We start from the raw sequence: 962,544 nt of genomic DNA, 5'->3' as shown, positions 1-962,544 counted from the left end.
CCACTGATCCTCACCTCCACCCTGCCGTCCAAAACAGAGGGAGGGAAAAGTATACAAAGAAGAGATAAAGAAGGCAAGCATGGGAAAGGGCTAAAGACATGTGGGCAGAAGATGACCTTGTTTCCATAAAGAAACATGGCAAAGCAAATAGTTCACAAAATGACTCTGGTACACTAATACAATACATGGCTTTGGGCAATGACATGGTCTGGCTCCATGTCCCCACCCAAATCTCATCTTTAATTATAATCTGAATTGCAATCCCCACATGTTGAGGAAGGGACCTGGTGGGAGGTGATTAGATCATGGGAGCAGTTTCCACCATGCTGTTCTCATGATAGTGAATGAGTTCTCATAAGATCTGATGGCTTAAAAGTGTCTGGCAGCTCCCTCTTTGTTCTCTTTCTTCTGCCGCCTTGTAAAGAAGGCACTTGCTTCTTCATCGCCTTTTGCCATGATTGTAAGTTCCTGAGTCCTCCCCAGCCATGCGGAACTATGAGTCAATTAAACCTCTTTCCTTTATAAATTACCCAGTCTCAGGTATCTCTTTATAGCAGTATGAGAATGGGCTAATAGAGGCAGGTTCCACTGCATGGAGTAACTAGGAGGAGGGTGAGTCAGCTAGCCCAGATGGTATATCTGAATTCATTTGAAAATGAGTATTAAAGTTTATCGTATCCCTGATATATCTGGCATTGAAATTGGCATTTAAACGAAAACTTTTTTTTCTTTCAGTGAAAATACATTTTACATCTTTTAAGGTTTATAATCATAAGGTAACATTTGTTTTTTCTGAGCTTTTACCAATCACAAATTCACACAGGCTACCAAAGACCCACAGACTTAGAACCATAATAGAATTCAAACCCAGTGCTGCTATCAATAATATCCATAAATAGTTGTTAAGAACCTACTATGTGGAAGATACAAAAGACTATGCCCTTTAGGAGCTAATAATTTTGTGGTTTTTTATTTACTTAAATTTTTAATTTTTGTGGATACAGAGCTGGTATATACATTTATGAGGTATATGGGATATTTTGTTAAAGGCACAAAATGTGTAATAATCACACCAAAGTAAATGGCATATCCATTACCTCAAGCATTTATCTTTGTGTTACAAACAATCCAATTATACTCTTTTAGTTTTTGTTTGTTTGTTTGTTTTTGAGACAGAGTCTCACTCTGTCACCCAGGCTGGAGTGCAGTGGCGCAATCTGGGTTCACTGCAACCTCCACCTCCCAGGGTCAAGCGATTCTCCTGCCTCAGCCTCCCAAGTAGCTGGGATTACAAGTGCCCGCCACCACGCCAGGCTATGTTTTGTATTTTTAGTAGAGACAGGGTTTCACCATTTTGGCCAGGATGGTCTTGATCTCCTGACCTTATGATCTGCCCACCTTGGCCTCCCAAAGTGCTGGGATTACAGGCATGAGCCACCACGCTCGGCCTAGGTATTTTTAAATTTACAATTAAATGACTATAGTCACCCTGTTGTGCTATCAAATACTAGATCTTATTTATTCTTTCTATTTTTTTGTACCTGTTAACATCCCCACTTGCAATCCAATCCCCACCCCACCACAACTATCCTTCCCAGCCTTTGGTAGCCATCGGTCTGCTATCTCCATGAGTTCAATTGTTTTAATTTTTAGCTCCCACAAATAAGTGAGAACATGCTAAGTTTGTCTTTCTGTGCCTGGTTTATTTCACTTATCACAATGACCTCCTGTTCCATCCATGTTGTTGCAGATGACAGAATCTCATTCTTTTCCATGGCTGAATAGTACTCAGTAGTACTTCGTTAGTGAAATGATATTTTCATTTCTCTATAATGTAGTTCTTTCAAATATAAAAATAATATGTGCCATTGGAGAAAATTTGAAAAATATAGTGAAGAAAATAAATCTTGAAGAAACCCCACAATTCAGAGATTATCATGATGTGGGGGTTATGAAGTAACATTTTGGGGTTTTTGGTTTTGGTTTTGTTTTTTTGAAACGGAGTCTCACTCTGTTGCCCAGGCTACAGTGCAGTAGCGTGATCTCGGCCCACTGCAATTCCACCTCCAGGGTTCAAACTATTATCCTGCCTCAGCCTGCTAAGTAGCTGAGATTACAGGCACCCACCAGCATGCCTGGCAATTTTTTTTTTTTTTTTTTTGTAGTAGAGATGGGGTTTCACCATGTTGGCCAGGCTGATTTCGAATTCTTGACCTCAAATGATCCACCCACCTCGGCCTCCCAAAGTGCTAGGATTACAGGGGTGAGCCACTGTGCCTGGCCGATTATGATTGGGGAAAAACACATAAGACAAAATACTGTATGATAAGTGCCAAATTAGAGATGTAGTGTATTCAAAGAATATAGGTTGGTTGTTGGTGGTTTTGTTTTGTTTGGTTTTGTTTGATAACAGCTTTATGGAGATATAATTCACATACCCTACTATCCACCTATTTAAAGTGTACAATTCAATGGTTTTTAGTATATTCACAGAGTTGTGCAAGTATCACCACATTTAATTTTGGCACATTTTTACCTCATCTGACTGAGCCCTGGCAACCATGACTCTACTTTCTGTCTCCATACATTTGCCTGTTCTGGACATTTCATATATATGGAATCATACAATATGTAGCCCTTTGTGTGTGACTTCATCAGCATGATATTCAGGTTCATTCATGTTGCAGCATGTATCAGTACTTTGTTCCTTTTTATTGCCAAATAATATGCCAATGTATGGTTATGTATTTTGTATATCCATTCATCAGTTTTTTGTTTGTTTGTTTTTTTCTAGACAGTTTACATATATTTAGCACATTATTCGTAGCAAGAATCTAACACACATTTTGTCACTTAATCCTTACAATGATCGGGTGGGCACGGTGGCTCAAGCCTGTAATCCCAGCACTTTGGGAGGCCGAGACGGGCGGATCACGAGGTCAGGAGATCGAGACCATCCTGGCTAACACGGTGAAACCCCGTCTCTACTAAAAATACAAAAAAACTATCCAGGCGAGGTGGTGGGCACCTGTAGTCCCAGCTACTCTGGAGGCTGAGGCAGGAGAATGGCGTAAACTCGGGAGGCGGAGCTTGCAGTGAGCCGAGATCTGGCCACTGCACTCCAGCCTGGGGGACAGAGCGAGAGTCCGTCTCAAAAAAAAAAAAAAAAAAAAAAAATCCTTACAATGATCTTACTTGGTTGGTATTATACCCATTTACGTATGTATGTATGTATGTATGTATTATACTTTAAGTTCTAGGGTACATGTGCACAACATGCAGGTTTGTTACAAAGGTATACATGTGTCATGTTGGTTTGCTGCACCCATTAACTCTTCATTTACATTAGGTATTTCTCCTAATGCTATCCCTCCCCCATTCCCCTCTGCCAGCAACAGGCCCTGGTGTGTGATATTCCCCACCCTGTGTCCAAGTGTTCTCCTTGTTCAATTCCCACTTATGAATGAGAACATATGATGTTTGGTTTTCTGTCCTTGTGAAGATTTGCTGACAATGATGGTTTCCAGCTTCATCCATGTCACTACAAAGGACATAAACTCATCCTTTTTATGGCTGCATAGTATTCCATGGTGTGTATGTGCCACATTTTCTTAATCCAGTCTATCATTGATGGACATTTGGGTTGGTTCCAAGTCTTTGCTATTGTGAATAGTGCCACAATAAACATACATGTGCATGTGTCTTTATAGCAGCATGATTTATAATCCTTTGGGTATATACCCATTAATGGGACCACTGGGTCAAATGGTATTTACAGTTCTAGATCCTTGAGGAATCGCCACACTGTCTTCCACAATGGTTGAACTAGTTTACACTCCCACCAACAGTGTAAATGCGTTCCTATTTCTCCACATCTTCTCCAGCACCTGTCATTTCCTGACTTTTTAATGATTGCCATTCTAACTGTTGTGAGATGGTATCTCATTGTGGTTTTGATTTGCATTTCTCTGAAGACCAGTGACGATGAGCATTTTTGCATGTGTCTGTTGGCTGCATAAATGTTTTCTTTTGAGAAGTGTCTGTTCATATCCTTTGCCCACTTTTTGATGGGGTTGTTTGATTTTTTCTTGTAAATTTGTGTAAGTTCTTTGTAGATTCTGGATATTAGCCCTTTGTCAGATAGGTAGATTACAAAAATTTTCTCCCATTCTGTAGGTTGCCTGTTCACTCTGATGGTAGTTTCTTTTGCTGTGCACAAGCTCTTTAGTTTAATTAGATCCCACTTGTCAATTTTGGTTTTCGTTGCCGTTGCTTTTGGTGTTTTAGTCATGAAGTCCTTGACCATGCCTATGTCCTGAATGGTATTGCCTAGGTTTTCTTCTGGGGTTTCTATGGTTTGAGGTCTAACATTTAAGTCTTTAATCCACCTTGAATTAATTTTTGTATAAGGGGTAAGGAAAGGATCCAGTTTCCACTTTCTACAAATGGCTAGCCAGTTTTCCCAGCACCATTTATTAAATAGGGAATCTTTCCCCATTTCTTGTTTTTGTCAGGTTTGTCAAAGATCAGATGGTTGTAGATGTGTGATGTTATTTCTGAGGCCTCTGTTCTGTTCCATTGGTCTATATATATGTTTTGGTACCAGTACCATGCTGTTTTGGTTGCTGTAGCCTTGTAGTATAGTTTGAAGTCAGGTAGCATGACACTTCCAGCTTTGTTCTTTTTGCTTAGGATTGTCTTGGCAATGTGGGCTCTTTTTTGGTTCCATATGAACATTAAAGTAGTTTTTTTCAGTTCTGTGAAGAAAGTCATTAGTAGCTTGATGGGGATGGCATTGAATCTATAAATTACTTTGGGCAGTATGGCCGTATTCACGATATTGATTCTTCCTATGCATGAACATGGAATGTTTTTCCATTTGTTTGTGTCCTCTTTTATTTCATTGAGCAGTGTTTTTCAGTTCTCCTTGAAGAGGTCCTTCACATCCCTTGTAAGTTGGATTCCTAGGTATTTTATTCTATTTGTAGCAATTGTGAATGGGAGTTCACTCATGATTTGACTCTCTATTTGTCTGTTATTGGTGTATAGGAATGCTTGTGATTTTTGCACATTGATTTTGTGTCCTGAGACTTTGCTGAAGTTGCTTACCAGCTTAAGGAGATTTTGGACAGAGATGATAGGGTTTTCTAAATATACAATCATGTCATCTGCAAACAGGGACAATTTGACTTCCTCTTTTCCTAATTGAATACCCTTTATTTCTTTCTCTTGCCTGATTATCCTGGCCAGAACTTCCAACACTATGTTGAATAGGAGTGGTGAGAGAGGGCATCCCTGTCTTGTGCCAGTTTTCAAAGGGAATGCTTCCAGTTTTTTCCCATTCAGTATGATATTGGCTGTGGGTTTGTCATAAATAGCTCTTATTATTTTGAGATACGTTCCATCAATACCTATTTTTTGAGAGCTTTTAGCATAAAGGGTTGTTGAATTTTGTCAAAGGCCTTTTCTGCATCTATTGAGATAATCATGTGTTTTTTGTCTTTGGTTCTGTTTATATGCTGGATTACGTTTTTTGATTTGCATATGTTGAACCAGTCTTGCATCCCAGGGATGAAGCCAACTTGATCTTGGTGGATAAGCTTTTGATGTGCTGCTGGATTCGGTTTGCCAGTATTTTATTGAGGATTTTCACACTGACGTTCATCAGAGATCATGGTCTAAACTTCTCTTTTTCTGTTGTGTCTCTGTCAGGCTTTGGTATCAGGATGAGGCTGGCCTCATAAAATGAGTTAGGGAGGATTTCCTCTTTTTCTATTGATTGGAATAGTTTCAGAAGGAATGGCACCAGCTCTTCTTTGTACCTCTGGTAGAATTCGGCTGTGAATCCATCTTGTCCTGGACTTTTTTTGGTTGGTAGGTTATTAATTGTTGCCTCAATTTCAGAGCCTGCTATTTGTCTATTCAGGGATTCAACTTCTTCCTGGTTTAGGCTTGGGAGGGTGTATGTGTCCAGGAATTTATCCATTTCTTCTAGATTTTCTAGTTTATTTGTGTAGAGGTGTTTATAGTATTCTCTGATGGTAGTTTGTATTTCTGTGGGATCAGTGGTAATATCTCCTTTATCATCTTTTATTGCATCTATTTGATTCTTCTCTCTTTTCTTCTTTATTAGTATTGCTAGTGGTCTATCAATTTTGTAGATCTTTTCAAAAAACCAGCTCCTGAATTCATTGATTTTTGAAGGGTTTTTTTATGTCTCTATCTCCTTCAATTCTGCTCTGATCTTAGTTATTTCTTGCCATCTGCTAGCTTTTGAATTTGTTTGCTCTTCCTTCTGTAGTTCTTTTAATTGTGATGTTAGAGTGTCAATTTTAGATCTTTCCTGCTTTCTCTTGTGGGCATTTAGTGCTGTAAATTTCCCTCTACATACTGCTTTAAATGTGTCCCAGAGATTCTGGTATGTTGTATCTTTGTTCTCACTGGTTTCAAAGAGCATCTTTATTTCTGCCTTCATTTTGTTATTTACCCAGTAGTCATTCAGGAGCAGGTTGTTCAGTTTCCATGTAGTTGTGCAGTTTTGAGTGAGTTTCTTAATCCTGAGTTCTAATTTGATTGCACTGTGGTCTGAGAGACAGTTTGTTGTGATTTCTGTTCTTTTACATTTGCTGAGGAGTGCTTTTCTTCCAATTATGTGGTCAATTTTGGAATGAGTGTGATGTGGTGCTGAGAATAATGTATATTCTGTTGATTTGGGGTGGAGAGTTCTGTAGATGTCTATTAGGTCCGCTTGGTGCAGAGATGAGTTCAATTCCTGGATATCCTTGTTAACCTTCTGTCTCGTTGATCTGTCTAATGTTGACAGTGGGGTGTTGAAGTCTCCCATTATTATAGTGTGGGAGTCTAAGTCTCTTTGTAGGTCTCTAAGGACTTGCTTTATGAATCTTGGTCCTCCTGTATTGGGTGCATATATATTTAGGATAGTTAGCTCTTCTTATTGAATTGACCCCTTTACCATTATGTAATGGCCTCCTTCTTTGTCTCTTTTGATCTTTGTTGGTTTAAAGTCGGTTTTATCAGAGACTAGGATTGCAACCCCTACTTTTCTTCGCCTTTCCATTTGCTTGGTAGATCTTCCTCCATCCCTTTATTTTAAGCCTATGTGTGTCTCTGCAAGTGAGATAAGTCTCCTGAGTACAGGACACTGATGCGTCTTGACTCTTTATCCAATTAGCTAGTCTGTGTGTTTGTTTTTTGTTTTTTTTTTTTGACGGAGTCTCGCTCTGTTGCTTAGGCTAGAGTGCAGTGGTGCGATCTCAGCTTACTGCCAGCTCCGCCTCCCAGGTTCATGCCATTCCCCTGCCTCAGCTTCCCGAGTAACTGGGACTACAGGCACCCGCCACCACGCCTGGCTACTATTTTGTATTTTATTTTGTTTTATTTTATTTAAGTAGAGATGGGGTTTCACCCTGTTAGCCAGGATGGTCTCGATACTGACCTCATGATCCACCCGCCTCAGCCTCCCAAATTGCTGGGATTACAGGAGTGAGCTACCACGCCCAGCCTAGTCTGTGTCTTTTAATTGGGGCATTTAGCCTATTTACATTTAAGGTTAATATTGTTATGTGTGAATTTGATCCTGTCATTATGATGTTAGCTGGTTATTTTGTCCATTCGTTGATGCGGTTTCTTCCTAGCATCAATGGTCTTTACAATTTGGCATGTTTTTGCAGTGGCTGGTACCTGTTTTTTCTTTCCATGTTTAGTGCTTCCTTCAGGAGCTCTCGTAAGGCAGGCCTGGTGGTGACAAAATCAGCATTTGCTTGTCTGTAAAGAATTTTATTTCTCCTTCACATATGAAGCTTAGTTTGGCTGGATATGAAATTCTGGGTTGAAAATTCTTTTCTTTAAGAATGTTGGATATTGGCCTGCACTCTCTTCTGGCTTGTAGAGTTTCTGCTGAGAGATCCGCTGTCAGTCTGATAGGCTTCCCTTTGTGGGTAACCCGACCTTTCTTACTGGCTGCCCTTAACATTTTTTCCTTCATTTCAACCTTAGTGAATCTGACAATTATGTGTCTTGGGGTCGCTCTTCTCGAGGAGTGTCTTTGTGGTGTTCTCTGTATTTCCTGAATTTGAATGTTGACCTGCCTTGCTAGGATGGGGAAGTTATCCTGGATAATATCCTGAAGAGTGTTTTCCAGCTTGGTTCCATTCTCCCCATCACTTTCAGGTACACCAATCAAATGTAGATTTGGTCTTTTCACATAGTCCCATATTTCTTGGAGGCTTTGTTTGTTTCTTTTTACTCATTTTTCTCTAAACTTCTCTTCTCGCTTCATTTCATTAATTTGATCTTCAATCACTGATACCCTTTCTTCCACTTGATCAAATCAGCTACTGAAACTTGTGCATGTGTCATGTAGTTCTCGTGACATGGTTTTCAGCTCCATCAGGTCATTTAAGGTCTTCTCTACACTGTTTATTCTAGTTAGCCATTCATCTAATCTTTTTTTAAGGTTTTTAGCTTCCTTGCAATGGGTTCAAACATCCTCCTTTAGCTCAGAGAAGTCTGTTATTACTGACCTTCTGAAGCCTACTTCTGTCAACTCATCAAAGTCATTCTCCATCCAGCTTTGTTCCATTGCTAGCGAGGAGCTGTGATTCTTTGGAGGAGAATGGTGCTCTGGTTTTTAGAATTTTCAGCTTTTCTGCTCTGCTTTCTCACCATCTTTGTGGTTTTATCTACCTTTGGTCTTTGATGATGGTGACCTACCGATGAAGTTTTGGTGTGGATGTCCTTTTTATTGATGTTGATGCTATTCCTTTCTGTTTGTTAGTTTTCCTTCTAACAGTCAGGTCCCTCAGCTGCAGGTCTATTGGAGTTTGCTGGAGGTCCACTCCAGACCCTGTTTGCCTGGGTATCACCAGCAGAGGCTGCAGAACAGCAAATATTGCTGCCTGAACCTTCTTCTGGAAGCTTCGTCTCAGAGGGGCACCCAGCTGTATGAGGTGTTAGTTGGCCCCTACTGGGAGGTGTCTCCCAGTTAGGCTACACGGGGGTCAGGGATCCACTTGAGGAGGCAGTCTGCCCATTCTCAGAGCTCAAACACCACGCTGGGAGAATCACTGCTCTCTTCAGAGCTGTCAGACAGAGATGTTTAAGTCTGCAGAAGTTTCTGCTGCCTTTTGTTCACCTATGCCCTACCCCTAGAAGTGAAGTCAGGCAGGCCTCCTTGAGCTATGGTGGGCTCCGCCCAGTTCAAGCTTCCTGGCTGCTTTGTTTACCAACTCAAGCCTCAGGAATGGCGGACACCCCTCCCCTAGCCAGGCTGCTGCCTCATAGTTCAGTCTTGTACTGCTGCGCTAGCAGTGAGTGAGACTCTGTGGGCATGGGACCTGCTGAGCCAGGCCCGGGATAGAATCTGGTGTGCTGTTTGCTAAGACCATTGGAAAAGCACAGTATTCGGTGGCAGTGTCCTGCTTTTCCTGGTATAGTCTGTCATGGCTTCCCTTGGCTAGGAAAGGGAACCCTTTGCACTTCCCTGGTGAGGCAATGCCCCGCCCTGCTTTGGCTCACCCTCGGTGGGCGGCACCCACTGTCCAAACAGTCCCAGTGAGATGAACCAGGTACCTCAGTTGGAAATGCAGAAATCACTCATCTTCTGCATCAGTCACTCTCGGAGCTACAGACCGGAGCTGTTCCTATTTAGCCATCTTGGAACAGACCCTCCCATTCATCAATTGATGGATATTTCAGTTCTTTCCACTTGTTGGTTATTATGAATAATGCTGCTTATAAATATTCATGTACAAGATTTTGTATGGACAAATGTTTTCATTTCTCTTCAGTATAGGAGAAGTAGAATTGCTGGGTCATATGATAACTCTATGTTTAATCTTTTGATAAATGACCAGACTTTTCCTCAGCAGCTGCATCCTTTTACATTCCCAGCAGCAGTGTATAAAGTTTCCAATTTCTCCACATCCTTGCTAACACTTGGAATTGTCCAAGTTTTTTTTTATTATAGCTATCCTAGTGTGTATCTGGTTGTTGTATCTGGTTGTGGGTTTAGTTTGCATTTCCCTGATGGCTAATGGATGCCAAGCATCTTTTCATGTGCTTTTTGGCCATTTGTACATATTCTTCAGAGAAATATCTATTCAAAACTTTTGTTCGTTTTTAGTTGTTATTTCTCATTTTATCATTGAGTTATAAGAGTTATTTATATATTCTAGATACAAGTCCCTTATCCAGATATATGGTTTGCAAATATCTTCTGCCATTTTGTAGTGAGACTTTTCACTTTCTTGGTGGTATCCTTTGAAGTACAAGAGTTTTTCATTCTGATGAAGTCTAATTATCTATTTTTTTCTTTTGTTGCTGGTGCTTTTGGTGTCATATCTAAGAAAGCATTGACCAATTCAAGGTCATGAAAATTTTATGCTTCTTCTAAGAGTTTTATTGCTGTAGCTTACATTTAGGTCTTTGATCAATTTTTAGTTAATTTTTTTTAAGAGCGTAGGTTTTGAGGTCAAATAGTGTGATAGTCTTGGTCTTCTGAGAAGCAGACACCAAGGTAGAAATTAGGCTAGGCATGGTGGCTTATGCCTGTAATCCCAACACTTTGGGAGGTTGAGGCAGGAGAATAATTTGAGACCAAGAGTTGGAGACTAGCCTGAGCAACATAGGGAGAGCCCCCACATCTCTACAAAAACAAATAAATAAATAAATTAGCAGCATGTGCCTGGTGTGTGCCTGTAGTCCTAGCTACTTAGGAGGCTGAAGTGGGAAGATCGCTTGAACACAGGAGTTCCAGGCTGCAGTGAACTGTGACTGCACCACTGCACTCCAGGCTAGGTGACAGAGTGAGACCTCATCTCCAAAAAAAAAAAAAAAAAAGAATTAGGTGGGGCATGGTGGCTCATGCCTGTAATCCCAGCATTTTGGGAGGCTGAGATGGGTGGATCACCTGAGGTCAGGAGTTCAAGACCTGCCTGGTCAACATGGTGAAACCCCATCTCTACTAAATAAAAACTAGCCAGGCATGGTGGCACACGCCTGTAATCCCAGTTAGTCAGGAGGCTGAGACAGGAGAATCACTGCAACCTGGGAAGGGGAAGTTGCAGTGAGCTGAGATCGTGCCACTGCACTCCAGCCTAGGTGACGGAGCAAGACTCCATCTCAAAAAAAAAAAAAAAAGAAGAAGAAGAAGAAGAGACAGAACTAAACATGCAAGGATTTTATTAAATGAGAGAAAACACAGAGGGAACTGGAAAAATGCTGAGGAAGCAGTCAGAGCACAATGCAAGTCTGACCCTGAGTGAAGAAGAGAGGGAAGGAAGGTTGTTGGGTAGAAGCGACTTCAGGCTGCCTGCCATTCAGTTCAAAGCTCAGCAAGGCCATCAGAAGGTCCTTGAGCCAAAGTCAGCCTCAGAGGAGTCCTGGGTCTCCCAGGAACAGGCCCGCCTTAGTGTCCCTGCCCTTTTCAGTAACTGACTGGGAAAAGTCCAGTGGGAAGTGTGGCCTCAGTACAAACAAGACAATGGATTTCAGAGCACAACAGCTGGGGCCCTCGGTCAGTTCAGCTCCCAGAGGGGCACAATTCATGACTGCCACACTTCATTTTGATTCCCACCCTGTCACTCATTTCGTTACATGAACGAAAACATTATTGAATCTCTCTGAGTCTCAGTTTTATTTATAATGCACCTATTTTCTTGCCTGGAACTTAGAAATCATGGCTAGTAATAACTTTGGTGGCATTATATATTAAGCATGCATATTTATTAATATATAAAGTGATTACTTCTTATTAATATGTTAGCATATAAAATAAGATAAACCCATTGGACAAAGAAAAACTCCAAATGTCATCATGTATTATACTTTGCAGACTTATGGCTGGATGTTAATAAGTGTTTAATAAATTTCTCATCTTCAAAGTTCTGGCTTAAATGTCACCTTTTTGGTGAAGACTTCCTTAGCCACCAAGTCAATATTAGTCACTTTTTCTGTGCTCCCATAACATAGTGACTCTCAACATGAAAAAGTAGGTATGGAAATCTTAGGGAAGTCTTAAAAACTACTCTGAATTCATCATTGCTTTAAGTTTTTAAGCCATTCAAAAATAATGTGAATAACAATTCTAATTCCTAGACTATGACATACTGAATCATTTTCCTACTACAAAACTCTATAAATGCCACGAAAACTATAAATTATATTCTTTGCATGCATAGCTGAGCTGAAAAGAAATGAACAGAAATCCCCAGGAGGCAAACTGGAGAGGAAACATAAAGCCAGGGCAGTAAGCCCATAAATTGACCTTTGACTCCTTTCTGGAGAAACAGAGTGAAAGGTGGCTCAGAAGCTGAGGGCCGGGGCTTACCTGCTAGGAGTCCAGGCCCTGGGGCTGTGCTATATGGAGAATTGGAACTGAGCAGCAACACACACACACACATTCACATGCACACACACTCACACACACATGCACAAACATACACCAACACACACACTCTCACACAGGCAGACATTCACACACACACAGACATACACAAACACACTCACACATATTCACACACACATGCAGAGACATACACACATTCACACACACATACATGCTCAGGCATACACAAAGACACACACACAGACCTACACATTCACACACACTATCACATACATGCACATATACAAACATATGCTTTCACAGACACACACACACTTTCACACGTCAACACACACTCACATTCTCACACACACAGACACACACAGACACATTCACACACCTTGTCTCTGTCTCACACACACACACAGAGGCTACTCCCACAGAGAAACGATGGACCAGAAGATATTCCACTGTCACCACAGAGGGAAACAAAAGGAGGCTTCCTTCTTTTTATTTTTTTTGGGGGGATGGGTTCTCACTTTGTCACCCAGTCTGAAGGGCAGTGACACAATCTCAGCTCACTGTAACCTCCACCTTCTGGGATCAAGTGATCTGCCTGCCTCAGCCTCCAAAGTAGCTGGGACTACAGATGTGTGCCACCCGCTCGGCTAATTTTTTGTGTTTTTTGTAGTCGGGGTTTTGCCATGTTGGCCACACTGGTTTGAACTCCTGGGCTCAAGCAATCCACCTGCCTCGACCTCCCAAATAAAGCTTCCTTGTCTTGACCTCAGGTCCAGGTGTGTGGGGGGAAGGGCAGGGGACTACAGATAAACCTCCTTTGAGAATGTATAAATATAAGCCTAATTCTCTTTATGAACAAAGTGCACATGATCCAGGAACCTCCCTCCTCCCCCAACACCACCACCACAAGCTAATAAATTAACTTAGAATTTGGTCTAGGACCTGTAAGTCACCTGGAAGAAGCAAATGTAAATTTGGAAGACATGCCTTCAATCCAAACCTCATGAGATTCCTACAGACAAACCCTGCTGAAGATGAGTTTATAATCCAAAAGTTCAAAATGCAAGAACAATGCAACCTAAACAAATTGAAGAGACACAACAAAGAATCAAATTAACAGCCTGGGTTGGGCACAGTGGCTCACACCTATAATCCCAGCACTTTGGGAGGCCGAGGCAGGAGGATCACTTGAGGTCCAGAGTTTGAGACCAGCCTGGCGAACGTGGTGAAACACCATCTCTACTAAAAATACAAAAATTAGTCAGGCCTGGTGGTGTGCACCTGTAATCCCAGCTACTCAGGAGGCTGAGGCAGGAGAATCGCTTGAACCCAGGAGGCAGAGGTTGCAGTGAGCTGAGATGGCACCACTGTACTCCAGCCTGGGCAACAGAGTGAGACAGGCAATAATAATAATAATAGTAACAGCTTGGGCAGCATAGCGAGACCCCATCTCTACAAAAAATAAAATAAAATTAGCTGGGCATACAGTCCCAGCTACTCTCAGGGGGCTGATGCAGGAGGATTGCTTGAGCCTAGGAGGTCGAGGCTGCAGTGAGCCATGATCACGCCACTGCACTCCAGCCTGGGTGACAGAGTGAGACAGAGCGAGTACTCTGGAGTTGTTCCTCTTGGTTTCCCTCTGTCTCATCTTTTCCCTCTTTTAGTTTCAGCTTAATGTTCTGGGTGGCTTCTGTAACCTTATTTTCTAGTCTTTCTACTGAATTTTTATTTGTGGTATCTATAACTTTATCTCTAAGAGTTCACCATGTTCCTTAAGTATTGCTTATTCTTAGCAAGATATTCTTGTTTTGTGGATGTATTTGCCTCTTCAGGCTAAGTGTATTTAGAGGTTTTACATCTGTTTCTTCTTTGGTGATGGAAATAATTTACATCTTCATGGGTGGTGGTTACATGGTTATATAAAAATTCAGTGAGCTGTATTCAATACCTGTCCATTTTACTCTAATTCTACCTTTACAAAACTGGCTTTGCTTTTATAGGAGGAATGAGAGGAAGGGTAGATCTAAGTTTTACTGAACCTGAAGCTCTTACAAATTACAAATGTAAAATTAGGTTTGAAAGTGAGTATTTATTCAGGAAGACAAAAGAAATCAAACAGATTACAAGTTTTAAGAGACTGTCATACACCACAGTTATTATAAAATCCGGAAGAATCACATAATTGTTTTCATTATCTAGCTGCCTAATACATCTCTATAATTTTTTTTTTCTATCTTTTTTGGGCTGCATCCTCTTTGATTACCTCTTTGTATAACTATATTTTGGATAATCATGTTCTTTTTCTTTTTTTTTTTTTTTTTTTTTTTTTTTTTTTTGAGATGGAGTCTCACTCTGTAGCCCAGGCTGGAATGCAGTGGTGTGATCTTGGCTCACTACAGCCTCTGCCTCCCGGGTTCAAGCAATTCTCCTGCCTCAGCCTCCAAGTAGCTAGGACTACAGGTGTGCGCCACCATACCCGGCTAATTTTTGTATTTTTAGTAGAGATGGGGTTTCACCATGTTGGCCAGGATGGTCTTGATCTCCTGACCTCATGATCTGCCCACCTTGGCCTCCCAAAGTGCTCATTACAGGCATGAGCCATTGTGCCTGGCCTGGATAACCATTTTCTATAGAGTGAAGAGAGAGAGATTATTCACTCGTCTCTACCACGTAAATTGACATTTGGGGCTTTTTCACTGAAAGTGTTTTTTATTATACTTCATTTGCATACTCATGCCAGGAAAATTTTTAACTAAAATAAAGTAATAAAAACTACAATATACATTATAGTAGAAAAAGGAAAAATAATGGATTGATTTTTTCTTTTCTTTTTTTTTTTTTTATATCTACAATACATTTTTTTTAAAGGGGAGAAAGCTTATGAAAAATTGCTTCTAAAAAGTAAACTCTCCAAAGTTCAGGGTTGATTTGCATTGAGAATAACACATTGAAGTAATTTAAGTTCTGTTTTTTCATTTTTACAATCACTGTGCTATCACTGTTTGTTTGGAAACTATTGTTTAAGACTAGGCACAATGGCTCTTCCCTGTAATCCAGCACTTTGGGAGGTCAAGGCAGAAGAATCACTTGACACTAGGAGTTCAAGATAAACCTGAGCAACATAGCAAGACCCCGTCTCTACCAAGATATTTAAAAATTAAAAATAGACAGGCAAGGCCGAGACGGGCGGATCACGAGGTCAGGAGATCGAGACCATCCTGGCTAACATGGTGAAACCCCATCTCTACTAAAAAATACAAAAAACTAGCTGGGCGCAGTGGCGGGCGCCTGTAGTCCCAGCTACTCGGGAGGCTGAGGCAGGAGAATGGCGTAAACTCGGGAGGCGGAGCTTGCAGTGAGCTGAGATCCAGCCACTGCACTCCAGCCTGGGCAACAGAGCGAGACTCCGTCTCAAAAAAAAAGAAAAAAAAAATAGACAGGCATGGTGGCATACACCTGTAGTCCTAGCTACTTGGGAGGCTGAGGTAGGAGAATCACTTGAGCCCAGGAGTTCAAGGCTATTGTGAGCTGTGATTGCACCACTGCACTCCAGCCTGGGTGACAGAGACACTGTCTTTAAAAAATAATAAATAAATAAATAAAAGCTTAAAGCAGCTGCTGTTTAAATCCAGGTTTATGTATTATCACCAGAATTAGAGACACAATCTGTGTTTGAAGTAAACTGGAATGATTCTGAACCATTATGAACCTACTCTCAAAATAATATATATGTAACTGAGTCAGTGTATACCTGGAGTTGATCATATAACTGGGAGTTTATCAAACATAACTGTGGAATGCAATGCTTATAAAGGATAAATCATTTTTGAACTGGCCAATTTAAACCTTATATATATATATTGTGTTATAAAAACTCAACAATAACAGTAGTAATTGTTTTAAACTTGAACCAACAAGATTTTGTAGAAGAATATTCCATCACTAACAATATTAAGAATTGCTGGCCCATGGCATATGAAAATCTTGATTTTTGTTACTGATGGTTCAGAAAATTTCTTTTGGCTTCACAGTTCATTTTTGTCTTAGTCCATTCAGGCTGCTATAACAAAATACCATAGACTAGGTAATATGGACAACAGAAATTTACTGCACACAGTTCTGGAGGCTGGGAAGTCCAAGATCAAGGCCAGCAGATTCAGTGTCTAGTGAGGACTTGTTCATCAAAGATGGCACCTTCTACCTAAGGACACAGTGGAAGGGACCAACAAGCTCCCTCAGGCCTCTTTTATAAGGGCACTAATTCCATTCATAAGGGCACCACCTTCATGACCTAATCACATCCCAAAGGCCTCACCTCCTCATGCCACTCCATTGGGGATTAAGTTTCAACAATGTATGAATTTTGAAGGGACATAAGCATTCAGACCATGGCAGTTGTTAATAATGTGATGTAATTTTTAAGATTGCTGACAAATTGGGGAAACCTCTTTCAGGTTTTTTTGTATGAGATACAATATTTCAGGCCTTTCAATTTTCCTATAGTTCAGTCCTTTAGTAGTGACCAATCTTAAATGTTCTTTGAAGCAGCAGTCCTTAACTGGTTTGTCATCAATGTTCTGGTAGTAGTTGTATATTGAGCTTTATGTTACATTTTTCATTGTCAGTACCTCATGTTAGTTCAACTAGAAATTTAATCATAGAAATTCTGATAAATTATATATCACAAAATGTTCATAAAACTGTGCAGTGTGTTTATATATGCTCCATTATCAAGTCTATTCTTGCTAGACAAGATGTGTTAGTCTGCTCTCACAATGCTGTAAAGAAATACCTGAGACTGGGTAATTTACAAAGAAAAAGGTTTTAATTGGCTCACAGTTCTGCAGGCTGTACCGGAAGCATGATGCTAGCATCTGCTCAGCTTCTGGGAGAACCTCAGGAAACTGACAATCATGGTGGAAGGCAAAAGGGAAGCAGGCACATTACATGGCCAAAGCAGGAGCAAGCAAGAAAGGGCAAGTGCCACACACTTTTAAATAACCAGATCTCACGAGAATCACCCACAGCACCAAGGGAGATAAGGCTAAACCATTCATGAGAAATCTGACCCCATGATCCAATCACCTCGCACCAGGCCCCTCCTCCAACACTGAGGATTACATTTCAACATGAGATTTGGGTAGGGACACAGATCCAAACTATATCACAAGAACTTCCATTTTGACCAGGACTCATTGAAAACCAAATTATCCATTGATGATTTTACGTATCTGAGGATGGGAAGAGTTTTCTACAGCTTAACTCTGAGCTCCATTTCAACCTTGTTTCTCCTCTTTGTCCATACCCCATGGTGCCAGCCACCCTAGGACACAGGCATCAGGTGTCTAGTGCAGGATTTCTGTGTCACGGTGCTGAGTGACAGGCATAGCAGGCAATAGAAGTATTTCTACAAGATATTCCTGTACCAGGACAGCTGACCTACCCATACACAAAACCATGAACCACATAAATAAATCCCACTAAATCCATGCTTAATATCTTGCCAACTCAACATACATTTACCCAGAACACAAAAATACCTGCCACCATTTCATTACCCCAACACTAGGGGAATTGTGCTGGAGAGGAAGTCCAAGTGGAAAGAGACAGCAGTCTTAACCAATTGCAGTTAAAATATATTTTACATATTTTACAAAATTTTTCAAATATATATGGCCATGTGAACATTCCAAAGGGTCTCCCCAGGGCCTTGGAAGAGGACAAAAGGGATGGGACATGAAGCTCAGGCTTCCTTAGCTTCCTCTTTAATTCTCTTCTGGATGAGAGACAGGCACAAATGAGACCAACTCTCTTCAACCATTAATTCAGAAGAGCAGAGTGCTTTCCAGGGAGTCTTATTTCTCACATGTCCATTGGGTGCCTGGAAGTTCAGACAAACTTATTAATGATGTATTTTGTTCCTAAAAGAAAACCACATTGACAGAAAAATCAAATTTCTTTGAATGTCTATTCTTTATACAAAATGTATTAAAAATTATAAAAATTATAAAAATTCATTAAAAATTTATTTTAAAATGTTACTAAAAATTTATAAAAATTAAAACAATGACTTTCTGCATTTCATGGCTTACTTAGTAAACGATATAGCTTACCTGAGGGAGACCTTACAGCTTACTAACAATTTTCAGATTTCAGCAATTAGAAATGCTTAAACTTATCTGATACAGATATCTTAACCTAACTCACAGACACCTGCAGCATTAACTAAATGTCATTTATTATCCTATTATAAACTAAAGTTAAAGCACTTTAGGAGGGAAAAACTAAATATATGGGGAGAGAGTAGAATAATGCAGCCATTTTTCTAAGACTGTGTGGCTGGGGAGCCTGTTTCCTATTCTGTTCAAATGCCAGGCAGTATGGCTGCTTCCTCTGTTCCCATGGAAACCCCAGCCTTGCTGAAATTCAAGTTAATTTCTTACTGCCATCTGCCTGTTGAGCTACAGGGCTTTCTCCAGCAAATACCAAGCAGAGGCCTGTAAGGAGAATGGAGTTTACTTAGAGCTCCCTGGGCTGTTTCCTCGGGAGGTCAAGATTGAAAACAGATTCAGCCGAACCTTAATACTGAATTAGTTGAAGGATGAAAGGAATTACAATATACTGTGTGAGCTCTTTTAAAAAATTAGCTGATGTTTAATGCAAATTGACTGCATGGGATATTACAAACAGTTCATATTACATTGGACAAAGTTTGTGTAATGTTTTATCATCCCTTTAAACTCTAAAATTGGCCAAATTTCTAGTGCTTCTTGAAAATGTTAATAATATCATTAATCAAAGGTCACGGGCTGGTGACCCGTGATTCAGCTCTAGCCTGCAGACATGGGTTTTGGTCTGCACAGTGTTTTAAAATAGTGCTTGAATTAATTGCCAATGTCTAGAAATTAGGAAACTTTATGGGGAAAAAAAAAAAAAACCACAACCCTAGAATTCCATCGCTTGTCTTGAAAACTTGGAAGATGTGGTTGGCTCTGCATTCCTGCATTGTCAAAGCCAGAGCTCAGTAGCAGCTGCCCCCTTCTCCCCCTGGAAGGGGTGGGGCTGTCCCATTTGCCACAATCCCTGTCACTCTTTACTCATGAAGTAGTCATACTTCATTTGTTGGTGGTAGCTGCTTGGATCATTCACATTCACAATTTCTGCCTTAAATTCATGGAATGCCCCCTTCCAAAAAAGTAATACAGAAACTCTAAAACTCAAACACATGCTAGCTCCTAGAATACAGTGTTTTTACCTGCCTAAAACTTAGACTAGCAAAATAAATGTTAATCACTATTGTTTGCATCTCTAGCATCAATTCTCTAGCATAAATTGCTTGATTTAAGTAATTTGCAGTGCTTTCCATTAAGGATCAGTAAAGTAGAAAGCTGTAAGCATGTTGGCCTTTCCATTCTCCATCTAGTATTAATAATGATCACCTGGACTTGTTTGCTTCCTGATATGGTTTGGCTGTGTCCCCACTCAAATCTCATCTTGAATTATAGCTCCCATAGTTCCAACATGTTGTAGGAGAGACCCAGTGGGAGATAGTTGAATCATGGGGGTGGTTACCCCCATGCTGTTCTCATGGTAGTGAATAAGACTCAAGAGATCTGATGGTTTGATAAGGGGTTTCTCTTTTGCTTGGCTCTCATTCTCTCTTGCCTGCCACCATGTAAGATGTGCCTTTTGGTTTCCGCCATGATTGTGATGCCTCCCAGCCATGTAGAATTATGAGCCCATTAAACCTCTTTTTCTTTATAAATTACCCAATCTCAGATATGTCTATATCAGCAGCATGAAAATAAACTATTACACTTCCTACATGGCAGGCAATAGGCTTTACAGCAACTATCTATCAAGTCATTATAAGGCTTTTCATCTTATAGTTGAGAAAACTGAAGCTTAGGAGGATCAACAAATTATGCAAAGCTGAATAGCTAGTAAATAACAATCTCCAGCTTACTCAGTTTTGTCCGATGGAGTATTCTACAGCCTGTGCATTAAACCACACTGCTTATTCATCCTTATTTTTATTTAAGTGTATTTACCAAGAGTGTAAACTATTTCTATTCTAAATCTGTTTTAGAATATATTCAGAATGAAGAAAAAAAGGTCTACAACATAGTCCTTAACCTCAAGGAGTATAGAATTTCAATGAGAAGGACAATTGTTTTAACAGGTTTTATTGCCTACACTGCCACAAACAAATAAATATGCAATTACAATATAGCGTGATACATGTTATTATGGAGGGAAACAGAAATACGATAATATAGAGAGTTAAAGCAGGAGTTAATCAGGAGAAAAAAATGTTAAAAGACATTTGGAAGTACAAGAGAATATGATGCTTTGGGAAAATTGAAAGTAGTTGGCAATCCCAGCACTTTGGGAGGCCAAAGCGGGCGGATCACGAGGTCAGGAGATCGAGACCATCTTGGCTAACACGGTGAAACCCTGTCTCTACTAAAAAAAAAAAAAAAAAAAAAAAAAAAAAAAAAAAAAAAAAAAAAAAAGAAAGTAGTTGGCATTGGCATAAACCAAAAACAAGAATGAGCATTTCACAAAAGAATTAGTACAACTGGCCAATAATGTGGTAGGATATATACTTTGAAATATTAGCAAATGTTTTATTTTATTTTATTTTATTTATTTATTTAGCAAATGTTTTAAACAAGTATTTTCTTTCTCCCTTTGCCCTTCCTGCATTTGAATAGCTCAGTGCTACATACTGACTGCCTTAGGCAAGTGGTGGTGTGTCTAGGCTGATGGAATCTCTCACAGCCTCATAATTTCTCCCATTGGGTGCCAACTTGTCACAGGGCAGCAGAATGATGTATGTGCCCCAAAGGGGGCCTCAGAAATGGTGAAGTGAGCTGTCAGAACTGAAAGATCTGGCCGGGCGTGGTAGCTCATGCCTATAATCCCAGCACTTTGGGAGGCCAAGGCAAGTGGATCACTTGAGGCTAGGAGTTCCAGACCAGCCTGGCCAACATGGTGAAACCCCATCTCTACTAAAAATACAAAAATTAGCCGGGCATAGTGGTGCGTGCCTGTGGTCCCAGCTACTCAGGAGGCTGAAGTGGGAGAATCTCTTGAACCCAGGAGGTGGAGGTTGCAGTGACCCCAGAGAGCACCACTGCACTCCAGTTTCATGGCAGAGTGAGTACCTGTCTCCAAAAAAAAAGGTCCTCATTGGCAGGAATAAGGAACATCTTGTTGTCACTTATCATGAAGGGACGGATGACCAAGGACCAATGGGTAAATAGTCACCTCACTTTAGTAGATTCTTATGGGGGAAGGGGTGACAGAGCCAGTCAGGTGGATACTCCCCGACCCTGACAGCAATACTCATACCTAATGTCTTAATGCTTAGTCCCTTGGAATTTGGCTGTGATCCAGGGAAAAGTGTATGGCACTGGAGATTGCTTCTGTCTCCCAGTGGAGTAAGGACTCACAAGCTGAGAAAATAGGTTGAGTACAGAAAAATAAAGAATGCCTTTTGCACACCTAAATTACGGAACAAGCATCATATCGTCTTTTAGAAATTACCAATAATTGCCAGGCTTGGTGACTCACGCCTGTAGTCCCAGCACGTTGGGAGGACAGCTTGAGCCTGGGAGTTTGAGACCAGCCTAAGCAATGAAGTAAGGCCCCGTCTCTACAAAAAGTCAAAAATTAGCTGGGTGCGGTGTCACATGCCTATGATCCCAGCTACACAGGAGGCTGAGGTGGGAGGATCACTTGGGCCCAGAAGGTCGAGGCTGCAAGTGAGCCAAGATTGCACCACTGCACTCTGGCCTGGATGACAGAGTGAGACCCTGTGTCAAAAAAAGAAAAAAAAAAAAAAGGAAAGAAATGACCAACAATCATAAAAATACAAATGACAACAAAATTCCATTTATTTTATGTAGCAGATTGACAAACATTAAATAGGTTGATAATTACCAGTCTGAAATTGCAGGGGAATGGGCATTCAAAAATGCTGTTGGTGGGAGAGTACACCAATATAAATGCTTCTGAGACTAGTTTGGCATCAACTCTAAAGAAATCAATAGACACTCAAGATTAATATGTAAAGATTGCTCATTTCAGTGTTGCTTACAATAGTGAATAATTACAGTAATGTACATGTCTAACAATAAGGGATATATTAAGTTACAATAAATTATTAAAACAGAACAATATATAGCCATTAAAAGAACTGAGGTAATTCTATACTTAGTAATATATCCAATGCTTATAATACACAGTTAAAGGGGAGAAAAGCAACTTTTCAAAAGGTGTGTATAGTGTGATCAAATTCTTGTAACCACATGCTTATACTTGCATAGAAAAATTCTGTGAGGATTTTCACCAGCGTGTTTACAGTGACAATCTTTGGTTCACATGATTATGAGTAATTTAAGTTCCAAGTCCATTTGACTGCTTTATATTTTCTTATCCTTTTTTTTTTTTTTTAAGACAGTTTCTTGCTCTGTTGCTCAGGCTATAGTGGATGCAATCATGGCTCACTGCAGCCTCAACTCCTGGGCTCAAGTGGGAGCCCAGCTAATTCTTTAAAAATTTTTGTAAAGACGAGGTCTCACATTGCCCAGGCTGGTCTCTAATTGCTGGCCTCAAGCAATCCTCCCTCCCACCTTAGCCTCACAAAGCACTGGGATTCCAGGCATGAGCTACCACACCTGGCTGCTTTGCATTTTCTAATTATCTTACAGTGGACAGGAATTGTTTGTGTTACTGTTTTCTTTTATTTAAAAAATAAAATAGTTGAGGATGACTGAGCGGTACCATGACCATGGATGAATGATGAGGGTGGGAAACAGAGAGACACCTCAGACTCAGATCCTAAGCTCCAAGACTGACATTTGTCCTGCCTATATCACATAGGCATTTTACCCAACATTCCAGGAAATAACATAACTATAAAAATGACTGACTAGGCATGATGGCTTGCACCTGTAATCCCAGCACTCTGGGAGGCGGAGGCGGAAGGATCACCTGAGGTCAGGAGTTTGAGATCAGCCTGGCCAACATGGTGAAACCCCATTTCTTTTTTCTTTTTTTTTTTTTTTTTTTTTTTTTTTTTTTTTTTTTTTTTTTCAGATGGAGTCCTGCTCTGTTGTCAGGCTGTAGTGCAGTGGCACGATCTTGGCTCACTGCAACTTCCACCTCCTGGGTTCACGCCATTCTCCTGCCTCAGCCTCCCGAGTAGCTGGGATTACAGCTGTGCACCACCACACCCAGCTAATATTTGTATTTTTTTTTTTTTTTAGTAGAGACAGGGTTTCGCCATAGTGGCCAGGATCCGCCCACCTCGGCCTCGCAAAGTGTTGGGATTACAGCCATGAGCCACCGCACCCAGCCAGTGAAACCCCATTTCTACTAAAAAAAAAAAAAAATTACCTGAGTGGGGTGGCAGGCACAAAAAAAAAAAATTACCTGGGTGGGGTGGCAGGCACATTTGATCCCAGCTACTCGGGAGGCTGAGGCAGGAGAATCACTTGAACTGGGGAGGCGGAGGTTACAGTGAACTGAGATTGTGCCACTGCACTCCAGCCCAGGCAACAGAGTGAGACTCTGTTTCAAAAAAAAAAGACTCAGCCATTTCTCTCAGAAGGTATCAGGAGACCTTGAGAATTAATACTTGAGCCAATATCTTAACATTTTTATTTCCATGCAAATGGCTCAAATACAGATAATGTATTTTCCTTTGCCTATGTTGCCTAGGAAACAAAAGCAGAGTGGCATTTCTTTAGGTGATTATTATCTGATCTCCGTCCAATATACTACAGCTATTCTCTATGCCATTGGTTCTCCTACTTTCGTTCAGAGCCAGCCCAGTTGGGGACTCCATGTGGTAGAGATTTTCAGAGCAGAGCTTGCTCCACTTCTAGTGCCCCCACTCCCCACCCCCGGAAAGGAGGGATGGAGCCTTGAATCCTCCTCCAAGTGATTCTAATATGTCCCTACTAGACACACTCAATCTGATCCATACTATTCCATTATTTAAAAAAAAACACACACACATATTCCCTTTAACATCCTTTTTCTTGGACATTTGTATGTTTCCTTGTGCTGCTATAACAAATTACCACAAACTTGGGGGCTTAAAACAAGACTTATTCTCTCATAGTTCCAAGACCAGAAGTTCAAAATCAAGGTGTCAGGAGGACCAAACTCCTCTGACAGTCTAGGGGAGAGCCCTAACCTCTTTCAGCCTCTAGCAGTTCCCAGCCTTCCTCATATGACAGCATCACTCCAACTTGTGCCTCCGTCTTCATGCTGTGGCCACCAACCCTGTGTGTCTCTCTCTCTTTCTCTTATAAGGACACCAACCAGTCATTGGATTTAGGACCCATCCAACATTCAAGATACTCTTATATTGAGATCTTTAACTCACATCTGCAAAGAACTGACTTCTAAATAGGGTCACATTCACAGGTACTAGGGTTAGGACTTGAACATATCTTTTTGGGGGATATAATTCAAGCTACTACAATATTACACCCATATGTGATTTACCTTTTAGGTAAGAAGCCAATTATAATCATAGCTAACATTTATTGAAAACTTAGCCAACATGCTAAGCATTTTATAAGCATTTTTTCAATTAAGTTACAACATGTTTTTCCCCACCCCACCCACCTCCATATCCCCTCAAACACCCAAATATCCAGTTTCCATTACTTTGCCTTCTGGTAAACAGAATAGCATTTCAAAATTCCTGCCAGTGAATAAAGCAACAGATTTCACAAGTGAAGAAGAATTGCTGCTCCGAGACCACTGGTTTGACCTGTTTGGTCACTTTTTGAGACTGTACGGCTAGACTTACCCAATTGGATGTAATACCAATAGGATCTGCAAAACTCAATACCTGATGCCAGGCTCTTTTTAAGGAATACAGTCTCTGCCAGCTTCCAAGCTTATATCAAATGCCTGTGTCAAGCTAGACCGTCATAAAGCATTCTGCTTCTTCCTACCTTTCTAGCATAAAAATTTTCAAACATAAAGTGAATTTTTAAAATTCTACAATAAATACCCATTTTCTCACTACCTAAATTCTACATTACCATTCTGTTATTCCTGCTTTATTCTATAATTATGTGTGCATCTATCCATGAATCCATCTTATTTTTTTCCCCCTGTAAGTACTTCAGCATGCATATCATTAAACCAGACCAGAACACAGGCTCTTTGGAGGCAGGCAGATCCCCAAAGAGAGGAAAGAGGGAGGAGGTCAGCTGAGGACGCACTCTTCCTTCTTCCACACTTAATCGATTAACCCAGGAACTCCTTTTGCCATGGGAGAAGTAAGAAGTAGCAACAAAAGCCAGGAGTGGGACAGTGGGGATCTCTCTCCATAAGGAAACAGGAAGAAGGGGGAAATATATTCCCTTAAAAGGATACACTGAATAATGTAATCGATAAACATTTTCAATGACCAATACAACAAATTCTTGGGGGCCGGGCACGGTGGCTCACACCTGTAATCCCAGCACTTTGGGAAGCCAAGGCGGGCGGATCACGAGATCAGGAGATCGAGACCATCCTGGCTAACACAGTGAAACCCCGTCTCTACTAAAAATACAAAAAATCAGCCAGGCGTGGTGGTGGGAGCCTGTAGCCCCAGCTACTCGGGAGGCTGAGGCAAGAGAATGGTGTGAACCCGGGAGGCGGAGCTTGCAGTGAGCCAAGATGGTGCCACAGAACTCCAGCCTAGGTGACAGAGCAAGACTCTATCTCAAAAAAACAAAAACAAAAACAAAAAAATTCTTGGCATACTCAACACTAACTGCCAAGCAATGACTTGGACCTCAGTAACTCTAGTATATTCCATTTTCCACAATTCTCCTATGACTGTAACCATCTCTGTTTCTCTTTCCTTTTATTTGCCTTTGCCCTCATTCTCTCGTACTCCAAAAGGACATTCTTCATGAATTTAATACTAGAGCCATATCACATTGAGAATTAATACTAGAGCCAATATCTTAACATTTTTAAACTCATGCAAATGGCTCAAATACAGATAATGTATTTTCTTTTGCCTATGTTGCCTAGGAAACAAAAATAGTGTGGCATTTCTTTAGGTGATTATTATCTGATCTCCATCCAATATACTGCAACTATTCTCTATGCCACTGGCTCTCCTACTTTCGTTCAGAGCCAGCCCAGTTGGGGACTCCATGTGGTAGAGATTTTCAGAGCAGAGCATGAAAATCTTCATGTGATATGGTTTGAATTTGTGCCCCTGCCGAAATCTTATGTTGAATTGGAATCTCCAATGTTGGAGGAGGGGTTTGGTGGGAGGTGATTGGATCATGGGAGCAGACTTCTCCCTTGCGGTTCTTGTGATAGTGAGTGAGTTCTCACAAGATCTGGTTGTTTAAAAGTATGTAGCACCTCCCGCCTTCTCTCTCTTCCTCCTGCTCCAGCCATGTAAGACATGTCTGCTTCCCGTTTGCCTTGCCCCATGATTGTAAGTTTCCTGAGGCCTCCTCAGCCATGCTTCCTGTAGAGCCTGTGGAACCGTGAGCCAATTAAATGTCTTTTCTTTATAAATTACTGAGTCTCAAGTATTTTATAGGAGTGCAAGAACAGACTAATACACCATGCAAAGAGGAATGTAGTGGCCTGTGGTGATTGACTCACATCCCAAATCACTCCTGGATCCTTTGATCACTCCCTGATCGAAGAAGAAAAAGAATTATTTATTTCTATCCCCTGTTTGCAAAATTCCATGAAAGTTCTAAAATTAGTCCAGCTTGAGTCACATGTCTATTCTGGACCAATCATTGAAGTTAAGAGGATAAGGAACAGTGATCAGCCCAACTTGGGTCATGAGTCAGCCCTGCAACCCCTGTGCAAAAAGGGATAAGGTCTATTATAGAAAGAAGTTAGGGGTGCTGCGCTTCACTAGGAACACAGAGGAAATCCAATGTTCTCATTTATTCTATAACCCTTTTCTTCCAAGGCCCACCCCACTCATAAACTCTGTTAAAAGTTGAAACGTCTATTGGTATTTTCTTTTCTTTTCTTTTCTTTCTTTCTCTCTCTCTTTTTTTTTTTTTTTTTTTTTTTTTTTTTTTTTTTTTTTGGTAGGGTCTTTCTTGTTCTATCACTCAGGCTGGGGTGCTGGAGTAGAGTGGAGGAATCATAACTCACTGCAACCTCAAGCTCCTAGACTCAGGCGATCCTGCCTCAACCTTCTGAGTAGCTGGGACTACAGGTGCATACCACAATGTCTGGCTAATTTCTTTTTAAGTTTTTGTAGAGATGGGATTTCAAGATGTTGACCAGGCCGGTCTCAAATGCGTGGCTTCAAGCTATCCTCCTGCCTCAGCCTTCCAAAGTGTTGGGATTACAGGCATGAGCCACCATGACCAGCTATGGATGTTATATAGAGAGACAACCTTCTAGCAAACAGGGTTGTTTGCAACAGAGTCTCACTCTGTTGCCTAGGCTGGAGCCTAGTGGCATGATCGTAGCTCACTGTAACCTGGAATTCCTGGGCTCAAGTGATCCCCCTGCCTCAGCCTTCCAAGTAGTTAGGAATTCAGGCACAAGCCATGACACCCAGCTAAATTTTTTATTTTTTGTAGAGACAGGGTCTTGCTATGTTGCCCAAACTGGTCTGGAACTCCTGGTCTCAAGCGATCCTCCCACTCCCAAAGCACTGGGATTACAGGTGTGAGCCTATGCCCAGCCACAAATAGTTTTTATGACACTTTATGGGCAACATTTTTTTTTTAGAAAAAACACTTTTTTCATATTGTGACACTTTAGAGGCAATGACCTGTTGAGATGATAAAAACTTTTAGTTCTTATATTATAACACTTAAGAGGCAATGACCTGTTTAGATTAAATGAGCAATTAACAAAAGATTAATATGCTTTTATAGCAAGTTCTATTAACAGTTTTTATTAAGAATGATCATAAAATTCTTTGTTCTTAAAATTTTTGCTGAGTAAAATAGAAAATTTTAAGGGTGAATCCAAATGCCTAAGGAACTTGGTATGAAGGGAAGAATAAACTGGTTAACCTCTATTTAACCTTTCCTAGCATGTTTATTTAAACGTTCTGCCAATGTTGATATGATTCACTCAAGAATGTAACCCAGGTTATGTACAGTTAGATATAATTTATTTACAAATCTGCAGAACTTCAGTTGCCTCTATAACAAACTTTAAGAAAATAAACTGAATGTGCAATGGCTTTAATCAAATAGTGTCAACATGCAAAAGTAAAAACAAAATTGAGACAATTCCAACCCTTAGCAACTTTGTTTTTCCAACTCAAGAATGTGCCCAGTAATCAAATAAAGAGATATCAGAGCAGACACTGATAACACACATCCAGTATCTCTTATATCAAAATCTCACCTATTTCTCCAACTTTAATATCAAGAAGCAACCCATTCCATCAAAGGCAAAATAAAACTCACCAAACACCACTTGATTTTGCAAAACCTACAATCTTGTGACAATGTTAGCAGAACTAAATTTCTAGAATTATTTCTCTTTCCCAGCACATGGATTATAAAATCTCAGATACCCTGACTTCAGAGCTAAATCCTAAAAGCAACTGGAACTTGGGGAGAAATGCACTTTAAAATATAATTAGGCCAGGTGCAGTGGCTCACACCTGTAATCCTCGCACTTTAGGAGGCTGAGGCAGGCAGATCACCCTGAGCTCAGGAATTCGAGACCAGCCTGGGCAACATGGCGAAACCCCGTCTCTACCAAAAATACAAAAAAAATTTAGCTGGGCGTGATGGTGGATGCCTGTACTCTCAGCTACTTGGGAGGCTGAGGCAGGAGAATTGCTTGAACGCAGGAGGTAGAGGTGGTGGTGAGCTGAGATCATGCCACTGCACTCCAGCCTGGGCTACAGAGTGAGACCCTGTCTCAAAAAAACAAAAAGTAATCAGGGCGAGGTACAATGGCTCACACCTGTAATCCCAGCACTTGGGGAGGTAAGATGGGAGGATAGCTTGAGCCCAGGGTTCAAGACCAGCCTGGGAAACACAGTGACACTTTATCTTTACATAAAAAATATTTAAAAATTAGTGGGTTCTGGTGGCCTGAACCTGTAGTCCCAGCTATTTGGGAGGCTGAGGTGGGAGGATTGCTTGAGCCCAGGAGTTCAAGGTTGCAGTGAGCTACCACCGGTGCGCTTCATAATGTAAAGCCCAAAGAGTAGTAATGGGTTCAATATATCTCTAATTGGCCTTAATTACAGCCTATATGTCTTCATCAGACTAACGCTGTCATATAACACTTTTACCTTGAACCCAACCAAAGAGACTGGGTCCTGCATAGTCATCACTCAGCATTCAAGAAATTACTTCCCCAAATAATTCCTTCTTCTCTTACTTCCTCCACTTCAATTCCCTTGAATATACTTGAACACATCATGCCACTGCACTCCAGCCTGGGTGACAGAGCAAGACCTCGGCTCAAAAAAAAAGGGGGGTGGGTAATCAAGAGTAGAAATGAACTATCAAATGACTCCCCCATAATACCTCTTCAGATACTGAACTTAGGGTTATTTCAGAGCTGTCAAATAAACTCTGGCTTGATCCTAAACCAAATGCCCTTGAGGCTACCCAACCAAATGCCAGGATCCCCCATAGCACTGTGATGTGACCCTATTTTGGACTCTTCCAATGCATGTTCTGCTCCTGCTTTGCGGACAGCCTTTCTGCCATGGGAAATCTTGCTTAGTGGTCCTAAAAGCCTGGGTAAAGTTTCCCCACAATGGAATTAGCCCCCTATTCTGGATCCCCTTGAAGAGAGGACAATCAAGTTGGACAGCTGAAACATAACAGGAAAGCAGTTCCTCTAGGTTCCTGTACCAGGAAATAGCTCCTAGTGCCAAGATAACTCCAGTGCCAAGACCCCAATCATATGGAGGTTGACATGCTGTGTTTCATCTCACTGCTACTGAAGGAATAATGCTTTACAAAAAGGCACGATGTCGAAAGTACATCCTGTTCGGCATAGAGCATTGAGCAAACACAGAAACCTTTGTCCCTGCTTGTATCATATGGTGGACAAAGACTTCCAGTCATAATTCTCTTCTCATTTTGGACATGAAAATCAACCCCCCCCCCCAAAAAAACCCAGAAAAATAAATGCAAGACATTTGAACACTGGAACCACTGAGCCAGACCAGAGGTCAATCTTTTGTGTTTGTGAGTGGAAACTAATGAATATTTTAAGGAATGGTGTAATTGACCTTTATAATGTAAAGCCCAAAGAGTAGCAATGGGCCCAATATATCTCTAATGGGCCTTAATTACAGCCTATATGTCCTCATAAGACTAACTTTGTCATATAACACTTCTACCTTGAACCCAACCAAAGAGACTGGATCCTGCCTAGTCAGCACTCAGCATTCAAGAAATTACCTCCCAAAATTCCTGCTTCTCTTACTTCCTCCTCTTCAATTCCCTTGAGATGTGAATTCCCACAACTTTTTGGTATAGCCCCTCCATTTTAATGCACTGATAAATGCCTCTTCTGAATTCTAGCCCGAAGTTCCATTTCTTGGTCTGTAAACTCCTACGTCCCTCTGACAGTTCTTTGTCACAAATAGGTCATTGGGAGCCACCTACTATGTTAGCATTGTCACCTCACCCAGGAAGGTCACACCAAGTATGGCGGAGCCTTCCAAAAATACTCTTTGATGGGTAAAGCATATACCTAGGTTAACTGCTCACCCTTTATATCACTTTTCTTAATTGCAGGAAAGTATTCAGTTAAGGCATCTAAGCCAGTAACTTTCGACCTTGGCTACACATTGGCATCAACTGGGAAGTTTTAAAGACCTATTTATGCCTGCATTTTACACCCAGAGTCTGGCTTAATAAATATAGGGTGGAACAGAGATTCTTCAAAAATTACAAGGTTGAAAATTCCTAGTTTGGAACAAACATTTCAGTTTAAGCCAATTTAGCCCTTCTCCACATTCATCTTTACAGGCCAAAAAGTTTAAATCTTTTTAGTATGAATTCTTATAGAATCCTTCCATCCTCTTGATTATTTTAACTGCTACTTTCAACTCACTAAACTTTGTGATGTTGATGTGGACAGGTGAAATAAGTAATTGTTACCATTTGCAGACCACAGCAGCTAGAAGTCAAATGAATGGAAATGATCATATTGAAGCTTCTCAAAGGAAGGGATACACCTTATTCATCTTTGTCTTTCCACAGTATCCTACCATGGTACTGATATAGCAAGTAGAAATTATTTAGGCCGATAGTAAGGGCAACAGAGTCCTCAGCAGAATTTCCGTTTTAACAAAAAGCAGCCCCCAAATCATTTCTTTTCTAACAAAGAGCAGCCTGAAAAACTGAGCTGCAGACATAGATAAGCAAGCTGGAAGCTTGCACTGGTGAATGCCAGCAGCTGTGCCAATAGAAAAGGGCTATCTGAGGGTCAGCCATGTTCGATATGGAGGCTCCATCTTCTCTTTTCTTTGTCACCATATGTATAGTAAAGGAACAGGTAACATGGCACCTGCCAGGTAGAGAACCCATCTGCATAATAAAAGATTAGGATGGGGGTGGCCAGTTTCTCATGCACTATGCAAATGGCACACCTAGCCCTAACCAGTTTTTCACATGCTATGAAAATGGCACACCCGGTTCAACCAATCTTTCACACCCTATGTAAATGAAACACCACCTCCTCAAGCTCATCTATAAAACTTCTTGCACTTCACTGTGGACTGGAAGACCCGCTCAAGACCCTTCTCTCTGCAGGAGAGAGCTTTTCTCTTTCTTTTGTCTATTAAGCTTCTGCTCTTAACCTCACTCCTTATGTGTCCGTGTCCCTGATTTCCTTGGGGTGGGACAATGAACCTTGGATATTACCCCAGACAAACGATACTGCTTCAGTAGTTTGATCAAAGTAGGCACCTAATACATATTTAGGAGGAAAAGTAAGATAACCTGTATGTAATGTCTGCTTCAAATTTTTGAAATATCTGGGCTGGGCACAGTGGCTCACACCTGTAATCCCAGCATTTTGGGAGGCCAGGGTGCATGAATCACTTTAGCTCAGGAGTTTGAAACCAGCCTGGGCAACATGGCAAAACCCCATTTCTACCAAATATTAAAAAAATTAGTGGTGCACAGTGCACATACCTGTAGTCACAACTATTCAGGAGGCTGAAGTGAGAGAATTGCTTGAGCTCTGGAGACAAGTGTTGCAATGAGCTGAGATGGCACCACTCAAAGTGAGACTCCATCTCAAAAAATAAATAAATTTAAAATGATTAAAAATAAAATAAAAATATCTGCAATACATAAGATATGCATGTAGTTGAATAATAGTTTAGGGGGAGGAAGCAACCAGTATTTTTTCAATTGATTCATTTTTTTAGCAGCTTTATCGAAATATAAGTCATATGTGATACAACCCACCAATTTAAAATATACAACTCATTGGTTTTAGTATATTCACAAAGTTGTCCAACCATCCCACAATCAATTTTAGAATATTCATCACCTAAAAGGAAACTCCATACCTAGTAACAGTCACTCACATTCCTCCCCCAAGCCCTAGGCAACCACTATTTTATGTCTCTATGAATTTGTCTATTCTGGACATTCATAGATACAAAGTTATACAATATAAGGTCTTATGCATCAGGCTTCTTTCACTTCCCATAATGCCTTCAAGATTCATCCAATGTTGTCTCATGTACCAGCACTTCATTAATTTTTATCACCAAATAATATTTCATTATATGAATATAAAGCATTTTATCCATTCATTAGTTGATGGACATTTGGATTATTTTCACTTTGGGCTACAATGAATAATGCTGCTATGAACATTTGTTTTTGTGTGGACATCTATTTCTATTGGAGTAGAATTGCTGGGTCATATGGCAACTCTATGTTTAATCTTTTGAGAAATTGCCAAACCATTTTCCACATTTGCTGCACCATTTCACATTGCCACAGTCTGCCCTATCCTCCTCCTCTCCCACATTCAAGCACTTAGGTCTCTCTTTTCCCATTGCCTCAGGAGAAGGATGTGACTGGCTGAAAGAAGAAAAAAAGAGTGTTTCTGACTTTCATTTCTAAAAGCCTTAGGAAACCAGTGAATACTGGCAGAATTTTAAAAAAAAAAAAGGAAAAAGGAATTAGAGAGGACTTCCCTCATTCCACTCCACCCTAATCTTCAACACAAAGAAAAATTCTTTCCAGGGCTGAGAAGAGAACAAGAGACCAGAGAGAAGAGGTAAGAAGGCAGTTGTTAGGGGGTCCCAAGGAGGTTGCTGAATGGACAACATGCTTTCCTTATTTAGTAGACTTCCAAAGCTCATGGAGGAAATTGCTGCATAGGATATCTAGGCTCCTGGGTCTTTAGAGTCTTGCAGACATTTCCTCATCCCAGCATGGCAAGAAGAGCAGATGGTTCAGTGCACTCTAAGCTAACACAGAAGGGCCAGACTGGCAATGAAAAAAGAAAAATAGCTCAGAGCTCTCTGAGCTATATGGAGGTATGCAGGCCCAGAGAGACGTGAGTATGAAACTTCAATCATTCCCCCCAAAATGCCCCTCTACCTATCCCATACCTGGGGGCAACTATTTGAATTCGTCCCCAACTACCTGCCTTGCCCATTATCCTCATGTTCCTGGAATTTATGAGACAAAGAACAACGGATAACCAATAGCTTGCATAATTCTAATGTAACTTCTTGGTAAACAATGGAACAACTGCTTCTTCTTTCCCTTTAAAAATCCACTTGTAACTGCTGCCAATCAGAGTGTATATTCAGAGCAACTTGAATCGGTGCTTCTTGGTTGCAACTCTCAAGCTTGGCCCAAATTAACTCTACTTATATTAATTTTGCCTCAGCTTCTTCCTTTTGAAACTGCCTTTGCAAAATTATGACAGTAAGAGAAATCTGGCCTTGACTCCATCTTGCTTCTGACCTCCAAGCTGTCTTTGATCATTGCTGGCTATAGGCCATGCTAACTTTAGGAGGAATATAGTTTATAGTTCAACCTGAAAGTAAGAATAATAGTCCCTCCCTAAAACTAACCCCCTCCTTGCTCAGGGACCAAAAGCCATCTTTGTAAGACTAAAGAAAGGCCACAAGATTAGGATTATGGGAGGGGCCTGAACTTGGCTCAAATGTAGGCATAGTTTCTGTAATCCCTTGCTGCTCGGGGTCATATGGCCAGAGGTCACAAGACTTGTGACTTTCCCAGTTGCCCTTACCGATAAATAACATCACTATTATAGAACGTAAGGATTGGTTTTTTTGAGATGTTTTTCAGACTGACCCCCACCCAGACTCGGAACTCATGACTCAGTTAACCCTATGGCCCCACCCAGAGGTGGACACAGTGCATGAGGACAGTTTTCCACATCCTGTGATTTCATCCTAAACCAATCAGTAGCACCCATTTCCTAGCCTCCTGCCCACAAGATTGTCCATAAAAACCCTAACCTCCAAGCCATCAGGGAGACTGATTTGATAACTCCAGTTCTCCTACACAGGCCAGTCTCACGTCAATTATGTTCTTTCTCTACTGCAATGCCCTGGTTTCAGTGAATTAACTTTGCCTTTGCAGTGGGCAGGAAGAACTCACCAGGCAATTATGCTTTAGGTTGATAGCAGGATTGAAGGACACATCGGTGACAATATACAGAGATGGAGGACCTGGGATCTACACTCAAACACCTTGGATCTACATAAACCTCCCAGAATTTAGATTTGATCTCAGGGGAAAGAGGTGGTAAGGGAAGCCCAAACTGATTAAGATTAATTTTCTACCAGTCTAGAAAAATACAGGTTCAAAATTCAGTTATGTTTCTTGTTTGTTTTTTTTTTTTGTTTTTTTTTTTGTTTTTTTTTTTTTTTGAGGCGGATTCTCGCTCTGTCGCCCAGGTGGGAGTGCAGTGGCACAATCTCAGCTCACTGCAACTTCTGCCTCCCAGGTTCAAGTCATTCTCCTGTCTCAGCCTCCCAAGTAGCTGGGACTATAGGCACGCGCCACCACGCTCAGCTAATTTTTATATTTTTAGTAGAGACAGGGTTTTGCCATGTTGGTCAGGCTGGTCTCAAAACTCCTGACCTCGTGATCCACCCACCTTAGCCTCCCAAAGTGCTGGGATTACAGGCATGAGCCACCACACCCAGCCTCAGTTGTGTTTTTGATATCAAACTAGGTTTATTCTGTCCACACTCAGCAAGTCAATCACTGTGATGATGGGTTTTGCAAAAGAAACAGTTTACTCACAAGGCAGCCAAGGAAGGAGGTGGGAGCACCTTCCCCAATTCACCTCCCCAAAGATGAGGTTTTAGGGATGTTTATGGGATAGAGGAGCAAGGTGGTCTGAGGCGAGGGGAAGGGCAAGTAAGAATGAGGAAAAGTGGCAAGTAAGGTGAGGAAAAGTGAGTTAATCCACAATCTGTGCACACATAGTCTAGCTTCATGACTCTTCATAGAACACAGGTTCAGAAAGTGGCAGTGTTAGCATGATCTGCGGGTAGAATTTTTGGCCCTCTAATGTCAAAATGTCACCTCTAAGGCATTCTCCCAGACCCAGTCGAAGGGTTGGTGGTCTTAACCAGCTTGAACTGGACAAGAGCTGCCCCTTCGCTCCTGAAAAACAACCTTAAGCAACTGTTACTATGGTGACCCACAGTCAGAGATGTTATCTATAAGGAAGCTAGTAGGAGTTTAGTTCTGTATTATTTGGCTTTATGACTTGCTAGTGGGAGTTTTTAGATCAACTAGAAGTAAGTGATTAAAAGCAAGCAGGGCAGGTTAAGTGTGGTGGGCTTAATCAGGTTAACCCTCAGTTTCATTTTGGCAAAGTGAAGAAAATCGTATTTTTGAGGTACACACTGAGATTAGTATCTGTCACATAAAATTAGAAAAAAGACTAAAGAAATCAAATGTTCAATAAATATATGAAAAGACACACTCACTGCTGAAAGTACCATGTGCAGTAAGCATATGGAACAAGAGGAATGTTTCTAAACTGCTGGTAGAGCAATCAGTGGAAACCACCACTTTGGAGAGCAAGATAGCAGTACTTCGTAAAATTGAACAGCGGTAGACCAGCAACTGCATTTCTAGGTATACACTCTGGAGAACTCTGGCATAAGGATGCCAAGAGATATGCAAAAGAATGCTCACTGTAATACTTGTAATGTTATGTAATGGTAAAAATAAACTTAAAACAAGCTAAGAGTCCATCAACAGGGGAATACATGAATAAATTGTCCCATATGCATTCAAGGAAATTCTATGCAGCCTTGCCTCCAAAAATGTGATGCCCAACCAGCAGTGTTGGCTTCAGTTGAGAACTTCAGACATATCAAATCAGAATCCATACTTGAACAGGATCCTCTGGTGATTCATGTGCCAATTAAGGTTCAAGAAGGGCTGTTCTTACAATTAAATGAATGAACTAGGGCTCCTTGTGTCAACTTGGATAACTCTTAAAAATATAATTTCAGAGAAAAAAATACAAGCTGCCAAAGCTTAGTACAGTATTATTGAGACAGGATAGACAGTCAAGGAAATAACCATGTCCTTGGGACGTGGAAACCGCACCGTCGACACATGATCTGGTAACCATGTCTGTTACCATATCTGTTATGTGGGACACGGCAACTGCACCAGCAACATAACAAACCCCAGCACTCACATTGTGATCAAGCCCATCCAAGCAGAACTATCTTCAGGGACTTTCCCCTGCAGAAAGCATGTGCATTTTAATTTTACTTGTCCTCAGATTGACCCTTTGCTCACTATAATAGTAAAAAAACCACATCCCTGGATGGAGATTTAAGATGATAATGAGACATGTGATATATGAACAAGCATGTACAGCTACTGAGAATACCCAGAAGACCACCTATAATATACTTACTAGCAACATCCTTTCCCACCCATTATGAATAATTATGTGATATGGTTTGGCTCTATATCCCCACCCAAATCTCAGGTTGAATTGTAATCCCCAGTGTTGGGGGAGGAACCTGGTGGGAGGTGATTGGATCATGAGGGCAGATTTCCTCCTTGCTGTTCTCTTGATAGTGAGTGAGTTCCCATGAGATCCAATGGTTTAAAAGTGTGTGGCACTTCCCCCTTCTCTCTCTCTTGCCACGATGTGAAGAAGATGCTTGCTTCCCCTTCACCTTCTGCCATGATTATAAGTTTCCTGAGGCCTCCCAGTCACGCTTACTGTGAAGCATGTGGAACTGTGAGTCAATTAAACCTCTTTTATTCATAAAATACCCAGTCTCAGGTAGTTCTTTATAGCAGTGTAAGAATGGACTATTACAGAAAATTGGTACCAAGAGTGGAGTATTGCTATAAAGATACCCGAAAATGTGTAAGCAACTTTGGAACTGGGTAATTGGCAGAGGCTGGAACAGTTTAGAGGGCTCAGAAGAAGATAGGAAGATGATGGAAGATTTAGAACTTCCTAGAGACTTGTTGAATCACAACTCTGATAGTGATATGGACAATGAAGTCCAGGCTGAGGTGCTTTCAGACAGAGATGAGGAACTTATTGGGAAGTGGAGTAAAGGTCAGTCTTGCCATGCTTTGGGAAAGAGACACGGCTTTTTCTCCCTGCCCTAGAGATCTGTGGAACTTTGAACTTGAGAGAGATGATTTAGGGTATCTGGCAGAAGAAATTTCTAAGTAGCAAGGCATTCAAGATGAGACTTGGCTATTTCTAAAAGTGTACATTCATATGTGTGAACAAAGAGATTATCTGAAACTGAAACTTATGTTTAAAAGAGAAGCAGAGCGGCCGGGCGCGGTGGCTCAAGCCTGTAATCTCAGCACTTTGGGAGGCCGAGACGGGCAGATCACGAGGTCAGGAGATCGAGACCATCCTGGCTAACACGGTGAAACCCCGCCTCTACTAAAAAATACAAAAAACTAGCCGGGTGAGGTGGCAGGTGCCTGTAGTCCCAGCTACTCGGGAGGCTGAGGCAGGAGAATGGCGTAAACCTGGGAGGTGGAGCTTGCAGTGAGCTGAGATCTGGCCACTGCACTCCAGCCTGGGTGACAGAGCGAGACTCCGTCTCAAAAAAAAAAAAAAAAAAAAAAAAAAGAGAGAAGCAGAGCAAAAAGGTTTGGAAAATTTGCAGCCTGGTTGTGTGGTAGAAAAGAAAAAAAATTTTCTGGGGAGAAATTTAAGCCTGCTACAGAAATTTCCATAAGTAAAGAGGAATTGAATGTTAATAGCCAAGACAATGGAGAAAATGTCTCCAGGATATGTCAGAGAACTTTGTGGCAGCCTTTCCCATCATAGGCCCAAAATGAACATGTATTATTAAGTGAAAAAAATAAACCTCTACTATTTTAAGCCACTGAGATTGTGGGGTTGTTTGTTACAGCAGCATAACCTAGCATCTCCTGATTGATACAGAGGGAAATCCTGAGATAAAGTTACTTCTTCTTTTGACATGGTCACAACCAGCACAACCTTCAGTTGAAGTTATACCATTCCCCTCCACAACCCGGCTAACTTAGCAAAAAAGCAAAATAAAACAGAAAAAAAGCAAAAAGAACACAGAATCCCCAGAGGCTTTATTAATGGAGGTATCACTATATGCCTCTGATGAAGGAGCCTACATGGTCCTCCCACAAGCATTGAGTCTGGTTCTAAGGTATCATCTGAGGCCCAATCTCTGGGCAGCTCTGAAGCTGAGAACACACTGCTCAAGAAAAGATGCTGTTTTTCTTCTTGTTTCCAGGTCAAAGATTGAGTTCCCAGAAGTGAATTAATAAGTTAATGTTTAAGATCTGTTAGTACGGCCGGGCGCGGTGGCTCAAGCCTGTAATCCCAGCACTTTGGGAGGCCGAGGCGGGCGGATCACGAGGTCAGGAGATCGAGACCATCCTGGCTAACACTGTGAAACCCCGTCTCTACTAAAAAATACAAAAAAACTAGCCGGGCGAGGTGGCGGGCGCCTGTAGTCCCAGCTACTGGGAGGCTGAGGCAGGAGAATGGCGGTAACCCCGGGAGGCGGAGCTTGCAGTGAGCTGAGATCCGGCCACTGCACTCCAGCCCGGGCGACAGAGCGAGACTCCGTCTCAAAAAAAAAAAAAAAAAAAAAAAAAAAAAAAGATCTGTTAGTACTCAGAAGCTTTCAAAATCTTTTTCACAGTATTTACCACTGACTCGTTATTTCATACCTGTATATTTTCTTATAAATGTGTTTGTTCTTCTGAGTAATAAAAAGGAAAAAACTGCCTAATGCAGCCAGGTGATCTCTAGAAGGGGATTAAGTGCTAAAAATTTTTGTTTGTCTGTTTTAGAGACAGAGTCCCACACTCTATCACCTAGGCTGGAGTGCAGTGGCATGACATAGCTCACTACAGCCTCAAACTCCTGAGTTCAAGTGATCCTCTCATCTCAGCCTCCCAAATAACTAGGACTATAGGTACGCACCACCACGCCTAGCTAATTTTGTTTTTATTTTTAGTAGAAACAGGTCTCTCTATATTGCCCAGGCTGGTCTCAAACTCCTGGCCTCAAGGGATCCTCCTGCCTTGGCTTCTGAAAGCACTGGGATTACAGGTGTAAACCTCTGTGCCTTGCCTAACTATTACAACTTTGACCTAATTCTTACAGACATTCTTTTTAGTTGCCTTGTGCAAAGTACTTTATTTCAAGTGCTGGGAAGAATACCTAGAGAATTGCTCATCTCATCAACTAAGGCTTTCCTCTCAGTGTGAAGCTCTTTTACCTCAGCCTTTATGTAGTTTTGTTTCTGAGATAAGATCTCTTAAACTCTTGATTGATTGCTGAGAATATTTCAACTTTATTTATTCAGTGTACTGATCCAATAAATATTTAAACTTTATTTATCCAGTGGACTGAGTAAATTTATTTAATCAGTTAAAAACTTAATTTGTTTTCAACTGATTAAGGAGACATTCAGAAGATCAAAAATGTTATTCATCAAAGAGCATCCATCTGTAACAAGAGAAATATTCTGAAGTTGGTGTTCAGATGTTGATGTAGAGGTAGTGTAAGTAGTCTACAGACTTTTGGAAACTCAGTTTGAATAGCTACTTCAAGAGAAAAGAGAGGCACCTCCATGAGGTTGTCAGCATGCCCGGTTGTTACAAGCTGGACAACTGAAAACTACTTGAAATCTAAGAGGGTCTTTCCACTGCCTCCCCAGTTCCCTTCAGCCAGGTAACTCCACTCTACCTTCTGGTCTCAGGCTAAGTGTTGCTGCCGCCACAAATTATCCCTGGCCCCCTAATTAAGTTGGGCCCCTCATATACTCTCATATACAACTCCATATTTCCTTCTTAGCTATCACAATTATCAGTAAATAACCATTTCTGTAATAATTTATTTGCATTCCCCTCCAATAAATCATGAACTCTATGACACCAGTGATTTTATCTGTATTGCATGCCGCTCTTCCGGCTCCCAATTGATTCATTCAACAAATATTTATCAAGTGTCTCTTACGTGCCAGACTCCATGCCAGGTATCTGGGACAACGTGGTGAAAAAAACAGACCAAGATTCCTGCCCTGATGAAACTTAACATTCAAGAGAGGAACTCAAACGATAAACGATCACCTAATCAATTAAATAGTATATTAAAAGGTAAACATCGCTGTGAAGAATAAAAGGTGAACAGTGTAAAGAAGGGAAGCTGGTTGCAGGGGTAAATAGGGTGGTGACGTTAAGCCCTATCGAGAAGGTGAGATGTAAGCAAAGGTTTGAAGATGAGGAAGTTAGCTCAGTCGACAACTGGGTAAGAAAGTTCCAGGCTGCAGCAGATTCTTTTTTTGTTTTTTTTTTTTTTTGAGGCGGAGTCTCGCTCTGTCGCCCGGACTGGAGTGCAGTGGCCAGATCTCAGCTCACTGCAAGCTCCGCCTCCCGGGTTCACGCCATTCTCCTGCCTCAGCCTCCCGAGTAGCTGGGACTACAGGCGCCCGCCACCTCGCCCGGCTAGTTTTTGTATTTTTAGTAGAGACGGGGTTTCACCGTGTTAGCCAGGATGGTCTCGATCTCCTGACCTCGTGATCCGCCCGTCTCAGCCTCCCAAAGTGCTGGGATTACAGGCTTGAGCCACCGCGCCCGGCAGCAGATTCTTTAAGACAGAGGAGTACCCGGTTGTTCTAAGAAGATCAGTGGGGTCAGTGTGGTTGGAGAGGTATAAGCAAGAGAGTAGTAGAAGATAAGATCAGAGATGCTCAGTAAATATTTGTTGAGTGAATGGATGAAAAAAACAAATATTTTCAATTTTTACTACTACAAAGAATGTTCCCATGCCTTGCATATTTTCTATGCAAGGTGAGAAAACAAGTCTCTAGATTAATCCAGTCCACAAACTGTAATCTCATCTATATTAAGTGGCAACTCTACAAAGCATTGTGTCCTTTTATTGCTAAAGAGGAAGGATCTCCTGGCTGGGTCAAGAGATGGCCGTGTGTCCTCTTAACCCTAAGTCGTTGAACTGCTCTTAGCCTGGATTCACACAACAGAGCCTGAAGCTGAGGCGATAAAGGAGATCCTGTGGCTTCAGACACAAGCCTGTGGTGCTGACAGGCCACTCCACCTTCAAGGCTGACGTGATGGGAACCAAAGTGCAGGCAGAGGGACAAGAAAGCGTTCAAAGAGGCTGAGAAGCACTATCTCACTCAGCACATTGAGCAGAGAGAGCTGGGAAGAAAAATGGGCTCTTTGTGGACAAATGGCTACCCCACCCCCACCCCCACCCCCAACATTGAAACTCACTCCCCAGAAGGGGTCTGAAATCTACACATGCTAATGGTATATGTCAGTAGTTTCCAAATACCGCTGCAGGACCAGCTGTCAGATGCTTGGCCAACTCTTCTGTCAGAACTTCCTAAGAAGCCTTCTCTTTTTCTTTTTTATTTATTTAAAAAAATTTTTTCTTACTCTGACAGATGGAGAGAAGCCTTCTCAAACTGCAGAGTCTGGAAGCCCACTTCTGGAGAGTCTGAATCAGTGATCTGGGCAGACTCAGGAATTCTTATTTTTCACAGCTCCCCATGAAATTCTAACAAGCAGCCAAGTTTGGAAACCACTGCTTTACTGTGCTGCCAGTGTGCCTGCATTTTATAGGAAAGAAACATCTTTCACTAGTGGCATAGGTTTCCTTTGGAGTTATTTCAGGGATTAGTGGTCACATTATGTTGCAGTACCAAGGGCAGGGCGACCTGCCAGAATTTCTGAAATCACAGGCTAGAAAGGACCATCTTCACAGAGTTTATGCCCCTTGGGACAGGGATGGGAGAATTTGACCCTCTTCTCAGGTTTCTCCTCACCCCCATCAGCAAGTTCTTCGAATGGAGTCACCAGTTTGAAAGCAGCTAGAGATTTTTGTACATATTAATGAATTATAATAGAGAGAAGTGTGAGAATCTTAGAATTTCTATAAATATTCTAGGAAGGGTTGTGAAAAAAATAGCTGTGGAAACCATCACAAAATGGCTCCCAAAGATCCCTACCAGCTCGTCTTCATGCCCTTGGGTAGTTCCCTTTCACTGCACTAGGGTTGATCTCTGTGGTCAGTGGAATATAGCAGAAGTGATAGTATGTCGCTTCTACAATTAGGTAATTTAAAAACACAGTGTCTTTCATCTTGCGCTGTCTTTCCCCCTCTGCTCACTCACTCTGGAAAAAGCCAGCTGTCATGTTGTGAGGACACTCAGGTGCTATATGGAGAGGGCCATGTAATGAGAAACTGAAGACCTGCTGACAGCTAGCAAGGAACTAGAGCCTGTCAGCAGTGCAAATGAGCTGGAACGTGGATCCCCCAGTCCCAGTCAAACTTTCAGATGACTGTAGCCCCAACCAACAGTTAGACTGCAACCTCATGAGAGACCCTGAGTGATAATAAATGTTTGTTGTTTTAAGCTGCTAAGTTTTAGAATAATTGTTTTGCCGCAGTAGGTAATACAATGGTGAGTTCAACCGTTCATCAGAGAATAATTCATTACCAACTCAATCTATACTTTTCTCTCCAACTGAGCCATATGGCACTTTAACAAACCTTTTTGTTGTTGTTGTTGTTGTTGTTGCTGTTGTTGTTGTTTTTTGAGACGGAGTTTCCCTCTGTGGCCCGGGCTGGAGTGCAATGGCCGGATCTCAGCTCACTGCAAGCTCCACCCCCCGGGTTTACGCCATTCTCCTGCCTCAGCCTCCCGAGTAGCTGGGACTACAGGCGCCCACCACCTCACCTGGCTAGTTTTTTGTATTTTTTAGTAGAGACGGGGTTTCACCGTGTTAGCCAGGATGGTCTCGATCTCCTGACCCCGTGATCCGCCTGCCTCGGCCTCCCAAAGTGCTGGGATTACAGACTTGAGCCACTGCGCCCGGCCGATTTAACAAACTTTTATTGAAATATAGCATAGAGATGTAGATATACAGAAAGTGTACAAATCATAAATGAATACATTCCTTTATACAACACCCAGATCAGGAAATAAAATATCACCAGGATCCCAGAAGCACCCTCATGCCCCTTTTCAGTTACTAGCCACCTCCTCCTTAAATATAACAAGTATTGCCATACAGTAGTTTTGCCTGCTTTTAAACTTTATATAAATTAAATCATACCAATCCTACCGCATATACTCTTTTGTGTCTGGCTTCTTGACCTCATCATGTCTGTGAGATTCATCCATGTTGCTTTGTGCTTTGCAAGTATCTGTTGAATTGTCTTACTGATTTGTAGTAGTTATGTATTCTAGAGACCAGTTCTTTGTCAGATATGTGAGATACAAATTTCTCCCATGTTATGGTTCCTTTTTTTTTTTTTTTTTTTTTTTTTTTTTTGAGACAAAGTCTCACTCTGTCACCCAGGCTGGAGTGCAGTGGCACAATCTTGGCTCGCTTGCCTCCTGGGTTCAAGCAATTCTCCTACTTTAGCCTCCTGAGCAGCTGAGATTATAGATGTGTGCCAACATACCCAGCTAATTTTTGTATTTTCAGTAGAGATGGGGTTTCACCACGTTGGCCAGTCTTGTGTTGAACTCCTGGTTGAGTTCAGGAGATTTGCCTACCAGGTGATCTGCCTGCCCCACCCTCCTAAAGTGCTGGGATTACAGGTGAGAGCCACTGCGCCTGGCCAGTTTTTTCATTCTCTTAATGGGATCTTTTTAAAAAGGAAGTTGTTAGTTTTAATTTAGTCCAATTTATGACTTATTTCCTTTGTGGTTTATACTTTCTGTGTCCTGTTTGAAAAATAATTGCCTTCACCAAGGTCATAAAGATATCCTTGTTTTCTTTTAGAAGCTTCGTTTCATATAGTACATATGGAATTGATTTTTGTGTATCATGTAGTATAGAAGTTGTGGTTCATTTTTCCTATGTGGGTATCCAGTTGATTTATTGCTATTTATAAAGATCATTCTTTTTCTTGTGCTTTATTGTCCCTTTGTCATAACCCTAGTGACTGCATATTGTCTGTTTCTGGACTGTTTATAAAGATACCTTTGCAAAATGATGACAGTAAGAGAAATCTAACATAGTTGACTCCATCTTGCTTCTGACCTCCAAGCTGTCCTTGGTCATTCCTAGGCACAGGCCAAGCTAACTTGGGGAGGAATATAGTTGATAGCTGAACTTTGAAGCAAGGATGACAAAGTCCCTCCCTTAAACCAAACCCCTCCTAGTTGAGGGACTAAAACCACCTTTGTAAGATTAATGGAAGTCCACAGTATTAGGATTATGAGAGAGGCCTGAATTTTGCTAAAATATAGGTGTAGTTTTATAATCCCTTACTGCTCAGGAGTCATGTGGCCAGAGGCCATAGAATATGTGACTTTCCCATTTTCTCCTATAGATAACATCACTATTGTAGAACCTAAGATTGGCCTTTTGAGATTTTTTTTTTCAGACTTTCTGGCCACCAGCTGATCCCACCTGGACCTGTGACTCATGACTTAACCGACCCTGCAGGCCCACCCAGAGGTGCACTTAGCACAAAATGACTGCTTTCCACAACCCTATGATTTCATCAGCAGCCTCCATTCCCTACCCACCTGCCCACCAAGTTGTCCACAAAAACCCTAGCCTCTGAGTTTTTGGCAAGACTGATTTGAGTAATAACTCCGTCTCCCATGTGGCCAGCCTTGTGTCAATTAAACTCTTTTTTTTTCTTTTGCTGGAATACCATGGTCTCAGTGAACTGGTTTTGTCTCCGCAGGAGGCAGGAAAACCTGTTGGGCAATTACATCTAGTCTGTTCATTTTTAAAATACCAAGTTCATCAATCCATAAATATAACATATTTCTCTATTTATTTAGGTCTTTTTAAAAATTTCTTATAAAAAATAAAGGGGGGACACATGTGCAGAACGTGCAGGTTTGTTACATAGGTATATGTGTGCCACAGTGGTTTGCTGCACCTATTGACCCACCCTCTAAGTTCCCTCCCCTCAGCCCCAACTCCCCAACAGGCCCTGGTGTGTGTTGTTCTCCTCTCTGTGTCAGTGTGTTCTCATTGTTCAATTCCCACTTATGAGTGAGAACATGCAGTTTTTGGTTTTCTGTTCCTGTGTTGGTTTGCGGAGGATAATGGCTTCCAGCTTTATCCATGTCCCTGTAAAGGACATAATCTCATTCCTTTGTAAGGCTGCATAGTGTTCTGTGGTGTATATGTACCGCATTTTCTTTATCCAGTCTATCATTGATGGGCAGTTGGGTTGGTTCCATGTCTTTGCTATTGTGAATAGTGCTGCAATAAACATACATGTACATGTATCTTTATAGAATGATTTATATTCCTTTGGGTATACACCCAGTAATGGGATTGCTGGGTCAAATGGTGTTCCTGGTTCTAGATCCTTGAGGAATCACCATACTGTCTTCCACAATGGTTTAACTAATTTACATTTCCACCAGCAATGTAAAAAGCATTCCCATTTCTCCACAGCAACTATTGTTTTCTGACTTTAATAATAACCATTTGGACTGGCCTGAGATGGTATCTCATTGTGGTTTTGATCTGCATTTCTCTGATGATCAGTAATGTTGAGCTTTTTTTCATATGTTTTTGGCCATATAAAAATTTTTTTTGAGGTGTCTCACTCTGTTGCCCAGGCTGGAGTACAGTGGTACACTCTCGACTCACTGCAACCTCCACCTCCTGGGTTCAAACAATTCTCCTGCCTCAGCCTCCTGAGTAGCTAGGATTACAGGTGCCAGCCATCATGCCTGGCTAATTTTTGTATTTTTAGTAGGGACAAGGTTTCACTATGTTGGTCAGGCTGGTCTCAAACTCCTCACTTCAAGTGATCCGCCCACCTTGGCCTCCCAAAGTGCTGGGATTATAGGCATGAGCCACTGCACCCAGCCTAAATGTCTTCTTTAGAAGTGTCTGTTCATATCTTTTGCCCACTTTTTAATGGGGTTGTTTTTTCTTGTAAATTTGTTTAGGTTCCTTGTAAATTCTGGGTATTAGACCTTTTTCAGGTGGGTAGATTGCAAAAATTTTCTCCCATTCTGTAGGTTGCCTATTCACTCTGATGATAGTTTCTTTTGTTGTACAGAAGTTCTTTAGTTTAATTAGATCCTATTTGTCAATTTTGGCTTTTGTTGCAATTGCTTTTGGCATTTTTGTCATAAAGTCTTTGCCCATACCTATGTCCTGAATAGTACTGCCTAGGTTTTCTTCTAGGGTTTTTATGGTTTGGGGTTTTACATTTAAGTTTTTAATCCATCTTGAGTTAATTTTTGTATAAGATGTAAGGAAGGGATCCAGTTTCAGTTTTCTGCATATGGCTAACCAGTTTTCCCAGCACCATTTATTGAATAGGAGATCCTTTCCCCATTGCTTGTTTTGTCAAGTTTGCCAAAAATCAGATGGTTGTAGATGTGTGGTGTTATTTCTGAGGCCTCTGTTCTGTTCCATTGGTCTATATATCTGTTTTGGTACCAGTACCATGCTCTTTTGTTTACTGTAGCCTTGTAGTATAGTTTGAAGTCAGGTAGTATGATGCCTCCAGCTTTTTTCCTTTTGCTTTGGATTGTCTTGGCTATACGGGGTCTTCTTTGATTCCTTATGAAATTTAAAGTAGTTTTTTCTAATTCTGTGAAAAATGTCAATGGTAGTTTGATGGGAATAGCATTGAATCTATAAATTACTTTGGGTAGTATGGGTATTTTCACCATATTGATTCTTCCTATTCATGAGGATGGAATATTTTTCAATTTGTTTGTGTCCTCTCTTATTTCCTTGAGCAGTGGTTTACAGTTCTCCTTGAAGAGGTCCTTCACATCCCTTGTTAGCTGTATTCCTAGGTATTTTATTCTCTTTTTAGCGATTGAGAATGGGAGCTCATTCATGATTTGGCTCTCTGCTTGTCTATTGTTGGTGTAAAGGATTTTTGCACATTGATTTTGTATTCTAAGACTTTGCTGAAGTTGCCTCTCAGTTTAAGGAGTTTGGGAGGGCTGAGATGATGGGGTTTTCTAAATATAAAATCATGTTGTCTACAAAGAGAGACAATTTGACTTCCTGTCTTCCTAACTGAATACGCTTTATTTCTTTCTCTTGCCTGATTGCCGTAGCCAGAACTTCCAATACTATGTTGAATAGGAGTGGTGAAAGAGGGCATCCTTGTCTTGTACCAGTTTTCAAAGGGAATGCTTCCAGCTTTTGCCTATTCAGTATGATATTGGCTATGGGTTTGTCATAAATAGCTCTTAATATTTTGAGATATGTTCCACCAATACCGCGTTTATTGAGAGTTTTGATTAATTTTCTCAATACCTAGTTTACTGAGAATTTCAGTAACATTTTGTAGTTTCATCAATATTTTGCTAGTATAAAGTGGATGGCATTTTTTAATTAATTTTTTTTTTTGAGACCGTCTTGCTCTGTTACAGGCTGCAGTGCAGTGGTGCTAAGACAGGCTTGTTCCGTTGACTTTGACCCTCTTTGTGGGTGAGAACTGGAGTGACGTGTTTCACTCAGCCCACCACTGGCCACTCCTCCCGAGAGGAAGCATTCAAGCAAGTGAGTGCGGCAACCGGAGGGAATGAATGCTAGAACCGGCCAGTCACTACTCCTCTGTGGCAGGAGCAGGTTCTATGCAAGTCCCGCAGCAGCGTCCAAGCCCCTTCCCTCTGGGCACTTGGGTTCTTGTCTGGCATCGTGGAAGAATCAGATCACACAAACAGATTGAAGGGTAGTGTATATGGAGAATTTTATTGGGCAATGGAAGTGGCTCTCAGCGGGATAGGAGTTGGAAAGGGGATGGTGCGGGAAGAAGGTGATCTTTCCCTGAAGCCAGAGTCTAAAGTTAGCCCCATCTATCTGTAGTCTCTGATGCTCAGCCGCTTGTGTTGCTCTGCCAGCTGAAGTCTTTTTATGGGCACAGGATAGGGGTGTGGCAGGTCAAAAAGGCAGCATTTGTGGGGAAAAAGTGGTGTCAGCTGTTTTCATTTAGGGCGACAGTTCCAGGCTTAAGGGTGGGGTTGGGAGCCCAGCCATTCTGTATCAGTGCAATCATAGCTCACTGTAATCTCAAACTCCTGGACGCAAGTGATCCTCCCACCTCAGCATCTCAAGTAGCTGGGACTATAGGAATGCACCACCACACCCAGCTTATTTTTGTATTTTTTTGTAGATACAGGGTCTCACTATGTTGCTTAGTTTGTGCAGGCTGATCTAGAACTCCTGGACTCAAGCAATCCTCCTGCCTTGGCCTCCCAAAGTACTGGAATTACAGGCATGAGCCTCTACACCTGGTTTTTTTGGTCTTTTTTTAACTTTTTATTCTGAAATAATTTTAGATTTACAGAAGAGTTACAAAAACAGCACAGAGCTCCCATTACTCAGCTTTGGTGCCATTACTCAGCTTTACCTAATGTGAACATCATTTATAACCATGATATGTTTATCAAAACCAAAAAAACTAACATCGGTAAATATTACCCTTAACTACTGTTCTGCAGTGGACAGGCCTATGCAAACCTGCACCCAAAGTCCAAGGAAGCTGAAAGGCCAAAAAAGAGGTTAACATATTCAGTTCCTAAGAAAGAAATATTTAATAGGGACTTATGAACAGAAGACATGTCTGTGTCTCAGGCAGCAGCAAGACAAGATGGTGGATCCCTGTGCCATTACCCACAAGACCAAGGGCTTATATACCATAGCTAAGGGTCACTCATATGGGATGTGTAAGACAACTGAAATATGATAGCATGAAGGTCACTTTAACCTAAGGGCAGGACTTATGGTAAGTACTTACTGTTACACAGGAACAATAGATGAACTGGAAATCTTAGAGGCTTTCCTGGATCTGGGTTAATCAGAAGTCAAAGTGATGGATTAGCATCCAAGATGGAGATGTTTTAGCCTTTGTTCAGATTTCACCAATTATTCCACTTATGTCCTTTCTGTATTCTAGGATCCAATTCATGTTACCACATAGCTTTTAGGTGGTAAACATTTTTAAGAAAGCAGATTCCTATCTGTAGCTAGCATCTTCTTTTCTCCCTTCATTCCCAGCCATGCTCCACCACCCACCCACCATCACTATAGAAGTTTCTGCTCTTCTTCTACATGGCTTCCCTATGTTCGGGAAATCTATCTAGTGGAGGCATGGTGGGGTGGTAAGTCACAGCTGATGATGCCCCATGGTGAGTGATTTGGTTTGGCTGTGTCCCCACCCAAATCTCATCTTGAATTGTAGTTTCCATAATCCCCATGTGTCGTGGGAGGGAGCAGGTGGAGAAATTGAATCGTGAGGGTGGTTTCCACCATGCTGTTCTCATGATAGTGAGTTCTCAAGAGATCTGATTGTTTAAGGAGCTTCCCACTTCACTCAGCACTCACTTGACTTTCTGCTGCCATGTGGAAAAGGACATGTTTGTTCCGCTTCCGCTATGATTGTAAGTTTCCTGAGGCCTCCCCTGCCATGCAGAAGTGTGAGTCAATTAAGCCTCCTTCCTTTATAAATTACCTAGTCTGAGCTAAGTCTTTATTAGCAGCATAAGAACAGGCTAATACACTCAGGAAGCAGTGTCTTCATAGAACACTCCTCCTCCAGAAAACTGCATACCTCACTTTTTCACTCCATTTGGGTCTCTGTTCAAATGTACTTCCTCAAAGAGGTCTTCCTTGACCACTCCACCTAAAATAGCAACCCATCACTTTCTGACCCCCTGTATTAGTCTGTTTTACACTGCTATAAAGGAATGCCTGAGACTGGAAATTTTAAAAATAGGTTTATTTGGCTTATGATTCTGCAGGTGCCAACCTGTAGAATCTTCAAGAAGCATGGCACCAACATCTACTTCTGTTGAGGGCCTCAGAAAGTTTATAATCATGGCAGAAGGTAAAAGGGGAGATGTGTCACACGTTTAGAGAGGGTGCAAGAGAGGGGAGGGAGGTGCCAGACTCTAACAACCAGATCTCTGAGTAACTAATAGAGCAAGAATTCACTAATTGCCATGGGGACAGCACCAAGTCATTCATGAGGGATTGTATGGCAGATCAACCCGGCAGCAATAACTTAAGCATACCCTGAGAATTACTCTGTACAGCAGATGCACCTGAATATGTGTTTGGAGTTGCAAGCTAAGAAATCGAGGAGTGGCCAACCCAGAGATTAATTTCATATTTGTGAGGAACATCTGAACCCCTAGCCCATCTCATGGAACAAGGGTTATACAGGGGATAAAGTCCCTTTGTTCTGAGTTAAATGACGTTTTCCAGATGGAGACTGTTAGAGGAAGGGTGCTGAGTGAAAATGCTATATAAATTTCAGGGATTTGCAAGTGGTTGTGGTTCTCCTGTCCAGCCTGCTGCCACTGGACCACCCCTGTGTGTAAGTTTCATGCTAATAAAACCCTATGTCTTATCTGACGGCTCCAGGTCTCTTCTTCCACCTGTTGAACCTGGTGCCATCCCTATTGCAGTCAGTAAAGATCCAGCAGAGCAAGGATCCACCCCAGTGATCCAAATACCTCCCACCAGGCCCCATCTCCAACACTGGGATTCACATTTCAACATGAGATTTGGAGGGGACAAACATCCAAACCATATCACCCCCTCACCTTGCTTTGTTTTTCTTTCTAGAACTTGTTACCACCTGACATGACAGAGTATCTGTCTGCATGTTTATTATCTATCTCCCTGGGGATGTTAAGCTCTTTGAGGACTGGGAACATTATCTTGTTTGCTGTTGCCTTCTCAGCATTAAGAACTATGCTAGGCATCCGGTATGTGCTCAGCAATTTTTTTTTTTTTTTTTTTTTTTTTTTTTTTTTTTTTGAGACGGAGTCTTGCTCTGTCGCCAGGGCTGGAGTGCAGTGGCCGGACCTCAGCTCACTGCAAGCTCCGCCTCCTGGGTTTACGCCATTCTCCTGCCTCAGCCTCCGAAGTAGCTGGGACTACAGGCGCCCGCCACCTCGCCCGGCTAGTTTTTTGTATTTTTAGTAGAGACGGGGTTTCACCATGTTAGCCAGGATGGTCTCGATCTCCTGACCTCGTGATCCGCCCGTCTCGGCCTCCCAAAGTGCTGGGATTACAGGCTTGAGCCACCGCGCCCGGCCAGCAATTTTTTTTTAAATTAATGAATGTGCAGCTTTAATCTCATGGAGGACTTTCAAGGAGGTTTCAGTGTAAGAGAAGGGGTTGGGGAGAGGTGCAAAAGTACCTGCCTTCCCCAATGCGGTTGTAGAAAGCCTAGTATTTGCCTGATGGGCAATGGAAAGAACATGGCATATGGAGGCATATGCTTTGAGGCAGCACTCCTTGAATCCTGACTCTCGCCTACCAGCTTTTATTTTATTTCGTTTTTGAGACAGAATCTCACTCTATGACCCTGGCTGGAGTGCAGTGATGCAACCTAGGCTCACTGCAACCTCTGCCTCCTGGAGTCAAGCAATTCTCCTGCCTCAGCTTCCCAAGTAGTTGGGATTACAGATGTGTGCTACCATTCCCAGCTAATTTTTGTATTTTTAGTACAGAAGGGGTTTCACCATGTTGGCCAGGCTGGTCTCGAACTCCTGACCTCAAGTGACCCACCCTTCTCAGCCTCCCACCTACTAGCTTTTAGACTCTGGCCAAATTACTTACTCTGAACTTAAATATTCTCATCTATAAGATGGCTATAGAAATACTTACCTTGCAAGGTTCCTAGGAGAGTTGGGGATATTAATAGATGTGAGTTGATGATCCCTTTTGTAAACATTCTAAAATTACTGGTGAAGCAGTCTGTGCATGGTGTTATCATGGTAAGGGTTGGGGAAGCATTTCGATGTTAAATAGCTGAAACAAGTCCAGAGATCTGGAAGCCAGGGGTTGTGTACTCTTTTTTTTTTTTTTTTTTTTTTGAGACGGAGTCTAGCTCTGTCGCCCAGGCTGGAGTGCAGTGGCCAGATCTCAGCTCACTGCAAGCTCCGCCCCCCGGGTTTACGCCATTCTCCTGCCTCAGCCTCCCGAGTAGCTGGGACTACAGGCGCCCGCCACCTCGCCCGGCTAGTTTTTTGTATTTTTTAGTAGAGACGGGGTTTCACCGTATTAGCCAGGATGGTCTCGATCTCCTGACCTCGTGATCCGCCCGTCTCGGCCTCCCAAAGTGCTGGGATTACAGGCTTGAGCCACCGCGCCCGGCCGGGTTGTGTACTCATGAAGATCTTTTTTTTTTTTTTTTTTTAATATAGGGATGCCTCAAATTTGGAGGTAGGTCCCTTGAATAGAGATAAAAAGGGAATGAGAAAAAGAAAAATATCCAAAGACCCAATAGAAACAAGATAACAAGCAGAGCATCTGTATAGAAGAGGTTTGGAATTTAGCAGTGATGTGACAAAATGAAGAGGATAATGGACTAGGAGCTGAGTACGTGTTCGTGTGTCCTACTCCCTCCACCTACCTGCCAGTCTTCATTTTGGCTAATACTGTTTTATTTTTATTTAGTTTTCTAATTAAGAAGCCTCATTAAATGTCCATGTAAGCACTTCAATGTCTAAGTATAATAAATGTCTATTATTATAGAAAAATGTCTAAGTATAATAAAGCAAGTGCTTTATTTAAATAAAAATTCCATGTGTTCTAGTTGGTTCTCTTTTGGTTGCAGGTGGCAGGACGCAACTGGAACCAGCTTAAGCCAAAAAAAAAAAAAAAAAAAAAAAAAAAAAAAAAAAGACATCTCTTGGCTCATGTAACTGCAGAGTCCAGGAATAATAGGCACAGCTTTATACAAGAGCTCATATTATGACATCAGGATGCAGTTTGTCTATTTCTTAGCTCTGTTTCCCCTGTGCTGACTTCCTCCTGCTTGGAGCCTCCACTCACCAGCAAACAATAGCTGCCAGCAGCTCCTGGGGTTACATACTTCCTGATTCACACCAAAAGGAAGAAAAGCAGGAACCTCCTTCTCTGGGAACTTAAGCAAAGTTTTGAATTGAGTCTGATTGTCTGATTGGCCTGACCTGTGGTCTGTATCTGTGAACAAGTCTCTGGGTAGTATCATGTGCTGATCAGTGTATATCTAGGTTGCATGCCTTCCTCTGAATCAGAAATGGGGCTCCACCTGAAGAACATGGGCTAAGGGTGGAAAAGAGGATTGGTCCTTATTGGAGGAATCGGGCTATGGGTCAGAGGGTAAAAGGACCCTGATATGGTTTGGAAGTTTGTCCCCTCTAAATCTCACATTGAAATGTGATTCTCAATGTTGGAGGTGGGGCCTGGGAGGAGGTGATTGGATCATGAAGGCAGATCCCTCACGAATGGTGATATGGTTTCACTGTGTCCCCACCTAAATCTCATCTTGAATTGTAATCCTCATAATCCCCACCTGTCTAGGAAGAGACCTGATGGGAGGTAATTAGATCATGGGGGCGGAGCTCTCACAAGATCTGATGGTTTTATATGTGTTTGAATTTCCTCCTATACACTCTCTGTCACCTGCTGCCATGTAAGATGTGCCTACTGCCCCTTCCACCATTATTGTAAGTTTCCTGAGGCCTCCCCAGCCATGTGGAACTGTGAGTCAATTAAACCTCCTTTGTTTATAAATGACACAGTCTCAGGTAGTATCTTTAAAGCAGTGTGAGAACTGACTAATATGAATGGTTTAGCACCACCCGCCCTTGTGATGAGTGAGTTCTTGCTTGTGCAAGATCTGGTTGTTTAAAGGGGTCTGGGACCGCCCCCTCTCTCTTGCTCGTTTTTGCCATATCATATGCCTGCTCCCTCTTGGCCTTCCACCATGATTGTAAGCTTCCTGAACCCCTCACCAGAAGCAGATGCTAGCACTATGCTTCCTGTACAAATTGCAGAACCATGAGACAAATGAACCTTTTCTCTTTATAAATTGCCCAGCCTTGGGTATTTCTTTATTGTGACACAGATTGGACTAACACAGATGCTGAAGAAACATGTAACAGATGTCTACTCTGTGGGGTCTTCAAACTCATAGTCTGTGTTCTTTATTCATAGAACAACTATTATAAGCTTGAGGTCATTATGTTTTGGAGTTAATCCTATCTTTTGGCTTCCCTTCTGTAAAGCTTTATCTTTTGCAGATAAAGCTAACAGAAAGAATCATCTAAGCATTCCTAAATAAATCTGCCCAGTTGTGCAGAAAAATCTTTAAGGAGAAACTAATTTATAGGGGAGAAGACAAAAAGTAGGGAGAGAACCATGAACTGAAAAGTGGAGAAAATAGCATAACTAAGAAAGCGTAGAGGAGCTAACCTATTAGAAACTCCAGCACCTAGGGGCTGGGCTCAGTAGCTCATGCCTGTAACCCCAGCACTTTGGGAAGCTGAGGTGGGCGGATCACTTGAGGTCAGGAGCTACAGACCAGCCTGGCCAACATGGTGAAAGCTTGTCTCCACTAAAAATACAAAAAAAAAAAAAAAAAAAAAAAAAAAAGGTAGCCAGGCATGGTGGTGCACACCTGTAGTTCCAGCTACTCGGGAGGTTGAGGCAGAATGAATGGCTTGAACCTGGAAGGTGGAGTTTGCAGTGAGCTGAGATCATCCCACTGCACTCCAGCCTGGGTGACAGAGAGAGCCTCTGAAAAAAAAAAAAAAAGAAAAAGAAAAAAGAAAAAAGAAATTCCAGCACCTAGAATATATACAAAAAATATACAAAAAGAATTCCAGCACCTAATTGAACATTTTTTCTCTCCGCTTCTTAGGTTGGGTTTCTTAGAGCCAGGACTCGCTCTCAGAAGAAGGAAAGTGAAGGAAGCAGCATAGAGCAGGAGAAGTGGCTGAGCAAGGATGTAGACTCACCTGGAGACCAGCTTCAGCCTGATCCCACAGGGAAGCTCTGGAGCATAAATTGTACCACTGAGTCAATCTCACCCACAGGCAAGGGGGCAGCCTTTTGTGGCCTGTGCCAATCAGTAAGAGGTGGAGTATATCTCCTCCCTAGCAGACAGCTCCTGTTCAGTTGAGGGCAATTTTCCAGAGAAAGGAACAGCTGTGAGTTGTCAGCCAGCACTCACAGCACCTGGGAGATGGAGGATTGGCAGCTAATGGGGATGGAGGAGGAAGCACCAACAGTATCCACTACACCTGCAACCTGACCTTCATTAGCACTGTGCGCCTGTAACTCTCATCTAAGCTTTAATATGATGTCCTATTGCATGGTGAATTCTTCCATTTTCTAAATATCTTCTCCTCTCCACTCACATGACTTCATAGCTCAGCCTTTCATTGTCTATTGCCTACATTCTGAAAATAACTTAATAATCATGTGGTTCCCAATAAACCAACTTGTATTCACATTTTCATCTTGTCTCCTTCTCCCATGTGGCTATCACCAATACACTGTAGCAGAAGTGATATCATGCAACCTCCAAGGACAGGCCTTGAGAAGACATGGAAGTTCGGCATTAGCCTTCTTTACATTCTCACCAATATGTGAGAAAACATGGCCTAGATACTGAAAGATGAGTGACCATGGAACAAGGATGGCCTCGAGACCACATAGATAAAGAGGCCCAGCCTTTGCAGTGTCCTGAGTCCAACCCTCAGATCCACTAGTTGAATGGCATCATATGAGTGAGCCCAGATGAGAACAGCAGAAGAGCCATTCAACTAACTCACAAAATTGTGAACAATAACAGATCATCATTTTTAGTCTCTCAGTTTGGGGTCATTTGTTACACAGTGACTGGTAACTAAAACACTCACTTCTTGATTTTATCACCTTAAATCCACCCTCTGCACTGCTTCCTAAGACCTGGATCTGATCATATCTCTTCCCTGCTTGATAAAACCTTGATCAGCTTCTACTCTTTAGAGAATCAGGTCTCAACTCTGAAGCCTGCTGTGTGGCATATGAAATCCTTCACAACCTAGCCCTAGCCTACTTTTCCAACCTAATCTTCAACCGTGAGAGGTGCACTCTAGCCAGCATGAGCTTCTCCCTTTCCTCTGGACACACTACACTGTCACAGGCCATCCCTCTGTCCACCACCCTTGACAGGGCCAACCCAACTCCAAAGGTGGATTCTCCTTCTAGCCTTCCTCTGCTCATTCTGATAGATTCACTCATTCTCATCTCTGCCCTTTCTTAATGCATTCTTACCTCCATGACAGCCCTTAGCATGTTTTGTTTGTACCCATCTCTCCTGCAGGCAACAAGCTCTTTCAGTGTCCAGTTGGTGTTGTATTCATTTTTAACACCCAGAACCTAGTTGAATGCTTGGCATGCACTTCAGCCCTCAAGTGGTGGTTGACTGATTGTGAAATATCGCCAACTCTAGGCTTCTTGAGAGCGAGAACTAAGTCTTCTTCATCATGTTATGCTTGGCTTGCCTATTAGGTACCCACTGACATATTTACTTAATTAGACTGAGTGATGGGAAATATTAAAATTAAGAAATGAAGCAAAATGATAGAGCAAATGAGAAAGTTTTGTGAGAGAAGGTGACTAGAAGACAGAGTCTTCACAAAGACAGTGACAATTAGAACTTCTCAGGGTTGAAGAATTCTTACCTTCTCTAAACACACTGATTTTAGTTTGTTCTCAGTTTCTCTCTGTTTGCACCAAGTAATAGGTTTTAATAGAGGAAGGAAAGGGTGAGAGCTCTGTGATGTGGTTTGAAGGCTGATATGGCTGACTTTTCTCAGATACCTCCCCACAGAGGCCCTGGCACAGGCTCCCAGCTCACAGACCGGGTTTGAGTGAGGTTGTGCCAAGATGGAGTCAAGACCTGCAAGGGCCAAGCATTCTGATTTATTTCCATGTGTTGTCTTATCTGCTGCGATAAGCTGGAGCCACTTTAGACAGACCAGGAGCCCACACCTACCTTTATTGTTGGCCCTGGGGCAAGGGCATGAGTGATTTTCCCAGGATGTCTACAGCTTGATTTTATTGTTCAGAAAGCTCAAAATGATTTCCATTTTCAATCATTTAAATTGGGGGTTGGGTTTGTATTATAGTTTACAAATTGTTCCATTAGTGAAAAGGGAGATGGGTAAGCAGATATACATAAATAAGTCCCTAGATCAGTTCTCACACTTTAGCTATGTCAGCATCACCTGGAGGGCTTGTTAAAACAGGGATTGCTGAGTTTTAGAGTCATTTGCGCTTCTCACAAGTTCCCAGGTGATGCAGTGGCTGCCAACTTGAAGAGGACAATTTGAGCACAATCGTTCTAGACCATGAACTTCTGTAGAGAATTAGGCCTTTATCTCTATGTGCTTAGTGCCCAGCATACAATAGGTATTCAATATGTGCCATTTACAAATTTGAATGGCGTTAATGCTAATCATTAGAAAAGTAACTCAAAAAGAATTTTAGGCTGGTCCCATATAGTGGTGTTTACAACAAATTGATCATAACTAGTTACAGATTTCTTTGTTTCCTCTCCACTCCCACTGCTTCATTTGACCAGCCCTAACAATAATGATAATAATAATAATAAATAAGCATTCTATTGAGTGTCAATAATAGCATCTTTTTGTATTAAGGACAAAAAATCTTGATTGAACTTATTTCTCCCATTTTTATCTCCTCCAGTAAATTCTAATGAAGAAAGCTACTCAGCTAACACTGTTTCTGGCAACCAAATAGAGTATAGATGTACAAATCATTCAAGTAAGTTCCAGAAAAAGAACTTTTCCCTGGAGGTGACTATAAACTACTCTTGATGTTGTATTTGTTTGGTGATAGAAACAAAGTGATAGAAAGTGATAGAAACCCAAGGAGTTCTAGAAAAACCAAACCAAGCAGGCATGCTGTTGAACCGAAGGAACTACTGGAACCAGGGCTATAAAACCAGCCAGCAATCCCCTTTGGTCTCTCTTCTCAGGCTCTCTGTTTTGACTATTGGTTTTCATTATAGATTGGCTTTCTCCATATTACAATAAATTCAAAAATGATAAAAGAACTAGAAAAACAAAAACAAACCCAAAGTTAGCAGAAGAAAGAAAATTACTAAAACCAGAGCAGAACTAAATGAAATTGAGACAAAAAAATTTTTAATCAACAAAATAAAAAGTTGGTTTCTTGAAAGGATGAACAAAATTGATAGACTGCTAGCTACATTAGTAAAAGTGACAAGATCCAAATAAGCACAATCAGAAATGACAAAGATGACATTACAACTGATCCCACAGAAATACAAAAGATCCTCAGAGGCTACTATAAACATCTCTATGTGCACAAACGAGATAATCTAGAGGAAATTGATAAATTCCTGGATACACACAAACTCCCAAGATTGAACCAGAAAGAAATTGAAACCCTTAACAGACCAAAAATGAGTTAAGAAATTGACTCATTTACAAAAAAATATATATATATATATACTACCAACCAAAAAAAAAAAAAAAAAGCCCTGGACCAGGCAGATTTACAGCTGAATTCTATGAAACATACAGAGAAGAGATGGTACTAATCCTGCTGAAATTCTTCCAAAAAATCAAGGAGTAGGAATTCCTCCCTAATTCATTCTATGAAACCAGTATCATCCTGATACCAAAATCTAGCAAGAAAACAACAACAACAACAAAAAAAGAAAACTAGGCTGGGTGGGGTGGCTCATGCCTGTAATTCCAGCACTTTGGGAGGCCGAGGTGGATGGATCACAAAGTCAGAAGATCGAGACCATCCTCACCAACATGGTGAAACCCCGTCTCTACTAAAAACACAAAAAATTAGCCAGGCATAGTGGCATGCGCCTGTAGTCCCAGCTACTCGGGAGGCTGAGGCAGGAGAATGGAGAAAACCCAGGAGGCGGAGCTTGCAGTGAGCATCACTGCACTCCAGCCTGGGCGACAGAGCAAGACTCCGTCTCAAAACAAACAAACAAACAAACAAAAAACTATAAGCCAATATTCTTGATAAATACAGATTAAAAACTCTTCAACAAAATACTAGAAAATGGAATCCAGCAGCACATCAAAAAGATAATTTACCACAATCAAGTGGGCTTTCTTCTTGGGATGCAAGGATGGTTCAACATATGCCAATCAATAAATGTGATTCATACCTTATGGTGTGAATTCTGTTTATACAGAATTAAAAACAAAAACCATATGATCATCTTAACAGATGCAGAAAAATGTTTTTGATAAATTCCAATATTCTTTCATGATAAAAACCCTCAACAAACTAGACATTGAGGGAACATACCCCAAAATAATCAGAGCCTTCTATGACAAACCCACAGCCAACATCATACTGTATGAGCTAAAGCTGAAAGCATTCCCTCCAAGAACTGGAACAAGACAAGGATGTCCACTCTCTCTATTTCTATTCAACATCATACTGGAAGTCCTAGCCAGAGCAATCAGGCAAGAGAAAGAAAGACAATAGGAAAAGATGAAGTCAAATTATCTCTCTTCAGTGAAAATATAATTTTTTTTTCTTTTGAGTCGGGGTCTCACTCCATCACTCAGGCTAGAGTGGAGTGGTGCTATCTCGGCTCACTGCAGCCTTAACTTCCCAGGGCTAAGCAATCCTCAGTCTCCCGAGTAATGTTTTTATACATAGAAAACCCTAAAGATTTTGACAAAATACTCCTAGACCTCACAAATGGCTTCAGTAAAGTTTCAGGATACAAAAATCAATGTACAAAATTCGCTAGCAATTCTGTATACCAATAATGTTCAAGCTGAGAACCAAATTGAGAATGCAATCCCATTTACAATAGCCAATAAATAAATAAATAAAATACTTAGGAATATATCTAACCAAGGAGGTCAAAGCTCTCTACAAGAAGAACTGCAAAACACTGTTGAAAGAAATCATAGATGACACAAACAAATGGAAAAACATTCTGTTCTCATGGATTGGAAAGCGATCTACAGATTTAATGCAATTCCTATCAAGTTACCAGTGTCATTTTTCACAGAAATAGAAAAAAAAATTATTCTAAAATGTATACAAAACCCAAAGAGAGCCCAAACAGCCAAAGCAATCCTAAGCAAAAAGAACAAAGCTGGAGGCATTGCATTACCTGACTTCGAGTTATACTACGAGGCTACAGTAACCAAAATAGCATGGTACTGGTAAAAACATAGACACATAGACCAATGAAACAGAATAGAGAACCCAGAAATAAAGCCACACACCTATAACCAGCTGATCTTGACAAAACTGACATAAACAATGGGGGAAAGGACATCTTATTCAATAAATGGTGCTGGGAAGACTGGCTAAGCATATGCGGAAGAATGAAACTGGACCCCCTACCTCTCACCATATACAAAAACTAAGGATGGATTAAAGACTTACATGTTAAGACCTCAAACTAAAAATCCAAAAAGAAAACCTAGGAAATACTGTTCTGAACACTGGCCTATGCAAAGCATTTATGACTAAGACATCAAAAGCAAAAATAGGCCGGGCACAGTGGCTCACACCTGTAATCCCAACAATTTGGGAGGCCAAGGTGGGCGGATAGCTTGTACTGAGGAGTTCAAAACCAGCTTGGTCAACCTGGAGAAACCCTGTCTCTACCAAAAAATACAAAAATTAGCTGGGCATGGTGGTGCACACCTGTAATCCCAGCTACTCAAGAGGCTGAGATGGGAGGATTGCTTGAGCAGAGACTACAGTGAGCCAAGATCACGCCACTGCACTCCAGGCTGGGTGACAGAGTGAGACGTCATCTCAAAAACAAAAATAGAAATGAAAAGAAAATTGACAATTGGGACCTAATTTAAACTAAAGAGCTTCTGCACAGCAAAAGAAACTATCAACAGAGTAAACAGACAACCCACAGAATGAGAAAAAATATTTTCAAACAGCGCATCTGACAAAGAACTAATATCCAGAATCTGTAAGGAACATAAACAAATCAGCAAGAAAAAAACAAATCACCTCATTGAGAAGTGGACAAAGGACAGAGACACTTCACAAAAGAAGACATACAAGCAGCTAGCAAGCATATGAAAAAAATGTTCAATGCCACTAATAATCACAGAAATGTGAATCAAACCCACAATGAGATACCATCTCACATCAGTCAGAATGACTATTATTAAAAAGTTAAAAAATAACAGACGTTGGTGAGGTTGCAGAGAAAAGGGAACACTTATACACTGTTGGTGGGAATGTAAATTAGTTCAACTCCTGCAGAAAGCAAATTAGAGTTTTCTTAAGGAAATAAAAATAAAATTCCCATTGGACCAAGCAATCCCATTACCCAAAAGAAAAGAAATCATTGTACCATAAAGACACTTGCACTCATATGTTTATTGCAGCATGATTCACAATAGCAAAGACATCTTTGCTATAGAATTAACCTAGGTGCCTATCAACAATGATTAAATAAAGAAATAAAGATTAGCCGGGCGCGGTGGCTCAAGCCTGTAATCCCAGCACTTTGGGAGGCCGAGACGGGCGGATCACGAGGTCAGGAGATCGAGACCATCCTGACTAACACAGTGAAACCCCCTCTCTACTAAAAAAAAATACAAAAACTAGCCGGGCGAGGTGGCGGGCGCCTGTAGTCCCAGCTACTCGGGAGGCTGAGGCAGGAGAATGGCGTAAACCCGGGAGGCGGAGCTTGCAGTGAGCTGAGATCCGGCCACTGCCCTCCAGTCGGGGCGACAGAGCGAGACTCCGCCTCAAAAAAAAAAAAAATAAAGAAAGAAATAAAGATTAAATAAAGAAAATGTAGTACATGTACACCCATGGAATACTCTGCAGCCATGAAAAAGAGTGAAATCGTAAGTCCTCTGCAGCAACATGGATGCAACTGGAGGCCATTATCCTAAGTGAATTAATGCAGAAACAGAAAATCAAATACCACATGTTCTCACTTATAAGTGGGAGCTAAGCAATGGGTCCACATGAACACAAAGAGGGGACCAACAGACCCTGGGGACTCTGAAAGAGGGAAGGGAGGGAGGGAGGGAGGGAGGAAAAGAGGGAGGGTAGCAAGGGTTGAAAAACTTCCTGTTGGGTACTGTATTCACTGTTTGGGTGGTATGTTCAATAGAAGCCCAAACCTCAGCATCACGCAATATATCCATGTAACAAACCTGCACATGTACCCCCTGAATCCAAAATAAAAATAAAAAGTCAAGGAAGAGACAGCCCAGCTTGGATGAGGGTTGGGGGTCACATAAGAAAATGGCACCTCCCACAGTGGCCATGTGGGTGAGGCAGAGCGCAGCTCCCAGAGCAGTAGGTATTAGACATACATGTCAGTCACTGATGCTTTTGGGCAATGAAAACCTAAGGGTTGGTGAACCCTAAAGCTCATTTAGTAAACATTCTTCTAGATCTTCTATACTAAATAAATGTAACAAAAGTACAACCAGGTCAGCCCTGGAGAGCAACTGAAGCCTACACCAATAGGAAAAAACAGCCTGGAATTTGGGATGCCCTTGAAAAATATTAAAAACTACCATTGGGATGTTACAGCTTGGTGCTTCTCTAAATCATACCCTCAAATGAGGGGGCTCTGGAAATGCAAGGCAGATGTTCTCCAGTTACAAAACAGATCTACTCGTTAGCAAATGATGTTTTCAAGGGTGTGATCATGGCTTTCCCAGATATTTGGAAGAGGAAGTTTTCCTGTTGCATATCCACATTGACCCAAAGTCAAAATATTTCCTCTGCCTTTGTCTAACTTAAATCTGAATTTTCATATTGAAAAATCCTAGTATGAGAGGCAGAATTCCATATAAAATGGCAATCAATGCAATCCATTACCTTTTAAACATACATGAAAATCAGTCCGTTCTTACTCCATGTGGGTCCTGAATGTTTTGCATTTTAAGTACCACAATGTCACTTTTAGTTTAGATGAAGGCCCAGGGACATCAATTCTTTAGAAAACAAATTAAACTGTAACAAACATTATTGCTTGCTGCTGTTAAGGTCATAAAACACAAGTTGGCCAAGTTCAAACTTATTTTGAAAATTGGTGTTGCTTTTTTGTTTTGTTTTGTTTTGTTTTGTTTTGTTTTTCAGAATGCTGACTCAGGTGCTGTATGTTAGGAGGATGAGATAACACAATGGTTTGGCCAAACTAGGTCACCAATGGTGATTCAAATGAACACGAACATTTTCACCTGGCAATTGTTGTGCTGGTTTTCCTTGGTGTGTTCCAATTATCCCAGCAAAAGTTTCTGAGATTTCCTATTGTGTTTTTAGGCTGAGATTTAATGTTAGATTTTTTTTTTTTTTTTTTTTTTTTTTTTTTTTTGAGACGGAGTCTCGCTCTGTCACCCAGGCTGGAGTGCAGTGGCCGGATCTGAGCTCACTGCAAGCTCCGCCTCCCAGGTTTACACCATTCTCCTGCCTCAGCCTCCCGAGTAGCTGGGACTACAGGTTCCCGCCACCTCGCCCAGCTAGTTTTTTTTTTTTTTTTTTTTGTACTTTTTGGTAGAGACGGGGGTTTCACCGTGTTAGCCAGGATGGTCTCGATCTCCTGACCTCGTGATCCGCCCGTCTCGGCCTCCCAAAGTGCTGGGATTACAGGCTTGAGCCACCGCGCCCGGCCTAATGTTAGATTTTTTATGTGCTCTATCTTCATACTCTATTATTGTTAAAAGTAGAAAATCCAGCAGATAAGGGAGCTCAAAATGTGCTGCATTTGATGAGAAGTCAAACTACGAATAAATCAAATTTGAAAAGAATTTACAATTGACAAAATTAAGCACATTATGAAAGCGTAAATATTTTCTTTGAATTGTACAATTGAGAGTAGAACAAAAAATAAAAGATTATTTAAGTCATACGAAGCAGATGTTGATAACTAATAACAGAAGTAGAAAGTTTTTATTTGAAGAATGCTAGACCACTGAAACATTGGTTGCTGAATGCAGATATAGATACATCAAAGTGCATGGATTATTATCTATGCAGCAGTTTATATTCCTCTTATAAATTTAGGCTTGTCATCATTTTGTTATTTCTAAAGAGACAGAGTCTATATCTCATGCATTAATTTTACCAACAATTACAACTCTCCATTCTGTGCCAGACCCTGAGATAATTGCTGGAGATATAACTGAATAAAGCCAGGTTCCTGTTGTCAAGAAGCTCTCCATCTAGCCAGGAGACAGATGTGTAAAAATGTAATTTAGAGGGAGATTACAAACACTTATACAGCATGTGTTGCTTAACGACAGGAATATGTTCTGAGAAATGTGTCATTAAGAGATTTCATCGTTGTGTGAACATTATAGAGTGTACTTACATAAACCTACATGGCATAGCCTACTACACACAGCCTATGTGGTATAGCCTATTGCTCCTAGACTACAAACCTGTACTGCATGTTACTGTACTGAATAATGTAGGCAATTATAACACAATGGTAAGTATTGTGTATCTAAATTTATGTAAACAGAGAAAACGTGCAGTAAAAATACAATATAAAAGATAAATAATACACCAATATATGATACTTACCATAATTGGAACTTGCAGAACTAGAAGCTGCTCTGGGTGACAGTGAGTGATGAGTGAATGTGAAGGCCTGGGACATTAGTGTGCACTACCATAGACCTTATAAACATTGTACCCTTAGGCTATGTTAAACTTATTTTGAAAGTATTTTTCTTTAATAAATTAACTTTAACTTACTGTAACTTTTTTACTTTATAAACTTTTAGTTTTTTTTTTAACTTCTGGACTCTTTTGTAATAACACTTAGCTTAAAACGCAAACACGGCCGGGCGCGGTGGCTCAAGCCTGTAATCCCAGCACTTTGGGAGGCCGAGACGGGCGGATCATGAGGTCAGGAGATCGAGACCATCCTGGCTAACACGGTGAAACCCCGTCTCTACTAAAAAATACAAAAAACTAGCCGAGCGAGGTGGTGGCGCCTGTAGTCCCAGCTACTCGGGAGGCTGAGGCAGGAGAATGGCGGGAACCCGGGAGGTGGAGCTTGCAGTGAGCTGAGATCCGGCCACTGCACTCCAGCCTGGGTGAGAGAGCAAGACTCCGTCTCAAAAAAAAAAAAAAAAAAAAAAAAAAAAAAAAACGCAAACACATTGTACAGTTTTACAAACATATTTTATTTCTTTATATCTTTTCAAGTTTTTCTCTATTTTTAATACTTTTTAAACTTTTTTGTTAAAACCAAAACACAAGCACACACATTAGCCTTCACCTACACAGGGTCAGGATCATCAATATCACTGTCTTCCACTTCCACATCTTGTCCCACTAGAAGATCTTCAGGATCAATAACATGCATGGAGCTGTCATCTTCTATGATAATAATGCCTTCTTCTGGAATACCTCCTGAAGGATCTGCCTGAGGCTGTTTTACAGTTAACTTTTTTTAATAAGTAGAAGGAGTACACTCAAAAGTAATGAAAAAAGTATAGTATAGTAAGTATATAACCCAGTAGCATAGTCATTTATTATTATCAAGCACTATGTGCTGTACATAACTGTGTGTACTAGACTTTTATATGACTGGCAATGCAGTAAGATTTTTCACACCAGCATCATCACCACACTGGAGTGAAGTTGTGCTATGATGGTTACAATGTCACTATGCAACAGGAATTTTTCAGCTCCATTACTCTTATGGAACCACTGTCATATATGCAGTTCATCAATGACTGAAACGTCATTATAGGGCTCATGATTGTAATTTGTTTCTTTCATGTCTGGGGTAAACACTGGATTATCTAAGAACCCTACCTGACCACAGCCACCAAGATTCCAGGGGTCAGAGCCAGCAGAGCCAGATAAAGCAGCACCCTTCTAGGTCACTGCTTTCACTGTGCTTCTTTCTGCCTGGATCTGTCATGCACTTGATCCTCTGGGAGGGCTGTTAGAGGAGCCAAGCCTGGGTCTATTTCTCCCTATACTCTCAACATAAGAAGAGATGATATGGATGCTGGCAAGACAACGAGAAAAAATTTATGACAACCTTAGGAGACAACTGAAAACTTACAACATGGATAGGCAGAGTAAAATAGAGAATCGCCTTGTACAGATATAAATATTACTGAAATAAATGAATTCTGATTCATTGTAATTGACTGTCAGACTTGTGTGCTTTCCTATCAAGTCCAAGATACTGGAAAAGAATTAATCTTCTTACGGGTTTTCTGCCTTAAGTAGAACAACATTCCAGTCAGAAGCAATCAGTGAGCTCCCTGACTTGGAGGAGGTAGTAGCCTCCTGTAATTAGCTCAGGATCTGGCTAGATAGAGAATGGACACAGCCCACCAGGGGCTTCCCTCAAGACACAACCCTAGACATTCTGCCAACCAGGTCCCTTGGAGGATATGTCAAAGCTCACCAGGGATCTCTACTTCCCCTACATGACAGCAACCTGTCACTGAGGATTCTTTTTCTTTACTCTTTGTGCATCTCAGTCCTGTTCCTTCTGCTTCTGTGACTTGTTCCCAGCCACTTTGTAGGCAGGTGTTAGATTCTAACTGAGGTCTGAGGGGAGTTGGTGGGGTAGTGGGTAGCTAGAAAAACACTCGAGGAATTGTAGACAGTTTCAACATGGCTTTTACTCTCTCTCTCTGGGTGCAAACAAGCCTGGGCATGAGCTGTGGGCGCAAGCTGTATGTACGTTCTCTCCCTGAGTGCCAGCCATATGTACAGCATCAGCAGGGTAATTATACCTTTTACAGACAATAGTGGCTCCAAGCCAAGCATGAGCTCACGTGGGTGATCACCTAATGCACCTTACGTGGCATGGTTACATAATGTGCCTGACTTGGCGTGGTTACATACTGTGTGGAGTTGTGCACCTGCACTCCAAACCTGCTGAGTTATGCTGCACTAGAAGGCTGCCTCAGCCTACTCCTGACTAAAGCATAGCCATCTGCCTTACAGTAGGCCCAGACACCTTTACTTTTCTAATTCTTAGCTTCTGGATATACTGCCGTGTAGAACTGCACATGCTCAAGGACTCAATAATTAACCACGAAAAATGAGCACAATTTGCTTTCTGAAAGAATGGCTGCAACAGTGATGCATTGCAGTTATTCCTCAAACTCAGGGATGGTAGCTTATAAAACAAAAAATAATAAACTTTGGATACTTGTGCCCGACCCAGAATCAGCATCTCTGGGAGTAAGGAATTTGACTTTTTCTTTAAGCACACAGGAGTTTTTGTAGAACAGCCAACACTGAGGGCTAGACTAGGTGGTGTTTCTCAAGTTTGCCTGGTCAGGAGAATTAGCTGGGTAGCATATTAAATCCACTGAGTCCCAGTCCTCCCCTGGAGATTCAAGTTTAATAGGTCTGGATGGGCCGGGCATGGTGGCTCACACCTGTAATCCCAGCACTTTGGGAGGCCGAGGCGGGTAGACCAACTTAGGTCAGGAGTTCAAGATCAGCCTGAAGAATATGGTGAAACCCCATCTCTACTAAAAATTAGCTGAGCGTGTTGGTGCATGCCTGTAATCCCAGCTACCTGGGAGGCTGAGGCAGGAGAATCGCTTGAACCCAGAAGGTGGAGGTTGCAGTGAGCTGAGATTGTACCACTGCACTCCAGCCTGGGCAATAGAATGAGACTCTGCCTCAAAAAAAAAAAAAAAGGTCTGGATGGGCTTATCAATAGATTTGGAAGCTTAATAGGATTCTCTGGTGATTCTTACAATTGAGCAGGCTTGGGAAGCACTGGGTACATCTGAGTTTGCCAAACTTCTCTTGTATAAGAATTACTTGGTATTGGTTAGGCACAGTGGCTCATGCCTGTAATCCCAGCACTTTGGGAGGCTGAGGCAGGCTGATCACCTGAGGTCAAGAGTTCAAGACCAGCCTGGCCAACATGGTGAAACCCTGTCTCTACTAAAAGTACAAAAATTAGCCAGTTGTGGTGGCAGGTGCTTGTAATCCCAGCTACTCAGGAAGTTGAGGCAGGAGAATCACTTGAGCCTGGGAGGCAGATGTTGCGGTGAGCCAAGACCACACCACCAAACTCCAGCCTGGGCCACAAAGTGAGACTTGGTCCCAAAAAAAAATTATCTCCTTTTTAAGCCACAAGATGGCCCTACTAGGTAGGTATGTTCCCCCTCTTTTGGCAATGATCCTGAGAAGTTAGGCTTTTTGCTCAAGGAAATATATACAGTTAGTGACAGAATCAAGATTCAAGTCCAAGTCTTCCAAATCAGAAGTTCTTACTAACATATACTGCCTGTTATTGTAAATTTAAAATAGTAATAGAGGACACTTAAACATATTAATAAGCCAGGCGGGGTTCATGCCTGTAATCCCAGCACTTTGGGAGGCCAAGATGGGAGGATTGCTTCAGCCAGGAGTTCAAAACCAGCCTGGGCAACATAGCAAGACCCTGTCTCTACAAAAAATGCAAAAATCAGTCAGCCATGGTGGTGCACACCTGTGGTCCCAGCTACTCAGGCTGAGGTGGGAGGATTGCTTGAGCCTAGGAAATCGAAACTATGGTGAGCAGCATTTGTGCCACTGCACTTCAGCCTGGGCAACAGAGCAAGAACCTGCCTCAAAAAATAGATATATTTAAAATTTTTTAAATAAAATATGTATATAATTTAAAATACATGTATATATATTTATTTATAAAACTAGTCTTTTTTTTTTTTTTTTTTTTTTTTTTTTGAGACAGAGTCTCACTCTATCACCCAGGCTGGAGTGCAGTGGCGTGATCTCGCTCACTCCAACCGCCACCTCTGGGTTCAAGTGATTCTTGTGCCTTAGCTTCCCAAGTTGCTGGAGTTACAGGTGTGCACCACCACACCCAGCTAATTTTTGTATTTTTAGTAGAGACGGGGTTTCGCCATGGTGGCCAGGCTGGTCTCGATCTCCCAACCTCAGGTGATCTGCCCACTTTGGCCTCCCAAAGTGCTGGGATTACAGGTGTGAGCCATTACACCTGGCCTAAAAACCAAATCTTGAAATATGTTCCTTGAGAATCCATGGGGGCTATCAGGGAATTCAGCTTTAGGGACTCTCAAGCCTGAGTAGGGCCACTGCCACATATGGCAGCTCAGCCAGTAACCACTGATAGACAGTCATCTTTTCCACTCCCTTCTCCACTGACACTACCAGATAGTGGCGGAGGAGGAGGGCCATCCTCTACATAGGCCACCTGCCTAGGTGGATGCCTTCAGAACACCAGACTTTGCTCTATGCATCCTAAGTTCTTATATGAGGAGTCAGTGAGACAGAAACCAGAACGTCAGTAACTCGCCCCTAGGAATTTACCCTAGTGAAATTAAAGCTGATCCACATAAACACATGCGTAATGTTCAGAGAAGTATTATTCACAATAGCTCAAAACTGGAAACAACCCAGATGTCCATGAACTGATGAATGAGTAAATAGGATATGGTATTTTTATGCAATGGAATACTATTCAGCAGCAAAAAAGAAAGAACTAAGACACATACTACAGTACAAATGAACTTGTGCTAAGTGAAAAAAGCCAAATACAAAAGACTCTATTTGTATAATTCCATTCATATGAAATGTCCAGAAAAGGCACATTTACAGAGATAGAAAGCAGATCAGTGATTGTCTGGGGCTGGCAGTGGGATCAGGGATTAACTGTAAACAGACATGAGAGAACTTTTAGGGAAGACGGAAATGTTCTAAAACTGGATTTGCAGTAATGGTTTAACAACTCTATTCATGGAAATAATAAATTCTATACTTATAATGGTTAAATTTTTATGGTATGTAAATTATACCTTAATAAAGCTGATAGCAGCAGGAGACAAATTCCTAGGCAGATAGGGACAGGTCCCCAGTGAAACCTGACCTTCAAGTCAAAGACAGCCTGAAGCCTGAAAACCAAACTGCCAGTTCTGGGTGGAGTCCACCACCAGAGTGATAACTTCCTTCCTGCCTTTTAGTCAATTGAATGGCATTTTTTCCAGGCCAAATCATGGACCAATTAGCACATACTCCCCCATTCTGAGCCCACAAAAACCCCAGACTCAGCCCCACAGACCGCTACCCACTTTCAACCCTGTCTCACACAGAGGGCTGCTTGCTTTGGGGCACCTCTCATTGTCAAGAGCTTTTCTTTTGCTCAATAAAATTTTATCTGCCTTGCTCACTCTCCGATGTCTGCATACCTCATTCCTCTTGGTCATGGGACAAGAACCTGGAACCCGCTGAATGGAGGGTGCAAAAAGAGCTGTAACATACCTTCCTGCTCGCAGAGCTACTGGAGTGAATAAACCACTTGACACCACACGCCCCCATTCACTGAGCTGCAGGTGGCAGAACTGAACTGACACTTTCTAGGGGCTCAGACCTTGGGACTCCCCAACCAAAAGCTGTAACACCCCTTGGGGGCTCTACGGTTGCTGGCATCTCTGAGTTTTTGGGTACCAACACATCTCCCTTGTCCAGACGCTGGCACCCAAGGCAGAAGCTGGTCACTGCACACCCTAACCAGCCACAAGCTGGGCACAGAGCCACAGCAGGCATGAGATCTGGGCCAGTAGCATGAGCAGAGCACAGCCTGCTGGGCAGAGTGGGTGAAGTGAGCCCAGCAGGCCCATGTGAAGTCCGAGCAGAGGAACTGCTGACTGTGGAGATTTTTGGCTGGCAAAGTGGCACCAAAATAATCCTGTGTCAAAGCGATTAAGAAAATGGGAGAGATATGTAATCAGGGGGAAAGATCAGGAAGAAAATTAATGTACAACACATGCTGATTTTAAGTTTGAGAAATCCAGAGCATATTTTAAGGCAAAAAAGAAGGAAATGCTATAAATACTTGAAGGCCCCTTTTGTGATGGCTAAACACTATCAGAAGACAGTCTGGTGGCAAATTCATGAAATAAGTCAATTGCACAGATAATAGTAAACTTATGGCCTCTATACTGGTACCACATGTCTTTACAAAAAGGGGCATGGGTCCATAGCATCCCATGGAAGCAAATATAGGCACGTGAAGTAGAAAAACCAAGCCTGGTCTTTGAACCAACTGTTATTCTTTATTTCAAAGATGATTTTATGGGCTTTAAATTTTAAAATAGTAATTGTCATAAAGCTCTCAAATGTGGCTTTCATGTTTCCAAAAGGAACAAAAAAGAGAGCCTTCCAGAGTGAACTGGTTCTGTTGGTGGCATTTCTGATGCCTAATGGCTACAAAGGGCAGTGGGGGGTGGGAGAACACAGAAAAAAATAGTCCCAGAGGGAAGTAGGCAATGGGTCATACCTAAGGGCCTGGGATTCTTTCCTGCACACAAAATGTGAGGTATTTCAGTCCCATGTATGCTGAAGAACATTTTTTCATTGTTTTCATACAGATTAGATTTATGTGACCTTCTGCAGCAATGAGTAAAACATGCAGATCAGATTTCAATAAATAATTAAGGTTACACATTACTTTTCCTGTTTAGGTTTCACCAGCATAGTGTCTCATGATGAAAAGCATAAGCAGAGGTTATAAATGAGGCAAACATAGGCTGTGGGCTGAACCAGAGAACCCGAACGACCTTCAACATCCGCAGGGAGGATCTAGAATCAGGGAGTGTGGTCAGTTTTTGAAATTTCAGTATATGCTTTTCACCCTCATATTCAGAGAGATAGACAGGGCAAGAAACTGAGAAGAATCGATATGACTTCTTCCCACTCCAACCATGAGGGTCAGTGGTAGGGACAGAGAATGGGTGGTTGACAGAGGGCGACAAGGGGGATGCCCAGTGTCTCAGTGAACGCATTGCATTGCCTTATTAAATTATGTGTGAGACCAGGTACAGTGGCCCAAACCTGCAATCCCAGCACTTTGGGAGGCTGAGGTGGGAGGATTGCTTGAGGCAAGAAGTTTGAGAACAGCCTGGACAATACAGGGAGACCCTGTCTCTTAAAACAAAATGAATAAAATTAAATTATGTGTGAGTTTTCTGTTGCTGCACAACAAATTACCACAAACTTAGAGGCTTAAATCAACACTCCTTCATTAGAGCACAATTCTGCAGGTTAGAAGTCTAGCACAGAGTGACTGGGTTCTCTTCTTAGAACCTTAGAAGGTTGAAATTAAGGAGTTGGCTGAGTTATGTCCCTTGCTAGAAGCTCTGGGGGAAGAATCAGTTTCTAGGCTCATACGGGACTGTTGGTCAAGTTCAAGTCCTTGCAGCTGTAGAACTCACATCCTCATTTCCTTGCTGATGGTCAGCTGCGGGCCACTCTTAGCCCCTCAAGGCTGCCAATCATTCCCTTGCCAGAAAGAGCCCAGTCCTTTTTAAGGACTGGGTCAGGCCAACTGAGGATAATCTCTCTATCTTAATGTCCATTTATTTGGAGCCTTAATTACACCTGCAAAATCCCTTCAGAGCAGCATCTGGATTAGTGTCAGATTAAATACCTGGGAGAAGGTTTTGTGCACCAGGGGCTGGGAATCTTGGGGGCCATTTTAGAATTCCGCCAAGCATAGATTACTTATGAAAGATTCTCCAGTCTAGCTAAGTGGTCCTTAGGGGTGGTAGTGCCAACCCCTAAGGGCTGCTTTGGAAATGTGTGGGCAGATACGTTGTTGTTGTAATCATAGTAGGGTAGGTCCCACTTGCCTTTAGTGTTCAGGGCCCGAGTCACCAGAAGGCAGTCTCATACAATGAGGAATTTGTGCTGTGTCTTACACAGCTTTTGAATGTCCCCGTGGGGACTCATGTAGATGAAAAGTATGTGTATAATTGTCTGATCCTATATATAAAATATTTTTCACAGAGTTTTTGTACTGAAGTTTTCATAAGTGCAATTACTGGGTAAATCAAGGGCAGAATGTAGTATAATTGTGTTTGGAACTTTACCAAGATGGTTCACCATTTTGGAAACTTCCCATGGCCAATAATGAGCTGCCGTAGTATCTGAGTTGTCAATACACCACCCCTGATTACATCAGCTGCGTGGCTGTTCCTCTCTCAGAGATCTCACGTTTACGTACAAGTCTCTCCCTACTTTATGCATCTTATGGAGTAATACCTGAGCGTTTACAGGTTGAAAAACACATATTTTCTGTCTTTAAATCGATGTGTAAACATTATATGTGTAGGCAGGTTATATTAGCTATGAATTTTATTTTAGGAGAGTAAAGGGGGCATTACAAATTGCTTATAAGAAGCAGCTGCGGGGCTGGTAGAATTGAAAGTCAAAGATCAACCAACAGCGTGCACTTGCTGAGGCTGGGACTGGCCAAGAGGTGAATGGCGGGCCCTGCTGCTCAGAAGTCAGGCAAGGTGAGGGCAGGAAGGCATCAAAGCAGCTTAGGAATAAAGCACCAGGCAATCTGACTACACAGAACTTTGGGATAATCTATGGCAGCTGAGCGGTCCTTTGAGCTCCCCCGAAAGGAACATCAAAGTCCTTTTGCTCAAGCCAATCAAACATCCCAGGTAGAGCATTTGGGGCCTGGGCAAATGATTATGTGGCTGCCCTTTCTCTGGAGAAGTGAAGGATTTCTGATGAGGATGGTGAGCCCCTGATGTAGATTCCAAAGTCACCCCTAATCACCAACCCCCTAAGCATGTATTTTTTGAAGCAACTGCTGTACAACTCCCATGTACCTAAAATTGTTTTCTGTTATTTAATATAAAATATACCCAATCATATATAAGTTAACATGAGGTGAATTTGTGCTACTAGGTTGTTTTGGGGTGAACCTCTGCTATGGGCTGAATTATATCCCCTTGAAATTCATCAGTTGAAGCCCAAAGCCCCAGTGTGATGGTATTTGGAGATGGGGGCCTTCGGAGTGATTAAGTTTAGATGAGGTCATGAGGGTGGGGCCCTCATGGTGGCATTAGTGCCTTTATGGGAAGAGACACCAAAGGGCTTTCTCTCTCTCTGTCCACTGCAGGCACCAAAGAAAGATCATGTGAGGGTGTATTGAGAAGATTGCTGTCTATAGTGTAAGGAGAGGGCCCTAACCAGATACTGACCCTGCTGTCACCTTGGACTATATTCCATAACAAAAAATGTAATACTGTTATAAAAAGAATAATTACATTAAATTATAATATTATATATTAGTATCATAGAGTATAACAGGGATTACAAACGATGAGAGTAATGGCTATGGAGACACATGGAAACTTATGAAAGGAGAACAATATTCTTCATATAGCTTATATTAATTATGTAAAAACTGTAGGCAGCAAAACAAACATTCAAAAATACAGGAGGGGAGGATGTGGTGGTTCACGCCTGTAATCCCAGTACTTTGGGAGGCCGAGGCAGGTGGATCACTTGAGGTCAGGAGTTTGAGGACAGCCTGACCAACATAGGGAAACTCTGTCTCTACTAAAAATACAAAATTAGCCAGGTGTGGTGGTGGGTGCCTGTAATCCCAGCTACTTGGGAGACTGAGGCAGAAAAACCACTTGAATCCAAGAGGCAGAGATTTCAGTGAGCCAAGATCTTGTCATTACACTCTAGCCTAGGCAACAAAAATGAAACTCCGTCTCAAAAAAAAAAAAGATACAGGAGACGAGGGAGTATCTCTAGCTCAGTACTTGGCTTTAGTCTGATAATTCTCAAACTTTTTGGGTCTCAGGAAACCCTTTATCTCTTCAAGAGTACTGAGGACCTCAAATAACTTTTCTTAGGTGGGTTATGTCTATTGATATATATCATCTTAGCAATTAAAGCTGAGAATAATTTAAATATTTATTAATTAACTTTAAAATTAAAATTGTAAATATGGAGCCAGGTCTCATGCCTGTAATCCCAGAGCACTTTTAGGAGGCCAAGATGGTTGGATCGCTTGAGCCCAGGAGTTCGAGACCAGCAAGGTCAATATAGCAAAACCCCATATCTATAAAAAATACATGGATTAGCTGGGCATGGTGGCTTGAGCCTGTAGTCCCAGCTATTTGGGAGGCTGAGGTGGAAGGATCACTTGAGCCTGGGAAGTTGAGATTGCAATGAGCAGTGATCATGCCACTCCCTCCAGTCTGGGCAACAGAGCGAGACCCTGTCTCAAAAAAAAAAAATAAAAAATTATAACTATGGTAACAACACATTTTTTACAAAAAAGAACTACTTTTTTTTACAATTAAAAAAATAGAAGAATGATATTGTTTTACATTTTTCCATCTAAACTAAAGTACTGGCTTAATAGTGACATCTGATTCACCAATCTACTTCTACATTCAAGAGTGAAAAAAATACATAATGTCTTAGTATCATTATGGAAATAGTTTTGACATCACAGACTCCCTATAAGGTCTCAGGGAGCCCCATGGGACCCCAGGCCATACTTTAAGAAAGGCTGGCTGTGATAAGTGACACTATCAGGAAGGTGAATTGCTTATAAACTTCTTTTGAACTTATATGCCCCCACTCTTTTTTTGTAAGACAGAGTCTCACTCTGTTGCCCAGGCTGGAGTTCAGTGGTGTTATCATGGCTCACTGCAGCCTCAAACTCCTGAACTCAAGTGAGCCTCCTGCCTCAGCCTCCTGAGTAGCTGGGACTACAGCCGCACACCACCATAACCAGCTAAGTGTTTTATTTTTTGTAGAGATGGGGCCTCACTGTGTTGCCCAGACTGGCCTTGAACTTCTGAGCTCAAGGATTCCTCTGGCCTTGGCCTCCCAAAGTGCTGGGATTACAAGTGTGAGCCACCACAACCAACCATATGGCCCCTTCCTTATAGAACTCTTAGAGTAACAGACACAATAATATAAAAATATTCAAGTTAGTTAGTTTAAAGTGGACTTAGGCCGGGCGCGGTGGCTCAAGCCTGTAATCCCAGCACTTTGGGAGGCCGAGACGGGCGGATCACGAGGTCAGGAGATCGAGACCATCCTGGCTAACACGGTGAAACCCTGTGTCTACTAAAAATACAAAAACTAGCCGGGCGAGGTGGCGGGCGCCTGTAGTCCCAGCTACTCGGGAGGCTGAGGCGGGAGAATGGCGTAAACCCGGGAGGCGGAGCTTGCAGTGAGCTGAGATCTGGCCACTGCACTCCAGTCCGGGGCACAGAGTGAGACTCCGCCTCAAAAAAAAATAAATAAATAAATAAAGTGGACTTAATGTATTCATGCCATAATCCCCTCTATTAGCATAAGATAATTAAGTTGCTTATGGATAATTAACACTATGCTGTTAAAAGTAAGTTTCTCATAAAACCTGTTTTGGTCCTCAGCTTGGTGGTTCATAAATAACACACTTCTTTGAAGCACTCACATTTGAGCTTTCCTAGAACTAGGGGTTCAAAAATAATCCACTGGCTGAATATAAAACAGAGAGGATTCATGTATAAGACAAAGGATTGAGTCACGTTCAAACTCTAAAAACTCTTACCAGGTTCTGAGTCTAGAAGAAAAACCCTGCTACTTCCTACACGTCTTTCAGCAGTTCTGATCCTTATCTCATCACCTCTTTCTTTTGAAAACACCCATTAAAAAGATCATCAGCTCTATTGTAAGAACCCAAAAAAAGCACTAAAAGGGAAATAAATGTGTATTACAATGAAAAAAATTACATTAAGTAAAAAAAAATGTAGATCACGGAAAAATTCTAAAATTGAGGATCTGTTCCCATCCCAAACCTGCCACATCAAATTGTCATTGTTGGAAGTATGACCACAAGGGAATGGGATTAATTAGGACTTCCGCATGCAAATGGGTATTTATCTCATAAAATTGTTACCCTGGAAAATAGTAACTATTATTTCATTGCTGCTACTGTTTTCTCAAAAAAAAAAAGAACATTTTCAAAGCTTGTGGTACATAAACTCATAAGATATGAGACTTTAGTAGACTTCAAGCCTACCTAATTCTTTTATTTTAAAATATAATTGAGGCTGGACGCAGTGGCTCACACCTATAATCCCAGCACTTTGGGAGGCTGAGGTGGGCAGATCACTTGAGGTCAGGGGTTTTAGACCATCCTGGCCAACACAGCAAAACCCTGTCTCTACTAAAACTACAAAAAATTAGCCAGGTGTGGTGGCACACACCTGTAATCCCAGCTACTCATGTAACTGTGGCAGGAGAATTGCTTGAACTCAGGAGGTGGAGGCTGAAATATGCCAAGATCGCGCCACTGCACTTCAGCCTGGGCAACAGAGTGGAGACTTCATCTCAAAAAAAAAAAAATATATATATATATATATATATACACACACACACACACACACACACACACACACAATTTGAGACCAAAAAAGGAACTGCTTATCTCTTTCATTTTACTTTCATGAAAAAATAAATAAAACCTACCCAAAAATATCAATGGAACAACAAGCAATTCCAGTTTTGGCCAATCTGTATCTGGACTAATTCATCCAGTCCGAAACACTGCGCTAAAATGAAGAATGATATGGGATATGCTATCAAACTGCTTCATCTTGCCTGAGAAGTGCAGTCACCAATTGCTCCTGGTGGTAAGATCTCTGGCTCATCCTACCAGTACAATAGTGCCATAAGTTTTCCTATGCTGCCACCTACTGGATGTAGTGCACATAGCTTTGAATACATCATCTGTCTTCTGTATTAGTCAGTGTGCTTGGGTGTGAAATGGGTTAATTCAGATATTAGCCACTCAATTTGGATTTAAACATCCAAATATTGGACATTTAAAGGTTGTTTATTTTAATGACTAGAGATACCTTATGTCAACCAAAGCAAAAACCTATGAATCTGTTTTCAAAACATTTCTTGTCCTTAGAAAATTAGCTTACAAATTTTAAATTATATCATTCCCTTTTAAAAATTGGTACCCTCAAGAGAGTAAATACACTTATATTCTTCATGTTTTAATGTAAGGCAAAATGCATTCGTCTCACTGCAATGAACAAGGCATTGATGGGTTGGGCACTATGGTTTAAGATAACTTTTAAGAAAACTTCTTTTAGAAATAGGGCATTACCGCCGGGCGCGGTGGCTCACGCCTGTAATCCCAGCACTTTGGGAGGCCGAGGCGGGCAGATCACGAGGTCAGGAGATAGAGACCATCCTGGCTAACACGGTGAAACCCCGTCTCTACTAAAAATACAAAAAATTAACCGGGCGAGGTGGCGGGCGCCTGTAGTCCCAGCTACTCGGGAGGCTGAGGCGGGAGAATGGCGTGAACCCGGGAGGCGGAGCTTGCAGTGAGCCGAGATCGTTGCCCCTGCACTCCACCCTGGGCGACAGAATGAGACGAGAGAGAGAGAGAGAGAGAGAGAGAGAGAGAGAGAGAGAGAGAGAGAGAGAGAGAGAGAGAGAGAGAGCGCCTTACCCCCAGGGAATGAGGTCTAGCATGGCATTGCCAAACTCTCCTCTATTAACATAGATAAAGAAAGGAGCTAAGTGGTGATAAAAAAAAATAAAAACAATAACACTTGATACATTCCAGGCACATCCCCAAGAACTTCACAATGTTCTCATGTGCTGCTCACAACAATCCTATGAGGCAGATACTGACCTCACTCTATAGATGAGGACATCCAGGCTTAGGGAGTTCATCCGCCAAGGCACCCAGCTGGTAAGGGCTGGAGCTGGTTGCACAACCCAAGCTGTCAACCAGAGCTGTGCCGCCTGGAAGGCGGCGCCTCGGTAGACGAGGACCAAGTAGGATTGTCAGGAGACAAAGACAAAGCACCCTGGGTCACTGTAATTGGTTTTAGTAAAAACAAATCACAGGCCAGGGGCCTAAGGAAGCATGACAGCAAATGTAATGTGGTATCCTGGATAAGATCCTGGGACAGAAAAGGGACATTAGGTGACAACTAAAGAAATATGAATAAAGTATGGGCTTTGGTTAATAACCATGTATTGGTAATTAGCTCATTAATTCTGACAAACGTACCATACTAATGTGAGATATTAATCTTTTAAGCCTGCCTTCTGGAGAATGCTTAACACTATGGAAAGTATCTGAGTCCTAAAAGAGGAAATTCTTTTCTCCTAAAAGAGTTAAGAGACAGGTTCATATTTAATCTGAGTTTGCATCAGTTTAAGGATGTTGATTGTGAACATGACCAGAGAAAGGAAACTATCAACTGGCTTAAAGTATCCAAATACAGATATTTTGTACTAGGAGGGAATATTATGTATTCTATTTATTCTGCTGAGACTTCTCTACAGCTCTTTCTCCTTTGTTCATAAAGATTCAAACATGCACCCAGACACACACGCACACACACACACGTGCACGCATACACACACACACACACTTCTCAACCCTCTATTAACACTGTATGATAAATTGAGATAATTACTCAAGGTGTGCTTGCTATGTGTGCTAAGCTCTGTGTGCATTATCTCAGCTCAGTCCTCCTAATCCTGTGGAAGAGGTCCACCATGATCCTCCTACAGGATCATATGGAAGGTGTTGAAGCCAGGTTTGACACCAGGCGGTCTGACTACACAGGCAATTACCTGCTATGCCAAGCCACGCCTTGTTCCTAAGTGAATGCCAAGCCCAGTCAAGAAAACAAACAGGTTTAATGAATTTAATTCAAGAATAATTTAATGAATTTAAAAGATGGCATCAATCAAGGGAGACAAAGAAAGTAACTCTGCCAAATTAGCATGGCAGGTCACTATTTAATATAGCAGGTATGCAGGAAATTGAATGTGTTCCAAATAAGTTCAGATTTAGGAGCACATGAAGATTATTTTAATTTCTAAAGTAAATCTCAGCACTCTGGGAGGCCAAGGTGGGAGGATCACTTGAGGCCAGGAGTTCTAGACCAGCCTGGGCAACACAGCAAGACCTTGTCTCTACAAAAACAAATTAAAAATTAGCCAGGCATGGTGGTGCATCCCTGTAGTCCTAGCTACTCAGAAGGCTGAGGTGGGAGGATTGTTGAGCCCAGGAATTTGAGGTTACAGTAAACTGTGATCATGCCACTGCACTCCAGTGTGGGTGACAGTGAGAACCTGTCTCTAAAAATTAAACAATTTTTTAAAAACAAATAAAGTAGCCCTATAATGGAGCCTGATAAGGTTTGGCTGTGTCCCCACCCAAATCTCATCTTGAAATCCCACAATTCTCACATGTCATGGGTGGGACCCAGTGGGAGGTAATTGAATCATGGGGACGGGTCTTTCCTGTGCTGTTCTTGTGATAGTGAATAAGTCTCACGAGATCTGATGGTTTTGTAAAGGGGAGTTCCCCTGCACATGTCTTCTTACCTGCTGCCATCCATGTAAGATGTGACTTTGCTTCTCCTTTGCCTTCTGCCATGATTGTGAGGCCTCCATAGCCATGTGGAACTGTGATTCAATTAAACCTCTTTCTTTTATTAGTTACCCACTATCAGGTATATCTTTATTGTCAGCATGAGAATGGATTAACACAGAGCCTGTTGAAAAACGTTTTAGAAGACAGGCAACTAAGTCTATAAGTTGCACTGACTTCAGTTACAAATTAAAGAAACTTGGAAGTAAGCTAGAATTAACCAATAGGAGCTTATGGCAGAATTCTGTCTTAGGGGAAAAACTTAAGCTTTTTTTATTATAAAAATAATGTGATTTTAGAAAGCTTAGAAAATTAGAATATAAAGTTAAATCACCCATAATCTTAACACCCAGACATAGGTGTAGACCCATGTTTTTGAGAATAAAAATACAATAATATCCTATTGTTGCAAATTTTACAAGGACACACAAGCCAGACTGATAGAAGGGGCCATTAAAGTGTGGAGCAGTAAAGGTTAAATTTCCTTCATTCCTTTTAAGTTAGGTCCATCCTTGCCCCTAGAAGAATCATTAAATACTATGGGCTCTTAGAGCCAATTGGCTTGGGTTAGAATCTCAGGAATATCAGTTATTAACCCAATGACCTTAGGCAAGTTGCTTAAGCTTCGTTGTGCCTTAATTTTCTATCTGCAAAATGAGAATAATACCAATACTTAGTCATCATATGATGACTAAGTAGAACATGTAAGGCAGTTAAGATATAGTAAGCACTTAGCTGTTATAGTCCTAAACACATATGCATACACATTTTATAGATCTCACTAGTTTCATACATGAACATTTTTCCAAGTTCATGGGTGTTTAAGTCAGTCCAAGTATTATACTGTATAGATGTATAACTTAGACTAAATAAGACATTTGAGGTGTTAGTTTAAAAAGGGAGATACGGTCAGGCACAGTGGCTCATGCCTGTAATCCCAGAACTTTGGGAGGCTGACGCAGGCTGATCACCTGAGGTCAGGAGTTTGAGACCAACCTGGCCAACATGGTGAAACTCCGTCTCTACTAAAAATACAAAAATTAGCTGGGCATGGTGGCGGGCACCTGTAATCCCAGTTACACAGGAGGCTGAGGCAGGAGAATTGCTTGAAGCCAGGAAGTGGAGATTGCAGTGAGCCCAGATCACACCATTGCACTCCAGCCTGGGTGTCAAGAGTGAAACTCCGTCTCTAAATAAATAAATAGGGAGATACTTAACATCAGATGGCTTTGGCTGTTGAAAGCACTAAAAAGTCACCTTCATCACCAAAGACTAGTAACATTTTAGGGAGTAAGTCAATTATACACAGACTACTGGCAAATCCAAGGTGTCAAATAAGAGGGCTTGTTGGAAAAGCAAGGTCCTCTGAGTCACACAACCCCAGGAAGCACTCTGCCTTAACATGGAATACAAAGTTGATGGCACCCCCTGAGGTTGTGTGTTGCTAAGGGCCCAGGGAAAGGAGATGAGACTATGGTATTAGATGCCACCTTCTAGAGGCCAGGCCCTTCCCAGACATCTTCACTGTGTCTATTTCAACATGAAACAATGAAGATGTGGTAAAGCGTTATTCCTTTGCCCAAACTTACTGAGGTAGAAGCCGAGCTCAAAGACAGATTTAATGAACCCTAAAGCCTATGATATTGACTACCAACATAGGATACCTGCCCTTAGGTTCTGATATGGTTTGGCTCTGTGTCCCCACCCAAACCTCATCTTGAATTGTACTCCCATAATTCCCATGTGTTGTGGGAGGGACCCAGTGGAAGGTAATTGAATCATGGGGGCAGTTTTCCCCATACTGTTCTTGTGGTAGTGAATAAGTCTCACAAGATTTGGTTTTATAAGGGGTTTCCACCTTTTGCTTCTTCCTCATTCTCTCTTGCCTGCCACCATGTAAAAAGTGTCTTTCACCTTCCACCATGATTGTGAGACCTTGCCAGCCACATGGAACTGTGAGTCTGTTAAATCTATTTTCCTTCCCAGTCTCAGGTATGTCTTTATCAGCAGTATGAAAATGCACTAATACAGGTCCATAGCCTAAGTCCTGGTTTCCCTAGTGATTAGCTACAAGAACATGGGCATGTAACCTAATCTCTGTGCATTTCTTTAGTGAAACCAAAATTTATCTGCACCTCTGGGGTGGCAATCACCCACATACATGATCTATTGCATAACCTTCCAAGGGGTGGCACATTAAGTTATGTTGGATTTTGAGACCATTTAAATAAATGCGTTTCTCATATATGAAGTATAAAGTCTTCCAGCTCAGTTTAGTGGTATAATTTACATTTCGGAGGCCAAAAATAATCTTTGTTCCAGCGCTTATATGCAGGAAGGAGCCCTTTGTTTCTTTCCCCTAAGTCAACCTTCGAGATGATTGTATAGAAGTCATGCACCAAGTTAGAATTTAAAATTTAAAGGCAAGTAGAATCACCTGAATCACTGTATATTTAGTTTTTACATTAATAGGATGTCAACAGAAGTGATCACTTTCTTTGAAGGAACCAAGATGTCCTTCATATAAAAGTTGGGGCCAGGTGCAGTGGCTCACGTCTGTAATCCCAGCACTTTGGGAGGCTGAGGTGGGCGGATCACTTGAGGTCAGTAGTTTGAGACCAGCCTGACCAACATGGCAAAACCCCATCTCTACTAAAAATACCCCCCCCAAAAAAAATGGCCGGGTGTGGTGGCAGGCACCCGTAATCCCAGCTACTCGGGAGGCTGAGGCAGGAGAATCACTTGAACCTGGGAGGCGGAGTTTTCAGTGAGCCAAGATAGTGCCACCGCACTTCAGCCTGGGTGACAGAATAAGACACCATCTCAAAAAAAAAAAAAAAAAAAAAGTTGGAATTGGGCCAGGCGTGGCAGTTCACGCCAGTAATTCTAGTACTTTGGGAGGCTGAGGCAGGTGGATCACTTGAGCTCACGAGTTCAAGACTGGCCTGGGTAACAGGCATGTGGTGGCACATGCCTGTAGTCCCAGCTACTTGCAGGGGCTGAAGTGGGAGAATCACTTGAGCCTGGGATTTGGAAGTTGCAGTGAGCCGAGATCTCACCACTGCACTCCAGTGGAAGTGACAGAGTGAGACCCTGTCTCAAAAAAGTCGGAATCGGGAGTATTACCACCATAATCAGGGCTAAGAGAACTGTGAATAAGGCAGCTGAGACCCAAGTTATCTAGATTCTTGGCACCAGACAGGACAGAGCCCTTCTGTGAGGATCACAGTATAGGCAGGAAGCATTGGGTTTCTTCCCCGCTTCCCTCACTTTGTGTAACTGGAAGTGAATTGTTACATTCAATGTCCATTGTTGAGAACAGACATCCTCATTTAACCTTTAATGAAAACCTATAAATTACATAATAGTGTATCCTTATCTATAAAACAAGAGCACATTGATCTATAAAGGTTTAACAACAAATGCCAAAGAATTTTGCTTTGTTTTGTTTTAAAAAATTAATTTCTAGACAGTAAAGAATTGCTAAGAAAAACAAAACACGCCACACTGATTGGGGTATGTCAAAGCGACACAGGAGCCAACTGAAAGAGCTCCCAACAACTAAAGCGGAACAGTGTGGGCAACAAGTAGTACTGGGTTATGATATAAATCCAAATAGGAGAAAAAAGACAACTCTCCCTTCCAAAAGAATTCCCAATAATTCATATAGATACTTGGCCCTCAAGGAGATAGAAGATACACCTCTGCTCCTTAAGTGTGGGCTTTGCATGGTGACTTCCTAAGAGTACAGCATGGAAAAGGAAGGGGGAGTGAGTTTACAGTGAAGTCTTTCAAACACAACCTCAGCCAGGTAAGAGGCCAGAATCAGTGATAAATTAGCTTATGTACCCTTTATAGCACATGATGAAAACAGTGCTTTGCCTCTGTGGTTTTCCTCCCTAAAACCCATAACCCTAGTCCAACATTAGACAAATCCCAATAGAGGGGCACCTTACAAAATACTTGATGGTACTCAAATTTGTCAAGGTCGTCAAAGAATAAGAAGTCTGAGAAACTGACAGCCCAAAGGAGCCTGGTGAGACAAGGCAAATAACAGTCATGTGGGGTCCTGAAACAGAAAAAGGACATTAGGGAAACAGCCAGGAAATCTAAACAAGCTATGGACTTAATAGCAGTGTATCAACATGTCAATAATTGTGATGGTTAATACTGAACATCAACTTAAAGGATGCAAAGTATTGTTCCTGGGTGTCTGTGAGGGTGTTGCTAAAGGAGATTAACATTTGAGTCAGTGGACTGGGAGAGGCAGACCCACCCTCAATCTGCATGGGCACCATCTAATCAGTGGCCAGCGTGGCCAGAATAAAAGCAGGCAGAAGAATGTGGGAAGACTAGACTGGCCCAGTCTCCTGGCCTCCATCTTTCTCCTGTGCTGGATATGTCCTTCCCTGGAATATCAGACTCCCAAGTTTTTCAGCTTTGGGATTCTTGGACTTTGGACTAGAGTGAAGACTGCACTATTGGTTTTCCTACTTTTGAGGTTTTGAGACTCGGACTGGCTTCCTTGCTCCTCAGCTTTCAGAGGGCTTACTGTGGGACTTCACCTTGTGATCGTGTGGGTCAACACTCAACTCCCCTTTATATAATACATGTATCCTATTAGTTCTGTCCTCTAGAGAACCCCAATTAATAGAGGAAACTGGATGATGGGTTTATGGGACTTCTACAATGTCTTCAGTATTTTCTTTCTGTCTTCAATATTCCTATAAGTCTAGAATTGTGCTATAAAATCTGCCTATTTAAAAATCTTTAAAGATTAGTTTCTACAGGTATACATAGGGAATACAAATGTAAAAAAATCCAAAGACACACCAAACCAATGTTTTTATGGTAATTCTTACCAGCATTGTATGAGTTATGTATATGGAAGATATTCATATACTACCAAAATAATCTGACATGTTGGGTAAAGGGTAAAAAAAAATGAGAATCAGCTGTGGCTACCTTATCAGCAGAAAAGTTTTATTCCTTTTGAGGACAAACAATTAAACCACATCCAAGGTCTTAACTTACAGACAGAAACCAAAGTAGCCATTTAAAGCGTTAGATATTGGATACAAGACATACATTGGGGAGAATGCTTCGCCATCTGAAGCTCACACCACATCGGCCCAGTGGACAGGTGTGCACTCTACTTGTGCTTAAGCGCCTGGGTGTGGCTGAGGGGAAGGCGTGTCTGCAGAACGGAACAGCTGTGTTTCACAAGTACTGAAGCATTGTAGACTGCATGGGGGGGTATATATTTTCACGTTGAAGGGAAGAGGGGAAATCAGCAAAGTCCCTCCCAAGAGAATTAGGCTGCCTTGCAGAGAGCCACGGCAGAGAAGCGGACTTCTCCTTGCTCACGCTCGGTGAATTCTCTGCAGACCTTAGCAGCGTCCTGGAAAGAAGAAATGTCGTTAATATTCCAAGAGCAAGAGCTCAAAAATGAAAGTCACATAGGGAAAGGCTCCTAGGTCTATTAACGCTCAAAGTTCACCCTCATCAACTTTAATTCCATCATTAATTTGAAAACCAGGGCTTAAAGGAAAAAATCAGGTAATGGGAAAGACAGGGTTACATCATGGATTTGACTTCTTTATCACTTCCACCAAATGGTTTTGTGCTTCTCTCACCTTGTAACTGGTTTTGGAAAAGTTAAAAAAAAAAAAAAAAAACCAACAACAAAAACACAACTATTAATGCTATTTTCCTCAAATCTAAAGATTGGAAATCGATCTTTCTTCCATAAGGTGGCATAAAAGACAAGTTGTAACTCAGAAATTCCCGAAGTAAAGACAATCGTCTTCTAAGTAAACATTTTAAAAAACAGCCTTAATGTTTACCTGGTATTCTAGGTACACACAAGCAATGGAAGCTTAGAGACTGATGGTGAAGTGACATGTGTTACTACTTCTAAAAATCTAGATGACAAAGACTGGTAACAGAAAATTGATCCCAGGGTTATTTACCAACTTCTAGGATATAACTGTTTTGGGATCAAAAATATTACTCTGTTGAATCTGTAAAAAAAAAAAAAAGCCCAGCGGAAAGATACCTGAAGAAGAAAGAGAATGCTCTATGATACAGAACGGTAATGAAACATCACTCCTAAAATTTAGAAATCACCAACTCAATGAGTTTGGGCCACATGGCTCAGGCCTGCAATCTCAGCACTTTGGGAAGCTGAGGCAGCTGATGGCTTGAGCTCAGGAGTTCAAGACCAGCCTGGGCAACATCTCTACTAAAATTTGAAAAATTAGCTGCGAATGGTGGTATGCACTTCTAGTCCTGGCTACTCAGAAGACTGAGGTGGGAGGATTGCTTGAGCAAGGTTCAAGGCTACAGTAAGCCATGATTGCGCCACTGCACTCCAGCCTGAATAACAGAGCGAGACCCTTTCTCAAAAAAAGCAACCAAAGAGTATCTGGATTGACATCAACATTTTATCTTCTACCAGGTTTTTTAATATACCAATATTCCAGACCTGTCTTCCCTGAATTGACTTTACTAGAGAATATACAATATTGATTTCACTATTAAAGTTGTATCTTTAAAGAGGATAACCATCTTCTACTAGAGCTAATGTGCAGGGACCGAATTCATTCAAGTTTAGGATATTTGGGTTAAGTGCATGTATCTTCTCACCAGTTTAATGATTTAGTGTGAAGTTTAGACAACCTAAAACATCCTTAACCATATAGAACCAGCCTTACCTAGGGTAAGAATTTTAACTAAAATGCTGGTTTAATTTAGAAACTCTTTTAATTTTAAATGTTTCTAATTAGAATAGTTTAAAAAAAAAAAAAGGTTTTAGCCAGGTACTGTGGCACACGCCTATAATCCCAGCACTCTGGGAAGCTGAGGCAGAAAGATCACTTGAGCCCAAGAGTTAAAGACCAGCCCGGGCAACATAGTGAGTCCCTCCGGCCCCATCTCTATACAAAAATTTTACCTTCCCCACACCTTATAAATGCTACTCATGTGACACTTGTAAGTATCCTAATGGGGGGCACATTTTTACGGCATCAGTGCAGTGTTAGATGAGTTAGCATGTACCTTAAATGTTTTACCAGGAAGGATCAGGGTCTTTCCTCCAAACGGATCAAAGACGAGAAATTCTGCCTCTGTTTTCTTATTCTCACCAAGTAAATTCTGATTTTCTCATGCAATCCCTGCATCCCATCCTGGCTCTCCAGGTCTATTCTTCATTCCATATTCGTATTCCCACATACCTCTTGAATACCAAGAATTAGCTTTAACTGATCTCAGGTGTGTCTGACAGACAAGAGCAATCAATCCTCCCTATTAAGAGTGACATAATGTGGTCCGCTAGCATCTTGGGGCTATCAGGTCTGTGAAGTTCCAAAGAGAGGTCTTTTCTAATGAAAGGTCCTATTGGTATTGTACAGTGGCTAAGAGCACAAACTCTAAATGCAGACTAAGTTTTCTTTTTTTTTTTTCTTCTGAGACAGAGTCTTGCTCTGTTGCCCAGACTGGAGTACAGTGGTGCAATCTCGGCTCACTGCAACCTCCACCTCCCAGGTACAAGCGATTCTTGTGCCTCAGCCTCCCGAGCAGCTGGGACTACAGGCATGCACCACCAGGCCCGGCTAATTTTTGTATTTTTAGTAGAGACAGGGTTTCATCATTTTGCCCAGGCTGGTCTTAAACTCCTGAGCTCAAGCGATCCTCCCACACTAGCCTCCCAAAGTGCTGGATTATAGGCGTGAGCCACCATGCCTGGCCAGACCATATAGGTTTGAACCATAGTTTGCCATGTAAGTCACTGACCTCAGGCCTTAAACTCTGTGTTTTCTCAGCTCTGAAATGGGGATAATACCTATCTCATTGTGTCATTAAAGGATTTCTATAAAAGACATACATCACCTAGAAGAGCACGTAAATACAGTAAACTGCAGCATGTGGGCCTAACCCAGCCTGTGGTGGTGGAAAACAGCTACATACATTCATTTAGAGGGTCTATAGGCTGCTGAGTTGTAACAGCAGAACTGAATACTTGCAGCAGAGCCATATGCCATACAAAGCCTAAAATATTTTGTTTGGCTCTTTACAGAAAATGCTTGCTGAGTCCCGGTCTGCACACAGCAAGTTTTTCAAAGATTCGATACTACTACTACTCAAATGCAGTATAGTTATATTTTAACAGCATTTTGTATATTTTTCTTCAGCACAGCAAGCTAAAAACAGTATTTTGTATTATATCATAATTAAGCATTTTTCCTTTATAATAGTAAACTAATTCAACTCTAGACACACATTTTTTAGTGAAAAGGCCTAGAGTCACCTACCAACCTTTGTCCAGAATCACTTTTCTGTCCAGGATGGTTACAAAGTGATCCTGGATATTAACAGTTTTTGTCAGGTGCATTTTAAATCTGCTTCTTTTGTTCTTGTAACAGTAGACCATGTGGGAAGGAAAAACTCCTAAATTTAACCAACTAACTAGAACCTATAATACACTACCTCCAAGACTGACCCAAATCCAGTCGTCTTACAGGGATTATGAAAGTCTACTGTTCCGTGAGTCTTTAACTATTATGTAATCTGACGAGAGGACAATGGTCACCTTAATCCCACCAGGAAGCAAAGCAACAGCTTTCAGGCTAATTCTAACTGTGGACTAAAGACAGCACATGAAACAGATTACTCAGGGTGTCTCTGAAGCCCTGTTTAAAACCACTCACAATAAAGTAAGGTAGACAGAATTACTAAGATGATCTTGCAGCCCTAAAGACTGCTATTAACCCAGGCAACTGATGCTGGTTGTCCTGGAAGAGTGTTAGCACTTTAGAATAGAAACTTTGGCCAAAGAATTGTGGGGCCCATTAGGAAGAGACGCATTCCAAAGATGACCTGCAGCAGGGTGCCCTCTGAACTGGCGCCATGGTTCACCGGAAAAGGCATTCGTCCATCTGTAACAAAAGAAGCCAGACATGTCAATTTTCTCTGCATGTTTTCTGGCTACCATGCTTACCTAGCCCAGATGGAAGTTCTAGATTCTTCCAAAAACCACTGCCAAACCCAAAAAAGGAAGCCTGGTTATGAAGCAACAGGCTGCAAATGAGGTTCAAGTGTCCCTAGGCATCCATCCCAGGCAATTCTAGTCTATAAGATCGTACAAGCTCAAATCAGCTACCCTAATGGAGGGGCCTGTGCCCCAACTCTAGAAAATGGCCACAGAGCAAAAGTCAGATGCAGTCTCTGGGGTATAGGAAAGATGGAGGCAAGAAGAGGAGACACCTGAGATTTCATCTGTCCTCCAATGACTAGATTGCCTTCACTATTCCCTTGCCTTTGTAAGCCTGTAGGTGGTATCTTGGCTTGAGACAACACAGTTACAAGTCTTTCTCCATTAATTCATTCAAAAGGAATGAATCTTACAAGGTAGGTCATCTTTCTTGATGCCATAAACTAGCTAATAGAAATTATTCCAACATATCCAGATTCTTTTTAGACAAGTAAGGTCATATTCAGGCACTGATCCTTTTTCAGATGTATTCTTTGCCCAGAAAGGATGATACTAGGGAATGCTATAGGAGGAGATGGGAAAAGAAAGTCTGATCACATATACCTTCACCTGGCACTGATCTGATCTACGCTCTTCAATGGTTTCTGACTGAAGCCATTGATTAGGTATTAAAGCCACTGATTAGGTCAGTTGCCTCAGGAAGTTGCTCTGGGAATAATAAGGGGTTAAGTGCCCTCATGAGAATACTTTATTACTGTGGCTTTATAAACAATGATATGCCAAGGGCCATAAAGTCACACAACAATATATCAAGGGATTCAGTCTGAAAGAATGCATGAAACTACATTGAGTTCCAAAAATGGAGTGAAACATACCCAGTTCATAGAGGTGGCCATCCACGTTGTTAAACAGAATGAAATGGAAATTCACCTTGTCATCTACCTAAAGAAAGTCAAGACATTTTTTTGAAAATGAGTGTAAGCTGAACTTATTTTTAAAATTATCTTGCAATTCAAGTGAAATATGCTTGAACTGATTTGATTTTTAAAAATTACAGCTAATACTTATGTATGTCTTACATTAGGCCCTACACTAAGCCCATTAAGGTAAATATACTGTTAACTGTCAGAACAACTCTATGAGGATGCTATTACTACAGGATTTTTACTGAGGCTTAGAGAGGCTAAGTATCTCAACCAAGGTCAATACTAGAAAATGGCACAGCCAGTTGTAGTTATAAAGACACCGAGATCTGGCTGGTCATGGTGGCTCATGCCTGTAATACTAGCACTTTGGGAGGCAGAGGCAGGCAGATCACTTGAGCTCACAAGAGTTCAAGACCAGCCCGGACAACATGCTGAAACCCCATCTCTACAAAAAATATAAAAATTAGTAGGCATGGTGGTGTGTACTTGTAATACCAGCTACTCGGGAGGCTGAGGTGAGAGAATTGTTGCAGTGAGCCAAGGTCACACCACTGCATTCCAGCCTGGGCAACGGAGCCTGACCTTGCCAAAAAAAATTTTTTTTTTTTTTTTTTTTAATAAAAGGACACTGAGATCTGACTTAAATTTGGCAGCTGACTCAGAGGTTCTCATCAGATGATGGTACATTCAAACCTTCTAGAACTTGTCCTTTGTGGTGTATTTCATCCTCCCCAACAGCCTGTGAAGATTATTTGAAATGCTCACTTACTAGGAGAGGTGTACACTCTGTAAGACTCATTTCTGTTTTTGAGACAGGGTCACCCAGGCCAGAGTGCAGTGGCATGATCTCAGCTCACTGCAACCTCTGCCTCCAGGGCTCAGGCAATTCTCCCACCTCAGCCTCCCGAGTAGCTGGGACTACAGACCTCGCTACTCTTTGTATTTTTTGTGGAGACGGGGTTTCACCATGTTTGCCAGGCTGGTCTCAAACTCCTGGGCTCAAGTGATTCACCCTCCTCGGCCTCTCAAATTGTTGGGATTACAGGCATGAGCAACTCTACCTGGCCTATAAGACTCATTTGGATCTAAACAAAACACTGTCAGTTTGAATTTACTTGATTTCAACAGCCAATACAATTTCTGAAGAGCCTTTTGAAAAGGTCTAGTCAAAGCATTATTTGGGTAGAACTTTCTGGTGTCATTTGGCGTTGGGTGGATAACATTTGCTGTGTTCCAGTAAGACATTCCTGAACAATTTCAGTGGAAACACAGATGGCACCCAGGCAGCCTGGCTCCGATTTGTATTTGCATTTACCCGACATTGGCCTTCCTGTGCCACGGCATCATGGGCTGCCTGTATGGCCTGCAGAAAAAAGAAAATAATTAGCACAAAAATCTCTAGAGTTATTTAAAGGCAATGCTCTGAAAGTTCTCTTACCTCATTCTTTTCAAAGCATTTTGCTCTGTCTTCAGGGGACATTTTCTCTGTTTCAGAAATAAACTGTTTCAGGACTGATCCATCCTCTTAAAGAAAAAAATGGATGTTAGCATAGATAAAATAATACAAATGGGTACATATTTATTGTTGACTTAAGCCTTTGCCAAACATGCTGAGCAACGTGAATCTTTAATACTGCCTCCAGAGTTGTGGATGAGCTGTACCTTTTCTCCCAGCCTCTTTTTCTAACCCCTCTCTATTCACAGGTTTCAAGTCAGAGAGGTCGCTCCAGTCTCCCAATATGCCAAGCTCTTTCTTGCCTCTGTTCTCTTCTACCCCGGACCCCTTTATCCCTCCCACTTCACTTATCTCTCAAATCTCTGTCACTTTTTCACAGCAATTCTTAATCTGTAACATGTATTTGAGATTTCTACAGTCATAAAAGCTGGGGCTGCCTTGTTTACCTACTGTATCTACAGCACCTAAGAATGTACAGTTCACATCTATTATATACATGACGCTATAATCATGTTCTATTCTAAAATGGTTCCCAAACCAAGATTATTATTTTGGGGTAGAAAATTCAACCTTAGTAATTCAGTTATTCAGACAGAAAATAAAGATCTTGAATAGAAATGTAAAGAAACAAAACAGTCCAGCAGAGAGACATCTGACTGGATAACCACTGATGTAAGCATTTTGTTACTGCTCAGTGTGGATAAGCCTAAGAGGCACTAATTACAAACCTAGAGCAAGAACAACATATTTCAAAAGACCTCAAAATTTGAACTTTCAGCTCTAAAATTTGTGAAATGGGACCATTTCAAAATTCAGAAATGCTAGGAATCCTTTCTGAGGAAGACTGTGAGTCAGTTTAAGCGTGTGACACCATCACTACAAAATGGTTTCAAAAGGTACAGCATCTCTGACCTCGGGAACAGTGTTTTTGAACTCCATGTTTCAAGTTCAAGCTTAGGATGACTGGCCTCAAAACCCACACCTACCAAATCCCAGTTTATCTTGATTATTGGCCACTGCGTGTATAAGTCCGATTGTGCCACAGGAATTCCCAATGGTCTGCTTCATGAAGTACACTTTAGGACTAACTTCTTGTCCCTTCAGCTCTTCAATCTGTTTTTTCCTGAAGTTCTCATGCTGCGAATGTAAAAAGCGTTTTTACATCTCAGAATGAAAGTGCAAAGAACAGATGGCAGCAAAGTGAGTTCTACCACCTAAATGGAAACACCAGGGGGATGTGTGAACAGGAGCCTTAGTTCTAGATGCTGGAAAACTCCCAGAGAAGGGCACGTCTGTCTGCCTCCCACACCCACGCTGGCCAGTGGGGCTCTGAGAGGTTCGGAGACTCCACCCTGGTGCTGCAGTGCAGTGACTGCATTGGATACTGCCCAAGGCTGTGTCTAGACACCACTGCAACCTTTCAGCCCAAAATGGTGTCATGAAGTCAGAAAACAAACCAGTTCATTATTTTCTCCCTTTAACACTTAACCATATTTCACATAGGCATCCTAATCAAGCTTCAGTCAATTGAATGCCCAACAAGAGCACCAGCTGGTTTACATTTCACTATTCTTTAAAGTTCTACTTCTACTCGGCTCAAGTACACTTCACTTCAAAAACAAAAACAGCCTTAACTGCTGAAAAGAGCAAGTGAAAGAAATTAACCATTCCCTCCACCCTCTTTTTAAGGAAGGAAAGACAACTGGTCCAGGGTATTGGGCTGTGATTTTACAAGAGGAAGATGTGACACTAGCTTGTCCTTGCCAGCTAAACAGTTTACTTTGAGGATAGACTGGCAATTTGAGGAGGAGGATAGAGACTGGTAAGTGAATGGGACTAGGAAATGGATTTCCTCAAAGCATCTGCTAGTTTTTTGTACAGTAATTTAGTAAGCCTATCTGGACTTTTCACTAACTAGCTTTAAAGACCTTAGAAGTTATGATTTCTTGAGCCAGGGTCAATGGCTTGCACCTATAATCCCAGCTACTAGGGAGGCTGAGGCATGAGGATCACTTGAGCTCAGGAATTCAAGACCTTGTCTCTAAAAAATAAAAATATAATAAATAAGTTAGGACTTCCTAGTTAAAGAGTAGGGTACTAATATAGAAACACTGATTTCCCATAACAAGCAAAACCAGACAGACCATCAGAAACGTATTTCCAACTCTAGGAGCTTCACATTTCTGTACATGAACTGAAGTTTAGGCTTGCTCTCTGGTACTAACAGAAGAGTAAGATCTCTCACCCCAGAAGATCAACTTAAACTCCAACTAGCAGAACTTTTTCGCTTCTATCTAACCGGATCCTCAATTTAGTATTCATTGACCAGTAAGAGTTTTTTTTTTTTTTTTTCATTTTCTAGGCTAATTAGACAAAATATTAAAATGGGATAGCACCATCCTTTAGGGCTGCTTGAGCTCTTCCATGGAAATCATTCTGTAAATAGTTTACTAGCACTTAATGTTTCAGAAGTCGTCCATGTAGGGGGTCATAACATTCCCTTAGTCAAAAATTAAATGCCCTCCAAATTAACATTAGCATCTTTGAAGTCAGCCTAGAAAATCTCAACTTTTCTTTCAATTGGCTTCAGTGTTTTGTCCAGTAGGCATTCTATGTAGCAGAAAAGGCGCTCGATAAATCTGATAGGTTGAATTGAAACTAAAGGACAAAGTATCGAGCTCTTTCAAACATAACACAAACTAGAATGTTCTCTAACAAGATCCAGCAAAAGGAGAACACTCAGCTTTTAAAGGCAAACATGCTGCACCACTGCCTCCCAGAGGCCTTGCCTCTGAATGCTTCTCAAAACCTCCGAGTCATCATGGTTGCTCTAATAAAAAAAACCCGTGTGTGATGCTCAACTGGAGACAGGAGACTGATTTGGTCAACCAAGAAGCCAATTCGACTTCCAACAATATGGCAGCTCCCTTTTAGCCCGAGTAAAAGACTTTAGCAATAAAAACATGTCAGTGAGATCATCTTATTAGCTGTAATAAGTGTATTTACCCATAATACTTAGCTTATTTACTAGAAGGAAGGCTTGGAACTTCCCATACTCTTGATTTTGGCTACGGATGCTTCCAGAACACCTGGCCTTAGGACGGTGCTTCAGTTAACCTCACCTTTGGAGTGATGCCCCAAGTTTTGCTAAAGCTAATTTCAGTCTCTCCCACATCAGCAGCCAAGTGACAACAACAGGAGATAAGACAATGCCATACTCACGACTGGGATTCCATACATCAAAAGACAGCAACTATCCTATCCTTTAAAAAAAAAAAAAAATCTGACGCTGTCTTTGAGATACATCTATCCATACACATTTGTAGGAGGAAAATCATTTCAAGGGAAATGCAAAGGTGCTTTCAAAACTGAGCTTATAACCCCCATTTCATTTAGCTACAAGGTCAGAGATGAACGAGAATAAGTGAAGAGGAAGAAGGTTCCCGCACAGAAGCCATACACAAATGATTAAGCTTTAAGAAACACATTCAAGAGGCTAAAAACCAAGTGAGCAAGTAGTGGGAGTGGAGAAGTGTGAAGAACGCCTTAAGACCATCAGAAACCCAGGCAATGGAGGCGGAGAATTAGCGAGCCTAATTGTTTCCCAGCGATTTAGGACAGCCCTTCCCCCTCCATTCTACAGCTAGGTGGGAGTCTGAGAAGCAAACAATGAGTTGACAGGTTACAGCCCTTAAAGGGAAACCAGCAGCCATTCCCTCGAACCGGAGGCTCGAAAAAACCCAAGTTCGAGGGAACTCATGAGTAGGATGAATGATTTCCCTGGATAACGGGATCGATGGAACTGAGATACTGCAGCTCTTCCAAATTTAAAGCAATTGTGGTCGGATGGGAGAGAAGGCAATAGGCACTGCTGGAACAGGAGCCCAGGGAGTAGGTACCACGAAAATGCAGGCTCCTCCCTTGCTTCGAGGCGCGCCCCGCATCACCTACTGAGGAGGGGGCGGGGCGGGAAGCCCCAGACGCCTCAAGCTGGGGAGCGGCGTACACTACCCGGGGCTCGCGCATTATGGGCCTCACGCCCTACCTGGGCCGTGAGTGGAAACAGCAGCAGCAGCGCGCAGGCAGGCGCTGGCACCGAGCCCAGAGACTCCTCTTCCAGCCCCAGCACGTCCACGAAGCGCCACTGGCCGGCGACCCCCAGCCGGGACAGCACCTGCGGAGAGGAGACAAGGCGGCCAGGGGCACGGGGACACGCGGGTCGCGGGCACCTGCCAGGGGGCGGGGCCAGCAGGCGCGCGCCATCCGCGCCCGCACCCGAGCCTGGGAGGAGCCCCAGTCCCGCCCTGCCACCCCCACCCTGGCGGGCGCGATGACACAGCACAAAGCGCGGCCCACACGTGGCGCCCGCGAAGCCCGTGCAGCCTAGTCTGTGCTGCCCGCGCCACGCCCTCGGGAGCTCCGCTCGGCGCTAGCTCGCCACGGGGCGCAGCCCCTCCGTCTCCCCGTGACCGGTTTCGCAAAGCACCCGCTAAATGCAGGGGCTCAGGAAGGGCGCCCAGCCCACGCCCCAGCCCTGCGGTCTCCGGTGTGCGCAGCGGGCGGCTTGGTTTCTGCCAGCAGCCGGAGCCGGTGGGCGCCCCCGCCTCGGCGCTCGCGGGGGAGGGGGCCAGAGACGGCGCGAGACGCCACTCACTTTGTTCAGCATCTGAAAGGCAAATGCAAAGAAAAAAGCAAAACCGAACGGGTCAGCGACTCGGCTCCGTCTCCCTCGGCCTTGCGCTCTCCGGGCAGCGGTGCACCTGGCGCTCACCTCGGGGTTGATCTCCATCGGCTTGAGCTGCATCTTCGCGGTGCGCCCGACAGAAATAACCCAGGGAAGACGAAAAACAGCTAGCGGAGCCGCCCAGGCTGCAGCTATAAAGCGCCGGCCGGACGCACTGTGAGGCCTGCGCAGGGGGAGCAGGGGCAGAACCAAGCGAGGGGGAAACGGCCGGTCGCGGCCAGATGGGTACGAAACCCCCGTGCGCAGCGCGGAGTGGTATGGCCGGGCCCCCAAACCTTGCAGTCTCACTCGCCGGTGAGATAATCTGGTGGTTGTGGAGACGGGATTTGTTGGTGGGTGTTCTTTGAGTGTATGGAGCAGTCCTTTTGATGGAGTCTTTAATTTTGGGCGAAGTTTCTGGAAACCCATCCTTTCTACCATCCCAATTACCCTAAAGCTCGGGTCTCTGAAGCATTTGAGAAAAAGCACAAATTCAACAGGTATATATTTAATATGAATGAATGTAAATGTGTGCCCCCCACCCCAAATCTCTCAGCAGTTTGCGTTTAACCTTAGACAATTTCTCCTCCATGTTAAGTCAGACCAGTACCGAGGTTCATTTTTAAGTGACTGCCTAGAATAAAGCAGAATCTGGTAGATAACAGATATTGCATTAGGAATGCTGATGTAATGTGACTCCCGGGGAAAAAATGGTTGGTCCTGGGAGAGCAGTAGAAAGCTGGGGGATGTGAGGGTAATACAAGACACAGAGAAGGCAGGCGGTTGGAGACTTTAGAAAACAGATCCAGGGAAAAGAAGGGTATGATTTTGAGCGACAGGCTGTAAAAGGAAAAGCATTTTTGAAAGAATGGGAAGCTTTGAAAAATAAAATTTCTGAGTTCACTGCAGAATACTCCCAATGAAGAAGAAAGGGAATGGTAACCAAGGAAACCACTGTTCTCTAGTCATCTCAGGTGGGGTTTTCCCACCAACACATTCAAAAGATGGAGAGAGAAAGCATATGCTGAAGAATGAATTTTAAAAGGGACCAAAATCTGTAAGAATTGTGCCAGGAAAGCTAAGCTGCAAAATAAAGTGGGCTTGCAGAAATACTTAGGTAGCGAAGGAAGCAAGAAGGTTGAGTATTTTTTAAAAATAGGCTCCGAACAAAATAATGATGATGGCAAAAGAATAGACTTTCTATTTAGGAAGTTGAGGTTAACAGATGACAGAGGGAAGGGAGGGAATCAGTATTTTTTGAGTTATTGTTTTGGGGATCCTTTGCATGTGTCGTCTCATTTAATCCTTAGAGGAGCCCAGGAAGAGATTCATATTAGTGCAATTTTACAGATCAGAATCCCAGACCTACAGAAGTTAATTTGCTTACAGTCACAATTGAAAAGTAAAACTGAGAAGTAAACCCTGATAAACTGGGCTCTAAGAACCCATTCTTTATCTAAGATTCCACAACATTCTACTTCTATTTTCTTTCCATTTTTGCCATTAGAAAATGACCTTCACACACAAAAATGAGAGAGAAAAAAATTAGTAAGTAGAGCTTAATGGGTGAATCTTGTGGTATGTAAATTTTCCCTCAATAAGGTTGTTAAAGAAAAAAGGAGGTGAAGGTCAAGACAAGTGACAAGGTTATATTGAATGAGTTATTGCCTTTAGACAAAGACAAATTACACTTCCAATTTACTTCATTTATTCATTCACTCAACAAATATTAAGAACCTGCTGGGTGCTGGGTACCAAGCTTGGAAAGTTTGGAATTAGGGATACAAAGATGAACACAATAAACATGGAAATTTCCCTCATGCCATTTTTATCAGTCATAAGAGTTGTATGAAAGGGAGCAGAGATCAGGAGCACCTAAACTAGTGGAGGGGATCAGGAAGGCATCCTGAAGGAAGTGACATTTAAGCTAAGGGCTGATGGGCAAGCAGAAGTTAGCAGTTATAAGTGATTGCCAAAATAACTAATAAAAGCAGTCATGAAATCACTGTCAAATATTTGTTGAAGGCATTAATTCATTCACTTAATACATATATAAATATGTATACATATACACACATATATAGCCTACATATACATATATATACACATATGTATATACATATATGTAGCCTATTATGTGCCAGGAAGCATCAGACCAGTGAATAAAACAACTCCTTGCTTACAAAGAGATGCCAGAGACTGGATATGAACAAACCTAAGCCTGATCTTTAAAAAAAAAAAAAGAAGTAGGGGGTGATGGGAATATACTGCTGAAACTGCAGGCCAGAAGAGTTTATATCAGTCATTAGCCAAATTTAGCCAAATGTTAGGACTCATAATTTTTTACTTTTAGAAGCAATAAGATGGATGCATTTAGAACAAGTTATGCCAACCAGAACTTACCTTCTTTTCTTTGGGAGTTATTAACTGGATGGACAGGTAGAACACTGTCATTGTATTTCTTATGCTGCCAGGGTTGGCATTGGTTGATACCACAGTTGAGGTGGTTTTATAGCTTATTTAATTGATTCTACCTTTAAAAAAAAAAAAGTGGTACTGGATGAGTTACCTCAACCTGTAGCCACCTGACAATGGTTTTAACCTTGTCTGGTGCCATTTTATTACAGCAGAGAAAAAGAGAGTTCACACATATAAGCAAGAATAAGCAGTCTAAATGGCAGAATTGTTGCCAGGTGTGGTGGTGTGTACCTGTAGTTCCAGATACTTGGGAGGCCAAAGTGGGAGGATTGCTTGAGCCTAGGAATTCGAGGCTACAGTGAGCCTGTAATGGCATGACTCCAACCTGGGCAACAGAGCGAGACCCCATCTCTTGAAATAAATAATAAATGGCAGAATTTGGGGATTAAAAAATAAGTTTAGGCCGGGCGCGGTGGCTCAAGGTGCCTTGCCTCCCCTTCACCTTCTGCCACACCTGGCTAAGTTTTTATCTTTTTTTTTTTTTTTGAGACGGAGTTTCACTCTTGTTGCTAGGCTGGAGTGCAATGGCGGCGCAATCTCAGCTCACCACAACCTTCCCCTCTCGGTTCAAGCAATTCTCCTGCCTCAGCCTCCCGAGTAGCTGGGATTACAGGCATGTGCCACCACACCCAGCTAATTTTGTATTTTTAGTAGAGACAGGGTTTCTCCATGTTGGTCAGGCTGGTCTCGAACTCCCAACCTCAGATGATCCACCTGCCTCGGCCTCCCAAAGTGCTGGGATTACAGGCCTGAGCCACCATGCCCAGCCTGTTTTTTGTTTTTAACACAAGTGACTCCATTTTGATTCTGACAAATTTCACACATGGCTCAATGATCTTATCAAGAATTTAGGGTTTTTCCATCTTTCCAGTCCACTGTCTTTATGTTATTGTTGAAAGTGTCATCCATAATGGTTATAAGGTGCCTACAGAAGTTCTAAGAATCACATCCTCACACAAGGTCCAAAGGTAAGAAGGAAGATGATATTCCCTTTCACTCTTGCTGTTTCTCAAGTTTGAAGTTTTTGCAGAAGCCCCACCCTCCTGAAGAATTCCTTTTAGGTACCATTGGCCTGAATTTAATCACATGTTCATGCACTAGTCAAAAGAGAGGCTGAGAAAGTAAATATGTAGCATTTTTAGACTCCAAGAAGTAAGGTGGGCTTTGCCACCAAGGAATAGGGTAGGGGCAAGGCTACTTGACAGGCAGCTACCAGTGTCTGCCACATCATGCCTGGAACTTTTCAAAGACTTGATGAATATCTGTTAATGATGTGGTAGAAAGAACTTCTGTTGGAGGGGGACGGGCAGGAAGCTTGATATCTTAAGAATTCAGGACAAACAGATAGAAATCAGAGGAAAATATTAGTTTATATAAGAAAGCATGCTGAACGCAGTGGTTCGTGCCTGTTATCCCAGCACTTTGGGAAGCCGAGGCAGGTGGATCACCTGAGGTCAGGAGTTCAAGACCAGCCTGACCAACATGGTGAAATCCCATCTCTACTCAAAATATAAAAATTAGCCTGGTGTGGTGGCATGTGCCTGTAACCCCAGCTACTCGGGAGGCTGAGGCAGGAGAATCGCTTGAACCTGGGAGGCAGAGGCTGTAGTGAGCCAAGATTGCACCACTGCACTCCAGCCTGGGCAACAAAGTGAAACTCTGTCTCAAAAAAGAAAAGAAAAAAGAACAGGGAAGGGAAGGGAGAAGGGGGAAGGGGGAAGGGAAAAAGAAAGCACTTAAAATTACTGTGCTGACCAAGCTGGGGTGGGGTTGAGGGGGACCCCTAGAAAAGAACATACAAGAACGCCACAGACACCTCTGTTCTTGCCCAGAGTCCAGCATTTTTTGGATGGATATATACTCCAAGATCCTTTTTGCTTTAATATTCTGTGATTCTCCTCAGTAAGTAATTTTTGTTGTTGTTGTTGTTTGAGACAGAGTCTCGCTCTCTTGCCCAGGCTGGAGTGCAACAGCACAATGGGCTCACTGCAACCTCACTGTGCCTCCTGGGTTCAAGCGATTCTCCTGTCTCAGCTTCCCGAGTAGCTGGAACTACATGTGTGCATGACCACACCTGGCTAATTTTTGTGTTTTTAGTAGAGATGGGGTTTCACCATATTGGTCAAGCTGATCTAGAACTCCTGACTTCAGGTAATTCACCCACCTCAGCCTCCCAAAGTGCTGGGATTACAGGCATGAGCCATCATGGCCGTCCAAGTAATTTCTTTTCTTTGATATTGAGATACCCCCAAAGTACTGAGGAGAATATGGTTCTTTGTGTCTTCAAAGGTAAAAGAAGTAAAGATGCACTTTGGTGTGATGGTGAACGTTATAGACGATTATTTAGAGGACATTGATTCCAGTCTTCCCGACTCTGCCTCTAAAGAATGGTGTGAACTTTGAGTCCCAGTTTCCTTGTTTATAATCCTAAGCATTTTAGATTCCACTGGGTGTGTATACAGGCAGAGAAACAAAATCAATGGATGAATATGTTGTTTTTTCTTTTTTGTTTGTTTGTTTTTTTGATAGAGACTCACTCTGATGCCCAGGCTGGAGTGGCACAATCTCTGCTCACTGCAACCTCCACCTCCTGGGTTCAAGTGATTCTCCTGCCTCAGCCTCTTGAGTAGCTGGGATTACAGGCACCCGCCACCACGCCCGGCTAATTTTTGTATTTTGAGTAAAGATGGGGTTTCACCATGTTGACCAGACTGGTCTGGAACTCCTGACCTCAAGTGATCCTCCAACCTTAGCCTTCCAAAGTGCTAGGATTACAGGTGTGAGACACCATGCCCAGCCTGAATATGTTGCTCTTTCTTAAAAAAAAAGATGCCATTTCTGATTCACCAGCAATAGAATTTTTTATCATAAGCATTATTTTTCTTACAATAATGAAGATTTGGGATGGACCGTTTAAAAACTACCTTCTGATGATTCTGATAACTAATAGACACTCATTGTTAAGTAGCTGAATCTGACCGTGCAAAAGGATGTAGTTTGAGGCTGAGAAGTAATAGATGAATTTTCTGCTCTGTCAAACATTTGATGGGTTTCTAGTCAAACGTATTATCTTCTCAGGTAATTGGAACGCTTTTTAACAGCTTATTGAGGTACTTTGACATACCATAAAATTCACTCATTGTAAGTATACAATTCAACGCTTTCTAGTAGAGTTATGCATTTGTACGACCATCACCACGATCCAGTTCTAAAACATTTCCATTACCCACAAAACTCCCTCTTGCCCTTTGCAGTCAATTTCCTCTCCCAGCCCAGCCAACTACTTATGTTTTCTTGTCTTTATAGATTGGCCTGTCCTGGACATTCCTGGACATTCACATACATGGAATTGTGCAATACTTAGTCTTTCATGTCTGGTTTCTTTTACTTAGCATACTTTTGAGGTTCCTTCATGTTCTAGCATGTATCAGAGGTCAATTTCTCTTCATTGTTGGATGGTACTCCATTGTACAGATACATCACATTTTGTTGTCCATTCAGTGGTTGATGGGTATTTGGGTTGCTTCTAGTTTTAGCTACTATGAATAACACTACTATGAAGGTTCGTGTATGTCTGTATGTAGACAAATATTTTCATTTCTTTTAGTTAGATACTAGAAGTGGAAATGTTGGGTTGAATGGTAACTCTATGTTTAACCTTTTAAGACATTCTCAAACTGTTTTCCAAAGCAATTGTACTATTTTACATTCTCACTTGCAATGTATGAGAGTCACAGTTTCTCCACATCTTTGCCATACCTGCTGTTGTCAGTGTCTTTCTGATTAGAGCCTTTACGGTGGGTATGTGGTGGTAGCACTGCCCTTTTAATTTGCATTTCCCTAATGGCAACTGATGTTGAGCATCTTTTCATGGTGTTTATTAGTCATGCAAGTATCTTCTTTGGTGAAATGTCTATTAAAATCTTTTGCCCATTTTTAATGAGTTTTTCATCTTATTAATGGATTATAATGTTTCTTTATATATTCTGAATACTAGATCCTTATCAGATATTTGATTTACAAATACTGTCTCCTGTTCTGTGACTTTAAATTTCTACTCAGTGTTTTTGAGTACGTTTCTGTTTTGTTTTTTAGAGATGGGATCTCACTATTTTGCCCACGCTGGCCTAAGGAGGCAGAGGTGGTAGGATGGCTTAAGATAAGAGTTAAAGGACACTTTGGGCAAAATATTGGTGCATGGCTATTGACAATTGTCACGTGCCACCACCCCAAGCTGTACTTAGTGTTTTTTGAAGAACAAAATTTTTAATTTTGATGAAGTTGAATTGATCAGTTTTTCCTTTATAGGTCATCTAAGAAATCTTTGCCTAATCCAAGGTTACAAAGATTTTCTTTTAGTTTGTATTTTTTTAAGAAGTGTTAATGTTTTAGCTCTTACATTTAGGTCTGTGATGCATTTTGAGTTAATTTTTGTGTATGGAGTAAAGTAAGGGTTTAAATTCTTTTTTTTTTGTATATGTGTATCTAATTATCCTAGCATCATTTGTTAAAAAGGTTATACTTTGTCCACTCATTTGCATTGGTATCTTTGTCAAATAGCTTTTGACTATGAATGTAATGATTTATTTCTGAACTCTTAATTATGTTCCACAGAGTGACTTGTCTATCTTGATTACTATCTACCTTGATTAATATGATTTTATAGTAAGTTGTGAAATCAGGTAATGCAAGTTCTTCAACTTTGTTTTTCTTTCAAAAATTGTTTTGGCTATTCTAAGTCCTTTGCATTTTTATATACATTTTTGGATTGGCAGATAGGGTTGTTAATTTCAACCCCCACCCCAAAAAAAACCTTTTGGGATTTTAATAGAGATTGGGTTAAATCTGTATGTTAATTTGGGTAGAATTGCCATCTTAACAATATTGAGTTTCCCTGGCCATGAACATGGAGTGTCCTCCATTTATTTAGAGCTTTAAAAAATTATTTCAGTAATATTTTGTAGTTTTCAGTATACAAGCCTTATACTTCTTTTGTTAAATTTATTTTTAGGTATTTTATTCTTTTTGATGCCATTGTGAATGAAATTGTTTTCTTCATTTCCATATCAGATTGCTCATAGCTAGTATGTAAAATACAATTGATTTTTATATTCCTGCAACCTAGCTTAACCTTTATTTCATTCTAGTCATTTTGTTGTTGGTTCTTTAGGATTTTCTACATAAAGGATCACTCCAGTGTGTAGCTGCCGTCTTCTCAGTTTGAGTCTTAAAAAAATGTCTCTTCTCAGTTTGGGTTTTAAAAAAATTCTTATTTTTCCTGTGTTACCTGTGTTACCTGTGTTACCTGTCTTTCTATGTCTTTTTTTTTTTTTTTTTTTTTTTTGAGATGGAGTCTCGCTCTGTCACCCAGGCTGGAGTGCAGTGGCCGGATCTCAGCTCACTGCAAGCTCCCTCTCCCGGGTTTACGCCATTCTCCTGCCTCAGCCTCCCGAGTAGCCGGGACTACAGGCACCTGCCACCTCGCCCGGCTAGTTTTTTTGTATCTTTTAGTAGAGACGGGGTTTCACCGTGTTAGCTAGGATGGTCTCAATCTCCTGACCTCGTGATCCGCCCGTCTTGGCCTCCCAAAGTGCTGGGATTACAGGCTTGAGCCACCGCGCCCGGCCATGTCTACATGACCCTATGTCTTGTAGCTGAGTGATCAGCCAGTGGCTAGTGAGAGATTTTGCTCAAACAACTTGAGCCTGTAAGGTTTCCATGCTTTGCTGTGGATTTGTGTTTGGTTTGGAGAGTGCATTCCAAGTTTGGGAAGTTTTCAAGTTCGCCTTCACCTTTGCTTTCTCTTAGGCTCTCTCGGGTCTGTACTGCATGTGTACAGGCACCCAGACATCCGAGGATGAGAGCTTAGTGTCTGAGTTTTCAATGGCTATCTCATTTCCAGGAGCTTCCTCACCTGAGACTGCAGCCTCAGGCTAGGAGAGCTGACGGCTTTTCTTATTCACTGCTGGGCATAGATTTCCTGCCCTTCCCTCCAAATCAAGTCATCACTTTGCTACTGGCTTTCAAGGCCAGCTCCACCCTGGTAAAACTACTGTGCTGACCAAGCTGGGGGTGAGAGGGATCAAACGAACATGCAGGAATGCCACAGACACCTTCGTTCTTGGCCAAAGCCCAGCATTTTTTGGGTGGATATATGCTCTTCAATTTGTTCTTTGCTTTTAATTGGTTTCCAGAACCCTAAAATGATACTCTTTGACAATTTTGTCCAGTTTTATAATTATTTTTGGGAGAGATGATTTGTCAGTGTCCTTACTCTCCCATAGCTGGAAGTCCAGCACCATTTATTGCACACATTCTATATTCCAGGCACTGGTAATTCCAATAACAGCCCTATGAGGATCATATTGTTATCCTCTCTATTTTACAGATGAGAAAGCTGAGGCTTAGCAAGATGAGCCTTAGTAAGATGAAGTACTGTGCTTAAGGTCACCAGAATTCAAACCCCAGAAGGCTGACTGCAGAGCTAGTTTACTTGACTAGTATATCATATCTCCTGCACTCCTGTCTTTGGCCTGGTATTGAGTGATTAATTATCTTCTCTAGCATTTGTTCTTTTTCTTAGACCATTTTAGGTTGACTTTGCCCCCATTTTTGTCACTCAGCACAAAATGTCAGTCTTCAGATTTTTCACTGAAATGAAAATATCAGTCCTAATTCTTTGTCACTCGAACAAGTAGCAGTTTATAACACTTAACAAAGAGTTTGAAATACAGTATTCATGGTTAGCAAGACAATTCCATGTGTCCAGTTGACTGGACCAATCTCCGTATTCCAGAGTAGAGCCAGAGCAGAAATCAGGGGCAAGCGTTCCCATTGTTAGGTAACCAAAGCCTCTAGTCTCTTAAGACTGGTGAGATCTAACCTTTCATGACTGAGTTCTTTGTTTGGTTCACTGTTCTATAGGATTTTAAATGGGATTGCTATTCAGAATGTCCACTGTCCCCTCCTCCTGAGCTAATGGATTGAAGATTAAAATAGAGTTCTCTCCAATCACTAGCAACTGAGATAGAGACAGTGAAGCTTATCAAAGCTGACCATGTACAATGTCAAAAAACAAAAAGATGGCTGAGTGTAGTGGCTCATGCCTGTAATCCCATTGCTTTGGGAAGCCAAGGCAGGAGGACCACTTGAGGCCAGGAGTTCAAGACCAGCTTGGACAATATAGCAAGACCCTTGTCTCTACAAGAAATAAATTAAAATTAGCAGGGTGTGGTGGCATGTGCCTGTAATCGCAGCTACTGGGGAGACTGAGGTGGGAGGATCACTTGAGCCCAGGGGTTTGAGGTCACAGTGAGCTGTGATGGCACCACTGCACTCCAGCTTGGGTGACAGGACTGTCTCTAAAAACTTTTTTTAAAAAAGAGAGAACTTCTGGCTGATTCCTTCTCATTTTGGCCTTGAACACAATGAGAAAATTAATAAATGATGTTAAAAAGAAGGAAGCAAGGCCAGGCCCAGTGGCTCACATCTGTAATCCCAGTGCTTTGGGAGGCCTAGGCAGACAAATCACCTGAGGTCAGGAGGTCAAGACCAGCTGGCCAACATGGTGAAACCCCATCTCTACTAAAAAAAAAAATACAAAAATTAGCCAAGAATGGTGACACTCGCCTGTAATCCCAGCTACTCAGGAGACTGAGGCAAGAGAATTGCTTGAACCCAGGAGGTGGAGATTGTGGTGAGCCAAGACTGTGCCACTGCACTTCAGCCTGAGCAACAGTGTAAGACTCTGTCTCAAAAAAATAAAATAAAATAAATAAAATAAAATAAAAAATAAAATGAAGGAAGCAAAAGAGCTATCCCCAGTCCAGCTTGGCAAATGAAGCCCTCAAGTAGTGATAACTGGCCAGGCAAAGAGGTATGGGAAGGCAGAGAAGAAGAGTAAGGTTAGGGGAGCATGAAAGCCCTGCTCTCCAGCTTTTACTTGCAAGCTCCTGTGCCTTGAAACAATGTATATTCCCTGTGATCTGTAGTGGACACTTCAGACTGTTTCACCCAAGTGCCTTTGCAGTGTGCCTTCTTATATTTCAGAGGCTAGAGAGCTAAAAATTGTATTTTCCAGACTCCCTTCCAGCAAAGCTTCCTGATATAAATTCATTTCCATCACTTGTACATAATTGTATGAGCTTTGAAAGGGGGGCATGAAATAGAGACCATCTTTCTGCCTTTTTGGCTGTTTTCTGCTGGCAAGCATGGTCATGGAGTTACAGGGTTTCTCTAAAGCAACATTCATTCCAGTGTCTTTCCCTCAGCCTCCTGGTTGTTGAGAGGGAATCATGCACCATCAGATGCTGGACTCCATGTACAGTGCCCACTCACAAACTTTATATATTTGGAGAGCAGTTGTGGGAGTGACCATAGCAGTGGCAGATTCTAGATCCCTGGATTGCAGCTGCAATAGCATGCTCCTGAATTCAACAGGGCCAGTGGTGCTCCCAGAAGTCAGAGTTCCCTTGGCAGGTCAGTTCTACAGTGTTAGGGGAGTCAGTCCTGAAGGCCCAGCCCCAAGCTTCATTCTCCAGCATTTCCAGTGGTTTTGTCAATACGTAATTCCCTATATTAAATCCCTTTCTGCTTAAAATACCTGGAGTGGTTTCGGACTCCTGTATTGATATGCTGCATGCATACCAGTGTGGTACATGACATGATTCTAGGTGAACCACAAATAGGTAATATTTTTTCATTTTAATACATATTATAAAAGTTGCATATTTATATATGTATATGTGTATGTATACATATGTAATCAGAACATCAAGTTTGTGATTTCACAGGTGTTAAACCATTGGCTAAGTCTAAAATATCCTAAGTAGGCTGGGTGTGGCTCATGCCTGTAATCTCAGCACTTTGGGAGGCTGAGGCAGGTGGATCACTTGTGTTCAGGAGTTGAAGACTAGCCTGGCCAACATGGTGAAACCCTATCTCTACTAAAAATACAAAAATTAGCTGACGGTGGTGGCAGGCACCTGTAATCCCAGCTACTTGGGAGGCTGAGGCAGGAGAGAATCCCTTGAACCTGGGAGGCAGAGGTTGCAGTGAGCCAAGATTGCAGCACTGCACTCCAGCCTGGGTGACAGAGCTAGACTCCATCTCAAAATAAATAAATAAATATCCTAAGTAAATAATATTCTTTTCATTTTTCCTTCTTGATAAACAATGTGCTTGGCATTCTCCTTGAGTGATTGGATTACCCTTTCCATATAAGTGTGAGGCTCAGTTCTGGCCAGTTAGACACTGGCGGTTTTTTAGCAGTAGGGGCAGCTGGTGAAAATTCGGTAGCTAATAAAAAGAAACAAGCTAGGCCAGGAGTGATGGCTCACGCCTGTAATCTCAGCACTTTGGAAGGCCGATGCAGTCGGATTACATAAGGCCAGAAGTTCAAGACCAGCCTGGCCAACATGGTGAAACCCCAAATATTTTATGGTGTGAGTAAGTATTTCTGTCTGACACCTTTTTTTTTTTGAGATGGAGTCTCGCACTGTCGCCCAGGCTGGAGTGCAGTGGCGTGATCTCTGCTCACTGCAAGCTCCACCTCCCGGGTTCACGCCATTCTCCTGCCTCAGCCTCCCAAGTAGCTGGGACTACAGGCGCCCACCATCACGCCCAGCTAATTTTTTGTATTTTTTTAGTAGAGACAGGGTCTCACTGTGTTAGCCAGGATGGTCTCGATCTTCTGACCTCATGATCCACCTGCCTTGGCCTCCCAAAGTGCTGGGATTACAGGCGTGAGACGCCGCACCCGGTCCTGTACGACACCTTAAGCGACTCAAGGAAAGAGTTGAGGCCGGGCGCGGTGGCTCAAGCCTGTAATCCCAGCACTTTGGGAGGCCGAGACGGGTGGATCACGAGGTCAGGAGATCGAGACCATCCTGGCTAACACGGTGAGACCCTGTCTCTACTAAAAAAATACAAAAAATTAGCTGGACGTGATGGTGGGCGCCTGTAGTCCCAGCTACTTGGGAGGCTGAGGCAGGAGAATGGCGTGAACCCGGGAGGTGGAGCTTGCAGTGAGCAGAGATCACGCCACTGCACTCCAGCCTGGGCGACAGTGCGAGACTCCATCTCAAAAAAAAAAAGGTGTCAGACAGAAATACTTACTCACACCATAAAATATTTGGGGTTTCACCATGTTGGCCAGGCTGGTCTTGAACTTCTGGCCTTATGTAATCCGACTGCATCGGCCTTCCAAAGTGCTGAGATTACAGGCGTGAGCCATCACTCCTGGCCCAGCTTGTTTCTTTTTATTAGCTACCGAATTTTCACCAGCTGCCCCTACTGCTTAAAAACCGCCAGTGTCTAACTGGCCAGAACTGAGCCTCACACTTATATGGAAAGGGTAATCCAATCACTCAAGGAGAATGCCAAGCACATTGTTTATCAAGAAGGAAAAATGAAAAGAAATCCCCATTGTATCTCAAAAAGGACAAGTTCGAAAACCATGTTGTATCTCAAAAGTGAAAAATAAAAAGAAATTAATGTTTAAATATCAGCAGTGAAACTCAGAATACCAAGGACAAAGAGAAGATTTAAAAATCATTGATAAAGAAAACATAAATGAAAATGACATCGGTCCCCTCCACAGTAACCAGGGAGGCCAGAAGACGGTAGCCTAGTATCTACAAAATGTTGAGAGAAAACAACTCTCGTCTTTGAATTTCCTATCCAGCAAAACTGTCTTTCAAAACCAGAGTGAAAATTTATATATAACTAGGAACTGCATTTGCTATCAAGAGACCCAAACAAAAGAAACGTCTAAAGGATGTTACTAGAGAAGAAAATGATCTAGTAGATGGGCTGAGAAAAAAATAAAGGATTAAAATAAATTCAGGTGGGGTATGATGGCATGTATCTATAGTCCTAGCTACTTAGGAGGCTGAGCTAGAGGATCACTTGAGGCCAGGAGTTTGAGGCTGCAGTGCACCAGATCATGCCTGTGAATAGTCACTGCACTCCAGCCTGGGTAACATAGTGAGACCCCATCTCTAGATCAAACAAATAAAAACCAATATTCAGTGGAAGCACACAGGTAAATGCAAATAAATATTAGTTATGTATAATAATAATATCTAACTCTGGGCAGGTGCGGTGGCTCATGCTTGTAATCCCAGCACTTTGGGAGGCCCACACAGGCAGATCACGAGGTCAAGAGATCGAGACCATCCTGGCTAACACAGTGAGACCCCCATCTCTACTAAAAATACAAAAAATTAGCCAGGCGTGGTGGCGGGTGCCTGTAGTCCCAGCTACTCTGGAGGCTGAGGCAGGAGAATGGCATGAACCCTGGAGGCAGAGCTTGCAGTGAGCCGAGATCACACCGCCACACTCCAGCCTAGGCGACAGAGCGAGACTCCATCTCAAAAAAAAAAAAATAATAATAATAATAATAATATCTAACTCATTGGATTAATACAAGGGTAATGCTAGAATACTGTTCTGCATAATATGTTGGAAGGAAGTGTAATGAGCATAAAATATTCAAAGATTCTTTTTATTGTTATGGCAAAGGTTAAGAAATCACTTACCTTTAGACTTTTTAAAGTAAAACAGTCATGGTAATATTTTAAGGGAAATTAATCAAGAAAAGTAAAAGTATATAAATCCAAACAGAGATAAATAGAATAAGGGAAAAAATGCAAACACCACAAAAGACAAGATAAGAGAAAAGCAGCATAGAAAATCCAAGATAAATGGAATAAAAAGGTAAGATATATTATTTGGGCAAAAAGCCCAAATAAAGTATACTAAATATAAATTGGCTAAGGTTAGATTTTAAAATCAAATTATATTTTTAAAATCTAGATATGTGCCATTATTTTTTTAGACAGAGTCTTGCTCTGTCACCCAGGCTTCAGTGCCTGGCTCTGTCACCCAGGTTCAAGTGCGATCATGGTTCACTGCAGCCTCAACCTCCTGGGCTCTCAAGTGAAGGAGGCCTCAGCGTCCTGAATAGGTGGGACTATACTCATGCACTGCCTCGCCTCAGCTAATTAATTCTTGTAGAGATAGGGTCTTGCTATATTGCCCAGGCTGGTGATATGTGCTATTTTAAAGAGACATGCTTCAAGCATAACAATATGGCAAAATTGAGAGTAAAAAGTGGAGGAAAGCTTTCCAAGAAAAAGATCAACCAAAGAAATCTAGTATAGTTATATTAATATCAGCATAATAGATTGTTAAGCAAAAAGCATTCTTAGAGATAGAGGGCCTCATTATGGTTACATTTTAAATTCACCAGGAAGATATAACAATTCTACAGTTGTATGCCTCTAATAAAGTACCCTTAAATGTATGAAGCGAAAACTGATCGGACCACAGGAGAAAGCTACCTGCCCCACACCAGGCTTGGGGCATAGCCAGGGCATTGCAGCTTCTGAGGGGAGTTGCTGTCAAGGTCTCAGACCCCCTGGCCAGTCATGCTTTTTTTTTACATGCTTGCATTTGGAGCCCTGGTACCTTCTTTTCTAGGTCTCCTTATCTGAGGCCCTGGGCAGAGGTCTTCTTCAGGCACCTTGGCTTAGGCTTCCTTATGGGGAGAGAAGGGGAAACCTTAAAGACACTTGTACCCCCTCTGACTCCATACTTTTCTACTTCTAGCCCTTCCCCCTTGCCCTCACTTTGACCCCAGGGTTCATAAAGAGTCTTTTGTTGAGGACTCCCTCAACTGTGAGATAATCCCTTGACCCACCTCACCCTCTATTGGTGTGCAGTTCTATGGGGAAGACAGAATGGAGGAGTTGGTGCTTTCCTCAGTTTAGCCTCTTGCTTGTACTATTGCAGAAATTTACTAAACTTTCATTTTTGGTTTGCTGCTTTAATTGGTTACTCTGATACTTGGCAGCTCAGCTCTCTTTCCCAGCTCAACTAACATATGGAAGACCGACATATAGAAAAATTTAAAAATTTTAAAAATTGAACGCTATGAGTAACAATCTTATATGTTGTTACTTATGTAAAACTCTGCATCCAACAATTTTAAAATGTGTATTCTTCTCAAACATACATAGAGAATTTACAAACATTAAATGCTTAGTTATGAAGCATGACTCAGCAAATTTTAAACAATCAGTTTATGCAACCCATGTTTTCTAATTGCAGCACAACTAATTTAAAACCAGTAATAAAATGATAAATGAGACTTATAAAATTAACTTTGGAAATTAAAATTCACACTGTTTAGTAAATCATGGGTCAAAGTAGAAGTCATAATTAAAATTGGAAAATCTTGAGAACTGAACATTAATAAAACTTTAAATGTCTATATTTATGAGATGCAGTGCTATCATATTTACAGGAAATTCATACCATTAAAAAGAAGAAGTGAGTTCAGGCCCAGTGGCTCATGGCTATAATCCCATCACTTTGGGAGGTGGAGGTAGGAGCATCAATTGAGGCCAAAAGTTCAAGACCAGCCTGGGCAATGTAGTGAGCCCTCATCTCTGCAAAAATGAAATAAAAATTAGCTGGATGTGGCAGTGCATGCCTGTAGCCCTAGCTATTAGGAGGGCTGAGGCAGGAGGGTTGCTTGAGCCCAGAAGTTTGAGGTTGCAATGAGCTATGATCGCTACACTGCCCTCCAGCCTGGGCCACAGAGTAGAACCCTGTTAAAAACACACACACACAAAAAGAAGTGTAGAAAATTACTGAGCCAAGCATCCAACTTAAGTAGTTACAGAAAGAACAACAACATAAACTCAAGGCAAGCAGAAAAGAATGGATAATTATGAGCAGAAATAGATGAGAGTAAAATAGAGATGATCAATAAACGAAAGTTTTTTAAAACTGATTAATCAAATAGATAATCATCTGGCAGAATTTATGGAAAAAATAAGTTGTACACAAATAGACAATATCAAGGACTTAATATGGGAATGTAATCACATACACTTTATAGATTTAAAAGACAATAAGAAATACTAAGAACAATTTTTTGCCAATAAATTTGAACCTAGAGAAAAAGCTCAAATACTTAGAAAAAAATAGAAAGCATGCACTGTGAATGAAAATAAAGCAGCAATCAAAAATCTTTCATGAAAAAATACTGAGATTTAGATGCTTTTATGACAATCTTACCAAACATTCAAAGAAAGGATCATCCTATTCTTACATAAATGATTCCCCAGAAGATAAAAGAGGAAATGCTGGGTGACATTAGGAAAATGGCAGAAGAAGGATCTCCAAAAATTCACCCCTTTATCAAAGGAGCCAAAAACAGTTGAAGACTCACTTGAGAGGCTTTTCTTTATTTGTACTGACAGAGAGATGGCCTATTGCTGAAGGCCTCTCCCACAGGAGCTTACACGGAAAAGCTGAGCAGTGAAATGTCTACAGGAGCTTTGGAAAGGTTTGACATATTCCTGGGAATCTAGAAGGCCACATGCATATGCTCAGGCTGCATACATGCTCAGGAAAACATGAGAAGCCCTGTGTTCTCACCTGCAGCTGACCTTGAGGCTCTGCACAATCAGGAAATAAAGGCCCAGAAAGAGTTGAACATGGCCTGGCTGAGTGCTGATAATGTACCCCAAAATACACTTAGAACCCCTTGCCAAAGATTGGGAGATGTACTGGTTTCAGGCAATTAAGAAAATCCATGTCCAGGCCGGGCGTGGTGGCTCATACCTGGAGCACAAGCATGAGCACAAGCAACAACAACAATAACCCCTGAAGGTGGGTGGAACCTGACCTCCAGGGTAGTCACATTTCAGTTGTTGCACTTTTCAGCTCCAAACATTTCTTTTGTGAACCCTCAAAGGGCTAATCTGTCAAGATGGACCTTGAGTGGCTAACTGGGCCTAAATTCAAAATATGGCCAAGTGGCCATTGTCTGACTAGAGGTCACACACAGAGAAATAAGAAAATCCTAAGCCCCCCAACCAACTGAATGGACTCCCTCTTGGCCATGGGGACCCTAGAAGGGTTAATAACTGAATTCCCAGCCATGACAAGAAGAGAGGTCAGACACACCTTGTTAAATGCCCACCCTGACTAACCACTGTTAGACTTTCTTTCCTAAGGGTTAAACAGAAACCACCCCTTTTGAAAGACTCGCTCCACCACTGACATCAACTAACCATCTGACACTCCCATGCCTTTTTGGACTTTAAGCACAACAGCTGACCAGCATTCCTTCCTAATAAGAAAGCATTGACAATGGACTGGTTCTGGTCAGTTCACAGAGGCTGTGCACAAGATGCCTTTGTGTCCTCTGTTTCACCTTTGAGCTATACAACCTAATTTTAATTCATCTGAATGTTAAGTCTCCACCCTAAAGTGAACATGGGACGTGTGTAATAACACGCATGTTTGCTTACTATGCATGCACACATTCATCCCATGATAAATATTCATAACTCCTCCTATAACCTATTAAATATGTACACTTAGACGAACCATTTGGCATAAATTCCAGTCTCATTCTTCCCTCCCTCAAAGTGCCTGCTTCCAGTTTCTGCCCGAGGCTATGCTGCCCAGCCTGCAGATGGCCAGTCTACAGGCTGCAACCCTTTACTTTTTTTATTTTTTAAAATTTTTTATTATTTTTATTTATTTATTTGTTTTTGAGATGGAATCTCCCTCTGTTGCCCAGGCTGGAGTGCAGTGGGGCGATCTTGACTCACTGCAACCTCCACCTCCTGCGTTCAAGCAATTCTTCTGCCTCAGCCTCCCAAGTAGCTGGGACTACAGGCTCGTGCCACCATATCCAGCTAATTTTTTTTGTATTTTTAGTAGAGACGAAGTTTCACAATGTTGGCCAGGCTGGTCTTGAACTCTTGACCTCAGGTGATCTGCCTGCCTCGGCCTCCCAAAGTGGTGGGATTACAGGCGTGAGCCACTGCACCTGGCCTCAACTCTTTATTAGAAATAAAGCTCTCCTCTCCACATTTTTGAACCTTGTGATTCTTCAGTTGACAACACATATTCTGAGTTTCTGGAAAGCCCCCACACTTGTTTAACTTCGAGACTTACATGGCTGGTGTTCCTGTTTATGCTGCCTGAACCAACCAAAGACTGTAACCTGCAGCTACCAATCAGAACTCAGCAAGCATCAACCAAGCAGAACTAAGCAAGTTTGCATCCATCATTTCCATAAGTAGACCAGAGTGGTAGACTGCGCAAAAACTCTGTAATATAAAGACAAGCACTTTCTTTGTTCTGTCTGAACACACCTTCATTATATCAAAGCCTGTGTGTCTCTGGTTTGCAAACCATTTGCTAGAATAAAGTCTCTTTCCTTTTTCTCGAAAGAAAACACTTTTGAGTGGATTTGTTGACACTTTTTATTTTTATAGTATCTATTTCTTCATTAATAACCTCTATTTAGTGAGACTTTGCTCTAATACTTTTTTTAGTTCTTTAGAAATCAACTCCTTTTGTTCTTGGACCATATTTAAAATAGCTGACTTAAAGTCTTTGGCTACTAAGTATAACATCTGGAATTCCTCTGGGATAGTTTCTACTGATTACTTTCCCCCATCATGTATGAGCTACACGTTCTTGTTTCTCTTTATGTCTCTTAATTTTTTGCTGAACACTGGACATTTGTTTTTTTTCCCAGTTTTTGGCTCTTATGAATAATGTTGCTATGAACATTCATGTACAAGTTTTTGTGTGGACATATGTTTTCATTTCTTTTGGATATATTTCTAGTAGATGAATTGCTGGATCATATGGTAACTCTATGTTTAACTTTCTAAGGAACTGCCAAACTGTTTTCCAAAGTGCTACACCATTTTACATTTCACTAGCAGTGTATGAGGGTTCCGATTTCTCCACATTCTCACCAACACGTTATTTTTCTTCGGAATTCAGCCATCCTCAGGGGTGTGAAGTGGTACATTATTGTGGTTTTGATGTATATTTCTCTGATGGATAATGATAGTGAGAATCTTTTCTTGTGCTCATTGGCCACTTGTGTATCTTCCTAGGAGAAATTTCCATTTATTATAAGCTTTTGAATCCGCTCTACCCATAGTGCCCTTGATATAACTACCCTTCGTTTTAAGAGCATGTTTTTCATTCTCCTCTTACTTGAATGATAAGCATCATTCTCTTCTACAAACACTTTCTTCACTTGGCTTCCCAAACAGCCTACGCTCCTTCGTCGTTGATCACACTCCTTTTCTGTCACCTTTACTGCTTCCTCCTCACCTCCAGGATCTAGCCATTAGGGGGCCTCCATGACTCAGTTGTTGAGCCGCTTCTGCTGTCTATTTATACTCATGCCCTTGAAGACCTCATCCAACTCATGGCTTTAAATATCATCTTTATGCTGGAGACTCCCACATTTATATCTCCAGCTGGACCTCCCCTTGGATCTCAGGTCCACTGCCTACTTCAGCAATGTTTAATACCTAACTTCTCCTCAAAATGGAAGTTCCCCACCAAAGCTGCCCTTTACAAATTCTTCCTTTCTCAGAAAATGTCAGCTTCATCAAACTTCTAATTGCTCAGGCCAAAAACTGTAGTGTCATCCCTGAGTCCTCTTTCTCTCACATCCCAAATTCAATCTGTCAGTAAATCCTGGCAATTCTCCCTACAAATATATCAGGAATTCTTAGCCCTAAGAAAATCATGAGACAGTCATTAAAAATAGTCTGTGGGCCAGGCATGATGGCTCACATCTGTAATCCCAGCACTTTGGGAGGCCGAGGTGGGTGGATCACTTGAGCCCGGGAGTTTGAGACCAGCCTGGGCAACATGGCAAAAACCCATATCTACAAAAAAATACAAAAATTAGCCAGGCATGGTGGTGCAGGTCTGTAGTCCCAACTACTGGAGAGGCTGAGGTGGGAGGATTGTTTGAGCCCATGAGGTCAAGGCTGTGATGAGCTGTGTTCGGGCCACTGCATTCCAGCCTGGATGATAGAGTGAGACCCTGTCTCAAAAATAAATAAATAAATAAATAAATAATAATAATAATAATGAAAAAAAAGGAAAAAAGTAGTTTGCAGACATCTTATGTAAACCATGGAGTTGAGAAGTAGCATGCAAGTCCTATGTAAAGTGTGATTCCAACAATGTAAAATATGCCTCTAATAAAGATTTGAAAAAAAGCCACAGAAATAATATCCTAAATAAGCTGCAGAGGTATTTTCATATTATCCCATATTTTTCTTTGAAAATATTTATCAAGCTACAAAACTGCTAAAGAGATTTCGGGGTTCATGGATGTTTCTGAAGTAGATTACCATTTTAAATAGCCCTGTGACATAAATGAAGCTGGGGTTGTGGGGGTGGGGACTCATTTCTAGAGGCCTACTTGTGCCATACACTGCACTAATTATTTTTCACATACTATCTTATTGAATTCTCTGACCCTTTTTTAAAAAGGTGTGATTGACATACAATAAATGTTTTAAATGTTTAATGTGTGATTTGATAAGTTATGACAGATGTATATACCTGTGAAACTATCACCAAATTAGGATTATGGACATATCCACCACCTCAAGTTTCCTTGCCCCTTTGTAATTCTTTCCACCCACCCCTCTCTGCTTCCCAGGTCCCCAAACAATCATTGATCTGCTTACTGTCACTGTAGATTAGTTTGCATTTTTTGGAGTTTTATGTAAATGGAATAATACATTATGTATTATTTTTTGGCCTCCCTTCTTCCAAAAAAATTTTTAAGAGATGGGCTCTTGCTATGTTGACCAGGCTGGTCTTTAACTCCTGGGCTCAGGTGAGCCTGCCACCTCCGCCTCTCAAAGTGCTGGGATTACAGGAATGAACCACTATGCCTGGCCCCAAATAATTTTTTGGTGCCTTCCTCACATCTTATGGTTGAAGAAATAGATTCATAGACGTTATGTAACTTTCCTAAAATGATATAGTAATAAGAGATGGACCTGGAATTCCAACCCAGTTCCACCTGTCACTTCAATGTGTTGAAAGTGAAGCCCTCTGTGGGTAAATGAATTGTCAAAGGTTATAATGCCAGCCAAGTAGCCAAAGTAGGACAGAACCCACTATGCCACATGCCTCTTGGTTATTTATGTGGCTATTGGAAAGAGCATATGACTCATTTTACATTTCACTAATACTGCATTTTCAGAAGTCTCAACCATTAACTCAACTTTGACAAAGACCTCAGGCAGAAGATCCAATGTGGTATGTTTTGGCAAAAGTTTCCTTCAACAATTTCTTTCAACTTGTCAGAATAGAGAAATCTACTTTTTTAGAAATTTCCTTTGATTTCCCTTGAATGATTGTCCTCTTTAGAAATATACTTGAAATGAGGTTAAAGGAAACCATTGGCTGGTTGGGCTTTTTCCCCCTTCAGTTTTCTCTTTTAAAATATTTGTTTGCAGTGAATTATCATCACCTTTGTTACCATTGCTTTATATTTTAGGTGGCCTAGATTGTCAAGGTAATGCATGAAATTGCAGCAAAACAATTCGGTTTGTGATTTTCTAAAACTGCCACATTGTTACAGCTTGATTTCTAATGAATGTATTTATTAGGTTTATATTTAAGAGATCATATAAGTTTTATCTTAAACACTGGTTTGATATCTGCAAAGTTTGATTAGTAGGTTGGGAGTTGTTTACATACTGAAAAACAAGTTTAAAAATAGATATAATTTATATCATAAGCAATAACATGAGAGACTTAAAAAGTATTGAAATTATGGAATGCTTATCAGAAAGGCAGGGGAAAGATTTTCCCACTGTTTTCAATCATCTTCTTTAAAAAATGATTTTAATTTTGTGCAACTACTGTTCTCTATGCGTGTCAAGTTAAGTGTCAGAAACCACATATTTCAACAAAGTTCCTGACTATTGTGGATAACTAACACATGAAAAATAATGCTCTATATCTATTGGGGCAGAGTATTTAAGGAGATGAAACGGCATTAGCTCCCATGCCACAAAAGCAAACTAGAACACTGTGGGGAAATATGTCAGTATGAACATTAGTTGATACATAAGCCAGATTTACGAGAGTGTAAGTCAGGTTTGGGTGCGGTGGCTCATGTCTGTAATCCCAGCACTTTGGGAGGCCGAGGTGGGAGAATCGCTCGAGGCCAGGAGTTTGAGACCAGTCTGGGTAACATAATGAGAAACTGTTTCTACAAAAATAAAATAAAATAAAATTAGCCCGGCATGGTGGTACACGCCTGTAGTCCTAGCTACTCTGGAGACTGAGGCAGGAGGATCACTGGAGCCCAGGAGTTCAAGGCTGCAGTGAGCTGTGATCATGCCAGTGCACCCCAGCCTGGGTGACAGAGTGAGACCCTGTTTCAAAAAAGAAAGAAAGAAAGGTGGGGGAAAGAGAGAAACAGAGAGAAAGAAAAAACATTTAAGTCAGAAAGGAATAGAAATAATCTTTAGAGTCTGGCTCTATAAGCCTTTTATTCCCAGCAACACAGTAGAGTAAGAACAAAGTACTAAACATTAAAAAAAAAGATAATGCTATTGATGAGGTGTAGCCAGCCTTAATCTTTTCTCCTGAAAATTTCCAAGTTATAGATTTGAGCTTGTGTTTATGAGACACTGAAACAACATTGAAATTTTTAGAGGAAAATGAACTGTATATATGGAATGTAGAAAATTAATAAAGACATAAAAATTACAACCTTTATAAAGAGATTCTTTATGACCTCTATACTCGTGAAGCCTGCTTGTTCAGAGCTCTAATATTGTCAAACTTATCTTTTCTGTATTTGTTCATTTGTTTCTTTCTTTTTATATAGCATACCAGGCCAAAGAGGTTATACCCAGGGCAACATTTATATAGATTCCAAGAGAGAAATATATACGTTTAAAGCAGGCATCACCGACTCTGCTCATCAAGCTCTTCCATCAGACTTTCCCACTAAACTACCCCTTACAGCAGAAGAACCTTGAACTCTGGCGGCCTTCAATTGCCTGACTCAGAAAAAATTTGACTTTTGAGATAGGTAATTGGATGGATGGATGAACGGATGGACAGACGGACAGACAGACAGACAGGCAAGCAGACAGATAGATAGATGTAGTAAACAAGTCAAAGTTTTCTATTAAAACATGCAGTTGAAAAACATGAGGGAATGGCGTAAACCCGGGAGGCGGAGCTTGCAGTGAGCCTGAGATCCGGCCACTGCACTCCAGTCCCGGGCGACAGAGCGAGAACTCCGCCTCAAAAAAAAAAAAAAAAAAAAAAAAAAAAATGAACATTAGGTTAAGAGGTAGGAAATGAAATGTTCTAATTCAGGCATTGATTGTAGCTGTCTTTGACTTCAGCGACATTTTATTTTAGAGATAACAAGTTCCTGGATCTCTCTATTTTTGTATGTCCTACATTCTATTAGCACAAAGTGGAGAAGATACAAAATGTGGAAAGAGATGAAGATACTCACATATTTTTCCAGTTGCCTTGGGAAAGTTATTGTACCTCTCTGAATTTCATTTTTCCCATATGAAAAATATGAGTACTCACAGCACCCACCTCACAGAATGCCTCTGGGATTAAGTGAATTCATACATGTTCAACGTTTAGCAAATAGGAAGCCCTCAAGCATGTTAGTTACTATACAGAAAAGTACTAAAAGCCTATTAAGGTTCGTTTCATGGAACCATGAAGGCCCTGGCTTGCGTGCTTTCCCTCTAACCTACCCCTTACAGCAGAAGAACGTTGAGCTCTGGAGGTCCCCAGTTGCCTGCCTCCAGAGAAATGTGCCTTTTGGCATCTTGTGTTTCATCTAAAAAACTTTTGCCCATTTTTTAGTCTACTTCAGTGTGTGTGTGTGTGTGTGTGTGTGTGTGTGTGTGTGTGTGTGTGTGTTTGAGACAGTCTCGCTCTATCATCCAGGCTGGAATGTAGTGGCGTGATCTTGGGTCACTGCAACATTTGCCTCCCGGGTTCAAGCTACTCTCCTGCCTCAACCTCCTGAGTAGCTGGGATTACAGGCGCCCGCCACCATACCCAGCTAATTTTTGTATGTTTAGTGGAGACAGGGTTTCACCATGTTAGCCAGGGTATTGAACTCCTGACCTCAGGTGATTCGCCCAGGTGATTTGCCTCAGCCTCCCAAAGTGCTGGGATTATAGGCATGAGCCACCACACCTGGTCTATATATGTGTTCTAATATCAAGTATTTTCTCCAAATTTCCTAACACATTTGTCATTCCAGGAGGATATAGGTTTATCCTGTGATTTCCAGTAACTCCTAGAATGTGTTGTATGTTCCCGTGGTATAAAGAACTCAGTTTGAGAAAGAGACTGACTCCCAGTTCTTAGGATCTGTTTAGTCAGGAAGAATCAAGGAAGGCAGATCTTTTGTCTCAAGTAGGAATTTAACCACTCTGAGGACCCAAAGCCACTGTGGGAAAGGGCCCTGCAAGAGGATGATTCAGCCCAGATGGAACAGAGAGGCAGGACATGGAGCTGGAGAATAGACCCAGTTCTGATGATATCATCTTGATCCACTAGTCCTTGTCATCACCAGCCTCTTATATTTTTTTTATAAGAATACCAGCCATGGTTGGGCCCGGTGGCTCACGCCTATAATCCCAGCACTTTGGGAGGCCAAGGCGGGCAGATCACGAGGTCAGGAATTCAAGACCAGCCTGACCAACATGGTGAAACCCCGTCTCTACTAAAAAGAAAAAAAAAAAATTAGCTGGGCGTGGTGGCGCGTGCCTGTAATCCCAGCTACTCGGGGGGCTGAGACAGGAGAATCGCTTGAACCTGGGAGGTGGAGGTTGCAGTGAGCCGAGGTTGTGCCACTGCCCTCCAGCCTGTGTGACAGAGTGAGACTCTGTTTCAAAAAAAAAAAAAAAAACACCAATAAAGTTCTAAAGATTTTTCATCAGAATTGATATTGTAATTATAAATTTTATGTGGAAAAGATATTATGAAAGAAAAGCTAAGTCAGTCTTGATAAAGCAGGACAGAGAAGAGAGACCCACACTACCAGATATCAAGATATATTACAAAGGTATAGAAACAAAAATAGTGCAGTATTAGCACCCTCATAGAACAAGTAATCTATGAAAGGGAATAGACAGCATAGGAACAGACCAATGAGAACTGGACATATAATAGAGGTGACATTATAAATAAGTGGCAATGCAAAGATTGTTTGATACATTGCATTAGAACAGTTGGCTTTCTGCTTGCAAAGTTATATCCCTGTTTCACAGTGTATTAGAAAACAAATTAAAGTTTAAATGTAAGAATGAAACAGCCGGGCGCGGTGGCTCAAGGCCGGGAGCGGTGGCTCAAGCCTGTAATCCCAGCACTTTGGGAGGCCGAGACGGGCGGATCACGAGGTCAGGAGATCGAGACCATCCTGGCTAACACGGTGAAACCCCTTCTCTACTAAAAATACAAAAACTAGCCGGGCAAGGTGGCGGGCGCCTGTAGTCCCAGCTACTCGGGAGGCTGAGGCAGGAGAATGGCGTAAACCCGGGAGGCAGAGCTTGCAGTGAGCTGAGATCTGGCCACTGCACTCCAGTCCGGGCGACAGAGCGAGACTCCGCCTCAAAAAAAAAAAAAAAAAAAAAAAGAATGAAACAAAGTAAAATACACAAAACTTGTAACCTGTCAGACTGTAATAGGGAAAAATATTTTTATGACCTGAAGTAAAAAAAAAATTTTTAATTTAGAATATTTGTTCTAGTCATATTTTGAGTCATGGAAAAAATAACACATTAAAATTTGTAGAAACAGCTTTGAAATATATATTTTTTTAAGATTTTAGATATTAAATATATATATATATATATATATGAGGAGAAAGAGATCTATCCCCTGCCTCACCTAATATTTCCTCTTCTTTTCCTCTTTCCCTAAGTGTTCTCTTAGAAAATTCAAAGACTCCAGGCAAAACTTTTTCTAGTACATTTTTAATTTTGCTCTTTTTATGATAATAAATAACATAATTAACATGTATGTGATATTGTACCTCATGTTCTCAGAACTGTTATCTGGTATAAACTTTAACTAATTTCAACAGAATTAAGTATTTTTCTATTAGTGATAACGTTCTAGAGAGGATATGAAGCTAGAACAAAAAGATAAAAACTGGTAGAATATTAGCCTGCTCCACTTTTCCTGTACCCTATTCCTTCACTTGGAAACTTTATTCCAATAATTTTGCCAGTGCATGATGGAAGAAAATATATGGTGATTTGTCATGTTTACTAATGCTATTAACTTTGATTTTTAAGCTTTTATTGTCTAAATAAGAGAATTATTACTTACAAAGTCATTGGCTTGGAAACTATTTTCATGAGAAATCATATCTCATCTGATTAAAATAAAGACAGAAAATTCAACCTCAAGGAAAACTCATTTGTCTTATACAAATAGCATTTCAGAGAGTCAAAGAAATTAGAAGTGGAAAAATCAATTAGAGCTAATCTACCAGCTTGTCAGAAAAGATTGCTTCCTACGAAATATATTCTAGCTCTTTGTCCAGGTTAATTCTAAAAGTCTCATGGGATGGAGCACTTGTTATATTCTTTTGAAGTTTTTCCTTGTATCTAATTGACCTTACCAGGAATCTTTTTTTTTGGCTAATATCTAACTTCCATGTTAGCTACTAATTCTATACTATTACTTTTAATCATACCTCTTCCTGTACTAATGTCCCTTCCCCGCCAAGTTCAGTTTTTATGATCTCAGATATTTGTAAGGAGCTAGCTTGCTTTCGTTTAACCTAATGACAAATGTTTGCTTGTTATAATAATCTCTTAAAAGCAAAAGAAATCTTTAGATCTTTTTTTCCTCCATCTTCCTTTCTTTTCTTATTTTGCAGACCTTATAATGAGGCACTTAAAAGTGAAGATACTGGCAGGAACAAATAGAGAAAGGAGACTTATAAATACTTTGCTTGATCAAGGAGACTATCAATGCCTTTGCAAATTAGCAATATATATCTTATCTATCTCTGGGATGAGCAAAGCATTTTCTCTTGTAAATGATTTCTAGTTCTTTTTAAATGTCTTCTCTCTCAGTGTTCTTCATTTCAGATTCCCCATTCCTATTTAATTATGTTTATATGAATTTAAAATGGAGTATTTTTTCGGGTTGGATGGTGTAATTTATGTACCCTGTGAACATGAAGGTTGATGGTTTTCCTCTATTCACAAGATTTAAATTCTTGCCCTTATCATGCAGACAATTAATTGTGAGGCACCCTGCACATTGGTACTCTGGAGTCAAGTTTCTGCTGTTTGATGATAAGCAAAAGAGGGATTCTAGGAGGGGTGAGAGATATCATATAACCAGGGAAGGAGATTGCCGTGAGCATAAGAACATAAATTCCTTGTAGCCGGAACGAGTTCAATAAAATGCCAGTGTCTACACTAACAACTCCTGGTAACCTGGGGAAGGGCAGAGACAGAGTGTGATGAATTTTATTGTGTGCTTTTGTGCTCATTTAATTGAGTTTCTATGAATTTGTGTATAGAGCTTTCCATGACCATTGTTCAGGAATGATGGAATAAGTGTTTATGAAATTTACTAAATATGTTTTTCAATATTGAAAATGTACAGAAACATTTAATTAGCTTTCTCTGCTTACCAGGACTGTTAGCGCTCTAAATAACAAACAAAGATGTGGTAGAATTTTCTAGAAAAAGGGTCCTGTACTACCTTTCACAGAGTCATAACATCTCTTTAGGTAAAAGCCTATGCTCTGGAGCGAGACTGCCTTCTTCAGATTCTGCCTCTGTCCCTTAATAGCTGTGTGACCTTTGGAAAGTAACTTCACTCCTCTGGCCTCAGTTTCCTCTGTTATAAAAGCGTAATTAGCCTATCTGAGGAGAAACTGTATTATAAATTGAGACTAAATTGCACTAACGTTTGGATGGTTTTGTTTGTTTTTTGAGTCAGAGTCTCACTCTGTTATCCAGGCTAGAGTGCAGTGGTGTGATCTTGGCTCACTGCATCCTCTGCCTCCTGAGTTCAAGCGATTCTCCTGCCTCAGCCTCCCTAGTAGCTGGGATTACAGATGTGCACCACCACGCCTGGCTAATTTATTGTATTTTTTTTTTTTTTTTTTTTTTTTTGAGACTGAGTCTCACTCTGTCATCCAGGCTGGAGCACAGTGGCACCATCTTGGCTCACTGCAAGCTCCGCCTCCCAGGTTCATGCCATTCTCCTGTCTCAGCCTTCCGAGTAGCTGGGACTACAGGTGCCCACCACCACGCCCAGCTAATTTTTTTTTTGTATTTTTAGTAGAGACGGGGTTTCACCGAGTTAGCCAGGATGGTCTCAATCTCCTGACCTTGTGATCCGCCCGCCTTGGCCTCCCAAAGTGCTGGGATTATAGGCGTGAGCCACTGCGCCCGGCCTCATTTTTGTATTTTTAGTAGAGAAGGGGTTTTACCATGTTGCCCAGGCTGGTCTCAAACTCTGTGAACTCAAGTGATCCACCAGCCTCAGCCTCCCAAAGTGCTGGGATTACATGTGTGAGCCACCGCGTCCAGTGAGTTAATGTTTGTGAAGTGCTTAGTACAGTGCCTTACAATCTAATTTAGTTTTTTCTTCTTTTCATTCATTAAACAGATATTTATCAAGTGTCTTCTGTGTGATGTGGCTGAAAATAGGAATTTACAGCATAGCAACAAAGAACGATACAACATCTAACTGTACTATGTGCGAAGTGCTACAAAAACATATGGCAAGCTCTGGAATCATGAAGTGAGCAGGCCAGGTGTAGTGACTCACACTTGTAATCCCATGACTTTGGGAGCCAGAGGTGGGAGGATTGCTTGAGCTCAGGAGTTCAAGTCCAGCCTAGGCAACACAGTGAGACCTCATCTCAACGAAAAACAAAAAAATTATCTGGGGGTGGTGGTGCACACTTGTGGTCCCAGCTACTAGGGAGGCTGAGCCAGGGAGGTTGAGGCCACAGTGAGTCATGAACGTGCCACTGCACTCCAGCCTGGGTAACAGAGCGAGACTATTCCAGGCAAAGGGAATGGCATAGGCAAAGGCACCAAAGCTTGTAAGTGCAAGCTTTGTTTGCCTGTGAGTGACCAAACATAGGTAAAGATCATGGGGTAGGTAAGTGGGAGAGGGGATAACATGCTCTTCCTACTTTAGCTAAGTTGCAAAGGTTCAGGAACTGTGGCTACAGCAAAAGAGGGATTCTAGGAGGGGTGAGAGATATCATATAACCAGGGAAGGAGATTGCCGTGAGCATAAGAACATAAATTCCTCGTAGCCGGAACCAGTTCAATAAAATGCCAGTGTCTACACTAACAACTCCTGGTAACCTGGGGAAGGGCAGAGACAGAGTTCCCTAGTGTGGACCACAGACTTATTTTACTATGTTTTATCTGTAGGAGAGTAAGTACAATGCTCCCTCTCCTTTCTTATCTGAGAATCATTATAGTCATTTTATCTGTATTTACATTTTTCCATATAGATTATTATTTAAGAGCTCAAGCTCCAGGAAGACTGCCTGGGTTCAAATCCCAGTTCTGCCACTGAATATTTTGTGCCTCGAGTTAGCTATTTCACATTTGCAAGCCTCACTTTCCCTATCCATAAAATAGGGATAACAATAGTGCTTCATTCATAGGGTAGTTGTCAGGATTAAGTTAAATAACCTATGGAAAATGCTTAGCCAATATCTGGCACAAGCTAAATACTCAGTAAGAGTTAGCTATTCTAAAACTAGTACTGTGTGATAGTGTGTACTTTGTACCTCTGCATTTTGATATTTACTCGACTCTATTTTTGCTTCAATAGAAGGTCTTCCTCCAGATCTCTGTCAGAACATTCCAAAAAGAAATACACATTCCTCAAGATAAGAAGGTAGACAAAGTTTTGAAGAATTAGATTTTATCTTATTGCAGGCATGAGTTTTGAGTTGTTTTTGATTTCATTTTGATTTCTATATTGTTAAAGTATTTAAAATCATTACAGAAGAAAATCATGACCATGATATTTTGTGGTGATCATTAAAATTTCCTTGGTTTAAGATCAAACCGTTGCACATATACCGCACAATCAAATAATAATACTGAAAGTTCTAAATGTTGGCACAGAAGATTTCTTGATGTTTTGTAGTTATACCGTTTTTTTTTGTTTTGTTTTGTTTTGTTTTGTTTTGAGGTGCGGTCTTGCTGTGTGGCTCAGACTGGCGTGCAGAGGCGATTCACAGGCAAGATCATACTGCAACCTTGAACATCCGGCCTCATGTACCTTCTTGCCTCAGCCTCCCCAGTAGCTGGTACTACAGGCTTGGGCCACCGCACCCGACTCATACCTGTTTAATTGAAATATGTAATGCCTAGAGTGGCTCTTTAATGCCACTTAGAAGTGGCTGAATATTTGTTGATCACGGACTATTTAAAGACTAATGACGTCACAGGTAGGAACAAGTAATAGGATCCCTTTTGTCACCAATTTTGTATTTTGTAATCTTTGGATTGTAAAACTGCATTGTAATATAGTATTGCACTCCCTACGGTGTTTGTGCAAAAAAACCTTTTTTTCCCATTAGATTGGAATTTTGAGAAATCTGGCTTCAAATGACAGTTCTGCCTTTGGTTTGTCTAAGTAAAGAAGTCATTTATTTCTCTGGGCCACAGAGAGGTAAATGTCATCTGTAAAATCTAAGAGTTGATCTTGATTTGGTTCTAGAATGGTCTCTGAAGTATCCTTCCAAATAAAATTCCTTGGATCTGCCTCCTTCCCCCAACTCTCCAGAAAGACTTTTGGCCTTAAGGGACTTAAGAGGTCATTTTTATGTACTGTTCACAGCGTTTACTTCCATGCTTTAAAAAACATGCACTTGGAATATTCCTGGATGTTTCATTTCCTTGGAAAACAATTAATGAGTCAGCATGAAGAAAAAACTCACAATATATATAAAAATTGCATAAAGTGGTGAAACGAGAAATGATTTTCTTTCTAAACTTAAATGATGAGGTATGGAGAAACCAATTACTTATTTATAAAATGAGTGCGCAGTGGGAAAGCTTTATGCAGCAAAGCTAAAGTGCTGTTACATATTTAGCAAGACAGAGGGCATGGCGAGTCCTCTCCATACTGCCTTAAAACTGCTGTTACAATAAACGTTCCTTTCAAGGAGAGAGACAATGTGTTAGGAGACGGACGAAGGAAGGAAACAAGGGAAGGGTCAAAGCCTTCCCTCCAGCCCCGATCAGTCCCCTCTGTAAATTCATAATTAAGGGAATTTCCTCCTGCAGCTGCCGAACGCTAGATGGCCGTTTCGACGTCACTGTCAGGGTATTTCAGGGATTTTGTGTGCCCAGGCGGTGACTTCCCAACTCCTCCAGCGGATCCCCGATGGGACGCAGAACACCGCCCTTGGCGAAGTCGGGCCGGGGAGTTTGGGAACCCGTCCCCGGGGTCGCAGCAACCGGAGGAGGGCGCGGAAGTGTTTCCTGGGTGAGCGCTGCGGCCGTGCCCTTTTCCGGAAGGCTGATTGCATCAGGTGTGGAGCAGGGCGCCTCCTCGGCCCAACCTGGCGGCCTCTGCGCCTGCGCGCGCCGCCCCACCCCCACCGCCGCGGACTCCACCGCGGGTTTTCCTCTGGGTCGGGAAGAGACTGAGCTGGGAGGGGCAGGCGCCGCTCACCTACCCTGGACCCCTGAGAGAGAGCAGGGTGGCCAGGCTGGATTCCGGGGATCCGAGGGGAGCTGTGAGGTCCGGGAATAGAGTGCCTTGGAAAGAGGACCCGACTACAAGGTTGGAGGCCGATAGATCTCCGCTCCTGACAGAAGTGGTGGTCTTGGGCTGATTTCCTCTCCTCTTTGGCCTTGAAGATCACAGACTAAGAACCACAAGGCTTTCCAGTTCACAGATCCTGTATTATCCCCAAGAGGGCCACTGTGGCCCTCGACTGTCCTTGGTCCACGGGCGTGTTAGGTGGATCTTGGGGTGCAGAGACTCAGTCCCAAGAGTGAACACTTTCATGAATTTATGGGGATTCCCTCTGACAGTATTGTTTTTATGTTCTAGGAAGGAGGGACATGATTGTTGGCCTCCAGCTCGGTCGGAGGGAAATATTGTTTTTTTTTTTTTTTTTGAGACGGAGTCTCGCTCTGTCGCCCAGTCCCGGAGGCAGTGCCGGATCTCAGCTCACTGCAAGCTCCGCCTCCAGGGTTTTACGCCATTCTCCTGCCCCTCAGCCTCCCAAAGTGCTGGACACAGCGCCCCGCAACTCGACCGCCTAGTTTTTTGTATTTTTTTGTAGAGACGGGGTTCGCCGTGTTAAGCTAGTTGGTCTCTGATCTCCTGACCTCGTCGATCCACCCGTCGCGGCCTCCCAAAGCGAAGCGCGGGAATTACAGGTTGAGCCACAACCGCGCCCGGCCAGTAAATAATTGTTAATTGGAGAGGTTATTGGAGTGCAAAATCAGAAACTACCTTCCACAAGGCAGCCCCCCTCCCATCCCTTCGTAACAACCTGAGTCTGCTTGAGGATCCCGCTATACGCTATTCGCACCTTGTGCATTTCCCTCCCAGCACTCTGCCTGTTTGAAACGACCGTTTTGAGTGATTATTTGATAGGTGTCTGTCACCCGGCCCGACTATAAATTCCATGAAGGCAGGGGCCTAGGCTTTTAAATTCACCTATATCCTCAGGTCTAGTACAAGACCTCGTGGATCCTCAATAAATTCATGTAGGAAAGAATAAAGTAATGCCCACCCCACTGCATAGAGTCCTCATAGGAAGAATCATGTGAGTTTTTAATTCGAGATCCTGGGTAGGACTGTGTGTGTTTGTGTATGGGTAGGGTTCTCAAAGTGTATAGTCCTCATACCAGCAGCATCAGCATGTCACGGGAACTTGTTAGATACGCAGATGCTGGGGCCCCACCACATATCTCCCCATTCAGAGACACAGATTGGGACTCAGGGATTTGTACTTCAGCAAACCTCCAGGCGATTCTGATCCAGGCTCCAGTTTGACAACCACTGCCCTGGTGAAGAGCAATCCTAAGGATACTTTGGGGATGTCATTCACAGTGTCTAGGGCAGAGCACGGTTTACCACTTACTGAGACTCGACTCTCATCAGGGCTTTGCTTGCACGCTTACAATTAGAGTTATAGATAATATTATTGGCAGTGGAAAGGAAAACCTGCTTTCCTTTTCCTGTATTTCTCCCCTGATATCATCTTGTTGTGATTTCCATATCAAAGAAGAGTGTGTGTGCGGCATATGCCTGGGGGTGGGGATAGGAGGCAGAAGGAAGGAGAAGGTCTCGCCTACAACTTGCAGTTAGCCTGGGTGGGTGTGGGCAGCTCTTCTGTGGGGACATTTTCCTATTGCAAGGGAATGCTGGCGTGTGGGAGAAAAGCCAGGGCTAAGGTAACCCAACTGCCTTTTGGTGCAGACAGACACCAGCCACATGGAGGGGATACCCGGGCTGCACCGCACGTCCTGCCTTTGGGTCTTACTGGGGCACCCCTTGCCTCCCTGCGTGTTCCCAAGCGATTGGGGAGCTTGCCTCCCGAAGGTCCCGCCGCCTCCACCTGCAGGGGTCGCCCTGGGAGCGCGGCCCGCCCCCTTCCGCCCGGCCCCCGCCCCCCCCCGCCGGCCCCGCCTTTCTCCCATTAGTCTCCCGCCCCGCCGGGTCCCTCAAGCTTTCCCTCGCGCAGCCGCTGCCAAAGCCTGGAGAAGTGGAATCTCGTCAGCGCCGCTCCCTGCGCTGGACTCGCGGAGCGGCACTGAGCATGCTCAGTCGCCCGAGCCCGTTCTGATCTCAAGTAGGAAGCTAGTGCGCTGCGACCGCAGCTGATCTGGGCGCTCCGGGGAGGGCGAGACTGGAGCAGAGCCGCTGGGCGCCGGAGCCAAGGCGAGCGCCGCGCGCACCACTGGTGAGCCCCGCTTTCTTCCTTGCCTTTGCCCCGGATTCCGGGGCAGCACGAGAGTGCTGGGGAAACACCCGGGCAGCGTCAGCAGCGTGCGGCGAGCGGCTGTGGGTTCCTCCGGCGGCTGCTCCTCTGCTCCTGGCCCCGGGGCTGCGCGGCCACTGCCGCCCGCTCAGCCGCAGCCACAGCTGCAGCAGCTGCCGCGGCATCTGCAGCGGGGCGCCGGCTGCGGAGTCCCGTGCGCCCTGCGCCCGCGCCGCAGGGCCAGTGGCACGGCGACTGCGGGCTCACTCTCCTTGACTTCCATCCCTCCCGCTTCCCGGCGCCCTCTTTCCCTCAGCAGCCCCGGCTTGGCAGGGCCTGGGGCGGGGGAGACCGGGTTGGAGGCGGTGCGCCCGGGTGGGGACTGCGGAGGGGAAAAGTGAGGGTGGGCGCCTGCGGGAAGAGCGCACACCCCCTTGTCCTGGCACCGGCCTCCGCTGTGCGGCTCGGCTGTCCCTCCCGGGCGGTAGCGCGCTCCTGCCGGGGAGTTGGAGCCGGGGTTGGCTTCTCCACGAGGGGTTCAGAGGCCAGCCGCTGAGACATGAAAGGGGGGAAAAGTTCCTTTTCTCCCTCGGTGGCAGAGAGAGCGTTTAACTAGAAAATGGCTGTGCAGAGGGGACCGACTCGAGGAAACTGGCCACTGGGACCCGAAAGCCCCTGCCTGCCCGCCGGGCGGAATGGAGGGTGGTACGCTAAAAATGACATTTGTGCGGCGAGAACAGAGCTGGAGGGAGGGAAGGATTCTGAGACCCATAGAAACAATGAAAGGTGGTCTCCACGTCGGTGAAGTGGTGTAGACCACGGGTTCGGGGCAAACAGCCAAGGGAGCATGGGACTGGAATTCAAAAAAATAAATTTGGATGAATCACATGTGGAGTTGTCACCCACCGTTCTGTAGTCAAGTTCTGCGCGGTTTTAGAGCTATGACTGTCACAGACGTTTTTGGATGGATTGAGTAGTTGAGGAGGGTCGAAATTGAAAGGAGAATAAGGTCAGTGTCGGAAGCTCCAACAGGGCTCTCTGAGGGGACAGTTTGTTTAAGTCCCTCAGTCACTGGCTTACATTGTGTCTAATTACTTACGTGAAATGCCCAAAGGATTATCATAAAATGATGCCAGCGGTGTTGTTTGAATTCCAAGGAATGAGGAAACTTTGTGAGGTTGGCATGGGTGTATCATTTGTTTTAATATTTCACCGATTTAAAAAACACACACAGTGGCAGCTTGATCTGTTGTTTCTGGAGTTTACTCTATTAAATCTTGCTTTTTTCTTTTTTTTTTTCTTGTCGTGGTTTCAGATTTCAAATCTTGTCCCCAAATGGCCATAATAATGCAGAGTATTAGAATTTGTGTGGCTGGCCGTTTAGGAACAGATGGAGTCCTTGAAAGGGGATTTCTTCATGAACTTAGCAAGCTTCTCGTTTTCAACTTGTAGCTTGTAAGCAGTATTTGTTCAACAGTTGTTTATCATAACTTGCAGCATCCTAGAAATGGCATCGTTCATAAAGGATTATATTTGTGGCGAGGATGGGGAAACCTCCAGGCTGGGGAAATGCTGAGAGAACACAGGTGGCAGTAGAGTACAGTGGGCTGATCTTGGGACAGAAGGTGGTGGGGTACAGGTGCAAGATTTCAATTGCTGTTCTTCCTTTGTCCATGTACTGTATGACCCCGAAGTCACCCACAGTCTTCATAAACTGGATGTAACCATGTCTCTAGATATTTGCTGAGAGCTTTTGAGAGAGGACTCTAAAGTTGAGATCCTTTCCATGGAAGGTGCTTAGGTCCTATACTTTTATTCCCTCTTCAAATGGATACTTTTAACTGAATGAATTCACCTTCAAGGAGCCAGTGTGAACCGGCTTTCTGAAATTTTTGTAAAGTGGTAATTGAAAAGTTTGATGGTGAGTTGGGAGAATTGCTTGAGCCTAGGAGTTTGAGGCTTTAGTGAGCTATGATCACACCACTGCACTCCAGCCTGGGCAACAGAGTGAGACCCTGTCTCTGAAAAACAGCTTGATTATTAACGAGTAAAATACTGGCATTTACACTTAACTGGAGTAATATGAATACTGACTCCAAAATTACCTGGGAAAAGACTATTGCATATATTGTAAGAATCCACATGTACAAACATAATTTTTTTTTTTTTTTTTTTTTTTTTTTTTTGAGACGGAGTCTGGCTCTGTCGCCTAGGCTGGAGTGCAGTGGCCGGATCTCAGCTCACTGCAAGCTCCGCCTCCCGGGTTCCCGCCATTCTCCTGCCTCAGCCTCCCGAGTAGCTGGGACTACAGGCGCCCGCCATCTCACCCGGCTAATTTTTTGTATTTTTTAGTAGAGACGGGGTTTCACCGTGTTAGCCAGGATGGTCTCGATCTCCTGACCTCGTGATCCGCCCGTCTCGGCCTCCCAAAGTGCTGGGATTACAGGCTTGAGCCACCGTGCCCGGCCCATAAAATATTTTTAAACTGCTACTCTTTTTGTCATGTTTCAACCTTTTGATGACGATTTTCTTTTCCTGCCACCAGAGAAACAACGGCGTATGAACATTGAATTCTTTTATTTTTATGTTACCATAGGAATGAATACTGAAAGCCTTGCCATAATATTAGAATAGTGATGGGTGTGGACTATCCTGATTACTGGATATCTAAATTTATCTTTTAAGAAAAATGGAAGGGAGAGCATCAGGAGGAATAGCTAATAGATGCTAGGTTTAATACCTAGGTGATGGGTTGATCTGTGCAGCAAACCACCATAGCACATGTTTACCTGTGTAACAAATCTGCACATCCTGCACGTGTATCCGGAACTTAAAAGGTGAAGGAAAGAAAAAAAAGAAAAATGGAATGTCATGTCTCTGTACCTTTTTCAATTTCACTTTAAGAATAGACAATACCTGGCCGGGTGCGGTGTCTAACGCCTATAATCACAGCACTTTGGGAGGCCGAGGTGGGTGGATCATTTGAGGTCAGTAGTTTGAGACCAGCCTGGCCAAGAGGTAAAACCCCCGTCTCTAAAAAAATACAAAAATTAGCCGGGTGTAGTGGCTCACGCCTGTAATCCCAGCTACTGGGGAAGCTGAGGCAGGAGAATCACTTGAACCTGGGAGGTGGAGGTTGCAATGAGCCAAGATTGCGCCACTGCACTCCATCCTGGGCAAAAGGGTGAGACTCTGTCTGAAAATAAATAAATAACAAACAAAACAAAACTAGACAATACCGTTGTGATATAACACCTTAAGTTTTACGGGGGTGGGGGAGGGGGGTAGGTGGGACAGACTTTTAGGAAAATATTGTAATAAGTTATTACTGGTTATGTGGGGAATACTTATTTTCCTATATGGGGTTAAGGAAACCAGCATTTGTTCAGTGCCTATTATTATTATTATTATTATTTTTGAGACGGAGTTTCAGTCTGTCACCCAGGGTGGAGTGCAGTGGCACAATCTTGGCTCACTGCAACCTCTGCTTCCCAGGTGCAAGTAATTCTCCTGCCTCAGCCTCCTGAGTAGCTGGGATTCCATGCGCCCGCCACCACGCCTGGCTAATTTTTTGTAATTTTAGTAGAGATGGGGTTTCACCATGTTGGCCAGGCTGGTCTCCAACTCCTGACCTCAGGAGATCCACCTGTCTTGGTCTCCCAAAGTGCTGGGATTACAGGCGTGAGCCATCGCGCCCGGCCTGTTCAGTGCTTTTTATGTGTCCTATTATTCTATTAAGGTTTTGTATATGTCATCTTATGCTGTAAGCATCTAGGCATAAATGTCAGCTGTCTAAGAAAATCCCTCTGAAAAGGCGGACACTCATGATTGCACAGCAATAGAGCTTTAAGCTTTTATCTTATATGAAAATATCTTTAATTGGTTCCATTATTATTCAGTAAGCATTCTCTTCTAAAGCATCCTTGATTTGTTATTTCGAATTAAATTTGATTGAAACTGCGTATCTTCAGAATGATTTGAATGTTTTCAGGAAGCTTCTATCCAGATTTTAAAACTGTTTTGTGTTCATTTATTTTCAACAATGTTGCACTACCAACAAATGAAATTAGATGTCAGAAAGATAAACCCAGATTAGCCGTTTTGATTTTAATGTGTTATTAGTGCATATTCTGCATGCTGATATGTGTTGATGGCATTTCTCTCAGCTGAAATGGTTTGTCAGAGGCAGAGTGACAGAGTCTCCATAATAAAGGGTCTGGGGGGATTTGGAGGAAGGACCACTAACCAGGGACCCAAAGACTTGCCTTTGGAGCTGGCTTGTCCCTTACTTTAATTCACTGTGTTACCTGGAAAAAGTCAGTTATGTTTCTGGGCCTGTTTTCCCATCTGTAAAATGAGAGAGCTGCGGTCACCCTCTGGTTGTCTGTCGGGCCCTTGTCCCAGTCTAGAGATCTGTGATGCAGCCATTTGAGGAGGGAGGTCTTCATTTGGAGCAGGGGTCCCCAACCCCCTGCTTCAGTCCTGAACTGGTCAGTGGCCTGTTAGGAACCAGGCCATAGAGCAGGAGATGAGCGGTGGGCGAGTGAGCTTTACCACGTGAGCTCCACCTCCTGTCAGATCAGTGGCGGCATTAGATTCTCACAGGACTGTGAACCCTGTTGTGAACTGCACATGTGTGGGATCTTGGTTGTGCACTTCCTATGAGAATCTACTGCCTGTTGATCTGAGTTGGAACAGTTTCATCCTAATCCCCCACCCCATCCTTGGAAAAACTGTCTTCCATGAACGCAGTCTGGGGACCGCTGGCTTACAGCATTAGTTGGAGGTGATTTTGTGTTTCCCTGTCTGGTTTGTCACATGCCTTTCTTTTGTTGCCCCATTCCTACTTCGCTTGTAGTTTTCATTTGTTATAAAATTGTTGTCATAAAATTAACTTTTTATGGCCCTGCCAGTCTAGTTAGGAGATAAAGTAATGATTAGATTTGGGTAAAGTATATTTGACATTTGAAACTACTTCATAGCATTTTCTGAGGGGAGACTTTCTGCTCTTGGGCACACAGATAGTCTGAGAAAGAAGCCTCTACCTAGGCTGCAGGGGAGGGAGTCCTGTGCTTTGCTTCCCAGGCCCACCCTTGTGAAATTTTGGCAAGCCTTTCCTGTGTCCCAGCCTTTGTCTTCTCCCCTTGATGAGAAATGCAGCCCTTGGTCTCTGGAATACGATTTTCATTCTCATTTAATGTTAGCCCTGTCACTGTGTTCGACAGATACCTGTGGTTGGCTGTTGCAGTAGCAGGAGTGGTGGCTGGTGAAATGTGTCTACTCAGTGTCATTAGTAGGATCATAGCTTTTTTTTTCTTTTTTCTTGGCAAGCTGCGATGGGGCAGAGAGCAAAGGAAACCAATCCCATTTGGTGTTTTTAGTGCACTTGCTTTCAAGAGGCTCACAAAACTCAGCCTCATTAACCTTTAAGTGAGGCAGTGAGGAGAAGTTATTCCATTTAAATAATTTTAATAAAGGGACAGTGACTCTAGTTCCTCTAATCATAACCAAGCTCCAGGGTTCGTGGACCCCTGTTAGGAGTGGGGCATTAACTCCAGACGTTAGATGAGAGCTGGGAGAGAGGAAGGGCATAGAGGGTGGAAGGTCAAGTCACACAACTGGGCAAAAAGTAAGAAGCTTGATCAGTTTAAAGGTATTAGAGCTCTTTGTGTGTAGAGTTACAGGAGACATTCCCTTTCTATTTCATCTATTTCCATAGTGTTTGAATCTTATCTTGTTTTCTGTAATGGACATATATTTCTTTTATAATCAGAAAAATCCCAATATATAATTTATTGGTATATAAAATGTACAGATTCACATGGACAAATATGGGAAGAGAACATGGAAAGAAACGAATGGTATAGTAAAGGATGGATTAAAGCTTTTCTTTGTTGTTGGTTAATGACTTGACAGTAGTTATAAACAAAGTTTACCAGTTCTACCCTCTCTTTTCCTCTTGTGGAAATCTTGCAAACTTTGTTTGCTAGGTAATAACTGAAGTTCTCGAAGTGTAACTCATTGGCAAGTATGCTTCAGGAATGCCTAGAGTGGGAGGAAGAGTGTTGTTTTTTTTTTAAGTTGATGAAAAAGAATGCAGAGGCTGGGAGCAGTGGCTCATGCCCGTAATCCTAGCACTTTGGGAGGCCGAGGCAGGTGGCTCACTTGAGGTCGGGAGTTTGAGACCAGCCTGGCCAACATGGTGAAACCCTGTCTCTACTAAAAATAGAAAAATTAACTGGGTATGGTGGCACGCACCTGTAATTTCAACTACTCAGGAGGTTGAGGCAGGAGAATCGCTTGAACCCAGGAGGTGAAGGTTGCTGTGAGCTAAGACCGCGCCACTGCACTCCAGTCTGGGTGAAAGGGTGAGACTCTGTCCCCCCCCCAAAAAATAATGCAGAATATTGGAATCGAGCTAGAAGGAAAAGCATGTGTTTAAGAGGGTGAGATAGACTGGGGAGACTTTGCAGAATTCCAGAGGGTAAAGAGAAATGTCATTGTTGAAGAAGGAAGGCCTAGCATTACTGGGTTTATGAGATGTGTCCCTGTGTAAGACAGAGCTCAGTTTCTACACAATTTAAAAGTAACTGAGTATCTCCTGTATGCAGAGCATAATATTAGACCCACAGGTTGTTTATTGTTGGTTAGTGTTTTTCACTGTTCTTATCACAATGATGATAATGATGTAGTGAATATGTCATAATCGTTCAAATGAGAACGTGTGTCCTTTTCTCTGATATTATATCCTTCTCATTTTTGGATAAGATTCTTTTATGATTTGATGGGAATATTTTTATCTGGCAGCTTAATGGTCCACGAAATTGGTAAGTCTGAGAATCTGGGTGTGAGATGCGGAGAGGCCTGCCCTTGGGACTGAGTTGAGTCATGGAGGCCAGGCCAACATGTGGAGCTTGTGGGCCAGCTGATGGGGCCCCAGGGCTTTCCAGGAATATAGAGTCACCCAGGGTCCTAGGAACTGTGAATGAGCTAATTTTGAAAGTGCCCTAGGAGCCAGTGACTATTTTTGAATTATAGCTTGAGAATGACAAGGAAAGCGCCAAGACGAAAGATGAGGGTGTAAGAAGCAGAATGGGCAAGTGATTGAAATGGGAATTTCAGCAGGCGAAACTCGAGATGTATCTTGACATTTGATTCTTTGCATGCAGGCCTCTTTCTGACAAAACAACACTCTTTAGCAATTCTTAGTTAGTGATTCTAGGAAATCGTGATGGGTCAAAGGCCTAGAACCTAGAATTGTGTAATAGCCAGCTTGGCCCAGACCTCTGCAGTATCATGCCCTCCAGGGTGAGCCTTGAATTGCTAGAGGAAACTTCAGAATGATTTGCTCATGGAATTGCTGTTAGTCACCTTTAGTTGTGGTTGCTATTGTGGGGTGAAGAAGGAGTGTCAAAACAACAACAACAAATTATTTCTTTTCTGTTTTTTTTTGAGATGGAGTCTCACTTGGTCGCCCAGGCTGGAATGCAACCTCCACCTCCCAGGTTTAAGCAGTTTTCCTGCCTCAGCCTCCCAGGTAGCTGGACCTACAGGTGCCTGCCACCATATCCGGCTAATTTTTGTATTTTTAGTAGAGGCTGGGGTTTCACCATGTTGACCAGGCAGGTCTCGGACTCCTGACCTCAAGTGATCTACTCGCCTCAGCCTCCCAAAGTGCTAGGATTACAGGCATGGTGCCTCTCCCTGGCAGCATCCTGCTTGCTTTTTGGTGCTGGCTCTGTTCTTACCTTCTGATCTTCATTCAGTTTCTCAGGTAGACTTTTGTCCTGGGCAAGAGTGTCAGTCGACCTGCCACATTGAGTTTCCCAATTTGCTAGGTGGTACTGTTTGTCAGTGGAAGTGAATAAATCAGAATTTCCTTAGCATGAGTTAGGTTTCTTGAGTTGGTTCATTCCGGTGGGAACTAATACTGTTAAAATTTTCTTGACATTTCAAGAAATGATTGTATACCACATTGCAAATTTTGAACACAGCTGAGGCATGATTTGGGTGTAGAGACACCTTGGGGAGCATTGATTCAGACTCAGATTCTTCAAATTATCTGATAAGAACCTCTTGTCCTCTCTAAGAATCAAGGTCTATTTATACCTTTTCTAGGACACTAGTGAAGAGACATTCATTTGGTGACACCCACCCAGAAATCTCGGCTTCATTTATTCCTTCCTTTGTTCAGCAAATGCTTATTGAGTACATACTTTGTGCCCAGCACTGTGCTAAGTTCAGGAGGACAGAGAGGAATGTACCAGAACATTGGCTATAGGGTGCTGCAGTAGAGGCACGCGTGTGATGGGAGTGGAGGGGGAGGAAGGCTGTGCTAACCCTGTGAGAGTGGCAAGAGCTGTGGTGAGTGACTCCTCGTATAAAATTCCCACTACAGCAAACCCTTCAGCTGCTTCCTTTGTCATCTTCCCTTAACTCAATTTTGTTCCTACCCACCACCCAGGATTTGCTACTCCTTTTGTAAGGGAACTCGGGATTTGGCCTTTCAAATCTCTGTGGCAGTAGTTCTTAAGCAGAGCAGTTTTGCTCACCGGGGAACATTTGGCAGTGACATTTTGGTCATTGTGACTGTGGAGGGATAACTATTGGCATCTAGTAGGAAGAGGCTAAGAATGCTACTAAACATCCTACAACATGTGCAAGGATAGCCGTAGAAGGAGGCAGCAGGGGTTTAGTGGTGAAGTCTCAGTACTGCTCTGCAGTTTAATAGCCATAGACAAAGGGCAACAGAATTATACTTTGACAACAGAATTACACAGTGCTCAGTTTGCTCATCTGCAAATAGGAATACTAATTGTGCTTATATAATATGATTGCTGTGAAGATTTCAAGAGTGAATGTATGATAAGGGCATAGAACAATACTTGATGTGAAATAAGACCTTAATCATTATTTTTTAGTTTTAAACAAAAACTTTACGTTTTGACTCTAAAGAGCTTAAGTTTTAAGTATGCTTTGATGTAGGAAATGGCCTTTGTTTTTGTTTTTCTAGTTCCTTTTTGTCCATTGGCTTTATTTCCCATTGTCTCCATCTTTTGATTCTAAGGTTTTTTAATAGCTTTGCCTTTCATCCCTTTTTTCCCAGGGACCCAAATTTATGCCCTTAATGAGCTTTTCCCTGGAGGGCTGAGAATTATATTTATGATTTTCCTTAGCTCTGCCTATTTTGGGAATGGTGAGAAAATGGGAAGCAGGTCAGGGGAGATGTTGCATTACTTCCTGATTGTCATAGCTCCCTTCCTTGTAAAATCCCGTGAAGGATTGAGAGGCAGGTGGTAGTGCTTGCTTAGTAACTCTTTCCTTTACACCCACCAGCTCCACTCCCAAGTTGGGTGCCTACTACTTCCAAAATACCCTGTAATTGGGTCACAACATTATCTGCCTGCTTGGAATCATATCTAAAAATCAAAGCAAAGATGCAGACTATGTCAGCAGGATTTGAAATGTTTCCATCCTTTGCTTTGAGTCTTTGCAGAATTATTCCGAAAACAAAAGAAGGCAAACTTGTTATCCCAATGAGGTGGCAGTTTCTCTGTGGCCTAGAATTATGCCTTATTTTTGCTTGTAAAAGGGCTCAAATCATGATCCTTTCTGACTTCTCACAGGAACATGAGCTTTTGTGGATATCACTCAACAGATCAGATTTACTGATGAATTTTCATAACATAATTGACTTGGAAAGCGTCTCATTCAGTGTTTTGAATGGTATCAACAGACTAGAGAGAAATTAAGAAGCTCAGTTGTTATATTTTTCGAATTCCTTTCCCATGACACAGTCATCTCTCCACTGAATGAGAGCAGTGGCCTCCTGGCTTATCCAGCTCTGTTCACTCAGTTTGGCTTCCCAAGGGCTGGGCACTGTTCCAAATGCCACACATGGACATTGACCAGGATGGCCACTGCCTCTGCCTGCTCGGAGCTCTGAGTCTATAGAGAAAGGCTGACAGCTAAAGAATGAATGACGGTACTATGTGATGTGTATTACTGGGAGAAATACTCAGTGCTTCCCAGAGGACCACTTATCCTGATTGGGTGTGGGAAGTGTATGGGGCAAAGCTTCCTAGAGAAGGGATGCTAAGTCTATTCCACAGTGCACCTGGACCTCCATCTTACGGTTCTTTAAGGCACCCTGACTCTAACTCCTGCGCGGAGCCTGCTGTTTCTGAATGCGTGCCTCCACCTTCCCTCCCACCTCGGTTGCTTCTCACTTTGGAGGCTACACTTGCCTTTTCCCTGGTCTCTTTCTGTTTCTACTGTACACTGCCTCCGAGGTGGTCTTCTGAAATCTTCTGCAGGTCTGGGCATGTCATCCCAACTCTTCAGGGGCTCCTTCCCACCCTCAGGATGAAGTCTAAGCTTTTTGATGAGGTACGGAACATATTTCATGATCTGCGCTACATCTCGTTCTTACAGTACAACATGACAGGTTTTATCTGGCCTTTCGGACTGGCCTTTATACCCTGTTCCCATTGCCTACAACCATCCCTTCTATCTGTTCTTTACCACCTTTCAGTACTCCTTCAGGAAGTAGCTTAAACATTATTCTCTGATATCTTTATGGTTCTTGCTTGGCACAGCAAGTGGGGAAGTGGACAAGGTGGGGCAGGCTCACTGAAAATTTTCGTATGAGAGAGTCCAGGATGGGTCTTTTTGAAAAGCATATTTGTTAAGATAGAACAATATAGAGTAAAAGAGTATTTGGCTCAGTTGTCAGGGATGTGAGGAGGTATCCATCCTGGGCTGCTGATTTCTTATGCTTGGAGCAGTTTCCAGAAAGATGCAGTGGGGTTTGACTAAGGAGAGGATTGGTGGAGCTGGAGACATAAAGGGAGACGGCCCAGGAAACAGTTCACACAGGCAGGGAACCAGGCCTGGAGTACTGGTGAGAATTGGGGCTTACAGCTCCTGGAGGTTCCTTCTGATTCTGGGAACTTAGACTTTGGGGCCCCCTTGTTCATGTACTCTGTATTCGTGGCATTTCTGCTCTCCCTAAATGAGATAGGAAGTATGAACACTGAATATGTTGGATACTATTACTGTGGACAGGGTCTCCATGTCCCAAAATTCAGGGGGGAAATCTCCTGCATTCAAATAAAATATATTCCAATGATTTCAGCAGAAAATACGTGAACGGGGTGAAACAAAATTAACACTCACTGTTCATATTCATGAGACTTGGCAATCAGATCAGTGTCATTTTCCAAAAATGTCTCTTTTCCCAAGATGTGAGATTATTTCTACTAAGATAAATAAAGGAAGTTCTGTATTCCATCAGTTTATGTATCACTGTCTCATGATCAAAGTCATCTCCTGCTGACTTGAATTTTATTTCAGTTTAAATCATTTTTCTTTACTAGTACTAGATCCTGCTGTTATGTGTATGTGTGTATATATATATCTTTTTTTACAAGCTGCAAGTAGAAATAAGAAACAAATAAAATGAGGTGTTTTATTGAATTTTTATCTTTTCTTCCTCTTAGTTCTGAAAACATGTGGATTGCAAGAAAAGCCTATTTAAAAAAAAACTGAGGAGAATGTTGATTTGTGGCATTATCTTTATTTCCTGTAAAGAAAACAGGATTTTCATTAGATCCTGTTGTGCTGTTTTCCTATGAGAGAAATAATAATGAGATAGACTGCCACATTTGGAGTATGTATACAATTTTGCTTAACATTTAAATCATTTTTATACGAACATTTGTGAAGGTTTGAACATTTGCCTACTTTCTGCAGCCCCCGTTATTAACAATACAGTGCCGCATTGTCAAGAACAATTTCTTTATATCAGCGAAACTTCAGGTTTAAACTTATTTTTACAACAGGAGAGCTTACGGGTACAGATTTTCATTAAAGCACATTTATTTTACCTTAGTATTGACCTTGAAAGTTAATTTTTGAAATGCTTGGAGATACATCATTTTGATAAATGGTTAAGTTAAGGAATGCAATGTGAATGTTTCTATGTGATGCAGTTGTAAAAAATTGGTTTGCGTAAAGCCAAAGATTATATGAGCATGAATAGAAACCAAAATAGTATGGTTTCTTGGTGGGACTGTGGATGATTTTGTTGGCGTTATCTTTCTTCCTCCTTCCCAAGCATCCATAGTGTTTTTATATCCTGTTAGCAATGAGTAAAAGGGAAAAAATAATTCTTGTGTGTTCATTTTTGTTTCCTCTAAAGGATGTGCATTCCAGGGGTGTATCTTTAAGGAAACTAACTGGGAACAAAAGAGAACTGGCATATGCTAAGTGAAATTAGCCAGTCACAAAAGGAAAAATATTGTACGATTCTACTTGTATGCATTGCCTACAGTAAATTTATAGAGACAGACAGTAGAATGGCAGTTGCCAGAGGTTGTGGGGAGGGAGGAATGGAGAGTTACTGTTTAATGTGTACAGAATTTTAGTTGGGGAAGACGAAAAGTTTTGAAAATGAATGGTGGTGGTCACTGTACAACAAGGTGAATGTACTTAATGCTGCAGAGCTATACACTTAAAAATAATTAAAATTCCAAGGAGAAATTAATTCGCACTAGACTGAAGCTCTTGGGGGCATGTTCTAACCTCAGTGCAATCTGCTGCTGGGTCTGAAGCTCTGAGGGGTGGGAAAGGCACAGACCCCAGGAGCTGGGAGGGTATGGATGCCAGTCACCTGAACTTGACCCCAAGCTACTCATCCAGACAGGTTTCAGATTGTGAATTGGGTATGATCTATGTGGGGCATATTTTTGGCCGTGTGTATTACTGACTTGCACTTTGGAGATAATTGGGTAAAAATGAACTTCATTGGCATGTTCTCAAAAACTGTGGCACCTTTCCCATTTACCTTGCTGAGTGTATTCTCAAAGCCAAGTGACAAGTGACTAGCTGGTCTAACTTTTTTTTTTTTTTTTTTTTTTGCCTATGTTGTTCTAAAGAGAGCATAGGCTTTATCCGTATAGATGTGGGTTTAAATTCAGGCCTTACTCTGGGATAGATGGATATTGGTGGGTACCCTGAGGCGAACAGCTTTTTCTCCCTGAGCCACATGTGCTTTTCCCATCTGTAAAATATCTTCAGTGATACTTACCTGGCCATGCTATGGGAAGGGTTTACTGTGATAACATGTGAAAGTGCTTGCTATATAGAGCAAGTAATCAAGATATTTAGCCACTTTTCATATTTTGTTTCATATTTTGGAGCATTTTGGATTTCAGATTTTTGGATTAGTGATGCTCAACCTTTTGTAGGTTTAAAATGCTTTTTATTCAGCTACATGCTTTGGGTTTTTATTCTTGCCTGTTTCTCCTACCTTTTATTATCTTCAGAAAATACAGATGACCGTCCCTCTGTGTTTGATACTTCATATTACAGTTTGATAGGCTTGGGAAATGTATCAGTTGGGATTTGATTCTGGGTTTGATTTGATCAGTGTGGTAACCCTAACCAAGTTACCTCCTTTCCGTGTAGAAATCCTATGAGATCCTGTAGGAATTATAAGGGTCAATGTTTAATGAGCCCTCCCTGTAAGGCAACTGTCACTGTGATGAATGCACTGCATGGATTATCTCATTTGATGCTGTACTTCTAAGAGGTAGATACTGTTATAATCCCCTAATACAGATGGGGAAGGTGAGGCACACTAAGGTTGTTTGAGAGCATGCAGCTAGAGTTGCACTAGATGAAGATTATGGGACCAGAATTTGCAGAGGAGAAGGCCACTCAGTATATGTGAATACACACGCACAGACACACACATGTACACACCCTGAATATTTTCTTAAAACACAAGAGCTACTAGATTGTAACATTGGGAATTCTCCAGGAACACAGAGAGGTCTAAGGACCAAGCAGTGTGAGAAAGATGTCAGAAGTACTACCTGTGTTTGGTTGTAATTGTAGCTACTTTGCATTTTTTAAACAAAGAAAATTTTTACATGCTCTGTAGAGTGATATATACTTTTAAAGGATGTAACTGGTATATTGCGATGTTTTCTTTAGGAAAAAAAATCAGTTATTTCTCGAATCATTGAGCATTCTGTCCTGAGAATGTGCTCAGGATAATTACGGAAGATAAGTTCCAGCCACCAGGGGAGAGCAACTGGCAGTCTCAAAATATTCTCTGTAAATATATTAGTCTGAAAATTGCATTTTAATGTGGTGTACTAGTAAAATAGAATTTTACTTGCTAAATTATTCCATGTTAATAGTGGTATAATTTTTCTAGAGAAAGACTGATTTTATTTTTTTTTAAAATAGGTCATTCGTTTCTTCCAAAATAATTGAATTATCCTTTGGAATAACCTGTTAGTACTTCCTCTTCTATTTCAGTCAGGGAAATAGAATACAAGAAAGCAGATTTAATTTTATGTTAAGAATTTGATTTTCAGAAATGTCATTTTCACCACAATGTTTGCTTTGACCAGCTTTGCTCTGCAGTGCATTTTGACTTGAATGCTGTATTTTGGTATTTAAAGTGAGTTAAGGAACTTATGTGGTGCTTTTCACCATGTAAGTGATGCTAGTGTAATATATTCATTTAGTTGTGTCTGATGTCATTCAAAGAGTAATTCTTGAAGTGGGTTGGTTAACAATTACTCATACCAGATAACTTCCGCAAATCTGTCTAAAGGGCCAAATTCTGAATTAGCCTATTGTGGAAATGTCTTTGTTTTCTAGCATACAGAGGAGATCAGGCTGCCAGTGCATGGTGAATGTATTTCTTAGAATTTAGAAATGAACGAAGTACAGTTGATGTAGAGCAAATGCACAAGTTTACCACTAGACGCTGGAAGAACAGTGAAGCTATTCATAAGAGAAATTCAGAACACACCCTTTTACTTGAATAATTGTGTACCTCATTTACATTTTTCCTTGAAGGCTATTCTCAGGTTAATGAAAATTTGAAAGGTGCATGTAATCTTAAACTGTTAGCTGTAGATCCCAAAGAATCATGAGCTTTTAAAATAAATGGGCATCTCTATTAAGATAAATATCAATGATTATAGGTTGCTCTTATCAAATATTATTTAATTATTGTTCATTGGTCAAAATTCAAAGGTGTTGCTTTAGTGCAAGAAAAGGAAGTGCACAATAAATTAGCAGTGGGCAGGTAGGCACATTGTAAGTATTTCCCTTGGAATTTTTTTTGTATATTAACTGGCTTCTATTCTAGGGTAATACTTGCTTTTTTATGATAAAGAAAGTTTCTCATTTACTTAAAGTATATGTACGTTTTAGATGTGTTCCATTTACCTGTATAAAGAGAAACCTTGAATCTCAAACCATTAAGCATTTCCTTACTCTGAAGGGTAGTTTTAGAACTGGCAAATCTTGCATTTATAAGGTAACTGGTTAAAGAGACTCAAGTTATCTCTGCGTATCTCTGGAGTCAGTTCTATAGAGGGTGTCTGTTATGGGTAAAATTGTGTCCCCCCCAAAAAAATGTAACTTGAAGTCCTAATACTTCATATCTGCAAATGTAACCTTATTTTGAAAAGGGTTTTTGCAGATGTTAAGGTGTGGTCATACTGGATGGAGTAGGATGGGATCCTTAATTCCTTATGACTGGTTTCTTTATAAGAAGAGGGAAATTTGTGTTTGTTTTGTTTTGCTTATCCTGGCTTGCTTTCAGTTTTAGAAGAGGGACATTTGGACACAGACACAAGGAGAATGTCGTATAAAGACAGACACACAGACACAGAAGGAAGACGTGAAGATGGAGGCAGAGACTGTACTTGTGCTGCTACAAACCAAGGGATGCCTGGGGCTACCAGAAGCTTGAAGAAGCAAGGAAGGTCCTCTCCTGAAGGGTTTGGAGGGATCATGGCTCTGCCAACACCTTGATTTCAGACTTCTAACTTCTAGAACTGAAAGAGAATAAATTTTGGTTGTTTTAAGCCACCCAGTTTATAGTAGTTTGTTACAGCAGCCACAGGGCACTTAATCCACAAGCCTTCGGAGTCAGTCAGCCTGCGTTTGAATCCCAGCTTTACCTTCTAATGCTGTGATCTTGGGCAAGTTATTGAACCTTATGGTGCCGCAGTTGACTCATCTGTAAAATAGGACTAAAAAGAATATCTTATTCCTGTAGTTGTTTTGAGGATAAAATAATATATGTATAGCACTTTGAAAAGTGCTTGCTATTACATTTCAAAAACTAACTGTTTCAAAGCTAAATGGAAATGATTTTTGATAATTCGACAAATATCTCCTGAACTTCCTCTTTAATGGCAGGCCATATGCTAGCCAGTAAGTGTACATGTTGGCCCAGGCAGACAGGATCCCTGCTCTCCTAGATCCATCAGGCGCTTATTCCTCCATTAACATGAAGGAGAAGGACATGTTCCTTGTGGCAGCATTATGGGCAAGAATTGGGTGTAGCCTTTCCGGTGGACCTCAGAGACATGTATTAGGGAGGTGGTGAATATGGAGCCAGACTGCTTGGGTTTAAATTCTAGTTCTTATCAGCTGTGGCCTTGGGGAATGATAGAATGTTTGAATTTTTTGTCTACCTCCACATCTGCAAAATGGAGACAATAATAGCACCTTTCTCAGTAGGGTTATTATAAGGATTAAATGAGTTAAAATACTTAAAGTATATAGAATAGTCAGCATTTAATGAATATTGTTATATTATCAAATGAAACCAGAAAGGCCTCAAATTTGTAAATTCATTCTTTTGCATTCTATTAAGTGTGGGGAGTTCATGCATAAATCAGATGGAGCTCTTTTCCACATAGAACTCATAGTCAAATGGGGGAGATTTCTTTGTCTACATGTTAGTGAAATAGCATATGAACAAATACTATGGGGGTAGAAAGAAGAGTGTGATTAATTCTCCTGGGAGTATCAGGAAAAGTTGTTTGAAGATGGGTTTTGAAGGTTGAGTAGGAGTTTGCTAGGCAACAAAGGCGGAATAGAGCTTAGAGGATGTGGGAGGAAGCATCTCTAAAGACATGAGCAGACATCCGGCAGTTACAGTGCTACAAGAGTATAGATTCTGGAGCCAGGATTGAAATTCTGCCACTTACTGCTGTATGACCTTGAGCCACTTTCTTGACCTCTATGTGCCTCTGTGTTTTCATCTTTTAAGTGGGGATCACAGGATTTGGGTAGATTAACTTGAAGTGCTTAGATCAGTGCTTGGCCAAAATAAGTGCTCAGAAAATACTGGCTTTGATTAGTGTTATTACTCTTGTATTTGCTTGGAAGGTAAGCATTAAGAAGGGTCATCAAATATTTTTAGTTGAGTTCAGTGATTCCTGTGGGCTTGGATAAATGCTGCGGCCCTGAGCCCATATACCCTCTTGAAAACAACTTTCACTGTTTGAACACTGGTATTAAGAGGGGAAAAAATAACGTGCATATTGTTCAAGCAGGAGAAAATACTATTAAAATAGGCCAGACATTGGCACAAAGTTGTGTGCAGATTGCTGATTAGGCAAAATAAAAAAAATAAACCCACGTGTTGAGCCAACATGATTTTGTTGTTAAATCTGGTGAACCACCCGTATCTTTAAGTGATCAATTTAAAGATAATTTTGGTTTGTTGTTAATTGTCTTCAAATTACCCAGTGACATCAATCTATGTTCAGAACTAATACAATTAAAAAAAAAAAACCAGCACTGGAGCACACCCCCCGTGGTGGTGCCACCTCACTTGGCCTGTGTTCAGAGGGGGAAAGGAGCATGTGGGATTTCTTTGGCCACACATTGCAGAGCTATGATGGCAAATGCATGATTTCAACCATGGTCTCACTTATTTTTATTTTTATTTTTGAAGAGGAGGGTTATTTCCAATTGTGGTTTTCTTTGATCATGAAAGGAAAATGTGCTCATGATGGCAAGACTCAGGCAAAAAGAGAGTAAAAAGTAAACATCACTAGAAATTTCAACATTTGGAGATAATTGTTAACACTTGTGGTCAAACCTGCTAAGCCTTTCCCCACTTGCAAAAAAAAAAAAAAAAAAAAAAAAAAGCAGGGGGCTTTTCTCAATGACAGGGACAGCGAAGGCCAGCACTGGATGTGGGGCAGTGAGGTTTAGGGGGAGATGCTTAATTAAAAATTGTTTTGGAAAGTTCCAGACAAAAACAGCAAAATGGTGATAATGGAATTTTTTTTGCATTAAATGTGTTTAAAATCTTTGCGATAATTAGTGGCTGGACAAAGGTTACCTATGTATTCATCCAGTGTGTGTTTATTGAGTACCCAGTAGGTGCTAAGGGTATAGGAGTGGACACAACAGATGAAAATATGAATTTTGGTGGCACTTGCACCCAGTGTCAGAACTACAGACTAATCACAGTACATAATTGACATTACAAAGTGTAAGTGCTGTGATGAAAAATGAACTGGACTGGGGGATGTGTGGTCAGGGGCCGGGCTAGGAGGGGATGTGATTTTTTTTTTTTTCAAGGTGGAGTCTCGCTCTGTCGCCCAGGCTGGAGTGCAGTGGCACGATCTTGGCTCACCCAAGCTCCGCCTGCCGGGTTCACGCCATTCTCCTTCCTCAGCCTCCCAAGTAGCTGGGACTACAGGCGCTCGCCATCACGCCCGGCTAATTTTTTGTAGTTTTAGTAGAGACGGGGTTTCACCATGTTAGCCAGGATGGTCTGGATCTCTTGACCTCGTGATCCACCCGCCTCAGCCTCCCAAAGTGCCGGGATTACAGGCATGAGCCACCGTGCCCAGCTGGGGTGTGATTTTTAAACCGAGGAAGGGACTTGAAAGAGTTGAGGGAGGATCCTCTGGGTTGCGCATCTCGGGGGAAGGGGTGTTCCAGGAGTGGAGGATGTCAGCAGGGTAGGAATGGGGTTAGTGAGGGGAGGAGGAGCGGAGGAGTCAGAAGGATCGAAGGGTAGAGGTGAAGGTGGGAAAACACCTGTAGGGCTGTTTAGGACATGGAAAGGGCCTTGACTTTGATGCCAATAAAGATGTGAAGGTTCCAGGCAAGGGTAACAATCTAACTTACATTTTATGAGGGCCCTGTGGCAGCTGTGGTGAGAACAGACTTTAGGGATGCCGAGGCAGAGCAGTGAGACCCGTGGCGAGGCTCTTGTGTGGTAATCTGGTTTGGGAGAATGGTAGAGAACTGGTTACAGGTAGGAGCAGTGGAAGTGGCAAGAAATGACTGGATTCTGAATGTTTGTTCAAAGTGGAGCCAGCGCAGTTTGTTGGAGTGAATGTGGGGTGTGATAGAAAGAGAGGAGTCAAGGACGATTCTGAGGATCTTAGAGCAGCTGGAAGCAGGAGGCTGCTGTGAATGGAGATGGAATGGAGCAGGTTTTGGTGGGGATTTCAGCCATGGATACCATCATTTGAGGTGTTTCATCAACATCCTAGTGGTGATATGGACTGGGCAGTTGGACATATGAGTTTGGAGCTTAGGGGAGAGGTCTGAGAGGGGGTCTGTAGGTTTGGGAGTATAACAGTCACCCAGAGAGGGAGTGAAGATGGAGAAGACTTTCATAGCACTGCCAGGTTAGGGCTGGACAGATGAGGAAGAGCTAGCAAAGGGGGCTTGAGGAGCAGTGGCCACTAAGACAGGAGTGTGACATCTTAGAAGCCAAGTGAAGACAATGTTTCAAGGAGAGGTATGATCTACTGGGTCAGATCTAAAAGTAAATCACACCTCTTCTTAAACTGTAGTAATTACCACTGAAAACTTATGAGTTATCCAATATTACGTAAATAAAGAAAAAATTAAAAAAGAAAAATGAGTGAGTGTTCTTTAGGGTTTATCTTACTTCAGTAATACAGAATTGTTTTAAGTATTCAGTACAAATTCCTCTGTTCTCTCTTCCCATTCCCTAGAGGTCTCATTGTTAATAGTTAATAGTCTGGATAACCTTTCAGATGCATGTATTTATTTTATTTTATTTTATTTTTAGAGGCAAGGTCTTGCTCTATTGCCAAGGCTAGAGTGCAGTGGCATGATCTCACCTCACTGTGGCCATCCAGGCTCAGACGATTCTCCCACCTCAGCCTCCCAAGTAGCTGGGACTACAGGCGCATGCCACCGTGCCTGGCTAATTTTTGTATTTTGTGTAGAGACAGGGTTTTGCCATCCTGCCCAAGCTGGTCTCAAACTCCTGGGCTCAAGCAGTCCACCTGCCGAGGCTTCCCACAGTGCTGGGATTACAGGCATGAACCACTGTGAGCGGCCCCAGATGTGTATATTTATTTTATCCATATTGATATCTGTGTATCTGTATCTATAAATGCTCTCTCTTTTTTCTTTTTTGAGACAGAGTTTTGCTCTGTTGCCCAGGCTGGGGTGCAGTGGTACAATCATGGCTCATTGCAGCCTTGAACTCCTGGGTTCAAGCAGTCCTCCTGCATCAGCCCCCTGAGTAGTTGGGAAGACAGGCACAAACCATCACACTCAGCTAATTAAAACATTTTTTTTTTTTTTTTTTTTTTTTGTAGAGATGTGGTCTCACTGTGTTTCCCAGAATGGTTTCGAACTCCTCAAAGATCGGGCTCAAAGTTTGGGCTCAAGTGATCCTCCCGCCTCGGCCTCCCAAAGTTCTTGGATTACACGCTTGAGCCACTGTGCCTGGCCTAAATTTCACTCTTAACAAAATATTTCAAATATACAAATAAGCCAAAAACTAGGGATTAATGTTCTAGATACTGATATATCTATCATACCCATCAGAAAAGAAATGCGACCACTGTTCTGGATGTTTTCAAATTCATTTTTACTTCTCCATTACTGCAGTTACTTTTACTATTTTTATTTGTGCCATTCAGCATACACCCTCGTACAACTACTTGCTAGTGTAAGTGCATGGGTGTGTTTTTTTTCTCGCTCTCTCTACGCAGACTCTTCTACCCTGCCTGGGGCTATCCTATGTTTTTCAGACACTTGCTGTAACAGCTGCAGTGGTGGTTCTGTATCCAGCTGGGTCCTGGGAGACCTGCAGAAGTAATGTTGCAGAAAACAGCAGCCTCCGCAAGGAACATGTCGAGCTCACTGATGAAAAGTCGCTTACCTTGGGGAGTCCCTGGTTTCCATTCGGAGAGCTCAGGAGTGCTCGTGGGAGTACCATGGTTTCGGGGTAGGACTGAGGTTTTGGTGCCTAGCTCTGTCACCAGCTGTGACCTTGGACAAGTGACCTAAGCTTCATGTGTCCCAGCTTTCTTCGTCCAGAGGACTGAAAATAGTAATTCCGTCCTTGAAAGTTGTTGTGGGGCTTGTAGGAAATAACATATGTAAAGTGCCTAAGAGGCCTGTTATAGAGTATGTGCCAGTTACATTTGTTCTTTTTCCAGGTCTTTATCATCTTTTCCCTATTTTACTGTTAAGTTAGTTGGTGGACAAAAAAGATTGAGAGGTACGTTATTTAAATAAATATGCTTTGGTTATCTATAACGGGATATTGAAGCTAGACAGTTTTAGCGCATGAAGTAGGTGAACTGAAACTAGAGCTCAACCAGTTTTTGGTTTTGTATTTTAAAATTTTAAATACAGTTTCTTAGCCAGTAAGCCTTTAGGTTTCACTGTGAACAGGTTCATTGTCAAGCTCACTACTAGAAATCAAATGGTGCCTTTAACCTGTGGTTCTCAGGCCACCCCACTTGGTGAGTGACTTGGATTGTTGAGAACCCTCTTCTTTTAAAAAAAATTTTAAAAAATCATTTATATGTAAGGTATACAACATGGTGTTATGGTATGATACATACAGAGAGTAAAATCATTACTATAGTGAACCAAATTAATATATCCATCATCTCATAGTTCCCGATTTTTTTTGTTTTGTTTTTGTGCCAAGAGCAGCTAAAATCTCTTCATTTATCAGGAATCCCAAATATAGTACAGTTCGTTAGATTCCTAGTCTTGTTCATCCTACCTACATAGCTGCTACTTTGTATCCTCTGAACCTATATTTCCCCACCTGCCCCATTCCATTCCACTGTTTTATTCTCTGTCTCTGTATGTTTGACATTAAAAAAAAATTTTTTTTAAGATTCCACATATAAGTGAGATCATGCAGTATTTTTCTTTCTGCGTCTGGCATAATACCACTTAGCATAATATCTTCTAGGTTCATCCATGTTGTGGCTAATGGCAAGATCCCTCTTTTTAAGGCAGAATGATATTCTATTGCATGACTATACCACAGTTTCTTTATCTGTTCCTTTGTAGATGGACACTTAGGTTGTTTCCATATCTTGGCTATTGTAAGAAATGCTGCAATGAACATGGCAGTGCAGATATCTTTATGAGGTGGTGATTTCATTTCCTTTGGGTATATGCCCAGAAGAGGGATTGCTGGCTCCTATAGCAGTTCTGTTTTGAGTTTCTTTGGTAACCTCCATACTGTTTTCCATAATGACTACACCAATCTATAGCCCCTCTAGCAGTGTACAAACATTTCCTTTTCTCCACACTTTCAACAGCATTTGTTGTCTCTTGACTTTTTTGACAACAGCTTTCCTAATGGGTGTTAGGTGATATCTCATGGTGCTTTTTATTTTAATTTGCATTTCCCTGATGATTAATTGATGTTGAGTTTCTTTTCATGTATCTGTTGGCCATTTTTATGTCTTCTTTAGGAAAAATGTTTATCCAGGTGACTTACTCATTTTTTAAATCAGGTTATTTATTTTTCTACTATTGAGTTGTATGACTTCTTTATGAATTTTGGATAGTGACCCCCATATCAGGTGTATGGTTTGCAAATGCTTTTTCCCAGTCCCATAGTTGCCATTTCATTTTGTTGATTGTTTTCTTTGCTGTACAGAAAAGGTTTTGATGTAGTTTGATGTAGTCCCATTTATTAATTTTTGCTTTTATGACCCCAGGCTTTTGGCGTCATATCCAAAAAATCATTGCCAAGGCCAGTGTTAAGGAACTTTTCCCTTAATTCTCTTCTGGGAGTTTTTGTGGTTTCGGGTATTATGTTTAGGTCTTTTATCCATTTTGAGTTGATTTTTGTGTATGGTGTAAGATAAGGGTCCAGTTTTATCCTTTTGTGTGTAGAAATGCAGTTTTCCCAGTACTGTTTATTGAGGAGACTATCCTTTCCCCATTGTGTCTTCTTACTGCCCTTGTGAAATATTAGTTGACTCTATAGAACCATCTTCTTTCACACTCGGATTTTTAAAGGAGGGTTGGGGGAGAAATAAAAATAAATGAATGCATAGAAATAAACTTTAAAAAGATTTGATAGCTGTTGATGTCAGTGGACACCAGGTTGGGCAGGGGAATTAGACTGTTGCAGATTGTTCATAACCTAGCCACGTGGTTCGATTATGTTAAGCACACAGGCATTAATAAGGGGGAGAGAAGACTGTTTATTGGTTAAAGTGGACAAAGGAGGAAAATATATGTGGTATAAGTCGTCCACCTTCCTCATCCTCCCCACTCCAGTCCTCTGGTTCCATGAGTGAAATATTTTATCAGTCTGAGATCAGTCTGAGCATTCTCCTTCCTGGATAGGCAAGGCTGCTGTCAGTGAGATGTTTTTGATCTCTTGGGTGTGACCTGACTCCACTGGGTCCCTGCCAAGCTCCTCCTTAGGGAGAATTAAATCGATCAGGTTGGGTTGAGACCCAAAGCATGGTCCACATGGGAAATGATGGGCCAACCACGGCTCTCTCTGGTTTTTCTTCCGCTAGCCTTTTTGCTGCTGTCATTCATCAGAAACAGCAGACCAGCGTTGGTCCATTTCTTCAAAACTGCTTGATCAGAAGTATCAGAGCTCATTGATCAGAAATGGAGGGTTAGCTTTCTTTGGCTTTTTTATTTTCAGATCTTCTTAAAGTGTTTTACTTTGTATTGGCACAACCACTTTATGTTACTTTGGAGGTAAAGTTTAGCTCACTCCAGGAGTCAAGATGTACTTTTATGGCCAGGTATGTGTGATTAGTATGACGTTGTCTCGTGCATAATCTATGCAACAAAACACACTCAGTGTCCAAACCTAATAATACAAAGGTGGATGCATATGCCTTTTTCCATGCTGGATACTTGCTCTTCTTTTCCTACCTCTTCTGAGGAGATAATCACAGAACTTTAAGAAATAGCCTTTGTAGCTGGGTGCGGTGCCTCACGCCTGTAATCTCAGCGCTTTGGGAGGCTGAGGCGGGTGGATCACAGGGTCAAGAGTTCCAAGACCAGCCTGGCCAACATGATGAAACTCTGTGTCTACTAAACGTATAAAAATTAGCCGTGTGTGGTGGTGGGCGCCTGTAATCCCAGCTACTCATGGGCTGAGGCAGAGAATTGCTTGAAACCGGGAGGTGGAGGTTGCAGTGAGCTGAGATCATGGCACTGCACTCCAGCCTGGGCAACAGAGTGAGACTCCATCTCAAAAAAAAAAAAAAAAGAAATAGTCTCTGTAGGAAATTCTTTTGATATGGTAAGTTTTAGAAAGCAAATATACTATAATGAAATAATACTAAGCAGTATGTTAAACTATGGAACATTTTTATTTCTTCAAGGATAACACTGGAGGATTATCAACTTTCTAATGAAAAAAATAATAATAGCGCTTGTAAGATCGGACCTATTTGGATAATTAAATATTAATGAAAGAAGATGTGACTTTTGATTTTTAGCCATGAATTTTTAAGGGACTTCTATTTGAAGGCATGCTGAATTGTTTACTAAATTCAGGAAACAGTTTCGGATTTTCAACCCTGTGCTGGGGCAATGTGCGAGGTGCTTAGGAGACAAAAGAGAATGGGCCCCAGGCCTGTCTCCCAGGGGTTCACAGACAATAAGTGTTATTGTGGAGAAACCTGTTTCTGTAACACAGTGGAGGGATCAGTCAATGTTGTCTGGGGTCTTAGAGGAAGAAGAAGAAAGGAAATGACTTACTATGTAAGGACCACCGTTCTGTGGCTGAAGAATCTGAGCCATGTCCAGAATACTTAGCTAATGACTTCCTCAGGAGAGAGAAATACACAGTGATTTACTTGTACTGAGGACTTTAGTTTGTGAAGATGCTTTTATTGCTTGATTTTTTGAGGTGAGGCTGTTTTATCGTTAGGTAGCAGTGGCCAGAGACCTGGTATTTTTTTTTTTTGAGATGGAGTCTCGCTCTCTTGCCCAGGCTGGAATGATATGGCGCCATCTTGGCTCACTGCAAGCTCTGCCTCCCATGTTCACACCATTCTCCTGCCTCAGCTTCCCAAGTAGCTGGGACTACAGGCGCCTGCCACCACGCCCAGCTAATTTTTAGTATTTTTGGTAGAGACGGGATTTCACGGTGTTAGCCAGGATGGTCTCGATCCCCTGACGTCGTGATCTGCCCGCCTCAGCCTCCCAAAGTGCTGGGATTACAGGTGTGAGCCACTGCGCTCTGCCCAGAGAGCTGTTTTTGAGGGGATTTACTGTCACTATAATGCTCTAGGGCTGGGAGACTTTTATTTACTCATTAACCTTTTACATTAAGGGAAAGCACACATATCTTAGGTGTACTGCTTGATTTTCCCATATATATGCACCTGTTTAGCCATTACCCAGGTCAAGATAGATAACATTCCTATCCCTCCTGTGGCCTTCCCCCCGTCCCCTTCCAGACAGTACCCCTTCCATTGTATCTTTATCACTGTAAGCAAGTATTCCCTCTTTGAACTTCGTGTAAATGGAATCATGAAGTGATTCAGTATGTACTTTCATTCTGACCATGTCTGTGCAACCATCCACGTTGTTGTGAGTAGCAACAGCTCATTTTTTTCCACTGTATATATTATGTGAATATACTTCAGCTTATCCACATTACTGTTGAAAGACATTTGGTTTTCCAGTTTATGGCTACTGGGAATAATGGTGCCATGAATATTATTGTATTTGCCTTTGGTAGACACTTACCAGGCATTTCTGTTAGGTATATTCTTAGGAGTAGGATTGCTGAATTGTAAGGGATATGTAGGTTGTTTAATAAAGTCTTCCAAACTGGTGGTTCTAGTTTACATTCCTACCAGCCATGTATGTTGCCATCACTTTTTCTTCTTTTGAGTTGAGACGGGGTCTCACTGTCACCTAGGCTGGAGTGCAGTGGCATGATCTTGACTCACTGCATCTCTGCCTCCTGGGCTCAAGCAAACCTCCCGCCTCAGCCTCCTGAGTAGCCCAGACTACAGGCACCTGTCACCACACCCTGCTAGTTGCCACCGCTTTTAACCCTGTTAGAACTACCTGTGTTCCTTACCATAGCACATAAACATCCCCACACCCACAGGCACTGCTTTAGTCTGTTCAGGCTGCTGTAACTAAATACCCTAGACTGAGTGACTTAAACAACAAACACTTATTTCTCACAGTTCTGGAAGCTGGAAAACATTCGAGATGAAGGTGCTGGCCAATTAGGGTCCTGCTTTCTGTCTCATAGATGGCCGTCTTCTCACTGTGTCCTCACATGGCAGAAAAGGGCCAGAAAACTCATAGAGGATCTTTTATGAGGGCACAAATCCCATACATGAGGGGTGTACCCTCATGATCTAATCACCTCTTAAAGACACCACCTCCTAGTACCATCACATTTAGAGTTGGGATTCCAACAAATGAATTTTGGAGGGGAACAAACATTCAGTCTGTAACAGGCACCACAGCTGGAAATCTTCCTGCCTCTTTAAGATTCTTTTCTTTTACTTCAAGGAGGTAGCTCGTAAACAGGGCTGGAAATGTCTCTGGAACCTGTTTTCTTTTTCCATCCCCAGATGTCTTCTTTTTTTCTCACCTTGATGATGGCAAGGCCTGCTAATTGGTTATTCTGTCTCTAGATTTTCTTTTCTGCAAGCCAACCTCCAAATGTTCCCCTAGAATAGAAAGATACATAGCTAAAAGCACCTATCACAGTTTATAGGCACTTTAATGTGAATTGGATGGAAATCTGATTTAAAACTGGCTATATTATAAAGTCTAAATCTTTTGCATAAGTATGTATTGGAAAGGGTTAAGGAGTAATGATTTTTCATTCTATTGAGGATCTCATTTGGGAAAAATATATAGATATGTATGTATGTATACACCTATATACATACATGCATAAATAGAGACTTTTCCTTTGCCTCTGCAGTAAGATTTGGATTACAAAAGAAGCTAAAGTACAAATGGGTAACTTCATGTCACAGAAATGAATTGAGAGTGCTGTCTATTTAAGGATCTTTCAGTTTAGATTTTAAAAGTTTTGGTTGATAGTAATAAATAACTCTTGGCACTTTACAGTTTATGAATGTGTATGTGTGTGCATAAATGTCTGTGCTGCTTATTTAATTCTTACAACGACCATGTTCAATAGGTAGTATTACAGTATTCTTTTTTGCAAATGAGGAAATAGGGTCTCTGATGAGCTGAACAAGTCATCCCGGGTGTAACATGAATAGTACTTGATGGTTTGGTAAAGATAACAAAGCCTTCTGAATTCATAGCACATGGTCATTAATTCATTTATATCCTATCTGCATATGACTTCTGTAGATAAGCTCTGCACTTAAGTTTGTGTGTATAATATTAGCCTATTGGTACAACTGTGTATTATTAATGTTGTTTGTTTTTCTCAAATTTAAAAGACTCATCTTTTTTCATGTTATAAAAATGGCATAGTAGGAAACACAACAATAAATAACAAAGTTATAAAAAGCCAATTTTAAAAAAATCACCTGAAATCCCACTATTTTGATAGGTGTTACATTTTAATATTTGGCAAGTAAAGGACTGCTGCCCTTTGCTACCTGAGATCTTATTTTGTATCATTGTATCTTCACTTCATTAGGAAAACAATTCTTCTCTGACCTGATTTTATTTCTGTGCTGGGGTTGTTTGCTAAAACTTGAAATAATCATAAATGAAAAGACAAAATACAAAATAGCATTCTTATATTGATGATTCCTATATGTGTGCAGAGACTAGGAATTTTAGTGATAAAATTAAGGTCTTCATTGCTATGCATCTTAAATATTTGTGTTTCAAAGGAACATATAGTACAGTTAAATGCATGGATTTGGAGTCTGACAAATTTAGATGTCAGCTCTGGCGTCATCATGTCCTAGTTGTATGGCATTGAACATGTTTCTCGATTAATACCTACCTGATAGGGTTGCTGTGAACACCCAATAGTGCAAAAGTAGTTGTAGTTAGTAATAATAATAGTGCTGTATTAAATGCATTTTTTACTCATGATATTTTCAATTTATGGTGGGTTTACTGCAATGTAAGTCAAGGGTATCAGTAATGATGGTGCTTTATTTGTAGTTAACAGTAATTTGTTTCTAAATAAAGTAGAGATCTGAACTTCAGTGATAATACTGAGTGTTTCCATAGGATTGTATAGACTCTTCATTTTTTTGACTGAAACAGTTGTTGACATAGTGTAAGGGTTGACACATTGTATTTTGGAACTTCTTGGAATCTGCTTAATGGCAAACAGGTAGCTGAGAACTGAAGGTCTTAGCTGCAAAGTGAGCATACATACACAGCCCTGCAAAGCTACGTGCATACCAGACAAGTGAATAACATACTAATTATTATCCTACCTTGGGTAGTAATAGAATTGTAGCTTCAGGCACTATGTAAGACCCAGCTTTTTAAGCTGGCAAAATAGTGATAACTATTTTTAGTTCAATTTCTGCTCTTTAAAAAACGTAGTATACTATTTGCTACTCCTGGATGGTTTTATGTATTTTAATTAATGTTATCTTATTGCATTTGTACCCTGAGGCTGCTTTAGTGAAAGATATAATTTCAGAAGGCTGATGAAATTAGATAGGTCTGACTGGGAAGACTCTGTTATTCATATTTATGGTTATAAAATATTTCGGGTACATCTATGTAAGACATTCTTGTGCTATAAACATACAGACACTGTTGTGATTTAATTTGCCTTAGAGTGTGGTAGAGTAGTTACAGAACAGTATAGTAGCTCTAGTGGCGGTGATTTGTTGTTTTTGTTGGGGGTGTTTTTGGTATTAAACATGACTTTACATTTTTCACTTGAAAACTCATCATGCAATGCTACGTAAAGAAATGAAAGTGATTCTAAACCAAACACACACAACACTCCTCAGCTTTATTACTTTATAGTCAGACTTAACACATTCTGATTGAATTGGCATGAGGTACATGACCTGGTAGAAATCAGCTTTATTTGGGTCTAAATGACTAGCCAGTTGTAGTTCGTGGAAAATCTATTTTAAATCACTTTCCAGAGCCAAATGCAATTAAAATGTTGCAATAAAGTGAAGGACAATTCTCTGAGAAAGAAAAAAATACTATTTTGATTGAAAAAAATAATATTTTATTTGACATGGTCAATAAAGAAGAAAAGCTGTAATAAACTATTTATAATGATAACATGCAGAGCAAGTTTCTTTGAAATGGTAGTTAAGAATGAACATAAAGGTGCCACAGAGTGATTGAACAGTTATTATACAGCATATTCCCTACCTTAAAGGTTAGGGTCTTGAAACCCTCTTGATGGTAGATCTTGTGGTTGTGAAATTTAGGGGGAAAGGTCATGGGCATCAAGAGAAGAAGAGAACCTTAGGAAAACTTAGTACACATTGTTTTTAAGATTCTCTGAAATCCATAGCAATGTGCACTTTAGAAACCTCAAACAGTTTCATTGTAATGCTGTGTATTCTTCTCGCTTTGTGATACATAATAACCATATTAAGATGCTTTTGTTGTATCCAGGGGCCAGTCATGTGTCCAAATACTCATTGCCCTTTCTTCCTCTCTCCTTCCTCTATCCATATATTTCCATTTAATCATTTCTCCTTTCCTACGAGATGCCATTTTAGGCTTTGGGGATACAGTGAAACAAAGTTCCTGCCCTTAGTAAGATTACACTCTAGTGAAGGGAGATAGGTAAGTGTCTCAGGTTGGATTCTCCACAGGCAGACACTGAAGTGGAGTTTGGGAAGCAGGATATTCATTTGGGATCAATTCCTGTGAACAGGAGGTGGAAGGAGGATTGTGCAGAGGAAGAAGCTGAACTGTGATGCAGGTTTGACGGAGTCTCTTCCAACCTTCCAGAGAGCTCTGCAGTGTCACCTTTCAGAGTGTCCCACGCTGAGGTGTGGACTACCCTGGGAAGGATGTGACCTCAGGCAGGTGAGGCTGTGCTCTATAGCCAAGACTGACCCCAAGGAGCTGAGTCCTGGATGCTGTTTACCTGCATCTGCTCAGCAAGTTCTTTCTTTATTGGGGGATCTAGCAATGCATCTCCCAGTCTGCCACAATAAGTACTTAAAGTACCTGGTGGTGACACACAATGGAGAAAAATAAAGCGGATGAGGGGGACAGACAGTGTTGGAGGGAGGAGAAGGCCTTAAGGAGCTATTTAAACAGAGGTCTAAAGGAATTAAGGGCTCTGGGGCAGAGTGGTCTAAGCCCAGGGAAGAGCTAGAGCAAAGGCTAGACATGAGCCTGGCCTGTTGGAGGAACAATAGGAGGGCCAGCGTGCGAGCTAGGGCATGAGCATGTAGGGTCTTTTGGCCATTGCCTTTTATCCTTTATGAGGTGGTGTATTAGTTTGCTAGGGCTGCTGTAACAAACTGCTATAAACTGGGTGGCTTAAACCAGGGGTCTTCTACCCCCAGTCAGGGATACTGGTCTGTGGCCTGTTAGGAACTGGGCCACACAGCAGGAGGAGAGTGGCGGGCCAGCAAATGAAGCTTCATCTGTATTTACAGCCGCACCCCATGGCTCTCATTACCGCCTGAGCTCTGCCCCCTGTCAGATCAGTGGTGGCCTTAGATTCTCTAAGCAGCATGAACCCTGTTGTGAACTGCACATGTGAGGGATCTAGGTTGTATGCTCTTTGTGAGAATCTAATGCCTGATGATCTGTCAGTGTCTCCCATCACCCCCAGATGGGACCATCTAGTTGTAGGAAAACAAGCTCAGGGGTCCCACTGATTCTACATTGTGATGAGTTGTGTAATTATTTCATTATGAATTACAGTGTAATAATAATAGAAATAAAGTGCACAATAAATGTAATGCGCCTGAATCATCATGAACCACCCCCTCCAACCCCCCACCCCCAACTCCCCCAGTCCATAGAAAAATTGTCTTCCTTGGTGCCAGAAAGGTTGGGAACAACTGGTTTAAACAACAGAAATTATTTTTTAACAGTTCTGGAGGCTGGAAGTCTGACTCAGGTTATTGGTAGAGTTGGTTCCTTTTGAAGATCATGAGAGAGAGAGAATCTGTTCATCCTTCTCTCCTAGCTCTTGGTGGTTTCCTGGCGATATGTGGCATTCCTTGGCTTATAGATCTCTGCCTTCATCTTCTCATGGTGTCCTCCCTATGTATGTGTCTCTGTGTTCAAATTTCCCCTTTTCATAAGGACATCATTCATATTGGAATTGGGGCCCACCTAAATGACCTCATCTTAGCTAATTACATCTGCAATGACATTATTTCTGAATAAGGTCACATTCTGTGATACTGGAGGTTAAGAGTGTAACATATGAATTTTTGAGGGACACAGTTCAACCTATAACAGTTGGAAAGCCATCAGTGGGGTTTTGAGCAGGGGAATAATGCGATCCAAATTAGGTTTATAAAGGATCACTGTTTTGTGGAGAATAGAGTGAAACGAGGAAGCAGAGTTATTGTAAAAAGCCAGGTGAGACAATGGTGATTGCTGGGCCAGGGTGCTAGAGAGGGTGGTGGTGTGGACAGGTTCTAGATATAAGGTACATCTGATAGGATTTCCTTATAAATTAGATATGGACTGAGAGAGGGAGAAAGAGAATGTAAGCTTAGACAAGAATGGCTCTCCTGGGCAACTGGAATAATGGAATTGCCATTTACCAAGATGGGCAAGGTCTTGGAAGAAGCCAGTTTGGAGGTAACATTAGGAATTGGATTTAGGACTTAGGTTTATGATGCTTCTTAGACATTGGTATGGTTAGGCTTTGTGACCCCACCCAAATCTCATCCTGAATTGTAATCCTCATAATTCCCACATGTCAAGGGAGAGAGTAGGTAGAGGTAATTGAATCATGGGGGTGGTTTCCCCATGCTGTTCTCATGGTAGTCAGTGAGTTCTCACAGTATCTGATGGTTTTATAAGGGGTTCTTCCCCCTTGGCTTGGCACTTCTGCTTCCTGCTGCTTTGTGAGGAAGGTGCCTTGCCTCCCCTTCACCTTCTGCCATGATTGTGAGTTTCCTGAGGCCTCCCAGCCATGCTGATCTGTGAGTCAATTAAACGTTTTTCCTTTATAAATTACCCAGTCTCGGGCAGTTCTTTATAGCAGTGTGAAAACAGATTAATATAGATATTCATGTGATGATATTGAATAGGCAGTTGAATATATGAGAGATTCTGGAATCCAGAGTTCAAAGAAGTTTCGGCTGGAAATGTGATTTGAAAGGCAGCTATGCTCACCACTATACCACCAATACTGGAGATGTGATTTGTAGATCATGAATATGTAGAAGGTATTTGAAGCTGTGAGATTAAACAAGGTTAATCTTGGTGAGATCACCAAGAAGGCAGGTACTAAATGTTTCCAGTTAGAGTAATCATCCAGTAGAATGAAGGTTCAGATTGACCACTGGCTTTGGCAACATGGAGGTCATTAGTGATCTTGACAACCAGTTTTGATAGAATGGTAGGAATGAAAGCCTGATTGGAGTGAGCTCAATGGGGGGAGAGAAATGAAGACTGTAAATATAGACAGGCCTTGACTTTACAACTGTCTCTCCCATGTTCATCCTGGAGATGCGGAGTCACTAGGATGCTAGAGATGGAAAGATCTTTATATGACCTTCTTAGAAAGGAAGTTAGGTACTTCTCAGGCCTCCTTTTCTGTTACAAGGTTATTTAACCTTAACTCTACAGAGTAAAGATGGCTTCATGCCAAAGTATGTTATGCTAGTCCCTTTCTTTTTTCTTTCTTTCATTTTTTTTTTTTTCCGTTTCGCTCTTGTTGCCCAGGCTGGTGCAATGGCATGATCTCACCGTAACCTCCGCCTCCCAGGTTCAAGCAATTCTCCTGCCTCAGTCTCCTGAGTAGCTGGGATTGCAGGCATGTGCCACCATGCCCGGCTAATTTTGTATTTTTAGTAGAGACGGGGTTGCTCCATGTTGGTCAGGCTGGTCTTGAACTCCTGACCTCAGGTGATCCACCCTCCTCAAGCCTCCCAAAGTGCTGGGATTACAGGCGTCAGCCACTGTGCCTGGCCATGCTAGTCCCTTTCGAACAGGTTTTTTAACTCCTTTCTTCCTAACAGGATAGTATATTAATACTGAGTTCTTGAGGGGTGAGTAAGAGCGTGTTAGGCTTACATAGGATTAGTCACGAAGTCATAAGGGAAGAAATATTTGACCTAAAAGGGTGTTTATCTGGGATTCACTTGTATGAATAAAGAAAATGAAGAAATTATACATAATTAGCTCTTGGGATAATTTACATCCAGAAACAATTTTAAGCACATTTCAATTTCCCTCTTTCACGTATCTTAAAAACAAGAGTTATAAGCAAAGTATAATTAACCCACTTGAGTTTCATATTCTCTCATTATCCAGCGTAAGGGAGCAGAAGACCCAAAAAGGCAACCGAAAGAGTAGAGTGAAACAAAAGGGCCCTTGAGTTGTAGCCTTGCCCCCGACAACTTCCCCAACACCCCTCAATAGTTTGGTGAAACAGTTTAGGAAAAACTCTGTGCCTGCTGGAATGAATGTGGCTGAAGGTGTGAACTTAAGCTTTCAGGAAGACCTGTGCAATTTCATAATCAAAGGAGGTGTTAAATGGTTAGTTTCTACAAGGCCATATTAGCTCTTAAAAAGATTTTAAAAATGTAATTGATGGGATTAAATTTGATCACTGGCGTTCTTGCTCTTTTGAAGAGAGCACCTATTCTGTTAACCCATAGGATTCATCTGACCAAATGTGATTTATTTTTGAGTTGAAAGGGACATCTTTCAGGGGTTCATTCTTTTGCACTGAGTTCACAGAGGGAAAAAAGGAAGGAAGTGGAATTAAACTATACTGTGAAAAGAGCTTTGGATTTAGTATAAGAGAAGCTTTTCTTAATGAGGCCTCTTGAGGATGGTCATGGTGTAGGATTTGTAAATCACTCCCTTGTAGACAGTCAAGGTAAAGTGATCAGGAGTCCTTGAAGGTGGGAGGTCATTCTGGTCCACTGGAAGTTACAAGAAAACATGTGGGCAAATTTACTATTTAGTAGTTTTTGTTTTCGTTTTAGAGACAGGATCTTACTCTGTCACCCAAGCTGGAGTGCAGTGGTGCAATCATAGCTCACTGCAGCCTTGACCTCCTGGGCTCAAGTGATCTTCCAGCCTCACCCTCCCCCTGCCCCCCGACCAAGTAGTTGGGACTACACGCATGTACCACCACTATGACTAGCTCGTTCAATTTAATTAATTAATTTAGTAGAAACAGGGTATAGCTAAGTTTTCCAGGCTGGTCTTGAACTTCTAGCCTCAAGCAGTCCTCCCATCTCCCCCTCCCATGGGGCTGGGATTACTGACGTGAGCCACTGTGTCCAGCCAAGTTTACTCTTGAGGACCGTGAATCAAGCAGGCATAATCCCACCTTCATGCAGGTTTACTTTGATTCATTCAGGATTCACAGGACCATGGTGTTTAAAAGCATTTGTGTCCTTGTAAGAGATAGTGAGGAGGGGGTCAGGCATGCTGCATTACACTGATGGAAGCTCTTCACTAACCCAAACCTTTACCCATAAAGACAAATGATTTCTCAGCTTTTTGTGTGTTTTGTTCCTGTACCTTCCCTTTTTCTCTTATCTGATATTGGTCTCTTAAATTCAGCATTAAAATTTAAGTATGAAAGAAAGAGGAAGATTAATTGGATGTTGTTTCTATTAAATTCTCTGATGAGTTAACATGTTATCAAGTACCATTTTGTTTGCTTTCCCTGAGGTTTTAAAATATTATTTCCAAGATAAGATTCCCAGGCAGCTGTCTTCCTTACTTCTGAATTTATATATAATCTAGGGTTATTAACCCTTTGTAGTTATTTTTTTATGCCAGTATGTGTCTGTTTTGGGAATTTTTAAATAAAGCCCGCTGTGTTAAATATTCACAGAATCGATTTTCACTTGCTTAAAGTCTTTAGAGATTTATCTTCAGGGAGTATTAATATGGCAGTAATTCTGCATTACGTTTCTTACACCAACATTTATTTGATACTATATTTCATGAGGATTATTGCAGGTTTATTGCTGTTATATTTAGAGTTGTGGTTCTGGGCTGGTAATCTAGAAGCATGAGATTCCCAAATCTGTTGTTTCCATTTTAACTGTGTGTTCTTTTGAGCTGACAAATTTGAGAAGGGCTGTTAACTATTTAACAGACCTGATAGATAAAAACTGTTTTAGTAGAGTAGACCTGGGAATACTTTGCCTGTGTATGTTGTATGAATCTATTTTTTTACATGACGGGAGATGAATTGAACCTGTGTATATTTGTAAATTGATATTTATGTTGATATGATTTATGTTGGGTATCAGTGTTTGATTTACTTCCCAATTGAGGTACCTGGGACATTTCAGGCTGTGTGAATGGCAGCAGTTGTACTGTGTTTTAAAACAGGTTAATTTACGTCGTCGTTCTCTTTGAGAAACTTCAGTAGTTTCTCAGAACATTAGAACACAGTTCTCCTTGGAACCTCACACTGTGTGACACTTAGCAAGTGTTCATCATTGTATTGAAAGAACAAATACATGTCTGTACAACAGAAAACTTTTTGTTGAGCGAGTAAATGGATGTCTGTGCAATAGACGTGACACATATACAACACACTGGTGGACCCTCAAGGAAGAAGGCGAGTTTGCCCATCAATCACAGTCCTTAATAAATATTTGTTTAATGAATGAAAAGTAGGAAAAGAGGTAGGAGGCAGTTTTGGATGAGTGGAGGGGAAGAGTAAAAACTGCAGAGGCAGAAAAGTACAAGACAAGGTTATGACTCAAGTATTTGCATTGGATTTAACCCAGGCAGCAGAATGTTCTGAAAGGAACCCCAGACTAGGAGTTAACACACTTGGGTCTTGCCACTTACTAAGAATGTGGTGTTGGGTGACTCAGTGAACTTTTGGGGCTTGGTTTTCTCATCTGCCCTGGCTTCCTTCCCCAAAAGCTTACTCTGAAGGTCAAATGAGAAAATTTATATGAGAATGTTTTGCAAACCCTGAAGGGTCATCCATATTAGATGGTGATGTGAGCCTTGATAGAAGATGAGGTTCATTCATCCAACAAATGTTTACTGAGCACCTGCCCCGGGCCATGCACTGTGATAGATGGTGGCAATACAGTGGAGGGTGAAACACACACCTTGTCTCCTGGCTTTTGTTCTAGTGGGTGAGAAAGATATTAATCAGTCACTCAAATGGAAAATTACATACTGTTATAAGTACTTTGAAGTACAGGGTACCTACCAGAGGCTCATTCTAGTCTGGGTGGGTTTGAGGCTTATCTTGTAGATGTATGTAGAGATTTTAAAGATCCTTAGTAGGAGTGGCTTAAATCCAACATTGCTTTAGGAAGTTTAATCTGTTTGGCTACGTGTAGGATAGATTGACAAAGGATTGGAGTCTGGAAGAATAAAAAGTTACTGTACTGTATATATTTATATTTTTCTTTCTTTTTTTTTTTTTTTTTGAGAAGGAGTCTCGCTCTGTCCCCGTGGCTGGAGTGCAGTGGTGCGATCTCGGCTCACTGCAAGTTCCGCCTCCCGGGTTCCCGCCATTCTCCTGCCTCAGCCTCCCGAGTAGCTGGGACTACAGGCGCCCGCCATGGCGCCCGGCTAATTTTTTGTATTTTTAGTAGAGACGGGGTTTCACCGTGGTCTCGATCTCCTGACCTTGTGATCCGCCCGCCTTGGCCTCCCAAAGTGCTGGGATTACAGGCGTGAGCCACCGCGCCCGGCCTATATTTTTCTTTACTTGGAATTGTCTTGATGTTTTGTTTAATTTTGATACATGTGGGTAAGGTTTTCTGGAGTCTTGATGTTTATATGGTTTGCATTTGGTGTGTTAGTGAATGTCTATTTTTAGTTAGACATGAAGTTGTTCAGCATAAAATATTAGTAAACTCTTATGTAGGTTCTTCTGCGTGTGAGAGCCTGTACTTAGTACTTCTTATATACAGGTCGAACATCTGTAATCTGAAAATCTGAAATCCAAAGTGCTCCAAACTCTGAAACTTCTTGAGTGCTGACATGATGATCAGAGGAAATGCTCATTGGAACATTTCAGATTTCAGATTTTTGGATTATGGATGCTCAGCTGGTAAGTATAATGCAAATATTCTCAAATATGAAAAATCTAAACCTTAAAACACTTGTGGTCCCAAGCATTTTGGATAAGGGGTACTTACCCTGTATTAACTCCTATTAACTCACAACAACCACTCTTGAGACCATGTTATTCAACCGTATTACCCTCATTTTACAGACCAGAAAACTGAAACTTGCCAGGGTATGCAGCTAGTAGGTGGGGCTTGGACCCAGACCAGGTGTGTGTCCATCGCTGCCTTATCTCTTCATGAAACAAAGAATTTGAAACTGTATGAATGATGATAAGGTAACCTTTAAATAACCACTGTGAATCCCTTTGTTTCAATATATTTCATTCCTCCTGATTTTTAAAATATGTATTTGTTAATTACAAAATTAAGAACAAAGCCTATTTTAAAGCAAAATATTTACTATGTTACAGTTTGCATTTTACAATGCAGAATGAGAAAAGCATGGTAGTTCTTGATCCTGTTTTCAGGGGTGCATAGCTCCCCATTTTTTCCCTTTGTTTCATAACAAGAATAACTATCAGCTGAGTCAGTGAGTGTCCAAAGCTGTTCACTGTGGTAGATCCGTTGCCTCCTGTCTTTCACTGCCCAGAAAAGCTTCAATTCTGTATCATCTGTGCGTTTTAGTTCTAGAGCAGAAGAGTCTTAGAGCAGATAGCATCTGTGGTGTGTACTTAAACTGACCCTCTGAATTCACAGATGGGAACCCCAAAATGAAGGCAGCCCCTTTCCATGGTGTTAATTACTGGCAGAGCCAGAACCAAAGAGCAGGACCCAGGACATCAGCCCAGTTTCCCCCATGGTCTATTTAGACATTGCTCATTTTCATGCCTTTTTTTTTTTTTGGTACACTATTTCCATTCTATTGCATTTGTGTAATATATTTGACAGTGAAATTTACATTAATTTAGCTAAGTCCTAATGCCTTGAAGTAGAGGGGTAAGGCATGCTCTGGCTGTTTTCAAAATGAGTTTGTGTTCAGATTATTTCAATTTAGATATTAATAAGATCTCGAATTTTTTTCTTACAATTTTAGTTTTTGTTAACCCAAAATGCTTTATGAAATGAGCTAGATCTTGTGTTATTTTCCCTCATTGCACAATTATGCTTTTCATTTGTTTTGCTTCTTTTTCTTAAAACTTTGATCTTAAACTATGGACCAGTGTAGATAAGCTACAAAATGTCTGAGTTCAGAATTGAACTAAACCGTTGTTTTGGATTACTTTGGTTTATGGCCCAGAATTACTGACATTTTTTATAGTGATAGTAAGATAAAATGTTTTGCAATGTCTCATAAGGGACTTTTTATGTATTACTTTTTGATTCTGCTTTTGTTTTTTGACCTTTGGGCTTGTAGGGTGGGGGCTAAGCAGGGTGGGAGGAGGAAGAAGCTGGAAGTATGCTTTCTGTCTAGTGTAACCCAGTTTGTCCTCTGAGGGCTCTGCTTTAATTTGGTTAATGCTGAAAACTGCTAAAAAAAAATACATTCTCTGTGGGAACTGGGTGTAGATATAATGTTACTAGGAAAGAGACAATAAGCTTGCAGTTTTACAGATGGTCTCATTTTCTTTATTTGGTTAGAATCTCTTTTTGGACTCTTTATGCTTTCTGTGATGGGTGTGAGTCTTTCTGTTTTTATTTTGTCCATGTTTTCTTACCGGCTGGTTATATTTCAATAACAGAGCCAGGGGGACCAGAATCTCTTAAATATTCTGTACAGAATTTTGTGTTTAGAGTGTAGACCCTCTTATCTGGGAATATCATGACCAGCAGCTGGTTAGTTATTTAAGGTGGAGAAATGTGAAAAATGTTACATTCATGTCTTAAATATTTTATTTCAAACATGTTTGCTAATTTCTGATATGGGGCCAAGTCCTGATAAGTGGCTTCTATGTTGGTTTTGCACATAAACTTCACCTGTGATGCATGGTCTGCACAGTTTTCAGTTTGGGTTGCTTTAAAGTAAGAACTGTAAAATACTTGTGAATCTCTTGAGTGTAGAATCCTAGATTTTTGTGATTTGCCTTCCAGTCTTGCTGTTTCTTCCTCACATCTAATATCATGGCATTTATTTTAGTGTTTAACTTTATTGAATTATTCCACATCATTCAAACGTTCAACTTCATTTTCATTGAAACATTAATTTCTCTGAATAAAAAAATTAAAAAAAATTAATTTTTCTGAATATTGTGTGTTTATATACAATTTACTATGTGTTTATATAATTAAATTGTAAGAACAACTGGTGTAAATAGGAATAAATATATCTGACCTTAGGGAATGATACAGCTTGACTGGTAGTTGCAGATCACTGCTTTTTAATCTGTATATTGTGAAAGTCTAGTCTTTTTTATTTCCAATCTATTGTGGACCTGTACTTTTACTTAAAAAACAAACAAACAAAATACAAGCCTTAATTTTTAAATTTATTTTTTAAAACAACAGAAATAAAGTTACATTTTAATGTAGTTGGAAAAAACAGAATATAGGGAAAAATTTCTAAATGTGTACTTTGAAAGTGTACGTGTCTTGGCAATTCACAAAGAATCACTATTACTCTTGTTAATTTTTATTCCGCTTCTAACTAAGCAAAGTTAGAGTGTAATAATGATTCTTCATAAATTCCTCTGTATATACTTTGACCAAACTCCATGTATATCAATATTTAGAGGTTTTAATGTCTTGAGTGAATTCATATCTTGCTTGTTAACCTATCTAACTAGACTGGGTTGGTGACAAGCTTGTCTTGGGGCTAATGACAATCCAAACTATTTCTGGTTTTCCTTAAATAATAGTCATGGTAGAGGAACTGATCTTATAGAGGGATGTGGATGATGATGAATGAAAAAAGACGTTTTAAAGGAATTCTGGAAAGCTCAGGATATTCAGTTTTAGTTTTACTCCAAAATGATGTAAGTGATGCTATCGTGTCAAAATTCATCTTCAGTCCTCCTTCAGTAGCCAGTTCCAATAGTATATCCTGTAAATTTATGTTTAAATTTAAATCAACTTTTAGTGTAAGAAATAGATTCCTGATTTTAATACTTTCGTACTGCAGTTGACTAACCTTAAACTATCACGTGTGGTCATGTAGTTCTTCAGAGCTTGACTAGTAGGTAGCTGGTGCTGCATGTACCTCACAAGATCATCAACGCTGGAGTTGGTCAATGAAGCGAGTCAGATACTTAGGCGCTTAGGTGATGCAACCATGTCTAATGGGTCTGTATGTTTCTAAATGTCTACTCATCATTTCTGTACTTACCTCATGGGCAACTGGTAATAAACAGTCGGCAGACTAGCACCCACCTAGACCACACATTGAGTAGTCTTGTGCTCAGGTAGAGTCTCCTACTAGTTGTGAGCTGTTAGTGTGCTCAAACATCAGTCATGTTCTGATGTAGGATGCGCCGGTTAATTTGGCAGGGTGGTTAAGCAGAGATCAGTTAAGAGAGCCTGTCTTGTGTAAACATTCTTTTTTTTCTGGGGAGCAGATTCATAGCTTTTTGAGAGTCTCTGAATTAAGAAAGGTTAGGAACCACACTATCACATATGTGTGTGTGCATGCTTGTATGTATTATATTAATCCCATGATTGTGAGGCCAATAGGAGTCTGTCTAGTTATCTCTTAAGAAATCTCAGTAGTTGATTTTTTTGTCCTTTGCCTGAGTATATTGCCTGGGCCCAGGAGAATTTATCTGCTATTACTGTTTAACACACCCTGAAAAAATGATCAGCTTCAGTGTTTCAGTCCATAGTTACCTGTTAACTAAGATGATTTTAAATGAGAATCCTTCTGTGAACAGGGACTACTTAGGATAGCCATGATTTATCTTGCTTTTGTTGATAGCTGAGATAGAAGTCAGTTTTTTATGTTTTTTAAGTAATCATGTACTTGTCCATCTTTAACACTGGGGTTTGCATATAGCTTCTAGGTATTGTGGCATATAAAACTTATACAGTCATGCATCACTTAGTGATGGGGATATATTCTGAGAAACGTGTTAGGCAATTTCATAGTTGTGTGAACATTGTAGAGTGTACTTACACAAGCCTAGATGGTATAGCTTATTACACACCTAGGCTATCTGGTATGGCCTATTGCTCCTAGGTTATGGACCTGTACAGCATGTTACTCTACTGAATTCTGTAGGCAATTGTAACACAATGGTAAGCATTGTGTATCTAAACATATCTTAACATAGAAAAGATATGGTAGAAATATGGTATTGTAATCTAATGGGACCACCTTGTATATGCAGCCTGCCGTTGACCGAAATGTGCACCTACAATGTAGCCATTTCAGTGGAGACATTTTCTACAGCCAGGTACTTCTCTGAAGTATAGTTTTCTGCCTAAGAACTAACACACTCGAATTCTCCAGTTTCTCCCCCGGCCAGTAGGAATCTGTCTAGTTATCTCTGAAGAAATCTCAGTATTTGGTTCCTTCATCCTTTGCCTGAGAATATTTCCTGGGTCCAGGAGAATTTAGCTGCTGTTACAGTTTAACACACCCTGAAAAAAGTCAGTTTGGGTATTTCAGGCCCCCATTTTTATCTGTTAACTAACTTGTGCTTTTAAATGGTAATCCTTGTGTGAACAGGGACTACTTAGGATAGCTGTGATTTAGCTTGCTTTTATTAGTTCATACCTGAGATAAAAGTGAGTTTTTCATGCTTTTTAAGCAATTGAAATTTTAGCTGTAGTTGAAATTTATTCCCATGGAAGTTATTAGTAGAGTCTTCCGTGTTTGAGAAAGAGTCTGCATGTCCTTGTAGGGGTAATAACCAGGATTTTGAAAGAGAAGGTGACAGTGAGGCTGCAGAGGGAAGTGAAAATGTACTGATGATGAGTATAGATTTATTTCATAGTAAAAAAAAAAAGTGTAGTGTGTTAATTTTAGAAGCATTTCCTTTCTTGATGTTTTACCTTGCAATTTGAAGTTTTTCAGTATCCTAAAATGAGCTGATTTGACAGTCAAAAAGTATCCCTGAAAAAATGACAGCTTGGCATCTTTTGCGTGGCTGACTTTTCCCCCCTCCATCAGGTGGAAAGAAAAAGCAGTGGTAAATTTCAGGCATATTCAGAGGGAAGCCATTTTTACATAATTTTAGTAGCTCTTACTTGAGTGCTTACTGTGTCCGTACTATTTCAAGCATATGGATTTCATTTCAAGCTGAGGATGTGGGCAGGGCCCACTCCCATTGTGTAAAGTATAAAGTACTGTACCAGGCATTGGGGTATGAGAGTTTGTAAACCACACTTGGTTCCTGCCCTCTGGATGCTTCTAATCTAGTGGGGGAGACCAAGAGCCTTACAAATAATCATTTGAAATGGTGGTAAGTTCTATGAAGAGTAATTATAGAGTGCTGTGAGAACATAAAGGGTGCTCGTCTAGTCCCTGAGGTTGATGAGAGAAGCCTTTCCAGCTACGTGATATTTAAGCCAAAACCTGGATTTATCTTGATGAGAAGTTAGGTAGGCCAAAGTGTATGTATAGGGGGCTGGTGGATGGGGGTGGGAAGACAGTCTAGACGAGGGTACGGTTTGCACTAAGCCCTTGAAGTAATGATCGAGGCTGGCTCAGGGACTGGAGTGTGCCTGGGGTGGGGGATGCTGGATGAGGTGTTGGAGCAGCAGGCAGGGGCCGGGCACCAGGCAGTGACCAGGATTTTGGTCTTTGTTTTAGAGGCAATAGAAAACTTTAAAGGGGTTATTTATTTTTTTGAGATAGAGTCACCCAGGCTGGAGTGCAGTAATGCGATCTTGGCTTAGTACAACCTCCACCTCCTGGGTTCAAGCGATTCTCCTGCCTTAGCCTACCGTAGCTGGGATTACAAGTGCCTGCCACCATGCCCAGCTAATTTTTTGTACCTCTGGTAGAGATGGCGTTTCACCATATTGGCCAGGCTGGTCTCGAACTCCTGACCTCAGGCAATTCTGCCCACCTTGGCCTCCCAATGTGCTGGGATTACAGGCGCCCACCACCATACCCAGCTAATTTTTTTGTACTTTTGGTAGAGATGGGGTTTCACCATGTTGGCCAGGCTGGTCTTGAACTCGTGACCTCAGGCAATTCCACCCACCTTGGCCTCCCAACATGCTGGGATTACAGGCATGAGCCACTGTGCCCGGCCCTATTAAAGGGTTTTAAGTAAAGACATGGATAGATGTATGCTTTATAAGGCTCATTCTGGGTAGCAGTGGATACAGGTAGGTCTTCATGGAGCCTTATGAAATGGTTACTCAGCTCCAACAGTCACTAGACCTTTGCTGTGCTGGGCATAAGTTTGGCTCTTGGCCCTATTTTGTTTTCCAAAATTCTGTTTATTCAACAAGATTCAAAGTTGGCTTCTAACACCTTCCCCTGCTTTACACAAGACTACATTTTTGTTGCTATTATTGTTAGAGCCACCTGTTACCTTTGTAGGAAGCTGTGGAACAAAACAATTTATAGCTGTTCCAGGCTGCAGAATGGTCCTTGGGCAGGGCCTACTGGGCAAGCAGCTCTCTATCACCATATTCCAGGGGCTGGCTCTCAGCTCTGGTAATCTGGAAATCAGTTATTTTTTTCAGCACATGTGTAAAGTGATTGAACTCTGGGGAGCAGATTCTTGTTAACCTAAATCGCGAGAGACTCATGTAACTAAAGTGCCAGGTGGTTAATGTTGAGTAAAGACAAGAGCTGGGAGGGGGTCTAGACAGGAGTTCTAGAGGCAAGCCTACATGGAAAGACAAAGGAGAAACTGACATTTGGTTAGATCTCCATAAGGGCCATCCCTGCAGACCTGCCAAGGGGACTGGTTACTTGAGTCACTGGATGTTATCAGACATTGTACAGGTTAACACATTCTGGTTATTTAGGCCTCCTTTTTATTGATCCATACCCTTCCTTGTTTTAACTTTTTTATATTTTCTAATTTTTCATTTTGAAATAATATCAGGCTTTTGAAAAAGTAGCAAAAATAGTACAAAGAATTCCCCTGTATTCTTCACCCAGATTTCCTAAGTGTTACATTGCACAGTTACCAAAACCAGGAAATTAACATAGGTGGAATACCATCATTTATAGACCGTATACACATTTTGTCAGTTAAAGTCCCATTAAAGTTATTTTTCTGGTCTAGGATCCAGTCCAGGATTAGATGTTGCATTTGGTTGTTTCCTTAGTCTTCCTTACTCTTTCTTGGTCTTTCATAACCTGGACTTTCCTGAAGAGTACTGTGCAGCTATTTTGTATTGTAGAATGTCCCTCAGTTTGAATTTTTTGGTTGTCTCCTCATGACTGAATAAGCTTTTTTGTTAAGAATATTATGGAAGTGATGATGTTGTGTGCTTCTCAGAGCATATCACCCTTCTTTGTAATCATCATTTACTTGGTCTTCCTTCCAAATGGATGTGATACAGTTAAGTAGGCTCAAGTTCCTGAAACTTGAGCCAGTGTTGACCCTGAGACTATGTCTGGGGGCACCATAGCTTGAGAAACACTAAATGAGAGTTGCTCTTATTTTAAATGATCTTGGTACTAGCATGCTTATGAATGCAAATGTGGGACCTGAGATTACATGGCTATAATAAGGTTGCCTTCTGGATAGCCTAGACTATGCCTACATTATTATATATTAATTTTAAAAATCATCATAAAAAGAAAAAAGAAATCTTTTCTAAATCTCAGACCACTGGGGAAAATGTCCCTGGACTCCAGTTAGGAAAGCTTTGGATAACTTTACCCATTTTAACACCTAACTTAGCAGACTGTGCCATCTTGGTAAGACTTGGGAGTTCCCTGGCCTTGAACTGGTTATTTAGAGGAGGTATTCCCTGCCATGGTCTACGCACTCCAACTGTTTATACGCGGATTTTGAATTTAGAGTAACCTCATTCTGTTTTAGGATTTTCTTAGATTAATAGAAATGAAACTAGTCAACATTTTTCTTCACAAAGTTCATTCTTCATTCTTTCCTAACTCTTCCTGTTTCTAGATCTTACCTTCTTAAAAGAAACCTACAGTAGTATTTTCTTTCCTTTTTTTCCCCCCTATTCATTTTTGGATCTTTACTCTGGTAAAATACTATAAAAATAAATCAGCTACATTTTAGCATAAATACAGTGAAAGCCAGCAGTTGAAATGATTACACTTTGGAAAATATTCGATGGAGGCATTTTTGAAGAACGATTTTACCATATCGCAGGCTGCTGCTTTGAAATAACTCATGTTTCTTTCCCACCTCTAAATTGTCATTTTTCCAGTTCTCCTTTTTGGAAGCTTTAGTATGCAAAGCTTTGACAACCATTTAGGAAAATGAAATCACTACCCACTGTGTGTGACATTTGCTTGAGGATAATTCATTTGGTTCAAAATTGGCAGTTGCTGAAATGGGTGGAACAAAGAAATGTTTGCATGGGTTCATTGTTTGAAGGAAGGAAAGCCTTCCAGGTGGCCATTTAATTGCAGGGATGTGAAAAGCCTTTATCTGATTTTGTGTCTTTGAGTGGATTTTTTCCTCTTCAATCTCTCCTAGAGTAGTTTTAGGTAATGTTTGGAATTCTCTGCACCTTTGCCTGTGCTGTACTTTAACTCCCTCTCGGTCCTGTTCCTTACTTTACCTCCCTCCGTTCTCTTCCTTACCTTTCCTTCCTCTCTGTTCTCTTCCTTTTTTTTTTTTTTTTTTTTTTTTTTATTGAGAGAGAGTCTTGCTGTGTCGCCAAGCTGGAGTGCAGTGGCGCGATCTCAGCTCACTGCAACCTCTGCCGCCCAGGTTCAAACGATTCTCCTGTCTCAGCCTCCTGAGTAGCTAGGACTATAGGTGTGCGCCACCATGCCCAGTTCATTTTTGTATTTTTAGTAGAGACGGGGTCTCACCATGTTGGCCATGATGGTCTCGATCTCTTGACCTTGTGACCTTGTGATCCACCCGCCTCGGCCTCCCAAAGTGCTGGGATTACAGGCGTGAGCCACGGAACCCGGCCACCTCTCTGTCCTCTTCCTTACCTTTCCTCCCTTTCTGTCCTCTTCCTTACCTTTCTTTGGGCTGGCAAGTCATTTCCTATATCCAGTAGAAAACTTTCCATTGTAAATCACAGAAAATTTCACTCAACCAGGTTTAAGCAGTAAAAATAATCTTCCTAACTAAAGAGTAGAGGTTAAGAATTAGGCTTAGGTTTGATCAGGGCCGTGGTTCTATTTCTCTGTAGATCTTTAGGCCAGTTCTCAAGCTGTCTGAGGAATGGGATTTTTTCTTTTTCAAATTTCTATACCATTGCAGTAATTCATTTGTAAAATACAAATGAATTACTAGGAAAACAAATGAATTACTAGGAAAACAAAATTATAAAAAACAAATATAAGCCCATTATTTAAAATTGTTGACTTCGCTGGGCATGGTGGCAGGTGCCTGTAATCCCAGCTGCTTAGGATGCTGAGGCAGGAGAATCGCCACTTGCACTCCAGCCTGGGTGACAGAGCAAGACTCTGTCTGAAGAAAAAATAAAAAAATAAATTGTTGGCTTCAACAGATAAAATTATTCTGTCAAATTGCTGTCAATATTTCTAAACATGCTCATTGTCAGTTTCTGTCCTGACCTTGTGATAGGCTGTGGAAAAGCATCGCGTTGGCTCTGGCCTCCTCTGCTAGCTGGATTTAGTGCAGCTCTCTTCATTGTGGCAAGATGGCTGCCAGTAGTTTCCAGAACGATGTGTGTCTTTGTTCTCATCTAGGGAAAGAGTTTTCCTCAGTATTCTTCCTAAGCATTGAACCTTATACTAGGACCAACTCACAGCTGGTCACTGAGACCAGAGGGTTTGTCCATTTTTGAACCTATCACCATTAGAAGGAATATGGCCCTAGGGATGGGGGCTGGTGGCTCACTGAATCCATATGACTTCCATACAATGCTGAGGAGGCACTTGCATTGCTCACTACTCTTTTAGATTAGGTAAAAATATGCATAGACACCACTTGTACATTTAGTCTGTGATAGAATAAAAAAGTAAACATTTGGTTTTTGTGCCTGGTTCCTGTCACAGAGCTCCTGAAACCCTTGGAGTCCCCTGAGTGGTAAGAGGGTCTTTCATGTGCTAAATCATTCACTCTTGGGGGTTGTTGTGGGTAGGTATCTTAGCTTGAGCCTGGTCACCACAAAGACCAAAGCGTGTTTAGAGGGTTAGAACTTTCTGCCCCATTCCAGACCTCGAGGGAGATGAGAAGGATTCATGATTTAACCAATCATGCCTACATAATGGAGCCTCCATAGTAGACAATGAGGTTTGGCAAGCCTTCTGGGTTGGTGAGCACAGAGGTGCTGGGAGGGTGGCATGCTCCAGGAGGGCTTGGAAACTGTGCACCTGCCCCCATCTCTTGCCCGGTGCATCCTTTCCAATTGACTGTTCATGAGTTGTATTCTTTTTGATAAACCTTTGTGTATATGCAAATAAACTTAAGTGTCTTCCTGGGTTCTGTAAGCCAACCTAGTGAATTATTGAACCTGGGAGGGGTTATGTGGGAACTCCCAAATTTGTAGCCAAGACAGAAGTGTGGGTGTAACCCTAAAATGCAGGTTTAGTCGCCCACCACTTGCAGAGTCCAGTTAACAAGAGCAAGGTCTGGCATAAAACAGTTTGCTTTTTTTTTTTTTTTTTTCCTGCTCAGGCTGGAGTGCAGTGGTGTGATCCTAGCTCACTGCAACCTCTGCCTCCTGGGTTCAAGCGATTCTCCTGCCTCAACCTCCCTAGTACCTGAGATTACAAGCATGTGCCACCATACCCGACTAATTTTTTGTATTTTTAGTAGAGACAGGGTTTCACCATGTTGGTCAGGCTGGTCTCAAACTCTTGACCTTAAATGATCCGCCTGCCATGGCCTCCCAAAGTGCTGGGATTACAGGTGTGAGCCACTGAGCCACCGCACCCAGCTTTTTTTTTTTTTTTTTGACAGTCTCACTCTGTTGTCCTGGCTGGAGTGTAGTGGTGCAATCTTGGCTCACTGCAGCCTCCACCTCCTGGGCTCAGGTGATCCTCCCACCTCAGCCTCACGAGTAGCTGGGACTATAGGTACACGTCACTATGCCTGGCTAATTTTTTGATTTTTTTGTAGACATGATGTCTCATTATGTTGCCCATAGATCCAGATCCATTTTTTTGCCCATAGAATACAGCTCTGGGCTGGTTTCGAACTCCTGGGCTCAAGTGATCTTCCTGCCTCAGCCTTCCAAAGTGTTGGGATTACAGACATGAGCTACTACACCTGGCTGAAAATGACTTTCTATTCCAAAACTAACTTAGCAGAAGAACTACAGGCTTCCTGCTTTATGAGTATTGCTTCCCTTTTAGAGCAGAAAGTGGGTACTTTTAAAAGGGGGCCTGGCATGCTGGCATGAATGGCTTGCAGGGGAGGAAGCAAGCAGGTGGAGGGGTTCTTGTGCTTGCTTCAGTGTCTTATCTACTGGACGACTGAGCTGGTGGACTGCTGGTACCTTCATGGACTGAACTGTGTTGTAAAAGTGGCCGAAAACTCCCCAGGTGGAGAGAGTTTCATAGCGGGCATACCTTGGGTTATAAATTGACGTCTTGTCCCTTGAGGCAACCTTCTGGTGGGTGAGAGATCGGCTCTGGAATTTCTAAGCATGTAGTTAGATGAACTTGCTGTAGAGAGTATCTGGTGAAGATGAGGTAAAAGGCTATAATTGCATTACTAAAGAGCTAAGTAGGAGGTGAGGAAACAGAGGAAAGAGATAAGAAGAGAGAGAAAAAAAAACGATTCTGAGAACTGTCGGGTTACTTGGTTACATGGGTAACCTGGGGATGTAGTACTTACGATGGCCCCTGAGTGAGGGCAGTCTTGTGGGACTGAGCCCTTATCTGTAGCCCCTGTCTCCTTCTGGGTAGTTGGTGTGAGAATAACATTGGATGGTAGGATGCTCAGTTCGTGTTGGAGGATCAGAGAATCCAAGATAGTCCTTGTAGCATCCTTGAAAGATGGGTACTCTTATGACCCTTCTGCCTGTGCAGTGAGGAAACAGATAAGTGACTTGCCCGACAATACACCGCCACAAATGGCACACCTGGGGTTCTTTGAATTCTAACTGTCTCTCCCACATGGGTGTCTTACAGACATCTCAAATGGTCAAATAAAATATAAAATAATCACTATTTTTGTGAGGGAAGTGTTAGAGGGTTCATGGCTTTGCAAAGTGGTTTATTGCTCTGATGGTGAATCTCTCTGCAAATGGGGCAAATCAGAAAATATTCTCACTTAAGCTCTTTGTAAAATGAAAGCTTAAAAAAAGTGAAATCCAGAATTATTTTTCCTGAAGATGGACTCTATGTTAATTTTAATATGTACTTAAACACCTGGATTTAGTCTAGCCCTCTAAAAAACAGCCATGTTTAAGAGATCACTTAGGACTATTTCTAAATTAAAAGAATCAGCCTCTTAAGTCATAACCTTCTGTTGCTTCTTAGAACATCTGGAATTTACTCTTTGTATATATGTTAAAGCTAGTGTGATGTAGCGTTTTAAGTCCAGAGGATAAACTAGCTGTTTTAGTTATTTAAAGGTTAACATTTAAGGAGAAGTGATATTACTTCACTTTTTCAGGCAGTCTATATAAGGTTTTGTTTTGTTTTGTTTTTCTTTTTCTTTTTCTTTTTTTTTTTTGAGACGGAGTCTGGCTCTGTTGCCCAGGCTGGAGTGCAGTGGCCGGATCTCAGCTCACTGCAAGCTCCGCCTCCCGGGTTTACGCCATTCTCCTGCCTCAGCCTCCCGAGTAGCTGGGACTACAGGCGCCCGCCACCTCGCCCGGCTAGTTTTTTGTATTTTTTTAGTAGAGACGGGGGTTTCACCGTGTTAGCCAGGATGGTCTCGATCTCCTGACGTCGTGATCCGCCCGTCTCGGCCTCCCAAAGTGCTGGGATTACAGGCTTGAGCCACCGCGCCCGGCTTTGTTTTGTTTTTCAAAGGGACTTATCACAGAAAGTATCTATTAAACACTTGATTGGGTTTGTGCCGTCTGGGACAAAGGGAAACTATTGTGGTCTCTTAGTTAGATAAAAGGGAAATTATGTGTCTAGGGATCTCCTCTGAATCGAAGGAGCCTTCTTTTGCATCCTGTGTCAGTGTCTTGAAACTTTGTAGTCCTAAACTACTGATCATTATTTGTGTATATTTTCAAAGTCAGTTGTGGATTGAGAGATTGTAATGTGAACACTGCTTACGTTTTATCTCAGTGTACAAAGTGAGTATCCCTCATGTGAAATCTGAAGTGCTCCAAAATCTAAAACTTTTTAGGTGCCATTGTGATGCCACAAGAGGGAAATTTCATACGTGACCTCATGTGACGGATTGTGGTCAAACCAAAGTCAAAACTTTGTTTCATGCCCAAAATTATTAAAAATACTGTGTAAAATTACCTTTAGACTATGTGTATAAGTTGTATATGAAACATGAATTTCATGTTTAGACTTGGACCCAATCTCGAAGATACCTCCTTATGCAAATATTTCCAAATACGAAATCCAAAACTCTTCTAGTCCCAAGCATTTTGTTTAAGAGACCCCCGCCTTTATAGAGCTTATAGACTTTTCTTTATAATTAATTTCCTTCCATCCACGTTCCTTGTTTTTGAAACATTAGAGAACATTTATATTTCATTTAAGTTGAATACAAAGCTGTAGAAGTATATTATTTGAGGTTTTGGAGTATAAAGGTGATCTCAAAATTTTTAGGCTTGAATTTATTTTTCTCATTTTCTAAAAAATAGAATTAACGTGGAAAATACACATTTGCCTTAGACTCACATGTCCGGAGTATGGAGGACCTCAGAAAAATTGAAGTAAGATTTATGACCATATTGAAAAAAGTGGATTGGTCCAGTGTTCCTAGGATCTGTTGTATTTAGCTTAAAGTCGAGATGTCCAGGATGCCCATTACCACTGTTGACAAGAATTTTTGACTGACATTTGTTTGTGATCTGAAAGGTGTATATATTTTCTTGAGGAACTATAGGAATAATTTTTCTTTCCCTTAAGAAAATAATCTTCTTTCTCTGAAAACTGAAAATTAGCTTTTATTATCTTTTACTCCTCCTGCCTCCTGGCCCCAGGTATTCAGTTGATAAACCATGTCACTTCCCTCTCTCTTTGGTCATTCTCATTGACCTAGTACAAGGACCCATCAGGTGGATTATTGAAACCCAAACTGGAATCCTCACTTCCAATACACTCACTGATGCTTTAGAATACAGATCCAGGGCTATTCCCCTATTCAAAATTACGTGATGATTCTCAAATCCCTCAGCAGATATGCAGTCTGTCATTACCATACTCTTTTCCCCCAAATCTTTTACCCACCTGTGCTGCTGTTGGTTTAAAATATGCCGGAATCATCCCTGCCTTGTTGGCATTACCCAAGCTGTCCTCTATGTCACATTGCATGTTGCTCCATCTGGGCCCAAACTGCCTTTTTCAAAGTCTAGCCTAGGTCTCACCTTATCCTGGAAATTCTTCTAGAGTCCTCTTAAATAGTTCTCACTTATCTTCCTTGAATTAACATTATAGAGCTTATCACCTTTCTTGGATTGTGTTTTCCCCGAGATAAGGATCATATCTTATTCACCTTGTTATTCCACACACCTTGCCGTTACTGATACTCAGAAGATATTTGTTGAATTGAATCAACAATTAAATAAAATTTATTATTTATTTTAACAGAGTCTCACTCTGTTGCCCAGGCTAGAGTGACGTGGCGTGAGCAGAGCTCACTGTAGCCTCAACCTCCTGGGCTCCAGCAAGCCATCCTCCCACCTCAGCCTCCCGAGTACTGGGACTGCAGGTATGTGCCACCATGCCCGGCTCATTTTGTTTATTTTTTTGTAGAGACGTGGTCTTGCCATGTTGCCCAGGCTGGTCTCAAACTCCAGGGCTCAAGCAGTCTTCCCGCCACAGCCTCCCAAAGTACCAGGATTACAGGCAGGAGCCACTGTGCGTGGCCTGTTCTCTTATATTATTTTATGATGAACATGTGTGTGTGAGAGAGACAGAGAGAGAAAGAATGCATATGGGTGAGTCTAAGCTCACTTCCTTTATGCAGGGTACAATAAAGAGCATTGTGGGGAAATAAAAAGAAAGCAAAATCCAGACTTTGAGACAGAATTGTCCCCATGGTACAATTGATCTGATTTCATCAATGAATCAGTTGTTAGAAAAAGGGAGACAGAGAGATGAATAGGAGACCTAGAGATTAAAAGAAATTTAAGAAATACTTTAACTAGTTACTATGTATAGACTGGCTATACATAAATTCTGATTCAACAAATTGTAAAAAAAAAAAAAAAGATGGGGAAATTTGAACACTGATCAGATACTTGATGTTAAGAAATTATTGTTAATTTTTATAGGTGTTGTTAATTTTAATACTATTGTGATTATGCATTAGAGTGTCGCTTAAAAATTTTATCTTTTTAAGAGACATATGCTGAAATGTTTGTGGATGAAAGGATGTGTGATGCCTGGAATTTACTTCAAAACAACCGGTGGTGATGAGGTGGGGAGAGTAGACAAATGTGGAAATAAAGTAAGATTCCCCATGAGTTAATAATCATTGAAGTTGGTGGTGGCTGGCTATATGGGGGTTCATTCATTCTTTCTACGTTTGTATGTGTTTGAAAGTTTCTGTAATAAGCGGTAAAAAAGAAAATAAGGGATAGGAGACATTTGTTGTTGTTGTTGTTGTTGTTGTTTGAGATGGAGTCTCACTCTGTTGCCCAGGCTGGAATGCAGTGGTGCAGTCTCGGCTCACTGCAAGCTCTGCCTCCTGGGTTCATGCCATTCTCCTGCCTCAGCCTCCCGAGTAGCTGGGACTACAGGCACCTACCACCACGCCTGGCTAATTTTTTTTTTTGTATTTTTTTTTTTTTAGTAGAGACGGAGTTTCACCATGTTAGCCAGGATGGTCTCGATCTCCTGACCTCGTGATCTGCCCGCCTTGGCCTCCCAAAGTGCTGGGATTACAGGCGTGAGCCACCATGCCCGGCCGACATGGGTTTTGTTTTTAAAGAATTGAAAGAACTTTAAACTGGAATTTGGGAGGCTCAGCATTCTACCCATGGCTTTCTCTCTAAATCTGTGTGACTTGGAGTCACTCTTTCAACATTTCTGGGCCTCACCTACTCTCCTAAGTAAATAAGAAGTTGGCTGTGTGGGGTCCTCATTGTCCCTGGTGTCCAGAATGTTGTACTTTATTTTTTAATTTTATTTTTTTAGAGATGGGGTCTTGCTTTGTTGCCCAGGCTAGAGTGCAATTGCACGATTATAGCTCACAGCTGCCTCCAATTCCTGAGCTCAAACAATCCTCCTACCTCAGCCTCCTGAGTAGCTGGCACTGCAGGTGCCTGCCACTACACCCAGCTTATTTTGAAATTTTTTGTAGAGAAGAGTTTTGCCATCTTACCCAAGCTGGTCTTGAACTCCTGGGCTCAAGGAATTATTCCACCTCGGCCTCCCAAAGTGTTAGGATTACAGGTATGAGCCACCATGCCCGGCTGAGTGCTATACTTTGAGAGAGACTTTGGGCTTGGACTCAGAGATTCCAGAATAAATGAGCAGTGTCTGTGAAAGTTGTGTTTTCACCCAAGCCGTATATTTGCCAGATCACAATTCCAAACTTATCACTTTTTTTTTTTTTTTTTTTTTTTTTGCGGGGGAAAAGGATCACAGCTGCAGCATTCTGTAATGCACACTGTCAGTTCGAGTTGCATTCTAAAGCAAAGAGGCATTATATCATAATTAGCTGGGGTAGTCTCATCCCCAAAGTTAATGCTGTGGTATAATGATTAAGAGGTCAGGCTCGGGAGGCCATGTTCACATCTCAGCTTAACCACAAGCTGTGTCACTTGGACAAGTTACTTGTCTACCTCCTTCCTTAGAGGGTCGTCATAAGGATTAAGTGAGCTAATGCATGCAAGGTGCTTACGACAGTGTCTGGGACATAGTAATGGTTCAATAAATGGTAAATACCATTTTCATTTGCTTTAAAAGTTTGATTTATATTTTGGATTTTCAGTTCTTGTAAGGCATGTTGAGGTTTAAGCACATTTGTCATCCTTAGGCCTCCCTATCTCCTTCCCTCCTTCCCCTCCTCTCTTTGAACTAGAAGTATATTGGAAAACTCACTGCAATATGAGATGAAAGAGTATGAGAGGGAGACCAGGGTAACCTGGGAAGGGAATTAGTCACCAAACAAAGCCTCTTAGAGGTCATCCTGTCCCACCCTTCTCTTGGATGCTGATGGACTGAGTCGCTGAGGGATTTGCCCAAGGCGGCCAAGCCCAGAGCGTTAGTGGTAGAGCCGTATCTTGAACCTGGGTCTCCTAACTGCTGGTTATTTCTGCTGCAGTCTTCAGCTCCCTGAAGTTTCCTCTGTCATCCTAATTGCTGACTAGAGTGCATTCTGGAGAGAAAATTTCCCTGTGTCTGGTTTATCTATATTTAAAAAGTCATCTCTGTTAAGGAATCTCTGGTCATGTCCTAGTATTTGCAGGGAGGGAAATGGGAATACACATGGTGTTCCTCAAGCACTCTGACTAATCACTTCATAAGCTACAGGTTGTCATTTCCTCTCCAAGGCCTGCTGATCCCAGGCCCTTGTCTTCCCTGTCCAGGCCGGCAGCACCTGTGAGGCCCCCACCCGTTCTTTACAGCCAGCTTGTTCTGGGCCGTGGATCACTGCATTACTGTTGTCTGAATCACCTCTGTGGCCTTGTTTTTCATCCTTGATGTTTTCCCAAAAGCATTGTTTCTCCAGTACCCACAAAACAGCATCCTGTGATGTTTTCTTCTTCTTCTTTTTTGCCTCTAAGCCTATTGCTTCCTTCCTTAATGTTGTTTCTTGCTTGCTTTCATTTTCTTTGGATGCTTCTATTTATTTTCTATTCATTAAGCTGAAAATAGGATTACAAGCTTCTCTTACTTATTCCAGAGATGAGACTGCAGTTTATAGATTATTCACATCCCTTTGCTTTTTCTGCAGCTTACAGGAACTTTATAGCTCATGAAAATTTCCTAGTAAGGGAAAAGTAATGTCTCTGTAAGACTTGACAGATTACATAGTGATTTTATCAACAAGATAGGATACTAGGCTTAAGAGTTGAAAAGGTTAGATAAAATCCTGGGTTTGAATTTCCATTCATAAACTGTGGTTCTTTGGACAAGTTATTTTTACCTTTTTCCATTTCAGTTTTTTTGTCTGAAAAATGGGAATGTTAATACCCATCTTTATGGGTTGTTGTCTTGGCAGATTTACTGAATAAGTTCAGTGAGTCAGCTAATATTACTGTGTATATTATGATCTTATTTGAGCTTCATAGAAAAATAGCCCTTTTGAGGTCAATTGCGTTATTTTCTCCGTTTTTTTAAAATTTTTATTTTTTTAAAAATTTTCAGGCCGGGTGCGGTGGCTCAAGCCTGTAATCCCAGCACTTTGGGAGGCCGAGATGGGTGGATCACAAGGTCAGGAGATCGAGACCATCCTGGCTAACATGGTGAAACCCCGTCTCTACTAAAAAATACAAAAAACTAGCCGGGCAAGGTGGCGGGCGCCTATAGTCCCAGCTACTCGGGAGGCTGAGGCAGGAGAATGGCGTGAATCCGGGAGGCGGAGCTTGCAGTGAGCTGAGATCCGGCCACTGCACTCCAGCCCGGGCGACAGAGCGAGACTCCGTCTCAAAAAAAAAAAAAAAAAAAAATTTTCTCCATTTTTATCTGACTTTATATTAATTCATCTGTTCCCTTCCCTTTTTCCTTCCTGTTTCCTATCAGAGATAGAGAGAGAGAGAGAGAGAGAAAGAAAGAGAGAGATAAAGGGAAAGGTCGATTTAAGGCTAATACATTTCTCTCGTACCGATGCAGCATTAAGGCCTAGTGAGTTTGAGACTTGCCCTTCAGTCCTCTCTTGGAGGAGGTGGCAAGGTGGGAGTGGAGAACTCCTTCCTACATCTTTAAACTTCAGGTCTGATCCTGGTTCTGTACAACCTGAGAGGACCTGGGGGTGAGGTGGGATGTGTATAGAGCTTCCCCTTTAGTCAGCTTCATGTCCTTAATTTGGAACTGTGTCCAGGATTCCTGAGCCCAGGTCTTAGACTAAGGAGGCAGGGTGGTGCAGGAGGCAGACGTACCTGGGATGGAATCTCGGCTGTGCTAGGAACCTCTCTGCTCCTCAGTTTCCTCCTTTGTACAGTAACCGTGCCGCGGGGTGACCTTGAGGAACAGGACAGATGGGTAAAGGGCCTGGCATGTAGTAGGTGCTCAATCGATGTTAGTTCCTTTTCTAGTTTAAAATGTGTTTCTGGTTTGTGCTACAAAAAAAAAAAAAAAAAAAAAAAAAAACCAACAAAACTTGCTAAAAGAATTTCAGGCAGCAGCATATAGGTTGCAGAGCATTTTTGTGGGCAGTAGTACCCCTCAACACCCCTGAACTATCCCTATCCTCCTGCAAAAGGCCTGTCTTGTAGAGTTGGGACTTGGTTTCAGCCAGTGTTTCTCACCTCCATGTGCGCATTAGAATGATATTGCTTTGTCAAAATGCACGTTTTGGGCTCCAAACCAGACCTGTTGCCCAGACATGTACTTTTTGGAAAAGTTTTCCAGATGTTCCTGATGCCACTGTAGCATAGAGCTACTGCTTTCAAAAATTGGAATGACTTCTTAGTGTGTCTAAAATATGATTCTGTTTGGGCACAGCCTCTCAGACATAAACTCTTAGAGAAATAGGAATCCCTTTCTGAGAAAAGAATGTGTGTACTCAGATTTATAGCAGACATTAACTTACAAATACAAGTTATTTTCACTGCTAGTGTCACATGAGGATTTCCCTTTGAATAAAATAAATAGCACAAAACACCGCTGAACACTTTTCACCTCTGACTCATTAATGGGAAATGGATATATTTCTCATAGTAATAATAGCCAACTCAGGCACTTTTGCATATATTATTTAATTCTGACAGCAGCCCTATGTGTTAGGTGGTATCATTATGCTCATCCTGCATGACATGTCAGAGGCCACACAACTTGGAGAGTGTGGAGCCAGGCTTTGAACCCAGGCAGTCTGGCTCCAGAGTTTGTTTTTTTGTCCCCAAAATATCCCACTTCTCTTAATTACAAGTAGGATTACCTTGGGAAATGGACTTTGGAGTCTGTGGCTCTTTGTTTGTTTGATTGTTTTGTTTTTGAGATGGAGTCTCACTCTGTTGCCTAGGCTAGAGTGTAGTGGTGCAATCTTGGCTCATTGCAAACTCTGCCTCCCAGGTTCAAACAGTTCTCCTGCCTTAGCCTCCTGAGTAGCTGAGATTACAGGCGTGTGCCACCACACCCAGCTAATTTTTTGTATTTTTAGTAGAGACGGTGTTTTACCATGTTGGCCAGGCTGGTCTTGAACTCGACCTCAAGTGATCCACCCACCTCATCCTCCCAAAGTGCTGGGATTACAGGCGTGAGCCACTTCGCAGCCTGGAGTCATAGCTCTTATCAAAGAGCCATGGAAATTTGCAAAGAACTGGCAGCTTCTTTCTCCACTGCCCCTATATTGTTTCTTGGCATATCTTGGTCTGGTCTGGATATCAGGAAGATCCATGCATTGCAGCAGTTTTGTGTGCTGGTGGGTTGGTGTGGGTGGTGAAGCAAATTTACAATCCCACCTCTCATATTTGCTCATTCCACTCTCCCACCTATTGGTAGAGTGGGATTAGCTTGCTCTGGGATGAAAAATTTAGGGGTGAATTCTTTGGCTTCTTTTACTCTAGTTCAATGGTAGACAAAGTTCTCTTTGCTCACAAGGGCCTGTTGGCTTTCACAAGCCTAGTGTTAGAAGGTTATTTATGGAGGCTTTCATGCAGGAGCTCTTTGCAGCCTGGAAGAGAGTACAAAGTAGTCTAGGGAAAAATAGTCGGGAGAAGATTTGCCTTATACTGACCTGCCTGAACCAGAAAATTCTGGAGCCGTCGGGGAAATGCAGCGGGTGAGCTGTCGAGGAAATGCAGCGGGTGTGCAAGACAATAGAAATCGCCACTTGCTGTGTTCCAGGCACTGTGCCAAGTGCTTTAAAACACTTTATCCCTAATCCCTTCTCCATCTGGAAGGTGGATGTTATGATCCGTTTTTTTTTTTTCTTTTTTTTTTTTTCCTTTGAGACGGAGTCTGTCTCTGTTACCTAGGCTGGAGTGTGGCGGTATGACCTCGGCTCACTGCAACCTCTGCCTCCCGGGTTCAAGCGATTCTCCTGCCTCAGCCTCCCAAGTAGCTGGGATTGCAGGCGTACACCACCATGCCTGGCTAATTTTGTATTTTTACTAGAGACGGGGTTTTCCGGTGTTGGTCAGGCTGGTCTCGAACTCCTAACCTCGGATGATTCGCCTGCCTCGGCCTCACAAAGTGCTGAGATTGCAGGCGTAAGCCACCGTGCCGGCCTGATAATTGTTTTATTTGTTTGTTTGTTTATTTATTTATTTTGAGACGGAGTCTCGCTCTGTTGCCCAGGCTGGAGTGCAGTGGCACGATCTTGGCTCACTGCAAGCTCTGCCTCCTGGGTTCACACCATTCTCCTGCCTCAGCCTCCTGAGTAGCTGGGACTACAGGCACCCACCAGCACGCCCGGCTAATTTTTTGTATTTTTAGTAGAGACAGGGTTTCACCGTGTTAGCCAGGATGGTCTCGATCTCCTGACCTCATGATCCACCTGCCTCGGCCTCCCAAAGTGCTGGGATTACAGGCTTGAGCCACCACACTCAGCCCTGATCCTTGGTTTATAGAGGAGGAAACTGACTCAGAATATTAAGTGATGAATCTTAAGATCACACAGATAAGGAACGTATTCAGGATTTGAACCCATTTCTCTCAGACTCAGAAGCCAGTGAACTTTCTGTAATACTTTGCTCCATCTTCTGTGAAAAAAATTGTGTACTCAGATTTATAGCAGACATTAATTTACAAATATAAATTGTTTTCACTGCTAGTGTCCCATGAGGATTTCCCTTTGAATAAAATAAATAAAACAAAACACTGCTGAATGTTCTCCTAATGAAAGCAGAGAAATGAATGAGTGAATGAAGCTGGACTGGCTATCGATACTTGGAGCACATGGAGATTCTTCCCGCATCCCCTGGTGAACTCTGATAATTTCCTTTATAGGAAGTATGTTGGGGATTTTTCTTTTATGTTAAAAATGATATATTACAATATCTGGACCATAAAGTAGCAGTTTGTATTTTTAGCTACATTTATTTCTGACTTCTTTACTTATGATTTTTTTCCCCCTCAATTAGTTGTACCTCTTTTACTTCCTCCTGTTCTTCTCCTTTTCCTATTTTCTCACCCATTTTTTCTAGTAGAAGGTTTTGCTTGCAAGTGTTACTTGATGGATAATGGATGTAATTTTTAGAAAGTTCAGGGTTTTTTTTTTTATTTTAAGTCTCTGAGAACAATTCATAAAGCCTTATCTGTCAACTATGTGCTATAAAATACAGGATGAACTTTCCAACAAATGTTATTATAATACTTGTGGTTCCATCTCCAGTTTGGCCATTATAGATGCCCTGAGGAAACAAACACAGGGGAAAAATAAGATAACGATCAAATTAATTATGATTTCACTTTTGTGGTTAGATTTCTAGCTAGAGCTGGAGTTGCTTCTTAATTAAACAGATATTTCTGGAAGGCCTGAAATCTGCCAAACCGTATACTAGTCTGTGACTTGATTTCACCTGTTGGTTAGGGTGAATAGCTCCATTTCTGCTTTGAGTTGGTTTAAAAAATTCTTAGCAGCAGCTCTCAGCATAATTTATTAGGCAAGAGTTTAGGAATGTTATTCCATGAAAGCTGCTTTCCTGCATGCTTGATGGGTAGCACCATGTCTGCTTGACTGACTGTCTCGTCTGTCTGAGTAGTCTGTCTGGGTAGTATGTCTTTTGGAGTCTTTCTTATTTGTCCTCCTTTCTCCTTCCTTCTTTATTTTCTTGACTAGGTAGAAATAGTACTAAAGTTTACTTTTAAAAAGTGTTGAATAGATCAGAGTTTCCCATCAAGTTTCCTCTAGACCATCAGCATTAGAATCAGTTGTGCTTGTTAAAGATGCATAATCTTGTGCCCTGACCCAGAATCTGAATTTGAGAATTGCTGAATTACAGTTACCTGTGGTCACTATGTTATTTTAAAACTATCAGTAGAATGTTCTGTTTCTCTCTGAATCAGAAGATAATCGCATTTTCCCCCGGAGTTAATGTACTCTGATTTTAAAAAAACAAAAACGAAAACAAAAAAACAGTTCCAAATAAGAATCCTGGAATTAGGTTTCAGAATTTGAGAAACTTTCATTAGACTTATTGAAACAAGAGTTGGTGTTTCATACACTGTGGATATCCTCGAGTTATTGTTAGTAAAATGTCAAATTACTTGACGTTTAAAAATAAACTGTAATGATGACCAAACCCATTAATTTTAAGTCTTTGTTCAAACTACTTATGATTTAAAATGAGTCACAGAGTTGCATCGGGTGGCCACACTGGGTGGAACTGGGTACTGACCTCTGCCAGTCAGCTGTGTAACTGCCAGTCAGCTGTGTAACACCCAGTCAGCTGGGTGCCCCCTCTATCCAGCCAGGGATTGCATGGATATGCTGTGATCTCCCTTTTGGTTCTGATTGAGTTGGACCTTGTGGGAGGAGAAACATAGATGTTGACACCTGAGCATGTATGTTGGAGAGAGAAAGTTTTATCTTGGCATAGGACTTTTAAAACACAAGGTAATTTTTTATTAGTTTTGGGACCAAAAAACACTGAATTTGGGGGAAATATTGGTAATGGAAAAATCCAAATTCTGCCAAAATGTCTAAAGAGGATTATTCTGAACCAGTATAAGTGACTGTGGTCTAGGTTACATAATCTCAAGAGATCCTGATAAAGTGTGCCTGAGAGGGTTGGGCTACAGCTTGGTTTTACACATTTCAGGGAGACAGGAATTGTAGGGTAAAATTATGGCACAGGACTTTTAAAATGAAGATGTGAAAGTTTACAGTCCGTAGAGAATAAAAATATAGAAGTTTAAAAGAAATGATTGGTAGTTCCTTTACTCATTCAGAAAAACAATGTCATATTTCCCAAAATTCCTGGTTATGGAAACACAACCAGGAAATGGACTTCCTTAAGGCAAGGACCATCCTTTGTTGGACACATTTGATTTGTTGTACTATTGCCAGGCACGTTTGTGTTATTTTACAAATTCCGGTAGAAGCGGGTATAATGGTAGGAGCTGGGCAGAGCAGTGTTTCCAGTTATGTTTCTTATTAGAAGCCATCTCTATTGGAGGAAAAAACAAGGCCTGCTGCCTCCGAAGGTTAATCAGTAATGGGCATAATTCAAACAGCTGGAGAACTGAGGAGAAGTTGGAGTTTAGTAAATGATTTCTTGCATGTGCAATTGTGTTCCATTTCTCTCCATTCATTTATGGAGAGAATGATAAATGTATCAAGGGTGGTGAAGTATATAAAGAGCATTGTTTCTTAAATCTCAGTAATTTGTGGACCTCTTTATTTAAAGGAAAAATTTCTCACAAATCCTCAGTAATAAATATTTTTGTTATGAAGGAGCTTCAATATAAACTAGGTATAAACTCCTTATGCTTCTAGCTCTTACTTAACTGTAAAGCAGTGACAGGTTTATAGAGCAAATTCAAACAAAACTACAAATCCAATAAAATTCAAATTAATATTAATTTATCATGACAGATATTTTGTTTCACTAAAATTAAACCCCTCCTCGAAAATGTGATTATGTTTCTGACAGCTGGTGTGCCAGTTCTTTTTAGATCTGCATGAAACTCAATTCCTCCATTTTCCTGTACTGTGCTTACTTTGTATTAAAGCTCCTTCATTTAGCAAGAATGCAGGATTTAGGTTTTAATTCTGCCTCATTTATCTTGACTTGGCCTTGAAGATTAAGATTGTACTACTAGGTGCCAAGATCAGAAACATAAATGGAAGCCTACTTTTGATCGGTAAGATTTCAGGACTTGTTGCCTAGTTACAGATGAGATAGTAGAGGAAAGAGAAGGGTCACTGGTACCTGTAATTTTGGGTTGCAGATTTGGGTGAGAGTGAATGGTGCCATTTAGCAAAATGTGTAACAAAGGAGGAAAAGTAGGTTTTGGGAGAAGATGATTGGTTTGAGACTAATACTTCTTATTACCATTCAATATGGTAGACTGAATAAACACACTTTTCCACTAAAGCATTATATTCTGGATAAAACATTTTTTAATGTACTTCTGAGACCACAAGAATTAAGACATCTCCAAAGTCTCTCACTTCAAGTAGATCAACCAAGTTTCAAAGGGTAAGGTAAAACCCAAGCTTTATGTGTAAGCCAACACAAAAGATAGGTTACCTGAAGAGCAAATGCTACAGGTTGAACATCCCTAATCTGAAAATCTAAAATCGAAAATACTCCAAAATTTGAAGCTTTTTGGGCACTGACATGAAACTCAAAGGAAAATGCTCATGATTTTTGGATTAGGAAGGCACAACCAGTATATATTCTTTTTTTTTTTTTTTGAGACAGAGTCTCGCTCTGTGGCCCAGGCTGGAGTGCAGTGGCCGGATCTCAGCTCACTGCAAGCTCCGCCTCCCGGGTTCCCGCCATTCTCCTGCCTCAGCCTCCCGAGTAGCTGGGACTACAGGCGCCCGCCACCTCGCCCGGCTAGTTTTTTGTATTTTTTAGTAGAGACGGGGTTTCACCATGTTAGCCAGGATGGTCTCGATCTCCTGACGTCGTGATCCGCCTGTCTCGGCCTCCCAAAGTGCTGGGATTACAGGCTTGAGCCACCGCGCCCGGCAACCAGTATATATTCTATATAATATTCCAAAATTTGAAAATGTCTGAAATCTAAAACAGTTCTGGTCCCAAGCATGGTGGATAAGGAATACTCTGCCTATAATATCACCACTGTGGTTAGAGACTAAGGCTTGGGTCAGTGGCAAGGTATAAGACCCTGCATTCCACCAGTACTTATTTGTAAGAGGAGCTAAAGTGGCTCTAGGAAGATAGTGCCCTTTGGCTTCTGGCAGAGGCAAGTGCAGATCCTTTCAGGCGGAAGGCATCTTCACTTTAGACCTTAGGATTTTCCTAACATCAACCAAATCGGCATTCAGAATCAAAGATCTCCAGTCCTACAAGAAAACAAGCCATCAGGAGTGCAAGTCATCAGAAACAAGTGAAGGCTGGGCGCGGCGGCTCACGCCTGTAATCCCAGCACTTTGGGAGGCCGAGGTGGGCAGATGACGAGGTCAGGAGATCAATACCATCCTGGCTAACACGGTGAAGCCCCGTCTCTACTAAAAATACAAAAAAATTAGCTGAGTGTGGTGGCGGGCACCTGTAGTCCCAGCTACTTGGGAGGCTGAGGCAGAAGAATGACGTGAACCCGGGAGGCGGAGCTTGCATCTCTGCACTCCAGCCTGGGCGACAGAGTGAGACTCTATCTCAAATAAATAAATAAATAAAAGAAGCGAAAAACAATAGATTTAGAACCCGAAGGACTTTAGGTATTAGAATTATCTGATACAGAATATAAAATTACTAGGTATAAAACGTTTTAAGAAAGAAAACGTGTAATCACAACTAAGTGCAAAATTGACCAGGCAGATTTGGAAAACCAAGACCTAAGGAAATATTAGAACTATTGAAATAAAAACTAAATAAAATAGATTAGAAATAGGTGAACTAGAAAAATGAACTAGAAAAAAAAGCAACGTAAGGGAGAAGAAAAACATGAAAGTAGTTGAAGGATATAATGGTCATAATGAGATCTCTTCTGAGTCCCAGAAAGGTAATAAGAGCAAATGGTCAGGAGTACTATTTGAGGATCTAATGTATATATAATTTCCAGAGAGAGTTTATGAATGACATAAATGGCCAGTGTTCCTTAAATCTAAGTAATTTATGGGCAGATAAGGGAAGTACAACATATAAATAAAAAAATTCATACTAGACATAAAGAAACTTTAATTCACTTAAAAAAAAAATAAGACCATCTTTAAGAACAGCCAGAAAAAAAGGCAGATTGTTTATCAGACTGAGCGCTGACTTCCATTATTAATCTCATTCCAGCAACAATGGAAGCTGGAAATTAGTGGAAAAATATCTTCAAAATGCTAAAAGAAAATATTGATTGTATGTCAAAAAAGCTGTCATTCAAGGAAAAAGCAAAGTACGCTTTCAGAAAAACCTAAACCTGATTTTAACACAGAAGATCTTTTCTAAGAAACTTCTTAAAGGATATACTTCAGGAAGGAGAGATTCCAGGAGGAAGGGCTGAGATGCCAAAAGGAATGATGAAGAAATAAATTGGTAAATATGTATTTAAATCTCATTAATTAAAATTCAGTAAAATTAAAAATTTAGCTCCTCAGTCATGCTAGTTAGCTGCATTTCAAGGCCCGTGTGACTAGTGGCTACTGTGTTGAATAATACAAATATGGAGCATTTCCATAATTGAAGAAAGTTCTGTTGAACAGCACTGTTGTAGAGCAGCGGAAGGGAAGATTCACTAAGATAGTCTCTGCAATGCATTGACTATAAGATGGTATCTTTGTAAGAGCCACCATTATATATTAACAATTTTAAGAAAAGCATTGCCCCATATCTTTAAGATGCCATTAAAAAAAAAAATGACACACCTCAAGATTACCTATATGAAAATGTAAAATGTGTCTCTTGAGCATGGATGCAGTATGGAGTTAGAATGTTAGGGGCATAGAAGTCCAGGAGTTGTGGTGCGGTAGATTGGGAGAGACCTGGGCCAGCACTTTGAGAGGCCAAGGCAGGCGGATCACCTGAGGTCAGAGATTCAAGACCAACCTGGCCAAATAGTGAAACCGCATCCCTCCAGAAATACAAAAATTAGCCTGGCATGATGGTGGGTGCCTGTAGTCCCAGCTACTCAGGAGGCTGAGGCAGGAGAATCGCTTGAACCCAGGAGGTGGAGGTTGCAGTAAGCTGAGATCACACCATTGCACTCCAGCCTGGACAACAGAATGAGACTCGGTCTCAAAAAACAAAAACAAACAAACAAAAAATGGTGAGGAGGTGAGATGTTGTAGAGATTCTTTCAGGGTAAGGCATATATGTTACTGAAATGAACATCAGCCTGCTACATATGATAGGAGAAGCAATGAAAATTACAGAGCCTTTGGGAATTATTTCTGTCATTATATTGGGGAAGGCTTCATGAAGGCAGTAATATTTGGGCTGGACCTAGAGGAACGAAGAATTGACATATCAGAGTAGTAGGGCAGGGCAGTATAGATAGAAGGAGTGGCACTAACGACAGCATGGAATTGTGAAAAGGTGTTAGGTTTGGCAATAATTCCTAATGATCTAGACTTCACTGTTTCCAGCTTCTTTCTAGGTAGTCCAGTTTTGATGAAGGAACATTTATTCCCTAAGACTGCAAGCATGCCTTTTACTAATCTTAAGTTGGAAGGTAATCAAAATAACTATACACCTAACCTGCGACTTCCCCAATGCTCTAAATAGACAACACTTAATACATGTTTTTCACATCCTCTTGAGTTGCACAATTTATTGGTAAATTTGGGGATTTAAGTTCGGAAAACGTTAATGCCTATGGTGTATTAATAAGATGAGTAGTCATATATAACTTCCTTAGACTAGAGTGGAAGAAAGACTGTAGCTTGCTAAAGTTCACCAGATCAGAATGCTAAGAAAATAAAGGACAGATAAGACGTGGATTAAAACCCCAGGCCCTTGATTTAAAAGCTGTGTAACACCAGTCAAGTCATTTGACCTTTTCATGCTCAAGTTTCTCCTTTTAAAAGAAGACATAATAACACTTCCTACCTCAGGATGGGTGTGAAGATTAATGAAAAGCACTTAGCAAAAACAGTTGCCCATTATTATGATAAAAATATTCCAATGCTTTTTCTCATTAAGTAAATACAGTAAATCAGTGGTTCCCAACCATGGCTGTATTAGCATCATCTGGGAGCAGTTGAAAAATGATGCAGAGTACTTGGGCTTTGTATTTTATGTAAGAACCCCAGTGTATTAGTCCATTTTCATACTAGTATGAAGAAATACCCGAGACTGGGTAATTTATAAGAGAAAGAAGTTTAATGGACTCACAGTTCCACATGGCTGGGAAGACCTCACAGTCATGGTGGAAAGCAAAGGAGGAGCAAAGGCACATCTTACATCGTGTCAGGCAAGAGCGTGTGTGCAGGGGAATTGCTCTTTATAAAACCATCAGATCTTGTGAGACCTACTCACTATATCATGAGAACAGCATGGGAAAAACTTGCCCCCATGATTCAGTTACCTGCCACTGGGTCCCTCCCATGACACATGGGGATTATGAGAGCTACAATTCAAGATGAGATTTGGGTGGGGACACAGTCAAATCATATCACCCAGGTTTGGGAACCCTTGCTCTGGAGTTGGGTAACATCTTGGTCACTTTTACCTGGATAGTCATCCTTGCTATGCAATATTTTGAACTTTGGCTTTTAGTATTGTTGAGTGCATGGATTTTCAGATTATTAGAGATTAATGTGTAGATCTTCATGTCTGTGCCTTCCCTTCTCTTTCTTTCTCCCCCCTTTCCTCAGCCCTTTCCCCTCCATCCCATATTGAATTTTTTGTACAGCAGGGCTGACATGTCCTGCACAGCTTAGTTCTCAGGACTTTTAATTAAACAGATTTTTTTTTTTTTTTAGAAAAGAAACTTTGCTAAGGCAGACTTTTGGCATGTTAAAGTTGAACTTGAGTTTAGTTTCTAAAATAATTCAATTTATTTTTTTACTCTTTAAAATAATGACTACAGGAAATACTTCTAAAATAATTGATATTCCCCTTGTTAAAACAGGGGTTATTACTGGATGAATTTCAGCATATGTTCTTTTTACTTGGGGTAACAAAAAGTGTCTGCGAGTGTTCCATTGTGTGCCGAAACACATAAATTGTATCCCTCAAACCTAAGAGCACCCTTCATATGGTGGTAGTTATTTGGTATACTGTAAAATGTGGCCTGGAGATTAAAATAGGAAAATTTTTTACTATATACAGATTAGTGAGAATATTCCTTTTAACACTTTTGCATGGATACTTTGGTTAAAAAAAATCATTGTATTGAAGCAGACATAGCGTTGCTGCTTGTTTCTATTTCCTATATGTATTTTATATTTCCTATGGATGAAGAATGACCAAAATGTCAGCCCCATTAAAGCAGAAAATTTTTTTAGTGCCAAATCTCCATCACCTAGAATGGTACCTGATACATAGTGACTGCTCGTTTAAAAAAATGTACTAAATGAATGAGCTAACAAGCAGCCAAAATTAAAAAGGACACTATCACTTTTCACTGGTAAACTTCATTCCAGAAGTATTGGGAACGTCACAATACCTGGTGTTTGTCTGGAATTCCAAGTATGTGCTGCCTGCGTGTTCCGTTAGCCCCCTGAGCCTTCCCACAGATCACAGCTTCCCTTAGAGTCAGTCCATGCAGAAAGAGCTGTGGCTTAGTGTTCATAGTTGTATCCGTAATGCCACGTCTAGCAGCATAGTGGTTTCTTAGTAAATATTTGTTGGATGAATATATAGTGCTTTATAGTTTCAATAATGCTTTCATACTCAGTTTGAACGGTTGACAGCCCCATGAGGTTGGCTGATAGTATCATCCTAGTTTTATAGATGATGGAAGAGAGGTTAAAGAGGCTGTTAGTTATCCTCGGGTCATAAGTAGCAGACCTGGAACCACAACCTCTAAATCTGTTGATTTCTTCATCCCTTGTTTCAGAACCGCTTTAAAAACATTAGTGAACCTATTAATTAATTAATATTCCCCTTCCCCTAGTTGAAATCCTACAGGGAAAGTTACTACATGAACCCTTTTCCAAACTGCCCTATTGTTATCAGTAGCAGATTTTGTTGGATGCCAGTTTGGGTTTTCATAACAGTTCTTTTTTGGTTATCTGTGATAGATTCTTTTTGAAAAAAAAAATTTTTTTTAACGAGCCCTCATTCTTTCAAACAATTTATATTCTTCTTTCCCAGACATTTTAACCTGTAAATTTATTAATACTGTAAATCTAAGTTTTATAATAAAAATATTCCAGTACTTTTTTTTAAGTAAATTAATGCAATAAATCAATGGTTCCCAAAATAAAACAGATTTTCACAGCCCCGAGAGGAGTGGGCTCCAGTGTGTTCCTTCTTGCCTTGTTTGCCTGGTCATTCTGGAATCAGGCTTGGGAAGAAGAGACCTTCCCTGTGACATTAGAAAAAACAAAAAAGGCCGGGCGCGGTGGCTCACACCTATAATCCCAGCACTTTGGGAGGCCGAGGCAGGCAGATCACAAGGTCAGGAGATCAAGACCACGGTGAAACCCTGTCTCTACTAAAAATACAAAAAATTAGCTGGGCATGGTGGCGGGTACCTGTAGTCCCAGCTACTCAGGAGGCTGAGGCAGGAGAATGGCGTGAACCTGGGAGGCGGAGCTTGCAGTGAGCCGAGATTGTGCCACTGCACTCCAGCCTGGGTGACAAAGCGAGACTCGTCTCAAAAAAAAAAAAAACAAAAAAGGCTGAGGCAGGTGGATCACCTGAGGTCAGGAGTTTGAGACCAGCCTGGCCAACATGGTGAAAATTGTCTTTACTAAAAATACAAAATTAACCAGGTGTGTTGGCGGGCACCTGTAATCCCAGCTACTTGGGTAGCTGAGGCAGGAGAATTGCTTGAACCCAGGAGGCGGAGGTTGCAGTGAACTGAGATTGCGCCACTGCACTCCAGCCTGGGAGATGAGCGAAACACCATCTCAAAAAAAAAAAAAAAAAAAAAAAAAATTCTGGCCAAACATTGAAGATCCTCAAATGGTGGCAGTGTCTGGGTGCACATTTTGCCAGAGCCATTCACCGAAGCCAAAGACCAACTGCTATATGACCAAGGTTTTGAGTAGAAAAAGGATTTCACAATCTGTGAATCAAATCCAGTTCTCATTTTTGTTTAGTCTTCTGTTGAGAAAGATAATTTGGTGACTTCAAGCTTTAATCTACTTTGTGATTCTTGGGTTACAGGTTATTTTATCAGACTGCTACATTTACACTTACCCTCATTATCTTACAAATGACTTTAAGGTGTTACTGGAACAATACTCACAACAAAGCTATGATTTCATTGTGAAATACCAACAGGACCCTGATTCCGTTTGCCTGCTGCGGACATTAATGTTTACTGTTAGAACTGAGGCATCGAAGGGAATAAATAAACTGCTGACATTGTGTTGCCTTCAGGATCCAGCCATGGGAATATATGTTAGGGATTTGAGAAGTGGTTTTGGGTGGAGAAAAAGCGTTTTCTTTTTTCCCCCAGTGCCTGACTTCTCAGTTGAGGCGGGACAGAGCCATTGTGTTTGTTTGGGCTCTCACAAAGCCAGATCACATCAGCCCAGGCCGCGGCTTTATGAGCAGCCTCACAGCTCATGCCTTTGTTGTCCTGATGCACAGTCGGGAAAGGATGACGAGAAGGGAGCTCAATAAAGACCTTTCAGGGATTGTTTCTGAGTTTGTCATTGCCATCTGTCCTCTCTCCCCTGGCTTTTCAGGCTATTCCCATTTTGTGAGACTCTGGGTTTCTGATTAGTGTGGCGTGGACACCATAGGTAGATGCTGTGCAAAAAGTGGAAGTAAGCAATGTTTCAAAGAAATAATCTTAAAGAACACAGAAAAAAGCCTGCTCTTTCTCCAAGGCTGTGTGGACATAAGAGATGACGGATTAGGATTATTTTAATTATTAGTGACTGTATTGTTTTCTTTATTTCTTTTTCTATAACAGGGTCTTGCTGTCTTGCCCAGGTTGGAGTGCAAGTGGTGAGATCTCAGCTCACTGCAGCCTCAACCGCCCAGGATCAAGCAGTCCTCCCACTTCAGCCTCCTGAATAGCTGGACCACAGGCATGTGCCACCATGCCCAGCTATTTTTTTTTTTTTTTTTTTTTTTTGAGATAGTCTCATTCTGTTGTCCAGGCTGGAGTATAGTGGTACTGTCTTAGCTCACTGTAATCTTCTCCTCCTGGGTTCAAGCAATTTTCCTGCCTCAGCCACCTGAGTAGCTGGAATTACAGGCATGTGCCACATGCCTGGCTAATTTTTGTACTTTTAGTAGAGACAGGGTTTTGCCATGTTGGCCAGGCTGGTCTTGAACTCCTGGCCTCAAGTTATCTGCCAGCTTCAGCCTCCCAAAGTGCTAGGATTACAGCATGAGTCACTGTGCCTGGACTAATGTTTAAAATTTTTTGTAGAGATAGGGTCTCACTATGTTGCCCAGGCTGATCTCAAACTCCTGGGCTCAAGCAATCCTCTCGTCTTGGCCTCCCAAAGTGCTGGGATTACAGGTATGAGTCACCGTGTCTGGCATCTCCTAATTTTTGAAACCACTAATGTCTTTCCCTTAAGACTTGGATAATTTTGGAAGTAAGAGGCTGTACTTGATGCCTTCAGACACTTACTTATTATTTCTAACACTGGTGCATGCATCTTTCCTGTCTATCGTGGGTGCCTTGGTGCAGGTGTAGTTTTATCTTGTTGAAAGCCTTTTGTTCTTCTTTGAGCGGTGGGACTGTAGTGTTACCAACAGGGCCAGTGCTAGGACCAGAAAGCTTTCGGTATAATAGGCAGTTTTTGTTCAGGACACCTGCTACCCAAGCACAGTGCACTCATTGTTTCTTCAGTTGAGCATGTTCTAGGCAGAGCCTTGTCTTTTTCAGCCTAGGATTGAGTCTTCACTTTTTCTCCTGCATGCATTTCATTTTTGGTAGAATCAATTTCTGTCTCATTCTTCTGGTTTTGCTGGTATGAATTTAATACCTGCACATGATTTGTACAAATTTTATTTCCATGAATGCATGCTGAAATGTCATAGTGGTGGAAAGAGCACTTGGTCAAAGTGAAGGCAAATGATCTGGACTCTCATTCCTGCTTTGCTGGCTGTGTGGCTGTGAGGGAAAGACATTTTACCTGTCTGGGCATGGGCTTCTTGGAGCAATGAGTTGCCAAGGCCCCTAGTGTATAAAGATTCTGCCATTGTGTCTTGTGTTTTTCAGGGTGCTAAGAGCATCAGAAATGAGTGTGTCAGGGGTCATTAAGGGCCCTGCTCCTGTAAGTAGGTAACACCAGGAGACATTCTTTTACTTACTTATTTATTTAATTTATGTATTTGAGATAAGGTCTCACTCTCTCTCCCAGACTGGAGTATAGTGACGTGATCATGGCTCACTGCAGCTCTGACTTCCTGGGCTGTAGTGACCTTCCCACCTCAGCTTCCTAAATAGCTGGGCCCATAGGCATGTACCAACATGTCCGGCTGGTTTTTTAAATTTTTGTAGAGACAAGGCCTCTCTTTGTTGCCCAGGCTGGTCTTGAATGCCTGGGCTCAAGTGATCCTCTGGCCTCAGCCTCCTGGAGTGCTGGGATTACAGGCTGTGAGCCACCGTGCCCAGCCCGTTCTTTTAACTAAGTGACAGTTTTATGGCATGGTCAGTGATAGAGAAGTTTGGATATGATAGGTAAGGGAGGGAAACAACTATGGTTCTCTGTCTGTGACAAGTTTGCAGAGTAGAAAAGAATTTTTTATTTCTAGGAAAGTGTTGTTCATCCCTGGAAGTGTTACTGGACACTTGAGTTTTGAACGTGTAAATTAAGAACTTCTGTGATCAGATAAATACTTCTTCATTTGTTAACTCTGTTCAGATAAGAGGCAGACCAAAGATCAGACTAATATAGCATAGATACCCCATTTCTGATTTGTATTCCTGCAGTCTTAAAAGAAACCCCTTATTTAAAAATGCTCTTAATTCTACTGGCAATGCATGTTAATTGTAGAAAATTTGGAAAATGCCAGAAAGAAAATACAAATAGCTTCCCAGTCCATAACCCAAAAGTGCTGTTGTTCACCCTTAGGTGTCTTTAGATTATGTGCACTCAGTTTGTAGAACAAAATTGGGACCATACCATACATATATAACTTGATATCTTGCTTTTTTTCTGCTGTGTTCCTTTTGAGATGATTTTTGGGACTGAGGTTTCAATTGAAGGTAGAGATTAATGTAATATTATGCTTGGCACACTTGTGACGAGGACTGTTTTGATTTACAGAAATAGAACTGTGGACCCAGTATCTGAAAATAACATTTGTCTTGTCCCCTCTTGAATAGGCTTTCAATATTTGACATATACGGATGTTGTTATAACTGTTACTATAATTAACAAATGAAGACTTCTTAATCTATTAGCTCTTATTGTTCACTAATTGCTTTCATAGGAGTCCCTCACTGAGTTTTTTGTGCCAGAATTGCTAGCTGTGCCATCAGTAAGCATACGTTATATCAACACTGTTTTTCTGGAAGCCCTGATTCCTCTAGCTAAAGCATGGTCGCCTGTGAGCTAGGCCACGTGTTTGGCAGCAGGATAGTTAAGGGATTCCTTTTGCCCAGTTATATTATATGTTTGATAATATTTATGATTTACTTGTTGAATATTGGTTTCATATATAATTTCCTCTATTAGGAAATGAAAGATTATTCGTTTCCCCTTTGGATTATGTAACCTATAAAATTTTCTGTTACACTATTCACATTGCAATGTAAATATATTCTAAATCCTGAACCACATTAGAATTTTTTTGTAGCCCCCACTTCTGTGTCTTTTTGTGGTGCCCTTTGAAGTCCTGTAATGTTTTATATTTGAGATTAAATCTGGGTTTCGCTTTACTTTTTAAAGCATATTGAGCAAGTTAATTTTCTGTTTGAGTTCCTAAGGGGAATGATTCCAGCCCTCTGTGTCCCAAGAATTTAGACTGAGCCCTGCCAGAACATTCCTGTGGTTTTCCACGGGGCAGATCAGTGTGTTCATGAAATTTTAGTTGTAGCTTGTGTTTTCCATGGTTAATTAAAACATCTGGCTTTTCAGTTTCCCACAAACAGAGCATAATCACTAGGCCAAACCTTTTCAATAAATGATTAAATATTTCAGTCCTCCTCTCAGAATAGCCCACACTTGTCTTTACGATACCTTGTAAGCTGTTGTCTCTGTTTATAATGAGTTTGAACATTGGGAACGTGTTTGAGGTTATCCTGCCAAATACGCGCCCTGAGAGAGAGAAAGTTGGTGACTTTGAGTCCTTATAATGGCTTCTGGCCTTTGCCTCCCCAGGTTGGAGTTGCTGTGGGTGAGCTGCTGCGGTTTGTAGGCAAGCATGCTGTGGTCGGATCTGCCCAGCCGTGGAACAGGAACATTTGCTGGATGGAAAATCCATAAAAGAAAGCTCCTGTGAAAAGCTGAGGCTGACAATAATTTAAGCAAAATCAGGTTGGTATAAGTAAGAGAGGCTGGATAAAGTGGATTGGGCCTGATAGGAAAAAGTTGTTTTGTTCCTTCCATGTACATTTTGGAGACCACCCCAAATGATTATTTTCAGTTATTTGTGAGAGTTCCAGCATGTGTAAATGGCAGATATATGCTGATGGCCTTTTGTGTATAGTGTCATGTTGTCTTCCTTTCCTTCTCCTTCTCTTCCTTTTCCTCTCCTTTGTCCCATCCTCTTTCTTATCTTCCTCTCCTCTCAGAAGAGAGGAGGACCTTGGCACAAATATTGGAATAAACCACAACCAGAAGCCACCTATGCCAACCTCAATGGTCTTGGCTTTATTTTGGGGAAAAAGCGGCGTCCAGCCTCGTGGAGTTGCATTTGTAGTTTCAAAGACTTGCGTTCATTTGTGTTTTTGAACTTTGAAGGGTGGGGCATGGAGACCTGCCATTTCTGCTGGGATAATTCTGGCTGTGAGCCTCCGGTCTGTTTGGCCAGATTTTATATACTCAAATCTTTCCCCACACAAAAGCCACCAACACATTCATCTTCTGCAGTGTGTGCATTTGGCATTAAGATACTTATATATGACAGGGGAAGAGAAATGTCCTGAAAAACATAGGTGTTTAAATAAATGCAAAATGCTCTCACTGTGGGCCAGGAGAATGAAACAGCGTGGATAACCCCATATGAAGTAGAAAAGTGAAAATAAATCATTTTGAAAACATATATTGTACAGGGACAGACATTGCAGACCATTTCTATTGGACATTCAGTGGGTAAGTCAGCTTTCTACATAAGCAGCTGATAAATACTCCCTAGAAAGGAGTGAGTCACAGTCTTTCAGAATCTGTGAAGTAGTGAATGTCTGTTGACTTTGTCTACCCAGCATCCTTTTCCTCCATCTTTTAATAAATCATCCAGATTTTCCCTGGGCAATTGCCCTTGCTTCATTTTCACCCTGTGTAGTTAGAGGAGGTGACCCTGCTGGCTCAGTTATGGGCATGTAACATAAGCATGGCCAGTGATATGGTTTGGCTGTGTCCCCATCCAAATCTCATCTTGAATTGTAACTCCCACAATTCCCACATGTCTTGGGAGGAGCCTGGTGGGAGGTGATTGAATTATGGGAGTGGGCTTTTCCTGTGCTGTTCTTGTGATAGAGAATGAGTCTCATGAGATCTGATGCTTTTAAAAACGGGAGTTTCCCCACAAAAGCGCTCTCTTTTTTTGCCTACGGCCATCCATGCAAAACATGACTAGCTCCTCCTTGCCTTCCGCCATGATTGTGAGGCTTCCCCAGCCACGTGGAACTGTAAGTCCATTAAACCTCTTTCCTTTGTAAATTGCCCAGTCTCAGGTACAGCATGAAAATGGACTAAAGGGTCACAGCTGTTTTTGGAGGGGCCATAGTATTCTCGTTGCAACTATTGAAGAAGTTTTGCCTTCTGTGAGTTTGTTAAGCTGGAGCTGCTAGTGGCAGTTTTTGCTATGACTTAGGGAAAACCTTACTGAAAATTAAGACAACACAGGAGAAATCAAAGCAGGGAGATGGAGGAAAAGTGAATGAGAGGAAGGGGAGAGAAGAGACACACACACAAATACACAGACATATATATATGTGTATATATATATATTTTTTTTGACCTGCAATTCAGCAGTGCTTAAACCCAGCATCTCCTGTTCACTTTCCTGGCAGATTAGCTAGTTCGTCTGAGTTAGGTGTCTGTCTCTTACATCCAAAACATCCCAATTGGTGGTGCCTTCTAGGAGTGAGGTCTTAGTATAAAATGACTGTGGTATAGTCCCTATTTTTAGGGGCTTATGGTGTAGGGCAGCAGTCCCCAACCTGTTTGGTATAAGGGACTAGTTTTATGGAAGACAGTTTTTCCAAATGGCGGGTGTGGTGGCTGGGATGGTTTCAGGATGATTGAAGCATGTTACATTTATTGTGCATTTTATTTCTATTATTATTACTACATTGTGGTCTATAATGAAATAATTTTTGCAGCTCACTATAATGTAGAATCAGTGGGAGCCCTGAGCTTGTTTTTCTGCAACTAGATGGTCCCATCTGGGGATGATGTGAGACAGTGGCAGATCATGAGGCATTAGATTCTCACAGGAAGCACGCAGCCTAGATCCCTGGCATGTGCCGTTCACAATAGCATTTGCATTCCTATGAGACTCTAATGCTGCCACTGATCTGTCAGGGGGCGGAGCCCAGGAGGTAATGTGAGCAATGGGGAGCAGCTGTAAATACAAATGAAGCTGTGCTCTTTAGCCCACTGCTCACCTCCTACTGTGCAGCCTGGTTCCTGACAGGCCACAGACTGGTACCAGGGACCTCTGGTGTAGGGGATAGGCCAGGTAAGTATTCACATGACTGACATGCAGTGTGACAATGTATCTCTAGAGGTAAGAACAAAGTTTTGTGGGAACAGAGATGGAATTAGGAATTCTGTTGGGTGGTAGACTAGCAGAGAGGGCTATCATTTAACAAGGTAGAAGAGGATTAAGTCTTAGGAAAATTAAAAAATACTAAAAACATTAAAAATATATATTTAATTCAATTACTTGCATTTTTAGTCTAAAAGAAGGGAAGGCTTTCCAGAGCCTATAGTTGAAGTAAATTGCAAATAAGGAAGATACTTTCAGAGATTAGTAGTAGTAGAATCTTGTTTATTTACTCTGAATACAATTGTTTAAGGCCTAGCCTAATGAGAGGTTATTAGAAAGCTGTCTGGAGTTAATTTTAACACGACAAGGTAACAGCTGCTGTTCTCATCAGAACCTCAGTCAGCTTTCTGTTCTAAGGAGAATTAAATTAATTTAAAGACTTATTTTCTCTTTTTAATGATAGAGTCTTCATTAATATTATATTTTGTAATTATACTGTTTTTTGGGGGAAATTTATGCAGCAAGTACAGACAGTTTCCATATGACTCCCACTGCCAGTTTCCTATATCATTAATATCTTGCATTCGTGTAGTATATTTATTATAATTGATGAGCCAATATTGATATATTATCGTTACTAAAATCTATAGTTTATATTAGGTTCACTCTTTGTGTTGTATGTTCTATGTGCTTTCATAAATACATAACTTGTATTTCCATTACAGTATCATACAAAATAGTTTCACTGCCCTAAAAGAATTGCATGTTCTACCTGTTCATTTCTTCTTCCTGAACCCCTGGCCACTACTCATCTTTTGCCCCATAGTTTTACTTTTTCCACAGTGTCATATTGTTAGAATTATACAATAGCTAGAGTTTTCAGATTGGCTTTGTCACTTACCAGTGTGCATTTAAGTTTCCTCCATGTCTTTTCATGAATTGATAGTTCATTTCTTTTAAAGCACTGAATAATTAATATTCCATTATATCACTGTTCCACAGTTTATCCATTTACCTGTTGAAGGACATCTTGGTTGCTTCCAAGTTTTGGCAGTTATGAATAATACTGCTGGAAACATTCATTTGCAGGTTTTTATATGGATATGTGGATAAGTTTTTAACTCATTTGAGTTTCTCACCATTAAATATGATGTTAATTTTAGGTTTTTTTAAATGTTCTTTATCAAGTTGACAAATTTTCCCTTTATTTCTAGTTACTGAGAGTTTTTATTCTGAAAGAGTATTGGATTTTGTCAGGTGCTTTTTCTGCAACTATTGATATGGTCATGATTTTCTTGTTCAACTTATTCATAGGATGGATGATACTGGTTTTTGAATGTTGAGCCAGCCTTTTGATAGCGATTATGTTGACTTTCTAGATCAATATTAAGAGCTCTTATGTTGACTTGCTAGATCAATATTAAGAGCTCTGATACATGAACATGGGACGTGTTTCCATTTCTTTCAGTCTTCTTTAATATATTTCAACAGTGTTGTATTGCTTTCAGGGTACAATCTAATACTTCATGTTAAATTTATTCCTAAGTATTTTTTTCTTTTTGATGCCTTTATAAATTAAGAAAGTAATTATTTTCAAAGTATCTGTAGCTAGTGTATAGAAATGCAATTGGTTTCTGTATAGTGATGTTGTTTCCTGCAACCATGTTGAACCTGTTTATCAGTAATGATAGTTTTTTATGTGTATGACTTTCCTTGTATTTTCTATATACCAGCTTATGTCATCTGCAGATATAGTTTTTTTTCTTGTCCAATCTGGATGTTATTATTATTTATTTTCCCAGTGATTTGAAAACTTGACTGTGATGTGACAAATACAAAGTTACGTGCTTTGGAGTTTCTAGTGAAATCATTCTGTTACGTAGCTTTTTGATAAGGATAAAAGATGATAATTATGAAATTTATCTTCTCACAGTTGACTTAGGCATTCAGTCATTGAGCTTCTTAGTCACTCCTATATCTTCTTTGGAGAAATGACTATTCAAATCCTTTGCCCATTTTTATATTGGGTTGTCTCTCTTTGTATATAGTCTGATTTAAGCCCTTTATTGGATATATGATTTGCACATATTTTCTTCTAGTCTCTGGCTTGTTTAATGGTGTCTTTCCCCCCAACAATGCCAACAATGAAATACTGTAAATTTTAATTATTGATAAATTGCATCAATATGGAAAACTGTGTGTGTGTATAAACTTATTTTCTTAATGGTGTTATTTGGTGCTCAGAAGTTTTTAATTGTAACAAAATTCAGTTTATTAGTTTTTTGTTTCAAAGCTTATGATTTTGATGTTTCTAAAAACTTTGGCTATTCAAAGCTCATGAAAAGTTTCTGTGTTTCTTTCTAAAACTTGTTTTTTTTTTAATTTTATTTTTTTTGTGAGATGCAGTCTCACTCTGTCGCCAGACTGGAGTGCAGTGGCATCATCTCGGCTTGCTGCAACTGCCGCCTGCCGGGTGCAAAGGATATTCCTGCCTCAGCCTCCCAAGTAGCTGGGACTACAGGTGCCCACCACCTACCTGCCTAATTTTTTGTATTTTTGTTAGAGATGGGGTTTTACCGTGTTAGCCACGATGGTCTTGATCTCCTGACCTCATGATCCACCTGCCTCAGCGCACCCAGGCTCTTTCTAAAACTTTTGTTGTTTTACTCTTTACGTTTTGGTCTTTAATTCATTTGGGGTCAGTTTTTATATATGGTGTGAGGTTTGGGTCTATGTTTATTTTATTTAGTTGATTTTTTATTTTTATTTTTTGCATATACGTCTTAGCACCATTTGCAGAAAAGACTAACCAGTGACTTGACTTTTTTTGTAGAAAATCAATTGACTGTACTCTCAATTCTGTGCCTTTGGTTTACTATCTGTCCTTATGCTAGTACCACACTGTATTTAGGTTTTTGCAATGCAGTTTTTCTATGAAAAAAGTTAATTCAAGAATTAGACTTAAGATGCAATGTCTCCATTAAAAAACACTGTTGTACCTTTGCTACTTTTCCTCTCTGTTCTTTATGAGTCACTCTGTTACAGTACTAGTATTTGGTGTTTTCTCTTTAGGGTAATTATGGAAATCTGATATGGTAGATGACAATGTGGAATCAATCAAGGTGCATTTTCCAGATTACTATATGTATGACTTTAAGCAGTGCTTAGGCCAGGCGCGGTGGCTCAAGCTTGTAATCCCAGCACTTTGGGAGGCCAAGACGGGCGGATCGCGAGGTCAGGAGATCAAGACCATCCTGGCTAACACGGTGAAACCCCATCTCTACTAAAAACTACAAAAAACTAGCCGGGCGAGGTGGTGGCGCCTGTAGTCCCAGCTACCCGGGAGGCTGAGGCAGGAGAATGGCGTGAACCCGGGAGGCAGAGCTTGCAGTGAGCTGAGATCCCGCCACAGCACTCCAGCTTGGGTGACAGAGCGAGACTCCGTCTCAAAAAATAAATAAATAAATAAAAAAGCAGTGCTTAGTTTTTCATAAAGGTGGTAATCATTTTTATGCCTGTTCTGCATTTGAAAAAAACAGATTAAGTTTTTCATGACCTCTGTCTTAATCATTGCCAATAACTACTGAAGGAAGGATTTACAAGGCTGGCATATTATTTCAAGTGTTTTCATTAATGGTGACATGAATTAGGTCTCATATCACAAAACTATTTTACTAAATAGGAAACCTGTGATTTAAAATGTCTTCCATGTTTTGGTAACACAGTGTAGTTCTATATGTTTTATGAAAATTGGACATTTGTCGTAGTATAAAATGCTAGTTGTATTTTTATATTTACCTATTCTGTTTTTATCTTTGTATTAGAATGATTCTCAATAGCTAACTGTGAAGACATTAAAATAATTATATTAGGAATGTGAAGATTGCAAATTTATATATCTTTAGTTACAACTGTGTTATGAATGCATAAACATTGAAAAGGAAATTTTTAAAAACTCAGTGCTTTATTGTGACATTTGGAATCTAGTTGATCATTTTCTCTTGTTTTCTAATAAAATCATAATTTTGTTTGGGACATGACTTATTTTTAATGTGAAAAATCTAAATGTAAGTCTTGGTGAAATGCAGAGACATTTCCCTTATCTGGCACATAGCTGAGCTGACTATTGCTGCTGGGCTTTAATTGGAGATTACAGTCATGCTGGTAGATTTGGAATCTGTTTTCTGCAGTGCCATTAGAAGGTCAAGCCATGCGTCCTGGTTCCTGGAGGGCTCAGTTCTCAGGATGGCTTATCTGCTTCCTGCTTTCTTCGTAATCTTCTCATTTCAACCTGGGTAGACCGCTTAATGGCAACTGACATGTGTGTTACCTGGCCCTTTTACTTTCCTGGGAAGTCCTTTGACTGATAATGTCACCTCCTAAAAACATATCCATAGAGCAACATTGAATTATCTTTTTTACTGAAGTTGGGATTCAAAATGACTGAACCGAAGATGGCCGAATAGGAACAGCTCCAGTCTCCAGCTCCCAGCGCCAGCGACACAGAACACCGGTGATTTCTGCATTTGCAACTGAGGTACTGGGGTCATCTTACTGGGGAGTGCTGGACAATCGGTGTTGGTCAGCTGCTGCAGCCCAACCAGCGAGAGCTGAAGCAGGGCGAGGCATCGCCTCACCTGGGAAGCGCAAGGGGGAAGAGAGTCCCTTTTCCTAGCCAGGGGAACTGAGACACACAACACCTGGAAAATCGGGTAATTCCCACACCAATACTGTGCTTTAAGCAAACGGGCACACCAGGAGATTATACCCACACCTGGCTGGGAGGGTGCCATGGCCACGGAGCCTCCCTCATTGCTAGCACAGCAGTCTGCGATCTAACCGAAACGGCAGCAGCAAGGCTGGGGGAGGGGCGCCCGCCATTGCTGAGGCTTAAGTAGGTAAACAAAGCCGCTGGGAAGCTCAAACTGGGTGGAGCTCACAGCAGCTCAAGGAAACCTGCCTGTCTCTGTAGACTCCACCTCTGGGGACAGGGCACAGCTAAACAACAAAAGGGGAAGCAGCAGAGGCCTGTGCAGACGCGAACAACTCTGACAGCTTTGAAGAGAGCAGTGGATCTCCCAACACGGAGGTCGAGATCTGAGAACGGACAGACTGCCTGCTCAAGTGGGTCCCTGACCCCTGAGTAACCTAACTGGGAGACATCCCCAACTACGGGTAGTCTGACACCCCAAACCTCACAGGGTGGAGTACACCCCTGAGAGGAAGCTTCCAAAGTAAGAATCAAACAGGTACACTCGCTGTTCGGCAATATTCTATCTTCTGCAACCTCTGCTGCTGATACCCAGGCAAACAGGGTCTGGAGTGGACCTCAAGCAATCTCCAACAGACCTACAGCTGAGGGTCCTGACTGTTAGAAGGAAAACTATCAAACAGGAAGGACACCCACACCAAAACCCCATCAGTACGTCACCATCATCAAAGACCAGAGGCAGATAAAACCACGAAGATGGGGAAGAAGCAGGGCAGAAAAGCTGGAAATTCAAGAAATAAGAGCGCATCTCCCCCTGCAAAGGAGCGCAGCTCATCGCCGCAACGGATTGAAGCTGGTCAGAGAATGACTTTGACAAAATAAGAGAAGAAGGCTTCAGTCCATCAAACTTCTCAGAGCTAAAGGAGGAATTACGTACCCAGCGCAAAGAAACTAAAAATCTTGAAAAAAGAGTGGAAGAATCGACAGCTAGACTAATTAATGCAGAGAAGGTCATAAACGAAATGACAGAGATGAAAACCATGACACGAGAAATACATGACAAATGCACAAGCTTCAGTAACCGACTCGATCAACTGGAAGAAAGAGTATCAGCGATTGAGGATCAAATGAATGAAACGAAGCGAGAGGAGAAACCAAAAGAAAAAAGAAGAAAAAGAAATGAACAAAGCCTGCAAGAAGTATGGGATTATGTAAAAAGACCAAATCTACGTCTGATTGGGGTGCCTGAAAGTGAGGGGGAAAATGGAACCAAGTTGGAAAACATTCTTCAGGATATCATCCAGGAGAACTTCCCCAACCTAGTAGGGCAGGCCAACATTCAAATTCAGGAAATACAGAGAACGCCACAAAGATACTCCTCCAGAAAAGCAACTCTAAGACACATAATTGCCAGATTCACCAAAGTTGAAATGAAGGAAAAAATCTTAAGGGCAGCCAGAGAGAAAGGTCGGGTTACCCAGAAAGGGAAGCCCATCAGACTAACAGCAGATCTCTCGGCAGCAACTCTGCAAGCCAGAAGAGAGTGGGGGCCAATATTCAACGTTCTTAAAGAAAAGAATTTTCAACCCAGAATTTCATATCCAGCCAAACTAAGTTTCATAAGTGAAGGAGAAATAAAATCCTTTACAGATAAGCAAATGCTTAGAGATTTTGTCACCACCAGGCCTGCCTTACAAGAGACCCTGAAGGAAGCCCTAAACATGGAAAGGAACAACCGGGACCAGCCATTGCAAAAACATGCCAAAATGTAAAGACCATCGAGGCTAGGAAGAAACCGCATCAACTAACGAGCACAATAACCAGTTAATATCATAATGGCAGGATCAAGTTCGCACATAACAATATTAACCTTAAATGTTAATGGACTAAATGCTCCAATTAAAAGACACAGAGTGGCAAACTGGATAAAGAGTCAAGACCCATCTGTCTGCTGTATTCAGGAGACCCATCTCACATGCAGAGACATACATAGGTTCAAAATAAAGGGATGGAGGAAGATCTACCAAGCAAATGGAGAACAAAAAAAAGCAGGGGTTGCAATCCTCGTCCCTGATAAAACAGACTTTAAACCATCAAAGATCAAAAGAGACAAAGAAGGCCATTACATAATGGTAAAGGGGTCAATTCAACAGGAAGAGCTAACTATCCTCAATATATATGCACCCAATACAGGAGTACCCAGATTCATAAAGCAAGTCCTTAGAGACTTACAAAGAGACTTAGACTCCCATACAATAATAATGGGAGATTTCAACACTCCACTGTCAACATTAGACAGATCAACGAGACAGAAAGTTAACAAGGATATCCAGGAATTGAACTCATCTCTGCACCAAGCGGACCTAATAGACATCTATAGAACTCTCCACCCCAAATCAACAGAATATACATTCTTCTCAGCACCACATCACACTTATTCCAAAATTGACCACATAATTGGAAGTAAAACACTCCTTAGCAAATGTAAAAGACCAGAAATTATAACAAACTGTCTCTCAGACCACAGTGCAATCAAACTAGAACTCAGGACTAAGAAACTCAATCAAAACCGCTCAACTACATGGAAACTGAACAACCTGCTCCTGAATGACTACTGGGTACATAACGAAATGAAGGCAGAAAGAAAGATGTTCTTTGAAACCAATGAGAACAAAGATACAACATACCAGAATCTCTGGGACACATTTAAAGCAGTGTGTAGAGGGAAATTTATAGCACTAAATGCCCACAAGAGAAAGCTGGAAAGATCTAAAATTGATACGCTAACATCACAATTAAAAGAACTGGAGAAGCAAGAGCAAACACATTCAAAAGCTAGCAGAAGGCAAGAAATAACTAAGAGCAGAGCAAAACTGAAGGAGATAGAGACACAAAAAACCCTCCAAAAAATCAGTGAATCCAGGAGTTGGTTTTTTGAAAAGATGAACAAAATTGACAGACCACTAGCAAGACTAATAAGAAAAGAGAGAAGAATCAAATAGACGCAATAAAAAATGATAAAGGGGATATCACCACAGACCCCACAGAAATACAAACTACCATCAGAGAATACTATAAACACCTCTACGCAAATCAACTAGAAAATCTAGAAGAAATGGATAATTTCCTGGACACTTACACTCTTCCAAGACTAAACCAGGAAGAAGTTGAATCCCTGAATAGACCAATAGCAGGCTGTGAAATTGAGGCAATAATTAATAGCCTACCAACCAAAAAAAGTCCAGGACCAGATGGATTCACAGCTGAATTCTACCAGAGGTACAAGGAGGAGCTGGTACCATTCCTTCTGAAACTATTCCAATCAATTGAAAAAGAGGGAATCCTCCCTAACTCATTTTATGACGCCAACATCATCCTGATACCAAAGCCTGGCAGAGACACAACAAAAAAAGAGAATTTTAGACCAATATCCCTGATGAACATCGATGCAAAAATCCTCAATAAAATACTGGCAAACTGGATTCAGCAGCACATCAAAAAGCTTATCCACCATGATCAAGTGGGCTTCATCCCTGGGATGCAAGGCTGGTTCAACATTCGCAAATCAATAAACGTAATCCAGCATATAAACAGAACCAAAGACAAGAACCACATGATTATCTCAATAGATGCAGAAAAGGCTTTTGACAAAATTCAACAGCCCTTCATGCTAAAAATACTCAATAAATTCGGTATTGATGGAACGTACCTCAAAATAATAAGAGCTATTTATGACAAACCCACAGCCAATATCATACTGAATGGGCAAAAACTCGAAAAATTCCCTTTGAAAACTGGCACAAGACAGGGATGCCCTCTCTCACCACTCCTATTCAACATAGTGTTGGAAGTTCTGGCTAGGGCAATCAGGCAAGAGACAGAAATCAAGGGTATCCAGTTAGGAAAGGAAGAAGTCAAATTGTCCCTGTTTGCAGATGACATAATTGTATATTCAGAAAACCCCATTGTCTCAGCCCAAAATCTCCTTAAGCTGATAAGCAACTTCGGCAAAGTCTCAGGATACAAAATTAATGTGCAAAAATCACAAGCATTCTTATACACCAGTAACAGACAAACAGAGAGCCAAATCATGAATGAACTTCCATTCACAATTACTTCAAAGAGAATAAAATACCTAGGAATCCAACTTACAAGGGATGTAAAGGACCTCTTCAAGGAGAACTACAAACCACTGCTCAGTGAAATCAAAGAGGACACAAACAAATGGAAGAACATACCATGCTCATGGATAGGAGGAATCAGTATCGTGAAAATGGCCATACTGCCCAAGGTTATTTATAGATTCAATGCCATCCCCATCAAGCTGCCAATGAGTTTCTTCACAGAATTGGAAAAAACTGCTTTAAAGTTCATATGGAACCAAAAAAGAGCCCGCATTGCCAAGACAATCCTAAGTCATAAGAACAAAGCTGGAGGCATCACGCTACCTGACTTCAAACTATAGTACAAGGCTACAGTAACCAAAACAGCATGGTACTGGTACCAAAACAGAGAGATAGACCAATGGAACAGAACAGAGTCCTCAGAAATAATACTGCACATCTACAGCCATCTGATCTTTGACAAACCTGAGAGAAACAAGAAATGGGGAAAGGATTCCCTATTTAATAAATGGTGCTGGGAAAATTGGCTAGCCATAAGTAGAAAGCTGAAACTGGATCCTTTCCTTACTCCTTATACGAAAATTAATTCAAGATGGATTAGAGACTTAAATGTTAGACCTAATACCATAAAAACCCTAGAAGAAAACCTAGGTAGTACCATTCAGGACATAGGCATGGGCAAGGACTTCATGTCTACAACACCAAAAGCAACGGCAGCAAAAGCCAAAATTGACAAATGGGATCTAATTAAACTAAAGAGCTTCTGCACAGCAAAAGAAACTACCATCAGAGTGAACAGGCAACCTACAGAATGGGAGAAAATTTTTGCAATCTACTCATCTGACGAAGGGCTAATATCCAGAATCTACAAAGAACTCAAACAAATTTACAAGAAAAAAACAAACCACCCCATCAAAAAGTGGGGAAAGGATATGAACAGACATTTTTCAAAAGAAGACATTCATACAGCCAACAGACACATGAAAAAATGCTCATCATCACTGGCCATCAGAGAGATGCAAATCAAAACCACAATGAGATACCATCTCACACCAGTTAGAATGGCAATCATTGAAAAGTCAGGAAACAACAAGTGCTGGAGAGGATGTGGAGAAATAGGAACACTTTTATACTGTTGGTGGGATTGTAAACTAGTTCAACCATTATGGAAAACAGTATGGCGATTCCTCAAGGTTCTAGAACTAGATGTACCATACGACCCAGCCATCCCACTACTGGGTATATACCCAAAGGATTATAAATCATGCTGCTATAAAGACACATGCACACACATGTTTATTGCGGCACTATTCACAATAGCAAAGACTTGGAATCTACCCAAATGTCCATATGTGACAGACTGGATTAAGAAAATGTGGCACATATACACCATGGAATACTATGCAGCCATGTAAAAGGATGAGTTTGCGTCCTTTGTAGGGACATGGATGCAGCTGGAAACCATCATTCTTAGCAAACTATCACAAGAACAGAAAACCAAACACCGCATGTTCTCACTCATAGGTGGGAACTGAACAATGACATCACTTGGATTCGGGAAGGGGAACATCACACATCGGGGCCTATCATGGGGAGGGGGGAGGGGGGAGGGATTGCATTGGGAGTTATACCTGATATAAATGACGAATTGATGGGTGCTGACGAGTTGTTGGGTGCAGCACACCAACATGGCACAAGTATACATATGTAACAAACCTGCACGTTATGCACATGTACCCTAGAACTTAAGTATAATAATAATAAAAAAAAAAAAACAAAGAAGAAGAAGAAGAACAACAACAAAAAAACAAAATGATTGAACCACTAAAGTTTGAGTTGTACAATTACATTCGTGAAGACTCTGGCCTATTTATGATCATTTGCTTGCAGATGAGGCAAAATCAGATCAACCTAGTCACATTCACTGAATCAACACCAGAATGAAGAGAGTGTCAGGGAACTGGGTGTGGTGGCACATATATGTAGTCCCAGCTTTTTAGGAGACTGAGGCAAGAGAATTGCTTGAGCCCAGGAGCTTGGGACCAGCATGGGCAACATAGCAAGACCCAGATCCCATCTCGAAAAGAAAAGAGTGCCTGGAACTTGCTTCTTTTAGTACAGCCATAATTTTGTATACATCTATAATGAGGATGTTTATGATAAATACATTAACAGAGTTTGGAATAATATATGTTTTGATATTTTACTTATCTTTTTCTATGTTGAATAATCTGTGAAGTATAAGTTTCCTTTAAAAGCTTTCAAAGATACCATGTGTGAGTGACATACAGTCATTTATTTTAATGTAATTACTGATACAAGAACCAACAGTACTTTCTCAGTTGCATACTGATCTGTGACGCATAAAACATTTAATTTGATTATATTGTCCAAATAAGATCTATACGCACGACACAATAACTATTCAAAATTTCTGAAATTTCCAAATTGATTATTATCTACTCAAATAAGCATTGATCATTGATCCTTGGCTTCATTCATAAACAAAAATAGTCTATTGGTTTGGATAGTGTCTATGAAAAAGCATGTAATAATTTATAAAAGACAAATATCAACATTGGTCTGGCTTGCATTAAAAAGTCTTTCTGTGCAGTTTGCTAGTGTACTGTCTTTAAGGATGAAAGAACATAGTTTGGAATGTAATCATTATGCGTCTGAGGCCCTTTGAGGACAGGTTTTAGGATCATAGTAACCATGCTGTGCTTGGGTTTATAAGAGTGATTTTTTTCGTTTTCTTTTTTCTTTTTTTTTTTTTTTGAGAGCTCAAGGATATAGAGAGTTTGTTACTACTGTGGCTTTTTTTCTGGTGTCTGGTTAAAATGTCACAGAGCCTATGGAAAGTAAGACAGTAATTAGTGACTTGAGGAATGAATTCTCTTAGAAATAAGAAGTCTGGAGTTCCAACCAGGACTTTAGATCCTTGGTTATTCTAAAATAGTTTTGACAATGACCACTGGTCTTGAGCAGTCATTAACATATGAGTGATAAGGAATGTTGAATTTGTATTACTTCAGTGCAAATCAGTTAAATTCCAAGTGAACTTGTTAGCAGTATCCTGTAAGGAAGGCAGCTGTGGTAGTTTGCTGGAGGGAATGAAATGAAGTATTATTGAGGGTAACAGCCATAATGCAAGCCCTTCTGGGGAGAGGTTGCATGTGCAGTTTGCCAAGTACTAAGCACTTTCTCATTATCTTATGGGAGTGGGTCAATTCAGGGGCAGACTTCATTTGATCCTCACAACAGTTCTTTGAGAGAGACAGTGTTACCCAGTTTTAGAGAAGCTCAGGATTGGAGAGATCAAATGATTTTTGTTCAAGTCTTATACCCATTAATTTAAATTTGAATCCAGATGTTCTGAAACTCCATAATACACTCGTATAAATCAAAGCACTGCCTATGGAGTGGTTTACCCAGAGCAAACTCTCTCTATATGTATCTCTCTTTATATATTTTCTCTCTCTCTTTCTCTCTTTCTTTCTTTCTTTCTTTCTTTCTTTCTTCTTTCTTTCTTTCTTTCTTTCTTTCTTTCTTTCTTTCTTTCTTTCTCTCTCTCTCTCTTTCTCTCTCTCTCTCTCTCTCCTTCCTTCCTTCCTTCCTTCCTTCCTTCCTTCCTTCCTTCCTTCCTTCCTTCCTTCCTTCCTTCCTTCCTCCCTCCCTCCCTCCCTCCCTCCCTCTCTCCCTCCCTCCCTCCCTCCTCCCTCCCTCCCTCCCTCCCTTCCTCCCTCTCGCTCTCTCTCGCTGTCTTTCTTTTTTTTTTGCGGGGGGAGGGGTTGGACTACAGGCACCCACCATGCCTGGCTAATTTTTTTTTGTATTTTTAGTAGAGATGGGATTTCACGTGTTAGCCAGGATGGTCTCAATCTCCTGACCTTGTGATCCTTCTGCCTCGGCCTCCCAAAGTCCTGGGATTACAGGTGTGAGCCACCGTGCCCGGCCCTAAAAAGTTTGTCCTGGCTGGACACCGTGGCTCACACCTGTAATCCCAGCCCTTTGAGGGGCTGAGGCAGGAGTTCCAGACCAGCCTGGACAGCATAGTAGAACCTATCTCTACAAAATATAAATTAACTTAAAAAAAAATTAGCCAGGCATGGTGGCACACTCCTATAAACCTAGCTACTCAAGAGGCTGAGGTGGGAGGACCACTTGCGCCCAGGAGGTCAAGGTTATAGTGAGCAGTGATGGAGCCACTGTATTCCAACCTGGGTGATAGAACAACACTGTCTCTAAAAAAAAAGAAAAAAGGAAAGTGTGTCCTAGGTTTTATAGCTAGGTATGTGGCCCAGCCATCTACTCCATGAACTTGCTGTGAATTACTGAGAGGTATTTTGGTGGCTGGGGGAATCAGATACTCCTAAGCAGCTGCTTAGAGAAGGAAGGAAGAAGATAAGCCTTGGACATTCCTGGCTTCCCCTCCCCCTTATTCTGTACTCCTTGTTTGGGAGCTGCCTAGAATTTTTCAGTGGGGAGAGAGGGACCAACGTGTTTACCTCTATGATGGTTTAAGACTCTGGTCAATCTCTTTCTTTCCTAGTATTCTCACCTGGTAGCATTCTTAGTTAAATACCTAGTAGATGTTAATCCCTTTCTGCCTTTTCCTGTCACTGTGTCTGCCTCTTAGACACAAAGTACAGAAACTAACAAACGGAAAGGTTAAGCTATACAGAACCCTTTCCAAAGCTGATTGCCAACCTCCCGCTTTGTATAGACATTTCTGGTTTGATTCACGAAGTCTGTGTTGTCTAGAAGAGCTTGACTTGGTCTGCTAGGGGTTGATTGTCTAGCAGTTCTGGGATGCAGTTTGAGGCACAGCAGGTCAGTTGTGATACTTCAACACATGCAAGAAAGGGATTTCTGTTTGAGATTAAGTTATCTTCTGAAATAGACACAATTCAAAAGCAATTTGGTGATGTATTTCAGAACTTAAAATCACCAGCAATTTCATAAATATGTTCACTTAAAACTATGCCAAGATCTTTACATGATATATTGTAGCATGTTTGTAAAGAATGAAGTAGTTCTGTATATGTGCTCCTTTGGAAAGATTTATAAGATATATATATACACACACACACACGTATACATATATATAAAAAATGAAAAAATATCTTGTGGAATCATGGGATTACCATTTCCTTTTGTCTGATTTTTTTAAAAAGGCATATATGCTGGTATATGCATTTTTTCCCTAAAAAAGATGTGCAGTACAACTGTTAATAAACTGGAAAACTTTTCTTTTTCTTCTTTTTCTGTATTATTTGAATTTTCTAACTGTGTTCATTTATTTTTCTTTCCTTTAAAAAAAAATCAGGGGATAGCTGAGCAGTATGATTATGTGTCATTTTGCTTTAGTTTTAATGTATTTTATAAAACCTTTCTAAATGTTTTTTTAAAATATTGCAATTTTTGTTCTAATGTTCATTTTTCAGTTTTTCTTGTCCTCTGGGAGTTCAGAGGAAGTAAGCAATTTTTGTGGGAAGAATGGTAAAGCATATAGATAGCAAATGTTCTCAGGAAAGCTTATTAATTAAAACATGGAGTTGAAAAATAGAAAGGAAAAAGATATTTCCTAAATGTAATTTGAAGGACAATGAATTCAGTCTTGCTGAATTGTGTTTGAAGGTGTACCTTTATGCTTAGTTTGTTTGCTTTCAAAGGAGCTTTGGACTGAATTATATTTGCTTTTCAGACTGCAGGGCTGGAGGTGGCCATGGAAGCCTCCAGAATCTGATTGCTAATCAGGAAAGCTGTTTCCTAAGAAAGGCCTGCCTGTTTGGACTTGAAGTAATGACTGATGCACAGATAAAGCCAGTGTGATTTTTAAAATATCTTTTGACTTCTGTGTCCAGATTTTGCTTTTCTCTTAATTAAAACCTTTAGACAAAGGTCACAGGTCAAAGGAGATAACTCCTCTAAACTCTTCTGGTAGCAATAGCTGCTTAACTCTTCAACTCTTGATAGGCTTGTCTGGAAACTGTCGTGTTCATTTTTCTGTGGTGTGATTTACCTCCTTTGGTCTTAGTTTGAATGCTGAAATGTAATAACAGATACAAAGATGGAAATTTTTCTTTAGAATGTAGATGATGGTAGTCTGGAGAAGAAAGGCATTGTGCTGACCTTTATCCACATTTCAATATGGAATACTTGAAGTTTTATTATTATTTATTTATTTATTTATTTATTTATTTTTGAGACCGAGTCTTGCTCTGTCGCCCAGGCTGGAGTGCAGTGGCGCAATCTCGACTCATTGCAACGTCCACCTCCCGGGTTCAAGTGATTCTCCTGCCTCAGCCTTCCGAGTAGCAGAGACTACAGGTGTGTGCCGCCATGCCTGGCTAATTTTTATATTTTTGGTAGAGACAGGGTTTCGCCATGTTGCCCAGGCTGGTCTTGAACTCCTGACCTCAGGTGATGCACCCGCCTTGGCCTCCCAAAGTGCTAGGATTATAGACATGATACACTGCGCCCGGCCGAAGTTTTATTTTTAAAAATCAGTAAACCGTATTATTTTTCTAATTTTGTAAGAATTTTAGAAACATATTTTCCTAAAATGGCTTGTTAAATACCTCATCCAACTCAGTAATGCTAATTTTTTGCTGTATCTTCTTCTCTTTATAACTTCTATACTGATATCTGACCTTAAACTTCATCATGCCAGGAATCATAACCCCTATATTTCAAGGTATGTAAACCATAGTATAGCAATTTTAATCTATGAGGGAGATTAAGGGGACAGTTTCTAAAATACATATATATGTATGTATATGTTATGTGTTTGTCCGTAATTGATTATATTTATTTATAATATAGAAAGTCTAAAACACCACCATTGTCAGTTGGTATCATAAATGAGGAAAAACTGATACTATCTTCAGTACATGCTCACTTCCCAAAAGAATCTGATAATTTAAAAATTCAAGGTAATCAATACCTAATATAAGGATAGCCAACTCAAATGCCAACAAGACAGAGGGGACCCAACAGAGAGTAAACCAGTGAACTTGGGCACAGAGTGGAGGAAAAGGGCCCAGCTACTACTCAGCTTCCTACTTCTGCTGTTCAGGAATGAGGCTCCATTGTCTCATGATCTGCTGATACATCAAGAGAAGGCAGAAATGTAGAGCTTTGTGAGTGCCCCATACTTTTAATGTGTTGGAAACACATTAAAAAAATCAAAACATTGTACTCTTGCATGTTGTGCTATGATGTTCCTTGTCAGTACATCGGAGCCTGAGAAGTATAAGGGATGGTGCTTGTTCTTTGGTGACGTACAGTCTAGTTGGGCCCTTATGGTGTGGAGCAGTCGAACCTCCACCTTCCCTAGTTCAAGTGATTCCCCTGCCTCAGCCTCCCGAGGAGCTGGGACTTACATGTGTGTGCGGATGGGGAGCAGAAGTGGGGAGGGCGTGGTCTTGGGGCATCCGTAGGCACTCAAGGAGACTGGCCTCAGTAGAAGGCCTCACAGCAGGTCTGTGCTCTGAAGAGTTCCTCACAGAGCTGGAGGAGAGTTAGCTATGGGGAGAATATGAGATGGAATTAGAGAGGAAAGGAAGGGGTCACCCTCTGGGGCCCCCTAGGCAGATCATAAGGACTTCATGTTTCACTGTGGGGGCAGAGAAGAGTCAATGCAAGTTTTGATAGCAGAAGTGCTGTGGTGTGACTTGAGTTTTAACAGGATTCCTCTGTTGAGAATAGAGTGTAGAGGGCAAGGATAGAATTAGGGCAAGCAGCAAGGAGGTCACTGGAATAATCCAGGCCAGATGAATGGGGGCTTGGGTAAGGGTCAGCAAAGGATCTACGCTGAAGGTCGAGTCAGCACGGTTTTCTGGTGGAATGGACCTTGGAAACATGTCCATATTCCTTTCTTTTCATTGATGATGACCAAGCTGCAGCCTAGACCCTTCTCCTCATTCCTAGATAACCGTGAAATTCTAGAAATTTTCCTCCTCATCCTCAGTTCTCTCCTTTCTTTTCATCGTACAGCTACAGCAGGATTGATGTTGGAATGCCAGCCCCATCACAGCCTCCCTAACTTTTGAACACAGTGGGTGGATTTCTGCCTCAGGGCCATTGCATTGGCTGGTTCTTCTTATATTCTCTTCCCCAGTTATCTTCCTGGATAATGTCCTCTCTCATTTAATTCTTTGCTTAAATGTTACTCTCTCGGTGAAACCTACCCTGATCGATGTTTTAAAAATTGCAAACCTTCCTGTCACTCCTCCCCAAGTCCCTCTTAACCTTTTAATTTTTTTCCCTGTAGATCTTAGCCCCTTCTAACATACCTGCATACTTTACTTACGTTTTAAGTTATTGTCTCTCTCTTCTCACTGGAATATAAATGCCAAGAGGAATTTATAGAAACATATATATATATAAATTCCAAAAGGCAGGGATTTTTGTTTTTGTTCACTGATACATCCCAGTCACCTAGAATAGTGTCTGGTGGGGACTGGGTACTTGATAAATATTTGTTGAAGGAATGAATAAGTGGCTTTCAAGAGGCACTTAAGATATACCACATGTCAGACACTGAGAATTAAAAACAAACAAAGCAAAGACACAAACCCTGCCCCAGAGCACATGGTTCAGTGGGGCACAACAGCAGGAGAACAAAGCCTATTGATCTAATACAATGTGTCCAAACTTCTGTGCAAACACAAGTAGAAAAGCAAGTAATTCTTCCATTTTAAGCCAGGTCTAGACTGTTGATTTGGACTGCCCAAGGCACACAGGTAGGGGAGAGGTGATGACGTTTCAGGGAGAGGGAGCAGTGTGAGAGGGGACGTGGGGGCAGGAATGTGCCATCTGTGTAGTCAGGAGGGTGTTGGTGGTGGAGAGTGACTGAAGACGGGGCAAGTAAATGGAAAGTGGGGCCAGTTGAGAGGGGACTTGAATACCCTGCACAGGAGTCTCGACTTCCCAAATTTATTGAGTTCCTGTTGTGTGCCAAGAACAGTGCTAGGTGCTCGGGATTCAAAGGTGAGTAGATTGCTCTTCCTCCTTTATGGGTTTCATCTTCTAGAGAGAGGCTGTGGTGTTAAGTGAGAAGAAAAGTGGCCAGGATTGTGGTGGTGGGAATGGAGAGGGCAGGAGAGACGGGGGAGGGACTCTGGGTTAGGATTAACAGGATTTGGTCAAAGACACAGTGTGTAATGGAGGGATTAGGAAGTAGAGTCTTCTGGCTCGTCACTGGGACTTAGGGGTAGATAAATGGTGACAGTGTTGTCTGTAGTAGGAAAGGCAGGTAGAGGATGCAAGGGGCTGGAAATGCCAATCAGATATCCCAGGAGGGATGTGAAGGAAAATTAAAAATATATAATAGCTCGTTAGTTTTGTATTGGGGAAGCCAGGAGGCTGGAGATACAGGTGCCCCAACCAGGAAGGTTGGAAGGGGAAATGTGTTTGTAGGACAGTAGGGGAAGTGATGTGTGTATCTTACCAGAATGTCACTTCCATGAGGGCATGGGTTTGGTTTGTTCAGTGCTGTATATCTAGCCCCTAGAACACTGCTTGGTACAGAGTATAATCTCAGCCAATGTTGGTGAAATGAATGAATAACATAGTTGAATTTAGAGGACAAAACTGGAGTCCTAAGTTATTAGAAGGCTTAAAATGAGATTAAAGTGATTAAAATGATATTATTTTAGATATTCTTTTACAGGGCTTTGGTGATCAGTTAGATGTTTTAGAAATTTTAAAATGTTACCCTTTACTGATAATATTCCTGGTCACATACTTGCTTTGGATATATACCCAGTGATGGGATTGCTGGGTTGAATGGTAGTCCTGAGTTCTTTGAGAAGTCTCCAAACTGCTTTCCACAGTGGCTGAACTAATTTACATTCCCATCACCAGCGTAGAAGTGTTCCTTTGCTCCAAAGCCTCACCAGCATCTGTTGTTTTTTGACGTTTTAATAATAACCATTCTGGCTGGTATAAGACAGTATATCATTGTGGTTTTGAATTGCATTTCTCTGATGATTAGTGATGTTGAACATTTTTTCATATGTTTGTTGGTTGCTTGTATGTCTTGTTTTGAGAAGTGTCTCCTCATGTCTTTTGCTCACTTTTTTTTTTTCTTTTCTGAGATGGAGTCTCACTCTGTTGCCCAGGCTGGAGTGCAGTGGTGCAATCTTGGCTTACTGCAATCTCCGCCTCCCGGGTTCAAGCAATTCTCATGCTTCAGCCTCCCGAGTAGCTGGGATTACAGGTGCCCACACCCAGCTAATTATTATATTGTTGGTAGAAATGGGGTTGCATCAAGTTGGCCAGACTGGTCTTGAACTCCTGACCTCAGGTAATCCACCCACCTCAGCCTCCCAAACTGTTGGGATTACAGGCATGAGCCGTCACACCCGGCCTTTTGGCCAGGCTGGTCTCGAACTCCTGACCTCAGGTAATCCACCCGCCTCAGCCTCCCAAACTGCTGGGATTACAGGCATGAGCCATCGTGCCCAGCCTTTTGCCCACTTTTTAATGGAGTTATTTGTTTTTTTGCTTATTGAATTGTTTAAGTTCCTTATAGATTCTGAATATTAGATCTTTGTCAGATGCATGGTTTGTGAATATTTTCTCCCCTCTGTAGCACATATCTGGTTTGAATAGAAATCTTAATCTCTGATAGTGTTATTATTTGTTGAACCCAGTTTGATGTTGGAAGCAGGTAGTCTAGATTAACACAGCAGTAGGTGACCTTTCATGCAAAGAAGTGAACGGCTACATGAAAAGGCACATGTGAAATGAGTGAGAATGAAATTTCTTTTGCAATTGCCTTCTGTGAATGTGGAATATCAAGTGAATGCTTTTATTTTTTTTTCCTTGTGTTGTATTTTTGTCGCAGTACAAATGCTTATAAAATGTGGACTGGCAACTGGTGCTTAGAAATCTTTGGGTTTCCCCAAAAGACTCTTCATTATGGTTGGATTTGGTGTGTGTCTTTATAAAGTATTTCATAAAGACATGAAAAAGATACGTTGCTTTTTTTTTTGTAATCAAAATCAGGGTGTCATTGGGACATTGTAGAATGTAATATCCTTTCATTATATTAGAAAGGTAGCTAATTTTTAGTGAGTATTGAATTGTGAGTTTACTGAGTCTAGCCTCATGGCACTGGTAAGAATAAACGGAAATAGAACCTTGCCATGTTAGTGATTCCAACAGTGTTATGGACTGAATTGTGTCTCCCCAAAATTCATATGTTGAAATGTGAGTGTATTTGGAGACAGAGTCTTTAAAGAGGTAGTTAAGATAAATTTAGGAGTTATTAAGGAGGGTCCTAGTGCAGTCTGACTGGTGCCTTATAAGAAGAAATTAGGCACAGACGTGTTCAGTGGGAGGATGTTGTGAAGACATAGGGAGAAGACGGCTGTCTACAAGCCAAGGAGAGAGGCCTCAGAAGAAACCAGTGCTGCTGACACCTTGATTTCAGATTTCTAGCCTCCAGAAATGTGAGAAAATAACTTTCTATTGTTTAAGCCACCCAGTCATGGTACTTTGTTATGGCAGCCCTGTCAAACTATTACAAGCAGGAAGCCCAGGCTATTTCAGCATCACAGTCTCCCTGGAAGTCAGGAAGAGGGAGACTCAGTAGTGCCCTGGGTGTCCCAAGATGGATGTTTCTGTTTGAATGCTCAGAGGATCTCCAGGTAACTGCTGTTGTCTGTTGTTCCTTAGTCATTCTTTTCTCATCATTTTCTTCTCTTGTTTATTCATTTATTTATTTATTGACAGGGTCTTGCTCTGTTACCTAGACTGGAGTGCAGAATTGTGAACACAGCTTACTGTAGCCTTGTCTTCCTGGTCTCAAGTGAACCTCCTGCTTCAGCCTCCCAAGTAGCTGGGACCACAGGCATGCACCACCATGCCCAGCTAATTTTTTTTTAATATTTATTTTTTGTAGAGACAGGATCTCACTATATTGCCCAGGCTGGTCTTGAACTCCTGGATTCAAGCATTCCCCTGGTCTCTGCCTCCCACGGTGCTGGGATTACAGGCGTGAACCACTGTGCCTGGCCTTTCTGATCATTTTTGTTGGAAGCTGCATACTTTGTCAGCATTTTTATTTCCTTCCGAAACTCCAATTAAAGGTGTGAGATGAAGCTGAGGTGCTTATCTTACAACCTTCTGTGATTGGAGGCCTCAGGTTTCATTTATATGGACAGTCCCAAGCTCAGCTGACTAGATGAGATTCTTGCTGAGGCAGGACAGCTTTGTGGACGGCTGTCTTTGGTGTGAATTGGACCATGTGCATGAGATGCCAGGGTTTCAAGCCAAGGCTGCTTTCTCAAGAGAGTGTCTCCGGCAGCTTGGAATTTAAGTGAAGCTTAATTTAATCCCTCATTTTCACAGTAAATGTGTAGGGTGTGTGTTACTTACAGTAGGAGTTGGAAAGCCATTGACTTCCTCTGGCCTATTTATTTGAATTTGATTTACTTGGAAATTTTTCAAACAGCAGATCACTTAGAGGTCTTCCAAAGAACTTAAAAAATTTTCATTTCACATTCCAATAGATCTGTTTTCAAAATGGGTAGGGCAAGTGGTGTCTGTGATTAATTAGGTTATAGTAAATTTTGGTTTTGTTCCATGTATCCTAGGTTTGAAGAAAATGAGAGGCATAAATGTTGAGAACTATCTTCTTGAATTCCTTCTTGATTGGGTTGCTGGGACACCCAACCTCAGAATATTTAAAATACTTGGAGACCTAAAGTGAAGTACTCTCATTCTCTACTGTGTATCTAGGGCCACATAGATGTATTTGATGTTAATCACACCTCTTCATTATGTGTGACCAACTCTTCTGAGTAATACCATGAAAAGTGCTTCTTCAAATTCCATATCTTCACATATTGCTATTATGTAAGAGGAATGAGACTATTGTAATTGAGTGAAATTTAAAATCTTCTGCTTTAAGTTATGAAATAACATGCTTTTGGCTATGCCATCATGCAACCTGGCTTTCTCAGCAAATTTTATAGCTTGTGGGGACAGATGACCCTGAATTCCAGCAGCACCTGCAATCAAAATAGTTCTCATTCCAGGGCCCACACAACAGGGTGTGTTTGCAAGTACTTGAAAGGAAAGTGTAGGCAACACTTTGTACCCTTAGTCATAAAACATTATCCTGGAATTTGCCTTGCCCCAAAGCCTGGGAAGCCACCCTTTTCTCCCTATCCCAAAGTTTCATTGTAATTCCCATTTCTGAAAAGGAAGAAAGAGTACGATGGAATTTCTTCGCTAGGATGGCAGATTGAAGGTACTTAGGTGAGGAAAGAGATGCTAACAGAGCTTGTGTGAGAAGATGACCAAAATCTGGGTGGAAAGGTAGTCTTAGAAGAGTGAACTAGTGATGTTTATTTACCCCAATAAACTATTTTTTCCAGCCAATTATAACAAATGCATTTATTCCATGTTTAATTAGCTGTAGAATATCCAACAGATTCATGGAGTAGAATGTATTTTATCAAGACAAAAATAGCCAGCTTGAGAGATGATTTAAACCAGAGATCAGCAAACTGCAGCTTGGCCAAATCCAGCTTTCCACCTGTTTTTTTTTATATGGCCCATGAGCCTAGAATGGTTTTTACATTTTTAAATGCTTGAAGAGGCCGGGCGCGGTGGCTCACGCCTGTAATCCCACCACTTTGGGAGGCTGAGGCAGGAGGATCATGAGGTTGGGAGATTGAGACCATCCTGGCTAACATGGTGAAACACTGTCTCTACTAAAAATACAAAAAGTTAGCCGGGCGTGGTGGCGGGCACCTGTAGTCCCAGCTACTCTGGAGGCTGAGGCAGGAGAATGGGGTGAACGCGGGAGGCGGAGCTTGCAGTGAGCCGAGATGGCGCCGCTGCACTCCAGCCTGAGTGACAGAGCGAGACTTTGTCTCAAAAAATAAATAAAATAAAATAAAATAAAATAAAATAAAATAAAATAAAATAAAATAAATGCTTGAAGAAAAGTCAAAAGAAGAGGAAGAATTTTGTGACACCTGAAAATTATATGAAATTTGTATTTCAGTGTTTATAATAAAGTTTTATTGGAACACAGCTGGCTCATCCGTGTATGAGGATATTCCACACTGTGTATCAAAGCTCTGTGGGCCAGCTTCTTCCTGCTGAGGCAGCACAGCTTTCTGGATGGCCATGAAAAGCAACTTTCATGGTACAGCAGCAGAGTTGAGTATTGTCACAGAGACTCTAGTCCACACAGTGTTCAGTTATTTACTCTCTGGTCCTTTACAGATATCTCTGCTCTTCCCTGCTAGTTTAAGCAATTGTTTAAATTTACTTTTTTTTTTTTTTTTTTTTTGTGAGAGAGTCTTGCTGTCGCCCAGGCTGGAGTGCAGTGGCGCCATCACGGCTCACTGCAACCTTTGCCTTCTGACTTCAAGCAATTCTCCTGCCTCAGCCTCCTGAATAGCTGGTCCTGCAGGCGCACGCCACCACACCCAGCTAAGTTTTGTATTTTCAGTAGAGATGGGGTTTCACCATGTTGACCAGTCTGGTCACAAACTCCTGATCTCAAGTGGTCCACCCACCTTGGCCTCCCAAAGTGTTGGGATTACAGGCGTGAGCCACCACACTCAGCCTCTGAATTTACATTTGATCATATTTTTTATTGTTTACTGTGCAGTGTGCTGGTTTTGATATGTAGGGTGGAATATCCTCATGTTGGATGGCAGGTTATTCCATAAACCCATCTTTTAATGGAAACAGAATCCTTTCAATGTAATCTGCAAAAGATAACCACTGAGCATCTCCTTGGTCACTGGAAATTGAGCCGCAACCATTAAGAAAGTGGACCAGCTATTCTTCTTTTTCCCTCTCTAACCGACCGAATCATTCGTTTATTCAACAAATACTTAGTGAGTGTCGGCTGTCTGCTTGCCACTGTTCCAGGCAGTGGCAATGAATAGTGATCCTAACAAAGTCCTTCCTTGGGGACCCTACATTCTCATGGGAGGAGATGGATCGTAAGCAAACAAATATAAACTGGGGGAAGACACACAAGGAATAAAAGACAAAGGGAGGGGGAGAGAGAGAGAGAGAGCTGGGGCAAGAGAGGGCTGCTGGAGATGTGGTGCTGGGCCGAGGCTTTTGGCTGCAAGAATCAGGTGAGCAGGAATTCGTGACGTGAAGACTCAGGAGGTGGCATTCCAGGTGGAGAGAACTGCAGGGCATAGGCCCCAGGTGGAGCCAGTGTGGCATGTTTGAAGAATGGGAATGCTCTCCTGGAGGCCAGGACAGAGGTGAAGACAGAAAACTATGGGTGGGGCGAGGCACAGGATACGGAGGGCATGGCATGGCAGGGCAGAATACGGACTAAAAACATTTTTAATTCTGAGAGAGACAAGAAGGCTTTCAGCAAAGAACTGACTTGATCTGGTAATTTTTAAAAAATCGTTGAAATTACAAGATATATCTTCTACCTTGTGGTTTATTGCAGATAATGGCATTTTGTGGTAAAAGAAACAAAAACCCTTTCAGTTCACCAGCCACAACAGTTAGCTTTAACAGTGTCATAAAAGTAGGATCAAAACAATAGGCCAGTATCTTCTTAGGGGAGTGTTCAAAGCTTCAGGTATCCATATCAGTCCAGATCCTATAAGAAAACAGGTGGCTTATGGTAGGTAATGGGAAGACAGTGGACTCTAGTGTGGAGGGAAATGCCGCTCCTACCTGGGTTCTTCAGGACAATTAATCTGCTAGTGTTGTTTAGAATGGATTGAAGAACAGAGGGGAAGAAGATAGGGAGACCAAATTGTTTCATTAAATTATACAGAAACTTAATTATTTTCAAAAAAATTGAGTCAGCTTCTAATGTGGAGGAAAACTATTGTATAGACCCCAGTTAGAACAGTGAAGATACTTGTACTGTCCTCAAGTGTCATTGTACTTGTTGATTAACATATATTAAAAACAAGCAGGTGTGGTGGCTCACGCTTGTAATCCTACTACTTTGGGAGGCCAAGGCAGGAGGATTGCTTCAGCCCAGGAGTTTGAGACCAGTCTGGGCAACTTGATAAGACCCCCATCTGTACAAAAAATAAACAAAATTAGCCAAGCCTGGTGGTGTGCCCTTTAGTTCCACTACTTAGGAGGCTGAGGTCAGGGATTGCTTGAGCTCGGGAAGTCAAGGCTACAGTGAGCCGAGATGGGACCGTTGCACTCCAGCTTCGGTGACAGAGTGAGACCCTGTCTCAGACACACACACCACATACACACACACACCCCAAAAAGGAAACCATATATTAAAAATGTTGCCATAAAAAAATTGGGGACAGGGTATATAGGAGCCACAAAGAAGTGGCTGCATCCTGGGGATAGTAATAGCCAAGCTCCTCCCACTCCTAGGTCTGAGGGGCGAGGGAGGAAGCAGTTTCCAGGGGACCCTATATAGAGGGCCACCTGACAGGACCCAGGGGACCTGGCGGGAAAGGAGCCATTCTCCTCTTTTCTTCTTGTCTCCCATAGGAGCCCCCCATTGGCTGAACCAAAATGGGAGCCAGTGGGCAAGACAGCCTGTTGTCAAATGGGTCAGCTTCCCAGAACACACAACATGGTGGCAGAGTAGAGGGCAGGTGGAGGATTTCCATCCTAGGGGACACCTCAGGAGTCTTAGCTGCATCCCAACTCTGTCGCTTTCCCTCACTCCCACCCCCAGCCACCCCACAGATGTGTACGCATGAGCATGTGCATACACATGCTCCCAGGTACCCTCTGGTATTCTGCCATTGCTTTTCTGACCAAGACAGAGGAACTATTTATTAGCTGTGAAATTTGAAGACATTTCTCATTATTTCTGTAGTGTTTGATGCTATAATATATACAAGAGAAGGAAGATGTGCATGTAATCCCAGCACTTTGGGAGGCCGAGGCGGGTGGATCACGAGGTCAGGAGATCGAGACCATCCTGGCTAACATGGTAAAACCCCGTCTCTACTAAAAATACAAAAAATTAGCCGGGTGTTGTGGCGGGTGCCTGTAAGTCCCAGCTACTCAGGAGGCTGAGGCAGGAGAATGGCGTGAACCCGGGAGGTGGAGCTTGCGATGAGCCGAGATTGTGCCACTGCACTCCAGCCTTGGCGACAAAGCAAGACTCCGTCTCAAAAAAAAGAAAAGAGAAGGAAGATGTGGATAGCTCAACACATCCCATTTTCCATTCCTGATAAAAATTCAAAGCACATGTGTTACTGATGCTAGAGGTAAACATTTTATTTTTTTAAAGTATCATTTCTAATTGGCCGCAGAAGGAAAAATACAGTAAGCAGGACATTAAAAATCTTGGGGAACTATATTCAGTTTTGGTTATTCTGGTTAAAAACAAAGCAAGCATTGAATTTTAGCCACTTCAAACAGTTTTCATTTTCCACCATTGAGCATGTTAAAACTGTGAAGACACAGAAGTACCATTCAGTTCAGCACCTTCTGTGATATCCCGTACTTTGGAAGCCTTCCATTTTCTTTCAGGTACAAGAAGTTAACACCCTGAATTAGTCACTATCTGTGTAAAAGCCAGGAGCTTTATATTTTGTACCGAGGCAGAGTTGAAGTTTTTAAATAATTTGATCTTTTAAAAATATTTGACTTTCCATTTGATTTAGGTTCTGAGAATCAAAGGTTCTAATAACAAAATGGTCAACTTGGCAAAGAGAAATATGCAGAAGTCAATTTTAGGCCTTATTTTGCAAGAGCGCAGTGCCTGTGAAAGCAGCCCAAGCTGTACAGATGGTAAAACTCATTTTTCTCCCCTACTTTTTCTGGAATCTGGTCAAAAATCAAGTATTGTGGTACATTTCTGAACAAGACCCTAAATTGTGGTACATTTTTGAACAATCTTGACCCTAAATTGGAGGGCTGGCTGAGGGCCCCAGGGGAAAAGAAAACTCCCTTTTCCATTTATGATTATCAGCCATGTTGTAAAACTTCAACATTATTTTAAGGTCAAAGAAAATAAGTCACCTTGAATTTCCCATTAGTTTTGAAGCACTGGAACGGGTCTGTTTCTGTCTCTTGGCTTTTGCTCATGGATCAGTTTTGCAGCATGGGATCAGTCATGTGGTTGTGGGGCTTTTGGGGGTGAGGAGCTTCCACTGCATGCAAGGCACTTTGTTAACACAGTGGGACCTGAGTGAGTGAGCCAGGTCCTAGGCCCGAGTTGGTTTATATAATTCTGCTCAGGAGATTGGAGGCATGAACAGATATGTGGTCTGCAGAGAAGGAGAAAAACAGGAGGACTGTGGAAAATTCTTAAAAGAGAGAGGTCCTGTCTTTCTGTCTGGAGAGAGTAGAAACACAGCTGGCTTGGAGCCAGGACTTGAAGAATCCCGAGGAACAGAGTCACTAGTCGTGGATTTGAATGAGTTCTGTGTCTTGACTTCAATTCGTAAGCCTCCGTTTTCCTCATCTATAAAATGGTGATGACATCTTTACCACCCATATCACAGTATTTGTATGAAGCTAAATTACAGCATGCAACACATGCTGTTACTTACTATTGTCATAAATATTATCAAATGGCATCTGTTAAATATTTATGTATTTGTGATGCTTGTTATCACATGTGTAGTTTTCCAGGAGTTTGATCTAAAAAACTCAGTTGCTGCCACTGACAGTGATTTCTTAGGCCAGCTCCACATAGGAAGGTTTTTATATGTGGTAGACATTTTATATGTGCTGATCTCACAAATGCAGTGTGAGTGTCTTGTTACAGTGGAGGGGGTCTCTGGACAGGGTATGTGAAAGGCTGAGCTCCCTTCTTTAGGCAGGAATCGAGTATAGTATGGTGGAGTATGTTAATGTACAGACAGACACTTGAAGTTCTGGGTTTAAGATTGTGTATAGAACTTGGAAATTGGGACTGCAGTTTTTAAGCAAAAAAAAATATTGCCACCTTTTTTTTTTTTTTTTTTTTTTTTAATGGAACTTCCTAGAGCCTTTCTGGGACTGACTTTACTTGACTTAGAGGAGTAGGAGGTGTGGTAAATTCCTTCCTGGATATGTTAATTAAAACGTAGTGAATTAAGCTGGAGAACTTGGAGCCCGAAACATGTTAGTGTTGTATAAAAGGAGGAATATAAATGCATGAGATTAAGTTTAAAAAGACATGTGCCGCACGTTTAGCTAGAGATCCTAGTTCAAACTCATTCCCCCGGTCGGCCCCATTCACACGTTTCAGTGTCACCGTCTTTGTTAAAGACAACAGGACTGCACTTCTTTGGAATTAGTTTAAGAGATAGTTTATAAGCCAATCAAGAAAACTGACCTCATGTTCGTGCTCTTAAAAAAAAAAAAAAAAAAAAAAAAAAATCAGTTATTTTTGAGATAGGCCTCACTCTGTCACCCAGGCTGGAGTGCAGTGGCATGATCTCAGCTCGCCGTAACGTGGACCTCCAGGGCTCAAACCATCTTCCTGCCCCCTCCTCCTGAGTAGCTGAGGCCGCAGGTGCGCACTACAACTCCTGTCTAATTTTTGTATTTTTGTAGAGACGGGGTTTCGCTGTATTGCCAAGGCCAGTCTCGAACTCCTGAGCTCAAGCATTTCACCTGCTTCAGCCTCCCAAAGTGCTAGGATTACAGGTGTGAGCCACCGCGTCCGGGCAGTCTCAATTTTTTTTAAAGCATTTTTAGATTTACAGAAAAACTGAGTGGATAGTACAGGGTATCTCAATACTCCCTCACCCCCCTTTCTATTTGTATATTAATATGGCATGCTTGTTATAATTAATGAAGCTATATTGATATATTTTTATTAACTAAAGCCTATCAGATTTATTCAGCACATATAAAAAGTACCACATATAAAAATCTTCCTATAGGAAGCTGGCCTAGTACATCACCATCAGTGACAGTAACTGTTTTTAGATTAAACTCCTGGAAAACTACAGATGTGCTAGCAAGCATAACAAACACGTGTATTTAATAGATGCCATTTGATAATATTAATGACAAGTAACAGCATTCGGATATTTTATGGTTTGTGTTGCATGCTGTAATTTAGCCTCATACAAATACTATGATATGGGTGGTAAAGATGTCATCACGATTTTATAGATGAGGAAAACAGAGGCTTACAAATTGAAGTCAAGACTCAGAACTCATTCAAATCCACAACTAGTGACTCTGTTCCTCAGGATCTTTCAAGGCCTGGCCCCTTGTCAGCTCATTCAAATCTACGACTAGTGACTAATTAGATCCGATTTCCTTAGGGTTTTTTTTTTTTTTTTTTTTTAAGATATGATCTTGCTCCATCACCCAGACTGGCGTGCAGTGATACAATCATGGCTTACTGCAGCCTTGATATCCTGGGCTCGACTGATCTTTCTGCCTCAGCCTCCTGAATAGCTGGGACCACAGGTGTGCCCCACCGTGCCTGGCTAATTTTTTTTTTTTTGTGGATACATAGTTTCTCCGTGTTGCCCAGGCTGGTCTTGGCTCCCATGATTCTCCCCCTGCTTATCTTCCCAAAGTGCTGGGATCACAGGCATGAGCCACTGCCCTCAGCTAGATTTCCTTAGTTTTGACCTGAGTCAAATACCGTCCTTTTTCATTTGCCACTTTATCCCATCATGTAGAGCAGTTGCCTGACACATAGTGACTTTGCACAGATGTTGTTGAAATAAGATGCTCTGCCTGCCCTTCAGTTGGTATAGTAGAGTAGGGAAGGATCAAGCCATGGTGCCATTGACACCCTCACTAGCACTTAGGAATTTGGAAGCAGATGGAGCGGTTTGAACCCTGGCCCTACCATCCACCAACCCTATGACTTGGGCAAGTCACCCAGCCTCTCAACCTGTTTTCTCACCTGTGAAAAGAAGATAATAATAATTCCTAGGCCAGGCGTGGTGCTTCACGCCTGTAATCCCAGCACTTTGGGAGGCTGAGGTGGGTGGATCACAAGATCAGGAGTTCAAAACCAGCCTGGCCAAGATGGTGAAACCCCATCTCTACTAAAAATACAAAAATTAGCTGGGCATGGTGGTGGGCACCTGTAATCCCAGCTCTTCGAGAGGCTGAGGCAGGAGAATTGCTTGAACCTGGGAGGCGGAGGTTGCAGTGAGCTGAGATTGCACCACTGGACTCCAGCCTGGGTGACAGAGCGAGACTCCATCTCAAAATAATAATGATAATAATAATAAATAATAATAATTTCTACCTCATTGAGGTAGGGACTAAATGAAAGAACACATGAGTTTCCAGACTCTGGCCTCACCCATGAGAAACTCTCAGTAAATGTCTTCTTAGAGACCATGCAGGATAGAATGTGAGACCTGTGATGTGAGCTGCAGAGTGTCACTGAGAGTCAGAAAAGAGGGGATGGCCTCAAGTTGGGGTGGGGGTTAGGAAAGCTTTCCTAGAGAAGGCAACATCTGTGATGGACCCAAAAGAATGGATCTGTTCTTACCTGAGGGACAGTGATGAGAGAATAAAACACCAGGTTGAGAGACTATATCTCACAAAGCTACAGAGGTGGGAACGTGTGAGAATGTCTTTTGTAGGAAAGAAAATCACCCAATATAAGTGGACTATAATCTAATTTGGCAAGACAGCAGGATAAGAGCGAGAAAGCTATAAGGCCATAAATGCTTTTGACCGATAATGTATTTCAGCTTTTCCAAAAGTTTTCAAGTATAGAAAAAAGAACAGTACAGTGAACACCCATATAACCCCCTCTCATTTCTACAATTATTAACATTCTTTATTTGCTTTCTGTGTAGAAATCAACATGTATTTTTTTTGGCATATCATTAAAAATTAATTATAGCTAGCATGACTTCATTTTTTTGAGACAGAGCTTTGCTCTTGTCGCCCAGGTTGGAAAGCAATGACACGATCTGGGGTCACTGCAACCTCCGCCTCCCAGGTTCAAGCAATTCTCCTGCCTCAGCCTCCTGAGTAGCAGGGATTACAGGCACCCACCACCTTGCCCAGCTCATTTTTGTATTTTTTAAAATTATACTTTAAGTTCTGGAATACATGTGCAGAACGTGCAGGTTTGCCACATAGATATACACTTGCTGTGCTGGCTTGCTGCACTCATCATCCCGTCATCTACATTAGTTATTTCTCCTAATACTATCCCTCCCCTGGCCCCCCACCCACCAACAGGCCCCGGTGTGTGATCTTCCCCTCCCTGTGTCCATGTCTTCCCAGTGTTGAACCCCCACCCATGAGTGATAACATGCAGTGTTTGGTTTTCTCTTCCTGTGTTAGTTTGCTAAGAATGATGGTTTCCAGCTTCATCTGTGTTCCTGCAAAGGACATGAACTCATCCTTTTTTATGTCTGCATAGTATTCCATGGTGTATATGTGGCACATTTTCTTTATCCAGTCTATCATTGATGGACATTTAGGTTGGTTCCAAGTCTTTGCTATTGTGAACAGTGCTGCAATAAACATACGTGTGCATGTGTCTTTATAGTAGAAAGATTTATAATCCTTTGGGTATATACTCAGTAATGGGATTGCTGGGTCAAATGGTATTTCTGGTTCTAGATCCTCAAGGAATCATCACACTGTCTTCCACAATGGTTGAACTAATTTACACTCCCACCAACAGTGTAATAGTGTTCCTATTTCTCCACATCCTCTCCAGCACCTGTTGTTTCCTGACTTTTTAATGATTGCCATTCTAACAGGTATGAGATGGTATCTCATTGTGGTTTTGATTTGCATATCTCTAATGACGAGTGATGATGAGCATTTTTTCATATTTTTGTCGGCTGCATAAACATCTTCTTTTGAGAAGTGTCTGTTCATATCCTTTGCCCACTTTTGAATGGGGTTGTTTGTTCTTTTCATGTAAATTTGTTTAAGCTCCTTGCAGATTTTGGATATTAGCCCTTTGTCAGATGGATAGATTGCAAAAATTTTCTCTCATTCTCTAGGTTGCCTGTTCACTCTGATGATAGTTTCCCTTGCTGTGCAGAAGCTCTTTAGTTTTAATTAGATCCCACTTGTCAATTTTGGCTTTTGTTGCCATTGCTTTTGGTGTTTTAGTCATGAAGTCCTTGCCCATGCCTATGTCCTGAATGCTATTGCCTAGGTTTTCTTCTAGGGTTTTTATGATTTTAGGTCTATGTTTAAGTCTGTAATCCATCATGAGTTAATTTTTATGTAAAGTGTAAGGAAGGGTTCCAGTTTCAGTTTTCTGCATGTGGTGGCTAGCCAGTTTTCCCAACACCATTTATTAAATAGGGAATCCTTTCCCCATTGCTTGTTTTCATCAGGTTTGTCAATGATCAGATGGTTGTAGATGTGTGGTGTTATTTCTGATGCCTCTGTTCTGTTCCATTAGTCTATATATATGTTTAGGTACCAGTACCATGCTGTTTTGGTTACTGTAGCCTTGTAGTATAGTGTGAAGTCAGGTAGTATGATGCCTTCAGCTTTGTTCTTTTTGCTTAGTATTGTCTTGGGTATACTGGTTCTTTTTTGGTTCCATATGAAATTTAAAGGAGTATTTTCTAATTCTGTGAAGAAAGTCAGTGGTAGCTTGATGGGGATAGCACTGAATCTATAAATTACTTTGGGCAGTATGGCCATTTTCACAATATTGATTCTTCCTATCTATGAGAATGGAACGTTTTTCCATTTGTTTGTGTCCTCTCTTATTTCCTTGAGCAGTAGTTTGTAGTTCTCCTTGAAGACGTCCTTCACATCCTTGTAAGTTGTATTTCTAGGTATTTTATTCTCTTTGTAGCAATTGTGAATGGGATTTCACTCATGATTTGGCTCTCTGCTTGTCTGTTGTTGGTGTAAAGGAATGCTTAGGATTTTTGCACATTGATTTTGTGTCCTGAGACTTTACTGAAGTTGCTTATCAGCTTAAGGAGATTCTGGGCTGAGACGATGGGGTTTTCTTATTTATTTATTTATTTATTTATTTTGAGACAGAGTCTCGCTCTGTTGCCCAGGCTATAGTGCAGTAGCACAATCTCGGCTCACTGCAAGCTCTACCTCCCGGGTTCGCGCCATTCTCCTGTCACGATGGGGTTTTCTAAATCCACAGTCATGTCATCTGCAAACAGAGACAATTTGACTTCCTCTCTTTTTATTTGAGTACCCTTTATTTCTTCTTCTTGCCTGATTGCCCTGGCCAGAACTTTCAATACTATGTTGAATAGGAGTGATGAAAGAGGGCATCCTTGTCTTGTGCCAGTTTTCAAAGGGAATGCTTCCAGCTTTTACCCATCCAGTATGATATTGGCTGTTGGTTTGTCATAAATAACTCTTATTATTTTGAAACACGTTCCATCAATATGTAGTTTATTGAGTTTTTAGCATGAAGCGGTGTTGAATTTTATCTAAGGCCCTTTCTGCATCTATTGAGATAATCCTGTGGTTTTTGTCATTGGTTCTATTTATGTGATGGATTATGTTTATTGATTTGTATGTTGAACCAGCCTTGCTTCTCAGGGATGAAGCCAATTTGATCGTGGTGGATAAGCCTTTTGATGTGCTGCCAGATTGGGTTTGCCAGTATTTTATTGAGGATTTTTGCATTGATGTTCATCAGAAGGATACGGAATGGTTCACGAATTTGCATTTCAACCTTGCATGGGGGCCATGCTAATCTTCTCTGTGTCATTCCAATTGTAGTATATGTGTTGCCGAAGCGAGCACTAATTTTTGTATTTTTAGTAGAGATGGGGTTCACCATGTTGGCCAGGCCGGTCTCAAAGTCCTGACCTCAGGAGATCCGCCCACCTCGGCCTCCCAAAGTACTGGGATTACAGGCGTGAGCCACCACACCTGGCCTATCATGACATTTAAACCCTCAATACTTTAGCATGCATCTCCAAACAATAAGGAAGCTTCTTTATAAAAGTACAACACCATTATCATACCAAACAAAATTAACAATAGTCCCCAAATATTACTTAATATCAGTCCATAGTCAAACTTTCTAAATTCATTTCCCGGGTCTTTAGTGTTTTAACAAAATTTTAAACCAGAATCCAGGCAAAAGGCTGTGTATTGTATTAAATGCACAATCACGTCATCTGTAAACAAACAATTTGACTTCCTCTCTTTTTATTTGAATACGCTTTATTTCTTTCTCTCGCCTGATTGCCCTGGCCAGAACTTTCAATAGTATGTTGAATAGGGGTGACAATTTAGTCAAATTGTCTCTGCTTGCAGATGACATCATTGGGTATTGCATTGTTATGCCTCTTACATCTCTTTAAATCTAAAATTCCAACTATGATATTAAGATTTTTAGGCTTTGGAACATTGAAAAGAATATGGAGCTTTCCCCCAACTCAGATATCCCTATCTAACATGAAAATAATTCAAAAATAGAAGCAACACTGAATTTCAAAGTAAACGTAAGGAAGTCCAAATAAATTCAGATTTTTTTTTCTCTCACCAGGTTGGTGAGTTTGATACTAGTTTTGCAATTTCAGGTAATCACATATTTAAACTCAGCATATGCTTGCTTGCTTTGAATTAAATAACCCAGCCCTGGACTCACAGAATTCAATAGAGATACAGTGGCTCATTGTTTTCTGTTGAGCTGAATGTCTAGTGTGTCTAAACTTCACAGATATGAAACCACATTCTTTTTTTTGTTTTTTTTTTTTTTTGAGACAGAGTCTCACTCTGTTGCCCAGGTTGGAGTGCCGTGGTGTAGTCTCGGCTCACTGCAACCTCCACCTCCCAGATTCAAGCAATTCTCCTGCCATCGCCTCCTGAGTAGCTGGGATTATAGGTGCGCGCCACCACACTGGGCTAGTTTTTGTATTTTTAGTAGAGATGGGGTTTCACCATGTTGATCAGGCTGGTCTCGAACTCCTGACCTCATGATCCACCCACTTTGGCCTCCCAAAGTGCTGGGATTACAGGCGTGAGCCACCACGCCCGCCCTGGAACCCTTTCTTAATAATGCTGTGTAGACCCACGGAAGTGATTTTTGACTTCATTGTATTTAGAGGTTTTTTGAACACTAGGTTCCAACCTTGGTGGAATTTCATAGAGAATTTCATAATTTTTCTTTAAGGAAAAACATCAGATAGGATTGTGGGCAGAACCATAGTATGAAAACCCATATCCTGCAATGAGAAACTCTTACCTGGAAGCGGGAAGGGAGCAGAACACAGAGCGTGTAGGGCATTGCCGGGCCTTCTATAACCAGGAGTGCCCTGCATAGGCCATGGGATAGTTGGACACCTTCTTTTTGGCTCTGCCTGTATCCCGGAAACCTGTGGCCAAGCAAGTGCCTGGAATTGCTGCAGGCTTTGCAGTGGGAGTGAAATGCCCACCAGCTGGGGCTACATCTTCTACAACTCAGGGAATATAATTTGGTATTCATTGGAACTCCACTGAAGAGAGGTTGGGTGCTTTGGGAGTGCTTTCTTGCAAATATGTGCCCTCTAATTGCCTTTTCCTAATGTTCTTTCCTCGTTCTGTTTTGGAGGTGGGGCTCCTCCAGGGATCATTTCTTTTCCACCTCACCTGCAGGTGCACAGTGAGTGATACTTAAATTTATTTCATTTCACCTTGTTGTGGAACTCAGCCCATCCCACCTCTGCTGTGAGAAAAGCATTTCCATCTCTGTTTCAACTTTCATGTGGTTCTGTTGACCCACTTGGAAGAGCTCCAGTGTAGTGCCTGCTTGTTTTTTTCTATCTGTCCTTAATTTGGTTTGCCTTTTATTGTATTCCAACTGAATGGATTCTTTCTCTTTCTTTTAAGGGAAAGAAACCTGAGAAAAACAATACTTGTAATGGCGACTGCTCGTTAAGGGTAATTGCTGTTTCATGTTAATTTGCATGTTAAAATGAGAATATAGGGAATTGCTAAATTCACCAACCTGTTCTATCCCAAGGCTAGTCCTTTTAAGTATATTTGTCGCTTAAATAAAGATGGAGCTGTGCAGAATGGAAATGTCCAAATATACAGTTTTTTTCTGCATCTATATATAGAGAGAGAGCATTTAAAATTTTTATTTCCATCAGCAAGAGACATTATACAATACATGGAAATTATAGAAAAGCAGAAAGAAGAAACCTGGAGACAACTAGCATTAACATTCTGTGAAATTATGTCTAGTCATTTCAGTCTACATGTTATATACTCTTTAAATGGGCATAGTTTCACTATAACTGTCTAAAAGTTTTTGCTACTCCAAAGAATGTTCTGTAGATCGGCAGCATTGCTATCTCTTGGGGACTTGTTAGAAATGCAGAATCTTGGGCTCCGCTGCAGACATACTGAATCGTAATTTGTATTGATTGCTATTATGTATACATTAAAATTTGGAAACACTGTTCTACAAATGGGGTCCCCAACCCCCAGACTTTGGAGTGGTAGCGTTCCATGGTCTGTTAGGAACAGGGCTGTACAGCAGTAGGTGAGTGGCAGGTGAGCGAGGAAAGCTTCGTTGGTATTTACAGCTGCTCCTTATCTCTTGCATTACTGCCTGAGCTCCGCCTCGTGTCAGATCAGCAGCAGCATTAGATTCTCATAGGAGCACAAGCAGTTTAGTGACCTGCGCATGCATGCGAGGGATCTAGGTTGCCGACTCCTTCTGAGAATCTAATGCCTGATGATCTGTTACTGTCTCCCACCGCCCCCAGATGGGACTGTCTAGTTGCAGGAAAGCAAGCTCAGGGTTCCCACTGATTCTACATTACAGTGAGTTGTATAGTTATTTCATTATGTATTACAATGTAATAATAGAAATAAAGTTCACAATAAACGTCATGTGTTTGAATCATCCCAAACCCCTCCAACCTCCTGTCGCCCCCATTGGGGAAAAATTATCTTCCACGAAACCAGTTCCTGGTGCAAAAAGGTTGGGGACCGCTGCTCTAGAACATACTATACCCAGGGCAGCATGTAGAGAGAACACAAAGTAGAGGGGATGCAGAGGGGCTCAGACCTGTATTCTCTTCTCCATTTTCTGTCAGTCTTGCCTAAAATAATTTTCCTCAGTACATGATAAGGATAAAAATGAGGTCAATTTCTTTTCTTTTTTTTTTTTTTGAGACAGAATCTTACTCTGATGCCCAGGCTGGAGTGTAGTGGTGTGATCTCGGCTCACTGCAACCTCCGCTTCCCGGGCTCAAGCGATTCTCCTGCCTCAGCCTCCTAAGTAGCTGGGATTACAGGTGCCCACCACCACACCCAGCTAATTTTTATATTTTTAGTAGACACAGGGTTTCACTGTGTTGGCCAGGCTGGTCTTGAACTCCTGACCTCGTGATCTACCCGCCTCGGCCTCCCAAAGTGCTGGGATTATAAGCGTGAGCCACCGCACCCAGCTGAGGTCAAATTTTTTAACAAGGTACGACAGCCTTGTTGAGAAACCTGACTGTGCATGTGTAATCATTTCATTCAGTAAAAACTAAGTGCCTCCTGTGTGCCAGGCATATGTGTGGCAGCCACGGGCCTTGCATTCAGGCTTGCATGTGCTGCAGTGGAAGCACACAGAGGCCAAGGAGGAGGGAGTGGTTGCTTCTGCAGGGATGGGGCTGGAAGTTAGAAAGAAAGGTGGTCTTTGGGAGGAGTCTTGATGGATAAATCAGTCATCATAAGTTATGAATATTACCAGGTTCTGGAGAGAGCACAAAGATGGATAAAATTTGTCTCATCCTTCAAGGACCTTATGGTTGGTTAAAGGACAGGAGACAGTGTTTAAAACTAAATCATGTGAAGCACCTTGGTGTTAGAGTAGAACCAGAAGACAAGGGTCTGACCATTAGTTTTTTTAGCTCCGTGACCTTTGACAAATTATTCCACGTTGGAACATTGGATTCTTCTGTAAAATAGGGATAAAATGATATAAACACCTTCATAAAGTCATAGTGTTTTCTTGATCAGGTGCAGTGGCTCACACCTGTAATCCCAGCACTTTGGGAGGCTGAGGCGGGCAGATCATGCAGTCAGGAGATGGAGAGACCATCCTGGCTAACATGGTGAAACCCTGTCTCTACCAAAAATACAAAAACTTAGCCCAGTGTAGTGGTGGTTAGCTGTAATCCCAGCTACTCGGGAGGCTGAGGCAGGAGAATGGCGTGAACCCAGGAAGGGGAGGTTGCAGTGAGCCAAGATTGCGTACTGCACTCCAGCCTGGGCGGCAGAGCGAGACTCCGTCTCAAAAAACAAACAAACAAAGAAAACAAAACAAAAAACAAAAATTAGCTGGGTGTGGTGGCACACCCCTGTAGTCCTAGCTACTTGGGAGGCTGAGGCAGGAGAATTGCTTGAACCCGGGAGGTGGAGGTTGCAGTGAGCCAAGATGGCGCCACTGCACGCGCCACTGCACTCCAGCCTGGCGACAGAGCAAGACTCCATCTTAAAAAAAAAAGAAAAAAATTATAGTGATTTTTTTCTTTTTTTTTAAACGTAGAGAGAGAGGGTCTTGCCCTGTCGCCTAGGCCGGAGTGCAGTGGCGCAATTGTAGCCCATTGCAGCCTAGAACTCCTGGCCTCAGAGTATCCCCCCACTTCAGCCTCCTAGAGTGTTGGGATTACACCGAGAACCACGGTGTGGGACCTGTAGTGCTTTTTAAAGTGAGATAACGTAGCAAAGCACTGGCTTGCAATGGGTGTGGAATCAATGCTGTGTGGCAAAGGTATTTAAAAAGTGCCAAGTGAACACCATAGATGGAAAATTGAGGAATAACAGAGAAAAGAGAGGGTGTTTTGACTTGGAGTGTGCGAGGCCATGTGGCCTGTGTGGCCTTGAGGATGCTGATGAGGCAGAGAAGGTATGAAGAATGGGCCAGTGGGAAGAGAAGCAAAATATGAAGCTGCAGTTTTGAGACTGGATAGACCAAGAAAAGAGATAAGAGAAACAAAGGGTTGGGTTTGTTGGGGTGATGTCTGTCTTAGACATATCAGGTTTCAGGGACTGCTGAAGGCTGTAGGCCTGGGATGTGTGTGTCAGACACTGCCCTTGATGCAGGTTCAGCCAGGGGTGGATGAGGAATGAGGTCCTTGGCCCTCCCTGGGCAGCGTGTTTAGTCAGTGTAAATCTGGAAAAGGGAATCTTTCTGGCTTGTTGAAATAGTCCACACCTACACAGGGTTTCTCACCAGGATGGAAAACACAGGCAGAATGTTTTAAATCTTGAAGACCTACCTCTTCTTTAGACTGGGTAGAGGAGAACTGAACTTTTCTGTGTAGTTTTTACCCACTGTCATCTTCTTCCACAGGTCTCTTTCTTTTTCTTCTCAATGTTCTTCCTCCCAACTGAGAACCATTAATTGCTTCAGAAAAGAAATAGAATTGGATTTTTTTTTTTTTTTTTTTTTTTTTTGAGAAATGGACTAAATGCTCTAACACTGGAGAACTATATTCCTGTTTGTGTCAGTTTCTTTTCAACCATTAGCTCCTTTATGATCTCTTTATACAGGGTGTGTATAGCCCACAGGTAACTGTGGTTACTGGTTTTTATAGGTTATGACTAGTCTGCTGTATAAGGTGTTAACATTTTGCCCAATCTGCCTTATCTCCATCTCTTCTGTTTTTTTTGTGTCTGTGTCTCTTTATACACACACACTTAAAACATGTTTGCTGAACCATCTGAATTAGTTGTAGAGATTATGACCCTTTAGCCCTAAATACTTCAACATGTATTTCTCAAGTACAAGGATATTTTCCCACGTAGCCTATAATAAGATGATCACCAATAAATATTATCTGATATATAGATAAGACTTGAATACATGTTCAGGTTTCACCTGTTATCCTAATAATGTCTTTTATTACCCCCCCCTCATCCAGGATGAACCGACAGAGTCATTCGTTGCATTTTGTCTCTTTAGTTTCCTGTAATCTAAAACAGTCACCTTGTTTTGTTTTTGTGGTTCATGGCATTGGTGTCTTGAAAGATACCTTTGTTTTGTAGAATGTATCACAATCTGGTTTTGTGTGGTTGTTACCTTATGATTAGATACAGATTAAGCATGTTTGACAAAAATGCTACATAGTGACTGTGGCGATACCTACTATTCCATTGTCCTGGAATTGATTATGCCGAGCACCACTTGGATGCACTGGTCGGCCAGAACTCTTCATTTGTAAAGATGCCTTTTCTCTTGGGTAGTCTGTGGGGTGATATTCTGAGACTGGGTATGAGTGTTCTGTCCTACAACTACCCTTTCTAGAATGGTTTTAGCATCTACTAATGATTGTTGACTGAATCAGTGATTGCATTGGTAGTTGCAAAGTGGGATTTTCTTCTACTCTTCCTTTGATATTTATTAGCCGGCATCCTTTATAAAGAAGAGTTTCCCCCGTTATTTTTTCAGTGCATATTTGTGGGTTTGTGACTTCTTTTTTAATCCAATGTGTTATAGTTCATCAACATTCCTTTTTTTTTTTGTGAGAAAGGGTCTCACTCTGCTGCCCAGGCTGGAGTACAGTGGTGTGATCTCAGCTCACTGTAACCTCCACCTCCACCTCCACCTCCCAGGTTCAAGAGATTCTCCCACCTCAGTCTCTCAAGTAGCTGGGACTACAGGCACGTGCCACCATGCCTGGCTAATTTTCGTATTTTTTTTGTAGAGATGGGGTTTCACCATGTTGGCCAGGCTGATCTCAAACACCTGACTTCAAGTGATCTGCCCGCCTTGGCCTCCCAAAGTGCTAAGATGGCAGGCATGAGCTAGCGTGCCTGGCCAACATCTTTTTTTGTTCAAACTGCCCCACTTTTGGCTATCAGGAGCCCCTTTAAAGCATCTCCTCCTGTGTCCTTTTGTCATGTCTGTATTAGCATTTGAGCACTCCTTTGCTTTTTGGCACAGTAAGATGTTCTAGACTTACGTTGTACTTTCTTTGCCCAGACCCAGCTATTTCTCCAGTGAGCAAAAGTATTTAGAAACCAAAATCTAGGTACTTGGGATATTCTTTAGAAATATACCTAATCTAGAAAAAGTTAAAAGTCATTAATCATTTAAGTTCCCCCACCCATTTCCCAAGATTATTCCCATGGTGGCATTAAGAGTTTTAAATGTTCACCAACGAAGGGAGAAGGCCATCCAAAACGAAGGTCTTCGGGCACTGGGCTAGAGGTTGAAGAGTAATGCACAAAGGGAAATTAGATAGTGCCAAAGATTAGCTTAGATAACATTGGAATTCTGCCCCAGAAGTGACTTAGAGAGCCTGAGAAAATACTTTCTGTATGTTTTCTACGTAGACTCTGAAAATTGGTTACCCTTTTTTATAACCATTAATGGTAAGATAATTTATTCCCCATAGCTATACATATACAACTCTTAAAGCTATTTAAGGTGTATAATTTCCATGTGAAGAGTTCCTAACTGCTCTGTATTTTCAGACTCAGTGTAAGGTATGTGTATGTGGATGTATATTTCAGCATGTCTTTGAAAAATCAAGATTCATAGTTTTTATTTTGAATACTCATAATTGGACACAGTCTCTGAATTTGCTTGTTGATTATAATAGTTGGTTAAATTTTTTTTTTTTTTTTTTTGAGACGGGTCTCGCTCTGTTGCCAGGCTAGAGTGCAGTGGTGCTATCAAGCTCCACCTCCCGGGTTCATGCTATTCTCCTGCCTCAGCCTCCCAAGTAGCTGGACTACAGGTGCCTGCCACCATGCCCAGCTAATTTTTTTGTATTTTTAGTAGAGACCGGGTTTCACCGTGTTAGCCAGGATGGTCTCAATCTCCTGACCTCGTGATCCGCCCGCCTCGGCCTCCCAAAGTGCTGGGATTACAGGCATGAGCCACCGCACCCAGCCAATATTTGGTTAATTATTATTATTATTATTTCTCTTTTTTTATTTTTTTTAATTTTTATTATTATACTTCAAGTTCTAGGGTACATGTGCATAACGTGCAGGTTTGTTACATATGTATACTTGTGCCATGTTGGTGTGCTACACCCAACAACTCGTCAGCACCCATCAATTCGTCATTTATATCAGGTATAACTCCCAATGCAACCCCTCCCCCCTCCCCCCTCCGCATGATAGGCCCCGATGTGTGATGTTCCCCTTCCCGAGTCCAAGTGATGTCATTGTTCAGTTCCCACCTATGAGTGAGAACATGCGGTGTTTGGTTTTCTGTTCTTGTGATAGTTTGCTAAGAATGATGGTTTCCAGCTGCATCCATGTCCCTACAAAGGACGCAAACTCATCCTTTGTTATGTCTGCATAGTATTCCATGGTGTATATGTGCCACATTTTCTTAATCCAGTCTGTTACTGATGGACATTTGGGTTGATTCCAAGTCTTTGCTATTGTGAATAGTGTCGCAATAAACATACGTGTGCATGTGTCTTTATAGCAGCATGATTTATAATCCTTTGGGTATATACCCAGTAGTGATATGGCTGGGTCATATGGTACATCTAGTTCTAGATCCTTGAGGAATTGCCATACTGTTTTCCATAATGGTTGAACTAGTTTACAATCCCACCAACAGTGTAAAAGTGTTCCTATTTCTCCATATCCTCTCCAGCACCTGTTGTTTCCTGACTTTTGAATGATTGCCATTCTAACTGGTGTGAGATAGAATCTCATTGTGGTTTTGATTTGCATTTCTCTGATGGCGAGTGATGATGAGCATTTTTTCATGTGTCTGTTGGCTGTATGAATGTCTTCTTTTGAGAAATGTCTGTTCATATCCTTTGCCCACTTTTTAATGGGGTTGTTTTTTCTTCTAAATTTGTTTGAGTTCTTTGTAGATTCTGGATATCAGCCCTTTGTCAGATGAGTAGATTGCAAAAATTTTCTCCCGTTCTGTAGGTTGCCTGTTCACTCTGATGGTAGTTTCTTTTGCTGTGCAGAAGCTCTTTAGTTTAATTAGATCCCATTTGTCAATTTTGGCTTTTGTTGCCGTTGCTTTTGGTGTTTTAGACATGAAGTCCTTGCCCATGCCTATGTCCTGAATGGTACTACCTAGATTTTCTTCTAGGGTTTTTATGGTATTAGGTCTAACATTTAAGTCTCTAATCCATCTTGAATTAATTTTCGTATAAGGAGTAAGGAAAGGATCCAGTTTCAGCTTTCTACTTATGGCTAGCCAATTTTCCCAGCACCATTTATTAAATAGGGAATCCTTTCCCCATTTCTTGTTTCTCTCAGGTTTGTCAAAGATCAGATGGCTGTAGATGTGCGGTATTATTTCTGAGGACTCTGTTCTGTTCCATTGGTCTATATCTCTGTTTTGGTACCAGTACCATGCTGTTTTGGTTACTGTAGCCTTGTACTATAGTTTGAGGTCAGGTAGCGTGACACCTCCAGCTTTGTCCTTTTGACTTAGGATTGTCTTGGCAATGCGGGCTCTTTTTTGGTTCCATATGAACTTTAAAGCAGTTTTTTCCAATTCTGTGAAGAAACTCATTGGCAGCTTGATGGGGATGGCATTGAATCTATAAATAACCTTGGGCAGTATGGCCATTTTCACGATATTGATTCTTCCTATCCATGAGCATGGTATGTTCTTCCATTTGTTAGTGTTCTCTTTGATTTCACTGAGCAGTGGTTTGTAGTTCTCCTTGAAGAGGTCCTTTACATCCCTTGTAAGTTGGATTCCTAGGTATTTTATTCTCTTTGAAGCAATTGTGAATGGAAGTTCATTCATGATTTGGCTCTCTGTTTGTCTGTTACTGGTGTATAAGAATGCTTGTGATTTTTGCACATTAATTTTGTATCCTGAGACTTTGCTGACGTTGCTTATCAGCTTAAGGAGATTTTGGGCTGAGACGATGGGGTTTTCTAAATATACAATCATGTCATCTGCAAACAGGGACAATTTGACTTCTTCTTTTCCTAACTGAATACCCTTGATTTCTTTCTCTTGCCTGATTGCCCTAGCCAGAACTTCCAACACTATGTTGAATAGGAGTGGTGAGAGAGGGCATCCCTGTCTTGTGCCAGTTTTCAAAGGGAATTTTTCGAGTTTTTGCCCATTCAGTATGATATTGGCTGTGGGTTTGTCATAAATAGCTCTTATTACTTTGAGGTACGTTCCATCAATACTGAATTTATTGAGAGTTTTTAGCATGAAGGGCTGTTGAATTTTGTCAAAAGCCTTTTCTGCATCTATTGAGATAATCATGTGGTTCTTGTCTCTGGTTCTGTTTATATGCTGGATTACGTTTATTGATTTGCGAATGTTGAAGCAGCCTTGCATCCCAGGGATGAAGCCCACTTGATCATGGTGGATAAGCTTTTTGATGTACTGCTGAATCTGGTTTGCCAGTATTTTATTGAGAATTTTTGCATCGATGTTCATCAGGGATATTGGTCTAAAATTCTCTTTTTTTGTTGTGTCTCTGCCAGGCTTTGGTATCAGGATGATGTTGGCGTCATAAAATGAGTTAGGGAGGATTCCCTCTTTTTCAATTGATTGGAGTAGTTTCAGAAGGAATGGTACCAGCTCCTCCTTGTACCTCTGGTAGAATTCAGCTGTGAATCCATCTGGTCCTGGACTTTTTTTGGTTGGTAGGCTATTAATTATTGCCTCAATTTCAGAGCCTGCTATTGGTCTATTCAGGGATTCAACTTCTTCCTGATTTAGTCTTGGAAGAGTGTAAGTGTCCAGGAAATTATCCATTTCTTCTAGATTTTCTAGTTGATTTGTGTAGAGGTGTTTATAGTATTCTCTGATGGTAGTTTGTATTTCTGTGGGGTCTGTGGTGATATCCCCTTTATCATTTTTTATTGCATCTATTTGATTCTTCTCTCTTTTCTTCTTTATTAGTCTTGCTAGTGGTCTGTCAATTTTGTTCATCTTTTCAAAAAACCAACTCCTGGATTCACTGATTTTGTGGAGGGTTTTTTGTGTCTCTATCTCCTTCAGTTCTGCTCTGATCTTAGTTATTTCTTGCCTTCTGCTAGGTTTTGAATGTGTTTGCTTTTGCCTCTCTAGTTCTTTTAATTGTGATGTTAGAGTGTCAATTTTAGATCTTTCCAGCTTTCTCTTGTGGGCATTTAGTGCTATAAATTTCCCTCTACACACTGCTTTAAATGTGTCCCAGAGATTCTGGTATGTTGTATCTTTGTTCTCATTGGTTTCAAAGAACATCTTTCTTTCTGCCTTCATTTCGTTATGTACCCAGTAGTCATTCAGGAGCAGGTTGTTCAGTTTCCATGTAGTTGAGCGGTTTTGATTGAGTTTCTTAGTCCTGAGTTCTAGTTTGATTGCACTGTGGTCTGAGAGACAGTTTGTTATAATTTCTGTTCTTGTACATTTGCTGAGGAGTGCTTTACTTCCAATTATGTGGTCAATTTTGGAATAAGTGCGATGTGGTGCTGAGAAGAATGTATATTCTGTTGATTTGGGGTGGAGAGTTCTATAGATGTCTATTAGGTCCGCTTGGTGCAGAGATGAGTTCAATTCCTGGATATCCTTGTTAACTTTCTGTCTCGTTGATCTGTCTAATGTTGACAGTGGAGTGTTGAAATCTCCCATTATTATTGTATGGGAGTCTAAGTCTCTTTGTAAGTCTCTAAGGACTTGCTTTATGAATCTGGGTACTCCTGTATTGGGTGCATATATATTGAGGATAGTTAGCTCTTCCTGTTGAATTGATCCCTTTACCATTATGTAATGGCCTTCTTTGTCTCTTTTGATCTTTGATGGTTTAAAGTCTGTTTTATCAGAGACTAGGATTGCAACCCCTGCTTTTTTTTGTTCTCCATTTGCTTGGTAGATCTTCCTCCATCCCTTTATTTTGAGCCTATGTATGTCTCTGCATGTGAGATGGGTCTCCTGAATACAGTAGACAGATGGGTCTTGACTCTTTATCCAGTTTGCCAGTCTGTGTCTTTTAATTGGAGCATTTAGTCCATTAACATTTAAGGTTAATATTGTTATGTGTGAACTTGATCCTGTCATTATGATATTAACTGGTTATTTTGCTCGTTAATTGATGCAGTTTCTTCCTAGCCTCGATGGTCTTTACATTTTGGCATGTTTTTGCAATGGCTTGTACCGGAGTTCCTTTCCATGTTTCGGGCTTCCTTCAGGGTCTCTTGTAAGGCAGGTTTGGTGGTGACAAAATCTCTAAACATTTGCTTATCTGTAAAGGATTTTATTTCTCCTTCACTTATGAAACTTAGTTTGGCTGGATATGAAATTCTGGGTTTAAAATTCTTTTCTTTAAGAATGTTGAGCCGGGCGCGGTGACTCAAGCCTGTAATCCCAGCACTTTGGGAGGCCGAGACGGGCGGATCACGAGGTCAGGAGATCGAGACCATCCTGGCTAACACGGTGAAACCTCGTCTCTACTAAAAGAATACAAAAAACCTAGCCGGGCGAGGTAGCGGGCACCTGTAGTCCCAGCTACTTGGGAGGCTGAGGCAGGAGAATGGCGTAAACCCGGGAGGCGGAGCTTGCAGTGAGCTGAGATCCGGCCACTGCACTCCAGCCTGGGTGGCAGAGCGAGCCTCTGTCTCAAAAAAAAAAAAAAAAAAAAAAAAAAAAAAAAGAATGTTGAATATTGGCCCCCACTCTCTTCTGGCTTGTAGAGTTTCTGCCGAGAGATCTGCTGTTAGTCTGATGGGCTTCCCTTTGTGGGTAACCCGACCTTTCTCTCTGGCTGCCCTTAAGATTTTTTCCTTCATTTCAACTTTAGTGAATCTGGCAATTATGTGTCTTAGAGTTGCTTTTCTGGAGGAGTATCTTTGTGGCGTTCTCTGTATTTCCTGAATTTGAATGTTGGCCTGCTCTACTAGGTTGGGGAAGTCCTCCTGGATGATATCCTGAAGAATGTTTTCCAACTTGGTTCCATTTTCCCCCTCACTTTCAGGCACCCCAATCAGACGTAGATTTGGTCTTTTTACATAATCCCATACTTCTTGCAGGCTTTGTTCATTTCTTTTTCTTCTTTTTTCTTTTGGTTTCTCCTCTCGCTTCGTTTCATTCATTTGATCCTCAATCGCTGATACTCTTTCTTCCAGTTGATCGAGTCGGTTACTGAAGCTTGTGCATTTGTCATGTATTTCTCGTGTCATGGTTTTCATCTCTGTCATTTCGTTTATGACCTTCTCTGCATTAATTATTCTAGCTGTCAATTCTTCGACTCTTTTTTCAAGATTTTTAGTTTCTTTGCGCTGGGTACGTAATTCCTCCTTTAGCTCTGAGAAGTTTGATGGACTGAAGCCTTCTTCTCTCATCTCATCAAAGTCATTCTCTGACCAGCTTCAATCCGTTGCTGGCGATGGACTGCACTCCTTTGCAGGGGGAGATGCGCTCTTATTTTTTGAATTTCCAGCTTTTCTGCCCTGCTTTTTCCCCATCTTTGCGGTTTTATCTGCCTCTGGTCTTTGATGATGGTGACGTACTGATGGGGTTTTGGTGTGGGTGTCCTTCCTGTTTGATAGTTTTCCTTCTAACAGTCAGGACCCTCAGCTGCAGGTCTGTTGGAGATTGCTTGAGGTCCACTCCAGACCCTGTTTGCCTGGGTATCAGCAGCAGAGGTTGCAGAAGATAGAATATTGCTGAACAGCGAGTGTACCTGTCTGATTCTTACTTTGGAAGCTTCCTCTCAGGGGTGTACTCCACCCTGTGAGGTGTGGGGTGTCAGTCTGCCCCTAGTGGGGGATGTCTCCCAGTTAGGCTACTCAGGGTTCAGGGACCCACTTGAGCAGGCAGTCTGTCCCTTCTCAGATCTCAACCTCCATGTGGGGAGATCCACTGCTCTCTTCAAAGCTGTCAGACAGAGTCGTTTGCGTCTGCAAAGGTTTCTGCTGTTTTTGTTGTTGTTGTTGTTGTTTAGCTGTGCCCTGTCCCCCGGAGTCTACAGAGACAGGCAGGTTTCCTTGAGCTGCTGTGAGCTCCACCCAGTTCGAGCTTCCCAGCGGCTTTGTTTACCTACTTAAGCCTCATGAGGCAATGGCAGGCGCCTCTCCCCCAGCCTTGCTGCTGCCTTGCGGTTAGATCGCAGACTGCTGTGCTAGCAATGAGGGAGGCTCCGTGGCCATGGGACCCTCCCAGCCAGGTGTGGGATACAATCTCCTGGTGTGCCCGTTTGCTCAAAGCGCAGTATTGGGGTGGGAGTCACCGGATTTTCCAGGTGTTGTGTGTCTCAGTTCCCCTGGCTAGGAAAAGGGACTCCCTTCCCCCTTGCGCTTCCCAGGTGAGGCGATGCCTCGCCCTGCTTCAGCTCTCGCTGGTCGAGCTGCAGCAGCTGACCAGCACTGATTGTCTGGCAGTTCCTAGTGAGATGACCCCAGTACCTCAGTGGAAAATGCAGAAATCACCGGTCTTCTGTGTCGCTGGCGCTGGGAGTTGGAGACTGGAGCTGTTCCTATTTGGCCATCTTGCTCTGCCCCCTCTATATTTGGTTAATTATTAAAGGTGCATATGCGCAGCGTTTTAGGCAGCAACTTGTGAGACACAAAAACCAGGAATTTCAAAATTTCCAAAGCAATCATTGTGCATTTGTTATAATGATAGAGTCTCTGAAGAGTCTCTAAACCTTAAACTGATTTGTCTGGAGCTCCGTGTTTCTTCCATGATTTTTTTTATATAATAGCATAATTAAAATGTTTATTTTGCCTTTTCTATTTGCTAAAATGAAACAAAACGTAGTAATTTGGTAGAGAACCTATATGAAAATGCTAAAAAAATACAAAAGCACATTTAAAACATAAGGGTTTGTTTTTGTTTTTCATGTGTGTCAGCATTTTTGGAAGTAAAAAACAAAACAAAACAAAAATAGACTACTCACTATATCTATGCATTGTATATCAAGGATATGATTATTATTCAGCTATGTATGCTGAATGTTAACTGCTTTATAATTTTCTGAAACAAAACTACCACCCACTCCTACACATGCAACCACTGACTTTCAATCCTTAGCACATTCTTGAGAGTGGGAGTCTTATTAAAGTAACTGCTCTATATGAAGTAGTTACTGGGTGTGCAGGTATGCCAGGAAAGCTAAACTGAAAGTGAAAAGGAACACGTCACTTAAATGTACTGCTAGTGCATTATTCACAATAGCAAAGACATGGAAGCAACTCAGGTGCCCCTTGACAGTGGATTGGAGAAAGAAAATGTGTTACATATACACACTAGAGTACTATGCACCCATAAAAGAGAACTAAATCACTTCCTTTGCAGGAACATGGATGGAGCTGGAGGCCATTATCCTAAGAGAATTAGTACAAGAACAGAAAACCAAATACCACACATTCTCGCTTATAAGTGGGAGCTAAACGTTGAGTATGTATAAACACAAAGATGGAAATAATAGACACTGGGACCCATCTGAAAGGGGAGAGTGGAAGGGCCAAAGATGGGAGGAGGGTGAGGATTGCAAAACTACCTACTGAGTACTATGCTCATTACCTAGGTACAAAATACTCTGCATACCAAACCCCCACAAGGCACAATTTATCCAGGTAACAAACCTGCATATGTGCCCTGAACATAAAATCATATTTGGAAAGAAAACAAAAATAAATAGATTAAAAATAAAATAAGTGTACTGCTAGCCAAGCGTGGGTGAGTGAACTCACATGTGTGGTGGCCAAGTTGTCCCAAATTGGCCCTTGATTCCTGTATATCCTCAACCTTTAGTTCTTACGTGATGTCAATGTGTGGGATTAAACTAAGCACACTCATGACTAAAAGAGTCACTGTTTTTGGTAAGTTTTTAAAGTCAACTTTTTTTATTGGGAAAATTTTAATATAGCCACATTCTTTTGGAGGTTATAAAGATCAATCTGTCTTTTCCTACTTGTTATTTAAAACTCCTCAAACTGGAAGTTTATCCCCATGCCCAAATGCATCCCTCTTCATATTTGTTTAATCTTGATCTTGTTTGAAAGGAGCTTTATCCAGAATACAATTTCTTTATTCAGAATGAAATTTCTTTCAGATATTAGGACAGCTTAGATACAATTATATAATTAAAAATCTTTCAACTGGAGTTTACTAAATCCATGACTATATTAGCCTATAAAAGCAAATTAGATTTTGGCCTCTGTAACGGGTTTATAAACTTTAAACATCCCCATTGGGACGGACTATATTTGTTCTTGAATTATGAGATAGAAAACACTTTCAGAGGTTCAGCCACATGACTGGACCTGTTAATACTTGTGATTGACAAGGAAGCTCCTGATGTTCTTTGTTCTTCGGCTAGCCTTCATTCTGTTGGCTGGATTCACATGTGATGTTAAAGTGGAGGTAAAAAGGATGTTTTCACTAATGCAAAATATAAAGAAAGTAAAAATTACTCGTTGTCATTCTGCCATTTGTAACCAGCAGCTTTTCAAATGTTGGCATTGTTTTTTCTTTCTTGTCTTTTTTCTAGATATAGATACTTATAAACAAAACTGGGATGATGAATATATTACACTATAATCTGCTTTCTCAATGCTGCTTAAGAGCATTTTCTCCTTTTATTAAATATTCTGCAGATTTTTAAAAACTATCCATTGTTGAGTATTGTGTTTTAAAATTATTTACAATAATATTACTTATAATAGACAAGTTCCTTGTATGTATCTTTATGCCTATCTTGAACTCTTTAAAAGAAAATTTAGAGTCTTTTTTATTTATTGGTTTTTAAGAATGAAAAGTAATCCCATTCAGTTTGTCCTTTCCAGCAATTATAGTTAAGCTGTCTTGTCTGCGAGAATCTCTTTATAACACCATCATCTTGATCTGTCCAAAATGGTCCTGTAATATCTCCTTTAACACGATTAGGGAACCTTACATCAATAAATTTATCACTTAACTGAAGCTGACCCTTAAGTGTCTATGGTTGGTAATTGTAAACATTGTGAAGGAAAATCTTTTTTAAATTGCATTACAGTATGTTGCTGTCCTCTTAAACATAATGACAAAATATGAAAATCACAATTTCACCCCTTCTGGATAAATAGAACACTAGTTATTATGCAGTCAATTCTGATAAAATGATATACGTGTTCCTAAAAACCACATTATGCAGAATCCTGCAGTAAAACTCACAATGCCCTTAGGAGGGGAATGCAGTTGGGGACACAAAACTCAAAAAACGATCAGTGACACATTAGAAAGGGACAGGAATTGAATAAATACAGTTGCACAAACTTCACATATTGAATGGTTTAATACATAAATAGTACAGTAAATATGATACTTCACCTTGAAAAAGTCCTGACATTTGCTTGTGAACTGGTGCTTTAGAAGGGTTGCCACTTATGAGTTATTGTGTAGTGGTGGCAGACGGATTACCTGAAATCAGATGGAGTTGGGATACCAGATATAGATTGGTGTGGCTCATAGCACATGGATGGAGACCGAAGTCACTGGTAGATGTTTGAGGCATGGGCTGTGTTCATTCTGTGTAACCGTATGCAGCTGGGTTTGGCCCGAGTGCAGCCTTCTGCGATAACCTAGTATTTCCTGCAGTGAAATCACGCATAAAGAAACATGAAATTCGGCTGGGTGCGGTGGCTCACGCCTGTAATCCCAGCACTTTGGGAGGCTGAGGCAGGCAGCTCACGAGGTCAGGAGATCGAACCATCCTGGCTAATGTGGTGAAACCCCATCTCTACTAAAAATACAAAAAATTAGCCAGCTACTGGGGAGGCTGAGGCAGGAGAACGGCGTGAACCTGGGAGGCGGAGTTTGCAGTGAGCCAAGATCCTGCCGCTGCACTCCAGCCTGGGAGACAGAGTGAGACTCCGTCTCAAAAACAACAACAACAACAAAAAAAAAAACAAAAAAACCCATGAAATTCGAGTTACACTCAAATTGTTCTCTTGAAACAAACACAAGCGTAATAGCAGAGCTGAGCACGCTGTATGGTAATACAGTGATGCCCAACGGATAAGTGAAATGTGAAATTCTGCTTGTCCCCGATTCTGCTTGTCCCTGTCTAAAGTAGAGTTAATACATGTAAGACACAGAGAAGAACCTGGTGTAAGAGTCAACAGTATATAAATGTTGGCGGTAACAATGACAATAGTAATAAATGATACTTATGGTGTTTGTAGGGTTCTGTCTGATTTTTAGTTACGACTGCTTGCTGTAGCTGTGCCCTCTTTCTAATTGATTTCTCAATCTCCTGTGGCTTGGGTATCACACTTCTTAGAATTACATCTAGTGTAAGTCCTGTAATAGGAGATCCCAAGGGGTATGCAGACTTTAGGTTATAGGTTACATATGGCAACTGTTTTGCCTACTTAAACTGTTTTATCTTATTAATGATTTTATTGCCTTAGAATCCATTTGCACAATTGTTGGGAAAGTAACATCTTTTCCCTTCCCTTCCCTCCCCTCCCCTCCCCCCTCCCCCTCCCCCTCCCCCTCCCCCTCCCCCCTCCCCCCTTCCCCCTCCCCCCTCCCCTCCCCCCTCCCCTCCCTCTCCCCTACCCTTCCTACTCCCCTCCCCTCCCCTCCCCTCCCCTTGAGATGGAGTCTCGCACTGTCACCCAGGCTGGAGTACAGTGGCATGATCTTGGCTCACTGCAACCTCCACCTCCCGGGTTCAAGTGATTCTCCTGCCTCAGCCTCCCAAGTAGCTGGGATTACAGGCACATGCCACCACACCTGGCTAATTTTTTGTATTTTTAATAGAGATGGTGTTTCACTATGTTGGCCAGACTAGTCTTGAACTCCTGACCTTGTGATCCGCCCACCTCTGCCTCCCAAAGTGCTGGGATTACAGGCGTGAGCCACCGCACCCTGGCCTGGAAGTTACATGTTTTAAATGAGGTTAGTAATCATGCAGAATTGTCAGATTTTCTGTTTTATTAGGAAAAAATGAACATGGCTCTCTCTTCCCATTCTTACCTGCAGAAATTAAGGTGTGCTTAATACATTTGAAGAGTATTTAAAAGTTGTTGATAATTTTCGTTAAGTTGTTGTGATTCACTTCTATTTACAACTACTTCTGTGTTTATAAGATGAGCTCATGTTTGGAAGTGGGAACTGGCAAGCGTGATTTCAGAAGACCTTCCTTCCCAAGTCACAATATAATTAGAAGTCCAGATTCTCCCTCGGTTCCTTTTATGACTCCCTGAGAAAGACATTTTTAACAGGAGTGGTTGCCAAAAAGCCTCACTAGTTCCTGCTTTTGAAACTTTAATAAGGTGACAGATCGAACTGCCATCTAGATTTAGAAAGCCTTGTTAGTATATTATGAAAGAAAGATAGCTTACATTTCTCAGCATTTAAGGATCCCAATGACGTCTTTATTTTATTGATGCAGAGATACTCTGAATTGCAATGGGGTATTTTGATTTTTCATTTCTGATCTGATTTTGAATTTAAAATTTTTGTCTCTACACAATTTCTAGATCGATCTCTTTGGGCTGCCTGACCTCCTTGGGTGATTGCTATTAATTAACAGACTTTGTGGGGAAAAAAAGGAGCTTGCCTTCTGAGCTTTGTATCGAAGACCTGGGAAAAGTAAGTAATTTTAAACTTGCTTTTAAAAAATTCTTTTATGCCTCTCTCAGAAAGTTAACAATAGGTCTGTGGCTTTCTACTTTCTTTCATTCCTGGCTTAATAAATTTTACTTGTTTTTGTGGATTTGTAACATGGAAGGGGACTCAGGAAACCTCTTTGTATTAAAAAAAAAACCTGCAAGAGATTAGGATGATGTTCTACATTGTGCCATTTCTTTTGAGTTTCATAAACTGAGTCCTCAAGGTTGTGACAAAACTTTTATCAGATTTGCAAGTGGTTAAATGTCAAATACAAGGCAATGTAATATGATGTGACAGAAAAGTGAATCCAGTTGTATGAGCTTCAGGTGTTTAGACTTTTAGATATTTTGGCTAGGCTTTTTGTTTCTGAATTTTTAGAGTAAGGATGAAATTGACTTGGTACTTTTCTTGTCTGGAAAGGAAAGCAAAATGTGGAATTGCTTGTCCAATAAATTCCTCTTGTAGCTTTGTCTTGGAAGAATTGATGCACCTGCCAGTTTTATTTTAGAATTTTTTTGAGGCCACTATAAGACGTTCTAATTGAGACACTTGTTGAATGTTTTTGCTGTGTTTTGGAAAAAATTGCTTGGAACCAGAAAGTTCAGTTTTTTTCTCTTATCTTTTTGAAAAATGGACCTTACAGATACATAAAGTCAATCTATTTTTTTATTTTTTATTTTTTATTTTTATTTTTTTTTTTTGAGGCGGAGTCTTGCTCTGTCGCCCAGGCTGGAGTGCAGTGGCCGGATCTCAGCTCACTGCAAGCTCCGCCTCCCGGGTTCCCGCCATTCTCCTGCCTCAGCCTCCCAAGTAGCTGGGACTACAGGCGCCCGCCTCGTCACCCGGCTAGTTTTTTTTTGTATTTTTTTAGTAGAGACGGGGTTTCACTGTGTTCGCCAGGATGGTCTCGATCTCCTGACCTTGTGATCCGCCCGTCTCGGCCTCCCAAAGTGCTGGGATTACAGGCTTGAGCCACCGCGCCCGGCCAATCTATTTTTTTAATGGATACTACTTGGAATTATGAATGATCAAATGCCCCTAAGAATATATGCAAAGTAAAATATGCACGTGCACGTACATAAACACACACAAATATCCTCTCTAGCATGCTCCAGAAACATTTTCAACAATAGGAACTGTTTTTCCATTAAATTGCTAGATAACTTTCTAAACTTTCTATGCTTTGTGTCTTATAGCTCCTCTCTATTTCTGGCAGTACAAATGAGCTAGTTGAAACATGTTTAAAATAAAACAAGACAGAACTTAGCTTTCGTTCTATGAAAGCATTAAATAGTAAGATCAGATTTTATAGCTCTATTGTTATCGTATTTAACTATATGTTTAATTATTAAATTGGGTATTATTTTGTAATAACTATAATAAGGTAAGGGTCTTGAGTTTTGAAGCTTATTTGAAGTTAAATATTTGCACTGAAAAAATACATACTTTGGGAGGCCGAGGTGGGCGGATCACCTGAGGTTGGGAGTTCAAGACCAGCCTGACCAACATGGATAAACCCCGTCTCTACCAAAAATACAAAAAAATTAGCTGGGCATGGTGGTGCATACCTGTAATCCCGGCTATTAGGGAGCCTGAGGCAGGAGAATCGCTTGAACCTGGAGGCGGAAGTTGCGGTGAGCCAAGATTGCGCCACTGCACTCCAGCCTGGACAACAAAAAGGAAACTCCCATCTCAAAACAAAACAAAACAAACAGAAAAACATGTACGTCTATGTGCAACACACAAACACATATACACACAGACGTACACAGATACTGCACATACACATGTAATTTCTGAGGGCTGTCAAGTCTCTGCTAAAATATGAATTAGTTGAAAGTAAGGACTTTGAAAATCTCACCCAAAATAATTTTTTTGTTACAGTGAAATATTTGTAATAGTGAAATATTATTGTCAGTGGAATTTTTAAAAAATAGAAATTTATAGGTTGAATTTTGTAGTCTTGTAATAACACATTAATCTTAAAAGACATATTTGTGTTGTAGTTGTGTGTTGTAGTTGTTATGCCATTTTGGAAGGATATTTGAAAAAGGATTGTGTTGGAGGCCACCCAGTCTGTCTACAAAAACAGAACAAAAAGGTCAAACAATTGATTCTCTGGGCTTCAGGGTCTAGATATTTGCAGTGGTGTTTAGATTGGAAATATAACTTAGCTTCAGAAAGTAAGCTACTTAAGCTGCCTTTCGAATAACAGCATTTCTTTCAAATTTCACATAATCTCTAGTGCAATATTTTCTTTACATTATACCAAAATATTCCCTTTTGGGATACATTGTGGCATTGTTGTAAAAGTTGTGTTTCCATTTTGTAGAGGGAAGGCATCTGTGGAACTTGTGTGTTTACAGTAAGCTAAAGACAGTCCTGTGTTACAGAGGTCTGTGACAAAGAGACTGTGACAAAAAAAGATCTCTGTGTACTAAACTTGATGTTAAGGCCAGACGCCATGGCTCACGCCTTTAATCCTAACACTTTGGGAGGCAGAGGTGGGATGATTGCTTGAGCCCAAGAGTTCAAGACCAGCCTGGACAACAAAAGAGACCCTGTCTCTACAAAAAATAAAAAATTAGCTGGGCTTTAGTGATAAGTGCCTGTAGTCCCAGCTAATCCAGAGGTTGAGATGGGAGGATCATTTGAGCCCGGGAGTTTGAGGTTGCAATGAGCTATGATCACACCATAGCCCTACAGCCTGACACTCGAGTGAGACGCTGACTCTAAAAAAAAAAATTAGTAAAAATAAAGTTGATGTTACAAGTGAATATTTATATATGCAGAAGGATGTTTACAATGTACCCTTAAGGTTAAAAAAAGAGAAGGTTATAATGCAGAAGTGTACTGCACATAAATCTGATTTTGAAGAACTAGTTAAGTTATATGGAAGTTAATGGGAGGGGAGGGAGGGAGATGTCTTTTCTGATATTTATTAAAGTCATAAGAGAATATTTCTAATGGCTCTTTGAAAACTGTAAGGGATACTTAAATGTCTTTGTGGTTTCTTTTTGGAAAAGCAAACACACAATTTTAGAGAAAATTCAGAACCCTAGACAACCTCCACACTTCTTTTTAAACCTCTGTCCTTTACTTTCACTTTTTTCTTAATTACATGTGTCTTCAAAGTCTTCCTTGTTTCAAGCATTTCAAGCAATTCAGAAAATTGATTATTTGAGGTAGATTTTTGGAAACTGTGAGTCTATAATGGTAATAAAATATAAACCTATCTTCAAAAAAATTAGCCATGGATTATTTTAAAGGAAGTAAAAAGTTTGTATTTTATTATCCTACTTAATGCATGTCTATGTTTGGTTTTATGTTAACCCTAAATGAGTATGCAACAAGTTGTTTGGTAACTTACTTTTTCCACTTAATAAATAATGCGTATCTATGCTAATAAGTATTTACCTACAGCATGATTTTTAGTGAAAGGGAAACAATTGGATCTTAGCCTTTTGTTTAATTTTAGGCTATCCTGGCTTTCAGTTAGAAAGGAGTATAAATATGTGGAATCTATGGCATAGGTTCTTCATATGAGAACAGAACAGAAAAGGATTCCCCATCTAGAATCTTTACCATGTTTACTGTAACCAGACATATTCTGAATAGGAGGCTCATGGGTCTGAATATGTGTTCAAAATGGTAAGTGTCACTGGCTGACAGGTGCTGTGTATAAAGCTTTGTGTCTTCTTTGATCCCTTTGTTACATTACACAAGAGTGCAGGTGACATATTCCTCCCGCCGAGCTGTCTTAATCAGTATTTCTGTGCCTAAGGGAGGATTTTACCTACGTATTTCTTTCTCCAAAGAAACTCCAGATAGCTCAGATGAAATGATGGGTACGGAAGGAACACTGATGGATTTTGGAATATAATTTATTTATGGAACAAATCGCAGTCCAGGTTAACTGGAGATCCAGAATGTTTTATAAACCTTTGTGTGCTTTCTTAATTTTTAGTTCATTTATTGAGCTAACATTTGTTGAGCAACTACTGTGTGCCAGGAGCTCATTATTCAAAGATGAATGAGATATGTCCTTCCTTTTAGGGAACTTAATTTGAGTTTCAAAATTAGATTTAAATAACATTTATGTAGCATGTACAATGTGAAAAGCAGTGGAATGGATATTATATTCTTAGATGAGACATTCAGTGACTAAAATTCAATAATGATATTTACTGACCTATGCCTTTCAGAATAAGTTAGGAATATGTGTTTTCTAATTTTTAGGGTTTTTTCCCTCCCATTACGATTTTGGTACCTGCTGCTACTTTTTAAGTTAAATTAGGAAATGGTAAAAGGAAAGTTAAACAAATTACAAACATTTAATTGGTAAATGTAGAGAGTGGTTTTGAAAACATGGATGTGTGTGTATACACACACGTTTTATATTTGGAAGCCTGTATGCCTATAGTGTCATAATTTTTTTTTCTAGTAGACTATTTCTTAGTTCACATGATACAATTAAATATATCTATCAGGATTTCTGGGTATTTTGCCCTTAGAGTGACTCTGTTGCCCAAGTAAGTTTGGAGGCCATACCATTAAGCACTTGATATTAAGCACTTGATGTCCACAGGAATTCTAGGGGTGGGCATTATTGAAACTCGGGGGAAAAGTAACTTGCTACCTTCATACAGTTAGAACATGTTTGAGTCAGGCTTCCAATTATGATGCATCTAACTACAAAGCCCTGCAATATCTTCCTGACTCCCATGAGCTGGTGGTGAAAGCTGATTCGAGAATGCTGTAGGTATGCACAGGACAAGCAGTCATTTCAGCTGAGAAATCAGGAAGTCTGTTCACTGCATTGAAGAACTGGAACTGAAGTATGACTTGAGGGCTGAGTGAGAAGACGGAAAGTAGGGAGATAACTGGGGCTGTAGAAAAAGCATATGCCAAGGCATGGAGGAATGGGAGCTCATGGCATATCCAGAGAGTGGCAAGAACTCCACCGTGGCTGGGGTATGGAGTGTGGGAACAGAGTGGACCCTGAGATCCAAAAGGTGCCAGAGTGAGAAAGGTCGCATGTGTGCCATGCTAGAGACTTAGAGTTTCTAAACAATAAATAGCCATCCAGAGTTTTAAAAGGAGAAATTATTAGATGGGAGTTTTATAAAGATCACTTGGGCAGTAGCATGGAATATAGTCTGGAAAAGAGAAAACCAGAGGCTGGAGACCCAGGGATACCATGTGAGGTTGTATAGATTGTTCACTGCAGAAGTGTAGGTGTGAGCAGCAGATAGGAGGACTTAGAACCACCCAGCACACATGTTGTCAAGCTGTGCACTCATGGGGCTGGGCCTGCCTAGAGAGAGCACCTTTTATAATTTGCACAATGGGATGATCTACTTGCTTTTAATTGTTTTGAAAACAATAGGATTAGATAAGTAAAGATAAAACAGTGTACCCTAGGGCCTAAGAGTCTGGAGGTGGGCATACTAAGCTATTGGCTGTTTGTCAATGGGCATGTTCCCTATCCTCTGAAAGCCTACTTCCTCATCTTTAAAGTAGAGTTAATAATAGAGTCTGACAGAGCCCTGGACAGACCAGTTAAGAGAAGGGGTGAAATACGAGAGATGGAGAAATGATGGATCTGGGAGTGCAGGCTGCTGCTAGCCGTTGTTTAGCCCTTGAGAGTGTGCTGGGAACTGTACTAAAAACTTTGCCTGTTTTATTTTATTTAATTTTGTATCTGCTTTCAACAGTGGATGTTATTATCCCATTTTCAAGATTTTGAAACTGAGCCCCTAACAGGTAAAATAACTTGTCTAATGTCACACAGCCAAGGAGTGGCATTGTTAATACTTGAACCCACCACTGTGACGGTCATGTTTGTGTTCTTAACCATTTTGCCACATTTATAAGTGATCTTTTCTGTTTTCACTCCTTTGGTATCCTCCTTGCATCCTTTGTTGTTTTCAACTTGAATTGAGTGATATTTATGTAACATTTCATTTATTTTGCTATACTGTTAGATCCTGAGGGCTGGGGTCAAGTCTCATTAATTTTTTTGTCTTTCATAGCACCTTGCTTAATAAAATATGACCGATAAGACAATAAAATGTGGTTGACAGAGGCTGGGTGCGGTGGCTCATGCCTATAAATCCAGCACTTTGGGAGGCCAAGGCAGGTGGATCACTTGAGGTTAGGAGTTCGAGTCCAGCCTAGCCGGCATAGCGAAATCCCGTCTCTACTAAAAATACAAAAATTAGCTGGGTGAGGTGGCACGTGCCTGTAATCCCAGTTACTCAGGATGCTGAGGCAGGGGAATCGCTTGAACCCAGGAGGCAGAGGTTGTGGTGAGCCAAGATGGCACCACTGCTCTCCAGCCTGGGTGACAAAGGGAGACTCCCTTTTTTAAATTGATAGAATTAATAATCGCTAAGATTCCTTCTGTCTTCTAAAGTTAAATAATTTTTCCTTCTATAGGTAAAGCTTCAGTTGCAGTTGTAGTCCAGTAGAACTTAAAAAGAGCTTCTTGGATGTTAGTTTGGTATTTGGACTGATGGTTAAAGTTTCAAGAAATTTCTAATTGCCATTTTATCTGAAAAATAATTTGTGACTTGCTGTCAAAGACTGAAGCCAAGACTAAAGTGTACTTCTTGCAAGCCCTTTTTGGAGGTTATAAAGCTATGCTTGCTGCTTCATTGCTGCGGCAGGTATAAAACTCCAGTGTCATCAATGATATTTTTGAGTTCATAAAAAATATTACATTGTCATTCATATTAGTAAGGACATCAGTTTCTAACTCATATGGAGCCCCTTGGGCCAGTGGTCACTTGTTTTCTTCTTTTATTGACAAAAATTATATACATTTATAGTATACAACATGATGTTTTGAAATGTGTATACATTGTGTCAATCCTAAATTAAGCAAATTAACATATGCACTACCTCACATACTTATAGCTGACAGTCACTGTTGTTTGGTGCCTGCTGGAGTCAGATGTAGACAACAAAGTGACCGTTAAGGGCAAATGACTATCAGACACCCTGGAGTCAGACTGTATAGGTTTGGATTCCATCTCTTCTGCTTATGAACTTTTTTTTTTTTTTTTGAGATGGAGTTTCGCTCTTGTTGCCCAGGCTGGAGTGCAATGGCACAATCTTGGCTTACCGCAACCTCTACCTCCCAGATGCAAGCGGTTCTCCTGCCTCAGCCTCCCAAGTAGCTGGGATTACAGGCATGCACCACCATGCCTGGCTAATTTTGTATTTTTAGTAGAGGTGGGGTTTCTCCATGTTGGTCAGGCTGGTCTTGAACTCCTGAACTCAAGTGATCTACCCACCTCGGCCTCCCAAAGTACTGGGATTATAGGCGTGAGCCACCACCGCCAGCCCTACTTACGAACTTTTTAACCCTTGGCCAGAAAAAGTCTGGGAAATAAGGATGGGTAAGAAAACAGGCTGTGATCATAGGTTCATGTACCTGGTTCTTTAGGAACTTAGGAAGAAAAAAATCCTTATCCACTTGGAAGCCACATTTTGCTCAGATACGCTTAAAAGGAAGCCAAAATTGTGAGCTTGTAGGACAGAATTTAGCACTTCAGTATTATAGCCTATGTTTATCTCGGGATGACCCTTTGCTGTTTTTAAACCAGAGTTCACATGCTCTTGTAACTACTGACTGCATCTACTCTCGTGAACCCTAAGGAGGTAGTTTGGGCTTTGCTTCATACTCTGTGTGCCTGAGTAAAGTAGGAAATGATGGCTTTTAAGAAAATGGAAAATATTACTTGAGATCAACATTTCATCTGGGCTTTGAAAAACTCTGGGGTTTCTTTCATCTTCCAGGAGAGCAACACAACTGAGCTGTGAGAAAGGAAACCAAACCCTAGGGGAAGTTTTATAGCTCATTTCTGCTGATGTTACTGGAAAAGAGGAAGGTAAGGGCCTCTAAATAGCTCTCGTAGCCTCAGTCGGACAGTAAGTTCAGGTGTTCTGGAAATAGAACACAGGACAGCTCTTTATTCCCATTGGCCTCTGCTTGGCCTGAAGGAGAGGGTGAAACCACAGCAGAATGGGTCTCTTAGAACATTGTTGTGTAGCAAAAACAAATGTATTCCCGCGGTAGAGTTTCATATTTTCTTTCATGAATTTAAAGTTGAACAGAGGCCGGTGATATTTTTCTCTTTTGAAGTTTTACATCTTAGATTGCTAGAAGAGCGAGCACAGTTGAAGGAAAACTCTGTTCAGATGAAATCTTTTTTTTTTTTCTGAGACGGAGTCTTTCTCTGTTGCCCTGGCTGGAATGCAGTGGTGCAATCTTAGCTCACCACAACCTCCGCATCTTGGGTTCAAGCGATTCTCCTGCCTCAACCTCCTGGGTAGCTGGGACTACACGCACACACCACCATGCTTGGCTAATTTTTGTATTTTTAGTGGAGACGGGGGTTTCACTATGTTGGCCAGGCTGGTCTCGAACTCAGACCAAATCTTACTCTTGTTGTCTGTAGCTGCTTAGTTTTGTGCTTTAAACTATGGGCAGACTTGGCTTGTGCATTCTTGACAGGGAAAAGCAGGATCTAGCAATGCCAACTTAAAAAACCCATCTCCAGGTTTGCCTCCACCCACTATGTGATCCCTGCAAGAAAGCTTCAGTCTACTGTAAGCTGGTAATCCCTTAATACTTCGATACTTTGGTAAAGCAAATAAGATCCTGTGAACTTTTCCTTTTACTGGTGAACTAATTATTGTTTTCCTGCATTTAAAAGCAGATGTTAAACTCCTTTGATGTTCAACAGCAGACAGACTCTAGTTGTGCCTTATAGCCCTGGATGCATATCTGTTGTTTGAATGAAGATCAGCTTTGGCAAATTAGATTTTGATGGCTGCATTTTGATCTGGATCACAGAAGAGAATAGCAATTTATTCTTTTATTTAGCATTTATTGGATTCCTGCCTGGCCCTTTACATAAGTTATGTTCAGATCTCACGAATACCACAAAACCTTGCAAAATGTGTCTATTTTATAGATTAAAAAAAATAGGGCATAGAGAGTGATTACAAAACTTGCTCAGGGTTACCTTGCTATTAAGTTGCTGGGTATTTGGTCGGATTTTTTGGCTGACCTCAAAGCTGTTACTATATAGGGGCTGCCTTTTAAGAGGACATAATCAATGGAGCAAAGATCTTGAGGAGCTGGGATTAAGAAAAAAGTAGTTAATATATAATCACAGTGTTGTAGAAGAAAGAAATCATCATGAGCCCCTCATTCATTCATTTACTCAGTAGACATTTACGGAGTGCCTGTGTTGTGCTAGATAACTCTGCAAGGTGTTGGTGATTCAGTAATGGGAAAGACACAGTCAGTCCCTCACCAGCTTCAAGGAGGAAGTAGGAATGCAAGAAAGAGTATACTGATATGTTGCTCCCCTAAAAGGCCACAGTGTCTTGTTTGGGATAGCTTTTATGAAGTTTTTCAAGATGTAAAAATGTTGACACCTTCACAAAGATTACTTTTTAATTCTTTTGCTTCATTGTATATACAAAATTATCTGCAAATAAACAGAGGGGTGACTTCACCAGCATACTTTGTAGCTGTACTCCTTGTTTGGGCTGCTTTGGACATGCAGAAATGGAGGTTGGAGCAAAAACTGTATTGCATTTTAAACAAAGTCTTGCAAACAAAAATTTTGGACAGTTACCTCGCAAGGACTATATATAATTCAGCTTTGGATCCCCCTTTTTGTGGAGAAGATAACTTAGCATAGTGCCTAGTACAACTCTGATTGGCTCGGTGATGGGAAATAAAATACCGAAGCAAGGGGAGAGGAACCTCATAGATGGGGGATGAGTTCAGATGGTATCTAGGGAGAGTGTGAGGGTGACAATAAAATAAGCTGACAAATACACCAGGGATCAGATCACATGGCATATGACGGACTTAATTCACACTTACAGACTGTTGCAGTAACCAGGAGAGGAAGAGCAGTGTCTAGGTAGTCTGGAAATGACATTAGGTTTTGGTGCTTGAGAGAGACTGCAGTCTTCCTTTGACTTCTGACTCTTCTGACTTTCTGCTCACATATGAGCCCTCTATGCCTTCTTCCCCACCGTGGTCTTTATTTCATTTTTTGAGACTTTCAGCTTTTATATGCAGTATTTGGTTCCTTAATAAGTTAGGTGACCATACATACTAACTTGCTGGGACAATCCTAGCTATGCCTGCTCTTCTGGCATAATTTTTGATACTGACCCCTTTCAATATTAAAAATGTCCTGGTTTGGATAATAAATTAAATAACCACCCTACTAATAAAGGAATTTTGTAGCATTCTATATCTTTTTAAAAAAATCTTTACAGCATTCAGACTGCTTTGATGAACTCAATGTGGATGTAGTATCAGTAAAATTACATATCAGACTAGTGTCTGATGTCTTATAAGTAGAAAAAAGAAAAAATGAGCAGTGGCTGAAAAGGCTCAAATGTACTGTAGAGAGAAATTAATTGATTTCAACAAAATGAACTTTTATTATAACCAGTTGTTGGCATAGCCATAGGAGAGAGGGCACTTAAAGGTTGTCATGATGATGGGTAGTGTTTAGGGAATCTGGCATCCTTTGAGAAAATCTTATCATAGCTTGTTTTGATTTAGAGTTTCAGTGTTTCCATCACAGTGGTAGTTTAATTCAGATCCTTTTTCATGTATTTCTTAAGTAGAAAGTAAAATAATATAACTTCTTAGAACAAAGATTCTGTCAGGTTTAAAGAAACGACTGGAAGGGAAATTGTTAAATTCAAAATTTTCCCTTAAATCTTCTGTTAAATTGTGTCTTTTGATGAAAATGGTGGTGTTTTAATCAAAGGAGATATTCATATAGGGATTCAATGGGAAGCCATATAATGTATGTTCAGGTTTTTTTACTTAATAAATAGCGTTGAATTGGCATTATAGTTCATATACATGGATTTGAAGAAACAAACTAGTCTTTTGTTATATAAATGTATGTAAAATAAAAGCTTTTGGTGTTCAGGTAATGCTTGACAGTAATTGCAGTAGGAGACAAATGGGTGTAGGATCAAAACATGCTTATGAACACTCTTTTCCATATCAATATTTTATGAAATAGTGATGCATTTACCTTCAGGTCCCATAGTGACTTTTACCCTGCAGTATCATCTTTTAAAAGAGGGTAGATTAACAGAGTAGAGGGACTGACACTATATAATCTGGAAATTCTGTTTATCTTTGAATTAAATTTTGACTCTTCCACCGGCTATCTGTGAATGAGTTTTTTCTTTAAGCCTCAACTTTCTAGCCCATAAAATAGAAATACTAATATCTGCTGCTTAGCTTATTAATATAATTTTTGTTAACTCCTGAATCTGGGATAAACATGAAGTGTGTAACACCAAGGTTGGTGTTCTCTCAGGCTCAGGAGTTAATACCAGATACTGAGGATGGAAAAATGTGTGATTGTTGGAAGGGTGAGACTCAAAACATAGGTTGAGCTTCCCTGAAAAAAACCAAAGTCCAAAATACGAAAATATCCAATGCTTTTTGAGAGCTGACATGATGCTCAAAGAAAATGTTCATTGGAGCATTTTGGATTTCAGATTTTCAGATTAGGGATGCTTAGCTGGTAAGTATATAATGCAAATATTCCAAAATCCCCAAAATCTGAAGTTCAAAACCCTTCTGTTCCCAAGCATTTTGGGTAAGGGATATTTAGCCTGTAGTTAGTAGGCAGTTTCTGGCCAATCAGAAGGATGCTGACTGTACATGTTCTGGATGGTCATCCTGACACCCACCCACTGGATATCACCCTCGGTTGTCGGTGTCCAGAAATCTGTGTTTAACCTGTGATGGTTTGCAAGGAAACCCACTGGATCTCTTAGTTAAATTACTGCCCCTTCTCCCAGCTTTGTTACCTAGAAAAAAAAATTAATGCCCCTTTCTCTGAGGTGAACAGGAAGAGAAACCATTTTCGTGTGATGAGGTGAGCCTGGACATCATGCCTTGATTCCTCTTTCAAAGATTCCCATTTTCATTGCTCACCCTGCTAAGCATTGCTGCCAGCATTGTGATAGCTCTTTGGGGACTCTGCTTTCCCATTTTCCATTCCATCCCTCGTCTGGAAACATGTCCTTAATTCCCTAGAGAAGATAGAAGTTGAGTTTATGACTTAAAAAAAAAAAACAAACCAACTGCTAGTTATGGCAGTCATAGACCTATTCCTCACTGTGCTCTCTACTGGGCTGCCTCTCTGGTTTAGACCATCCAGTCCCTGCCTTCAGAAGTGACTCAGCACAGCTAGATGTAGAATCTAGGCGTCAAAGAGAATGAGACCCTGGAAGAGGGAGGATTTCCTCCTTCCTTCTCCGACGTCTTTCCTTGCTAGTTTCCATTTCTTATCTCAGGATCTGCTTCTTCCCAGGATAATTGACAATGGGAAGTACACCTCTCACAGTGCAGATCCTAGCCCCTTTCCACAGGGCTGGGATGGCAATAGCCACAGCTGTCAAAAAGTCTAGTATCAGTACAAAGCTCCCCATATAATCCTAGGAGGTTCCTTTGCTAGGGCAGGGGTGAGTTGATTAACCATAGTGGTTGTATACTGATATGGTCAAGAGTCTTTGAGAAACCACTTTGTGGTGACATTTTCATCAACAGACTAAGGTAGTACTCCTGACCTTTAGCTCAGGAGTTTGATTAGAGAAGATAGAGGAATGCAGGAAACCTGAATTACAGTCATGGTTGTGCCACCTCCTTATGTGACCTTGTAGACATCATGCACCTCTTCTGCAGTCCTCATTTTCTTATCCATTAAGTGGTTTCACATGTAACAGGATTTTTAAGGTCCTTGTCAATCACGAATTCTATGAATCTATAATAACTCCTAAAAGTACCTCATACAAGTTTTGAATAGATTCAACTTGTCTGTATCTGATGATGATGGTTACCATTCTTAACATTGCCTTGGTTTGTGACTGCAGCTATTTTGTGGAGGTCCATGCATCTATTGCTGGAAAAGGCTATCCCCCCATTATTTATTATTATACTGCTCTCTGATGATTATAAGCTCAACAAGTCTCCCCTGTGATTGTCTTATGTAAAATGTCCCACTGTAGGCCTGAGTATTAGTGATGATACCACTTTGTTTAAAATATTGGGTTCTGGCTGGGCACAGTGGTTCACACAAGTAATCCCAGCACTTTGGGAGGCTGAGGCAGGCAGATCACTTGCGGTCAGGAGCTTGAGACCAGCCTGGCCATCATGGTGAAACCCCATCTCTACTAAAAAATACAAAAAAAAAAAAAAAAAAAAAAAAAAAAAAATTAGCCAGGCATGGCAGTGCATGCTTGTAATCCCAGCAATGCGGGAGGCTGCGTTGGAAGCATCACTTGAACCTGGGAGGTGGAGGTTGCAGTGAGCCAAGATCGTGCCACTGTCCTCCAGTCTGGGTGAGAGAGCAAGACTCCATCTCAAAAGAAAAGAAAAGAAAAAAAAAAATTGAATCCTCTGTATCTGAATGGATTTAATAGCTTCTGATTTGTGATGTTGAATATACTTTATAGATTAAATAGAGGTGATTGTTGGTAAGTTTTAAGGTATATTTCAAAAGAGAATAAATGCTGATTTTTCTGTTTCTACAGAAAACATCATTGGTGTTTTAATAGGAATTGCATTGCTTTAAGTAGTATAGATGACTTAACAATATTAAGTGTTCTAATCTATGAACACAGGATGTCTTTCCATTCATTTTTTATTTCATTGATATTTATTTATTTATTTTTTAGAGGAAGGGCCTCAGTCTGTCTCCCAGACTGGAGTGCAGTGGTGTGATCACAATTCTCTATAGCTTTAAACTCCTGGGCTCAAGCAATCCTCCTACCTCAGCCTCCTGAGTAGCTAAGACTATAGATACATGCCACCATGCCCAGCCCTTTCCATTTATTTGATTTTTATGTTATTCTAACAGGTTTTTTTTTTCATGTGGAATTTTTAAGGTTTTCTACCTGTGAGATTATGTCATCTGCAAACAAAGATAATTTTACTTTTTGCTTTCCAATTTAGGTGAATTGTTTTTTCTTGCCAAATTGTTCTGGCTAGGAACTATGTTGATAAGAAGTGGTGAAAGTGGACATTCTTTTCTTCCTTTTGATCTTACAGGAAAAGCTTTCAGTCATTTATCATTGAGTATGCTATTAGCTGTGGGTTTTTCATATATGATCTTTATTATGCTGAGATAGTTTCCTTCTATTCCTAATTTGTTGAGTGTTTTTTATCATGAAAGATTGCTGAATTTTGTCAAATGCTCTTTCTGTATCAAATGAGATGACGATGATGATGATGATGATGATGTGTTTTTTCCTCTTTGTTCTGTTAATGTGGTGCATTTCATTGATCAATTTTCATATGTTGAACTATCCTTGCATTTCAGGTATAAGTCCCACTTGATGATGGTGTATAATCCTTTCAATAAACTGTTGAATTTGGTTTAGTGTTCTTTTGCTAGGGATTTTTGCACAATTTTCATGAGAAATAATGGTTTGCAGTTTTCTTTTTTTTAAATAGTGTAATTGTTTTTCTTTGGTATCAGAGTAATGCTGGTCTGATAGGAGTTTGAAAGTGTTCCTTCTTCAGTTTTTTGGAGTTGTTGAGAAAGATTGATGTTAATTCTTCTTTAAACGTTTGATAGAATTTAGCTGTGAAGCCGTCTCGTCTTTGACTTTTCTTTGTTGGGAGGTTTTTGATTCCTAATCAATGTCTCTACTAGTTATAGATCTGTTCAGGTTTTTTATTTTTTCATGATTCAGTTTTGGTAGGTTTTGTGTTTAGGAATTTGTTCTTTTCATATAGGTTATCTAATTTGTTGGTAATTATACTCCTATAATCCTTTTGATTGCTGTAGAAACAGTAGTAATGTCCCTTTTTTCACTTCCAATTTTAGTTAGTCTTCTCTCTCTCAGTCAGTCTACCTACAGGAGTGTCAATTTTGTCAGTCTTTTCAAAGAACCGCCTCTTGGTTTTGTTGATTTTTCTGGGAGGTTGGCTTTTATGACTTTCATTGATAAATTATTATTATACAAATCATCATAGATTATTTCAGTATTAGACTTCAGTTTTCTTGTTTTTGTAGTTTGGCAATGAAAAAGGCACCTTTACCTTACATATGTAGATGCATGAAGGGTTTAAATAATCAGCACTTTAAAATAATGAACTTGAATGTCTCTGCCATTTTTTGTTCCTTGGATAATGCCTTTGTCTTACTACTTATTGTAGTTTGTTCTTATTATTTGTTGCATTATTGTAGTTACACTCTCGTGGATAGTTAAGGTAGTGTCCCATGATTTGATAGCCAACTGGAAAGTTTCTCATGTTTTCTTCATGCTGAACTGCTAAAAGTTTAGGTGACATTAATTAATTGTCATTATTATATTAAATGAAAAGCCAAAGAGTGAACTTAGGGAGAAAAGCTTAGAGGACCGGTGGTCTGAAAATTACAAATTTTAATTCTGATTTTCTGAATCATGATATTCCACTGAATATGTAGACTCATTACCTCTCTACACCCTATTTGATGTTACTGTAATTCAGTGAGTGACCTTCTCTGTGATTATGTGCCATAGGCAGTTTCAGTCTTTTTTTTTTTTTTTGAGACAGAGCATGTAAAAAATTTGATGTTATTGTAATTCAGTGAGTGATCTCTGTGATTATGTGCCATAGGCAGTTTCAGTCTTTTATTTATTTATTTATTTTGAGATGGAGTCTCACTCTGTCACCTAGGCTGGAGTGCACTTGCGCAATTTTGGCTCACTGCAAGCTCCACCTCCCTGGTTCATGCCGTTCTCCTGACTCAGCCTCCCAATGAGCTGGGACTACAGGCGTGCGCCACCACACCTGACTAATTTTTTGTATTTTTTAGTAGAGATGGGGCTTCACTGTATGAGCCAGGATGGTCTCAGTCTCCTGACTTTGTGATCCACCCGCCTCAGCCTCTCAAAGTGCTGGGATTACAGGCGTGAGCCACCGTGCCTGGCTGTCAGCTTCAGTCTTATTTTCAAGGAAATGCCACTCAAACAAATCATTTAATGACTTACTTTATACTGAAGCTGAGAATCTTGTTCAGGCTTCTTGGCTTACTTTAATTTCTCCCTCCCTTCATTTCTTCCCTGCTCCTCAGAAGTCAAGAATTTTCTAGTTATGTTTTCTTTTTTAAAAAAAAATTAACAAAGATTATATATATTCAAGGAGTACAACATAATGCTTTGATATATGTGTATGTACTGATTAAAAATATGGAATGCTTCACAAATTTGTGTGTCATCCTTGTGCAGGGACCATGCTAATCTTCTCTGTATTATTCTGATTTTAGTATATGTGCTGTCAAAGCAAGCAATTTCATTTCTTTTTGATAATTCATTTACTCAATTCTTTTGGACCAGAAACATTTTATCTCAGAGGCATGATGAACACTTGTCCTCTGTGGTGCAATGTCTTGTGTATTTTATTTTCAGAATTCTTACATAAAACTTCTATTTATGAATCAAGCCATTTCTTTCTTTTCTTTTTTTTTCTTTCTTTTTTTTTTTTTTGGACTGAATTTCACTCTTATTGCCCAGGCTGAAATGCTCACTGCAACCTCCGCCTCCTGGGTTCGAGTGAGTCTCCTGCCTCAGCCTCCTGAGCAGCTGGGATTACAGACATGCACCACCATGCCCGGTTAATTTTGTATTTTCAGTAGAGACAGGGTTTCTCTATGTTGGTCAGGCTGGTCTCGAACCCCCAACCTCAAGTGATCCGCCCAACTCGGCCTCCCAAAGGGCTGGGATTACAGGCGTGAGCCACCGTGCCCAGCCTGTTTCTTTAAGAGATTTCTATCAAAGTTTTCATAGATTTATTAGTTTGTTATCTAGTCACTACTAATGATCACATTTTTACAAATAAAATATTTTTATATTACAACTTTATAATACATATTTTATTGATTCTAAGACATATCTTTTCACATTTTAATATCTTTGAAATTTGATATATCTTGCAATCACTGACATTTTACAGCTATGATTGGCAGCATTTTTATTTTTATTATTATTTTAAGGCCTATGAATGTAACATAACTTTGATTTTTATTATTAGTATGTAAAATACTGGTGTATCTTCTAGTCAGTAGCAGTTAGATTTGGTGAAATAAGTTACTGTTAATGATCACTGTAATAATTACTGTTAGAAACTTACTGTGAAACTTCTTTTTTTTTTTTTTTTTCTGAGACGGAGTCTCGCTCTGTTGCCCGGGCTGGAGTGCAGTGGCCGGATCTCAGCTCACTGCAAGCTCCGCCTCCCGGGTTTACGCCATTCTCCTGCCTCAGCCTCCCGAGTAGCTGGGACTACAGGCACCCGCCACCTCGCCCGGCTAGTTTTTTTTTTTTGTATTTTTTAGTAGAGACGGGGTTTCACCGTGTTAGCCAGGATGGTCTCGATCTCCTGACCTCGTGATCCGCCCGTCTCGGCCTCCCAAAGTGCTGGGATTACAGGCTTGAGCCACCGCGCCCGGCCGAAACTTCTACCTTTACAACAGGACTTGTAAATGGCAATGTAACAGTTGTTGTTGTTCTTTTTTTTTTTTTTTGAGACAGAGTCTGTCTCCAGGCTGGAGTGCAGTGGCGTGATCTCAGCTCACTGCAACCTCCACTTTCTGGGTTCAAGAGATTCTCCTGCCTCAGCCTCCTGAGTAGCTGGGACTATAGGTGTGGGCCACCATGCCCAGCTAATTTTTGTATTTTTAGTAGAGATGGGGTTTCACCATGTTGGCCAGGATGGTCTTGATCTCTTAACCTAGTGATCCGCCTGCCTTGGCCTCCGAAAGTGCTGGGATTACAGGTGTGAACCACGGCACCCGTCCACAATGTAACAGTTCTACAAAAAGTTTAGAGTGGAAAAAAATCACCTGTAAGCCATAAACCGATATACTATAACAAATATATTTTGTATGTATTTCATTCTAGTCTTTTTACATGTGTACATATTTTTATCCATTTGTAGCTATAGCATATGTACTACTCTAGTCTACTCATTTTTTATTCCTGTTAAATCTTAATTTCTCTCTGTTTCATGCCTTCATATTTGTCTTATTTATTTACTTATTTATTTATTGAGACAAAGTCTTGTTCAGTTGCCCAGGCTGGAGTGCAATGGGATGATCTCTCCTCACTGCAACCTCCGCCTCCCCGGTTCACACCCTTGTCCTGCTTCAGCTTCCCAAGTAGCTGGGACAACAGGCGCCCGCCACCATGCCCAGCTAATTTTTTGTATTTTTAGTAGATATGGGGTTTCACCTTGTTAGCCAGGATGGTCTCGATCTCCTGACCTCAAGTGATCTGCCCGCCTTGGCCTCCCATAGTGCTAGGATTACAGGAGTGAGCCACCGTGCACAGCCTGTTTGTCATTTTTAATAGTTCCATAATCTGTCAGTGTATGACCGTAATAAAACTGCATGCCACCCAGCTGCTGAAAATTTAGATTGTTGCCATTTTTCCTTTTGTGAATAATGCTTCAATGAACAACTTTTTAAATTAATTTTATCATTTATTTTGGCCATTTGTTTTATGAAATACAACTTTGGAGAGGATCTCTTTAGCCCAGGGGTTTGAAGTTGCAGGGAGCTCTGATTACATCATTGTACTTCAGCCTGGGTGACAGAGCAGGACCCCCAAGTCTTAAAAAAAAAAAAAAAAAAAGGAAGAAAGAAAGAAAGGAAGAAACATAACTTTGTAGAAGCCTCCTGAACTGTGTTTTGCTGTGAAGAATCAATCTTTATATTCAAATAAATCCAAATTAACAGCTGCTATTATAACACTGTTCATTCATTCATTCACTCAACTATGTATTCACCAAGAATACATTGGATCATTATGCGTTCTGTAGGTTCCAAGAGCCCAGGAATCAAAGTTAAATAGGACATCCCGTGATGTTTGATATTTTGTTGTATAGTGGGAGACTCAGACTTATCGAAAATAAATACTGTGTGATGAGGGATGTTGGAAAGATAAGGGTTAAAGTTTCTTAGTTGCATGTAATTTACTTTGAGAGGATTGTTGATTGGTATTCTTTTAAGATAGGAGGTGTGGACATATCATGTTACATTTTTAAAATGTGTCTAATAGGTTTATCTGACAGAAAATGGCTCCACCTGACCTATCCAACTTCCTTGCATTCTGTGATGTCTGTGATCCAATGTTTGTATAGAGTTCCGTGTCATGTTCCTCCAACATACTAAGTTCCCTGTTGCCAGTAACTGTGTCACATGTCTTTTTCCTTTCTATACCTGGTACAATCTGCTGTGTTTGTAGTAGGTGTCAAAGTATCGGTAGTTCATTTGACTTGCTTTTAATTGTACGTTTTTAAATGAATGACAATATTTCACTAATTTATACTTTCCTTAGAACTTCATTGACTATCAGTTTGCATTCTATGATCAGTGCAATTTTAATTCTGTCTTGTCATATTTGTTTAGTTAAAAAAGTTTCAAGTTAAGAAGATGGTTAAAAGATTATATAATCCCATAGAGATTTTTATAGTAAAAGTTTAAAATTCTGGTACTTGTGATGGTTGGAAGTAGAACCTTCGCTGGACAAAGTAAAACCCCTCTGTATAAATTTTTGGAGGCTGTCTTAAGGCTTCGTTGAGATGGAAAAAAAATTTATATAACTAAATATCAATCAGGCATTCGATGCAGTGAATATGTTTTGGAAATAGCCATTTATGGTTCTAGCATTAAAAAGTCATTAGCAAGCTATGAATTTACCTCCTTTATACTCGTGCATTACAAAGTGGACCCAATTTTTAAACTTCCCAAGAAGGTATTCTGGAAACAGCTTTTGAGAATGATTTCTTGAGATTTTTTTTCCATTTCTGAAACCTGAATAGAATTGTGCTGTGTTCTTTGCAGAGCTGTGGTGATTAGATTGTACAGTTTCACAGACGTGTGTACACACACATACGCACACACACACACTGCTATGCAGAATCACTGTCCTGTTGTGTGATCTTCAAATGAAACAAGGGAGGAATAATCTGGGATTGACTGAGATAAATTTATCTCAGCTCTTCAAAATACAATGTGAGCATAGCGTAACTCACTTGGACAGCTGTGGAATGAAACTCTTGTTTTAGTGGCCATTAGCTATTTCAAGAGAACTGACTACACAGAAGAACGTATGGTAAAGATAGTTTGGCAATTGATGGAATTTGAAGTAGCATTTACAGGCTGAGGCAAGTGGATCACCTGAGGTCAGGAGTTTGAGGCCAGCCTGGCCAACATGGTGAAACTCCTAAAATACAAAAATATCTCCTAAATACAAAATATCTCCTAAAATACAAAAATCTCTCCTAAAAATACAAAAATTAGCCTGGTGTGGTGGCAGGTACCTGTGGTTCTGGCTACTCTGGAGGCTGAGGCAGAAGAATCTCTTGAACCTGGGAGGTGGAGGTTGCGGTGAGGAGAGATCATGCCGCTCAGTCTTAAAAAAAGTAGCATTTACATCACCAACTGAAATTAAATAATTTTCCTCCAAGGTGATGTGTAACCTGACTCTTGTGACTGAGGGATTGATCTGTTGACAAATTTTTATGAAATAACACCACAGGAGGGAAAATTATATGCAGGCATCAAGCTTTGCACTTATTTTACAAGCCCTCTTTATTGAGTTTGTATGATCTTGTTGTGTACAGCTAACAAAAGGTTACTTCTTTGTCATGAAAGCCATCCTCAGTTTTCAGAGACAGTGGGGCACCACAGAGACTTTCCTTCTCTGCATCCACATTTCTGGTAATGTCATTACTGCATTTGACTCTTTTATGAAGCCCTTTTGGTCACATCAACAGTGCATTCTAAGCTGTCTATCTTAACTTCTAGCTTTGTCTGTAAGATTTGTGTGGTTAGCCTGAGGCATATGCAGATAAACTGCCCAGGTTCAGTGTTCTCAGATTTGGAACTAAGTGTGCCACAGAACACTGAATTGATGGGTGCAGCTTTTCAGCAATATTGATGTTTCTACAGTTGAATGTAAATCTTTGGATGCCTTAGTTTGCATTTTCATAGTCATGTATAGTTCCTGATCACTGGTTTTCAAACTGCCTCGTCTCTGTGAAAGCTGTGTTTAAGTGGAAAGACAAAGAAAATTGTTCTTCCCCACCTACTGTTCTTCTGCCCACTCACAACAGTAAGAATCGTGAGTGTGTTTCTGGCCACATGCAAACAGTGGCAGCTCCCAATTCACAAGCTGCTTACATTTCCAGAGTGAGGTGGTTGTGAAGTCAATTAGTGGTTTAGAACTTTGAATGGGTTGGCTAATGGTAGAAACTAATATAAAGAGTAGATGAGCTGGCCGGGCACGGTGGCTCACGCCTGTAATCCCAGCACTTTGGGAGGCCAAGGCAGGTGGATCACGAGGTTAAGAGATCGAGACCATCATGGTGAAATCCCATCTCTACTAAAAATACCAAAATTAGCTGGGTGTAGTAGCGTGTGCCTGTAGTTCCAGTTACTTGGGAGACTGAGGCAGGAGAATCACTTGAGCCTGGGAGGTGGAGGTTGCTGTGAGCCGAGATTGTACCACTGCATTCCAGTCTGGTGACAGAACTAGATTCCATGTCAAAAAAAAAAAAAGAGCCTACCAAAACTTGGATAACCCTTAATGTTCCAGAAACAGTTTTAATTGTTTCTTAAAATATAACCTTCCCTCATGTTTCTCTGTGGAAAAGCTTCTTAGTTCTGCTTGGAAATCTTATGAAACAAACATTTCATTATTAACTTCAATAGATGGCTACCTATCTCTACCTGTGTATCCTGGAGCAATGTATCAGTCAGGGTTCTTGGATAGAAGTAACAGAGACTAGCTGAATAGTTTAAGCAAAGAAGTAATTTATTGAGAAGATATTGGGTACATTCTGAATTTACCAGAAGTTGGGGGAAAGGACAGGCACGAAATAGAGACTACACAGCCAGATTCATAGCCAAGGTCATACAATAAGATTAGTTCTATGTCGGGTAGACCCTGTCACTGAACACTGGACATTGGTGTTCATGCTGACCATCTCTTCAGGATCAGACACTTGGTACCAGCTCTGTCACTTCAGCCTTTGCTGCCTCTGAGCAGTGAGTGTTGTTGCCATTGCCCTCACCCATGATAATTTCTTCCTGCTCCTGCCTCTTTTTGACTCTGGTTCTAGATTCAGGGTTGACCAAAACTAAGCCATGTGCAAGCCTTGACTGCAAGACACTCTGGGAATGTTAGTGTCTAGCCATTTTTGCTTCTATGTTGAGAGATGTGCTCTCATCACAACTCACATGATGAGGAATTCCCCAAATATGGTGGAACAGAGTTTAGATGCTGGCTGTTGCCAATCCTTCTTCCCCCATAAGGATATAACTCACGATAAGAAGCTTCAGTAAGGACTCTGGTAGAAGGGGAGATGTTGCAGTGGCCACGGTGTTTATCCATATGAAGCTGTGGTTAATGAACTCTATCTAAGATGGCCAGTTGTTCTTTGCTCACTGGTGTCCAGGGTCCCCTTCACCACGTGTTAACTAAAGCTAGAGATTTGAAGATTTAGGCATATTTGACCTCTCACATCGTGGTCCTTAAATAACAAGATGTACTAAATTGAATTTTAACAATAGGAGTAACTAGGAGGAGCAGATTAAGATTTATCTGTTTCCTTGTTTATAGTAGAAAATGAAATTTCACATTATCAATTTGTCTTATACAGTTGGATGGTTTATATGTTTCATTGATCAACTTCTACCCTTTCAAAAGTTCATTTTTCAATTGCAGTTATACTTGTATATAGCTTACAAATTGTTGCTCACGGATTTGCATTGCCGTTTTCCACTTCTTAGAAGCAACTACTCTTCAGTTCATTTAGCTCTTCTTCTGGTATTTACTTCCTTGTAACAGATTAACATGTATATATTGGTAATTCTTGAATTGTTTTTCCATTTTAGGCATTAAACATGAATTCCATTGAGGAAGAGAAGGGTTTAGCTTTCTTTTATTCTTCCTCCCTTAAATACCTGCCCTTGTACTAAGATAGTTACATCTCAATTTGTGTTCACTGTAAATGCTTTTCACAGCTGAGCTATGCAGGATACTGTGATTTTATTTTCTTTCTCGCATAGCACATTAAAATTTTGTTGCTTGGCCGGGCGCAGTGGCTCAAGCCTGTAATCATCCCAGCACTTTAGAAGGCCGAGACGGGCGGATCACGAGGTCAGGAGATCAAGACCATCCTGGCTAACACGGTGAAACCCCATCTCTACTAAAAATATAAAAAAACTAGCCGGGCGAGGTGGCGGGTGCCTGTATTCCCAGCTACTCAGGAGGCTGAGGAAGGAGAATGGCATAAATCCGGGAGGTGGAGCTTGCAGTGAGCTGAGATCACGCCACTGCACTCCAGCCTGGGCGACACAGCGAGACTCCGTCCCCCCCCCCCCAAAAAAAAAAAAAATTGTTGCTTAGTATTCTATTTATATACTGCTTATTTATCCCCAAATTCTCAAATAAGGTCAAACACAATAGCACATCTCTTGGTTCTTATGTGTGTGCATGTGACATTTTTCTTGGGCTCTCTGCTTGCTCACTCTGTTTGGACTGTTTACTCTTGAGGCCTGTGCACAGCTGTTGACCTGGAATTTGTCCTCACCAATCATATTGGGAATTCTTGATTGACCTGTTTACTGGATGTAATCTCTTTTGGTTTTGACCCTCTTTTGGGGAGGCACACTGCCTGACTGCTTTATGAGAAAGCATGTGTAGATGGAATTTTTTTGAGATCTGGCATGTGTCAAAATATCATTTGGTCTCCCCTTACATATGATTGATATCTAATTTAAAGTTGGAGATTACTTTCCTTGGGAGTTGAGAGGGCTTGTTCCATTTTCTTCTGCTTCCAATTTTGTTACAGAATTGTTGCATGTTCTTCTGACTATATTTACTTGGTACATGTCTTCTTTTCTTTTTGGATGCTTTTAGGATATTTAAAAATCCCCCAGTGTTCTGAGCTTTCCTTGTAATATACCTTGGTATGTCACTTTTTCATTCATTGTGAAGACTTCTCTCTTTTTTGGAGCTCCTATTTGTCAGATGCTGAAACTCTTGGATTTTTCCTCCAACGTAATTATTGTTTAAAAAAGAAAAATCCCTGGCTGTGTGTGGCTCACACCTGTAATCCCAGCATTCTGGGAGGTCAAGGTGGGAGGATTGCCTGGGCCCAGGAGTTCCAGACAAGCCTGGGCAACATAGTGAGTCCTTATCTCTTCCAAAAAAAAAAAAAAAAAAAAACAACTGGATGTAGTGATATGCGCCTGTAGTCCTAGTTACTTGGGAAGTTGAGGTGGGAGAATCGCTTGAGCCCAAGGATTCAAATTTGCAGTGAGCTATGATTATGCCACTGCACTCCAGCCTTGGCCACGGAGCAAGACTCTGTCTCAAAAAAAAAAAAAAAAAAAAAAAAATCCTGATTTTTATCCTTGTATCTTTTTGTTCTACTTTAGGGGAACATTTACCTCTATTATCTATTAACCTCTCCGTTGATTTTTTATTTCTGTGATTATAATATTAATTTCTAGGAGCTTTTTCTTATTCTCACAATATCTCTATTTTACAGCATCCATTCTTTTTGCTTTGTGGATGCAATATATTTTACCCTGTTGGGGTTCTTAATTATGTATATTTGAAGTCTTCTCCCTGCATTGACCCTGTTCCCTCCTGAAGTTCCTATCTATCATGCTGGACCCTATTTCACATGTTTGGTTTTCATCTTGTCATCTTTATTCATGAGAAGGCACTGAGCAAGGCTTTGTCAATTGGTGGCCTCGCATAGGATGACCACCCCTTTTCAGAAGTCACCTTGCCTTCCAGTTTTGGTATCTGTAGATCTCTTTTCTTGGGCAGGTTAGTTTCTCCAGAAAAGTCTCCAGTACCAATCTCCTACTGGCCAGTGCTCTGGGAACCCAGCAGAGGAAGGGGCTATGGAGTGCATAGCTCCACTTAGTCCTTCTCTTTTTCAGTTGGTCCCTCCACCCAGTCACTGTTCCTATTGTCAGAACAGTGCAGATCTTCTCAAGTTTAACCTTTGCTGAGGTGGGAGGAGGGGCATAGCAAGCTTCATGGTTTAGCAAGGATATGGAGTTTTACTCCTTAAAATGACTTGCAAGCAATCCCCCAATTTTCAGTGCCACCTCCACCCTGTCTTCTCATCCAAACCCCACTTAACCGTGTCTTTTTTTAAAATTTATTTTAATTTATTTTTATTTTTATTATTATTATACTTTAAGTTCTATTATTATACTTTAAGGGTACATGTGCATAACGTGCAGGTTTGTTACATATGTATACTTGTGCCATGTTAACCGTGTCTTAACTTGCACTTTCCTCAGGTTCTTTGCTGCATACTGACTTGTTACTTCCTGACAATTCTGTTTGTAGACGTTTAAGTTTTGTCTGCCCCTGCTTTGAAAATTCACTCATCATTGGGCCAGTTGTTTTCGATTTTCCAAAAATGTTTTCCATGAATTTTGTCCTCCTGCATTCTCTCTCTTCTCATGAACTTATCTCTGCCTTTCACTTACTGTCATTTAGGGGTGGTTTTGGGAGGGAATGGAGATAAGCACAGGATTGTTATCTATCACATGGAATTGATAATCCCTGCTGATCAACTTGTGAGATTTCAGTTCAATTTAGATACGTGGTTGTCTGGTCCATTAAGGAAGGGTTCATATGGTTACTCTGTACTTTTCAGTTTTGTTCGGAGATTATTACTCTTACTGTCAAAATGAACTAAGTGATAATATTTCTTGGTTTGAGAATATAATAGAAAAAAAGGTCAGTTCTCTCTAAAGTAGACATTCCAAGTCTGACCTCAAACCCAGGCACAAGCATAACATAGTATTTCCACCATTACAAAAAATAATGACCTTCATTGCCTGGAGCCATAATCACAGTTGGGTGATTTCCTATTAGATCTATTTCTTAGATTTCCTATTAGCTTGACTTGAGTTGGGTCCAAGCTGGAAAAATACATCCTTTTCTAAGAGCCACTTTATCCAGTAGTCCTAGTTGTGTTCTGTAGGGAACTGAGCTTCCGTAAGGCATGTCTGTAGATTCCATGAATAATGTTGGACCTTGATGTTCTTCTCCATTCCCTTGCTCAAACCACCCAGAGTACCTCTTACAAAATGCAGAAAGTTTTATGTGCCAGAAGCTTACATCATTGAACATGTAAACACCACAGCAGAATCAAGGCCAAATATTGTCTTTCAACTTTTCTTCTTAAATTTCATTAATACTTCAATTTTAGGAATAACAGCCGATTTATTAAAATTATGTTTAATATATTATTAACATGTATCAAAGATTACTGCAAAATTATTTTTGGGTCTTGTTCAACCATTGTAAAGTCAAAGGGTAATCAATTCAAATTTTAAAGGTTTTGTATGAATGTAGGGGAATCTGATGTGATTTCTTTTGTTTTGTTTGTTTTTTTGGAGACAGAGTGTCACTCTTGTCGCCCAGGCTGGAGTACGGTGTCCCGAACATGACTCATTGCAGCATCGCCCTCCTGTACTGAAGCAGCCCTCCTGCCTCAGCCCCCCTAAGTAACTGGGATTATAGGCACATGGCCAGATAATTTTTTGTAGAGATGAGTTTTGCCGTGTTTCTCAGGCTTGTCTTGAATTCCTGGGCTCAGGTGATCCACTTACCATGGCCTCCCAAAATGCTGGGATTACAGGCATGAGCCACCACGCTGGGCCTGATCTAATTTCTAATCTAGACTTTATGAAAATCCTTTAAAAAAAAATAATATTTACCTTCATATGGTAGAATTAGTATTTTTCTGTTTCAGACACCTCATGTTCTTTATTGATAAATCAAGATTGAGAGTATGTAGAAGTTCTGAGACGAAATCTTTCTATTTGCAGGTTCCTCTTGTCACCATGATAAAGAGTGCTGGGGCATCTGTTTTGTGCTAAAGCTAACTAGAAGTGTCGCTGCTCTGAGCAACAGGCAGGAAGTACTTCTGTCCTTAAAACCAAAAATAGATGCTCTTTCTCATTATCATAGCTCAAATGATCATCTGTTTTAATGAGATGGGCACATCCCTTGTGTTTTTCACAGATTTAATGATCAGATTATTTAATGCAGAGTTTGGGGAAAAACAGCTCCAGTAAGATAGATGATGGAAATTTTACTGGAAGCAAAAATAACAACTTTATTCCTTCTTTTTCTTTCTGCTAATGTTTTCAACCTCTTATTCCTTTGTTTGTTTAGAGATGGGTCTTGCTGTGTCGCCCAGGCTGAAGTGCAGTGGCACCATCATAGCTCACTGCAGCCTCGAACTCTTGGGCTCAAGCAATCCTCCTGCCTTAGCCTCCCAAGTAGTTAAGACTACAGGCACGGGCCATCATACCTGACTTGCTTGCATATTGATTGACTGCTTAATTGATGAGATGACGTCTTGCTATGTTGCCCAGGCTGGTCTTGAACTACTGGCTTCAAGTGATCCTACTACCTCAGCTTCCCAAATGCTGAGATTACAGGTGTGAGCCACCTCACTGGGCCTCCTGCTGTTTTTTTAAAAATTATTATTAATTAAATTTCATGATTCTTAAAGGCATTCACTTTTCTTATTTTAATATATTGGTACATTTACACATTTCTCACTATATTTTAACTTCAAGAGACCATTACCAGGGAGAAAAAAAATTATTTGTAAGGAGAGTTGGATGTGTCAGGATTTAGGTATACTGTATGTAGTCTGATTTGCTTTGGACAACTCTGCGAAGTATCGTGTATTAGTATGTTGGCAGTTGGAAGGAGAAAAATTGCTTCTTTGCTGATTTTAGAAAGTTCTGTTTGTATTTCTGAAAGTAAGACAAGAAACAAAAAGAATAGAAGAAATTTAAGGGAAATAAGGTAATGTATGTGAAGGTGCCTTGTAAACTGCTAAATTACATTACAGCTCTTAGTTACAGTTATTGCAAGGGTTGAACTTAAAGTGAGAAAATAAGTTCCACAAAGATGCTATAAAGAAAAATGGGAAAAAGAGAAAAGAACTTGGATAGGAAGTTGTTAAGAGAAAACAAAATGGGAAAATGATAATGGGGAATTTTTACATTCTAGTGTTTTTTTTTTTTTACTCTGAAAATTCAGTAGTAGTTGTTCTTCCTATATGAGCAGTGAAGTTAAAAATATTTATTAGCCAAAAATAATGTTCTATGGAAATAATTTGGAAAAAGAATCTTACCTGAGGTTGTGAGAGTTGGATAGAAACTACTAGGCACAAGACCTTATCAGGTCTAAATAAAGATCTGTGTGTTGTAGGGGGTTATGTACTTAATATAAGGTGTAATTCACATCTGTAGATCTCTTCTGAGCCTTGCCTTTCATTCTCATTCATACCTTTGCAAGGCAGATATCCTTAGCCCATTTTACAGATGAGGTTTAGAAGGCTAATTGATTTGCCCATAGCCACTTAATGTATGCAGTGGTAAAGGCCTACCCCTTCTTCAGATTCTGAGTTTGTTCCCACATTTCTAGATTCTTCACATCAGGGCAACTGGTTTTGTTGTGTTTCTGGAGATTCTGCTTATTGAATTTCTCCAAAGGAGGTGCTTGTTAAATAACAGTGGTCACTTAGAAATAACACACTCCGGGCAGGTTTTAGGCTTGGCTAAATGACTTCAAATGAGTTCTGCTTAAGGAACACTGTTTGAATTCCCTAAGAACCAAGAAATAAACAAAAAAGGCATCACAACAGCCCAAGTATGTGTTCAGAGGCTGTGCCCTGTGCCCTTCAGATCTTATCTGGAGCTTGGTATTTTAAGTTTTGTTCTCTTGTACTTCATTATTTTATTTGAATTCCAAAATCGTAGCTGACTTGAAGAAGGGAAAGGTTGGTACTGTAACAGAAATGAGATGCAACTCTTTAGGGCAAAGGAGAGGAGATAGCCAGACTACGAAAGGCAGACAAATATCCCCAAAGCCTAGCAGCCATCTGCCTTTGAGTAGAGGAATAAACAGCCCTCTGTTGCCTCAGAAGCTTCTGAGAACAGCTGTCTTGCCACTGGCCTTTAATGGGCAAGTTAAACCCAGTTACCAGCAGGATACACACAAAGCCAACCTTACACCCTCTCCCTCTATTCGCCATCAGTTTATCTCCAGCTCAGACCTTGACTCTAATCAGCCACAGCTCTTGACTTCAGACCTGGCTCTGTAACTTGGATTTCCCCTTGAGCTCTCCAGAGTGTATTTATATCTGTGCTTTGCCTGTTGTGAGAACTTCAGCAGTCTCTTCCTTTTGATTCTCATTGCACCCTGTGCTTTAGTAGTAACTCCCCATCCAGCTCTCTTTGTGGTGGTAGAAACCCAGCTCCTGGCCAATAACTGCTGCCACTCCTTTTCCTTGGAGTTAGTAGTCTCATGTTCCAGCAGAGCAGGTAATTTATAGTCATGCTGATGGTCCCATGTCACCAAAGATTAATCATATTCTGGATTCTCTGAAGAAGGCATTACCTTTTAGAAAAAAAAATTAATCCACTATGGTTGAAATTAAACCCATTTTGATACCTAGATGGGTAATCCTTCAACTGTTTTGAAAATCGTGATCATTTTCAGTGTCTTATTCTTTGAGATTTTTTTTTTAATTTTAATTTTTATTTTTATTTTTTTTTTGAGACAGAGTCTCGCTCTGTCACCCAGGCTGGAGTGCAGTGGCATGATTTCTGCTCACTGCGACCTCTGCCTCCCGGGTTCAAGTGATTCTCCTGCCTCAGCCTCACAAGTAGAAGAGATTACAGGCACCTGCCACCATGCCCGGCTAATTTTTGTATTTTTGGTAGAGACAGGGTTTCGCCATGTTGGCCAGGCTGGTCTCGAGCTCCTGACCTCAGGTGATCTGCCTGCCTTGGCCTCCCAAAGTGCTAGGATTATAGGTGTGAGCCACTGTGCCCGGCCTATTCCTGGAGATTTTAAAAAGCAGAAATTATATTGTACTGTAACTGCAGAATGATGCAGAGAATTATAATTATTGAATTATAGAATATATTATTTTGGAAGAGCATAAGCTAACCTTTTAGATAGCTTGTGTCACCTTTCTATTAATAAATGTTGCTTTAAGCAAAGCCATTTAAAAATTTTTTGTGTACAAATTTATCTTTGAGGTCAACAGCAGGAAATGCTTAAGCAGAGCTATTATATATCTTAAAAAAGTGAAATGAGCATAGTAGAACTAGTGGCCCTGTTGACATGAAATGTTTACTTTGGAGAGAATTCTTGGCATTTTTGTCCCACATCAGCATAATAAGAACTTGTAGGAGAGGAGGAAAGCATTAATGTATTTGTTGAGGATTAATGATCTTGTAGAGCATTTGTGGTAGTGAATATATTATGGCTAGTACCGTAAATGTAGTAATTAAAAAGCTGCACACTAAACACTTTGTATTCCCTTCCTTTCCTTGATGGCTTGCATTCAAGTGAGTAGCGTATATTTATCTTGCTCTTAGTGTGCTTAAGAGGAGAAAGAAGTCTCAAAGATTGGTTTCCTTCCCAAGATATTGCTAGTCAGATGGACACAATCAGATTTGATGTTTTCAGGATCAAGGTATTTTTTAACAGTTCAGAAAAATGTCACATGGTGCATACTAATAAAAAAAACTGTTCCTCACCTTTGGAAGCTTTATTATTAAAGTTACTTTTAGACGAATATTACCTTGTGTTGCTGCATAATATAAAATGTGTTCAGGCCAGGCATGGTGGCTCACGCCTGTAGTCCCAGCACTTTGGGAGGCCAAGGCAGGTGGATCGCTTGAGGTCAGGAGCTCAAGACCAACCTGGTCAATTTGGTAAAATCCTGTCTCTACTAAAAATACAAAAATTAGTCAGGTGTGTTGGTGCACACCTATAATCCCAGCTACTTGCGTGTCTGAGATATAAGAATCACTTGAACCCGGGAGGCGGAGGTTGGAGTGAGCTGAGATCACACCACTGCACTCCAGCCTGGGGGACAGGAGTGAAAGAAACCCTGTCTTAAATAAATAAATAAATAAATGAATAAATGAATAAATAAATAAATAAATAAATAAATAAATAAGTAAAATAAAATAAAATGTGTTCAGTATGATCATGATACCTCAGGGCTTCTTTTATTATAAAAGAAGTAAAATCGCGAGTAATAGAAATGTATATGAGGACTAAAACAGACCTGCAACCAAGGTGAATTTTTAAAATTTTCAAGGAAGCGAGACTTAGTTATCTCATGACTATTTATCTTATTGCTCCAGCGGGTTAAACCTAAGCAGGTTGTGTGAATGAGCATCTGGGAGGAGAGGCACCATGCTGTGAGAGTAATGATGCCCTGTCCTTCACAGGGGAGGATGACAAAGAAGGCAGACAGATGTAAAGTCTGCAATTTCTATTGCTTTGTGTCCTCAAAATGTTCATACTCATTTATTTTCCCATTTAAGAGGCATCTTGTTTTTCATACTTTCTGAATCCTCCCACTTAACATGCAGTATTTACTTACAAGTTCTTATTTATGAGTTCATAAAGATTTTCTTCTGTGAAAAGTAAGTGCAGCTGAATGTGATTTGCAGCTTTGCTTTGAGTCAGTTAGGGTAGGAAAAGAAGAAATAGACTTTCTGTTCTCACCATTTAATTGGCCTCCTTACCTCCTAGTTGTTGTGAAAGCTCTTCACTAATGTATTGGTTTATTGATTTATTTCACATTTATTGACTGCTTACTACATCCTATGCCCTGAGGATACAGAGATGGTCCAGTTAGTAGGCATCTGATGCCTTTGAAACCACCTCTGCCCTGACTGACTTCAGTGCAGATAGCATTGGTTCTAAAATCCTTTCAAGTTCCAGAAATGGCCTGGATCTTGTTCCTGTTAACAGAATAGACAAACTGCAGAGCAGGCTTAGAATTTTTGAGATCACAAAGGCTATCTGGGGAACCTAAAAGCTGCTTTTCCAGGTGTTTTCCATTGCATCGGGTTTCTAATGAATCTTGCTCCTTTGGCATTACTGGGATACTTTCCAAGTATAAAGTCACTCCACTCCATTTCTGAATTGGCTAAAATCTTAGACGGAAAAGCGTTCAGGAGATCACAGTGGGATGGCATAACTACTGTTTAAGAGGCAGCTAGGAAGTCTCAGTGGCAGGTGCCACTGCAAACCCATTCTCCCCTCCTTCTTGCCTTTACTTTCAAATGTCTGCCTCTTTTTCATTTTCAGTAGTTTATCCATGGTAGGAAGGACCTTTGAATTGGAGCAATTCAAGAAGCTTTCTAAGATGGTGGGTAGGGCTGGGTGCGGTGGCTCATGCCTGTAATCCCAGCACTTTGGGAGGCCGAGATGGGCAGATCCCAAGGTCAAGAAATCGAGACCATCCTGGCCAACATGGTGAAACCCCATCTCTACTAAAAATACAAAAATTAGCTAGGTGTGGTGACACGTGCCTGTAATCCCAGCTTCTCGGGAGACTGAGGCAGCAGAATTGCTTGAACCAGGGAGTCGGAGGTTGCAGTGAGCTGAGATCACGCCATTGCACTCCAGCCTGGCAACAGAGCGAGACTCCATCTTAAAAAAAAAAAAAAAAAAAAAAAAAAGATGGCGGGTAATAGTTTTGCTTAACAAAACTATATGTACACCTTTGGAAATGTTGACACCCAAAGCCCAAGATCATTTTAAGAAAAAACATCTTCCAGATCTTTTGCTTATATAGTATTTTTTTTTTTTTTTTGAGACGGAGTCTCGCTCTGTCGCCCAGGCTGGAGTGCAGTGGCCGGATCTCAGCTCACTGCAAGCTCCGCCTCCCGGGTTTACGCCATTCTCCTGCCTCAGCCTCCTGAGTAGCTGGGACTACAGGCGCCTGCCACCTCGCCCGGCTAGTTTTTTGTATTTTTTAGTAGAGAAGAGGTTTCACGGTGTTAGCCAGGAAGGTCTCGATCTCCTGACCTCGTGATCCGCCCGTCTCGGACTTCCAAAGGGCTGGGATTACAGGCTTGAGCCACCTCGCCCGGCCTTATATAGTATTTTTTGATACTCTGAAGTTCTACTCTTAGGGGTAGAACTTATAAATGCTCTTTTCTATCTTGGTACAAACTGCCTTGTTTGTTTGTTTACCTTAAAACAGACTTAGACTACTTTAATTTTGGGGGATAGCTTGCCAGAAACCAAGAATTTAATGATCCATGTCCTCAGACCATTTACTTGTCACATCATTCTCAACAAAGAGACTTTGCCAACTATTTTCTGAAAACATTGATGCCATTTGGTCTATAGCCTCCAAATTCCCAATACTGTTCATTATGACCTTATTATAGCCAGATTTATCTTTCCAGTAGCCCCCCCTTACCCAGTTTCATTTCTGTGATTGCAGTTTACTGCAGTACAGTACACTAAGATAGCCATGAGAAATAGAGACCACATTCACCTGCTCTATTTTATTATTAGGTATCATTGTTAATCTCTTACTGTGCCTAATTTATAAATTAAACTTTATCACAGGTACATACATACGGGAAAAAACATAGTATAGCTAGATAGGGCTTGGTTCTATCCATGGTTTCAGGCATCCACTGGGGATCCTGGAATGCATCCCCCATGGATAAAGGGGAGCTACTGTACTTTCCTTCTAATATCAGAGGGTTGTGGACTCCCTTTCTTCTTCAAGGTCAGCCCCTTCATCTGTACTCCTGACCCTTTGGCCCACCTCTTTTGAGATCTCAGACCATCTTTACCTCTTCCCTCTTGGACTTTCAGCCCCTCCCTCTGAACTGAGTCCTTCCTTCAGCCTGTAGCCATGTGCTATGAGCACTTAGTCTCTTCCAGCAGCCACGCATTCCCCTTCCTGGGCTCTTCTACTTGCTCTCTTGATTCTGTTATCTCTGCCTCCACCACTTTGCTAAAACAGCTCTCCCTCAAGGTGGACAGTGACTTCTTAAATGCCAAATCCAAAGGTGTATTTTTCATTTTTTATCTTTGTTCGTCTCTTTCTATCCCATGGTACCTCTCTGCTATTCTTCCTGGGTCTTCTTCAAAAGATGGTTTTCCTCTGCACATTCTATTGTGTGTGTTCTCCAGGTTTCTGCACTGATCATGTAATGTTCTCCTTCTGTCCATGTTCCTGCAGTGACGTCACTCACTGACACGATCTCTGCTCCCCACTATGTTGTAATCGCTTTTATGCCTTTATGGTTTTCTCAGGCTGCTTCTCCAGGCTTTACGCTCAAGAATATCTCAGTATCCCCACCTGAGTCGTCCATGCTTCAATTTCTCTCTCTCTTTTTTTTCTTTTTTTTGAGATGGAGTTTCACTCTTGTTGCCCAGGCTGGAGTGCAATGGCACAATCTCGGCTTACCACCACCTCTGCCTCCCGGGTTCAAGCGATTTTCCTGCCTCAGCCTCCTGAATAGGTGGGATTACAGGCATGTGCCACCATGCCCATGCCAGTTAATTTAGTATTTTTAGTAGAGACAAGGTTTCTCCATGTTGGTCAGGCTGGTCCCGAACTCCCGACCTCAGGTGATCCACCTGCCTTGGCCTCCCAAAGTGTTGGGATTACAGGTGTGAGCCACTGATGCCTCAATTTCTAATGCCCCAAACTAAATTCCTTGTCTTCCTTATTTCTTCTCCTATATTCTCTACCTTGGTTGTCACTACCATTCATCCACATGTAATAAACCTAGAGTTCCACTTTGAGTTTCTGGATTGTTCCAAGTACTAATTCTTCTCTCCCCTTCTCTATCTACTTCTACTGCCCTAATCTCCACCCTTTCCTTCTCCCAGAATGATTGTAACAGCCAAACAGGTCTCCCTGCCTCTACCCTGCCCCCTTCAAATCCACCCAGAGAATCATGCATCTGAAACCCAGATCTGACCCCTCAGTGGCTGTTTACACCCAGGATAAAGTCAGAGTTCTTTGAGATGTGTACGTGGTTGCCATCTGGCTCCAGGCTTATTTTCTGGCCTCATTCTGCAGGCCTCACTCTAGAGAGTGGCCAGCAATTCTGGACTATACCATGCGGTTTCTTACCTTTCCTTTTTCTATTGCCTTGTCTTGCATCCCTAGCGTGGCTAACTCCTACCCAGCCTTAGGACATGCTAGGCACCCCTTTTTCTTGGAAGCGCTCCCTGACCTGTCCATTTCTGGACTAGACACACCCTTGCTTGATATGAAGCTCAATGATTTTGCTCATCCCATAACCCTATAGTGGCCAGTTTGTGTGCATCCTTTGTCTCCCCTAGATTTCACTTTCCTTAGAGACAGAGATGGTATCTTATTCATCTTTGTAGCTCCAGTGCTTAGCATGGTGCTGGGTGTATAGTAGGTGTTCTGCATATGTTTTTTAAATAAAAAATCAACAGTGACAGTAAATCGACTTGACGGCCACAAAAAAGGGCAAAAATAATTTCTGCATAGGAGTCACCCTTAGAAGGGAGCATGAAGGGGACTTCTGCAGTGTAGATAATGTTCTGGTTTTTGATCTGGTGTGTTTTCAGTTTAGGAAAATACGGTGAGCTGTCCATTGTGGTGTGTGCATTTTCTATATGTTATACGTCACTGAAAATATTTTTTTTTCCCAATCAGCGTGACATCTAACCTCCCCAATACAGAAAAACAATTTTCTTCCTTTCAAGCTTTTAAAGTTTTACAGGATATTAGTTCAGATGTCACAGCAAAGAGCCAGGCAGTGCTATTCCTTGATGTTAAGGAAGAATGGAAAAGCATCAGGGAAATGCAGGTGGGATTGCCTGGACTTTTGATGGGGGCCAGTGAGGGCCAGCCCTGGTTGCTGGAAGCGACCTGTGCCTCTGTCACACTTATTGCAGGGCCCACACACTAATCATCAGCAAGCCCTGGGCCTGCCTGCAGTGACAGGGAGACTTCATCTTGCATGCGACTATGAATAATTCATAAACATGGTTATCTGGAAATTTGTGGTATTCATTAGCATTTTAATGAAAAAAAAAAAAGCTGTCATTATCCTAAGTCTCTGTTTTGTTTCTACCTTTTTTTTTTGTCTCCCCCCACCACAGCTAACCATCTCAGTCTTTCCTGAGGACTTGGGAACTGCTGAGGCCCCTGCCAATGTGTTGACTGTCACTATGGGCAGACGGTACCCGGAGGCTCACTGTCGTCCAGGCAGCTCATGTATGTATGGGATCAGTCTCTCTCTTGCTTTTTTCCCTTTGATTTTCATTGTAGAATATCACAGAGTCCTGAATTGGTAAAAGCTTTAAAGGTTTAAATAAGGATGTTTAGCAATACAAGAGAATGTATTGCTCTAGGGTAATTTTGAATGTTGCATGGTAAGAAATGTTATCTAAATTAGGATTTTTGTAATCAAGTGGCCCTATAAGACCAGAAATGTATATCAACAATCTCCTTTTTCTGTTTCAGTGCATCCATTCTTTTTTTCCTTTTTCTTTTCTTTTTTGAGACTGGGTCTTGCTCTGTTGCCCAGGCTGGGTTCCAGTGGCATGAACACAGCTCACTGTAGCTTCGAACTTCTGGTTCAAGTGATCCTCCCACCTTAGTCTACTGTGTAATTGGGACTACAGATGTGTGCCACCATGCCTGGCTAATTTTGTTTATTTTTTGTAGAGATGGGGTCTCGCTATGTTGCCCAGGCTGGTCTTGACCTCCTAGGCTCAAGAGATCCACCCACCTTAGCCTCCCAAAATTTCTGGATTACAAGCATGAGCCACCATGCCTGGCCTAATGTATCTATTCTTCTATAGGCTTTTATTTTTTTAAGCTTTCCTTTTTCATCACAATATATAACATTTGAAACAGTAATAATGCCATAAATTAAAAACATTTTGCAGTGATTGTTTGAATTCCTTTATAATCACAAAATTCATGGACCCAGAAGAGAGGTCCCCTGGGTATGTGTCTGTTTAATATGTATTAGGGAGGGAGTTCCTGGCTTTTATTTCTTAGCCTTCTCCAAAGGAGGAAACTCTTTCAGTTCCCTCAGGGATGATCTTCAATGTCTCACAACACTGACGTTTTCCCAGCAGTCTTTGGGAACTGCTATAGTTGTAGCCTTTTCCTATTTGTCGTTACCCCTGATTAACCTAGGAGAAAAATGATTCTTCCCTTTAATTATCTATCTTTATTTCTATGAACGGCAATGTGTCTCAGACTTACTTCTTGCTCCCTGCAGTCTTTTGGCCTTGGACCAGTTGTATAGATATTTATTTGTTTTTGTTGCTTTCCTTTGGAACCTGTGGAATTTTGGCTCCAAGTCAGGGGAAATTTGGGGTAATTCCCCATAGTGCTTTTGCTCCCATATCCTTTCTGTAGTTATGCTTATTCGTATTCACTTTTAAGTGCCATTACCTTGTGCAGCTCAGTTTTTTTATTTATAGAAAAGTTATGGCTGGGCTCATGCCTATAATCCCAGCACTTTGGGAGGCTGAGGTGGGTGGATCACTTGAGCCCAGGAGTTTAAGACCAGCCTGGGCTTCATGACGAAACCCTGTCTCTACAAAAAATACAAAAATTAGCCAGGCATGGTGGCATGCGCCTGTAGTCCCAGGCTGAGATGGGAGGATTGCTTGAACCCAGGAGGTACAGGTTGCAGTGAGCTGAGATTATACCACTGCATTCCAGCGTGGGAGACAGAGCAAGACTCTGTCTCAAAAAAAGAAAAAAGAAAGCAAAGAAAAGTTAGAACCACCCTCAAGTCCTCACCCAGACAATTGCTTGTAAAGTAAGTCAGATGGTTAAAAGCAGTGGCATTTTATAGCAGTAGGGAGGGATTGCTGATAATAGAATAGGGATTCGGATCAACAACCAGCATTAAAGCCAGCAGTGTTGGGGTAAACAGCTTTTCACATATTTTCAGATATTGTTAGTATCTCCAAGGGTGTTACAGTTTTACTCTGAAATTAGCAATTTTCATAGTGAGCATCATCAGAATAAAGTTTATACCTGTACCCTGTATAACAGGGATCTGCAAACTGTAGCCAATAGGTCAGATCCAGCCTATGCTTATTTTTATAGGAGCTGAGGGTGGTTTTTATATTTTTAAATGGTTACATTTTAAATGGTTATATAAGCTCCTACATAATTTCTTTTTTGTCTCTTGGCCCTCAAAGCCTAAAATATCTGTGATCCTGTTAAGAAAAAATTTGCCTACCCCTGTGTAGAAGAAAGTTGGAGGACATGTACTGCCATTGATCCAAGTGAAATTGTTAGTACTTGAGCATTTTTGACATACAAAAAGGTTAATTTCATATGGTTCAAGCTAATATATTTTGAGGACATTGTTCCTTCACAGTGGTTAAAATGCTAACATTTGGGCTCTTGAAGTGGAAGAAGTAAATTTACCTGAAAAATTCACATATGTGTTCTTGCTCCTTTTTCCACCTCAGAGAATGACACATTGGCCATCAGCTGAGTTCCTTTCTAGAGATTACCAAAGGGCCCTGAGCTGCACAGGTGTGTGCTGTCCAGTAATTGCAAGGAAGCTCTTTATTTTCATTTGACTTATTTCTTACTAAGAGCTCTTCATAAGAAAACTATCTTCTTACTGGGTGCCAGAAACGTGCTACGTGTGCTCAGCATAGCGATTGCTGCCCTGAGGCCTCTACTGAGCTTGTCACTTTGTGCCTTTTTTCTGGTGAGGGGAGAGAGTGGCTGCTTTTCCAGGGAGCACATAACTGCATAACACGTTGCCTGAAACACCCTTCCCTGGAACTGGAGTGTGGTTCGTACCCTCTCATGGTTTCCATCTCTGATTTCTTTTCCCGTTGTTGTTGATCCCTCAGTCCAGGCATGAACACTGTTACGTATTTTACTTGATTTGTTCTCCATTCCTCCCTTCTACATGCTCCTTTGTAGCTTGCTTCTCCTGATCATTAAATAAGATTTGGCTGGCTGCTGTAACCCCAGCACTTCAGGAGGCTGAGGTGGGTAGGAGGTCAGGAATTTGAAACCAGCCTGGCCAACATGGTAAAGTGTCATTTCTACTAAAAAAAAAAATTACAAAAATTAGCTGGGTGTGGTTGTGGGCGCCTGTAATCCCAGCTACAAGAGAGGCTGAAGCAGGAGAATTGCCTGAACCTGCGAGGCGGAGGTTGCAGTGAGCCAAGATTGCAGCATTGCACTCCAGCCTGGACGACAAGAGCAAAACTCAAAATAATAAATAAATAAATAAATAAATAAATGAGATTTGCTTGTTGAAACCTCAAGCTGACGTTCTGTAGAGGCTACACATAGCAGAAATAAATGTTGATGTTGGCAGCCGTCGCTGCCCTCACGTAAGGCAGGAAAGCCAATTTGACCTGGGGCCTCCTCACCAGCCTGTGTCTGAACAGTGCCACACTGTTCCCTGGAGAAGGGAAACGATTTCAGTAAAAAAACAACAGCAACATGCCATAGAGTTAATAATTTTATCATCAGATGTGGTCGGAATCATCAGTCAAGGGTCAGCAGTGCATACTGCTATGCCCTACATTGGTTTTGAGGCTCATCTGTCAGACTGGAATTTTAATTTTCTTTCCTTCTGTTTCGAGATTAGTCTGCCTTTCCAGGCTATCTCCTTTCAGGACAGGGTGCTGCTCTTGGATGGAATGTGGAATGGCATCCATTGAGCACGAAAATAAGAAGTAAATAGCTAGAGCTGTTCTTTCCTGACTTTTCATGCAGATATTTGTGTTTATGTTAAAACTCCAGTTTTAAAATGAGTCATGTGCCATATAACAATGTTTCAATCTACCGTGGACTGCATATACAACAGTAGTCCCATGAGATTATAAGACCCCATTTCTCCTGTACCTTTTCTATGTTTAGATATGTTTAGGTACACAAATACTTATTGTATTACAGTTGCCTGCAGTATTCAGTACAGTAACATGCTGTACATGTTTGTAGCCTGGGAACCCTAGGCTCTGCCATCTAGCCTAGGTGTGTAGTAGGCTGTGCCATCTAGGTTTGTGTAAGAACACTCCATGATGATGTTTGCACAGCAATGAAATCGCCCAGTGATGCATTTCTCAGAATGTATTTCTGTTGTTCAGCAACACATGACTGTATTCCAGGAATTGCTAATAAAAATTGCATATTTGTTCATTTTTGTCTGTACCTATCCATTCCTTTGGATGACTGCAGCCACCACTGTAACCTCAGCTGTGAGGATCTGGAGTGTTATAATAGCTTCCAGACCTTGGCCTGCAGTCTCTTTGCCTGTAAATTTAACTGATGCATAGTGGCCAAATGAATCTAACTGAGGCGTGGCTCTCATCATGCCACTTCCCTGCTGAAATTGTTTAGTGTGTACCCACTAGTTTAAAAGGTCACCCTGGTATTTGAGTCCTTTAGGTCTCCTTTCACTGCTCCTTATTTTTATTACCTATTACTCATGATGAATGATTGTTATTGTTGTTGGTATTATTACTATTCAGTAGACATTTATAGTAGTCTGCGTGGGCTGCTCCTGCCAGGGTACACCCTGTGCCTTTGGGTCACGTGCCTTTGCTCCTGCTGTTTCCGCTCTGGTATGTGGATCCATCTTTTGGTAACCTGCTAAAATCCTGCTCTTGCCATGGGGTGCAGCAGAGTCACTCTCTTTGCCAGGGAGTTTCCTAATTTCCCCACTGGAAGCACGTGTTCCTGCAGCTCTTAAATCTCCCTCTTGATGCTTGCTTGTGTCCTAAATTCCTTTTATATTTTGGCACATGTATATAATTTGTCTAAACTCCAGCACTAAAGTCTTTTTCATTTCCCTCCTTTCTGTGAGTGAGGACACTATTTTATCTATGGAGGTTGCTCCAATATTTGTGGAGTCATCTTGGGCTAAGGGGTGGAACTGGATAATAACCATTCTCAGAGCCACTGCCAGCCAAGACTGAGGGGGAGTAATCGGAGCCTGATGCAGAATAAATGCTTAATAAATATATATAGAATGGATGAATGAATGAAGTACTTGCTTAGAAACTTAACTCAGCATTGATAAGGGGAGAAATTCTTTGCATATTCCAAGTTTTTCCAAATCCTGCTTTCCAACACCCATGGTTCTCTCTAGCTTTAGTTGTATTCATGGTAATTTTTTCCTGAACAACCGCTATTTATCTATTTCTAGCTCTTGGGCACAGGTTTTGCCAGTTGTGTTGGCTGTCTCTTTTGGTAAATTGTTTCTTGTTTGGTGTTAAGCTTTCACTGTAAGTCTCTTCATTAGAGGTTGTTTGATGTCGGAGTCCCGTGCAACTAGGATTGTGCAAACCCAGCACTTTCTCATTTGCCTCAGTTAGTGCCTGATGGGTGTCCTAGCTTTTGGACCAGTGTTATTATTATTTTTTTTATTTTTTATTTTTTTTGAGACAGAGTTTTGCTCTTTGTTACCTAGGCTGGAGTGCAATGGTGCCATCTTGGCTCACTGCAACCCCTGCCTAAAGGGTTCAAGCGATTCTTCTGTTTCAGTTTCCTAAGTAGTTGGGATTACAGGCGCCTGCCACCATGCCTGGCTAATTTTTGTATTTTTAGTAGAGATGGGGTTTCACCATGTTGGCCAGGCTGGTCTCGAACTCCTGATCTCAGGTGATCTGCCTGCCTCAGCCTCCCAAAGTGCTGCGATTATAGGCGTGAGCTACCTCGCCCAGCCTAGTGTTACTGTTTTCTTGGCTCGAGAACTTGATGTTCCATGGGTGTTCTGTATTTGGATGCCATGTCTCTACGTGGGAGCTGTTGTGAAATTTTGATTTATTGTTGGTGAGATATGACCCTTTGTTCTCCAGGGTTCATCAGGATCTCAGCCCCTACACACTAAGCTTATCTCATGTTCTGATAGCCTTTTATTCATCTTCAGAGCTTTAACTTCCTCTCATCCGACTTCGAGTTCTGTCTTTGGTTCTGGCCCAGGGATTTATTTCTTGTGATTTTGAATTTTTTCTTAGTATTTAAAAAGTTGTTAATGATCTCTCACTCAGTTTTTCCACGTATTTGAAATAGGCAAAGCCCTTGCCTGTCATCTCAGCTCACCATGTTGATTGCCAACTTTATTACCACAGTCCTATTAAAGAATTTTAAGATATTTTAGTCACCAAATTGCAATCCCTGATTTCTGCAGAACTTTAGATGTTAAGTATTAGTTCAGTGAATGGGTGCTCTGCAGATCCCTCTACTATGAACCTGAGTAACCACATTTTTGTAGTGTAGCAGAGTCTCGTCTGTGGCTACCTCCTCACTTGTAGATCATTTTCTGTGCATGTCTCAGAGTCAGTCAGTTAGGTTCTAGATTTTTACATGGCATATGAACCCAACCTGTAAAATTGGTGATCTGAGGCCTGTTGATTGCCATTATTTTCAGATACTCAGAAATACAGACCTTGTTTTCACATACCTGGTAAATAATGTTACAATAATATTACATCGTTACATCTTGATGTTGACACTAGTAAAGAAAGGTTACTTCTATGTATTTATCTTCACTGAAGAAAGAAATTAAATTTCAGTAGTCCAAATTAAATCCCTTCTTTGTAACTTTGCTCTTGCTTTTTTTTTTTTTTAACCTCTCTTGTAATTTGCTACTTCCAGGATAGAGATTTGCAGTCTTATTTTGTTGTAATAAAAGAGTGTCCTTTTTGTTTGGATGCTCTGGATCTATCACTTTCCCTTTTGCTAACAAATGGAACAGGACTAAGAAGCCCTGTGACAAGTCTTCACCAGGAGGCATCGGACGCCCTGGAAAGAAGTCTACCTGGTGTCTACTTTTGTTGCAGAATGAGACTCTGGAAACATGCCAGAATAGTCTTCGGAGGGACTTTAGTCCATTTTCCCTTCCCTATACTCCACATGAAGAGGATTAGGATGCTGGGGATAGGTCAGAAGGGGTCCCATGTGTGTCTGAAAGACAGGCTTTGCCTCTGAGAAAGATGAGAAGAATGTATCATCCTCAGGGCAGGAGGCACAGCACTTCTGCTAAAGGAAGAGCGGTTGGTGGGGGGTGGGGGTGGGGGTGGGGGTGGGCGGCGGGTGGAGGAATGCCCCAGCCAGACTTGGGAAGCTTAAGACCTATCTTACGTGAGCAGCCTCCGGAAGGCAAAGGAGAAAAGCATGCAACTTTATGGGGTCTCATTTTGAAACCAAAGCAAAAGGACTTGTTTTTCCAGGTTCTTGGACACTTGCTCATTTATGCAAACCTGAAATTGTCCTTGGGAGAAGTGAACTCCGCTGACCTTCCTTTGCACAAAAGGCCACAAAAATCAGTGCAAGATGAAACCAATAGAGTTCTAAAGGAATGACTTGGCATATTTATTTCAGAGTCATGAGATAGGTCAGTTTGTTGTTTGCCTCTGTAGCTTCTAGACCTTTCTGTTATGAATATATACTAAGGAAAAGAAAACAGCAACCTATAGTATTGAATATTGTATTTATTTTTATTTTTGATTTTGAGACGGAGTCTTACTCTTGTTGCCCAGGCTGGAGTGCAATAGTGCTATCTCGGCTCACTGCAGCCTCTGCCTCCTGAATTCAAGCAATTCTCCTGCCTCAACCTCCTGAGTAGCTGGGATTACAGGCACCCACCACCACACCCAGCTAATTTTTGTATTTTTAGTAGAGACAGGTTTTCACCATGTTGGCCAGGCTGGTCTTGAACTCCTGACCTGAGGTGATCTGCCCGCCTCTTTGGTGTAATCCCAAAGTGCTGGGATTACAGGCATGAGACAGCGCGCCCTGCCTGAATATTTTATAGATGATGCTTTGTTAAAGGAATATCTAGACTTTTTAGTCTGTCTCTTTTGATTTAATGGAAAATACTTAAGTCCATGGGATTCCATTTGTTTTCTCACCTAAATTCTTTCCCAGGAGTGTCCAAGTTTTGGGAAAGTTGACCCCCCTCTCCCAGAGTACAATAAAATTCTGCAAAGAGCTTAAGTTACATATTAGTTATTGGAACTGAATACCAATAAATCTAACATGACTTGGCTAACTGGAAATCAGGCATACCTGCTGCCATCCTATCCTTGTGACTTGGGCTTGGTTAGGGGTAAAGAGGATTTCCTGTTGTTTTTGAACAAGAAATAGTAGCTTTTTGTTTTGAAATCACTGATCCTCACACCGCAGGATCCAGTTTAAGCAAGTAAGCAGGATGCAGTTTAAAGACACTTCATTTTTTTGAGGGAAAAGGTGTAGTTAAAAGGAGATGGGGTGACCAGAGCCAATTAATAGGTAGAGACTGTATTTGCTATACTCCTAATACTGTGTTGACTTCCGTGGGGTATTGAGAAATGTTACATATTGCCCTCAATGCTTATATCTCATCTGTGGATGTGACCAAAGGTGATAACTATATCATTTAGAATCAATTTATGTGATATAGCAGTTTCGAGGAGAGGAAGGCTGGTAAAGATGTGTGCAGTGAGTAAAGCCCAGGAGAACACAATTTCCAAAGCATCTTCCTCCAACAGGACACAATGGTCTGGGGAGGAATGCAATTCAGATCAGGTTGTTGGCAGATCAGGCATGGGACTGCAGGTCTTCTGGCTGGGGTTTGAAGGACACATTAAATGGGACATTACGGAAGGATCTAATGAACTGGGATCAAATGAGAAGGGCCTAGGGGAGTGCATATGCTAATGAGAACAAAGAGTGTGTTCATAAGAAGAAGTTACATTTATTTTAGTTATTTTTTATTTTTATGTATTTATTTATGTTTTTTGAGGCGTAGTTTTGCTCTTGTCACCCAGGCTGGAGTACAATGCTACGATCTCAGCTCACTGCAATCTCCACTTCCCAGATTCAAGTGCTTCTCCTGCATCAGCCTCCCACAGGCGCCTGCCACCATGCCTGGCTAATTTTTTGTATTTTTAGTAGAGACGGGGTTTCACCATGTTGGCCAGGCTGGTCTTGAGCTCCTGACCTCAGGTGGTCCGCCCACCTCGGCCTCCCAAAGTGCTGGGATTACAGGGGTGAGCCACTGCGCCCGGCCAGAGGTTACATTTATTACCGTTAAGTTATTAGCACTTATATAGGCACTGTTCTGAGCACTTAATGTGTATACTTTTGTTCTTCACTACAACTCTGTTACATAGATGCAACTATTATCACTCAATGACAGGAAACTGAGGCACACAGGAGCTATAGAAGCAACTTATTTGTGCCTATACAGACAATGATGGAGCTGAGATTTGAACCCAGGCCTTTTGGCTCCAGAGTCTGTGCTTTTAACCACACTGTGTGCCTGCTTCAGTATATGAGAGAGGACTGAGAGTGGGGTGACAAGCAAGAGAAGTTGTTGGGGAGAGAGGAAGTTCCAAGGTCAGGATTGCAGTGGAGCGGGTCCTAGGGATGCAATGTTCATTTGGTGGCCACATGGAGGAGTTGGTGGTATAGAGGGTAGTGACAAGTCAACCGAATCAGGCAAGTCCTGGAACCAGGATGGCGAAAATAATAGTCCAGAGCCCTTACTCTGTGCTGGGCACTGGGGATAGAGCAGTGAAAAGGTAGATGAGGTCTCCGCTCCCGTAGTACTTCTGTTTGTTCTAGTGATGGAGACAGGTGGTAGGAAAGCCTTCCCAGTAGAGGAGATAATTGTGGATTGTGGTACCTGCTATGGAGGAATGAAGACTGTGATGGAGGCGTACTGGGCATGGCCCACATTATGTTGGGTGACCAGGGAAGGTGTCCCTGAAGAAGCAATGCTTGAGCTGCAATCTGAAGCATAGGGAAAGCCCAGTCTATGAAGAGCCGGGAAGAGCCCATTACAGACCAAGGGGTATGAACTGTTTAAGGAATGGCAAGGAGCCAGGGTGGCCAGAGCATAGTAAGTGTGGTGGGACTTGGTGGGAGATGAGGTTGGAGAAGGCGGCCTGGTCAAATCAGAATGGAGGGCTTTGGTAAGGAGTTTCAGCTGTTTCCTAAGAGCAGTGGGGAGCCACTGAAGGTTCAGTAGGTGCGGGGCATCTAGGGTGCTAAATGGATGCGCCTGTTTGATCAGGGAGGGCCAGGGAGGTGGCGAGAGCAGCATGCAGACAGCACATTTGGGAGGCTTCTCCCCTGTCTGGTAGCTTAAAGGTTTGAATCACGGCTAACACGGCTTTTCTGCCTGGGAAACAGCAAGCTGCACCTCAGAGCTTCTTAGTGGTTAAGTTGTGATCAGAGTTCACAACAAGACTTCACACCCACCTTTTAGCCATTGACTGCCCATTTATACCTGACTCTACATCGAGAGAAAAACCAAGGCGTATGAACTTAAAAGATTAAGCAGTTTTTATTTGTTTGTTATTATAGGTATGGGAATTTGTAAAACAGTTACTTTATAGGTAGTGGATGCTTTTGATATTAGGAGCAGAAAACCCTTTATTGGATGATTTTCTCCTTCCCAAGATGGAGACTCAAAATGGAGACACAAATAATTGCCCACTCAATGCCCATTTCCTGTTTCATTGTTGCTCATAGAGCCATAGTTTAATTCAGGGTGGTGTGGAGATCAGCCTCGTCAGTAAATTGTGATGATTAAGCCAATATGCCAATCCTGAACCCTGATTTTCCAGCATTCCTTGTAGCGGATGTGGCCCTGTGACCTACTTCTGGCCAGTAAGACCTGAGAATAAGTCCACTGGGATGGGGGCGAGGTTGCTGGGAAAGCATTTATTGTCTTTATAAAGCCTGACAAATGAGCTTGTCCATACCCTTCCTGGCTTTCCCATTCTTTCTGCCTTGAATGATGATGAGGTGCCTGGATGTACAGCAGTCTTCATGTCACCATGAGGTGATAAGCGTGAAGGAAAGTCCAAGAGCCACAGAGATATCTGCCTTGAAGTTGTTTCAAACCTGCAGCCCTGGGCTTTCCAACTCCTTTGTATTTGTTGAATCCACTGTTAGTTAGGTTTTCTGATACTTAAAGCTGAATGGACTGTTAAATGAAGCAGATACGAAGACGCAGATGTTATAAGTCTTTTCCTCGGTATTGTGACAGCCTCATACATGTCCTTGATAGTCAGTATCACCTTTATCTTGTGTGAAAACAGTCTTTGAAAAGAAAGCTCTAACTTGTATTAAAAGTTGTTCACAGTTCAAAGTGATGAGTTGTGGAGTTGTGGACTTGGAAATGTAATTTTCAAAATAAATGAACTCCTCTGTGTGAACTTGCTGTAGCAAGTACCATGGAGACATACTTCATGGGCAGTATCTTCCTTATGGCCTTTTTTATGATAGTCTTAGTTTTCTGGTGAACTACATTGTGTGTATTTATGGCTTTATAGGAGATTATAGCAGTACTAGGGGTAATAGCATAAATAGTCTGATTTCTTGAAAATGTTAAGCTCCAACAGGCTTTATTGGATTTCAAGGTAATGGTATTATTAAATTTTCTGCCACTTTTCAAACTTATTGTGGCTGAGTTCCAAGCTGCTGCTTTGAAGAAACTTGGGGGCTGGTTCTGCTCATTTATGGAAAAAACTTATCCTGGAATTTTCTATTGCTAAATTGAGGGGTGGGGAAAAGTAATTTGAACTTTTTTTTTTTGACTGTCTTGAATTTGGGTATAACACTCAGAATTACTTTCCACATGGAAGGTAGAAATGGCTCTGCAATATGTATCATGGAGATAATACAAGGTATGAAATGAAAATTATCTTCTCTAGTTTGTTGAGAAAAAAACTAGAAGTCCCAGGGTCATCAGATTGTGAAGAGAAAAGAATTTTGCATATCACATAGTAAAGTTTTACTTTTTTCCCTAGCCTTGGAGACTTGAGACCTGGAACACTTTCAGTTACTCATTTAAAAAATAAAAATACGTGCAGTTACCCTGTGTATCCTCTTCTTTAATGAAAAATTGTTCCAACTGGGCGCAGTGGTTCACGCCTATAATCCCAGCACTTAGGGAGGCCAAGGTGGGTGGATCTCCTGAGGTCAGGAGTTTGAGACCAGCCTGGCCAACATGGTGAAACCCCATGTCTACCAAAACTATAAAAAATTAGCCCAGTGCTGGGATTACAGGCATGATCTACCATGCCTGGCCCAAGTGAGATTTTATGTGGTAACCAGCGAAAAGCTTAAGAATACTCATGTTGGTGACAGTTAACACTTACACAGCAATTACTGTGTGCCATCACCATTCTGAGTGCTTTACACACACTCTCCTATATAATTCCCACAACACACATTTGGTATAGATATTCTCATTATCTGGGTGCCTGTAATCCCAGCTACTCAGGAGGCTGAGGCAGGAGAATCGCTTGAACCCAAGAGGTAGAGGTTGCAGTGAGCCGAGATCATGCCACTGTACTCCAGCTGGGTGACAGAGAGAGACTCTGTCCCAAAGAAAGAAGGAAGGAGGGAGGGAGGGAGGGAGGGAGGAAGGAAAGAAAAACATGTCCCAAAGGAACAAGAAACACTGTATAACCCCAAGAACCTTGACAAGAAGACTTTTTAAGTCACTTGTTTCAACTACCTCATTTAATTGAGAATAAAGGTTACTCCTTTAAGGTAGACCAGCCAATTAGCCCTTGGGCAGGTAGGAACAAGACCACAGAAACTGTTAGGTATATTGACATCCTCAGTGCTGTTGCTGGAATTAATGATGGCAGTATCTTAAGTGGGATCAGTGCTTGATCTTGTCTCTGAGAGCTGTGAGGGTTTGACAGACACTGATACGACACAGGGCGTCCAAGGCAGAACAAATGGAAGAGGCTTGTAAGTGGGAGATGTTTAGTAGCTTCAGTATAGAGTGAGGCACTAGTGTGGTGCCCTGCTTGAGATCAGGTAGCAGAAGAACGGCTTATGTCCATGCAGATTAGGGACAAGTTGGAGTTAGTTTGACCCATTTGGGACAGAATGTAGAGGGCCGTAAGAGCCCATCAGTGAAGTGAGATTTTGTTTTGGTATGTTTTTATGTATGTATGTGTGTATGTATGTATTTTTGTACAGACAGGGTCTCACTGTGTTGCCCAGGCTGATCTCCAACTCCTGTCCTCAAGTGTCCTCAAGTGATCTTCCTTCCATAGCCTCTAAAAGTGCTGAGATTACAGGCATGACCTACCATGCCTGGCACAAGTGAGATTTTATTTGGTAACCAGTGAAAAGCTTTAAGAATACTCATGTTGGTGACAGTTAACACTTACACAGCAATTACTGTGTGCCATCACTATTCTGAGTGCTTTACACACACTCTCCTACTTAATTCCCACAACAGACATTTGGTATAGATATTCTCATTATCTCCATTTTACAGTGGAGGAAACGGAGGTTAGCTGACTTACCTAAAGAGACACTCAGAGGAAGCAGTGGAGATGGAATTCAAACTCAGGTGGCCCAGCCCCAGGGTCCTAGCTGTTGATAGCCTGGAGCGTGTATATGTGGTGGTGATAAAGGTGGTAGATGCTCTTAGGAAGGTGGCTCTGCAGGAGAGTACAGTTGGATTGGCATGAGGGCAGACAGGTGATCAGAATATGGACTGTAGGCCTTTGGGATGGTTAATAAGAGCCTGGCCTAGATGGTGACCGTGGAAATGAAAGGATGAGAATTCACATGTTACTAGCTTCAGAGGATGGATTAGTGCCAGGTTTCTGACTGGTCATGGGGCCAGGGAGGGATGGAGTCAGAAATGTCTGGGATATTGCTTGCGTGTCCACCTAACCCAATTAGGGAAGTTGAGAGAAGATTTGGTGGGAGAGCGATGATTTATTTTTACAGAGCCCTGTTTTCCTACCTTATGACCAACTAGTGCAGTGGTTCTTAACCTGGGACTCTAGAGAAAACCGTCTAGAAAAGAGATGCACGTTAAGTGTGTCCTAACAGATTTCTGTGAGTTTTTGGACTCTGCCAAGCTCACACTTTGTTTTAGCACGGCCTTGGACCCACAGAAGGTCTCCAGTGTTTTGAGGCAGTTTGTGGCTGAGGCACTTAGAATTCTATGGTGGCTTGTCCTCTTCCCAGCTTAAGAATCTGTGGGTGTGAGCTCAGGAGGAGGGGATGGGTGTGTGTCTGCATTTTAGAGACCTGCCTTTGTTTTAGCTTCCCTGGCCCTGTTTCCTGACTTCCGCTTTCCTTCCTGCCCTTAGGTTCTGTTGAGGAAAGCAGGAGACTGTAGCTGGAGAAAGAGGAGGTCCTTGGTGTTTCTTTGTGAACTCGCATCCTGTGTTGAGGGAAACACCCTGTTCCTGGTGGCGGCCTCCGGGCTCAATTCTTCCTGCTGCTGCCTTTCTGAGAAATGTGACCCTGGCCAGGTATGTCTTCTTGGAGGCTTCTAAATGCAGGTCCCAGCTGAAGGACTGAGAAGGAACAGCAGGTTGTTCCAGGTTAAGTAGCTGATACCTTTGTGGAAAAAAAAATCCTGATGTGGATGAGAGAACGTAGAGCCTCACAATTTGGACTTCTGTTTCATGACCATTTCTCTCTCTCTTCCCTTCTTCTCCTCCTTCCATTCCTTCTCCCTCCCTCTTCTTTATTTCTTATTAGAAGAGTTGCTAATTGTGCATGATTAGTAACTGTGACTATACCTATTTTTATCTTCGACTGTGGTTTTCAGTCTTGATTTTCCAGGGAAAGGTAACATTGGCAAGTTGCAGGAGCATTGGGGTTGTGTGGAATTTGTGGGGATGTGTGGAATTTTTAGGAATGGCTACATAGGGAAGATGAAGGGAACTAGAAGTCTTGGCTACCCCGTCCTCCAACCCCTTAAAAAACCTCTGGAAAAACAGTATGCGTGTGTGGGTTTGAATCCTGCTTCAGTTACCAGCAGAATGTCCATGCATGTGCCAGTTCCCTAATCTCTCATCTGTAAAATGGGGATGGTGATATTTACTTCTTTCCAAAGGGTGTTGTGACACACAAATGAGGCAGCATATGTGAAGAAATTCTAAGCATCTCTCTTATCTCCTTGTTCCCGTCTAATTAAAAATTTCTGTATTGTACCTTGGAATGATCCCAGAAATACTAGGAGAGAGGGAGAATCTAAGTGCTATGTTAAATTGCTTTTTGTGTGTTTATTCCATTTCTGCATAGTAACCATATGAGGTAAATATTTTTATTTTTTGAGAGGAGAGAACTGAGGTTCAGAGAGGTTTAAAACAAAATAGCTTCACCACCTGCTACATACGTGGCAGTTATTTACTATCTTGCTGCCTGTTACCACATCTATAAAATGAGAATAATAATAGTTTTCTCTCCACAGAGTGGTTGTGAGGATTGAAGTGATTGATATATTAGCAATTACAGGGTGAGTGTCTCTTATACAAGATGTTTGGGACCAGAAGTATTTTGGATTTCATATTTTTGTTTTTGGATTTTGCAGTATTTGCATTATACTTACCAGTTGAACATCCCAAATCCAAAACTCCAAAATCTGAAATGCTCCAAAATCTAAACTTTTGGAGCACTGACATGATGCTCAAAGGAAACGCTCGTTGGAGCCTTTTGGATTTCAGATTTTTGGATTTGGGATGCTCAACTGGTGTTATCATTAAGAAAACTGCCAAATGTCTTCTAGGCCACTGTTTGGTGAAATCTGGAATTGGTCATATGTATAATGTGTTGAAATGGGATTTCACTATAATTTTCTAAACTAAGAGTGGATTTGGTTTTCGTACAGAAGGATTGAGGAAGTGATGTTAGACGTATCATGAAAACTTCAAAGGATTTAGAGAATATGAGGAAAAGAGAAGAGATCCAGGGATAATTAGGAGGCAGTTCCAACGGTAAGCTCTGTGTTGCTGTTGAGATGTGGTTGACGAGAAACCATTACCTGGTTCCTTGGTTATGATACCTTCTCTTGGAACCATCAGATCAGAGATAGATAAACTGAGCAAATGAGGTCTTTGGAGTGTCCATGTTACCAGCTTCATCCCACTTTCTACTTCCTGGAAGAGGGAGTGGAGTAGAATGTTAAACTAAGGATTCTGGGATCATTAGACCAGGATTGGAGCCTGGGCTCTGCTGCTTTTCAGTTTCCCAATGTTATGCAAGTTTTCTTAACCTTGCTGCAGCTTGGTGTCCTGTGTGAAACGAGGAGCGTTGTGGTGCCAGCGTTCTAGGATTTGTGTGAGAAATGAAAGGGATCATGAACACTCTTTGTATTTAGCCCAAAAGAAGCACTCAACAAATGTTAGATACTTAATATTTCCTGGGGCCCTATCCCTGTGGGGTTTGGTTAGGCCCCATAGGCAAGCCACAAGTGGCAATATTTGGGGGCAGTACCCTTTCTGTATAAATCCTGACCATGACCATAAAAGACTCATGCCTCCTGTCCCTGTTTCAGTTAACAATCTCTGGCATAGAATCTTTGAGTTTCCTTTGAGACACTTTTATCTACCTCTCTTTTCTCTCAAAAAGCATCTTAGAGCTTGTAGGAGAACAGAAATGGAGTATCAAGTATCTTACAGTTGGAGGAGAAAAGAATTTTTTTTCATCTTCTACTGGGTTCAAAACACCTCATTCCCCTTACTCCAATTTTTAATTTGCTGCACAATGAGACCTTTATATCTAGCAATGGAGCTATGTAAACAAAATTACATTATAAACCAACAATTTTGCAATTCTCTTCTGTAGTATACAGATATTTTCCTCTTTATCTCAACTGTTCTCACTACCAAGGCAGGCTAGGGGAATGAATGACAAGTTTCTCTAAGAAAAATTAACAGGTAACAAAAGTGAACCAGGTTCCTCAGAATCACAGATCAAGAACACAGGTCGCATGTGTCCTCACTCCCCACTCCAGTGCTCTTTCAGAAAGGCCATGTTACCCCTCAGCCTTCTTTCCCACCCCTGTGAATAAAGCCTGCCAGGGGTTGCATCCTACCTGGGAGGCAGCTACCCTTGGGACGGCTTCCCTTGCTGATGTAGACTTTATGAAATAACCTGTGTCAGCCTCATGGGGAACCGTGAAATCCTTTCAAAAACTCATGCATTCTACTTCAGAGGAAAAAAAAAATCTTCTTGGCCAATTTAGCAAGATCCTTGCTCCTTAGTTTCCTTTAATTATCTTGATTTTTTTTTTTTTTTTTTTAAACTAGAGAAGACCATCTGCTTTATGAGGCAGTTCATCTCTTATGTTTTCTCTAATAGGTCTTTGAAGGCCCAGTTAAGCAAATTAAGGCTTCATCTCATTCTTGTTTGGGATCATTTTGTTTGGTGATTGTAAGTCACTGCCACTGGCATATCTTGGTTATATATTTGAGATACCTTGCAGTGTAGATTTTACAAAGAGATGTTATCTTTGTTCCATGAATTGCAGGCACTGTGAGCCATTTTCCATATAGTGCCAAACTACACAGCAGGATTCTTTGCTTTTTAAATTCCTTCCTCTCACTACAAGAAGTCCTATTAACATGTTTTCTGAGCTATAGAGTAAAATCTGTCAAATATAGCATGGAAAGCAGATGGGTGGGTGCTGTCGTCCTTTTCACAAACTCTAAACCTAGTCTTTCTCAGTAAAACTCAGCTTTGTCACCTTCTTTTACCCCATAGTTTTCATTTACGAATAGAAGACATATGTGAGGGAGAGGGCATTTCTTTATTGATTTTTTAAAAGATATAGGGTATCTATATACCCAGCTTCATGTACAAACCTTTTTTTTCCAAATTAAAAATCTTTTTCTCTGAATATAAAAATGTTTTATGCTCATTATGAAAAAACTTAGAAACATAACAACTTATAAAGTATCAGAAGACCGTTTTCTAAATCCTGTCACCCAGAGATACCACTATGAATATTTTGATGAACTCTTCTATTCATTCCTTTAGCAGTGATTTATTGAACATCCGCTATGTGCCAGGCACTAGGAATATACTGATGAGTGAAACAGACATAGTCTCTGTCCTCATACAGGGAGAGAGAGAAAGACATTAAATAAATTATAGAAATTATATAAATATGAAATTTTATAAAAGTACAGAACACCAATAAGGTTAAATGCCATATAAACTATTTTTTAAGAAAGAAATAGAGTAAAATCCGTACTGACAATGAAAACATGCCAGAAGACATGCTCAATTAAAAATGATTAAAACCATAATATTCTATTTCAGAATAATTAAAAGAGATTATTACAAAATTATACAGGAGATGAAAGAACAGCATAAATCTGAATTAGCAAAACTCAGAGACAAGGAGACAGAACTCAAGAAAGAATTAGAAATTTTTAAAAAATCATTTAAAAAATAAATTCTAAATTGGAAGGAGCACAAAATCAACTACCACAAATATCGCCCTAAGAGAAATAATAGAGGGTGAAAAGGAGGAAAAAGTTAAAAATCCAAAGGAAATGAAGAAAGAAGTAAAATTTGGGAAAAGTTGACAAATATTGAAGATAGACAAAACAGATCCAACATACAGGTAATAGGAGAGGAGAAAACCAAAGCAAAGGTGTGATACAAATGAAGCATTTTAAGAAAAGTTTTCTGGAAAAAAATAATTGAAACTACGTTTTGAAAGGGAAAATCATGTATTTTAGAATATCACCTTAGAACAACCAATACCAAGATATTCTAATAAAACTATTGGGTTAAAAAGAAAGAAAAAGTCCTTTGGGCATCTAGACAAAAAAGGGAAAAACAGTAGTAGAGAATTAGATTGTTCTTAGACTTTTTGACAGAAACTCTTATGCTGAAAGAAAATACATACCTAAGGTATTCAAAGGAAAGAAAATGTGAGCCAATATTTTTATATCTAGCAAAATTGACTTTCAGGCATAGAGAACACAAATTTATGAACATGCAAAAAGAATCAGTGGAGGAAATATTGCTCCTCGTGAGTTCCTCCTAAAGAATCTTCTACAGAGTGAGCTTCAAACAACAAAAATAACTAGAAAGATGTAAGATGAGCTTGGGACATCTCAAGATAATAAATAGGTAGCAAGGAAGCTATCAAAGATTATTAGGGCGTGTCACAATAACTTAGGAGCCAACTTGAAGAGGCTCCTACTGGCCAAAAATGAAATTGCAAATATGTTTAAATCCATGAGGTTATGATATGAAAAAAAAAAAAAGATTGGTTCTGCAGTATGAAAAAAAGGATAATGGAGCACCAATTCATCATCTTGAAAGTAGTTAGGAAAGAATCAACTTCTTTCTTACATGAACATGAACTGTACCACTGGAAAACCAAGTGGTAGATGAAGGAAAGCATCTCCTAAAATTTTTCCACCCAGTAGATGAAAATGAAATTAAATAATTGGAATATCACTATTTTCCAACCCCTGTGGATTTAGGGGATTTAGGCATTGAATAACAATGGCTGCTAACATCCGAAATGAATGAAAACCAGATACCATGTGCTTCCTAATGAAAGATCATACCACCACAGACTGAATTTCAGTCTGTTCAAGCCTCTGAATCTAGCTCCAATTTGCAGGAAATTCAGAGGTTGGAGAAACGAGTTAAACATGCACCACCAAAATTCGTACTGTGGAAACTTCATACCTCAGACAGCCCAGATTCTTTAACAAATTAATTGTAAGGAAAAGAAAAGGATAGAGGCGATATAGATTAAATGTAACTTAAAAGACATCAAAAGTTTAAAAGTAGACAACACTTATGCTGAGTAGGATTGTACACTTGGATAACAGAATCGTAAAGAAATGCCAGGAACTGATTGCCATGATTACCATAAATTCAGGAGTTTGTTTACTTTGGAGGAAGGGAAGGTCATGGATGGCCTTCTACGGTAACAAGCGAAAGCTGTGTTTTGATTAAGGTGGTAGTTATGAGTGTTTTCTTTATAATAAGCTATTTGTTTTCTGTGGTTCTCTTAATCTGTGTTTTATTTTACCATAAAAAGATTTTAAAACATTTTTATGAAAGAATGACAGTATATATACTGCCTTTCTCCCAACTTTTATTACGAGAAGTTTCAAACAGAAAAATGGAAAGCATTGTGTAGGGAATGCCTATATACTCATCATACTGTTTTACAGTTAGTTTTTTTTCATTTAATATTATTTAGTAAATATCTTTCTGTGCAATTAAATACAGAAGCATCCTCACTTTTAGATGATGCATAGTATTCATTGTAGGATGTGATCCTTTATTTAATCAGTTTCCTCATGATGGACATTTAACTTGTTTTTGATTTTTCTCTAATAGAAATAATGCTGCTTATTTGTCCTTATGATAAATACCTAAAATTTGCTTTGTCACAGCATATTCTAATATGCAAAGTATAAATGCTGATGTGCTGTGAATGAACAGTTAGCAGTAGAGACTAAAGATGCAGGCTAGATTAATCAAGACAGCCCTGTGTAACCTAGGGAGGACATAAACCTCAAAGAAAAAAATGAAAAATAGATTCCCTCCTGCAGGATTCTCACATAGCATTATACCTTTCCTGGATCAATTTAGGTTTCATCCCACAGCTCTTCTACAATCTCATTTGGTTGTTGTGGGTATAACTAGTGTATCATTTATGTATTGCCACAATTAATGCTGCATAATGAAGCACCCCAAAATTCAGTGGCTTAAACTATAGCCATTAGTATTTTTGGGATGGCTGAGTGGTTCTTCTTGTAGTCTCTGCTGAGCTCACTCGTGTAGCTACAGTTAGCTGCAGGGGTAGTAGACAGAGCTGCTGATCTTTGCAGTGGTCTTTCACGTGTTTGATGGTTGGCTGGCTTAGGGTGGTCAAAAATAGCCTTGGACCAAGAAGATTTAGCCATCCTACCCAAGTCTCCCAACACCCTTCCAACAGGCCTAGGAATGTTCTCATGGCAGTAGCACAGATCCTGTCTTTTTCAGGAGAGTAGAAATGGATCCATACATTCTGAGCTTCTGTGTCATCCCATTTGCTAACATCCAGTTGGCCAAAATAAGTAACACAACTGAGACCAGAGCCAGGGGAAAGGGATTGCAAGGTTACAGAGCAGAGGGCAAGGATGCAGAGAGGCTGTTGATTGGGGTCATTAACTTAGTCCTTTATAGTTGTCCAATAGCATATTTTAAATTGGCACATCTTAGAAGCATTAAACATTGCAGTTATTTCTAAATTGCAGATGTTAATGCCTTTGGAATATGAAAGTTGGGGATCAGGCCAGGCACGGTGGCTCACACCTGTAATCCTAGCACTTTGGGAGGCCGAGGCAGGCAGATCACGAGATCAGAGATCGAGGCCATCCTGGCCAACATGATGAAACCCCATCTCTACTAAAAATACAAAAATTAGCCAGGTGTGGTGGCACACACCTGTAGTCCCAGCTACTCAGGAGTCTGAGGCAGGAGAATTGGTTGAATGCAGGAGGCAGAGGCTGTAGTGAGCTGAGATCGCGCCACTGCATTCCAGCCTGGGTAACAGAGTGAGACTCTGTCTCAAAAAAATTAAAAAAAGAAAGTTGGGGATCAGGTATATTTGTGGGGGAAGCATAAAACTTTTGCTTCATTGAAAAAATTTCTGATTAAGTGTTATAAAGATAACTCTTAAATGGAAAAATCTACATTTAATGTTATGTCTTGAAAATACTTCTTTTCCAGTTGTTGGTGTTTTCCCCTGGGATACATTTCAGAAAATAGGGTTTTTTTTTTTTTCTGTCTGTGCATGTTTTTCTTTGTTTGATAGTGTTCTTGGAACTGGTTTCGAAATCTCACTTGGAGAACACAGAATGGAGTAAGATAAAGAGCTACGATCATAAATCAATGTCCTTAAGTATTTTTGCGAAAGATAAAGAAATTAGTGATAGGATTAGTTCTTGGACCTTTACTGCCACAACTTTTTTCTCTCTGTTTTAGACTACATAAGTAGTAAATTTTAGTTCTCTCAAAGTTGTGATTTTTTTTAAACAGCAAGTATGCAGTGACCAGCTCTGTGAATGACAAAAAAATTATTACCAGTAATGGTTAATGTCCCAAAAATGTAAGAAATTCAAGTTTATTCCCATAGAGTACAATGTTATATGCCAATTCAGTGTGTACACTTCTGTGCAGAAATAAAAACATTGGAATAAAGTTTTGCATTACATGTACTTACTATATACTCCACATTATGCATGCATTACAAGACTATGCACGTTTTACTTGTTTAACCGAAACTGCGTGTGTTGCACTAAGCAGTCAATTTAAAGGATTTTTGTTTTAAAGTAGTCAACTGTTGTTGAATTTTGGTTTATTTTCTGAGTTTAAAACCCACCCCCAGAGTGAGTTAAAATTTCACACATGTAGCCGGGCATGGTGGCTCATGCCTGTAATCCCAGCACTTTGAGAGGCTGAGGCGGGCAGATCACAAGGTCGGGAGATCAAGACCATCCTGGCTAACACGGTGAAATCCTGTTTATACTAAAAATATAAAAAATTAGTCAGGCATGGTGGAGGGCGCCTGTAGTCCCAGCTACTCAGGAGGCTGAGGCAGGAGAATGGCGTGAACCCGGGAGGCGGCAAGAGCGAGACTCCGTCTCAAAAAAAAAAAAAAAAAATTCACATATGTTCTCAAGTATGCTTTATTTTGCTTTTCTGAGCTACAAACAACGAGAGGACTCAGGTTTTGCCTGCCCGCAGTTGACAGCCTGCTTTGTTTTTAGTTGCCATGTACATCAGAATGTTGGACACAAACTTCAAAAGAACCCTAATAATGTGGTGAGAATTGTCTTGTGCCATTAATTAATTTAGGCTATTTGAGTCAACTTCAAGAGAAGAGTCCAAAAAACATGGTGTAGTGGTTTTGAGCCTCATTTTTAGAGGTGAACAGCTGATGCCAGCTCCATCACTTGCCTCTGGTGGGATCTTTGGCATGTTACCTAACCCTCTGCTTCCATTTCTTAATCTGTAAAACTGACATAATAACTGTAACTTTTTCATAGGGTTGCTGGCAGTGATAAGTGAGATAATCCTTATAAAGTACCTACTTAGCACAGTGCCTGACACATAATAAGCATTCAATAAATGCTATATAGCATTAATACTTCGGAAGGACCCGAGTCATCTGAAGTACTCGGAAGGACCCGAGTCATCTGAAGTACTCGGAAGTACCCGAGTACTTCGTTTCATAGATCTGGAAATAAGGCTTAGTTCTCCAGGGGAAAATGTTTAAAACCTTAAAGTATGTATCAGTATGTATTTGTAGATAGATCTAATCCTGGAATGCAATGTCTACTTTAAAAGTATTCATCACTAATATAATCCTGTAGATTTTCCAGAGCATCTGCTGACAGTTTTTCTGACAGCCTGTCCTCTGCTTGGCAGGTTACAATGATGATTTCACTAATGTCAGAAAGACAATTTTCTATATAATTACAGTTTTTAGCTCCATTCTTGGACTCAGCATACTATTTGTGAAGGTTTTCACAAGAAATCAGCGTAGGGCAGAGAAAGGGTACAAAGGATGTGAACTACCAAAATTTATTGGGTACTTACTTATGCCAGGTATACAAAGATCTCCAGGACACTGCTTTTGGTCCAGAAAGCTTACAGCCTAGTTGAGGAAACAAGCGTGGGTAAGAAAAAAAATAATAACAGCAATAATAGCAGTGAGTATTTTTTTTTTTTAAACAAGGTCCCACCACTTGTCTCACAACTCACTCAAGCAATCCTCTTGCTTCAGCCTCCCAAGTAACTAGGACTGCAGGCATCTGCCACCATGCCCGGTTAGTTTTTAAATTTTTTTGTGGAGATGGGGCTCTCACTGTGTTGCCCAGGCTGGTCTTGAATTCTTGGCCTCAAGCAATCCGCCTGCCTAGGCGTCTGAAAGTGCTGGGATTTACAAGCGTGGGCCACTGCATCTGACCTTAATTAGCATTTACTGAATGCTTAGGATGTGCTAGACACTAAGCAAAGCAAACAAGCAGCCTATGATACCCCATTCTGTTGTCATAGTAATTGTCAGATTGATGGTAACCACAATTTGCAGTCCAACAAGACAGTCGAATAGGCTTCCAGACATTAAGTATTGGTTCAAGATCATATAGGATTTAAGTGTCAAATGAGTTAAGAGGAAGAGATAACTCTGGGCCAAGGTCGTAATTTTCAAAGTTGGGGTTTCAGGGTGGCTAGAACTCCCACTAGGGGAGTGTGGAAGGGGCCCACTATTTGAATCGGGTGGAGACCAGGGATGATAAATGTCTTGCAGTACTTGGGACTACCCTGTACAACAAATATTGTCTTACTCTGCAGAGCTTTTAAATACCCTAGCAAATATTCATGTAGTTAAAGACATTTTTGTATAATTATCTGACCCTAGAAATTCTAAACTTGGTTTTAATATACACTATGTATTCCAGAAGTGAAAACTCCTTCTCATTTAAAGACAAGTGTATTTAATATTTTTTGGAATATTCCAAAGAGTTGTTCAGCATTTTGCAATTGATGTTATTGGCAGCAGTGCAAATCATGTCTGAGTTGTCAATACAACACATACCTTTTTCAGTCTGCATTTATAGCTATTGCACTAACAATGGTTCTACACATAGGTGAGCATCTGATACCTGTTTATTATGACTGCTGGAATAGTCATGCCAGAGAATTTGCTTATTGAAATGTTTCCCTCCTTTTATTCCCCCTTTTCTAGAATTTATGTGTTCAGATAAGTTATATTATCTGTGAATATCACTTTAGGATAATAAAGGGGTTATTATAAGCTATTTCTATAGAAAGGGAGTATTGGGTTTTATAGCATTGCACTGAGTTTCTAGGGAAGTAGCTATTTGAAGGTAAAGAGGATAAATGAGAGATTCTAGAATCAGTTGGGTCTTAGATTGTTAGTGGTTGAAACAACTTAATTCTGGAGATTTTAGATAAGGTAGTGATTGTGACCAGAGCAATGTTTGTCTGGCATTGCAGATCTGCGATAGATCTGGGATGGTGTATGGGGAGGAATTAGACTGGCTGTCGGGGGAGGAGTTATGGGACTGTGCAGTACTATTTTAAAAATGGGTTGGACAAAGAACTAGGCACATTGAGAAGGAGGAATCGGTCAGACTTGTTTGGCAGTATTTGGGGAACATAGGTAAAATGGAATTGTTTGTCTGATTTTTATTTAAATCTTTCATTCCTCTTTAGAATTATTTAAAGGTACATTGCGTCTTTTACTGAATCAAATTACAAGAGGGCATTTTATCTATCCCTCTGTCTGTTTGTCTGTCTGTCTGCTTAGTGGTGCTTTTGTGATTTGGGGTTGCAAGCTCTCTCTGTGGTCCTGTCAGATATTTATTGATCCCTAGTACCATTATCTTAAGGCACATCAGCATTAAGAATTTTTATTAACGGGACCTGTGAAAACACTGCTAGAAGGAAACTATTGTTGCTGGACTGTTTCACTTAGGTAGCTTTATGCTTTGCCCCAAAATCACAACTGTGTTCTCAGTGCAGAACTTGTAGTGACCTGCCATTTGTCCCCAACAACTCTGAACTCAGTATGTGATTTTTATGGAAACAAGGACTCTCCTCTCAATGCTGACAAAATCTCTAGCATTACAGCTGAAGTAGCATGTCCACCAGTCTTTGCTTTTATGGAAAAGTACATAATATTTTGATTAGGGTAAAGTTTTTTTGTTTTTTTGTTTTTTTTAGACAGAGTCCTACTCTGTCACCCAGGCTGGAGTACAGCAGCGTGATCTCGGCTCACTGCAACCTCTGCTTCCCAGGTTCAAGCAGTTCTCCTGCCTCAGCCTCCTGAGCAGCTGGGACTACAGGCGTGTGCCACCACACAAGCTAATTTTTTTATTTTTTGTAGAGACGGAATTTTACCATATTGGCCAGGCTGGTCTTGAACTCTTGACCTCATAATCCACTCACCTCGGCCTCCCAAAGTTCTGTGGTTATAGGTGTGAGCCATTGCACCCGGCCTAGGGTAAAGTTTTGAATCTGTCTACATTCTCTAGATCAGGGCTTCGCCAGTAGAAATAGAATGCAAGCCACAGATGTAATTTAAAATTTTCTAGTACCACATTCTTTAAAAAGGTGAAATTATTTTTAACATGTTTTATTTAACTTAATATAACCAAACTATTATCGTTTCAACATGCAATCGATATTTAAAAATTATTAAACATTGTACATTTTTTCCACGCCAAGTATTCACAATCAACATGCATTTTATGCTCATGGAAATCAACTTGGATGCAATATTCATTGGAAATACTTGACCTGTATTTAAATTTCATAAAATTTAGAGTTGAAGAAGTAGACTCACCTACCTAAGAAGTTCCAAACCTACTTAAATGTTTTCCAATAAGAGTCAAATATCAGCTTATAAATTTATATTTAAATTAATTGTAGTTAAATGAATTCAGTTGTCAGTTGCACTACTTTTTAAGTATTCAATAGCTTGTAGGTACTAGTAGGTAGGGACTGTATTGGACAGCACAGCTGTATATTGTTCTTAAAAGTCCTGCATTTATATAGTGTTTTCCTATTTTCCAAGTGCTGCTTTGATATCTTCTCAGGTTATTGTTTATGTAGAACTAGTCCATGCCCCTAAGTTCCTCTCAGAAACTGTTTTATTAGATGAGATTCATTCATCAAAGATATAAGTGCCTAGGGGAAAAAGTTCTGCATATTTGTGCCTCATCCCCAGGGCCAGGAAATGCCTTGCACATTCTGGGTGTTTAATAAGTGTTTATCTACCTAAATCCCAGTTGGTCCTCAAATGGCACCTTAAATTTGACTTTCTCAGGAAAGCATTTCCTGACCCCCCAGTCTGGCCTGTGGTTGTTTTGTTGCATTTCTCTTATATCTAAGTTATTTTCCTCCAAAACTTATTTATGCTGTGAGTAGCTTTGTGATTAATATCCATCTTTCCAACAACTAGACTATAAGTTCCGTAAGAGGGGAAATGTGTTTTTTACTCACTGAAGTATCCCCCTACTCCTAGCATAATGCATGGCACATGGCAGGTATGGAATAAATATGGGTCAGATAATAACTTAGGGTTATTTATAATATGAAGTCATTAGCAGAATGTGTAATTCTTAACTTTATAGATGTTGGTTTGTTTGGTAAGGGAAACAGGAATATTTTATTTTAAGGATTATATACACTAAGGACAGTCATCCCTTGGTATTTGAGGCAGATTGGTTCCAAGACTCCCTTCAGATACCAAAATCTGGGGATGCTCAAGCCCCTTAAATAAAGTGGGGTAGTGTTTGCATAGAATCGATGCAACATCCTCCTGTGTACTTTTCATTTTTTCATTTTTTTTTTTTTAGAGATAGGGTCTCACTCTGTTGTCCAGGCTGGAATACAGTGGTGCAATCATAGCTCAAGTGATCCTCCCACCTCAGCCTGCTGAGTAGCTGGGATACAAGTGTGTGCCACCCCACCCAGCTAATTTTTGTATGTTTTGTAGAGACAGGGTCTCACCTGTTGCCCAGGCTGGTCTCAAACTCCTGGGCTCAGGTGGTCCTCCCCCCTCCATCTCACAGTGTGCATGAGCCGCTGTACCTGCCCCTTCCGTATACCTTAAATCACCTCTAGATTACTGATAATACAATATAAATGCTATGTAAATAGTTTTGCTGTACTGTACTGTTTAAGCAATAATGACAAGGATAAAAAAGTCTGTACATGTTCAGTACAGAGGCAACCATCACAGGCCTAACTTTCTGATCCTCACTTGGATGTATCCATGGATGTGGAACCGGAGGATACAGAGGGCCAACTGTATGCAGACTCTTAGTTTTTGTGCGAGCCTTTTCAGAATGCTCACTAGTATGCCTTTTTTTTTTTTTTTTAAACTTTCTCTCTACCAGTATTCATTTTCTTGAGTAGCTATTCATCTCTTTCTCTGCATAGCATTTAAAGTGCACTGAAGACAAAAACTAAAATTTAAGAAAAGGAAAATGGAATTGTGAAATATGTTTAAGGAACTGAGCAGAAAGTTATAGGGCAAAGACAGAGGAACACAGAGGAGGAATCACTTGCTGTTTCAGGACATTTTCGAATAAACCCACCCTTTTAATTATACCAGAGTAATGAGCCTTACCCACAGTTTGTGAAAATATAATTAAAAATGTATCTTGGCTCAGTAGACCAGGTTGTCAGGTCATTATCAGAATCATAAAGTTGGAAGTGATGCCCATTAAAGGTTTCTAGTTTGGAAAGGTTAGATTAGAATTAAGTTTTTACAGATATAAAGCTTTTTCAATTTAAGTTATGCTTTAGAAAACCTCTAGCATTTGATTATTTTTCTTTTAACTTTTCATGGAAGTGTAATACGCATACAGAAATGTGCACATAAGAGTACAGCCTGATGAATTTCCACATCTTGATGAAGAAAACATGACATTCCCAGTGTCCCAGAAGCAACCCTCTTGCTACTTCCCTACCCCACCCCCAATAGTCCTGATATCAAGCCGTTTTTCCTGTTTTTGTACTTCATATAAATAGAATCATACACTATCTGTACTTGACTTAATATAACATATTATCATTCTGAGTGACATTCCTGATAGCAACTCATTGAAAACAAGGTCCATTTTCAGTTTTCCTTATTATGTATCATTTTGGTAAACTGGCAACTTACCAATGTTTCTAGATCTTTATATTCCTTTAAGAAATTTTCCATGTAAATGCATGTGCATCTGAGTATACGCCTAGGTGTGTGTGTGCACATGGATTTATATGTGTATGCTTTTTAAAAATGTTACTTAAATTAGATCATGCTTTGCTCTGCATATTAGTCACCTCTTGGTGATGCATCTTAAAACCCTTTTAGGCTGGGCCTGGTGGCTCACGCCTGTAATCCCAGCACTTTGGGAGGCTGAGGCAGGAGAATCGTTTGAACCCTGGAGGCGGAGGTTGCAGTGAACCGAGATCATGCTGCTACTGCCCTCCAGCCTGGACGACAGAGCAAGACTCCGTCTCAAAAAAAAAAAAAAAAAAAAAAAAACCCACAAAAAACCAGCAACCCCTTTTATATAGGCTCTTGTGGATCCACTTCATTTTTCCTAAGGGCAGCATGATATTTCGTTGTATGGATGTATCATCATCTAATGAACCAGCTGTTCACTGAAGAACAGCTAGGTGGTTACTGGCCTTTTGACTTTAGAAGAATAGAATCCACATGAGCTTGTCTGTAAAATAAATTATTAGAAGTGGAATTGCCAAGCAGTGGGATCCATGCATTCAAAACTTGCTCAGATATTTGTAAATGGCTCTCCAAAGAATTTTGCCAGCTTTTACTCCCACCACCAAGGTTTGAAACTTCCTGTTTCCAGTATCCTGTCCTTAGATTGTGGTATTATCTGGCTTATTAATCTTTCCAGTCTGATATAGGAAATCCAGTTAGACATTACTATTTAAATTGGTATTTTCTTAAGTTTTAAGTGCAGCTAGTGATTTATGTTTATTCAACATTTGTGTTTCTCTTGGGACTTGTTTCTTTCCTTATTCTCCTACAGGCTTGTTCATATTTTTCTTAATGGTTTCAAGGAACTCTTTCTAAATGAAGGAAGTTAACCCTTTTATGTCATCCGTGGTAGTAATTTTTTCTTCGGTCTGTTTTTTGTTTTTATCGTGTTTATAGGCACGTTTTTTCTAAACAGATGATTTTAATTTTTACGTGGCAAAACGTACCAATTTTTTTCTGTAGGGTTGCTGAATTGTGTGTGTGTGTGTGTGTGTGTGTGTGTGTTTCATGAGAAAAAACATTGAAAACTTGAGACAGAAAGGTAGGTTAGGCCTACCATGAAAAAAAAACCCTCAATAAATGTTTGTGGGAAATGTGGATAAGTAGGAATTCAAGTTTCAATCAAAAGTGGTTTGACGAACTATAAACGAACAAAAATGTGGACATTGTCTGCCAAAATTTGTTTAGTGTATGTAACAGCTTTTGGAGAGATTTTCACTGCTATGCTTTTCTTTTATGCTTTGTTATTTGGGGTTTTAATTTCTCAAATGATCCCTTTTTTTTAGATTTCAAATTATAACCTATTGCCTGCACCATTGCTGACGCCCAGTGATCCATGTCAGAAGTACTTCCAGGTCAGATACATTTTCACATATTTCAATGCAGAGAAGCAGTTGAATATTAAAACTGAAGAAAAAAGATTAATGTTAAACTTATGATTTGCTAAAATAACAGGTTTTTGAATTTCATTGTTCTTCACTAATGTAATAGAAAAATGAATCTTTAAAATCAAGTAGAAGAATTAGTTGGACTTAACCATATTTGTGTAATAATTGCATGAATACTTATAATGTAAAAATATTTTAGTTGACTGTGACAGGAGCTTAAAACTGTCAAATTTTACCATCTAGCATTGTATACTACAACCTGGGTACTACTGAAATGTGAACAAAGGAGTAGGTGTTGGTGTTGAGTCTCTCAATCTGCATCTTATTAATAGCTTGTAGAGTTTGCTTAGGCAGAACCCCCCCCCCCCCGATATTGAATGTATTCTTCTCCTTGGGTCTAATCAGCAGATTAATTTCAGGCCTTAGGAAAATGACCTTAATTTTACTGTACATCCCTTTTTTGGTCTCATGATAGATACTAGGCTACACACAACATGGTGTGGGATTTAATCCCTAGCCTCACAGTTACGTAATAAGGAAAAAGCAATTGCAGTAACATTTCAAATTAAACATCATATAGGACTTCAAGTGACAGATAGATCTGGATAGATTTCATATTTATTAGGGCACATATTGCTCAGCAAGTTCTGAGTTTTTGAATAAGTAGATTTAAACCATTGGCAAATAGATGCTAATGTCCCTAAATTCTAAACTTATTATTAAATATAATCAAGCTGCTTTCTCCTTTATATGACGTTTTTCATGTTGCATTTCAACAAAGAACTAAAATAAAATGTAATAAACACTAAGCTCAGTAGAGGTATATGAGAGGCAAGAAATATTCTTTTATAAAAAGCAGCCAAAAACGATGACAAACCTGAGTTCACAAAGGAAAGTCAGTGTCTTAGAGCTGATTTTTAGAAGCCATCTAATCATAATAGTGTGACGATTTGGGGAAGGTATGGATTTTGTCAATGTGTATTTTGTCAAAACATATTGAATGATATATTAGTTTTAGAAAAATCAAGAAAAATACATATGTTCTTTAGAAAATAGATTTTAAATGTTGAGAATAATTCCCTTTAGGGATCCTTTAACTTTTAAAATCATATTTTTATGAGATAGATTATTAATAGATAAGATTATTATTATAGTCTTATCTTCAAGGTACACTAGTATGAAAACATTAAAATAAAGCTGGCAAGTGTATAAAATGATGTGTATTCCTCTAAGTGAGGGTATTCCTCTAAGTGAAGGTAGACTAATCAAATAACTTCTAGAAATTTCCTGTTCTTGATATGTTTTGTTATGCTGATGTTTTCATTGTTCATGCTGGTGCTCAAACAACTTTATTCTTTGGCGGTTATGTAAGAGATACTGAAACAGTTATCTAGCCTGGTTTTTAAATAACAGCTACTAGTCTCATGCATCGGTATGACATATAGCACATTTTACAAGGAAAGAGGTATTCTTAGTACAGTGGCAAATCCTATTCCAGCCATTTTTCCACTTGAAAATTCAAATGGCGAGTGGTGAGAGAGGGTCTGGACTGGTAAGTGGAGTTAGGTTTGCCTTCAGCTCCTTTTTCTAACTCTAGGGAGCTGTGACTACAGGGACATCTTTTAAAGACAAACATGCCAGAATTTATTTATTTATATATTTATTTATTTGTTTAAATTTTTTTTGAAACAGACTCTTGCTCTGACACGCAGGCTGGAGTGCAGTGGCACAATCTTGGTTCACTGCAACCTTTGTCTCCCAGGTTCAAGCGATTCTCCTGCCTCAGGCTCCCAAGTAGCTGGGATTACAGACATGTGCCATGACGCCCAGCTAATTTTTGTAATTTTAGTAGAGACAGGGTTTCGCCACGTTGACCAGGCTGGTCTTGAACTCCTGGACTCAAGTGATCTGCCAGCCTCGGCCTCCCAAAGTACTAGGATTACAAGCGTGAGTCACCATGCCCAGCCAAACATACCAGAATTTATACCATCATCTGCCTTTGAAATTCCTGTTGACCCTTCAGGATTCAGCTCCGGAGTCCCTTCTGAGCAGATCTTAGCCCATGATATCAAGTAATTACCCTATTTCAAGGATCCTGTTATTGTTTAACTTTTTTTCACTTTCAGAATAGATTTGGAGCCCAGCTTATCAGTAACTCAAGAAAATATGTGACATTTCTTTATAGCTCACCTACTTTTTTTTTTCACCTGAACCAATATTCCAAAGCTGGATCATCATCAGGCTTGCCCATAAAAGTCTAGAGCTCTATTAAAAAAAAAAAATTATCTTCAAAAGTCACTGAGACTTTACTGAAGAATGGAAACAGCTTAGAAATTGAGCAGGGAAGAGAGCTAGATGTGGTGGTGCATACCTGTAGCCCCAGCTACTTGGGAGTCTGAGGCAACAGGAGGATCGCTTGAGCCCAGGAATTTGAGGCTGTAGTGCATGATGACTGTGCCTGTGAATGCACTCCAGCCTGAGCAACGTAGTGAGACCCTGTCCCTTAAATTAAAAAAGAAACTGAGCAGAGAAAATGTCCTTGGAATATAATTTCCAAAGTTGACTGTTCCGAAGGTCTTAATTCTTACTTGAATACACACATTCTGCTTATGCTTCCTAAATAACTGATCATCACATCTGCCAGGTGTGATGTTGGGAATGGCAAGCTTTCCCCCATCTGGAATGCCTTTTTCTTTCTTGTCTGCTGCTAGGCTCCTTTCCACCCTTCAAGATCCAACTCAGCTCTTTTTTTTTTTTTTTTTTGAGGCGGAGTCTAGCTCTGTTGCCCAGGCTGGAGTTCAGTGGTATGATCTTGGCTCACTGCAACTTTTGCCTCCTGGGTTCGTGATTCTCCTGCCTCGGGCTCCCGAGTAGCTAGGACTACAGGCGCGTGCCACCATGCCCGGCTAATTTTTTGTATTTTTAGTAGAGACGGGATTTCACTGTGTTAGCCGGGATGGCCTTGATCTCCGGACCTCGTGGTCCGCCTGCCTCAGCCTCCCAAAGTGCTGGGATTACAGGCGTGAGCCACCGCACCCGGTCAGCTCTTCTTTTTGTGGGAAGCCTTCCCTGAACCCCTCTCCTCATCCCTAACATGGTGTTCCATAAGACCCTCTGCCAACTTCAACCATTGTTAGTTTGTGTAATAACTTACCCTTTCTCACTGCCAAATCTGATTTTCTTTTTTAGAAAATAACATTTCTTGTTTTTTTATAATCAACAAATAAAACATGTATATGTTTATTGTGTACAACATGTTGTTTTGAAATGTGTATACATTGTGGAATGGCTAAATCAAGCTCATTAAGATTGAGTTTGTTGAGAGGTATGTGATGCATCTGTCTTGAATCAGTTCCACTTAAAACATTGAACTGAGTGAGTCCTCAGGCAGTTAAGTTTAATGGGACACAAGAAACCCTCAAGTGGGTAAGATCTGGCTGTTGAAATCACCCCTGTATCTGACACTCTGCATCAGCAGTGTGACATTGCTCTCCTAGTTAGAATATTCTGAGGCTCATATCCTGCCATCTCCCTGGCCCGGTGACCGAAGCTGCCTTATTGATAATTTTTGCCTCTTTTGTTCACAGAGTTCTTATCATTTTTGTCACATTGAAGGTTTCCTTTCATGAGTAGTTTCATGAAGCCAGCTTTATTTAGCCTCTCCCTCCCAAAAGGAAAAGAAGAATCAGAGTTTATTTCATTTCCTTAATACTTTGTGGTCTAGTTCAAAAGGTGACATTCCTCAGGGTAGAAGTTTCACCATTAACTCCTCGGTGGAAATGAAATTGTATAGCAAAAAAATAAAAATGAAGAAAATGTGAAGTTTCATTCAAGAATGGGGCAAACATTGGACTTCCTTGGGCCCATTTATCAACCCTGGGCCCATTTGTCAGTTTCCAGTTTTATAAGCATGTTGTGGGAGTAAAGGGAGAGCAGCAGGTTATTGAAGAGAGAAGTTCTTGTCATTACTGACGAACTCTTTCTTGACAAAAGGCTAAAGGTCTTAGGAAAGGGAAAAGGAGCAGGGGGAAAGCCAGGTTTAACTACAGGATGCAGCACAGGTTTGTATTAGGATGTGGTCTGAGTTACAGGGCCAGTCGGCCTGGTTGTATCTGTGCTGGGGCCTTTGTGGTTGGGATGGAGAGAAGCTGTGCAAGTCATGAAATTAAAGTGATCCTAGCTTATCCAATTTTGCTTAGGTTTCATGAAAAATACTTTGTGTATTAATGAGGGCTCTTTTAGTTGCAAAACAGAGAAAACCCAGCTCCAAGTGGCTTAGGCAAAATAAATACATAAGTCTATTGACCTGAGAAGTCCAGCAGTATCATATTTCAGGCATGTCTTATTTTAGGGATTCAGTCATTAGGGCTTGCTCACTTTCTCTCTGTCTCTTGGCTTCGCTTTCTTTGGTAGAGTCATGCTGGGGCAGGTTATCTCCTCATGGTGACCCCTTGAAGCTCTAGGCTTGCATCTTTTAGTTCAAGAAAAAGAGAAAAGAGAGCACCACTATTATCCTTCTGGCAAGTCTCATGGTTGGCTGGCTTCATGTGGGTCATACGCTTTTCCTTGAACCAGCCACTAGAGCCATGAGAATTGGCTACTGTGATTGGCTGTGCCTTGGCCATGTGCCCCCTGAAATAAGGGTTCATCTCTGCCTGAAACACATGGGCCTAACCCCTAGAGTTTATGCTCTATAGGTATCTTTACTTTGTTGGTTTTGTTCACTGCTATATCCTCAGCACTTATAAGCATATCTGGCATGGAGTAGTGCACAAAAAATATCTGTTGAATGATTGAATGGGTGTAGGGGAAGGCTGATTCCCCAAGAAAATTTGTGAGGCTTTTAACAGAAAAGGAGGAAACACATGCCAGGCTATAATAGATGTTTCTTCATCGTGCATGCAGGAAAGCAATGACAGCAGTAATATTAGCTCTTGTCACACTCTTAAATCTGAAGTTATACCCACCTCTGGAATAGGAATCGATCCTCTTGAATCTATGTTGGAGCTTCATAAGTCACACGCAACATAGCATGATGAATAGACGTGGAGGGGATGGCAAGATCACTGGGGGCTCCATCCACTTGTCAGGAATCCAAGAGAACCACCTTTGTGCTAAAAACTAACCCTCGTTGTTACTGGTATTTTGCTCATTCATTATTTAGTTTTGCTTATTTTGTTCACTGCTGTGTTCTTGGCCTTTAGGAGAGTGCCTGGTACATAGTAGGCTCTTGGTAAATATTTAATGAATGAATGAGGAAATGAATTAAGGAGTCAAAAAACATTTATTGTGTCTTCTTACATGCTATACTTTATAATAAAAGGAACTGGAAGTTCTGGAAAATGAAAGGGAAATGAAAAGCATAGCCCCAATGAAATACCGTTTCACACCAACTAGGATGGCTATAGTAAAAAAGAGACAATAACAAGTGTTGACAAGGATGTGGATAATTTAGAACCCTTATACACTGTTGGTGGGAATGGAAAATGGTACAGTGGCTTTTGTACTAAGTCATTCTGGAAGTCCTGAAAATGTTAAATATATATATACATAATGTGATATGTTTATAAAAATATAAAAAAGTGTGTGTGTGTGTACATACAAATGCAAGTTACTATACTCAGCAGGTTCCACTCCTTAGTACACACCCAAGACAATTGAAAACGTGCTACTGAAACACCAGGGGTTCAGTCTAGGTCCTGCTGCTCACTGGACAGAAAGTCAGATCACTGAGAGGATGGGTATTGCTAAGGAAGAAGGCTTTAATTGGGTGCTGCAGCTGAGAAGACAGGAAAGGAGCTCAGTCTCAAATCCATCTCCCTGACCAACTAAAGCTAAGGGTTTATATAGCAGGGAAGAAATGTAGCAAAGTGTACCAAACAGGATCTAGGTAGGAGCAAGGGAGCAATTAGGATGAATGAGGGGTCCAGCATCTCATTGTCTGGATGCAGTGATCTGGTGAGTTTCAGTTATTTGATACTTTTTTTTTCTGAGAGACCTGAAGGTCATTTCCTAATGAAGGATCTCAGATAAAACAAATACAAATTGCTTTTAAGACCAGAAGGGTCAATTTCTATGTTTATCAAAAAAAGCTATCTGTGGGACTATTGGGTCAGTTTTACATGTCTATACAAAAAAAAACCTTGTATATGAGTGTTAACTCATAATAGCTAAAAAGCGAAAACAACCCAAATGTCCATTAACTAATGAACAAATAAAAAGTGGTATGTCCATACAATGGAATATTGTCCAGCCATAAAAAGGAGTGAAGTACTGATACATGCTACAACATGGATGAACCTTGGAGATACAGTAAATGAGAGAAGCCAGTAACAAAAGATCTCATATGATTCTGTTTATATGAAATGTCTGTCATCACCAAGTTCACAAAAACAAAGTCGTGTTTGCAGGGGTTGGAGGGAGGGACGAATGGGGCGTGACTGTTAATCGGTACAGGATTTCTTTTTGGGTGATAAAAATGTTCTTGAATTAGATAGTATTAATGAACGCACAACTCTGTGAGTATACTAAATAGCACTGAATTGTGTACTTTAAAATATGGTATATAAATGTATGATATAAAAATTTTTTAACATTTATTTTAGGCTCGGGGGTACATGTGAAGGTTTGTTACATAGGTAAACACATGTCACGGGGGTTTGTTGTTCAGATTATTTCATCACCTGGGTATTAAGCTCAGTACCCGATAGTTATCTTTTATGCTCCTCTCCCTCCTCCCACACTCCACATTCTAGTATCTCCTGTTTCCTTCTTTGTGTTTGCAAGTTCTTATCATTTAGCTCCCACTTGTAAGAGAAAGCGTGTTGTTTGATTTTCTGTTCCTGCATTAGTTTTCTAAGGATAATAACCTCCAGCTCCATCCATGTTCCTGCAAAAGACATTATCTTGTGCTTTTTTTAAATGATGGCATAGTATTCCATGGTATATATGTACCACATTTTCTTTTTTTTCTTTTTTCTTCTTCTTTTTTTTTTTTTTTTTTGGAGTTGGAGTCTTGCTCTTTTGCCCAGGCTGGAGTGAAGTGGCATGATCTTGGCTCACTGCAACCTCTACCCCCCAACTCCCAACCCTCACCCCCCTGGCTTCAAGCGATTCTCTGGCTTCAGCCTCTCAGCCTCCCAAGAAGCTGGTATTATAGGTGTCTGCCACCACACCCAGCTAATTTTTGTATTTTTAGTAGAGACAGGGTTTCACCATGTTGGCCAGGCTGATCTTGAACTCCTGATCTAAGAGGATCCACCCACCTCAGCCTCCCAAAGTGCTAGGATTACAGGCATGAGCCACCATGACTGGCCCACATTTTCTTTATCCAGTTTGTCATTAATGGACATTTAGGTTGATTCCATGTCTTTGCTGTTGTGAATAGTGCTGTGGTGAACATTCATGTGTATGTATGTTTATGATAGCATGATTTATATTCCTCTGGGTATGTACCCAGTAATGGGACTCCTGGGTCGAATGGTAGTTCTGCTTTTAGCTTTTTGAGAAATTGCCACACTGCTTTCCACAACTATTGAACTAATTTACACTCCCACTAACAGTGTATAAGTGTTCCCTTTTCTCTGCGACCTTGCCAGCATCTATGATTTTTTGACTTTTTAGTAATAGCCATTCTGATTTGATTTACATTTCTTTAATGATCAGTGATATTAAGCTTTTCTTCATATGCTTGTTGGCCAAATGTATGTCTTCTTTTCAGAAGTGTCTGTTTATGTCCTTTGCTCGCTTTTTAATGGGCTTGTTTGTTTTTCTCTTGTAAATTTGTTTAATTAAGTTCCTTATAGTGTTGTGGGAATGAAGGAGGACCAGAGAGACCACGGTGAAACAGGAGGATTTTTATTGAGTGCACTCAGACCTAGCAGATTAACATCCAAAAACTGGGCCTGGAACAAAGGCAGCACTAGAATTTTAGACACACTTCTAAAAGGGGGTGGGCTAACCTGAAACAAGTTTACAGTGGTGCAAATCATAGTGGTGTGACAGCAAGGATACAGAGGCGGAACAAAGGCAGTTAATTAAATTGTGACAGGTTCATAACTCAGGATTACATGTGACTCTTCCTATGTGGTCCAGATGGCTGTTACCGAGGCTTGCTCTAGTGCCTTGCACAGGCTTATCTTTTAACCTTCACTATGGCGCCTAGATAGCTGCAGCCCAGGCCTGCTCAGGCATGTCTTATAATCTTCACTGTGCTGCTTAGAATACTCAATAGAATACTCAAAGTTACCAGAAAACAGGAATCTATAAACTTACAAGTTTACTCATAGGGGAATGGAAAATTTGATTTCTTCTCCCTATGTTGAGGGAGTGCTGGGAGAGTCTCCAGAGCACATTCCTTTGAGCTCTGGCTTCTTAGATAATATTGAGACTTCACCTGGGTCCAGGCTTTGCCTGTTTCTGCCTTTAGGATGAGTCACCCTAATATAGAAAGCTTGTTTTTCTCTTTTTAATTTTATTTCTCTTTCTTTCTTTAATTTCCTCTCTCAGTAGGTGCTGGATATTAGACCTTTGTCAGATGCATAGTTTGAAGATTTTTTTCTCCGATTCTGTAGGTTGTCTGTTTACTCTGTTTATAGTTTCTTTTGCCATGCAGAAGCTCATGAGTTTAATTAGATCCTACTTGTCAATTTTTGCTTTTGTTGTGATTGCTTTTGGTGTCTTTGTCATGAAATCTTGACCCATTCCTTTGTACAGGATGGTATTGCTTAGGCTGTCGTCCAGGCTTTTTTATAGTTTGGGGTTTTACATTTAAGTCTTTAATTCATCTTGAGTTGATTTTTGTATACACAATAAGGAAGGGGTCCAGCTTCAATCTTTTGCATATGGCTAGCCAGTTATTTCAGTACCATTTATTGAATAGGGAGTCTTTTCCCCATTGCTGTTTTTTGTCAGCTTTGTTGAAGATCAGATGATCATAGATGTATGGCTTTATTTCCAGGCTCTTTATTCTGTCCCTTTGGTCTATATTCCTGTTTTTGTACCAGTACCATGCTGGTTTGAGTACTGAAGCCCTGTTTGAAGTTGGGTAACATGGACGCTTTCAGCTTTGTTCTTTTTGCTTGGGATTGCTTTGGTTAATCTGACTCTTTTTCTTGGTTCCATATGAATTTTGAAATAATTTTCTTTAGTTCTGTGAAGAATGTTGATAGTTTGATAGGAATAGTATTGAATCTGTAAATTGCTTTGGGCAGAGTAGCCATTTTAATGATACTAATTCTTCCTACCCATGAGCATGGGATGTTTTTCCATTTGTTTGTGTCTTTGATTTCTTTGAGCTGTGTTTCGTAATTCTCATTGTAGAGATCTTTCACCTCCCTGGTTAGCTGTATTCCTAGGTGTTTTATTCTTTTTGTGGCAATTGTGAATGGGATTGCCTTTCTGATTTGGCTCTCTGCTTGGCTGCTGTTAGTGGATAAGGATGCTAGTGATTTTTGTACACTGATTTTGTATCCTGAAACTTTGCTTAAGTTGTTTATGAGCTGAAGGAGCTTTTGGGCTGAATCTGTGGGGTTTTCTAGACATAGTATATAAATTATATCTCAATAAAGCTGTTATTTTAAAAAATGAATGGAATAGTCACTTTCCTCAAGACATTTACAATTTAGAAGAAGACATAGACATAGGATCTAATCATAGAAGTCTGCAACTTCTTATCTACTGAGGAAGTATGCAAGAACTGCTAACTCATGCCCCCATATTTAACAATATGCCCGATGCTTTTCGGATCAAAAAATGGAGAACATTGAGCTGATAGGATTGCAAATGATGAACAGTCATGTTTGACAGGGAAGTACCCCATTCTGCTCTAGGTTACAAAACATATGCCTTTGACTCGAAATAGTCCTTGTTCTTTTGGAAGTCATGGTAGAGTTGAGTAAGAATTTATTTGAGCCAAGACTGAGGAGCAAGATAAATTGGTCTGTACATTAAATTAAAGGATTTTATTTTAACTCTTGCTCAGATGCTACGTGGGGTAAAAGCTGAGATAACTAACCATTGATCGCCCTTTCCCTGTCCCTTTTTCAAGGAAAGGAAAGATGAATTTCCTGTTGACTTAACTATTAATAACAGTGGTTTCCTTTCAGTGTTTAATAAGAAACTCTCAGAAATTCTGCGTAGACATTTTATTTCAACATTTCTGGAGATGTTAATGAAACACTTGCCTTTCCCATTTTACTCGAGGATTTATTCTTCAAACATTTATGACTTCTTACTGTGGGCTAGGCTTCTGTGCTGGTTGGTGGAGGTCACAGTCTAGTGGGAAACTCATACAGTTTAATAGTAAAACAGCATGAGTGATGCTGTAATAGAGATGCATTTATGAAGGTGTGAGAATTGGGAGGAGATTCCAGAGGGACAAGAGAAGGCTTCATAAAGAGGTGACATCTTTTCTGAATCTTCAAAGATGAGTAGGAATTTGCTGGAGGGAGGGAAGGATGCTGAGAATATGTGGAAGGACAAGGAAGATGATGTATGCGATGAGAGCATTCCATGTGCCTCTGAAATATTTAACTCCATGTACATCATTTTATTCTTCCCAGATCTCACACTTCCTATTCTAATGGTTCTCCATCTTGGCCACAGATGAGAATCACCCCAAGAACATTTTAATGCCCTAACTACGCCCAATCCCAGAGTAACTGAATCAGAATCTTGAAAGTATCTTTGTAGGTGGAGCCTAGGCATCTATACTGTTTAAACCCCCCCAGGTGGCTTTTACATGTGGCCAGGGTTGAGAACATTTCCTCATTCCCTTCACATCTGTTCCTCTGTGTCTGGAATTTATTCCTTCCGGTTGGTTCTTGGTCTCACTGACTTCAAGAATGAAGCTGCGGACTCTCGTGGTGAGTGTTATAGCTCTTAAAGATGGTGTGTCCAGAGTTTGTTCCTTCAGATGTTCAGATGTGTCTGGAGTTTCTTCCTTCTGGTGGGTTCATGGTCTCGCTGACTTCAGAAGTGAAGCTGCAGACCTTCACAGTAAGTGTTACAGCTCTTAAAGGTGGTGCATCTTGAGTTGTTTGTTCCTCCCAGTGGATTTGTGGTCTCACTGACTTCAGGAATGAAGCTGCAGACCCTCATGGTGAGTGTTACAGCTCATAAAGGTAGAGCGGACCCAAAGAGTGAGCAGCAGCAATATTTATTGTGAAGAGCAAAAGAATAAAACTTCCACAGCATGGAAGGGGACCTGAGTGGGTTGCCACTGCTGGCTCGGGTTGCCAGCTTTTATTCCCTTATTTGGCCCCGCCCAAGTCCTGCTGATTGGTCCATTTTATAGAGCGCTGAATGGTTCATTTTACAGAGTGCTGATTGTTTTGTTTACAATCCTGTAGCTAGACACAGAGCACTGATTGATGCGTTTTTACAGAGTGCTGATTGGTGCATTTACAATCCTTTAGCTAGACACAGAGTGCTGACTGGTGCATTTTTACAGAGTTATGATTGGTGCATTTACAATCCTTTAGCTAGACACAGAGCACTGATTGGTGCATTTACAATCCTCTAGCTAGACAGAAACGTTCTCCAAGTCCCCACTCAACCCAGGAAGTACAGCTGGCTTCACCTCTCAAGCCCCCCTCTAAACAGGACACCCCAACTACTGTTGGGAATTGGGCAATGACTGCTCTAGCTACTTCCTGCTGGATGGGGGCAAAGAAGGGGCCCTGCAGTTGTGGTGTTCTCCAGAGGGGAACTCTTTAGGCCACTGAAAGGGCCAGCGGGTCGGTCCAGGGATCCTTGGTAGAAGTTGTTAGTTGAGCTCATTTGGGGTTCCATTTGTAAGACCATCTGTAGCTTGATGACCGCAATCCTAGAGGAAACAAATTTCACAAGGAGGTTAAAAATACAGGGCCTGAAGGTGAGGAATAGCAAGATGGCTGTCATGGGACCTAGAAAGGGGAGAAGCCATGTAGCTTGACTCCAGAGGTTGGTATAAGAGTTTGAAAGACGTTGTCTGATTTCAGAAGCCTTTTCCTGTAAACACCAGGTGGCATCTCTTACTATCCCTGACTTGTTAGTGTAAAAACAACACTTTTCCCCTAAGAAGATGCAGAGTCCTCCTCCTTTCTCAGCAATGAGGAGGTCTAGGCCTCGGCAGTTTTGGAGAGTCATTGCTGCCAAAGAGTCTATTTGGGATTGCAGAGTAAGGATAGATTTTCGTTATTTCTTGCAAACTGTCTGAGAAATCCTTTGAGAGCGTGTGGTAGTAGGATAATACATGTTACACTGTTAACTTTTAGCAAAGTTTACTTTTGTTGAAAACTTTGTAGGTTTGGGACTTCAATTATTCTTTGCTATTAATAAGATCTCGTTCAGTCCATATTAACTTAGAATTGATACAGGTGGCTCCTTCTTGATTTTGTAAGTATTTTAAGGTTTGGCTGAGTGCAAACAGCTGGCACGTTTGAGCAGACCAATTATTAGGCAATTTTCCTAACTCTGCTTCTACAAGAGTTCCCTTATCACTTACTGAATACCCATTGTGTCTTTTTTCCTTAATCACCCGGGAGGAACCATCTATGTCCTGTCCTGAAGGGAGTTCCTCCTAGATCTGCTTCGACTTTTGTATGGTAATTAGTCAAAATTTAGATCCCCTGTTAGGAAACCCTAGGGGGTTAAGGATTTTTGATAGGTAGGCTATGGGTTGTCAGTGGCCTCAGTGCTTTCAGGCTACGCTCTTGTTTACACTGACAACAAGGTGGTATTGGAGTGTTATAGGGTTACAGAGAAGACCTTCAGTTATCAATTATAGGTTTTAAATTAACCCTAGCTTTTAAAGGAATAGGGTACACTTTTTTTTCTTTACTACTTCTATCTCTCTCTCTTTGATTCCTTCTTTGTCTCTTCCTCAGTTTCCTTCTCTCTTTGACTTTCTGTCTCTCTGTCTCTTCCTCTGTCTCTTTCTGCCTTTCCCCACTCTCTCTCTCTTCAACTCCTTGCCTCTGTCTCTTCCTCTCTCTGTATCCTTCTGTTTCTGTTTCTTCCTCTCTCTTTCTCTTACTTTCTTTTTCTTTCTGTCTTTCCTTTCTGCTGCCTTTGCCAGCTGCTTATGCTGCTGTTTTCCCCTCTCCTTCCCCTTTTAATGGCTTCGGTAGTGTAAGACTGCCACCTCCTTGGGTTTTTGCACTGTGTGCAATACCTTTACCTTCCTGGGACCTCTGACCCTGGCCTTTTCCTTTTCTCCCACTTCTTTACCCTTTCTACCGCTCAGTCCCCTCATTTCCTGCTTTCTCCAGGCCGGATCCTAGGGCACACCCTCATCTGTACATCTCAACACATCTGACACCTTCATCACTTTTTTAAGTTCCCTGCTACACCATATCCCTAGGCTGTTTCCTCTCTGGGAAAACTTTCTCTTCATAGATAAAATTAAGTCTGTCAGTTTCACTTTTGCTCAGTTTTGTGTCACTGTAGTGACATACCTGTCCTTGTCCTGACTGCCTCTCTTCCCTCCTAGCGTGAAGTGTCCTTTATCTTGGGCAGGGCTGACTGTTTCCAGTCCGCTCTTGTCCCTTCTCTTCACTCATCACCTGGTTTCTACCTTACTGTTCTGTTCCTCTTTCATGTTTCCACTTTTCCTCTCTTTGTTGCCTTCTGCTTTTAGAGCCTTTAAACAATAAACCATAACTAAGAATCTCATCTTCAAAAGTAAAAAGTCCTCCCCATAACCCTGGGTCATCCTCCAGCTACTGTCCTGTGTCCCCGAACTTTGTTCGTAGTGAAGCTCCTTGAATAAAGCTCACTCTCTGCCCACCTCTGCCATTCTCCTGAAGCTGATATGATAGAAGTCACCAATGTCTTTCTAATTACTCAATTCACCAGACTCTTCAATCCTCACCTCTGAATCCAAGTGGCTAATGGGAACCTTATCTTTCTACCCTGGTCAAGGGATGACCAGAGCTGGAACTGCAGTAGTGGAGAGTAAGACTTTCACCCCCATACCTAAGTCTCTTGTGACTACCTCGTCCTCTCCCACTTTCTTGACTGGACTATTACAAAGAGCCTCCCAACTGCTCCTGCGTCCCTTTGGTAAATGGCAGAGTCCAAGGCCAAAGAATGAGCCTAAAAATGGGGCCAGCCTACCTCTTTGGCAGATTCAGGAGACACTGTCTGTGTACCTCTTTCCACGGTTTCTCTGATGACCACTGATGTTTTAATTGCCTGGTTTACATTACTTCTTCAATGTCTTTTCATCATAGTCATTGCCTTCTTGAAGAATATGCTAGAGGAAAAAGGCCCAACATATACACAGATATACCACACACACACTCAGAATGTACACGTCAACCTTCCATTCGTTCTTCCTGCTGTTGCCTCAGGGTCAGGTCCAAAGTGTTAGAGCATGCTTCAGAATAATCCCTGCCTTTGCCCTTCCCCTCCATCATAACGCGTCTCCTTTCACGTCTTGATTTGTTCAGGCTCCCTTGATAATAATCCTCCCTTCCCTGAAGATCCTCTCCAACCCTAGGTGAATAGCCCATTTATTCCTCTGCACCTGCCACCCGCCACACTGGGTGATTTCTGTGACTTTATTATGTATTTTTCTTCTACAAGTCTGAAAACACTTAGAGGTGGGGACTTTATATTCCTTGGTTTTCCAATTCCTAGCACAGTACCCAGCAAGAAGAAAGTGCTCAGTCAGTGGTGGCTAGAGGTATGGTGGTCAGAAATAAAAGTGTGCAAGGAAGGAGGGAGCTGTAAGATGATAATAATCCCTAACATGTATTGAGCTCTTACAGTATGCCAGCCATTATGTCAAAGGTTTGACAGTCATCTGTTTTAGTCCCCAGCAAAACTCAATGAGGTGTAGATACTATTATAATTTCATTTTACAGCAAAGAAATTGGGAGTTTAAGTAACTTGTCGGTTGTGTTAAAGAGTTTGTTCTTATTTCTTAGGCCTTTTGATTCCAAAGCAAACAGTTAAATATTAGAAGGTTTAAAGAAACATTGTAAGATTTTCTTTTATTTAAAGAGAAACACAAACCTCTATCCTCTTAAACCTGAGGAATGTATATATTTTTTTCATAATTAAACCCTCATAGACCCAACTTCTTTGTTCCTTCTTAGTCTCTTTCCTCCCTGTGTGTCTCTGCAACAAGACCGTTTTAATCACTCAGACCAATAAGAGTAGGGGGTAATCTGGGGGCCCTGGCAGGCAGCCCTGCGCTATATTACTTGGGTACAAAGTGGTGACTGGAGCTCACATTTATTGTTATAAATTCTCTGTAGGCATTGCTCATTTTACTTGTCATGTAAACCAGGTACTATTAATGTCCCCATTTTTAACTAGTAAGTAGCTTGGATAGGTCTTGAGCCTTTCTCTCTTTGACCATGAGATCTGTGCTCTTAACCCTTACAGCACTGCCTCTCACTTGGGGCTGCTTTCTTGCAGCCTTGATCTTTCTAGGATTTTGCTAACCTCTAGCTACTTCATGACCCTTTTGAGCCCAAGGACTTCCCAGCTAATATGTAACTCCTGGAGGAACTCTCTAGTTCATGGGATTAGCTTGGCTGCCTTAGCTGTAGGATTGAACTTTTACTTTTGCCTCCACATGATACCATTATTTAATATCTAAGATATTACTCAAACTGTGTTCAGGTTTTAATATATGAAAACAACATATACAGGCTGGGCCTGGTGGTTCACGCCTGTAACCCCAGTACTTTGGGAGGCTGAGGTGGGAGGATTACTTGAACCCAGGAATTTGAGACCAGCATGCGCAACAAAGTGAGACCCCTGTCTCTACAAAAAGTCAAAAAATTAACCAGGTATGGTGTGTACGCCTGTGGTCTCAGCTACTTAGGAGGCTGAGGTAGGAGGATCCCTTGAGCCTAGGAGGTTGAGGCTGCAGTGAGGCATGTTCCTGCCACTTGTATTCCAGCCTGGGTGACAGAGCAAGACCCTGTCTCAAAAGTAATGATAAATAAATAACCAACCCTGCCTCAAAAGTAATAAATAAGTAAATAAACAAACCAATAAATATGGCATATACAGAGCTGCATTTGTTCATCCAGTTTGTATTGGATGGTCCTTTTCCATTCAGCCTCTTGCCACTACTGCCTGCCTTCCATTATTTCTACAAAAGAATTACGTGGCCCCTGAGAGGGTAATGGGATACCAAAGACTGTGAAAATGTGGCTAGAAGTCTTTTGTTTTGTTTTGTTTTGTTTTGTTTTTTGAGACGAAGTTTTGCTCTTGTTGCCCAGGCTGGAGTACAATGGCACAATCTCGGCTCACTGCAACCTCTACCTCCCAAGTTCAAGCGATTCTTCTGCCTCAGCCTCCTGAGTAGCTGGGATTACAGGCATGCGCAATCTGCCCATCTTATTTTGTATTTTTAGTAGAGACAGAGTTTCTGCGTGTTGGTCAGGCTGGTCTCAAACTCCCGACCTCAGGTGATCTGCTCACCTCAGCCTCCCAAAGTACTGGCATTACAGTCATGATCCACAACACCTGGCTGTGGCTAGAAGTCTTAATTTGTATATCCAGGATATAAAAGCTACTTAAATATTAAAAATCACCTAGAAATTCTGATGGTATTCTTTCTGAAAATATGTATGGTTATAAACAAAGTAAATAAAAATATCTCCCTAATAACATTGCTAGAATGTAGAATAGTACCTAGCATCATAAAGCAGCCTCATAGAAATTTTTTGCCATGCCTTTTAGGAAACCAGCAGATTTGCACTTTCTGGTAATGTCACTCTAAATACCTAAGAGTCTAAAAATAACTTTTTCTCATGTATCTATGCTCTGGATATGTGTCTCAGGGAAAACTTAATGTAGGTTTCAGGTAGGCCCTTCTCATATGAAATGCTACTCTTGAGTGAAGTTAAATTATAAATTGAAACATAATGTTTCCTATAAAATGGTATAATAGTTGTAGTCAAACAGTAATAAAGAAACAATTTTTTAAAAATTTAATTGTCAAGAGTATCGTTTAAAAGGCAGAAACCTTCCAGTGGATTGGGTAGAAGAAAAGGAAATTTGGCAAAAGGAAAAACCACACTACATTCTCTGTTTCTGTAAAATGAGGCCTAAGAACTAAGGTGGGGATGCTGGGTAAGAAGGAAGCCTTATAAATAGTAACGTTAAAGAATGGGGCCCAAGATCCTAACCCTTGGGATTACAGCCCTTGACTCTCTTATGGGCCATATGGTCATTCTGTATAAAAATGGCCATGGTCTGGAATGGAGAATGGATGTTGCCTTGCTTCCTGGAAGCATAGGGACTCTAGAATGAGTAACTTAGTAAAATTGCCCAACCTAAGTATTTGATAATGGAGAGATACGTCTAAGCTCCCAAACAGGGAAATTCTTGCCCTCCTCTCCTGTGAAGATCCCTGTTTTGCCTGGGGAAGGAAGAGGGAATTGTCAGAATACAATTTCAGGAATTTTAGAAGCTGTGGTTTGGTTGATATGCCGCTGAGGTAGAGATAATCAAAGTCTCTGTGGAGGGCAAAAGAATCAGATAAGAAAGAAGTCACTCCTCATAGACTGAGAAATCTGAAACCTTAGGAATTCTTGCTGATGAGTTTTATTCCCTTGTAGTCTAAGTAACCTTTCCTTCTTCCTAGCAAGAGACATATAGAATAAATCACTAACAGCACAAACAATATTTGTGATAAATGCAATTGTCTGATAGTTTCCTAGGAGTTCTGCAGAGGCACGTGATGACTGCAAACAGCTGAGTCTGTATTTTAATTCAGTGGAATATATTCAGACTCCTCTGGGAGCTCTAACATGTTGTCTGTAGCCAAGGTTTCAATGCTACAATAATAGTTTTGTGCGGGTTCTTCCAGAAATTAAGCCATTTCTTCAAAATTTCTGTGTAGTACAAACAGTAAGCCCAGGTCAAAAATGTTCACCAAGACATTAGCAAACTCTAATGGAGGTTTGGTTTTCCAGGCATTCAGAACACAGTTTCTAAACATGATTGAGAACAATTACCTTGGATGTATGGAGCATCATTGAACAATGACCTTTCAGGTTGACTAAGAATGCTGAAGCCCCAGAGGAATCTTGAGCAATTTTTTGTTGTTGTTGCCTGAAGGAACCAAAGAATAAGAATGTAGTGAGAATATTTGGAAAGGGGATGATTTTTCAAGCTTGTAAAAAATGAAGACCAGCCACCAGAAGAAAATGCTTTTATGTGAATTCAAAGAGAAATGATTTTTTATTTTAAGTAAAATTTAGGTCCTCAGACTTCTTAGCTTTTCTATAAATTGGCTTTTGGTTATCCACGTTAAGCCCTTTGTTTGCTCCTATTTAATATAGGAACAAATGGTGAAATAAAGAGGAAAATGGGTCCATTCTATGGGAACATATGTGCAGTGGAAGCATTTCTTCTTTTAGTTTTCTGTATAAAAATATTTACTTGCACTGTATATACTAAGTAGTTTAATCACGGCAAGTGTCTAATGACCTTTTTTTTTTTTCCAGCTGACTCAGGTGTGGACACCTTGGCAGTGTTTATGGCCAGCAGCGGAACTACAGACGTCACAAATCGGAACAGCCCAGCCACACCGCCAAACACCCTTAACCTCCGTTCCTCCCACAATGAACTGTTGAACGCTGAAATAAAACACACAGAAACCAAGAACAGCACACCTCCCAAATGCAGGAAAAAATATGCACTAACTAACATCCAGGCGGCCATGGGCCTCTCAGATCCAGCTACACAGCCCCTGCTGGGAAATGGCTCTGCCAACATCAAGCTGGTGAAAAATGGGGAGAACCAGCTCCGGAAGGCTGCAGAACAAGGGCAGCAGGACCCCAACAAAAACCTGAGCCCCACTGCAGTCATCAACATAACTTCTGAGAAGTTAGAGGGTAAAGAGCCCCACCCACAGGATTCCTCGGGCTGTGAGATTTTACCCTCCCAACCCAGGAGAACTAAGAGCTTCCTAAATTACTATGCAGATCTGGAAACCTCAGCCAGAGAACTAGAGCAGAACCGAGGCAACCGCCATGGGATTGCGGAAGAGAAATCCCAGCCAGGCCAGGGCCAGGCCTCCACCATCATTGGGAATGGTGATTTGCTGCTGCAGAAACCAAACAAACCCCAGTCCAGCCCTGAAGACGGCCAAGTAGCTACAGTGTCATCCAGCCCAGAGACCAAGAAGGATCATCCGAAAACGGGGGCCAAAACCGACTGTGCACTGCACCGGATCCAGAACCTGGCACCAAGCGATGAGGAGTCCAGCTGGACAACGCTGTCCCAAGACAGTGCCTCACCCAGCTCCCCGGATGAAACAGGTACCCCTGGGGAAGGCATAGCCTCAGCTGGCACTTTCTTTTGGTCTTTTCAGCTATTGGTGGAGTAAATCTCTAGACTGACCAAAAATGTCCATTTATATGCAGAGAGAAACGTGAGCCTCTTGCCGTAAAATTGGGCAATTTATTTGCAAAATATTATTGCATTCCTCAACCATATCTTAGGTTAGTTTCATTTTGGATCGTACATAAAGCTGTTTGTTCTGGGAAGCATTTTTGTAAAATAAACAGGTCCTTGGTGTTAAGTACAGTAAAATATCATCTGTTTAGAAATTACACTTCCAGTGCATAGGTAGACCATTTCTCTATGTTATCTAGAAATACTGGGTTTTGGTAAGCAAAATAATAAACAAAGTTGTGGGGGGAAGGATATAACCCAATTAAGAGAACTATTTTAAAGCCCTCAAAAGAACTTACTTATGGTGAAGCTCATAAAAAGTTAAAACATTAGCCGTCTGTTCATTAAAGGCATTTCTCTTTTTGACATTTACTGAGGAGGATTTTACTAGCCTTAAGTAATATTTAAAAGTGGGAAAATGGTATTTCTTGAAAAATATATTCAGAAGTTGAGGTTTTTAACTAGTCTAATTGAGACCAGTCTTTCTGGACTTTTGTATATATTTGTAATATTTTGGATTTGTCGGAGGTGTTAAAATGGTGACAGAAATGAACAGGATCCTAAAAGTCAGCTACTTTAAATATCATTTTCTCATAGCTCCCACTATCCTGATCATAAGATTGAAAAATTTGGAGAACTTTATTGTATCTGAATTCGGCGTAAACAAGCACTCAGAAAGGCTAATTTTTTAAAAAGTAGTCCAGCAGTTCCCCTAGTGGGTCCCAGGGCTGTATTAATATAGATATAACAAAGAAAACAGATAGAACCACCACGGAAGGAAATCACATTTTTACAACCTATAAGGAAGATAAATTACAAGGACTAAAGATAAGGAAAAGAGGAGTTAAGACATTAACTTGTTTAAGAAGAAAAAAAGTAGTGTTTTTGAAGTGCCCTTTAAAATCCCAGTACTTTCAGTGATGCATACTGCTGTGGGATGTGGCAGCAGGGAGGTTGAGATGAGGCCGTTTCATCTCATAACTGTCTGGCCCTGCACATTATTGGAATCATAATTATGTTCAGTAATGTCCCTGAGTTCACAGCTCTTTATACTTTTTACCCATTTAGAGAATTCGTATTCAGCAGCTGATGGACGTTGTCACCTGCTAGAGTTTGAATCTATTAATACATGAAAGACTTATTGCACATCTTCCAGCCAAGCTCTACCTCGTGTGTTCATCGTTTACTGACACCTTGCTGTCTCCCTCTGGTCATGGCACCCTTTCTGCTGCTCTTCCTGGCATAGCCAGTTCCGTTGTAGTTAAATTTTAAATGAACCTAAAGTTTTGTTCAGGCATGGTGGCTCATGCCTGTAAACCCAGCACTTTGGGAGGCTGAGGCAGGAGGATCACTTGAGCCCACAAGTTCAAGACCAGCAAGACCCCATCTCTCACCCTCCAAAAAAAGTAGTTGAGCATGGTGGACGGTGGCATATGCCTGTAGTTCCAACTATTTAGGAGACTGAGGCAGGAAGATCACTTGACACCAGGAGTTTGAGGCTGCAGTGAACCATGATATATGCCATTGCACTCTAGCCTGGGTGATAGAGCGAGACTATGTCTCAAAAAACATAAATATATTTTTAAGTGAATAATTAAGCTGTCTCTGCCCTTCACCCTAGCCCCCTTTCCCAGTGATGACCATTAGCTTATGTTTTTATTTCCTCTCAGAAAATATTTGAGTCATATATCCACATATTATTAATAAATTTTAAGGCCAGTGTGGTGGCTCGCGCCTGTAATCCCAGCACTTTGGAAGGCCAAGGTGGAGAAATGGCCTGAGCTCAGGAGTTTGAGACCAGCCTGGGCAACATGGCAAAACCCCTTCTCTACTAAGACATAAAAAATTAGCCAGGCATGGTGGCGGGTGCCTGTAGTCCCAGTTACTCTGGAGGCTGAGGCACGAGAATTGCTTGAACCCAGGAGGCGGAAGTTGAAGTGAGCCAAGATCCCGCCACTGCACTCTAGCCTGGGTGACAGGCGAGACTCCATCTCAAAAAGATAAAAATTAGGCCAGGTGCAGTGGATCACCAGGTCAGGAGTTCAAGACTACCCTGACCAATATGGTGAAACCCTGTCTCTACTAAAAATACAAAAATTAAGTGGATGTGGTGGTGCGTGCCTATAGTCTCAGGAGGCTGAGGCAGGAGAATTGCTTGAACCCGGGAGGTGGAGGTTGCAGTGAACCAAGATGCACCACTGCACTCCAGCCTGGGTAACAGAGCAAGACTCTGTCTCAAAAAAAAAACTAAAAAATAAATAAAATAAATAAAAATTAAAATTTTTTAAAAAAATAATAAACTTTAAAATTTACACAAATTTTGTGATGTTTTTAGAATCTCGATGTTTTAGAGATAATATACTAATATAAAATACTAATCTATGTCATAGTATAACATATATAATACAGTATAACCCATACTGGTAGAAACAATATTGTATATGGGATTTTCCTCCAAAATAATTGGGATTAGAAGGATAAAAAAAGAAACAAAATTGCCCATAAGCTGCTGATTGTTAAAGCTGCATTATGGGTACGTGCGGGTTCATTATTCTATTCTCTAATTTTGTATGTTTAAAATTTGCCACAATAGTTAAAACCAGGAAAAAGTTATCCTAATTAGATTGTTTTATGAATGCTTTGCTTTTTTTCATGTACAAACATATTTTGTAGATCAATCCATTTTTCTACTTAAGTCTTTTTAAGTATTATGTATGCTATTCCACTATATACAAGTTCCACGATTTATTTAGCAAGTTCCCTGCTGATGAGTATTTAGGTATTTTTCTGTCCGTAGCCCCTTGGCTTACTGAGTGCTGGTGTGGGTAAGGGCCTGTGGAGAGGGCACAGTTGAAGTATGCACTCCACTCTACCTACTGGGACTCTTTTTTTTTTTTTTTTTTTTTTTGAGACGGAGTCTTGCTCTGTCGCCCAGGCTGGAGTGCAGTGGCCGGATCTCAGCTCACTGCAAGCTCCGCCTCCCGGGTTCCCGCCATTCTCCTGCCTCAGCCTCCCGAGTAGCTGGGACTACAGGCGCCGCCACCTCGCCCGGCTAATTGTTTGTATTTTTAGTAGAGACAGGGTTTCACCGTGTTAGCCAGGAAGGTCTCGATCTCCTGACCTCGTGATCCACCCGTCTCGGCCTCCCAAAGTGCTGGGATTACAGGCTTGAGCTCTTGAAATGCTCCTGTAACTCCCTCTTTCCAGGAAGGCTTTCAGGGGTCCCTCTGATGTGACACTTACCACTCATTTGCTCAGTGTCCTGACATTACTTGCTGTTGGGTTTCCACAGAACATCTTAACAGTGCTTGGTCTGTGATGTGAACTGGATTAGAGTTTTTTGACATGTTAAGAAGATACATTCAGTTTTCTCTCGAAAGTTGGTTTTGACAGGATGATGGTGGCCCTTGATAAGTTGCTAAGGATAGATGTTTCAAATCAAATATGCCCAAAAGAATGTATTAGCTATGAATGAAAAGCAATGAGATTGTGTTTTTAAAAAATATACTAGAAGCCAAACTTGTGCCAGCCTTGAAAATGTTCACTTTGGGATCTCTGCATCTACTTCAGCATGTTGCAATGTCTCAATATTAATCGTCATAATTTGGGGAGTCCTCTTTTGGAATTGCCTCAGAGTCTGCTGCGGATCCCCATGAAATGAAATCTCTTTGTTTATAATCACACTTCAGGTTTCAGGTAATATGTAGATTAGTGAATGAAATAAAATAAGCAGTTTTTGTTTCACTTGTAATAATAAAGTTAGTGTTTATTATGTATGTTTTATATAGTATATATGTGTATGTGTATATGTATAAAATAAACACAAATACTAACAGTTGAAAGAAAAGAGAAAACGAGAGCAAATATTTTGTGACGTCTTAGTATGCCATGCCATAGTACATATATAAAAAGTGTGTATTTGCCTGCTGACTTGCTGTGTGTTAAGTACATACTCATCACAGTGGTGTGTGTTTTATGACTAAATCATGATGCAGTTATCTTTGGATCATAGACTGCACTTTGGGGAGCCTAGAAAAATAGACTCATTTCTTCCTCGGGGGCATCCTTTCCAAGTTAGAATGCTATTTATACAATAAAATCCAATGGCTAACCCAGAGACTGACTACTTTCTATTTTCCTTTACTACTGAATCTCCCCCTCCAGCTGTTTAGTAACTTCTTTTTGTACAATCAGTCATGTATACAATATGTGGCTACACTTTTCCTCCTCTGTAGTCTGTCCTGTAAGAAAACAAGAGGCTGTTTGAAAAAGGAAAAGCATCTGTGAAATGACTATTTTCGTAGGAGTTAAGAAAAGTTAAAGAGTGCCTTGGCCCTGATTCTAAAGAAAGGGTTGTATCTTGCTACTGCAAAGTGAGAACTTGGAATCTAGTTAGAGTTTTTTTCAGAGATACAGTTCCCTCAGTGGCCCCAGGTAAGCATGATGGCTCAGATAAATAAATACCTGTTGGTCATACTGTATACAGTCTCTCTGTTAATCACTTGGTGTTTCATGTTTGCTTTATGAAAACGTTGAAAAGATGCATCATTTTGAACCTTCCTGGCTACAGGTTTCGGTGGTACCAACATGTAATTTTATGTTTAGTTTGGGGTTTAACAAAATTGAAGACACAGAATATGGAACTAGATGGATCTTGCGTAGTAACTGTTTCAAATTAGATTCATTGCTAAAGTGTACAAAAGCAGAATTATACGCAGAGAAAACCAAGTCCAGATGGTGTGGCAATGGGCCTCATGATCCATTAACTTGTCATTAAGAGCATAGGCTTTAGAGTGAGCTTCCTGAGTTCAAATCCCGGCTCTGCTACATCTAGGCAGTTCTCTTAGCCTCTCGTCTATAAAACGGAGATAATAAGAGTGTTTTGGCATAGACCTGCTGTGAAGATTAAGTGAGAGCATCTTAGGCCGGGTGCAGTGCCTCACGCCTGTAATCCCAGCACTTTGGGAGGCTGAGGTGGGCGGATCACAGGGTCAGGAGATCGAGACCATCCTGGCTAACATGGTGAAATCCCATCTCTACTAAAAATACAAGAAATTAGCTGGGTGTGGTGACAGGCACCTGTAGTCCTAGCTACTCAGGAGGCTGAGGCAGGAGAATGGTGTGAACCCGGGAGGCAGAGCTTGCAGTGAGCCGAGATCATGCCACTGCACTTCAGCCTGGGCCACAGAGCAAGACTTTCTCTCAAAAAAAAAAAAAAAAACTTCAAAGAGCTTTTAGAGCAGTATCTGGCATATAGCAAGCGCTTAATGAATATTGGTGATTATTATATTAGAGATCATCAGTATCGGTACAGTGGTGGGATATAAAAGTTTGCTTTTCTCTTAATTATGAATAACCCATATTTTGGACTCTGAGTTAAGACTTTCTGGACCTTAAGAGCAAGGGTTGGTTCATCGTCATCTTTGTATTTTCAATGCCTAGAATATGGCAAGTGAGCTTAATAAATAAATAATGACTAATTGAATGAAAATGGGAGCCATCTACATATCACAAAATGAACTTGATGTGTTGAATAAGATACTCGATGTTACATCTTAGTCAATGCCTGGTTTTGGCATTGGCTACGTATTTTATAATGATCTGTTGGTGAAGCTGAATAACCTGAGTTACTGGGGAAGGCACACAGAGATTCTGTGGGTTTACCATGTGCCAGATCCTGTTGGTGGTACTTTCTCACTCTCAGGTGGCCATGCTGAGACTTGAACCTCGGTCTTCCGACGCAGCATCCAGTGTTTTACCACAGAGGCTAAATATATCAGATTTAGTCTGGTTCAACTGGAGGCATATAGTAGTATCTTGAGAATCCAGAAAGTAGAAAATTATATTTTAGGGGATCTTTCCATTCCTCTATGCAATTGAGGTTTAGATCAAATGCCACCTCCACTGTGAAATCTTTCTAGACCCTCTGAACTGTATAAAGTCCTTTCTCTGTATTCTCAAAGAAATGTTTCTAAGTTTCTGCCATCGTGTTTATCTTAGTGGCTTTCTACATCACTCATAGGTTTCCATTTAGACTTAGACCTCCTTGAAAGCAGCGGCCAGGTCTTCATTATGTGTATATGTGAACTTCTTCACACGGTATGTGGCACATAGTAAAAGGCTCCATAAAGTTACTCATTTGCTGGTTGGATGGATAGATTTGTGATCATTAATGCATGCTGTCTGATGTTTGTTACATCAGTATACCTGTAGAAATAGAAAAAGTAAGAACAATTTGTATAAAATAATTGTTTAGAAGACTTGGATAGGGTGATTCTTATTTATGTTCTAGGCTCCTGGGAAGGATGAAGAATTGGGGCTAGTAATTCAGTCTGCCACAAATATTGTTTTATTCGAGTCTGTAAGTCTATATGTTAGAAGGGTCAGTGCCAAGGAAAAGGGGCATTTTGGTTTCAGTTGACTTCACACTTCGCCTTAAATTGAGATTGATCCATGGTTGTCATAGATTGTTTTCTGTTGTTATAATGAAATACCTGAGACTGGATAATTTATAATGAAGAGAAATATATTTAGGTCACAGTTCTGGAGGCGGGGAAGTCTAAGAGCATGACACCAGCATCTGGTGAGTGTGTTTGCTGCAGAATGACATGGCGAGGATATCACATGGCCAGAGAGAAAGAGAATACATGTCAGCTTAGGTCTCTCTTCCTCTTCTCATAAAGATACCTTTTACCATGGGAGCCCTGCCCTGCTGACCTTACCTAATCCCAGTTACCTCCCAAAGGTCCCACTTCCAATCATCATATGAATTTGGGGATTAAGTTTCCAACATTACATGAAATATGGGGGACACATTTAGACCATAGCAGTGTTGCTTTAGAGTTTGAATCCTTTGATGACTTCAATTGATTGGTTTCCAGTTTTGAGGCAAAGTGGAACTCTTTTGCATAGTTGATGACTGTGAGAGCCACAAACCTAATTATGTCAACAGAACTGGCAGCACCTCTTATTTCTGGCTTTAGCTAGCTTAAGAGTGTTAAAGCTTTGGATAAATCTGTATTTTTCACACTTTTAGAAACCTCTTCTAACTGTTCATTTCATCTCAGATGGCTTTTGGTAATTTTAACTATAAATATTTTTCCCCCTTTTTTCTTACAAATCCTAGGCCTATGGCTGGGTGCAGTGGCTCACACCTGTAATCCCAGCACTTTGGGAGGCTGAGGAGGTTGGATCACTTGAGGTCAGGAGTTTGAGACCACCCTGGCCAACATGGCAGAACCCTTTTTCTACTAAAAATACAGAACATTTAGCCGGCTGTGGTGACACGTACCTGTAATCCCCGCTACTCAGGAAGCCGAGGCAAGAGAATCGCTTGAACCCAGGAGGTGGAGGTTGCAGTGAGCCGAGATCACACCGTTGCACTGCAGCCTGGACAAGAGAGTGAGACACCATCTCAAAAAAAAAAATAATAATAATTCCTAAGCCCAGTCTTCAGCTGGTTTGCCGTGCTGAATTAATTTTAATCTTTTAAGGACCTTGAGTGACTCACTAGCCTTCCTGTTATGTCTTCTCAGTAGAGAGTTCCATGATGCGACAGGAAGAATTCAAGAAGGCAGATGTGAGATGTTTCCAAAACAGTTTAGGCATACTGTGTTCTGGGGTAGATGGTGTGTTTTCCAAGTGAGATTTTAGCACTTTAGGGGTAAAAGGCATAAAAATATTTTTGATTTTACCCCATGAACTTAAGAAAGAAAAGATTTTGTTCAGTTTTGTGTTTTTGGAAAGTTCTATGCAGAAATATATGTTCCGGTGAATAAAGTAGTTTTGGGTTGCCTTCCATTATAAAGTATCATATGAGGTACTTCAGGGGACGGACAGGTGAGTACAATGAGATGAGTGGCAGCCAGAGTCTAACAATGGTTAATGAGCACAAGACAGCAGATATATTCAAGGTGGAACCAGGGGAGGGCTGTGAGAGGCTTGAGTGCTATGAAAAGGAAGAAATGTCAGTCAGTTGGGATGTGGATGTTCGGACACTTGAAGTTATCTGTGCTGGAGATTGAATAGACTTTCAGTGATGGAGATCTGGGAAGAGCATTATCCCTCAGAGCTGTTGAAAAGTAAAGAATCTTTTTCTTTTTAAAAAATTAACCACTAAAGAAGTTTATGATTGTTTTTTCTCTCTTATCTCTACTGATATTTTGAAAATATCAATTTTAGTTCTTAGTTTGGCTAGTTGTTTAGCTTCTGGGGAGAGGGTCCAGTGGACAGTGGCAGCTTAGGAAGCACTTGGATGTATGCCTCTAGGAGTCCTGTGTGAAGCCTCCCAGAAGTGCCAGGTGATGCTCTCAACACCTTGGAGGAAGGCATGCAGCCACCAAGATTGTGAGGGAGTGGCTCAGTGGGATCAGAGACAAAAACACTACTGGACACTTTCAGAAATTTTCTGGTCAAATTTCATCATGAGCTATTTGCCCAGATTAGTTTTCTTCACCAAAAACAAAAACAAGCAAACAAAAAGAAAAAACCCTTAAGCTGGCCGGGCATGGTGGCTCATGCCTGTAATCCCAGCACTTTGGGAGACGGAGGGAGGCAGATCGCAAGATCAAGAGATTGAGACCATCCTGGCCAACATGGTGAAACCCTGTCTCTACTAAAAATACAAAAATTAGTTGGGTGTGGTGGCATGCGCCTGTAATCCCAGCTACTCAGGAGGCTGAGAGGCAGGAGAATCACTTGAACCCAGGAGATGGAGGTTGCAGTGAGCTGAGATTGTCACACTGCACTCCAGCCTGGGCGATAGAGTGAGACTCCATGTCAAAAAAAAACAAAACAAAAAACAAAAAACCCTTAAGGTAATAAAAGAGGCTACAGAAATATTCAGATAGCAAACTTGAACAGCTCTATATCCGTGGAGAATTGAAATGCATCTGTAACTTTACCATGATTTTTCACTGAGTAGTAGTGTTCATATAAGTTAACAGTAGTTCAAGAATTTGTGAATTTGTTCATCATGACTTTGTTGATGTTCGTTAGTTTGTTTATTCATTCTTTCATTTTTTACTTCATATATATGTACACATGCCATTTTTTTTTTTTTTTATTTTTTGAGACAGAGTCTCGCTCTCTCACCCAGGCTGGAGTGCAGTGGCATGATCTCAGCTCTGCCTCCTGGGTTCACGCCATTCTCCTGCCTCAGCCTCCCGAGTAGCTGGGACTACAGGTGCCCGCCACCTCGCCCGGCTAGTTTTTTGTATTTTTTTTTAGTAGAGATGGGGTTTCACCGTGTTAGCCAGGATGGTCTCGATCTCCTGACCTCGTGATCCGCCCATCTCGGCCTCCCAAAGTGCTGGGATTACAGGCTTGAGCCACCGCGCCCGGCCGTCAGTCATTTTTAAAAGTCAACTCTGTGTGCTGTGCTAGGTGCCTGAGACATACATAGTAGTAGATTAAAACCAGTCTGTGATGTCACATAGCTCACATAAAGTTTCCTGTCTCTATGTATGAAGCCCTTACCATATGCAGAGTGCCTGAAAAAATGTGTCTTTGTACTCTTTGCTCCATTTTGCACATCATACCTCAGCAAGTAAGAAAAAGATAAAGCCCACTCCAAACCCTGGATAGCCTAAGCAAAGAAGAGGAGGAGATACTAAGATGGTTTGTTGATTTCTTATGGCTGGTGTAACAAATTATCACACACTTGGTGGCTTAAAACAATAGAAATTTGTGGCCGGGTGCAGTGGCTCACACCTGTAATCCCAGCGCTTTGGGAGGCTGAGGCAGGTGAATCATTTAAGGTCAGGAATTTGAGACCAGTCTGGCCAACATGGTGAAACCCTGTCTCTACTGGAAAAAAATAATAATAATAAACAATAGAAATTTGTTCACCCATCGTTCTGGAGGCCAGAAATCCAAAATCAGTCTGGGCGTGGTGGCTTACACCTGTAATCCCAGCCCTTTGGGAGGCCGAGGTGGGCGGATCACCTGAGGTCAGGAGTTCGAGACCAGCCTGGCCAACATGGTGAAACCCTGTCTCTACTAAAAATAAAAAATGAGCTGGGTCTGGTGGCAGGTGCATGTGATTCCAGCTACTCAGGAGGCTGAGACAGGAGAATTGCTTGACCCCAGGAGGCGGAGGCTGCAGTGAGCCGGGATCACGCCACTGCACTCAGCCTGAGCAAGACTCTGTCTCAAAAGAAAAGTCCAAAATCAAAGTGTCATCAGGGTCTCGGTCCCTCTGAAGGCTTTAGGGTAGAATCCTTCCTTGCCTCTTCCAAACTTCCGGTGGCTCCCAGAAATGTGTGACATTCCTTGGCTTGTAGCTATACCTCTGTTTTCACACTGCCTTCTTCTAGGGACACAAGTCATTGGATTTGGGACCTACCCTAACCTAGTATGACCTCACCTCAATTTAATTAATTATATCTACAAAGACTCGATTTCCCAATAAGATGATGCATGCTGAGGTTCTGGGTGGACATGAATTTTGGTAGGTATATGGTTCAACCCAGTACAGACATCTTACAGATAATTCCTTAATAGATGCAACATGGAAGAGATGTGAAAGAATGTTTGCAAGAATTATATTCAAAGTTTTCAAGAAGGAAAGCTCATAGTTGCAGGTCTTGTGAGACTTTTAAGTGAGTGGAATATACTGTAAGGGACTTCTAGATAGTTTGGGGTTACCTTTGTTGAAAGTCTTCATTGTAAAGATGAGGAAATTTTGGTGTGGACTGGTGAACCTGAAACTATAACCTCAACTGAGATTGGGAGTAAGTGTGGAAACGATAGAAAAACATGATAAAAGTAAAAGATAAAAAGATAAAAACATGATAAAGACATGGCAAAGCTTTACGTTTAGCAGTACAGCTCAGTTCTGGAGAGCGGCATAGTTCAGGGGTGCTGGCATATGGAAGGCTTTATGCCTTTGATCAAAGCTTAAAAACAGACAAGACTATCAATAATAGACATGTTTTTCTTACGTTAGTTCAAGAGACATTTATTTCTTAGCAAACATACAGGATTTTCTTAAGGAGCTATGCAGAATATAAAATAAAAGGATATGACTCTGATTTTAGGTCACTGCAAAGGCAATATGATGCCATAAAGCATCAGAGATCACAAACAGCAGCACTGAAGAACACACAAACTCACGGGCAGATTTTGTTCCATAGACAGTGTTATAGAAAATGCTTAATTAGATGCCAGTGCTTAGAAATTGAGATATTTTACATAAAAATAGAGGACCGCTCATTCCTCTTGTAAATTCAGAAATCTCACAATGCTGGGCTCAAATACCAAAGAGACAACAGTCAGCAGCAGCCCCTTTTAGATGGGTCCTGTCCTCTCCAGCTCAAGGCATTGAGCTTGCGACCCCTTGCTCTTACCATCAATGGACTTAGCCATTGTATACACATGGAACTGTTATGGTAGAAGAACCAGAACCAGGCTAATGTTGATCTTGCCTGTTACAGCTGCATTACAAGTGTGATGCCATAGTAGCGACATCCTTGGATCTACAGTCTTCTTTTAATCATAGTCATCCTAGTCTCGGTCCCATGCCTTCTGGTAGAATCATAAAGTGTGACATGAACTGTTAAGCAAAACATGCTTGAAATTTCTAAAGACATCTCTAGATGACTTCTCAGAGTCTTCCATCTGTTAATCTGGTTAAGAAGAGGGAAAACATTAGCTTTTCAAAACCTCGGATGTGGGTGGTTCATAAATTTTGTGCTTAAGTCTGACTCAGTTAATATTCCCAGTTTGCTCTCATAAATGTAGGGGTAGTTACCAGTTACCCTTGTAATTTATTTATTGTGTTTCCTTATTAGAACCCTTGGGTACAAAACAGTGAAATAAAAGCTTCATGTTCAAACAGAATTGACTGGAAAAATCAAATCATTTGACTATTAGAAAACCATATATGGTTAGCATTCCATGTGGAATGTTAGAAAGTGAGAGAATGAGATGACCCCAGCCATTGGTTGGTACCTAAGAGGTGAGCTGATGCTTATTGTGTGTAAGCTTTAGTCTTTTTTATTATTATTATTATTGAGACGGAGTCTCACTCTTTCACCGAGGCTGGAGTGCAGTGGTACAATCTCGGCTCACTGCAAGCTCCGCCTCCCGGGTTCAAGCGATTCTCCTCCCTCAGCCTCCTGAGTAGCTGGAATTACAGGCACACACCACCATGCCTGGCTAATTTCAGTATTTTTAGTAGAGGCAGGGCTTCACCAGGTTGGCCAGGCTGGTCTTGAACTCCTGACCGTAGGTGATCCACCTGCCATGGCCTCTCAAAGTGCTGGAATTACAGGCGTGAGCCACCGCACCCGGCCTGTCTTTTTCTTTAACTTTTCATAGATTTACTCTTGAATATGATTGAATTTGATCCTCAAAAAAACTCATCCTTAGTATAATTAGACGTTGTTAGTTGATATTTTTCTCCCTGCGTGTTACTTGAAGAATTCTTCATATGGAACTACACTGAATTGGTATATCCGGGATATCATAAAGGTAGATCTTTATCCTATAAATGTCTTGTTGGAGAAGCTGATTTTGTGTTGTTTATTACCAGAACACATTTTCTCATATATATAGTGGTGTATGTGATGGTTAAGGTATACAAGATGGCTGGCCCGTGAAAAGTCTATTTAATCTCTATAGACATGAAGAGTATTATTAATAGAACCCTTCCCCAAAATGTTGTAGGGGAAAATGTCTCCGTTCCATGTAGAATTGTCAGAAAGTGAGAGTGCAGATAACTGTAACTCCATACCATTGGGAGGGGCTGATGGGAAGTATACCAAAGGAAGTTCAAGAACTGATGGAGGCCTCTAGGGATACTTCTCAGTACTGGACCAGCTCTGCAGTTCCTGCTTTGCTTTACATTGGGGGACCTTTGACCAACGTTTCCATTCACTCCTTGCTCACTGTGGACAAAGAAGCTATTGCACGGCCTGTGCTCTTCTCTTCTTTCTCCAGAACGAGACTCAGCCTCTTCCAGGATTTCAGAGTGGCTTTCATCTTTTAGTTCATGTCCTGTCTCTCTCTCTGTCTCCTTTTCTTTCCTTTGTGTGCTTGGAACAAGGGCCCCAAGTTAGAGAATGGACTCTATGTAGAACACATCAGAGAGAAGCCGTTTCATCTCAGGCTCGTTATATCTTTAATGGAGGATTATTGGATTGGTAATAATCTAGAATGTGATAGGTTAACCTTAATCCATTCACAGAGTTCCTTGCAGTCCAGGAATGTCTCTTATGTGCTAGGAACTGAGCTTCGTGCTCTGGATGATTTCAAGATTGAGGGACAATATTTCCATCAGGGAATTCGTGGGCTCCTTCTTCAAGATTCAACTCTTAGGACATTTATCACTTTCTGTGGTTTAGGGTCAGACATCCTGCTTGTTCTAGCCTCATCACTTTCTTAACCTCTGAGCTCCAGGTTTCTTAATCTCTAAAATGAGAATAGTAATACTAATAATCTGCTTTACAAGATTGTCACATATAGTCCTTGGTACAACAGCTGGACCACAGAAAGCATTTTTTGAAATATTAGCTGTTATTACTGCCTTATTTCTGCTAGGAGATGGAAAGTTTCCCAGGATCTAGGCCAGTTTGCCTTTGCTCTTTTTTTAATATTTATTTATTTAGAGACAGGTTCTCACTCTGTCGCCCAGGCTGGTGTGCAGTGGCATAATCAGGGTTCACTGCAGCCTCAGCCTCTCTGGACTCAGGTGATCCCCCTACCTCAGCCTCCTGAGTAACTATGACTACAGGTGCACACCGTCATACCTGGCTAATTTATACACACACACACACACACATATATACATATATGTACACACACACACACACACACACACAACACATAAGTTTTCTTTTGTAGATGCGGGGTTTTACCATATTGTCCAGGCTGGTCTGTAACTCCTAGGCTCGACGGCCTCCCAAAGTGCTAGGATTACAGATGTGAACCACTGTGTTCCGTGCCTTTTTTTTTGTTAAGCCCTAGAAATAACTTCATACAATAGGTATTTATGTTTGAATGATTAGTACAACATTAAACTATTATTTATACTAGTGGTACAACAAATTCAAAGTAATAGCTTACCTCCAAGAAGTTCACAATAGTTAGGGAGATGCATAAATCCTTTGCTTCTCAAACTGTGCAGGAGTATGCCCTAGGGATCTTACTGAAATGCAGACGCTGATTCAGTAGGTCTGGGCTGGGACCTGAGAGTCTGCATTTTAAAAAATCTAATTTTCAGTTGTAGAAATTTGCATTTTTAATAAACTCTCAGGTGATATTGATATCCCTGGTGCTTAGACACTTGAGTGGTGAAACTGAACTATAAGCTGCAGAAAGAAAGAATCCAGTCTTTGTTCCTTGCCATATCCTTAATGCCTAGAATAAACAGTGCCTAGGACATTCTTTTTATTTTTACTGATTTACTTTTGAGACAGGGCGTCTGTCACTCTTTGCCCAGGCTAGAGTCCAGTGGTGCAGTCACAGCTCACTGCAGCCTCAACCTACTGGGCTCAAAAGTCCTCCCACTTCAGTTTCCTGAGTAGCTGGGACCACAGGTACATACTACCATACCTGGCTGTTTCTTAATTTTTGATTTGTAGAGACAGGGTCTCCCTATATTGCCCAGGCTGGTTTCGAACTCCTGAGCTCAAGCAGTCCTCCTGCCTCAACCTCCCAGAATACTGAGATACAAGTGTGATACAGAGTAGTGGGATACTATATCTCAGGATATGTGGCACCTGAGACATTCCTGTGTTCACTAAATATTGTGGAATAAATATAATTACCTCAAAATACAGTAGTTCTCCTTGTTCACAGTTTCACTTTCTGTGGCTTCAGTTACCTGCAGTACACCGAGGTTGGAAAAAATTCCATGGAAGATTCTGGAAATAAACAGTGTATAAGTTTTAAGCTCCACACCATTCTCAGTAGCACAATAAAATCTTGTGCCATCTTGCTTCATCCTGCCCAGGACGTGAATCATTGCTTTGTCCTGCATACCCCGTCTGCCTGTGAAACCCACCTGTGAGTTGCTTAGTAGCCGTCTGTCTCTGTTTCCAGATCAGCTGTTGTAGCATTGCAGTGCTTGTGCTCAAGTCACCCTTATTTTACTTAATAATGGCCCAAAGCACAAGAGGAGTGATGCTGGCAATTCAGGTATGCCAAAGAAAAGCCGTAAAGTGATGTTGTTTTATATATTTGAAAATCTATTTAATGTACGGCTTCATCAAAGGCAGCTGGATTCTCTTATCTGCTTTTATCCTTAGCGTATCTCAGTAAATTGTTTTGGTTGAAGTAGGTGAAGAAAACCCTGCTGGCCTAATACAGGTACATAGGTAAAAAAGGGACAGCTATTTTAATAGTTGTTCAGGCAATTGTGGATATTCTTTTTTGATGTTATACCAAAATTCCATAATTTGTAATTTCTTAAAGGTTAGTTTCAATATGGAATGTGAAATGATAATAATAAGCTTTTTTGCATTCTTATATTAAAATCTATTGGTATGTCATACATTTTGAGTGGATATTTATACATACATAATTTTATAACATCATGCATTGGTTATTTGGAACATACTGGTTCAGTGAGTTATGAAGATCTTCCAAATGTTGAAACATTTCATTATGCAATATGAAAATATTACATTTGTGAATCTTACCATCTCATTAGAAAAGTCTTCCATTATTGGGAAGCTGTCGAGCTCACTGTGATAGATACAAGTTTTCCAAAATTCTGATTTTTGCTTAAAAGCTTGCATTTGATCATTGCCGACAAATAGCGTCAGTTGTTTTCCTTGAAGTGACAGGTCCACCTCGTTTATTTTTGTGAAAATGTCTACCCAATACCCAAATTTGAATAACCATAGTTTGTCTGTCAGTTGTTCTTTCACATAAACAAGGTCTTGTGTGGAGAAGCAGTTAGTTCAGCTTGCAACTCAATCACGTGTGCTTTTCCTTGAAATGACAGTCCTACCTCAGTATGCCATGGAAGCACTTTATGTGTACCTTCATTAAAAACATATACTTTGGGGTTGAGATTTAATATAATTAAGAATTTTTACTGCTTCAAGGACATCATTACATTGGGGAACACAATAACTGCTAATATAGCTTCTGCTACTGTCTTATTTCATGCTGAGATGCCAGCAATGTTATTTATTTTTTGTGCCCCATCACTTAAATGTCAACATAGTGAAAAGGTTGTAAATAACATCTGAGTGTTATGAAAATAGCTTCAATCTCTGAGACTCCTCGAAGTTCCCTTTGGGAACTTCTGCTCTAGGTATGAGGATCAGTGCTGTCAGCAATTTGGTTGGAAAGAAGAGTCTTTGAAGAATAATAGCTGTGAGAGAGAAAGTCAAATAGGTAGGTGGAGGCCAGAGAAAGTGCTAATGTACTTAACTGACCTTGCTTTTGTTCATGAAACATGATTGATGCTTATGAGAAAAGGAATAACCTTTGTAAGGTGGAGTTTGAAGAAACTACATCTGATATTGGTGGCTAGATTGTGTTTGTGGGGTAAAGTGTTAATGTTACTGAAACACCAGAGGTTTGCTCTAGGACCTGCTGCGTGCTGCACAGAAAGCCATTCAAGTATTGCCAAGGAAGAAGGCTTTAATCAGGTGCTGCAGCCGAGGAGATGGGAAATCAGTCTCAAATGCGTCTCCCAGACACACTAAAATTAGGGGTTTATATAGCAGGGAAGAAATGTAACCACATGTGGGAAAACAGGAATTAGGGAGGTGTAAGGAAGAGGAGCTGGTCAACGGAAGCAGGTGGTTGGATAGGCAATCATGATAGGTGAGGTTGAGGGATCTGGCATCTCATTGTCCAAATGCAGTGATCATGTAAGTTTCAGCTGCTTTATGCTATTTGGGAGGACTGATGGTTGGGTTCCTGAAAGAGGAACTCAGCTCAGACAAAAGTAACTTTTTCAAGTTTTAAGACTGGGAGGATCAATTTCTATGTTTATTCAGAATAAAGAAACCATAAATATCAGCATTATGGGACAATTGGGTCAGTTTCAAAAGGAGGCAGGCGATTATGAGAGTTTTACAGTAATCTGTTTAGATTATGAGGACTGGACAAGACTAGTAGTTTTAAAAATAGAGTGGAAGTAGGGGAAAGGATGGATCTCTAGAATTTAGTGATTGATTGGATGTGGGTGGAGAGGGAGTGAGTAGAATCAAAAATGTCAGATTTTCAGTTTGAAGACTAAGAAAATGTTGGTTTTCAGAAATAGTAGAGATGGGAGGAGGAACTAATTGTTGGAGAAAGATGATGTGTTTGATTTATAGACGTGTCAGTTGAGGTGATGTGGGAATAATAACCAAGGACTGGCATCCTGAAGATAGAGTTGTCGTTTTTAGGGAGAAGTCAGAGAGATTCAGACTTTGTCACCTGGACATCAAATTTCTGCACCCTGTCTAGGACTCGTGTATGTCCTTTGGTGTGTGTTGTTATTTTAACCAAGATTTAGAGGGGTGATCAGATGAGGTTGAGGTGGAAACATGGGTGGCTTAAACAGGTTGGGTATTATTAGAGAGCTGCCTTACAAAACAAACAAACAAAAAACAGTGAGATACTTACAATGGTTTAACCAGTCTTCTTTTTTCCTCATCTTAAATATTAAACTCAACTTAGCCATAGTTCTAGAAAAATGGCTAGATACCTCATTCACCGATGAACTCTCAAATACAGTGATGGCACATCCCATTTCTCTTATTTCTACTTCTCTGCAGTAAAGTGAAGGGGCCACATGTAGAAGGACAAGCATGCTTGAGCACTCACAAGTTGATGTTGAGAATCTCTGCCAGGGGAGACACTCAACAGGTGTAACCTCAGTGAAATAACTGACCAACAATCTAGCTAAGAGGCTCTAAAACCAGGCATTAAAAGCAGATCCATGGCAGGGCCCGGTGCTCACATCTGTAATCCCAGTATGTTGGGAGGCTTAGGCAGGAGAATCTCTTGAGGCCAGGAGTTCAACACCAGCCTGGGCAACATAGTGAGTCTCTGTTTCTGTTTAAAAAAATGTTTAAGGGCTGGTGCGGTGGCTCACACCTGTAATCCCCAGTACTTTGGGAAGGTGAGGCAGGAGGATTACTTAAGTCCAGGATTTCAAGACCAGCCAGGGCAACATGGCAAGACCCTGTCTCTGTAAAATTAAAAAATTAGCCAGACATGGTGGCACGTGCTGGTGCCAGCTACAGGCTGAGGTGGGAGGATTTAACTCTGGAAGTCGAGGCTATAGTGAGCTGTGTTTGTGCCACTGCACTGCAGCCTGGGCAACAAAGTGAGACTCTGTTTGAAAAAAAAAAAAAAAATTTTTTTTTTTTTTTTTTAAACAGTCAGATGTGGCACATGCCTGTGGTCCCAGCTACTCAGGATGCTAAGGCGGGAAGATCGCTTGACCCTGGCATTTGAAACTATGATGGTGCCACTACACTCCAGCCTGAGCAACAGAGCAAGACTCTCTCAAAAAAAAGATCCATTTTTGAGAGATGGACTTATTAATCAATTTCGCGAGAAGTACTAAAGCCAAAATAAAAAACACTGAATCCAAAATAAGAATCTATTAATTTGTTATGAGAATTACCACTCTCCTAGGTGTTAGATTTCTTGGTACTGCACATTCTCAATGCCAGTGTATTATTTTCCAAATAGAAATAATTACTCAACTACATAGGAAACCCAAGCATAAGCTTGGTTGCTTGGGGAACATGGTTTCAGCCAAAGGGGAGTTAGATGAATCAAATGTTTAAATGGTCTCAGGCTGGGATAGTCTGAGATGTGCTGTCCTTCATTCCCTTGAGATAATGCTACTTGGGACCTAGAATCCTTGAAGTGCATTGCCTAAGACTCCTTCTTCGGAGAAAAGGGAATGATTGCTTTTTTTAAGGTACTTACATTTTTGATTGATACAGTCTTTCTTAAGATACAGTAATATTTTCTTTCTTTTATCTCTTCTCTCTCTCTCTTTTTTCCTTTCTTCCTTTCTTCCTTTCTTTCCCTTCCTTCCTTCCTTCCTTCCTTCCTTCCTTCCTTCCTTCCTTCCTTCCTTCCTTCCTTCCTTCCTTCCTTTCTTTCTTTTTTTTTTTTTTTTTGACAGAGTCTCACTCTGTCACCCTCGACTGGAGTGCAGTGGCAAGATCTTGACTCACTGCAACCTCTGCCTCCCAGGTTCAAGTGATTCTCCTCCCTCAGCTTCCCGAATAGCTGGGACTATAGGCGTGTGCTGCCACACCTGGCTAATGTTTTGTATTTTTGGTAGTGATGGGGTTTCACCGTGTTAGCTAGGATGGTGTCAATCTCCTGACCTCATGATCCCTCCCACCTCGCCCTCCCAAAGTGCTGGGATTACAGGCATGAGTCTCTGCACCCAGCCCAAGATACAGTAATATTTTCTATTGAGTGAAAGATAAATCATACTATGTTTGGGAGCCATCTTATCTCAGTCTTAACTCCATTTCTTGGTGTTGATCCGTTGGCTGATTCAACTATCATACTTTAACTTCAAGAGCAATCTTATTTTCCTCATTTACAAGTCTTGGAGGAAATCTCGTTGCAACTAGTAAGTTTGGCCAGTGGTCTGCCTGCATCAGAACTCCTAGGTGTTTCTTTAAATGTAGATTCCTGGGTCCTACCTGTGCCTTACAGACTCAGACGCAGGTGGTGGGTCTCAGGAACCTGCATTTTAACTTCCTCCTCTATGCACCAAGTTTGAGAAGCATGGCTCAGATTCTGACACAGGAATTGCTTTAGTCAGGGCCTTCTGTTGTGTTTAAAGTGCTGTGTTCCTATTAGAATGGATACTGGTCTGGCTAACATTTAACAAAAATCACAGCCCTCATGAAAAACATGTGGAAAACATTTATTTTCTTTTAAAAAATAATGTTTTCTTTCTTTCTTTCTTTCTTTCTTTCTTTCTTTCTTTCTTTCTTTCTTTCTTTCTTTCTTTCTTTCTTTCTTTCTTCTTTCTTTCTTTCTTTCTTTCTTTCTTTCTTTCTTTTCTTTCTTTTCTTTCTTTTCTTTCTTTTCTTTCTTTTCTTTCTTTTCTTTCTTTTCTTTTTTTTTTTTGTGGTAGAATCAAGTAGAAGTGGCCAGGCATGATGGCTTATGCCTGTAATCCCATCACTTTGGGAGGTTGAGGCAGTGGGATCACTTGAGGCCAGGAGTTTGAGACCAGCCTGGGCAACATAATGAGACTTCATCTGTACAAAAAATAAACAAAAAATTAGCTGGGTATGATGGCACGTGTTTGTAGTCCCAGCTACTCAGGAAGCTGAGGTGGAGGTCAAGGCTGCAGTGAGCCAAGATCACACCACTGCACTTCAGCCTGGGAGACAAAGGGAGACCCTGTCTCAAAAAAAAAAAATTTTTTTTTTAAAAAAAGGAGAAGAGTTCTTAATTGCTCCTGTGCTCCAGAAATTAAACTACTGGAAGTCTCTTACCTGGTTCTTGACCCTAAAATGGAATTTGTGCCATAAGCTTTACTGCACTATGAGCACTGAATATTTAAAATCCCAGCTGTGTTATTACTAAATAGATGATTGTGGCTGAGTCACGTAACACCATACGTTTCCTCCTCTGTCAAATAGAGTTAATAATAGTCTCTGCCTCGTGGGGTGGCTGTGATGATTAACTGAAACAAGACATGCGGGGCACAGAACATAGTGGTTGCTGTGCAGTAAGGGCTCAGCCAAAATTGGATTTTATAAATATTCTGGTATGGAAAATTAACTCTGCCACTGAAGGAAAAGCACAGAGAGAGAAAGCAAAAGAGGGACTACGATTGTGTACACAAACAGAAAATAACTTCAGATAAGCAGCAGAAGAGACTAGAACATGTAGGCAGGGAGACAGTGTTGCATAATGCAGGGATCCTGCACGTGGCAGGCCAGCCTGATCTCCATCCGGCCCTGTAGTTTGGCTTGTTCGTCATTGCCCATGAGCCTCGGTCTTACATGAAGGGGTGAGGAAGGTGATGGGTCCTGAGGGTGGTGCAGCTCCCTGGCCTGGACATCAGGGATCGGTCTTCTGCTCGTGACACTCCTGCTCGCTGGCTTCATACCAGCGTTACTTTCAGGTGTTACCAGCATTTCCATCCAGTCATTTCATACCCCTCATTGAACAATTTTCCAAGTGTTGGTTTGCTCTCTTCCTTGCTATATGTTAATGAGGTGTCCAAGACTGTTGTTCGGCACGTATCTAAAATGTTGTTTACATCAGAAGATAAATCTAGAGCTCCTGAAGTGAACTAAAAAGCTGTGTCAACCTGGTGCAGTGGCTCATGTCTGTAATCCCAGTGCTTTGGGAGGTCAAGGTGGGAGGATTGTTTGAGGCTAGGAGTTTGAGACCAGCATGGGCAACATAGAAAGAGCCCCATCTCTACCAAAAAATAAAATAAAATTAGCTAAGTGTGGTGCCGTGCACCTTTAGTGCCAGCTACTTAGGAGGCTGAGGTAGGAGGATATCACTTGGGCCCAGGTGGTCAAGGCTATAATTATGCCACTGCCTTCTAGCTTGTGCAACAGAGACCCTGTCTCTTAAAAACGAACAAAAAAAGCAGCTGCGTTGATAATCAGTCAGGTAAAGCATCCTCGTTTTCACTCTCAAAAAGTTGTTCTGAGTATTAAGTGTTAGCAAAGACACTTTTCTCTCTGTAGTATTTTTAGCCTTAACAGTTTTCACGCTTAATTTCAATGTGAGTGTGGTGTGTGTGGTGTCTGTGCGTGAGTGTGAGAGAGAGATGGGGAGGAGGAGGGAGAGTGAGAGTGAGAGAAATGTTCTGATTGGAGAACACCATCACAGGTAGAATTTTTATAACTTTCTAGTTGCGGACCACTCTCATACAAGATTCTTAAGGAAACCTCAGCCCACCTTCTGAAGGGATGAGATAAGTAGCATCCTCCAGTGAAATGCCCTCTGGGGTCTGAAAGTTCTTTAAAAAAATCCTAGAAAACCAAGGAAGATGGTGAATTATGGAAGAACTACCCAGATGATTTTCAAAGCTGTAAATTAACAAGTGTGTCTGTTTTAGGAGGAGGAGGTAAAAAGTGTAGGGCATGTGCGTGTGCATGCGTGTGTGTGTGTGTTTCTTCTTTTCTCTGTTCACTTGCCAAAAACAAACAAAAATGACCTCACTTCAGACACAGGGATAAAAGCAGGAGGAAATTGCTGTAGTTAGAACACTATAGGTTTTTTTTTTTTTTTTTTTTCCTGTACTTTTTGGATACATATTTTTTAAAAAATAAATAGGATCACTTACTCTGGCCTAGCACAATTTCATCGAAAGTGTTTCGAAAGTTATAGTCTTAATCTTAGGGACAGAATAGGTTAATGTAAGGGGTGTGAGAGTTTTTAAATGCAGGACATTTTTCAGGGGACTTTTAAAAATCAATAACAGGAAGCAAAATAAAAAATTTAAAAATCAAAACCCAGCCAGGCATGGAAGCTAATGCCTGTAATCCTAGCACTTTGGGAGGCCGAGGCAGGCAGATTTTTTGAGCCCAGAAGTTTGAGACCAGCCTGGGCAAAATGGTAAGACCTCATTTCTACAAAAAAATACAAAAATTAGCCATGCGAGGTGGCACACATCTGTAGTTCCAGCTACTCAGGAGACCGAGACGAAAGTTGCAGTGAGCCAAGATTGCACCACTCTACTCCAACCTGGGCAACAGAGTGAAACCTTGCCTCAAAAAAAAAAAAAAAAAAAAATTGAAACTCGGTCCAAATGACCAGAAGTCTATGTAGTCAGCAGAGTAAATCTTCCCCCTCCCTGCCCCCACCCCCATTCAGGGTTTCCTTCCTTTCTTTTTCCTCCATTTGCCTCCATAGAGCATATAAACCCAATTTACACCTTCATGAGCTATAACCTAGTCTTTGCTCTGCTTGGCAGAAGAGGAAGAGAAGATGCCATATACAGTTTATAATAGGATGATGACACACAGTTTTTAAAATGATGGATGTCGTTTGGGATGAAATGAATCATTGTTTAATCTGTATTACTTTGCTCATATGGACACACTTGGACTCAGCACCCATTTTCTGTGCAATGGCATATTTGCTCCAGATTATGTTGAGGTGAAGCGTTTCCCCCATGAGCTTCCATCAAGAAGCCTTCTGGAAGTGTGAAGGGTTTGGAATGGTAGGCTGTGGAAATCCTGAACTGTTTGCTGAGTTTCTCCCTGCCTTCCTCCCTTTCTCCTTTCTTGTGTGTGTAAAAGGTGGTTATGGCACAGTGTCTTTCATGGGAAATGATTGGCTTGGGATGAATCTCACCACTCCTTTCTGGTACTTTTGCAAAAAAGAACACTTTTTTTTTATGGTAGACACCTGATACAACTGGAATATTCTTCTGATGTCCAGCAACAGCTAGGCAGTGTGTGTCAGTTTTACATTTTTTACAGCTGGACGTATATAGGCCTACCTTGTAAGGTAGCCTTGAAACCCACATTTATTTCTAGGAAATCTTAGTACTTTGCAGACTTTTTTCATTGTCCATTCTTATACTTCAGTGCATTGTGACTATATGTATATTATAAATCATACATATCTGCATCATACTAATACATGCATAGATACAACATACAGAAATAGAAATAAATGAGTAACAACTAAGTATAAATAGAAAATATGATGTTTTCTTCATAATCTCAGTGGATTATTGTGAGATCACTTCCACTTATTAAAGTTGTGGTTAAATACTCATAAGACAAAATTTACCATCTTAACTCTTTTCAAATGTATAGTTTGGTGATATTAAGTAAATTTATAATATTGTGCAACCATCACAACCATCCACTTCCACACTCTTTTCATCTTGCAGAGCTGAAACTCTATACCCACTGTATGATAATTCTGCTGGGCATGGTAGCGTGTACCTGTAGCCCCTGCTACTCAGGAGGCTGAGGCAGGAGGATCACTTGAGCCACAGGAGTTTGAGACCAGCCTGGGCAACACAGCAAGAACCATCTCAAAAAAAATAAAAATAAAAAACAACAACAACAGCAACCGATACTCCCCGCGTTTTTTCCCCTGGCCCCTGGCAATCATTATTCTACTTTCTGTCTCTATGATTTTGACTACTATGAGTACCTCATGTAAGTGGGTGGAATCATATAGTATTTGTCTTTTTGTGACTGACTTATTTCGCTTAGTGTAATGTCCCCAAGATTGGTCCATGTTACAGCATATGTCAGAATTTCGTTCCATTTTTTTTAAATTTAATTTTAAAGCCTTCAGGTGGGGTGTGTGGCTCACACCTGTAATCCAGCACTTTGGGAGGCCAAGGTGAGTAGATCATCTGAGGTCCAGAGTTCGAGACCAGCCTGGCCAACATGGTAAAACCTTGTCTCTACTAAAAATACAAAAATAGCTGGGTGTGGTGGTGAGCACCTGTAATCCCAACTGCTTGGGAGGCTGAGGCAGGAGAATTGCTGAAACCCGGAAGGTGGAGGTTGCAGTGAGCCGAAATTGCACTGCTGTACTACAGCCTGGGTGACAGTCCCTTCCTTCCTTCCTTCCTTCTTTCCTTCCTTCCTTCCTTCCTTCCTTCCTTCCTTCCTTCCTTCCTTCCTTCCTTCCTTCCTTCCTTCCTTCCTTCCTTCTCTCCTTCCTTCCTTCCCTCCTTCCCTCCTTCCCTCCTTCCGTCCTTCCTTCCCTCCCTTGCCTGCCTCTCTTTCTCTCTTTCTTTCGAGAGAGGAGAGAGAGAAAGCCTACAGCACTTGGTATTCTCAGGGTGGTCTCCCATACAAGTTCTAACTAGACCCGACCCTGCTTAGCTTTCCAAATCAGATGAGATCTGGCAAGTTCAGGGTTTTGTGGCCATAGACCCCTTCCACTTTAAAGTTGAATAATATTCCATTGTCTGTATATACCACGTTTTGCTTATTCAGTCATCTGTGCATGGACACTTGGGTGGTTTCCACATTGTACTACTCCCACTTTTGAGAACCCTTGTGGAGCAGCAACCCAAGTATCCTTTAATAAAAGGCTCCTATCTATAAGTTTTAGCATTTTATATGTACTCTTTGGTTTTTCTTCTCTTCTTTCCCAGTTGAGCAGACAGTTTATTGAAGATCTCTTTGAGGCCCAGATTTGCTTTTCCTGAATACTCAGTGATTGTTATCTTTGTTGCCATTGGATTAGAAAATCTGGTTTGCGATATTCAATCTATGAATATGTTGTCTGCGACACTGCCCCTAAACAAACACATTCCCCTTCTGACAAAGCTCTGATGATGCAGAGATCAGCTTCAAGCTCGGGATAACAGACACGTGGACTCAGTAGGAGGCTGTATCATAGTCACTGCAGTGCATGTACCTCTGCACATCATGATAAATTGTTTATTGGAGTACAGTAGAGAATAAATAACCAAACAAGCAAATTAACAAAGCAAATAGGTAGCTAGTTTGAAAAACTGGCCACATTTGGGATGGATTTGGGAAAAAATGTAGTTTCTCCTTCTACTCAAGGGAAATTAAAAACTCTTGCATTTTATTGATTTCCTCTAAGCTTATCTGCACATTGTTTTTACAAAAGCTAAGTGGTGACAGAAAGGCCATAATTTTGGGAAGTATAGATTTTTAGATGCAGAGATTGTGGTTTTGCTCCCAGGAAATGAACCTTTTCTGCAGAGGAGGCATCTACCTCTGGAAGGCATTTTTCATGTCCAATCTAGTGTGATCAGCAACCAGTGGAGGGGGAAAACCATTCTCTCTGAGCTTTGCTTGGCTTTTCCTTCTGCCACCAAGCCCCTGAAAAGTACAGGAAGAGGCAAGGCATCACAACATGGGACAGCTGCCTCCTATACGAGACCAATGAAGCAGTAATGATCAGCGGACTGTTAATACCGTGTACCAGTAAGTGAGGTGGAAGAGGGAGTTAGGTTATCAGTTTTTTTCTTACTCATTTTATGAACATGGAAAATTCCAGAAAAAAAATACTTTGGGGCCAAGCACAGTGGCTCACACCTATAATCCTCGCTCTTGGGAGGCCAAGGCGGGTTGGATCACACGAAGTCAGGAGTTCAAGACCAGCCTGGCCAACATGGTGAAACCCCCATCTCTACTAAATAATACAAAAATTATCTGAGTGTGGTGGTGCGTGCAGTAATCCCAGCTACTTGGGAGGCTGAGGCTGGAGAATCGCTTGAACCCAGGAAGCAGAGGCTGGGTAAGCTTTGTCAGAAGCTTTGTCAGAAGCTTTGTCAGAAGCTTTGTCAGAAGCAGTAAGCAGAAGCAGTAAGCCAATATCATGCCACTGCACTCCAGCCTGGGCAACAAAGTGAGATTCTGTCTCAAAAAAAAAAAAAAAAAAAAAAGACTTTGGATTGCAAATGAAAACATTATTTATTTATCATTTATCACAGTAATATTAATTGTATTTATACCACGTAGTAGCCCTTGGCATTTTTTTTTTTTTTTTGGCTTACTGCAAGCTCCGCCTCCTGTGTTCAAATGATTCTCCTGCCTCAGCCTCCCAAGTAGCTGGGATTACAGGCACCCACCACCACACCTGGCTAATTTTTTTGGATTTTTAGTGAAGACAAGGTTTCACCATGTTGGCCAGGCTGGTCTCAAACTCCTGACCTTAGGTGATCCATCTGTCTCTGCCTCCCAAAGTGCTGGGATTACAGGGTGTGAGCCACATGCCTGACCTAGTCCCTGGCATTTTAAAACAAAAGAGTGGGTTGTTGGGAAGTAGCAAGCTTTAATTAATTCGATTTCAAGTACGGTATGTATAAAAATACAGACTTACAGCACAAGTGCAATGGGAATAACACATTTGGGTTGAGTCTGGTTCTGGTGCTGTTGGGATTGTGTGTGGCTATGATACAACTTTGGAATTCTTGTGTCATAATTGGCTTTGAGTTATCCTTGGGGCATAGTTACTTGGTCATGGTGACCATTTGTTTCTCACCATATGAACAGTCTAATCACTTCCATTATCTCATTTAGTTCATAAAATAATCCTGCTTGTAATTATTCATATTTTTCAGACAAGGACACTCAGGTTTGGAGAGATCAATTTTATCTGGTGAACACTAATATTTGAATATAAAAATCTCATTTTAATGTGGTGGAAGACCACGGAATCTTTGCATTTGAGGGACCTTGGTTTTTATTTACCCTTCTCTCCTTTCTGATTCCCTTCCGCTCCATTCTGGAGAGGTGACCATTCAACACATGCTTAGGATGAATCTGCTAGATTCTTAGAGAGAGGCTTGGTGGCTCACAGAATCATTCATAGTTTAAAGAGTTCTGGAAACAGGGCACTCACAGATAATGATGGTACATATCTACTTATCGAAGCTCTTCTGCCTTTTCCATTTTGTGGCCATCAACCAGAAGCCTCATGAGAATTCTCACGTCCTAGTTCGGAGAGTTAGACACACAGAGACTGTGTGCAATTCTTCATTTTGCAGAAAAGATGACTATCTAATTTTAAATACATTTCAAAGAGTTAGCCATTGGATTGAAAGGTCAAATCCAAAAAAAAATTTATGAAATATGAAATAGACTATCTTATCCTTTAGGGCATAAACCAATACTTAAAGAGAACGAGGCACATTAAAATGAAGAAGAGGTTCAGTGTCATTTGTAATCAAACTGTCAAAGCTTCCCGCTGATGATTTTGTAACTTTACATTTTAAAAATTGCTAAACTGAGAAAGAAAACAACTTTTGCCAAATGCTGAAGTATGTGTTGTGCCCATTAAGTTTTAAATCAATCTTTTAAACTTTGGCAGGAAATCAGATATCTGAGTAATAAAAGAAATGTATTGTTATTTTGATGATATGATTAGTATCATATTGTTTAACTTTGAACCCCTTCTTTTAAAATGAGTAAAATGGCAAGCTGTGGAAAAGAGTTAAAATTTTTACCTACTAATTCTCTTAAAAATAATAATAATTTCTTTAAAGACTAATTTAATTTTCCTCCTGTACTGTGCAAAAAGAAATGTCCTAGTCCTTTTAACTGATGTGATTTTTGGCTTTGCTTTAAATTATTGATTACATTTTAAAAGGGGAGGGACTTTCTGATGAGAATAGCACTCTCTTTAATAGCCTTTCACAAAATCAATTTTCCCCCATTCCTGTTGTACTCCTTTGCCGTATTGATGGTTAAGAACCTTGGAAAGAATCTTTGTCTCCTAAATTTATCTTAATAATTTTTCATTATTTTACACCTCCGTGTTTATTCGGGCAATTTGAAATAAAGATCTTTTTGAATGATTTCTTCAGTGCTTTCACGAGGGCTGTGTGAGGGGCTTTGCTGTTTAGGTGGCACTCATGGGTGATGGATTAATGCAGCAGATTCTGGGACCAGATGTCCCTGTTTCTGGATCTCAGCTCTTGAATGGAGTCAGATCCTGCATCAGTGTCTTTTAAACTGGAGGCAGTTCAGTGTGAACACATTTTTCCTTAGTGGCCTTGTTCCCAGCTCATCCAGACAAGGAAGCATTGATACCATTTACACGTGGAACTTCAGCAATGTAATGTCCAGGCAAATGTGTATGGGAAAGGTTGTTGTACTCTCCCACACAAAATCTGATTCTGCTTGGGCTAATTCACTAAATTCTTGTTTACACATGAAGCTGTTTATTTTGTTTTGAATGGAAAACTGATTTGGAGGCATGTGAAGAAGGATAGAAAACTACCAAGAAATGTAGCTCAAAAACCCGAAGGATGCTGGTAGCAGATGAGTTGGGAGTGGATTGCATGGTGACAACCAGAGAGTGTAAGTAGTCTCTTATTACGTACAGTATTTCATTGGTTATATCTTGCTTCTGGATTGTTTTGGAATTTTTTTTCTAGCCTTATTATTTTATTAGACTAGCAGGGGAATCATAAATACAGGAAATAATAATTTTGAGTTGATGGAATAGCTTGAGAAGATTGTCTCAAATTAAAGTTTTGGGCTTTCTTGTGGTCAGGTATTGAAGTCTGAAAATTGTGATCTGTGGAGCTTAAAGGTTTTTCAAGTAGAACTAGGAGCCTTTACAAAACTTCTGTTTTCTCATTTATTTGTCACTAATTTCTTCTCTGGGACAACCTATTACTTGAGTTGAAAAAGTCTGTACTCAAGATAATCTGGATCAGCAAGTTCATTATCAGCAATGTTTTTCTCGCCCAATTTGACTTATATCTAGAAACGCTTTGCTCAACTTTCTAGAAATTACTGATATTCATCTTTTTCCCCAGCTTTGTTCTAACTCCAATTTGAATACTTTTGTGTCATTATCTTTCTGAGTTGGTGTGGTGAAACTGCAACAGAATAAAAAAATATTATTTTAATTTCAGTGTTTCTGGTAAGAAATCTGCCTTTACTAATGACTGAAATGGCCCTGGTTTTTCTTTTCCTCTTTATTACAGTTTGTGGATTAGTCAGTGTATTGAACATGAAATTCAATATAACTAAAGTGGGTTTTACAAGATAATGAAATCAATACTAACCTGAAAAGACCTGTCTTCATCAGAGCCACCCCGCAATTGGCCATGTGCTCTCTGTTGCTGCATACTTAGTTGCTACAGTTCTTCATGTAACCGCCTGAAAAGCTTTACTTTTCTACTAAGAATAAATAATCCTGCTGAAATGAACCATAGGTAACTCAGTTAAACATAGCTTCCTACCACTAGGTTGTTTAATTATTTTTAAATAATTAAATAGATAGATTGAAATTTTATTAATTTATTAACTGCATTTTTTTAAAAAAAGACATACTAATTGAAGACAAAGATAGGCAACATAGATAAATGTAAAATTTAAAGTCGTCTGGGGCTGGGCACAGTGGCTCATGCCTGTAATCCCAACACATTGGAGGCCGAGGCAACAGAATCATGTGAGCCCAGGAGTCTGAGACCAGCCTGGGCAATGTGGTGAAACCCCATCTCTACAAAAAAAATTAGCTGGGTGTGGTGGTGCTTGTAGTTCTAACTACTTGAGAGGTTGAGATGAGAGAATCACTTGAGCCACGAAGTTGAGGCTGCAGTGAGCCATGATCACACCACTGCACTACAGCCTGGGTAAGAGAGTGAGACCCTGTCTCAAAAAAAAGAAAAAAATCATCTGTAACTATGACGGAGATCAAAACTGTTATGTAAATGCTAAATATGGTATTCACCAAGAGGGTGTGATTTAAGAAAATATCTAGTACCATGTATTTTTAAAATTCATTTCATATACTCCCCACAACTTGAGAACTGGGGTATGTCAGCCTCTTTATGCAAACTGTTCTTTACCAAAAAATAAAAATAAATAAGAATAAGCAATTTGGCTGGGCACGGTGGCTCAAGCCTGTAATCCCAGCACTTTGGGAGGCCGAGACGGGCGGATCACGAGGTCAGGAGATCAAGACCATCCTGGCTAACATGGTGAAACCCCGTCTCTACTAAAAAAAAATACAAAAAACTAGCCGGGCGTGGTGGCAGGCGCCTGTAGTCCCAGCTACTCGGGAGGCTGAGGCAGGAGAATGGCATAAACCCGGGAGGCGGAGTGAGCTGATGAGATCTGGCCACTGCACTCCAGCCTGGGTGACAGAGCAAGACTCCATCTCAAAAAAAAAAAAAAAAAGAATAAGCAATGTACTGAATCCCCAGCTTTGTCTGGGCAGTTTTTATTTGCCCCCCTGCTACTTGTTAGCTGTTACTCCACCCCTTGAGCATTCCAGGGGCCTAGGTAGCTCTAGAAGAACGCTTATCACTCTGTGGTGAAGCAGCAAACCATTTCTGGCCTGTATTCTTTTCACAGAATAAAATGTTCTTGAGTGGGGGTGTCAGAGAATTTGACCTCCCTGACCCCCTGCCCTTGCTTTCTTTGGTAGAGGAGGTCCTGTGGCTAGGGACCACTTAACCTTCTTTCAAAATCCCAAAATTGATGCTTATTTTCCATAATCAACTTCTGTTTTTCTCAGAAATTAAGTTCTTTAAGTTCTCTGAAACGTAGAAGGCTCTGAACTCACTCAAAGGTAACCAGCTCTGGGCTCAGTCACATGAACTCTTGTAAGACACACAAATGTTAATGATACACACACTGGTCAGCTTCCCAGGAGTGCAGCTGCTGGGATTTCATCCATGACAACCACTGCCCTGCTTCAACCGAGAAAGGGTTTCTATGTCTGTGTTGTACAGTGTATATACTGATGAGCCCTCAGCTTCTAAACCTCATCCAGCCATCTCTTGCACAGGTAGTTGTGCACTGCTGCTTTCTTTTGCCTCTAAAGATCAAAACCAAGTTATGCATAGTCTCAGGATTAGTCCACCCTCCGTACTTTAACCAGATGGTTGTTGACAATGGATTCTCTTTGGGTCATTTAATTAACCATTGAACTTGCTAGCAGTTTTTCAATTACAAATGTTTTTCCCTTACAAGAAACCTCATGATTTAGGGATCAAAAACACCATAGTTTAAAAGAAGTTGGGCACAATGGCTCACGCCTGTAACCCCAGCACTTTGGGAGGCCGAGGCAGGAGGAACACTTGAGTTCAGGAGTTCCAAGACCAGCTTGGCCAACATGTGGAACCCTGTCTTTACCAAAAATACAAAAATTAGCTGGGCATGGTGGCACGCGCCTGTAGTCCCAGCTACCCAGGAGGCTGAGGCAAGAGAATCACTTGAATGCAGGATGTTGAGGTTGCAGTGAGTAGAGGTGGCACCATTGCACTCCAGCCTGGGCAACAAAGTGAGACTCCGTCTTAAAAAAATAAATAAAAATAAAAATCATAATAAACAGGACTCTTCGTTAAGAAACTTGGACTCACTGTGACACTGTACTAAGTCAGCTTTGCTGTTTTGTCCACTACTGAGAGAAACAATGTTTACCTACCTCCTAGAATGATAGGGAAGAGAATTTCTGTGAAATATCTGCTATTTCCCAATATTTTACATTTAAATTATAAAAATGTGCATTTCATTCTTTTTTTGAGAAACAGTACTCTTCAGAATATGGATGTGAGGGTAGATTACTGCAAGAACACTTTTAAATCGTCTTTGCTCCGTTGTCTGTTCTGAAAGAAGAATGAATAGTGTGATGGTTAAGAGCACAGGCTGTGGAGCAAGACTGCCTGGGCTTGAATCCCAGCACCACCATTTATTTCCATGACCTGAGGCAAGTCACTTTGCCTCCCTGCTCCTCATTTCCCTGGACTGTGAAATGGGGAATTTTGAGAATTAAATGAGTAACAGACGTGAAGTACTTAGAACAGCGTCTAGTTAGTTCATGGTAAGTGCTCAATAAAATGTCAGCTGCTTAGTATTTTTATAGCCCCAAATCTAGGTAATGGGTCTCCCATGTCTGCCTTCATGCTTATCCTCCTTCACCCTGCAGGTCAGGCTAGAAGGGCATGGCAAAGGGCCATCCCAGTTCCCTAGAGAGGACAGAGTGACTCCATAGAGGTCAGGTACATGGCAGGAGCCTGTCACATGTTGAGGGGGAATGGTTTGCTACTTTTGTACTTGCTGCATTTGGATAAGTGAAAGGACTTTTGGAACTCTGATATTTATTGTTTTTTTTGAGATGGGGTCTCTTGCCCAGGCTGGTGTGCAGTGGTGTGATCACAGCTCACTGCAGCTTCAACTTCCCAGGCTCACATGATCCTCCCGCCTCAACCTCACAAGTAGCTGGGACTAGAGGTGTATATCACCATACCCAGCTAATTTTTGTATTTTTTGTAGAGACGGGGTTTCACCATGGTCTCCAGGCTGGTCTTGAACTCCTGAGCTCAAGCAGTCCACCCACCCTGACCTCTCAAGGGTTTTGCTACATTGGGGGCTGGTTTTGCTACATTGCCCAGGCTGGTCTCTGGTCTCAAATTTTTTTTTTTTTTTTTTTTTTTTTTTTTTTGAGATGGAGTTTTATTCTTGTTGCCCAGGCTGGAGTGCAATGGTGTGATCTCGGCTCACTGCAACCTCCACCTCCTGGGTTCAAGTGATTCTCCTGCCTCAGCCACCCGAGTACCTGGGATTACAGGCATGTGCTACCATGCCCAGCTAATTTTTGTATTTTTAGTGGAGATGGGGTTTCACCATGTTGGCCAGGCTGGTCTCGAACTCCTGACTTCAAGTGATCCTCCCTTCTTGACCTCCCAAAGTGCTGGGATTACAGGCGGGAGCCACTGTGCCTGGCCTGGTCTCAAATTCTTAGGCTCAAGAAACCCTCCTGTCTTGGCCTCTCAAAGTGCTGGGATGCATTGGCCACTGTGCCTGGCAAGTTGACTGGCATTTTAAGGCATATTCCACTTTACTGCCTGTTCTGCATGTAGGAGAAGCATAGCCCCCAAACAAGAATGTAACTGCTGCAGTGGAAGAATTACAGGGGCTCCAACTGGAGTTAGTATGGGCAGACCACATGAGGTACATCATCACGGTGGCCTCATTGTCTGTGGGTAGCAGAGACCATGCATACAACCCAAATGAACTAATCACAGACCTTTGTGAAGTGGAATTTTTTCCCCTAATGTGTTTACATATTGCTGTCACTAAGAAGTCATTTTATCTTCAATGCTTAATTATCTGTACTAATGGAGGAGAATGTTAGTGGGGAAAATGTAACAACACTGATTCATTTTCAGCTTCCCCATCAACATTAGTGGGTTTTACATTCTGGATTCTAATTCTGGGTCTGTCTCTCTCTCTCTCTTTTTTTTTTTTTTTTTTTTTTTTTTTTTTGAGATGGAGTCTCGCTCTGTTGCCAGGCCAGAGTACAGTCGTGCGATCTCGGCTCACTGTAACTTCCATCTCCTAGGTTTAAGCAATTCGCCTGCCTCAGCCTCCCAAGCAGCTGGGACTACAGGCATGTGCTACCACACCCAGCTAATTTTCATATTTTTAGTAGAGACGGGGTTTCACCATGTTGGCCAGGATGGTCTCGATCTCTTCTTGACCTTGTGACCTGCCCACCTCAGCCTTCCAAAGCTAATTCTGATTCTCTTTCTTGCTAACCCTGGCACTATAAACAAGTTGCTTGGCGTCATGTTCTTCATTTATAAAAGGATGGGCTTGGCCAAGTTAGACTGTTGACTTGCAAATTTAGTGTGCAGAAGATTCGATGTGTTAAAAAGGTGCATTCCCTGAGTCTCATCCCAGAGAGATTCTGATTCAGCAGGGTCTTTAATTGGGCCCAAGAATCTTCATTGTTAACCAGAATTTCTAAATGAATCTAATGCAGGTGGTTCTCTCATCCCACTTCAAGAAACTTACTTGAAATCTCTCCTAGTCATGAAAAGAGATTGGGAGCTGGAATAGATTTGAGAAAAAGCCTGAGTTGGGGAAATAGTACCATTGGACATTTCTTATTGCCTTCTTTGGTCCTTATACCCAAAGCTATACAATTCAATTTCATTTTGTGCCCATGTGCAGCAGTTAAGCCTTGAGACCATAAGCACAGTCCATTAGATTGCACAAAATAAAGAAGAGATCCATCTAACTTTAGGGCTATAATTTCTACTGTTTTTGACGCTGTCCCAAACTTTCTCCTGTTTGGTATTATGCATCCTTGAAACAAATAGTTGTATCGAAGTTGGACAACCGTTGGCGCTGCAGTGCCCCCTCGTGAGTCCTATGTGGACATTCTCCCTTTTCTCTCATGCCCATAGTGGGTTGGCTACTGCTCTCTCCAGCCAGGTGGTAGAAAAGTAAATGAATCCAAAGTGGATGCAAAAGAAGTAATGGGGAAATAGAGAATGCTTTCCAGAAATGCATGGACTAGAAAAGACTAAAAAGTTCCAGCTAGGGCCAGGCGCAGTGGCTCATGCCTGTAATCCCAGCACTTTGGGAGGCCAAGGTGAGTGGATTGCCTGAGCTCAGGAGTTCGAGACCACTCCGGGCAACATAGTGAAACACTTTCTCTACTAAAAACACGAAAAATTAGGCAGGCGAGGCAGCGTGCGCCTGTAGTCCCAACTACTCAGGAGGCTGAGGCAGGAGAATTGCTTGAACCCAGGAGGTGGAGGTTGCAGTGAGCCAAGATCATGCCACTGCACTCCAGCCTGGGTGACAGGCGAGATTCCGTCTCCAAAAAAAAAAAAAGAAAGAAAATTCCAGCTGGTGGTGAAATAGGGAAGTAGTTTCTGGTTTTGTTCCAAAAAACCTAGGTGTCCTATATTAGTTTTCTGTTGCTGCATAACAAATAATGACACATGTAGCAGCTTAAAACAATGTCCATAGCTTCTGTGTGTCAGAACTCTGAATATGGATGAGCTGTGTGCTCTGCTGGGAGTCTCACCAGGTTGAAATCAACAGCTCAGCTTTGACTGTGATCTCTTCTGAAACATGTGGTCCTCTTCCAAGCACACTTGTTGTTGGCAGAATTCATTTCCTTGGGATTGTGTGATGAGGTCCCCGTTTTCTTACTAGCTACAGGCCAGGCCCACTCTCCATCCCCAGAGGCTGCCCTTTGGTCTTTGCCATGTGGCCTCCTTTTGTACATGGCAGCTTACTTCTTCAGGGCCAGCACAGGAATATCTGCTGCTGCTTCTCTCTTAGGGGCTTGCCTGACATCCAGAATACAGAATAGTCTCTTTTTTAATTAGAGCAAAGACAACTCACTATAGATCTTAATTAAATATGTAAAATCCTTTGAAGCTCAGAATTCATAAAAATAAGTAAATAAATACGTAAAATCCCTTCACCTTACAACACAACATAATCACAATAGGCTATTTCTAGGTCTTGTCTGGGCACAGTGCCTCACGCCTGTAATCCCAGCACTTTGGGAGGCCGAAGCGGGCAGATCATGAAGTCAGGAGATCGAGACCCTCCTAGCTAACATGGTGAAACCCTGTCTCTACTGAAAATATAAAAAATCAGCCGGGCATGGTAGCTGTCGCCTGTACTCCCAGCTTCTCAGGAGGCTGAGGCAGAAGAATGGCGTGAACCCAGGAGGCGGAGATTGCAGTGAGCCAAGATCGTGCCACTGGACTCCAGCCTAGGCGACAGAGTGAGACTCTGTCTCAAAAAAAAAAAAAGATATTTCTAGGTCTTGCCTATAATTAGGTGGAGGGAACTATTCAGAGCATGTGCACCAGGATGCAGGAATCTTAGGGCCATCTTAGAATTCTTTTATATGTCCATAGATTGTCTGTTGTATGTTGGACATCAAGTCTTTTAGTTGTTAGCAACTCCATAAAAATATTAATATTAATTTCTAGAGATCTCAAATTAATTGTACAGATTCTGTTATACAGCTTTTTTGAGACAGGTTGTTAAGCAGAAGAAAGTATTTAGCCTTCCTTCCAGATTCTTAAACCAGAGAGTGCTAGAAAAATTCAGAGCTCATCAAGTTACCCGAACTCATTGTGCAGATGAGAAACCATCTCAGTAGAAGAAACTTCCCAAGGTCATGGAGCCAGGAAAGGCTGAGAATCCTTTGGCTCCAGTATTTAGGGCCTTTTCTATAATTATTTTTCCTGTGTATCTCATAGTTTTCTTTAAAAAAAAAAAAAGAATCATGAGCTCCAAGTACTCTTATTAATCTGGAGTTCATTGACTTTAATGAGCAGTTTTCTTTGTTTCCCATTATTGTATTGAATTAGAACATTTTTCATCTAATGTGTATATGAATTAGTTGCTAAGTGAAATGGAATCTTGGAGAAAATGAGCTTTTGCTTGTTTATTTGTCAGTATAAAATCTTCATAATTTTCATGATGACTCATACAGTCAAAGAATTATGGAACTGAGGATAGGAATAGGAACCACAGAAAGCTTATATGATCCAGCTACCTTGCAAAAAACCCTTTTCGTGATTGACAGTTGGATTGACATTTGTTAAGTAATTTTCCATGCTTTTTTTTCCCCAGGGGAAATATTAAGGGATGCTTGATTAAAAAAAAAAACACTAATTTAATTATAAATATGATTGAATATTTTTCTCTGTTTTTCTAGAGTAAAATCTTGTTGACAAGATGGTATTTTTCTCTAGTGGTTTGTATTCAGGCTTCCTCTTCAGTCTCACTAAATGGCCTCACAGGTGGATAGATGCATTTATCTTGAAAGGTGACTGTTACCAAATACAAATCTAGTAGATGCACATTTATCTGAAAAGTGACTGTTACCAAATGAAACTTTTAAGTTATGTGTCAGCATGGAGACCATGGCTGTGGTCAGGTAGGAGCCAAATGTCTTTAGCCTGAATGTGTGACTAGAAGAACATGTGACTTAGTCCAGTTCCAAAGCTGCCTGATTTGGGGCGAAGCAAAGTACTACTTGCTGACTTGGGTCTAGGCACCACATCTTTGACAGTTGTCAAGTATGCTGTGGGCTAAATCCCCAAGGTTAAGAAAACAATGCAGGCATAGGCTATTTCTGGCCACCCTTTCTTCCATCTTCTATTTGAGCGCCTTTTTGCAAGGTACAAAAGAGAACACCTCTATTATACTTACACAAGAGTTGCTGAACCATTTTTCCACTGCTTCTACCATGAAGCCTCTTATTGCCTGCCACATCACTATGTCACACCATCCTGAGCCTTGGAGCTGGAGTTTGTGTTTTACATTCTATCTTATATGAAACTCCTGTGCACATTTGTTCTATCTCCATTAGAACTAAGGCTCTTTGAGGTAAGAGCAATGTCTCCAGTGTCTTTCTGGTGATCATTTTTGTATCTGTCACGCACTGTAGTCACTCCTAGCCTCAGACCTCTTGGGAATCAGGTGATATTTCAGGCTGTATGTACACCACGTGTTTTATATGTGTGTGACTCTTTTTCAAATATTTATGTACAAATGCTCTTGAGACTATTAAAACACAAGTTTCTTTAAAAGTATATTGAGATCAGGTGCAATGGCTCACCCCTGTAATCCCAGTACTTTGGGAGGCCAAAGCGGGAGGATCACTTGAGGTCAGAAGTTCGAGAACAGCTTGTCCAACATGATGAAACCCCGTCTTTACTAAAAATACAAAAATTAGCTGGGCATGGTGGTGGGTACCAGTAATCCCAGCTACTCGGGAGGAGAATTGCTTGAACCCGGGAGGTGGAGGTTGCAGTGAGCCGAGGTTGTGCCAGTGCACAGCTGGGGAGGCAAGAGGAAAACTCTGTCTCAAAAAAAAAAAAAAAAAAAAAAACACGCTATATTGAATTCATTACAGTGTGGTTCTTTTCTCAATTAGTATTTACTAAGAATAAAATAAAAGACATTACATGCTTCCATGTTGAGAACCACTGCCCTTCAGCATCTAGCAGGGTGCTTTGCATTTTGAGATATTTCCTCATCTCAAGCCTTCTTGGCTCTATGTTTCTTCCGTGAGGTATGTGAAGAAGAAGGACAGTGCGTTTCCTTTGTATCACTAATAACCATTTCGGTTCTTTAATAATTTGAATGAAAACTTTTTTTTTTTTTTTTTTTGAGAGACAGAGTCTCTGTCACCAGGCTGGAGTGCAGTGGCTCAATCATAGCTCACCTCCGGGGCTCAAGTGATCCTCCCACCTCAGCCTCCCAAGTATCTGAGACCACTGCCATGAGCCACCATGCTCAACCAGTTTTTTTTATTTTTTGTCGGATGTGGTCTCACTGTGTTGCCCATGTTCCCCAGGCTGGTCTCGTAAACTCCTAGGCTCAAGCTAATCCTCCTGCCTTGGTCTCCCAAAGTGCTGTAATTACGGGCATGAGCCACCTTGCCCCATCTGAATAAATATCAAATTAATGTTCACCTCCAGCCCTAGAGTGGAAGCTCCTGAGCCCCAGGGCTGTGTCTGTTTAGGACCTATTGCTGAACAGATTGATGAACCTCACATAGTAGGTTCAATACACATTTAGAGGTCAGAGGTTCCATGATCACAGCTGTTAAGTGTTTTTAACTGCTCTTTAATCTCTGGGCACTTTACTAATTTTTAAAAGTTGGAAATTCCTATGGTAATATGATTCCCAAAGAAAGATCTCTAGTCCCTTAACTAAAGGATTTAGAATACCTTAGCTAACCTTAATGTTAAAGTGAGATGTCTGCCCCCTGGTGTCAGATCAACAACTAGCATCTTAGCTAATTCTCATACTGAGTGGGTTCCATTAATTATATGATTTAGTTTTTACAGTAAATTATACATTGCACATAAAATTAAAATTAAGCACCATTTAAAACTTGCCATCGCTGCTATGAAACTGGGATTTTTGGCTTGTATTCAACATTGTTAGTTTTTTTCATGTCTAAATAATAATTTGAAATTAAAGTCTAATTTTAGTAACTTTTCTATATGCTATTAACTCTGTAGCACTGAATTTTATAGATGAGAGAAATAATGAAGGTTTTATGTGAAACAAAAATAGCCTTAAACATTATTAATATTTTATGAGTTTGTATAAATCTTCCTACTGTAGATAGTCTTCCTAATTTTGGCCAGAAAGAAGGATAAAAATTCATTTAATAAAAGTCTTTGAGTATTTCCATATTTCTATATTGTGTGGGGGAAAAAAAGGAAAAAAAGTCTCTGAGTAATGTAAATTTACTGGTTTGGATTAAATGAGAATTAAAGTATTCATGAGAGTCCCTAGAATCAGTTAATCCAAGTTCTGGGTTAAGAAATAAGAAATCGGCCGGGCGCGGTGGCTCAAGCCTGTAATCCCAGCACTTTGGGAGGCCGAGACGGGCGGATCACAAGGTCAGGAGATCGAGACCATCCTGGCTAACATGGTGAAACCCCGTCTCTACTAAAAATACAAAAACTAGCCGGGCGAGGTGGCGGGCGCCTGTAGTCCCAGCTACTCGGGAGGCTGAGGCAGGAGAATGGCGTAAACCCGGGAGGCGGAGCTTGCAGTGAGCTGAGATCCGGCCACTGCGCTCCAGTCCTGGTGACAGAGCGAGACTCCGCCTCAAAAAAAAAAAAAAAAAAAAAAAAAAAAAAAAAAAAAAAAAAGAAATAAGAAATCAGTAGAGAATTTGTTCTCTGTTTTTGTAGAGAATGAGGTTTATATAGGAGAAAGTAGGGTGGTTGTTGTGTGTGTGTGTGTGTGTGTGTGTGTGTGTGTGCGTTTGCTTACTACATTTAAATTCTTTATTTACCTGAAAGCTGTTTGTGTGCACTGTAGGGAAGGCCTTATGGTGTGATGTTTCTCTTGCTAGGCCAACTCTAAGATTATATGAGATAAAGCATGTGGAGTATTTCATACCGTGCCTGGGGCAGTAAGGACTCATAAATCTTAGAAGAGGAAGGTATTTGTTAATAACGTGCAGCATGTACCAGGGATTGTGCTAATGATACGTCCATGAGGTTTGTAGCCTCAAGGAGCTGAAATTCTGTTGCAGAAGTCAGACAATAATTAAACATATAATTAGACAAAATTGGTTGTGATTAGTACTCAACATAGAAAAAGCACCGTGGTGCAGGGGAGTGAGGAGAGAACTGAATTAGTAATTTGAAGCCGAAAAAAGGGCGAAAGCCTTTTGAGAAACCAAAGATAGATGCCCTGTTGTCCATATGCTGGAACACCTTCAATACACTTTTGAAGACTCTCCAGGCCCTTACTCAAGGCCTGTTTACCCAGATTTATGTACATTTCTAACATGGTTTCATAGTTGACAAGACATTATTTGCAGTGGATTAGAAGAGAGTGGGTGGTGGGAGGAAGGATCCGCAGAAAAAAGAAGCGGATAGAGCCAAGCCCTCCGGTATTAGCGAGTGATAGCCTAGCACTGCGGCAGGGAGGAAGGAGAGGGACCCAGACCAAACCCTAAATGCTGAAAGGACATGTCAGTTAGCAGTGGTAGAGATAAAGGGTTGAAGTGTCTCTCGTTAGCAGTTAGCAGTTGTAGCAGAAATTGGAGAATATTCTGCACATTTGGGATAAAAGGGCTATTTGGTAAAATCATGTTTTGGGCACTTTTTTTTAATAAAGCAGAGAAATAAGCAATGAGCATCATTGCACGCGTCCCTCGGCATTTGTAATGTAAGGTTGTTTTGGCTCCACTAGAATTGTGAGTTCCTTAAAGGCAGCGACCGTATCTCATTCTTATTATGTATTCTCAGAATTTATCTTAGAATCCTGCCCAAAGTAGTGAGTCGTTCAGTAGATATTCTCTGATCCTGTTAGATTAAAGAGGTTTACTTCTCCAGACGGATCTTCGTGGAGATATTGGAATTAGATATGCCTGAAATTGGATGTATAGGCAAGCTGTAAGTTCGGCATCCCTTTTTATAATTCTATAACAGAGAAGTGGTTAGGCAACTTCTGTTCTTTTAGTCTCTGTTTACTATAAAAAAACTCTAAATCTTTCTCTTTTTAAAAAGGTAGCTGTATATGCCATTTATTAACTGGTTTACTGATTTGTTTGTCTGTTTGAGCACACATGTATTGCACCTTCTGTGTCCTTGGCCCTGGGCTAGACCCTGAGAGTATAGTGTGGTGAAAATTTCTCCCTGCCCTCAAACAGTTCTGGCATCTCTACATTCACTGTATTAATAAGTTGAATTGTGTCCTCCCAGAAAGATATGTTGAAGACTTAACTTCTGGTACCTGTAAGTCTGACATTATGTAGGAAGAGAGTCATTGCACTTGTAATCAAGTTAAGGTGAGGTCATTAGAGTGGACCTAATCCAATATTACTGGTGTCCTTATAAGAAGAGGAAATTTGGCCAGGAGCAGTGGTTCATGCCTGTAATCCCAGCACTTTGGGAGCCTGAGGCGGGTGGGATCACAAGGTCAGGAGTTTGAGACCAGCCTGGCCAGCATGGTGAAACCCCGTCTCTACTAAAAATACAAAATATTTGCTGGGTGTGGTGGTGCGCGCCTGTAATCCCAGCCACTCGGAAGGCTGAGGCAGGAGAATTGCTTGAACCCGGGAGGCAGAGGTTGCAGTGAGCTGAGATCACGCTACTGCACTCTAACCTGGGCAACAGAGCGAGACTCCATCTCAAAAAAAAAGGAAATTTGGAGAGAGATACACACAGAGAAGAGAATGCCAGGTTAATCCAGAGGAAGATGGATGTGTGAAGACAGGCAGAGATTGCAGTTGTGATGCCACAAACCAAGGAATGTCTGGGACTCCCAGAAGCTCAAAGCAGCAAGGAAGAATCCCTCCTTAATGGCTTTGCAGGGGAGCATGGCCCTGCCAACACCTTGATTTTAGACTTTCTGCCTTCAAAACTATGGAACAATAGATTTCTGTTGTTTTAAACCACTCAGCTTGTGATACTTTGGTACAGCAGCCCTAGGAAATAAATACAACTGTAATTCATTTCTGTATGAATCAGAGACCCGGAGGGAAATAGATGATGACTCCAGTGAGACACAGGGATGAGAGCACACTTAAGAAAAACTTGCAAGGTATGGGGAAGGCTTCTAGGGTTGGCACTAGCAGGTTTTCATTAGCACGTCCAGGCCTGAAGGGCTAAGTCAAGAGAAGGTTCTTGGAACCCAGGTAGAGCTAGATTGACACTTGTGAATTTGAGAGGATTGCCTGACTGTAGCTCAAGCTAACTTGTGCCGTGGTAGAGAGGAAGCTGGGGTATTAATATTCTGACCTCCTTCTCCTCCCAGGCTCTGATCACTTGCTGAGCCTGTCATTGGTTGAACCTGCCAAGAGAGCTCATTGATGTAGTCCATAGAGTTTACCTCAGGATACACAGCAGGGCGGAAAAGAGGGAGAGTCGATCTGGAAGGGAAACTGGAGAATAGTCTGCACATTTGGGATAAAGGGGGTATTTGTATATCATTCAAATTCATGTTTATGGGAAGGAAAGAATCTAATGTCTAAGACAGTGTTTATTGTACATACCACTGGTTCTCAACAAATACTTCCGATTGAGGATATAAAATATCTAGAAATGTTTATGTTGGAGTCTAAGATTCCAGGCTGTGTAATTCATTTAGCAAATTCTTATTAAGCACTCACTGTAGTGCCAAATCTTAGGCCCTGGGGATAAATACTGAGCAAAATTGACTCTATCCTTGCCTTCATTAAGCTAATAGTCTAATGTCACCAACTATATTCACTAGGGTTAAAACTTCCATGGGATTCTTTACTTCTGTCATGACACACAGTGTAACTGGAAATTACTAACTAGATTCCACTCTTCACCTGTGGACTGCAGGTTTCATGAGGTCAGCAGTGTGGTTGCCTGTACTTACTTCTAACACCTAGTTCAGTGCCTGGTTCCTGGCACATGTGCACTGAATGAACTGATGAACCAATACATGAATGAATGAACGAGTGCCTTATATTTACTATTTCGGAGTTTCTGAAAATTAGTGGAGGCTTAGAGTATATCAAATTGTACAAATTAAATATATTAGGAATTTTGCTATTTTATTTACTTATTTATTTATTTTTATTTATTTTTTTTTTGGAGACGGAGTCTCACCCTGTCTCCCAGGCTAGAGTCCAGCGGCGCGATCTCTGCTCACTGCAAGCTCCACCTCCCGGTTTTACACCATTCTCCTGCCTCAGCCTCCCAAGTAGCTGGGACTACAGGCCGCCCGCCACCACGCCCAGCTAATTGTATTTTTAGTAGAGACGGGGTTTCACCGTGTTAGCCAAGATGATCTCCATCTCCTGACCTCGTGATCCACCCGCCTCGGCCTCCCAAAGTGCTGGGATTACAGGCATGAGCCACCGTGCCCTGCCAGGATTTTGCTATTTTAAAGGATTGTTGGATTAATCCTCTATAAAATCGAACAGTAAAAATAGTCTATAATTTATCTGAGTGTGGATTTTTATTTGTGGGAATTTTATTTTTTGTTGAGAGCACTTTCATTTGATTTTAGAGATTGAAACCAAATATTATATTTTAGTTTTCTCTGGTCACTCTTCTCATAAATTAATTGTCCCCTAAGGATACACACTGAAGTGGAAGCTCAAATCTGAACATGAAAAGATACATTATGCACTACAGACTTTTCATACCTATTAATAAGTCAGTCATCTGAATGTAGACCAAGAATTTAAGGGATTACTTTCACTAATGTTAAAGCAAAATATCTGCCACCTGGGGTCAGGTTAGGATTCAAAAGGTGTCAAAAGAAGGGGATATATGATAGGTTTTCTTTCTCTACTTTTGAAACATTTTCTAGTACTAAATTTGAGATATTAACTCCTTCAGACCTCTTAAGTTCTGTTGCTAAATAGAGATCAGTGCTCCTCTGATGACCATATAAGGAAAACATTTCTGGGAAAAATATTGCAGAATCCATGAGCGGTTATGTTGTCTAATAGCCTCAGAATGGGAAAATTTAAGGAGAATGGAAAGCAGCTGACTTAACCATTTTCCCAGAGAAAGCTTCTCCTGCTTCCGCATAAAAATGTATAATGTAATCCTTAGAGATCTCACTTCAATTATTGTGTCCTTTATTCAAATGAATAAGTAGAGAATTTAGTTTTTACACTTGTCAGTAGTATAACATGCCTTCTCAGCTTAAAAGTAATGGAGGAAATTACTTGTAAAAAAAATTAATGAAAGAAATGAAAGATAAGAGAATTCAGGTTTAAAAAGTCACTGGTCTGTTTCTCAGTATGTTGAAATTTTAGGATTAATTTTTTTTTTCTTCCTCCTAGAGTTTGGGTCTCATAAGAAAGAATCATGTTAGTAGCCCCCCGTTGTTACGTTTTGCTGGAGTTTATCAGTCGGTGAAAATCTACTGAGCAGTAAGAAGATGTTTCATAGCCTTGGTGTGGGAATCATTCTCGCGAAAGTGAGCTTGAAGGTTCACCCATGCTAGGAACTTCTAAGGTTACAAGTATGTATGGACGAAAATGTTTCTCCACTGAGACATAAGCTGTAAATAAATGGCACAGTCAGAAGGGGACTGTTTAGTTATTGGACCATGGAGAATTCTTAGAAGACATAGAGGCAAATATATATGTATTGTTCGAGAGAGAGGAAGCTCTCCAGTGTTTGGGAATGGACAGTCTTTGGTTTGTGCTGGACTTAAGGTGGTGGTTTGCCTGGGACTGAGGGGTTTCCTGGCTTGTGGGACTTCCAGTGCTAAAACTGGCCTGGTTCCAGGAAACGAGGGCAGTGGGTTACCCTTAACTAACCTGCCCTGCTCATTAATGTGCCTGGCCTCTACCTACCAGTGATGCCTCATTGTGAGAACCCGTCACTCCCATACATTTTCATGTGTCCTGAGATAGGAACTGTCCTGAGATAGAACCCTGGTGAGAACTACTCTGAGTCTAGCCCGTGGTGTGAGAACATTCTAGTCCCACTGGCAAGACCATTGCTGAAGTAGAATGGATGCATGAGGCTATCTTCAGTCTTAAAACAAACAAAACCCAAATGCAGTTAGTTTAAATGCCTTTGGCTCAACGAAAAGGAAGGGGAGAGGTCGCAATGTTAATCTAAAATTAATGCTTGGAAAAAATGAGGAAATTGATTCTGAGGAGAATGAGAAAAGAAATGAGGAGATTGAAACCATACTGAAGACGGCATCCAGTGCAGTGTCATGCTAAGGGAAATCTTTCATTTTGTTCATAAACGTTTAAGTCAAACTCTCATTTATTCATGACGCTTATTAATGAGTAATTAGTGGTTCCCATAGAATCTTCAAATTAATTTATGTAGTCTTGCCAAGATGTCTAACTTTTAGAAGATTTGGGAGGGTAGGAGAGATAATGGACTTCCAGGATAATGGGCCTCCATCCCTCTTCCCCAGCTCCTTTGAATAAAGGGATGCTTCCTCATGAGAAAACATCCTGTAGAAGGGATGAGGATGAGGGCAGAAAAAAGATGAATCCCCTCTGACGTAGGCAGATTTAGGATAATATCAGTACATGTAAGGGCAGGATATGTTTTGAAAAATCCCTGACTAATTACAGGGCTGTTATGTAGCACTTAAGTTTGTGTTATCATTATATGTGAAGAATATAGATGCTAAGCACAATTTTATTGATTGAAAAAGCCCAGCCTGATTCTATTACTTACAGGGATTTTAAAGATTATATTGGGTATCTTTGGGTTGAAACATGTTCCCTTTACAATCCAAAACTGGTCAATGTATTCTTTATTTAACCTGATTGATTCTTGTCCTCTCCCTTTAAACATAAGCTTGTTCACAGAGATACAGCTGGAAGTCATGTTGTCATGACAACAGTTACACACTGGGAGGAAGGACTCTTTAAAACATCCAGGGACTGGGTTTTTAATCACTGATTTATATTGATAGCAAAATTAAATGGGAATGCAGAATTCATAATTATATGTTATTTGGCTCTATATTTTCACGTATTGAGATGTAATTTTTGAACACGTTAGGATAGTCTTTTACACTAATACAATTTCATCTCATCTGTTGTCTATGTTGTCAATAATAATAATCTGAAAACATTTGGATTTCCCTGCTCCAAACTCTTGATAGCATTATGTTGCCTGTATAATAAATTCTAAACTCATGAATGTGGTATTTAGAGTCCTGCAAAAAAACAGCTTCCACTTTTCATTAGATTTTCTTCTCACAAGCATTTATTATGGATCTCACACATATACAGTCCTTAACTTCAGGGTGCGGGAGCTAAGGGAGGTGGGTGTGTCACACTGGAAACTATAATGCTAAGTCGAAATTTGCCCTGAACAATTTGTCTCTAAAAGGAGATGGTAGTACAGAGATGTGTTAGTCTGTTGTCACGCTGCTGAAAAAGACATATCTGAGACTGTGTAGTGAATAAAGAAAAAGAGGTTTAATGGACTCACAGTTCCATATGGGTGGGGAGGCCTCACAATCATGGTGGAAGGCAAAAGGCACGTCTTACATGGCAGCAGACAAGAGTGAATGAGAGCCAAGGGAAAGGAGAAATCCCTTATAAAACCACCAGACCTTGTGAGACTTATTACCACCATCAGAACAGTATGGGGGAAACTACCCCCATGATTCAGTTACCTCCCACCAGGTCCCTCCCAGAACATGTGGGAATTATGAGAGCTACAATTCAAGGTGAGATTTGGGTGGGGACACAGCCAAACCATGTCAAGAGAGGAACAGGTTTATTTCAACAGTGGGTGATTAGGAAAAGTTTTGTGGAGGAAGTGACCCTTGAATGAACAGGTTTTAGTGTCAGATAGAGAAACAGGAGATTCTAGCCCAGAGGCCCAGCAAAGGCCCAGGGATACAGAAATGTAAGGCATGTTGTGAGACCGGTGAGTGTCCAGTTGGATACTAGATTGGAATGGGGCATCAGGAAATGAGATGGCAAAGAGAGGAGAAGCCATATTGAAGAGGGCATTGCGTGCAGTGCCATTCTAAAGGAAATCTCATTTTGTACAGGAAGAGGAACAAGAATTGGTTGAAATGGATGTTTATGAGAAATTAATAGCTGTTGTATGATTAGAGGGAGTACTGTAGTCACAGGAAGCAGTCATGAAGCCAGTTTTGAATCCAAGCGAGGCCCTGGAAAGTGTAGACTGAGGCAGTATTAAGGAGGTTAGCAAGCAGAGCATGCATCTAAGAGCACTGTACTTTTCTGGAGTCAATTTCTGAAATAGAATTTTGTATATTGACTCATAGGTACTCAGGAACATAGGTTCTGGTATATGACTGCCCAGCTGAAATCCCAGCCCACTGTTACTAGCTCTGGGACTGTAGTCAGTTACTTCCCTCCTCTATGTTTCTGCTGTAAAATGGGAAGATGACACCAACCTTAAAGGGCTGCTGATACATAGAAAGTGCTTAGAACAACAGTGCCTGGGACACCGTCAGAACTTCTGTAAATGTTAGTGTGGCTGCTGTTGTTGATGAAATGTGAAAACACTGCTCAGTGTTTGGCACTTTTTATGCTTTTTAAAAGCTATCTTACATAAAAGAACGTAAATTATCTGACTCTATTTCTACCCAGCGTCTCAGCCTACCACTTTAAAAGCCCTCCCTTCCACTGGATGGATAGCTGTTGTCTAACCATTATGTCCCAGGCACTGTGCTTAGTGCTGGGGGTACAAATGTCACAGGATCCTTGGAGGTGTCGTTTTTCTGACCTGAAACCTCTGACTGGTGATACCTTTGCCTGAGTTTTGCTCAGGCCTGCTGGGCTCATTCCACCCACTTGGCCTGGGAGGCTGCACTTGGCTCACGCTTCTAACCTGGATCCCACACCTGCCAAAAGTGAGCCAGATGCGAGTGGCAAGGGTTGTGTGAGTGAGCATGGGGTCCGGCCACTGCACACAGCCAGGCACACCAGCTGTGGTGGACCAGGCATACTGCAAATAGCTTCCATGGCTGGCACCGGTAAACACGGTGGTGCCCAGAAGCTTGGAGATGCCAGGAACCACAGAGCCCCAAGAGGGAGTCACAGCCCTGGCTCAGGGAGCTCGTAGGCCCGGGCTCTCCAAAGGGCTGCAGCTCTTTTTCTCATTGCCCACAATGTGGCAAGCAAGTGGTGTGTTTCACCCCTGTTTGTGTTACAGCTCTTTCAGCCCTGCCATTCTGCAGGTCCCGAGTTCTTGTCCTACGTCCAGGAAGAATGAGGTACACAGGCAAGTAGAGGGTGAGCAAGGCGAAAAGGTGCTTTATTGAGTGACAGAACAACTCAGAGGAGACCCACAGTGGGTAGCTCCTCTCTGCAGCCAGGTCATCCTGTCATCTGCCCAGCTCTCAGCAGAGAGGAAACGCGCTAGGTTAGCTTCTCTCCACAGGCAGTTGATCCTTTCATCTGCCTGAGTCTGGCTGAATCTGGGGGTTTTATGGACTTCAGAGAGGAGGAAGTGCATGCTGATTGGTCCGTGAGTGACCATGGGCAGGCCTAAAAAAGCACCATAAATTCTCACCGTGGTCCATGGAACTGGCAGCCCAGCCCCTAGGCTTCTGGTTGTCCCTGGCCTGAAGGTACAGTTTCACTGGGGACCCGACCTTTTCTGCCCAGGAGCCTGTCTGCCTCCTACCACTGTTAACCTGCCATTCACAGTGACCATGGTGCCCAGGCTGTTCATGCTGAGGGATGCCTGCAGACCTGTGCTGAGCTACCCTTAACCTCCCCTCAGCCCCTCTCCTGTGCTTGTTGGTGCTCAAAGTTTGGAGGGGGCTGAGGCAGCAGGGGGCTGGCATGCCAGCACTGCCTCAAGCACGCACATGCCCATCCAGGTTGTGACAGTGCCCAGACTCAGCCACAACTGCTCCAAAATTGGAGCGGGGAGAGGCCAGGCAGCAGGAACAGGCACTTCTGAGCCTGCAGGGGCAGTGGGTCTTTCTAGGCCCCCAAGAGTACAGAGATGCCTGGGTCCACATTAGCAGCTGGGCGGCTGCAGCTGCACCCAGGAGGATGGTGCACCCGCCCCTCCAACTTGGAAGGTGGGGTGGCGTCCGCCTGTTCCCAGCTCCCTCTGGCTGGTGGAGTCCACAGCCCTGGCCGTGCCTCCTCCATTACAGCCAGCATCATAGCAGCACTCCAGATGGGCTACCGCTGCCATCACAAAGATGAAAATGCAAGAATCTTGTCATAAAAGAGTGTGGCAGCCTTTACTACATAGCAGTTGGTGCATACAAAGGAGTTTGAGGAAAATAGTCCACATGTGACAGAGAGACAGAATGACGGGGGAGGGATTACTGCATATATAGTCTCTAAATTGTTAATACAAAGGTCATTTTGATTTTAAAAATATCTCCCAGTAGTAGATGCTTAAATCACATATTTGTGTATCTATATTGATAAATTATCATTTTTTTCCCTATTTAAATCATAGTTTCAGTATGAGTTATATTAGGATATTCTTTGTGTTTAGTTTCAAGGATTGGGCTTGAATTTCTAAAGAGCAGCGTTAATTCTAGAGAAGGGTGAAAGTGTTGAAAGTGAGAGCAATAGAAGGTTATGAGTGCTTCAAAATTGTTGGTCATTCCTTACCTAGAATTTTAATATCATTCAGAATAAGTTTTATATCCTTCCAGTCATGGGACCACACGATGTTTTCCAGGACCTTCCAATTTGAGGCTCTAAATAAATTTTATAAAAAGAATCTCTCTTGAACCTCTGGCTCACTGGAAGCTTCTAAAATACTGCCATTCATTAGAAATACAACGTGAGCCACATCCCTAGTGTTAAATATTTAATAGCCACATTAAAATAAGTAAAAGAAATAGATGAAGTTAATTTTAATCATCTGTTTTATTTAATTCTATATAAAAATATCATTTTGACATAGAATCCATATAAATATTATTTTATATCCTTTTTATTGTTTTCCAAATTCATGTGTGTTTTATACTGACAGCACATCTCAATTTGGACTAGACCTGTTTAATATGCTCAATAGCCCCAGGTGGCCACTGACTCCTCTATCGGACAGCACAGCTCTAGAACTTGGGGCTTTTCAGAGCCTTGGGCCCCTTCAGTAATGATTTAAACAATGTCTGTATCTTTAGTGACTTTTCATTAGTATTTTTACAGTTAAGAAAAATATATAAATCTAAAAATGCAAGTTTGTTTTGGACCTAAATTGTAAGCAGTTAATTATATGTCATAATTCATGATATATTTTCATCCCTACTGCATGCATACAAAGCATCCCTCTTACTTAATGTACTTGCTTGTTTACTTGCTGTTATTTCCTTACCTAGCTCCCACGTTTTTCCACCCATAGTCAACCATTTTTTTGTTTTATTTTTTGAGATGGAGTCTCGCTGTGTCGCCCAGGCTGGAGTGTAGTGGAGCGATCTGGTCTCACTGCAACCTCCACCTCCCGGGTTCAAGCAATCTTGCCTCAGCATCCCAAGTAACTGGGACTACAGGCACGTGCCTTCATGCCCAGCTAATTTTTTATATTTTTAGTAGAGATGGCATTTCACCATGTTAGCCAGAATGGTCTTGATCTCCTGACCTCGTGATCTGCCCGCCTCGGCCTCCCAAAGTGCTGAGATTACAGGTGTGAGCCACTGCTCCCAGCTACTATTCTAATGTGTTTAATGAGCAATTTTTTGTTCAAAACTATACTTGCAGTGTGCATTTGTGTGTGTGTGTGTGTGTGTGTGTGTGTGTGTGTGTGTGTGTGTGTTTAATTTATTCAAAGGGTGTTTTTCCCCATGTACTGTGTTTTGGAGATGTATCCTTAGGCTATGTGTACATCAGGTGCATTGTTTCCAGTGGCTGGATGATGCTCCATGCTGTGAATCCAGCACGTTTTACCTTTCCCCTGGTAGAGTGATGGACTCACAGATTGCCCCCATTTTCTTAGTATGACAGGGAGCATCCCGCACATTCCTCTAATGGAACTACATGAGAAGACATGTGGCATATACACTCGATATTGCTGGGCCATAGGGTGTATATTGTTTACTTCTTTTGGGGAAAAAATGATTTATCGTATTTTTATTGATGAATGTATGGATATAATTTTATGTGGTTTTGCTCAGTGAAAAATAACAGCATTGCAATTGTTGGTTGAATCAGATGACAGGTAGGTGAAACAGTTATGGCTTGTTTTTTTCAAGGATAGCTTACTAGTTCAATGCTTGTAGGTGTGTTTCTCAAACAGACACAGTGGCCATAAGAGAGGGTCAAGCTTTTCCAGGGTGACCAGTTGAAATCTGGGCCAATTGCAAATGTATGTAGCCTTTATTCACAGTAAGAAAATCTTCAGTTCTTGCTCTATCAGCAGAGCAGAATTTTTTTTTTTTTAAATGAGTTAGTCATGGAAGCAGAAAGTTGGTGGGGGGGTTGGGGGGATAAAAAATGGTATTACCCTTAACAACAACAAAAAGCCCATGGAAAATTTACAGTGAAACTGCACTCTTACTTTTAAAAGTAACTTGTACCATTGCATTCTTCAAAGGAAATTTTTTAAATTCTGTGTTTTCTTTCAATTCCTTTCTGTTCTGGGCTCCATGATTGGGTACTTCCCACTGTAATATTTTCTAAAGAGAAGGGCAGATGCACTCAGTTCATTCATCAAAGCACATCTGCAACACAGGAAGACACGCAATGTTTGTTTCTATGAGGAAGAAAGTGCAAACAGCTGTCTAGGACAAACTTCTTGACATAGCCATGCATTTGGTCCCACTGATGCTTGCCAAAATAGACGATTCTTGTCAGTATTTTTGTCAGCAGTGAGGAAGACTTTGATATAGCATCTGATTCATTTACTTCCAAAGAATGTTTCTCTATTCCCACTTCTGAGATCTAAGGATCATTTATGTGTGATGAGCAGAGTCTTCTCTCAAAGGCCTTTCATTTATAGTAATTCCTTTCAGAGAAAAAGTAATAGAGGCCGGGCGCGGTGGCCCATGCCTGAAATCCCAGCACTTTGGGAGGCCAAAGCAGGAGGATCGCTTGAGCCCAGGAATCTGAGGCCAGCCTAGGCAACATGGCGAGACCCTGTCTCGCTAGAAAATCAAAAAACTTAGCTGGATGTGGTGGTGCACACCTGTGGTCCCAGCCACTCAGGAAGCTTAGGCAGGAAGATTGCTTGAGCCCAGGAGTTTGAAGCTTCAGTGAGCCATGTTTGTGCCACTGCCTGCCAGCCTGGGCAACCGAGAGCAATACCCTGTCTCAAGAAAAAAAGAAGAAAGAAAGAAAAGGAAAAAGTAATGGAATGAGTTTGAGGAGGAAGATGCTTAGAACATTCCAGAATTCAGGAGCAGAAAGACCATCATTAACAAATGGACACTAACTACCAGTAGATCCAGAATGAAGGAACTGGAGCTAGCCCAGGACAAAAACCTGGTATAAATCATAATTTTCACAAGCGAGAGGTTTGGATTTTGCAATGAGGAAGGGGAAAGAAGAACCAAAGTATTTCTGTAGTGTAACAGATTTGGAAACCTTCCCAGAGACCCTGCAGATAAGAAACCTCTAACGCTTCAAGAGCATTTTTCTCATAGGAAAATAATTTTAGCTACTGGCTGGAATTCGAGGCCTAGTGGGTTAACTAGTACATTTGTGGGTGAATAAAAAATAGCAAACAGCATTTCTGAATCTTTTTTGGATGTCATAGCAAAGGAGGACTCAGATTCCCCAAGCAGGCTGTATGGTGGTATGTACTCCCCAACCCCCACCCGAATCCCTCCCTCCTTCCCTCCATTCCTCCCTTCTTCCCTTCCTTCCTTCCCCCACTTCTTTGTCCTCCTCTTTCCCATTCATATAGATATTGTCTAGGCAGCCTTTGTAGTTTCTCAGAATGAGATAGGAAGAAAAGGGGACCACTCCCAAATACATTCTCTTATATTCAGAAAACTTACATTGCCCACCTATGACATATGGGACATGTTTGCAGCACCTTGGTTAATTATAGTAAAAAGAACAACAAATCTGGTCTTTGCTTTAAGGAACTTAGATCTGTTCAATTTATGATTAATGGCATTGATAAGAGACCTTTTTGAACGTTTTGCAACCGAGAATTTGCAATTTAAACACCAGACAGTTCCATATTCTCATCTTTACAGAAAGGAGGATGTCCTTCTAAACTTTGAGCATGAATTATTGTTTGAAAATTTTGAGAATAATTATTTCGTTTACTGGTCCTTTCCTGGAATTTTGGCTCAATTACCTAATATTGTCTTTTGCTAGATTCTATTTTTGAGAAGTGTAAAAAAAAAAATGGCAGTTTCTATACATGCATCCCTGGCAGATGGGATCCACAAATACCCCTGCCTCCTTTCTGTCAATAGCTCCTGCATCTTTGAAAAACTCAGAGCTCTGCATATCACATTTTCATTGCTGGGAAAGAAAAACCAAGGTATTCCACAGGTGTGTGGCAGCTAATTGGTTTTTCCATTTTGTTAAACCCTAGAGAATGTTTGCTTTCCTCTCTTGACCTAGAATTGGAGGGGCTTGAGGAGGAGAATGGCATAGATCAAAGAATTAAAAGCCTTGAGTCAGATTAATGACTGGATGTTGCTTGTGGTTGACTGAATCCTACAGGTATTTCTTGAAGTTTGTGGAAAAATAAGCCCAATGCAGTGTCTGCATTTGGTCTGCATTTGTCTGCATTTTTGACAATGCTTGGAAATGAGGTTAAGATGCTTGGATTGGTGAGTGGTGGTAAGTGAATGAGTCATAACCAATGAAGTTATATTCCAACAATACGATGTTTTAGAAAGAGTCTTAGGCCAGATAGGAATCAGGTTTCTTAACCCAACTGTATAATTTAGATGCTTACATGTTTGTGTTTGAATACGAGATTGCAAAACAATCCATTAGAAGCTATTTCTTTCCTAGATACTAGGTGGGGAATTTAGTTTTCTGCTGTGAGATGAATGAAATAGGATGAACTTCAACTACTAGTAATACAAGACTCCAAAATGACTGTGACTTATTACAATAAAAATGTGTTTCCCTTTCACATAGAAGCCTGGCAGTAGCAGTCCACTGATATGATGTCTCTGCCCTACAAAGACCTCAGGAACCAAATTTCTTCCACCTCCATGCTCTGCTGTCCCTAGGCTATGTCCTCATAGTCCAAGATAGCATCTCTGTTGCAGGTAGAAGGAAAAAGTATGCCCGGCTGCATTTTTTTCCAAAAGGAGGGCTCTTGGAAATTGCCATATAGTCCTTGAGCTTCACACTTCAATGGTTGGAATTTACTTGCATGGCCCCACCTAGCTGCAAGGGAGGCTGGGAAATGTAGCCTTTATATAGGGTGGCCATGTTTCCAACTAAAAGTTTATATTGCTGTAGGAAAGACTGGCTATTGATGAACACTGTTTTTGATGAACTTCTTTTATTAGATAACTAAAACTTTGTAAATTTTTTTATCAGTAATTTAAATATCTTAACCCCATGGGTCTATTCTCTTGTGTTATTTATTGAAGGAAATATATTTATATGTTTTCTATAGGCTGCCTCAAATTCTTTTTTTAATGTAGGTAGAGATACTCCACTTATTACTCAGAGGAGTAATAAGAAAGAAGCTTTTACTCTGATCCCTTTAAGTATGTTTTTACAACATAATCTCAGAAAAACATTTTTCTCTGTACTCCTCCTCCCCATCTATAGTCTAAAATCCTTTTTTTACATCAAATATTAAAGCTTGTCCATTAACCACTCTGACAGGCTGAACAGTTTACCTCCGTTCTACTGATTTTTTTAAGGGCACTTAACCTTTAAAATACACTAAGCGAATAGGATGGCTCCCAAACAAAAATACAACAAGATTTTTCCACAGCCAAATGATAAGCATTTTCCTAACCTTGATCAAGTTATTTAACATTGCTGAAATCTGTTTCTTTAGTAAAATGAGAATAATACCTGCTCTGCATCTGTAGCAAGATTTTGTGGAATCAGATGAAATTGGATTAATTATAGCTCTTTGGAAGTCCTGTAGTGCTCTGGAAGTGCATGCTATAGTACTTATATCAGAAATAAAATGTATATGGTCTATGCATATGTATAATATAATATGCATTCTAATCTATGAGAGTGTAGTATAATAATGTTCCCACACACAGATTTTGATTTTACAAAACATGACGCCCACTTCAGCTTGTGCTTGTAATATGCTGATAAAAGGCCAAATTGTCGTTGAATACTGTGTCAGTTGCCCAAATTCTCCATAATGATCTTTTGTTGAAGTATATAACTTAAGCGGGAAATCAAGTCCTGGCATGCCACCATTTAGAAGAGTAATGACGTTGGAGCTGATCAAGGCAACCTCTAAAGTAGCTTCCATTTTGTGATCGTTGCTGTTGTATACTAGCCAGAGGACTTCAGCTCTAAGAGAAAAGCATATTGAAGATCCTGCCAAAATAACAGAAAAGAAAATTGTCTGCATTTAATATATTTTCAAACCTGCCTACCTTGAAAGAGTGTGATGCCACTAGTAATTCTCTCTGTTTAATTGTATGGAAGCCAAAGAAAGATTCATGCCCCTGGTTGTGTTTTGTCTTCTCTTCTCCTGCTGCTCACTCTGAAATAATAATAAAATGAAGTTGAAAGGTTGGGTTGACAGAGGATGTGACAGCAGGGCACATTCTCTGAATGATGTTGTGCAGTTACCCTTAGCTTAATTTCCATATAATCATAGATCTTTCTGGAATACTGTGGTTAGGACGAGTGACTAGATAGTCTTCCTGCCAAACCGAAATAATCCTGCCTGGTATTGAACAGGATGTATTGCTGTCACTCATTAGGGGAGTAGGATAGGCAGACAGCTGGAGGAAAAAGTAATAAAGCCTGCCTAGCTATTTTATCTAAATACGATGTGATCTCTACTTTTTAAAATTATCAAAACTTAAGTCTGAGTGCAGCGGCTTACGCCTGTAATCCCAACACTTTGGAAGGCCGAGGCGGGAGGATCACTTGAGGTCAGGAGTTCAAGACCAGCCTGGCCAACAATGAGACTCCATTTCTACAAAAAATTTAAAAATCAGCTGGGCATGGTGGCGGGCAAATGTAGTCCCAGCTACTCAGGGGTTGAGACGGGAGAATCGCTTGAACCCCAGGAGGTCAAGGCTACAGTGAGTCGTGATCATGCCACTGCACTCCAGCCTAGGTGACAAAGCAAGGCCCTGTCTCAAAAAAGGAAGAAAGGGAGAGAGATAGGAGATTATCAAAAATCGCTGATTTCAAGACCATGCTCACCTACACCCATTCTCCTTTCATTATTATGCTTCGGCTTTTGGATTTTTAAGGGTTGTGATTTCAATGCAGTTTTTTCCCCAGTGTTTCTCAAGAAGACAAAATTGAGATTACCATAATTGTCTCTAGTTTTCTTAAAGTAAAATACAAATCTTTACTCAGATTTTAAGTTTTTATTAAACATTTTTGGAAGGAAGACCCTTAAACCTGAGGTTCTCAGTAGTGCTATGTTGTATACTATGTGCACACTCTAAAAGGAAATAATGTTCTTAGGTTATACTTCACTTCATCTCAAGACTTTAATATCACTAGTTAGAAAATACGTGTTTTATTGTGTGTGGAGGTATTTAGAATTAGATGTTCCATGATAATTAAAATACTAAAATATTTTATTACATCTAAAATATTCTATAACCAGGTCATCTGATTAACCTTAATTATATATAGGTATATGGATGGATGGACAGATGGATGGGTGAATATTTACAAATACAAATTTTCCTTCTGGGTAATTTTTAGCTGCTTACGTTTCATGCCTTTTAGTTTTAAGTTTATGTGCAGAGTCCTCCTGACTATATTGTGTTTGGTTTTGGTTAATAGTCTATGAACAGAGAGTTATAATTTTCTTTTATCTTCTACCAACCTCTGATCACATCCTATCTGCATATTTTCATGAAAATATGTGGTGGAGGCCGGGTGCAGTGGCTCATGTCTATAATCCAGCACTTTGGGAGGCCAAAGCTGGTGGATCACCTGAGGTCAGGAGTTCCACACCAACCTGGCCAACATGGCGGAACCCCGTCTCTACTAAAACTACAAAAATTAGCCGGACGTGGTGGTGGGCGCCTGTAATCCCAGCTACTTGAGAGGCTGAGGCAGGAGAATTGCTTGAACTCAGGAGGCAGAGGTTGCAGAGGTTGAGCCAAGATCGCGCCATTGCACTCCAGCCTGGGCAACAAGAGTGAAACTCCGCCTCAAAAAAAAAAAAAAGAAGGGGAATATGAGGTGGAGCAGAAGCAGTCCCCCATCAAGAATGTCTTAAATAGAAAACAGATTTAAGCTATTTTGTTCTGACTTCCTTTCTGTTTCTTTAAGGGGTCAACTACATGACAGAAAACAGCCACGTTCTGATGAAAGAGGCATGATATACTCAAACAAATGTGTTCACACGTGATACATCATTTCTGAATTGACATGTGGGTGGCCAGTGTTATTATCTAGTTTTCTTGATCTAAGTACAAATTACCTTTTTAATTAAAAAAAAAAAAGTGGTTGTTGCAGACTCTCGGAAATCATATTTTTTAATGAAGAAACACACTGTGGTTGATGGCATTTCAAAAAATGTTTTGAATTACAGAATATTTTTTCCAAAGTCACATATGAATGTAGCAATTGATAGCTAACGATAATAAACATTTACTGAGTGATTACTATGTGCTCGGCTTTGCGCCGCGTTCTTTGCTCCACGTCCACCCTGTGAGGTAGGAGCTGAAATCAGTCTTGTCTTACAAAGAGCAGACGAGTCATTAAAATTTAAGCCATTTTCTCTGAGGTCACCCAGCTAGCAGGCTTGGGGCTAGATTCAATTCCAGGCTGTTGGTGTGGCTACAGAGCTCCTGTTCCTGATGGTAATACAGCCCCAAGAAAAATGTAGTTGAGTAAGCCCAGCAAAGACTATAACTCTAAGCATTTAAATTAAGAAATTTTTGTGTTGATTTTATGCCAACATGCTTGATAAAAATAGACAAAGTATGTAATGTTAAAAAGCCCAAATTTAAGGACCATTTAAGTATTGAGTTCTTGGAATATTTACTCAAGAATCCTCAACAGAAAAATCCTCAGTTACAAATAGCTTCCTATTTCAAAGATACTCAGAAATCTTAACATTAATTTTGTAATGAAAAATATGGGAAAGGTGTTAGGAAATTAACACTCCCAGAACTGTTAAGGTTTTTTTTCTTTTTTCTTTTTTAGACTACTGTTAAAATAATGCTACCACAGGGAAGCTCAATTGAATACAAAGTGCAATTTTTCTGAGGCTATGGTAGACATTTCAAGGCCTAAATTATGTCTTGGAAAGACATATTAAGAAGTATAAGGGCCTTGAAACTCTGCGGACAGGCTTTCCTCCCCTCTGGTAGGCCGGTGGGTCAGGATTCTGGGCGCTCCCAAATTTTGGACACTTTGGGGCCTGTCCCTTTCTTACCATAGTCAGTGCTTCTGCCCGTTCGTTTGGTTGAGGACGATTTCACCTCAGATTCTAAGCAGCCTCTGTTTGCTGCCTGGAACCCTCAGCAAACCTATTCATGATCTAAACCCAGAGTCCTGGCTCTGGGCTGTTGATTGTCTTCCAAAATTGGTGGTGAAGCTGGAGGAAGTGAAGAGCCCTACTTGCTGTATTCTGACAACACAAACCTTGGTCCAGAAAAAATAAAGGGACTAAGTAGTGAGAGAGAGAAAAAGAGGCAAAAGAGGAGAGCCACTGTGTTTAGAAAAATATTTTTTGGGCCAGATGCAGTGGCTCACACCTGTAATTCCAGCACTTTGGGAGGCCGAGGCAGGTGGATCACATGATGTCGGGAGTTTGAGATCTGCCTGGCCAACATGGTGAAACCCTGTCTACTAAAAATACAAAAATTAGCCAGGCACGGTGGTGCACACCTGTGATCCCAGCTACTTGGGAGGCTGAGGCAGGCGAATCACTTGAACCCGAGAGGTGGAGGTTGCAGTGAGCCGAGATCGTGCCGTTGGATTCAGCCTGGGCAACAGGAGCGAAACTTCATCTCAAAGAAAAAAAAAAAAAAAGAAAAAGAAAAAGAAAAATATTTTTTGGTTGGGGGAGGGAGATGGAATCTTGTTATGTTGCTCAGGCTGGTCTCAAGCTGCTGGCCTCCAGCAGTCCTCCCACTTCAGTCTCCCGAGTAGCTGAGATTACAGGCACGAGCCACTGTGCCCAGCCTGAAAAGAGTTTTAAGGCTAAATTCAAATAGTTTGGATTGAAGCATTAAGCTCGGTCGAGAATAACATTGCTCAAAAGAGTCAGTAGTAGCAGCTGTCACCAAGACTTTGTAAGAGATCAGAAAGATCCCTTCAAGAATGGGAACATTGTGCAGATTATTCTTCTGATCTTTTCAAAATACGTATCACATCACATAATAGCTTCAGATAATCGTTTGCTTAAAGGATGAATCTTTAGCTAATGGGGCTTTACGCCTCATCACAGACCTCTCACCCCAGTCGAGTGACTTTTCTGTTGTAATGACATACAGGCTTTTTCCAGCCACATGACCTTGTCCTTGCTGTTCTCTCTTCCAGGAATGCTGTTCTCTTGTCCCTTCCCAAGGCTGGCCCCTTCTGCTACTTTAGGGAGACCTCACTCCCTCAGAGGCCTTCCCAGACCATCCTCTTAAATAGCCCACCCTATCCCCAGACATGACTGATCACATTACCCAGTTTGCCTCTCATATTTATTGCTGTATTCCCAGCTTCTAGATAATATTTGGCATTTATAGGAGGTCATCAATACAGAAGAATGAGTAAGTGGATGAATGAATGACTGCATACACTGGTCACATTTCTTCTTCTGTGGAGCCAGTAGTTAGATGGAGTTTGATGAAAAAGAATGACTACCTGGCTGGGTACGGTGGTGCATGCCTGTAATCTTAGCACTTAGGGAAACTGAGGTGGGCAGATCACCTGAGGCCAGCCTGGCCAACATGGCAGAACCCCGTCTTTATTAAAAATGCAAAAAGTTATGTGGGCGTGATGGCACGTGCCTGTGGTTCCAGCTACTTGGGAGGCTGAGGCAGGAGAATTGCTCGAACTTGGGAAGCAGAGGTTACAGTGAGCCACGATCGTGCCACTGCACTCTAGCCTGGGCAACAGAGCAAGACTCAGTCTCGAAAAAGAAAAAGAAAAGAATGAGTACCTTTTCTGTTTTCCTAGGCCAGTGGTTCTCAAAAGTGGGGATTGCTAGAAGTGAAGATTCCTGGGCCCCACTCCAGAGTGACCGAGGCTCCCCAGCGGTGTGGGTTCTCACAAGCCCTCCAGGTGACTCTTATGCTTGAGAAGCAGTGTCTTAGGCCATGTGTGCAGTTCCCCATCTACTGTCATCACCTCTGCACCACGAGCTGTAAAGCAGTGTCTGGCACAGAGTAGGCAGGAAGCATTTGTTGAATAAATTAAGCCACCTTCCCTGTTTCCTCTCCACTCAGTGCCTTTCACACCCAAAGCCCCGGGTGCACAAATGTTAAGGAAGGGAGCGACCGCCTTCCTGAGGACCCGAGGGAAATCTTGTGCTCTGTAGTACAGACCTTGCTAAATTTAGACTTTCAGCTCACCCCTTCCTCCTTCCTGTGCCCTCCGCAGCAGGAGAGGAAATTTCCAGCTGCTGCTAGAAGCAAATCTGTTTTCATTTGACCCTTGGATTTCTACAAGTGAACCTATGGGGAAGAGGGTGATTAGAAGTGGGCTTGCTTCACACATGGGCCCCACCTGGGAGTGGTCCTTGTTCAGAAGCCAGGCCCCTAGCCCTGGCGCCTGAGGTGGCTGGAAGGAGCCGGTCCTTGCTACTCACAAACGGGCTCCTTGTTCTCAGACCAAGTATTGCTTTTGGCCCAAGAGGCTCCCAGCACAAGAGAGACTTTGTGGGGCTCTTTGCCTTGCTATTTTTACTCTCTAACTTCCAGCCCCTGGTTCCTGTTCCCTCACAAAAGAACAAAAAGCACAAATTACGAAGGGCCGCAGAGCCCCTCTGAAAGGACACTGATGGCTTTCAGCTCCCACTCTTGACCTGTCCCTGTCAGCAGGTGACAGTGCCTTCGGTCAGAGGCAGTGATGACAGGAGACTAGAAAGGAGGGAAGGTGGAGAAGCATGTGGATCTCAGTCTGTGCAGCATGTGGAGAGAGGAGTTTGATCTTTAAGGCTTCTGCTAGCAGGAGGGTTTTAGAAATATGTGGGCCAGCTGGAGTGGCTGGCCTGGATTTACTAGAGCAGAATTCGGGAGAAAGACATTTAAAGGAGGCCCCTGGATAGAGGCCTGAGTTGGAAGTGTTCTCATTTTTGATATCCCCAGAATGTCGGGGTGAATTGGGGCTCAGGGCCATTCTGCGGGGCGAATCTCGGTGCTATCACCCACTATTTGACCATGGTCAAGCCAGCTATGGATGTCATAGTCTCAGCCTTGTAGCCATTGTTTGGTTATGTTGTCACCCCTATATATTCATCTTCTAATTTCCCAATGCTATCTATGCTGATTTTCCTCAGTTTTCTGAAAAAGAAAAATCCTTTTTTTTTTTCGGCATGCAGTGGCACGATCTTGGCTCACTGCAACCTCCACCTCCCAGGTTCAGGCAATTCTCCTACCTCAGCCTCCCAAGTAGCTGGGATTACAGGCACCCACCACCACGCCTGGCTAATTTTTTTTTGTATTTTTAGTAGAGATGGGGTTTTACCACATTGGCCAGGCTGATCTCGAACTCCTGACCTCAGGTGATCCACCCACCTTGGCCTACCAAAGTGCTGGAATTATAGGTGTGAACCACAGTGCCTGGCCTAAAATCCATTTTTGTATCAGGATATAGTTTACCTTTTTGGCTTTAAACCCATCTGCTGTCCTCTCTGAGCCCTAGAAATGGGGATAAAGATAGTACCTTCTTCATAGAGGAGCTATGACAAACTACAAGCTCCTGCAACGAAGGACGCAGGACGCGTGATACAGCACCTAGTGGCGTCAGTGTCCTTGCTACTGTTACTATTACTGTTACTAGCTTTTATAACATCCTAGCAGTAAGATAGCACTTGTGTTCAAGCCCTGAAAGACCTGGATTCCACCCTTGCCTTCTAGCTGGCATGGATGTGAGCGTAAAATGCAGCGATATGTTTGAAAACATGCTTTGCTTTATGAATGGGGAACTTTTTTCCAAATGAAGGCCTCAGACCCACAGTCGGGGGAAGCTTAGAATCATGTACAAATGCAAAGCAACTTTATTCATTTGGGGTTGGTTTATGTTTGAGAGAAACCTAGAAGTTTCACAAGTCTGCGTAAACGTGGAGAATGAGGACATCAATCTTTATTTTAAAAATTATGAAATATTTAAATTAAAAATTATGAAATAGTTTTTGCTTCCACACTAATTGAAAGAGAAGAGAGACATTTGGAGAAGGAGAAGATGTCTTGTCACAGTAGAGGGACAAGAGGAGATGTCTTGTCACCAGCCAGGGGCATACACAGTGTATATGAGGAAGACAGCCAGCAAGGCAGGTGGGGTAGAATCTGGACTTGCCTGACCTCCTCAGATCCTGGAAGTCTGGCCCTGCTGAGGGAGCCTAAGTGACCTTCTTATCCAATAAAAGTCACCATAAGATGATCTTTTGTCCTTTTTTTTTTTTTTTTTTTTTTTTTTTTTTTTTTTTTTTAGACAGAGACACTCTGTCACCCAGGCTGAAATGGAGTGGCACAGTCTCAGCTCACTGCAACCTCCACCTCCCAGGTTCAAATGATTCTCCTGCCTCAGGCTCCCTAGTAGCTGGGATTACAGGTGCCTGTCACCACGCCCAGCTAATTTTTGCAGTTTTAGTAGGGACAGGTTTCACCGTGTTGGCCAGGCTGGTCTCAAACTCCTGATCTCAGGTGATCTGCCCACCTCGGCCACTCAAAGTGCCAGGATTACAGAGGTCATTTGCTTTGAACCATGATAATAATTTGACCCTAGAGATTCTGTAGTGAGCATTTTCCTTGGGACCTACGAAAGCATGTTCTTACATTGTGACTTCAGTGACTCGAGTGTTCTGCTATAATATTGGCTTCTTGAAACCTACAATTTCTAGCGATGGTGATGATAACACTTAACAGTGACCATCCATGCAGTGAACACGCCTGCTGCGTGCCAACCTTTATTCTAAGTGTCTTATACACTACCCAGTGAGGGTAGTGTGTAGGGTACCTACCAGTGAGGTAGGTACTGTTATGATCCCTGTTTTACAGATGTGCATCTGAAGCCCAAAGAGGTTGAGTAATTTATCCAAGGACACCCAGATAGGGAGTGGCTGAGCCATGATATGAAGGTCCCTACCTCACTGACACTTGCAGTTGCCATGCCCGTTGCACCAAGCCACGGCTGCACCGAGCCGTATTGCATCTTCGCAGACTCTCCTCTGGTTTCCTGGTCTCATTGGAGCCAGTAGGCATCTTAAATGAATCCATTATTTTTGCTTGGATTATCTTCTGGGTATTGAAAAATACCTCGGCTAGGCCGGCGTTCTCTTCCGGCATATCTCTTTTTAAGAAACAGCTGAAACGTTTGGTCTCAAAACTCCACTGAGGTATTTTTTTAAATTGTGCAAAACAACATACATAAACACCCATACATGTAAACATACAGCTTAACACATAATTATTAAGGGAGCATCGATGGCCCCGCCAGCCCAGTGAAGAAATAAAGCATTTCTAAAACTCCAGAAGCCCTTGAGAAACCTCTCTGTGATCTTCACTGTCTCTCTCCCACTCCAGGTATTCATTCTCCTGTTTTTGGTGATGACTGTTTCCTTGCATTTCTTTATAGTTTTACCATATGCCTAATGCCTAAATAATGTAGTTTAGTTCTTGGACTTGGTATGGATGTTTAATTAATATATTCTATTTTGTCTTCCTTCTTTTGATCAATGATATGTTTATAAAATACATCCATATTGTTGTGTATAGCTCATTTTTGTTCATTTATTTATTCTGCTGTACATTATTTATTCTTTTTTATTTTAATTAAAAAAATTTTTTTCTTTTTTCTGAGACAGAGTCTTGCTCTATCGCCCAGGCTGGAGTGCAGTGGGACAGTCTAGACTCACTGCAAGCTCCGCCTCCTGGGTTCAAGTGATTCTCCTGCCTCAGCCTCCTGAGTAGCTGGGACTACAGGCGCCTGCCACCACTCCCGGCTAATTTATGTATTTTTAGTACAGATGAGGTTTCACCATGTTGGCCAGGCTGGTCTCAAACCCCTGACCTCGTGATCCGTCCGCCTCAGCCTCCCAAAGTGCTGGGATTATAGGCGTGAGCCGGCCAATTTTAAAACATTTTTAGTAGACATGGGTCTCCCTGTGTTGCCCACACTGGTCTTAAACTCCTAGACTCAAGCAATCCTCCCGCCTCGGCCTCCCAGTGTACTGGGATTATAGGCATGAGCCACTGTGCCTGGCTAATTCATTCTGTTTTAAATGGTTGTCTAGGTTGTTTGAAGGTTTTGGTTATTTCAGTGATGCTGATATGAATATGTTACCTGGTACACATACCAAGTGTGGAATTGTTGGATCATAGAGTAGAGATATCTTCCACTTCACTAGTTAATACTATTTTCTTTTCTAAAATGATTATACCAGATTACCCTTATATGAGCAGTAGTATCTACAAGATCCTGTTGTTCTACATGCCTGCCAACAATTGGTATTGTAATATTTTTTAACTTTTGCCCAGCTGACTGGTATGGAAGGATATCTATTGTGTTGTGACTTGAGGCATTTTAAGATGCTCTGCAGGCTTTTTGATTAGATTTCTGCAGTTTCTGTAAACCTTGTCTTCAGTAGCCCCCACAGTTGGTCCGAGTTCCAGTCCTCCAGTTGAGTCACTCTGAGATGTGTTCCCACGGTGCGCTTTAGGCTATGCAGTACCAAATCTCACCCCCTAAGAGGACTGTTGCACATGACACACCCAAATAGAAAAACATCCTCCAGGATGGAGGTCTTCTAGGATATTCCCACTGCAAACTAAGAATACCACATTGTGATTTCAAAACTCCAAGCAGATCCATCAAAAAGGGGGTGCATGACAGACGCCCAGTTTAAGCAAACTGCTGAGAGTCAGAAGGGCAGTGACGCTGCCAGCCACTGTTTCCTCTCCTCAGTTTTCAGCCACTTGCCTTGTCTTCAGCAAAGCTTCACTAAGCCATTTTCTGAGAACCAAAGGGATTGAAGCTTCTCCTCAAATCGCCTGGTGTTTTTGAATACTCCTGTTTTGTTTTAGTCTGCATGCACTCCCTCCCGCCTCGTCCGTCCGCTGTGATGCCAGACGAGGCCATTAATCAGAGGACGGCCATTAAGCAACTTTGCAGTATCCTGAACAATCTTTTACAGAAGCAGCTGCTTGGTGTTTCGCTAACTTGACCCCACTGTTCTCTTGGCTTAGCTATGGTTTTAAACTTTATTTTAAGTAAACATTTTAAGGAAAAACTGACGCTTGTTTTCAAGGAAAATCATACATAAAGACCAATGTGTAATGACAGACAAAACGGGTACTGCTGTGGTTGAAAAGTTCAGGAAAGGTCTGGACTTCCACCTACCTGTACCACTATCTTCTTCCCCTCCCACCCCTTTTTTTGAGACAGAATCTCAGTCTGTTGCCCAGGCTGGAGTGCAATGGCGTGATCTTAGCTTATTGCAACCTCCACCTCCTGGGTTCAGGCAATTCTTGTGCCTCAGCCTCCCAAGTAGCTGGGATCACAGGTGTGTGCCACTACGCCTGACTAATTTTTGTAAAGATGGGATTTCACCATATTGGCCATGCTGGTCTCAAACTCCTGACCTCGAGTGATCCCCCTGCCTTGGCCTTCCAAAGTGATGGGATTATAGGCATGAGCCGCCGTGCCTGGTTTTCTTCTCCAGTTTGATAACAATTGAAAACCACTGTGGCCGGGCGCGGTGGCTCAAGCCTGTAATCCCAGCACTTTGGGAGGCCGAGGCGGAAGGATCACGAGGTCAGGAGATCGAGACCATCCTGGCTAACATGGTGAAACCCCATCTCTACTAAAAATACACAAAAAATTAGCCGGGCGTGGCGGCAGGCGCCTGTAGTCCCAGCTACTCGGGAGGCTGAGGCAGGAGAATGGTGTAAACCCAGGAGGCAGAGCTTGCAGTGAGCCGAGATCGCGCCACTGCACTCCAGCCTGGGCAGCAGGGCAAGACTCCGTCTCAAAAAAGAAAAAAGAAAACCACTGACTGATTTAAAGTCCAAAGTACTTATTTAAATGTGTAATTTTTTTTTTTTTTTTCGGAGACAGGATCTCACTTCTGTCACCCAGACTGAAATGCAGTGGCATGATTATGGCTCAATGCAGTCTCCACTTCTTGGGCTCAGGTGATTGTCCCACCTCAGGCTCTTTTTTTTTTTTTTTTTTTTTTTTAAGATGAGTCTCACTCTGTCACTCAGGCTGGAGTACAATGGCATGATCTTGGCTCACTGCAACCTCCGCCTCCTAGGTTCAAGTGATTATCCTTCCTCAGCCTCCCGAGTAGGTGGGATTACAGGCGTCCACCACAACACCTGGCTAATTTTTGTATTTCAATAGAGACAGGATTTCACCATGCTGGCCAGTATGGTCTTGAACTCCTGACCTCAGGTGATCCGCACGCCTTGGCTTCCCAAAGTGCTGAGATTACAGGCATGAGCCACCGCCCCTGGCCGTCCTCAGCCTCTTGAGTAGTTGTAGTTACAGGCACATGCCAACATGCCCGGCTGATTTTTTGTATTTTTGGTAGACATGGGACCTCGCTGTGTCTGGAACTCCTGAACTGAAGCAGTCTGTCTGCCTTGCCTTCCCAGAGTGCTGGGATTACAGGCATGAGCCACTGCACCTGGCCTAAATGTGTAGTTCTATGTAGAAGAACAAAGCAAATTGGGCTATAAAGGTTAAACAAAATGAAGTGTGATGGTGCTGAGAGTCTTCACGCGGCATACTTCCTGCCTTTCCTTGTGGAACTTCTCAGTACAAAAAATAAACAAAATCTCACTCAAGACTTCTTGGTCTCCAGCCCAGGACTCTTCCTAATTTATTGTATTATATTTCTTTTTATCCATGAGGACGTTCACATATGCCATCAAGGGATAGATAAATGTTTGTAAGTCTTGGGAGTCATGAAGTTGCACTGTTCTGTGACGTTGCATAGAACTGATTTCTTTAGAATTTCTCTTTTGCTAAGTGCCAAGTTCAGTTCCCATCATTGGAAGACCTAATTGATTCACTCATTTCTTCCTTCTCCTTTATTTATACCCTCCCTCCCTCCCTCCCATCTCTCCATCCCATCTCTCCATGTATCCAATTTTGATTGAATACCTGCCACGCTAGGTGTCAAATATGATGGTGAATAAGACAGATATGGTATCTGCCTACCCTCACAGGGCTTAAATCCTTTAAACCAATGTGAGATAATATGGAAGGGATTCTATACATTATTCTAGACTTATTAATAATACTGTAGGTGTGCCCACTTGGCTTCTGTCACCAGCACCATTGTTACCACCTATTTCTAGCAACAGAATAAACCTCCTTTTTTATTTCAACAAAATCTCAGCCTAAGCTTAATAAAACTAGGGTGGGTTTGGTTGAAGATAAAACAGTCCGATTCATGCCATTCAGCATAAAGTTCCTCTCATGCTACCTCTAGGTACCTTCTTATCAGCCCAACTTGAAAGCCACCAACCTTGGCCTCTGCTGTTGGTCTGACATGATGTCATATTTTGATAGTGTATGTAGCTATTATTCGTACATGCTAATGTCTCAGTGGTAAAGACAACTAGGCTAAATCTGTAAATTCAGGCCTCCAGTCCTCATAAACCACAGAAATGTTGGTTTGTATCTTTTCAGGCAGCTGCTTTGTATCTTTTCAGTTTCTAGCCCCAAAGCTCCCTGTCTGTGAGCCACTAGAATGGGACAAGGGATCCCACTTGCTAGGGTTTTCTCCAACTTAGTCCCAAAACCTGTATCTTTTACCTGATGTGTCCCAGTTGAGATGCAAAAAACAAAATAATAGCAGAAGTGACCCCTTCGTCCCCTAAAAAGGAGACAGGACAAAGAAATGTAAACACATGTTTGATTAGAGTTGTTTCTGCAAAATTTGGTTAACTTGAAATTATTTAATTATACTTCACTCCCTGTGGGGACAGGGGGAAATTCCCAGCATAATTTGAGACTAGTGGCACTTTTGCCTCTGGCAGATTTAAATGAGGAAAGTGACTGCATGCATGCACATCCGTGGCCACAGTCTTCATCAGCTCCTTTGTTTGATTTCTCTGTTTCTCACGGTGACTCTGCCTCGGTGATGCCTGCCCACGTGATGCAGTGACACTTGCACAGAGCCAGGCCCACTTGTGTTCTCCTTTGAATTGCCGGAAAGCACTCCAGCTGCTTTTGTATGGCCACACAGGAAACAGCCTAATCCTTAGAATAAAATTGATCCCTGGGTTTAGAGCTCAAGTTTTTAAAGTTTTTCTTCCTACATACATTGATACAGCCTATGATTCCCTTATTACCCCTCCATCTCGGTGGATGTCTCATGCTACTTCCTCTCTCCTCTCTTCTCTCTTCTCTAGCGCTGTCACCCATTTCCTAGTCAACTCAAGGCCAAGAATGAGACTTTTTAAAACCAGCAGGTATTCAGTAAACTGAAAAGATACGTAGAAAGGTCAGATAGAATGGGAATTGTCTAGCAGACGTATTTTATTTGGCCCTCACAGTGTTTAAAGGATTATTTTCTGGAATTGGAATGACTGGACTTTGTAGGTGCTTGCCCATTTTCCACAGTGACCCACCTTTGTTGTCTCTCACCCACACTCTGCTTCACATGTTTACATCACTGGCCTGTCCGTAGAGTCAGTCTGGTCCACTGTTGACTTCCGAGGCTTTTCCAATCTGCCTTCCTTGGGAATCTTTTGAGATGGAGTCTCACTCTGTCGTCCAGGCTGGAGTGCAGTGGTGTGATCTCGGCTCACTGCAATGTCCATCTCCTCGGTTGAAGCAATTCTCCTGCCTCCGCCTCCCAAGTAATGGGGACTACAGGTGTGCATCACCATGCCCAGCTAATTTTTGCATTTTTAGTAGAGACAGGATTTTACCACTGTTGGCCAGGCTGGTCTCAAACTCCTGACCTCAGGTGATCCACCCACCTCAGCCTCCCAAATTGCTGGGATTACAGGTGTGAATCACCGTGCCCAGCTTTCCTTGGGAATCTCTGTGTACAATTAGAATTCTAGAGTATTGGCTGGGCGCAGTGGCTCACGCCTGTAATCCTAGCACTTCGGGAGACCGAGACGGGCAGATCACGAGGTCAGGAGATTAAGACTCTCCTGGCTAACACGGTGAAACTCCGTCTCTACTAAAAATACAAAAAATTAGCCGGGCATGGTGGCGGGCACCTGTAGTCCCAGCTACTCAGAAGGCTGAGGCAGGAGAATGGCGTGAACCCGGGAGGCGGAGCTTGCAGTGAGCTGAGATCGTGTCATTGCACTCCAGCCTGGGTGACAGAGTGAGACTCTGTCTCAAAAAAAAAAAAATTCTAGAGTATTACAGAAGACTACTACTATTGCTATTTTGTAGGTGTCCCAATCACATGAGAGAGATTCTTAAAGCACATGAAAGATAGAAATACAGCACTCATTTACAGAAAGCATTTTAAGAAAATTAGAGTGATAGCTGGGAATGACATGATGCCCACCAGTGAATCTTACTAATTGACAAAAGCATTCAGCCTGCTATGTATAACTATGTGAATTTTGCTTGGGAAGTTGATTCTGGTTTGGAGCTTTAGCTTGTTCATAGGGTTCTTAGAGCTATAGGATGACTTGATAGTGAGGCTTTCATGTCCCTGTTCTCAAGTGTCAGCCTTCCTTTCCAATTCTTTGTTTCCATATTACCTCTTTTACCAAGTACAGCTGCACACGTCAGCATGGATGGATTTCACAAACATACCAGGAAGAACGAATCATTTGGACTATGGACACGTCTGCCTTTGGGGTTCACCTGACAGGTAGTGCTGAAATTGGAAGGCTCTTTCTCTTTTAATAAAATTCTCTCTTTCTCCCCCGTCCCCACCCCCCATTTTTCAGCAGATATATGGAGTGATCACTCATTTCAGACTGATCCGGATTTGCCGCCTGGCTGGAAAAGAGTCAGTGACATCGCTGGGACCTATTATTGGCACATCCCAACAGGAACGACTCAGTGGGAACGGCCTGTCTCCATCCCAGCAGATCTCCAGGGTTCTAGGAAAGGGTCACTTAGTTCTGTAACGCCATCTCCCACCCCAGAGAACGAGGTAAAACGGAGTGTCTTTTTACCGGCTTAGTAGAATAGATGTAACTTGTGGTTTCTCTTTACACTAGTTGCTTCTGCCCCAACAGGTCATCGAGGTAAGCTTTTTGATTATTGTGCATGTTGCATTTGAAATCTCAGTAATGCTTCCTCTTAGTAAATAGTGTTAATATCCATCTTTCAGGGATGTTTTTATTTTTTAATAGCTTTTGGTCTCTTGAAACACCATTCCAGGTACAGAAAGCAAGAGGGGCTGATTAATGAGAAGTGGTTAAGATTCCCTTGGGCTCACTGAGGCAGTACTTTACTCTGCAGGTAGCATTGCGTGGTGCTGGCTCCATAAAATAATTACACACGGAAGAACATCTCTTGGCCAGATGTATTGTAATTACTGTGTATCTTATTAGCCTTGGGCTCATTTGATAGCATGGAGAGAATGTCTGCAAGAATAACCCTGGAGGGCCCTCAGATGCTTAATTTCTGTTTTAAAAAATCTGTTTATTTAGCAGAAGTGACATTATTTTAGAAACAATTAGCAGCATAAATTTCTGCTGTCCCTGAGGAAGAAATCTGGATGTTTAAACAAAGAATTGAGGCATTAAAAAAATTTCATTGTGGTGTTTATTAGTATAGGGATCCCCGCAGTGAACCTTTGTGAATCCCGAAAGCGAACTATTCAAGAGAATTAGAGTTGGAAAAGGTCACAATTAAGTAATGACTTCTTGTGACCCCTGACACCCAAGCATTTCTGCCTCTTTCTGACCACAGTCCTTGGTTCTTTGAACAAGCCCATCTTCTTTTGCTTTGAGGCATGAGGGCATTGGAACTACCTGCCGAAGCTTCTTTATCTGTTTGCAACAGATATCACCCTTCCTGTTTTTAAAAGTAGATAATGTCTTGTTTCCTAAATCTTTGGGTACTTGTTCTTGTCTGGGAGGTTGTGAGTCCTATACTGTCATCACATTCCTGCTGTTAGAGGGCTTTGGCTTCTCATTTACCCAGCCTGGACCTCACATTCTCCAACTTGAAAGTGATGGGCTGGGGCAGCCATACCCTTATTGGTAGGCAAGGACTTTGGTTTACCTGTGCAATGCCGTGGTCATCAGGCACATGCTTCAGGACTGCTCAATGCCATTTAGGGCTTTGTTGCTTATCACTGGGCAATTTTAACAACTTTTTATTGAAGCATAATAATTCCTACTCCCTGGGCAATTTTTATTCAGCCTTTTGTTCATCTTGCATTAGGTGTGCTGGGGGATAAAGAACCAACACTATTTGAGGCCTCAAGGAGTTTGGCATGGAGAGGAGTCCTCTTTCTGTCCCCACCCAGTTGGGTCCTGGGATTCCCCCGTGCTACAGTGGGGGCCTCCCAGAAGCCGAGCCGGCCAGGATCAGTCTCTGTTCTCACTAAGGCACAGATGTGCTCTCCCTTTCTTTCTTGTAGACTTTTTCTCTTGACATCTCAGTTGGCAAGAATCTCTTTCTCCATTCCCCTACTCCAAGCCTATAACCATCTTCATTCCCCTATTCCAAACCTTTAACCGTCTTCCCAGGCAGAGTGTGTCCTATATATAGAGAACACCAGGGTGAGAAGGCACCATCTGGTGCCAGCATTTGTATGTTACAGGCAGGGACACTGAGGTACAGAGAGGCCAGTGACTGGTAGCAGCTCTGGGTCTAGAGCTCAGAGTTACTGAATCCTCCAAGATCCTAGGCCAGAGGTCTTCTCACTCAGCTTCCCTGGCTTTGGGATTTCAACCTGCTCTGCTTCCTCACTGTCCCAGTGAGGGGAGATTGGACTAACTTTGAGAGACAGTTTTTGTGCCGTGAATCTCCAGTCCTCTGCATCTGGCAGTGGTGAAGTCCTTTGTAAAGGCCACCTGCAGAGGCCCAGGCGCGGGTGTGTGGACTCCAAGGAGGGCATCCTGAGGCTTACAGAGCTCAGAGTTGTATTTCTTTGATTAATACGTTAGCCTTTTGTTTCCGTGATTTGGGCAGAAGTCTTGGGAAGAACGCAGCACAGGTGGGCGCTGGCTCTGGGGAAAACTGCCAGGTAGCAGAGTTCATCTCTCCCCTACCTGGGGCCCATTTTTGCCTACTCTTTCCCCTCTCTGTGCCTGCATCGTACCCCTGTGCTAACTAATGCCCAGGGCCCCTCCCAGGCTCAGAAGGACGCATCCTTGGCACCTCCTGCCCTGGAGTTCAGTGTTCCCCCAACACAGCCCTGAAGCTCAGCCTTCTCACTGCTCTTAAAGATCTGTTGTGGTTTTCAGGGTACTTTCCTAGACATCATTTCATCTGATCTTCTCAGGAGTCTCCTGGGGCAGAGAAGTCAACTGGTATGTTCTCCATTTAAGGAAAGAGGTAACTGATACTCAGTGAGTTAAGTAGCCCTCAGCTGGGGTTAGGGTGGGATGCATCCAGTTCCCTGACTCCAGACCCCAGGACTCTAGAGCCCCAGGACTCTGAGCATCTCCACCTTCTATCAGTTCCATTCCTCTCTTCTGCAGCTCACTGTGCCATTTGTATTGACAAAGGCTTATCCCTCCACAGAAGCTGGTTAAAGGAGCGTATTTTTAGGAGTTTCAGAGACAGGGACTCATATCCAGCACTCTCAGAAAGCAGCGGGGCAAAAGTCTTCAGGCTGACCTTTCACTTGTTCACATCATACACGTTTCTCCCCCTACATAAAGTCCTCCATTAAGTCAAAGAACCAAGCAGATTCAAAAGGAAATAAATAAGTCATAGAGGCAAAGAGATGAGCAGATAGAAGAGGAATAGGAGAATTGGGGAAAAGACTCAGCCTGCTGCATACGCCGATGTACAGACGCTGACACCAATATTAAACCAGGGGCATTAAGAGAAATCAAGTATTTACAGTCCAGGCTAATGCCTTAACTCTTCACTCCCTGTAAAACCCTTATGTGGTCAGGTGCTGTGGCTCATGCCTGTAATCCCAGTGCTTTGGGAGGCCAAGGCAGGAGAATCACTTGAGACCAGGAGTTCAGGAGCAGCCTGGACAACATAGCAAGACCCCATCTCTACCAAAAAAAAAAAAAAAGATTTTAAATTAGCCGGGTGTGGTGGTGTGTGCCTATAGCCCAAGCTACTTAGGAGGCTGAGGCAGGAGGATCACTTGAACCCAGAAATCTGAGGCTGCAGGTGAGCTATGATCACACTATAGCACTCCAGCCTGGACAACAGAGTAAAACCTCGTCTCTTAAAACACACAAACAAACAAAAAAACACACCAAAATCCTTATGTATCTGGTATTATAGTTGTCTTTCTCATTTTGCATTTGACACTGAGACACAGAGAGGTTGAGGAGTTTGGGCAAGACACATAGCTAATACATGGTAGAGTCAAGCTTGAGTTCAGGTCCCCTGACCCCTATTTCCACCCCAAACTTCACAATATCGTATGTCTGGGAGGCTTGGAGACTCTTGCATCCCTTTAACTCACCCTAAGGGAGGCTGTGTCACATGTGGAGCCTTCTAGAAAATGACCTCTCTTAATATCATTGTCTCAGGTGCTAATGACAGTTGAAGAGAAATGATTATATTTCTAACATCATTTCTTTGATTCCTAAATAGAATCTATTTCAAACAGTTTCAAAGCATGAGAAGAGAGCAAAATCTTAAGGGACAGAAGAAGCTTGTAATGTGTTGTGTTAGAAATGCATATTTTATTCAGCTTTTTTCTGAGCTGGCTTCAAAAAAAAAAAAGAGAATCAAATAACTAAGTGCTAAATCTGTTGACTAGGCTTCACAAAAGTTTAGAACTGAAGGCTTCCTTACAGTTTAAAAATTTTACATTTCACATTCCAAAGTTCACTCGGGAAGTGTTAAGCGCAGTGGATAATGTTTCCGCTGCATATGCCAGCAGTATTTTTGAAAGTTTATAAACTGGCCAGGAAGCATTTGCTGCTGAAATTTGGCACATGGTGCTCCTCCCCACCCAAACCATTTATTTGTTCCAAATTACCTTGCAAACTGCTTGAATGTTGAATTTTAGAGAGAATGGAGAGCCACACAAAATATTTTTATGAATATCCATTGGCCTGTGGCCAAGTCTTCCCGTCTTTTCAAGCGAAGGTGTTTTGGTCTTCCTAAAGAGGAAAGTATGGAGAAGGCGGGTCTGAGGCTCGAGAAAATGAATTGTTGCTCAAACTATGGTTTCCTCTTGGTCCTAAATCAGCCTGTTCTTATGAAGTGCTCATGGCCTCAGGGGCGGCGTGAGAGCCTAACCCCCCAGGAGGGTGCCAAGTGGAATACCTTAAGCCTGTGTATTCTCATATACATGTAGAAATAAGATGACAACATAAAAGGGCCGTTCTGCCATCATTTTTCTGAACTTTTTCACTCAGTCAAGTAATCATGACGTTGAGTGCTGGAAGGAATCTTGGAGCAGGACCTGTTGAATGTGTAGGCGGTATTTCTCAGCCAGTGAGCCAAGGAACGGTGCCAGGAGAACCTCTGGGGATCACAGAATGGGGTGGGGCCTGGGGACCTTTGCGTAAGCTCTCCAAGTGATTTTACGCTGAGTAAGTAGGACAACAGGTCCTCTAGTGACTATAGCTCCCCTATTTTTATTTGCATGTCACTTCCTCAAAAGTTATTTGGATTCACCTCGTTGTCTCCCCAGAGCTACTGCTCTTACCACATTGCTTTGAAAGCCCTCTATTCTGTCATGTCCCATTGTAGTGTTGTTAACCTGTAGTGTGTCACTTTCTCAGTAGGAAGCTCCTTGGTGGTCAGGACCTGTCCTCTTCATCGTGTACACAGGGCCCAGTACATGACGACATTCATTAACTATTTGCTGAATGAAAAAATAAATCAACCGCACAGCTGTTAGTTGATCTGTTGCAATGACAAAGCCGGCTCTAGAGCCCTCAGTCTCCTGGGCCCCTCTGCGTTGTGGTTTCTGCATTGCACTGCTGCTCACAGAGACTGATTTAATTGCACAAGCTTTTGGTAGTCTAGTTTACTAGTTTGATTTTTTAACTTCTCTGAATTATGTTTGTGTGATTAAATAAACCATGATGCTATAATCTTCTGATAGGGTGGGCAGATGGCTTGAGCCCAGGAGTTTCTCTACTAAAAATACAAAAAATTAGTTGGCATGGTGATGCATGTCCTGTAGTCCCAGCAACTCGAGAGGCTGAGGTGAGAGGATCACTTGAGCCCAGGAGGTGGAGGTTACAGTGAGCTGAGATCATGCCACTGCACTCCAGCCTTGATGACAGAGCAAGACCCTGTCTTAAAAAGAAAGAAAAACTGTACACATATAAATTGATAAAACACTTACTGACATTGCCTGCCATACTCCTTGGCATTCCAGGTTTTCTGCCATTTAGTATCAAGGCCACACTTAATGAAGGGTCAAGCCTTGACAAAATGGCATTGAGAGGCATGATTTGTAACTGGTTTGTATTCCCCAAACTGCTTTTTCCTTCGTGGAAAGAGTAGATCATAAGGAAACTCTCATTTGCAGGGCACCCTCAGGCAGCCAGTCCCTGTGCTACGAGCTAACATTCTAGATCTCACTCTGTCTGCACATTGATGGGAGGCCTTCTTAGTCCTGTTTGATGTGGGAGGGAGTTGAGGTCAAAGAGCAAGTGAGAACAGAGGCAGAATTTGAACCCCAGCATTCCAGTAGGCAATGTTTCTTTATTCATTTTCTGATGCTTATAACAGAATACCTGAAACTGGGTAATTTATAAAGATAAGGAATATATTTCATATGGTTATAGAGGCTGAAAAGTCTGAGGCCGAGAGACTGCATCTGGTGAGGGCCTTCTTGCTGGTGGGGACTCTGCAGAGCCCTGAGTGGGTGCAGGGCATGACATGGTGAGGGAGCTGAGCATGCCAGCTCTGGTCTCTCTTCCTCTTCTGATAAAGCCACCAGTCCCACTCTCGTGATAACCCAGTGAATCCATGGATGAATTAATCCACTCATGAGGGCAGAGGCTCTTAAAGACCCCACCTCTCAATACTGCAACATTGGTGATTAAATTTCTATGCGAGTTTTGGAATGGACAGACATTCAAACCATTGCATTGTGTTAACTTCAGAACTTCTCAAGTGCACACAGAGATGATATGATTATAGCTTCTGTCACTGCCACTGTGGAATGTTTTAGTGCTTTTCCTCTCTACCCAGTTCTCAGCAAGTTCAACCCTCTACTCTTGCCCCCTGGTTTGCATTTTGATACCACTTCATAGAGATTTTCTTGGCACCCTAGAGAAAGCCTCCTGGTAGGGACATACCCAGCCCCTGAGACTTCGTCTTTAAGAGCACTCTGTTGACATTGTCAAAGAATCAGCTCCATTGTTGGCCTTTTTTCAGCTGATAATGCATCATTTTTGTTTGCTATGCGGAATTGCTTTCCAAGACCTCAGAAGAGAAACATGAAAGAAGAAAACTCTCAGTAGTCAAGGTTATATGATTGGATTCCCTCCTTACTGGGTCCAGCCTCACACAGCTTCTGTGTGGTGCTCAAGGGTTTTGAGGAGTGCCATACCCCGGGCATTGGGTCAGTCCCCCTAGACACACTATCTCTGAGGAGCTAAGGCTCCAGAGCTCTCCCAGAACTGAGCAGGATCAAGTAATCAGAGAAAGGGGTGTTGCAGCCTGGGCAAGGTCAGGACAAACACCAGGAGGGTGTGCCAGCTATGACTGTGGTACCAGATGACCTTCAGCTGTGCAAGGCTTCAGCTGCATTGCCTGGAAGGCTACCAGGCTCATGGAAGCTTGTTGCTTGTAGAAGATGGTTCCTGTTGGTCCGTTACCAGCTCTTTCCCCATCTTTGTGTGTTTGTCTTACCTGAGGCATACTGTCCAAGTTGCCCTTTCCTCTTTTAATATTTTTCTCTTTGTCTCTCTTCTTCCTTCAGTCTCTCCCACCCCTACCCCACAGACTGCAGACTGGGGTGGATACAGACTTTCTGTAGAACCAAAGAATCTCTGTTGGGTTGTGCTTTTTAAAAAATTTATTAACTAAAAATTATTAGCAAAGCTTGTTAGCCAAATATAGAAAATATTCTCTCTTCTTAATTAAAAAAATGAGATGAATAGGCCATGTAATTCTTGAAATTTAAGACAAAGTGACTTTGTCTTTCATTGACTTTAATTTTTTGAAAAACAAAAATTATGGTCACTTATACATTGGAGAAAGTTGTCATCTTTGATGTAAATGAACGGTTTTAAATATAGAAGGAGAGAAAAGATCTTTGGCCCAGTCATAACACATATAACGCTGGTTTCCATTGTCCTTACTGAGTTTTGTGCTAAAGGATTTCTTTAGGAGTGCCTGTGTTAAGTTTTTGTAAAATCACTATATGGAGCCTTTATTTAAATCTATAAAAGGTGATTGTTGGACATTTGCCATCTAACTTGTGTTTCCATAACACGAGAGCTGGATTCTGACAGTCTTAGTACTGTTGTTAGCTTTTATTTTACAGATACCCTTATGTCCAAAGAGTAAATACATTAAAAATTCTAAAAACCACACACACATGCAGAGAATTGTTTTAATTAAGTACTGAAGACTTTTCTGAGTACTTGTTGTAGAAAATACTCTTCTTATACTCTCTGTAGTCTCAACATATAGGGTCTCTTGGGGATAATTTCTGAAATTCTTTTTGTGAGGTAACTTTTTTTTTTTCCTATTTCTTTATAAATTTCTCCACAAAGACACAATTATCTTGAGTCTTCCTAATTCATCATCTGAATATCCTTTTTTAAAGTTCAACTTAACATCAAATATTGCTCACATGTAAACAGTGATGACAATTTGAGGCCATATAAGCTTGTTTTCTTTTTGAAAAAGAAATTCTAGCTTAAAATTTTATTTTGTACTTGATATTTCAGGTCCTTATCTTGTGTCCTTATTAGTAACCCTACAGTGATCCAAACCAAAATTGGTCACTGGCCCATCTGGAAATATGAGGAAAATTGGGCATCTTTCTCTCAGGAAAACGTACGTGTACAAAACCCCGCACCCGTTTCAGGGGTTCACAGCTCCTCTGAGCTAACAGGTTAAGATTGCCCTAGGTTGTTAATTTTCTCTTCATAAAGACTGAACACTGCTTCTGGGGGTGGAGTGAGGGGAAAGGTAAGGGAATGGGCAACATTCCTGCCCTTTATTCATTAAGAGAAATTTTTTTTTAAATAAATACAGTGGTCTAAGTTCCTATTTTATTTTCAAAAGCTGTAGTTTAGGTGCCTAGACCAAAAATGAAAACGACACCACGTGTGCAGTAGTAATAATGGGTCTAAATTTTGCAATGTCGTTGCTCTCAGAGAGGCTTGCAGAGTTTGGTAAGTGCATGTTGCACCAGGTGCCATGGCTCATGCCTGTAATCCCAGCAGTTTGGAAGGCCTCAGTGGGAGGATCAGTTGAGCTCAGGAGTTCAAGACCAGCTTGGGTAGCATAATGGAACTCCCATCTCAACAAAAAAGTTTTTAAAAATTAGCCAGGTGTAGTAGCATGCACCTGAATAGTCCCAGCTACTCAGGAGGCCCAGGCGGGAGGATTGCTTGAGCCAGGAGGTCAAGGCTACAGTGAGCCATGTTTGGGCCACTGCACTCCAGCCTGGGTGACAGAGTGAGACCCTGTCTCAAAAAAAATTTTAAATAAAATAAATGCATCTTTCGACACACAAGACATTTAAACTTACTTTTTATCTGCTTTTAGTGGTTTTTTAAAACTGTCAATGTTGGGAGTAGAAGTTATGGGTCAGTATTCACTTCTCATTTTCAAAGAACTTCAGTTGAAAAGTGATTGAGCTGAAAAGTTTTGATGATTGATTTCTTTTTTTTTTTTTTTTTTTTTTTTCTGAGACGGAGTCTCGCTCTGTCGCCCAGGCTGGAGTGCAGTGGCATATCTTGGCTCACTGCAAGCTCCGCCTCCTGGGTTCACGCCATTCTCCTGCCTCAGCCTCCCAAGTAGCTGGGACTATAGCCACCCACCACCACGCCCAGCTAATTTTTTGCATTTTTAGTAGAGACATAGTTTCACTGTGTTAGCCAGGATGGTCTCCATCTCCTGACCTCGCGATCCGCCCGCCTCAGCCTCCCAAAGTGCTGGGATTACAGGCGTGAGCCACCACACCCAGCTGATGGTTAATTTCTTATACAAACAGATTTGCCTAACTAGTCGGTAAAGCAAATTCACAAGACTGTTCCTGAGTTTTATTAGCCTTGCTTGCTTATTTCCCCAAATCTTAGATTAAAAATATTTGATTATTCACTAGGCCTAGTAGAAAGAAAAGACATTTTCTCATTGTCTGAGGTGGATGGAGGAGTTGTTTGGATTTAAAATCAGTTATTGCAAGAGCTCTCCCAACAAGGCCAAGCTTCATGCCTTGCACTATAATTATGTTTAGAAAATCATTTCATGATCAAGGATTAATTTGTGAAGAGGCTTTTGTAGCAAAAAAAAAAAAAGAAAAGAAAAAGTAAGTAGAGCTTTTATAAATTAGAGGAATTTATGTTAGATTGTTTAGAGCTGTTTTTTGTTAGGTTAAATTTCCACCAAATGTTGATGTCAGTCTGTGTTCTTCACTAACCCTCTCTCCCCATCATTCTCCTTTTTTTCTTTAAATGAAAATATCTTGACTCCCAACTTTGGGGCCCTCAGCCAGTAGGCATGCCCTAGTTTGCAAACAAACACAGTACCCATCCCTCATTCCACCCCCACCTCCAGAAAACAGTTCTGTTTGGTTTATAGGGAGGAAATGGTTATTATGGAATTAGGTATGCTAGTTATTGAATACTTGGAATTATATTGTTTGCTTTTAAAATTACCTTAAGGAAATAACTTCACTGTCTGCTTCTAATAATGTTTAGTCATTTATTTGGTAAGTAATTAAAGCACCATCACTCTCCTGCCCTAGTCTTCAGGTGATAATCTAGACATAGAGGGTGTGAGCCAACAAGTTGCTGTTAGAGTTAACTTGTTCCCTAACCCATCTTGTGAATATCAATGCTAACAACAGTGTCTTGTGTTTTTTTTTTCTTTTCTTTTCTTTTTATTTAAATCAATGTGCTTTTTTCCTATGTGAATAATTATATGTCTAGAAACAGCCATGGAGTGATTTTGCTGTTCTGAATGGGGGAAAGATTAATAGTGACATTTGGAAGGCAAGTATATTGTCAGATCTTAGATCATTTAATATTTTATCCTTTCTGCATGGCTGTGGCTGTATATTTTTCTTCTTCGTGAATATCATGCATTCTGCAGGGACACAGTGATCGGGCTTCTTGCTAGGGGCATTCAGCTCACACTCCTGTTGCCTTTTTTTGGTGTCTCCCATTGTGAATGCCCCAGGTTCCCCGTTGTTTTGTAAGAACAGGCGTTTGCACCAGTCAGTATTCAACAGTCCTTGCATGCCTTTCTCTGCCTAAGCTCACATACACTCTCTGCCTCTTGCTGGGAAGACTTTTCTCCCGTTTGATATTTGAGGCAATGAATGGACTCCTCCCCCATTGTACATTAACAAGGTTCTGTTTTCCTCTAGGATTTGCATGCAGCCACTGTTAACCCGGACCCCAGTTTAAAAGAGTTTGAAGGAGCAACCCTACGCTATGCATCTTTGAAACTCAGGTAGGACATTAGAAGGACTGACCTGCTGTCAGTGTATAGCTTTGTGCAGACAGTTTGCAACAGAATTCTAAGTCCACTTTTCTGTTTTTCTGTCTAGAAATGCCCCACACCCTGACGATGATGATTCTTGTAGTATCAACAGTGACCCAGAAGCCAAGGTTTGTAAGAGACTTGCTTTCAGCCACCAGGTTATATTCTTAGATCCAAATAATGACTTTGGATAATGGCCCAGTTTTTACAAACCATCAACCCAGAGCCATTTAATAAGTAATTATCCCTCAATTCTCTTTCTTTCCTAATCTCCCTGACACTTGAAGAAAATCCCTAGGGTAAGTTAGGTTTGGGGGCGTTTCTAGAACCATCAAGACTCTGCCTATATCTCACTGCATCAGCTCTTTACACAATGTAATAAGTTACAATTATTGTTCAAATGTTTGAGCTTCAGAAGTCTTTAAAGATACACCAGGCTCTGTCTTGCAGAGCAATGGGAGAGGAGGCTAAACCGGTAGGGTATGAGACCCCTCCCACCTCCCTCCACCAGAGCAGCCTGATACCGTTGCCATTCCTGTCATAAACACAGATTGGAGAATTAGGTTTTATGATGGAAAACTGGGGACAGTGGGGGCAAACTTGTGTCCATTTTGTTTCTGGACTTCTGGTAGGGTGCTAACAGAGCCAGCTTTCCGGGCATGTGGCCAGTGCAGGTGCACAGGCCCCACAATGAAAAGGCCCCTGTGCGTGGGGATGAATGCTTCAAGGTTGCTGTCAAGAAATTCTTAATCTTTGAATTTGTATCTTAGAAGTCAAGTCCAACGGAACATCCATGAGGACTGGGCTTTGGATTACACACAGTCCTGCCACCCCCCAGTGTCCATGGGCGATTCTCAGCTTCTGGCCCCCTGGCATCCCAGGCCCTGCCAGACCTCCCTATCTCGCTCCCCACATAGAGATTCCTACTGCCCTCTACTGTGAAAGAGACATGGGTGTGAGCATGGGAGGGTTGGGGTCAAGTGCACACTCCCTGGGTATCTTGGGATGGAGCATGGTGGTGACCAACCCAGTCTGGGCTGGCAACACTGCTGTGTGTTCCGCAGGCAACTCAGTGGGGGTGAGTTTTTTGCCTACCCACAGTCCAGGCACTTAGCATGTTCCAGCACTGATGTTGCGATACATTTATGGGCCACCCATCTGTTGTGGGTTGAGATTGTGGGCCCATGGGAAGAGGGGATTCCTGGCTTGATTTCCCTGGCCCTGGTCAGTGCATGGTGCATCTGCCCAGCAGCTGATGGGAACAGGGACCCAGAAGCTGATGGTCTGTGTGCGTGTACCAAGATACTGGGCAGGGCCCTGAGTGTTTGTAAGGGTTTGCACTTACTCTACAAGTATCCCCGTGCCTGAGGGATTGTGACATTAAATAGCAATTAAAAAACACACTAACGGCCAGATGCGGTGCCTCATGCCTGTAATCCCAGCACTTTGGGAGGCTGAGGCAGGCAGATCAACTGAAGTCAGGAGTTCAAGCCCAGACTGGCCAACATGGCGAAACCCCGTCTCTACTAAAAATACAAAAATTAGCTGGGCATGTTGGCATGTGCCTGTAATCCCAGCTACTCAGGAGGCTGAGGCAGGAGAATCGCTTGAACCCAGGAGGCAGAGGTTGCAGTGAGCCGAGATCACACCACTGCACTCCAGCCTGGGTGACAGAGTGAGTCTCCATCTCAAAACAAAACAAAACAAAACAAAACATCTTAACAAGCCAAGAGAAAGTATACGGAAGAAAGGAAAAACCTTTGTTTTAATAGTTTTTATAGCATCTTCCCCCTGCTTTTTGAGGAGGGGCTGGGGCTTGCATTTTCATTTCACATATTTCATTTTCATTTACAAGTTATGCACCTGAACTTCTGGTGCTAACAACCATGGAATTCCACCTTGTCTACTTCAGCACCTTCCCCTCCCCTCCGCTTCACCCTCCTGTGCCGTGGAAGGAGAATGAATCTTCCCAGATTCTTTTTTGTTTGTTCTGAATCCCGAAGCAGATCTGTGTCTACAAATAACATTGCAAATAGGTTTTCTTAGCAGTTAAGAGGGGAACACCATACAGGTTCAAAACCTTGACTCCTTTGCCAGAAACTGCCATATTGCCAGTTGGTTCTGTAAGTATCTTAGGGCTCCCAGTAAAATCTCTGCTGCTTCTAGTCAAGTCAGCTTCGTTCTAAGCACAGCCAGTAAGATGATGGTCACTCTAGAGCCAATGGCTTTCTGAGCAAGTCCTTGGGCTGCTCCTAACATGCTCGGTCTCTAAAGATAAATTTTATGGTGAGGAACGCGGGTTGTGAACAACTTGCTTTGCTACTTGGTGTTTTACAAGTTGTATCAGCAAAGGCTGGAAGAGGAGCAGTGAGTATCTCTGTCCACCACCAAGGGCTAGGGCAGTGAGATATGTGGAGCCAGGGTGTGAAATTGACAAGGGGGAAAGCATGGAATGGAGATGGAATTGGTAATAGGAATAGGAGTACTGGTTCAATTAAAACCAAGTCAGTGGGTTGGGCTTTCTCTCTTTTCTCCTTAGGGCTGTATTGCTTACTGGATTCTTTATCTGCTACCTTTTTATTGCCAGCATGTCGATTTCAATGCCTGTTATGAGTCTGTTCATGTTAATAAGGAAGCTCAGCTTTGTCATAAGTTCCTAAAGCTGTGCTTAGTTCTAAACAACAACAAAAAATACATGCATTGTATTGTTTATCTGTGTCTTACTTTGTTCCATATAATATGTGAGGAGACCTTTAAGAACAAACAGTTTTTTAAAAAAAAAAAAAGGCACAGAAAATGTAAGAGAATAATCAGTGTATCAGTCTGGGCTGGAACAATACAGAGAGTAAGGAAAGATCAGCCTGGGGAGAATGAAAAACCCACAGCTTTTCAGATCACAGGATTTGCACAGCTACTAACATGGATTTGCAGGTGGGGTTTTCTGTGTGTGCCTCCTGGTGATTATTTAACTTGAGGATTCCTAGCATGAATGGAATGAATGCCTAGAAGGGCTCATCAGAATCTTTTTTTTTTTTTTTTTTTTTTTTTTTTTTTGAGACGGAGTCTTGCTCTGTCACCTAGGCTGGAGTGCAGTGGCCAGATCTCAGCTCACTGCAAGCTCCGCCTCCCGGGCTCACGCCATTCTCCTGCCTCAGCCTCCCGAGTAGCTGGGACTACAGGCGCCGCCACCTCGCCCGGCTAGTTTTTTGTATTTTTAGTAGAGACAGGGTTTCACCGTGTTAGCCAGGATGGTCTCGATCTCCTGACCTCGTGATCCACCCGTCTCGGCCTCCCAAAGTGCTGGGATTACAGGCTTGAGCCACCGCGCCCGGCCAATCTTAAAAGGACTTTTGCAAGCCGGTACAGTGGCTTACGCCTCTAATCTCAGCACTAAGAGCCCAGGAGTTTGAGACCAGCTGGGCAACATAGCGAGACCTTGTTGCTACAAAAAATTAAAAAAAATTAGCCGGGTGTGTGGCCTGTGCCTGTGGTCCCAGCTACCTGGGAGGCTGAAGTGGGAGGATCGCTTGAGCCTGGGAGGTAAAGCTGCAGTGAGCCATAATTGTGGCACTGCCGTCCATGAGAAGTCCATGAGTTCAGAGCTGACTTTAATGAAGACACATTGGAGGAGCTTCCGTCCCCCATGGGAGTCATTCCTGCCTGTTTTGTGTTGCCTGGGGGCCAGAGCCAGCACCTCAGAGGAAGAAGTGGCAAGACCTAGGCTTTCTGGATGTTCCAGCACCTTTGTAGAGTAAGTTATTCACTTTAGATGCCCCTTTACATTCTTTCAGTCCACCAAGAACCAGGGAACCGAGTGGCCCCCTCCCCCAAAAAAATCCTGACTTTAACAATAATATTTGATATACTATGGAATTCTAAATGTAGTCTGTGAGAAATGATTACTCAAAAAGTTTTTATAGAAAATATCTTCCTTACTCCCCACTTAAAACTTACATGCTGAAAAAAATAAAAATTATTTTCAGACTGTCAGGATGGGGACACTTCCAAATCCTCTTCAGCTACTCTGAATCTGGGCGTCTTAATCAGTTGTTCAATGAAACCTCTAGCAATGGCAATACAAAATTACCACACACACATGCACACGCACACACGCACACACATGCATATGCGCGCACACACACGCATACGCATGTGCACGCACACACATGCATACGCACACACGCACGCGCGCACACACACACTTCCCCAAAGAAGCAGTCTTTTTCTAACTCTGAAAATGTTTTTTGAACCTACCAAAATTTTTACACAGTAAAGTTTTTGTACTTGATAACCATGTATGTGTGTTTGTATACAATTCTGAGTTCCCTGTTTAACTTTTTATTTTGAAATAATTAGAGATTTGTAGAAAAGTTGGAAATATTGAGTTCTCATAGACCCTCTCACCTAACTTTCCCTAATATTAACTTCTTCATAATCATGGTACATCGGTCAAAACTAAGATATTAATATTGATATCATTTGCTATAAACTTTATTCACATTTTCTCATTTTTTCCACTAACATCCTTTATCTGTTCCAGGACCCAGCCTAGGGTACTATGTTGCATATAGTGAGCTCTTGAAAAATTATTTCACATGCTCCTTCCCTGTAGCCCTCGGCTTGGTCACTCTTGATTCCGTTATAATATTTCATTTAATTAATAGCACCGTAATGTGTCTAGGCACCTGCATCCATAGGAGCAGTTTTTCCCCACTACAGAGTAGAGCTACAACTTCATAAAAACAGATGACTGCTTTTTCGTTTAAATTATTGTTTTGGTATAGGTTGCTAAAACTGGTATTACTGGGGCAAAGGCTATCAGTTTTATTGCTTCTGTCACTTATTGCAAAATTACCTTCCAGAAAGCTTGTAGCAGCATATAATCCCATCAGTAATATCCCTAGAGTACTCCTCTTTGTCCACATCCCAGTTCACTCTAGGCTTTGTCATTTGTATTTATTTGTCTTAGTTTATTGCGTGTGAGCTACTAACCCTTAATTTTAAAATTTCCCCTTATTGGCCAGGTGTGGTGGCTCACGCCTGTAATCCTGGCACTTTGAGAGGCTGAGGTGGGCAAATCACAAGGTCAGGAGATCGAGACCATCCTGGCTAACACATGGAAACCCCGTCTCTACTAAAAATACAAAAAATTAGCTGGGCATGGTGGCGGGCGCCTGTAGTCCCAGCCACGAGGGAGGCTGAAGCAGGAGAATGGCATGAACCCGGGAAACGGAGCTTGCAGTGAGCTGAGATCATGCCACTGCACTCCAAGAGCCTGGGCGACAGAGCGAGACTCCGTCTCAAAAAAAGAGAAAAAATTTCCCCTTATTAAATTATCATAGACACAGGACATTTCCTATGAAACTCTGTTTCTGTCCATTCCTGGCTATTTTTTCCTCTTATTTTTCTATGCATTTTAAAAGTAAGATTTTTATTCAGAAATAATTATGGATTTATAGCAAAGTTGCAAAGATAGTACAGAGTTCTCATAGCCCCTTCTCCAGATCGCCATCATGTTGTATCCCTACAGAATCATAGTACATTTGTCGAAACAAAGAAATTAACATTGATTCAAAAGTATTAATAAACACTGTATTCTGATTTTACCAGTTTTTCTTCTAATGACCTTTTCTGTTCCAGGATCTAATCTAGGATGCCATATTCCATTTTAGTCTCTATGCATATAGTCATTCATTCATTCGTTCATTTATTTATTTTGAGATGAAAGCTCACTCCGTCGTCCAGGCTGGAGTGCAGTGGTGTGATCTCGGCTCACTGCAACTTCCACCTTCTGGGTTCAAGCAACTCTCCCGCCCCTGCCTCCCGAGTAGCTGGGATTACAGGTGTGCACCACCACACCCAGCTAATTATTTTTAGTAGAGACAGGGTTTCACCATGTTGGCCAGGCTGACCTTGAATTTCTGATCTCAAGTGATCCACCTGCCTGGGCCTCGCAAAGTGCTGGGATTACAGGCGTAAGCCACCGCACCCGGCCACATTTTTTAAAATTATTTATTTATTTTTGAGATGGACTGTCGCTGTTCTTGCCCAGGCTGGAGTGCAGTGGTGCAATCTCAGCTCACTGCAACCTCTGCCTCCTAATTCAAGCGATTCTCCTGCCTCAGCCTCCCAAGTAGCTGGGATTACAGGCATGCACCACCACGCCCGGCTGATGTTTTTTTTGTTTTGTTTTGTTTTGTTTCTCTTTAGTAGAGACAGGATTTCATCATGTTGGTCATGCTGGTCTTGAACTCCTGACCTCAGTCGATCCCCCTGCCTCGGCCTCCCAAAGTGCTGGGATTACAGGCATGAGCCACTGCACCCAGTACCCCCTATCCATTTTTTTTAACTTCAGAACTATCTGCTTTTGTGATCTTACACATTTTCTTCAGTTAGTTCTTTTTCCATTTTATGCCACTTTTCCATGGAAAATGTTTTAAAACTTTCTATATCCAAGGCTTTTGTAGATGGTTGCCCCTCACGCGCATTTGTTAAGAAGACCACTCCTTGGCATGTTTTAGGCGGCCAGGTAGCTTGCACTTCTCAATTCCCATCACCCGCTGTGCTCATCCTAGTTTAATATCTTAGATTTGGAATTTAGCCCTTTTCCCGTGGCACATGGCTGACCAAAGTCTTGATTAACATTCAAAACCCAGTTACAATCAAATTGTAGAAAACTTAATGCTTTGAAAACTATTTACTGTTTCGTCATAGTTCTTTTCTGTCTTTTGTGTAACTCCGCTCAGACTTCTGTAAGGGAGATGTTCTGCCACCTGGTGGACAATACTGAAAATTACATCTTTAATGAAGAGGGGCTGGGCAGGGTGGCTCATGCTTTAAATAATCCCAGCACCTACGGAGGCTGAGGCAGGCGGATCTCTTGAGCCCAGGAGTTCGAGACCAGCCTGGGCAACATGGTGAAGCCCTGTCTCTACAAAAAAATGCAAATATTAGCCTAATGTGGTGGCATGCGCCTGTAGTCCCAGCTACTCGGGAGACTGAGGTAGGAAGATCACCTGAGCCCAAAGAGGTGGAGGCTACAGTGAGCCATGATCGGCCATTGCACTTCAGCCTAGGTGACATAGTGAGACCCTATCTCAAAGAAAAAGGGGGCAACATTTCATCTGGAATTAGAATTTCTTTTGCTTGGAAGTACCATTAGAGCCAATCTAATGGGCCTTTATTTTAGAGGTGAAAAAAATGAGTCATAGAGTTATTTGTGATAACAACTAGTTCTTGGTGAAGATGGCATTTGAAGATGGGTCTTCTGAGCCTCCGACCGCTCCATCCTGCTGTCTCTGTCTAAGTGTATAACAAGTCATTTTCAATATATTTGTGAGGAGAAGTTTTTGGTATTGTTTTTAGAACCTTGTTCTTTGAAACACATAATTAAGGAAACGGGTAAGGAAGATTATGCTGCTCCAGATATTATATTCTCTGGGTTTCAGTGTCCTCATCTTTCCAATGAATGTGTCATCAAATTAGAAGTCATTTCAGGTTCTGAGAAAATTTCAGATTTCAAATGAAATGTGGTAGCCTTCATCTGTGGCATCTGGAGATGAAATAGTCTATCTGTATTTAAGTCTAGAGAGGGAAAGAGAGAGTGCCATGAACCAGGACTGGCTCTTCTTTCCTGAACACACTCTGCATAGGTGCCCTCCCCTCTCTGCCAGGCACTTAACGTGCAATTTTCCTGCAAAAACAGGCATTATAGTTATGTTTCCATATTGTAGATAAGAAACTGATGCTTACAAGACATCAGTTATTTATCACACATCTAGTAACTGATGGAACAGGGACTCAAACACAGATGCATTTGACTCCAAAGGCCGGGAAAGTGTCACGCCCACCTGTTCCCAGTTATTGCTTCTCTCAGCTTTAAGATCATTTTGGGGCCAGGCGTGGCGGATCACCTGAGGTCAGGAGTTCGAGACCAGCCTGGCCAACATGGCGAAACTCTGTACCTACTAAAGATACGAAAATTAGCTGGGCGTGGTGGCACATGCCTGTAATCCCAGCTGCTCGGGAGGCTGAGGCAGGAGAATTGCTTGACCCCGGGAGGCAGAGGTTGCAGTGAACCTAGATCATGCCACTGCACTCCAGCCTGGGCAACAGAGCAAGACCCAATTAAAAAAAAAATCATTTTGGCAGCCTGGGTATTTGGGGTTGGAGTAGCAGGGTTGTTGAAGGTGGGAATGTGTGAGGGAACTGGAAGGTCAGTGCTTGATGACAAACTCCTTCTCACCCTCATCCAGACTTGTGGTCCAATCTTTTGTGGTGCTTTTCACATGTTACTGTACCTGTGGGCAAATTCTGATTCATTTGCTCTGGAGTGGGACACGAAATCGCATTTCTGTAAAGTTTGCAGGTGATACTGATACTGCCAGTCTACAAACAACACGGAGTAATAACACTATACAGTTGGAAACCTGATAAAAATAAGGCACCAATTTTGTGCAGCTTCTGCAGGGGAGTACACATCGTCTTTCTATGCAGTATCTTCTAGTTCTGTTATGGCCATTTGCAACCAATTTGCACCTGCTCAGGAACTTTTTTTATTGGCACTGGATTTTGTGAAAGCTTTGTGTGCCTCCTTACTCTTCTGTTATAACTTGCCTCAGATGGAGAGGAAGAGGAAGGAGACAAAACAAACCATTGGGTAGTAGGTTTGACGGAGCTTTCTGAACTGAATGGTGAATGGACATGAGATTCTAATATTCATCTGTGAGCTTTATTTATCTGTGCCCTCCCTTGGTTCCTATTAGCATAGATTTTCATGAAGTAATTATATTAGCAGCTACTGACTAGCACTAATAGATAAGCAGGAAGTAGTAGGGAAGTACCTTTTCTCATTCAGATTTATTTCTGGTCTGTGTAGCAAATTCATTATCATTACTTAGCATTTATATGGGATTTTACAGCTGCATGTAGTTCTTATAATTGATTTTTATTCATGTGGTACAGGTTTCTTCTTTCAGAAATCCTCATCTGTGTGGGAAGTTTGGGTCTGATTTGCATTGTTGATTCATTCATTGAGTCAGAGACATTTATTGAATGCTAAGTGTGAAAGGAGCATACATACTTAATGTATGGTGTGGTTAAGAGTGTGGGCTCTGAACCAACACTGCCCAGTTTAAAGCCAGGCTCTGCTGCTTACTAGCTGGATGACCCTGGGCAAGTTACCTACCCCCTCTGTGCCTCAGTTTCCTCATCTGCAAAATGAGGGTAATGATCGAGCCTACGGCTGTTACAAACATTGAATTGACATATTATAAACACTATAAATACACATGTAAAGGGCTTGGAACAGTCCTTAGCATATAATAAGCATTATGCACTGGCCATTATACTGTTCCTACTACAAGAAGGAATGAATATGGCCCCTGCCTTCAAGCAATGGAGAAGAAACAAGCAAATTCAATGCACTGTGCCAGGAGCTGAGCTACTGAGTCATGGATGGGGGTTGTTCCGGGGCCATATTCCATGGCTGGGTGAAAGGGGTGACTTGGATGGTTTCCCAGGAGACGATACCTAAGCAAATAAGTTATATGAATTGTCACTGGAGTTAGTAATTCTCTCTCCCCCCGCCACCATTCTTTTCAAAAACTGTAAGTGCGGAAGCTTTGAAAATGATTTGATATGTAAATTTGTGTTCATTTTCAGCAAATGCTTTTAGGAACAGATCTGTTAAGATGAGGTCCATCTGTATTTGCCCAATACTGTGGATAACATTATTTCTGTTATCTGTTCCTGCATACTATATAGCAAACTGCACCAAAACTTGGTAGCTTAAAACAATCATTTATTTTGCTCAGGATTTAGTGGGTTCCAGTGCCTGGGGAGGGTTTGGCGGTGCAGTTCCTGCCTGATCCACATGGGGGCGGCTGGAGCTGGAGGAGCCTCTTCGAAGATGGCTGCTTCTCCAACCTGCTTCCTGGCTCAGTGCTTCTCCTCACGCCCTCCAGGGCCTCTCCATGTGGCTTGGTCTTCTCATGGGGTGGTCTCTGGGTAGGCAGTTGTACTTTACCTGGTGTCCAGCTTCCAAGAAGCAGGAAGGTGAAGCCACCAGGTGAGGAAAGGCTCTTCTTGGCAATGGCGCCACGTCACTTCCACTGTATTCTGTTGTTCAGAGTCGTCACAGTCCAGATTCAAGGACTGGAGAAACAGACACCACCTCTTGATGAGACAGTGGCAAGTTCACGTTAGAAGGAGCGCATAGGATGGGAGGTTTTAATGCAGCCATCTTTGGGTGGTACAATCTGCTAAACATGTCATTCCCACGTTTCAGTCATTCAAAATTAGTGCCTTCAGTACAGGGCAGAAAATAGCAACATGGTTGAATCTTGAAACCAAGGTCCAGAGCCAGCGTTGGATATATTAAGTCCTGGCCGAATGAGATTCAGCCTCTCATGCATGGCTTTTAGGTTGGTATTCACAAAGAGAAAGTAAGGATCATCTCATTCCAGCCTTAGGAAAAGCAGAAGGCGCAGAGAAGCAAAGTAACCTGCCCAAGCATGCATAGCTGGTCGTGGCGGAGCAGGACCCAAAGCCAGGCTCCGTGACCCTTATCCAGCCTGCTTTTCCACTGAGTGGTACAGACACTCACTCCCATTGGCCTTGGCTGCTCATTTTGCCTCCTACCCCAGAGGACAGCTTTTGTGTTTCTAAAACTGTTTTCCTCCCTTTATTTGCCAACACAGCCAAGCGTATAATGCCGTGTTCCTGGCAGAAGCACTGGCTTCCTTTCCCTTATTAACTTCTGGTCACTACGCTTGCCTGAATGAGCGGTCGAGGAATTGGCAGCCATGTGTGAGTCCCCGAGTTTTGAAGGGTGCTGGCGAAAAAAGATGCATTGTTGTCTAACTCTTGGCAGCTGCGTCCTCTGAGGGGCAGATGCCTGGAAAAACTAATGAAGGAAAGGCAGACTTCCCTCTTCCCCTGAAGGAATGAGGTAGGAAACAGGTGAGGAAATGGGCACCAGCCAGCAACAGTGGCAACAGCCACCATCCTGATGGCGCCAGAGCAGCAGGTGTGTGAACCTGGCCTGTTGGGTTCTTGGCACAGAATTTTGGGCCATGAATAATCACAGAACTGAACAGCCTTGGGCAGGAGTGGCCATGGGACATCCATTCAGCAGGTCTGGGTGCTCCAGGAAGGACCAGCTGGTCGAGACCTGGGGGTCCTGAAGCTGGCATTCCAAGGCCATCTGGAAAAGAGCCAGCACGTCTCAGAACTCATTCCATCAGGCTTGCTGCCTAATAGCTTAATGCCAGATACTGGCATTTAGATAGTGATGAAAACATTTCTGCTTTATTTGCAGTTTAAAAATTGATGGAGAACTGATGGTTTTTCCTACAAAACAATTAGATTAATTCAGATGCTGGCCAGGCGCAGTGACTTATGCCTATAATCTCAGCACTTTGGGAGGCTGAGGGGGGTGGATCCTTTGAGCTCAGGAGTTCAAGACCAGCCTGGCCAACATAATGAGACTCCATCTCTTAAAAATAAAAAATTAGCTGAGTATGGTAGAACACATCTGTAGTCCCACCTACTTGGGAGGCTGAGATGGGAAGATCGCTTGAGCCTGGGAGGCAGAGGTTGCAGAGAGCCGAGATTGTGCCACTGCACTCCAGCCTGGACCACAGAGCCAGATCCTATCTCAAAAAATAAATAAATAAATAATTCAGTTGCCAAGCCATTTCTAGCTAAGCCACAATGCTTTGTCACTTCTAGGATTCCTATTTAAAATCTCATCCAAGTGTGAGACCCTATAGCTAAGTCACAAAGATCAAGGTCTAAGTTCTTCTGCTTCTGACTCTAGTACTTATAAGAAAATCATTTCAGTAGTCAGCCTTTCACATTTCAGACTCTAAACCGACACCAAGAGTGGCAGCTCCAGTCGGCAGCAGATTCATCTGTTCACTCAGCATGTGTGTATTCAATGGCTAGTACATACATAGGATGGTAGGAGATCAGTCAGACTGGGGAAGGAAACAAAATAATGCAGCAGAGACAATGCTAATGTCATTTAAGAATGACAATTACAGTGCGCTGGAATTGAAGAAGTAGCTTGCAACTGCACTGCAAGTTGGATTTTTGTTGCTTCATGTTGAAGCAGTTCAGTTGGATGAGTTCGCTAAGCCCTAACACATAAATAATTTCATTTAGCTTTAGGAGACCCTAGACTAAAGATCACTTCATGAAAAGTGTACTTAGGCCGGGCGCGGTGGCTCAAGCCTGTAATCCCAGCACTTTGGGAGGCCGAGACGGGCGGATCACGAGGTCAGGAGATCGAGACCATCCCGGCTAACACGGTGAAACCCCGTCTCTACTAAAAATACGAAAAAAACTAGCCGGGCGAGGTGGCGGGTGCCTGTAGTCCCAGCTACTCGGGAGGCTGAGGCAGGAGAATGGTGTAAACCCGGGAGGCGGAGCTTGCAGTGAGCTGAGATCTGGCCACTGCACTCCAGTCCGGGCGACAGCGAGACTCCGCCTCAAAAAAAAAAAAAAAAGTGTACTTAGCTGTTGGATCCACACATTCGTATCCCAGATCTCTAGCCGGACATGCTTAGTTCCCCCTCTGTTGTTGGCATCGATAGGATATGTGTCCCTTTTGATCCATGATAATCTCATTCTCTCAGCAGACATGCTGCTCAGGAAGGGGCAGACAGGTCTCCACTGGGGCCCACTTTTCTGCTCCAGCCACGTCACCAATGGTCAGATTGAACTGCAAGTGATCCTTGTCTCTGGCAAAGCTGGAAAATGGACCCACGTAAATGACACATGGAACCCAGAGCCAAAAGCATGTGATTTCTCAAAAAGTGCTTCTCCTGAGAGCCATGATTTTTTCAGAGTTACAAACTCAGATGAGATCGCAACCTAGAGCATATTTTTAGAAAGTACTTAGTTTTTTCTCCTTTTCACCAATGCAGTGGGCCAGTGTCACTAAATAAATAAAGCAAAATCCTACATCAAGCTCATCTCTCTTCAGATATTCTTATGCATCTCGCCGTGCTTTGGTTGAGAGCTAGAAATAATGGAATGAATGGGCAACCAGTGTCGACCTTCATCATTTGACAAGAGTAGAGGATGGATGGAGAAGGAAATGAACATTTCTCCAGGTCCAGCCATGTGCTGGCCACTCTCCATGCATCTCTCTGATTCTCAGAACCACCATGCAGGGGAGGTGAAGTTATTATTCTCATTGTACAAATGAAGAACTCGGATTCCGAGAACCTAATGTGTTATGTGGGTGAACTGAAATTTGAACCCAAGGAGGCAGGCTCTAAAGCCTATGTTCTTCCCCATAATACAATAATGATTATGTTAGCCGACATTCATTGAGCGTTTAGCATGTATGGGCACAAATTCACAAAGGTGCTGTGAGGCCATTATGGACAAGTTCAGTTTTCTGTCTTTCAGTTTTATCCTCACCTCTGGAAATGGTGCCACAAGCCTCACAGTGCTCTGTTCTCCCACAAGCTTTGTGAGGGTCTCTTATTTGTAGTCGAGGGAGCCAAGGCACAGAGGGTCCGGTGGCTTGATCACAGTTCCATGGTTGGTAAATGACAGAGCTGAGATTTGAACCCAGGCAGTCTGGTTCCGGAGCCCAAACTTTTCATTGCTGGGCTACCCTTCCTCTCAGTGTAGGTCAGCCCGTCCCTGGCCTTGTTTTTTGTTTTTGAGATGGAGTTTTGCTGTTTTTGCCCAGGCTGGAGTACAATGGCATGATCTCGGCTCCCAGCAACCTCCGCCTCCCGGGTTCAAGTGATTTTCCTGCCTCAGCCTCCTAAGTAGCTGGGATTACAGGCGCCTGCCACCACGTCCGGCTAATTTTATATTTTTAGTAGAGATGAGGTTTCACCATGTTGGCCAGGCTGGTCTTGAACCACTGCCCTCAGGTGATCCACCCACCTCAGCCTCCCAAAGTGCTGGGACTACAGACGTGAGCCACCATGCCCAGCCCAGCTCTGCCCTTTAAAGCCTGCATTTGGTTTGGTCCCCTGATTCCCTGTGGGGTTGTTGTGGTGGGAGTTCTGTTCCATAAGCTCAGTTTCACCTAAGGACATGTACCTGTTTTAAAGATGGAGAGGTAAGGGAAAATATAGTTTTGTATGTGTGTGTGGTTTGTGTTTGGGTTTGTTACTAGTCTGTTCTTATGCTACTAATAAAGACACACGAGACTGGGTAATTTATAAAGATAAAGAGGTTTAATGGACTCACTGTTCCACATGGATGGGGAGACCTCACAATGATGGCGGAAGGCGAAAGGCACATCATACATGGCAGCAGGAAAGCGAGAGTGTGTGTGCAGGGGAACTTCCCTTTATAAAACCATCCGATCTGGTGAAACTTACTGACTATCATGAGAACAGCACAGGAAAGACCCGCCCCCATGATTCAATTACCTCCCACTGGGTCCCTCCCATGACACGTGGGAATTATGGGAGCTGTAATTCAAGATGAGATTTGGTTGGGGACACAGCCAAACTGTATTAATGACATACCCAAGCTGTTGGCTCCCAGTGAATGACAAAAGATAAAAAAACCAGCCAGAAAATCTTGGTCCCTAATGCAGGGCCAGTGGTCCAAGTGGAAAGATTATGAAGCACGAGCAGCAATACCTGGGTTCTAGCTCCCACTGTCAGCGATGAGCCGTGTGGCTAAACTTCTCTGGACTTTACTTCTCTCATCTGTAAAATGGGACGACGCTATTGCCTAGCCTGGGAACCTCACACTGTTGCTGCGAAGATGAAACAAGATGTGTTGTAGAGATGCTTTGATAACCTACAGCCCCCTCTAAACATCAAATATGATTTTTGTCTTCCAAAACTGTCTTCAAAATATTTTGATGTAATGGTTCCCAGCAGTCCTGCCAGTCAGGGTGAGTTAGCCATTTGGGTGGCCGTGTGGACAGAGCCACCTAGAGGCAATGTGGGGCTTAGCCCAGTCCCAGGTGTGTACCATCTCTAAGGCCACCTCCTCATTCTCTGAGCCTGGGAATCATGATTTTAGCAGTGTTTTCTAGTATGTCATAGCTTAAATTAAATAGCATAGATTTCTTTTTTTCCAGACCTTAGAAGAAATTTAAAGTGGAAAATGTCTGGCAATAAACTGGTTATTAATGAGGATGCATTAAAATGTAGATAGCACCTTATAATGTGAGAAATTAGGGAAGTTTTCATGTAACTTCCAGATAGGTGACCGTGAGGACATGTATAAAGAAGTTCCTATATATTAATACGGGTGTTTGTTGTCTCATAGACAAAACAAGCCTTGAAACAATTTTTCACTGGTTGTATTTAGTAAGTGTGTGTGCGTGCACGTGTAGATTTTTTACATAACGTAGAATGAATTACTCTCCCTTTTTCTTTACTGTGGAGCACATTTATGTAAAGCACTTACCAGTTCAGACTTCCTTAGTGGCTCAGCCACTTGGAAAGGATGCCTCTTAAGTTTATCTTATCAGCCTTTCTTTCCTTGTACCCCAGGTTAAAGCCAAGTCTGCTCTCAACCTCCAGAGGCCTGCTTGAAAAGACTTGGGCTTTAGTCACAGGGGTTTTATACTAGCTAAAAAAAACAAACAAACAAACAAACAAACAAAAAAAAACAAAAAAAACCCTCACCTCAAGGCTCGATATAAATGTAAAAATGGAAATTGCGGCCAAGCACGGTGTCTTAATGCCTGTAATCCTAGCACTCTGGGAGGCCAAGGCAGGAGCATTGCTTGAGCCCAGGAGTTTGAGACCAGCCTGAACATAGTGAGACCCTGTCTCTATTTTTAAAAAAGAGAGAGAGAGAAATAAAAAAAAAAGAAAGAAAGCTGCCCCCAAGAAAGAAAGAATGGGAGGGGAGGGGACAGGGGGAGGAGAGGGCGGGAGGGAAAGCTGCCCCCATTTTACAGGAAAACATAGCTCCTTTGCATGCTCCTTGAGTTCCTCTGTGAGTTCCTCTGCCGCTTCTCCCTGCAGTGTTTGTGTTGATTTTGAGAGAGCGACAAGGATTGCCAAAAATGGGGATTGCCACAGAATCTGGCCTGCTGCCATTAACAGCATTAAAGCACTCTTACTGTCCAAGAGATAGGCTGTGGGTAAATAGTATAGTGCCTATAAAACATTTTCCCCCAAATCTTTTAACTTAAAAAGTTAATACTGGGTACAAAATTGACCCAGATAGCTCAGAAGTTCCCCAGTGACACTCAAGCATGTGCTGGTGTGGCATTGCCTGCAAAACACCTTCACATTCCTATGGAGTTGTTTGTGGGCCCCTCTCTTTGAAAGATGTCTATAGAGGTGAGCTTGGCCAGTGCTCAGTAACTGTGTACTAGCCAGAGTGGGGATGTGCTAGTTGAAGCTAGTCCCTTTCCTGCTAGATTAAGCTGTGTAGAATTATGATAGAGTGGTTTGGACAGCACTGGGGCACATCACGTTGTAAATAAGTGGGAATATTCAGAATATTGTGTTCTGTTTTATGTGCTAAAGTGTGAACTGCCATCCTCTCCTTCAAGAGCAATGTGAGAAATGGGAAGCTCTATTGCATTGTCATGCATTGTCATGGAATAAATGTCCCAGAGATTGCGTTTTACATGTGGAATTATAACCTAGATACAGAATAAACCTAATGACTCTCTGGTCCAGTCATCTCTGTTAAAACAAGAAGGTTCATAGGTAGAGTTAACTGATCACCCTGTTTTTAAACCTTTGACCTATGGATAAAAAGCCCACAGCATCCTTGGTAGAGGATTCCTTGTTTTAACATCTCTTTTTCTTAAGAAGTTCACCATTACTGTTCTGCAAATGCTCCTCATCATTCCAAAGCTTCTACTTCTTTGATATCCTATGTAGAAGGGCAACTCTTGGTTGGCATTTTCCTAACTCATTCAAATACTTGAAGATAACCCATTCCCTCTCTGATAAAATTGATCTCGACTCCCCTCTACCTTTATAATTCACAGAACTCATGTTGCTTTAATTATTTTTGGTGTTTTTTCTCTGGATAGTCTAAATTTTCTCATTGGATGATAAAAACTCATTGAGAGATTTTAAGTACTGGTTATCTGCTTGGCATTTACCTAGGTATTGTGGGATATGAAAAAAATACACATGGAGACCCTGACCTCAGTGGCTTGTCAGGGAGGCCATAGCAGGTGGTGGGATGAGTACTGTGGACAGAGGGCCACACTGTTCACCCGTCTCTGCTGCTGCCAGCCTGGGAGACCTTGGGCAAGTCACTTCCCTTTCTTTGATGGGCCTCATCCATCAAGCTGAAGATAAGAAATCTTTGAGTTCAGCTCTGAAAGTCAGGTTCTGGGGCTAGCTGGGGAGCTGGAATTCACTTAGAGAATAGCAGAATGTGAAGGTGAAGAGATGAGCTACCATCTGCAGTAGGAGTTTCAGATTTGGGATCAATAAACTTCTGTAGGGCCTCAAATCACTAGACCCACCCCAGGTCCATTCAGAAGACAGTCCCAGTTGTCCCACAGCTGGCAGTAATGAGCTGCAGTCAACACAGCACAGGAGTTGCCATCCTGACTTGACCCTGAGTGAGAGCCCTGGCCACTCGAAGGACCCTGCAGAAGTCTGCGGTGCAGCAGAGCCCAGGGACGCGGCATCATGACCCATCAGCTGTGTAGGCTGCATGATATGAAGTCCTCCTCGCTTCCCTCTGACCTTCCCCACCACAGCCTCACCCAGGGCTCCCCTCATTCACTGTATACTTCTGCCCCATCATCATCTCAAGGCTTCACAACAGAATCGCACCTGCAGTTGCTTCTCTTGGAATTTTGGGAATCCATCACCTCGCAACATCCTCTGGATCCCTCCTTGTTTTTGTGTGATCACCAGGGTTGGTCAGTCATGCTCGCTCTCAGAAGTTTCTAGCTTCTGGAGTTCCTGAGTTTCTCCCTGTCTATCTTTCCTGGCGGCCACATACACATAGGATAAGACAGCACAGAGACACGGGTATGTTACCTACTTGGAACAAAATCCAACCACATAAGTCTACATGGGCCAAATTATTTCATTCAAAGGGAAACACATCTTCTTGCATTTTGAAAATCACAGCTCAGCCAGTACTGAGGAAGAGTTGCCAATCTCCATGTGCAGAGCGGGTGGGAAGTAACTATCTTAGGAACATGACACATGTTTCTGGAGCAGGCTTGCCCATGACAGCATCCGTTTTGTGCCTTCTTGTGAGCAGAAGCCACAAGGGGGCCCTTCATTCTGTCTGTCTGTCTGTCTGTCTGTCTGTCTTCAGATCTAGCCTAAGAGATGTCTCCTCCTCAGATACCTTCTGAGCTCTGGGGTTAGGTTTCTAGCCTTAATTCCAGTCTGTGGCTGACTGTGGTCTCCTTTTTCATATCTCAGCTCTGTGCACATACATTCCTCCCCGTAGGAATTCAGCAGTATCTAATTTACAGCAAATTCTTTAGAACAACTACTTAAAATGTTTTTTCTTCTGCAATTGCCATGCCTGTCTTAGCAGAGAGTTTCTTCATATTTACTTCGCCTTTGCATTACACACTGACTTCCTGTTAGTCAGGGACCATTTCCATGAGTGTTGGGCAATTACCAAAGAAACTCTTTAAAGACAGACTTCACTCACACAGGGCCCAGGACCCTGCAGTGCCCGCTCCGCTCCCTCAAGGCAAAGCTTCCTTCTTGTTAGTGACAACTCTGGCTAATGCTCTCAGGACTTGGATTTACTCATTCGTGAAATGAAGTGGCTGGGTTCCAGGATCCCCAGAGCCCTCGTGTTCTGGGTCTCCATGCTGTGGTTAAATGCTTCTCCCCTGAGAGCACAGTGCAGAATCCCAGGAGTCAACCTGGAGAGCTCAGACCTCATAAACGCTTTCTCTGGGGTTGGGAACAGCTGTGCTTTTAATTGAGGTCTTTGCACGTTATGAACTCATTGAGTTCGTTTCAGACACTTTGCACACTTTCCGTTTCTTGGTGACTGGTGCAGTAAAACCTTTCTTAGAAAACAATAGTGAAAAGTGAAATTAGCCCTGAAGTTAGTTATCACTAACTTTTACTGAGTACCAGGTATTGGTCTAAGTCCAGCTTTGCAAGTATAAATTCATTTAACACTCGCTAGGATCAGACTGTGCGCTCTGGGGCTGAGGATACTGCAGACCAAGTCCCTGCCTTTGTGTAATTTACATTCCAGGGTGAGGAGAGAGAAGCACACAAGTGGAATAAAAGTACATCAGGTGAACAGACTTACTATGGAGAAAAGCAGAGCAGGGAAGAGAGTGAGTGAGTGCCGGGAGGGTAGCAGCTTTAAGTAGTCAGGGAGGCCTCCCAGAAGGTGACACTGTGTAGGAGATGAGAGAGGGAAGCAGGCAGATTGGGAGGGTAGGGGGAGCCCATGGTGATGAGTCCCTAGTGGATGAAGGATCGGCCTGGAGGCCACTGTGCCTTTAGCCAAAGGAATAACCAGTGGGGACAAGAGTCGGATAAAGTGTTTGAGAGGTGTTTCACAGCTGGCAATGTCCTGAGTGATCTTTTAGCCCAAACCTTCTCCCTCCTCAACTGCTCCCTTCCCCCTCTCTTGTCAGATGACGAAAATGAGGTCTGAGTAAATCAGATGACATCCCGAAGGTTCTAGTCAGTAGCAGAACTAGGACAAAAACCCAGGGACTCATGGTTTCAGGTGCCTGCAACTCACTACACCAAGATCTAGAAAGCTTAAGAGCAGTTAAGTACCGCCCCCCCACACTGCTACCCTGTGCCCCGCCACGCTTGCTCTGCGAAGAAGGACAAATACTGCTGATTCTCATCATTTGCGGCAATTGAGTTCTATAAAGTCACCAGTAACACTGAATTAATGAATACTGAAGCATTGCTCCTAGAGGAAATACAGAGTTAGGTTCCTGCAAGCCTCTGGTCACAACATTTTCATCACCTGATCAGTATCTAGCCTTGTTTTATGTGTTTATCTGTGTACCTATCTGTTTGTTTATTTATTGAGATGGAGTTTCATTCTTGTTGCCCAGGCTGGAGTGCAATGGCACTCTCTCAGCTCACTGCAACCCCCGCCTCCTGGGTTCAAGCAATTCTCCTGCCTCAGCCTCCCGAGTAGCTGGGATTACAGGCGTGAGCCACCACGCCCAGATAATTTTTGTATTTTTATTACAGATGGGGTTTCACCATGTTGGCCAGGCTGGTCTCGAACTCCTGACCTCAGGTGATCCGCCCACCTTGGCCTCCCAAAGTGCTGGGATTACAGGCATGAGCCACCACACCCAGCCCCCTTATTTAGCATATGTTATTGATTCCTTGACCTTCAATTGATGGCCCCTGGTACCATAACTCATGCCTGAATGCCCTACCTAACATATGTATTTCTCCATAAGGCACATCATAGCTTTCTCGCACTTAAAAGCATTTTAGCACTGTTCTCAGGAGCCAAGTTAAACAGCAAAATCACTGCCAAAGGGCACGAAAATGTGAAAAAAGTGGTACTAAATGGATCACAAAAAGGACACCTCTTTGCAGTATGAGAGCTGAAACAAGAAAGGGGAATGTCACTTAGCACAACCTCAGCTAGAAACATGTGCATTGGGCCACGCAAATGTTTTGCTACCCTGTGCATGTCCACAAATGACCACAAAAGCACCAGGAGTATGGACTTTGGAGTTACAAACAAACTTTAGCAAGTAGGTGAATTTGCAGATATAGAATCCGCACATGATGGGAATGGAGTGTATTTGCACTTGAGCTATTCGGAGGAAGGACTTTATTCAAGGCTCAGTGGCACTATTCTGAGTGGAGTCATCTACGAGGGCACATTTTAGGGTAGAGAGGACAAAACTAGTTCTGAATTGCTTCAGATACTGCCTAGGGAGCATGCTTATGGCAAACAGTTGTTAAAAACCATACACTTGTTTATTTATTTGAGAATCACATTTTCCATATTGCAAATATACCTGTTACTATTTGAGACTGAACTATGTAACTTCACCATCGGCCCATAGCATCCCAGCTCTGACCTTCCAGACTGGCGGGTACAGCCTACCTCCTGACTCCAGGCTCTTTCTGCTCCTTTCTTAGGATCGGCGTCTCCCCTAGAGCTCACGTGGCCTAGAGCTCATTTCCCAGCGAAATGCAGTGTTCCACTTCATGTGCACAGTTTGGTGTGCATTCCGGTTTTCCTCTGTGCTTACTCTGCAAATAACGTTTCTCAGCTTTGCAGTAGCAGAAACGTAATCTGTAGTGTAAATCAGCCATGTGGACCTCAGGACTTGTTTTCCAATCTTTTCCAAGACTCCTGCAGGGGAAAACTAAAATACCACTCACACTTTCAAGGAGTAAGAATGGTTTCCCAGTAGCACAGACATCTGCTGCGTATCAGCAGGAATAGAAGCAGGATTCTGCCAGCCGAGCTTCTTGGCCTCGACTTCCATGGGCTCTTGCTCAAACTCCGAGAAGGTGGGATGTGATTCTCATGTTTACTGCCGCACACTCAGCTTTGCTTGGCGTTTGAGCATCTCCAGCAGCAGATTTGATGAAGTTCCCTTTTGTGTAACGTGTTCACTGTTCCACCAGGGGAATTTCCACGGTCACTCTCAGATCATGATTCTTGGAGATACTTTTGCAATAACTGAGCTGTCCTTTTTTTTTTTTTTTTTGAGATGGAATCTTGCTCTGTCACCCAGGCTGGAGTGTAGTGGCGCAATCTCGGCTCACTGCAACCTCCGCCTCCCAGGTTCAAGCAATTCTCCTGCCTCAGCCTCCTGAATAGCTGGGATTACAGGCGCATGCTACCACACCCTGGCTAATTTTTGTATTTTTTATTAGAGACGGAGTTTCACCGTGTTGGCCAGGCTGGTCTCCAACCCCTGACCTGGTAATCTGCCTGCCTTGGCCTCCCAAAGTGCTGGGATTACAGGTGTGAGCCATCATGCCCAGCCACTGAACTGTCTTTGTAGGCCTTAGGCTGTGATGGGTTAGGGATGTCTAGGAAGCATTGTGATTGGGAGAGTGGCTATGGGGATTTGACAGCAGCCCTATGTCAGACTGCCAGGGGTTGGATTTAAGATGTCTCTTCCACAGGTTCCCATCCCACTCTTCCATAAGACAATCTCTATTTCCTATTAAATAAGAAAGAGTATTTTGCAAAAGCATTTGACTTTTTGAATGAACTAAATATTATTACCTTCTGTGCTTGTCCCTTATCGCTGAGTGCCGGAATAGTCCAAACTACACTCTCCAAAGCTTCTGCAGGCCTGTTCAATGTCTAGGGAGTCCAATTTAATGAGCAGGCCTTTGCAGCATCCCAGTGCTCTGAAGCTAAAAGTCTGTATAGGGGCAGAGGGAGGAGGGGGGTGATGTCATGACAATGAGTTATCTAGATCCCACTGGTACCTAGAGAAGAAATTAGCACAAAGCTCTGCATGGAGGCTCAGCTCCATCACAGGAATCCGTGTCCCGCTGGGTGTTTATCCAGGACCAGCGGGAGGCCCACTTATGAGGACTGCAGACACAGGAAGAGCTGAGGATGCACCTGTGTTGAGGTGCCCCAGGACCCTTGGATATGGGCTCCAGTCTACAAGTTCCAGGCCCCAGCAGCTTACGATGGTGCTCCTGATAAGCCAAACATGGATTGAGTTGGGCAGAGTAAGCCCACAGGAAGGACTGGCCCTGTGGCCTACAGTGTAAGACACCTGGAGTTGGACATGGTACCTGACACTACGTCCCCCGACTAAATGGGTATTTTATATGACTTTTGTATCACTAGGCATGGCTTAGGTCAGGATTTATCAATAATTTAGAGCTAATCATAATAAAGGTTGACACATTGCATGCTTACCAGGTACCATTGTGAGCACTTTATACACGTGATACCATTTAGTGCTCCCAACACTCCTTAGAACCTGAGTACAGTCATCCCGCAGTACATGCAGACAATGGATGCCAGGACCCCCGAGTATACCAGATCTACGCATACTCAAGTCTCACAGTTGTCCCTGAGGAGCCCACGGATTCGAGAAGTCAAGCCTCTGTATACACGATTTCTGCATCCTGCGAATACTCTATTTTCAATCTGCATTTGCTTGAAAAAAATCTATGTGGACCTACACAGTCCAAATAATCCATGTTGTTCAAGGGTCAACCTTATGTCTGTCGTTTCCATGTTAGAAAAGCCAAGACACGGGAAGGTCAGCAACTTGCCATGTGTCACACGGGAACTAAGTAGGGAGCTGAGATTCAAATTGCGATCTCTGGCTTCAGAGTCCAGGCTGTGTACAATTTTACTATTATTCTAGTAAAAACAACTGCTTCCCATAGGCTGTGCCGGGCTGGCTGCCAGGGTTCACAGCCCCTTGAATCCTCAGCAGTGCCTGCAAAGGCAGGATTTTCCCTCCAGTGATGCAGATGAGGAAACTAAGGATGATGAATGTACTGAAGGCACAACTAGGGAGTGGTGGTCCAGAGCCCCCAGCCAGGTCTGGCCCGGCCTTGCCGTGATACTTCAGTCTGCCTCAAGCTCGAGTGTCTTCATCTGACAAGTATTTCTTGAGCATGTCGTATATCCAGGGCCACTTTTGGATGGCGGGCGTACAGAGGTCCACAGAGCAGGCCTGATCTCAAGGAGCCCCCTTTAGATTGAGCATTTCTGCTAATAGAACAGCTAATGTAGAGCAGAGAATGGGGAATCAAGACTAGGACTGGGAGCTGGACCCAGTGGCTCACGCCTGTAATCCTAGCACGTTGGGTGACTGGAGCAGGTGGATCTGTTGAGCCCAGGAGTTGAAGACCAGTCTGGGTAGCACAGTGAGACCCTATCTCTACAAAAAAGAAGAAATTAGCCGGGTATGGTAGTGCGTAGCCTGTAGTCCCAGCTACTTGGGAGGCTGAGGTAGGAGGATCACTTGAGCCCAGAAGATTGAGGCTGCAATGAGCCATGATCTTACCGCTGCACTCCAACCTGGGCAACAGAACAAGACCCTCTCTCTAAAAATAAAAAAAAAAAAAACCAGTCCACTTTGGGAGGGCGAGGCGGCAGATCACCTGAAGTCAGGAGTTCGAGGCCAGTCTGGCCAACATGGTGAAACCCCATCTCTACTAAAAAATTAAAAATTAAAAAAAATTAGCCAGGCATGGTGGTGGGTGCCTGCAATCCCCGCTACTAGGGAGGATGCGGCAGGAGAATTGCTTGAAACTGGGAGACAGAGGTTGCAGTGAGCCGAGATTGCACCATCGCACTCCAGCCTGGGCATAAAAGCAAAACTCCGTCTCAAAAATTTAAAAAATCGTAATACAAAAATAAATGACTAGAGCTGGGATCCCTCTGTTCCTAAGTTGTGCCATTTTGCTAAACTGATGTCTTCTTCTGGAAAATCAAGGTAATAATCCACCTGAGAATTAAACCTCAGATCAAATCTAGCTCTGCTGTTTATTTGCAGTGTGACATTAGACAATTCAACTAAGCTCCCTGAACCTCAGTTTCTCATTTAGAAAATAAGAGATACAGCACCTACTTTGTAGGGTTGTTGTGAAAACATGTTGTGCTACATGCTGTAAAGCATGCAGCTTGTGGCAAATGCTATGTAAATGTCAGCGCGCACCTTCATGCTTTCCCTGCCAAGACCAGACTTGTATATAAATCACTTAGCACAGAGGGAGCCCTCGATAGTCACTGCTAGTATCATGATGATGATTATAAGTGATTATCAGATTACATATGTCTAATGAGATATGCCTGCAAGTTCATGTTTAAGTAAACATACACATAATTTCTTCCATGACATTCTGGAAACGTTGGGCTACATCTCTCAGTTGAACCCACCTTTGCTCAAATTTTCCATTGATAAAAATAGGACTCATAATGCCAGCCTGGTTCCTGGGCAGGAAATGACTAATGCAATTAACTGTTTCTGTACTAAATCACAACCCGGAGGCGTGTCTCTGGCATGAGTGAGGAATCTGCAAGGATCCTGGCCGTTACGATGCTGATTGTGAGACTCCTCTGCCTGCATCATTGTTCGTCAGCCTGTCGTGGCCTGGGGATTGAAAAGGAGTGGATTTCCTGCAGAGAGCAAACCCTCTCATTAGCCAACCTGAACATGCAGTCGACTGACACTTGCATTTTTCTCTGTAAATTAATAAGTTGACATTCTGCTTGATGTTTGTAAATTTGTATGACTTGTTCGTGATGTGCTGATGATTGAACCCACTCAGCAGGTTAATGAGAGTCGCTGTGGGGCAGGCATTGCAAATAATTGCGATTGCATGGTGTACCGGCCTTTCTTTTTTTTTTTTTTTTTTATTATACTTTAAGTTCTAGGGTACATGTGCATAACGTGCAGGTTTGTTACATATGTATACTTATGCCATGTTGGTGTGCTGCACCCATCGACTCGTCAGCACCCATCAATTCATCATTTATATCATGTATAACTCCCCAATGCAATTCCTCCCTCCTCCCCCCTCCCCCCTCCCCATGATAGGCCCCAGTGCGTGATGTTCCCCTTCCCGAGTCCAAGTGATCTCATTGTTCAGTTCCCACCTATGAGTGAGAACATGCGGTGTTTGGTTTTCTGTTCTTGTGATAGTTTGCTAAGAATGATGGTTTCCAGCTGCATCCATGTCCCTACAAAGGACGCAAACTCATCCTTTTTTATGGCTGCATAGTATTCCATGGTGTATATGTGCCACATTTTCTTAATCCAGTCTGTCACAGATGGACATTTGGGTTGATTCCAAGTCTTTGCTATTGTGAATAGTGCCGCAATAAACATACGTGTACATGTGTCTTTGTAGTAGAATAATTTATAATCCTTTGGGTATATACCCAGTAGTGGGATGGCTGGGTCATATGGTACATCTAGTTCTAGATCCTTGAGGAATTGCCATACTGTTTTCCATAATGGTTGAACTAGTTTACAATCCCACCAACAGTGTAAAAGTGTTCCTATTTCTCCACATCCTCTCCAACACCTGTTGTTTCCTGACTTCTTAATGATTGCCATTCTAACTGGTGTGAGATGGTATCTCATTGTGGTTTTGATTTGCATTTCTCTGATGGCGAGTGACGATGAGCATTTTTTCATGTGTCTGTTGGCTGTATGAATATCTTCTTTTGAGAAATGTCTGTTCATATCCTTTCCCCACTTTTTGATGGGGTTGTTTGTTTTTTTCTCGTATATTTGTTTGAGTTCTTTGTAGATTCTGGATATTAGCCCTTTGTCAGATGAGTAGGTTGCAAAAATTTTCTCCCATTCTGTAGGTTGCCTGTTCACTCTGATGGTAGTTTCTTTTGCTGTGCAAAAGCTCTTTAGTTTAATTAGATCCCATTTGTCAATTTTGGCTTTTGCTGCCGTTGCTTGTGGTGTTTTAGACATGAAGTCCTTGCTCATGCCTATGTCCTGAATGGTACTACCTAGATTTTCTTCTAGGGTTTTTATGGTATTAGGTCTAACATTTAAGTCTCTAATCCATCTTGAATTAATCTTCGTATAAGGGGTAAGGAAAGGATCCAGTTTCAGCTTTCTACTTATGGCTAGCCAATTTTCCCAGCACCATTTATTAAATAGGGAATCCTTTCCCCATTTCTTGTTTCTCTCAGGTTTGTCAAAGATCAGATGGCTGTAGATGTGCGGTATTATTTCTGAGGACTCTGTTCTGTTCCATTGGTCTATATCTCTGTTTTGGTACCAGTACCATGCTGTTTTGGTTACTGTAGCCTTGTAGTATAGTTTGAAGTCAGGTAGCGTGACGCCTCCAGCTTTGTCCTTTTGACTTAGGATTGTCTTGGCAATGCGGGCTCTTTTTTGGTTCCATATGAACTTTAAAGCAGTTTTTTCCAATTCTGTGAAGAAACTCATTGGTAGCTTGATGGGGATGGCATTGAATCTATAAATAACCTTGGGGAGTATGGCCATTTTCATGATATTGATTCTTCCTATCCATGAGCATGGTATGTTCTTCCATTTGTTTGTGTCCTCTTTGATTTCACTGAGCAGTGGTTTGTAGTTCTCCTTGAAGAGGTCCTTTACATCCCTTGTAAGCTGGATTCCTAGGTATTTATTCTCTTTGAAGCAATTGTGAATGGAAGTTCATTCCTGATTTGGCTCTCTGCTTGTCTGTTACTGGTGTATAAGAATGCTTGTGATTTTTGCACATTAATTTTGTATCCTGAGACTTTGCTGAAGTTGCTTATCAGCTTAAGGAGATTTTGGGCTGAGACAATGGGGTTTTCTAAATATACAATCATGTCATCTGCAAACAGGGACAATTTGACTTCTTCTTTTCCTAACTGGATACCCTTGATTTCTTTCTCTTGCCTGATTGCCCTAGCCAGAACTTCCAAGACTATGTTGAATAGGAGTGGTGAGAGAGGGCATCCCTGTCTTGTGCCAGTTTTCAAAGGGAATTTTTCCAGTTTTTGCCCATTCAGTATGATATTAGCTGTGGGTTTGTCATAAATAGCTCTTATTATTTTGAGGTACGTTCCATCAATACCGAATTTATTGAGCGTTTTTAGCATGAAGGGCTGTTGAATTTTGTCAGAAGCCTTTTCTGCATCTATTGAGACAATCATGTGGTTCTTGTCTTTGGTTCTGTTTATATGCTGGATTACGTTTATTGATTTGCGAATGTTGAACCAGCCTTGCATCCCAGGGATGAAGCCCACTTGATCATGGAGGATAAGCTTTTTGATGTGCTGCTGAATCCAGTTTGCCAGTATTTTATTGAGAATTTTTGCATCAATGTTCATCAGGGATATTGGTCTAAAATTCTCTTTTTTTGTTGTGTCTCTGCCAGGCTTTGGTATCAGGATGATGTTGGCCTCATAAAATGAGTTAGGGAGGATTCCCTCTTTTTCTATTGATTGGAATAGTTTCAGAAGGAATGGTACCAGCTCCTCCTTGTACCTCTGGTAGAATTCAGCTGTGAATCCATCTGGTCCTGGACTTTTTTTGGTGGGTAGGCTATTAATTATTGCCTCAATTTCAGAGCCTGCTATTGGTCTATTCAGGGATTCAACTTCTTCCTGGTTTAGCCTTGGGAGAGTGTAAGTGTCCAGGAAATTATCCATTTCTTCTAGATTTTCTAGTTGATTTGCGTAGAGGCGTTTATAGTATTCTCTGATGGTAGTTTGTATTTCTGTGGGGTCAGTGGTGATATCCCCTTTATCATTTTTTATTGCATCTATTTGATTCCTCTCTCTTTTCTTCTTTATTAGCCTTGCTAGCGGTCTGTCAATTTTGTTGATCTTTTCAAAAAACCAACTCCTGGATTCATTGATTTTTTTGGAGGGTTTTTTGTGTCTCTATCTCCTTCAGTTCGGCTCTGATCTTAGTTATTTCTTGCCTTCTGCTAGCTTTTGAATGTGTTTGCTCTTGCCTCTCTAGTTCTTTTAATTGTGATGTTAGAGTGTCAATTTTAGATCTTTCCTGCTTTCTCTTGTGGGCATTTAGTGCTATAAATTTCCCTCTACACACTGCTTTAAATGTGTCCCAGAGATTCTGGTATGTTGTATCTTTGTTCTCATTGGTTTCAAAGAACATCTTTATTTCCGCTTTCATTTCGTTATGTACCCAGTAGTCATTCAGGAGCAGGTTGTTCAGTTTCCATGTAGTTGAGCGGTTTTGATTGAGTTTCTTAGTCCTGAGTTCTAGTTTGATTGCACTGTGGTCTGAGCGACAGTTTGTTATAATTTCTGTTCTTTTACATTTGCTGAGGAGTGCTTTACTTCCAATTATGTGGTCAATTTTGGAATAAGTGCGATGTGGTGCTGAGAAGAATGTATATTCTGTTGATTTGGGGTGGAGAGTTCTATAGATGTCTATTAGGTCCGCTTGGTGCAGAGATGAGTTCAATTCCTGGATATCCTTGTTAACTTTCTGTCTCGTTGATCTGTCTAATGTTGACAGCGGAGTGTTGAAGTCTCCCATTATTATTGTATGGGAGTCTAAGTCTCTTTGTAAGTCTCTAAGGACTTGCTTTATTAATCTGGGTGCTCCTGTATTGGGTGCATATATATTTAGGAGAGTTAGCTCTTCCTGTTGAATTGATCCCTTTACCATTATGTAATGGCCTTCTTTGTCTCTTTTGATCTTTGATGGTTTAAAGTCTGTTTTATCAGAGACAAGGATTGCAACCCCTGCTTTTTTTTGTTCTCCATTTGCTTGGTAGATCTTCCTCCATCCCTTTATTTTGAGCCTATGTATGTCTCTGCATGTGAGATGGGTCTCCTGAATACAGCAGACTGATGGGTCTTGACTCTTTATCCAGTTTGCCAGTCTGTGTCTTTTAATTGGAGCATTTAGTCCATTAACATTTAAGGTTAATATTGTTATGTGTGAACTTGATCCTGCCATTATGATATTAACTGGTTATTTTGCTCGTTAGTTGATGCAGTTTCTTCCTAGCCTCAATGGTCTTTACATTTTGGCATGTTTTTGCGATGGCTGGTACCGGTTGTTCCTTTCCATGTTTAGGGCTTCCTTCAGGGTCTCTTGTAAGGCAGGCCTGGTGGTGACAAAATCTCTAAGCATTTGCTTATCTGTAAAGGATTTTATTTCTCCTTCACTTATGAAACTTAGTTTGGCTGGATATGAAATTCTGGGTTGAAAATTCTTTTCTTTAAGAACGTTGAATATTGGCCCCCACTCTCTTCTGGCTTGTAGAGTTTCTGCCGAGAGATCTGCTGTTAGTCTGATGGGCTTCCCTTTGTGGGTAACCCGACCTTTCTCTCTGGCTGCCCTTAAGATTTTTTCCTTCATTTCAACTTTGGTGAATCTGGCAATTATGTGTCTTGGAGTTGCTCTTCTGGAGGAGTATCTTTGTGGCGTTCTCTGTATTTCCTGAATTTGAATGTTGGCCTGCCCTACTAGGTTGGGGAAGTTCTCCTGGATGATTTCCTGAAGAGTGTTTTCCAACTTGGTTCCATTTTCCCCCTCACTTTCAGGCACCCCAATCAGACGTAGATTTGGTCTTTTTACGTAATCCCATACTTCTTGCAGGCTTTGCTCATTTCTTTTTCTTCTTTTTTCTTTTGGTTTCTCTTCTCGCTTCATTTCATTCATTTGATCTTCAATCGCTGATACTCTTTCTTCCAGTTGATCGAGTCGGTTACTGAAGCTTGTGCATTTGTCACGTATTTCTCGTGTCATGGTTTTCATCTCTGTCATTTCGTTTATGATCTTCTCTGCATTAATGAGTCTAGCTGTCAATTCTTCCACTCTTTTTTCAAGATTTTTAGTTTCTTTGCGCTGGGTACGTAATTCCTCCTTTAGCTCTGATAAGTTTGATGGACTGAAGCCTTCTTCTCTCCTCTCGTCCAAGTCATTCTCTGACCAGCTTTGATCCGTTGCTGGCGATGGGCTGCGCTCCTTTGCAGGGGGAGATGCGCTCTTATTTTTTGAATTTCCAGCTTTTCTGCCCTGCTTCTTCCCCATCTTTGTGGTTTTATCTGTCTCTGGTCTTTGATGGTGGTGACGTACTGATGGGGTTTTGGTATAGGTGTCCTTCCTGTTTGATAGTTTTCCTTCTGACAGTCAGAAGGACTGTCTGTTGGTCTGTTGGAGATTGCTTGAGGTCCACTCCAGACCCTGTTTGCCTGGGTATCAGCAGCAGAGGTTGCCGAAGATAGAATATTGCTGAACAGCGAGTGTACCTGTCTGATTCTTCCTTTGGAAGTTTCCTCTCAGGGGTGTACTCCACCCTGTGAGGTGTGGGGTGTCAGACTGCCCCTAGTGGGGGATTTCTCCCAGCTAGGCTACTCAGGGGTCAGGGACACACCTGAGTAGGCAGTCTGTCCGTTCTCAGATCTCAACCTCCACGTTGGGAGATCCACGGCTCTCCCCAAAGCTGTCAGACAGAGTCGTTCGCGTCTGCACCGGCTCCCGCTACTTCCCCTGTTGGTCTTCAGCTGTGCGCTGTCCCCAGAGGTGGAGACTACAGAGACAGGCAGGCTTCCTTGAGCTGCTGTGAGCTCCACCCAGTTCGAGCTTCCCAGCGGCTTTGTTTACCTACTTAAGCCTCAGCAATGGCGGGCGCCCCTCCCCCAGTCTCGCTGCTGCCTTGCGGATAGATCGCGGCAGACTGCTGTGTTAGCAGTGAGGGAGGCTTCGTGGGCGTGGGACCCTCCCAGCCAGGTGTGGGATATATTCTCCTGGTGTGCCTGTGTGCTTACAGCGCAGTATTGGGGTGGGAGTTACCCGATTTTCCAGGTGTTGTGTGTCTCAGTTCCCCTGGCTAGGAAAACGGATCCCCTTCCCCCTTGCGCTTCCAGGTGAGGCGATGCCTCGCCCTGCTTCAGCTCTCGCTGGTCAGGCTGCAGCAGCTGACCAGCACTGATTGTCTGGCAGTTCCTAGTGAGATGACCCCAGTACCTCAGTGGAAAATGCAGAAATCACCGGTCTTCTGTGTCGCTCGCGCTGGGAGTTGGAGACTGGAGCTGTTCCTATTCGGCCATCTTGCTCCGCCCCCTCCCGGCCTTTCTTTAGTAGCAGAAGCCCTTCTGTGTAAGGGCAAGAGCAGGGCCACTGTGACAGGGGAGGCCCAAAGGCCTCAGCCCCACACTGGGCTCCTCTGCAGGTTGCCACTGGACGTAACAGTCCTAGACCTCTGGAGAACACTGTGGAGAGCAGTGCTGTGGCCTGGAGGGAGGGGGACGCAGCTAGCAGGCAGTTAGTTGGTTGCCTGGGCATTTCCTTTCCTCCATGGGCCTCCTTGCCTCCAGTGATCTGTTAGCAGGTGTTGGGTGATGGTGCCCCCTGGTGGACAGTTTGCCCAAGGGCACCCACACTACCTCCGGACTTTTGGTGCCTGCAGTGGGGGCTCCTCCAGTGTGGGCTCTGAGGTAATTCTGAGAAGCCTCTGGACCAGCCCAAAGATATAAACGTAGAGCTGGTGGACTTTTAAGTACTCACTCTCTGTTGAGGGAGTATTTCCTTCTCAGGGTACTCCTAGGAGGCCTTGAATTCTTTGGGACCTCTTTAGAGTGGGGCTGGCCTCCCTGGGCTCTGGTGCCAGCCAGGTGTAGCTACTGGGTGCACCTATAAGACTGTGAGGAGGGGAGGAGGCGCGTTGTGCACACACGTGTCGGGGTGAGAGGTGTTAGGTGTGGCCTGGGAATGCTGGCCTCCCTCTCTCCGTCAGGAAAACCAGCATTGTTGCCGCACCTAGGAGGCAGCAAAGCACAGAGACAGGAACTTGTCAGTACACAAACTCGGGCCTCACTGCCAACTCCGCCATATGCTCATGGTTACCTGAAGTGTATATACCACTGTGTGTTTGTTGGCTGGGGCTGCCATAACAAAATACCACAGACGAGGTGGCTTCAACTACAGAAACATTCTTTTCTCAGCAGTTATGGAGGCTGGGAGCCCAACGTCACTGTGACAGCAGGGTTGACTTTCCCTGGGGCCGCTCTCCTGGGTTTGTGCTGGCTGCCTTTTCTGTCCTTAAATGGCCTCTTCTCTGTGTGGGGGCCTCCCTGCAGTCTCTTCCTCCTCTTATAAGGATACCACACATGCACACACACACACACCCCACACACACACACCACACACACCACATACACACACACAGACACACACCACACACACACACCATACACATCACACACACACACACACCCCTAGGCACAGTGGCTCACACCTGTAATCCCAGCACTTTGGGAGGCTGAGGTGAGCAGATGGCTTGAGCCCAGGAGTTCCAGACCAACCTGGGCAACATGGTGAAACCCCATTTTTACAAAAAAAACCCACCTTTTTTAAATTAACAGGCATGGTGGTGCACACATGTAGTCCCATCTACTCAGGGGAGGCTGAGCCCAAAAGGTGAAGGCTGCAGTGAGCTAAGATCACGCCACTTCACTCCAGCCTGGGCAACAGAGCAAGACCCTGTCTAAAAAAACAAAAGGTCAGGCACAGTGGCTCACACCTGTAATCCCAACATTTTGGGAGGCCCAGGCGGGCAGATCACCTGAGGTCAGGAATTCGAGACCAGCCTGACCAACATGGCAAAACCCCATCTCTACTAAAAATACAAAAATCAGCCAGGCTTGGTAGCACGCACCTGTAATCTCAGCTACTTGGGAGGCTGAGACAGGATCGTTGCTTGAACTCAGGAGGCAGAGGTTGCAGTGAGCTGCTGTACTTCAGCCTGGGTGACAGAGTGAGACTGTGTCTAAAAAAGAAAAAGAAGAACAAAAATTCAATAAAGTAAAGCATTATCAGTCCGATTGGAGTAGAGCCCCACTGTTAAGAGCTCATTTAACTTAATTACTGCATTAAAGACCCTTTCTCCAAATACAGTCACATTGGGGGTTAGGACTTCAGCATAGGAATTGGGGAGGGGACACAAATCAGTCTTAACAACTACGCTGTACCTCAGTTTTCTCATCTGTGAAATGGCAGTAATAATATCTGCCTCGTGTTGTTATATGGATTAAGTTGATTAAATAAGATATGTAAAAGGAAGTCTGTAGCTGAGTCCCTTTCATGTATGTCTATCTGTACCTAGATCCATCTACATATACTCATACAGGCATGCATATATGCATGTATATACACGTATTTACATATATATGCATATATACCCATGTGCACACATATACACGCATATGTACATGTATATACACACATTCTTAATAAGTGCACATGCGGGATACTCCTTTCTACCAGCTCTGTTTTAGGAAACCTTAAATTTGCCAGGAGTCTGTTTGCTTATCTCAAAAATGGGAGAGAGGAGACCATGTGGCCTAATGGAAAAGACATCTCACTTTGGGTCGGAAGATTGAGGGTTCAAGTCCTTTCATGGTCAAAATGTTTCCAATGCATTGTGTGGACAGAAGACGCAGAGTCCCTCTTTCACTGGGTTCACTGGGTTGTGAAAATTGAACTAAATTAAGTTAGGTAACTTATAATAAAGCACCTGTGGTTACATCAGAACGCTTTAAATGGAAGTTTCCTTCCTCGTCGTTGGAACTCTGAAATCCCCTTAACTAAGTACTGGTGGGAATTTTTTTTTTTTCTCGAGACAGGTTTCACTCTGTCACCCAGGCTGGAGTGCAGTGGTGCACCTCAGCTCACTGTAGCCTCTGCCTCCCAGGTTCAAGCGATTCTCCTGCCTCATCCTCTCACTTCACCCTCACCTCCTGTAGCTGGCACTACAGGCATGCGCCACCATGCCCAGCTAACTTTTAAATTTTTTGTAGAAACAGGGTCTTGCCGTTTTGCCCAAGCTGGTCTCAAACTCCTGGGCTCAAGCAGGAGCCACCTCAGCCTCCCAAAGTGCTGGGATTATAGATGTGAGCCACTGTGCCCAGCTGAGAATTCTTTTAAGTTAACAATGAATACTTAGAAACTATGCTTAGAATACATTGAAGACATTATTTCATTGCCATGCAAAAATGTGTATCTTGTGTCTTAAAAGGAAAGCATGTTGATGTCATGACTTTAATGCTACACAAATGTATGCCTTAAATTAGAAGCCAAATCCAGGCCCCTCTAGGACAGTGGCACCCTCCCCAGCTCCAGCATGGCCTCAGACCACTGACCTTTGTCAAACTCATTCCCCCTTCCCCACTCGAGCCACATGAGGGGTCAGGAAGGTGTCTAGGCTGCTGCTCTGGACCATCGTACCCTTACCAAAGAGATCCCTTAGTGCAGAGGAGTGAGGAGCTTTGGCTTCCCCTGAATAAGCATGAGGAAGCAAAGATTCCCCAGCAATAGTTAAAGTAGATGCCGAATCTCATCTCAGCCCCCACTGGAGTGAGATCGCCTTTGTGCATTCTCTCCAGCACATTAGTGGTTCCTATAAATCTCAACGTGATTGCTTTTCTCAAGGTTGCTTCGTGGCAAGTCTGCAAGTGCTTTCTCCGACAGAGGGAGGACGTTAGGAATAGACATCGCAGGCAGGAGCTGACTTGGGAATGGCCCAGGGGAGAACAAGTAAAGATGCATCTGCTTTGAAAGAATCCTTTCATTTTCATTTAAGGACTTGAAATCAGGGAAGCTTCACATCCCAGGAACTCGCACGGCTCCGTGCTGTGTGTGAAGAAGGATTGTGAGGCCGCTGCTCAACTGTGTTGCCTCTTTCCCCTTCCTTGTGTCACATAATGTAGCATTCATTTGGTGTGACTGCATGTGCACTGGGTGTTTCCCAGTTGCAGGGGATGGGGTTAGTATTCCTGGCCCTGTGAGCAGAGACAGGTGACCTGGGCTGGGAACCGCCCTTCACAAAGGGACTAGCCAGTAGTGGGTGGCGGGCAGGCAAGGAGATGGATATCGTGGGCGGTATTTTAATTATGGGTCAATCCTTAGTGCCTGGCACGTGGTAAGTGCTGCATGGGGGTTAGCTATGATCATGACCATCCTCTTTGTAGAAGGGCCTGTCAGAGGTTAACATCAGGGGAGCTTTTCCAGTTATGTGTCTTGCTCTGAAAAATAGGAAGGGGGAAAGTTAAGTAAATGGCACTAGTGGGCCTGGGGCCTCAAAGGGCCATGCATCATGTTTTCTGCCTGAGTGCTCACTATGTTGTAGACAGTCTGGGAAAATGGCAGAAACAGCTAAAGCGCTCATGGGGACCAGTGTAGAAATGCTCTCTGGGTCCTCCCTGGCCACCATGGTCTCTGCCATGCTGAATAATGAATCACGCTGATTCCTTGCTTCAGCCCAATGGAGAACTGGGTCAAGCTTCACTCCAGAGAATCCCCAGACACCTCTCTGGCAGAACCCACTGACATCTTAGATTTGAAAAGCATTTCAGTATTTCCAAAAAAAAGAATAGCAAAGAAACCATATATATAAGGACGGTGATCTCTCTCTCTGCCTGTATTGACCACAAATGCTGGTTTACTAAAGTCTTCTCTATTACGGAGGCAACATCCAAGAGGTATTTTGAACCTTGAAAAGCTTGCATATTTTTTTGTATGGACTCTGTGAAAGTTGTTTTAGGTCACAGTCCTTTGCTCACTGACTGCTTTATTTATTTATTTATTTATTTATTTATTTATGAGATGGAGTCTCACTCTGTCGCCCAGGCTGGAGTTGCAGTGGCGCCATCTCGACTTACTGCAACCTCCGCCTCTCAGGTTCAAGCAATTCTCCTGCCTCAGCCTCCCAAGTAGCTTGCACTACAAGCTTGTGCCACCACACCCTGCTGATTTTTGTATTTTTAGTAGAAATGGGGTTTTGCCATGTTGGCCAGGCTGGTCTCAAACTCCTAACCTCAAGTGATCTACCTGCCTCAGCCTCCCAAAGTCCTGGGATTACAGGAGTGAACTAATGCACCCAGCCCAGCTGCCTTATTTGTCAGTGAAACCTGGGCAGTGAAAAGACCCTGGGCTGCAGGCAGAAATCAGACCCGTTGCTGTTTCTACTGGCTGCAGTAACTGTGGGAGATGACAGAGGGCTTTTCTTAACTCTTAGGGAAATATCAAAAAACATGGGCTATCAAATGTAACAAATGTACCCTAAGCGTACATTATTCTGGCCACCAATGTGAAATAAATAGTATGTGGGCTATATGATTATTAAAAAGGTTCTTCTTCATTGTCCCATATAGCAGGAATACAAAAGCAGGTGGCTTTTGTCCACCTGACCCCCAGAACACAGATAGAAAAGGTCTCCATAGAGCAGCTCTGCAGCGTAGGCAGCAGCCAGGATCACCATGTTCCTAGGATCTAGCGAGACAGGCTGGAATCCCATAGCCTGCAGTGGGCTGTGTATCCTCCCCAAAACCCTGCCAGTTCCCTGTGGCTTCTATTTCTCTCATGTTGAATCCCTGTTCTCTATGCTGAAACTTTTGCATGTTCCTTTTTCTCTGCCAACATTCTCCTTTAATTCCCCTGACAACATCAGCCATCTCTGTAAGAGGCCCTTTGCTGGTGCATCAAGGGTAACATCAAGGGGGGCTTACATCAAAATCAGTGTCTTGCATCTTTTTTTTTTTTTTTTTTTTTTTTTGAGACGGAGTCTTGCTCTGTCGCCCAGGCTGGAATGCAGTGGCACGATCTCGGCTCACTGCAGCCTCTGCCTCCTGGCCTCAAGCAAGTCTCCTGCCTCAGCCTCCCGAGTAGCTGGGATTACAGGCGCCTGCCACCATGCCCAGCTAATTTTTGTATTTTTTTAGTAGAGATGGAGTTTCACCATGTTGACCAGGCTGGTCTCGAACTCCTGACCTCAGGTGATCTGCCCACCTTGGCCTCCCAGAGTGCTGGGATTACAGGCGTGAGCCACTGCACCCAGCCCATTTTTTAATTTTATTATTGCTTTTTTCAGAGATGGAGTATTGCTCTGTCACCTAAGCTGTAATACAGTGGCTTGACCCTAGCTCACTGCAGCCTCGAACTCCTGAGCTCAAGTGATCCTCCCACCTCAGCCTCTCTAGTAGCTGGGATGACAGGTATGCACCACTGTGCCTGGCTAATTAAAAAAAAATTTTTTTACAGACCATGTCTCACTTTGTCACCCAGGCTTATCTTGAACTCCTGGCCTCAAGTGATCCTCCTGCTTCAGCCTCCCAAGTAGTTGGGATTATAGGCATGAGCACAATCCACTGTGCCTGGCCAGTTTCTTGTATTAAAAACTGGGTGTTGGGTCCAGTGGGGTGGCTCACGCCTGTAATCCCAGCACTTTGGGATGCCAAGGTGGGAGGATCATTTGAGCTCAGGAGCTTGAAACCAGCCTAGGCAACATGGCGAGATCTTTACTCTACAAAAAACCAAAAATTAGCGGAGTGTGGTGGTGGATGCCTGTAGTCCCAGCCACTTGGGAGGCTGAGGTGGAAGGATCACTTGAGCCTGGGAGGTCAAGGCTGCAGTGAGCCATGATTGTACCACTGTACTCCAACGTGGGTGGCAGAGTGAGACCCCATCTCAGAAAAGGAAAAAAAAAAACCTGAGTCAGACTTTCTCACCTTCACAAGTCATTCAGTCCTGCCTGTCGGCTCAACTGCCAGCCACCTGGAAGTTGTGCAGCCCTTTCTTGCCCCTCCCTACTTCCCTATACCCGTTTCTTCTGTTCACCCTTAAATTCCTGATCATTTCCTCTGTAGAGCCATTTAACCGTTTTCCTCATCCACTAACCAAAAGCGGACTGTGATGCTAACTAGAAAGCTTTTGCTAGCCCTGATGTGTATACACACATAAAATATGTGTTGATGTCTTGACAAGTGAGCACTCTGCTATCTAACCTCCTTGGAACTCTCTTAAAGTACAGTAAATCCTTACTTAACATTATTAGTGAGTTCTCAGAAACTCCAACTTCAAGAGAAATGATGTATAAGGAAAGCAAATTTTTTTCTCATCAACATTATAGCAAAACAGCATTAAAAGAAGTTGAACAAAACAACCTTATTCAAGGTAGGTCATTTTGTTTAAAGTCACAGTTTTTAAAAACCTATCAACGATGTTAAGTGAAGATTTACTGTACTTTGTATTTTTACAGCTTTTGGAAAACTGGTGAGAGCTTTGGACCATCTTTCCATCTCTCACACACACACATACACACACATAATTTTGGATATATTTTCAGGGTGTTTAGAACTTCCTGAAGCCTATCCATGGATCTCCCAGGTCCATGGACCCTTAATAAAATCCCTGAAGTGTGTCTGGGCGCAGTGGCTCACGCCTGTAATCCCAGCACTTTGGGAGGCTGAGGTGGGCGGATCACTTGAGGTCAGGAGTTGGAGACAAGCCTGGCCAAGATGGTGAAACCCCATCTCTACTAAAAATAGAAAAATTAGCTGGGCATGGTGATGGGCACCTGTAATCCCAGCTGCTCAGGAGGCTGAGGCACGAGAATCGCTTGAACTTGGGAGGCGGAGGTTGCAGTGAGCCAAGATCGTGCCACTGCACTCCAGCCTGGGAGACAGAGAGAGACTCAGTCTCAAAAACAAAACAAAACAAAAAGCCGGGCTCGTGCCTGTAATACCACAGCATTTTGGGAGGCCGAGATGGGTGGATCACCTGAGGTCAGAAGTTTGAGACCAGCCTGGCCAACATGGTGAAACCCCATCTCTACTAAAAATACGAAAAAAATAGCTGGGTGTGGTGCCAGGTGCGTGTAATCCCAGCTACTCAGGGAGGCTGAGGCAGAAGAATGGCTTGAACCTGGGAGGCAGAGGTTGCAGTGAGCCTGAGATCGCGCCACTGCACTCCAGCCTGGGTGACAAGAGCATGACTCTGTCTCAAAAAAAAAAACCCTGAAGTCATCTGATGAGATGGAGCCTGTCCTTCTGAAGAGGACAGAGCATCCCCACCAGGCTCTGCATCTCTCCCTGTCCCCCACCACCTAGGGGTATCCTTAGTGTTGCTCAGTCATTAATTGTAAAAACAAAACTAGATTGGCATAGCTGGCAATGATGTGTCAGGACTGGGGAATCAGAGACCTTGAGAAAATAATGGTCACCTTTTCTCACCTATTTCCTTTGGGCCAGGCCCTTTGCAAGATTCTTAATCTAAGCCATCCCATTTCATCTTGCCAGGACCCTACGAGGTCCATCCTGTTATCCTCACAGCAACAGATGAGGAAACTGAGGCTCACCAAGATTGAGTAACCTGGGTCACACTGCTAATAAGTGGCTGACCTGAGATTTCATCTCAGAGTTAGTGGCTTGAACACCTGGGCCCCAAGCCACTCTGCTCTGGGCCCCTTCTCCCATAGTTGCACCTTACTCTTCTTGATCCATGCCCACAGAGCTGTGTGACCTTGGATGTGGCCATCAAACAAATACGCCCTTCCAGTTTTTTGAAATACTACGTAGGGCAAAGTGTTTGTTCTGTTTGGCCCATTGATAAGAAGTCTCCAGTGCCTGGCATATGGTAGGTGTCATAAATATTTGTTGAATAAATGAATTAATCTGTCCTGCAAGGCTCAGCTCAATTTCATGTCTTTTAAGAAGCTGTCCGTCACTAACTCTGAATTAAAAAAAAAAAAAAAGCCCAGGCTGAGGGCTCACACCTGTAATCCCAGCACTTTGGGAGGCCGAGATGGGCAAATCACTTGAGATCAGGAGTTGGAGACCAGCCTGGCCAACATGGTGAAACCCTGTCTCTAATAAAAATACAGAAAATTTAGCTGAGTGTAGTGGCACACGCCTGTAATTGCAGCTACTTGGGAGGCTGAGGCAGGAGAATTGCTTGAACCCAGGAGGCAGAGGTTGCAGTGAGCCAAGGCACTGCCACTGCACTCCAGCCTGGGCAACAGAGTGAGACTCCATCTCAAAAACAAAAAACAAAACAAAAAACTCTCCTTCCATGAGCTCCCAACCCATGCTTGTGCCTCAGTGCACCCTTCATGGTCCGTGCTATAGATTGCTGCTATGTGTCTGCTCTGTCACAAGCTTCTCAAGAGCAGGAACTTACCTACTCTCAGATACTCTCAGTTAACTCAGATGTATCTACAGAGAAGAAAAGGCACTCATCTCAGTAGGTCCTCCAGGAACTAAATAGTCACCCAGTAAATGTTATCAGCACAAATACACAGTTGTTATTGTGCTATAGGATAATTAGGCTTGAATGGTAAGTAATTCCCATAGATGACTGTTAATTAGGATTACATTTGTAGTGTTGGGCCACATTTTAGCTTTTTGATGTGAGCTTTTTTAGTTTTTTAACATCTGTAACTTAATGTTGTTATATGTTCTGGTACCATTTACCTTTTGGTCACTATCCCTCAACAGTCACAGAGCAGTGGCTGTGCCCTGGGTGTTGGATATGCTCCTTCATGGACATGAGCTCATTTTGCCACTGTCTTCTTTGGTCCTGTACCCCGAGACCAACTTGCCTGGCTAGAGGCAAGGCCTGTATCCCACAGCTCACTGACTCCTAGCCCCTGGTCTCACCCCTCACTGCATCCCCTGCCCCTCCTGGTCCCTGGAGGAGATCCCGCAGTTTTCTGACAGCACGCTCTCATTTTGCTGCCTGCATTAAAGCCCAGAGGAAGGAAAAGAACAGAAACCTAGAAATTCATCAAGGGAAAAGAGAAATGGGAGACTGGGGAAAACAAAAATTGAAATAATAGTATCTTCTGGAACCAGAGAGAACAAAGTACATACTTGCCGGAGTAACCTTAGATGCCTGGAGGCTGAGCATCCACCGATTGGAATACAATTCGAACCCAGGACCATCTGGTCATAGATACCCAGGCTTTGCTCTGTGTTCTGCTCCACGACACACATTTGAAGGAGAGGTCCTCTGCAAGAAGATAGGTGTATTATAAAACTCAGAGATAGAAGCTCCACACAAGATGGGTTTTACAGCTAAGATAGGATGACTTGATTCCACTGTGGAAGAAGAGAACAAATGGGAGAGAAGGGGGCCCAGGTCAAAAGCTGTGTCCCTTCTGGGTCAGCCATGACCCAGATCCCTTAAATGCCCATAGTAACTAACAACAATAACAGAAGCAGCAGCGAACTTGAATATAGCCCAGTTAATCCTCACAACATTTGATAGGTTGTTGTGAGACAAGTTATTTTTAGTACCCACATTTTATAACGAGGACATTGAGACACAGACAGGTTAACTAACTCACCCAAGGTCAAAAATGGTAAGAGGCAGCCCTGGGATTTGAACCTAGATTTTACTTTCAATCTGAGGAACCACATAACTTTGGGTAAAGAAAGGAGCCATCTGTCTATAGCAGTGGTTCTCAAGGTGTGGCTCCCGGATCACAGCTTCAGTATCATCTGAGAGCTGGTTAGAAATAGAGACTCTTGAGTCCTACCCAGACCTACTGAATCAGAAACTCTGGGGAAGGGGTCCAGTGTTCTGTGTGTGTGTGTGTGTGTTTCTTTTTTTTTTTTTTTTTTTTTTTTTTTTTTTTTTTTTTTTTTTTGAGATGGAGTCTCACTCTGTTGACCTCAAGTGGGCCGCCCACCTCAGCCTCCCAAAGTGCTGGGATTGCAGGCATGAGAGACCATGCCCGGCCTGTTATGTGTTTTAAGAAAGCTCTCCAGGTCATATATTCATATGTATCATGGTCTACAGTACATCTCCACATGCTGGCTTTGGCTGAAATCTATTAAACTAGAGAAATCCTTAAAATCCACTAATAGAAAACAGTAAAAGTTTATCAATAATAATAATAATAATAATAAAAGCCAGATGCTTTGTCAAATGCCTATAGTCCCAGCACTTTGGGAGGCCAAGGTGGGTGGATCACCTGAGGTCAGGAGTTTGAGACCAGCCTGGCCAACGTGGTGAAACCTCGTCTTTACCGAAAAGACAAAAAATTAGCGAGGTGTGATGGCACATGCCTGTAATCCCAGGTACTCAGGAGGCTGAGGCAGGAGAATCGTTTCAACCTGGGAGACGGAGGTTGCAGTGAGCTGACGCCACGCCACTGCACTCCAGCCTGGGTGAAAGAGTGAAACTCCATCTCAAAAACAATAAACAAACAAAAAATAACAATAAGGATTTGCCAAGTTTTGACTATCTGCCAGGCATGATGCTAAGCATTTTACCAGCATTATCTTCTTTAGGCCTTGTATATGCTATAAGTATAGGTAGCATTATTATTTTACAGATGAAGAGACTGAGACTTAGAGACCTGAAGTGACTTAACCTAAAGTCACCAGCCAGAAAGTAGCAAAATGATGACTTGAATCCAGACCCCTCTGATGACACGGTTCTACGCTGAACCATTACTCTTTTGCCCTTTTGGGTAAGAATTATTGAAGAATGGGCCTAAGTCAAAGTGTATATGTTGATTTTTTTTATTAACTTTTTTTTTAAGTGGTAGATGACTTCGTTAAATATTTTGAGTTCTTCCCACGCTCCAAGACGAGCCTTTATTCCCAGAACTGATTACGCTCAGCATCCCTTCCTGGGTTTAAGGGAAAGTGGTGGTGGTTATGAACCTTCCTGGCCACACGGGGGCATCACCAAACAGTGCAGGTTGCTCATTGCTGCTCCGTTCTTTGGGAAGAAGCCAAGCTGGCCCCTCGGGCGGAGCTGCATATTCCCTGTATACCTGTTTCCTTTCACTTTGGCCACACAGAATGGGGTGAAACTCTTCAGATGAGAGACTTAATTCAAACAACCTCAGGGTTACACAAGAAAAATGACTTTAGATAAACTCACTATAGTAACATGTCAGGCTTGTGTTCATCAATATGACAAAACAATTTTTTTTCTTTTTTATTTGAGACAGAGTTTTGCTCTTGTTGCCCAGGCTAGAGTGCAGTGGTGCGATCCTGACTCACTGCAGCCTCCCGCTTCTGGGTTCAAACGATTCTTTTGCCATGATTCTTTTGTCTCAGCCTCCCGAGTAGCTGGAATTACAGGTGTCCTCCTCCACACCTGGCTAATTTTTGTATTTTTAGTAGAAACGGGGTTTCACCATGTTGGCCAGGCTGGTCTGGAACTCCTATCCTCAAGTGATCCACCGGCCCTGGTCAAAAGTGCTGGGATTACAGGCGTGAGCCACCATGTCCAGCAAAAACAGTATTCTTAATGTGCTTGGATGAGGTCGGGTGATTTGCATATTTTAGCCAAGAATGATACTCTTGGTGTTCAGTGAGCTGTTTAGATCAAAATTTTTGTCATCTTGGACTCCAAGGAGAGAAAACAGCCAGTGTTCTTTTTTACCTTCTTTGTCGTTACTGAATTCTTTTGAGCAGTCCTAGGTTGTAGGATGTTACAGTAGGCAGCTGGAGACCGTGGGAAAATGCATTTCTGACTTCTGGTTTGAAGAGAAGTATCTCACAGTAACAGTACTGTCTTAGGGTTCACCCCGGCCAGGATCACTGAGATGCTGTCCTGATGGCAGCTTCTGTGGATCTTGAACCCCATTTCCACATGGGCATGCCACAGTACCCAGTCCAAGCCCCAGTTTCCATGCCAGAAGCTGAATTCACTAGAATTTTGACCAAGGTAATCATATAATTTATTGTCTAACCCAGGACACTTTTTGAGAGTAAAAGGGGCTGCTCTGAATAATCTTGCCAGAATGACAGGGATGCCCCAGAACTATTGAGGGGAAAATTGGGACATGTGGTCACCCTAAAACAAATCTTTCATTTTTCCTTCTTGATTATTCAGTTAAGAGTTATATGACACTGTATTTATTTGCTTGTTCATTCAACAAATGTTCAAGTGTTTTTTATATGCTAAGTTCACTACTTATTTTCTCCTCACGAAAACCCTCTGAAGTAATTATTATTATTACTCCCATTTTTACAAACGAACAAAATTGGGACTTAGTAAATGACTTTTCCAAGGTCCCAGTACCAGTACATCAGAGAGCTGAGATTAGAATGCCGATTGTTCCTACTCTTGATCCACACACACTCACAACTGTATTAAGGGCTGGGTGCAGTGGCTCATGCTTGTAATCCCAGCACTTTGAAGGCCAAGGCAGGCCAATCACTTGAGGTCAGGGAGTTAAAGGCCAGCTGGCCAACATGGTGAAACCCCATCTCTACCAAAAATACAAAAATTAGCCAGGCATGGTGGTATGCACCTGTAATCCCAGCTACTTGGGAGGCTGAGGCAGGAGGATCACTTGAACTCAGGAGGTGGAGGTTTCAGTGAGCCGAGATCATGCCATTGCACTCCAGCCAGGGTGACAGCAAGAACCTGTCTCGAAAAAAAAAAAAAGAGAAGAACTATATTGAGGTTACCGGCTGTTTATCCAGCCTTCTTTATCATCCTAACCCCATCTGACATTGTCCCCCCATGAAAATCTCAGAGGCATATAGCAAAGTGGTTAAGTGTAGGAGCCCAGAAGCCAAACTGCCCAGGTTTGAATCCTGGATCTGTGCTGCACCCAGTTTCCTCATGTATAAAATGGGTACAGTAACTTAGTACCAGCTCTGTGCTGCACCCAGTTTCCTCATGTATAAAATGGGTACAGTAACTTAGTATCGACCTCAGAGGGTTGGGGTGAGGACTGACTGAGTTAATACTTTTGACATTTGAATAGAGGTGGTAGGAGACAAGGTTGGAATGGCAGGCCAGGGGAGTCAGCTGGGACACTGTGATGTTACTGATTAGGGCCTGGGTTGGGAACCGACATGGGAGAGAGGTTAATGGGCTGCACAACACTTTCTGGAGAAACAGCAGGGCCTGGGCACTTAAGTCAGACTGGCAAAATCATGCATTTTCATAAAGCAGCACATTTGGTGGGGTTTTTCTGTGGAATATCCAACACATCCACCTGGAGAAACACACTTTGGTCTGAGACTGAGGGAGCAGAGCTGCGGAGGGGCAGGCAGGCCAGGCAAGACCTGGCCAGCCCTGAATTGGCCACAGCCACTTCTGGCACCCGGGACCTCCTCTTCACCATCAGGCTGGTTCCCTGCAGTGCGTACATGTGCAGAACCTTTCCCCAAGACTCAGACTCCTGAGTAGCTTCTGTGGTTGTCACGGGGACTGCCTTCTTTTTTTGGTTTCTTTGTGAAAGGCACCTTGTGCACCATCAGCAGAGTGGCCACTGAGGTGGTCACATAGCCTTCTCCTCTCTCTAGGACCTGAGGATCAGCGCAGTGTTTGCTTAAATGGGCTGTTTTGTCGTTGATATTTTGGTGAGTTTTTTTTCCCCTGACAAAGTGTGATCAGCTACTCAGGAAGGGGGTTCCTGGTCTGCGCACAGTGACTGGAAGAGGGAAGGTGGCACTAGACCGAATGTGATCACTTTAAGACACTTTGCTGCATTTCTTCATTTGGTTATGAAGCTCGCATTTGGAAACTTTAAAAGCTGTTCTTCGAGAGCCAGTCTGTTGGCTCCCAAGGAAGGGTGGCTCCATGTCTGCCTTTCGGGGAAGGTGGCCTCTGCAACTGCTGGACAGCTTGCATGGGATCAGGGATGCAGAGAGGGTTGAGGGACCCAGCTCAGGCACGCAGCAACCCTGGTGATCCACCGGCAAGGCAAATGCTGTAGCCAAGTCACCCTCACATGGGCTGTGAAGTTTTTTCTTCATACGTCTTTGGATTTTTTACTTGTTATAATATGCAGCATATAGTACTTTCTTAATTAAAGGGAAAAATTGAATTACATAACTTTAAAAAAAGAGAGGTAGTATGATCTCAAAGTATCTCTAAGTGATACAAGAATAAATGGTTTTAAAAGCACGAATCTGTCAATTCTGCAAGCACTGCGGCATTTAAAGATTCCCTCGTCATGCTGTAGGACCTGACACACTTATTTGTTATCATGAGTGGATACTTTTTTTCCTCGTTTTGCTGCCTTTCTGGGTATTAGAGAAAACATCTTCCTTCTCTGTTATTAGAAACAAGTGCCTAACATGTATTTAATTCATTCTGTCTCCACCGTTTCTAGGTGCTTACCAAATAACAGATTTCATGGGGTTGCATTTCTCACTATTTAAAAAACTGCCTTATAAGAGGTATCAGGAGCTTAGAAATTTTTATATCCAAATTTTTGTAATATAAGCCCTATACTTATATTTCTGGTAATGTATTCTTTTTTTTTTTTTTTTTTTTTGAGGTGAAGTCTCGCCCTGTCTCCCAGGCTGGAGTGCAATGGTGCCAACTTGGCTCACTACAACCTCCGCATCCTGGGTTCAAGCGATTCTCCTGGCTCAGCCTTCTGAGTAACTGGAGTTACAGGCACCCGCCACCAAGACTGGCTGTTTTTTGTATTTTTAATAGAGACGGGGTTTCACCATGTTGGCCAGGTTGGTCTCAGACCCCTGACCTCAAGTGATCCACCCACCTCAGCCTCCCAGAGTGCTGGGATTACAGGCGTGAGCCACCGCACCTGGCCTGCTTCTAGTAATCTGTTCTAAGGAAGAAATCTGAACACATGCACACATCAGGCAAAAAGATATTTGTCACTACATTTTTTTAAATAGCAAAAAGTAGTTACCATTTAATTTCTAGCAATAGAGGATTTGTTAACTCAATTAGATGATTGAACATAATGAAGCAAATAAAAGTGCGTTAAGTGTAGTACCTTGTAGTTGTGGGAGGGGAGTAGTGTAAACTGATACGATTGGCCAAACCATGGAGTGACTTCCTGTCCTCTTACTCTATCTTCCAGTGTTTTGCTGTGCGTTCTCTGGGATGGGTAGAGATGGCAGAAGAAGACCTCGCCCCCGGTAAAAGTAGTGTTGCGGTCAACAACTGCATCAGGCAACTTTCCTACTGCAAAAATGACATCCGAGACACGGTCGGAATTTGGGGAGAGGTAAGTGGCACGTAGAATGATGTACAGCAGGCTGTTTACATTCGCCTGTGTTTCAGGACGCCCCACAGCTCGGTGACACGTGGTACTCAGGGGCTCCGAGGTGTTTTTCACGTGTCTTTTCCCATTAATGCAGGAAGTGTAGGTATGGTGCCCCCGCGTGACTGATCCCTTAGCACTGCCAGATCCCAGTGACGACTGGGGCCTGGAGAGAGAGCATTTCTCAGTAGCTAAGTGACACAGATTTATGAGTGAGCATTAGGGACCCAGAACTCCCCTAAACATGCCTGCAAAATGGGATGTGCCAGTCTGTAAGAGCAGTTTTGCAGACTGGAAGAAGGACCCATATTCTCAAAGGGGAAGGTGACTTCCACACATACACACAAAAATATTGATGCTTCTACTCTAAAAGTTGACAGCTTATCCTTTTATAACATTCTTCCTGACTTACATTCTGAAGAATCAACATTATACGTGAATTGTGGAATTGATATTTATATATTTCTCCCTTTTAACAGAGTGATTACATTTTGAAATGTTAGTTAAGATAATTTCAGAAAGGAAAGAAGTAAGTACAGATACCAAATGTGTATAAAACTCACACCAAACTGGAAAAGCTGTATTCCTGGTGTGCCCATGACCTGTAGAAAAAGCATTTTGGGAGCATCTTGGAATAGTGTTTGCTACATGAATAGATGCTGTTCTCTCTGCTTCTAGTGAACACAGCAGTGGTAGAAAAGTTTGCTTTTTGGTTGAGCTGATTGGAACTCCACTCACATTTTCTCCTAGCAGCACGTCCCAATGGGAGGTAGGTTTCCAAACCTTTCCATGGTGGAGTTTGTCTGCCTTAAAGTGGAGCTGAATCACTGCATTGCCAAGCTGACTTTTACATTCCAAGCATAAGGGAGAACTGGAAGAATTTTCTTCCATCCAGGAAAAGCCATTTAGACTCTTCTGTTGTTTGACTTTACTGTCCTTTCTCACTACATTATCTCCCATCCAAATACCCAAGCATGGCTGGGCACGGTGGCTCAGGCCTGTAATCCCAGCACTTTGGGAGGCTGCGGCAGATGGATGACCTGAGGTCAGGAGTTCAAGACCAGCCTGTCCAACATGCTGAAACCCCGTCTCTACTACAAATACAAAAATTAGCCGCATATGGTGGCATGCATCTGTAGTCCCAGCTACTCGAGAGGCTGAGGTAGGAGAATCACCTGAACCTGGGAGGCGGAGGTTGCAGTGAGCCAAGATCATGCCATTGCACTCCAGCCTGGGTGACAAAGCGAGACTCCATCTCAAAAAAAAATAAAGAACAAAACCCAGGCCTATGTTTACCACCAAATTCTCCACCTGTTTTCACTCTCCTTCAGTCAAAAATGCTGTTCCTTCTTGGCCAGGATTTAGAAGGAAGGTGGTTGTGATTTATACTAACATGTGAATGACTGACCTTTAGAAGAGCCGTAGGTCTAAGGCAGCATGCTCCAGGCTCTGTGAATCGTGTTCACCACAACAGTCAACACGAGTTGTGTTTTCTGCCAGTGCTTTCATCTGTAAATGGCTTAGCTGCTCTTGGGGGAAGATTTGAGACCAGGCTGGATCTCAGCTGTAGACACAGGCCACAGCTTCAACACTGGCTGACAGAGGCACTGAGATACCTATCTCTGCCTCCCTGAGCATCAGAGCTCTATTTCACTCTGAGAATGTTTGGTGGGAAACTAAAACATCATTCCCAAAAACTATACCAGAAAGCAGTTTATCTGTTTCACTTTGAGATTTGAAGACCTACCAAGAAGCCTCACTGTTCTGCCGAGCCAGATCTTCCATCATCAGTGCCACAGCATCTAGATGGCCTTGAGGAGAGAGAGTGTTTCAGTTGTGCAACAGATATTTAATGATGTCCTAAAATTATGCCTGGGAGATTGCAGGGGGAATCAGTAGTCTAGTGCTTCTGCCCACAGAAAACCAACACAGGTGGGGAGATGGGACACCAGAGTGGTGTCTCCGAAGGACAGTGCAGGAGTTGAGAGACCTGGGTGTTCCCCCATGCTGGGATCCCAGCAGCACCCACAGGTTCTGTGTCAGACCTTGAGCAAGTTACTTAACCTTTCAGTGTCAGTTTCCCCAACTGCCAACTGGTGATAGTAACAATCCAAGCCCTTAGAGCGCAATTTAGAGAGATCATGAGCCAGTGCACCTTAAGCACGTGGCCTAATGTAGTCATTTAAATGTTAGCCATTGTTAGTGCTGAGAAATGTCATGAAGCTGTGCCTGCTGTCTGTCAGGCAGACCACACAGCTAGGAAGTGGTGTAAAAGCCGAGAAGAAGCAGGTATCGTTGTGGGTCTGGAAAGGCTGTCGAGGGGATGCTTGATAGGAGCTGGCCAGAAGAATGGGGAGATAGAGGTTCTAAGAATTTAATGGGCACAGAATTAGTGAAAGACTAAATTATCCAGGGAACCCACCATTAGCCTTTTGTCATAAAGATTCAGAAGTGTAAATAATTAAATTTAAGAGCAGCCTGGAAAGCAGGATGGGAGCACATTTCAGAGGACTCAGGGAGAGAGAAATTGGGTGTATGAGAGGAATCGGAAAGATATCAATATTCTTGTCCAGAAAGGACATTTCTTGGGCAGACAAATTACAGACCACAGGGTGACTTCTTTTGGTGGCTGACACAGTGTTCCTGGATGCCACACGCAATTAGGCTTTCCAGCCTGCATGAGGAAGACAGCGTGTTTTCTCATTGTGTCCCAGGGGAAAGACATGTACCTGATCCTGGAGAACGACATGCTCAGCCTGGTGGACCCCATGGACCGCAGCGTGCTGCACTCGCAGCCCATCGTCAGCATCCGCGTGTGGGGCGTGGGCCGCGACAATGGCCGGTGAGTCCCCGGGTGGGGCAGTCCGGGTCACCTCACCCGTGTTCCTGTTCTAGCTGAACACCAAAGCATGGTCTCGCAGCATTTCACCGAATACAAAACTCGTGTAGCCTCCGTATAGAAATGTACAAAATGAAAGTGTGTCTCTAGTTCCCTGCCTCTTAAAGCCTCCAAACTGCTTCCCTTCCTAGCTTCATTGTCTCAAATCTTTTGTCAGTTCTGACCCTGATCCTGCCTTCCAGTTCTGCATGTTTCTCCTCCTGACCCTCCTCATTCAACCAAGTTTCCAACCCAGGCCATCTCAACCCCTTTTTCCCCTCCTCTCTGCAGTCTTTTTAAAATTAATTCCATTTCATTCAGTTGAGTGTCAGCCATTTCAGAGGCCCTCCTGCTGCTGTTTTCTTCATCAAGGGCTTACTTGAAGGGGGACGTTGTACAGCCTTTCATCACAAGCCTCAGGTCATTAAATCATGATATCAGGAATTTCCAGAGTTTGGGATTGCCGAAACTTTTTTGACACTGGAAAGGTCTGGTCATATCAAAATTCCATTTGATATATATTTTTCTGAAATCCTACTGAAAATACGTTATTTATAAGAATTGCGTCTTAGATGTGTTACGAATTTTCTGTTCTCCAGGATGATTGGAAACAAGGAGTTCTGATTTTCAAGTGCATATTTTAACTAATAAAGTAGCAGTTATGCAGACTTTATACTCAGAGACCATTGTTAAGTAATTGGTCTACATTAAATGCAGTTAATTCTTAAATTATAGTCAATCTTTGGCAATTCCCAAGGTATTAGAGCATGTCCTAGCATTTAGGGATGAGCTGTACGATGATAGCTTGTTACTGCTTTGTTGAAAATGGGCAAGAGCATTGCAAAAGAGGATAAAAATCCCAGACAACAGAGAGCGGCTCTCCTGAGCTGATGGTTCCATTTCTGAACATTCTGCTTTTTTATTGAGTCATTTGGTCTCTCTAATGGGGTTGTGGTCTACCTTGGCTTATGACAGCCTTTGTCAACCAACGCTGGGCATTAGTATGTTTGATTCAGTTCCAAGTCCTAAACCAGAAAGGAAGGATGATGGCCAAGTATTCATCAGTTAAAGAATAAGCATTTATGCTGGAACTAGACGTGAGAAATGGTCTGCAAAAGAGAGAGCTAAAGTGTCTTTCTTCTCACTGCCGATTGGATAAGCCTTCCTGGGAGCACAGTTGCATCTTTGAGCTTTTGTAACGGAGTAGTGAATGATGACAGCTGGGCCAGGTGCTTTGGGGGAATGGGTGGATGGATTATGTGCACACACCTGTCATTCCCTTGCTTGCCAGAGCTGTAGCCCTGGAGAGATGCATGGATTAATTTTACAAGGAAGCTCTCTGGTGATGTTTGGTCATCATTAAAAACATTTAGCTTTGGTGGAAGGCCCTGGGTATAAGATGCTTGAGCTTTTCCTGGTTCCTGTCCTCCATGTTTGTTTTTAAGGCAGGAACCAAGGTGTGGAGCTCGTTACATTACATATGTGTACAAGTGGATGAGCTTGGGTTTTCTTAAGGTCAGATTGTCAGTGGTTTGTATTGATGAGGTTTTCAGCTCACCCTTACTCTTTAAAGTGAGGCCAAATGCTACATGTCTGGTAGGAAACAAATGATTCAAACTCCAGTTGACAAAATTGTTCAAGTTTTCTGAACCTCAGTTCTCTGATCTGTGAAGTGAGGATCATAATAAGGACCACAATACATACATATATGTGCCTGTGTGTGTATACAGTAATCAGTTCAGTGATGGGGACATGACAGATGCTTAATGAATGTTAGCCCTTGATTTTTAAACACATGCTAGCAGATGCAGCTAATGACATGGCTTCCTTTTAAAGACAGTGGAGGTTGGAGAAGAGTCAGACCTCAGGGAGACTTGAAGTACACTTGATCATGTGATCTGGAGGATGAGAGGCTGTTCCAGACCCTAATGAGTTCAGTTGTCCCACAAAGCAGGAAGACCTTCCCACTCCCACTCCCTGATGAAATCAGTGTGAATTAGGTTACATTGCCTTGGTTATGGCTTTGAAACGTGGGCTGTATTACTCATGTTCTTATTCTCACTCTGTTAGCAGATGAGTGTAATTTAGAAATACACTCAGGGTTCCACATAGCTAGCAGGACCTCAGCAAGATCGTGGGACGGTTCCACGTAGCTAGCAGGACCTCAGCGAGAACATGGGATAGTTCTACATAGCTAACAGGACCTCAGCGAGATCATGGGATGGTTCCACGTAGCCAGCAGGACCTCAGCAAGATCATGGGACGGTTCCACGTAGCTAGCAGGACCTCAGCGAGATCATGGGACGGTTCCACATAGCTAGCAGGACCTCAGCGAGATCATTGGAGGGTTCCACATAGCTAGCAGGACCTCAGCGAGATCATGGGAGGGTTCCACATAGCTAGCAGGACCTCAGTGAGATCGTGGGAGGGTTCCACGTAGCTAGCAGGACCTCAGCGAGATCGTGGGAGGATTCCACGTAGCTAGCAGGACCTCAGCAAGATCGTGGGACGGTGCCACATAGCTAGCAGGACCTCAGCAAGATCGTGGGGTTGTGGGTGCCTTCAGCCGGATCGGCATGGAAACAGTAAATATTAAAAGTGTGTTTGGTGGTGAAAGGTTCGATTTCTCCCCATTGGTCCCCTGAGTTTCCATTCCCCAGAAGAAGGGGCCTTTGTACTCCTGCTTTTTTTACTTTCCTTTGCTTTTGATTCCTTTTTTTTTTTTCTTTAACGCCAATTTACAAGAGCAAATTCAATTTGTAATGTTGCAAAGGAAAGGAGTTTTCACTTTGCATGAATAAAACATAAAAGTGTTTCATTTTGCTCGCGAAAAACGAGCCCATTTTGCATTCTCTTTTGTGACTTTCCTTGCTGAGAAAGTAGAATCTCTTCAGGAATTTCTTGATGTGGTTAAAATGAATGAGAGAAGTATGTAGTATGCCAGATATGAAGGGCACAAAATATTTCTGCAAATCTAGAGTACTTCCCCGAGCCACGTAATTTCAGAAATTATCAAAGTATTTTGGATGTAACATTTTTTTACGGCTTTCAAGTGGTTTTGATTTGCTTGGAAGAAATTCCCTCGGGAATGAGTTTACTTTGCATGAGGAGGTGATCGGCTATGATACCCCCACTGAGCCCCAGGGTTGAGTTGGAGAGACCTTTTATTATGAACAGCACAAGAAGTTGAGTCACATCAGATACCGGTCTTCTGTGGGGTTTTGGTTGTCGCATGACTAGGCTGAAGTCTTTGTCTTCTTGAGAGCCATGTCTATCTTTATTATGGTGTTTCTTGGGGCCCATTTGCTTTATTGCCTGGTAGAGTGAGGCCTGCCTCCTCTTTCTTGGCTGTAGTTGACTTTTGTTCCCTTTGATCAGTGAGGTAAATGTCATGGCCTCTAGAGACGGAGGCTGGGGAAAGGGGTTTCATGAGCTTTGTCTTTCCAATCCAGTTCAGCCCCAGGAGACACCCAGGTTTGCCTGCTTTCCTCCTGCCCGCTATGCAAAGGAGGACGTATGCAGGCATGTGCGCTGGGCCTTAGAGGTGGCATTTCTGCCCTTGGCGACTGAGGCCATTGACCGAATGCTTCCTTTCATCTTGTCTCTGTGGGCCTGCCAGGCTACTGTCCCAAAGGTGAGTTGGGAGGGATGTCCCCACCCAGTTTCAGGGACCTATGCTAGCTTCCAGCCTCAGCGTTCTTCTTATTCACTCAGACCCCGGCAAGCACCTTCCTCCTTTTTTTTTTGCAGAAGTACCGAAACCAAGCAAACATAATTTCTTTTTTTTTTTTTTTTTCCTTTTTGAGACAGAGTTTCATTCTTGTTCCCCAGGCTGGAGTGCAATGGTGCAATCTCAGTTCACTGCAACCTTTGCCTCCCGGGTTCAAGCGATTCTCCTGCCTCAGTCTCCCAAGTAGCTGGGACTACAGGTGCCTGGCACCACTCCTGGCAAATTTTTTGGATTTTTAGTAGAGACAGGGTTTCACCATGTTGGCCAGGCTGGTCTTGGACTCCTGACTTCAGGTGATCTACATGCCTCGGCCTCCCAAAGTGCCGGGATTACAGGTGTGGGCCACTGCGCCCAACCCAAACATAATTTCTGAACACAGGGAACTTGGAACAGGGACTCCCCTCTTGCCTTGTGGTTGGCACAGGCTTATCTTCTGGGTAGGGGCACAGAGATCCTTGTGTACTTCGCCAATAAGCCCTGGAGTCTGCTAATCCAGCTGTTTCCCACAAGAAGTGAAAATGATTATTGTCAGAGGGTTTCAGATCCCATAAATGGCATGTTTCCAAGAGACCTCCGTATCAGTGTACCATGAGGATTAATCAGGTAAGATGTTCATGATTTTCCCTTGAGAAAAAAAAAAAGATTCTATAGTCACTTGGGAAACTGAGTTAAACTAAGTACACTGGGCCCTCTCAGAGGTTTTCCTACACTGAGATCACTAGGACTCTGCAAGAAAGCATTTCCCAGGCTTGACTGGAACCTTTTCCTTGGTGGAAACACAATCACATGGAACACACTTCAGGAAATACTGTTCTCGTTAGCAAATTCATTCATTTAAATTCGTGGCAACATTAAAGTGCTCTTTTTGATTATTAAGAAGAATAGGAATTACTTTTAATGAATATTATAAGTGGAGACCCCATTGGGCCTGCTCTAATGAAGATAAAATTTCTTCATAATGAATAGCAACTATGAGAAACACACTCACCCATCCAAACCCAAAGAATGGACTTAGAGGCACGAAGAACAGTGACAGTGAGACTTTTTAATAACAGTCTTGCAAGATTGGGTATCTGGTGGGCAGGCATACCTAGGACAGTCACAACAGGTAATTTATCTCCTAGCATGCCAGTCCCTCCCCCAGTTCCTCACTGGCCAAGTACTATGGGGCTACGATCTTCCTGGATGTTGCCTGAGTTTCATTATCCGCCTTGTAAGGTTATACCCCATTCCCTTCCCCGCTTAATTTTCATTTCCCAATAACAAAACTTTCTTCCCTTTAATGGGCTGACCCCTCCTCTACATTCTGTTAGCTTATTGTGACTTTCTAGGTGTCTGAGCCATGTGGTGTGGTTACATTTGCAAGCAGGCTGCCAGGACTTAGATTTATCATGCCTTGAAAATGGACCATTTAAAATATTTTCTCACACAACCATCAACAGTCACGATGTGTGCAAGTGCTTTTTAAACAGTTCTTTCTTACTCAGTGTTTACCCTGTGATGTTGCTTATACTTACAGATTGTGTAGCCAAACTTCTCTTCCTAGAAGGTGTTTGATACCTCTGTTTTCTGGTTTTGATGAACAGCTTTTAATAAAATATTTGTGTCATAGATTATTCATAAATTTTCAAATAAGGTTGTCTTTGACTTGATTGTTTTATCTGATTATGATCTCAGAAACTTTTGTCTAAAGAATATAGTCCCCACTGTACCGAATTTTTTCTCATATTCTCTTCTAAGATATTCCCAGCTGTTTTTATCCACCAAGACCCCGGCTCAAGATGTTTTATTTCTTTTTATTTTTAGAGACAGGATCTTGCTCTGTTGCCCAGGCTGGAGTGCAGTGGCGTGATCATCGCTCACTACAGCCTCCAAATTCCTGGGCTCAAGCGATCCTCCTGCCTCAGCATCCTGAGTAGCTGGGACTACAGGTGTTTTTTTTATTTTTGTGGATACAGGGTCTCACTTTGTTGCCCAGGCTGGTCTTGAACTCCTGGCTTCAAGCAGTCCTCCCATTTCAGCCTCCCAAAGTGCTGGGGTAGCAGGTGTGAGCCCCTGTGCCTGGCTAGGTTGTTTTTAAAAAGGCTTTTGTCACACGTACTTTATGTTCTCGTTTTCATGCCAGTGCTGTTCTGCTGCTTTGTTTTGACTTATTTTGAAAACACTGCTGAATTTTGGGGAGGAGTTCAGGGATCCTGAGGAATATTGGAATTAATTATTTAGAATATGCAAAACTTTGACTCATAGGTTTTTAGATTTAAAGGTGCTTTAGTATCAGTGTCTTTCAGTCTCTTTATTTTAGAGGTTAGGAAACTGAACACAGAAGAGCGTGTTTACCTTAGATGACCCATGTAGTTGGTGGCAAAGCGAAAAACACACCCCAGGTATTTTTGCCAGCCCAAATGGGAAGCTACTCTATTAATCTTGACAAAAGATGGTGAATGGTCTAAATGTCCCAGGGTTGGCAGGGGAGGAGAGGCTGGGTCTATGTCCTAAATACTATGCTAGTCAGCAGCAGGACACAGAAGGCCATGACATGGTCCCTGTCCTTACAGTCTGGCTTCTTCATTGAGGAGATAAGACCACATGAGTGAATGGAAAGCAAAGGTGGACACACCATGTACCTGAGGACCGTTTTTGTGGGTCCATGAGCTGAGAATAGTTTCCACATTTTCAAAGCATTAAGAAAAAGAATGGGGGACCCAGGTATGGGAACTCAGCACAGCCCAACTCTTCACAGAAAGAACATTTGAGTAATAACATACTCAGAATGGAATGAGGCGATCTTTGTAGCTGCTGTATATAGAAAGTCGTTGCGGAAAAGGCCCATTTTTTTGGCAGTCTCTATTTCCTTTCCTAACTGTGTCTTCTACTAGCAGCATTTGGGGGTACCTGAAAGCACTGCTCAGCCTTGCTACTGTTCCTTAGAGCTAAGCTTGAGTAAGTTTTTCTTTTTTTTCAGATGGAGTTTCACTCTTGTTGCCCAGGCTGGAGTGCAGTAGCATGATCTTGGCTCACTGCAACCTCAACCTCCCAGGTTCAAGTGATTCTCCTTCCTCAGCTTCCCAAGTAGCTGGGATAACAGGCACATGCCACCATGCCCGGCTATTTTTTGTATTTTTAGTGGAGGTGGGGTTTCACCGTGTTGGTCAGGCTGGTCTCGAGCTCCTGACCTCAGTTGATCCACCCACCTCGGCCTCCCAAAATGCTGGGATTACTGGTGTGAGCCACCGTACCTGGCCTTTTTTTTTTTTTTTTTTTTTTTTAAGGAATGAGATCTTGTACTGTTACCCAAGCTAGAGTGCAGTGATGTGATCATAGCTCACTGCAGCCTTGAACTCCTTAGGCTCAAGTGATCCTCCCGCCTTGGCCTTCTGTGTATTATAATAGGGTATAGGCCAGGCTGCTGCCACAAGTACTCTGCAGTCCACTGGCTTCAGTGCCAGGAGTTAGTTCTCATGCCACAGCTGCAGTGGGCACCGCCACCTGGCAGAACAGCTCTGTGCCACTCAGGGGCTCAGGCTCCTTCCAGATTGTTGCTCTGCCATCCCTCAATTGTCGTCCTGGCCTGACCAGGCCAAGTGACTTGTCTCCAAGTTGAAGACACCTGGAACTTGCACACCTCAGGTACAGTCACATTCCATTTACACCCCACTGGCCACACTCAGCTGCAAAGGATTCTGGGAACTAGAGTCTCTAGTTGCACAGACATTTGCCAAGTTAAAATTCAACCACCAAAGAAGTTTAACAGCTAATGTTCTGATGCAGCGTGAAAACCAATCGCCTCAAGTTTCTCACTCCCACGGCCTGTTGCTTCCTGTACTAGTGTCATTAAGCAGCTGTCCCCTCAGCTCCAAACCCACACGTTCCCCACTCAGCTTTGTGATGCTGGGGCTGGGACTCTGCAAACCACACTCCTGCTTCTCTCGTCTGCTACCTGTTAGACTGACGACTGTGCAGCACTCGAAGGAGAACTGCCAGGTGGAGGAGGAAGGAGGAACTTCCTCGCTTCCTGTTTCTCTGAGCACCATCCTAGAAACACATCTTTATCCCAGTTGCATCGGTTCTGAACCCAGTTTGCAGTTTTTCCAACTCCACAGAAATGCAGGACTGGCTTCATCACACGCCTTCTTCAGAGATTCCAGCACAATCAGCAGTCAAGCCCTCTTTTTAGGTCTGGGTCCTGGCCCAGGGGTCCCTCCTTCAAGCCTGGGGGCAGCACCAGCAACCAACGATGCCTCTTCCTCTGCAGTCAGAGATTTTTCTCCAGGAGATTCTTCCGTGACGCTTCTGTGTTTTAATGATTACAACCTCTCCTCTCTTCCCTCAACCCTGCGGGTCAGAGCCCCCCTCTTTAAGTTGCAGCCTCCATGGGAGCTTTCTCAGGATCCCCTTTTGCCATTGTAGTTACTAGTTAAAATTCTTTGTGCTATTCTCTGTTCGAATGACTGGTGTGGTTTCTGTCTCCTGCCTGGTCCTGCCTGTCCCCTCCCTGGTTGACCTTTAAGATTAAATTAGCACTGAATAAAAGGGACAGCCACTCACACAGTGCACAGAGTCTGTCCGCCATATGGAAGGCAGTCAGGAAAGCTTTTCTGAGCAAGCCAGTGTGGCTCTTTCTGTTTAACTACACCACACTGCAGGTGACACCGCAGCCCCTGTGCCAAGGAGGCTTCCCTTCTAAATTAGTAGAAACTGTCCATGATAAAGGGCAGTGTTTTAGGTGACAGTGATTTAGAAATGGGTCTCAGCCAGGTGCAGTGGCTCATACCTGTAATCCCAGCACTTTGGGAGGCCAAGGCAGGTGGATCACTTGAGGCCAGGAGTTAGAGAACAGCCTGGCCAACATGGTGAAACCCCATCTCTACTAAAAATACAAAAATTAGTCAGGTGTGATAGTGCACACCTGGAATCTCAGCTACTTGGGAGGCTGAGGCAGGAGAATCGCCTGAACCTGAGAGGCAGAGGTTGCAGTGAGCCAAGATCACGACGTTGCACTCCAGCCTTGGTGACAGAGTGAGAGTCTGTATCCAAAAAAAGAAAAGAAAAGAAAAAAAGAGAGAGAAAAGGAATAATGGGTCTCTCTTGTTTTTGAGCTCATCCGAAAGTTATCTCTGTTTCTTCTTGGTCATTGTTTTTTTTTTCCCTAGGAGTGATTAGGTGGGGGTCTCAGTTTGGAAGAAGTAGAGTTTCCTGATGACATCTGGTAGGGGATTCTCTGAGCCAGACAGTAATGAAAGATTGATGGAATTCCAAGATCTGCTGATGAAAGTTTAATCTATGGTATGTGCTGTCTTGCCTCAGGGAGAAAAGTCTTCAGGGAGGAGCAATAATTCTCTCCCTACACTACAGTATTGTCTTGACCTCTAAAGTTAATTTCTCTTTAATGCAGCTCCATGATAAGCAAAGGCATCACGATTTACTTGACCATTTTGCTGACTTACACTGTGGTTCTATTTTATCTCTTTAAAAGTGGCTGCCCTGCCTTCCATTAATCTTGATGGGATGCTTGCGATACTTTCAGCACAGAATAACCTTTAAGGAAAGACGTTGTAAGTGATTGTCCAAGAACAGTTTCCCTTAGAGGAAAGTGGGAGGGCATTTTCAGACAGATCGTTCACGGCGGTACTGTCCCTGTTCATGAATATATGAAGACGATAGTTTCTCCTGAGAAATACATCATCCATTTTGGTAACTCTGGCTCAAAGCATAGTTCAAGATTTCTTGTGAACATGTTTCAGTAACAGCCAGTGAAGTATGGGGGCTTGAGGCTGTTGTGTCAAGACAGAGCAGAAAAGTCTGATGATGATCTCTGAACAACTTCCATCTGGCACTTCCCCTGAGTCCTGAGCCATACAAAGGATGGGCCTTTCTGGATGCAGAGCGAGGGAGATCCATCGTGTTTGATTCTCTGTGTCCATCCTCAAAGTGCCGTGATCTTCTTTGAATACTTGGAGCATCCCAGGAAAAGAAGAGTCATTTGAGTAAAGAAATAGCCTAACAACCCATGTAAACATGGATGAGTGTCTTTGAGAACAGAGGAATTCGTAACCATGATAACCCAGAACTTACGCAGATGTTCAGTGCGTGGTTAGGTGCTTGAAGAATTGCTAAAAGCCTTGTGTTGTTGCAAAGGAAGGTGCAGTTACTACTTTTCATACACGAGTTGTCACCTGGAATATTTTTACTCAAATGTCATCATCCTGATGATTTTTGGTTTCCTGGGGAGTCCAGTGACTATGAACTTAGTGCAGCACAGTTCGTCACTGGGGAAGAAGAATTTGAGAACATCAGGTGGGGCTCAAGGAGTCTCATTGTGTATAATTATGTCAAGTTTTTGAGAGCTAGAGAAGGTCAAGAGAAGGAATACTGGAGTAGGAATCTCACCATTAGCAATGTAATCGTGCCTCTTCCCTTGCACTGATGCTGGGGCACTCTGTGTCCCACTCTCTCCACCTGCAGTGGAGATCATCTCTGTGGTAGCTGAAATATGGAGGTGCTTTCATGCAAGGATCACAAGTGCCATCATTGCCAATGGCACTCTTTTTATTTTTTTTTTATTTTTTTTTTTTTTTTATTTTTTTTTTGAGACAGAGTTTTGCTCTGCGGCCCAGGCTGGAGTGCTGTGGCCGGCTCTCAGCTCACTGCAAGCTCCGCCTCCCGGGTTCACGCCATTCTCCTGTCTCAGCCTCCCGAGTAGCTGGGACTACAGGCGCCCGCCTCGTCGCCCGGCTAGTTTTTTTGTATTTTTTAGTAGAGACGGGGTTTCAGCGTATTAGCCAGGATGGTCTCGATCTCCTGACCTCGTGATCCGCCCGTCTCGGCCTCCCAAAGTGCTGGGATTACAGGCTTGAGCCACCGCGCCCGGCGGCACTCTTTTTATTAACATAGTAATATTTCCTCAAAATACTGTCCTGGGTCTGTTGGGTGTGGTGGCTTATGCCTATAATCCTAGCACTTTGGGAGGCTGAGGCAGGCAGATCACCTGAGGTCAGGAATTTGAGACCAGCCTGGCCAACATGGCAAAACCCTGTCTCTACTAAAAATGCAAAAATCAGCTGGGTGTGTTAGCGCATGCCTGTAATTCCAGCTACTTGGGAGGCTGAGGCAGGAGAATCACTTGAACCCAGGAGGCAGCGGTTGCAGTGAGCTGAGATCCCGCCATTGCACTCCAGTCTGGGCTGCAGAGTGAGACTCCATCTCAAAAAAAAAAGAGAAAAGAAAAGAAAAAAATATATTGTCCTGGGTCAACCATAATGTATTATTAAAAATAAGGAGAAATTTAACATGAGAGCTTAGTATTATTCTCTTTTACTTTTAATATCTAGAAATTATCTCTAATTAGTTCATAGTGAGTCTCGACTAATGAGTTGGTGACTCTTCATAGAGTTCCCTAGAGCTATTTGATGCTGCCCTTCGAAGGCTAAAATTGTTGTTTAGAGCCCCTCAAAATGGCTTTGTATTTTTCTAACCCTCTTATGAAGTCAGAATTGGTGTTTATGTATCAGAGCTGTGAACTCAAGCCTTGGAATGGCTTGTGTTCGGAGGAGTTATTTTTTGATAGAGAAAAATAAGAATGTAGGAGAATTACCCTGTCATGAATTTTCAGCTAGCCTTTGGGTGGACTGAAAAAGTCTTGGTCACTTGGGAGCCAAGGGTTCCTGCTGCTATCATGTGAGTCCACATGAGGCTGCACCAGTTTCCCTCTGGGACCCACGTTCTAGTCTCCTCCTGTTCACTGGCCTCTCTCTGAAGATAAGAAGACAGTCGAGTTATGTTCCCTGCAGTCCCTTGGAGCAGCACACATACTTTGGGCTCAGGCACTGGGTCCCATGTTTCTTTGTTGTAACTTCAACTGGGAATTCTGTTCTTCTAGGCTGTTCCCCAAAGAGTGGCCTAGGGACGTGCTTGTTTGAAAAGGGAAGACAGGAAAGGAAATCAAAGACAAGAATTAGGAAATTGAATCCAGAGTCCTTAAGCAAGAGCCCAATTTCCAAGAGTAAAAAGGTCTTGGGAACAGAACCATGCAGGCGCGGTCATGGCAGCCAGAGGACGGAAACACCAAATCCCAAGTGGGGCCAAAGAAAACGAAGGGAGTCAGAGAGTCGACTTAAAATGGAAAGAATAAACCTCTCCAAACCCAGGAAGAATGATCGAGGCTATAAATAAAGGAACACAGAGTGAGTGACAGACTCATTCTGTCTGCTCTGACACCATTCACTCATCTAGAGGAGTGTGATGGGGAGGGGAGAGTCAGAAAAATAAAACCCAGAAAATGTTCTCATTCAGTCAGAACTTTTATACGAGAAACACTCCAAAGAGGAAGAAACATTTGAAAGTCCTGAGGCGGGACAGGATGAGGCAGGGGGCACAGGTACAGTCTCTGAGGGAGATCCGTACAGGAGGGATGGCAGGGACACAGTGGATGAAGACGGATGCTGACATGGCAAACAGACAGGTAATGTGATGAGGACGACAAAGCCAAGCAGACGCAGGCGCCTTTCTCTCTGCGGGCAGTGCGTTAGATAAGCTTCTGATTGCTTCTCTTTTATTTTGCTTTTTTGTTTTGTTTGGAATAGAGTCTCACTCTGTCATCCAGGGTGGAGTGCAGTGGCAAGATCTCGCCTCACCTCCACCTCCCAGGTTCAAGTGATTGTCATGCCTCAGCCTCCTGAGTAGCTGGAATTACAGACGTGTGCCACCACACCCAGCTAATTTTTGTACTTTTAGTAGAGACGGAGTTTCTCCACGTTGGCCAGGCTGGTCTCGAATTCCTAGCCTCAAGTGATCTGCCTTCCTCAGCCTCCCAAAGTGCTGGGATTACAGACGTGAGCCACCGAGTCCAGCCTGATGGCTTCTCTAGTGCTTAGCCACCCACCCTGTCTTGCTGAGTCCGCCCCTTTAGGAAAACATTCCAGCTGCGTTTTCAACGGCTACTTTTTCTCTGCACCAAGCACCCTGCCCACTGGAGAACCATCTTCAGGCAGGGCTCATGAGCCTCATGCCCTGAACCCTGAGCTGTCCTGCCCGGGGTGTGACAGGTCATGATAGAATTAAGAGTCACTTTGCCACTGGACAATAGTTCCTGACACGTGGCTCCTACCTCTCTGATGCCTAAATCCTTCTTGCCTCTTCCCTGAAGGAGAGCTCCTAAATGTGAATTTGTTGGAAACGACACCAGAAAACTGCAAGTCTCAATCTTCAACTCAGCAGAATCAAATGTTCCTGTGTGGTCCTAAAACCAGGTGTGTCCCAGCAGGTGAACTAAACAGGGCGCAGCAGGATGAGTTTGCAGGAGTTCTATATATGGCAGCGATGAAGGTATTAGTGCCATTTTTCAAAGAATTGACCCTTCTTTGATTACCAAATCTGTGAAATAGAGATTTAGTTCAGATTGAAAGTATCTGATCCCCTCTCACCCTGGCCCTCAGCACTACACCCCTACATGACCTACCTTTATACAGACCTGGAATGAGGATGGGAACAAGGATGAGAGGGCACGTGTCATCCCTGAGTCCATAAGCAGCATCTGAGCTCCAAAGAATTGAGTTGTCTTTTGAGAGAAGCCTCTTTCCTAACCACATGCCACAAGGTTATAGGGGTGTGGCCCAACCTTGGCTAACCTAGGCTAGGCCGCCTTTGCTCTCCCCCGATGGGTAACAGCTGCCTGCTGGGATGCCAAGGCAAATCTGTTATACTCCACATTGGCCAAGATGGAGAGTATTATCTTGGAACATCCACATTCCTGACCCCATTTTCAAAGCTGTTCTTTGTATTCATTCTCCTGTGTTCTCCATTCATACATTCACCCATTTCAGCACGTGTTCATCCACTGGACTTACGCTGAGCCACTGTGGTTAATGGCTCTGCCATCTAGTCAGCCATACAGGTCAGCAGTGTGGGAGCCCCTGACCCCGCTCCTGTGGGTCCTCCCCACCCACAGTGGTGGTCAGTCCTAAGGAGTCTGCCTCCTTAATACCTAGGTCAGAGTTAAAAACAGGCAATCATATCGACAGTGGGTAATGATGCAAATATCCATCAGCAGGTAAATAGATAAACAAACTGTGGTGTATCGTACAACAGATATCCATACAGCAGTGAAAAGGAACCAGCTGATGATACAGTCGGCCCTCTATATCTGCAGATTTTCTACATTGACACATTCAACCAACTGCAGATGGGAAATATTTGGGAAAAAAATACACAATGAAAAATAATACAAGTTTTTAAAAACAATACAACAATTATTTACATAGTTTTGCATTGTATTAGGTATTATAAGTAATCTAGAGATTATTTAAAGTATACAGGAAGATGTGCATATGTTATATGCAAATACTGTGCCATTTTATATAAGAGGCTTGAGCATCCTTGGAGGTCCTGGAACCAATTCCCTGCAGACACTGAGGGACAAGGGTATACACAGCAACATGGTGAATCTCACAATAATTGTGCTGAGTGAAAGAAGCCAGATCAAAAAAAAAAGGTAGTGTGTGATTGCATTTATGTAAAATTCTATAAATGCAAGGTAAACTAATTTGTAGTGACAGAAGGCAGTTCAGTGATTACCTGGGGAAGGACAGAAGGCAGGGATTATAATGAGGCAGGAAGCATCTTTGAGAGTTACAGATAAACTCATTATGTTGATGGTGGTAGTAGTTTCACAGGTACATATATATATGTCAAAACTTATCAAATTGGATATTTTAAATATATGTAGTTTATTGTGTATCAATTATACTCAATAAGGTTGCTTAAAATAAAAGTTTTAAAATACGCAGTGAGTGCATGCCAAAGATTTATTTAACTCATGAGCCGGCTACCAACACCAGTTCAAAGGAAGCTAAGGAAGGCTGAGAATCTTCTAAACCTGATAACCAAGCCACCAGGAAGCACATGTGCTTTCAAGAATTTGGAAAGGTTTCAAAAAACCTCAAGCCAGGAAGAATCACACACATACACAAACACACACGTACTGCTGCCTAGACACAGCCTAATAAAACGGTTGAGACCAAAGGCATAACACAAATCATAACAGCAGCTAGAGGCAAAGAGAAAATACTAGAATAGATGACTAAGGTGGATACAAAGCTGATTAATGTCCTACTGGCAATGAAATCCTCACTTTTGGGGTTATCTTTTTTTTTTTTTTCTTAGCAGAAAGTTGCAAAAATTACTTGTAACATATTAATGTTCTACAAATTAACAACTACTCTCCCAGAGTCTGAGCCCTAATCACTAACCAGCAAAGTTAGATAAAAATACAACTCCCTAGAGCTGGGCTGTTCACGTCGGTGATGGCCTTGAGCACTTGAAATCTAGCTGGTCTGAATTGAAATGTGCTGTAAAGTGTAAAATACATGCCAGAATTCACAAACATTGTATTAAAAAGACATAAAATGTCTCATAACAGTTTCATATTGATTACACATTGAAATGATAGTGTTTTGGACATACTAGCTTAAATAAAATATTAAAATTAATTTCACTTCCATTTTCCAATTGTTTAATGTGGCTACTAGAAAATTTTAAATTACTCAATGTGGCTTGCATTGTATTTCTGTTGGACAGCACTGCCCTAGTGAAGTAAGTAATCCTTAGGAGGGTCTGTTAAGTATTGCTCTACTGTGACATTGAAAGACACACTGTCCTCCTTTTGTCTTATTTCCAAGTGTTGGTTAATTTTTCTTAACTACTTCTTATACCTGTTCCTCCACCCCGATCTTTAGCTCCCATCTCTCTCCGTGTCCTTGACAATCTGCAACCCAAGTGATTTTTCTGATGGGTAAAAAGACATGACATGTTCCCTGCTGCTCAAGATGGAGCCAAACCCCACGGTGTGACATGGCAGGTCTCACCCCTGCCTGTCCCCATCCCAGGCAGCACAGCTGAGCCAAGCACTTACCCAGCTGCACCAGACTGTGCCTTCACATACTTAGCTAACAAGAATGTCACACAACAGTTCTCATTTGCACTGTGTGCCCTGCCCTTTGATTTTTTTTTCTTTGCTACTCTTTTAACTTTTAAAATGCCGTTTGTGACCACTGGTTGGTCATAGTTTGAATAACACTGATCTTGGTCAAGTTTTCTAAGAAGTTTTTGAGCTGAGCACTCTACCAGCTTAGTAACTGGTGTTTAAAGAAGAAGAAATTCCCCACTCACATCATTTTGGGAAACACTGTAGACAATGTCCTGCTCTCAGAGAAAGCCCCTAAAACCTCAGCTGCTGAAGGCTCTGAGCTGTCCCGCAGTCAACACTAGATAAGCAGAAGACATATTATTGGCTTCGTTATCAGTGAACCTTCAGAGGGCCAGCACTTCTGGGACCCACCAGGTCAGAAAACATGGTTCTAGGGATTCTGAATGATAACATTGTTATCTGGGCACAGGATAACGAAGCTAGATTTTCAGACTTTCATTTACTTAGCCCTGCCCCTGCCTCCTGTGCCTTCCCTGAAAAGTGTTGTGTTCTTACGAACAGCACTTCCATTGCATTCAGTGCAGTAGTAAGTGATGATCCCATGATGGAAATCTCTCCTTCTTTGGTAATATCATCACTGAAGACGTTCTTTATATTGTTAAGTTGCCCTTGGATAAAAAACTGAAATGCAGATTTCTTTTAGATTTCAGTATCTAGAAAATATTGTTTGTCAAAGGATTTGCTTGTAAGAATTTGGTTAACAGGGAAAATTGTATAGTTTATCATGTTTCCCTTTTTGCTACGAAGTTTCAAGTTAAATTAAGCCCTCAATTGCAGTAATTAAATCAGATAGAATCATATAGCATTGCTGGTTTTGTGAATCAGAAATGGTTGAATGTGGTTCCAACTAATATTTTGCCTAATTTGTAGAATTACTTTCTCTTCCTTATATTTGGCTTTAAATTTTACTTTTCTAAATTTAAAATATGATAGGCTGTGTGTGCCTTTTATTGTAAGCCACTTAATTCTTTTGGGAAGGAAATGGGATATAAATTTTGATAAATAAACGGAGTTCAATTGTAATGCCTCATTAACCAATGAGTGTTTAAAATACAGATTTTTTCTCTGACTTCTCTATTATTCAATAGTTGGGAAATGCTATGCATTCTAAAACAGGAGTATTTTGAGGATTTTTTTCCTTCTGTAAAATCCCTAAGCAGCTAAAAGAACACAATGTTAGAAATTTATCTCTGCAGCTAATTAATACTTATTGACCTATCCAAATGACACTTGTGGCCTTCCACATTAATCAGAGAATCATCATGTCATAGAACCACCTCAGCCCTAGAGGTACTTGCTTGCCAAACAAGTTTGGCAACGAATCCCACCAGGAATCCCATTGTGAAGATTAGCAGTAATTGCTAAAAGCATTATAACTAATGGATGCTGTGAAATTTCTTAATATATTTCCCCCAACAAATCCAGTGGCCTAGCGTAATTGTCTCAGCCCCTTCTTACCTAAAGGAAATGTCCTGATTCATCTCTACAGCTTTGAGCTTGCTCTGTCTTCTTCACTGATGTAAGAGAAGGTGTAGAAGTTATTTATTAAGAAAGATAAAACCTGATACCATTTATTAAATTCACTAAGTCAAGGGTTGAAAATAAAGAGGGAAATTTTTTAAAAATAAAAGATAAGGTTTAAATATGTCTACACTGTACAAATTAGAGTGCTTCTTAAAAAAAAAGAGAAGATACGTATCTTAAGTGGTCAAATCTTGGGTCACTTCTAATCATAACATTGTTAATCATTCTCTTGGGCCCCAGAACTGGTAGAGCAGATTATACCACAGAAGTATGCTAACCAGGGCAGGAGGATAGAAATGGCTCTCATCATCCATATAGGGTACTGTCTTTTTGTTGTTGTTGTTGTTGTTGTTGTTGTTGTTGTTTTGAGGTGGAATCTTACTCAGTTGCCCAGGCTGGAGTACAGTGGCACGATCTCAGCTCACTGCAACCTCCGTCTCCTGTGTTCAAGCAGTTCTCCTGCCTCAACCTCCTGAGTATCTGGGATTACAGGCATGCAACACCACGCTCGGCTAATTTTTTGTATTTGTAGTAGAGACGGGGATTCACCATGTTGGCCAGGCTGGTCTTGAACTCCTGACCTGAGGTGATCCACCCAGGTGGATCCTCCCAAAGTGCTGGGATTACAGGCATGAACCACTGCACCCAGCCCCATTTTTTTTAAACCTTTATCATTATAATTTAACCAAATTTCTTCCTGTGTATCTTACAGTGATCTGTAAAGTTGGCTTTCTTCATCTCCAAGGCCACATCTTCCTCATTCCTAACTTGAGATGTCAAGCCATGGAATTCCTTTTCTCCCTCTTTGTTCCTCTATTGATCCCATCTAGCTTTCTGGGGATTTATTGGACACTCATGTATTAAGTCCCTAGCATGTGTCTGCCACTATGCTTGGCACCAAGGATGTAGCCATGAATGAGAACACCATGGTTCTTGCCCTCATGGGATGTACTAAGAGGAAGAGACAGGTAATAACATGGGCCCATGAGTCCCATGAAGAACTTTCTAACATGACTGTCAAGCCCTATGCCAGTATTATGTGACATCCCTGTCCTTAGGACTTACTGCAGGTCCCACCTGTTCTGTTAGTCTTTCTATCACCATTCATGTCCTTCAGCACAGGCTAGGTTAGAGTGTAATAACAACCAAAAATCTCAGTGGCTTATAACAACTCTTCCTGCTAAATGTCCATGGTAGGTTGGCTGAAGACATAGCTTCCTGGGTCATTGTCCTCATTCTCTGTCTAAAGCTGATGATACAGTCACTATCTAGACTAGAGTATTGGCAACAATGGTGGCAGAAGGAAAAGATGCGCTGACTCTGAACATTTCTGCTGGAAATGATGCTTAGTACTTTTGCTCACATTTCACTGGCCAAAGCAAGATGTGTAACTGCGCCTCACTTCAAGGAGTGGGGAAATATACGCCACCCCTACAAATGGGAGTGAATCTTCACAGCACACCGTGCCCTGTGCTGTCTTTCACCTCTGCAGTCATGCATATCTTCATGGTACTAGATCTCTTCAACCTCGGGTTGTCACTAATGTCACAGATGTGTATGTCTCCCTGGTTAGACTATGAATTCCTTGACAGCCAGCGCAATGTCTTACACTTCCTTGTGTGTGGTTCAACGTGAGTGTTATACTTATATTAGATGCTTAAAAATACTTTTGATTATCTGAAGGGGAGAATAGTCAGAACTGTGCATGTTTTGAAACAATGTTTTCTAGTTTACTGAAAGTCTCTGCATATTATCTCCATTAGTCCTTTCAGGACTATAGCGTGTAGCATCGTGTCCCTTTTACAGATGAGGAAAGTGAGACCTAGAACTTCTACATGACTTGCTCAGTTTTATACAAAAATGTGGCTGAACTGTGTCCGAAACCATGAATTCTAAATTAATGAGTCAGCGTTTCCTACTCCTTTTAGCTGTTAATGCTGACACTGCAGTTATCTGGTGTGGAGGCCCACATGAGGGAAGGTAGAGGAAACTTCAGAAAAGGAGTTGAGGCCAGGTACAGTGGTTCATGCCTGTAATCCCAGCACTTTGGGAGGCCGAGGCGGGCGGATCACTTGAGGCCAGGAGTTCGAGACCAGCCTGGCCAACGTGGCGAAACCCCGTCTCTATTAAAAATACAAAAAGTAGCCTGGTGTGGTGACCTGCGCCTGTAATCCCAGCTACTCAGGAGGCTGAGGCAGGAGAATCCCTTGAACCTGGGAGGCAGAGGCTGCAATGTGCCAAGATGGCACCAATATACTCCAGCCTGGGCAACAGAGCTAGACTCTGTCTTGAAAAAAAAAGAAAAAAAAAAAAAAAGAAAGGAAAAGAAAAGGAGTTGAGAGTGCCTGAGCAGAATGGGGGTTTATCTCTTGGTACTTGGGGCCCAGCAGAGCTGGGGTGTACTACATAGCAAGCAATAACTGCCAGCTTGTACTTAGCAGGTCAGTGTATTTGTTTGCTGTAGCTACAAATTACCACAGATTTACTGACTTAAAATAACAGAAATTTATTCTTTCACAGTCTGGAAGCCCAGAAGTTCAATATCAGTCTTCTGTTGTTTTCCTCTGTGAGAGACAGGGTTTTGCTTTGTCACCCATGCTGGAGAACAGTGGCGCAATCATAGCTCACTGCAGCCTTGACCTCCTGGGCTCAAGGGATCCTCCCTCCTCAGCCTTCTCAGTAGCTGGGACTACAGATGCGCACCACCATGTTTGGGTAATGTTTTTTATTTTAAAAAATGTTTTGTAGAGATAGGATTTCGCCATGTTGCCCAGGCTGGTCTTGAACCCCTAGGTTCAAGCGATCCTCCCATCTTGGCTTCCCAAAGTGCTGGGATTTTAGGCTTGAGCCACCGTGCCAGGCCTCCACATCAGTTTTCCTGGGCTGAAATCAAGGTGTAGCAGAGCTGCACTCCCTCTGGAGGCTCTAGGGAAGAATCTGTTCTGTGTCTCCTCCAGCTTGTGGTGGTTGCCAGCATTCTTTAGCTGTGGCTACATCACTTTCTCCTCTGCCAAATATGTAATCTTGCTGCCTCTCTCTTAGAAGGACACTTAAGACTGGATTTAGGACCCACTCAGGTAATCCAGGATAATATCCTCATGTCAAAATCCTTAGCTTAATCACATCTGTGAAGACCCCCTCACCCCGCACCCCCCCCCTTTTTTTTTTTTTTTTTTTTTTTGAGACAGAGTCTCACTCTGTTGCCCAGGCTAGAGGGCAGTGGTGCAGTCTTGGCTCACTACAGCCTTCACCTCTTGGGTTCAAGTAGCAATCCTCCCGCCTCAGACTCCTGAGTAGCTGGGACTACAGGCAAGAGCCACCATACCCAGTTAATTTTTGTATTTTTAGTAGAGACAGGGTTTCACCATGTTGGCCAGGCTGGTCTTGAACTCCCTACCTCAGTTTGTCTGCCCACCTGGGCCTCCCAGAGTGCCGGGATTACAGGTATGAGCCACTACCATGCCCAGCCATTAAAAATATATATATATACACATATATATACACATACATATATATATATACACATACATATATATATACATATACATATATATATATATATGGCTGGGTGCAGTGGCTCACACTTGTAATCCCAGCACTTTGGGAGGCTGACGTGGGTAGATCACCAGAGGTGGGGAATTCAAGACCAGCCTGGCTAACATGGTGAAACCTCGGCTCTCTACTAAACATACAAAATTAGCTGGGCGTGGTGACATGCACCTGTAATCCCAGCTACTTGCGAGGCTGAGGCAGGAGAATCACTTGAATCCAGGAGGCAGAGGTTGCAGTGAGCTGGGATCATGCCACTGCACTCCAGCCTGGGTGAGAGTGAGACTTGGTCTCCAAAAAAAAAAAAAAAAAAAAAAAAGTATGTGTGTGTGTGTATATATAATCTATATAAGGTAACATTTGCAGGTTCCAGGGATTAGGACCTGATTTCTTTGGGATATTTTTTCAGCCTTCTACAGTCAGGGCAGTGGGAGCCTCTTCTGCTACCCAGCTTGCTCCTCCATCTTCCTCACCCAGCTATCTCTCCTCTAGGTGGTACCAATTATATGGCATCTTAAATGAAAGGGCCTTTGGAGTCAGGCACACTGGTTGGCTTCCTGATCTGCCTCTGTTAGCTGGGTGACCCTGAGCCAGTTACACACTGTACCCCAGGGCCCTCTTGTGTAGAGATGGAAGCTTTGGAACCTTCATGCAGCTTGGTTATAAGATATTAAATGGCAGAGGGCTTGGCACGGGCCCCTGTCCCCTGGTGGGCACTCAGGAGAGAATGCTGTCCCTCCCTCTGCGCTGCCTCTCGCTCCGCCCTCCCTCATCTGCACTGGCAGCAGCGGGCACAGTGGGCTGGAGGCAGAGGATGCTGCTTGTTGAGATTCCTGGAGCACTTCCTCCTGTTTTTTTTTCTCAGTGAAGTTAACAACAGACAACGTTTATTAAATAATTAATCATTCTTTCCTAGAAGGATTATTTCATCTCATGTGTCAGCAGTTTATTGCCAGAGAATGATGTCTTCCCCCAAAATGATGTATAACATGGTTTGGTACCTAAATTTTTAGACACTTGAATGTTTTTTCTCTCTTCCACTTAAACTTGAAGGTGGTGAAATGTAGTGCATATTCATTCACACTCTGTTCATTTCAGGAGACACCCACAAGCAGGGTGGGGTGACTGGGGCCCACTTCGACCTCATATTTTCTTTTTTCTACAGGACTATATAGAATATTTACTAAATACTAGGTATTTAGTAATAAATGCTATAAGCCTTCCTAGGTAATAAGCCTGTTAAGAAAAGTAAGCAGTTGTATAATTGGCAAGGAAATTAATACAAAGATCTAAACCAAGAAATATCAAGCCTTTTTTTCTTGGAATTTTTTTCGTTTCACGTATATTCCTTCTCTGCCTTCGGAATCTAAAATTCTGGCCCACTTTGTTTATAGAGTAGTCCCTTTAGACGTCTTTTTCTTTTTCTTTTTCTTCTTTGGAGACAGGGTCTTAACCCAGGCTGGAGTACAGTGGCAAGATCACAGCTCACTGCAGCCTGGATCTCCCGGGCTTCAGTAATCTTCCCACCTCAGCCTCCAGAGTAGCTGGGATTACAGGCATGTGCCACTTCACCCAGCTAATTAAAAAAAGAAAATCATATTGATGGGGTCTTGGTGTGTTGCCCAGACTAGTCTCAAACTCCTGGCCTCAAGTGACCCTCCTACCTCAGCATCCCAAAGTGCTGGGATTACAGGTGTGGGCCACTGTGCCCAGCCCATTTTAGTCCTAGGGCTAGGATTACTTGCCATTACCACACACTGTTGATTATTATAGCTATATATGCAGCTTTAAAATTGGCTACACTGATTCCTTCTACTTTATTCTTCTGTTTATAGGCAGGTACCTGTAATCCCAGCTACTCAGGAGTCTGAGTCAGGAGAATCACTTGAACCCGGGAAGTGAAGGTTGCAGTGAGCCGAGATCGTGCCACTGCGCTCCAGCCTGGGTGACAGAGCAAGACTCTGTCTCAAAGAAAAAAAAAAAAAAAAAGAAAGGTGGTGTGGGGACAAATCAAGGTAACACATGTACAAGAAATAAATATTATTGATCCTTTAATAGTTCATAAGCATGGTGATTGACCTTTCATGTGCATGTCCGAAGTGTGCCTTCCACAAACCTTGTTACAAAGTTGACACACAACCATTGATGTGAAAGAAAAAAGATGAAAATAAGAGGTCCTTGGTGGCAAAAATAATAAAATGGCTCTTTGGTGGTTAAAAGGACCAATTTGGTCCAATCTCAACTCTTTAAATAAAAAGGAATTTTGCTTGAGGTAAGTAATTTAGCTCCTTTGTGGAAAGTTCTTTGACTTCTAAGATGATTCAGACTTTGGAATTACTGATTTAGTCTTCTGACTGTATCAGGAGTCTTTAAATATACATTTTCCATTCAATTAATAAGTCATGAGTCCTGTTAATTTATCATCAGTGCAATCAGAAGCCATCAAAGTAGATGCTGAGTTGCCAGCCTTTACTTCTGGTTAATCCTGACACATCTCACATGTCATGGATTTCTGAAATTCTGAAACTGAGATTGCTTATGGTTCAGATTGGTCACTGGATTGTTGTGTTCCTAAAGAAAAATTATACGGCTCACTTCAGTGATGCAGTTTCCCCTCTTTTCCTCAAAAAATTTTGTACATGAGTGAAGAAAGCAGAATCTGTGGTCCAGTAAAGCAGTGATGCTCAAATTCAAGTGCATGTCAGAATCCACTGTGGGTCTTTTTCAAACAAAGCTGGCTCTGCCCCAGCCTCAGTGGTTCTGATTAATTCAGTAGGTGTAGGGTGGAGCCTGAGAATTTGCATTTCTACTGAGTTCCCAAGTGACACTAATTCTATCTGTGGACCATACTTTAAAAATCAGCTGGGTGTGGTGGCTCACCCTGTAATGCCAGCACTTTGGAAGAGTGACGTGGGAGGATTGCTTGAGGCCAGGATTTTGAGACCAGCCTGGGCAGCATAGCAAGACCCCATCTCTAAAAAAAAAAAAATAGCCAGGCACGGTGTACCTGTAGACCTAACTACTCAGAAGGCTGAAAATATAGAGCCCCTTTCAAGACCCTAGGAGGAGGGCTAGCAGTTAGATCACATGGTTTTTGTAAAATAGTTTTGCAAAAGGAAGATATTTTTGTATTCTTTAAAAAAAAAAAAAAAAAAAGGCCCCAGAAATTGTCTAAACTTTAGGTCCTACAAAACCTAGATCAGCTCCCTGGTAATTGATCAATATAATTAACTAATATATATGAAAGGAATACAGACTGTACACAAGAGAAGTTTTTTGTAGGCTAAGCAGTCCCTAAGTCCCAGGCATGAGGGTACATGGGGACTTCATCTCAGAGAACAGGAGCCCCATGTGTGAACTTTGTGTGGAACTTTAATTGAGTGAGCTCAATGGAGCATTTAGGCAGATGAAAATTCAAGTTGATCTTCACTCACCTGCTAAATGATCAGTTTGCTGTGTGTGATGTATCAATTTATTTGTGACAAGAGCAGACGATGTGGAGAATGAGACAGGTACAGATTTTGGCTTCACCTCTTATAAATTGAGTTCACTCATTCCCGCTGAGCCTATTTTGTTTACAAAAAGGGGGTTGGTAATAATAATAGCTAATTTAATAGGGCTAATGGGGTGCTATAGTGACATGGTAGATATGACAAACGCTCTGAAGATAGAAAATGCTGCTCAGATGTTAGTAGCTATACAAAGCTAACAAATAGTATACTCATCGTTTATATTAATAGAATGACTAAAAGGCCATTCTGCTAGAGAAGAAGTCAGTAGACTTTTTCTGCAAAAGACCAGACAGTAAATAGGCTTTTTAGGTCATGCTGTCTCTGCCATGTTAGGCAGGAGCACCCACAGACAAGATATAAATGAATGTGCATGGCTGTGTTCCAATAAAGCTTTTATTTATCAAAACAGGTACAGAATGGTGATACACTAAAACTGATCTAAAAGGACACTGTTGGCTGGGCGTGGTGGCTCATGCCTGTAATCCCAGCACTTTGGGAGGCTGAGGCAGGCAGATCAGTTGAGGTCAGGAGTTCGAGACCAGCCTGACCAACACAGTGAAACCCCATCTCTACTAAAAATACAAAAAATTAGCCAGGCGTGGTGGCACACACCCATAATCCCAGCTACTTGGGAGGCTGAGACAGGTGAATCGCTTGAACCATGGAGGCGGAGGTTTCAGTGAGTGGAGATCGCACCACTACACTCCATCCTGGGTGACAGAGCAAGACTCTGTCTCAAAAATAAAATGAAATAATAAAAGGACACTACCCCTTCAAATTAGGAACTTCCAATTGAATGTGAAGATAAAACAAATAACAGCAACCATATATGATGTTTTTATTTAAACTCAACACTGAAGGATCAAAATTATATCAGCCTCTGTTTCTGTGGCCTTCTAAATGTAGCTGATATCTCTTTAGGGGATGAGGGCACATAGGTGGGATAGGAAAAGCAAACTGAGGAGGAGGAGGGAGGCAAGATTCAGAACAGTTGAGGGTGAAAATAGCAGCTTGTTTGTTTTTATGCTTCTTGGCACTGGAAGTAGTGATCATCGGGTAAGCTCCTGCTTAAACCGTCCTCTGGGATTTAGCCTCGACAGTAAGCTCCTGAGCATGGAGTTTTGTGACCACCAAGAAAGTAAAGCGGTTCTATTTTGTAATCTCCTAATGAATGTTTAAGACAACTGATGGTGTCCAGGTCTGTCAACATGGAAAACTGAGATAAACCCATCAAGAGACAGTTGCCCATCCATCTTAAAAGGGAAGTTAATCATGAACCATGAATAAAGCCGCTATAATCATTCACATACAGGTTTTTGTGTGAATAGAAGTGTTCACTCGTCTTGGGTAAATACGTAAGAGTGGGATCACTGGGTTGTAGGGTGACAGCACGCTTAAGTTTATGAGAAACTGCCAGCCCACTTTGTGAGGAGCTATGCCATTTTGCATTCCCAACAGCAAAGTAAGAAAGTTCCGGTTGCTCCGCATCCTCACCAGCAGTTGGCATTGCCAGGATTTTTTGGTTTGTTTGTTTGAGGGTGGTGGTGGTGGTGATTTTAGCATTCTAAAATGTGTGAAGTGGTAACTCACTGTGGTTTTAATCTGCATTTTCCAAACCGATGTTGAGCATGTTTCATGTGCTTGTGAAAAACATTTGTCTTTGGTGACGTATCTGTTCAAATGTTATTGCCCATTTTAAAAACTGTGTTGTTTGTTTTCTTATTATTGGCTTTATTCATAGTTGCCAAAACTGGAAACAGTAAAATACCTGTCAACTAGTAGAACGATACACAAACTCTTGTGCATCCATGCAAAAGAATTCTCAGCAATAAAAAGGAATGAACTGTTGATACACTCAACAATTATGCTAAGTGAAGGAAGCAAGGTTCAGAAAGCTAGGTATTACAGGACCCCCTTTATATGACATTCTGGAAAAGGCTAAACTGCAGGGACAGAAATCAGATCATTGGTGGGCTGGCAGTGAGGAAAAATTATTATTTATTTTTAAAGAACTTCTCTTGGCTTCACTCCCTAGCCCCTACTGTCTTACTCTCCTAACCCCACCTTCCCAGCCATGGGTTTAGTATCAGTTTCAGCTTGAGTTTCTGATGCAGAAACACAAACATGATTTTCTCGAATTATAATCATGGAACTTGCCAGACAGCCAGCTTTGTCCTTGGCCCTCCGTGACTCTGTGTCCCTATATGTGCAGTATCCCGGTCCTTCCTTGCAATTCCGCCTTCCGGGGAGAGCAAGCCAGGGAGTTGAGTGGGGAGATGGTTGAACATTTTAAGAATTGAAAGGACCGAACATGGTGGCTCACACCTGTAATCCCAGCGCTTTGGGAGACCAAAGTGGACGGATCACTTGAGGTCAGGAGTTGGAGACCAGCCTGACCAACATGGTGAAACCCATCCCTATTAAAAATACAAAAATTAGCTAGACATGGTGGCACATGCCTGTAATCCCAGCTACTCGGGAGGCTGAGGTGGGAGCATTGCTTGAACCCGGGAGGCAGAGGTTGCAGTGATCCAAGATTTCATTATTGCACTCCAGCCTGGGTGACAGAGTGAGACCCTGTCTCAAAAAAAAAAAAAAAAAAAAAAAAAAGAATTGAATGTTATGCTGGTTCCCTTAGGATTTTGAAGCACGGAGGATAACAATTTATGCTCACCCTTGCTACCCCCTGCGGCAGTTAGGAAGAAGAGATGTGGTGGGTGATGGGTGGTGGGTGGTGGGAAGATAAGTCAAATCTCTTTATAGTACAGCAAAGGCCAGGGAATGGCCCACAGTCTTTGGAGTAGTGAGAGGTTTTTTTCTGCTGAATATTACATGAAGAGAATGAGCTATGCTGCCTGTCTAGGGCTTGGGAATCTCTTCTACTTAACCAAGATTCTTGTTATACACATTTATTATAAATAGCCTTTGCATTTTACAGGGCAGAACAGGAAGACTCCAGGCCATTGAGCAGGTGAATTTCTTTTCCTTTTTTTCAAAATTTTTGTTAGAGTTGAGTTAAAGAGATACTGTGGCAACCCTGGAGGTCTTTTAGATAAAGGGTACATCCTTATGTGAGTGCAAGCTGAGCTTCTGCTGTGACTGATAAGTCTTGTGGGGCAGTGGGGGCTTTCTTTTACAAATACACGTTACAGATTCCTCCAGGAGCAACACACAGTGCTTTTTTTTTTCTTTCTTTCTTTTTATTGAGATGGAGTCTCACTCTGTCACCAGGCTGGAGTGCAGTGGCGCAATCTCAGCTCACTCCAACCTCTGCCTTCCGGGTTCAAGCAGTTCTCCTGCCTCAGCCTCCTAAGTAGCTGAGATTACTCAGTGCCACCACGCCCAGCTAATTTTTGTATTTTTAATAGAGATGGGATTTTGTTATGTTGGCCAGGATGGTCTCCGTCTCTTGACCTCCTGATCCGCCTGCCTCAGCCTCCTAAAGTGCTGGGATTACAGGCGTGAGCCACTGCACCTGGCCTACAGAGTGCTTTAAAATAAGTTGGGAATATTACCGTTAGTCCAGAACTCCCTGACTTTCTTTTCTTTTTTTTCTTTCTTTCTTTCTTTTTTTTTTTTTTTTTTTTTTTTTTTTTTGAGATGGAGTCTTGCTCTGTCACCCAGGCTGGAGTGCAGTGGTCCAATCTCGGCTCACTGCAAGCTCTGCCTCCTGGGTTCGTGTCATTCTCCTGCCTCAGCCTCCCAAGTAGCTGGGACTACAGGTGCCCACCACCACTGCCCAGCTAATTTTTTGTATTTTTAGTAGAGGTGGGGTTTCACTGTGTTAGCTGGGATGGTCTCGATCTCCTGACCTCGTAATCCACCCGCCTTGGCCTCCCAAAGTGCTGGGATAAACAGGCATGAGCCACTATGCCTGGCCTTTTTTTTTCTTTTTTCTTTTTTCTTTTTTTTTTTTTTTGAGACAGAGTCTCCCTCTGTCACCCAGGCTGGAGTACAGTGGTGTGATCTTGGCTCACTGCAACCTCTGCCTCTCAGGTTCAAGTGAATTCTCATGCCTCAGCCTTCCGAGTAGCTGGGATTACTGGCGTGCACCACCATGCCCAGCTAATCTTTGCATTTTTCATAGAAACGGGGTTTCATCCTGTTGGCCAGGCTGGCCTCGAACTCCTGACCTCAAATGATCTGTCCACCTCAGACTCCCAAAGTGCTGGGATTACAGGTGTGAGCCACTGCACCTGGCCTCCCTGGCTTTCACTGTCCAAGCTCTTTGAAGATCTTTTTTGCTGCTCATTTGTCCCTGTGATCATGGTTTGGATGATTCACGTCTGGATTCTTGCTATTCAAAGTGGAGCCTCTGAATAAGAACTTGGGCATCACCTGGGGTGTAGTTTTTAGGATGACAGGGCCTTACCCAGACCCACTGAATCAGAACCTGCATTTAACAAGTCCTCAGACAATACATTTGCACACTGAAGTTTGAAAGGCATTGATCTACCTCAAGGTCCTGCCAAAACATCCCGCCTGCTCTGTTGATAACCTTGTTGTGATGTTATGCCAAAACATCCCGCCTGCTCTGTTGATAACCTTGTTGTGATGTTATGCCAAAACATCCCGCCTGCTCTGTTGATAACCTTGTTGTGATGTTACCGTCAGAAATGTACCCGTGGTGAATGCTTCTGCTGTCCACATAGGTGTGAGTATAGATGCATGCCACTTTGCCCCGAATGCACTTCATTTATTAAGTGCTCAGTGCTGAACTGGGCACAGAAGATACAGAAACAAGTAAAGTATGGTTGCTGCCTTCAAGGAGCTCAGAGTGCAGAGCGGGACACAGGAAGAGCTGCAGCACGCCATTCTCCAGTGTCTTTATCTGTCATCTGACTTTCTCCACTGACACAAAGTACCAGTCCCCTTCTCTAGAAACAGCTTTGAATCCTCAATGTACAGCCCACCAAACACCTGTCTCCAAATCATTTCGGTCAGAAGGGACAGTACTTATGTGAAAAAAGCGGGGAGTCTGAGACCTACTGAGTCACACCCTCTAGGTGAGACTGTGGCGTTGTCTTTTTTTTTTTTTTTTTTTTTTTTTTTGAGATGGAGTCTCACTCTGTTGTCCAGGCTGGAGTGCAGTGGTGCGATCTCGGCTCACTGCAACTTCTGCCACCTGGGTTCAAGCGATTCTCCTGCCTCAGCCTCCTGAGTAGCTGGGATTGCAGGTGCCTGCCACTGTGCCTGGCTAATTTTTGTAGTTTTAGTAGAGACGGGGTTTCACCATCTTAACCAGGCTAGTCTTGGACTCCTGACCTCGTGATCCACCCGGCTCGGCCTCCCAAAGTTCTGGGATTACAGGCGTGAGCCACGGCGCCCGGCCAAAACGGTGGCACTGTTATTTTAAGTGTTAGGATGCACGTTATAGTTTGAGACCACTAACTTGGGTGCTGCTTTGATATTCTCTGATTATGCAAGTGTCATACAAATGGATGTTAAAATAGTCTCAAATGGCCGGGCGCGGTGGCTCAAGCCTGTAATCCCAGCACTTTGGGAGGCCGAGACGGGCGGATCACGAGGTCAGGAGATCGAGACCATCCTGGCTAACACGGTGAAACCCCGTCTCTACTAAAAAATACAAAAACTAGCCGGGCGAAGTGGCGGGCGCCTGTAGTCCCAGCTACTCGGGAGGCTGAGGCAGGAGAATGGCGTAAACTCGGGAGGCGGAGCTTGCAGTGAGCTGAGATCTGGCCACTGCACTCCAGTCCGGGCGACAGAGCGAGACTCCGCCTCAAAAAAAAAAAAAAAAAATAGTCTCAAATATTTAAGGAATCCTTCAGGGATTCCCTTATCCTCAAATCAGGAGATTTTGAAGCAGCTTCCAAGTTCAGAGCTGCTTTTATCTTTGGCTGAGGCAATATAAGGATCTTTGTGGATGTTACTTGAAGATAGTTCAAATTCATGTCTGTAGATTTTAGTAGCATGTTCTCTAGGAGCAAATGACAGTGCTTTGTTCTATAATGAGTTAACAGCATGAACAGTGTCATGACAATCCTGTGACTTTCTTGTTTAATGTTTGTACTTATCTAATCAAACAAATTGAAATTGGATTATGGCTGTTGCACGTTATATCAGTTATTATCCAGTTTAAATGCAGGTCTGAAGGAAGTAAAATTGATTTTTCTATGCTACTTGGAGACATCATAGATTATTGGTATGCTGGTTGAATTTTCAATTAGGTTTCTATGAGAGAAAGATGAGTGGTTAGGTTTGTTGGATTTTTTTTCTTTCTGTATTTTCTAAATAAACTGTGATATTTCATTCTAATTAGGAAGTCAGATGCCTTTTAAAAGTTGGGTGATCAGTTTCCATATTTTTATTTAAAGCATATCTAGCTTTTTAAAGTGTATCATAATTCTGATGAAGATTTTTATTTTTAGAAAGAAAAAATAGAAAACAATAGAACATCTTCATAATAGTTACTACAGTAACAGCTACCATGTTTATCAGGGAATGAGCTGTAGTATGTACCAGAATTTCACACATAATTGAACATATCTTTCTATGAACCAGACCTGTTTTTAAAAAACTGCCTTTATTCCGTAAACACTGTTTGTGTGCCTGATCTGTGCAAGCCCCATGCCCATTTAGTAGGGATTCAGAGTTTATCTAACATAGATATCCTTCACAAAAACAGATATTTTATTTTTATTTATTCATTCATTTATTTTAGAGATAGTATCTCGCTCTGTAATACAGGCTGGAGTACAGTGGCAAGATCATAGCTCTCTGCAGCCTCAAACTCCTAGCAATCCTTCTGCCTCAGCCTCCCAGGCAGCTAGGACAACAGGTGCAAGCCACCACACCTGGCTAATGTTTAAAAAAAAAAATTTTTTTTTTTTTTGAGACAAAGTCTCTTTCTGTCACCCAGGCCGGATTGCAGTGGTGTGATCTCTGCTCACTGCAACCTCTGCCTCCCAGGTTCAAGTAATTCTCCTGCCTCAGCCTCCTGAGCAACTGGGATTACAGGCACATGCCACCATGCCCAGCTAATTTTTGTATTTTTAGTAGAGACAGGGTTCCACCATGTTTGCCAGACTGGTCTCGAACTCCTGGCCTCAAGTGATCCGTCCACTTTGGCCTCCCAAAATGCTGTGATTACAGGTGTGAGCCACCTGGCCTAATGTTTAAAATTTTTTGTAGAGATGTGGGTCTCGCTATATTGCCCAGCTGGTCAGAAATACATTTTATTACTACTTAATGCTTCGAAAGCAAAGCAGTGGGCCAGAGAACACAAAGGCAAGGATGACGAGCCCTCAGGAAGTAGGGAAAGGCCTCATGGGAAAGATGGCATTTGTTTGATCTGGAGCTTAACTGGTAAATAGGCATTTGCAAAATGGAAATTTGTTATTTAAATCATTAAAGTATTATATGCTGATTACCTGGTCATTTAAAAAGATCTCTCAAAAAATAGTAACTCATTTAATTTAATCAATAGTGGATGTATTAAGCACTTACTGTATGTCAGGAAATGTGCTTACTGCTGAAAATACAACGGGAAACTGCCAAGTCAGAGAACAGTCACCAAGACCAGCCTCAGGTTTGATAATGTGCTGGAAGGACTCACAGAGCTCACTGAATGCTGGAATTATGCTCGTGGTTGTGGTTTGTCACAGGGAAAGGATTCTGATTAAAATCAGCCCAAGGAAGACGCACATAGGACAGAGTCCAGGGAAGTTCTGAGCCTTCAGTTGTCCTCTCCCCGCAATGTCCTGGGCAGCATAACTCCCCTGGCATTGCCGTGTGACAGTAGCACAGAGTATTGTCAACCAGAGAAGTTCATCCAAGCCTTGGTGTCCAGGATTTTTACTGAGGCTCCACCCCGGAGGCACAGACAACTGGTCCAGGGCTAATCTTAGTCTGGAGCTCCTCCAGAGGTGGAGCTGATACTGCATGGGCCAAGCGCCCACCCCAGATCACCCTGTTAGACCCTCTAGTGTGACCCAAGGCCCCTAGGCAAACAAACACTCCGGTCAGGCACAACATTCCAAGGTGTTCGAGTTTACCTGCCAGAAGCTGAGGGCAGAGGCTGTCTTCAGCCAAGGTTAAATTCTTCACTGTACGGAAACAAAACCAGACTCTGTAAGTTTATGAAGCTCACTGTAAAGTGAAGGAGATGAATAATAAATGGACGATTTTCCACATATTTAATACCTAGCTGCAGCAGGGGTATGAAGGAAAAGGCTGGGATGCTGTCAGGGAGGACACTGCCTGTCAGGAGCATCTTCCAAAGGAATCCACTTTTGGGCTGAGATTCCTAAAAGATGAGAGGGATTCATCAGGTGAGCAGTGCAGGGGAAAGCATTCTAGGAGGGTCACAGTCAGTGCAAAGGCTCTGAGGTGGAAAGTAGCTGGGCACGGTCCAGGAACTGGAAGAAGAAAAGGGGACTGGAGCAGAGACCAAGAAGAGGGAATGTGGTTGCCGCACTGGAGATAGAAGCAGGGACCTGATCCCAGGCGACCATCCTGTGAGACCCTGAAAGTGATGGAGACTTTGTCTTCAGTGCAATGGGAAGCCACTGTGTGGTTTTAAGGTTTGAGCATGGATACTCATATTTGTGATTTTTGTTTTTGAAGGGATACACGGGTGGCTCCTGTGAGAATAGCTTGTTAGAGATCAGTGGAGGCAGGGAGACTGTTAAAACACTACTGCAGGCCATGTGCGGTGGCTCACGTCTGAAATCCCAGCACTTTGGGAGGCTGAGGTGAGTAGATTACTTGAGGTCAGGAGTTCAAGACCAGCCTGGCCAACATGGCAAAACCCCCTCTCTGAAGCACGAGAATCACTTGAACCCAAGAGGAGGAGGTTGCAGTGAGCCAAGATAGCGGCCACTGCACTAGTGAGACTCTGTCTCAAAAAAAAAAAATGACAGCAGCCCTCCTGATGAGAGATGATGGCTGCAACTAGGGTGGCAGCATGGAGTTGAGAGAAGGGGGCAAGTTGGAGAAAGCAGGAGGAGGCAGAATTGGCAGGACTTGTCACACATGACTTCCTGCCAGCAGACCCTCAGCTGTCACACTTGCCGCACCCTGTGGACATCTGGCAGACCCATCTAGTTGTTGCTTCTGCCCTCCTGTAGACAGAGAATCAGACAACCAAAATTCACTGGAATGATGTGTAAGGAAGGAGAGGCAGCCTTTGAAGGGGTGACAAGTACAATCCTGTTAACTTGTTTCTTATCTCTGAGCTTGCTGCTCTCTGTTCTGGCTGCTGAACCCCAGGTCTCAAACCTTCTAGCCTCACTTGCAGTTTGGGCTGTGTTCCAAACAATTGTGGTTGCCAGAGCAGTTTACTGTCAATAACTCTAACGAATAATTGAAGTGTTACTGATCATAGATTCAGAAACAGCATGAGTTAAATCGTGCTCTCCCTAAAAAAACTGTTAACTGGAAAAGCCTAATATAAAATTTTCTGCACAGAACCTGGCACTTAGGAGGAGCTTAGTAAATGTTGAACAAATGAGAAGACTCCTGATCCTCGTTTAAACATGAACATTAAAGTTTTCTGTACACCTGTGGTGTGTTTTACCAGACCCAAACAAGACCTACTACTTACATACTCCCTTGATTTTCCATGTGTATTTCCTATTTTCTGTTCCTTTCTTTGTAAAAGGAGTGTATGAGGCTTTGAATATACCCAAAAACGTGGCAAATATGCTCTGCCTATTTCGCTCTTTTTTTTTTTTTTTTTTTTTGAGACGGAGTCTACTCTGTCACTGAGGCTGGAGTGCAGTGGCACGATCTCAGCTCACTGCAACCTCTGCCTCCCAGGTTCGAGCGATTCTCCTGCCTCAGCCTCCCTATTTCACTTTGTTAATTGGCCAAATAACTTATGCTTGCCCAGAAACAATTAGAACGAGGAAGTACTTTTAGTGCTTACAGAATACAGTCAGTAAGAGACCTTGGATTTTCTTTTCCAACTTATATATTGACTAGTGGCCAGCCAGGACTCTTAAAGTGCTGTCACTTAGCCGGTTGGACATTTTCTGCTTCCATGTATATGGGGGGAGGGGGGTGCCTGTGGGATCTCGGCTTCAAGTCAGCTATAAACAAAAGGTGTCTTAAAAGAGGTTGTCAAAAGGGTGTAGGGGTGAACTGCTAAGTGCTTTGTGTAAATTGACAGGTAATCTGGAAACACTTGCCAGCTCCGTTCAGGATTTGCTGCGTCTTGAAATCTGATTCTTCAGATTTATCAAACTACAGTTTGGTTTCTGTCTTTCTGCCCAAAGGCTTTTTGACTGTGGGCTGCAATAATACCTCCTTTCGCCAACCAACCCTCCCCACCCCCCATCTCCCCACAATCAGGATCATAGAAACCTAGCCTAGTGCAGTGGCTCACCCCTGTAATCCCAGCGTTTTGGGAGGCCAAGGCGGGCGGCTAACTTGAGACCAGGAGTTTGAGACCAGTCTGGCCAACACGGTGAAACCCCGTCTCTACTAAATAAAAATAGAAAAAATTAGGCAGGCATGGTGGCGGGTGCCTGTAATCCCAGCTGCTAGGGAGGCTGAGGCAGGAGAATCACTTGAACCCAGGAAGCGGAGGTTGCAGTGAGCCGAGATCGAGTCACTGCACTCCAGCCTGGGCGAAAGAGCGAGACCCTGTCTCAAAAAGAAAATAAAAGAAAACAGAAACCCAGCAGGCCTAGAGCATCAACTTTTTCTAAAGAGGTTCAGTGGCTTTGAATGAACTTTCTAAGTCCTGAGAGTCCAAAAAGGGAAACGTTCGTTCCAGGAAGGGAGCTATGTGGGGTGGCGGATCCTCTTTGCCGGCCCTGAACCAGGCCTTTAGCAGGTGGGAGCATCTGGCGGGAGCACCTCGCGGGAGCACTCAGCTGGAGTGCGGCCAGGCGGAGCGGGGCCACGCGCCTCCCCAGCAGCCAATGGGCGGCAGCGGCGGGCGGGCAGCGCGGGCGGGGTGGGGAGGCGCGGGCGCCGCTCGCATCAACTTGAGCCCTGGGCAGTGCGCGCTGCAGCTTGAGCGACGGCATCCGCTGGCTGGTGCCGGTACCCTGAGGCTCGTCGTAGCACTTGGGGCGGCATCCCCGCCTGACCTCAGAAGGACCGGGAGACAAGGGTGAGGAAGTTGGTGAAGGAAAGGCGCGCCTTTGTTTGCAGGTGCGTTCACAGGGAACGGGGGTCGAGGCAGGGACGGCGAGGTGGGCGCGGGAGACCCGCGGGACAAAGGCTGCGCCCTCCCTTCCCAGAGTCAGCGCTTAGCGAGATGCCTGGTCCTGGGCGGTTGGAAGGGCTGAAGAGGGGGCCCCGCCGGTGGGAAGGAGGAGTGAGGCATGTATAAAATGGGGGGAGGCATCCTTGGACCCCCAATTCGCCAGTGCACCGAGACTGTTTGGGGTGGGCTATTCATTGATGGGGTCTGCACGGGGCATTTCTGCCGTGGACAGCGTTCTGTGATTGAGGCAGTGACTGCCTTCGCCTTACATGCCCCGTGGTAAGGCCACATTTCTGTCTTCCTGTCTACATTAGGACTGAAAGAAATCCAAATTTTGGTAATCCAATATTTGGATTGAAAGAAATATCCTTTCGTGTAGAAAAACTGCATTTCCAAATGATTTAGAATATTGGTGTGACTTCCATGCGAGAAAATATCTCAAATTTCCCAAATGTAGAAACGCAGCCAGCTCTTGGCATTGAGAAAGAAGTAGTGTTTTTGAAAAGAGAGGCGTGATGATTTAAATATTGCTTACAACACTCTATTAGGTTGTGGGGGAATCTGTGCCTTTTCTATTATCTGTTTCCCTATACCAATATTGTAACCAGGCGCGTCTGTGGATTCCCTAATTAATGTGTAGCTGTGAATCTTCATTACTGCCTTGGGTGGGAGAAGGCGGGAGGAGGAGGCAATCCCATTAGTCTTTTTCTTTCTTTTTATAACTCTGCAGCTGCAGCCTGGCTTTGACTTGTATCGTGAATGGGGGTTCTGCCTGCTTTCCTCATGCTGTTCTCTTTTAGGTTTTCTTAGGCCATTGAGCAGTTGGCCCCTCCTCCAGCCAAGCTCTGACACAAGAGTAGTTTGTAAGATTCTCTCTAAAGTTCAGATCCTTGCTGCTGCCTTTTAGTTAGTTGCTTTCAGAAAGGAATTATTAAGTGTCCTGAGGCCTTTCCTAAGAGGTTAGAAGCAGAATGTGTTGTGAGGAAAACAGCCCGAAGTACATGTTTGTAAATGTGGTCTGTAATTTTGTAAAAGTTATAAGTAAAAGAGAGTGTGAATTAAATGCTTAAGAGGGGAAAGACTTTCCGTAAAGCATCAGCCAGTATCATCAAAGAAGGTGTCATGGTGTGTAGCTCTGTAAGAACCCTACTTTCCTTTTCCTTTTTGTTTCCTTTTTCTTTTTCTTTTTTTCTTTTTTCTTCTTCTTTTTTTTTTTTTTTTTTTTTTTTTGAGACAGAGTCCCTCTCTGTCGCCCAGGCTGTAGTGCAGTGGCACGATCTCATCTCACTGCAACCTCCACCTCCCGGGTTCAGTTGATTCTCCTCCCTCAGCCTCCTGAGTAGCTGGGACTACAAGTGCACACCACCACACCCGGCTAATTTCTGTTTTTTTAGTAGAGACGGGATTTCACCATGTTGGCCAGGCTGGTCTCGAACTGCTGACCTCAGGTGATCCACCTGCCTCGGTTCTCCAACAGTGCTGGGATCACAGGCGTGAGCCTGTAATCTTGGCCTGATTTTATCCTTCTCATTTTGCAGATGTGAGAAACCCACTTTTGTAACAGCTGCCACGATTTTTAGTTCCAGTTTTTCTGCAGTGGGGATAATCTATTTAATAGGTATTTATTGGACACCTGCCATGTGCTGGGCATTGGTGCTGGTATAATATTAAGTGGTATAATAAATACAACAGGTGGCTTCTTCCTTTCTTGGAGCTCGCACTATGCTGGTGTGGGGCCCGTTGCAGGTCCTCTGCACTGGAGCATCCCTGGGAAGCAGTGTGGATGACACCGAGGTGAGATAAGAAGATACTGCTGCTGCCCTGGAGGTCAGCTGAGCGCATGGCAGTAGGTGCAAACAACAAGGGGCCTCAGGTCATCTGCACTCCAAGGGTGGAAGTATTAATCAGACCAGTGGGCCACTGGGCACTAAAGTCGGTCATCTTGAACTTGCTTACTTTGATCCATGGATACCTCTCAGAGGAGCCTGCAGCTGCAAGGAGGAGCAGAGCTGAATTCTAAAGAGTTCGAACATTGGCATTATTGATTTGAATGGAGTAATTCCAGTTTGTTACAAAAACTATCAGTCATGCAGCCTCCTTGTCTCACCTCTACAGCTTTCCTCTTGACAACCCCTCTAGGAGATGAATTTCTTTTTTTGCAGACGGAGTTTCACTTTTATCACCCAGGCTGGAGTGCAGTGGCATAATCTTGGCTTACTGCAACCTCTGCCTCCCAGGTTCAAGCGATTCTCCTGCCTCAGCCTCCCAAGTAGCTGGGATTACAGGTGCCCGCCACTACGCCTGGCTAATTTTTTTGTATTTTTAGTAGAGACAGGGTTTCGCCATGTTGGCCAGGCTGGTCTCGAGCTCCTGGCATTAGATTATCCGTCCATCTTGGCCTCCCAAAGTACTGGGATTACAGGCATGAGCCACCACGCCAGGCCTAGGAAAATGAATTTCATTCTGTACCACTGGCTGAGCAAAGCTTTATGTCTGGCCAGTCTCCCGAGTGTTAAGAGATGACTTAACTGTGTCCCTGTTTACTCTCCATATACATTTTGTGGGTTTTGGGGAGTAAACTGATGGCACATAACCTCTTATCTAGGTTTTCAGATTTTTCCACAAATCTCTAGGATCACAGAAAAACATACTAAGTAGTAGTGTAACTTGTCTTTTTAAAGGGCCTATGTTGAACACAGAATATGACATATTTGAGAAGTTCTTAGACTTTTGAATTCCTTGGGCCCTAACATAGTACCTAGTATAGGATGCCCTCCATAAATAACCCAGTTGTTGAATGGGCAGATGAATGAATGTAGATTAAAATACTTCATTGTCTACTTTTAGGGTTTAATTTTGACCATCCATGTGCTTAATGTTTACAGTCTAATGGTTAATATGCTGTTCGGCAGATAAGGAGCATCCGTGTGTCAGGCGCCTTGTGAGGCAGCATGAAGAACTGAGACAGACAAGGTCCCTGTTCGAAGAGGCAGGAGATAAGCTGGAAAAGCATCTCAGGAAGCAAGATGATATAGGTTATGCCGAGTGCCTTGAAGACCATCAACAACATGATGCAGCAGAGTAGCTCAGAGGGGAAAGGGGCCATCAGGAGGCAGCCCATCCTAGGAGGTGACATTTGAGCTGGGCTCAAAGGCTGAGAAGCCAGCCACATGGGGAGTGAATAGAAAGCACTGAGGAATGGCTGGGCGTGGTGGCTCATGCCTGTAATCCCAGCACTTTGGGAGGTCGAGGCAGGTGGATCACCTGAGGTTAGGAGTTCAAAACCATCCTGACTAACATGGTGAACCCCGTCTGTACCAAAAATGCCAAAAAAATTAGCCAGACATGGTGGTGCATGCCTGTAATCCCAGCTACTCGGGAGGCTGAGGCAGGAGAATTACTTGAACCCAGGAGGCGGAGGTTGCAGTGAGCCGAGATCATGCCATTGCACTCCAGCCTGGGCAACTAGCGAAACTCCATCGTAAAAAAAAAAAAAAGGAAAGCACTGAGTAGGTGGAGCACTCAACATGCACAAGGATGAAGAGGAAGCCAGTGGTTTGTGCTGGAAGAGGTGGATGGGGACAGGATCCATTAGGGCTTCTGGGCAGTGGTTAAAGTTTTGCCATGAGGTGCCTGTGAAGCGGGTTAACCGGGGGAATGCCATAATCTAGTTTATTTCCAACAAAAAGATCTCAGGGAATGGATATTGGGAACAGGAGTGGAAACTGAGGGACCAGTTGGCCAGCCCTGGTCCGGGAGAGATCAGTGACGTGGCAGAGGGCATGAAGAGAAGCAGGCAGATGGGAGAAACGTGGAGGTTGAACTTGCCAAGTTGACTGTACAAGACGCAGGAAGGGGTGTGATCTAGGACCACACCTGATTTCTTTGATGCGTTGTTTATGTCTGTAGAAAATACATGCTAATAGAAGTAATGACTGTTCGAGGACAAAGTTATTAAGCCGTGGAACAACTCTGTTTACATTTATGTTGTGTCAAGACCTTGATTTGGGCCAGACATGGTGGCTCATGCCTGCAATACCAGCACTTTAGGAGTCCGAGTGTCCCCAAAGGATCACTTGAGGCTGGGAGTTTAAGACCAGCCTGGGCAACGTGGCAAAACCTTGTCTCTACTGACAATACAAAAATTACCCGGGCATGATGGTGCATGCCTGTAATTCCAGCTACTAGGGAAGCTGAGGCATGAGAATCTCTTGAACCTGGGAGGTGGAGGTTGCAGTGAGCTGAGATCGCACCACTGCCCTCCAGCCTAGGCGACAGAGAAACACACTCTGTCTCAGAAAAAAAAAAAAAAAGAAGACTGACTTTTCTTTGGTTCTCCAGTGTAGATGAGCAGACGTGTCCATCCAGTGCAGTCTTGTGTATCTGGCCATTTTTCCAAGATGTTTTCACCCTTCAATACCCTTTCTGTCCTTCTCAACTAGTTATGAGACCTTTGAGCATTTTTCTTTGTTCTGGCGTGAAAATAAAGAATCAGACTAAGAAGAGGAGACAGGTTTAAGCCTTAATTTATACGGAATTATTCTACCTTTGTTCCCAATTTATAAGAATCCATTCATAATTACTTTTTTTTTTTTTTTTTTTTTTGAGACAGAGTTTTGCTCTGTCACCCAGGCTGGAGTGCAGTGGCGCGATCTCGGCTTACCACAATCCCCGCCTCCCAGGTTCAAGCGATTCCCCTGCCTCAGCCTCCCAAATAGGTGGGATTACAGGCACGCACGACCACACCCCACTAATTTTTTGTATTTTTAGTAGAGACGGGGTTTCACTATGTTGGCCAGGCTGGTTTTGAACTCTTGACCTCAAGTGATCCACCCGCCTCAGTGTTGGGATTACAGGCATGAGCCACTGCGCCCGGCCCCATATTTACATTTGAAGTTTCTTCACATGCAGCATCCTCTGTAGTTCCGACAGTTGATATTCTCTCATAAATATAAAATTTGTTCCATATGTATTTCAATTAAAAGAAAGTAACTTTCTTAGTAACTTCGCAGGAAATTCACTGAGCATTTTGAGAGCTAGAGAAGCCATTTCCTTATAGTTGTAAAGTAGAACTAAATACTGAGTTTCTAATAGGATTCTCTGCCCCCTTCTTCCAGCTGCAGAATTGTGAACTTGAATTGAAAGCTTATGACGTGTTTGTCAGAGAACTTGAGTTTTGAAGTAACTTTGGTTTGGTTTTGCAATATATATATATATATGCATAGAAAATATTCCTTCTGCAGTCAGTATTATGAGCAGATGGGAAAGGGCAGGAGTGACTGGAGCTGGCAGCCATTTCAATCTAGAAGCCTGGACTGGGTACCTTATAACATGTAAGCTTGTCTGGGGATGAATAAATTATAGCAGTTGAAATAATTATGATAGAGGACAAGCAGCAGCCGAGGGCACAGTTGACAACGGGACCAAGTTGGCCTGATTCTGTCATATCAGAGCATGCATCTGTTTGCCAGTTTACCTGAAAATGCTGTTTTCGAGGATTCTGGTGTGTTTTGTTTTTGTTCGCCCTCCGCCTTAAAACACTGTAAGAGCTATCGCCTGCTAGTAACCTTTTCGAAATAAAATGGCTGGGGCAGACATCCGCGTGGCTGCTGCTTCACATGTTGGGCATCCGTGTAAGATTTCAGTTGAGCAAAAGATTGTTTGGTTCTAAAGCATTTGCAAGTTGTAAACGCTCTTACTCCTGCATCCAGTGCTCTTACTCCTGCATCTTGGTGGAAGAGTTTCTAGCCAGCCCTGGAGTTTGTCACCTGTAACAAGAATTATTCTACCATCTCAGCCAGTCACAGGGTCCCTCGATTGGTTTACACTTTGCTGTTAACATTTTGAAAATGTTCATTGTTTTTTTGACAGGGAGGCTTGCATTTTCATTTTGCACTGGGCTCCACGAAGTATTTAGCCAGTGCTGTCCATATCGTATGTTGCACCCTGGAAACAGATTGTCCTCTAGAGCAGGGGTTGGCAAATTTTTTCTGTAAAATGCCAGATTTTTTTTTTTTTTTTTTTTTCTTGAGACAAGGTCTCACTCGGTCACCCAGGCTGGAGTGCAAGTGGTGTGATCACAGCTCACTACAGCCTTGACCTCCTGGACTCAAGCAGTCCTCCTGCCTCAGCCTCCTGAGTAGCTGAGACTCACAGGCAGGCACCACCACACCTGGCTATTTTTTTTTTTTAATTTTTGTAGAGATGAGGTCTCGCTATGTTGTCCATACTGGTCTCGAACTCCCAGGCACTGGCCACATACTAAATATTTGAGGTTTTTGGAGCCATGCGGTCTCTGTTGCAACTACTCAGCTCTGCAATTGTGGCACAAAAGGAGCTGTAGCCTCTGCATACGTGAATGAGTGTGGCTGTGGTCCAATACTCTTCATTCACAAAACAGTGGGAGATTTGGGGGGATCATAATTTGCTGATCTCTGATCTGAAGGACCTACATAGAACCCTTAATGACAATTCAAATAGGGATTTCGTCACTTGAAAGTAACAAGGTTCAGTCATCTTTGCCCAGCTGTGTGTTGTGTTGAAAATTAGCCCCCAAAGAGACTTCCTGCAGAAGGTCAGGGGCTTTGAGCCTCTTTCTTTTTTAATATGACATACTTATTTTAGTTGTCAAATATGGACAATAACAGGAAGCCAAACTCAAATAATAATAATAGGGTATTACAAAGCTGGGCATAGTGGTACCCACCTGTAGTCCAGCTACTCTGGAGCCTGAGGTGGGCAAATCACTTGGAGTTTGTGTCCAGCCAGGACAACATCTAAGACTCCGTGTCTTAACAAAAACAAAGCAGGATGTTACAGCAGTGGCATTGTGGTTTTTGTTTTTTAAAGATTCTTCATCATATTCAATGAAAAAGGAAAAAAAAGATGCGGAAACAAAGAGACAAACTGCCTATAAAAAGTAATCTGAATAGCAGGGCACGGTGGTGCATGCCTGTAATCCCAGCACTCTGGGAGGCTGAGGCAGGCAAATCATCTGAGGTGAGGAGCTTGAGACCAGGCTGGGCAACATGGCGAAACCCCGTCTCTACTAAAAATACAAAACTTAGCTGGGTGTGGTGGCGCCAAGACATCGCAGCTACTCGGGAGGCTGAGGCAGGAGAATTGCTTGATCCTGGGAGGCAGAGGTTGCAGTGAGTTGAGATGGTGCCACTGCACTCCAGCCTGGGCGGCAGTGCGAGCGAGGCTGTGTCTCAAGAAAAAAAAGTAACTTTAGTAAACAGGAAGGGTACATATTCTTTCAAGCTATATCAAGAAGTTAACTCCCGCCATTATACTCTAGTACCTCTGAGGGGCGGGAGGAATACTTTGTGGGCGCCCCAAAGGGCAGCTTTTCAGTCCATCACTGCCTCAGCATGTATGGGAATGTGTTGTCTTGGGTCTTTTCCTGAAATGATAAGCAGAGGTTTATTTCTCTTAGAGCACAAATATAAAGAAAATTATCTGGGGATAAATCTTGATAGAAATCAATATACAAGGGAAATTGATATATTGACTTCTTCAGGAGCAGAGGAGCTATTTCTCATTGAGACAAATGTTCCAAAGAAGGAATCTAGTTAGGAGCTCTGGCAACATCGTTGTTGTTTCTGCTGGAGATGATCAGAGTATAGATTCGCTTTGCTTTTAAATAGAGTCATGAGAGATTAATAATCTTCTCAGAGCTTGCCTCCTGCCTGTTCAGATGAAATACATGTTTTATTAACATTGTTTCAGCTGACATGAAAACAGGATGTGAACCAAAGTCATTTATTTTAAAAGTGCTGTCTGCAATGAGCAATAGCAGGAGAAAAAGGAATCCAGCCGCCTCCCTACTGTTTGTGGCATCATTCCCTTAGCTTCTTACCAACATGATCAGGAAGAAGGGAGTTCTCTGTTTCCCCTACTTAGTTATTCACATATTCAAAAATATTGATTGATTGCCTGCTATGTGCTTGACAGTGGTAAGTGAACAGGCAGAAAGGTTCTTGCTCCATGAGCTTTACTTTTTTGGTGGAGAGAGGGACACAGCGTAGTTTCAGATGGCTGTGAGTGTTGACAATGACTGGGGGAGCCTCAGGGTTCTTTTGGAGGCAGTGATGATCAGGATGATGAGGGGAGGACCTGGGGGAAAAGCAGACCAAGCAGCGGAACAGCAAGCCCAGAGGCTGTCAGGCAGGGGCAGGCTTGTATGTTTCAGAGCAAAATGGTCCCAGTGTGGCTGGAGGCAGGGAGTTTGTGGGGGAAATTGTAAGCAGGGGAGTCATGGAATAAGTGGCAACTGAGCAGAGGATGATAGGAAGGTAATTTAAACCAAACACAGCACTTAATTACCGTCACCAGGTCCAGCAGTGATGGAACCAAAAGTCCAGTAGGGACAGAGAGAGAAAGGCAGAGCAGAGGCTACTTCCTTCCAGTGAGGGGAGGGTCCTGAGCAAAGCCAATTCATTGGGAGGGAGCCAGGCTCAGGTGCTAGGTGCCCCAGAGCTACACGGCAGAGAAGAGCCCAGCCAGCAGGCCTGCATTCTGTTTGCAGATCCACCACCTGCTAGCTGTGGGCTTTGGAGCAAGTCAACTTAAACTGTCTGACCCTTCGATTCCTCATCTGTAAAATGAGAGCCGTGATGCATCCCCCTGCAGGGTTGTTGTGTGGCTTGGTGACAGTGCACACCACGAACGGAGCCTGGTGAGACAGAAGCCATCATAGTCAGGAGCCACTACTGTTACTTGGTTAGTGGTAATCAGCCTTCCTAGGGTTGGTGTCTGCTTTTCTTTAGATGTTATTGAGTTTACATTATACCAGAAATACTTGTATCTAGATGGAAGTTAACAAAATTCAGGCCTGGGCATAGTGGCTCATGCCTGTAATCCCAACACTTTGAGAAACTGAGGTGGGTGGATTGCTTGAGCCCAAAAGTTTGAGACCAGCCTTTGCAACATAGTGAAGCCTCATTTATGCAAAAAATAAAAAATTTGCCGGGTGTGATGGCAAACACCTATAGCCCCCGCTGCTTGAGAGGTTGAGGCCAGAGCATTGCTTGAGCCCAGTAGTCTGAGGATGCAGTAAGCTATGATCATGCTACTGCACTCCTGCCTGGGCAGCAGAGCAAGATCCCATCTCTAAAAAAAAAAAAAGCCAAAACAACAAACAAAATTCAAATGAAGGCCATATGTATTGGCTTTTCATGTTATCTACCCTAGTACTCCTTTGAACTGCACAAAGAAAGCCCATTGAATATTCAAAAAGTGATTTAAGAATATGCCATATCCACAGGAGGTCCTCCACGTGGCTGGGTGCTCACCAGGTTTTTAAGTAGGAGTCTTGTCTGCACCTTGCCAGGAGTTGGTACCTTGATGGCGTTCTGGCATGGAAACCACTGTGCTGTTATTTTCCCTGCTCTGAATCAGTTCTAAATCCTTATGCGTTCCTGTGCTTTATCGGATAGGAGCCTTCTGGTGTCAAGGTGTTTTGTTTTGTCTTTTTGAGACAGTCTTGCTCTGTCACCCAGGCAGGAGTGCAGAGGCACAGTCTCAGCTCAGTGTAACCTCTACCTCCCGGGTTCAAGTGATTCTCACATCTCAGCCTCCTGAGTAACTGGGACTACAGGTGTGTGCCACCATGCCCAGCTAACTTTTGTATTTTTAGGGGTTTTGTTATGTTGTCAGGCTGGTCTTGAACTCCTGGCCTCAAGTGATTCACCTGCCTCAGCCTCCCAAAGTGCTAGGATTACAAGTATGAGCCACCATGCCTGACCTAGGATTTTTTATTTTTGTTTTACCATCTTGACTCTCAGAAAGGAAGCTAACCCATGGCTTCACAGTTCAGGTAGAATTTATGTAACGTTATCCTTTCATTATACCCTAAACTTTAAAGTTGAAACTGGAACATGGCATAAATTATCTCTCACTTAACAACTAAATATAAGTTGTGTGTGTATTCTTCTTTCTCTCAGATATTCAGAGATGCAAGATTTTTGCATTTGTTTTTTTTTTAATCTGTGATATAGCACAGATGAAAGCTGAAGCTCGTTAATTCTTGCTTAAAGTCTTCAAAGATGGACTTTTAAAAATACTCATTTCCTGGTTGCTTTTAAATATCCTTTTCCCCCTCATTAGTAAGCGAACTGGTAACTATTGTGTCTTCCCTCCAATGGCATGAGAAAGTCCTTTGTTTAGAAGAATGTGCCTTGAATTTCAATAACCTTAACCACTTTAAATCCTAGCTTTACACTCTTAAGTGCTGGAATTCTAACTTTCCCATCATGGCGTTGCTGGACAGGACAGTGAGGTGGGAGGGGAGCTTGCTTTGGAAAGGAAGGCACGCTTGGTCAGAGGCAGGTGTTCGTGTCACCAGTTGATCCTGGGAAGGACAGAACCTTTCCCTGAGATGAATTCTCTGAATATCAGCCAGAAATCAGATGATAAATTTGCATAAATTCAGTATTCATTTCAGTTCAGAGGCCTTTAACCTGCGGCATGTAGATTCTAAAGGGGCCTGGGATTGAGTTTCAAGAATCACTGAACTGTTCCAGCTCTGCACCCCTCCAAAATTGTGTATGAAATTGTGAGTCTGTGCACTTTTTTTTTTTTTTTTTTTTGGAGTGTTTTCATCGGATGCAAAGGTGCCTTGATCCAAAACAGGTCAGGAACCTTTCCTTTCTCCTGGTGGAGCTCCCCTTCCCTCTCTCATCCCCTTCCCTCTCTCACGTAGTGGTTGGCCTGGCCTGCACTGTAAGGCCATACTCAAGCTGCCACCCTGTAGGAGCTGTATATGGATTAAATAATGGAATCTTTTGGCACTCTCAGGACCTGAGGGCCTCTATGATTCCCATTTTACAGATGAAGAAACTGAAAAACGAAGAGGCTAAGGGCCCTGACCAAGGACAGACAGCTAATAAATCACACACACACACACACACACCTGAAGCTGGAGGGGAAAAATAAACTGTCAGACTCAGGAGCTGGTGCAAGAATTTTCATGACGTAAAGTTTTGCAGCGTTTACTTCATTGTCCTGTGGATAATGGTGAGATGTGTGCTCAAAATGCTCGAGAGATGGCCAGTGATGAAAGACAAGCATCAAAAAGAAGGACGCAACAGAGACTTCTGCAAAAATGGAGTGAGAAGTCTGTTGGCAAGTCCTTGCCTCGCGTGCTCAGTTTGTGAAAAGTGGACAGTCGTGCGCAGCATGAGAAGTAGGTGGCTGTGCCAGGGAACAGGAGACGGCGTCCTCTTCCAAAAAACTGGAATAGACATTGTCGTTCTGGTGTGCTGGGTTTTTTTTTTTTTTTTTTTTTTTTTTTGAGGAATTTTCTTTTCATTAGGATTCCAGTTACATATGCCAAGTACTTCTGTTATTTCAGGCTTATATTAATGAAAACATTGCCAATTACTCCCGCATTTGTTTTCCCAAGGAACAACCGCAGAGAGCATGCTGATCAGGCAGCCTGGGGGTGTGCGGCTCACGTGGAATTAATCTTGGGGTTGAATTCTTCCCACTGGCATCTTGTACAGCGAGAAGGGAGTAAGCTTACGCCTGGCACTGAATTTAGCCTTCTCCACCCTCAGACGGGCTTGTCTTGTGCAGAAGCCCAGCTTTGAACTGATGTTTTCTTCCCAGCACATTTACAAGGTGCTGAACTGGTGTAGCTGCTGGCACTGTCTGTGACTCTTCTGGGTTTTTGAATGACACTTCAAAGATCACTCTGCGGTCTCTATTTATGGCTGATTTTCACTTTGAGACTTAAATCAAGCAGTGTTTATTAACCCCAAATGAATTAACTGGGTCAAAAGTTTGCAGTATCGTTTTTTCCAAGTCCGCCTTCAGGGAAAAACACAGTAGCTACATCTCGATGGTATGTTTTTAAGTGAATCACTAGCAATGGATCTGATTTAAAATATCCAAGGCTACAATAATAATTATACACAAAAGATACAGGTTGTATTCTCAGATTGTTAGGTTTTTAAAGTTTTTGTCACATACTACAGATGGGCTTTTTATTAAGAATAAGAAATTGAAAACATTTGGTATAATTAAAAGCAAGTCAAAGCACTAACAAATCCTGTTCTGATAAAAATCTGAGCACTAAGAAGTTCCTAGCGCATCCATTCTGAGTTTAGGAACCCAAGAATTAGGGAGGTTGTGTAACTTGCATAATGTTACCCAGCTGTGGATTCAGACTGGGACCAGCATCCAGGTCTCTGGGTTCTTTGCTGATCTTGTAAATTGCTACCCAATCATGGCTTTGATAGGTGGAACCGAGTAGCACAGAGGGAACTCAGCCAAGAGGTGACTCTCCAGCATCGTATATCAGCTGGGGTCCAGCAAACCTGAGCAGAGGGCCCCTGCCGCTCCCCCAGGTCACTCTCCTTCCGTGGGAGACAGTCCATCTCAAATGCTGCCCAGTACAACCCAGCCAAAGAGATGAAGCTGTTGGATGACGCAGTGATAATAGCTGTTAACATTGCAGGTTATTGCAGCTTTGTTACATGCCCGGCACTCCCGTGCACACATCATCCCGTTTAACTTCATGCTTATAGTGCCCCTGAGCATTATGAGCATGAGGAGGTGTCCTTATCCCCTCTTCAGTGATGAGGAAACAGGTTTCACAGGGCTTACCGTGTAACACAGTGTGCCTGGCACACAGTGGGGCCCTGGAAATCTGTGTTGAGTAAAGGTAGGCAGTGTACTTGAAGGAATGTGGCTACCCATCTGGATTTGAGCACAGCTGTGTCTGCCTCTTCAGCCCAAAGACCCTCCTAGAAATTTTTAGCCACCTCTTTCCCTGCAAAAGTTCACCAAAAGAGAGAAATGTTCCCTGTTCCTCTAAAACCCTAGGTTCTTGGCCAAACCCTTTGGCCCTACCGTGAATACCTGTGCGTAGGGACTGTGTTTGCCATTTAGGAGACAAACCATTAGGGGGCTCTGCAGGACTGTGTAGAAATATGGAGTACCCATCATGGGTGCATCTAAGACTGGAATTTGAGTCCTACAGCTTACCGTCAAACTCTCTTCCCCATGTAGTAGCTATGTGACCTGTTTCCTCATCTGTCAGAAGAGTAATATTGACCTTGTTCAGTTACTGTTAGGGGCCAAACAGAGCTCAATAAAGGGTAACTGTTGGCTGGTGTTATTGTAATCATTAATATTAGTCCTTTTAGCTGCCCTTGGGCATGCTGACCACAATGGCTTCCCTTCAGTACTGAGGTAGATTTGCATATTTTATCACAGAAGTCAAATGTGCTTATTGTGTAATTTTCAAAGAGATAAAGTAAAATCCTCTATAATCCCCTTTCCATATTACAGTTGACAGTTCGGGTGTTATATTCCAAGTTTTTCACTGTGTATATATAAAAATACACATGCAAACATTTTGTTGTTTTTATAAGACCATGCATCTACAACTTGGCGTTGTTTTTGCCCCACTTACTAGTGTGCCATGGTCATTGTTCTGCCTCAGGGTGAGCAGCTCTTCCTTTCCACTTAATGACTTTGTGGTTCACTGTCTGGTGCACTTGGCATTTCATGCCATGATTTTAGCTCCATCCCTGCAGCGTCCTGCTGGCCGCTCCATGACCCTGGCCGTAGAGTGCCCGAGAGAATGGGTTTCTGTGAACATTGGTTTTCTTCCTTTCCTCCTCATTATCTATCCAGTACTCCCTGCCTCTTTGGTCCAGTTGCTTTGTGTACGGTGCATGCAAATTGGCTGTGACAAGGCCAGAAAGGAATGGTGTGAGCCCCATGGGTCAGGGGGTTAAGTGACTTCATTAGGGTCCCGGGCAGCTCTGGGCAGCTCAGGGAGGGAACTCCAAGAGTGTGGCCCCAACCAGACTTGCACTCTGCTCCTCTCTCCGTTCCATTCCTCTCTTTGCTGACACTTCTCTGATCTCTCCCCCCTTTGAGCTGTCATCTCCTGTCTCTCCCACTTCCCACCCCTGCCCTTGACCTTCTGTGCTGCCCCCCTCCCTCCCTGTTGCCCCGTAAGGATGCATCTCAGGAAAAGTGCCTGGATTCCAGTGATGTAGCTCTGTTAATAGAGTGTCCGGAATGTCGGTAAAACAGGTAAGGTTGTGTCCATGCCGTTGTTTCTGTATGTTTTGTACTGGGAGCAGGTGGAGCTGGAAAATGAAGACACGTCCTCTGCCAGTGTTTACTGCAAACAGTTTCCTGTATTTGACTGTGATATTTTAAGCTTGATTACCTCCCCCGGTTGATATGTTGCCTCTGTAAATTCAGCTGGCATCTCTTGGCTTCATCGTAATGTGGCTCAAAATACACACTTCTGGGCGGTACAGTTGACCTAAAATAAGCACGGAAAGCCTATTAATCGCTGCAGACTTGGGAAATGAGATGAGCTGTCAGTGCTCAGACTCGCTGTTAACGGGGCTGTGTTATTTGCGGGAAGCCGTGTGAATGCTAACGTGTTGTTTCTGCTCTGTTCCCTCACGCCTTCCCGGATTCAGAGAGAGGTAACCGGCCGATTTTCACTTCTCCCCGCTTTGTGGTGTCTTAACGTGTCTGGCAAAGCTCACTTGCTTTCTTCATGTCGCATTGCCATCCTCACAACCATCCTTGTCTTTGAAAGGCAGAACTTTTGTTTTGTTTGGTTTCGTTTCACCTTTTATCACCAGCATTTAAAACCGAGTCTAGAATTGCGTCTGCGTGCCTCATCCTCTGCTGTGTTTGACCCTGGTTGTAGAAGGTGATGGGCTGAGTGATTAAGTCTAACACCAATGTGGTCACTCTTACTAACGACTGAGAAAAATCTCATCAGCGTGACAGGGAGTGAATGTGATGGAAATAGGGTATGTACCATATTGTAGAAGGAGGCTTTTCATGCTTCTGGAAAAATCAATATCATGGCCGGGTGTGGTGGCTCACACCTGTAATCCCAACACTTTGGGAGGCCAAAGTGAGTGGATCACTCGAGGTCAGGAGTTCAAGACCAGCCTGGCCAACATGGTGAAATCTCATCTCTACTAAGAATACAAAACATTAGCTAGGTGTGGTGGTGGGCACCTGTGATCCCAGCTACTTGGGAGGCTGAAGCAGGAGAATCACTTGAACCTGGGAGGTGGTGGTTGCAGTGAACCAAAATGGCACCACTGCACTCCAGCCTGGGCAACAGAGAGATACCCTGTCTCAAAGAAAATAAATAAATGAAAAGAAAAGAAAAATTAATATTAGTGCTTATGTTACATATTCTCTAGAATTTGATTGGTAAGGGTTGGCACTAGGCTACTAGCCTAGCCAGAAGCACTGATTCAGTTTCAGTGTCAGTTATTAGCCAAAATATATGGTCCTCCCTCCCCACCACAAGAAGGGTAGAACCATGGAAAAGACGAAACGAAAGCCTCAGTTGTGTTTTTCCAGTGTTCTGCGTGTCCGCCTGCCCGTTTGATTGATTGGGGACTTTAAACTCCACGATTCCATAGCTCTACCACTTAATAAAAACTACACTTTTAATGGAAGAAGGGAATTTTGAGATTTTTCTCCTTGAAAGAATGATGATTGTTCCTGCTGGGCAAAGTGGAGAGACAGGAAGGTAGATCTCCTCGTTGTGTCAGAGTTGGTTGGGAGCTGGAAGTGATGAGTCCTCAGCCGGTATTTCCTGCCACACTGGTGTTGTGACTGCCCCCTGCTGGTGACTATTTTCCTCAGTGATGTGCTGCTGTCATTGCCCAGTGGTTAAGAGGGAGAGACAGCATAGATTGGGCGGTGACACCTCCAGGGCTGGTCTTCCAGAGAGTGTGATTAAGAAAATTTGCCAACTTCACTGACTTTTTAAATCACTTTGAGGAGACCCTGGCGGGGGAGGTGGTAGAAGGTTCTGGAGGCTGAGGGCTGTGCGTGTGGATGTGAGCTCCTTCATGTAAAATAACAGCCAGTCCCATCAGAGTCAATGGTGAAGATATTTTCAGGTGTTTGCTAGTTCCTATCCTCCTTGTTTATGTGGGTGTCCTCGCTGGGAAGCAGTTGCTCTGAATATTAACAACAGGACTCTGTTGTAGGGAGGGCTACAGATTCTAGTTTGCCCAAGCGACCTCAATGATTGCAGGTGGTAGAATTTCAGATCTCTGTTTACACACTCTGTGTCTCATGAACGTGCCTGGTGAAGAATTCCCTGCCAAGCCTGTGTGTTTACCCAGGTGATGAGTACCTGGGATGCTCCTTTCAGAGGCTAAAAAACTTAGCATCTTTTTAAGCTTGCAAAGGAGAAAGTAAGTTAAGGTTACCAAGCAAGAGCCTGAACTTTGTGACATTAGTGATGTGTGCATATGATACATGTAACATTGGGTTAAAAAGAACAGAAAACCAAGGCCGGGCGCGGTGGCTCAAGCCTGTAATCCCAGCACTTTGGGAGGCCGAGACGGGCGGATCACGAGGTCAGGAGATCGAGACCATCCTGGCTAACACGGTGAAACCCCGTCTCTACTAAAAAATACAAAAAACTAGCCGGCCGACGTGGCGGGCACCTGTAGTCCCAGCTACTCGGGAGGCTGAGGCAGGAGAATGGCCTAAACCCAGGAGGCGGAGCTTGCAGTGAGCTGAGATCCAGCCACTGCACTCCAGCCTGGGCCACAGAGGGAGACTCCATCTCAAAAAAACAAACAAACAAACAAACAAAAAAAAAAAAAAAACAGAAAACCAAAGTCTTCCGTGTGTGTGTTGTGGGGGGGTCATTCTGGATTGACCATGTAGAAAGATGAAGTTTCTCATGTACTTTTGCTTCCCAGTTCCTCCCACTCTCAAAACAAGATTTTCAAAGTGCAGTCAGAAAATCAAAGCATCCAGTCTTGAAAACAGGACTCATTCTTCCTCCAGACCTTGTACAGACTGTCAACAACCCACATTTTTGTATAGCCCAGGAACCCTATAATTTCACTGTTCTCATGTGGGCTTACCTTTTGAATTCTATTTTTGATCTCATGCTGGGCCCTGCACAGGTGAAACAAAGAAGAGAGAAAGCCCTTTGTCCTAAAGTGCCGGAAGTGCAATGTTTGGATCCAATCCCTTTGCTGCTATCTTATCCTTATTTGCAGATGGGACCTGCCCTTTGCAGTAGCATCAATAGAAAGATAAGCTGGGAGGAAATGGTCATTGGGTACATTTTAGCAAGTCTTAGTATTATTCATATGAGCGCAAATATTTATTAAAAACACCCCTCGTGGGGCCAGGCACAATGGCTCATGCCTGTAATCCCAGCACTTTGGGGAGGCCGAGGCGGGCGGATCACTTGAGGTCAGGAATTTGAGACCACCCTGGCCAACATGGTGAAGCCCCGTCTCTACTAAAAATACACAAATTAGCCAGGTGTGGTGTCACACGCCTGTAATCCTAGCTACTCGGGAGGCTGAGGCAGGAGAATTTCTTGAACCTGGGAGGCAGAGGTTGCAGTGAGCCGAGATGGCGCCACTGCACTCCAGCCTGAGCAACAGAGCAAGACTCCATCTCAAAAAAAAAAGAAAAAAGAAAAATCCCTCATGGATAAGGAGACAGTATTTAAAAGTGGGCTTTTTGTTTGACTTCTTTTTCCTCATTTATAATATGGTACCTACAATTTATTGAATGCCTATCGTGTGCCAGCCTTCACAAATTCCCCTGAATAAAACATGCCATGTATTTGACCTGAGCAAATGTGATTGATGTGAAACATGTTATCAAATTGTGGGTACTTGGTAAGGAATCCCAGCAGCAGAGAACTGGTGAGAGATTGCGAGTAATGTGAATCTAACAGAAAAGGACAGGCGAGTTCCTGCCAGTTACATGGGCTCTCGTGCAGCTGACAAGGTCAGCTTGTTCTGTGCCGCTCCAGAAGGCAAAACTGGATCCTACAAGCAGAAGTTACAGGGAGGCAAGGTTCCGTTCATCATTTAGAAAAAATATATTTTGAGCCAGGCGTGGTGGCAAGTGTCTGTAGTCCCAGCTACTTGGAAGGCTGAGACGGGAGGATCACTTGAGTCTAGGAGGTCGAGGCTACAATGAGTTGTGATTGCACCACTGCACTCCAGCCTGGCCAACAGAGTGAGACCCTGTCTTGAAATAATAAAATGAAAAATAATATATAAAAATGTTTTGTTTTTTTTTTGTTTGTTTTTTTTTTGAGACGGAGTCTCGCTCTGCCGCCCAGGCTGGAGTGCAGTGGCTGGATCTCAGCTCACTGCAAGCTCCGCCTCCTGGGTTTAGGCCATTCTCCTGCCTCAGCCTCCCGAGTAGCTGGGACTACAGGTGCCCGCCACGTCGGCCGGCTAGTTTTTTGTATTTTTTAGTAGAGACGGGGTTTCACCGTGTTAGCCAGGATGGTCTCGATCTCCTGACCTCGTGATCCGCCCGTCTCGGCCTCCCAAAGTGCTGGGATTACAGGCTTGAGCCACCGCGCCCGGCCATAAAAATGTTTTAAGAAGACATATATATATTATTCACTGGAGCTTTCCACCAACAGAACAGGCTGATTTATTAAAGAAACAAGATGTCCTATCATGGAAATACTCTAGGTAGGTATCACCTGCTGGTGCTGCTGTAAAAGGGACTTTGAAAAGTTAGCCTGAGTCACAGCTAAGAGGTCTGTAGATGCCTTTTTGAAGAAAGGTAAACACATAAGCAAATTCTACTTACACTAAGAGAGTTGTAAAGGAGAGATTTAGGGAGAGAATAAGTAGTTCTGGCTGTTTTTTAAAATAGTCTGCTTTTGCCAGGCATGTTGGCTCATGCCTGTAATCCCAGCACTTTGGGAGGCTGAGGTGGGCAGATCGCTTGAGGCCAGGAGTTCGAGACCAGCCTGCCCAATATGGTGAAACTCCATCTCTACTAAAAATCAAAAATTGGCCAAGCGCATGGCTCACGCCTGTAATCCCAGCACTTTAGGAGGCTGAGGCAGGCAGATCATGAGGTCAGGAGATTGAGACCATCCTGGCTAACATGGTGAAACCCCGTCTCTACTAAAAATACTAAAACTTAGCTGAATGTGGTGGCACACGCCTATAGTCCCAGCTACTTGGGATTCTGAGGCAGGAAAATTGCTTGAACCTTGGAGGTGGAGGTTGCAGTGAGCCGAGATTGCACTACTGCACTCCAGCCTGGGCGACAGAGTGAGACTCCATCTAAAAAAAAAAAAAAAATTAGCCATGTGTGGTGGTGCACACCTGTAATCCCAGCTACTCAAGAGGCTGAGGCATGAGAATCACTTTAACCCAGGCGGTGGAGGTTGCAGGGAGCCAAGATCGTGCCACTGCACTCCAGCCTGGGTGACACAGCAAGAATCTGTCTCAAAATAATAATAATAACAATAATAATAATACTAATAATAATAAATAGAGCCCGCTTGAATAAAGAATCATTTATTCATTCATTCCATAAAGATGGATTAAGATCCTACTGTGTGATGAGAATACTATTTAACTGAGAATATATAAAAGCAATCTTTGGTCCTTTTAATTTTTTTAATTAAGAAATTTGAGGCCGTCAGATAAGATGTATTAACACTGTCATTTTTCTCCAGCAAAACTCTAGCCTGGTCCTCTGGGGGAGTAATTACTGAGGAGGACAGCAAAAAAGACAGTAACGAAAAGAGTTGGAAACACCAGGGCTCAGTAAGCAGGTGGCAACAGGTACTTGATTCCTGGTACTAGCTTCTGTCACCATTTAAAGAACAGACACAAGAAACTATAGCTATAAGCCTTCCAATTCCTGGCTTATAAAAGAAAATGCAATGATTCTCATGACTGCAGACATTAAATGGAGTGAGACTCCGTGTATGGGGAGCGGACGGCTCCTGGACTAGCCTTGTAAATGGCTAGGGAATGGCAGGAGTTGGAGCAGAGGGCAGAAATGGATCTTGCTGCCAAGTGTCAGACAGATCATGGCTGATGATTGCAGGTGTTAGAATTTCAGATAATCACAGGTTCCTGGAAATCTAGAAGCTGTTGGAAAAACTGGGAGCCATGTTCTTTCTGGCCCTCGGAGATCTTTTGGACCAGCTGTGTGGTTTTACAGACAAGATGCTGAAGCCTGGAGCCTGCGTGGCTGTGTGAGGCCCCCAGTTAATGAGTATGGCTCCCATCCCATCTGAGATGGGACCCTCCTTGTGCTCTGGAAGCTGGGAGTGCTAACGGAAGGAGAGACCTCAAGGGCTCCCACCTGAAGGCTCCTCAAAGGTGCCTGCAGTGGACCAGCCAGCCCCCGTGTCCCATGCAGCAACGGAGCTGGCTACGGACCCTGCCTGCTTGACTGCCTGACGCCTGATGGCCATGTGGCACCCGGCACACTCTTTCCTCCCCAGCTCACATGCTCAGCCTGAGCTGATCCCACCAGTTTGTTTGCACAGTTTGTCAGGAACACTCTGAGTGTGGAGGTGTGTTTACTACAAAGCAATTTCTTATCCCCCTCAAAATACAAGAAAACCTAGGAAATATCATGTTGCTCTTACATATGACAATAGTGGCTTTTAGCATCATAACACTGGGATTGGGGAAAAAACCCAGCTGTGTAAAAAACTAATTGGCAACATTCTGATCACTGTGGAAGCCAGCTGATGGGACATAGAGTTCGTTTACTATCTTCTCTATTTTCATGTGTGTTTGGAAAGTTCCAGAAGGAGAAGAGTAAAAAACAGAAAGGAGAGAGAGGGATGAACTCTGTTCTTTTAACTCCTGTACTCCTCAGGCTGTGGCCCCAAACTCCTTCTCCCAGGAAAGGGTTCAGGAGGCCAAGGTCACTGCAGTCCTCGCTGTGGCTGAGACCACCTGCCCTGTCTCCCACTGTTCTGGAAAACTCTCTACCCCTTTCCCTCAACCCCCATTCTTTGATGTCTTTGGGACCAGCCTCTCCTGGGCTTTTCCTGCCCTCTTCCCCAGCAATTTTTTCTCCACCTTCTCATTGGACCTCCTGCCTCAACAAGGCCTCTAAATGTCTTTCCTGGTCGCCAGGCCTTGGTTTGACATGTTTTTTGTTTGTTTGTTTTTGAGATGGAGTCTTACTCTGTTTGCCTAGGCAGGAGTGCAGTGGTATGATCTCAGCCCACTGCAACTTCTATCTCCTGAGTTCAAGCGATTCTCACGCCTCAGCCTCCCAAGTAGCTGGGATTACAGGTGCGTGCCACCACACCCACCTAATTTTTGTATTTTCAGTAGAGATGGTGTTTTGCCATGTTGGCTAGGCTGGTCTTGAACTCCTGACCTCAAGGGATCCACCCGCCTTGGCCTCTGAAAGTGCTGGGATTACAGGCATGAGCCACTGCGTCCAGCCAGCTTTGTCTTTTCATGCTCCACACTCTCACGTGCTCCCCTGACTTTATCCAACTCCCAGATCCATGTCTCCTGCCCAGGCCGCAGGCCTCAGCGCAGGGTCCCAGCACCCACCTGCTTCGTGGGCCTTGTCACCTGGTGCTCCTCAAGCACAAGCACCCCACACGTCGTGTCCACTCTGGAGCTCATCAGCTTCCTGCACCAAACCGGCCTTCCTTTCCTCCCCCACTCCAGTGATGGGGTGCTTAGCTATCCTAGCAGGGACCTCAGAGTTATTCTTAATCCCCTCCCTCATCCACATCTCTCACACATCTGCCACTCCTGCCAGCCATCCTTCCAACACCTCTTCCATCTGTCTCCTCTGCCCCGTTCTCACAGATTGCTGATTTAGCCTGCACTTTGTTCATCCCCCTGTGCTGGACCACCGCCGTGGCCCCCAGCGGTCTCCTTCCCTTGGCCAGCTTTGTCCCAGCAAACAAATCACATGGGGTCACCTATAATATTGCAAGACTGGGATGGCTCAGAGTAAGGGTCAGTCCTGGTAAGACACAAGGCACTTTGCAAACTGAGTACAGACTCCTGCATAGCACCCCTGCAGCCGCACGTTGGCCTCACCACAGTGCCTGGGGCACACACACAGGATAGCCGGGAGGTCTCCCAAACACTCGTGGGGCCTTCTGACCTCCCTGCCTCTGCTCATACCTGTTTCAATGTTCTTTGAACCATCTGCTGCCTTCTTACCATGATGAGGTCCTTCTTACACTTAAAGCAGCAGCTCAAACCTCTCTACCCGTCTGTAACATTAGACAGGCTTGCAAGGCTGGAATCTCAGCTGTTTGAATTTGCCTCGCTGGTGCCTGATACATAATACCAGCTAGAAGTGAATTGATTTTTTTTTTCTTTTTTTTTTGAGACGGAGTCTTGCTCTGTCACCCAGGCTGGAATGCAGTGGTGCAATCTCAGCTCACTGCAACCTCCACCTCCCAGGTTCAAGCAATTCTCCTGCCTCAGCCTCCCCAATAGGTGGGACTATAGGCTAGTCCCAGCTAAGTTTTTGTATTTTTAGTAGAGATGGGGTTTCACCGTGTTATCCAGATTAGTCTCAATTTCCTGACTTCGTGATCCGCCCACCTTGACCTCCCAAAGTGCTGGGATTACAGATGTGAGCCACCGCGCCCAGCCTCTAATGAACTGAATATTTTAAAAAATATCAGTCTTGAATACCACACCATAAAATCCAAATGGCAGCTGCATTCATTTCCTATTGTTGCTGTAACAAATGACCACAAACCGAGTGGCTTAAAGCCACACCACTTGATTCTTTTCCAGTTCTGGAGGTCAGAAGTGTCAAATCCCGGTGTTGGCCGGGCTGTGTTTCTTCCGGGGGCTCTCGGGGAGAATCCATTTTCTTGCCTTTTCCAGCTTCTCGAGGCTGCCTGCATTCCTTGGCCCCTGCCTCCTGTTCTTTCGCTTAGGAAGAAAGTGCCTCCCGCCTTCCCTTGTGAATTTGCGGGCCCACCCAGGTAGTCCAGGATAACATCCCCATCTCAGGATCCTTCGTTGATCACATCCGCCAAGCCCCTGCTGACATGTAAGGGAATATAGCCACAGGTTCCTGGGATGCGGGGAGGGATCATGACTCTCCTGCAGCAGCCCTTTTCAGAAGTCAGGTGCCAAAAAGGCAGGCTTTTCACACAAACAAGTGATGCTTGGATTTTGTCTTAAATCAATGAAATTCGATCACTTGTATATTTCATTGTCCATAGACGAAGTCGCTCCACTGGTTTGTGCTCTAGGCCTGAAAGAAAGGCCTCACTGTCTCTTACAGATCTCAGCTGTTTTAGGATGACTCGGGATATGTTACACGAGAGTAAAATGGGAAATGCACAAATCTCTTAACCTCCACAATGAGAAGACACCTCTTTTATCCTGGGAAGTGATGAAGTCTCGAGGGAGTTAGTTACCGGACTCACCCACCATCATGGACTGACAGATTGCTGCCTCCCTAATCTATTAGCCTCTACCTGGGAGGAAACAACAAAAGATAAGGCTGTAAAAAAAAAAATATATATATATATATATATATATATTTTGTGAGAATTCCTCCCAAAAAAGCCTGAGGCTGCTGGGTTTCTCCCTGGGGAAGCTGTGGGTTCCAGATGGTTGCCCTTAAGGCAGCAGTCACCTTCTTCTGTGCCAGAGGAAAATGAAGATTAATAATCATAATTTTTTAAAGTTAAACCTAAAAAGGCTGCCTATGGAAGAACCGAGGCACAGAGGGCACAAAGCCGAAGTTCGATAGGAATAATCCATTGCTTATTGACCAGGGTCTGTTCATCCGCCCTGTCGGTAACCTTGGGATGTTGCACTCTGGGGCCTGCCAGCCCCTGTGGAGAGGCTGATGGATCTTGGAAGCTTCTATCAGACAATGTCAGAGTCAGGGAGGGACTTGGAAATCATGTTTTTCAGCCCCTTCACTTAAAGATGAGGTCCAATCCCATGCCCAGGGTTGTATAGCTAAGTGAAAACAGGGCTGAGACTCGAATGTGGGTGGCCAGAATCTCATTGCCTGGCCCTTCTGGCTGCTGCTATCACTTAGAAGACAGACACAGGTGACACCTGTAACAGTAACTACAAAAGATATAACGACCTCTTCTTCTTTGTAGCACAGAATGTAAATACCGTGGGCATTCAGATACAAGCAGGGTCCTGGGGCCAGAGGACCAGGTGGACCGCGGAGCTGGGCCAGACTGAGTAGACTGGTGTGCATTGGACAGTTTGGGGAGGGCCACTGGCCACCACATGAGGGGAGACAGCACTGCAAGCAGACACCGAGACCCACCTCTTCTGGAGCAGTGGGGAGTGCCGCGCAGTGGGAGGAACATGCTGGAAAGTTGGTGGGACAAATTTTGGAACTCTTAAAATCCAGCCAGAGGTTTTTGAACTTTGTGTGGTTGACCACAGGGAGCTTTGGGGAGATTTGGCAGCAGGAAGATGGCGGCTGCACATGGAAGTTGGAAGGATTGGAGTTGTGTGCCGGGATAGGTGGTGTATTTCTGAAGGACCCTCTAGGGAGGAGAACCAGAAGCAAGGCATCCCTTGAGTGTGATCTCCAAATGGGATGTCTTCTGTCCATTTCTTATGTGTGTTGTGCCTTGATGGTGGTTGAGGCTGGATGGGAAGGCCGCAGGACCACAGTGTGGAGAAGACTGTGCTCACCCCTCAAAGTTTGGGCCTAGTGCCTTGCCCCAGCCCACCCTCCAGCCCAGTCGTGGAACCCGTTAGGCCTAAGTGTTGAGCTGACTTTCCCAACCGGAAGGAGGGATGTGTGCCACAGGCCCACGCTTCCACTCAGCCCGCAAACACTTATTAGTACCGGCGATACGCCAGGCCTGGACTAGACGCTGGGATGAGTTAGGCACAGTCGTCTTCATGGAGCTGCAGAGTGTTGAGGAGAAGACACACGTAGACACATGTGGTGCCCCCGTGTATGTACTGTGTGTGCGAGGAACCTTACAGGCTCTCACCCATCTTTAGCTGAGTCCTGGCAAGCGGATGGAGATGACCTGAGCACAGGCAGGGAGGCAAGGAGTGGCTTAGAATGGCTGCATGTTGGGGGGGCTGGAAATGGAGGGATGGATGCCAGAAATTTCCAGGAGGTGAAACAGGACGAACGTGGGGATTGGGTGTGGCCCATGAGGCAGGGGGAGTCCGGTTCTAGCATGGAGGAGACTGAGCTAGAACGTGAGGAAGCAGGAGGAGGTTGGGAGGAGAAATGTTGAGGTCACGTGTGGACAGCCCGTGGTTAAAGCGTCATGGGGCAGCCAGGTGAGGTGCCGCTGAGCTGGAGCCTGGGCTTAGGGAGCCCCACTGCAGGGCTGCCTGGGGCATGGGAGGTGAGGCTGTGAGGCAGGGTTTTCCGGCCGGACCTTCACGATGGCCAGTTGCCTGCCATTGTAAATCCCTGTCCCTTCCCAAGGCTGCCAAGGCTCTTGGGGAAAGTATCCATCATAGTCTATGAAAAGGCTGCCAGGTCTTACCTTAAGAGAAATAACTTGGGACCAGGTGCGGTAGCTCAAGCCTGTAATCCCAGCACTTTGGGAGGCCGAGACGGGCGGATCACGAGGTCAGGAGATCAAGACCATCCTGGCTAACATGGTGAAACCCCGTCTCTGCTAAAAAATACAAAAAACTAGCCGGGCGAGGTGGCGGGCGCCTGTAGTCCCAGCTACTCGGGAGGCTGAGGCAGGAGAATGGCGTAAACCCGGGAGGCGGAGCTTGCAGTGACCTGAGAACCGGCCACTGCACTCCAGCCTGGGCGACAGCGAGACTCCGTCTCAAAAAAAAAAAAAAGAGAGAGAAATAACCTAAAAATTCCTCTGTAGTTATATCCCCAGACAGTATCCTGGCTTAGCATCAGATGCATATAAATCACTGTGATCCATTCCTGGATGGGTAAAGCTGGGTTTATGTATGTGTGTGTATATATATCATATAAAACATATATATCATATATATAACGTGTGTATATATATATATATATGTAAAAACACTTTCATCTTTGAACCGCTGTCCTCCAATGTTAACATTAAGAAATATAGTCATATCGCATGGTTGTTTTGAATCCAAGTGATGTCACAGTCAGTATCCTTTTTATCAGTAGAACAAACGCGAACACCCAGCATCAGCGGCATGCTGACGGAGGTGTCTGAGCAAGCAGTAAATAATGCGCCGCTGCTGCCGTCGCTGTGAGATCTGGAGTCTGAGATGTGTTTAACACCATCAAAGGCCTTTGATAGGACTGCAGTCCATGGTGTCTCTTTGTGTTCTGACTCCCTGTGATTGCCCTTCAGCTGTCTCAGTCAGCCGTGGGCTGGACCATTGTCTGTACACATGTGTATACATCAGCGCCTATTGTCTGTGCACATGTGTATACATCAGCGCCTATTGTTCGCACCACGGTCCGTGATTATATTATCATGCGATTCATGCGCTCCTCAAGCCTTTGTGTTCTCTAATCATAACACGGTGTTACACTAGACAGAAGGGTTCTGTGAAATTCAGTTTGCACTAAGGGTTGTTAGAGATTCCAAGAGTTCAACAGACTGGGTTTTGAAGTTATTGTAGGTTTTTTTTTTCAGAGGGAGTTTCGCCCTTGTCACCCAGGCTGGAGTGCAGTGGCACAGTCTCAGCTCACCGGAACCTCTGCCTCCTGGGTTGTTCAAGCGATTCTCCTGCCTCAGCCTCCCGAGTAGCTGGGATTGCAGGTGCCCATCACCATGCCCAGCTAATTTTTGTTTGTTTTGTTTTGTTTTTTTGAGACAGAGTCTTGCTCAGTCGCCCAGGCTAGAGTGCAGTGGCCCAATCTCGGCTCACTGCAAGCTCCGCCTCCCGGGTTCACGCCATTCTCCTCCCTCAGCCTCCCGAGTAGCTGGGACTACAGGTGCCCGCCACCATACCTGGCTAGTTTATTTTGTATTTTTACTAGAGACGGGGTTTCACTGTGTTGGTCAGGCTGGTCTTGAACTCCTGACCTCAGGTGATCCACCCGCCTCAGCCTCCCAGTGCTGGGATTACAGGCATGAGCCACCACGCACAGCCTTTTTAAAAAAAATTTTAGAGGCTAAGTCTTGCTCTGTTGACTAGTCCAGAGCGCAGTAGTACAACATAGCTCACTGCAACCTCAAACTCCTGGGCTCAAGCAATTCTCCTACTTCACCCTCCAGAATAGCTGAGACTACAGGTACATGCCACTGCACCTGGCCTTTTTTTTTTTTTTTTTTTTTTTTTTTTTTTTTTTTTTTGACAGTGGTTTCACTATGTTGCCTGGTTCAAGAGCTGGTCTCAAACTTCTGGCCTCAAACAATCATCTTACCTTGGTCTCTCAAAATGTTGGGATTACAGATGTGAGCCACTGCACGTAGCCCACATTGTAGGTATTTTACTCAGAAATCAATTTCTAATTGTCATAAACCTTTATGTTAGGAAGTTATTGAAATTTAATTTTTCTTTTAATCATTGCATACATTGTTTACCATTGACACGCTGGCTGCTAGCTCAGTTAACTTCATAACTAAAGTATGTGTTGGTAATCAATTTCTCTTACTAATGTCCTGATACATTTTGCTTGCACAGGGATTTTGCTTATGTAGCAAGAGATAAAGATACAAGAATTTTGAAATGTCATGTATTTCGATGTGACACACCAGCAAAAGCCATTGCCACAAGTCTCCACGAGATCTGCTCCAAGGTGAGGCGTGTCAGGGCAATGCGGGCCACCTCGCTCTTTTTTTATTACTGCATGAAGGGACGTGGAAGGGCAGAGGAGGGGGCACATCGACCTGCAGTAAGCTCAGGGAGAAGTAGGCAGATTGTTCAGCCAGAGTCATTAAAGTATTCTTGCTGCAGGCCAGGCATCGCTCTGCGTAGCACTCCATCTGCACAAAATGAATAGAACCATAGTCCCTCCTGCAGCCTGGAAACATATATATCTCAGGTAGGCAAAACAATGACAGAGATACGTACACCCTGGAAAACAGGGAAAAGGGGTCAAGGTGGATTTTCCAGAGGCAGGGCCATCTGACCTGAGGTAAATGTGGGTAGAGAAAAAGGCTACAGGAAAGGAGGTGGCAAGAAACCATCCGGGGTTTCTGCAAATGCAGGGAGCTAGGGGTTGCCGTTAACACACACGGACTTCCTGAGGACACACAGTGTCTCGTAGAAGCTCCCTGTCCAGCTGGGAGGCAAGACTGCGGTCACTGTCTCATGCCAGTGAGGGTCCCGCTTCCTTAACTAGAGTCACGGAGCCTCAGAATGAGAACAAATAGTCTGGCATCAGCAGTCCAGCCTCCGCCTCCCACCAGCATAACAGCCCCCTTGCAGACATCCCCCCACCCTCTGCCCTGCACTGCCAGAGACTCCCACAGATGGAGTCTCTTACTTTTCAGGAGGAGGTTCTATTACTGCGCAGCTCTGGCTGTTACAGATTTCTTCTTTACGTTGACCCGAAATCTTCCTCTTGGAACCTCCAGGTACTGACTGGAGATCTGCCATCTGTAGCAGCAGAGAAAGGCCCCCCATTCTCTTTGCTGGCCAGCTCTTCAGACACTTAAAACCTTGCTGTGTTTTGCCATGTCTTGTGTGTTTTAGAGGCGCTGGACAAGCATCTGTCATTGAGTCTTCTTGCCCCTGACTTCCTCCCTCTCCAGATCCCCCACCCCATCTCTGCAGCCACCTTTGGGTTGCATGGCTATTCTAGGCCCCTAACCATCGTTTTCTGGGCATACTCTTTTTGATGAACACAGTATTCCAAAAGTGAGCGGACAGTAGACCAGGAGCTGCTCTGTCCTTTGACCTCCATGGATACGCTATTGTGGTGCTCGATGTTCTTGGCAACCACATTACCCCCTGATTTCTCTTCACGTGGTGGCAGCCGAACCCCCAAGACACTGACACAAGTTTTCTTCAGCCAGCCTGTTCCATGCCCCAGACTTGCTTAATTTCTTGAATTTAAATGCAGAATTTTGCCATCCCTTCTGGTGAATGTCACCTTTCTGATTCAGGCTGACATCATAACCGAGTGTCACTCCCACAATTCCTCCTTAGCTGGCAAGACCCAACCCAGGCCAGGGGTTGGCCCAGCCTGTTACCCAGGCAGGAGGTGCAAGCCATGGTGCCTGAGGGAGGGACAGGGGCAGGGACAGGGAGCTGTCCCCAGCCTCAGAATGAAAGAACGCCCCAGTCTGCTGCTCTGACTCACATGATGGGGACGTGCAGGATGGACACTGGTCTTGAGACACTGGACCAGGCTGGAGCACAGTGGCTGGACCTCAGCTCACTGCAAGCTCCGCCTCCCGGGTTCACGCCGTTCTCCTGCCTCAGCCTCCCGAGTAGCTGGGACTACAAGTGCCCGCCACCTCGCCCGGCTAGTTTTTTGTATTTTTTATTAGAGATGGGGTTTCACCGTGTTAGCCAGGATGGTCTTGATCTCCTGACCTCGTGATCCGCCCGTCTCGGCCTCCCAAAGTGCTGGGATTACAGGCGTGAGCCACCGCGCCCAGCCCATGTTCACATTCTTGCATTGATGAGACTGGGGTTGTTGCTGCCGTTTGCAGCATTGCAGCCTGCTCCCTGGATTTCGTTTCTCATTCATTCATGCAACACATAGAATGGAATGCCATTTATGTGCCAGGCACCATCAAAGGCACTGGGGAGAGAACAATGACCAAAACAGAAAAATAAAAAAAGTCCTTGCCCTTATGGAACTTATATTGTGGCATAAAGCCCCCAGAACATGGCCTGGCACAGAATAAGCGTACAGGAAACACTTGATTTTATTCTCGTCAGCAGCCATCTTGCTCGCTGCCCCGGGCGCAGATCTGGAGATAGGCAGAGTGGAGGTCTGCAGTGGAAATGACTTTCAATCCACTTGGAATGGAAAACTTAGTCTGGGAATGAAGATCCAAGTTACTTTTGAGGTCACTGAAGGGTGGGCTTCTTTCAGTCCCTAAACCCACAGCACCGTATGTAACTGGTAGAGAACAGGAGTATAAAGTGCTTTACTCTTAAGTAACGCAGGCATCGGTGTCCTTTACAGAAGAGAAGCAATTTAGAGCAGTTTGAGAATAACAGCAGAAATGGCAGGTGCATTTGTCTGTTTTCACGCTGCTAATAAAGACATACCCAAGACTGGGTAATTTATAAAGAAAAAGAAGTTTTATGAACTCTCAGTTCCATGTGGCTGGTGAGGCCTCGCAATCATGGTGGAAGGTGAAAGGCAAGTCTTACATGGCAGCAGGCAAGAGAGAATCAGAGCCAAGTGAAAGGGGAAACCCCTGATAAAATCATCAGCTCTCATGGGACTTACCACCACAAGAACAGTACGGGGGAAACTGCCCCTATGATTCAGTTATCTCCACCACGTCCCTCCCATAACACATTGGGATTAAGGGAGCTACAATTCAAGATGAGATTTGGGTGAGGACACAGCCAAAGCATGTCAGCAGGGAACATTTCTGAGCACTTATGCTGTCTGGCCTTCCCTGTGCTTACACACCCACTCGTGATCCTCAGAACTACCGTCTGAGACAAATACTATTATCACCTCCATGTGCAGTTGAGACACAGGAGGTCAGGTCACTTGCCCAAGGTCGAGGTCACACAGCTAGTAAGTGGCAGAGGTGCAGTTTGAACCCATGTACTCTGTCTTCAAAGGGTGGCATTTGGAATCACTGGAAGAAGCCATTGTTGTGGCTGCCACTGGCCACTGTGGGCCGGCAGGGTCCATGCAAGACCAGGGAGACTCGTTTGAGTTGTTTCTAGTAGAGGTGGGAGCCTGGTGAATGGAAAAAGTCCATTCCAAGCAATGAGGGGACTGCTACTCTGAGGAATAGTTTTTCACCTATCATCCCCAGAGAAAATTAGCAGAATTCCTCCACAAAACATGTAGCCCAGAGATACAGGGTGGAATTTCAGGCAGTAGACTAAAGCTGATCTAACTTGGAAGTGAAATCAACCTAGACACTTTACTGGCTGGAATAGCTGAAGACATGGGGGCTTGAACCCACACTCCAAAGCTGTGCTTTTTCCCCCTTAGATTATGGCTGAACGGAAGAATGCCAAAGCCCTGGCCTGCAGCTCCTTACAGGAAAGGGCCAATGCGAACCTTGACGTCCCTTTGCAAGGTAAGTCAGCGGCACCTCCTGTCTTCATTATGGCCCTGTCCCCCCAGTCCAGGACTGAAGGCTCTCACATGGTTCTCTGGTATTTCAAGTCTCCTTAAAGAGCACACTCAGCTCAGCACAGTTTGAGCCCGCACGCTGGGCCCCACAGAGGCACAGAGTTGATTTTGCATCACTAGGGTTAGGCACAAAGCCAGAATGAGTTTTGTTGTTATAGGACAAGATTAAAGAATATTGTCTTTAGTTTTTGCCTTTGTTTTCATTTTGTTTTGTATTTTATGTTCTTTGTTCTAAGAATACTATCTTCCTATTATAACTCATGTGCAACCTGGGGTAAGGACCCCGGCTAGTTTAAAAACACGTGGGTTGGGCTGGTCTGAAGGTAGTGAGTTACCACAGTTGATGGTTCAGCCAGTTACAGATCAACCTCCTCGTCCTCCTCTTTCTCCCCTTCCCACTACTATACTTGACTAATCTTAAAAACAGAAAACATGGGCCAGGCGTAGTGGCTCATGTCTGTAATCCCAGCACTTTGGGAGGCTGAGGCGGGTGGATTGCCCTAGCTTAGGAGTTCGAGACCAGCCTCTGCAACACAGTGAAACCCTGTCTCTACCAAAATGCAAAAACTTAGCCGGGTGTGACGGCATGCACCTGTAGTACCAGCTACTCGGGAGGCTGAGGCAGGAGAATTGCTAGAACCCAGCAGGTGAAGGTTGCAGTGAGCCGAGACCGCACCATTGCACTCCAGCCTGGACAACAGAACAAGAATCTGTCTCTAAAAACAAAAAAGAAAAAGAAAACAGGAGTTGAGTACTGAGGGAACTCAGTCATTTTCCTATGTCTCTGGTTGTGCCCTTTGAGATTGCATTTTCTGTGGGCATCAGCCACACCTCATTAAATAGGACACCAAAAGCTGCTATTTAATATACATCAAAGAGACAGTAGCAGCTTTAACACAGAGATGCCACCTCCTGCTTTCAAATGCATTCCTGTCTTGAAAGTTGAACAAGACTTTGACAGAGCCCCACTCTCTGGAGTAATGCTGCTCTTGTAGAATAGTTGCTACATTCCTATCCAGAAACATAGGGCGTTGTGGCACAGGGGGTGTCCTGAGCATTCTGAGGATGCAGAGCTATGGCTGTTGTGTACATGTGTGTTGGAACCACTGAGAAAGATATGTTGCTTTTGTTCCCTATAGTAGATTTTCCAACACCAAAGACTGAGCTGGTGCAGAAGTTCCACGTGCAGTACCTGGGCATGCTACCTGTAGACAAACCAGTCGGTATGTGAATCGTTTACTGTCTTTCCACTTTGCAAGTGTGCGGGAGCTCACAGGAGGCGTTCGCCCTCCCTCCAAGGAGGGTGAGGTCGGCTGTTTACTCTCGTGCCTTGTCTTGAATCAAGCTGTCACCCTGTCACCTGCCAGAGAACATAAACGGTTCCGATCAAAAGATCAGTAGAGAGACAGGCCCTGCTGCTTTGACCTGCCATCCTCAGCATACAGGACTTTAGCAATACAGACATGGATTTCCTGTTTACCCAGAAGTCTAGAGCTGTGTGACCCAGGGCCGTGGAAGAGCTCTGCTGCTGTGAAACGAGGCCTCCGTCTCTGAGGCCGGGGCACCTGCTTCGTGTCTCGTCAGCTGGTGGGCCAGGAGAGAGGGCTGCGGAGGCTTCACGCTGTCAAGGAGTGACACAGTAGTGGCACACACAGCATTCAGCTCACTTGCCGGTGGCAGAATGTAGTTGCTGGGCTATACCAAACCAAAAGGAGACTGGGAGATGGAGCCTTCACCAGGGTTAAAAAAGGCTGTGGAGAAATCGCAAGCCACATACACGGCCGGGGGGGCTGTAAGATGGTGCAGCTGCTTTGGAAAACAGTCTGGCATTCTTCAGAAGGTGAAACATAGTTACCTTAGAACCAGCAGCTCAGTTCCTAGGCATAGACCCAAGAGAAATGAACAAAAACGTGTATGCAAATGTTCACAGCAGAATTATTGATGAGAGTCAAAAAGCGAAACAACCCAAATGTCCTGACAAATCCACTGACAGTTAGATAAATAACAGGCGGTGCTTCCATACAGTGGAGTTTTGTTTGGCGGGACAAAGGAGTGAAGGACTGAAGTGTGCTATAGCATATATGGATGAAGCCTGAAAACATGCTATGAGAGAAGTCAGTCCCAAAAGACTGCATACTGTGTGATTCCGTTCAGACGAAACGTCCACAATAGGCAGATCTCTAGAGTCAGAAAGTAGGTAAGGGTTGCCTTGGGCTAGAGGCTGGGGGGCGGGGGGAAATGGAGAATGACCCCTGCCAGGTATGGGGTTTCTCTTTAGGGTGATGAAATGTTCTCAAATTGATTACGGTAGGTCCAGCATGGTGGCTCACACCTGTAATCTCGGCACTTTGGGAAGCCAGGGCAGGTGGATTGCTTGAGCCCAGAAGTTCAAGACCAGCCCAGACAGCATGGCAAAACCTCATCTCTACAAAAAAAAAAAAAAAAATTTAAAAATTAGCTGGGCATGGTGGCACATACCTGTAGTCCCAGCTACTCTGGAGGCTGAGGTGGGAAGATCACCTGAGCCTGGGAGGTCGAGGCTGCAGCGAGCCGTGATCATACCACTGCACTCCAGCCTGGGTGACAGAGTGACACCCTGTCTCAAAAAAAAATTGATGCTGATGGTTGCACTCTCTGAATGTACTAAAATCCATTGGATTGTACACATTACATGAGTGAATTGCGTGTGAATGATACCTCCAGAAAGTTGTCACTCCCACCCCTATCCCCCAGAAAAACTGGGAGCAGCCGGCAAAAGGGCCCCTCTGAAGCAGGGGATCCACTGTAAAGGAGCCAAGAAACAGCGAGGGTGGGGAGAGGCTGACGGGCCGTGGTCTGCTTATGTAGCCAGCGTGTCAGCACCAGGTGCCCAGAGCTTCTCCTGACTCTCCTTTCCTACTGAAACGGCTGGTCTTTCTGTCTGTCTTTCTTTCCTTTTCTTTCTTTTTTTTTTTTGACAGAGTCTCACTCATTTGCCCAGGCTGGAGTGCAGTGGCGCGATCTCAGCTCACTGCAACCGCCGCCTCCTGGGTTCAAGCAAGCATGTCCGGCTAATTTTTGTATTTTTAGTAGAGACAGTGTTTCACTGTGTTGGCCAGGCTGGTCTGGAACTCCTGACCTCAAATGACCCTGCCTCAGCCTCCCAAAGGGCTGAGATTACAGGCACGAGCCACTACGCCCGGCCAAAAGCTGGTATTTCATTCCTATTGCGCAAACATGAGAATGAAGTGTCCTGTCTTTTATTAAAAAAGATCAGTCTGGGTGTAGCTGTTATTGGTGATTTGGGCCCACATTTGAGTGTGGTAAGTGGCTTTAGGACACTTTAAATTATCCTTTTGTGTCCCTAGGAATGGACATTCTGAATAGTGCCATAGAAAATCTCATGACCTCATCCAACAAGGAGGATTGGCTGTCAGTGAACATGAATGTGGCCGATGCCACTGTGACTGTCATCAGTGAAAAGGTGAGAAGGAATCTGTGATGACATTGGCATGTCTGGGTTACAGTGAGTATAAGATACAGTGGTTTTCTGTGGAACTTGGGAACACAGTCAAGGCTGGAGCTGTGCGTCGTTGATTAAGATGGCCTGCATTTGAAAGATTTGGCCCTTTGTCTGGGTCTAAATCTGTGCATACCTGTTTTCCTGTGGTCTGAGAAACTTCTCTTCTGGTGCTCCTGATTCTGTCTTCCTCATGTGCCTCAGAGACAAGCTGTTTGCTAGAGGTGACAGTGTGAGGCTAGCAGTCGCTCATTCTCAGGGCGCCAGTGTTGCCTGGGCTGTGTGATCTGGGGCTGGGAAGCAGAAGATGCTTCCATTCGGGAGAGCCCTGTGACTCTCTCGGTAGCAGAAGGAGCTACTGGCTGTCTTGAGAGAGGCCACATTAGCCTCAGCCCAAATTATCCCAGTTTTGTGGTTGAAGACATTGAAGCATAGAGAGGCTCAGTCATTTGCCCAGCGTCACACAGTTGGAAGCAATGGGATCAGGACTCAAATCCAGGCAGTCTGGCCCAGACTCGAGCCCACTTTTCTATTCTGCCTCTGTGAAGCACCTGCCATGGAAAGACCACCAGTCATCAGCCTGCTCCACAGCAGCCCGGTTCACCCTGGAGAGAGGAGCAGGGTGCTCATTGCCTGCCTCCAGCTGGCACGCTGAGCTCTCCTCCGCTCTTCAAGCAGGTCCCGCCCTTCCACACTCCAGCATCATCGCAAGCACCACACCCTCCACGCTCCACCCTCTGCCTACCTGACCCTTACCCAGATCTCCACCACAGCCTCCTTCCTCCTGAGAAAACTTCCCAACCTCTCACACTAGCGTACTTTGCTCATTAAACACTCCCAAGGCACCAGCATGAATATTTAATAAGTCAAGATGTTAATGATCCAAAAGTCAACATTTTGGATGTGTTTATTAATTCAGAAATTGCATATGGTTCTTGCAAAGGATGTGGTGTTCATCCCCACATGTTAAGAAAGAATTCTGAACATTTCTTTACGCTGCCTCATATGGATCCCAGATGGACACCAGTTTGCCAGAAAGAAAAGAAAAAAACAATCTGACAACTTTTTGTTGATTTGGTAGCTTTTTGTTTTATATGGTTTTAGATGGAAATGTGATTCAATGTGTTGTTTAGTTTGGGTAAGAATCACTGGACGAAGAAAGATACCGTGAATCCCTTTTTTCTGGTGCTCTGGGGGTTTACTTGGGCAAATGGGTTTTGGGCCACCGGGTGTCCTGTATTGGGCTGGATGTAACAAGTGTAGATGGCATTGCTGCTCCTGACAGTGAACTCACAGGCACATGGCATAATGGAGAATGGGACGCACATCACAGCCCCATGACAGCAGTGCAGTTGAGAGCAAGCATGACCTCCAGAACAGGGTAGCCACGCAGTGAGGGCCTCTTCAGACCTTTGGCAAGGTTCCGCCTTTCAAGAAAAACACAGGTCCTTTCTGAATTCGGCCTGGCTATGCTTTCTGAATGTCAGTTCCTATGTGCTGCCACTCTCAGCTTGATCCTGGCACCTCCTGATTGGATGCCGCATAATGTCTCCTGCAGAATGAAGAGGAAGTCTTAGTGGAATGTCGTGTGCGATTCCTGTCCTTCATGGGTGTCGGGAAGGATGTCCACACATTTGCCTTCATCATGGACACGGGGAACCAGCGCTTTGAGTGCCATGTTTTCTGGTGCGAGCCTAATGCTGGTAACGTGTCTGAGGCCGTGCAGGCCGCCTGCATGGTGAGTAATCCTGGTACAGGGTGTTGAGCCCTCCCGCCTCTGCTCATCTCTAATGTGCCATGCATTAGAGCAGAATCACTCACGGAAATGAAAAAAACCCTATCCCTAAAGTAATGCTTTACTTTATAATGCTGTCATTCCTAGGGCCAGAATCAGTTTTGATAAACAGATTACATCTCAAAAGGCCAGGACTCCTGAAAGAAGTGGGGCCAGATAGAGGCTCCGACGAGCTTCACAACCACCAGCTTGACGACTGTCAATCCTTGATCCCAGATCAATTTCATACGTGAAATGTTGGTCATGCATGAGTTGGTACTGTTTGGATTCAATTCAGCACTTTAAAAATCAATACATTGAATGACTTTTATTTCCAGTGATTGGTTTCTGTACACTGTTCTTATACATTTTATTTATATCGATTAACTCAGTCCTCATGACAACTCTGTTAGGTAGTTGTTAGTTCTGTTTTATTTATGAGAAAATAGAGACTCAGAGAAGTTAGAGAATGGGCCCCAGGGCTTGTCGGTGACAGAGCCGAGCCTGGATTCAGCCCCAAGTCTGCCAGGTGACAAAGCCAGGGCTCTTTACACCACATGGATACTTGGAAACAAACAAGAACACCTCATTATTCCTCCATCATATGTCCTTTGTGCCCCTCTTATGCCAGACACTGCAAATAAAAATGAGGGAACTGGGCTGGGCGCAGTGGCTCACGCCTGTAATCCCAGCACTTTGGGAGTATGAGGCAGGCGGATCACTTGAGGTCGGAAGTTCGAGACCAACCTGACCAAATGTAGAAGCCCTGTCTCTGCTAAAAATACAAAATTAGCCAGCATGGTGGTGCATCCCTGTAATCCCAGCTACTCAGGAGGCTGAGGCAGGAGAATCACTTGAACCTGGGAGACAGAGGCTGCAGTGAGCCGAGATCACGCCATTGTACTCCAGCCTAGGCAACGAGAGGGAAACCCATCTCAGAAAAAAATGAGGGTGCTGTATGAGTGTGGGCACCAGAGCCTATGGGCAGGTGTGTTCTAGCAGCAGCAGGTTGGGTGCTGGGCCCGAGTGGAAGGAGGTGCGGTCCGGATCGTGGTGGGCTTAGGATGGTGTGTGGAGGCTGATTTTCTTCAGCAGGGATTGCTAAACTGGGGATTGAATTGATTGTATTTAGATTTTATTATTTATTTATTTATTGAGATGAAGTTTTGCTCTTGTTGCCCAGGCTGGAGTACAGTGGCGCGATCTCAGCTCACTGCAACCTTCACCTCCTGGGTTCAAGTGATTCTCCTGCCTCAGCCTCCCAAGTAGCTGGGAAGACAAGTACCCACCACCATGCCCAACTAATTTTTTTTTTTTTTTTTTTTTTTGAGGCGGAGTCTCGCTCTGTCGCCCGGGCTGGAGTGCAGTGGCCGGATGTCAGCTCACTGCAAGCTCCGCCTCCCGGATTTACGCCATTCTCCTGTCTCAGCCCCCCGAGTAGCTGGGACTACAGGCGCCCGCCACCTCACCCGGCTAGTTTTTGTATTTTTAGTAGAGACGAGGTTTCACCGTGTTAGCCAGGATGGTCTCGATCTCCTGACCTCGTGATCCGCCCGTCTCGGCCTCCCAAAGTGCTGGGATTACAGGCTTGAGCCACCGTGCCCGGCTCGACTAATTTTTTATATTTTTAGTAGAGACAGGGCTTCACCATGTTGGCCAGGCTGGTCTCAAACTCCTGACCTCAGGTGATCCACCCACCTCAGCCTCCCAAAGTGCTGGGATTACAGGTGTGAGCCACCGCACTCAGCCTGTATTTAGATTTTAGAAGAGTATCCAGCAAAAAAAAAGAAGACGACAAAGTAAAGGATAGGTTGGAGGAACAAGGCTGAGGTGGCGATAAGGCAGGAGGCCAGTTACCTTCTGCAGATGGGAGAGAGGAGGAGTGTCCACGCCAGGAGAGCAGCGTTGGGAACAAACAGGAGCAGAGGCTTTGAGAGGCGCCCAGCTGCCTGGTTGGGGGAGAACTGCTGCATGTGAAGCCCCTGTGCTTCATTTAATTCAGCCTCACACTTACGGGCTGAAATCTGGGGCATTCAGCATGACTGAGATACAATCCTTGCATTGTAGAGCTCAGGTTTAGTGGGGGAGACACAGAAACCCAAACTCTGTTACAGTGTAGAAAGTGCTGTAAATAAAAGTATGAGGATCTTCACTTTCAGCCGGTGCCACGTGCCTGTAGTCCCAGCTTCTGAGGAGGCTAAGGTGGGAGCATGGCTCAAACCCAGAAGATCCAGGCTGCAGTGAGCTGTGATGGCACCACTGCAGTCCAGCCTGGGTGACAGCGAGACCCTGTCTCAAAAAAATAAACAAGAAAAATGAGTATGAGACTGTGCTGGATTGAGAAGTCACTGGGAAGAAAAAGACATGGAGGCCCTAAAAGCAGATAACTTACAAAGTTTGCCAGTGAGGGGGAGCTTGAAGGGCGGGTAGCATTGGAGGGTTTGTTCATGTGTTTATTTCAGGACAGGAGAGGCCTGCCCCTCCCCGCTTTTTTTTTAAGAGATGGAGTCTTGCTGTATTCCCCAGATAGGTCTTGAACTCCTCCCTGGAACGACAGGGGAGCACCACCATGCCCAGCTAGGTTTTCTTTTGTGGAAAATGGTGGTAGATAAAGAACCGAGGAGGTTGAGGTGCAGTAGCTCACTCCTGTAATCCCAATACTTTGGGAGACTGAGGCGGGTGGATCACTTGAGGTCAGGAGGTTGAGACCAGACTGGCCAACATGGTGAAACCCGTCTCTACCAAAAAATACAAAAATTAGCCGGGTGTGGTGGCATGCACCTGTCGACTCAGTTACTCAGGGAGGCTGAGGTGGGAGGATTGCTTGAACCTGGGGGCAGAGGTTGCAGTGAGCTGAGGTTGTACCACTGCACTTCAGCCTGGGCAAAAAAGTGAGACCCTGTCTCAAAAAAACAAAAAAAAAGCCAAGGGGAGGGACTTCACGTCTGAATTAGTTAGAGACCTTTTACTTTGGGATAGTCCAGAAGATGCTGAGAACCAAGAATGGATGGAGCTTAGGGAAGGGAAGGGAGTTCTCTAACCGCCCCCAACTCCCCCATACAGCACATTGTGAGGTTATGAATGAAGGGAAAGTTTGCACCTGTAATTCCAGCTACTCGGGAGGCTGAGGTGAGAGGACCCCTTGAGCCCAGGAGTTCAGGTCCAGCCTGGGCAACACAGAACGGCCCTATGTCTAACAAAAATGTTAAAAGGATGAGGTGGGAGACCAGATGGGAAAGGTAGGGCACAGAAAAGAGCCACTTGACCTTTATCATTTGAAATAGAGCAGGAAGGAGGGAGAAGGGAAGGCTGGCGTTAGACGCTTGTTGTCTGGTGTCACACTTACACCATCCTCTGTGAGAGTGGCTAACTTCCCCCAAGAACTGTGGGGCCAGGATTCTAACTCAGACACCCTGAATATGCAGGAGCAGGGCTGGGTTCAGGGGAGCAGGGACAGTAGAGGAGTCAGGTGAACCTGCTGACCAGGTGCAGGGAGTTGATGAAATAAAGGAGATCTGTGAAGAAAATAGAAAATAGGAGATTTCAGCCAAGGGAAAATGGATGACAACTATTTTGGTATTTTATGAAGTTGAAACAGATCATAGCAGATGGTTTTAGTCATAAAATGAATGGCTTTCAGACTTAATTATACGTTTTAAGTGATAACGACAATGAGCTTTATCTCTTGGCTACAGCTGGTTTTCTGATTCTCAGATTCATTTTCCCTCTTGGAAACAACGTTTACTCATTTGCTTCCTATTTTAATTGTAACACTGCAACGAGTGGACACAGCTCAGCCAATCTAGTATAAGGCATACTAGTAAAATCAAACCGTTCTTCCCTTCCGCCCGCTCTGAATCCAGTGTTTCTGGCTCAGGGGCTTTCTTCTTGGTTCAAATCTGCATGATTCTCCATGTGAAAGATCCATATGGGAATTTATACCATGTGAATATTTATTGACACTAACATTCTTTTGAATCTACTTAATTCTTAGGCATATTTTACAGCTGTGTGGTATAGGCCCAACAGAAGACATTTTGGCAAAATTTAGAACAGAGAGGGATCCTTTATGAAATCCAACACTTAGGTGCGGCTTTGATTCACAGTGCATGTGTGTGGCTCCGGTTTGAAATTCCAAGTCCAGAGTCCCATGTTGCCATGTATAAATCCGTGCTTTAGATGTGTGTGGTTTGAGTTGTGATGTGGGCCTAGTAAGATACCTTATACAGAGGAGACATGTAATCGATCATCGTTTTTCATATGATTGATTTGAAAGGGGTGGTTTTGTGGCCTAAAAGGTATGATAGAACACTGTACTGTATCCTTCCCCCAGAGTCTTGCTTCTTACAGGGACATGAGCCTGTTCCATTACTAAAAAGCCTGTTAATATTTAAGTTGATTTTTTTTAAAAAGCCATAGAATGCCAGTCCTGCCTTGGTATACATAGGGGATTGGTTCTAGGACCTCTGAGTACGCCAGAATCCTGCATATTCAGGTCCTGCAGAACCCACGCATAAGAAAAGTCTGCCCTGTGAATAATTGGGTTTTGCATACCGGGAATACTATTTTCAATCTGTGTTTGGTTGAAAAAAATCCTCATATAAGTGGACCTGCACAGTTCAAACTCTGTTGTTCAAAGATCAGCTGTATTGTATTTTCATTATTTGTTTGAGACAGGGTTCACTCCGTCGCCCAGGCTGGAGAGAAGTGGCCACACTCACAGCTCACTGCAGCTTTGACCTCCCAGGCTGAAGCAATCCTCCCACCTCAGCCTCCCAAGCAGTTGGAACCACAGGCGTGTGCCACCACACCTGGCTAATTTTTGTATTTTCTGTAGACACAGGGTTTCACCATGTCCCCCGGGTTGGTCTCAAACTCCTGGGCCCAAGTGATCTGCCTCCCTGGGCCTCCCCAATTGCTGGGATTACAGGAGTGAAACACCATGACTGGCCAGGTCAACTGTATTTTTAAACGTTTGGATGACAAAAAAAATTTTTTTGATAAATTTTAACTTTTTATCTAATCTTGGCCAGGCGCGGTGGCTCAAGCCTGTAATCCCAGCACTTTGGGAGGCCGAGACGGGCGGATCACGAGGTCAGGAGATCGAGACCATCCTGGCTAATACGGTGAAACCCTGTCTCTACTTAAAAATACAAAAAACTAGCCGGGCGACGAGGCGGGCGCCTGTAGTCCCAGCTACTCGGGAGGCTGAGGCAGGAGAATGGCGTAAACCCGGGAGGCGGAGCTTGCAGTGAGCTGAGATCCGGCCACTGCACTCCAGCCTGGGTGGCAGAGCAAGACTCCGTCTCAAAAAAAAAAAAAAAAAAAACTTTTTATCTAATCTTAAAGAATTACTTACCTTCCCATTATGCAAAACCAGGTGGACTACATTGTTATATTTCTGAAGAACAGGAATTATCGCTTGTGCCAGTGCTAATGGATTTTTAAAAATTAATCCATACAGATTTAGACTTGCATGTAAAATGTATCCCGAAATCTTAATACCTCATCTTTTTAATTAAAACAGGAAATAGGGAAGGAAACAAACGTTTTTGAATGCCTTCTGTGTTGGTAGGCCTATTTCAGGTGTTCCTCAAGCATTACCAGCATTCCTTATTTAATCATAACACCCTCTCTAAACAGTACCTTCTTCAGCCATTTTACAGTTGAAGAAACTGAGGCTCAGAGAGATTTAATAATTTGCCTGGGGTTCACAAGTGATAGACCTTAGATTCAAACTATGCCCTTTCTACTGTGCTGTCAGTGCACCATGAGTACCCACCTAGATCTGTATGTCTCTGATGAAAAATGTAACACACTCTCTCCCAATGCTTTCTGGTTTCATTAGCTCATTGACTGTGAGGTGTATTCGTTGCGGACTATCAATATAGAGGACACGTGGAGGGTGGAAATGGATGGAAGGGTGCCAAAAGCCAAAACCCCTTTGTTGAGCCTAATATTTTAGGAGAATTTAAAGCACTCACATATAGAAAAAAATAACTCTTGGATTTATGTTCAGGAACTAGGTCATTAACCTTTGGGAGTCAATGTATGGGCGATGACTTAAAGTCATATTAAAGAAGAAGAAATAATATGTCATTAATTACCTTAAAACACGTTTTGTTTTATTTCAGTTACGATATCAGAAGTGCTTGGTAGCCAGGCCGCCTTCTCTGAAAGTTCGACCACCTCCGCCGCCAGCGGACTCGGTGACCAGAAGAGTCACAACCAACGTAAAACGAGGGGTCTTATCCCTCATTGACACTTTGAAACAGAAACGCCCCGTCACCGAGACGCCATAGCTGCACATGCGAAACGACTCGGCTATTTACCTGAAAATTGACTAGCTACACTAAAGAAAATGAACTCCGCCATCTGACCTTCCATCCAGTTGCTGATGCTTTGTCTTCAGAGAATTTACCCTTAACCAAGCAGTGTTAGACAAGCATGTTCTCTCGTCTTGCCACCATCATGTGATATGAAAAGAAGCATGAATAATTTTTTTTGCTGTAAGTTACATCATGCGCAGTGGAAGGTCTTTTTCTTATTGTAAATATTGTGAACATTACTTCACACATACAGAGAGAAGAATTGGCCACACCCCTCCTAGTGAACTAATGCTGCGTCCTTGGAGTGAATGATGCGTGAGTTAGTTTCACTGTCTTCTTGGCTGGATCTGTCACAAGCAACCTTTAAGTCCTACTGCACTTTGCCCTGTTATCCACATTGGAGTAGGCACTGCATAGCAGATACCATTGAATTGCTGTAAAAATAGGATGGCGAGTTTGTGTTTTAATTTTTCATAAAATTGAACCTGTTGGTTGACAAAATTGGCTGTTGGCATCAGTATAGAAACCAACTGGCAGCTTTCCTTGACAAGCTCTTTGACACATGGACACCATTTCATGTCTACAGCTGTTTGTGGGATGTTGGAAAAAGTGAAACTTCAAAATTGATGAAAAACTAAATTTGAGGAATTAAAATCGAACAAAACATAGCTTTTCTTTTCAGATGGTTTTCAAACTGATTATTTTTAAAAGAGATTAATAAAATCATAATGCATTTTGGGTGGGACATATTTTAAACTTCTGCCTTATGTTGTACGGTGCAGCTAGAGAATTATAGTTCACTATGGCCATTCTCTACATAAACATTAAGATGAAATACTCCTCATCAGCCTTTCATCCTTAGTTGGAGAATTAGCTGATATGCAATTTGAAGTTGAGGAAATATCATTGATATTTCCATCATGCACGATTATTTTCGATTTCTACCACCGTGTTATTTTGGCTAGTCCATGTGCTAGAGGTAAAGGTTCTGCTGGAATTCTGCATCCAGCTCAATCCCCCTCTGATGCTTTTTGCCCAGAAAGCTGTCTGTCCATCATTTATTGTCTCTATGGCAACAAATTACATTAGGTTGAACCTTTCCTTGAATTTATGTATTTAATATTAGAATTTGTTGGACTCAACTAGATACATTTTTAAATTTATGTTTTTTCCATTTTTACTTTGAAGATTTGAAATTTTCATATCTGAGCAAAGTCTACATAGAAATAATGGACTATTTAACAAGTTTCCCAAAAATAGCATTTTCCTGCTCCTTTTTATGTAGATGAGAAACTTAGCTGTAAAGACATACAGATTTAGACTCTTGTTGACATTGTCGTTTTAAAAGGAAGTTGCTAAGGCGATCAATTTCAATATTAGTCTTGTTTACTTCTTTTTAATGTTAAAATTAACATTTACAACATCCAGTTATAAAAGCAATGCTTTATGTTTATACACTGCTATGTAGTTGTCTAAGTGGTTTCCACATTCTTACCACATTTGAGCCTTACAAGGTAGAGAAGGCACTAAATACACTTTAGAAGTAAAAATATGAAGTACCAAGAGGCTAAACCCACTGGCCTAAGATCTCACCAAAGTTCATGAGATAACCAGGACTAGGACCCCATTCTTGCTGTGTTATGCTGCCTCCGTATCTGTCAGGAAGAGCCTTTCCAGAATGACTTGGCATATACTAAGAAGAGCAGGTATGGAAAGATCTATTGTCAGGCAATCTTAGAATTCCCTATACGAGTGGGAGAAAGATGTCCAAATTCCCTACGCAGTGGTATTAATGATGATGCCATTGTCCTCTCTAAGTCCAAGACTGTTTTCCTACAGTGTGCCTCAAACGTGTTGTAGAGGACAGGATTCTACATTCACAGCCTGTTCCATCTACGAGATTTTCCAGATGCTACTTGTGGTAGAGACATTCCTAACTCATGGTACTTAGCCACCAGAGATCATGATGGAATGAGTGGGTGGCTTTTCTACCAGCCATTCCTTCAGAATTCATGAGGGGTGGGGGGCAGGGGGACTGGAATTGTCTTAGCACCCTAATGTTATGACAAAACTATGCTACTTTAGAAATGCAATCTACATTTCACCAGTACTACTGATCTGAAGTAACCATTGCCATCATAAGAAATCACTGCATTAAGAAAATCCTTGCTGTGCCCTTTGAAAAGCTGTTCAGAAATCATTTACAGTGATCTTTCATCATGGTCTCTGTAGTGAAACGTTTTAGTGTGATAAATTTCAAAATTCTAAACAAATTACTCACTTTTATATTGGAAATCTCTATCAGAACCCCCTCTTCATTTTTTAAGGCATACATTTGCTTGTTTTCAACATCAAGAATTCTGAGCTAGCTTTAAGTAGCAAACTGATTTATATATGCAATTATAGGATGCATTAAGATGAATGATAGCCTTTACATAACATATTGAAAACTTTACTGCAGATGTTTTGTTTTGAAAATGGCATTGTATGGTAAATACAAATTAATTTTGTAAAATTATGTTAAACAGTATGTTCAGACACTTTCTGCCATGGCCAAAAAGTATGTATGAAAGTATGTGTGTATTTGTCTGTGAAAGGATGCCAATGTTTTACCTGATATCTTAGTGACACTTCAGTTATCTATCTATGCATTCTTTAGATCTGTGATTCGGTAAACAGGCAGCCATGTTCACGATGCCTTGTATGTCTTACCATATTTTTAATTAACCTGTTAAATACAGCTTAAATATTTTTATTTTATTTATTCTATTTTTACTGAAATATACTGCATTATCGTGTTAATGTATTATCTTTCCTGGATATTATCTCCCAGTATATCCAGATCTAAGTAATCTCAGTGAACTATACATTGCCTAAAAAGTGGTTTTGTAATGATTTGTAGTCACATTTCTATTGGGATATGTAGAAGAAAAGGCAAAATGCTTAAAGTTCCTTTTATTTTTTAAAAGCAGCTAGATAGACACAGACTTGCCACCTCATACATCTGCTCCTTCGCAGTGTCAAGGGGAATGACTAGCCAACACGCCTATGGCTAAAAACTTTCCTTTGCAGACTAAAGCACTGCTTGGTGCTTCGTTTTTCTACCCTTCACAACATGTGTGATTTCACCTAAGAGATATATACATGTCCACATGCCCTTTGTTTCCACCTGGATATAAGATCACTCATAGCTAATTAGGACCATTGTTTTTTGTTCGTCTGTCTTGTTGCATGAAGGGACACTAGACCCATTTCCATTAAAATAAGTTCTTGGTGATAAACTGGCACTGCTACTTCTTTTTAAATCCACTTTATGATTTCAGGATGGGCACTTGTAAGATGACTTGACACAAGGCCATTGCCTGGAAGCCCCAGAGCTTTCCTTCTTTTGTATGGCCCGTTCGTGTCCCAGGCATTGCAACCCAAACTCAAGATTTCGCCATAACATGACAAGCATTTTCCTAACTGATATTAGCACAATTTAACTAACAAGCCCCTTCGCTCTCTAGTTGGCCACGCTTAACCTAATACACATCTAACGTGTGCCGCATGGCCAGTAGAAAGTTTAATTTCAGCTTCAGGGCAAAGATACCCACTCACACGGTGTCAACGCGAGCGGTAGTCCCTGGCCTCCGGAGCAGCTTGCTTCCTGTGAAAGAACGCTTTGTTTTCCTTTACGCCCCTGTTCCTGTTGACCACTTTTACACATTTAAATGTAATTTGTTGTGAGAATAAATTTAGCTGCATAAAACGTTTGGCTCATTTATCTGGCATCTTAGTCACATATACAAGGAATAGAAATAGAAATTTAGTGTCTCTAGTTATTTTTAAATTATTCTTACCTCACACTTCTTAGAAATCACTTTAGTAATGGAGCATTTTGCTTTGATTAGTTACTACATATTTCTGCCTGGTAAGAACTAGGAAATAACTTTAATTTTGAGGAATTACCCCGTGCTTATTTGGTGATCAGGAAGGCCAGCTGGCCTTCTGGACACAGAAGCCTATTTAGTCACCAACTTGAGTCTTTTGTAAGCGGTCTTTCTAGGATTGTGATATTTCAGCACAAAGAAGTTTATCACTTCCTTTAATAACCTGACTTCAAAGAATAAAGAATAGAAGTGTACACACACTGGCCAGGCACGGTGGCTCACGCCTGTAATCCCAGCACTTTGAGAGGCCGAGGTGGGTGGATCAAAAGGCCAGGAGATCAAGACCATCCTGACTAACAGTAAAACCCCGTCTCTACTGAAAAATACAAAAAAACTTAGCCGGGCGTGGTGGCGGGCGCCTGTAGTCCCAGCTACTCAGGAGGCTGAGGCAGGAGAATGGCCTGAACCCAGGAGGCGGAGCTTACGGTGAGCCGAGATGGTGCCACTGCACTCCAGCCTGGGCGACAGAGTGAGACTCCGTCTCAAAAAAAAAAAAAAAAAAAAAGAAATGTACACACACTAAATCCAAAATGAAAGGTAACTAGAAAAATCAGTTGAATCTGATTTAGCTCAACTGTTAGGCACAGGAAGGCAGATAAATAGAATTTAAAGTATGTCCCCGCTTTTTGTTCATCTTGCACTTCCCCAGTGGTTTCTCTCTAGGCAGTAAAAAAGAATAAAATTTCATTACAGTTTCAAGCATTATATGGTGGTAAATAATTTCAGATTAAAAATATAAATTTGCTATTGGAGTATCTGAATACCAGTAATTTCATTATTTATAATTTTGCAGCACTTTAAAGTCCAAGAATGTAAAATGCCAAGTGAAATGTGTCAGCATAATCAATATTCATTAGAATTCTCTCATATTGCCTTTTTTTTTTTTTTTTTCCAGACAGAGTCTCTCACTCTGTCGCCCAGGCTGGAGTGCAGTGGTGCAATTTCGGCTCACCGCAACCTCCACCTCCCAAGTTCAAGCAATTCTCATGCCTCAGTCTCCCGAGTAGCTGGGACTACAGGTGTGCACCACCACGCCCGGCCAATTTGTATATTTTTAGTAGAGACAAGGTTTCGTCATGTCGGCCAGGCTGGTCTCGATCTCCTGAGCTCAGGTGATCTGCTCACCCCAGCCTCCCAAAGTACGTGATCCATCATGTCCGGCCTCATACTGCTTTTATCCAAAGTACCTTTCGCTTTTCACTCCACCAAAGCATTTAAATAATTGATCCTGTCCTTCATAGAAGGTTGTCAAAGAAGAAAACCGCAGTGTAATTAATGAATGGTTTAATTCAGAATCTTCATATACTTCTAAAGAGAAAAATAATTTAGTGCCAAATTGCATGTTGGGAGATACTCAGTGTAAGTGGCAACAAATTGTGACTTCAATCACATGCTACTGTAGAGATGAGAAAATTATCCTAAACTATTCCATAACAATGAGCCCTAACATCACAGAAAATACACTTGAAAATAAAAACCTCAGACCTGTTACTTCTGGACAATGGAATACTTTTCAGTCTGGTATCGGGGAGGGCCAGAAAGGATAAGGGATTCTTGTGATATATAATGGGATTCTTTGCTGAACAATTTTAAATTAAGCTGCACCGCCTTCCTTGAGGCATGGACTACTCTAACCCAGATAGAAATCTGGATGGGTAAGAGGATGAGCCACGTGCTATAATTTCAGGGCAAGAAGATAGTGTTTCATTTTCAAAATCAGCAAAATAAGCTGAGCATTTTATATCTTTCTGTACTTTTCAAGAGTGATAATTAACGTGAAGAATTCTGTGGGAATTTAAAATATAAGCCTGGTTCAAGTATAAGAAGTCTTGTTTTCTTTCTTCACTGACACTTTTTTTTTTTTTTTAGGCAAGGTCTCACTGTTGCCCAGGCTGGCGTGCACTGGGGCAAGTTTGGCTCACTGCAACCTGCGCCTCTTGGGCTCAAGCAATCCTCCTACCTCAGCCTCCTAAGTAGCTGGGACTACAGGCATGTCCCACCACATCCAGCTAATTTTTGTGGTTTTTGTAGAGATGGGGTTTGGGGGTTTCACCACATTGCCCAGGCTGGTGTGGAACTCCAGGCTCAAGTGGTCTGCCCACCTCAGCCTCCCAAACTGCTGAGATTACAGATGTGAGCCACTGCACCCAGCCCACTGACAAGTTTTACTGATAAATGTAAATCTAAGCTAAAAGAAAATTTATTACCGCTATAATAAAATTCACCATTCTCTTTTAGTCCTCATTTCAAGTAAGAAAGTTAAAATAGAATATCAGAGCTGAAATAGACCTAAATATTCATCTTGAAGAGGGTAATATTCTAAAAACCATGCCACCTGAATTGAGCATTTTAGGAATTTACATAACATTTCTATACAACTGAATTACAAAACTTTAAATTCAAACTTTATGACTATGTCTATGAATGTTTTTAAACAATAAGATATGTAGTTGTATCTTATTCTATTTAATGACAATTTCTGTTGCCATGATGAAAAATCAGTAGACCCAGAAATGCTAACCATACCAATTCTTGGTAGGCAATTGATAATACATTCAAGATGAATCGACATTTCATATAATTAAGAGTGCTACAATATATTTAATTGTGCATCAGAAATGATTTACCAAAGTTTGATTCCTGTGTGTTGTTTGAAATGACTTGTAGATTTTGTTGTATCGCCTGATCTTTGAAGAGAATCAAAAATGTATGGGTTACTTCAACAGTAGGTATCACTTGCATTCAACAGTTTTGCCTCTTCAGAATTATTAATATTTAGGTGGAAATTTGCTCACAGTCTTTTTTTTATAACAGTGCTTGACATATAGGAAGGGAGAGATGATTGTGTCCAGTCTATTCACGATCCTGGAAGCTCCCCCAGTGAGAGACACCTCATGTAAAAGCGTCTCTGAGCTACACACACCTGGCACTTGGGAACTTCCTGCGCTTCCTACTTAAACTCAACTTCAGTCACGTTACAAAAACTCATGTCACTCCCTGTTCAAAGAACAGCTTGATATTTAAGAAAAAAATCACCCTTGATCGTGATTGAGAAAGTCACGACTCCAACTGCATGGATGCTGAAGAGCAGTCAGCTGGCGGGAGAGGCCGGGATCGCTTGCCTGTTCGGCTTTCTAATGAGCTGCCTGCTGAAAGGAAGCAGTGTTTCCTTCCCTGCAGGAGAAACTTGGCAGCTTTAAGTCCAGCCTGAAAGTTCACAGGAGTGAGATAAGTTCTGACAGCTGACACTGAGTCTCTAACTGGATCCTCTCAGAGCAGCACTGATCGGTTGAAGTCTCTGAATTCTGCTTTGCTGACTCCTACATTATTGTTTCTCACTTGTCTGAATATCTCTGAAACTAATATCTTAGAAGATCCTTAAGTGACCAAAAGAAAGAATACCTTGTGTAGAGATGTGGAACCTTCAGAAAAGTACTAGACTTTGAAAAAAAAAATCAACTGCTCTTTGGCCCCTATAAAAAAACAAGACAATCAAAGCCATCGCCTAGGAGGCCTGAGTAGGGAGGAACGTGTGTCATCTTTAGGCTTTTCCCCTTTTCTGGATAGTGAAGGTGTGGGAAGGCAGGTGGGCACAAGTGCCTTGGGGGCAACCCAATGACAGTACAAATGTTGAGTTGGCATCCAAGATCTGATCCCTTGGGGACTTGAAAATGGCATAAAGACTGGAGGCAGAACAATCTCGATGGGTTTCAGAGCAACCATTCTGTCTTCTGGCCGAGGTCTTATGAAGTGTGTCTGCCGTTCATGCGGTCTGGAGGGACAAGTGTTCTTCATAAATGTAGGCACTGCAGGATGAGGGGCCAGCTTGTGTTTTCTGGTCTGTGAGGAAGCCCCCACTTGAGCAGTATTTTTCTGGGGAAGAGGTGGTTTTGTTACAGTCTCTGATAGATTAGCACTGGCTTTAGTTTCTCGATTCAGGAACTCAGCAATCTTCATTTGGATGCCATTATCAGCAGTGGCAGCTTTTGTCAATGATGTTTTTGATTTTTTCTTCTTCTTCTCCCGTTTTGATGATTTACCCAACTCAATCCCATCCAGCAGACCCTTGGCTGCAGCTCGGGCCAAAACATCTTTCACAGACACTGTCTCAGAAGGGTCCCGCTGCAATTAAAGAAGCACTTACTAAATGTGGGAGTTAGCTATTATTGTGTCTCTTGCAAATATTTATCAATGTATCAGTAAAAATAAAAAGACTCTCTTTATTATACTAAAAGAAATAAGTAGTTTTTAGGCCTTAGTCCCCAGTCTCATAAGCCTCAGAAAATGCCAAAAACAAAAACATAAACTTCCCCATTTATGAACCTGATACCTGATAGAAAAAAAGAATCACGGGGGGGGGGGGGGTTGTTTTTTTGTTTTGTTTTGTTTTGAGATGGAGTCTCGCTTTGTTGCCCAGCCTGGTGCGATCTCAGCTCACTGCAACCTCCACCTCCAAGTTCAAGCAATTCTCCTGCCTCAGCCTCCTGAGTAGCTGGGATTATAGGCATGCGCCACCACGCCCAGCTGATTTTTTTATTTTTAGTAGGAGTTTCACCATGCTGGCCAGGCTGGTCTCGAACTCCTGACCTCAGGTGATCCACCCACCTCAGCCTCCCAAAGTGCTGGGATTACAGGCATGAGCCCCCACACTTGGCTGCTTATTTCTTACATATGAGGGAAGATGCATTAGATGTTGACAAAATGCTTGGGGAGGTGGGGGTGGCAGCCAGGCAGAAGAGGAACACTCTGGGGAAGTATAACGAACAGGGCTGGCCGGGCGCGGTGGCTCACACCTGTAATCCCAGCACTCTGGGAGGCCGAGGCGGGTGGATCACGAGTTCAGTCAGAAGTTAAAGATCAGCCTGGCCAACATGGTGAAACCCCATCTCTACTAAAAATATAAAAATTAGCCAGGTGTGGTGGCAGGTGCCTGTAATCCCAGCTACTTGGTTGAGGCTGAGTCAGAGAATTGCTTGAACCCAGGAGACAGAGGTTGCAGTGAGCCGAGATCACGCCACTATACTCCAGCCTTGGCTACAAAGCAAGGCTCCGTCTCAAAAAAAAAAAAAAAAAAAAAGAACAGGGCTTATTTGCCACACAGCAGTCATTCTTGCTGCTGCCCTTTAGCTGTTTATGAAATGCAAACACATCTTTACAGAATGTGCACAGTTTCTGGCTTACTCTTATGAGGCTTTGTAGTTTAATTCCAAAGTATGACATGGATTAGGATTTTTTTTTTCCTTACCTCCCTTGTTAAAACAGAAAGAAAACAACCATTGGTAATTTCAGATGGTTCCATTCTAAAAAATTTATCAGTAGACAATTGAATTTCCTTTAAGGAGCACAGTGGAAGAACAGGAGGACTAAGCCTGCAGCAGACGGGAACAAGCATTCAGCAGTTAGAATGGCTTCTTTGCCAAGAGAGGAAGAAAGTAAATTGCAGCTACATTTTTTTCTAGTATACTTTACTAATCATTTAAACAGAAATTCCAATCAAGAACACAATTCTGAAGCATTGTTCTTCCAATCAAGAACACAATTCTTTCCCTAAATACTATTATAAGTTAAAAGCTCTAATATTTTATATTAGTTCATAATTTATTATAAATCCCAGATTCTCCATCTTTAACCAACTATGCCAAGAATAACAAATTTTTAACAAACTAAAAGCTGACCTTCCCAAAGTAATTAATATGTTAGTAAGAGGTTTCCATTATCAAAGCAGGTAAATATGTACATTAATCACAAAGTTATCCAAAATTGCCTTTATTTCTACCATTTTCAAAATACAAAGGAGAAAATATTTTCTTTTGGTTACTTTTTGCACAATTACAATATAAAAATATAGCCTATCACTTTAATTACATTCTTCTTCCCAGTCACTTTTTGAGGATTAATAGATGAGTTATATAGTGTTCAAGAAAGTATATAACAAAGACTGTGTAAGAAAAATCTCAAATCATGAATAGATTTAAAATGAAATTTTTGGTTTTTATGTTTAATATTGAATTTATCATTTCTTAGTAAGTGGTTCATTCATGAATAATAAATGATTCTATTTCCAGGCTTATATTATTAAAATATATTTAATAATAAGTCAAAGCAATTAAACACTATTCTATATGAATTAAACTATCAGGAAATCTTTTATTAATCATTGCATCCTGGCTGGGTGCCGTGGCTCATGCCCATAATCCCAGCACTTTGGGAGACTGAGGCAGGCAAATCACTTGAGGCCAGGAGTTCGAGACCAGCCTGGCCAACATGGTGAAACCCCGTCTCTACTAAAAATACAAAACTTCGGCCAGGTATGGTGGGTCACACGTGTAATCCCAGCACTTTGGGATGCTGAGGCAAGTGGATGGGTCACCTGAGGTCAGGAGTTCGAGACAAGCCGGGCCAACATGGTGAAACCCTGTCTCTGCTAAAAATGCAAAAATTAGCTGGGTGTGGTGGCAGACGCCTGTAATCCCAGCTACTCAGGAGGCTGAGACAAGAGAATTGCTTGAACCTGGGAGGTTCAAGCCACGATTGCACCATTGCACTCCGGCCTGGGCGACAAGAGCGAAATTCTGGCTCAAAAACACAAAAATTAGCCAGGCGTGGTGGCAGGCACCTTTAATCTCAGCTACTTGGGAGTCTGAGGCAGGAGAATCATTTGAACTCAGGAGGTGGTGGTTGCAGTTAGCTGAGATCACACCACTGTACTCCAGCCTGGGTGACAGAGAAAGACTCCATCTCAATAATAATAATAATAGTGTCCATGTGACACAGCTACAAGCCAAAGAACACCAAAGACAGCCAGCAACCACCACAAGCTGGGCGAGCGCAGGGGACAGGCCTCTCCAGCACAGGCCCCAGGAGGAATCCACCTGGCTAGTACCTTGCCAATGCCTTGGTTTAGGACTCCCAGCCTCCGGAACTTTGACAGAATAAATGTTTGTTGTTATAAGCCACCAAATTTGGAGGAATTTCTTTCAGCAGCCCAGGAAACTAACACACATGACAAACGGGATTTGCAGATGTAGGATAGGTCCCACGTTAGTTACCCTGAAGATAGGGATACCATCTGGGTGGATCTGACCTAATCAAATGACCTTTGAAATCAGGGTCTAGAGGTCAGACATGGAAGAAGTCAGAGATTCAAAACACAAGATGCTATAACAGCTACTGCAGGTGCACAGATGGGGGAGTCTTTGGACAAGGAATGAAAGTGGCCTCTAGGCGTGGAGAGCAGTCGAGTGACAGCAGCAAGGAGACGAGGACCTCAGTCCTGCAAACACAAGCATGGGTTTGGAAGTACACTGTTTCCAGAGCCTCCAAAGAATTCAGCCTAGCTCATATCCTGAGCAGAGAACCTGGCTGTGCCATACCAGACATATCTGACTTATGTGAGCTAATTAATAGATGTTTTTAGCCACTAAGTTTGAGGTAATTTCTTAAATAGAAAACGAACACACAATGGTTCACACTAGGCGAGGAAGCAATGCCAGGCTGCAGATGGCAAGCAGTGGAAGAAGGAACAAGAGGACGGAGAAGTGAGCTCGCTACCATGGATAACACTATTAAGGCTGGAAAACCGGCCAGAAGGCTATATTGAGAGGAGGATCCCAAAAGTACACCCACTATCAAGCAACAAGGAATGGCCTGGTGAGAGGGGCACCACAGCACTGAGAGGTTTGGTAGTGGCTTTCCTCTGCAAGCCAGGGCTGACAGTAGGGGATGCAGTGACATAACTGGGCTCACTGACTGCAATGAAAATAATAGGATCCTGAAACAATAGAGACCAGGTGAGCAAATTAACCATCAGAAACCAGGCATATGCAGATACTGATGATCATAATGAGTACTAAGACCAGAGAAGCATGTACTCTGGTGTGTGCACACTAAGACCTCTCATGCACTGCTCACCTTCCTGCCCTCCACTCTTACGAGGTAACAGAAAATCAAAACACAGAACACAACCTAGACCTCAGGCTCAAAGACTGTTCACTATTAGAAAAGACTAATTCACCACCATGTTAAAATGTCAGATGAGAAATAACATCTGATCATATCATTAAATGCTGCAAAGGCTTTTCATAAAACTAGGCATCCATTAGTGATTTCTTTTTTTCTTTTTTTGAGACAGAGTCTCCCTCTGTCGCCCAGGCTGGAGTGAAATGGCATGATCTCGGCTCACTGCAACCTCCACCTCCCGGGTTCAAGCGATTCTCCTGCCTCAGCCTCCCGAGTAGCTGGGATTACAGGCGCCTGACACCACGCCCAGATAATTTTTGTATTTTCAGTAGAGATGGGGTTTCACCATGTTGGCCAGGTTGGTCTCGAACTCCTGACCTCAGGTGATCCGCCCACCTCGGCCTCCCAAAGTGCTGGGATTACAGGCGTGAGCCACAGCGCCCGGCCCCATTAGTGATTTTGAAAACCTGTTATTGTGCTATTGGCTTAAGTATAGACATATAAATCAATGGATAGAATGAGAATAGAATGAGAGTCCAGAAATAAGCCCACGCATCTATGATTAGTGGGTTTTCTATTTTCTTTCTTTTTGTTTTAGACAGGCTCTTGCTCTGTCTCCCAGTCACAGCCTTGACCTCCTGAGTAGCTGGGACTACAGGTAGGCACCACCACACCTGGCTGATTTTTTGTGGAGATAGGGTCTCTCTATGTTGCCCAGGCTGGGATTAACTGATTTTCAACAAGGGTGCCAAGACCATTCAATAGGAGAGAATAATCTTTTCCACAAACGTTGCTGGGAGAACTGGATGGCCACATGCAAAGAAGGAATTTGGACTCCTAACTCATATCATATACAAAAATTAGTTAGTGGTGATTGCTGTACAACTTCATGAATGTATTAATACTTTAAGGCACTGAACTGTACACTTTAAAATGGCGAATTGCATAGTATGTGAATTACATCTCAAAAAGCTTATTAAAATAGGAATAGTTACCTATACTTAATGTATATCTATAACATAATATAAACACACACATCCATGTAGTTGGTATTCAGCTGGTACTTGCTGGTGTGGCTGTATCAGCAGTAAAAATACCAAAATTTCCAGGCTTATTCCTATTTGCTGCCCCAGCTCTCCAAGTGCCCCTCTAGACCATCACATAATAAAAAGGGACAAAGGGGTTACACCTAGCTCACCAAGGGACCTCCAAAACCCGACTTCATCCCTTTAATGGGATATTTTAGGACTTAGAAGTGGCAAGATATAGGAAGGAAATTGTTAACCACTTAATTATGCATCTTTGGATTGTGGGTGGGGTTTCCGTAACAAAAAAATAATAAAATTTGAGAAGAAACCCACTTAAAACTATAGTAGTTATAGCACTGTCATGTTAGTGTAGAAATAGCCAAAGGTCAATGGAATAGAATCACAGGTCCACACAGAAGTATACATGGGCTTAAAGCGTATTTTTAAAAGATGGCATTTTAAATCAATGGGGAACGGGGGCCAAGGAAATATTATTTGGGGAAAAAGTAAACCTTGATCCATACTTGAGTCTTTTACCAAAATAAAGAGCAGAAAGCTCAATTATTTAAATACAAAAAAGATGAAATTATAAAAGTAATATAAGAAAACTGATAAAAGCATTCATAAGCTAGGAATCCACATAACACAAAATGTAGAAACCATAAGGTAAACATTGATACAAATGTCTACACAGAAATTGCTGTAAAGCAACTACTTTTTCTTTTCTTTTTATTTATTTATTTATTTATTTATTTATTTATTTATTTATTTATTTTTGAGACAGAGTCTCACTATGTCATCCAGGCTGGAGTGCAGTGATGTGATCTCAGCTCACAACAGCCTTGACCTCTTGGGTTCAAGCAATCTTTCCCATCTCAGCCTCCCTGATAACTGGACTATAGAATTGCACCACCACATCTGGCTAATGTTTGTATTTTTTTTTGTAGAGATGGGGTTTCACCACGTTGCCCAGGCTGGTCTCAAAAATCTGAGCTCAAATGACCACCCACCTCAGCCTCCCAAAGTGCTGAGATTACAGGCGTGAGCCACCATGCTCAACCTATAAAGCAATTTTTTAATTCAATTTTTAATTTAAAAATAAAAAGATAGGCCGGGCGCGGTGGCTCAAGCCTGTAATCCCAGCACTTTGGGAGGCCGAGACAGGCGGATCACGAGGTCAGGAGATCAAGACCATCCTGGCTAACACGGTGAAACCCCGTCTCTACTAAAAAATACAAAAAACTAGCCGGGAGACGTGGCGGGCGCCTGTAGTCCCAGCTAGTCGGGAGGCTGAGGCAGGAGAACGGCGTAAACCCAGGAGGCGGAGCTTGCAGTGAGCTGAGATCCAGCCACTGCACTCCAGCCTGGGCGGCAGAGCGAGACTCCGTCTCAAAAAAAAAAAAAAGATAAACAATCTGAAAAATATCTGTAATTCATATGAAAACAGCAACTCTTCCTAATATATAATAAGACATCTGAAAAGAAGAAAAAGAATAATCCAGTTGAAAACAGTGGGAAAGTACATGAACATGCAATTTATAAATAAACAGTAACAACTATAACAATTTAAAATTATTGAACATTTATTATATGCCAGATACTGCTCATGTGTTAATTTAATATATTCAATCTCCACAAGGATCTAATGATGTAGTAATATCATTAACTATATTTCACAGGCACCTTTTACAGCCACCTCACCATTCACAATACCCTTCTCCCACTTAACAAAAAAAGGTATATTGTCCTGGGATATTAACATCTCCAGGATGCTAACAAAGGGACAACTCAAGAATGTGGCCCCCTTCTCCCATGGCAATGCAAGAGTTTAGGTAAGAAAACTTTAAGAGGGTATCAAACTCAGTAAACCTCCCTCCCTTCCTTCCTCCCTCCCTCCCTTCCTTCCTCCCTCCCTTTCTCCCTTCCTCTCCTCCCACACTCACTTCCTCCCACACTCACTTCCTCCCTCCCTCCTTTTCCCTTCCTTATTTCTATATATCTATCTTAGAATTCAAATTTAGAAGAAAATCACAAGAGAATATTAATGTTTATTTGAATTAAAGAATAAAGTCAGACTTTCTGACAAGGTAAATTTGGTTTTGACAATGAGAACTAGTTATGTAAAATAGGTAACAAATTTAGCATTTTCCCATAAATCAAATAAGATAAATAAATCTGCAGGTCCAAACATTTAACAGAAATATATTTAAAACACATATGTAACATAATGTTCCAGAAGTAATATATTTTGCAGCTATTTAAACTTATGATGAAAATGTTAGACATTAACTCTAAAATAAAGAACAAGATATATAATTATTCAAAAATATTTAGGGGCCAGGTGCGGTGGCTCACACCTGTAATCCCAGCACTTTGGGAGGCCGAGGCAGGTGGGTCACTTGAGGTCAGGAGTTCAAGACCAGCCTGGGCAACATGGTGAAACTTTGTCTCTATTAAAAATACAAAACTTAGCCAGGTGTAGTGCTGCATGCCTGTAATCCCAGCTACTTGGGAGGCTGAGGCAAGAGAATTGCTTAAACCCAGGAGGTGGAGGTTGCAGTGAGCTGAGATTGCACCTGGGCAACACAGCAAGACTCTGACTCAAAAAAAAAAAAAAAAAAAAGTTTAAGGATTATTTGAGCAAAAATGTTTGACAACCACTGCTCTAGAATCCCTACTTTTAACCACTCCACAGTACAATGACCAATCAGTAAACAGGAAGCATGCTCAACCTCAGTAATAGAGAAATGAAAATACAATCAGTAATGAGATCTCATGTTTTCACCCCACAGGTGAGTAAAGATTTTAAGTCTGATGAAGCTCAGCATTTGTGAAGCTGTGGGGAAACAGGCTTATAAGAGTGAATGTTTTGATAGTAATTTGACAATACCAATTAAAACTTAAAATAAGCACATTCTATGGTGGTAGAAAAATCTAGAAGGCTATAAATCAAATTGTTAAGAACAATTATATATAAGAGGATGCCATTTGGAAAAAGGCTTCCTTTTTAAGTTAGTACTTCTATAATGTGAAATTTTTACAATAGGGGACCAAAAAAATTACAAATTTGCAAATTTTATCATGACAGCCGAAGTCCAAAATGAGCTGAATATTTCCAGGATATTAAAAAGAAATATAAGCAATAGGTAGGTGATGAGGTTAAATGACATGTAATATTGCTTTCAACTCTAAATTCTACCACTTTGGGGTACTAAGAAGTGATTCTTAGAGGCTGTCTGGTATAATTCCCTAGGTAATGCGTAATTTCTATTTTTTTTTTTTTTTTTTTTTTTTTGAGACAGAGTCTCGCTCTGTTGCCCAGGCTGGAGTGCAGTGGCGCAATCTGAGCTCACTGCAAGCTCCGCCTCCTGGGTTCACACCATCCTCCTGCCTCAGCCTCCCGAGTAGCTGGGACTACAGGTGCCTGCCACCTCGCCCGGCTAATTTTTTTTTTTTTTTTTTTTTTTTTTTTTGTATTTTTAGTAGAGACAGGGTTTCACTGTGTTAGCCAGGATGGTCTCAATCTCCTGACCTTGTGATCCACCCGCCTCGGCCTCCCAAAGTGAGCATAATTTCTTTTGACAGCATCCGCAACAAGTAGTTATAACATCTTCAATATATACTCTCCAATTTGAGCTCAAACCTCAAACCAATCTTTTATGCTACAGATTAATCATTAATCATGGCTTGCCTGAAATAAAATCAATATTCCTCCACATTTGCCATATCACATTCTTTTTTTTTTTTTTTTAAACAGACAGGGTTTCACCATGTTGCCCAGGCTGCTCTTGAACACCTGAGGTAAAGGTATCTGCCCACCTCGGCCTCCCAAAGTGCTGGGATTACAGGTGTGAGCCACCGCGCCAGGCCAGTCATATCATATTCTTAAAAATATTATTCCTAGCAAATCAAGAGGCACACATTCCACATTCACCAATTTGGTTGCATACCTTCAATAATACCCTTTGCCACTGGATGATGATTTAGCTAATGCTACGTTGAGGAGCTCTCAGAACGTGAGGTTGGCTCTTAGCTACCGAAAGGAGCTACTAATTAAGGAAAGTCAGCAAGAAAGAAAATAGAGGTGTGATTAATATGCCCACTTGTGAAATGGGCAAAGGAAAAATATCAAGTTAAAAGGAGGGAGCAGACAATATGCACATATTAAGAATTAGAGGAGCCGGGCGTGGTGGCTCACACCTATAATCCCAGCACTTTGGGAGGCCAAGGCAGGTGGATTACCTGAGGCCAGGAGTTTGAGAGCAGCCTCGCCAACATGATAAAATCCCCATCTCTACTAAAAATACAAAAATTAGTCAGGCATGGTGGCACGTGCCTGTAATCCCAGCTACTTGCGAGGCTGAGGCAGGAGATTTGCTTGAACCCGGGAGGCGGAGGTTGCAGTGAGCCGAGATGGTGCCACTGCACTCCAGCCTGGATGACAGAGCAAGATTCCATCTCAAAAAAATAGAAAAAGAAAAAGAAAAAGGTCCTATGGAATCTATGTTAAATTTGTAAGAAGTTAGGCAATTGTATCATACTAAAGTATAATTTTAAAAAGAAAAAGTAGAATGTCTTTATACAACTTAGAATATAATATTTTTCATTTTAAAAAATACTTGTTTGAGTTGTTTAGAAGAATCCTTCCTTTTCTTACCTATAAGGTTGTACTTTATTCCCAAGGTCTTGAAATTCCAGTGCTTTCTTAACAACAGCTTCATTTTCTTCTGGACAAACTGAACATGTGCAGTAAACAACTGCTTGAGCTTTAGTAACTATATTAGAAGAAGACGCAATGACTGTTAACAATGCTATTAACAATCCTATACTCCCACTGCCTCCCCTGCCGCACCCCCTCCTCACCTCCCGCACCCGCCAAACTTGATGTGACCCTGGCCCGACGCGGCTGCTGCCCCTCTCACCGCCCCGCGGGTCCCCCGCCACCCGCTCCGCCCCCGCGAGCGCACTGCTCCCCGCGCCCCTTCCCACTCCCCGCGGGGCCGGCGCCGCGCTCGCCCTCGCGTTCCTTCCCGCCGCCCCCTCCCCCGCACCATGAAGATAAAAAAAAAAAAACAATCCTATACAAATGTGCTATGTTTCCAAACATCTATTTGATATTAATACCACATTGTTCTGACGAGAATAATTTCCCCAGGTGCTTGAATGGCTCCCCTTCAAAGCAAAAGCTTGTCTTAGTAATTTAGTCTGTGGCCAGTAAGTAAAGTCATTCTAACTGGATTGTATGGAAATTGAAAATTCAACAAAAAATGAGGCCAACTTAGTTATAAACACAAAGAAATAAATACTGCAGGTTACCATGAACTTGATACTTCTGCCCATTCTTCTACAATCAATATCGCCTAAATAGTTTAAAGGATTCTAGAAACAGACAGACTTAGAGGTGAATCCCAATTCTGTCACTTACTGCTCTATGAACCTGGACAAATTACTTAAAGTCTTACATTTTTCATCCGTAAAATGAGGTAATACTACCACCTGCAATTCACTCATTGATTCATACTTATTGAGTACCTACCACCTGCCAGACAGGCACTGTTCTAGGCTTTGGGATACAACAACACAAACAAAAATCCATGCCCCTGTAGAGTTAACTTTCTAGTAGAGGAGAAAGACAATAAGACAGAGATAAATAGGAAAACTATATAGTACTCTTATGTGATCAATGCTATGGAGTAAAGCAGAGCAGGGGTGAGGGATAGAGAGTTCCAGGAGAAATAGTGTGAAATAGGGCAGGGAGAGAAAGCATTGTTGAGATGGCAAACTGTGGGTAGACTAGAAGGAGATAAGGAACCAGCCACAGAGCTATTTAGAGAAAAGCATTCTAAGGTAAAGGAACAGCCAATGTAAAGGCCTGAAGTCAACATGGTGCTGGTATGTTCCGGGAAAGTGAAGGGACTGGTTTGATCAGAGCAGAGGGAATGAAGAGAGAGTAGTGAGTCGAAGTCAGAAAGCATAGTCTGAGCCCCAGATAGTACAGGGACTTGTGGGCAAAAGGAAGGGCTTAGGTTTTTACTCAGGTTATGATGGGTTTTAACAAGATCACTCCAATTGCTGTGTTAAGAATAGAGTGTAGAGGGCAGGGGCAGAGGCTGGTAGAGAAAAAAGGAGGTCATTACAGTTGATGGTGGTTTGGACACCGTGGTAGTGGTGGAGGTAGCTGGATATATTCTGGGTATAAGTTGAATGTACCTCATACACTGACAGACTGGCTGAGAAATCATGGATAATGCTAACGTTTTTAGCCTAAGCGAGTGGAAGGCTACAACTATCATTAACTGAAATGGCAGTACTGTGGGAGGAACAGGTGTGGCGGGAGGAAGATCAGGGCTTCCATCTTGGACATGTCAGCTTTGAGATGACTATGAGTCCCTAAGTGGAGATGTCAAGAGGGCAGCTGGAAATACAAGCTAAGAGTTTCGAGAGGAAGTTTAGACGAAATATAGATTTGGGAGTCACATAGAGGTGTTTAAAACCATCAGACTGGATACAATCACCAAAAGAGTAAATATAGGCAGAGAAAAAAGATCCAAGGCATGGACTGTGGCACACTTCCATGTTAAACAAGGTGTTGAGACAGAGAGGACCCAGTAAGGGAGACGGAGAAGGGGGAGCCAGAGAGAAGGCCTGGAAGGTGGTGCCCTGTAAGACAAGTGATGGAAGTGTGTGAAGGGAGAGAAAGCGACCACTTCTGTCAACTGCCACAGACAAACCAAGGTAGACGAGGGCTGGGAACTGACGCAACAGCATGGGATCACTGGTGATCCTCACAGGACCATTTCAGTTTAGTGGCAGGAGTGAATGTGTGATGGTAATAACTCAAAAAAGGAGAGGAAAGATTGAGGAAACATTGTTCCCAGGGGAAAGGCAAGATGCAGGAATGTTTTACATAGGCGGAGGACATTCAAATAAGTTAAAATATAGGGAATTTTTCTCAATGAAGGACTATAAATTCTAGAGAGTACAGAGTGAGATGTGGACAAAGGAATATGAAGAGAGTTATGGAGACTAGAGTATAGGAGATGAGGAATGACCTGGAGTTGGGGCCTCTTGAGTTAATTGTCATTAATAGGTATAAAGGATACCTATTTTTTTTCTAGAGATGGAGTCTTGCTCTGTTGCCCTGGAGTGCAGTGAGGTGATCATGGCTCACTGCAGCCTCCAAGTCCTGGGCTCAAGCGATCCTCCCACTTCAGCCTCCTGAGTAGCCTGCATGCCCCTATGCCTAGATAACTTTTTTAATTTTTTGTAGAGGCAGGGTCTCACTATGTTGTCCAGGTTGGTCTCAAACTCCTGGCCTCAAGTGATCCTACCATGTTGGCCTCCCAAAGCACTGGGATTTCAGACATGAGCCACCATGCCCAGCCCATTTATTTATTTGTTTATTTATTTATTTATTTGGAGACAGAGTCTCACTCTGTCACCCAGGCTGGAATGCAGTGGCGCAATCTCAGCTCACTATAACAAGTGATTCTCATATCTCAGCCTCCCAAGTAGCTGGGACTACAGGCATGCGCCAACAAGCCCGGCTAATTTTTGTATTTTTAGTAGAGATGGGGTTTTACCATGTTGTCCAGGCTAGCCTCAAGTGATCCACCAGGCTTGGCCTCCCAAAGTGCTGGGATTACAGGCATTAGCCACCGCTCCTGGCCCACACTTATGATTTTAAAGTAGAGAGTAGTGGCAAGCCTGTGAGTCTTAGAAGGCAAGGGAATTAGGGGTGCCCGGGCCCCATTGTTGCTCTCGTCAAAGACAGCATGCAAGCTAAGGAAGAAGGTTTGGTGATTATTAAATAAAATAGTACATATAAAGTAAGCAGCAGGTGCCTGGCACATAATAAGTAAGCAATAAGTGCTCAAATATTTAAAAATCATTTTCACAACTAGCGAGGACTGAGCACAGTTAGTTTTGGTTTTTTTAAATATTTGTTTTTACTCTAATCCCATGACAGATTACATAATTATCTTTTATGTGGTTGATTTCAAATGGGGCTTTTAGTCAGTTCTATCAAAATTTGGAGTCAAACCCCTGATTACATACTTAACTACTTAAGATAGCATTCTCCTATGGGAAAATTAAATACAACTTGTTTTGACTTACAATCTCAAGAGTTGCCAAATTTTATGTTTATTTGGCATCATAAAAGAGCTTATGTCATTAAAATCCCTTTGCTTTTCAGATTCTTTCTGAAGCTTTTTTAAGCTTTAAATATCTAATTAAAATTTAATTAAAAAGGATCAGCTTATTATTTACCAAATTCCTGATCTTCCAGTCAACTTATTTCCTATATCATATTCATATCATGTTCAAATGAATATTTATTAGCAATATAAACTAAAAGAAAAGGCCTCCTCTGTGCTTTCTATTTACTTATTTATTTTTTGCTTTTACTCCTGGCAAGCTGTGACCTCTGTGACTTCTATAGGCCTTATTTCTACCTCATGTATGTTTATGTATTTACTGAAAGATCTATACCCATAGATCTATATCCATAATATATGCACACATCCATTTATCTTTAAGCCTCTGCAGGTCAGGATTTGCTAACACTGATACACCTTACATACAGCTTAATGCCTGACCCAAAGTGGGCACTTTATAAATATATACGGAATTAATAAAAGCTTATTAATTTCTCAGAGACATCTAGATTTCTGTGTGCATATGTGGAAAAGCAGTGGTACTCAAAATCTAAATAAAGTTATTAAAGCAATGATATAAATCACTCAAAGTGCCGTCTTGTTACTCAAACTTCAAATCAAGAGATCTAGGCTTTCTCTGCGATTGCACCTCTCTGTTCTCTACTTAGCACTAAGAGAAATAAGAGTTTGGCTAAAATTTGGACTGTAGAAGAGTTGTTAGGGGTAGGCACAATGACAACAGAAAAATTATATCAAGTAAGAAATCCAAGAGAAGAAACAGGAAAGCTGAAACTACAATTATAAATATACATAATTATTTCACTTCGGCATTACAAAATTAGTAAATTATGCTTGTTAACCTGTTTAAAATTACAGCAAAGCATGTATTCTAGAAACTGAGATTAAATTGGTAAAGATAAATATTTTGTTATTTGAAGGCAGTAAGATTCTGGAAAATGTGCTCATGGCTCACACTTCATTGCTTGATTATATAGATCATGAAAGACTAAGATTTCCAAAATGTACACCATATTTTAACAAGATGGTGCCTGTGACAAACTTACATTTCATTGCATGTGTCAGCTGTTCGTACTGCTGTTGAGCAAGAATGTGAAGTTTGTCCACTGATATGCCTCCTTGAGAGTGATCTTTAAGGAATTCTGTATCTGAATTTTAAAAAGAAATGCTTTTAAATATAGCACCATTAAAAACTTTTTACATATTGTTATCATCACATAATTTTTCAATCATTTTGCCTACAAATAAAAGTGTTTCATGGAAAATATCTATTACAACTAAATAGATATTAAAATGTTGACTTAAAATTTAGAACAAAAAAGTTAATTCTGTTTCATTTTAATATAGCTTTTCAAAAATATTGAAAATATTTAATATTGTTTTTCTGCAAGTTGCTATGAGATAGTCATCCAAATAGTCATATAAGCCATTTAGACACAGAGAATATGCAGTCAGTCTCGAGACTAATACTGGAAAGAGAAAATAAGATTTATTTTCCAAAATAAAAGAGAATGGGCTATAGTGAGATCTGAGAACATACAAGGATATAGTTTAAAATACTAACTTTCCAAAAGAAACCTTGGAAGAAAAAATTCAGAAAAGCAAATATTATGTCTTCATAACAGATTAAGAAATAATGCCCTGCATTTTTTAATTTTTGAAAAATAATTTAAATATATGTATTGATATTAATGAAGACATACTGAATGCAATGCTACTACTTAATGTAGATTATTTTAATGACCACTTGAAGAATAACTATCCCTTTGAACATTAAGATAATTGTTTAAATATACATTAAACAACTTGTCTAAGGTTATATAGCTACTAAGTGGACAGCCAGGATTCTAACTCAGAAATCTAACCAGAGGGCCCAAATTTCTAAACTCTGTATTATACTACCTCTCTAGAACTCGCTAGAGTATGACAGCCAATTATTTATACCATGTATGTGGCTGTTGCCCATTCCAATAATATCACTAAAGCTTAATTAAACTCCATTTCTTCCCAATTTAGTTTTACATTTCATGAGGGGTTTTTTGTTTTTTGTTATCGTTGTTGTTGCTGTTTTTTTGAGACAGGATCTCACTCTGTCATCCAGGCTGGAGTGCAGTGGCACAGTCTCGGCTCACTGCAACCTCTACCTCCTAGGTTCAAGCAATTCTCATGCCTCAGCCTCCTGAATAGCTGGGACTACAGGTGCACACCATGATGCCCAGCTAATTTTTGTATTTTTAGTAGAGACAGGGTTTCATCATGTTGGTCAGGCTGGTCTCAAACTCCTGGCCTCAACTGATCTATCCACCTCAGCCTCCCAAAGTGGTGGGATTACAGGTGTGAGCCACTGTGCCTGGCCTACATTTCACATGTTTTTTTCTCTATTCTAAAACTCTCCATTACTTGTTAAAGGACTATTACAAATTATTATACTCTAAAGCCATATCATCTACTTCTTTAATTCTATCTTAAAATAATTCCAAGTCTTTAGCAAGGACCAACTTCATATATTCCTCAATGGTTCTAATATTTTTCAATGTTAATGTTTTTAAAACTAATTCCTTGTATCTAAGTTTAATAAAATAATCTTTTGGATTCACCTCCACTGTTTCTGACTAATGTTCCACGTTCCCACCACAGTCACTAGGTCAGCAGCTCCTTATTTGCTCTGGCTTTTAGCTCCTCAGAGTACAAGTTCCTTCAAAAGCCCACTTGCTTCAGGATGTGACCACTTCTTAGCTTATCCTATTATCTTCTCATCAAGGCTTTCAAAATATTACCAGTACCTTGGAAATGTTTTCCTTTCCCCCCTTTCCTTATTTGTAATTTCCTTCAGGCTTTTCTCCCCTAGCTTTTAGTTTATTTTTAATCTGTGGTTTATTTTTTTCTGGATTTCCACCTCAAAATGGCCCAGGATAAGGCCAGAGTCTCACAGTTCTGAGCTCTAGTTCTCCTGACTGCTATGCCTATTATAGCTGCTATTTATCCCCCCTTGTTTTCCTTCCCCCTTTTCTTTTAGTGTCTACTAATTGTTCTTTGATTATTTCTTAAAGTTCATATAGAAATTTTCTCAGCCTACCTACCATTCTACCATCTGAATTGGTTATTCTTCTGTTTAAGTCTCTCTGGAAAGAAATTTTCTATAGCAAGTCAAAATTCCATGTGGTACAGTATAAACCCAGTTAAAGACAGTGTCGTTTAGTGGAAAGAAAATGTGCTAACAGACCTGAATTTGAATCCCAGCTTCCCTACTTACTAGCTCCATGATCATAAGCAACTTGTTTAATTTTTCTGAGTCTTGATTTTTTTGCTCTACAATTATAAGAACTCTATCCTCAAAAAGTTATTGTGAATACTAAGTGACAGTATGTGAACACTACCTAGAATATTGCCTGGGACATTGTTGTGTTTAATAAATATTAGCTCCTTTCCCTCCATTTCTTTTCCTTCTCTTTCTGTCCTTGCTAGAAATAGAAAACAGTTACTATATTCTGTACGTTGATGGAATGTCTTCTGTTTCTAATATTCTAATTAACCTTATCTATGCCTTTCAATATAAGCAAGGGATAAGAATAAGTTTCATTTAATTTGGAGCAATATAATGTGATTAAGAGAGTCATTAAAAGTGCCAGTCTCAGAGTTAGAGTGGTTGTATTTGAATCCAAGCTCTGCCACTTACTAGCCCCATGATCCTAGGAGACTTCATTAACTTCTCTGAGCCTGGGATTCCTCATTTGTAAAATAGAAGTTAACAAGTTACTACTTCACAGAATTCTTGTGAAGACTTACTGAAATAATCCAAGAAAAGTGCCACACCCAAGGCCTTACATCTAAGTTCTCAGTAAATGTTAATGTTAAATAATAATTATTTTAAATGTATTTAAAAGCCAATAAAATTAAATGTAAATGCTCCTATATTTAGTCTGAGATATTCATTTCATAAAGCATACATCCTAGAGATTAAGACACCTTTGAGTTTGAAATAATCTGTTTATGATTTAATTAGGATCATGTTTAGGACACAGGGGCTCTAGACTCAAACAGATCTAAATTTGAATCCTAGCTCTTCTCTAGTTCCTTGACCTGAGAAAAATGAATCAATCTTTGAGTCTCAGTATTTTCATCTATAGAGTGCTGGTAAATTTTAACACTCACATCAAGAGCTCTGGTATATTCAGAATAGCATACTGGCCAGGATCTTTTCTGATTGCCTACATTATTCCAATTATTAAATATTTTTAATATCACCCTGGTCTATTAGATTGGTGTAAGGATTAAATGAGGTAACAGAGGTAAAGGACTGTACACATAGTAAGTACTTTATATATGGTTGCTATTATTTATTAATCAGATGTATTTCATATGGTATTTTAATGATTTTAAATAATTTTATATTTTAAACTGTCAACTAATTTCAATAATTTAGAAATCAAAACAAGTACCTTCATGTTCATTTAAAATAAATTCTACTGGATTACTAACACCCAGTCCTGAACAACGAGGTAGCAGCAAAATCACTTTAACTTTCTGTAACCTGTGATCCTTTGTTTCAATGTTAATAAATGTCTCACGAAGTATTTCAATATCTGGGGAAAAAACACAGAAAAATTAATGTAAAATATTAATGAAAAATCTTAATGTAGTATGCGACTATATTTATTGTACATTTTTAAATCCTCAACCTCACAAAAATTAATTTTGATGTAGTTAGAAAAGAGGGCTATTCTTCTCTGATACCTACCCAAAGTTAATACAGGAATCCTATTAATAGAATGCTTTCTCCTTCACCTGAAATGATGTTGAAATTTAAAATTAAATTTCTCATTTTGAACTGCAGGATATATAGCAGGGGAGAAATGGACTTCAGAGGCAGAAAAATTCAAGTTGACTCCCAGCTTCACTCTTTACTAGCTGTGTGTTTTAATCTCCCTGAGCCTCCATTTCCTTCTTCATAAAATGAGATAGCTACCTCATATAACTGTGGTGAAGACTAAGGTAAAGTAGTTAAGCTTAGCATGGTGTCTATTACATAGCGAGGGCTCAATATTGGTTATTTCCCTCTCCCATTCTTTATCCTCTTTTATGTTCTACTCTCCAGGAAAAAAAAAAAAAAAAAACAAGGTGGGGGAGGGTTATCAGAAGCACTTATAAGTTGCCAGTCCAAGGTACAGAATCCATACAAACTGGTGTAAAATATCAATCAGAACTTTAGGGATCTTGTGACTTAGCTTAAGAGTCTGCCTTCCCTTGCATTATAGTCATCTGTGCCCCTATTTTACAGCCAACCTCCACTTTTGCAGTGGCTATCACACCCCTCACGGGCTGAAGAATCACTCTTGATATGTCCCCCACCTGCTGCCTTTCTCGTGCCTCATCAATTTTTCCCTCTTCCTATTCTCCGTGTCTTTTAAAATTGTTTTTTCTTTCAATAGAGTCATCCTTTTCTTCTTGCCCCCGCCACTATTTTAAACATTTTATTGGAAAACTTCAAACATATGCAATTTGGCATAATAATATAATAAATTCTCAAGTGCCCATCACAGAGTTTCAACAGTGAACCATTCATGGTTAATCTTGTTTCATCTGTACAATGCAGCCCCTCCCACCCAGCCCCCTATTATGTTGAATCTCTAAAGAGTTCCACATATATCTCTAAGAGGATAAAATCTTCTTTTAAAATGTAACCGCACCAAAAAAGTTAAAAATATTTCCTTATTATCATCAAATATCTAATCTGGCTCGCATTTCCCAATAGTTTCACACATGTCAAAAGTTTTTTGTTTGAATCAGGATCTAAATAAGGTACATACATGGCAATTGATCAGTCTTACTTTAAATTTCTTTTCACCTACAGGTTCTCCCTCCATTTTTTCTTAACATTTATTTCTTACTGAAACTTCATTATTTGCCCTGCCAGGGTTTCCCACTGTCTGGATTTTGCTAACTGTTTTCCTAGAATGCAGTTTAACATGTTCCTATTTTCTGTACTTCCTGTAAAGTAGTAAGTGAATCTTCAGAAGACCAATATTTTTTCCTTTGGGGGACGGAGAGAAAGGGGCAAAACTACTTATAGATGGCATGATATTCTTCCAGTAAGTTGCCTTTGTGGTACCACCAAAGGGGTTGCAAAACACTCATATTCTAATTCTAAAACGCCTTTTTCCTTTATTAGCTGGAATACTTCTAAAAGGAGAAATTTCCTCTCTTCTACTGCTTGGCTCCCCAGTAGTTCCTATTCTCTCTTGTTAAGTAGGTAAAAACTGCTCAACTATTTGAAAACTCTAATGTGTACAGATGTAAGAACTGAAGAGAGCAGCCACTATTCCCACCCTCAGCCCCAAGACTGAGAGAAAAGTGAACAAGGAACTTAGAAACTCAGCGGAGCACCTCCCTGCCCCCAACCCTACACTCAGCACACACCAGGCTGAGATTCAGGTCTCTGAGAAGAGGGCATGGTACCAAAGGAATATGCTGTCGTAAACACTGCCAGGATTCTACACAGCCACCACAGGGATAAACAAGCATTGGAAGAAGAAAAGTCCTTTCTTCTTCCTCTTTCAGTCTTACAAAGTCTCTCCGGCACCCTCTAATGACAGAGGCAGTTGGCAATGGAGAAAGGAAGAAGCAGAGTACAGTCCCAGCATCGTAAGACAGGACAAAGTGTAGGTTTAGAGCTGAGAGGCAATAATAAGAACTGGCCCAGTTCCTGAACCTGCTTTCTCTTGATTCTTCTTCTAATTCTCTGTGGCTCCTCTGCTGGTTCCCTCTTATTCAGCTTCCTGACCTCTAGGTATTGGAGTGTCCAGAAATCAGCTTTTAGATTTCTTTACTACCTAAACTCACTTCTTTAGTGATTGTGACATTCAATATTATGTAAATGCTGACAAATCCCAAATGTGTGTCTCTAACACAGACTTCTCCCCTGAACTCCAAAAGAATGTACCCAAATACCTGCTTGACATTTCCACTTAATATCTAACAGGCATCTTAAACCTAACATAACTAAAACCTAACTGACCCACAGTCCTTCCCATCTCAGGAAAGGGCAACCTCGGCCGGGCACGATGGCTCACACCTGTAATCCTAGCACTTTGGGAGGCCGAGGCGGGCGGATCACGAGGTCTTGAGTTCGAGACCAGCCTGACCAACATGGTGAAACCCCGTCTCTACTAAAAATACAAAAATTAGCCGGGCGTGATGGCATGCCTCTGTAATCCCAGCTACTCAGGAGGGTGAGGCAGGAGAATTGCTTGAACCCAGGAGGCAGAGGTTGCAGTGAGCTGAGATCGCACCACTGCACTCCAGTCTGGGCGACAGAGCGAGACTCCGTCTCAAAAAAATAAATAAATAAAAGGAAAGGGCAAGCTCATCGAGATTATAAAATGAACTGGGAAGTAGTTCCTCCTTCCATTCTCTGAAAGAGTATTATTTCTTCCTTAAATTATTTGCAGAATTCTGTGACAATATCATATAGGAATAAAATTTTTAAAAACTTTTTGTCTTGTGGGAAGATTTTCAATTATGAATTCAATAGATATTAATAGCCATTAATCTTAAGATCTTAATAGCCAGTTCCAAGAGTATCCAGATTTTCCAAAACTATTTCTCACTTTTGGCAAGTTGTCTATCCAGGAATCCATATCAGTTAAATGTTCAAGTTTATTGGCATAAAATTGCTCACAGTATCTTTTTATTGTATTTTTAAATGTATCTAGGATCTGCAGTGATATTATTGATAACCGAATTTTTATGTTCTTTTTCTTGATGAATCAATTGTATTTTCTTTTAAAAAGTCACTTTTTGGTTTTGTTGAGAGAGATGCTGTTTGTTTTCTATAACATTAATTCCTGCCATCTTTATTATAGTCTTCCATCAGGTTTATTTGATGCTGTTTTTCTAACTGTCTTATCATGCATGTAAGCATCATCAATCTTTACTATTTCTTCTTCTCTAATGGTAGTATTTTAGGCTACAACATTCCCCCTTAGTTGCATTCTACATGTTAACATGTATTTTTACAATAATTAAGTTCAAAATATTCTCTAATTCCCACTGTGATTTCTTTTATGACTGATAAATTATTTTGAAGTATGTCATTTTAATTCCAAAGTGTGGCGGGGTGTGGTGGCTCACGCTTGTAATCCCAGCAGTTTGGGAGGCTGAGGTGGGTGGATCACCTGAGGTCAGGAGTTCCAAACAAGCCTGGCCAACATGGTGAAACCCCATCTCTACTAAAAATACAAAAAATTAGCTGAGCGTGGTGGCACGCACCTGTAATCCCAGTTACTCGGGAGGCTGAGGCAGAAGAATCACTTGAACCTGGGAGGCGGAGGTTGCAGTTAGCCAAGATCCCGCCATTGCACTCCAGCCTGGGCAACAAGAGTGAAACTCCATCTCAAAATAAAAGAATCCAAAATGTCATGGGATTTCCTACTTTTTCTCTTTTTTTTTTTAATCGATTTCTGGCTTGATTCCACTGTGGTTGAAAAACATATTATGGGCTACGTGTGGTGGCTCATGCCTGTGATCCCAGCACTTTGGGAAGCTGAGGCAGGAGGAACGCTTGAGGCCGGTAGTTTGAGACCAGCCTGGGCAACATAATGAGACCTTGTCTCTACCCAGAAAAAAAAAAAAAAAAAAAAAAAAAAAAGCTGAGAGTGGTGGCATGTGCCTACAATAGCAGCTATTTGGGATGCTGAAGTGGGAGGACTGCTTGCACCCAGGAGATCAAGCTGCAGTGAGGCAGGATCACACCACTGCACTACAGCCTGGGTGACAGTGAGAACCAGTCTCTAAAACAACAACAACTTTGTATGATTTCAGTCCTTTGAAAGTCACTGAAACTTGCTTCCTGGCCCAGCATGTAGTAATTTTTGCTATTTATGTGTGCTGTGCAGTCGCTAGGTACAGAGTTCTACATATGTTAGTTTGGTTAACTTGCTGATCATGTTGTTTCCATCTTCTATATCGTTACTTACCTTACTAATTTGTTTTCAGTTTGAGAGAGGTCTGTTAAAATCTCCCACTAAGATAAATTGATAAATTGTCTAGTTTTTGGTTCTGATTGATTTTCTTAAGGTTTAAGTATACAATTCAGGGGTTCTTCTGAGTATATTCACCAAGCTATGTAACCATCACTATCATCAAATTCCACAACACTTTCTTCACTCCCAAAAGAAACCCTATACTCACTGGCAGTCATTCTCCATTCACCCTTTCTCCCAGCCCATCACATTTGCTCATCTATTCTATGTTTCCATGGATTTGCAATATTTGGGATATTGTCCTCTTCCCCTCAATTATGTAATCATAAATGAGGACTTTTTTGTTTGGCTTTCTTACTTAGCATCATGTTTTAAGATTCATCCATCTTGCCCCATTAGGATTTCATTCTTTTTTATGGCCAAATACTCTTCCATTGTATGGATACACCACATTTTTAAATCCACTCATCATTTGATGGACTTTTGGGGCTATTTCTACCTTTTAGCTATTATGAATAACACTGCTATGAACTTTCATGTACAAGCTTTTGTGTCAATATATGTTTTCAGTTCTCTTGAGTATGGACCTAAAGGTGGAATTCTTAAGTTATACAGTAACTCTATGTTTAACTTACTGGAAAACTGCCAAACTGTTTTCTAAAGTAGCTGCACCACTTTATATTCCCATCAGCAAGTTTTCCATATTGTTGCTTACACGTTGTTTTCCTTTTTTTTTTTTTTTTTTTTTTGACTATAGCCATACTAGTGGGTTTGAAGTGGTATTTCATTATGGTTTTGATTTGCAGTTCCCTAATGATTAATGATTCTGAGCATCTTTTCACATGAGCTTACTGGTCATTTGTAGATCTTCACTGGAGAAATATCTATTCAGATCTTTTACCCTTTCTAAGTTGGGCTACTTGTCTTTTTATTGTTGAGTTGTTTATATATTCTGGATACAAGTCCCTTTGCAGACAGAAGATTTGCAAATAACTTCTCCCATTCTGTGAGTTATCTTTTTTTTTTTTTTTTTAATGGATTCTTGCTTTGTTGCCTAGGCTGGAGTGCAGTGGTGCAATCTTGGCTCACTGCAACCTCCGCCTTCTGGGTCCAAGTTATTCTCCTGCCTCAGTCTCCTGAGGAGCTGGGATTATAAGTGTGCACCACCATCCTGGCTAATTTTTGTAATTTTAATAGAGACAGGGTTTCGTCATGTTGGCCAGGCTGGTCTTGAACTCCTGACCTCAGGTGATCCACCTGCCTCAGCCTCCCAAAGTGCTGAGATTACTTGCCTCAGCCTCCCAAAGTGCTGAGATTACAGGCATGAGCCACCGTGCCCAGTCAGTCTTTTCAGTTTTTTGATAGTGACTTTGAAGCACGAAAGTTCTTAATTTTAATGAAGTCCAATTTATCTGGTTTTTTTTTCTTGTTGCTTGTGCTTTTGGTGTCATATCTAAACAACCACTGCTAAATCCAAGCTCATGAAAACTTACCTGTGTTTTCTTATAAGAGTTTTAGCTCTAACACTTATATTTTTGATCCATTTTGAGTTAATTTTTATATATGATTTGAGATATGCATCCAATTTTATTCTTTTCCAAGTGCCTATCCAGTTGTCCCAGCACCATTTGTTGAAAAGACTATTCATGGCCGGGCGCGGTGGCTCAAGCCTGTAATCCCAGCACTTTGGGAGGCCGAGACGGGCGGATCACGAGGTCAGGAGATCGAGACCATCCTGGCTAACACGGTGAAACCCCGTCTCTACTAAAAAATACAAAAAACTAGCCGGGCGAGGTGGCGGCGCCTGTAGTCCCAGCTACCCGGGAGGCTGAGGCAGGAGAATGGCGTGAACCCGGGAGGCGGAGCTTGCAGTGAGCTGAGATCCGGCCACAGAACTCCAGCTTGGGTGACAGAGCGAGACTCCGTCTCAAAAAAAAAAAAAAAAAAAAAAAGAAAAGACTATTCATTTCCCATTGCATGGTCTCGGCAACCTCGTTGCAAGTCAACTGACCATAAATGTAAGGGTTTATTTCTGAGCTTTCAATTTTGTTCCACTGATCTATACATTTATCATTATACTAGCATCACACTTCTTGATTACTGTAGCTGTGTAGTAAGCTTTTAAACCAGGAAATGTGAGTTCTATAAACTTTGTTCTTTTTCACAACTCATTTAGCTATTCTGGGTTCCTTAAATTTCCATGTGAATTTTAGGAACAGTGTGTCAATTTCTGCAAAAAGTTCAGCTGAGCTTTTTATAAGAACTGCGATGAATCTGTAGATCAGTTTAGAGAGCACTGCCATATTAAGTGTTCCGATCCTTAAACATGGAATATTTTCCATTTGTTTATGTCTTCCTTAATTATTATTATATATATATATTTTTTTTTTTTTTTTTTTTTTTTTTTTTTTGAGACGGAGTCTTGCTCTGTCGCCCAGGCTGGAGTGCAGTGGCGCGATCTCAGCTCACTGCAAGCTCCGCCTCCCAGGTTCACGCCATTCTCCTGCCTCAGCCTCCCGAGTAGCTGGGACTACAGGCGCCCGCCACCGCGTCCGGCTAATTTTTTTTTTTTTTTTTTTTTTTTTTTTTTGTATTTTTAGTAGAGACAGGGTTTCACCGTGTTAGCCAGGATGGTCTCGATCTCCTGACCTCGTGATCTGCCCAACTCGGCCTCCCAAAGTGCTGGGATTACAGGCGTGAGCCACCGCGCCCAGCCTCCTTAATTATTTTTTATTTTTTTTAGAGACAGGGTCTCACTCTGTTGCCCAGGCTGGAGTGCAGTAGCATGAACCAGCTCACTGCAGCTTTGAACTCCTGGGCTAAAGTGATCCTTCCACCTCAGCCTCCCAAGTAGCTTGGACTACAGGCATGTGCCACCATGGCTGGTTAATTTTTAAATTTTTGGTAGAGATGGGATCTTGCTACATTGCCAGATTGGTCTCAAACTCCGGGCCTCAAGTGAGCCTCCCAGCTTAGCCCCTTCCAAAGTGATGAGATTACAGATGTGAGCCACTGCACCCGGTCCTAATTTCTCTTTTCTTTTTTTTTTTCTTTTTCTTTTTCTTTTTCTTTTTTTTTTTTTTTTTTGAGACAGAGTGGAGTACAGCGGTGCAGTCTCAGCTCACTGCAACCTCTACTTCCCAAGTTCAAGAGATTCTCCAGCCTCAGCTTCCCTCGTAGCTGGGACTACAGGCATGAGCCACCACGCCTGGCTAATTTCATTTTGTATTTTTTATAGAGATGGGGTTTTGCCATATTGCCCAGGCTGGTCTCGAACTCCTGAGCTCAAAATGATCTATCCACCTTGGCCTCCCGCACAAGACACAGCATCCAGCCTCCTAATTTCTTTAAATGATATTTTGTAGTTTTCATTGTACAAATCTTGAACTTCTTGTATTAAATTTATTGCTAAGAATTTTATTCTTTTTGATGTTATAAAAAGGATTGTTTTCTTACTTTGATTTTTTATATTATTCATTGTTGGTGGATAGAAATACAATAGATTTTTATATATTCATTTTATATCCTGCAACCTTACTATATACTAATTTGTTAGTTCTAATAGTGTATTCATTGATTCCTTTGGAGTTTTTGTATACAGAGAGTGTTTGCTTGTTCTGGACAATTTTACTCTCTATATATTTTAGGACTATGTTATTCATACATATATCTTTAGTACTGTCATATTTTCCTGATGAATTAAACCTTTCATAATTATAAATATCTCTCTTCATTGTTAGCAGTGTTTCTTGACTTGAATCTATTTGTCTGCAGCTCTTTTTATTAGTATATGCACTGCATATCTTTTTCTGTCCTTTGAAGTTTTTTGTATCATTTAAGAGCATTTCTGATAAACAGCACTTAGTTGATCTTTTAAAATCCAAGACTGACCAGACACAGTGACTTATGCCTGTAATCCAAACACCTTGGGATGCCAAGACAGGAGGATTGCTTGAGCCCAGGAGTTCACAACCAGTCTGGGCAACATAGCAAAATGTCATCTCTACAAAAAAAAATAAAAAAATTAGCAAGGCATAGTGGCACACGCCTGTAGTCCCAGCTACTTGGGAGGCTGAGCAGGAGTATCGATGGAGCCCAGGAGGTTGAATTTATATTGAGCTGAGATTGCCCCACTGCACTCCAGCCTGGGTGACAGAGTGAGACCCTGTCTCTATAAAACAAAAAGAAAAACAAAACAAACAAACAAGAAATAAACAAAAATCCAATATTGACTTTCAAGTATTCAGTCCATGTATTTTAAGTGTGTTTAATGTATAATATTTTAGGCCAGGCATGGTAGCTCACGCCTATAATCCCAGCAATTTGGGAGACCAAGGCAGGTGGATCACTTTGAGCTCAGGAGTTCGAGACCAGTCTGGCCAACACAGCAAAACCTTGTCTTTACCAAAAATACAAAAAAATTATCTGGGTGAGGTGGTGCATGCTACTCAGGAGACTGAGGCACAAGAATTGCTTGAAGCCGGGAGGCAGAGGTTGCAGCGAGCCAAGATAGCACCACTGCAGTCTAGCCCAGGCGACAGAGGGAGACTGTGTCTTAAAATAAATAAATAAATATATATATATTTAAATATATATAAATAAATAATATAGAAAATAAATATATAAAAATAATATATATAAAATAATATATAAAATAAATATATAAAAATAAATACACATATATGTGTGTGTATTTCTATGTTTACATAATATTTTAATGTCATATGCATATAATGTACGTTAGCTTAAATATATACTGTTTGGTTTAATCTACCATCGTATTTGCTATTCGTCTTGCTTTTTTTATGTCCCCTTTCTCTCCTTTTTTTTTTCTTTTTTTGAGACGGGGTGCTTGCTCTGTCACTCAGGTTAGAGTGCAGTGGAACAATCATGGCTCACTGCAGTCTTGATCTCCTGGGCTCAAGCAATCCTCTAACCTCAGCCTCCCAAGTAGCTGGGACCACAGGTGTATGCTACCACACCTGGGTAATTTTTTGTATTTTTGATAGAAATAGGGTTTCACCATGTTACCCAGGCTGGTCTCAAACTCCTGGGCTCATGCAATCCACCCGTCTCAGCCTCCCAAAGTGCTGGAATGGAACTACAGGAATGAGCCATTGTGCCTGGTCTCTTATTTATTTATTTATGAGATAAAGTCTCACTCTGTGGCCTAGGCTGGAGTTCAGTGGCATGATCTCAGCTCACGGCAACCTCTGCATCTGGGGTTCAAGTGATTCTCATGCTTCAGCCTACCAAGCAGCTGGGACTACAAGCCTGTACCACTGCATCCGGCTAAGTTTTGTATGTTTAGTAGAGACAGGGTTTCACCATGCCGGTCAGGCTGGTCTCGAACTCCTGGCCACAGGTGATCCTCCCGCCTTGCCTCCTGAAATGCTGGGATTACAGGCGTGAGCCACCACACCCGGCCTCTCCTTTTTTATCTTTTTTTAGACTCATATTCCAATTCTATATTCTATTCCTCTCCCCCTTAACTATTCATTATACATTATTTTATTATGTGTTTACTTATTATCCCAGAAATTATAGCACACATCATTGACTTAATATACTACTTTACCACTTCCTAGAAAAGCAAAAACCATAGGACACATTAATTCTATTTTCTTTCCTCTAAAATTACATGCCATGGTTGTAATTTATTTTAATTGCATTTAACATTAAATATCTTTAGTCCCACAGACATTAATTTGCAACCCCATTAGACATTAGATTATAATCATTTAGATTTACCTAAGTACTTAACTTTTGTATTTTTCTTCATTTCTTTCAGCATCTCCACTTTTTTTTTTTTTTGAGACGGAGTCTCGCTCTGTTGCCCAGGCCGGAGTGCAGTGGCGCGATCCTGGCTCACTGCACGCTCCGCCTCCCGGGTTCCCGCCATTCTTCTGCCTCAGCCTCCCGAGTAGCTGGGACCACAGGCGCCCGCCACCACGCCTGGCTAATTTTTTGTATTTTTAGTAGAGACAGGGTTTCACTGTGTTAGCCAGGATGGTCTCGATCTCCTGACCTCATGATCCACCTGCCTCAGCCTCCCAAACTGCTGGGATTACAGGCGTGAGCCACCACGCCCGGCCACATCTCCACTTTTTTTAGAGACAGGGTCTTTTTTTTTTTTTTTTCTTTTGAGATGGTCTTGCTCTGTCGCCCAGACTGAAGTGCAGTGGCACAATCTGGGCTCACTCCAAGTTCCGCCTCCTGGGTTCATGCCGTTCTCTAGCCTCAGCATCCCAAGTAGCTGGGACTATAGGTGCCCGCCACCACACCCGGCTAATTTTTTGTATTTTTTAGTAGAGACGGGGTTTCACCGTGTTAGCCAGGATGGTCTCAATCTCCTGACCTCATGATCTGCCCACCTCAGCCTCCCAAAATGCTGGGATTACAGGGGTGAGCCACCATGCCCAGCTGAGACAGGGTCTTGCTCTGTTGCCCAGGTTCGAATGCAGTGGCACAATCATAGCTTACTGTAACCTCAAACTCCTGGGCTCAAGTGGTCCTCCCACTTCAGCATCCTGAGTAGCTACATTTTTTATATTTTTATTAGAGACAGTGTCTCACTGTGTTACCCAGGCTGGTCTCAAACTCCTGGCCTCCTAACTTAGCCTCCCAAAGCACTGGGATTACCAGCATGAGCCACTGTGCCCAGCCTCCAATTTCCTATGTAACATTTCTTCTACCCAAACAATGCATCTTTAGTATTCCCTTTACTGTGTCTACTAGTGACAAACTCTCAGATTTTGTCTGAGAATATCTTTATTTTATTTTATTTCAAAGAGTATTTTCAGTGGATATAAAAATCTAGCTTGGTAGTTTCTTTCAGCATTATGAAGACATTGTTTAATGGTTCTGGTTTTAATTCTTTCAATTGAAAAGTTAGTTTTTAGTTTTATTGCTATTCCGTTGATGGTATATGTATTTTCTCCCTGGCTACTCACCAATGCCTTTCTCTTTGGTTTTCAGCAGGTATGCTATGGTATGCCTAATATGTTGCCTTAGTCTGTTTGGGCTGCTACAACAAATGCCACAGAATGAGTAGCTTATAAACAAAAGAATTTTATTTCTCACAAGTCTGGAGACTAGGAAGTTGAAGATCAAGGCACCAGTAGATTCAGTGTCTGGTGTGGGCCTGCTTTGTTACAGATGGTGCCTTCCTGCTGTATCATCAGGTGGTGAAAGGGGGCTACCTAGCTCCCTGGGGTCCCCTTCATAAGGGCACTAATCCCATTCATGAGGGCTCTGCTCTCACAACTTCCTAAAGGCCCCACCTCCTGATACCATCACTTTGGGGGTTAGGATTTTAACATACAAATTTTGGGGGGATACAAGTAGTCAGGCCATAGGATATGTTTTCCATGTATTCTGATTAGACTTTTACAGGGCTTCTTGAATCTGTGGCTTAATGTCTTTCATCCATTTTCAAGAATTCTCAGCCTGAAATTCAAATATTGTTTCTTTCCAATTCCTTTTCTCCTCTCCATCTGCAATTCCAATCAAACACACACGAGATAACTGAATCACTGAGTCTCATGTGTGTCCTATGACCTCTTTCATATCCTTTGTCTCCCCATGCTTAAGTCTGGATATTTTCTTCAGGCCTATCAGTTCACTTATTGTATCTTCGGTTCTGTATAATTTACTGTTAAATCCATATCACATTTATTTCTTAATTTCACACATTGTATTTTTCAGTTCTAGAACTTTCTTTTAGCTTTTTTGATTAGTTTCCAGTTCTTTGCTAAAATTCTAAAACTTGACATTTAGTCCCTCTAGCTTATTAATCATAGTTATTTTAAAGTGTACATTTTGAGCCAGGTGCAGTGACACCTGCCTGTAATATCAGCTACTTGAGAGGCTGAGGCAGGAGGATTGCTTGATCCCAGGAGTATGAGATCAGCCTAGGCAACATAACAAGATCCTGTCTCAAAAAAAAAAAAAAAAAAAAATCTAAAGTCCACATCTGATAAATCCAGTATCTCCAGATACGCTGTGGGTCTGCTTCTACTGCAGTGCTTTCTCTTTTAGTCATATCTTTTCTTGTTCTGTCAGTGTTTTATAAAATTAAGTGGTAGATATTGCATCAGAAAAAATTCAGAAGATATGGGCCGGGTGCGGTGGCTCAAACCTGTAATCCTAGCACTTTGGGAGGCCAAGATGGGTGGATCACCTGAGGTAAGGAGTTTGAAACCAGCCTGGCCAACATGATGAAATGCCATCTCTACCAAAAATACAAAAATTAGCCGGGCATGTTGGCGGGTGCCTGTAATCCCAGCTACGCAGGAGGCTGAGGCAGGAGAATCACTTGAACCCGGGAGGAAGAGATTGCAGTGAGCCAAGATGGTGCCAACTGCACTCCCACCTGGGCAACAAGAGGGACACTCCATCTCAGAAAAATAAAAAATAAAAAATAATAAGTGAAAAAAATTAGAAGATAATTAGAAACATAGGATAGTGTTGTTTTCCTCCAGAGGGAATTTACTTTTGCTTCTGGCAGGCAGCTAAGACTGGGCACTAGCAATCCCAGATCACCTTAATCTAATTGGGAATTAAGATGACTGGAATGTAGGTTCTAATTCTTTGGAGGACTGATCACTATCCAAGAGGGACTTTGGGGCTCCAAGTGAAATCCTGAGTATTTACCAGGCTACCTCTCCTGGTCAAATCCTGAATTCCACTTTTTGTCTCCCTATCCCTGTGAATCTGTTAAAAGTTTTGCTTAGTTATTCTGCCTCGCTGAACCTACAATAAAATGTAGTCTTTAGTTAGCATGATCCAATGGAAACATTTTTAAAAAACAAGAAGCCTAAAAGACCTCCTAGGCCAGGCCTGGTGGCTCATGCCTGTAATCCCAGGACTTTGGGAGGCCCAGGCAGGCAGATCACTTGAACCAGGAGTTTGAGACTAGCTTGAGCAACATTGCAAAACCTTGGTTCTACAAAAATTAGAAACATTACCCAGGCATATTGGCATGAGCCTATAGTCACAGCTACTTGGGAGGCTGAGGTGGGAGGATCTCTTGAGCCCAGGAGGTAGAGGCTGCAGTGAACTTTGATCATACCAGTGCACTGCAGCCTGGGCAACAAAGTGAGACTTTATCTCAAAAAAAAAAAAGAAAAAAAAGACTTAGCTTCTAGTCCTAGATATTATCTTTGTCACTTAAGCACTTATGTAAGTATTTATTAAAGGATAATCATTCTTATTTATTAAATGATAAAATTTCTACTTTAACTAAATGTTTGAGCCTCAAATTATGTGAGCTAAATGTCAAACACCATTACAAAGTACCAAGATATTAATTTAACCTACAGTTGTTTAACCAAATTAAGCAACAAGGACAATCTAATAAGATATAGATTAGTTATGATTTTAAGATATTAGTTCACATATAGAGCTTTTTCGTTACAAAAAAACTAATAAATTAAAACTTTTTAACGTTTCTAAAATCTTGTAGAACAATAATCACCAAATGAAGAAATATTTTTACATACTTTTACATCCTATTTTTGTGAAAAGGGTCTTCAAGTCAGGATCCTTAGCTTGTGATTGTACTCCACACACAAATACTTTTGAGGTATTATTATTTGTTAAAATTGACATATGGGCAACTGTGTACCATGAACCTGTATTGACCATTAAGATATCATCATCCATATTTAATAAAGCCTTTACAGAATGGACAGCAAGACTTCGAGATTTGTCCTATAAGATAATGGTATGATTAGAATTTCAAAGGGTATCACTAGAAATATAAGCTGACTTCTATTTGCTTTACATAAAAGAAGGTACCTCATAGTAATACTAGATACCTAATCCATTTTAGTTTTAATATCTTAATATATGTTTAAGTAAAGAGTTAGCAAAGACAACTGATGTTTAAAACAAAGAACTTTGTTTAGCCTAAATTATGACTATTATTGTCTAATTTTTGTATAAAGCAATGCCAGAATCTCTAAAATATGGTCAACAGATTAATGATGTCCTATCTTAGCTCCAATTCTTACCCCTTCACAAAAACCCACTCATCTACTACTTCCATTTTCTCTTCCCCATTACCTTGTCACCTAAATTGCCACTAGCTCACAGAGTGACACTAAGATGTTTAAGAAGCTTATCAAAGGGGGCTTGACAGGTTGGGCTTCTGCAGTTGATCTCAGTGCTTGATATGGTAAGAGATTCTGCCCAAGAATATGAATGTGGAAAAGGGATAAACCTTAGAAGATCAAGGTACATCTGAGGCAATAATTGGAATCTAAGGATGTGAAAATGAATTTAAACTACTTTTTTATGCCTTTTATTTTCGTTCTGTTGAAACCACATTATACCTCACATTCTCTTCCTGTACTGATAGCCTTTATACACCTCTTACAAATCAAAGCTATAAGACTATATTAAAGAAATTACGAAAAACCATTACAATTGTTTTTTCATATACAAGATGGCACTAGTATCTTCCCCAGAAAGGGAAGGAAGAAAAGGTCTCATTGTTCTTTCTCTTGAATTCTCCTTTAGGGGAGAAAAGTAGAACCTTACAGCTGCCAGCAAGGCAAATCTTCCTATTTATGGAATCTGGGAGAAGGATATGTTCTTTATAAATTCACATGAGACAAAGATGCCAATCAGATGCACTGATTGTAGAGGTATTAATTTTATTCAAGGTGACAATTAGGCCTTATAAACCTCCCTGATAATCTACAAAAATATAAACAGTATTAAGTTTTCTTTTTAAGTGGAAAAGTTCTTTGGCTAGGTTGGATTGTTGAAAATCACAATGAAAGTAAATATTAGTTTACCTGAAAAATAAGTTTGTAATCTTTGAAAAGATCTATATTTATAAGATCATTTTTAAGATGAGATGGAAAAATTAAGACATCATAGCAATGCTGATCCACAGCAAAGACTTTATCATCAATATGCAATACAGATTTGACTTTATTATAGCCTCTTCTCTTCAAATTATTATAAACTTCTTCAGGGCTGTAAATATACAACAGTAGCTTGTAATTACAAATATAATACATTAAAAATGTACTTAACACTAACACCTTTTTCCTGTAACAAAGAAAAATATCACTTCATACATTACATCTAATGGAACTAACAATGTTAACTAACAATAAACTAAAAGATAATTATAGGCAGAGAAGTTAACATATTTATGTAATTACCTTTGGTAATTTGGTCATAAGCTCTGGAACTTAACTCTGATTGCCTAATCACTCCCCTTGATGGGCCACCCCCACCTCTTAAAAAGGTAATGCTTCTCATCACATTATTTTAAAAGGATAGAGACTTGAAATATAAAGAATTTGATTTAAACACTTACCTGATTTTACAAGTATTTATCCAAGCATAAAGTGGTAAAGTGGAGGCCCTTAGTTCCTGTTTCCTAACTGTTTCTGGAAGGATGTGGTAAATTGAAAGGGCATCATGCTTGATTCGACATCTTGCCAATGCCGCAGCCAATTTTATCTTAAAACTGGAGACAGAAAATCCATCCTTAATCTATTGCATTTGAGACAAGACTATCGATTTTCCACTGGAAACTCTAAAAAATTACATTTAGAATTTTAACAAATAATAATTCCATTTCAAATTTTTGAAGTCTAAAATAAAAATGTGTCATATTTGTAAATAGAAATCCAAGGCTGGGCACGGTGGCTCATGCCTTTAATCCCAGCACTTTGGGAGGCCGAGGCAGGTGGATCACCGGAGGTCAGGAGTTCAAGACCAGCCTGACCAACATGGGGAAACCCCATCTCTACTAAAACTACCAAATTAGCTGGGCGTGGTGGCGGGCGCCTGCAATCCCAGCTACTCAGGAGGCTGAGGCAGGAGAATCACTTGAACCCAGGAGGTGGAGGTTGCAGTGAGCCGAGATTGTGCCATTCCACTCCAGCCTGGGCAACAAGAGTGAAACTCTGTCTCAAAAAAAAAAAAACAAATAGAAATCCAATAATCCTGATTTATTTCTTTCTGTTTTTGCTCCCCCTGTATAGTTGTATAGCAACTTCTTAACCATTATATTAATTGCTGGTTGAAAGACAAACTTTTTTTTTTTTTTGAGATAGAGTCTCCGTCTGTCGCCCAGGATGGAGTGCAGTGGCATGATCTTGGCTTACTGCAAACTCCGTCCCATGGGTTCGAGCAATTCTCCTACCTCAGCCTCCAGAGTAGCTGGGACTACAGGCGCACACTACCACACCAAGCTAATTTTTGTATTTTTAGTACAGGTGGGGTTTCGTCATGTTGGCCAAGCTGTTCTCAAACTCTTGACCTCAAGTGATCTGCCTGCCTCAGTCTCCCGAAGTGCTGGGATTACAGGCATGAGCCACCGTGCCCAGCCGAAAGACAAACTTTATTTATTGAGAAGGGTCTAGGATTTAGAGTCAGACAAACTCGAAGTTAAATCCAGGTTTTATCACTTACTAGCTGCGTAACCTCAGGAATGTTACTTAATCTCCTTTTTCAGCCTAGTTTTCTCATCTGTTAAAGGTGGTCAACTTACCTTGTTATTAATGTAGTGATTACCAATCATGTGTGCAAAATTCTTAGCACAGTGCCTGGCATATAGCAGGCACTCATTATAGGCTAGTTATTAGTATCACAGATGGCAACAGTATAGTCTTGATAAGATTAAAGAACTTTCATGAGTCTGTATTAAGTCCTTCCCAGTTCTGAATGTCCCATGCTTCAAAGTTCCAAATCACAAAAGAAAAACAAGAACTGGTTAGCATCACCATGATGGCTCAGTGATTTTTCTTGATCTCATAGCCCAAAACTTTAATGAATGAGAACACAGGACTTATTCCTGACCCATATTCATAGCATTTTCACAGTAGGAACCTAACTGAAATCAACCTCAATTATAACCTTGAGTGAGAAATAAGAAGAGATATCACAAAAGAGTCAAATATGATCTGAGTTGTGGTTGGTGGGTGGCACAGAAAGGGAGGACACTTTCAGGGAATCACTGTCAGGCCCACCTAAATTGTTTCAAAGAAACCATTGTCCTGCTGGGAGCCAGGACAAGAGCGGGTAGTAAATGGGCATCTCTGTTATTTTTTTAGCACCAACTGTGAAATCACTACGTCTTTTCTTTATGCCTGCAATGTCCTTATTCTACATGTCTTATCCACTCAATAGAATGAGAACATCTCACCCAAAAAAATTGTTTATGTGGGAATATTATGTGTATGCATATGAGAGAGAGAAGATAAGGGTACTTGGGAAGGAAAGGGAAGGGTGGTCAAACATTAAGCTTTTTAGGACTACAATAAAATTAGATTTGTCTAGTTCTGTGTCCAAATGTCACAGAACTACGGCAGTGGATACTAAAACAATGACATAGTACATTAATGCACCTAAAAAAAAATTAATGTAAAAGGGGTAAGTTACTGTTCTATATTATACATTGTGAGATATTCTGAGTACAGACTATTTGTTATTAACAGTACTTGCAAATACCTACTTAGTTCAAATTTATCATAATAAATGCTATTTATTGAATTATTCAATCATTAAAGACTAAAAATACGAAGCCAAAAATATATATTTGCTGTGTATATGGGAGTAGTGTAAGGAGAAATAAATCTCCAAATAAACTTTCCAGAAAGTAAACATTTTGGACCATGATTTTTAACAAAATTTAATCCCACAAAAATTAAAGTATACATGCAGTTATACAGATTTTTATATAAATATACTATATTAGACTTAGGGCAAATATCAAATCCATATGTTATTAAGATAACCAGACCTATACTTCTGTAGATGAAGTATCCTATCTTGTGGTTACTAAAAAAAGCTTCTTCCATAGCTTTAAATAAGGAGGACTGCAATGATGAAAATGGTAGTAAAGTAGCCTTCCCCAATATTCCTATCCAGAAGTCCTTTTTCTACTACAATTTGTATGTTATCACAGAGAGCTGCCTGATTATCTTTTTTACCATCATCCCAGTTACACACACAGTCAGAGCTTCCTTTATAATATTAAATTATAATTATGTGATTCCTAAGCTTAAATTTTAGATGAAATCCATCAGCCACAGGACAGAATCTAAACTGCTTATGAGGATATTCTAGGATCTTAATAGTTTAACCTGAACCAACTCTTCCTGCCTCAGTTCCCATCACTCCCATCCATAAATCTATCTTCAGTCACGTGCTGAACTATTTGCCACTCCTATGGTACGCCATGTCACATCTCCTCTTTCTCTCTCTTCCATATTCTCTCTCTCTCAATTATCTGAATTCAGGTAATTTGATTGCAGAGTTCAAGCCCTACTGGCGTGCATGAGAGAGAAGAGAGAGAAAGACAGAGAGATTTTTTGGATGTAGGAAGAGAGAGTTAAGCCAGTTTTTCCAGTGTTTGGTACTATAAGATGTAAATTCTGTGTTAGGGAGTTGTTGGCAGCCAAGCTTCTTATCCTGGAAATATAGAATGATTAGAGAATGGAGGCACAGAGAAGCAGAGACTAGAGTCCTGATGAATTTGGAGTCACAGGCTCTAGTTAGTAGAAGCATAGCTACATCACCGCCCTTCCTGCAACCTCATGTTCAATCATTCCAAAAATTATCTTAAAGTCCCTCTTTTGCAGAATCTCTCAGTTGCAAAAAATAATCTTAACTAATATGCCATTTTTCCTCAGTTTATTATTTTTTTATTTTTTTGAGATGGAGTCTTGCTCTGTCACCAGGCTGGAGTGCAGTGGTACAATCTTGGCTTACTGCAACCTCCGCCTCCAGGGTTCAAGCGATTCTCCTGCGTCAACCTCCTGAGTAGCTGGGACTACAGGCACACGCCACCACGCCTGGCTAATTTTTGTATTTTTAGTAGAGACAGAGTTTCACTATGTTGGCCAGGATGGTCTCTATCTCTTGACCTCATGATCCGCCCACATCAGCCTCCCAAAGTGCTGGGATTACAGGTGTGAGCCACCACGGCTGACCTTGATTGTATTTTCTTAATGCCAAAAGATAATCTTCAACGAACTGCTTGAATTTCCCAGAAAAATATAAAATCAGACATCTGCTTCAGACTCTTTACTAGGTAAGTGAAACAGGTGAAGACTTTCTGAAGAAGGAGTGGAGAGAATGTGAGAGATAAAACCCATGAACAAGTATTTAAAGGGCATTTTGGCAATTACAAATTCTGGAGCATTATGGGGAATGAGAGAAACTGGGGAAGACAACAAAAAGAATATATCTGAGCAAATGTGCCTTATCCCAAAAATGCATGGCTGGTTTAACATTCATAAACCAGTCAATGTAAATCACCTGGCCACTTAATACAATAAAGAAGAAAAAACAATCACTTCAATCTTCTAAAACTGGTCTCTGGTTTCTTAACTCAGCAAGACTGCTATTTTCTACTTCCTACATTGCAGTTTGAGAATTTTTCCAGGCATAAAGCCAGGACTATTCTAGGGCTCACCTCATGTGTTTTGTTCTTTCAGGGATCAAGTTTCTGTGTGGCTGCTTGTCTAATGTCCAAAACCTTTACGTCCTATAATATATTTTGGCCAGTTTTCTAGTTGTTTACAGTAGAAGGGGAAGTCTGATCCAAGATATTCTATCATGACTACACAATTACATTTTGAAAATACCACTCTACCTGCCATGTGGAACTGATTGCAGGAAAGTGAGAGTTATAGGCCAGGGAAATGTGTCTAAGGAAGCTATCATGATAGTCCAAGTGATAGATTATGGTGGCATAGGTTTGGATGGTAGTAGTGGGAATGGAAAGAAGTGCACAGGCTCAGTGTATGCTTTTGAATTGGAGTTACAGGGCTTGACGCATTAGATACAGATTGAGTGCAGGGGAAGGGAGGAAAGAAGAATCAAGGATGATATCTAGGTAGATGGTGATGCCTTAGCTGTGAAGTGGAAGACATCAGGATAAATGGTTTTGGGGTGGTTTGGAAGGAGAACTAAGTCTTTCCCCTCCTTTCTCTGGTTTTTCACTGCTTATTTTCCAATTGCTGCTTCACAACAGTCCAGCAAATAATTTAAGAGAAATAGGTTATTGGACTGGTGGAAAGGCATGGGGAGTGAGAAACAAGGGGTTGTGGCTCTCTTTTTTTAACCTAGTCACACAGTATTAAAAGGACAGTTGCATATTATACAAAGAATGGGTTCTTAAAGATCTTTCATATGTAAAAAAAAAAAAAATGATAATAGGTATCATCTTGGATTACATGTCTAAACCCATGAATAAGTGAAGAAAAAGATACATGTTGGTGCATAGAGGTATAAGAGTGAAAAAACACAAGGATTCCCAGGAGGAACAACAACAAAGGTCAAATCACTTTTACAAGGAGGAAATCATTCTCATTCAGCTTCTTGCTAATTACTTCTTCTTCTAGAACCTCTTAGAGTTAGTTTTATCAGGCCAGGCATGGTGGCTCACACTTGTAATCCCAGCACTTTGGGAGGCCGAGGCGGGAGAATCACCTGGGGTCAGGAGTTCAAGACCAGCCTGGCCAATATACTGAAACCCCGTCTCTACAAAAACACAGGCATGATGGCGTGTGCCTGTAATCCCAGCTACTCAGGAGGCTGAGGCAGGAGAATTGCTTGAGCCCGGGAAGTGGAGGTTGCAGTGAGATGAGATTGTGCCATTGCACTCCAGTCTGGACAACAGAACAAGACTCTATCTCAAAAAAAAAAAAAAAAAAAAGAATTAGTCTTTATCCTCTAAGTAGATAGATGCTAAGGTATACTTTGAGCTTGCAGTGACTGAACTTCCCTGGGAACTACAGTCTCAAGCCCTAGAAGATGGATAGAGTTGGCTTCCAGCTGTCTTTCTGTGGTTTAGAATACCACTTCATTGGCTACAGGGAATTGGCCCAGGAGAGACTGTAACTGACCTGCACTGAGGCAATTGAATTTCCTCTCACAGGAATTTAGAAATGGGAGGTAAGATAATAAGTTAGTCTAAGTGAAGAAACTAGCGTACAACTGTAACATAAGCTTGGGTACTGGGGTACAACAGTAGGGCCTTTTCCATGCCCTACTAGAAAAGCCCAGTTGGCAGATGTGCAGGGGAAAAAAATGAAGCAGATACTATGAGAGAAGCAGAGATAAAAAGATAAAGAGATAAAGCAAATTAAAGTCCTAACATCTTTCCAGTTCCTGATTTCATTCTTTTCCTGAGTCCTTGAGTTGTATGAGATATCCTAGCATCTGTATTTTCTATTTTTGCTCAAGCTAACTGAAGATGGCTTCAATTACTTGAAAGCTAAGAAGACTCTTGAGTAAATACTGTGGCATCTTTGTACATGTATTTTCTCAGAAATGTGCTACTATTCTTCTCCACAATTCAATCACTAAACATAGGCATTTCTCCTACAGTATATTATGAATTCAGTATAACGTGAATTGAGTACAATATGACTGCTTAGGAATAAGATTCCTAAATTAATTCCTAGCAATAAGATTTGCAATGCATAAAATTCTATTGGTTTGGGTATGGGAAAAAACAATTGTACTGACAACAATGTAACCAGAATATGTGTTAAGGCAGGTGGTAGCATGATGTGAATTATGGGAATGGGGAAGATCTGGGGAATCAGAAATCCTTAGACATTAATATCTTCTGGTTCCTCTGACCTCTTAAACCAGGTCCTTTGCTTGTCCTACTCCTACTTTCCTTGCCAGCATCCTCAGCTAAAGTCTTCTTCTGATGAAACCAGTGTAATCTTTCTTACTTGGTTAGAGCCTTGTGGGTTTCTTGGTTGATTCAGCATAACCCCAGCTCTCATCTGTCTCTCTGAGACTAAGTTCAGACATGAAAGTCCCCTAAATCCTGACTATGTCAAACAGAAACTAGGAGAAGCACAGGAAAACCGAAACTCAGAGCCTGTCCCATAGCATATTGCTCCACCAAGTTTCCTCTGAATGCCCATCCTGGGAGTCAGGCTGCCCAATACTGGTACTACTAATAAGGTGGTTTCCCCCAAACCCAAAGTAAACAGGCACAAGATCCTTACGTATTTAACACAGAGAGTACATATATCTGATTGCTTTTGCTCTTCTCCATCCCATGATTTATCATGGCTATGACACTGACATGAGATATGACTATGTTCTAAACTTCCAGAGTACCTCAGCCAAGCCTCACTATGCTAAGTGGAAGGAATGCTAGCATACAAATGGTTGAAGTTTAGACTCTGGAGTCATTCCTGAGTGTGAATTCTGGCTACTCCCCTTTCCAGCTCTGTGGCATTAAACAGTCCCTTTAACTCAGCAGTCTTGAACCTTTTTGGTACCAGGGAACAGTTTCGTGGAAGACAATTTTTCCATGAACTGGGGGAAGGTGGAGGGAATGGTTTCAGGATGAAACTGTTCCACCTCAAATCATCAAGCATTAGATGATCTCATAAGGATCATCTAATGAGATAAATCCTTAGATTCTCACACGGAGCATGCAACCTAGATCCCTGTGCAGTTCACAATCAGGTTCACGCTCCTATGAGAATCTAATGCTGCTGCTAATCTGACAGAAGGTAGAGCTCAGGTGGTCATGCTCATTCACCTGCCGCTCACCTCGTGCTGTGCTGCCCAGTTCCTAACAGGCCACAGACAGGTACTGGTCTGCAGCCCTGGGTTTGGGGACCCCTGCTTTAACTTGTCTGTTTCTCATTTTTCCCATGTGTAAAATTACAGGTTGGTAACAGTAACCAGTGCATAAAGTTGTTACATAAAGAGCTTCTTAGAACAGTGCCTGATACATATTAAGTGCTCAATAAATGTAAGCTATTCTTATCATTACTCTATTACCTGAGTCTTCTGGTCTCAGCCTTCAATAATTTAAATAAACTGCTTAAATTTCCTATAAAATCAGACATACTGACAATTGTTGACAGTGACAATCAGATTATTCACTAAGCCAAAATCTTCTTACAAGATTGTTGTTGTTGCTATATTGTACTTTCTATTAAAGTTCAACAACATAGTACTAAAAGCTGTAATCAACAGTGTCTTAGTTCATTTTGCACTGCTATAACAAAATACCTGAGACCAGCTAATTTATAAAGAACAGAAGTTTATTTTCTCATAGTTCTGGAGGCTGAGAAGTCCAAAATCAAGGTGCTGGCATTTGGTGAGGGCCTTCTTGCTGCATCATCAAATGGTGGAACACAGAAGGGCAAAAGCACAAGAGAGCAAGCTCACCTCACAAGCCCTTTTGATGATAGCATTAATCTATTCATGAGGCTGAAATCTTCATGACCTAAACACTTCTCATTAGGCCCCAACTCCCAACATTGTCGTACTGAGGATTAAGTTTCCAATACATGAATTCTGGGGGACACATTCAAACCATAGCAAACAGTAACACTTAACATTTACTGACCAATTTACTTTATGTCTGGTTCTAACTAAGCATTTTCATGCATTAATTTAATTCATTATCCCATCTATGCTTTGAGGTAGAAACTTCTTATTCTCATGGTAGACTTCTGCTGATATTTAAGATAAAAAGAAAATAAATTTAAGATGTTAGTTTGTTCTTAAGTAGAATTTTTTTTCTTTACTTTGGAGAAATAGTTGATTCTTGTCTACTGTTGGAATTTTCTCATTTGACTCATGTTAGAGGTTTTCTTTTTTTTTAACAAAGCTATAAATAAAGTGAACTAAGCAATTACTAGCTGTTTCAAATACAGTTGAATTTATGTGCTAAAAATTATTGGGAATTTTTAATGATTTCTCACATGCTTACACACTGGATCTTGTAATTCAAGCTTTGAAAAACATTCATTTTAAACAAAATACTTAACCTGTTCAAGACTGTCTGTAAAGGAATTCAAGAAATTTATGAATTTTTATATTTTTCTCTATCAAATTTAACTCTTCTCTATACATTATACTGTATGTAATTTTACCAATAAAAATGCTAATGTAGGTTTCATATAAAACATTCTTTTCACTTTTACGATTACCTGTTAAGAAGGTTCTCTACTTCTTGAACTTCTGATATGGACTCTTCATTATCAGAAAGGACACGAGTTTGAAATTTTCTATCTTGGAAATCATACAGCATCACAATAATAAGACTGCTCAAATGATCTGGCTATCAATGGAAAACATATATAAAGAAAAGTATACAAAAAATATCTAACCAGCAATATTTTCCATTCCATTATTTTTCATAACAGAGCAGGAATATGACTATTTTTACATAGTCTGATTGGATTTGGAGACAGGAAAGGTCTTCAAGATAGAAAAAAATCCAGAAAAAAAAAACTTTCAAAAGAGATAGTTTTTGGTATGTTCACCAAAATGAATGATATTAGAAGTCGAAAAGAATCTATATTTAAGAGGCTTTAATATTCAGCAAACTATTTCAATCTAAAGGCTTTAAAACACTTTCTTTTAAAAAAAAATCATGAAACGATGTAATTCTAAAACTTATCTACTTACTATTGTGGTACTTGGGAAGATACAGCTGTCTATCAATATAGTTTCCAAAATATCTTGATCTGCAAGACAAGGGAAAGGCCTATCACCGAAAATACAAAGTGAAAAATGAAAACTCTGGAATCAAAATATACTATAATAATGCCATAAAATACATTTACTTTCATATCTAAAATATACCTCAATTCTAGATAATGACTTAAATTACAACGACATGATAAATTTTTATAATCTTTATGAATGCTGGACCCTTATGACCTAGGGTCCGCAAGGAACCATAGTCAAAGAAGCATTATCTGAATAGTCAAAGCAGTAATAAAAGGATTCCAACCTTTAATGTATGGCCTTTGAAAAACTGTAAAGAGGATCTAATTAATAATGTTGAGCAACAGTTTTCTTATTCTTTTTATTATTGCTGGATTTGATTTGCTAAATTTTTTGGTTTTGTCTTGTTTGTTTTTAAGACAGAGTCTTGCTCTGTCATCTAGGCTGGAGTACAATGGTACGATCTCAGCTCACTGCAACGTCCGCCTCCCAGGTTCAAGCAATCCTGCCTCAGCCTCCAGAGTAGCTGGGACTACAGGTATGCATCACCACACCTGGCTAATTTTTGTGTTTTTTGTAGAGATGGCATTTCACCCTGTTAGCCAGGCTGGTCTCGAAACCCTGACCTCAGGTGATCCACCCGCCTAGACCTCCCAAAGTGCTGGGATTACAAGAATGAGCCACCATAACCGGCTGCTAATATTTTATTTAAAATTTTTGTTGTATGTTTATGTTCATCAGGGATGTTGGTCTATAATTTTCTTTTCTTGTAATAGCCTTGTCAGTGTTGGTATCAGAGTTTTGTAGCCTATGAGTGGAAACTGTTCTCTCTTCCTCTAATCTCTCAGAGTTTGTGTTAGATTGGTATTATTTCTTAACTATTCAGTCAAACTCAATAGTGAAGACATTGATGTGATGACCCAACAAACATTTAATCTAAGACCCAAATGACAAGGAGTTAGCCATGTGAATATCTAGGAAGGGACAGCACTCCAGGCAGAGGTTATGATAATTGCAAAGGCGGTTAAGAGGAAACAAATTGACATATTTAAAAACTTCCACAGGGAACACGAGTGTTCTTTTTGTTACAACTACTTAAACTATATATACATCATATAACAAAGGTTTTATTTTATTTATTTATTTATTTATCAGACGGAGTCTCACTCTATCACACCGGTTGGAGTGCAGTGGTGCAATCTTGGTTCACTGCAACCTCCGCCTCCTGGGTTCAAATGATTCTCCTGTCTCAGCCTACTCAGCAGCTAGGATTACAGGTCTGCATCACAGCATCACAGCTAATTTTTGTATTTTTAGTAGACAGGGTTTCACCATGTTGGCCAGGCTGGTGTCGAACTCCTGACCTCAGGTGATCTGCCCACCTCAGCCTCCCAAAGTGCTGGGATTAGAGGTGTGAGCCACCATTCCCGGCATATAACAAATGCTTTAATCAGTTGAACAGACAGGTAGGCCTGCCTAGCTTCAATTTATTCAACATTTATGGAAAACATAGTATAACCAAGGTATAAATTGAATTTACACCTTGAATTTGAATTCGTGAATTTTCTTTTTTTTTTTTTTAAACAGAGTCTTGCTGTGTCACCCAGGCTGGAGGGCAATGGTGCTATCACAGCTCACTGCAACCTCCACCTCCTGGGCTCAAGCAACCCTCCTGCCTCAGTCTCCCAAGTTGCTGGGACTACAGGTGTGTGGCACCACACCTGGCTAATTTTTGTATTTTTTACTTTTTTCTTGTTTTTATTTTTATTTATTTATTTATTTTTAATTATTCTTGTATTTTTTGTAGAGATGGGTTTTTGCCATGTTGGCTAAGTTGATCTCGAACTCCTGGCCTCAAGTGATCTGCACACTTTGGCTTCCCAGGCATGAGCCACCATGCCTGGCCTAAATTTCATTTTTCATTTGGGAGATAGGAAAACTAAAAAGAAGTGACTAATTTGGGAGCACAGACTCCAATTTTCCCACAGAAATCCTCTGGGAATCGTTATCCACATTCTAGCCACAATTTTGTACTTCACAAGGTAATTATCCCTTAAAAGGAAATGAAGTTTACAGTTTCACATCCTTAGTTCTTTCAAACCAATTCCCATCTACTTCATACTTTTTGTACAGTATTAGAAGAAAGAAGGACTTCTAACTTGGCAGATCTCTTTGATGCTGGACTCCTAAGAAATAGAAGAAGCTGGTGGGGTGTGGTGGCTCACGCCTGTAATCCCAGCACTTTGGGAGGCTGAGGCAGGTGGATCACTTGAGGTCAGGAGTTCAAGGCCAGTCTGGCTAACATGGTGAAACCCAGTTTCTACTAAAAATACAAAAAATTATCTGGGCATGGTGGCGCACCTGTAATCCCACCTACTTGGGAGGCTGAGGCAAGAGAATCTCTTGAACCTGGGAGGCAGAGGTTGCAGTGAGCCTAGATCGTGACATTGCACTCTGGCTTGGGCAACAAGAGCAAAACTCTGTCTCAAAAAAAAAAAAAAAAGGCAGGATGAACGAAAAGAGAACAGAACATGCTTTTCCCAATATTGCAGTTTTTCCCCCTAGGGCTCTTGTTAAAACCAGTGTCACCTTTGGGATGCCTTTGATATTGTGCAGAATGCATTACTTTTGTGTATATATATAATTTTACCTTCTCACATAGTAATATCAACATGAATAACTGTATACTTTATACAGATGCTCCTTGCCTTATGATGGGGTTATATCCTGATAAGCCCATCATAAGTTAAAAATATTGTATATCAAAAATGCATGGAATACATCTATCCTACCAAACATCATAGCTCAGCTTAGGCTATCTTAAACACATTCGGAACACTTACATAGGCCTGTAGTTGGGCAAAATTATCCAACACAAAGCCTATTTTATAATAAAGTGCTGACCATCTCGTGTAACTTATTTATTTGTTTATTTATTTATTGAGACAGAGTCTCACTCTGTCACCCAGGCTGGAGTACAGTGGTGCGATCTTGGCTCACCACAACCTCTGCTCCCGGGTTCAAGCAATTCTCCTGCCTCAGTCTCCTGAGTAGCTGGGACTACAGGCACCCGCCATCATGCCCAGCTAATTTTTGTATTTTTAGTAGAGACAGGGTTTCACCATATTGGCCAGGCTAGTCTCAAACTCCTGACCTTGTGATCCGCCCACCTTGGCCTCCCAAAGTGCTCGGATTACATGGGTGAGGCACTGCGCCCAGACCTTTTTTGTTTATTTTTATGTAACTTATTAAATACTGAAAGTAAAACACAGAATGGTTGTATGGGTACTCAAAGTATGGTTTCTACTGAAAGTGTATAGCTTTTACATCATGTTAAGTGGAAAAATTATAAGGACCCCCATCATAAATTGGGGACTGTGTATATGTTTTCTATGTGCTTGACAATGTTCTAAGTGCATTTCATATATTAATTCATTTAATCTCCATAACAACCATATGAATTAGGTTATTTCATAGGAAATGGGGCACAGCACAGTTAAGTAATATGTTCATAGTCACATAGCAAGGAGTCAAACCCAGGCAGTCTGGGACCAAAGTACATGCACTTCACCAAACATTATGCTGCCTTCCTCTTACTATTATTATGACAAACCAGAGTAACCAAATACACCACAGTGATAATGCCTAATTTAGGTTATCAGGACTTCCTTGAAAGTTGCAAGTATGCGTATTCTAGAATTCAGCCCGATAACTCCAATTATCTCTCCCTCTCCCCACTAATCAAAGCTTCTCTTCAGTCTGCTTCAGAGATCTCTTAACCACCATTTTACATGTTTCCATGTGGAGGGCCTTACCCTAGAGAAACACCTTAACTCTCTCTCTACCCTTCCTTACTGCTCCTCATGAAAGAAAAATTGGGTTTATTAGACAGGTGAAATTGGGAGAAGGAACTGGGGCATCGCTTTCCCTCTTCCCACTCAGCAGGCCTGGGTGGCCAAACTCTGGACATTCTAAAGAAAGGGTTGGCCTTTGATTAGTTCCTAGGAGATAACCTCTAAGTTCTTAGACTATCTTGTCTGATAAAGGTACCTTTTTTTTTCTTTTTTTTCCCTGGGGTCCTAGACCACACAGTATCAGCTTGGCCTCTGAAGAAGCTAGAGATTGAATAACTAAGGTCAGCCACATGACTGCAGCTTGTCTATGAGACTGACCCCCAATAAAAATGCTAAACAAACAGCAAGGCTCAGCTGAGCTTCGCTAGTTGGCAATGCTTCATTCATGTTGCCATTTATCACTGGTAGGAGAATTAAGCACTCTCCATAGACCACTCTGGGAAAGAAAAATAGGAAGCTTGCATCTAGTCTCTCCTGGATTCTGCCCTATGTACCTTTACTTGTTGCTGATTTTAATCTGTCCTTTCACTGTGATAAACTATAACCATAAGTATAACAGCTTTGCTGAGCTCTGTCAGTCCTTGTAGCAAATCATTGAATCTGGAGGTGGTCTTAGGAACCCCTGACTAGGCCGGGCGCGGTGGCTCAAGCCTGTAATCCCAGCGCTTTGGGAGGCCGAGACGGGCGGATCACGAGGTCAGAAGATCGAGACCATCCTGGCTAACATGGTGAAACCCCGTCTCTACTAAAAAATACAAAAAACTAGCCGGGTGAGGTGGCGGGCGCCTGTAGTCCCAGCTACTCGGGAGGCTGAGGCAGGAGAATGGCGTAAACCCGGGAGGCGGAGCTTGCAGTGAGCTGAGATCCGGCCACTGCACTCCAGCCCGGGCGACAGAGCGAGACTCCGTCTCAAAAAAAAAAAAAAAAAAAAAAAGGAACCCCTGACTAAAATTACTAATTCTCAAAAGCTATAACCAAACCATATGTTAAGCATTTACTAAGTTTTTCACTGACAGATTATATGATTCTGAAATCACCAGGTTAATGCTACAATCTGTTCCTAGATTCGAAGTTCAACAACAATACAAACCTAGAGAAGGTGGAGAAAGAAGCCAGGAAAAAGATCAGCAATTTCAGGGATATCTCTTTCTCCAAGTTTTTGTTTGTTTGTTTGTTCATTTCTTTAAAGAAAAAATTTGCCAGGTTTTTATTTTTTTTTTTAATTTTTCGGCCGGGCACAGTGGCTCAAGCCTGTAATCCCAGCACTTTGGGAGGCCAAAGCAGGCGGATCACGAGGTCAGGAGATCGAGACCATCCTGGCTAACACGCTGAAACCCCAACTGTACTAAAAACACAAAAAATTAGCTGGGCATGCTGGCGGGCACCTGTAGTCCCAGCTACTAGGGAGGCTGAGGCAGGAGAATCACTTGAACCAAGGAGGAAGAGGTTACAGTGAGCCAAGATCGTGCCACTGCACTCTAGCCTGGGAGACAGAGCAAGGCTCCATCTCAAAAAAAAAAAAAATCTTGTTCCTTGAAACACACCGAGATTCTTCCAAAAAATAAATTGGCAGCCAGGCGTGGTGGCTCATGCCTGTAATCCCAGCACTTTGTAAGGCTGAGGCAGGTGGATCACGAGGTCCGGAGATTGAGACCATCCTGGCTAACATGGTGAAAGCCCGTCTCTACTTAAAATACAAAAAACTTAGCCGGGCGTGGTGGCGGGCGCCTGTAGTCCCAGCTACTCAGGAGGCTGAGGCAGGAGAATGGCATGAACCCAGGAGGCGGAGCGTGCAGTGAGCTGAGATCGCACCACTGCACTCCAGCTTGGGCAACAGAGCGAGACTCCATCATAAATAAATAAATAAATAAATAGGCTACTAGTACTGTACTGCTCTGACAAAACTCTAAATAGGAATAGGCTACTTTTCATTAGTAATTCTACTTTCGTTAGCAGAAAATTGACCTTGGGCTTATTTGGTAAAGCAGAAATAATGGCACTCTTCATTTCAAAAAACATTTTACGGAGCCCTTTAAGTCTTTAAAAGGTTAATCAGATAAATATACTTCCTGCCTTGAAAGACCTTATATACAATGAAGGACATCAACAAAGGAACAAGCAATAAAACTGAAAAGCATAAGACACAACCAAAGGAATACAGTTAATGTTTGTATAATTAAGAGATTTTCTGTTATTGTTTTTCTTCTCCTACTTCCTTAAATATTATGGTAATGTGATTTAATTACCTGTTCACAAATTCACAAACAAAAGGCACCATTACTCAAGCTCTCTTTAATTTTCACAATAACCTTTGCAGTTTTACAGCTCCTGTAAAATCTTAGGGAAGAAATTCTGAGTTTTCTTACCTGAACCATTATTTCTTGAACTTATACTGTATAAGCCAGACATAAGTTTACAAAATATCACATGTGAAAGTATTGACAGAACACTGGTAATACAGAAGATAAAAGTGAAATGCATAAAAGCCTCCAATATTTTAAAAGTAAAATAGCAGATGGCCTGTTGTGGTGGCTCACATTTGTAATTCCAGCAATTTGGGAGGACAAGGTGGGCGGATTACCTGAGGTCAGGAGTTCAAGACCAGCCTGGCCAACATGGTGAAACCCCCATCTGCACTAAAAATACAAAAATTAGCTGGGCATGGTGGCAGGCACCTGTAATCCCAGCTACTTGGAAGGCCGAGGCAGGGAATCACTTGAACCCAGGAGGCTGAGGTTGCACTGAACCGAGATTTTACGATTGACTGCACTCCAGCCTGGGTGACAGAGCAAGACTCTGTCTCCAAAAAAAAAAAAAAAAAAAAAAAAAAAGGAAAATAGCAGGCTCCTAATTATCTTGGAAAACCCACTACATAAAATTCTGATTTTATTCTATTTGCACATTCAAGAATTATTGATAATTTAAAGCAAGACCATTGTATTAGTCCGTTTTTATGCTGCTGATAAAGATATACCCAAGACTGGGGAATTTACAAAAGACAGAGGTTTAATGGACTTACAGTTCCACATGGCTGGGGAGGCCTCACAATCATGGCAGAAGGTGAAAGGCACATCTCATATGGCGGCAGACAAGGGAAGAGAGCTTGTAGAGGGATACTACCCCTTATAGAACCATCAGATCTCATGACACTTATTCACTATCATGAGAACAGTACAAGAAAGACCTGTCCCCATGATTCAATTACTTCCCACCAGGTCCCTCCCACAATACGTGGGAATTTAAGATGAGATTTGGGTGAGGACACAGCCAAAACATATCAACCGTATTATTATAAGAAAAAATATATTTAACAAGTAAACAATACCATTTTACCTTATAATTTGAACTTATAAAAATGAACGTTTCAAGAAAAGAAGTTTTGTAAAGGTCTATAACAATTTATTTGAATGGGATTTCTGTGTCATTAAGAAAGATCACAGCACTTTGGGAGGCCAAGGCAGGTGGATCACGAGGTCAGGAGTTCAAGACCAGGCTTGCCAAGATGGTGAAGCCCCATCTCTACTAAAAATACAAGAATGAGGCCGGGCACGATGGCTCACGCCTGTAATCCCAGCACTTTGGGAGGCCGAGACAGGCGGATCACGAGGTCAGGAGATCGAGACCATCGTGGCTAACACGGTGAAACCCCGTCTCTACTAAAAATACAAAAACTAGCTGGGCGCGGTGACAGGCACCTGTAGTCCCAGCTACACGGGAGGCTGAGGCAGGAGAATGGCGTGAACCCGGGAGGCGGAGCTTGCAGTGAGTGGAGATCGCCGCCACTGCACTCCAGCCTGGGCGACAGACCGAGACTCCACCGAAAAAAAAAATAAAAAATAAATAAAAAAATTAGCCAGGCGTGGTGGTGGGTGCCACTTGGGAGCTACTTGGGAGACTGGGGCAGAGAAGTGCTTGAACCTGGGTGGTGGAGGTTGCAGTGAGCCTAGATCGTGCCACTGCACTCCAGCCTGGGTGACAGAGTGAGACTCCATCCCAAAAAAAGAAAAAAGAAAGAAAGATAAAACAATCACAATATCTTTCATAAAATAGAAAATAGGATGGAGAGGACAAAAACAATCTATCACACATATCAGTTTAATCCAATCATTTAGTTAATGCATTAATTTTATGTGGAATTATAATTCAGGCTTTTTTTTTTTTTTTTTTTTTTTTTTTTTTTGAGACAGAGTCTCGCTCTGTCACCCGGGCTGGAGTGCAGTGGCACGATCTAGGCTCACTGCAACCTCCACCACCCAGGTTCAAGCACTTCTCTGCCCCAGTCTCCCAAGTAGCTCCCAAGTGGCACCCACCACCACGCCTGGCTAATTTTTTTATTTATTTTTTTATTTTTTTTGCAGTGGAGTCTCGGTCTGTCGCCCAGGCTGGAGTGCAGTGGCCGGATCTCAACTCACTGCAAGCTCCGCCTCCTGGGTTGACGCCATTCTCCTGCCTCAATCTCCCGAGTAGCTGGGACTACAGACGCCCGCCACCTCGCCCGGCTAGTTTTTTGTATTTTTTTAGTAGAGACGGGGTTTCACCGGGTTAGCCAGGATGGTCTCGATCTTCTGACCTCGTGATCCGCCCGCCTCAGCCTCCCAAAGTACTGGGATTACAGGCTTGAGCCACCGCGCCCGGCCAATTCAGGCTTTTCTTATTGAGTACTAAAGGTAATACTCAATATTCTATTAGGAGAACAAATTGCCTAGAATTCTAGAATTAATATTAAATGCCAATTAATCAACGCAGCTGCCCAGTCCGCATTTCATTGTTGCTAGAAAAAAAGTATAAAAATGTTCATCTGATTCATTACATGAAATGCAACACTTTGGTTGGGGAAGAGGGGAAGAAGAGGGATGAAACAAAATCTCAAAGATTAAACTGGAGGAGGAAGAATGGTTAAGACAGACTTAAAAGGAAAAGAAAAATTACTGAACAGGAGAAAACAAAGAAACGAAAAATAAAGAGAAGTTGTTTCACATCATACAAATTTTTCTCCATGACAAATTGCTGACTTCAGAGTTAAGCTACATTATCTCTGCAAACAACCAAAAATATATATTCCTATCTAAATAATCAGTGAGACATTTTAATTCAACTGAGCATTTTTTTTTTTTAATTTTTAAAAATAGAGATGGGGGCAGGGCAGGGTGGCTCACACCTGTAATCCCAGCACTTTGGGAGGCCCAAGTGGGCGGATCACAAGGTCAAGAGATCGAGACCATCCCGCTAACACAGTGAAACCCCATCCCTACTAAAAGTACAAAAAATTAGCTGGGCATGGTGGCGGGCACCTGTAGTCCCAGCTACTGGGGAGGCTGAGGCAGGAGAATGGCGTGAACCCAGGAGGCGGAGCTTGCAGTGAGCCAAGATTGCACCACTGCACACCAGCCTGGGCGACAGAGCGAGACTCTGTCTCAAAAAAATAAAAAATAGAAATAAAATTAGAGATGGGGGTCTTGCTATGTTGTCCAGGTTTGTCTTGAACTCCTGAACTCCAAGCAATCCTCCCACCTCCGCCTCCCAAAGTACTGGGATTACAAGTGTAAGCCACTGCGCGTGGCTGAACTGAGTAATTAACTGCCTCCTATGAACAAGGATGTACAAGGCTCATTAAGTACTAAGAAAATCATGCAAAAGAGTGTTGCCCTTTTTGAGGTGTCTCTTCTGCTCTGCTCATCATTTTGGCCATGCTGCTAATATTCTAAACATTTCTGGAACTTCTTTTTGGAACTACATTCAGTCAGTTTACAAACCAACATAAAGTTTTTAGTCACAGCTAGTACTAAAACAAACAACTTCAGGCCTTTTGACTGCTCTCCTCATAGTAACAATATTTGGTCATTTCCTAGTGTCAATTCCACATTTAGATTGATTTTTTTTTTTTGACAGGGTCTTGCTCTGTCACCAGTTTAGAGTGCAATGACACCATCTTTTTTTTTTTTTTTTTTTTTTTTTTTTTGAGACGGAGTCTCGCTCTGTCGCCGGGGCTGGAGTGCAGTGGCCGGATCTCAGCTCACTGCAAGCTCCAAGCTCCGCCTCCCGGGTTTACGCCATTCTCCTGCCTCAGCCTCCCGAGTAGCTGGGACTACAGGAGCCAGCCACCTCGCCCGGCTAGCTTTTTGTATTTTTTAGTAGAGACGGGGTTTCACCGTGTTAGCCAGAAAGGTCTCGAACTCCTGACCTCGTGATCTGCCCGTCTCGGCCTCCCAAAGTGCTGGGATTACAGGTTTGAGCCACTGCGCCCGGCAGTGACACCATCTTGGCTCACTGCAACCTCTGCCTCCCAGGCTCAAGCGATCCTCCCACCTCAACATCCCAAGTATCTGGGACTACAGACATGAACAAGGAGGTACAAGGCTCATTAAGTACTAAGTACTAAGCCACCACACTGGGCTAATTTTTAAATTTTTTGTAGAGACGAGATCTCACTATGTGCCCAGGCTGGTCTTGAACGCCTGAGCTCAAACAATCCTCTCACCTTGGCCTCGAAAAGTGCTGGGATTACAGGCCTGAGCAACCACCCCTGGCCTCAGATTGATAACTAACCATCCTTGAGGGAATCTTTAACACTGAGTCTCAAACCCTGAAGGCAAATTAGAAAGGGAAGTTCTACTAAAGTTTGGCTCCTCCCATTAAAGCTATTAGCTACACGAATGGGATAGTCTTAATTGGGGTTGGTATAATTTTAACATTCATTTTTTAAATTTTGCACCTTTTCTTTTTATTCTGTCTCTGTTCCTCTCCCCATCCTCCTTTACTGGTTTTATATTTGTGAAAGCTCATAAACTAAAATACCAAAAAAGATAAATACAGGGAATGGAAAGAAATACACAGGGAGGCCGGGCATGGTGGCTCATTGCCTGTAATCCCAGCACTTTGGGAGGCTGAAGCGGGAGGATCCCTTGAGGTTCAAAGTTTGAGACCAGCCCAGACAATAGAGACCCCCAACTCTACGGAGGAAAACAAACAAACAAACAAAATACAGGGAGAGGGAAATTATCATCGGAAGAAATTGTTTCCCTGTTCAATTTAATGACCGCACACTACACCGCTCTAAGGACAAAGCACAGTGCACAGCGAAATCTGCACTCCTGGGCTGTAAGAATTAGTTTCATTGGAACCCTAATTCCTTGACACTTGCAGTTAACCAAAGAGATGCACATGCCTAAAACCAAAACCTGGTGTGAATAAGGGGCAGGGAGGAGGAGGGCTGCATTCCCCAAATTCTCTCGCTATTATTTTCTTTTAGTGTTGATCCTCCAGACTGGCACAACTCACATTTCAGGGCACTGAAAGCCAGCTCATAAGACAAACGCTGAAAGGACTGATCCTCAGACTCGGAGAAGGACCGCAGGGGTTCATTCCCATACTTGATTAAGACTTTCTGTGCCGACTTTTCGATTCGAATACCCTGAAAAATGTTCGCTGCCATGACATAAACGGAGTCCGGATAGCCCGTTTTTTCGGGTGCACCAGCTGAGCTTTTCCCATCGGACAGAGCCAGAGAAGTGAGTTGGGAGATGATCTCGGGATCTTCTTCGTTCGAAAACTCCAGTTCGCCCGTGGAGTTCAGCATGTCTGCCCCTCGCCTGTCGTGAGTCCCTCGCCCTGGGGTTAGAATTTCGATGTTCCAGGAAATGGCTTTCCACGCATCTGCAGCATGGCCTCTGTGAAGAGAGAAGGTGATCGCAGTAAATCACTCTGCAGCACCCTTCCGGGTGGCCCCCTTCGTTGTGGCCTTAAAGACTAAGAGGGGACATTTCCTGGCTCATCTGAGTGTCCCAGACTTCGAGTCGGACAAGCAGCTCACGAAACTTCCACACGCTCAATTAAAAAAAAAAAAAAAAAAAAAAGGCGTCGAGGAGAGGTGCGGCGGCGGCGGCGGCGGCGGGAGAAGCGCCCCGAGGAGACCGGCGGCTTCCTCCAGAGCCCCGTTCGCGTCCCCACAGCCCAGTCACCGGCTCCCGGGACTCCTCCCTTACCCGAGGGCAGATGGTTCCCGGGGCTTCGGGGACGAAGATGCGGAGGCCGGCGTCGGTCACAGGCCCTCGGGAGCCCCGGGACTGTGGGGCGACGGCTGCTGCCCGCGAAGGCCGTTTGGCTCAAATGCAGCCACTCCCACTGGCCGGATTCGAGGCAGGGGGGTCGCGGCCTCTGACGCCCGGTTCGCTCCGGTGTGGTGAAGTTGTCTCGCCTGGCCTCGCGCGTGAGGCCTTCGCGGACTTGGCGGCGGAGAAGGGTGAGCGCGGAGCCCGGGATCTGGCGGGCTCAGGCGGAGGAAGTCTCAGCCTCCCGAGTCTCTGGCAGTCGACCTGTCGGGGACCCGGTCTTCATGGCAACCGCGAGCGGAGGTGGGGCAGGGGGCGCGGCGCGCGGGCTGTTCCCGCGGGATTTGGCGGGTGCCGCTTGTCGCCGGGAGAGTCGCTCTTCCCCTTGCGCGCGGGGACACCTGTTTCAGCCCCTCCGAGCCAGAGGCCTCTTGCACAGTTCCTGAACATCACCGGGCCTGAATGTGTGACCTTGGCTTTGTTTATAAACATTTGGTCACGTAGTACCAAAACCACGTAGTACTGTGGTTTTCAACTCACAAGTCCCTGAAGTCCCTGTTAAAAATACACATTCTTTAAAACATTTTTTAATATAGTAATAATATTTTTTGAGACATGGTCTCGCTCTGTCGCCCAGGCCGGAGTGCAGTGGCGCAATTTCGGCCCAACTGCAGCCTCCGCCTCCCCGATTCAAGTACTTCTCATGCCTCAGCCTCCCGAACAGCTGGGATTACAGGTGCCCGCCATGACACCCCGCTAATTTTTGTATTTTTCGTAGAGATGGCGTTTCGCCATGTTCGTCAGGTTGGTCTCGGACTCCTGACCTCAAGTCATCCGCCTGCCTCGGCCTCCCAACGTGCTGGGATTACATGCGTGAGCCATCGCGCCCAATCTGTAATAATTTTTTGTAAATAACAGTGACGAGGTACCATTATGCTGCCCAGGGTGTTCTCGAACTCCTGGGCTCAAGCAGTCCTCCCGCCTTGGCCTCCCAAAGTGCTTGGATTTCAGGCGTGAACCACCGCCTCCAGCTGAAAAAAATCCTTGGAACCCATCCCAGAGATTTGAGTCTGTAAGACCCAGTAATTTGCATTTTCATCAGGTAACTCTGGCGATTCTAATGCAATCAGCCCAAAGACCACAGTCTGAAAAACTCTGGTATAGTTGAAAGACAACTGGTCCTGATTCCACCTCTGCCTTTCCTCCTTAGGGATTTGCCCTTCTCTCCTTAGTCTAAGGCCATGTCCATTTCCAGCCAGTGGTTAGTGGGATAAAGGAGAAAGAGAGGGCAGTCCTTATTTTTCAATGACCTGAAAGGTGCACATATCACTTTGGCTCACATTTTATTGGTCAGAACTCAGTCATATACCCAGCAACCAAGAGGCTGGTAAATGTGTCCAGCTAAAAATAAGGGAACTATTACTGTAGAAGGAGAGAATGGATAATGGGGAAAAAATTAGCAGTACAGAACTCTAACCCCGACCCCCTCTCTCAGAAATCCACCCACTTTCATTATCCCCAGAATACGTTAAACGTTCCATAACATTTTATGTATACATGCATTCATTCATTCGTTTAACAAGTATATATTAAATTCTTGCTGTGTCCCTGGCATTGTGTTCAGCCCTACAAGTAAAAGAATGACGTATAGAAATGATCAGAGACCTGGCCGGGCGTGGTGGCTTGCGCCTGTAATGCCAGCACTTTGGGAGGCCCAGGCGGGCAGATCACGAGGTCAGGAGATTGAGACCATTCTGGCTAACACGGTGAAACCCTGTCTCTACTAAAAATACAAAAAATTAGCCGGGCGTGGTGGCGGGCGCCTGTAGTCCCAGCTACTCAGGAGGCTGAGGCCAGAGAATGGCGTGAACCTGGGAGGCGGAGCTTGCAGTGAGCAGAGATTGCGCCACTGCACTCCAGCCTGGGTGACAGAGTAAGACGCCATCTCAAAAAAAAAAAAAAAAAAAAAAAAAAAAATCAGAGACCTTGCTCTCAAGAAATTAAAGATTGATATACTTGTATTTGGGTACCTTTTCATTTTTATTATAAATATTTGTGTACATACCTGTATTACCCCTCTTCTGCCATATTTCTATCCACACAACACACACACTCTAAAATAGTCTTGTTATATAGCTTTATCTTTTCATTTTTATTATATGTCTTTTTTATTCCCAGATGCTAGCAAAATACCACTCTCTTTCACATACATTCACAGAAGATTACAAATATGGAAGGCGTCTTAGAGGTCATGCTGTGTTTTATCATGCATCACCGAGTACACAGTACACTATGCAGAAAATGTGAGGCAATAGTTAGCTATAAACTTTGAAATATTGTCATTCAAAATATAATTTGAGGAGTTTCTTTTATTTAATAATAGTTCAATGTAAGTAACACTTCACTATATTGAAAACAAGATTTAACGAGTCTCTATTCCCAAGATAGAGCTTAGGCAAAGAATTGTTGGGTTAGCAAATTCTTGGTTACTATTTACTTTAATCATGTGTATAATTCTGCCTCCTTTCTTCTCACTCCTGGTTTATAACCTCATTGTGGACTTAATGTATTTGAGGGGCGGGTCAGAGGAGAGCATATTAAATTTCAGTGAACACTGTAAAAAAGTAACCATAGAGACAGGCATATGAATTCAACTGTTGTGAAAGCAGGATAGTAAAAAAAAAAAAAAAAAAAAAAAAAATGTGGTTTTTGTGTAAGTTACACTCTGTAACATGACCAGAGCATTAAATTAGAGATGAGGAGAAAATCAAAAGTTACCTGAGGCTTTCTGCCAAAGGAAATTAATGATTTTTCTTTCCCCAGGTGGTCGAGTATTTAAGATATTTGTAAATTAACATTCTTGCATTTGATTCAGAGTACTAGTATGTTAGGCACATGAATATTCAAAATACATCTGCTCACTTTCATCAGTTTGATCTAGACAATATAAAATGATGCCCAGTTCCACTGAAGCCTGTTACAGAAATATAAAAAGCGTAAGAAACATAAAGAATTTTAACTTATGTTCTTAAACACCAGGACTCCACTTCCAGTTATTGCTTCTTAGAAACAATATGGTAAATTTTCTTTGCAACACCTTTTGCAGGTTCCCCTGTCACCTATCCTGGAGTGCAGTGGTGTGATCATAACTCACTGCAGCCTGGAACTCCTGATGGCTCAAGCAATCCTCCCGCCTCAGCCTCCTGAGTACCTGGGACAACAGGCATGCCACCACACCTAGCTAATTGTTTTGTACTTTTGTAGAGGTGGGGTCTCGCCATGTTACCCAGGCTGGTGTCCCCTGAGCTCAAGGAATCCTCCCACCTTGGCCTCCCAAGGTGCTGGGATTATAGGCATGAGTGACCATGTTCAGCCTTTAATTATTTTTGTTTTATAAAGTGTTTAATTATAGACCTAAGCTATATCCAGTTGAAACTCTGGGGACTAGGGCAAGCCATCAGGAGTGCTATTTGAGAATCATTAGGGCCTTGTGGGTTAGGTACATTTGGGGGCTGAATTATTCCATCCCCAGAGGATGAAAGTGAATAGATGCTCAAGAAAGCATCACTTGAGGTAGATGAACTTCGTTCTGTGATGCTGGGTGAAAGTTGGTATGGAGGAACACTTTACATATGCTAGAGAGTAGCGTTACTCAAGTATCCTCTTGACACTTAGCCAAAAGATTAGCCAAAGAGTCATAACCACTTGCAGAGGAGAAAAAAAATATCTCCCTTAATTTGGAAGCAGAAGATTCGAAAACGATTCCTGAAGGGTGGGGCAAGTGTAGAAGAATGAAACTCCACACCATAGCAGTTCAGAGGCAGCACCATTAGAAAGAACACTCTTGAGATTTAGAAGCCAAAAATGGCAAGAGCAAATGAGGAGGAGTTTGAGTGACCTAGGATACAAGGGGAAAGAAGATTCAGGGCCAGGTGTGGTGGCTCACGCCTGTAATCCCAGCACTTTGGGAGGCCGAGGCAGGCGGATCTCCCAAGGTCAGGAGTTTGAGACCATCCTGACCAACATGGAGAAACCCCATCTCTACTAAAAATACAAAATTAGCCGGGCATGGTGGTGCATGCCTGTAATCCCAGCTACTCAGGAGGCTGAGGCAGGAGAATTGTTTGAACCTGGGAGGTGGGGGTTGCAGTGAGCCAAGATCGCGCCATTGCACTCCAGCCTGGGTAACAAGAGCGAAACTCCATCTCAAAAAACAAAACAAAACAAACACATTCAGAAGAGTTGTCATTCCAGGTCTTAATTATAATAGACAACCATTTGTAACAGATTCCAGCAACACAGTGTTTCCTGGAGTTAGTCACTCAAGCACTGCCTTCATGATTTTTTTTTTTTTTTTTTGCCATATATACATATACAACCATTTATAGTGTTTACTCAATATTTTACTTTAAATCAGATTCGCTTTCTTACTTAAATTGAAAACTAAAAATGGAAAGTCAGCATTACTTGCCATAAATGAAAGCAACCACCACAAAAGCAGAACAATATTATTAAATGCTAGCTAGAAAAGGTTGTGACAAGTCTCCAGGCTTGAAGTTGGTGGTTCTTTTTTTTTTTTTTTTTTTAAACTCCTTGAAGTACACAAAATCAGCTACAAACATTATAAAATACAAGTTACAGTTCTGTTTGCTCTATAGCATTGTAAAAATTACGAAACTCTCATCAAAATAGAAAACAAGGCCGGGCGCGGTGGCTCAAGCCTGTAATCCTAGCACTTTGGGAGGCCGAGACAGGCTGGGACTACAGGCACCCGCCACCTCGCCCGGCTAGTTTTTTGTATTTTTTTAGTGGAGACGGAGTGGTTCTTTATTAAAAAGGGAATGGACAGTGTCCGAGAGGCGTTAAACAGTGGTACAAAAATGAGACTATATCCTTGTCAGAAGGGTTGAAAAAGCATTGTATAAAGCAGCTTTCTCACGGTGTGATTAAATGTTATTCAATGCCAAATCTGCATACTACTCAAATCATCTCCCATACTGTCAGTGGTGCTGACCTCACACTTTGGGCCAAACACTGCATTGAGAAACTTGAATTCCACCAGGTATGGTGGCTCACATCTGTAATCCCAGCACTTTGGGAGGCCGAGGCAGGCAGATCACTTGAGGTCAGGAGTTCAAGACCAGCCTGGCCAACATGGTGAAACACCTGTCTCTACAAAAAATCCAAAAATTAGCTGGGCATGGTGGCGTGTGCCTGTAATCCCAGCTACAGGGAGACTGAGGAAAGGCAATCACTTGAATCCAAGAGGCAGAGGTTGCAGTGAGCCAAGATTGCACCACTGTACTCCAGCCTGGGCAACAGAGCAAGACTCTATCTCAAAAAATAAAAAGAAACTTGAATTAAAGAGAGGAACAGACTAGGCACAGTGGCTCACTCCTGTGATCCCAGTGCTTTGAAAGGCCAAGTTTAGTGGGTCACTTATGGGCCAGGAGTTCTAGACCAGCCTGGGCGACTTAGTAAGTCTCCATCTCTACAAAAAATAAAGAAATTACCTGATATGGTGGCACGTGCCTATAGTCCTAGCTCCTTGGAAGGCTGAGGTGGGAGGATGGCTTGAACCCAGGAGTCTGAGGTCACAGTGAGTTAGGATTGTGCCACTGCACTCCAGCCTGGGCAACAGAGGGAGACTCTATCTCTTAGAAAAAATGCATTTTTAAAAAAAATATATTTTTAAAGAGAGTTAGAGGAATGGTACTTCCTCTGCAGCAAAGAGAGGAAATACAAGAAAATCAGAACTGGCAAAAAAAAAAAAAAAAAATTGGAAAGTCTCATGTCACATATGAATTCAGCCCATTTATATGACACTGTCATAGTGGGAATTTTGAAACTAGAGAGACTCAGAGGACCTGATGTCTAGTTTTAATATTATCACCAATTAGTCGTAAACACCAGGCAAGTCTCTTCACTCTTTGTAGCTATTTCCTGATATGTTCAAGTCTATGATTTATTTACTAAGAAAATAGTGGGTGGAGAAGGGTTTGAAGAGACTGAGAAGGATTGGCAGTCAATAGGAAAAAGTGATAGGAAGTCAAAAACAAAAATAAATGCTTTAGGTTGCTGAGCAACAATGAGGCCCTAGCTGGCATAGGCACAGTGTCACTAAAACACTCTGGAGGCACACATGGCTTGATGTGGTACAAAAAGATCTGTCCACACTTAGGACTTAATTAAGGAAGCAAGAATGAGTAAAAGTAAGAAATCAGTTTACCAAACATCATTAAAAGTATGTGAACACATGAATTAATAAACTCATGCCTGATGCCAGGCTTAATACTAGTCTGGCAGAGATGGTGCCAATTAAAATGTTACTGTCGGTTAAAGTATACAAAGTGCTTATTGTATGTCATTGTTCTTGCTTTCTTTTCTTTTCTTTTTTTTTTTTGAGACGGAGTCTGGCTCTGTCGCCCAGGCTGGGGTGCAGTGGCCAGATCTCAGCTCACTGCAAGCTCTGCCTCCTGGGTTTACGCCATTCTCCTACCTCAGCCTCCCGAGTAGCTAGAATTACAGGCGCCTGCCACCTCGCCCGGCTAGTTTTTTATATGTTTTTAGTAGAGACGGGGTTTCACCGTGTTAGCCAGGATGGTCTCGATCTCCTGACCTCGTGATCCGCCCGTCTCGGCCTCCCAAAGTGCTGGGATTACAGGCTTGAGCCACCGTGCCCGGCCTTGTTTCCTATTTTGATGAGAGTTTCATAATTTTTACAATGCTATAGAGCAAACAGAACTGCAACTTGTATTTCATAATGTTTGTAGCTGATTTTGTGTACTTCAAGGAGTTTTAAAAAAAAAAAACTTTTCTCCTGAAATGTTACGGGGTAGCTTGTGCACCTTGTGCATACTCCTTCCTTATGACTTAACCAGCATGGATTATTATTATATCCTTTTCAGAAAATGGAGATAAACAGGTCGGGCGTGGTGGCTCACTCCTGTAATCCCAGCACTTTGGGAGGCTGGGACAGGTGGATCACCTGAGGTCAAGAGTTCAAGGCCAGCCTGGCCAACATGGTGAAACCCCATCTCTACTAAAAATACAAAAAAAATTAGCCTGGCGTGGTGGTGTGTGTCTGTAATCCCACTTACTCAGGAGGCTGAGGCAGGAGAACCCCTTGAACCCAGGAGGCAGAGGTTTCAGTGAGCTGAGCTTGCCCCACTGTACTCCAATCTGGGTGACAAAAAGAAAAAAAAAAGAAAAAGAAAATGGAGATAAGTAGGCTGGTTGTGGTGGGTCACGCCAGTAATCCCAGCACTTTGGAAGGCCGAGGCCAGCGGATCACTTGAGGCCAGGAGTTTGAGACCAGCCTGGCCAACATGGCGAAACCCCGTCTCTACCAAAAACACAAAAAAATTAGCCAGGTGTGGTCACGCACGCCTGTAATCCCAACTACTCTGGAGGCTGAGGCACGAGAATTGCTTGAACCCAGGAGGCGGAAGTTATAATGAGCCGAGATCACACCACTGCACTCCAGCCTGGGCCACAGGGTGAGACCCCACCTCCAAAAAAAAAAAACAGAGGGGAGAAGAAAGTGGCTGGTAAGGATTAAACAGGTTTTTTTTGTTTTGTTTTTTGTTTTTGAGACAGAGTCTCGCTGTGTCGCCCAGGCTGGAGTGCAGTGGCGCAATCTGAGTTCACTGCAAGCTCCGCCCCCGGGTTCACGCCATTCTCCTGCCTCAGTCTCCCGAGTAGCTGGGACTACAGGCGCCTGCCACCTCGCCCAGCTAATTTTTTGTATTTTTAGTAGAGACGGTTAGCCAGGATGGTCTCGATCTGTGTTAGCCAGGATGGTCTCGATCTCCTGACCTCCTGATCCCCCCGCCTCGGCTTCCCAAAGCGCTGGGATTACAGGCGTGAGCCACCGCGTCCGGCCTAAACAGGTATTTTTTAATGGCAGAAGGAATAGCAGAAGGTCAATAAGATGAAGGTTCCTGAATTATGGTTCCTGGTCTTGGATTTTCATTCAATTTTTTACTCCCTTATTGCCATCCTTCACCTTCCAATACCTCACCATTGTTTACGCTGTTCTTCCTTGTGACCAAATCTGAACAAAAACAGGCTGAAGGTAACTGGTGAAGAAAGAAGACTAGTGATGAAATTCAATGGCTTTAAGAGTCAAAGTGTTTTCTGGAAAAGGGGATATTAATGTTGTCATCAGCTATTTTCCTAAGCCATTCCTGGGGCCATATTGATGTTTTGCTTCTGGGGAGTGATTTTGTAAATATATTACTCAATATAAAAGGTAATTTTTTCTAAAAACTACCCCTAAAGGCCTCATGACATGTTTGTTCTCTAGACTCAGTGGTCAGCATTGATGAATTTCATTTCTATCAAAGTTAAGGACATTAAAATCCAAGGACAAAAATATTTCTAGTCACTGAAAAACTCCGCAAGATGAATTTTTTTCTCCCTGTTTTATTTCATTCATACCTTTCATTCATCCATTCATACCTTTCATTCATTACATTATAGTAAGAGGTGACATAAATGAGGCAAGCAGCCTCAAGAAATTAAAATTTGTGAAGTTTTAATACCTATATTGTAAATTTTATACTGAAGCTGTATTTATAAGTTTTTGACAAAGGTCCATATAGTTAAACTTCTTTGGATATCTGTTTAATGTGTTTTCATTCTAATCTTGATTTTCTTCCTTCTGCTTTTTTCTAATTTCATTTGCTCATCTTTTTCTAGGTTCTTAAAGTGAAAAGTTAAGTTATTGATTTGATACCTTCTTTATTGATAGGCATTTACAACTGTAAATTCCTTCTGAGTACTGTTTCTATTGCAACCCATAAGTTTAGTATGTTCTGTTTTAATTTTTATTCATCTCAAAGTATTTTCTTGTTTCACTTGTGATTTCTTTTTTGACCCATTGGCTGTTTAGGGGAATATTACCTAATTTCCACATATCTCTTAATTTCTCAAATTTCATTGTATCATTGATTTCTAACTTCATTCTGTTGTGTGTGAACGGTGAACATACTTTGCATGACTTTCATCCTTTTACATTTACTGAAGTTTGTTTTATGTCCCAACACATGGTCTATCCTGGAAAACATTCTGTGTATGGAATATGCAACAGAAGTATGCATATTCTGCTGTTGTGGGTGAAGTGTCCTATAGATGTCTGTTGGGTCTAGTTAGATTATAGTGTTAATCAAGGCTTCTCTTTCCTATCTGATCTCTGTCAAATTGTTCTATTTATTACTGAAAGTGAGGCATTGAAATCTCCAACTATTACGTTGAATTGTCTATTTCTCTAATTCTGTCAGTCTTTGTTTTATATATTTGGAACTCTTTGGCAGGTGTATTATGTTTATAATTCTATGTCTTCCTGACAGATCAAACCCTTTTATTATTACAAAAAAAAAAAATTTTTTTTGAGATGGAGTTTCGTTCTTGTTGTCCAGGCTGGAGTGCAATGGCATGGTCTCAGCTCACTGCAACCTCCACTTCCCTGGTTCCAGTGATTCTCCTGCCTCAGCTTCCCAAGTAGCTGGAATTACAGGCGCCCACCACTATGCCCAGTTAATTTTTGTATTTTTAGTAGAGATGGGGTTTCACCATGTTGGTCAGGCTGGTCTCGCACTCCTGACCTCAGGTGACCCACCTGCCTCGGCCTCCCAAAGTGCTGGAATTACAGGCATGAGCCACGGAGCCTGACCAGATATTAATATTAACTAAAAATATTCTAAGACAATAAGGGCATGCAGTTACATCATCATTAGGGCTCTGTTTAAATGATAAGAAAGGGCCGGGCAGCCAGACGCAATGGTTCACGCCCATAATCCCAACACTTTGGGAGGCCGAGGCAGGCGTATCACCTGAGGTCATGAGTTCGAGACCAGCCTGACCAACATGGAGAAACCCTGTCTCTACCAAAAATACAAAATTAGTTGAGTGTGGTGGCACATGCCTGTAATCCCAGCTACTTGGGAGGCTAAGGCAGGAGAATCACTTGAACCCGGGAGGCGGAGGTTGCAGTGAACTAAGATCACGCCATTGCACTCCAGCCTGGGCAACAAGAGCGAAACTCCATCTCAAAAGAAGGGAAGGGAAGGGAAGGGAAGGGAGAAGGCAAGGGGAGAAGGAAAAGGAGAAGGAAAGGAAGGAAGGAAAGGAAGGAAGAGAAGGAAGGAAGGAAAGGAAGGAAGGAAAGAAAGGAAGGAAAGAAAGGAAAGAAAAAGCCAGGCTCATGCCTATAATCCCAGCACTTTGGGAAACGGGGCTATACTTTCCTGTTTCATTGCATGTTTCATACCTTTTTTTTTTTCAATGACATTTTAGATAATATAATGTGGCAACTCTAGAAATCAGATGTTCCCTGCCTGACCAGGTTTTGTTATTGTGCCTCTTGCTTGTAATTGCTGTTGTTGCCGTTATTGTTTAGTGACTTTGTGAATTAATTCTATAAATTCTGTATTCCTTGGAGTGTGTGGTCATTGACGTCTCTTCTCACTTAGCCTAGTAGTCAGCATATGATTGGTCAGAAATTTTCCTATATGCCTAGAATCAATCTATCTATCTATTGATCGATTGATTGATCTATTGATCTGTAGATATATGTGTGTGTGTGTGTATATATATATACACACACATACACATATACACACACAGATAGATGGATAGATATATACGTAGATATGTATGTTAGACATATTGTTTAAATAAGTATTAAAATAACTATTTGTATTGTATGTATCAAATTTTCACTAAAGGAAGTCTTAGTTCTATCAGAAATATCTTATTTTAAGGCCAGGCATGTTGGCTCTCACCTGTAATCCCAGCACTTTTGGAGAACTCGTGAGTTTGAGACCAACATGGTCAACACGGCAAAAACCCAACTCTACTAAAAATACAAAAAAAATTAGCCAAGTGTGGTGGTGCGTGCCTGTAGTCCCAGCTACTCAGGAGGCTGAGGTGGGAGGATGGTTGAGCCTAGGAGGTGGAGATTGCAGTGAACAGAGATTGCACCATTGCACCGTAGCCTGGGTAATGGAGACAGACCCTGTCTCAAAAAAAGAAAAAAAAGAGAAATCTTATTTTCAAAGACTAAGATAAAATTTATTATTAATTACTAACTACATTTCTGTTCATGTGTAAATGAAGAACTATAATGAATGGTTTTGCTTAATCCTCTTTTTTCTACTTTGTTTTGCCAATAATTTTTTCTCAATAAATTTATTAGCCCAACTCATCTTTTTTTTTTTTTTTTTTTTTTTTTTTTTTTTTTGAGACGGAGTCTTGCTCTGCCGCCCAGGCTGGAGTGCAGTGGCCGGATCTCAGCTCACTGCAAGCTCCGCCTCCCGGGTTCACGCCATTCTCCTGTCTCAGCCTCCCGAGTAGCTGGGACTACAGGCGCCCGCCTCATCGCCCGGCTAGTTTTTTGCATTTTTTAGTAGAGACGGGGTTTCACCGTATTAGCCAGGATGGTCTCGATCTCCTGACCTCATGATCCGCCCGTCTCGGCCTCCCAAAGTGCTGGGATTACAGGCTTGAGCCACCGCGCCCGGCCTGCCCAACTCATCTTGAAATGAATATTTTCAGAGGAAGAAATTCTGATGTGGTGAAACACAAATATAAATTGCAATATTTACTTACCAAAAAAGGATAAATATATTTAATTTTCTAAAGTAGGAGAAGAGATTGTTAAAAGGAGTTTTGAAAAAAATTAAGAGTATATGTTTGAACTTCATGCTGAAGTAAAATTCCTGTGAAAGTTTCAAGGAAACTGAAGGGTTAAACACTATAAAATGCTAAGTGGTTCTGTTCTTACCCTAGGGCTATCTTTATATATTCATGATAAAATTAACTTTGGTCATTTTCTAGTTAATTTGATCAGTATCTATTGTTGGTTTGAATAATCTAAGGCTTAAAATTAATTTTTTCATTGTCATTGGATTATCTAGATAAACTATTTTGCATTGCTGAACTTAACTAGATAAATGCCAAATCTGTAATTCACATTCTGTTAACTCCACTACAAGTTATTTATTGTAAGTGTTCCAAAGCTCTGTAAGAATGGATCAGATCTGTCTTAAGTAAACATACTTTATCTCTATATAACATAATGCCTATTAAATATTGTTCCCATAAATTCAGATGATATCATGATTAGCTCTTTAAAAATATGACACTGATCTCAATGCAAGAAAAACGTTCACAAGATATTATAATATTCTAAAAGATTATAAAGCATATATTAAATATAAAATATAAGCATTTTTCACCTATGTTTTAAAGTCACTTTAAAATTTTGAATCCTGTTTAAAAATTATTATAATGTTGGGTGCAGTGGCACACCTATAGTCCCAGCTACTTGGGAGGCTGAGGTGGGAGGATTGCTTAAGCTGAGGAGTTCAAGGCTAACCTGGGCAATATAGTGAGACCCCATCTCTATATATAAATAAATCAATAAATCTTTATTAAGAGAAGAATATTAAACCAGGCTTTTCAGTGACTCATTTAAGATTTCTTAATTTTTTAAGACCCAGCAGGATTTTGCCCTTGTTCATGTGAAAAAGAGTTAGAGAAATACTCTTTTTATTATTAAAAGTTTTTTAGAGATTTAAAAAGATTATTTAAATTTTTATTATGAAGTCTTTTATCAAATTAAGTGAAGATTTACTGAACGTCTGCTATCACTAAGACAAAAATAAGACACAGTTCCTAGTCTTGTGGAGACTTACAGTTGCAACAGGTGGGCAGAAGATTATAGTGCAGTATAGTGAGACTGGCGTCTAAAGGCCCAGTGGAGCACGCAGGAGCTCTACCCCAGATTTGGGAGAAGGGAGTCAGGAAAGGTCTGTTTAGAAAAGGTCACCTGATAGGCCAGGTGTGGTGGCTCACGCCTGGAATCCCAGCACTTTGGGAGGTCAAGGCAGGTAGATCACCTGAGGCCAGGAGTTTGAGACCAGCCTGGCTAGCAAGATGAAACCCCATCTTTACTAAAAATACAAAAATTAGCTGGGCGTGGTGGCACGTGCCTGTAATCCCAGCTACTCAAGAGGCTGAGGCAGGAGAATCACTTGAACCTGGGAGGCGGAGGTTGCAGTGAGCCAAGATGGTTCCCCCGCACCACTCCAGCCTGGGCGATAGAGCAAGACTCTGTCTCCAAAAAGAAAAAAAGAAGGAAAAGAAAAAAGAAAAAGAAAAGAAAAGATCACCTGATAGAACCTATAGCCTTCAGTAGAAGTTTGCATCCAACCCGTGGCAACTCACCAGTAGAGTGAGCTGGAGAAACATATTTCTGATGTCACTTTTCCCACTCTCCCCATCTGCTGAAATGTCTACAATTGGCTGATTCCAACCCATAGTCTGAGAGCAAGCGAGCCCTTTGATGCATTCCATTCAGGGCACCCTTCTGGGGCACAGAGCATTGGAGGATGGAGACCATTTCTAGCATGACATATACACTCTTATTGTGAATGCCACATTAAAATAGTGCCCTTCATGTTGTATGAGAACATTTTAGCCTAATTCTTTTGCAATGCAGGAAAGCCATTATTATAGAATAATCATGGTTTCTCAGCACATTCTTTGAAGGATTCTGTTAAACCAGTGGGAAACTAAGAATGAATAGTATACGACAGCAGTTTTTAAAAATCCAAAATTTAGTTTTACTTTATGTATTAATAGAAATGTGGGAAATGTAACTTAATTATTATGTGTTTCTTGACAATGGTTCTTGTCTTTTTCACCGGAGTCTAAGCTCAATTGTTTTCGGAGGTATTCTGGCATTCGCAAAGGGTTGGTAAAATTGTGGCAGATCTAAAAATTCCACTGAATCAATTATTTCATTGGGAGCGCTGGGTGTGTGCTTTGGAGTCAAAACAAAGCTTATGCCTCAATGCTAAAATATTCTAGCAAATCAGACTGCATGAAACAGGCAAAGGTAGAGTTTTTATAAAGATCCCTAACCTGATGCTCAGCATACATAATCTAATGGGCGTGGAATTCCTTTGCGAAATGTCAGACTCACCTTATACTGAAATTATACATGTTGCCTTGGTATTTAAATGCTTGAGCAAATATACAAGAAAAAAATACGGAAAATTAAATTGTGATTTCCTTTTCATTTTAACGTTAAAGTTAAGGATCATGAAGAATCGTGTGAAATGATGGTACAAGATATTTAATATTTTTATATAACTACATAAAAATTATCACTGCCCCATCCCACCACCCCTGGCAAAAAATGAATCCAATCAGACCAGGCCAGTCAAACAAACACTCAAAACAAAAGCCCTGAAACAATAATGATTTCTCACTATGTTTGGATGTGCTATTTCATTCTAAACTAGATTTGGGGAGCCATCTGCTGGCAAATTGATAAGTTGTTTATGATTTTTTTTTATTGCATGTACAGTTAGGGTTGCCAGATAATTTATAGGATGCCCAGTTAAATCTGAATTTTAGATAAACAACAAATAATTTTTTAGCATAAGCATGTCAATACAGTTCAGTATTTACTCCATATGCCAATGCTACCCTGTTTTATTTTTTTATTTTATTTTTTTTGAGATAGGGTCTGGTTCTGTCGCCCAGGCTGGAGTGCAGTGGCATGATCTCAGCCCACTGCAACCTCTGCCTACCAGGCTCAAGTGATCTTTCCAACTCAGCCTCCCTAGTAACTGGGACTACAGGCATATGCCACCATGCCTGACTAATTTTTGTATTTTTTTTTTTTTTTTTTTTGGTAGAGATGGGGTTTCGCTATGTTGTCCAGGTTGGCCTTGAACTCAGATCAAGCGATCTGCCCACTTCAGTCTCCCAAAGTGCTGGGATTGCAGGCATGAGCCATAGAACCTGGTTCCTACCTTGTTTTAAATGTAGAATTATATGTTTTCAAGTGACTCAAAAAAGGTTTTCTTGAAAAATCTGGATAGCATGATTATTTAGGATTGCTCAACTCATATGGTTCTATTCACACTGCTCCAGCTTGAACTGCTTGCCTTTCCCATTGAACCCTACATATGACTCCTTGTCTATTCTCTTTTTCTTCTGCTTTGTCTGTTCTTGATTGAGCTCTGCTTCCTAGCCTGTGTATTTCTTTGTTGCTGCTACAGTCTTATGTTTAAGCAATCTAGGTCAATTACAACAGATAAATGAAAAACCAGATGATAATTGTGTTCTGGTAGTAACTTAGTTGTAGAATCTACTTGTTTAAAAAAAATAATAAAAGGGAGACACATGCATGTTTTATTTTTGACCTAAAAATGTCAATTTATTATCAAGCTATCTTGCTCTGACTGAAAAATTTAATAAATAATAAATAAAAATTGACCGGGCATGGTGACTCATGCCTGTAATGCCAGCACTTTGGGAGGCTGAGGCGGGTGGATCACTTGAGGTCAGGAGTTCGAGACCAGCCTGACCAACACAGTGAAACCCCATCTTCACTAAAAATACAAAAATTAGCCAGGTGTGGTGGGGGGGCGCCTGTAATCTCAGCTACTCAGGAGGCTGAGGCACAAGAATTACTTGAACCTGGGAGGCAGGGGTTGCAGTGAGCCGCGATGGCACCACTGCTCTCCAGCCTGGGCGACAGAGTGAGACTCTGTCTCAAAATAAATAAATAAATAAATTTTAAAATAAAAAAGCATTAATTTTGTGTTTGAATTAGTAATATATTCACATGCTCCTAAGTTTTTTTTTAATACACAAGGATATTCAGTGAAAAGTCTCCCATTCCCAACCTTTAGATTGGGATTCCCAACCTTTAGATACCCAAAAGTTCCTTGACGCAGAGGCACCCATCGTACTTGAGATGCGTGTACTCAGCCATCTTGGAGAAGGACATTATTGTAAAGTGGAAGGATGCAGGAGGGTTGTCTCTCAGAAAAGAAAAAGTAAGACAGATGACAATAAGAGACCTTTCTTTCCTCATAGCTATGGTTTTTAATGAAATGGCTTAATTTTATTTTGCCTATGGAGCACAATTTTTTAAAGTATTCTCTTAAATTTCGGTTGTGTCTGAACGATCTCCTACACTTGTAATATTCAATCATTTAAAAAGCATGTCATAAAATCTCACAAGATGGAGATGTTGCTCCTTGAAAGTGGCAGTTAAAGTGGGTGAGGAAAATCATCTTTTTGTCTCTTGGACATCTTTTTTCTTCTCTATCTTGCTCTCTGTCTTCAGTCATTCAAGATAGTGAGAAACATTCAAAGCTTAGTGTTCAAATCCCAACTTTGTCTCTTTCTGCCTGTAATTCTGAATTAAATTAACCTTTAGGTGCCTTACCATCATCTAAACATTCAGGCTTATGCTCACATTATGAGAATAAAATTAAATAATGTACTTGAGATGACAGTGCCCTCCAGCCAGAGCCCACCAGGAGCATAACAGTAGTGGAACGAATTGGGTTTATTACTCATTGCAACAAGGGAGAACACACACCATGGGGATCTGTGGGGCTTCTCAGTAAGAGGGTGTCAGAAGACCTGTATCATTGGATTCGGGCTGCAGTTGGGTGATCTGTGGAAGGATCCAAGGAAGTAGGGGTTCACTCTGGATTGAATGCTGCCAGAATGCAGGGAAAGTCTATGACTGGGCATCTCAATGTTTATAGGGACACTAGACTAGAGCAAGGCTAAAATTTTAAAGATGAAGAATCACTAGAGGTTCATATTAGCTGGAAGAAGAGCTATCGGTATTTTAGGGGTTGCACAGTGACCTCATTGTTGTCTGTGCTTAGGCAAAATTATGAAGTGGCCTTGTTTTGTTGCACTTCCTCATGGTCTGAGTGACTTGACTGGTGTCAGTGTTCTGTGAGATTGTTTACACGCAACGGGAGAATAACTTGGCCTAGCTGTGAGCTCCCGGCCAGCTTCTGCTCCCACTCAGGCCTACCTATAAGTTTTAGGCCAGTCCCTAGATGTTAGGGGCTGCTTTTTTTTTTTTCTCAGAAAGCATCTGGCTCTTACTAGATGCTCAATAAAACTTAATTACATCTGGATTTCATTTAAATTATTTAATGACATATTGTTCTCCCCTGTTATTGGATAATGAGCTCCTTAGGGCAGAGGACATAGTTCACTCAACTTTTTCTCTGTCCAACATGAAATAGGTACTTAATACCACTGAAACAAGAAACGCCTTCCATGGCCTGTCTGTGAATGCTTTTCTTTTCTCTCCTTCTATGTCTATACTATCCTCTTCTCTCCCTTGATCACCTGTAGCGAACAAATACATATAAGGTTTATAAAGCAGTGATTTCTATGGCACAATCACAGAATCATATTCCTTTAAAGCAGTCACCCAGGACAGAAATTTTACTCTTTATTCTCTCAGAGTTAAGGGGGCCTAAGCACAAGGACATGATAGCTCTTCTTTAAAACCTTCATTATTTAAAATTCTCTTGCACCCAGAAATTCCTAGGAGTCTCTCATCTTCCTCACCACAACTTCACACAGCCTCCTGAACACACCTCGTGGCCCCTCAGTTTGCTCTGCTCTGCTCTGCACAGCAGCACACAATACTGCACTCTCTAGGACCTGCCCTGGGGCCCCCAGGAGAGGGAAGGTTTTTTTCCCCACCTCAAATGCTCTTCTTAGGCTCTGGTGAACTTTTTCTGGTTCTATTTCTTTCCTTCCTCCCTCCCTCCCTCCCTCCCACCCACCCACCCTTCCTTCCTTCTTTCCTTCCTTCCTTCCTTCCTTCCTTCCTTCCTTCCTTCCTTCCTTCCTTCCTTCCTTCCTTCCTTCCTTCCTTCCTTCTTTCCCTCCCTCCTTCCCTCCCTCTTTCCTTCCCTCCTTCCTTCCTTCTCATTCGTTCGTTTCTTCGTTTTGTTTTTTTTGAGATGGAGTCTGGCTCTGTTGCCCAGGCTGGAGGGCAGTGGCATGATCTAGGCTCACTGCAGCCTCCACCTCCTGAGTTCAAGTGGTTCTCCTGCTTCAGTCTCCTGAGTAGAAAGACCGCCACTGCACCCAGCCTTTCTGGTTCTATTTTATTCTCAAAGGCTTGGGATGGTTGTAGGTGGATTTGTATGTTCCTGTAATGGTGGGCTAGGTTTTTCAGATCAATGATCCCATAGAAAACAATTTTTAAAATTATAGAAAACTATGAAAAAAACAACATTACAAACTTTGGGCCAGGCACGGTGGCTCATGCCTGTAATCCCAGCACTTTGGGAGGCTGAGGCAAGTGGATCACTTGAGGTCAGGAGTTTGAGACCAGCCTGGTCAACATGGTGAAACCCCATCTCTAATAAAAAATACAAAAATTAGCCAGGTGTGGTGGCATACACCTGTAATCCCAGCTACTCAGGAGGCTGAGCCAAGAGAAGCTCTTAAACCTGGGAGGTGGAGGTTGCAGTGAGCTGAGATCATGGCACTGTACTCCAGCCTGGGCAATAGAGTGAGATTCCAAAAAAAAAAAAAAAAACACACAACAACAAAAAGAGAGAGAGAGAGAGAGAAAGAGAAAGAAAGAAAGAAAGTAGAAATTTTGTAAAGCTGACAACATGGTGAAGAATTGAAAGGCAAAACTGAAGCTAAACCAGGAAAACCAGAAAGGTGATGAGGGCAGAGAATCTGCTTTTGCCCTGAGGGGATTTGTGGATCCCAGCAAATGGGAACCTTCATTGAGACGAACTTGTCATGAGGTGAGAAAGGAGGTAAGGAGGTGAGAAATGAAAGCACCAGGTCTATAGAAGATGCAAAGTCTAATCAGACCTTCACAATCATAAGCTGGGAGCCCACAGGGCTGCAACCTTAGGGCTGGGCTGAACCCTACCTAAATGAGACCTCATGTAGATTTTCTTTGTGGGTTTGGGAATCTCAAGTCTTGGACCAGTTGGTCTTATGTTGTTTGTGCCCCCAAGGGGCATGGTAAAAACAAACGCAAATCTTCTTTGAGGAAGACGTTTTCATTCTAGGCCTCAGATTATTCCTACAAATAATACTTCAGATACAGGCTGGGTGCGGTGGCTCATGCCTGTAAACCCAGCACTTTGGGAGGCCGAGACGAGTGGTTCACCTGAGGTCAGGAGATGGAGAGCAGCCTCGCCGACATGGCAGAACCCAGCTCTACTAAAAATACTATATATATATATATATATATTAGCCGGGGTGGTGGCGTGTGCCTGTAATCCCAGTAACTCGGAAGGCTGAGACAGGAGAATCACTTGAACCCGGGAGGCAGAGGTTGCAGTGAACCGAGATCGCACCACTGCACTCCAGCCTGAGCAACAGAGGGAGACTCCATTTCAAAAAAAAAAAAAAAAATTCAGGTACAGTGGGCTGCTCAGCACAATAATGAACATGATAATCAACACGATAAAGAAACACAACAGGCCGGGGGCGGTGGCTCAAGCCTGTAATCCCAGCACTTTGGGAGGCCGAGACGGGTGGATCACGAGGTCAGGAGATCGAGACCATCCTGGCTAACATGGTGAAACCCCATCTCTACTAAAAAATACAAAAAACTAGCCGGGCGAGGTGGCGGGCGCCTGTAGTCCCAGCTACTCGGGAGGCTGAGGCAGGAGAATGGCAGCAACCCGGGAGGCGGAGCTTGCAGTGAGCTGAGATCCGGCCACTGCACTCCAGCCTGGGCGACAGAGCAAGACTCCGTCTCATAAAAAAAAAAAAAAAAAAAAGAAAAAGAAACACAACAATGGAAAACTTTAACCATTTAAATAAAAAACAAAATAAGACCTGGTTAAGTGACAGCATGTGTGAATAAGCTTTAGAGCTGCACCTTGGCTATGAAAGAGGTGCATTAATAGAAGTAGATTGTTTGAATAATTTCTTTCCACAAATGAGGCAAGATTCTTCAGAGTGTTCTAACCCATTTCTGTGAATTGTGAGGCTTTCTACTGTGGCTCGTAGGAATAGGGACTCTCTGGCCTTTTGTGAGCTCCAACAACTGTTTCCTCATCTGTTTAATCCTTTCATGTGGTTCTTCCCCTGACCTTGGGTAATTTCCTCACACATATGTGTTAATTAATACTCAACTGGATACTAAAGGGGACCCTTAGCACATTTCCAGAATTGTCTCTTTGTGCATCTTTCTGATCCTGTACTTGGCTCTCCTGGACTTGCAACTGAATGTCCTCGACTCAAGACACTGCTGGTCTCCACTTGGGCTCCCGGTGTGCTGGGGCCTGAAAATATTCTCTACACATTTAAGTGGAGATAATTGTAGTTACACCTCATTTGTTTCCATCTTTCAGGGATCACTGTCCTCAGTTGCCTAGTGTCAATATCTTGAATGCTGTTGGTTCTTATATTTTGTCCAGTCTTTTGGTTATTGTAGGTGGGAGGGTAAATCAGGTCCCTGTTACTCCATCTTGACTGGCAGCACAAGCTGTCTTTAAAAAAAAAAAAAAATTCTCAAAAAAGTTTTTTAAAAAATAGAGAAAAGCAAAAAACAGAACCAACTACAAAAATCATTAGATTATAGTGACTTAAACACAAAGAGACAAACAACAAATACCTAACACTACGATAACATGAGAAACAGATTTTGACTCAATGTAAAGAATGGCTTTCTATAATCAAAGTTATGCAAAGATGGAATAGTTTTCTTTGAAAAGTGGTGAGTTTCTGTATTGCAGCAAATGCTAACAGAGGTTATCAGCATTGTTGAAATACTACAGGACATATGCAAGTAGGAGTCTGCAAACTATAGCCCACGGGCCACACCTGGCCCACCACCTGTTTTTGTAAATTAAGTTTTATTGCCACACAATCATACAATTTTTTTTTTTTTTTTTTTTACATATTGTGCTACAGTGGCATAATGAAGCAGAGACTGTGCCACTCAAAGCCTAAGATATTTACTATGTGACCCTTTTCAGAAAAAGTTTGCCAAACCCTGGATTCAAGCATCTGATATGGTTAATGTGAGAAAATGATTAATTTGACCCCTTCCAAACCTGAAAGTCTGTGGACCTGGGGAAGCGGGGAATACATTTTTTGTCTGGCTGGGTGCGATGGCTCATTCCTGTAATCCCAGCACTTTGGGAGGCTGAGGTGGGCAGATCACTTGAGGTCACGAGTTCGAGACCAGCCTGGCCAACATGGTGAAACTCCGTCTCTACTAAAAATACAAAAATTAGCCAGGTGTGGTGGCACACGCCTGTAATCCCAGCTACTTGGGAGGCTGAGGCAGGAGCATCACTTGAACACAGGAGACAGAGGTTGCGGTGAGCCGAGATCACACCACTGCACTCCAGCCTGGGCAACAAGAGTGAAACTCTGTCTTAAAAAAAAAAAGTTTATTGTCTAATGCGAATGCTGTATCTTCCTTTATCACATATCTATGTTGATTTTACCATTATATTTTCCTCTCCATTTCAATTCTTTGGGTAAAGTCAATTGTCTGCAAATATTACTGTTCTTGTCCTTTAATTGCATACCTTCTTTTTTTTTTTTTTTTTTTTTTTTTTTTTTGAGACGGAGTCTCGCTCTGTCACCCAAGCTGGAGTGCACTGGCCAGATCTCAGCTCACTGCAAGCTCCGCCTCCTGGGTTCACACCATTCTCCTGCCTCAGCCTCCCGAGTAGCTGGGACTACAGGCGCCCGCCACCTCGCCTGGCTAGTTTTTTGTATTTTTTAGTAGAGACGGGGTTTCACCGTGTTAGCCAGGATGGTCTCGATCTCCTGACCTTGTGATCCGCCAGCCTCGGCCTCCCAAAGTGCTGGGATTACAGGCTTGAGCCACCACGCCCGGCCAATTGCATACCTTCTATACTAACACCATAAACACTTTGTGCAGCGGTAGCTGTTTATTCTTCCCCTTTTTCTTCTACTACCACTTTTTTCCTTTCTTTTCATCTTCTTTCTTCCTCGTTTCTCCTTTTCTCTTTCTTAACCTCTTCTTTCTCTCCCTTCTCTTTCCCTTCCTTCTTCTTTTGCCTCCTCTCCCTTTTTTTTTTTTTTTTGAGACAGGGTCCCACTCTGTCACCCAGGCTGCAGTGCAGTGATACAATCTCAGCTCACTCGGGCTCAAGCAATATTTCCACCTCAGCCTCCCGAGTAGCTGTACCCACAGGTATGCCCCACCACACCCTGCTAATTTTTTGTATTTTTTAGTAGAGACAGGGTCTCACCATGTTGGCCAGGCTGGTCTCAAACTCCTGACGTCAAGTGATCCATCTGCCTCGGCCTCCCAAAGTGCTGAGATTATAGGCGTGAGCCACTGTGCCTGGCCCCTCTTCTTCTTTTTTATTCAATAATTATTTATTGAGCACTATGCCAGGCTGTATTCTAGATACTGGGTATATAGCGGGCAACAAGACAATCTGCTGTCCCAAAGCTTACATTGGAACCCCAATTTGGAAAGCATAGCCATAGCATGTTCCCAGGCCACAAACAAGTCAGCATCATTGAAAGGGGTTTCAGAGACTCCAAAGCAAGGCACACTCACCAACCTTCATGATGCAAGAAAATCCACAGTGATCGCCGGGCGCGGTGGCTCAAGCCTGTAATCCCAGCACTTTGGGAGGCCGAGACGGGTGGATCGCGAGGTCAGGAGATCGAGACCAACCTAGCTAACACGGCGAAACCCCGTCTCTACTAAAAAATACAAAAAACTAGCCGGGCGAGTTGGCGGGCGCCTGTAGTCCCAGCTACTTGGGAGGCTGAGGCAGGAGAATGGCGTAAACCCGGGAGGCGGAGCTTGCAATGAGCTGAGATCCAGCCACTGCACTCCAACCTGGGTGACAGAGCGAGACTCTGTCTCAAAAAAAAAAAAAAAAAAAAAAAAAAAAAAAAAATCCACAGTGATCATCCTGAGCAGAGCTGACATGCTTTCACAGCCTTGTCAACTTGCTGTCAAACATAAGTGGAAAAATCTCCTGATTGAAAAAACACTTATAATAGTCACCTAGGATGACAGTGAGAAAAGATTGGGAGCCACTGTCCTCAAAGAACAATCACAGTGCCACATACGGTTTTGTATATGTGCTATATGAAAATGGTTTTGCCTCTAAGTTGCTGAAAGAGATCTTCTTCTGAGGATGAAAGGTACAGTCATTAAAAGAGCATATGACAACATGAAGTAACTTATATATCAGAAAGTCACCAATGCCCCAGAGTTAATCTTCCTAATTTTATTGAAAGTGTAAAAATAACTTCTGCTTCAATCTCCATGCAAAATCTTTCCACTTTAGTTTCTGTTAATTAATTAAATTTAAAACAAATTATTTTTTTAGAGATGGAGTCTTGCTCTGTCGCCCAGGCTGGAGTGCAGTGGCACCATCTTGGCTCACGGCAATCTCTGCCACCCGGGTTCAAGTGATTCTTGTGCTTCAGCCTCCCGAGTAGCTGGGACTAGAGGTGTGCACCACCACGCTGGCTAATTTTTGTATTTTTAGTAGAGATGGGGTTTTGCCATGTTGCCCAGGCTGGTCTCAAACTCCTGGCCTCAAGTGATCCTCCCACCTTGGCTTCCCAAAGTGCAGAGATTACAGGTGTGAGCCACCACACCCAACCCTAAATTATTATTATTATTGTTTTTGAGACGGAGTCTTGCTCTGTTGCCCAGGTGCCCAGGCTAGAGTGCAATGGCATGATCTCGGCTCACTGCAGCCTCCGCCTCCTGGCTTCAAGTGATTCTCCTGCCTCAACCTCCTGAGTAGCTGGGATTACAGGCGCATGCCACATGCCTGGCTCATTTTTGTATTTTTAGTAGAGATGGGGTTTCACCATGTTGGTCAGGCTGGTCTCAAACTCCTGACCTCATGATCTGCCCACCTTTGCCTCCCAAAGTGCTACGATTACAGGCATGAGCCACCATGCTTGGCCCCTAAATTAATTTTTTAACAAAAAATCTTCAGAAGAATCTACATTTTTATCACGGTCCGTTTTTTTTCTCAGAATCTTGGCTTTAATATGGGACTAATATAAATTATAATACTGAGAAATAAGCAATGCTAATTATAGAGGAGTGTATACTTATGAAGCATTTTACCCAACAATTTAACAGTGTCTTCACCTGTAAAATGAACTTTGTTCTTTGGACTTTAAACTTTAGTTTACAGAAAACTTCTAAAACAAAATTGCTGCAAAGTTCTCCAATTGTTTCAGACACAGGGAGCCACTGTTTTGGCAAACCAGACTGATCTTGTTTCTTTGTTCTCTTCTTGAATCCTGCTGTCTGTTCCATTTCTCTGGGTATGTAGTTTATACCTTTGTTTAAATGCTTTCAAACTGAAATGTGCGTTCATGAAAGGTATTCAGTAGATCTGATGAAGAGGTACCATGACATTACTTTGCTTCAAATAAACTTTCAAAGATCTACTACTGAAAAGGATATATCTCTGATATTCCTCATTGCTTCTTTCTGATTCATTTGAACAGAACAACTTAAAACTGGCTATGTTTTGCAAAAAATATAATATTGTATCATAGCTTTATCAAAATTCCTCTTATCTGCTCAAAATGTTACAGAAGGAATACATGCAGATTAAGATTAAGCAAATGCTATGAAAAAGTTACTGAGTTTAATGTAATATACAAAGGAAGTTTGTTATTATATTTACATTATGACGAATTTTTTGCTATGTTAACTGTATTTGCTGTGATTTCTTATTTAATAAGATTGATGACTTGAAAACTGTAATTTTCTACTACTTAGACCACTTCTGTGTAAGCAATGGTAGATAACATACATGATTACAAATACAAATTTTAAAATGCTAGTGTGTGTGTTTTAAACACATATACAAAAATTAACTCAAAATGAATCACAGACTGAAATGTAAGACCTAAAACTACTGAATTCTTAGAATGAAAGAGAACTCTTTGTGACCTTGTATTAGGCAATAGTTTCTTAGCTATGACACCAAAAGCAAAAACAACAAAAGAAAAAAGATAAATTGAATGTCATAAAAATTTAAATATACATCATCAAAAGTAAAATCTTTAGTGGTACAAAAACCACTATTGAGAAGATGAAAAGGTATCCCACAGAATGGGAGAAACTCTTTTCAAATCATTTATTTGATAAAGGGCTTGTATCCAGAATGTATTTTTTAAAAACCTCTTACAACTCAAACTAAAAAGACAAATTACCCAATGAAAACATAAGCAAAAGATATGAGTAGACATTTTTCCAAAGAAGAAATTCAGGCCGGGCGTGGTGGCTCAAGCCTGTAATCCCAGCACTTTGGGAGGCCGAGACGGGCGGATCACGAGGTCAGGAGATCGAGACCATCCTGGCTAACACGGTGAAACCCCGTCTCTACTAAAAAAAGACAAAAAAAAAAAAAAAAAAAAAAAAAAACTAGCCAGGCGAGGTGGCGGGCGCCTGTAGTCCCAGCTACTCGGGAGGCTGAGGCAGGAGAATGGCGTCAACTCGGGAGGCGGAGCTTGCAGTGAGCTGAGATCCGGCCACTGCACTCCAGCCTGGGCGACAGAGCGAGACTCCGTCTCCAAAAAAAGAAGTTCATGTGCCTATAAGCACATAAAAAAGATCTTCTGTATCATTAGTCTTTAGGAAAATTCAAGTCCAAAATCGCAGTGAGATACCACTTCACACCCACTGGGATAATCATATTTTTGAAAGAAGGAAATTAAGTGTTGGTGAGGACATGGAGAAATTGGAACCCATATACATTGCTGGTGGGAATGTAAAAATGATAAAGTTCCTTTGGAAAACAGTTTGGCAGTTCCTTAAAAAGTTAAACATAGACTTACCATTTTATTCAGTATTTATATTCCTAGGACAAATGGGAAACGGTTTTCAAACAAAAACGTGTACACAAATGTTCATAGCAGCACAATTCACGATGGTCAAAGGTAGAAACAACTCACATGTCCGTCATCTAATGATTAGATAAACAAAATGTAGTTTAAGAAAGAACGAAGTACTGATACATGATACAACACAGGTGAACCTTGAAAACATTATGCTAAGTTAAAGAAATCAGACACAAAATGCCATCTACTATATGCTTTCATTTATATGAAATGTCCCAAATAGGCAAATCCATGGAGACAGAAAGTAGGTAGTGTTACAAGGGGATGGTAGGAAGGAGGAATGAAAAGTGACTCTTACTGGATACAGGATTTCTTTTGGGGGTGATGAAAAAATGCTCTGGAATTAGTGGTGATGGTTGCATGACTTTGTGAACATACTAAAACCACTGAGTTGTATACTTTAAAATGTTGAATTTTATGATATATGGAGTTATAACTCAATAAAAAATTGTATAAGTAAAAAGTGCGAATGTATGGTTGAAATCAAATTCTTATAGACTACCCAATAAAATTAATGTCATCTAATTTATAAACATGCAGGTGACATCAGAGCAATCCTTTATAATGCTATTATATAGTGTATATTTACCTGGCTTAAAATTTAAGTATAAAATTAGAAATTGTTTACTGTCCTCATGTGAACCTGGGGAAAAAAATAAAGTTGCAATTTAAGAATAATGGAATGAAAGAAACTGCTGTTGGTTCCAACAAAATTGATCCAATTGAAAATAATTTTTGGCTGGGTGCAGTGGCTCACGCCTGTAATCCCAGCACTTTGGAAGGCCGAGGTGGGCGGATCACCTGAGGTCGGGAGTTTGAGACCAGCCTGACCAACATGGAGAAACATGTATTTTGTCTCTACTAAAAACACAAAATTAGCTGGGCGTGGTGGTGCATGTCTGTAATCCTAGCTACTCGGGAGGCTGAGGCAGGAGAATCGCTTGAACCCCAGAGGTGGAGGTTGTGGTGAGCCAAGATCACACCATTGCACTCCAACCTGGGCAACAAGAGTGAAACTCCATCTCAAAATAATAATAATAATAATAATAATTTTCATATGGATGAATGCATATTTATTAAGCCTTTACCATTTGTAAGACAATATGATGAGCATTTTGATAGGTTATCTACCATAAGAGCAGCATGATGCAAGACTCTATGAAGCTTACATAATAAATGAATGAGAATCCTTGCTTGAAATCTGGTTAAGGAAATAGACTAACACAGGTCAGGAGTTTGAGACCAGCCTGGCCAACATGGCAAAACTCCATCTCTACTAAAAATACAAAAATTAGGCTAGTGGTGGTGCATGCCTGTAGTCCCAGCTACTTGGGAGGCTGAGGCAGGAGAATTGCTTGAACTTGGGAGGTAGAGGTTGCAGTGAGCCAAGATCGCGTCACGGCACTCCAGCCTGGGAGACAGAGTAAGACTCCATCTCAAAAAAAAAAAAAAGCAAAAACAGAAACAGAATTTAATGCTACTTTTCAGAGTAGACAATATGTGATTAAGCTACCATTTAATGTGACCATTAATTTTTTTCCCGGAAAGAACATAATGGATTCTGGGTTCTGTAGTCAGAGACCAACCTAGGTTCCGATCTTTAGTTACTGGCCCTGTGACCTTGGACAAGTCATTTAATCTCTCAGTCTCAGTTTCCTCATAGGCAAAACAGAGGTAATAGTATTTCCTATCTTGCTGAGTTGCCCTGGGTTTTAATTAAGGCAATTAGATAAAAGTTTTCGCATTGTGCCTAGTACCTCATAGACTTCAATTAATGTTAAATATGATATTTGGGGAAAAGATTATTTGATCAGCTATTTTCTCCAATTACAATTCATAAAGCAGCCTGGGAGATGGAGGATATATCTTTACCTTAAAATAATGTCAATTTTTTTTACTATTACTTTTCATTACATATTTCTGAAAACAAAACCTAAAAATGTAAAAAAGTCTTAACTAAAAGATAGGTTTTGAATAGAGGCAATAAAATATATTACGTAAGACAGGTTTTATTTATTTATTTATTTTTTTTTTTCCTAAGATGGAGTTTCACCCTTGTCGCCAGGCTCGAGGGCAATGGAGTGATCTTGGCCCACTGCAGCCTCCGCCTCCTGCATTCAAGTGATTCTCCTGCCTTAGCCTCCCGAGTAGCAGGGATTATAGGTGCCCACCACCACACCCAGCTAATTTTTGTATTTTTAGTAGAGATGAGGTTTCACCATGTTGGCCAGGCTGGTCTTAAACTCCTGACCTCAGGTGATCCACCCACTTCAGCCTCCCTAAGTGCTGGAATTAGAAGCGTGAGCCACCATACCTGGCCTATTTATTTATTTATTTAAAAAAAATTTTTTTAAGTAAGACAGGTTTTAAAATGTTGACTTGTCCCGGCACAGTGGCACACATCTGTAATCCCAGCACTTTGGGAGGCCGAGGTGGGAGGATCACTTGAACTCAGGAGTTCAAGACCAGCCTGGGCAATATGGTGAAACCCAATCTCTACAAATACAGAAACATTAGCTGGGTCCGGTGGTGCGTGCCTGTGGTCCCAGCTACTCAGGAGGCTGAAGTGGAAGGCTGGCTTGAGTCCTAGAAGTGGAGATTGCAGTGAGCCAAGACTGTGCCACTGCACTGCAGACTGAGTGACAGAGTGAGACCCTGTCTCAAAATGGACTTGCCAGAATCCAAGTTCCTTGAAATCAGAGTGGAAGAAACTCATATTTACAGAATAGGGAAGAGTGTAGGCTGGAAGGCAGGGACTTGAGGAACTGGTCACAGCAGTCATGGAAGGTTCCTCTGAGCATACTGAGAGGTTCTGCTTCCTGCCACAGAAACTGACATTCCTGTGAGTGGAAATTCTATGAACTGACCATAACAATAAATGAGAAGCTGAATAAGGTGAAGTTTTATGTGACAGTCAGCGATTAAAACTGGAGGTCAGGCTGGGTTCAGCAGCTCATGCCTGTAATCCCAGCACTTTGGGAGGCCGAGGCGGGTGGATCATCTGAGGTCAGGAGTTTGAGAACAGCCTGACTGAAAAGGAAAAACCCTGTCTCTACTAAAAATACAAATTAGCCAAGCATGGTGGTGTGCACCTGTAATCCCAGCTACTCTGGAGGCTGAGGCAGGAGAATCACTTGAACCCGGGAGGCAGAGGTTGTGGTGAGCCGAGGTCGCACCATTGCACTCCAGCCTGGGCAAAACTCTGTCTCAAAAACAAACAAACAAACAAACAAACAAACAAACAAACAAAAACCGGCAGGTCATCTTATGGCCTGGGCCCTTGAATGAGTAGACATGCTTTCAAAGTAAGGAAATAAGGCACAAAAAATTTAATAATTGGCTTGGCACTTAGTTACTAACTCAATATTCTTATTTTAAAAGTTAGTAGTAGGTCTGGGCTCAGTATTTCCCACTGGCAACTTGCTGAGGGAGGTTGAATTCCACAGAGACAGAAAGTAAATTGGTGATTGATTGACAGGGGCTGGAAAGGGTAGGATGAGGATGGAGTTCTTGATTTCAATCAATGGGGATACAGGGGTGAAGAGAATAGACAGAGTCCCAGTCCTTATGGAGGTTAGTGTCTATCAGGGAGACAGACAAGTTAAACAAACATTGCAGGAGGTGGAGGGGACTGGGTCAGCGTCACTTATGCAGAAAGTAATTTCTAAGAAGCAGTAAGTTACAGTAAGAGAGATTATGAATATAATTTACTTCCAGCTCTATTCACCAGGAAGTAAATTATGGTGTTCTTGGCAAAGTAAACAGTATAGTTAAAGGCTCTCAGATGAAACAGCACATGGCATGCTTAGGGAACTGAAAAAGATTAGATCAGTGGAAATGGGGTGGGGAGCAGGAAGAGGCAGATGAGGGTCAGATCACTCATGTGACAAAACAAAGGGGAACCATGTTAAGGAGACAAATGACATGATCAGATTTGCATTTTTGAGACATCACTGCAGAATGTAGGATGGATTGGGGTAAGGCATGGCTGGAGGTGGAAAGACTGGTTAGGAGACTAGGAAGGATAACCTTGGTGAGAGGTAGTGTGCCTCAACCAGGGCGGTAACCCTGAGGATGATGAGAGGTAGACAGGAGTAAGAGATGTGAAGTTGAATCAGCAGGATTTAGTGATTAATTGGAATGAGATATCAGAGAAAAGGTATCAAGGTTCTGGCATGGGCAACTTGGGGTCCTTCACTGTTCCAGGGGCACAGAAAGGGAGGCAATTTGGGGAGATTTCAGTTTAGAAAGTTAGACTTGTGGTACTCCCAAAGATACTGAAATGAATATGTCTACTAGGTTCAGTGAGTGAAGACTTGGCCTGGAACCTTCGCTAGTCATCCACCTGGAGATAGTAATTGTAGCCATGGGAGAAGAGCAGATCCAGGAAAAGTAGAAAGGAATGAAAAGAGAAGGGATCTCTTCTCTTTTGGTAGAACCATGGGGAAACACTAACAAGTCAGAAAAAGACAGAAGGGAGGAGCCAGAAAAGGAAACGGAGGTGAAGCCAAGAGGAATGAGGAGAATCATAGGATCATCGTGCCACAGAGGCCAAGGAAAGGAAGAAGTGGTCAAATGTGTCAGCTGCTAAAGAGAGGTCAGTAGAACAAGGACTGAAATTTGCTATTGAATTTAGCAACAAGGAAGTTGTTAGTAACTTAGGAGATTTCAGTGGAAACCCAGATTTCAGTAAGTAAGGCAGTGGAAACCATTCTTTTATGAAGTAGATCTGTGACATAGCCAGAGGGAAATGTGGAGTCAAATAGAGTTGGTTCTTAAAACAAACAAACAGAAAAGGTGGCACAGGGTTAACTAAGCTTAAATGAGAAAAAGAAGCCAGTCAGTAAAAAAGGGGGAGGTTGAGGTCCGGGCATGGTGACTCACACCTGTAATCCCAGCACTTTGGGAGGCCAAGGTGAGCAGATCACTCGAGGTCAGGAGTTCAAGACCAGCTTGGCCAACATGGTGAAAATCCGTCTCTACTAAAAATACAAAAATTAACCGGGCATGGTGGCAGGCACCTGTAATCCCGGCTACCTGGGAGGCTGAGGCACAAGAATCACTTGAACCTGGAAGGCGAACTTTACAATAAGCTGAGATTGTGCCACTGTACTCCAGCCTGGGCGACAGAGCCAGACTCTGTGAAAAAAAAAAAAAAAAACCTTGGTTGGGGGGAAGTAGAAGATACAAGAGAGAAGGATTTTAATTGTTAGAACAAGATACCATAGAAGGCAGAAGGCAGATCACTTGCTTTAAATAGGAGGAGAATAGGAGAGACCTCTCTCCTATTGTAACAGATGGGGGAAAGAAGAGAGGATGCCTTGGATCCATTTAAGTTTCTGAGTTACATGCAGTGGGTGCTGGAACCAGCTCCTGCAAGCTCACAGGAGCCAATTGTTAAATTTTCAGCAATTTTGCTGATTGGTTAACATCACATTAACAGCTGGAATTCAGCCACAGTGGGGATATCTACATCATGGAAATTAGTAAATACTATACATTAGGACTTCCCCATACCCTGACATCTGGAGAGCCAGTTATAAGGCATTTACTCATACCACTGGTTAGGGTAGGAAAGTGAAGGAGTTACTCTCTCCTGTGAAGCACTGTGCAGAGGAGAGAGAGCCACCTAGGAAAATACTAAATGACTACCATGCTGTTTTGAGGAACCAGTTAAGGATGGAGACTGTTAGTTTACAGTGCAATCGATGTATACATTTGTAAGATTTCTTCTTGCAAAGTCAGCAGCCTTGGGATCTCAGCAGAGAAATGGATAGGTGGTTTGATCTGGAGTCAGTCTTTTACCTGGCAACTGTACTGGAAGAATAAAACGTAGCAAGGATGACAGTCTTTGCAAGAGAGTAGCTGCAACAATGGACCATGGAACTTAAACTGTAAAGGGAAGGAGATGAAGGTGAGAGAAGGTGATATGTAAGAAGGCAGAGGAGTCACGTTTTCCTGGTATCACATGCTTTGAGTCCCATTACTATCCTGGCCTCATTTTTGCAGCTTGGCCCTCCCATTTGGCAACATCCCTTTTTGAATGTGGCATCCAGCTGCAAGCCCCTCAGTCTTGCACAATGTTCCAGCTTGGCCTGACCATCAAACACCACATCGTCCTTATTTTAGATGTCATGCCTGAAAGATGTTGACACCCAGCCTCATTGAGAGAACTTAGAATAATTGTTAGCCACGCAAGATCAATAAGCGGAAACAAGGATAGGCAGACTTTTAAAATTTATAGGGAATGATCTGATATTTGGAAATCTTTTCCTCTGCATTAGCTCACTGAATATCCAATGAATAATCATGGATAATCATAGCTAACAGAATATCCAATGAAAAATCATGGATATACTGTAATATAGACAATCACTCTGGATCATCAATCCCAAACATAATTGCCATGAGGACATTCTTTTTTCATGAATTATTAGAAAAGCAGAAAGTACGAACTAAATAGGGAACTTCAGAGAGTTAATGTAAAACCTGAAAATGGCTTTCAAAGAAGCTTATTTTCTCAGAGTAGTTTAACCAATGGGAGGAAAATCACTTCTGGGTTATACAGAATTTGTTCATAAGGTTTGATCAGAAGGTGACCTAGTGATGGGGCTATATTAATAATGAGAGAACTGCATGAAAGAACAAATCTGCTGTTATGAGACTCCAGGGCACAGGAACTATTACTCTAATTTCAAGTGACAATGAGTTTTTATAACTGATAGCTACTTATGTCTCCCAAAACACTCCAATGCACGTACCTGTCAGAAATTTGTGTATTTAATAGACTACATTCCCCATGTCACCTTTCCATCAGATTTAAATGAATCGGGTATAGTGTCATGTTTTAATTTCTCAATAAACATAATATATGTGACAGGAATTTTCTTCCTGAATTAAAAATGCCATTTCAGCGAGATAACCAAATTGATGGTACTCTGAATTTGCAATTCGTCATGATTACTGCCAGATTTAACAAATATAATTCACTTTCTCCTACTACCCTGTGATTAGCTAGAGGTCATGGCTTTGATAAATCTAGACTCCCTGGTGCTTTGGGTATAAATCTTGCCTACCTAACTTCTGTTATTTCTTATGAGGTATGTGAAGGTGAATAGCATGCAGTTTTTACACTGGGGAGGGCATTTTTCTTCAGCAAAATAATTATCTCATCACATTTCCCACTTGAATAGCTGATACCCCCCTGCCCCTCAAAAACATAGAAAACAAAAGCTATCCATTTTACTTCCTTCACACTAGATTTTTTTCCCTTACCATTTCCCCGTTTTTTCCATTCTTGGGGTATTTGGACATGAGGGAAGATGAAGAGGTAACAGTGAGAAGCATTCAGACATTTTTCTTGTGTCACTCTTCACATTGGCCAGCAAGGGGAGTTGTAGGAACAATTACAGTGATTTGAGCTGACACACTTGTGAGCATACCTCTCACGATTGGTTAGGAGTCACTGTCTTTTGCCCTGGACTCCCTGGGTAACACAGGTAGTATTTTGTGTACCAGTCTAGTTTTCCTTTCATCTCGTAGTTTGCTGACCAAAAATTAATTGTCAACTTCAAAATAAAACACCTACTGAAATGGCGAGACATTGGAAATGAAGTGAGCCTTCTATGCCCAGGTGGCATAAAAATCTAATTGTAGCTTCAAGCAGCCCAAGACCCTTTAATGCGGATAAGAGAGCATTCAACTGACTTCAATAAAAAGGGACTTAAATGGAAGGGAGGTGGCCTTGAGGAGAGCTGGCCTTGACTGCTGGGACTGAGGAGGCCATTGTTCTACATTCTCCTGGGGCTTAGGGAGATTGACAAGGCACCTGCTGCTTTCCAGAGATGAACGTTTAGGTCAGCCCTGAAAACACCCAGGCCTGAGACACTCCCCTGGCCTCTTGGCCCCCTGCCATCCAGGTGCAGGAGATTCAAAGGTACAAAGCAAAGGCATGGCAAGAGCCCTTTGGAGAGATCTGGGGAGACTGTTTCGGCTCCATGAACAATCCAAGACATCTCTCTCCCCTTTAAATCATCTTTTATGCTTCTTAGCTCCAAGGCTTTCTGTGTTCTTCCATGGATTCCTCTACTGTATCTATGCCATAGGAACATTTGATTACTAACCACTTTCACAGATCATGGTGCACTTCACTGAGTTTGGGACCAGGATCCATGAATATGTACCCTATTTAATGCCTTAATGCTGCTTTCCCAATTCCCATCCTGGCTACTGAATATATTTTGCTGTTCATTGCAAAATAGACTAAAAATCAGTAATCACTAGTTTTCTGAATGTAAAGTTCAGGTTTTTATTTCTATGTTTCTTATATAAATACTGAATAAATTTTGTCCTGTGCTTTGTTCACCAACAGGCTGTGTTATATAAAGCAGAGAATCTGGGAGAATCTGGGCTTGACAGTAGGAGATGTATTCTTTTTTTTTTTTTTTTTTTTAACTTTATGGTACTACAGGCATATACCACCATGCCTGGCTAATTTTTTAAATTTTTTGTAGAGATCGCGTCTTACCATGTTGCCCAAGTGGTCTCAAACTGCTAGACTCAAGCAGTCCTCCCACTGTAGCCTCCCAAAGTGCTGGGATTACAGGTATGAGCCACTGTGCCTGGCCTAGATTTTAGTTCTCGTTCTGCTACTTAATAGCTGTATGATGTTAGACAAGTCATATAATTTTTCTAGGCTTGACTATTTTCTCATCTTCAAAAATAGGGAGGGTGGACAAGATTCCAGACTTGAGAGTCAAGCAGACCAGAGTTTTAATCCTATTTCAGGTATTAGCTGGATGACTTTAAGCAAGTGACAATTAGTGTTGTTTTAAGGCTTTAGTGAGATAATATATGTGAAACCCTTAGCATCATTCTAAAGACACAATCAGCACTCAACAAATAATAGTTATTATAATAATCATGACAAAGTTCATGCTATTAAAGTCCTTTAGAACCTTTTTTTAAGCTCTAAAATGCAATGATTTAAGTCTGAAATGTTGTGATCGATTGCTGTGAATAAGCCTGCTCACTTGATCCTGGGCTTCTTATGAGAATTTGGTAAGAAATAGGCTGAAATTATAGAGGACTTTGCAAAGTACTTAGATATTGTTTTATAGTACTATAGTAACATTCAGCAAACAATGTGATTATTGGCATTGTAATAAACACAGTCATGGGCCAATTTCCTTTGTTTTTTCATAGTGTAACGCCTACTGGAAATTCTTTAAAGGTTAAACTTCATATTCAGCACACCATGTCCTCTCTACAAACCCTCTCTTCCTAATGTGTGTATACCTTTTTTTTTTTTTTTTTAAATGAGATGGAGTTTCACTTTTGTTGCCCAGGGTGAAGTGCAATGGTGCGATCTTGGCTCACTGCAACCAACGCCTCCCGAGTTCAAGCGATTCTCCTGTCTTAGCCTCCTGAGTAGCTGGTATTACAGGCACTTACCACCACACCCAACTAATTTTGTATTTTTAGTAGAGACGGGGTTTCTCCATGTTGGTCAGGCTGGTCTTGAACTCCCAACCTCAGGTGATCCACCCACCTCGGCCTCCCAAAGTGCTGGGATTACAGGCGTGAGCCACAGCACCCGGCCCTAATGTGCGTATACCTTTTTACAGATTACAAGGTGCTTGCACAGACATTTCCTCACTTTAGGCTCCAACCAAACCATGAAATAGGTAAGTTTGGACTTATTGGTTGCTTTATACAGGAGATTTTTAAAATGAGACCAAAAGGCAATAGGTCCTCTGGCTATTGAAGTGCTCAGAGGAGAGCAGAGGAGGTGTCCCAGATGTTTCATGAGGAAGAGGAGAACAGTAGAAAAGGAGAATGAGTACAAATGTCATATAAAAATCTTAATTGTGAGATAGAGGAGAGTTGGGGTGCGGTAGACCTGGATTAGAACATTGTGGTGGGGAAAACACTGCGTCTCAGCGATTGACTTATTTACAAATAATGCTAGAGATACATACAAATCTCCTCAACTTCTTTTTTTTTTTTTTTTTTTTTGAGGCGGAGTCTCGCTCTGTCGCCCAGACTGGAGTGCAGTGGCGCAATCTCGGCTCACTGCAACCTCCGCCTCCGCGTTCAAGCCATTCTCCTGCCTCAGCCTCCTGAGTAGCTGGGATTACAGGTGACCACCACCACGCCCAGCTAATTTTTTTATTTTTAGTAGAGACGGGATTTCACCATGTTAACCACAATGGTCTCGAACTCCTGACCTTGTGATCCGCCCACCTTGGCCTCCCAAAGTGCTGGGATTACAGGCATGAGCCACCACACGTGGCCCCTATGGGTTCTTGATTTACAATTTCTACTGAATTTGTATGGCTTTCATCCCATGGTAAAGTCAAAAAACTGTAAATCAAACCATCTTCAATTTGGAACTGGGGAAAGGGGAGTAACCATGAATAGAATGAAAAATTGCAGGTGGCCAGGCACGGTGCCTCACGCCTATAATCCCAGAACTTTGGGAGGCTGAGGCAGGTGGATCACTTGAGGTCAGGAGTTCAAGACCAGCCTGGCCAACATGGTGAAACCCCGTCTCTACTAAAAACAGAAAAATTAGCCGGGCGTGGTGACAGGCACCTGTAATCCCAGCTACTTGGGAGGCTGAGGCAGGACAGTCACTTGAACCCAGGAGGTGGAAGTTGCAGCGAGCCGAGATTGAGCCACTGCATGCACTCCAGCCTGGGAGACAGAGTGAAGGACAAACAAACAGGCCGGGTGCGGTGGCTCACACCTGTAATGCCAGCACTTTGGGAGGCCGAGGCAGGCGGATTATGAGGTCAAGAGATCGAGACCATTCTGGCCAACATGGTGAAACCCCATCTCTATTAAAAATATAGAAATTGGCCGGGCGCGGTGGCTCAAGCCTGTAATCCCAGCACTTTGGGAGGCCGAGACGGGCGGATCATGAGGTCAGGAGATCGAGACCATCCTGGCTAATACGGTGAAACCCCGTCTCTACTAAAAAATACAAAAAACTAGCCGGGCGACGAGGCGGGCGCCTGTAGTCCCAGCTACTCGGGAGGCTGAGACAGGAGAATGGCGTGAACCCGGGAGGCGGAGCTTGCAGTGAGCTGAGAGCCGGCCACTGCACTCCAGCCTGGGCAGCAGAGCAAGACTCCGTCTCAAAAAAAAAAAAAAAAAAAAAAAAAAAAAAAAAAAAAAAAAAAAAAAAAAAAAAAAATATAGAAATTAGCCAGGCGTGGTGGCGGGCACCTGTAGTCCCAGCTACTCAGGAGGCTGAGGCAGGAGAATTGCTTGAACTCGAGAGGCAGAGGTTGCAGTGAGCCGAGATCATGCCATTGCACTTCAGCCTGGGCAAAAGAATGAGACACTGTCTCAAAAACAAACGAACAAACAAAACGAAATTAAATTAAGACTGAAAGCACAAAACAAGATAAAGAATATTATGTAAGATGCAAAATTACGTAAATAAATTTACGACATTTAAATTATACATTTTTTTTTTTTTTGAGACAAGAGTCTAGCTCTGTCGCCCAGGCTGGAGTGCAGTGGTGTGATCTTGGCTCACCACAACCTCCGTCTCCCAGGTTCGAGCAATTCTCCTGCCTCAGCCTGCTGAGTAGCTGGGAGTACCGGCGTGCACCACCCGATCAGGCTAATTTTTGTATTTTTAGTAGAGGCAGGTTTTTGTCATGTTGGCCAGGCAGGACTCGAACTCCTGACAAAGTGATCCTCTGAGTGATCCACCCATCTGGACCTCACAAAGTGCTGGGATTACAGGTGTGAGCCACCATGCCCGGCCACTTAAATTTTATTTATAAAAATAATGATAAGAAAAGTTGATCACGGGCCAGTTGTTGTGGCCATGCTACTAATCCCAGCACTTTGAGAGGACAAGGCAGGCGGATTACCTGAGGTCAAGAGTTCGAGACCAGCCTGGCCAAAATGGTGAAACCCCATCTCTACTGAAAATACAAAAATTAACCGGGCATGGTGGTGGGCACCTGTAATCCCAGTGATTCAGGAGGCTGAGGCAGAAGGATCACTTGGACCTTGGGAGGTCCAGGCTGCAGTGAGCTGTGATCATGCCACTACACTCCAGCCTGGGAGACAGAGTGAGACCCTGTCTCAAAAATAAATAAACAAATAAAAATTAAAAAGTTTATCATGGACTTAACCATCATTGGAGAATAAAAAAAATTAAAAGAATGAGCAATCCATTTTAAGAAATTAGAAGTGAGAAAAAGAAAAATAACCAAACAAACAAGGAAGAGGAAATTAATAATGGTGAAAGCAGAAACCAATTAAATTTTAAAAACCAAAATGATAGAGAGGACAAATAAATGTAAAATCTGTTTTTTGAAAACATCAACGAAAGAGGTACCCCTCCCCTCCTCCCTCCTCATGCTCACTGAAAGGAGTAGCAAGAGGCAAAATGAGGAAGGAGAAAGAAGTCATATTCACAGACATAGGAAAGATGAAAGGAGTTGTTAGAGGTCACTTCATGCAGTTCTATGGCAGCAGTTTGAAAAAAGAGGAAATGGATGAATTCCTGGTAAAAAAAAAAAAAAAAAAAAAAAAAAAGGAAAAAGAAAAAAAAAAAAGAGTGAGTAAAACTGACCCCAAAAGAAGAAAAAAATGTGAATAGGCCAATTACTAGAGAAGAGGCTGAGAAGGTGATTGGAAATCTATCAAAAAGGCCACCAAAACCATATGGCTTTCCAGCTGAGTCTATCTGACTTTAAAAGAAGAGATAATTACAATATTTACCATTCCAGAGGAAACTCTTCTAATTCGTTTTATAAAACAGTAAACTTGAATACCAAAACCTGAAAAATGTAAGACCTGCCACAGTTTGAATGTGTCCCCTCCAAAATTAAGGTGTTGCCAACATGATAGTATTAATGACTGGGTCATGCGGGTTCCTCCCTCATTAATAGGACTAAGGTCCTTATACTAGGGACTTCTCTCAGCATTTAGCTAGATTGCTCCTCAACTCCTCCGCCATGTGAAGACACAGCTCCCTCCCAGGATGCAGCCTCGCCATGCACCTGAACCTACCAGTGCCTTAATTTTGGACTTCCTAACTTCCAGAACTGTGAGAAATAAATTTCTGTTCTTTGTAAATTACCCAATCTCCAATATATTGTTAAGCAGCACCAAATTAAGACAACAACATAAAACTATAAAGATCTCACTTATAGTTATATCTTACAGATGTAAAAATTCAAAATAAAATATTAGCAAAGTCTAACTATGTAGCAAAAGCATAATATGCTATGAACAAACAGGATTCATTTCAGAAATACAAGAATGGTTTATTATCAAATAACCTACTACTTAATCTATTGTATCAATAATCAAAAAGAGAAAAATATAAGAATATAAATAAGTGCTAAAAAATTATTTTATAGAATTCAGTGGCCATTCCTGATCAGGAATAAGAATAAAAGGAAAACTATAGATGCCCCCTGACTTATGATGGCTTGACTTAGGATTTTTGACTTTGTAATACTCACACAGCTATTCTATTTTTCCCTTTCAGTACAGTATTCAATAAATTACATGAGATATTTAGCACTTTATTATAAAACAGGCATTGTGTTACATGACTTTGTCCAAGTTTAGGCTAATATGTGTTCTGAGCATGTTTTATTTTTTATTTTTTGCATTTCCTGCCTCCCTCCAACTCTGCATGTTTGAAGTGAGCTAGGTGGCTGGGTGTAGTGGCTCACACCTGTAATCTTAGCACTTTGGAAGACTGAGGTGGGTGGATCACTTGAGGTCAGGAGTTCAAGACAAGCCTGGCCAGCGTGGTGAAATACAAAAATTGGCCCGTCATGGTGGCATGTGCCTGTAGTCCCAGCTACTCAGGAGGATGAGGCAGGAGAATCACTTGAACCCAGTTGGCAGAGGTTACAGGGAGCAGAGATCACACCATTGCACTTCAGCCTGGGTGACAAGAGCAAAACTCCATCTCGGCCGGGCGCGGTGGCTCACGCCTGTAATCCCAGCACTTTGGGAGGCCGAGGCGGGTGGATCACGAGGTCAGGAGATCAAGACCATCCTGGCAAACACGGTGAAACCCCGTCTCTACTAAAAATACAAAAAAATTAGCCGGGCGTGGTGGCGGGCGCCTGTAGTCCCAGCTTCTAGGGAGGCTGAGGCAGGAGAATGGCATAAACCCAGGAGGCGGAGCTTGCAGTGAGCCGAGATCACGCCACTGCACTCTAGCCTGGGCGACAGAGAGAGACTCTGTCTCAAAAAAAAAAAAAAAAAAAAAAAAGAGCAAAACTCCATCTCAAAAAATAAAAGTAAAAATAAAAAAAAATAAAGCTATAATGATTGGTAGGTTAGCTGTATTAAATCCATTGTTGACTTACTCTGACTTGGGGTTGTTTATCAGAACATAACCCTTCATAAGTTGAGACGCATCTGTACTTAAATATGCTTCAAATGGCAAAACTCAGCAAACAAATACGTAATGGCAAAACACAAATACCATTTTGATTAAAAAATGAGATACCTACCATCACTAAATATTATTTACATTGCCTTGTAGTTTTTTTCAAACAAAGAAATTAAAATAACTGTCATCTATGTAGGAGAAAATGAAACAGGAGCTTCACTTTATACCAACACAAAATAAATTCCAGGAAGATTAAAAACTTAAATGTAAAAACAACGCAGTGAAGATATCACACACAGAAATCTAGGTTATTATATGTTCAATCTAAAAGCAGAGATGATATTCCTCATCTTATCCTTTAGATGTTAGATGGGCTAAAAAATTGAAACTCTAATAAAAAATGCAGACATGGCCGGGCGCGGTGGCTCAAGCCTGTAATCCCAGCACTTTGGGAGGCCGAGACGGGCTGATCACAAGGTCAGGAGATCGAGACCATCCTGGCTAACACGGTGAAACCCCGTCTCTACTAAAAATACAAAAACTAGCCGGGCGAGGTGGCGGGCGCCTGTAGTCCCAGCTACTCGGGAGGCTGAGGCAGGAGAATGGCATAAACCTGGGAGGCGGAGCTTGCAGTGAGCTGAGATCCGGCCACTGCACTCCAGTCCGGGCGACAGAGCGAGACTCCATCTCAAAAAAAAAAAAAAAAAAAAAAAATGCAGACATATTTGACTATATACAAATGACAGCCTTTGTATGCAGAAAATATAAACAAAATAATAGATAAACAATGGACTTGGAAACATGGACTTTGGCTTTTTCTGTGAACATCATTTACACAATCAGAAAAAAAAGACAATTTTTCACTGTAGAAAATGAATCTGTTTAGATCTAGAGACTCTCTAAGAAGAAAAGTATGTACACATATAATTTAGTATACAGTATCAGTGTCTTCACGACTGCTTGAATCCCATCCATTCGTACTAGTGGAGTTCCAGCATCCTAAATTAAGAATGCCTCAACAACAATAACAAGGCTGGGCACAGGGGCTCACGCCTGTAATCCCAGCACTTTGGGAGGCAGAGGTGGGCAGATCAACTGAGTTCAGGAATTTGAGACTAGCCTGAGCAACATGGTGAAACCCTGTCTGTACTAAAACTACAAAAATTAGCCAGGTGTGGTGGCGCGTGCCTGTAATCCCAGCTACTCAGGAGGCTGACACAGGAGAATCACTTGAACCCAGGAGGCAGAGATTGCAGTGAGCTGAGATCCTGCCACTGCACTCCAGCCTGGGTGACAGAGTGAGAGTCTGTCTCAAAAAAAAAAAAAAAAGGCGGGGTGGTGGGGGGGCCGGGTGCCGTGGCTCACGTCTGTAATCCCAGCACTTTGGGAGGCCGAGGCAGGTGGATCACTAGGTCAGGAGTTCGAGGTCAGCCTGGCCAATATGGTGAAACCCCATCTCTACTAAAAAACAAAAATTAGCCGGGTGTGGTGGCACACACCTGTAGTCTCAGCTACTCTGGAGGCAGAGACAGAAGAATCGCTTGAACCTGGGAGGCAGAGGTTGCAGTGAGCTGAGATATTGCCACTGCACTCCAGCCTGGGTGACAGAATGAGACTCTGTCTCAAAAAAAAAAAAAGAAAGAAAGATACCTGGCTGGGCACGGTGGCTCACGCCTATAATCCCAGCACTTTGGGAGCCCAAAGTGGGCAGATCACCTGAGGTCAGGAGTTTGAGACCAGCCTGGCCAACATGGTGAAACCCATTTCTACTAAAAACAAAACAAAAAAACAAATGACCTGATTAAAATTGGGCAAAGAACTTGAATCAAAAATGCTCCAAAGAAGAGAGAATGGCCAACATGCGTATGAAAAGCTGCTCAACGTCGCTAACCATTAAGGAAATGCAAATTGCAATAACAATGAGATATCACCTCATACCCATTAGGATAGTTACTATTTCAAAAAAAACACACACACACACAGAAAATATGTAACAAGGCCGGGCGCGGTGGCTCAAGCCTGTAATCCCAGCACTTTGGGAGGCCGAGAGGGGCGGATCACGAGGTCAGGAGATCGAGACCATCCTGGCTAACACGGTGGAACCCCATCTCTACTAAAAATTACAAAAAACTAGCCGGGCGAGGTGGCGGGCGCCTGTAGTCTCAGTTACTTGGGAGGCTGAGGCAGGAGAATGGCATAAACCCGGGAGGCGGAGCTTGCAGTGAGCTGAGATCCGGCCACTGCACTCCAGCCTGGGCGACAGAGCGAGACTCCGTCTCAAAAAAAAAAAAAGAAAATATGTAACAAGTATTGATAAGGATGTGGAGAAATTGGAACTCTTGTATACTGTTGGTGGTAATGTAAAATGGTATTGCTGCTATGGAGAGAAGCATGCTGGTTCCTCAAAATATTAAAAATAGAATTACCATATGACGCAGCAGTTTCACTTTTGGACATATACCTAAAGAATTAAAAAGATAAATCCTAAAGAGATTTTAGTGCCCCTGTGTTACACACAGTAGAAAGAGGTGGAAGCAACCCCAGTGTCTCTGGAGGGGTGAATGGATACACAACATGGGATAATATACACGCAACAGCACATAGCCTTTAAAAAGAATGAAATTCTGGCACACACTACGTGGAAGAACCCTGAAGACTTTATGCTAACTGAAATAAACGAGTCAGAAAAATACAAATACTGTATAAATTCATTTATATGAGGTATCTACAGTAGTTAAACTTACAGAAAAGAATGTAGAATGCTGAGTGCTGAGGTCTGGGGTTAGGGGAAAATGGAGAGGAGTTGCTTAATAGGTACAGAGTTTCGGTGTTGCAAGATGAAAAGATTCTGGAGATGGGTTGCACAACAATGTGAACATACTTAGCACTACTGAACCGTACACTTAAAATCGTTAAGATGGTAAATTTTGTTATATGTATTTTACCACAATTCCAGAAAAAAATCCTGCCGTACACATTTTCTACTTACTCCTAATTTCAACTACTCTCAGTTTATGTAAATGACCCCCAGATCTATAATTTTAGTACAGGCTTCTCCATCTTGATGTGATGATTGACGTCTCTGCTGCCTGCTGGGCTGCTCTTACTGGATCATGGTCCACTGGCTTTTCTTTTTTTTTTTTTTTTTTTTTTTTTTTTCTTTTTTGAGACGGAGTCTCGCTCTGTCGCCCAGGCTGGAGTGCATTGGCCGGATCTCAGCTCACTGCAAGCTCCGCCTCCCGGGTTTACGCCATTCTCCTGCCTCAGCCTCCCGAGTAGCTGGAACTGCAGACGCCCGCCACCTCGCCCGGCTAGTTTTTTGTATTTTTTTTTTAGTAGAGACGGGGTTTCACCGTGTTAGCCAGAATGGTCTCGATCTCCTGACCTTGTGATCCGCCCGTCTCGGCCTCCCAAAGTGCTGAGATTACAGGCTTGAGCCACCGCGCCCGGCCGTCCACTGGCTTTTCAAACTTAGCATCTCCCAAACTGATTTCCCCACAAACCTACTCCTCCTGTTTCCTATCCTGTGTCTATTCGCGAATGAATGAATAAATGAATGGATGGGTGAACTGATAAATGTACCCTGGATCTTTTTCATAGGGACCTAATAATCTGTCTGATTTCAAGATAATGAGTTATTTGAATCGTGTTATATTTTCCAACATATATAATCGTGTTATATATTTCCAATTATTGAGGTATAATTCATCTACCATACAATTCATTCAAAGTGTACAATTCATGACTTTTAGTATATTCAGTTGCACAACCTTTGCCACATCCATTTTAGAATATTTTCATCACCCCTCGCCACTAAAACCCTGTACTTTTTAGCCATCACCCCCTCAATTTCCCTATCTCCCCTAGCCCTAAGCAATCTCTAATCTACTATTTGTTTCTGTAGATTTGCCTATTCCGGACATTGCATATCAAAGGATCATATAATATGTTGTGTCTCTTGTGACAGTTTTCTTTTCTTTTTTTTTTTGAGATGGAGTCTCACTCTGTCGCCCAGGCTGGAGTGCAGTTGTGCTATCTTGGTTCACTGCAACCTCCGCCTGCTAGGTTGAAGCGATTCTCTTGCCTCAGCCTCCCGCATAGCTGGGATTACAGGCACGCACCACCATACCCGGCTAATTTTTGTATTTTTGATAGAGACAGGGTTTTGCCATGTTGGCCAGGCTGGTCTCAAACTCCTGACCTCAGGTGATCCGCCCACCTCGACCTCCCAAAGTGCTGGGATTACAGGCATGAGCCAGCGTGCCCAGCCAACTGTTTTCACTGAGCATAATGTTACTAACATTCATCCATGTTGTAGCATATGCCAGTAATTCTTTTTTTTTTTTTTTTTTTTTTTGACAGAGTCTCGCTCTGTCGCCCAGGCTGGAGTGCAGTGGCACGATCTCTGCTCACTGCAAGCTCCGCTGAGTGAATGGTTCAGGACATTTTCCTGCCTCAGCCTCCCGAGTAGCTGGGACTACAGGCGTCCACCACCACGCCCCGCTAATTTTTTGCATTTTTAGTAGAGACGGGGTTTCACAGTGTTAGCCAGGATGGTACTGATCTCCTAACCTTGTGATCCGCCCACCTTGGCCTCCCAAGGTGCTGGGATTACAGGCATGAGCCACCGTGCCTGGCCTGTCAGTACTTCTTTACTTTTTCTGGCTGAATAATATTGCATTGTACGATACACCACATTTTGTTTGTCCATTCATTAGTTAATGGAACGTTTGGGTTGTTTCTGCTTTCTGGCTATTAGGAATAATGCTGCTATGAACAGTCACATACAAGTTTTTGTGTGGGGATGTTTTCATTTATCTGGGGGCATATACCTAAAAGTGAATGAATTGCTGGGTTAAATGTGAATTCTCACTTTTAACTTTTTGAGGAACTGCCAGACTGTTTTCGACACTGGCTGCCCCATCTTACATTCCCACCAGCAATATACGCGGGTTCCGATTTTTCTACATCCTCCTCAACACTTGTTATTTTCCTTTTTAGAAAAGGTATTCTAGCCATCCTAGAGGGTATGAAATGGTGTCTTATGGTTTTGATTTGCATTTCTCATGACTAATGATGTTGAGCATCTTTTCATGTGCTTATCGACCATTTGTATATAATTTTTACAGACGCATCTATTTACCTTGTTTGCCTTTTTTTTCTTTTTTTTAAGAGACAAGATCTCACTATATTGCCTGAGCTGGTCTTGAACTCCTGAGCTCAAGCTATCCTCCGGCATTAGTCTCCCAAAGTGCTGGGATTACAGGTGTGAGCCATCACGTCCGCCCTCTTTTGCCTGTTTTTAAATTGAGTTATTTGTCTTCTTTTTATTGTTGGGTTGTAAGAGTTCTGGGGATTTTGCTTGTTTTTACAAATTCTAGATGCAGTTTCCTTATTAGGTATGATTTGCAAATGTTTTCTCTCAGTCTGTGTGCCTTTTCAGTCTCTTGATAGTGAGTGTCCTTTGCATCACAAAAGGTTTTATTTTGATGAAGTCCCATTTATCTATTTTTTCTTTGGTTTCTTGTGCTTTTAGAGGTTTTTTTGTTTTTGTTTTTGTTTTTGTTTTTGGTAGAGATGGGGGTCTCACCATGTTGCCCAGGCTGGTCTCAAACTCCTGGGCTCAAGCATTTCTCCTACCTCAGCCTCCCAAAGTGCTTTGGGAATATCTATGAAACCATTACCTATCTAATTCAATGTCTTAAATATTTACTGTTGTGTTTTCTTCTAAGAGTTTTATAGTTTTAGCATTTACATTTAGGTGTTTGAAACATTTTGCTTTAATTATCATATGAAGTTCAGGGCAGAGGTTCAACTTCATTCTTTTGCAAGTGGATACCCAGACGACCTAGCACCATTTGTTTAAAAAGTCTATCCTTTCCCATTGGATGATCTTGACACCCTTGTCAAACATCAATTGACCAGATATATGGGTTTATTTCTGGACTCTCAATTCTATTCGACTGATCTCTATGTCTCTCCTGGGCCAGTACCCACACTATCTTGAATATTGCTGCTTTTGTAGTAAGTTTCAAAATTGGGAAATGTGAGTCCTTCAACTTTTTTCTTCTTTTTCAGGATTGTTTTAGCTATTCTAGGTCCCTCAAGTTTACACATGAATTTTAAGATCAACTTGCCAATTTCCACAAAGAAAGAGATGATATTTATAGGATGGTGTTGAATCTGTAAATCAGTTTGGAGAGTATTACCATCCTAAAAATATTAAGTCTTCCAGTCATGAACATGGGATTTCTTTACCATTAATTAGATCTTCTTTAACTTTTTTCAGCATTGTTTTGTGGTTTTCAGAGTATAAGTTTTGCCCTTCTTTTGTTGAATGTATTCCTGTTTTATTATTTTTGATGCTGTTATACATGGAATAATTTCTTTCTTTTTTTTTTTTTTTTTTGAGACAGGGTCTTACTCCAGTCACCGAGGGTGGAGTGCAATGGTGTGATCACGGCTCATTGCAGCCTCGACTTCCGAAGCTCAGATGATCCTCCCACACCAGCCTCCTGAGTAGCTGGGACTACAGGTGGGCATCACCACACTTGGCTAATTTTTTGTCTTTTTATTAGAGACAGGTTTTTGCCATATTGCCCAGGCTGGTCTCGAACTTCTGGGCCCAAGTGATCTGCCTGCCTTGGCCTCCCAAAAGTGCTGGGATTACAGGTGTGAGCCACTGCACCCAGTCATAAATGGAATAATTCCTTAATTTCATTTTAGATTATACTTTGCTAGTATACAGAAATGCAATAGATTTTTTCATATCGATCTTGTATTCTGCAATCTTGAACTCATCTACTACATTGTGTTTTATTTACTTACATTTGAACGAGAAAATACTGCATTCCTCATGTGAAATGCTACCATTTTGGAAGTAAAGGGCACAGAAAAATAAATTTTCAATTTATATGTCATATTATTTATGAGTGTGCCTTTCAAACCAAATTTTTTATATCTGCTATCTTTTTTTAGAGAAAGTCATTGGTTTCTCAAGTGATTGAAAGCAACAGAGTTTAGATAGTCATGCTAAAAAAGTAAATACAACTTGTAAATTTGTTTTTTCACTATTTTATTTTATTTTATTTTATTTTATTTTATTTTATTTTATTTTATTTTATTTTTTTGAGACGGAGTCTCGCTCTGTCGCTCAGGCTGGAGTGCAGTGGCCGGATCTCAGCTCACTGCAAGCTCCGCCTCCTGGGTTGACGCCATTCTCCTGCCTCAGCCTCCCGACTAGCTGGGACTACAGGCGCCCGCCACCTCGCCCGGCTAGATTTTTTTGTATTTTTTAGTAGAGACGGGGTTTCACCATATTAGCCAGGATGGTCTCGATCTCCTGACCTCGTGATCCGCCCGTCTCGGCCTCCCAAAGTGCTGGGATTACAGGCTTGAGCCACCGCGCCCGGTCTTTTTTCACTATTTTAAACATAATGAACAGTTTTGCACTTACCTGCCAAATTTACTTATGAAATCAGCAATTTATCAATGGTTTGGTTTATCAGGATTCTTGTATATATCTGATAAGTTACTTGCTTATGATTTTAGACAGCTGTAGCTAGAATCAGATTGCTCCAGTTTAAATGTCAAGATTTATATCAAGCGCAACTTTTTGCTTTTTGTAGCTTTTTTTAACTTTTCAAATTAAACAAGTTATTATTTTCTTTTTTTTCCTTTTTTTTTTTTTTTTGAGATGGAGTTTCGCTCTCTCACCAGGCTGGAGCGCAATGGATCTCTGCTCACTGCAACCTCCACCTCCTGAGTTCAAGTGATTCTCCTGCCTCAGCCTCCCAAGTAGCTGGGACTATAGGCACGCGCCACCAAGCCCAGCTAATTTTTGTATTTTTAGTAGAGAAGGGGTTTCACCATGTTGACCAGGCTGGTCTTGATCTCTTAACCTCATGGTCGTCCTGCCTCGGCCTCCCAAAGTGCTGGGATTACAGGCATGAGCCACCGTGTCCGGCCTAACAAAGATATAATTTTCAAAGAATAAGACCTGAATTTAGATCAGTATCTTTAAAAAAAATAAAGCTTTGTTCACATGGGGGTAATTATTATAAAAGTATTTTTTGATATGAGCTAACTTTGAATTTGCATTTTGCTTTAGAATAAAGCATAGTACTCTCTTTATCTACCTAAGCAGTTATGTCCTTAGACATAAACGATTATTTACACACAATTTGCAGCATTGTATACACACACTCACATATAAAGGTCACTCTGCTAGCAGCACTAAATATACCAATCATTTGTAAAAGTAGTTACACATTATACTTTCATCTTGCCATGTACAGGAAATTCTCATTTCTTTTGATCATATATTTTAGTGTCTCTTTTTAAATAGGAATACGAATGAAATTATTTTTCCTCATCCATTAATTGAAGTTCTTGAACTTACTTTGACAAAAGAATCACTGCCTAAATTCAGGCTTGAAAGTCTCTCTTTGCTGGCCCGGTGCGGTGGCTTGTAATCCCAGCACTTTGGGAGGCCGAGGCGGGCAGATCACCTGAGGCCAGGAGTTTGAGACCAGCCTAACCAACATGGTGAAACCCTGTCTCTACTAAAAATACAAAAAAGGCCGGGCGCGGTGGCTCAAGCCTGTAATCCCAGCACTTTGGGAGGCCGAGACGGGCGGATCACGAGGTCAGGAGATCGAGACCATCCTGGCTAACACGGTGAAACCCCGTCTCTACTAAAAAATACAAAAAACTAGCCGGGCGAGGTGGCGGGCGCCTGTAGTCCCAGCTAGTCGGGAGGCTGAGGCAGGAGAATGGCGTAAACCCGGGAGGCGGAGCTTGCAGTGAGCTGAGATCCGGCCACTGCACTCCAGCCTGGGCGACAGAGCGAGACTCCGTCTCAAAAAAACAAAAACAAAAAAATTAACTGGGCGTGGTTGCAGGTACCTGTAATCCCAGCTACTCCGGAAGCTGAAGCAGGAGAATTGCTTGAACCTGGGAGGTGGAGGTTACAGTGACCCAAGATTGTGCCACTGCATTCCAGTCTGGGCAACAGAGCAAGACTCCATCTCAAAAACAAAAGACTCTCTCTTTGCTAACCTTTGTGGTAATATCGTCATGGTTTGAGGATAGTTAACCATAACTTAACTGGTATTATGATTGTTGATAATGCTGTGATCGTTTCTGTCAATAACAACAGTTGTCTTTACCACTCGTTTCATTTCTGCTAATAGAGTACATTTTTTAAAATGAGTTGAAGATGACCCCAATGTTGTAATCCTCAGGACTTTTAGTTTGGCCCAATCTTAATCATCCCCAAACTAGGTTTTTCTAGAACTCCGTTTATTGACCTCTAATTGTAGGTTTATAAAAGAGTATTTAGCTGGGGCACAAGAGGCTCTTTACTGAGGCAATTTTTCCACATTTAAGGAGGCAAAAGCAGAATCATTGGTGGGGCATAAATCAGTAAAATAAATGATTTATGTCCCCTAAATTTTCTAGAAGATTTTGCAGTAAATTATCTAAATAACTGCCTTTTCGGTCATGTTGCTTTTGGAAAGGCATCTACTCTGAGGTTGCTTCCTATGCTCAGAATCACCAGCATACCCTGCAAACCTACAGTGACAAGCAGCTGGGAGACAGACTGAGCAGGACTAATCCTTCACTGGGTAATATGACTGGGATTTGTGGTAGGGCGTGGTGGCTCACGCCTGTAATCCCAGCACTTTGGGAGGCCGAGGGGACAGATCACGAGGTCAGGAGATCCAGACTGTCCTGGCTAACATGGTGAAACCCCATCTCTACTAAAAATACAAAAAATTAGCCGGGCGTGGTTGCAGGCGTCTGTAGTCCCAGCTACTCGGGAGGCTGAGGCTGAGACTGAACCCAGGAGGCGGAGTTTGCAGTGAGCCAAGATTGCGCCACTGCACTCTGGCCTGGGCAACAGAGCGAGACTCCATCTTCAAAAAAATAAAACTGGGATTTGCAAATGAAATGAATGGAGAGGAAGTGGCATCCCCAGCCTGAAAATTTCCTCATTCAGGTGGTGGCAGGGTCTTTCACTCTATTTATCAATTGGGTTTTTTGTTTGTTGTCAAACCTCTCAGGGATTGTTAGTCCAGAGTCCATGGATAGAATTCAGGCTGACCTTGGATAAAAAACTTAAATTTTTGGTTTTACCAATATCTAAATAAAATTTAGCATGTTCTTCAACAACAAATGTAGGCAAAAAACCACAGTAGGATTAGCAATACTTGCGATTTTTTACTGAAAGAAATTGCTGGTCATGGTGGCTCATGCCTGTAATTCGTACACTTTGGGAGGCTAAGGCAGGTGGATTGCTTGAGTTCAGGAGTTCGAGACAAGTCCGGAAACATGGTGAAACTCTGTCTCTACAAAACAACAACAACAACAAAAAAACTTAGCCAGGCGTGGTGGCATGTGCCTATAGTCCCAGCAACTTGGGAGGCTGAGGTGGGAGGATTGCTTGAGCCATGGAGGATGAGATCGCAGTGAGCTGTGATTGCATCACTGCATTCCAGCCCGGGCAGCAGAACAAGATTCTGTCAAAAAAAAAAAAAAAAAAAATTGCAGGTATTTTCTTATCACATTACAGTTGTTGCAGATATTTTGGAAATATCATTTAAACTACTTTAAATATATGGGAGTTATTAGAACCCAGATTTTGTTAATTAATGTTTTAACAAGGAAGCACATACTTTATAGTTTTAAAATGGATAACTGTATTTCAATACAGTCAAAAATAATAATTTGTTTTTAAGTCATATATATGATTTAAATATAGGGTTAAGATTAGGGTTAAATGTGGTGGGACATGGTGGCCCACGCCTGTAATCCCAGCACTCTGGGAGGCCAAGGCAGGTGGATCACCTGAGGTCAGGAGTTTGAAACGAACCTGGCCAACGTGGTGAAACCGTGTCTTACTAAAAATACAAAAAAATTTTAGCTGGGCATGGTGGTGCATGCCTGTGATCCCAGCTAGTTGAGAGGCTGAGGCAGGAGAATCACTTGAACCTGGGAGGTGGAGGTTGCGGTGAGCTGAAATCATGCCACTGCACTCCAGCCTGGGTGACAGAGCAACATTAGGGTTAAATGAATAAAATCATTCATTTAAAAACATTACTCTTACAGTGAATAAGACATGTGTGGTATGAAAAAGATAAAGAACCAGCCAGGTGTGGTAGCTCACACCTGTGATCCCAGCACTTTGGGAGGCTGAGGCAGGTGGATCACCGGAGGTCAGGAGTTTGAGACTAGCCTGAACAATACGGTGAAACCCCGTCTCTACTAAAAATACAAAAATTAGCTGGGCATGATGGCGTGTTCCTGTAATCCCAGCTACTCAGAAGGCTGAGGCAGAAGAATCGCTTGAACCTGGAAGGCGGAGGTTGCAGTAAACCAAGATCGCGCCACTGCACTCCAGCCTGGGCAACAAGAGCGAAACTCCATCTCAAAAAATAAATACATAAATAGATAATAAAGAGCCTAGGTATAATAGGCCTAGGTGTAGTAGGACTTAACATGTGCTCTGGGCAAGGGGCTGCCTGTGTGTGCTCATTGACTTTGCCCCGCTCCTTTTAATCCCTGTGCTTGAAGGGAACTACGCCAGTTTCAGTATCTGCCAGAACAGCAGGTCCTGGTTAGCTGTAGTCCAAAAGCCGATATTTTTTCTTTTTGCGGGGGGAGGGGCGGGGACAGGGTCTCCGTTGCCCAGGCTGCAGTGCAGTGGCACAATCTCGGTTCACTGCAACCTCTGCTTCCTGGGTTCAAGCGATTCTCGTGCCTCAGCCTCCCAAGTAGCTGGGACTACAGGCGTGTACCACCACGCCTGGCTGATTTTTTGTATTTTTTGTAGAAACAGAGTTTCGCCACGTTGGCCAGGTTGGTCTTGTACTCCTGACTTCAAGTGATCTGCTGGCCTCTGCCTACCAAACTGCTGGGATTACAGGCGTGAGCTACTGCACCCAGCCCAGAAGCTGATCTTAACAGAAGAATTTCTCCTGTTGATCTAAAGTTAACTTGCAAACTTACATGAAAATGCAGCTTCTCAGAATCTGCCAAAACTAGATGAGAACGATAAGCTTGGCCCTTAGCCAGCCCTGAGTCATGTGGATTTCAGTTTTCACCCTTGAACCAAAAGTTGGGGTTATGAGACCAGCCAGAATATGCTGAATGGGGTCTCCCCCCATCACCACTGCCACCTACCATGTTCATCCCTTAATTTGCCACTAGATGCTCTGAGGAAAGTTTCAGAATAGGGGCAATTTAAATATTTTTTATCAATTGAAGTATAATCCAAACCATAAGTGAGAAGTGGAAAAAAATATACAGGTGAAGGCATGAGTTTACCAGCAATGTCATTTCAGTGGTTAGGCCAGGAGATGGGGATTGGGGCAATGGAAAGACAAACTGATAATTTATTTAAGGAAAAGTCAGCCATCTAACCCAGGGGCTCAATGAAATCATCACATTTCAATTTTAGCTGTTTGTGGCACATGTAAAGCGATCTTGCAGGTGAAAAGTTCAGCTTGCCATGCATTTATTACCTCCAGGTCCATCTGGTATTTCTAGTTTTGTATGTTTGTAGAATAAAAGTGAAGAGGAAAAAAAAGTGTCCTTATTTTTGCTCATGTTGAACAGAAATACTGTGTATGACAAACACAGAGTTTGCTTACAAGTTGGAGCTGCCTTTTGATTAATGGTTTATTTAAATTTTTAGTATAAGAGATCATGGGTAAAGGAAGATTCTTCAAAATGGAAGCCCTGGGTTCTAGCTGTGATACTCCCCCAGCTTAAACCAATTATGTTCTTTTTCGAGTTTCTGTATCTTGCCCTGATCTGATTTTTTTTTTTAACCTGTTTGACATAGAAATTGTGGGAAGAAGTGAAAGAGGTGAATGAGAGAAAAAAACATGTGTGACGTGCTTTAAGTTTACTGGAAAATTCATCACACATATTATTGTGAATTTTTTTTTTTACAGTTTATGCCAGTGATAGTTTGCCTTGCAAATAGTAAGTGAATGTTTATCAATTTACATTTGCATGACAGCATTGTTCTTTATGTTAAAGCACTTTTTAATGATCAATTAACTGTTACTAACAAAATGAATGTTCATTTTGTTGATTGTCATATAAAGAATATGATGGTAGTAGAATGTAGCTGAAATTTGCGAATGTGGAGAACTTTATATTGTTCATGCCTCTGAAAAGGCATGTAAGAGAATTTGTTTACTACAGTATACTCAGGGCTTGGAATAGTGGCCGGTACATGGTGAAACCTCAATAAATACTGAATGATATAAGAGAGGAGCCAATGAGCAAATCTTCAAAGGAATAGCATATTGATTATATATAAATGGTACATAAATCATACATTCATGGAGAAGATTTAAGCAAATATTTCTAAGTCCTCTAACTCCAGGTTGGGACAACAAATACTGTAATTTAAATTTAACCGGCTGGGTGCGGTGGCTCACGCCTGTAATCCCAGCACTCTGGGAGGCCGAGGCAGGTGGATCACGAGGTCAGGAGTTTGAGACCAGCCTGACCAACAGGGTGAAATGCTGTTTCTACTAAAAATACAAAAATTAGCCAGGCATGGTGGTGCATGCCTGTAATCCCAGCTACTCAGGAGGCTAATGCAGAAGAATTGCTTGAACCTGAGAGGCAGAGATTGCAGTGAGCCAAGATCATGCCAGTGCACTCCAGTCTGGGCAACAGAGCAAGATTCCATCTCAAAAAAAAAAAAAAAAAAATTAACCTATTGCTCTCCTCTCCTCTTCCACTTTAGCTTAATACTTGCAGAGTTTATAGTTAAGAATAGTATAACATTTTTGTGGCAGAGGAAAGGAAACATTCCTAATAGAAACGAATAGAAACAGTGTATTGTATTTTTGCTCTTATGTTATAGATAAGGCATATGGGGGAAAGATGGCAGGCCTTTTGACTTTGCTTTCATTAAGGATTCATAGCCTGGACTCATGGCTTTAAGATGTCCTTTCTCCACAGATAATTAAATTATCTTCTTGTGGCTTTCATGATTTCCATTTCCTTTTTTCTTGTTTTAATAGAGACGGGGGTCTCACTATGTTGCCCAGGTTGGTCTCAAACTCCTGGACTTAAGCAGTCCTCCTGCCTCAGTTTCCCAAAGTTCTGGGATTACAGGTATGAATGACTGCACCTGGCCAATTTTCATTTCTGTTTTTTTTTTTTTTTTAGATGAAGTCTTGCTCTGTCACCCAGGCTGGAGTGCAGTGGCTCACTGCAACCTCTGCCTCCTGGGTTCAAGCTGTTCTCCTGCCTCAACCTCTGGAGTAGCTGGGATTACAGGCGCGTGCTACCACGCCCGGAAAATTTTTGTATTTTTAGTAGAGATGGGGTTTCACCATGTTGGCCAGGCTGGTCTCAAACTCCTGACCTCAGGTGATCCACCCACCTTGGCCTCCCAAAGTCACAGGCGTGAGCCACCGCACCCGGACTTATTTCTTTATAATAGAACACAACCCATTAAGCTGAGCAAGCAGAAAAAAATGGAGCATGGTCCTATTCTTTCATATTCTTAGGCAAACTCCTACATTTCTCCAGGTTTTGATTTCATGCTCTACAATCAGTGTTGGCAAACTAATAACTGAACATCAAATCCAGCCTACCACCTGTTTTTATATGGTCCATGGGCTAAGGATAGTTTTTATATCTACAAATTGAAAAAAAAAAAAATCAAGAGAAGACTAATATCCTGTGGCATGCAAAGCTATATAAAATTCAAATTTCAGAATCCATAAATAAGATTCTATTGGAACACAGTCAGGCTAATTTGTTTACGTATTTTCTGTAGCTGCTTTTACACTACAATGGCAGAACTGAGTACTATGTAAGTTTTTAAATAAATGAAAGCAATTTAAATATTTTTCATCAATTGAAGTATAATCTTTAAAATGAATTTGGTGAAACCTCCTCACTTGAGGTCAGGAGTTCGAGACCAGCCTGGCCAAAATACAAAAAATTAGCCGGGTGTGGTGGCCAGTGCCTGTAATCCCAGCTACTTGGGAAGCTGAAGCGTGAGAATCGCTTGAACTCGGGAGACAGAGGTTGCAGTGGGCTGAGATCGCACCTCTGCACTCCAGCCTGGGGGACAGAGTGAGACTCTATCTAAAAAAAAAAAAAAAAAAAAAAAAAATCTGCTTCCTTCAAATACAAGTTCAGGTTTTTAAATGGATGTTCTAACATTATCTTTTCGATCAGAATTTCAACCACAAAAATCAGAGAAAGATGAGTCAGAGTCAATTCTACCCAACAGGGAGTCAGAATGGAATTCTTGAATAGATTAGACGCAGGTTTCAATTTCTAACACTGATTACCCAAGAAATACAGCACTTAACTTCTTTGAGCCTCAGTTTTCTCATCTGTAAAATGGCAGTAAACATAGTTATCTCTAGGGCCAACCTAGTACATGAGAGCATCCCAGGTATTAATTTTGTGTCTTTATTTCAAAGGAATATTTCTTAAATATTTATTTACTGTTATTGGGAGTGAAGAGAAACTGTTTTCCTGTTGACAAAAATTAATTGCTTGTCATTTTTTAATGTTCAAAATATTTCTTTTTTTTTTTTTTTGAGATGGAGTTTCGCTCTTTTTGCCCAGGCTGGAGTGCAATGGCGTGATCTTGGCTCACTACAACCTCCGCCTCCCTGGTTCAAGCGATTCTCCTGCCTCAGCCTCCCGAGTAGCTGGGATTACAGGCATGCGCCACCACCCCAGTTAATTTTGTATTTTTAGTTGAGACGGGGTTTCTCCATGTTGGTCAGGCTGGTCTTGAACTCCTGACCTCAGGTGATCCACCTGTCTTGGCCTCCCAAAGTGCTGGGATTACAGGCGTGAACCACCGCTCGGCTGTTCAAAATATTTCTTACATGAAGTTATTTGGAATTGCCTTTTATTTTGCAGTTTTTTGCATCACTTGCAACTGTCTGTTACTCTTAGCCACCAAAGATTAGTTCAACATATATAGATATATTTATTAAGTCTAATTCAAAATACATTTGAGAGGTTGGATGCGGTGGCTCAAACCTGTAATCCCAGAACTTTGGGAGGCTGAGGCGAGCGGATCACCTGAAGTCAGGAGTTCAAGAGTAGCCTGGTTAACATGGTGACACCCCTTCTCTACTAAAAATACAAAAATTAACTGGGTGTAGTGGTGCGGGCCTATAGTCCCAGCTACTCAGGAGGCTGAGGCAGGAGAACTGGTTGAACCCAGGGGGCGAAGGTTGTAGTAAGCTGAGATGGCACCACTGCATTCCAGCCTGGGTGACAGAGTGAGACTCTGTCTCAAAAACAAAACAAAAACAAAAACAAACCCCTCCCATCTTATTCTTGTCTCTCTGTGTGTGTCTGTATGCTCACATATGCATCTTTGTGTGTATACTTTCCCGAAGCAGACCTTTTGTTAAGGGATAGATTAAAGCTGTTATAATTTAAATGACAAAGAGTAAAGTTCTCCTCAGTAAAGAACACTAGGCCTATGCATTGTTTTGCTTTAGATCTGAATCTCCCCTGGCTGCCTTTGGCCTCAGGGTTAGTGCCCTGTGGTCATTGAATTTGTAAGCCCTCCAGATTCTGAAAAGACATAGATGCCACACTGACAATAATTATTTTTTATTTGCATTCAAGGTCTCTGTATGAGCTGATGGAATTTAGACCAATTTGCATTTTTAAAAATGTTTAGACATATATAGGCTTTTTTTTTTTTTTTTTGTCTGCCCCATAGACAGAGCAGGGCCATCCCATAGGCAGAGTAGCCCAATTTACATTTTGCCTGCTGAGTAGGGAGTGGGGGTGGAAGTCTGAGTTAATGGTCATCAGATTTCTGAATTATTACAATGATCTTATAGAAGGGTCTCCTTGAGCTGACTCATGGTTGAATCCTATGAGGACAAAAAAAGATAATATGTACATAAGGCCAGACGCGGTGGCTCATCCCTGTAATCCCAGCACTTTGGGAGGCCAAGGAGAGCAGATCACTTGAGGTCAGGAGTTCAACACCAGCCTGGCCAACATGGTGAAACCCCGTCTCTACTAAAAAGACAAAAATTAGCTGGGAGTGGTGGCATGCGCCTGTATTCTCAGTTTCTCAGGAGGCTGAGGTGGGAGAACTTCTTGAACCCAGGAGGTGGAGGTTGCAGTGAGCTGAGATGGTACCACTGCACTCCCGCCTAGGCAACAGAGACCCTGTCTCGGAAAAAAAAAAAAAAAAAAGTACATGTATAAGATACTCTCTTACTACTTTACTGCTTGACACAAAGTAGGCACTGAAAGAAAGGTGATTGACAGAGTCATTGTCACCTTGTTGCAGATATCTCCTCAGAGACAGAAGATACATCAAAGCAGGAGGGAGATGTGAAAGGTAGGCTGTCCAACAGAACTCTGCCGTGACAAAAATGTTCTATATTTGTGGTAGCCACTATCCACAGAAGAACTGAGGGATACATTTTTTACAAATCTGATTTTAATACTTTAAAATTTAAAGCCACATATGTGCCTGGGCCACCATACCATATTGAACAGCACAACTCCCGAATTTTAAAAGATATCAACAAAGTATTAGACAAATTAATATAGCTCTGGTAACACAGAGAGAACTAGTCTTTTCGATTTTTTTTTTTTTTTGAGACGGAGTCTTGCTGTGTAGCCCAGGCTACAGTGCCCTGGTGCTATCTCAGTTCACTACAACCCCAGCCTTCTGGATTCAAGCAATTCTCCTGCCTCAGGCTCCGAGTAGCTGGGATTACAGACGCCCACCACCATGCCTGACTCATTTTTTGTATTTTTAGTGGAGATGGGGTTTCACCATGTTGGCCAGGCTGGTCTCAAACTCCTGACCTCAGGTGATTCACCTGCTTCGGCCTCCCAAAGGGCTGGGATTATAGGCCGGGGGCAGGATGGGTGCGGGGGGAGGGGGGCGGGGGTTGCGAGGGAGGGGGCGGTGGAGGGGCGCGGGATTGGCGAGGCGCAGGATGGGCGGGGGGGGGGGAGGGGGGTGCGGCGGCGGTTCGGGCATGGTGGGCTGCAGGTCCTGAGCCCTGCCCCGCGGGGAGGCAGCTGAGGCCCAGCGAGAACTCGAGCGCAGCACCGGCGGGCTGGCACTGCTGGGGGACCTGGGGCACCCTCTGCAGCTACTGGCCCGGGTGCTAAGCCCCTCACTGCCCAGGGCCGGCAACGCAGTCCGGCCGCTCCGAGTGCCGGCCTGCCGAGCCCGGGCCCACGCCTGCCGGAACTCGCGCTGGCCCACTAGCGCCTCGTGCAGCCCAGGTTCCCCCCCGCGCCTCTCTCTCCACACCTCCCCGCAAGCAGAGGGAGCCAGCTCCGGCCTCGGCCAGCCCGGAGAGGGGCTCCCACAGTGCAGTGGCGGGCTGAAGGGCTCCTCAAGCGCCACCAGAGTGGATGCTGAGGTCGAGGAGGCGCCGTGAGTGAGGGCGGCTAGCACATTGTCACCTCTCACTACCATATAGTAAACACTCATACCAGCTGTTAAGATAATGGATCATTGCCGGGCGCGGTGGCTCAAGCCTGTAATCCCAGCACTTTAGAAGGCCGAGACGGGCGGATCACGAGGTCACGAGATCGAGACCATCCTGGCTAATACGATGAAACCCCGTCTCTACTAAAAAATACAAAAAACTAGCTGGGCGAAGTGGTGGGCGCCTGTAGTCCCAGCTACTTGGGAGGCTGAGGCAGGAGAATGGCGTGAACCCGGGGGGGCGGAGCTTGCAGTGAGTCGAGATCCGGCCACTGCACTCCAGGACACAGTGAGACTCCGTTTCAAAAAAAAAAAAAAAAAGATAATGGGATCATTAATCTACTAAAGGTAGATTCTCTATATGCCTAATTTTAAAAGGGGGAGGAATATTCTCTGATTTTAAATATAGAAAATGGACCAATGGCTGGGTGACTCATACCTGTAATCCCAACACTTTGGGAGGTTGAGGTAGGCGGGCGAATCACTTGAGGCCAGGAGTTCAAGACCAGGCCGGCTGACATGGTGAAACTCTGTCTCTACGGAAATACAAACATTGGCCAAGTGTGGTGGCATGTGCCTGTAGTCACATCTACTTGAGAGGCTGAGGTGGAAGAATCGCTTGAACCCAGGAGGTGGAGGTTGCAGTGAGCTGAGATGGTGCCACTGCACTGCAGCCTGGGTGGCATGCCACCGTGGGCAACAAAGTGAGATTCTGATTTTTTTCTTTTGTTTAGTTTTTTTTTTTTTTTTTTTTTTAAAGAAGTCAGGGGTTGGAAAGGGGTGATGACAAAATCAGACTTTGCTTTTTTTTTTTTTTTTTGAGACGGAGTCTCGCTCTGCCACCCAGGCTGGAGTGCAGTGGCCGGATCTCAGCTCACTGCAAGCTCCGCCTCCCGGGTTTATGCCATTCTCCTGCCTCAGCCTCCCAAGTAGCTGGGACTACAGGCGCCTGCCTCGTCGCCCGTCTAGTTTTTTGTATTTTTTAGTAGAGACGGGATTTCACCATGTTAGCCAGGATGGTCTCGATCTCCTGACCTCGTGATCCGCCCGTCTTGGCCTCCCAAAGTGCTGGGATTACAGGCTTGAGCCACCGCGCCCGGCTCAGACTTTGCATTTTAAAGAATCTGATGATTGGAAAGAAAACAAATGGATGGAATTCTGTCTAGGGAGAAACATAAAAACCCACCTACAAAAATAAGAGGGCAACTGAGTAATATACAAGGCCTTCCAAGAATGAAGAGATTTCCATCATGTTCCATGGCATAGCCCCAAGATGTTTTCCAAGGCAGCAGCTGGGAGGATTTTTTAAAAGTCAGATCCTATCGTTGCCTTGCTCCATGCCCTCCAGTGGGCCTCTGTCTCCTCTGAGCCTAACGCTGTCCTGCAGGTCCGGGACCCACAATCTCTCTGACCTCATCTACACTTTCCCCCCTCCTGCTGCTCCAACCCTACTGGCCTCCTAGGTGTTCCTTTAACATGCCAAGTACTCCCTGCAGCGAAGTCTTTGCACCTGATGTTCCCTCTCCTTAGAATTCTCTTCCCATCAGATATTTTCATGGCTCCTTCCCTCATTTCCTTCAAGTCTCCGTTCAGATGTCAGTGTCAGTGGTCAGCACGTTATCAGCCTAACCGGCATATATAAGATCACCTCTAGCCCGAAACAGCCCCTTTTCCTCTCACCCGTCTTTCCTGTTCTCCAGAGCACTTATCACCAGCTGACATGCTACAGGCATACCTCACTTTAGTGCGCTTAGCAGATAATTGCACTTTTCACAAAGTGAAGTTTTGTGGCAACTTTGTTTCAAGCAAGTCTGTTGGTGCCATTTTTCCAACAGCGTGTGCTTACTTCAGGTCTCTGTGTCACATTTTGGTAATTCTTGCAATATTTTAACTGTTATTATTATATCTGTTATGGTGATCTGTGATCAGTGATCTTGGATGTTACTACTGTAATTGTTTTGGACACCACGAACTATCCATATTAAATTGAGAACTCAATCAGTAAATATTGTATGTGTCTGACTGCTCCACTGAACAGCTGTCCATCTCTCTCCTCAGGCCTCCTGATTCCCTAAGAAACAACAATACTGATATAAGGCCAATTAATAACTCCACAACAGCCTCTAAGTGTTCAAGTGAAAGGAAGAGGCGCATGTCTCTTTTTTTTTTTTTTTGAGACGGAGTTGCCCAGGCTGGAGTGCAGTGGCCGGATCCCAGCTCACTGCAAGCTCCGCCCCCCAGGTTTCATTCTCCTGCCTCAGCCTCCTGAGTTGCTGGGACCACAGGCGTCCGCCACCTCGCGCGGCCAGTTTTTTGTATTTTTTTTTTTTAGTAGAGACGGGGTTTCACTGTGTTAGCCAGGATGGTCTCGATCTCCTGACCTCGTGATCCACCCGTCTCGGCCTCCCAAAGTGCTGGGATTACAGGCTTGAGCCACAGCGCCCGGCCCATGTCTCTTACTTTAAATCAAAAACTAGAAGTGGGCAGGGCATGGTGACTCACGCCTGTAATCTCAGCACTTTGGGAGGCCGAGGTGGGCAGATCTCTTGAGGTCATTAGTTCAAGACCAGCCTGAACATGGTGAAACCCCGTCTCTATTAAAAATACAAACATTAGCCAGGCATGGTGGTGCATGCTTGTAATCCCAGCTACTCGGGAGGCTGAGGCAGGAGAATAGCTTGAACCAAGGAGGCAGAAGTTGCAGTGAGCCGCTGCACCACTGTACTCCAGGCTGAGCCACAGGAGTCTCCATCTTAAAAAAATGAACAAACAAAAACAAACCAACCTATAAATCATTAAGCTTAGTGAGGAAGGTATGTCTAAAGCCAAGTGAGGTTGAAAATTAGGCCTCTTGCAGCCAAGCTGTGAATGCAAAGAAAAAGTTATTGGAGGAAATTAAAAGTGCTACTCCAGTGAACACACAAATGATACAAAAGCAAAACAACTTTATTGCTGATATGGAGAAAGTTTGTGTAATCTGGATAGATGCTCAAACCAGCCACAATATTCCTGAAGTCAAAGCCTAATTCAGAGCAAGGCCCTAACTCTCTTCAATTCTATGAAGGCTAAGAGAGAAGAGGGAGCTGCAAAGGAAAAGTTTGACACTGACAGAGGTTGGTTTATGAGATTTAAGGAAAGAAGCCATTTATGTAACATAAGAGTGAAAGGTGAAGCAGCAAGTGCTGATGTAGAAGCTGCAGCAAGTTATCCAGAAGATCTAGCTAAGATTATCAGTGAAGGTGGCTACACTCAACAACAGATTTTCAGTATAGACAAAACAACATCGTATTGGAAGAAGATTCCATCTAGGACTTTCATAGCTAGAGAGGAGAAGTCACTATCTGGCTTCAAAGCTTTAAAGGAGAGGCTGACTTGCTCGGGGCTAATGCAGCTGGTGACTTGAAGTTGAAGCCAACGCTTATTTACCATTCTGAAAATCCTAGGGTCCTTAAGAATTATGCTAAATCTCCTCATCCTATACTTTATAAATGGTACAACAAAGCCTGGATGACAGTACATCTGTTTACAGCATGGTTTACTGAATATTTTAAGCCCACTGTTGAGACCTGCTGCTCAGAACAAAAGATTCCTTTAGAAATATTAGTGCTCAATGACAATGTGCCTATTCACTGGAGATCTTTCATGGAGATGTACAAGGAGATTAATGTTTTAATGCCTGCGAACACAACCTTCATTCTGCAGCCTACGGATCAAGAGTAATTTCGACTTTCAAGTCCCACTATTTAAGAAATAGATCTTGGGGCTGGGCACGGTGGCTCACACCTGTAATCCCAGCACTTTGGGAGGCCAAGGCAGGTGGATCACGAGGTCAGGAGTTTGAGACTAGCCTGGCCAGTATGGTGAAACCCTGTCTCTACTAAAAATACAAAAAAATTAGCCGGGTGTGGTGGCACGTACCTGTAGTCCCAGTTACTCAGAAGGCTGAGGCAGGAGAATTGCTTGAACCCAGGAGGCAGAGGTTGCAGTGAGCGAAGATTGCGCCAATGCACTCCAGCCTAGGTGACAGGGCGAGATTCCATCTCAAAAAAAAAAAAAAAAAAAGAAAGAAAGAAATAGATCTCAGCAGGACGCAGTGCCTCATGCCTGTAATCCCAGCACTTTGGCAGGACGAGGCAGGTGGATCACTTGTGCCCATGAGTTCCAGACCAGCCTTGAGCAACATGGTGAAACCTTGTCTCTACAATTAAAAAAAAAAAAAAAGTTAGTTAGGCAGGGTGGCAAGTGCCTGTAGTTCCAGCTACTCAGGAGGCTGAGGTGGGAGGATCACTTGAGCCCAGGAGCTTGAGGCTGCAGCGAGCTGTGATTGCCACTGCACTCGAGCCTGCATGACAGAGCAAGGCCCTGACTCAAAAAACAAAGAAAGAAAGAAAGATGATCTTATAAGGGGCTGAAGCTTGCATCAATAGTGATTCCTCTGATAGATCTGGACAAAGTAACTTCTATACGCACTGGGAAGCCAAAAAATTGATATGGCTCACTTTATTGCAATATCGACTTTATCATGGTGATCTGGAACCAAACCCACAAAATCCCCAAGAATGCCTGTATTTTTTTGCTTGCTTGATGTTTGTCTCTCCCCACTAGAATATAAACTCCTCGGGGGCAGGGACTTTGATTTGTTCCCTACCATATCCTAAGCACCTCTAGGTGTTCAATAATCATTTGTTGAAGGAATGAACAGATGAATGAATGAATGGATGGATGAGAAATGGACTTGATGACCTCTTAAACTCCTTCCCCAGCTCACCAGCTGCAGTTTGTAGAACCAGAACCAGCACTTTATGTTCTGCTACCTTGTGCAAAAACTTCCTGGCCCCTTCCTTTGGGGCAAGTTCCAAAAATTATGGCCAATCTTTCCCATCTTCTACTTCTTTCCTCACCTTAAGTGTCTATAAGGAACTATGCCAACCCTTCATCCTGTACCAACTTTTCCAGTGCCAACTACCTTCTCCCCCACTCCTGTGTTTTACCAGTTGAGAAAGCAGGCCAGGGCAGCTGGGAGCCACTGGGGCTGGATTGGGAGCAACATTTGGTTGCTGTCGTCCAATTGCAGTGTACTGGAACTCCTCCAAGGACACAACAGAGAAGCTGCTACCAGACCATAAAACTGTCCCCCCACCAGGCTGCATAGACTTCATCCCCACCATACAATGCCAGTCCTGTTGATAAATGCCCCTATATTGGTTGTAGCACAAAGGTGCCAACTACATTGAATACACCTGGTAAGTTATTTGTGTTTTTTTTTTTAGAGGGGAAAACAGGCAAAAGAGATTTTTAGTCTGTCTCAAAACATCAATATCTTATTTTTGTGGGGAGAAAGTGCTGGGGAGGGGGGAAGCAAAAGAGAGTAGATTAGGCACCAGAAGGTCTGGATTTGAATCTCAGTTTGTGAGTTGGTGTTTGCCACAGCCTTGGGCAAACCTCTTCTGTCTTCAGTTTCCCATCTGTAAGTAGCGATTCGAATTCCTGCTCTGCTGGCCTTTCAGGAATGTTGTAGAGATCATGAGGCAGTAATAGGTGCAAACTTTGTGAACTATACAATACTATTCCAACATGGAGATTTTTATGAACAGAACCACAGTGGTGGCATCTCTCAAATGACTGATGAAATGAAAGCATGATCTCTCTTCACCCAGTAATGAAAATTCAACAGAGGTGAGGAAAGGAATCACTATACATTTTTAAACTTCATATTTCTTTTTTGTTTTTTTTTTCAGAGTTGAGGTCTCACTCTGTCATCCAGGTTAGAGTGCAGTGGCATGATCACTGCAGCCTTGACCTCCTGGGCTCAAGTAATCCTCCCACCTCAGCCTCCCTACTAGTGGAGACTGCAGGTGTGAGCCACCAGGCCAACTGGACTTTGCATTTCTATGGAAAATGACCTTTAGTCATTTATATTAAGTTAATAACAAAAAAATGGATTCACGCAGACATGGTGACTATTTGAAATTATGGCTCTGAAAAGAATTTACTTATTTTTTTTTTGCAAAGAGGGAGTTTTGCCATGTTGCCCAGGATGGTCTCCAACTCCTGACCTCAAGTGATCCACTGCCTCATCCTCCCAAAGTGCTGGGATTAAAGGTGTGGGCCACCTTTTCAAATAATTTTCTTTAAAAAGAAAAAAGGTTGCTTTGATTGTGTGTGTATGTGTATGTGTGTGTGCACACTCATATGAAATAAGTGTTCATCCAGAAATGCTTTAAAAATACATTCCACATAGCTGGGCGCAGTGGCTCGCGCCTGTAATATCAGCATTTTGGGAGGCTGAGGCGAGAGGATCATGTGAGGTCAGGAGTTCAAGCCCAGCCTGACCACCATGGAGAAACCCGATCTCTACTAAAAATACAAAATTAGCCGAGCATGGTGGTGCATGCCTGTAATCCCAGCTACTTGGGAGACTGAGGCAGGAGAATCACTTGAACCCAGGAGTCAGAGGTTGTGGTGAGCCAAGATCGCACCCCTGCACTCCAACCTGGGCAACAAAAGTTGAAACTCCGCCTCAAAAAAAAAAAATTATATATATATATATATATATACACACACACACACATATATATACACACACACACACATAATCTTAACCTAAGCAAATAGTTTAATTAAGATTGACATTTTAGGCTGAGCGCAGTAGCTCATACCTATAGTCCCAGCACTTTGGGAGGCCGAGGCAGGCAGATCACTTGAGCTCAGGGGTTTGATACTAGCCTGAGCAACATGGTAAAACCCCATCTCTACAAAAAATACAAAAATTAGCTGTGCATGGTGGCATACACCTGTGGTTGCAGTTATTTGGGAGGCTGAGGTGGGAGTATGGATTGAGCCCGGGAGGCGGAGATTGCAGTGAGCCGAGATTGTGTCACTTGAGCAGCCTGGGTGACAGAGTGAGACTCTGTCTCAAAAAAAAAAAAAAAAATTCAGAAATTAAAAAAAAGATTGACATGTTAGAGTACAGTGTTATGAAAGAAAATGTCATTATCCTTGTTGAAGAGTATGAGCAAGACAGTACCCTAGTGTTCATTTGTCATTTGCATGCATGACATTACAGTGTATATCCAGAGAAGTGGTGAGAATGCTTTACTGTTTCTGGGGGGAAGAGTAGGTGGGCATAGGTAAAATCTCAAATAAAAACCCTACAGTGAGTAGAATTAAATTATCTATATGTGTCTTCCCCACATTAAAAAGACTTGAGACTTATCAAAGAAAAAAATCTAAAATTGCCTTGGGTGGTTGATTCTGAGAATGAGTCAGGTAAACCTGGTATGCTGTGTGACACTGTAATGAAGTCTTCTGACTGCGCTCCAATGTTCAGTTTCCAAAGCGTTTCCATCCAGCTTGGAACTGAGCCATGACCTTGGCATCTTTATTCACGTACTTTGTGACTCAGTAGTTCCTTCTGCAGGATATGAATGGAAAAGAGGGTGGAATCCTGCCTACAACATAGGCCTTGGTTACAGTATCCCTTGGTTAGCAGAGCTGATGAAACTAATTCAGTTGAAAGTAAACTGCTAAAATAAGAGCTCGAGTTTGTCTGTGAATTTCAGATGTTTGTGTTATCCCTACCTACATACCATGGAACTCCAACATGGTACTCCCCACCTAAACCAGCACGGCTGCAAGGATTTCTGAGAAATGAAGGGAGGTATGCATTTCTCCTGTTTTGCCAGTTAATGTTTGCTCACATTGGGAGGGGACCAGTGTGTATCTGGTAGTTCTGCCTGTGTCACTTGAGGTCATCATTCTGTCCTCTCAGGAGTGAAAACACCACACTTTAAGCCTGTACCTTGACTCCTGGTTGTTCATACGTTTGGCAGCCTAGAGACCCATTTCCTTTCATGCGTGTTTTAACCATGCAATATATGACGCCTGGGAAATAAAATATCCACATTATATAAATTGCAGTAATCATCTCTTGACAGATTTCTGCAAAATGTTTGTCGATAGCTTCCTTCAATGTCCTGAGACATTTTACAAAGAATCATTGTCAGTGTTTCAGAGTGAAAGAAAAATGAGATGGTTATCTACACGATTGCTCCATTCTACTATTGCATGTGCTTGGACGCCAACCAGATTTCTAACAGAGTTTAAAATGTCAGCCAGAATGTACTGAATCTATAATAGAGGCTAAGATTAAATTTCCTTTGGTATACTTCGATCAGCTGAGTTTGGGGTTAGTTTGGAAGGAAGGAAGGAGGAGTCACTGGTTTTAATAATGTAATTCACTACCCTTTAATAAATCTGGTCTTACTTTCCCCTTTAATCTGTTCCTTTCTGTGCTTTTTATCATATCCAGAGAGTTGGGTAATATTCAAATCTCTAAAAGGCACCTTCTTTGAAGAAGTTCTTTATATAAAAAAAAAAAAAAAGGCGGGGCGCAGTGGCTCACACCTGTAATCCCAGCACTTTGGGAGGCTGAGGAGGGGGGATCACCTGAGGTCAGGAGATCCTGGCCGGCATGGTGAAACCCCATCTCTACTAAAAATACAAAATTAGCTGGGTATGGTGGCTCACGCCTGCAGTCCCAGCTACTTGGGAGGCTGAGGCATGAGAATTGCTTGAACCAGGGAGGCGGAGGTTGCAGTGAGCAGAGATCATACCATTGCACTCCAGACTAGCAACAGAATGAGATTCGGTCTCAAAACAAACAAACAAAAAACAAACAAACAAAAACAAACAAACAAAAAAATTTAGGCGGTTGTGGTGGCAGGCACCTGTAATCCCAGCTACTCAGGAGGCTGAAGAAGGAGTATCACTTGAACCCGGGAAGCAGAGGTTGCAGTGAGCAGAGATTGCGCCACTGCATTCCAGCCTGAGCGACAGAGCAAGACTCTATCAAAACAAAAACAAAAACGAAAACAAAACCCACAAACTACCATAAAAAGAAATTAGCCATTGAATCACATACATTTTTCTATCCCATGAGAAAATAAAAATGGAGCAACTCAAGCAATCCCTTCATACTCTCCCTAAATTAAGCAAAGATGTAGAGTTCCCCACTGAAAATGAATTTGCTTAAATCAGACCTGAAGAGCATTACTTTGTTTGAAATTCAAATAGACACGGATGTTTTCTGTTTGATGAAAACAATTTCTACTCTTAAATTGCAAACAGGCTGGGAAACATGCCTGTAATCCCAACACTTTGGGAGGCCAAGGTGGAAGGATCACTTGAGGCCAGGAGTTTAAGACCAGCCTGGGCAATATAAAGACACCCTGTCTCAAAAAAAAAAAAAAAAAAAAAAAAAAAAAAAAAAAAAAAGAAGAAGAAGAAGAAGGTTGAAAACAGATATGCTAAGTTCACATGTCACTTTTGGACCCCTTCCAGTATGCCTAGAAATGCTCCAGATTCAGCCCAGCATGGCAAGCAGCACAAGTCTTGGAGACATTTCTTGGGCACCGTCTATGGCTGGAAAAGGTCTCAGATCTCTCTGCACCTGTCTTCCTGCTGATATTGGCAAAGCAAAGCCATATTGCTGAAGCTCTATAACTCTTTCCTTTTTTCTTTTTAAACAATGGCCGTTGGCAATATCTGGGCTCTTTTATCTTCTGCCATGGAGACTTTCTTAGTGTCCAGGAGCTGCCAGTGGTCACTGGCCCAGCTCCTCTCCCTCTGCATAGACTCCTGGATTGAAATCCTGCTGACAAAAAGGAGTTCATGTCTTCAGGTCAGGGTAAAGAATCACCATGACTGTGTGCTTTTTAAAAAAATTTCTTTGGCCGGGTGTGGTAGCTCATGCCGATAATCCTAGCACTTTGGGAGGCTGAGGGGGGCGGATCACCTGAGGTCAGGAGTTTGAGACCAGCCTGGCCAACATGGTGAAACCCCGTCTCTACTAAAAACACAAAAATTGGCTGGGAGTGGTGGCAGGCGCCTATAGTCCCAGCTGCTCGGGAGGCTGAGGCAGGAGAATTGGTTGAACCAGGGAGGCGGAGGTTGTGGTGAGCCGAGATCACGCCACTGTACTCCAGCCTGGGTAACAAAACTCCATCTCAAAAAAAAAAAAAAAAAATTCTTATCTTTTCTTGTCATAAGAGATGGGATCTTGCTGTGTTGCCCAGGCTGGTCTGAAACTCCTGGGCACACATGACCTGCTTGCCTTGGCCTCCCAAAATGCTAGGATTACAGGCATGAGTTACCACACCCAGCCAATTGTGTGGTTTTAACTCCTGAGGAATCCCAAGTATCTTTCTACACAAACTTAATTATATGGATGGAATTGTTTTGTGGTTGAGGTGCTGTGACTTCACTGTCACACATAGACCATTTCAGTTTATTATTTAGTTCATGAGAATAAAGTCATGGAGGTTCATGATTATAGACATATGGACCTGGATGGGGGTCTAAAGGTAAGTCTCGAACATGAAATGTACATTAGCTACCTTTCAAAGATAGTGTTTGTCTATCCCTAGTGACCTCGAAAATATATAAGCAAAAAAAACCTGGACACCTTTTACAAAAGGAGAGAGTCTTTCCTTCTGCATCTCCCATCCCTGTGGCCTTCCTTGGGGAAAAGTGGAGGCAGGGATCTAAATCTTCTCAGAATTTCTTTTCTCAGTGGAAATCTTTGATTTACTCCAATCTCTGTATTCTAAAGATGGGGAAAATGGAGGCCCAGAAAGTTGCAAGGAAATATAGGTATTCGATGATGAATGGATGTTCAAAACTACAAAAATTAGCCAGGCATGGTGGCACGTGCCTGTGGTTCCAGCTACTCAGGAGGCTGAGGCAGGAGAATGGCGTGAACCCGGGAGGTGGAGCTTGCAGTGAGCCGAATCGTATCACTGCACTCCAGCCTGGGCAACAGGGCGAGACTCCATCTCAAAAAATAAAATAAAATAAAATCAGACATAAACTAACAAAAACATCAATATATTCTTAAAAGGTGACCATTAAATAAACCTATGTAACCTACATAAATAAACATCTATGTAAAGTTATATGTTGCTACCTAACAAGCCACCTTAAAACTTATTGACTTAAATTTATAGCGACAGAAAGTACAACAGTGGTTACCATGGGCTGGGAGGAGGAGGGAAAGGGGGAACTATTGGTGAGCGGGTACAGAGTGTCAGTGTGGGATGATGAAAAAGTTCTGGAGATGGGTGGTGGTGATGGTTGCACAACAATGTGAATGTACTGAATGCCACTGAACCACACACTTAAAAATGGTTAAAATGGTTAATTTTATGTTATGTACATTTTACCACAATAAAAAAGAAACACGGGCCAGGCATGGTGGCTCATACCTGTCATCTCAACACTTTGGGAGGCCGAGGTGGGCGATTCACCTGAGCTCAGGAGTTAGAGACCAGCCTGGGCAACAGCTGGTCTGAAATTAGCCAGGCTGGTGGCTAATTTCAACATTTTGAAATACAAAAATTAGCCGGGCATGGTGGCAGACGCCTGTAATTCCAGTTACTAGGGGGGCTGAGGCAGGAGAATCGCTTGAACCCAAGAGGCAAAAGTTGCAGTAAGCCAAGATTGTGTCACCACACTCTAGCCTGGGTGACAGAACCAGACTCTGCCTAAAAAAAAAAAAAAAAAGAAGAAAACACTTGGTGACCTAAAACCACAACACTTTTAGAGTCAGAATTTTGGCCAGCTCATCTCTTCCCTGTATGGTGTCTGCTGGGACAGTTCAACTGGGACCGAAGCATCCAAGATGGCCTCCTTTGCCACACTGGTGCTGGCTCTTACCTGGGATGCCTCTCTTTTCCTCCATGTGGACTCTCAACCTCCAAGGCTTCCTTCTCCATGTTGCTGCTGTCTATAGCTGGACAGCCCGAACTTCTTTACAAGGCAGTTAGGTTCTCAGAGAGAAAGCAGAAGCTCTAGATCTCTTAAGATCTAGGCTTGAAGTCCCAGAAAGTTGCTTCCATTACCTCTCAGTAGTTCAGGCAAGTCATTTTGGTGGTACAGATCCAGCGTGGGAGGGGAGGACACACAGGTGAATTCAGAGGAGCATGGTTCCTTTAGGGCCATTTTGTAACAATCTACTACAGCCTCCATGCCAATTTATTAGCATTTCTCCATGCTCTGCCTTATCTTGAATTCTGTTCTAGTGCAGTATCTCCAGATTAGCACATAGGGTCATGGTTAAGACGATGGACTTTGGCCCAAGGCTTCAGATCTTGGCTCTGTCATTTGTTGACTGTGAGACCTTTGGCCAGTTCTTCACTCTCTCTCTGTTTCAGTTTTCTTACCTATAAAATGGGATGACAATAGTCTTTATGTCATCGTGTTGCTGTGAGTATTGAATGAATATGAATCAAAAGTTTAATAACAGTGCCAGGCACAAAGTAAGAACTATATAAGCATTTGCCATTATTGTTATTGTCATTGTCGTTATTATAATAAACATAAGAAGCAGTATGGTGGAGAAGGGAATATTTAAAGCTAAATAAGACAGAAAGGCTGGAAATGCTGGGATACACGGGACCTCCCTGCCTCACAGAGTTCTCACTTACATCTAAATCCTTTGCTGACATTTAAGCTTCTTTCCTTTTGTTCTGTTCACAGGAGACATGGAGAACAGCTGATCAACATCTCTCCATAATAATCCTCTGAACACCTGAAGACAGCTGTGAGAGCTTAAAGATTTGCTGAGGCTAACCTGGGCACAGGTAATTGTGTTGATGATATGTTCAAATGCATCTAAGTCTATACCTGGGTATAGTTGCTGGGTTATAAACAGACACGTCACACTTCTCTTATACATTTCAGGAAGCTGGAGCGCTGGGTCTTGTTTTCCCTGAAGGCATTAGGAAATGTGCCTGCTCTTTTTCAGAGCGTAAACCTAGAATAGGTTTCCAAGGAGGACAGTGTAAGCTGGGACTGAGAGGGCCACCCTGCTGGCCCCAAAGACCAGTTAGCCCAGGAGCCAATCATGTTGAACAGTTAATTAGCACCTATTGTTTATTACCGTGAGTTCTTTCTGAGCTTACCAGTGGCCCTTTTGCCTAATCCAATGGACACTTTTCTTTTTTCTTCGCTTTTTTTTTTTTTTTTGAGATGGAGTCTCACTCTGTTACCCGGGGTGGAGTGCAGTCGTGCCATCTCAGCTCACTGCAGCCTCTGCCTCCTGGATTCAAGCTATTCTCCTGCCTCAGCCTCCCAAGTAGCTGGGACTACAGGCATGAGCCACCAAGCCTGGTTAATTTTTGTATTTTTAGTAGAGACAGCATTTCACCCTGTTGGTCAGGCTGGTCTCAAACTCCTGACCTCAGGTAATCCGCCCACCTCAGCCTCCCAAAGTGCTAAGATTACAGGCATGAGCCACTGAGTCTGGCCCCAGTAAGCACTTTTCTATCCTCAGCTTCATGGACAGCCCTGCAGCATTTGCCATCCTGTCTTATTTTGGAGTGAAGCAGTACATTGTGATGTATTGGAGCCAGAATGCCAGGATCCAAGTCCTAGCTCTGCCCTTTCCAGCTCCATTGACCTTGAGCAAGTTACTTACTCTGAATTTCATCATCTTTATCTCCATCTATAAAGTGGGGTTGATAATAGTACATTGTCATAAGGTTGCTTGAAAATTTTTAAGGCTATTTTTTTGGTAACCCTCTTAGCACAGGGGAGGAAAACAGTAAAAATTAAAAAAAAAAATTAAAAACCTCTTCTCCATTGACTTCTGGAACATTTGGTTCTTCTTGTGACAGTTGGACCAGTCCTTCTGTTTCTTTTGCCAACCTTCTTCCACTCATCCATGAAAAACTGGTGGTTTCCCCAAGATTCTGTCTTTGATCCTCCCCTCTTCTCATTTTGTATAACTTTCCTATGTTATTTCTGCCTTTGGTCTTCCAAACCACTGTGCCCTGATGCCTTCCAAACCTTTATCTCTAGGTTTTTTTCTTTGTAGAGTCCTTTATCTGGGTGGTCCAAGCTTCCTTAAATTCAAAAGGTCTAAAGCCAGAACTTCCACTCTTGGCTATAATGGGGTAGTAACTGGTACTAGACCAGCCATCCCACCATTAACACACACACACACACACACACACACACACACACACACACACACACACACACCCCTGTAATCCCAACACTTTGGGAGCCTCCGTGGGCAGATTGTTTGAGCCCAGGAGTTTAAGACTAGCATGGTCAACATAGCGAAACCCTGGCTCTAAAAAAAAAATCTTTTTTTAATTAGACAGGCATGGTTTCGCATCCTGTGGTCCCAGATACCCGGGAGCTGAGGTGGGAGGATCGCTTGAGCCCAGGAGTTCCAGGCTGCAGTAAGCTGTGATTGTGCCATTGCACTTCAGCCTGGGTGACAGAGTGAGACCCCGTCTCAAAAAACAAACCAAAACAAAACAAACATTAGTCAACTGTTTCAGGAATTGGCCAGGAGAGAGTACAAGTCTCTGATCCCTGGGAGAAGAGAAACTCATCTTTTTTTTTTTTTTGAGACAGAGTCTCGCTCTGTCGCCCAGTCTGGAGTGCAGTGGCATGATCTCGGCTCACTGCAACTTCCACCTCCTGGGTTCAAGCAATTCTCCTGCCTCAGTCTCCTGAGTAGCTGGGATTACAGCCTCGTGCCGCCACGTCCAGCTACTTTTTTGTATTTTTTAGTAGAGATGGGGTTTCACTGTGTTAGCCAGGATGGTCTCAATCTCCTGACTTCCTGATCCGCCCACCTCGGCCTCCCAAAGTATTGGGATTACAGGCGTGAGCCACCGCATCCGGCTGAGAAACTCCTCTTTTGTAAGCCCCGGAATCATTCTGGCTCTTTACCTGGGGGGCAATTTCCTGGTATCCAAGCAGGAAAAGGAGAACTTGCTAAGCTGAGGAGGCAGAGTTCAGAGTTTGGGGCAGCTGGGCAGCTGGAATCTGCAGGGTAGAACACTGGAGAGAGGATCTTGCAGAGGAAGGACTCCAAAAAATCCCCGTGGGGGTGTCCTCTGAGCACTTGGTTAAGAGCTGTGTTGCACATGTGACAGGTGAGACTACCCAAGGATGACCAGATACCAGCTTCTGTGCGGTGGAAGAAGCTGAGCAGCGACTGAGTTCAAGCAGCAATGGAGGGGGCGGGCATTAGAGTTATGGCTCAGCCTGAGTGGGAAAGCACTTTAACACTTTGTTAATGACACTCCAGGCATCCAGCTGGGACATCGAAGAGTTCACATCTTAAAAGTAAGGACCATAGCTGGGTGGGGTGGCCGAGGCAGGGGGGTGGGATGGTGGCTCGCGCCTGTAACCCCAGCATTTCAGGAGGCTGAGCAGGCTCAAGCTTGAACTTGAGCTCTTGAGCTTCAGCTCAGGTGTTTGAGACCAGCCTGGGCAACATGGTGAAACCCCATCTCTACAAAAACTACAAATAGCCAGGTGTGGTGGCATGTGTCTGTAGTCCCCCGCTACTCAGGAGGCTGAGGCAGGAGGATTGCTTGAAGCTGCAGTAATCCCTGATCACACCACTGCACTCCAGCCTGGGTGATGACAGAGTGAGGCCCTGTCTTAAAAAAATAAATAAATAAAAGTAAGGATCATAGTCTACAGCAATATTTCTTAAATTGTTGTCCCCTGACCATTAGCATCAACATAACCTAGAAATTTGTTAGATGTTACTGTTGGAAATGCAAATTCAAGGGCCCCACTTCAGACCTACTGAATCAGAAACTCAGGAGAAGAAGCCCAGAAATTTATGTTCTAACAATAGCTCTTCAGATGATTCAGATACAAACTAAATTTGAGAGCCACTGTCCTAGAGGACGGCCCACACTAGACATGCCCTAACAAAGCCTAAAACTACACCTTAACAAAATCCACAGGGGAAACAGAGCTTGAAGGTTGGAAAAAATATCTTGAATTTTCCAAAGATCTACCCTAACAAAGTTAAAAGCAAACCAAACAAACAAAAAACTTGTACACAAGCTCAAAGTGACCAGAAAATAACTGGCCTGCCTACTAGAACAAAAATAAAGATAACAGAATCCAGAATTTCTACAATGTATTAGCTGTAGTGTCCAGTATTACCATGAAAAATTAGTAGACATGCCAAAAAAAAAAAAAAAAGGAAGAAAGAAAATAAGTAAAACAAAAGTAGTCAATAGAAATTGACCCTGAGACTACTCAGATATTAGATGAAGCAGACGAAGACATTTAAGCAGTATTTATAAAGATATTTGTCCAGGTGAGGCGGCTCATGCATATAACCCCAGTACTTTGGGAGGCCAAAGCAGGAGAACCACTTGAGCCCAGGAGTTCGAGACCAGGCTGCACAACAAAGTGAGACCCTGTCTCTACAAAAAACTAAAAAAAATTAGCCAAGTATGGTGGTGCAGGCCTGTGGTCCCAGTAAAATGGGAGGCTGAGGCAGGAGGATTGATTGAGCCCAGGAGGTCAAGGCTGCAGTGAGCCAAGATTGCACCATGCATTCTAGCCTGGGCAACAGAGACCCTGTCTCAAAAAAAAAAAAAAAAAAAAATTATTAAAGTAAAATAAAAATAAAGACATTCAAGCTTGGGAAATATAATACTACCCTGTCTTATGGCCGGGCACAGTGGCTCACGCCTGTAATCCCAGCACTTTGGGAAGCCGAGGTGGGCAGATGACTTGAGGTTAGGAGTTTGAGACCAGCCTGGCCAACATGGTGAAAACCTGTCTCTACTAAAAACACAAAAATTAGCTGGGCGTGGTGGCGGGTGCCTAAAGTCCCAGCTACTTGGGAGGCTGAGGCAGGAGAATTGCTTGAACCTGGGAGGCAGACGTTGCATGAGCTGAGATTGTGCCATTACACTCCAGCCTGGCGACAGAGCAAGACTCCATTTCAAAATAAAATAAAATAAAATAAATAAAATAAAATAAAATAAAATAAAATAAAATAAAATAATAATAATGCACGGTCTCTACTAAAAAAACGAAAGTAAAGGCCAGGCGCAGTGGCTCACATCTGCAATCCCAGCACTTTGAAAGACTGAGGCGGGCAGATCACGAGGTCAGGAGATCGAGACCATCCTGGCCAACATGGTGAAACCCTGTCTCTACTAAAAATACAAACATTAGCTGGGCATGGTGGTGCATGCCTGTAATCCCAGCTACTCAGGAGGCTGAGGTGGGAGAATCACTTGAATCAGGGAGTTGGAGGTTCTAGTGAGCCGAGATCGTGCCACTGCACTCCAGCCTGGGTGACAAGAGTGAGCCCCCATCTCAAAAGAAAAAAAAAGAAAAGAAAAAGAAAGAAAACAAAACAAAAGAAAAAAATTAGCTGCACATGGTGGCTTGTGACTATAGTCCTAGCTACTCAGGAAGTTGAGGAGGGAGGATTGCTTGAGCCTAGAAGTTCAAAGCTGCAGCGAACTGTGATCGTGCAACTGCACTCCAGCCTGAGTGACAGAGGAGATCTTGTCTCTAAAGAAAGAAAAGACCAGGCATGGTGGCTCATGCCTGTAGTCCTAGCAGTTTGAGAGGCTGAGGCTGGCAGATTGCGTGAGTCCAGAAGTTTGAGACCAGCGTGGGCAACATAGCGAAACCCCGTCTCTATTTGAAAAAAAAAAAATTAAAAATAAAGATATTTAAAGAATTAAAAGAACACATGTAAATATGTTTAAAATAAAGGAAAATATTATCTTAATGACTAAATAGGGAACCTCAGCAGAGAAACGGAAACTCTAAAAAAGAAGCAAATGCAAATTCTAGAACTGAAAAGCAAAATAAAATAACAAAACTCGCTGGAAAGGCTTAACAGCAGATGGAAGATGGCAAAAGAGTCAGTAAACCCAAAGACCAACCAATAAGAATTATCCTATTCGAAGAACAGAGAAAAAAGATTGGAAAAAAAAATGAATAGAATCTCAGAGACCTGGAGGACAATATTAGACGTACACGTTAATGATGTCCCAAAAAAAAGACAGTGAGAATGGGACAGAAAAATAATGGAAGAACTAATGGCCCAATATTTCTCAAAGTTGATGAAAATATCAACAAATCCAAGAAGCTCAGTGAATCCCAAGCAATACAAATACAAAGAAAATCCATACCTCAGCTCACCCTCCCCAGATTGTCCAACAAATTTCGTTTTTAGAAATTAAAAAAAAATGGGACCGTGCGAGGTGGCTCATGCCTGTAATCTCAGTACTTTGGGAGGCCGAGGTGGGTGGATCACCTGAGGCCAGGAGTTTGAGACCAGCCTGACGAACACCATGAAACCCCATCTCTACTAAAAATAGAAAAATTAGCTGGGTGTGGTGGTGGGTGCCAGTAATCCCAGCTACTTGAAAGGCTGAGGTAGGAGGATCCCTTGAATCCAGGAGGTGGAGGTTGCAGTGAGCCGGGAACGTGCCACTGCACTACAGCCTGGGCTACAGAGCGAGACTCTGTCTCATTAAAAAAAAAATTTTTTAAATGGCTCAAGCCTGTAATCCCAGCACTTTGGGAGGCCAAGACGGGCGGATCACGAGGTCAGGAGATCGAGACCATCCTGGCCAACACGGTGAAACCCCGTCTCTACTAAAAAAATACAAAAAGCTAGCCGGGTATGGTGGAGGGCACCTGTAGTCCCAAGTACTCAGGAGGCTGAGGCAGGAGGATGGTGTGAACCCGGGAGGCGGAGCTTGCAGTGAGCTGAGATCCGGCCACTGCATTCCAGCCCGGGCGACGGAGCGAAGACTCTGTCTCAAAAAAAAAAAAAAAAAAAAAAAAAAAAAAAAAATTCACTTATCTAGGCACATTTGTTCACCTCCATTTCCATTACATTAGGTCAGGTTTTTACTGGCTATAGTTAGAAGCTCAGATTTAGGAATCCAATGGTCTAGGTTTGAATTTTGACTTTAAGCACTTACTAGATGTGACTATGGGCATGTTCTTTGACTTCTCTGAGCCTTAATTACACAGTCTGTAAAACAGGAATAATAATAATAATAATAAACCTATCTGTGGAGTTTTTTTTTTTTTTTTTTTTTTTTTTGAGATAGATAGAGTCTCGCTTTGTCACCCAGGCTAGAGTACAGTGGCGTAATCTCAGCTCACTGCAACCTCTGCTTCCCGGGTTCAAGGGATTCTCCTGCCTCAGCCTCGCTAGTAATTACAGAAAACCACCACCACACCTGGCTAATTTTTGTATTTTTAGTAGAGATAGGGTTTCACCATGTTGGCCAGGATGGCCTCAAACTCCTGACCTCAGGTGATCTTCCCACCTCGGCGTCCCAAAGTGCTGGGATTAGAGGCGTGAGCCACCGTGCCTGGCCAATCTCTGGAGATTTTTAAGGTTGCACAGAAATATTCAGTGGCTTCACTGTGAGAGTCCCAGGTGGACTGTGTTATGCTATAATTACAGGTATCCCCCACGCTAAAAGAACAGAAGCTATGTGGAACATTGCCAGTTGCCATGGCAGAGGGGAAAAGAGTCTTCTGACACATTATGGTCTAGCTCTTAGTCCTTAAAGTTTCGGCTGGGCACGGTGGCTCACGCCTGTAATCCCAGCCCTTTGGGAGGCCAAGGCGGGAAGATCACCTGACGTCAGGAGTTCGAGACCATCCTGGCCAACATGGTGAAACCTCTTCTCTACTAAAAATACAGAGATTAGCTGGGCATGGTGGCGGGCGCCTATAGTCTCAGCTACTGGGGAGGCTGAGGTGGGAGAATCACTTGAACCTGGTAGGTGGAGGTGTCACAGTGAGCCGAGATCGTGCCACTGCACTCCACTCGAGCTTGGGTGACAGAGCGAGACTCCGTCTCAGGAAAAAAAAAAATTAGCTGGGCATGGTGGCTCGTGCCTGTAGTTTCAGCTACTTGGGAGGCTGAGGCACAAGAATCCCTTGAACCTGGGGGTGGTGGAGGTTTCAGTGAGCTGAGATTGTGCCACTGCACTCCAGCCTGGGCAACAGAGTGAGACTCCATCTCAAAAAAAAAAAAAGAGATTTCAGTATGGATTTTGGAGGGTCACCAAATTCAGGTCATAGCAGTACCTGTGCTATAAAAGCCAAATGCAGAGTCCTGTGTTAAGGAACTCCACCAAAGTACATGAGAAGGAAGAAGCAGCAGCAGCTTTGCCAATGATTTGATAAAAGAGAGAAATAATGTATTCAGAGAAAAGGGGAGGAACTCAATCTTTGTCTAAGATGAACTTCTGAATCAACTCATTAGTAAATGCTCCAATAAAAACAGTGTACTTGTTATGTGTGAAATGCTGTTTTGATATTCATAAATATAAGAAAGATAATGATAGGTGTTTACCATAGACAGTTTGGAGCCTGATCTTTTTTTTTTTTTTTTTTGAGATGGAGTCTCACCCTGTTGCCCAGGCTGGAGTGCAGTGGCGCGATCTCCACTCACTGCAACCTCAGCTTCCCCAGTTCAGGCTATTCTCTTGCGTCAGCCTCCTGAGTAGCTGGGATTACAGGCGCGTGCCACCATGCCCGGCTAATTTTTGTATTTTTAGCAGAGACGGGGTGTCACCATGTTGGTCAGGCTGGTCTTGAACTCCCCACCTTGTGATCTGCCTGCATTGGCCTCCCAAAGTGCTGGGATTACAGGCATGAGCCACTGCCCTGGCCCTGGAGTCTGGTCTTATACTTGATTCACTGAGTAGCTCAGTTACTTAGTTGCTCCCTACATCAAAGAAGCTCTTTATAGTAATAGTAGCTATGAGCAGCTGACAACTATTTTACACACATACATTATCTCTAATTTTCAAGAGTTCTGCAAGGCAGGCATTTGTTGTAGGCAAATGTCTAAAATGGCCCCTAAAGATGTGTCACCTTAATCTCGAACCTGTGACTATGATGAGATTTCACTCTGATGATTATATTATGTTGTATGGCACAGTTGACCATAAGAAAGAGTGATTATCTGGGTGAACATGAGCTGCTAAAGCAGAAATCGGCAGGCACGGTGGCCCAGGCCTGTAATCCTGGCACTTTGGGAGGTCAAGGCAAGAGGATCACTTGAGAACCAAGGAGTTTAAAATCAGCCTGGGCAACATAGCGAGATCCCCACTCTACAAAATAAAAAAGTACAAAAAAAAAAAAAAGAATAAAAGCAGAGAGCTTTCTCTGGCTGAGAGCAGAAGTCAGATGCGTTGGAAGTGTCAGAAGGGTTAGGTGTGTAGTTGCTACTTTGGAATAGAGGGTCACTGTGGAGGAAGGGGGCAGGCTTAAGGAGCTGAGAAATGGCCTCCGATGACAGCCAGTAAGGAAACAGGGCCTCAGTCCCTCACAACTGCAGAAACCTACATTCTGCTGACAACAGGGATGAGCTTAGAGGAAGACCCTGAGCTCTAGGTGAGGACACAGCCAACCAACATCTTGATTTCAGCATTTCAAGGCTCTCAGCAGAAAACCTGGTTACGCCATCTGGGGCCTCTGGCCTATAACACTGTGAAATGATGAGTGGGTGTAGTTCTTACCCTCTAGATCTGTGCTAATTTATTACACAGCAGTAGAAAACTAATAAAGCATTCATACCTTCCTCCTGCAGAGGAGGAAACTGAGGTTCAAGGAAGTTTAGTAAATGTGGTGAAAACTATCTTGAGAATGTGGTTAGGGCAGGATTTGATGCAGGCAGACAGACCTACCCACGTCACTATTCAGTAATGTGTTAACCAACCAAGATCCACAGGATGCAAAGGGAATAAAGCTCTCCATAGAGGGAAGGATGACTCAGCTTTCTACTCAGTTTTAGAATGACTCAGATTCTTACTATTGGCTGAACAATGGCTTGGGTTTCTGCAATGATCTTGATCTGTGGGAGTGGCCCCCACGTATCTGCTCTGTTGAGATGTATTAGCTTGTCTCCTTTTTTAGCTACAAGCATTAGATGACTGATTTCCCAATGAGTGAAGCTGAATGGATTTAGCCAGATTAACATTCTAACAGCAAGAAATAGGGGAAGAAAAGGCAAATCCTGGAGCGCTTTGTTAACACAGGGAGTCACTCACACAAACATACTCAGGAAAAGCCTTCTCTCCAAGGCCTAGCTTTGTAGATATTCAGCTTCCTGAAGACATGCCAGTTTTAAAAGGAGGAGTTCCAAAGAGCAGTTACCATCAGGACCTGGCCCCAGCTCTTCGTGTGACCCTTCCTTCCTCTTTCCGGCTTACTCCACTCCAGGACCTCCGGACCCTCCCTTGAGTATGCTAAACTCCTGCTTGCCTTGGGCCATTGTGCCTCTATTCTCTCTGGTGTGGAATATTCTTTCTCTATTTCATGTCCTTAATTCACTCAAATCTCTGCTCAAGTGGCATCCGACTGGAGTGCCTCTCCCTGACCAACTTATTTAAAGCAGCGCTGTTCCCTGTCTGTCACTGTCTCCTTATCCTGCTTTATTCTTATTTTATTTTTTTTTTTTTTTGAGACAGAGTCTTGTCCTGTCGCCCAGGCTGGGGTGCAGTGGCGCGATCTTGTCTCACTGCAACCTTCACCTCCCAGGTTCGAGCGATTCTCGCGTCTCAGCCTCCCGAGTAGCTGGGACTACAGGTACGTGCCACTATGCCTGGCTAATTTTTGTGTTTTTAGTAGAGATGGGGTTTCACCATGTTGGCCAGGCTGGTCTCGAACTCCTGACCTCAGGTGATTCACCCACCTCGGCCTCCCAAACTGCTGGGATTACAGGCGTGAGCCACTGTGCCAGCCCCTGCTTTATTCTTGTTCATAGCACTTTGGCTACCCGATATGCCTCAGATATACAAGTATGTTTATTTGTTTGTCATTGCCTTTCTCCCGCATGAGGACGTAAGCTCTAGGAGGGCAGAGAGGCTTTGTCTGTTTTATTCATTGCTGTATTCTCAGTATCCATAATAATTTACAGCACACATTAGGGAATCAAATATTTGTTGAGTGAATTAATGAATCAAGAACAAAAGCATTGCATCTGTTAAATGATTTGGCATTCCTGAGCTATTTCTGCACCTAAACTTTCTCTCTCTCTCTCTCTCTCAGAGGTATTTGCTAATGGGTCTAATATGGGAAAGATATTTAATTCCATGGCTGTACAAAATCTAGAATACAGAAGATTAAAACCTGGAGACAAGACCGGGTGCAGTGGCTCACGCCTGTAATCCTGATACTTTGGGAGACTGAGGTGGGCAGATCACCTGAGGTCGGGAGTTCAAGATCAGCCTGACCAACATGGAGAAATTCTGTCTCTACTAAAATTACAAAATTAGCCAGGCGTGGTGGCACATGCCTGTAATCTCAGCTACTTGGGAGGCTGAGGCAGGAAAATCACTTGCACCTGGGAGACGGAGGTTGGACTGAGCCAAGATTGGGCCATTGCACTCCATCCTGGGCAACAAGAGTGAAACTCTGTCTCAAAAACAAAAACAAAAACAAAAACCTGAAGATAGCGTGGTGTAAGAATCAAGTCCTTCAGGCCAGGCGCAGTAGCTCACGCCTATAATCCCAACACTTTGGGAGGACGAGTTTTGGGAGGCTGAGGAGGGCGGATTGCCTGAGGTCAGGAGTTTAAGACCAGCCTGGCTAGCATGGTGAAACTGTCTCTAGTAAAAATACAAAAATTAACTGGGTGTGGTGGTACACACCTGTAGTCTCAGCTACTTGGGAGGCAGGAGAATCACTTGAACCCAGGAGGCGGAGGTTGCAGTGAGTCGAAATGGCAACAATGCACTCCAGCCTGGTGACAGAGTGAGACTGCGCCTTAGAAACAAAACAAAACAAAAAAGGAATGAAGTCCTTCCTTGCCTTTCAATAGGCCTGTGACCTAGGAGAAGTCATTTTTCTTTTGGCTCCAGATGTCTTATCTTTTAAATGTGGATAATGATAGGATGCTGTTTGAATGGACTAGAGCAGATGGGATCTGGAGATTTCTTCTTAACACTAAGATCCTTTGAAATTAGAGCTCAGTTGGTAGGGAATTAGGAAATGTTGGTTTTAGTCCTATGTTAAATGTAAACTGAGTGTATAACGTAGGGCTAGTCCTTTAATCTCTCTAGAACTCCAGATAAACCAGAATTTCTTTGAGATTCCTTTGAGGTCAGCTCTCAATCACCTGCAGGCATTGGGGGTGTCTGCAGGTTGACCAGACTTCCTGGTGTTTGTGAGACCTTAATCCCTGTCCCTTCTGTCCACCTGTTGTTTGGTAGAGGTGTGGCTTGCAAAGTAGGTATTTTCTGTAAGTATTTTCAGTATGTATTTTCTGAGCACATGTTTTGTGCCGTGTGCTGGGGATACCACAGTAAGCAATGCAGACAAGGCCCCTGTCCTCTCACATTCTAGGGATAAGAAACAGACAATAAACAGGTAAATGGAAAATAAATCAAGACTGGGTGCAGTGGCTGATGCCTGAAATCCCAGCCCTTTGGAAATCCGAGCTGTGTGGATCACCTGAGGTCAAGAGTTCGAGACTAGCCTGGCCAACATGGTGAAACCCCGATCTCTACTAAAAATACAAAAATTAGCTGGGCATGGTGGCGCACGCATATAATCCCAGCTATTCGGGAGGCTGAGGCAGGAGAATCGCTTGAACCTGGGAGGCAGAGGTTGCAGTGAGCCAAGTTTCTTGGCTCTGCACTCCAGCACCACTGCACTCCAGCCTGGGTGGTAGAGTTAGACTGTCTCAAAAAAAGAAAAAAAGAAAATAAATCAAGACTAATGTGATATCATGGTATAATAAAAAATATCTATTTAGAGGCCGGGCGCGGTGGCTCAAGCCTGTAATCCCAGCACTTTGGGAGGCCGAGACGGGCGGATCACAAGGTCAGGAGATCGAGACCATCCTGGCTAACATGGTGAAACCCCGTCTCTATTAAAAAATACAAAAAACTAGACGGGCGAGGTGGTGGGTGCCTCTAGTCCCAGCTACTAGGGAGGCTGAGGCAGGAGAATGGTGTAAACCTGGGAGGCGGAGCTTGCAGTGAGCTGAGATCTGGCCACTGCACTCCAGCCTGGGCGACAGAGTGAGACCCCGTCTCAAGAAAAAAAAAATATATATCTATTTAGTCTTTGTCCTCATTTCGCGCCCAGCGCTCCTAACACCTTTGTAATTTCCCAAGTGGTACATTGAAAAGAGTGTCTTTTGTTACTCATAGAAAGCCCCTTTCAACCATACCTGAGTTTTTTGTTTTTGTTTGGTGACAGGGTCTCACTCTCTCACCCATACTGGAGTGCAGTGGCATGATCACAGCTCGCTGCAGTCTTGACTTCCTGGGCTCCAGCAATCCTCCTGCCTCAGCCTCCCAAATAGCTCGGACTACAGGCACATGTCACCACATCTGGCTAATTTTAAAAATTTTTGGGCCGGGCGTGGTGGCTCAAGCCTGCAATCCCAGCACTTTGGGAGGCCGAGACGGGCGGATCACGAGGTCAGGAGATTGAAACCATCCTGGCTAACACGGTGAAACCCTGTCTCTACTAAAAAAATACAAAAAGCTAGCCGGGCGAGGTGGTAGGCGCCTGTAGTCCCAGCTACGTGGGAGGCTGAGGCAGGAGAATGGCGGGAATCTGGGAGGCGGAGCTTGCAGTGAACCGAGACCTGGCCACTGCACTCCAGCCTGGGTGACAGAGCAAGACTCCGTCTCAAAAAAAAAATTTTTTTTTGTAGAGGCAGGGTCTCACTGTGTTGCCCATGCTGGTTTTGGGGTCCTCCTGCCTTGGCCTCCCACAGTACTGGGATTGCAGGCATGAGCCACTGCACCGGGCCCACACCTTCACAAGTTCATGAAGTGACTTTGGGAAAACCCCTAAGGAGGGGGCGCTGGCTGTTAGGGGAGCTATCTTTGTGATTAGAGAGTTGAAACTTTTGGCTCCACTGTTCAACCTCTGGAGAGAGTAGGAGGGTTAAAATTTGAGTTCAATAAGTAATGGCCAGTGAGTTAATCAATCATGTCCACATAATGGAACCTCCATAAAACCCCTACACAACAGGGTACAGAGACCTTCCAAGTGAGTGAACAAACACATCAAGATGCTGGGAGGTCAAAAGGATGTGGCTGGAGGAAAAAAAAAAAAAAAGATGCTGGAAGGGTGGCACACCTGGAGATCATGGAAGCTCCACCTGTCCTCCTACCTTGCCCTGTGCATCTTTTCCACCTGGCTGCTCCTGAGTTGCATCCTTTACAACGAACGGGGTGATGGTATGCAAAGTGTGCTCCTGAGTTCTGTGAGCCATTCTAGCAAATTATGGAACCCAAAGAGGGGATTGTGAGAACCCTTTATTTATAGTCAGTTGGTCAGAAGTATAGGAAACCCACTGGCTCCTGCATGGTTTTCTAAGTACAGCAGCTGTTCTCCTTCCTACTCCAGCTGTTTCAGGAGCAACAGAATCAAGGTCCTCTAGGCTCAGGGAGGTTATGAATTTAGACCTTGACCTTAGGGCTTGACAACAACAGATAACTACTAATTAGAACTGGCTGGCTGGGCCAGGTGCAGTGGCTCACACTTGTAATCCTAGTACTTTGGGAGGCTAAGGTGGGAGGATCACTTGAGGTCAGGAGTTCAAGACCAGCCTGGCCAATAAGGTGAAAAATTACAAAAATTTTTCTACTAAAAATTTTTACAAAAGTACTAAAAGTAAAAAAGTACTAAAAGTCTCTACTAAAAGTACAAAAATTAACTGGGCATGGTGGCGTGCACCTGGAATCTCAGCTACTCAGGAGGCTGAGGCAGGAGAAACCCTTGAATCTGGGAGGTGGAGGCTTTTTTGAGACTGTCTAAAAAAACAAACAAAAAAAGGTGTAGGAATCCCAAGCTTGCATTTTGGCATCAAAGAGTAGTCTTATGGGACTGAGCCCTTCCTCAGTGGGTTCTGTGCTAACTCCAGACAGTTAGTGTCGGAATTGAGATAAATTGTAGGACACTCAGCTGTTGTCTGCAGAGAACTGGTGAATTGCTTGGTGTGAAAAACCTACCTGGTTTTCCGGACATGTGTTGTGTTGTCAGAAGTGTTCTGCAGAAGTGTAGGAAAAAAGGGTTCTTTTTTTCCTTTTCACTAGTGATAAGTGCTAGGCAGGAAATAGAAGAATGATACCATAGAGAATAGCAGATAGCACCTGTTGAGTTAACTTAGATCAGGAGAGCCCTTTCTGGAGCATTTAAGCTGAGCTTTAAAGGATGAGAAGAATCCAGCCATGGGAAGAGCATTCCAGGCAAGGGAAAAGGCAAGCACAACCCTCGAGGCCTTGAGGATGGAAAGGGCCAGGCTGCCCTAGAACCAGACCAAGGTCAGTGTGCAGAGGGTGTAGTGATTGAAGGCACAGTGGATGAGGTGAGGCTGTGAGGCAGGGAGGAGCTCTTCATGTGAGTGAGGCCTTAAAGGCCATGGTTTTAGGGGGAATCATTGCCCCAGTTTGCTCAGAACTGAGGGTTTCCTGAAATGCAGGACTTTCAGTGCTGAAATCAAGAAAGTCCTGGGCAAAACAGGATGAGGTCACCCTAGCCACGGTAAGGAAATGTGCCAAGCTGATATTGTGCTCTGCTCAGACTGCAATAGGCAATCACTGAGGGTTTTGTTTTTGAGACAGTTTCACTCTTGTTGCCCAGGCTGGAGTGCCATGGCACCATCTCACCTCACTGCAACATCCACCTTCCGGTTTCTTTTCTTTTCTTTTTTTTTTTTTTTGAGACGGTATCTCACTCTGTCGGCCAGGCTGGAGTGCAGTGGCACAATCTCGCCTCACTGCAAGCTCTGCCTCCCGGGTTCATGCCATTCTCCTGCCTCAGCCTCCCGAGTAGCTGAGACTACAGGTACCTGCCACCACGCCCAGCTAATTTTTTGTATTTTTAGTAGAGACGAGGTTTCATCATGTTAGCCAGGATGGTCTTGATATCCTGACCTCGTGATCCACCCACCTCAGCCTCCCAAAGTGCTGAGATTACAGGCGTGAGCCATCGTGCCTAGCCAACCTTTTGGTTTCAAGCAATTCTCCTGCTTCAGCCTCCCAAGTAGCTGGGATTACAGGCAACTGCCACCATTCCCGGCTATTTTTTGTTTGTATTTTTAGTAGAGACAGGGTTTCACCGTGTTGGCCAGGCTGGTCTCGAACTCCTGACCTCGTGATCCGCCTGCCTTGGCCTCCCAAAGTGCTGGGATTACAGGCATGAGCCACCACGCCCAGCTGGCAGTCACTGAAAGGTTTTTTTTTTTTTTTTTTTTTTTTTGAGACGGAGTCTTGCTCTGTCGCCCGGTCTGGAGTGCAGTGGCCGGATCTCAGCTCACTGCAAGCTCCACCTCCCGGGTTTACGCCATTCTCCTGCCTCAGCCTCCCCAGTAGCTGGGACTACAGGCGCCCGCCACCTCGCCCGGCTAGTTTTTTTTTTTTTTTGCATTTAGTAGAGACGGGGTTTCACCGTGTTAGCCAGGATGGTCTCGATCTCCTGACCTCGTGATCCGCCCGTCTCGGCCTCCCAAAGTGCTGGGATTACAGGCTTGAGCCACCGCGCCCGGCCACTGAAAGGTTTTAAGTCAGAAATGATGACTAATGATTTCTGATTTTAAAGGTCACTCTGGCTTTTGTGTGGCGAATGCTTAAGAAAGGAGCGAGTTGGAAACAGAGTTGGCCAGTTAGCCAATTATTACACTCTTCCATGCAAGAGATGATGGGGCATTGAAATAGATTGAAGATGGAGAGATATGAATGGATACAAGATACATTTTGGAGGTAGAATGAACAGGACTTGGAAATGTATGTGGAGAAAGCAAAGGAGTTAAAGATGATATCTGGAGCAGCACAACTCACAGTTGTAAGATGTGGAACCAACCTAACTGCCCATCAAGCAATGAGTGGATAAAGAAAATGTGGTATATACACACTGTGGAATACTACTCAGCCACAAAAAGGAACGAAATAATACCTTTTGCAGCAACTTGGATGGAGCTGGAGGCCATTATCCTAAGTGAAGTAATTCAGGAATGGAAACCAAATATCACATGTTCTCACTTATGAGTAGATGCTAAGCTATGATGATGCAAAGACATAAGAATGATATAATGGGCTGGGCGTGGTGGCTCACACCTGTAATCCCGGCACTTTAGGAGGCTGAGGTGGGCAGATCTTGAGGTCAAGTTTGACACCAGCCTGGCCAACATGGTGAAACCCTACCTCTACTTAAAAAATACAAGACTCAGGGTCTGGGGCCTTGGTGGCCGGGTGAATGAGTGGAGGCTGGAGTTTTCTCGGACTCTGAAGCCCACTGCCCCATTAGACCCTGCATGTGTGGCGGGGACACATGTCACCCCACAGCTCTCTTTGCGTGACCTCCCGACCACTCATTCCTGCCTAACCCTAGTATTCCTTCCTTAGCCTCAAGGTCCCAGTGCCACCCTCTCCCCACGACCCCTTTAGTCAGGCATGCGACCGCCACACGTCCCACTTTGTGTGATAGACCACTCGCATCTCTCTCTCCTCCCTCAGTTGCCTTTTCAGAGGTCACCTCCCCCGTAGAGCCTTTGTGCGGGGATGAGGAGGAGTGTCTTGGATCGAGAACAGGTGCCTGTAACCCACTGAGCGCCCCTTCATTCCGTCTCTCTCCGCCCTTTGTAGAGGGTCACCATGAAGTTCAATCCCTTCGTGACGTCGGACCGCAGCAAAAACCGGAAACATCACTTCAATGCCCCCTCACACGTGCGCAGGAAGATCATGTCATCCCCGCTCTCCAAGGAGCTGCGGCAGAAGTACAATGTCCGCTCCATGCCCATCCGCAAGGACGACGAGGTCCAGGTAGTTCGAGGACACTACAAAGGTCAGCAAATTGGCAAGGTAGTCCAGGTGCACAGAAAGAAATATGTCATCTACATCGAGCGGGTGCAGCGTGAGAAGGCCAACGGCACAACCGTCCATGTGGGCATTCACCCAAGCAAGGTGGTTATCACCAGGCTAAAACTGGACAAGGATCGGAAAAAAATTCTTGAACGCAAAGCCAAGTCTCGACAAGTCGGAAAAGAGAAAGGCAAATATAAGGAAGAACTTATTGAGAAAATACAGGAATAAATAGAACCTGTTGTGCAACCACAGTTTAACCGGAGATTTTGAGGCTAGTGTGTGTTTCTTTCGAACTTTTCAGAATGTCTCTGGAATATTTCATATCCTGTTTTGCTACCTGTGGCTCTGTAAATCTACTTTTGCAATTTCAATTAATAATTTTATGATTAAAAATGGGAAATGCTTCCTAATTCCAAAAAAAAAAAAAAAAAAAATACAAAAAGTGGGGGGCGGAGCAAGATGGCCGAATAGGAACAGCTCCAGTCTCCAACTCCAAGCGCGAGCGACACAGAAGACCGGTGATTTCTGCATTTTCAACTGAGGTACTGGGTTCATCTCACTAGGGAGCTGCTGCAGCCCGACCAGCGAGAGCTGAAGCAGGGAGAGGCATCGCCTCACCTGGGAAGCGCAAGGAGGAAGGGAATCCCTTTTCCTAGCCAGGGGAACTGAGACACACAACACCTGGAAAATCGGGTAACTCCCACCCCAATACTGCGCTTTAAGCAAACGGGCACACCAGGAGGTTATATCCCACACCTGGCCGGGAAGGTCCCACGGCCACGGAGCCTCCCTCATTGCTAGCACAGCAGTCCGCGATCTAACCGCAAGGCAGCAGCGAGGCTGGGGGAGGGGCGCCCGCCATTGCTGAGGCTTAAGTAGGTAAACAAAGCCGCTAGGAAGCTCGAACTGGGAACTGGGTGGAGCTCACAGCAGCTCAAGGAAACCTGCCTGTCTCTGTAGACTCCACCTCTGGGGACAGGGCACAGCTAAACAACAACAATAAAAAAGCAGCAGAAAACTCTGCACACGCAAACAACTCTGTCTGACAGCTTTGAAGAGAGCAGTGGATCTCCCCACACGGAGGTTGAGATCTGAGAACGGACAGACTTCCTGCTCAAGTGGGTCCCTGACCCCTGAGTAGCCTAACTGGGAGACATCCCCCACTAGTGGCAGTCTGACACCCCACACCTCACAGGGTGGAGTACACCCCTGAGAGGAAGCTTCCAAAGTAAGAATCAGACAGGTACACTCGCTGTTCAGCAATATTCTATCTTCTGCAACCTCTGCTGCTGATACAGGGTCTGGAGTGGACCTCAAGCAATCTCCAACAGACCTGCAGCTGAGGGTCCTGACTGTTAGAAGGAAAACTATCAAACAGGAAGGACACCTATACCAAAACCCCATCAGTACATCACCATCATCAAAGACCAGAGGCAGATAAAACCACAAAGATGGGGAAAAAGCAGGGCAGAAAAGCTGGAAATTCAAAAAATAAGAGCGCATCTCCCCCTGCAAAGGAGCGCAGCTCATCGCCAGCAACGGATCGAAGCTGGTCAGAGAATGACTTTGACGAGATGAGAGAAGAAGGCTTCAGTCCATCAAACTTCTCAGAGCTAAAGGAAGAATTATGTACCCAGCGCAAAGAAACTAAAAATCTTGAAAAAAGAGTGGAAGAATTGACACCTAGAATAATTAATGCAGAGAAGGTCATAAACGAAATGACAGAAATGAAAACCATGACACGAGAAATACGTGACAGACGCACAAGCTTCAGTAACCGACTCGATCAACTGGAAGAAAGAGTATCAGCGATTGAAGATCAAATGAATGAAACGAAGCGAGAAGAGAAACCAAAAGAAAAAAGAAGAAAAAGAAATGAACAAAGCCTGCAAGAAGTATGGGATTATGTAAAAAGACCAAATCTACGTCTGATTGGGGTGCCTGAAAGTGAGGGGGAAAATGGAACCAAGTTGGAAAACACTCTTCAGGATATCATCCAGGAGAACTTCCCCAACCTAGTAGGGCAGGCCAACATTCAAATTCAGGAAATACAGAGAACGCCACAAAGATACTCCTTGAGAAGAGCAACTCCAAGACACATAATTGCCAGATTCACCAAAGTTGAAATGAAGGAAAAAATCGTAAGGGCAGCCAGAGAGAAAGGTCGGGTTACCCAGAAAGGGAAGCCCATCAGACTAACAGCAGATCTCTCGGCAGAAACTCTACAACCCAGAAGAGTGGGGGCCAATATTCAACGTTCTTAAAGAAAAGAATTTTAAACCCAGAATTTCATATCCAGCCAAACTAAGTTTCATAAGTGAAGGAGAAATAAAATCCTTTACAGATAAGCAAATGCTTAGAGATTTTGTCACCACCAGGCCTGCCTTACAAGAGACCCTGAAGGAAGCCCTAAACATGGAAAGGAACAACCGGTACCAGCCATTGCAAAAACATGCCAAAATGTAAAGACCATCGAGGCTAGGAAGAAACTGCATCAACTAACGAGCAAAATAACCAGTTAATATCATAATGGCAGGATCAAGTTCACACATAACAATATTAACCTTAAATGTTAATGGACTAAATGCTCCAATTAAAAGACACAGACTGGCAAACTGGATAAAGAGTCAAGACCCATCTGTCTGCTGTATTCAGGAGACCCATCTCACATGCAGAGACATACATAGGCTCAAAATAAAGGGATGGAGGAAGATCTACCAAGCAAATGGAGAACAAAAAAAAGCAGGGGTTGCAATCCTAGTCTCTGATAAAACAGACTTTAAACCATCAAAGATCAAAAGAGACAAAGAAGGCCATTACATACTGGTAAAGGGATCAATTCAACAGGAAGAGCTAACTATCCTAAATATATATGCACCCAATACAGGAGCACCCAGATTCACAAAGCAAGTCCTTAGAGACTTACAAAGAGATTTAGACTCCCATACAATAATAATGGGAGACTTCAACACTCCACTGTCAACATTAGACAGATCAACGAGACAGAAAGTTAACAAGGATATCCAGGAATTGAACTCATCTCTGCACCAAGCGGACCTAATAGACATCTATAGAACTCTCCACCCCAAATCAACAGAATATACATTCTTCTCAGCACCACATCGCACTTATTCCAAAATTGACCACATAATTGGAAGTAAAGGACTCCTCAGCAAATGTAAAAGAACAGAAATTATAACAAACTGTCTCTCAGACCACAGTGCAATCAAACTAGAACTCAGGACTAAGAAACTCAATCAAAACCACTCAACTACATGGAAACTGAACAACCTGCTCCTGAATGACTACTGGGTACATAACGAAATGAAAGCAGAAATAAAGATGTTCTTTGAAACCAATGAGAACAAAGATACAACATACCAGAATCTCTGGGACATATTTAAAGCAGTGTGTAGAGGGAAATTTATAGCACTAAATGCCCACAAGAGAAAGCTGGAAAGATCTAAAATTGATACTCTAACATCATAATTAAAAGAACTAGAGAGGCAAGAGCAAACACATTCAAAAGCTAGCAGAAGGCAAGAAATAACTAATATCAGAGCAGAACTGAAGGAGATAGAGACACAAAAAACCCTCCAAAAAATCAATGAATCCAGGAGTTGGTTTTTTGAAAAGATCAACAAAATTGATATACCACTAGCAAGACTAATAAAGAAGAAAAGAGAGAAGAATCAAATAGACGCAATAAAAAATGATAAAGGGGATATCACCACTGACCCCACAGAAATACAAACTACCATCAGAGAATACTATAAACACCTCTACGCAAATGGACTAGAAAATCTAGAAGAAATGGATAATTTCCTGGACACTTACACTCTTCCAAGACTAAACCAGGAAGAAGTTGAATCCCTGAATAGACCAATAGCAGGCTCTGAAATTGAGGCAATAATTAATAGCCTACCAACCAAAAAAAGTCCAGGACCAGATGGATTCACAGCTGAATTCTACCAGAGGTACAAGGAGGAGCTGGTACCATTCCTTCTGAAACTATTCCAATCAATAGAAAAAGAGGGAATCCTCCCTAACTCATTTTATGAGGCCAACATCATCCTGATACCAAAGCCTGGCAGAGACACAACAAAAAAAGAAAATTTTAGACCAATATCCCTGATGAACATTGATGCAAAAATTCTCAATAAAATACTGGCAAACCAGATTCAGCAGCACATCAAAAAGCTTATCCACCATGATCAAGTGGGCTTCATCCCTGGGATGCAAGGCTGCTTCAACATTTGCAAATCAATAAACATAATCCAGCATATAAACAGAACCAGATACAAGAACCACATGATTATCTCAATAGATGCAGAAAAGGCTTTTGACAAAATTCAACAGCCCTTCATGCTAAAAACGCTTAATAAATTCGGTATTGATGGAACGTACCTCAAAATAATAAGAGCTATTTATGACAAACCCACAGCCAATATCATAATGAATGGGCAAAAACTGGAAAAATTCCCTTTGAAAACTGGCACAAGACAGGGATGCCCTCTCTCACCACTCCTATTCAACATAGTCTTGGAAGTTCTGGCTAGGGCAATCAGGCAAGAGAAAGAAATAAAGAGTATCCAGTTAGGAAAAGAAGAAGTCAAATTGTCCCTGTTTGCAGATGACATGATTGTATATTTAGAAAACCCCATTGTCTCAGCCCAAAATCTCCTTAAGCTGATAAGCAACTTCAGCAAAGTCTCAGGATACAAAATTAATGTGCAAAAATCACAAGCATTCTTATACACCAGTAACAGACAAACAGAGAGCCAAATCATGAATGAACTTCCACTCACAATTGCTTCAAAGAGAGCAAAATGGCCGGGCACGGTGGCTCAAGGCTGTAATCCCAGCACTTTGGGAGGCCGAGGCGGGTGGATCACGAGGTCAGGAGATCGAGACCCTCCTGGCTAACACGGTGAAACCCCGTCTCTACTAAAAATACAAAAAACTAGCCGGGCGCGGTGGCGGGCGCCTGTAGTCCCAGCTACTCGGAGGCTGAGGCGGGAGAATGGCGGGAACCCAGGAGGCGGAGCTTGCAGTGAGCCGAGATCACGCCACTGCACTCCAGCCTGGGTGACACAGCGAGACTCCGTCTCAAAAAAAAAAAAAAAAAAAAAAAAAAAAAGAAAGAAAGAGAGAATAAAATACCTAGGAATCCAACTTACAAGGGATGTAAAGGACCTCTTCAAAGAGAACTACAAACCACTGCTCAGTGAAATAAAAGAGGACACAAACAAATGGAAGAACATACCATGCTCATGGAAGAATCAATATCGTGAAAATGGCCATACTGCCCAAGGTTATTTATAGATTCAATGCCATCCCCATCAAGCTACCAATGAGTTTCTTCACAGAATTGGAAAAAAGAGCTTTAAAGTTCATATGGAACCAAAAAAGAGCCCGCATTGCCAAGACAATCCTAAGTCAAAAGAACAAAGCTGGAGGCGTCACACTACCTGACTTCAAACTGTACTACAAGGCTACAGTAACCAAAACAGCATGGTACTGGTACCACAACAGAGAGATAGACCAATGGAACAGAACAGAGTCCTCAGAAATAATACCACACATCTACAGCCATCTGATCTTTGACAAACCTGAGAGAAACAAGAAATGGGGAAAGGATTCCCTATTTAATAAATGGTGCTGGGAAAATTGGCTAGCCATAAGTAGAAAGCTGAAACTGGATCCTTTCCTTACTCGTTATATGAAAATTAATTCAAGATGGATTAGAGACTTAAATTTTAGACCTAATACCATAAAAACCCTAGAAGAAAACCTAGGTAGTACCATTCAGGACATAGGCATGGGCAAGCACTTCATGTCTAAAACACCAAAAGCAACGGCAGCAAAAGCCAAAATTGACAAATGGGATCTAATTAAACTAAAGAGCTTCTGCACAGCAAAAGAAACTACCATCAGAGTGAACAGGCAACCTACAGAATGGGAGAAAATTTTTGCAATCTACTCATCTGACAAAGGGCTGATATCCAGAACCTACAAAGAACTCAAACAAATTTAGAAGAAAAAAAAAACCCCATCAAAAAGTGGGCAAAGGATATGAACAGACATTTCTCAAAAGAAGACATCCATACAGCCAACAGACACATGAAAAAATGCTCATCATCACTCGCCATCAGAGAAATGCAAATCAAAACCACAATGAGATACCATCTCACACCAGTTAGAATGGCAATCATTCAAAAGTCAGGAAACAACCAGTGCTGGAGAGGATGTGGAGAAATAGGGACACTTTTACACTGTTGGTGGGACTGTAAACTAGTTCAACCATTATGGAAAACAGTATGGCGATTCCTCAAGGATCTAGAACTAGATGTACCATATGACCCAGCCATCCCACTACTGGGTATGTACCCAAAGGATTATAAATCATGCTGCTATAAAGACACATGCACACATATGTTTATTGCGGCACTATTCACAATAGCAAAGACTTGGAATCAACCCAAATGTCCATCTGTGACAGACTGGATTAAGAAAATGTGGCACATATACACCATGGAATACTATGCAGCCACAAAAAAGGACGAGTTTGCATCCTTTGTAGGGACATGGATGCAGCTGGAAACCATCATTCTTAGCAAACTATCACAAGAACAGAAAACCAAACACCACGTGTTCTCACTCATAGGTGGGAACTGAACAATGAGATCACTTGGACTCAGGAAGGGGAACATCACACACCGGGGCCTATCATGGGGAGGGGGGAGGTGGGAGGTATTGCACTGGGAGTTATACATGATATAAATGACGAATTGATGGGTGCTGACGAGTTGATGGGTGCAGCACACCAACATGGCACAAGTATACATATGTAACAAACCTGCACGTTATGCACATGTACCCTAGAACTTAAAGTATAAAAAAAAAAAAAAAAATACAAAAAGTAGCTGGCCATGGTGGCGCACACCTGTAGTCCTAGCTACTTGGGAGGCTGAGGCAGGAGAATCGCTTGAACCCGGAAAGCAGAGATTGCAGTGAGCCGAGATCACATCACTGTACTCCAGCCTGGGTGACAGAGTGAGAATTTGTCTAAAAAAAAAAAAAAAAAAAATGATATAATGCACTTTGGGACTTGGGGTGGGGGGAAACGTCAGGAGGGGCGATGAGGGATAAAAGACTACATTTTTGGGTACAGTGTACACTGTTCAGGTGACAGGTGCACTAAAATCTCAGAAATCACCACTAAAGAATTTATCCATGTAACCAAAAACCACCTGTACCCCCAAAACTATTGAAAAAAAAAATTTTTTTTTTTTTTGAGACGGAGTCTCGCTCTGTCGCGGCCCAGGCTGGAGCGCAGTGGCCGGATCTCAGCTCACTGCAAGCTCTGCCTCCCAGGTTTACGCCATTCTCCTGCCTCAGCCTCCCGAGCAGCTGGGACTACAGGCGCCCGCCACATTGCCCGGCTAGTTTTTTGTATTTTTTTTAGTAGAGACGGGGTTTCACCGTGTTAGCCAGGATAGGCTCGATTTCTTGACCTCGTGATCCACCCGTCTCGGCCTCCCAAAGTGCTGGGATTACAGGTTTGAGCCACCGCGCCCGGCCAAAACTTTTTTTTTAAAGATGATATATGGACTCTAGTTTTACTATCTACTTAATTGGTTTTGCCAGTAGAGAGAAATCTGAGGAGAACCTGGGTGTGGAAGTTCAGAGCAGGCAAAGATGGAGGTACCTGGAGTTCCATTCAGAAGAAAATGTGATACTCAGAATGAAAACATTCTTATTGTTAGAATAAGAATGTTAGAATAAGAATTGTTAGAATCTTTTCATTCTTATTGTTAACGTTCAGGGTATTTTGTAACCATTAGCTAATTAGTTCTCAAAATAGTTGTTCTGAGTTGTTAATTACCTAAATCCTATTTTACAGTTTCTGGAGAAGAGCAAGTGTCAGTAATTTGCCTAAGGCTAGAGTAAATTGTAGAACTGACAGCAGCACCAATTAATTCCTGGTAGTCTTATGTTCTGCCAATCTTTTAAAAGAGGGGCTCTTAGTTGGGATGAGTAAATTGAATGACGTTTGGGAGAGTAAGGCATAGACTTAATAGTCTGAGGGTTGTGTTTTGACTTTCCCTCTTATTACGTAGGTGACATGGGCACATATATAATAGGAATAATTCTTGTCAGGCTGGGCGCGGTGGCTCATGCCTGTAATCCTAGCACTTTGGGAGGCTGGGGCGGGTGGATCACGAGGTCAGGAGTTTGAGACCAGCCTGACCAACATAGTGAAACCCCATCTCTACTAAAAATACAAAAATTAGCGGACATGGTGGCACACACCTGTAGTCCCAGCTACTTGGAAGGTTGAGGCAGGAGAATGGCTTGAACCTGAGAGGCAGAGGTTGTGGTGAGCAGAGATCATGCCACTGCACTTCAGCCTGGGTAACAGAACAAGACTCTGTCTCAAAAAAAAAAAAAAAAAAAAAAAAAAGTCCTTAGTTTCCTCATCCATAAAGTAGTAATAAAGTAGTAATTTTATCTTAGAAAGTCAAATGCACAACATTTCTTACTTTTTGCTGTGTCCTCTGTCTAGAAACAATTTTGCCCAGAAAACTGTTAATCTATTAGAGAAGTCTTCTTTGATCACCCTGTAATAAATTAACAGCAGCCACCTTTCATCCAAAGGCACTTTTTACCCCACTTTAGCCACGTTTGATTTCTCTTTATAGCACTTACTACCGTCTGACCTATTACATATCCATTTTTATAAGATCATAGATTTTGTCTGTTTTATTCCCTGCTAGTATCACCCATGTCTAGAACATTGCCTGGAACAATAATGAGTGCTCAATAATATTTGTTGAATAAGTTAAATGAAATTATGCACATAAAACACTTAGCACAATATCTGCTCATAATAGAAACTCAGTAATTGTCAGCAGTTGCTATATCAGGAATTTGGAGACGTACTCAATTTTATACATTCCTTGCTAAGAAACGTTTAAAGCAGTATTTCTTTATATATCTTTATTAAAAATAATCTTTTTTTTTTTGTGACAGAGTCTTACTCTGTTGCCCAGGCTGGAGTGCACAATCTCTGCTCACTGCAAGCTCCGCCTCCCAGGTTTACGCCATTCTCCTGCCTCAGCCTTCCGAGTAGCTGGGACTACAGGCGCCCACCCAGCTAATTTTTTGTATTTTTCAGTAGAGACAGGGTTTCACCGTGTTAGCCAGGATGGTCTTGATTTCTTGACCTCGTGATCCGCCTGCCTTGGTCTCCCGAAGTGCTGGGATTACAGGCGTGAGCCACAGCGCCCGGCCAAAAATAACTCTTTAGGCCGAGCATTTAATGCTCATACCTGTAATCTCAGCATTTTGGGAGGCCAAGGCAGGAGGATCACTTGAGGCCAGGAGTTTGAGACCACCCTAAGCAACATAGAGATACCCTGTCTCTATATATAAAAAATAAATAAATATAATTTTATAAATACTCATCTATTCTTGGCCGGACGCAGTGGCTCACACCTGTAATCTCAGCACTTTGGGAGGCCACGTTGGGTGGATCTCTTGAGGCCAAGAGTTTGAGACCAGCCTGGCCAACATGGCTAAACTGTGTCTCTACTAAAAATACAAAAATTAGCCGAGTGTGGTTGTGGGTGCCTGTAATCCCAGCTACTTGGGAGGCTGAGGCACGAGAATCGCTTGAACCTGGGAGGCGGAGGTTGCAGTGAGCCGAGATTGTGCTACTGCACTCCAGCCTGGGCAATAGAGCAAGACTCGGTCTCAATAATAATAATAACAAATAATTTAAAAAAATAAAATTATATATGTAATATATATTTGGGCTACTCTTGAAATGGTATACCATTTGTGCACTTCATTTTATTAATTTACAAAAAGACAGTCTTTATTCCTTGGTGATTCTCATTATTATTTTGTGGATAAGTTATGTGGCTATGAGAACAAACCAAGCCCAGGGCTCAGTTTTTAATTTAATTTTATTTATTTGTTTTTTCTGAGATGGAGTCTTGTTCTGTTGCCAAGGCTGGAGTGCAATGGCATGATCTCAGCTCACTGCAACCTCCACCTCCCGGGTTCAAGTGATTCTCCTGCCTCAGCCTCCCAAGTAGCTGGGATTACAGGCATGCACCATTACACCTGGCTAATTTTGTATTTTCAGTAGAGATGGGGTTTCACCATGTTGGTAAGGCTGGTCCGGAACTCCTGACTTCAGGTGATCCACCTGCCTCAGCCACCCAAAGTGCTGAGATTACAGGTGTGAGCCAACGTGCCCGGCCTCAGTTCTTTATTTTAAAAATGGGTATCTTTTTCTCTAAACAAAAACGGAGTCAAATGTATGCCATATAATCAGTGAGTTTGCAAATAAGGATTCCAGCTCCTTCTGATAGATCAAAACTAAACATGCTAGGTTTCAAGTCTGGTATGGGGGAAAAAAAGAACTAAACACACAAACCAACAGGCTCCTAAAACTATCGGTGAGTCAATTCAACTAGAAAAACAAAAATCACTTTCCTGTCATGGCTGGGCCAGAGTGGGTGGAGGAAAAAGCTAAACGTTTATTCATAAAGACTCTAATTCACTTAGAAAAAGAAAAAGCCAGATGCCATGCGATTGGGATTTGTGTTCACTGCACTGAGGAGTACAGAGCCTTCGTACTCTCAGGGACGACAAGCCATTATTTCACTCTGAACACAAAGAACGGTTGCTTTGTGCACACCTCACTGTAATTAGCTCTTGCAAACAGGGGATGAAGAATCGAACCCGAGAGGACCTTGGCTGTGGGCCAAGTGCTCAGAATTATTTATTTTACTTTGGTTAAGGAAACAGGATAAGAGGGCCATGTCTAATAGCCTCTTTCTTCATGGGCCCCTGATTTAAGCGCAACGGGATAATAACCACGCACTCTTCTCTCTGAGAGCAATAGGAGTTTTCTTCCAAGAGACCCTGGTTGCACGTGCTGGTTGGAGTCAGTGGTGTGCTGGTGGATGTTTAACCACCAGCTTGGGAGAGGTAGAAGGGCTTGTGTGTAGTGTTGGCTAATTTCTTCAGTGTAAATATTCCCACTCTGGCTGATTTCAAGCTGACATCACTGATTACTAATCTGACATCACCGAATGAAGAGTTGGGAAGAAAATGTAAAGTAGCATACCGTTATATACAATTTCCACTATTCAAATACGGCCGGGTGCGATGGCTCATGCCTGTTATCCTAGCACTTTGGGAGGCCGAGACAGGCGGATCACTTGAGGCCAAGAGTTCAAGACCAGCCTGGCCAACATAGTGAAACCCCATCTCTACTAAAAATACAAAAATCAGCTGGGCATTGTGGCGGTCACTTGTAATCCCAGCTACTCAGGAGGCTGAGGTGGGAGAATCACTGGAACCCAGCAGGCAGAGGTCACAGTGAGCCAACATCATGCCACTGCACTCCAACCTGGGAGACAGAGCAAGACTCCATCTCAAAATAAATAAGTAAATAAACAGGCCGGGTGTGATGGCTCACACCTGCAATCCCAGCACTTTGGGAGGCTGAGTCAGGTGGATCACCTGAGGTCAGGAGTTCAAGACCAGCCTGGCCAACATGGTAAAACCCTGTCTCTATTAAAATTACAACAATTAGCCAGGCATGGTGGCACGTGCCTGTAATCCCAGCTACTAGCAGGGGCTGAGGCAGGAGGATTGCTTGAACCTGGGAGGTGGAGGTTGCAGTGAGCCGAGATCATGCCATTGCACTCCAGCCTGGGCGACAGAGTGAGACTCTGTCTTAAAAACAAACAAAAGACAAATACAATTGATGTAAATAACCTTAAAAACATAAACCACAGTGAACTGTAATAAAATCATTAGGAAGTGATAAGTTTTGAGTATGTATTGCTTCATTGTAAGTGTAATATATTTCACCATAAGTTAATATAATTTAATTTTAGTAATGGCTGTGTTTAACAACTGGCTTACAGACTTTCTGAAAATTTAACAATTGGCTCCCCAGAGCCTGTTAGAGCAGGTTCAAGGTGCACTGCTGATATGAACCCTGAGACAGGAGTCCTGTGTGGTCTGGGGCCAGGAAGAACACAGCAGACCCATTGCTTCAAAGTGGGGCTCATCATTCTCTTCCAGGGGTTGTCTTTTCTCATTCTGTGGAATTGTCATGTTAGCATGCCTTGCCTTGCCTGTTTTAGTCATTAGCAAAACAGAGAGAAGACCACTCCCTTCCTGGTTATGGAGTCTGTAGGCTACCTGTGATTTTACGAAGGAGAAAAGTAAGTCTTAGAAGAGTCATATAGTGATGGTGGTGATGAAGATGATGATGATAGTTGACACTGGTTAAACTTGTACTATATATGCCAGTTACTGTGCTAGATGCATTACATAACATCTCATTTGAACCTCATAAAAATCATATGGGTAGTTGCTATTATTTGTATTCTCATGTTGCAGATGAGGAAACTGAGACACAGATGGCTACACAGTATTTTCTGATTCCACTTCTAGAAAGAAGTTAAGCAAAGATGAAAATTCAGGCTGTCTGGCCAAATTGCTCATGCTCACAGCTGCTATAATCATATGGTTTGTAAGTGAGGCGGAGGTTGGCAGGACTCAAGGGGTGGGCAGTGGGGATGGGTGGTTAAATCTAGGTCTTCCAGTTCCTGTGGTGGCATAAGGATTGAAAAAGGTGAACTTCTGTGGTTGGTTCATTGTTCTTATTCCTAGTTTATATGTAGAAAAAGAAAAGTTCAGGCCGGGCGCGGTGGCTCAAGCCTGTAATCCCAGCACTTTGGGAGGCCGAGACGGGCGGATCACGAGATCAGGAGATCGAGACCAACCTGGCTAACATGGTGAAACACCGTCTCTACTAAAAATATACAAAAAACTAGCCGGGCGAGGTGGCGGGTGCCTGTAGTCCCAGCTACTCAGGAGGCTGAGGCAGGAGAATCACGTGAACCCGGGAGGCGGAGCTTGCAGTGAGCTGAGATCCGGCCACTGCACTCCAGCCTGGGCAACAGAGCGAGACTCCGTCTCAAAAAAAAAAAAAAAAAGAAAAAAAAAAGAAAAAGAAAAGTTCTAAAGAATTGAACCACTTGGTCGAATGAGTTGAGTGATCAAGAATGAACGTACAAAAAATAAAAATAAAAAAGATTGTCTCTACAAAAAAATAAAAAAGAATTAACCAGATGTAGTGGTACATACCTGGGGTCCCAGCTGCTTGGGAGGTTGAGATGGCAGAATTGCTTGAGCCCAGAGTTCAAGGCTGCAGTGAGCTATGATCATGCCACTGCACTCCAGTCTGGGCCACAAAGTGAGATCCTGTCTTAAAAAAAAAAAAAGAGGCCGGGTGCGGTAGCTCATGCCTGTCATCCCAGCACTTTGGGAGGCTGAGGCAGGTGAATGACCTGAGGTCAGGAGTTCAAGAACAGCCTGGCCAACATGGCGAAACCCTGTCTCTACTAAAATCACAAAAAATTATTTGGGTTTGGTAGTGCGTCTGTAATCCTGGCTACTTGGAGACTAAGGCAGGAGAATCGCTTGAATGCAGAAGGCGGAGGTTGCAGTGAGCTGAGATGGTGCCACTGCACTCCAGCCTGGGCAACAGAGACTCTCAGTCTCTGTCTCAAAATAAAAAAAAAAAAAAAATAAAAAAAAAAAAAAATAGGAATGATCATGGGCTTCTCCTAGGCTTCCTAAGGTGTCTTTAAGAACAGGTAATTCTCCAGATTTGGGGAAAAGTGATTGTGACAAAAACTCACATTTTCCATTTCCTTTCTTAAATGGAAATAATATGCTGTATGTGTTAGAGACAGGACAGTTATAGATATCATCATACCTTCTTTTTTTTCTTTTTTAAGAGACAGAGTTTTACTCTGTCATCCAGGCTAGAGTGCAGTGGCACAGTCATAGCTCACTGCAGCCTCAAACTCCTGGGCTCCAAGTGATCCTCCTGCTTCAGCTTCCAGAATGGCTGGGACTACAGGCACGTGCCACCACACCTGACTTTTTAAATTTAAATACATTTTGGCAAATCCACAAGTGGAATATTAACAGCCTTTTGAAAAGAATTAGGTGGATTCAAAAGCACATACATAAATCAGTTACACTTTTGAGTTATATTGTAACTAAAAACAAGCAAGGTCAGATCATTTATGCAAAAAGAGACAAAGGAAAGATACATATGTATATATGCTTGTCTACCTGCTTCCTATCTCTGAAAGGATACACACACACACACACACACACACACACACACACACGCATACATCCCCAACAATTACCTCTAGGAATCTAAGGGATTGGAGTGGAAGGGAGATGGGATTTTTTACAGTGTAGCATTTTATTTTATTTGTCCTTTATCCGTATACATGCATTACCTGTTCAAATATAACTTTTTTTTTTCTTAGAGACAGGGTCTCTCTTTGTCGCCTAGGCTGCAGTAAAGTGGCACAATCAGCTCACTGCAGCCTCGACCTCCCAGACTACTCTGTCAGCCTCCCAAATATAAATTTTAAAAACCACTTTCACACACATTATCTTTTCCATCTTCATTATAACCTTATACTGTAGTAGGACAGATTGTATTCTTCCCAGTTAGGGATGAGAAAATGGAAGTCCATAGAAAAGTGACTGACTCAGTGTTACCCAACAAGGTAAGTGGCTGAGGTCAGGTGGAGACTTTTAGAGCCTATGGCTCTAAAAGTAGGTGGGTCTGCACCCAAATTGTCTCATTCTTAACCCTGGTTTGTGCTTTTTCCCTCCTGAGGATTCATCATTTATTAATAAACAATACTTTTTTTTTTTAAGAAAAGGAAATAAATGTGATGTGGGAATGTTAAAAAAGAAAAGAAAGAAGAGAAGAGAAAAAAGAAAAGAAAATCCAGAGCGGGCATGGTGACTCACTCTTGTAATCCCAGCACTTTGGGAGGCCAAGATGGGAGGATCACCTGAGGATGGGAGTTCAAGACCAGCCTGACCAACATGTAAAAACCCCATCTCTATTAAAAATACAAAATTAGCCAGGTGTGGTGGTGCACACCTGTAATCCCAGCTACTCAGAGGCTGAGGCAGGAGAATTGCTTGAACCTGGGAGACAGAGGTTGCAGTGAGCTGAGATTGGGCCATTGCACTCCAGCCTGGGCAACAAGAGTGAAACTCCAAAAAAAAAAAAAAAAAAAAAAAAAATCAATTCCAGAGTAGTTACAAACATAAACTGTGGAACCGGGTGGCCTAGGCATGAATCTGGGCTTTGCCACTTACTGCTGTGTGACATTGGGCAAGTTATTTAACCTCTCTGTGGCTCAGTCCACAGGTGTAAAAAGGGCATAGTAATACTACAATTCAGGTTATTCAGTTTTTTTGTGAGAATCAAATATGTTCATACTAAAAAAGAGCACTTAAATAGTGCCTGGCACAGAACATGTTACAGAAGTGTTTGTTAAATCAGTGAAAATACACCAATGCCCTTTTGGGATTACAGGCGCCCGCTACCACGCCTGGCTAATTTTTTATATTTTTAGTAGAGATGGGGTTTCACCTTGTTGGCTGGGTTGGTCTCCAACTCCTGACCTCAGGTGATCTGCCCGCCTCGGCCTCCCAAAGTGCTGGGATTACAGGCGTGAGCCACTGCACCCGGATGGAAATAGTATTTTCTATGTCCACAATTTAAGCACTCTATACATAACAACTCATGAATCTTTTTTTACATATATTCTCCCATATATCTTGGTGCATACGAATGTGATATTCAAGTCTATATGTGTCAAAGTAAAAATTATTGTGGGAGGCCTGAGCATGGTGGCTTATGCCTCTAATCCTAGCACTTTGGGAGGTCAAGGCGCATGGATTACTTGAGGCCAGGAGTCTGAGACTGGCCCGGCCAACATGGTGAAACCTCATCCCTACTAAAAATGCAAAAATTATCAGCCTGGCCAATATGGCGAAACCCCATCTCTACTAAAAATACAAAAATTACCAGCCTGACCAACATTGTGAAACCCCGTCTCTACTAAAAATACAAAAATTAGCCGGACGTGGTGGCGGGCGCCTGTAATCCCAGTTACTCAGGAGGCTGAGGCATGATAATTGCTTGAACCTGGGAGGTGGAGGCTGCAATAAGCCGAGATTGCACCACTGTACTCCAGTCTGGATGACAGAGTGAGATTTTGCTTCAAAAAAAAAAAAAAAAATTGTGAGAGCACTAAAGGAGGAAGGATGGGGAAGGCAGCAGCACTGTGAAGAGAAAACTGTTATGGAAAGTGGGAGATTCATGTTTTGCTTGAGCCACTGGTGAGTTCTCTGGCCTTCAGACTAATTCTCTGAGACTTTGTTTTCCTCACCTGTGAAATGGAAGCATTTGGTCAGATGAGTTCTAAAGTCCCTAACATGTTTGAAAAGTGCTAGGACTTTTTTTTTTTTTAGACAGGGTCTTAGTCTTTCACCCAGGCTGGAGTGCAGTGGCACGATCACAGCTCACTAAAGCCTTGAACTTCCTGTGCTCAGGTGATTCTCCCACCTCAGCCTCCGGAGTAGCTGGGACAACAGGCACGCACTATCATGCCCGGCTAATTTTCAATGTTTTCGTAAAGATGGGGTTTCGCCACATTGCCGGAGCCATTCTTGACTGACCTCCTGAGCTCAAGTGATCTGCTAGCCTGGGCCTCCCAAAGTGCTGGCTGGCATTACAGGTGTGAGCTACCATGCCTCGCCTGAAAAGTGCCATAACTTCTTAAGGGAATTTAAGAGATTAACATAATTAGCAGGGCAGGAGGAGGGCTGCCCAAATGGGTATTGATACCTCAGTGGGACCAAAACTCCCACACTGACTGTGCCACCTGCTTGAGTGGTCTGGTTACCCACATCCTCTTTTGAAGGAGCTATGCCCCATCCTTTTGCACTGAGACTCAGTTTCCAGTTAACGTGGTCCAGTTCTAAAAGGCCAAAGAGATTCTTTGCTGGCCTTGATACTCATAGGGACATTTTGCCACCTATTTTATTCTGATCGCAACCCAGAATTCCTGCACTGATAGATTACTGAGTCTTTTGATTTATTTTTTGCAGAAGTAAAATCTGGCAGCTAGTAATCTGGTTATTTTCTGATCCTCGTGGCCAGATGGCACTTTCGATGTTAAAACTGTTCAGAGAAAGAGGTTTCACAATGTTCTATACCTTCTCTGCACTGTTTCTAACATATCCACATTTTTGATGATGCAAACTTTTTTCTGAGCCCAGAAACTTAGACATTCAATGATGAAAATTGATGCGGGAAGCTCCCAATGTCTGGTTAGCCAGGGATCATCCTCCAAACCCTGTTTGATTAGACATTCAATGCAGTAATTTATAGTTCCTGTTTAGATATTCACTTTGATGATGAGCATTTAAAACTTTTCCATTACAGTTGTTATCACTGCATGATAACCATTATTGTTGCATTAATAATGAATATTGTGTATTGTCATTTGCAGAGTATCTTTTTATATTTGCCTTTTTGGGGCCAACCACACTGACTCATGTCTGTAATCCCTGCACTTTGTGATGCCAAGGTGTGAGGATCTCTCGAGGCCAGGAGTTAGAGGCCAACCTGGGCAACAGTAAGAACCCATCTCTATCTATAAAAAAAATTACTGGCCAGGCCCAAATAAAGCAAATTTAAAAAGATACTCTGCGAATGACAATATACAAGTGTTCTATATAATATCCATTATTAATGCAACAATAATGGTTATCATGCAGTGGCTCAGGCCTGTAATCCCAGCACATTGCAGGCTGAGGCGGGCAGATGGAGGTCAGGAGTTCAAGACCAGCCTGGACGATATGGCAAAACCCTGGCTCTACCAAAAATATAAAAAATTAGCTGTGCATGGTGGCGCACACCTGTGGTCCCAGCTACTTGGGAGGGTGAGAAAGGAGAATCCCTTGAACCCGGGGGCAGCGGTTGCAGTGAGCTGAGATCACACCACTGCACACCAGCCTGGGTGACAGACAGACAGGGAGACCCTGTCTCAAAAAAAAAAAAAAAAAAAACCTGCCCAAGTCCTTTCCACTGTTCTCTTTCTTTTTCTTTTCTTTTCTTTTCTTTCTTTTTTTTGAGATGGAGTTTCACTCTTGTTGCCCAGGCTGGAGTGCAGTGGCATGATCTCAGATCACTGCAACCTCTGCCTCCCGCGTTCAAGCGATTCTCCTGCCTCAGCCTCCTGAGTAGCTGGGATTATAGACATGCACCACCATGCCTGGCTAATTTTGTATTTTTAGTAGAGATGGGGCTTCTTCATGTTGGTCAGGCAGGTCTTGAACTCCTGATCTCAAGTGATCCGCCTGCCTCAGCCTCCCAAAGTGCTAGGATTACAGGTGTGAGCTACCACGCCCGGCCTCCACTGTTCTTTTTTTTTTTTTTTTTTTGAGACGGAGTCTTGCTCTGTCGCCCAGGCTGGAGTGCAGTGGCTGGATCTCAGCTCACTGCAAGTTCCGCCTCCTGGGTTCACGCCATTCTCCTGCCTCAGCCTCTCGAGTAGCTGAGACTATAGGCGCCCGCCACCACGCCCGGCTAATTTTTTGTGTTTTTAGTAGAGACAGGGTTTCACCGTGTTAGCTGGGATGGTCTCGATCTCCTGACCTCGTGATCCGCCCATCTCGGCCTCCCAAAGTGCTGGGATTACAGGCGTGAGCCACCGCACCCAGCCTCCACTGTTCTTTTGGGTGGTCTTGCCACCCAAAAGAACTCTTTTAGTGCAATAAAAGTACCGAGTTTTCTTATTTAACTTATTAAAATACTTCTTTTTTAAAAATTTTACATGCTGTTTCCCTTATTTCTGTTTACTTCACAATCTTTCTTCTTCTTCTTTTCCTTTCATTTACTAGAACTCAAATTAGAGGGTTTGAAATGCGTAGCAATACAAATAGTTCTTGGATTGATTTCTGACTCATCTTTTAGCCAAACAGCTTGAAATTACAATCAATGGCCTACCTCTTTGGCAGCCTCTGAAGACTCCCTTATATTTCTGGAGCTGGGAGTTCTTTTTGGTGTTATCTAGCACAGTTTCTTCTCGAAACAGAGGAGAGTTAGAGGGGGTCAAATTACTCCAGTGAGTTCAAACCAGTGAAGGGAAAACTGGAGAAGGAGTCAGAACTAGAACTCGCATGTGCAATACTCACACCCAGGTTTCTTTCTTCTTTGCTTTGCTCTTCCTTGCGTGCTATCCCTCCTCTATCCTTTTACTTAAACGAATGTTTATTATCTCCCTAATCCCATGTGATGGATTTAAGGATCATTTTATTTTAGTTTTTAGTTTTTGAGACAGAATCTTGCTCTGTTGCCCAGGGTGGAGTGCCATGGCACCATCTCAGCTCGCTGCAACCTCCACCTCCTGGGTTCAAGCGGTTCTCCTGCCTCAGCCTCCTGAGTAGCTGGAACTACAGGTGCCCACAACCAGACCCTGGTAATTTTTGTATTTTTAGTAGAGACAAGGTTTCACTATGTTGGTCAGGCTGGTCTCGAACTCCTGACCTCAGGTGATCTGCCTGCCTCGGCCTCCCAAAGTGCTAGGATTATAGACGTGAGCCACGATGCCCCGCCTTCAAGCATCATTTTAAATATCAGTGGGTTACACAATTGTGACACTTGAGACGCAGCAGTCATAAGACTACCAAGGCCTCTTTGGAAATCACAGCTTTCAAGATGGGAGTCTCCTCACAATTTTTTTGTTCTGGTCTTAGGGTGGTAACAAGAGGCTTTCTCGTGACATACCTAAGCCTTCCTGCTTTGAGCTGAATTGAAAGTAGGGCAGTACTTGCCAATCTCGTGATATTTTGGTGTCTCTCTCTGGTCCTTACCAAGATTAGGAAGTGGGAACATTTAAATCCCATGCCTACAGGCTCCCTTTCTCCCTCCCTTCTTTTTTTTTTTCCTTTTTTCTTTCTTTCTTCCTTTTAAGCCAAGCACACTACTAAATCCAAATTGGGAGATTTTCCAAAAGTTAGGCCTCTTTAAATTCGATCCTTTCCGCCTTCTTTCTCCCACAGTTGCAATGCCTGCCTCACAATGCACCCAAAGGCAGTAAGTCTACAAACGCACAGAGGAGAAAAATAGGAATCGTGTACTGAGTTGTATTTATTTATTTCATTTTTAATTCCTCTTTATTTATTTATTTTTTTGACCAGGCAAAGTGGCTTATGCCTGTAATCCCAGCACTTTGGGAGGCTGAGGCAGGAGGACCACTTGAGATCAGGAGTTCGAGATCAGCCTGGGCAACACAGAGAAACCCCATATCTACCAAAAAAAAAAAAAAAAAAAAGCTGGGCATGGTGTATGCCTGCAGTCCTAGCTACTCAGGAGGCTGAGGTGGGAGAATCACCTGAGGCTGCAGTGAGCTATGACTGCACCACTGCACTCCAGCCTGAGCAACAGAGTGAGATACCCTGTCTCTATAAAAATAAAATAAAATAAACCTTTTTTGTTTAGCCGGGCGCGGTGGCTCACACCTGTAATCCTAGCACTTTGGAAGACTGAGGCAGGCAGATCCCCTGAGGTTGGGAGTTAGAGACCAGCCTGACCTACATGAAGAAACCCCATCTCTACTGAAAATACAAAATTAGCTGGGTATGGTGGCGCATGCCTGTAATCCCAGTTACTCAGGAGGCTGAGGCAGGAGAATTGCTTGAACCTGAGAGATGGAGGTTGCAGTGAGCCGAGATCGCGCCATTGCACTCCATCCTGGAGACTGAGCGAGACTCCGTCTCAAAAACAAAACAAACAAACAAAAAAACAATTTTTTTTTTTTTTGAGACAGGGTCTTGCTCTGTCACCCAGGCTGGCCTCAAACTCCAGGGCTCAAGGGATCCTTCCACCTTAGCCCTGTGGGTAGCTAGCCTACAGGTGTGCACCACTGTGCCCAGTACTATACAGAGTTTTTAATTATTATGATTTCTATTTTGAACACATACCTAAATGAAACCATGACAGTCATTTTTTTTTTTTTTTTTTGAGATGGAGTCTTGCTCTGTCACCCAGGCTGGAGTGCAATGGCACGATTTTGGCTCACTGCAACCTCTGCCTCCCGAGTTTAAGTGATTCTCCTGCCTCAGCCTCCCATGTGCCTGGAATTACAGGCACATGCCACCACACCTGTCTAATTTTTATGGTTTTAGTAGAGATGGGGTTTCACCATGTTGGCCAGGCTGGTCTCCAACTCCTGAGCTCAGATGATCTCAGGCTTCCAAAGTGCTGGGATTACAGGCGTGAGCCACTGTGCCCGGCGGCTCTTTCCTCATTTCTACTAACAGCGTGGCTAAACACGAGCTCATTTTCCTAGGCCAACTCCCTGTTTCTTACACTCCAGGCTGTTTGGTTCATTTCCATTTCCACCCAGCAGGGAAGACTAACTTTCCTTCTCCTGGCTCTGGAATTTGTGTTTTTGTTCGTTTGTTTGAAGTCTAACATGGCAGGGGATCGGCCTGCATCTTCCATTCCTGCTCATCTTGGTTCTTCAGAGGGAATCAGGTCTTCTTTGGCAGGGAAATTTTAAAATAACACCTCAGGCAAAGCATAAAAAGTCAGCTGAAACCAGCCTTCCCCAAAGACCAGCTGCCCACTCACCCAACAAACAGTCTGGAATTCCTTTACAGGATTCTATCTTTTGGGGGGCTATTTATTCAGTCCTTGGTTTACTACCAGAGCTGGTATTTGCTGTCACCCTGTGATAAAAACTACAAAGATAAAAGCTTTCTTAAGGACTGATGGCATCTTTGAGATGCTTCAGGCTGATCTGCAGAGATTTTCACCACAGTTTAGCAGCATTTGCACCAGTCCTCTGGCCTCACACCCTTGGAATTTACTCAATTGATTCCTAATGGCCTGGGCAAGTCTGCCTGGAAAGGGAGGTTCTTCTTTGCAATAAGATCACAATCAGAGTCAGCCCTATGGGAGGGAGAAGGAGAGATTTCCTAACCTTTCCTGAAAGCACACCAAGAATTCCCCTTGGCCCAGAGCTGGGGTCAGGAACACCGCTTCCAACTTCTTACTGTGTACCCAAGAATTAAAGCCAGGAAATCACAGCAAAGGGGTCATTTATTCATTCATCAAATATTTATTAGACATCTACTCTGTATGAGGCACTGTACTAGGGCCTCAGTTTACAAAGATGCATAAGTCATAGTTCCTACCAGGCAAAGTCAAATAAGCCTACAGATGCTCACAATGCTATGTGATTCACATCTTAAGAGTGGTCTGTGTTGGCCGGGTGTGGTGGCTCATGCCCATAATCCCAGCGCTTTGGGAGGCCGAGGGGGGCAGATCACCTGAGGTCAGGAGTTTGAGACCAACCTGGCCAACATGGTGAAACCTCGCCTCTACTAAAAATACAAAAATTAGCTGTGCGTGATGGTGTGCACCTGTAATCCCAGCTACTCGGGAGGCTGAGGCAGGAGAATCGCTTGAACCCGGGAGGCGGAGGTTGCAGTGAGCCAAGATTGTGCCACTGCGCTCCAGCCTGCGCAACAGAGTAAGATTCTGTCTGAAAAGAAGAAGAGAGGTCTGTGATAAGGTCAAGGATCTCGGAAGAGGGAGGCCATCACACTGCAGATGGTGGAACCTGGTGGAGCAAAGATGGCATCACAAAGGAGGTGACTGTCCGCAGAGCCTTTCAGAAGGAAGAGCTCAGACACCGGGAGCAAAGGGCATGAGGACTGAAGTGTGGGAGAAAGAAGTGACTGTTCTGTTTGAGTCCTTCCTGAAGCAGGCCCAGAAACAAGAACTTGAGGGCAGTAATGAATTTGGGAGATGATGCCAAGAAACCGCAGAGGGGTGTGGGGAGTGCAGCAGGGAATGTAAGGAGGGCATGGCATGTCAACAAGATGGTTATCACTGTGGGCGATTGGAGCTCAGTCCTACCAGGCAGCTCTGGAAGTTGATGTAGAGCAAGTCTTGGAGTCATCCCAGTAGAAGAGCAAAGAAGGTGGGTCAGGGGAGTTGCTTCCAGGGATACTTCCAGCTTGCCCTGCCTAAATGTTCTTAGAACCAAAGAAAAGCCACAGGAGAGTTGTAGATATTTGCAGCAGTATTCAGTGTGTACAGGTCAATGCAGCCAGTTATCAGCGAGGCCCCATAGCATCTGCTACATGGACCAAAGGCACTAAGACATGAAAACAGCACCACAGGCTGGGCGCAGTGGCTCACGCCTGTAATCCCAGCACTTTGGGAGGCTGAAGTGGGTGGATCACCTGAGGTCAGGAGTTCAAGACCAACCTGGCCAACATGGTGAAACCCTGTCTCTACTAAAAATACGAAAATTAGCCAGGCATGGTGGCGGGTGCCTGTAATCCCAGCTACTCGGGAGGCTGAGGTAAGAGAATCGCTTTAACCTGGGAGGCAGAGGTTGCAGCAAGCCAAGATGGCGCCACTGCACTCTAGTCTGGGCGACATAGCAAGACTCCGTCTCAAAAAAATAAATAAATAAAGTAAATTTTAAAAACAATAAAAAAAGAAAAAAAGAAGGAAACAGCACCACAAATGATGGGCTATCTGTTGAAGTGGCAAGAAGTAGGGTGTGATCTGGGAAGGCAGAGTGACACAGAGACACCAGCCTTGGCCAGCTTACCACATGGATGAATTGCTCGCACTTACGGGGATGTGAATGAATCATTCCTTCTTCTGTACTCCCAGGCAAAGCAGGGCCCTTGTGCTATTATAGCATTAACTTTGTATGCCTATGTGTACCCAACCAGACCATCAGTTGTGGATTGTGATCTCACTCACCATCCTGAGTCTAACAGCCAGCCAGGGTCTAGCATAGGGCAAGGACTCAGAAGGTATTTGAATGATGGATGGCTAGTTTGGTTTATACTCACAGCTCTACCCAGAGCTGTTTACTGTGCTTAGCGCAGGATTATTTTGGATCCAAAAGGGCACGAGATTATCTTGTGTATACACTTTGGAAGAGGATTGGAAAGGAGTGGTTGACCGGATGCTCTGAAATATTTTGGAACTCCTTCTCTATAAGTCCAAGCTGGTCCCAGGAGACACTTCCTTCCTCCCCTGCTGCTCCAGCAAGGCCTTGGTGGAACTTTGCCGAATCATCACTTTCATGGAAGACATTTTGCCGCGTCCTGATGTCATCGGAGAAGACTGGACTTTCCCTCCGGCCTTGGCCAACTGAGTGGCCTAAGCTCCTCTTTCTGACTAGTTCAGACAGCAGTTGCCTCTGGTTGCCAACCAGAGAAAGAGGCTATCATTGTCATTCAACAAGACAACGGCTTTCTGAAGTGGCCGTGTGACCTTTTCAGAAAATCCCCATGGAAAGGGGAAATATTTTGATGGTAAACAAGAGGAAAACAGAAACAACTCAGTCACCAAAATGGGGCCTCACACCCAATGATTCTGACACAGACCTCAAGATAGAGGAAAGATAATAGGATCTCATCATAGAGTCCATAAAGATTCTCTGGAGGTCTAGTCAGTCCATCCTCCTGCTGGAGATACAACCCAACTGAATTCATTAAACAGCTATACTTAAACATTTTTTAGGAAAGATTTTTTTTTTGTCTTTTCTCATTAGACATCAGAAAATATTTAGATAAGAAGCTCTTTGGAAAAGAGATTTCTTTTGTCTTTTCCCATTAGGGATCAAAAAATGTTTACAGGTAAGAAGGAATAATAGAACTTATTTCCTGGAAACTCATTTCATAGCTGAGGAAATTGAAGCAGAGCCAGTACTAAAATGTGTTATTTGAGCCACAGTTCAGAAACTTCCTTAAATCATTCATCAAGCATTCCTTGAGTCCCTGCCCCATGGACTTTTACTTGGCGCTGGGGAAATGCAACTCAGCAAGGCAGTTTCTACACCCCCAGAAGGCAGCTTATAATCCAGATGAACAGGAATATTTGCATTGAATTAACTATAACCAGATGTCACCAATGCCATAATGAAGGCATGTTCAAATGCATCTTAAGTCTTACCAAGGGCCTTTTTGGTTTTAGAAAATGGGCACCAGACTAGGCGAGGTGGTTCTTGCCTGCAATCTTAGCACTTTGGGAGGCCCAAGGTGGGAGGATTGCTTGATTTCAGGAGTTTGAAACCAGCCCAGGCAACATAGTGAGACCTCATTTCTACAAAAAATTTTTAAAAATTAGGTAGGCATGATGACACATACCAGTAGTTCCAGCTACTTGGGAGGCTGAGGTGGGACAATCACCTGAGCCTAGGAGGTCGAGGCTGCAATGAGCCGTGATCATGCCACTGCACTTCTGCATGGGAGACAGAGTGAGATCCTGTCTTAAAAAATACGAATAAATTTAAAAAAAAGAGAAATGAATTCACTTAGGCACACACTTTATGACAATTGTGTAAATCCCTAAATTCTGCTGTAAAAACAGAAAACACATGCCCCCATCTCAAGTTTGTAGTACCAGGCTGTTATTTGTCAAAAGAATTCAAAGGACCTTCCTACTGCTGCAACCTTGGAAATGTGGTCTCACTATGTTGCCTGGGCTGATTCTCCAAAATAAAAGAAGAAAAGGAAAATCCTCTACTTGTCCAGATTTATTGTAGAAAACCACAATGAGGCTGGGCGCGGTGGCTCACGCCTGAATCCCAGCACTTTGGGAGGCCAAGGTGGGCAGATGACTTGAGGTCAGGAGTTCAAGACCAGCCTGGCCAACATGGTGAAACCCCATCTCTACTAGAAATACAAAAATTAGCTTGACGTGGTGGCGGGTGCCTATAATTCAAGCAATCCAAGCTACTTGGGAGGCTGAGGCAGGAGAATCACTTAAACCCAGTAGGTGGAAGTTGCAGTGAGTCAAGATCGCGCCACTGCACTCCAGCCTGGGCAACAAAGCGAGACTCTGTCTCAAACAAACAAACAAAAAAACAAATAGATGAAAACCACAATGATACTCTCTCTCTCTCTTTCTCTCTCTATATATATATATGTAACAAGAGTTTTGCTCTTGTTGCTCAGGCTGGAGTGCAATGGTGCGGTCTTGGCTCACTGCAACCTCCACCTCCCGGGTTCAAGCAATTCTCCTGCCTCAGCCTCCCGAGTAGCTGGGATTACAGGCATGTGTCACCACACCGGCTGATTTTTGTATTTTTAGTAGAGATGGGGTTTCACTATGTTGGCCAGGCTGGTCTTGAACTCCTGACCTCATTAGCTGCCCGCCCCAGCCTCCCAAAGTGCTGGGATTACAGGCGTGAGCCACCACACCCAGCAACTCTGTAGCTATTTTAAGCAGAAAGGGATTTATTTATGCAAGTAGGTGCTTACACGATTTTTTTGGTTTGTTTGTTTTGTTTTGTTTTTTTGAGATGGAGTCTCGCTCTGTTGCCCAGGCTGGAATGCAGTGGCGCAATCTCAGCTCACTGCAACCTCTGCCTCCTGGGTTCAAGCAATTCTCCTGCCTCAACCTCCCAAGTAGCTGGGATTACAGGTGCCTGCCACCATGCCCAGCTCACTTTTGTATTTTTAGTAGAGACGGGGTTTCACCATGTTGGCCAGGCTGATCTCGAACTCCTGAACTCAAGATGATCTGCCCGCCTTGGCCTCCCAAAGTGGTAGGATTACAAGCGTAAGCCACCGTGCCCGGCCCTAAACAGTTGTTGGAAGAGCAGGTACCTGGCTGGAACTTTGGGCATGACGTCCATAGTAACACTGCAGAACTGGCCTGCCACAGGAGCGGCTCCATCAGCCCCATCCAGGAAGGTGAGGAATCAGAAAACTACCCGTGTAACTATTGTGTTCATGGACAGGCCACTTTCATTTTTTAGGGATCAGAAAAGCCGCCACTGCCGCATCTGGGACAGAGTCATGCTATGTCTGCCAGGGCCATACCAGCAAAAGATGGGTGCCCTGTGTTCTCTCAACACCCACAAAACTAGAGCAGCACACTAGGATGGACCTGCAGGAACACCCTATGTGTGTGCGCCTGTACTTGCTGGAGAAACAGCAGAAACAGCCAGAAACCTAGCCTCTCCCTTGTTTTTACCTTCTAAACCTGGCCCAGATGGATCTGTTTGTCAGAACATCCATTACATTTGGAACTTTGACTGCAAGGAAGTCTGGGAAAGGTAGCTTTCAGCTTTCCAGCCTTTTAGTACAGGAAGACACACTGGAAAAGGAGTAGAATGAGATCATCTATAACAGATACCACGTTCAACATCTCAAACAGCCACTGCCCTGTGGATCTTGTCATCTCTTACCTGAACAATTGCAATCTCCTCATAACCAATCTCTCTGCTCCCAAGTTCCTTTTTCAATCTATTCTCTGTGGTGTGCTTGAGGTTTTTTCTCTAAGATACATCCTGATTATGTCACTTTTCTGCTCAAAGTCTTGTCACCCATAAAAACAAGAACCAGCTGGGTGCAGTAGCTCACACCTGTAATCCCAGCACTTTGGGAAGCCAAGGTGGGCTTGAGCTCCAGGAATTTGAGACCAGTCTGGATGGTAAAACCCCATCTCTACAAAATATACAAAAATTAGCCAGGCGTGGTGGCGCACGCCTGTAATTCCAGCTACTAGGGAGGCTGAGGCAGGAGAATTGCTTGAACTCAGGAGGTAGAGGCTGCAGTGAGCTGAGATTGAACCACTGCACTCCAGCCTGGGTGACAGAGTGAGACTGTCTCAAACCAACAAACAAAAAAACCCATTCTCCTTTCAAAGGTCTTAATGACCTGGCTCCAACCCATCTTACTAGCTGCAAATCCTGCCACTTTACCACACTCCTAGGCTTCAGTCACACCAGATACTAAATGCTTTCTAATCCCAACCCCTACCCCCAAACCCCAATCTTGTCATTGTTGTTCATGTTGTTCCTCTGGCTAGAATGCCCTGCCAGCCTTCATTTTCTCATTTTTAATTCCTTTGCGCAGGTTGGGAATGGTGGCTCATGTCTGTAATCCCAGTGCTTTGGGAGGCCGAGGCAGGCAGATGGCTTGAGCCCAGGAGTTTGAGACCAGCCTGGGCAACATAGCAAGATCCCATGTCTGCAAAACATTTAAAGAAAAGTTAGCTGGGCATGGTGGTACATGCCTGTAGTCTCAGCTACTTGGGAGGCTGAGACAGGCAGATTGCTTGAGTCCAGTCCAGGAGTTTGAGGCTGCAGTGAGTTATGTCACACTACTGCACTCCAGCCTGGGTGACAGAGTGAGACCATCTCTACATTTTTTTTTTTTTTTTTCTTTTTGAGATGGAGTCTCGCTCTGTCATCCAGGCTGGAGTGCAGTAGCGTGATCTCTGCTCACTGCAACCTCCACTTCCAGATTCAAGTGATTCTCGTGCTTCAGCTACCTGAGTAGCTGGGACTACAGGTGGGCACCAACATGCCCAGCAATGTTTTGTATTTTTTGTTGTTGTTGTTGAGACAGTGTCACTCTATCACCCAGGCTGGAGTGCAGTGGTGCCATCTTGGCTCACTGCTACCTTCGCCTCCTGAGTTCAAGCAATTCTCCTGCCTCAACCTCCCAAGTAGCTGGGACTACAGGCACCTACCCTAATTTTTTAATATATTTTTAGTAGAGACTGGGTTTCTCCATATTGGCCAGGCTGGTCTCAAACTCCTGACCTCAAGTGATCTGCCCGCCTTGGCCTCCCAAAGTGCTGAGATTACAGACATGAGTCACCACACCTGACCTAAAATTTTTTATTTCAATAAAAACATAATAATAATTCTCTGTCCAAGGCCAGGCATGGTGGCTCACTCCTGTAATCCCAAAAGGGAGGCCGAAGCGGGTGGATTACCTGAGGTCAGGAGTTCAGGACCAGCCTGGTCAACGTAGTGAAACTCCATCTCTACTAAAAAAAATACAAAAATTAGCCAGGTGTGGTGGCAGGCGCCTGTAATCCCAGTTACTTGGGAGGCCGACACAGGAGAATTGCTTGAACCCAGGAGGCACAGGTTGTGGTGAGCCAAGATCGCGCCATTGCCCTCCAGCCTGGGCAACAAGAGAGAAACTCCGTCTCAAAAAAAAAAAAAAAAAAAAAAAAAAAAAAAAGATCCCCTGTCCAAGTATTACCACCTCTAGGAATTTTCTCTTACTTTTTCCCTTTTTCCCCACAGGCACAATTAACAGATTCTTTTGGCATTTGCAACCATCTCTACTGTGCTCCTCACTTTGTATAGTTATACGTGTAGTTCCAAGGTAGCGGGATGGATCATGTTTCTTTCTTTTTTTTTTTTTTATTGAGACAGAGTCTCGCTCTGTCGCCCAGGCTGGAGTGCAGTGGCTGGGTCTCAGCTCACTGCAAGCTCCGCCTCCCGGGTTTACGCCATTCTCCTGCCTCAGCCTCCCAAGTAGCTGGGACTACAGGCGCCCGCCACCTCGCCCGGCTAGTTTTTTGTATTTTTTAGTAGAGACGGGGTTTCACTGTGTTAGCCAGGATGGTCTCGATCTCCTGACCTCGTGATCCGCCCGTCTCGGCCTCCCAAAGTGCTGGGATTACAGGCGTGAGCCACCGCGCCCGGCCTCATGTTTCTATTTATCTGTGTGTGCCCAGTGTTTGACTCTTGATAGATTATGAATACTTGTTGAACAAGTGAATGAATGAATGAATGATTATATGATTGTCCTGGGTGTCTAAGACACCCAATCCCACCTGACTGGCTTTTCTCTTCAGTTTATCGACATGCTCATCTCAAAAGGCCAGCTCTCCTTTGATCCACTGGTGATTACCCTACCACTGTTCTTCATTTCATGGCCCCATTAGTCAAGCAGATTGTCTTGCTTGCTGTCTTCCCACCTTCCTCCCAGTCACTGCTCAGCCTTACCACTCCACAGAAACCACCCTTGTCAAGGGCACCCATTATCTCCCAGTTGCAAAACAAAATGATAGTTTTCAATCCTTGTCTTATTAACCCTTTGCCTCAGCTGACTTTGTAAATGCGCCTTCCTTCTTGAATCTAATAATTTCCTGGACTAACGCTTTCTTCTTAATTTCTTCATGTGCTCTTGTCCCTTTGCCAGAACACAGTTTCTGTCCCTAGTCCTATCCTCTTCTTGTTCAACCAACACTCTGGGTGATCTCTTGGCTTCAAGCCCTATCAATTCGCTGCCAAGACATCAAACTTGTGCCTATCTATGGGACATTCTTCTGCCTGCTAGGTGCACCTGATGAGGCTCATTAGGCCTGTATGTGTGGGAGTTTTGAAGTTCGGAAGTTTGAAGATGAATTCAGGCACTACTGCAATGACCTCCAAACTGGTGCCTCTGCTGCTGGTCTGATCTCTTGCTATGTGCACTAACACTGCACCCAGAACTAGTGACCTTGTTAAAACTAGCATCTGTCTGGGCATGGTGGCTCATGCCTGTAATCCCAACACTTTGGGAGGCCGATGCGGGTGGACAGCTTGAGGTCAGGAGTTTGAGACCAGCCTGGCCAACGTGGTGCAACCCTGTTTCTAACAAAAATACAAAAATTAGCTGAGCGTGGTGGTGCACATCTGTAATCCCAGTCACCGGCGAGGCTGAGGCATAAGAATCACTTGAACCTGGGAGGCAGAGGTTGCAGTGAGCTGAGATTGCACCACTGCACTCCAGTCTGGGCAACAGAGCAAGGGACTCTTTCTCAAAAAAAAAAAAAAAAAAAAAACCCCAAAATGGCCGGGCATGGTGGCTCACACCTGTAATCCCAGCACTTTGGGAGGCTGAGGCGGGCGGATCACGAAGTCAGGAGTTTGAAACCAGTCTGGCCAATAAGGTGAAACTCCATCTCTACTAAAAATACAAAAATTAGCTGGGCGTGGTGACAGGCACCTGTAGTCTCAGCTACTCAAAAGGCTGAGGCAGAAGAATTGCTTGAACCTGGGAGGCAGAGGTTGCAGTGAGCTGAGACTGTGCCACTGCACTCCAGGCTGGGCAACATAGTGAGACTCCGTCTAAAAACAAACAAACAAACAAACAAACAAACAAACAAACAAACAAACCAAAACCAAAAAACCCCCACTAGCATCTGACTGGTCACTATTTTACTCAATGGCTCTGCGTGCCATCAGAGCAAAAGCCAAAGTCCTTACAATGGACCAGAAGCCTTAGCAGGTTGTACACAGTTTGGCTCCATTATCTTCCTACCTCATTTCTTATTTCTTTTTCTTTTCTCTCCCTCTGTGTGTGTGTGTGTGTGTGTGTGTGATGGAGTCTCACTGTCACCGAGGCTAGAGTGCAGTGGCGCGATCTCAGCTCATTGCAACCTCCATCTCCCGGGTTGAAGCGATTCTTGTGCTTCAGCCTCCTGAGTAGCTGGGATTACAGGCGCCTGCTATCATTCCCGGCTAATTTTTGTATTTTTAGTAGAGGCGGGGTTTCACCATGCTGCCCAGGCTAGTCTCAAACTCCTGACCTCAGGGCGATCCACCCGCCTCAGCTTCCCAAAGTGCTGGGATTACAGGCGTGAGCCACAGCGCCCGGCCCTCATTTCTTATTTCTATCCACTCTGGCTACTGCAGCCCAAATCTTCTAGCTGTTCTTTCTTTTTTCTTTCTCTTTTTTAAATATGCATTTTTGCGAAATTTTTTTAAATTTTTAAACTTTTTAATTATTTTTAAGAGACAGGGTCTTGCTCTGTCACCCAGGCTGGAGTGCAGTGGTACAGTAATGGCTCACTGAAGCCTTGAATTCCTGGACTCCAGCTCTTCCCCTCTCTTAGCCTCCCAAGCACAGCCACTGTGCTGGCTGCCAATTTTTAAAAATTGTGGCAGGGTCTTGGTACATTGCCCAGGCTCCTGAACTGAGTAGCTGGGATCACACACATATGCTACCATGCCCTGTTCTTCTAGCTGCCTTTTTTTTTTTTTTCTTTTTGAGAGGGAGTCTCACTCTATCACCCAGGGTGGAGTCCAATGGTGCCATCTCGGCTCACTGCAACCTCTGCCTCCTGGGTTCAAGTGATTTTCCTGCCTTAGCCTCCTGGAGTAGCTGGGACTGCAGGTGCCCACCACTATGCCCAGCTAATTTTTATATTTTTCGTGGAGACAGACTTTTGCCATGTTGGCCAGGCTGGTCTCGAACTCCTGACCTCAGGTGATCTGCCCGCCTTGGCCTCCCAAAGTGCTGGGATTACAGGCATGAGCCACCGTGCCCGACCTTTCCTTTTCTTTTTTAACTTTTATTTTAGGTTCAGGAATACATGTGCAGGTTTGTTAATGCAGGCAAACTCGTGTCATTTGTGGTTTGGTGTATAGACCATTTTGTCACGCAGGTACTAAGCATAGTACCCGATAGTTATTTTTCCTGATCCCCTCCCATGTCCCTCCAGCAGGCCCCAGTGTCTGCTGTTCCCCTCTTTATGCCCATTGGTTCTCGTTATTTAGATCCCATTTATAAGTGAGAACATGTAGTATTTGGTGTTCTGTTCCTCCAGGATGTGATGATGAAATGAAACACTGATTTAGTGTCAGTTGTCTGAGTCCTGGCACTGCCTTTTAGAGGCTGGTTAATCTTGGGAGGAGTCACTTTACCTTTCCAGGTCTGTTTCCTTACCTCTAAAATAAAATGATTGAACCAGAAAAGAGATGGCGGATAAGTTTCTCTTTTGGTGCTAAGCCTGATAAATGGCTAGTGATTTTCTGGATAATTTGTTGAGAATACCAGGCTCAGTGGTGTAGAGTTAAGTTTGCTAAGAATGCTGGCCTCCAGCTCCATCCATGTTCCTGCAAAGGACGTGATTTTGTTCTTGTTCTTTCTTTTTTTTTTTTTTTTTTTTGGGGTCTTACTCTGTCACCAGGTTGAAGTGCAGTGGGGCACAATCACAGCTCACTGCAGGCCCGACCTCATAGGCTCAAGCGATCCTTCCACCTTAGCTTCCTGAGTGCCTGGGACTACAGGTATGCACCACCAACTAATTTGTAGAGACAGGGTCTCCCTTCATTGTCCAGGCTGGTCTCGAACTCCTGGGCTCAAGTGATTCTCCCACCTCAGCCTCTCAAAGTGCTGGAATTACAGGCACGAACCACCATGCCTGGCCAATCATTCTTTTTTATGGCTGCATAGTATTCCATGGTGAACATGCATTCTAGCCATTCTTTTTTTTTTTCTTTTTTGAGATGGAGTCTCGCTCTGTCGCCCAGGCTGGAGTGCAGTGGTGCAATCTCGGCTCACTGCAAGCTCCACCTCTGGGGTTCACATCATTCTCCTGCCTCAGTCTCCCGAGGAGCTGGGACTACAGGCGCCCGCCACCACACCTGGCTAATTTTTTGTATTTTTAGTAGAGACGGAGTTTCATCATCTCTACTAATGGAGCCAGGATGGTCTTCATCTCCTGACCTCATGATCCGCCAGCCTCGGCCTCCCGAAGTGCTGGGATTACAGGGTGAGCCACCGCACCCGGCCTCGAATTCTAGCTATTCTTAAAGGCACCAAGCACACTCTTGCTCTGCCTGGAGTATACTTCCTCTGAGTATCTGCATTAATCTGTCCCTCACTGTCTTTAGTTTCTCTCAATGTCACCTTCTCAGAGAAGTCTTTCCTTATCACCTTTGAAATATTGCAACCAGCTTTCAGCTTTATTTTGTCTCTGCTTTATTTTTTCTATTCCCTTTTCTGCTCTGTTTTTCTTCATAGTAATTACCATCATTAAGCATGCTTTATATTTTACTTACTTGTGTTTTGTTTGTCTGCTCCCAACAGAAGCAAGCTCCGTGAGGACAGAATTTACGCCTATTTTGTTCACTGCTATTTTCTCCAGGTCTAGAAAAATGATTGGGATATAGTAGGAGTTCAATGAATATTTACAGAATGAATGATTATCTCTACTCCAAATTTTTCTGCTGTCTTCTATCTTACCCCCAATTATCTGACTCTTACCATAATACCATGACTCTTATATTTTAAATATATCATGAATCCTCTCTTCTCCATCTACTTTGCCACTACCCTGGACTCGGATGGATATGCCTATCTGATCTCAGCATTCCCTGTTTGAAACCTTTCTGAACTCCCTGGCATGGCAGACACTTTTCCTCATGAACTGACCCCTGTCTGTCTCTCAATTTCATCTCACATCACTGCCATGCAACCCTCCAGCACAGAAAACTCCTTGCCTTTATACACCCGAATCTACAATTTATTTGGTTCCTTGGTGATTTTTGCTCACCTGAAATGCACTTCTCTTCTTTGCCTCGCTAGCTTGCAGGCAAACTTCAAGCCTCTCAGCTCTCCCCCAGTTCTGGCCCTTTAAGCCAGAATATATAAGTACTCCCCAAAACAAAAAAACAAAAGCAGAACAAACAAACAAAGAATATATAACTACTCACACAGCATCCTGGGCTTACACGCCATACAACCATTGGCTGGTTGCTTACCTGCCTTCATAAGATACGAGTTCCTTGAGGATAGGCACCATAGCTCATTTTCTTTTCTTTCTTTCTCTTTCTTTCTCTCTTTCTTTCTTTCTCTTTCTTTCTCTCTTTCTTTCTCTTTCTTTCTTTCTTTCTTTCTTTCTTTCTTTCTTTCTTTCTTTCTTTCTTTCTTTTTCTTTCTTTCTCTTTCTTTCTCTATTTCCTTCCTTCCTTCCTTCCTTCCTTCCTTCTTCTCTCTCTTTCTCTCTCTCTCTCTCTTTTTCTTTTCTCTTTCTCTCTCTTTCTTTTTTTTTTTCTCTCTCTCTCTCTATCTTTTTTCCTCTTTAAAACTCTTGTTGCCAGGCCGGAATGCAATGGCTTACTTCAACCTTTGCCTCCTGGGTTCATGTGACTCTCCTGCCTCAGCCTCCTGAGTAGCTGGGATTACAGGCACCTGCCACCATGCCTGGCTAATTTTTTTATATTTTTAGTAGAGACGAGGTTTCACCATGTTGGCCAGGCTGATCTCGATCTCCTGACCTCAGGTAATCCACCCATCTCAGCCTCCCAAAGTGGTGGGATAACAGACATGACCCACAGTGTCTGGTCAGCTCATTTACTTTTCTATCTTCGGCATGATGCACAGAACCTGACACATAATAGATGCTTGAAAAATGTTTGTTGGATGAAACAATAGCTGGATGTTTAGATGAATAATCATAACAGAAAATACTTAGATGAGACTTACAATGGTCTGGTGCTGTTCTAAAGACTGCACCTACAGTTACACGTGGAATCCTCTTAATACTCCCAAGGAAGTGGGTACTGCTAAAGAATCTAAAGGCCATGAATGGCTAAGTTAATTGCCCATATTCACCCAGTAAGTGGCAGAGATGGGATTCAGACTCAAGCATCTGGCTCCAGACTGTGTGTGTGTGTGTGTATTTTTTTCTTTACTGTTTTTGATTGACACATAATAACTGTACATATTTATGGGATACAGTGTGATATTTCAATACATGTATACAATGTGTGATGATCAAATCAGTGTAATTACCAAATCAAATCCAACATGTCAAACATTTACTATTACTTTGTGTGGGGACAGATGGTATTCTTTTTACATTTTTATTTATTTTAAATTTAATTTATTTTTGGGGCACAGAGTCTAGCTCTGTCACCCAGGCTGAAGTGCAGTAGCAGAATCACAGCTCAGCGTAGCTTTGATTTTCCAGGCTCCAGCGATCCTCCCACCTTAGCCTCCTGAGTAGCTGGCACCACAGGTGGGTGCCACCCCACCGGGCTAATTTTTTTGTCGTTGTTTTTTGGAGACTGAGTCTCCCTCTGTCGCCTAGGCTGGAGTGTAATAGCGCCATCTTGGCTCACTGCAACCTCCGCCTCCCGGGTTCAAACTATTCTCCTGTCTCAGTTTCCTAAGTAGCTGGTATTACAGGTGCCCGCCACCACACCACTGGCTAATTTTTGTACTTTTAGTAGAGATGGGGTTTCACCATGTTGGCCAGGCTGGTCTCGAGCTCCTGACCTCAGGTGATCGCTCGCCTTGGCCTCCCAAAGTGCTGGGATTACAGGCAAGAGCCACTGCTCCCAGCCCTGCCTGGCTAATTGTCGTATGTTTTGTAGAGACAGGGTCTTGACCTGTTGCCCAGGCTGGTCTCAAACTCCTGAGCTCAAGTGATCTGCCTGCCTCAGCCTCACAAAGCGCTGGGATCACAGGCGTGAGCCACTGTGCCCAGCCCAGACTGTGTCTTTTTTTTTTTCTTTGTTTGAGACAGAGTCTCACTGTGTCCCCCAGGCTGGAGTGCAATGGCATGATCTTGGCTCACTGCAACCTCCGCCTCGTGGGTTCAAGCAATTATCCTGCCTCAGCCTCCCAAGTAGCTGGGACTACAGGTGCATGCCACCATGCCCAGCTAATTTTTGTATTTTTTAATAGAGACAGGGTTTCACCATGTTGGCCAGACTGGTCTCAAACTCCTGACCTCAAGTGATCTGCCTGCCTCGGCCTCTCAGAGTGGTGGGATTACAGGAGTGAGCCACCGCACCCAGCCCAGACTGTATTCTGGAGGACTAAGTGTATACAGGTGATGGATACATGGTGGACACAAAGGTATTCCAAGCAGAAAAATAATAGAAGCAGAGGCAAGAATGTTCACGTTATTTTGATGTAGATTTTATAGTCGGTAAATTTGGCCACATCTGCAATTAATTCTGTCCTATAAAATCATCATCCCCTGCAGTATATTTCTTTTTTCTTTTTTTTTTTTTTTGAGATGGAGTCTTGCTGTGTCGCCCAGGCTGGAGAGCAGTGGCGCGATCTCGGCTCACTGCAAGCTCCGCCTCCCGGGTTCACGCCATTCTCCCGCCTCAGCCTCCGAGTAGCTGGGACTACAGGCGCCCGCCACCACGCCCGGCTAGTTTTTTGTATTTTTAGTAGAGACGGGATTTCACCATGTTAGCCACGATGGTCTCGATTTCCTGACCTTGTGATCCACCCGCCTCGGCCTCCCAAAGTGCTGGGATTACAGGCTTGAGCCACCGCACCCGGCCAGCCCTGCAGTATATTTCAAATTAAAACCTTAACCCTCCCTGTCCCAACACACACATTTTTAGAGATGGTTTCTCATTATGTTGCCGAGGCTAGACTTGAACTCCTTGGTTCAAGCGATCCTCCCACCTTAGCCTCCTGAGTAGCTGAGACTATAGCTGCATGCCACGGTGCCTGGATTAACCATAGTTTTGAAAACACACTTTTAATCATTCTCAAATGTGTTCCTAACCCTCACATCCTAGATGAGCTAGACCCTTTCTTGACACACACCTCTCAATATTGAGATCATAGCATTTAAATGTACATCCGCTTTCACTCATTCATTCAAGGGACACTTATTGAGTGCCCATTATGTTCCAGACACTATTCTTGACACTAGTGATACTAGTGATACCACTACTAGAATACACACAACATTTGTAACACAATCATAGACATATATGGAATTTTTTGTGAGGCCATGGAGGCCATGGTTAGGATAGCAGGTTCATGAGCCAGATTGCCTGGGTTAAACCCCAACTATGCCACCTTCTAGCCCTGGGAACTCAGTAATGTTATTTACTTGGTCTCTTTCTGTATAAAATGAGCGTAACAACAGTCTCTAGCTCATGGGCTTGTTGTGAGGATTACATAGTTAATACATGTAAAGTGTGTGGCGTAGTATCTGGCAAATACTCAGTAAGCACTTAATAAATGTTAGCAATTTTATGTTGGCAATCTTTTCTGATAAGTTATTGCTGAATGATTGAGCTTCTTAGATGGGGCTGTTTTCCGTTATAAAATAGAAAGAAATCTGCAGATCGTCTCTGGTAGGGAATAAGTCTTAAAGGGATACAGAGGAATTAACAGCATTTGTTGCCATAACAAAATCATTCCGTGGTCTTGAGCAGACCTTTAAGAGCCTATAATTTACGTTAGTGCTCCCTCCATCTCAGCGGGACAGGCTTTGGCAGAGCTATTTGTGCAAGAACGAAGGTCAAGGGACTCCTTGCATTGAAGGCCTTTCTCAAAATGAAGGATTTGGCTTCTGAGATTAATGTTCGAAGTGAACCCCTGCTATACTTAATTCCCTTTTCTGTGAACTCAGTACATTTTTAAAATTCAGTCAGGGGCCCTCCTACCGTGTGGCATGGAAACTGAGGGCCCAGACTCCCTTCTAAACGAGTTCTGAATGGCTCTCCCTCATCCTATGGGCTGTCTACTGCATTCTAGGGGTAGCCCCTGGGCTAAATCCTTTGGGTTCAAGAGTGCCCTGGAATAAAACGTCTTAAATTTGCACATATTAGACTTAGTGGGAATTTAATATTAAAGCTGAAAACAAAAATATGTTTTAGAAAAAGCTTCTATGGGTGTGGCCACCCGATGGGGAAAGTGGAGGCTTTAGAAACTGTGGGGATGAGAGGTCTCTCTGGTCAAGCTGCACGTTCTGGATTAAAACAGGATTTCTTGGCCAGGCATGGTGGCTCATGTGTGTAATCCCAGCACTTTGGGAGGCCGAGGCGGGTGGGTCACGAGGTCAGGAGTTCAAGACCAGCCTGGCCAACATGGTGAAACCCCATCTCTACTAAAAAATACAAAAATTAGCTGAGCATGGTGGCGCACGTCTGTAATCCCAGCTACTTGGGAGGCTGAGGCAGGAGAATCTCTTGAACCTGGGAGGCAGAGGTTGCAGTGAGCCGAGATTACACCACTGCACTCCAGCCTGGGTGACAGAGCAAGACTACCTCTAAAAAAAAAAAAAGATTTCTTTTCTGAATAATACCTGTTGAGAGAAATAATCACCAGCCACGATAGAAAGCTTAGGTTCAGGCCGGGTGCGGTAGCTCACGCCTGTAAATCTAGCACTTTGGGAAGCCAAGGCAGCCAGACCATTTGAGCCCAGGAGTTTGAAACCAGCCTGGACAACATGATGAGATCCCATCTCTATAGTTTCAGTAGTGGGGAATAGTGAAAAGTAGTAAAAACAAACAAACAAACAAACAAAATAAAACTTGGCTCTGCAACTTACTAGCAATTACTGAGAACCTTACTTTCCTAATCTGATCGCTCTTGTTGCCCAGGCTGAAGTACAATGACGCAATCTTGGCTCACTGCAACCTCCACCTCCAGGGTTCAAGCGATTCTCCTGTCTCAGCCTCCCGAGTAGCTGGGATTACAGATGCCTGCCACCACACCCGGCTAATTTTTGTATATTTAGTAGAGACAGGGTTTCACCATGTTGACCAGCCTGGTGTTGAACTTCTGACCTCAGGTGATCCACCTGCCTTGGCCTCCCAAAGTGCTGGGATTACAAGGCATGAGCCACTGCGCCTGGCCCTGCCTTATCCATATTTAACTCTCACAGTTGTGACAATTAAAGGTGATAATAAATCTACCATTGGGAATGCTATGTACATGCTATGCTCATGAGTGGAAATGGTATGCACATGACTGGTTATTTTTTTATTGTGGCTTACCTCTCTTTTTTTTTTTTTTTTTTTTGAGACGGAGTCTTGCTCTGTCGCCTGGGCTGGAGTGCAGTGGCCGGATCTCAGCTCACTGCAAGCTCCGCCTCCCAGGTTTATGCCATTCTCCTGCCTCAGCCTCCGGAGTAGCTGGGACTACAGGCGCCCGCCACCTCGCCCGGCTAGTTTTTTGTATTTTTAGTAGAGACGAGGTTTCACCGTGTTAGCCAGGATGGTCTCGATCTCCTGACCTCGTGATCCGCCCATCTCGGCCTCCCAAAGTGCTGGGATTACAGGCTTGAGCCACCGTGCCCGGCCTTACCTCTCTTGATGAGGGTGTCTTAGATAGCATTATTTGATCTAAGACTTAAGCATGGGAAAGACAATTCTTTGTGAGCTGTGGAGGAGGTTTCTTTCCAGATTCAAAAGGAAATACCATTTCTTCAGTAACTTCTATGTGCCAGGGACCATGCTGAGATTTTAGCTCTCATTTAACTCTTGTAGAAATCCAGAGAGATGGCCAGGTGCAGTGGCTCATGCCTGTAATCCCAGCACTTTGGGAGGCTGAGGCAGGTGGATCACCTGAGGTCAGGGGTTCGAAACCAGTCTGGCCAACATGGTGAGACCCCATCTCTACTGAAAATACAAAACTAGCTGGGCATGGTGGTGCATGCCTGTAATCCCCACTACTTGCTAGAATTGCTTAAACCTGGAAGGCTGAGGTTGCAGTGAGCCAAAATCGTGCCATTGCACTCCAGCCTGGGCAACAAGAGTGAGACTCCATCTCAAAAAAAAAAAAAAAAAAAAGAAAAAAAAAAAAGAAGACCGGGTGCAATGGCTCACGCCTGTAATCCCAGCACTTTGGGAGGCCGAGGCAGGCATATCACGAGGTCAGGAGTTTGAGACTAGCCTGACCAACATGGTGAAACCCCGTCTCTACTAAAAAACAAAAACAAAAACAAAAAAAAAACAAAACTTTGCTGGCTGTGGTGGTGCGTGCCTGTAATCCCAACTACTTGGGAGGCTGAGTGAGGCAGGAGAATCATTTGAACCTGGGAGGCAGAGGTTGCAGTGAGCCAAGAGCGCACCATTGCACTCCAGCCTGGGCAACAGAGTGAGACTCCGTCTCAAAAAAAAGAAAGAAATCCAGAAAGATAGGTGTTATTAATTTATAAATGAAGACACTAAAACTCAAAGTGATTAAGCAATTTGTCCAACATCACATAGCTCAGAGGAAAAATTGAGATTCAAACTCAAATCTATTAGAAACTAATTTTCATGCTGTTTGCACTCATTCTGGAACATTGCCTCATAGGCAGAAGGAAAAGAAGAAAACAGAAAGTAAAAGACAAGGGTCTGGAAAACTAAAATGCCCCCGGAAAATGGAGTGGGCCTAAGCATTAAAATAATTATAATAATAATAAAACAGGCGCCAAGGTTAGCCAGAAAAAAGAAATAATGAAAGTCCACATTTGTTTTGCTATAGCCTGCCACTTAGAAAAATCTATTTTATTTTTGTCATGATCCTGGGGAGGGCAGTGAGAAATAGGAACAAGAATTATACCCATTTCTCCAGTGGATATGGGGTTCAAAAAAAAAAAAGAAGAAAGGATATACCCACTTCATAGGTGTCAGTGGGCAAAACTGAAGAAGGAGCAGGCAACATCTGAGAAAGGGTAACTGACCCTCTCTGAGATGAGGACTCACTTCCTGAAGTGGAACCTGAGCCTCCTCAAGCAGGAGTTTTCCCTGACTCCACTTCCGGTTCACCTGGAGTCACTGATCTCCACACTTTCAAATTCCTTTTATTTTTATTATTTTATTTATTTATTTATTTGAGTCAAAGTCTCACTCTGTTACCTAGGCTGGAGTGCAGTGGTGCAATCTCAGCTCCCTGCAACCTACACCTCCCGGGTTGAAGCCATTCTCCTGCCTCAGCCTCCCGAATGGCTGGGATTACAGGTGCCCACCACCACGCCCGGCCAATTTTTGTATTTTTAGTAGAGATGGGGTTTCACCACGTTGGTCAGGCTCATCTGGAACTCCTGACCTCAGGTAATCTGCCTGCCTTGGCCTCCCAAAGTGCTGGAATTACAGGCATGAGCCACCGTGCCCAGCGAGAATGTCCCCTCTGGAATCCTTCAGCTTGGACAGTCTGTGACGGTGAGCCTTTTTTGAGGCCATAATCCAGATACTTCTGGAAAAGAAAAGAAAACTTCAGGCTAATATGGAGCTGAGTTTTTCAGTTGTCTTAAGGGGGTGGAGCCATAGTTTGTGCCTGGCAGTGTCAACCTTTAGGTCTGGTGAGGGAACTTTGCTAAAAGAGTTCCCACTGCCTGCTGTTCACAGTACATGCTGGCTGGTATTGACAAGGAATGAACCTAAAATGCAGGAAATGTTGAATTTGTCTGGGTTAAATTTTGCCTCAAGAGAAGATAAACGATCAGAAGGATTTAAAATGCTCCAGAATTCTTTGCTGGTTTTAAGGAATTCTTTTTCCCAAAGGTGGCAAATGCTGCTTTTAAATTTATGGTTTTCTTGATTGCCTTTCAGCCTTTATTTTGCTCTCTTAGGGCTACTACTTTTTAATTAATTTTCACTTAACTTTCCAATACTGATGAAATAAACAAAAATGAGGGTTATTTATATATATTTTAATAAAATCCAGTTTGATTTTTCAACTTTAAAAAAAAAAATTAGAACTGAGAACCAGTCCCGGCCTCACTGCCCAGTGCTTGGACTTATACTTAACCCGTGTGATTTCAGTGTCTTCATCTGTAAAATGAGGACAAAATAGCTCATAGGATCATTTTATAAGGATCAGATAAGGTAAGAAGGGTGAAAGTGCTCCATAAAGTAGAAAGGGCCTCATTAATGGAAAGGGATTATGATTTCTTTTTCTTTTTTTTTTTTTTTTTGAGAGGGAGTCTCGCTCTGTCGCCAAGGCTGGAGTGCAGTGACCAGATCTCAGCTCACTGCAAGCTCCGCCTCCCAGGTTCACGCCATTCTCCTGGCTCAGCCTCCCGAGTAGCTGGGACTATAGGCGCCCACCACCTCGCCCGGCTAGTTTTTTGTATTTTTTAGTAGAGACGGGGTTTCACCGTGTTAGTCAGGATGGTCTCGATCTCCTGACCTCGTGATCCGCCTGTCTCGGCCTCCCAAAGTGCTGGGATTACAGGCTTGAGCCACCGTGCCCGGCCATTTCTTTCTTTAAATGTGAAGTTAAATGGAGGATAAAGGGTGGAGGCATTGATAACATTTTAGCCTTCAATAATCACTTTTTAATATTTATGAGGAATTTCAAAATCATTTCCCTCTCTTTCATACTGCTTTTCAAACGGCAAGGGTCATTATTTGTCCGGCCCAGTCTGGGATAAGTAACTCTCCCAGGGTTAGACACCAGGTCAAGTGCTAAAATACAAATGAGAATTAAGCACAGCAGATGGATGATTCCTGGGTCCTGAGTTTCCTTCCTATTAGTGAGCTTCATGGAATGCAGGCAAATTAATCTCCATTTCTCTTGTCAATCTTGTAACTTTTAAGTGAGATGAAATTCAATTGGCTACCCTTTACAGGGACTTTATTTCCCATTGTATTCAAGACTGTCAACAATGAATGTAAACTGTTTGTAAAAATCCCATCGTTAGAATCTTCCAGAAACTGAGGCTGGGAGAGATTAAATATCTTGCTCATGGCCTCACAGCTAGTGAGTGGCAGTGCTGGGGCTACGGCCCATGTCTAACTCTGACCACACGCCCCTTCTTCAGAAAAAAGCCATAATGTAAATAATAATAAGAACAATAACGGCAGCTAACACTATGTGCCAGGCACCGTTCTAAGCTCTTTGCATGTGTTAACTCAACCAGCAAAGAATCATTTTTAGAACATTCTTTCACTAAAGTAGCCCGGTATTTTTTTTTCCCCTCAGCTGAATGACACTGCAACCCGAAATCACAACTCTGTTTTAGGTTCCTGGTGGTGCCTGCTTCCTCTTCTCGTTTGTTTAGTCACAGAATTAGATTCCTGTTGGCCCATTCCGCGCCTACAAACAGGCTTAGCGCTCCACTGAAATGCGGGAGGCTCCTTAACTCTTGTATAAACAGGTAAGGCGAAGGGGGTGGGGCGCGGATTGCGGACATCTGGGTTTCTTGGGGATTGGGATGGGGTGGGGGTTCGAGCCAACTCCCCAGAGAGCAGGCAAGGTGAAGCGAGAGCTTGGCTGCTGTTTCTAAATGCAATGTTTTTTTGTTCCCTTTCTAGAAACACTTCGTAACTCTATGTCAGAGCGCATTAAAATGAGCCACTTCTGAACGAGCAGCGCCCAGGCCCCAGGCCCTGCTGCGAAGGCCCCGGCAAAGGTCAGGGCCCCGTCCGCGTGACGCTCCTGCCTGCGTGCGGCCAAGCCATGCTCGGCCCCAGGTAAGGACGCCCCGGGAGCTCTCCTAGGGCACGCGGGGGTCGCGGAGATCCCACCTCGTCCAGCGACTTCTTTATGGGGGTAAGAAGGGGAACGGGGCGGTTCCGATCGGCTTGAAATTCAACAGCAGGTTCCTAATTCCTCCAACGTGGTTCTGGCTGGGTTTCTCCAACAGCCGAAAGGGGGCCGAGCGTCTGACTGGGACAGATGCCCCCAGGTGGAGCAGGTGCCACTTCTGGGTGTCTGAAAGGCATGTGACTTTTGGGGCGGGGAGAGAAGTCCGTCTGGTCAAGTCCCCCAATCTCTGCCATCAAGGCCGATTTTCTTTGAACCTTCAGCAAAGGTATCTGCGCTCCTAAAAACAAGAGGAATGTGGCACTGGCCTTTAGCCAGGGGAGGCTCAGCGAGCAGGATAAAATTTCAGGGCAGATTTACGGGAAGTTGCTGGTGTTGGGAGTAAAAATCTGGTTTGGTGAGTTTAAGGGAAGGGAGTAGACGAGACACAACCTTGCTACTGTGAGGCGGATGGCCTCGGCAGGGGGCGGGCGGCGGGAGGAGAGAGGGAGGGAACCGGGAAGGGCCCGCAGACCAGACGCTGAGCGCTCCGGTGCGCAGCGCCCCACTCAGCCGGGACCCGGCGCCGCTCTGCGTGTGGAACCGCCGCGCGCTCCCGGCCTCCGGAGCTGAGCTCGAGAGAACTTCGCTGCCTTCGGGTCGCAGCTCCCGCTTTCCACTGTGGAATGTGCAGCTTGGGATAGAGAGACACCAGGGTTTGGGGAGCGGTCCTCCTGGAGACTTTCTCTCTGCAGGTCTCCAAGGTTAAGCAATTCTGACCCACTGGAATTCCCAGAGCCTGGGAGTTAAGCCTAAAACGCTCTGTTGCTTTAAGCGGCGCGGTGGGGAGTCGCTGGACACTCCTTATTTTGGTTTTACATTAAAAAGAAGGCGGACGAGAAGATGTTGTAGGTGACTTCCTAGCTGTGTTAAGTTGCTCCTGGGCTGTGAATGGTGTTAATTTCTGAAGTGGGCGGCTCCAAAAACTTAACAAGGAAAGGTAAGGTGTTTTTTGGTATTCCTTCTAACTATTGTCCCTTAATCTTACATTTGGGTCCCAATTTTGAAGTATATATTTTTTTCTTTTTCTTCTCTTTTTAGCTCTTATCCCTCATGCTATCACTCACCTTCTGTCTCTTGGTATATTTAGTGGGAAATAAAGTGTTTATAAAAAGGTTTGAAAAGGGTCAGCTTCTGGGAAGGCAGATAATCATACAGTCAGCCCCATCGTGTTTCCTGTAGTGATATATCTTTTTCCATAAAAGAAACTGATTTTTTTTTCACTCTTGAAAATACATGATTGGACCGCCCAGAAGCACAGGTGACTTTAGACTCAGATTATTACAGTGAGATTGAGGAAGCGTCCTGGACAGGAGGCATCTCATTTAAGTGTTAACCAAGGCAGAGGGGGGTCTTCCTGCAGTAATTTACCTCTGCAAGTAACACTCGGTGGAGGTGTAGTTGTTTCAAATTAAAAATTCAACCTGTAGAAAAGGGTAGAGCTGACGAATTATGACATCTGACAAATTAGCAGTTGACCGGATATTTAAGAAATCAGATAAAATAAATGGAAGTGGAACTTTTCAAATAAATGACTCATTTTTTAATTAGGTAAAAGTTCAGCCACTCCTGGGTACTGTCCCAAGGCATAAGTGATAGGAAGATACCACCAAGGTACTTACAGGTCATTACCGATCTGAACTAAAAATCAAACCTTTTTTTTTTTTTCCTGGTGGTATTTTAATGACTCACTGTTTTCTTTAGCAAGAATATAGATTTAAAAATGTATTCTTTCAAAGTTTTAAGGCAAGGTCATATAAATTTCTCAGGGGAGGGAAAGCAAAGGGTTGACAACCCAACATGAAGGGGTTGCTGAAGTTTTGAGCTCGAAAGGTTGGCAATTAGATCCAGAGCATTGGAGAATTGCAGGTGCCGATTCTAAAAGGTGAAAGGTGGTCAGCGGCATAACACACAACCTCTAGATAAACCAAAGTACTCAACCTAGAGGATAAGAAGAGATCACTTTGTGGGAGTTTGTGTTGCTATTCATTTAAACAATGATCTTTGTCAGATTGCTGCCTTGAAGTATTGGAGGGAACTAAAATCAACCCAGTCTGAAAGGAAAACAGAAGGCAAAAAAGAAAGGAAGAGATGGTTTGGGTTTTAATATTTTTTTCTGGTCTGCTTTACCCTTCATCTTGTTCTGATATACACACTGTTGGCCTCTTTGACTCAATTACTGCACACTGGAAGAATGGGATCTCAGAAATTTCTCAAGCACCTAGCTTCATGATTAACTTTCAGTATGTGTCAAATGAAGAAATAAGCCTAGCTGTGCCGTCCTTTACCTGGCTAGGTAGGCCATGCTTAAATTAATTAGATCAAGATATTCTGAATATCAATCAATTATTAAAGATTTATTATCTTCCTCTTGGTTTTTGCGTTTACAGAAGTTTGTAGGATTGAGAATTCATCATCATCATTTTTTTGTACCAATCTCTGTATTTTTAATAGTCAACATGTTTATTTTTGATTCCCCCACTGTGCTGCTTTAACCTAAATTTTGAAAGAATTCTGCCCAAAGCAGTGGTGATACTGAGGATGAAATAAAGACACAAAGCAAGGGAACTACATGCTTCTGGACACATGTTCTGTACACTTGCTCTAACCAGTGTTAAAGACTACTCATATTTTTTTTCCTCACATGGTAAGAACATTCATATTAGACTATTTGGTTTACTGTTCTACCTAATGATTTTTTTTAAAAGATTGGGTTAAAGTAGGCGAAATTATTTTCTTACAAAAGGATTTAATTTGCTTTTCAAATTCTGCTCCGAAGCTCAAGATTAAATCATGTCCCAAATGACTGAGCTTTCATTGCTATAGAAAAGCATTTGGCTATTTCGGTAAGTTTCCACCTCCAAATCTTAAGTCTCCTGATTTATCAGAAAAGGTCAGGGGAGTGGATACAAGCATGAAGGTGGAAGATTTTCTTAAAATTGGACCCAGGCTCAAGGGAAACTGTGATTAGGTTATCCCAGAAGATACATTATTCTGGGGAAAAATAACTTACTCTGAAGAGGGTTTAAGTTTGGGATTCATGAGACTTAGGAAAAAGGGTATGTTTAGAATGAAGGTAGAATTTGTGTGCCAAACTTTCATGAAGTTACAATGAAGACATTAAATGCAGCTTTAAGTGCTTGTCACAGTGATTCCAAGCTAAAGGTTATATTGCAGTGTTTCAGCTACTGGCCTGATTAGGAGATATATTTTCTTTCCCTCTTGGGAACAGTCTCTGTGTCTTAATGATGATGCTGATTTTAATATCATAAAAGGTGTGTGTTAGTCCCAACATTACTGTTCCAAGTAATGGCTTCAAAGAGCAACTGGATAAAGATTTTCAATAATAGCAATGCAGAGATGACTTGGGTTTTAAGATAGGAGGCCTTTGGAGCCTCCAGAGAATTGTCATAGAAGTGATCAGTAACTAATTGCTCAGCTGCCACCTCGAGTTGTTGTTTCCATCTTATGCAGGAGAGATTCAGGGAAATGGCACCCTGCCATTTTTTGTGTGTGGTCCTGAATCATCCTGTCAGTAAAACTCCTGAGATCGTCTGAGCTGGAGTTTTGATTGTTTCTGTTTCTCTCATAGTTGCTTCCCCATCTATTCTATCAGCGTCTGTATCAGGGGAGAGGCATTGGGGAGGGCGATCTCCTCCCCTTGAAGTCAATGACCACCTTCTTTTAAGGATCTGGTATCTTTTGCTCTGAAAAAGGTGTGGGGGAGGAAAACTTTCATTTTCCAGTGAAAGTAGAAAGGGAGAGAGTGTCTAGAGGAATAAATGGCCAAGAAACAGGTAGGTTCTGAATGTGGTCCTAGTGTGGAATTTACCAGAAAGCTCACATGGAGATTACCAAGGCCCTCAAAGGATTGCAGGGAAACTAGCAACTGTGGGAAGTGGACGCTCCTCCTCCCTTTTGTAATTCAAATGTTCCTAGTGTGCTGCAATAGACACTAGTTTGAATGAATTCAAGATATCATCTCTTGGTACAACCAAAAGTAAACTGATTACAAAAGGCACAAACCCTTCAACCATACTCCCACTCTCTGCCTTTCCTCTACTTTCTGTGTGGTTTAAGGACATCTGAAAAAAAAAAAAAGAATTACAGCTCAGTTTAAGTAACTTACATATTTAATAGGAGAAGTCTTTTTTTGTCGTTGTGAATCTTCCATTTTTGTCATCATAGGAACTTAGTTTATGTCAAAAATGATTTGTGGGTGTGTCTAGATGCATATGGTTTATGTGTTTGTAAAATAAAATACATAAATAAGCTGATCACATAGAAGTGATTGTGACTATAGTAGCTCTTTTGGTACACCCTATCAAAGCTTTTAGAGTGGAGTCATTTTAGAAGTCAAAAGCACAATCTCTGCTTTTCTGAAGGCCGTTTCAGGGAGATGACATCAAGAGAAAACAGAGTGCTAGTGTAACCCTGAAAACCCTTGGTGTTTTAGGAAAATATCAATGTTTTGGTCTCAGGAGATTTCTGGTTCTGAAAAATGTATGCTTTATTTATAGATTACAGTCAACCACATTAATCAAGAAAACAACATCCAGTCTCCCCAAATCACGATATTTGTCTTTGGGGATACTGTATGTTTGTGGTTCTCATGAACATGGTGGCCCTGCACAGAGACCATAGTGGGTTCCTGGTGGGTGTACGTTGAATGAAAGGGGAGTTGCTGACAGCTTTGGCCTCCTGACTGTGCCTTGCATCGATGCATTGTCAGTTTTGCCTTGAGTACCCACCAACTGGGGTGGAAGACAACCTGTTTCCAGACGCTATGGATAATCCACATGTGGGTGAGCAAGAGTTAAGTACATGTACCAATGGGCAGTGGGTGAGTGTACAATGAATGCAGGGCATTGTGCAGCTGAAACAGGAACAGGATGCCTGTACCTGACCAAGGAAATGCCAGCGTATTAAAATTATAATAAAAAGTATCTACCTTTCAGAGTACCGAGACCTGGCTCTATCATGTTTGTAAAGCATTTCACATGCCCCAAGAAAAAGAAAAAGTATAGAAGTACAGAATGGACAGGGTTTTTTCATGTGTTATTTCTCTTAGATCAATTTAATTCCTATTCTGAAAATGTGTATTTGAACCTTGTAAGCACAGGTAAACCATTCATGTTTCAAAAACTAGGGTTCCACGTTGGTGAAGATAATAGCACCGTGACTTTTGAAAAGATGGCTTAGGCTGGGCACGGTGGCTCATGTCTGTAATCCCAGCACTTTGGGAGGGCAAGGTGGGTGGATCACAAGGTCAGGAGTTCAACACCAGCCTGTCCAATAGGGTGAAACCCTGTCTCTATTGAAAATACAAAAATTAGCCAGGCATAGTGGCAGGTGCCTGTAGTCCCAGCTACTTGGGAGGCTGAGGCAGGAGAATTGCTTGAACCTGGGAGGCGGAGGTTGCAGTGAGCCGAGATTGCGCCACTGCACTCCAGCCTGGGCAACAAGAGCAAGACTCCATCTAAAAAAAAGAAAAAAGAAAAGGTGGCTTAAATAATATTTCTTTTTGTGTGTTGTCATTTAGTTTTAAAAATAATAACATGGTTCTCGGTACACCAAGCCCTTGCCAAGATTAGGCCCATCTTCCCAGTAGCCTTCTCAAGACAAAGTTGCCTTTGTGTAACTACAACTGGGAGGGTTTGGTGACACAGAAAACTCAATGGGGCACTGCAACTTTTTATTAACAGAAAATGCAATGGCCTAATGTTTTTGTGGTTTTCTGTTTTTGTTTTATGTTCTACCAGTTAATATCTATGATCTATTTCTCCATGAGGATGATCTTACTATTTTAGACTTGTCCAGGGAAGAGTGAGGTGGTTGTGGCTTAAGCTTAGAATTTAGTTAGATTGTAAAAGACTGCAGCATGCTGGCGTGGAGGAGATCTCAGCTCTGTGGGCTAGTTTGTTATCAGGGTAATCAGCAAAGTTTGGTCACATGGAGAGAAAAAAAGGATTTAGCTAAAGATGCAGATTTTGGGGAAAGGATGGCTATTCATACTAAATTCACACTCCATAGCAGAGTGACTAGGAGCATAGACTGCCTTGGTTCCAATCTTAGTTCTGCCACTTACATGTGACTTTAGGCAGGCTAACTAAAAAAGAAAACCTTGTGACTCAGTTTCCCCAACTGTAAAATGCCTACCTTACAGGGTTATTACAAGGATTAAATAAATTAATCTGGGCCAGGCTTGGTCACTCACATCTGTAATCCCAGCACTTTTGGAGACCAAGGCCTGTGGATCACTTGAGCCTAGGAGTTTGAGAACAACCTGGGCAACATGGCAAAACCCTATCTCTACAAAAAATACAAAAATTAGCCAGGCGTGGTGGTGCATGCCTGTAATCCCAGCTACCCAGGAGGTTGAGGTGGGAGGATCCCTTGAGACCGGGAGGTGGAGGTAACAGTGAGCCAAGATTGCGTCACTGCACTCCAGCCTGGGCGACAGAGCAAGACTCCATCTAAAAACAAACAAACAAACAAGCAAACAACTTTATACCTCTTTTTCTGCTATTTAATATCCTTTAAAAGGCTGAGAGGCTTTTTCTATGGCAGCAGCTGGGCTGAGAGGAGCGTGGCTGTCTCCTCTCTCGGCCATGGCGTGTGCTCGCCCACTGATACCGGTGTACTCCGAAAAGGGGGAGTCATCTGGCAAAAATGTCACTTTGCCTGCTGTATTCAAGGCTCCTATTCAACCAGATATTGTGAACTTTGTTCACACCGACTTGCGCAAAAACAACAGCCCTACACTGTCAGTGAATTAGCAGGTCATCAGACCAGTGCTGAGTCTTGGGGTACTGGCAGAGCTGTGGCTCAAATTCCCACAGTTCAAGGTGGTGGGACTCACCGCTCTGGCCAGGGTGCTTTTGGAAACGTGTCGTGGAGGCCAAATGTTTGCAGCAACCAAAACCTGGCGCTGCTGGCATCGTAGAGGGAACACACCCAAAAACGATATGCTGTCTGTTCTGCTCTGGCTGCCTCAGCCCTGCCAGCACTGGTCACGTCTAAAGGTCATCGTGTTGAGGAAGTTCCTGAACTTCCTTTGGTAGTTGAAGATAAAGTTGAAGGCTACAAGAAGACCAAGGAAGCTGTTTTGCTTCGTAAGAAACTTAAAGCCTGGAATGATATCAAAAAGGTCTATGCCTCTCAGGGAATGAGAGCTGGCAAAGGCAAAACGAGAAACTGTTGCCGTATCCAGCGCAGGGGGCCGTGCATCATCTATAATGAGGATAATGGTATCATCAAGGCCTTCAGAAACATCCCTGGAATTACTCTGCTTAATGTAAGCAAACTGAACATTTTGAAGCTTCCTCCTGGTGGGCATGTGGGACGTTTCTGCATTTGGACTGAAAGTACTTTCCGGAAGTTAGATGAATTGTATGGCACTTGGCGTAAAGCTGCTTCCCTCAAGAGTAACTACAGTCTTCCCATGCACAAGATGATTAATACAGATCTTAGCAGAATCTTGAAAAGCCCAGAGATCCAAAGAGCCCTTGGAGCACCACGCAAGAAGATTCATCGCAGAGTCCTAAAGAAGAACCCACTGAAAAACCTGAGAATCATGTCGAAGCTAAACCCATATGCAAAGACCATGCGCCGGAACACCATTCTTCGCCAGTCCAGGAATCACAAGCTCTGGGTGGATAAGGCAGCTGCTGCAGCAGCAGCACTAGAAGCCAAATCAGATGAGAAGGTGGCAGTTGCAGGCAAGAAGCCTGTGGAAGGTAAGAAAGGAAAGAAGGCTGCTGTTGGTGTTAAGAAGCAGAAGAAGCCTCTGGTGGGAAAAAAGGCAGCATATACCAAGAAACCAGCCCCTGAAAAGAAGCCTGCAGAAAAGAAACCTACGCCAGAGGAAAAGAAACCTGCTGCATAAACTCTTAAATTTGATTATTCATAAAGGTCAAATTATTTTGGACAGTTTCTTTTGAATAAAGACCTGATCATACAGGCAGTGAGGAGAAAAAAAAAAAAAAAAAAAGTCTGAGAGTTGCCAATAAGCGATGATGAGGAGGGAAAAAGTGCATTTTTTCATAATTAGAAAAAACTTATTAGGTCATTATTAGAAGGAAAAAAGTACGTTTTCTCAAAATTAGGAGAGTGAAGAGCTGAGCGTGGTGGTTCATGCCTGTGGTCCCAGCTACTTGGGAGGCTGAAGCAAGAACATCGATGGTTGACAGGAGCTCAAGGCTTTTAGTATGTTATGATTGCCCCTGTGACTAGCCACTGCACTCCAGCCTGGGTAACATAGTGAGACCTCACCTCTAAAAATTACGGAGAGTCAGCCAAGAAATCCAAGAGTGAAAGAGCAGTATCAGGTGAATATCAATGAGTCACAGCAGTGTGGCTTTTCTGGTGGGCTGACGGTGTACTCTTAGTTAAGGAAAAGATGAGGAAGAACAGGGGGCTGAAGAAGTATTGAAAGAATTGCCTCTAGTGAAATCCTATTTGCAGAGCAAAGAGAAATCGAATAACAAGTTAGCCCTTCCCATTTGGTGCAAACAGTAGTTTGGCTCAGGGACCTCCTTTGCTTTTTGCTCCACATTGTGGGCTCCAGGATCTACCTCAAGGTATTTGCCAATGAGTAAACAGAAACTGCCAGCTCATATGATACGGACAAGCCCAGTGTGAAACCTAGGAGTCACTTCTCTGGTGGGAACTGCAGGAGGCACACAGACCCTGAAATTAAATGGTTACACCCATGTTCTCATACACCCTAGTCATGTATAAAAGGTCTTGCCCTTTCTCCATTGGCTACAGCTAGTGTCAGAAGGGTGGATGCATCTGCAGAATCTGCTTATCTGCTCCCCTGCTTCCACCTTTGTCCTCACTGCTCTCCCCGCAAACTCCTTTCTTGACCTAGTATCCAGAGTGACTTTTTTTTTTTTGAGATGGAGTCTCACTCTCACCCAGGCTGGAGTGCAGTGGCACGATCTCAGCTTACTGCAACCTCTGCCTTCCGGGCTCCAGTGATTCCCCTGCCTCAGCCTCCTGAGTAGCTAGGATTACAGATGTGCACCACCACACCTGGCTAATTTGTGTGTTTTTAGTAGAGATGGAGTTTCACCATGTTGGCCAGGCTGGTCTTGAACTCCTGGCCTCAAGCGATCTGCCTACCTTGGCCTCCCAAAGTGCTGGGATTGCAGGCGTGAGCCACCGCACCTGGCCAGAGTGACTCTTTTAAAACAGAAGTCAAAATCGTATCAGTCCCCTGCTGAAAACTTTCTAGAGCCTTTCTATCTCACTCAAAAGCCAGTGAGTGACTTTATTTCTAAGCCCCATCACCTCTTTAATCTCACCTGCTACCACACACATCCTTACTCCCTCTGCTTTAACCACACTCATTTTCTTGATGGGGTGTGCCCAGCACATTCATACCACAGGGCCTTTGCACTGGCTGCCCCTGATGCCTGAATCATCATCCCCAGACATATCCATGCTTCACTCCTTCACCTCCTTCAAGTCTTTGCTCTGCCTCTTCCTGGGTAAAACAGCCACTCCTCCTTCCTACCCACATCCTCCGTGTCGCTACCCTGCTCTTTCTCTGGTATTTATCACTTTGTAGCATGCTATGTAATTGTATGACCTATGGTCTGTCTCTCCCTGACTAGAATGTCTACTTCATTCATTGATGTATCCAAAGCACATTAGAGGAGTGTCTGCCACAGAGTAGGTGCTCCATAAATATTTGTTGAATAAATGAATAAGACACACAGGCTTTTATACATTTTAAGCGTGACTGAAAGCGTTTTACTCGAAATACAACCACGAACATACCTTTCTGAATGAGCATGGGTTTTCTCCCAGACCTCTCCTAGGAGGCTGCCATGTTTTCTGTGGTTTATTTTCTCTGCCACCACAAGTCCTTGATAGAGGCTGATGACTAAGTAACGTGCAAGGCAGGGCCAAATGTGGGGATGTTGCAATCATTTCAGCACTTCCCCGTTTCAGAGCTTCCCTGTTTCCAAATCAAAGCCTCCTCTTTGGCAATCTTTTTGTGATTTACATCTAAATGTATAGCCCTCTGTTTTGAACCTGTTTCGTGAATTGCATGCCCTACAGATACCTGACTGACTTATGTTACTATATTGTTTATCACCTTTTCTATTGTCGTTTGATTATAATTAATGATTGTTCTGAGAGTAACTGTCAAGACAAATTGTCTTAAATACCTCTTTTCACCTTTGAGGTTTTCACAAGTGTCAATTGCTGCTACAGAATTCCATTTAGATTGTTCTTGGTTGTAGAGCTCAATTAGGTATTTTTGTCTTGACCTGGCATGAAATGGAAGTGCTAGAGTCATTGTTTGAGTCTTTAATTTTTCCCCAGAACCTTTATACAAATACTTGATCTTGCCTTTTACCAAATGGCAAAACAATTCTCTGATCTGTCATGTTTGTTTGCTAGCCCTGGCTTCGTTCTCTCCTTTGGACAATTATCTAGGTTTGGCAAAGTTGCTTTTCTTGGCCTTGGGAGGCACAGTTCCCTCTCTGTGTTCATTTGCCTTGTTTGGATCCATAATTCACTGAAAAGGGCTTCCTCAGTTGCTGGTAGAATCCTGTGGCTACTAGGCTTGGGGACCCTAGAAACCATCTTGAAGGTAGTACAGACTCCAGGAAGGTTCTTTGCAGTAAAAAAAGGCAGTAGTACATAAAGTCTGCTGAGAGTAGATGAAGAGCCTGGATGTAGTTATTTATGACTGTTGTCAATCATGGTTTGTGGCTGATTTAGAATTATTTGGATTTTTTTTTTCCTTCTAAATTGATTTGGAAGACATCATCACAATTTGTTGAGGAGTGCAAAAAATACACACACAAATTATATGGCTAATAAACAAAGAGCTAATGTTCAAAGTTCTTTCCGCAAATCATCTTATTTCTTATCACATGTACTGAATGGTACATTAGAAATGAATGGGGGGCCAGGCACAGTGGCTCATGCCTGTAATCCCAGCACTTTGGGAGACCGAGGTGGGTGGATTGCTTGAGCCCAGGAGTTAAAAACCAGCCTGGGCAATTTGGCGAAACCCCTTCTCTATTAAAAAAAATTTTTTTAAAGAAAAGAAAAAATGAATAGCATATAAATGTTAAATTAGACTTGTCTTTGTTAATATACTATGTAGAGGCAGCTGGTGGTAATTATTTACCAAAATATAGAACCAATAAATATGAATTAAATGACTTAAACTAGACACATTGAAAGGACTTATTTTCTTGCCTAAATATAGGACTTTTTCTTTTGAGACGGAGTCTTGCTCATATTGCCCAGGCTGGAGTGCAGTGGCACAATCTCGGCTCACTGCAACCTCCGCCTCCCGGGTTCAAGCCATTCTCTTGCCTCAGCCTCCCGACTAGCTGGGATTACAGGCGCCCGCCACCATACCTGGCTAATTTTTGTATTTTCAGTAGAGATGGGTTTCACCATGTTGGCCAGGCTGGTCTTGAACTCCCAACCTTGTGATCCACCTGCCTCGACTCCTAAAGTGCTAGGATTACAGGCGTGAGCCACTGTGCTCAGCCCAGAATTTTTTTTTTTTTTTTTTTTTTTTTTTTTTGAGATGGAGTCTCACCGTCACCCAGGTTGGAGTGCAATGGCACGATCTCAGATCACTGCAACCTCCGCCTCCCAGGTTCAAGTGATTCTCCTGCCTCAGCCTCCCCAGTAGCTGCAACTACTCGTGCCACCACACCTGGCTAATTTTTGTATTTTTAGTAGAGACGGGGTTTCACTGTGTTGGCCCGTCTGGTCTCAAACTCCTGACCTGGTGATCCGCCTGCCTCAGCCTCCCAAAGTGCTGAGATTACAGGTGTGAGCCACTGTACCCGGCCCAGAGTTTTTCTTTTCTTTTCTTTTCTTTTTGACACTGAATCTCGCTCTGTCACCCAGGCTGGGGTGCAATGGGGTGATCTCAGCTCACTGCAACCTCTGCCTCTCAGGTTCAAGCAATTCTCCTGCCTCAGCCTCCTGAGTAGCTGGATTACAGGCATGTACCACCAGGCCTGGCAAATTTTTGTATTTTTGGTAGAGACGGGGTTTCGCTGTGTTGGCCAGGCTGAACTCAAGCTCCTGACCTCAAGTGATCCGCCGCCTCGGCCTACAAAATGTTGGGATTACAGGCGTGAGCCACCGTGCTTGGCCTAGATACAGACTTAACTGCTGTTTGAGCAGCTGCTATGTGCTGGACACTGGATAATAAGTACTCAGTGGTGAATAAAGATTCTCCATCCTCTGGGACTTTCTTTGTGGGTTGGAGGTGAGATTTAGTGCTCTGAAGGAACCAGGAACCCGCAGGTACTACACAATAGTGGGTGGGAATCCCATAAGTGAGGTCATCAGAGAAGGGTCCTCCAGGGAGGTGGGGCTGAAGTTATTTGATGAGCAGGGAGATGTCCATCTTTGAGTAGCATTCATGAAGGTCCTAAGGCTGGGAACACTTGGCATGTTGAGGGACTTAAAGAAGGCCGACCTTGCAACAGTGCAAGGTGCCCAGCAAGGAGGAGATGGGCACAAGGTAGGGTTATGGGAATTACTGAGACTCAGAGCATGTGGGTCACTAAACATCACGGAAAAGAGTTTGCATTTTGTTAATCCAGGCCTAAGAGAAAGCGGTTAAAGATGGCTTCTTAAAAGATAACCCTGACCCAGGCTGGAGCGCAATGGTGTGATCATGACTCACTGCAGTCTTAAACTCTTGGGCTCCAGTGATCCTTCTGCCTCAGCCTCCCAAGTAGCTGCGACTACAGGCACGTGATCACACTAAGCTAATTCTTTGATTTTTTTGTAGAGACAGGGTCTCACTATTTTACCCAGGCTGGTCTTGAATTTCTGGGCTCAGGCAATGCATCCATCTTGGCCTCCTAGAATGTTGATATTACAGGTGTGAGCCACTGTGCCTGACCAGGAGTTGATTTTTGGGAGTGGCGTTGATGGTGGGGAGAGCCAGTGGCCTGCATGGGATTTCTTCTGTGTATCTACCTGCCTCTTTTATGACCTGAGTCTGAGGCTGGCAGTGGCCAGCAGAAATTGCAAGATGTGGTGATGGCCTGGAGGGAGGACTGAGGATGAGGGGTTCTGATCTGTGTTGCTGGCTGTGATGGCAGAGACTGGGGGAGAACAAGTTTGAGGCAGGTAGAGGAGATCAGGAGCTCAATTTTGGGTGTGTTTACTGAGATTCAAACATTCCAAGGAGATGCTGGAAGTTTCCCCCCCTTTTTTTTTTTGAGACGGAGTCTCGCTCTATTGCCTAGGCTGGAGTGCAGTGGCTCGATCTCGGCTCACTGCAGCATCTACCTCCTAGGTTCAAGCAATTTTCCTGCCTCAGCCTCCCGAGTAGCTGGGATTACAGGCACGTGCCACCATGCCTGGCTAATTTTTGTATTTTCATAGAGACGGGGTTTCACCATGTTGGTCAGGCTAGTCTCGAACTCCTGACCTCGTGGTCTGCCCACCTCAGCCTCCCAAAGTGCTGGGATTACAGGCGTGAGCCACTACGCCCGGCTGGAAGTTTCCCCTCTTATATCCAGTGCCTCTAGCAAAAGCAGGAGACACCTCTAGTGCCTATCATTCATTTTTAGAAAAAGCATTATTTTATTTTATTTTTAGAGACAAGGTGCCACTCTGTCACCAGACTGGAGTGCAGTGGCATGATCATAGCTCACTGTAACATCTCGGGCTCAAGCGATCAATCTTCCTGCCTCAGCCTCCTGGGTAACTGGGACTACAGGCACATCACCTTGCCTGGCTACCTAGCATTTTTTCTTTTTTCTTTTCTTTTTTTTTGAGGGTCTTGCTCTGTCGCCTAGGCTGGAGTGTGGTGGCACAATCGTGGCGCTTAGCAGCCTCGACCTCCCTGGGCTCAGGTGATCCTCCCACCTCAGCCTCACAAGTAGCTGGGATTACAGGTGCGCATCACCATGCTTGGCTAATTTTTTGTATTTTTTGTAGAGACAGGGTTTCACAATGTAGCCCAGGGTGGTCTCGAACTCCTGGGCTCAAGCAATCAGCTTGCCTCAGCCTCCCACAGTGCTGGGATTACGGGTGTTAACCACCATGCCTGGCCCTTCACATTCTTTTAGACAACTATTTTGTATGTCAGTGTTTCTCTTTATGTCCACATTGGCAAATATAAAGTGTGTGATCTTTACTTACATACCACAAATGACAAAATAATGCTAATTGAGTATCTAGGGTATATAGGAAACTGTAATGGGGAAATGGGGTTGGGGACAAACATTGATAAAAAGACCTAAGTATAGTTTCAGTCATCAAACTTATAATTCAAATTAATCATATATATTTACTAAAATTTTAACATTTATATTATATATTTAATATGCAATCACATTAATATAAATATATTTAAAGTACATGTATATATTTATATATAATTAACACGAAATATATTTAATATATTTAGCATGTATATGTACTTAATTTATAATATTAAATGCCATATTTATTTATTTATTTATTTATTTTGAGGCAGAGTCTCACTCTGTCACCACGCTGGAGTGCAGTGGCGTGATCTTGACTCACTGCAACCTCTGCCTTCAGGGTTCAAGTGATTCTCCTGCCTCAGCCTCCTGAGTACCTGGGACTACAGGCATACACCACCATGCCCAGCTAATTTTTTTGTATTTTTAGTAGAGAGGGGGTTTCACCATGTTGGACAGGATGGTCTCGATCTCCTGACCTTGTGATCAGCCTGCCTCGGCCTCCTAAAGTGTTGGGATTACAAGCGTGAGCCACTGTGGCTGGCCTTAAATGCCATATATATTTAATAGTGAAAACAAAAATTTGTGTGAATAGAGATTCATCCCACATAACAAGTAAGAGAAAGATAAAGGAAAGTGTGAGATGAGGCCGGGCACGGTGGCTCACATCTGTAATCCCAGCACTTTGGGAGGCCGAGGCGGGTGGATCACTTGAGGTCAGGAGTTCGAGACCAGCCTGGCCAACATAGTGAAACGCTGTCTCTACTAAAAATACAAAAATTAGCCCACCGCGGTGGTGGGTGCCTGTAATCACAGCTACCTGGGAGGCTGAGGCAGGAGAATCGCTTGAACCTGGGAGGCAGAGGTGGCAGTGAGCTGAGATCACGCCACTGCACTCCAGCCTGGGCGATGGAGCGAGACTCTGTCTCAAAAAAAAAAAAAGAAAAAAGAAAATATAAGATGAAACAGTGGATTTCCTTGTGAGTTATAATCACTGAGAGACATGCAAATTCATACTGTAAATATTGACACTATAAAAATGGATCCATTAGAACACATAAATGTATTTCTTGTCTGTTTCTTATGTAACTTTTGTAAGCTTTGTAAAAAGGGTCTGCTGTGTTTCTTCTGCATATTATGTAGGTGGAAATTAGAAAGCTGATACAGGCACGTTTTAAACCACATAGTGAAAGGCTGATTTGTATCTCTAGCAAACTGAGTTTTTGAGTTTCTAGTACCTAAAGCGAGCCGGGATATGAGGGTGAGCACCACACAGGGCTTTTGGAGCTTATAGTGGTGGAAGCTTTATCTGTTTGTTTTTAGCACCACACTGCAACCTCCCAAGCAGAGATTATTCTAAAAAAAGATTGCGCATATACTTGCAAACTCATAGGAATAAAATGGTCTCAAGCAATGACCAAAGAAGAGATGTTTTAAAAAGTCATAAAGCATTAGAATTGGATGGAGTTAGAAGAGGCTATGATGGATAATGTTTTGCAACCATGGCTATAGAAAGTGTCAGTGGCTGTAGCATTTTATTCTCCAATGTCATGTCAACACCAGTGGAACCCATGAGGTGTAATTGTTTTTATTATTGCTTAATTGAGCCACAGATGGTGTGGTTATTTGTTTTGCCTAAGATGATTCAGTTTCCAAAAGGATATGAAGCGCCTGAAGTTTTCACAATTAATTAGTTAATTAATTTTGAGATAGACTCTCACTCTTTTTTTGCCCAGGCTGGAGTGCAGTGGTGTGGTCTCAGCTCACTGCAATCTCTGTCTCCTGGGTTCAAGTGATTTTCATGCCTCAGCCTCCCAAGTAGCTGGGATTACAGGCTTGCACTATTATGCCCAGCTAATGTTTGTATTTTTAGTAGAGATGGGGTTTCACCATGTTAGCCAGGCTGGTCTTGAACTCCTGACCTCAGGTGATCCACCTGCTTTGGCCTCCCAAAGTGCTGGAATTATAAGTGTGAGCCACCATATCTGGCTAAATTCTGTTTTTAATAAGAAAGCAACTTTGATGAGGAGCTGTATAAGGTGCACCTGAAACAGTCATGTAGCGAAAGAGGCTTTGTGTGGATAATTATTATTATTATTTTTTTTTTTGAGTTAGGGTCTCACTCTGTCATCCAGGCTGGAGTGCAGTAGAGTGATCTCAGCTCATTGCAGCCTTGACCTCCTGGGTTCAAGAGATTCTCCCACCTCGGCCTCCTAAGTAGCTGGGACCACAGGCGCACTCCACCATGCCTGCCTAATTTATTTTGTATATTTTGTAGAGACAATGTTTCACCATGTTGCCCAGGCTGGTCTTGAACTCTTGAGCTCAAGTGAGCCACCATGCCCACCCAGCCATGACTAACATTTATTGAGCACCCACTATATGCCATGCATGGTTTCTTATTTTTATTTTTTTTGAGACAGGGTTTTGCTCTATTGCCCAGACTGGAGTGCAGTGGTATGATCATAGCTCACTGCAGCCTCAACCTCCTGAGTTCAAGTGATCTTCTTGCCTCAGCTTCCCAAAGTGCTGGGATTACAAGTGTGAGTCACTGTACCTGGCCATGATTTTATTTAACCAACAAAACCACCCGTGAGAAGTAGGTTTTACAATTATCCTCATTTGACAGGTGTAGAAATGAGGCACTATCTAGTGAGTTGCCCAAGGTAAATGGTGGTCAGAATTGAGACTCGTGTGTGTGTGTGTGTGTGTGTGACAGGGTCCTTTTCACCATGTTGCCCAGGCTGGAGTGCAGTGGTGTGATCAAGGCTCACTGCAGCCTTGACCTTCTAGGCTCAAGTGGTATTTCCAACTTTGCCTCCTAAGTAGCTGGGACTGCAAGTGTGTGCCACCATACTCAGCTAATTTTTTTTTTTTTTTTTTTTTGATAGAGATGGGGGTCTCATTCTTTTGTCCAGGTTTGTCTCAAACTTCTGGGCTCAAGTGATCCTACCCCCTTGGCCTCTCAGAGTGTTGGAATTACAGGTGTGAGCCACTGCACCTCGCCAAGACTCTTGTAAAGCTTCCCAAAGGAGGTCAGGTTTGGAATAACCAGGTCTTTGGACCAGGACCCAGTCTTCTACAAGGTCTGTTCTTGGCTTGTATCACCTCAGACAATTGACCCTGGCCATAGCCCTTGTCCTCACTGCCTTTCACTTCCTTTCTTTTAACATTAGATAGAAGGTGGTCGGGGGAGATTTTGGACTAGGCTTTGATTTATGTTTCACACAGCTGCATTTTCTCTAATTCTTTTTACTTTCATGGTTCAAATCACTAAACGGCTGCTGGTTCATTGGATGTCTGAAGGGATTGGGGTGAAGTGGATGGGGGATGGTCACTTGGCTTTAAGTTACAGGAAGGAAATAATTCTAGGTTAGATGGCTTGTTCCAAATCTTACAAAGTTCTTACAGATTTGATTCTTAACTCTCAGATCCCTTCTGAGATAGTGAATACTGCTAGTATATAGGATGGTTCCAGACTGGTGGTTCTAGATTTTGTCTTCCAAGGAACATTTGGTAATGTCTGGAGATGTTTTTGGTTGTCACAATGTGGGAGGCAGTAGTGGGGGTGGGGCTTGGGAGCTTCTGGCGTCTAGTAGGTAAAGGCCAGGGGTACTGCTGGATATCCTACAGTGCCCAGGGGAGCCACTCACAACAAAGAATTATCCAGCCCAAAGTGTCCATAGGGCTAAGGCTGAGAAACCCCATTCTAGAGTGTTTTCCACAGTCACTACTGTTCTTTTTTCTTTCTTTTTTTTAAAAATGGGATCTCACTATGTTGCCCAGGCTGGTCAAGCAATCCTCCTGCCTTGGCCTCTGAAAGTGCTGGGATTACAAGCATAAGTCACCATACCTGGCCTGTTACTACTTACGCACCATGAATGATATTCCTTTCTTTAGTTTTTTATCACCAATGAGTTAAACTCATCTCTCTTCTGATGATTCAGGGTCCAAGAAGGTATTAGGGGAGAGGGTCAGTGAGAAGTTGAACTGAACTCTGTTCTTAGGAATGTTAAGTGTTTTAACAGCAGCCTGCTAGAAAAGTCCTCATTTCATAGTTTATTTTTCCCTTTGTCATGAATTCAGCCACTTCACTGTTTCCTTCTCAGATTCTAAGAATTTTTCTTTTGAGGCTACTAATGTCATTAGAATATCCCCAGAGTTTTGGTATGCTTTTTGTTTTTTTTTTTTTGAGACGAAGTCTTGCTCTGTCGCCCAGGCTGGAGTGCAGTGGCCAGATCTCAGCTCACTGCAAGCTCCGCCCCCCGGGTTTACGCCATTCTCCTGCCTCAGCCTCCCGAGTAGCTGGGACTACAGGCGCCCACCACCTCGCCCGGCTAGTTTTTTTTTTTGTATTTTTTAGTAGAGATGGAGTTTCACCGTGTTAGCCAGGTTAAGTTACAGGAAGGAAATAATGGTCTCGATCACCTGACCTTGCGATCCGCCCGTCTCGGCCTCCCAAAGTGCTGGGATTTTTTTTTTTTTTCTTGAAGGACTTCTTGATATTTATATATTTCAGACAAAGCTGAACTTTGAGAAAGTTGTTAGTAGAATCTTTTCAGACCTAAAGATGCCTTAAGTTTAAAGGTTTAGGTTTGGTTAAAATGAAGTTGTCCTATATTTTATTAAGACTGTATCTTGACTTCATTTAAAGCAAAAACAAACAAAAATCATTGTACAGTGCTTTCAGCTTCATGGAGACTTATATTAAATGAACACATGCCGGTGTATAGCTGGACTGTCAGCAGCTTTGGGAAAACAGCAACATTCAAGGATGGCTAGAAATAAGTCCGTGTACCAGGCTGACATTTTCTTTTGAAGAAACCTTTTAGTCAATATTTGATGTCCTGTAGATTTGGGGAAGGAAGATAAATAAATGTGTTTGCAGTTGTTCTTGGCTGAGAGAAGCTGAGTTTACCTAAGTTTCCATAAGAAATTAATTACAACCAAAGGAAATGAAACAAAAACCTAGGGAATGGAGATCATAGATGAAGATCCCTCTGCAAATTGAGATGGGTTCTAGGTTTGACTTCTTTGTAGTGGAAATAAAATGCAGTTGAATGAGCTCTGATTTTTGCTGAATACAAGATACCTTCAGATTTAATAAGTGGGAAAATGATGTGTACTGAGAAGCTTGGAAATTCTCTGATGACCTTTTATGATATTTTAGGTCATTTAAGGTCACAAAAGTCCTACAAATGCCTTGTTGGATCAGATTAAAGAACTGCCCATCCTAGTTTCTGCTTCTGGCAGACATCAGATAATATATTTTTGACAAAGTCATTCATAGAATTTCTAGCTATACTTCTGTTTTTTTTGAGACAGAGTCTTGCTCTCTTGCCCAGGCTGGAGTGCAAGTGCAGTGGTGCGATCTCAGTTCACTGCAACCTCCCCCTTCTGGGTTCAAGCTATTCTCCTGCCTCAGTCTCCCAAGTAGCTGGGATTACAAGCGTGTGCCACCACACCTAGCTAATTTGTTTGTGTTTTTAATAGAGGCTGTTCTTGAACTCCTGACCTCAAGTGATCTGCCTGCGTCGGCCTTCCAAAGTGCTGGGATTATAGGCATGAGCCACAGCACCTGGCCATCTAGCTATACTTCTTGAATATCAGTTAGTTACGGACCCTAGATACCATTATTTCTCCACATCCACATGTTGTAGATCTATGATCAGGATCCAATTCATTCAGATTCCCCAGGACTTCTTGTTAAAGCAGTACTTACTTTTCTTCCCTCCAAAGCTCACTTTCAGACTTCTACAGGTAGCCCATTTACCTTCATTCCAACTCTCTTGACCCTTCTTTCTTTTAACATTTGCATTCTATTCCATCTCCGTCTTAATCCTTCTGTTCTGAAGAGGCCTGAGTCTTGCGTGGAAGGCCGACTCAATGCTTGATTATTTTAGTACACCTCTCATGTATCTTATCGGAGATACATTATATATATATATATAAAATCAATGATATCTTGGATAAGATGTCCCAGTTAATCTCAGGTGCTCTTTGGTTTTGCCCAAGTGTTGAATCGTGATTTGAAGTTTGCTTCCAAAACTTATTTTGATGATTCTGTGTGGGGTTTTTTTTTTTTTTTGAGACAGAGTTTGGCTATTGTTGCCCAAGTTGGAGTGCAGTGGCATGATCTCGACTCACCGCAACCTCCACCTTCTGGGTTCAAGCAATTCTTCTACCTCAGCCTCCTGGTAGCTGGGATTTCAGGCATGGCCACCACGCCTGGCTAATTTTTTTTGTATTTTTAGTGGAGACAGGGTTTCTCCATGTTGGTCCAGGTTAGCCTCGAACTACTGACCTCAGGTGATCCGCCTGCCTCGGCCTCCCAAAGTGCTGGGATTACAGGCATGAGCCACTGTGCCCGGCCTATGTGGGTTTTTTTGTTGCTGTTGTTGTTGTTGTTTTCTTTTGGGTAGCAACAACTCCAACCATTTATTCATTGAGTGGATACAGGTTCTGTATCAGGCATTGGAGATACAAAATGCATCAAAAGTATTCTGGGTTGTTGAGAAGCTCACAGACTAAATGAGACACGTAAGCAAAAATAAAATACTCTTTTATGCTTTCTAGAATAGAGATATTAATTTATCCATCCACTGATTCATTGAAAACCATTTATTTTGTGCCTACATTTACCCAGAGAGACTGAAGCATTAAAAATGAGTGCCATGAAATTTTCTAGATGCTATGATAGGAATCAGTAGCATCGGTTTAACCTGAGGAGGCATAGCAGGGAATGAGGGACATGTTTAGGGAACTCCTCATAAAGATAAGACTTTTAACATACTTACGTAGTGTATTACTCTCTTTTCATGCTGCTGATAAAGACATACCCGAGACTGGGAAGAAAAAGAGGTTTATTTGGACTTAACAGTTCCCCATGGCTGGGGAGGTCTCATAATCGTGGGGGTAGGTGAAAGGCACTTCTCATGTGGCGGCAGCAAGAGAGAATGAGGAAGAAGTGAAAGCAGAAACCCCTCAGGAACCCATCAGATCTCATGACACTTATTCACTATCACAACAATAGCCTGGAAAAGACTGGTCCCCATGATTCAACTACCTCCCCCTGGGTTCCTCCCACACCGCATGGGAATTCTGGGAGATACAATTCAGGTTGAGATTTGAATGAGAATACAGCCAAACCATGTCACATAGCGTGTTGTGTGCTTGGTCCTGTTTTAAACACTTTACGAAGATGAATTCATTGAATCTGCGTAAGAAAACTATGAAGTACCTACAATTATGATCCCCATACACAGAAGACCAAGGCACAGAAAGGTTAAATAACTTGCCTAGGGTTATGTAGCTAGTAAGAGCAGAACTGGGAGTTGAACCCAGGTCATTTGGCTCTAGAATTAGAGATGATTCTTGAATGAGGTTTTTTTTTTTTTTTTTTTTTTTTTGAGACGGAGTTTCACTCTTGGCACCCAGGCTGGAGTGCGGTGGCGTGATCTCAGGTCACTGTCACTGCAATCTCCGCCTCCCGGTTCAAGCGATTCTCCTGCCTCAGCCTCCCGAGTAGCTGGGATTATAGGCATGTGCCACCACACCCGGCTAATTTTGTATTTTTTGTAGAGACGGGGTTTCTCCATGTTGGTCAGGCTGGTCTCGAACTCCCAACCTCAGGTGATCTGCCCTCCTCGGCCTCCCAAAGTGCTGGGATTACAGGTGTGAGCCACTACGCCTGGCTTGAATGAGTCTTAAATGAGATCCAGAGATATGAAAAGCAGGTAGTTAGTTGCCATTTGGGGAGGGATTCTGGAACCTAGAGAGAGATGAGTCTGAAGAGGCAGGAAGAAACCAGAGAGCAAGGACTTTATCTCATGGGCAAAGCATATAATTTATAGAAAGCAGAGACAAGTGGAAGCTAAAAAAGAAGAAAAAAGTCACGTCTGGGTGCAGTGGCTCACGCCTGTAATCCCAGCACTTTGGGAGGCTGAGGTGGGCAGATCACTTGAGGTCAGGAGTTCAAGACCAGCCTGGTCAACATGGTGAAACCCCGTCTCTACTAAAAATACAAAAATTAGCCAGGCATGGTGACGGGTGCCTGTAATCCCAGTTACTCTAGAGGCTGAGGCATAAGAATCACTTGAACCTGGGAGGCGGAGGTTGCAGTGAGCCGAGATTGTGGCACTGCACTCCAACCTGGGTCATAGAGCGAGTCTTAGTCTCAAAAAAACCAATAAAAATAAAAATAAAAATTAGGAGGCTGGGCTTGGTGGCTCACACCTGTAATCCCAGCACTTTGGGAGGCCGAGCTGGGTGAATCACTTACAGTCAGGAGTTTAAGACCAGCCTGGTCAACATGGCTAAACCCCATTTTTACTGAAAATACAAAAAATTAGCTGGGCATGGTGGTGGGTGCCTATAATCCCAGCTGCTTGGGAGGCTGAGGCAGGAGAATCACTTGAACCCTGGGAGGCGGAGGTTGCAGTAAGCTGAGATCATGCCACCGCACTCCAGCCTGAGTGACAAGAGCGAAATTCTATCTAATAAATAAATAAATAAATAAATAAATAAATAAATAAATAAATGAAAGAAGAGGTATGGAGACATAGCCAAACACTGCAGAGAGCTCACATGTTTCGTGTCATCTTGTTTTTCCAAATCAGCAATGACAGCAGGATGAGTGGGTCATCTCTAAGGAATGTACATATAAGATTTAACTTCATTCATTGGTTCTGTGTTTGTGGGATTTCTGCTATTTACATTTACTTCACAACATGTGCTCACCCAGAGTGTGCCTTTCATGCCAGGATTTTAGAATTGTACTTGCCTTATTAACACCAATATTATCACAGTCAAAATGGTTATTGCTGCAGCAATCTGTAAGTTCAGGATTTGCATGTTTGTCCAGCATCATCAAGCCTGGTTGACAGGAGAGAAAAAGAGATCCAAGTCTAAGCTTGTTTCACTCTCACTGACAAAAGAAAGGGCTTTTTATTGCTATTTCGTACTTGGTCTTAATACTCAATAATGGATTGGGCCCCTGTGCAGAGGCAGTTGTTTCGTTGCTACCAGGTTGATAATTTAGAGCCTGCACATTATGGAAAATAAATTAATCTCCAAGTCTGCCTTCTGCTCAAATGGTAATGCTCTGCTTATTATATCAGTGAGCGTTTACTGGAGCGCCTGCTGGGTACCTATTGGTCGCTCTGCTAAGTTCTGGGGAGTTATAGGTGAACAGGACACTCTTCCTGCCCTCAGCTGCTCACACTCATGTGGGGACAACTCACTTGTGTCCAACTCACTGTACTATAACATGGCATGTGATAGTGAACAGGGAGCCCACAGGAGGGGCAGCTAGGGAAGAGGGGTGATCTTTTAGCTAGATTTTTTTTTTCTGACATATAATTAATATACTGTGAAATTCACCATTTTAAAGTAGAAAATTCACCTTTTTTTTTGGAGACAGAGTTTCGCTCTGTTGCCCAGGCTGGCGTGCAGTGGTGTGAGCTTGGCTCACTACAACCTCTGCTTCCCTGGTTCAAGCAATTCTCCTGTCTCAGCCTCCCAAGTAACTGGGATTATAGGGGCATGTTGCCATGCCTGGCCAATTTTTTGTATTTTAGTAGAGATGGGGTTTCACCATGTTGCCCAGGCTGGTCTCCAACTCCTGAACGCAGGCCATTTGCCTGCCTTGACCTCCCAAAGTGCTAGGATTATAGGTGTGAGCCACCACTCCTGGCTGAAAATTCACCATTTTAAAGTAGAAAATGCAGTGGTTTTTAGTAATTCACAAAGTTGTGTAACCATCACCATTATCTATTCCACAATATTTTCTTTACTTTTTCTTATTTTAATTTGAGACATGGTCTCACTCTGTGGTCCAGGCTAGAGTGCAGTGATGTGACCACAGCTCACTGCAGCCCTGACCTCCCAGGCTCAAGCAATCCTCCCACTGCAGCCTCCTGAATAGCTAGGATTAGAGGCGTGTGCCGCCGCACCTGGATAATTTTTAAACTTTTTATAGAGATGGAGTCCCACTGTGTTGTGCAGGCTGGTCTCAAACTCCTGGGCTCAAGTGATCCTCCTGCCACAGCCTCTTAAAGTGCTGGGATTACAGGCGTGAATCACCATGCTCCGTCCTATTCCAGAATATTTTCATTAATCCCAAAAGAAATTCCAAACCCATTAAGCAATCACTTCTCATTTCTCTCTCTCCCATCCCCTGGCAACCAGTAATCAACCTTTTGACTCTATGGATTTGCCTGTCTCGCATAAATAGAACCATACGATATGTGGCCTCTCATGTCTGGCTTATTTCTCTTAGCATATGTGTTTTCAGGATCCATCCGTGTTGTGGCATGTATCAATACTTCATTCCCTTTTATGGCTAATAATCCATTGTACTATTGTACGTACATACCAGATTTTGTTCATCCATCAGTTGATGGATCTTTGGGTTCAGCTGGACTTTGAATAAATATATTTTTGCACAGTGTAGAAGAGTTGTTGTGATTTAGGGCAGAGAAAACACGTCATTTTAAAGTAGCACATATGTTTGTGAGTTTTTTACTGACAGTCTTGCTCAGTTGCCCAGGCTGGAGTACAGGGACACAATAATAGTTCACTGCAGCCTCGATCTCCTGGTCTCAAGTGATCCTCCCACCTCAGCGTCTCCACGCCTGGCTAACTTATTTTTGTTTTTGTTTTTATTTTTTTTTAATTTTTGAGACGGAGTCTTGCTCTGTCACCCAGGCTGGAGTGCAGTGGCGTGATCTTGGCTCACTGCAAGCTCCGCCTCCTGGGTTTATGCCATTCTCCTGCCTCAGCTTCCCGAGTAGCTGGGACTACAGGCGCCCGCCACCTCGCCCGGCTAGTTTTTTGTAGTTTTAGTAGAGACGGGGTTTCACCGTGTTAGCCAGGATGGTCTCGATCTCCTGACCTCGTGATCTGCCCACCTCGGCCTCCCAAAGTGCTGGGATTACAGGCTTGAGTCACCGCGCCCGGCTTGTTTTTGTTTTTAGTAGACAGGAGGTGTCACTATGTTGCTCAGGCTTGTAACACATGTTCATGTCAGTACTTACATCTCAGTACTTACTGAATGCCATGTACATTTCAAGTCCTTTACAAATAGTAACTTCCTCAGTCCTCATCACAACCCTACTAGATGTCAAATGAGGCACAAAGAGGTAAAGCAATTTACCCAGGTTGCCAGCCAGCAAGTGGAGAGCCGGAGACCAAATCCAGGCAGTGTGGCTTCAGAGTTCATCTCTTAACCACCACGCTGTGCTGCAGAGCAGGGACAGGGGGCCGGGCAGGCCATCTGTGAAACCGTCTAGGTGGGGCTAAAGGGCAAGGAGGGTGCAGGAGAGAGCGATGGATGAGGCCAGAGATTGTGTGTCCTCTGCTTTCAGTAGCTGTCCATCTGGAAGACAGATCTGACCATGTCATTCACCTGTTAAAAACTGCCACTAGTCCCCCGTTTTTCTTTTTTTTTTTCTTACCGAGACCACATTTCCCAGAAGTCCCTTGATTCTCTACAGTAGTTTCCCAGTAACAACCATTTCCCTACTACCTTTTCAATTTCCCCATACCTATATATCACCTACATTATCATTTAATATTTTTCATTTTTTTTTTTTTTGAGACGATATTTCACTCTGTCACCCAGGCTGGAGTACAGTGACGTGATCTTGGCTCACTGCAACCTCTGCCTCCTGGGTTCTAGAGACTCTCCTACCTCAGCCTCCTGAGTAGCTGGGATTATAGGCATGCACCACCGTACCTGGCTAATTTTTTTTATTATTATTATTTAAAGTAGAGACAGGCTTTCACCATGGTGGTCAGGCTGGTCTCAAATTCCCGACCTCAAGTGATCCGCCTTCCTCGGCCTCCCAAAGTGCTGAGTAATATTTTTCTTTTTTTTTTCTTTTTCTTTTTTTTTAGTAGAGACGAGATTTCACCGTGTTAGCCAGGATGGTCTCGATCTCCTGACCTCGTGATCCACCTGTCTCGGCCTCCCAAAGTGCTGGGATTACAGGCTTGAGCCACCGCGCCTGGCCTTATTTTTCTTTAAATCAACTCACTTTTGTTTTACTAAAATACTTTTACTTAAAGTGGAACTTTATCTCATTTCTTAAATGGAAAATGGAAAACCAGGTTTTTGTTTGTTTTTTTTTTTTTGAGATGGAGTCTTGCTCCCACTGCGCAGGCTGGAGTGCAGTGGCGTGATCTCGGCTCACTGCAACCTCCATCTCTTGGGTTCAAGCAATTCTCCTTCCTCAGCCTCCAGAGTAGCTGGGATTACAGTAGCTGGCCACCTCACCTGGCTAATTTTTGTATTTTTAGTAGAGACAGGGTTTCGCTATGTTGGCCAGATTGGTCTCGAACTCCTAACATCAAGCGATCTGCCTGCCTCGGCCTGTCAAAGTGCTAAGATTACAGGCGTGAGCCACCGTGCTCGGCGGAAAACCAGTATTTTTCTAATATGCATGTAAATTATCCAAACCTTGAAAATGAAATGCCTCCACTCATTTGCCACCTAAAAGCAGCAGTGTGTGTTATACATATGGAGAAATCAGGGCTTACAGAGTGAGGTTTGAACACTGTGCTGGGCCCTTCAAAACTCGGGTTCAGTCTATGCTGCAGTCCCAGAGCTGGCTCATGCACTTTTGTAAGAGCCATGTGGTGGGCCAGGCACAGTGGCTCACCCCTGTAATCCCAGCATTTTGGGAGGCCGAGGCGGGCGGATCACCTGAGGTCAGGAGTTGAAGACCAGCCTGGCCAATATGGTGAAACCCTGTCTCTACTAAAAATACAAAAAAATTAGCTGGGCATGGTGGCCTGTGCCTGTAATCCCAGCTACTTGGGAGTCTGAGGCAGGAGAATTCACTTGAACCCGGGAGGCGGAGGTTGCAGTGAGCCGAGATCGCGCCACTGCACTCCAGTCGGGACAACAAGAGTGAAACTCTTTCTCAACAACAACAACAACAACAACAAGACCAGGCGCGGTGGCTCAGGTCTGTAATCCCACCACTTTGGGAGGCCGAGTTGGGCAGATCACGAGGTCAGGAGTTTGAGACCAGCCTGGCCAATATGGTGAAACCGTGTCTCCACTAAAAATACAAAAATTAGTCAGGCATGGTGGTGTGCGCCTGTAGTCCCAGCTACTCAGGAGGCTGAGGCAGGAGAATAGCTTGAACTCAGTAGGCGGAGTTGCAATGAGCTGAGATTGCACCACTGTACTCTAGCCTGGGCAACAGAGCGAGACTCCATCTCAAAAGAAAAAAAAAAAAGAGCCATGTGGCAATCATGTGAAATGTGTCTCTTTCGTCCCTGGACTGGACTCATCGTGCTTATTTTTATTTTTTAGTTTTTAGAGAGACAAGGTCTTGCTTTGTTGTCCAGGCTGGAGTACAGTGGCGCAATCACGATTCACTGCAGCCTTTAACTCCCAGGCTCAAGCGATCCTCCCTCCTCAGCCTCCCAAGTAGCTGGGGCTATAGGCAGGTACCACCATTCCTGGCTAATTTTTAAAACGGTTTTTTAGAGATGGGATTTTGCTATGTTGCCCAGGCTGGTCTTGAACTCCTGGCTTCAAGGGATCCTCCTGCCTTAGCCTCCCAAAGTGTTGGGATTACAGGTGTGAGCCTCTGCACCCAGCCCACCATGCTTTTTCATTGCAGCACATTGTTACTCTGCCTTTCCTCCTTTCCATCTATCCTTTCCTAGGACCAGCTCAAATAACTTCTCTTAAAGTGTCTCAGATCATCTGGATCCCTCCAGAACTTGGCGTTGCCAGGTCCTATGTAAAATTACAGACACTTGTTTAGTTTGTCCTTACCAGACTGTGAGGTGTCTCAAGGCTGAGGATATTGTTTGTTGAATGGATAAACGGTTGGTTAGGGCCAAAAGGTGAAGACCTTGAATGTGATGGTAAGTGTAATGGATTGCAGCATTCCCAAAACATGTTTTGAAATGAACAACATGATCACTGCTGTTTTTCACTAAGCTGGGTGTGGTTGGTTGTGTAAAGACTGAATGAAGGAATGAGATCCTGGAGTCAGAGACAGGAACATAAAATCAGCACTGATTGAAATGCCTGGTGCCGGCTAGGAGCGATGGCTCACGCCTGTAATCCCAGAATTTTGGGAGGCCAAGGCAGGTGGATTGCTTGAGCTCAGGAGTTTGAGACCAGCCTGGGCAATATGGTGAAACCCTGTCTCTACAAAAAAATACAAAAATTAGCCGGGTGTGGTGGCGTGTTCCTGTAGTCCCAGCTACTTGTGATGCTGAGGTGGGAGTAGCACTTGAGCCAAGGAGGTTGAGGATGCAGTGAGCCAAGGTCATACCATTACACTCAAGCCTGGGTGACAGGATGAGACCCTATCTCAAAAAAAAAAAAAGAAAAAGAGAGAGAGGAGAGGAGAGAAGAGGAGGGGAGGAGAAAATAGAGGAGGAGAGGAGAAGAAGAAGCCTAGTGCCAAAGAGGAGTCACTAAATCTAAAAATATATGTACATTATAACCCAGCGATTCCACTCCTAGGTTATATACTCAACAGAAATTTATACATATGTTTACCAAAAGAAAAGTTTAACAACGCTCTGAACAGCACCATTAAAAATATCCCCATACTGGAAGCAACTCAGATATCCATTAATAGTAGATGAATTAAAAAATTGTGGCGTATTCATTGAATGGGATACTACATAAAATGAGAACAACTATTACTGCATGCAAAAATGTGCTTAAAGCCACAAACTCATGTTCAGTGAAAGAAGCTAATAGAGTGTATCCTGCAAAATCTCTTTTATATAAAGTTCAAAAACAGACAAAATGAATCTAGTGTTAGAAGTCAGGAGAGCAGTCAACCTTTGGTGGGCAATGACTATATGTAGGACTTCTGGGGTGCTGGTTATATAAGTACTATCTTCAGTTTGTTAAAGTTCACTGAGGAGTACCCCTTTTGTTTTTGAGACGGAGTCTCGCTCTGTCGCCCAGGCTGGAGTGCAGTGGCGCGATCTCAGCTCACTGCAAGCTCCGCCTCCCAGGTTCACGCCATTCTCCCGCCTCAGCCTCTGGAGTAGCTGGGACTACAGGCGCCTGCCACCACTCCTGGCTAATTTTTTGTATTTTTAGTAGAGACGGGGTTTCACCATGTTAGCCAGGATGGTCTTGATCTCCTGACCTCGTGATCCGCCCACCTTGGCCTCTCAAAGTGCTGGGATTACAGGCGTGAGCCACCGTGCCAGGCTGAGGAGTACTCTTTAAAAAAAATTTTTTTTTAAAGATGGGATCTCACTATATTGCTCAGGCCAGCCTTGAACTCTTGGGTTCAAGCAATCACCTGCCTCAGCCTTCAGCCTCCGAAAGTGCTGGGATTACAGACATGGTGAGCGATCATACCTGATCTGGGGTACTCTCTTAACTTGTGAATTTTCTATTTATATATGACACTTCAATGAAAAGTTTATATTTTAAAAAATGGGAAGAAAATAAGTGATTTGCAAAAAACTAAAAACTTACCCTGTTTAAGGAAGAAATAAAGAGCTGACTTAATAAATAAAAAAGTAAACAGAGAAATGAACAATGAATCTAAGATTCTGAGCTACTTCTCTCGGTTGCCCATTTGGCTAGTTGTCTTGAGATTTATGATATTCCATTTTTTTTTTTTTTTTGAGATGGAGTCTCACTCTGTCGCCAGGCTGGAGTGCAGTGGCACGATCTCGGTTCACTGCAATCTCCACCTCCTGGGTTCAAGTCATTTTCCTGCCTCAGCCTCCTGAGTAGCTGGGACTACAGGCATGCGCCACCATGCCCAGCTAATTTTTGTATTTTTAGTGGAGACAGGGTTTCACCATGTTGGGAAGGATGGTCTCGATCTCTAGACCTCCTGATCTGCCTGCCTCAGCCTCCCAAAGTGCTGGGATTACAGGCATGAGCGACCGTGCCCGGCTGATATTCTATGTTTTGGCCCTAAAAGTAATAACTACTAACAATTGCATTTTTTTTGTTTTTTTTTGTTTTTGTTTTTTTTTTTTGAGACGGAGTCTGGCTCTGTCGCCCAGGCTGGAGTGCAGTGGCCGGATCTCAGCTCACTGCAAGCTCCGCCTCCCAGGTTCACGCCATTCTCCTGCCTCCGCCTCCCAAGTAGCTAGGACTACAGGTGCCCGCCTCGTCACCCGGCTAGTTTTTTGTATTCTTTAGTAGAGACGGGGTTTCACCGTATTAGCCAGGATGGTCTCGATCTCCTGACCTTGTGATCCGCCCGTCTCGGCCTCCCAAAGTACTGGGATTACAGGCTTGAGCCACCGCGCCCGGCCGCATTTTGTTTTATAACATCCAAACCATATGGAGTCATTCTATTTCCTCTTTAGAACATCTCTATGAGGTTCATTAATTATTCCCAGTCTCTGTAGGAGAAAAATGGAAGGTCCAGTGAGATATCTTTTTTTGTGTGTGTGATGGAGTCTTGCTCTGTCACCCAGGCTGGAATGCAGAGGTGCAGTGGTGCAATTTCCACTCACTGCAACCTCTACCTCCCGGGCTCGTGATTCTCCTGCCTCAGCCCCTGAGTAGCTGGGATTACAGGTGCACACCACCACACCTGGCTAATTTTTGTATTTTTAGTAGAGACACAGTTTCACCATGTTGGCCAGGCTGGTTTCAAACTCCTAACCTCAAGCTATCCACCCATATCGGCCTCCCGAAGTGTTGGGGTTACAGGCGTGAGCCACTGCGCCCGGCCCAGAGAGATTTCTTAATTTCCTCTTAAGTTGAAGGACTAGTAAGTGACTGAACTGAAACAATTTCCTTTAAGTCCTGTTCTTTTCACCACAACTTGGGGCCATCTGGGGTTGGCAGTTGTACCCGGACTCGTAGTTTCCAGGAACAGAGAGCAGAGGAAGGAGGCCAGTGCAGGAAGAGTGGCAAACAGTCTACATGATAAATCCACAATGGAAGACTTGTAACCAATTATGTCAAGCCGACAAACAAGCAAGCGATGCTTTTTGGCATGCCAGTTTAAATCCATTATTCTTTTGCTGCTTTTCTGCTTAAATAATTAAGGCTCTTAAGTACAAATTAATCTCAAGCTAACAAAAAGAGAATGCCATTGAGTTGATTGAGTTGTCATTGAAATCTTTTCCGTTGCTTTCAGTTAGTTTTCTGTACAGGTGAACTTTCCATGAGTGGTTGTGGAATGATCCAGCATGTTTTTATCTGGACAGGGCCAGCGGAGCTTTCTGATTTGACATCCCATCCAATGCAGAAATGCCTTTCCAACATTAGCGATAGTCATGATCTGACAAGCGTGAGAACCAAGACCTTCCCTTGGGCCAGGCACTCATTTATAGTTCTCTGAGATTGCTGTTATCAGTGTCTCTATTTTACAGTTGAGCAAGTAGACTCAGAAAGGCTAAGCAACTTGCCCTAAAACACACAGCTAATTATAGCAAAACAGATCCAGATTCAGGTCTTCCTGACTTGGTATTTGAAGGGTTAAGTTGCTATGCTTCTTCATTGCTTCCATCCTGGCCTTGAATTCCTACAGTGATGGTTACGTCATCATTTCCGTGAGGCACTTCAGGCTGTGACTGGAAAACCTTACTAGGAAAATCTTTTTATGTTCTTCTTTTTTTTTTTTTTTTTTTTTTTTTGAGATGGAGTTTCACTCTTGTTGCCCAGGCTAGAGTACAGTGGCGCGATCTCGGCTCACCGCAAGCTCTGCCTCCCGAGTTCAAGCGATTCTTCTCCCTCAGCCTCCCGAGTAGCTGAGATTACAGGCGTCCGCCACCACACCTGGCTAATTATATATTTTCATTAGAGACAGGTTTCTCCATGTTGGTTAGGCTGGTCTTGAACTCCTGACCTCAGGTGATCAGCCCGCCTTGGGCTCCCAAAGTGCTAGGATTATAGGCGTGAGCCACTGTGCTCGGCCTTGTAATCTTGTTTCTTGTAACTTTCATCTATAAAGCCTACTTCTGCCTTCAAGAATAATATCAATTAAGATCCCTCCTTTAGGCCAGTTGTGGTAGCTCATACCTATAACCCCAACACTTTTGGAGGCAGAGACAGGAGGATTGCTTGAGACCACACATTCGAGACCAGCCTGGTCACCATAGCAACACCTTGTCTCTCCAAAAAAAAAAAAAAAAAATATATATATATATATATATATATATATAAATTAGCCAGGTATTATGGCTGTAGTCCTAGCTGCTCAGGTGGCTGAGGTGGGAGGATCACTTTGAGCCCAGGAGGTCAAGGCTGCAGTGAGCTATGATGGCGCCAGTGGACTCCAGCCTGGACAACAGAGTGAGGCCTTGTCTCAGGAAAAAAAAAAAAAAAAAAAAAATTCCTCCTTTGGGATGGGAAAGGCACTCTTCCAAAAATTTAAAGTGCAAGAGTATATTAGTCTGTAGTTTCTAGAATGATGCCAAGGGCTCAGTTATCTCTTGGTGTACAACAAACCACCCTATATTCACTGAGTGCCTATGTCTCGTGATTTGGACCAGATTTGGGCAGGGCTTAGCTGGGAGATTCTGCTATATGTGCATTACCTGGGGTTAGTTGGTAGTATTCAACTTATGGCTGGTCTGGCTTGAGGATTTTTTTTTTTAATTCATTTCTGTATTCTCATCTGAAGGCTTGATGATTTAAGATGGCTTTGCTCACATGCCTGTCACCTTGGCAGGAACATTTCAGGGCCTCTCCATAAGACCTCTCCTGCAGGGTAGTTGGACTTCTTACATTTCAGCGAAGTGTCCCAAGTATGAGTGTCCCAAGAGATAGGACAGCAAAGCTACCAGGCCTGGGTTTGGAAGCTGGAACAGTGTCACTTCTGGGTTGAAGCAGGCACAGAGCCCACTCAGGTTCAAGTGGAGAAAGTGTGGTTCCCACTTCTCAATGAGAGGAGTGACAGAGAGTTTACAGACATTTTTAATCCGCCACACTAGGGATCAACCTAAATGTGTTTCCGTTTTCCTGGGTTGGGGGTAGTAAGTATCTATGTGGGTTTGAAAGGCCTGCTGCACTTATTTTCTCTGTTTTGTGGCATTTGAACTTTAGGGACTTCTCTTTCTTTTTTTCTTTTCTTTTTTTTGAGATGGAGTCTTGTTCTGTCGCCTAGGCTGGAGTCCAGTGATGTGATCTCGGCCCACTGCAACCTCCGCCTCCCGGGTTCAAGCCATTCTTCTGCCTCATTCTCCTGGGGTTACAAGTGTACACCACCACACCTAGCTAATTTTTATATTTACTTTTAGTAGAGATCAGATTTCATCATGTTGGCCAGGCTGGTCTTGAACTCCTGACCTCAAGTGATCTGCCCACCTTGGCCTCCCAAAGTGCGGGGATTACAGGTATGAGCCACTATGCCTGGCCAGGGACTTCTCTTTCTAATAATTAGAGAACAGTCTTTACCAGTACTAATTATTTGTTGAAGTCAAGGATGATGAATAAGTTACAGCCCTTTTAGGACAGATTTCTCCTCCCCACCCGCCTCCCCTTTTTTTTTTTGTTTTTGTTTTTACAAGGATAAAAGACTCTGAGAATTCATTTATGGCTTAAACACATATGACCAGAGGAAAAGATGGACACTATAGAATATAGAATGTAGAAACCCTAAATCAAAGGATTTTTTAAAAATAGCTTAATTTATTTTTTATTTTTTATTTTTTTTTTGAGACAGAGTCTTGCTCTGCCGCCCAGGCTGGAGTGCAGTGGCCGGCTCTCAGCTCACTGCAAGCTCTGCCTCCTGGGTTCACGCCATTCTCCTGTCTCAGCCTCCCGAGTAGCTGGGACTACAGGCGCCCGCCTCGTCGCCCGGCTAGTTTTTTGTATTTTTTAGTAGAGACGGGGTTTCACCGTATTAGCCAGGATGGTCTCGATCTCCTGACCTCATGATCCGCCTGTCTCGGCCTCCCAAAGTGCTGGGATTACAGGCTTGAGCCACCGCGCCCGGCCAAAATAGCTTAATTTATACTCTTACTGTATTACATCATTTTCAGACTTTCATTCCTGCAAAGCATTTGCAGTGTTTTTATTCTTTTTTTTTTTTTTTTTTTGAGACGGAGTCTTGCTCTGTCGCCCGGGCTGGAGTGCAGTGGCCGGATGCCAGCTCACCGCAAGCTCCGCCTCCCGGGTTCACGCCATTCTCCTGCCTCAGCCTCCGGAGTAGCTGGGACTACAGGCGCCCGCCACCTCGCCCGGCTAGTTTTTTTTTTTGTATTTTTTTAGTAGAGACGGGGTTTCACCATGTTAGCCAGGTCTCGATCTGCTGACCTCGTGATCCGCCCGTCTCGGCCTCCCAAAGTGCTGGGATTACAGGCTTGAGCCACCGCGCCCGGCGTGTTTTTATTCTTTAAAGCAGCATTTTATTTTTTAAAATTCACCTATTTATTTATTTGTCTCTTATTTTTTTTGAAACAAAGCAGCATTTTAAAGTTCTATGGTTGGGACTGGGCACGGTTGCTCATGCCTGTAATCCCAGCACTTTGGGAGCTTGAGGCGGGCAGATTGCTTAAGCTCAGGAAAGTTTGATACCAGCCTGGGCAACATGGCAAAACCCTATCTCTACAAAACAATATAAAGACTAGCTGGGCATGGTGGTGTGCACCTGTGGTCCCAGCTACTCAGGAGGCTGTGGTGGGAGGATGACTTGAGCCTGGTAGGTGGAGGTTGCAGTGAGCTGAGATCACACAACTGCACTCCAGCCTGGGTGGCAGACTGAGACCCCATCTCTAAATAAATAAATAAATAAATGAAGTTCTGTGATTGGGGTAAATGGTAAATCTCCAGTGTGCGCATTTTATTTTCCATTAGACATTGTGGCAAAATTCAGTAGTCATTCCTCTATGTGTATTAGCAGAAGGAGTTAATTGAAATTGTTTCTAATCTTTTGATCCTTGTCACACTACTCTGCTATGCAATAATACACTAAAGAATTTTCAGAAAGTAAATGTTGGGGACTTAATATAGCTCCCTGCCTTAAAAAGATTCCATTTTGTGGAGTTAGGCTAGCAGTTGGTATGCTAAATTGACCAAAAGATCTTGTTTTAGAAAACAGAAAATGCTTTAATGCAGAAATGAAATCAAGAGACTTAAGATTAGAGATGTGAATACATTTTTGCCAGTGCCTTTGCCCCTTCTGGCCTGATCCTCAGGAAAATCTTTCATGGTGATTCAAAAACTGAAATAAGAGCCTTTTCCTGGGCAGGTGCTGTTGTTTGTTTGCTTATTTATTTAATGTTTTTTACTAACATAATCATTTCTGCAAAAAAACGGTAATGAACTTGGGCACATTTATGTGCATTGTTTTATTTTAAATTTCTAGTTTATCAAATTATTTCAATAAGTATTCATTTAAATGAATACATATTTAATACCTATATAAATATATACATATCTCTGTCACCCAGGCTGGAGTGCAGTGGCGTGATCTCGCCTCACTGCAACCTCCATCTCCTGGGTTCAAGCCATTCTCCTGCCTCAGCCTCTGGAGTAGCTGGGACTACAGGTGCCTGCCACCATGCCCGGCTAATTTTTGTATTTTTAGTAGAGATGGGGTTTTGCCATGTTGGCCAGGCTCCAGGCTGGTCTCATGCTTCTGACCTCAAGTGATCCACTTACCTCGGCCTCCCAAAGTATTGGGATTACAGGTGTGAGCCACTGCCCTCAGCCTATAAATATTCATTTATTGATAAACTAAAACTTTTTTTTTTTTTTTTTTTGAGATGGAGTCTCGCTCTGTCACCCAAGCTGGAGTGCAGTGGCGTGATCTCGGCTCACAGCAACCCCCATCTCCTGGGTTCAAGTGATTTTCCTGCCTCAGTCTCCTGAGTAGCTGGGACTACAGGCGCATACTACCATGGCTGGCTAATGTTTTGTGTTTTTAGTAGAGATGGGGTTTCACCATGTTAGCCAGGATGGTGTCGATCTCCTGACCTCATGATCTGCCTGCCTCAGCCTCCCAAGGTGCTGGGATTACAGGCCACTGCGCCCAGTCGATAAACCAAAACTTTAAATACTTTGGATATTTAAAGATTTGTTTTATTTCTGACCTACTGAAAGGTACAACAAACACCTCTGTATCTGGGACCAACGTGAGGAATAAACCACTGGAGAGAGAATTGAGACCCCTCATGCCCCTCACCTTGATTCTCTTTCTCTCTTCTCAGGGGTGGCCACTCCCCTGAATGCGGTGATTATCCTTCCCAGGGGCGTCCTTTTCCTGTGCTACATAGGCTGTGTGTGCATACACAAGGTGTGGGGCTTTGCATGCTTAATGTTTAGGGAGAAAGATTAAAAGAAGAATAATCTTTTGGGCCAATTGGGACATTATATGAAAGTCAAATTTCATCATCCATAAATACAATTTTATTGGAACACAGTGTAAAGACCTATTTATGACTGTTGCTTGACATGGCGGAGTTGAGTAGTAGCCACTCAAACTGTATGGCTCAGAAAGTCTAAAATTTTTCCTGTCTGACCCTTTACAAAATGGTTGCTAACCTCTTGTATAGCATGGGCACACACACTACACTGAGTAAGTAATCTGGCTAGAGAAAGAGCAATATATAGGTATGTGTGCCTGCACCAGGAAGTGAACAAAAGACCTTTTTCTGCCCTTAAACCTAAGAATTCTCCTGTCCTTTTCTCTTGTCTCAGGAGATCAGGAATGATCCACCTTTCTCCTCCCAACCTCTGTCCATGGAATGATGTTATCTTACTCCTCTGCTTTAAGCTTCTTTCCTCTTGCTCTCCCTTTTTCCACCCGCATGTCGACAGACCCAGCAAATTCCATTTGTCCTGTGACAGAAAGAACAGCTCCAAGGATAGTCACCTCCCTGCTCCTGAAAGTTCTCAGCTTAGCAGCATGCTTTGCCCATGCCTCTGATTAGGCACATTGCATTCCCTTGCAACTTTGCTTGTCTTCTGTGGCTTAGAATGCTGGCTTATTGAACACTGACTGCATGCAGAGAGACTGCGTCCACAATGGCTGCAGATAGATAGGTGAAGATCAGCAAAAAGCAATTGAGCAAATCATCTCTTTTTTTTTTTTCTTTTTTTTTGGTGGTGGGGACGAAGTCTCTGTTGCCCAGCCTGGAGAGTAGTGATGCGATCTCAGTTCACTGCAAGGTCCGCCTCCTGGGTTCAAGCGATTCTCCTGCCTCAGCCTCCCAAGTAGCTGGGATTATAGGCACATGCCACCCTGCCTGGCTAATTTTTGTATTTTTGGTAGAGACTAAATATACAAAGGTTTAGAGTTTCGCCATGTTGGCCAGACTGGTCTTGAACTTCTGACCTCAAGTGATCCTCCTGCCTCAGCCTCCCAAAGTGCTAGGATTACAGGCATGATCCACAGCACCCGGCCTGATCTTTTCAACATAAATGATAAAGAATTGATAAGGCGATTTCCATTTCTTTTGCAAAAACAAATCATGACCCTTCTTTTCTTTCCTTTTCTTTTCTTTTTTTGAGATACTCTTGCTCTGTCACCCAGGCTGGAATGCAGTGGTGCAATCTCTGCTTACTGCAACCTTTGCCTCCCAGGTTCAAGCAGTTCTCCTGCCTCAGCCTCCCGAGTAGCTGGAATTACAGGCACCTGCCGCCATGCCTGGCTAATTTTTGTATTTTTGGTAGAGATGGGGTAGTATGTTGGTCAGGCTGGTCTTGAACTCATGACCTCAAGTGATCTGCCTGCCTCAGCTTCCCAAAGTGCTGGAAATACAAGCATGCGCCACTGCGCCCAGCCCTTCCTCGTTCCTTTAATGATGGCTATTCCCCCTTCCCAAGCCAGAATTATGGAGATAATTGTCTCAACTGATTATTTCCTCTTCCAAGAAAAGCTGAAGAATGCATGGTGTTAAGCATGTGGAGTGCTTGATAGTGTAGTGGTAAGGTTCAAGAGCTTTGAAGCCAAGCAGTTCATCTGTTAGCTATGAGACCTTGGAGCTCTCTTAGCAAAGAAGAGAGGAATGGCTATTGCATGGCAATCTGTGGTATCTGCCAAAAAAGATAGAATACAAAGATTAATCATACAATAATACTCAGTCTTCAACCTCGAGGTGCCCTTAAAGGAGCCCGTGAAATAAAATAATAAAACACAGAAAATGATAAGTACTACTAGGTAAAAAATCAAGATAGAGAGTGATATTATTTACAAAAGAGATACAGAAAGAGATTGGAGTGGAAAGGAGGGAGACAATCGGGAGGGCTTTTTGAAGGAGTTGGCAGGGAGAAACAAGGATTTGGGTCCATGGAGTTCAGAGCAAGAATATTCTGGGCTATGAGGACAGCATGAGCAAAGGCATTGAGACTGATATATCAGGTTGCATATAGGGAACAGAGACAAGAGAATGTCTCAGTTTGACCACGAGTGAAGGGAAATAGAGGGAGAGAAGAGAATATAGGGTTGAGGTCTGGTTAGGTGAGGCCTTGAATGTCATGCAGAGGAGTTCGGTAGCTGTGACAGTTGATATGCTCCTACCAGTAAAACGTGTAGCCATATAATGAGAGCTTTCGAGACCAAGCTGTGTCGTCAATTCTGGAAGACTGTAGTACCAGAAGGCCTTGACTTTTCCTATCTTGGTCCAATGTCACTCCTTGCAGATTTGCTATCTCAGTACAAAAGATGTGAAAGACACTAGAACATGCTGTTTTACAAAACATCTCAGAAAGAGCCAGTCTGAGAAGCAGTGTGCAATGACCTCATGTGTGTACCCTCAGATCAAGAGAAATATTCCTGACCATAGCAGAATATGCTCTCTGTTGTCTTTCTTATTCCTATACAGTTCCGGTGGAGGAAACAGGCCAGTGCGGAGATTTTCATATTTGAAGTGGGTGGAAGTGGGGGTAGGGGTGGAGAAGAGAAAAATGATTTTCTTTTCTTTCTTTCTTTTTTGTTTGTTTTTTTGAGACAGAGTCTTGCTCTGTTGCCCAGGCTGGAGTGCGATGGTGCAATCTCAGATCACTGCAACCTCCGCCTCCTGGGTTCAAGCAATTCTCCTGCCTCTCAGCCTCCTGAGTAGCTGGGATTACAGGCATCCGCCACCACGTCCGGCTAATTCTTGTATTTTTAATAGAGACGGGGTTTCGCCATGTTGCTCAGGCTGGTCTTTAACTTCTGACCTCAGGTGATCCACCTGCCTCGGCCTCCCAAGAAAAATGATTTTCTAAGCGATTCCTTTGGTAGGGATGTATAGGTATATCAGTGTTTCAGGTATTTCTAAAGCGGTCTTCCAGGGGCCTCCCTACTGAAGGTATTATTCAGTGCTTTCATTGTTAAAGTTGGTTCCTTGAATACAAAATTATTTAATGTTTTTATAAAAATGTATGTCCCAAATTGTTTGCCTTGATTCTAAATTGGATGAGGATGCTAGTAAACCTAACTAAGGTTCAGATGTCATTTCAGTTTTACAAGAAGAAATAGGGGATTGAGTGCCGTGGCTCACACCTGTAATCCTATCACTGGGAGACCAAGGTGGGCGGATTGCCTGAGCTCAGGAGTTTGAGACCGGCCTGAGCAACATAAGGCCCTGTCTCTACAAAAAATACAAAAATTGGCCGGGCACAGTGGCTCATGCCTGTAATCCCAGCACTTTGGGAGGCTGAGGTGGGCGGATCACCTGAAGTCGGGAGTTCGAGACCAGCTGACCAACATGGAGAAACCCTGTCTCTACTAAAAATACAAAATTCAGTGTGCATGGTAGTGCATGCCTGTAATCCTAGCACTTAGCTGGCTGAGGCAGGAGAATCGCTTGAACCCAGCAGGTAGAGGTTGCGGTGAGCTGACATCATGCCATTGCACTCCAGCCTGGGCAACAAGAGCAAAACTCCGTCTAAAAAAAAAAAAAAACAAGATTAGCCAGGTGGATGCCTGTGGTCCCAGCTACTAAGGGGGCTGAGGTGGGAGGACTGCTTGAGTCCAGGATTTTGAGGCTGCAGTGAGCTATGATTGTACCACTGTACTCTAGCCTGGGTGACCCAGTAAGACCTGTCTCAAAAAAAAAAAAAAAAAGAAAAAGAAAAGAAAAACTAAGTGTAATACCAGGTGGTGTAAATAAGAGGAAAATAGGTTAATGATTGCAAATGGATGATTCCCCTGTACTCTACTTCGATGCTAGCTTTGCAGTACAGGTCAAAGATTATGCATTTGAAATCTGAATGGGAAATGGTGGACTTCTGGAAATGGAGAGACTCTTATTATAAATGAGCATAGCATTATTTCATTTATGAACAAGCATTTTTTCCTCAGATGTAAAGCATTATTTTGGGAAGTGATGCTCTCTCATATTACCTTGGTGAAGCTCTCCTAGGCATCCAAAGTATATATTAACTTTGAGAGGTTCCATTTTCACAGAAATTTACCTCCCACCAAATTCTTGCTAGTTCCTGAGCATTACATGCTCTTTCTGCCGTATGTCTTCACTTGTACATGTCCTGTGCCCTTTCTAAAAGGCTAGAAAACTCCACTCCAGTGTTGACGCTCTGGGGAGCCCTTGTCTCAGGTAGCACCTATTACTCATTAGGGTAACTGTGAAATTCTCCCCACATACCTGCTTTTCTTTTTTTCTTTTTCCTTTTGGGATGAAGTCTTGCTCTGTCGCCCAGGCTGGAGTGCAATGATGCGATCTCAGCTCACTGCAACCTCCACCTCCAAGCAATTCTCCTGCCTCAGCCTCCCGAGTAGCTGGGATTACAGGGGTGTGCCACTGCGCCCAGCTAATTTTGTATTTTTAGTAGAGATGGGGTTTCACCATGTTGGCCAGGCTGGTCTTGAACTCCTGACCTCAAGTAACCCTCCCACTTTGATCTCTCAAAGTGCTGGGATTACAGGTGTGAGCCACCACACCTGGTCACATATCTGATTTTCTTATCCCAGACGTTGTTGCCTTTTTTTTAGACCAAAATTTGCATTTTAGTCTAAAATTTACATTTAATGTAAAGTTAACTATTTTAAAGTATACAATTCTGTGGCATTTAGTAGATTCACAATATGGCATAACCATCACCTCTACCTACTTCCAACACATTTTCATCACCCCCCAAGAAGACCCTTGTCCCCATTTAAGAAGCTGCTCTTTATCTCACCTTCCCCCAGCCCCTGACAACCACTGATTTGCTTTCAGTCTCTATGGATTCACCTCTTCTAGATTTTTCATATAAATAGAACCATGCAACAGGGTGCGGTGGCTCACACTTTAATCCTAGCACTTTGGGAGGCTGAGGCAGGTGGATCACCTGAGGTCAGGAGTTCGAGACCAGCCTGGCCAACATGGGGAAATCCCGACTCTACTAAAAATACAAAACTTAGCCAGGCTTGGTGGCGGGTGCCTGTGGTCCCAGCTACTCAGGAGGCTGAGGCAGGAGAATCACTTGAACCTGGGAGGCGGTTGCAGCGAGCCAAGATCGCACCACTGCATTCCAGCCTGGGTGACAGAGCGAGACTCTGTCTCAAAAGAAAAGGCATCATGCAATATATGGACTGTTGTGTCTGGTTTCTTTCACTCAACATGATACACTCACAGTCCATCCATGTTATGGCATGTCCAGCACTTCATTTCTTTAAGACTGAAATATTCCTTTGTAACGGACAATATCACATTTTGTATATATTTATTCACCTGTTGATGGATATTGGGTTGTTCCACCCTTTGGGCTGTTGCTTTTTTTTTTTTTTTTTTGAGACGGAGTCTTGCTCTGTGGCCCAGGCTGGAGTGCAGTGGCTGGATCTCAGCTCACTGCAAGCTCCGCCTCCCGGGTTTACGCCATTCTCCTGCCTCAGCCTCCGGAGTAGCTGGGACTACAGGCGCCCGCCACCTCGCCCGGCTAGTTTTTTGTATTTTTAGTAGAGACGGGGTTTCACCATGTTAGCCAGGATGGTCTCGATCTCCTGACCTCGTGATCTACCCGTCTCGGCCTCCCAAAGTGCTGGATTACAGGCTTGAGCCACCGCGCCCGCCCTGGGCTGTTGCTTTTTAAGATGACCACAACAAAGCTAAAAGCTGATCTCTTATTCACAGTGTCATTCATCAGGTGAGGCAATGTGTCTAAGGCTTGGAGACCAGGGTCCAAGATGAGAGGTTGCAAATAGAGAGTTTACTGGTAATAGGAGGCCCCCAAGATGTTTGTTTGCTCTTCTGTGCACTGTTGTCTTGCCCAATCTTTTTTCTTTTTAAAGAGACAGAGTCTATTCCCTAGGCTGGAGTACAGTGACATGATCATGGGCCACTGTAACCTCAAATTTCTGGGCTCAAGCAATCCTCATGCGTCAGCCTCTGGACTCGCTAGGATTATAGGTGTGAGCCACCATGCCCAGCTCCGATCTTTAAAAAGTGAGTCAGTTGACAGCATTTAAAATTTAAGTTGTTACACAGGCACACAGGCGTGCACAAATCTAGATTTCCATCTTGTTACAAAAAGACTTTCTCAGTAGCTGGCCTGTTCCCCGATCTGGCAACTCAGCTAGAATGGAGTGTGGGCTTCTGTCCCTAATGTTTGGGGAAAGCCTTCTCAATTCATCATATCCCCCAAACCTTGATAAGCCTGAAGGTCAGGAAACATTTGAGCTGCTGTTTTATTTTTTCTAATAGGCGTTGAGAGGAAAGTGAAAGATTCTTGGGCTCAGGACTCTATCAAAAGTAGAAAAAAAGAAATGAAAGCCGCCGCCTCTCTCACTGCCTTTGTTGCCCCTCCAGGTACTTATGGTTAGTGTTCTTGATCAGTGTCTTATGTGCTCCTCATGTTCCTAAATACCAGAATTAAAAATAAAAACAGCTTTATTAAGATATTATTCATATGTTGTACAATTCACCCATTTAAATTGTACAGTTCAGACCAGGCGCGGTGTCTCACACCTGTAATCCCAGCACTTTGGGAGGCCGAGGCGGGTGGATCACTTGAGGTCAGGAGTTTGAGACCAGTCTAGCCAACATGGTGAAACCCCGTCTGTACTAAAAGTACAAAAAAATTATCCAGGCATGGTGGTGCGTGCTTGTAATCCCAGCTACTTAGGAGGCTGAGGCAGGAGAATCGCTTGAACCCAGGAGGTAGAGGTTGCAGTGAGCTGAGATTGTGCCAGTGCACTCCAGCCTGGAAAGCAGGCTCTGGGAGACAGAGTGAGACTCCATCTCAAAAAAATAAAAATAAATAAATAAATAAAAACTACATGTACAGTTCAATGGATGCTAGTATATTCACAGGCATGTGCAACCCACACACAGTTTGGGAACATTTCAACAGTCATTTTGCACAGTAAGTTTAGAACATCTTAATCACTTCAAAAAGAAACCTTTGGGCCAGGTGCAATGGCTCACACCTATAATCCTAGGACTTTGGGAGGCTGAGGCAGGTGGATCCCTTGAGGTCAGGATTTCGAGACCAGCCTGGCCAGCATGGTGAAACCCCATCTCTACTAAAAATTTAAAAATTAGCTGGGCATGGTGGTACACGCCTGTAATCCCAGCTACTTGGGAGCCTGAGGTGGAAGAATTGCTTGAACCCGGGAGGTGAAGGTTGCAGTGAGTGAGATCATGCCGCTGCACTCCAGCCTGGTGACAGAGGGAGACCCTGTCTCAAAAAAAAAAAAAAAAAAAAAAAAAAAAAAAAAAAAAAAAGGAACCCTTTAGCTATTATTCCTCTATCCTCTTTCCCCTAAAACTTAAGCTATTTCTAATCAAATCCCAGAGTTTTTGATGGCACACAAGAAGGGACTGAAAGAGAATGTAACAGCAAACACGTCAGCCACGATTCCAATGCCCCTGTTGCTGAACTATGCCAGTGTCTCTCCTTGTTGCTCCCACTTATTAGCTAATGATGCAGTCTCCTCCCTTGGGGCAGTAAATTCAGGATCTCTCTTTGGAGTCTTCATTATAAGAAAGTAATTTATACTTGTAATGGCTCATTACTACACCCCAAGACTAACCAGGCAGCTATCTCCAATGGGCACCTGAGAAGATGGAGATGGATGTAGCTAAAATAAGTGTGTCTGCTGGATCGAAGTCTAGCTACCACCATACCTTCTAGGCCGTCATCCCAGTTAGTGACCTACTGTGTGAATTTCAGAAATCAAATCTTTTATGCTCTCCATAATTTGGTGTTTTTGAGAGAGTGACATAGCTTGCTTCCCCACCCTACCACTTCTTCCTATGATGGTCTTCCTTTGAGGAAAGGTTCAGTTTGAATTAGACATGTGTAAGGACCTTCCAGGTCCTTGTCATTCTTTTCTTTGAGTGTTCAATTGTGGGACTTTGAATCCTGAAAGGGAAACTGGCCCAGGAGTGATTACCTTGGTTGAGGAGCATTGCATTTTACATGGTAGAGCCCTGGGGAAGCTGGAATGTTCCCCCCAAAGCCTGCTGGACTGACCCCGTAGGCAGCTCTGACTTTCTTGTTGGTCTAAGGTTACTGTATTTAGCAAATGAAAATTATTGGTTGCTTATCTGATATTCATATTTTACTGCATATCCTTTATTTTATGTGGCAACCATCCTTGGCTACACCCCAGTACACGGTGTGGCTTTGTGTTTGCTGTGTGCCACTGGTCCTCTGAATTGCAGGGCCCCATGAACTGGCCAGGCAAAAGAGAGATTCTATCATGTTGCTGACAAACAGAAGAAATGTAGGCTGCAATGTTACCCATGGTGTTGTCTGGCCAAGGGCAGCCTGAGGCCCCATTTCAGGGCTGGCTTAGTCACCCTTGCCTTGAGCAACTCACTATAATTCCTTGGAACTGCAATTTTGTCCTTTTTCCTCCTCTGAAATGAAAACAGTGAAAATACCAGTAACCAGCGTGTCAGCATTACTATTTACTTGTCACATTTTATTAGCAATCCTATTTACCATGGCATCACCTCTCTATCTCAGGTAATTCTTACCTTTGAGGGGTGTTATGAAGCCCATTACATAGACAGAGAAACCAAGGCTCAGGAGGGTTAAGGAAAGTGCTGGAAGGTCTTTCCGTTGTAAGTAAAGGTCTGAGAATTCCCCACCCCATTTCTCCGATGTATTATTTGGTGAAATCAAGTTAAACTCCAAAACATACCCCGAGGGGAAAAGGGTTCTTAGAAGCAGAGGGAAGGGGCAGTTCCACTTATTATGTCTTCATATTTACAGTGTCTTCTTTTTCTCTTTCTGTGTGTTCCTACCCCTGTCCCTGGCATCGAATGCCTGGCTGCCAGCGCTTCATAAGTGTTTATTGAATGGATAGATGTTTGGAGACTAAGGGAAAGTGAGGGTGATCAAGGCCTTCTGGTCTCTTTTTAGTGTTAACCCCCATCCTTGCCCACAGTTCCTCCCTGAACACTACATGTGGCCCCTTAATATGCCCTCCTGACTCAGCAGTGAGGATTTCCCCAGATGCACCCCATTATATTCCCAAATCCTAGCCTCTGTGTCTGTTCAAACTGTTCTTCCGGTTTTCCCCCTGCTTATCTCTAGATGCCTAAATCTTCCTCCTCCTCAGCCCCAGTTCAGAGTCCTGCCTCTTCACAAAGCCCTTTCCACGCACCCCAGGTGGACCCCTCCTCACGGCTCTTCCAGTCCTTCGCCTGTATCACACAGTTGAGTATTTAGGGTGGTAGCTGATGCCGGAGCAAGAAGTTCCCTTTAGTAATGTGGATATTACTAAACCCCTCATTTTATAAATGAGAAAACACTAAGGCCCAAGGAAATCACGTGATGTGTCCGAGGTCACGCCGTTGTCTCAAATGCTTGGCAGCTGCCTGCACACAGCTGTTCTGAATCCCCTCCCGCCACTTCATCGTGCCACTGTCTTGGATTGACCCACTGTGGCTGTGTGCACTGTCTTCTATAAGGAAACCCCAGAAAACACACTTCATGAAAGTTTGCAATGGAGAGAGGTCACCGGTGGGGTCTTTGCTTTCTTCACTGTGACTCTTGTTTCCGAGGGCCACCTTCTCTTTGGCCAGCGCTCGTCAATTACCACTGCCCCTGCCTACCTGTTTTCAGGAATCCCACTCCCACTTGAAAAGTAGACAGCACCAAGCTGGATCTAGGATGCTTGAGGAAGTGGAATACACCCAGAACGAAATGTGCAATGGCTGCTCTCATTAGCAGGGTAAGGCGTTTTCATCTCTGCCTCTACTCTCTCCCTCCCATTTCCCTGCAACAGCGCTTGCCATTAACCCCTTCTTACCCAGGAGCACCCTCCAACATGCCTGCTTTCAAAAAGTCTGACTCTACACCCAGGAGAAAAGCCCCTAACTCTGTTTCTGTTTCCTGGTGGTCAAAGGCATACCTTCCAGACTCTCTCTTTCTCTAGTTTGAGGAACCTCTTCTTTTCAAGGTGTCTGACAGTAAGAATTATCACAATCTTTTGGAAAGACACCTACACCATCTCCATGACTCAACAGAGTTCTTTACCTCAAACCTCAGCAGGATGAACCAATCAGGATCCAATGCAGTTATGCTCACATTCAGCACAGCACAGGAGAGTAAAGTGGGGGTGTGGTGAGGGTGGGGGGATTTATGCTATCTCCCTAACATGTTAATTCTGCAAGAAGTGTATCCCCTCTTACGGATTTCTGCCCTGTGGTGTTTTGCATAGTGCTGGGCATTTAGAAACATTCGGGCTGAGTAGCTTTGAAACCATCAAATGTACTTCAGAGAAGGAGCTTGGTGTAGGGGGAAGAGGCCAGCGATAAAGAGTACCGCTTCCAGACTTCCACAGAATGCCCACTCTGCTCTGTTCCCTAGAATGTGTTAATTCATCCATCCATTCAACAGATATGTCTATAGTGCTTGCTGTTTGCCAGATATGATATTTGTTGCTGGGCATCAGCAGTGAATGACAGACGCTGCTTGATGGATGACCCATCCCAGTCACATTACTGATAGCAGGGGCATGGTTAATAAACTGTGCTTGATCATGTGCTGAAACACTTCTGTCATGTGGGACTGCTTGGATCTGCTTTGGTTTTGTTGTGAAGTATGGGTGCTAAGACGGGCTTTGCCCTGAAAACTCCCCACCCACCCCACCCATTGTGGTTACTCTGGCTAATCAAGGCTGCTAGCATGAGGCAAGGTAATAATAGGCAGTTATAATGTATGTGCTTTTTCTTTACACAAGACCTTTAAAAGTCAGTTTATTAGAGCCCATTGAAACAATTAGGAATATTTATGGGGCGAGTTCATTGCTTTCTTACCTCTACAATAAAAGTCATAGTTCATGATTGCAAGCTTGTTCTGGGGCTCTGAAATGGAAGATCCATATGAGTTAGGCTCAAAGGAACTCGATCTCATTTGCTTCTTTTCTTTTTTATTTGGCTCACAAATTCCATTCCATCCCCATTTTTTCCCCCTATGCACAGCAAAGTTTTAAAATAAACAGCAGCAACTCTGTTTTCCTAGTTTAACTAACATGGAAACACTTAATCCTCTTAGTTTTCTTGATTTTGCAAACAAGGATTTGTGAGGATAAAACTTTAAGTAGTCCAGTCACATGGACTAGGTATTCATTTAATGACCCCAAGTAAAACCTGTTAGAAAAGCAAAGTAGTGAATTACTAATGTCCCGTAGTCATTTTCTCTGCCTTAGTTTTCAGCCATAGGTTGTGCAACTTTAGTGGAACCTGTAGATGTGGTCACTGCACCTCCATTAGTTGGAACAGACTCTTTGTATCACTAGCTAAGACTCCATCAGCTTTCTGATCTTTCCATTTTGAGCATTAGAAAACAAACACACACATACATGATCTATAGCTGTGCCATCCAATATAAGAGCTTCCAGTCACCTGTGGCTCCTGAAATGTGGCTAGCTCAACTGAGCTGAATCTTTTATTTTAATTAATTTAAATTTAAAAACTGAAGCCATGTAAATTATGTTTTTGTTAAACACAACTTTATTGGGAAGCTTGTAAGTACATTTGAGGCAACGTGTAGGTGTGTGTGTGTGACATCTACTTTTTTGACTAAATTTTATGCAATACACATGAAGTATTTCTGTTGAAAATCTAGCATCCAAAATGAGATGTGCAGTAAATGTAAAAAGGAATATGAAATATCTCAGTTTAATAGTTTTTTATGCTGATTACATGCGGAAATGACAATGTTTTGGATATGTTGGGTTAAATGAAATATATTATTGGGCCGGGCGCGGTGGCTCAAGCCTGTAATCCCAGGCACTTTGGGAGGCCGAGACGGGTGGATCACGAGGTCAGGAGATCGAGACCATGCTGGCTAACACGGTGAAACCCGTCTCTACTAAAAAATACAAAAAACTAGCCGGGCGAGGTGGCGGGCGCCTGTAATCCCAGCTACTCGGGAGGCTGAGGCAGGAGAATGGCGTGAACCTGGGAGGCGGAGTTTGCAGTGAGCTGAGATCCGGCCACTGCGCTCCAGCCTGGGCAACAGAGCCAGACTCCGTCTCAAAAAATATATATATATATATATATTATTAAAATTGTCACCTGTTTTTTATGCTTTTAAAATGTGGCTTCCAGAAAATTAATCAAATACGTGTCTCCCATTGCGTTTCTAATGGACAACACTGGTCTGATGAATTGGAATGGAAGTTTCCATGTCATCGCTCACAGGGTTTTTACCAGCCTGCCTTGGGGGAGTGTTATGATGTGTGACGTGTTCAGTTTAAAACATGAACAACCAGCCCAGCATGGTGGCTCACACCTGTAATCTTAGCACTTTGGGAGGCCAGAGAGAACTGCTTGAGCCCAGTAGATCAAGACCAGCCTGGGCAACATGGTGAAACTCCATCTCTATAAGAAACACAAAAATTAGCTGGGCATGTTGGTGCATGCCTGTAGTCACAGCTGCTCTGAGGCTGAGGTAGGAGGATCGTTTGAGCCTGGAGGCTGCAGTGAGCCAAGATTGTATCACTGCGCTCTAGCCAGGGTTATAGAGCAAGACCCTGTCTCAAAAAAAATGCAGGGTTTGATGATAGATTTGCATTTTAAACAAATTCTGTGTTATAATAAATCACAAAATATATTTAATAATGCTGCTTTTAAAAATTAATTAATTAATATTTTTTAGAGGCAGGGTCTCACTGCATTGCCCAGGCTGGTCTTGAACTCCTGAGGCCAGGAGTTGCCTCGGTCTCCCAAATAGCTGGGACTACAGACTTGCACCACCTTGTCCAGCTTCTGTTTCCCTTTTTTTTTTCTTTTTTGAGATGGAGTCTCGCTCTGTCGCCCGGGCTGGAGTGCAGTGGCACAATCTTGGCTCACTGCAACCTCCACCTCCTGGGTTCAAGCGATTATCCTGCCTCAGCCTCCTGAGTAGCTGTGACTACAGGGGCGTGCCACCACGCCCGGCTAATTTTTTATATTTTTAGTACAGACGGGGTTTCACTGTGTTAGCCAGGATGGTCTCGATCTCCTGACCTCGTGATCCGCCTGCCTCAGCCTCCCAAAGTGCTGGGATTACAGGCGTGAGCCACCACGCCTGGCCCTGTTTCTTTTTAAAGCTCGTCAAACTCAGAGGGTCTTTAATACTTTTTTTTAAAGTAAACCACATCACATATTTAATTCTCCTTATCAGCGGAAAGGCTCACAAACTAAACTTTGAATTTTAAACAATTCCACTGATTGGCTGGGCGCAGTGGCTCACACCTGTAATTCCAGCACTTTGGAAGGCCGAGGTGGGCGGATCACGAGGTCAGGAGATCAAGACCATCCTGACTAACACAGTGAAACCCTGCCTCTACTAAAAATACAAAAAATTAGCCGGGCATGGTGGCGGACGCCTGTAGTCCCAGCTACTGGGGAGGCTGAGGCAGGAGAATGGTGTGAACCCAGGAGGCGGAGCTTGCAGTGAGCCCAGATTGCGCCACTGCACTCCACCCTGGGCGACAGGGCGAGACTCCATCTCAAAAAAAAAAAAAAACACAACAAAAAAAAATTCCGCTGATTAAAAGGATCATTCACAGTATGGTTTAATGAATGAACTTATAAATAGCTTTATGTAGCAATTAAATAATATTTTATGCTATAAGCACCATGGCAGTTGTGGTTAAAAGCTCAGGTTTTAGAGTTCCACACACCTGGGCTTGATTCCATATCTGCCATTTCCTAGTGGTTTGTTCTTGGACTAATATTTTACATTTGCTGAGCCTTGGTAACCTCGTCTATGAAATGGGACAGTGGTAGTCCCTACCTTATAGAAAAGATATAGCTCATGTAAAATGCCTGGCATGTGGAAAGCACTCAATTGTTGGTAATTGTTATTGATTATGTACTTTTTATTGTTGTTATTATTATTGGCATTATAAAGTATCCAGCATTGACCTCAAAGGCCCTCTCTGCCATCTCACCATCTGTTGTCTCTGAAGGATTCTGTCAGAGCTGTCATTCACTTGCAAGTTATATTTACTGTCAAAATTATTTGAGCTTGTTCTCCTTGTTTGCTAATCCCAATGATCTGATTTGATCTTGCCTTTTTTTCTTTTCTTTTTTTTCTTTTGAGAAACATTCTCACTCGGTTGCCCAGGCTGGAGTGCAGTGGCGTGATCTCGGCTCACTGCAACCTCCACCTCCCAGGTTCAGGTGATTCTCGTGCCTCAGCCTCCCAAGTAGTTGGTATTACAGGTGTGCACTGCCATGCCCGGCTAATTTTTTTTTTTTTTTTGTATTTTCAGTAGAGACAGGGTGTTAGTAAAGACAGAGGCTGGTTTTGAACTATCGGACTCAAGTGATCTGCCTACCTCAGCCTCCCAGTAAGTGCTGGAATTACAGGTGTGGGCCACCGTGCTTGGCCAGCCTGACCTTGCTTTTGTCTCCCTTTGCTCTTTCTTGTTCTTTATCCCCATTCTGCAGTTAACCCATGACCTCGAAGGTCCTTTTCCCTGTCTTTGCTGTACTTCACACACTCCAGATACCCCACTAGTTTGATTTTTGAGTGTGTAGTGAGCACTTGCTATGTGCTAGGCTGCCTTCAAGGTGCTTGTCCACTGGCAGAAGGAGTTTATAAATAAGGTCAATGCAATGTCACAGTTTCCCTGATAGAGTTGGAAGAGAGTACAGCACAGGCAGGGGTGGCAGTGGGACATGGATCCTACCAGGGTGGTGACTAGACTTTGTAGAGGAGGTGACAACTGAATGGTTTTGATGAATGACTAGGCATTGAGAGTAGGGCATAAGGTTGAAGAAGAAACAGGTAGAGGGCTCAGTGCAACACATGAAACAGCCCGGAGCCAGAAGAATGTGTTCAGGAAATGTGAATAGTTTATATAGCATAGTGGGGTCATAGTACGGAAAGATGGCGTTGGAGCAAGGCAGGGAACAGATCCTGGAATGCTTTGCTGACTATTGGTAGTGAGCGACATCATCAGATCCTAATTTTGTTTGTTTGTTTGTTTATTTTGAGATGGAGTCTTGCTCTATTTCCCAGGCTGGAGTACAGTAGCATAATCTCGGCTCACTGCAACTTCCACCTCTTGGGTTGAAGCGATTCTCCTACCTAAGCCTCCCGAGTAGCGGGATTACGGGCACCCACCACCATACCTGGCTAATTTTTGTATTTTTAGTAAAGTTGGGGTTTCACCATGTTGACCAGGGTGGTCTTGAACTCCTGACCTCAGGTGATCCTCCTGCCTTGGCCTCCCAAAGTGCTGGGATTACAGGTGTTGAACCACTATGCCTGACCAAGATCCTAGTTTTGGAAAGATTAGTTTGGCAACAAGGACTAGAGTTAGGAATGGCACCTGTTAGTAAGCTATAGTGAGGGTCTGAATGAAGAACTTGAACTAAGACGTAGGCTGCAGGGATAGAAAGAGGGAGATGAGACATGGAGATTCGAGATGGGTTCTGGGAGTGAACTCAGTAAGTCTCAGTGACTGACTGGGTGAAGGGAGTGAAGGAGCAGGAGTGAGAGGCGCCAACCGATATTCTGGCGTGGGCACCTGGGGGATGGCAATCCACTTGCTAAGATGGGTGCAGAGGAGAGGAAGCGGGTTCGAGAAAATGAGGTCAGCATTGGATACGGTGAGCTTGAGGTGCTGCTCACAGAGTTGAGGAGGGAGGTCCAGTTGCTCCTGGGGCTGGCGTTCAGGAGATGGCCAGGGCCCCGAGCTCTGCGACCGCGGGAGCTGGTGAGGCTCCCTTTCACTTCTCTTCCCTCTTGCAGGACTGATACCATACACCTGGGCTGCAGCCTCTCTTCACACGTGCACTCACACACACTGAAGGCTCTCTGGTTATCTTTTAAGGCACTTTCTGTCCATGGTTTCTGAGCTGTCTTCTGAAGAAGAGATCATTTAATCTCACCTCTTCCCCTACCACCCCCACCTTCTCATCCACTCACAAGTAGATTGTGTCAACCTGGAAGAAGTCTTCCTCCAGGAAACCAAACAAACCATCTCTATGCGATGCTTTTTCATTCTTCATCTTCCCAAGTGTCCCCCTGCAAGCTTAACACTCTCCAATGGCCTCTCCTTTTGTTTGTTTGTTTGTTTATTTATTTATTTATTTATTTTTTGAGACAAGGTCTCGCTCTGTCACCCAGGCTGGAAGCAGTGGTGTGAGCTCAGCTCACTGCAACCTCTGCTTCCTGGACTCAAGGGATCCTCCCATCTCAGCCTCCCAAGTAGCTGGGACTACACAGGCTCATGCCGCCATGCTCAGCCAGTTTTTAAATATTTTGTAGAGATGAGGTCTCACTATATTGTCCAAGCTGGTCTCGAACTCCTGAACTCAAGCAACATTCCCACCTCGGCATCCCAAAGTACTGGGATTACAGGCCTGAGCCACCGTGCCCAGCTTTCTCCTTTTATTTAGAATAAAACCCGAGCTCCCTCCTATGGCTCATGAGTTTTTCAGCTCATAACCTCTGGCCACCTCCCAACCTCTGTGCTCCCACCTCTGCCTCCATCACCAGATTCCGGCTACAGACTCTTGTTCCTGGAATTAAAGCAAAAAAAAAAAAATAAACAAACCTGTTCCTGCCACGGGGCGTTTGCCCTTGTTTGTGCCTAGATTGCTCTTTCCTTAGATCCTTGCTAGGCTCCCTGTCTCTTTGTTCAACTCTCAGCACAAATATCAGAGCGGCCTTCTCTCGCTCACCAATCTCTGTTAGTCTCTATCCCATTCCTCTGCTATATTTACCTCACAGCTTTTACCACTGTCTGAAATTCTGCTGTCTTGCCTTTATGTATTGTACGTCCTTTCCCATTCATGTGTGAACAGTGGTAGGGATCATTCCTTGATATGTGTGAGCGTTGAGCCTAACTGAATGATATGAAACATGCTCAACAATGAAAGGAAAGAGAACAGGCGGCTGGTGCTGCCAGTGCATGCTGGTGAATGTAGCCTACAGGCGGTCGGCAGGTTGGGGATGATGGTAACCAAATTTCCAGGCCTTTAGACCATCACTGTGCTGTGGTCATCGGGCTTTCTCTTCAGCATCTCTGCTGATTATCTGGCCTTCCCATGTGCCTGAGGTTCCTGATCTGGTGTCCACAATGATCTGAGGACTGATTCGAGGAATTCTTGGAACCCTCAGAGCCAGGAAGAAGAGAGTTTTTAGGTTCCAAATGAGGAAAGTAAACTTTTGTTGTTCAGTTTGATTATCCTTCACAACAAAGAGAAGGTACTAGAAACTTGGAGGAGGGAAATGAGACAGTGGAAAGGATTCAAGCACACAGGTGAGTCACTTGGATTCTAAGAGTAAAAAAAAAAAGAAAGTATGGCCGGGCGCGGTGGCTCAAGCCTGTAATCCCAGCACTTTGGGAGGCCGAGACGGGCGGATCATGAGGTCAGGAGATCGAGACCATCCTGGCTAATACGGTGAAACCCCGTCTCTACTAAAAAATACAAAAAACTAGCCGGGCGACGAGGCGGGCGCCTGTAGTCCCAGCTACTCCGGAGGCTGAGACAGGAGAATGGCGTAAACCCGGGAGGCGGAGCTTGCAGTGAGCTGAGAGCCGGCCACTGCACTCCAGCCTGGGCGACAGAGCAAAGCCTCCGTCTCAAAAAAAAAAAAAAAAAGAAAGTATAAGGAAACACATTTAAAAAATATCCATGAAATGGACTCATTTGACTTTGCTAACTAAACTGAGTTCAATTGAAGGAAAATTTTTTACTGGTGAGAGGCCCAGGATATTTGGCATGTTGGAACTTTGACCAATTCGAATTTATAAATCCTCTAAAAGCAGGCAGGGAGTGGTGGCTCACTCCTGTAATCCCAGCACTTTGGGAGGTCAAGGCAGGAGGATTCCTTGAGCCCAGGATTTCAAGACCAGCCTGGGCAACAAGGTGAGACCCTGTCTCTACAAAAATAAAGAAAAAATTAAAAAAATAGCTGGGCATGGTGGTGTGCACCTGTGGTCCCCTCTACATGGGAGGCTGAGGTAGGAGGATCCCTTGAGCCAGGGAGGCAGAGGTGGCAGTGAGCTGTGATTGCGCCACTGCTGTCCAGCCTGGGTGACAGAGTGAGACTTTGTCTCAAAAAAAGAAAAAAAAAATTACCCTAAAGTTAATTTCTCAATGTAATAACTCCAGCAGAGACTCAAAAATGCTTCAGAACTTGTTGGGAATGTAGATTGACTCATGTATGGAGAAGTGCTCTGATTTGAACCACCTCTGTAAGATGGGTAGTTTCTTCATATCATCTCCCTAAAATAGGTAATCTAGTTCCCACTTAAGTCAGATCTTATTTTTTATAATTTTAATAATTTTTAAATAATTACCCTTAAAGTTATAAATAGAGTTTTACCTAGAGAATCTGAACTAGTCACTCCCATCTAATTTTTTCTTTGCTATTGCATTTTTTTTTTTTTCATGAGATGGAGTCTCGCTCTGTCACCCAGGCTGGAGTATAGTGGTGTGATCTTGGCTCAATGCAACCTTCACCTCCCGGGTTCAAGTGATTCTCCTGCCTCAGCCTCCCGAGTAGCTGGGACTACAGGTGTGTGCCACCATGCCCAACTAATTTTTTGTATTTTTAGTAGAGATGGGGTTTCACTGTGTTAGCCAGGATGGTTTCAGTCTCCTGACCTCATGATCAGCCAGCCTTGGCCTCCCAAAGTGCTGGGATTACAGGCGTGAGTCACCATGCCTGGCTGCATTTTTTTTTTTTTTTTTTTTTTTTAAATTTAAGATGGAGTCTCACTTGTTGCCCAGGCTGGAGTGCAGTGGCATGATCTCGGCTCACTGCAGCCTCTGCCTCCCAGGTTCAAGCGATTCTTCTGCCTCAGCCTTCCGAGTAGCTGGGACTACAGGTGCACACCACCACGTCTGGCTAATTTTTTGTTATTTTAGTGGAGATGGGGTTTCACCATATTGCCCAGGTCGGTCTTGAACTCCTGACCTGAAGTGATCTGCCCTCCCTGGCCTCCTAAAGTGCTGGAATTACAGGTGCGAGCCACTGCGCCCAGCTTGCTATCACGTTTTGAGCACCTACTGTGTGTATCATTGCGCCAAGTGCTTTGTGTGCGTTACCCCTCAGCCCTTATAGCAGGCCCTGCTACACAGCACCATTTACAGATGAGGAACCGAGGCAGCGAGAAGTCGTATCTCTTGTCCTCTTGATACCCTAGGTAACATAATAACTCTAGAAGTTAAGGTAAAAGAGAAAATGATAGAAAAGGCCATAAACGAAGCTTTCAGATGGAAGAACAATGAAATCTAAGTGATGGGCATGTAGAAAGAAAAAGCTAAGAACACTGAAAATGAATGGAAGTAGAAAATGGAGGCAGAGGGAGGCCATTTATTCTACAATCATCTATAAGCGTCAGGAGGAAATTCCTTTGTGTCAAAAGACAAAATTGCAACAAATTTAGTTTAAAGTTCTCAATTGCTTTTATTTGAGATTCTAGAATCGGGCAACACTTCCTTCCATATTATAGAAAAAGGGTTCCAGTCAGCCGAGCAGAAGAGCTTGGCTTTATAAAGTAGAAGGAAAGAACTTAAAGTGTATTGTTTCAAAGATACTTTTTTGTAAGGAATGGGACAACAGGAGACAGAACAACAGAAAAATAACATCAGATTACTTTAAGGGTTAAAGCAGGGAGTTTCATTATGCCAATTAAAGATTTTAGACTGGCCCATTTAAGAAATTGGGTGTTATTTCTTCTTCCTGATTACTGAGAAGGTCAGACAACTTAGTTTCTGTTTTGTGATGTGAAACTTTAGCCTGAGTGACTCCATTTTGATTTTCAGTCTGGTCTATTGGGCCCTAGTTGCAGAAGTTTAGTCCAAAACAGTGACCTCCTATAATTCTTTTTATCTTTTTTTTTTTTTTTTTTTTGAGACGGAGTCTCACTCTGTCACCCAGGCTGGAGTGCAGTGGCCGGATCTCAGCTCACTACAAGCTCCGCCTCCCGGGTTCACGCCATTCTCCTGCCTCAGCCTCCCGAGTAGCTGGGACTACAGGCACCGCCACCTCGCCCGGCTAGTTTTTTATAGTTTTTAGTAGAGACGGGGTTTCACCGTGTTAGCCAGGATGGTCTCGATCTCCTGACCTTGTGATCAGCCCATCTCGGCCTCCCAAAGTGCTGGGATTACAGGCTTGAGCCACCGCGCCCGGCCTATCTTTTTTTTTTTAAGAGAAGAGGTCTCGCAGTGTTGTCCAGGCTGGCCTTGAACTCCTAGACTCAAGCCATCTTCCCACCTCAGCCCTGAGTAACTGGGACTACAGGGACGCACCACCGCTTCTAGCTTCCTATAATTTTTATTTGACAATTTGTTGGTGTCTTCACCAGGGGGTAACACAATGGTACCGCATGTATCTAATCTTGAGATAGGTGCTGAAGTAGGAAAAAACTCCAGAGATTGAAATGGTCTGTGATAAGGCAGAGATTTGGGACTTTGGGTTTCTGGTTTGTTGCATTCCTATTTCTTTGTGACTAGAAGCTTATTCCAGACTTTTTTTTTTTTTTTTAAAGTATGAAATACCATAAGGGAGGATCAGGAAAGGGAAAACAGGATTTAAAAAAAAAATTGGAACAGGGAATAAATAGCAGAGAAGAACTTGCTTTTTTTTTTTAAAACAGAATCTAACCAGGTACCCATTATACAACCTGCATTTGTCTGGATCGTCACTTGAGCTGTTCTCCAGAGCTGTCTTCATATAACTATTAACTCCCTGATCTTTCTGAGGCTGCCTGTGAGGTGTTTAGTCTGCAAACAAGCTATTGCTGAGGACTCTTGACAATATGAGCAGGCATTTCCCGGTTTGAGGAAGTCCCTGTGGCCTGTGTTAGATTTGGCCACTAGCATGCACAGAGCTGAAGCGTGGGCGCAGGCATTGGCTAGATGGGGTTTAGCCCCTTTCCCAGAACTGAAACTGGTCCCAATCCATCTCTTGGCTCAGCACTCCAGGAAGGCTGTTTGAGGAAGCAAACCTATAAGGAACTAAGAACAGTCATGTGTTCATGATTGACTCACTCAGGGTTTCCTCTTTAACACGTGACCCTCAGGCCACCCAGTCCTTGGGGTGGGCTGAAAGTTAATGATTCATTACTGCCAGGGACGCTTTATTTGAGCAACTCCTTTTTTTCTCCTGGCTTGAGTCACAGGTAGCAATTCAGCATGGACTTTGGAGCCAGCCTGTCTGAATCTAATCACTCAGCTCCACCAGCTCTGTGACCCTGGGAAAGTTATTTAATGTCATCCTAACTCAGTCTCTTCATCTATAAAATGGGTATCATCATCATCATCATCATCATCATCATCATCATCAGGATTTCTGTGAATATTATATGAGGTAACACATGCAAAGTGTTTAGAACAGTGCCTGCCACACGGGAATTTAAAGTATCTAGAAAATGAAACAACCGTCAGGTGCTAACTTCAAAAACAGAAATGAGCTGAGCTTGCACCTGTAATCCCAGCATTCTGAGGGGTCAGGCAAGAGGATCACTTGAGGCCAGAAGTTTGAGGCTGCAGTGAGCCATCCATGATCATGCCACTGCCCTCCAGCCTGGGCAATAGAGTGAGACCCTGTGTCTTTTAAAAAAGAAAAATGACAAATTATTTCTCATTGTGACGTTAATATGTTACATTTGTCAGATATTTTACAGTTTCCAAAATGCTTTCATATATGTTATGTGAGTTGATCACAGGGGCTAGGTATAGTAGTTAGAAAGTTTCACCTTTGTAAGAAATAGGCTTGGGGGCCAGGCATGGTGGCTCAGGCCCAGGGTAGGAGTTCAAGACCAGCCTGGGCAACATAGCAAGACCTCATCTCTACGAAAAAATTTTTTAAAAAATTGATCAGGCATAAGTATGATTGTGGGTGACAGGGGGAGACCCTGTCTCCACTTACCCCCCCCCCCAAAAAAAAACAGAAAAGAGAGAGAAAAAAAGAAATAGGCTGAAGAAAGGGCATAATCCGGGAAAGATAAGGGAAAGCATGTAAGGGATCCTCTCTCAAGGAATGCATTCCATTGCCTGGGACACTGCCCCAGGAGGAGGTAAGGAAAGATGCCTCTTAGCAAGCTATGTGAGCCTGCAGGGAAGGAACACTTCCCAGTGCCCGATCCAAAGGAGAGCCCTACCTGGGGTGGTGACAGAACCAAATGAGCCATTGGCAATGCCTTCCCACTGGGGCTGATGCCTCCCGGTCACCAGCATTGGCAGGCCCCCCTTTCTCCTGGGCTCCCTCTAGATCAGAGAGCACCCCTGAGATCAAACTCTCTCTCCCTACTGGAGCCAGGCCTCAGGAACTTGGTAATGTGTGAGAACAAGCACAGAGGAAACCATGAAGGAATCTGAGGTTTCTCTTCAAAAGAGAGAAAATTCCAAATGACCAAATATCCCTGCACTCTTGGCGGACAGAATGGCTTAAGTTGTCCTTTCAGTGCTAAAACCAGGACAGTCCTGGGCAAACTGGCACAGGTTAGTCACTCAAACACACAGTAGCCCTTATCAAAGTGGTCCGATGGGGATTAAGGACAAAACCATCTAGTATGCAAATTTTAAGTATTCAGTTAACTTGGGGAGACTTCTTTATAGGTAGCTATTCCTTGGTAGTTTTTTTTTTTTTTTTTTTTTGAGACGGAGTTTCACTCTTGTTGCCCAGGCTGGAGTGCAGTGGCATGATCTTGGCTCTCCGCAACCTCCGCCTCCCAGGTTCAAGCGATTTTGCTGCCTCAGCCTCCCAAGTGGCTGGGATTACAGGGACCTGCCACCACACCCGGCTAATTTTGTATTTTTATTAGAGACGGGGTTTCTCTATGTTGGTCAGGCTGGTCTCGAACTCCCGACCTCAGGTGATCCGCCTGACTTGGTCTCCCAAAAAGCTGGGATTATAGGCATGAGCCACCACTCCTGGCTTCCTTGGTATCTCTTTATAGGTAGCTGTATTAATAACATTCCCTTTGTGAATTACAATGTCTGTTGAGTGTTTCTGTAGGGGCAGTATTCTTCAACGTCGGGTTTCTCAACCTTGGCATAGTTGATATTTTGGATTGGGGTTTTCCTGTGCATTATAGGATGTTTAGCAGTATGCCTGTGCTTATTAGAAGCCAGTAGCACCCACCACCAAAAATGTCTTCACATGTTGCCAAATAACTTCTTCGGTACCCAAGTGGTTCCCAATTGAAAACTATTGCCTTGAGGGGTCTATAGTAGCTCCCATGTTGTAGGGAAATTGACCCAAGCTGATTATCTTCATAACCTGTCTAATGTTCTCTTCATTTTTTGTTCTTTTCCTCCAGTTTTGCCATTTCTGATGCTTTTTTTTTTTCTTTGAGACAGAGTCTCGCTCTGTTGCCCAGGCTAGAGTACAGTGGCGTGATCTCGGCTCAATGCAACCTCCGCCTCCCGGATTCAAGTGATTCTCCTGCCTCAGCCTCCTGAGTAGCTGGGATTACAGGCATGCACCACCATGCCCAGCTAATTTTTGTATTTTTAGTAGAGATGGGGTTTCACCATGTTGGCCAGGCTGGTCTTGAACTCCTCACCTCAGGTGATCTGCCCACCTCAGCTTCCCAAAGTGTTGGGATTACAGGCGTGAGCCACCACACCCGGCCCATTTCCAATACTTTGATAGCTTTCTTGCCTTTTTCATCTTCCCTCTCATCTATAATCTTGTGATTACCTATGAAATTCTAAAACATACCTACAGAATACAAGTTTGTCTAACGTTCTGAAAAGAGTCATTCTGTTGAGTTATTTTTAAAATCTGAAAATTCTTTCTTCTCCTAACTTCTCAGTTTGTCTCAGTCGGGTGTCCCCTGAGGTTCTCTGGAATCAAACAAACGTCTTTATTTCTTAGAAAAACCAGAATTAACCTTGGTCTTAACTGAAAAGCTTGTTTCTTCTCATGGTACTAGTTTTACCCAGTCTGTTTCTGAAATAATGAGATTATATTTTATGTAAAACTTTAGGAGGAGCTTCCTACGTTCTGGGAGAATATTTTAGATCTCAGAAGTCTAATAACCCATGACAACTGCAGAGAGGCTGTAGAACGGAAGACCATTTGCACAATCTGGATTCTTCCACCTCTTGCAGTCAGCCCTGTTCTTCCTCATTATTTAAGTGAAAAATATTCTAAACACTGCTCTTCGGTTGCTCTGAAAGCTTTGTGGCAAAAGGTCATCTGATCCACCTTAGCCTTTAACAAATAAAAATTTAAACCAAAGATGTCTAATACAATTTTATAAAGTTTTTCAGAAATGGAAATTATGATTATCTTTCTTAGGAAACTGTTCCAATTTTTAATTACCCTCAAAGTCAACATTTCTTTTTCTTTGTTTTTTTTTTTTTTTTTTTTTTTAATTGAGACAGAGTCTTGCTCTGTCTATTTGCCCAGCCTGGAGTTTAGGAGTTTAATGGCGTGATCTACGCTTATGCCAACCTCTCCCTCCCGGTTTCAGGCAATTATCCTGCCTCAGCCTCCCGAGTAGCTGGGACTACAGGCACACGCCACCATGCCCAGCTAATTTTTGTATTTTTTGTAGTGATGGAGCTTCACCATGTTGGCTAGGCTGGTCTCAAACTCTTGACCTCAAGTGATCCACCAGCCTCGGCCTCTCAAAGTGCTGGGATTACAGGCATAAGCCACCATGCCCAGCCTAATTACTCTCAAAATCAAACTTTCATCCTTTTCTTAACTACTGAAGACAATTTCTCTTTATAATATTTACTTTATTTGAACAAATTTAAAGCTAATTATAAAATTAACAGTGGCCCTGGAGAAACAGAACACAAAGGAGATAATTAAAATCACCTGCAATCCCAGTACCCGAGATAACTGGAATTAATGTCTTTAAAAAATGCATATAAGATGTGGTTACCAAATTGTCTGGTCAGATTTCTCTTCTTCAGTTCTCAACTAGGAGTAGAAAACACTTCTACAGTTTTTTTTTTTTTTAGATGAAATCTTGCTCTGTTACCCAGTCTGGAGTACAATGGTGTGATCTTAGCTCATTGCAACCTCTGCCTCCTGGGTTCAAGCAATTCTCCTATCTCAGCCTCCCGATTAGCTGGGATTACAGGCACCCACCACTACACCAGGTGGCTAATTTTTATATTTTTAGCAGAGACGGTGTTTCACCATTTTGGCTAGGCTGGTCTGGAACTCCTGACCTCAAGTAATCCGCCCGCCTCAGCCTCCCAAAGTGCTATGATTACAGGTGTGAGTCACGGCACCCGACTCACTTTTACAATTTTGTGGTGAATTTTAATATATTGTACTTTCAAATGAATAAACAAGGAGGCTCATAGGAAAATTGAAGAATGCATAATGTTGAAGACTTTTTCATTATTATTATTTTTAAAAATTTTTATTATTTAAATTTAAAAAATAGAGATAAGGTCTCACTATGTTGACCAGGCTGGTCTCAAGCAGTCCTCCCATCTCGGCCTCCCAAAGTGCTGGGATGATAGGCGTGAGCCACCACAGCTGGCCCACTTCCATTGTTAAGTTGTTGTTTTGTTCAAATAAACTACATGTGGGTACCAACTGTTCTTAGTTTCTAATCTGTCTTTAGGGAATTTTTTAATGCTATGCAAGTAAATACACTTAGAGCTTCTATTCTTCTCCCTCCTTTTCCACAAAAAATAGAATGTTAGGTGCAGCTTGTTTTTCTTCACTTAACAATGTATCTTGAAGATTTCTCAATAACAGTACATCAAGAGCTTCCACATTGCCTTGTTGTTTTGAGATGGAGTCTCGCTCTGTCACCCAGGCTGGAGTGCAGTGGCACAATCTCGGTTCATTGCAACTTCCACCTCCCAGCTTCAAACAGTTCTCCTGCCTCAGTCTCCCTAGTGGCTAGGATTACAGGCAGATGCCACGAGGCCCAGCTAATTTTTGTATTTTAGCTATTGGCAGGTATGGGAAGATTTAGCAATAGATGCAAATATGACTAAGCAAATCAAAAAACAAGGCAATTGGCTGGGTGCAGTGGCTCACACCTGTAATCCCAGCACTTTGGGTGGCTGAGGCAGGTGGATCACTTGAGGTCAGGAGTTCAAGACCAGCCTGGCCGACATGGTGAAACCCTATCTCTACTGAAAATACAAAAAATTAGCCGGGCGTGGTGGCGGGCGCCTGTAGTCCCAGCTACTCAGGAGGCTGAGGCAGGAGAATGGCGTGAATCCGGGAGGCAGAGCTTGCAGTAAACCGATATCGTGCCCCTGCACTCCAGCCTGGGCGACAGAGCAAGACTCCGTCTCAAAAAAAAGAGAATAGAATTCTAAGTTCATGGTTTGTTTCCTGGCACACTGATGCTATCATTCTACACTTCTGGCTTCCGTTGTTGGTGCTTAAGAAGGCAGTTGTCAGCCTGCTAGCCCTTTGAAGAAAACTCCATTTTATCTAATAAGCATATTTGTTTATAGGCTGTCTAATAATTTCCCTCTATGGCATTCTCTGTGAGTTTAATTTTGTTTGCTATATTTCTTCTGGTTCTCACTCATGTTGTATTCATGCACCTGGTTGTCTTTGACTGGATGCTGGATCTTGTATTTGAAACTGTTTTTGTAGAACGAATTTGAGTCCTATTATTAATGTCCCTCCCAGACCACACTATACTTTCTATCTATCTATCTATCTATCTATCTATCTATCTATCTATCTATCTATCTATCTATCTATCTATCTGTCTATCTTTTGAGACAGAGTCTCGCTTTTGTCGCCCAGGCTGGAGTGCAATGGCACAATCTCGGCTCACTGCAACCTCCACCTCCCGGGTTCAAGCGATTCTCCTGCCTCAGCTGCCTGAGTAGCTGGGACTACAGGCGCTTATCACCACGCCCGGTTAATTTTTGTATTTTCAGTAGAGATAGGGTTTCACCATGTTAGTCAGGCTGGTGTCGAACTCCTGACCTCAGGTGATCCTCCTGCCTCGGCCTCCCAACACTATACTATTTATTAAGGCCTTCTACTGTGTTTCAATATCTGGTAGTGCTAGTGGCCCCTCAGTCAGAATATTCCTTGTTAGGAAAATTCTTTAGGATCAACTTGTCTAGTTCAGATGCCTTGTTTATTTCCTCTCCCACTTAAAATATGCTTTCCTATTTTTTTGTTCGTTTGCTTTTGTTTTTGGAGGGCAACATGTGAAATTCATGTCAATTTGGAAAAGAATTGACATCTTAAGATGTTGAGCCTTTCTGTCCAAGAATATGATAGAGACCGCCCCCCCCCCCTTTTTTTTTTTTTGAGACAGGGTTTTACCATGTTACCTAGGCTGCAGTAGTATGACGTGATCATGGCTCACTGCAGCCTCAATCTCTTGGGCTCAAGCAATCTTTTTACCTCAGCCTTCTGAGTAGCTGGGATCACAGGCACTGCGCCACCACGCCCAGCTAATTTTTGTGTTTTTTGTAGAGAATGGGTTTCGCCATGTTGCCCAGGCTTGTCTCGAATTTCTGAGCTCAATTCATCCTCCCGCCTTTGCCTCCCAAAGTGCTGGGATTACAGGTGGCATGTGAGCCACCACGCCTGGCCTGGGACAGCACCTTTTTTTTTTTTTTTTTTTTTTTTGAGACAGAGTCTCACTCAGTCGCTCAGGCTGGAGTGCAGTGGCCTGATGTTAGCTCATGGCAACCTCCACCTCCCAGGTTCAAGCAACTCTCAAGACAACATTTCTTAAAAAAGAATATTGTTGGGATTGTTAGGTGTACATTTTATTCAGTTTGGGACTTTAGAACATTCTCTGAGATCATAACAGAGGTCAGTGTGAAGGTGTAGTTTAACATGTAAATATTCATTTTAGATCTCTCTACAGGAACATAAAGCATAACTTTATCAATGATATTATGATATTAGAGTTGTAGCCTCTGGAAAATAGAAGCATTGGATGTCATTTTTGTGCCTTTCTTGTTTTGCCTCATCCTGAATCATGTTGGGAACAAAATATCTTAACCTTGGTCTTGATTCTGTCAGGCTAGCCCTACATTTCTTTGGTTTTTATGGACACTGGATTACAAACCTTTCTCCAAATGTGTTGTTGTGCTATAAACCATTATATGGGTCACCCAAAAACCATGCTTTCAGCGCCTTTACGAGATCTTGGGATCAGAGACAACAGTTACTGTGAGACTATTCTCTGTGCACACTGCATCTTATTGAATTGGTGTCTTACTGAACTGGCTTGAAGTCGTGGCTGGGCTTTGTGACGCCGGGCTAGATACTTAACTTTTCAAAGATACAGTTTTGTCCTCTGGAAAATGGTCATAATCATAGAATCTTTTCCACAGTATTATGAACATTAAATGAGAGAACTTATATATAGTATGTGCAGTAACAGGCACAGAGTAAATGCTCAATAAATGTTAGCTGTAATGTAACAAAATCTCATTTTACAGGTAATCTCTCTGAGCTTCAGCCACTTACGTAACTTTCCTAAAATTCTGAAGCTGTTAGAAAGTGACAGTGCCCGAGTTCAATGTCTCTTACTGCACTGCTCTTTTCTTGGTGCCACCCATTCATAATATTAGATTTGGCCTCAAATCTTAATTCTGTTACAATCTAACTGTGTGAACATGGATCACTATGACTTATATTCTCTGAGCCTTAGTTTCTCAGTTAATGCTAGTCTTCCTAAGTCGCTTCCTCAGCTCACACCATCTTCAGAGCAAGCCCAGGGCACAGGAACAAGGATAGAGAAAAAAGAGGGGATAAATGATGAAGACACAGAATGCACCGGGCCCAGTGGCTCCTGTGTGTAATCTCAGCGCTTTGGGAGGATGAGGTGGGAGGACTCATGGGAGAATAAAGAGTGGCTAAGGCATACACTCCTTATGAGGTAGGTACTGCTCTTAGCGCTTTACCTGTGTTAATTTCATTTATCATTATACACCAGAACATAGGTAATGTGTTATGATTGTCCCCATTGTACAAATGAAGAAACTGAGCTACAGAGGGGTGAAATGGTTTGCATATACTAGTAAGTGACAGAGCTAGGATTCAAACTAAGATCTCTAACTCTTTTTGTTTTTTTGAGATGGAGTCTTGCTCTGTCACCCAGGATGGAGTGCAGTGGCACAGTCATGGTTCACTGCAGCCTTAACCTCCTAGGCTCAAGTGATCCTCCTGCCTCAGCCTCCCAAGTAGTTGAGAGACTTTAGGCATGTGCCACCACGCCTGGCTCATTTTTTATTTTTTGTAGAGACAGGGTCTCCCTATGTTGCCCAGGCTGGTCTTTCATGGGGTCAAGCAATCCTCCCACCTCGTACTCCCAAAGTGCTGAAATTACAGGCATGAGCTGCCAGGTTCAGCCCATTTTGTTTCTTTATCATTTATCCTCTCTTTTTTCTCTATCCTTGTTCCTGTGCCCTGAGCTTGCTCAGGTGTGAGCTGGGGAATGGACTTAGAGAGACTAGCATTGACTGAGAAACTAAGGCTCAGAGAATATAAGCAGTAGTTAGCCATGTTCACACAGTTGGATTGTAACAGAATAAGATTTGAGGCCAAATATTAATTCCAAAGCTTGCACTTTTCATCAGGGCTAATTGCACACATACAGCCAAACTAGTTGTTAAAATGTGGAAGTCCCTCTGTGCCTTAGTGGAGAGCTACTGCTTGAAGCCTCCTATGTGTCCACCACCACCAGCCAGACCCTCCTTGTCCCTTCCCCAGGAACCCAGGGACCTGCTCATAAGCCAGCAACTAAAGGGTTAATATTCAGCCCAGCAGAGGCATCAAGGACCCAGCTCCAGCACCAAGGTTGGCCAGCAGTTGTGTGTTGGTGCCCTTGAGGTTCCCCTGCTCTTAACCACACTGGTGTGTAGTATCAAGTGTCATGCTGAGTACTGCTTAACATCACTGGGGGAGTTCAGGATGAATGAGAAAATAACTTCAGAGTTCATTAATGAAAATGCCATTTGGGATCACATCAGAAACACTGTGGAAGCTTAGTTGAATTCATTGCCTCCCTTGATAAAGTACAGAATGAAGAAGGTGGCATCTGTGGACAAGGAGAAATTCTCTTTGTGTTCTCACCAAGGCTGAGGTGGCTGGATGGAGTGTTTCCTTAGGCCCTGCTCAGTCCCCACGTTCACTTCCGGGCCTATTCAAGACACCCACAAGAGAGCCCTCCTTCTAGGCCTTCAGCCTCTGGGGCCCTTGCTTAGAAGCTCCGCTACCCCTGCTTGTGCCCCTTCCTCCCACTGAGGATCCTCGGGCCTCACAGGACCACAAGACTGGTGTTAGCTTTTAGAATGGTTTCTATTACACTTGAGCAAAAAATATGTATTTTCGGTAGGGCCTGAGGTCTTCAACATCATTTCTAATATCCTCTCTTTCAAAAAGGCTTTCTGTGCTTCAAACAGTAACTCATAAATGAACTATTCTTAAAGCTAGAGAGTGGTTTTTTTTGTATTCTAAAAGGAATAAATGAGTATGTTTTACTCTTCCCCAAATGCTATTGATTCCTTCCTATTGCTTCATGTTTGATGATAAACCAACAGATGTGTTGCCTGTGCTGTTTATTTCTCCTGCTTTAAAGCCATACTTTTCCTAATCTTCGGAGATTCCCCGTGTATTCATTAGGATAGGCTAGGTGGCTGTAGCATAAAGACCTCCAAATGTCAGTGGCTTACCCGATAGAAATTTATTTCTTAGTTAAGTAGCTTTCCTGGGTGTGCAGCTTTTCTGGGTATGTGTGTGTGCAGGTTGTGGGGGTAGCTCACCTTTATAAATTCATTTGGAGATCCCGACTGACAGTTGCTTTGCCATTTTCATCATATGATGTCCAAGGTCGCCTGGGCATTGCCATCCCAGTCAGCCAGAAGAGGAAGGAGCCCAGAGGAGAACATGTGGTAGATTTTTATGGGCAGGACCACATCACATCATGATAACACACACCACTTCCTCTGCATCCACTGGCCAGAGCATAGTCAGTGGTCACACTTCACTGCAATACAGGAAGCTAGACTGTGGTCTAGATGTGGTCCATGGAAGGTGATGACCTCTACACCTTGTATTTTTCATAATTAAAAAAATTGTTTTTTACATTATATGAATAGTGGTAGTGTCTTGCTATGTTTCCCAGGCTGGTCTTGAACTCCTGGGCTCAGGCAATTCTGCCTCGGCCTCCCAAAGTGCTGGGATTACAAGGTGTGAGCCACCACACCTGGGCTATTTTTCATAACTTTCTTTTTTACGTTTTTTCTTAGCTTTTTAGAAACTATCATAAAACATAATTTTCATAACTGTCAAATACATTGGGCAATTGCCATTGTAAGTGTGCCCTCCTGAAGGGTGTACCTGTGGCCCTACCACTGCCGTTTCGTGCTCTTTTGTCTTAATTTCAAGAAGTAGTCTTGGTAACACAGCCACACGGAAAAGGGTGTTGATTACCCCTCTGGATGAGGTAAATGAGCTTAGCACATGGGGAAGTAAACTCAGGCTCTGCTTAGTGGACACCACCGTCTGTGAGTGTTAACTGTGTGTGCAGTGGGAAAGGCCTTCCTTTGGGGCCCCCAGCTCATAATGGCCCACTGTGTGGCCTTGGGAAAGTCACCTTTCTCTCAGAATCTCAGGTTTCTTATCTGGATCAACTAGCTGATATCTAAGGTATTTTGCAGTTTTAAGAGGGCACAATTCTAAGAATGTGGGCCATGGGTCATCCTGCAGGATAATTACAAACACAGAGTTTGATTTTACCACTTCTACAGCCATTTAATCATTTTTTTTTAAATGGGAAAAGGAAAGAAAAGAAAGCATCATGGCATTAAAGTGTTCATTGTTTCAGTGCTATTTAGGAAGCAAAACAGATTTCTGTGGCGCTAGCCTAACTGAATGTCAACAACCCCGAGGTAATCAACCATGCTAAAATATACTCTTTTTAAAAAATGTATGTATGTATGTATGTATGTATGTATGTATGTGTGTATGTGTGTATGTATTTAGAGATGGAGTCTCGCTCTGTCACCCAGACTGAAGTGCAGTAGCGCCATCTTGGCTCATTGCAACCTCTACCTCCCAGGTTCAAGCGATTCTCCTGCCTCAGCCTCCTGAGTAGCTGGGATTGCTGAAATAGACTTTTGATTTTTAGCAAGGGCTAACAAATGCCAGTTTAATATAACACATGGGTCCCATCATTTTGGATATTTTTAATAGCCTGTTTACCCTGCTTTGTCATTGCACTTGAGCCTTTTGGGGGTACAGCTTTTGGAGCATAATATGCTCACCTAATGACTGTCATCCCCTCGAGGGAGTTCATTGTTGTTGTCGCTTCTAAAAAATGATGCAGCTCCTGAGCAGCTATAAATGATCAGTGAAACAAGTTTTCGCTTCTAGGGAATAGTAGTCAGAAACAGAAAGAAAATATTTTGGCCGGGTGTGGTGGCTCACGCCTGTATTCCCAGTGCTTTGGGAGGCAAGGCGGGCAGGTCACTCGAGGTCAGGAGTTAGAGAACATCCTGGCCAACATGGTGAAACCCCATCTCTACTAAAAATACAAAAATTAGCAAGGTGTGGTGGCGCACCAAGTAATCCCAATTACTTGGGAGACAATTACTTGGGAGAGGCAGGATACTTGCTTGAAACCCAGAGGCAGAGGTTGCAGTGAGCCAAGATCACACCACTGCACTCCAGCCTGGGTGACACAAGAGTGAGACTCCGTCTCAGAAAAAAAAAAAAAAATAGGAGGAAGCGAAAGGAGAAGGGGTCTAAAATGTAATGACGCCTGCCTCCTTAGCCTGATGGAACCTCAGTGCATTTCACGGTAGAATGATCTTGTCTTTGGGACCGGAAGCCTTCTGGAGTCCCTCTCCTGGTCTGTGCTTCAGTGGGCATGATCAACTTTCACCTGTCCTCCTTTTTCCAGGCTTCCAAAGGAGGACCACTCCTTCTGATAGACACATTTTTCTTTGATCATGTTAATCCTACAGCCTGATTACCGACCCCTCCTGCTGGTCTTGGAGTCCAGCAGACCAGGTGGTCTCTTTCTGTTAACTTTGCATATCTTTAAATCTAGTGGATTTTACAGATTATCACTCGAGGGTATGTTTCCTGGATTGTAACCATGCGGTACTGACTGTAAAACGTGCAATTGATTTAATAATAGCTTTTTAAAATGAATAAGTATTCACATGGGCTATTTGAGAAACAGGTTTCAAGTTATTGAGTCATTGAGGGGACCTTGCATTGTGGACCTCTAATGAATGTTAACTGACTGGCTGAATGAGTAAACGAATGACAGAAGGACAGAGATTTCTGATCTAGTAAAAGGGTATCTTACATTAAGATAATGGAGACCAGGCAATGTGGCTCACACCTGTAATCCCAGCACTTTGGGAGGCCCAGATGGGTGGATTGCTTGAGCCCAGGAGTTCGAGACCAGCTTGCGCAACATAACAAAACCCCATCTCTACAAAAAATAAAAAAAATTAGCTGGGCATGGTGGTGCAAGCCTGTAATTCCAGCTACTCAGGAGGCTGAGGTGGGAGGATCACCTGAGCCCAGGAGGTGGAGATTGCATGAGCTGAGATTGCACCACCGTACTCAAGCCTGAGTGACAGAGCAAGACCCTGTCAAAAAAAAAAAAAAAAAAAAAAAAAAAAAAAAAAAAGAGGAAGAAGAAAAAAGGAAGTTGGGCACAGTGGCTCATGTCTGTAATCCCAGCACTTTGGTAGGCCAAGGCAGGTGGATCACCTGAGGTCAGGAGTTCGAGACCAGCCTGACCAACATGATGACATCTCATCTCTACTAAAAATACAAAAATTGGCTGGGTGTAATGTTGCATGCCTGTAATCCCAGCTATTTGGGAGGCTGAGGCCAGAGAATCGCTTGAATCCAGGAAGCGGTGGTTTCAGTGAGCCAAGATTGTGCCATTGCACTCTAGCCTGGGCAACAAGAGTGAAACTCCATCTCAAAAAAAAAAAAGACAATGGAAAGTTGGTCCCAGAAAGACTAAGATTTAAGTCCCATCCTGCCTCTTGGGCCCTTTTTAATAAGATAATCTCTCTGGACCTCAGTCTCCTTTACTGAAAGTGGGTTTAACAGTTCCTTACCAGGCTTGATTGTTGGGAGGAAAAAAACCAGACACATAGTCTCCTTTAATGCAGTTCCTGACACGTAGGCCATGCTAAGAATGTGGGAAATAATGAGAGAAAAGGGAATAGCAGCAACTTTTTTTTTTTTTTTGGAGAAGGAGTCTTACTTTTTCGCCCAGGCTGAAGTGCAGTGGTGTGATCTCAGGTCACTGCAACCTCCACTTCCTGGGTTCAAGTGATTCTCCTGCCTCAGCCTCCCGAGTAGCTGGGATTATAGGTGCCCGCCACCATGCCTAGGGTAATTTTTTGTATTTTTAGTAGAAACGGGGTTTCACCATTTTGGCCAGGCTGGTCTTGAACTCCTGACCTTGTAATCCACCTGCCTTGGCCTCCCAAAGTGCTGGGATTACAGGTGTGAGCCACTGCGCCCAGCCTAGCAGCAACTTTTTGTTCATTATGGTGGTCAGCTATCAAAGAGGACATAGATGGCTGCAGCATACAAAATAGATGAAAACTTCGAATGTATGACTAGGCAGGAGAGGGTCATTGGAGGTCACCTCCTAGCTCCCCCCTGGCTGGCAAGTGACCAAAGGCTGGCACCACCAGGAGCAGGGAGAGCCGGGGTGTCCTCATTCAATCCAAGGAATTGGTTGTATTGTGAACTCTGGTTAGATTTTTTTAAAAATGCACCTGGCAAGGTTGCTTTGAACTCTAGTGATCATCCGAGAGTGGTAAGAAAGTGCTGGGCCATGCACACACTCATTCCTGAAACAGCTGCACCTTGGCAAAGTGGAGACAACCAAAAGTTTGAATTTCCATACTCTTGTGTTTTAAAATCAGAACCTTAGGCAGCACGGAAAGCATTTTAAGAGCTTCCTGTACTTTTCATGAAGTGGAGTTAGATTGTGCAGGTGATACTGGTGAAGCCTTTAACTGTCAGTGACCCTAGCCATGTTAGGAAATTCCCGACAACTGTCAGACCACCGTTTTGCTGACTGGGCTGGTGTTTAACTATTGTGCCTCTGCAAGGGTCAGGATGGAAAAATAAGAGAGTAATGTCAAGAAAGTGAGTGATTCTCAGACCTACTTGCTAATCTCTCTAACAGCTATCTAGCTATTGCAAGTAATTTGGCCAAAATTTTTAAAAAGGTAAACACTAGAAGCTGCTTGTATTGTATAGATTTGAAGGAACACTGACTTATCTATTTCATTTGCAGTTTGTTGTGCTTGAGAGTCAAAGCTGGGGCATATTTTGTGCCGCCAACAGGAATTAGAAGTTGAGAAATGAGGAACAAGTGTTCTTTCTACCCTCTATTAAAGGGCCTGACTGCGCAAAAACAACAATAATCCTATTTTTGCACCACCAAGAGTCTTCCCGATTTGGGTGGGACCTTGGAGGATGGTAGAGGGGATATTTCATGACACTCAAAAAATCTTTGCTGAATCAAGATTTTCTCTGCCCTGGTGTTGGTCACCCACAGGAACAAAGATAGAATCTTTTATATTTAAACAACACCTCAGTTTTTCTTCCTTAGCAGTCTTATTTTTAAAAAATTTAGATAAGATCTCCAATGTTTGCTTCAGGCTTTCTTATTGGACATTATCTTGGACTTTGGGGCTTGAGAGAGAAAGTGCAGCTTCTCTGTACAGTTTATGAAATGATGCTTGCATACCCATGTCACTTGATTCGTTATTGTAGAAATAACATTCACATGATGGGCTAGCCATATCGTGTTCTGTGTTTGTCACCTGTAATTGTTTGAGAAAACACAGCCCGATTTCATGTTAGACTCACTTGAAAAGTATTTATTAGGCTCTTTCCTTCTATTTGCCAGACATAGAGGCAAAGGCTGCTTTTCCATATAATCCAAACTAGCTTATATTCTATCTTGGTGAAGTAGCCTCTAAAGAAATAACCATTACTGAGGGGAAAATGGTATCTATGTCATGGTAATATAGTATACCTTGTAATAGGGATAAAATAAAGACTGGGTGTGTCCTGTTCACCACAATCACTAGCACAGTGCTTGGAACATAGGAGGGGCTCAGTACATATTTCTTTCTTTTTTGAGACGGAGTCTCATTCTGTCACCCAGGCTGGAGTGCAGTGGCGCAATCTTGGCTCACTTCTACCTCCACCTCCCGGGTTCAAGTGATACTTCTACCTCAGTCTCCTAAGTAACTGGGATTACAGGCACCTGCCACCACGCCTGGCTAATTTTTTTTTTTTAGACGGAGTCTCTGTCGACCAGGCTGGAGTGCAGTGGCATGATCTCGGCCCACTACAACCTCTGCCTCCTGAATTCAAGCGATTCTCCTGCCTTAGCCTCCCAATTAGCTGGGACTACAGGCGCCTGCCACCACACCTAGCTAATTTTTGTATTTTTAGTAGAGATGGGGTTTCACCATGTTGGCCAGGCTAGTCTTGAACTCCTGACCTCAGGTTATTCGCCCACCTCGGCCTCTCAAAGTGGTGGGATTACAGGCGTGAGCCACCATGTCTGGCCTTTTTTTTTTTTTTTTTCTTTGTAGTTTTAATAGAGACAGGGTTTCACCATGTTGGCCAGGCTGGTCTTGAACTCCTGACCTTAAATGATCCACCCGCCTCAGTCTCCCGAACTGCTGGGATTACAGGCGTGAGCCATCGTGCCCAGCCTCAGTACATATTTTTTAGACATTTACTCATTCAATAAATGATTTAGTAAATGATTGTCTAAATGTTTAAAATAATAGAATTCGATATAGTGTAAGTTAAAGCAAATGACAGACCAAAAGCTCACAGGGAGGAAAAATGATTTCTGAGCCTGTGTTAATGAGATATCTGTATTTTAAGAGGAGAAATCCCAAATCTCAAATATCAGCTTATACAAACTGTGAGTCACTTATTTCTCTGAGCTTCAGTTTTCTCCATCTGCAAAACACGAGAATAATAATATCTGTTTTGAGCACAAAATGAAGTAACAGTGCAAAAAGGTTAGGTGCAAAACTCCACTATGGGAGCTTTGAGGAATTCAGGACGATGTAATTTACACTGAGGTGTGCTTATAATCTTCTTGGGAAGACAAGATGTAACCAGAGTAAATATTAAAAAAGAATTAGAAAATTAAGTAACAATCCAAAACTATAAAGATAACAGGTCACTGAGCAACATATGATAAATTGCCAAATAGGATTGCCCAGGCAATAACAATTTCACAACTCAGAGGTGGGAGAAGGCCTTGTGTTTGTCTGCTGAGGAATCTCTGATTTTTTATTGTGAAACTCTAGACTCATGCGTGCATTCATTCACTCAACAACTTTTTTTCTTTCTTTTTCTTTTTTTTTTTTTAAGATGGGGTTTCCCTCTTGTCACCCAGGCTGAAGTGCAGTGGTGCCACCTTGGCTCACTGCAACTTCCGCCTCTCGGGTTCAAGTGATTCTCCTGCTGCAGCATCCCAAGTAGCTGGGATTACTGGTGCCCGCCACCACACCCAGCTGATTTTTGGATTTTTGGTAGAGACGGGGTTTAACCATGTTGGCCAGGCTGGTCTTGAACTCCTGACCTCAGGTGATCTGCCCACCTCAGCCTCCCAAAGTGCTGGGATTACAGGCGTGAGCCACCGCACCCAGCCAGCTCAGCAAATATTTATGTAGCTACTAGGATGTGGCAGGTGCTATGCTCCGTGCTGGGGACACAGATGAGCAAATACTTATAGTACTGTCCTCAAGGAAATTACAGTCTAGTAGGAATAGCCAGTCTGTGAACAAAGAAAACCAGGAGTATTTAATTAGAAGCCATGATGAGTGCCCAAAGGGAAAGTGTACACCAAGATGGGGGGTGAGAATTAAAGGGTGGGACAGTCTACTTTGGTCATTGGGGAAGTCTTCCCTGAAGAATTGACATTTGAACTGAGATCTGAAGAATGGAGGTAACCCCAAGGACTTAGCCAAGTAAGTACACTGTGGGCCCAAATGATCAGCATCTTTTGTTTCCACCAATAATGAATTTAGGGGAGAGAAAAGTTGAAGCACAAATTATAATTGCTCGGCATTGTGGACATTAGGGAAAAATCAATTTTTAATGAGCGCACACTTTTACATGTGCACAGCTCCCCGCCACATGCCCCCCAACACACATTCTCACGCTCACACCCCACCTTCAGCTCTTCATCCCACCTCATCGTGTAAATGTATATATATACATATATATTTTTTTTTTTTTTTTTTTTTTTTTGAGACAAGGTTTCTCTCTGTTGCCCAGGCTGGAGTGCAGTGGCGCAAACTCAGCTCACTGTAACCTTTGCATCCTGGGCTTAGGTGATTCTCCCACCTCAGCCTCCCAAGTAGCTGGGATTACAGGCGTGCACCATCATACCTGGTGAATTTTTGTATTTTTTGTAGAGACAGGATTTCGCCATATTGCCCAGACTGGTCTAGAACTCCTGAGCTCAACTGATCCTCCTGCCTCAGTCTCCCAAACTGCTAGTATTACAGACATAAGCCATTGTGTCTGGCTCTCATAGTATAACCTTAACAAGAATGTATTAGGTTGGTGCAAAAGTAATTGCGGTTTTTGCCATTAAAAGTAATAGCAAAAACCGCAATTACTTTATTTTTGAGACAGAATCTCACTTTGTCACCCATTCTGGAGTGTGGTGGTGTGATTGTGATCCTCCTGCCTTGGCCTCCCAAAGTGCTGGGATTACAGGCGTGACCCACCGCACCCAACCCTCATAGTGTAATTTTAAAAAGAATGTATTGGCCGGGCACGGTGGCTCATGCCTGTAATTACAGCACTTTGGGAGGCCAAGGCGGGTGGATCACTTGAGGCCAGGAGTTCAAGACCAGCCTGGCCAACATAGTGAAACCCCACCTCTACTAAAAATACAAAAAGTCAGCTGGGCATGGTGGCATGCACCTGTAATCCCAGTTACTGGGGAGGCTGAGGCAGGAGAATTGCTTGAACCTAGGAAACAGAGGTTGCAGTGAGCCAAGACTGCGTTACTGTACTCCAACCTGGGTAACAGAGCCAGACTCCATTTCAAAAAAACAAAAACAAACAAACAAACAAACAAACAAACAAAAAGTATTAGGCTGGGTGCTGTGGTTCAGCCTGTAATCCCAGCACTTTGGGAGGCTGAGGCGAACGGATCACCTGAGGTCAGGAGTTGGAGAACAGTCTGGCCAACATGGTGAAACCCAGTCTTTACTAAAAATACAAAACTAAGCCGGATGCAGTGGTGCACACCTGTAATCCCAGCTATTCAGGAGGCTGAGGCATGAGAAACCAGGAGGCAGAAGTGGCAGTGAGCCGAGATCACGCCAGTGCACTCCAGCCTGGGCGAGAGAGCGAGACTCTGTCTCAAAAAAAAAAAAAAAAAAGATCTTTTCAGGTCTCTAGCAGGTTGGCCTTGATGTTTCCCAGAGGCTCCTGTGGAGGATGTTCAGGAAGGCAAAAGTTTTGATCTTCAAACCTCTGGATGCCATTTTCCTGGGAGCAGCCATGACTTCTGGGAAGTCAGCTGTGCTGTGCCCTAACTCAGCTAGAGTCATCGCTGGTCCAAATCGCCTTCACAGGTGACAGCACAAGGCCACGTTGGCCATTCATCTTGCCAAATTCTATTTCTGGGACCCACATCAGAAAAACAGTTGAGGCAATTACTGACTTTCAGATCACATTCCCATCATTCATGAGAGAGGCAGGATGGCGTGGTGGCCGCAGGCATGGCCTGCAGAATTAGGCTGCCTGATGGCAGTCCTAGTGTTGCCAGTTACTAGGTGTGGTGTGTGATGTGGGCAAGTTACTTCTCTGCATTAATGTAAGTGAGACATCCTTGTCGAAACCCATTGGGTCAGATGTGCTTTAGAAACCAGAACATTTCAGATTTTAGAAAGATAATATGTTGCACATACCCTATATTGCTTAATACCACTCATCTCGGGCAGCATTCCTTGATTACACACATCACTATTTCTTCAGCAGAGCGAATGGACACTCAGACATAGGGGAAGAAATGAAGTCTGTAGAGTCTCATTAGAAACTAGAAAGGGAGAGGCTGGGTGTGGTGACTCACCCCTGTAATCCCAGCACTTTTGGAGGCTGAGATGGATGAATTACTTGAGGCCAGGAGTTCGAGACCAGCCTGGGCAACATGGCAAAATCCCTTCTCTATTAAAAATACAAAAATCAAGCCGGGTGCGGTGGCTCACGCCTGTAATCCCAGCACTTTGAGAGGCTGAGGCAGGTGGATTGCCTGAGGTCAGGAGTTCAAGGCCAGCCTGTCCAACATAGTGAAACCCCATCTCTAGTAAAAATACAAAAAATTAACTGGGCATGGTGGTGGGTGCCTGTAATCCCAGCTACTGGGAAGACTGAGGCAGGAAAATCGCTTGAACCAGGGAAGTGGAGGTTACAGTGAGCCACAATTGCACTGTTGCATTTCAGCCTGGGCGACAAGAGGGAAACTCCATCTCAAAAACAAAACAAAAAAACAAAAATTAGCTGAGTGTGGTGGTGCGTGCCTGCAGTCCCAGCTACTCAGGAAACTGAGGCAGGAGAATCACTTGAACCCGGGAGTTGGAGGTTGCAGCGAGCCGAGATCACACCACTGCACTGAAGCCTGGGAGATTCTGTAAAAAAAAAAAAAAAAGGACGAAAGGGAGGGAGGGAGGGAGGAAGGGAAAGAAAAGAGAGAGAGAGAGATGGGGGGAAGGAAGGAAAGTAGGAAGGAAGGAAGGAAGGGGAAAATAGGATTTTGCTGCTAAATTATGTCTTTAAAATTTTTTTCTTCCTCTAGAGCAATCAGAAAGAATGCTGAATTATTTCTAAAAATTACTTGGTTTTTCAGAGTTGTGGTGCCTCTTACAGGTGAGGTGTACATCTTGGAAAGAATTCAATGAGATCGTATATATAAAGTGCTGAGAACAGAAGGCACCACTGCAAGTGTGAGCTTTCATAAAGTAAACTTACTTGTTACATTGAAGCTACTGGAGACTTCATTCGTGACACCGTGTCCAGCCCCCCAGCTTTTGTCTTTTTTTTTGAAGTTTGCTTTGCTTATCCCACTTTTTTCCTAGGTGTTTTCCACGCTGGGCTGTTTGACTTACGTTAGAAGCAAAGCAGCCCCCAGATGTTACTATTGTGCCTGGTATGTTGTCAAACTGCACTTTAAAAGGACAGAGGACAGGAAGTAATGACACATGACTCAATGACTGGAAATGGTTCTCGGATAGGGAGTTATCGTTGGGACAGTAATGAGAGGACGTGCAGTTCAGTTGAATGAGCCCTTAGAGAACATTCGTTCCCTGGGCGCAATTCTGCTGAGTGCATTCTTTGCACCAGGCACCGTGCTGGGTCCTGGGGTCGCGGAGATGAATACGGGACTGTGCATGCTTTAAGTGATCCCGCGTCTCCTGATGTTCACCATTTCTATGTGAGCTTGGAGAAACCAAGTGACCTCTCTGCACTTGTGTACTCAGTTTCAGGACAAAAGGACTGGCTGGCTCATCTTACAACGAAGGCCCTATTTTACCTTCAAATGTCTCTGATCTCAAAGAACTTCTTCGCAGAGGTTGCTGGTCAACCACTGTTCAGCACTCTGAATTCAAGTAAAAGACATGGGCTTTTTAGCTTGTTGATAGTAATAGTGTTGGAACAAGTTTGATTAAGGGTTTGTTATCTCTCCAAGCAGGGATATTTTATTTTGCAAATATTGAGTATTGACTAGCGCTAGACCCTGCGTTAGGAGCTGGGAATGCCTTGGTGAAGAAGAAAAAGTCCCTTATCATGGAGCTCACATTTTAGTGGGGCAGATACATAGTGAAAAGTGATAAAAATGAATATATAATTGGCCGGCGCAGTTTCTCACACCTGTAATCCCAGCACTTTGGGAGGCTGAGGTGGGCAGATCACCTGAGGTCAGGAGTTCAAGACCTGCCTGGCCAACATGGTGAAATGCCGTCTCTACGAAAAATACAAAAAATAGCCATGCATAGTGGCATGTGCCTGTAATCCCAGCTACTTGGGAGGCTGAGGCAGGAGAATTGCTTGAACCTAGGAGGCTGAGGTTGGAGTGAATCGAGACCACGCCACTGCACTCCAGCCTGGGTGACAGAGTGAGACTCTGTCTCAAAAAAAATATAAAATATAAAAACATAATGCAATTTCAGATAATAATATGTGCAAAGAAGAGAAATAAAAATGGGGAAGAGGAAGAAAGAGTATACGGTTGGTGACTGGAGAACTCTTTTAAAAGAATAATCAATTCACAAAGCATTGCATATTTAAAAAGAAAAAAAAAAAGCGATCAGAAGTGGGGCGTGGTGGTGCACACCTGTAGTCCCAGCTACTCGGGAGGCAGGAGAATCACTTGAACCTGGAGCTGGAGTTTGTAGTGAGCCGAGATTGTGCCACTGCACTCCAGCCTGGGTGACAGAGCAAGACTCCGTCTCAAGAAAAAAAAAAAAAGGTGGTCAGAGAAGACTTCTTGGAGGAGGTGGCATTTGAGCGAAGACCTGAATTCAGTCAGGAAGAGAGCTAGGATGTGGGGTGGGGTAAAGGCTGGGAAAGGAAATTCCAGGTGGGGGCGACAGTGAGTGCCGGGGCAGGAGGAGAGGATGAGCTGGTTATTTGAAGAAATGGCCAGAAGGCCACTGTGAGGTTGGTGGAGAATGAACAGCAGGGCATGGAGCACAGCCAAGCCACTTTATGCAGGCTCCTAGAGGGAACCTTGGGAAGGACTCTGGATTTTATTCCAAGTGTGAGGAGACGCCATTGGAGGGTTTTGAGAAGGGAAGTGATGTGACCGTGTTTAGAAAGAAAGATTGATCTATCAGAAGATGGATTTGGCAGCCATATACAGAAATGAGTCTACCCCTGGTTCAAATTAATTTTGCCCACCTAATACTGCAGGATCTGGACTAGATGAATTTTTAACACGTCAACAGTTGACATACATAGCCTATTTTTATTTATATCCTTTATTTTTTTGTTTTTTATTATTTATTTTCTTTTTTGAAACAGAGTCTCACTCTGTCGCCCAGGCTGGAGTGCAGTGGTGTGATCTCAGCTCACTGCAACTTCCACCTCCCGGGTTCAAACGATTCTCCTGCCTCAGCCTCCCGATTAGCTGGGACTACAGGTATCTGCCACCACGCCTGGCTAATTTTTTGTATTTTTAGTAGAGACGGGGTTTCACCATGTTAGCTGGGATGGTCTCCATCTCCTGACCTCATGATCCGCCTGCCTCAGCCTCTCAAAGTGCTGGGATTGCAGGTGTGAGCCACTGCACCTAGCCCCTAAATCCTTATCTTTAAAAAAATCTTAGGGCCTCTATATTTTTCTTTTAAAATAGAAAAGAAAATTTTCTCGCTCTGTCGCCCAGGCTGGAGTACAGTCGTGGGATCTTGGCTCACTGCAAGCTCCGCCTCCCGGGTTCACACCATTCTCCTGCCTCAGCCTCCCGAGTAGCTGGGACTACAGGCGCCCACCACCATGCCCGGCTAATTTTTTGTATTTTCGATAGAGACGGGGTTTCACCACGTTAGCCAGGATGGTCTCGATCTCCTGACCTCATGATCCACCTGCCTCGGCCTCCCAAAGTGCTGGGATTACAGGCGTGAGCCACCGTGCCTGGCCTGTTTTCTTTCTTTATACAAAGATACCTTGGGAATATTGAATATATTCACAGATGGTAGAATCGGAGTTTGCAGTTCTGCTTTCTTTGCCCTGACCTTGTTTGAGACATGCTTGCTTCTGATATGCTGATTCCACGTTGCAAAAGTGAAAGTATGTACTAAAGTGCCTTAAAATTAAGTGGCAATGTAAATAGAGATTAAATCGTCTTTTGAATTTGTCAGCCTCAAACCACATGTATTTTGTGGCCACCATATTTTCTTCATTCTTTTAAAACTGTGACCCAAGCCCATAGTGATGTGTATACCTCTCATGTAGAAGCAAGTCAGAACATTCACTCTCAGTTACCTTGACAAATATTTGTGGGCAGGCTGGGCTTGCTGCCTGCACAGCCTCACAACAGCCCACTTTTGTGCGCAGGAAATATATCAGAACCACAAGAGGGCAGCTTGTCCAGTGAACCTAGAGGTAAAAAAGTGCTGTTTGTTAGCTACAGGATAATAAAGGGGAAGATGTCTAAATTTTTCAAAATGTTTATTGCGTAAGGAAGTTTTTTTCTTTCTTTTTTCTTTTTGTTTGTTTTCATTCCTTGACAGTTTCATCTATTCAGAGAGAGAATGATTTTGGAAATTAAGTTTTAAGACGAGTTTCTTCATGCACATCTATTTTTGGCTTCTCTGGAATATAAATACCCATTTCCCCTTGAATCCCGTATTACTCCATCTTCTGTCCCTTCAATCTTTATTAAGGTATCATTTATGTATGATAGGGCCAGGCGCAGTGGCTCACGCCTGTAATCCCAGCACTTTGGGAAGCTGAGGTGGGCGGATCACTTGAGGTCAGGAGTTTGAGACCAGCCTGGCCAACATAGTGAAACTCTGTCTCTACTAAAAATACAAAAATTAGCCGGGCATGGTGCTGGCCACCTGTAGTCCCAGCTACTCTGGAGGCTGAGGCAGAAGAATCACTTGAACCCAGGAGGAGGAGGTTGTAGTGAGCTGAGATCACACCACTACACTCCAGCCTGGGCGACAGAGTGAGACTTTGTCTCAAAAAAAATTACGTATGATAAACTTCACACATTTTCAGTGGTGACTTTTAACACATGTATCCAGCTGTGAAGCCACTGCCCCATCAAGATGTAGGAACTAACATCTCTAGAAAGTTTTCTCATGCCCCTCTGCAGTCAGTGTCCCCTCGAAGACCCCACATCCCCTTTAATCTTTAATCCTTGAAAACATTTTACCTGACACAAAGCATTTTGTAACTTTAAAGTAATGATCATGCACAAAACTTACGTTCTTGTGTAGACCATGTGAGAATTCGGGAGAGATGTAAGGAAATCAAACCCAGCTTCGTTCCAAGACAATTCTGTTGGGTTTGACCCTTTGTGGCTGTGTTGGTCGTTATCCTCTGGCTAATATTCACGGAGAGGGAGAACTGTCATTAACTGAATAATCATTAATTTCCCATTTGTTCTTTAATGTTTATTTCTGCTGTATTTAACATTTATTACTGGGCGCGGTGGCTCACGCCTGTAATCCCAGCACTTTGGGAGGCTGAGGTGGGCAGATCACGAGGTCAGGAGTTTGAGACCAGCCTGATCAACATGGTGGAACCCTGTCTCTACTAAAAATACAAAAATTAGCCAGGCGTGGTGGCACATGCCTGTAATCCCAGCTACTCAGGAGGCTGAGGCAGAAGAATTGCTTGAACCTGGGAGGCGGAGGTTGCAGTGAGCTGAGATTGTGCCACTGCACTCCAGCCCGGGCTACAGAGCGAGACTCCGTCTCAAAAAAAAAAAAAAAAAAAAAAAAAAGAAACTGAGATACAGTCATGTGTGGCTTTTGATTCATAAAAAAGAATGAGTGAGGTTAGTTTCCTGATGAGGATAAGTGAAATTAAAAGTTTCTTAAGAAACTAATTTTCTCGTTGATCAAAATAATATGTACCCAGGTCGGGCGAAACGGCTCATGCCTGTAATCCCAGCACTTTGGGAGGTCGAGTTGGGCAGATCACTTGAGCTCAGGAGTTTAAGACCAGTATGGCCAACATGGTGAAACCCTGTCTTGACTAAAATACAATAATTAGCCGGCATGGTGTCACGTGCCTGTATTCCCAGCTACTGGGGAAGCTGAGGCAGGAGAATCCCTTGAATCCAGGAGGCAGAGGTTGCAGTGAGCCGAGATAATGCCATTGCACTACAGCCTGGGTGGCAAGAGCAAAACGCTGTCTCCAAAAAAAAAAAAAAAAAAAAAAAGTAATATGTACTCAGATTTAAAAGCCAGGGCTTCTCTTTCCCTGTACATAATGCCCTTGGGCAGTGTCACCCGTGGCTGCAGCTGAACACCATAACTGACTGACCTTGACCGGCAAGCCTCCTTATGTCTATTTCCCTGTTTCCTGCCTTCATTGTCTCCTGACAGGTCACCCTGTCTTTAGCCCTTCTCTGCATTGTGACCTTCTAACATGCAGTTCTGGTGATGTCACCTTCCTGATTAAAATTCTCTGATGGCCCCCTCGGCAATCAAATGTGGGCTCCTGATTCCTTGCCTTGGCAGCGGCACATCCTGTTGCTCTCCCCTGCCTGCCTTCACCCTGGCTGTGCTCAGCTCATTGTCGATCTCCAGAGATCCTGTACATTCTCATGTCCCTGCACCAGGAACTGACTGTTCTGTCTGGAAAATGCCCTCTTGTCTTTCAGATGTGTCTGCCGAGTAAACTGTTATTCATCCTTGAGGACTTGGCTCACATCTTCCCGGATTAGCCCACACAGACGTGGGATCATCTTCTTCCCAGCTTCCAGGGCCCCTTGTAGATTAGAGCTGGTGTCACGTTGTTTTATAATGTCTCGTCCCAACTCTGTGCCCCACTAATCTGTACCCTCCTGGAGGGCAGTGACTTTGTCTTCTCAACTTGACATTTCTCACTTAGTTCAGCACCTGGACTCACTATTCAGACTACAATACCACAAAGGCGTAGAACATATTTGTATTCACCACTGCTGTTGCCATTGCCTGGCATAGGGCCTGGCCTGTAGGAGGTATTCATTTCATATTTGTTGAAATCGTTAATAGTGGGTGTTTTTAAATATCATACTGTAATGGTTTAGCCCAGGAATTGCAACCTGAAGGGCATCACCAAGCCATGGCCATCTTTTGTATGGCCTCATAGTATTTTAAGTTTTTTGAATTTGATACCTGTGGATAGAGCATGTGCTCTCCTGTTTACCACTGATTAATTGCACAGTTAATCCACTCTGATTATCATGCCCTTGACCTCCTTACTCATCTGTGACTCATCTGGTCCCGGGAGATGAGGTTGGAGGATGTGGGGAGGGCAGTGTATTTCTTTGTTGAGGCTACCATAACAAAATACCGTAGGCCAAGTGGCTTCAACAGCAGACATTTAATTTATCATGGTTGCGGAGGCTGGAAGTCCAACATCTAGGTGACAGCAGGGTTGGTTTACCTGGAGGCTTTTCTGCCTGGCTTGCAGATGGCTGCCCTCATTGTGCCCTTATGTGGTCATCCCTCAGTCTGTGTTGTCTGTGTCTGAATTTCCTCTCCTTCTTTTTTTTTTTTTTTTTTTTTTGTTTTTGAGACAGAGTCTCACTCTGTTGCTCAGGCTGGAGTGCGGTGGCACGATCTCAGCTCACTGCAACCTCCACCTCCTGGGTTCAAGCAATTCTTCTGCCTCAACCTCCCTAGTAGCTGGGATTACAGGTGCACACCACCACGCCCGGCTAATTTTTGTATTTTTAGTAGAGACAGGATTTCATCATGTTGTCCAGATGGTCTCGATCTCTTGACCTTGTGATCCGCCTGCCTCGGCCTCCCAAAGTGCTGGGATTACAAGGGTGAGCCACCGCGCCCGGCCGAATTTCCTCTTCTTATAAGGACACTGGTCATATTGCATTAGGGCCCATCCGCATGACCTCACTTAATCTTAATTACCCATTTAAAGACCTTGTCTCCAAATGTAGTCACATTGTGAGATACTAGGGGTTAGAACTCGAATTTATGAATTTGGCAGGGCAGGGAGGGGCACTATATATCTTAGAACAGGAAGGGGCATGAACGCTCAGGTACTGTGGTCTGTTCCTTGCATCTGATCCCTGTTTTATAACATGTCACTAAAAGGAAACCCAGCAGAGAGAGCAGTTCGTTCACTGAGGCAGAATCTGGATGGTTATAATGCGCACCTGCTCAAACACCTGATCTCCACTCTGGTCACTTTGATCTTGGTACCATATTCATGTTTCTTAAGCAGCTAACATTTAGCCAGAATGCCAGGTAGAACTTAGGTGCTTTTCATTTTGGAAATTCATACCCTTTTTCATTCTATCACTCCAAACACTGGTGTGTGGGCTGCAAACTTTCTTTGCCAAGGGTTAGGTGGACAGGAGAGGTAAAAGCTGTATAATGACATGGCACCACCTCCATTTGCTGTAAGCAAACAGCCAGGTCCTTTATTACCCTTGAAACAGGCACTCGTGACACAGGTTGAACTCAGAGAAGCAAGTCAAATGCCAGGTTTCTGTGGGTCAAAGTTCCTTCCAGTACTGTATGTTAATCAGAAGCTCAACCTTAGTTAATTTGGCCATTGCGTTGGGAAGAACTTTGGAACCAATGATTACTGAGCTGGACTGCAGGAGTTAGCATAGCCCAGTATTTTCTTAGCCAAGAGGTACGTTGTAGCCTTTCTTGGAGGGGATCGCAGGAATGAGACATTTGTCACAGCTTGATTTATTCTTGGTGGAACAGTAGTATAATAAAATCTTCTACGCTGAACGTAGCTAATCAAAAGTATTTACTTGCCAGGCACAGTGGCTCAAACCTGTAATCCCAGCACTTTGGGAGGCTGAGGCGGGTGGATCACATGAGGTCAGGAGTTCGAGACCAGCCTGACCAACATGGTGAAACCCCATCTCTACTACAAATACAAAATTAGCCCAGAGTGGTGGTGCGTGCCTGTAATCCCAGCTACTTGGGAGGCCAAGGTGGGAAAATCGCTTGAACCTTGGAGGCGGAGGTTGCAGTGAGCTGAGATTATGCCACTGCACTCCAGCCTGGGTGACAAGAGGGAAACTCCATCTAAAAAAAACAAAACAAACAAAAAAAAAAAACGAAAAAAACAAACAAAACAGTATTTACTTACAAATATGAAACTGAATTGTTAGAGAATATTATTTGTGTATAGGCAGAAAAACCAACTGTAGAGGGCTTCCAAGGTGAAGGAACATTTAAAACCGACACAATTCACAGTGATTTAAATGATTTTGAGTGTTTGGCAATTAACCCTAAAAGACCGCAATTTAATGTGCCTCTGCAGAAAGAATTTTCAATGAACATAATAATCATAGCCACCCTTCATTGAACATTTTCTCTGTGTGCCAGGCCCCAAAGGCTTCATATCTGTTGTCACAATGTCCCTAACAAATGGGTACTATTAGGCCCATATTAGATGAGAAAAACTCAGAGATTCAGAGAGGTTGAGTAAAATGTCCAAGATCAACCAGCTAGCAATCAGTAGAGTGGAGTTTTGAGCACCTGGTCAAACCTGTGAGCTTCCCCTCCCTGTTAGTCCACTCTTTATACACTTCCTCTTCTCTCCCTCTCTCTCTTTCTCCTTTTTTTTTTTTTTTTTTTTTTTGAGAAGGAGCCTTGCTCTTGTTGCCCAGGCTGGAGAGCAATGGCGTGATCTTGGCTCACTGCAACCTCTGCCTCCCGAGTTTAAGTGATTCTCCTGTCTCAGCGTTCTGAGTAGCTGGGACTACAGGTGCCCACCACCACGCCTGGTTAATTTTTGTATTTTTAGGAGAGATGGGGTTTTACCATATTGGTCAGGCTGGTCTTGAACTCCTGACCTCAAGTGATCCACCGACCTCAGCCTCCCAAAGTGCTGGGATTACAGGCATGAGCCACTGCACCTGGCCTCTCTCTCTTTTAAAGACAGGATCTCAGGCCGGGCGCAGTGGCTCACGCCTATAATCCCAGCACTTTGGGAGGCCAAGGCGAGTGGATCTCGAGGTCAGGAGTTTGAGACCAGCCTGACCAACATGGTGAAACCCCGTCTCTACTAAAAGTACAAAACGTTAGCTGGGCATGGTGGGGCGCCCCTGTAGTCCCAGCTACTTGGGAGGCTGAGGCAGGAGAATCACTTGAACCCGGGAGACAGGGGTTGCAGTGAGCTGAGATCATGCCACTGCACTCCAGCCTGAGTGACAGAGCGAGACTCCATCTCAAAAAAAAAAGACAGGATCTCACTCTGTTTCCCAGGCTGGAGTGCAGTGGCACGATCATAGCTCACTGCAGCCTCAGAACTCCTAGGCTCAAGTGATCTTCTCGCCTCAGCTTCCCCCATCAAGCTGGGACCATGGGCGCCCAGCTAATTTTAAATTTTTTTGTAGAGATGGGATCTCACTCTATTGCCCAGGCTGGTCTCAAACTCCTGGGCTTAAAGTGATGCTCCTGCCTTGGCCTCCCAAAGTGCTGGGATTACAGGCATGAGGCCCTCCTTTCTCTCTTTGTCATAGTAAGATTTTCTTTCCTTGAGTGTCCTTTAATTAATATGAAATGGAATAGTCTTGCAGAGCTGGCAAAATGATGTGACCTATTTTCTCCATGTATATGTGGGCCAGGGGAGATTTCCCATATTGCCTGGTTATGTAGCTTCCCTTGCAGTTCCAGGCACACACAACGGCCTGTGATAATAGCAAAATACCATGTTCCTTCTTCTCACCCCCTCCCCAGTTCCATTTAGTGATCACTAACTTTGGACTTCTCAATACTGGTCTTTGGGTCAGTAGTGTTATCTTTTTCATTTCACAGCTCAGGTAACGGAGGCCTTGGAAGGAGACTCTGCATCAGGTCACCCAGCAGAGATCAGCAATCCTTGGCTCACTGAGGAGGTTTGGTAAGTTGGCATCATCTTCACCATGACTCAAATGCACATAACCCAGGGGCAGAGAAGAGTGGGTGAACATCACATAGCAACATCAAAATGCTAACACTTGCCTCCCCACTTTGTTTTTCTTCTTACAAACATATTCTTGTTGTGTTTGTTTAATTTACTAGGCCAGAGTGCCCTGTATGTTTGTTAAGTACAAATGTCCTTAGAGGACTCCCACTGCCAAAAAGAATGACAGAGGTATATTTGAATGATTTCACTGAAATGCTTTTAATACTGATTTTATGAAAATATCTGGCAGTGGGTTCTTCCTGTAGCGCTACTGCATATCATCAACTGTAGAATGTGTCCCCCCACCCTTCACACACACAATTTAACATGTCTGAAATTCAGCGCACCTTATGCAAACAGGTCTGGTGAAATATAGCATTTCTCTGATAATCCCCAGATGACTAGCATTAAGTATTCCCTACCTCCTAGTTTTCACACAATACAAATTTTTTTTCTTTTTTCTTTTTAAAGGGTTCAGTTTTTAAGGGTAAGAAATGCATAGTCTGATGAGTAGCTGATTAGAAAGAAGTCTGTGCTTACCAAAGAAAGAATTTAGGTTTTTTTTTTGTTTTTTTGTTTTTGTTTTTGAAACGAAGTCACATTATCACCCAGGCTGGAGTGCAGTGGCACGATCTCAGCTCACTGCAACCTCCGCCTCCCGGGTTCATGTGATTCTCCTGCCTCAGCCTCCCGAGTAGCTGGGGCTGACTACAGGCATGCACCACCACACCTGGCTAATTATTGTATTTTTAGTTGAGACAGGGTTTCACCATGTTGGCCAGTCTGGTCTCAAACTCCTGACCTCAAGTGATCTGCCCACCTCAACCTCCCAAAGTGCTGGGATTACAGGCATGAGCCACCGCACCCAGCCAGAATTTAGTTTTCTAATACTGAAAGAAAACCTTTTTTTTTTTTTTGGTGACTTCATATGATGGTCTTGAGATGAGCACCCCAAAGACCTTGTAAATAGTGGGCGCTGGCACTCAGAACAGCCCATGTGAGATAATGGAGCAGTCTTCCAGACATAAGATCCTAGAATCAGACACTTATTCAAGATTCCCCTCCTGCAATCAGCGGGTAGGAGTTTGCAATGAAAATGCCCCATGCTATGTCCCAGAATGACTCGTTCATTTATCTGTGAAAGCAGAGTCCAAATCTATGTTCATGTTAAATGTGCAGAAAAATAGCATCTTGAGAGTTAATGCCACAGAATGGGCATGATTCCCTAAGCCACATTTGCCTGATTGAGACAGACTTTAACATTTGCAAAACCTCCACGTTATGAGACCCTATAGGTGATAGTATATGATCTGTAGGGATACAAGTAAATCCAGTAACAAACATTTTTTGAGCACCTGCCCTGTGCCAGACTCTGTGCTAGGCTCTGTGTTAGACTCTGTGCTAGGCTCTGTGCTAGATGCAGCATAATTAAGAAGTAATTAGGACAGAAAGGATTGCTGTCCCCACAGGGTTACTTTAGTAGTCACAGAAGATATTAAATAATACATTAACGGAGTAATGAGTGGGCTGATGAAGAATTGTAAGGACTTAAGATATAAAACAAGAAAACCTAGGCTAGCTAGAATGAATCATGCCTGCAATCCCAGCACATAGGGAGGCCAGCGTGAGAGGATCACTTGAGCCCAGGAGTTCAAGACCAACCTGGGCAACATAATGAGACCTGTCTCTACAAAAAATTTTAAACATTGTCATCCCATTCTCTACTGGAAAATAAACAGATTAGCTGGGGGTGCTGGCACACACCCATAGTCCCAGCTACTTGGGAGGCTGCAGTGAGAGAATTGCTTAGGCCTGGGAGGTTGAGGCTACAGTGAGCCAAGATTGCGTCACTGCACTCTAGCCAGGGCAACGGAACAAGACCCTGTCTCGAAAAAATAAATAAATAAAAACGAGGACCTCACATAATCTGAGTCAGGAGGTGACTATCGGGAAGGTTTCTTTTCTTTTCTTTTCTTTTTTTTTTTTTTTGAGGCGGAGTCTCGCTCTGTCGCCCAGGCTGGAGTGCAGTGGCCGGATCTCGGCTCACTGCAAACTCCACCTCCCAGGTTCACGCCATTCTCCTGCCTCAGCCTCCCGAGTAGCTGGGACCACAGGCGCCCGCCACCTCGTCCGGCTAGTTTTTTGTATTTTTTAGTAGAGACGGGTTTTCACTGTGTTAGCCAGGATGGTTTCAATCTCCTGACCTCGTGATCCGCCCGTCTCGGCCTCCCAAAGTGCTGGGATTACAGGCTTGAGCCACCGCGCCCGGCCATGGGAAGGTTTCTTGGAGATTAAATGGCATTCTGAGACCTGGAGGATAGGCAGAGGGGTATGGGGACAGGCGGCAGTGGCTACATCAAACAGCCTGTGCAGGGTCCCAGTGTGGAGAGAGTGTTGAGAGGGGTCAAGGAATAGCATGAGCTATGGGGGGAAAGGGAGGGAGAGTGGCTTCACGTGAACAGGTATTTGTTGTAAAATGAAAACTTAGTCAAATTTCTGGAAGAATCTTTAAAACCTCTTAAAGAGATGAATTTCAGACTGATGATCAGATTTTGTTGTTTTTGTGGTTCAGACAGAAATCTTACCTTGTCTATCAGCACTGTGTCCTAGAGTTAGAGCCCAAGTCTTGCTCCCCTGCTAATCCTTTGAATTTCCCCCAAATCTATGTTCTTAATTTCCCTCACCTACCTCCCCCAGGAAGGTAATCAGCTTCTAGTAAGAGGTGGTTTTCACAGACAATGTGTCCACATTTCTTTTTCTCTGCATCCTTGATGGCATCAGGGAAAGGTGATCATCGACATAGTCAATGTATGTGTATGATTCTCCCACCAAAGGCAGGATTTAAAAAATAATGCTTTAAATAGAATGAACAGAGGCAGCTACTTGGACCAGCTACTTGACTCTACTTGTGCTTTGAGGCCAGTGTGAGATTCTTAGGTTTCAAACCTTAGTGCTCTGTGTTGACATTTTCTTTTTTTTCTTTTTTCTTTTTTTTTTTGAGACGGAGTTTTACTCTCGTTGCCCAGGTTGGAGTGCAGTGGCACCATCTCGGCTCATTGCACCCTCCGCCTCTGGGGTTCAAGCAATTCTCGTGCCTCGGCCTCCCCAGTAGCTGGGATTATAGGCGTGCGCCACCACACTGGCTAATTTTTTGTATTTTTAGTGAACATGGGGTTTTCACCATGTTGGCCAAGTTGGTCTCGAACTCCTGACCTCAGGGAATTCACTCACCTCTGCCTCCCAAAGTGGTGGGATTACAGGCTTGAGCCACCGCACCCAACCTGTGTTGACATTTTCTATCAAGAGAACTGCTGAGCTGGGGCACTTTGGCCAGTTACTGAATTGACAGATGCAGAAATTTACACATGTTCATGTATACACACAAGGAGCCCTAATTCCATGGAATTGGCCTTCTCAAGCTTGCTGGTTTCTTAGTTATGAGTATATTTGATGCTTTTTTTTTTTTTTTTTTTTTTTTTTGAGACAGTCTTGCTCTGTCAGCTTAGGCTGGAATGCAGTGGTGCAATCAGGGCTCACTGCAGCCTTGAACTCCTGGGCTCAAGCAGTTCTCCTGTCTCAGCCTCCTGAGTAGCTGGGCCCAGCTAATTTTTAATTTTTTATAGAGACGAGGTCTTGCTGTGTTTCCCAGGCTGGTCTTGAACTCCTGGGCTCAAGAGATCTGCTTGCCTTAGCCTCCCAGTGCTGGGATTGCAGGTATGACCACTGTGCCTGGCTTGATTCAAAAAAAGTCCAGGTCGGCCGGGCGCGGTGGCTCAAGCCTGTAATCCCAGCACTTTGGGAGGCCGAGACGGGCGGATCACGAGGTCAGGAGATTGAGACCATCCTGGCTAACATGGTGAAACCCCCGTCTCTACTAAAAAATACAAAAAACTAGCCGGGTGAGGTGGCCGGCACCTGTAGTCCCAGCAGGAGGCTGAAGCAGGAGAACGGCGTGAACCCGGGAGGCGGAGCTTGCAGTGAGCCGAGATCCGGCCACTGCACTCCAGCCTGGGCGACAGAGCGAGACTCCGTCTCAAAAAAAAAAAACAAAAAACAAAAAAAGTCCAGGTCATTACCTGACTTTCTTTGAGTTGTTTATTTGTTTTATGACCTTATAAAGAGCTTATTTCACAATACAAAGAATAGAATGAGGATATTATATATGATTTATATCAATAAGTTTGACATTTAGGTTATATGGAAAAATTCCTGGCAAAATATAAATACTGAATCTTAAAGTTAGCTGATTTAAAAAACCAAATAAATAAATAAAATATATAAATTAAAAAACCCAACTTAAGGAAAGAAAAACCTATATAGTTCTGTAACAAATAAGGAAAAAAAAATTAGTAGGGATTTTTTTTCCCCATTCTTCCCCATTTATTATTATTATTATTATTATTATTATTATTAATTTTTTTTTTTTTTTGAGACAGGGTTTCACTCCTGTTACCCAGGCTGGAGTGCAATGGCGCGATCTTGACTCACTGCAACCACTGCCTCCTGGGTTCAAGCAATTGTCCTGCCTCAGCCTCTTGAGTAGCTGGGATTACAGGCATGCACCACCATGCTCGGCTAATTTTGTATTTTTAGTAGAGATGGGGTTTCTCCATGTTGGTCAGGCTGGTCTTGAACTCCTGACCTCAGGTGATCCTCCCACCTCGGCCTCCCAAAGTGCTGGGATTACAGGGGTGAGCCACCGTGCCCAGCCTGTTTGTTTTTTTTGTTGTTGTTTGTTTTGTTTTGTTTTGTTTTTGTTGAGACGGAGTCTTACTATGTTGCCCGGGCTGGAGTGCAGTGGCCAGATCTCAGCTCACTGCAAGCTCCGCCTCCTGGGTTCACGCCATTCTCCTGCCTCAGCCTCCCGAGTAGCTGGGACTACAGGCGCCCGCCACCTCGCCCGGCTAGTTTTTTGTATTTTTTTTAGTAGAGACGGGGTTTCACAGTGTTAGCCAGGATGGTCTCGATCTCCTGACCTCATGATCCGCCCGTCTCGGCCTCCCAAAGTGCTGGGATTACAGGCTTAAGCCACCGCGCCCGGCCTAGCCTGTTTGTTTTTAACAAAGAATTTCAACATTCTTCTTATATTCTTTTGGTTAATTTCTTTTTTAATTTTATTTATTTCATTGACAAGTAATAATTGTACATATTCACAAGGTACATAGTGATGTTTTGAGACATACAATGTGAAGTGTTTAGATTGGGGCCTTGATTTTTCTCAAGCCACAGCAAGCATATTTTCCTTAAGCAACATGGCAACTGAAGTTAGATGATAGGAAAGGTTAGGGGAGGAAATACCACAGGACTCCTGATGGGAACTTTAAGTAAAATAAAAATAGTAAAACATTTGGAGTCCTTACCCTTTTCTACTAATCATAGCCTAGATTTTCATTCCAAGGAAGTTAATAAATTAAGAGGTAGATATTATTTAACCTACAAGTTGAAAATGCAAGTTGCATTTGAAAAGGAGGAATACGTGGCCTGCTGAAATTGTTTCTTTGGCTCTTCATATTTTGGAATTGTAGCTCATTTAGTGAAACCACAGATCTCTTAGAAACAGATTTTCCTAAAATCCCTGTCCTAATAACCTAATAATCACTAGAAGATATATCTTTTTTTTTTTTTGAGATGGAGTCTCACTCTGTCGCCCAGGCTGGCATGCAGTGGCACAATCTTGGTCGACTGTAACCTCTGCCTCTCAAGTTCAAGTGGTTCTCCTGCCTCAGCCTCCCGAGTAGCTGGGATTAATAGGCAATGGCCACCATGCCTGGTTAATTTTTGTATTTTTAGTAGAGACATGTTTCACCATGTTGGCCAGGCTGGTCTTGATCTCCTGACCTCAGGTGATCCACCTGCCTTGGCTTCCCAAAATGATGGGATTACAGGCACAAGCCACCGTGCCTGGCCTAGAAGATGTAGCTTTTGGAAAATGGACTCCTCATCATTTTGTTTCAAGAAGGCAGACTCTAACCCAATTAAGACTTCAGGTAAAACTCATATGGTCCTGTTTGAGGGATGCTTACTAAAGAGCAAATACACCCAAAGGTCAAACAACTGAGTTAAAACACATTGTCTTTTCCTTGGCCAACCACTGGTAGGGAACTGTCACAAAATGACACCAGGCTGCTCAAGGCAATCCCTAAGGGCAGCTTCTAAAAACGAGTTTTCTGCTTCTTCACTTGAAAATGGAAGATTTCTTTTTCCATTACAAGTTATGTGGTACTGTTTATTTTGTACAATGTAACTTTTTACTACAAAGAAGGGGAAAGTGGCCTATAATTTAATTTGATTTAAATTAAATCTACATAGGACCATCATATAAAAGATACTGGGACAAGTGTGTGAGGGATACAAAGATATATCAGACACTATCCTGGCCCCAGCACAGTTTAAGAATGAGCATTTAAACATTTAGTTAATAAGAAACATGGCTGGGCACAGTGGCTCACACCTGTAATCTCAGCACTTTGGGAGGCCAAGGCAGGCAGATCTTTTGAGGTCAGGAGTTTGAAATCAGCCTGGCCAACATGGTGAAACCCTGTCTCTTTTAAAAATACAAAAAAATTAGCTGGGCGTTGTGGTGCATCCCTGTAATCTCAGCTACTTTGGCTGAGGCAGGAGAATCTCTTGAACCCAGGAGGCAGAGGTTGCAGTGAACCAAGACTGTGCCACTGCACTCCAGCCTGGATGACAGAGCAAGACTCCGTCTCAAAACAAAAACAAAAACAAAAACCAAAAAAAAAAGGCTGGGCACCATGGCTTACGCCTGTAATCCCAGCACTTTGGGAAGCCAAGGCAGGCAGATCACGAGGTCAAGAGATCGAGACCATCCTGGCCAATGTAGTGAAACCCCATTTCTACTAAAAATACAAAAATTAGCTGGCCGTGGTTGCGTGTGCCTCTAGTCCCAGCTCCTTGGGAGGCTGGGACAGAAGAATCGCTTGAACCCTGGAGGCGGAGGTTGCAGTGAACTGAGATTGTGCCACTGCACTCCAGTCTGGCGATAGGGTAAGACTCTGTCTCAAAAAAAAGAGAAACAATACCAATAAAACAAGAGTGAATTAATTAGATCAAGGAGCATCATAGATCAAGGAGCATCATACCTCACATATGTAATGGTATATTTGAAAATGCAGTAGAAGTTACTGGATCCCTTTTCTCGTCTGTATCCAGATTTGCCAGGGAGTATATTCACTACCCTCTTGTCTGGACCTCTCCTTTTTCTTTTCTTTTCTTTTTTTTTTTTTGAGACGGAGTCTCGCTCTGTCGCCCGGGCTGGAGTGCAGTGACCGGATCTCAGCTCACTGCAAGCTCCGCCTCCCGGGTTTACGCCATTCTCCTGCCTCAGCCTCCCAAGTAGCTGGGACTACAGGCGCCCGCCACCTCACCCGGCTAGTTTTTTTTGTATTTTTTAGTAGAGACGGGGTTTCACCATGTTAGCCAGGATGGTCTCGATCTCCTGACCTCGTGATCCGCCCGTCTCGGCCTCCCAAAGTGCTGGGATTACAGGCTTGAGCCACCGCGCCCGGCCGACCTCTCCTTTTTCTTTTCTTCTGCCTGAACGCTGATCAAATTCAACATCAGTGTTAATTTAGGTATGGAGCCTGCTGGTATTGAAAACTTATGCAAAAGTAACCCTGAAGTTCTTTGCAGTTTATAAACATAAATGTGTAATTACCACTATGATGCACACTGAAGAACTTTCCAAGACTTGATGTAGCTGGGCATGGTGGCCCACACCTGTAGTCCTAGCTACTTGGGAGGCTGAGGCGTGAGAACCACTTGAGTCCAGGAGTTCGAGGCTGCAGTGAGCTATGATTTATGATTGTGCCATTGTACTCCAGTCTGGGCAAAACAGTGACACCCCATCTGAAAAAAACAGAAGAAAAAAAAAGACTTGTCAGAGTAATTGAGCCAAATTTACACTTAGCCCATTGTGGATACAGACAACCAGTAACTTGACAAAGCCTTCCTGTAAAAGCTAAGATGGTGTTGGGATCTGCCTTCTGGACCCAAACAGATATTTGGAAAAATGGTTTTTGGTAAAGTATAAGAGCAGTGAGTTTAAGGCTAATTCCAAACTTAATGATTTGCCCTTTTAAAATAAGTTCATCAGTCTGGGCAACACAGTGAGATCCTGTCTCTACAAAAAATTTAAAAATTAGGCCAGGTATGGTGGCTCACACCTGGAATCCCAGCACTTTGGGAGGCTGAGGCAGGCAGATTACTTGAACCTAGGAGTTCAAGACCAGCCTGGGCAATGGTGAAACCCTATCTCTACAAAAATTAGCCAGGTGTGGTGGCTTGCACCTGTAGTCCCAGCTACTCAGGAGGCTGAGGGGGGAGGATCACCTGACTCTGAGGCTCAGTTGAGGCTGCAGTGAGCTGAGATAGAGGCATCACACTCCAGTCTTGGAGACAGAGAGAGATTGTCTTAAAAAAAAAAAAAAAAAAAAAAAAAAAAGGCCGGGCGCGGTGGCTCAAGCCTGTAATCCTAGCACTTTGGGAGGCCGAGACGGGCGGATCACGAGGTCAGCAGATCGAGACCATCCGTGGCTACACGGGAAACCCCCGTCTCTACTAAAAAATACAAAAACTAGAGACGGGCGAGGATGGCGGGCGCCTGTAGTCCCAGCTACTCGGGAGGCTGAGCCAGGAGGAAATGGCGGACAACCCGGGAGGCGGAGCTTTGCAGCCTGAGCTGAGAAGCCGGGCCACTGCACATCCCAGCCCTGGGCGGCAGTAGCAAAGACTCCGTCTCAAAAAAAAAAAAAAAAAAAAAAAAAAAAAAAAAAAAGGGCCGGGTCGGTGCTCAAGCTGTATCCCAGCACTATCTGTGGGAGGCAGAGACGGGCGGCTCCGAGGTCAGGAGATCGAGACCATCCTGGCTAACACGGTTAAACCCCGTCTCTACTAAAATATACAAAAATACTAGCCGGCGAGGTGGCGGCGGCCTGTAGTCACAGCTACTCGGGAGGCTGAGGCAGGAGAATGGCGGCAAACCCGGGAGGCGGAGCTTGCAGTGAGCTGAGATCCGCCACTGCACTCCAGCCTTGGTGACAGAGCGAGACTCCGTCTCACAAAAAAAAAAAAAAAAAAAAAAAAAAAAAAAAAAAAGTTGGGCATGGTGGGGCATCCTGAAGCCCCAGCTCTTATGAGGCTGAGGTAGGGGATTGCTTGAGCTATGAGTCAGCTTGCAGTGATCCATAATTATGCATGTACTCCAACCTGGGCAACAGAGTGAGACTCTGTCTAAAAATAAATAAATGACATAAAATAAGTTCATTCATGTGGGCAAAAGTTGCATAGATCTAGTGGTCAGTTACTTTGCCTGTGTGCCCTTTGATGTCCTGCTATTTGCCAAACAAGATAACCTATTTTCAAAACTGAAAACGCAGGCTGGGCACAGATCACTTGAGATCAGGAGTTTGAGACCAGCCTGGCCAACATGGTGAAACCCCCCATCTCTACTAAAAACACGAAAACTTAGCCTGGTGTGGTGGCAGGTGTCTGTAATCCCAGCTACTCAGGAGGCTGAGGCAGGAGAATTGCTTGAACCTGGGAAGCGGAAGTTATAATGAGTCGAGATCGTGCCACTGCTCTCTAACCTGGACGACAGAGCGAGACTCTGTCAACAACAACAACAACAACAACAAAACCAAAAAACGCCAAAAACTGCAAAGGCAGAGAGAGGTGGATATGAGCCATGACTCAGCCAATAACATGGCAGACAAGCAGACAATTGCCTACTAAAGGAGGTCTGTCTACCTAAACGGAAGAGGTCTGTACCTACCATAGAGGAAGAAAAAGAAAATTGTGGGCATCAATAAAGTGTATGTGTCTTTTGGCAGAATAACAGAACAATAATGGCTTTATGCTTTGTAGGATGGTATTTAATGCTCTAGAAAGCAAAGAGAATACTCCAAGGTTATGAAGCCGAAATTGGTAGCTAATGTCAGCGTTGAACCTTGAGGCAAATTTCATGGGTGACACTTAAATGTCAGCCCTGTAGTTTCCAAGAACAAGGTCTTCAAATCAGTCATTAGACATGCATCAAAGTTCTGCCAAGGTGGGGCCTCATCCCAGGCTGCACGTTGGGTAAAGCAGGTTGCCCAGGTGTGTCAGTGGTTACTGCGCCAGGTGCAGACAGTAATAGAATATCTGACATTCACTTCAGCCATGCTCACTGGTTTCTGTGCAGGTATTGCCTGCCAAGAGGTAACAGTATGAGAACAGCCACACTGCTTTCATAAAGAATGACAAAATTTCAGTGTCTGCAAAATAAATGAGGTCCTTTTGAAACTAAGAGCAAGGTCAGCAAAATACAAGGGACACCTCAAGCAAAGAATGAAGTGGGCATTGAAATACCATACCAGAGGCTGGGTGTCGTGGCTCACGCCTGTAATCCCAGCACTCAGAGGCCAAGGTGGGTGGATCACCTGAGGTCAGGAGTTCAAGACCAGCCTGGCCAACATGGTGAAACCCCGTCTCTATGAGGGGGAAAAAAAAATTACAGACCCAGGCACGGTGGCTCATGCCTGTAATCCCAGCACTTTGAGAGGTCAAGGTGGGCGGATCATGAGGTCAGGAGTTCAAGACCAACCTGGCCAACATGGTGAAACCCCGTCTCTACTTAAAATACAAAAAGTAGCCAGGGTTGGTGGCAGGCTCCGGTAATCCTAGCTACTCGGTAGACTGAGGCAGGAGAATCGATTGCCGCAGGAGGCAGAGGTTGCAGTGAGCCGAAATCTCCCTACTGCACTCCAGCCTGGGTGACAGAACAAGACTTGATCTAAAAAAAGAAAGAAAAAAAAAGAAAGGAAAGGAGAAAAAAAAAAAAAAGAAATAACATACCAGGCTGGCGTGAAAAGGTGCTGAACACAAACTGGGTCTTTCAATCTAGGCATGTCGGTACCCACTGATTTTTGTTCATCTGTACCTGTGTAATCAGAGTGTTTCTTGGAATCTTAAAATATTGGAGTTATAAGGAACTCTAGAGGTCGTGAAGAAAATAATAATGATAATTTACATTTACTGAGGGTTCACTATATGCCAGCCATAAGGAAGTCTTTTACTTGCGTTATCAGTTTTACTTGTATAGCCTCATTTGATCTCTTCCATAATCTCTAAAGAAGGGGCTAGGATTTCCATTTTGCCAATAAGAAAACAGACTTAAAAGACAACAGGGAACTCACACGAGGTCATACAGTTCATGCATGGCAGAGCTGGCTCACATACCTACGTCAGTCTGAGGCGAGTTTGCATTTTTTAACTACCAGCTCCTTAGAGGGCCGAGGGATTCTCAGGAAAAGGTATGTCCATCCACACTCTGACCAGGTCCCCAGGAGTTCGCTAACTCATAGTTCAGTGAAAATGACCAAAGGATGTATTGAAAATCATGGAACCTACACCCTGAAATTTTAGCTATATGCAGTGTAATATGCAATTATACAACGTATTGGTGGGTTCTATTTTGGCCTCAAGTTCCCCCATCACTAAGGAACTTGCTGTAACACTTAACCTGGGTGGTTAAGGACACAGTGCAGATTCCAGCTGCTCTGCTGTCCCATGAACTGTTTTTTCTCTGGGGCATCTTCTTGTGTTTCAAGTTTCAATCATTTGGTGAATTTTTAAAAATTACCAGGCTAGGCATGGTGGCCTAGACCTGTAATCCCAGCACTGTGGGTGGCTGAGGTGGGAGAATCACTTGAGCCCAAGAGTTCAAGACCAGCCTAGGCAACATAGTGAGACCCCATCTCTAAAAAAAAATAAATTAAAAAAAATTAGCCAGGTGCCAGGCACGGTGGCTCATGCCTGTAATCCCAGCACTTTGGGAGGCCAAGGCAGGTGGATCACCTGAGGTTGGGAGTTTGAGAGCAGCCTGACCAACACGGAGAAACCCCGTCTCTACTAAAAATACAAAATTAGCCAGGCATGGTGGCGCATGCCTGTAATCCCAGCCACTCGGGATGCTGAGGCAGGAGAATCACTTTAACCTGGAAGGCAGAGGTTGCAGTGAGTCTAGATCATGCCATTGCACTCCAACCTGGGCAACAATAGTGAAACTCCATCTCAAAAAAAAAAAAGAAAAAATTTGCTAGGCATGGTGGCACCTACCTGTAGTCCCAGTTACTGGGGAAAGGAATGGCAAGGGTCTAGGGTGCAAGAATCACCTGAGCCCAGGAGGTCAAGGCTATAGTGAGCTATGTTTTTGCTACTGCGCTCTAGCCTGGGTGACAAACTGAGATCCTGTCTCAAAAAATAAAAATAAGACAAATCAATTCACAGGTAGCACTTACTGAGACACTGATTTAATTGGTCTGAAGGGGAGCCCAGGAATCAGTATTTTTAAAAAACATATAGATAATCTCTGGTGTAAACTTTTGCTTATTGGCCTGGTGAATGTCTTTGTATTGCTCTTTCCTACCTGAAAGCATTTTTTTTTTTTTGAGACAGAGTCTTGCTCTGTTGCCCAGGCTGGAGTGCAGTGGTGCGGTCTCAGCTCACTGCAACCTCTGTCTCCCGGGTTCAAGTGACTCACCTGCCTCAGCCTCCCAAGTAGCTAGGATTACAGGCGTGCGCCACCACACCCAGCTAATTTTTGTATTTTCAGAAGAGATGGGGTTTCACCATGTTGGCCAGGTTGGTCTTGAACTCCTGACCTCAGGTGAACCGCCCACCTTGGCCTCCCAGAGTGCTGGGATTGCAGGTGTGAGCCACTGCATCTGGCCTCAGAGAGCATAATCTGTATTCCCTAGCAGTTATTTTTATTGTTGTTTTTCTTACGGTCTTCAAAGATGTAATGGGCTTTGAAATCCTTTGGCTCCTAGGAAGAAACTATTACTGCTTGGTGGAGTCCTGTCTGAAAATGAATTCTCTGTTTACACTGCCCCGTTCATTCCCTGTCCTGTGAACTACAGATTCTCCTTATAACTCTGCTCAGAATAGAAAGCTTAATTACTCTACCCCGAAAATCTTGCAGATTGCAAGAGGCTATAAGCTACTGGTATAGCCTAAAGATCAAGGGATCTTGTGTGGTGTTATGACAACTACTTCTATTTATATGTGATGTTCACTTTAAATATACACAGACATATTTGTACATTAGTGGAAGGGGGTCTCAAAAATCTCTTCTGACCTTTAATTAGACTCAAATAAGATAAGAAGGGGTAAAGACATTGATGTATGGGCCAGGTGTCTCAAAAAAAAAAAAAAATATATATATATATATATATATATATTTAAAAAGGAAAAAAAATTAAAAAAAAAAAAAAAAAAAGGCCAGGAATGGTGGCTCACACCTGTAATCCCAGCACTTGGGAGGCCGAGGCGGGTGGATCATGAGATCATGAGATCAAGACCATCCTGGCCAACATGGTGAAACCCCACCTCTACTAAAATATAAAAAATTAGCTGGGTGTGGTGGCATACGCCTGTAGTCCCAGCTACTTGGGAGGCTGGGGCAGGGGAATCACTTGAACTCGGGAGGTGGAAGTTGTAATGAGCCGAGATCGCTCCCCTGCACTCCAGCCTGGTTACAGAGCAAGACTCTGTCTCAAAAAAATAAAAATAAACTGCCGGGCGCGGTGGCTCATGCCTGTAATCCCAGCAGTTTGGGAGGCTCAGGCAGGCAGATCATGAGGTCAGGAGATCAAGACCATCCTGGCTAACACGGTGAAACCCCATCTCTACTAAAAATACAAAAAATTAGCCAGACGTGGTAGCGGGCGCCTGTAGTCCCAGCTACTTAAGAGGCTGAGGCAGGAGAATGGCGTGAACCCGAGAGGTAGAGGTTGCAGTGAGCCGAGACTGCGCCACTGCACTCCTGTCTGGGCGACAGAGCAAGACTGCATCTTAAAAAAAAAAAGATTAAAAAAAAAAGAGATTTATGTATGGCAAAACCAACGCTGGGAGTTCAGGCCCCACAGAATACCCAGGTCTAGAACTCCTGTCTTTGGAAGCTAATTATCTTTTCTCCTCACCCTCTGCCTCACTTAATGATGTCTTTCATGGCCTTTCCTCTTCATTCGCACTACCACCTTCCTAGGTGAAGTCATAATTTTAATTCCTAAATTATTGCACTAGCCAGGGGAGGAGGAAAAAACTGTAAGAAACCACATCAAAATGTCATCTGTGGCTGGTAGACATCTGATTTTAATCTTTTTTGTATCTGCTTTTCTGAAATTTATACATTTTACATAATAAACAAGTTTTATTTTCCTAAAGGAAAAACACACATCATCACTGGCATAGACTTCACCCTGATCTGAGCACATGTCCATTATACGACCCATCTGTGCCTAGCTATCAGAGTTGCCTTTCTAAAATGTGTTCTCCAGGCTCCTGCTTAAACCCTCCAGGGTGTCCTGGAATTTCAAAGTCATAACCCAGACCCACCCTTCCGCCTATCCCCTTATCTCCAACCACACCCAACCCAACCCTCTCTGCTTGGCAGGCCAGCATCCTCCTTGTCCTAGGACCAGGGGAACTCCATTCAGCTCCTTCGTGGCTACTCTCCTCTACACAGAGAACCCCATACTCTTTGTCCTTTCCCCTTTACCTCTCCAGATGTTATCCTTTGAAGCTCAGCTAGCCTACGGCCAGACCACCCTGATCACTCCCGATCTCATCTGAAGCTCAGCTCAACTCCTTCCTTCTCCAGGTCACCTTTGTCACCTTTTTTTATCTGCGTCAGGAATGGCAAACAGGTTTCGTTTTATGTAAACCAAGTCCATGCCACTGAAAATGGTTGCATAGAGAATTCTATTTTATTTATTTATTACAGAGTCTTACCCTGTCACCCAGGCTGGAGCGCACTGCTGCGATCATGGTTCACTGTAGCCTCTACATCCGGGGCTTAAACAGTCCTCCTGCCTCAGTTTCCTATGTAGCTGGGACTGCAGGCATGCACCACCATGCCCAGTTAATTTTGTTTGCTTTTTGTAGAGAGAGGTCTCACTATGTTGCCCAGGCTGGTCTCCAACTCCTGGGCTCCAACTCCTTTGGCCTCCCAAGATGCTAGGGTGGCAGGTGTGAGCCACCATGCCTGGCCTTACATGGAGAATTCTGAAAGCCTGCCCATGTTCAGAGGAAAAGGAGTCCTGTGACTATAGTGGTTTTTGCCATAGGCACAAGAAGGAAAAGTGACAGAATGAATGTGATATATTTTTCATCCAGATTTATAATAATTCTTTTAGACCTCTGATGTCCAGTATGGAAGTCCCTGGCCACACATGGCTATTTAAATTTAGATTAAAAAGAAGAAAAATAGGGCCAGGCGGGATGGCTCATGCCTGTAATCCCAGCACTTTGGGAGGCCAAGACAGGTGGATCACAAGGTCAGGAGTTCGAGACCAGCCTGGCCAGTATGGTGAAACCCTATCTCTACTAAAAATACAAAACTTAGCTGGGCGCGGTGATGTGCGCCTGTAGTCCCAGCTACTCAGGAGGGGGAGACAGGAGAATCGCTTGAAACCGGGAGGCAGAGGTTGCAGTGAGCCGAGGTCAAGCCACTGCATTCCAGCCTGTGCGACAGAGCGAGACTCCATCTCAAAAAAAAAGAAGAAAAATAATAATTTAAGTTAATTAAAATTAAATACAGAAGATTCTCCACCTAGAATGTTTAAACTTCATGATTGGCCAGGCATGGTGGCTCACATCTGTAATCCCAGCACTTTGGGAGGCTGAGGTGGGTGAATCACCTGAGGTCAGGAAGCCTGGCCAACATGGTAAAAACCCCATCTCTAATAAAAATGCAAAAATTAGCCAGGTGTGGTGGCATACGCCTGTAATCCCAGCTCCTCAGGAGGCTGAGACAGTGAGACTCCATCTCAAAAAAAAAAAAAAAAAAAGGAATCTAATATCCTTAAAATCCATCATGAAGTTTGTTTATTTACTTTTACTTTATTTATTTTTTAGATGGAGTCTTGCTGTATTGCCCAGACTGGAGTGCAGTAGCGCAATCTCAGCTCACTGCAACCTCCACCTTCTGGGTTCAAGCAATTCTCCTGTCTCAGCCTCCCAAGTAGCTGGGATTACAGGTGTGTGCCACCACACCTGGCTAATTTTTGTATTTTTAGTAGGGAGAGGGTTTTGCCATGTTGGCCAGACTGCTCTCGAACTCTTCAGGTGATCTGTCCACCTTGGCCTCCCAAAATGCTGGGATTATAGGTGTAAGCCACCATGCCCAGCCTTAGATGCTTTTTTTTTTTTTTTTTTTTTTTTTTTTGTGACGGAATCTCCCTCTGTCACCCATGCTGGAGTGCAGTGGCGCTATCTTGGCTCACTGCACCTCTGCCTCCCAGGTTCAAGTATTCTCCTGCCTCAACCTTCTGAGTAGCTGGGCTTACAGGCATGTGCCACCATGAGCAGCTAAGTTTTATTTTTAGTAGATAGACAGGGTTTCACCATGTTGGCCATGGTTGGCCCAGCTGGTCTCAAACTCCTGATCTCAGGTGATCTGCCCACTTTGGCCTCCCAAAGTGTTGGGATTACAGGCGTGAGCCACCTTGCCTGGCCACATTTTTGGCTTATGATATTTTTTACTTATGATGGAGTTAATCGGAAGTAGCCCATGGTAAGTCAAGGAACATCTGTAAAATTAAAAATTTTTAATATGGTAGCCAGTAGCCAGTGGCACATTTCAAGTGCTTAATAGCCATATATGGCTACTGGCCACTATCCTGATAGCAGCAAAGATATAGAACTTTTCCACCATTACAGAGTTATATGAGATGGCCCTGTTTTATTATCTATTTCTTTATTATTTTTGAGACAGAGTCTTCCTGTGTCACCCAGGCTAGAGTGCAGCGGCGTGATCTTGGCTCACTGTAACCTCCGCCTCCCTGGTTCAAGCAATTCTCCTGACTCAGCCTCCTGAGTAGCTGTGGCCATAAGCGTGCACCACCACGCCCAGCTAATTTTTGTTTCTGTTTTTTTTCTTTTTGAAACAGGATCTCACTCTGTCCCCCAGGCTGGAGTGCAGTGGCAGGATCTTGGCTCACTGCAACCTCCACCTCCCAGGTTCAAGCAATTTTCCTGCCTTAGCCTCCCGAGTAGCTGAGATTAAAGGTACATGCCACCATGCCCGGCCAGGGTTTGTATATTTAGTAGAGACGGGTTTTCACCATATTGGCCAGGCTGGTTTCGAACTCCTGACCTCAGATCTCCCAAAACGCTGGGATTATGGTGGCTTCCGTTTTAGATATGTAGTTATATGACAATGCAAGGAAGAATATATTTGCTTAGTGTGTGTGCCTTGTTTTCTCAGTGAGAGACCAAAAGGTTGTTTTTATTATTTTTTTTTTTATTTTTGAGACAGAGTCTCACTCTGTTGCCAAGCTAGAGTACAGTGGCGTGATATCGGCTCATTGCAACCTCAGCCTCCTGGCCTCAAGGGATTCTCCTGCCTCAGCCTCCCAAGTAGCTGGGACTACAGATGTGCCACCACGCCCAGCTAATTTTTGTATTTTTAGTAGAGATGGGGTTTCACCGTGCTGGCCAGGATGGTCTTGATTTCTTGACCTTGTGATCCGCCCGCCTCGGCCTCCTAAAGTGCTGGGATTACAGGCATGAGCCACCATGCCCAGCAGTAATCTTCGCTTACATTTATTTTGTAACCTTATGCACCTAACCAGTGCTGGATATATAAGAAATACTTTGTATTTGTTGAATTGATTTTTTAGTACTTAGTTGGCAGTGCACCATTAAAGCCTATGAATTTTGAAATAGGAAACCAAGTTTCTGGCCCCTTTTCTTCTGCCAACTAGCATGTGACTTAGAATATCTCATTTAACTGAAGCAGGTCACAGTTTCCTCAAGGGTAAATGGTTGTAGACTGGACTATATTGGAAGATTCTTCCAGGTTTGGAATTTTGTGGTACATATGGAGTATTCACTTTTAAATAAAAATGTACACCCTTCCCCCAAACATACACACATATACACACACAATGAAAAGTAGCAGGTTAAAAAACATTCTAGCTTATTTTAAACTTCATTTGTCCTGGGAGGCTGAGGTGGGCATATCAGTTGAGGTCAGGAGTTTGAGACCAGCCTGGCCAACATGGTGAAATCCTGTCTCTACTAAAAAATACAAAAAAAAAAAAAAAAAAAAAGCCAGATGTGATCTCAGATAACGTGGCAGGCTGAGGGAGGAGGATCGCTTGAATCTGGGAGGCGGCGGTTGCAGTGAGCTGAGATCACACCACTGTACTCCCTCCCACCTGAGCAACAGAGCTAGATTCCGTCTCAAAAAAAAAGAAAGAAAAAAAAGAAAAAAAAAATTAGCCAGGCGTGGTGGCATATGCCTGTAGTCCCAGCTACTTGGGAGGCCGAGGTGGGAGGATTTCTTGAACCCAGGAGGTGGAGGTTGCAGTGAGCCAAGATCATGCCACTACACTCCAGCCTGGCTGCCTGGGCAAGAGAGAGTGAGACTGTCTCAAAAAAAAAAAAAAAAAAAACCAACAACTTCATTTATCTAATTTTCCAAAGATATAAGCCTAGGATTTCAGGATTAAATTCTCTGCCATAGCTATAGCTAACTTGGGCAAGTCAGGTGGAGAGTTAATTGCCTTTGTCAAACCTCACTGAGGTTTTACACTATCTTTAGTCTCACTGCATGCAGCAGTCACCAGTCAATGCTGCCAACCCTTTTCCATTGCTCTAAGTCAGGCATCAGTAAACTGTGGTCTATTGTCTGTTTATGTATGGCCCTCTCGCTAATGGTTTTTACATTTTTAAAGGGTTGCAAAAAAAAAAAAAAAAAAAAAAAGAACCAGACTGGGCAGCACAGTGAGACCCTGTCTCTACATAAAATAAAAAAATTAGCCAAGTGTAGTGAAGCACACCTGTAGTCTACTCAGGAGGCCGAGGCAGGAGGATCCCTGGAGCCAGGGTGGTTGAGGCTGCAGTGAACTGCACCACTGCACTCCAGCCTGGGTGACAGAGGGAGATCCTGTCTCAAAAACAAAAAACAAAAACCCCAAAAACAAAAAACAAAAAGAAACAAACAAAAGAATAATATGTAACAGAAACCACATGGCTTGCAAAACCTATAGTATTTACCTAGCTCATGACAGAAAAGTTTGCCATCCCCTGCACTCAGTGACTTTCCTGTACAGACCCAACCACTTTTTAAGGCAAATTGTTTTCTGAAGTGTTATAAGGTCCTGTGACTCAAACACCATAGAATTAAACTCCATCTTCTCTATGGTTTAGAAAGAACTCTGAAGACAGGGAAGGGCAGCCAGGCTGGTGGGGAGTAGACGGGGACCCTCGGCTTGATCAGTTTTGTATTGAAACACTACAAAGTAGGCAGGACCCCGTGTTCTGAAGGCAGAAAGCGAGTCCTTGGATCCAGAATCTGTGTGTTCTGGTCTTGGCTTTGGAAATTTGATGAGTCAAGGTTTCTGGCTGTGTCCTCCTTGACTTACAGCTTTCACAAGAATGAATTCTGAAGGCCCCATGAAAGGGGAGAGCTGTGAGAATCGTCATCTAAGGCCCCTGCTTGCATTTCAGTTTCTCCTTCTTTTCCTTTTCCTTCTTGCTCCCTCTCCGTTTAGCACTCTGGGATCTAGATTGGATGGGCAGCTAAAGGTACTGAAATGGAGAGGCAAGAGCCAAACTTCAGGGCCTAGAGCAGGGCTGGGCCGGTATCTGAATTCTGATAGCAGCATTGCCAGGCAGCCCCAGGGCAAACGCAAAGTTCATTGGTTTTTCTTAAGAACTCTTTTCTTTCTGATGCTCACTGCCAGGTGTCCAAGGGCCCTGGAGCTTTCCAAATCTCTTTTCTACATAAGCCTATTCCCTAGGTTTTTACCAAGCCTTGACTTTTAAAATGCACCTCTTCTTAGTTACCAAAAAACTCCAGTTTTGGCATTTTTTTCCCCCTATTTATCCTTTTTTTTCCTTCTCTCCTTGTCCCATTCTTTCCTCTAGGCTATTTTCAAAGTTCTTTTGCCCCTGGCTTCTGTATACACAGCTGCCTTTAGAATAATCTGGTGTGCCTCACCTTAATAAAAATCCAGATTTACAAAACAAAAATTGTTTGAAAGGTGAATCTTTTTTGTTAAAGAAATCTGGCCAACATGAAAGACTAGCATCTCTTTTTTTATGTTTATCACTTTGTTTGTTTGAGACAGTCTCACTCTGTGATCTGCAACCTAGCCTCCTGGGTTCAAGCGATTCTCATGCCTCAGCTTCCCAAGTAGCTGGGACTACAGGTATGCTAATAGTCATATTTTATACTAATAAAGTAGCTGGCTAATTTTTGTATTTTTAGTAGAGACAGGGTTTTACTGTGTTGGCCAGGCTGGTTTCAAACTCCTGGCCTCAAGCAATCTGCCCATCTTGGCCTCCCAAAGTGCTGGGATTACAGACCTGAGCCATCGTGCCTGGCCATGTTTATCACTTTCTGCATTTCATTATAGCAAGTGGTAACTACGGGAGGTCCCCTAGTTGGGTGCAAGCAGATTCATTTTTGTATTTGCAGATCGTGTAACACAGTGAAATTCATAGCCTTACCCCCATACTGGATCATAAAAAATTTTTACTTTCCCTATTTTGTTTACTATGAAGCCTGAGCTGATTAAATATATCCAGTGGCCTGGATCAGGATCATGTGAAAAGCAGGACCTTGGCTTGCTTACAACAATGTTTGCATTTGTTTTGATTGGGACAGATTCATTTGGAGAAATTCCCAACTTATTCTCAAAGAAGATTCTAGCACAGTACCAGGCTCCCAGTGGCTTTTCATTCACAGTAATGAGCATTAGCCGAGCGTGGTGGCATGCGCCTGTAGTCCTAGCTGCTCAGGAGGCTGAAGCAGAAGGATTGCTTGCGCCCAGGAGGTCAAGGCTGCAGTGACCTGAGTAGTGTCTGTGCACCATTGCTGCATTCTAGAATTCCCAGCCCGGAACTATGCTGTTGTCATGCCCAGGAAAGCATCCATGAGAAAAGCCTGTTCTGAGTCCGAATGGCGATGCCAGTTCTGGATAGAGTTCCTTGACACACACGGCACTTCCAGCCTTGGTTTTCACGGTTGCTGTGATAGCAGCACACACTCCGTTTCACACAGCTGTGAAACGGAGAGAAGATGAACAACAGAAATGGATGTGCTAAAATGTGAGATGAAAAAATGCAGAAAAGCCAACCATCTTTAGAAATCTCATTTATTCGGAGTTCAGTGTAAGCCTAATAGGCACAAGCTGAGATTCTGGAGTCTGAGTGGTGGGTTCCAGTCTTGCTTTCCGCCAATAATTAGCTTCACTTGACTTCTTTGGGCTTCCGTTTCTTCATTTGTATGAGAAAATAGGGATCATGAGAGTACTTGGCACATAAGATTTGGGAGGAGGTTGTATATGTCGAGAATTTAGCACCATGTCTAGTACACAGCAGGTGCTTAATACATGTTCATATTAGTGTTTTAGCACATGTGGGAAGGACATAGCCCAGTGCAGTGTTTCTCAAATTTTGGGGACTGGACCATCTTCATAGACAGATAAAATACAGGGCACTCAATTAGCTATATAACTTCAGATAAGCAGTAAAAAGTTTTTAGTACAAGTTTTTTCCCCAAACATTGTATGGAACATGTACGAAAATATTCATTTCTTATCTGAAATTTGAATTTAACTGGGAACCCTGGAGTTTTATTTGCTAAATCTGACAGTCCTGTTTTCTTTTCCTTTTTTTTTTTTTTTCTTTTTTTTTGAGACAGAGCTTACTCTGTCACCCAAGCTGGAGCTGGAGTGCAGTGGCACGATTACCGCTCACTACTGCCTCAACCTCCCAGGCTCAGGTAATCCTCCCACCTCAGCCTCCAAAGTAGCTGGGACCACAGATGCATGCCACTATGCCTGGCTAATTTTTGGTATTTTTTGTAGAGACAAGGTTTCACCACCTCACCCTGGTGGTTTTTTTTTTTTTTTTTTTTTTTTTTGAGACGGAGTTTTGCTCTTGGTGCCCAGGCTGGAGGGCAATGGCGTGATCTCGGCTCACTGCACACTCTGCCTCCTGGGTTCAAGCAGCTCTGCCTCAGCCTCCCGAGTAGTTGGGATTATAGGCGCCCACCACCATGCCCAGCTAATTTTTGTGTTTTTGGTAGAGACAGGGTTTCGCCGTGTTGACCGGGCTGGTCTCCAACTCCTGACCTCAGGCTATCTACCCGTCTTGGCCTCCCAAAGTGCTGGGATTATAGGTGTGGGCCACCACGCCCGGTCCACCCTGGCTGATCTTGAACTCCTGAGCCCAAGCCAGGAGGGCTGGGATTGCAGGCATGAGCAACTGTGCCCAGCCCTGTTTTTATATTCTTTTTTTTTTTTTTTTTGAGACGGAGTCTCGCTCTGTTGCCCAGGCTGGAGTGCAGTGGCCAGATCTCAGCTCACTGCAAGCTCCGCCTCCCGGGTTTACGCCATTCTCCTGCCTCAGCCTCCCGAGTAGCTGGGACTACAGGCGCTCGCCACCTCGCCCGGCTAGTTTTTTGTATTTTTTAGTAGAGATGGGGTTTCACCGTATTAGCCAGGATGGTCTCGATCTCCTGACCTCGTGATCCGCCCGTCTCGGCCTCCCAAAGTGCTGGGATTACAGGCTTGAGCCACCGCGCCCGGCTGTTTTTATATTCTTAAATATTATTAGCCAGTCGTGGTGGCTCACACCTATTATCCCAGCACTTTGGAAGGCTGAGGCGGGCGGGTCACTTGAGGTCAGGAGTTCAAGACCAGCCTGGCCAACATGGTGAAACCCTGTCTCTACTAAAAATATCAAAAATTAGCCAGGCATGGTGGCACATGCCTATAATCCCAGCTACTTGGGAGGCTGAGGCATCAGAATCGCTTGAACCTGGGAGGTGGAGGTTGCAGTGAGCTGAGATCATACCGCTGCACCCCAGCCTGGGTAAGTGAGACTCTGTCTTAAAAAAAAAAAAAAAAGGAAAAAAAAAAGATTTTTGAGAAATGCAAAGTGCTTTTATTTGGGTCCTATCTATTGATATTTACTGCATTATAAATTAGAATTAAGAAAATTAAGAATAGGCCGGGCGCGGTGGCTCAAGCCTGTAATCCCAGCACTTTGGGAGGCCGAGACAGGCGGATCACGACAGCAGGAGATCGAGACCATCCTGGCTAACACGGTGAAACCTCGTCTCTACTAAAAAAATACAAAAACTAGCCGGGCGAGGTGGCGGGCGCCTGTAGTCCCAGCTACTCGGGAGGTTGAGGCAGGAGAATGGCGTCAACCCGGGAGGTGGAGCTTGCAGTGAGCTGAGATCCGGCCACTGTGCTCCAGCCTGGGCAACAGAGCGAGACTCCGTGTCAAAAAAAAAAAAAAAAAAAAATTAAGAATAATAGTAAGCTTATTTTTTATGTAAATGTTTTCATGAAAAATAATTATCTTTCCAAAAAAAGTAAAGAGAAGATCATGTTGTTTATATTTTTTTCAAATCTCTGTAATGATTGGCTTGATAGAAGTCAGCTGTATGCTTATATTTGTTTCTGCTTCAATCTATTGAGGTATGTCATTTTCATTGACGTTCTTTAGGGAAAGAAAATTCAACCTCACAAAGATGTGTAATATGAAAAGGGAGGAATATTATAGTAGACTTTTTGGATTATTGTGAGCATTCTTCTTTGATACTAAACCCAAACTCTACAAGAGGTAGTTTTTGTTTTGTTTTGTTTGAGATGGAGTATTGCTCTGTTGCCCAGGCTGGAGTGCAGTGGCACAATCTCAGTTCGCTGCACCTTCCGCCTCCCAGGTTCAAGAGATTCTCCTGCCTCAGCCTCCCGAGTATCTGGGATTACAGGCACCCACCACCACGCCAGGCTAATTTTTGTTTTTTTAGTAGAAACAGGGCTTCACCATGTTGGACAGGCTGGCCTTGAACTCCTGACCTCAGGTGATCTGCCAGCCTTGGCCTCCCAAAGTGCTGGAATTACAGGCGTGAGCCATTGCGCCCAGCCAAGAGGTAGCTTCTCAAAGGTTAGTTGCATGCAGAATCTGAAGCTGTAACAAGGAACTTTTCATGCTCTGTTACGTTAAAATTGGTTGGCCCATCTTGGACTTTGAATGGACTGCTTACCCATGCATGATTCTGTAACATCATGGTTGGTTATTTGGAAAATATTGGTTCACTGAGTTGTGAAGATCTTCCAGATATTGAAACATTTCAGTATGTATTTTTAAAACTCCACATTTGTTAATGTCATAGTTGATCTCATGAGAAAAGCCTTTAATAACTGACAAGCAGTCAAGCTCATGGTGGTAAATGCAGGTTGCCCCCAAATATTTTTCTTACTTTTTTTGTCTTTTTTAAAATTATTTTTCTTCTCCTTGTGCAACAGGGCTAACTCATTGGCAGTGCGCCCAGAGTCAGCCAGGTTCCCCCAGATTTTAACTTTTGCTTGAAAGCTTGAATTTGATCGTTGGAAATCAATACTGTCTGTTGTGTTCTTTGAAGTGCCAGGGTCACTTCATTCATTTTCTAGAAAATGTCTGCCAAATATTCAAGTCTAAATAATCATAGTTTGTTTTATCAAGTAGTTTAGCCTGTGACTCTCACAAGTGATTTTTCCTTGAGACAGCAATTGTAATTCGGTATACAGTACAAGTGCTTTATCCTACTTTTCATTTCATCACACAGAATATTTTTGAAACGTCTACTTGAATTGAGACTTAATAAAATAAATAGGCTGGACGTGGTGGCCCACGCCTGTAATCCCAGCACTTTGGGAGGCCGAGGTGGGTGGATCACCTGAGGTCAGGAGTTCAAGACCAGCCTGGCCAGCATGGTGAAACCCCATCTCTACTAAAAATACAAAAATTAGCTGGGTGTGGTGGCAGGTGCTTGTAATCCCAGCTACTTGGGAGGCTGAGGTGAATCACTTGAACCCAGGAGGTGGAGGTTGCAGTGAGCTGAGATTGTGCCACTGCACTCCAGCCTGGGTGACAAGAAGGAAATTGTGTCTTAAAAAAAAAAATAAAAATAAATTAAAAAATTTTTAAAAGAAATAAAAATAAATAAAATTAATATTGTCTTATCAGATACATTCTTAAGGAAAATTGGCTTTTTTTTTTTTTTAAAGGTAGAACAACTTGAAATGCCTGGTCTTAAAAAAAAACTGCCACAATTACTAGTAAAGTTAGGCGGCACTGCCTCTTACACTGCTAGAAACTTTAGCCACCATTGCCTTTTTTTCACTGGTGCAGTGTCAATGCCGTGGAAAAGGGAAATATGTTAGTATTATTAAGAACCTTGGAGCCTCTCAGCGTTCCAGGGACCTCACTTTGAGAACTGCTAGTCTAGTGGCTGATATCCCCATGATAGACAGTACCAGACAGTATAGATTGATCTCCCCTCTCCTATTGCGGCCCCTCCTTCCTTGGGCAGTTTGGGAAAACACCCAGAGCCCCTGGGCACTTTCTTAGGTATCTGCAGAGGTTGGCTAGGTGATGAGCACTTTCTGAGGTCACATTCATGCTACTCTTTGAAGCCCTCTAAAGGGGTTTGAATATGATTCATGGGCATTCCCAAACCCTTGGAAGATTCTGGAAGATTTAGAAGCTCCAGATTAAATCTCTACCTCTTTCTCCTCTACTATTTCCTAGTGTCCAAGGGAGCTCAAAACCCCTTTCAGAAGCTGAAACTATTCTGCAGGCCAAATATATACTAGCCTCAAAGATATTCACGCTAGAAATGAGCACCTACAGCTGAAAGATGCTTTGGAATAGGCCTGGGGCAATAGAGCAGCACTCACCAGAGACGCATTATTCTGCCCTATTGCAGCTCTGCAGTTGAAAATTCTAGGGGTATACCTCCATGCTGGCATACCAAAAACAATAGAGAAAAAACTCCACTTAGAATCGCATGGCTGGAGGTGGGAAATGCTATTATAAAACATTTCTATTGCACAGAAGGCACAGTCCTTTCTCAGGGACACATAATTTAGTCTCTGAGCAGCATGAGACTTTTATATGCCAAGTGCTGTATAGAACACAGGGAATTCTAATACAGCCTACAGGGTTTAAAGTCAAATAACAAATTTGTGATCACAGAAAAAAAAAAAAAAAACATAAAAGGTTTACCCAAAGTAGGGGAATCCATATTTTTTTTGGCTGGATTTTATGGTCAAAGGAGGACTTCCATAGTAAATAGAGTTCATCAGTAGATTTCAAAGTGAACAGTAGAGATTGTCTTAATTAGGGATAAGAAGTTAGGGTGGGCTGGGCACAATGATTTATGCCTGTAATCCCAGCACTGGGAGGCCAAGTTGGGTGGATCACGAGGTCAAGAGATAGAGACCATCCTGGCCAACATGGTGAAACTCCGTCTCTACTAAAAATACAAAAATTAGCTGGGCATGGTGGCATGCACTTGTAGTCCCAGCTACTCAGGAGGCTTAGGCAGGAGAATTGCTTGAACCTGGGAGATAGAGGTTGCAGTGAGTGGAGATCGAGCCACTGCACTCCAGCCTGGGCAACAAGAGCAAGACTGTCTCAAAAAAAAAAAAAAAAAAAAAAAAGAAAAGAAAATAAAAGGGAGGGTAGGGTGGAGGGAAGTGGGAGAGGAGGGTGAGGAGGCCAAGGCAAAGGATTGAAGAATGCCAAGTGTGGTGGCTCACGCCTGTAATCCCAGCACTTTGGGAGGCCAAGGTGGGCAGATCACCTGAGGTTGGGAGTTCGAGACCAACCTGACCAACATGCAGAAACCCCGTCTCTACTAAAAATACAAAATTAGCTGGGCGTGGTGGCGCACACCTATAATCCCAGCTACTTGGGAGGCTGAACCAGGAGAATCGCTTGAACCCGGGAGGTGGAGATTGCAGTGAGCCAAGATCATTCCATTGCACTCCAGCCTGGGCAACAAGAGTGAAACTCCATCTCAAAACAAAACAAAAAAAAAGAATTGAAGGAGAAAAACAGGGTTGAACTGGTTCTGGTCAGAGATTGGCAGAAAATAACATGTAAGTGATTTTTTTTTTAAAGACAAGATGTCACTCTGTTACCCAGGGCACTCTGTTACAGTGGTGTGATCTTGGCTCACTATAGCCTCAACTACAACTCCTGGCCCAAGCAATCCTCCCACCTCAGCCTCCCAAGTAGCTGGGACCACAGGCACATGCCACTGTACCTGGATCATTTTATATATTTTTTTGTAGAAACGAGGGTCTCACTATGTTGCCCAGGCTGGTCCTAAACTCTGGGCTCAAGTGATCCTCCTGCCTGGGCCTCCCAGAGTGCTGGGACTACAGGTGTGAGCCACCACTCCTGGGTTGGATCTTGATTTAGACCAAGCTTGTCCAACCTGTGGCATGTCCAGGATGACTTTGAATGTGGCCCAACACAAATTCATAAGCTTCCTTTGGGACTTTTTTTTTTTTAAGCTCATCAGCTATCATTAGTATCAGTGTATTTTATGTGTGGCCAAAGACAGTTCTTCTTCCAATGTGACCCAGGGAAGCCAAAAGATTGGACACCCCTGATTGGGCAGTAGACAGGCTCTTAGGGTGAGTAGGCTACAGTGTGCACGTGCATGAGAGTGTGACTCAGGCAAAGAGCAAGGGCTCCAACTGGGACCTGCTTGGATTCTCAGATCTGTCATTATTAACTGTGTATCCTTGGGCAGCCTCTCTGAGTCTGTCCTCTCATCTGTCTGTTTAATTAAATGAGGTGTCATACATCAAATAACTGATTATTGTAGGCACTTGAGAAGCAATGTTTGCAGCCGGGCATGGTGGCTCACGCCTGTAATCCCAGCACTTTGGGAGGCCTAGGCAAGCGGATCACTTGAGCTCAGGAGTTTGAGACCAGCCTGACCAACAAGGTGAAACTCTATCTCTAAAAAAATAGCAAAATTAGCCGGGTGTGGTGGTGTGCGCCAGTAGTCCCAGCAACTCAGGAAGCTGAGGCAGGAGAATCACTGGAACCCGGGAGGTGGAGATTACAGTGAGCTGCAATGGCACCACTGCACTCCAACATGAGTGACAGAGTGAGACTTCGTCTCAAAAAAAAGAAAAGAAACAATGCTTGTTTTGTGGTGTGATTTGATGGCTGGCTTATTTGCTATCTGGACTTCATAATCCCATTTTCTTATCCTCATTGAAATACAAAAAATAAAAAAAAAAGCAAAGCAACTACCTTAAAACCCCAAATTTGTTTATATAGTGATCCTTCTGTATCCATGGGGGATTGATTGCAGGCCCCCAGATTTTGGATGCTTGAGTCCCCTATATAAAATGGTGCAGTATTTGCATATGACCTACACATATCTTCCCATATACTTTGAGTCATCTCTAGATGACTTAGAATACCTAATCCAATGGAAACGCTATGTAAGTAGTTGTTATGCTGTATTGTTTAGGGAATAATGACAAGAAAAAGAAGTCTGTATGTGTTTACTACAGACACAGCCATCCTTTTTACATTTTTAAATTTTTACTTTTTTTGTGGGCACATAGTAGTATATATATTTATGGGGTACACGAGATTTTTGAATATTCTTGTTCTGTGGTTGGTTGACTTCAGGGATGCAGAACCCAAGCATACTGAGGGCTGACTGTACGTAGAATATATGCCTTTGAAACACTGTTTGGGATTCCGATTTTGTGTCTTCAAACTTTTTTCATCAAAATTTAAGTATATTTCTGAACATTAAGGCCTTGGACTCCCTGCCAGGGAGTGCAGAGGTGAGTGCTCTGGTGATCTAGAAAGCAGTTGAGGGTCGGGCACGGTGGCTCACGCCTGTAATCCCAGCACTTTGGGAGGCTGAAGCGGGTGGATCATTTGAGATCAGGAGTTCAAGACCAGCCTGACCAACATGGTGAAACCCTATCTCTACTAAAACTACAGAGAAATTAGCCAGGCGTGGTGGTGCATGCCTATAATCCCAGCTACTCAGGAGGCTGAGGCAGGAGAACCTGGGAAGTGGAGGTTGCAGTGAGCTGAGATTGCGCCATTGCACTCCAGCCTGGGCAACAGGGCAAGACTGTGAAAAAAAAGAAAGAAAAAAGAAGGAAGGAAGGAAGGAAAGAAGGAAGGAAGGAAGGAAGGAGGGAGGGAGGGAGGGAGGGGCATTTGAGGACACACAAGTACCCTAATGCAGAGTGAATGAGACGGGTGACCCAAGAGGGGTTCTCATGGGAAAGACTTCTGTGATGGGAGTAATTACCCCCAGCATGCAGGGGATTTACTCCTCTTGGGTTTGTGTAAAGAAGGGCACCCAAGGGACAAGAGGTCAAGTGAAATAAACCCCAAAATTAGAATAAGGGACTGACCCGTGCCAAGGGCTGAAGGAAGATGAGAGGGATGGTAGAGGAAACTGCCACAGGTAGTGGGGAGAGCAGGTTAGACCAGGTGGGGCCTTACTGCTCTGAGAGGAGGTGCTTTTGGAGGTCAGTGGCTTGAGGGAAATCCTGGGCTGTCGGGAAAGGGCACCTCAGCCCCTGGCCTGTCAGCAATGGCTCAGTGACCTTGGGCTGTTGTTGAATCTGTCTGCATCTCTGAATCTCGAGAATAATAATACCTGTCTAATCCATGCACTGGGTTGTGTGACATGTCACATAAAATAGTAGAAGGAGAAATAGAATGATGAAGGCCGGGTGCAGTGGCTCATGCCTTTAATCTCAGCACTTTGGGAGGCCAAGGCAGGTGGATCACCTGAAGTCAGGAGTTTGAGACCAGCCTGGCCAACATGGTGAAACCCTGTCTTTACTAAAAATACAAAAATTAGCCGGGCATGGTGTCAGGTGCCTATAATCCCAGATACTTGGGAGGCTGAGGCTGGAGAATCACTTGAACTTGGGAGACGGAGGTTTCAGTGAGCCAAGATAGTGCCACTGCACTCCAGTCTGGGTGACAGAGCGAGAATCCGTCTCAAAAAAGAAAAAAGAAAAAGAGAATCATTGCCCTCCCCCAACACCCATTATGTTCCTCTCAGGGAAGCAAAGCAAGAAAGGAGAGAGGAGGAGAGGGAAAAAAGAGAAAAAGGGAGGCCCAAATGAGGCGTTCTGAGGCGGGTCAGTTCACTGTGGTAGAGGGCAAGATGAGATGTTGTGAAAGCAAAAGGAGCTGACAGGCAGGCTGGAGGGCGGGGAGGCCCTGTCGCCCCGCCCCGGGCAGGCAGATAAAACGGTCATTTATGGTACCCACCCTAACAGATTAGTCAGTCAGACCCAGGAGAAGCGAGCTCAGTTGCCCTTTAGTCCTAGGACTAACCGGAAGCTTCTGCAACATGAGGACATTGAAAATAAGATGGAACCCATCCACATAAGGTAGGAGATCAAAAAATGACAACAACCCTTCTGACATTTTAAAACTGTCAAGAACTTCTCTGTGCCATTTTCTAGGCTCCTGGAGCTGGGGAGCTGTCAGTTCTTGGAAATAACTTCTGTGGTTCTAGACATTTGTACTTTATAGATGAGGAGACGGGCTCAGGGAGGTTAAGTTACTCCCTCAAGGTCACACAGCTGGAGTGTAGAAAACACATGATCTCAATTCTAGGTTCAGTTTTGTTTTGCTTTGTTTTGTTTCCACCTCAGCAGACATTCTAAAGGTAGGAAATGCAAAATTCTGAGCGCTCTCTGGGGGATTGGAGGAGTGGGCGGGGACAGAGAATGGGTTATCTTACTTGCCTATCCTGTCTGTGGGTGTGATTCTGCAACCAAAGCCAATTCTGGCTTCTTCTCTAGACGGTCTTGGTCTCCTTTTATCGAGTGGGCTTGACTGTATGTAGCTAAGTAATTCTACTTGCTCATGTCTTAGACTGTCCCACTCAGTCCTCCAACAGCAGGTGAGTGCGTGCTGCTCGCATGGGCCCAAGACTCTAGCAATCTCCCTAGGTAGTTTCTGTAAAACCAGGCAGACAGATGATCCCTGGGCACCCTCTCTTTATCTCATTAACCCTGGTGGTACCAGGAGGCACCTGACATTCTAATAGTTTGGTGCCAGCAAGTTTCTGTTATCCTCCAGTTGTAATTGTTAACTTGAATGGAATGCAAAACTTCTGGTTTGGAGCAGAGTTGGGTCTTAACTGTGAATAACTTGAAGGATATGGAAAATGGGAAGTATCTTTGGTTATTGTGGAGGATGGTTTATGAGCACTTTTTTGAGTTGCATTTTCTCAGATAAATAGGAATATGTGGTCAATGTGGAGATGCTACTGCATCTACATAGTCCAGTGAACTCCACCTTTTATTAACTCTTGCCTTTGACAGTTTTTTAGCTCGGCAAGCCAAGACTTGTTTGGGGATTAGAACAATGAGCTTATCATAATGCCACCTTAAAAAAAATTGCTGTAACGCTTCCAGTGTCAAGGTTTATTTCTATGATCCCTTCCTGCAACTCTGCCCCCACCACCTGAAAGTTTGACATTTTTTTCCCCCTTAAGGGGAAGTGTGGAAATAGAGCCTGCTTGTTCATTTTCATTATTGTACATTACATGATATCTTTTCGACCATTATATTGTGTTCCCTCAATGGTGTTTGCTCTGAGGGTGGGACACAAGCCTGTTTAGTGTCTCGTAAAACATTTACCAAAAGCACTGAGCCATGGTTTTGAAGGGCATTCCGTTGCCAGAGTGTGGGAGGAGAGAGCAAGCAGGGAAAGAGAGCGCCAGGTGCTTAGCAGGTACGTGCTTCCTACTTTAGTATATTCATATTAAAAATTTCAAATTGCATATGATTTCAGTTCCCTTCTGTGGAAGGGGCAGGGATGGTGAGGGGAAGACGGGGGCAAAGGGATTTCTTTGCAAACTCTATTTTTCAGTGGCTCGGAGTCCCCGGATAATTGTAATCTTTAGCTTTCATCAAATGCTGTTTTTGGTTTTGCTAGAGGGACGTGTGTGTAATGGAGAGTAAGTGGAAAATCTACCTGTGCTTGAGATTTTACAGTGGGCTGAATCAGAATCCTTTAGCAAAGCATTTGCTTTAGCAAAGAGTTCAGAACCAGGTGCCGTTTCTAGGAGGCAATGTGTAACCTTGCGATTTGCACTTCTGTGAGCTCAGGAATTCATTCCGTTTAAAGGTTTTGCTAAGTGGTGGTTCTGGTTTCATGAAAATACTTTTAAACTTTCTCCCCCCACCCCACCCCCAATTCTGTTAAATTTAGACAAGGTAACAGCAAATTAAAGGTCAGGTTAGGCCGGGTGCGGCTCACGCCTGTAACCTCACACTTTGGGAGGCTGAGGTGGGCGGATCACTCGAGGTCAGGGGTTCGAGACCAGCCTGGCCAACAAGGTGAAACCCCGTCTCTACCAAAAATACAAAAATTAGCCAGGCGTGGTAGTGTGCGCCTGTACTCCCAGCTACTCAGGAGGCTGAGGCAGGAGAATCACTTGAACCCAGAAGGCAGAGGTTGCAGTGAGCCAAGATCGTGCCACTGCACTCCAGCCTGGGTGACAAGAGCAAAACTCCATCTCCAAAAAAAAAAAAAAAAAAGGTCAGTTTAAAATGGCCTCTTATCCACAAATCTGTGTTTTTAAAACAGACCAGTTTGAGACTGACTTTTTCTGTACTGGTCATGGTTTAGGAGAAACTAATGAATAAATACTTCTTGGGAATACTAAGTCTTTATAATCTAGCTTTTTTGAGTGGGTAGAAAATATAATAAAGCTACAGCCTTAATCAAATGTTTATGTATGATCAATTGTAATAATGATATGCCACACACAGATACCAGTAACTGTGTTATTAATAGTTAAAACTCAAACAGTTCATAGGAAAATCTAGGAAAAAAATAGTTCCAACAGATTTGTGTAATTGCCAGTTCTTGGGGAAAGGTGTTGCAGTATAATACAGGCAATATAACAAGGGTGTGGGGTCTTTGGCCTGCACGAGGACAGTGCGAAGTTGAAGAGCTCACCAATTATGAAAGAACCTGATTTGGGTATATTTTGCCCAATGACGCTTGCAGTAAGAAGCTAAGGGTTTTTTCTTCTGAGAAGTAGCCGGTCATTAAAAACAGGCTGGAAGAAATGATTGTTTCAAAATTGGAAGATATTTCCTCCATAGGACAAACTTCCCTGTGGCTTTGTATATTCAGGCAAATAGGAAGAAATCTAACAACTATAGAGGTTAAAGACCTTGAGTTCCCTGGAGGCATGGCAGGTTTAATGTCTTTATATATGCATATCGGAAAATTGAGTTTAGCAGAAAGTCGTTTCACTACTCTGACCACTGCAAGTTTATGTAACTTTTGACAAGTGGATTAATGTTTTCTTATGTCTCTTTTAAGATTTCGATACTTACTGGATCTAATTGCCTGTTATATAGGTGCACTTAGATTGCTTGAGCCTATCAAGTACGGAAAGAGAGCCATACCATGTGAATCCAAAATAGGAACCCTGACCAGTGAAAGAATACATGCATGAATACCACACTTTCTTTTCTTTTCTTTCTTTTCTTTACTTTTCTTTTTCTTTTTTATGAGATGGAATCTGACTCTTGTTGCCCAGGCTGGAGTGCAATGGCACGATCTCGGCTCACTGCAATCTCCGCCTGCAGGGTTCAAGTGATTCTCCCGCCTCAGCCTCCCGAGTAGCTGGGATTACTGGCACCCACCATCATCTCCAGCTAATTTTTGTATTTTTGTAGAGACAGGGTTTCCCCATTTTGGCCAAGGTGGTCTTGAACTCCTGACCTCACGTGATCCACCCACCTCGGCCTCCCAAAGTGTTGGGATTACAGGCGTGAGTCCCTGCACCTAGCCCCCCCCCCCTTTTTTTTTGAGATGGAGTTTTGTTCTATCCCCCAGGCTGGAGTACAGTGGTGCAATCTTGGCTCACTGCAACCTCCACCTCCCAGGTTCAAGAGATTCTCCTGCTTCAGCCTCCCAAGTAGCTGGGATTACAGGCACCCACCACCATGCCCGGCTACTTTTTTGTATTTTTAGTAGAGAAGGGGTTTCACCATGTTGGCCAGACTGGTCTTGAACTCCTGACCTCAGGTGATCCACCTGTCTTGGCCTCCCAAAGTGTTGGGATTATAGGCGGGAGCCATCACGCCTGGCAATACCGTACTTTCAAGATTGAGCCTATATTGAGTCTGAAATTTTATCAAAGGAACAGAAAGACTCTGGGGAAAAAATCTAAAACCAAACCATTTCTAGACACTTGTTATTCCTTGTTTCCCTTTATTTCATCAGGAAAATCCATATTTGGTACAATCTTTTTGTTTAGTTATTCTTTTTTCTTTTCTTTCTTTTTGTTTGAGACAGAGTCTTACTCTGTCACCCAGGCTGGAGTGCAGTGGCGCGATCTCGGCTTACTGCAGCCTCTGCCTCCCAGGTTCAGGCGATTCTTCTGCCTCAACCTCCCGAGTAACTGGAGCTGTAGGCACCTGCCACCACACCTGGCTAATTTTTGTATTGTTAGTAGAGATGAGGTTTCACCATTTGGCTAGGCTGGTCTCAAACTCCTGAACTCAAGTGATCTGCCCACCTCAGCCTCCTAAAGCACTGAGATTACAGGCATGAGCCACTGCGCCTGGCCCGATTTAGTATTTCCATGAGGAATTGTAAGAAAGTAAGATCAACAAAGGCTATGCTGGCTCCTTCTGTTAGGGGTTCTTATGGTTTCATGATAGTTTATTGACAGATCTAGTCATGCATCACATTCAGTCCTGAATAACTTGGCCCATGTTTTTGGCATTTTAAACTCTGCTGCTATTAAATGTGATATGATAATAATGCTTCTATATCAGGTTGGCTGTATTAGGCATATAATTGAGTAACGTCTTTACAAGAGTTCTTGTTTGTTATCTGCTGCTTCTGTCCTTTAGACTACAAGTTCTTCTTGATTTGTAAAATGTCATGAGGCTGAAATTTCTGGGGACAATAATAGGTCCCAAATGAAAACGCATTTCGCAACATGCCATAATGCCTAAGAGGCAGACCTGTCTTTTCTGAACAGAGCTGGATGGCTTTGTTAAGAAATGGGTAGGTGACAACCTTTCAAGGTGATTCTGGTGGCTGTGCCAGAAAAGTCACATGCATAGGAGCTCAGAGTCAGAACTACGTGGGCAACCTGGAGGAACCTTCATAGAGACTTGGGCCGTATGTGGCTGGTTTTGCTTTTTGCGGGATGAAATAAAAACTGAATGTGTATTGATTAGCCCAGTGATAATGAAAAATTCTTCAGTTATCTAGCAGGTCAAGATCTTAAGTAAGGCAATAAAACAGTCCCCACAGCAGCCAAAATTTTTTTTTTTTTTTTTTTGAGACGGAGTCTCGCTCTGTTGCCCAGGCTGGAGTGCAGTGGCTGGATCTCAGCTCACTGCAAGCTCCGCCTCCTGGATTTACGCCATTCTCCTGCCTCAGCCTCCTGAGCAGCTGGGACTACAGGCGCCCGCCACCTCGCCTGGCTAGTTTTTTGTATTTTTTAGTAGAGACGGGGTTTCACCGGGTTAGCCAGGATGGTCTCGATCTCCTGACCTTGTGATCCGCCCATCTCGGCCTCCCAAAGTGCTGGGATTACAGGCTTGAGCCACCGCGCCCGGCCATACAGCAGCCAAAATTAATGCCATCAATTCTATCAGGACCTCACTCAGTGACTGTTGACTCTTTGTATTTTTTAGTAGAGACAGGATTTCACCATGTTGGCCAGTCTGATTTCAAACCCCTGACCTCAGATAGATCCACCCGTCTCAGCCTCCCAAAGTGTTGCGATTACAGGCGTGAGCTATCGCGCCCATCCCCCTATTGACTGTTAGTTTAGACATCTTTCAATAACATTTCTGGTTTCTCAGTGCATGATATATCATGACTCTTTCTTTTCTTCTTTCTACTTGGCTAATGACCATTAAGCAAGCATGCACACATGGACTCATTCATTCAGTCAGTACTTACTAATGGCTCACTCTGGGATAGGGTCTTACCTCTCAGTTCTTGGATGTCACCTCTTCAAGGTGACCTTCCCAGGTCCCCTAAAGGAGGTCCTCTAATTTTGCCCTCAAAACACACGTTGTATTTGTTTATGCCTGCCTCTTTTGCTAAAATATTAAGTTCCCTTAGGTCGTGGATTGTGAGTGTCTAACCTACTACTGTATCTCCAGTGCTTAGCATATACCACGCGTTCAAAATTATGTACCAGATATATGAATAAATTAATGAAAGGAAACAAATGAGAAGGACAGGGATGATTAGAGGCAGGCACACAACAGTGAGAAATAGGGCATATAACAAAGGGGTAAAACTGCTGCCATCCAATCCAGAAGCAATGGACCCCAAACCTATTGCCCCATCTCAGCTCTACCATGTAAGTTTCTTTACTTTATTTTTTTGAGATGGAGTTTTACTCTTGTTGCCCAGGCTGGAGTTCAATGGTGCAATCTTGGCTAATAGCAGCCTCTGCCTCCCAGGTTCAAGCAATTCTCCTTCCTCAGCCTCCCAAATAGCCTCCCGTGTGCCATCGTGCCTGGCTGATTTTGTATTTTAGTAGAGACAGGGTTTTACCATGTTGGTCAACCTGGTCTTGAACTCTTGACCTCAAGTGATCCACACCCCCCTCAGCCTCCCAAAGTGCTGGGATTACAGGCGTGAGCCACTGCACCTGGCCAGTTTCTTTACTTTTTAAAAATTTTTTAGAGACAGGGTCTCACTATGTTGCCCAGACTGGTCTCAAATTCCTGGGCTCAAGTAATTCTTCCACCTAGGCCATCGAAACTGTCGGGATTATAGGTGTGAGCCACTGCAAGTTACCAACCATGTAAATTTCTATGGATAACCTTGGTTCACCAAGAAGAATGTGCTTTGTAGCCTCTGTTTGAAATGAGAGTGAGGAGTACAAATCATTTTAGAAATATTTTTACCTAAGAAAGTAATAGTATGTTTGCTTAAATGTATTTATTTGGAAAATAATATTTGGAAAATATCCTACACAAGTGATGTCTACAATTATGAAGCACCAATTAATTTATCATTCAGAGAAAATATTAAATAATCACTTTGGAAAAATATTATTTATTTATTTTGAGATGGAGGCTCACTCTGTTGCCCAGGCTGGAGTGCAGTGGCACGATCTCGGCTCACTACAACCTCAGCTTCCCAGGTTCAAGGAATTCTCCTGCCTCAGCCTCCCAAGTAGCTGGGATGACAGGCACACGCCACCACACCTGGCTAATTTTTGCATTTTTAGTAGAGACGGGGTTTCACCATGTTGGCCAGACTGGTCTCAAACTCCTGACCTCAGGTGATCCGCCCACCTTGGCCTACCAAAGTGCTGGTATTACAGGCGTGGGCCACTACGCCTGGCCGAAAACATGTTATTTTAAATATTCATTGAAGTGTATAACATAAAGGCAGTAAACTGCACAACTGTTAAGTATACAGCTTGATGAATTTTTACATATATATGTACCTGTGGAACCACCACCCAGATTAAGGCACAGAATATTTTCATCATCTCAGTATCCTCGTACCTCTCCTCCCATTATCCCCTCATCCCAGGGTAACCACCATTCTGACTTGTATCACCATGGATTACCTTTGGCTATTCTTACTTCATTAAGATGGAATCAGACAGTATGTACTCTTTTGTATCTGGCCTCTCACTCAACCTTTATCAGTGATGCTCATCCATAGTTTCATGTGGTTATAATTTATCCTGTGGTTGTTGCGTAGTATTCCTTTGTAAGAACAGACCACAATGCAGAGAATTTTCAGGAATTAAAAGCATGACTATATGAGCTGAAAATCATTCCCTATCTGTGCCAGCTCTTTGAAGTGAAGTGATCTCTTAAGGTGGGATGGAAATATTATGACCTGAAAGGGTGGAAGGAAAGAATTCTGTTTCTGGGAGTGTATTTGCTAAGTGCTCTACGTTGGCTGTTTGTTTAGCTGCAATAATTACCCTAGAAGGTGACTGCTGCTGTTTTGTACATGAGGAAACTAAGCATGAGAAAAGTTTTATGACTTTACAATGAGGCTGAACAAAACATGAAAATTGTTAGTTACACCAGAGGGCAGTCCCGTCCTGGCAAAGCCAATGCTAGAACACTGTTGAGGCTCTACCACCTCCGATTCCTGAGGCTCAGCTTTTACATACTGCAGACTTTTCTTTTCTTTTTGAGATGGGATTTCGCTCTTGTTGCCCAGGGTGCAATGGGGCGATCTCGACTTGCTGCAACCTCCGCCTCCTGGGTTCAAGCTATTCTCCTGCCTCAGCCTCCCAAGCAGCTGGGATTACAGACATGTGCCACTACGCCTGGCTAATTTGCAGACTTTTCTATCTTCTGTTGGAGAGCTGGTCAGCCACCTGACTTTTTTTTCTTAGGTCATTTTGTCTCTTTTTCCCTTCAAATTTGTTTTGTTTTAAAAATAAGACTTCCTCTGGACTTTTTTTTATTTTTTGAGATGGAGTCTCACTCTGTCACCCAGGCTGGAGTGCAGTGGCTCAATCTCAGCTCACTGCAACCTCCGCCTCCGAGGTTCAAGCAGTTCCTTGCCTCAGCCTCCCGAGTAGCTGGGATTACAGGTGCACACCGCCATGCCCAGCTAGTTTTTGTATTTTTAGTGGAGACGAGGTTTCACCGTCTTGGCCAGGCTGGTCTTGAACTCCCACCTCAGCCTCCCAAAGTGTTGAGATTACAGGTGTGAGCCACTGCACTCAGCCCTAGCTCTGGAATTTTAAATTTTTGCTTATGAATAATTGTTATTTTCAGACACACACGGTATTAATATATTCAAAAACTTTTATTTAGCAATTTTTGAATTTCTTTTTTTTTTTAAGATCAGGTTTTAGTGTGTAAACGTAAGGAAATATTTAATCATTGTAAGAAAGTTAGGTGAATTTCAAGTCAGAATTACTGAAAAGTTTCCTGGGAGTCAATTATCATGTGTTTTAAAGTGGAGTTTATGGCAGTGCTTAAGGCCAGGTGTGGTGGCTTATGCCTGTAATCCCAGCACTTTGGGAGGCCGAGGCTGACGGATCACCTGAGGTTAGGAGTTCGAGACCAGCCTGACCAAGCTGGTGAAACCGTGTCTCTACTAAAAATACAAAAATTTGCTGGATGTGGTGGCGCATGCCTTTGATCCCAGCTACTCAGGAGGCTGAAGCAGGAGAATTGCTTGAACCCAGGAGGCGTAGATTGCAGTGAGCCAAGATCACGACACTGCACTCCAGCCTGGGCAATAGAGCAGAATCTGTGTTTTTGGTAGAGATGGAGTTTCGCCATGTTGGCCAGGCTGGTTTCGAACTTTTGACCTTAAGTGATTCGCCTGCCGCAGTCTTCCAAAGTGCTGGCATTATAGGCATGAGCCACCATGCCTGGCCGAGATTTTTTTGAAGGAAAATTGGAGAGAGGCATTCAAGGCACTGCTTGTTTGGCTCCTTCTGAATCATTCTCTTCCTCCAATAAAGAGCAAAGTATTTAGGTAGCATAAGAAGCAGAATCAACTGGTTTCTAGCACCCGAGATAGGTACAAATGTCCCTGGCACTCAGGATGGTCTCAGAGACACTGAGTCAGCCAGAAGGTAACTTGGAAGCCAGCCGAGTACAGAAGCCATTGCCATAAGGTTGACCTCATGCTCGTCTTGTCCTGCGTAACAGAATGAAAGAGCCAGTCAGCAGTGGAGCCCTCTGCCCTTCCCAGTGCAGTGGCTTTCTCAGTATAGAACTTTTACCTTTTCCACAAAGATTCCAACCATGGGTGGTTATTGTTGGGGTTAATTGAGATAATATGCAGTGTATGAAAGTATCTGGCACATCACGGGTGTCCAGTAGATCTCAGTTTGCCTTCCCTTTGAACAGGATTCCATGGAGGGAAGTTTGCATACATAAACGGAACCGGACTCTTACTTAATAGTGAATTCAAGACATTGAACATTGTCCCAGGTGGCATTCTTTTCCCTTGAGGATTGTGAAACATTTAAATTAGCCATTGTTTAAGTAAGCACCGACGCTGTCAATCACAAATGCAAACCTGGACTTGGAGTAGAAACAAAACAAAGACTTTTATTCTGCTCTTCCGATAAAATGGCTTCTTACTGTAAAGCCATAAGAAATACCTACTCTTTCATTTTTTAATAAGAGTATTAGAGCAATTTGTCTGTACCATCACTGCTGTTGTTTGATAATAGATAGGTCAGAGGAAGATTGTATAATGAAGGTTACAGCTCACTGCCCACACAACTCCCAATGAAGATTGACTTGTCATATGATAAGGGCTTTATTTGCTGCATAAAATGACAAGTAAGCTTTTTGTTTTTTTGAGACAGAGTCTCGCTCTGTCGCCCAGGCTGTGGTAGTGTGGTCTCGCTCACTGCAACGTCCGCTTCCTGGGTTCAAGTGATTCTCCTGTCTCAGCCTCCTGAGTAGGGGGGGTCTACAGGTGCACACCACCATAACCAGCTATTTTTTTTTTTTTTTTTTTTTTGCATTTTTAGTAGAGACGGGGTTTCACTATGTTGGCCAGGCTAGTCTCAAACTCCTAACCTCCGTGATCCACCTGCCTCGGCCTCCCAAAGTGCTGGGATTATAGGCGTGAGCCACTGCGTCCAGCCAAAAATATATATTTTTTTAAATTCTAAGAAAAACGTTGATTTGGATATAGAAAAATTAAATACCAGGGAATGCTGGCTTATAAATTTTAGTCCAGCATCTCTTTTTTTTACACTTTTTTTTTTTTTTTTTAAGATGAAGTCTTATTCTGTTGCCCAGGCTGGTGTGCAATGGCATGTTCTCGACTCACTGCAACCTCCGCCTCCCACGTTCAAGCGATTCCCCTGCCTCAGCCTCCCGAGTAGCAAAGTATTTAGGGCACATATCACCATGCCTGGCTAATTCGTGTGTTTTCAGTAGAGACGGGGTTTCACCATGTTGGCCAAGCTGGTCTTGAACTCCTGGCCTCAAGTGATCACCTGCCCATCTCAGACTCCCAAAGTGCTGGGATTATAGACGTGAGCCACCGTGCCCGGCCTTTCTTTCTTTTTTTTTCTTTTTAGACACAAGATCTTGCTTTGTCACCCAGTCTGGAGTGCAAAGGTGCAATTACAGCCGCTGTGGCCTCAAATTCCTGGCCTCAAGCAATTCTCTTACCTCAGCCTCCTGAGCAGCTGGGACTACAGGCATGCAGCACCATGCCTAACTGATAGCCCAGCAACTTTTAAAGATAAAAATCTTTATCTTTGCATAAAGGAAAATTAAGGAATCTTGTACTTATTCTGAGAAACAAAATACAAACAACAATTTTTTGTCTTCAGAGGTTGGCAGTCCTTGGTCCTCCACAAGTACTTCTTTGGTAAAGAATCTGCCATTGGCAGATATCTCATAAATGACTTATATCTAGGCCATACAAAAACCATGACCAAAATAAGGAATGTGAATAGAATGTGGACAAATTAAATGGTGATAATTTTTGGTGGGTGGGACTTTCAACAAAAATAAGTAATCCAATATTCTTTTAATTTAATTTCTATTAACAAGGTCTTATCATAGAAGCTGAGGTGGGGAGGGGAGTAGAAATAAACAGTCTAATTCACAAAAGAAAAATAATGGTTTACAACCTCACAAATAACCTGCAAATTAAAACAACAGTGAGGGTCAGGCACGGTGGCTCAAGCCTGTAATCCTAGCACTTCAGGAAGCCGAGGCGGGTGGATCACTTGAGGTCAGGAGTTCGAGACCAGCCTGGCAAGCATGGTGAAACCCCGTCTGTACTAAAAATACAAAAAGATTAGTCAGGTGTGGTGGTGGGTGCCTGTAATCCCAGCTACTGGGGAGGCTGAGGCAGGAGAATTGCTTGAAACTGGGAGGTGGAGGTTTCAGTGAGCTGAGATCACACCACTGCACTGTAGACTGGGTGACACAGCAAGACTCCATCTCAAAAAAAGGAAACAACAGAGAGGTACCATTTCACTTCCATGAAAGACCCCAGCTTACTCATACATGCCTGATGGCCACACAAATAAGTATGCCTTATTCAGAAAACAGCATGTCAATGTGTGTCAAGAACCTTAAAAATGCTTAACTCATTTAAGCATTTGCAGTATCCCCACTAATGGAATTCTGTTCCAAAGACAGAATGCAAAATAGCAAACCATCTCTGAAGAGTCTGAGCACTCTAATTCCCACCCATAATGAGAGGGTATACCATTTCATTAAAAAAAAAATTTTTTTTTTCACTTTTTTTTTTCCCAAGGTGGGAGTCTCACTATGTTGCCCAGGCTGGCCTTGAACTCCTGAATTCAAGTGATCCTCCCACCTCGGCCTCCCAAAGTGCTGGGATTACAGGTGTGAGCCACCATGCTCAGCCTAATTTCATTTTTAATTGTGCTTATTTTCATGTCCCCTTTTGCTTCCCTATGGTCTTTAATATGAAATCTCTGGCTATACCTCTGTCTGTGTGTATGTGTGTATGTGTGTGTGTATATGTCTGTGTGTGTAATATATTTACTTATATTCTTTCTCTCCCCCCTTTTGAGGCTCTTCCATGCTTTCCGTGAGTTTCTTATATAATGAGAAGCAGCATATAATACATATTATTTCTAAAAATAACTGAAATAATTAAAAGCCTTCTGCTGGCAAATCTACAAGACAATGACAGTAAACACTGTCCAAGGTGAGGGGCAACAGTGAGGGGTAACCACAGTCACTCTCTCTGCTGCCCTTCACCTTCACCTTTTTGACCTTCCAATGAATACTGCTGGTAGCACTTCTCAAACTTGAATCCTCTGAATCTTTTCAGAACATCCAGGACTGGCATTGCTGGTACCCACTCTTCCTCTTTCTCTCTTGCCCTCCCTTAGAGGCAAACCTGCAAATCACCTTTCATGAATAATCCCCCTCATCCATGGTGTGAAGTACACCTTCTCTTCCCAATGCCCACCACCTACTAATGGCCATCAGCACCTCCAAAAGCATCTACCCAGCCTCCTTCCACCTTGAGGCCACCTGTCAGGAGAGTCCTTTGCTTCATGCAGACTCATCATACTCCTGTGACAGTTTTTCTTTCTTCTCAGTTTTAGGTTCTGATTTCATGTCTTTGTAGTGCTTGTTTCAACGTTAGGAAGTGAAGGAGGAGGGAAGATAGAAATGTCAGACTTTAGTCACTGGTTCTGAGTCTGCTGTAACACTGTCCTCTGTCCAGGCTTAACAAATTCAACTATTTTCTTTTTCCATTCTTTTTTTTTTTTTGTACAGACAGGGTTGTACAATGTTATACTATGTTGACAAGGATGGTCTTGAACTCCTAGCCTCAAGCAATCATCCTCCCTTGGCCTCCCAAAGTGCTGGGATTGTAGGCATGAGCCACCACGCCCAGCCCTCTTTTCTTCGGATAGGGTTTTGCTCTCTCAACCCAGGCTGGAGTACAGCAGTGCGATTACTCCTCACTGCAGCCTCAACCTCCTGGGCTCAAGTGATCTTCCTGCCTCAACCTCCTGAATAGCTGGAGCTACAGATGCATGTCACCATGCCCGGCTGACTCTGGCTGACTTTTAAATTTTTTTGTAAAGATGGGGTTTCCCCATGTTGCCCAGGCTGGTCTTGAACTCCTGGGCTCAAACAATCTCGTTGCCTTAGCCTCCCAAAATGCTGGGATTATAGGCCTGAGCCACTGTGCCCAGCAAATTCAACTGTTCTCAAGTTCTGTGTCATTGAAGTCTTACTCATTCACAAGCACACTCATTGGCCTCTCTTCCTCACCTCCTCTCACCCCTCCCTACCAGAGAGATGGGAAAATCTCTGTCTTAGCTGGGAAAACATTTCTCAGCAGCATTCAGGGAGTTCAGTCCAGTTCCTCCTTCATGCTTGACTTCCCTTTAATTCAGACCAGGCTGTATTCACCAACTGACATTCTGGACTCCATTTTTTGAACAGAATAATAAGGACACATCAAACAAATTTGCTGTGGGAAATGTGTCAACATGAAAACAGTGTAACAGTTGATTTGTCCAATGTAACTTACCCACCCTTGTCATCCAAGAAGCCAGGCAGTCTAACCTGCTTTAGACCTATGTCAGAAACAGTTACAAAATGCTCAAGCTTGGCCTCTGTAAATTCGTTCTGTTGAGCTGACTGGCCCGTATGGAGGTTCTAGACTATGGTAGTGTTCAGGTCTCCATGGATGGAAACCCTCAGGCAGGCCAAGCAGGAGATGGATGGAAGAAGATATGTGTATTCCAGGGCCTCGCTGTGGGGCTTGTGGTGGTGTTGAATGGGTAATTAATGTCAGCGTCAGGAAGGGAATTCTGCCTCTGGACAAGAACTAAAAGACTGAAAATAGGTCACTTGAGTTTCTGAGCTTTATTTCACTCTTATCTGAGCATCTGTTGACTCTTGAGAAAAGTTGATCACACATTTCTAATAGTGTATTAAAGCATACTGGAAGCTTCTGCTCACCATTGCAATGGAAAAGGCACTAGTTAGATTAGCTCATCCACAGAGTGGGTGCAGCATTTCTAGGACTTACTGATCTAACTCTGCCCCAAATCTCTCGTTCTTCTGTCCAGGAGCTGCGCTATGAACGCAGACCTGTGTTGTCCAATATGGTAGCCCATAGCTGCATGCAACGCCAAGGGCTTCGGGGCATGTGCGTATCAGTGGCTATTGTATTAGACGGTGCAGATGCAGAGTGTTTCCATCATTACAGAAAGCTCTGTTGGATGGCACTGGCCTAGATACTTGTTTTCAGCATCTGACTATGTGAAGTATGGGCCATGTATCTCTCCACCCTCTGAGGTTATAACTATGAGCAGCCGAACCTAAATGGGTTTTGCATACCAATCCTCTTTCTGCTTTCCACGTCTTCTTTGTCATCCAACTTTTTTTATCATCCAAATTTTATTACAACCTTTGTCTTCATATTTCTACATAAGATAGGATGCTAAATTGTAAGGATCAAGTTGAAGTTTAGATTATGCTTAAATTAAAAGCACGACTGTTTTCCTATGTTTTATATGTTTTATTTCACTCATCATGATAAATGAAGCCATCAGCTGATCTTCATGCAGCATTTGGACTCTGAGTTAAAACTTCAGTCACCTGGGATCACTTGTTTTATATTGCTGTTATTTTTTTTAACATTGAGGAACTTAATGAAGAACATAAGCATTGCCAGTGGCCAGTTTAAGTATTGACTAGCAGATATTTTTTCAAAACTTAGAACTTGAAATTCAGAAACAAGTGAAACCTGAGTAAGAGACGTGATAGAAAACCAAAGAATGTCACGACCATGGTCAGTGTTTTCTGTGATAGATTTGTTCCTGAAAAAATTGTGGTTAAAGGAACATCTGATAAGTCAATCAGGTTTTAAATGTTACTGAAAAAATTGGGTTAAAGGAACATCTGGTAAGTCAATCAGGTTTTAAATGTATTGAGAAACCATAAGAACACGTGCTAAATCATTTTGATAAATGACTTCTAATTCATTTATTTGATAAACTACCTTCTAATTCATTTGGTAAAATTCAGAAGTTTATGTGCTATGTTGTTATTCCCACAAGGCTATACCTATGACCAATTCATTAAATACAAAATTAAGGCAAGTTGTTTAGGGTCAAGTAGATGAAACTTTTATTTGGAGATAGGGTCTTGCTTTATCACCCAGGCACAATCATGGCTCACTGCAGCGTCAACCTGCTGGGCTCAGGTGATTCTCCTGCCTCAGCCTCCTGAATAGCTGGGACTATGGGCACACACCACTACGCCCAGCTAATGTTTGTACTTTTTGTAGAGACGGGGTTTCACCTTGTTGCCCAGGCTTTTCTCTAACTCCTGGATTCAAGCATTTTGCCTACCTCGGCCTCCGGAAGTGCTGGGATTACAGGCATGAGCCACTGAGTCCTAGCCCTTTTTGAGACGAAGTCTAACCCTTGTTGCCCAGGCTGGAGTGCAGTGGCACGATCTCAGCTCACTGCAACCTCCACCACCAGGGTTCAAGTGATTCTCCTGCCTCAGCCTCCTAAGTAGCTGGGATTACAGGCACACACCACCATGCCCGGCTAATTTTGTATTTTTAGTAGAACGGGGTTTCACTCTGTTGGCGAGGCTGGTCTCAAACTCCTGGCCTCAGGTGATCCACCCACCTCGGCTTCCCACAGTGCTGGGATTACAGGTGTGAGCCACCGCGCCCAACCTATTTTTTAATGTCACAACGGGATATGTTAGAATTTTAAATACAAAGGTGTTTTAGGGATGTATATTATCTTTATGCTAAAAAAAGCTTATAGAGGGTTATAATTATATTATTATGGATCTTGCAAAAGAGAGACATTAAGCACACATTTATTGAATGAATGAGCGAATGAATGAGTGAGTGAATACTCTATAATATGATTAACTTAATGGTTCTAAGACCTGCAGTTGTGACCCGTGTTTATCTAATTTATTCCAAGGAGTCATAGAACTTAATTTTTTAAATTCTAATAACAGGCTGTAATTCTAATTACAGTGCCTCACGCCTGTAATCCCAGCACTTTGGGAGGCTGAAGCGGCCGCTGGATCATGAGGTCAGGAGTTCAAGACAAGCCTGGCCAACATGGTGAAACCCTGTCTCTACTAAAAATACAAAAATTAGCTGGACGTGGTGGCGTGTGTCTGTAATCCCAGCTGCTCGGGAGGCTGAGGCAGGAGAATCACTTGAACCTGGGAGGCAGAGGCTGCAGTGAGCCAAGATCGTGCCATTGCACTCTAGCCTGGGTGACAGAGTGAGACTCCATCTCAAAATAAATAAATAAATAAATAAATAAATAAAGTGAGACTCTATCTCAAAATAAATAAATAAAATAAAATTCTAATAATTGAAATTAGATTTACCTTAATTTTACAAAAGAAAATCTATATCCTAACCTACTTTAATGAAATAGGGGTGCTATTACATCAATCACAGAATGTTATTTCAAAACCTTAAGAGAACTTTGACTAGCCCTCTGCGTTTTGCAGTCTTCATATAAGTATGTACTAACTGGTTTTGTTTTTTAAAAATTGCAAACATATTGAATTTTAGAGGGAATAAAATACAAATTCCAATATACCCATCACACAGATTTCTTAGCTATTAAGGTTTTGCTACACTGTGCCATCTATCACTCCTCTTTCCATTCAGCTAAGTCTTCTTTTATTTATTTATTTATTTATTTTTGAGATGGAGTTTCGCTCTTGTTGCCCAGGCTGGAGTGCAGTGGTGCAATCTTGGCTCACCGCAACTTCTGCCTCCCAGGTTCAAGCCATTCTCCTGCTTCAGCCTCCCGAGTAGCTGGAATTACAGGCATGTGCCACCATGCCTGGCTAATTTTGCATTTTTAGTAGAGACAGGGTTTCTCCATGTCAGTCAGGCTGTAACACCTCCAGTTTGTAAAGGCACCAAATCACAGTCACATATATACATTGTGTTAGAAGTGAAAACTTGTATTTTTAGGCACTATGTATAAATGCCTTATACCTTCTTGTAATCAAAAGCTAGGACATGAATTGTCATACTTAACAATTTTTTTTTTTTTATTTGAGATGGAGTCTCTCTCTGTTGCCCAGGCTGGAGTGCAATGGCACAATATTGGCTCACTGCAACCTCTGCCTTCTGGTTTCAAGCGATTCTCGTGCCTTAGCCTCCTGAGTAGCTGGGACTACAGGCAAGCACCACCATGCCAGGCTAATTTTTGTATTATTAGTAGAGACAGGTTTCCCCATGTTGGCCAGGCTGGTCTCAATCTCCTGACCTCAGGTGATCCCTCCGCCTCAGCCTCCCAAAGTGCTGGGATTATAGGCATCAGCCACCACGCCTGGCCAATACCTAGCAATTGTTAATAGAATGCTGTACTATAATTTGCTTTCCAAGAATTCCTAAGAGGAATTCCTAAATTTACCAGTAATATAAGTATCTTCAGGAAAGGGAATTTAAAGAAGCGTCAATATTACGTAACCGGTATTCTGGGGTGTGCATTACTGGAAGGCTCACCTCTGGTTACATGGCCCAAACCAATGGTATATTCATCAAACTAAGGAGAACCAGCTTGTTCGGTGAAGTATGATCATTTTACATATGGACATTAGAATTTTGAAGTTGGTCTGCTAACAGCTTTCAACATTTGTCTCTGCTTTTAAACGAGCACTTACATTTTATTTGCAAAATAAAGGAGGCTTACATTGGTTTTGTTTTTGTTTTTGAGACGGAGTCTTCCTCTGTCCTCCAGGCTGGAGGACAGTGGTGTGATCATGGCCCAATGAAACCTTGACCTGCCAGGCTCCCAGGCTCGAGTGATCCTCCTGCCTCAGCCTTCCAAGTAGCTGGAACTGTAGTCATGTGCCACCACACCTGAATAATTTTTTTTTTTTTTTTAAATATTCTGTAGAGACAGGGTCTCCCTATGTTGCCCAGGCTGGTCTTGAACTCCTGGGCTCAAGCTATCCTCCTGCCTCAACCTCCTAAAGTACTGGGACTACAGTCAAGAGCCCCTGTGCCTGACCAGAGAGGCTTACTTTGAATTCATAAGTATTTTTCTGGTTTTTGCTAGTTTTTATTTTTATTTATTTATTTAAAATTTTTTAAAAATGTATTTATTAGAGACAGAGTCTCATCTTGTTGCCCAGGCTACAGTGCAGCCTTGACTTCCTGGGCTCAAGCTGTCCTCCAGCCTCAGCCTCATGAGCAGCTGGGACTACAGACCACACACTACCACACCCAACTAATTTTTAATTTTTTGTAGAGAAGGGGGTTACACTGTGTTGGCCAGGCTGGTCTCGAACTTCTGGGCTCAAGCGATCCTCCACCTTGGCCTCTCAAAGTGCTGGGATTACAGATGTGAGCCACCATGACCGACCCTTTGCTAGTTAATTTAAATAGTCATGTATTTGTACACATGGCAGGATATTAGAAGGATATGAATTGAAAGTACTTTGGATTTTGTCAAAAGCAGGAAAAAAGTAAAGCCAGAAGTAAAGACACACCAAAGTGAGGGACCATCTTTATAGTGGAGAGGGGTTGAACTTGGGAGTTAAGGCTAGCTGGGATTCACATCTTGCTGTGTCATTTAATTGCTGTACCTTGTCTTGGACAAATTCTTTAACAGCTCCATCTTTCTTTCTTTTCTTTTCTTTTCTTTCTTTGTTTTTTTTCTTTCGAGATGAGTTTTGCTCTTATTGCCCAGGCTGGAGTGCAATGGCGTGATCTTGGCTCACTGCAACCTCTGCCTCCTAGGTTCAAGTGATTCTCCTGCCTCAGCCTCCTGAGTAGCTGGGATTATAGGGCATGTGCCACCATGCCCAGCTAATTTTTGTATTTTTAGTAGAGATGGGGTTTCACTGTGTTGGTCAGGACTGGTCTCAAACTCCTGACCTCAGGTGATCTGCCCACCTTGGCCTCCCAAAGTGCTGGGATTACAGACGTGAGCCACTGTGCCTGGACATTTTTCTGTTTCTTGTGCTAAAAGCAGGAATGGTACTACTTTCCAGTCCAGGGTGGCTGTAAAGATTAGAGATTATGTATGTAATGTGCTTCGTACAGCTTGACACACAGTAAACTTTGAACAGTGATCGCTTCAGTTATCTGCTTGGTAGAGGGGAAACAGAGTAGCCTAGGTAGCCATTTTGGTTATAGCCAAAATTGGCTGAACAATTGCAGTGGTTGGATAAAGAGTTTATATGAATGTCTGCATAGACAAGTGATTTTTTTTTTTTTTTTTTTTTTTTTTTTTTTTTTTGCAGCCTTGGCTACACATTAGACTCACCTGGCTGGGGTAGTGTTAGAGGGTGCTTTTAAAAACTGTTGCAGCCCAGGACCCTACAAAGATTCTAGGTTTGTGTGTGTGTGTGTGTGTGTGTAAGTTGTCTAGCCAAGTTACAGAATAGTTTAGACCAAGTGACAGTTTGGAAGCCGTCACTCCTGCTGGTAGCCTTGCCTTGATTTGTGAGTGAACCGCTGCATAACCCACACAACACAGGTGCTGATCTGGTTTAACCCTAGTCAAAAAGTCTTACAAATTTTCCACACTTTCCTATAAAAGTTGCCTCCTTGTAGGTTTTATTCTTTACTCTTGTCTGCTCTCTCTGCCTTTTTTCTCAGAGGGAAGCAGGAGAAGGCAGATGAAATAAAAGGGAATAGAAAGATGGGGATGATCAATTGTTTCTTAGTCCTTTGAGCCATCTCAATTAACACTGTCCGCACATTAGGCACAGACAAGGGATTGACAGGCAAGAGGGCTTTTCAGGGCAGCACGTAAGCAGCAATCAGCTGTAATCAGTGAAAAAGGTTCTCTCCATGAATTTGAGGATTTTCTGTTAGCTTTTACTACAGAGGAAAGGGAGAGAGAGAGAGAGAGAGTGCGCGCAATGTGACCACTTTTCAGAAGTTATAAATAAAGAACCTCCAGGAGGAGCCCCCTTTGATTGCAATGTGCTTTGTCAATTTTCAGTCTGAATGCTAGCATGCCTCTTCAAAGAAATGTTAGATTGGCACCACTCTTCTGTTATCCCAAAAACTCTGTAGAAATTATTAAATGTCCTTTTCAGTACAGGGAATGAATCATAAACTTTTTTGAGTCATCTCTTTTTTGAGATGGAATTTCACTCTTGTCACCTAGGCAGGAGTGCAGTGTTGTGATCTTGGCTCGCTGCAACCTCTGCCTTCTGGATTCAAGCGATTCTCCTCTGGATTCAAGCGATTCTCCTGCCTCAGCCTCCCAAGTAGCTGGGACCACAGGCACCTGCCACCACACCTGGCTAATTTTTGTATTTTTAATAGAGACGGGGTTTCACCATATTGGCTAGGCTGTTCTCCAACTCCTGGCCTCAAGTGATCCACCTGCCTCAGGTTCCCAAGGGGATTACAGACGTGAGCCACCATGCCTGGCTGAGTAAAGTTTTAGGGAACAAATTGAGGAGGGAAAATGACAATTTTTCATGAGGCCTGGAAAAATAGATAGGAAGAGTGGATCAGATGAGATTTCTGTGGGACCTTGGTCATCCCATCCCCATAGTAATATATACCAAGGAAGAGCCAGAGTGAGGCCCTTCGTTAATTCAGACCTTTTGGCTGCAAGTAATAGAAACCTAATCCAAACTAGTTTAAGGGCTGGGCATAGTGGGGCGTGCCTGTAGTCCCAGCTACTCAGGAGACTGAGGCAGGAGGTTCGCTTGAGCTGGGGAATTTGAGACTAGCCTAGGCAACGTAGTGAGACTCCTATCTCTAAAAATCAAGAAAATTTTAAAAGTAGCTTAAGGAATCAATCGACAAATGAATGCATCAGTTTATGTTTATACATATATATTTACCTAACTGGAAATTCCAAAGCACGCAGCTTTGGTCATCAGGACTGTTTTTCTCTATATGTTCTCCGTGTTGGTTTTATTTTCTACTATTCCTAAGCAAAACCTATAGCAGTCCCATCTGCAGGATGAGAAATTCCCCCAAAGGACTCTGATCACCCTCATGGTACCACACCTGGACCTGTCCCTAGCTTCTGGGGCTTGGAGGGGTCTGTTATTGGGAGACTTGGGAAGGTGAGCACGCAGGAGAAAGCAGATACGAGCTACACCTAAGAGCCCTCTCCTCAATGTGGTGCTTTATTGATCTCTGGTTTAGGAATCTCCACATCCTACCCCACAGACTCAGTTGCCCCCAAAGCTGAATGACACCTTGTTCCTTACCCTCCCACAGATTACTGACTCTCTGGATTATCTCTGTACAGCTAAGTCACTCGGTAAATGGTAGCGTTAGCAAGATATTGCGCTGAGGACACTAAGTATTTGACTTGTCTCTACAGAAAAACTTTATCATTTCTTGTTTTCACCAAGGGGAAGTCATTCCTAAATGTCTAGTTCTAGAAATTAGCATAGAAGTACAGGAAAGGTCTGATCAGAAGGGACTCATGTTAACATTATCTCACTGCTTTATTTCAAGAACAAGAAAACTTCTGAAGCAATGACTGGGTGGGGTGGGGAGGGTGGATAAATGCAGCATGCCGTTCTGCCATGTATTATTGAGAACTTGTTTTGTCTTTCCGAGTCATCTGTAAACTTGCTGTAAGTTCAGTTTTGTGTCTCTATTACCTGGTGTCACATAGAAGGGGGTCAATAAACATGTGTCTATTAAAGGAAGAATCAAGGATTTCTGACCATTGTTCTTTGGCAAAGTTAGAATTATCGGTTGAAATACACAATATTAACCCTAAGACATCAACATTAGTTTGTTATACAATAAATTTATTATAATTAATATCCTTTCTTTTTGAGACAGGGTCTCACTCTGTTGCCCAGGCTGGAGTGCAGTGGTGCGATCATGGCTCACTGCAATCTCTGCCTCCTGGGTTCAAGCAGCTCTCATGCCTCAACCTCCAGAGTAGCTGGGATGACAGGCGTGCACCACCATGCCTGGCTAATTTTTTTTTTTTTTTTTTTTCCCAGACAGAGCCTCACTCTGTCACCCAGGCTGGAGTGCAATGGCGTAATCCTAGCCACTGCAACCTCCGCCTCCCAGGTTCAAGCAATTCTCCTGCCTCAGCCTCCCAAGTAGCTGGGATTACATGCGCCCACCACCATGCCTGGCTAATTTTTGTATGTTTAATAAAGACAGGGTTTCACCATGTTGACCAGGCTGGTCTCAAACTCCTGACCTCAGGTGATCTGCCCGCCTCAGCCTCCCAAAGTGCTGGGATTATAGGTGTGAGCCACCACGCCAGGCCAAAACATACAAATTTTATTTTCTGCGTTCCTAGGGCTCTTTGTGAAGAAAGAACTTCACATTCTTTGAGCACTTACCATATGTCAAGTGTTCTGTGGATACATTGTCTTACTGAAGTCTTACATCCACCCCAGAATGCCTTCTTCTTCCTTCTCAACCATGAAGAGAATCCCTCCCACCTCTTTAATACCACTGCATTGGAATTTGTTTGCATTTCTGTATCTCCTACTACACTATGAGTTTTTCAGTGACAGTCTATATGTCATTCAGGTTGTAACCTCAGCATCCAGCTCACAGGGGGAACCCTATAAATATTTCTTAAAACTGGGTATTGTGTGATCTTCATTTGACAAATTTGACATCGTAGGCTTGCCTGGAGTTCCTAAGTGGAAAGTGACAGGGCTAGTTTTTGAGCTTCTCTGTGCCACATTCCAAAGCCTGTTTTCTTTCTGTCTCCTTTGCTTAATGTTTGCTTTGTTTAGCTTGGTCGCTTGGGAATATTGGAAAGCAACATTGAGATAATGAGGGTGATGGAGGAGGGGAAGCGGAAGGGGAGAAGATGCAGGGGAGTTGCTGCCTGCTGAGGCTGGGAAGGGAGGCTAATTATGCATTGCTCAGTTAAGCAATGCTCCAGCTCCCTGATTCCCATCCTCATCACACTGCACACTCATGTGCACACACACATACACACACACACACCCACACCCCATCAGGGACAGGTCACGGAGGGAGTGCTGAGTGAACAGGGACCAGGAAATTATTTTCTTGGAAAGCTATTCACTGTGAGAACAAAGAGCTGGGACACAAAGCCCGGCAGCCATTGGAACATACAAATTGTGTCATAAGGAAACTTCTCCGTAAGATAATTCTGCATGGTGAGGTTTTTAGTGATAAGGTTCTAGTCTGAAGTGAAATTAGGGGAGAACATGGAACATGGACATCCTGGCATCCACAGCTGCATGCCTGAGCTTTATTCCTTGGAAACAATGATCAGAACAGGAGAGGTGTCACGGGAGCCTTTGAAATGTGCCCTTCTGAAGTGGAGGGTAATAAGTGGCAGCGTCTGCCATACTTCTCCCACGCTCGCAAAGTGTGACTTCATTTTTTTTTTCTTTTCCTTCCTTTTTTTTTTTTTTTTTTTTTGGGACGCAGGGTCTCGCTCTGTCACCCAGGTTGGAGTGCAGTGGCACAGTCATGGCTCACTGCAGCCTCATCCTCCAGGGCTGAAGTGATTCTCCCACTTCAGCGTCCGAAGTAGCTGGGACTACAGGCGCATACCCCAGACCTGGCTATGTTTTTGTATTTTTCATAGAGATGAGGTTTCGCCGTGTTGTCCAGGCTGGTCTCGAACTCCTGACCTCAAGTGATCTGCCCATCTCTGCCTCCCAAAGTGCTGGGATTACAGGTGTGAGCCACCATGCCTAGCCTTTTTTTAAGGTTCAGGTTTTAAATCAGAACCTTTATTGCCTGACTAATCACTGAAATTCTTAAGGTAAGCTGGATGTTGCAGTGCTGCCTTCTTGGGTTTGTGTGTTGTCCTTTTACAGAATCCATGCCTGAATCTGCAGTGTGCAATTGCTAGGTGCCCCGTATGACCAGTCCTGGTGGTGGTCCAACTTTCAGCCTTGATACTTCAGTTATACTTTCTCTTGCACTTGGCAATGTAGCCACATTTGCCACAGGTTGGCTTCTGAAGGTGGTAGGCTTCAGAGCCACAGCGGTGGCACATCGTGTGCATCTTACTGCAATGCTTTCCAGACGATGATGTTCCCTTCGTCACTTGGCTTCTGCAGCTGAGACCAAAGAGTGTGTGTAGCTTTAGAGAAATGTCTGTTCAGACTCTTTCCTTATCTTTAAGTTGGGTTATTTGTCTTCTTCATTATTGAGTTGTAGGCGTTCTTTATACATTCTAGATACAAAGCTGTCATCAAATATACAATCTGCAATTATTTTCTCTCATTTTGTAAGTTGTCTTTCCTTTCTTAATTGTGTTGTTTGAGAAACAAAGCTTTCCATTTTGACAAAGGCCAATTTCATTATTTTTTCTTTTACTGCTTGTGTTTATCATATTTGAAACGTGTCAGATCTAAAAGGCTGCTGCCTACCTGAACTAAGGTCATGAAGATTTATACCCATGTTTTCTTCCAAGAGTTTTACCGTTTTAGCCCTTATTAGGTGGTTGATCTATAATGATTTAATTTTTGTATGTGATATGAATGAGGGGTCCAACTTTATTCTTTTGCATTGTGGATATCCAGTTATTAAAGCATAATTTCTTCAAAAGACTATTCCCATCAAATAGTCTTGGCACCCTGGTCCAGAATCGATTGACCACACCTCTGTGTTTTGGGTTTTCTCCCCCTGAACTCTCATTTTGAATCCATTGTCCTGTGGCCATCCTTATGCCAGTACCATGCTGCCCACCCTCCCTGCACCTTATGGTTTTCCCCTAAGATTTCCACATCCTATATACACTGTCTTGTTTACTGTAGCTTTGTAGTAAAATTTGAAACCTGGAAGGGTGAATCCTTGAGCTTTGTTCTTCTTTTTCAAGTTTGTTTTGGCTATTCTGGGCCCCTTGAATTTCTATATGAATTTTAGGATCCATTTGTCAATTTTTACTGAAAAACTAGCTGAAATTTTGATGGGAATATTGTGTTGACTCTGTAGATGAGATGGAGGAGTGTTGTCGTTTTAGCAGTGTTAAGTCTTCTATTCATGAACAAGCAGTGTCTTTCCATTTATGTAGATTTTTTTTCTTTTTTTTTTTTTCTGTGAGACAGAGTCTCACTTGTCAGGCTGGAGTGCAGTGGCGCGATCTTGCCTCACTGCAACTTCCACCTCCCAGGTTCAAGTGATTCTTGTGTCTTAGCCAGGTGCCACCACGCCCAGCTGCTTTTTGTATTTTTAATAGATGGACTAGATCTTTGATTTCTTTGAACAATGTTTTGTAGTTTCAACACTTGCATTATTTTTGATGCTATTGTAAATGAAATTGCTTTGTTAATTTTATATTTTAGTTTGTTCATTGCTCGTGGATAGAAATTTATCATTGATTTTTCTATATTGCTTTTATGTCCCACAACCTCGTTGAACTTGATTATTAGTTCTAATAATTTTTTAATGGATTCCTTAGGTTTTTGCATATAATTGAGTATGTCATCTATGAATATAGTTTTATTTCTCCCTTTCCCATATGGATCCCCTTCTTTTTTTTTTTTTCTTTTTTTCTTTCTTTTCTCCTAATTATCCTGGCTGGAAACAAGTACAGCGTTGCATATAGAAGTTATGAGAGTTCACATCCTCATTGCTGTCCTTATGGGAAGAGCATTCAGTCTTTTCCACATTAAGTGTATTAGTCGCGGGTTTTTTGTAGGTGTTATTTATCAGATTGAAGAAATTCCCTTCTGCCTTAATATGTTGAGTGTTTTAGTTATGAAAGTTTGGTGCGTTGTATCAAATGCTTTTCTGGGATCTATTCAGATTATTGTGTATAGTTTTTGTCTTTTGTTGATGTGGTGTATTGCATTGATTGATTTTCATCTGTCAAGCTATCTTGCGTTTCTGGGATAAATCAGACTTGGTCATGTTGCTGAATTCAGTTTGTTAGTATTTAGTTGTGTATTATTAAAAAGTCCAAATGCATAAGATGTGTTGATTTGTCATTTTCTTATATCTTTGTCTGTATTTTGTATGCCTATAATACTGGCCTCATTGGGAAGTGTTCTAGTCCCTTCTATTTTTTGGAAGAATTTGTGAAGGACTGGTGGGTAATTAGACTTTAAAACATTTGATAGAATCCTCCAGAGAAGCCATCTGTTCTTGGGCTTGTCTTTGTGGAAAATGTTTGTGTTACAAATTCAGTGTATTTACTTATACGTCTATTCAGATATTCTATTTCTTCTTGAGTCTATTTTGGCCCTTTGCATCTTTCTAGGAATTTCTCCTCTACATGTAGGTGTTCTAATTTGCTGGCATATAATTGTTCATAGTATTTCTTTGCTATCCTTTTTATTTCTAGAAGATCAGTAGTGATGTCACTTCTCTTATCCCTGAGTTTAGTAAGTTGAGTCTTTTCATTGCTTTGTCATTCTAGCTAGTGGTTTGTCAATGTTGTTGCTCCTTTCAAAGAACCAACTTTTGGTTTTATTAACTTTTATTTTGTTTTTATAGTCTGTATTTGCTTTATTCCCACCTAAATCATTATTATTTCCTTCCTTAATCTGTTTCAGATTTATTTTGCTCTTCTTTTTTCTGGTTTCTTAACCTGAAAGCTTAGATTGTTTACTGTATTTTAACTGTTACCTCCGTTCTCCCAAGCTCCATTTTACAGGACAGTTTGTGAGTATGAATGACCAATGCTGAAACAGTCAGGGCATGCAAACTTTCTGCTTTGGGGACAGAGTTAACAGGGCAACTGAATACATGTTGGGGGTATACAGAGTAAAACTAACACACAGCTCTTTCATTATGATGCAGTCCAGATAGCATTGTGATTCTGGGGCAAAAACTTGGGCTCTGGGGTTTGGGAACCTGGATGTGAATTCTGCATCTGCCACCTAAGAGTTGTGAGACTTTGAACACTTATTTAATCTTTGTAAGCCTCAGTTTCCACATCTACAAAATAGAAAGATAATTAGTACCTCATAGGGTTGTTGTGAGGATTTAATGAAATAGCATATGTGAAGCACCCAGAACTGGAGGTAACAACTGTTGAATAAAGAGTAACTATTCTCATCTTGTTGTTGTTGTTAGGTCAGATGGGCCTTTGCTTAGTCAACTCCATGTAAAGTAGCTACAGAGCTTGTTGTTGTGTTTCCATTAGTTTGTACCTCTTTGCCAACCATCTATGAACTCACCTGTATGTACTACCAGGGTGGACCTCACCTGCATTTGCTACCAGGTGCTGAGATACACTTCTTACTGTGGTTGCAAAGCCCAGGATGTTATTTCCAAATGAGCTCTTTTCTCAGACCATTTGCAGGCCTTGCTTATTTGATCATCCACCCATATTATAATGATAATATGAGAACAAATGATGGTATGAGAAGAAAATATTTTCCTAAACAAATTTGAGACATGCTCGGGGTGGAAGTACCATAAATTATGAAAATGGTACTCACTGAAAAGTGCAAATTTTCATTTTATAGCATCTCAAGTTCTCCCCCCACCTCTTTTTTTTTTTAATCCTCGCTTTTTTTTTTTTTTTTTTTCTTTTGAGACAGTCTCGCTTTGTCACCTAGGATGGAGTGCAGTTGTACAATCTCGGCTCACTGCAGCCTCTGCTCACTGCAGCCTCTGCCTCCCGGGTTCAAGTGATTCTCATATCTCAGCCTCCTGAATAGTGGGGATTACAGGTGCATGCCACCACACCAGCTAATTTTGTAGTAGAGACCGGGTTTCACCATGTTGGCCAGGCTGGTCTTGAACTCCTGATCTCAGGTGATCCACCTGCCTTGGCCTCCCAAAGTGCTGAGATTTACAGGTATGAGCCACCACACCCAGCCTCTCTCTCTCTTTCTTTCTTTCCCTCCCCCAACTCTTATTAATCCCTTTCATCAGAAGCTTCACTAAAGAACAGAAAGGATGTGCATTCCTTTTTTTTTCCCCTCCTCTGGCCCTGTAGGTACAGAGAAATTATGAAATGCTAGACTATACATAGGGGAAAAGTGAGAAAAATTCACTAGCGTATAAATGGATAACCAGCTTTCTTTGGTATATCCATCAACATGAATTTTATCCAAGTAGATTTATTTTTTTGGAAGACTACATTTAGTGGGAATAATCAATAATATGTTAATAATAATTAAATTTGATTTATCTCTTCATACTTCGGGCTTGCCATTCTTATTCTTCGTGTAGCTGTGCTTACGAAGTGTTATGCCAGGATGTGAAAGGTGAGCACAAAGGGGTTGACTAGTTGACTGTCTGGTTTTTAATAAAAAAAGAAATGATGAGGCCAGGCATGGGGGCTCACGCCTGTGATCCCAGCACTTTGGGAGGCCAAGGCGGGTGGATCACTTGAGGTCAGGAGTTCAAGACCAGCCTGACTAACAATGTGAAACCCTGTCTCTACTAAAAAATACAAAACTTAGCTGGGCATGGTGGTGTGCACCTGTAGACCCAACTCCTTGGGAGGCAGGAGAATCGCTTGAACCTGGGAGGTGGAGTTTGCAGTGAGCCGAGATCGCACCACTGCACTCCAGCCTGGGTGACCGAGTGAGACTCCGTCTTTAAAAAAGGAAAACGCAAGAAAAGAAATGATGATGTAGAGCTGAAATTACTAACATCATCAGATGGAGGAGTCTTTGAGGAAAATCTGAGTTCCCAAGACTTGATTCCTCTGGGGTCTTCTTTGTCGCTTTCAGTTCCATGTGCCAATCCCCAGTGAAGGCTCCACTGAGTCTCAAAGATCTAACAGATGACCCTTGACCATCCTAAGGTTGCTCATGTTGTCTCTCCCTCTTGGGGGAGCACAGATAATCATTTTTTCGTGGTTACTGAAATCTTAGGACTCTTTCACTCCAGTCAGTGCTTAAAGAAATACTGGCCTTGACTTCAGGATCCAAAATAAACCTGAATCCTTGTGAATGTCTAGACACCAATTATAGAAAACAGCAACAATCAGAGATCACCTGATAGTTAAGAACTGGCTAAAAATGTTTGCACATTACCAAGATCAAGCAACATAAATTACCCAGAGACATAGAATAAATGCTGCATACATGCCTTTGTTATTAAATAGGATGTGTGTTCTGTTGAATCCTAGTCACATGGGGGAAGTCCTTCTGCCTGAACTTCTAAATTTATAGGAATCACAGTCAATGTTTCTCAATCCATGTGCCCTCTACCCAACCCTCACCCCATTTCCTCTAAAGATCCTCTACTGGGGGGAAGATTTTTTTTTTTTTTTTTTTTTTTTTTTTAATGAGACGGAGTCTCGCTCTGTCGCCCAGGCTGGAGTGCAGTGGCCGGATCTCAGCTCACTGCAGGCTCCGCCTCCCGGGTTTACGCCATTCTCCTGCCTCAGCCTCCCGAGTAGCTGGGACCACAGGCGCCCACCACCTCGCCCGGCTAGGTATTTGTATTTTTTAGTAGAGACGAGGTTTCACCATGTTCGCCAGGATGGTCTCGATCTCCTGACCTCGTGATCCGCCCGTCTCGGCCTCCCAAAGTGCTGGGATTACAGGCTTGAGCCACCGCGCCCGGCTTGGGGGGAAGATTTTACAACTTCCATTTAAATCTGTGATGGGGTTTCACCATATTGACCAGGCTGGTCTCGAACTCCTGACCTCAAGTGATCCACCCGCCTCGGCCTCCCAAAGTGCTGGGATTACAGGCATGAGCCACTGCACCTGGCCCAAATGTAAACATTTTTGCTGATATAGTAGGACTCACTGTTTTGATTTCTATCTATTTTAATCAGACAAAGTTTGATTTGAATAAAGTTGAACTATTTTCATGTTTATTCATCATAGAATTTTGTTTTTCTGCAAACTGCCTGCTCATATCTTTGCTCATATGTATTGTGTTGTATTTTTCTTGTTGATATGGAAGCACTCTGGCATATTAAGGAAATTGACTCTTTAATGACACACTCCTAATTGTAGTTTGTCTTTGATTTTGTTTTAATAAATGTTTTAAAATTCCATTTAATGCTCAGTTCTTGGGAAAAGGAAAAGAGTGATTGGGACCAATGTTGAGTTCAATTTGAAATTCAGATAAATAATCAGTTTCTTCCTTAGCTACTGTATTTAGTTTCTAAACTCTCCACACTAAGCTCTTTTTTTTTTTTTGAGACAGGGTCTTGCTGTGTTGTCCAGGCTAGAATGAAGTGGCCCCAAACATGGCTCACTACAGTTGAACCTTCTGGGCTCAGGCAGTTCTTCCACCTCAGACCTCCAAGTAGTTGGGACTACAGGCACACGCCACCATGCCTAGCTAATGTTTGTATTTTTTTCTTTTTTTTGTTTTTACAGACGGGATTTTGCCATGTTGCCCAGGCTGGTCTCAAACTCCTGGACTCAAGCAATCCGCCCACCTCGACCTCCCAAAATGCTAGGATTACATGAGCGAGCCACCCTGCCTGGCCTATTTTCTCTTTATAACAGTGTATTCTCATAGTAGTGTTTTGTCCCAATTTTTAAAATTGTTTATTTGAGTACTTATTCAGAATCATGACTGACACTATCGTTTTCATTAACGCGTCAGATCAAAGTAGTTCTCATTTAATTCTTATAGTAATTTCACCTGGAACTTGGGGACTGGTAATTTTAGCATTGGCGTTTCTAAAAACATACTATGATAAGATGCTCCATCACCATTTATTTGGTTTCTTTGTCTATAAAACTAAAGCCAGAGAAACGAGGTGCTTGACAAAGCATTGAGGTATCAAGGGGCACATACAGATTTCAAATTGGAATCCTGAAACAAACATGGTAGGAGAACAGAAGAGGGTCCCATCTGCATATTCTTAACTGCTTCGATATAGCAGCTGTCAACTTGGCTTTCCTTTATCCTGACTTTCCAGAGTTGTTCACCAAACAGGTAACAAGATTGAGCTTTAAGTCTTTATTTCATAATGATTCTTCATAAGTTAAATTATCTTATTATGACTTATGGCTCCATGTTGTAAGTAAAAAGTCATTTGACCAACTGTTTGGGATTCTTGTCAATAACAATTACTGAACACCCATGTTAGTGAATTTCTGTGTGTGTGCACAGGGTGGAGAGAAAAGGTTGAGAGCAAATACCTTGGGTATACTTTGTAAGGAACCATAATCAGCTTGTCATGCAAACATATGACAACTGTGCAAACAAACATTTTTTACGAGACAGTCTTAACAAAAACAACAAAAAATAAAAAGAAAACAACAACAAAAAAAACAAGAGACAGTCTTAAACTTTGTATGTAAGCTTTAATTTTCAAATGTAGAGTCAGAAGCATTGCTGTTTAGGCAATGTTGTGATGAAACAGGAATCAGGTTTGATCCCAAATGACAAATACACAATTGCCAAATATCTAGAAAAGAAGAAATGCTAAAGTGGTGTGGCAGTGAGCAAAGTTATGTTGAAAAAGATAGATACCTGGATAAAATAAAGTCCTTTTTGGGGAAGGTCATTCAAGAGGAGAGTTACAAAGGAAAACAAGAATCTGGTAGCTAGAGAAGGAAGGAAGGTAGCCTTGGAGATTTTGTGTGTGGGTGTGTATCTGTTGAGGTTGAAGGGAACAAAGAGAAATTATGCAGTGAAATGTAATCATAAGTTAACCAGAGATTTGCAGCTCATGATCAAAAGCCTGCAATGTTATGGATGACCAAGGATCACCTCAAATTCCCTTCATGGGAGTAACATGATCCCAACCATACCTAAGGAAAATGGTTCTTCCTACTGCTTTCAGGATGGTTAGCGGGGAAAGATGTCAGGTAGGAAACCCAACGGGTGGGCGTGGGAGGTTGTGCATGGTTAGTGCTGAACTAAATCAGGAAGAAAGGGAAAGAAAAGAATTGGCAGAATGTAATGATGGGTCAAAATGGAGAGAATGAGGGACAGAACAAATAGGTTCATTTTATCGAATCATTAAAGTTTTGCTGATCAAAGTCATATATGTTACAGATATTTAACATACATGCATTATATATGTATTTTAATCACCCATATTCATATTCTTACTATCCAGAGACAAACATGCATTATATATGTATTATAATCACCCATATTCATACTTACTATCCAGAGACAACCACTGTCAATATTTAGTTATATTTTTCTTCATTTGATTACTATAGTATCAGTAGAAATTGCACCGTACATAAAGTTTTTCTCTACTCTCTTTTTTCTTAAGCTCATATATTGTAAACCTTTACTCATGACATTAAATTCTTCATAAATGTAATTTTTAGTGGCTGGTGTGTCACCATTTATTTAATCATTCCTATAAGGATTGTTTCTCAATGTATTATAAAGAATTTTGAGGTAAACATGATTTTTTCTTATTTCTTAAGAATAGATTTATAATAACATCATTGCTAAGTAAAAAGAAACATTTCCAAGCTCTTCGAATACACTATGCAATTTCATTTTTAGAAGGGTTTTGATGCCGTCATACTTGTCTTACTGAAGTGTGACACTTAATCACTATTCATTATTTTAGCTAATTTTATTGGTTGATTAAAAAGTGATATTGTATTGTATTGTATTGTATTTTTGTTCTTTTGAGACGGAGTCCTGCTGTGTTGCCCAGGCTGGAGTGCAGTGGTACGATCTCAGCTCACTGCAACCTCTGCCTCCAGGGTTCAAGCAATTCTCCTGTCTCAGCCTCCCGAGTATCTGGGATTACAGGTCTGAGCCACTGCACCCGGCTGCACACCAGTGATCTTAAAAAAAACAGAAAAGCTGATCACATCACTTCTCTGCTCAGAATCCTCCAATCAACCAAGGAGAACCTGAAGTCCTCACCTGGGTGTTATAACGCTCCCATCTGACCCCTGCCTGTCTCGCTCCCTCTGCTTCCACTGCCCCGCCCCTTTCTTGCTGTTCTGTTCTTCAGGGACTCCTCTGCCTGTCACCATCCAATCTTCAGGGTCTAGAACAAAGCCACACATAGTAGGATCAATAGCCATTGTTGAACAATTGAGTGACTCTTACAACCAGTTCAAAATTGAATGCCTTGCCAAGTTACCATTTGCTTATGAAAATCAGACTCATTGTGTCTAAACGATTTGCTTCACTAGCATTTTATGTTGTTCTTTTTCCTGAGCTTATACTCCTCGCTAATTTTAGCATCCCATCTAAACTGATCAGCCTTGCAGTTGACCTTTTAAAGAGGTCCTTGTGTTTCTGATTTCACCCGTAATCATTAATAGTGTAACCAGTTTTTATAGATCCATCACAGCTGAAGTGTTAGTGTTTGATTTTTTTTGAATGATTTCAATTACTTCCATATTGCTTTCAAATTTCTTTGACATATCTACTTTTATTTTTCAAAAAATAAGAGCTCCCTTTTCAAAGTGGTAAAAGAATATGTTGAATAGGTAACTAGGCTTACATAAGAACTGAACCCCAAGGTCTTAAGAAGAAAATTTTTCAAAGCTTTTCAGACTCCATGTAACTCATTTAGTAACTTGCCAGTTTATCAAGCCCCTGATAAGATTCCGTTTCCTGGCTGATCATAAAATATGTCTAAAGTTTATTCCAATTTCAGGAATGTTCAATTCTTGAAATAAGGAACATTCTTCAGGAAAGAAGTGTTTTACTTTTTAAATCACAAAGTAAACAATTACAGAGAATATATATTTTGAAGTGTAGGGCTTTGTGATTGCCTCTGTTTGCAGCTTGATGCAATTGTAAATAAGAATGCGGCCGGGCACGTTGGCTCAAGCCTGTAATCCCAGCACTTTGGGAGGCCGAGACGGGCAGATCACGAGGTCAGGAGATCGAGACCATCCTGGCTAACACGGTGAAACCCCGTCTCTACTAAAAATACAAAAAATTAGCCAGGCGAGGTGGCGGGCGCCTGTGGTCCCAGCTACTCGGGAGGCTGAGGCAGGAGAATGGCGTGAACCTGGGAGGCGGAGCAGTGAGCTGAGATCTGGCCACTGCACTCCAGCCTGGGCGACAGAGCAAGACTCCGTCTCAAAAAAATAAAAAAGAATGCATGCTAGGCCAGGTGCTTAACACCTGTAATCCCGGCACTTTGGAAGGTTGAGGCAGGTGGATCACCTGAGGTCAGGAGTTCAAGACCAGCCTGGCTAACATGGTGAAACCCCTCTTCTACTAAAAATACAAAAAGTAGCCGGGTGTAGTGGCGTGCACGTGTAGTCCCAGCTACTTGGGAGGCTGAGATGGGGGAATTGCTTGAACTGGGAAGGCGGAGATTGTAGTGAGCCGAGATCGTGCCACTGCGCTTCAGCTTGGGTGACACGGTGAGACCCTGTCTCAAAAAATTAAAAAATAAGATTAAAAAAGGAATGCAAGCTAGTTATACCTCCTCGAGGAAGCTTTCCCCATGGACTCTGATCTATCTTAGCAATGCTCTTCACCTGACTGTGGTGGCTCCCATTGTCTGGATAGCACATGCTGTTCCATTTCACTGTGTATTCCATATGTTGTAATTATCAGACATTTAATGGTCTCTCCAAGAGGATTATTAACTCCCAGTTAATAGAAATCACATCATGGCCGGGTGCGGTGGCTCACGCCTATAATTTAATAGAAACCACATCATGGCCTGGCACAGTGGCTCATGCCTGTAATCACAAGCACTTTGGGAGGCCGAGACTGGTGGATCGCCTGACGTCAGGAGTTCGAGACCCAGCATGGCCAACGTGGCAAAACTCCATCTCTACTAAAAATACAAAAAGGCCGGACGCGGAGGCTCACACCTGTAATCCTAGCACTTTGGGAGACCAAGGCGGGCGGATCACTTGAGGTTAGGAGTTTAAGACCAGCCTGGTCAGTATGGCAAAACCCTGTCTCTACCAAAAATATAAAAATCAGCTGGGCATGGTGGCGCACACCTGTAATCCCAGTTACTGCAGAGGCTGAAGCAGGAAAATTGCTTGAACCTGGGAGGCAGAGGTTGCAGTGAGCCGAGATCGTGCCACTGCACTCCAGCCTGGGCAACAGAGCGAGAATCCATCTAAAAAAAAAAAAAAAAAAAACCGGAAACCACATAATGATCCGGGTCTTTGACTGAACTTCCCCAGGGCTTGAGTACATCTCAAAAACAAAACACAACAACAACAACAAAAACAAATAATAATATAATACAAAAATTAACAGGGAATGGTGGCATTCACCTGTAGTCCCAGCTACTCTGGAGGCTGAGGTCTTTGGCTGCACTTCCCCAGGGCTTGAGTACATCTCAGGATGTTATAGAAAGTGCTCCTTAAACACCAATTGGAATGGAAGAGCATAGTGCTTGATAAATCCAGAACTTAGGGGATTTTTGTGGCAATTTTGAGGAAATTATTAAGATACCATTTGATTATCAAAGAGTAAAACTCATAGAAAACTTGGCAAAACCACACGCTTCCTGAGCCCTTGTTAACCTGACTGCCCTGTTCCTCCTGGCTCAGGAGGAAAAATAGCTACTTTTCACATTATGACAATGTAGCTGGCTTTTCTCTAGCGCAAGTGGAACAAAAGGCTACAATGTTACACATAATTTGTGACTTGGTGATAGGTGTCTTCTCTCTACCAGCATTCAATGTTTATTCTGAACTTTCTCTTTTTAAGATTAAGAAGTCTGTTAAAACTACCACAGAATCTATGAGGTAAATACTGATAATTACTTAGCTTATCAGATGCTACATTTTGCTATGTTAGAGGGACAGACAGAAAGGGATGGCCATGAAATCTAGCAGGTTTCAAAGAATTAATGGAGAGTGCTGCCTCAGATAGAGGAAGGGCTTAGAGAGAAAATGTGAAGAGAATTCTCTTTAGATTCAAATTAGATTTTGTGGCTTTCTTAAGTTATGCTTTCATTCATCGAACATTAAAGGGTTTCCTACTTAGCTCCAAAGATGCCATCTCAAAGTTCCAAAGTTTCTCTGGTTTAGTACAGAAATTCCTGTCCCTAGCAGGCTGACAGAGCAGCAAGGTGAAACATGGGTAGGTAGATAGAGAGGTAGCTAATTAGGAGGAAAGAAAGAAGATTATCTACTTAGCTCACAGCGGTAACGTATGATCTCTAAGAGCCAGAATGCCTAGGTTTGGATCCTCACTTCACTATTTATTTGCTGGCTGTTGGTCTTGAACAATTACTTTATTTCTTGTTTTCTCATCTATAAAATGGAGATGAGACTGGGTGCCGTGGCTCACGGCTGTAATCCTAACACTTTGGGAGGCCGAGGCGGGTGGATCACCTGAGGTCGGGAGTTTGACACCAGCCTGACCAACGTGATGAAACCCTGTTTCTACTGAAAATACAAAAATTAGCCAGGCATGGTGGCGGACACCTGTAATCCCAGCTACTCAGGAGGCTGAGGCAGGAGAATCACTTGAACCCGGGAGGTGGAGGTAGCAGTGAGCCGAGATCATGGAACTGCACTCCAGCCTGGGCAGTAAGAGTGAGACTTCGTCTCAAAAAAAAAAAAAAAAAAAAAAAAAAAAAAAAAAAAAGGAGAAGATACTAGTACCTGCCTCAACCATGTATGGGGATTGCATGTGTTAATATATGTGAAATGCTTAAAAGAGTGCCTGGTGAAGGAAAAGGGCTGTATATAGGAGTTAGCTACAGTGATTTTATTACAGATGGAGGTGATGAATTGAAGTGGCTGCCTGCCACATGTACTCTTGTCAGTGTTGGATGTAGCACACATGGGTGCTTGAAGTCTGTGGGCTTCATGACTGCCCATTACACAAGAAAGTAGGGAACACAGACTGATTGTGCTTTGGTGATAAATTTAAATTTATATTATCCTGAAAAAAGGTTGATCCCCACCCATTCTCATCCCTTCCTTCAGGAATTCCTCTTTGAGTCAGTCTCGCCCTATCAGCGAACCTTTCTAAAGGATAGGGATTTGGTCCAGTAGGTGAGCACTCAGGGTGGGCCCAAAGACTGTGATTTAAAGAGGATAGAGGGAATGGGAATAAGATGGAGTGAGGGTGAGTGGAGATCCCAGAGCAGCCCACGGCCTAGCCATTTTAAACTATTTGAAGTTCCTGCAAACTCGAGAAAGACATAGGTAATCAGGTTTGCTTCAAAATCATTATCCAAAAGCATTATGTTTTCTCTCAGATTTTTTTCTGTAGTTCCTATACCAGGATCCTACCACTTTATTTGAGATGGCAGCTGCCTTGCCTATTTTCTTTCTTTCTTTCTCTTTTTTTTTTTTTTTTTTTGAGATGGAGTTTCACTCTTGTTGTCCAGGCTGGAGTGCAATGGCATGATCTTGGCTCACTGCAACCTCTGCCTCCCGGGTTCAAGTGATTCTCTTGCCTCAGCCTCCTGAGTAGCTGGGATTACAGATGCCTGCCATCATGCCCAGCTAATTTTTAAATTTTTAGTGGAGACAGGGTTTCCCCATGTTGGCCAGGCTGGTCTCGAACTCGACCTCAGGTGATCCGCCCACCTCGGCCTCCCAAAGTGCTGGGATTACTGGCGTAAGCCACCGCGCCCAGTCTGCCTTGCCTCTTTTCACATTGAATAGCCACTAGCATGTAAGCAAGAAGTACTTGATATATAATTTGTTTGTTTGTTTGTTTGTTTGTTTTTTTAGATGGGAGTTCTCACTCTGTTGCCCAGGCTGGAGTGCAGTGGTGCAATCACCACTTACTTCAACCTTGACCTCCTGAGCTCAAGCGATACCCCTACCTCAGCCTCCTGAGTAGCTGGGACCACAGGTGTGCACCACCACACCCGGCTAAGACATGTGATTTAAATGAGTTTATATTAATAGCATGTCCCGTGAAAAATCGAATGGATTAGTATGCTTAATTTTTTTTTTTTTTTTTTTTTTTTTTGAGACGGAGTCTGGCTCTGTCGCCCAGGCTGGAGCGCAGTGGCCGGATCTCAGCTCACTGCAAGCTCCGCCTCCCGGGTTCACACCATTCTCCTGCCTCAGCCTCCCGAGTAGCTGGGACTACAGGCGCCCGCCTCGTCGCCCGGCTAGTTTTTTGTATTCTTTAGTAGAGACGGGGTTTCACCATGTTAGCCAGGATGGTCTCGATCTCCTGACCTTGTGATCCGCCCGTCTCAGCCTCCCAAAGTGCTGGGATTACAGGCTTGAGCCACCGCGCCCGGCCAGTATGCTTAATTTTTATAGCTAATAAATGGTAAATACAGTTTCCCTTATAATTCAGAGATTATGCAGACATAACCTCCCCCCCCCGCCACCCAACACACACATTTCTATTCTCCTACTCTGCTGTTTTTTCCTCCTTAGTTCTTTCACAATCTAGCATACTATATATTTTATTGATTCATTCATTTAATGCCTGACTCCCCTGTGAGACTATGGCATTCATGAGGGCAGAGATTTTGTCTGTTTTGCTCACTCCTATAGCCCCAGTACCTAGACCCGTGTCAGGCACTTTGAATGGATGAAATATACAAATGTTAGTTACCTTTATAATTTTAATCTTTAAAACAGTTGTACCTCTGAGCACAATGGTGCATGCTGTAGTCCCAGCTACTTGGGAGGCTGAGGAAGGAGGATCACTTAAGCCCAGGAGTTCTAGACCAGCCTGAGCAACATAGTTAGAAACAAAAATAAGTAAATAAACTTATTTTCGTAACTAGAAACAAAAATAAGTAAATAAGCCAAGAACACTGATTGAAAAGTTACCATTTTATTTATTTTTATTTATTTATTTATTTATTTTTGAGACAGGATCTCACTCTGTCATCCAGGCTGGAATGCAGTGAGGCAGTCATGGCTCACTGCAGCCTCAACCTCCCAGGCTCAAACAAACAATTTTCCCAAGTAGCTGGAACCACAGGCATATGTCACCATGCCCTGCTAATTTTTTAATTATTTGTATAGATGGGGTCTCACTATGTTGCCCAGGCTGGTCCTGAACTCCTGGGCTCAAGCAATCCTCCTATCTTGGCCTCCAAAAGTGCTGGGATTATAGGCATGAGCCACTGTATCCAGCCTACCATTTAAAATTTTAAAAGGACAGCCCACAGATCCTTCCTAATGTCCAGATAAGGACAATATCAGATATGACAATGTCCATTGTTTAATTCTTCCTTCTCTGTGACTGTTGATGCTATAATAGGATAATAGACAAATTAACAGAAAGAAAATACTATGGTGCTTTAATCATATAGGCTTGTGGATACTGCTTTATACTTCATCTGTTTTTCAATACCAGTTAATTAGCTTCTTAGTGAACTATTATTGCTGATACCACTAGTACAGTTATGTGATTTCATTATCAGTGTTTGACACCTTTTCAGGTGAAAGCTACTATCTGAATGTCTATGCACACACATATGTGCAATTTCTTTTATGCTTTAGTCATGTGTTAAAACAATAAACAATTTCAGCAAAGGCTTGAAATTCTAAACAGTGTCAAATATACTTGTGGAAAATGATATGCTACTATTATATACAAAAGCAAATACACACTCACATAATCTTTGCATTGACTATATCTTAGCTTTTAGATAAATTAAACTAAAAAGTAGGCTGGGCATGGTGGCTAGATAACTTGAGCCTAGCAGTTCGAGACCAGCCTGGGTAACACAGCAAGACCTGTCTCTCATAATAATAAAGTAATAAAAAAAATAACAACTCTCTTACCAGGATGCCACAATGGCCTTAATAGATCCTGTCTAAAATAGGCCACATAATCATGTCTTACTATGCTCCATTTCCTCCTCTCCTGGACCTGAGTCCTGTTTCTTACTCGTTTTTCCAAATCTACCTCAGAGCTTATCTCATCCCAGGCTTCTATTTTGCGTCTATACTTTTTTTTTTTTCTTTTCTCCACAGCCTCAGACCTCAGAACTGCTCTCATTCTACTCTAAATCAAAGATGCTTTGTGAAAGACAAAGGATCACTCCTCCAGGGATGATTTAAGCTTGTTGCAAGCCAGAACTATACAGAAGTTAATGTGGCCAAGAACAGTTTCTCATGCCTGTAATCCCAGCACTTTGGGAGGCTGAGGCAGATGGATCACCTGAGGTTGGGAGTTCAAGACCAGCCTGACCAACATGGTGAAACCTCATCTCTACTAAAAATACAAAATTATCCAGGCATGGTGGCGCATGCCTGTAATCCCAGCTACTCAGGAGGCCGAGGCAGGAGAATCACTTTAACCCGGGAGGCGGAGGTTGCGGTGAGCCAAGATAGCGCCATCGCCCTCCAACCTGGGCAATAAGAGTAAAACTCCATCTTAAAAGGAAAAACAAGAAGTTAACATGGCTCATGTAGCATGACTTTTCTACTATGATGCACATTTGCCTGTACAGAGGGCTGTGTACTAGGAGCCACTTTTACTATCAGTAGAAGGGGTGACTTGCTTTTTCTGTGTACTTTTCTATATTTTTTGCGCTTGTTAAAACTAGTGTGCATATGTGCACGTATTTTTTAAATTAACTTTGTTCAAAGCCGAGGCAGGAAAAATTTGCTCATTTTTTTGTTTAGGGCAGCCTATAATTGTAATTGTTGTTTTCAGGTATTCAGTGAAAAATTGCCTTCTCCTTACTCTCTTAGTCTTAAAATTCATCATCCTGAGATGGTTTATTTCCTATGTTTTTGCCTAAGTTATTTTTTGGTAACATTTAGTATAGGAACACACGTGCACACACTCACACCAAACCTACATTTCAAAATACTCTCTTTCTAATGCTTAAAACATGCCAGAACGTTTTCTTACATAATATACTCAATTACTCTTATAGAAAAACAGATTTTCTGTGTCCCATTTGTAGTCAAGAGGAATTTAAATTTGTCTAAAATCAGTTTTTGAAAACACTGCCTTAGTAACTAAGGATTGCTTCAGAGTTCCTTCAGCCAGATCATAGCGATCTAGTTTTATATAATATTTAACATAGTTATAATCTTAGACTTGTTTTGGATTTTGACCCTATGTTAACTTGTTGATAATTTATAGTCACTATCAATAGCTATTATTTTATATAGGAGTAATAAAACTGTCTTTTTAAAAAAATATATGGGTAGATGAATAGATTGAAAATGTTCTTGTCATTCTGGCCATTTTTTGTTTGTTTGTTTGTTTTTTGAGATGGAGTCTCACTGTATCGCCCAGGCTGGAGTGCAGTGGCGCCAGCTTGGCTCACTGCAATCTCTGCCTCCTGGGTTCAAGCCATTCTCGTGCCTCAGCCTTCCGAGTAGCTGGGATTACAGGAGCCCGCTACCACACCCGCATAATTTTTGTGTGTTTCGTGGAGAGAGGGTTTCACCATGTTGGCCAGGCTGGTCTCGGACTCCTAACCTCAAGTGATCCACCCGCCTCTGCCTCCCAAAGTGCTGGGATGACAGGCATGAGCCACCACACCCGGCCCATTCTGGCCTTTTTATTTCCAACTCTGGCTCCTTCAAATTACTAAGGTTTAACTGAATAAGGTTAACAATGATACAGTGATGACTCAGGGAAAACTGGGGACCATATTTTTTTTTGAAATTTTTGTTTTAGGAGCAGTTAGTTTCTCCTTCCTCTCTTAATGTGCCACAGAGCTCACTTTAATCCCAATGCAGAAGACACAGAAGTCACACTGCTTTCAGGACCTCCTCTAGGGCAGCTTCAGCTCCCTTTTCCTCTAACCTTCCCATTGCCTGAACCGACAAACTCAGCCTCCGGAGAGACTTTCGATGAGGTTCCACCCCATAACTGCTTGAAAAGGAGTGTATTTACTCAGCTTAAGTGCTTCAGGTCCTCCTGATCCGTTGTTATGTACAGATGGTTTTATTATCATAAATCCTGCTGTCCTGCCTGCTTCTCTTTCATTCTATGCCTCTTCTACTTGTCTCCACTTCTTATGAGTAAATCAATTTCTAGCTCCAGACTGATAAACTAAAATAAGGTGAGGGTTTGGTTCATGTGTAATTTTTTCCTATTTTTTTTCTCCCAGACTGATCATCATAAACATGATTGTTGATAGTCTTTTAGACACAAGGTACTTAACCCAAGTTACCTACCCCAGAGATAATGAGAAGGGGAAAAAGCAACACTTGCTAAAAATATAACATTTCTAAGAAATCCTAGTAACACTTTTTGAGTATTTTCTATATGCCAGGAGCTTTTCTAAGCACTTTACATATATTTATTTATTTAATCCCAACAGCCTAGATGAGGTAGGCATTATTGTTTTTTTATCTCTGCATGTAGCTGTACAAACGTAATGGGCATCTATCTGGTTCTAGGATGGTGGATTTTGAAAAATCGTTTGTTTCCTTATGGTCATTATTTGGGTTTGAATAAAATATTTCTGTTAAACGTCCCTCCTCTATGAACTGGCAAAGTTTTTGTCTTCTTGAGCCTTCCCTAAATCCATCAGTTACAGTAGGGTTTTCATTCCGTTTCAGGTTGCTGTTGAGCATTTTGTATGTGGCAGTTTTAACACCTCCCTTCTTTCTGTACCACCCACTCAAGCTCATTCCAGGTGCCCTTAGCACGTGACTCCCAAGGCATTAAGTGGTCAAAGCTCATTTCGTTGACCAGTGAGGAGCCCTGTGCCATGTATAACAGAGTTACACAGCTCCTGGTATTGGGAGCGAAGGGAGCGAAGGTTGCTTGAGCAAAGCTTTCATTACAGTTAGCCTGTCGCAGCCAGATCAAGATTGGAAAGGTAGGGGAAACCTTATTTGTTTTAATTGAAGAGAAGAAGAAATAATTGTGTTTGGTTAAAGCAATTTAGATCAGGCCAGATAAACAAATGATCCATATTGTTCATTTTTTAATTGAAGACCAAAAAAAAAAAAAATAATTGGAAGTTGGTTAGAATTTCAACTGCTGCACAGTCTGTCTTACCAGCAGTAAAACCAAAATTCTTAAGTTAAAAACATTTTTAAAAAAATCAGTTCATCTAACAGCTTTTCACTTTATATGCTTGAAAAATCTAGATCTTCACGGTATTGTTGTTGTTTTATAGTTTCCTGTTATTTAAACCATGGGGTAAGAAGCAGGAATTTATCAGCAATGTTGCCCATATTTGTTTTTTAAAGTCATTTCAGAGTCAGTGTTTAGAGAAGGAAACTGTAATTTTAAGATGTGAAAATTAAAATAAGGAAAAGTTAATGGAATTAACTTTATGATAATGCATATAAAGGTTGACAATGAGGAAATTTCCTGTCAGAGAAAAGTTCTTGTATAAGAAGACTCTTATCATTGTTTTCAAACCAATAGTTAAATTTATGAAATGGAATTATTTAGGTGTAGGTTATATGCTTTAAGCAGTAACATTAGTTTCTCTTTCATTATAAGTAATAGTTTAGTTATATTTTATATGCTATTCAAAATTTGTTAATGTCTCAAATGACCAGAGAAGTAGAATCTTTAATCACTTCTCTCTGTCAATGGAGCAATTTGAATAGCATTTGAAGTAGAAGCTAATCTTTTAAAGAAAAATGCTCCTCTCTTTTAATGAACCCTTCTCCCTCCTCATTATGATGAATCAATGTTGCAACAAAATGTATATGTGAGAAATGCATATTCTTATACTTATTTATTAGCCTACATCTGATATTTAGTGTCAATAGATAAGTTTGGGTTCAAAGAAAAGTGTAACTGGTTTTTCCTGATTGCTTTTTTCCAAAGATGGCTTAATATGGGTCTGTATTTTATAACAGAGATTAGGTAATACGTTTATTTTAAAATGTGACAAATGAGAGATGGCACCATTTGATTAAAAATGTATTTAAGTGTTTCGTTTTAAACTCTACTTTGATCTAATTTGTAAAGAGAATTTTTTAATGTACACATCACAAAGTATTAAATGTCCAAGAATTTCAGTTATTGAAGATTCCGTTTTCTTATTTTGACATACTCATTTAAAAAGACTTGCATCCTGAAACTGTATACTTGTATTAGATTTGTTCCAAATGCCTTTTTGTAAGACGCCTGCCACTCTCAAGATCCTCATTATTTATGTCTTTTACTCTGGTTGACTCTCTGGGGGAGGTGGGTATGGGGGCCGACCGACAGTCACAGTGTTAACTATTCACAGTGGAGAACACTTGCTAGCCACCTTCCCCTCTATAAGTCAATGCTGCTTCTCAATTCCAAGCTAAGGTTCAAAGGTTTAGACCAACTTCACAGATCAGAGGTCAGGTACGAATTGCTGCAATTTGTAGTTCAATTCTGCCGATATGACAGAATTTCACAGCTATGATGATTGCTTTTTTCCACTTCTGCACAGAGGCCAGCCTGGGCAGTTAACAGCCTAATTTGTACAAGTCAGCCCTCGGCACCTGAGTTTAATGAGTAACTAGCTGGTGCCTTAGGTTTCACTGGTACAAGGTGCATATTATAAAAAGGGTCAAATGTCAGTGCACAAAGACGGAGTGGGGAGGGGCGTGATAATCTCATCACCACCATCTATTAATCATATGTAAAGATTCAGTAATTTGTGTTTGTTTGTAAAATTATATTTCCACTGTAAGAATGGTAGTATGTTCATTTTCTTTGCTATTTGAAAGAGGTAGATAATTTTGTTAGGTGTTAGCAAGAAAGAACTATCTGATTAGAGATTACTGACTAAGCAGTAAAAAGTGAAATTGCAGTTTTGTTTACTCATTTCATGGGGTTTCTGAGTTCTCAAAAACTTTCTCAAATGTGATTGTTTTTTAAGAAGCTAGGAAACAAGTCAGAATAGCAGGTATTTCTGAGCCCATGATATTTATGCCTATCTGATATTCTCTATTCGTCACACATAAAGTTGAACTCCTATCTATATTTCTAACCTAGGCTGAGAATGTAATTTACTGTTTAAAGCTGAATATTGGGGTTCTTGAAAAAATTCCTATCTGGTGGGCCTTAACAATTCATGAATTTGCCATTCAGTTTTAACTCCTCATGTTGACACTGAAACTATAATAGAATGCATATAGAATCATTTGTCATTTTTGTTATAGCACAAATTTCAACTTTCTACTCTTCCAAATTGGAGTGCAGCAGCAATTGGATTCTTCCATAGAAGGCCTGGGGTTTGAACTCCAGCTTCTTCACTTCAGCTAAGGGACCTTAACAAATGGGCAGCCTCATTGTACCTCAGTTCTGGCATCTCCAGAATGAGTAGAATCATAGATCTTGCTTCATGTAGCAATGATTAAATAAGATGATGTATGTGGAATGCTTAGTGCTGTACCTAGTGCATGATAACCATTCAATGAATGTTGATGGTAATTACTATCATTAATATTATTATGTTATTTAGGTTGTGCGTTCACCTAACCTACCACATATACCATCTCAATTTGGTTTAGACTGGGTCTTGGCTCTGTTCATTTCATGAGGGACATAGTTGGATGTGGCATAGGAAAAGGTGATTTGGGAATGTTTCAGGATGCATTTCTTTTGAATGTCATGGGGAAGCTTATAAAATTCCTCCATTTCAAGTCTAGCACTCTTTTAGATGTTATCTTTTTTTCTTTAGCTGATTTGCTGTCACATGCCAAAAACTGTACAAGGAGATAAATCCAAATTATCTGGTTTCCTTTGAGAGCTCCTTTATTCTGCCAAGCAGTGAAAAACATTTGAGTTTAAAAAAAAAAAGTCCATAAATGATACCTTACCAGTGGGCTAAATTCTATCCTTGTTTATATATATATATATATATTACACTTACTAGAATTCATGCTTTCCAGAAATGCCAGAAATGAAAATATTAAAGTTATTCTTTTTTCATTCCATTGTTTTCATTTTAATCCTATGGAATATATCAATAGCATTTGAAGAAAAACATGGTTTTTATTTTTTGAGATGGACTATCACTCTTGTTGCCCAGGCTAGAGTGCAATGGCATGATCTCATCTTACTGCAACCTATGCCTCCCAGGTTTAAGCGATTCTCCTGCCTTAGCTGGGATTACAGGCATGTGCCACCATGCCTGGGTAATTTTTTGTATTTAGTAGAGACAGGGTTTCACCATGTTCGTCAGGCTGGTCTCAAACTCCTGACCTCAGGTGATCCACTCACCTTCACCTCCCAAAGTGCTGAAATTACAGGCGTGAGCGACTGCACCCGGCAAAAAACATGATTTTTAACTACTAATGACAATATAAAGATTATATGCTTGGCATTAAAAAGGTAGTGCCAATATATCAGACTAATTAAACAATTAAGTGCCTACTATTGGCTTGGTTTGGGTGTGGAACTCTAGGATTCTAGTTATGAGTCAGATCTAGATTCTTCCCTGGTAGAGTTTAAAACTGACTCAAGATGACTAGCATTACAGCAATTACTATAATGCTAAACCAAAGAAAATGGCCAACGGTCTACCATTTTTGTCCTACAAAATAGCAATTTTATACGCTTCAACCTAGTGCTATAGGAAGGATTATATGATGTTGGGAGAGCATATCATGGGGGGCTGCAGGAATAGCTTTCTAGAAGGAATGAAGTTTGGGATGAGTGCAAGCTGGCTAGACAGGGGAATTGGTGAGGGCTGAAATATTGGAACAGCATGTGTAAGGGGGAAAGTAACACAAGATGAGGCTGGAGGAGGACCTGGAGTCTCTTTATAGGCCTTACAGACCTTACAAAGGATACAAACTTAGTCTAAGGGCAATGGGAGGAGAGTATAGGGATTTAAGCAGAAGGGTGTTAAACCCTTCTTTTTTTTTTTTTTTTTTTTTTTTTTTTTTGAGACGGAGTTTTCCTTTTGTCACCCAGGCTAGAGTGCCTGGCATGATCTCGGCTTACTGCAGCCTCTGCCTCCCAGATTCAAGCAATTCTGTCTCAGCCTCCTGAGTAGCTAGGATTACAGGCGTGTGCCACCACACCCGGCTAATTTTGTATTTTTAGTAGAGAGAGGGTTTTGCCATGTTGACCAGACTGTTCTCAAACTCTTAGGTGATCTGCCCACCTCGGCCTCCCAAAGTGCTGGGATTACAGGCGTGAGCCACCATGCCTGGCCAAATTGTATATTTTTTAAATGGTCCCTTTACCTGCAAGGAGACCTAGATTGATTGTAGCAGGCCTGAGTGGATAGGGAGAAGCCAGCTGGGAGTCTACTGTAGAAGTCCAGGCAGGAGCTAATGGTTAGTTTATGAGATGCTTTCAAATGTCGTGTCTTGTGTAATCCTTATAATGGCAATCTTTCAATATACAGGTGACAACCTGAGGCTCAGAAAGTTATGTAGCATGCCATGGTCAAACTTTGCAGGTGGCAAAGCGACAACTAGAACTCAGTTATTTGACCCTCAACTTGGTGGTCTCCTGGCAGCATTAGGACCTTATGTACTAGCATCCTTGGGTGAGGGCAATTGGTTTATCTTAAGAAAGGTTCTGGCCAGGTATGGTGGCTCATGCCTATAATCCCAGCACTTTGGGAGGCCAAGGCAGGCGGATCACTTGAGGTCAGGAGTTCAGACTGGCCTGGCCAACATGCTGAAACCCCGCCTCTACTAAAAATACAAAAATTAGCTGGGTGTGGTGTGATGCGCACCTGTAATCCCAGCTACTTGGGAGGCTGAGGCAGGAGAATCACTTGAACCCAGGAGGCAGAGGTTGCAGTGAACTGAGATCACACCACTGCACTCTAGCCTAGGCAACAGAGTGAGACTCCGCCTCTTAAAAAAATGAAGGATCTGTTTTTTAAGAAATGGAATTCTCATTCCTTGGTGGAGGGTTGTGGTAAGAAAGTTATTTTTAGCCTAGCTTTATGACTCAGAGAAGTAGAACAGGACATGACTTGATATTAGACGGGAGCATCTTTTTTGAAAAAATAAATGTATTAATTTCAAGTGTTTTATGTATGCTATGCGTCGTTCCAAAAATGGACTGGAAACAGCTTTCAAAACTACATATGACACGTCAAGACACAAAAAGAAGAGAGGGCAAAAACATCAAGGTAGGCAAACTAAGATGATGCCAGGAGCATCCAATAAACATTTGCCCTCAAGTCCTCCCCTGTGTTGAAGACGGAGTCATGAGCAGCTATAAGATTCATATGCCCAGAAACATTAAAACAAACCAGTTGTTCTGTCAGTATAGCTCTTCCTCTTCCTCCTACTGGAATCTACAAACTTCTCCATTTGATTTTTATAAAGACTCCATGATGGGGTAAGCGATGTCTGTGCATTTTCATAGTACCAGGCTCGGCGGGGGGGAAGCTAAAATGAATTAACACCGTTAATGTCTGGAGACCACCTCATTTCTCCAGGAACTGCCCTGCAAATGTAATGTTTCCTACCTACTGTGTGACCTTTGGTAAGACAGTTTCCTTCATAGTAAAATCAGAGGTTTGGACTAGAACTAACCTTCTCAAACTGGGTTCTCTGGAGTATCCAATATTGTGTCAGGAGGAATGTGAAGCCACAGGACAAACATAACATATAGGTTTTGCTTGAAGATTTTTATGATAAACATTCTGGCCACGCACGGTGGTTCACACCTGTAACCCTAGCACTTTGGGAGGCAGAGGCCAGCAGATCACTTGAAGTTAAGAGTTCAAGACCAACCTGGCCAACATGGCAAAACCCCATCTCTACTAAAAATACAAAATGTCTCACGTAGTTTTGTGCTGCATCATAAAAAGGGAACGAAGGATCACAGATGTGCCTTTTGTGGCTGTTCAAGTAACACAGGACATTTCCCCAAAATAAAACACTGAGGGTCAATGTTTGTTTCCAGAAGAATCTGACTTTCCAGAATAACTCCAAACACAATCCATTTCGTTCGATCTGCTGGCCTTGGCCTCCCAAAATTAGCCAGGCATGGTGACGCACACCTGTAGTCCCAGCTACTCGGGAGGCTGAGGCAAGAGAATCGCTTGAACCCGGGAGGCAGAGGTTGCAGTGAGCTTAGATCATGCTACTGCACTCCAACCTGGGTGACGGAGTGAGACGCCATCTCAAAAAAAAAATTATGAAATGGATTGTGTTTGGAGTTATTCTGGAAAGTCAGATTTTTCTGGAAACAAACATTGACCCTAAGTGTTTCATTTTGGGGAAATGTCCTGTGTTACTTGAAAGGCACATTTGTGATCCTTCTTTCCCTTTTTATGATGTAGCACAAGACTATGTGAATCCTGTGTTTCACTTATACATTAATAATTTGCTTTCAATTCATAGAGTTTACATGTTCATTACCTTGATATTACATTTTAAAGGAGACATTTTACCATTATAGAAAGAGTGGAAACTCAAAATTCTGCACAAATAATATATGCCAAGAATAGTGCTTCATAAATATTTTCTCTGTTCTCCACAATAGTCCTGCCAGGAATGATTTCTGCTTTATAGATGTGGAAACTGAGGCTCAGGAAAGTTGAATATACTTGTCTGGATTTACTTAGCTAGTAGATGAGAGATGGAGGAGTCTAAATTTTATTTTATTGTCCAGACGGTATACAGTTAATTTCGAGACACACTTTCTCGTACTTTGTACATTCATTTTCATAGTTTTTATCAACTGCTATGATCTTGATTACTAGGTATTATCCAGGATGCAGCATTTCAGGAATTATCTTTTCACACAGTTGGGTAAAGATTACGTGTATTGAAACATAAATCGTTTAACAGCTATTGCTCTATAATTTATTTGAGGGTGTGGCTTTTTTCTTCTTTCAGGAGGTCATTGTTAACAAGATTGAAACTAGATCATGGTGAAGTATTATTGCTGTGTTCCCATACGGTTATGGATCTCACTGAGCACCCAGTCATTCCAATATAAAGATAGTTATGGCAGAATAATTTTGAGCTATAAGTGATATTAAAGGCCATTTAATCCAGAAGGTTTCCAACTGTGCTCTATGGAGTCCTAAAGGTCTTATGGTATCTCCACAGGGACACAATGAATGATGGAACTGGGGGCATCTCCTGACAACATCCCCTACGCATACTTCAACCAGCTTCTGTTTTATTGGTGTTGTTTCTGCATCTAGTTAGATTTTTGGTGGAAAAAAGTGTGCTACAACTAAAACACAAAGAAAAAACAAGCACAATGTTTTTTTTAATGTTGAGAACTATTGATAATCCAACTCCTTTATTTTATTTATTTATTTTTTTAGTTATTTAACTTTTTTGAGACAGAGTTTTGCTCTATCACCCAGGCTGGAGTGCAGTGGCACAATCTCAGCTCACTGCAGCCTCCGCATCCTGGGTTCCAGTGATTCTCCTGTCTCAGCCTCTTGAGTAGCTGGGTTTACAGGCACACACCATTGTGCTCAGCTAATTTTTTGAATTTTTAGTAGTGACAGGGTTTCACCATGTTGGCCAGGCTGGTCTTGAACTCTTGACCTCAAGTGATCCACCCACCTTGACATCCCAAAGTGCTGGGATTACAGGCGTGAGCCACCATGCCTGGCCTCCTTTATTATTTTTTTTTCCACGAGAGTAAACTTTGGCTTAGACAGGTGAAATGAACCGGGCATGACAGAGGTAGCGTTAAAACTAGCCTTCTGGTTCCAGTCTGGTGTTGAAACCACTGTGCCATATTGAATCTTGTATAAGTTATTCGGAGCTTCAGATGGCTTGATGCGAGCTCTCTGTAGTTTGGAAAATCAGGCAGATTATATTTCCACACATTGAAATAAAAATAAAAGTTTTATGCTTAAGATATATTTTAATTCCTCAACTGAAATATCTTTATCTTGAACTTTAAATTCTTTTCATTTGAATAGTTCCTGCATCATTACTTACTAAAGATTATCCCAAAACCCCAAATCATATTTTTCATGGGCCTCTCCATGCAAAGAACATCCTCAAAAGAATCTTGACTCTGCTGAGCACAGTGACTCACGCCTGTAATCCCAGCACTTTGGGAGACTGAAGCGGGTGGATCACTTGAGGTCAGGAATTTGAGACCAGCCTGGCCAACATGATGAAACCCCAGCTCTACTAAAAAATACTAAAATTAGCCAGGCGTGGTGGTGGGCACCTGTAATCTCAGCTACTCAAGAGGCTGAGGCAGGAGAATCGCTTGAACCTGGGAGGTGGAGTTTGCAATGAGCTGAGACTATGCGACTGCACACCAGCCTGGGCGACAGAGCAAAACTCTGTATCTCAAAAAAAAAAAAAAAAAAAAAAAAGAGTCTGAAGTCTACATTTTAGGGCAAAATAGCAAGTCTCTTTCATACCAACTCTGATTGGTAGTGGGTAACTGGAGTACTTGCTTCAGTGGTTTTGGGAACCCTCTCTGGACCCTGCAGGAATAGTTTGAAGATCTATTAGTGATGTGGAGCATAAGCCCCCAAATTGGCTGGGAGGTCCATGAACTAGATATGATCATTTCTCTAAAGGATACTACCTCTTATTTTTGTGAGTCTATAAGCATAAAGTATAGGCTACATCTGTATTCCTTCTTAAACATTATGTGCATCTTGAAGTCATGCACACTCTGCAGAAGTCAGAGAGAAAAACACAAATGGAGGAAATTGGTCATTTTCTTATTATTACTGTTCCTTGTTTCTTTAAGAATCAGATAAGCAGTTGCACTTCTTGGTTTGTAAAGAACATGATAATTAGAGTAATGGTATTTCATTTTTTGAAGAAAATAGCCCCACAATTTCTAACCATTATGCTTTGGAACTACAAGAGGATCTGTCCCCCCAATTTCTAATGCACATATGAAAATTATATTGAAATAGAAAATATTTCTAACCATTTCTTTTTTAACCCTTAGGATTTACCTTAAGGGCACGCCAAAAATTGAACAGAGAAATCCCAAGGAAGCTGCCTGAATTTGCCTGTATACTCTCATTCTGCATCTTATAAAGGACCAGACAAATCACATTAGTGGTTTTGGTGAGTGTACTTCCTCTGGTCCTTTTCCTTTCCACTTCAGCAAGAACGTAAGTTTTCATTCCTATCAACCAAGATACCTGCTGCTTGGACAATGTGTAACTGTTTGTGTTCATGTGGCAACGTTAGTGGAATATAGAACATGATAAGTCATCTGCAACCCACAATATAAACCTTTATGTCTTTGTGCACTTTACATCTTTGTGACTTAAGAGACAAGATATCACTATGTGTTGCTTATAAATCTGCCTCTTAACCTCCCAAAAAAGAGGTCAACTGTATTTCTTTCTTTCTTTCTATTTTTTTTTTTTTTTTTTTTTTTTGAGACAGTCTCACTCTGTTACCCAGGCTGGAGTGCATTGGCGTGACCTCAGCTCACTGCAGCCTCCACCTCCTAGGTTCAATCAATTCTCGTGACTTAGCCTCCTGAGTAGCTGGGATTACAGGTACGTACCACCACACCTGGCTAATTTTTATATTTTTATTAGAGACAGAGTTTTACCATGTTGGCCAGGCTGGTTCTAAAACTGCTGGCCTCAAGAGATTCACCCGCCTCAGCCTCCCAAAGTGCTGGGATTACAGACATAAGCCACAGCACCCAGCAGTCAACTATGTTTCAGTCAGACTGTATTTTGATTGTGTGACACGACGAAGGGTTCTTTGGTATAAACTAGACTAGGATTCGTGTGATAATATCTTGTGTTTTTTGATCAATCCTCATACTTTCTCTAAGTTTCTGTTTCCTCACCTGTCATATAAGGTAAAAATAACTGTCATCCCAATTCATGACAGTCCAAAGAAAGACAACATATGTAAAAGCACTTTGACAACCATTTAATCTTCTCCAAGTAGGACTGAGCCCAGTAGGCAGAGGTTGCTGTTAGCCAAGATCTTTTTTTCTTTTTTCTTTTCTTTTCTTTTTCTTTTTTTTTTTTTTTTTTTTTTTTTGAGACGGAGTCTCGCTCTGTCGCCCAGGCTGGAGTGCAGTGGCCGGATCTCAGCTCACTGCAAGCTCCGCCTCCCGGGTTTACGCCATTCTCTCGCCTCAGCCTCCCAAGTAGCTGGGACTACAGGCGCCCGCCATCTCGCCCGGCTAATTTTTTTGTATTTTTTTAGTAGAGACGGGGTTTCACCGTGTTAGCCAGGACGGTCTCGATCTCCTGACCTCGTGATCCGCCCGTCTCGGCCTCCCAAAGTGCTGGGATTACAGGCTTGAGCCACCGCGCCCGGCCTCTTTTTTTTTTTTTTAAAGAGACGGAGTCTCGCTCTTGTCGTCCAGGCTAGAGTGCAGTGTCACGATCTCGGCTCACTGCAACATTCGCCTCCCGGGTTCAAGCAATTCTCCTGCCTCAGCCTCCTGAGTAGCTGGGATTATAGGTGCGCGCTACCACACCCGGCTAATTTTCATGCCCAGGTAATTTTTTTTGTATTTTTAGTACAGACGGGGTTTCACTGTGTTGCCCAGGATGGTCTTGAACTCCTGAGCTCAGGCAATCCGCCCGCCTCGGCCTTCCATGTGCTAGAATTACAGGCGTGAGCCATCATGCCCTGCTGAGCTGAGATCTTTCTGTGGATCTAGTGAGTGAGATTATTCTATGGGCGATAATTCCCTGTGTGCTAGGAAGGGAAGGTAAGAGAAAGACTAGCCTCACCCTGACCTTGGATCCCAGCCCTCACACAGCTCCAGAAGGTGGAGGCAGTAGATACGGTGTGTCAGGCAGGGGCTGCTGGCTACACTGATGTACCCAGCAATCTCTGTGAGAGAAAATAGGTACCTTGTCTTCATGTCCCCTAGGCTGGGTTTTGGATTTAGTCCATTGAATTCAGGGACTCAGAGAGCTAAATATTTTTAATTGTAATTTTTTTCTTCTTATACAAGTATACTAATGGAAAGAAATCTGGAAATTATAGAAAAATGTAACAAAATCTACCTATAATCCCACAATCCAAATATAACCAGAATTAACATGGTATATTTACTCTGATTTTGTTTGGTTGTTTAATTTTCATATACAGTAGTCAGTCAGCCCCCATCTGCAGTTTCACTTTCCTTGGTTTCAGTTACCTGTGGTCAGCTGTTTTCCAAAAATAGAGGCATACAGTATGATATTTTGAGAGAGAGAGAGAGAGAGAGACCACACTCACATAACTTTATTATTAGAGTATTGCTATAATTCGAGTACTTATTAGAGTATTGCTATAATTGTTATATTTTATTGTTATTGTTAATCTCTTACTGTGCCTAATTTATAAATTAAACTTAATCATAGGTGTGTGTTACATATGTAAATATGTATAGGAAAAAACAGTTTATATAGGGTTCAGTACTATCAGAGGTTTCAGGGATCCACTGGGAGTCTTGGAACAGGTCCCCCTCAGATGAGAGGGGACTACCACATATCTTTAAATATTATTTAGCAAAGTTAAAATAGCTGAGAATATTAAACAGGTACTCTAAGCTGTGGCTATGCCACAATTTATTGACCATTTTTATACCATTGAATATTTGTGTTTATTACATGTAAATATAAACTATTATGTTCATTGCATTGTGTTATAAATAGCACTGCAGTAAATATATTCGAACATAAATCTTTTCTTGGGTATTTGATTATACATGTCTATAAATGGAATCACTGGGCTAATAAGAATTGACTACTTAATTAACACTGTAAAGCTCTTGATATTGTCTAACTGTTTCAGAAACATTTTACCCACCTTCCCACCTATCTCCACGCATCATATATGACAATGTGCATTTCACAGGGCACATGTAAAAACTGTGTATTACCAATTTAAGAAGATTTAAAACGAGAAATACTTTTATAGAGACTCAAAAAATACTTAGGTTGGTGCAAAAGTAATTGCAGTTTTTGCCATTAAATGTAACTACAAAAACTGCAATCACTTTTGCACCAACCTAATAAAAGCCTATTCCCTCACCTTTACCTACCCCACCTCTAGCCAATATCAGGTCTCTAAAGTAGAAGACAGTGTCCCAGATCTGTTATTACTTATCAGCCTCAATCTCTCACATCTCTCTGTGGGAAAAAGATATGTGAGGCCTACATTTATTCACTGAGTATTTATTATTACCACTTACGTTTATTTCTTGCTCTGTGCATCAGGAGAAGCTACTGGTTCATGTGATACTTCTGTTTATTATGATTATATTTTTGAAACACCACCATACTTTTTCTCACAGGAGCTGCACCATTGTACATTCCCACCAGCAACGCAAGGGTTCCAGTTTCTCCACATTCTCACCAACACTTGTGGTTTTGTTTTTTTAATAATTGCCATCACAGTGAGTGTGAAGCGGTATATCATGGTGGCTTTGATTTGTATTTCCCTAATGATAAATGATGTTGAGCATCTCCTCATGTCCTTATGAGGCATCTGTGTGTCTTCTTTCTTTATTTTTTCAAGGGTCTTTGCAGATGTATAATGTATATCTTTGCAGATATATAATGTATATCTTCTTTGGAAAAATACCTGTTCAACATTTTTGACCATTTTTAAATTAGCTTGTTTGCTTTTTGTTATTAAGTTGTAGTTCTTTATATGCTCTGAATATCAGTTCCTCATCAGACGTGATTTGCACATATTTTCTCCTACACCGTGGGTTGCCTTTTCACTCTCTTGACTGTCCTTTGGTGCACAAAAGTTATTAATTTTGATGAAGTTTACTTTATTTATTTTTTTCTTTTGTTGCTGTGCTTTTGGGGGTTGTCCAAAAAATCATTGCCAAATCCAATATCATGAAACTTTGCCCCTGTATTTTCTTCTAAGTTTTATAGTTTTAGCTCTTACGTTTAGGTCTTTGATCTATTTGATTTTATTTTTGTATATAATGTAAGGTAAGGGCCAGGACTTTTTTAAAGATGTACTTTTGATTCCCACCAAATCTCGGTGAAAGCCTGTATCAGGCAGTTAAGAAAATGACACGAGTATTCAAGCCAACATTTGTTCTGAATGATTTTTCTTCCTCATATAGGCTTAGGTGGTTTCCCAACAGACAGGTGAAAGAAAGCGTTTGGGGAACTGATGGCTCATGTAACTAGGATACAGCAGTGAGGTGGCAGTTGGGCTCAGCAAGTGTTTTGTTGTAAATATGCTTGAAGAAATCCCCAAAAAGAGAACAGCAGGGGTAGATAGTGGCTTAGGCTAGAAAAAACATGCATGTGGGTATTATGTAGGTACATATATTTGCAGCAGAGGGAAGGAGAGAGGACACTCTGTTGTTGGGAACTGTGGGCTATAGAAGATAAAAACATCTTTTATACAAAAACAAATTTCTTTTCATGCTGCTTCAGAGAAAAAAACTAAATTAGCTACAATTATGTGCTAACTATGTTTCCAAAACAGTTGTCCTAGCTCTGTTTTATTGTGGACAGAACCTAACTGCACTTAACAAAATGTGAAGTCTGTCTAGACTTCCCTTGGAGAATACTGAAAAGTACGAAGAATCCCCAGGCTGTGTAAGCTGCCTTGCCTAGCTTCAAATGTCTGCACTGGACTGGCTGCTCTCTGACGGGCTTGGAGATGACAGTAGTGCCATGCTAATGCAACTCAGGGTCTTAGGCTCTCATCATTGGAATGCTTGACATTGGCAGTTGGCTGTCCAAATTCCAAATAAAGTAATGTTAAATCTTTTTTTTTTTTTTTTTTTTTTTGAGATGGAGTCTCGCTCTGTCGCCCAGGCTGGAGTGCAATGGCATGATCTCGGCTCACTACAACCTCCACCTCCCGGGTTCAAGCGATTCTCCTGCCTGAGCCTCCCGAATAGTTGGGATAACAGGTGCCTGCCACCATGCCTGACTAACTTTTGTATTTTTTTTTTAGTAGACGTGGGGTTTCTCCATGTTGGCCATGCTGGTCTCGAACTCCTGACCTCAGGTGATCCACCCATCTCAGCCTCCCAAAGTGCTGGGATTACAGGCATGAGCCGCTGCACCCAGCCTGTTAAATCTTTTAAAACTCTGACTTCAAAACCTATGAGAAACAAACTGGAATCCAGCCCATCCCTGTTTTGGTTTTCACAGGGACTGGTTTAGGTCCTCAGCAGCGTGGGTTGCTGTAGGTCCTCATTTTCTCTTTGCCATAAAAAGGGATTTGGGAAAGAGGAAATAACTAAGCCAATTAAATTTTCCGATGCAGGATGGGATAAGATAGGCCATGCTTTCGGAAAAAAACAATTTGCAAGACTGGTATACTATATTTCCCTTGAAGCATTGAAGTCATTTCACACTTTATTAACTCGAAGAAGATCCAGTATTTCCCTGTGAGCCTGGGAATAAATGATTAGGTCAAATCAGGGTGTTTTTACTGATGTATTAGTTTTTTAATTGAAATATTAACTCCAAGTGCACTCAGTGAAAGTACAGAGTACGTGAGACATGAATAGCAATTAAACGCCAACAATCGTTCCAGGAGTTTAGTAGACCTGGGAAATCATAAATTTCCTGACACCTGAATTTCTCATTTTAAATACTTTAGGTTCAGTAAAATTCTAGATATGTATTGTATTTTCTGTTCATTTTTATTCTTCATTTAGGTGCATATTTCTTGAGTTTCTTTAATTAATATAGTTGTGCTTTCTATGTAAATTTGTAAGAATTTCCAACTGACTCTAACTGCCTAGTTTAATTATAGAGACCGGGAAAACTGGTTCTCCTTCCCTCCCTCTTCCTTCTTCTTTTAATAAGTATCTTTTTTTTTTTTTGAGACAGAGCCTTACTCTGTCACTCCGGCTGGAGTGCAGTGGTGCGATCTTGGCTCACTGCAACCCCTGCCTCTGGGGTTCAAGGGATTCTCCTACCTCAGCCTCCCAAGTAGCTGGGACTACAGGCGCCTGCCACCGTGGCTGACTAACTTTTGTATTTTTAGTAGAGATGGGGTTTCGCCATGTGGGCCAGGCTGGTCTTGGACTCCTGACCTCAGGTGACCCACCCGCCTCAGCCTCTCTGGAGTGCAGTGGCACAATCTCAGCTCACTGCAACCTTCACCTTCCAGGGTCAAGCAATTCTCCTGCCTCAGCCTCCCAAGTAGCTGGGATTACAGGCATGCACCACCACACCCGGTCTATTCCCATTTTCCAGTTGAGAGAACTGAAGCTTGGGAGAGTAAGTCACCCACCTGATGTCACACAGTTAATAAATGGCATTGAACTCAAGCAGTTGAGCTCTGGCATGCATGAGCTTGAGCTCAAGCATTGTAATAAGCAGCCTCTCAAAATACCTTCAAATAAAAGAGTGATTAAAAACTGCCTTCATGGGCAGGCCCCATTTATGTGCCTATTTCCTTGTGGCATAACATCTCTACCAAATTCCTGAGACAGTATAGCAGAAGCTAAGCATATCAGCTAAGGCCAAAAAAAAAAAAAAAAAAAAAAACAGTAATGGAAATTTTATAACTCCCTGGCCAGTACCTGCTTTACCAAAATGGCTCTAGGGATATTAACATTGGCATTCAATATAGCTCATTAGGGGTTGGTGTGGCTTTTCCATGTGACACTCCTGATGCCTGGGCATGTGTTAGAAATGCCAGCTCCTGGCTGGGCTTGGTGGCTCAGGCCTCTAATCCCAGCACTTTGGGAGGCTGAGGTGGGCAGATCACCTGAGGTTGGGAGTTTGAGACCAGCCTGACCAACATGGAGAAACCCCATCTCTACCAAAAATACAAAATTAACTGGGCATGGTGGCCCATGCCTGTAATCCCCGCTACTCAAGAGGCTGAGGCAGGAGAATTGCTTGAACCCAGGAGGCGGGGGCTTCAGTGAGCCAAGATCATGCCATTACACTATTGCACACCAGCCTTAGCAACAAGAGTGAAACTGTCTCGAATGAAGGAGGGAGGAAGGGAAGGAGGGAGGAAGGAAGGAAGGAAGGAAGGAAGGAAGGAAGGAAGGAAGGAAGGCCGGCCAGCTCCTGTACCAAAGCTGGCCTATTTATTCTTGATGGCCTCCTTTTGGCCATGCAGAAATACCACCACATAGTACCTGGGTATGACTATTTGTACCCAATTCTATATACAGGTAAACCACAAAAAAAAATTTAAATTATTTTTATTATTCGTTTTTTTTTTTTTTTTTTAGGGACAGGGTCTTGCTCTGTTGCCCAGGCTGTAGTGCAGGGGCACAGTCATAGCTCAATGCAGCCTTGAACTCCTAGGCTCAAGCAATCCTCCCACTTCCCCAGTAGTTGGGATTTCAGGCATGCACCTCAATGCACAGCTGTACCACAAAACTTATGTAAATAGATACATGAAAAAAATGTCCAAAGTGATTTGGTGGATGTTACATATAAAAGGAAAACTTTTTGTAGCTTTGTCCTACCATGTTTCTTACAAAAGACAGTGCACATTCATTCATTCTTCTATCCGTTCATTCTTTTATTCAAACATTCATTCAGTGCCAGGCACTGGGGATAAAATAAGCACCGCTGCCTTTGAAATGCTTCCATTATAGCTAATAAAATAAGGTATAAACACTATTGTTTTAACTTTTCTAAGACATTTCAAACAATGCATAAAGAAGTGGAAAGAGCCTTTAATATCTAAAATCACTTCATAGTAACACTTTTCTGTGTTAAAGGACCTGTCTCAGATGGTCTCATTTCTAATAGAGTTCTTTGAAAAGACTTAGAAACAAACAAAATTGATAAAAGAGCCCACAATATTCACAAATACCACAGGATGACGCAGGTTCCTACTCATATCAATGAACTCATGGTGCTTACTTTTCCAAATTTTTAAAGTAAATAAGCCATTGGGTATTAGAGTTGAACCTTAGCCATATGTTTGCAGAAGGACCTGTTTTTTAAGCTATCTTTTTTTGTTTTTCACTATGTACCCAAAAAAGAAAGAAAAGAAAAGGAGAAAAAAAATCCCAAATATCACCAGAGTTAGAAAGGTGGAACAGCATTGAAACAATGCAATGAATAAAAAGAACATGTATTTTCTGGATTAAAGTTGTATTTAATGCATTTTGTCTTTAAGTTATCCCTCACCAGAAAGCTCACTTCCTTTTTTATATTTTCTCATAAACAGCCTACTGTGGTCATATTGCCATAAATATAGTTGAGTTTGAAAATATTTTTAGCTTCCAAAATACCCCACATTCAACTTAAACATTTATAGAAGAAAATGTTTTAACCCATGACTTTTTCACTGTTGAGGGTATTTCTGGGCGAATACTATTCTACTATAATTATTGCCTCGAGATAGCTGGTCAATGAACATGACATCGACATAACCAGGATCTGTTTTTTTCTGTGATAGCAGATATTGTTTCCTAGTTGCAACTGAAATGACTAATGTTAACCAAATAAAAGCAGAAGGTCACACCTAAAACTAAAGCTAATGTTTGACTATGTCAGTCTGTTTCAGAGCCTTTGTTTCAGGACAGGCAATCTGTCATTTGTTTTACAAAAAAACCTGTGTTATTTTTGTGTACTACTATTTGACATACCACCAGAAGGTGCATATTGTACATATATTCATGTACAATATAAGACAGCAATAACAGACCATACTGTTACTATATAACTACTACTGGCAAACTACTAATATCGTTTGAAATTAGGAGGAAAAGACTAGCATTCACACACCATTATAAAGACTGTAAGTTTATGTTTGGGAATGTTCACTTTCGTTTTATTTTAGTTTGTTTATTTAATTTTATTTGCTTTAATAGAGGTGGGGTCTCACTATGTTGCCCAGGTTGGTCTCAAACTCCTCGGCCTCCCAAAGTGCTAGGACACCACACCCAGCAAAAAGTTCACTTTCTAAATCTGTTTGGGCATAAATTTAAGAAAAAAAATTTTAACTTAATCCCCAATGTAATAGTAAAATTTAAGAAATTTAACGAATGAAAACTAAATACCCTTGGCTGGGCCCAGTGACTCATGCCTGTAATCCCAGCACTTTGGGAGGCCAAGGCCAGCGGATCACTTGAGGTTAGGAGTTCAAGACCAGCCTGGCCAGCATGGTGAAACCCTGTCTCTACTAAAATTACAAAAAAAAAAATTAGCTGGGTGTGGTGGTGTGCACCTGCAATCCCAGGCTGTGGCACAAAAATCACTTGAACCTGGGAGGCGGAGGTTGCAGTGAGCCAAGATCATGTCACTACATTCCACCCTGAGTAACAGCCTTAAAACGTCTTTTTTTTTTTGAGACAGAGTCTCACTCTGTCACTCAGGCTGGAGTGCAATGGGACTATCTCGGCTCACCGCAACCTCTGCCTCCTGGGTTCAAGCGATTCTCCCTGCCTCAGCCTCATGAGCAGCTGGGATTATAGGTGCTGGGCCACCACGCCTGGCTAATTTTTGTATTTTTTAGTAGAGACGGGATTTCACCATGTTGGCCAGGCTGGTCTTGAACTCCTGATCTCAGGTGATCCGCCCCACTCGGCCTCCAAAAGTGCTGAGATTACAGGTGTGAGCTACCATGCCCGGCCCCCACAAATTTTAAAATTTTCAAAAAATTCTGTCTTTTATATTTGGACTCTCTGGGTTTGGTTTGGTTTTGGATATAAAACAACTCTACTGCCAAAAATAAGTCAAACTATAAAGTATCACCTCAAAGATAAGGCATCTTTATAAAATTACAATCACAAATTTGCCTTCTCTAATTGTGATTTTGAAGGAAGCACAGGATCACCCTCCTTCTCAGTTTCTCCATCAAGAAAATGAGGCTGGCCAGGCGTGCTGGCTCACGCCTTTAATCCCAGCACTTTGGGAGGCCGAGGCAGGAGGATTGCTTGAGCCCAGAAGTTTGAGAACAGCTTGGGCAATGTGGTGAGACCTCATCTCTACAAAAAAATAAAAAATTAGCCAGGCGTGGTGGTGAGGACCTGTAGTCCCAGCAACTAGAGAGGCTGAGGTGGGAGGATCTCTTGAACCTGAGAGGTCAAGGTAGGAGGACTGCTTGAGCCTGAGAAGTTGAGGCTGCAGTGAGCTGTGATCATGCCACTGCACCCCAGCCTGGGTGACAGAGCCCTTGTCTCAAAACAAAAAAAAAAAAAAACAAAAGAAAAGAAAAAAAAGAAAATGGGACTAATACTTTTGTATAGTATTGTTGGTATATATAGATATATAGGAATAGTATGTACAGGAAATACATATCTATAAATTCTCAGTAACTTGAATCATATTCTTAACACAGGAAATTTCTTATCTAAAAGAACACTATTATGATTTTTTTGCAATTAAAGATGACTTTTATAATTAAAAAGTAATCATGTATCAAACTACCAGTTCATATATTCAACTTCTGGCACATAAAGTTTTTCTAAGAATATTATGCCCAGGTTTCTTTCTTAAACCTGCTTCAGTAATTGTAATATTTTAATTTTAACATGGCATATGACACCATAATTAGTTAACAGACAATATTTAGGGCCTACTACATTCACTGGGTAGGCACAAAGCTCCCATGCAGGAATACTAAGTAGTGATAAAAAGAACATAATACTTACATAATTGAACAAATATAAAAGAGAACATAGTAGTAGCCATTATAACTACACATTTCACATGTACAGTGTCTTAAAGAACTTTCTCAAGTAAATGTAGAAGGTACTATCTGTGTAAATGCCCTTTCAGTTTGTCCATAAACATTTGGGAGTGAATCCCCTCAGGTTCTTTACATTTTAATTTTTTTTTTTTTTTTTTTTTTTTTTTTTTTTTTTTTTTTTTTTTTTTTGAGACGGAGTCTTGCTCTGCCACCAAGGCTGGAGTGCAGTGGCCAGCTCTCAGCTCACTGCAAGCTCCGCCTGCCGGGTTCACGCCATTCTCCTGTCTCAGCCTCCCGAGTAGTTGGGACTACAGGCGCCCGCTCGTCGCCCGGCTAGTTTTTTGTATTTTTTAGTAGAGACGGGGTTTCACCGTGTTAGCCAGGATGGTCTCGATCTCCTGACCTCGTGATCCGCCCGTCTCGGCCTCCCAAAGTGCTGGGATTACAGGCTTGAGCCACCGCGCCCGGCCCCTACATTTTAATTTTTAAAAGTATCTTGCCAGGCAGATAATTTGCGACTCTAAACTGTGACTATACAGTTGTCTACAAAAAGAAGATCCTTGAAAAACACTGACTCTTGACCAGCTGAAATAATAACAAAGGGCCTTGAGCATTTACTGTAGCCAGGTACTTTTTTCTTTTTTGTTTGTTTGTTTGTTATGAGACAGGGTTACCCTCTGTTGCTCAGACTGGAGTGCAGTGACGTGATCACGGCTCATTGCAGCCTCAACCTCCTAGGCTCAAGTGATCCTCCCACCTCAGCCTCCTGAGTAGCTGGAACCACCACACCTGGCTGATTTTTGTATTTTTTGTAGAGACAGGGTCTCACTATGTTGCCCAGACTGGTCTGGAACTCCTGAGCTCAAGCGAGCTTCCCACCTCAGCCTCCCAAAGTGTGGGATTATAGGCTTGAGCCACCACACCCAACCAGCCAGGTGCTTTTAATCCTCCCAACATTGTTAATGATAATATTATCACCATTTTATAGATGGTGAAGCTGAGGCTGAAGGAGAGAAAGTGACTTGTGTGATGGCCTTTGTTTTTCAAGTGGTACAGTCAAGATAGGAAGCAAGGCAGTCTGGCTCCAGAGCCTGGGTGTGGAACTGCCTCATCACAGTCCCATGTTCTCACTTACACGTTGCGATTATGTGAATTCTAGTCCTTCAACATTTCCATTTAAGAATTTAATTCCATAGGTTTTTAAGTCTAAAAACATTGTTTGAGCATGTTAACTCCTTTTCAAAGAGCCAGAAATAGGCTATGGGACAGTTTGCAGAACTCTTTGAAAGCTTAGAAGCTTTGGTGGGGAGGATGAAGAGGGGAAGCAATGGGGATGGTAGAAAGTAAGGATTTCCCAACAACTTTACCATGTGTCTGTATTGGAAATTCCTTCCACTCTATCAGCCAGTGTCCACTTCTCACCTATCGTGGTCTTATCCTGTTAACACTGGCTATTGCTAAACCTGCTATGAGTGAGTAAGTAGCAAAGAATGAGTATCATGGTAGAAAGAGCTTTGACTTTGTCGTCTGATTGACCTACATTTCAATTCTGTAAGCTGGGTCAAGTTGACACCCTAAATCTCCTGATCTTTAAAATGGGGCAGTATGGCCAGGAACACTTTGGGAGGCTGAGGTGGGCAGATCACCTGAGGTCAGGAGGTCAAGACCAGCCTGGCCAACATGGCAAAAGCCTGTCTGTACTAAAGACACAAAAAAATTACCTGGGCATGGTGGCACTCATCTATAGTCCCAGCTACTTGAGAGGCTGAGGCAGGATTCACTTGAACCCAGGAGGCAGAGATTGCAGTGAGCTGACTTTGTCGTCCAGTGTGCACTCCAATCTGGGCGACAGAGTGAGACTCTGTCTCAAAAAATAAATAAATGAATAAAAATAAGTAAATAATAAAAAAATAAAAAGGGGGCAGTAATGGCTAACACTGATCACACCCTTACTTAGCTTCATTCCAAGCCCTTGGCTACCTGATTTATTCCTCACAGTGATGCTTTGAGATAGTGATAATTATCACTATTCTCATTTTGCAGGTGAGGATAATGAGGAATCAGGATTTTAAATAGTTAGTTTACCAATGTGTCACCCAGCTACACAGCTGAAGAACTGGGGCTCAAACCCAGGAAATCTGACTTTACAGCAGTGGTCGGCAAATGTTTGCAGTAAAGGTCCAGACAGTAAACAGTTTAGGTTTCATAGGCCCTATCGCCTCTGCTGCTACTTAACTCAACTCTGCCATTGTCCCCATAAATGCAGCCATAGACTATATGTAAACAAATGGCCGTGGTTATGTGCCAATAAAACTTTATGAAAACAGCCAGGGGGTCAAATGTGCAGGTCTCCAGCAGGCATCTACCCCGTACTCTAGAGCCCACATTTAAAATTTCCACTCATAGAAATGTCATGAGAAATCAAGTTACACATACGTGTTCAAAAAAAAATAGTTCATTATCATTAACTTGGGAGTTTTAAAACCATACATTAAGGAAACTCTTTTTTTAAAAGAGAGTTTTAAAAAAAGGAGATTCTTTTTTTAAAAAAAAAAAAATTTGACCTCTGAGAGCACAGAACAAAAGAGATTATTTCTAATTCATCTCCTTCCCTGTGGGGAGGATTGCATTTAAGCTGGCTATTCTCTTTTAGCGCTGCTCTGTTCTTAGCACATAAGTGAAATACACTCTCCAGCCACTTTTCCAGAAATACTAGACATGGGGTGGGACAGTATCCTCCTCTGAAATTCTCTCTTGGTGCTAACTGCTGGCAGTCAGCAGAAGGTCTCACTCATAAAGATGTTCAATAAAATGGAGTTCATCTTCATCATCTTAATTATTTAACATCATTATGTATTACATTGGCAGTAATATGGCATATGATAACATAATTAGTTCTAAGTGTGAGAGGATAAATAGAACTTCTACTGCTGCATAATTTCCATCTGTCTCTAAATATAATTAAACAAGAAATGTGCAGATTTTCAATCCTCGGCTACCTGTGATAGCTGGCTCATTCCCTGAAGTCTGTTTTGGCCCACCGTCCATCCTTGCTTGTGCACTTTACTAAGCCACTGTCTTCATTTTGACACTCAATCAATGTTTGTTGAAGGAAGGTTTGTGACCACCTAGGGCTGAACAATCTTACATGGTTTTTTATGTTCCCTCCCACCGCACTGCCATTGTTTCTAGCATGATGCCTTGTACAAAAATAAGTAATCTTTAAATATTTATCGCTATTGATAATGCTATTAAGAAGGAAATCGGCTGGGTGCGATGGCTCAAGCCTGTAATCCCAGCACTTTGGGAGGCCGAGGTGGGCAGATCACGAGGTCAGGAGCTCAAGACCAGTCTGGCCAACATGGTGAAACCCCGTCTCTAAAAATACAAAAATTCGCTGGGCGCAGTGGTGTGCTCCTGTAGTCCCAGCTACTCGGGAAGCTGAGGCAGGAGAATCCCTTGAACCTGCGAAGCAGAGTTTGCAGTGAGCCGAGATTGAGCCACTGCACTCCAGTCTGGGTGACAGAGTGAGACACCGTCTCAAAAAAATAAAAGAAAAGAAAGAAAGAGAGAGAGAGAGAGAGAGAAAGAAAAGAGAGAGAGAGAGAGAGAGAGAGAGAGAGAGAGAAAGAAAGAAAAGAAAGAAAGAAAGAAAGAAAGAAAGAGAAAGAAAGAAAGAAAGAAAGAAAGAAAGAAAGAAAGAAAGAAAGAAAGAAAGAAAGAAAGAAAGAAAGAAAGAAAGAAAGAAAGAGGGAAATCACAGTTCATTTAATTATTTGACAAATATTTATTGTATTTTAAGTGCCAAGCTTTGAGGAGTTTATGATAACCAAGAAGAGACATAAATTCTGCTCTCTCAGAGTTTACATTCTAGTTATAGAAAAAAGGCTAAAAAAATAAAAACAAAAAAACTGCAGTAGTGGTATGTATTATGAAAAGGCAGATGTTTATAATAGACTGTGGATTTGACCTGGCGGACACTAGACTAAGGCTGACAAGATACAGAACTTCAGGTTTATCTCGTGCTTTTAATTTCTGAGTTTTTGGTCTCTTGTCCCCGTATAAACACTACTCAGGCCTCCTGCTTGCTTAGCAGAATAGTTCATAAACAAATTTATAAAATCGTTTCTATTCCTCTGAATGAAACGCCTGGTGCAGGAGCTACTCATTCTTTCACTGAGGACTCAGCCTGAATTTCCTAGTCATGGCTAAAGCTTTGTGGCTGACCGCTGTCTACCACAGAAAGCGAGAGACTTAGACCCTTCACAATCTGGTTTTATTTTCTTTTTGAGCCTCATCTTATGCCTCATATCCACCTCCTACATTTCAGCTATTCGAGACTATTCCAGCATTTTTGCACATGCCCACCTTGGCTCATAATGTTCCCTCTGCTCTGTCTCCTCCCCTTTCTTCTTCTTTTTTTTGATGGAGTCTCGCTCTGTTGCCCAGACTGGAGTGCAGTGGCATGATCTCAGCTCACTGCAGGCTCTACCTCCTGGGTTCAAGCAATTCTCCTGCCTCAGCTTCCCAAGTAGCTGGGATTACAGGCACATGCCACCACACCTGGTTAATTTTTGTATTTTTAGTAGAGACAGGTTTTGCCATGTTGCCCAGGCTGGTCTCGAACTCCTGACCTCAGGCAGTCTGCCTACCTTGGCCTCCCAAAGTGCTGGGATTACAGGTATGAGCTACTGTTCCTGACCTCCCCTTCCTTCTTCATCTACCCTTCTAAACTGTGAACTCCAAGAACACGCAGTGGCCACCACTGTATCTCCAAGCATCTAGCACAGCCTTGCATGCAGTGTTTGAATGAGCAAGTGAATGAATCAATTCACATGCAAATATTGTTTAATCATTTATTCTACCACATCATTGCCTTTTGCCTATAGACCTGTACAGATGTTGACTTTAGTACCAGTGAATTGACTGTATCCCGGAAGTCCATTTTCAGTGATTGTTCATAGTGTGTCTTTAAAAAAAAAAGTGTAAATTTTAAGTGAGGGTTATTGCATTGTTGAAGAAACCAGTAACGACATTTGAAAATAGCTCAAGTCTTAAAAACCAGATTGTCAGCAGTTCTTACGTGTCCATGTAGCAGCGGGGCCTGAATTTAAATGAGACAGTTGGATACTTTAGACTGATTTCGGCAGTGATGTTTGTATGACCCAGGCCTGTCAGTTTGCTGTGATGACAAGTCAATTAGACAACAGAACCAGTCTTACAAGCCTTTATGGTAGTTGTTGTTTTGTTTGAAAATTAAATCGATAGTGTTTCAACCAAATTAAATAAGTATTACAGTATCATAGAGACACTTACCTCAAACCCTTGAAAAATGTTGCACATTTCTCAGTCTTGATAGCCTTGACTTTTTTTTTTTTTTTTTTTTTAGTAGCAACTGGGTCTTGCCATGTTGCCCAGGCTGCTCTCGAACTCCTGGGCTCAAGCGATCCTCCTGCTTCAACCTCACAAAATGCTGAGATTATAGGTGTGAGCCACTGTGCCTGGCCAGCCTTGACTACTCATAAGAGCCAGATCAAGACACCAGGCCCATGTTGAGGGAGGGCTATAGAAAACAACAACTTATTCTCTGTTTAAAAAGTACCTACCATGTGTGCCAGTATATAATCATATTACACAACTCCAAGATAGACTCCACCAGTAATTCTCAACAGAAAGCAATTTTGTTTGTACCCCCTGCCCCCAAATTTGCAATGTCTGGAGACATTTCTTGTTGTCACAACATTGTGGAGGTGGGGGCGCTTTTGCGTCCAGTGGGTAGAGGACAGGGATGTTATGAAACATCTTAAAACGCTCAAGACAGCCCCCCATAACATGGAATTATCACAAATGTCAATAGGGCTGAGGTTCAGAAACCCTGGGTTAGAGAACACCTGTGTTCCCTGTGCAGCTCAAATTCTGGGATTTTATGAAACTAAATAATATATGTGAAATAAATTTTTTTGGGGGGCGGAGAACAGAGTCTCATGTGTCACCCAGGCTGGAGTGCAGTGGTGCGATCTCGGCTCACTGCAACCTCTGCCTCCCGGCTTCAAGCAATTCTGCCTCAGCCTCCCAAGTAACTGGGACTACAGGTGCATACCACCACGCCTGGCTAAGTTTTGTACTTTTTTTGTTTCAGTAGAGACAGAGTTTCACCATGTTGGCCAGGCTGGTCTCGAACTCCTGAACTCAGGTGATCTGCCCGCCTCAGCCTCCCAAAGTGCTGGAATTACAGGCGTGAGCCAGCTTGCCCAGCCTGAAAGAATTTTACAAATTGCAAAACACTATATGAATTCAAGCTAGTGTTAAATGATAGAAGCCACTGTGGCTTCTCCTTCCTTTTCCTTTCTGGTATCTGTCAGTCGACCTTTCTGCTCCTTGCCAGATCCCTCAGAGGCTTAGGTCAAAGGAGCCAAGGTAAGGAGTGAAACTAGAAGTCCCTCCTACTGTTTATTCATGCATTGGAAAAATGTTGGCCCAAGAGGCATATGTGTGCTGAATGTGTGGGTTTCATTTTTGTTTGTTTCAGCATTACCCCATCAACCTTTTGAGGCAAAGTATAAGTAATGCTTATTTAAAGGGAATAAGGCCAGGTGCAGTGGCTCACACCTGTAATCCCAGCACTTTAGGAGGCCAAGGCAGGTGGATCATTTGAGGCCAGGAGTTCAAGACCAGGCTGGCCAACATGGTGAAACTTTGTCTCTACTAAAAAAAGGCACTAAACTTAGCTAGGCGTGGTGGTGCATGCCTGTAGTCCTAACTACTCTGGAGGCTGAGGCAGGAGAATCACTCAAACCCGGGAGGTGGAGGCTGCAGTGAGCTGAGATCGCGCCACTGCACTGCAGCCTGGGTGACAGAAAGAGATTCCATCAAATAAATAAATAAATAAATAAATAAATAAATAAATAAATGGAACAAGATAATAGATTCCTAACTGGTATTTGTGTGTTGCCAAACCCCTGCAGAAAATCTCCCCACTCCACCCCTTTCAGGAGGGTGGCTTCAGCCCTCTTGTAGTACACAGCAGGCCTCCCTGAGAACCCACAGCAAAAGGCTGCCTTCTCAGGTGTGTGTTGATAGAAACGCCTGGGAAAATTGAGCCTCTTGGCTTTGCATCTGTTTATCATACACAAGCATTCATTGAATGATGTGCTTTGGAATAACAAAATCTGTACAATCATCAACACAATTAAGACCCATTATGAATGAACTCTTTCTCAGATGAGCGAGGGGTAGGCAGAAGGCATGGCCCAGAATGTCATTATTCCGTTGTATCTTCAACCTCTCAGGATTTTACCTAAAGAAAGGAGAGTCAAGGAGAGATGTTTATGTGCCCCAAGGGCCATGCTTTTTAATAGCAAGAGGTCCCTGCCTGTTGATAGAAAAAAAAGAGCCTGTGTTTCAAAGTCTTCAGCTTATTGTTTGGCCTCCCAGGTAAATTCCATGTTCTGCCTCCATTTTGAGTGGAACTCCTTTTCCACTTTCAAACTCTGAGGTAATAGAAACATCCTGGTGCCAGGGACCTGCCCAAGAGTGGGTGTGTCCTCTCCAATGTTTATTCTACTGGGTGGTGGTAACTTGGACCAAGGCAGTAAGATAAATGCTCAGGGTAAGGTCAAATCTTGGAAACTTTTTGCAGAAACTGTTTTTCTCTCTGATTTCCTACCCCATCCCCTCCCTCACCCTGACTTTGGGGCAACATCTTCCTTTACCAAATAATCAAATAATTCTTCTGTAAACCAGGAGGTTATTCTGAACTTTTGTGACAGACACCTCTAAAACACAAGCTATGGCTTTCAAGTAACATTCTTTAAAGTAATAATAATTGCCAACCTTTTTAAACAAATTGTGTGCACACATTGTCAATTGTCACTTAGTCCTGGTGCTATTACTAGAACCATCTTAGAGATGTGGAAATAGAACTAAGGTGATTTGCCTGAGGAGACACAGCTAGTAAGTGGTGCAGTCATGACTTGAACTTAGATCTCTTACTCCAAAGCCTTTGCTCTTATGTGCATTGTGTGTGTTAGGTCATGCTTAAGAAGTGATTATTAGGACAAAATTTTATGGTATGAATAAGGAACATCAAAATAGAAATCTAACCACAAAGAGAGAATTACCTCTTGGATCAACACATTTTAAAACCCTCCACTGAATTAAATTCCAGGTAGTGATTGGAAGACACTGTACCCCACTGTATACAGCTTCAAATTGCAGTTTGGCAGCTGGTAAGCAAATAAAGCTCTCCCAAGAATTTCAAATTGCATACTCATCTCAAACACACACACACACGCACACACACACACACACACACTCACACTCCAAGAGCTGTGAACCAAAGTTAACTGGTAGTCTTATTTATTTATTTTGAGATGGAGTCTCACTCTGTCACCCAGGCTGAAGTATAGTGGCACAATCTCAACTCACTGCAACCTCTGCCTCCCGGGTTCAAGCAATTCTCTACCTCAGCTTCCTGAGTAGCTGAGATTACAGGCACCCACCACCATGCCCGGCTAACTGTTTTGTATTTTTAGTAGAGATGGGGTTTTACCATCTTGGCCAGGTTGGTCTTGAACTCCTGACCTTGTGATCCACCCGCCTCAGCCTTCCAAAGTGCTGGGATTACAGGCCTGAGCCACTGCTCCCGACCGGTAGTCTTATTAATTCTAGAGTAAACTCATGCATGTTTTTGATCCTAGGTAAAGACTGGTATGTAAACATTGAAAATATTTCCCAGTAGTACACTGGTATCTTTGCCCTCTAAAATGTCCCAGTTCAAAGTTAAAATCCTAATGAAAGGTACTCTGAACCAATGCTAAAAAGAGAATTCAAATCCTTGATGATGTCTGCTTTACCTGTTTGCCTTGAAATTTTATTTCAGCCCAACAAGTTCAAACTCTCCCTAAAACATAACGAAAATCCCTAGTTCAGAATAATAATAGCATGATTTGAAAGTATATTTTTTTCTGCTTGTTTTATATATGAAACTGTGAGTAAATGATTTATTTCAAATATATTGCCATGTTTATTTAATGCTAGCAGCCTTCAGTGAAGACTCATGCTTTTTTTTTTTTTTTTTTTTTTTTTTTTTTTTTTTTTGAGACGGAGTCTCGCTCTGTCGCCCAAGCTGGAGTGCAGTGGCCAGATCTCAGCTCACTGCAAGCTCTGCCTCCCGGGTTCACGCCATTCTCCTGCCTCAGCCTCCCGAGTAGCTGGGACTACAGGCGCCCGCCACCTCGCCCGGCTAGTTTTTTTGTATTTTTAGTAGAGACGGGGTTTCACCGTGTTAGCCAGGATGGTCTCGATCTCCTGACCTCGTGATTCGCCCGCCTCGGACTCCCAAAGTGCTGGGATTACAGGCTTGAGCCACCGCGCCCGGCCGACTCATGCTTTTTTAGTATTGGGAAGAATAGCTGTGTGCTGGGAGGGTCCTACCTCAGGGGATTTGGCATTTACATAGATGGTTGGACCTTTTGCATCTAATGTGGCAAGTCTCTTCATGTTCTTTCTGGGAGAGCTTCTGTAAAGTGCTTTAGCCAAGGATTAGGTGAGAAACAGGCTTACACATGGATGCATAAGCCACATCACCAGTGAAGAATCACACTCCAGACAGCTTACCTGCTATGAAAGGAATCTGGGAGACTCTGATACACCAGTCTCCACCAGAACTCACAGGCTAGGCTTCTCTACTGACTGGTTTAAAGTTGGCTGGGATAACCTCTTGCCTGTTTTCCTGTAAACACAGAATCCTACATAGGGGCAAGATTCTTCCCTCCAGTTGTTTTTTGGTTTTTTTTTTAAGTTTGATTGTCTTTTTTCCTTTTTTTTTTTTCTTTTTGAGGCAGGGTCTTGCTTGTCACCTAGGCTGGAGTACAGTGGCATAATCATAGCTCACTGCAGCCTTGAACTCCCAGGCTCAAGTGATCCTCCCACCTCAGCCTCCCGAATAGCTGGGACCACAGGTGTTACGCCACCACACCCAGCTAATTTTTTAAATTTTTGTAGAGATGGGGGTCTCACTATGTTGCACAGGCTAGTCTCAAGCTCCTGAGCTCAAGCAATTCTCCTGCCTCAGCCTCCCAAAGTGTTAGGATTAAAGGTATGAGTCACCACGCCCAGCCTTAGTTCAATTTTCTTGTGCTAACATTCCTTGATCATTTTGTGCTAGGTTCTGCACTAAGAACTTTACACCAATCATTTTATTTAATCCGCATCACAGCCCTATGATGAAAATCAGACTCCCAAGGTTCACATACCAGCTCTGATGCTCATTAACTGAGAATCTACTTAGCCTCTCCGTGCTTCAGCTTCCCTATCTGTAGGGTGGAGACCCTAGTAATATCCCATATAGATGTTGTGAGGATTGGAATGAGTTAATATGCACAACAAGCATAGCACTTTGCCTGTCACATAATAGGCATTCAGTAAACACTAGTTAATACAGTCATCATTTTAGAGATGAGAATATAGATTTAATGCTGTTAAATTACTTTTCTCAAGATTCACAGCTAGAAGTAGAGGAACTAAGATCTGGACTTCAGACTCTCTGACTCTAGAGACTTGCATTTATTCAACATGCTATGAAGCCTAAACCAGAATGCCCAGTCCTTTTAAAACTGTCACGTGGCGAATGGATGAAATTGGGGGACTCCGTGTTACTTATCTAGATATTTTGATTTGCTCACAGATAAGTTTCTACTTCTGATGTATAATTATTATTCATTCTGTCCACACTTCTGCCCCAAGCAAGAATCTCAACATTCAGGATACGGTATTTCACACTAGTCCCCAGACACCCCTGATACATTTAAAAGCAAAGTTCTGATGGTATGTGGGCTTTAAATTGGGAAACTATGCCCTTATCAGAAACGAATGTTAACAATGTTGAGGTGTACGACCCTTTTGAAGCAGGCTGTGGTCAGTAACCATGAGTACAAATACCTTAATTCTCAACTATTTGGCATTTGAAGCGTAATTCAGTTAACTGAGTTCAGTTAACTCGGAAGTCAGCTCCACAAGGACGAGGTCCACCATAGCTAGCACAGTATCTGGCACATAGCAGGTGGTCAATAACTATTTGCTGAGTGAGTGAATGAATGAATGAATGAATGAATGAATGAATGAATGAAAACAAACTCTCTTGTATCTCTTTTGGAATTTTAAGAAATTATCATTAATATGTAAGTGTCAGGAGCTGAGCCAACAACCTTCATCAAACATTTTCTTCCATGTCTCATAAATTTGGCCATTAGAGTTAAATGGAAAACAGCTTGGAAGAGGGAAAAAGTCAGCTAAACAACACTGTCTTTAAAATATGTTAGAATTTAAGGCTGGGCACAGTGGCTCACGCCTGTAATCCCAGCACTTTAGGAGGCAGGAAAATCGCTTGAGGTCAAGAGTTTGAGACCAACCTGGCAAACATGGGGAAACCCCGTCTCTACTAAAAATACAAAAAGTAGCCGGGCATGGTGGTGCGCACCTGTAATACCAGCTACTCAGGAGGCTGAGGCAGATGAATCACTTGAATCCTGGAGGTGGAGATTGCAGTGAGCTGAGATCGCGCCACGGCACTCCAGCCTGGGCGACAGAGCGAGACTCCATCTAAAAAAAAGAAAAAAGTTAGAATTTAAAAATTGGTCCTGAAATTAAGTTATCATTCAGCATAGGAGAACTATTACACGTAGCAAGCAGAATCTATGTGACTTAGCCTCAAGGATGTGCTCTTCCACATCTCCTAGCCCAGGTGTCAACGAAGGTGGAGAGTAAATACCTTAGGCTGTATGGGCCACACTGTCTGGGTCTCAACTATTTCACTTTGCCATTATAATATAAAAGCAGCCATACATTATCTTTTCTTTTTTTTTTCAAAGGATAGGGCTGTGTTCCAATACAATTTTATTTATAAAAACAAACAGCAGACCATATTTGGCCCACAACCATAGCTTGCCAATGCTGATCTAAAGCACATATAAATATAGTAAGTTAAGCATTTTTGAGAGAAGGGTCATATTAACTGTATAGTTGTCTTTTTCAAAGTAGCTTGAAAATCTTTTCCTTTTTGTTATTGTTTGTAATTGTTATTTGTTTTGTTATTGTTGTTATTGTTGTTGTTTTTGAGACAGGATCTCACTCTGTTGCCTAGGCTAGAGTGCAATGGCGCAGTCACGGCTTACTGCAGCCTCAACTTCCCGAGCTCAGGTGATCCTCCCATCTTAGCCTCCCAAATAGCTGGGACTACAGGCACACACCACCATGCCCGGCTAATTTTTGTACTTTTTGTAGAGATGGGGTTCTGCCATGTTGCCCAGGCTGGTCTCATGCTCCTAAGCTTAAGCAATCTGCCTACCTCAGCCACCCAAAGTGCTGGAATTACAGGCGTGAGCCACTGCGCCCAGCCTCATTTATCCTTTAATATATCTAAGCGTTTTGCATCTGAATTAATTGAGTAGAGCAGCACACCATATAATGTATTTAATATGGTATATTAAACATGATAATAAGGAGAATAAAACTTGTAGGCCATAAGATTTTCTTGAATGTGTTAGCCTGAGTCAGGGTACCTTTTTTTTATTTTTTGAGACGGAGTTTCACTCTTGTTGCCCAGGCTGGAGTGCAATAGTGCCATCTCTGCTCACCACAACCACTGCCTCCCAGGTTCAAGGGATTCTCTTGCCTCAGCCTCCCAAGTAGCTGAGATTACAGGCATGTGCCACCACGCCCAGCTAATTTTGTATTTTTATTAGAGATGGAGTTTCTCCATGTTGGTAAGCCTGGTCTCGAACTCCTGACCTCAGGTGATCTGCCTGCCTCAGCCTCCCAAAGTGCTGGGATTATAGGCATAAGGCACCGCGCCCAGCCCCGTGTACCATTTTTTAATGGCCTCTAATGAAATCCTGATTTTATCGACTCTAATTTTTGTCTTTTTTGCATCTCTGAACCTTCTCGCTTTTTTTTAAGGATTTTGTTTTTACTGTGGTATATTATACATAACATTTTACCATTTTTCAGTGTATGGTTCAGTGGCATGAAGTATATTCACATGTTGTGCTGCCATCACCACCGTCCATCTCCAGACCTTTATTATCCCTAATTAAAACACCCACACCCACGAAGCACTAATTCCCCACTCCTCCCTTTCTCCAGCCCATGGTAACCACTAGTCTACTTTCTGTCTATGAATTTGACTACTCTAGGTACCTTATATAAGTGGAGTCATATAATATTTATCCTTTTGTATCTGGCTTATTTCACTGTTAGCATAATGTCTTCAGGGTTCTTCCATATTGTAGCACATATCAGAATTTTATTCAAGGCTGAATAAGCCAGGCACAGTGGCTCACACCTGTAATCCCAGCACTTTGGGAGGCCGAGGTGGGTGGAGCACCTGAGGTCAGGAGTTCAAGACCAGCCTGGCCAACATGGTGAAACCCCATCTGTACTAAAAATACAAAAATTAGCCGGGCATGGTGGTGTGCACCTGTAGTCCCAGTTACTTGGGAGGCTGAGGTGGAAGAATTGTTTGAACCTGAGAGGTGGAGGTTGCAGTGAGTGGAGATTGCACCACTGCATGCCAGCCTGGGTGACAGAGTGAGACTCTGTCTAAAAAAAAAAGAAAAAGAAAAAAGGCTTAATAATACTGCATTGTACATGTATACCACGTTCTGTTTATCAGAATCCATTGATCAACATTTGGGTTGCTTCCATCTTTTGGCAACTATAAATACGGTTGCTATTATACGAGTATCTATTTGGGTGTGTTGGGTATACACCTATAAGTGGAATTGCTGGATCAAATGGTAATTCTATGTTTAATTTTTTGAGGGACCATCATACTGTTTTTTTACAGCAGCTGTACCATTTTATATTCCTACCAGCATTGCATGAGGGTTTCAGTTTCTCCACGTCCTTGCCAATGCTTATTTCCTAGTTTTTGTTGTTTTTATAATAACTATCCTAATGAGTGTGAAGTAGTATGTCACTGTGGTTCTTACTTGTTTGTATGCAATATTTGTAGTTGGTGTAATAGACATAGCAAATGTGGATATTACATTAATCAATGTCTGGCTCTAATTAGATATATATGCATGTATGTATGCATTGATTCTTTTCCTCCAAAATTACAATATGGTTTATAAGAACATGTGAACAATAAGATAAATAATACAAACAGCTCAATTCATGTCACTGGGAAAACTGAAAAAATAGAAGACAACTAAAAAAGAAACTATAACCCAAATTAGATGAACAAGAAATTGTGTTGTAATGTCCCCTACAGTTACTAAAATTGGAGTGAAAAAAATCAGTCGTGAACTTCCTGGTGGCCAAAGTAAAAATAAAAACAGGGTCGCTAACATGGTTTGTTTACTACGGAAGATGAAAGCACAGGAAAAAAAGGCTTTTCTTGGCTCATTGATGTAAGAAATAAGCTATCGCTATTTTAAAATATGTACAGATAATTGTGTTACTGACACCAGCAGATTTCAGACGGAAAGCAAACAGGATTTTTTCTTATATTATTGGGGTTGGGATTGGCAATGACTCCATAGCCTGACTACTGTAAGACTGTTTTTGTGGGTAGAACAGTAGTTTCAAAGTGCAGTTGGGGTGACAGGAAGGCAACTCCACCTATCTCAGCAGAGAGATAAGTTCTATTCTCTTGGACTTTAGTCAGTTAATGTTGTATACAGTACAACAGGTAAGAGCTTGAACTGTGTCCTATGTATTTATATACATAGCTGGCATTTCCTGCCCAGGTCACAGATTGTAACTACATGGGTGTTTATACAAATAGTCTTCTTAAAAGTATATCTTTATCTTCCATTTCAAAGAAGGGAAAGGTCTTCATGTTCGAATTTAATGTTGAAATTTCTTGGTTGGGTGCAGTGGCTCATGCCTGTAATCCTAGCACTTTGGGAGGCCGAGGCAGGAGGATTGCTTGAACCCAGGAGTTCAAGACTAGCTGGGGTAACATAGTGAGACTCCATCTCTATTTTGATTGGGATCTTTTTTCTTTTTTTTTTTTTTCGTTCCTTTTTTTGTGGAGAACAAGGTCTTTCTATATTTCCCAGGCAGGTTTCAAACTCCTGGGCTCAAGTAATCCTCCCACCTCTGCCTCCCTAAATGCTGGGATTACAGTCACAAGCCACTGCGCCTGGCCCTCCATCTCTATTTTTAAAAAAAGAAAAAAAAAATCTTTTTCAACTTGAAACTGTAGAAACTAATGTATCATTTTCCAAGTATACTACAAAAAAATTTCATGATAACTGGAGATGTCAAAGCAGCTTCCAAGCACTTGAAGAAGAAAAAATAATAATAATAGAAGCCACATGTAACAGATATTTTTAAAGAACTGAAAATGTTTATCTTAAGAATTACTCTGAAATTGAAAGAATTGGTCTAAGATTTTACTCAAAAGTTTGGATGAAAAATAATAACTGACATTTCTTGAGCATTTATAATGTTCTAGGCACCATTCAAAATGCTGTGTATGTATTAACTCACTCCTCTAAACTTAATGAGGTTAACACTATTATTATCATTCCTATTTTATAGGTAGGGAAACTGAGGTGAGGCATGGAGCAGCTAACACTAGCAAGTATTAGAGCTGAGATTCACACACAAACATACGCAGTCTGGCTCCAGAAGCCACATACTTACCTGCTAAACCATATTGCCACTTGATACTAGAGCAAATTAACCACAGAAGGACTATTTTGGCCATCTGGCAAATAAATAGCTTAGATTTATTTTGTTTCATTATAGTTTTGTTTTTTCCTTCAATGATCAAATTCATTTTTATTATCCTTGAAATTTCCCTTAATATTCTTGTATACATCTCCTAGTCCTAAATTTTAAAAAAATGAATGATACTCCGGGTTCTAATTAATTGATGAAACCTTATACAGCCATTAAAGATGATGTTTTTACAAAGATTTTTAAGAATATGGAGGAATGCTTATAACATAAAGTAGCACCATGTAAATTAGGAAGAAGCCAGGCTTCGCCTTCCCGCCTCCTCAAGAAAACATCTGGAAAACAGATGGGAAAGTTTCATTGTGCTATTATTGGGTTGGAAAATTAGGAATAATTTCTTATGTACTTTTCTTAACTTTCTATAAAATTCAACTGAATGCTTTTATAGTCCAAAAAATGAAATAGATTTCATGTTTTTAAAGGCAAATTGGAGACTTTCATTACAAAAGTATAGTCTGCAGCTCTCCTATAGTATGCAATCTTATTGCATAATTTAGAATCATTTCCACAGAGCCCTCGGCCACATAAGCGGAGGTGGCACAGTTCAGACCTGCACTGTGATATGTGGGTGTTTAATTAAATTTTAAATCCAGCTCCTCAGTCACACTAGCTCCATTCCAAGTGCTCAGTAGCCACAAGTGGCAAGTGACAGCTTTTCTAACATCATAGAAAATTCTATTGCCCAGTATGGGTTTGGAAGAAAAAACAGGGAATCTGGAGCCAGAAAACTTGGAATCAAGTCTACCCTACGAGCTGACACTTGCTGTGTGAAATGGGGCAATTTACTCAACCTCTCTCAGCCTATTTCCCCATGACCAAATTGGGACTGAAGATAATACCACATACATATACAGAGGTTAAGAAGATTAAGAGAATGCAGGTGACAGTTCTCCGAAAACAATAGTGTGGTTTACCAGGTAGATGCTGCTTCCCAGGCCTCCAGCTTGAAGTCAGTCTAGCTTTTCGAGGACTGATTCCAAATCTTTGAATGCTTCACACCAAGAATTTTACCTGAATGCCACCATCAAAATCAGATTAGCTCTTATTACAGTTCCTAGACCAAGTCTGTGGCAATGTGGGCATTTCATTTCTTCCTTGTAAAAAGCTTTAATACACAGCTCTGTCCATACAGTGACACCTCCTAAAAGTTTTCTTTAATAATTTAAAATCTTCACTGTATTTCCATTCCTACAAAGAAAAAGACTCCCTTAAAAAAGAAAAGAAAAAAGGTTTGTTCACCAAAGAAGTAACGTGGAGTTTGTCAAATTCCATATAACAAGGAAATCAGGCGGAGTTAACGGTGCAGGAATGAAGAAAAAAACGTGAGGTTTTTACCAACAATGATAGCAGTTTCGCAAAACTTCAAAGCTGTCGGGGTACTGATGAAATGGAAGTACTTGCTCATTCTGATTTTTTTTTCCTAACTCACTTCTGGTTCTTGCTACAAGACAACTTGACTATTTTAGACAAGTGTAGGGCTGCTGCATTTCCAGAACGCCTCCATCCTATTTCTCATTTAAACCACCTCACCTTCCCTGTGGCCTATGAATGCATACTTGCAAGGCTGCGGAACAACCCAAAGGAGGCAAGATCCAGCGGTTCCCCACTCACGCTCCTTTCTGCTTCCCCAGGTTTCCGCCAGCTGTGGATGCCTTTGACATTATGACCGCAGAGGATTCCACCGCAGCCATGAGCAGTGACTCGGCCGCCGGGTCCTCGGCCAAGGTGCCCGAGGGCGTGGCGGGCGCGCCCAACGAGGCGGCACTGCTGGCGCTGATGGAGCGCACGGGCTACAGCATGGTGCAGGAGAACGGGCAGCGCAAGTACGGCGGCCCACCGCCCGGCTGGGAGGGCCCGCACCCGCAGCGCGGCTGCGAGGTCTTCGTGGGCAAGATCCCGCGCGACGTGTACGAGGACGAACTGGTGCCCGTGTTCGAGGCCGTGGGCCGCATCTACGAGCTGCGCCTCATGATGGACTTCGACGGCAAGAACCGCGGCTACGCCTTCGTCATGTACTGCCACAAGCACGAGGCCAAGCGCGCAGTGCGCGAGCTCAACAACTACGAGATCCGCCCGGGCCGCCTGCTAGGTGTGTGCTGCAGCGTAGACAACTGCCGCCTCTTCATCGGCGGGATCCCCAAGATGAAGAAGCGCGAGGAGATCCTGGAGGAGATCGCCAAGGTCACCGAGGGCGTGCTGGACGTGATCGTCTACGCCAGCGCGGCCGACAAGATGAAGAACCGTGGCTTTGCCTTCGTGGAGTACGAGAGCCACCGCGCGGCTGCCATGGCTCGCCGCAAGCTCATGCCCGGCCGCATCCAGCTGTGGGGCCACCAGATCGCCGTGGACTGGGCCGAGCCCGAGATCGACGTGGACGAGGATGTGATGGAGACGGTGAAGATCCTCTACGTGCGCAACCTCATGATCGAGACCACAGAGGACACCATCAAGAAGAGCTTCGGCCAGTTCAACCCTGGCTGCGTGGAGCGCGTCAAGAAGATCCGCGACTACGCCTTCGTGCACTTCACCAGCCGCGAGGATGCCGTGCACGCCATGAACAACCTCAACGGCACTGAGCTGGAGGGCTCGTGCCTGGAGGTCACGCTGGCCAAGCCCGTGGACAAGGAGCAGTACTCGCGCTACCAGAAGGCAGCCAGGGGTGGCGGCGTGGCCGAGGCGGCGCAGCAGCCCAGCTACGTGTACTCCTGCGACCCCTACACGCTGGCCTACTACGGATACCCCTACAACGCGCTCATCGGGCCCAACAGGGACTACTTCGTGAAAGGTTAGTGGGGGCTCTTCTCCTGGGTGGGGCCCTCAAGAACTTTGCCTCCTAGGCAGGGGGCACCAGGGATATCATGGCTGGCATTTGCTGAGCTGGTAGGTGCTGAAGGCCCTCCCACCCTCCTTTTGGGTTTGCATTCTGGGTCTAGTTCTTTGCTGGCACCGAAGGCCGTCACTTCTGCAGCATTGATAGAAATACAGGTCGTTCTGGGGTGAGCGGTAAAATCACATGGGTGTGCAAACACTGGCATTCTGCCTTGCCGGGGTCCACCGCGTTAGGGGCTCGTCCACCAATCTCTTGGTGCTTGGGTTAAGACCTGCTTGTGCGGGCGCCTATAGTCCCAGCTACTCGGGAGGCTGAGGCAGGAGAATGGCGTAAACCCGGGAGATGGAGCTTGCAGTGAGCTGAGATCCGGCCACTGCACTCCAGCCCGGGCGACAGAGCGAGACTCCGTCTCAAAAAAAAAAAAAAAAAACCTGCTTGTGATATTAAATCTTAAGATGTTGGTGGAGTCAATGATTTTTAATTTTGTTTTTTGTTATCATTGGTTAGGATATAATGAAACACAGCATTACCTGGAAAATAAGATACATAGGTTCTGGGTCCTGTTCTCTGATTAACTAGGTCTGTGACTTTAGTCACTTTAGTCTCCCCTGGCCTGTTTTCTCAAGCATGAAATGAGGAAGGTGGACTAGCAAATCCTCTTCCAAATCTAACTTTTTTAAAACAAATTATTTAATTGTGTATATATATGTATTTGGAGACAGGGTCTCACTATGTTGCCCAGGCTGGTCTTGAACCCTGGGCTCAAGCCATCCTCTAGCCTTAGCCTCCCAAAGTGCTGGGATTAGAGGCATAAGACACCGCACCTGGCCCCAATTTTTTTGGGGGGGAGTGGGTATTCTATGAATGTTTTTCTTTACTGAAATTGCAGATACAATCCTAGAAACTCACCCTGCAAGTTTGCCTCTTGTACTAAGCAGACATGCTTAGGATGCAAATCTAGGCTGAAATAGAATGTTGGAAGCATCTTTACCAGCCTATTAAAGAGCGAAGGTGTAGCCACCTGCAACTTAGACTGGAGCAGTTAAATGCTGAGAACTGAGGGCTGAGGTCTGCCTCCAGCACCATCACTGTTGGTTGCTCATCATCTTTTGTGTTGTTATTACAAGCAGGCAGCATAAGAGGCCGAGGGCGAGGTGCAGCTGGCAACAGAGCCCCGGGGCCCCGGGGTTCCTACCTCGGGGGATATTCTGCTGGCCGTGGTATATATAGCCGATATCATGAAGGGAAAGGAAAGCAGCAAGAAAAAGGATATGAACTTGTGCCGAATTTGGAAATCCCTACCGTCAACCCAGTTGCCATTAAACCTGGTACAGGTCAGTATAAACCAGATTGAGAATGCACCCATTCAGCATAAATCCCAGCCCTTCTGTTAGAAGTGAATCCAAGCCTTTCTCGGGCTCTCACATCTGCACAGGGGTTCCTCCTCTCCCAGGCAGCTAGAGACAAGGCAAAAAGAAAGTGGCCCCCTGGACCTCCTTATCTAGAACTTCAGGGGATGGTGTAGCTTTGACCATGGTCAAATCAAACTTGCCTGAAGTAAGGTTTTCTTTTTTCCTTTTTTTTTTTTTTTTTTTTTTTTTTTGAGACAGAGTCTCGCTCTGTCACCCAGGCTGGAGTGCAGTGGCATGATCTCGGCTCACTGCAAGCTCCGCCTCCTGGGTGCACACCATTCTCCTGCCTCAGCTTCCAGAGTAGCTGGGACTACAGGCGCCCACCACCACGCCCGGCTAATTTGTTTTATATATATATATGTATTTTTTAAGTAGAGATGGGGTTTCACTGTGTTAGCCAGGATGGTCTCGATCTCCTGACCTCATGATCCGCCTGTCTCGGCCTCCCAAAGTGCTGGGATTACAGGCGTGAGCCACTGCGCCCGGCCGTGCAGTAAGGTTTTCAAAGGGTTATCACCCATTGTTATGCTTTTTCTCAGTCTGTGGCTAAGTAGGGAGAGTTGTGGGGTGAAGAAAGGAAGAACATGAGGCTCTCTGTATCTTCTGTCAGGTAAAACCTATCTTTTCCTTACTCAGGCCTATTTCTGCCCCAACCATCTGATGTCGGAGGGTAGAGTTTATTGGCCCATTCTGAGAGTTGTTGGGAAGGGCAGAAAATTCCTCTTCAGAAGTCAGCAGCACCTTTTGTCCCTTGTCATGGTCTGAGCAAATAAAATGCTTGGGGACAAGGCAGTGGTCAAAGTTTTGTTGTTGTTGTTGTTTGAGATGGAGTCTTGCTCTGTCACCCAGGCTAGAGTGCAGTGATCTTGGCTCACTACAACCTCCACCTCCCAGGTTAAGCGATTCTCCTGCCTCAGCCTCCCCAGTAGCTGGAACTACAGGCGCGCACCACCATGCCGGTTACTTTTTGTATATTTAGTAGAGGTGGGGGTTTCGCCATGTTGCCCAGGCTGCTCTCGAACTCCTGATCTCAAGTGAGCCGCCCCCCTCAGCCTCCCAAAGTGCTGAGATTATAGGCATGAGCCACCGCACCTGGCCTTTGGTGAAAGTTTTTGCAGCTAATTCCCTGGTTTCTAATTTCCAGCACTCATTTCCTCCTCTAGCTGGATCAGTAGATTGGGAGTAGGGATGCTCAATAATTTCAAGCCAGGGACCTTGAACTTTGCTTTCACCTCCAGGCCCCACAAACCTGTTTATCAATGTTGTTAGTGCCCATGGCCATCTAACGTGAGGCCAGTCTTCTGATCCAAACCTGCAAAGAACATTAACTCCATTGTGTGAGTCTAGCACGAACTCACGCAGCACCCCGCAGAAGCATCCAAACACATGGAAAACTCAGTCCGTGGGTGACTGGCGTGACCCTTCTCCAGACGCCCTCCCTGGCTTCAGCAGGAGGAGGTTGAAGAACTGTTCAGAGCCCAGCTACTCTGATTTTCTTCTGGTTCAGATTGTACACCTCTTTCCCTCGCTAAAATAGAGTCAAGGAATCTGTGCATTTGGGACATAGGTATGCATTGGCCTCATAGGGTTAAAAAGTATTTTGCTAGTTGAACTTTCTTTTGATGATTTTTGTTTTTTTTTTTTTTTTGGCCTGTGTAAAAATTCTGCAATTTCTGCAATTAAGTGACTCCTTAGACTAGATTGCCTTTTAAATGTCATTGGCACTGTAGGCAAAGTAAAACTGATCCTACAGCTCTGTAACTTAATAAAATAGAGCGTGGATATGGGAGTTGTCACTTCTACTTGTTGGGAAGGGGACTCCTGTTGGCAAATTACAGTAGCTTAAGGTTTAACAAGAGAAAAGAACTGTTAAATAATCTTTAGTCATGTAAAGTTGTGTCCTGGAGGCTGAGGTAGAAATTCCCGTGGGCTGATAGCCAGAACAATTCATTTACTTCATACAACCTCTTGTAGCTTAAACTCACAACCCTCTCTGGGCCCCATCCGTTGGCGTTGGTGTCTATTTCCGATCATCCGGAAAATGAGAACATTGTATTTTAGGAGAGGCACCAGGGTGGTGGTGAAGTATCCAGGCGCAAGACCAGTGGAAGATATGGTTGGAAAGGCAGGTAAAATATTTGATTCAGGTTTTAGGTATATTTTATCGAATGGCCATACCATTGTTTAGCTTATAATCATTTGTCTCTTTACCTTTGATTGAGTCTATCCTTATTAGAATAAATGTACCTAGAGTTGGAGAAAACCAGAAATAGAAAGATTCTTTGTGTACACATTTCATATTTTTGCTTATCCTTTCAACACACACAAACACACACATACACCCCCCACCGCCCCCTGACACACACACATCAGGGCTAGTATCTTTCCTTTTGATCTCTTCTTACTGTACCTTGACATTCAATAGCTGCTATCTGTTTGAATCTCTCCTTGAAATCATAATTTTGGACTTGCAGAAATTCTTTGAATCGGGAGGTCCCACTAAAAGCCAATCACTCCACAGCTTCGCTACTTTGAGTGGACATGAAGAAATTGGGGAATGTGCTATTTTTTTTTTAACCATGTGTTTTTCCTTGAATCGGTAATGCTAAAATCTGAAATACAGGGTGGGGAGGATGTATGCAGGTCTGAGTTCTCAAAATGAAACCCTCAACAGCACCTGTTTCTTAAATAGTGGTGAAAGTGAAAAAAAGGCAGTGGGACTGGTAATGAGTGAGGTGAGTAGGAAGGAACAGGCGGGCCCAACTCTCACAGGCGGTAGGCCTCAAGCCTCTGATCTCACTTCTTTGTCTAAGCCTGTTTTCCCATAGTCAGAGGCCCTTTCTTGCTCAGTAGGACATCAAGAATAAGATTCAAACTGTGATTTTTCTGTAGAAATAGAAAATATTGGTGCAGAAGCCTAACTCTAGGGGTCTCTTCCACGACAGGCAGGGGTAGTTACCTGCCACCGCCTATCCCTTCCTCTTGGGGAGCAGGCATCTGGGTACATGGCTTGTACTGAGAGAACAATAGTGAGCCTGGAGAGGCCCCTGACCTCTAAATGTGGTTCTAAAAAAATATCTTAGGCTGGGTGCGGTGGCTCACACCTGTAATCTCAGCACTTTGGGAGGCCAAGGCAGTTGGATTGCTTGAGCTCAGGAGTTCAAGAACAGCCTGGGCAATGTGGCGAAACCCTGTCTCTACAACAACAACAGAAAATAGCTGGGCAAGGTGGCCTGTGCCCGTAGTTCCAGCTACTCAGGAGGCTGAGGTGGGAGGATCGCTTGAGGTCAAGAGATTGAGGCTGCAGTGAACCTTGATCGCACCACTGCATTTCAGCCTGGGCCACAGAGTGAGACCCTGTCTCAAAAGAAAGAAAAGTTTTTTAAAAAATAAAAATAAAAAATATCTTAGAGCAAGTGCTGGACCCCCCTCAGCGACTGAAAGTGATTGACCCATTTTTCCTTCTTGCTTCTCTTGCAGTAGCCATCCCTGCCATTGGGGCCCAGTATTCCATGTTCCCAGCAGCTCCAGCCCCTAAAATGATTGAAGATGGCAAAATCCACACAGTGGAGCACATGATCAGCCCCATTGCTGTGCAACCAGACCCAGCCAGTGCTGCTGCCGCCGCAGCTGCTGCAGCCGCAGCCGCAGCCGCCGTCATTCCCACCGTGTCGACGCCACCGCCTTTCCAGGTAGAGTTCTTATTGCAGTCGTTGTTATTTGCGTGTGAAGCCTCTCTTTATCCTGGATTTATTTAGTATTCAGCACTGAGAATTTACCATGTGGCTGGCTCTCTGTTACAGCTATGCAGTTGGGTGACACAAAGCATTTTGAATTTGAATCATGACAGAAAAAAATAATTGTAATTAATTGTACTACCCTAATAATATCATTGTTAAGGGTGGGAATCAATATGTAAAAATGATGTGTAATTTTTCATAGTGTCATAATATTGTGCATATCTGTTTTTTAAATAGCACTGGATAATTTTTAGCTCATGATACTAAAGAGCTGATGCACAAAGTCCAGGGAACGATTTTGCATTTTCACATTTCGCACTGAGGCTCAATGAAGATTTCTTTAAAAAATGTTAACCCCTAGTGGGTGTGTGTGTGGGTGTGTGTGTGTGTGTGTGTGTGTGTGTAAAGAGAGAGAGAGAAAGAACATCTGTATAGATATGTAAAATTTTATGCTGGGTAGAGTGGCTCATGCCTGTAATCCCAGCACATAGGGAGGTCAAGATAGGAGGATCACTTGAGGCCAGGAGTTCAGGACCAGCCTAGGCAACATGGTGAGACAGTGTCTCTCCAAATATATATATTTTTTAATTAGCCTGGCATGGTGGCGTATGCCTGTAGTCCCAGCTACTGGAGAGGCTGAGGCAGGAGGACCGTTTGACCAGCCTTGAGGTCAAGGCTGTAGTGAGCTGTGATTGCACCACTGCACTCCAACCTGGGCAACAGAGTGAGACCCTGTCTCAAAAAAATTTTTACAAAATATGCCCATAATCCTCTCCTCCAACCATATCTAAACTCATCTTACCATGTTGGCCTCCTTCCCCACCTTTGTTCATACTGTATCCTGGTTTCTTTATTCTCATCTCTTCCATAGAATCTTCCCCATCCACCTCCTAGAGAAATGTTCTCTCCTGTACTCCTCATTACTACATCATTACTTGGCCTATGGCTGCCAATGTGTTCTATCTTCCAAGGAAAATGAAGCTCCTCCAAACCAAAGACTGTGTCTTGTTTCTTTGCATCTTCACCTCATAGGACATAGGGAGGACATCCATTTAACAGAAGAAAATCTTGTTAAAGCTGTTCTCTGTGAGGCAGTGAATCGCGAATACTAATCACAAGTACTCAGGCCCAAGATCCCTTATCCAACTGAAAAAGAATTATCCAGGCCACTTTTTTTCATTTTTGATTTTTGATTTTTTTGAGACAGAGTCTCACTCTGTCACCCAGGCTAGAGTGCATGGCTCACTGCAACCTCAACCTCCCTGGTTCAAGCGATCCTCCCACCTCAGCCTCCCAAGAAGTTGGGACCACAGACACACACCACCATGCCCGGCTAACTTTTTTATATGTAGGGACAAAGTCTTGCTATGTTGCCCAAACTGGTATTGAACTCCTGGGCTCAAGCGATCCTCCCACCTCAACCTCCCAAAGTGTGGGATTACAGGCCTATATTTTTTAAAAGACAGAGATTGTTAGACTCTAATCCCTGAAGATTCCAATTCAGCCAAACTGGGCTGGGGTCCTAGAACTGATATTTTGCACAGCTCCTCAGTGATTCTGAAACAGCCAGGCCTCTGACCCTCCACAGTAGGATGCTGTTTACTTGCTTTTGCTCACTCTGAACGCTAGTCTTGACTGTGTTATTCAGAAAGGGCAGACTCACTGAAGCTTATTTGTCTTTCAGTCTGTCATTAAGTATTCTTTAACTTGGGATTTCTGAAAGACAAAAAGAGGAACTGTTGTAAATGACACTGTAGAGTAACAACTAAGTGTAGTTATGGTACTTGTGGACTGACGGTAAATATTTACAATAACTTAGCAGCAGTACTTAGTGGAATTTTGATAATAATTTCTAATTCTTCTTTACTAAGAAACTCATGAACATTTGTCTTTGATGTGCACTGTGAGTTCTGGTCAGGTCCAAATTCCAGGCACCATAATCATGCTCTGACTATTTCTGTCTCCTATCAGTCTGCACTGGCTGTTGCCATCGGGGTTCTTTTTGTTTTTTTTGAGACGACATTTAACTCTGTCGCCCAGGCTGGAGTGTAGTGGCGCGATCTCGGCTCACTGTAACCTCCGCCTCCCAGGTTCAGGTGATTCTCCAGCCTTAGCCTCCCGAGTAGCTAGGACTACAGGCACGTGGCCACCATGCCTGGCTAATTTTTTGTATTTTTTTAGTGGAGACGGGGTTTCCACTTCATTGAGCCACAGTTTGAAATGTGAAAATGTGAAATCGTTCCCTGGACTTTGTGCATCAGCCCTTTAACAGGTTTCACCTGTTAGCTAGGATGGTCTTGATCTCCTGACTTCATGATACGCCCTCCTCAGCCTCCCAAAGTGCTGGGATTACAAGGCCATGAGCCACCACGCCCAGCCACCATCAAGGTTCTTATTTGCAGTCTTCGCTTACCCTCCCCTAGCTTTAATCATCCTGCCTTACGTTGTAGGCACTCAGGGGTGTTCTTGTTTAGCCATTTAGTTAAAGCAAGGATAACCGCTCCTCCTTGACAAGAGGGAAGACTGCAGGGACTCTTCACCTGAATTAGAGGCACATTTTTTGGGGGTTTTTGTTTTGTTTTTTGTTTTTTTGAGATGGACTCTTACTTTGTCACCCAGGCTGGAGTGCAGTGGTGGGATCTCAGCTTACTGCAACTTCTGCCTCCAGGGTTCAAGCGATTCTCCTGCTAGAGGCACTTTTTAAAGATGGGTAAATGTTTCTCCCACTACCACCATTGCATTTTTCTTTATTCCTGCTCTTTGATATGCTGTATTATTGCAATTGTATAGTGGTCCCCCCTTATCCCTGGGGGATACATTCCAAAATCCCCAGTGGATGCCTGAAACACAGATATTACCAAACCCATAATATACTATGCACAAATTTTTTTTCCTTCTTCACAGTTTCACAGATAGAAAATTTCTTTCTTACTGTAGATCTTAGCAACCTCAGCATAGGATTTTTTTCTTTCCTTATTAAGTAGAGAACTTTCCCCTTTTCACTTAGAGGAAGGCCTTTAGTGCTCCTCGTTGGCTTATCCGAAATGCCAGCATCTGTACTCTTGCACTTTGGGGCTGATATTAAGTAAAATAAGGGCCCCTTGGCGGTCAGTCTGATAACCCAGATGGCTACTAAGTGACATGGGCGTGGAGCACAGACAGTGTGGCTTTCCTGGACAAAGGGATGATTGGTGTCCTGGGTAGGACAGAGAGGGAAGGCATGAGATTTCATAGAGCTACTCAGAAGGGTGCACAATTTAAAACTTATGAATTGTTTATTTCTGAAATTTCAGTTTAATATTTTCAGACGTCAGTTGATCACAGGTAGCTGAAACCATGGAAAGCAAAACCAAGTGCTTCCCCATGTATTCTCATTTTACAGATAAGAAAATTAAGGCCCAGCAAGGTGACAGAACTGCTAGCCAAGAGTAGAATTGCGATTAGGAGATCAGGTCCCTGATCTGTGTATGCTCTGTCCTTACAGTATGGTGAATGCCATATAAAAGGAACATCACACGAATGAAAAGAGAAGCCATGGGTTTGGGGACCTACTCTTGATTCCAGGCCATAAGCCAGCGCACATCTATGTGCAAAACTTAGTGTTTGAGTGGACAGCCTGAACCCAGGTATTGGGCCAGCCTGTAGTACATGGCAAGGTCTCTCTCACATGTTGCCTTCCCTGCCATTTCCTCTCCCTTTTTGCACTGGTTATTAAACCTACATCCACACATGTGGAAAAGATGGCTTGTGTCTTGCTGTGAACACAGTCTTTCCAGTTCCGGAGCTCCTCTCCCTGGTTGTAAAATGTCGCTGATGAGACACTCATTGTTTAGTGTTTAGGAAGCAAGTTAACATAGGGCTAAAAGTGCAGACTGCAGAGTCATACATTGCATTGCTTAAAAGCTGTGTCACGGCTGGGTGCGGTGGCTCAAGCCTGTAATCCCAGCACTTTGGGAGGCCGAGACAGGCGGATCACGAGGTCAGGAGATCAAGACCATCCTGGCTAACACGGTGAAACCCCGTCTCTACTAAAAAAAAAATACAAAAAACTAGCCGGGCGAGGTGGCGGGCGCCTGTAGTCCCAGCTACTCGGGAGGCTGAGGCGGGAGAATGGCATAAACCTGGGAGGCGGAGCTTGCAGTGAGCTGAGATCCGGCCACTGCACTCCGGCCTGGGCGACAAAGCGAGACTCCGTCTCAAAAAAAAAAAAAAAAAAGAGCTGTGTCACTTTGTGCAGGTCATTTAACACTTCCACACAACTCCATATAATCATAGTACCAACTGTACCGGTGGCTGTGATGATTCAATACTGTCATACAAATAAGGCACTTAGAACAGTGCCTGGCAGATGGTAGTCTCTGAGTTTGGGGTTTGGTTTTGGTTTTGTTTTGTTTTGTTTTGTTTTGTTTTGTTTTGTTTTGTTTTGTTTGAGACAAGGTCTCACTTCCATTGCCCAGGCTGGAGTGCAGTGGTGCAATCTTGGCTCACTGCAACCTTGAATTCCCAGGCTCACGTGGTGATCCTCATGCCTCAGCCTCTTGAGTAGCTAGAACTACAGGAGTACGCACCGCCATGCCTGCCTAAGTTTTGTATCTTTTGCAGAAACTCCTGGCCTCAGCATCCCAAAGTGCTGGGATTACAGGCATGAGCCATCTCACCCAGCCTCTGAGTTAATTGTTATCATTATCATTATCATTATAAATTAAAATTATTATAAATTATAATTACTATCTGATTATAGTTTTTAAAAGTACTCTTAGGCTAGAAGTTCCTTTGAGCACAATTTTGGAACTCTGATTTGCAAATTTTGTAACAGAAATTAGAACTAATTCCTTTATAAAAATCTGGGAAGAAATAATTACTTTAATTCACCATTTCATAGATGCTGAATTGTTTATTTTGAAGATGTATTAAGATATAGGGAGATCATACCAGCATTTACTACAAGGCATTCTATGGCTCATGAGGTGCACCAAATATTTTGTTAAATGAATGTTTTATTTTATCCAAAATCTCTTTTCAATGAAGCATCTCACAGAACTAGTTCGATGGCAAACACTTTGGGAAATACTGAACCGCAGTCTTCCCATTCGTACTCCTGTTTGTTCTGAAAACATCTTATGTTGCACTTTCAAGTAGACAGAAGGAAGTAGCAGGGGCTTTTCTAGAGCCAGTGGTGGCTGTCGACAGTTCAGGCAACTTTACTTAGCTTGTCCTTCCCCACTTCCTCATTTGGAAACGACTCCTTATCCTTCAAAACCCAGCTTAAATATCCCTGCTGCAGACATTTTCTCCAACTTCCCCGTTAGCTGGTTCTTTCTGTAAGCTTCTACAACAATTTGTATACATTAATGGTGTCATCTCTTAGGTGGGAGATGATGGAAACCATCACATTGGCTGAAAATTATGTATGGTCACAATTTTTTAAGGTCACAGCTTAAGAAGCTGCCCCTTTGTAGATCAGTATATTTTGTTTCTCCAAGTTGACACAGTCTGCTCCTCTCTCTGTCTTTGAGACAGATCATATTCCATCAGTTAAGTATGAGTTGAGGCTGCTGGCATGTATCTAGAGACCATGTTTAAGGAAAAATACTGATTTTTAATTACTGTGAAATCAACTGTGTGGAGGGTAGATTCTCCACTGCCTTCTGTAGCTCACTCTGGGGCATAGACTTATTGAGTGGAATAGTAAGTAGAAGATTCTAGAATACGTACAGAGAAGGTCCTCCTTATCCACAGGTTCTGCATCTGGATTCAACCAACCATGGCTTGAAAAAATAAAGACAATAAAAAATAACAATACAACAATAAAAAATAATACAAATGTCAAAATACAATATAACAAATATTTACATAACATTTGCATCATATTAGGTATTATAAGTGATCTCGAGATTATTTTTAAAGTATATGAGAGAGGCCAGGCGTTGTGGCTCATGCTCGTAATCCCACCACTTTGGGATGCTGAGACAGGAGGATTACTTCAGGCCAGGAGTTCAAGACCAGCCCTGGGCAACATAGTGAGACCTTATCTCTATGAAAAAAAAATTTTTTTATAGTATACAGGAGAATATGCATAGGTTAAATGCAAATATGCCATTTTCTCTCAGGGACTTGGGCATCTGAGGATTTTGGTATCCATCGAAGCCCTGGAGCCAGTCCCCTGTGAGGATACTGAGGGGCAACAGTATTTCACCTTTCCCTCAGCCTTCCAGGCCTCTCACTTTCACAAGGTTGCATCACTCACAAGTGGAGTTTGAGGATGCAGCTCCACTTTACCTCTTCAGTGGCTCTTATCCCACTTCCTTACAATAATTGCTATTTGCCCGCCCCTCTGCCTTCCTCTCCCTTGCTTTTATGTCTTTATATTCCCAACTTCTGGGAGACGCTTATTGAATGAATGGATGATAGGCACATACACGTGTTCAGGAAGGCTCCTTTTTGTCTCTTCTCCTCAGGGTCGCCCAATAACTCCAGTATACACGGTGGCTCCAAATGTTCAGAGAATTCCCACTGCCGGGATCTACGGGGCCAGTTACGTGCCATTTGCTGCTCCGGCCACAGCCACAATCGCCACACTACAGAAGAACGCGGCAGCCGCGGCCGCCGTGTATGGAGGATACGCAGGCTACATACCTCAGGCCTTCCCTGCTGCTGCCATTCAGGTCCCCATCCCCGACGTCTACCAGACATACTGAGGCTGGTGACCAGCGCGAAGACAAACCACACGAACACCACTGAAGGAACGCTTGACTATTTATGAAGAAGGAACCTGTTGAATTCGCACATGCAATATGAAAGTGAAGAATGTTCGCAGATTTATTTCTGAAATATTTTATATACATGAAGTTTTCACTAGTTTTTTAAGACTATTTTCAACTTAGCAGGCCTGCGTTTATACATTTCCAAAAGACTTGTAATGGTTCGTGCCTTCATACCATCTTTTAAAAATTTGTATGCTGTACTACATTTGTATAGAGGTTTTTGTTGTTGTTTTTTTTTTAAGGATATATTTTCAGTATGAAGGTTATTTTCTTAACTTCTGCACTCCAGAGATTTCTATTTTGTAGTACCTTCAATAATATATCAACTATATATTAAAAAAGCACACTTGAGCAGCTAGGGAACTGTTTTGAAAACTATATACAATATTTAAAGATACAAACAGTAGTGCTTAAAAATACTACATAAAACATTATTTTAAAGGTTATACTGGAAAGTGCAATTTTAAAATGAGTAAAATCTTTGTATTTCTGCTGGCATTAAGGGTTGATGGTGTTACCATGTATCATCATGGCGGTACTATTTTTTAAAAGAAACACTGAATCTCTCCTTAAGCCAACATTGAAAAGACCTGCCACACTTCTGAGTCCAAACACTGGAAAGCTCTCCTTTGCCATCATTAGCAGGGCTCATTCTCCATGTGCCTTAACCTTAAACATGCCCCTACTACCCCATCTCTCACCCTGTCCCCTCCTCCCCAAATTCCCAGTCCCTCCGCAATGTCTGGCAAGCCTAGGACTGATGAATAGCTCTGAAAGAGAGAGGAGCTGGTGGCTTTTATACTTCTTCCTGGGTTTTTGTTGGGGTCTGTTGTTTCGTTGTATGTTTTTTGTTTTGTTTTGTTTTGGTTGGGGAAGTATTACCTTCTATGTGTGCTATTTTCAGTAGCGTAAGTTCAAGGTTTTAATCGAGCTGCATAAGACACCTTTGCATAGCTATTTAATTGCCCAATATAAAACTTTAATGCCATTTCTAATGCTTTTATTCATTTTTGAAGTATGAGTTTGTAGGGACAAAGAATGTATGTTATAGACAAGACCCCCAGAGACTCTTGTCAGCAGAAAGTTATGCTTCTAGTTGCCTTACCATGTTTCATGCAAAACTGTCCGTGGTCCTCAAGGGTGTTGGAAACATTTTGTTTATTAAATCTCTCTTCCCTTGCTGTGCACTTGATGGGTGAACTGAATTGGGGTGTGCACATCCAGGAGGAGGAGGAGAGACCTGTAGAAGTTTAAAGATAGTTTGTAAATATCTTCTAATGCTTGTTTTTAGTCCTTTTATGTTGCAGAAGTTCATGGTATGTAGTTTAATGCAAAATGAAACCATTTTATTTCAATGTTATTAAAAAGGTTTGTTTTATTATAAGGAAGTTAATGTATTGTTGCAGTGTTTTGTGCCTGTTTAAAGGCTTTTGTTTAGCAGAGTGAATGTAAAATACAGTAAAATGTTAAGATTGTCATCTACTTTTAAAAAATATATATATCAACTTGGAATTGTTTTTTAAAGGCTCAATCAAGGAAGTGAGGTGTGCAATAAGGTAGCAAGTACACAGTTGCGTTTTTATGTCATATTAGAGATCCATACAATCTTTCCACTCATGGGATTTTTGTTGATGGCTGAATTCTTGTGGATTCATAAGAGGATCATGCCCTTAGCAAGTACTTTTGTTTTGTTTTAAATTAAGAGATTCCCAAATACCTTTTCCCCCCTCATCTTGAGATGAGATGAATTTCTATGTGTAAGCAATATTTATTTAACTATTCTATAAAATTATTGAGTGCCTCCTGAGGCCTTTAAGCACCCCTAACATTTCTTTCCATCATTCTTTTAAATGACATAAAGTAATTGTGCAATGTTCCTGATGATGTACCCCGCAAGCTGCATTGAAACTCAAATCTGTTGGAATGAGTGACTCAACAAAATGTAATTTGGATCAGATCCTCATCCCTTGACTATGTGAAAAAAGTACTCTCCTTCTAGTGAAGAATTGTCACAGAGTTTCACTGGATGAAACCGTGACCCAGTATTCTTACTGTATTTTACGTATGCCTGTAAATTATTTTCGAAGAAGAAGAAGAGGAGGAGGAGGAGGAGGAAGAGGAAGAGGAGGAAGGGGAAGAGAAAGGAAGGAAGGAAGGAAGGAAGAAAGAAAGAAAGAAAGAAAGAAAGAAAGAAAGAAAGAAAGAAAGAAAGAAAGAAAGAAAGAAAGAAAGAAAGAAAGAAAGAAAGAAAGAAAAGAAAAAAACAATGATACTTTAACATGGCAACCACCAAACTCCCTTAAAAACAAACGTTGGGGACATAGCTAGTTAAGTATCAGTGAGCCTCCAATCTGGGACTTATCTGTTCCTATTGTTTCAAAACCATTTCACGTACACTACTGAGATAAGTTTATAACTTGAAATGTGAACTTTTTTTTTTTTAGTGTTAAGAACAAACTATATAAATGTAAAAAAAAAGTTTTAGAGTTCTGTTTTCAAACATTGCTAGTGGTTTAGTTAACTTTAGCTGCTTTATATTTGACAAGCTTTTATTTAGATCTTGCTCCATTTACAGTACATTTTTAGGATGTATGTAGTAAATAAAGCTTTCTTTAAAGCAATTGCAAGACCTTATTTTAAATTGTGTTTTCTTTATACTGATTTATTTTTTCTAAAATAATTAGGAAAACCCTTACAGCATAGAAAGGATTGGCTAAGTCGATATTTTCCACTGGAGAAATCAGCAAGTTATGGTCATGTGTTTGTCTTGGGACTACCACTGGAGATGGGTTACATCAGCCAAGTGCGGTGGCTCACTCCTGTAATCCTAGCGCTTTG

The 962,544-nt window shown here is 42.5% G+C and overlaps 4 protein-coding genes, 3 non-coding genes and 2 pseudogenes across 31 annotated transcripts; 5 read left to right on the top strand and 4 right to left on the bottom strand.

Annotated features, from left to right (window-relative positions):
- Nucleotides 1–85,861: 85,861 nt before the first annotated feature.
- Nucleotides 85,862–97,201, bottom strand: UCHL1 (ubiquitin C-terminal hydrolase L1). The gene is made up of 9 exons (XM_010384715.2): nt 97,045–97,201; nt 96,928–96,939; nt 96,319–96,447; nt 93,260–93,410; nt 92,256–92,341; nt 92,133–92,180; nt 90,767–90,833; nt 89,777–89,835; nt 85,862–86,300 (listed from the first exon to the last, which is right to left on the bottom strand). The coding sequence occupies exons 1-9, from the start codon at nt 97,075–97,077 to the stop codon at nt 86,214–86,216; spliced, it is 672 nt and encodes a 223-aa protein (XP_010383017.1). The 5' UTR covers nt 97,078–97,201; the 3' UTR covers nt 85,862–86,213.
- A 33,852-nt stretch (nt 97,202–131,053) lies between these two features.
- On the top strand, nt 131,054–558,840 carry APBB2 (amyloid beta precursor protein binding family B member 2). 15 transcript variants are annotated; one of them, XM_030921813.1, is made up of 21 exons: nt 131,060–131,287; nt 204,825–204,980; nt 260,455–260,566; nt 268,394–268,485; nt 296,648–296,762; nt 310,622–310,786; nt 326,385–326,453; nt 344,948–345,763; nt 416,165–416,373; nt 426,452–426,514; nt 426,892–426,977; nt 427,075–427,135; nt 473,978–474,124; nt 476,875–477,002; nt 526,969–526,974; nt 539,884–539,998; nt 543,344–543,431; nt 544,627–544,710; nt 546,835–546,950; nt 548,545–548,724; nt 554,895–558,840. In XM_030921813.1, exons 7-21 carry the CDS (start codon nt 326,435–326,437, stop codon nt 555,060–555,062), a joined length of 2,286 nt encoding a protein of 761 aa, XP_030777673.1. In that variant the 5' UTR covers nt 131,060–131,287; nt 204,825–204,980; nt 260,455–260,566; nt 268,394–268,485; nt 296,648–296,762; nt 310,622–310,786; nt 326,385–326,434; the 3' UTR covers nt 555,063–558,840. The 15 variants fall into 15 exon arrangements, with proteins under 15 accessions (XP_010382979.1, XP_010382989.1, XP_010382986.1 ...); XM_010384669.2 differs by lacking the exon at nt 268,394–268,485; XM_010384677.2 differs by lacking the exons at nt 268,394–268,485; nt 310,622–310,786 and having other exon boundaries at nt 131,054–131,287; nt 416,168–416,373.
- LOC115895893 lies at nt 240,746–240,852 on the bottom strand. Its single transcript, XR_004055966.1, has one exon. It is a non-coding gene; the product is annotated as a U6 spliceosomal RNA (small nuclear RNA).
- Nucleotides 276,839–276,941, bottom strand: LOC115895768. Its single transcript, XR_004055883.1, has one exon. It is a non-coding gene; the product is annotated as a U6 spliceosomal RNA (small nuclear RNA).
- LOC115896292 lies at nt 499,868–499,969 on the top strand. The gene has a single exon (XR_004056192.1). It is a non-coding gene; the product is annotated as a small nucleolar RNA U13 (small nucleolar RNA).
- Nucleotides 558,841–561,471: 2,631 nt separating the features above from the next.
- Nucleotides 561,472–617,657, bottom strand: NSUN7 (NOP2/Sun RNA methyltransferase family member 7). Its single transcript, XM_010384659.2, has 12 exons — nt 617,481–617,657; nt 616,777–617,165; nt 605,603–605,661; nt 605,122–605,252; nt 596,505–596,657; nt 595,972–596,155; nt 594,670–594,880; nt 580,625–580,768; nt 577,232–577,333; nt 572,666–572,783; nt 564,267–564,390; nt 561,472–563,143 (listed from the first exon to the last, which is right to left on the bottom strand). The coding sequence occupies exons 2-12, from the start codon at nt 617,072–617,074 to the stop codon at nt 562,514–562,516; spliced, it is 2,154 nt and encodes a 717-aa protein (XP_010382961.2). The 5' UTR covers nt 617,075–617,165; nt 617,481–617,657; the 3' UTR covers nt 561,472–562,513.
- An 83,093-nt stretch (nt 617,658–700,750) lies between these two features.
- LOC104679163 lies at nt 700,751–706,241 on the top strand (annotated as a pseudogene). The gene is made up of 2 exons (XR_004053554.1): nt 700,751–700,813; nt 705,595–706,241. The product of XR_004053554.1 is annotated as a 60S ribosomal protein L26-like 1 pseudogene (transcript).
- A 42,832-nt stretch (nt 706,242–749,073) lies between these two features.
- RBM47 (RNA binding motif protein 47) lies at nt 749,074–962,327 on the top strand. Of its 9 annotated transcripts, none has more exons than XM_030921772.1 (8): nt 749,074–749,170; nt 749,328–749,486; nt 836,586–836,670; nt 918,574–918,695; nt 946,592–947,745; nt 948,918–949,124; nt 952,683–952,894; nt 959,401–962,327. In XM_030921772.1, the coding sequence occupies exons 5-8, from the start codon at nt 946,623–946,625 to the stop codon at nt 959,638–959,640; spliced, it is 1,782 nt and encodes a 593-aa protein (XP_030777632.1). In that variant the 5' UTR covers nt 749,074–749,170; nt 749,328–749,486; nt 836,586–836,670; nt 918,574–918,695; nt 946,592–946,622; the 3' UTR covers nt 959,641–962,327. The 9 variants fall into 9 exon arrangements, with proteins under 9 accessions (XP_030777632.1, XP_030777650.1, XP_030777633.1 ...); XM_030921790.1 differs by having other exon boundaries at nt 948,921–949,124; nt 959,401–959,906; XM_030921773.1 differs by having other exon boundaries at nt 749,328–749,565; nt 959,401–959,906.
- LOC104679151 lies at nt 756,174–757,964 on the top strand (annotated as a pseudogene). Its single transcript, XR_004054496.1, has one exon. The product of XR_004054496.1 is annotated as a 60S ribosomal protein L4 pseudogene (transcript).
- Nucleotides 962,328–962,544: the final 217 nt, after the last annotated feature.

The sequence above is a fragment of the Rhinopithecus roxellana genome, chromosome 2 (assembly GCF_007565055.1).
Source record: "Rhinopithecus roxellana isolate Shanxi Qingling chromosome 2, ASM756505v1, whole genome shotgun sequence".
In the NCBI taxonomy this organism is placed as follows: Eukaryota; Metazoa; Chordata; class Mammalia; order Primates; family Cercopithecidae; genus Rhinopithecus; species Rhinopithecus roxellana.
Note: the sequence above shows the minus strand (reverse complement) of the source record. Positions and strands in the feature narration are given on the sequence as shown.

Bases quoted from the DNA above. Each gene is read 5' to 3' on its own strand.
- UCHL1 (XM_010384715.2), bottom strand. From the start codon at position 97,077: ATGCAGCTCAAGCCGATGGAGATCAACCCCGAG. The intron at 93,411-96,318 runs GTAGGGCGTGAG...TTACATTCGCAG, and splicing joins TGTTTCCACTCACGGCCCAG to CATGAGAACTTCAGGAAAAA. The intron at 90,834-92,132 runs GTAAATGCAAAT...GACTTTCTTTAG, and splicing joins CACAGGAAGGCCAATGTCGG to GTAGATGACAAGGTGAATTT.
- APBB2 (XM_030921821.1), top strand. The intron at 416,374-426,451 runs GTAAAACGGAGT...TTATATGTCTAG, and splicing joins CTCCCACCCCAGAGAACGAG to AAACAGCCATGGAGTGATTT. The intron at 426,515-426,891 runs GCAAGTATATTG...GTTTTCCTCTAG, and splicing joins TTAATAGTGACATTTGGAAG to GATTTGCATGCAGCCACTGT.
- NSUN7 (XM_010384659.2), bottom strand. From the start codon at position 617,074: ATGCTGAACTCCACGGGCGAACTGGAGTTTTCGAACGAAGAAGATCCC. The intron at 596,658-605,121 runs GTAATCGTAAAA...TTCTGTCTCCAG, and splicing joins GTAGAGAACCTTCTTAACAG to TTTTAAGATAAAATTGGCTG. The intron at 596,156-596,504 runs GTAAGTGTTTAA...GTATATTTACAG, and splicing joins ATAAATACTTGTAAAATCAG to CCCTGAAGAAGTTTATAATA.
- RBM47 (XM_030921772.1), top strand. From the start codon at position 946,623: ATGACCGCAGAGGATTCCACCGCAGCCATGAGCAGTGACTCGGCCGCC. The intron at 947,746-948,917 runs GTTAGTGGGGGC...TGTTATTACAAG, and splicing joins CAGGGACTACTTCGTGAAAG to CAGGCAGCATAAGAGGCCGA. The intron at 949,125-952,682 runs GTCAGTATAAAC...CTTCTCTTGCAG, and splicing joins TGCCATTAAACCTGGTACAG to TAGCCATCCCTGCCATTGGG.